General features: G+C 37.8%; 2 protein-coding genes across 2 annotated transcripts in view; both read right to left on the bottom strand.

Moving 5' to 3' along the window:
- Positions 1 to 160,858, bottom strand: part of LOC150089552 (pre-mRNA-splicing factor 38B) — a 187,914-nt gene extending 27,056 nt beyond the window's left edge. Inside the window, exons 1-5 of the mRNA XM_090390026.1 lie at positions 160,762 to 160,858; positions 159,458 to 159,559; positions 110,972 to 111,162; positions 35,502 to 35,570; positions 28,107 to 28,258 (exon numbers count right to left, since the gene is read on the bottom strand). Of these exons, the coding sequence (XP_090246152.1) occupies positions 28,107 to 28,258; positions 35,502 to 35,570; positions 110,972 to 111,145 (395 nt within the window). The 5' untranslated portion in view covers positions 111,146 to 111,162; positions 159,458 to 159,559; positions 160,762 to 160,858. The remainder of the gene's footprint in view (positions 1 to 28,106; positions 28,259 to 35,501; positions 35,571 to 110,971; positions 111,163 to 159,457; positions 159,560 to 160,761) is intronic.
- A 179,732-nt stretch (positions 160,859 to 340,590) lies between these two features.
- Positions 340,591 to 1,052,061, bottom strand: roq (RING finger and CCCH-type zinc finger domain-containing protein roquin). The gene is made up of 25 exons (XM_090390025.1): positions 1,051,703 to 1,052,061; positions 1,022,373 to 1,022,824; positions 1,002,940 to 1,002,952; positions 977,201 to 977,412; positions 950,066 to 950,241; positions 929,359 to 929,559; positions 859,925 to 860,057; positions 829,456 to 829,687; positions 765,794 to 765,949; positions 720,097 to 720,258; positions 668,832 to 668,911; positions 654,398 to 654,674; positions 653,673 to 653,995; positions 616,099 to 616,619; positions 613,867 to 614,184; positions 613,727 to 613,735; positions 611,306 to 611,461; positions 594,509 to 594,717; positions 554,844 to 555,091; positions 497,083 to 497,242; positions 466,268 to 466,340; positions 432,341 to 432,454; positions 398,495 to 398,626; positions 369,430 to 369,532; positions 340,591 to 340,667 (listed from the first exon to the last, which is right to left on the bottom strand). Exons 2-25 carry the CDS (start codon positions 1,022,716 to 1,022,718, stop codon positions 340,609 to 340,611), a joined length of 4,413 nt encoding a protein of 1,470 aa, XP_090246151.1. The 5' UTR covers positions 1,022,719 to 1,022,824; positions 1,051,703 to 1,052,061; the 3' UTR covers positions 340,591 to 340,608.
- Between the last annotated feature and the right edge of the window lie 52,190 nt (positions 1,052,062 to 1,104,251).

The raw sequence follows: 1,104,251 nt of genomic DNA, 5'->3' as shown, positions 1-1,104,251 counted from the left end.
ATTATAAATAGCAACTTATTTCTATAAATGCAATAAAAAAAAAACCCACAGAATCAAGGTAAAATTTCAGAACTGTAACAACTGCAGGATTATGAAAATCCTGCAATGTTAATAAGACTACCTGACTAAAAATCAATACCAACAAGTTCTGAACCTATATGGATACTTTAAACCACTTAAATCAAAATGGGCATATTTTGGTTCCTTGAACTTTGAATTAACTGGGTTTTATTGTGTAGATCAAAATCTCACCAATTATAATATGTACACTCCTCATAATGAGTACATAAGTTTCTGCTCACATTCTGGATTCAAGCCTTAACAACCTTCTGAGTATTAGTCATATAATGCAACAAAATCAGAGGTTTTTGTTGCACAAGAAAAAATAAATAAAATAATAATATTAAACAATAATAGAAAAATTCAATAAAAAAATATCAATAATCAACAATAATACAAAAGAATAAAATAATAAAAAAATCAAAACATTATTAAAATATAAAGGAAATATAAAAAATAAAAGATATATATAAACAGTATATAAGAAATTAAACCAATTATGTGGTTCCCTCTTCATGTAGGTAACTATCCAGTTGACCTTGAATTTCTTCACCCAGCATGAACAACCTGTGGGGACAACTTATTCCAGTAATCAACAATTTACTCAATTCCTACAAATCCAGTCAAAACCTCTTCCTTGTAATTTGAATTTATGGCCTCTAATTCTGCCTTCCTTATAACAGTGAAAATTTTTGCCTTCATTCATTATACTATCCCTTCCCCCTCAGAGCCTTATACACCTCAATTAGGTCCCCTGGATGCCAAGCCCCGTAGCCTACATAACTGGCCCTTCCTTGTACAGTTGCTCCTCTGTAAATCTCAACATGTGGATTGCCCGTCTCTGGACCCTTTTGAGAAGCTCAATGTCAGTTTTTAGACGAGGATCTCTATGGTACAGAAAAGTAAACCAACAAAGGCTTAGTCTTTATAGGTTCTTTTTGGCCTTATGGCCTGCTTAGTACTTTTATGCTAAAGTTTTAACACACTTTGAGTACCTATACGGTATCAATTACACTCTTACAGTCGTAATTACATGCAACGACTATGATAGCTGTGCTAACATAGTAAACTATGTTATCCACAGTCATAGTATATATATATATATATATATACTATATATATATATATATAAGTGTGATGCACAAATTGATCAGAGTATGATGTACATAATTACTGGTAGTTTATTCTCGATGGAGTTCTTTTCCACCAGGATTGAAAATTTTAGATCACATATGGATTGAACTGCACTCCATGGTAGAAAGAACTGTGCTATGATAACATAGTACCTATGTCATCATAGTCATAGATTCTACTTAATTGTAACTTTTTTAAACAGATGTTGATGGGTTGGTTTCATTAGTGGATGGATCCGGTACAAGTTTTCCCCAATTTCATGAAAACAGAAGGTCTCTACTTGGATGATTGGAGACAGATTTGATGTTGACTTGGGGCATTTAAATCCTTATTAAATAATAAAATCAAGGTTAAGAGAGTAATAAACAGAGTCATGGTGATTAACAGTTCCATTTAGTTTAAATGTGGTCATTAGTTCACAATACATTGTCTATGATATCTGAGTTTCTAACGATCATGGCCAAAAACTGTTCGGCAAATCTTCTATCTGGATCACCCTCATTCAAACTTTGTAGCAACATGGAGTGAATAAACCTGGTATTTAAGCACCTTTGTGATTCTATTTAAGCTTGTTTTAGGTATTTTAAGTTCCAAATTGGCAGATGTATTTGAGATACAAGGTCTACCAGGTTTAGTAGATTGTGCGCTGTTCCCACTTCAAACTTCTTCACAATTTGCTTCATCGTCTTTATTGTGGGTGGTTTATGTTCAAAACACATGTTGAAATGGAATGCAACATCTGTGGAATTTTCATATTTGCATCATTATAAGGCTCATAGTACTTTTCCAGTGTTAAAATTATTCTGAAATAATAAAAAAACTATAAACAATTTTTCATGTGACTTATACATATTTACACAAGCAATTATCACTTAGGCACCGCCTTGTATATTGGTATCAATTCATGTCTTCAATTCAAGCTTGGGATTTCATACCTGATCTTTAAAAAAAAAATAAATAAAATAAAATAATGAAAAATGAAACCCCTAAACAAGAAACTTACTTAAGTTTCTTGTTTAGGGATTAGGGGTTAGTAATCTACAGTACTTAATATTGTATATAAACTACGAAGACAGAAGACAATTGTTGACATTAGACTTGGAATTCTGTAGATCGAATTTTTGGGAGATACATGTGAAGGAAGGTTGTTCCAGAAAACAGAAGTAAAAGAAACAAGCAAGGGAAAAGTTGGTTTTGTGAGTCTGGGGGCTGGACTGAGAATGGATACTGAAAGGCACAGTACACATACAGGCTGGTTTGGAATAGAGTGGGGAATTACATATGCCAATTCAGCCATGGAAGTATCTATAGAAAAGGCATGCAGCAAAAACTGAATGCATATGAGAGAGTGAAGTGACTAAGAGATGGGTCATTAATTAACCTGATTTCAATCTTCTACAATCAGAAGCTTCAGAGTTTTAGGGAAACACTACCCTAATGTGGGACCAATATTTCATGGTAGGGAAAGCTTGAGATTTGTAGAGTGAGCAGTTGTTTATAAGAAAAGTATCACTGAAGGCAAAAAAGAAAACAGTTTGCTCTTGATATAATATTTGTGATGAGTTCAAGCAAAACAGAATTTAGAAGAAAGAAAGAAAGAAAGAAAAAAAAAAAACACTTCCCATCTTCCACAACAACATATGGAAGTTTGTTCCAACAATCGACCACTTGCTTGTTAAAAGAAAAATTCCAAACTATCTGTTCTGGAACCATCCTTCCTCAAACTGAATTTATGCCACATCCCGTGTGTAGTCCGAGCAAGGGGAAGAATTCTATCAGCACTGAGTTTGCTCAATCCATTCAAAGCCTTAAACACTTCGATCAGATCACCTCTCAGGTGCCTAGTCTCCAGATGCTGCAATTTGCAGAACTGAAGCCTTTCTTGGTAAGAACACCCCTTTGTTCCCCTCACCAATCTCATTGCCATTCTCTGTACTCATTCCAGCGGCTTTTTCTCCTTCCTAAAATGAGGCCTCCAGACCTGTATGCAGCACTCAAGGTATATCTTGACCATTACCTTATACAAAGGGATAATCACCTCCTTATCCCTGCTAGCAAAATTCCTATGTATCACTGACAAAAGCCAATGAGCTGCCAGGAAACTTGGCTGCACTGCTCAGAGAACTTCATATCTGACTGCACAATTATCCCCAGGTCTTTTTCATTCTCCACTAACCTGAGTGCAGTACCACACAGTTGGTACCTTACTCTGAGGTTTTTGCTACCATATGCAGTACTTTGCATTTGTAAATGATAAACTTCAGTTGCCACTTATCAGACTGTCTACCTAATTTTTCTAGATCCTGTTCCAGTAGCATACCGTCATTAAAAATCATATGAAACTTTGTATCATCTGCAAACTTGGACATTAAGCCTGATATGCCTTCATCAATTATCACTGATAATTACAGAAAACAACAATGGGCCCAACAAAAAAACTGGCGGGGGGGGGGGGGGGGAACTCCAGTAAGAACATTAATCCAAAAAGAGCAATGTCCATTGATTACCATTCTCTGTCTTCTCCCACTCAACCATCCCTTTATCCATAGCAACAAACTGTCCTTAATGTCACACTTCCCCAAACTGTACAGCAGGCTTTTACATGCAACAATATCAAAAGCTTTCCTGAAATCCAAGTACAGTCGGTCCTCGTATAACACGTGTTTGCATTACACAAATTCGATCATACACGATTTATAAATAGGGGAACGTTATCTTATATAACACAAACCGAATTCGCTTATGCACGATTCGCCTTTGTGTTTACAAGAAGTGGCAGTCGAACGCGGAATCACCCCAACTGAACGCAACACGATAGGAATGAAGAGAAGATTCTGAAAATGTATTTATGTGTTTTATATCAGTGAAGGGAAAACACATTTCATTATAATAACGTAAAAAACAACACAATTCCAGCTATCGATATAATCGCAAATGCAATTAGATGGAGTTTACAACAGATTCCACTAGTAGAAACGAAACTGGAAATTGTTTTTATTGTTTTATGGTAGTAACCCCCAGAAATGTGCTTTAGTAAAATGTGAGGTGTTAATAGTGTATCTCGGCTTTACAGTGTTGTTTATTCAGTTGCTATACGCGCGCAGCTTTGTTTATGCGTATTAAGCGTGCCTCCTCATTTTGTAATTGTGCTTTATTCCCTAAAAATTAGTAAAATACTTAAAAGGTGTGAAAAGAAGCATCCTGGCTAAGACACTGCAGATTCAGAGAGAAAAAAAAAGAAGCAATATCGATAAACAGAGGCGGACTGAGTCAAAAATTCTTACCCGGGAAAATTTATGGTGGCCTCATACTACGGTTTATGACCAAAATCACACCGGCCTCCGGCCCACCGTGGTTTCCCCCGTAAGGCTTATGGCCAGTCCGCTTCTGTTGATAGAGAAAAAATATGAAATTGTGAAACGCTTTGAGCGAAATGAAAGACCATGTGATATTGCACGTGCTACAGACTAAATGAGGCAACGCCGAGAATTACAAAGAATGCAGAGAAAATAAAAACAACTTTCATTGCGGGAACAACTCAAAGTGTAATTAAAATCCATTAGATTAAGACACAAGAATTGGAAGAGATGGAACGGCTGTCATCTGTTTGGATAGAAAATCAAACAAAAAGCAAGTTTGCTTACGATAGAAGCAAAAGCATTAGCAATATTTTATTACGACTTACGTATTATAATTTATACTTACGTATTATAAAATACGTAAGTATTTTATTACGACTATTTTATTTAAAATAATAAATTTTTTACGAATAAAATATGTATTTTATCAGTAAAAAATACTTTTTTAGTATTAAAAAATACTAAAAATACTTTATTATAATATAATATTATTTTTATTACGTATTTTAATCATTATAAAATACTTACGTATTTTATAACGATTAAAATTAGCCAATTATTTATTGTGTTTTGTAATGTTTTGGTTCCAAATGTGTGTTCAATCTTGGGTGGTCAGCACCTAACCCTACTTTTCCCATAGGGCCTGTTGTTTATATTGCACGAGGGTTTCTAGGAACGCAACTATCGTGCTATACGAGGACAGACTGTATATGATATCAAAATAATTTTTTGCATACAGTTCTTTATGATCACATCATAGTAACTAATCAAATTGGTCAGACAAGATTGTCCCCTGGCAAACTCACACTGTGAAAGAAGCATAACTGCGCTCCTGTCCAAATGGTCCAGCATTATTTCTTTAACCACCTCCGTTATATTCCCTGAAACAGAAGTTAAGCTAACCAGCCTGTAATTACTCATGTCACTTTTCAATCCCTCTTTGAGAACTGGGGGTATGTTCCCACATCTCCAGTCTGTGGGGACCTCCCCTGAATCTAAGGATGCTCTCATAATTATACTTAATGGTTTGCTTAATTCCTTCGCCTCCACCCTTAATATAATTGGATAGATCTCATCCAGCCCAGGTGCCTTTCTTATGTTTAACTTCAAAAATTTCTCTTCCACTTTCCTCTTAGTTATTATAAAATCATTTAGCTCTCTGTTAGAGTTTGATAAACTTCTGACCTCCACTTCACTAAAGAATTCCTCATATTTGAATGTAGATGCAAAATATCGGTTTTTCAGCAACCTGAGCACGATCATCAACAGTTGACGCATCAATAAAGTGGACCAATTTGATACTGCACTGGGATATAAGTTAAGTGTAATATTTTTAATTATATTGAAATTAAATCAAAATCAAGCCTCATCAAAACCAGAGCAGCAAAGCAAACGGCTCAAGGTAGTGGGAGTACTCAGCCAACTCAAGTGTTATGGGCCTTTATGAGAATTTGAAGAACGGGACAGATGCCCTTGAAGGATTGAAATTGGGGCCCCATCAAGCTCTCAGTTGCTCACATCAATGGCGGAGTTTGCACCTGATCATCAGGTAACACAGCGGCAATCTCCAAGGTGGAATGCACTGGTCCCATAGGAACTAGCTGTTGTCAGTTAATCTATTGTCAGGAAAACAGGGAATATATTATGCAAAATGATAGGTGGAATAGGACCAAGATATGTCGGACAGGGGCAAAAGTTGATGTTATAGAGCAGATATCACCTTTTAAGGGCACAAAAGGTAATACTATTGTACATGTTGGTACAAATGACATTAAGAGTAGTAGAACTGCAGAATTACTTAACGAGTCCAGGTCAATGTTGAGAAAAAAAAAAAAAAAAAAAAGCCACGAGTTAGGGTTGAATTTGAAAGTATCTGCAATTCTGCCCAGACACGATAGGAGTGAGTATATGATGAGCCTTGTCAATCAATTCAGCCCTGGAGATATTTTGTAAGGCTTGTTGGACAGAATTTTTCTCTGCTTGGTTTGTGCTTGTTAACAAAAGAACTGATTCTACAGGGATGGGATACACTTAAATAGAAAGAGTGCAAGAATATTTGCTGATGCTATCGAGGCAGTGTAAGGTGGGTCGGAAAACTGCCAGCTTGGGGGGGGGGGATACACAGACTAGCAGACTAACAGTAACCGCTGGCAGAGGTGAAATGGATTCTTGCACTGCTTCTATTGGAATGAGCAGCAGCCTGGAAAACAAGGTGCTGGGGATTTCAAGGACTGCTGGGTGTCATTTGGAACAAGTAAATACTTGCCCTGTGTTAGGGTAACCAAGAATAAGAACAGGTGCATGTACACCAATGCTATGAGTTTGGTAAACAAACTTGATGAATTTGAGTTACTGGTCAAAACATAAAGGGTAGATATTGTTGGGATATCAGAGATGTGGTATCACACAGATATAAGGAATACAGAATTTGAATTTGGGGAGTTGAATGTGTACAGAAAGGATAGGAAGGGAGGAGGGGCTATGATGTTAGTTAAGAAAAACATTAAATCTAAGGAAATGCATCCAGTTGACATGGGTGTCAGTACTGAGTCAGTTGGGTGTGACATAAGCACTGGGAAAGCAAAAAGTAGAGTCTGAGTGTGTTATAGGCCTAATGAATCTGATTAGTACAATGAACATCTATGTAGAGAAATACAGTGGGCCAGTAATTCAGACTGTCTTATAATGGAGGATTTCAACTTCACAGATATTGACTGGAACTTGTGGGTTGGTCACTTGCACAGTAGGAAGGCTTTAGTGGATGATTGTTTTCTACAGCAGCAGCATGTTCGAGAGGCAACCAGAGGGAGTAGTACTCTAGATCTGATTATCAGCATCAGCTGTCGAGGTAGAGTTAGGTGGGTCGGAAAACTGCTAGTTGGGGGGGATACAAGGACTAATAGATTAACAGTAGCCATTGCCAGAGGTGGAAGTGATTCTTGAACACTGCTTCTATTGAAATGAGCAGAAGCCTGAAAAACAAGATGCAGGATATTTCAGAGACTGCTGGGAGTCATTGGGGTACAAGTAAACACATGGGTTGTGTTAGGGTAGCCAAGAATAGAAACAGGTGCATGTATACCTGCATGTACACCAATGCTAGGAGTTTAGTAAATAAATTTGATGAATTTGAGGTATTGCTCAAAACATCAAAGGCAGATATTGTTGGGATATCAGAGACGTGGTGTCACACAGATATAAGGAATGCGGAACTGGAATTTGGGGAATACAATGTGTATAGAAAGGATAGACAGGACAGGAGGGGAGGAGGGGTTATGCTATTAGTTAAGAAACACAAAGTCCAAGGAAGTGAAGCCAGTCGACATCGATGGACAGGGCAGTGTCGAGTTTGGTGTGACATAAGCATAGGGAAATCAAAATTGAGAGTAGGAGTGTGCTATAGGCCTAATGACTCTGATGAGTATAATAAGATATTGTACAGGGAAATAGAGTGGGCCAGTAAATCAGAGAGTCTTATAATGGGGGATTTTAATTTCCCAGATATTGACTGGAATTTGTGGGTTGGTCACTCGCACACTAGCAAGGCTTTTGTGGATTTATTGGATGATTGTTTTCTACATCAGCATGTTCGTGAGGCAACAAGAGGGAGCAATACTCTTGATCTGATTATCAGTAGTGATTCTTCATGCATTAAGAATCTGCAGATAAATGAACCACTAGTTGGCAGTGATCACAGTGTGTTGAAGTGGGATTTACTCACTACCATCAGAGGTAAAGGGAAGGGTTTTTGTTTTCGTAAAGGCGACTATGATGGTCTGAGACAGTATTTAAATTCTATACAGTGGGACCAACTGATGATGTTACCAACAGCAAAGTCAAAATGGGAAGCATTCAAGGAACTAATCTTGGAGGCTACCAGGCTTTACATACCAACTAAGAAATATTGTTCAAGGTTTAGGCCTAAATGGTTGTCAGATGAACTAATGAGACATGTGGCAGAGAAGAAAAATGCATGGGATACATACAAATTAATGGGTGACATGGAAGCCTATGATAGATATAAGTTGGTCTGTAACCAAGTCACAAAGGAGATTAGGCAGGCAAAGGCAGACTACGAAATATCCTTGGCAAAGGATGCAAAGAAAAACAGAAAAGAATTCTTTACCTATTTAAACTCAAGAAGGAAAGGGATGAATCAGATTGGTCCACTGGATATTGATGGTTCAACAGTTGAGGATCCTGCTTAGGTGGATAACAATCTAAACGAGTATTTTGCATCTACATTCACGCATGAGGAGTTATTCAGGAAGGAGAATGATGTAGGTAAAGTAAACATTGGCAGTGAGCTGGATGATTTTGTAATAACTGAGAGGAAAGTGGAGGAGAGATTGTTGAGGATAAACATAAAAAAGGCACCTGGGGTGGATGGGATCTATCCAGTTATATTAAAGGAGGCAGCAAAGGAAGTAAGCAAACCCCTAGCCATAATTATGAGAGCTTCTTTGGACTCAGGGGAGGTACCCATAGACTGGAGATGTGCAAATGTAACCCCAATTCACAAAGGAGGATCAAAGGCTGACACAAGTAATTATAGACCTGTTAGTTTAACTTCTGTTCCACGTAAATTAATGGAGGCACTGGTTAAAGAAGCACTGCAGGATCATCTAGACAAGAATTCAGTTATAGCTCAGACGCAGCATGGTTTTCTTAAGGGAAAGTCTTGCCTGACCAATTTGATTGGATACTATGATGTAGTCACAAAAGAACTGGATGCAGGGAATAACTTTGATATATTATATATTTGGATCTTAGAAAGGCTTTGGATACTGTTGCACATGGATGACTGCTGCACAAATTGGAGCAGTGTGACATTGGAGGCAAATTGCTGCTATGGATAAGGGGATGGTTGAGTGGCAGAAGACAGAGAGTGGTAATCAATGGACACTGCTCAACGTGGACTAATGTTATTAGTGGAGTTCCTCGGGGTTCAGTGTTGGGTCCGTTGTTGTTTTCGGTGTTTATGAATGATATCGATGATGGGATATCAAGTTTAATGTCAAAGTTTGCAGATGATACAAATGTTGGCAGGGTTGTTAAGGACATCACTGATGCTATGCTGCTGCAACAGGATCTGGAAAGGTTGAACAGATGGGCTGAGAGGTGGCAAATGAAGTTTAACATTGACAAATGTTAAATGGGAAACAGTAACCCCAGAGCAACGTATCAACTCTGCGGTACTACACTTGACAGTGGTGGAGAATGAAAAGGACCTGGGGGTAATTGTGCAGGCAGATATGAAGTTCTCTGAGCAGTGCAGATGAGCTGAAAGAGTAGCTCATGGTGTCTTGTCAATGATATACAGGAATTTTTCTAGCAGGGATAAGGAGGTGATTATTCCCTTGTATAAGGCAATGGTTAGGCCACATCTTGAGTACTGTATACAGGTCTGGAGGCCTCATTTCAAGAAGGATGTAGAGCTGCTGGAACGGGTACAGAGAAGGGCAACAAGATTAGTGAATGGAACAAAGGGTTGCTCTTACGAAGAAAGGCTTAAGTTTTGCAAATTACAGAGTCTGGAGACTAGGCACCGGCGAGGTGATCTGATAGAGGTGTATAAGGCTTTGAATGGTTTGAGCATACTCAATGCCAATGGGATTCTTCATCTTGCTCAGAATAATCAGCTCAGAGGGCATAAATTCAAACTGAGGAAGGACGGATGTCGGATAGATGTGCGGAAATTTGCCTTTGGCCAGCGGGTGGGTGGTTGGTGGAACCGACTTCCATCACTTGTTGTTGAAGTTGATAGCCTAAACAAATTTAAGGCTCAACTGGACAGGCATTTCGAGCGAACGGAGGGGTGAAATGGGAGTGGTGTGTTTTTTTTTTTTTTTTTTTGGCTGATGCTGAATAAGCTTGCTTTCTTGCATCATATGCCTCTACTAATGCTAATGCTAAGAATCTGCAGATAAAGGAACCATTAGGTGGCAGTGATCACAGTGTGCCTGATGTGGGATTTACTCAAAGATGTAACTACAATCAGGGGTAAAGGGAAGGGTTTTATATTCACAAAGTTGTCTCAGACTGTTTTAAAATTTTATGCAATGGGACCAACAGCAATTCAAAATGGGAAGCATTCAAAGAATTAATCTTGGAAGCTACTCGGCTTTTCATCCCAACTAAGAAATATTGTTCCAGTTTTAGGTCTAAATGGATGTCAGATGAATTAATGAGACTCATGGCAGAGACGAAAAATGCATAGGATACATATAAATTATCAGGTGACACAGAAGCCTATGGTAGTTATAAGCTGGTCTATAATCAAGACAAAGGAAGTTAGGTAGGTGAAGGCAGATTATGAGAAATATTTGGCAAAGGTACAAGGTAAAACAGCAAAGAGTTCTTTACATATGTAAACTCTAGAACCTGGGTTCCCAAACTGTGAATGGCGACCCCCCAAGGGGGTCGTAAAGTGTTTTATGGGGGGGGGAGTGCAGTTATTTTTAGTTGCAATTATTTTTATAAAATTTCACCACCAAAGTTTTCAACACTTATTTATTTTAATATGGTATATGGCTACACTGCAATATTCTACTAGTGGTTGTAATACTGATTTTTGACAAATAAAAGGAAGTGACTTAAGGTCCACTGCAGCTGATATTTAAAAAAAAATATTAAAAGTCCGCCATGTTCTTAATATTAAACGTTTCATATTATTTTAATTATTTGCTATGGTGGGCATTTAATATATTTTTCAAATTTCCACTGCAGCGGACTTTGATTCACTCCCTAAAAATAAAATATACAAATGCAGTTATCATTAAAATAAAATTATGTTAAAATGCTATGCTACAAATAGTAAACTGAAAAAATATTCACTATGATGCAAAATTCAATATCAAAATTCACCTTTAATCGGTGTCTCAATGTGTGAATAACAGACTGTCGAATAAAGGTGAGTTGCTCTCTTAACACAGTTGAAGATCACCCCCGTAAGTTTTGCTGATGCTGCCATGCTTGCAACGATATAATTCAATAATGTCCACGATGGGCGTTTAATGCAAACTGGCGCAAACTTGGTTCACCAATAGTCAACCACCTTTAGTTGGCACCATGATAGAAACCAGCCACTCGCTGTTGAGCGCAGGTTAGCTACTGCTTGCACTTTCTAAAATCTAAAGAGCATCGGTAAATCCTCATCAGTCCATGCTAAATCCATACCGATGGAGAAAAAACTTAAATATTCAGAAGACTATCTAAAATTTGGCTTTACCACCTTGATAAGCAATGGCATAGAGAAGCCCCAATGCGTTTTGTGCAATGTCGTTCTCAGTGATGAATCTATGAAATGTTCAAAACTGAAACGTCACTTAGAGACAAAGCATTCAGAACATATTAAAAAAGATTTGGAGTTCTTTCAATGCCAAGAAACTGGTCTCAGATGTCAGAGACTTGATCTTACAGGAAGTTTTCAGCAACAGAGCACAGCAGCAGTGCAAGCATCATATAAAGTAGCATTGGAAATTGCCAACAAAAAAAAAAAAAAAACCTTACACGATTGGAGAAACGGTCATCGAACCCTGCATGTTGAAGCAGTTAATTCTTGGGGAAGCCAGTGATATAAAGATGTGACAAATATCTCTGTCCAATAACACTATTCAGAGGCACATTTCAAATATGTCCACAGACATGAAAGAGCAGGTTTTGAATGAAATCGAAGTTTCTCCATTGTTGTTTTTTTTTTTTTTTTTTTTTTTTCCAAGTTGAATCAATGGATGTAAGTTCATGTTCTCAGTTGCTTGTCATCATGAAATATATTCACTCAGATGACATCAGGGCGATTCCATATCAAGTGGCCCAATTTTGAAGATGATCCCTGCTCGACCATCTTCAATTTTGTTGAAACTTGGTGTAGATGTTTAAACAGGTTTCCAAAGAAGCTGTGCAAAATTCAGTATGCTTGATGCAGCAGCACCTTTTTTTGTGGAGTTCACTTGTGTTATGCAGAGCAAATCACAAAAAATTTTCAAAGTTTTAACTGTTACTGTTGCACAACATTGAGAGGTAGTGCTCTGAAACTTGGTATACCTAGTTAATTTTTGGTGTCCAGGCTCAAAAACCTTCACATTTTTTACAATGTAGTCTAAAACTGGCATCAAAAATTTGTTGCGACAAATTTAAGCAAGACTTTTGAAAGTCATAACTTTGAAATAAAAACATTTGGTACCTTCTTCTCTGGGCATTCCATTTAACATCTGCATGAATTCAGCCTAACTAAATATGAGCTCTTATACTTGTTTGCTGGCTGAGATATTTTCCTTCAAAGATACTCAAAATTTGACCTATCTTTAGGGGCAAATATCTTAATGTGGGACATCTTCAATTCTCTCATTTTTGCCACCATTGGAAACAGTAGGTTTTAAGCAACAACAATCATGGTTTTTCAGTTTTGTGCCTTGCTACTTAAGCCCTAAAAAATGGCCTTACACATTTTATATTTTTCACATAATATTTGCATACTTATTTGATGGTGAAGTTTCGCATCTCAATAAAGACAGAACTATTGCATTTACACAAGAGAAATTTTCTGCAATTACTCTGCCCTTCGGTTTAAGGAGAAAGGATATATTGCCAATGCACAAAAAGATCTGTATTTTTTATAATGGGGGTGCAAACAGCAAAAAAAGAAATTGCATGGGTTTCTTTAGTGCAAGTTCCCAAAGCCTGAAAAATGGTCTTTATTCAGGATTCCAAGCATAAAGATGATGTTCTATTGGTTTCTAAGCTTGAAAGAAACCATAACTGCAAAATTTATTTAAAACACAATACAATTCGAAATAAGCAAGTGAGTGTGAAGATATTGAATCGCTGCTTCGTAATGGACTGGAATTTTTTCATTGATGGTTGATATTACTACTTCAGGCAAGCTATATTGTCGTCTCATTGTTGTTGTTTTTGGAGCTGGAAGATTGGCAATAATTTGTTGTTCGGGAATCCAGTAGACATCATGTCTAAAAGGCCAGTGAAATGAGCGAGCTGCTCGATAAGGATGCATGAAATTTACCAATACATCATGTTCTTCAAATGAAATTTCACAAATATTTTCAATCCACCAATTATTGTCATAAATAGAAGAAATGTATTGGCCAGGTTGTAAATTAACAATTGGCACATATTGAATATTGGTTTCACTAGTCTGATCTACATGAGCTACAAATGATGATGGTGTGTCATTTGATACTCTGCAAACACGAATCTGTCTTGCATCAATAGGAATGAAGTGATGATTTTTTCTTGTTCCAGCAATAGTATGACCTTTTATGAATCTTTTCTCTTGAAATGGCCTTACTTGCTCAATTTCCTCTCTTCAGAAACAAAACAGAATTTTATTCCAGTTACAGGCATGTCACAAAATTCAAACACGTTTCTTGGTATCAGGATTTGGTTTTCAATTGGACGTTGGAGACTTGCACTTGCTGCCAATCATTTTATCCTTCCACCAATTCCATCACATGGTGACTTGCCATGGCTAGTGCCAAAGAAATTCCATTCAGCACTGATATCAAAATCCTTCTGATGATGAAAAGTTAATAAAGTTCTTGTATTGAGCTGCAGAACCATCACTGAAGAGTAAATGTGCCTGATTTCTGTCATGAAACTCTTCAAATATTCAATTAAGTTGGTTAGAAAAACATGCACTGCAATTGTGTCATGTCGAAGGCAGTCCCTGATTATGCAGAAACTTATACTGAAGTTCAACATCCTTGTAATAAATGACAAATGGATGTAATGTAGCCTGGCTATTCTCCTAGTGGAACTCTTGAACAGCATCTTGCACAACAAATGAATAATTTTCTGCAAAATTCATCAAGATGACTAATTCTCCTGTCATTAGGCTTTCCTTTGTTGACTTCAAATGGCAGCTTTGATGTTTAGCAATGAAGTGATGACAGGAAAGGTTAAATATCTTTGTACTCAACTTTTCAATAAAATCTTGTTGTTAATTGCTTTGTGTCCAGTGTATCTCTGTCAGTGTATCTGTTGCTTGAATTCAGTAATATCTTCTGGTTCATAGTTTTCAAAAATATTCTCTAGAAACTTTAATTCATCTATTCCTGTGGATTTCACACTGATGAAGCATACAATCTTTTGACTCCAAATCATAAGACTGTTTTGCCAATGAGAACCTTGTAATCACATTCAACAGGACTTGTGTTAGCATTAACTTGCCATTTTGATGGATTGTGCATACACATAGAGAATGTGTTCCTGGTGCACCAACTGTGACACACCACTTGGGTTGAAGTTCACAAAATTTAGAAAATCCAATGTCAGATCCATTTCTACCTCGATAAGTTATAAACATTTCCTTCAAGTTGCTGAATAGTAGTCGCATTTGCATTTTTATTCTATCTGCATTTCTAATGGAAATGTAATCTTTCTTTCCAGGGCATATCTGACTAAATTCATCATCTTCAAAAATTTCCAACACCTTTTGCTTTACTTGTTCAGAAAGCTTTTTTCCAGGTATGGCTGTGATTCCTTCTTCTGCTTTAAGGTTTTCTAGCTTTCTTGACCATTCTTTCTAAGACACTAAATTCTTCCACTGTTTTCATTATGGACCAACTAACTGGAGCTAATATTAATATTTGAAGTATTTCTGAATGACTTGATACCATTAACTTTTCTTTCAATTCTTTCAGCAGCTCATTATAATCTAAGCAATTTCCACACTGATGACTTGCACTTGGCTCCATGATGTCATTTGGATCCAAGCCACCAATAGATGCAATTTTATTGGCAATTACATCTTGTACTTGACTTGCCTTCCTTTTGGCATAGTCTCTTAGCCATTTGCTGAAATTTCAGAGGAGAAATACCAATAGCTATCAAACTTGTGTTCAAGCTTTCAGTCACATGCATTTTGTCATCATGGTCTGATCCAGATGAAGCTGATGTTCCTGTTGCTGCTTTTCGGCTGTTAGACTCTTTTCGGCATGATGGGCACAGCTTCTTGCCTGGTTTTATGTCTACCTTTGTTAGGTCTTTCAGGTAGTCTGTCACTGACAAATCAATTGGTTGTAAACTTTTTTTTCACCATATGATTTTTATTCTGGAAAGGATTGCAACATGAATGCTGCAAAAATTCAAATTTTTTCAAAAGCAAAGCTTCATGATGTAGACAAATTGTGTCTTCTTCACCCAGTTTTAATTCACAACATCGACCTATCAGCTGTTGTTCTTCAAATTCTTTAAATAATTTTAACCCAGTTTTGCATGTATAGGATAGCACATGACATTTAGAATTATCCATGACTGATGGTGCATGAGTCCAGCTTAACTCCAGCAAAATCTACTGATTCCATGGCTTTCATGCTGACTAATAAGTGGACGTTTCTGCAAGCAATGAAAACTTAATTAACTTTATTAGTCAGTCAAACAATAAAAAATAGAGGTACAAAATAAACTGCTCATCATGAAGATAAAACACATTAATAATGCAGCATGGTTCAAATATCAGCTATTTATACTTTTTTTGTATGATTCTAAAATATTCCAGAGTTCTAGAATGTTCATCAGTTTTTTTTTTTTTTTTTATTCAAGAATATTCTATAATTCTTGGGTATTCTTCCAGAATATTCCAGAATTCTAGAATATACTCTATTCCTAGATTATTGTAAACCATAAGGACAGGATTAAGGAAGTGTTCTGCAACAAAAAAGATCTCACAAAATAACAATCTGGCACATAAAACTACTTGATGTTTAGGCTTAATTTTAAGGCCTTAAGTGAAAAGATACAAAACCGATAAACCAGGATCCTTGTAGCTGAAACTCTGCTCTTTCCGGTGGTGGCAAAAACAAGAGAATTGAAGGTGTCCCACATTAAGATAGGTCAAATTTAATTTTCAAATTTTGAGTCAATTTTTGAAGGAAAATATCTGTATAAGAGCTGATATTTAGTTAGGCTGAATTCATGCAGTTGGTAAGTGGAATATCCAAAGAAGAAGGTACCAAAGGTTTTTATTTCTTAAGACTTTCAAAAGTCTTGCTTAAATTTGTCACGACAAATTTTTGGTGCCAGTTGCATTGTAAAAAATGAAGGTTTTTGAGCCTGGACACCAAAGTTTTGCCTTCTCTGCCAAAAGTTAACTAGGTATACCAAGTTTCAGAGCACTACCTCTCACCATTGTGCAACAGTAACACTTAAAGCTTGTGAAATTTTTTTGTGATTAATTTCGCATAACACACATGACCTCCACAAAAAAGGTGTTGGTGTGTCAAGCATACTATATTTTGAACTGAAATTTTGCACAACTTCATTTGAAACCTGTTTAAACATCCACACCAAGTTTCAACAAAATTGAAGATGGTCGAGCAGGGACCCCTAGGCCAATTGACAGGGAATGACCCATCAAAGAAGAGTTCCTGTTTTGTAGAGCACTTGAAACTACTATACAAAAGGTGAAGATATTAAATACCTTTTTTTTAAACTGGAGGACTACAGTGGAAAAAAACATCTGTCGGGTTTGTACAGATGGAGCACCAGCTATGCTAAGGTCAAAGTTGGGCTTTCAGACAAAAGTGAAAGAACTTGCTCCCCAAGCAAAGGGCATTCACTGCATGATTCACCGATATGCTCTTGCCAGTAAGACTCTTCTAGCTGATCTGCAAGAGGTACTTGATTCTGTAAATTACATCAAATCTGGAGCTGTCAACACACACCTGTTTAAAGAACTCTGTAAAGGCATGAATTCTGATCACAAGGTTCTTCTTTTCTATACTGCTGTATGCTGGTTGTCGAAAGGAAATGTTGTCAATCGTATCTTTGAGTTGAAAGAAGAAATCAAGTTGTTCCTGGAAGTGCAAGGGAAACATGACCTTGTGGCTTACTTTAATTTAACGAGTTGCTTACTTAGCAGACATTTTAGACCAGCTAAATAAGCCGAACCTGAAACTTCAGGGAAAGGAAATGCACATTATCCAATTTCAAGACAATCTTCAGGCATTTGTATCCAAGCTGCAAATGCTGGCGTCAGAAAGTAAATATTGGAAACATTGCCATGTTTGAAAAACTCTGCAGTGTGGTAGAGGAATATGAAGGTGAACTGGATGAGAATCTGAAGGATGAGATTAATGGGCACCTTGAATCCCTTTGAAAAGGAATTTCAGCGGTACATCCCTGAGCTTACAGAAGAAGTTGCACTGGTACAAAACCCATTCTCTGCATCCCTGAATGTAGCCAGCATGAATTCTTGGATCTGCAGAAGAATTCCTCGGCATGTAATTTGTTTTATAAAAAAATTGCAGACTCAGTTCTGGTGTGCTATGTATTAGTCATATCCAAATGTCACCATGCTTGCCTTTTGAGTTTTACTTCCATTTGCCTCTAGTATCTCTATGAGAGGGGATTTTCACTGCTTCTTCATATCAAAACAAAGGCAAGAAACAGGTTTTTTGTGGAGGATGACATGAGGTTGGCTTTAACAAACACACATCTGCAAATTTTGAAGCTGGCTGCCCAGATGCAAGTACAACCATCGCATTAAATATTAGGTTAGAATTATATTCTGAAAAATCTATTTTTAATGTCTTTTCTTTACCCTATTAAAAATAGCTTTTTATGCAAATGTGGCAGGGGATGCAGGTTACTTGGCTATTATAAAAGTGGGTTGAAATGAAAAAGGTTGGGAAACACTGCTCTAGAAGGAAGGAGATCAGATTGGTCCACTTGATGATGATTCTGCTCACCTAGCTGAGAAACTGAATGAGTATTCTGCATCTACATTTGCACATGAGGAGTTATTCATGGGGGGGGGGCAGAAAACTCTGGCAGGGAGCTAAATGAATTTGTAATAACTGAGAGTAAAGTGGAGGAGAAATTGCTGAAGTTAAATATAGGAAACGCACCTGGGTGGATGGGATCTATCTAGTTATATTAAAGGAGGCAGCAAATGAAGTAAGCAAACCCTTAACTATAATTATGAAAGCTTTCATGGACTCAGGGGAGGTCCCCATGGACTGGAGATGTGCAAATGACCCCAATTCACAAAGAGTGACACGAGTAATTACAGGCCTATTAGTATAACTTCTGTTCTGGGGAAATTAATGGAGGCACTGTTAAAGAACCACTACAGTATCATCTAGACAAGGCTGCAGTTATAGTTCAAACACAGCATGGGTTTGTTAAGGTGAAGTCTTGTCTGACCAATTTGATTGGGTACTATGATGTGGTCACAAAGGAAGTGGATGCAAAAAATAATTTTGATATCATATACTTGGATTTTAGGAAAGCTTTTGATACTGTTGCACATGGAAGACTACTGTTCAAATTGGAGCAGTATGGCATTGAAGGCAAATTGCTGCTATGGATAAAGGAATGATTGAGTGGGAGAAGACAGAGTGGTAATTAATGGACACCAATCTTCGTGGATTAATGTTATTAGTGGAGTACCCCAGGGTTCGGTGTTGGGCCCATTGTTGTTGTTGTCTGTATTTATCAATGATATTGACGAAGGTATATCAGGCTTAATACCCAAGTTTGGAGACGATACTAAGGATGGTAGAGTTGTTAATAACAGTATACTACTGCAAAAGAATCTAAAAAAGCTGAGCACAATAGCTAAGAGGGGGCAAATGATGTTTAACATTGACAAATGTAAAGTATTTCACATGGGTAGCAGTAACTCCAGGGTAACATATCAACTATGTGATACTACACTCAGGGTAGCGTAGAATTAAAAAGACCTTGAGGTAATTGTGCAGTCAGATATTAAGTTTTCTGAGAAGTGCAGACAGGCTGCAAGAGTAGCTCATGGTGTCTTGTCAATTATATACAGGAATTTTTCTAGCAGGGGTAAGGAGATGATTATCCCCTTGTATAATGCAATGGTCAGGCAACATCTTGCAACAGGAGAAGTTCATCCTGACTGTATTGATTCTGTTCCTCAAATGATACGGGGCTGTATTTCACATAGAAAGGCTGGTTATCATGAATTTGTGAGGGTAATTTTGTGTCAGGAATGTCCTTGTGTTGCAGTGCACAAGGACATCCCTGACACAAAATTACTTCTCACAATTAGAGATCAATATGAGGATGTTGCAAATTGCATTTTTCAGGACAACTCTGCTCCATAACATAGAGCCAACTGTAAGTACTACTTCAAAAAATTACCAAACATCACACACTTGCTTAAATAAATACAATATATTTCGCTGTCTTTACAGTTTACAGGTGCAAAAATGGTCGGGGAAAATCAATTTGCACAACAGCATGAGAACAGTCCAACCCCAATCCAAATGAAAATTGTTGGAACAAAATGGGCATTTCAGTAACGGCAAAAGAAATCAAAAAACACTTAAAGAGCTGCAGGAGACATTAATCTGTGTGTGGTTTTTTTTTCTTCTTGTTAGTTGTTGGCACATCAACTTCTATGGCCATAATGCACATCCCAAAGTTTTTACATTTTACTGTGATCCAAGCCCGAGGCGGGAATCGAACCCGCGACCTTTGGGTTGCCAGGCAGGCACTTTACCTACCTAGCTAGCCCGGTCGGCCTGTGTGTGGTACCATGAGATTTTCCAGGAATACGTTCAAAACCTTATTCAGTCAATGCCATGATGTGCAGCAGTCATCAAGGCAGGAGGTGGGCAGATGAAATATTAGTGTGCATTTTGTTGTGTTTTTTTAGTGATAAAGCTGTCTCTCATCCTAATATAAACAAAGTAATGAAAAAAAGTCAGTGCGTTCATAGAATTTTTGTTATTATATATGAACTACAAGTGACCGCCGCTTAACACCGATAATTCGTTCCGGAAAAACAGAGTGCTAAGTGAATCCGCGCTAAGCGAGCGCCGCATTCCCATAAGGTAACATATGTATTTGTGAGTTGCAGTCGGTGCCATAGGATATTTCCTAATCAATAATAATTGTAATAAAAGTGAAAAGATGCACAAATATTGGTCAAAATATTTAATATTCAAATATTTGTACATATAAAATATTCTGCATTACATACATATATAATTATGTGGTAACTACTTACGTATCAAAATTAAACTTAAAATTCCAATTAAAATCATGAATTTAATTGATCTAAATTAATTTTAATAGATTTAATTTAATTGATGAATTTAAATTTAATCATGAAAAATGTGTTGATTTTGAGTTGAACTTTGGCCCTCTTCCAAAATTTTAAATCCCCCACAGTGTTACCACCTAACAATAAAGTCAACCAATCCTTCGCCGCTTTGAAACCTGGCAAGTTTTTTTCTTCTTTCAATATGAAACTTATTTTAGGCATTTGCTTCCATAAAAGTCCTGCTTCAACTATATTAAAAACTTGTTGAGAAGTATAACATATAATACCCCTCTTCAATAATTTTAACAAGTTCTTTTTTGAAAGTTTCGGCTCCTTGATCTGCACTTGCGGCTTCTCCCTGGATTTTAATCTATTCAACCAGCCCTTACCAGTTTTAAATGATTCCACATTTTTTTTTTTTTTTTTAGGTGAGTTTTCTTCAGTTCATCATATTGGCTAATCTCTTTCTCTTTCTCTCTCTCTCATAATATTTAACTTAAATGAATTCTGCATTGGATATTATTTTTAATAAAATTAGTTAGTCTTTCCATTTCAGTCCTAATAGCCGCCTTAGCCCTAGTTGCTTGCAGTGGAACAGCTATCTTTCCCGCTGCTAAAATTAATTCTTTATTTTTTGATAATTGTTCTTACAGTTAAACTTGCAAGTCCTAAATTATGGCACACATCCGCTTGTCGTTGACCGGAATCGATTCGCTTCAAAACGTCTAATTTAATTTTCAAATTCAGTCTTTTTCTTACATTTATAGTCTTCATACTGCGTCCAGACGTTGTTTTTTCATTCTTATCCGCCATTATTAACTCTTAGAAAATATAACTGCATTGGTTGCATTAATTATGATACAATGTTCGAGTAAACTGTCCGTTACACACGATGTCTAATACTGTACTGAGTGATGATTAGTCTTTGGATAAATGCATATAACGCAAATATTACAAGCAATATACTTGATAATTTTTTAAAATATTGATCTCAGAACTACGTAACAAGTCACTGTACTGCATTAAATTAGGCTGCGAGAAAATTTCACTGAGCGTGGGAAAATTTCTCAAGTCGGCGTGGGAAACGTTTTAATGATTGTTTGCTATTCATTTTCAAGCTATCGACTCCATCAAATGAAACGATTTCGTTAAATATGCAAAAAATGCAATCTGTAAAAGAGCATTATAGTGATCTGTAACAGCACTATAGTCAGATATAATATAAGAACAGCATTATAGCGAATCAGCGTAAAGCGAACCATGTTATAACGGAGGCCTGCTGTATAAGTAAACTGTTATTTTGGAGAAAAGTACTTATTTCAATGTATATTTACTCATAAGGCATAAAAGTAAATTATTCTGTAATTAATAGTTTCATACATGTATTGTTATTACTTATTTATATTCTTTCAGCTATTTCTGAAAGATTAGCTGCCAGTATAAACACAAACCACCTAAAAAACAATGAGGTGATGCAATTTTTTTGACCACTACTGTTATACAAAGGGTACTAGGAAAGTTTTGCAATACAGCTTTGTTTATTTAATTTTTTCAAAGTAATTTCCTCTACATTCAATACTCCTCTCCATCCTCCGAAACCAATCTTTAAACCAGTTCTGCCAAGTTTCACTAGGGAGTAAAGCACACTCGTTGTCCCAAGCCCGTAGAAGGTCCTCATCACTGGAAAACCGCCTCCCTTTTAGCTTCATTTTCACATGCGGGAACAGTGCAAAGTCGCAGGGAGCAAGGTCTGGGCTGTAGGGAGGGTGCTCGAGAAGTTTCAGTCCTGTCGTGGTCAAATATTCGGTGCAGGCTTTGGCGCGGTGAGCTGCAGCATTATCGTGATGGAGGTACCAGGTGTCCATTCTTGACTTTGGCCGCAGGTTCTTCATAGATCCAATGACTTTAGGCAGGCATTGTTCAGTATACCACTTAGCTGTGACTGTCTTCTGCGTGTCCAAAACGACACGTTCCACAATTCCACTCGATTTGAAAAATACAGCCATCATTTTCTTCTTTACAGATCGGGATTTTCTGACAATTACGGGTGTGTCGTCATCATCAAAGACCCAAACTTTGTTTTGAGCCTTGGTCGGCAGATCGTAATAGTACAGCCAAGTCTCGTCACCTGTCACGATGTTGTTCACATACCGAGATTGTCCCTTATCAAACTTTTTTAACATCTCCCGGCACCAAGTCACACGTCGTGTCATCTGCTCTTCAGTCAGTTGATGCGGCACCCAGAGAGAACAAAGTTTCTTCACGTGCAAATGATCTTGCAGAATCGAACGAATTGCTGGTGCATTTAGGCCCAAAATATCCTCTATCTGTTGGTAAGTCACTCGCCTGTTTTCTTCAAGCATTTTCCTCACAGCAGTAACGTTTTCCTCCGTAACTGACGTTCGTGGCCTTCCCGGCCTCTCAGAATCCTCCAGAGTGAAATTTCCCCTTTGGAATTCTCTATACCACCTGAATATCGTTGTACGATGTGGACAATCATCATCTAGTGCAAGAGTCATTTCTTCTAAGCACTGGTCTATGGTTAAACCGCGCACGAAATTATACCACAAAACTGTCCTTATCTCATTTCGTGACCACGATGCCATTGCAAGCACTTTACACTCTCACTACTAATGAATAACTGGGCCCATCGACTTGGCGCGGCGGCTACTATGCACGTATGAACATGTCTCAACATGCAGCAACAAGCAGCTTCCTGTGATTCATTGTTGCGTCATATTGCAAAACTTTCCTAGTACCCTTTGTAGTGTATTTACATACTATGCAAACCAATACACATCATGCTCACCCCCCCCAACAATATAATTTCATCTGGATCACTCCACTATATAAATCACACAAAGTTGGGCATCCGGGTTTGAATGAAGTCTATCACTGGAAGAATTTCTAAAGATTTCTTCAATCAAGGCCAAGTTAGCTAATCTTAGAGGGAGGAAATAGAGTTTTCACCCTGTGAGGTATTCTGAGATTTTTTTTTTATTTTATTTTTTTCCAGCCTACATAATGCAAATGGGCTTAAAAATTGTCACAGACATTCTCTCAGATTTGCCAGACAAGCTGCACTTGCTACCTGGGAGTCTAAAACGCTGATGTAACTGATATTCGGGTGACACTCAAGTCAAGTGGACCCAATTTCGGACGGTCTGTGACAGCCAAATCCACTGCTTGCACTTTCACGATGGTGGGACTGTTAGTAATCCTTGGTATAACCTCCATGCACAAGTATATGGTGGGTGACCACCCAGGTGTGAACCAACATAAGCAGGGATCGAGGTGTGTGAACCAACATAAGCAGGGATCGAGGTGTGTGAACCAACATAAGCAGGGATCGAGGTGTGGGGCCCACACCTCATGGACGAATGCTGCCCCTCTATGTTACCAGGCAGTACTAGGTGGTAGATGACTCTCATCAACCGGTGCAATACCACCACTTTGCTCATTGGAGGCTTGAAGTGGTGGAACCCATGTTTAGTCTCTAGAGCTAAGTTCCAGTCAATATTCCCTATCTCTTCCATCACGCAGTATGGCTGACTTTTGAGGTTATGATGGACATCATGGCAAGATCCAATCTTCCTTACATTTCCAAGGTACAGCTCTAAAACGGTGTTCGCAGGCCGGCCACTAGTTATTATACCGGACCGAATCTATTGGTAACCCTTTAGGAGGCTTCTGGATGAGCTAGTGTATAATCAAGTTACTTCTACTCTGCCAGATAGTGAATGGAGGGAGTCCGAGTAGTGTGTATGCAGGGAGCATTGTCGAGGCCATGTTATTTCAAGGATCTGGGTATATTCTTACCCTATGTACCCCATTATCCAAAAATTTCATTACTTCATACAGCATGTCCCACCCACTTTTTCTTACTATTGAATAAATACACCATGAATTGTCAAACTAACTGAGCAAGCTTATCTGCGAAAAGATCTAAACCTCCCAAGCACTTCCTAAATCATTTCACAAATATACGTGGTCTCAATTCTAATCTCAACGATGTCCATTTCCACTTGCAGTCTGCCAAATGCCATGTACTTTTTCTGACAGAATCTCAGTTATCGGTTGATTCAACTACTGCTCCTCTCAGATGCCCAAATTATTCGTTGTATGATTCTTTTCAAAGGTGGTACTTTTGCATATGTCCGTTCTGATTTTTCCTGTCAGAGAATTGGCAATTTGGAATCTCCTCTCTTTGATCTTCTCTGGCTTAAAATCTCTCTACCTCATTGCGTCAAAATTCATCTGTTGTCTCTACCGTTCTCCAATTCCACTAATCACTTGGAGCTCTTTGACTTCCTCTCTTTGCAACTTGACTTTCTCCAGTCCAATTTCCTAACATTGAGGTAATTTTCCTTGGTGATTTTAATGTTCACAATTCCAGCTGGCTTCTGTTTTCTAGTCACATCGACCCAACTGGTCGAGATGCTGAGGCTTATGCAATTACTAATGACCTTGCACAGATTGTTCATTTACCTACAAGAATACCGGACAATCCTAATCATACAGCCAACACGCTTGGTCTTTTTCTCACAAACAACCCTTCTAAATACACGGTCGAAGTGAGAGATCCTTTAGGCACTTCAGATCACAACTTGGTGATTGTCTCTTCTCCAATGGAACCTTTATCTCATGGCTATTCCCAACCTCGTGTTGTTTGGCATTACAAGAATGCAAAATGGAATGACCTGTGAGAGTTCTTTTCTTCTTTTCCTTGGTCAGATTACTCTTTCAAAACTTCTGATGTCAATATTTGCTCAGATCGTGTCAGTGAAATTATTCTTGCAGGAATGGAATCCTTTATCCCACGCTCCACTTCAAAATCTCTTCCTTTAATTAAACCTTGGTTTTCCAATAAATGTGCTAAGGTTGTTCAAGAGAAGAATGTTGCATATCATAATTTGCTTGTTTCTAATTCTCCAGTTTCATTTTCTGCCTACACCAAAGCTCGCAACAATTGTAAAGCAGTTATTAATCAGTCCAAACTAGAGTTTGAACAGGCTAAGAGTAGAAAACTTGCTTCTTGCCCTAATGGTAGCTGAGCATTCTGGTCTCTTGCCAAAGCTATTGGCCGCAACTTTTGACCATCTCTGCTCCCACCTCTGTCCAAACCAGATGATTCTGTTGCCACTTCAGCCAAGGATAAAGTTGACCTGCTAGCATCCCATTTTTCTTCAAACTCATGTATTAATTATCTTGGTAAAACACCTCCCTCCATTCCCAACATGCTCCATTCAATGCCTCCTGTGGTCTTCCATCAAAAGGATGTCAGAAGGATTTTGACGAATCTTGATGGTAAGAAAGCTCCAGGTCCCGATGGTATTTCTCCACTTGTTCTCAAAACCTGTGCTCCTGAACTTACTCCTATTCTTTGTCTCCTTTTTTCACTTTCTTATTCCAAAGGTGTTTTTCCTTCTGCTTGGAAATTTGCCCATATCTAGCCAGTTCCTAAAAAGGGTGACAAATCCCTCCCATCCAATTATCGTCCCATTGCAATTACTTCTACTCTTTCTAAAGTAATGGAGAAATCAATTAACCGCCAACTCTTAAACTACCTAGAACCCTTACGTCTGATCAACGATCACCAGTATGGATTCCGTCAATGTCGATCCACTGGTGATATTCTTGCTTATATTACCCATTTATGGACTAATTCAACGGAAAGGTTAGGGGAAAAACAAGTAGTTGCTCTTGATATCTCAAAGGCTTTCGATCGTATTTGGCATAAAGGTCTTCTAAGCAAGCTTCCATCTTATGGTTTGCCAACTGTTTTTAGTAATTGGTTATCCAGTTTTCTCTCTGATCGCTCACTGAGGGTGATGGTAGATGGCTCTCTGTCTTCTAACTTCTCCACTAATGCCGGTGTCCCCCAAGGTTCAGTTCTTTCCCCCACTCTTTTCCTCTTGTGTATTAATGACCTTCTTCCATTGACTGGAAATCCTATCCATAGTTTTGCCAATGATAGCACATTGCATTCCACTTTCCATTTTGAGAAACCTTGTCCTGCTCAATCAGCTTCAACTTCTAGAAAATCTGCTACCAATTCCTTAAATGCAGATCTTCAGGTAATTCTCCAATGGAGCAAAGACAACTTAGTTAATTTCAACCCATCTAAAACTCAGTCTTGTCTTATATCTCGCAAAAAGGATTCTTTTGCTCCTATGCTTATCTTTAGTGACATTCCAATTTCTAGGAAAAATGATATATCTCTTTTGGGGATTACCCTGACTTCAAATCTCTCTCTCTCTTGGCATAAGCACATTACAAATATTGGTTCCTCCGCATCTAAAAAGTTTGGTTTTCTCTTTCGCTCTCAGCGTTACTTTTCTTCCAAACAGCTACTCACTCTGTATAAATCGCAAATCCGCCTTGCCATGGAATATTGTTCCCACATCTAGGGTGGTGCCCCCAAAACCTCTCTCAGGCTTCTTGATTCCATTCAGAAGAGGGCAGTTAGGTTAATTAATGATTCATCTCTAACAGAGTCTCTCCACTCGCTCTCTCATAGACGTACTGTTTCTGCTGCATGCCTCTTCTACAAATACTTCCATGGGCACTGTTCTTCTAAATTGGCTTCTATAATTCCCGTTCTCTCTTTCAAAACAGTCCGAACACGTGCCGCCACCAGCCAACATCCATTTATTGTCCAACTTCAAACTCACAGAACCAACTTTTCATCTTCCTCGTTTATTCATTCAACTGCCGTTTTCTGGAACAACCTTCTTTCATACATATTTCCTGAAAATTACAGTCTACAGAAGTTCAAGTCCAATGTCAACAAATATCTTTTTTCGTCTTTTCAACCTCCAACCCAAGCACAGTACTAAGTATTATAAGTTCTAATACCTCTAGTGTTTGGGGTTTACATAAAAAAAAAAAAAAAAAAGAAATTTACCCTTATATAGTTACAAGCTACACAAAGTTATAGCAGACTCAGTAAGCTTATAGTAGTGATTCCAAGCTTAGCACTGAATCTCTTGGTCACACCCAGATCCCCCCCCAACTTTGTGTAAATGAACTGATATAAATGATATTACCGGTGAGAGGTAGTCACAATGTATTGTGATTGTTATATAAATACACTATATTGCTATGAGTACTGGATTTGGGAAAAGTGAACCATACCTGCAATTCATATATTAGCAATAGGTTTTTAAAAAGCAACTGCACTGACCTGAAATCAGTCAAATTAAGTGACTCAGTTAAATTTCCAATTTATATGGCAATTTATTTCAAAGTGACTTGATGACAGATCACTTTTATAATGACTCAATGGAGCTGAAACAGCCAAAACACTTGTTTTTACTCATCACTTGGGGCTAATACTACAAGATAACACTAAAATTAAGCAAATCTTCCCCAAAGAGAAGTACAATTTAGAAAATTCAGTTTTTTCTTTTTTTTTTTTATTAAGAGAGTGCACACAAGTGCTTTGGCTGTTTCAGCTCCACTGAAGTTATTGTTCTAATTTTCAAAGTACAATCAGATTACAAAATTCTTACCTAACATACATAAACCCTAGCGCTCTAATATATGGTGAATCACTATGTGTTATAAGGCCAACAACTTGTTTTCTGGTTAGTTTTAGGGTGAATAACTTATACAAGATGCAAAAGGCTGTTGAAACTATGCCTCCAGCTCCTACTCCCCGAACCTAAAAAAAAAAAAATATATATATATATATATATATATATATATATATCTGTATGTATATATATACATATATTTAAATAACGTTTAAAATAGTTGGAAACTGAATCTTTCATGATAAAAATAAAATAAAAAGGTATACAGCAAACATCAGAGGCAGCAAAAAGCATATTCCTCTACATGATGCTTGAAATATAACCATACAAATAATTTAGAATGAGAGTAAAAAAATTGCACTGGAGTGCTCATATCTGTTCTATTTTTAGTTTTCGCTGCATCAGGACCACCGCTATTCAAATCCTCTGCATCGGGTGGTGGACTGATCTTCCAATCGACTCGCCTTTGCGGCGATTTGTCTAGCGATCAAAATGCAGCAATTCCCTGACCATTATTGGCCTTGTGGTCCTCTGTTGAGATGGGGCATAATAGTCAGTCTATTTTTTGGTATATTTTTGTTTTATTTTACTACAGTGGTCTAGATCTCTGTTGGTGATATTTCACATAAATTTGGACCTGGTGCCTGTCAGAGGGGGTGCCGTTAAATTTCTATTTTAATTGGCTTTCAAAATTTAATGAATTATTATTTATTATTCTTATAATTAGATGTTCTAAATTATCTTAGAGATTTTCTGCTGCAATATTTTTATTTACTCTTGTAACAAGAGTAACAAGAGTTACCCCTCTCTTCCCTTCCTGTTTTGCTTGATTCTTAAGTTTAATTTCGACTTTTTCGCTCGTCTTGCCATATTGCTGGCATTATTTTATTTTTTATTTATTTTTACTCTCATTCTAATTTATTTGTTTGTCTCATTCTAATTTATTTGTTATATATATATATATATATATATATAAATATATATAGAGCAGAACCCCTATTAAGATGTTTTCCATGGGAGTGGAGGTTTAAAACTTCTTAGAAGAGAAAATGACCTAAGGGTATGAAATATTTACACAAATAAAAATGAAAAGATACACATCCATAAGTTAAAGATGATTTTTAAGTACTATTTCAGAATTTATATTTTACTCTGCCTATGGGAAACATTTTTAAACTGAGGATTTTTAATTGCTTAACATTCTGTTCATTAAACTTATTACTAAATCGAAAGGATGAACCTAAATCCAAAGGAGTTCATCTTTCCAACTATAACCCTTCAAATTAGAAAAATATATAATTAGTATAATCAGTATAATTAATAATTAATATCTGTAGCATTTAAATAAAACTGCCAAGGGAGGACAAATAATTAGGGCCAATATGGTAGATAGACAAAAATACAGTTATTCTTTAACAAATAACCAAAAATACTAATAGTAATCTACAGAAATAAATAAAGTATTATAAATTCAGTTTTCAATATACCTTAAAAGGTCACAATTACAATAAAACACAGCAACAATCCACTAAATAATTCAGAACTGTTTAGAACCTTCAGAACTTAACGGCAGCACTTCACATGGTCGATGCTATGCAATTATAGATATCAATCCATTATATCCAAATTGTTTATACTAAAAAGGTTTTAGGGCTGAAAGCCTCAGAATACAGAAAATTTACTAATCGAACAAGTTAGTGCATGCATCATGTTAGTCATAGTAAATCACTTAAGTAGGTGAGATGGCATCGTTTTTGTTACATCTCATATTGTGAACGACTTGACATCGAATTGCCCCGATACTGACTACTTCGAATAATCAACGCTTTGCCAATGGAGAAGACTAATGTTACTTATTCTCGGTGGATGATACCACCACCAAAGGGTGGTATCTGCCAAGCACAGTGCAATGTCAGGGTAATTCTATGTGAAAGTGTTCACAATATGAGATGTAACAAAAACGATACCATATCACCTACTTCAGAGATTTACTATGAACTGAAATGACGCTATGCAATAATTTGTTTGATTACCAAAATGTTTATATTGTTTAATTTTTTTTTTTAATATAAAAATAAAGAATTTCTATATTAAAAAAAAAACATTAAGTAGGAAAATGTCATTATAATAATACAGGCAGTTCCAGACTTTATGAGTTAATTTGTTCCTGGTGCACACTCGTAAAGCGGGAATTTATTTCCCATAGACGTAATGTTAAAAACAGGGGTTACATTCTCAACAATAAAATTGATTACTATTTTTATATATGGAGTTAGCTTATTAGTTTATGCTTAAACAATGATCGATTTATCCAAAGAAATAAAATATAGCTTGTAAAATCAAGCAAATTATAATAATAAAGAAATTATTTATGACTTACAAATGTTAAAGAATGTTTATTCTTCATCATCATCGACTAAATGCACATTCATTGATCATTCACTGTTGTCTAGGCACTCATTGTTGGTTTGTTGGAAGCACAAGGGTCGCCTTCTCTTTTCTTTATAAATTTCACGATAGCATGCTTAAGCATTTTTAAAATTTGTAGCGACTTTCTTGGTACACTCCAAATTTGTATCTTGTAACTCGAAAATCTCAATTGCTTTTTCTATGTGTTGAAAAGCTTTGTCTAGCCCCCTTGAGAGTGAAGGAATGAAGAGGAGTTTTAGCTGTTAAATATTCCTCAGCTTCTTCACATTTTGCTATTTCAAAGAGGTCTTCATTTGTTGAGCTCTCCATGGTGTGCTCGAAGCAGATCAGTGACATCAGCTGAAGAAACGTCAAGCTGCAATTGGTTAGCAATAGTAACAACCACTTCTGTTTCATTTTGTATGATCTCTGCTGGTTCTTGAAATCCTTCAAAATTATCACTAAACCAAGGACACAGTTTATTCCAAACACCCTTCATGTTCTTCTCTGTAATTTTGTCCAGGTTCGTTGCATAATTTTTTTATTTTATTTTAGATGAAATATAGAATTTGCATCTAAAATATGGAATTCTTTTCAAAATTCTTTAAGAGCCGGACCTCCCTCCTTATCCATTGCATTAATTAGCATATCAAATGTCTCCTGAAGGTAATGCACTTTAAACATTGAAATAATATTGGTCTACTGGCTGCAAAAGTGGTGTCATTTTGGTGGCAAAAAATTATTTTAACATTAGGGTGGTGGTGATGTTGCAGAAATGGTGGGTGGTACATTATCTAAAATCAGAATCACCTGAAAAGCGATATATTTATCTTCACAATATTGTTTTACTTCAGGCACAAAGTGATGCGAAAACCAATTTTGGAATAAAGGAATGAAAAGAAAAATATGAAAATTTATTTATTTTTTATATGATTGAAGATTTCAGTGAAGGGAAAATACACTTCACCACAATAATGTAAAAGTTCACAGAATTCATTTTATCAACATGGTCCACACTTGTATGTTGAAGAAATCAATTTTGAGAGATGGAACATATATATGAACAATGGTGGTGCAAACGTCTTTCTCAGTATTGGCATTCAGGGAAACTGTTAGTTGAGGGTGGTGGGGGTGACCCATAGAGACTGAGTCAAAGTATCAACAGCATACATCTTTCAAGAGTTCATGTTTGCTGTTGCAACAAGATATGATTCGGTTAATAATGTTTTAAACGAATGGGAAGTTAACTCTAGGGAAGCAAACTTAAATAGCTTCAAGCAAAATATACAAGAATGGGTAAATCTTAACTGTGTCTATGGTAATGTCAGAAGTATTTCAATAAAATGATTAAACTTAACTCCTGATCAGAACTAAAGGAAATGTGGGATCGCCCAGAGGAGATGAAGAGTTTCACTACAGTATATACAATGTAATTAGGAAGGATAGGGAGATGCTTCTTATCCAAAGCAGATTGAGCATGATAAAAGCTTTAATAGGATCAGATATTACACATGACAATATAGAATTTGTGTGGCGTGAGTTTGATAGAAGCAAGAGAATAACAAGAGTGGGAGTAATTGTGACATTATCACAAGAGCCTACACATACTGATGGAATGAGTGAGAAAGTGGGAAGGAACTCACCATGGGAGAACAAAATTTTAAAACCAACTGTTATATGACTGTTATTGTTATCTGTTCATCACCCACAAACCAGATGACATCATAGAGCTGACAGTACAGAACCATCGGCAGGAAATCATCACAGAGTTCTAAGTCAGATAATGAGGAGAGAGGCAGCAGTTGTTAAAGGCAAATAAATGGGGTTTTAATTTCAGGATAGGAACCTACAACAGTTTAAAGTGCTATGTAGTCTCCATCAACTGGGGACATAGCATGCAGAGGAGGAAATACATTACAGTTAAGGATTGTACATTAACTATTAAGAAAATATAGCACAACGGGATCAGATGGATGGATAATAAGCTAGCTAGTTTAACAGGACAGAAAAAGCCCTGTTAACCTAGCTAGCCTATGACAACTACATTCTGATTTGTAACAGTACCACAGAAACGGTTAGGCTGGCAAAGTCTGATTTCAAGAAATCACTGGCTAAGAAAACAAAGAACAGGGAAAGATGTTTTTCAAATAAGCATATATAAAGGAGAAAAGAACTTTTCAAGAAAAAGTTCTTAGAATAAGATTCTTGCATAATGGGTGTGGGAGTCTTGGATAACTGATGTGGATGAACTAATGGATACTTTGCACTGATATTTAGACAAAAGACACTTCACGGTGAGGAGTAACTGCAAGAATGATGATGGACAGCATGAAATCAGTGATATTATTGAAATCAAGATTGTTTCTCAGAAAAACTTTTGGGATTAAAGGTGAGTAAGGCTCCCGGAGTTGATGGGCACATACCCAGTAATTAGGAAGCGGTTCAAACAAACCTTAGGAAGCGGTTACATGGCAAACTCAGTGTTACCTTTTGCAGTCCCTATGATTTCGTGAGAACCATCTTTGGCGATCACTCAAGGTGGGTAGTACATGGCTTTTGGGTAATTATGAAATGTCAGTGTTTAATTTACTCGACTGCTACAAAAAATATGGGCTGTCAAATGTCGTTGAAAATTCATCTTCTTCATTCCCATCTCAAATTTTCCCCTGAAAATCTGGGAGACGTAAGTGATGAATAAGGGAAACAGTTTCAAGATATTTCCATGATGGAAAAGCAGTACCAAGGTCGTGGGATCCTGTAATAATGGGAGATTACCACTGGTTCCTTGTGAGGGAGAGTAAGCAGGAATACAAGAGAAAATCCCTTAGCAGCAAACATTTTTAAGGACAATTCCAGGTATGCTGATTATATATTATTGAAATATAACTATTTCACTACGATTTATGATAATTTGTCCGAAGTGAAATGAGTTATAGAGAAGGTATAATATTTTTTTACACTTGTATTACAAACTTTAATTTTACGTATATATCCCTTTATTTTAATATTAAAGGTTGGTACATCTTTTGATGCAGACATGACAGAGACTTTTTATGGCAATTTTTGGAATCAGCACTTTTATTTCCTCCAGAATCACATATTTTCATTGCGGAGGTATGACAAAAATATTTTTGTTGGCTAGTGTAATTGATGTAAACACCTCTTACTTAGTGGTTGTGCTAGATCATAAAAAAGAACATATAAACCAACTGAATTTAAAATTGAGATTGACAGAGCTTTTTTTTTTTGCTACCAATCATTTCTGATAATTCTATAAAGTCAGTTGTTATTGTTTGTTATTTGGTTTTTAGGAGCATTAGCAACTAAGGCCATACTGCTCCGGGATATGCGGTGGTCATTCCCTGACCTTTCCGCATCCTCCGTATTTGGTGGTGACTGGCTCGAACCCCGGTCTAATCGAAAAGTGTGCGCTACACACTGCTGCTCCTTCCCACCTGGCTACGGAGGTGCCCCCATAAAGTCAGTGCTAGCATTTAAGATGTGTAGTAATATATTAAAATAATAATATATCAGCAGATAATAAATACTATTCAGTTTAAATCCTATTAAGCATTTTTCATACCAAAAATTCTGGCTCAAAGATGAAATTCAATATAGAATTCCAGAAACCTGAAACATAGCCAATTTTATTTAGTTATTAAGACTGTTTGGGCTGTTTATTCTGTCAATTTGTACTTTCATACCAAACTAATTCAACATTTCAAGAAGTCAAATGTATAAATTAAAATCACCTCTATTTTAACATCTAAAGTCACATTATGTTGCCTTTTCACTGCACTAGGCAACTTTCTTGAATAATTTCCACTCATGATGGAGTAGTGAAATATTTTTTGATATATATTCATAGCACCTCTTCAATTACAAAAACAACATGGAACTGGACATTGTGAGTATACAAAGTGGTGCCGTGTGATGTCACGGACCTACTGTGCATTGTTATAGAAAGCGCTACTGTTTATTTTCTAGAATTTACTATTTATTTATCATTTAGATTTTTATTTCATTATATATTCTCTAAAATTATGATTTACGGTACTGTATAGTATACAGTAATGGCTATAGAGTTTTGTAAAATTTATTTGTTGTATTAAATATATACTTATGTATTAAATATGTATTTATGTTTTGATACAGTATATTTTTACATTTCATATACAGTATGTAATTATGAATTTAAATACAGAAGGAGAAAGAAGATTCAAGGGAAATATACATGTACATTCCTGTTCAAAACAACATAGGTGTGAATATATACGATGTTTACCGTCCCTAATTAATCAACAATGTGTATGCGAAACAATGCATATCGAGGATCCTCCACACTTGTAAGAAGGTTGCCTAAGCAACAATGCCTTCTTTTCTGTTTTTGGCTTGATGCCCTCTTTGTACTGTTTTAATGTGTAATATTTTGAATTTGGCACAGTAATGTGAAAAAAAATATACATACTATCCAAACTATTTTGATTTCTTTATCTAATGGAATGCTGCTTTATTTATTTATTTATTTTTTTTTTTTACTTCTCCAAGTTTAACACATCTGATGTTTCTAATAGCAGGTGCCATGCATGTTTTTTTTTTTTTTTTTTGTTATTTGGTTTTTTAGGCGCATTAGCAACTAAGGCCATATTGCTCCAGGATATGCGGTGGTCATTCTCTGACCTTTCCGCATCCTCCGTATTTGGTGGTGACGGGCTCGAACCCAGGTCTAATCATCAAGAAAGCGTGTGCTACGCACTGCTGCTCCTTCCCACCTGGCTACGGAGGCGCCTGTGCCATGCACGACCTGCTCATCTAACACACATGCTTCACAGTCAACTCGGTTATAAAATAGTCAGTGAAAATTTTTCTAAATAATCTGTTTTAATATTTGATAAGCTTTATGCTCCTCCACAAAAAGAATACTTTTGTTTCTTAAAATAAAAATATAGAATGTATACATACACCTCCACACATTCCTGTTTGACCAGATGTTTTGCGGCTACCTTTTTCCCAAGGTTCCAAATGGTTTACCTGGAATTTAAGCATTATAATTACATCAAAGGATTAACAATATTTTAAAACTGAATTTCAACAATGTAGAATGATTTCATTCCAGCATAAGTCAAAACACAATACATACTCAGAAATATAATTCCAATGGCATAATTGGTTATGAGATCTAATAACTAAAGGAGCTCAATCTTTTCTTTTTTTTTCATATGTATGTGTACAACAATCACTTGTATGTTTTGATAAGTCCAAAAAAAAAAAAAAAAAAAGATAACCTTTAACACTGTAAAAGGGTAAAATCTAGACTAGATATATTTAAAGCAAAATACATTAACTAGCCATTTTAACATGGCAAAATTTCTGAGTCAAGGTTAATGACTAAACTTTCTCTACCTTCCCAACTATAACTGGTTTTAATGGAGTAGTTTTTTAAGAAAAAAATTATGGTTTCACAGAGTAACAGCATGAAAGCATAGGTGCAAAGCAACCATTCTTGCAACTATTTTTGTTTAGTAAGTGTGCAAAATTTTCTAATTAAAATTTCCAAAATGTTTTAATTAAAAAAATAAAATGTATATAGTGTGTGTGTGTGCATGGATGCATATTTTATTTAGTTTTATTTATTTTTCTGATAAATAATATAGGCAGTTCCTGACTTTACTTGTAATTAACTTGTAAAAGTTAATTCGTTCCTGGCGTACACTCGTAAAGCGGGAATTTATTTCCCCATAGACGAAATGTTAAAAACAGGGGTTAAATCTGACCATAGTAATGTTAAATAAAGGTCAACAAAATAATAGTTTATGTTTAACAATGATTTATTTATCCACAGAAAACATAGCCTTTAAAATAAAGCAAATTATTTGTCATAGAAATGTTAAAGAATGTTTATTTTTCATCATCATCAACTAAATACACTCATACTGATGGTCCATCGCTCATTTTTGGTTTGGCACTCGTTTGTTGGAAGCACAAGAAGTCGTCTTCTTCAGAAGTGCTTCTAGAGTCATTTATTTCCAAGACAGTTTTCTGTTTTCTTTATAAATTTCATGATGCATGCATATGTATTTTTTAAATCTGTAGCAACTTTTCTAGTGCACTCTACCAGACAGTGAAAATGAAGAGCAACACAACCACACTTTTTAATGTAAGAGCAGTAACTGCATTATGTTATGTAAGTTAGTGAGAAGCTCTTGTGTGCCTACACAAATGCATGCACAGTAGTACTGTATTTACATCTACACCGCTGGTTTGAAATGGAGTGTTTATGAATTTTTAGCATTTATTTATTGCAATTAATGTTCATACTTCCGATTTTTTTGATACTTTAAAAAAGAACTCATAAAAGCGGGAACTGCCTGTATATAATAGAAAATGTGTGCATGCTTTTGAAATAAACTGGAACAACGGAAGTTACTAAACCCCGAGGGGCTCACATCTGGTGAGTATGGGCTTGGCACACCCAGGGTCCTGAGCTGGATATCATCATTCTTCTCTTCTTGGTGATTCCCTTCAACTTTTGACTCTCTCTCTCTCTCTCTCTCTCTCTCTCTCTCTCTCTCTCTCTCTCTCTCTCTCTCTGTCTCTGTCAGGGTGACTTGGGAATTTTTTTTTTTTTTTTTTTTTTTGGCTGGTGCAGCATAAGCTTCAGGCTTCCTTGTACCATGTAGCTAATGATAATAATAATAATTAACACACACACATAGCAGAGCATCGAAAAAAAATCTGAAGGTCAATAATCTGAACTAGTCAGCATCTATTTATTTTTTTATGCCAGTGCCATAAAATAACACTACACAACATGATTTTTTACTTCCAGCAAATCAATGGTTGTTTCTGGTCAAGTTTTATGTATAGAATTTAAAATAAATCATAAAAATTTCCTATCACATCTCAGTTTTAAGATATAGATAGATAACTGGATTCTGTACAAAGATATCATTACTGTTTGAAATACAATTTTTAAACTTAACTTTTGGTTGGTTTTGTTTATTGGGCTGAAAGTAAAGCAAGTACATCATTACTGCATTCATGCATTAAGAATTTGCAGATAAAGGAACCACTGCGTGATAGTGCTGTTGTTGTGGTTTTTAGGAGCATTAGCAACTAAGGCCATATTGCTCCGGGGATATGCAGTGGTCATTCCCTGACCTTTGCGCATCCTCCGTATTTGGTGGGCATGGGCTCGAACCCAGTCTAATCAAGAAGTATGTGCTACGTACTGCTGCTCCTGCCCATCTGGCTACGGAGGCGCCGAGTGATAGTGACCACAATGTATTGATGTAGGAATTACTTAAAGATGTAACTACCATCAAGGCTAAAGGGAAGGCCTTTTGCTTTCGTAAGGTGACTATGGGGGGTCTCAGACAGTTTTTAAATTCTGTACGGTGGGATCAACTGATGATGTTACCAACATTTAATTCTAAATGGGAAGCCTTCAGGGACTTAATTTTGGAGGCTGCTAGGCTTTTCATTCCAACTAAGAAATACTGTTCAAAGTTTAGGCCTAAATGGATATCAGATGAATTATTATTATCATTATTAACTATATGTTGCAAGGAAGCCTGAGGCTTATGCTGCACCAGCAAAAAAAAAAAAAAAAAAATCCCAGAGTTATGCTGAGAGAGAGAGAGAGAGAGAGAGAGAGAGAGAGAGAGAGAGAGAGAGAGAGAGAGAAGTAAAAGGGAATCACCACGAAAAAAGAAAGAGAAGAATGATAATACCCAGCTCAGAACACTGAGTGTGCCAAGCCCATATTCACCAGATGTGAGTCCCTAGGGTTAATAAGACTCGTGGGAGAGCAGTCAAATATGAAGTTCGCTGAGCAGTGCAGACGGGCTTCCAGGGCAGGTCATGAAGTCTTGTCAATGATATATAGCAATTTTTCTAGCAGGGACAGGAAGATGATCATCCCGTTATACAAGGCAATGGTCAGGCCACACTTACACAGAGTACTGTGTACAGGTCTAGAGGCCCCATTTTAGAAAGGATGTAGAGTTGCTAGAACGAGTACAAAGAAGGGCAACAAGATTATTGAATAGAACAAAGGGGTGCTCTTACCAAGAAAGGCTTAACTTCAGCAAATTTCAGCATCTGGAGAGTAGGCACCTGTGAGGTGATCTGATTGAGGTGTATAAGGCCTTGAATGGGTTGATCAAGCTGAATGCTGATGGGATTCTTCCTTTTGCTCAGATTAAGAACATGAGGGGGTATAGTTTCCAATTGAGTTTCCAGTTGTAGAATAGATGTGCAGAAATTTGCATTTAGCCAGTGGGTAGTTGATTGGTGGAACAGACTTACATCTTTTGTTGTGGAAGTGGATAGCCTAAATAAATTTAAGGCTGAGCCGGACAGGCATTTGGAATGAATGGTGGGGTGAAATGGAAAGGTTTTCTTTTTTTCTTTTTGGCTAATGCTGCATAAGCTTGCTTTCTTGCATCCTCTGCCTCTACTGATGCTAATGCTACTATTCTTGCAATATAGTATATTTTGATGCACTTTTCCAAACAAGTCAGTATTTCTATTAATTTTATTACACCATTCAACTGTTTAATATATAGTGTATGATAAACTACGCTACAAATATCCCAGAGTATATGAAAACCTCTTGCTCTAACTAGTTTGCATCATTTCTCCCCCCCATATCTGATGAGAAGTAAAATAAAATTTTTCTGAAGACTATCAGAGCACACAGGCCAAAGAGAATGTTATCTGGGGTTGTATCTAGAATTGCATCAATTAATGTACAATGAAAGAATGCAGTAAGCCAAGCTCTTTTCGCCAACAGCAATACCCAAAAGATTTTATGGCCGGGGTAACAGAACGGAAGTTGTGGGAGGCTGACTAAGCCTCCCACAACTCTAAGCGTAAGAAAAGTAGGTGGGGGTTTCTATTAATATCTCTGCCACCATGGCACCCAAATAAGTCAACCAGAGACAGAAGGACCCTTTTTGGAGGCATAAATCATCGCTGGACCATCTTGGACAGGAAACTCATGACTTCCAGTGGCCAATGAGAGAGTTTTGCTCTAAAAGACAAAGGAGAGCACAGAATATAAAAGTGCCCAAAATGAGCCCAAAGAGTTGTCACCACCAGAGGCTCTACTGGTTTTGGTCACCATCATTCCTATGGTCATTGGAAGATCTTCGCCACCGCTGCCACCACCACCTTAGTGGCTGTTGGTTCACCATTGTCTTGTGGAATCCTATGGTCGTCAATGCTGGTCACCGTCACTGCGGTCACCATTAGTTCTGACTGAAAAGATAGAATTGTGAGGACCAGAGAAGACCAGTCAACTCTACTATAAAAGGAGGTCTTGTAACAGGCTCCAGGACAAACCAACTTAACCTGGTAAGCAGACCGTTCTTACATGTGAATGAAAATGTGTGAGACAACAAAATTTACATTGAACTAAATGCTTCCTTTCTTATTCTCTCTAATATGAAGAAATTAGTGTTAATTCAATAAGGTATGGAACAACTATGACTGTCGAAAGTAATAACGATACTTTTTCTCTTCTCCTAGCAAACCAAATGCGAAAAGAGAACAAAATAGTCAAACTTAATTAGATATTAGTCCCTTAAGTATAGTAAAAATATTTGATAAGATGCCATAGGCCACCCAAAACCATAACCACTCAATGCTCCAAGCCTACCTAATAATAAATAAGATATGGAGTTACTTTCGGTATGTCATAGCTTATCCATTCTAGAGTTATTTAGAAGGTGACAAAAGTCAAAAGAACGGACGGGTCTAGAAAAAGGTAGAATATAGAACTCTGTGAAACCACTAGACCACTGGTTCTTAAACTTTAGCTATGTTCTCTTGTTAGTAAATGGTTGTACTTCGAAGCGATGCATGCTGTATTCATTGTATTAATGCTGAGTGAAAGTATATTGTATACATGACCATATTTTGTTCATAATAAATGTTATGTGTTATTTGTATGTTGCATTCTCTCTGTCAGCATCTCGAAACACGCCAGGGTAAATAAACAAAGAAAATGGATTCTTGCAGGGTGGAGAGACACTAAGTGATCTTTCCATTACAAAACACATGTGATCTGTATGCTGCGGCAATCAAAGGATATTAGAACCCTTGATTGCCGAGGGCTCGGATTTTTTGTCCTCACCGATTGAACATCTTAAGCAAGATAGACATCACAGGTGTACCCCGAAGAAAAGGGGGGGGGGCAACAGAAGGTACAGAAGAAATCGTTTTACCAGATGTCATGGAACCATGTACTTCACGATTTGGACTATGAGCCAGAAAAAGAAAAGGCCCCACACTACATTGAACAAGAAGAGTTAAGCGACTTGATCAGAGACTTGGGCTTACCCAAAGAAGGCTGAATTACTCAGATCCAGACGACAACAGTGGAATTTACTTGCCAAAGGTACAAATATTACAATATACCATAAGCAAAATGAAGAGTTTTCAAGATATTTTGCAATGGAAAACAACACGTGTGTCTGCAGACATCGTGGGTCTTATGCACGAATTGAACATTGATCACAATACCACTGAATGGCGTTTGTTCATTGATGCGTCAAAGCTAAGTTTGAAAGCAGTATTGCTTCATAATGGAAATACTTTACCATCAATTCCTCTTGTTCATGCTGTTGGTCTGAAAGAAACTTACAATAGTATGTCCCGGATTCTTGCTGCTATACATTACAATGACTATGGATGGAATATCTGTGGTGATCTCAAAGTGATTGGACTGCTTGTTGGGTTGCAAGGTGGTTTCACTAAATACTGTTGTTTCCTGTGTTTGTGAGATAGTCGTGCAACAGCCAAACACTACGTCATACAACACTGGGACAAGAGAGATGAATATATTCCTGGCAATTGCAATGTAAAGTATGTACCATTGGTTGATCCACAAAAGTTTTTCTTCCCCCTTTACACATCACATTTGGACTAATTAAGAATTTCACTAAGGCACTGGATAAAGAAAGCAGAGGATTCCCATATTTACTGAAAATGCTTCTAAATTTATCTCGTGCAAAGCTGAAGGAAGGAATTTTCATAGGTTCTCAAATAAGAAAGCTCCTAAAACATGAAGAATTTCAAAGAAACCTGAATGATGTTGAACTGGCTGCATGGAGATCTTTCAAGGCTGTGGCACACGGATTCCTTGGAAAGAGAAAAGAAGAGAACTATGAGCAACTGGTGACAAACTTGCTGAAATGTCACAAGAACATGGGGTGCCGAATGTCATTAAAAATGCATTTCCTTCATTCCCATCTGGATTTCTTTCCTGAAAACTTAGCAGATGTCGGTGATGAACAAGGAGAGCACTTCCACCAGGATGTATCTGCAATGGAAAAATGAACCAAGGTCACTGGGACTCTGCCATGATGGGGAGATTACTGTTGGTTCCTTAAACGGGAAAGAAATCTGGAGTACAAAAGGAAATCATTGAGTGGGAAACATGTCTAAGTAACATATATTGTGTGTAATAATTACGACCATGTATTCTGATATTGTATAGAAACAAGGAATTTAAAAAATGCATATATCTTTTGATGTAGATGTGACAGAAGTAAAAGTCTGATATTTTCATAATCAGGACATTAATTTCGTTCAGAATAACCAACTTTTGTTCCAGAGGCATGACAAAAAAAAAAAAAAAAAATTTGTTGGGTAGTGTAATTAGAGTAAGTGTCGATTGCGACTATGTTTGTGGAATTGAACTTTGATTCTATTAAATGGCAATTGTAATAAGCGAAAATCAGAGGAATGTGATCCACAGGCTATAAAAAAGAAGACATAAAGCAAAAATTTATACATTTATTTTACTTTACCAATTAATAAAATTAAATGAAATACTAACTACACATAACACTTTGTAATCTGATATTTCTGTTCACTGATATTTTTGAGGGTGGGGATTGTAAAATCTAAAACAGTAAAAAAAGATAAGTGTCAATTAATAACAAAGAATAGGGCATGCAGATATTGCAACACAATTCGTGCAAGTGAGATATGGCATAAAAAGTTCAGATATAGGAATGAAGATATTCTGAAAATTTACAAAATTTTATTTTACTGTACTATAGTCATGGTAGTCTTCTTCATCTTTTAAAAGGAGCAGAAATTTTTAACAATTAAATCAAAGACTGGGATTTTAAATAGACCTTCAAAGGATGAAAGTGGGTCTTCATTAGCAAAATTTTACGAAGTTGGAAAGTCAACCATAACAGAAATTATAAACAAGAAAAAAACAAAAACTATGAGAATAGCAAATAACACATCCCACAAAGATGCTGTTTGTTATTGTAGTTGGGCTTTGGGAGCATCAGCAACTAAGGCCATATTGCTCAGTGAAAATTGCATGTGTTCGCTGGACAAAAAAACCCAAGTTTCTGGGGAAAAAAATCAAGGTACTCTCGCCTGAGCCTGACTAACTCAGCCACATTGTGAAAAAGGCCCATAAAAATTCCTCACATTATTAAAAGTACTCTAACTCAGGTTGTTGCACCCGGGGTAGGGAAGACAGTGATTCCACCAACTGTACTACCTATCAGCATTAGGTACGAACAACAAACTGAATCCTGTCCAACTAATTACTCTTGCTGAAAAGAGTAAGAAATCTGTCAGCAAAGAAACACAAAGTTTAAAAATGGCGCAGCAAAAAATAAGTAATTTTTGTTAAAGGCCTATACATATGTGTTATTGTGGCTGAAAGTTCCATTTGTTTTGTTACCTATTAATAAAAAATACGCAAGTACAACTTTGTGTTTTTATTTCTAAACTTACTAAACCTTTTTTTAGTCTCCAGAACAGTATTTTTGATAAGTTCGAAAATCCAAACAAACTGGAAGTCTGAACTAACCCCGGTCTGTCTCAATTAGTTCGGGTTATCGACACTGCTGTACATACAGATAACTCTCGTATAACATGGTATGTTAGGTTCATACAAAATCTCTCTCGTGTAGTGCGAATCCATGTTATACGGGACTAAGAACCAGTACAAAAAGAGAGTTATGTTCCAAAGCTAACAAAAATACACTATTTGTTTTATAACTAGCAGAAACTTAATTTTTATTAAAAATAGTAATAACTGAATAAATGACTTACAAACTGTGATAATATAGGTCAGATAACGTACGTTCATTTAATTTTCTTCCTCTTCATCACTGCTAAGTGCAATCAAATCATAACCTTTTCTCTGTTGTAGAATATCTTCAGGTTCTAAACTTTCTTATGCAATATCTAGATTTGTTTGCTTTTGCTTGATAAAAATGTTTGGAAATTTCATGGTATGGAGCTAAGCATGTTTGAAGCTCACTTTTTAACTTTTTGCTTCTTGCAATGGAAGGATCTGCATTCAAAAAATAAAGACTAATTGCTGGGCAAAATTTATGCCTTCCCGTATGTTTTTTAATTTTAAAATTTGGAACTTCAGCATTTATCTTCACTATCATCCTCTAAATTGATTTGGCTTATCTCCGATGCTGTTTCCACCATATCTGCTTTGCCAGCCTAATTTTTTTATCCTTGTAATCCTTGAGCATCTTCAGTAGTCATATCATCAAAAACGTTCTACTGACGTAGTAAGTTCTACTGCACAGATTCCATTTTTGCCGGTTCAACCATATTTCCTGAACAAACTATGGCCATTCATTTTGCCAACATGCATTTAACATTGACAGTCTTACTTCTTTGAGCGATACAATTGAAAAATGTTTCTATGCCTACATCACTTCAATAAATTTGGAATCAATTTTTTTTCAAAATCCATTGTAACGATTTTCTGTTTTTATTCACAACTTTCATGTATGAGGATTAGAGGATCTATAAACTAGCATAGGTGTTATCATGTAATCTCCTGATGCATTATTGCACATAAGTAACGTTACATGATCTTTTGATGCCTTAAAACCTGGTGCAGTTTTCTCTTTTTTTGAAATAAAAATTCTGTTGCATTTTTTCCCACCAGGTTTTACCTGTTCACCTGTCTCAGTGACACTGAAAACTAGATGTGGTGTGTATCCGTAGCCAAGTGGTCAGGCGTACAGGTGCATAAGTACACGTGCCTTAAGTGACCGGGGTTCAAGCCCGTGACTATTGAATACAGTGCTGTTTCTTGTATGCTGTCTATCTTGTGAACTCATCTGACCATTTGGTTGTCCCGGAGTATAAACAGAAAATTTATTTATTTATTTATTTATTTATCCGTGCTCTTCAATAATTTTTTGAAATTTCTCTGCATTCTTCTTGGCAGCTTCATTCTCAGCTGATGCACTATCCCCTTGAATTATTATGTCTTGTAATGAGAAGTGGTTTTTAATGCCTTTGTGGGTAGAACAGTTAGTAGGATCACAAAACAGGTCTTTTCCACACCGGGTGGAAAAGACCTGTTTTTATGGGTCTTTTTCACATGGCGTAGTCAGTCAGTCTCAGACAAGGGTAGCATGGTTTTTTCTTCCAAAAATTTGGATTTTTCGTCCAGCAAACAGAAAAATTCAAAAGGTGATATAGTTGTACACGTTGCCACTAATGATATTAAGAGTAGGAGACCGGCAGAATTACTTAACAAGTACAGGTCAATGCCAGAAAAAAGTCACGGGTTAGGGTTAAATTTGAAAGTGACTGCAATTCTGCCCAGACACGATAGGAGGAAGTACAAGATGAAAGCCTTTTGTCAATCAGTTTGGCCAGGAAGAGATTGTGCAAAGCTCACAGGGTAGAATTTTTTTCAGTGTGGTCTGTGCTTGCTAACAGGAGAGACTGCTTCTACAGGGATGGGATACACTTAAATAGAAAGGGCGCAAGAATATTTGCTGATGCTATTGAGGCAGTGTTACGTGGGTTGGAAAACTGCTAGCTTGGGGGGAATACAAGGACTAATAGATTAACAGTAGCCACTGGTAGAGGTGAAAGTGATTCTTGCACTGCTTCTATTGGAATGAGCAGAAGCCTGGAAAACAAGATGCAGGATATTTCAGAGACTGCTCAGAGTCATTGCGGTACAAGTAAGCACATGGGTTGTGTTAGGGTAGCTAAGAATAGGAACAGGTGCATGTATACGTGTGTGTGTACACCAATGCTAGGAGTTTGGTAAATAAATTTGATGAATTTGAGGTATCGCTCAAAGCATCAAAGGCAGATATTGTTGGGATATCAGAGACATGGTGTCACACAGATATAAGGAATGCAGAACTGGAATTAGGGGAGTACAACGTCTACAGAAAGGACAGACAGGATAGGAAGGGAGGAGGGGTTATGCTATTAGTTAAGAAACACATAAAATCCAAGGAAGTGAAGCCACTTGACATCGCTGGACAGCAGTGTCGAATCAGTTTGGTGTGATGTAAGCATAGGGAAATCAAAATTGAGAGTAGGAGTGTGCTATAGGCCTAATGACTCTGATGAGTATAATAAGAAACTGTACAGGGAAATAGAGTGGGCCAGTAATCAGAGAGTCTTATAATGAGGGATTTTAATTTCCCAGATATTGATTGGAATTTGTGGGTTAATCACTCACACACTAGCAAGGCTTTTGTGGATTTATTGGATGATTGTTTTCTACATCAGCATGTTCGGGAGGCAACTGGAGGGAGTAATACTCTTGATTTGATTATCAGTAGTGATTCTGCATGCATTAAGAATCTGAAGATAAAGGAACCACTAGGTGGCAGCGATCGCAGTGTGCTGAAGTTGGATTTACTCAGAGGTAACTCCCGTCAGGTGTAAAGGGAAGGGTTATTGCTTTCGTAAAGGCGATTACGATGGTCTGAGACAGTATTTAAATTCTATACAGTGGGACCAACTGATGATGTTACCAACAGCAAATTCAAAATGGGAAGCATTCAAAGAACTTATCTTCGAAGCTACTAGGCTTTACATACCAACTAAGAAATATTGTTCAAGGTTTAGGCCTAAATGGATGTCAGATGAACTAATGAGACATATGGCAGAGAAGAAAAATGCATGGGATCCATATAAATTAACACGTGACACAGAAGCCTATGATAGATATAAGTTGATCTGTTCCCAAGTTACAAGGGAGGTTAGGCAGGCGAAGGCAGATTACGAGAAATCTTTGGCAAGGGATGCAAAGAAAAATAGCAAAGAGTTCATTACTTATGTAAACTCTAGAAGGAAGGGGATGAATCAGATTGGTCCACTTGATATCGATGGTTCAATTGTTGATGATCCTGCTCACCTAGCTAACTAACTAAACTTTCGTCTTCTCAACCTCCAACCCAAGCACGGTACTAAGTTCTACAGGTTCTAATACCTTTTGTGTTTGGGGTTCACATAAAAAAAAAAAAAAAAAAAAAAAAGAATATTTTGCATCGACATTCACAATGAGGAGTTATTCAGTGAGGGTAATGCCAGAGGTGTATTCAACTCTGGCAGGCCGACCGGGCTAGCCGAGTGGGTAAAGTACCTGCCCGGCAACCCAAAGGTCGCGGGTTCGATTCCCGCCTCGGGCTTGGATCAAAGTACTGCAAAAACCTTGGAGGTGCAATATGGCCACAGAAGCCGATGCGCCAACAACTACCAAATCAAAAAAAAAAAAAAAAAAAAAAATCAACTCTGGCAGTAAGCTAGATAATCTTGTAATAACTGAGAGTAAAGTGGAGGAGAGATTGTTGAAGATAAACACAAGAAAGGCACCAGGGGTGGATGGGATCTATCCTGTTATATTAAGGGAGGCAGCAAAGGAAGTAAGCAAACCCTTAGGCATAATTATGAGAGCTTCCTTGGACTCAGGGGAGATACCCATAGATTGGAGATGTGCAAATGTGACCCCAATTCACAAAGGAAGATCAAAGGCTGACACACATAATTATAGACCTGTGAGTTTAACTTCTGTTCCAGGAAAATTAATGGAGGCACTGGTTAAAGAAGCACTGCAGGATCATCTAGACAAGACTTCAGTTATAGCTCAGACACAGCATGGTTTTGTTAAGGGAAAGTCTTGCCTGACCAATTTGATTGGATACTATGATGCAGTCATAAAAGAACTGGATGCAAGGAATAACTTTGATATTATATACTTGGATCTTAGAAAGGCTTTTGATACTGTTGCACATGGAAGACTGCTGCACAAACTGGAGCAGTGTGGCATGGGAGGCAAATTGCTGCTATGGATAAGGGGTGGTTGAGGGGGAGAAGACAGAGTGGTAATCAATGGACACTGCCCATCGTGGACTAATGTTATTGGTGGAGTCCCTCAGGGTTCAGTTTTCGGTCCATTATTGTTTTCTGTATTTATAAATAATATTGATGATGGTATATCAAGCTTAATGTCCAAGTTTGCAGACGATACAAAGGTTGGCAGGGTTGTTAAGGATACTACTGACACTATGCTGCTGCAACAGGATCTGGAAAGGTTGAGCAGATGGGCTGAGAGGTGGCAAATGAAGTTTAACATTGACAAATGTAAAGTACTACATATGGGAAACAGCAACCCCAGAGCAACGTATCAACGCTGTGATACTACACTGACAGTGGTAGAGAATGAAAAGGACCTGGGAGTAATTGTGCAGGCAGATATGAAGTTCTCTGAGCAGTGCAGATGGGCTGTAAGAATAGCTCATGGTGTCTTGTCAAAGATATACAGGAATTTTTCTAGCAGGGATAAGGAGGTGATTATTCCCTAGTATAAGGCAATTGTCAGGTCACACCTTGAATACTGTATACGGGTCTGGAGGCCTCATTTCAAGATGGATGTAGAGCTGCTAGAATGAGTACAGAGAAGGGCAACAAGATTATTGAATGGAACAAAGGGTTACTCATACGAAGAAAGGCTTAAGTTTTGCAAATTAGTGTCTGGAGACTAGGCACCAGCGAGGTGATCTGATAGAGGTGTATAAAGCCTTGAATGGTTTGAGCATGCTCAATGCTGATGGGATTGTTTCTCTTGCTGAGTATAATCACTTGAGAGGGCATAAATTCAAACTGAGGAAAGACAGATGTAGGATAGATGTGTGGAAATTTGCCTTTAGCCAGTGGGTAGTTGGTTGGTGGAACAGACTTCCACCCCCTGTTATGGAAGTTGACAGCCTAAATAAATTTAAGGCTCAGCTGGACAGGTATTTCGAACGAATGGAGGGGTGAAGTGGAAGTTTTTTTTTTGGTTGATGCTGCATAAGCTTGCTTTCTTGCATCATATGCCTCTATTAATGCTAATTGACCTCAGAAAATGTATAATTTACAGACAATATACACAGAGCAACATGGCCTTAGTACCGATGCTCCTAAAACCCAATAAAAACAGGTCTTTAATTCACTTAAACCAACCTTTATTGGCAACAAACTTGGGGTTAACAGGAGATTCTCCATTTCTTTTAAGTGGTTATAAATTTTTAGTGCCTTTTGTTTAATTACATTGCCAACTAATGAGATCCGTTTTTTACCAGCTCATTGTCTGGATATGCTTCATTTAAATTTAAACTTTTTTCAATGTATTATACCTTTCCCCCTTTTTTAAGACAATTCAAAATGTGTATCATACCCAGAATAATTTATAAACGATCAAATACTCACTTTGGAAGTGAGGGTTAGTTTTCATTTTAAATCGGAGAGTTTGTTAGTTTGTTTGTTATTTGGTTTTTGGGAGCATTAGCAACTAAAGCCATATTGCTCCGGGGATATGCGGTGGTCATTTCCTGACCTTTCCGCATCCTCCATATTTGGTGGTCACTGGCTCGAACCCCGATCTGATCAAGAAGTGTGTGCTACGCACTGCTGCTCCTGCCTACAGAGGTGCCTCTATGAAGAAGTACTGAGGTAATTCTTTTGTAATTTCAAACAAAATAAAATACAGGGATTTCCCAATAATTTTTTTTTTGCATAACGACTAGCAAGTCAAAAGCAGATTCACAAAAAAGAAAGGAAATATTGAAAAATTACATCCAACATAACTTCCCCTGTACAAAAACTCAAAAATACTGTGTTATGCGAGGTTTGCTGCAATTCTCTAACCGTTAGAGCTAAACTGTGTTATATAAGTACCATGTTGTGCGACGACTTCTGCAATTCATCAATCGTGTTAGAGCAAAACCGTGTTCTAGGAGTGCCGTGTTATACGGGGGTTGCCTGTATATATATTTTGATATTTATATAAATAGAAATAAGCAGAAATCTGTGCCCTAAATGATTTTATAAATGGAAAGTTGTTAATGGTGCAGTGAAGCTTATACACCTTATACATAAAATGTTTCTGGCACAAGGGCTACTGAGGCCACATTGCACTTACCTAAGATGTATAAGCTGTACAAGTATAAAAGTACAAATACAAGATATAAGAGCCAGTATGATCATCAGTTATATACTGTACTACAAGTTTCAAAAAGGTAAAAACATCCAATATATTATCTTTGTCAGCAGTTAAATTCTGCCCAAGTGCAGAGGGCTTAGGCAGCTTGTTAAAAGTAGTATATGCTTTATGTTGCTCATTCAAAAAGTGAAGGCGGGTAATTAAAACAAGCTCAGTTAGAGTGACGCCACAATGTTCACATATACATAAATCCTCAGCCTTCAGATAATGCTTGAGGTAACTGTGACCTACTTCAAGTCTAGTCGAAACAACTTCCTCCCAGTGAACTATACACATACTAGATTGCCACCACTGAATCTCAAGTTTAATTTGATATAGTTTTCATGCCCTATCTGTGCCGTATTGTCGGCCAGGGTGAAAGACAATTGTCACGAATAAAAAGCACGAAATCTGCATAAATTCAGTCAGAGGCAGTGCTAACTTTCTTTGAAACCTGGTTGGCTAACTCATTTTCCTTGACCCCTGAGTGGTTTAGAATACAACAAAGGAGAAAATCTATAGAGAAGTCAAGCTGAAATTACAGCATTTCCTGGGTCTGGCTCAGCCTACATTCTTGCAAGAGCACATAAAACGCTTAGTGAATCAGCATACAATAAGCATCTATGGCATAAGAGCTGGAACACCACAATATACATATGTTACTTCAAAAGGGATTTGCACAGAGATAACACCATGGAAAAACACCACCTGAACAGGTAGTTGTCTTGTATTTCAACCCATCAGTATAAACTGACAAAAATTCAAAAAAATGAGCCCAGTGTCAGCAAAAACTGCTGATAAACAGACGGTTCAGTTGCTGTTTTGCTCTCAAAATGAGAAATCATAAAATGGAAAAATGAATGTTCCGATCAATCAGTAAAAAGATCATGCGCCCAGATACCAAAGGTCAATTAGCTGTATATCAAATCCTTTGCTTGCACCTTCACGAGGGTGGGACTGTTAGTAATCCTGGGTATAACCTCCATGCACAACCACACCACATGGAGGAATGCTGCCTCTTTGTGTTACCAGACAATACTAGGTGGCAGATGACTCTCATTAACTGGTGCAATACCACCACTTTGCTTATTGGACGCTTGAAGTGGTGGAACCCATATTTAGTCAGAGCTAAATTCCATTCAACCTCCCCCCCCCCACCATATCTTCCATCATGCAGTATGATTGATATCTTTTGAGGTTATGATGAACACCACAGCGAGATCCAAACCGCCTTACATTTCGAGGGTACAGCTCTAAAACGGTGTTCGCAGGCCGCTAGTTATTACACAGGAACTCTGATTTCTTCTAATCCCTTGGAACTCTGACTTCTTCTCTTTGCAACTTGACTTTCTCCAGTGCAACTTTCCTAACAGTGAGGTAATTTTCCTTGTGATTTTAATGTTTACAATTCCAGCTGGCTTCTGCTTTCTAGTCACACAGACCAGGCTGGTCGAGATGTTGAGGCTTTTGCAATTACTAATGACCTTGCACAGACTGTTCATTTACCTACCAGAAAACTGGGCAATCCTAACCATACAGCCAATACGTTTGAACTTTTTCTCGCAAACAACCCTTCTAAGGGGATGGTTGAGTGGCAGAAGACAGAGAGTGGTAATCAATGGACACTGCTCAACGTGGACTAATGTTATTAGTGGAGTTCCTCAAGGTTCAGTGTTGGGTCCGTTGTTGTTTTCGGTGTTTATGAATGATATTGATGATGGGATATCAAGTTTAATGTCCAAGTTTGCAGATGATACAAAGGTTGGCAGGGTCGTTAAGGACACTACTGACGCTATGCTGCTGCAACAGGATCTGGAAAGGTTGAACAGATGGGCTGAGAGGTGGCAAATGAAGTTTAACACTGACAAATGTAAAGTACTACATATGGGAAACAGTAACCCCAGAGCAACGTATCAACTCTGCGGTACTACACTAACAGTGGTGGAGAATGAAAAGGACCTGGGGGTAATTGTGCAGGCAGATATGAAGTTCTCTGAGCAGTGCAGACGAGCTGCAAGAGTAGCTCATGGTGTCTTGTCAATGATATACAGGAATTTTTCTAGCAGGGATAAAGGAGGTGATTATTCCCTTGTATAAGGCAATGGTTAGACCACATCTTGAGTACTGTATACAGGTCTGGAGGCCTCATTTCAAAAAGGACGTAGAGCTGCTGGAACGGGTACAGAGAAGGGCAACAAGATTAGTAAATGGAACAAAGGGTTGCTCTTACGAAGAAAGGCTTAAGTTTTGCAAATTACAGAGTCTGGAGACTAGGCACTGGCGAGGTGATCTGATAGAGGTGTATAAGGCTTTGAATGGTTTGAGCATGCTCAATGCCAATGGGATTCTTCATCTTGCTCAGAATAATCACCTCAGAGGGCATAAATTCAAATTGAGGAAGGACGGATATCGGATAGATGTGCGGAAATTTGCCTTTGGCCAGCGGGTGGTTGGTTGGTGGAACCGACTTCCATCACTTGTTGTTGAAGTTGATAGCCTAAACAAATTTAAAGCTCAACTGGACAGGTATTTCGAATGAACGGAGGGGTGAAATGGGAGTGGGTTTTTTTTTTTTTTTTTTTGGCTGATGCTGAATAAGCTTGCTTTCTTGCATCATATGCCTCTACTAATGCTAATGCTAAAATACACGGTAAAGTGAGTGGTCCTTTAGACACCTCAGAACACAACTTGGTGATTATTTCTTCCCTTTCCTTTTAGCTCATAGCTATTCCCAACCTTGTGTTGTTTGGCATTACAAGAATGCAAAATGGGATGACCTGCAAGATTTTTTTTCTTCTTTTCCTTGGTCGGATTACTGTTTCAAAACTTCTGATGCCAACATTTGCTCAGATCGTGTCAGGGAAATTATTCTTTTAGGAATGAAATCCTTTATTCCACATTCCACCTTAAACTCTCTTCCTTTATCTAAACCTTGGTTTTCCAATAAATGTGCTAAGGCTTTTCAAGGGAAGAATGTTTCATATCGTAATTGGTTTGTTTCCAATTCTTCAATTTCATTTTCTGCCTACACCAGAGCTCGCAACAATTTTAAAGCAGTTATTAATCAGTTCAAACTAGATTTTGAACAGGCTAAGAGTAGAAAACTTGCTTCTTGCCCTAATGGTAGCCGAGCATTCTGGTCTCTTGCCAAAGCTATTGGCCGCAACTTTTGCCCATCTCTGCTCCCACCTCTGCCCAAACCAGATGGTTCTGTTGTCACTTCAGCCAAGGATAAAGCTGACCTGCTAGCATCCCATTTTTCTTCTAACTCATGTATTAATGATCTTGGTAAAACACCTCCAACCATACCCAGCACGCCTATTCAATGCCACTGGTGGTCTTCCGTCAAAAGGATTTCAACAAATCTCGATGCTAAGAAAGCTCTAGGTCCTGATGGTATTTCTCCACTTGTTCTCAAACCCTGTACTCCTGAACTTACTCCTGTTCTTTGCTGCCTTTTTTCACTCTCTTATTCCAAAGATGTTTTTCCTTCTTCTTGGAAATTTGCTTATATCCAGCCAGTTCCTAAAAAGGTGACAAATCCCTCCCATCCAATCATCATCCCATTGCAATTACTCCTACTCTTTCTAAAGTAATGGAGAAATAAATTAACTGCCAACTCTTAAACTATCTAGAAACCTTCCGTCTAATCAATGGTCGCCAGTGTGGATTCCATCAGTCTTGATTAGGGCTCACAATACTGGTCAGAATCTTAATACCAGTATTAAAAAAAAAAAAAAAAAAAAAAAAAAAAAACATTTTTTTGCAATAAAGTAAGGAAAAAACAAGTAATTAATTGAATTCATGCTGAAAGTGAGCTCTTAAGAAACATAAGCAATCAATAGTGTTATTTTTAAACTGGATCTAATTTTGGTACATATTTAATTAGCACAGAAAATGTCCTTTTGGATTCTGTTCTGTTTTGTGCTATTGTACTGAGATAGTCGTGGACAAGCTGCAGTCACCCCCCCCCTCCCCGCCTTATTCCCTCATCTTCAAAAAATCTTATTTCCTTTTTTTCAAAAATATTTCTGTTTTGACTTTTTATTTCCTCACCAAGCTTAAACGTCAGTTTCAGCTTGGTGAGGAAACCAAATATAAGTTGTGAGGGAGGAGGGAATTATTTATTTATTAATTTTCATTTCCCTGTACCTTATTACTGCCATCAGTGGCCATTGTTATGATTTTCGTATAGAAGCTCTCCTCTAGAACAAAAACCCACAAGCTACCTGACTGCATTAAAAAATGAGAATTTCCAGGAGCTGAGGGATGTTCCCATAACACACACAAGTATATATATTATATAATAATGTATATATATTATATGTGAGCTGTCAGTTTCTCAAGAGCAATGACACAAATATAAAACAAACGTCATTTATCATACAAAACTACTGACAAGTATATACATAACTGGTATTCATTTACATCTAATTTATTCATTTTTCCCATTTAATCTGTTAATACATGCTATCATTTCTATAAAATTTCTCTCAATTAACAATATCAACTCTCTCTCTCTCTCTCTCTCTCTCTCTCTCTCTCTCTCTCTCTCTCTCTCTCTCTCTCTCTCTCTCTCTCTCTCCAGCTGCAAAACTAAACTAATTCAATCTTAATCACTTCCTCATATTTCTCTTAATCAGCAATATCAATTCCCTTCACAACAGCAATCCATAAGTCGCTAACTTAATACTAACAATTCCAAGTAAACTCTTGGAATTGTTAGTATTAAGTTAGCGACTCAATTTAGCAATAACAAATTTCTTTACAACTTCAACCAATAAACCAACTCAACACTACACATTTCCTTATTTCTCGTAATTTCTTCAACTTCAACCTTACTCTAAAATAATCTCCCACTTCATCTAAGTACCATTTCCAATAGAACACAGTTCTGAGGATTTTACCTTCTTTCTCTTTCACAGTGGGATTCTTTTGTGTGGATTCCTTCCATGGAGTGCAGTGATTCTCTCTCATTTCTCTCTCATTTCTCTCTCTCTCTCTCTCTCTCTCTCTCTCTGCATAGTTAAACTCTGCATCTCTGTTGTATAGCTCTTCCAGTACTGTCTTATTTTGGGAACAGTTTTCTGTTAATACTAAAGGAAATTACCACAGCAGTAGAAGAAGCCAGGGCACTATCTGACTGGCTTGTTATTCAACTTCCAAATTAACTTCTCCCACTAATGGAAACATGCCCGGCAGATCTCTTCACTATAGAGCTGGACACTCCCAGAACTGGACCTGAACTGAACCGAGAATTACCACTGCAAGTCTGTAACCCCTCCGAACAACCACCACAAATCCCTCTTTTGTCGCGAGCACCTTATTTATTTCCTTCTCATTTATTTATTCAGTTGATTGCAAGTTACAATCACCCCTTGTACTACTTTTTTTATATGCAAGCTTATGTGCAAACCCCTCTGGGGTTTGCACACATTTACGTATCTCCCCCTATCTAATTTAAACCCGACCCAATCACGGTGTTATTCTTTAAAATTATTCTTCTTCATATTCCCACTAATGGAAATATTTCCGTAATAATAGTTTCATTATTCCTTAAATGCTTTACTTCCACATTAACACTATACTTATTAAGAGAAATATACAGTAGAACCCGCATAAGAAGTTTTCCCTTGAACTAGGTTTGGTTTCTTAAGTCTCAATTTCATTGCTATATGTTGTAATGTATTATTTTCCCACGTAAGAAGTTTCCTGGGTAAAACAGAATATTTTTCCCACACAACAAAACACTTTCATCTCTAGATTACCTGTTCACAATACCTTTGAACTGCTCCATACCGACACCTTTTCCCAAAATGTACTAAGTGTCGCATCCTCAAGTAGTGGTGTAATAGAGAGAGAGAGATTAAACTATTGTTCACAAGCTTTTAATTTTAACCCTCTGCACCTGCCATACTATTATTATTATTATTATTAGCCATATGGTGCAAGGAAGCCTGAGCCTTATGCTGCACCAACTGAAAAAAAAAAAAAAAAAAAAAAATTGAATTACCCTGAGACAGTCAGAGTCAGAAGTAGAAGGGAATCACCAAGAAAGAGAAGAATAATGATATCCAGCTCAGAACCCCAGGTGTGCCAAGCCCATACTCACCAGATGTGAGCCCCTTGTTAATCATATTCCTTAACTACCCTACCCTACCTACTCCCACTAATGGAAATATTTACGTAATGATGGTTTCATTATTCCTTAAGTGCTTTACTTCCACGCACACACTATACTTACTAAGAAAATATACAGTAGAATTCACGCATAAGAAGTTTTCCCCTGTACTAGGTTTGGTTTCTTACATCCCAATTTCAATGTTTTTTGTTGTAATGTGTTATTTTCCCACGTAAGAAGTTTCCCGGGTAAAAGGTTTTCCCACATAAAAAGTTCGTTATACAGAATACACAATGTATTATTATAATAACATTTTCCCACTTAATACATTTTTTAAATATAAAAATTATTTTTAATATTAAAAACTATTAAACCATAAACATTTGGTAATCGAACAAGTTAGTGCCAAGCATCATTTTAGTTCATAGTAAACCACCGGAGTATATGAAATGGCATCGTTTCTGTTATATCTCATATTATGATGACTTCACAATGAGTTGCCCTGATATTGCACTACCTCCAATAAGCAAAGCTTCGCCAGTCGAGAAGACTAATGTTACTTATTCTTGGTGGATACCACTGCCCAGAGATGTTGGGGTGGTAGTATCTGTCGAGAATCTAATGGTAAAGTGTTGCCTATTCAAGAATCCATTGTCGAAACATTGCTTATTCGAAGTAGTTCAACGTCAGGACAACTCATTGCGAAGGCATTCACAATATGAGATATAACAGAAACGATGCTTGGCACTAACTTGTTTGATTAGTGAATTTTCCATAGTCTGGGGCTTTCAGCACTAAAACCTTTTAAGTATAAACATTTTGATATTATGGAAGTGACATATTGCAATTGTTTTCAATTATATCCATAATTAGATACATAGACCACGTTAAGTTCTGATGGTTGTAAACGGTTCTGAATCACTTAGTGGATTGTTGTGTCTTATTGTAATTGTGACCTTTTAAGATATGTTGAAACTCAAAAGGAGTTCATTCTTCCAACTTGGTAATGAGTTTAATGAGTACAATGTTAATCAATTAGAAATCTTCAGTTTAAAAATGTTTCCCATAGGCAGAATAAGTTATTTATAAATTCTAAAATAGTACTTAAAAAAAATCTTTAACCTCATATAACTTTTTTTTTTTTTTATTTGTGTAGTTAATATTTCATAGCCTTAGATCACTTTCCCTTCTAAGAAGTTTTCCTGCATCATCATCATCATCAGCCATTTTCAATCCAATGCAGGATGAAGGCCTCTCCAGCAACTTTCCAGTTCCTTCTGTTTTGTGCAATGGCCATCCATTCACTACCCACAAACTCATGAATTTCATCTGTCCATCTCCACTGTTGTCTTCCAGGTTTTCTTCTAGCTCCTCTTGGGTATCATTCTGTTATTTTCTTAGTCCATATGTCATCATGTCTTCGAGCTATGTGTCCTGGCCAAGACCATTTTATTTCTTTAGTTTTGATAAAAATGTCCTTTACTTGCTGTCTAATCCATGTGTTTCTCTTCTTATCGAACACTCTGATTCCCAATATAATTTGTTACATTCTTCACTGTGGCGTTCTCAGCTTCTCTTCCATTCTTTTGGTGAGTGCCCAAGTTTCACTTCCATAAGTCATGGTGGAAGGTATACACTGGTTCATTATTTTACGTTTCAGACAAATTGGGATATTGCTCCTCAGTATATGACTATATTTCCTGAATGCTATCCATCCAAAATTTATTCTTCTCTTGACTTCCACCCATTTATCATTATCACAGTCAATGACTTGTCCCAGATAAGTATATGACTCGACCTTTTCAATTATTGCTCCTTCAATCATTATATCCCTTTCTGTGGTATACTTGTTCATCATTACTTTTTTTTTTTTAGTAATATTCGTCTTTAGTCCAAAATCCTTACTACTCTGCATAACTGACAAAGATTTTCCTCTAATTCTTTGGGATCGTGGCCACAATGTCATCTGCAAATCGTAAATGGTTTAGGTACTCTCCATTCACATTGACTCCTTTCTGCGACCAGTCTAATCTTCTGAAAGCTTCCTCAAGGGCAGCAGTAAACAGCTTCGGAGATATTGTGTCTCCTTTTCGAACTACTTTCTCAATTTTAAGTTTCCTACTGTCTTTGTCTAGTCTAATAAAGGAGGTAGCATTCTCATATATTTTCTTCAAAATCATAATATATGGGTTAGCTATGCCTTGTCTTTCCAGTGCCAGAAACATTGCCTTATGCTGTATGGAGTCAAATGCCTTTTCATAATCATAAATGCCAGGCATAATGGTGTTTTATATTCATTTGCTTTCTCCATTAGCTGTAATATTATGTGAAGGTGATCCATAGTTGAGAATCCTGTCCTAAAACCAGCTTATTGTTTCGGCTGATTCCCGCATAAGAAGTTCTAAAACTCCTTGGAAAACTTCTTATCCGGGTTCTACTGTATTTGTAAGATTTTATGTCTTACAGTTTCATGACATTTTCAGGTTTCCATTGCATTTGTATTGTGTATAACAATCACTCTGTTACAAATTCAGTGATATTAATAATTTATCGTTATCGATTTTATAATCTTTATTTGAATAAATCAAACAATTATTTTTTTTTAAATTAGTACCGAAATACTGGGATTTCAAATCCTAAATAAAACAACCGGGATCCTGGTATTCGGGATACCAGAATCTCAGTATTGTAAGCCCTAGTCTCGATCCACTGTTGATATATGGCTTATGTTACCCATTTATGGTCAAATTCAATGTAAAAGTATGGTGAAACATAAGCAGTTGCCCTTGACATATCAAAGGTTTTTGATTGCGTTTGGCATAGAGGTCTTCTTAACAAACTTCTATCTTCTGGTTAGCTGTATATCCAGCCAGTTTTTTGTTATTGGTTATTCAGATTTCTCTCTGACCACTCATTGATGGTGATGGTAGACAGCTCTCTATCTTCTAACTTCTCCACTAATGCTGGTGGCCCCCAAGGCTCAGTTCTTTCCCCCCCCCCTCTTTTCCTCTTGTATATTAATGACCTTCTTCCATTGACTGGAAATTCTATCCATAGTTTTGCCGATGATAGCACATTGCATTCCACTTTCCAGCTTGAGAAACCTTGCCCTGCTCAATATTCTCAAATATCTGCTACCAATTGCTTAAATGCCAATCTCCAGGTAATTCTCCAGTGGGGCAAAGACAACTTAGTTGATTTCAATCCTTGTAAAACTCAGTCCTGTCTTATATCTAGCAAAAAGGATTCTTCTGCTCCTGTGCTTATCTTTTGGTGACACTCCGATTTCTAGGCAAGATATATCTCTTTAGGAGATTACTCTGACTTCTGATCTCTCTTGGCACAAGCACATTACAAATATTGCTTCCTGTGTATCTAAAAAACTTGGTTTTCTCTTTTGCTCCCAGCATTACTTTTCTTCCAAACAGCTGTTGACTCTGTACAAATCGCAAATCCGCCCTATTGTGGAATATTGTTACCACATCTGGGGCAGTGCTCCCAAAACCTCTTCAGGCTTCTAGATTCAAAAGAGGGCAGTTAGGTTAATTAATGACTCATCTCTAACAGAGTCTTCTCACTGTCTGTATCACAGACGTACTGTTTCTGCTGTATGCCTTTTCTACAGATACTTCCGTGGGTACTGTTCTTCTGAAGTGGGTTATATAATTCCCACTCTCTCTCTCTCTCTCTCTCTCTCTCTCTCTCTCTCTCTCTCTCTCTCTCTCAAAACAGTCCAAACACATGTCACCACCAGCCAACATCCATTTACTGTCTAACTTCAAACTCACAGAACCAACTTTTCATCTTCCTCGTTTATTCATTCAACTGCCTTTTTCTGGAACAACCTTCCTTCATATGCATTTCCTGAAAATTACAGTCTACAGAAGTTCAAGTCTAATGTCAACAAATACCTTCTTTCGTCTTCTCAACCTCCAAACCATGCACAGTACTTATAAGTACTATAGGTTCTAATACCTCTTGTGTTCGGGGTTTAGATTATAAAAAAAAAAAAAACCCGACTCATAAATATTTACCAACTATGGTGCAAATACAGGTGACCACGTAGGATGGTCTGGTAAAGACTAATTTGAAAATACAGTGGATTCCGGTTATTTGGGCCACCGGTTAATCAGGGCAGCCATTTATTTGTGGCAAATCTTAAAAAAACAGAACCCAATCGAGAAAATAGTCAGGGTTTACTTCACTTAATTGGGACAAAATGCCGTTTAATCGGGGTAGGAGACCGCAGCACTGGAGATCACCCTATGATTGTCTGGAGGTCACAACCATAAAACAATTAGCGGTCACCTGTTTATTGGGCTTTTCTGTTAGTGCAATCTATCATAAATGGATAGTAAACTCAATCTTACTGAATTTGCAATAATACCGACAGCTGGAATTCTGTGGGTTTTTATAGTAAAATGTGTTTACACTTCCATGTAATCTTCAATCATATAAAAAAAATTAATTTTCAGATCTTCTCTTCATTCCTTTTTAAAGCTTTGTAACTCGTTACTCCGTTCTGACTTACGCGTATCGTGTTACTTGAAATTTGTGTGTGTGCCGTGTCCCTTGTTATTGATTGCTTATCTTGTTACTGTTTTAAATTTTAACCCCCACCCACAAATGTCAGTGAATAGAAATGTCAACTAGTTAGTTAGGTATGTACATATTAATTATTCCGATTATAACGTATATTCTTCCGATTCTCACGTATCATTTAATTGTTTAATTAAAGTAAGGTAATAAAAGGTAAATTTGTGCTTAATATATCTTTGCTTTAATAGCCTGTGGATAATATTCCTCCTATTTTCGCTAATTAGAATCACTGTTTAATAGAATTAAAATTCAATTCACAAACGTGATCACAATGACCGCTGCTTACTACACATCGTATAGTGAACGGTACTTTACTATGGTGACTCCATCGTAATGTGATTTGATTGTACACTGAACCAATTGTAAAAGGGGGAGGGGGTACATTGTATTTTTAACTATTTACGTAAAACTTTGGACAATTAGGGCAGCCGCTTAATCAGGCCAAAATGCACTAGTCCCAATGTGTCTCAATTAACCGGAATCGACTGTATATGTCAAAAACAAATGCATTAAGTGGACAGAAAGTGACATTTGCCCCCACATATAAACTGTGAACTATGGACATCCAAAGAGCACCAGTGGCTATGTGAGTAGCACGGTGATATACGAGGCCCAGCCATTGGAGGCATAAAACCAAGATTCACAGTTTATTTCATATCAACCTAGGGCTGAGTGTAGACAGAAACAGGTACACCTGTCTGCACCTCTCTCTCTCTCCCTAAGAAGTGGAAGAGAGAGAGAAGGAAGTTGATACTACTTATATATTTGGTTCATAATTGATGAATATGCTTAATCAGCTTGTCAAAGAAAGGCACTAAAAATTTTGTCTAATCAGTAGTACTGCATTCATATGTGCTGCTAGTAAGCAAAATAAAATTTCGGTGCCCTCTTGAACTGCTGCCCATAAGTGATGCTTACTTCACCTACCCACTTGCGCCAGCCCTGCATCTGATGCAAAATGGGAAAACATGCCCATTTAGTCTAGTTCTGGGTCTAGATGAAGGTTGTGCTTATGGAAGAAGTGTACAAATTGTCTTCTGTGCAGAAAAACCTGAATCCATTTACCAGCAGCCACTTGCTAAGATGGTTAGTAGCCTGCTGCAACTGCCTCTCAATTATGCACATATTGTCTGACTAAAGTCATCCAAGGCATTGTGAACCATGTGACAAAATTAATTCTTATGTCAAAGATTGTAACCATGGCACACCTTCCTCTTCACAAAAAAGGCTAAGAAACAAAGATTGTACCCACAGTTGAAACATTAGTAAGAATTTTTAATAAAAATGGGGGATGACCACTTAGTTCAAAGTTACAGATGTCTTTCACTAAGCCAAATCTCCAGGTAGTGTGGAAGGCCTTCTCAACATCAATGAAGACTAAGACCAAATGCTCCAACTTAACATGAAAATGCCATGAATGCAGTCTTCAGTTGAATTATGTGGTCCAAAGCAGACCTGTCTTCAGGAAACCACACTGCAATTTTGGGAACAGGTAGTTTGTTGCTGAGTACCACAGAAGCTGGACATTCACCATTTTCTCCAATGTCTATATAAACAGCTTGTGAGACTATGGAATGATAATTAATTGTAATTACTATATATAACGTTTGCTCATCTTATATAAGAAGGTAAAACAGCCCGAGGATATTACTGAAAGGTGCTTGATCATGTCATAGTGAACATCTGTTGTTGTTGTTGTTTAAGGGTTTTAAGACACAAAGACATCAAAGGCCAAGACGTGTCTTTGCAGTTTTTTTTTTTTTTTTTATGTAAATCAATTTTTTTTTCAGATTTGTTTGTCAAATTGGATTTGTCAAATAAAATTAAACAGTTCATCTGGATTTGCAGAGTTGTCTAATATCTGTTGAAGGGTAAGTGGATTCTGATTATTGCATAAACTCTGGAAGCAAAGGAAGCTGGAATTTCTGAAGCGTGGGCATACCAAAAGGATGTGTTTTACTGTAAGCTGAACTTGGCATTGGAAATAGAAAGGGGGATTTTTATTACATAGTAAATGATAATGTGTAAGATAGGTGTGGCCAATTCTTAGTCTGGCAAGCATTACTTCTTCTCTGTGACTTTTCCTGATGCTTGAGTCCCATGTTTGTGGATTTTGTTTTATTTCCTACAGTTTATTGTTCATTTGATTTCTCCATATCTGGGCCCATCTTCACACGCTCTAATAATAACTGGTCTTATTATCAGAGTATGATACAAAGAATACAAAGACAGAACTATCTTTGTATTGTCTGGAAGTTCAGAAGCTGACTTTGCTGCATTATCTGCTTTTTCATTGCCTTTTATTCCAGTGTACTGGGATTCAGCAGAGTTATTTAGATTGGGGGAGGAGGATTCACAGACTAAAAGATTAACAGTAGGCGCAGGCAGAGGCTAAAGTGATTCTTGCACTGCTTCTATTGTAATGAGCAGCAGCCTAAAGAGCAAGTTGCTGGGGACTTCAAGAGCTGCTGGGAGTCATCATGGAACAAGTAAATACATGGGCTATGTTAGGATAACTAATTGTAAGAACAAGTCCATGTATACTTGCATGTACATTAATGCTAGAAGTACAGTAAATAAAATTGATGAATTTGAAGTGCTGATCAAGACATCAAAGGCAGATATTGTTGGAATATCAGAGACATGGTGTCACACAGATATAAGCAATGCAGAATTAGAATTTGGGGAGCACAATGTCTACAGAAGGGACAGACAGGGCAGAAAGGGAGGAGGGGTTATGCTGTTAGTTAAGAAAAAAATCTAAGGAAGTGCATTCAGTTGACATGGGTGGACAGTGCAAAGCTGAGTCTGTTTGGTGTGACATAAACACTGGGAAAGGGACAATGAGAATAGGGGGATGTTATTGGCCTAATGACTCTGATCAGTACAATAAACTCTGACCAGTTGTGCAAAAAAATAGAATGGGCCATTAGAATTTGCATCTACATTAACACATGAGGAGTTATTAAGGAGGGGAATGCCAGAAGTTTATCAAACTAACAGGGAGCTAAGTGATTTTGTAATAACTGAGAGCAAAGTGGAGGAGAAATTGTTGAAGTTAAACATAAAAAAAGGCACCTGGGGCAGATGGAATCTATTCAGTCATAATGAAGGAGGCAGCAAGGGAAGTAAGCAAACCTTTAGCTACAATTATGAGAGCACCATTAGACTCAGGGGAGGTCTCCATGGACTGGAGATGTGCAAATGTATCCCCAATTCAAAAAGGGGAGTTCAAATTGTGACAAAAATAATTATAGACCTGATAGTTTAACTTCTGTTGTGGGGAAAATAATAGTCACTGGTTAAAGAGGTGATACAGGATCACCCACATAAGACAGCAGTAATAGCTCAGACACAGCATGGCTTTGTCAAGGGGAAGTCTTGCCTGACCAATTTGATTGGATACTATGATGTGGTCACAAAGGAACTGCATGAAAAAATAATTTTGACATCATATACTTGGACTTCAGGAAAGCTTTTGATACTGTTGCACGTGGAAGACTGCTGTACAAATTGGAGCGTTATCGCATTAAGGGCAAGTTACTGCAATGGATAAAGGGATGGTTGAGTGGGGGACAGCAGAGAGTGGTAATAAATGGACACTGCTCTATGTGGACTAAAGTTATTAGTGGAGTGCCCCAGGGTTCACTGCGGGCCACTTGTTTTGTGTACTTATCAATGATATCGATGAAGGTATATCAGGCTTAATGTCCAAGTTTGCAGATGATACAAAGGTTGGCAGGGTTGTTAATGAGTAAAAACAGTGTGCTACTGCAACATGATCTAGACAAGTTGGGAAGATGGGCTGAGAAGTGGCAACTGAAGTTTAACATTGACAAATGAAAAGTACTCAATATGGGTAGCAGTATCCCAAGAGAAACATACCAACTGTGTGGTACTACACTCAGGGAGGTGGAGAATGAAAAAGACCTGGGAGTAATTGTGCAGTCAGATATGAAGTTCTCTGAGCAGTGGAGACTGGCTGCTAGAGCAGGTCATGGAGTTTTGTCAATAATATATAGGAATTTTGCTAGCAGAGAAGAGACTAGGAGGTGATTATCCCTTTGTATAAGGCAATGGTCAGGCCACACCTTGAGTACTGTATACAGGTCTGGAGGCCCCATTTTAGGAAGGATTTAGAGTTGCTAGAACGAGTAGAGAATGGCAACAAGATTGGTGAGAGGAACAAAGGGGTGTGCTTACAAAGAAAGGATTAAGATCTGCAAGTTGCAGCATCTGGGGACTAGGCACCAGCAAGGTGATCTGATTGAGGTGTATAAGGCCTTGAATGGTTTGGGCAAGCTCAATGCTCACGGGATACTTCCACTTGCTCAGATTAAGAACCTGAGAGGGCATAGATTCAAACTGAGGGAAGACAGTTGTAGAACAGATGTGCAAAAGTTTGCCTTTAGCCAGCGAGCAGTTGATTGCTGGAACAGACTTCCATCTGCTCTTGTGGAAGTTGATAGCTTAAATAAATTTAAGGCTGAAATAGACAAACATTTGGAGTGACCGGATGGGTGAAATGGGAAGTTTTTTTTTTTTTTTTTTTGGCTGATGCTGTATAAGCTTGCTTTCTTGCATCATATGACTCAACTAATGCTAATATCACTCAGCGAGTCAGAATATATTAGTACAGAAAGTGATGACTGTTGAGATATTTCACTTAATGCTAGTTGGATAGCACATAATTCTGCAGAAAGTATGCTGTATTCAAGTGGAAGAGATTTTGAAACCACATGCGAAGGGAATACAGCTTCTGCACCTACGTGAGAATGCGACTTAGAGCCATCAGTATAGATTATGAGTTTCCCAGTGTGTTCCAAAGTATGGTTGGCATGTAACTGTTGGATGTTAAAGGCAGATATGGTGTTTTTTGACCAATGTCCATATCATGTCTATCCCATTTAACTGTTCTCAATTTTGTTGAGATCAACTTCCCATTTGTATTATTTCTTGAAGGTGTATCCCAGCAGGCCTGGATTCATTAGGCTTGGATTCGTAGAGTCTTTGCCAAAGAGGTTGGTTTAGGTATACCCAACAAGGATGAGATGGAGAGCTTCTTATTTTGGCAGAGTAGGCTTTGTCTTCTAATATGTAGAGAGGGTTCGTGTGCTTCCGCGTACAAACTCTGAACTGCCGAGGTTCTGTAGGCACCTAGTGGGGATTGAAGGGCACTGTGTTGAATGGTGTTCAGGGATTGCAAGATGCTGTTTTTAGCTGAAGCATATACTATAGCTCCATAATCGGAGCTATAGTATATGACCGGATTAGAGAATGATATAAATTCAGCAATGACTGCCTGTCAGCACCCCAAGATGAGGATACTGCACAAAGAATGTTTAACTTCTGGAGGCACGCAGTTCGTAGAAAGGTTACATGTTTATGAAAATTTAATTTGGTATAGAAAATCAAACCCAATAGTCTTATGGAGTCTGTCATTGGTATTTATCTGCCTTTCAGTTTTAATACAGGTTCTGGACGAAGCGATCGCAATTTATAGATGTGTATTGCTGCTGTTTTCCCCTCAGTTAATTGAGAGCCGTTGCATTCTGTCTAAGTTTCAACTGTATTTATTGCTAATTGCAGTTGTCTTTCAATGGTAGCCATGCTCGATGATTGACAGGAGATAGATCGTCTGCATACATATAAGTTTCCACCATAGCTGGGATGTCTCGAGTAATGCAAAAAGTGTGGCACTTAAGATCAAACCTTGAGGTACTCCTTGTGTGTAAATTGCGGACAGCTCATTCTGGAATCGTACTTGATAGGTCCTGAGATGGAGAAAATTCTGTATGAATCGAGGCAGGTTACCTCTCAGTCCAAGATTGCTTAAGTCTTGCAAGATTCCATATTGCCAGATTGTATTGAATATTTTGGTAATATTGAAAGTTATCATTACCATGTGTTGTTTTTTAACAAAAGCATTGAGTGTGAGAGCTTCAACTTTGATGTGGACATCAGTTGTAGACCTGTTACAGCAGAAGCCAAATTGGTGTTGCGTTATAACGTCTTGACTTTCAATAATTCAGGTAAGCTTCCTGTGAACCATTTTTTCTACTGGTCAAAGATATAGGATGATAACTGTTAGAGGAGTTAGTATCTTTCCCAGGTTTTGCTAAGGCTACCACTATTAAATGGTGCCATGTATCAGGGTAAACATTCTCTTCAAATATTCTGTTGTAAAATTTTAACAGGACAAATTTTGAGTTGGAGTTGAGATGACAAACCATTATGTAGTACGTGCCATCTGGTCCAGCAGAACTATTTCGAGAATTCTGGAGATCTTCGTTAAATTCAGTAATAGTGAATGGAAGGTTATAAGAAAAAGATTGGTTCGTATTGAAGTTAATTTTGTATTTTTCCATAGATGTTTATGTGCGTCTAAATGAGTCTTCATAAGACTCAGAGGATGAAGTAGCAGTGAATGTCTCAGCTAGTGCCTCTGTAATATCAGCCGGAGAAGAAATATCCCTTCCTTTCCAAGACAGGACTGGGGCAGAAGTTTGTTGATACTTTCCACTGAGGATTCGGATCTTTCTCCAGATTATTCTGGGGTCAGTGTTTCTGCAGATGGTAGAAGTGAATTGAATCCACGCATGCTGTTTTGCTTTCCTACAAATTCGGCGTGTGCTCTTCAGCTTTGAGCTGTTTATAGCTTATAACGTTCTCCATTGTAGCATTTCGGAGAAAGATATTCTAAGCTTTGTTTTGTTTTCTTTTGGCAAGGAAGCAATTCCTTGTCCACCATCCATTATATCTTCGTTTGGTAATATTTGATTTCGGTATTGCACTGGCAGCAGCTCCAAGTAGTTCTTCTACTATATGCCTAGTGGCATTATTAATAGATGCAGTAAGGATCAAATGGATTATATTAGAAAATTTTCCCAGTTTGCTCAGTGAAAATTCCACAAAATTTGTTGATTGGAGGCATAGTTTTTATCTGTCTGTATTTTGCAAATTATAGGAAAGTGATCACTGTTGTGAAGGTCAGTTAATACTATCCAATCTAGGCTAGAATAAATGGACAAGGAACATACGGACAGTTCCAGAGCAGAGCTTGCTCCTGTAGGCAAGTGGATGCAAGTATGTACACCGGTATTCAGTAATGTTAAGTGACGGTTGTCAAGCACAGTTTCGTTCATCCTCCCTCTACGAGCTATGTTCGGGGAACCCCACAAAGGATAATGTGCATTTAGATCACCTAGATACGTGGTCGGGCAAGTTGATTTAATAAATTGTCAAGTTTTGCAGTGGAACATGAAAACTTTGGTGGAATATAAATGGAGACAAGAGTGAGAGAAATGCCAACAACAATACAAATGGCTACTGCTTCTAGACTGGTTTGGATGGTACATTACTACGAACTAAAATTGCTACTCCTCCTCTTGCTGGAGATTCAGAACATCTGTCACGTCTGTATACTGTATACCGTGAGAAATGTGGAGTATAATTTGATGATAAATATGTTTCCTGTAGACAAATACTTGCAGGATTGTGCTGGTGCATTAAATATTTTAATTCGAGATTGCTTCTTAGACCACTACAATTCCAGTGAATTATTTTCTGCATTACTTGGGTTTAGGTTAGGAAGACTGGTCTGATCGTTTTGTTTTCCCTCGATCCTGTTTATATTTTTCTCGTTTTTGGAAAAACTAGACGAGTAATATCGATCTTGTCATCAGCATGTAGCAGGAGAACTGCATCTTCATTATCTGACTTCTCATCAATTTCCATAGTTCAATCACTTGGTTAATTCTGTGTAAGGTGTGCCTCTTTCTCCTTTGTTAATGTTCCTGACTTGGTGGAGTCTTGTGGTGGCTTGGATGGTTTTGTATTAGTAGTATTTGATGTACTCTTGGTCTTTGTTGCTGTCAGCATCTCCCATCTATCAGGATGGATCTAGCAAATTGAGCAAGAGAATTTAGGGGGAATTGTAACGTAAGTCTGTGCTGAAAAGTCTTTAGTGTTTTTGACTGCATTGGAATATGATTTGAAAGGCATCAAGTTTAATATCTGTTTACGTGCTTCTTGATATGATACATTTTTCTCTACCTTGTACTTCAGTATTTTTTTCCCTATTTTTCATGATTCGCAAGTTATAGAATATGCAGGGTGAGCACCATGGCTGTTGGAACATTTTGGTGTTGCTGCTGTACATTCAGTTTGGGAGTGGTCCGGTGAGCCGCACATGGGACAAATGGCCTTGACATATTGTTTGAGAATGACCATATTTCTGGCACTTAAAGCATCTAAGTGAATTTGGAATATATAGTCTGATTTTATAGGAAAGATAGCCATCTTTAATTGATGCTGGGAGATTGGGAGTATTGAAAGTAAAGATAATGTTTCTTGTGGGTGTAAAGACACGATCCATTTGATCATTATTCTTTTGGCACTGATGATCCGTTGTGCCTTTAAGTTCTTCAGTAATTTCTCACTCGGGAACATTAAGGAGATCCCATTCTGATTTTTTTTTTTTTTTTTTAATGAAACCCCAAACATGAGAGGTATTAGAACCTATAGCACTTAGTACCGCACTTGGGTTGGAGGCTGACAAGACAAAAGAAGATATTTGTTGACATTAGACTTGAACTTCTGTAGACTGTACTTTTCGGGAAATTTGTATGAAGGAAGGTTGTTCCAGAAAAAGGCAGTTGAATGAATAAATGAGGAAGATGAAAAGTTGGTTGTGAGTTTGAAGTTGGACGGTAAATGGATGTTGACTGGTGGCGGCAGGTATTCGGACTGTTTTGAAAGAGAGAGCGGGAATTATAGAAGCCAATTCAGAAGAACAGCGTCCATGGAAGTACAGTCAGTCCTTGTATAACACGTGTTTACACTACACGAATTCGATCATACACGATTTATAAATAGGGGAACGATATCTTATATAACACGAACCGAATTCGCTTATGCACGATTTGCCTTTGTGTTTACAAGAAATGGCAGTCGAATGCAGAATCACCTCAACCGAATGCAACACGATAGGAATGAAGGGAAGATTCTGAAAATGAATTCATGCTTTTTATGTCAGTGAAGGGGAAACACATTTCACCATAATAAAGTAAAAACCAACACAATTCCAGCTATCGGTATAATCACAAATGCAATTAGATCGAGTTTACTACCAGTTTATAACAGATTCCACTAGCAGAAACGTAACTGGAAATTGTTTTTATTGTTTTATGGTAGTAACCCCCAGAAATGTGCTTTAGTGAAATGTGAGGTGTTAATGGTGTACCTCTGCCTTTACGGTGTTGTTTATTCAGTTGCTACACGTGCACAGCTTTGTTTATGTGTATCAAGCGTGCCTCCACGTTTTGTAATTGTGCTTTATTCCCTAAAAATGAGTAAAATACTTAAAAGGTGTGAAAAGGAAGACACTGCAGATTCAGAGAGAAAAAGAAAAGCAATATCGATAAACAGAGGCGGACTGGATCAAAAATTCTCATCCAGAAAAATTTATAGTGGCGTCATACTATGGTTTATGGCCAAAATCACACCGGCCTCCGGCCCACCGGGGTTTCCCCGGTAAGGCTTATGGCCAGTCCGCCTCTGTCGATAGAGAAAAAATATGAAATTGTGAAACGCTTTGAGCGAAATGAAAGACCATGTGATATTGCACGTGGTACAGACCTAAATGAGGCAACACCGAGAATTACAAAGAATGCAGAGAAAATAAAAACAACTTTCATAGCAGGAACAACTCAAAGTGTAATTAAAATCCATTAGATTAAGACACAAAGAATTGGAAGAGATGGAACGGCTGTCATCTGTTTGGATAGAAAATCAAACAAAAACAAGTTTGCTTACTACAGAAGCAAAAGCATTAGCAATATTTTATTACATAATAAATGTAATAAAATACCTAAGTATTTTATTACGATAATTTATTGTATTTGTAATGTGTGTTCAAATGTGGTTACAAATGTGTGTTCAGTCTTGGATGGTCGGCACCTAACCCTATTTTTCCCATAGGGCCTGTTGTTCATATTGCACGAAGGTTTCTAGGAACGCAACTATCGTACTATACGAGGACTGACTGTATCTGTAAAAAAGGCATTCAGCAGAAACAGTACATTTATGAGACAGCGAGTGGAGAGACTCAGAGATGAGTCATTAATTAACCTAACTACCCTCTTCTGAATGGAATCTAGAAGCCAGAGCGAGGTTTTGGCAGCACCACCCCAGATGTGGGAACAATATTCCATGGCAGGGAGGATTTGCGATTTGTACAGAGTGAACAGCTATTTGGAAGAAAAGTAATTTGGAGAGCGAAAGAGAAAACCAGGTTTTTTAGATACAGAGGAAGCAATATTTGTAATGTGCTTGTGCCAAGAGAGATTAGAACTCGGGGTAATCCCCAAAAGAGATATATCAACTTGCCTAGAAATCGGAGTGTCACCAAAGATAAGCATAGGAACAGAAGAATCCTTTTTTGCGAGATATAAGGATTGAAATCAACTAAGCTGCCTTTGCCCCACTGGAGAATTACCTGCAGATTGGCATTTAAGGAATTGGTAGCAGATACTTGAGGAGTTGAAGTTGATTGAGCAGGGCAAGGTTTCTGAAAGTGGAAAGTCTAATGCAATGTGCTATCATCGGCAAAATTATGGATAGGATTTCCAGTCGATGGAAGAAGGTCATTAATATTCATGAGGAAAAGAGTGGGGGGTGGGGGAGAACTGAACCTTGGGGGACACCAGCATTAGTGGAGAAGTTAGAAGACGGAGCCACCTACCATCACCCTCAGCAAGGGATCAGAGAGAAAACTAAATAATGAATTAAAAAAAAAAAAAAAAACAGTTGGCAAACCATAAGATGGAAACTTGTTTAGAAGACCTTTATGCCAAACACGAATGAAAGCCCTTGAGATGTCAAGAGCAACTGCTTGTGTTTCACCGAACGTTTCCACTGAATTTGTCCATAAATGGGTAACATAAGCCAGAATATCACCAGTGGATGGACACTAACGGAATCCATATTGGTGATCATTGATCAGATGGATGGTTTCTAGGTAGTTTAAGAGTTGGCAGTTAATGAATTTCTCCATTACGTTAGAAAGAATAGAAGTAATTGCAATGGGACGATAATTGGATGGGATGGATTTGTTACCCTTTTTAGGAACTGGCTGGATATGACAAATTTCCAAACAGAAGGAAAAAACACCTTTGGAATAAGAAAGTGAAAAAAGGTGGCAAAGAACAGGAACAAGTTCAGGAGCACAGGTTTTGAGAACAAGTGGAAAAATACCATCAGGATCTGGAGCTTTCTTTGCATCGGGATTTGTCAAAATCCTCCTGGCATCTTTTTGACGGAATACCACCGGAGGAATTGAATGGGCGTGCTGGGAGGTGTTTTATCAAGATCATTAATACATGAGTTGGAAAAAAAATGGGATGCTAGCAGGTCAGCTTTATCTTTGGCTGAAGTGACAGCAGAACCATCTAGTTTTGACAGAGGTGGGAGCACAGATGGGGAAAGTTGCGGCCAATAGCTTTGGCAAGAAACCAGAATGGTCGACTACCATTAGGGCAAGAAGCAAGTTTTCTACTCTTAGCCTGTTCAAAATCAAATTTGGACTGATTAGTAACTGCTTCACAATTGTTGCGAGCTTTGGTGTAGGCAGAAAATGACACTGAAGAATTGCAAAAAGGCCAGTTACAATATGCAACATTCTTCTCTTGAACAGCCTTGGCACATTTATTGGAAAACCAAAGTTTAGATAAAGGACAAGATTTTAAAGTGAAGTGTGGGATAAAGGATTCCATTCCTACAAGAATAATTTCACTGACACAATCTGTGCAAACGTTGATATCAGAAGTTTTGAAACAGTAATCCAACCAAGGGAAAGAAGAAAACAAATCTCGCAGGTCATCCCATTTTGCATTCTTGTAATGCCAAACAATACAAGGTTGGGAATAGCCATGAGATAAAGGCTCCATTGGAGAAGAGACAATCGCCAAGATGTGATCTAAGGTGCCTAAAGGACCACTCACTTCGATAGTGTACTTAGAAGGGTTGTTTGTGAGAAAAAGATTAAGCATGTTGGCTGTATGGCTATGATTGTGAGGTATTCTTGTAGGTAAATGAACAATCTGTGCAATGTCATTAGTAATGGCAAAGGATTCAGCATCTCAACCAGCTTGGACGATGTGACTAGAAAATGGACGCCAGCTGGAGTTGTGAACATTAAAATCACCAAGGAAAATTACCTCACCATAAGAAAGTTGGACTGGAGAAAGTCAAATTGCAAGAAGACAGGAAGTCAAAGAGCTCCAAGTGATTAGTGGAGTTGGGATAACAATAGACAACAGATGAATTACACAGAATGAGGTAGAGAGATAGAGAAGATCAAAATGAGGAGATTCCAAATTACCAAGTCTTTGACAAGGAATATCGGAACAGACATATGCACAAATACCACTTTTGAGGCAAAAGGAATCGTACAGCAAATAATTTGGGTAACTGAGATGAGCAGTAGTTGGAGCAACCAATAACTGAAATTCTGTCAGAAAAAGTACATGGGGTTTGGCAGACTGCAAGTGGAAATGGACATCGTTAAGATTAGAATTGAGCCCACGTATATTTGTGAAATAAACAAGGACGTGTTTGGGAGGTTTAGATCTTTTCGCAGATGAGCTTGCTCTATTAGTTTGACAATTCATGGTGTATTCAATATTAAGAAAAAGTGGTGGGGACATGCTGTATGAAGTAATGAAATTTTTGGATATGCCATACATATGGTAAGAATATACCCAGATCCTTGACATAACGTGGCTTCGACAATGCCCCTCCCCATACACACTACTCGGACTCCCTCCAATCACTATCTGACAGAGTAGAGGTAGCAAGATTATACACTACCTGATCCAGAAGCCTCCTAAAGGGTTACCAATAGGTTCGGTCCAGCATAATAACTAGTGGCCGGCCTGCGAACACCGTTTTAGAGCTGTACCCTCGAAATGTAAGGAATATTGGATCTTGCCACGATGTCCATCATAACCTCAAAAGTCATCAGCCATACTGCATGATGGAAGAGATGGGGAAGGATTGACCGGAACAATAAGCAAAGTGGTGGTATTGTGCCAGTTGATGAGTCATCTACCACCTAGTATTGTCTGGTAACACAGAGGGGTGGCATTACCCCATGTGGTGTGGGTGCCACACCTCGACCCCTGCTTATGTTGGTTCACACCTGGGCGGTCGCCCACAGTGTGCTTGTGCATAGGGGTTATACCCAGGATTACTAGTAGTCCCACCATTGTGAAGGTGCAAGCAGAGGATTTGGCTGTCAGAGACTGTCCGGACTTTGCCAAAATTGGGGCCACCCTACTTGATTGTCACCCAAATATCAGTTCCATCAGTGTTTTAGACTCCCAGGTAGCAAGTACAGCTTGTCTGGCATATCTGAGAGTATGTCTGTGACAACCTCAAGGAACAAAATGACCCCTTTTGAGGTGTTTGATGTTCTCTGTGGGGTTACAGAAATGGGAAGACCTCCCAAAGGTAATTTACTTCAGGAGCTGTTTAGAATGAGTAGGACTAGATGTTTCTATAAGGAGATCTCCTGAACGAAGTCGTTTGGCTATTTTTGGAGTGCCTGCTACAGGTTCTATGCTTTTCTGCACCAAAAATGGAGATAAGCTGCTAACAGGTTTCGCAGACAAGGAATGTAAAATTAGGAAAGCAGGCAGATCATGGGAATAATCATCTGTTTTGATTCTTTTTGTTTGAGATGACTCAAGTTCACGTGAGCATGAAGCTCTACAGTCGGTGATATTAAGGGATCCATGTTTGATCCTTTTCACCCTGAGTACTGAATTTATACTGAGGTTACCAGCCTCGCCACATGGAGGCAGGAGCAGTTAGTGGTTACTGTGTTATATAAATACAAAAGAAAGGTGTATTTCCTTTCTTGGTATAAAGCTTGCCTCTTTATTTAGAAGGAGCCAAAAATAGATAAATTTGAAAGAAAAGACTAGAAATCTCTTAAACTACTCATTCATAGAAAGGACGCTTTTAAATCGCTAGATCACTTCGCTTGGCACTCGGGGGCCTAGTGAACATCTAGCCCAAAAGTAATCGCAGCGGACTGAGAGGTTGGTCTGGCTGAAATGAGGATTTTTTGGCACAAGGGCTTCTAAGGCCAAGATGTGCCTATCCAAAAATTTCCCATGAAACAGGACTATTTACTTTCAAGGCCATCTTACATTATTTATGTAATTGGATTTGTTTTAGATATCTAAAAAGTTCATCTAAATTTACAATGTTTCCTATGATTTGTGTTAGTGAGAGTGACTCCAGTAAGTTGGCTTGAAACTGAAAAGCTGATCTTGGATGCTGTTATAGTAACTGCAGCCAACAAGAATGTGCTGTACTGTAAGTTACCTACAACAATACTGACAATGGATGGATTATAAAGTAGTGGGTAACTGCGTGATAAAATCATCCAGTTCCTATTGGGGAATATCAACCCCAGACAGTATTATCAGCCCAATGGAACAGACTGTTAAAAAAATCCAAATGCAAGGATGGCCACTGCTGGAAAGGGTATGGCTGCCCATGAGGATTGCTACCCATCTGTATGTATACCAACCTGTTCTATCATTGCAAATGATGATGCAGTTCCATAATAGTAGAGTTTACTAATCTTTAAATACATTTCAAGGGAAGGAAGACAGATCTTCCACAAACAGCTCCAGGATGGACTCATCAACTGCCCCTAACTTCTACCTTCCTATTCCTTCTTGAAAATCAGGTTAATTTGATGGTGGATGCTCCTCACCATTTCTATTTGGCAATGTTGGAGCATTTGGGAGTATTGAAATTGAAGTAACTTATGCATTATCTCTTTTGTCACACTGCTGAATGCTCAGAAAATAGCATGGTTGTGAAGAAAAAGACTAATTTTTTGCATTCCACAAGAATATATCTTTGCCAGCACTGTGCATCAATCATCAGCCATTTTCAATCCACTGCAGGATGAAGGCCTCTCCAGCAACTTTCCAGTTCCTTCTGTTTTGAGCACTGGCCATCCATTTACTACAAAAAACTCATGAATTTCATCTATCGATCTCCACCTTTGTCTTCCAGGTTTTCTTCTAGCTCCTCTTGGGTACCATTCTGTTATTTTCTTAGTCCATCTGTCATCATGTCTTCGAGCTATGTGTCCTGCCCAAGACCATTTTAGTTCTTTAGTTTTGATAAGAATGTCCTTTACTTGAGTTTGCTGCCTAATCCATGTGTTTCTCTTCTTATCTAACAGTCTGATTCCCAATATAATTCGTTCCATTCTTCGCTGTGTAGTTCTCAGCTTCTCTTCCATTCTTTCGGTGAGTGTCCAAGTTTCACTTCCATAAGTCATGGTGGGGAGTATACATTGGTTCATTATTTTACGTTTCAGACAAACTGGGATATTGCTCTTCAGTATGTGACTATATTTCCTGAATGCTATCCATCCAAAATTTATTCTTCTCTTGACTTCCAGCCATTTATCATTGTTACAGCTAATAACTTGTCCCAGATAAGTATACGACTCCACCTTTTCAATTACTGCTCCTTCAATCATTATTTCCCTTTCCGTGGCATACCTGTTCATCATTACTTTTGTTTTAGCCATATTCATCTTTAGTCCAAAATCCTTACTAACTGTGCATAACTGATTAAGATTTTCCTCTAATTCTTTGGGATCGTGGCTTATGACCACAATGTCATCTGCAAATCGTAAATGGTTTAGGTACTCTCCGTTCACATTGACTCCTTTCTCAACCAGTTTAATCTTCTGAAAGTTTCCTCAAGGGAAGCAGTCAACAGCTTAGGAGATATTGTGTCTCCTTGTTGAACTCCTTTCTCGATTTTAAATTTCTTACTGTCTTTGTCTAGTCTAATAAAGGAGGTAGCACTCTCATATATTTTCTTCAAAATCATAATACATGGGGTATCTATGCCTTGTCTTTCCAGTGCCCAAAACATTGCCTTATGCTGTATGGAGTCAAATGCCTTTTCATAATCCACAAATGCTAGGCATAATGGTGTTTTATATTCATTTGCACTGTGCATATGACTTCTTATTGCTATTAACTGGCTTCACCAGTTTCCTTGCTTCCTAATATGAAATGGCTCCCCCAATCTAGCTCCAAACTTTGTTTCTGACATGTTTCAAGTAAGCAGGATGTTCTTCTCCATAATTCAGAAATGCTGGTTTTTCAGATGGGCAAGATTGCGTGTTCAGATTGTGTGTTATGGTACTGCTATCTATTTCCAGTGTCATCAATGCCAATGGTATGGTCACAATTTGTGACCATACCATTGGCATTGATGAGAACACTTAAAGATTAAGGTCGCTTGCTTTGACTGATGTTGAAGGCTGTGGTGAGTTGAAAGTCAGGATAAGTGCTTGAGTAGATGTCAAAGTTCTATTTCTATATAACAGATACACATTTTACTGCATTCACTCTTTGCTCTTTCAACTTGGAATAAATTTCCTCTACATGAAAAAGCCCCATTCAGATATAATACCACGCAATGCATTCAGGATTTTGTGTGGGGTGACAGCAATCAGCATTCCTCCAAAGTTTGTGACTTTTATTAGCTGTTCTGATTGATTAGTGCTAGCAGTTGCTAAAAGAATGAAAGTGCTTTACTGATTTATGGATCTGTCAACCCTTTCTGGATGAAGATAGACAACATCTTGCCAATCAAATGCTCACCTGTTAAATGTATAACAAGGAAAGGAGGGGGGTGTTACTGATGAATTTGTCTTTTGGAAGATGTATTGTCATTCTTGTCTAATTAATTAGGTAGCCCTCTTCTTCTTCTGGGTGGCCACAACAAGGCCACCCAAAGAAGAGGAGTTTGAATTACTCATATGAGTAAAAAGGTTTCATATGCCCAAGAATCTCGCCCACCACAGAATCGTATGAGAGGATGCCCACTCAAAAACTAATAGGTGCTGCTAAAGTGAATAAGACACTGAGCATCAACACCCATATTACCAATAAGGCATGACCCTGTTCCAGGACAAAGGGAAGGAGATCTACTGATATACGTTTGATCCTACCAGGAAATCACCCACTAGGTGATCCCAGTTGGGCTAGTCAAAGACCTCATGTCTAGTCAAAGTAGGAGCCAAAGTGGTGTATTAGGACTATACCCAATCCCACCAACCAGGATTCCCCTTTCCAAGTTTTCACAGGTTGTGGCACATGCATACACATGCCAGCTTCCATGATTTATATTTACCCTTCATTTTCTGGCTCTTGTTATTCTGGCTCTGGCATTGGTAATACACTTTGGCTCATACATGTCTGAAGGCTATTAGATTACACTGGTCAACCTGTAAAATGTTACGAAAATGAAAATAACCAATCCTGACTGATTTTATGCTGTTGAACACAAGAATCATATTACAATTTGTTGATTGGCTTTTGTTTTCGAATTACAGTTGGGGTCTCATATTAATGAGTTACTATAAATTATCACATCTTCGGCTCTCGGCAAAACACATGGCAACACAGCAGTTTCAGTACCAGCACACTCTTATGTGATTGGCTACTGTCGCCTCGTTCTAAATCATATGATAAGTTATTGTCACCTCAAATGAGTCTTCAACTCAGTTGAAGTAATCCTCGAATATGGCTAAGTACTGGGTGATTTGTTCTGAGTTAAAGGTTATTCTCTGTGAGATTCCTATTTTTTGCGCAGTTTGTGTCGTGTAAGATCAATATGCCCTCTAATAGTGTGAATAGTCCAGATAACTTCTGTAATGTGACTTCTCTACATATGTATGTGGAGAAGTCACGTTAGCTCCAAGAAAGCGTCCCTTAACTCGAGCCATAAAAAGACTTACTTCTTGTACTTTACTTTGGGTGTAAAGTAGGTGACCAGGACAAGAACATGGCTCCACATATATGTTGCACTAACTATTCATCAAAACTCAATGTGTGGGTGAAATCTAAAAGGATGTTTTATGCCTTTTGCAGTGCCCATGATGTGGAGGGAGCCAACAAATCACATCACGGACTGTTACTTCTGTATTGTGCCTCCTATTAGAAAAGGGATGACAATGAAGAAAAAGTGGACAGTGGCATACTCAAATATACCATCTGCAATTTGTCCAATCCGTCACAGTGAAGTATTACCTATTCCTGAACCATCCGATTGTTTTTTCTGTACACTGATGAACATCAACTTGATATACACGAAGAAGCACAGAAACCGTCTATGTCAAGGGATCCAGCATTTCGTCCAAACCTTTATCATTCTGAATCACACATAAGATCACAAAAAGTGAGCTTAATGACCTCATCAGGGGATCTCAAACTGCCAAAGAATAAGGCAGAGCTTTTGGGCTCGAGGATACAACAGTAGAATCTTCTAGACCATTCTGTGACAGTGACAACATTTTGTACTCGAAATAAAGACTATGATAAATTCTATCAAACAGAAGGTGAACTCACTGTTTGTAAGGATGTTGATGGTCTAATGGCAGCAATGAACATGAGGCACATTCCTGAAGATTTTGTTTTTTTGGCACATGAGCAACTAAGGCTATGATTCAGCAAGTCCACTCCAATCACCAGATCTCAATCCTATGTTGTTGTGGTTTTTTTTTTTTTTTAACATTTAACATTAAAACTTTTGACAACAGCATTTGACAAATAGCTGTACAAATAAAATATAAGAAAGAAATCATATACCAATGAAAACACTAAAAGTAATCTAACATAAGATGTCAGCTTGGCTTCAGAAGCTAATTCTCCTGATCTGTCTGTAGGTAGATCCTGTTTACCTAAATAATAGTGCAAAGTAGTTTTTAGCAACTTATGGTCATATACTTTGCCAAAATTAAATGACAAAATGTTAGAAATATGATTATATTCAATTAATACAGTTTTGGAAATACAGTAAAACCTTGATTGAACAGACTATATGAGAGAAGACCTGTCTGTTAAATCTGATGTCCATTAAACTCAAAAGAAATATAGTTGCCAAAGTTGCTAGAATGTTATGAAAAAGTGCTGTACCATGAAATGAAAAACATTAAATGTTGCAATACTGAACTGCATTTTACTAAACTTAAGTTACGTGGAGCAGAAGAGCTTGAAATTTAAGCTTTGAAACTTTATGAAATGCTCAGAAATCAGAAATGCCCAGATTTACATATTTTCTTTTCTTACCACCCTTCTTAGATGCCACCATGAAAAAGAAAAATGGAGATGCAAAGTTTTAAACTACAGAATCTGATGGAAATTACAGAATGATACTGTAATGGGAAAGTTTCGCCACACTTCTTATTGGCAATATTCAATGAAATTATAACATTTTAAACCAAATTTGCAAGAGAGCAATACTCGTCTTGTGCACGAGTTTTATTCTAAATTATATGAATTCCCATTGGTACTTGTTTATATTCTTCATAACAGCAGAAACTGGTTTTTTGGTTGGTTGGCTGGCTTTTGGATTTTTATGGCACAAAACCAAACGGTTATAATGTGCCATGTCACAGCATAAACTGTAAATACAACTTAGGTATGGAACTGCAACAAGCTACTTCAATGATCATAAAAGAGAACGAAAATGCTTCATACAGTATTTTGTTTTTTCTATATGATTATTGGATACTATATTGATAAATGAAAGAAAAACCAACCATTTCATTAGCTTTATAACAAAAATTTTTAATTGATAGTATAAACCAGAGTTATGATGCTCATAGCTCTGGTTTATACTGAAAATTTAAAATATTGAAATCAACACAATGTATTAAGTGTCATAGCTCTGGTTTATACTATTAAATTCATATTTTAAACTCTTGTTGATTATTTCAGTCACTTCCTTCCTCTCCAAGCATAACCCCAGGGGCTCACATCTGGTGAGCATGAGCTTGGCACACCCAGAGTCTTCAGCTGGATATCACCATTCTCCTCTTTCTTGGTGATTCTCTCTCTCTCTCTCTCTCTCTCTCTCTCTCTCTCTCTCTCTCTCTCTCTCTCTAACCCAGGAATTTGTTTTTTTTTTTTGGTTGGCACAGCAAAAGTCTCAGGCTTCCTTGTCTATGTCTACAATTCTGCCCATGCACAATAGCAGGGATTATATGCCGAAAGCCTTGTGAATTAACTCAAGACTTGAAGGACTCTGCAAGGCTTTTGGAGGGAAATTTCTATCAGCTTGGCCTGCACTTGTAGGTAGAAAGAATCTGTTTTGTAGAGACAGGATACATTTAAACAAAGGTGGTGCAAGGGTTTTTGCCAGTATTATTGAGGATACCTTAAAGGTTCAGGGAAACTGATAGTCTGGGAGGGGCGGACAAGGGTAATATAGATTTGCGTTTATCTGATAGTACTGGTCAAATTAACTCTTGCACATACCTCAAGAGTATTTGTTTGTTACCGCAAAAGAACATAATAGCAAGATGTTCTGAGGGCAAAGCTTTTCAAATGAGCAGGTAGCAAATGCCAGGGAAGTGGGTTTAAATAACTTTAAGGGGTATGTCAGGATAGTTGACTATACAAGAACACTAAGTCTTAATTGTTTGTACAGTAATGTCAAAAGTGAATTTGAACTGCTGGTTAGGACAAGTAACGCTGACATAATAGGGCTTACAGAAATGTGGTGCCACCTGGAGATAAGGGATGATGAGTTTCAGTACAGTATGTATAAAGTATTCAGGAAGGACAGGGAAGGTAGAAGGGGTGATGGGGGTCATGCTTCTTATCAAAAGTAGCCTGAGCACGACAGAGGGTGGTAACCAATGGGTACTGCACTTCGTGGACTAATGTTATTAGTCGAGTCCCACAGGGTTCAGTGTTGGGTCCACTGTTGTTTTGTATATTTATCAATGATACTGATGAAGGTATATCAGGCTTAGTGTCGAAGTTTGCAGATGTTACAAAGGTTGGCAGGGTTGTTAATGACAGTAATGGCAGTGTGCTACTGCAACAGGATCTAGAAAATTTGGGCAGATGGGCTGAGAAGTGGCAACTGAAGTTTAACCTTGACAAATGCAAGTACTGCATATGGGTAGAAGTAACCCCAGAGAAACGTACCAACTGTGTGGCACTACACTTAAGGTGGTAGAAAATGAAAAAGACCTGGGAGTAATTGTGCAGTCAGATATGAAGTTTTCTGAGCAATGCAGACAGGCTGCCAGGGCAGGTCATGGAATTTTGTCAATGATATATAGGAATTTTGGTAGCAGGGAAAAGGTGATTATCCCCCTTGAGTACTGCGTACAGGTCTGGAGGCCTCATTTTAGGAAGGATGTAGATTTAGTTGAGTGTGTACAGAGAAGGGCAACAAGATTGGTGAGGGGAATGAAGGGATCCTCTTACCAAGAGAGGCTTAAGTTCTGCAAATTGCAGCAGCTGGAGACTAGGCACCTGCGAGGTGATCTGATTGAGGTGTATAAGGCCTTGAATGGGTTGAGCAAGCTGAATTCTGATAGGATTCTTCCACTTGCTCAGATTATGAACCTAAGGTGGCATAAATTCAAATCGAGGAAAGAACAGATGTAGAATAGATGTACAGAAACTTGCCTTTAGCCAGTGGGTGGTTAATTGCTGAAACAAACTTCCATCTGTCATTGTGGAAGTTGATAGGTTAAATAAATTTAAGGAGGAACTGGACAAACATTTAGAGAGAATTGTTCTGTAAATTTTTTTTTTGGCTGATGTTGCATAAGTTCATACATTTGCTTTCTTGTATCACATGCCACTACTACTACTATGACGATGAACTTGAAAGCTCTCGGGTTCAGATGTTTCGCATGCTAGTATAGAATCTGTATGGTGTTAGCATTACTATTTAACAATGACAATAAAGGTATGAGTAACATTTAACCATGTGGAAAAAGGTTTTAAAAGAGAGAGGGAGGTTACTGCTAATGAGCAATTACATGGAACCTCTCATTAATGTGAGCACTATCCCAATGCGTGTGATATCCATTAAAATCCTCAAACAATAAAATAGGGAGATGGCAATTGCATAAGGTCACCAATGTCTGTCTTGGGGGTGTCAGGCTGTAAGTATCAAAGAAGTAACAATGTGGATCTGGTTGCCCACAAGGATAGCAACTCCTCCATGAGTGGGATCATCGCCACTCCTATTCTTACAAATGATAATAAGGTTATGCAAAGTAGAGTTTCATCTGCCTTCAAACACATCTCCTGGAAGCAAAAGTAAACTGATTCATGCTTTTGCAGGAGGTCTTGATGGAATCTGTATTTTGAAGGAATCCACAATAATTCCACTGTAGAAATTTAACCATTATTTGTTGCTTGATGGAGTCAACAGCTGACTACCAAAGTACTGAGGACTTTTCTCAGTCTTGAATTTATCCTTTTTTGTGGGGGAAAATGGCCATTGCACAACAGTGTCCATTTCTTCCATCTTCCTTGGCAAAATATTCCGAGACTGATTTGTTGGGTACTTTTTATTATTATTACTTGAGGCACTTAATTTTTTTGCATGTCTTTCTGCATGGGTTTTTTGAGCTTAATAAATAGCATGCAATGAGAGTAAACTTTTTGTTTACTCTCATCTAGAATAGTCCAACAATATAAGCTACCTGTAACCTTCTAAGAATAAGTTTTTGTTGCTATTTATAGGTTTCACTACTTTTCTTACCTCCTAGTATAATATGTTCATCCCTGCCTTCAATATTTTTATCTATTTTCCTCTTTTCACTGCTGGCATGCTCAAGAATATGCAAGATTCTCCCCTTTGCAGTTAATACACGTCGATTTTGGTGCTGAACATAGTGTGATTTCACAGTCTTTCTCACTACACTGAGCACTACAAGGGTACCAGGGCAGGCCATTTGCAAGTGTCCATATTTCTAGCACTTCAAGGATTTTGTATATATGGCTGTAGTGGGTAGTAAAGGTACTTAAAGGTAAGAGTGAATTACAAGATGTTGGCGAGCTGAAAGTATGAAGGTGATTCCTAGTGGGGGCTAGATTCTCCTCACTAGGGACATTAACACTACGGCCAAACCAGCTATGGCTGTCCCTCACCTGAAGAGGTGCTCATTTTCAATGTAAATATTTTCTGAAGTAGTGATAAAAATTTCTAAAGATGACAGAAAAATATGTATCAATGTATGTATGGATGAATATATATATATATATATATATATATAAAACCCTAGTATAACACACTAGTTATATGGGACTAAGAACCAGTACAAAAAGGGGGGGGGGGAGGGAAGGTTACGTTCCAAAAGCTAACAAAAATACACCATCTTTCTGTGTCATCAGCACTGAAAACTTGATGTGGTGTGTATCCAAGCTCTTCAATAATTTTTTTAAATTTCCCAGCATACTTCTTGGCAGCTTCATTGTCAGCCGATGCGCTTTCCCCTTAAATTCTTAAGTTAAAACCGATGCGCTTTCCCCTTAAATTCTTATGTTATGTAATGGGAAGCTGTTTTTAAATCAATCAAACCAACCTTTTACAGGCAACAAACTCTGGGTTAACAGAAGATTCTCCATTTTTTTTTTTAATGGTTATAAAATTTTAGTGTCTTTTGTTTAATTACACTAACGTCTAATGGGATCCATTTTTTATTGCTACCATCAATCTTGAGTGCTTTTTTCCATTTTCTCAATTATTGGTGCTTGGGAACAAGCTATCATATTTGGGGAAATTAAAGATCCTTCATCAACAGCAGTTTTAATTTTCTGTTCATTTTTTTTTTTTTTTTTTTTTGTGGTGAGGATTGTTGCTTCATTTAAATTTAAACTTTTTGCAATGCATGATTTCTCTTCCCCCTTTTTTAAGACAGTCCAAAATTTGTATCTTTGATTCTAGAGAAATAAAGTTTCTTTTGAGCAGTGGTTTTTTTTTACTTTCCTTAGGCATAATTTAGGACTGGAATTTAACTTACAACAAAGAAATTATTCCAATACGGTTCATAAGAATAAAGTTTAGTAATACATACTTGAAGAAAATTTAAAAACGATCAAATAAAAACCAAAATAACTTTACAAAAACCTTAAAAGTCACAATTTTTTATGATATCAAACAAGCACAAGTTCATTAGCACAGAACCTAATGCGGATTTCCAAAAAAAATAAAATTCTGGGACTTCCCATTCATTTTTTTTGCATACCGACTAGCGAGTCAACAGCGGGGATTCACAAAGAAGAATGGAAATGGTGAAAAATTACATCCAACATAATAGTAAGGTTTCCCCTGCACAAAATCTCAAAAATCCCTGTTATGTGAGGTTTGCCGCAATTCTCTTACCCTGTTAGAGCGAAACTGAATACCGCGTTGTGCGAGGATTTATCAACCATGTTATAGAAGTACCATGTTATATGGGAGATGTATGCACGTATATATATGCATTAAAGGGGTCTCAAATTTAAATGTGGCCAGAGACCTATTTCATCCTTAATCCAGCCCTGCCTCTCTGTATGTATAACATTCATTTTACAACTGTCTCTCTTCAAGTCCTTGAGGTTGTCAACAGACATTCTCTCAGATACGCCAGACAAGCTGTACTTGCTACCTGGCAGTCTAAAACACTGATGGAACTGATATTCGGGTGACACTTAAGTCAAGTGGACCCAATTTCGGCTAAGTCCAGACGGTCTGTGACAGCCAAATCCTCTGCTTGCACCTTCACGATGGTGGGACTGTTAATAATCCTGGGTATAACCTCCATGCACAAGTACATGGTGGGTGACCACCCAGGTGTGAACCAACATAAGCAGGGGTCGAGGTGTGGTGCCCACACCTCATGGAGGAATGCTGCCCATCTATGTTACCAGGCAGTACTAGGTGGTAGATGACTCTCCAACCATTGCAATACCACCACTTTGCTTATTGGAGGCTTGAAGTGGTGGAACCCATGTTTAGTCTCCAGAGCTAACCGGTCAACCCTTCCCTATCTCTCTTGCATCATGCAGTATGATTGATGACTTTTGAGGTTATGATAAACATCGTGGCAAGATCCAATATTCCTTACATTTTGAGGGTACAGCTCTAAAACGGTGTTCGCAGGCTGGCCGCTAGTTAGTACACCGGACCGAACCTATTGGTAACTCTCTAGGAGGCTTCCAGATCAGCTAGTGTATAATCTTGCTACCTCTACTCTGTCAGATAGTGACTGGAGGGAGTCCGCGTAGTGTAATGTGGAGGGCATTGTCGAGGCCACGTTACGTCAAGGATCTGGGTATATTCTTACTATGTGTAAGCCATATCCAAAAATTTCATTACTTCATACAGCATGTCCCACCCACTTTTTTTTATGAATTGTCAAATTAATTGAGCAAGCTTATCTGCGAAAAGATCTAAACTTCCCAACCACTTCCTAATTCATTTCACAAATATACGTTGTCTCAATTCTAATCTCAACAATGTTCATTTTCACTTGCAGTCTGCCAAACCCCATGTACTTTTTCTCACAGAATCTCAGTTATCGGTTGATTCAACTACTGCTCATCTCAGATACCTAAATTATTCCCTGTATGATTCCTTTCGCCTCAAAGGTGGTACTTGTGCATATGTCAGTTCTGATATTCCCTGTCAGAGACTTGGCAATTTGGAATCTCCTCTCTTTGATCTTCTCTGGCTTAAAATCTCTATACCTCGTTGTGTCAAATTCATCTGTTGTCTCTACCGTTCTTCCAACTCCACTAATCACTTGGAGCTCTTTGACTTTCTCTCTCTCTCTTTGCAACTTGACTTTCTCCAGTCCAAATTTCCTAACAGTGAAGTAATTTTCCTTGGTGATTTTAATGATCACAACTCCAGCTGGCTTCTGTTTTCTAGTCACACTGACCCAGCTGGTCGAGATGCTGAGGCTTTTGCAATTACTAATGACCTTGCAAAGATTGTTCATTTACCTACAAGAATACCGAACAATCCTAATCATACAGCCAACACGCTTGATCTTTTTCTCACAAACAACCCTTCTAAGTACATGTTCGAAGTGAGAGGTCCTTTAGGCACTTCAGATGACAACTTGGCGATTGTCTCTTCTCCAATGGAGCCTTTATATCATGGCAATTCCCAACCTTGTGTTGTTGGAATTACAAGAATGCAAAATGGGATGGCCTGCGAGATTTATTTTCTTCTTTTCTTTGGTCGGATTATTGTTTCAAAATTTCTGATGTTAATGTTTGCTCAGATCGTGTAAGTGAAATTATTCTTGCAAGAATGAAATCCTTTATTCCACATTCCACTTTAAAATCTCGTCCTTTATCTAAACCTTGGTTTTCCAATAAATGTGCTACGGCTGTTCAAGAGAAGAATGTTGCATATCGTAATTGGCTTGTTTCTAATTCTTCAGTTTCATTTTCTGCCAACACCAAAGCTCACAACAATTGTAAAGCAGTTATTAATCAGTCCAAACTAGAGTTTGAACAGGCTAAGAGTGGAAAACTTGCTTCTTGCCCTAATGGTAGCCAAGCATTCTAGTCTGTTGCCAAAGCTATTGGCCGCAACTTTTGCCCATCTCTGCTCCCACCTCTGTCCAAACCAGATGGTTCTGTTGTCACTTCAGCCAAGGATAAAGCTGATCTGCTAGCATCCCATTTTTCTCCCAACTTGTATTAATGATCTTGGTAAAACACCTTTCACCACTCCCAGCATGCTCCATTCAATGCCTCCTGGGGTCTTCCGTCAAAAGGATGTCAGAAGGATTTTGATGAATCTTGATGCTAAGAAAGCTCCAGGTCCTGATGGTATTTTGCTATTTGTTCTCAAAACCTGCACTCCCGAACTTACTCCTGTTCTTTGCCACCTTTTTTCACTTTCTTATTCCAAATGTGTTTTTCATTCTGCTTGGAAATTTGCCCATATCCAGCCAGTTCCTAAAAAGGGTGACAACTCCCTCCCATCCAATTATCGTCCCATTGCAATTACTTCTACTTTTTCTAAAGTAATGGAGAAATCAATTAACCGCCAACTCTTAAACTACCTAGAAACCTTCTGTCTGATCAACGATCACCAGTATGGATTCCGTCAGTGTCGATCCGCTGGTAATATTCTGGCTTACGTTAACCATTTATGGAACAACTCAATGAAAAGGTTCGGTGAAACACAAATAGTTGCTCTTGATGGAAGCTTCTAAACAAGCTTCCATCTTATGGTTTGCCAACTGTTTTTAGTAATTGGTTATCCAGTTTTATCTCTGATCGCTCACTGAGGGTGATGGTAGATGGCTCTCTGTCTTCTAACTTCTCCACTAATGCCGGTATCCCCCAAGGTTCAATTCTTTCCCCCCACTCTTTTCCTCTTGTATATTGATGACATTCTTCAATTGACCAGAAATCCTATCCATAGTTTTGCCGATGATAGCACATTGCATTCCACTTTCCATTTTGAGAAACCTTGCCCTGCTCAATCAGCTTCAACTTCTCGAATATCTGCTACCAATTCCTTAAATGCCGATCTTCAGGTAATTCTCCAGTGGGGCAAAAACAACTTAGTTGATTTCAATCATTCTAAAACTCAGTCTTGTCTTATATCCCGCAAAAAAGGATTCTTCTACTCCTATTTCTAGGCAAAATGATATATCTCTTTTGGGGATTACCCTGACTTCTAATCTCTCTTGGCACAAGCACATTACAAATATTGCTTCCTTTGCATCTAAAAAACTTGGTTTTCTCTTTCACTCTCGGCATTACTTTTCTTCCAAACAGTTGCTCACTCTGTATAAATCGTAAATCCGCCCTGCCATGGAATATTGTTCCCACATCTGGGGTGGTGTCCCCAAAATCTCTCTCAGGCTTCTTGATTCCATTCAGAAGAGGGCAGTTAGGTTAATGATTCATCTCTAACAGAGTCTCTCCACTCGCTGTCTCATAGACGTACTGTTTCTGCTGCATGCCTTTTCTACAGATACTTCCACGGGCACTGTTCTTCTGAATTGGCTTCTATAATTCCTGCTCTCTCTTTCAAAACAGTCTGAACACGTGCCGCCACCAGTCAACATCCATTTACTGTCCAACTTCCAACTCACAACCAACTTTTCATCTTCCTCGTTTATTCATTCAACTGCCGTTTTCTGGAACAACCTTCCTTCATACGTATTTCCTGAAAATTACAGTCTACAGAAGTTCAAGTCCAATGTCAACAAATATCTTTTTCATCTTCTCAACCTCCAACCCAAGCACGGTACTAAGTACTATAGGTTCTAATACCTTTCGTGTTTGAGGTTTACATAAAAAAAAAAAAAAGTTTTCCATTCAGAAGCAGTTTTCCTCTTCAGACAGTTTCAAGGGATTCCATTTCTGAGATTATGCCTTAGGAGGAGATGAGTGTCTTGTGAGGTGGTACTGTAATTGGCATTGCCCAAATAGAGATGGCTCAGAGGAGCTGTTCTGAGTGCTTCTCATATTTACTGTTATCCCTGCTATAGTGTGGTTCACTCTGCATCATGATAGCACTGTAGCCATCAACAAGAAGAGCACTATTCACTCCAAAGAAGAGGTACCCATTAGAAGGTGTTTGGGTGCCTGAGAGGCCCCGTCAAAAATATAAAAATAAAATAAAAAAACTTTAATGCTCCAATTAATTCTCAATCTTCCAATCAACTGCAATTTGGAGTACCTGTCTTCAAAATGGTACTCTTTAACTTCAGTTTGTTTTTAACCAATATTGTATTTAATGAGAAAACTGAATTGATGCACAAAACTGGAAATACCATAAAGTATTTCCAACTTATAACAAGGAGAAACTTGGAAAGTGTCTGGTTATTGCTCCAAAAGTTATTTTTTGTCCCCCGAGAAACTTAATCTGTATTACAATTTTCTGCATCCATGGCTATAAAACATTATGGTCATTCAATGCTATAGAGGGAAAAATATACCAAAGTGGTCATATATACCATTTCTTGCATACATTTTATATATCCACCCACCCTGTGTTGTTATGGGAGAGGGAGCACACACTCAGGGGTTCTAATTAACTGAAGTTTATTGAAGTATTGTTCATTCTGCTGACAAACAAATGGTTCTTGTGTTTTTTGACATAAAAGGCTTTCTTGTTACACATTTTGTGCCTCATGGAACAACTATAAATAAGGAAGCATACTCTGAGGTTCTCAGAGTTAAGCTTCGCTGTGCCATTCACGAGAAATATCAAGAACTTCCCGGTGTGAAGGGGTTTCTCCATCAAGACAATGCCAGGCCCCATACAGCTAATAGTGTGCCAGTGATCACTGCCACAGGTGCCGAGGTTCTGTCACATGGCCCCTTATTCACCAGACTTTGCCCATGTGCCCATTTCTTCCAGTTTCCACATCTGATGGTTGGAGTAGCTGTCCCGGTTCACCTTGGATCGTTGCTCAGAGTTACCAATGTTTGCAAGCAAGCAAATGATTGGAAAGTGATTTCTGTGTAGGGTATCATTTGTCACTAACCATGTCATATTTGTAAAGACTGATGGGGAACAGAGTGATAAGTCTACTGCAGAGGTAGATACTGGAGTTAAATATAGGCAGAAGATTCAGAGTTTAGTATAGTTAAGTTGTCATTATTCAGAAATGTTTCAATCAATTTTCCTTGTGTCCATTGTAGGCAACCCCCACAACAGACGGTGGCCATTAAAGTCACTAAAAAAGATAGGTCTATAAAAAAGAAAGATAGAAAACTCTGAAAGGCAAGCATTTTGCATCTAACACTGATGCTCACAGAGCCACACCAGAAGCACTTCTCTGTCTTTCAAAAAATGGCTTGCAAGAAGCAGATTTAATACGTGGGTACGATGGTGGCAAAAGTGTGTAGAGTTCAAGGGAGAGTATTTCGAAAAGGAGAAATCCACAGAAGATTCAGATGATGACAATTAAGGTAAGATCTTAGACCAGTCCGCAAATTAAATGATTGGCCCTCATATTAACTAATGATATTAGGCTATTATTTAACTATAGTTCAGGGTCAGGGTGAAGAGCACGTCATTTGCAAAAGTGAGTAGTGGTAGATTTCTGTTCTGTTAGTTGATATCCATTGTGTGAGGTTCAATATTCAATTTTAATTATGGCAAAATAGAGTTGCCATTTGATAGTGTTCATGCTTTGCGACTGGCAGGAAATGGTGAGGTCATCCACATACATAAGCTTCAACATATCTATGGATGCCTTGTGTTGTGTTTTTGATTCAAACTGTCAATATGCTTGCAGTGAGACTGGTCTTTGCAGTAATCCTTCCTCCTGAATGAGACATAGACAGTAACTCTTGATAGCAGACCTGAAAAGAGTGCAGGCATAGGAAATTCTAAATTATTTCAAGGAGAAAAAACACCTTAGTCCTAAATAGCAAAGGTTCATAATAATACTGTAATTCCAGGTAGTATCAAATGCCATTTCAATATCTAAGTTGACCATTACCAGATACTATTTCATGACAAAGGGATTGCAAAAGCCATACTGATGACTTCTTAAAAGATTCTACAATTCCAGGATCCATCTGGATCCTGGATTCTTTAAAAATTTTTCCCATGCAGTTTGTAAGAGCTATTGGCCTATAATTTTGAACTAAGGAAGGGTCTTTGTTTGGTTTTGGTAGGGCAAGAAGGAAAGAATGAAAAGAATTGGAGAAGATCCAATTATAGAAAATTTGTAGAGTACATAAATCCTCCTCCAGTAAGTGTTTCAATGAATGTTTGTAATGAATGCCATCTGGGCTGACAACACTATTTGAAGATTTATTTAAAGATTCCTTAAGTTCTGTTAATGCAAGTGTTGATTCTACAGAAGGAAAAGCTGAGCAGAGAAGTTAACTTTGTGCAATTGTGTAGCTGCTTTGAAGAACTGAAAGGATGAAGTAGATATTGCAGAGAAGGATTCTGCTAATGCATTGGCAACTTCCTCAGGTACAGGCAGAATCTTTTCCTTTTCCAGTGAAATACAGGAGATAGCAGGAATTTTCTATTCACTTGTATTCTTCTCCAGATGAATTGTGGGTCAGTGTTTTTGGTCACAGTTGATGCCAATACAATCCAGGACCCATGTTTAGCCTTTTGCACACTCTGTCTTCTTAGCTTTAAACTTTTAAGTCTTTTATACGCAATCAGATTAATGGGTGGCAACAAACTTGCAGAAGTTATTCCCACTTCAGTTTTTCTCCCATTTGGCATTAGATCAATCTGTATTCCACAAAATTGTTGACTCATGATTTTGCAATGAAAGCTTTAGCTGCAGTTGATATCTGACTGGTAAGGTAGGTAATTACATTGTCAATGGGTTGTTGTTGTTGCTGAACATAAATCCTATCTAAATGGATGTCGTAGCTAACCCAGTTCACCTTGTTAAACTTCCAGGTGGATCACTGTTCAGTCACCAGTGTTTGTAACAAGCAAACGATTGGAAAGTATTCACTGTGTAAGGGATCATTTTTGGAAAAACTGATCGTGAACAGAGTGATAAGTCTATTGCAGAGGTAGATCCTGAAGGTAGGTAAATATAGGTGGAAGATCCAGAGTTTAGTATAGTTAAGTTATCATTATTCAGGAATGTTTCAATCAATTTTCCTTGTGGCCATTGTAGGCAACCCCCACAATAAATGGTGGATATTAAAGAATCCCAGGTTTCAGCAGCCCAGACTGAAAACCCAGAAACAAAAAAAAAAAAAAAAAAAAAGAAGAAGAACAAGAACATATTCAAACTTATTAAAAATATGTAATAAGTTTTATAAGAAGGTGAATTGAAAGTAAAACAAATCTAACAAATGACAAAGGTTACAAATTGAGATTGTAACTATAACTATTGTAGAGATAAACACGGTTAATTTATATACATTAGAAATACATTTTAAAATTAACTGCATCATTTTGTACAATCAAAATAATGATAACTAGCTCAAAAACAGACTTATTTGTCCATACGAGGTCTGACATAATAATAAAAACTGGTCCAAAAATAGGCTAATTTGTCAGTAAGAGTTAGTAGCTCATCAAAACTGCACAAGTCAATAAACTAAGTTCCTTTTACAGAGTTAAATCAATTGACACAGTAAGTATAAAGCTGCACAAAGAAAAGTATTAAAGATGTGATGCCAAGAATTTTAACATAAAAATGGTTAAGGTAATCAGGATAAACAGAGATCAAAATTAAGACGAACTGAGTATGTGTGTGTACAATACACAGAATAAAACAGATGACTTGTTGTAGTAAGTAACTTCAAAATTGATATTCACCAGACAAAGAATCAAACAAAAAAGTTTTTACACAGAAAGTAAAAATTATTTTAGAAACTGTTCTAAACATTCATCTAAATATTTAGATAAAAAGAAAATTCAAAATATATAAAAACACGAATATTAAACTATACAGTATATACAAAGTATGAAAATATACGATATGTACATAATATCAGATATCAATGACACAAAAAACACTCTACACATGTAATTACAAACATTTTAAAAAATGAGAAATTATAGATACATTCAACTATAAGAAAGGTCATCACAATTAAAAAAGGGTAAAAATTAAAGGGTTTCATACAAAAATCAGTTATAATTTTTAATTATAACCAGTTTTTGTATGAAACAGCTGTACAAATAAAGTATTTTATGATGTTGAAAAAACATGATTAGAGAAGGTTTGAAAGGCCTGGAAATTAGCAGAATTTTCAAGAAGTTTAATTCCTGGCCAGGTCAAACAAAGCAAATAGCATTAAAAAGATATGATCTGAAATCAGAATAAAAGGAATAATGAAAAAGGATATGAACCCAATCTTCAGAAGCACCACAAAGACATACGTCCGTAGATGACAAATTAAAGTAAAACAGTTTTTGATTAAACAAACTGTGACCAGTTAAGAAAAAGAAAAGGTAAGTTAGGGGTAAACTACTAAATAGGTTTGTTGATAAAAGTGATATCTGGGATAAAGACTTTAGTTATAAGATCTTCAGTGGAAGAAGGCTCCGGATGCCAAGCATTTTGTGACTGAGTGATTTCTGTCATTTTAGACTGTGATTTTCTAAAAAGCAAATTCTATTTTCTTTTACATTCCTCTCCTTAAGAAATCCTTTTATTAAATAGCAGCTCTTATTCAAAAAGTACTGGTTGAATAAGTAAATCTCCACTCTGGAGATTTACTTATTCAACTGTGACCGGAATACCTGCAAAGGTATTCCAGTCACAGTTACTCCACTGCCACCTGAATACTTCAAGGCATCCTTGTCTGAATGGAACTTAATATTTCCAAAGAGGAATTAGTCCAAGAGCTACAAAAACAGAAAGTTGTACAGGCAAAGAGAATTAAAATCAAGAAAGATGGTAGTAGTAGTGGCATGTGATGCAAGAAAGCAAGTGTATGAGCTTATGCAGCATCAGCCAAAAATATAAAAAAAAAAAAAAAAAAAAATCACACCATTCCCTCCACTGATTCTGAATTACCCTGAGAGAGAGAGAGAGAGAGAATCACCAAGGAAGAGAAGAATGGTGATATCCAGCTCAAGACCCTGGGTGTGCCAAGCCCATAGTCACCAGATGTGAGCCCCTAGAGTTTGATGCTGACCTTCTCTACACCAAAGCTGGATACTTGAATTGCCATATATGACCCCACGTTCCTAATCCTGTTAGGCACTACAAGTGTCAAAAAATTTGAGCAAGCTCAAACGGTGTGCAAAAGGGATTCAGTGTGCTTCAAATCTGGATCCAAAGAACACACAGACTGCACAGCAGAAACACTTGCATGTCCAAATTGTAAGGGTAACCATTCAGCTTACTCAAAAGTCTGCAAAACCCAGAAAACAGGAAAGAAAATATAAAAGTAGAACACAAAGTGACTTACCAAAAAGCAAGGAAACAAGTTTTATTTGATGTACCCAGATACTCGTGTCAACTGCAACACAAAAATACATATTGGGAGGAACTCAAACTGAAGTATCCATACCACCAGCCACATCCATTTCTGACTGGGCTCGGGCTGTTCAGGCAAGTCCATAGTAATTGCTTAAAAAACATATCAAAGACCAAGCAAATAATACCCCAGTCATGTACCACTAACTACTACTTCATCTCATTCAGATACTGAGAATCTGAAAAACCCTAACTCACAAAAGACTAAGCCTGCAGACGTGGAAACTGATGACACCACCAACAATGATGAACCAATCTTACAAATACATGCCGAGGAAGATATGGACACTCCAAGAAAAGATAAACTAAAATTGGAATGCTAAAAACAGATTGGCTCTAAAAAGCAGTCAGAAACACTTTACTTCTAAAGCTAAATAATGGATCAGTTGATTCAATGTAAGTGTAGAGGCCTATGCAGCAATATTGACAATATTCACAATTTGATAAAACAGTATCATCCAGTAGGCATTAGACTACAAGAAATGAATCTCTCTCTCTCTCTCTCTCTCTCTCCACTAGCAATGCTTTCAGTTAGAAACTATACACCATAGAGGCATGACAGGATCACTACCTATAGTTCACATGGCGACATAGCTATATTGGTTGACACTAAAACCCCTTCCAGATGTATTCCCCCTACAAACCTCTATAGAAGTGGGTGCAGTACGCCTTGCTCTTGGAATAATGCTTACTCTTGTATCAATATATATCTCACTAAATCAGACATGCTCACTGACTGACCTAGATGATCTTATCCTACAGTTGCTACTATCGCCTTTCTGCATGTTGAGTTAATGTGCTTCACCAGTTATGGGGATCGTTACAGACAGACAACCAGGGACACATAATAGAATTTGTTCTCGTAAAGCATAATCTCAAATGATTAACAGGTTCTTACACCTGGGTCCACTTTCCAACAGGTTCAATCTCTGCTATAGACCTGTTAATATGCTCACTCACATTATTTCCAGACTTCGATTAGATAAGTCTAGACAACCCATTAAATAGAGAGTGTTTTCCTATAATCTGTAAGCTCTGCACACAGAAAAGCTTACCAATCAGTGGCTGAGTTAAATGGAAATTCTCTAAAGCTAAGTGGAATAAATATTCATCCAGCATCAATCCATAGATGATGCTGTTAAATACATTACAAAACATTACAGTTGGCAGCTGCTACTACAGTGCAAACTTCAAATAAAATATGCAACACATCAACTACTGGTGGAATTCCACATGTAACACTGCTAAGAGAGAGAAAAGAATGAGGTGTGGAATCAGTTTCGAAAGAATCCAACTACTGCCAATCTCAAACTACAAGAAACAAAGCACATACCTGTTACATCAGACAAAAAGCTAAGAAAGAATCTTGAATTTTGTTTGCCTCACCTGTCACTAAAGACACAGATATAGGATTATTATGGCAGAAATAAAATGCATTACTGGAAAGTTTTCCATCAGTTCCTTCTTCAATCATCATCTCTGATGGACATGTGATAATTATACATGAGGATACAGCGAACATCTTTGCAGAATCTTTTGCTCACCATCTTGCATCAACTGCATATGATCAATCTATCCTAAAAGACAAATCGGTATCTGAAAAATATAAAATAAATTTCGCAACAGAGTTGGCCCTCTCACATAATAATGAACCACTAACTATGTATGAATTAGAAGAATCTTTAAAGAAATCAGCCAACAGTGCACATGGTCCAGATGGAATATATTAATTAATGTTAAAGGAAAAAAATCTAAGTGAGAGAGCCCTTTACTCACTCCTAACTTTAACTGAATTTTTGTCACACATTATTTTCCTATTTCCAAAGCCAAAAAGACCAATCAAACCGAGACATAATTATAGACCAATCTCACTTACTAGCTGCTTGGGTAAGACTGGAAAAAATGATACATAGTCACCTCGTCTGGTATCTGGAAACTCAAAACTACTATGACCAAAGATCAGTTTCGTTTTCGTAAAAACTGATCTACCCTGGACCCTATGATAAAGGCTGAAGCAAATGTGTGAAATGCATTCATAAAGAATGAACATTTGGTCATAGTGAGCTTAGATATAGAGAAAGCCTTTGAAACCACATGGTGTCATGGCATCCTTTGTGACCTACATGTCCTAGGACCGCAAGGCCATTAACCATCATTAATTCAGAGCTTTCTCAAATATTGAACATTTCAGGTCCATTATCGAAGTGTACTCTCCGGAATCTCCATGCAGAAAGAAGGAGTACCACAAGGATCAGCCTTAGTGCCACAATCCTTGCAGTTAGAATACACACACTAACAACAACCATCCCAAATTCTGTAGAAACTTATCTTTACGCCAATGACCTCATTATATGCAGCCACTCTCAAAATACATTCCATTGAAAGGAAACTCCAGTTGTCAATAAATAAAATAAAATTATTGATGTTACAAAATATTTACCATTTTGTAACATCCATGTACCCTGAACCTGAATTGCATTTGCAGTAAATGATATAAGTTTCCTAGGTTTAATATTAGATAAGAAATTAAAGTTCCTAAAAACACACACAGCATGTACAAACTATCTGTCTGAAGAAAATTAATATCCCCAGAATGCTCTATGTGATGTCATGGGCAACTGACCGATACTCCCTTCTTCACTGTATCAAACCGTAATCCAATCCTGACTACAATATGGTGCACATGTATATAACTCAGCTAGAAAATCGGCATTATAGTGCCTCAATATCATTCAACACAATGCCCTTAGAATAGCTCTAGGTGCCCTCCGAACATCATCAGGTTAAATGTACTTCAGTATATAGACTACCAATTCATAGTCAATATACTGAAGTACATGACTGAAGTCCATTATCCATTCAGAGACACAGATGCTTATGCTTACATATGCAGCTGAATTAACTTCAGAGTCTTCCCTCACATCCTATCTGGCCTTACCTCTTTAATCAGTCTTTTGTAAACTACTACAGGAATAAACCAAATGAAAACGAACCTGCTGGAATCTGACTGAAGAATCTAATGCAGAATTGGAGTGTCCCACAAGATAATATCCACCCGTACACAAGAAAAACGGAGCCACCACAGGCCACATTCAAACCATTATGCAAGATCTTTTTTCAGAAATGGCAAAAAAGGTGCCAGACAATCAAAATATACAGCAGCTACATTTAGTTCATGCATCGGCAAACACACACTGTCTGCAAATATATATTGATGGATCTAAATCTGATACACGTGTAGGAACTGCAGTGGTTCTTTCAACCTGTGTTATGGCCAAAACCTTTTCACCTAGTTACAATATTTATACCGTCAAACTTCATGCAATCAAAATGGCTATTGTATGATGAGAACATCTCAGTATATAGACTACCAAGGAATTCAAGGAATCAGTATACTGATTCCTTGAATGCAGTAACTGCTTTATAACACAAATATCCTTCTTCCTTATTTATTCCTTCAACTTCCATTTTACTGGAACACCCTTTTCTATAGATACTGCCATGGAAACTGTTCTTCTGATATGGCTTCTATAATTCCCCCTCTTTCTTCCAAACCAGTCGAAACACGTGCCACAACCATCAGCACCCTTTTACTGTCCAACTTCACACTCAGAGAACCGACTTTTCTTCCTCATTTATTCCTTCAACTTCCATTATCAGAAACAACCTCTCTTCTTCACACGTATTTCCTGAAATAACAATCTACAGAAATGCAAGTCTAATGTCAATCAGTATCTTCTTTTATCCTCTCAACCTTCAATCCTGCATGGTACTAAGTACAATAAATTCTAATACCTCTCATGCATGAGAGGTATTGGGGTCTGCATTTAAAAAAAAAAATCCCTATTCTCATCCTGTTTTGAAAGAAATCAATGCACAGTTGACAAATCTCATAGAATACAACACAATCGTAAAGTTCTGCTGGATTCCTGGGCATGCTGGAATACAGGAAAAAGAGAAGGCCGATCAAGCAGCTAAAAATCCACTCAACCCAGTGTCTTCACTTGCCTTAGTTCGATACATAGACTGCAAACCCATTATACAACAGGCATGTATTGACCAATGGGCATCAGTGTGGCAGCAACAAACTCAAAATAAGCTCTTTGGAAGAAAATTCAAAAGAAAATGAATTTTCTTTTGAATGAATGAAAAGAAGTTCATTCTTCTGAAATAAAGAATGAACTTCTAGTTCATTAGGAAATCTAGTTCACAGTTTAAACAGATGTGAAGAGGATGTCCTTACAAGGACATGCATTGGGCATATCCATCTCATCCACTTCACTTGTTGACAGGTGAGAACATTCCTCACTGTTCTCATTGTCCCACCCTAGAACCCTGGTACCATTCTTGCTTTGATCTAGTGTTTATTATAGTGATCTTAGTGCTTCCACAAGAGACATTGTTTTGCTGTGCAGTGACTACTACTAACTGGTAGGCCTTACTTCCACGCAGTCCGGGGCGGGCAGCCAGGTGAGTCCTGGTCGGCAAAATAGGCCTTGACTAATGGACTTTGTTAGTCTAAATAGATTGTGTAGTGTAGGACTCTTTGGAAACGAACATTGTGTTACCAAAAACTGTTAATTATTGTTGTGTTGCATCATGTCAAAAGAACTGACTACAGCTCAGCCACGGGCTAAGCTAAGTCTGACTAGATTGACCAATGAGAGATGGATGTTCCTGTGTGCGACGATCCAGTTGACCATGCATGCTTAATGGAAGAAGACTCTTCTAATGACTCATCAGTTATCGAGTCAGTGCAGAGAACTGTTGCAAAGCGGCTCAGAGAGGACTCCTCCAATGAGGACGGAGACTCACAGGAAAACTTCAAGGAATTGAAGATAGTGCGTCAGCAGCTCCATGATTATATGTTCAACGACTCGAACAAGGTTAACAGAGCGGCGATGTACAAAATCCTCAGTATGTGGGACCAACTGGAAGCCAAGGCAATAGAAGTTTTTGCCGAGAACCAGTCGGTCAAGGCGATGTTGAAGATGAGTTCAGTCCTCAGTCAACATTGCGCCTACTTTGTATGCGGGTGTCGTGCGTAGCCAGACGAGCTTACCACCAAAAAAAGAAGGAAGTGCACACCATATTAATAAAGGCTGATACAGATTCTCTTAAGACCAGTGAAGATGTGAAACAAGCTGTTTTACAGACTGTAAAGCTTGTTCTAAAGAGTGTCAATGTTTGTCGTCTGAGAACTATTAAGGACACAGTTGTGCTTGAAGTAGCCAGTAAAGAAGATGCGCAAAAGATTTTAAACTGTGAAACAATTAAGGCGAAGGGAATGAAAACTGAAGTCCCTAAGAAGTTAGGCAAGTGCCTAATTATTTATGACGTCGACACAGATGTCGAAAAAGCTGATTTCCTGTCTGAGATGTTCGAGCGGAACTTCAGTTCTCAAGGGATAGATAGAGCTCAATTCCAAGCAAGTGTTGTTATCCGGTCTATTGAAAAAGTTACAAATAAAGATACCAAAAACTGGATCATTGAGGTTCCCACAGAGTTGCGGAACATTCTGATCAAGAACAGCAGAGTGTTTCTACATTGGTCGTCATACAAGGTGCGAGACATCTTTCTTACGGTTAAGTGTTTTAAGTGCTTTGCCTTTGGGTATCAAGCAAGAAGCTGTAAAGCCAAAGCTGTTTGTGGCCACTGTGCTAGTGAGGGACACTTTCAGAGGGACTGCCCTAAAAAGGCCGAGAAGTCTACCTGTGCGAACTGCTTGAAGCGTGGAGGTACTTCTGACCATTCAGTGTGTAGTAGGGAATGCCCTATCTGCAAGTTACCTAGAGGTGATTAAAAGCAAAGTTGCTTATGGAACAGCTCCATAGGCACTCACTCTGGTACAATTCTCTCTTGGTCAGTTCTCCTGCTGCTCAGCAGACAGTGTTGGGTTCCTTTTGACTGTCTGTCTCCCCCAATATGTGCTGATTTTTGCAGTTCTCAGCCTAAGCTTGTATAAATTGTACAGTTGTATATAAGTAAGTAGCGCTTGAAGCACTACTGTAAATAAGAGTTTTCACGCATGTTAACAGAAGTTAGTTTTGTGTAGCAACTGCTTGTCATTGCAAATATACAGTTTTGTGTATATAATAATTGGTGTAAATATGGTGCATATAGTGTATATATAATGTAAATATGGTGCTTATTGTTGTATATAATGTATATATAGTGCATTTAGTTGTATATAAATATACATAAGTTGTATATATAAATATATATCGATGTTTTTAATGGTGCAAATTTTTAGATGACTTCTAAATTGATTTGAGTTTTTGATTTGGTTCTGATCAGAGCAATCAGATCTTAATAAACATTGTGTAAATAGCTAAAAATTAAAGGGTAGTAGCGACCTGCCTCCACTAAGCTAGAGAGGGTAAACTTTCCTGCTGAATCTCAGCAGGGAAGGCTAAATGGGTCGAAAATAGCTAAATTGCGTTGTTGCACCTCTTGTGCCAGGAAACGCACCAGCTGAGTGTACATATGATAATGATGATGTCCCACCCTAGATTGCCCACTTTACACCATTTGGCAAAATCAATGGTTTAGCTCTGAGAAAGGTAGACATTTATATGTCCTTATCCCTTTCGTTCATACTGTGAGCCAGCAAAAGCCTTGGCTCCGGTTTGGACAGGCTGTCTTTTGTGTCCTGACTGGACATGGCTTGCGATCGAGGTTGCTCCAGTTGGGGTTAGTAACCCCCAGACCTTTGCTCTTGTGGAGAGCCAGAAACAGGCCTTCATATTATGCTTGAGTGTCCCAACCATACTGACTTTCGAGTAAGGCTAGAGGGAGGGAGGGATGCTCGCACTCTCCCACTCCACTTGTGGAGATTTTTGAGAGCAGTCACTTATTTGTCACTCTCCTGGCACTTTGCCAACCCAGGGTGATTTCCTTTTGTGAAATAAACAGATAATAATAAATAATAATAACATTTGACAGATTTGTCAATTTTGTTAAGATCACTTTGGGCAAAAAAGTGTCATTAAATAGGGCAACCTACCTCCTCATGATGGGGACAGAGAGACCGTCCCCGCTGCAAGGCTAAATGGTCCTTCTATTTTAGTTATTTGTTATTAGAATGGTGACTTGTGGTAATGACCACATATTAACACTGTTGATTAACAATATTACTAATCTTGATTGAAGGGTAAGCAACAAGTCACAGCCGAGAACTATTTGCATATGTGCAGAAGCACACAGGTGGCAACTAGGATGTAGGTTCATTCAAATGACATAAGCATAAGAATGATCTTTTTGTCAGTGTGAAGCTTAGACATTTTTGACTTTATTTTTCGTGGGCGAGTGATCTCTAAGAACTTTTAGAAAAAATTGTTGAAGAAGTGTCTGCTAGGACTGCCACCTCCATGCAGCCTGGGGTGGGCAGCCAGAGTGATCTGGTCGGCAAAGCGGAGTCTAGACGAAAGATAGGACAGAGAATAAACTTTCACCTACTCTGAAAGAGTGTGGTGTCAAAGAGACTGAACTTTGGTTGTTTGAATTGAGATTCTGATAGTTTTCTTTGTTGAAGTGGACTACTTCGGCTAAATTTTACTAATTGAATTAAACTGGTTTTAAACTTTTGTATTAACTTAAGTTTTTAAAGTCTGGAGAAGGAATATTAGCACATTTCCATGCCCTCAAATTTTAGATTATTACCATGTTGTTGTTGTTGTTGTTATTTGGTTTTTAAGAGCATTAGCAACTAAGGCCATATTGCTCCGGGGATATGCAGTGGTCATTCCCTGACCTTTCCACATCCTCCATATTTGGTGGACACAGGCTTGAACCCTGGTCTAATCAAGAAGCGTGTGCTATGCACTGCTGCTCCTGCCCACCTGGCTACGGAGGCAGCACCAAGTAACAAGGGCTGCTATGAACAGCATCGTAGGAATGTGGGATATCTTAGAGGATAAAGTGATTAGGATGTTTGTTGAAAAACATGTTATAGAAGCAAAAATAAGAGATTTCCAAGGGTTGGCAAAACAGCAAAAAGAGGAATTTGAAAGGTATGCTTCTATATTAAAGAAAATGTCCAAAAAAGAATCAGTTCAGGAAAAGGACATGCATGTGGCATTTATTAAAGCCAACAGAGAAGAAATAAGAACTAGTGATGAGGTGGAAAAGAAAATACATGAAGAGGTGAAACGTAGCATGAGAAAAGTCAAAGTTAAAAGGTCAAGAAAGATAAGGGACACAGAAGTGCTGTTTGAATTAGACTCTTTAGAAGATATCAAAGAATTGCAAAGTAACAAGAAACTAAAGGACATTGATATACGAGTGGAAGTACCCAGGAAACCAGGATTAAAAGTTATTGTATATGAAGTGAATAAATAAACTGAAAAAGAGGAATTCGTTTCAGAATTGTGGGAGAGAAATTTACGAAGTATAGAATGACTGGAAGAAGTTAAGAAAGAGGTTCAAATTAGATTGGTCTCAAAAGTGAGTGCAAAGAATGTAAATAATACAATTTTAAAGCGTCCAAAAGAGTTACAGAAATATTAAATATAAGAGGAATATACTTACTGTCAATGGATGTCATATAGGGTGAAGAATATTATCCTTGTCCCTAAATTTTTTAAATGTTTAGCCTAAAGCCATGTGGCACATCAATTTAGAGGTAAGACCAAGTGTGGTCACTGCAGAGGAGAGAGGGCCACTTGTATAAGGATTGTATTAAAAAGCAAGATGATCCTATATGTATTAATTATAAAAGGAAGAGTTTCAACTTTGGCCAATCTATGAGAAGTAGAAATTGTAAAGAATATAAAAGAGCATAGGAACAGTATAAAAATAGATCCAATTATGGATAATACAAGAAAAGATATTAAGAAGCTTAAGGTTATACAAGTGAATGGCCAAAGTTTGTATAATGTGGCTGTACAATTAATTAAATAAAAATATGGAAGAATTGGCAGTGGATGTTCTCCTCCTGCAGGAGCCATATGTGGCTGATGGTGTACCCAAGGATAGGATTGCCCAAAATGGTAATGGTTGTCAGGCTGCTGTTGTAGCATATAACAGAGACCTGGTAATGACACAAATAGTCTCTAATATTGGGAGTATATATTTTGTGAGTATCTACTGCCAGTTTAGGGGTAATTTCCTTCTTTCTAGTTTATTTAGAAAGAGTTTGTGAGATATTAGGAGGGAAAAGGATAATAATTGCAATGGATACAAGTGCAAACTCTAGAACTTGAGGCAGTGACAGTACTGACACAAGAGGTGAAATGAAGAAGTACTGATTAGTAATAGGCTTAATGTGATCAATAAGTTAGGCCAGCCCTCCACATTTTCATCAACACTCGGAGAATCAAATATAGATATTACTGTAGCGACTGAGTCAGTATGGAATAAGATTAGGAAATAGTGTTATGGAGAGTTGGTCAATGAGTGACCACAGGTGTATATATTATGAAGTTAGTGATTGGAAAGTCCCATGTAATATGTTTGTTAAGGATAGGATGTTGATTCGGACTATGAATTAGCTGTGTTTTAAAATAAGGGTGAATTGTTGTCTTTGAACAGACAAAAATTGGACAGCAGCCTAGCACAAGAAAGGTCTGAAATTGTGGGCAATATATTAGAAGAGGCTTCTTGCAGTTCTAAAAAGGTGCCAAAATTATAGAACCGTGTTGTGGTGGAATGCTCAGTTGTCCGAGGCAAGGAGAGGAGTAATGCAAATCGATTCTGGTCAACAAGTGGACGTGTGCAATAATTTAGGACTAGCAGGTTCAACTGTAAGAACAATTATAAAACAAAGGATTAATTTTAGCAGTAGGAAAAACAGCTGTTCCACTACAGGCAACTAAATTGACTAGGGCCAGGCCAGCTATCATGATTCAAATGGAGAGACTTAGAAATAATTTTATTGAAGATAATATCCAACCCAGAATTCCATTAAGTTTAATTATTATTAAAGAAAAACCGATTAGCCTATATGAAAATCTGAAGAAAGTTCACCTCTGAAAAAAAAAAAAAAAAAAAGTGGAACCATTTAATACCAGTAAGGGCTGGTTCAATAGATTTAAAAAGCTCAATAACCTGCACAACATAGCAATCCAGGGTGAAGCTGCAAGTGCAGATCAAGAAGGAGTCAAAACTTTCAAAAAAGAACTTGTTAAAATTAGTGAAGAGGGGTGTTATACTGTTCAACAAGTTTTTAACAGAACTTTTTGGAAACAAATGCCTAAAAGAAGTATCATATCAAAAGAAGAAAAAAACCATGCTAGGCTTCAAAGCAGTGAAGGATCGGTTGACTTTACTGCTGGGTGGTAGTGCTGTGGGGGATTTTAAATTAAAATCCATTTTAGTTTACCATTTGGAAAATCCAAGAGCTCTTAAAGGTTCCACTATATCAAACCTACCTGTAATTTGGAAGGCTAATAAAAAAGCTCAGGTAACCAGGCCTCTTTCATTGGTACTCGAATTCTTCTTGTCCAGCAGTGGAAAGATATTGTGCAAAAAATAACTTTGATTACAAAGCAATTCTGATCATAGACAACACACCAGGACGTCCAAGCAAAGAGCGGTTGACTTGAACAATCATATAAAAAAAAATTTTCCATGCTTCCAAACACTACATCTCTGATCCAACCAATGGACCAAGGTGTTATTGCCACATTTAAAACTTACTACTTAAGGAACACCTTTCCCCAAGATATTAAAAGCCATCAACACTGGTGAAAATGTACTAAGCCTAAAGGAGTTTTGGAAATCCTATAACATTAAAACTGCCATCTACAACATTTCAAGTGACTGGGATGAAGTGACTCAGAAAACCATGAACGGAGAGTGGAAGGCAGTTTTGAAGGATTGCATAAAGGATTCCCAAGAACCCAATGATTCGGTTGAGAATGTTAAAGTGCGAATTGTTGAGCTCGGAAAAGAAGCAGGATTTGACAAAACTGATGACAACGTACAAGAGATGATCGACAACAGGGAAGGCTTCTCTAATGAAGAACTCATGGAAATGACAAAAGAACAAGAGCATGCAATTAAGGGAGATAACCAAGATCCCACAGATGAAAAACTGATAATGTTGCTAACTGCAACAGGACTTAGTAAAGCTTTTGAACACTTTTAAAAAATGTGTGATTATTTCCGGGAGAACAACCCTGACATGGAACAAAGTTCTAAGGTAATAAGAAATTTAATGAAAGAAATGAATCCCTACATGATATTGTATGAGAGGAAGAGGGACAAAGTACAACCCAAAACTGCCAAAATTTTCAGTCCAAAGATACGAAAACTCAACAGACCAGGGCCATCAGATTAATAATTCACGATTTTAATCATTTTAAATTTAATTTTGATACATAATGAAGTTACTTAGCACATAATTATATACGTATGTAATATAGAATATATTTTATACGTAGAAATTTTTGTATATTAAATAGTTTGACTGACATTTGTGCATCTTTTCACTACTATTTATTATTGATTAGGAAATATCCTATGGCATAGACAGCAACTCAGAAATACATTTGTTACCTTACAGTTGTCTGTACTGTAAAGTTCTGAATTGGTGCATATTGAGATAGAATATAAATCAAAACAAGACTAATTGATATACCAATGAGCTACCACAGCTTTGATGGCTGTTTGTAGCTGAATGTATCTGGACAGTATATTTGAGTTAATAAGAATAGCTACTCCTCCACAGGCAGGAGACTGAGCTTCTGTTTCTTCTATACATGGCATAATTTGTAAATTTTGTAAATTTGTAATTTTTGGTGAACTTGGGGTGATAAGAATATTTCACCACAAGCCTCAGTGGTGATAAGAATATTCCCTGAAAACATACTTCTACAAGATCAAACTGAACAAGTAATTCCTTTAAGTTGTCAGAATTGTTGCTTGGTTCCCTGGAGTTCCATTGTGTGATTTTAGACATTATTTAGGTTTAGCTATGAACTGGTCTGACTCTTTTTGTGAGTGGAGCATGTCTGTTTTGTTTTGTCTATTTTGTTTGCAAAAATAGGGCAGCCGGAATCAACAATGTCATCCACATGGAGTTCTAAAACGCATCCCTCATTATGTAAATATCCACTTCCATACTGTTCTGAAGTAAAGGCTTAAAAAAAAAAAAAAAAAAAAAACTGGTTAAAGGCTTAAAAAAAATTGAATCTTCCACCCTACTTTCTTCAAAGAAAGTAGAGTGGAAGATTCAATTTTTTTTTAAGCCTTTAACCAGTTTTTGATTTTTCTGCATCATATGAGACCAAAGGAGTATCAGTTGGGATGCTGATTGGGGTATTAGTAGCCTTGCTAGTTTTCATTTGAGGCATATATCTTTTTTTGGAAGTTAAAAGTGTAGATTTGATCTAGTTTGCTAGATGGGTGTTAGGAGGAATCGACACATCTGTTTGGGCTGCAGTAGAAAGATAGCTTCAAGTGCAAGCAGCACTAGGTATGTTAATTAACTTGTCAACACAACTCAGGATATGGGGGTTTATTTTCTATTTTGTATTTTCTTTTCAGTTATTCATAATTCACATGCTTTGGAAAAGGGTAGTAGTAGTAGTAGTAGCAGCAGTAGTGGCATGTGATGCAAGAAAGCAAGTGTATGAGCTTATGCAGCATCAGCCAAAAAAAAAAAAAAAAAATCACACCATTGCCTCCAAATGCCTGTCCAGTTCCTTCTTAAATTTATTCAACCTATCAACTTCCACAACGACAGATGGACGTTTGTTCCAGCAATTAACGATCCGCTGGCTAAAGGCAAATTTCCACACATCTATTCTACATCTGTCTTTTCTTATTTTGAATTTATGCCCCCTTAGGTTCGTAATCTGAACAAGTGGAAGGATCCCATCAGAATTCAGCGTGCTCAACCCATTCAAGGCCTTATATACCTCAATCAGATCACCGCGCAGGTGCCTAGTCTCCAGCCACTGCAATTTGCAGAACTTAAGCCTCTCTTGGTAAGAGGATCCCTTCATTCCTCTCACCAGTCTTGTTGCCCTTCTCTGTACATGCTCAAGTAAATCTACATCCTTCCTAAAACGAGGCCTCCAGACCTGTACGCAGTACTCAAGGCATGGCCTGACCATTGCCTTATACAGAGGGATAATCACCGCCTTTTCCCTGCTAGCAAACTTCCTATATATCATTGACAAAACCCCATGACCTGCCCTAGCAGCCTGTCTGCATTGCCCAGAAAACTTCATATCTGACTGCACAATTACTCCCAGGTCTTTTTCATTTTCTACCACTTTAAGTGTAGTACCACACAGTTGGTATGCTTCTCTGGGGTTACTTCTATCCATATAAGTTGCATTTGCCAAGGTTAAACTTCAGTTGCCACTTCTTAGCCCATCTGCCCAAATTATCTAGATCCTGTTGCAGTAGCACACTGCCATTACTGTCATTAACAACCCTGCCAAGCTTTGTATCATCTGCAAACTTCGACATTAAGCCTGATATACCTTCATCAATATCATTGATAAATATACAAAACAACAGTGGACCTAACATTGAACCCTGTGGGACTCCACTAATAACATTAGTCCACGAAGAGCAGCACCCATTGATTACCACCCTCTGTCTTCTCCCACTTAACCAACCTTTTATCCATTGTAGCAACTTACCCTTAATATCATTCTGCTCCAATTTGTACAATAGTCTTCCATGCGCAACAGTGTCAAAAGCTTTCCTGAAATCCAAATATATGATATCAAAATTATTTTTTGCATCCAGTTCCTTTGTAACCACATCATAATATCCTATCAAATTTGTCACACAAGACTTTCCCTTAACAAACCCATGATGTGTTTGAATTATTACTGCAGTCTTGTCTAGATGATCCTGCAATGCATCTTTAACCAGTGACTCCATTATTTTACCAGGAACAGAAGTTAAACTAACTGGTCTGTAATTACTCGTGTCACCCTTCGATCCCCCTTTGTGAACTGGGGATACATTTGCACATCTCCAGTCCATGGGTACCTCCCCTGAGTCCAAGGATGCTCTCATAATTATGGCTAAGGGTTTGCTTGGTTGCTTTGCCGCCTCCTTTAATATAACTGGATAGATCCCATCCACCCCAGGTGCTTTTCTTATGTTTAACTTGAACAATTTCTCCTCCACTTTGCTTTCAGTTATTCCAAAATCATTAAGTATTCTGCTACAATTTGATAACCTTCTGCCATTTTCAAACCTTAATAATTCCTCATGTGGGAATGTAGATGCAAAATACTCATTCAGTTTGTTTGCTATCTGAGCAGGATCACCAATAGTCGAACCATCGATGTCAAGTGGACCAATCAGATTCATCCCCTTCCCTTTAGAGTTTATATAAGTAAAGAAATTCTTGCTGTTTTTCTTAGCATCTTTTGCCAAGGATTTCTCGTAATTTGCCTTCGCCTGCCTAACTTCCTTTGTCACCTGATTGGGTGAGTGACTTTCATTCTGGTTTGGCAAACAGGGGTTATAACTGAGTAATCTGATCGAGTACTATGGGACAAATGGCATCACCTCAACATGACTACTGGGAATGACTGTATTTCTGGAATTTGAAACAATGTGAACAGGATTTGGAATGCAAGTTTGAATTTTTGACAGTTTAAATAGCTTTAATTGTGGAGAGTAAGTCTGAATGTTAAACTGGCAGATCTAGTCCAGTTGGGATGAGATTATCATCTTTTTAGTCATCAATTTATTTTGCATTATTTTTTGATTACTGAGTTTCTGCGTCAATTCCCCATCAAAGAAAAGAAGGTCCCACTTGATGATGGCATCTTTAGAAAAATTTAAGGTATTGTTGGGAGAAATGGATACTGGCAGTCCACTAAATGTTATCTTTAACAGCCACTAAGAATGTTTTGAGGTGGCTGTTTCAATCAAGAGGTCTCTGGATTTCTAGCTGTTACACCATTTTTAGTTATCCAGCAACATATTCCAAGTATTTTTGGATTAAGGATGATAACTTGCCCATCAGTAGGGTGGATAGAAAATGTGTCACCAGAAAGGTTGGTATGTCATGGTACTGTGTTTTTGTTAGAAGCCTTTTAGGCTGATTAGAATCATAGTCCCTGTGAGATGGTTAAGTTCTTAAGCTTGGAAGCTCTAAATGGGGAAACTGTTTGAGCCCATGATAGTTCAGGAACTCAGCAAAAAAAAAAAAAAAAAAAATCAATGCCATGCGAATCATGACCAAAACAGATGGCAGTCTCATTCCTTTTGGCCCTCTGGGTTTAACTGTTACTACCAACATTACTATTACTAGCCTTGCCACAGGCAGGAGCAGTGCCATTTGGTGGCCAAGCATAGAGTTTAGTACAGTTAGTAAAACTAATTAAAAGTTTAAGGAAAAGGTACTTTATTTCTTCATTGGGTTATCTTCTTAGTGCTTTTAAGAAAGTAGATCTACTTCACAGAAAAATTTAACAAGTAACAACAAAAATAAAGAAACTCGTTCACAGGAGAACAAAATGCTTTTTAAGCACACAAGAACCACTTGGCACTCAGGGCTGCATGAAAATGGATTAATATAACACTAATAACTATTCACACAAACACTACATAAAAAGACAGTCAACACAACACAGCCTTAAGAGAGAATGAACAAACAGACAATGTACAAGTCTTATACTAACCTACCATCAGAGACTTCAGTGGGATTCCACACAGCAAAGGTAAGTCCCAAAAAGACCACTTTTGGACAAGAAGTTTTTGCCTTAACCTATAAAGAACAGGGATGACCCTGTTTGCAGTGAAGGTTTGCAGCAATAAGAAGCAAGGCAAACCTGAGGATTTGACTTACTCCCTATCACTGTAAACCTTCCTCCTTTATTTTCTCAACTGTTTCCGGATATGAATTCATACGGCTTTTTCTGTAAATTTGTTTTCATTTAAAGAATATTTTATCCTAATGAAGTTTAAAATATATTGGAGATGACACAGTTGTGCACTCCCTTTGTTAGATCAGAAAATGCCCTAACTGAAGAAATCACCTAAGAAAAGAGGGAGGGGACAAACAGAATTTTAAACATGAAGTTCTACAAATCATGCTCTAGTCCAGTGGTTCCTAAACTACTGAGATTTATTGATCCCTTCAAAAATCAAAACAAGTTTGCAGACTCCTGTGTGTGTGTGTGTGTGTGTGTGTGTGTGTGTGTGTGTGTGTGTGTGTGTGTGTGTGTGTGTGTGTGTGTACACTGGGTTTACTGAAAAGAAAATCCAAAATTCAGTTGTGCGAAACACACCCAACTTTATTCTTATTTTTAACAGATATATAATAACTTTATTTATCATCAATTTGCTAAACATACAACGAATAATTTGAAATATGTATACAATTATATACTGTATACTAATCATATCAAAAATAAGTAAATGTTCTATGACAAAATTTGTTGTGATTCTATCAATATATTGATATCAATATAAAGAAAATAAGCACATATTACTTGAAACTTTCTGAATGTTTTGTGGACCCTCTGGAACTGGTCTATGGACCCCCCAGAGGTCTGCAGACCCCAGTTTGGGACATGCTGCTCTAGACATTAATTCCATGTATGTGTGAATGTTTTATGGACACTGTTTATAGATATTAATACTACTTCAAAGATTAGCAATAAATTACTCACATGGTAATATATTTCATCAATTACTTCATGGTATGTTTTCAATGCATAAAGATTCACTTTGAAATATGATGATGATAATATATTTGTAAGAATCATATTATTCAAGTTCATTGTTTTTTCATTTCCCCATAATGGCAGGACATTGTTCTTTTTATCAACAGCACCTGGTGCCATGATATGCAGTAACAATTCTGAAAAGTAAAAATAAAATAATAATAAAATAAAACAGTTAAATAATACATAATCACTATTACACAGTGAATACATTAAGCATTCTCTCTCTCTCTCTCTCTCTCTCTCTCTCTCTCTCTCAAACACACAACAAAGACATCTGTTTTTTTGTTTTGTATGACAGTAACCCAAAATTTAAATTAAAATTGGTGACTTTTTATAACTTTGTCTTAAAATTTTAATTTGCAGGTTACCTGTATTTTTTTATCACTGAACTATACAGGTAACTTTCAGGTGAATTTATGAAAATAATGTTTTCTCACAGAGTACACAAACTTTTGTTATAATTTTTATTATAAAAAAAGAATTTATCTGTATAAAATAAGCCAAAAAATTGTTATATTGGTGGCTATTTATGAGAATAGTACAGTGCATCCCATGAATTTTAATGTATTTCTATGAGAAAATGGATTTGAATTTGTATGAATTTTTGTTTATGCATGTGTTCCAGGAATGTAACCCATGCGTAAATCATATCCATCCAGTATATGTATGATATGATGCTTTTGAACAAGCATATCAAAACATTTAGCCTTACTGCAACTTCTATTTTAGAATAATACATTTTGATTTCATGCACATTGTACAGTACATGGTCCATTTTGTTTGTTGTTGTTTGTTTGTTATTTGGTTTTTAGGAGCATTAGCAACTAAGGCCATATTGCTCCGGGATATGCGGTGGCCATTCCCTGACCTTTCCGCATCCTCCGTATTTGGTGGTGATGGGCTCGAACCCCGGTCTAATCAAGAAGCGTGTGCTACGCACTGCTGCTCCTTCCCACCTGGCTACGGAGGCACCTACATGGCCCATTTAACAACCGAGTTAGCTTGCAAATCTATGAATACATTACCTTTTCTAATGAAAAGGAAAAAGAACATTTTTTTTTAAATTTAATTTATTTTGTATTTTTGTAGGGTGTGTTATTTACCTACTGCAGCTTTCAATTTCAATAGTTATATAAGAGTGATACCCCTGAAACACACCTTTACAAACTGACACCTTAAAAAAAACAGTGATAAATAAGTTAGAAAAAAAAAAGAAAGAAAAAAGTTCTTGTTTATACTCTGGCACAACCACCAGGTCAGTGGAGTTGACAATAAATTATCAATACTAACATTAATTGTATTTAGCAGTGCCCCAGGCTTGAACGTCAGTCCACTCAAAGAGTTGCATGTTCCTGCACACTCGCTCCTGACCACTCGGCTATGTCAAGTGCTTTATCCTCCCCCATCAAAAAAAATAAAATAAAATAAATGAGTATCTACTTGAGTTCTTTATAATAGGTGCGCATGCAACAATGTTGTATATGCGATTTCATCCTTATTATGACATGGGTGGGTATTGCGTGACAACTTTAACATGTTATAGACAAAAGTAAAATTTAATCAGTTTTCTCAATTTAACATGACTACACAATGACCTAAAGGAAACCTATTGAATAAGTGTTTTTATATAAGCAAATTTCATTTCACAAGTTTTTTTTTTGTTGTTTTAGTTGTACTATTTTGCTATCTGTGGATGAAATGTGCTAAATATTTTAAATAGCAAATGCACCTTTATGTGATTTTCTTCTTTTAATTTCAATAACAATGTATTTTAAAATAAAATTTCAAAATTGTCAATTTCTTATAACAATTCCACACTTTCAAATGAGATATGTTTACAGGAAATTGAATTTACATTATAATGCATAAATAAGAAACAAGGAACAACTCAGCTACATAAACACAGACAACATAAATTGATGGTTACACTGTAGCTGAGCATTAATATGCAAGGGTACAAAAAAAAAAAAAAAAAAGTACTTTTTTCCTGACAAGAACCCCTTGAGTTACGTGACTAAAATATTTCTGGAAATTGTGTAGACAAAAACCAACATCTTGGAAAACATTTTATATAGAAAATATTGTAATACAACTGAGATACATTCTGGATCACATATTGGATCCTTTCCCCCACCCAACCCCAAAGGATGTACTATTTTGGGTTATAAACAACACAAAGAATTTTACACTCCTGTGAACAGTAGCTGCAACTTACAAAAACATACAAACTGCTTATAATTCTTGCACACTTTGCATTATGTCTTTAGTAGTTTTTACTATTCTAAATGTGATTCTTTCACAATTAGAATGGTAAAATCTTTTAAAAGGCATAATGCAAAAAGAATGTCACACGTTGTTGTTTACAAATATTAATAACAGAATATATCACAGCTGGCAAATGTAGTAGCTAGCAGAGCAAAATGTTTAGTGTTCCGAGTGTGATGGCTGCAGTTAAAGTTTCACGGACATACTGCATCTAATTGAGGCGAGGCGAAGAGGGGAGAAATTGAACATCTACACTAATTACATCATAAACAACTAGTGCTATTTATAAAACTTTAATCTTATAACTGGGGTAATATATTACCAAAAAGAATACAACAGTTCAGTGTTCCACATTTCAGAAACCAATGTTGTAGCTGATTTCCATGTGAGGTAAGTTTGCTTCTGCTAATGTCTATTGTGAAATTCGTGTTTTGCTATAAATTGCATTTTTTTCTCATCCCTCTTGAGGGAGACAAATATAACTGTGTTATTTCCAAAACAACAGTAAAATTAGAAGTAGCATATTGAGGATTGTACTATATATATATATATATATAAAAACAAATTATTGTAGTATTAAAATTTTTGTGTCTATTTAACACTCTACCTATACATTCTCTATAGATTTATCTAGATATGTCTTTTACAATACTCTTCCCCATAAACTAATACATACACTTAAAAAATCGTGGAAACGTATTTTGCATATTGTGAAAATATCATATGTGAACCCAATAACAGGGGTTTTTTTTTTTTTTTTTTTTTTGCAATTCCTTCCAAGTTGAAAACTTCGCTATATTACTAAGCTATTATAAGAATCAATTTTGAATGGCTTTGTGATATTTTTCTAAAGCACATTTCTGGAGTTCACGACCATAAAACAATTTGTACTTTCCGGTTTATTGGGCTTTTCTGTTAGTGCATCTAATCATAGTAGTAAACTCTATCGTATTGCATTTGTGATAATACCGATAAGTGCAATTGTGTGGGTTTTTACACTATTATGGTGAAATGTGTTCCCCTTCACTGAAATCTTCAATCATATAAAATGCAAATTTTCAGAAACTTCTCTTCAATCCTATTTACATATTACAATGATGAAGGGAAAGCGACCAACGAAAAGTGCAAGTGGTGGCAGTGCCAGGAAACGAAAAAAAAAAACATGATTAAGAAGTACAAAACAGGACAAAGTTTGTTATCTATTGCTAGGGAATTAGGTCTCGCTGCTTCAACAGTGAATTCTATTTTAAAGGACAGTGTGATTATAAAAGAACATGTCAAAGGATTAACGCACTTAAGATCAACAGTGATCACAAAACAGTGTTCAGGTGCTATATCGAAGATGGAACGGCTTTTAATAATATGGATGGAAAATCAGATTCAGAAGCAAGTGCCCCTGAGTCTAATGACCATGCAAGCAAAAGCAACAAGTATTTATAAATATATTAAGGATAAGTACGGCAAAACTCCAACCCAAATTCGTGCCAAGGTAGGGGGGTTTAATAGGTTCAAGCATCGTGCTGGCTTCTATAACATTAAAGTATGCGGTGAAGTCGCCAGTGCCAATTCTGCAGCTGCAGAGAAATTTTGTGGTGTGCTGGAAAAAATTATTGATGAACGCAGATATTCAACACAGCAAATTTTTAACGTTGATGAGACTGCTCTGTATTGGAAAAAAAAAAAAAAAAAAAAAAATTCCAGATCGAACATACAATGCCAAAGAGGAAAATACAATGTGAGGTTTCAAGGCGTCAAAAGATAGGGCCACACTCTTGCTTGGGGCTAATGCAGTGGGAGATTAAAGAATAAAACCACTGCTTGTGTACCATTCTGGAAATCCTCGTGACGAACCAGAGGGCATGGATAACAATATCTCTCTTTGAGGATTGGTTTAAATGCTGCTTCATTCACAAGGTTGAAAAATATTGTAAAGGCAACAATGTTCCTTTCAAGATTTTGTTTCTATTAGATAATGCTCCTGGACTTCCTATGCATCTAGATGATTTCAATTTGAATGTGCGAGTCATATTTCTACTGCCAAACATGACTTCACTCATCCAACCTATGAATCAGGGTGTCATTTCAAATTTAAAAACATACTATTTACGCACATTTGCTCAGGCATTATCTGCAGTAGATGACGAGAAAAATTTTATGTTAATAGACTTTTGGAAATCTTACAATATTTACCATGTCATTTTAAACATTAAGGCCTGCGCGGAAATTACTAAAAGTTGTTTAAATGGTGAATGGAAGAAAATATGTCCACGGCAGGTAAAAGGCTTTGAAGGATTTGAAAAAGACGAATCGAGGTTACAGATAAGATTGTAAAGGTTACAAAGCTACTTCAGTTGGAGATTGATGCCAAAGATGTGGAGGAGTTAATAGAGGAAGAAGAGAAGGAATTATCTGTTGTTTGTTGTTATTTTGGTTTTTTTAGGAGCATTAGCAACTAAGGCCATATTGCTCTGGGATATGCGGTGGTCATTCCCTGACCTTTCCGCATCCTCCATATTTGGTGGTGATGGGCTCGAACCCCGGTCTAATCAAGAAGCGTGTGCTACGCACTGCTGTTCCTTCCCACCTGGCTACGGAGGCGCCAAGGAATTATACTAAAGAAGAACTTTTTGACTTGCAAGCAGCGATAGTGAAATAAGAAAATGCTGACAAAGCTCAAGATGAACCAAATGAGGAGCCGAGACACTTCATCACCAGAGAGATAGCAATGGCATTTCGCGAAACTGCATTGGCAATGGAGAGGTTTGAGAAGATGGATCCTGACAGCGAACGATTCTTAAATGTTAACAGAGGGGTGAATGATATGCTTGCTTGCTAGAAAGAAATCTATGATGAAAAGAAAAAAAACACCGTCCAGTCATCCATTAATATGTTCTTTCGTAACGTTGAGCTGCCGACCCCTTCTAAATGTCCACAGCCATCAACCTCCGCAGCAGCATACTTATCAGCTGAAGACGTTAATTCTAGCAACGATGTTCGAGAGATAAAACTTACTGATGTTAAGCCTGTCTCCTCTCTTGTTTTGTAATTTTATAATTTGGAATTTTTTTTAAATTGCACACTTTTGTAATTTTTCTGTGCATGAGATAAACTGAATAAATACAATAAATAATTCTATTTACATGTTCATCAAACATTTCTTTTTTGATTCAATCAATTCAGCAAGCGCAGTTGCGAGTGCTGCAAAAGCATGGGGGAAATTCCAACTTACGTAGCGTTTCGCAGAACGTAACCCTTACATGAGTCGGGAAGTTCCTGTATATATATGAAACATTCATAATATAGAATTAAGAGAAAAAAAATTTTCATAATAAAATGACTAAATCAAAAGATAAATTACTGAAAAAACGATTTTCAAGACAAGAAGCCAAATCATCCAAGAGTTAGAACATATTAATTACAACTAATTAATTGACATTGTTTACAAAATAAAGAACAATCTAGATCCCAATTTGTGATAAAAATTAATTAGTTTTATTGAAGCTAAATGCTGGAAAATTTAAAAGCTGACACCCAAGAACATTCAAATACTAACTCTCAGATAATGTTTCTGATCCTCTTTGGGAAACAATTATCAGACCTATACTAATAAAATCCAAGGCAGATATTGTTGAGAAATCAAAGACATGGTGTCAAACAGATATAAAGAATGCAGAATTGGAATTTGGGGAGTACAATGTGAACAGAAAGGACAGGAGAGGAGGAGGGGTTATGCTGTTAGTTTAAGAGGCGCCTCCGTAGCCAGGTGGGAAGAAGCAGCAGTGCGTAGCACACGCGTCTTGATTAGAGCAGGGTTCGAGCCCGTCACCACCAAATACAGAGGATGTGGAAAGGTCAGGGAATGACCACTGCATATCCCGGAGCAATATGGCCTTAGTTGCTAATGCTCCTAAAAAAACAAATAAATAACTAACAAATAACAAGCTGTTAGTTTAAGAAACATAAAATCCAGGGAAGTGCATCCAGGTGACATGGGTGGACAGTGCAATGTTGAGTCAGTTTGGTGTGACATAAACACTGGGTAAGCAAAATTGAGAGTAAGGGCCTGGTGAGTATAATGAACAACCGTACAGAGAAATAGAGTGGGCCAGTAAATCAGATTGTCTTTATAATGGGGGATTTTAACTTCCCAGATATTGACTGGAATTTGTGGGTTGGTCATTCGCACAGTAGCAAGACTTCAGTGGATTTATTGGAGGATTGTTTTCTACAGCAGCATGTTCAAGAGGCAACCAGAGGGAGTAATACTCTTGATCTGATTATCAGCAGTGATTCTTCATGCATTAAGAATCTGCGGATAAAGGAACCACTAGGTAACAGTGATTGCAGAGTGCCTGGTGTGAAATTTACTCAAAGATGTAACTACCATCAGAGGTAAAGGGAAGGATTTTTGTTTGCGTAAAGGAGACTACAGTTGTCTCAGACCATTTTAAAATTTTATGCAATGGGACCAACTGATGATGATGTTACCAATAGTAAATTCAAAATGGGAAGCATTCAAAGAATTAATCTTGGAAGCTACTTGGCTTTTCATATTAACTAAGAAATACTGTTCAAGCTTTAGGTCTATTATTATTATCAGCTCAGGACCCTGGGTGTGCCAAGCCCATACTTACTAGTTGTGAGCCCCTGGGATAATGGATATCAGATGAACTAATGAGACTCATAGCAGAGAAGAAAAAGCACGGGATGCATATAAATTATCTGGTGACACAGAAGCCTATGGTACATATAAGCTGGTCTATAATCAAGATACAAAGGAAGTTAGGCAGGTGAAAACAAATTACAAGAAATCTTTGGCAAAGGATTCAAAGAAAAACAGCAAAGAGTTCTTAACTCGTGTAAACTCTAGAAAGAAGGGGATGAATCTGATTGGTACTCTTGATATCAATGGTTTGACTGTTGAGGACCCTGCTTATTATGCATAAGCATTATGCAAAATACTTATGCATAATAAGAATTTTCATCTACATTCACAAATGACGAGTTATTCAGGGATGGGGAATGCCAGATGTTTTTCAAATTCTGGCAGGGAGCATCTTCCCAACATCTGCGCTCCTTCTCCTGTTTCTGAGAGCCTGCAGCATCTTTCCGGCATCCCTGTACTCTTCTTGGACAGGCACTGAATGTATTTAAAGTAATATGTCGGAGCAAATGTGGTAGCTAGATCTGCTAGCTACCACATTTGCTAATCTGTCTTAACTTCTGTAATTAATTATTGACTTAATCTCTGTATATTTTATTTTACCCAATATTGATATTGTATTCACTTTTATAATTCTGTTATCCTCCTAGCATTTGATTGCTGTCAAGAGGTAGATGTAACTTTTCTTTACCTGATTAAATAAATAAATGATTTAGTAATAAATAAAAACAAAATGGAAGAGAAACTGTTGAAGTCAAGCATAAGAAAGGCACCTGGGGTGGATGGGATCTATCCAGTTATATTAAAGGATGCAGTAAAGGAAGCAAGCAAACCCTTAGCTATAATTATGAGAGCTACCTTGGACTCGGGGGAGGTCCCCACGGACTCTATATAAGCAAATGTGACCCAATTCACAAAGGGGATCAAGGGGTTACACAAGTAAATACAGACCTGTTGGGTTAACTTCTGTTCTAGGGAAATTAACGGAGGTACTGGTTAAAGAAGCACTGCAGGAGCATCTAGACAAGACTGCAGTTATAGTTCAGACACAGCATGTGTTTGTTAAGGGGAAGCCTTGTCTGACCAATTTGATTGGATACTACAATGAAGTCACAAAGGACCTGAATGCAAAAAATAATTTTAATATCATATACTTGGATTTCGGGAAAGCTTTTGATACTGTTGCACATGGAAGAATGTACAAATTGGAGCAGTATAGCATTAAGGCCAATTGCTGCTATGGATAAAGGGATGGTTGAGTGGGAGAAGACAGAGAGTGGTAATCAATGGACACTGCTCTTTATGGACTGATGTTATCAGTAGTGTTCCCCTAGGGTCCGTGTTGGGCCCACTGTTGTTTTCTGTATTTATCACTGATATTGATGAAAGTATATTAGGCTTAACGTCAGTACACTGATAACAGTACGCTACTGCAACAGGATCTAGAAAAGTTCAGCAGATGGGCTGAGAGATGGCAACTGAAGTTTAACATTGACAAATGTAAAGTACTGCACATGGGTAGCAGTGTCCCAAGAGAAACATACCAACTGTGTGGTACTACACTCAGGGTGGTAGAGAATGAAAAAAACAAAAGACTTGGAGATAATTGTGCAGTCAGATATGAAGTTTTCTGAGCAGTTCAGACAATCTGCAAGAATAGTTCATGGTGTCTTGTCAATGATATACAGGAATTTTTTTCGCAGGGATAAGGAGGTGATTATCCCTTTGTATAAGGCAATGGTCAGGCCACACACTGAGTACTGTATACAGGAATGCAGGCCTCATTTTAGGTAGAATGCAGAGCTGCTTGAACGAGTACAGAGAAGGGCAACGAGATTGGTGAATGGAACAAAGGGTGGCTCTTACAGAGAAAGACTACTCAGCCTTAATAAACAATCTTGCAAAATCAAAGTCTATAAAGATGCATACCAAGGTTAAGCGGTTACTACCCCCCCCCCCCAATGTATTACTAGTGTACAACCCATTATATAATCATGGGAAAAATTAGTGCAAAATCTGCACAATGACCTTCTTTTATTATATTTTTCTATGTTATTGTAAAATCTGTTTTCTCTGAAATTTTTATAATGTGGAATGCTTGGATTAAAATTTTAATTCATGAAGAAAGACAAAAAAAAAAAAAAAAACTTCTCCAAATTCCAATTTGAATATACCTTTGCTGCAACAATTGCTGAATATTCTGCTACTAGGGTTTTCTTTTAAAAAATGTCTTCAATCACCAAACTTGCAAACAGTTGTATAAACCAAAATCATTTTATTCAATTTGGTTCTTCAGAATTCTGAGCTTCTTGTTTCCATTTCTAGTTAGTTATTTCTATCTGATTAGAATTTCCGGCTGTATTTACTTCTCTTCTTTTGTGGGATCGTTAACAGGTCTCATTCAAGACTGAATCTGTCAGAAGGGTCTGCTTCAGACACTGTCAATTTGCTCAAGCATAAGATGACCAGATGTCTCACTTTTCCATGGACTGTCCCAATTTTGGATGTGATGTCTCATAAAGAAAAAAAAAAGTTTCAGAAGACAGCTTTGTTCCATTTTTCATGTAAAGTTATATTTCTGAAATAAATATACAAAGCTGGTTTAGAATATCTCTTTTAAATACAGCACGCGTTCTCTCTCTACTCAACTTTGCCAACTGAAGACGTTTTTAACTAAACGAAAGTCCATCGTTATGACTATTGGCCTTATCAGTTTTATATATTACTCAGAATTTTTAATTAATTATCCTTCATGGCAACCAAGGATGGAGTTGTGCACTTCCGCCTCCTTGCGCTTATTTTAAAATTCCGTCAAATTAATTTATTTTTTATATCGCTTTTTAATTTACTAATTTAAATTATTCAACCCAAAATTTAGCCATCAATTCACCCTAATAACTATTGCAAATTGTATAAGGTGAGTACCGTACATTAAGCATTTGCTATTTGGAATTTAGTCTAACAATCACGATATTTTAAGAACTCTATAATTTCTCATATACAAAGTTAAAAATAGTAATACAGGGTAATCGAAAAAGGTGTCCTTGATTTCCCTTTTAATTATCTTTAGAAATATTTGATCTCGGTTGCTGTGATTGTAGCAGCAAACAGTGTGGTAACTCACTAAGTTTCATTTGACACCTCAACAATGACCTTGGCTGTGCCATGAGAGTGCGCAGAATGACTCCTACATGCACCACCTCAGTCAGTGTCAGTAAGATGGTGATGGTGCAACAGAACGAGCAGTGTGCTGTCATATGCTGAAGTTAAATCTGTCATAACAGTACATCAATACCAACGTACTTACAGGCAAGATGCGCCAACAAACAAGACTATAATACGTTGGTTTAATCAGTTTAAAGAAACTGGCAATATAGACATTAAGAAATCTCAAGGCCAACCACCAACATCTGAAGAGAATGTAGAGTATTTTAAACAGTCTTGCTTACGTAGTCCGAAGAAATTCATTGCTCGTCAAAGCCTGGAGTTTGGCATTCCAAAAACCACCATTCAGAATGTGCTTCATAAACGACTGAAACTCCATGCATACAAGATTCAACTCGAAGAAGAAATCACACCTGAAGGCTGTCCCAGACCTACTGAATTGGCTAGTGCCATGTTAAATGAGATTGACAATTATGAAAGTTATTTAAGATGTGTTTTGTTTAGTGACGAAGCAACCTTCACATAAATGGGTGTGTTAATCGTCACAATTGTAGAATTTGGGGGTCACAGCAACCAAATGAAGTGCACCAGTATGTACATGATACTCCTAAAATAAATGTGTGGTGTGGACTAATGCACGATCGCTTGCTGGGCCCATTTATGTTTGCTGAAAAGACAATAACTGGCAATATTTATTTGGATATGCTTCAGCTTTTATGTTTTCCCTTAAACTGAAGACATAGAAAGGAGTTTCTGTGATTTTTCAGCAAGATGGTGCACCGCCTCAATTCAGCCGTAATGTGCAGAATGCCCTAAACGACAGGTCTGCTGATCGTTGGATCGGAAGAGGTGGACCTGTGCCTTGGCCACCAAGAAGTCCTGATCTGACACCATTAGATTTTTGCTTGTAGGGCTACCTAAAGAACATAGTCTACACAAAAAAGATTCACGATCTGCACCATTTAAGAGAGAGTATCAGAGCTGCAATAGCAACCATTACGCCAGAAATAATCGAGCACACGTGGACAGAGATCGACTACTGCTTGGATGTTTGCCGAGCAACGAATGGTACTCATGTTGAAACATATTAAGGCATGAAGTAAAACTTAAGATATTCCTGTAGATATTAACAAATAAATCAATTGATTAATGTAAATATTTGCGTTGTTATTTTATCATGAAATCACGGACACCTTTTTCGATGACCCAGTATATAATTTTGTTAATTTAGCATGACAATTAATATTGTAATAAATAATAACACTTCCACATTTTACATCTGACACTGCTGTGTAATAAAGCATCAATAAGTGGTAGTGTGTCTGTGTGTGTTCATGCTCTATTAATTAACATGTGCTATTTTTGTACCTAACATAATCAAGACAAGCAGAAAGTTTGCTGAGGTTAAACATAAAAAAGACAGCTGGTGTAGATGGGACCAATCCAGTTATATTAAGAGAGAGAGAGAGAGAGAGAGAGAGAGAGAGAGAGAGAGACAGAGACAGAGAGAGAGAGAGAGACAGAGAGAGAGAGAGAGCAAAGGAGGTAAGCAAACTTATAGCCATAATTATGAGAGCATCCTTGGATTCAGAGGAGGTTCCGAAGAATTGGAGATGTGTGAATAAATATCCAATTTACAAAAGGGATCAAGGAGTGACATGAGTAATTACATAGCTGTTGGCCTAACTTCCATTCCACAGAAAATAATGGAGTCACTGGTTAAAGAAGTAATGCGTGACCATCTACGCTGGTGTGAAGTTATACTGCAGTCACAACATGGATTTGTTAAGGGGTATTTCTTGTCTGACCAATTTGGCTGGTGATTATGATGCAGAAACAAAAGAACCAGAAGCAAAAAATAATTCTGGCATCACATACTTTGATTTCAGGACAGCTTTTTTTATTAAATATATATATATATATATATATATATATATATATATACACTGCTGTACAAATTGGGCAGTGCAACATTAAGGACAACTTACTGCCATGGGATGGTTGGGTGGGGGAAGACAAAAGTGGTAGTCAATGGACACTGCTCTTTGTGGAATAATGTTTTCACTAGAGTACAACAGGGTTTAGTGCTGGGTTCACTGTTGTTTTCTTAGTAAATTAATAAGAGGAGTTTAACTCAATGTAGTACGTAGAACACTTCCGTATGATACCCTCCAGAAATTAAAACGGAAAAAACGACAACTTACCGGTACATTAAAGTAAAATATAAATAATTAAATAATCAATTTAACACAATTCAAAATCAATTTAAAACAATTAAAATTCAAATTAACGCAATTAAAAGAATCTAACGAAAATATTCAAAACGATTTTCCTTCCTGAAGCTGACAATGCTCATTCCTGACAATGCGAATTTTCATTCCTGTGATCACGACAGTCGGTCAAAAAAGCATTGTCGGCTTCAGGAAGGAAAATCGTTTTGAATATTTTGTTAGATTCTTTTAATTGCGTTAATTTGAATTTTAATTGTTTTAAATTGATTTTGAATTGTGTTAAATTGATTATTTAATTATTTATATTTTACTTTAATGTACCGGTAAGTTGTCGATTTTTTCGTTTTTTCCGTTTTAATTTCTGGAGGGTATCATACGGAAGTGTTCTACGTACTACATTGAGTTAAACTCCTCTTATTAATTTACTAATATTATTATCAACGTAGAACATATTGAGTATTACAGCTCTGATTCATACTATCTAATTACTGTTGTTTTCTATATTTATCAATGATATTGATAAACACACATCAGGCTTAATGTCTACGTTTTCTGATGATACAAGGGTGGCAGGGTGGTTAATGACAGCAATCAGTGTAAGCTACTGTTAACAAGATCTTAAAAAAAAAAAAAAAAAAAAAAAACACGACATTGGCTCCATGGAGCAGAAGGTGGATCTGTGAATAACGCGTCATGTGAAATGAAAAAATACAATTTAAGCTTAATAAAATCAGTTTTATTTTATTCGGTATTTTCATTTACAATCAACAATAAAGATTTGTGACAACCTTTATTGTTGCATATTTGCACTATTCTTTTCGATGTTGATGGCTGGACATCTGCATTTACACTTATGACTCTCTCTTGTGTTTCGCCGCAGACTTTGGTGCTTGCTTTTCAATGTTAGATTTGTGATTTTGTCAAAATCTTTGAACACGTTTAGTTGATGTAACTTTTGGCATCGTCACAACTTAACTAAATGAAACACAACCGCACTGCTCGACAAATGCGAAGTAACTGAACAAAGTAGTTACTTTAATGAGTTGTTCAACTCTCGAAAACTAAAAACCTGATTTGAAATCTAGTTATATATCCTTATAGAGCTCTCAAAGGGCAACAGGGCAACATTTTTGTTGCTTACTGTTTTTGTCTAACATTTATAGTTTTCAAGATATTGCGAAAACAAACTTGAAAATGCTTGAATTTTTGAACTCTCTCAACTTTGCATCGCTATTACTCAGGAACCACAAGAGCTACATCAAAACTATTTTTAGATGTAAAAACTACGTTTCCTACTGAACAATTTTGTCGCTTACTGTTTATGTCTATCTATCATAGTTTAGAAGTTATTGAGAGTGAAAGTAACCAAGGCACAACGGCAAATGATCAAAATGTGAACTTTTTAGTTTTTTCAAAAAAAATTATAATATCAAAATTTCTAATTTTTTCTTGCATATTCGTAGACAGCATTATATACCCGACAAAATATGTATAAATTAGTTATACTACCGTCTATTAGTTTCAGAGATATAACAGCGGTTAGACATTTCACTTTTCGTGACAAACTTGGGCGCTGTACAGTATCCCCAAGATAGAAGTTATTCACGTCAAAAATTAGACAAATGGGCTAAAAAATTACTACCGAAGTTTTCATTTTAACATTGACAAAGCAAGGTACTTCTCACATGGATATCAGTAATCCAAGATTAACGTGCCAACTGTATGGTACTCAGGGTAATGGAAAACAAAAGAGACCTATGGGTAGGAAATAGTTCAGTCAGATATGAAGTTTTTTTGAGATATTTTTTGAGAAGTTTTTTGAGTCAGTGCAGACATTCTGCCAGGCAAATTCAAGGCATTTTGCCAGCATGGATAAGGAGGTGATTATCCCATCATATAAGACAATGGTTAGTCCATATCTTGAGTACTACATACAGCTTCAAAGGCCTCAGGTTAGGAAGGATATGGATGTATTAGAATGGGTGCAGAGAATGGAGATTGTTGAGGGGAACAAAAGGTATAAATTAAGTTTTCTGTTTATACTCAGGCACGACAACCAAGTCAGTAGGAGTTGCACAATAAATCGTCAATGCAAATATTTATCGTATTTAGTAGTCATGGGCTTGAACCCCAGTCCACTCAAGGAACGCATGCTATACACTCACGCTCCTGACTACTCGGCTTTGCCAAGAAAGGCTTCAATTCTGCAAACTGCAGCATCTGGAGAACAGGCAACAGCAAGGAGATCCAATGATCTTCTGAAAGGACTGAGTAAGCTTAATGCTGATGTATCCTTCTTCTTCTTGCTCAGACTACACATAAGGGGCACAAATTCAAACTTAGGAAGGATGGTTACAGGATAGATGTGTGGTAGTTGGTCTTCAACCAGCTGGTAGTTTTAATAATTTAAAGGCAGAACCAGACAAACTATTGCTATTGGAGGGGATGGACAGGTGATACAGGAAGTTTTCTTTTTCTTTTTTTTTTTTTTTTGGCTGATGCTGTATAAGCTTACTTTCTTCCATCATTCGTCACTACTAATACTAATGACTGGTAAAACAGAGCACTAATATTTTTTTTCTCTCCATTCAGTAATTCGTAAGTGTAAAATCCTTTATAAAGAAGAATACTTATAAAAGCTCACTTAAAATAAACAAAACATAAGCAAAAATGCAAATTCTGCCTGCCTCCCCATGCTCTCTAGCAACCAACTGTTGGACCAGAACTCTTTTTCTCTCTATATATAAACCACAAACACAAAAGGTATTGGAACCTATAGTACTTAGTACTGTGTGTGGGATGAAGGTTGAGAAGATGAAAGAAAATGTGTTGACATTAGACAACGCTATAGATTGTAATTTTCAGAAAATACATGTTAAGGGAGGTTTGTTCTAGAAAATGAAAACTGAAGGGATAAATGAGGAAGAAGAAAAGTTGGTTCTATGAGTTTGAAGTTGGACAGTAAATGGATGTTGACTGATTGTGGCACGTGTTCTGACCAGTTTTGGAAGACAGAGAGAGAAGGGAAAATCATAGAAGCCAATTCAGAATAGTATCCAGGGAAGTATCTACAGAAAAGGCATTCGGCAGAAACAGAACATCTATGGGACGGAGAGTGGAGATATTTTGCAAGACACGGGTCATTAATTAAACTCTGTTCAAAAGAGGGCTGTTAGCCCTCTTTTGAACAGACTAGAAGCCTGAGAGAGTTGTTGTTATTTGGTTTTTAGGAACATTAGCAACTAAGGCCATATTGCTCCGCGGATATGCGGTGGTCATTCCTGACCTTTCCGCATCCTCCGTATTTCGTGGTCACGGGCTCGAACCCCGGTCTAATCAAGAAGCATATGCTACGCACTGCTGCTCCTGCCCACCTGGCTACGGAGGCGCCCGCCTGAGAGAGGCTATTGGAGTAATGACCCAAATGACAAAACAATATTCAATTGTAGGTGGATATGAGATTTCTTCAGAGTGAGTAGCTATTTATAAGAAATAGTAATGACGAGATCAAAGGAGAAAGCCTAGTTTTTTAGATGCAGTGGAAGTAATATTTGTGATATGCTTATTACAAGAGAGATTAGAAGTTAGGGTAATTCCGAACCGAGATGTGATCTTATCTAGAAATCTGAGCATCACTGAAGATAAGCATAGGAATCCTTTTAGCTAGATATATGATGACAGGACTGAGTTTTAGAAGGATTGAAATTAACCAAATTATCTTTGCCCAATTGAAGAATTACTGGAGATCAGAATTTAAGTAAATGGTAATGGATATTCGAGAAGTTGAAGCTGTTTGTGCAGGGCAAGGTTTCTCAAACTGCAAAGTGGAGTGCACTGTACTATCATCAGCAAAACTATGGAGAGGATTTCCAGTCAATTGAAAGTCATTAATATACAAGAGGAAAAGAGTAGGAAGAAAGAACTGTGTGTGTGTGTGTGTGTGTGTGTGTGTGTGTGTGTGTGTGTGTGTGTGTGTGTGTGTGTGTGTGTGTGTGTGTGTTATGGCGCACAAGCTGCTGAGGCTATGTGTGCCTATTCATAAGAATTTGTTTTTTTTAGTAGAGAATCTTTTACAATTTATGATAAATTCCAATTTTTTTCAAAAAAAGAGAAAAATTCACTGATGTTTGTATCGTCACCAATAATGTTTTACTGCCTTCGGTTCTCGAAGGTTCATTAGGGAAAGGAGGGGGATGGATGTTCTGTCCTGATGACAGTGAGGGCAGTCAATGGGAATGTGTTTAACTGTTAAATGTGAGGAACAGTGTGAACATTGAGAAGGTTCCTCTCCTGTAAGTAGATGAAGGTGAATCAGGTATGTATGTCCTATCAATGCTCATGCAAGCACTACTTCTCTTCGTACTGTTTTGGTGCTAGAGTGCCAAAGCTGTGGATCCTGTGTCTATGATATGATTATAATCAGAGATTGGAATAGGAGCGAAGGTTAAATCATAAGTTGATGGATGTTTGGCAATTTTGTCAGCAAGTTCATTCCCCTTTATCCCTCGAATGGGCTGGGATCCAGCAAAAGGTCACTGATTGATGATATTCCTCAATTTTTTAATAAGAGGCTTCCGATTTGGTTTAACATAGGATGAATCTTGTAAGAAAAGTTTTGTATTGCTGTAATTGAGCTCAGAGAGTCTATGTATACTATGTATTTTAAAGATTGGTAAAGATTCTAAGGCTAATTTTATTGCATTAAGTTCTGCAGAGAAGCTGCTATACTCAGGTGGAAGGAAAGCAGCAGAAATGATTGTAGTGGGAAACACTGCTGCTGCTGCTCCAACGGCTGAATGTGATTTGGAGCCATCAGTATATATTGGCAATAAATTAGCATATTTCTGAATATGGCTTTCATGGAGTTGTTTCATGTTGAGTGATGGTAGGTGATTCTTTCCCCATTTCTGAAGATAAGTATCGCAAGTTAATTGAAAAGGAGGTATCCAAGGTGGATGAGAGCATTTCATTACTTGTAGCCTATTGACATTAGGAACATTCCAAATCTGTGTTAATTCAATTAGGCATAAGCCTGCCGGTCTTATTTTACTGGGTTTATTTCTATAGAGGTTTTGAAGTGATGGATTAAAGAAGTGTGGCTCAATAGGATGCTGACAGCAACTTTGTATTCGGGCTGCATACTTAAGAAGTAGTGTTTTCCTGCAGAGGCAAAGAGGAGGTTCATGAGCTTCAATATATATAAACTATGGGTAGGAGATGTCCTGAAAGCACCAAGGGCAATCACAATGCACTATGCTGTATAGGATCTAGCCATCGTAGTGTACTCTTTTGGACAGAATCGTGGATTTGAGCACTATAATCCAAATGGATCTGATCAATGCTCTATATAAGAGTATCAAAGATGTACGGTCTGCTCCCCAATACAAGGCAGATAAGGCTCTGAGTATGTTTAGTTTTTTGAGGAGGAAATACGCACAGATTTAATGTGCTCAAAGAAATTTAATTTTCTGTAGAGGATTAATCCTAAGAATCTGATATTGTTAGTCACTGGAATGGTAAAGTTTGACATCTGAAATTCAGGATCTTTATGCATTTTTCGTTGATTACAAAAGATTGCAACAGTTTTCTGCTGAGATAGATGATAGCCATCGAGTCCTGCCCACCTTTGGAATTGCTGTTCAATGGATCTCATAATCTGGGAGTGGCAAGAAATGGAGATATCATCCGCATAAAGATAGGTCTCAACTGTATTTGGAAGTTCTTTTGTGATGGAATCAATTTTAAGGGCAAAGAGGGTTGCACTCAGTACAGAACCTTGTGGCACTCCTTTCCATAAAAATATCATAGATAGCAAGTTGTCGTATCGAACTTGGAATGAATGATTCTGGAGAAAGTTCCTGATGAATATAGGAAGGTTGCCTCGTAGACCAAGAGCATGGAGGTCACTGAGAATGCCATGGTGCCAGGTAGTGTCAAATGCCTTCTCTATGTCTATGGAAACCATAACAAGATGTTCACTGTTTAGAAAGGCATTGCGAATTGCAGACTTAGCCTTGATCATGAGATCTAAGGAGGACCTGTTCTTACGAAAGCCATGCTGATTATTACTCATTAGGTGCTGTTTCGATGATCCAAACAAGTCGAATACGGGTAATTTTTTTCAAATAATTTACCGAGGCAACTGGAGAGGGAATTTGGTCAGTAATTGTGCAGACTAGTAGGATCTTTTCCAGGTTTTAAAAAGGCAAGAACTGTGGCATGATGCCAAGAGTTGGGATAAATGTTTTCCATAAATATTCGGTTATAATAGACCAGCAGTATTTGTAAATTTTTGTCATCTAGGTTTTGTAACATGATATAAGATATTCCACCTGGCCCAGCAGCGCTGTTGCATGTTGTTTTAATGGCATGTAGAAGTTCATGATATTGAAGAGGCAGGTTATACGGAAGGAAAACTGAGGTTCGAAAGTTGATGGCTCGTTGTTCAGTCTTGGTCTTTATTTTCTGAAAATCCAGAGAATAAGCTGATGCAAATGCCTTGGGCAAAGGTTTTGCCCAAGGCATTTGCTATGTCCTCAGGAGCAGAGAATTCCTGCCCATCCCATGAAAGAATTGGTGAAGGGGTGGTTGGTAATTTCCCAGAAATCTGCCTGATTTTCTTCCATATTAACCTGGAGTTAGTGTTTCTGTTTATGGTAAATGCAAACCGAATCCAAGAATTCTTCTTGGCTTCTCTTTGAATGCGATGTGCTTTTGCCCTTAGTTTCTTGTAGTTGGGGATCTACGAAATAAATTCCAAGCTTTATTTTTTAACTTCTTAGCTTTTGTGCAGTCTTCATTGCACCAATAGTTAAGGTGCCGTCAGGACTGGGGATTTGACAATGGAATTGAACATTTAGCTGCAGATAGTAGGTGTGAAGTGATATAATCTGTGGCTTTGTCTATTGACTGTGTTCGTATATATTGCTCATCCAGGGCGACAGCTGATTGAAATTTGACCCAGTTGGCTAGAGAAAACTTCCATTTCCTGCAGGGTTTGGCTAATGGTGGTCGTGCAGTGAGCAGATCATAAATAATCAGAAAATGGTCACTGCCCGTGGGATCATCCATAACAGACCATTCTATGGGTGGAAACAAAATCGGGGTGCATATTGATAGATCGATTGCAGAGGTTTGTCCAGTTGGTAGTTGTATGTGAGTGGGTGCACCAGTATTAAGAATAGTAAGATTTTGCCTATCCAGAAAAGTTTCAACTAGGCGGCCATGTATATCTAATTTTGTCGATACCCATAAGGGGTGGTGGCCATTGAAATCACCCAAGAGACAGACTGGGGAAGGTAATTGCATTAGCAGGTTTTCAAGATCTTGATAAGAGAAGGTATGACTTGGTGAGAGATAGACTAATAATAGTGTTAATGCAATCTGGGTTATCAAACATACCGTGACAACTTCAATTTCAGTTTGCATAACAATTTGCTTGGTCGGGATCTTTGAGCTGACCAAGATGGCCACGCCCCCACGGGCAGCATTTGAAGTATTAAGATCATGTCAATAGATGGCATAGTTCCTTATGTTGGTGGAAATTTGAGGAGTTAGATAGGTTTCCTGTAGACAGAAACCAACTGCAAAGCAGCGGTTAATTAAGACTTGAATATATAATTAAAATTGCTACGAAATCCTCTACAATTCCATTGTAGAACATAAAGCATTACTGGTGTTTAGTAGAAGCTGTATCTGACTTTTTTTTTTTAATGTGACTGGCTTGTGACGTAAAAAAGACTTGGTTTGTCTTTTTTTGAGAAGAATGGTTGACCGGTGTCCATTTCTTCTTCTGCATATATTTCTAAGATCGGTTCTTCTTGTCTGGATGAGTCAATTATATCCATAGATGTTTCTTGGATATTCTTTTTAAAATGTGAGCTTCGATTATTCGATGTAGAAGCAATCACTGGGGGAGGAGGTGTAGCTGGTACTGTAAGTGCAGTATTATTTGCCTGGTTCAACTGCTTAGGGATAATGGACTGTTGCTGGGAGAGAACAGCCAGAGCCCAGTCAGAGATTGAAGTGTTTGAAGGGACTATAACATCAGTTTGGGTGGCCACTGATTGATATTTTTGTGCAATACTGGCATATGTATGCTTAGTCATACTTGGAGCAATTACTTTCCTTGCTTCTTGAAAACTTACTTTATTTTCATTCTTATATTTCACAATTTTCCTTTCAGTTTTCCATTTGTTGCATGTCCTTGAATAAGCAGGATGGTTGCCTTTACAGTTGGGGCAAGTCATTTCTTTTGCTGAGCAATCACTTCGAGTGTGATCAGATGACCCACAACTGGGCAAACTTGGTTTCCTCTGCATGCCGTTTGAGAGAGGCCATACTTTTGGCACTTAAAACATCTCAATGGATTAGGAATGTAGGGCCTAATGCAGCAAAGTAGATAGACTGCTTTTATCGATGATGGTAGATTTGACATATTGAAAGTGAGAATAATATTCCTTGTAGGTGTAAGTGTATTGTCTTTTTTAGTCAATCCTTTTGACTGCAATGACATTTTGATCTTGAAGCTCTTGCATTATCTCCTCCTCCGTGCATTCAATAGATCCCAGCTGTATATAACACCTTTGGATGTATTCAAGGTTGCGTGGGGAGAAACCTTTATTGGAATTCCAGCAAAGTTTGTAAGGTTTAGCAGTTTCTCCGATTGTCCACGGTTTATTGTCTCCACTGATTGCAGTCTCTTGACTGTCTTAGGAGATCCTGCCAGACTTTTCAAGTGTTTTTGGATAAAAAACGGAGACAGCTTACTGAGGGACTGATCGGCAAGAGAATGCATTATGATAAATGCAGGGAAATCTGTCGCAGAGGAATTGGTTTTAAACCTCTTGGGTTGCAACGTGTCATGTCGGTTTTCGTGTCTGACTGAGAGCTTGTCAGCTCTAAAGGCGGAAACACATTAAGGTCCATCTTTGCTCCTTTTGGCCCTTGGCAGATTAACTGTTCTGCCAAGGTTTCCGGCTCCGCCATGGGGAAGCAGGAGCAGTGCCTGGTGTGACCAAGCAAAAAGTAGTAAGTGTTAATAATAAACTATGAGAAATAAAGAAAGGTGCCTTTCCTTTCTTGCTCTGTACAAGTGTTTTTGAAACAAGAGCTGTAATTAAATGAATAGATTTATTAACATCAAGAACGTAAAATAACTATAAATCACTTTTGGGAAATTGCAGTAATAGCACAGAATAATCGCTTAGTCGCAATCGCTTGGCACCCGGAGCCACTGAATCTTGAGGAACACCAGCATTAGTGGAGAAGTTAGAAACCAAAGAGCCATCCACCTTCACTCAGTCAATAGTCAGAGAGAAATCTCAATACTTAATTACAAAAAAGTCAACAATCCATAAGATGGAAGCTTATCTAGAAGACCTTTATGCCAATCATGATCAAAAGCCTTAAAAATGTCAAGAGCAACTGCTTGAGTTTCATCAAATTTTTCCATTGAATTTGTCCAGAGATGGGTAACATAAGTCAATAAATTCACCAGTGGATTGACACTGATGGAATCTATACTGGGATAATTAATAAGATTGAAGGTTTCAAGGTAGTTTAGGAGTTGACAGTGAACGGATATAAGTGCAATGGGGCGATAATTGGATAGGAGGGATGTCGCCCTTTTTAGGAACTGGCCTCTGCAGCCAAGTGGTCAGGAGCCTAAGTGCAGATGCACACACACTCTTTGAGTAGACCGGGGTTCAAGCCCCTGACTGCTAAATACAGTTGGTCTGCCAACCAGCACTGGAGCAGAGTGGCAGATTATGGTCCATTTACCTGAACATGAATTGTTGAGGAGGCTTTCGTCCTGCAGTAGGTTGATAATGGCTGCAGATTAGGAACTGGCTGGACATGAACAAATTTCCAAACAGAAGAAAAAACACCACAGGAATAAGAAAGTATAAAAAGGCGAAACAAAAAGGGGTAAACCTCAGTTTACCCCTGTTCACAAGTTTTGAAAACAACTGGACTTGGAGCTTCCTTGGCATCTTGGTTGTTCAAAATTGTTCTAACATTCTTTTGACAGAAGCCATAGGAACCATTTAGTGGAGTGTACTGGGAGGAGGTTGTTCACCAAGATTATCAATACAATAGTTAGAAGTAAAGTAGGATGGTAGTAAGTCAGCTTTTACTTTAGCTGAGATAACACTAGAACATCAGATTTTAACAAAGGTGGGAGTACAATTGGACAAAGTTGTGGCCGATAGCTCTGGCAAGAAATCAGAATGCTTGACTATAGTTTCAACAAGAATTAAGTTTTCTGCTCTTAGCCTGTTTAAAATCTAGTTTGGACTGATTAATAACTGCATTACAATTGCAGAAAGCTTTAGTGTAGGCAAAAAAGAAAGCTGGAGATTTGGATGAAAGCCAATTGCAATATACAGGGTTATTGAAAAAGGTGACCGTGATTTAATTATCTTTGGAAAAATTTGACCGATTGCAAATAAAAAGGTGTCAAATAAAACTCACTATGTTTTATTTGACACCTCAAATAAAACTTATTTGACTAAGGTATGAAGTAAAACTTGAGATATTCCTGTAGATATTAACAAATAAATCAATTGATTAATGTAAGTACAGTGGATTCCGGTTATTTGGGCCACCGATTAATCAGGGCAAATCTTAAAAAACAGAAACCAATCGAGAAAATAGCCAGGGTTTACTTCGCTTAATTGGGACAGCATGCCGTTTAATCGGGGCAGGAGACCACAGCACTGGAAATTACCCTACGATTGTCTCCGCCACTACCATGTAGTTCGGTCGAAATTCTGGAGATCACAACAATAAAACAATTAGCAGTCACCTGTTTATTGGGCTTTTCTGTTAGTGAAATCTATCATAAACGGACAGTAAACTCGATCTTACTGAATTGCGATAACACCGACAGCTGGAATTCTGTGAGTTATTATGGTGAAATGTATTTACACTTCCATGAAATCTTCAATCATATAAAAAAATTAATTTTCAGATCTACTCTTCATTGCTATTTTTAAAGCTTTGTAACTCGTTACTCCGTTTTCACTTGCGCATATTGTGTTACTTGCAATTTGTGTGTGCCGTGTTCTTTGTTATTGATTGCTTATCTTTTTACTGTTTTAAATTTTAACCCAAATTTTAACCAAAAAATGTCAGTGAACAGAAATGTCAACTAGTTCATATGTACATATTACAGTACGTATTAATTATTCCAATTATCACGTATATTCTTCCGATTTCACGTATCATTTAATTTTTTAATTGGTAAGGTAATAAAGGGTAAACTTGTGCTTAATATGTCTTTGCTTTTATAGGCCCTGGATAATATTCCTCCTATTTTCGCTAATTAGAATCACTGTTTAATAGAATTAAAATTCAATTCACAAACGTGATCACAATGACCTGCGCTTACTGCACATCATATAGTGAACGGTACTTTACTATGTTGAGTTCGTTGTAATGTGATTTGATTGTACAGTGAACCAATTGTAGGGGGGGGGGTACATTGTATTTTTAACTATTTACGTGAAACTTCGGATAATTGGGGCAGCCTCTTAATCGGGCCAAAATGCACTAGTCCCGATTGTCCCAAATAACCGGAATGGACTGTATTTGCATTGTTATTTTATCATGAAATCAGGTACACCTTTTTCGATGACCCTATATAACATTCTTATCTTGAACAGTCTTAGTTACTGGAAAATCAAGGCTTAGATCAGTGTTTCTCATCCTGTGTGCTGCGGCACATTGGTGTGCTACAAGTATGCTTCAAGTGTGACGTGAAAATTTCAAATAAAAAAAATTAATAAATCCCAGTTTTATAATAAAAATTAAATAAAATTTAAAAAATTGTTTATTTACTCTGTGCCGATCCAAGTTCCTTCTGGCGGTCAATGTGACATCACGTTTAATTCCTAGTACTAGATCTGTTCACCTTTATTCAGTTGTTGATCCTTAGTACTAATCTGTTCACTTTTATTCACCACTTGATTCCGTACTAGAATTGTTCACAACTATTCGGCCATTTTTATCACTTGAGGGTCTCTCCCAAGCACCCCACAGTTGTATATATGCGTCGCCACCATAATATTATTATGGTGGCAATGATATATGGAGGGTTGAGATTCATGGTGGTGTAAGTCAGTCTATTCCCATTTTTGAAAACAAGGTGTGTTGTGTTTGGATTAAAAAAAAAAAAAAAATCAAAAAATTTAATTTAATGAATTGTGATACACGTGGAGGTTAAAAAAAACTAAAAATTTACATGAGCTTGACAATTTTTGTTAATATTCAATTTTTTGGTCAACAGTGTTTATATAATTGATATTATATTATATTATATTAATTATATTAAATTAATTTAAATTAATGCCATCTAATTATATTAAAATGGCAAATTACTGTAAGGATATGACTATATAATCAAAACTATGATGTCATACAGAAAAGATTATATTTATAGCAAAATTTTAAAAAACCTGAGTGATAGGCACATTGGGAATTTTTTGTCAAAATAGTTCAGGTTGTTAAGACTAAAAGAGATACCCTGGTCCTCCAGGTTGGGGGTTGCTGCAACGGGCTAGCTCCTCATTCAGTGTAAAAAACACACAAATGCTAAACGATCAACAAGTGAAAAATGAAAATGGACTGCACTTTCGGAAACAACTCAGCAAACGGAAAAGCAAACTGCAAAAATTCAATTTAGACATCGTTGTGTTATTGGAGACAAAGAAAAAGGGGTGTGGAGAGGAAATAATGAGAGAATGCTACCATTTTTGGAGTGGAGCTGATAAGAGTGAAAGAGCAAGAGCAGGAGTTTCTATTGCTGTTAAAAAGAAATTGAGACATCATCAAAAACTGGCAATTTATTAATGAAAGAATGATCTCGTTGGAATTGACAAAGTAGGGAGAGAAATATGTATTCTGGGAATATATGCCCTGACTAATGACACTGCTGATACCTTGAAGGATGAATTTTGGGAGGATCTGAGAGAACTAACAGAAAAAATCCCTAAGAACAAAGAGATATTTTTAATGGGGGATTTCAATGCAAGAGTAGGAACTGAACAAAATAGCAAAGTTATTGGAATATTTGGAGAGAAAGAGAGGAACGACAACGGAGATAGACTATTCAATCTTTGTGAACAGTTCAACTTGAGAATAAACAACACATTTTTTCCAACACAAGGATATCCATAAATATACTTGGTCACAGAAGACAAGACAAATTAGATCAGTCATAGATCACATTATTTCAAAACATTCAGAGACATATGTATTGAAAGATGTCAGAGTTTACATAGGAGCTGAATGTGGATCTGAGCATTTTCTTGTTAAAACAACACTGAGGTGGAACTGGATTAAGAAAATAAGTGCAGTCAACCAACAATGATGGAAGGAGAAATGCTACAAGTGGATCAATTTAATGTTGAACTACTTCAGGACAAAGCATTAGAAACAACTTCACCCAGAGATTGGATGCTGCAATTAACAGAGATAATAGGTAATCCTGAAGAAATCCACAAATATTTAAAAAATATTGTAAAAAAAACTCATGAAATCCTAGGCAAAAAGAAGAGCCCAAGACCAAAAAAGATCTGGATTACAGAGAAAGTAAGGGTTGCTGTAGAGGAAAAGAAACTTGCATATCAGAAATGTCTGGGTGATAGGAATGATACATATAGGAACATTTATATTGAAAAGAAGAAAATAGCCAATCGGTTGGTAGTAGAAGTGAAAAATGAAGAATGGGAAAGGAAATGCGTGACTATTAATAGCAAATTGGGCTTCAAGCAATCAGCGAAATCGTGGAAGGTACTTAAAGACTTGAGAAAACAGAATAAACACAACGCTGGTTTGCAATTAATACCTTTGAAAGACTGGATGAAGTACTATGAAGGACTTTTAAAAGACCGGGAAGAGTTCAAGACGGTGGAGGATTTTGGTGAAGAAGACTCAGGCTTAAAAGTTTCTGTTAGGGAAGTGGAATTCTTGCTAAAGGAAGGAAGGAATGGCAAATCACCTAGATGAGTTTATATGGAACTTCTGAAATAAGGAGGAAGAGGAGTGGCTGTTCTGATACAAAAACTGTTAAATGGTATACTGAGAGGAGAAGAAATACTGAAAGAAATGACAACAGGATATATACATCAATTTATAAGGGCAACTGGAAAAGCTGTTCAAATTACAGAGGAATGTGCGTCCTGAACCCGCTGTTAAAGATTCTTGGAAAATGGATCAGGAACCATTTAGAAGGCCGAATCGAGGCGTCAGAAGAACAAAGTGGTTTTTCAGCCAGGAGGTCATGTATAGACCGACCATATCTCAACAGTACGACAGATCCTTGAAATATGCCAATCGAAAGGAAAAGAAATCCTTATGATTTTCGTTGACCTCGAAAGGGCATATGAGTGTTCCAAGAAAACTCTTATGGGAAGCACTGAAAGAGGCAAATATTGATGGACAACTGATTAACATTATTAAGACAATTTATAGGAATAACAGATGCAGAATTAAAGTGGGATCAGCTTTGTCACCTGAATTCCACACTTCAAAAACTTATTACAAGGCTCTTGCATGTTACCAACACTTTTCAAAATTTATATCGATATCTGCCTAAGATCCTGGTCAAAAAAATGCAATAAAATGGGATTGCCAATTAATAAGAACACCTATATTCACAATTTACTTTTTGCAGACGATCAGGTGGTGATAGAACGAGACTCAGAAGATGCAGACTATGCATGTCATCAATTGTTTGAGGAATATAAACAATGGGTCTAAAAATCAAACAAGCCGATAAATTCATATTTGGGATCAATCTTACAAAGTGATGGATCATCCCAAGCAGAGATCAGTAAGAGAATTTCAGACAGCAGAAAGCTATTGGCATGTTAAATTCTTTTCTATGGAGCAGAAATATCCTAAATAAAACAAAGAAACATATTTCAAACGATTGTACAAAGTCTTCTATTGTATGGAGCGGAAACCTGGACATTGAATAGGTGACTGAAAAACAAATTCCTCTCCACAGAAATGGATTTTTGGAGACGCTAAGCAAGAACTTCTAGAAGAGACAGAAAACGGAATTAAGACATAAGAGAGAAAATGGAAGCAAAAAAGAATATTATTAACACTATCAAAGAAAAGCGTTTAACATGGTATGGACATGTAAAATGAATGCAAGAAACCAGATATCCAAAGGCTATCCTGGAATGGATACCTCCTGGAAGAAGGAGAAGAGGAATACCTAGGAGGACATGGATGGATGGAGTACAGGGGTACATGGATGGATGTACTAGGAGGACATGGATGGATGGAGTACAGGGGTGCATGACAGCCCGAGGCTTAACCGACCAAAGACACCTTGAATCGCACTTTATGGCAGGAAAAAATTCCTACCAAAAAATAATTTGTAGGCTGAGGAAACCCATTGTAAATGGAAACACTCCTCTTGAAGAAGAGAAGATAGTTAAGATTGTCTTAATTGCAGAATAATCATAAAAAAAGCTAAGATGAACACAATAAATTTAATTATAATGTAAAAGATGGTCGCAAAATTAAGAAGAAAAAAAAATTAGTCATCAACACTAATTTGATAATCATAAAACAGTGTCACCACAAAAACTACGGTTTATGCTTCATCTTCTTCTTAGTCACATAAGTGACCTAAATCATCAATTTTTTTTGAGCTTCTAATACCTTTAAAGAAGGCATGGTGAACTGGAGGAATGTATTTGAGAAGGTATAGCATGTCTCTTTTCTTTAGAAAGTTTGACACTCTAGGACCATCATACAACTTTTCTTGTTCAGTAATTTTCAAGCTCTTAGGTCAACCCTCATTAGGTTTGACATTCAGTTCCCTGAAAGGGATGTCTTCATCCAAAGTCCACTTGTAGGAAATCGTGAATGGGTTTTCCTTTTTCATAATGGAACCATTGTATTTTCAACAAGTTTACATTTTCACCTTCAACATTCTTCCGTTTTGTTATGCCTTTTTCAAGAGTTTCTGTTTTCAAAAAAGTAATCTTGTTGCATCTTTACAACCATAAACCTGTTGTGTCTTCTGGCGGACTTCATAGTATTATATCATCCATCCGGAAAATCTTGTTTTTTCCAGCTGGCTCAATCAGCCCAAAGTCTGAGTCATTTAGAAAGTAAGAGAGGCCAGAAACCATGAATTCTATGACTTCAACTGAAGTTTCTTGAATCAGTTTCATTACTGATAAGGATACCTTGCCTTGATGTTCTGGTTTTGGCCAGTGCATGTATTGCTGTATATCATCAAATGCTTTTTTTTTTTTTTTTTTTTTGTTTAACTTAATATGCTTAGTTAGGCAAGCAGCAATCTCTTGTGAACCTCTAGATGCAATAGTCTCATCCCAGACATACATGTAGCCAAGGTTATTTGTGACATTATGCAAACCTAAATTATAGCAGTACATATTGCACCTATAGTAGGCCTCGGAAACAGTTAATTTTGGAAATGGCAAGGCTTTTTGTAAATGTCATGATTGTATAGATGTCAGAATTTCCTCGGGCCTTTTCCGCATCAGCCCTTTAGTTGATTTCTTGCATTCTGTGCTTTGTTTCCAAATGCAAAACATGTTGCCCCTACAAATCACCTGTCTTTTCTTTGTCCTTTTCTAAATCAATCGAATGTTTATACTTGCCACAGGCCTTGCAAGTGTCCTTTCGAGGAAAGTGAAAATGTAAATTAAATTCTGTGTTGAAGACACATCTACAGTAATTCTCTTTAAGAGGTTCAGTCTCTCTTTGCTCACACCATTCACAATAAAGCACATACATTTTTCTTTCGTTCAAGTCAGGGCTAAGGAATTTCCTGTTCCGATTATCTTTTCAAGCGTAATGACTTTGAAATGCTGGGAAAATATTAATGTGATCCTTAAGTAACTGTTTTTGTTTGTCAGTTATCTTTTGTGCTGCTACATGTCTACCCCTTAAATCATCTCCTGCAGACTTCCTCTTCCTTACTTTTTCTAAAAAGTCTTGTCACCCTTCCATCAGATAAAACAAGTGTCAAGAAAGAATTTTTTTACAAACACATACTGTGGTATTTTCTTTTTGAAGGTAAGACAGATTTGTGCATTGCTTTCCTCCATAACTGCCATTCCAAGGCCACCTTCGCTTTATAGGTTCATACATATGTATAAGACTATATAAATATGCATTGTCAAGAAAAATCGGCCATGGATATAAAATTATCACATTGCTTTCTCCTTTCCTCTTCTGTTAAGGACTCTATGCATATTTTTTTGTTTTCAAACTGCATACACTCAACTTGTGTTCCTTTTGAGTTCACATATGCCTGACCTGAACTGCCAAATCTTATGGCTACAGCTCTTTTTGATTCTTTCAATACAAACTTGAAACATAACCTCTATCGTACAAGCTGTTTAGGAACAGAATGGCATAAGTCAGACTTACTTCACTATGATTCTAAACCTTTTGCTCATATTGTTAACTATTCAAAATAAGTGTTGACATATCTTGGTCAGAACTGCAACTTTGACTTACTTTGCTAAGAAACTACAGTGGACACCTAGAGAAGGCAGGAAATATGAACAGCTCATATATATAAAATTACTGACTTACACCACTATGATTCTCAACACCCCATATGTGCATAAAGCACAACCCTACGAATTAAGTGCAACTTATAAGCAGCATAGTAAGAAATTTCCTTTGTGTTTTTCTCTCTAAAATGTCATATTCAGTTAATTCGTATAGAACAGGTATTTTTGATTAACTGTGTTAGTTTCTAGAAGTAGCGTTATTTTTTATTTTTTATTTTGTTGTAAAGAACTCACTGAAAGAACAACCGGCCAAGATATTTTCGAAGTAATGAATAATTATTTGCGAAAGTGTGGTATATTATGGAAGTCTCATGTTGGCATTTGTACCGATAGTGCTCAAGCGATGACAGAAGGAATAAAAGGATTTGTAAACTTAGCATAATGACACAATACAAATATTATTACAACACTGTTTCATACACAGAGAAGTTCAAGTAGCGAAGACAGTTATACCCGATTTAAAACTGGTACTTGATCAAGCGGTTAAAATGATCAATTATATCAAAACCAGACCACAAAAAATATGTATTTTTGTAAAATTGTGCGAGGAACTGGAGTCTGATCATTTCTCTTTAAGAAGGCATACTGAGGATTGGTGGCTATCAAAAGGAAATGTACGTATGCATATGGACGAGTTGCGTGATGAAATGCTCACATTAACTCGTTTTTTCACTAGAGCAATCAGAATTGCTCCAGTGAAAAATTAATGTGATTAATTTAAGTGATGAAATTTGGTACTGCAAATTAGCTTTTCTAGCAGATTTATTTGGGCAGCTAAATAAATTAATTTCAGTATGCAAGGCTCATAAGAAAATTTACTCACTTCTACTGACAAATTGTTCGCCTTTAAAATCAAGGTGGTAGATGACTTTCATCAACCGCTGAAATACCACCACTTTGCTTATTGGAGGCTTGAAATGGTGAAACCCATGTTTAGTCTCTAAAGCAAAGTTTCTGGCATCCCCTTGCCCCATACTTCTCTTTCAATCCATGCACGGTACTAAGTACTATAGGTTTTGATACCTTTCGTGTTTGGGGTTTTCATAAAAAAAAAAAAAAAAAGTTGAATATAAGGAAAAAATATGTAAATGAAAAAAATTAGAAATGTTTCCCTTGAATGCCAAAACAATTAATGTAATAAGCGAAACATCGGAGCTGTTAAAGACAATAACTGAGCATTAATTCCCATCCCCTGATACCAAAATATATTCGAGAGTAAGAGACCCATTTGCAATAAGAAACCTTCCAACGTTAGAACTTAATTTGTAAGAAGAATTGGCTGAGATCCGTAGTAACCAGTAGCTGGAAATTCACTTTAATAACACTAATATTAGCAAATTTTGGATCAAAATTCAAAATGAATTTCCACGAATTTTGGAAAAGGCAATTAGAATTTTATTGCCATTTTCTACTTCCTACTTGCACAAACAGGGTTTTCCACTTTAAATGAGATTAATTGAGAGAGAGAGAGATTGAAGTCGGCAGAAGAGCCTATCCACAATAAATTCTCGTATTGAAAAACCGTGTGCCTCCCATCAAACCCAACCGTCTTACTGATTAAAACGTTATTATTATATTTTTGTTTATGTTAATTTTTTTATATATTTTCTTTTAAATTTCATGTAATTCACGTTCAAAAAAGAGACAATAAAAGCATTTAAAACAAATAATAAGTGTATTATTAAGTATACCCAGCAGAAATAACTTCCAGTGAGTGAATATATATATAGGTGACACATAAGTTTGTTTCGTTACTTCACATTTCCAATAAGCAAGGAGGTGGTATCGCACCAGATGATGGGTCATCTAGCACATAGCATTGCTTGGTAACACAGAGGTGGCATTCCTATGAGATGTTGATGCCACATCTCAATCACTGTTCACATTGGTTCACACCTGTGTGATTACCTCTAGTAGATTAGGTGCAGTATTTCAGGCCTTGCACACGGGGGTTTAACCCAAAGCTATTAACAGTCCCACCATCATATAGGCAGAGGCATTAGATTTGGCTGATACAGAATGACCAGACTTCACTAAAATTTGGTCCACTTGAAACAAGTGTCACCCGAATCAGTTTCATCAGCATTTTAGACTCGCAGGTAGCAAGCCGTCGCTTGTGCCACCTGAGAAAATATCTGTGACATTCTCTCAGGTATGACAAGCTGGGGCTTGCTACAGGTGTGGTAGTTTTGTCACTTCAAGAAAGATAAGCATCAAGCAATCTCAATGCCTGGATACAAACAGTCAAATGCCACCTCTCACTGCATGAAAAGGGCAGAATAATACTACTACTACTTTGGTGACTAAGAGTTGGCGTCCAGATGCAATGTCTTCCATGCTGACACAGTCCTGATGACAAGTTCTTCAAAACAAACTGATTCTTTTTTTACCGAATGGTCCAATGAAGAATTAAAGCAATGCAGTGGCAGGTTTTCCAGACCCATTTTTCCTAGTGTTGCTAAAATAAACTGGGTTCTTTAAAAAATGTGATCAAATGGTGCAAATTCTCAGAAGTATTGCACTATTTAAAATACTAAGAAGGTGTTGATCTGGATAAGAGCCAAAGCAACTAAGGTTATGAGTGTATTGTGTCTGCAATAGCTTGTATTCTTGGTCAGTCTGCTTGTTTTTCTGGGCAAAAATCTAAATTCACAGGAGAAAAAGTCACACAGTCCTTGCCTGAGACAGGCTAACTTGGCTGTGCTGTGAAAAAAGTCTATTTCCTGTCCATTAAGACAGGATTCAAACTCAGGCCTTTTCCATATACTACAAGTCTTGAAGCTGTGCCAATATCACCTACTCTCCCAAATTCTTTCGTCATGCAAGTGTGGACATAAGTTTCTTTGAACATACAATTTGGAATTAATGAAACATAGGCTGCTAGGGCCATATTGTGTCTTTCTAATGGTTAATAGGAAGTGCTAACATTATTGTAATACCTGTTATAATTTATAGTATATTCATGTTATTTAGGAAGGTAAACAGTTCTTTCTTATTAGGGTCATATGCAAGAATATACAATAATGTTAGTGATGACTGTGCATTAGAACATGATTTAAAGCTGTTTGAGCAGATATTGAGAAAGTGAGGACAGTCCACTAATAAATCATGAATAGTCAGTTGCACATGACATGATGTGCACTGAAGAGTGCTGTCATTCGTTAATAGATAAAGATGTTTGAGGCAAGTATGCCCAATTCTTAGCTTTCCTAGAATTACTTCTTTTCATTGAACATCCAAGGTGTGACTATTAAACGAGACTTTTGCAATAACTGCCTTGAGCTTGTACCCACTATTCCATATGTTTATTCCAAGCACAAAAAACATTTGTGGAAGTCATATTCTGTAAACCCTTCAGTCATTTTTTTTCTGAATGTCTTCAAACCCCAGGGGCTCACATCTGGTGAGTATGGGCTTGGCACACCCAGAGTCCTGAGCTGGACATCATCAGTCTTCACTTTCTTGGTAATTCACTCTCAATCTTTCTCTCTCACGGTAATTCAGAAATTTTTTTTGGCTGGTGCAGCATAAGCCTCAAAATGGATCAATTAAGTACAGTTCAATTAAGTACAATTCAGTTTAGGGAAGAGGAAAAAGTCACAAGGGGATGGGTCTGACAAATAGGGTGCATGTTTACATGCAGGGTTTTGTTTTTTGGCCAGAAAAGAGAGAGAGAGAGAGAGAGAGAGAGAGAGAGAGAGAGAGAGAGAGAGAGAGAGAGAGTTGTGTGCTGGAGCATTGTCTTGATAGACCACCCATCCATCCACAATTCAGGTCTGTTCCTTAAAATTTTTTCACACAGCCTTGATGCCTAAATTTTCAGTTAAAAATTTGTCCAACTGCTTCTTTGTCCATATTGAGTTCAGATGCAACCATTCTAATGATGCTTAAATGACAAATCACTTATAATGAATGTTTTTACCTGGACCACATTTTCATCAGTTTTCATGGATAAAACACTAAAAATTTTTTATGCATTCAAACATGTATATTCTTGACATAATACCTTCCCCATAAACTACAACTCATAACTTTCAGATATTTTCTTTAGTTTTGTTAAAAATTTGAGGTTGATTCACTGTTTGATTCTTTTGCCTGTCATTTTTTTTGGCAAACTGCAAAAATATAAGATAATGAAAACCTGTCTCACTGTAAAGCGAGTGGGCATGTTGGAACGTGACTTGACAACCAGGAAAAGGTTCAAGGTCAACTGCTGTGCCTTTGTTTCAAGTGGCACTGGTGTCTGAGCAAGCAATGCCATTATTTAATAGCCACCTTGTACACTAAGCAGAACAACAAAACTAAACGAATGATTCTACACTGGATATGATTCTGCAGGTGGCAATCAATTACACACCGTGTTGTTTGGAAATTTATAACCAATGTAACTAAAAATCAAAATAAAACAAGATCCAGTGAAGAACATGAGTAACAATTATGAACAGGATTATTTCTGTGTGTGCTATTATCAGTGCATGTGTGTTTTACATTAAAACATATATGCATGTTTATTGTAAATAGGGTGTTCATCCCAGTGAAACTTTCCCAGTTTCACTGGGAAAGTTTTTTGGGATAGGACACTGGGGCAGCTTAACATAAAATGGGACATATGAACACCCTATTTACAATAAAACATGCATATATGTTTTAATGTAAGGAGCAGCTTATTTTTGGTTTTGTTCTGCCTACTAAATCATTGGGGCATTTTTAAATCGAGCATTAATCCATTCAGGAGAGTACATAACCACTGTGAGGATTCTGAGTTTTTTTCACCATAAAATTTTGAAAATTTATAAAAATGAAAAAACTTTATATATAAATGCCTTTAAACATTGATCTGTTCTTATTTTGACTTGGTTTTTCAATATTAGACTGAAATTATTTCAAAAATCAAATGAAAAATCTGAAAAAATTATTTTAAAAAATTTGTAAAAACAAAATTATTGTCAAATTTTTTTGGATGTAATACTGTTTTACATATACAGGTAGCCCTCGTTTTGTGCTGGTCTGATTTGCACTGATTCGCAATAGTGCCGATCACTAACCACAATGCCATTTTTATTTTTATTTTTTTGCAAATTTTTTATAAATTGAAATTTTAAATCGTCAGACAAATTTATCGGCATCATATTGTGCTATCCACTGTTCACGTGATTTAGGACAATCTGAGGCAATCAGCACATCTATATCAGAGACAAGAAAGATTGCCGCCCTCAAAGTAACCACTCATGGATGCAGATAGTAAAGGTCCATGCGGTGAAGTATTCAGTTGGTTGTTGTTTACGCTATTTACACGTGTTGGAAATTTATTACTCTAGCATTTTTTATTAATTGGGCTATTACTAAATTAAATAAAAATAATAGTGATATCCGTGTGCAGTTTTTGCCAATCGTGTTATAAAGTTTTTAATTTAATAGAATAAAAAAATGCCATCTCTGGTAAAAGAAATTCAGCGAATCCTAGTGCAATATTCGGAGGATGGAATCTGGTGAAAGTTGCCCTAATGTGTGTAGGGCTATGAACATGCCTTCTACAACTATGAAGAATGCTAATAAAATAAAACAATCGATGCAAATTGGTAGGTAAAATTTTTGGTGCCCGGAACCTACCCCTGTGACTTCCAATTGACTCCATTATATAAAGGGTTCCATTTGCCCCTGTCCCCTCAGGAACCTAACCCTGACATAAATCGAAGGCTACCTGTATTTACGTATTACTTTATTCAATATCATCAATTTTTGGATCTGAATTCCACAGAATTTTGGGTTTGGTAAGCAAAAAACTGGCAACAATGGCGACCTCCTTCTTCGATTTTAAAATTTATTTTTGTGCTGATATCTACTATGAACTGTGTCACTTGGAAACAGAGATAAAAAATAATAGCATTACTAGACGAGTTTAATGTACTTTGAAACAACCATGTATGATGCCAAGGGATATGTCAGTGTGTGTGTGAAGATATTAGGCATCAACTCAGCATTGTTATGGGCCTTTATGATTGAAGAACAGGGTGGAGGCCCTAGAAGGATTTAAATCGGGAGCCCATCAAACTCTCAGCTGCCCACCACAATGCCAGAGCTTGCAGAATCCACTAGTCCCACAGGAGCTAGTTGTTGCGACTCTATTGATATTATATTTTACAAAAAAGGAGAGATGGAATATGCCCAGGGTATGTCTCTGAGGGGCAAAAGTTGATGACAGAGCAAATATCATCTTTTAATGGCACAAAAGGTAATGTTGTACACGATGGCACTAATGATATCAAGAGTAGGAGATCTGCAGACTTATTTAACAAGTACAGGGCAATGGTAAAAAAAAAATCAAAATGATGAAAAAAAGTTAGGTTAAATTTGTAAGTCTCTACAATTCTGTCCAGGCATAATTGGAGGGGATAAATGATGAGAGCCTTGTCAATCAATTCAGCACTGGAAATGTTGCATAGGGCTCATGGGTTAGAATTTTTCTCAGCACAGTCCATGCTTGTAAACAGAAGAGACTGCTTCTAGAGGGATGAGATACATTTAAATAAAAAGGGTGCAAGAATATTTATGGAAGGTAAACGGGAAACGTGGAAAGTGTCAAAAAATGGAAAAAATCAATTTTTGGTGCAATATGTTGTATATGCCATCACCAAGAACACAGGCAACACTGAGTGCTGCCCAAAAATCTGAATTAGTTCCTACAGCTACTACAAGGTGGCACAAACACTGAATGTCCTGAACAAATTCTGTGGAGAACAATGAAAGTGCCACCTGCCATTTTGGATCATTGCTTACATGCATTGTAGGCTATTGTGAGGATATAATTGCATTGTGCATTTTTTACTAGCTGGTTTTGATTACTTCGTAGGGTTTTTTTTTTTTTTTTTTTTCAGTTATTAAGTTTCTTTAATATTTGCACTGACTGTGTAATATGCGAAAATTGGTGACGAGAAAGCAATGACAAAGTGAATAGTTCACAAAGCCCATCAACTTGTATAGCAATCAGGACAGCCTTACAAAACAACTACAGGGAAGAAATGAGGGGTAAGGAGACGTCAAAAAAGGACTTTACTTGCAATTGCAAGTATCATTGTAAAGAATTATCACACGAACGTGTGATAGTTCTTTACAATTATACTTTGGAGTTTTACAAGCTCGATAAATTTCAGCAAGGGACCTAACTAATTAATAAAATATATGTACAAGATATGGCAATAAGACAACAGGGAAAATATGATGACCCATGGGAAAGCACACATCAGGTAACAGTGAGTTACATAGTTCCTGATGGAAATGGCAGAAACATGCAAGTATGCATTAAGACTTTTAAAATATTTTTGTTATTTTAGCTGGGACATTTAAAATGCTGCAGGAGAAAAAGCAAAAGGGGTGCCTCATGTATACTGATAAGAGAGGGAAGAATCCTAACTCAAATAAGCACAAAAAGAAGTTCATAGAGGAGGAGCAAAATCTGGGTTTGAGCACTTCATTCTCGCATAATATATGTCATTACGGATACAAGAAAAGTTCACTTGAATATTTAAGCCAGACTTCAATTTTCATAATCTACCTAGAGTTAAAGAGGAAAATCCCAGAGAGCACTGTATCCTATTGCTATTATTGCACTGTTTTTAAAAAGGACTTTCCAAAACTAAAAAAAAACTTTTTCATCTCCAACTATTGACTCACGTAAAAAATGTGACAAATATCAATTTGCTATTTCAAGTGCTTCTAATGAAGAAGAAGAAAAGGAAGCAAAGACGGCATTGGAACTTCAAGAACATAAAAAAGAAGGCAATACTGATGAGACTTGACTTGATGAACAATTAGCTGCCAACGAGACTCATGACACGTATAGGCATGGACTTATAACAAGCAATGTTTGTGCCTATTCTTAATGATAGTTCTGTTTTATTCCCATAAGCAGTCTACATACAATTTGTTCTTTCGTATTGGTGAAAACAGCAGCAGCAGCTACATGTGCATGTGGCATGAAGAGACAGCTGGGTGAGGCAGTAATGAAATCACTTCTTTATTTTCAAAAGTGTTGACTTCTGGCATAACTAAAGATAGACTTCTAGTATGGTGCAATAACTGTGCTGCACAAAACAAAAATCAAATGCTGTTGATGGCTATGATTTAGTTGGTGTCCAAAGGATTTTTTGCACTTAAGTGAAATATCTTATAAGTGGCCATAGCTACATTTCCTGCAACAGAGACTTGGCAGTGATTGAGAATGCAATGAAAGACATGCAAAGCAATGATCCCGGAAGAACTTGAATAGGTATAATTTTAAAATGCCATCAATTATTTGAAGGATTTACTTTACAAACCCTTCCAGTAATTGGTATCTCTCTTAACTTATGCTTTAAAATAAAAGTAATGAAATAGAGAAAAACTGCATAAACAAATCATAGAAATATGTTGAAGAATACCTGAATATACTTACTTACATATTTAGTCACTAATGCTTTGAAATAATTACAAAAAGTTGCCATTCACACCACACTCACAACAAAATCACTTCATGAAAATCAAAAAAGAACCACTGCAATTAATTACAGATTAAGTAACATTAATTAATTACAGCTGCCTGCCATGAGTAACTGCTTCAAGTAGTGTGAGGCATTTCTTTTTTGCTTCAATCAAATTCAGCACATAGTTGCAAGTGCTGCATAAGCATTTAGGGAAATTCTGATTTTTCTGAATAACCTAGATTATTATTTGTACCAGCATGTTAGAGAAAGTACTAGGGGCGAGAATATTCTTGACCTCACATCATTATTAATGAATCAAATGACATCACAGGGCTTAAAGCACAGGGACCATTGTCAGAAGTGATCATGCAATCATCAGCTGGAAGTTGAAGAAAGATGTTGCAGTAGTTAAAGGTAAAGGAATGGGTTTTAACTTCAAAAGAGGGGACTTTGATAGTCTAAGGCACTACATAGCATCTGTGAACAGAACAGATTGCCAAGAAATGGCAAATTTGAATTATGGAGTACTTAAAGAAAAAATATCACAGAAGCCATGAACATATCTTTAAGAAAATACAGTAAACCGCCGCTATTCGCGGGGTTTACGTTCCTGAGAAATGCCGCGAATACCGAAAACGCGAATACTGAGTTATGGCTCCCATAGTAATAAAGGGGTTCCGTTCCAAAGTATGAAATATATAAGAAAAACTAGTCTAAAATTTTGTCTATGTATGTATTATATGTACCTTCATAATATGACTATGTACATAGACAGTACATAGTGAAATGCAAGCATATGGCATCGAAATGAAAATAAAAAACAATTTAATATTAAATGTAATATTTATTAGAAATTTCAAACAAATCTTTCAAACCAGCGTCTTTGCTAGCCAAAAAACCTATCCGCCAGTGCTATCACCAGTTTCGCTAAAGCGTTGATAAGGAGTTTTGCGTTTCACGAATGATGAGTGAATTTAACGGAATTTTATTTTGAGTTCGGTCTTCTATCCACAGATTTAAAGCTTTTTCTATTTTTTCTAATTTAACATCACGAGTTACAGAGCAAATTTTTGAAGCAACTAGCGCGTTTTCACGGACACTACGGCGGATTTTTTCTTCCGATTTTTTGATTGATCGTACCGTTGACTCATTGATTTTATAATGTTTTGCCACTGAGAAGACACTTCCACCATTAGAAATTTTGTCTAATAACTCAATTTTATTCGCTAATGTCATCGCCTTCTTTGATATTTTCACATTTCTCTTGTTATTCGTAGTCATATTTTTGTAGGGGTTAGAAAGAACTTGTCCACAATAAAGTCACTTTCCTCCGTTAACACACTCGAAAAAGTCTGTTTTACACTGCAAAACGGTAGATTTATCACTTTTTTAAGCATATCAATTTAGATTCCACTTATCTTGTGGAAGAAATGCTTTCCACAACTTAAATATATATTATCGCATATATTCAATCTTTCCATTAAGTCTGGTATCTACCCCACTCACTTCAAAACTGTTAATGTTATTCCTATCCCAAAGAGAAGTGCAAACCACTCACTAGAGAATTACCGTCCCATCTGCCTTATGAACTCGCTGGCAAAAATTCTGGACACTTTCATTCACCACCGATTAATGGAATATTTTCATCACTTTATCTGCGACTGCCAACATGGCTTCACCAAGGGCCGATCAACTACCACTAATCTTCTCACTATCTGGCAACAGGTTCTAGACACCGTCGATCGCGGGGGACAGGTTGATGTGATCTGCACAGACCTTACTAAGGCTTTCGACAGTGTCCCGCATAATCAACTTGCTCAAAAACTAAGCCACTATGGAATACTTGACCCTTTATTATCCTGGTTGATGAGCTATATTTCATATCAAAAACCTAGGGTGATCATCGGACAGGAAGTCTCAAGGGAATTTTTTCCATCGAGAGGAGTACCACAGGGATCATCTCTTGGGCCTCTTTTATTCACCATCTTTATCAACGATCTACCGCAACTTGTTGAGAGAGGTGGAATCAAGACACTAATATTTGCCGATGATGTGAAACTATATTCACGTATCAGCAGTCAAGATGATGCTGTCAACCTTCAGGCTGCTCTCAACTCTTTTGCCGATTGGGTTGCTTTGAATGGTTTGGAGGTTAACACTAGGAAATGCAGCTCTATTTCCTTTGCAGCTACGAGGAAAACTAAGGCTTTAGTTAATGAATATTAACATCAAGGAGATGCCGATTTCCAGAGTTGACGAAGTTAAAGATCTGGGAGTTACTTTTACCGCTACATGTGGGTTTGATAAACATGTTAGGAATATATTAAACCAAGCAAAAAAACAAATTGGTTTCATTAAACGGCAGACGTACAGATTTCAAGATCCTCAGTTCTCTGTGCTCCTATTTAAGACAACTATACTCCCTATAGTGGAGTTTGCTTCTCCTATATGGAACCCACACTATGCATACATGGTACAGCAAATAGAATCGCTCCAGATGAAATTTATCCACTATCATTCCAGACGTAACCCCATGTTTTACCACAGAATCTTCTACCGGAATCTCTGTTCCTACTTCAAGCTTCAAAACTTGGAAACTCGACGAACTGCTCTTGATCTCAAATTGTTGTACCACATCTTCGCTGGTTCAACCTACCTGCCGGATCTTCTGTGCCATATTGACCTTCACGCTCCAGTGGTGGCTACTAGACAGAAGACTACATTCCACATCGGTAACTCCAGATTAGAGATATCCAGGAACTCCTTCTTCAAAAGAACATTGGCACTCATGAACACGTTTGACTTGGATATGGCTGTGAACAAGAAACAATTTCACAGAACTATTTGGAGTAGGTTGACCGATTGACGGATGAGTTCTGGGCTAAAGATGTCCTTATTAATTCGTGTGTGTGTGATGATGTCTCCTGCAGCAAACTGCTTTCTGCGAGTTTACATTGCACTGGACTTGACGTCATGAATATCTTTTTATTTTTGTGAATTGGACTTTTCCCGTTTGAATTAACTTTCATTGTACAAAATATATTAGTCTACCATTTATTTTTATGTTTTGTACAACCTTTGCTCTGTTATACACTTTAACTGGGCGAATGCCTGTTGTGTATATCACATGTTAAAAAAAAAAAAAATAAATAAATAAGCATATAAATTAAAAGCAAACGACGAAACCTTCCATAACAAGCGCATTGAACAAGGATTAGCGAGAAACATTCACGCTCGCGATTTTGTCACTCCTCTCTCTCCCACCCACTGAGCGCTATTTTGACCGGGAAAGATGATTTTAGCCATGCCCATGTTTTTTTATGGCGGAAAATATTCACGGCGCTTTAAAATTCACATTTTTTAGGTTTCATTTTATATTAAATCGGCGATCGCGAATACGCGAAACCGCGAATACAGATACCGCGAATAGCGGGGGTTTGCTGTATTGCAGGAGGAGGATGACTGCAGATCTGGCTGGTCAAAAGCAGAAAAAGACAGCATGGGACAATTATAGAGCAATGAGAAGTACTGAAGCCTACAAAAGGTACAAGTTGATCAGTAATAGTACCACAAGTAAGGTCAGGAAGGCCAAGATGCATATGAGAAAGCATTGGCCAAGAGTGCAAAGAATGGGGGACAATGAATTTTTCATGTATACAAGGGAAAAAAAAGTGAATCAGATTGGACCCTTATGCACTGAACTAGACCCAGGTGTGGGAATTTAACAGGTACTTTGCAACTGTCTTTACTGACGAAAGAACCTTCATGCTAAGAAGCTATGCGAGTGAGACTGAGCCATATGAAATTAGTGATGTCGTAATTATAGCAGATTGTTTATTAAAAAACTGTGGGCTATAAAGGCAAGCAAGACTCCCAGTGTTGATTGCATATACGCTATAGTTTTAAGGGAGAGTGCGAGGGAGTGTACTAAACCATTGATGTTAATTATGAGGGCATCTTCGGACTCAGGGGAGATTCCTTTGGATTGAAGAAATGCCAATACATAAAAGTATGGGCAATATATAAAAGCGGTTCTAAGAAGTTGGTAACTACAGACCAGTTAGTCTGACTTCACTGATAGGAAAAATCTTAAAGGCAGTGATTGAGAGTGCAATCCAGGGACATTTAGACAGATATGGCATTCTGAAGGACACACAACATAGCTTTGTTAAGGGTAAATCAAGCTTAACTAACTTGGTAGGCAATTTTGACACAGTTACTCATGAGCTGGAATAATTTCAACATAGTTTATATGGATTTTAGCAAAGCATTTGACTCAATACCTCATGAGAGGTTATTTTATAAGCTTGAAGAGGTTGGAACTACTGGTAAGATTCTAAGATGGATTGCTGGGTGGCTGCAGGCAGAAGGCAGAGGGTTGTAATTAATGGATACTCATCAGATTGGAGTAATGTCAGAAGTCAGATCCCTCAAGGGTCAGTTCTTGGATCACTGTTGTTTCTCATTTTAGATAGGTGTAATATCAAAATTTTCAGACGACGTAAAGATTGGCAGAGTTGTCAATGATCAGTGCCAAGCAGGGTTCCTTCAGAATGACTTGAACAGACTTCAAAGATGGTCAGAGAAGTGGTGGCTGTTTTAATGCTGCTAAATGCAAGGTTTTCACACTTGGGGAATAGCAATCCACAAATAAATTATGCACTTGGTGGGGATTAAAGGCAGTGGAGGAGAAAAGGGATCTAGGAGTGTTACAATACAGAGAGAGATATGAAGTTTTCTGAACAGTGTAAACAGACAGCGAGGAAAGCCCATGATGTCGTATCGACGATGTATTGAATTTCATGCTGTAAAGATAGGGAAGTCATAATCCCACTGTATAACGCAATTATAAGACCACATTTGGAATACTGTGTTCAAGTATGGAGACTTCATCTGGAAAAAAAAAAAAAATTTGAGCTTCTTGAAAGGGTCGAAAGGTGGGCAATTCGAATAACAACTGTATGACGAAAAACTCTGATTATGTGGGTTACAGTACAGACCTTGGCAACTGGGCACCTTAAAGGTGATATGCCCGAGGTTTAAAAGTCTCTTAGAGGGATTAGTATAATGAACAAAGGTGGAATTCTCTCTTATAAAAAATTCCAGAACTTGGGGTCATAAATTCAAATTACGGGGTTGAGGTTTAGATTAGATTGTAGGAAGTTTTCTTTTAGCCAGCGAGGAACAAGTTGCCCTCGCAGGCAGTTGAGGCTGACGGTTTGAATAAATTCAAGGGTCAACTGGATAGTTACCTCCATGAGAAGGGAAACATAATTTATATTTTCTTATCTATTTGGGTGTTTTTTTGTTTTTTTTTGAACCAATGCAGCAAAAGCTTGTGGCTTCCTTACACTATTACTATTCACTACCCTAGTCATCCCTTTATCTCAAAAAAACGTCTGACATCTCAAAGAATCATGAGTACTGGAGATGTGGCTATCCCACTGAGCAAGCCAAAAAAACAGGACTGAAGTGATGTCATTGCAACCCATGTTCTTATAAGCATGAATAATTTGCATAACGTACGGATCTGTAAAGTAGTAGATCGATTTCTATTGAATATTCAGAATCTGCATGCCAGAATGCCGATTATATCAAATATTAGCCTTCAATGAGACTGTTCACAATAAAATATTCACAAAAAATATTTGGTCGAGCAGTGTATCACGGACCTTTAATGTGGCAGAGAATCTATGATAAAAACAGATGCTGGATAAACATGGAAACACCTTATGCCTATTTTTGCTTATCTTAACTGTTTAATATAATAAGTTGAATCTAAAATGGAGTCAGACGCTATACTCGTACCACAATACAAGACGAGGTCTTAGATATGACAGGTTTGCAGTCAGAAGGGTTACAAGGAAACATTAACAACTGCAGTTACTGGTTACCTCTAAACACATTCATTGTTACTTGCAGAAAGGCTTAAGTTTTGCAAATTACAGTGTCTGGAGACTAGGCACCAGCGAGGTGATCTGATAGAGGTGTATAAAGCCTTGAATGGTTTAAGCATGCTCAATGCTGATGGGATTCTTCCTCTAGCTCAGAAAAATCACCTGAGAGGGCATAAATTCAAATTGAGGAAAGACAGATGTAGGATAGACGTGCGGAAATTTGCCTTTAGCCAGCGGGTGGTTGGTTGGTGGAACAGACTTCCATCCCTTGTGGTGGAAGTTGATAGCCTAAATAAGTTTAAGGCTCAGCTGGACAGGTATTTTGAATGAACAGAGGGGTGAAGTGGAAGTGGTTTTTTTTTTTTTTTTTTGGCTGATGCTGCATAAGCTTGCTTTCTTGCATCAAATGCCTCTACTAATGCTAATGCTAAATTTATGCATCATACATGTGACATGCAGCTTCCTGCAAATACCATTCTGTACAAGCAATCACTGAACATGAGCAGCAAAGCTCGGGGAATAGGAAAAATAATCAATAGCAGCAGCAGAAAAGTACAGTAAACCCCTGCTATTCACGGTATCTGTAGTCGCGGTCGCCGATTTAATATAAAATGAAACCTAAAAAAAAAAATGTGAATTTTAAAGTGCCGTGAACATTTTCCGCCATAAAAAAAACATGGGCGTGGCTAAAATTATCTTTCTCGGTCAAAACAGCCCTCAGTGGGTGGGGGGAGAGGGTGACAAAATCGCGAGCGTGGATGTTTCTCGCTAATCCTTGTTCAATATGTGTTATGCGCTTGTCATGGAAGGTTTTGTCGTTTGCTTTTAATTTATATGCTTATAAAATGAATAAAATTTATCAATTTATAAATTGATATGCTTACAAAAGTGATAAATCTACCGTTTTGCAGTGTAAAGCAGACTTTCTCGAGTGTGTTAATGGAAGAAAGTGACTTTGTGGACAAGTTCTTTCTAACCCATACAAAAATATGGCTACGAATAACAAGGGAAATATGAAACGATCAAAGAAGGCGATGACATTAGCGAATAAAATTGAGTTATTAGATAAAATTTCTAATGGTGAAAGTGTCTCCTCAGTGGCAAAAGATTATAAAATCAATGAGTCAATGGTACGATCAATCAAGAAATCGGAAGAAAAAATCTGCCATAGTGTCCGCGAAAATGCGCTAATTGTTTCAAAAATTTGCTCTGTAACTAGTGATGATAAATTAGAAAAAATGGAAAAGGCTTTAAATCTGTGGATAGAAGACCGAACTCAAAATAAAATTCCATTAAGTTCACTCATCATTCGTGAAAAGGCAAAACTCCTTTATCTACACTTTAGCGAAACTGGTGATAGCACTGGCAGGATAAGTTTTTTTAGCTAGCAAAGGCGCTGGTTTGAAATTTCTAATAAATATTACATTTAATATTAAATTTTTTCTTATTTTCATTTTGATGCCATATGCTTGTATTTCACTATGTGCTGACTATGTACGCAGTCATATTATGAAGGTACATATAATACATACATAGACAAAATTTTAGACTAGTTTTTCTTATATATTTCATACTTTGGAACGGAACCCCTTTATTACTATGGGAGCCATAACTCAGTACAGTAATACCCCGACTTACGCTACCCCGACTTACGCGAACTCGGAGTTACGCGGTTCTTGATTTTTTTCGTTTGGCAACGCTGCCGCCCACTATATTCAAGGTCGTTTTTCATATGTTATCGATATACGGTGCGACGGCGGAGAATGAGAGCGAAAGATGAACAAAATTCAACTTTGCTGCTTTTATGTTTTTTATATCAGTGAAGGGGAAACACATTTCACCATAATAACGTAAAAACCAACACAATTCCAGCTATCGGTATAATCGCAAATGCAATTAGATCGAGTTTACTACCAGTTTATAACAGATTTCACTAGCAGAAACGCAACTGGATTTTTATTGTTTTATGGTAGTAACCCCTAGAAATGTGAGGTGTTAATAGTGTATCTCTGCCTTTATGGTGTTGTTTATTCAGTTGCTACATGCGCGCAGCTTTGTTTATGCATATCAAGCGTGCCTCCTGGTTTTGTAATTGTGCTTTATTCCCTAAAAATGAGTAAAATACTTAATTAAAAGGTGTGAAAAGGAAGCGTCCTGGTGAAGACACTGCAGATTCAGAGAGTAAAAGAAAAGCAATTATCGATAAACAGAGGCGGACTAGGTCAAAAATTCTTACCCGGGAAAATTTATAGTGGCCTCATACTATGGTTTATGGCCAAAGTCACACTGGCCCACCGGGGTTTCCCCGGTAAGGCTTATGGCCAGTCCACCTCTGTCGATAGAGAAAAAATATGAAATTGTGAAACGCTTTGAGCGAAATGAAAGACCATGTGATATTGCACGTGCTACAGGCCTAAAGAAGCAACGGCGAAAAGCACATGACAATTGCAAACTTGACAGGTTGAAAATTGAAAAGGGCTCAAAAATTTTAGAAAACATAAGACTCCAACGAAGAACGCGTTATAGCTACAAAGCAAGGAATAAAAAAAATTATTAGCTTGCTACGAAGAAATTCTGTGTGAAAAAAAGAACGCGCTGTGTCGTCAGACGAATTTGTTAGATTTTATGAAGGCATCGACATCGAAATAACTTTTTTACGTAAGTCATTTATTTTTTTTAATACATATTTTGTATTAATATGTATAAAGAACTGCAATTTTATTAATATTTTTCTTCTAAAGTAGTGTTTTTGTTAGTCCTTGGTCCCAATTAAGCAAAATTTATATGTATTTATATGCAAAGTTGTACCCCGACTTACGCGATTTTCGTCGGACCCACCTATCGCGTAACTTCGGGGTATTACTGTATTCGTGTTTTTGGTATTCGTGGCATTTCTCAGGAATGTAACCCCCGCGAATAGCGGGGTTTACTGTAAAGTAAAATTTTGACTTGGAAGGTAACCACAGTGTTTTAATCTGTTTGAAGATGTTGATACACATACCATTTAAAAGTAGCTATACCTATAGTCTATTCACAGAAAGGAGACAATAGCGTTAACAATCAACAATGCTTGATTATCATGTGTTCACTTATTAGAGCCTAATGAGACTGCAGAATTAATGGTACCAAGGGCAACAAGTAGGATATTGACTCAATTTGAATGAAGGCTTAACAGTACCTCAACCAGGCACCTACAGGGAGATCTCACTGAGGTGTTTAAAGCCTCGAATGGATTGAGTAAGATGATTGTTAATCATATTCTTCCAACTGCTGAGATTACAGACAAGAGGGGGCATCAATTCAAGTCGAGGAAGGATGGTTGCAGGATAGTTGTGTAGTTTGCTTTCAGCCAGTGGGTGGTTGATTGTTGGAACAAGCTTCCGTCTGTTGCATTTGGTGTGGTGGAAGTGCATGGGTTGAATAAATTCAAGGCAGAACTAGACAAATTCTTGGAGGGTACAGATGGATGAACTAGTTTTTTTTTTTTTTTTTTTGGCTAATGCTATATAACCTTGCTTTTTTGCATCATTTGCCATTATTACTAATATTACTATAGCAAGGGGTTATATAATAAGACTGATTCAACTTGAATCCTTAACACTTGCGATCTGTTTTTGAGTGCTCACATGCTTTTGTTTACATGCACTGTCCCTTACTGTTACAGTCCCCTGCTGGTTTTAAATATGTTCTTTAGACCTTCCACAAAAAATTAGTACCTATGATTATTTGTGTTTATGATATGGTATATGACAATGCAAAGCAAATAGTGTAAATAACACTTAACAGCACAGTAATGACCTTTCACCAAATATAAGCAGCAGTGAACTTGCTAGCACGCAATCCCATCAAAAACACCCTACAGGAGTTTCTTGAATATCATTAAATTCTTACATAAAATGTTAAATTTTTTACGTATCACTTCTAATGGCCATGTTACCAAATAATATAACAACAATGAATGCCTCACAATGAACAATTACATTTGATTTCTAGTGGCATTGTTTTTGAAGGGTAACATGTCAAGGCAGAAAGATAAACTGTGAATATATAATTAGAATCCTTCTTAAGTGTTTTAATAGTCTACATATCTGGGCATCACCATGATACATTATAATTCTAAATCTTTGAATGACTACTGATTACAATATTCTTCAAAAGTTTATCTATTACCTGTTTTATGCACTCTTCTCAGGATAATGATAAACCTGGAGTTCTATTTATAATGCCAAACATGAATTTGTTGTGGATAGAGAGCTGTAATTTCTGACATTCCTGCAAAGAGAAGAGTTGAAGATACATACAAAATACATTAATGGCTTACTAGAAATTCATGGTTCACATATTTATATGTAATATCTTTTCAAAAGTTTATACAGTATGTTCAAAATGTAGGCCAAAAAGGTTACTTTAGCATTATAGAAGAATAGAATAAAGGTTGAAATGTAACAGCTGCAATTTTACTGCTGCCAAAATGAATGCTATCTGAATAAACATAACTGCCATTATTTATTTATATTTTTAAAGCTACAAAATTTTTATTTCTTTAAATAACATTTCTGAGGGCAAATTAAAATAAAGGAAGCAAAATAGGAATCTATTAATATTTTCTAACATGCTGGTTCTTCAAGGGAAGCATTCTCTCCTCAAGTAATCTTCCCTCCAAACAAATCAGTTATTTTTAATACTCAACTTATTGATAACAAGTTATTGCTACCATTCAGTGCTAAAATATGTACTCTACAACGTCTGAAAAGGGGAAAGTAGTTTTCGAGAATTCAAAATACTAAAATTCACTTAGGAGCACTGAATGAATATTGAACAGGGATTGTGGAGATGGGGCGGGAGAGGGCGGTTAAGGACACTGACCCATTCTTGGCTAAATTAACAAATGGATAACAATTCACCGTTAATAAAGCAACCAAAATTGCAAAACTGATTTTCTTGGTTGTACGTGCAAGTGTGTATATAAAACCAAGAAAGTCAGCCCGTAACCATTATGCATTCGCATGTATCCAACTAAAATAAATGTTCCGTTTCTGACCATAAATGCATCATACCACACAGCAACCATTTTCGGAATAACCCCGAAAAATTTTGAAACCCATTTTAATTACGAAATCTTTTTATGATCACCTTTCTCCCCCACAAAACATGCCGAAATGCACTAATTTTCTTTTGTGCACGAAAATTTCAAATTTGCATAAGTATGTGCTACATCCTTTTAATTTTTTCAAAAATACAGCATATATTTTATCTAGGGTATCGCATGTAAATAATTGCGGGTACAATCAATTTACCTTTCAATAAATATTTGGTACTTCTCAGCAATTTTATCAAAGAATTAAATATTCAGCATGGAAAACCGCACAACTTAATTTGCCAGTCAAGAAAACTATTTTCACTTTAAATCATCCCATTATTGCAGTACTTATCAGAACATAATATCACATTATAAAAGTTAAACCATTCCATACCTTACACAACTTTTTAATTGTGGTGTTTATGCATATTTAATATCAATTAATATATAACACAATGTCAAACACTGTTGCGCAAAACGCAAAACAAGATATCACGTGACAACTTTCTTACGACACTAGCGACATACCACAATGAAAGACACTTCAAAAAAGACTCCTTCAAAAATCCGCAAACACCTCAAAAAAAAAAAAAAAAAAAATCCACTACATCATTAACTAATAAAAAACAGCACTTACGCTAATTTCTCAATTAAAATACACTGTACCAAACTAACACTTAATTCAAATGATCATTTGTCTTTTCTTAATGATATCCTTAGTTAGCATTAGCATTAGCATTAGTAGAGGCATTTGATGCAAGAAAACAAGCTTATACAGCACCAGCCAAAAAAAAAACAAAAAATCTTCCACTTCACCCCTGCATTCGTTCGAAATGCCTGTCCGGCTGAGCCTCAAATTTATTTAGGCTATCACCTTCCACAAGGGATGGAAGTCTGTGCCACCAACCAACTACCCGCTGGCTAAAGGCAAATTTCCGAACATACATCCTACATCTGTCTTTCCTCAATTTGAATTTAGGCCCTCTCAGCCTTCCTCTTGCTCATTCTGAGCAAGAGGAAGAATCCCATTAGCATTGAGTATGCTCAAACCATTCAAGGCTTTATACACCTCTATCAAATCAATTCGTTGGTGCCTAGTCTTCAGACACTGTAATTTGCAAAATTAAGCCTTCTTCGTAAGAGCACCCCTTTGTTTCATTCACTAATCTTGTTGCCCTTCTCTGTACTCGTTCCATCAGCTCTACATTCTTCTTGAAATAAGGCCTCCAGGCCTGTATACAGTACTCTAGGTGTAGCCTGACCAATGCCTTATACAAGGGAATAATTACCACCTTATCCCTGCTAGAAAATTTCCTATATATCATTTACAATACACCATGAGCTACACTTGCAGCCCGTCTGCACTGCTCACAGAACTTCATATCTGTCTGCACAACCACCCCCAGGTCCCTTTCATTCTCTACCACTGTAAGTGTAGAACCACAGAGTTGATACGTTGCTCTGGGGTTGCTGTTTCCCATATGTAGTACTTTAAATTTGTCAATGTAAAACTTCATTTGCCACCTCTCTGCCCATCTGCTCAACCTTTCCAGATCTTGTTGCAGCAGCATAACGCCAGAAGTAACCTTAACAACCCTGCCAACCTTTGTACCGTCTGCAAACTTGGACATTAAGCTTGATATACCATCATGAATATTATTTATAAATACAGAAAACAATAATGGACCCAACACTGAACCACTAATAACATTAGTCGAAGATGAGCAGCGTCCATTGATTACCACTCTCTGTCTTCTCCCCCTCAACTACTCCTTTATCCATAGCAGCAATTTGCCTCCAATGCCACACTGCTCCAATTTGTGCACCAGTCTTCCATGTGCAACAGTATCAAAAGCCTTTCTAAGATCCAAGTATATAATATCAAATTTATTCCCTACATCCAGCTTTTTTGTGATTGCATAATACTATCCAATCAAATTGTCAGGCAAGACTTCCCCTTAACAAAACCATGCTGTGTCCGAGCTATAACTGAAGTCTTGTCTAGATGATCCTGCAGTGCTTCTTCAATAAGTGCCTCCGTTAATTTTCTTCGAACAACAGTCAAACTCACAGGTCTATAATTACTTGAGTCAGCCTTTGATTCTCCTTTGTGAATTGGGGTCACATTTGCACTTCTCCAGTCTATGGGTACTTCCCCTGAGTCCAAGGAAGCTCTCATAATTATGGCTAAGGGTTTGCTTATTTCTTTGCTGCATCCTTTAATATAACTGGATAGATCCCATCCACCCCAGGTGCCTTTCTTGTGTTTATCTTCAACACTTTCTCCTCCACTTTACTCTCAGTTATTACAAGATTATCTAGCTTACTGCCAGATTTGAATACAACTCTGGCATTCCCCTCGCTGAATAACTCATGTGTGAATGTCCATGCAAAATATTCATTTAGTTTGTTAGCTCCCTGAGCAGGATCATCAACAGTTGAACCATCGATATCAAGTGGACCAATCTGATTCATCCCCTTCCTTCTAGAGTTTACATAAGTAAAGAACTCTTTGCTGTCTTTCTTTTGCATCCTTTGCCAAATATTTCTCATATTCTGCCTTTGCCTGCCTAACCTCCTTTGTGAATTGGTTGCAAACCAGCTTGTATCTATCACAGGCTTCTGTGTCACGTGTTAATATGTATGTATCCCATGCATTTTTCTTCTCTGCCACACGCCTCATTAGTTCATCTGACCATCCATTTAGGCCTAAATCTTGAACAATATTTCCTAGTTGGTATGTAAAGCCTAGTAGCTTCCAAGATAAGTTCTTTGAATGCTTACCATTTGGAATTTGCTGTTGGTAACATCATCAGCTGGTCCCACTGTATAGAATTTAGATAATGTCTCAGTCCATCTTAGTCGCATTTACGAAAGAAATAACCCATCCCTTTACCACTGATGGCAGTTACCTCTCTGAATAAATCCCATTTCAGCACACTGTGATCACTGCCACCTAGTGGTTCCATTATCTGTAGATTCTTAATGCATTCTTAGATGTTTTGGTTTGGACCAAAACAACTAAGCATTAGTAGAGGCATAAGATGCAAGAAAGCAAGTTTATGCAGCATCAGCCAAAAAAAAAAAAAAAAAAAACGCACTCATTTGACCCCTCCGTTTGTTCCAAATACCTGTCCAGCTCAGCGTTATATTTATATAGGCTATCAACATCCCCAACAAAATATAGCGGTCTGTTCCACCAATCAACAGCCCGCAGACTAAAGGCAAAATTTCGCACATCTATCCTAAAACTATCTTTCCTCAATTTGAATTATGCCATCTAAGGTGATTATTCTGATCAAGAGGAAGAATCCCATCAACATTGTGCATGCTCAAACCATTCAAGGCTTTATGTACATCAATCAGATCACCTCACAGGTATTTAGTCTCCAGACACTGCAATCTGCAAAATTTAAGCCTTTCTTCGCAAGAGCAACCCTTTGTTCCATTCAATAATCTTGTTGTCGTTCTCTGTACTCGTTGCATATTCTTAAAATGAGGCCTCCAGAACTGTATACAGTACTTAAGGTGTAGCCTGACCATTGCCTTATACAAGGGGATAACCACCTCCTTATCCCTGCTAGAAAAATTCCTGTATATCATTGACAAAACATCTTGAGCAACTCTTGCAGACCGTCTGCACTTCTCAGAAAGCTTCATATCTGCCAGCACAAATACCCCCAGGTCCTTTTCACTCTCTACCATTGTTGATGTAGTACCACATAGAAGATACATTACTCTGGAGTTACTGCTTCCCATATGCAGTATTTTACGTTTGTCAAAGTTCAACTTGAATGCCACGTCTCAGCCCATCTGCTCAAATTTTCTAGTTCCTGTTGCAGCAGTGTACTGTCATTAGTGTCATTAACAACCCTGCCGACATTTGTATCGTCTGCAAACTTGGACATTAAACCTAATATACCATTATCAATATCATTAATCAGTAAAGAAAACAACAATGGACCCAACACTGAACCCTGGGGTCTCCACTAATAACATTAGTCCACGATGAGCAGTGTCCAATGATTACTACTCTCTGTCTTCACCCACTGAACCATCCCTTTGTCCATAGCAGCAATTTGCCTCCAATGGCACACAACTCCAATTTGTGCAGCAGTCTTCAATGTGCAACAGTATGAAAAGCCTTTCTAAGATCCAAATATATGATATCAAAGTTATTCCCTGCATACAGTTCCTTTGTGACCACATCATAATATCCAATCAAATTGGTCAGACAAGTCTTCCCCCTTACCAAAACCATTCTGTGTCTGAGCTATAACTGAAGTCTTGTCTAGTTGATCCTGCAGTGCTTCTTTGACCAGTGCCTCCATTAAATTCCTTGGAACAGAAGTTAAACTAACAGCTCTATAATTACTTGTGTCGCTCCTCGATCCTCCTTTGTGAATGGTAGTCACATTTGCACATCTCCAGTCCATGGCTATCTCCCCTGAGTCCAAGGAAGCTCTCATAATTATGTCTAAGGGCAAGCTTACTTCCTTTGCTGCCTCCTTTAATATAACTCTATAAATCTCATCCACCCCGGGTACCTTTTATATGTTTATCTTCAACAATTTCTCGTCCACTTTCGTCTCAGTTATTACAAAATCACCTAGCTCACGGCCAGAGTTTAATTCACCTTTGGCATTCCCCTCCCTGACTAAGGTTTGGAAACTTCGGTGTATTGTTTCTGCAATTATGTATTTTCTATAATTAATTAAATAAATTTTGGAATGAAAAATCAGAATAGAATTTGCACTGTGAAAACAGTGCACACATGGTTGGGCAGCAAAAAAAAAAAAAACTCAAAGTTGCTGTGAAATTGGCATTAAAATTGAAATTGTAACAACCGAAGCAATTTATCTCGTACTTAGACTACAAATAAACATCGTAGGGAAGCTATTTATTCATAATATCTGCAATAATACAGAAACCGTATAATTGAAACCGGATCGAATTCAAATGATATAATAAAATAAAATACACTGATTGTACAATAAAAGCAATTAGATAAAATATAAACAATATCAGTTAGACAACATCGAATAAAATGGATAAAAACAACCGTAGCATTCACAGGCGACTGCCTCCTATAACAACAATAAGACTTAACTTGTCATGGTGTACATCTTTAAATAACTGCAGGATCACGGCTCGCAGCACGGGTTACCGTAGGAGCATGGCAATAATCTCCACAAGTCTACTGAAACCCAAAATGGCTCGGGAGCGTGCCAGGCGAAACCGTTCATCCCTTCCGAGAATTGCGGTTTCAAAGAAGGGATGAATACGGATCCCCCCTCCCCGTCTCTATTAATGGTATTATGCTCAAAAGAGCAAATACGCAAACTCTCGAGCCATTTCCAGTTTCAAAATCCGTACGAACGGTCCACTATGACGGCATCGTCAGATGAAATTTGGTGGTTCTCCTCCCAAAAATGTTCGGCCACAGCAGATTTCCCATAATTTGCAACTTATTCCGTTAATATGTTCCCCATACAAACTCTGAAACGGTGTTTTGTCTCACCAACATAGTATTTTGTCATATATAATCTCAATTTTGACTCCGCTTGTACCTCATTTATGACCCCGCTTACCATAGTATGGGAGCTTTGACAAGACTGTGTGCAATCTTCGCCCTGGTAACAGCACACAGCGTGTCTAACAAGCACGAAAAACTCGAGGGTTTCGCTCAGTTAATCCTGGATAGTAGGAGATGTATGCGGTGGCAATGTGTGCAAACGGATCTCTACATCCATGTTCCGCTTCCCGAATATATTTATCCAAGATCTTCTGGGGATACCTGCATATATATATATATATATATACAGGTATCCCCATATTATATATATATACGGGTATCCCCATATTATATATATATATATATATATATATATATATATATATATATCCAATATGTTAAATTAAATAAAATAAAACATAAGCCATGTAGTATGGCAAAATCTGTAGAGCGAAAATTAACATAAAAATTAACATATTAACATAATAATTAATTATTAATTATTTATCTATTTATTTCATTATAATTTACCTTTATTTAATATAATTCAATTATAGTATATATATATATATATATATATATATATACAGGGTGTTTCAGTTAAACGTTTCAGAACTTCTAAGAGGGGTAGGGTACATCCTGACAACTCGAAATCATATACCAAATGGCAGAATCGAAAATTCCGAGCTTTAGTGCAGGGAATCTTAATTTCGCACAAGAACGCCAAGTTAATAGGATGGATGATTACACGAACGCAGAGTTAGCCGATATGCATTTGGCGTACGGGGCTGCAAATTGTAGTGGGCCAGCCGCACAGCGTTTGTACGCGGAACGATATCCGACGAGGCGTATTCCCAGTCATAATTTCTTTTCAAGACTGCACCAGAGGTTAGCTGAGAGAGGTTCATTTGAAAGAGCTGACAGGGACAGGGTAAGAACAGCACGGACTCCAGCCGTCGAACAGAATGTGCTGCAGCATGTACAGGGGAATCCAAGAACGAGTACACGAAGTCTAGCAAACGCAGTCGGGGTTTCCCATTGCAGCGTCTGGAGGATTCTCCGAGAACAAGATATGCATCCGTTTCACGTGCAGCGTGTCCAGACACAGCAACCGGAGGATTATGCACCTCGTATTGCTTTCGCACAGTGGTACCTTGGAAAATGTGCTACAAATCCTCTTTTTCCTGCTGAAGTGTTGTTTTCCGATGAGGCATCCTTCACAAGGGAAGGAATTTTCAACACGCATAACGACCATATCTGGGCGGTCGAGAACCCGCATGCAATACGACGTCGTGCAGCACAGATTCGATTTTCGGTCAATGTATGGGGGCCGGTATTATGGGAGCTCACCTCATCGGACCTTACCTGTCACCGTGTCGTCTAACCGGACCTATCTACTTGATCTTTCTGCAGCAAGTATTGCCACAACTTTTGAGAGATGAACAGATTTCTGCATCGACGCAACAGACAATGTGGTTCCAACACGATGGAGCCCCTGCCCATTATAGCGGAGATGTTCGTAACTACCTGGATGTCACATTTGGTCAACAGTGGATCAGACGTGGTGGTCCCGTGCGTTGGCCTGCTCGGTCACCCGACCTATCATGTCTTGATTTTTATTTCTGGGGTCATATGAAATCGCTAGTTTATGACCCCCCTGTTGACAATGCTGAGGAGCTGGTTGCAAGAATCGCAGTAGCTGCCGAAGAAATTCGAAATTCGTCTGGAATATTCCAGAATGTTCGGATGTCCATGCGTCGGAGATGTGAGGCGTGCATTGTAGCCCGTGGAAGAAACTTCGAACACTTACTTTAATCCATGTACCTTTTGCTTCTTTTCATGTATTATTAAAACGATTTCTCACTTACGGTCTCTTTTCTTTATGGTGCTTCTGTGTACAACACCGCTTCAGGAAAGCATTTCCGACCCCACATTGCTATATGATTTCGAGTTGTCAGGATGTACCCTACCCCTCTTAGAAGTTCTGAAACGTTTAACTGAAACACCCTGTATATACACTGTGCTACCACTTTATTAGGTACACCCCTTCTGTGCCCACAAATGGCTTGTCCCACAACGTTTCAAGTCACATGACCCGGTTATGGATATAAATGCAGCAAAACAACCTTTCTAGTTCAGTTTAGCGTACAAACCATAGCAAGAATGGGAAAAAGGAGTGATCTAATGGACTTCGAACATGGCATGGTAGTAGGTCCACGACGTGCTGGGCAAAGCATCTCTGAAACGGCAGTTCTTCTAAACTTTTCATGCACCACAGTTTCAAAGCTGTATCGAGAATGATGCAACGAACAGAAAACATCCTCTCAAAGGCACTCCTGTGGAAGAAAATCGCTTGTTGATGAGAGAGGTCGAAGGAAGATGACTAGAATTGTGCAAGCAAACAGAAGGGCCACAATGTCGCACATCACGTCTGAATACAACCTTGGTACACAGAACGATATATCGCAGCGGACCACTAGTCGCACCTTTTCGTGAATAGGCTACAACAGCAGACGGCCACATCGCGTACCTTTGTTATCAATGAAGAACAACAGAGCACGCCTCCTGTGGGCACAGAAACACCAGCACTGGACTATCGAGGATTGGAAAACAGTTGCTTGGTCTGACGAGTCGAAGTTCCTGGTGCATCATTTTGATGGAAGGCTCAGAATTTGGCGAAAACAACATGAACCCATGGACCCCGTCATGTCTGACGTCTACTGTGCAAGGTGGTGAGAGCACTGTTATGGCGTGGGGAATGTTTTCTTGCCACACGTTGGGCCCATTGATACCCATGGATTCACGTCTGAATGCCACATCGTACCTAAACAACGTTGCTGACCAAGTGCATCCGTTTATGCATCTTGTTCAATCCATGCTTATACAAATTCAAGCTGTTTTGAATGCTAAAGGAAGCTCAAAACGCTACTAGGTAGCGGGTTGAGTATATACCTAATGAAGTGACAGCACAGTGTATATGTAAAAATATAAGTAAATAACAATAAAAAATTAAATAAAAAATTTAAATAAATAGAATAAAAATCCTCCGACTCCACAAGGCCAAATTAAGACAGTGAGAAAAAAAGTGTACAGCATTTATAAACTGTAAGCAACATAAAAGAGAGTTCTCCTCTTCTTAAAAACTAATCTTGCAAAATTTTGTAAGGCCTGAAAGACTTTTTTATTATCTAAACATACGTACTCTTTTCCTCTGACAAGGTTTGACACAACAAGCATTAACCCTCTTCTGTAGTCCTCATATATGGGGAAATCAAATAAAATATGATTCCACAATTCCGGCAGTGTGCATGTACAATTAGGATGAGTTTCTAACCCAAAATAAAACAACTTTTGGTTCAAAGACCCATGTCCCGTAATTTATTAGATGTAATGAAATATGATGTTTCCATATTTGGATAAAACCAATTCTTATTTTTGACATTGTGAATAAACTGCACATTGGGAATGAATCATCTGGTAACTTCTCCCGTTAAATTCTGCTGCCAACGATATTGCCACACTCTACTAATCTACTTCTCATCACTTCCTTTTCTTTTTCTAACATCATCTATACAAGTAACATTTATCCCCCAAAAGCTTATTCTTAGGAATTAACAAAACGCTCTATAAATAGCATACAAATCTAAAGGCAATTGCCTTTAGATTTGTATGCTGTAATTGCCTGTTGCCAATTGCCTGTAAAGCATTTCTTGAACCGGTCTTGCATGGTCTTATAAAAGCCAACGTTATTACTCTCTCTCTCTGTAGGGATAATAACTTTTGTCTAAACTTAACAATATTTATACGCTGAAACCTTACTGAGACAGCGTGTACTGCAATTGGGAGAAATACCGCCCTGTAATATACACTGAAGACCCTTTTCTAAAGACCCTAATCAGTTTATGTTACTCTAATAATTGCTGATGTAAATTTTTTGATCTTATTACTAATTTAATAACGGTGTGGGGAAAATGAAAATTTCTCAACTAGTAAAATTCCTAAGTATTTAAGTAGAGATCTGAAAGGTATTTGATTTCCATTAATTATTAATTTCGGTGGCCTTCTATAATCCAACTTGCCTTTCAGCAACATCATTGCTGTCTTACTATCTAAGATCTTAATTTCATTTACGCCTGCCCACATTAGCATTAGCATTAGCATTAGCCTTAGTAGAGGCATTTGATGCAAGAAGCAAGCTTATGCTGCATCAGACAAAAAAAAAAATAAATAAATAAAAAATAGCCACTTTCACTTCACCCCTCTGTTCGTTCGAAATACCGGTCCAGCTGAGCCTTAAACTTATTTAGGCTATCAACCTCCACGACAAGAGATGGAAGTCTGTTCCAGCAACCAACCACCCGCTGGCTAAAGGCAAATTTCCGCATGTCTATCCTACATGTGTCCTTCCTCAATTTGGATTTATGCCCTCTCAGGTGATTATTCTGAGCAAGAGGAAGAATCCCATCAGCATTGAGCATGCTCAAACCATTTAAGACTTTATACACCTCTATCAGATCACCTCGCTGGTGCCTAGTCTCCAGACACTGTAATTTGCAAAACTTAAGCCTTTCATCGTAAGACCACCCCTTTGTTCCATTCACCAATCTTGTTGCCCTTCTCTGTACTCGTTCCAGCAGCTCTACATCCTTCTTGAAATGAGGCCTCCAGGCTTGTATACAGTACTCTAGGTGTGGCCTGACCATTGCCTTATACAAGGGAATAATTACCTCCTTATCCCTGCTAGAAAAATTCCTATATATCATTGACAATACGCCATGAGCTACTCTTGCAGCCGGTTTGCACTGCTCAGAGAAATTCATATCTGTCTGCACAACCATCCCCAGGTCCCTTTCATTCTCTACCACTCTCAGTGTAGTACCACAGAGTTGATACGTTGCTCTGGGATTGCTGTTTCCCATATGTAGTACTTTACATTTGTCAATGTTAAACTTCATTTGCCACCTCTCAGTCCATCTGCTCAACCTTTCCAAATCCTGTTGCAGCAGCATAGTGTCAGTAGTGTCCTTTACAACCCCGCCAACCTTCGTATCGTCTGGAAACTTGGACATAAAGCTTGATATACCATAATCATTATCATTTAAAAATACAGAAAACAATAATGGACCCAATACTGAACCCTGAGGGACTCCGCTAATAACATTAGTCCACGATGAGCAGTGTCCATTGAATACCACTCTCTGTCTTTTCCCCCTCAACCACCTATTTATACATAGCAGCAATTTGCCTCCAATGCCAAACTGCTTTTTGCTGGAATTTGTGCAGCAGTCTTCCATGTGAAACAGTATCAAAAGCCTTTCTAAGATCCAAGTATATAATATCAAAGCTATTCCCTGCATCCAGTTCTTTTGTGACTGCATCATAGTATCCAATCAAATTGGTCAGGCAAGACTTCCCCTTAACAAAACCATGCTGTGTCCGAGCTATAACTGAAGTCTTGTCTAGATGATCCTGCAGTGCTTCTTTAACCAGTGCCTCCACTAATTTTCCGGGAACAGAAGTTAAACTCACAGGTCTATAATTAATTGTGTCACTCTTTGATCCTCCTTTGTGAATTGGGGTCACATTTCCATTTCTCCAGTCCATGGGTACCTCCTGTGAGTCCAACGAAGCTCTCACAATTATGGCTAAGGGTTTGCTTACTTCCTTTTCTGCCTCCTTTAATATAAGTGGATAGATTCCATTCACCCCAGGTGCCTTTCTTGTGTTTATCTTCAACAATTTCTCCTCCACTTTACTCTCAGTTATTACAAGATTCTCTAGCTTACTGCCAGAGTTGAATACACCTCTGGCATTCCCCTTGCTGAATAACTCCTCATATGTGAATTCCGATGCAAAATATTCATTTCGTGTGTTAGCTACCTGAGCAGGATCATCAACAGTTGACCCATTTTATCACGTGGACCAATCTGATTCATCCCCTTCCTTCTAGAGTTTACATACGTAAAGAACTCTTTGATGTTTTGCATCCCTTGCCAATGATTTCTCGTAATCTGCCTTCGCCTGCCTAACCTCCTTTGTAACTTGGTTACAGATGAACTTGCTTCTGTGTCACGTGTTAATTTGTATGTATCCCATGCATTTTTCTTCTCTGCCATATGTCTCATTAGTTCACCTGATATCCATTGAGGCCTAAACCTTGAACAATATTTCTTAGTTGGTATGTAAAGCCTACTAGCTTCCTAAATAAGTTCTTTGAATGCCTCCCATTTTGAATTTGCTGTTGGTAACATCATCAGTTGGTCCCACTATATAGAATTTAAATACTGTCTCAGTCCATCGTAGTCACCTTTACGGAAGCAATAACCTTTCCCTTTACCCCTAATGGTAGTTACCTCCTTGAGTAAATCCCACTTCAGCACACTCTGATCACTGCCACCTATTGGTTCATTTATCTGCAGATTCTTAATGCATGAAGAATCACTACTGATAATCAAATCAAGAGTATTACTCCCTCTAGTTGCCTCCCGAACATGCTGATGTAGAAAACAATCATCCAATAAATCCACAAAAGCCTTTGCTAGTGTGTGAGTGACCAGCCCCCAAATTCCAGTCAATATGTGGGAAATTAAAATCCCCCATTATAAGACTCTCTAATTTACTGGCCCACTCTATTTCCCTGTACAGTTTCTTATTATACTCATCAGAGTCATTAGGCCTATAGCACACTCCCACTCTCAATTTTGATCTCCCAATGCTTATGTCACACCAAACTGATTCGACACTGCACTGTCGAGCGATGTCGACTGGCTTCACTTCCTTGGATTTTATGTATATCTTAACTAATAGCATAACCCCTCCTCCCTTCCTATCCTGTCTATCCTTTCTGTAGACATTGTACTCCCCAAATACCAGTTCTGCATTCCTTATATCTGTGTGACATCACGTCTCTGAAATCCCAACAATATCTGCCTTTGATGTTTTGAGCAATACCTCAAATTCATCAAATTTATTTACTAAACTCCTAGCATTGGTGTACACGCAAGTATACATGCACCTGTTCTTTTTCTTATCTACCCTAACACAACCCATGTGTTTACTTGTACCCCCATGATTCCCAGCAGTCTCTGAAATATCCTGCATCTTATTTTCCAGGCTGCTGCTCATTTCAATAGAAGCAGTGCAAGAATCACTTTCGCCTCTGCCAGTGGCTACTGTTAATCTATTAGTCCTTGTATCCCCCCCCCCAATCTAGCAGTTTTCCGACCCACCTAACATTGCCTTGATAGCATCAGCAAACATTCTTTCATCCTTTCTATTTAAGTGTATCCCATCCCTGTAGAAGAAGTCTCTCCTGTTAACAAGTACAGACCAGGCTGAAAAAAATTCTATCCCTTGAGCCTTCTACAATCTTTCCAGGGCCGAATTGATCGACAAGGCTCTCATCATATACTCCCTCCTATAGCGTCTGGGCAGAATTGCAGACACTTTCAAATTCAAGCCTAATTCAGGGCTTTTTTTCAACAGTGACCTGTATTTGTTAAGTAATTCCGCCGGTCTCCTACTCTTAATATCATTAGTGCCAACGTGTACAACTATATCAAATTTTGTGCCCTTTAAAAGATGATATCCGCTCCACAACGTCATCTACCTTTGCCCCCTGGCAGACATACCCTGGTTCTGTTCCACCTATCCTTTTTATAAAGCATGTTTCCCGTTTCCCTGACAATAGAGTCACCAACAACTACTAGTTCCTTTGGGACCAGCGCATTCTGCTTTGGGGCACACATACTCAAATATTTTACTACAAGTCGCATCGTCTGCTCTAATACTAACTTGGATTTACCCTCAGTACGTATTACTAAATCATCTGCATACACAGCCAACTTAAAATGCGGAATTTCTTTCTCCAGCCACTGATTTAAAATCAAATTCGAAAACACTGGACCGGGCATCGATCCTTGCAGTCAGCCTCTATTAATAGATCTACCAAATTTCAAACGTTGTGAATATACTTGAACTGTCCTGCCTCTTAAATAACTTCTTAATGTAATGTTTGATACAACATTTGAGTATAATTTATTTTTCTTAATGAGCATAGAATGCTCTCGTACCACACATTGTCAAACGCACTTTCGAAATCTACAAATAATGCCAAAACATATTTACTTTTTGATTATGAACTATAACTCACCAATATATTTATAACATCTTCGGTTGAGAGACCATTTCTAAACCAAACTGACCTATAAACTCCATTTTAGACTTATCTGTTCTAATCTTAAAAGTAACAACTTCACAGAATTTTTTCCCAAATTTGCCAACAGCGAAATAGGTCTCTATCCTCTAGGATCACTAACAGGTTTACTGGGTTTATGTATAAGATTTAGAAGGGCAATTTTTCAGAACCCTAGAAAACTATCCTCCAACATACACTTATTATGATTATTATTTATTATTATACTTGTTAAACATAACTACCAGTATCTCAAGATAATATTCACTCATCTTAGTTATACTATTATTTTCTAACATATCCATGCCTGGAGTTTTATTTTCAGTAATTTAGAACGTATCATTAATAACTTCTGAGTAGTGAACAATTGTATTTCCTACATAACTAAAATTATCAACCCTAATTTTCCTTTGTTACTCAGTATAATCACCCATAGTATCAAGCACAAACAATTCATCTGTAATACTTTGTGCAGGTAATACAGATCCCCAGGGATCTGTATTCCCTGTTGTTAGTACAAAATCCCTCCATACAGCTAACTTATGTTTATATATTTCTTTGTGATATTGTTTCCTTTTAATTCTGTACAGTTCTTTAAACACTAATGCAATAGCAGAATCTCTACTTCTACATCTTTGGTATTTCTTCCTAAGGGTAAACACTTCCCTTCGTAAAACCAACAAACCATTGGACTACCAAGGCACACATCTCTTATTTTCTTTTTTCCTTTTAGCAGCTAACAGTAAAGCTCTATACAGAGCATTTTGCACATAAATGCATATTCCTCCACAATCAAACTGTTTAATTGACTCAAAATACTGTATTATCATCAAAAGATATTTATAAAGAATACTTAAGTTTATTCCAGTTAATTCTTTTATACCGAAATCTTACATGATCAAAGGTCAGATTACTATCTAAATGGAGATCAGTCAGCAAAACAATATGGCTCTGTGGTCACTGTTGATGCCACCAAGCACCACATCCCAAGGACAAACTCTCCTGCTAAGTTTCTGATTTGCAATGTTAACATCAATATTGGAAATTTCATGTAAGATATCAATTGCGAGGGTTTCCCCTCCAGATAGCGTCCACAGGTAGACATGTATAGTATCTTCTGTACAGAGGCTCCAGGAACATAAGTTCATCTCCGCCATGTTAATCTGTGATGATACAAAACTCTGTAGAAACATGTAGTGTTATGGTTGCGTATATTATGTGTTGTTGTATTGTTTCTGGCCTCTTTGCCACCGGGCAGGCGATATCCTGGAAAGCGTACCTGGCGCCTGTCTACACCAAGGTTTTTGGTGGCGCTGCTGACTGATGCTTTAGAAATTGATGCTTATGCTCTAGTTGTTATTTTAAGGTAATGTTTGCATTATAAACAGAAAGAAGGCTTTTCCTATAGCTAGGTGGACGCTATCTAACTTCCTGTGCAAGTTTTGTCTATTTTATCAGGTATTTCCTTTACATATTATAAAGTTTGTCTCATTAGGCTTAGCTTTCTGCTGACCGTATGCTAATACGTTATGTCACGGGTTGTTTCATCGTAAACGCAGTGATTAGGCTTAGCGTGTTCGCTACTTGCTACTGCTTTAACACCAGTTATTGAGTCCGCTGATGTTAGTAAATCACTACCACATCCTGCAACATTCCAAAAGCTCAATCCTGACATAGAGGTGTAACCCTGATAATCCGAACTGTTCTCGATTCACCGGATTACACTAAAATGGAGGGAAAACAAGGTAAAAACGGCGATAACCAGTTGCAGAGGAAGAAGGATGATCCTGTCATCATTTACTTGCAGGAGGAGGGGGAGGACATCCCATCCGGGCTCACCGATGAAGCAGAAAAACCGCAAAGAAAATGTCCCAATAACTGAACGGGAAATGCGCTCCAAGACGGAGAACAAGGAGCTGCCAGAAGCTACTTCGCTGCAAAAGAACACCAATGAGGACAAGCAGCAGGACTCGCCCCTCGACTCTGCCCTACCACAGGGAACTGTTTACGAGAAGACCCTCTTCCTTAAAACGGCATTAGAAAATATATTTAAGGAGAATTCAAACAGAGTGTCCTCCGAACTTAGATCTCAAATTGTGACAATTTTCCACAAGATGGAAACAATACTACATGACCAGTACCTTGAAACTGAGCGAGCCACCACTCGACTTCATGCTTACATAGAATGCGGGTCAAGTAAAATGGCACAGCGCGCCCCGACATATTCTGAAGCGCTGAGGCATAAACAAAAACTACTCGTGCTACTCAAACCGACCAACTCAGATACGCTGAAAACAAGTGAAGATGTCAAAAAAAAGGTTATTGACTCGCTAACGCAGGAATTTAAAACAGCCAGAATCCGCTCCATACGGGAAAACTAGAAACACTGGTGTGATAATCGAAACGGAAAATAAAGAAGACGCTAAATTGATTATCAACAACACCAAGATCCCTACACTCGATCTCATGGCGGCAACTCCTAAAGAAAAAGGTCCCTCAGTCATCATATTTGGCGTAGACCCGAATCTGACTCCGGAGACAATCTGTAAAGAAATCTTCATGCGAAATCTGCAACAAGATTTCCCCGACGGAGACTACAAAAGTTTAGTAGTGCCCAAACATAAAACCAGGACCAGGGATGGCAGCTCGAACAACTGGGTGGTCGGATTGACCCCTGAAGCGTGGAGAGTCATCACAAAACAAGAAAGGATCTACATATGCTGGAGCTCCCACGGCTTTAGGGAACACATCGCGGTGCCAAAATGCTTCCGATGTTGCCGATTCGGTCACACCACCCACATATGCGCCCAACAGGAACCAACCTGCGGACACTGTGCCGAGAAGGGGCACAACTATGCTAACTGCCCGAACAAAGGAAAAGAACCAGCCTGCGCAAACTGCAAGTGGCAGAAGCTTCCCCACACGCACTCTGTTCGAGACAACAAATGCCCGGTATACGTAAAAGCAAGAAGTGCACAACAAATAAGAATAAATTATGGGAACTCTCCCTAAAAGGTACAATAACATATAAAATTTCTTCAACTGAATGCGCAGCGGGCTATTGCCGTAGCTGGTCAAATTAGACAAAAAGCTGAAGAAGAGAACCTGGACATCCATCTTCTGCAGGAGCCCTACACCTGCGCGGGTGCTGTCCGGGGTTACCCACTCAGCTACAAAATTGTTCAGGTAGAGGGAGCCACCCCCTGGGCTGCGGTGGCTGTCAGGAATCCTGACATAACTGTGACAAGAATAACACACCTGTGCTTGGAGTGGGCGGCCTGCGCTCACATCGTTACTCCACTGGGAGAGCTATATATCATCTCTCTGTACTGCCGCCGAGGAGCAGACATCCAACCAGCCATCCAATACCTAAATCAAGTACAAACAGAACTTGTGGGTTCTAGGATTCTCGTATCTGCGGACCTAAACTGTCGATCGCCATTGTGGCATAGTGAGACTCCTGAACGTCGAGGAACTAGGAATGGCCAATATATGGAGGAATTCCTGGCTAACAGCAGCTTCGTTGTCCTAAATCGACCAAACAATCTCCCCACATTTAGTTCCACTCTCTGGGAGGTCACTATAGATGCAACAATGGCTACCAGATCCTTGCTGGGCACCTAAATGATTGGAAGGTACAGGAAGACTGGACCCTGCTCAGACCATAGGGCTATCACCTTTACGATGCACAGATCGCTTCACCGGGCTCCAACAAACAGCTACAAACTCAACAGATATGCCGTTGATAAGGCCAACTGGAACAACTTTAAAGAAGCCATAATTAGGAACACAGAGAACCTGTCTTCCAATAACCTCCACAACCAAACCCCCGATCAACACCACCGTGCTGTCACTAATGCCATCCTTCAAGCAGCGGACCAGTCGATCCGGAGAAGGGCCCCCCGGCCAGGCGCTGTGCCGTGGTGGTCGCAGGAACTTGACCTACTTAGGAGAGATATGAACAGGCAAAGACGTGCCTTCCAAAGAGCCAGACGATCCTGACCCCCTCCTGAGGTTGAACCCCTCAGACAACAATACAGGGAAGCCAGGAATAACTACACTGCGATGATCAGGCAGCGGAAGAAACTGTCCTGGGAGCATCTGGTTTCCACAGTCGGCAATACAGACCCATGGAGCATCATATATAGAATAACCACAAACAAGTTACCAAGGGGAGAGGTCACGCCCTCCACCATCACCCCACAAGGCACCATGACAAAAAACTGGCACGACACCGTCAACAACATTCTCAATGCCACCTTCAAACCCATCGAAGAGGAAAACACACCTCAACAGCTTCAGCTGTGCCACGCCAACAAAACCTACCAATCGGCCCGAGTGGAACAACCATTCACCCTGCAAGATTTACAAACTGCCATACAAAAAATAAAAAACAAAAGACCCCCAGGACTGGGCATGCTTGAACCAGAACTGGTAAAAAAGGTGGCCGAGTATGTCCCGAACTTGCTGTTAGACTTATATAACCACTGTCTTCGTCAGGGCTGGTTCCCCTCGGACTGGAAGGTAGCCAGCATAAAATTAATCATAAAAAACCCATCAAAGCAGCAACATATACCGGAGTCCTACCGACCTATATCCCTCCTGTCTGTACTCAGCAAAGTCCTGGAACAACTTAGACAGAGGCTTGAAGTACATTACACCGCAGCAAATTTAACAACAGACAAACGATTCGGATTCAAAACGGGGAAATCCACTCTGGATGCACTAGAATATATCATGAATGCCGCGTCAAACTGCCAACGAAAGTACCTTCTTCTCATCTCTGTGGACTTTGCAGGGGCGTTCGACGCCCTCTGGTGGCAGAGCATCCTCGCAAGACTACCAGCTGCCAACCTGCCATCAAACCTATATTGATGCATTCAGAGCTACCTGAACAATAGGAAGGTCCTAGTGCAGGCTCCCTACTGCAAGGTTGAACGTCAGGTACACAGGAGCTGCCCTCAGGGCTCTGTACTGGGTCCCCTCCTTTGGAACTACGTGCTGGATGAGTTCCTCTCCCTGGAACTGGGGGGTGCGCAAGCGCTCGCATACGCAGATGACCTCTCCCTAATCCTCTCTGCTGATTCAAGAGCACAACTGGAAACGCTTGCCAACTCAGCACTTTCTACACTAAGAGAGTGGACCGAAACTCATCACCTTAATATCTCTGCCACCAAAACCCAATCTATCCTACTAAAGGGATATCTAACTCCTACCAGACCACCGCAGATACAAATCTACAACAGAACGATCAAGTTGGCCACAGAACTCAAGTACCTAGGAGTGATCCTGGACCGAAATTTATCATTTACGCCCCAATTAAAATACATCCAGAAGAAAATGAAAAACTATGCTGCCATGCTTGCCAGGATTACCCGCCATGACTGGGGGCTGAAAAGAAGAACCCTTGCAATACTTTACAAAGCAGCCATTATCCCTGCGATTGCATATGCTTCTGGCGTCTGGCACCATAAGGCCTCTACGGCGGTAAATCGTCGGCTACTCAACATCATTCACCGACCGATTTTATTAACCCTCACCAGAGCGTGCCGCACTGTATCTACTCATGCGCTGCAAGTACTCACTGGGACCCTCCCTCTTGATCTTGAAGTGATTCGCCTAGGCATGTTACAGCAGCTTAGACGCCGAAATCCAACTACCTTCCAGGATCACACCACAGACCCAACTGCAAATCGGACAGTGGAGAAGAAAAGACCCCAGATCTATTTGCGATCGATATGGCAGCAGCGCTGGACGACCTCCACAAAAGGGGAAGTCACGCGGAGGTTCCTCCCCGATCTACAACAAATATACCCACAGTATCCGGTATGGCTTTGCCCTGGATTGTACAGCACGTATCTCCTAACAGGACATGGAGCGATCCGCCACAAATTACACCTTCTCGGACTCGAAAACAACCCAATGTGTGCATGTGGCTCTGTGGAGACCTGGGGACACCAGATGTATGACTGCGAATTTTATGAAGATCTTCGTGTTGAATTAATCATCCAAGTGCGCCTTAATCCCAAAAACCGGGAACACTACTTACTGGAAGATGAAGCCTCATATATAGGGTTCACCAAGTTTGCCCAGAACCTGTATGCTAGACGCTTGACCATTCCTCTGCCTGCAAACTTGGAATAGATGTGAGAAGCTTTCTCAGAGACCCCCAACCAGATGTCAGGTTTGACTGCTTGATCCTTCATGCAAGACAAAACTGGAACTCTTATGAGAAGTGAGAAAACTCCACTTCCCAGAACATTGACTACCGGACGGGACAACAGTCCCATGAATGACTCCAAACTGTGACATTTTGCATAACCTGTTCAGCCAAACCAACATTGGATCGCCTCTGCTGGGCCTCAAGTTTTTCTGGATGTGCGGACCTGATCCTGCGGTCTGGTTTGCTCCCACCCATGCACACAGGCCACATTGGCAACCTGAGCCAGCTCTCTTGTCTGGCTCACTGTCTCACCTCTTCCTGGCAGGTGGGGAGGGACAGTACACTGTCCCCTCCCCACCCTGCCACCCTTTTTCTTCCCTGTGGTGGGGCATGGGCATGCCCCACTGTAAACTGGAGTTGCCTTCCCTTTCGGCTCCATATTTCTGTCTATTTGCCCCCCAGTCTTCAGCCTTCACCCAGCTCTATCTGATAGCAACGTGAACACGCCCCACACAATCTAAAATCACCAATCTAAATTAATTTTGCCCAACATTTTGGACTTCTAGCGCTCCCCGCGACGCGTACGCCATTTTTTTTTTTTTTAAAGGTCCTAGCCACTGAAAAAATAGGAAATTAGGTGGCAGGACCTGCCAGAGTGAACTATATACTAGTGAGTACCTGGTCTGCCTCCACGGGGCTAATGTGGGACAACGTCGGGCCTCAGTAGGGGTCTGGCGGCTAAATGACCAGATGAACAACGGTACAAGGCATCAAATATATACAAAGTCCATACACTTTTAAATCTCTGGCTTTTCTAGTCAACTGGTTCACCCACAATGTAAACTACGCGGAGATGGGGGAAACCCCTGGTGCCGCTTGACCCTAAACACACTTTACACTTTACTTCACACCACGAGGAGGTGGACCACAACCAGAGATGTCCTTAGCCAAGTGGAGTAGACCATTACAATCTTTGTCTGCTCTGAAGAAGGCGAAGTCCTGCGCCCAATGGAGATAGTGCTATACCAATGGCGGCCAGCAAATCCCATGCCCACAGCTACCCGAAGTTAGGGTACCAGCATAGAGAAAAATAAATAAATAAAATCATGATTAAAAAAAATAAAAAATAAATAAGTTAGTTGAAAAAAGTAAAATAAAATAAACTAAGATAAAAATTTATAGATAAGAGTAGAAAAAAAAATAAATAAATAAAACTGTATTAAAAAAAAGTAAAATAAAATAAAATAATAGAAAAAATATATATAGATACAAAGTAAAAAAAAATAATAAAATAAATAAAATGAAGGTGAAGTAAAATAAAATAAAAGATAAAAAAACAATAAAAAATTATAAATAAAAGTAAGGAAAAAAATAATTAATGATTGTAAATATAAAATAAAATAAAATAAGTTAAATAATAAAGGAAAAAATAAATAAAATAAAAATAAATTAAAATACTGTATATATAAAAAAATAAAAATAAATTTTAAAAAATAATAATTAAGAAATATATATATATAAATAAATTTAAAAATAATAAATAAATAAATAAAATAAATATGAATTGTCTAAGATTGGACAAATACACTGGAGGCAGTGCAATACCAATGGGTGCCAGCAATCCTTGGGTTACCCAGGCCTGAGAGGATAAAAGTTTAAAAAAAAAAAAAAAGGTCGACAATGTGATCTTCTAAGAGCTATTTAAGGTGACAAAATTTTATCATTGCAAGACACCACTAACTGTTGAGGTTGACAACATTATTGAAGGTGCTGGAGGCACCATAGGAGGTGAAGCTGAAGCAGGATTGCCCAACAGAAGTTTTCTTCTAGCAAGACACCACTAACTGTTGAGGTTGACAACATTATTGAAGGTGCTGGAGGCACCATAGGAGGTGAAGCTGAAGCAGGATTGCCCAACAGAAGTTTTCTTCTAGCAAATAAATCAGAAGCAATTTGTTGAAGGATTCGAAGGTGTGAGGCAGATTCTATTAGATGTTTTTCGTTGCCAGGTGAGAAGGTGTTTATAGTCTTTTATGGATTTCCGTAGGTCAGCATAATGAGGGCAGTGATAGAACAGGTGGTTCTAGTCTTCCAGGTGGAGACAAAGGCAAGAATCTGTATTACTCATTCTGAACTGAAAGAGTTTGGAGTTAAAAGAGCCATGTCTGGTTATGATAAATGATGTGTAGAAGTTTGAAGAGTACCATAGGGAATTTTTCTTGTTGGCACTAAAGAGACATCTGGTGTAAATTTATATGTACTTCTGCTCTTAGTGGTTGTATCCCAATGATCTTGCCAAATTTTTATTAAAGCAGACCAAATCTTGGTTTTTTTCACCTTTGGTGTCTGCAAGGACATCATTCTGTGTTCCATAGAATTCCATGGAGGTCTGATGTTCTTGAAAGCAGCAGAATACACAATGTAAATTGTGCACGTCCAAATGTAATACACCAGCTATGACCTGCAGGGCATCAGGTGAGAGAGTCCTGCAGGCACGGAGCATTGTAAGAATCACGGATCTTTGCAAGGAGAGTAGTTTTGATTTCAGTTTGCCGTTCTTAATTCTGTCATAACAAACCGGAGCAGCATAGGTTGCAATAGGTAAGAATACTGCCCTGTAATATAAGAGAAGAACTCTCCGTCATACCCGCCACGAAGTGGAGTCCCCCAATGAGGGAGAATTAATATAAGATTAACAACAACAACAACAATAATAAAGTCACCGACTGAATTCGGTCAGAAAAAGAAAACAGTATAGTTCCTAACCTACAAGTATCATAACAAGCAAGAAAAAATAGACTATTTTGAATAAGCTATTACGGGAAGGAAACTGAAATCAGGGATATTTCAGTTTCAGGCATTGGAGTTATGGATGAAAACAAGGTACTCATTTCAAATGACCAGCTAAAAGCTACTGCCTTCTGTAACCACTTTATTTCGAGTGTGAATAACCTCTTTCAAGACGAAGTTTTCTCCAGACAATGAAATAAGAGAATCTGCTAAGTTCTCAATCAGAAACTCTTTTTTCTCAATCGCCTCTCGGATCAAAACATTTTAGAAGCAGGACTCCAATTGAAAGTAAAGGGAGCCCTTGGCTTTGATGAAATATCTCCTTCTCTGCTGAAAAGGTCCTTAATTCACTTTTTACACAACTGAAGTATACATTCAATCTCTCTTTTCAATCTGGTAAATTTCCTTCTCAATTGAAAAAAACTAATTATCGTCCCTATTCCAAAGGAAAACCATTTTAACTCTACAACAATTTTCGCCCAATAGTTGTACTCTTACTTTTTGCAAAAAAAATTTATAAAAAAATTCTTCATAGCAGACTCATGGTTTTCCTCGAAGTAAAACAGCTCATCCATCAGCAACAATATACCTATCGCTCAAAACGATCCACTGATCTTGCAATTGTTGACTTCTTCTCAAGGATATTTGATAGCCTTGAAAAGTGTCACTATGCTATAGCGCTGTTTTTGATTTATCTAAAGCTTTTGATATTGCATAAATCATAATATTCTTCTTAACAAACTCAATAATCTTGGTTTGAGAGGGAAAATTAACCTTCTCCTTGAAGATTACATTACTGATCGGCTGTTTGTCGTAAGAAGAAATCAGTCATACTCCTCTGGAGAAATTGTAGAGTTTCTCCAGAGGAGTCTCCCAATTGAAGTACTCCTGAAGTCTCACTTGAGTACCTCAAGTGAGACTTGAGGTCTGTAATCAGGCACAAAAGAGGTTAGGCAGGCGAAGGCAGATTACGAGAAATCCTTGGCAAAAGATGCTAAGAAAAACAGCAAGGATTTCTTTACTTATATAAACTCTAAAAATGAAGGGGTTGAATCTGATTGGTCCACTTGACATCGATGGTTCGACTGTTGATGATCCTGGTCACATAGCAAACAAACTGATTGAGTATTTTGCATCTACATTCACATGTGAGGAATAATTAAGGTTTGAAAATGGCAGAAGGTTATCAAATTGTAGCAGGATACTTATTGATTTTGTAATAACTGAGAGCAAAGTGGAAGAGCAATTGTTGAAGTTAAACATAAGAAAAGCACCTGGGGTGGATGGGATCTATCCAGTTATATTAAAGGACACGGCAAAGCATTAGCATTACCATTAGTAGAGGCATTTTATGCAAGAAAGCGAGCTTATGCGGCATCAGCCAAAAAAAAAAAAAAAAAAACCCACTTCCACTTCACCCCTCCGTTCATTCAAAATACCTGTCCAGCTGACCCTTAAACTTATTTAGGCTATCAACCTCCATTACAAGGGATGAAAGTCTGTTCCACCAACCAACCACCCGCTGGCTAAAGGCAAATTTCCGCAAGTCTATCCCACATCTGTCTTTCCTCAATTTGAATTTATGCCCTCTCAGGTGATTATTCTGAGCTAGAGGAAGAATCCCATCAGCATTGAGCATGCCCAAACCATTCAAGGCTTTATACACCTCTATCAGATCACCTCGCTGGTGCCTAGTCTCCAGACACTGTATTTTGCAAAACTTAAGCCTTTCTTCGTAAGAGCACCCCTTTGTTCCATTCACTAATCTTGTTGCCCTTCTCTGTACTCGTTCCAGCAGCTCTACATCCTTCTTGAATTGAGGCCTCCAGACCTGTATACAGTACTCTAAGTGTGGCCTGACCATTGCCTTATACAAGAGAATAATCACCTCCTTATCCCTATTCCTGTATATCATTGACAATACTCCATGAGTTACTCTTGCAGCCCGTCTGCACGGCTCAGAGAACTTCATATCTGCCTGCACAACCACCCCCAAGTCCCTTTCATTCGCTACTACTGTTAGTGTAGCACAGAGTTGATACGTTGCTCTGGGGTTGCTGTTTCCCATGTGTAGTATTTTACATTTGTCAATGTTAAACTTAATTTGCCACCTCTCAGCCCATCTGCTCAACCTTTCCAGATCCTGTTGCAGCAGCATAGTGGCAGTAGTGTCCTTGACAACCCTGCCAACCTTTGTATCGTCTGCAAACTTGGACATTAAGCTTAATATACCATCATAAATATCATTTATAAATACAGAAAACAATAATGGACCCAACACTGAGCCCTGAGGGACTCACTAATTTAGTCCACGATGAGCAGTGTCCATTGATTACCACTCTCTGTCTTCTCCCCCTCAACCACCCCTTTATCCATAGCAGCAATTTGCCTCCAATGTCACACTGCTCCAATTTGTGTAGGAGTCTTCCATGTGCAACAGTATCAAAAGCCTTTCTAAGATCCAAGTGTATAATATCAAAGCTATTCCCTGCATCCAGTTCTTTTGTGACTGCATCATAGTAACCAATCAAATTGGTCAGGTAAGACTTCCCCTTAATAAAACCATGCTGTGTCCGAGCTATAACTGAAGTCTTGTCTAAATGATCCTGCAGTACTTCTTTAACCAGTGCCTCCATTAATTTTCCTGGAACAGAAGTTAAGCTCACAGGTCTATAATTACTTGTGTCAGCCTTTGATCCTCCTTTGTGAATTGGGGTCACATTTGCACATTTCCAGTCTATGGGTACCTCCCCTGAGTCCAAGGAAGCTCTCATAATTATGGCTATGGGTTTGCTTACTTCCTTTGCTGCCTCCTTTAATATAACTGGATAGATCCCATGCACCCCGTGTGCCTTTCTTGTGTTTATCTTCAACAGTTTCTCGTGCACTTTACTCCCAGTTTTTTCAAGATTCTGTAGCTTACTGCTAGAGTTGAATACACCTCTGGCATTCCCCTCGCTGAATAACTCTTCATGTATGAATGTCGATGCAAAATATTCATTTAGTTTGTTAGCTACCTGAGCAGTGTAAAATAGCTTTATTTTACCTCTTGGACTTATCTGAATAAGTAATCTTGGAAACGCGAATACTTTTCCACGGCCTGTAGAAGTAAAAGCTTCCTCCCTCCCCAACGGAGAAGGCTGCGTCGCTGCCCCCTGTGGTGTGCAGGTGACGCCGCGCGAGTGAAACAGTATCGCCCCCGTCATTTGCCGCCAGCTAGTGGAGAGTGGTCATCTTTCCCCAGGCAGTGGGCTGACGCATGTTTTCAAAAGAGAGAATGTGAGATTGGACACTCTGAACTGAGAAAAGTCGCCCCTGTAAGAGTCATACTACGGATGCCGACTGAATCATGTATCAGCGGAGTGTTTGGTAGTGGGGAGGCTAAAAAGGGGAGAGGTGAATGTCACATAAACTTCTCCAAAGCAGCCCTGCACGAATATGCAAGCCCCTTAATAAATATCGTCCCTGGGTGAGTCAGGTCCTAAAAGTGTCAAGCAAAAACCCTTTTTGCCTGACCGTGCAGATGAACACCTGCATCTCAGAGGGGAAGGCAGAAAGGGGACAAACTTATATATAGATTGAGAACAAAGGAGAAGTGTCGAGTCGTCGTCGAGGGAGTGGTCCAGTTCGTTGATCAGAAAGTTGTCCAGTTGCCGTGGTCCAGTGGTCGCAGTCGAGTTGTTTCGAGAGCAGAAAGGAGAAAAGAGGCAGAGAGCGGTATTAGAAGTGTTCTTCCCGAGTAGAAGCGAGAAAAGATGATACCAGAGGTAGTGAGGTCCTCGCTCCGACGTGGCTCGGAACTTTGCGGTAAGTTCACCCCATTTTAATCAATAGAATTGTATATGATAGTATGTCATATTATACCCACCTTTCTTCTCATTGAAGTAAGCTTCAAGATGTGTTTGATGTGATTGTAACAGTAAAGTAATATTATCCAATGATACCATATTGTGTTCTATTATTTACCCAGCAATTACCTTTGCTACTCATTTAACACTAAGATAGGAGAATATCTATGTTATCATCTAAAGGAAAGGAATCGTTGTTTGCCTAACTACATGAAGATACACAGATTTAATGTACCAACCAAATATCCCTTAAACTAACTTAACAATTATCTGGATACTAGATACGGTTATATTATGTTTATTGTATGTTTATATGTAATGTTGTTATGTAATGTTGCTGTTTAATAAACCATGTTTGTTTGCTAATTTTGCCTCATGACATTCTCTGGTTACACACGGACCACGGAATCCGAATTAAGAAAGAACCTTTATTTGCGGCCACTCTCGAGGCTCTATTAAGTCAATAGAGAATCGGGGTGGAGAACACAGCGCCCTCCGATGTTGCCAATTTTATTCCACGAATAAGATTGAAGAACACGTTGAGGTTTATGTCCTAATACAAACTGGTAGACGAGCACATTAAAACCCGACTCTCTGGATGTTCATTTTAGTGTTGAGCATGCTTGAAGGTTGTATGGATATTGGTGAAAGTTACAGTAGCATGCCCGCGCTATAACGGAGAGAAAAGGCGGCGTTACACTGGTGCCGTGACCAGGATTGAATGTGTCATTTCGGGATGAAAAACTGTTTTACGAGTACTTATTGGTAACTAGGATTGCTGTAGACTGAAGTGTGAAACAGCAGTAGAACGAACGAAAATAGAGAAGAAGAAATAGAAGAAAATTACTACTGTAGAAGGGAAGACACTTGTACCGTGGATGTGTTTGCAGAGAATGGTAGAGGCAGTTTGTTTTTCAGCACATCAGCACAAGTAACACGGTCCTCTTCAGGAACACCCACATTGAACAACAGTTAGCAACTAGTAACTAGTACTATTTTTACACCTAAGAGAGAAGGGAAAACCAATAAAATAAATAGTTGCTATATGTTGTAACACTTTTGTTTAAGAGTATTGATTACTAACGTTATATAATTATGTTTTCAGCGACGTAAAGGTAGGTCACACTATTTTGGAAAACGGGATCCCACAGTACATAGATAGGCTTACCCCAACATTTTATCTGAAAACTAATAGGGCCATCTAATTTCACTCACACAGGAATAAGTTTAAAATGGAGGGACAGTCCCCACAAACCACACAGGTCGGAATAGATCCTTCAGCTCCATTATTCGTAACAGAACAGACTCAGTCTCCTCCCGATGCAGCTAGACCGCAGTTGGCTAATATTGCAGGTTACTTGGGTCTTGTTCCAGTTTTTTCAGGCAGCCCTGATGAAGGCCCATCTGTTCAATATTTTTTCGAAATGCTAGAAAGTGTAGGAGAATTAGCTCTTTGGGGAAATTCTGAACTTCTGGCAGTCTGTAAAGCTAAGTTTCGCTCTCTTGCAGCAGAATTCTTAGCACAGTCATTAGAATTACGTAGAGAAAAAGACTATACCGTGTTCAAGAATGCTTTCTTAGCCCAGTTCGAAAAAACGGAACCAATAGTGACATGCTTGAGTCAATTCTCAAATGCTGTTCAGGGGCCCACCGAAAATGTGGCGAACTTTAGCGCCCGCGTTAGAAATTTGGGACGTCTAGCGTTTAAAACCCAGAGTGAGTCGCCTGAGGCATTATCAATTTTAGACCAGGCAATGTTGGCTCAATTTCTCAGGGGGGTATCAAATAAAATTAGAAGGATGGTGCTCTCCCAAAATCCGTTAACTTTCTCACAAGCGATAAACATAGCGAAGCGTGAGGAAACAAATGACCTCATATCGGATTCAAAACATAGATCCGTTAACACTCTTTGTGGGCAAACTAATAGTGATGGAGAAATGCTCAATCAACAAGTAAGCTATTGTAAAGAATTTTTAAAGTCGTTACAAGAACAGATACGAGACCTACAACAATCGTTATATACTCTATCAGTAAATAATGTTATGCAAAATAAATTAGAAACGCAAGATTCTACAAACAATGAAAATAATTCATGTCAAAAATGGAGCACCGGAGCTTATGCATCTTCCCCTTCGTGCGACCGCGAAGCGTTCCCGGTAAGGCACTTACAGTCGAACAGGGCGTTGCCAAGAGATGCTAGCGATACTCGTTATCACAGGCGCTACGGAGAACCGAGTTATGCCGGGAAGCAAGCATACCGTAACCAAGCTAACACTACAGCAGGCAGGGGCCGCTGTTCTGATCGATGCGGCTGTCGGGGCAACTATTACCCGACGCCAGATTGTTCTCCTCCTCGGTGCGCGAGGTATACCGCGCGCGAGTACACTACCTTACCAAAAAATGGGACACCCCATGCTAACAGTCAGGGTTACAATTTTAACAGGAATAGAGACAAAATAGCAAATAGAACGTATTATAGTAATCGAAATAAGGGTAATATGAACTCGTATAATAGGGAAAGAAGAGAAATAAATAAAAGTGGGCGTATTTTAGAACAAACTCAACCTAAAGCTGTTTTGGGAAGGCAAATAAATCAAGATAATTACAAAACAGATAGGGAGAGATATATGTGACAAAGATCAATTCCTGCACCAAACAGAAAGAGTTTTTCATGTTATAGAACCACCTCATTGAAAAAAAATGTAAACGGAGTCGCTAAATCGTATGCCCGTAGTAAAAACGTACAACAAGGGGTATATATATTAGATGATGATTCCAAATTGCCATTGATTAGTGGGTTTATTCAAGGTGTTCCGGCTAAATTTCTAGTGGACACAGGAGCTAGCATAACGCTTATGAATACAAATTTATATAATAAAATTAAGCATGATAAGTCATTAAATTCGAGAACACCAGACCTAACTATAACCGGAGTTTCTGGCTATATTGTTCCAATTTATACTGAGGTTACAGCGAATTTTAAGTTAGGTGATGCTACTTTCCAAGAAAGTGTTTTAGTAGCTTCAGGGAATTTTAAGGGTCGTTATGATTTAATATTAGGACTTAATGTCTTAAGACGTTTTTCATTTACCATAGATCTAGGTAACGGAATTATACACTCTGCCCCATTGAACATTTGCTTAAGGGAAGAGGGTAGCGAGGAGAAAGGCGTAAGAGACCAGTATTTGAATTTAAAACCGTCGGTAGCTAAATTAACAGGTAAACATTTGATCCCCGCCTCATCAGAAAAAGTAGTAACAGCTGTTTGTAACCAACTTGCTGTTTTTGCCGAACAGTTGGTTTTGACAGAACCTAACTCTAACTTAGGTCGTGACGACCTGGCAGTTAAATGCTCAATAGACAGAGTAGGTCCAGATGGCAAAGTGTCAGTTCTTGTTGCCAATCTGACAGACGAGCCGCTCCACCTTCCCAAAGGGATGAATATTGCTAGTCTTGAGGGTGTTAGGGATAATACAGTTGTTTTTACAGGTAAGAAAGCTAATGAGAAAGCTACATCTCCCGTGACTTTGCAAGACTTTGACCTCGATCACTTGACAGATGATCAAAGGCATAAACTGTCTGATTTGTTATACGAATATAGAGATATCTTCGCCAAGTCCCCAGCTCAGCTAGGAAATTCGAAGGTGCTAAAACATAGGATTAGACTGACTGATGATACACCGGTGAAGCAGACAGCCTATAGAGTTCCATATTTGCTAAAAAATGAAGTTCAAAGGCAGGTAAATGAACTATTGGAGTCCAACATCATACAACCAAGCCATTCCCCATACGCAGCGCCTATAGTTCTAGTCAAAAAGCCTGATTCGAGTTATAAAATGTGTGTGGACTTTCGAAAATTAAATTCAAAAATTCTTTCTGAAAATTATTCTCTCCCTAATGTTAACGAGGTACTCCAACATCTCAGGCAAGCGCGTTATTTTACTTCTCTCGATTTACGAAGTGCATTCCACCAAATCGAAGTGCACCAAGCTGATCGTCACAAAACCGCCTTCACTACTGGTGAATCTTTGTATGAATTCTCTCGAATGCCACATGGGTTAAAGAATAGTTTTACGTCGCTTTTAAAAGCCTTATCATTAGTGCTTCATGGACTCGGAGAAGAATCGGTTTTCCCTTACCTTGAACATATAATTATTGCTTCGCCCAACCTTGATTTACATCTCTTGAGGTTGCGAAAGGTTTTCCAGCGTTTGAGAGAATACGACCTTAAGTTAAAACCTAAGAAATGTGAGTTCCTAAAAGAACATTTAAAATACCTTGGGCATCTAATCAATTCTGAAGGTATTCGTCCTGATGCAGACCAGGTGGCTGCTGTTCGAAATGCGCATCCTCCTCGGAATGCAAAACAAGTGCGATCTTTCCTAGGAATGGCAGGGTTTTACAGGAAGTTTATTCCTAATTTTTCGGAGATTGCGAGACCTTTAACAAATTTGACGAAGAAAGGAACACCATTCGTCTGGAACAGCTCAACGCAGCAGGCTTTCGATCAGTTAAAGGCTGTTTTGACTACACCACCTTTGCTGGTCTATCCTGACTTTTCCCGACCTTTCGTCCTATCTGCTGATGCGTCTTCATATTGTGTCGCGGCATGCTTAGAAGTACAGATAGATGAGAATTCTAGACAGCCAGTAGCTTATGCGTCCAGATTGTTAAAAAAGTCGGAATTGAACTATAGTACTACAGAGAAAGAAGCCTTGGCTATAATCTTTGCAGTCATGCAATTTAGGCCTTATTTGGTGTCAAATCATTTTACGTTAATAACGGATCATCAACCATTGAGCTTTTTGCTTAATCTAAAGAATCCATCGCCCCGCTTAGCTAGATGGAGTATGATGTTGCAAGAATACGATTTTCAAATTATCTACCGTCCTGGTAAAGTGCATTCAAATGCAGACTTTCTTTCTAGACCGGTTTTAGAGGAAGATGAGACACAAAAAAAGAATAGGAAACCAAGAAATACGAAGGTAGTCGCTCCGTTATCAACAGAGGCAAATCAGGAATCAGTGATTTTTCCTCAAAATCAAACCAGAACTTTGATCAAAACTCTACAGAGAGAAGATCCGATTTTGCAGAAATTAATTGAAGCGCTAGAAGGAACACCCCAGGCATCAACAAGAGTGCCAGATTCCTTTTATATGAGTAATGATGGGTTATTATACCACTATACTCTATCTGGCTCTGGAAACACCCGGGAAGACCCAAATGAACAGTTAGTTGTTCCAGAAGGTCTGAAGGGAGAAATTTTAAAATCATGCCACGACGATTTACTTTCTGGAGGCCATTTTGGTTTACAGAAGACACTGGAAAAAGTTAAGAGGGACTTTTTCTGGTCAGGCATGTACGCAGACATCCGTAATTATATTGAATCATGCCCATCTTGTTTAGAACGTAGAGGTTTTAACCCTAAAGCGAAAGCGGCTCTGATGAGAGTCCCAGTCGAAAACGCCCCTTGGGTGAGGGTGTCGTTAGATATTTTGGGACCTCTCCCAATGACGCTGAAAGGAAACAAGTATTTGCTGTTGGCAGTTGACAACTTTACGCGTTATGCCGAAGCGGTCCCACTGCAGACTCAAAAAGCGGATGAAGTTGCAACAGCTTTTATTAATAATGTGATCGCTAGGCATGGAATTCCTAAGTACATTCTTACAGACCAAGGCACAAATTTCATGTCTTCTTTGTTACGACAAGTGTGTGAGAGGTTAAATATTCATCAAATTCATACGTCTCGATATCATCCGCAAACAAATGCCAAGGTAGAACGTCTAAATCGCACCTTAGCAAATATTTTATCGCATGTCACAAATGAGGCTCAATCAGACTGGGATGAAATGACGCCATTGGCGATAGCTGTGTACCATGCAGCAACCCATAGTGCTACTCAGGAATCGCCTAACTTTTTAATTTATGGTAGAGACTTACTGTTGCCTTCTGATTTATGGCATGTGAAAGAAAAACAGTCTTATGCATCCTTGGAAAATTACTCTGAAAAGTTGTGTGCGCGTCTTAGAAGAACCTATGAGATTGTGGCCCAACATCTGGAAGAGGCAGTGCAAAAACAAGAAGAACGAAGAGCTACCGTAGCTGTAGACAAGAATATTCGTGTGGGAAGTCTTGTCTATCTTTTTACTCCTAAAATAAAAGTAGGCACAACAAAGAAACTGGCTCGATTGAGTACAGGTCCTTACCGTGTAACCAACCAAACTTCGCCAGTAAATTTTGAGATTCAGAATCTGTTCAACCCAAGAGACAAGCAATTAGTGCATGTAGACCGATTGACAAAGGTAGTTGATCGAAAAGTTTTCCCTGAACTGAGAGTTGAAGAGACAGCAGAAGCTGAAGATAATGAACCGCTGGAAGAAACGTGTACAGAGACAGTGCCTAAGGAAACTTGGATATTTGACGAACCTGTTGTGGAAGCTTGTGATTTAATCCCACCAATAAATCCCAGGCCGGCCATAACAAGACCAGTTCGGCCTACAACTGTGCCAGTATCCATTCCCTTAAGGAATCTCCCAAGTAGGAATAAAAATATTCTGGCTGATAAATCAGTTGAAGCTACCCAAGTGCCAACACAGACACATGGATACAACTTGCGTAGCCGAAATCGAGTGACTCATACTCCGCATGTAGTGACTATCACTCCCCCACCACAAAACGAAGTGTTAGTTCCCGAATCAGTTCCCAGTGAAAGAGAGGAAACAGGACAGAGTAATCCCATTCTCGAAGTAGAGATGCCGAGTGATGAAGCTCAAGAGCAAAATCTTGTAGACCTTAGTAGTCCTGAACAAAATGAACCACCAGGTGGTGCCGAAAGGACATTACAGTGGATGCTTGGACCACTTGCATCAAGGGTTGATTCACAGGACAGTGAAAAGAGTTTTAATTGGTCAAGTCTCCTCAGAGATGCTTGGAGGGATTAAAAAAAAAAAAATAATAATATAAATTAAATAATTAAAAATAATAGAATTATTTCAGTTTTTGACTAATGAGAAGAGTATGCTAGAATGTATATTTTTGAGGCATTGACTAAGGAATCCTTGAGTTGGCCAGGGATTACAAATTGCATTGCAGGAGATAGTGGTTCGAATTGTTTCATTATCGATAGCCAGCCCTGTTTACACTATCGAGTTTGGCTAGTTCCCGACTTCACACGTGTGTATGAAGTCCGAAAGATTGAAGGAGTTACTTGTAAATACATAGTGGAAGTTCAATCACACGCTAATGCAACTGTTGAGACGTTGTCATTAAAGAATTTCGCTATCACACGAAATAACATTGAAATTCAAGTTTTAGGAGCTTTTGATCAACCCACCGACATTCTCGAACACCATTTAATACTGAGAGTTGGTGATAGTACTGAAGCCTACTTAGACCAAGCAGCTTTGATATCTCGACCAAAATACGGAGAGATTGGTGACGTACAAGCGAATTATAGTGTGTCAAAACATTTTATTTTTGATGACAGAATGATACAGTGTCAATACTATGAAGAGAAAGTTCGTTGTCAAAAAAGCGAGTCTTATTTAGAACAAATGGTAGCCAGCAAAATAAATAAGCTCCCCAAAACGCAAGTTTCTCATCAGCTAGAAGTTGAGCCTTCTGGTAGGCTCACATCAAAAATGCTGCAATCAGCTCCATTAACCTTAGACTTGTCGTTTCTTGGATTCGAATTTTACTTGGAAACACACACAGTTTGTCCAAAGTTTGTTGATGAGGTTACCAAACCGATTGGTTGCTTTACATGTGATACACTGGCTACACTTACTTTTCAAGCATTTTCGACATGTCTTTCTGGAACAGTTTCTGTAAACTTTCAAAACATATTAGTGGCCACAAGATCAGTTAAGTTAACTCAAGAAACAAGTACATACACTATTCAATTCAAGACCGATATTAAATGTCATAATGAGAACTTGTGCCTAGTCGCACGAACTATTACAGCTTGTAAGGACATAGAATTCTGTTTAGAAGACCCAGCATTACAAGTAAACCACCCAAACTTTTCACAAGTTTCACACATAGCAAGTTACGCATCAGGACTGTCGCCATGGACAGTGTGGTTCCACCAATTAATGGATGGAGGCCTCATTTCTTGGATTAAAATACCTATTATACTCCTTTCTATGGCCTTATTAGGATCATTTATTGTCTCGACATGCTTAGCTTGTTTTCGCAAATAATAATAAATAATAAGGATAATATTAGTTAAAAAATTAAAATTCTATGTGTGAAGAGGAATGAAAGAAGGTTAAAAATGTGAACAGTAAATGGATAGTATGAATGTGAAGAGTAAATGACAGAAAATGTCCTCCTGCTTGATTCCAACATAAGAGGTGAACAGAAGTACAAATGAAGCAAATTGTTGTCTAAAAGGAAGGAGTGAGGAGAATAAATGAAAAACAAAACAGATTAATTTTACACCTATTTCTCTTTGTTTCTTCCCACTCACAGTTTCAGTAATAACCAAATTATGGGGGTATATGTTGAGTTGCCTGAGGATTTGCCTCGGCACTCATGTGAATTGGTTTTGGAGGGATGCAGCACCCTCTCCCCCCTCTCGGAGTACCTGCCAAGACCATACTAGGGCACACCTGATATTGACGCCGAAAAAACTTGCCAGGCACTGCCGAAGACATGAGGCAGCAAGAATGCGTGTGGTAAAAAGGAGACGTGAAGACGACAGCTCCTTAGAAGGTAGTCTTCCCCGTCACACCCCGGAGCAGCACGTTGAAGATGCTAGAGCGACGTTTATCAAGCTTACCCCATCCCAGATTGCCACTACGAGTCGCCCTTTCAAGACGCTCGAAGTGCCATTTAAAGATTGGGCATTTTTAGACGCTCGTTTTACGCGAGACATTCAGGAGTCAGGGCCAGTTGAAGAACTTGCCTTCATTACGGCAGATGGTCAGGATGGTGCTTTCCTTCTCCAGCCAGGAACCCTCTTTTCCCCGGAGTTTGATTCTCAGCTAACCCAACTCCTAAGAAGCTATCATGTGATTCTCACAGATGGTTCGGAAAAGGCATGGCTTCTCCGTGAGTCTCTTGTTTTCAAGACCGTCCTGAACATTAAAGACTTCTCCTGCCCTGCTCAAGACCGTCTCCCTGCGGTTCGAAACCACCAATTTAGATGTCCTTGGGGTCACCAAGAGAAGTTTTGCGCGGTCCACTCGGTCGGTGTCCTCACTCAGTGGGCAGAATCTGAGGGCCTGATCCAGCTGCGTAGTGAGACCAGCTCGGCTGAATGGTGGGAGTGATCCTCTTTAGACTGATGAAAAGAAGTATCCCAGGAGGATCTTTTATGATTGAGAAAAAAATGGGGAGAAAACCTCTCTCCAAACAGAGTGTATTGATTATAACCATATCCTATTGTAACTAACATGTATTTTTGGCTATTTTATAACTAATAACTTACTGCTAATACTGCTTAAATTTAATTATTGACCAGCTATATATGAAATGGTCTTATATGTAAATTAATAAAAAAAAAAAAAAAATAAAATAAAATATAAAGATATATTATAAAAAAAAAAAAAAAAAAAAAGAAATAATCATATGTATGCAGAAATTACTTTTTTTTTTAGATAAATAAGTAGGTTTTAAGATAATTGTTTATGTTAATAATTGTATGGATAATTGGCAGCATTGTAGCACCTGTCATTATCAACTATGCACCTTCTAAAATCATTGCTTTATAAATTGGTCGAGTATGTTACCTATTTCCTTTATAATATTAACCTTCCTAAGCATTTATTGTGTGTTTTGCTATCAATCCTTGAGAATATATCTGAAGGTATTTTTAATCACTATGATATTTAATCAATATGATAGTTAATCAATATATATAACTTTTCAAGTTATTAGATAGTAGTACGTATATAATGGATTGTTCTTAGATATTGATGGTAATGTGTTGTGTCTTTAATAACAAATATGTATGTGTTTGACAAATGAAATTAGAAATAAGGGCAGATACTAATGTTGTGTTCCTTTGTTTCATGTTGTATCACCACTTTGTATGACAACGAATGACAAGTGTCACAAACCAACTACGTCTTCAGCATACCAAGAGAAGAAACTTTCAAAGAACTTCCGTTCCAGTGTTAAACAGTTTCAACCAGACTGTGCTTATCCTGAATCAACTGTCACAAACGGAAGAAGGTGATGCAGTGAACATGATAATGTATAAATGGTGAAATAGAGACATTCATGAGTCATTCATACATACACCTAAGAACATTTGGATTCCCAAAAACATGTGAACATTTATTGTGGTAATTATTTATGTGAAAACAATATAACGGTATTGCTTTGATACTAATTATTCTGAGATAACCATCTTAATACATAACAAGTTATTATAAATTGATTTTAGATATTACTTGGATTAGAAAGAGAAACCCAATTATGTAAGAGAAGAAATGTGTGGTTTTTTTTACCTTAGTCCAAGAACTCCATGCTCGATTCGACGAGTACGTACACCCCTTTAAAATTTTGGGCACGAGAAATTAACTTTTCACGTGCGCAAAATCTTCTGGTGGGGTAAAGGTGTGTAAAATAGCTTTATTTTACCTCTTGGACTTATCTGAATAAGTAATCTTGGAAACGCGAATACTTTTCCACGGCCTGTAGAAGTAAAAGCTTCCTCCCTCCCCAACGGAGAAGGCTGCGTCGCTGCCCCCTGTGGTGTGCAGGTGACGCCGCGCGAGTGAAACAGTATCGCCCCCGTCATTTGCCGCCAGCTAGTGGAGAGTGGTCATCTTTCCCCAGGCAGTGGGCTGACGCATGTTTTCAAAAGAGAGAATGTGAGATTGGACACTCTGAACTGAGAAAAGTCGCCCCTGTAAGAGTCATACTACGGATGCCGACTGAATCATGTATCAGCGGAATGTTTGGTAGTGGGGAGGCTAAAAAGGGGAGAGGTGAATGTCACATAAACTTCTCCAAAGCAGCCCTGCACGAATATGCAAGCCCCTTAATAAATATCGTCCCTGGGTGAGTCAGGTCCTAAAAGTGTCAAGCAAAAACCCTTTTTGCCTGACCGTGCAGATGAACACCTGCATCTCAGAGGGGAAGGCAGAAAGGGGACAAACTTATATATAGATTGAGAACAAAGGAGAAGTGTCGAGTCGTCGTCGAGGGAGTGGTCCAGTTCGTTGATCAGAAAGTTGTCCAGTTGCCGTGGTCCAGTGGTCGCAGTCGAGTTGTTTCGAGAGCAGAAAGGAGAAAAGAGGCAGAGAGCGGTATTAGAAGTGTTCTTCCCGAGTAGAAGCGAGAAAAGATGATACCAGAGGTAGTGAGGTCCTCGCTCCGACGTGGCTCGGAACTTTGCGGTAAGTTCACCCCATTTTAATCAATAGAATTGTATATGATAGTATGTCATATTATACCCACCTTTCTTCTCATTGAAGTAAGCTTCAAGATGTGTTTGATGTGATTGTAACAGTAAAGTAATATTATCCAATGATACCATATTGTGTTCTATTATTTACCCAGCAATTACCTTTGCTACTCATTTAACACTAAGATAGGAGAATATCTATGTTATCATCTAAAGGAAAGGAATCGTTGTTTGCCTAACTACATGAAGATACACAGATTTAATGTACCAACCAAATATCCCTTAAACTAACTTAACAATTATCTGGATACTAGATACGGTTATATTATGTTTATTGTATGTTTATATGTAATGTTGTTATGTAATGTTGCTGTTTAATAAACCATGTTTGTTTGCTAATTTTGCCTCATGACATTCTCTGGTTACACACGGACCACGGAATCCGAATTAAGAAAGAACCTTTATTTGCGGCCACTCTCGAGGCTCTATTAAGTCAATAGAGAATCGGGGTGGAGAACACAGCGCCCTCCGATGTTGCCAATTTTATTCCACGAATAAGATTGAAGAACACGTTGAGGTTTATGTCCTAATACAAACTGGTAGACGAGCACATTAAAACCCGACTCTCTGGATGTTCATTTTAGTGTTGAGCATGCTTGAAGGTTGTATGGATATTGGTGAAAGTTACAGTAGCATGCCCGCGCTATAACGGAGAGAAAAGGCGGCGTTACAGCAGGATCTTCAACAGTTGACCCATCAATATCAAGTGGACCAATCTGATTCATCCCCTTCCTTCTAGAGTTTACATAAGTAAAGAATTCTTTGCTGTTTTTCTTTGCATCCCTTGCCAAGGATTTCTCGTAATCTGCCTTCGCCTGCCTAACCTCCTTTGTAACTTGGTTGCATATCAACTTGTATCTATCTTAGGCTTCTGTGTCATGTGTTAATTTCTAAGTATCCCATGCAATTTTCTTCTCTGCCATATGCCTCATTAGTTCATTTATTATTATTATTATTATTAATAGGCATATGATGCAAGGAAGCCTAAGGCTTATGCTGCACCAGCCAAAAAAAATTCCCAAGTTACCCAGAGAGAGAGAGAGAGAGAGAGAGAGAGTCAGAAGTAGAAAGGAATCGCCAAGAAATAGAAGAATGGTGATATCCAGCTCAGGACCCTGGTTGTGTCAAGCCATACTCACCAGATGTGAGTCCCCGGGCCTAAACCTTGAACAATATTTCTTAGTTGGTATGTAAAGCCTAGTAGCTTTCAAGATAAGTTCTTTGAATGCTTCCCATTTTGAATTTGCTGTTGGTAGCATCATCAGTTGGTCCCACTGAATAGAATTTAAATACTGTCTCAGTCCATCGTAGTCGCCTTTACGGAAGCAATAACCTTTCCCTTTACCCCTAATGGTAGTTACCTCTTTGAGTAAATCCCACTTCAGCACACTGTGATCACTGCCACCTAGTCGTTCATTTATCTGCAGATTCTTAATGCATGAAGAATCACTGCTGATAATCAAATCAAGAGTATTACTCCCTCTAGTTGCCTCCCGAACATGCTGATGTAGAAAACAATCATCCAATAAATCCACAAAAGCCCTGCTAGTGTGTGAGTGACAGCCCCCAAATTCCAGTCAATATCTGGGAAATTAAAATCTCCCATTATAAGACTGTCTGATTTACTGGCCCACTCTATATCCCTGTACAGTTTCTTATTATACTCATCAGAGTCATTAGGCCTATAGCACTCCTACTCTCAATTTTGATCTCCCAATGCTTATGTCACACCAAACTGACTTGACACTGCACTGTCGACTGGCTTCACTTCCTTTGTTTTTATGTGTTTCTTAACTAATGGCATAACCCCTCCCCCTTCCTATCCTTTCTGTAGACGTTGTACTCCCCCAATTCCAGTTCTGTATCCCTTATATCTGTGTGACACCACGTCTCTGATATCCCAACAATATCTGCCTTTGATGTTTTGAGCAATACCTCAAATTCATCAAATTTATTTACTAAACTCCTAGCATTGGTGTACATGCAAGTATACCTGCACCTGTTTCTATTCTTAGCTACCCTAACACAACCCATGTGTTTACTTGTACCGCAATGGCTCCCAGCAGTCTCTGAAATATCATGCATCTTGTTTTTCAGGCTTCTGCTCATTCTAATAGAAGCAGTGCAAGAATCTCTTTCACCTCTGCCAGTGGCTACTGTCAATCTATTGGTCTTTGTCTCCCCCCAAGCTAGCAGTTTTCCGACCCACCTAACACTGCCTCGATAGCATCAGCAAATGTTCTTGCACCCTTTCCATTTAAGTGTATCCCATCCCTGTAGAAAAAATCTCTCCTGTTAACAAGTACAGTCCAGGCGGAAAAACAATTATACCCCTTGAACCTTGCACAATCTTTCCAGGGCAGAATTGATCGACAAGGCTCTCATCATATACTCCCTCCTATCGTGTCTGGGCAGAATTGCAGACACTTTCAAATTCAACCCTAATTCAGGGCTTTTGTTCAACAGTGAACTGTACTTGTTAAGTCATTCCGCCGGTCTCCTACTCTTAATATCATTAGTGCCAACGTGTACAACTATATCACCTTTTGTGCCGTTAAAAGATGATAATCGCTCTACAACGTAATCAACCTTTGCCCCTGGCAGACATACCCTGGTCCTGTTCCACCTATCCTTTTTACGAAGCATGTTCCCCGTTTCCCTGACAATAGAGTCACGAACAACTACTAGTTCCTTCGGGACCAGCGCATTCTGCCCTGGGGGTTGCCTCTGTGTCACGTGATGACCAAGTGCAAGCTCTGGCGTTGATGTGGGCAGCTGAGAGCTTGATGGGCCCCTCAATTTAGTTTCTTCGAGGGCATCCACCCTGTCCTTCAAGCTCTCATATAGGCCCACAAGAACGCTGAGTTGTTGCCTGATATCGATACAGTCCTCGCATCGCGCACACACAAAGACATCCCCATGGCAGTATCATGTCCCGTACCCGATTGCTCTGCAAACATCAAGCAAACAATGCATTTTATAAGGCTGTGAGTCCGAGGACAACTATCCCCCTCAGTTCTGCTCTGAGGCACAGCACTTCCATTAGCTTGAGCCTTTTGCTTTGCTGCTCTGAGTCATGATTCTATTAATTTATTAATTAATGATAATTAATTATGTTATGTTATTAATTATGTTAAATATAATTAATTATATTACGTTTGTAATCTAAGTCGTTATATGTATTTATTTAAAAGTACAATTTAACTGCTAACGAAGTTCAACTAACGCTATCTAGTACGGTATATAACTATTGTATCACAAAGGCGGGAAAGTTACGAACGGTAAAGTAACGGACACAAGTATTAATTAACTTTCAAATCTCGCTCTCAATTCAGAATAAGCAACTAAGCAAACCCTTAGCCATAATTATGAGAGCATCATTGGACTCAGGGGAGGTTCCTACGGACTGGAGATGTGCAAATGTATCCCCAATTCGCCAAGGGGGATCGAAGGGTGGCACGAGTAATTACAGACCAGTTAGTTAAACTTCTGTTCCGGGTAAAATAATGGAGTCACTGGTTAAAGATGCATTGCACGATCATCTAGACAAGATGCAGCAATAATTCAGACACACATGGGTTTGTTAAGGGAAAGTCTTGTGTGACAAATTTGATAGGATATTATGATGTGGTTACAAAGGAATATGCTGATGATATTTTCATCCTGATCACAGGTAAACACTCAAATCAGCTTCAACCCAATTCTCTGCGTTGCTCTGTGTGATGCATATTTGGCAAACGTTGCCTTGCTCTCTGTGATGCATAGTTGGCAAACGTTGCCTTGCTCTCTGTGATGCAAAAGATCAGCTTATACTGAATCCAGAAAATTAAAAATACATGGTGTTTAGAACGAAAAACAAAACAAAAAAAATATTGATTTCGACGTAACATACAAAGGAAGACGACTTGAAAGGGTGAATGAAACCAAGTTTCTCAGAATCTGGCTAGATGACGAGCTAATTTGGGTAAAACAAATAACTCTTCGAAAGTAAACTTCGTCACTAGCGGGAATACTCGCCAGAGCCTCTGCATGGGTGTCTCCACCCCTTATCAGAGTAGTATTCCTTTCTTTAATTCAGCCGCACCTCACATATGGAATTATCTCATAGGGTATCACTAGCCAAGAAAACCCTGGAGAATGAACTCCATTCTCAATCGACGTGTTCGTTCAATTTTGGACCTTCTCTGGAACGCATCGGTTAGTTCGAGACAGAAGGAAGGGAGTCTCCACAGCATCTATCAACTGCTACTGAAAGCCGAGGCGGCCTTTGTTTCCAATGCTTTGAAGACACCAGAGTTCCCTCCCCTCTCTCCAGATCCTTTTTCATAAACTATAGAAGAAGAAGAAATATCCCACGATCTAAAAAATGAAGCAAATGAAGGTCCGCTTTTCAGAAAAGCCATAGGTCAGAAAAATATAAAATACACAGGGGTAAAATCTGGAACAAAACTTCCTGCAAAAATCAAAATGTCACTTCACAAAACCGATTCAAGAAACCACTAATTGAACACATCACCAGGGATGTCTGATTCAAATTGCCTTCCACTCAACTCCCTGATTTTAAAAACTCAGAGGAAATCACTACCAATATGGAAATAGTGTACAAATGTTAAAGGAAGTAGTTAACAAATAGTTTGTAACTTTTTGTGCATATATCTCATCATTTTTCTCTCATAATTTACTTGTAGAAACGATCACAATGGTATTATAAGTAGCGATGGTTTACGAAGTCTTCTGTAAAAAAATGTAAAAAAAAACTCCAATTTATTTATGTCTTTTCTGTTGAACATTACCTGTACAATTCTGAAGTGTGTATTTTTAATATTATTCACGTCGTTTTTTAATGAGAAAAAAGCCATTGGCGTATATGTTCTCCCTCCCTTTTGCTGTTATCTCCCAAAAAGTGTAACATAAAATAGGGATAAATAAATTATTATTATTTTCTTCTTATTATTATTAATATTATTATTTTAATGGGGACAAACTTTTGGAATGACCTGAATGTGAGAAGGCAAATTTTTTTGAAATGCAGACGATACAAAGGTTGGCCGGGTTGTGTATATCAAGCTTAATGTCCAAGTTCAACCTCAGAGCAATATATCAGCTCTGTGGTACTACACTGTTTTGACAGTGGTAGAGAATGAAAAGGACCTGGGGGTAATTGTGCAGGCAGATATGAAGTTCTCTGAGCACTGCAGACGGGCTGCAAGAGTAGCTTATTGTGCCTTGTCAATGATATATAGGAATTTTTATAGCAGGGATAAGGAGGTGATTATTCCCTTGTATAAGGCAATGGTCAGGCCACACCTTGAGTACTGTATACAAGTCTGGAGGTCTCATTTCAAGAAGGATGTAGAACTGCTGGAACGAGTACAGAGTAGAGCAACAAGATTAGTGAATGGAACAAAGGGTTGCTCTTACGAAGAAAGGCTTAAGTTTTGCAAATTACAGTGTCTGGAGACTAGGCACCATCGAGGTGATCTGATAGAGGTGTATAAAGCCTTGAATTGTTTGAGCATGCCTAATGCCGATGGGATTCTTCCTCTTGCTCAGAATAATCACCTGAGAGGGCATAAATTCAGATTGAGGTAAGACAGATGTAGGATAGATGTGCGGAAATTTGCCTTTAGGCAGCAGGTAGTTGGTTAATTGGAAAGACTTCCATCCCTTGTTGCGGAAGTTGATAGCTTAAATGAATTTAAGGCTCAGTTGGACAGATATTTTGAACGAACGGAGGTGTGAAATGGAAGTGGTTTTTTGTTTTTTTTTTGGCTGATGCTGCATAAGCTTGGTTCTTGCATCATATGCCTCTACTAATGGTAATGCTAGTTATGAATAAGATAATTAAAAATTATATTTTTTCCCATATAAGCAAATATTTACATCAATATGAACTGTTAAACAACTCTCTATTTTCATATCAGAAGGGCAAGAGCACACAGATATTATTAGAGAATTTTAATAGACTCTTTTAACTTATATTTAAACAACAATTACTTCATAATGATTTTATTTACAGATCTGACCAAAGCATATGACTTAATTGGTATCCCAGTATTGAAACAAAAATTACTGAAATATGGTATAAGGGGAAGAATCAATGAACTTTTAGCATGTTATTTAACCAAAAGAAAATAACAGTTGAAGTAGAAAATACAAAGGGAAAATCATATAAAGTAAAGAGAGGGGTACCTCAAGGTACTCATGTAGGGCCAATCATGTTCAACATCTATATAAATGACATATTCGAAGTAATAAAGAAGTCCTTTATAAAAATTTCTGCAGATGATATAATCTTTTATACAATTGGAAAGAATCTGACAAAAATAGCTAAAGATTTACAGCAGAATGTAATACATTTACAAACTTGGTTGCATGATAATAAATTAGCACTCAGCTTTGAAAAAACAAAATTTTTGGTAATTAGACCTCATCAAACCTTGGACATTCATCCCTCTATTAAATTACATAAATATGAATGCCTACATGATCAGAATTTCCAGAATTGCAAATGTCTAACTGTGGAAGAAGTTTCAAATCATTGTTACCTTGGGTTATGGATTGACTACAGTCTTAGTTGGGCAATGCATATAACAAATTTTACAAAAAAAATGAGATTTTAAGTGTACTTTTTTACTACATTAAGAATAAGTTAAATCTTAGAACAAAAGTTATTTTATATTATGCATTAGTGGACTCCCAACTCAATTATTTAGTAAATGTATGGGCAAGAGCAAATATAACTGAAATAAGGGTAACAACTTAATTAACAGGATTTTTAATGGGGACAAACTTTTGATATGATCTGAATAAGAGAAGGCAATTTTTGTTGAAATATAAAATACTTTATCCAGTTCAAAAACTGAAGTTAAATTTAATCTTGAAAAATCTATTTTCGAAGAGTCGAATCTGCAAAGAAATGTCACACATAATTTAAGGAACCAAAAAGCAATTGTTCTGCCTCTCCCTAGGGTACTAAATAGATTTGGAGATAGGCATGCAATGAATATAATAAACAACTTGTTGGCTAGTGTAGATTTCAGACTCAGGAGAAGTTATTCTAGCTCCAAATTAAAGTTCCTAAAGAGAAAATTTTTGATACTCAATGATACAGTAGATTAGAATTGCTATGCAGCTAAATTGCTATCTCTGTTTACAGTGCGGAAATTACTATGTGTTGTGATTTCATTATCTTTTCTGTTAGATAACAAATTTGTATGCAAAAACTGTTGTAAATGAGGAATTACAACTTGTTGTCAAGAAATTTAATTTTCTTAACAAGTTCATTTATTGTAAACAAATTCTCTTGATAAAAATAAATTGTATTGTGTTATATTATTAAGACCCTAATAACACCAGGGGCTCACATCCGGTGAGTATGGGCTTGGCACACCCAGGGTCCTGAGCTGGATATCATCATTCTTCTCTTTCTTGGTGATTCCTTTCTACTTCTCTCTCTCTTTCTCTCAGGGTAATAGGGATTTTTTTTTTTTTGGCCGGTGTAGCATAAGCCTCAGGCTTCCTTGCACATATGGCTGATAATAATAATAATAATAATAATAATAATAATAATAACACTATTCCAATGATTCACGCTTCTGCCGTGTTATAATGCGTATATTTCTCCCGGCACATGGGGTTTTTATATACACTCGTTTTTATTCTGGGACTATCTCTAGACACCAGCACATAAAGGAAAGGGAGGGTACCATCCTTCGTTCAAAAAATGAGTAAATTCTGCAGTTTTTTCTCTGTTCTGTAATGTGCCATGGTAATGCAATGGGAAACATGTTCTCTTCAACAGCTCGGACAAATTTCCACCTCCGAGGTAAACTCCATAAAAGCGGAGAAGCTATTAAGAAAACTGAGAGTTCATTCTCTTTCTCCCTAAATGCAATGGTGAATGTATCGTTGAAGTGTCGTTTCCATTCATGAATGGGGTAAACAGACCCGTCAAAAATCTTAGACTTGAGCTAGTCCATGGCTAGGTTTGCTATAACACCACTAATTGGGGAGCCCATCGCTGCACAAGAACCTGTTTATATATACTGTTTTGAAATAACGTAGTGGTACTGGAGAGATATAGTTGTACCTCGCTTCTAATATCTTATATGCTCAAGGGAGTCCTGTCCCTTAAAGTGTCTTATTGCTCAAATTGCATATAAAATTGCGAACAGAATTCTGTCCCTTAAAGGGTCTTATTGCTCAAATTGCAAACAGAATTCCCGTTTCTAATATTACGCTCAGCAGCAGCCTTCTCCATTAATGGAGGTGGTTGCTGCCAAGCGTAATACAGAGTAATTGAAAAGGTGTCTGTGATTTCCCTTTTAACCATCTGCAGAAATAATTGACCGATTGATTTGATCGTAGCAGCAAACAGTGTGGTAACTCATTAAGTATTATTTGACACCTCAACAATGACCTTGGCTTTGCCGTGAGTGTGCGCAGAATGACTCCTACATGCCCCCTTCAGTCAGTGTCAGCCACTGCCAGTTTCCTTATGCTGATCAAACCAACGTATTATAGTCTTGTCTGTTGGTACATCGGTATTTACGTTGGACTGTTGTGACTGATTTAAATGCAGCGTACTACAACACACAATGCAGTTTCTGTTGTATGGTCGCCACCTTTGTGACACTGGTTGTGGCGGTGAACTTAGGAGTCATTCTGCGCATACTCATGGCGCAACCAAGGTCATTGTTGAGGTGACGAATAAAACTTCGTGAGTTACCACACTGTTTGCCGCAACAATCACAGCAATCGATCAAATATTTCGGAAGATAATTAAAAGGGGAATCACGGACACCTTTTTCGATGACCGTGTTTTAGAAATGAGAATTCTATTTGCAATTTTATATGAAATTTGAGCAATAAACAGCTAACTAGCCGTTCTACGAGTTTTGTATCATCACAGAGTAACATGGCGGAGATGAACTTATGTTCTTGGAGTCTCTTTACAGAAGATACTATACATGTCTACACGTGGACGCTATCTGGAGGGGGAACCCTCATATTTGATAACTTACACGGAAGTTCCAATATTGATGTTACCATTGCAAATCAGCAACTTAGCGGGAGAGTTTGTCATTGGGATGTGGTGCTTGGAGGCATTAACAGTGACCACAGGGCCATATTGTTTTGCTGACTGATCTCCATTTAGATAGTAATTTGGCATTTGATCATGTAAGATTTGGGTATAAAAGAATTAACTGGAATACATTTAAATATTCTTTAGGAATGTGAATGTGATGTGAACTTATGGGCCTGTTTTTCAGTGTTGTGTTTAAGACCAGAAACTCTGTGGAGTAAGATGATGTTGCAGAGATGTTAGAAAATGTTTCCTCCAAGAGTGCAATAGTATATCCATTATATTCAAGGCCCGGTGAGGGGTGTGCTGTGTATTTTCACTTCATTTTCTGGATTTTTTTCCCAGACCACCTTAGGGCTGGTTATCTGGGTGATGTGAAACGGATCCGCGATTCCTTTTGACCCTGGCGGCGGTTGTAGCGTGACTTGGCCCGTGCACGTTTAAAAGCTAACAGGTTTACCGTGGTAGGATATCGTCGAAATATCCCCGATTTTGTTTTGTGCTTTTTTTGCTGCTGTGCATTTTGAATTCCACCAAGGTTTGGGAAATAGTGGGAACCGGCTGGATGATTTTGAGATTGCAATTGAAGCTGCACGGACAATAGTGTCTGCAATGTTCATGACTGCATCATTGATCGGATCCTGACTGACTGTAGCGATGTCAAGGTTTGCCAGATGTTGAAAGGCATTCCAGTCAGCCTGATCAATCTTCCACACAATAAACTAAATGGTAGACACTGTCTACCACTAGTTAGGGTGGTTATCATGGGGAAATGATCACTTCCATATGGATTTTCCTCCAATTCCAAAGTAAGTGAAGGAAGGAGAGAAGGGGAGCAGATAGAGAGATCAATGGCAGCGAACGTATGGGTAGGCAGGTGGAAGAAGGTGTTTGTTCCATATTAAGGGAGAGATTTTTGTCAGTGAGCATATTCTCAATGACTCGTCCTCTTCTATTGATGTTAGCACTGCTCCACAGTGTGCTATGTCCATTAAAATCGACAGGAATTAAGCAAGGGGAAGGCAATTACATGATAAGATCATCAAGTTCTTTCTGGAGGATGTCAATCCCAGACAAGACAGCAGTAATAGTTCAGACACACCATGGGTTTGTTAAGGGGAAGTCTTGTCTGACCAATTTAATTGGATACTACGATGTGGTCAAAAAGGAACTGGATGAAAAAAATAATTTTGATATCATATACTTGCATTTAAGGAAAGCTTTTGATTCCGTTGTGCATGGAAAACTGCTGTACAAATTGGAGCGGTATGGCATTAAGAGCAAGTTGAGTGGGAGATGGCAGAGAGTCGTAATAAATGGACACTGCTCTACGTGAACCAATGTTATTAGCTGAATCCCCCACGGTTTGGTGCTAGGCCCAATTTTTTTTTTTTTTTTCTTTGGTGCATTTATCAATGATATCGATGAAGGTATATCAGGCTTAATGTCCAAGTCTGCAGATGATACAAAGGTTGGCAAGGTTATTAATGACAGTACGCTACAGCAACGAAAAGTAAGGCAGATGGACTGAGAAGTGGGAACTGAAGTTTAACATTGACATTTGCATATGGGTAGCAGTAACCCAAGAGAAAAGTACCAATTGTGTGGTACTACACTCAGGGAAGTGGAAAATGAAAAAGTCCTGGGTGTAATTGTGCAGTCAGTAATGAAATTCTCTGAGTAGTGCAGATGGGCTGCAAGAGCAGGTCATGGAGTTTTGTCAATGATATATAGGAACTTTGCTAGCAGAGACAGGGAGGTGATTATCCCTTTGTATAAGGAAATGGTCAGGCCACAACTTGATTTCTGTATACAGGCTGGAGGCCTCATTTTAGGAAAGATGCAGAGTTTTTAGAACGAATAGAGAAAGGCAACAAGATTGGCGAGAGGAAAAAAGGGGTGCGCTTATAAAGAAAGGCTTAAGTTTTGCATGTTGCAGCATCTGGAGACTAGGCATCTGTGAGGTGATCTGATCGAGGTGTATAAGGCTTTGAATGGTTTGAGCAACATCAATACTGACGGGATACTTTCGCTTGCTCAGATTAAAATTAAGGAAAGACAATTGTAGAATAGATGTGCAGAAATTTGCCTTTAGCCAGTGGGTGGTTGATTGCTGGAACAGACTTCCATTTGTAGTTGTGGAAGTTGATAGCTTAAATAAATTTAAGGCTGAACTAGACAAACATTTGGAGTGACCGGATGTGTGAAATGGGAAGGTTTTTTTTTTTTTTGCTTATGCTGTATAAGCTTCCTTTCTTGTATCATATGCCTCGACTAATGCTAATGTAAATTAAACTAATGAAAACTGGAATAATAAATTTACTTACTTAAATCTTCTGCTTTTCTATCACAAGTTAGAAAAAAATATGCAATCGTGCTGGTTGACACAATGTTTTTCTTGCTCTTATAAACTTTAAATATAGAATAAGAGTACACAGTGCTTGGTAACAGTTGCAGAAAATAAAGGAAATGAAAATCTCTGTGATTTGCTGAATTCTTTTGTTTCATCTCTCTCGTTTCCCAAGTTACTCGTTGAAGTAACTTTACAAAAAATTTTCCCTCCACAAACAAAAACAGAACAGATACACATATATAGGTTATAAAATGTAAAATTCATGACCAGCGAAAAAGTCCGGATCTTGTTGACTGTATAGAAACAAAGCAATAGACAAGGGTAGAATGTTGTTGTGAAAATGGTAAATTAACCTCAAAATCATAAATTTAATGAAACTTCATGCTTTGGAAGGACTGAAGTAGACCTTTACTCTGCCTGGTCATTGTTTATTCCGCTCTCTGAACACCACGGGATAAATGCTAATTACAGGAATGGTTCCACCCAATGCACTGTTTCAGAACGTCAAATGAAACGATCAAAGGATCCGCTTTTTACATGTGTCACTGGTTAGTATAGTAACAAATGATTCCTAGTCCTTGTGGTTTAGGGCAGGTAAGGTAACGACACTGGTTTGAAACCTTTACGGTATTTTCTGCCCTTTCTATTTGTAGCCTGCATGTAATCACACATTCCCTGTGCTTCTGAGCGGCCCTGTATAACACTAAGGTTTCTTAACTGAGAGTCTAAAATGCAGGTGGAACCAGTGGTGAGCTACAGCGGGCTGGCGAGAGCCAATTGTTATTTTATTTGAAAATTTGCGAGCCCATTGTTGAGATCATCATTTATTTTACAAATGAAATCCTAGATGCAATTATTGAGAATCCACAGCGGAAACTACGGTGCGGCGAACGAGGCCCCATTCCCAGTATTTTAATGGCGCAATCGATCAATTATATATTTTAAAATTGCTTAATTTTTTGATTTAATTACAGTCGGACCTCTGTTTAATTTCCGTATAACGGTGGATTAGGAGAGACAACTTTGTATGCATTGTTCTCACCTCTAGCCTTGAGGCAATTTAGGTAATTAGAAAGTGCGAATTAAAGGTGAAAGGGATTACTGTTCCACAATGTTAGTGGTGTCCGTAAAACCTATGCAGTCACACTAGTCAATATGCTTTCCATATCCAGTCGGAGGGTTAAGAAGATTCTCGGCACGGATTATAGCCTCTGGTCAACCTGTGTTGTGGTTTCCCTTTACTCCGACAAACGGGCGTATGGTTTTCGGAGAAGTGATCCATGCCTTCCAGTAAATTTCTCCTGTCTGTTTTCCGACATTTTGCACTGTATTCAAAGAACTAGTGACGGTAGCAATGTAGAAGGGGGATTGAGGCAACTAAGATATTAAGTAAACTTTACCAAGATGAAATGATGGCAGATTTTGAAACTTTGTGGAGCCTTTCACTGTGTAGAAAATGTTCAAAAATATAATGGCATACAGGCAATAATTAAAAAAAAAAAAAAAAAAAACTATTACCAATCTCCAAAAAAACTAGAGCGAATTAAGGATGATTGCTAAAGAACTTTATATGGAAACTATAAAGATCGGTTGTGTGTTTGGGCGACGATGAGCAACTTGTAGCTTGCGGACGGCAATCGTCGGTTGGAGGAATCATCCCGCTTTGTGTAAACATTTTGAATCAGAAGTTAAATAATCCAGGATTATTAAATGGACTTTTAAATTTGGAATTTCTTAACCATTTAGCGCTAATGACCGACATTCTGCAGGAGCTCCTTACTTTTCAGAAGCTTTACAAAGTCACAGCATCACATTGGTAAAAGCATATAAATTAATTATTCAAACTATGAATGCTATTGCTAATTTGAAAAATTATGAAGCTAAAATTGAGGGCATGTTGAAGTGGAAAGAATTTGAAGGAATCAAAATCGAAAGTAAAAAAAAAAATACCTCGTGACAGATTATTAAATGCATTGTTTTATCCTTAAAGGATAAGTTATTAATGCAACAGGGCGATAAAATACAGAAAATAACGATACCATTGAAAGAAATTTTAAACATATGCTACTGGAAATCGTGGAATGTGAAAGAATTTTCGTCTCGGTGGTAAACCGGCGAAAACCGAATAAGAAATTTAAGTTTTCTGATAAATATGAAATAAAAATTAATGATTTTAGAGATTTTGTCGAAGACAATTTATCTTTAAAATCGGTTGAAATTCCCTTTTCAATTAATTAAGAAAGCCAGAAATCTCTTTGAAACCATTGCGATTAGCAGTGCTGAAGCTGAGCGAGCTTTCAGCGTAATGAATAATATTGCGTGAATAAATGAATGAATAATGTTGACAATTAAACACGTTGCAGATTATGATGACCATACATCTAAATGGAAAACCATTGCTTCAATTTGATCCGGATCGTTACGTCAAATCATTCCTCTGTAATCATCGCTCAGCTATTGAATAAAGCAGAAGGATCGACAACAAATCTTAATAAAGAAGTATTGTACATGGCAATTTTTAGAATAAATTTTTCTTGTAAATTAATTTTATCTTTTTAATTATTTTTTAATTACTCTTGTAAATAAATTTTTTTTCATGTAATCTGAATTTTTGTGTACTTTTTCTAGAAAGTTTTTTTTTTTTTATGTAATATATTTTTTTATATTGTGGAATGTTTTGTGATAGGTTTTATGTTATGTGTGATATGGGAAATATTTCATGTTATTTTTTATTCGCTATATTAAAATTTTATCATGAAAAATATGTATCCATTATATTTCCATAGTTGCGCATAATAAATAATAAAAAAGTTGGGCGTGTAACGAGCACGCGTGGTACATGGTTTATGCGAAACAACCTTCGCGTTTCTTTTAGGTATTTTGATTTGTATATATGATTACGAAATAAAAGAGCTTTTTTATTGTAAATATCTTCTTGATCATTCACAGATTTTCATAATTTCTGGAAGACAAGATACAATGGTTTTATGATAACTAAAGTAAGAGATGTATACTTGCGGGTGCAACGTATCTAAATATCTCTGTAATGACAGTACACTACTGCAACAGGATCTAAAGAAGTTGTGCAGATGGGCCAAGAAGTGGCAACTGAAGTTTAACATTGCCTAATGCAAAGTACTGCATATGGGTAGCAGTAACCCAAGAGAAATGTACTATCTGTGGTATTACACTCAGGGAGGTGGAGAATGAATAACCCTACCAACCTTTGTATCGTCTGAAAACTTGGACATTAAGCCTGATATACCTTCATCAATATCACTGATAAATACAGAAAATAACAATGGGCCCAACACAGAACCATGGGGACCACACTAATAAAATTAATCCAAGAAGAGCAGTGCCCATTGATTACCACTGTTTTCTTCCACACAACCATCCCTTTATCTATTAGCAGAAAACTTGCCAAAGTTGTAGGAGTAAGGGAGACTTGCTGATGATCCTAAATTTATGTATTCTCTTCACAGCAGCAATGCTACAAAGAAAATAAAATTCCATGAATAAACAGCACGCATCACCTATGATTTCCAGAATTTACTTATACGGAGGTTTTTTTCCATCAGGGAAAAAAGCCTCAGTATAAGTAGAAGAAATTCATTCTTCTCTTTCTTGGTGATTCCTTTCTACGTCTCTCTCTCTCTCTCTCTCTCTCTCTCTCGGGGGTAACTTGGGATTTTTTTTTTTTTTTTTTTTGGCTGGTGCAGCATAAGCCTCAGGCTTCCTTGTACCATATGGCCATTAATAATAATAATAATAATAATAATAATAAAAAATAAATTAAAAAAAATCATATATTTAAATTAAAAATATATTTACTTTAAAATAAAAATTATTTTTTTTATTACTAATGCAGTTGTCACCATGATTTTCTGAAAATTTTCTTAAGGGAGGACCCCTGGATCCCCCTCTTTCCCAGAGGGGACTTCCTCAGTGTTCTGGAATTTTATATTTTACAAAAGAAGCCCTGTTTATATTGATCTCATACTTATAGTGATATACACTGATTTATTTGACTCCACAATATGATATCAGTACACCAAGTAGCAGACTTAGTTTGTCAATGCTATGTAAAAAAAAAATTGCTCTGACTACCACTTACACCAATACTATTCATTTATATTCAACAGTGAGCTGTACTGAGTTATGCTGATTGTGTGTTATGAGAGTGGGAATCATATCAGCAAAACCTGAGGGTGGAGGCTGCATGTGTTAAGTTTTCATAGCAGATGTTATATTTTTTCGTTTCTACAAACTGCATGCCTTTATGTTATGAATTGTCGTTATGCTTTGTGATTAGTGATAGAGAAATGGGGACGAGAGAGGAGGTAACTTTCATATCAATGTATCAGTTTCTGTATAATAAAAATAGACGTAATCCTTGGATTAACCTAGCTACACAGAATTTCACATTTATCTATCTCATTTCCTAATTGTTTTATTCTTGTACACATGATATTTTTGCACCTTCAGCTGGGGAAGGCAACATGCAGCTGCTGAAAACTACACATTGTATTTTAAGTTATTGGGTTTAAAAAGTTTATATATATATATATATATATATATATATATATATATATATGTGTGTGTGTGTGTGTGTGTGTGTGCAATGCATTTTATTTGTATTCAGTTATATTTTATTTTCTATATTAAATTCATATTTAGTTATTTAATTGTTTTTAAAGATATTGTTTTAAGGAAATTAATCCTGATTATCAAGGTGGTTTTTTTTGCCATTTTTCAAAGAACAATGAATTATTTTAATATCATTAAGAATTTTTGTTTACCTCAAATTTTGTTGTAGTGGGTTTTATTGGCATAAAGGCTACTATGGCCAAATTGCATCTGCTTCGATTTAATTAATTCTTAGTATATACTCTTGTGATAAAAACATGTGTTGCATATTAAACCATTAGCCCATACCTCTCTCACTTTCTCTCTCTCTCTCCCCCTAAAACTATTACTAACCATGGGTTATCCTGGTACTGTAGTTTGAATGTGTTGATATGCATTATCATTATTATTAAAACTACGGAGTTGGTTATTATTCAGGTGTTTAGTCCTGTTCTTCTGACTTTGTGTTTTCCAGAGTGGATGCAAATCTTAACTATGTTTAAAATGTCTGAAAATTATCTCAATGCTGAGGACGAATAAAAGAATATTAAAAGTACAAATTTTGTTCATTAATATACATAAGGTAATGACTTTCTACTTGTGTTGTAAATTTTCAAATTAATTTTATTTAATTTGTATGTGAATAGATAGTTCTATTTCTAGATATTACAGTTTAATCTGATGCCGCCCAAAGGGAAACTGCAATGTAAATAAAAAAGGTTGGGAAGCAGTGCAGTATGATTTTCTGTTGTGTGTTTTAGTGACAATCATTTTCTTATTAGTGAATCATGCACAGTAATATTATATAGTAAATAATTAACTTTATTGATTGCTTGTTACTGGGCAAACAGATTACACCACCATAAGACAAAAGCCATATGCTGTTTTATGACAGATAATCAACCTCACTGATTGCCGATTGCTTGGCAAAAGAGATCATGCCACCATATTAATAAAAAAAAAAAAAAACCAACAACAAAAACTTAATTGATGTTACCCTAAGTGTGCAAACTTGCTCCTCAGAGCATAGCTTCATGAGGAAAAAAAAAAAAAAAAAGAGTTACATAGCAACAAATAAATTATTTACAAATTACAAGATTAATAGCATTTCTTTTACAACTTGTGATTCGACACAAAAAATAATTTCCTATTTGGAAAGTGAACTAAAAACAGATTAACAATAGTGAAATTTCTCAGAAACTATATAATACCAGGTTGTTAGCCAACCACATCTGAATGTTTCTTCTACAGAAGTTTTTATCCATCATGATTCAAGGAACTTCATGTTGTCCCTCCTTTCTTTTATTATAAAAGCATAAAGAATTTACAAAATATATTCAACTACAGTTAAAAAAGAATGTAGCACCAGGAGCAGGTCAGTTTGGCTTTAAAAGCACATTATTTGAAAAATATTTTAATTATCTCACTTATGTGGCATAATAAATAAAAATTTCTCTTAAACTTAATTCATATATTAACAATAATCATTATAAATGAACAGATAAAATTCCAATGTTACAGTATAATATATTTTTAATGGAGGGAGATGTATAATACATCACTATTAGGGTATATATAGGGTATATATTTGAAACTTCTATAAAAAATGGATTATATATTTTACACATTTTAACACAACACCATTCTCAGTGATCCTATTCATATAATATTTTGTGTATGCATCTGCACAATTCTGTATTTATGGGTCATGCAGGCTGAAAAATCCAAAATAACTCAAGAGAAATTAAACCCCTTCTGCATGATATCAGCTAATTAAAGTCACAACTGAAGAGGGTTTTAAGAATTCTTCCAGTCTCTGATGGAATTTGAACACAGACTGCTTCAAACAAGTGATGTTGTAAAACCATTATAATATCACAGATAACTGTTATCCATCATTTTGATCACTACATATTTTATATAATACATAAAAAAAAGTTCATTAAAATATTACTTTTGGGTAATGCAGTAATATAATTTAAACTAATTATAATTTTAATTTCTAAATAGATGAGCAGAACATATCCTGTATATATTTTCATGGGGAGCATCTATGATATTACCTCTTTTTATTTAATTAAAAAAAAGTATTTTTAGCTTTTTTTTATTGAATTAAAATGGTGAGCTATTAATTATGATTTGCTAAACTCAATTTAAAAATATTGAAAAAAAAAAAATTAATAAGAGAAATAAGTTTTTATCACATTTTTTTTAGAATTTTCAAGGTCACTCATCCCCTGCATTAAAACCCAGATTCATCACATTGAATCTGGGAGGCAATGTAAATATCTGCATTTTTGCTAGCTGTTCATTTAGCCAGCAAAACCAGAGCTCTACAGCAAAATTAGACACCAGGTGCTAGCATCTTACAGATTCTACTGCAAGGGAATTGCCAAGAAGAAAGACAGATGCTTGAAGATAATAAAGTACTCAAAACCTATGTTGGTAATATTTTGTTTATTTCCAAATTGGAAATAAACCTTCTGTCTGGTGTAAAAGTGGCTAGTCTAAATAAATTTATTTCAAAAATTATTTATTTTTGAAATTAATATAATAATACTAACACAGTTTACCTCTGCTTGGTTGTTAAACAGCAAACAAAAAAATTGTCTCATAATTCATAGTATATTGAAATTAAAACAGAAAATACTGCATAACCAGTTTGAGAATATTAGTGGGCAGAGGTACACAAGAGAATTTGATTTCATTTACAAATTAAAAAAATAAGAAAAAGAGAAAAATTAATGGGTGCACAGAACAGCAACAAGATTGGTGAAGGGGAACAAAAGGGTATTACCAGAATGTTCTGCTGCAGCACGTGGTGACTAGCCACCCACGAGCAGATCTGACTGAGGTGTTTAAGGCTTTAAATGGACTGAGTAAGTCCTGATAAACTCTTTCCTCTTGCTTGGACTACACTGGAGGAAGCATAAATTCAAATTAGGGATGGATGGTTGCAGGAAATATGTATGGACATGCCATCAGCCAGCTGATAGTTGATTGTTGAAACGAACTTCTGTCTGGGTGTAAAAGTGGATAGTCTAAATAAATTCAAGGAAAAATTCAATAAACTATTAGAGGGAACAGACAGATAATGTGGGGAAGCTTTTTTTTTTTTTTTCTTTTGGCTGATACTGTATAAGCTTGCTCTTTTGTATCATTTTCCACTATGATACTAATGTAAAAAAATGGTCTGTCTATGCCATACTAGCAACAAAAGGTTAATAAAAACATTCATGTCTATGCAGGCTAATCAATATAATTACTACATCTTTCTTGAAGTTCTTCAATGTAAAGAAATATGCAAAAAAGGCAAATTATAATTGAAGATTTTTAAAGTTTTACAAACACTGTATCCAGCGGTGGATCCAGAAAAAAATGATGGGGAGGGCACCATTTTGTGCCTTGTTTGTGCACAAACAAGGCACAAAATAATGCACAGAACAAAACAAATATGACATTCAAACATAATGCAACTGGCAGAAACAGGCACACAGCTAAAGTCTGAATTACTTTGAAGTAAACATTATGCATGACCACGTGACGCCTCTAACTAGAACGGTAATCACATCAACATCAGTGTTGTCAACTGTAGTCAGTTTTAAACAGCTGAGCCACAATGCAAAATTAGATAAAATCCTATGTTAACAACAAAAAAAAAAAATATTTTTTTTTTGTTGGGAATCATTTAGATTCCCAACAAAAGTAAAAAGGAATCTAAACGATTGGTGTATATGCTCCAAAAACAAAACAAAGGCGGGCATGTGCCCCGGTTCCCCTATCCTGTATCTAAAATGAAATGACAGCAAATTTTCTCTGCTAAGCAAAAAGGCAGCATATTGGGATTTTTACTGCATATGGAGATATTAATACATCTGTTAACTAGTTGAAGAATAAGTTCAAACTGGGTTGGGAGAAAGAAGTTAGATTGGGGACTATCTCAGAAAAATAGCATGGATGGAAATATTTACTGAAAGTAAAATCTTTTTAACTGTACAAGATTATCTACATCCTCACTTTGCTAGTTCATTATGTGTGTGTTTACTTTAAAATCATTTCAGAATGCTTAAAAGAATGGGATATCTCCAAATTGTTCCATTTCCTAAAGTGAAAAGTGGAAATTGCCTAGCCAGCTGAAATGGTATTTCCTTGAAAGGGAATTGTCACCTTTTTACCTTGCATCATATGGAAGCAGGCTGCAAATTGTAATAATGGCTATAGCAATAAGTTAACCCTGTAACTGGTCACACACAAATGCAAAATTTCTCTGTGCTTTCAAAAATCTGAAAAATCAGCAAAAAATAATTTGAATTGTTAATTTTTTTGATTCCACCTATAATTTCAATCTTTCCCGAAAACAATATGAAAGATCCATATTCTATATTCAGGGCTGTGCAAATGGGAAGTGCACTGGATGTGTCGCACCAGGGCTCCCAATCTAGGGGTCCCGAATCGAGGGAGCCATCAAAGTCTCAACATAAATAAACTAGGCCCCTTAACCCCTTTTGGATGCGGGCCCACCACGTACCTTTGCACAGCCCTGTCTATATAAAAAACATATATTTTAAATTAATTTTTGAAATTAAAATTACCTTTAGACCTCTCGGAAAGTGAAATGAAAATTTAAAAACCTGCATGCTTGAATGTCTGCAACTGGGTGCCAGGCTGTCAGTAACAGGAGCACCTGCATAAAATGCATAAAATGTGAAGCACATGCCAACAAGTTTGATTCTGGACAATGTTGCGAAGCCTGAGAGCTTTACTGACTGCAGGTAAGTGTATGGCAATAAAGCCAGCTTGCTATCAAATAACCGTGAGTGACAAATGTCAATCAATTTATGTTCATATAATTAGCAACTTAATTCATGAATTTTTCCTAATTGTGCAATAATTAACAGAGATTTCTGGAATTTTCAGTGGAGAAATCAAATAAAACATTTTCAAAGAGATGTTAGTAATTCAGCTTGTGGATGGAATGGATGAAGAGCATGAATTTCGGAAATATTATCTAGGATCTAATTGACCTTGTGCTTCTAACTCAAATTAATCCAACTTACTGAGCCGACCGGGCTAGCCGAGTGGGTAAAGTGGCTAGCCGAGTGGGTAAAGTACCTGCCCGGCAACCCAAAGGTCGCGGGTTCGATTCCCGCCTCGGGCTTGGATCAAAGTACTGCAAAAACCTTGGGAGTTGCAATATGGCCACAGAAGCCGATGCGCCAACAACTACCAAATCAAAAAAAAAAAAAAAAAAAACCAACTTATTGATATTGTATCTGAATTCTGATACTGTAATTATAAGTAAATACAAACAAAGAAAAGTTGTTCCAAACAGTAAAAGTAGAAGAAAGAGAGATATATGTAGAAAAGGAATTTTTTTTGGGGGGGCTGTTGTTATTTGGTTTTTAGGAGCATTAGCAACTAAGGCCATATTGCTCCGAGGATATGCGGTGGTCATTCCCTGACCTTTCCACATCCTCCGTATTTGGTGGTGACGGGCTCGAACCCCGGTCTAATCAAGAAGCATGTGCTACGCACTGCTGCTCCTTCCCACCTGGCTACGGAGGAGCCCTTTGGGGGGGCATATTAACATATAAGCATAAAGTGAATATTATCTTTGCTATGTCCATCTGTATGAATGTAACAATTTTACTCCTAATGAACGTATTTTCATAAATTTTTTTTTTTTTGGGTTATTGAGAAAAAATTTTTAGGCCATCACAAATTTAATTAAAATCAGAACAATAGAAATCCAGTGATTATTATTTCTTTGTCCATCCACATGTAATAACCAACTCTCTGATTTTCGAAATCTGGGAGTGTAGTGCCAAATCTGATTGAAATACTAAAATGTGGGGCTTAGAGTGGAACAGGCATTCTGTGTGTGCTATCAGACATTCAGTCTAAAACACTGATGGATCCAATATCTTTCTATTTCAGAAGATTTAGGAGAAGTCCAGTTGGCCTGTCTCCCTAAAATCCACTCATGCACACCTTCTCGATAGCAAGCCCTGTTAAGTTACTTAGGTGGCAATGAAAGCGTAGAGTGGTTTTCTTCAAGACGCATGGTCAGCGTGAAGAGGAAAAGACCAAACCTTCCAGCACATGGCAGTACGACAAAACAATTGGCCCTCAGTCCCCAGTGGCTTTCACTCCCCTCTTATGGCAGCGAGAGGATCAGAGTGGAAGCAGAGGGTGCTAAGAATCTCTGGTTACGATCAGGCTGCCATGTACAGAAACAACTTGGCCAATTACAATGTAAGATCGCTCGTCGATGAAAATAGGATATTAGAGCTGGAAAAGGAGTTAGAAAATGTGAATTGGAATATCATTGGTTTGGCTGAAACAAGAAGAAGAAATGAATCACTTTTAGGTTTATCAAGTGGAAATGTGCTGTACACCAATGGAAACAGTGAAAGGAGCGAAGATGGAATTGGCTTTCTGGTCCATAGAGATATAAAAAACAACATTTTGGAATTCAAAAGTACATCACCAAGGGTGTCAAGACTACTACTTAGGATTTCTAAGAGGTACATCGAGGCATGACGATGAAGAGGTTGAAGAAATGTACACCGAAACTGAGTCTTCTAGATGAGCAGAACACCCAATACACTATCATTATGGGGGAGTTCAATGCTAAGGTTGGAAAAAGACAAAACAGCACAGAAAGGGGAACTATAGAAAATTTTGGAATTGGTGAAAGAAATGAATGAGGTGAAAGGCTTGTGGAATTTGCAGAATCTCAAGGAATGTCAGTAATGAACACTTTTTTCAAGAAAAGAGTGAACAGGAAATGGACATGGAAGAGCCCAAATGGATTAACAACTAATGAAATCAATTTCATCCTCACTAACAGAAGATATATCGTGAATGATGTTACCATCCTGAACAAGGTAAACATTGGAAGTGATCACAGAATGGTAAGATGCACACTTGATATAGATGTAAGAAAAGAAAGGAAAAAACTGACTCGAGTAAATAATACAAAGGTCTTGGAGATAACAGAAGAGGAGAAAAAGCAGTATATACTGGAATTTAAGAACAAGTTTGAGCTTCTGCAGACTGTCTAGGACCAAGATATTGACCAGGAATACTGCAAATTTCTGAAAGTGATAAAGCCCAAGAAACCTATAAGTAAAAAGAAATCCAAAGAAGAAAAATTTAGTCAAGAAACACTTGTCATGATGAACCGAAGACGACAAATGAAGAGCAAGATAAACACTGACAATGATAAAATTGAGTATACTGAGTTATGCAAAGCCATTAGAGACTCATAAGAAGATTTAACACAAGAAAAGTAGAACAAGTAGTAGAACAAAAAGTAGAATCAGCTGCCATGAGCAGTGATACAGAAAGACAAATGATACTGAAGCTGAAGAATAGCGTTGGTGTACTTATAAATAGCAGAGAAGGCATAATTCAAATAGCAGAAGACTACTATAGAGAATTATACAAGGAGTGAGGGCATGATGTCAGCAGTGGGGAAGCTGGATCACAAATTAGTAACACATACGACATACCTGATATCCATCCTGATTAGGTAGAACATGCGCTGAAGAAAATGAAGAATCAGAAAGCCCTGGGGGGAAGATGAAGTTACTGTAGAGTTGTTAAAATTGGGAGGAAGAGACATGACACAGAAACTGGCAAGATTCTTCATAAAATGCATTAGAAAAGGAGTGACACCTAAGGAGTGGAATCATAGTTTTGCAGCATAAGAAAGCAGATAAATCAGAAACTGGAAATTATAGACCAATTAGCTTGTTATCCTACATCTACAAGTTGTTCACAAGGGTCATTACTAACAGATTAGAAAGAGCAAGCTGGCTTCAGGAGAGGATTCTCAACTATGGATCACCGTAATATCACAGCTAATGGAGAAAGCTTGTTATTTTGTTATTTGGTTTTTAGGAGCATTAGCAACTAATGTCATATTGCTCTGGGAATATGTGGTAGTCATTCCCTGACCTTTCAGCATCCTTTGTTTTTGGTGTTGACGGGCTTGAACCCCAGTCTAATCAAGAAGCATGTGCTACGCACTGCTGCTCCTTTCCACCTGACTCCGGAGGTGCCCATGGAGAAAGCAAATGAATATAAAACATCATTATACCTGGCATTTGTGGATTAGGAAAAGGCATTTGACTCTATACAGCATAAGGCAATGTTTCGAGCACTGGAAAGACAAGGCATTGATACCCCATATATTATGATTTTGAAGAAAATATATGAGAATGCTACGTCCTTTATTAGACTAAACAAAGACAGTAGCAAATTTAAAATTGAGAAAGCTTTCAGAACATTGGACTGGTCGCAGAAAGGAGTCAATGTGAATGGAGAGTACCTAAACCATTTACGATTTGCAGATGACATTGTGATCATAAGCCATGATCCCAAAAAATTAGAGGAAAATCTTAATCAGTTATGCAGAGTTAGTAAGGATTTCGGACAAAAGATGAATATGGAAAAAACAAAAGTAATGATGAACAAGTATGCCACAGAAAGGGATATAATCATTGAAGGGGCAGTAATTGAAAAGGTGGATTCATATACTTATATAGGACAAGTCATTAACTGTAATAATGATAAATGGCTGGAAGTCAAGAGAAGAATAAATTTTGGATGGATAGCATTCAGGAAATATACAGTAGTCACATACTGAGGAGCAATATCCCAATTTGTCTGAAACGTAAAATAATGAACCAATGTATACTCCCCACCATGATTTATGGAAGTGAAACTTGGGCACTCACCAAAAGAATGGAAGCTGAGAACCACACAGCAAAGAATGGAATGAATTTTATTAGGACTCAGACTGTTAGATAAGAAGAGAAACATATGGATTAGGCAGAAAACTCAGGTAAAGGACATTTTTATCAAAACTAAAGAACTAAAATGGTCTTGGGCAGGACACATAGCTCGAAGACATGATGACAGATGGACAAAGAAAATAACAGAATGGTACCCAAGAGAAGCTAGAAGAAGGTCTGGAAGGCAATGACAGAGACGGACAGATGAAATTCACGAGTAAGTGAGTAGTAAGTGGGTGGCCATTGCACAAAACAGAAGGAACTGGAAAGTTGCTGGAGAGGCCTTCATCCTGTAGTGGATTGAAAATGGCTGATAATGATGATGATTAAAATTTATCCTAAATTCCTTTAAAATAAGACCGATAAAAATCTGGCAATTATTATTTTTGTCCATTCATCCACATGTAATAACCTGACTCCTACTGGATGAATTTTCATGAACTTTTACATTTGGCTCTCACAGAACAATTTGTCATGCTATCCAGCAATTATTTATTTTTTTCTTTTTTGGATATTGTTTGTTGCCATGCACTGATTGAAGGAATCAATGCACAACATGGCAGAAGCACAGAAATGAAATGCTCCCAATTCAGGCATAAAATCATTGCTTTTTGTTTTCTTTATATATATAAATCAGGCATTATTTACTATTTGCTAATGCAACTGAAAAAATATAACATGTTGCACATATTAACACACTTTTTTTATTTTATTTTTTATTCAAAGGAGGTAATATTATATTTGTGAGATGTTAAAGCCAAGAAAAGTTATAAGTAGAGGTTATCCCAGTAAAGACATGCGATATTGTTTAGAAATCTGATTGTTACTGAAGGTGAGTATGGCAACAGGCTCTTTTTTGTGAGAAATAAGAGAATACCGAGGTTTAATATTAAAGTTTTCTTCTCTCTCTCTCTCTCTGCTGGAGATCACCATTTAGTTTCATGATAGCACATGGGTGTCACAAGTGACCAGATGAATTTAGCAATGTCATTATCTTCACCTACGCAGTTCACACTACTGTAACTTCCAATAAGTTGTGAACAGAAATGTTTTCTTTGATTTCTCAATTGGAAATTCCAAAACTCTATCAGTTACTGTGCAAACAGGAAAAAATGCAGGATCAAATTAAGCCTAATTATATGCATGTGTTGAGTAGCATCTCTTATGAGAGTGGTTCAATAAAGAACTGCCCTCACCTACTTTCACATAACGCAGAGTCATGATATTTTGTGGGTAGCATCATACATATCTCTGTATTAAAGGTATAAAATTTCAGCCCCGTGTCTTAATTTGTTTTTCTCTTACAGAGCTGAACATGTGACAAAGTAGCATCATGGACAAAGTTGAAGCCAGAGTTGTAATCCGGTATCAGTTCTTGAAGGGGAAATCTCCTAAAGAAATCCACGAGATGACTGCTGTATATAAAGATGAAGCCCCATCCTATGGAACTGTGAAGCACTGGCATAGACAGTTTAGGTGTGGTCGGACATCGGTGGAATCTGAGCCCATTCAGCCATTGATGACAGTACGATCATAAAAATGAAGTCGTTAATCATGGAAGAGCACTGGATATCTGTGTGAGAATTTTCCCAGGAGGTAAAGATTAGTGTGGGCTCTGTTGAAACAGTCTTTCATGACCAACTCCATTTACGGAAATTGAGTGCAAGATGGATTCCCAGATTATTGACTGGTTTCCGGAAGGCTGATCGACAACAGAAATCACAAGAGTTGTTAGCCCTGTGCCAAAAAAAAATGATGACTTTTCCTCTTGTCTAATCACTCAGGATGGAAGTTGGATACACTATTTCGACCCTGAAAGTAAAAAGTAGTCCACGGAATGGTGACATCATGGTTCCCCACCCCCGAAGAAGGCAAGGATCAACGCGTCAGCAGGAAAGGTCTTGCTGACAGTGTTTTGGGATGAGAAAGGCATAATAATGACTGATTACCTGTCGAAAGGTAGAACAATTACAGGTGCCTATTATGCCAACTTACAAAATTATGGGAGAAAATCAAAACATATAGGCATGGCATGTTGTCCAGAGGTGTGAGAATGCTTCAAGACAATGCCCCCAAGTTCACACTTCTGAAATTGCAACAACAAGGCCACTTGTGGATATGAAATACTGCTCCATCCAGCCTACTCACCCGATCTTGCACCATTGGACTTCCTCTTGTTTCCTTCCCTCAAATCATTTCTTCGGGGGGGGGGGGACCACTTCCCTGACGATGAGACACTCATTCCTGCAACAGAGTTATGGTTCAAAGACCAACCTCACCACTTCTCCAAAAATGGTATCTGTAGCCTCATCCATCGATGGGAAAAATGTGTAAATCTGCACGGAGGCTTTGTAGAAGGACCAAAACCTGTGCCAAGAATCAACAGGCTAGTACCTCTGTGGCTAGGTCAGGGCGATTCTTTATTGAACAACCCTCGTACATCCAATTATTGAAGTGTGGTGGCTTTATGATAATTAGCAACACCTCTGATAGCTATGCTTTCTGTGTTTGTGACATTGAAGTATCTGGCTAATGTTCAATGATTCAGTGCACGAAGTGGCTTCAACTGTTATACCTTTTGGGACTTCTGTGCGGCTAGTGTCCAATTATTTTACCCTATTGAGTTTTTTGATTTTCTTTCACTCACCAATTGGTCTAAAGCTTGGCAGAAGGGATTTTATTTTCAAAGAATAATTAAAAAAATACAATTTGAATAGAAAATACACAGTGTATTTTCGTATTATTTATATTGTTAATAACAGCAGGTATAAACCCTTGTGGGCATGTCCTGAAATACTGCAACTAGTATACAGGTGGTGACCACCCAGGTGTGGTCAACATAAGCAGCTAAGATATGGTGTCCATACTACCTGAAGGAATGCTGCCCCTCTGAGTCACCAAGCAATACTAGGGAATATACGACTCTCATTAATAGATGCATTACCACCACTGCTTACTGGAGTCTTGAAGTGGTGAAACCCACGTTTAGTCTCCAGAGCAGAGCTCCGGCAACCCCATCATGCATCATGCAGTTTGACTGATGCCTTTTGAGGTTATGAGCATCATGACAAGATCCAATCTTCCTTACATTTTGAGGATACACTCTAAAATGGTGTTTGCAGGCAAGCTGCTAGATAGTCCACTGGACCAAAACTACTAGTGACTCTCTAGGAGGCATCGGTATCAGCTAGTATAATCTTGTTACTTCTAATCTACAAGACAGTGACTAGAGGGAGTGTCATTAGTGTGTATGTGGGAGAGGAAATTGTTGAGGCCACATTATGTCAACTAGTATGAATTATTCATACTAGTTGACATAATGAATTATTCATACACAGCAAGAGTACGAATGCCATATCCAAAAATTTCATATCCTTTTAAAACTCAGTCCTGTTGAATCATTGCAACCATATTCTTGTAGAGTCTTTAAGTGTAATTTTGCATGAATGTTGCTCAAATCATCATCATTATTATTTTTTTTTTATTGCAGAATAAGACAAACCTAGGAATTTGGAAAATCAGAAACAGGAACATTTTATCATGCAACTGCATCAAAACTACATTAAAAAAACCTGAGTTCCTAATTTTGGTAATGAACACTGATTCAAATTTATTGGAGAGTTCTGAAATATGGGATGAAAGTAAACGAGGAGGGATCTTTGTTTTATGAAACACCCCAAGACAACCTGTAAGGCATTATTCAAGTGGGAACAAGAGTAGAAGATAAAATACATTTAAATATTATTTGAAAACCACTAAGAAGAAAAGACTGACTGAAAACAGTGTAAATAATTATTAATATCAACACTTGGTTTTTCAAAGTCTAAAGATAATTCGAGCTTTACATGATAGTAATCACACAAAAATATCTATCTATAACAGACTATAGAGATAGACATAAAAAAAACTGCAAAATTTCAGAGTTACTGAGAAATCTTCTGAATCATTTCACAACCATTGCTCTTTCTTAAATTACAGACATTAGCATTAGTTGAGGCATATGATGCAAGAAAGCAAGTTTATACAGCATCAGCCAAAAAAAAAAAAAACCCTTCCCATTTCACCCATCCGGTCACTCATGCAAAATTTCACTAGACAAACAAAAATGTTTGTCTAGTTCAGCCTTAAATTTATTTCTGCTATCAACTTCCACAACAACAGATGGAAGTCTTTTCCAGCAATCAACTACCCCCCTGGCTAAAGGCAAACTTCTGCACATCTATTCTACAACTGTCTTTCCTCAATTTGAATATATGCCCTCTCAGGTTCTTAATCTGAGCAAGCAGAAGTATCCCGTCAGCATTCAGCCTGCTCAAACCATTCAAGGCCTTATAGAACTCAATTAGATCACCTCACAGGTGCCTAGTCTCCAGATGCTTCAACTTGCAGAACTTAAGCCTTTCTTCGTAAGCGCACCCCTTTGTTCCTCTCACCAATCTTGTTGCCCTTCTCTGTGCTTGTTCTAGCAACTCTACATCCTTCGTAAAATGAGGGCCCCTCCAGACCTATACACAGTACACAGTACACAAGGTGTGGCCTAACCACTGCCTTATACAAAGGGATAATCAGCTCCTTGTCACTACTATCAAAATTCCTATACATCATTGATAAAACTCCATGATCTGCTCTGGCAGCCCATCTGCATTGATCACAGAACTTCATATCTGACTGCACAATTACCCCTAGGTCTTTTTGATTCTTCACCTCCCCGAGTGTAGTACCACACAATTGGTACATTTAGCTGTTTTATTGACTTAATTGTTATATTAAATTATTTTCTATAAGTAGCTTATAGAGCTAGTCAAGCTCCTTGGTTTATTTTGAATTTAGATAGTGATTCTGAAAGTTAATTAAATACTTAGTGTCCGTAGATTTACCATTTGTAACTTGCCACCATTTTTATATGATTCAACTTATATCCTGAACTATATAGCGTAAGGCATAAACGTAAAACTAATAGCGAAACATGTAGCACTGTATTAGAAATCTGTTAGCTTAGTATAGTATAGTATTATCAATTAATCAATAAAATTTATTAATCTTATTAAATTTCACTGTCAAATAAATTGTACTTTTTTAACTAAATACATGACTAGATTTTACAAACATAACATTATAAATTAATACACATAACTTGAAAGGATATATGAAAGTCATATAACGCAACTTGGAGATAATACTTGATACTGAAATATATATATATATATATAAGCTAAAATATTTTTTCTTATTTATTTTAATATATATATATATTTTTTTTAATATATATTTTTATTACATTTTATCTCTCCATTTAATTTTGGATTAATTGGATTATATATATATATATATATATATATATATATATATATATATATATATATATATAAAAGTAAAAAAAATATATATATAGTGTTATAACTGCATTCGGATATAAGTTTAGGGTTATATTTTTGTATTGAAATTGAATTGAAATCATGACTCAGAGCAGAACATCAAAGCAAACGGCTCAAGCTAATGGGAGTGCTGTGGCACAGGGGAGAAGTGAAGGGGCGGGGTTGTCTTCTGAATCCCAGCCTTTTGAAATGTACTGCTTGTTTGAACAGGTCATAATATTGTCTGCGTGTGTGCGATGTAAGGAGTGTGAGGAAATCAGGTGTCAACTCAGCTTTGTTATAGGCCTATATGAAAGCTTAAAGGACAGGGTGGATACCCTCAAAGGTTTTAAACAGAGGGGCACATCAAGCTCTCAGCTGCACACATCAATGGCAGAGCACGCACTTCAACATCAGGCAACACAGCGGCAACATCCAAGTCACAATGTGCTGGTCTCAAAGGAACTAGTTGTGGTCAGTGACTCTACTGTCAGGGAAATGGGGAATATATTGTGCAAAAAGGATAGGTGGAACAGGACCAAGATATGTCTGCCAGGGGCAAAGTTGATGACGTTGTAGAGCATATATCATCCTTTAAGGGCATTAAATGCGAAATTGTTGTACACATTGGCACTAATGATATTAAGAGTACGAGACCGGCAGAATTACTTAAGTACAGGTAAATGTTGAATGAAAGCTGTGAGTTATGTTTGAATTTGAAAGTGTCTGCAATTCTGCCCAGACATGATAGGAGGGCGTAACCCCAGGGTCTTGAGCTGGATATCATCATTCTTCTCTTCTTGGTGATTCCCTTCTACTTCTTGTTGTTATTTGGTTTTTAGGAGCATTAGCAACTAAGGCCATATTGCTCCGGGGATATGCAGTGGTCATTCCCTGACCTTTCCACATCCTCTGTATTTGGTGCGCACGGACTCGAACCCCTGTCTACTCAAGAAGCGTGGGCTATGCATTGCTGCTCCTGCCCACCTGGCTACAGAGGCGCCCCTTCTTGGTATGAAAAGCTACTAAGCTTTTCATAAAAGCTACTAAGCTTTTCATACCAACTAAAAAATATTGTTCAAGGTTTAGGCCTAAATGGATGTCAGATGAACTAATGAGACATGTGGCAGAGAAGAAAAATGCATGGGATACATAAGTATTAACAGGTGACACAGAAGTCTATGATAGATATAATCTGGTCTGTAACCAAGTTACAAAGGAGGTTAGGCAGGAAAAGGCAGATTACGAGAAATCTTTGACAAAGGATGCAAAGAAAAAGAGCAAAGACTTCTTTACTTATGTAATCTCTAGGAGGCTAGAGATTACATAAGTAAAGGGGATGAATGGGATGAATCATATTGGTCCACTTGATATCGATGGTTCCACTGTTGATGATCCTGCCCAAGTAGCTAACAAAGTGAATGAGTATTCTGCTTCTACATTCACACATGAGGCGTTATTCAGGAAGGGGAATACAGAGGTGAATTAAACTCTAGCAGTGAGCTAGATGATTTTGCAATAATTGAGAGCAAAGTGGAGGAGAAATTGTTGAAAATAAACATAAGAAAGGCAACTGGGCTGTGTGGAATCTATCCAGTTATATAAAAGGAGGCAGCAAAGGCAGTAAGTAAATCCTTAGCCATAATTATGAGAGCATCCTTGGACTCGGGGGAGGTATACTGGACTGGAGATGGCAAATGTGATCTCAATTCACAAAGGAGGATCAAAGGGGGACACAAGTAATTACACACCTGTTAGTTTAACTTCCGTTCGAGGGAAATTAATGGAGGCATTGGTTAAAGAAGCACTGCAGGATCATCTATACAAGACTTCAGTTATAGCTTGGATACAGCATGGATCTGTTAAAGGGAAGTCTTGTGTGACCAATTTGATTGGATACTATGATGTGGTCACAAAGGAACTGGATCCAAAGAATAATTTTGATATCATATATTTGGATTTTAGAAAGGCTTTTGATACTGTTGTAAATGGAAGACTGCTGCACAAATTGGTGCAGTGTGGCATTGGAGGAAAATTGCTGAGTGGGAGAAGACAGAAGTGGGAGCTGAGTGGGAAAAGAGAGTGGTAATCAATGGACACTGCTCTTCATGGACTAATGTTATTAGTGGAGTCCCCCAGAGTTCAGTGTTCAGTCCATTGTTGTTTTCTGTATTTATTAATGATACTGATGATGGTATATCAGGCTTAATGTCCAAGTTTACAGATGATACGAAGTTCGGCAGGGTTGTTAATCACACTAATAGCTTTTTTAGGAAAGCTGACATCTGCTCAACTTTCCTAGAAAAGTTGAGCAGATGTGCTGAGAGGTGGCAACTGACGTTTAATGTTGACAAATGTAAAGTACTGCATATGGGAAGCAATAACCCCAGAGTAACGATCTACTGTGTGGTAATATACTGATAATGTTAGAGAAAGAAAAGGACCTGGGGGTAATTGTGTAGGCAGATATGAAGTTTTCTTAGCAGTGCAGATGGTCTGTAAGAGTGGCTCGTGCTGTCTTGTGAATGATATATAATAATTTTTCTAGCAGGGATGGGGGAAGGTTATTATCCCCTTGTATAAGGCAATGGTAAGGCCACACCTTGAGTACTGTATACAGATCTCGAGGCCTCATTTTCAGAAGGATGTAGAGCTGCTGGAACGAGTACAAAGAAGGGCAACAAGATTAGTGAATGGAGCAAAGGGTTGCTCATAGGAGGAAAGGCTGAAGTTTTGCAAATTACAGTATCTGGAAGCTATCCACCTGCAAGTTAATCTGATTGAGGTGTATAAAGCGTTGAATGGTTTGAGTATGCTTAATGCTGATTGAATTCTTCCTCTTGATCAGAATAATCACTTGAGAGGGCATAAATTCAAATTGAGGAAAAGAAAGCCAGTTCTAGGATAGATATATGGAGGTTTGCCTTTAGCCAGCAAGTGGTTGATTGCTGGAACAAATTTCCATCTGTTGTTGTAGAAGTTGATACCTTAAATAGATTCAAGGCAGAACTAGACAAACATTTGGAGTGAGTGGATGAAATTTTTTTTTTTTTTTTTTTGGCTGATGCTATATAAGCTTGCTTTCTTGCATCAAGTGCCTTTACTAATGCTAATACCAATTATAAGTTTCTCTTGGGTTACTGCTACCTATATGCAGTACTTTGCCTTTCTCGATGTTAAACCTTCAGTTGCCACTTCTCAGCCCCTCTGTCTAACTTTTTTTAGAGACTGTTGAAGTAGCATACGGTCATTAACAACCCTGCCAAATCTTCTGCAAACTTGGATATTAAGCCTGATATACATTCATCGATATCATTGGTAAATACAAAACAACAATGGGGCCCAATACCGAACCCTGAGGGACTCCACTAATAACATTAGTCCACACAGAGCAGTGTCCATTTACCACCACTCAACCATCCCTTTATCCATTGCAGTAACTTGCCCTTAATGCCTTACTGCTCCAATTTGTACAGCAGTCTTCCATGTGCAACAGTATCAAAATCTTTCCTGACATCCTAGTCTATGATATCAAAATTATTTTTTGCATCCAGTTCCTTTGTGGCCATATCGTGGTATCCAATCATATTGGTCAGACAAGACTTCCTCTTAACAAACCCATGCTGTGTCTGAGCTATTACTGCAGTCTTGTCTACATGATCCTGCAATGCTTCTTTAACCAGTAACTCCATTATTTTCTCTGGAACACAAGTTAAACTAACAGGTCTATAGTTGCTTGTGTCACCTTTTGAACACCCTTTGTGAATTAGTGATACATTTGCACACCTCCAGTCCATGGGGACCTCCCCTGAGTCGAAGGAAGCTCTCATAATTATGGATAAGGGTTTGCTTACTTCTTTTGCTGCCTTCTTTAATATAACTGGATAGATCCAGTCCTCGCCAGGTGCCTTCCTTATGTTCAACAATTTCTCCTCAACTTTGTTCAGTTATTACAAAATCACTTAGCTCCCTGTTAGAGTTTGATAAACACCTAGAATTCCCCTCCCTGAATAACTCCTCATGTGTGAATTTAGATGCAAAATACTCATTCAGTTTATCAGCTACTTGAGCTAGATCATCAATAGTCGAACCATCTATGTTAAGTGGACCAATCTGATTCACTCCCTTCTAGAGTTTACATAAGTAAAGAACTCTTTGTTGTTTTTCTTTGTGTCCTTTGCCAAAGATTTCTTGTAATCTGCCTTTGCCTGCCTAACTTCATTTGTGACCTGATTACAGAATAGCTTATATCTGCCATAGGCTTCTGTGTCTCCTGATAATTTATATGCATCCCATGCATTTTTCTTCTGCACCACAAGCCTCATTAATTCATCTGACATCCATTTAGGCTTGACCAGTATTTCTTAGTTGGTATGAAAAGTCTAGTAGCCTCCAAGATTAAATCCCTGAAGGCTTTCCATTTAGAATTCAGTGTTGGTTACATCATCAGTTGATCCCACTGTTTAGAATTTAAGAGCTGTCTGAGACCACTGTAGTCATCTTTATGAAAACAAAAACCCTTCCCTTTATCCTTGATGGTAGTTAGATCTTTAAGTAAATCCTACATCAGTACACTATGATTACTGTCACCTAGTGGTTCCTTTATCTGCAAATTCTTAATGCATGAATAATCACTGCTGATAATCAGATCAAGAGTATTACTCCCCCTGGTTGCCCATCGAACATGTTGCTGTAGAAAACGATCCTCCAATAAATCCACGAGTCTTGCTAGCGTGCGAGTGATCAACCCATAAGTTCCAGTCAATACCTGGAAAGTTAATATCCCCCCTTACAAGACATTCTGATTTACTGGCCCACTCTAATTCTCTGCACAACTGTTCGTTGTACTCATCAGAGTTATTGGGCCTATAACACACTCCTACTCTCATTTTCCCTTTTCCAGTGTTTATGTCACACCAAACAGACCAAAGATTGCACTGTCCACCCATGTCAACTGGATGCACTTCCTTAGATTTTATGTATTGCTTAACTAACAGCATAACCCCTCCTCCCTTCCTATCCTTTCTGTACACATTGTTTTCCCAAAATTCCAATTCTGCACTTCTTATATATGTGTAATACCATGTCTTTGATATAAAAACAATATCTGCCTTTAATGCCTTGATGAGAACTTCAAATTCATCAAATTTATTTACTACACTTCTAGCATTGGTGTATATGCAAGTATATATGCACCTGTTCTTTCTGTTAGTTACCCTAACACAATCAATGTATTTACTTGTTCCATGATAATTCCCAGCAGCTCTTGAAATCCCCAGCAACTTGCTCTCCAGGCTGCTGCTGTTTACAATAGAAGCAGTGCAAGAATCACCTTCACCTCTGCCTGTGCTACTGTTAATCTTTTAGTCTGGGAATTGCTGGAAGCTAGCAGTTTTCCGACCCACCTAACACTGCCTCGATAGCATCAGCAAATTCTGACATGAACATGCTTCAAATAAAAGGCATTTTCCCAATGATATAAGAATATTCAATACGTAAGGATTTTATTTAGAAGAATCATGTCAATAAAAACTCCTATCAGTTACACAGGAATTTTGTAACAACAGACATTAACATAACATTTGTGAAACATGGGAATAAACAATATGATGTGTAAGCACTTTAGTTCATAAACAATCCTTCATATAAAGCTACAAATGCAACAAAAGAATACAGAGAAGATGGAAACATTTCTAATGATAATACTATGCTATTTTCAGCAGAATTGGAAAAAGTAGTAATGCTAACTAGGTTTGGGCAAGCAGTATTCTGTCCCTGCATAACTATATTTAACAATAGCTTTATGCTACTAGGCAAAAAGGGAAAAAAAAAAAATAATTGCTGCAAACTGGTAGGAAGGAATAACTAAAAGAAAAAAGAAGACACTGTGAATGTTTTTTTATTAATTCATTCTTCATATGTAAGACAAAAAAATATATTCAAAATTAAAAAGTTGAAGGGTATGGTGATAAATGCAGGAATGACTAATTTGATAAACAAACAAACTATTTGTTTTAACTGTTCAGCTGATCAACTTAATGCATTTCAAATGCATCAAGTCGATCAGCTAAACCATATTTAAATAAATCATTACCATATTTTTCCATTTAAATCTGGTGACTAATTGGCTGCAGCATACAGAATGTGGAAGCCAATTTAAAAGATGACAATGGCTAAACAGCAGAGTTAACTTTTTCATAATGCAATATTATCTTAAAAAGATTAATCTGCTGATTACATTACCCACTGTTTGATATTGCACTGTGTTTGGAATAATGCTATCAGGCAGGATGGGGCAAGGGTATCTTGGGGGCCTGGGTGCATTTTGGAAGACCCCATTTTACTTTTGTTAAATTATGTTGTAATCATTTAAGAAATGTTTATGGGGGTCCTGGTGCTTTAAATCTACTGCCTAACCCCCATACATGGCCCTCATATAAGAGCAACTTGTTGTGAAGGCAAGGTTGTTTTGCAGTTAAAGGCTACATTTTCCATACTCTGCTTATGCCACTGATGGTCATATTAGTGCAGCCACAGCAGTGGCAAGAGGATTTTCTTATTTTATGAAGCCCCACAGACACAAATGGTATTAGAACCTATAGTACTTAATACCATGCAAGGGATAAAAGCTGAGAAGACAGAATATACTTGTTGAGATTAGCCTGAAATGCTATAGATTGTAATTTTTGGGAAATACATGCAAAGGGAAGTTGTTCCAGAGAAAAGAAACAGAAGGGATACATGAAGAAAATTTGGTTCTGTGTGTTTGGATTTGGACAGTGAAAGGATACTGACTACTGGGTTGTGGCACATATACAGACTGCTGTGAATGACAGAATTGTAGATGCCAATTCAGTGAAAGAGAGTGAAGAGGTTGATATTTCATGGAAATATCAACAGAAAAAGCATGCAGCAGAAACTAAAATCTCTATGAAACAGAGACTAGAGAAACCATAAGAGATACGTTTAATTAATTAACGTGACCCTCTTTAGAATAGAATAGAGCAGTGGTCTCCAAAGTGGTGTGTGCAAGATGATCCATCCATGCAGTGATTTGGTAAGTAGAGCGAGTGATGCAATCCTTCCATTTGGATCAACATACCTATGTGAGGTGACTTTCTCTGCAATGACTATTATTAAAACCATGTTTAGAAATAAACTTAACTCGGAACCAGATCTTCGGGTAGCTGTATCCCAAAACATGAAATCAAGATACACAGCAATAATGAAAAATATTCAAGCACATTGTTTCCACTAAAAAATCCTGTTGATTTGATATATACCACTTTGTACTTTAATTTCAGTTTTGTTTTGCTTTGTATTTTTACATCGAATAAGACTGTGATCTTTTCAAATTATATGCGATTCTAGATATAATGCATACCATGTAAATTATTTATAGATAAAACAAATAGTATTACATTACATTTACTACACTTGTTACGTTAATGATTTCATATCATTTTGCGCTTGAACTTCAATTTAATTTTATTCTGTCTATTTTTATTTGTGATCTTTTAGAATTATGTGATTTTATATATAATGCCTTTCATGTAAATGATTTATAAATAAAAAAATATTAAACTTATATATTTAATTTTTTATTCCAGATTGCGCACTAGTCCTTTTAAGTAAAATAAAGTGTGCAGACAAAAAAGTTTGGAGACCACTGGAATAGAGTATAGAGGCATTCCAAATGTGTGAACAACATTCTACAGAGCAGATTTGTGTAGTCAGTTGTTTAGAAGAAAAGCAAAGAAAAAATATAAATTGAAAAAATTTTTTTTCTCTTTTGATGCAGAAGAAGAGTATTTGTGATGTGCTTATGCCAAAAGAGACTGAAAGTCACAGTAATTCTGAAGGGATATGTAATCTTGTCTAGAAATATGAGTTCAGTAAAAACGACACTCATATTTCTAGACACTTTTTTGTTAGAAATAAGACAGGACTGATTTTTTGAAAGAATGAAGTTAAATAAGTTTTCTTTCTTAGCTTACAATGTGTACAGAAAGGACTGGCAAGGCAGGAAGGAGAAGAGTTATGCTCTTTGATCAGGAAGCAAAGAATTTAAGACAGTGAACTCAATTGATGAAGGTGGCAACGGCAATAATGAGCCAATTTCGTATGACACAAGCACCGGGGAAACAAAAATTTAGAGTAGGAGTTTGTTAAAGGCCTGATAGTTTAACAAACAACCATACAGTGCGAGCCCATAAATTACATTAGATTGTCTTATAATGGTAGATTTTAACTTTCCAGATATTGACTGGAACTTGTGGGTTGGACAGTCACAGCAAGACTTCTTGGATTTATTGGATAATGGTTTTCGACACCAGCACGTTAGACAGGCAACACGGGAAAACAATATTCTTGATCTGATTATCAGCAGTGACTCACTATTATTATATCTTTTTGGATGTCAGATGAACTGATGAGGCTCGTGACAAAAAAGAAAAATGCATGGGATGCATATAAATCATCAAGCGACACAGAAGCCTATGGTAGATATTAGCTAGTCTGTAATAAAGTCACAAAGGAGGTTAGGCAAGCGAAGGCAGATTACGAGAAATCTTTGGCAAAGGATGCAAAGAAAAACAGCAAAGATTTCTTTACTTATGTAAACTCTAGAAGGAAGGGAATGAATAAGATTGGTCCACTTGATATCAATGGTTTGACTGCTGATGATCCTGCTCAGGTAACTGACAAACTGAATGAATATTTTGCACCTACATTCACACATGAGGAGTTATTTGGAGAGGGGAATGCAAAATGTTAATTAAACTCTAAGAAGGAGCTAAAGGATTTTGTAATAACTGAATTGTAAAGAGGAAGAGAATTTGTTGAAGTTAAACATAAGAAAGGCATGTGGGGAGGTTGGGATCTATCCAGTTATATTAAAGGATGCAGCAAAAGAAGTAAGAAAACCCTTAGTCATAATTATGAGAGCCTCCTTGGATTCAGAGTAGGCCCACACAGATTGGAGATATGCAAATGTATCCTCTATTGAAAGGGGGTCCAAAGGGTAACACAAGTAATAACAGACCTGTTAGATTAACTTCAGTTCCGGGGAAAATTATGCAGTCACTGGTTAAAGAAGCATTGCAGGATCATCTAGACAAGACTGCAGTTATAGTTCACACACAGCACGGGTTAAGTGAAAGTCTTGTCTGACCAATATGATTGGATACCACGATATGGCCACAAAGGAACTGGATGCAAAAAATAATTTTGATATCATAGACTAGGATGTCAGGAAAGATTTTGATACTGTTGCACATGGAAGACTGCTGTACAAATTGGAGCAGTATGGCATTAAGGGCAAATTGCGACAATGGATAAAGGGATGGTTGAGTGGGAGGTGACAGAGAGTGGTAATAAATGGACACTGCTCATTGTGGATTAACGCTATTAGTGGTCACCCAGGGTTCAGTGTTGGGACCATTGTTTCTATATTTATCAGTGATATTGATAGAGGTATATCAGGCTTAATGTCCAAGTTTGCAGATGATACAAAGGTTGGCAGGGTTAGTAAAAACAGTATTCTACTGCAACAGGATCTATAAAAGTTAGGCAGTGGGCGGAGAAGTGGGAATTGAAGTTTAACATTGACAAATGCAAAGTACTGCATATGGGTAGCAGTAATCCACGAGAAATGTACCGACTGTGTGGTAACACTCAGGGTAGTGGAGAATGAAAAGGACCTGGGGTTAAGATATGAAGTCAGATATGAAGTTTTCTGAGCAGTGCAGACAGGCTGCCAGAGCAGCTCATGGGGTCCTTGGTAATGATATAGATGAATTTTGCTAGCAGAGATAAGGAGGTGACTATCCTGTATAAAGCAATGGTCAAGTCAAACCGTGATTATTGCATACAGGTCTGGTGACCTCAGTTTGGGAACAATGTAGTGCTACTGGAATGAGTACAGAGTTTTGTTTGTTTTGTTATTTAGTTTTTAGGAGCATTAGCAACTAAGGTCATATTGCTTCATGCATTAAGAGTCTGCAGATAAATGAACCACTAGGTGGCAGTGATCACAGTGTGTTGAAGTGGGATTTACTCAAGGAGGTAACTACCATCAGAGGTAAAGGGAAGGGTTTTTGTTTTCGTAAAGGCGACTATGATGGTCTGGGACAGTATTTAAATTCTATACAGTGGGACCAACTGATGATGTTACCAACAGCAAACTCAAAATGGGAAGCATTCAAGGAACTAATCTTGGAGGCTACCAGGCTTTACATACCAACTAAGAAACATTGTTCAAGGTTTAGGCCTAAATGGTTGTCAGATGAACTAATGAGACATGTGGCAGAGAAGAAAAATGCATGGGATACATACAAATTAATGGGTGACATGGAAGCCTATGATAGATATAAGTTGGTCTGTAACCAAGTCACAAAGGAGATTAGGCAGGCAAAGGCAGACTACGAAAAATTCTTGGCAAAGGATGCAAAGAAAAACAGAAAAGAGTTCTTTACATATTTGAACTCGAGAAGGAAAGGGATGAATCAGATTGGTCCACTGGATATTGATGGTTCAACAGTTGAGGATCCTGCTCAGGTGGCTAACAATCTAAACGAGTATTTTGCATCTACATTCACGCATGAGGAGTTATTCAGGAAGGAGAATGATGTAGGTAAAGTAAACATTGGCAGTGAGCTGGATGATTTTGTAATAACTGAGAGGAAAGTGGAGGCGAGATTGTTGAGGATAAACATAAAAAAGGCACCTGGGGTGGATGGGATCTATCCAGTTATATTAAAGGAGGCAGCAAAGGAAGTATGCAAACCCCTAGCCATAATTATGAGAGCTTCTTTGGACTCAGGGGAGGTACCTATGGACTGGAGATGTGCAAATGTAACCCCAATTCACAAAGGAGGATCAAAGGCTGACACAAGTAATTATAGACCTGTTAGTTTAACTTCTGTTCCAGGTAAATTAATGGAGGCACTGGTTAAAGAAGCACTGCAGGATCATCTAGACAAGAATTCAGTTATAGCTCAGACACAGCATGGTTTTGTTAAGGGCAGGTCTTGCCTGACCAATTTGATTGGATACTATGATGTAGTCACAAAAGAACTGGATGCAGGGAATAACTTTGATATTATATATTTGGATCTTAGAAAGGCTTTTGATACTGTTGCACATGGAAGACTGCTGCACAAATTGGAGCAGTGTGGCACTGGAGGCAAATTGCTGCTATGGATAAGGGGATGGTTGAGTGGCAGAAGACAGAGAGTGGTAATCAATGGACACTGCTCAACGTGGACTAATGTTATTAGTGGAGTTCCTCAAGGTTCAGTGTTGGGTCCGTTGTTGTTTTCGGTGTTTATGAATGATATTGATGATGGGATATCAAGTTTAATGTCCAAGTTTGCAGATGATACAAAGGTTGGCAGGGTCGTTAAGGCCACTACTGACGCTATGCTGCTGCAACAGGATCTGGAAAGGTTGAACAGATGGGCTGAGAGGTGGCAAATGAAGTTTAACATTGAAAAATGTAAAGTACTACATATGGGAAACAGTAACCCCAGAGCAACGTATCAACTCTGCGGTACTACACTGACAGTGGTGGAGAATGAAAAGGACCTGGGGGTAATTGTGCAGGCAGATATGAAGTTCTCTGAGCAGTGCAGACAAGCTGCAAGGGTAGCTCATGGTGTCTTGTCAATGATATACAGGAATTTTTCTAGCAGGGATAAGGAGGTGATTATTCCCTTGTATAAGGCAATGGTTAGGCCACATCTTGAGTACTGTATACAGGTCTGGAGGCCTCATTTCAAGAAGGATGTAGAACTGCTGGAATGGGTACAGAGAAGGGCAACAAGATTAGTGAATGGAACAAAGGGTTGCTCTTACGAAGAAAGGCTTAAGTTTTGCAAATTACAGAGTCTGGAGACTAGGCACCGGCGAGGTGATCTGATAGAGGTGTATAAGGCTTTGAATGGTTTTAGCATGCTCAATGCCAATGGGATTCTTCATCTTGCTCAGAATAATCACCTCAGAGGGCATAAATTCAAATTGAGGAAGGACGGATGTCGGATAGATGTGCGGAAATTTGCCTTTGGCCAGCGGGTGGTTGGTTGGTGGAACCGACTTCCATCACTTGTTGTTGAAGTTGATAGCCTGAACAAATTTAAAGCTCAACTGGACAGGTATTTCGAACGAACAGAGGGGTGAAATGGGAGTGGGGTTTTTTTTTTTTTTTTTTTTGGCTGATGCTGAATAAGCTTGCTTTCTTGCATCATATGCCTCTACTAATGCTAATGCTCCGGGGATATGCGGTGGTCATTCCCTGACCTTTCCACATCCTCCGTATTTGGTGGTCATGGGCTTGAACCCCGGGTCTAATCAAGAAGCGTGTGCTACACAATGCTCCTCCTGTCCACCTGGCTATGGAGGCGCCACGAGTACAGAGAAGGGCAATGAGATTGGTTAGGGGAACAAAAGATTTCTCTTACCAACTTAAGTTCTGTGATCTGACTGAGGTGTGTAAGGCCTTGAATGATTTGAGCAAGCTCAATGCTGATGGGATTCTTCCTCTTGTTCAGATCACACACCTGAGGGGGCATAAATTCAAGTTGAGGAAAGACAGTTATAGTAGAGATGTGTGGAAAATTGCCTTTAGCCTGTGAGTGGTTGATTGCTGGAACAAACTTACATCAGTCATTGTGGAAGTTGACAGGTGAAATAAATTCAAGGAAGACTGGTCAAACTTCTGGAGTAAATGGATGGGTGAACTGGGAGGTTTTTTTTTTTTTTTTTTTTTGACTGATGCTGTAGCTTGCTTCTTGCATCATGTCCTTACTAATTCTAATTAGCTAATAATGCAAAGAAGCAAGCTCATACAGCATCAGCTGAAAAAAAAAAAAAAAATAATAATAATAAATGAATAAATACACAAAAAACATACTTCTCACATGTCCTGATCACACCCTTCTATAATCTATCTAATTCCATTTTAAATTTATTCAAACTATCCACTTCCTATTTTCTGAACTGGAGGCTTTCTTGGTAAAAATACACTTTTGTATGCCTCACAAATTTCATCGCTCTTTGCACCCATTCCAACAGATCCATATCCTTCATAAAAAGACTTCTAGACCTGTGTGCAGTACTCAAGATGTAGTTTTATGTTGGATTTATTTAACCCCTTCATGGATTATCCTGAAATATCTTGTTTTTAGTTTTAAAAGTTATTTGGAACTACATGAGATATTGCGGGATAAAAGCAAATAATAATACCTCCAAATTTAGGACTGAAACGTATTTTCTTGGGTGTTTATCTGGCTAATTTTGCATTAGCAAATAAATCCGGAGATTTCTTGGGATTTTCTTAAGCCTGGCAGCAGACAACTGGCTTTCATTTTACTTATATTGTACAGCAATGTCAGAATGTGGGACCAACTGATGATGTTACCAACAGCAAATTCAAAATAGGAAGCATTCAAAGAACTTATCTTGGAAGCGACTAGGCTTTACATAGCAACTAAGAAATATTGTTCAAAGTTTAGGCCTAAATGGATGTCACATGAACTAATGAGACATGTGGCAGAGAAGAAAAATGCATGGGATACATATAAATTAATGGGTGACATGGAAGCCCATGATAGATATAAGCTGGTCTCTAACCAAGTCACAAAGGAGATTAGGCAGGCAAAGGCAGATTATGAGAAATCCTTGGCAGCGGATGCAAAGAAAAACAACAAAGAGTTCTTTGCCTATGTAAACTCTAGAAGGAAAGGGATGAATCAGATTGGTCAACTGGATATTGATGGTTCAACTGTTGATGATCTTGCTCAGGTGGCTAGCAAACTAAATGAGTATTTTGCATCTACATTCACCCATGAGGAGTTATTCAGGTAGGGGAATGCCAGAGGTGAGTTTAACTCTGGCAGTGAGCTGGATTATTTTGTAATAACTGTGAGAAAAGTGGAGGAGAGATTGGTGAAGATAAACACAAGAAAGGCACCAGGGGTGGATGGAATCTATCCAGTTATATTAAAGGAGGTGGCAAAGGAAGTAAGCAAACCCATAGTCATAATTATGAGAGCTTCCCTGGACTCAGGGGAGGTACACATGGACTGGAGATGTGCAAATGTGACCTCATTTCACAAAGGAGGATCAAAGGCTGACACAAGTAATTATAGACCTGTGAGTTTAACTTCTGTCACAGGAAAATTGATGGAGGCACTGGTTAAAGAAACACTGCAGGATCATCTAGACAAGACTTTAGTTATAGCTCAGACAAAGTCTTGCCTGACCAATTTGATTGGATACTATGATGCAGTCACAAAAGAACTGGATGCAGGGAATAACTTTGATATTATATATTTGGATCTTAGAAAGGCTTTTGGTACTGTTGCACATGGAAGACTGCTGCACAAATTGGAGCAGTGTGGCATTGGGGACAAATTGATGCTATGGATAAAGGGATGGTTGAGGGGGAGAAGACAGAGAGTGGTAATTAATGGACAGTGCTCATTGTGGACTAATGTTATTAGTGGAGTTCCTCAGGGTTCAGTGTTGGGTCCATTATTGTTTCTCTATTTATAAATGATATTGATGATGGTATATCAAGCTTAATGTCCAAGTTTGTAGACGATACAAAGGTTGGCAGGGTTGTAAAGGACACTACTGACGCTATGCTGCTGCAACAGGATCTGGAAAGGTGGCAGATGAAGTTTAACTTGTAAAGTACTACATATGGGAAACAGCAATCCCAGAGCAACGTATCAACTCTGTGGTACTACACTGACAGTGGTAGAGAATGAAAAGGACCTGTGGGTAATTGTGCAGGCAGATATGAAGTTCTCTGAGCAGTGTTGATGGGCTGCAAGAGTAGCTTATGGTGTCTTGTCAATGATATACAGGAATTATTTTAGCAGGGATAAGGAGGTGATTATTCCCTTGTATAAGGCAATGGTCAGGCCACACCTTGAGTACTGTATACAGGTCTGGAGGCCTCATTTCAAGAAGGATGTAGAGCTGCTGGAACGAGTACAGAGAAGGGCAACAAGATTAGTGAATGGAACAAAGGGTTGCTTTACGAAAGCTTAAGTTTTGCAAATTACAGAGTCTGGAGACTAGGCACCGGTGAGGTGATCTGATAGAGGTGTATAAATCCTTGAATGGTTTGAGCATGCTCAATGCCGAAGGGATTCTTCGCCTTGCTCAGAATAATCACCTGAGAGGGCATAAATTCAGATTGAGGAAAGACAGATGTAGGATAGATGTGCGGAAATTTGCCTTTAGGCAGCGGGTAGTTGATTGGTGGAACAGACTTCTATCCCTTGTTGTGGAAGTTGATAGCCTAAATAAATTTAAGGCTCAGCTGGACAGGTATTTCGAACGAACGGAGGGGTGAAATGGAAGTGGTTTTTTTTTTTTTGGCTGATGCTGCATAAGCTTGCTTTCTTGCATCATATGCCTCTACTAATGCTAATGTGGTTAGTTCATGATTATTGCTTGTGGCGGGAGGGTTCTACTTGTATGTTCCACTTGATTTTTTTCAATTTATTTCTATAATGGGTAGTGAAGAAGAGATTAGTGATGATTCATATAGTGAATTGGAAACTTGTTTTGAATCTGATTCTGATGAATCTGTTTCAGGTTTTGATTCAGATGAAGAAGATGGGGATGTCAGTGTTTTAGATGCTAGACAGTGGATCAAAATTGACTGCACTAAAGATCTCCAAGATTTCCATTTGCTGTACAGCCAGGTTTGAAAGCAATACAGATGAAATGACTCCCATAGACTTTTTTGCTTTATTTTTTGATGAAGAACTAATCAATCTACTGTGCTCTGAGATTAATAAATTTGCAGAACAAAGCAGCGCTCGTGATTCTAGTTGGATTCCAGTGATATATGCTGAATTGAGAGTATTTTTTCTCTGAAAATGCTGCAAGGTACTGTGAAAAAGCCTAAAGAATATATGCACTGGTCAAAAAAGCCATTACTCGAGACACCAGTATTTGGAACTGATGGCTCTTAGGTGTTATAAAAAGATAAAACAATACCTTAATTTCTCAGATAATGAGTCAATACACACCAAACCTAAACAAGGTTTATGATGTCTATTGCTTCTTAGAAAATAAAGTTAGAAGTCTCTATGTTCCTAAAAGAGACATAACAATAGATGAAAGCTTGATGCTGTACAAAGGAAGACTCGGTTGGTTGCAGTACATGCCATTGAAGCACACAAAGTTTGGCATAAAGTATTATATGCTGTGTGAATCCGAAAGTGGCCATGTTTGGACTTTTATAAAATATGTAAGAAAAGGTACAGAAATGGATTCAGACTTTATTGCTTTTTCCAATGTCTATGCAAGTAGTTTTGACTCTTTTAAAGCCTCTGTTTGGAAGAGGATATTGCCTCACAGTTGACAATTATTACACCAGTCCCCAATTAGCTGATATTCTAATCACAAAGAAAACTGATGTTTATGGTACAATGAGACTAAACAGAAAGGAAATGCCCGAAATGCTGAAGAAGGAAAAGCTGAAAAGGCAAGAGGTTGCTGCTTTTCAAGGAGGGAAAGTCATGGCCTTATGTTGGAAAGATAAAAAAGATGTAGTGTTGTTATCTATGGTCCGTAATCCTTCTCAGGAAGAAATACAAACTTGAACAGGAGTAGTGAAGAGACCCAAAGTAGTAAGTTGACCAGCATTTGGCAAACTATCCCTTGCCCAGGAAACAGATTAAAAAATACTACAGGAAGGTTTTCTTTCACCTAATGGACCTAGCTGTGTGGAATTCATTTCTACTATATAAAGCCATGATTTCAGATGGCCAAAAAGCTCTTTCACCCTTGAATTTCAGATTGGATCTGACTGATGAACTTATCAAGAAATATCACCCGCAAATTCCACCAGTTAGAAAGGGAAGACCGGTCTAAATATTCCACCCAACTTGCTATTCACCAGGCCATTACCCCATTGATATTCCACCAACTGAGAAGAAGAACTTTCCAACTAGAACTTGTCAAGTATGCTCCAAAAAAGCGGAAAAGAGATGGCAAGAAAATTCAAAAGGTGTAAAACATGTGAAATTGGCTTTGCTTCAAGACCTACCACACCAAGTAAAATTACTGTTTGTTTTTCACAAAATGCCATTTTTTTTTATGGAATTCAATTTGTCTTTCAGGGAATAAAGTAAGTTTGAATTTTTTTTTGTGTTTTTCTGTTCCTTTCTTTTAGCTCAAGCGCTAATTTATTAAAAAAAAAATCTGTATAATTTGCACACTTTTTGGTATACACAAGTTGTTTTTTTGTTTGTTATTTGGTTTTTAGGAGCATTAGCAACTAAGGCCATATTGCTTCGGGGGATATGCGGTGGTCATTCCCTGACATTTCCGTATCCTCCGTATTTGGTGGTTACGGGCTCGAACCCCAGTCTAATCAAGAAGCATGTGCTACCCACTGCTGCTCCTGCAAACCTGGCTATGGAGGCGCCAAGGTAAACACAAGATAAATAGGGATAGCCCAAATGGGTTAATTACTTCCATGTATTTTCTACTAAAATATTTATAAAAAACACAAAAACTATACAATGAGTATTCGCATGATGAATACTTTTAATCTGTAAAATAAAAAAAGTCGATCCATTATGGCATATTTTCAGGAAAAAAATGTTCCGGGAAGGGGTTAAAGATATATACACTGTCGAGGGCAAAGGGAAGAACTTTTGCATTTATAAAGATGAGTAAATAGCCTTAGATGATTTTTAAATTCTATTCAGTGGGCCAAACTGATGATGTTATAAACAACAAATTGCATATAGTTTCCATATGCAAAAGCATTCAGGGAAGTAATCATAGAAGCCACTGGGATTTTTATACCAAGAGTTACTGGTTCATGGTTTAAGCACAAATGGATGTCAGATGAATTGATGGGACTCATGGCAGAGAAGAAAAATGTGCTGGAGCTCATAAATTATAAAGGTATACAGAAACCTACAATAAGAATAAATTGGTCAGCAATAAAGTAAGGGGGGAGGGAGTTAGGCAAGCTAAAGCAGATCATGAGAAGTGATTGGCAAAGAATGCAAAGTATCAAAGATTTCATTACTTGTTAACACCAAAAATAAAGGGATGAATCACATTAGCATTAGCAGATGCATATTATGTAAGAAAGTAAGCTTATACAGCATCAACAAAAAGAAAAAAAAAAAAAAAACACCTTTCCATCCATTTGCTCCAAAACTTTGTACAGTTCTTCCATGAATTTATTTATTTAAGTTATCAACTTCCATAATGACAGTTGGAAATTTGTACCAGCAACAAACTGCCCACTGGCCAAAGGCAAACTTCCGCATATCTTATTCCACAACTGACTTTCCTCAATTTGAATTTGTGCCCCCTCAGAGGCATAATCTGACCAAGAGCAAGAATTTCACCAGTATTGAGCTTGCTCAAACCATTCAAGGCCTTATAAACCTCAATCAGATCCTCTTGCAGGTTCCTAATGTCCAATCACTGCAATTTGCAGAACTTAAGCATTTCTTGATAAGAGCAACCCTTTGTTCCCCCCCCCCCACCAATCTCAATGTTCCTCTCTGTACTCGTTCCAGCAGCTCTACATCCTTCCAAAACAAGGCCTCTAGACCTGTATGCAGTACTCAAGTTGTGGCCTGACCATTGCTCCACACAAAAGAATAATCACCTCCTTATCTCTGCTAACAAAATTCCTGTATATCATTGACAAGACCACATGAGCTGATCTGGCAGCCCACTCGCAATGCTCAAAAACCCCCCACACCTGACTACACAACACCCTTTCCCAGGTCTTTTTCATTCTCCACTAGGCCGAGTGTAGTACTGAACAGTCGGTACATTTCTCTGAAGGTTACTGCTACCCATATGCAGTACTTTGCATTTGTCAATGTTAAACTTCAGTTGCTACTGCTCAGCCCATATGCCCAACTTTTCTAGATTCTGGTGTGGTACCATGCTGTCATTAACATTCCTGCCAACCTTTGTATCATCTGTAAACTTTGACATTAGGCCTGATATACCTTCATCAATATCATTGATAAATATACAAAACAACAATGGGCCAAACACCAAACCCAGGGGGAGGCTGCACTAATAACATTATTCCACGAAGAGCAGTATCCATTGATACCACTCTCTGTCTTCTCCCACTCAACCATCTGTTTATCCATAGCAGCAAAATGCCCTTAATGTCATACCATTCCAATTTGTAGTAGTCTTCCATGTGCAACAGTATCAAAAGCTTCCCTGAAATCCAAGTATATGATATCAAAATTATTTTTTGTATCCAGTTCCTTTGTAACCACATCATAGTATCCAATCAAATTGGTCAGACAAGAATTCCCTTTAACAAACCCATGCTGTCTGATCTGAACTATAACTGCAGTCTTGTCCAGATGATCCCACAATGATTCTTTAACCAGTGACTCCATTATTTTCCCGAGGAACAGAAGTCACCTAGATATGAGGGGTTTAGCAGTTGATGATCCTATTCATGTTCAAAAAACCTAAATATGTATTTTGCATCTATGGGCACAAAGGAAGAATTTTTTAGGGATGGTAATGCAAGAGTGTCAAATTCTAGCCAAACACTTTTGTGATAAATGAGAAAGCATTGAAGCTAAAAGTAAACAAAGCACCTCAAGCTGATGGGATCTATACAATTATATTAAGTAATGCAGCAAAAGAGGTAAGCAGGCCTTTGGTCAGAGTTATGAAGGCATTATTGGATTTAGAAGAGAAGCCTGGAGATTAGAGATGTGCAAATGTCTCTCCTGTTCACAAGGTGAAGGGGATTTAAGAGTGTATTGAGTAATTGCAGACCTGCTAACTCAACATCTGTTCCACAGAAAATAATGGAATTACTGGTTAAAGTAATGAATGACTATGAAGACAGGAATGAAATTATACTGCAGTCGCAGCATGGATTTGTTAAAGGGGATCTTATCTGCACAATTTGATTTGATGTTATGATATGTTTACAAAGCAAATGGATGCAAAAAAATAATACTGACATCATATAAAATTTCAGAAAAAAAGCTTTCAATGACTGATGATTTAAAAATATGACCATCTAAGTATATCTGAAGGATACACAGTTCAAGTCATACGAATCCACATTTAAAGATCTCAAGGTTAAGCTAGACTTTTTTGAAATACAAGCCATTTGCAATTACAATACCAGATTGCAAAGGAGTTACCTGAAGGAAGAAAAAAAATTTTTTGAGCACTTTTTCAAAGTAGTGCTAGAAAACAGACTGCAATTTTATAAAAATCTTCATGTAAATAACAAAATTCCAAATTTTCTATTTTGTTGACTTCTATTTCATTATTTCTGTAATGAATGTGTAATAATGAACGTTAAATGATATAATTCCACTGTATAAGGAACTGTTAATTTCCTTTCACCTTAAACATAAATGTAGAATGAAAAATACTTTTACAACTGTTCATGCCAAGCTAAAATGGGGTGTATTCCACAGAATAAAAAGTATGTAATTCAAATTAATTTAACCTCTCCACAGAATAAAAATTATTATGAGAGAACAATTATGAATATTTAAAAGGTGTCCTCTAATTAATATCTTTTAACATGAATTGCCTCAAAATAAATATAGAGATACCACCCTTTAGCTTAGTAAAGGATGCATCCTGTTATTAATATCTTTTAACATTCATTGCCTTAAAATAAGTAGAGAGATACCACCCTTTTGCTTAGTAGAGGATAAATGAATTTTCTTCTCGATTTCCTCAATGGTGGATACTATCCAGGGCCCGGAATGGGCTGAAGCTCATCACATGCCCTGGTAATATTATGTATGTACTTGATTATTAAAATTATTTTATTAATTTTTATTTTATTAATGAGTGTTCTTTTTTATAAAATTTTCTATTTTAACCTCTGATGCTACTGTGTTCATGTACTCTGATGCAACAAGCTTCAATTCCTTGTTTCATTTTGCTAATACTAATGCTAATATCATTTTGCCAGCTTCCATCTTATAGTTTGCCAACTGTTTTTTGTAATTGGTTATTCAGTTTTCTCTCTGACCACTCACTGAGGGTGATGGTAGATGGCTCTCTGCCTTCCAACTTCTCCTCCACTAATGCTGGTGTCCCCCCAAGATTCAGTTCTTTCCCCCACTCTTTTCCTCTTGTATATTGATGACATTCTTCCATTGACCAGAAATCCTATCCATAGCTTTGCTGATTATAGCACATTGCATTCCACTTTCCAGTTTGAGAAACCTTGCCCTGCTCAATCAGCTTCAACTTCTCGAATATCTGCTACCAATTCCTTAAATGCCAATCTTCAGGTAATTCTCCAGCGGGGCAAAGACAACTCCTTTGAAATATTTCAATCCTTCTAAAATTCAGTCTTGTCTTATATCTCCCAAAAAGGATTCTTCTGCTCCTATGCTTATCTTTGGTAACACTCTGATTTCTAGGCAAGATGATATATCTCTTTTGGGGATTACCCTGACTTATAATCTCTCTTGGCACAAACACATTACAAATACTGCTTCCTCTGCATCTAAAACATTTGGCTTTCTCTTTCGCTCTTGGCATTACTTTTCTTCCAAACAGCTTTTCACTCTACAAATCGCAAATACGCCCTGCCACGGAATATTGTTCCCACATCTGGGGCGGTGCTCCCAAAACCTATCTCAGGCTTCTAGGTTCCATTCAGAAGGCGGCAGTTAGGTTAATTAATGACTCATCACTAACAGAGTCTCCCCCACTCTCTGTCTCATAGACGTACTGATGCATGCCTTTTCTACAGATACTTCCATGGGCACTGTTCTTCTGAACTGGCTTCTATAATTCCCGCTCTCTCTCTCTTCTTTCAAAACAGTCCGAACATGTGCCAACATCCATTTACTGTCCAACTTCAAACTCACAGAACCAACTTTTCACCTTCCTCGTTTATTAATTCAACTGCCGTTTTCTGGAACAACCTTCCTTCATATGTATTTCCTGAAAATTACAGTCTCCAGAAGTCTAATGTCAACAAATATCTTCTTTTGTCTTCTCAACCTGCAACCCATGCATGGTACTAAGTACTATAGGTTCTAATACCTCTCGTGTTTGGGGTTTTCATAAAAAAAAATAATAATATTACTGTGAAATACAGTAGAACATGGAAGTAAATTTTTTGGAACTGCCCAGTTATTAATAATTTTTTTCTAAATATATGTTATTAAGATTTTCTTTATTTTAGATATAGTTAGGTTTTAATATAATATACTTCACATTGGAATTTTCTTGTTCTTATATAATGCTATAAGATATTAACCAGCCCTATTCTATATATAAGAAAACATTTTAACAAAGAAAAGTGAACAAATATTATATAAGAAAAACATGTTTGATTTTAGTTACTACTTCTTAAATATGGACAGAGAATTATAAACATAAACGAGAATACACACTAATTCAGTTCAATGGAATGATTTAAAGGGGGGGGTTATTTATTATTATTTTTTTTCTTTCTGTATAGGTATATGTGAACATATATACTTTCTGACCACACTCTCCCCTCAGCATATAAATGCTATGTATGTGTTATATTTTGAAACTGGGAGAAAAGTAGATGTTTTTCTTCTATTTCTAAAACAATAAAAATGTGTTTTATATATTCCTTAGTTTTTTTACTTTTAGCCAATAAATAAGTACATACCAATAAATAAGTTAACCCCTGCAAGCCTCTACTGCATCTTGTATAGTATTGTTACAGTCATGTTGAGTTGTTATACTTTTATTGCATGCCCCATGATATTAAAGTGGTGTTTGCTCTAAATATATAGAAATGTCTTTAAGAAATAGGTGAAAAACTTCATACCTTTTTAGTAGGACTGCTAATCTCTCGAAGCTCAATCGCACATGTTATAATATGAAATTATCCCCTGGACGTAGTCATAAATCAATTAAGTTGAAATAACTAATAATTAAAATGAAAATTAAAATATCCTGTCTTCAACTCTCATATCTTATCAAGCAAATTGGAAAGAATCACAGAAAGACGGCAGCCACCAACCTCCAACAAAACCAACCAACATCTCAAGTCGACATGAGAATTCAATTCTCATGTTGACTTGAGACTCACCAATCTTGTTGTCCTTCTCTGTATTCATTCTAGCAACTCTACATCTTTCCTAAAATGAGGCCTCAAGGCCTGTATACAGTACTCAAGGTGTGGCCTGACCATTGCCTTATACAAATGGATAATCAGCTCCTTGTCTCTGCTAGCAAAATTCCTATATATCATTGACAAAACTCTATGACCTGCTCTGGCAGCCTGTCTGCACTACTCAGAGAACTTCAAATCTGACTGCACAATTACCCCCAAGTCTTTTTCATTTTCCACCTCCCTACTGCTTTCATCAATATCACTGATAAATATAGAAAACAACAATGGGCCCAACATCGAACCTTGAGGTATTCTACTAATAACATTAGTCCATGAAGAGCAATATCCATTGATTACCACTCTCTGTCTTCTCCCACTCAACCATTTCTTTATCCATAGGAGCAACGTGCCCTTAATGCCACACTGCTCCAATTTGTTCAATTTTTCAAATTATTCAATTAAACTTGGGAAGGACATTACATGGATATACTACAAGAAGTTTTGTCATCACATTTCTTGGTACCAATCAACTCTGCTATGGTATGACTGAAGTATTTGCTTAATATTGAACTATATGATCTTTTTCTCTATCTCTCATTAATAATTAATTTATTAATGTGAAGGGACAAATAGATACAAATAGACCCAAACAGTCTTAATAACTAAATAAAAAGTGGCTACATTTAAGCTTTGTATATTGAAATCAGCCTTTGGGCTTGAATTTTGAGATTAATTTACAGCCTTCTAAAACCAAAATTCAGAAGTGATAATTGTGTCAATCTCCTTTCATATAAATAAATGATATTAAATATTTCATGTGGTAAAGTGTCTTTTATGAAATTATTCTTTTATTCCTAAAAGAGAGTTACTCTTAATACTATAGCTGATGTTTGCAAGACCAACTGTAAAACCAGTTCTTCTTGTGTGCTACATGTCAAATTTACATTGAAAAATTCTCCCCAATGAGCACACAGCAGGAAAAAAAGTTGCCAGAAGTATGCTGGGGCACACATTAAATCTACTAAAACTTCAATAAAGAAATCCAATCTATTTCACAACAGTGGTCCAAGATCCCAGATCCTTACAAAGTGCCCATCTAGTTTACCAATAGTGGCTGTAAAGCTCCATTATTAGTATGTACCTGATATGTATGACAGCATATAGTAATGCTTTTCCTAGTACCCTGGATCCTTACCCACTATATGGGTCCAGGATACTAGGGTTTAAAAAGAAAAGCTCTAATGGCAACCACAAGAAGTTTTGTCATCACAATTCTTGGTACCAGTAAACTCCGCTATGGTATGACTGAAGTATTTGCTTAATAGTGAACTATATGATCTTTTTCTCTATCTCTCATTAAGTGTTTCTAATCATGTGACAGATTAGAACATGATTCAAACTGTATGTGATCTTAAGGGCAGTAAAATAAGGTTTAAATGCGATGTTTGGAAAGTGTTTCGACAAGTGCTGTTTCGACAGATAGGGGAAGTTATCCAGAGTCAGTGATATGCTATAACTGCAAAACTTGTAACTGAGAAATATACATACAATGATGCTGCCGAAATGATTCTTGGCTTTAAATTTTATTCCATGAACTGTTGTTGTTGTTATTTGGTTTTTAGGAGCATTAGCAACTAAGGCCATATTGCTCCGGAGATATGTGGTGGTCATTCCCTGAACTTTCCGCATCCTCCGTATTTGGTGGTCACAGGCTCGAACCCCGGTCTAATCAAGAAACATGTGCTACGCACTGCTGCATTCCATGAACTGTTTGATTTACATTGCAAAGCTACAACTATGTTGTGATATTGCAAATGTTGTTTCCTGCTGAATATCTATAATAAACAGTAAATTGATTGTGCTTATTTTATTCTGATGATCATAATGTGAACTGTTTAAAAGTTTACAATGACAAAAAAAAAAAAAAAAAAAAAAAAAACTTAAGGGCTTTTATTTGACACATAAAAATCTTTATTTTTTATGTATATGTGCGAAAATCGTGTCTCCAAAACCAAAGTAATTTTTGTTCATTAAATCCACATGATGGATGAACGTAATTTAATGTGGAAAAATTTTTTCTATATTATTTCTGTATATTAAAGGTTAGGAAAATTCTATTTTACTTTGATAACAATTCAATATTATGTATATATATATATGTTCACTTACCTTTACAGAAACAAGCGAAATAAAATAATTTTCTGTTTCTAATACATAAATCACAAATTTAAAAAAAAAATTTAAGATATCAGTTGCTAAAATGAGCAAACCATATTGGCACTAAGATACATATAAAGGGTGAACTGGATTGCATTTTGTGAAACTAATGAAATTAAATTGTAAACATATTTTAATAAAATATTAAGGCAAGGATCCTAAACTTTTTTTTCCATTCAATCTCCATAACATCAAAGAGATGTATTCAGCGAAATGCAGCACACTCTATTAAGCTTCAGGAATGAGTTGTTTAGCTACTCATTCTTCTCTAAATAGAAAACTGTTCTCTCATTGGGTTTTCTCAGTATCTCAATATATTTTAACATTATATGGTACCTACAACAGAGCGGGTAGGAACATAATCTTATTTCTGAAGCATCACATGAGTTATTTGTAGATCTGTCCTGGGTGACGAGTTCTCCTAAGCTACGGTGAGAAATCACACATTGCTGAAATGTATCAGAACAGCGAAAAACAAAAAGCTTATCCTAGTTGGGAAGCTTTTGCCTTCCACTATTGTCTTCTTTCCTAACTCATTCCTAAAAGTTAAAGTACAGGATTATTTCATGACTAATGTAATTAGTCATGAAATAATACTAATCTAGTTTAGAAGTTCAACAATATGAATTTAAATGATTTTAATATTAAGTGATTATGATCAAGTACTTAGAAAGAGGAAAATATTGCTGCAATTCTTGCATACATCTCTTGATGATATATTGGCTGGGGCAAGCTAAACACTCAAAAATTTCATTACACTTTTATTCCAAACAAAGGTTTCCAGTGGCCCTGCTCTTGAACTAGTATCAGTAATATATGCTATTTATAAACACTAGTTTAATAGATAAATCAGCAGTTAAAGCAACAAAAGCGTTTTTTAATTCATTTTGCAAAATAGAGAGAGAGAGAGAGAGAGAGAGAGAGAGACAAACAAACAGTAACCACCCACAAAGTATCTTAGTCCATTTCTTTTGCACTGCGATAGTAAAATGCTTTCACAGTGCCTATAAAGGCACATTAAACTTGACTTACAGCTAGCTCAATACATCTTTAAAAGATGCAGAATTATCTATTAAGAAATGGCAGAAAAAGCCAATTTTACATAAGCCAATATAAAACCGATGTTATGTGTAACAGCAATATATAAATATATATATATATATATATATGCACCAAAATGTGCAAAGCAGCAATAAAGGATACAAAAGTATATATAATTATGTGTGAATAGATAAGGCTAATAAAGTTTGCCCAGAGGAGGCAAAAAGTACATAAAGTGCCAAGGACTAGAAGGGTAGGAATAGTAGAAAAAAGAAGTGTTGTAAATATTGATACATGGTCATGGATCTAACCACGTATCAATATTTACTTCAGCTGACATCAGATTTTGCGTTTTTACTATCCCTGTTTTCAACCTATAACTAAATTTGCCCACCCATATTGGATGACAGCTTTACCATCCTTTATTTTTTATTTTTAAAAATTTTATTTATTTAATCATTTGGTAATAATAATTTTACTTTACAATTCCCTCACCTCTAATTGGCTTTGCAATTCAGCCCATAATTGTCTTAATTCATCATAACTTTTAGGATATTAACATTCGTTTGCCTTTTACAAAACCCCAGGGGCTTGGCACACCCAGGGTCCTGAGCTGGATATCATCATTCTTCTCTTTCTTGGTAATTCCTTTCTACTTCTCTCTTTCTTGGTAATTCCTTTCTACTTCTCTCTTTCTTGGTAATTCCTTTCTACTTCTCTCTCTCAGGGTGACTTAGAATTTTTTTGGATGGTGCAGCATAAGCCTCAGGCTTCCTTGCACCATATGGCTAATAATAATAATAATACAGTAAACCGAAATGCCGCGAATACTGAGTTATGGCTCCCATAGTAATAAAGGGGTTCCGTTCCAAAGTATGAAATATATAAGAAAAACTAGTCTAAAATTTTGTCTATGTATGTATTATAGGTACCTTCATAATATGACCATGTACATAGACAGCACCGACCGGGCTAGCCGAGTGGGTAAAGTACCTGCCCGGCAACCCAAAGGTCGCGGGTTCGATTCCCGCCTCGGGCTTGGATCAAAGTACTGCAAAAACCTTGGGAGGTGCAATATGGCCACAGAAGCCGATGCGCCAACAACTACCAAATCAAAAAATCAATCACATAGACAGTACATAGTGAAATGCAAGCATATGGCATCGAAATGAAAATAAGAAACAGTTTAATATTAAATGTAATACTTATTAGAAATTTCAAACAAATCTTTCAAACCAGCACCTTTTCTAGCTAAAAAAACTTATCCCGCCAGTGCTATCACCAGTTTCGCTAAAGTGTTGATAAAGGAGTTTTGTCTTTTCACGAATAATGAGTGAACTTAACGGAATTTTATTTTGAGTTCGGTCTTCTATCCACAGATTTAAAGCTTTTCCATTTTTTCTAATTTGACATCACGAGCAAATTTTTGAAGCAATTAACGCGTTTTCACAGACACTATGGCGGATTTTTTCTTCCGATTTCTTGATTGATCGTACTGTTGACTCACTGATTTTATAATGTTTTGCCACTGAGAAGAAACTTTCACCATTAGAAATTTTTTCTAATAACTCAATTTTATTCGCCAATGTCATCACCTTCTTTGATAATTTCACATTCCCCTTGTTATTCGTAGCCATATTTTTGTACGGGTTAGAAAGAACTTGTCCAAATAAAGTCACTTTCTTCCGGTAATACACTAGAAAAAGTTTGTTTTACACTGCAAAATGGAAGATTTATCAATTTTGTAAGCATATCAATTTATAAATTGATAAATTTATTCAATTTTAAAAGCATATAAACAGTAGCGGAATAAAGTTCAGTTGAGGCCCCGAGTGCAGAAGAAAATATTGGGCCCCTTAAAAAAAGAGAGACAGGGAAAATAAAAATACATGTTAACCATTTTTTTAAATAAATAAAAGACATTATGTACTATTAATGTTTTATTTCCAATAAAATTTGAATATAATATATGTATAATATAATTAATAATAGCATAATAATAATCACAAAGTTTTGAACTAATAGTTGAACATATTACAGGCATACCTCGGTTAAAGTTACCTCTGATAACGAAGCTTCGATATAACGAAGTCCGCAATTTCAAGCCCCATTTAACATAAAAAATATTCCAGTTTAATCACCTGAAATCTAAACAAACTGAAGAAATTACGGAAACCTTTGGGGCTTCTCGTGGTTGGTTCGAGAAATTTAAAAAACGGGCCAGGATTCATAGTGTAAAATTAACAGGAGAAGTTTCCAGAAAAACTAAAGGAAATAATTGAACGTGAAAAATTTCCACCAAATTTGGTGTTCAATGTTGACGAAAGCAGTTTGTTCTGGAAACGGCTACCAACAAAAAGCTTCATTTCTATTGAAGAAAAATCAGCTGCTGGGTTCAAAGCAGCCAAAGACCGTTTAACGTTACTCTTTGGATCAAATGCCTCTGGCAATTATAAATTAAAATTGTTATTAGTTTACCATTCAGAAAATCCGAGGGCGTTAAAAGGCAACATAAAAACGAATTTACCTGTAATATGGAAAGCAAATAGAAAAGCATGGGTTACCAAGGAGTTATTTACTGATTGGTTTGTTAACCACTTTTGTCCTGAAGTAAAACGGTATTGTCAAAAAAACAACTTTGAAGAAAAAGCTCTTTTGTTGTTAAGACAATGCTCCCGGACATCCTACTGATCTTAACACGTTGGACACATGCATTCCTGTCAAAGTTGTGTTTCTTCCAGCAAACACAACTTCCCTGATTCAACCATTGGATCAGGGATCATTTAAAGCTTATTATCTGCGTCGAACATTAAGCAGTTTAACTGAACTAGAGGATAAAGAGGAAATGACAGTTAAAACTTTTTGGAAAAACTACACCATTAAAATACGCAATTGAAAACATTGATAGTTCTTGGAAAGAAGTCACTAAGAAATGCTTACATGGAGTTTGGCGCAAAATATGGCCAGAAGTTGTACTACAAGAAGAAAATAACATCCAAGAAATTAGAAATGAAGTTATCCAGATGGCTCAATCAATAGGTTTCGAAAATGTCGATGAAGAGGATGTTAGAAATTTATTGAATGCAGAAGATGATGGTTTTTCAGTGGAAGATTTAGAAAACCTTGTTAGCAACAAAGACAAAGATAATGAAGACGAAGTTAAAGAAGTTCCTGCTGAAAAAGTGTTAACAACCAAAGATTTAAAAAGGTGCTTAAATGACATTGAAAACGTTTTAAATTTTTTAGTGAAAATGATCCTGATTTAGGAAGAAGTTTTATTGTTAAGCGATCAGTGTTAAATGCAATAACTCCGTATAGGCAATTGTTAAATGAAAGAGGAAAAAAGCATAAGCAATCAACTTTAGACTCATATTTTAAAATGCGATTTCACTTTGTATGTAAGTTGACTGTTTATTTAATAAAACTTTTCTTTGTTCGAAAAAAAAGCTTTTCATTTTCTTTACGTAGGAACGTATCCCTATTCTGGCCATAGTATTTTTACCTCTGAAAACGAAGTTTCGCTTAACGAAGTAATTTCATGGAACGCATCCTATTCGTTATTCGAGGTATGCCTGTAGTTCAACTAATTTGTTGGGGTTTTGCGTGGGCCCTTCAGAAGTTGGGGCCCAGGGCGAGCGCCCGGTGCGCCCACCATTAAATCCGCCTCTGCATATAAATTAAAAACAAACGACTAAACCTTCCATGGCAAGTGCATAACACATACCGAACAAGGATTAGTGAGAAACATCCACGCTCGTGATTTTGTCACCCCTCTCCCCCCACCCACTGAGCGCTGTTTTGACCGGAAAAGATGATTTTAGCCATGGCCATGTTTTTTTATGGCGGAAAATGTTCATGGCGCTTTAAAATTCACATTTTTTTAGGTTTCATTTTATGTTAAATCAGCGACTGTGAATACACGAAACCGCGAATACCGGGGGTTTACTGTAATAATAACCATCTACAATACTTCCTTTTTCTACTATTCTTACCCTTCTAGTTGGCACTTTGTGTACTTTCACCTCCATCTGTGCAAACTTTATCTCACTTATCTATTCTTACACACACAGAGAGAGAGAGAGAGAGAGAGAGAGAGAGAGGGAGAGAGAGAGAGAGAGAGAGAGAGAGAGAGAGAACATACAAATATACACATTAAAACTACAGTGAAACAGTCCCCATGTTATGGCATTTTATAAAATAGTGCACAGAATCTCTATGTGAGAGAGAGAGAGAGAGAGAGAGAGAGAGAGAGAGAGGTATATTAAAATAAAATACCTTTATCAGAGGAGTTTATGGATCCATTGATAGAACTTGAAAAAAAAAAAAAAACAACAAAACAAACAAATGCACTGGATCCGATAACATTTCTTCAAATTCCAAATGAATAAAAATCGCTTTTAGATATTTTCGTCATTGCCCCTTTTTGTCATTTTGCCCTTAGGTAAGTCTTAGGGTATTTTGTCATTTTGCTCCTGGATAAGTCTTATCTTTAACCTTGCCCTACAACCAAATTTACAAGAAAATACTGATAATTCAAGAATGAAAAACTTATATTTGATCAATCATATAATTTTTATAATTTACATAGAATCTCATCCTGAAATAATTACTCAGTTTACATGCCTTCATATGTTGTTTGGTAAGCTTTTAGTATAGATTACTGACATTTTTTCATTGTATACCAATATTAATTTGAGAAAATAAATAATAAAAATAACAATCCTCATTACAAAGTGTATTTTTAGGAATTTTCATATTTTAGCAAATACAATGATCAATTTTTTTATCTTTTACTGAATACAGTGTTTTTAACTTCCTCCCCATTTAATATACCACTTCAAAAAAATTATAAAATCATGTCTATGTTTAAGATTACAATAAAAGAAGGCATTCTGCAGATTTATTAACACAATTTTATCATTACAGAGCAACTTACTTCTATATTTGTTATATGTAATTTTTAAATAGAATATGGTTGTAACAGTCACTGCCATATCAATCCCAAAATCACTGTACTTGTAATTCCTCTGGTTTTATATGACTCTCCCAACATATAACTGAAACTTCATTATTTACAGGCAAAGTCTGTTATAACAACAGTTGATAAAAAAAAAAAAATGCTCATTACACTGGATTGTCAATATTATTATAGTCATGTCAAATTAATAGTTATATGCTTCTTGCTGCTATCAATAATACTGCTACTCAACTGTACACTTACAGAAACTTCTACATGGTATATCTTGCATATGAACATTACAAAGAACAGATGCACCAATATTGATTAAATGTTACTGGTGCAACTAAAGGAAATGGCTGAACTAAGATAATAAACAAAAAAAAAAAAAAAAAAAGGTGACTTGGCTGTCAATGAAAAAGATGTAGAATAGATGTGCAGAAATTTGCATTTAGTCAGCAGGTGATTGGTGGGTGGAACAGACCTCCATCTTTTGTTGTGGAAGCTGAGAGCCTAAATAAATTTAAGGCTAAGCTGGACAGGCATTTGGAACGAACAGAGAGGTGAAATGGGAGTTATTATTATTTTTTTTGGCTGATGCTGCATAGGCTTTCTTGCATCGCATGCCTCTACTAATGCTAATGCAAAATGGGAGAAAGAAGTTACTATTCTATTCTAATCATAATTAATGCATGCTCTGAGGATAATTAACATGTTATGGATGCACGTCAAAATAACGAAACAAACAACAACCCGGGAGCTATACTTCAAGTAGCATACAAGCAGCAACAGTGAAACAAAGATTCTTATTAATTTTTATTTTGAGGTGCATATTTATGTTTACAAATAAAAGAGTTGTAGGTGCAAAAACATGTATGGAAAAAAAAAAAAAAAAAAATTGCATATCACTGCTGTTTAAAGATCAATTATAGCAAATAATTTTGCTATAATTGAGTTCTAAAGAGCTTTTTACACACAATTCACTTATTATTATCATAAAATTTTGCTATACCACTGGATATAAATACACCCTCTGGAACAAGAGGGCTAGACATCTTGTTCCAGAGGCTGTATTTATATCCTTTAGTGAACTTGTACTATATTTATAGTGAATAGTTTTGTTGTTCCTGTTCATTAAGCCTGCTTTATTTATGTCATTTTATTTTCATATAAAGGCTGCACAACACATGTCAAAACTAAATTCAATTATGGTTGTTGTCTGACAGCAGAATCCTAATAAATTATTGAAGAAGATTAATTCTGTCAAACTACCTCCATGCAATACTGTTTTAGTATTTGTGGTTGCAGAGTATTTTTCCACTTTAACACTGTAATACAATTTTCAGTGGATACAATCCTCAAATCCTGAGTTAATACTTCAAATCCTCTGTTAATCATGTGTTACTACTAGCTTTAATTTAAGCTAAGTAGTAACACAATGATCCAATGTAAATTTTACATTGAATTCTAATGTATTCCATGAGCGGCATGGTGTGCAGTTAAACTGTGTTTTTTGAAGCTAACAAAGCACTCAAACCTACATTGGTATAATTATGTTTATACATGTCATGTCCAAACTGGAAATATGTACAAGAACTTGCTCCTGTGACTGAAGTGACTTTATGTAATGATGATGATATTGCAAAGACAGCTATCACTGAAGAAGTAGTAAGAAAATACAACAAAACATTTGACTTCATTATGTACATATTTACAATTAGGAAATAAATAGAACTATACCAACAGAGGTTTAGGTGCTTTATTATCTTCAAAGGATAATGAATTCACTGATTCTCAGTGGTGCTATGATATCAGTGAGTTATAATCAGCACATATCTTTTAAGGGCACAAAAATGATATTGTTGTACACGTTGGCACTAATGATATTAAGAGTAGGAGACCAGAGGAATTACTTAACCAGTACAGGTCAATGTTGAAAAAAAGCCGTGAATTAGGGTTGAATTTGAAAGTGTATTTAAAGACACGATAGGAGGGAGTATATGATGAGAGCCTTGTCGATCAATTCGGCCCTGGAAAGATTGTGCAAGGCTCAAGGGGTAGAATTTTTTTCAGTTTGGTCTGTACTTGTTAACAGGAGAGACTGCTTCTACAGGGATCGGATACACTTAAATAGAAAGGATGCAAGAATGTTTGCTGATGCTATCGAGGCAGTGTTAGGTGTGTCGGAAAACTGCTAGATTGGGGGGATACAAGGACTAATAGATTAACAGTAGCCATTGGCAGAGGTGAAAGTGATTCTTGCACTTCTATTGGAATGAGCCGCAGCCTGGAAAACAAGATGCAGGGTATTTCAGAGACTGCTGGGAATCATTGTGATGCAAGTAAACAGATGGGTTGTGTTGGGGTGGCTAAGAATAGGAACAGGTGCATGTATACTTGCATATACACCAAATGCAAGGAGTTTAGTAAATACATTTGATGAATTTGAGGTATTGCTCAAAATATCAGACACAGATATTGTTGGGATATCAAAGACATGGTGTCACACAGATATAAGGAATGCAGAACTGGAATTTGGGGGGTACAATGTGTACAGGAAGAATAGACAGGATAGGAAGGAGAAGGGGTTATGCTTTTAGTTAAGAAACACATAAAATCCAAGGAAGTGCAGTCAGTCGACATCGCTGGACAGTGCACTTTCAAGTCAGTTTGGTGTGACATAAGCACTGGGAGATCAAAATTGAGAGTAGGAGTGTGCTATAGGCCTAATGACTCTGATGAGTATAATAAGACACTGTACAGGGAAATAGAGTGGGCCAGTAAATCAGAGAGCCTTATAAAGTGGGATTTTAATTTCCCGGACATTGACTGGAATTTGTTGGTCACTCGCACACTAGCAAGGCTTTTGTGGATTTATTGGATGATTGTTTTCTACATCAGCATGTTCGGGAGGCAACTAGAGGGAGTAATACTCTTGATCTGATTATCAGTAGTGATTCTTCATGTATTAAGAATCTGCAGATAAAGAAACCACTAGGTGGCAGTGATCACAGTGTGCTGAAGTGGGATTTACTCAAAGAAGTAACTACCATCAGGGGTAAAGGGAAGGGTTTTTGCTTTCGTAAAGGCGACTACAGTGGTCTGAGACAGTATTTAAATTCTATATGGTGGGACCAATTGATGATGTTACCAACAGCAAATTCAAAATGGGAGGCATTCAAAGAATTAATTTTGGAAGCTACTAAGCTTTACATACCAACTAAGATATATTGTTCAAGGTTTAGGCCTAAATGGATGTCAGATGAACTAATGAGACATGTGGCAGAGGAAAAAAATGCATAGGATACATATAAATTAATGGGTGACATGGAAGCCTATGATAGATATAAGCTAGTCTGTAACCAAGTCACAAAGGAGATTAGGCAGGCAAAGGCAGATTATGAGAAATCTTTGGCAAAGGATGCAAAGAAAAAGGGCAAAGAGTTCTTTACCTATGTAAACCCTAGAAGGAAAGGGATGAATCAGATTTGTCCACTGGATATTGATTGTTCAACTGTTGATGATTCTGCTCAGATGGCTAACTGAGTATTTGAGTATTTTCTATCTATATTCACACGAGGAGTTATTCAGGGAGGGGAATGCCAGAGGTGAATTAAACTCTGGCAGTGAGCTAGATGATTTTGTATTAACTTAGAGGAAAGTGGAGGAGAAATTGTTGAAGATAAACATAAAAAAAGGCACCCGGGGTGGATGGGATCTATCCAGTTATATTAAAGGAGGCAGCAAAGGAAGTAAGCAAACCTTTAGTCATAATTATGAGAGCTTCCTTGGACTCAGGGGAGGTACTCATGGACTGGAGATGTGCAAATGTGACCTCAATTCACAAAGGAGGATCAAAGGGCGACACAAGTAATTATAGACCAGTTAGTTTAATTTCTATTCCAGGGAAATTAATGGAGGCACTGGTTAAAGAAGCACTGCAGGATCATCTAGACAAGACTTCAGTTATAGCTCGGACACAGCATGGTTTTGTTAAGGGAAGTTTTGTCTGACCAATTTTATTGGATACTATGATGTCGTGACAAAGGAACTGGATGAAGGGAATAACTTTGATATCATATATTTGGATCTTAGACAGGCTTTTGATTCTGTTGCATATGGAAGACTGCTGCACAAATTGGCGCTATGGATAAAGTGATGGTTGAGTGGGAGAAGACCTAGAGAGGTAATCAATGGACACTGCTCTTCATGTTATTAGTGGAGTCCTCCAGGGTTCAGTGTTCGGTCCATTGTTGTTTTCTGTATTTATAAATGATACTGATGATGATATATCAGGCTTAATATCCAAGTTTGCAGACGATACGAAGTTCGGCAGGGTTGTTAAGGACACTAAAGACAGTACGCAGCTGCAACAGGATCTAGAAAAGTTGAACAGATTGGCTGAGAGGTGGCAAATGAAGTTTAACATTGACAAATGTAAAGTACTACATATGGGAAGCAGCAACCCCAGAGTAATGTATCAACTCTGTGGTACTACACTGACAGTGGTAGAGAGTGAAAAGGACCTAGGGGTAATTATGCAACCAGATATGAAGTTTTCTGAGCAGTGCAGACAGTCTGCAAGAGTAGCTCATGGTGTCTTGTCAATGATATACAGTAATTTTTCTAGCAAGGATAAGGAGGTGATTATCCCCTTGTATAAGGCAATGGTCAGGCCACACCTTGAGTACTGTATACAGGTCTGGAGGTCTCATTTTAGGAAGGATGTAGAACTGTTGGAAAGAGTACAGAGAAGGACAATAAGATTAGTGAATGGAACGAAGAGTTGCTCTTACGAAGAAGGGCTTAAATTTTGCAGATTACAGTGTCTGGAGACTAGGCACCTGCGAGGCGAATGATTGAGGTGTATAAAGTCTTGAATGGTTTGATCATGCTCAATGCTGATGGGTTCTTCCTCTTGCTCAGAATAATCACCTGAAAGGGCATAAATTGAAATTGAGGAAAGACAGTTGCAGGATAGATGTGTGGAAGTTTGCCTTTAGCCAAAGGGTAGTTGATTGATTGAACAGACTTCCATCTTTTGTTGTGGAAGTTGGTAGCCTAAATAAATTTAATTCTGAACTGGACAGGTATTTTGAAAGAACGGCGGTGTGAAATGTTAGCATTTTTTTTTTTTTTTTTTTTTTTTGGCTGATGCTGCATAAGCTTGCTTTCTTGCATCATATGCCTCTACTAATGCTAATTTTAGGGATCAGAACCAGCAAGGAAAAAAAGAATTTGTTTAGTATGTTTTTGGTATATCAAATATGTATGCTCTCTCCCCTATTTACTGCAAGTGAAAATAGTTTGATATTCATGAGTAGTATGCACTGACTGCTGTAAACACATTGTTTTCTTTCATATAATGAACATGAGAACTCTGTTCCTCTGACTTTGCTATACATTTTTTTTTTTTTTTTTTTTTTTAAGAAAACCCAAAATGCATGTTTTCTAAATAAAGTCAAATTGTTTTATCTGCATTTGATTCTGATCATGGGGAAACATTTTACTAGCATTCAACGAGAGCTCAACAGAGACTATCTGTCAGCTGATGACATGCTAGTAAGCTTTAAATGTTGTTTCCGATTTTTAGTTTGGTGATGCCATACAATTTAAAAAGAAAAACAGCAACTTAGGAAGAGCTGTGGATAATGGTGTTTGTCTCCGAGTTGAACATATGCCCAAGTCTTAGTACCAAGAATTCAGCGCTTGGTCTTCAGTGAACGTTAAAAGTCTCCCTAGGATTGAAATAAAATGCAGGTAAAGTACATGAATTTTGATTTGATTTGTGTTGTTTCAAAAAATCCAATCAAACATAATGGACAGCCTAAGAGCATCACAAAAGAGGACTTCCAAATATATTTTGATCAGTGGCAGTGATGATGGAACAAGTGTGTGGTTACAGAAGAGAAATTATATATGAGAATATTAAATGTAAACATTTACCATTGAATAAAATTAATTTTTTGAAACATTCACATTTTTTTGATCAAACTTTGTAAATACAGAATAGTCAGAAGGATTTATGTCGGGGTAGTATGGCAGATGCTCCCATATTTCCTAGTCCCATGGTTTAGGAATTCTTGAGAGGTGCATGATGCTTGATAGTGCCTGTCAAGCATCATTGAGAGTCCGTTTCACTTGCATGGTACAGTTTATGTATTACATGACTGCCAGTGGAAGTGAAATGAATAGATTGAAAAAATGTTGTGAGACAAAGTGTGCTATGTATCCCCTAGCATAACTTTTCAGGATTTATTTCTTGCTGTTATCCAAAGTACAAAACATATGCTATGCACCACCTGCTGAATGGTTAAATACAGAGTCTGGCCTGAGGAAAAAGCAGTGGCAACTAGGTAACAACAGGAAAATACAATTTATTATCACATACAGTATATTTTAGACCATAAGATGCACTTAAGTTTTACAAATTTCGAGAAAAAAATATTTTATTGCATATATTCAAAACACAAAAGTAAGACTTTATTGATCCTCTTCTTAGGAATAATAAAGATGAGTTCTAGTATGACATACATAAGGCTTCATTCGCATATGTTAAAAACAACAATATAAACAGTCTGGTATATTAAAAAAAAACAAACAAAAAACACTGCATACAATTTGTATACCTTTAGACCGGGGTGGGCAACCTTTATAAATGGTGAGCCAAATAAAATATCTGTGAGGTACACATGGGCCAATTTTTTTTTTTTTTTTATAGCCTTCCTTGATTTTTAGGATTATTAAAATGGTGTATAATGAAAAAATTGTCATATATATTTTTATGTTATTTATTATATTTATACATACACGTAGATATAATTAATTTTATTAATAAGAAAAATGAAACACAAATTAAGATAAAATTACAAAAATACAATTATAGTAACAAAATACAAATCCAGTAACAAAAATTATTTAATGAGAGATTTGATACTGTTTATTTTTATCAGTGAATCAATATCTGGATCGATATTTGTTGAGGCAATGCGCAGAGTATTTTCTAAATTTATGTTGGAAATTCCATTAATTCAAAAAATATATATTTTTTGAAAACGACCGTGGCCAGTTTAGGCACGTAAGCGGGCCAGAAGTTGCTCACCCCCTTAAGACCATAACATGGTGAATTTTAGGCAGTATTTTCCAGGAAAAAAAAAAAGAAATGCTTCTTATGGTCTGGTTACTAGAGCACATTTTTTTTGATGCATACTGATTTGCAACAAAATCATTCACCATATGTACAACCTACTCTTATACCTGTAGTAGTTAGGAAATTCCATCTAATGAGTGGATTTTATTGATATCTATAAGAAACCAGTCAGTGGCAATTATGATGTAGTAGTAATTTTGAGATTTTTAAATTTAGAATGATGCAAGAAAGTAATCTAATATAACATCAGTCAAAAAAAAAAAAAAAAAACGACACACACACACACACAGTTCATTCATCCGTACCCTCCAAGAATTTGTCAACAGCTAAAATTTTATCTTAAGTTTCCATAACAATGTTTTTTTTATTTTTTTTAAATAAATGGTTTTAGGCTATAAAGAATTTTAAGGTAATCTTTAAAATTCTTTATAAAAAATAAAGAAATAATTATGGAGATAAAAAATAATCCATAAAAAATAATTATGGAGATCAAAGGTAAATATTACACTAGAAGAATATTCAAATTGATATTCATACAATTCTAATAGTTATTTAAATTCACAAGTTTTATTAATTTATTATTTATTTATTTTTTGGTGTATCAAATACACCAGGAGTATTAGCATTAGTTGAGGCATATAATGCAAGAAAGCAAGCTTATACAGCATCAGCCAAAAAAAAAAAAAAAAAACTTTCCCATTTTGCCCTCTGGTCACTCAAAATGTTTGTCTAGCTCAGCCTTCAATTTATTTATGCTATCAACTTCCACAACAACAGATAGAAGTCTGTTCCAGCAATCAACTACTTGCTGGCTAAAGGAGACTTCCGCACATCTATTCTACAACTGTTTTTCCTCAATTTAAATCTGTGCCCCCCTCAGGTTCTTAATCTGAGCAAGTGGAAGAATTCCATCAGCACTGAGCCTGCTCAAACCATGCAAGGCCTTATACACCTCAATCAGATCACCTCACAGGTGTCTAGTCTCCAGAAGCTGCAATTTGCATAACTTAAACCTTTCTTGGTACAAAGCGCAACCATTTGTTCCATTCACCAATCTCGTTGCCCTTCTCTGTACTCGTTCTAGCATCTCTACATCCTTCCTAAAACGAGGCCTCCAGACCTGTATGCAGTACTCAAGGTGTGGCCTGACCAATGCCTTATACAAGGGGACAATCATCTCATTATCCCTGCTAGCAAAATTCCTATATATCATTAACAAGGCTCCATGAGCTGCTTTGGCAGCCTGTCTGCACTGCTCAGAGAACTTCAAATATGACTGCACAATTACCCCAGGTCTTTTCATTCTCCACTTTCCTGAGTGTAGTATCACACAGTTGGTACATTTCTCTTGGGTTACTGCTACCTACATGCAGTACTTTGCATTTATCAATGTTAAACTTCAGTTCCCACTTCTCAGCCAATCTGCCTAACTTTTATAGATCCTGTTGCAGTAGCATACTGTCTTTACTGTCATTAACAACCCTCCCAACCTTTGTAAGATCTGCAAATTTGGACATTAAGCCTGATATACCGTCATCAAATCACTGATAAATATAGAAACAATGGTCCCAACACTGAATGGGTGACTCCACTAATAACATTAGTCCACAATGAGCAGTGTCCATTTATTACCACTCTATGTCATCTCCTGCTCAACCATCCCTTTATCCATTATAGCAATTTGTCCTTAATGCCATACCACTCCAATTTGTATAGCAGTCTGCCATGTGCAACAGTATCAAAAGCTTTCCTGAAATCCAAGTATACGATATCAAAATTATTTTTTACATCCAGTTCCTTTGTGACCACATCGTAGTATCCAATCAGTTTGGTCAGACAAGACTTCCCCTTAACAAACCCATGCTGTGTCTGAACTATTACTGCAGTCTTATCTAGATAATCCTGCAATGCTTCTTTAATCAGTGACTCCATTATTTTCCCCAGAATAGAAGTTAAACTAACAAGTCTATAATTATTTGTGTCACCCTTTGTGAACTGGGGATACATTTGCACATATCCAGTCCATGGGGAACTCCCCTGAATCTAAGGATGCTCTCATAATTATAGATAAGGGTTTGCTTACTTCCCTTGCTGCCTCTTTCAATATAACTGGATAGATTCCATCCACCCCAGGTGTCTTTTTTAGTTCCAGCTAAATGGTTAAGGACGGAAGCCGCAATCACCTTAAACCATTTACATACAGAGGTCTCAATCCAACTCTACATCAAAATTGGTAAATTTACACACACACAAGTGCACGCACGCTACTGCTGCTAAAAAATTAAATTCTGGGTTTATATAAGCTGTAACACATACATCCAGTAGATAAATTAAGTTAAAGTTATAAATCTTTTGATTAAAATAACTTTACAAAATTCCTACTTATTCTCTAAGGCACAGCGGTGCATTAGCTTTTATAGCTTAATAATGCTTTAGACAAGTGAATAAATTTGGCAAATTGACATATACTGTGGTATGTACTAGTGAGCCTGATGTTTTTCTCCTGATAGAGCAGGTGGGGGGGGGGCCCAATATATGCATTCCATTTTATTTTTTGAATGTTATTTTATTTTTCAGCCTCTAATGTAGTTCATGGTTTAAAGTTAATTCAATTCTCCTTCCAAAGAAAGAAGTGAAGCTTCTGGAATGTTAACCTATATCTTTTTACTAAATTTTGTTCAGTGAAAATACGGAGCTATCTTTAATTCCAGGTTCAGTACCTATATTATACAGAGGAAAGAAAAATATCCTTGAACTGCTTGCTATATTAGGAAATAACTTCTACTAATAATCTATTTTATAATACAGAATCATATGCATGGTACAGTATTATGTACACTGCTTCAGCATTTTGGATTCATAAGGAGAAGGGCTTTCATGGAACACAGCATATGCTAATATAGCAATGTAAACTTTCTAAGTATTTTGCGTCTTTTAACAATGAAGAAATGGCACTGACAGGAAATGTTATTCCTTTGCAGAACCAACAGATAACTTTTCCTTTATGCATTAATGATTCTAAAATCATTCCAAAAAGTTTACTACACTGCATTTCATTTAACATAAAATATCCACAAATGATTTAACAATCTTTGTTTTTATTTTATAACTTAAATTAGGAGCAAGTTATTCTTAATGGTCCTAGAGCCATTTAAATTTTTACAAAATCATTCCATTAAAAACCAGTTTTAATTCTGATCCCACCTTACGTTTTGAAAAATAAACCAGCGATGTTTTGATTAAGTGATCATCCTGGCTGTTTCCAAAATGCCAGCCCTGGAGAGGGTTGTTCATTTTAGAAAAAGAGGTCAAAGTCACTCATGTTAAGGGAATATTGTGGATGAACTGAGAAACAGCTCATTCCACTGGTTCAGAAGTGGTATTGTGTATGCCATGGGCAATGTGTCTAATAAATGTCTCTGCTTTTAATACAATACAGTTAAGATTGTAGATTATGCTGAAGGAACTGAGTATTCATATTTGTGCTGACTATGGTATACCATTCAGCACAGTGCGGTAAAGAATTAAGCAATAAACAGCATCACCTTTATGTTGCTTAATTTTTGCTGCAGATTTTATAAGCAAGAACTAAGTTGAACAGTCTCAATGACTTTGACCTGTTCCCCAAAATGAATGACCTTTTAGTATGATTGGAATTTTGGAAATAGATAAGTTTTCTTTTATGCTGTAGACTGGCAAATATCAATAAATGCCACTCTGCATATGGGGTTTCTCAGTTACTATGTGCATGAGAAAAGGTTAGATGGGCATTAACTATGTTGAAAAATAACTACATGAAAATAAATTGTACTCACCTAGTTTCCACTATATTTTGCAAAAACTATACATTTTTTAGATTCATCTCTAATTGAAATGAGGTCTGGGAGAAATTCCAAATATCTACTAAATTGGTATGAGCTAGTTATTGTTTTGGAGTAATGTATTCAGAAATTGGAATGTGTACTGTGAGAATGAATCTGTACACTTAAACAGCTAAGCTACAGATTTTATGTAGCTTGATATCCATTTATGTAGATGATATTCTTATTATCATCCAGATTTTGCAATTAATGAAATTCTGAATATTTTGTTATCCTAAATCAGAGTTTTGACAGTTTGAATAACTTTCCCTCTTACATAGATATATATGCCTTTATGATTTAATGAAAACAAAAAAAAAATAAAATAAAAATAAAAAAAAAAAACAATTAAAAAAATAATTAAAATTGAAACCAATATCAATTTTAATAATTCTTTGGTGTTTTTCTCATCTGACAATCTCCTTTCTTAGACATACATAGAAAGGATAAGTTTTTCCACTATAAAGCTTAATCAATGCCTAACCCCCAAAAGAGAACTAGGTATTATTCACAAAAGAACTATTAGGGCTTTGTTAGTCTGTTAGGGTACAGATGTAGAACAGGAAATTTATTACCTAAAAAAATCCTTTTCAAAAACAATAACTACTCCACCTCCAAAATCAATAAAGCCAGAATCAACTAAACATGAATTTATAAGCTTCTTATCAAAAAAATTTCAATGTGATAAGCAAAATAGCTATTCTATACAATCCTAAAATTAGTGATCTTATTGATTACTAATTTTTGGGATGGCAGAGAGATGTAATATTAAGACATATTTCATCAAGTTCCTAAATGTGCAACACAAGATCAATTTCCTCCTCCTTTCCTTTCAGACTTAACACACTCTAAAAGCATTATTTGCATATGTGATAAAACAAACATAAGTCGATCTGGTTGACAATCTTGTGGAAGTGCAATTTACCGTAGGCAAGGGAAGATCTAACCATTATTTATTTGGGGGGGGGGAGAGTATAGGAAAACAAAGGTCATCCAATTTTAGAGGGATAAAGCACATGAAAATTGTTCTGTTCAGAAATAATGAAGAAGCATAACATTCAAAACCATGCTTCAGGAATGATTTTGGTGTGGGGGGGGGGCAATTAGATCAATTGCACTATCCAAAAACCACTTTTGATTGTAAGGAAGATCACACATTAAATTTATAATAAGACAACACAACATACAAAATGGGCTGCCCACATTCCCTGAATGTTCTCGAAAACAAGGCGAACTCTCTTCTGAGAAAGTGGCTCAACCAAGCCAAAATCAGCAAAGAGAAATACTGGACCTCCATGCCACTGGCTGCAACTGGGGCCACTTCTACGGGCTACCAAAAATCCATAAATCAGACATCCCCTTGTGCCCCATCATTTTGGGCACAGTCACCCCCACCCACGAACTGGCATGCTTCATTTCCAATCTCATCAAGCCGCTGGCAGGCCAGAAAGATTTCACAATCCAATCCAGCCAGGAACTCATACAATGCTTAAAGAACCACAGCATTAATGACCAAAACTTCCTCGTATCCTACGACATCACCTCCTTATACACATGCATCCCCATCTCTCATGCAATAGACTGTGTTCGCCGTCAACTGGAAGGTGACCATACTTTACGCGACAGGACTAAACTTCCTGTATCGGATATCTGCGAAGCAACGCAGCTATATCTCAACCATTCCACTTCATGTTTGAGAGCATGGAATATAAACAAACCAGAGGCCTTGCCATGGGCTCTCCCATCAGTTCTCACCTGGAAAACCTGGTCATGGAAGAGTTTGAAACAGATTCCCTTTCTAATTGCATTCAAGGATGCAAAAATCATAGGCTTCTCTCGCAACTTCAGGATTCACTGTTGGCTGGAATCAGCACACATCAGTGTCACTGGGAATATGATCAACAGGAACCATGGCACCTGCATATACATCCAATCTTTGAACCTCTCGTAGACTATGAGAGGTTCCAATCTTTGAACCTCTTATAGTCTACAAGCTTGGCAGCTGCCTATGACGGCAGTCAACCCATCTCTCTTCCTGCTTCTCCTGACCTCTCTCTTCCTCGCCTGCATCACCGCTCGCAACTACCCGTAAACCACTCTCTCCTCCTAAGTGACCGCGCATACTTACATACTTGAAGGTCAGCTACAGCAGATAAAAACAACCGCTTGCCAGTGCTCACTTAGTTGAAAAAGACTATAGACAGTAGCTGAAAGCTTCTATGTATGTTTTGTATTTGCTAAACTTAATATATGTTATCTCCTAAATATCTGTGGCTTGTGTCAGTTTTTTATGTGTTACTGTGTTTACTCTCTCACTTACTAATTAAGTTCTTTTCCCTTGGTTGGTGCAAAGAAGAAATCACTATGCATCCAAATTCCTACCTCACAGGGTTCTTCAATCAAATTTATAATAATTATATTAACCCTAGAATGGTAACAATAACCAGGGGTGTTAAATGGTACTAATACATAAATTTTGTATTAAGACTAAATGCAACTGGGCATAATATTTTTAAGAGTTATAATTATCTATATAATATTGGTGTAAAAACACCATAGACAACTCTTAAAGGAAAAATTACAATGGTAGTGTAAAAAACATCATTTCAACTGATTCTCTTATTATGCTCCACCTTCACAACAAATTACCATGTAATGCACTACCTTGAATAAGGAACGCTTCATTCAGAAAGAAGACTATTGTTACGTATTCTCAGGGGGCACCAACACCCAGACGGCACCGTTTCAAGGCTTGTTGGCCTTTCATCGGTGGGTGGGTGGGCAGGAACCCTGGTATTGCAAACATGACAACCCAGCTGTGAAGAAAAATATATAGAAACTTGTGAAGGAAGAGCACAATATGAGATACAGTTGAAATGATGCTTATTACACTATTATCGTAGTTTTTCCTTTAAAAGTTGTCTATGGTGTTTTTACACCGATATTATATAGATAATTATAACTCTTAAAAATATTATGCCCAGTTGCATTTAGTCATACTTAAACATTATCACGTACATCTTTTGGCATCTCTCATATTGTGGCATTTTCTTCACAACTGGGTTGTCATGTTTGCAATACCAGGGTGTCTGCCTACCCACAGATGAAAGACCAATAAACTTTGAAATGGTGCCATTTGGGTGGTGGTGTCCACTGAGAATAAGTAACAACAGTCGTCTCTATAAGTGAAGCGTTACTTATTCGAGGTAGTGAAATACATGGTAACTTGTTGTGAAGGAAGAGTGCAATATGAGATACAACTGAAATGATGCTTTTTCCACTACTATGGTAGTTTTTCCTTTAAGAGTTGTCTTTGGTGTTTTTACACCGGTATTATATAGAAAATTTTGTATGTATTTATCAATACATATAAAATGTATATGTATATAAAATTTTATCGAATAATATTTTAATCAGTAAAATTGTCTCAAAATGATTATTACTAAATATAATACCACTCTTATACTACGTGAAATTAATAATATAGTTTATTAAGCTTTCACCTAAACTATTATATATTAAGGTAACGTTTCAGGGTATCTTACTGATACCCATCATCAGACTGTACTGTTGGGGGAAACAAAAATAGACAGCCATATCCTTCTGGGATACCCAAGACCTCTACCTACCTCAGAAATAACAGATCTCATAGATCTTTCCATAGGAAAGCCATACTTCACATTCAACAGGAGATTCTATATGCAAATTTCTGGCCTCAGCATGGGTAACCCCCTCTTTCTCTCTCCTCTCATGGCGGAAATTTTTATGACAAAATTTGAAGATTTCTTAGAAAACCAACCGAATAAACCTAAATTCTGGAGCAGATAAGTTGATGACATCATAACTATCTGGAACCATGGTACAGAAAACTAACAAATTCTCTGAGCTCTCAATTATCTACACCACCACCACCAAAAAAACAAATTCAAAATGAAAATAGAAAACAAATGCAACCTTCCTTTCTTGGATATCCTGTTCACAAGAAAGCCCACAGAGCTACATATGGAAGTTTATGGGAAGCCCACCGATACTGGAATCATATTACAAATCCTGCCATTGTTTCTCAACAAAAATCGGCATTTGAAAGTCCCTCATCCTAAGAGCTCACAGAATGTGAGCTCTTAGGATGAGGGACTTTAGAATGCTGATAATGCCTGTTGTAGACTGTCTTTGTAAAGGAGACAGTCTACAACAGGAAATACAAATAATAACAAGGCTTTCCATGAAGAATTGATTTCCAGTACACAATATCAAAAAAGCCATAGAGGGCACCTCCAAGACCATCACACAATCCCAGCCCAGAAAGGACAGAAGAACATTCATATGTATACCATATGTACCATTAGTGAGCACTAAAATAGCTAAAGAAGCCAAAAAATGTAGTATCTTCACCTTTTTCAAAAGTTCGGCCTCCATCAAGCAGATCATAAAGCAACAGTCCAACAACCCTGACAATCCTAGAGGTTCTATCTATAAAATAAACTGTAGGTGTGGGGGAAAATAAATAGGTGAATTATACAGACATCTACAATGCAGAATAAAAGAGCACATAAAAGATGTACAATATGGAAGAGTTCTACAGTCCAACACAGCCCTCCATACTTTCCAAGTGTGGTGACACTTGGGATTTCAAGAATACAAGAATCCTTTCTAGAGATATTTGGAGCCTCGGCCGTCAATAGAAAACAGAGTCGAGTTCAACCCGCAATATTTTCATCTTTTAAAAAAGAACATAGAAGAAGAAATGAGAAACCAGGAAAAGAAAATAGGCCACTTGTCCAGAGGAGCAACCCACATACAACCCGTTCCAGACCAACCACCAAAACCAGCCTGCAAACCAACCCTGATGACCAAAGTAGGAAAGAAAAGTTCACCTCAGGATTCCACTACACAAAAGCCCTAGTTCTAGAATAAAAAACAAGAGTAAGAGAGCAAAGGTCACCTCAGGAGTCCACTACATAAGAACCCTGGATTGAGGATAAAAATCTGGGCACAATTCTACTGGCTATTGGAATTAATTCCTCACCTATAAATTAACTGCTGGCAGGCCTCTTGCCTGTATGCACATCAGATTTCTGGGAGCATCGGCAAGAGGAGTCTGTCAGCAGGTAAGAATTTAATCTCTTTGTATTTACTTAATTTAATATCTGGTTCTATTGTAACAATAATCCAAACTTAGAATTGTTTATCTTCAAATCGCAATTGTAATATAATATTGGTAATTGTAATCGTAATATTGATAAATGTAATTATAATACTGGTAATTGTATTCAAATTTGTAACCTTTTCTATTTTTGTTTTCCCAAAAGTACGGTCTGATGATGGGTATCAGTAAGATACCTGAAATGTTACCTTAACGTATAGTAGTTTAGGCGAATGGTTAATAAACTATATTATTAATTTCACATGGTATAAGAGTGGTGGTATTATATTTAGTAATAAACTTAATGGAAAACAACTTAATGGATATTTAGTAATAAACTTAATGGAAACACGTAATGTCTTTCCCTAACTATATGTCTCAAAATGATTTTTTATTTACAAAATATGCAATATACATGTTATTAATGTATTAACTATTATTATCATTAGAACTAAAAAATATTAGCATAAAAAAATTAACACTCTGGGAAAAATTTTGTCTCATGTTCTTTGCATATGGACATATAGCAATTCCAACAATGGTGTAATTGCCATAAACTCATTATTCAGAAAATCCTGGTGTGTTCCAGGAAAAGTTTGGGGTTGAAGCCTCGACTCTTACTGTATTTCTGATGGCTAATTTTAGATACAGGTTTGGTCTTTGGTATTTTAGTCTAGTGCTGCAACATGCTATGTGAAGCTCTAAGATGAATTTTAAAAAAATCTGTAAAATAGCATAGTACCTTTCCAAATGTAATTTGTAAATCACAGACCATAATGACAAAATGATTAGCAACTCTGAAGTTGAGTTATTAATTGATGGAAGGTATTAATCCATGAAGAAATGAGGGGCATTGTTTTTCAAACTACATATCAGATTTACATACATTACTATTCTAGACTTAATAAAGCTTACACCAAGAAGTTTTATCTATTCAGAAAATAATAATACAGTGTAAGTTTTTTCATCCAAACTCATGAGCAATATTGGCAAAAAACAGACATTCCCAAATATGCTTGATTTTTTCAATTTTCAAAAGCAATGTGTTAAAACAAATCTTTCCTCATTCCAGCAATTTACCACCCTACATACTAAAAACAGCATGCCTCTCCCCATATACCTGTTCAAATCACTTATGAATCAAAGATATCAATGCCTTATTGCAACCTTCTGACCAGTCTCTGAAGTTGGATTGGCAGGCAAATGGCATTTATAAGTGGTACATTGCCAACTGCCAAAAGAGCTGGCTCTTAACATTGCTGAAGAATTGTTCATTTTCTCTACTTGTATTTCATCAAAAATTCACATAGACTGGATACATGTGAATAGTGGGTAGGTCTGATACCAGCAAGGAAGCTGCAGAATCTTTTCTTATGAGGTTCAAAGGCATCAACAGAACGACTGGCCTTGAGAAAAATTTTTTGAAAATACAGTGATTTCTTAATTTAAGCGAGGGTTATGTCCCAAAATGTCTCTCACAATTTAAATTCACACATAATGTAAATAATCACCAAAAAATGTGATAATAGGCCTATTATCTCTTTGGTTGGAAGACTGGGCACTCTAAAGAAAATGATGAACAATCAAAGAGATTCATTCATCTTTATTGATTTACTTCTCTTTTATTTATTTATTATTTTTTTTGTACAGTAAGAAAAAGTATGTTCACTATAACCAACATATACAGTACAACACAAACAACAATTGAGAGAGAGAGAGAGAGTTTGGGGTGGAGGGTGGCCTTAGGCAGATTGATGAGAGGGATCGTCATGGTCAGATTCCGTTCCCTCGGATTTGGACCGGATAGGTGGGGGTGTTACCCTAATCTGGGAGGTGGAGGGCTCACTTGACTGCTCCCTTAAGGACTTGAAAAAAAAATCCAGAGTTAGTTGCTCTGCATGTTGCCTCTTCTCACAAAACAACTTATAGCAGCAACCAAGTTCTAGTGTAACTGTTTGTACTTTAGAGCTTCATTCAAGATTAGGGTCTTCACATCAGCTAACAGATTTAGGCCTTCATCTATAAGATTTAATGCTTTCGATATTTCTTTCACTGTCAGGCTCCGTTCTTCTTTAATCTCTGGTCTTTAGCTCGCTGCTGCTGCCTCCTCCTCCTCCTCCTCCTCTTGAATACAGCTCCAGTGCAAACATAATTTGACAATTCTTGATGATGCGAATTAATTAAATCATCAACATCGGTTGCCTTCACTTCAGTGAACCCTATCTTTTTAGTGAATTTCATGCATTTGTCTTTAGTTTGTGCATAATCTTCATTGGTATCACAGCCTTTGAAGGAGTGCTAAGATTTGGACATAACTTATGCCATGAACTTTGAATACAGTTATGTGGAACTCCACGCCATGCAGCATCAATGAATTTTAAAGCATCTTTTATATGAAGGCTCGCCAATATTGCTGCACACTCATCTGTTTGTGGTTGGTCAATTAGATCAGCCAGAATGCTCTTTAAATACTTTAATCACATGTTGGTCCATAGGCTGGAGTATTGAGGTTGTATTTGCCGGAAAAAAAAAAAAAACAATCTTGGTATTGAAACACACATCAACAATACTGGGTGGATGGCTTGTGGCATTATCAAGAATAAGTAAGATGTTGAATGGAATTCCTTCTGCCTTGCAATACAATTCCAATTCTGGTCGTAACTGAGATCCAAGATAATTTCTGAAAATAACAGCAGTCATCCACCCTTTAGGGTTTGAGTACCAGTACACGGGCATGTACAACCTGCCGTAACCTTTAAGGGCACAAGGGTTTGGTAGTGGTAAATGCACACAGGTTTAGGCCTTCCATATTAGCACCAAACAGAAGGGTTAGCCAATCTTTCGCCACCTTAAAAGCCAGGTGCAGTCTTTTCAGCAATGGAAATATATTTTTTTCCAATATAAACTTGTTTTGTCAAGGTTGAATATCTTTTTGGGTTATGTACTCAGCCTCTTGTGACGCTTTCTGTAAATATGGTTGCTGTGCGTTATTTTAAATTCACGTAATTTAAACCAAGTAAAGTAAGAAGTCACTGTATCTTTTTGTGAAGAGAGAAATTTTAACTGTTGCAAGCTGATATAATAAATATGAACAATATGCCATCTTCTGCAATTTTCAAGGATAGATGGAAAGAGATGAAAGTGATTCAGGATGAGAATGACTTAGGAGGTTAATGATGCAAACAGATATACAGTTTTCCATATACATAAGCAGATGGTATTCTGTCAGTAATCTACTCAAATTGTAAGTGGGAAGAGGGAAGTGTTTATTCCTCAATATAAGGACAATAATGAAACCACACTTGGAATATTGTATTAGGTCTAGAGGTTGCATCTAAAAACACAGATCTTCTGAAAAGAATTTTAAGAGCTACCACACTGGTGAGAATGCTTTGTCCTTAGGCGCAGAATGCTTTTTGCTCCTAAAACATCCCTAAGGAATGTTTTAGGAGCAGACTACATGGCTTGGCAACAAGACACCTTTGGGGCGGGGGGAGGTCTTGAATGTGGCATATATAATGTTTCGAAAGGCATTAGTAAAATGAATGAGGAAACCATATTTTTGTTAGTGAGAAAAGAAACAGACAAAAATGTAAAATCTTAGGCTGAACAGAGACTGAATCCCAAGGTGATTGAGGCAGAGAGTTTAGTATGGTGAAGGAGGAACTGGATAGGCATCTTCTGGTGATGGGGATAATTTGAATGACTGGATTTTTTTTTTTTTTTTCCCCTTTTGACAGATGCAGAATAAGCCCACTTCCTTGCATCATTTTGCAAATCATTCTAATGAGAGAGAGAGAGAGAAAAAGTAGCTTCTGCTACTGTTACTTTAGGTAAATACAGCATGCCACTTATTGTGATCAGGAATAATGTTATCACTTTTATGAAATCTTTATCAGATACACTCTAATATATAGAAAAAACAATCACATTGATTTTTGTTATCACTTTCTTTGCCTTATCATGATTTATGCATGTGCAGTGAAAGCGATTATGTATTATCCCACTCTGCTCTTGAACTCCAAAACATTACCTATTTAGTTAGCGCTGTTGCTTCATGAAGTTCATGTGGTTGTTGGTGTTGTTACTCTGTGAAAGAAAGTGCTGTATATGTACTCCTACCAATCTGACTGTTTTATAATAGGCCATCTCCTTTTCTAATTCTTGATTTCAATATTTTCTTATTTTTGTTTTTAATGTTTGTAGGGATTTCTGGAAACATTATGACAGTTTCATTTTATTAATGCCTTTCTTGAAGGAAGAGAGAGAGAGAGAGAGAGAGAGAGAGAGAGAGAGAGAGAGAGAGACAGACAAATTAAAATATTTTATACTGATTGATTAATGTTTTCTTTTTGTTCACTTATGCCTTTCTACTCGCCTCTACTCTGAATCAATAAACAATGCTGAAATCTGAATTAATAAACAATGCATTCTTGTTTCTTCGGTTATTATTATCAATTAAGCCGAGTCCCAAAGTGATCACAATAAGTGGCATCCATTGTGTGTATATACAATATATATATATATTGAAAAGTAAAAAAAAGAACAAAAAGTCAGTACAAGCAAGTAATACTGCCCTATTGTTAATGTAATGCATTGCAGCTACCAATCTGTAGGCATGATTGGAAATGCACTGCAATGCATTTTAAATCAATGGCAGAGCTAAGTAAGAAGTGAATAACAACAAAACCAGTATATTACTATATAAATGAGAGAGAGAGAGAAAGTTGGAGGAGGGGACTAAACTAAGAATAAGGGTGTCGCAGAAGGAATACTTTCCTCAAATAATTTAGCAATTAACAGCCAGTTGAAAAAAATTTAGTGGCATCCCTCTGATGATACCATAGCCGGCATGCATTAAATATCACAATGAAAAGGAACTGAAGCTTACCTAACCCAGGTGACTAGTAATATGAAGCAAAAATAAATTAAAACAGACTGACTATTAAACTACCACCTCACTGTTGACACAAGGCAAGGCAACAATCACTGCATTTCAAGTGTTAAACAAATCAATGCATCAACACAATGCAACACAACAGATTTGAAACAGCATTCATGCAAAAAAAAATTAAAATATAGCAGCTTAGAGCTTACACAAAGCAATGCAAAACCATTAACAGAGAGCAAAGTTAAATAAGAATACAAAAGTACGAACTGCAATGATTTTACAGTCATTGTTGCCTTGTGATGAGATGGGGGGGGGTCACCAAGGCGTGGTCACCAATTTGGTGGTTGGCTTGTTTAATTTTTTGATTTTGATTTTTTCTTCATATTATTGGTCATGTTGTGGTAAGTTTTTAATTCTTTTCCATAATTTTATTTCATGCATTTCAGCTGGGATGCCATCAAGGGGGCACTTCTAAATTTATTTCAATTGGCTATTAACTTATAAATTATTTTAAGAACATATTCCTTCTACAACACCCTTATTCCTAATTTAGTTTTTTACCCCACCCCCATTGTTATAGTAACATACTGGTTGTCTTATTTCAATTGTTAATTGGCTCCACCATTCAGCTAACATATTCTTAATGTATACATTTCAAACTGTTATACATGCACACACAATCTCAAGGATGTACAGTTATGTACACAATAGTTTGCCTATCACAGTTCCAAGATATGTAGCCATGATTTACTTAGAGAACATTCTACACAGCTAAGTGTTGCCATTATTTATCATCCTTTATATAATTCAAAAAGCTTTTATATTTCACAAGAGAGAAATACCAATTTATTATCTGATAATCATAGAGAATCAGCTTCCAATAAACTGCAATAATATTTTACTGCAGAAATTTATGAAGACATTATAACATCAAAGAAATGGAAAGGGAGGAGGACATCATGACATAACAATTGGAGCAATTAAAATCTCAAGATATTCTATAACACAGATTATGAGATATTTAATATAGTATTAAACATTGGAACATTCCTGCATAGTGGAGAGATGGTTTAATAATTTCAATATGAAAAATGAAAATCTTAATCAGGATGAGAGAAAAAAAAAATGGTAGGGTTTCTGTTTCCAACATCATTAAAAATTTATAACAGGATGTCATTAAATCATATAGAACCATATAAAATGTTCGCCCAATTGCACAAATAATGCAGGTTTATTGAAATATTGAAGGACTACTGAACATATTAATCATATTCCCAAACTGACAGAAGGAGAAAGAAAAAATTTCTAATTATCTTGAACCTTATTAATTTTTCAAAAGCTTTTGATTCCATTAAGGTAAAATATATTTGAAATACTAAAAATTATGATATACCTATAAAAATTACAAATTCAATAGCAACATATCAAGGTTTTCATGCAGGAATTTTTTTTATAAATACAATAGACTGTTGAAATAACGGCACACTGAAATTGGATATATTAGTTATGCTAGATATTTTTTTTGGCACTGCAAGACATCTGCACTGTATATACATACAGTGCAATGACAAAAAAAAAACAAAAAAAACTGGGCAAGTCATGTGATTACCGTATTTGTTTATGTTCACCATTTTCAAAGTGAATTTTGTACTGATATCATGGATTATACTGCTTGTTTTACATTTATTTTAAATTAAAAATCCCTCACTATGGCTCCTAAAGTTAATAAACCTCATACAGAGAAGAGAAGAGAAGAAGAACATTAAAGCTTAGTGACAAACTTGATATAATCCAAACTATTACATTAGGGTCACCTGGAAAGTTAATTCATATACCCACATGTATTGTGTCTGTCAATTGTGTGTTCTTCGCTCGATTTGCCTGTTTTGCTGGACAAAAAAACCACAGTTTCTGGGGAAAAAACCTTGCTACCTAAGCCTGACACCAAATAACTCAGCCATGGAGTGAAAAAAGCCGATGGAGTGAAATAATTTAAAAGTTCCTAGCATCATCGATGGGATTCGAACCCTTTTCCACCTGGTGTGGGGAGAACAGTGAAGATACCATTGTGCTACCCGCACAGAAAATAGAATGGGGCATAAGTAGCAGGGTATTAATGGCAGAATATAATCTTCAACTTCACTGGATCATCAACATGTTTATGTTTTTTTATGAGCAGTTAATAAGCATTCTTAATCTCTCTATTTCTTATTTGGCCTCATTATTTCTGCATTAAATACATTAAAAATAAAACTTTCTAAATAATGGAAAAATCTAAATAACAGAACCTTGAATCCCCAAAGGTGCCGTTATTTCGAAAGTCTACTGTGCTAGAGTTTAACAGGGAGATACACTTGAACCATATCTTCTTATTACTGTAACAGATCACTTGCTTGATTTGTGCAAAGGAGGTTTAAAGATCAATGATAATAAAATAAAAATTCTTACTAATCAATTAAGCAGAATGGTCTATTTAAATGAAATATATCCTCTTGAAGAGGTAAAAGATCACTATAATTAATTCTCCTGATTCATTTCCTCCTCTGAGCAGTGATGGTAAACTGCTAATAATCACAGATTGTTAGAATTTGCTCAGCTGGGTTTAAAGTGACAGGTCTTTCAGAGCATTTTCTTTTAATTCAGAATTATTCACTCTCTTTCTTGATTTTTTAAATTTTTTTCCCTAAATGTGTATCAAAAATACACACTTTTGACAAACTGCTCAGTTCAGTTGGTGATTTCAGCTCAGTTCAGCTGAGATCACCAACTGAAGTGTTTCATTAGAATTTTTTTTTTTTTTTTTAATATTTTTTACTATTAGTAGCACAGCCAGGATTTAGAATAGATGCATGTGTGCACATGTAGATGTGCATGCATGTGCACTGTGGGAGGCTAAAATAACATGCAACTAGGGGTGGGGAAATTGAAAGTTTTTTTTTTTTTTTGGGCATTTTTTGACCAATTTTATATTAAATAATCAATTACAAAACTACTAAAGATATACAAAATATATTGCATTACTTTAAAAATTTTGTAACTTGCTAATATATAAAAGTTGCACATGTACAGGGGTGCACTAAACTTCCCCTTCCCCCATAACACTGTAGTTCACTAAACCACATAAAATATTTCTGTTAGAATACCTGCCAGTGCAGCCCACAAATTTGAGTCTACTTCCAACAAAAAAAAAATATATATAAATAAATAAGAAAATAATAATAATAAAAACAAATATAATATATTAGTACTTCACTGCTGCCAAGTACTTAAAATGCAAATATTACATATTTAAAATTACTGAAATTAAAAAAAAAAAAAAAAACTATATTATAAAAGGCCAGAATTCTTTTATTTCTTTCTCTTTTTATTGCACAGTACTTTCAGTGAGGGATACTGCTAAATTATATTAAACTTTCATTTAAACAGCTCCCATGAGGCCTTAAGCTTAATCAATAATTCCAGATATGTAAAAATTACATCTGTGGTTCAGCACAATAAACATTAAACTGAAGCTGTAAAATACAGTAACTTAAAAACTAGTGAAAAAAAAATCGTAAAAATGTTAAACATGGTATTTTCAATTAACAAGAATTTAATTCTAAAAATTATGTTCTTCTGGAACGTGCAAAAAGCAATAAATATATCAGATGAGCAATGAGGAATAATTGCTTAGTGTGTCGTGGTGAAGAGGAAGCCAAAAAAATAATAATTAATATTAAAAATTAATATTAAATAATTAATATCAAAAGGATTGCAACACATGAAGTTCAGTCTTACTCTGGTATGGTTCTAACCTTTGATCTGCATTTGAATGCATTAGAATTGAAGCATGGTCACAAAAAACTCAGATAAGAATAATCAGACAATCAGATATGGCATTTACTACTAGTATACTCTACACTTAATGCACTTGGTTATGTAAGTGAAATTTACAGATGGAAGAAATAATGCAATCCACATAAAGTGTACCATATGTTCACCTGTGTAAACTTTTCAGTGCATCTGTCCAGAATGTTTATCTTATCAAAAAGTACCCAGCACATACTTATATTTTAAAATTTATTTAAAATATGAGATTGCAATTTAAAAAAAATATGTAATTCATAGCAGTTTCCATTATAATGTGAAAATAAAGAATAACATTACAAAGTGCACAATTTAAAACTATTCCTTGCATATTTTAAAAATACTGAATGGCATACAGAATGTGTCATGCATCTGGACATTTAAAATTTTTCGACATTCCTAAAGGACAGTTAAATAAAGTCTGGTCACAAGAACCTACTCAAATTTTATTTGGAATCAAATAAGTACTAGTTAAAAAAACAAAACAAAACAGCAGAAGTTCAAAACCAGTGCTATTCATAAACAAATCAGAATAATGTCATTAACTTATAAGCATGTAGTTAATTTTAATTATTTACTGATGGCATGGGCAACCCAAATCACCAATGAGTCATTTATGATAAAAAAAAAAAAAAAAAATTGAGGTTGCAACAGGAAAGTAAAAATGCTATTTTTTGTCATAACAGCAAAGTTTATTGTGCTAGAAACTCTTTACTGATTTTTCAAGTTAACCTTTATTAACTGGTTCAAAACAGTGAATTTAAAAGCACCACTGTTTCAGGAAGAAACACTTTGTAGCAAAATTTCTCAAGGTTTTTCATTGAAGAATAAAAATTTCTAATTTTGATTCTTCAATTAATTTCTTATAACATTCAATTTTCTCATCTATCTTCCCAAAAGTTAATCTTAGCTCAACATTGCACTGTAAACTAATTATTTCCAGTTGCACTTTCATTAGCATCAGAGGTGATTAAAAGTAAATACTTCAAATGTCTTGTAATTTGATATTTCTTCAGCTGCTGTTTCTAACTGCAGATGAATAAAAAATTAACTAAATAAAAAATAAAAAAATTATCAAAATATTTTAGCTAAAATGAATTTTTTTTTTTTTTTTTAGTATTATTCCCAATGAAATAAAACTATTTTAACTGCAAAATATATTGAAATAGATTTTCCAAAGTTGAACTCTCCACTCGAAGTACATAAATCAATTATTTTATCTTTGAACCTTTTCATTCAATATAATTCATATGTTTTGTAACGGCCACTATTTAAAGCAGAGACAAAAAAAAGCCGTAAAGGATCAGAGTTCTGAGATAGAATTTTCTACAGCAGCATTTCTTAATTTTCTTTTAAACTCATGTCCCTCTCAGATATTTCTACTAATAGTGTTTTCATTTATACATAAAACTATAAAATAACATCTGAGGGATATTGCAAATTGAATACTAGTGGTAATTTTTATCAATAGGGTAAAACAAAATATTTGCTAAGTGAGGTTACAGTTTCAAAAGCAAGGTTAGGATATTTAGAAACACCATCTTACACATTTGGGAAACCAAGATTTTCTGTTATCACAGAAATGGTAGTAGAAAACCGTATTTAAAATCTCATGCAGATATATTATAATAAGTTGCTCCACTGAAATATCTTTGTGTCTCACCAATAGGATGTGCTCTGCAGTTTGGGAATTACCATTCTATACATCCATAAGTGAACTCATTTCATGTTTTAACTTAGAATATATCAAGTACATTCTCCTACTTAATTATTCTGTGAAAAGTACATTATCTCCATATCGCAAATCTGATTTATTCAAACATTCTTGAAGATGATTATGCTAAAGTCCCTGAGGTAAAATGAGTTCAATGTTTTTAGCATAACACTCATAGCCAAATCCATAGTTATACTTTCAGCATACAAATTTTCTTGGTTATGCAATGGAAAACAAACAATAAAAAAAAAATAAATAAATAAAAAGAAAAAAAAAAAGTTTAATTCTCTCAACTTAAGTCAAAAAGAGGATTAAAGGGCTATTTTATCTTCTGCCATTGCTTTTGCTCCATTTTGGTGAATCCAAGATATACTTCATTATTTGGATGATTGTAAGGAATATGAGGTTCTGTACATGACCTATCATTCATGTACCTGACATGTACATGACCTTGGTCTGTGGGTTGCCCAGGCTTGTTTTAGAAAATTAGGAAAACTTTCATGAAAGCATTCCCAGAACAATTTAAATAACCTATACGAGAAATTTCCTCTCTTCAAAATTACTACGAATAGTTATGCAAAGCCAAAATATATCTACATCAGAAACTACGGATGCATCCAATTTATTAGAATTTTACAAATAAAAAGGAGTACTTTACTAATTGGAAACTTTTTTTTTCACTATTTCCAACTGCTTCAATTTAAAAAGAATGATGTAACAAACAATGGAAATGATCAACTATTTTTCAGCAACATTTATGTGAGCTGATTTTGCATACAAATATTGAGTCTATTTCACTAGTTTGCCAGTGTTGCTATTCTTTCACTAAGTATTATAAATGCTAACTTTAATTATTAAGTACATCTTTATTTGTAAAGATACACTTAAATACAACTGGGGAAATATTTTGAGTGATTATTCTGAATAAACATACTGTTCAGTGATATATTATCTATTTTCATACCCCAAGATATTAAACACTGAACACTGCTTAATATCTTGCAAGTGAAAGCAGATATGATGAAGTTGTGAATATCAAAACAAAGTGGCCTTGTGAAAATTTATAAGTGTGCTCTGTGCATGACTGCCTTGATTGCATTTCATTACAATCATTTACAATATACCAACATATAATCTGAAATGTACACTGCCGTTAAAAATTCCGAATTAAACTGTATATGATAAAATCCTACTGCTTAGTCAATAAAGAGCTAATTTTCCACAAAACATAAATAAATAAACATTTACATAAAGCATTTTTTTTGGTCAAAATATCCATCAGATTAAATATCTAACTAGAAGTAAATTACTCTATCACAAATTAACAACACTAAATATATAACCTACTCTGTGGGATAATTATTTATGAAGAAAAAGTTACCTCACTAATGATTCGAGCTCCATTTCTAGAAAAATTTAATAAAAACTATAGAGAAATATTTCAAGCTGGAAATGAAATATCTATTTATCCAAAGAGAATATGAGGCTAACTTGATTATTACCCTCAAAATTTTGATTGTTTTTGCTGTAGTTCTTGATTAATTATTATTTTTTTTAAAGACTTGTAGAATTACTACATTCATAGTGTATTTTAGCATGTGCAATTCATCAACACAAAATTAATAATAATATGAAGCTTTGCCATTTTGGCTTCAGCTTTTTCTGTTTGTCTGTTGTTAATGTACATGTTTGTTACTATTGAAATAGTTATATACAACTTTGTTGACAATTTACAAAATCCACATAGTGAAAAATTATTACTAGCTACATTCTAGGCATATAAAATTACGTCTCCAATGAAACAGTTAATGAGTGTATATATATATATACCAGTGCATGTGTGCCATGCATACTATTAGTTCATTTCTATAGCTATTATTACTATTCATAAGCAGAAGTATTAAACATCATAGAGTCATAAAGCATCAGCAAATCACTGTTTGAAACAGCAATTAAAATTCAAAAATTCTCTTTTTTAATAAGAATTTTTATAAAGCTTTAAAGTCATTTTTCAAACTAGGTTATTTCATCACTATAAATAATGATAATAATAAAAACTTAGGAAAGTATTTCCCAGTTAATCCCAGTTAATCTAACTCCAGACTTTTTTCTGATAAAAAATACTGAATTTTTTAGTTATTAATTTTTACATCTAGAACAATTAGACAAATATCAACATTTAAAAAACTATGCTAGCACACTATTCCTCATTATGAGGATAAGGATGTATACTATCTTGTTTAAATCAAAATAGATATCTTGTCTGACAATAAAATGCAGAGAACTTGCTTGAACTTCTGTCGATTTTCCTTTCTTAAGCACACAGGAAGAAGAGACCAGTGCCTTTGTTTATAAATATTATCCAATTCAGTTCTCTGTATAACATAAGAATCCTTCTGGATCTGAAAATAGGAAAAAAAAAAAAAATTCACATTCACAGCTAACACAAAAGTTTCCTACAATTACTCCTAAAGCGATAATTTTTTAATTAGTACTTTTCACTTCTTTATGAATGATTTACATCAGAGATATGATGATTAGAAAAGAGATCTTGGAGTGGGGGGGGATACTATCATAAAAAATTATTCTAACTTTCAAGCTAGGCAAATATTAATACAATAAAACCCTCCATTTAATGGACTATATGGGAATAAGGCCTATTTGCTAAACTCAGAAGAAATACAAAGCCAACAAAGTTAGTTGAAAGTTATGAAAAAATGCTGTATTACAATATCCGTAGCCGAGTGGTCATGAGTCGGAGTTCAATAGCACGCACTCTTTGGTCAATCTGCCAACCCACACTGGACCAGCGTGGCAGATTATGGTCCATTTCTCTCAACATGAACAGTTGAGGAGGCTTCCATACTGCAGTTGATTGATAATGGCTGCAGTTTACCTTTACTACAATACACAAATGTTAAATGTAATACCGTATTTTAGAGCACTAATTGAATGAAGTAGAAGAGTTTGAAATTTTGCTGTGTTATATAATAGCAGTGGAAACTGGCTAAAACTTACTCAGAACCTGAAGAGCTTTCCAGTAGCTATCCATGCTGGAGGTTCAGATGACTCCTTGCTGATGTCTGATATGCTCAGCATTATTGAAAGCAAGCAAGGAAGGCCCATAGTAAAGGAGAAAGTAAAATGAATGAGGGTGAAATTTTTTCATTCTTATAAATGATCAGAAGTAGGGGAAATATATTCAAATTATGGGGAAAGAGATTTACACTGGACTGCAGGAAGCAAGCTTATGCAGTATCAGCCAGAAAAAAATAAAATAAATAATAAATTCATACATTCACAAATCCATGTTCTGGTCAGGTCACACTTCCTGCATAATCTATCTCTAATAATTTATTCAATTCCTCCTTAAATTTATTTAAACTAACCACTTCCACAATAACAGATAGAAGTTTGTTCCAATAAAACTGGTTTACAGTCTTATTGGAACAAACCATTGGAATAAAAACCGTCGTGGGGTTTGAGTAAGAGTATGTGGCAGTTATTTATGCATGTTTACTGGTTACTAAACTGAAGTCTGTTTGTTTCTATCACGTAAAGATTTTTCACAATTCATTAACAAAATAATACCTAGGTATTATACGCAAATATGTACATAACTATAGTTTCTGCAATGGTTTACAAGTTTTATACTCCTATATTCGTAATCAGTATCAAATATTTGCCTCAAATACAACAGATTGTTTTTGTTGTATGCAAGGTAGCCGACCTTTATCCAGGAAGACAGATGCTCGCTTCCCCACTCCACTCTTCCGGCCCATCTGTGATTCCCAGAATTTTATTTTCCGAGTGGAGTCTGGAAGACTCCTGTGTATGTGTAGTTACGGGTTAAACTTGTCTGAGCATGCACTCACTTGTTTGTACAGTCCACTCAACCACAGAGCCTATATAAGTTATTTTGTTATTTTTGGTTTTTAGAAGCATTAGCAACTAAGGCCATATTGCTCCAGGGAATGCGGTGGTGGTCATTCCCTGACCTCTCCGCATTTGGTGGTCACGGGCTCGAACCCCGATCTAATCAAGAAGTGTGTGTGTGCTACGCACTGTGCTCTTGCCCACCTGGCTATGGATGTGCCACATCCCTTATGTGGTCACAGTACTCCTGTAAAAACCATCGTGAGCTCGCATTGTGTGTTAGTTTTTTTTTTTTAGTATGGCAACCAGAAAGTGTATAAACAGTCCCGACGTATTTTGTTACATATGTCGTTGTTTTGTTCCTTTAAAGCAGAGGCAAAATATTACTGATTTTGTTAAAAAAAATTGTGTTATGCAAACTTTGACATAAAACTAGGTGATCAGGATAAATAGTGGGCACACCATAAAGTATGCTATACATGTGTCGAACATCTTGGAAAATGGATGTCAAGGAAAAAAGGTGTGCTTGCCATTTGCTATTCCTATGGTGTGGACCATAAGCACAAGAAGCCAGTTATCTAACTGCTAAGTTAGTGGCAAAGAGAAGGAAGTCTTACTTATTGCTGAAAGGCCTTATTTTACCAACTTGCTGAAAATCATTTTAGGAGAGAAAGCAGCAAAGGAAATTTGTTAAAGCACTGAATAAGGATGGCAACTGCTTTAAGTACCTTTGCAGTAAATTTCCTGGTTTATCTGATGCAAAACTTAAGGAGGGTATCTTCATTGGTCCCCAAATTAGAAAATTGGTTTTAGACAGTCAGTTTGAAACTACTATGACTGACGTTGAAAGGGAAGCCTGGATTGCTTTTAAAAGTGTAATGGAAAACTTTCTAGGAAATCATAAATCACAGGATTATGAGAAAATTGTTCAAAATATGCTCGAAAAGCTTCGCAATTTAGGTTGCAATATGAGCATCAAAATTCACTTTTTGCATGCCCATCTTGATTTTTTCCCCGAAAATCTTGCACAGATGAGCGAAGAACAAGGGGAGAGATTCCATCAGGACATAAAGGAAATGGAGCAGAGGTACCAGGGCAGGGGGAATACAAGCATGATGGCTGACTACTGCTGGTGTTTAAAAAACAGAGAAACCTGTCACTGTACATAAAAAAAAAAAAGATTAATGAAAGTTTCAGAATTTTGATTAATACTTGTTAGCACTTACGTATTTTTTGATATATGAAAATGTAATCCTATCAATCTGCAATTACTAAATGCAATAAAGTTATATACTTTCGTAAAAAACAATACTTTATTTCTTAAATTGTGATGTATCTGGATGTGATAGAAAAAAATCTAAGTCATATTTGAATTCACGGCAGCATATTTTGGCAGAAAGACCTATTGAAATTCAAACCCCAGTGAACAAACTTAAATTTGTAAACTAGTGTAATCAACTACCCTCTGCCTGAAGGCATCTATCCTACAACCATTCTTCTTCAGTTTAAATCTATGTCCCCTGATTTCATTTTTCTGTACGAGAGGAAGGATACCATCAGCATTTATCTTACTTAATCTATTCAAAGCATTAACACCTCAATCAGATCTCACAGGTATTAGCATTAGTAGAGGCATTTGATGCAAGAAAGCAAGCTTATGCAGCATCAGCCAAAAAAAAAAAAAAAATAAAGTAAAATAAATAAATAAAAAATAACCACTTCCACTTCACCCCTCTGTTCGTTCGAAATACCTGTCCAGCTGAGCCTTAAACTTATTTAGGCTATCAACTTCCATGACAAGGGATGGAAGTCTGTTCCACCTACCAACCACCCGCTGGCTAAAGGCAAATTTCCGCACATCTATCCTACATCTGTCTTTCCTCAATTTGAACTTATGCCCTCTCAGGTGATTATTCTGAGCAAGAGGAAGAATCCCATCAGCATTGAGCATGCTCAAACCATTCAAGGCTTTGTACACCTCTACCAGATCACCTCGAAGTGCCTAGTCTCCAGACACTGTAATTCGCAAAACTTAAGCCTTTTTTCGTAAGAGCACCCCTTTGTTCCATTCACTAATCTTGTTGCTCTTCTCTGTACTCATTCCAGCAGCTCTACATCCTTCTTGAAATGAGGCCTCCAGGCTTGTATACAGTACTCTAGGTGTGGCCTGACCATTGCCTTATACAAGGGAATAATCACCTCCTTATCCCTGCTAGAAAAATTCCTATATATCATTGACAATACACAATGAGCTACTCTTGCAGCCCATCTACACTGCTCAGAGAACTTCATATCTGCCGGCACAACCACCCCCAGTTCCCTTTCATTCTCTACCACTGTCACTGTAGTACCACATAGTTGATACGTTGCTCTGGGGTTGCTGTTTCCCATGTGTAGTACTTTACATTTGTCAATGTTAAACTTCATTTGCCACATCTCAGCCCATCTGCTCAACCTTTCCAGATCCTGTTGCAGCAGCATAGTGTCAGTAATGTCCTTGACAACCCTGCCAACCTTCGTATCGTCTGCAAACTTGGACATTAAGCTTGATATACCATCATCAATATCATTTATAAATACAGAAAACAATAAAGGACCCAATACTGAACCCTGAGGGACTCCACTAATAACATTAGTCCACGATGAGCAGTGTCCATTGATTACCACTCTCTGTCTTCTCCCCCTCAACCACCCCTTTATCCATAGCAGCAATTTGCCTCCAATGCCACACTGCTCCAATTTGTGCAGCAGTCTTCCATGTGCAACAGTATCAAAAGCCTTTATAAGATCCAAGTATATAATATCAAAGTTATTCCCTGCATCCAGTTCTTTTGTGACTGCATCATAGTATCCAATCAAATTGGTCAGGCAAGACTTCCCCTTAACAAAACCATGCTGTGTCCGAGCTATAACTGAAGTCTTGTCTAGATGATCCTGTAGTGCTTCTTTAACCAGTGCCTCCATTAATTTTCCGGGAACAGAAGTTAAACTCACAGGTCTATAATTACTTGTGTCAGCCTTTGATCCTCCCTTGTGAATTGGGGTCACATTTGCACTCCAGTCCATGGGTACCTCCCCTGAGTCCAAGGAAGCTCTCATAATTATGGCTAAGGGTTTGCTTACTTCCTTTGCTGCCTCCTTTAATATAACTGGATAGATCCCATCCACCCCAGGTGCCTTTCTTGTGTTTATCTTCAACAATTTCTCCTCCACTTTACTCTCAGTTATTACAAGATTCTCTCGCTTACTGCTAGAGCTGAATACATCTCTGGCATTCCCCTCGCTGAATAACTCCTCATGTGTGAATGTCGATGCAAAATATTCATTTAGTTTGTTAGCTACCTGGGCAGGGTCATCAACAGTTGATCCATCGATATCAAGTGGACCAATCTGATTCATCCCTTTCCTTCTAGAGTTTACATAAGTAAAGAACTCTTTGCTGTTTTTCTTTGCATCCCTTGCCAAGGATCTCTCGTAATCTGCCTTCGCCTGCCTAACCTCCTTTGTAACTTGGTTACAGATCAACTTGTATCTATCATAGGCTTCTGTGTCACGTGTTAATTTGTATGTATCCCATGCATTTTTCTTCTCTGCCATATGCCTCATTAGTTCATCTGACATCCATTTAGGCCTAAACCTTGAACAATATTTCTTAGTTGGTATGTAAAGCCTAGTAGCTTGCAAGATAAGTTCTTTGAATGCTTCCCATTTTGAATTTGCTGTTGGTAACATCATCAGTTGATCCCACTGTATAGAGTTTAAATAGTCTCAGTCCATCGTAGTCGCCTTTACGAAAGCAATACCCCTTCCCTTTACCCCTAATGGTAGTTACCTCTTTGAGTAACTCCCACTTCAGAACACTGTGATCACTGCCACCTAGTGGTTCATTTATCTGCAGATTCTTAATGCATGAAGAATCACTACTGATAATCAAATCAAGAGTATTACTCCCTCTAGTTGCCTCCCGAACATGCTGATGTAGAAAACAATCATCCAATAAATCCACAAAAGCCTTGCTAGTGTATGAGTGACCAGCCCCCAAATTCCAGTCAATATCTGGGAAATTAAAATCCCCCATTATAAGACTCTCTGATTTACTGGCCCACTCTATTTCTCTGTACAATTTCTTATTATACTCATCAGAGTCATTAGGCCTATAGCACACTCCTACTCTCAATTTTGATCTCCCAATGCTTATGTCACACCAAACTGACTCGACACTGCACTGTCCAGCGATGTCCACTGGCTTCACTTCCTTGGATTTTATGTGTTTCTTAACTAATAGCATAACCCCTCCTCCCTTCCTATCCTGTCTATCCTTTCTGTAGACATTGTACTCCCCAAATTCCAGTTCTGCATTCCTTATATCTGTGTGACACCACGTCTCTGAAATCCCAACAATACCTGCCTTTGATGTTTTGAGCAATAACTCAAATTCATCAAATTTATTTACTAAACTCCTAGCATTGGTGTACACGCAAGTATACATAAACCTGCTCTTCCTCTTAGCCACCCTAACACAACCCACAGGTTTACTTGTACCCCCATGATACCCAGCAGTCTCTGTAATATCCTGCATCTTATTTTCCAGGCTGCTGCTCATTCCAATAGAAGCAGTGCAAGAATCACTTTCTCCTCTGCCAGTGGCTACTGTTAATCTATTAGTCCTTGTATCCCCCCAATCTAGCAGTTTTCCGACCCACCTAACACTGCCTCGATAGCATCAGCAAACATTCTTGCACCCTTTCTATTTAAGTGTATCCCATCCCTGTAGAAGCAGTCTCTCCTGTTAACAAGTACAGACCAGGCTGAAAAAAATTCTACCCCTTGGGCCCTGCACAATCTTTCCAGGGCCGAATTGATTGACAGGGCTCTCATCATATACTCATATACATCATATACAGGTGTCTGGTTTCTAGACCTGGCCATAAGCAGAAATTAAGTCTTTCATGTTAAAAATACCCTTGTGTTCCCCTCACTAATCTCATTACTCTTCTCTGCACCTGTAATAACAGATCCACATCCTTCCTAAAATGCAGCTTCCATACCTGTATGCAGTACTCAAGGTGGGACTCACCATGGGCCTCATACAACAGTATAATCATCTTATCCTTGCTGGCAAAATTACTGTACATCATTGACAAAACCACATGAGCTGTCCTATCAGACAGTCTGCCTGTCAGAGACCTTTATTTCTAATGCACAATGACGCCAGGTCTTTTTCATTCTCCACACATTGACAACGGTACTACACAGCTACTATATTATTCTGGGATCACTGCTACCCATGTGAAGGACCTTGCATTTATTAACATTAAGGCTTTATATGGCATTTCTCAGCACATTCACCTAATTTTTCTAGGTCTTGTTGCAGTAATGTTCCCTGATTACTGTTATTAAAACACTCTTTCAACTTTTGTATCACAGCATGTCACAGACAAGGTCTAGGTGTGTCATAAAAATTCAGAAAAAAAGATCATGCTGGGTGGCAAAAATGAGGAAAAATTAAAATTCTGACAATAGCAAAAAAGGTATTTGTAACTCAAGGGTCCAGGACAGCAATGTCAACACTAGCAGGTAACAAAATATGCAATTCGTCAGAAGCACCATAATAGAAATGTGCTAAAAAGAACAGAAATCCTGTTCTGTTTCAGTAAGGAATAAAAGCCATGCCATATATGGCATCAATCTCGTAACTTGGCATAGTGATGTCTCTTAGGATCATTGAGCTGAGTTGTTGAAAAATTATCTCATACAGTACTTCACAGTTGAATTAAGCAGTTATCTATTTATATATTCTTTTCTCAATTTTCTTTCAGCTTGAGACTTCTCACTCCCCAAGTCTTCCTGCAATATCAAGGTAAGGAAGTACAATCAGATCCATTGTGATATATCGTATACATTTTTTGAATATATCGAATGGATTCGAACCATGTCTCCCGGTAGAGGATATTTCGGCACTCCTGTAGCCACATCCCATGTGATACTTATACGAGGGCGGGCACAATGAAGTGGTTTAAGAAGTGGCATCAATATTAAGTATAAATATTATTCTTTTTCTTATTAAAGGAATTATTCATCTGAGAATTTCCAAGTCTGACCAATGGAACTTTTTGATTAAGAATGTACATATATACTTTTTCCACTCATTTAATTAATACACTTAATTTTTTCTAGTTAAAATCTTTTTCACTTTATTATCCAAATAATTCTGTAATGATAATTTTTTTAATCTGCAAAAGTTGTTGTTATTTGGTTTTTAGAAGCATTAGCAACTAAGGCCATACTGCTCTGGGGATATCCGGTGGTCATTTCCTGACCTTTCCGCATCCTCCGTATTTGGTGGCTCACAGGCTCGAACCCCGGTCTAATCAAGAAGCATGTGCTACGCACTGCTGCTCCTGCCCACCTGGCTACGGAGGCACCTTGCAAAAGTTATGTGTGATGTTGTCTTTCAGATTTGAGGAAAATCTGAAAGACTCTTTTACTGCAAATTTTATTTCTCTATAAAACTTGGACCTGGTAATGATTTCATTTTAAAAATTAAATTGATAAATATCCTTACTGCTTTGGCAATTTTAAGGATTTTATATACAAGTCATTCACCTTTAATTATTATTATTATTATTAGCCATATGGTGCAAGGAAGCCTGAGGCTTATGCTGCACCAGCCAAAAAGTCTGGCAGCGAGAGAGAGAGAGAGAGAGAGAGAGAGAGAGAGAGAGAGAGAGAGAGAGAGAATAGGAAGGAATCACCAAAAAGGAGAAGAATGATGATATCCAGCTCAGGATCCTGGGTGTGCTAGGCCCATACTAACTAGATGTGAGCCCCTGGGGTTGAATCAGAAGGCCATATAAACCAGGTTCAGTGAAGCTAATAATGGGAGCAAGGTATAATAGATAATTCTTTAAAGCCAAAAATTTAGTGAGATCATCACTTTGTTCTTCATTTTATTTGATTTTCATGATACATATGGAGTATTTTCAACAAATTTTAATCTGAATTTGTATTTATTTTTGATTTAACATTTAAAAATTTAATTTACTTTTAGGAAATAAGAAAAATAACCACGAATAAATTTCTTATTAGAAAAAGACAAATTAGCCAAGGGAAAGAAGAAAACAGTGCAACAGAGTCTATAAAAAGTAGGGGACATTCTGATACAGGTCCTACAACTCTAGTCACTAATATTAGCTCAAAAACTAATTTAGAAAATGATCTCAAGAAAGCAAAACTAACTTACCATAAATATAATGAAAAATTATTTTGCAACGGGTTTTTCCTGGGTTGGCAACACAGCCTGTCCGGTGACAATTTTTATTATGTGTGAATTTTAAATGAATCAATAGTTCCAAACAAGCTGGAATGCCATTTTGTGACAAAGCAAAAGAGTCTTTCAAACAAAAAAGCTGATTACTTTAAAAGGCTTTTGGCTTATTCAGAGAGACACAAACGGGGAGGTTTTTTAAATCAGTTAAAATATCTGACAAAGCACGAGAAGCCAAGGCACCTCCGTAGCCAGGTGACCAGGAGCAGCAGTGCATAGCACACGCTTGATTAGACCGGGGTTCAAGCCCATGACCACCGTATATCCCCAGAGCAATATGGCCTTAGTTGCTAATGCTCCTAAAAACCAAACAACAACAAGAAGCCAGTTATCTAACCGCTAAGTTAGCAGCAAAGAAAAAGAAGTCTCACTTATTGCTGAAAAGCCTTATTTTACCAACTTGCTGAAAATCATGTTAGCATTAGTAGAGGCATTTGATGCAAGAAAGCAAGCTTATGCAGCATCAGCAAGAAAAAAAAAAAAAAAAAAAACCCACTTCCACTTCACCCCTCTGCTCGTTCAAAATACCTGTCCAGCTGAGCCCTAAACTTATTTAGGCTATCAACCTCCACTACAAGGGATGGAAGTCTGTTCCACCAACCAACCACCTGCTGGCTAAAGGCAAGCCAGCGGGTGGTTAGGAGAGAAAGCAGCAAAGGAAAAATTATGACAGTACAATTAGCAGGAAAATTCTACATGTGTCCAAAGATATCGAACAACAGGTTATTGTTCATATCATATCTGGAACAGTTTTTGGGTTAAAAGGTAGATGGGTCAACAGATATCAGCGGAAAAGTTCAATTACAATCATTTATCAGATTTATTGTGAATGAATATATGGCGAGTTAGTTAGTTTGTTGCAAAGAACTGTCCTAAACAACAACTGGTTAAGAAATTTTTAATGTCATTGATAATTATTTCGAAAAACATAAAATATCATGGTAGTTGTGTATTAGCATTGTACAGATGGAGCACTGTGAATGACAGGGTCAGTTAAAGGGTTTATCAAGATTCTCAAAGGGCATAATCCACGTATTATTATCATGTACTGCTTTTTACACAGGGAAGCTCTAGTGACAAAGTGTATTCCCAGTGAGTTACAAAGTGTGCTGATCAAGTGGTAAAAATGGTCAATTATAACAAAAGTAGACCTTTAAAAAGTGTTTGTTTTCTAAACTACATAAAGTTATGAAATCTGACCATTTTAATAACTCACATTATTAAAATTGTGAGTTAATAATTCACAGAAATATGATGACTGTCAAAATGACAAGTATTACCACATTTTTTTGAATTGTGGGAAGGGACCCTTGCATATTTTTTGAAAAAGGAAATGAAATTTTCTGATTATTTGAGCAACGACATTTGGTCAAACTAAAATATTCAAACTAAAATATAAGAATGCAAGGCAAACAAGAAAATATTCTGAGTTCAACTGATAAGTTGTGTGCTTTTAAGGACAAAATTAATATTTGGAAAGGATGAGTTTTTGAAAAAAAAAACTGGATATGTTTCCCTGCAAAAAAAAAAAAATTTAATAAAAAAAACATGATAGAACTTATCACAAATTCACTCACACTATTTGACCAAAAACTCCAACAATAGTTTTCATTAATTAATGGTAAATGTTTTGAGTGGGTGAGATATCTATTTTCGAAAAGCTACTTTGAAACGTCCAAATTGTCTTTGGAAGAGGAGCAAGAATTAATGAAATTGAGGAAGTAGCATTAGTAGAGGCATATGATGCGAGAAAACAAGTTTACACAGATGTCCAGTTCTTCCTTGAATTTATTTAAGCTATCAACTTCCACAATGGCAGATGGAAGTTTGTTCCAGCAATCAACCACTGACTGGCAGATTGTTTGTTTGTTTGTTATTTGGTTTTTAGGAGCATTAGCAACTAAGGCCATATTGCTCTGGGGATATGCGGTGGTCATTCCTTGACCTTTCCGTATCCTCTGTATTTGGTGGTCACAGGCTTGAACCCCCGGTCTAATCAAGAAGTGTGTGCTATGCACTGCTGCTCCTGCCCACCTGGCTGAGGTGCCTCCGCTGGCAGAAGGCAAATTTCCACACATCTATTCTACAACTGTCTGGGTTGCTTTAAGCTTACTAAATTGTAATTTATTTGTTTTTTTCCCTCTTTTGGTAATCTTAACTTTTGCAAGAAGAGACTATAATTTATTCTTGACTTTTTGTTCAAGAAGATTTTTAAGCATGTTGGTTAATCATGGTGAAAGTTGAGCAATTTGTTATTATAGTCTTCTCTGTCTATAGTCATGACAGAAATACATTTGTTCTATATTTTCTTGGGAAGACATGATAAAATATGTCTGCTTCAAGTTCTTTTAACATATATGACTCTGATCTATTTTATTGTTTGTTGACATCAAATCTCTTCCACTTCTGATACAGATGACTAATTGAAAATTTCTCCAAGGTCAAATTGTTGATTATTCTGGCTTCTTTCATTTCTTTCTTTATGTATCAGATGTACCAGGATTTTGTCTTCTTCTTCTTCTATGTGATCTTTGCATCCTTGCCTATGGTTTCTCTACCATTATTTTTCTAAGATTCCATGAAATCAAGAAAAGGAAGTGTTTTTGGAAGTGGGATGGAATTAACCATTTTTTTGAGAAAGGATCTTTCTGCCAATGCTGACAATAAAAAAGGAAAAAAGGTCAATCCACAGATCCTCAAAATTTATAAACCTAACATTCTAAGAAATTAACATACTGCCAAAATCAATTACATCTATCACAGGAAATATAACAGTTCAAATTATATACAGCAGACTCTCGATTTTCCAAGATAATGGTAAAAAAAAAAAAGATTCCAGATAATCAATTTCCCAGTTAATCCAAAAATACAGTAAGACCCTGACATACATAAGAGATACGTTCCAGAACTTCTTACATAAGTGGAGTTTTACATAACTCGGGAATGACTAATAAAATACTCGCATTATATCTTAAGAAAAACGAACTATTTTAATAACAAATATTTTATTTCTATATTTTTTTGATTTTTACAAGTTCATGGAATGCAAAATTAGCCAAATTTTAATAAAATTAACTGAATTATATAGCCTGTGCTTTAATTTGTTTAATTCAGAAAATTTTATTGCAAGAGTTATAAACACTAAAGGAAACTTTTATAAATATTAAAATCAAATGTTTTACATAATTGTTTATAATACATATTCAGTAAACCTCATTTATTTTACAAAGAAGAAAATATTTACAGTTTTTCATTTTTTAGTGCATATGCATAAAATTCTTTGCATGGCATATTGTGATTGGTTTTCACCAACAGTTCTACTTCAACATTCTTTAGGTATAATTTATTTCTATCCTTTTTCCATGCATTAAATATTAAGCTAAATTCTCACTCACTCATTGCACTTGAGTGAGGCAAAGCAAAAACAAAATTAATAATTTTTTCTGTATTACGAACTTCGTATGCATTTAAAAATTTTATTCAAATATCTGTGGTATTTTTGAGGTCTTTTGTCTCAATATTTGTATGGAATGATTTCAACAGAACATATTCTTCATACAACAAATTGATATTGATATTGGGAATTTTAAATGAAAAAAGTTTGTTGCCTGAGCCTTAAAACATTACAACAGTGGCGTAGCTACCATGTAGGCAGGCAAGGCAATTGCCTCTGGGTCCTTTAGGGGCCTGGCATCTTTGGTTGTCTCCTGTTTTGCAATTTTCATTAATTAAGTAGGGGCCTAAACATGTTCTTTGCCTCCGGGCCCGAAAAAGGGTAGCTACGTTACTGCATTACAATGAAATAAAAAAGAAGTCAAGCAGAATGTAAAAGGTTACAAAGTAAGCATAATATAAATATTCTATAACCCTCTTTGTAAATAGGATAGAATGTCGTTTTTGTCGTTAAGGGTGCATTTCAACAACTTTATCGACAATTAATTATCTCTTCTAAATAATTATCTAAACAGGGCGTTTTATGATTTCAAATTCAAAAAAAAAAAGGGTATCTTGGAAATATATTATAATTCCAAAAAAGGGCTTTATACTCCAAAATGGGGTACGCCTGGCAACCCTAGTGTAACATTGTATATGAAGCTGAAGCAAAATGAATTGCCACAGTTCATCCTCTTCTTCAGATTTTGAAGAAGATTTAGAAAATGCATGTGCTTTTCTTATAGCCAAAACAAAAGAGAGTACACAATGGATACACGACATAAACTGGAAGAGAACAGAAAAAGGCAAATTCCATCATTTACTGGAGGACTTAGAAAAAGATGAAAATCGTTTTAAGATTTACTTACGGGTGAATAAAGAAAAATTTAATTTCCTTTACAATCTAATTAAGGATGACATTCACAGGCAAAATACGCAATTTCGAAATTTAATCAGCACTAAGGAAAAATTAGTTGTATGTTTAAGGAAAATTGAAATACTGTAAGGTTAATTTTGAACAAGGAGTTATTCTGTCAAAATACAAAACAATTTTTTAAAATTAAATTTAATAACAACAAAAAACTACTTCTCAATGCTAAAAACTGAACGTGTAAGAAATTCTTATGAGTTGTGCAAATTGAAATGATCGACTTATTCGTCCTCTAAAATTGTTAATTGTATTACTGCTGCTTTATTTTCCTCCTTTGGTCATTTTTGAGCATCTCTGTGACTGGACATTTATGGTGAGTTTGCCGTGTAGCTGGTTGAAGTGAAGGGTGCTTTGGAATAAGCACAGGAGCAATGTCCTTGATGTTGATGTTATTTGTTTTCAGATATTCTTACTTGTGTGCTCAAAACAGCATTATTTACTTGTAATTTATTTTTTTATTAGAATTTCCTCCATTTTCCTCTTGTCACGCCTAATGAAATTTCTGTTCGAAAAGAAATATCTGAGCTCCTGAAAATGTGATTCGGCCTTGAAGCCTGATGTGTTAACTTGTGAATACAGCCAATGACAACAGTGTGTCTCCGAGCAATAAATTAAATGGGAAATATAGCTCCCCCACATTTGTCGTTAGACATGTATACAAGTGAAGTCCCATTCCCTTAGTCAGCACCGTGATAAGAGTCAAAATTAAATTTTCTGAAAAGAACTTCACAGGGTTAAAGCGAAAAAAACTCACTATTATCATACCATGCGAGCTCACATTTCTGGAGGTCACTGCCATAAAACAATAAAAACAATTTGCACTTAACAGTTTATTGGGCTTTTCTGTTAGTGCAATTCATTATAAATGGGTAGTAAACTTGATCTCATTGCATTTGCGATAATACCGATAGCTGGAATTTTGTGGGTTTTTATGTTATTATAGTGAAATGTGCGTCCCCTTCACTGAAATCTCCAGTCATATAAAAAAAAACATAAATAACCTAATGTAAGTCAGAAGCTACATAAGTCGGGGATTTATTCTATCGAAAAACGTTCAGTAATCTACGTAAAAAGAAATAAAAAACGAAAAAACTTACCGTGCACTATTGGCGTGGCCAATACGATGCTTCCCTTTATTATAATTATTATTAGCCATATGGTGCAAGGAAGCCTGAGGCTTATGGTGCACTAACCAAAAAAAAATAAAATAAAATTCTGAATTATGCAGAGAGAGAGAGTAGTAGTAGTAGTAGAAGAGAATCACCAAGAAAGAGAAGAATGATGATATCCAGCTCAGGACCCTGAGTGTGCCAAGCCCATACTCACCAGATGTGAGCCCCTGGGGTTGTTTATTTTTTACAATGTTGTGTATGGTTTGGTCACCAACATTATAATGGTTCATTAGAGATTTAACGGATACACCCACCGTTTTCAAACTTTTGGATAATTTCAAGTATTTCTTTAATTGAAAGCACAACTCTTGCGTTTGCCCATCGTTTTTGTGATTTCTAAACAAAAACAAAACAAAAAAAAGAAATAGAGAAAGTGCAAAGTGCAAATATAAAAAAAATTCTGACATCCCTGACAAATAACAAAACAAAATTTGTCCTTTTGTGGTGCAACGGAACACAACAATCGACGCGACGAACTAAAATAAACTAAACACCAGTCTCTCTCTCTCTCTCTCTTTTTTTTTTTTTAGTGGTATGAAGACAGCAGGGGTTGCAAGATAATAGGCACACTAATCTCCCAATGAAAAGTTATAACACCACTTCTTGTCACTTATTTATGACTTGCAAAACATCTGTTTATACCTATTCTAGTTATTACTTGAATTTTATTATTTCTGGTTATTATTTATTTTTTTTTAAAATTTGGATTCTTGAAGTGTCCTGGTTTATCCGATTCTGGTAAATCGGGAGTCTACTGTACAAAGATGTCCCCCCCCCAATATATTGATTTAATGTCACTATAGTTAACATTTATTTACTCAGCTACCAAACTAACTCCACCAGCCAATTAGAATTAGTATTATAAATGGCTGCATGGTGCAAGAAAGCCTATGGCTTATGCTGCACCGGCCAAAAAAAAAAAAAAACCTCCTCCGAATAAAACAATGATATAAAAAAAAATATATATCCTATTGTCCTATGCGTTTCCCTCACCCGAAGGTACTATCCAGATGACCTTTGAATTTCCCCAAATTGTCAGCCTCTGCCACCCATGTATGCAACGTATTCCAGTAATTTTTAACTCGCTGGCTAAAATAAAACTTCCTGCAGTCCAATATAAACATCTCCCCCCATAACTTGAATTTATGTCCCTAGTTCTAGCATCATTTATAATCTTGAAAATTTCGTCCTCATTCATTTTACTGATGCCCCTCAGAGCCTTAAACACCTCAGTCAAATCTCCTTTAAGGTGTCTAGTTTCCAAACGCTGCAACCCACATATCTGAAGTCTTTCTTCATAAGGATGCCCTTTTGCTGATCTCACCAGGCGAGTTACCCGTCTTTGCACCCTTTCGAGAAGCTCGATGTCTTTTTTTGGATGCAGTCTACATACTTGAACCCAATATTCCAAGTGTGGTCTAACAAAAGCCTTATATAATGGGATTATCACGTCCCTATCTCTACTTGCAAAAGTTCGATATATCATCGATAGGACACCATGGGCCTTCCTTGCAACCTGTTTACAATGCTCAGAGAATTTCGTGTCTGACCGTATCGTAACACTCAAGTCCCTTTCCTCCAGTACTGGGTTTAGTTGAACTCCACCAAGTGAATAAGTTATTTTGGGATTACTGTTTCCCAGGTGTAATACCTTACACATTGTTGGATTAAAGCATAGCTGCCATTTTTCTGACAATTCCTGAAGTCTATCTAGGTCTCTCTGAAGAAGCTTAGCTTGACAGTGATCATTAATTACCAACATATAAGGACATTGAATCTAGTCTATCAACAGCAAATGCTACAAATCTCATTTGTGTCATTTCTTTAATTAGCTTAATTCCTTTTGTAATGACACTCTCCTGAATTACATAGTTTCATGTGATCATGTCAATCTTTATCTAAAATTCTAACACTTAAATAATATTAAAAAAATGGAATGTTTACACTCCAATTTTTTAACATTATTTAAGAGAAGAAATTTAGATAAACATTGACATGATCACATAAAACTATGGTCTCCAATGCTTTATTTTCAAAAGTTAGAGAAATACGTAAAAGTAAATATGTGCAGCTACAAAGAAAAATATAATGTACTTTTCAAGAAAATTGACACAAACATTCATCCCAAAAAGTTTGATAAAATTTAGAAACTCTGTTGCAGGAGTATGTTGTGAGATTAGTAATACCAGTGACACACTGCTGATGTAACCTCATTATTGTTAAGGCAATGTTTTCCTGAAAGATGTTGCTTAAGGTAAAGGTAGAAATTTGAGGATGTTAATCAGGGCTAGATGAGGGATGTTGTAAAGTGTTCCAAGCAATCTGCTGTAAAATATGTGGTCACACAGCTTGATGTCCTAAACATAAGAAATGTCATGCATTTCATTGTCATTTACAATTACACTGATTCTCTTTAATAATGCCTTTAGCTTCAGCAATGTTAACAGCAGTGAGTGATTTTCATGGGTGATGAGGCCTCATCATATTAAGTTACTACTTCATTCCTTAAACAATCAACACCACTATAATATTTTAGGGATTTTTATTTGTTTCTTGTCATGAGAAATGAATGCCTCTACACACTTTTTTTTGTGTGCAGAGTCATCTGTTTGTTTGTTTATGCAACTGGCCATCTCTAAATATATTACCACACACCTGAAAGGAAGCCAATCAGATAAATTTCATGTAAATTGTCAAAAGATCACTCTATTAATGTATGAAGTTATTTCTATACCAAGTGGACACCTAACAACATAAACTGAAATAAAAGGAAACTAAGTGTGTTTTCTAGTTCTATAGGAAGGTAGTGCACTGGCACATGATTGATTCAGTCAGAGTTAGGATATTATTTTATTTCAGTGAATAGTTATTTTTTGTTATCTCCCCTGATATGTAACACTGGCAAAAAAAAAAAAAAAAAATCATACCTCCAGGGCAATAAATCTGCAAATGCTAAAGGAAATTGATCATCTGATTCCAAAAATACCAAAAACACGTCTCCATCACATCTCCATTGAAAGATATACTGAAATTTTAGTAGCTTAATGAACAACGAATTTCAAATATCATACGATAATGCATATGATAAAGGGTAAGAATTTAAGAATCCCAAAAATGGGTCATTTATTTTAAAGTAAACTCTGTAAAACCAGACACATTTCACAAAAAAAATTGACATTTTAAAATCTGGATATATTAAGAAAGTAATGTGGCACTTGCATCAACAATCACATTTGTCTTTAAGAATCCATGCAAAAAAACAGGATGCCTTTTCTCTCAATGAGATTCTTGCAGTACTGTTTTGTCCTTTTAAATCTTTCTGGCTGCAAAAGCAGTTTAAACTGCATAGACAGTGCAATGGTCTTAATTCTCCCAATAAACAAACAACTTTTGCAAGAATTGCCCTGGTATTGCACTACTTTCAAATGGAAGGCCCCAGAAATCAGTCATCAGTCAGCTACTTAAAAGGTGAGACTCTATAACAACCTGTTTCAGATATAAGATATCTGATATAAGATACTGACTACCTAATATCTTATACGCTTGTATAAGGTAGTCAGTAGCAGCAATAAACACAAAAGAAAAAAAAAAAAAACACACTTGTAAATAAGAAGTTGCTCAATGTGAGCTGCCATGATGTATACAAAATCGAAGTGTTTGTAATATAGCTAAAGTTATCTGTTAAATTACTGTTGTCACTAGAGACTACTTATTATCTGTGAGGGATCAGTTAATCCTGAAACAGACTATCATAAAAACCTAATTTTTTTTAAACAAATAGTCAAACTTTTTGGCACACCATCTGTTTGATGGCAGTGCAATACCAGGGCAACCCACTACAAAGGTAAGTTTGTTCTGCTGTGAGGATTAAGACCAATGCATTACAAATGTATAGGTGACCCCCCGCTTAACGCTGATAATTCATTCCGGAAAAACAGAGTGCTAAGCAAGAGCCGTATTCCTGTAATGTAACATATGTATTTGTGAGTCGCAGTCTATACCACCGTGACTAACAAAAATAAACGGTAGAGAAAAGACGCTAAATGTCGGTCAAAATATTTAATATTAAAAATCTGTGCATATAAAATATTCTCCATTACTGTAATGGAGAATATTTTGTAATGTAATGGAGTTTTGATATATATGTAATGTTTAATTTTGATAAGTAACTACATTATGTATCAAAATTAAACTTAAAATGCCAATTAAAATAATGAATTTATTAATCCGATGACCCTGGGCTGTTGAGTTTTTGTATCTTTGGTTGATTTTGAGTTGTACTTTGTCCCTCTTCCTGGTAAACTAAAAGGGGTTTTACTTTAAATTTTCCCAGCAGTGTTACCGCTCAGCAATACAGTCAACCGATCCTTCGCTGCTTTGAAGCCAGGCATGTTTTTGTTTCTTTCGATATGAAACTTCTTTTAGGCATTCATTTCCAAAAAAGTCCTATTTCATCTATGTTAAAAACTTGTTGAGAAGTATAACACCGCTCTTCAATAATTTTAAGAAGTTCTTTTTTGAAAGTTTCAGCTCTTCCTTGATCTGCATTTATCGCTTCTCCCTGAATTTTAAATCTATTGAACCAGCCCTTACTAGCTTTAAATGGTTCCACATTTTTTTTTTTTTTTTTTTTAAAGGTGAGCTTTCTTCAGATCATCATATAGGCTAATCGCTTTTTATTTAATAATATTTAACTTAATGGAATTGTGTGTCGGAAGATATTATTTTAAATAAAATTATTTAGAATTCTCTCCATTTCAATTATAATAGCCAGCTTGTTTGTTTGTTATTTGGTTTTATAGGAGCATTAGAAACTAAGGCCATATTGCTCTGGGGATATGTGGTGGTCATTCCCTGACCTTTCTGCATCCTCCGTATTTGGTAGTAATGGGCTCAAACCCCGGTCTAATCAAGGAGCATGTGTTACACACTGCTGCTCCTGCCCACCTGGCTACGGAGGCGCTTTATAATAGCCAGCCTAGCCATAACTAATTTAGTTTTTTTTTACAGTGGAACAGCTGCCTTTCCCGCTGCTAAAATTAATTCTTTATTTTTTTATAATTTTTCTTACAGTTGAATCTGCCAGTCCTAAATGATTTCACACATCTACTTGTCATTGAACGGAATCGATTCGCTTCAAAATGTATAATTTAATTTTCAAATTCAGTCTTTTTCTTACCTTAGTAGGCTTTGCACCACATCTAGACGTTGTCGCTTTTTAATTCTTATCTGCCATTATTCATCTTCGAAAATGTAACTGCGTTGCATTAATTATTATATAATGTTCGAGTAAACTGTCCGTTACCTAACACTGCACTGAGTGATGACTAGACTTCGGATGAATGCATATAACGCAAATATTACAAGCAATATGCTTGATCATTTTTTTAAGATGTTGATCTCGGAACTATGTAACAAGCCACCATGCTGCAATTAAATTAGTGTGGAAGAAAATTTCACTGCCTGTGGGAAAATTTTTAATGCTGTTTTGCTATTCATTTTCGAGCTATTGACTACATCAGATGAAACGTTTTTGTTAAATATGACAAAATTTAATCTGTAAGCTAGTAAAAGAGCGTTATAGTGAGTTGTGACAGCGTTAGAGCGAACCGCATTATAATGAGGGTCTGCTGTAGTTTAAAACCAGCTAACTGCAAAGGCAGATAAAAGGATGAGGTAGTCAAGAAAACATCTTATTTCTCTGAGGCCACATATCTACATCTATATTATAACTGAATTTTTTTTTTTTTTTTTTTTTAGTGCTAATAGTCTCTTATTCAGTAAACTTTGTACCTTAGCACGGTACTAAGTACTATAGGTTCTAATACCTCTCGTGTTTGGGGTTCACATAAAAATAAACCAAAAAAAAAACCTTAGTATGACTTGCTCTTGCAAACTACAGCTAAGTGGCTGATCACAGAGCACAGTACTCGTGTGAGCTTGTAACTTTAATATCACTTAAGGATAGCTGAGAACAAAGGGAGATTGAAAATGCCCAGAGTGGGTACAGCTGGAAAAATGTATGCTTCATTAAATCTATGGTTATTCTCTTTCATAAACAGCAACTTCCTAAGCACACAAAAAATAGATATAATTCTGCACAATCAAGTTCCCCCCAATAACTAATTATACAGCTCTTCGGCTGCATGACTAAAGCAGAAGAAAATGAACAGGTAGCTCAAGGTTTAAGCTATTTGTTAATTTTGACTTGACTTCCTACTCCATACTAATGCTATAGAAGAGAAGACCTAGTGAGTGACCTTGATCACCTGTTGCTTTACACTCTGCTGCTATAGTTATAATGGAGATAAAAACAAAACAGTAATCATTATTACATGCAAAATATCATGTAGAATGATAATACTGCCTCATTATAATACTTATTCCTCAAGAAGAATAGTTAATTTTTTTTTATTCTCTAAATGTGAAAGTATTTTTTTCTCTTAAGCACACATTTCCCAACATTTGCTATGACAATGTTTAATGTTATTTTCCCATTTATTCTTCCTTTCTTAATTCAATGCTATTGTCATTTTCTCATATTTAACAAACTGAACTATAATTTACATCTTAACCACTGTTTCTATCTCTTATTCAATATAAATGTTTAAGGATGTAGATAAGTTCAGTTATTAGCAGAGAGGGCATGCTGTCAATTTGTTAACAAGAGGCTTTCCCAAGAATTTCTGATAAGGGTAATCTCCATTTAAAATACAGGAACTCCTCGACTTACATAATACTCGAATTTGACTTTGTAAGTTTTTGCCGGCCGGTGCAAACTGAAAACATATTTTGCATTTCTAGGGATAAATGGAGGTATTTTGAAAATATCGTGATGTGAACCCAATAACATTGTTTTTTTTTTTTTTTTTTTTTTGTAATTCGTTCCAAGTCCTTGGAAGTTGAAAATTTCGCAATATTACTAAGTTATTTCTCTCTCTAAAAGGTCATATTTATAATGGAAATCGCACTACACTTTCGTTATCATATGTTCCCATTATAAGAATAAATTTTGAACGCCTTGGTGATATTTTTCTAAAGCACATTTCTGGAGGTCACGACCAAAAACAATTTGCACTTTCCGGTTTTTTGGGCTTTTCTATTAGTGCAATCTATTATAAATGGGTAGTAAACTTGATTTTATTGCATTTGCAATAATCCTGATAACTGGAATTCTATGTGTTTTTATGTTACATTTCATTGAAGAGGCCTCTGGAGTCAGGAACTCTATGATTCATCTATGATGCTACTAAAACACTGACTCAAATCGATAAAATGCCTTTATTAAACAAAAATACACATACTGACTGTATATTAAAATAAAATAAGATGGTATATAACAAAAATAAAATGCGATAAAATATAAAATTAAAAGCACTAAAAAGATATTTAAAATTACTAAAAACCACTACAACAGGAGCTTTCGGCAGCAGCGGCCGCCGTCATCAGCAATAATGGTTGCAGGTTATATGACAATCTATATATATACACATATATTCCCCAGCAGGTCTGTGACACAACATCACAGAGTTTCTGACTCCAGATTCCAATGAATTATTTTTGGTTTATGGTCATTCTGTATTGTAAAGTGTGTTTGGTGTCAAACGGCAGCAGGGGTTCCCCCATCTATGCGTTGCTTGCATTGTAATGGATGTGCCAGTTTACTGGAAATGCCAGATTTAAAAGTGTGTGGACACTGTACATGTGTGGTGTCGTTTAGCTGCTGGACCCCTACTGATGCCCAATACTGCCCCACTTTCGCCCCGTGGAGGCAGACCAGGAAACCCAGAAGCTTTAGTTGTACTCTGGGTCATTCTGTACTGTAAAGTGTAAGTGTGTTTAGGGTCAAGTGGCACCAGGGGTTTCCCACATCTCCTAGTTTATGTTGTGGTGTGTTACAGTATGCTGTAAATGCCAGAGATTTAAAAGTGTGTGGGCCTTGGATCGTTTAGTGTCGTGTGCCATTGTTCTTCTGGTCGTTTAGCTGCTGGACCCCTGTTGGGCCCGATGTTGCCCCACTTATGCCATGTGGAGGCAGACCAGGAATCCAGTAGCTTATATATATTCTGGCAAGTCCTGCCATCTAATTTCCTGAGATTTCGGTGGCTAGGACCCTTAAAAAAAGGGGGGGGGAGAGGACACTAAAGTTTAGAAAAAGCCAGGAGAAGTTAATGTGGTTCAGGTTTCAATTTAGAAATCGTTAATTTTGTTTAGTTACGTGGGGTTTACGCTGGCATATTAGTCAGAGTAGGGGGGACGAGATTGAAGATGGGGGAAAAGACAGAAGTATGGGGTCGATAGGGAAGGCAACCCCAGATGGTCAGTAAAGCAAGCCCATGCCTCACCAGGCAAAGTATATGGGGGTGGCAGGGGAGGGAGGAGACAGGTAGACCATCACCTCCTCCTCCCCCACCTGCAGAGAGAGGAAAAAATGTGCCAGGCAAGAGAGCTGGTACGGGTCGCCATTTGGCAACATGGCAGTGAGGTTGCAGCAGTTGTAGTGTCGTCATATAAGATCAAGTGCGGTAGTATAGTCTCTGGTGGGACAGTGTCCCGTCCAGGTTGAATGTCTTTGTCTTTGGTTCCCTATCTTCGGTTAGTACATTTGTCAGTTTCACTTAGGTCTCACATTTGTTGGTACATGGGCAAAGTTTCTTGGTTCAAGTGTTGGTTCGTATCATTGTAGGAAGTGCACCGTCACTATTCCTAGGCAAGACAGCTATTGTCTTCCATATAATTATCATTCCGGGTGTGTCCAAAAGGATATTTTGATTTGTTATCTGGCTGGTCGTCTTTCACTCCTGGTGTATTGCATTTAGCGTTCTCCTCCTTGAGAAGAGTTCTTGAGCAAAGTTGGTCAGGGCTCTGTATTCCTCCTCTGAATCCAGTAGGTGAAACTCTTGCCCTTTGGGGAGGTATCTTATACTTGTGATTAGGATGCATCCTCGTAATCTGAGATCCTTGTATTGCAGACAGTCATACATGGTGTTCCCAGGTTTCGATCTCTCTCCCCACATGTACAGCATGGGCCCTCTACAAGAGTGAAGTCCATTAACTTTGCGTTGAATGGGCCGTGTCCAGTTAGCAAGTACATTGTTTGCAACCCTGGAAAGAACCAAGTAGGCGATTTTGGATAAATTTTTTTGTGGCAAGAACTTGTGTGTGATGGCTTCTTTGGTTGTTTCAGCCCACCTGTCTTGCCACACCCAGCAGGTGAGACTGAAGCCGGATCTTTTCTGCCTTTTGATTATTTGTTGGGTCTATTGTAAATTCCAGAAAAGTGGTAGTTATTCTCTTAGATAAGTAAGTAGTCCTGTTCTTGTGATTTCAAGATCTGTGGAAGTATTGCTGCTATCACCTGCAGTGCTGGGTTACTCACTGTTCTGCAGGCGCGGGTGGTAGTGAGCAGGATGGTGTGTTGAATTGCATCTGGCGTTCTCTTATTTATGACCAAGGCAGTTTTGTTGTGCCAAATTGCTGAAGCATATGCAGTTATTGGGAGGAAGGTTGTCTTGTAGTATAAGGCTAAGGTACGTTTTTTGAGACCCAGGTCTCGCCTTGTGACCCTGGCTACCATGGCAGAGTAGTTTCTGATCTTTTGTCTTAGGAATTTGAGACGTGATTGGAAGGATAAGTTACTGTCTAGTATAACACCTAGGTATTTTAGTTGACTGGCGAACGTGATAGTTGTCCCATCAATTTTAATCTGAGGTGGTCGTCTCAGTTGCAGGGTTCCTTTAAGCAGCGGTGACAATGTCTTTGTTGGTGACATTGTAAAGAAATTATTCTTGGCCCACTGTTGGAATATCTGCAGGGTCTGATTAGCTAGGATTTCCAATTGGGCTCTGGAGTTTGCTTGCACTGTCAAAATCAGGTCATCTGTGAAGGCCTGCATCCCCACCGTTCCTAGGTTCATCCTCAAGAATCATCAAATACCAAGTTCCAGAGGAGTGGGCTCAATACAGACCCCTGTGGACATCCTCTGTGTACTGTTCTTGCAATCTTTTTGTATGGAGTGTTTATCTCAATTTTTCTTTGTCAGAGATAGGTTTCTATGACTTTATAGAGGATGGGTACTTTAGCTTCCTTGAGTTTGCCCAGGATGCTCGGCCACCAGAGTGAGTCGAATGCCCTGGCAAATCAATCAACATTACAAGGAAACACTTGTCACATTCTTTGATCTTAACAAGATCAAAGGTTTATGAGGGCTTCTGTTGTGGAGGATCCCAGTTTAAATCCAAACTGATTCCCAGCTGCTTTGTAGTGTTGGAGGATTCGTTTGTGCATCAAACAATTTCAATTTGCTAACTACTGAAAGAAGTGCGATAGGCCTGTAGGATTTTGGGCACTCTGATTTCTTAGTTGGACTCTTGATGATAAGTTTGATATTGGCCGTTTTCCATTTTGTTGGGAATTTCCCTACCTCTAGGCATCTGTTGAACAGGGTCAATAGAAGTTGTGGTATATAGTCTATTACTTTTTTAAGTATTTCGGGTTTTATCATGTCTAGGCTGGGACAATTTCTGTTTTTTTATCCGGGCAGCAGCAGCACTGAGCTCCTCCATGGTGAAGGGGGGCTTCAATGGTTTGCATGCTGTAGTTCCGTTTTTCTTGACAGAGATGATTTTGTTCCTGTACAGTTGGGACCGCCGGTTCCTTGAATATGGCATTCAAGATGTTGTCCACCGATTGTTCCCAAGTTGTCATTTGACCCTGTGGGTTTCTTGCAGTAGTCACTACCTCCCCCCCGTAGGGAGTTTGTTGGTAATAACCCTGTAGACTGTTCCCCAGGGGTCATCATTTCCAGTTGTTGTCACTAAGTGTTCCCAAGTTCGTTCCTTACTTTTCCGGATGGTGTCAGGGTATCGGTTTCTGGCTTCCCTATAATGTTGACTTCCACTTCAGCTTCTGGCCACGTCTTGTGCGCTCGTTGAAACTCCTTCCTTCTTTTGGTTACCACTTTGTGGAGGGCATTGATTTCTGAAGTCCACCAGGGGATGGCTCCAGTTTTGGGTTCTTCTTTTTGATAGCTTCGTAGCTTATATCTGTGATTATTTTCGTTGTCTTATCTTGCAGTATGTCTGAGTTGGCTTGCGGGTCTAAACCACCTGGATTGCGTTCCACCGCTTTATTCAGTAGATTTCTGAAGAGCACCCAGTTGGCAATGGTGATGGTGTATCTGTTTATCATCTGCTTGGCTGGTGGTGTTCTTGTTATCTTGTAGGTTATGACCTGGTGGTCTGAAGTGGTCCACAAATCCTAGACCCTCCAATCAGTCATGAACCCTGCAAGATTTCTGGATGCCAGGGAGATGTCAATCGTGGCCTCCTACAGGGTATTACAATAGGTTGGCAGATGATATGGCTGGTTCAGAACAGTAAATTGGGAGCCCATGAGGAAGTCCTCCAGAAGTTGGCTGTTTCTCGTTGGCTGTTTCTGTCCGGTGTAGCACTATGCCATGCTGGCGAACGGCAACTGAGATCCGTGCCGATGATAATTTTTTGGTTAGGCAGTGTATCCAAAAGTCGTAAGTAGTTTATTGTGAAGGTTATTTCTTCTCCTGGTCGGCTATAGTGCCCAGGGCTGTGATAAGGTATGCGCATGCAGCCCAGAACTGCGTGACCCTGGTGTTCTGATTTCTGATCAATATGGCCGCCCATGGGGTATTCTCATCTGTCTGAATAATTATGAAGTACAGTGGATAGCCCCTAACCAGCTTTTTATGTACCTATGGCTCCTGGAATAGTATAATGCCTGCTTTTTCCTGCTCTGCTTTTACTCTGACCTGGTTGGCCACTGCTCTGGCCTGTTGTTCGTTTGTCTGGAAGATCTTTATCATTGTGGAATTAAAGTTTTTAATTCGTGTTTCCATAGTTAATTCTTCCTTGGTAGGTAGACACTCTTGGCTTTCAGATAGATTGGGCACTTCGGGTCTCTGATGGAATTAATGGCTTCCCTATAGAGTTTGCACATACATAGTCTTGGTTCTTGTTTGGGCAGGCATTGTAGTCATGCCCCTTTTCAGAGAAGTGACCACATGTCTCGACGTCCTGGGTGCATGTGTGGCCAAACTTGCAGCATTTGTAGCACTCGGGAACAGCCACAACCCTGAAATGACAGGATCCCCAGTCTATGTAGATTCTTGATTGATTTCTTATTACTTGCCAGGCTTCTGGCACTAGTTCTACTATCAAGTTATTGCGAAACCATTCCTTGATTTGATGGAGTATTTAGGAGTTATTAATTGTTGCGATTTCCTTTCCGGATATATCCCTTCTAGAGGTTGCTCGGAAAACGCCGTTTCCGCGAACCGTACGGGATAGAACGATGAAACCAACGGCATTCCACGTGTACCGTGAAACTATTGAGAAATACTGATTTTAAACTTAACGGATCATAACAGTTGTTTTGTTATAGGGAGGAGAACCCGGATTTTTCCAGTTTTACCTTCCGCGTTGTTAAATTTCTGATAATTTCTGTTAAAAATCTGAATCTGATGTGATAATTTTGTTGTTTACATCATAAATAACTATAGATGGGTCCCTACTTTTGGGTGGCTCCGCGCTCAGTCCAAGGATTGCAATCTTTGGGTTTTCCATTATTTCCAGTGCTGCTTCTTTGGTCTCTGTCTCTATAACTATACCTACACCTCATTTTCCTAATTCCCTTTACTCTCATCTGCTTTAGGTACTCTTTTTTAGGTTTGTCATTATTTTGGTTTTGATTTCAATACTAGTTTTTACTTCTTCCAGGTTTTTGGTCTTAGGATGACCAAATTTGGCATTACTTGCAGCGTTTTTCTTATTCTGCCTTGTCCTGGCTGTATCAGTTGAAGTAGTTGTTATTGTGGTGCTCAGCACATCCGAATAAGAGCGAGAACACTGTGGCATTTGTTTTACTTTCTTTCTCTCTCTCTCTCTCTCTCTCTCTCTCTCTCTCTCTCTCTCTCTCTCTCTCTCTCTCTCTCTCTCTCTCTTCTAAGTATGCCTCCATCTCTGCTTTCATCTTTTCATGCTCCATGTGTTTCTTGTTTAGGATTGTCTCTAGCTTGGTCCATAAGGTGACAATCTGTCCCCTGAGGCTAGCTGAGACTACTACTCTGGCCCTTCAACAGGTCTTCCAATGCAGTTCTGAGGGCGAGTGACTTTTCTCGTACAGTAAACTCGAGTAGAGTAGGGTCTAGAGGGATGTTCAGTGGTCTGGTGTCTTCATTTGGGTGTTGTGAAGCACAGCCTTCCTGGCCTTCCTTCAGCTCACAATTCAGCTGAACTGCGTACTCTTCTTGGTTAGTGCGAGTTTCACCTTGGCTTTGTTTACCAAGCTGGTTCATATATGATGTGTCGCCTTCTACTCCCGTTATTTAAAACTTGTGGCCATGAAGTAACTACATAGATTAATGGAGGTTACTTCGTAGCTGTCATTAATATCGGAGATGTCATTTACCGGCGATTTTATCTGGGTGATATAATTCTTATCATTAAAGGCATATTATGCTCACTGTCTACTTTCACGATCTCATGATCCCTCCGTGATTTTTCTGGCGTCTGGTCCTTTAGTGTCCTTCCATCCGCAACGTTGTATTTCCCACACAGTATTTCCCCTAAGTTCCCATGAGGCAGATCCTTAGTTTGGAGTGTCCTGGAGGTCTGGCAGGTGTCTATTTCTGGCAATTCAAGAGATGTAACCGCCTTTTGGGGGGGGGGGATTTGCAGCATTCCCCTAAAAAAGAACTCCGGGATTTTGCTGGCAGTTTATTTATGTGTACAATCTTGCTGCAGGAATGGCAAGTAAGGTTATTGTACCTGGTGCATTTGTAGCAGGGTGCTTAATGATCTTGTAATAACTGTGAGCAAAGTGGAAGAGAAATTGTTGAAGTTAAACGTAAGAAAAGCACCTGGGGGTGGATGGGATCTATCCAGTTATATTAAAGGAGGCGGCAAGGCAACTAAGCAAACCCTTAGCCATAATTATGAGAGCATCCTTGGACTCAGGGGAGGGTCCCACGGACTGGAGATGTGCAAATGTATCCCCAATTCACAAAGGGGGATCGAAGGGTGCCACGAGTAATTACAGACCAGTTAGTTTAACTTCTGTTCTGGGTAAAATAATGGAGTCGCTGGTTAAAGATGCATTGCAGGATCATCTAGACAAGACTGCAGCAATAATTCAGACACAGCATGGGTTTGTTAAGGGAAAGTCTTGTCTGACAAATTTGATAGGATATTATGATGTGGTTACAAAAGGAACTGGATGCAAAAAACAATTTTGATATCATATATTTGGATTTCAGGAAAGCTTTTGACACTGTTGCGCATGGAAGACTATTGTACAAATTGGAGCAGAATGGTATTAAGGGTAAGTTGCTACAATGGATAAAAGGATGGTTAAGTGCGAGAAGACAGAGGGTGGTAATCAATGGGTGCTGCTCTTCTTGGACTAATGTTATTAGTGGAGTCCCACAGGGTTCGGTGTTAGGTCCACTGTTGTTTTGTATATTTATCAATGATATTGATGAAGGTATATCAGGCTTAATGTCGAAGTTTGCAGATGATACAAAGGTTGGCAGGGTTGTTAACGACAGTCTGCTACTGCAACAGGATCTAGATAATTTGGGCAGATGGGCTAAGAAGTGGCAACTGAAGTTTAACCTTGACAAATGCAAAGTACTGCATATGGGTAGAAATAACCCCAGAGAAACGTACCAACTGTGTGGTACTACACTTAAGGTGGTAGAAAATGAAAAAGACCTGGGAGTAATTGTGCAGTCAGATATGAAGTTCTCTGAGCAATGCAGACAGGCTGCCAGGGCAGGTCATGGGGTTTTGTCAATGATATATAAGAATTTTGCTAGCAGGGAAAAGGAGGTGATTATCCCTCTGCATAAGGCAATGGTCAGGCCACGCCTTGAGTACTGCGTACAGGTCTGGAGACCTCATTTTAGGAAGGATGTAGATTTACTTGAGCGGGTACAGAGAAGGGCAACAAGATTGGTGAGGGGAATGAAGGGATCCTCTTACCAAGAGAGGCTTAAGTTCTGCAAATTGCAGTGGCTGGAGACTAGGCACCTGCACGGTGATCTGATTGAGGTATATAAGGCCTTGAATGGATTGAGCACGCTGAATTCTGATGGGATCCTTCCACTTGTTCAGATTACGAACCTAAGGGGGCATAAATTCAAATTAAGAAAAGACAGATGTAGAATAGATGTGCGGAAATTTGCCTTTAGCCAGCGGGTGGTTAATTGTTGGAACAAACTTCCATCTGTCGTTGTGGAAGTTGATAGCTTGAATAAATTTAAGGAGGAACTGGACAGGCATTTGGAGGGAATGGTGTGATTTTTTTTTTTTTTTTTTTGGCTGATGCTGAATAAGCTCATACATTTGCTTTCTTGCATCACATGCCACTGCTACTACTACTACTATATGTGAGTTTGAATTGAGTTTGTTTTCCGTTCTACATAGGTGAAAGGTACCAGTCTTGTTATTACCATGTATACACTTGTTTACACTTGACATTGTTTTGTTGTGTATTTCAGCATGGCTAAGAACAAAAACAATGATTATCAGTCAACAGAGGGGTTGCAGAAGTTCCCTAAGGATGCAGATTATTTCGGAAGGACTGAGTGCAAGCAGGTGTATTGGTGGAGGCGCTTGCTGTGTCTAAAAGACACACATTGGCAGATAGGCAACAGGAAAGGGATAGGCAAAACACACATGACGTTTGGTGGGCTTAACAAGTCTAACTAAGAATACAATGAATGGAGTCAGCCATTACATACTACAGTACAAATTGCTATCCGAAAAATAAGTAAAAAAAATACTTAACTGCATCTTTGGTTCCAAAATTGAAATTGTTCTCAGTGGGTAAGTATGACCTTGGGTAATCACTCAGAGCTATAGCATATCACTAAACAGCATTAAAACTAATTAATTTCATTCTTAATTATAGCCAGTTAAATTTAAGAGTGCACATTAACTCGCAACTACATAACTCGCCACCTAGCGACACTCTCCGGTCATTCTATACTGCGGAGGTCCAGTAATTTCAGAGATTATGTGTTACTGAGGTCAAGCAGAGGCAACATCTAAGGTTTGCACATTGGTGCAAATTTGTCAGTTTGGTTCCGTATGGCTTTGGAGTGAAATTATCATTTCAAGACAGTTGGCTAAAATGTGCTACTATGAAATACCAGAGAAAGGTGGTGGGTATCTGGATCGGTAAATTGCATAAAGATTTGATGTATACCAGGAGGTGTAAAGAAACCAGTGCCAAGTGTTTAAGTGAATGTTAGGAATTAGTATATTGGACACGAGTATCCAGAACAGTGATGGCCAATGCTGCCCAGATCTCAGATGAATATAGACAAAGGCAAGTGAATAAATATAATAGATAAAGAGAGGAAGCCATGGGGGAAAGTAATGTAGTTACTCGGGGAGAGTTCATTCATAAACTGAGTGACAAGGAGATAACGAATAAACAGAAAGAATTATTAAGTCTACGCCCCAATTTCAGTTTGGTTGCTCGTAGGCTCCCCATAGCGGATATAGCAGTGGGTATAGATATGGTTGTGGCCAATCTACACGAGGTCACAGCTAATGAGATCTGGATTAGGACGTTTTGCATGTCAGGTTCAGTGCGCAAAGCCTTTTCCAATTTAACAACTGCACAAAGAAGAGCATTAGGGGAATTAAAACAAGATGATAGTATTGAATATGAATTGTCAAACTAAGAGAAGAAGCTTATTTGAGAAAAGATCTAAACCTCCGAAACACTTCCTAGTTCATTTCACAAATATACGTAGTCCCAATTCTAATCTCAATGACGTCCATTTCCACTTGCAGCCTGCCAAATTCCATGTACTTTTTCTGACAGAATCTCTTACCGGTTGATTCAACTACTGCTCATCTCATTTGCCCAAATTATTCGCTGTATGATTCCTTTCACCTCAATGGTGGTACTTGTGCAATGTCTGTTCCGATATTCCCTGTGAGAGACTTGGTAATTTGGAATTTCCTCTTTTCGATCTTCTCTGGCTTAATATCTCTCTACCTCGTGTCAAATTCATCTGTTTCTCTAGCACTCTCCCAACTCCACTAATCACTTGGAGCTCTTTGACTTCCTTTCTTTGCAACTTAACTTTCTCCAGTCCAACTTTCCTAATAGTGAGTTAATTTTCCTTGGTGATTTTAATGTTCACAACTCCAGCTGGCTTCCGTTTTCTAGTCACAACGACCCAGCTGGTCGAGATGCTGAGGCTTTTGCAATTACTAATGATCTTGCACAGATTGTTCATTTACCTACAAGGATACCGGAAAATCCTAACCATACAGCAAACACACTTGATCTTTTTCCCCACAAACAACCCTTCTAAGTACACGGTTGAAGTGAGTGGTCCTTTAGGCATCTCAGATCACAACTTGGTGATTGTCTCTTCTCCAATGGAGCCATTATCTCATGGCTATTCCCAACCTCGTATTGTTTGGCATTACAAGAATGCAAAATGGAATGACCTGTGAGATTTCTTTTCTTTGGTCGGATCATTGTTTTAAAACTTGTGATGTCAACGTTTGCTCAGATCGTGTCAGTGAAATTATTCTTGTAGGAATGGAATCCTTTATTCCACACTCCACTGTAAAATCTCGTCCTTTATCTAAACCTTGGTTTTCCAATAAATGTGCTAAGTCTGTTCAAGAGAAAACGTTGCATATCGTAATTCGCTTGTTTCCAGTTCTTCAGTTTAATTTTCTGCTTACACCAAAGCTCGCAACAATTGTAAAGCAGTTATTAATCAGTCCAAACCAGATTTTGAACAGGCTAAGAGTAGAAAACTTGCTTCTTGCCCTAATGGTAGTCGAGCATTCTGGTCTCTTGCCAAAGCTATTGGCCACAACTTTTGCCCATCTCTGCTCCCACCTCTGTCAAAACCAGATGGTTTTGTTGTCACTTCAGCCAAGGATTTCTCTTCCAACTCATATCTCATATGTATTAATGATCTTGGTTTGGTTTGGTTTGTTGTTTGGTTTTTTTTTTTAGGAGCATTAGCAACTAAGGCCATATTGCTCCGGGGATATGCGGTGGTCATTTGCTGACCTTTCCGCTTCCTCCGTATTTAGTGGTGACAGGCTCGAACCCCGGTCTAATCAAGAAGTGTGTGCTACGCACTGCTGCTTCTTCCCACCTGGCTATGGAGGCGCCAGCTAATGATCTTGGTAAAACACCTCCCACCATTCCCAAAATGCTCCATTCAATGACTCCTGTGGTCTTCCGTCAAAAGGATTTTGATGAATCTTGATGCAAAGAAGGTTCCAGGTCCTGATTGTATTTCTCCACTTGTTTTCAAAACCTGTGCTCCTGTACTTACTGCTGTTCTTTGCCGCTTTTTTCACTTTCTTATTCCAAAGGTGTTTTTCCTTCTGCTTGAGGCCCTCTGTAGCCAGATGGGAAGGAGGAGCAGTGCATAGCACACGCTTCTTGATTAGACCGGGGTTAGAGCCCATCACCACCAAATACGGAGGATGCGGAAAGGTCAGGGAATGGCCACCGCATATCCTGGAGCAATATGGCTTTAGTTGCTAAATGCTCCTAAAAAAAAAACCAAACCAAACTTTCTGCTTGAAAATTTGCTCATATCTCAGATGAATTTTTCCTCCTCTCAACTTTTCAACAAATCCCTCCCATCCGATTATCGTCCTATTGCAATTACTTCTACTCTTTCTAAAGTAATGGAGAAATCAATTAACCGCCAACTCTTAAACTACCTAGAAACCTTCCATCAGATCAACAATCGCCAGTATGGATTCCATCAGTGTTGATCCACTGGCGATATTCTGTCTTATGTTACCCATTTATGGACTAATTCAATGGAAAAGTTCGGTGAAACACAAGCAGTTGCTCTTGACATCTCAAAGGCTTTCGATTGTGTTTGGCCTAAAGGTCTCCTAAAAAAGCTTCCATCTTATGGTTTGCCAAATGTTTTCTGTAATTGATTATCCAGTTTTCTCTGATCGCTCACTGAGGGTGATAGCTCTCTGTCTTCTAACTTTTCCACTAATGCTGGTGTCCCCCAAGGTTCATTTCTCCCCCCCCCCCCACAAATTCTTTTCCTCTTGTATATTAATGACCTTCTTCCACTGACTGGAAATCCTATCCATAGTTTTGCCGATGATAGCACATTGCATTCCACTTTGCATTTTGAGAAACATTGCCCTGCTCACCTTCAACTTCTCAAATATCCGCTACCAATTCCTTAAATGCCAATCTCCAGGTAATTCTTCAGTGGGGCAAAGAAAACTTAGTTGATTTCAATCCTTCTAAAAGACAGTCTTGTCTTATATCTCGCAAAAAGGATTCTTCTGCTCCTATGCTTATCTTTGGTGACACTCCGATTTCAAGGCAAAATGATATATCTCTTTTGGGGATTACCCTGACTTCTAATCCCTCTTGGCACAAGCACATTACAAAGATTGCTGTCCCTGCATCTAAAAAAATTAATTTTTTCTTTCTTTCTTGGTGTTACTTTTCTTCCACACAGCTGTTCACTCTGTACAAATCGCAAATCCGCCCTACCATGGAATATTGTTTCCACATCTGGGGCGGTGCCCTCAAAACCTCTCTCAGGCTTCTGGATTCCATTCAGAAGATGGCAGTTAGGTTTATTAATTAATGACTCCTCTCTAACAGTCTCTCCGCTCACCGTCTCGTAGATGTCCTGTTTCTGCTACATGGCTTTTCTACAGATACTTCCATGAGCACTGTTCTTCTGAATTGGCTTCTATAATTCCCACTCTCTCTTTCAAAACAGTCCGAACACATGCCACCACCAGCCAACATCCAATCATTGTTCAACTTCAAACTCACAGAACCAACTTTTCATCTTCCTTGTTTATTCATTCAACTGCCGTTTTCTGACAGTTGAATGAATAAACGAGGAACCTTCCTTCATACGTATTTCGTATGAAGGAAGATTCAGACGAAATACAGTCTACAGAAGTTCAAGTCTAATATCAATAAATATCTTCTTTCATCTCCTCAACCTCCATCCCAAGCATATTATAAAGTTAGTACTATAGGTGCTAATACTTCACGTGTTTGAGGTTTTCATTAAAAAAAAAAAAAAAAAAAAATTGTGGTACTACGTGCGGACAAGTGCAGATCCACAGTAGTGTTGAGCAAAGATGATTATCAAGAAAAGGCCGCTAGTTTATTAAATGATAAGTCTATGTATAGGATCATTCGTAGGAACCCTTTGGGCGGGCTGGAACGAGTTAATAAATTTGCCTAGAGTTGGTGCAAGGCGGGAAAAATATCGAAGAAAGTTGCATGTGTCGGACTGTCATTTGCCTAGATTTTATGATCTGCCCAAAGTGCACAAGGCTGGGGTACCTCTCAGGCCCATTGTGTCATTTGTATTACACTATTAAAAAACAGCAGAGAGTTTGTGCAGTTCGTCTGTGCTCAGCAGGTAGAAGAGGGTGAGATTATGGCATCTTTCAATGTTGTTTCTTTGTTCACCTGTTGAATATGGCTTGGATGTTTGTTTGTTATTTGGATTTTAGGAGCATTAGCAACTAAGGCCATATTGCTCCGGGATATGCGGTGGTCATTCCCTGATCTTTCCGCATCCTCCGTATTTGGTGGTGACGGACTCGAACCCCGGTCTAATCAAGAAGCATGTGCTACGCACTGCTGCTCCTTCCCACCTGGCTACGGAGGTGCCCTGAATATGGCTTGGATTGTGTGCAGAAGGCTTTGAGTAGAGATGGTACTTTGAAGGATAGGACAGTTCTAAGTGGTGAAGACATTTGTGAAGGTGTTAGTTTATGCTTATCGAGTACCACCATATTGTTTCAAAATGTTACCAGTAGGTCCGTGGAGTGGCCATGGGTTCACCTATTAGAGCAATTATAGCCAATTTAGCCATGGAAGAGTTCGAAGGCAGGATGTTGGGGAGCTCTACTGAACCCCCATTACGGGCATGGAAGAGGTATGTTGATGACATGTTCACGGTAATACAAAGGGGATACGAAACAGAAGTACTTAATTGGTTGAATAACGGTTTGCCCTATATTCAGTACCTTGGAGATTGAGCGGGGGCCCCCTACCGTTCATAGATGTGTGTGTGTGTGTGTACACAGAAGGCTGACATTTGAAAACTAAGCTTTACAGAAAACCTGTGTCGTGGCCAATACACACACACACACACACTTTAAAACTGCTCAGGCTGGTTGCCACAAAAATAGTGTGGTTAAGGCCTTAAATGGGAAGGGTGGGTCCCACTGCTCTTCATCTGAGGAGAGGGGCGACGAGACTAAATGGGTTACAGCTGACCTAGAAACGTGTGGTTATCCCCAGAGCATTATTGAGGGGTGTTTAAGAGATATGAGTAGCAGTCGCAGGGATGCTTTTACACCTGTTGCCACTGCAAACATTCCTTACTATCTGGGCATTTCAGAACCCATTTCCTGTATTTTACGTTCATGTAAGATACGCTGTGTGCAGTTGCCGGGTCAGAGACTGCACACGGTAGTGTCCGCAATCAAAGATCCTATTGCGGGTAGTGACACTAGTGGGGTTGTATATGAAATTGAGTGTCCGGATTGTAGGGAGTGTTATGCGGGAGAAACGAAACATAGGCTGTGTGATTGCCTCGGGGAACATGATAGGGCCCTCAAGACAGCCAATTATGTGGGTTCAGCCATAGCTGAACATGCCTGGGAAACTGGGCATGGCATTACAGATAGAGAAGCCGTGATCATGGATTGACTTGGATATGGCTTTTGGAACCAGTAGAGAGTTTAACGATATGTCTGTCTGGATGTTATAGTCTTAATAGGGATAAGGGCTGCACAATTCATCCACTCTTTGAAGCCCTTATCCTAGAGAGAGAGACGAACGGTTTAGAGTGGTTCGTTCATTTCCGGTTCCAAGGCACGAGACGTGAACCATGTGCAGGTGCCATATTTCATGTCGCGGACCTGCTGGGGCGTATATGTGCACATATATCGATTGTCGGATAACCTGCAACCATTACTGCTGATGAAAGCTCTTGTTTTAGTGGTTTTTAATAATTTTAAATATCTTTTTAGTGCTTTTAATTTTATATTTTATTGCATTTTATTTTTGCTATATACCATCTTGCTTCATTTTAATATACAGTTCATATTGTGTAAATAATATGTATATTTTTGTCAGTATGTGTATTTTTGTTTAATAAAGGCATTTTATCAATTTGAGTCGGTGTTTTAGTAGCTTCATAGATGAATCATTTATATTATGGTATTATGGTGAAATGTGTTCCCCTTCACTGAAATCTTCAATCATATAAAAAACAAATTTTCAGAAACTTCTCTTCATTCCTATTTACGTATTACAATGATGAAGAGAACGGGACCAACAGAAAGTACAAGTGCTGGCAGTGCCAGGAAACGAAACAAAATTGATTTAGAAATGAAAATGAAAATGATTAAGAAGTACGAAGCAAGACAAAGTTTGTCATCTATTGCAAGGGAATTGGGTCTCGTTTCTTCAATAGTGAATACTATTTTAAAGGACAGTGCATGCATAAAATAACATGTTAAAGGATCGACACATTTAAGATCAACAGTGATAACAAAACAGTGTTCGGGTGCTATATCGAAGATGGAAAAGCTATTAATAATATGGATGGAAAATCCGTTTCAGAAGCAAGTTCCCCTGAGTCCGATGACCATTCAAGCAAAAGCAAGAAGTATTTATGAAGATATTAAAGCTAAGTACAGCGAACCCCAAGCTAAGTTCATGGCAAGCAAAGGCATCAAAAGATAGGGCCACGCTCTTGTTTTGAAGTAATGCAGTGGGAGATTACAGATTAAAACCACTGCTTGTGTACCATTCTGGAAATCCTCGTGCATTTAAGGGTATCAATAAAGCCACCTAATCTTGCATTTCCAATCGAACCAGAGAGCATGGATAACAATATCTCTCTTTGAGGATTGGTTTAAATGCTGCTTCAGTCCTGAGGTTGAAAAATATTGTAAAGACAACGATGTTCCTTTCAAGATTTTGCTTCTATTAGATAACGCTCCTGGACTTCCTATGCATCTAGATGATTTCAATTCGAATGTGGGAGTCATATTTCTACCGCCAAACATGACTTCACTCATCCAACCTTTGTATCAGGGTGTTATTTCGAATTTAAAAGCAAACTATTTACGCACATTTGCTCAGGCATTGTCTACAGTAGATGATGAGAAAAATTTTACGTTAAGAGACTTTTGGAAATCTTATAATATATACCATGCCATTTTAAACATTAATAAGACCTGGGTGGAAATTACTAAAAGTTGTTTAAATGGTGCATCGAAGAAAATATGCCCACGGCATGTAAAAGGCTTTGAAGGATTTGAAAAAGACGAATCATATGAAGAGGTTACAGATAAGATTGTAAAGGTTGCAGAGTTACTTCAGTTGGAGGTTGATGCCAAAGATATGGAAGAGTTAATAGAGGAAGAAGAGAAGAAATTATCTAATGAAGAACTTATTGACTTGCAGGCAGCAATAGTGAAAGAAGAAAATGCTGACGAAGCTCAATACGAACCAAATGAGGAGCAGAGACGCTTCATCACCAGAGAGAGATGGCAATGGCATTTCACGAAATTGCATCGGCAATGGCGAGGTTTGAGAAGATGGATCCTGACAACAAATGATTCTTAAAAGTTAATGGAGGGGTGAATGATATGCTTACTTGCTACAAAGAAATCTATGATGAAAAGAAAAACCACCATCCAGTCATCCATTAATATGTTCTTTTGTAAGGTTGAGCGGCCAACCCCTTCTAAATCTCCACAGCCCTCAACCTTTGCAGCAGTGTACTTATCAGCTGAAGACGTCAATTCTGGCAACAATGCTCGAGATGTAAATCTTACTGACGTTATGCCTGTCTCCTCTCTTTTTTTGTGATTTTATAATTTTGAAACTGAACTGCTAGTTCAGTATCCTCAAATTACAAAATCGTGCAATTTAAAAAAATTGCACGATTTTGTAATTTTTCCTGCGCATGAGATAAAAAATTGAATAAATACAATAAATAATTCTATTTACAAGTTCGTCGAACATTTCTTTTTTGATTCAATCAATTCAGTGAGCACAGCTGCAAGTGCTACACAAGCATGGGGGAAATTCCAACTTAAGGAGAGTTCTGCGGAATATAACCCTTACGTTAACCAGGGAGTGGCTGTAGTCTGTTAAACTTTCCCAAACAAATAACAAATTTTTTTTCAACAAGTGGCTTGTTCGATCCCCAAAAATTTAACAAATACTTTCACATTTACAGTTGCATGAGCTTATCCCCAACCCCTTGCAGCACACCCCAAGTTTCACTGCTTAATTCACTTTAATATTCTTAATATTAAAGATTCCATCGTACCTTAACCAAATACTGTATACATATTGGGCATTCTATTTCCTTAGAAATGCTTGCTATTCAGAGTTTTTCTTACAGTTCATGTTGCTTTCCCTTGTAAGAAACCAACATCTCAGTGTCCTTGGTAGGGGTCATCACTTACATCTCCCAAATTTTGAGGGAAAAAAACTGATATGAAAATGAAGAAAATGAATTTTCAATGACATTAGGCAGCCCACATCTTTATAACATTGCAGTACAGTTGACAAGTTCAGAGATCCATAATTATCTTTTTCCTTCTTCAAAGAAATCCAGGCACAACAATGCAACTTTGCAATTAAACAATTGCAAAGTTGCTAGTTCAGTATCCTTAAGCTTTGTTTTAAACATATTATCTTTGAAGTTTATTTCTTTGAAGCCCAGTGAAAATTCTTTCTTTCAGTTTTGCATCTGTTAAATTGGGAAACACTTCACTTAGGTAGCAGAATACACTTCATTCTACATCATCCACAGCCTTAACAAAATCCTTTATTAATTCAAGCTTTATGAAGTGGAAGAGAAGATTTTACATATTTTACATTAATTTTCTGTGGTAAAACGTGCCCCCCTTCTCGTTGCTGTGCAATGTGTTTTTCTGTTGCACAACTGCCCCACAAATATAGAAAACAACAGTATTTTGTGAAATATCCTAATACACTGGTGATTAAGCTGGGCTTTACTGCAAATACTTTTACATGTTTCTTTCAAGCCAACAAGAAGAGAAACCAATGGGAATGAATTTACACTGCACAGCAAAACTGCTTTTTAAACGTAATTTTGAGGCATTCATAAATATATGCATTCACTGGACTGTGTTTAATGTCCATTTGATTCAGAAGACTACTAATATTTTTACAGAAACATATGTCATATTCTATAACAAAATATTTTGAAAGCACTTTGTGTTTTCGATATAATGTAACTTTAGTTCCTACTTTAGTAACTTCTACTGATGTTAAATGGAACCAAGGAGTTCTGCTTACTCTTCAGACAAATTTAAATCACAAACTAAGTAACCTCACAGTTGCCTAGTCTCCAGACACTGCAATTTGCAGAAATGAAACCTTTCTTAGTAAGAGCACCCCTCTGTTCTGCTCACCAATCTCGCCCATCTCTATACTCGTTACAGCAGCTCCACATCCTTTCCAAAATGAGGCCTCTAGACCTGTATGCAGTACTCAAGATGTGGTGTGACCATCTTAAGAAAATATTGCAGAGAATGATGCCAAAGAGATTATGTTTTGGGATTCAAGGTACCAGGTGAGTTGATGGCGCACCATTCTTTCCCAAGTCTTACTCAAGCAGCTGGTTAGAGAAATTGGTCTTTTGTTGAGGAACTGAATGATATTTTCCAGGTTTAGGTACAGCTATTACATAAGAATGTTGCCAGAAAGTGGGAATATATGTTCAGAGAATATCTGATTGTAAAAGCTGAGCAATAATGACAATGATTTCTGATCAAGATGTTGAAGCATTATATAGTATATTCCATCAGGGCCAGGAGTGCTGTTTCTTGAAGTATATATAGATTCTTTCAGTTCAGATACTGCGAGTGGTTGGTTATAGGGTAAAGGACAAGTAGTTTTGAAATTTAGTTTATTTTTTTCATCTTAGGCTTTAATTTTTTGAAAAGATGGTTGATATGGTTGAGGCGTACAATTACAGAACGATTACAGTTCCTAATGCATTTGCAATCACTTAGGTAGCAGAATCAGGAGAAGAGATCCCCTTTTCCATTCTGATTAATAATAGGAGAAGGTAACATATGATATTTACCACCCAGAGTGTCTATTTTTTCACAGATTATTTTGGTATCAGCATCTTTGTTGATTGAGGAAGCAAATTTTATCCATCAGTGTTGTTTTGCCTCAAGCTGTGCTTTTTCTGTTTGTTACAATCATCATTCCACCAGTGTTTGATATGCTTAGAGTTTCTTATTTGAGGCTGTGGAATGGCGGCTGTTGCAGCTGTTAGTATCTGCATTGTGATGTGATCATGAAAAGAGACATGATTGGTAAATTTTGTCCAGTTTGCTTTGGAAAATTTCGACTTCCTTTTTGTTTCTGTTTGTTTGTTATTTTTGTTATTTTTTTTTTTAGGAGCATTAGCAACTAAGGCCATATTGCTCCAGGATATGCGGTGGTCATTCCCTGATCTTTCCGCATCCTCCGTATTTGGTGGTCATGGGCTCGAACCCTGGTCTAATCAAGAAGAGTGTGCTACGCACTGCTGCTCCTGCCCACCTGGCTATGGAGGCGCCTCCCTTAAAAGAACTGAGCGTGGTAAGTAGGGTGACTTCAACTGGAATTTCACTCAAGGATGTGAGCCATAATAAGAGTTCAGTGTTGTGAATGAGTGGCCTGTATTAGTAAATCTCATGATTGGATACGTATCAGCATTTTCAGTGAACCTGTGGCATTTTTAAGGCACCTCTGAATGATGACGGGGGAGAGTTTGCCCACAGGTTGTGTTGACAGATTATGTATTATCAGGAATGCTTGCTTCCTGCTAGTGTCCATTTTCAGAGAGAGAGAGAGAGAGAGAGAGAGAGAGAGAAGTCATGGTCAGGTTCATGACTGTCACTTGTTGAGAACGCTTGGGACCTAAACAGGGAAATTCATTGGTTTCCATTTCTGCTCCTTTTAGCCCTGAGGGTTGGATTTCCCCCATATTGTTGGCCCTGCCATGTGGAGGCAGGGAGCGATGCCACCAGTGACCAAGCAGTTGTTGAAGTTGGTTGGTAATAAATATGTAGACTAAGAAAAGAAAGGTGGATTTCCTTTCTGTGTTTTTACTTTAGACCTTGTAAGCACAGAACCAATTGGCATAAACAAAAGAAAAGGTCAGTCTAGAAAATAAACAAAACTATATCACTTTGGGAGGGCATTCTGCTCACAGGAAGAAAATCACTTGTCACTTGGGGACAAGAATTCTTATGTTGCTCTTCAGCAGTTTGCATCCGATGTTTTCACAAGAAGAAGAATTAGTTATACATCTACGAATAATTCTACTCCTTTGTCTGGTGAAGCTACTCAATAGGGAGCAACATTCCCAAATTTTTTTTATTTTTATTTTATTTTAATTTAATTTTATTTATTTTTTTTTATTCATTCATTTTCTATTTATTTATTTATTTACGTTTTATTTATTTGTTTATTATTATTATTATTTATTTATTTTATTTTCTTTTATTTTATTTATTTATTTTCTTTTTTAACACCACGGGAAATCCTTTTTTTTTTTTTTTTTTTTTTTTTTTCTCTCCTCTGGAGTGGGCCCCCAGAGGAATCTGGCCCATCTTTTGCCAACATCAGGTGGGTCAGAGTCTCGAATTGAGACAGTGCGAGCTCCATTGAGACTGGCCCACCTTCCCGTGGTGTGGACAAGTACCCAGAATCATCTGTCCAGGTGACTGATGATTCTGGGTAGCCAAGCGGTCAGACACAACAACAGAACACACACATAATACACACAAACATATACTACTTATTTCTGGCCCTTCTACAGTGGTACTGTTCTTCACAGAGATACGAGGCGGAGATGAACTGACGTTCTAGGTGCCGCCCATTACAAAAACACATGATGTCCACATGTCACTTGGGGCCCGATGAGAAGTACTAAAGCCTACAACAGCTACAAGTTAATTTGTTATAGTAGCACAGATAAGTTAGGAGAGAGCAGGGCTTCATATGAGAAAGCACAGCCTAAGAGAGCAAAGAATGAGGACAAGAATTTTTCATGTATGTGAATACAAGGAAGAAAAAAGCAAATCAGATCAGAAACTTGTGCACTGGGTGTGGAAAAGTCTTAGACAACCCAGCTGACATTGAGGCTGTGTAAGTGAGGCTGAGATATATGAAATTAGTGATTTCGAAATTACAGATGACTGTATATGAGAAAAAAATTAAGCATAAAGTCAAGTAAGGTGCCTGGATTTGATGGTATATACTCAGTAATTCTGAGGGAGGCCTCCAGGGAGTGTATTGAACCACTGAAGTTAACTACGAGGGCATCTATGGACTCAGGAAAGATTCCTTTGGATTGGAGAAGTGCCAACGTATCATGAATACATAAATGCAGTTCTAAGAGCAAAGCTAATAACTACAGACTGGTTAGTCTGATTTCAGTGGTAGAGAAAATCTTTGAAGAAATGATTAAGAGTGCAATCCAGGGACATTTTTTTTTTTTTTTTATGAAAACCCCAAACATGAAAGGTACCAAAACCTATAGTACTTAGTACCGTGCATGGGTTTTAGGAGAAGTATGGGGGGGAGGGGGATGCCAGAAACTTTGCTCTAGAGACTAAACATGGGTTTCACCACTTCAAGCCTCCAATAAGCAAAGTGGTGGTATTTCACCGGTTGATGAAAGTCATCTATCACCATTAAGATAGATATGGCATTTGGCATTCTGAATAACACACAACATGGTTAAAGGAAAATCATGTTTAACTAACTTAGTAAGCTATGGTGACACAGTTACTCATGAGCTGAATGTAGGAAACAATTTCAAGACAGTTTATTTGGATTTTAGCAAGTCATTTGACTCAGTCCCTCATGAGAGGTTAGGTTACTGTGTAAGCTGGAAAAATTCATAAGATGGTTTGTGGGGGTTGTTGAAGGGCAGAAGGCAGAGGGCTGTGATTAATGGAGAAGTAGTGTCCTCGAGGACTGGTTCTTGGACCACTGTTGTTTCTCATTTTCATAAATGACATTGATGAAGGGATAAGTGTGATGTCAAAATTTGCAAACAATGTAACGATTGGTAGAGTAGTTAATGAATAGACTAAGCAATGCTTCTTCAGGATGACTTGAATAGGCTGCAAGAATGGTCACAAAACTGACAGCTTTGTTTTAATGCAACAAAATGAAAGGGCTTTCATTTGGAGAATAGCAACCCAGAAATAATTTATACAGTTGGTGGGGTCGAATTAAAAACAGCAGAGGGGAAAAAAGGGATCTGGGAGTTACGATATGGGCAGATAGGAAGCTTTCTAAGCAGTAGAAACAGGCAGCCAGGAAAGCCCATGGTGTCCTAGTGATAATTTATCGAACATTATCCTGCAGAGATATGGAAGCTGTAGTCCCACGGTATAAGGCAAAAGACCACATCTGGAATACTGTGTTCAAGTATGGAGACCTCATCTGAAATAAAACATTGAGCTTCTTGAAAGGGTCCAAAGATGGGCAACTGCCATGGTGAGATCAGTAAATGGGCAATCACACAAAGACTCTGATTATGTGGGTTACAGAGCTTGGCAACCAAGCACTTTAGAGGTGACCTGATTGAGATTTATAAGGCTCGGAAAGGAGTTAATAAAATGAATAAAAGCAGAATTTCCAGTATTATAAAGAATTCCAGAACTCAGGGGAGCATAAATTTAAATTACAAGTGAAGACATTTAGACTAGATTGTAGGAAGTTTTCTTTTAGCCAGCAAATTGTTGATTACTCAAACATGTTCCTTTGCAGGTAGTTAAGAATAACAGTTTGAATAAATTCAAAAGTCAACTGGATAGTTACCAATGTGAGGAGGGAAGCAAATAAATTGAATTTTCTTATCTACTCTTTTTTTTGTAGGCCAGTGCAGTAAAAGCTTGTGGCTTCCATGGTCCTTGAGGCTATTGCAGACATTCTCTCAGATAGGCCAGAAAAGTTTTGCTTGTTACCTGGGAGTCTAAAATGCTGATGGAACTGATATTCGGGTGACACTCAAGTCAAGTGGACCCAATTTTGGCAAAGTCCGGATGTTCTGTGAGAGCCAAATCCTCTGCTTGCGCCTTCATGATGGTGGGACTGTTAGTAATCCTGGGTATAACCCGCATGTGTAAGCACACTGTGGGTGACAACCCAGGTGTGAACCAATGTAAGCAGGGGTCGAGGTGTTGCACCTACATCACATAGAGGAATGCTGCCCCTCTGTGTTACCAGGCAATACTAGGTGGTAGATGACTCTCATCAACCGGTGCAATACCACCAATTTGCTTATTGGAGGCTTGAAGTGGTGGAACCCATATTTAGTCTCTAGAGTTAAGTTCTGGTCAACCCTCCTCCACTCTTCCATCACACAATATCTTTTGAGGTTATGATGAACACCATGGCGAGATACAAACTTCCTTACATTTTGAGGGTACAGCTCTAAAATGGTGTTCACAGGCCAGCCTCTAGTTATTACACCGGAGCGAACCTACTGGTAACTCTCTAAGAGGCTTCTGGATCAGCTAGTGTATATTCATGCTACCTCCACTCTGCCAGATAGTGACTGGAGGGAGTCTGAGTAGTATGCAGGAGGTGTGCATTGTTGAGGCCATGTTATGTCAAGGATCTGGGTATATTCTTACCATGTGTATGCCATATCAAAAATTTCATTACTTCATACAGCATGTCCCACAACCCCACTTTTTCTTACTACTGAATACACCACGAATTGTCAAACTAATAGCGCAAACTTATCTGCAAAAAGATCTAAACCTCCCAAATACTTCCTAGTTCATTTCACAAATATAAGTAGTCTCAGTTCTAATCTCAATGATGTCCATTTCCACTTATAGTCTGCCAAACCCCATGTACTTTTTCTGACAGAATCTCAGTTATTGGTTGATTCAACCACTGCTCATCTCAGTTGTCCAAATTATTCGCTGTATGATTCTTTTCGTCTCAAAGGGGGTACTTGTGCATATGTCCATCTGATATTTCCTGTCAGAGATTTGGTAATTTGGAATCTCCTCTTTTCGATCTTTTCTGGCTTAAAATCTCTCTACCTCATTGTGTCAAATTCATCTGTTGTCTCTACCATTCTCCCAACTCCACTAATCACTTGGGACTTTTTGACTTCCTCTCTCTGCAACATGACTTTCTCCAGTCCAACTTTCCTAACAGTGATGTAATTTTCCTTGGAGATTTTAAAGTTCACAACTCCAGCTGGCTTCCGTTTTCTAGTCACACAGACCCAGCTGGTCGAGATGCTGAGGCTTTTGGAATTAATAATGAACACAGATTATTCATTTACCTACCAGAATACCTGATAATCCTAACCATACAGCCAACATGCTTGATCTTTTATCACAAACAACCCTTCTAAGTACACGGTCGAAGTGAGTGGTTGTTTAGGCACCTCAGATCAAAACTTGGTGACTGTCTCTTCTCCAATGGAGTATTTATCTCACGGCTAAACCTCCTGTTGTTTGGAATTACAAGAATGCAAAATGGAATGACCTGCGAGATTTCTTTTCCTTGGTCAGATTACTGTTTCAAAACTTCTGATGTCAGTGCTTGCTCAGATCATGTAAGTGAAATTATTCTTGTAGGAATGGAATCCTTTATTTCATATTCCACCTTAAAATCTCATCCTTTATCTAAACATTGGTTTTCCAATAATGTGCTAAGGCTGTTCAAGAGAAGAATGTTGCATATCGAAATTGGCTTGTTTCTAATTCATCAGTTTCATTTTTTGCCTACACCAGAGCTCACAACAATTGTAAAGCGGTTATTAATCAGTTCAAACTAGATTTTGAACAGGCTAAGAGTAGAAAACTTGCTTCTTGCCCTAATGGTAGCCGAGCATTCTGATCTCTCGCCAACGCTATTGGCCATAACTTTTGCCCATTTCTGCTCCCACCTCTGTCAAAACAAGATGGTTCTATTGTCACTTCAGCCAACAATAAAGCTGACCTGCTAGCATTCCATTTTTCTTCCCACTCATGTATTAATGATCTTGGTAAAACACCTCATACCATTCCCAGCATGCCCCATTCAATGCCTCCTGTGGTGGTCCCTCAAAAGGATATCAGAAAGATTTTGATGAATCTTGATGCTAAGAAAGCTCCAGGCCCTTGATGGTATTTCTCCACTTGTTCTCAAAACCTGCATTCCTGAACTTACTCCTGTTCTTTGCCACCTTTTTTCACTTTCTTATTCCAAAGATGTTTTACCTTCTGCTTTAAAATTTGTTCATATCCAACCAGTTCCTAAAAGGGGTGACAAATCCTTACCATCCAATTATCATCTCATTGCAATTACTTCTACTCTTTCTAAAGTAATGGAGAAATCAATTAACCACCAAGTCTTAAACTACCTAGAAACCTTCCGTCAGATCAAAGATCGCCAATATGGATTCCGTCAGTGTCGATCCACTTTTTTTCTTTTTTTTTTTTTGGTAGTTGTTGGCGCATCGGCTTTTGTGGCCATAATGCACCTCCCAAGGTTTTTGCAGTACTTTGAGCCAAGCCTGAAGCGGGATTCGAACCCGCGACCCTTGGATTGCCAGGCAGGCACTTTACTCACCCGGCTAGCCCAGTTGGCGTTGATCCACTGGCGACATTCTGGTTTATGTTACCCATTTATGGACAAATTCAATGGAAAAGTTCGGTGAAACACAGGCAGTTGCTCTTGACGTCTCAAAGGCTTTCGATTGTGTTTGGCATAAAGGTCTTCTAAACAAGTTTCCATCTTATGGTTTGCTGACTGTAATTGTTTATTCAGTTTTCTCTCTGCCCGCTCACTTAGAGTGATGGTAGATGGCTCTCTCTCTTCTAATAATCTACTACTAATGAACTAATGGGATGTCCCCCAAGGTTCAGTTCTTTCCCCCACTTTTTTCCTCTTTTATATTAATGACTTTCTTCCATTGACCAGAAATCCCATCCATAGTTTTGCTAATGATAGCACATTGCATTCCACCTTCCAATTTGAAAAACCTTGCTCTGCTCAATCAGCTTCAACTTCTCAAATATCTGCTACCAATTCCTTAAATGCCAATTTCCAGGTAGTTCTCCAGTGGAGCAAAGACAATTTAGTTGATTACAATCCTTCTAAAACTCAGTCCTGTTTTATATCTCGCAAAAAGGATTCTTCTGCTCCTATGTTTATCTTTGGTGACACTCTGATTTCTAGGCAAGATGATATATCTCTTTTGGGATATCACCCTGACTTCTAATCCCTCTTGGTACAAGCACATTACAAAGATTGCTTCCTCTGCATCTAAAAAACTTGGTTTTCTCTTTCGCTCTCGGCATTACTTTTCTTCCAAACAGCTGTTCACTCTGTACAAATTGCAAATCTGCATTTGTGATTTGTACAGAGTACATGGAACATTGTTCCCACATTTGGGGCGTTGCTCCTAAAACCTCTCTCAGGCTTCTAGATTCCATTCAGAAGAGGCAGTTAGGTTAATTAAAGAGTCATCTCTAACAGAGTCTTTCCACTCTGTCTCATAAGCGTAGTTTCTGCTGGATGCCTTTTCTACAGATACTTCCATGGGCACTGTTCTGAAGTGGCTTTATAATTCCCGCTCTCTCTTTCAAAACAGTCCGAACATGTGCCGCCACCAGCCAACATGCATTTACTGTCCATCTTCAAACTCATAGAACCAACTTTTCATCTTCCTCGTTTATTCATTCAACTGCCATTTTCTGGCAACTGGCAGAGATGTTGAGCATATCAGCATGAAGACACATGTTATTCTGCGCAACCATTTGCATATAACATGCATTTGTGCACACTCTGTTCCAAGACTACTTGTACCTGAACAACGGCAATGGAGGTTTGTCAGGAGATGCAACAAATGGTAACTGAAAATGGTGAGGTTCTGCACAAGGTGAAAATGGCAGATGAGACACAGCTTTTTCATTTCGATCCAGAGAGTAAGCAACAAAGCTCTGTTTGGAAGTCTGTCATCACTAACACCAAATAACGCAAAAGTTGTGGCTTCTGCAGGAAATATTATATTTATCTCTTTCTTTTTGACATTCCAGAAGAGGTTAACCAGCGTGTTGTGCCAAATCATCCAACTGTTACAGGACTTTATATAGAACTGTACTGTACACTTTGTAGGATCACATTTGTTGTATATGACCACAATTTCATGCAGGTGGGTGGATGCTGCAATGCAACAATCACATTGCTCATCACACTGTCATAAAGTACTTAGCTAGCAGTAATGTCAAATGTATCCTGCAATTTTTTTTTTTTTATTTCCAAAGTTAAAGGCACTGTGAGGAAAACGTTTCCAGTCATCAGAAGAAGTTTGAAAGATACTGGAGGCAATTCTGAAAGCATATCAAAAATGGCAGAATGTTTTTGAAGAATGGCAGAAATGTTGAAATAAGTGTATTTATTCAAATGGGGACTACTTTGAAAAGGACCATCAAAATCTGGATGATTAATAAAGGCATGCTGCAAAAAAAAAAAAAAAAAAAAAAAATTATGATCATTCTTTATTGAACAGCCCTCATACAAGAAATTATGTGAATTCAGCATGCATGATGCCATTATCTTCATTTTGAAATGCTATATCTATTTTTGCATTATTTTATTGCAAATGTGTTGTTACCTTACCAGATTTTATAACTACATTATAAAATCTGGTAAGGTAAATCTTAAACACTACATTGTACTTCTTTGGGGTTTAAAGGATGTTGCTAAATGAAATTTAGATTCACATCCACATAAAAGAGAAAACATTTATTGTTAGAATATTTTAAAAATTCTGTTTTGCATGCGCCACATATTTTAAGTACCACACACTAGAATATAGAACAGCAGATTCATCAATTAGATATGAACCAATGAAATCCACAATATTTTCTAAAAATCTGAATTTAATGGTGAGGACTTAGTTTTTTTATGTAAAAGGCAGGGAAAATATATGTTAACAGGTGAACAGAAAAATGCATCAAAAAACAGACTTCAATTTAAATCTGGAGAGTTAGCAGCACAGTAACAAGATGAAGTGGCTTAAGCTTTACATATTTCAAGGATAGCAATTTCAAGGTTATGGAAACAGCATCAGGAAACTGGATGATTGCTTGAAGGCAAGTCAGCCAAGAGTTATATCTTTGGATGGAAGATAATGGGGATGGCAGTCATGTACTTGTCTTCTTAGTGACAACTACAGAAATGTCAGTTTTAAGGTAAACTGTATATAAAAGGCCTCAAGGAAGGGGACTCTATGCATAACTGCACATGGCTAGCGTGTATGTGTGTGTGGAGCAGTCGAGGCTAATGGAACATGTTCTCCTCTATAGAGAATATCAAACATACTCCATTGCTCTAACATCAGAGAAAGAGAGTACTAATCACAGCAATAGCATGAGAAAGCATCATGATAAATGGCTGCACTGATTTCACATCTTTGAAGAGATGAAATCCTTGAATCCTGTGCAAGCCTCAAAAGAGATAGACCCTGAATTCATTTTCATAAACAATAATGTTCTTCCACATAGGACTCAGGTGATTGACAAATTTCTTTAAAGTAAGGATATCTTTCAATGGAGTGTCCAGCCTGGTCTATAGACCTGAATCTGAATGAGCATGTCTAGAATGCTTTATGGCAAGGGGGAGATCCAACATTTTCGGGTAGGGAAAAAAAATCTAAAATCCTAAAGGTTGCAGGCTACAAGAACAGTTCCTTGCTGCTAATCATGCATTTTTTGAATTCAAATTTTTGATTACAAAAATTAAATTCTAATTTTAAAAATGCATGATTACATAACACTGATAACAATTTGATTATAAGAATATAATAATATTGTTATATACTAAAGAAGGATATGCATCACAGTAAGGGCTGCCTACAAGCTGCCGGCTGGACAACACTCCATGTTTTAAGGAGATGAAATGGAGAAGTTTGGTGGCCTCCACATATCAATATTTTTCTTGTAGGTGAGTGGGATTCACTGCCACAAAGCATTATCTGTAAATAGAGCTGTTTATTAGGGTTGAACACATCAATACTAAATGTATGAATCAGGATGACCTAATAAAATAAAGCAGTAGTGAATGATGGAACACCAAATCTGTGTAAGATTTATTATTGTTTATTAATTTTTAGTACAAAACAAACCATGTTTTCTTTATGACTAGAAACAAATTACACAATAATTCAGATCAATTACATCATGAGAATTATTTTTAGCATAGGTATATCAAGTATGTTTTATTTTTATTTTCAGATGCATTAAAATATTGAAGTACAAACAGTTGCTAAATTTGGTGGAACATTGGTTGTAAAACACTGATCTGAGGAATAGACTATCATTTTGGGTCGTCACGATTTTATGGTTCATGAAAACAAAGGGACGTTTCTTTCCAAACTTAATTATGGAATCTTATAACATTATTCTTCCATAAAAGATTAAAATAGAATTCCATGAAGTACATATTTTTCTTGATAGGTTGTAACATAATTTTTGAATTTATAGTTTTTTAATTCGGGTTTCTGTATGTTTTAAATTAACGCGTGCTTTGCGATTATTGTTATTTAAATTTTTCTTATTACTTGTGATTCACTGAACTTTTATTTGCAAGTAACTAGGCACATATTTTAACCTTGACTGTACTTAAATGATATGAAATTCAATGGATATGTTCTTTATAAAAGCATACCAATTTCTATATTACAAATGTCAAGGTGAGCTGAACAACCTTGCTGCAGAAAGAGTTATTATGCCACGACATGTAATGTAAAAAGTGCTTTTTTAACTCTTTCTTTGTGAAAGGTGTTCTCTCATGTTCACGTAATGTAAACTGTGTGCTCTTTCTTTTCATGGAGATCTAAAGATTCTAAATCAAAATACTGTACTTTTGTCAACTGTAATCTTATAATTAATTAAAGCCAGTATCTGTAATATGGAAAAATGTCATTTCTATGAGTATATCAATTTTTTACCACAAAGATTTAATTTTTAAACTCTTCAGTAATATCATGTTATGCTGATAGTTTTATTACATAAATATGATGATTTTAATTCAACACCAAAGCAAAACTATATTATTGTTTTTCTAGTGGGTGTACTCACCAGGAAGCACAAATCTTCAGAGAATCTCTTTCTTCCCAGGAATACTGTTCTTAGAGTTTTTTGAAGAAACATAAAAACACTGGAAGAATGTATACACAATAAATGACAACTATTCCCAGAAAGAAAACCATTACTCTATGATACACAAAGTGATTGGAGCAACATATACAGAACCTACTAACAGGAGCATCTCAAGGAAAAACAGACGAATATGATGGATACATCCATCCACTTTGCCAGACCGTGACATCTGAAACAGCGAAACATAAGGATGCAATAGATATTTTAGCATAAAAGAATAAAATAAAAGAACTGAAAAAAAAAAAAAGAAAAAAAAAAGTAGTTAATCACAAAACAGAAAAAAAAAAACAAAAAAACACACACATTCAACAGAAACAATGGTTTGCATGTGAGACCATACCAAGCTCCACATGTTAGATAAACTTAACTTGTGCAGCAAAAGAATAATCCCCAAAAGTCCTTTAACAATCCACAAAATCTAAGAAAATACACATTTACAATAAGAATAGAAAACTTTCACAAATTCACTGAAAGAAATTCTGATGTATTTTTATCATTCAAACTGAACCTACCAAAAGAACAGAAAACAACAGGAGGGATGTTTCAATACTTTTGCACAAAAAAATAGCATGGCATTTCAAATCAGGTACAATTTTTTTTTCTCTCTCTTTTTTTTTTTAAATTGTTTACACGGTAATCCAAAATTGAAAAGTTAATGAACTGTGCTGTTAATACCACATATGGGTAAAGTGGTGAAAAGAAAGAAGGAATCGATTAATATTAGATTTTCAAATCTACAAAAATGAGAAAACCCAAAGTGCTTACATTAAATATACTTAATGAAACTAATTTTCTAAAGACAGTTCACCTCAAGAAAGCACAGAGTATAAATGTTGAAATTTTAACACCTGACAAAACACTTATGATATAACCTCGTTAACTGTAATACACGTGTTAATATGACTTAGAAACCTAAATTATCAAAGCTGAACACAATGGACCAGCCTAAAATAAGTTATGGCTGTAAGCTTTCAAATTAGAAATTAACCCAAACTTATAAAAAGTGTAACAAAAAAAAAAAGGACTATAGAAAAGAGAAAGACATCTTGAAAACTAAACATTTTTTTTTTTTTAGTAAAGCATGTCTTCTGAATATAAATGAAAATATAAGTCCTTAATATAAAAAACACTAAGGAACACACATTCTGAAAATACATTAATGAAAAAAAAAAAAAGAAAACGTAATCAGATAATTATAAGGAACAAACAATCAACTCAACATTTATTTCTCTTGGTCATTCACAACAGCTTATGGGTAATCATTTCACAATAAAATGTATTTATAACCAATAAAAGGGGGCCACAGAGAGAAGAAATGGCTCCTAACCTTGAATACTCTAATATTTTGGAGCTACAAAAAAGAGAATAAAGGAATTGCTCAGCAACTCTCTGGAGTGTAATGCTTGTGCCCACAAAGAAGGTTTTGGGATCTTCAATGCTAAAAATTTTCTTGGCAAATCTATAATTCCAATTTGCATCATCGGGAAGCATAAACTTGTCAGAAAATAAGTATTTCTGTGATATTTTCTAAACAACAGAAAATTTCAGAAAACATATATGGAAGAAGACTGTTCCAGAAAGAACAAGCTTAGAAGAAAAGTTCGGTTGGTGAGTATGAAGTTCAGTAAGTGAAGGAATGTTGGATGGCTGAAGCTACAGATCTACGTGATGATCTACAAATAAAGTAAAATTCAGAAGAATAAAACTTGTGGAAATAACTTCTTAATTTCTTATTATTCAGACATAAATACTATAAAAAGTATTTATGTCTAAATGATAAGGAATAGGGTAAATTAGAAAGAGAGAAGCCTGTCATTAAAAATCTGCTCACTTTTGAACAGAATCTGATAATGACATCTCACAATCTAAAGTAGCATTATTAAATCAGTCTTACAAGGAAGATCAGATTTAGGATTTGTATATGTTATTAGGCTGTCCAACAGATCAGTAATATGAAAAGAGAAAACCTAACTTTTTTTCTTTAAGAGGAGAGAAAGTTATTGATGTGATATGTGACAAAAAAAAATATAATAAAATAAACAATAAAAAAAAATAAATAAAACTACACTAATTAATTAAAAAAAGCTGTGTGTGAAAATTAAGTCTCTCAGATTGCTACAGTAGAGTATGCAAACTGGCATTTAAAGAGGCTAATGGAAGATCACGAAAAGTATTAAATTTTTATATGAAAGTATTGATTGTGATTATTTGTAAAGATTGTAAATAGAATTTATAATCAACAACAGATCACTCATATAAAAAAAAAAGTTTATATTTTCAAAAAAAAAAAAAAAAAACTTACTAAGACATTCTTTTATGCCTTAAAAACATCAACAAGAATTGCTTGAATTTTTCCACATTTTTCAATGGAATCTGATCACAAATGATAGATCTACTATAGATAGCACCAAAATCCATACTAACAATCAATTAAATGGGAAAGTTCAAGGTAGTTTAGGAGCTGGTTAATCAATTTTTCTATTATTTCAGAAAAATCTCAAATAAGGGCATCAGGATGACAACTACAAAGTAATAATTTAATTTCTAATTTTATTGGCTGGATATCGTCCATATAATTTGTTACATTCTGAAAAACTCCCTGTAATGTTTCTCCTAGATGAGAACAGCAGAAGTGATTGGAGGCACTGTACACAAAACATATTTGTAAAATAATAAGGGGAGTTTACCTCAATATAGTACATAGAACACTTCCATATGATACTCTCCAGAAATTAAAACGAAAAAATCGAAAACTTACATTAGAGTAAAAAATAAATAAAAACCAATTGAACACAATTCAAATAAATTTAACACAATTAAAAAGAATTAACGAAAATATTCAAAACAATTTTCTTTCCTGAAGCTGACAACGCTTTTCGACCATATGTCATGATCACAGGAATGAAAATTACCGAACAGGGTTGAACCTGAAACTTAAATAGCGATTATTCGTCTTCGCGCATGTGCGTAAAGGTCCACGCATCGGAAATCAAATATGGCCGCCGGACATTAACAGAATTCATGTGTAATTTAATTTCTACGGTTTCTGCAATTAATAGTCGCGTATAATTATGTTGAATATTAAGTAATTTGGCCTCTTTAAATAAAAAAGTATGTTTTTCGTTAATGGCATGAAAGGCTAATTCTGACGCTGCCGAACGAGAAGCACGAACTGAGGCTTCATTTTGATTTACACGAATATTCAGAGAAAATCGCGTCGAACCTTGGTAAGACTAGTTGCAATCACCGCAAGAAATGTTGTATACCAGATCATTAATTTGTGTTGCGAACGATTGTTCAGTATAGTGTGTAATTTCCGTATTGGCCTGGCCACAATTTTAAATTCAGTATCTTTAAAGAATCTATTAAGCTGTTTGCGCCACTGTTCGACATATGGGACAGAAATAAAGTATTTTTTTATATTACAATTGTTGGTTGGTGTAATATTTTGTATCCTATCCTTAGCCTGTACAAGAACCTGCTAGTTAATATTTGTATTTCTGAGCCCAAAGCAGATTCCATTGTTGAATCTTTAGGCATTTAGAAATTGATTAAAGATAATCGATCTTTTGTAGGTGAATGGGTGATAGCTATCGCGTCGAACCTTGGTAAGACTAGTTGCAATCACCGCAAGAAATGTTGTATACCAGATCATTAATTTGTGTTGCGAACGATTGTTCAGTATAGTGTGTAATTTCCCTATTGGCCTGGCCACAATTTTAAATTTGGTATCTTTAAAGAATCTGTTGTGCCACTGTTCAACATATGGGACAGAAATAAAGTATTTTTTGATATTACTATTGTTGGTTAGTGTAGTATTTTGTATCCTATCCTTAGCCTGTACCCTAAACCGGTTTATTGTGGCAAGGGGATAACCCCTGTTTAAGAACCTGCTAGTTAATATTTGTATTTCTGAGCCCAAAGCAGATTCCGTCGTTGAATATTTATAGGCATTTAGAAATTGATTAAAGATAATCGATCTTTTGTAGGTGAACGGGTGATAGCTATTATAATGTAGAAGCATACCGGTGTTTGTAGGTTTTCGATAGATGCTAAATTGGATTTTATTTGAGTTTCGAGTAAGCATTAATTTTGAGTCTAGAATGAATATTATTAAACGAATGTAAAATGTCTTGGATAGTACTACTATCCAAGTAATAACTAGAAAATCGTCTAAATACCTCCTATAGTATGTGATACGGGGGTCAAAAAGTTGGCAAATGTATATGCTCAATTGTTGGCGATTGAGCATATACATGGCTTGGCGACAATGACAATTTATTCTCACTAGATGTTACCTCGTTATATACAAATGTAAACGTTGAATACACATTAGATATTATTTGGGATACGTTAAATAAAAACTTGATACCGATTAATTATACGAAACTACCTATTAAGGAAATTTTTCACTTAATTAAACTGTTAGTTGAGGCCAACTATACATATCACCTTTTGAGACAAGGTATACAAACAAATTTTTGGATTACCAATGGGGTTGAGCCTGAGCGGCTTAATGTCAGAGATCTCTCTCTCAACGATTGAGCATATACATTTGACACCTTTTCGGCGCAGTATCACATACTATGGGAGGTATTTAGATGATGTTCTTGTTATTACTGTTGTTATTTGAGTCTAGAATGAATATTATAATTAATAATATTCATTCTAGACTCAAATTTACATTGGAAAGGGAGGATATGGATACAAAGTCATTAAACTTTCTAAAGTTCAAGCTTACTCGGGACTCAATAAAATCCAATTTAGCATTTATCAAAAATCTACAAACAACGGTATGCTTCTACATTATAATCGCTATCACCCATTCACCTACAAAAGATCGATTATCTTTAATCAATTTCTAAATGCCTATAAATATTCAACGACGGAATCTGCTTTGGGCTCAGAAATACAAATATTAACTAGCAGGTTCTTAAAAAGGGGTTATCCCCTTGCTACAATAAACCGGTTTAGGGTACAGGCTAAGGATAGGATACAAAATACTACACCAACCAACAATAGTAATATCAAAAAATACTCTATTTCTGTCCCATATGTTGAACAGTGGCACAAACAGTGTAATAGATTCTTTAAAGATACCAAATTTAAAATTGTAGCCAGGCCAATAGTGAAATTACACACTATACTGAACAATCGCTCGGTTCTTTCCGCGTTCGCAACACAAATTAATGATCTGGTATACAACAATTCTTGCAGTGATTGCGACTAGTCTTACCAAGGTTCGATGCGATTTTCTCTGAATATTCGTGTAAATCAACATGAAGCCTCAGTTCGTGCTTCTCGTTCAGCAGCGTCAGAATTAGTTTTTCATGCCATTAATAAAAAACATACTTTTTTATTTAACGAGGCCAAAATACATAATGTTCAACGTAATTATACATGACTATTAACTGCAGAAACCGTAGAAATTAAATTACACGTGAATTCTGTTAATGTCCAGCGGCCACATTTGATCTCCGATGCGTGGACCTTTACGCGCATGCACGAAGACAAATAATCACTATTTAAGTTTCAGGTTCAACCCTATTCGGTAATTTTCATTCCTGTGATCATGACATACGGTCGAAAAGCGTTGTCAGCTTCAGGAAGGAAAATAGTTTTGAATATTTTTGTTAATTCTTGTTAATTTTTAATTGCGTTAAATTGATTTTTAATTGTGTTAAATTGATTTGAATTGTGTTAAATTGGTTTTTAATTATTTATTTTTTACTCTAATGTAAGTTTTCGATTTTTTCGTTTTAATTTCTGGAGAGTATCATACGGAAGTGTTCTACGTACCGGGTTTTTTTGTTAAGAGGCCCAACGAAATATAGGCCCATCTGGGCCTATATTAGGATTTTGTTTTCCAAATAGAAGCCCATGGGCTTTTATTGGGGATAAATAATAATGCACTTTCTCATAACATACTGTATATCGATGCTCTGCGCATGCCCGAGATGTCATTGCAATAGATGTGAACTGCGCGTCTTTACTTGTTGTCAGAATATTTAACCCTAAAAATGGAAAATAAAAAGTCTAGTAAACGAAACTCATATACTATCCAGGAAAAACTACAGTTTGTGACACGTTTAAAAGTGGGGGAAAGCCAAAATTCGATATCGCAACAAACAGGCATTGACAGGAAAAATCTTCGCCATTGGTTGCAACAAGAAGCAGAATTATTGAAGCTGGTTAAAAAACGTAAACACAAACGTCTTCAGGGCACAGGAAGGAAAGCGTTTTATCCTGAAACTGAGAAAAAACTATTTGAATTTTTCAAAAAGGAACGAAATAACCACCGATCAGTTACCTATAACACATTGCGAAACTATATTTTCAAACCAGAATTTGGCCTTAAAATACCACCTGCTTTTAAAGTAAGCAACAAGTTCTTATTTGGATGGACCAGGAGACATCGGATTAGATCATGTAAAATAACTCATCATGGACAACTGGATAATCGCGATCCAAAGGAAACGCAGGAACAAGTAAAGCAATACTTAATTCAAGTAAATAACGCTACAGCAGGAATGACAAGTGATCGTGTTTTTAATATGGATGAAACTCCATGTTACTTTGACATGGCAAGAGATTGCACTCTTCACTTTGTTGGGAGCAAAAATGTTGATGGTGCGGATACAGGGTTCAGAAAAAATCTATGAGAAAGGAATGGGATAATTTAGTAAGAGAAGAAACTGCTGAATTTACTCCAAAAGGATATAGAAATAGACCATCTTACCAAAAGATTGTTGAAATGGTTATTTCTGCCTGTAATACAATCCAATCAAAATCAATTCAAAGAGCATTTGAATATTGCGGCATTGCTGCAAGAAGTACCAGCGACCAATATATTAAATCAAAAATTGCGAATTATCCTTGAAAACAATCATGGACTTGAAATTGAATCTGATGATCTGACTGCTAGTGATGGAAGTGATGAAGAATTAATGGAACTGGATGAAGACGTAAACAACAATTCTTCCACTACTAACTCAGATTTCTCTGATACAACAGGTTCTGAATGAAAATTACTAATATAACTAAATCTCTTCTTGCAATTATTATTTGTCTTATATATTTATATTTTTTTAAGATAATAAGAATAATTTTTAATTTCATACTGTTCTATTGTTGCAATATTTAAAATAAAAATAACCTTTCATTAATCGAATAAATGTTATTTAAAATAAAAATAGCTTTCATTAATCAAATAAATATTATTTCAAAATAAACCTGTTTCCTTTAAGAAGCCCATGGGCTTCTTAACGGAAAAACCGGGTACTATATTGAGGTAAACTCCTCTTATTATTTTACAAATATTAATATCAACGTAGAATGTATTGAGTATTACAGCTCTGATTCACACTATCTAATACACAAAACAAGTGTTTTGTTTAACAGGAATAACTGGTTTTATAGTCACCTTGCAGCTAGATGAGCATGAATGAAATGTGAAATACAGATTGTGTTGGCTGCTTCCCGTATCACATAACAGCTTACATCACATGTGTATAACAGTTGATAAAAAAAACAGGACTTAGTTTCCTAAAGAACTGATCGCTACTTACATAGTCTTAGAGTAGTTCTTGAAGTCACAAGTTATAGATTATTAATAACAGTATTAGTACTAGCAACATGATGTAGGCAGGCAAAGCTTATATAGTTGGGAAAATAGAAAAAAAAAAAAAAAAAAATCACAAACGACATTTCTCCAGCTCTTCTCATAATTTGTCCAATCCCTTCTTACATTTTTTCACACTACCCACTTCCAAAATAAATTCATAGAATACACCTCAGGTGTCCCTTCTACTGAAATAGTAGTGGTAATAAACACTGATTTTACTGTCACAAGGGTGGGTCACCTCTGCTCCCCAGTGTCAGTCTGTGCACATATCACCAGTGCTGTAGGACAGTTCTATATTATTTAAATATACAGCAGACCAAGTGAAAATATAAATCCTACTATTGAATATTTACAAACAGTTACAGATCTGCTAATGCAGATCTGTAACTGCCGATCAACCTTATGGCACAGCCGTGCAGATGGCACCAGGCACATACAATGAGCAAATTCTTATAGAATATATTGTTACCTCTACATTTTAGGTGTTAAATCAACCACACAACCTGCCTACTTTTAGCAGTACCATGTGGGACAGTGACATTGATATCATTCTTGTCACAACAATAGCACACAAAATTTCAATGTTTGTGTCCAGCCAGTATGGACTATATCAGATCACAGAACAATAACTTTTAAGTTAAACACAGCTACAGATAGCTCAACAGTCTCTACCAGATATAAGATGATAAAACCTAGAGAAAGCAAACTGTAACATCTTAACTGAACTTACAGCAGCTAAGCTGCAGAAACAGGAAAATGAGTGGTCTATTTAAACAACAATTATAGTCTGGACGACCATGCAATGACTATGGCAGAAATTTTTACCAAAACAATAAAACTGTCTATCCCGAGGGAAAAACTCAGGAAGAAAATAGTCCCCTGAACTGACTTTGCTCAGGAGAAGGGTACACCAGGCAAGGAGACATTTCTAGAGGGCCAGAACATCTTGGCTCCAAAATGAGGTTGATACCCTGAGAGATACCTATAGGGCTCTCAGGCACCAATATACTTCCCTCATAAGAGAAAAGAAAAAGGAATCCTGGTGGGAACTTCTGGAAATGCTGACCATGGGGAGTCGTGTATAGAATAGTGACCAACAAACTGCCAAGAGTAGACATACTTCAAACTACACTAAAACCAGACATAATCCCAACCCTGTGTTGGGCAGAGTCTGTTAATTAACACATTAGATACTATTATCTAGATTGAGACTGGAGATTATTCCCCTACTCAGAATGACATAATCATTGAGAATACACACTTTGAAAATGCCAATATAGAGCCTCTATTTACAGGTGAAAAATGGCATTAACACTGAATGAAAGGGTGGAGATAGTCCTTAGTGGTCATCAGATATGGACACAGAGGCAAGTGGCTGACGAGTTTAATGTTAGACATCCTGAAAGGAATCCAATAATGCACAGCGGAGTTGGGAAACTGGTGAAGAAATTTAGAGAGACTGGATCTGTCGCCGACAAGCCTCACTGTGATTGCCCTTCTGTAAGTGAAGACACTGGAATTGGAGTGATTGCTAAGTTTCATGCCAGCCCACAGAAATCTGTCAGACGGACCGGTGTTGAAATCAGATTACCCATGACATATTAAAGTAGGCATGACATTCTGAAAAAAGAAAAGTTTCATCTGTACAAACTTCAAATCCTGCATCATCTGACTGAGGATGATCCCGATCGACGACTTGAAATGGGTGAATGATTTTTGTGCCAAATTGAAGTAGATGAGAGTTTCTTGGAAGTTATGATCTTCTCTGACAAGGCGAACTTCTATGTAAATGGAGAAGTGAATAAGTAGAATTTCAGATACTGGTCGACCGAAAACCCTCATTGGTTCTTTAGCAGCAAGGAACAAGGGGCAGACAGATTAATGGTATGGTGTGGTGTATGGGACACACGTCATCGGACTGTTCTTTTTTGAAAAAACAGTGGATGGCAAAAAATACCTGAAAATGCTTAGGGGGTGAAATGGTATCAGAACTTGATTTAGGGAACAACCCAAATGGTTCATGCAAGACGGAGTTTCTCTACATTATGCAATTGGAATGTGGCATTGGCTCGATGACATGTTTCCTCATCGATGGATTTGGAGAGGACAAGTCGAGTGGACACCATGATCACCTGACCTTAACCCACTGGACTTTGCATTTTGGGGATTCCTGAAGGCACAGGTATGCTGTAAAAATCTGAGATCGTCTTCATCTTAGGGAGAGAATTACCAAGACTTGTGCTGCTGTCGATCCCAATATGCTGAGAAGAATCCAAACAAACATGGTACACCAGCTGAGAAAATGCATGGAGAGTCAGGGTGGACACATTGAACACATGTTGTAAATAAGAGTAAGAAGAGGTAGTTTGTTTGTTGTTTGTTATTTGGTTTTTAGGAGCATTAGCAACTAAGGCCATATTGCTCCGGGATATGCGGTCATTCCCTGACCTTTCCGCATCCTCCATATTTGGTGGTGACGGGCTCGAACCCCGGTATAATCAAGAAGCGTATGCTACGCACTGCTGCTCCTTCCCACCCGACTACAGAGGCGCCTTGAGAACAGGTAGTGTAAATCCCACAGGACACCTTATAGAAGAATTACAAGCAGCTTTAATTAAAACCAAAAACAATAAATGACCTGGATTTGACCTCCCAGAGGTGGAAATAATAAAACAATTTGCTGAAATTGCACCTGATAAACTAATAAATCTGTATAATCATGCATGACAGAGAGAAAATTCCCTAAAATTTGGAAAATAGCTGTGCTCAGGCTCATATTAAAGAATACTGAGATTAATTTACAATAGAATCTCACATACTACACTGAAGCAGGATACCATTCAAACAATCAATATGGATTTAAACAGGGCAACTCTACAAAGAATGCCATGCACAGCAGTAAAAAACACAGAGGAAAAATATATGTTAGCAATTTCAATAGACTTTGCTGGGGCATTTGACTCACTCTGGCGGCATAGTGTCCTTACGAGGCTCTGACAGACAAATGTCCCACAAAACCTCTATTAGTTAATAAACAGCTACCTGGTTCATACAAGGTTCCAGGAGTCGACATGCCCTGTGAATAAAGGTTGCCTGCAGGGCTCAATCCTTGGTTCTTTCTTCTGGAAAATTGTTCTAGATTAATTCCTGGCCCTGGATCTGGGCCCAGTGGAAAGTCTAGCCTTTGCAGATGATTTAATTCTTATTATAAAAAGAAACACAAGAGTAGTTGTAGTGCAAAGATGAAATGCTACCCTCATGCAACTGAAGGAGTGGACACAAATGCTCATGCTATCACTGGAAAAAAAAAAAATCTATACTTTTGAAAGGAAATTAAGGAGACCAGACCCCCTTCAAATTAACATTAATGGAATAACTATAAAAATGATATCAGAACTAAAATATCTAGAGGGTTGTTTCTGACTTAAAATAAATTTTTTATCCCCATTTGGCATACTTAACAAAAAAAAAAAAAAAGTGAGAAATCTTGCAGGTATGATTGCCAGGATCAGTAGGGCTGACTGGAGGTGCAAAAGAAAGATCCTAGCAATCATATACCAAGCAGTGTTCTTGTCTGTTTTCACCTATGCAGCCAGTGCATGGTTTACCCACATAGTCAGAAATAGGAACAAGTTAGAGACAATTCAGAGAACAATATTCCTCACTATCACCTACACTGCAGGTGCTGGCTGGCACTCTCCCACTTTATTTGGAAATAGCCAAAAGAACTTATATTATAGACTCAGGAAGGGCATATCCACAGAATTTCGGGGGATAGCCCTTGACACAGCCAATAACATCAAGGCTGAGAGAAAGAAAATAGCCACAAAGCTCAATGAACAATGGCAGTAAAATTGGGAGCAGGAAACCAAAGGTGCTGTTACCAAAAGGTTTCTGCCATAGGTGGGTAATGGTTAGTCCAAAGCCACCAAAGTACAAAGGGTACTAGGAAAGTTTTGCAATATGACGCAACAATGAATCACAGGAAGCTGCTTGTTGCTGCATGTTGAGACATGTTCATACGTGCATAGTAGCCACCGTGCCAAGTCGATGGGCTCAGTTATTCATTAGTAGTGAGAGTGTAAAGTGATTGCGATGGCATCGTGGTCACGAAATGAGATAAGGACAGTTTTGCGGTATAATTTTGCGTGGTTTAACCATAGACCAGTGCTTAGAAGAAATGACTCTTGCACTAGATGATTGTCCACATCGTACAACGATATACAGGTGGTATAGAGAATTCCAAAGGGGAAATTTCACTCTGGAGGATTTGGAGAGGCCGGGAAGGCCACGAACGTCAGTTACGGAGGAAAACGTTACTGCTGTGAGGAAAATGCTTGACGAAAACAGGCGAGTGACCTACCAACAGATAGAGGATACTTTGGGCCTAAATGCACCAGAAATTCGTTCAATTCTGCAAGATCATTTGCACGTGAAGAAACTTTGTTCTCTCTGGGTGCCGCATCAACTGACTGAAGAGCAGATGACACGACATGTGACTTGGTGCCGGGAGATGTTAAAAAAGTTTGATAAGGGACAATCTCGGTATGTGAACAACATCGTGACAGGTGACGAGACTTGGCTGTACTATTACGATCTGCCGACCAAGGCTCAAAACAAAGTGTGGGTCTTTGATGATGACGACACACCCGTAATTGTCAGAAAATCCCGATCTGTAAAGAAGAAAATGATAGCTGTATTTTTCAAATCGAGTGGAATTGTGGAACGTGTCGTTTTGGACACGCAGAAGACAGTCACAGCTAAGTGGTATACTGAACAATGCCTGCCTAAAGTCATTGGATCTATGAAGAACCTGCGGCCAAAGTCAAGAATGGACACCTGGTACCTCCATCACGATAATGCTGCAGCTCACCGCGCCAAAGCCTGCACCGAATATTTGACCACGACAGGACTGAAACTTCTCGAGCACCCTCCCTACAGTTCAGACCTTGCTCCCTGCGACTTTGCACTGTTCCCGCATGTGAAAATGAAGCTAAAAGGGAGGCGGTTTTCCAGTGATGAGGACATTCTACGGGCTTGGGACAACGAGTGTGCTTTACTCCCTAGTGAAACTTGGCAGAACTGGTTTAAAGATTGGTTTCGGAGGATGGAGAGGTGTATTGAATGTAGAGGAAATTACTTTGAAAAAATTAAATAAACAAAGCTGTATTGCAAAACTTTCCTAGTACCCTTTGTAGTATGCCCTGGACTCTTTACAACCTTTATATTGACAGGTCATGGCTCCCTAAAGGCACAATTAACTTCCTTAGGGCTGACTGATGAACCAAACTGTACTTTTTTCGAAAGTGAAGACTGGGCACATATTCTCTATGAATGTATAATTTATGTTATTAGCATTAGCATTAGTAGAGGCATTTGATGCAAGAAAGCAAGCTTATGCAGCATCAGCCAAAAAAAAAAAACCCACTTCCACTTCACCCCTCTGTTCGTTCAAAATACCTGTCCAGCTGAGCCTTAAACTTATTTAGGCTATCAACCTCCACCACAAGGGATGGAAGTCTGTTCCACCAACCAACCACCCGCTGGGTAAAGGCAAATTTCCGCACGTCTATCCTACATCTGTCTTTCCTCAATTTGAATTTATGCCCTCTCAGGTGATTTTTCTGAGCTAGAGGAAGAATCCCATCAGCATTGAGCATGCTTAAACCATTCAAGGCTTTATACACCTCTATCAGATCACCTCGCTGGTGCCTAGACTCCAGACACTGTAATTTGCAAAACTTAAGCCTTTCTTCGTAAGAGCACCCCTTTGTTCCATTCACTAATCTTGTTGCCCTTCTCTGTACTCGTTCCAGCAGCTCTACATCCTTCTTGAAATGAGGTCTCCAGACCTGTATACAGTACTCTAGGTGTGGCCTGACCATCGCCTTATACAATGGAATAATCACCTCCTTATCCCTGCTGGAAAAATTCCTGTATATCATTGACAATACTCCATGAGCTACTCTTGCAGCCTGTCTGCACTGCTCAAAGAACTTCATATCTGCCTGCACAACCACCCCCAAGTCCCTTTCATTCTCTACCACTGTCAGTGTAGTACCACAGAGTTGATACGTTGCTCTGGGGTTGCTGTTTCCCATGTGTAGTACTTTACATTTATCAATGTTAAACTTCATTTGCCACCTCTCAGCCCATCTGCTCAACCTTTCCAGATCCTGTTGCAGCAGCATAGTGTCAGTAGTGTCCTTGACAACCCTGCCAACCTTTGTATCGTCTGCAAACTTGGACATTAAGCCCGATATACCATCATCAATATCATTTATAAATACAGAAAACAATAATGGACCCAACACTGAGCCCTGAGGGACTCCACTAATAACATCAGTCCACGATGAGCAGTGTCCATTGATTACCACTCTCTGTCTTCTCCCCCTCAACCACCCCTTTATCCATAGCAGCAATTTGCCTCCAATGTCACACTGCTCCAATTTGTGTAGCAGTCTTCCATGTGCAACAGTATCAAAAGCCTTTCTAAGATCCAAGTATATAATATCAAAGTTATTCCCTGCATCCAGTTCTTTTGTGACTGCATCATAGTATCCAATCAAGTTGGTCAGGCAAGACTTCCCCTTAACAAAACCATGCTGTGTCTGAGCTATAACTGAAGTCTTGTCTAAATGATCCTGCAGTGCTTCTTTAACCAGTGCCTCCATTAATTTTCCTGGAACAGAAGTTAAGCTCACAGGTCTATAATTACTTGTGTCAGCCTTTGATCCTCCTTTGTGAATTGGGGTCACATTTGCACATCTCCAGTCTATGGGTACCTCCCCTGAGTCCAAGGAAGCTCTCATAATTATGGCTAAGGGTTTGCTTACTTCCTTTGCTGCCTCCTTAAATATAACTGGATAGATCCCATCCACCCCGGGTGCCTTTCTTGTGTTTATCTTCAACAGTTTCTCCTCCACTTTACTCCCAGTTATTTCAAGATTCTGTAGCTTACTGCTAGAGTTGAATACACCTCTGGCATTCCCCTCGCTGAATAACTCCTCATGTGTGAATGTCGATGCAAAATATTCATTTAGTTTGTTAGCTACCTGAGCAGGATCATCAACACTTGACCCATCAATATCAAGTGGACCAATCTGATTCATCCCCTTCCTTCTAGAGTTTACATAAGTAAAGAACTCTTTGCTGTTTTTCTTTGCATCCCTTGCCAAGGATTTCTCGTAATCTGCCTTCGCCTGCCTAACCTCCTTTGTAACTTGGTTGCATATCAACTTGTATCTATCATAGGCTTCTGTGTCATGTGTTAATTTGTATGTATCCCATGCATTTTTCTTCTCTGCCATATGCCTCATTAGTTCATCTGACATCCATTTTGGCCTAAACCTTGAACAATATTTCTTAGTTGGTATGTAAAGCCTAGTAGCTTCCAAGATAAGTTCTTTGAATGCTTCCCATTTTGAATTTGCTGTTGGTAACATCATCAGTTGGTCCCACTGTATAGAATTTAAATACTGTCTCAGTCCATCGTAGTCGCCTTTACGGAAGCAATAACCCTTCCCTTTACCCCAAATGGTAGTTACCTCTTTGAGTAAATCCCACTTCAGCACACTGTGATCACTGCCACCTAGTGGTTCATTTATCTGCAGATTCTTAATGCATGAAGAATCACTGCTGATAATCAAATCAAGAGTATTACTCCCTCTAGTTGCCTCCCGAACATGCTGATGTAGAAAACAATCATCCAATAAATCCACAAAAGCCCTGCTAGTGTGTGAGTAACCAGCCCCCAAATTCCAGTCAATATCTGGGAAATTAAAATCTCCCATTATAAGACACTCTGATTTACTGCCCACTCTATTTCCCTGTACAGTTCCTTATTATACTCATCAGAGTCATTAGGCCTATAGCACACTCCTACTCTCAATTTTGATCTCCCAATGTTTATGTCACACCAAACTGACTCCACACTGCACTGTCCAGCGATGTCGACTGGCTTCACTTCCTTGGTTTTTATGTGTTTCTTAACTAATAGCATAACCCCTCCCCCCTTCCTATCCTTTCTGTAGACGTTGTACTACCCAAACTGCAGTTCTGCATCCCTTATATCTGTGTGACACCACGTCTCTGATATCCCAACAATATCTGCCTTCGATGTTTTGAGCAATACCTCAAATTCATCAAATTTATTTACTAAACTCCTAGCATTGGTGTACACGCAAGTATACCTGCACCTGTTTCTATTCTTAGCTACCCTAACACAACCCATGTGTTTACTTGTACCGCAATGGCTCCCAGCAGTGTCTGAAATACCATGCATCTTGTTTTTCAGGCTTCTGCTCATAAGAATTACCCTGTATTGTATCAACATCTTTGCTCTTTCCTTTTTGTTCTTCATAAACAGCGACTATTATAGTGCTTTTGGGTCAAAGGGCTTAAATTTACAGTTAGGTCATTGAAGGGGTGCCAAAAAGCTGTTTGTACAAAGGTGCCTTACATATCAGAGCCGGCCCTGTCTGGAGGCTTCATTTTAGGAAGGATCTAGAGCTGCTGGAACAAGTACAGTGAAGGACAACAAGAGTTGCCCTTACGAAGAAAGGCTTAAGTTTTGCATATTACAGCATCTGGAGACTAGGCACCTTCGAGGAGAGCTGATGAGATGTACAAGGCCTTGAATGGTTTGAGAAAGCTGAATGCTAATGGAATTCTTCCTCTTGCCCAGATTAATTTCCTGAGGGGATATAAATTTAAATTGAGGAAAGGCAGTTGTAGAACAGATGTGTGGAAATTTGTCTTTAGCCAGAGGGTGGTTGTTGCCGAACAAACTTCCATCTGTCATAGATGTCGACAGCTTAAATAAATTCAAGGCAGAACTAGACAAACATTTGGAGCAAATGGATGGATGAAATGAGAAAGGTTGCTTTTTTTTTTTTTTTTTTTTTTTTTTTTTTGGCTGTTGCTGCATAAGCTTGCTTTTTTACATCATATGTCTCTACTAATGCTACTATCAAGATTATTTTTTGCATCGAGTTCCTTTGTTACTGTATTATAATATCCAATCAGATTTGTTGGACATAATCACCCTTTTAACAAATTTATGCTGTAACTGCAGTGTAAGTGCATTCCTGTCTAGATGATCCTGCATTATTTCTTTAACCAGAAACTTGATTATTTTCCCTGGAAAAAAAGTTAAGCTAACAAGTATGTCATTACTCATGTCACCCTCTGATCCCCTCCTATGTGAATTGGGGATTCATTTGCACATCTGCAGTCCATAGGGACCTCTCCAGAATCCAGACATGCTCTCATAATTATGGCTAAGGATTTGCTTAACTCCTATACTGCCTTCCTTAATATAATTGGACAGATCCCATCCACTCAAGACACTTATGCTGAGCTTCAATAGTTCCTCTTTCACTTTTCTCTCAGGTATCATAAAATCATTTAGCACCCTGTGTTTCGGATTAACTTCTGAAATTACCCTTAATAAACTCTCCATGTGTGAATGTAGATGCAAAATGGTCTTACCTGTCTGCACATGGATAAGCACAAGCAGTTACATATTGACTCTAGGATATGTCTGTGCAGACCAAAAGTGAATGCTATTATTATTATTATTAGCCATAAGGTGCAAGGAAGCCTGAGGCTTATGCTGCACCAGCCAAAAAAAATTCCTGAGTTACGCTGAGAGAGAGAGAGAGAGAGAGAGAGAGAGAGAGAGAGAGAGAGAGAGAGAGAGAGAGAGAGAGAGAGAGAGAGAAGGCAGAAGTAGAAAGGAATCACCAAAAGAGAAGAATGATGATATCCAGCTCAGGACCCTGGATGTGCTAAGCCCATACTCACCAGCCCATACTCACCAGTTATCTTTTAAGGGCACAAAAGGTGATACTGTTGTACATGCTAGCACTAATGTTATTAAGAATAGTATAGAAACATCGTGTAGAATGTTTTGCAGCAATTGATCTGAATATTTAAGGCAGTGTTAAGAAAGAGTCACGAGTTTGGGCTAAATTTGAAAGTGTGTGTGAAATTTTGAAAAGCCAAGATAGGAGAGAATGAACAATAAGAGCCTTGTCGATCAGTTAAGCTAATGGGCTAGAATATTTTTTCAGCATGGTCTGCACTGGTTAACATTAAGGACTGTTTTTACATGAATAGGATACACATGAATAGAGGGCATGCAAGAATAGTTTGGGAGAGGGCTAAATGAAGATTAATAGTTTAATGGTAGCCATAACCAGAGGTGAAACTGATTGCAATGCTTGTATAGTAGTAACCCTCTTAACTAACCTCTGCTTAACCAACTTGAACAATGCCCATGGCACATTGCAGTGTACCATGGATATTGGTCAAGGCTTGTAAGCTAGTGTTGCAGTAGGCCACTCTGCACTAGTAAAATTATTTGTCATTGTTATTAACTGAATATAATTTAATTAAATATTAAATTATTGAATGAAGTATGGGTAAGAAAACAAAGACAGCTATATCTATGAACACAAATTTGGATGCTCTGGCAAGATTTGATACAGGTAAGTCACTGAAAAAAAACTGCTGTTGAATTAGAAGTGGGCAAGTCAACTGTAAAAGACTGGAAAAATATCAAGAAGGATTATGCATTCAATTTGTTTCACAAGGGTAGTCAAGCTCCCTTGAACAAACCAAAATTACATTATAGTTGTGATTTATAAAAGAAAGACAATATGGAATTCCAATCAGTGGACCTCTAAAAACAAAATCAAAGAAAAGGCAATGGAACAAAATTCCAAGTTCAAAAAACACTGATGGTACAGAAACTTTATTTTAGAAAAAATAATATGGTATTCAGGTTCTAGAATATCAAACAAGACAATGCAGGTGAAAGTTTTTGAGTTCGATTTTCCAAAAAAAAAAAAAAAGAAAAAAAAGAAAAAAGACAAATACAGATCTCACAAAATCGCTAAGAGTCATGAATGTCAAAGAAGTGTTTACAATAGAGCACTAACATGGAACGAAATTCCAAGTTCAACATTTTTACTGTCTTGGAGAAAATTTTGGCCAAATACTAATGAAAGTCCTGAAGAAAAAGATAATGAAGCATCTAGTTTATTAACCAATTCAACATCCCATTTTATGGAAATTAGTAAAATAATAAGAGGAGTTTACCTCAATATAGTACGTAGAACACTTCCGTGCGGAAGTGTTCTACGTACTATACTGAGGTAAACTCCTCTTATTATTTTACTAATATTATTATCAACGTAGAACATATTGAGTAGTACAGCTCTGATTCATACTATCTGATTTTATGGAAAATAAAATTATGGATGACGTAGAAATTAACACATCATGATGGAAACAGATAGATCTAAATATGAAGAAGGGATTGAATGAAATGCAGGGCCAAAAATATCACAGGCAGTTGCCCAAAACACCCTAGATATATCTTTATATTATAACGAACAACAATTTCATTCAACAGGGTAGTAGTAGTAGTGGTCCTTGAGATTGTCACAGACATTCTCTCAGATATGCCAGACAAGCTGTTCTTGCTACCTGGGAGTCTAAAACGCTGATGGAACTGATATTTGGGTGACACTCAAGTCTAAGTGGACCCAATTTCGGCGAAGTCCGGACGGTCTATGACAGCCAAATCCTCTGCTTGCACCTTCACGATGGTGGGACTGTTAGTAATCCTGGGTATAACCTTCATGCACAAGTACATGGTGGGTGACCACCCAGGTGTGAACCAACGTAAGCAGGGGTCGAAGTGTGGCGCCCACACCACATGGAGGAACGCCGCCCCTCTATGTTACCAGGCAGTACTAGGTGGAAGATGACTCTCATCAACCGGTGAAATACCACCACTTTGCTTATTGGAGGCTTGAAGTGGTGGAACCCATGTTTAGTCTCTAGAGCTAAGTTCCGGCCAACCCTTCCCTATCTCTTCCATCATGCAGTATGACTGATGATTTTTGAGGTTACGATGAATGTCGTGGCGAGATCCAATATTCCTTACATTTCGAGGGTACAGCTCTAAAACGGTGTTCGCAGGCCGGCCGCTAGTTAGTACACCGGACTGTACCTACTGGTAACTCTCTAGGAAGCTTCCGGATCAGCTAGTGTATAATCTTGCTACCTCTACTCTGCCAGATAGTGACTGGAGGGAGTCCGAGTAGTGTGTATGCGGGGAGCATTGTCGAGGCCACGTTATGTCAAGGATCTGGGTATATTCTTACCACATGTACGCCATATCCAAAAATTTCATTACTTCATACAGCATGTCCCACCCACTTTTTCTTACTATTGAATACATCATGAATTGTCAAAATAATAGATCAAGCTTATCTGCGAAAAGATCTAAACCTCCCAAGGACTTCCTAATTCATTTCACAAATATACGTGGTCTCAATTCTAATCTCAACGATGTCCATTTCCACTTGCAGTCTTCCAAACCTTATGTACTTTTTCTGACTGAATCTCAGTTATCAGTTGATTCAACTACTGCTCATCTCAGATGTCCAAATTATTTGCTGTATGATTCTTTTCGCCTCAAAGTTGGTACTTGTGCATATGTCCGTTCTGATATTAACTGTCAGAGACTTGGCAATTTGGAATCTCCTCTCTTTGATCTTCTCTGGCTTAAAATCTCTCTACCTCATTGTGTAAAATTCATCTGTTGTCTCTACCGTTCTCCCAACTCCACTAATCACTTGGAGCTCTTTGACTTCCTCTCTTTGCCACTTGACTTTCTCCAGTCCAACTTTCCTAACAGTGAGGTAATTTTCCTTGGTGATTTTAACGTTCACAACTCCAGCTGGCTTCCGTTTTCTAGTCATACCGACCCAGCAGGTCGAGATGCTGAGGCTTTTGCAAATACTAATGACCTAGCACAGATTGTTCATTTACCTACAAGAATACCAGACAATCCTAATCATACAGCCAATACGCTTGATCTTTTTCTCACAAACAACCCTTCTAAGTACGGTCCTTTAGGCACTTCAGATCACAACTTGGTGATTGCCTCTTCTCCAATGGAACCTTTATCTCATGGCTATTCCCAACCTCGTATTGTTTGGCATTACAAGAATGCAAAATGAGATGACCTGCGAGACTTCTTTTCTTCTTTTCCTTGGTCTGTTTACTGTTTCAAAACTTCTGATGTCAACGCTTGCTCAGATCGTGTCAGTGAAATTATTCTTGCAGGAATGGAATCCTTTATCCCACACTCCACTTTAAAATCTCGTCCTTTATCTAAACCTTGGTTTTCCAATAAATGTGCTAAGGCTGTCCAAGAGAAGAACGTTGCATATCGTAATTGGCTTGTTTCTAATTCTTCAGTTTCATTTTCTGCCTACACCAAAGCTCTCAACACTTGTAAAGCAGTTATTAATCAGTCCAAACTAGAGTTTGAACAGGCTAAGAGTAGAAAACTTGCTTCTTGCCCTAATGGTAGCCGAGCATTCTGGTCTCTTGCCAAAGCTATTGGCCGCAACTTTTGCCCATCTCTGCTCCCACCTCTGTCCAAACCAGATGGTTCTGTTGTCACTTCAGCCAAGGATAAAGCTGACCTGCTAGCATCCCATTTTTCTTTGAGCTCATGTATTAATGATCTTGGTAAAACACCTCCCACGATTCCTAACACGCTCCATTCAATGCCTCCTGTGGCCTTCCGTCAAAAGGATATCAGAAGGATTTTGATGAATCTTGATGCTAAGAAAGCTCCAGGTCCTGATGGTATTTCTCCACTTGTTCTCAAAACCTGTGCTCCTGAACTTACTCCTATTCTTTGCCGCCTTTTTTCACTTTCTTATTCCAAAGGTGTTTTTCCTTCTGCTTGGAAATTTGCTCATATCCAGCCAGTTCCTAAAAAGGGTGACAAATCCCTCCCATCCAATTATCGTCCCATTGCAATTACTTCTACTCTTTCTAAAGTAATGGAGAAATCAATTAACCGCCAACTCTTAAACTACCTAGAAACCTTCCGTCTGATCAACGATCGCCAGTATGGATTCCGTCAGTGTCGATCCACTGGTGATATTCTGGCTTATGTTACCCATTTATGGACTAATTCAATGGAAAGGTTCGGTGAAACACAAGTAGTTGCTCTTGACATCTCAAAGGCTTTTGATCGTGTTTGGCATAAAGGTCTTCTAAACAAGTTCCATCTTATGGTTTGCCAACTGTTTTTAGTAATTGGTTATCCAGTTTTCTCTCTGATCGCTCACTGAGGGTGATGGTAGATGGCTCCCTGTCTTCTAACTTCTCCACTAATGCCGGTGTCCACCAAGGTTCAGTTCTTTCCCCCACTCTTTTCCTCTTGTATACCAATGACCTTCTCCCATTGACTGGAAATTCTATCCATAGTTTTGCCGATGATAGCACATTGCATTCAACTTTCCATTTTGAGAAACCTTGTCCAGCTCAATCAGCTTCAAGTTCTCGAAAATCTGCTACCAATTCCTTAAATGCAGATCTTCAGGTAATTCTCCAATGGAGCAAAGACAACTTAGTTGATTTCAACCCTTCTAAAACTCAATCTTGTCTTATATCTCGCAAAAAGGATTCTTCTGCTCCTATGCTTATCTTTAGTGACACTCCGATTTCTAGGCAAAATGATATATCTCTTTTGGGGGTTACCCTGACTTCTAATCTCTCTTGGCACAAGCACATTACAAATATTGCTTCCTCTGCATCTAAAAAACTTGGTTTTCTCTTTCGCTCTCGGCATTACTTTTCTCCCAAACACTGCTCACTCTGTATAAATCGCAAATCCGCCCCGGCATGGAATATTGTTCCCACATCTGGGGTGGTGCCCCCAAAACCTCTCTCAGGCTTCTTGATTCCATTCAGAAGAGGGCAGTTAGGTTAATTAATGACTCATCTCTAACAGTCTCTCCACTCGCTGTCTCATAGACGCACTGTTTCTGCTGCATGCCTCTTCTACAGATACTTCCATGGGCACTGTCTTCTGAATTGGCTTCTATAATTCCCGCTCTCTCTTTCAAAACAGTCCGAACATGTGCCGCCACCAGCCAACATCCATTTACTGTCCAACTTCAAACCCACAGAACCAACTTTTCATCTTCCTCATTTATTCATTCAACTGCCGTTTTCTGGAACAACCTTCCTTCATACGTATTTCCTGAAAATTACAATCTACAGAAGTTCAAGTCCAATGTCAACAAATATCTTCTTTCGTCTTCTCAATCTCCAACCCAAGCACGGTACTAAGTACTATAGGTTATAATACCTCTTGTGTTTGGGGTTCTCATAAAAAAAAAAAAAAAAAAAAAGTAGTGGCATGTGATGCAAGAAAGGAAGTGTATGAGCTTATGCAGCATCAGCCAAAAAAAAAAAAAAAAAAAAAAAAAAAATCACACCATTCCCTACAAATGCCTGTACAGTTCCTGCTTGAATTTATTCAACCTATCAACTTCCATGACAGATGGAAGTTTGTTCCAGCAATTAACCACCCGCTGGCGAAAGGCAAATTTCCGCACATCTATTCTACATCTGTCTTTTCTTATTTGAATTTATGCCCCTTAGGTTCGTAATCTGAACAAGTGGAAGGATCCCATCAGAATTCAGCGTGCTCAACCCATTCAAGGCCTTATACACCTCAATCAGATCACCGCGCAGGTGCCTAGTCTCCAGCCACTGCAATTTGCAGAACTTAAGCCTCTCTTGGCAAGAGGATCCCTTCATTCGCCTCACCAATCTTGTTGCCCTTCTCTGTACACGTTCAAGTAAATCTACATCCTTCCTAAAATGAGGCCTCCAGACCTGTACGCAGTACTCAAGGTTAAGAGCGGATATCATCTTTTAAGGGCACAAAAGGTGATACAGTTGTACACGTTGGCACTAATGATATTAGGAGTAGGAGACTGGTAGAATTACTTAACAAGTACAGGTCACTGTTGAACAAAAGCCGAGAATTAGGGTTGCATTTGAAAGTGTCTGCAATTCTGCCCAGACACGATAGGAGGGAGTATATGATGAGAGCCTTGTCGATCAATTCGGCCCTGGAAAGATTGTGCAAGGCTCAAGGGGTGGAATTTTTTTCAGCCTGGACTGTACTTGTTAACAGGAGAGACTGCTTCTACAGGGATGGGATACACTTAAATAGAAAGGGTGCAAGAATATTTGCTGATGCTATCGAGGCAGTGTTAGGTGGGTCGGAAAACTGATAGCTTGGGGGAATACAAGGACTAATAGTTTAACAGTAGCCGCAGGCAGAGGTGAAGGTGATTCTTGCACAACTTCTATTAGAATAAGTAGCGACCTGGAGCATGGGGTGTTGGGGTTTCAGGGACAGATGGCAGTCATCGTGAAATAGGTGAGTATATGGGATGTGTTAGGGTAACTAGGAATAGGAGTAGGAGCATGTATGCATGCATGTATACCAATGCTAGAAGTATAGTAAATAAATTTGATGAATTTGAAGTGTTGGTCAAGACATCAAAGGCGGATATTGTTGGGATAGCAGAGATGTGGTGTCACACAGATATAAGGAATGCAGAACTAGAATTTGGGGAGTACAACGTGTACAGAAAGGATAGACAGGATAGAAAGGGAGGAGGTGTTATGCTGTTAATTAAGAAAAACATAAAATCAAAAGAAGTGCATCCAGTTGATATAGATGAACAGTGCACTGTTGAGTCAGTTTGGTGTGACATAAGCACTGCGAAAGCAAAAATAAGAGTAGGCGTGTCTTATAGGCCTAATGACTCGAATGAGTACAATGAACAATTGTACAGAGAAATAGAGTGGGCTAGTAAATCGGAATGTCTTATAATGGGGGATTTTAACTTCCCAGATATTGACTGGAACTTGTGGGTTGGTCACTCACACACTAGTCAGACTTTGTGGATTTATTGGATGATTGTTTTCTGCAGCAGCATGTTTGAGAGGCAACCAGAGAAAGTAATACTCTTGATCTAGTTATCAGCAGTGATCATTCGTGTATTAAGAATTTACAGATAAAGGAACCACTAGGTGGCAGTGATCACAGTGTACTAATGTGGGATTTACTTAAAGATTTAATTACCATCAGGGGTAAAGGAAAGGGTTTTTGCTTCCGTAAAGGTGAGTACAGTGGTCTCAGACAGTTTTTAAATTCTGTACAGTGGGCTCAACTGACGATGTTACCAACAGTAAATTCTAGGTGGGAAGCATTCAAGGAATGAATCATGGATGCTACTAAAAGTTTCATACCTATTAAGAAAAATTGTTCAAGGTTTAGGCCTGAATGGTTATCTAATGAACTAATGAGACTCGTAACAGAGAAGAAAAATGCATGGGATGCATATAAATTTTCAAGCGACTCAGAAGCCTATGGCAGATATAAGCTAGTCTGTAATCAGGTCACAAAGGAGGTTAGGCAGGTGAAGGCAGATTACGAGAAATCCTTGTCAAAAGATGCTAAGAAAAACAGCAAGGATTTCTTTACTTATATAAACTCTAAAAGGAAGGGGATGAATCTGATTGGTCCACTTGACATCGATGGTTTGAGTGTTGATGATCCTGCTCAAATAGCAAACAAACTGAATGAGTATTTTGCATCTACATTCACACATGAGGAATTATTAAGGTTTGAAAATGGCAGAAGGTTATCAAATTGTAGCAGGGTGCTCAATGATTTTGTAATAACTGAAAGCAAAGTGGAGGAGAAATTGTTGAAGTTAAACGTAAGAAAAGCACCTGGGGTGGATGGGATTTATCCAGTTATATTAAAGGAGGTGGCAAAGCAATTAAGCAAACCCTTAGCCATAATTATGAGAGCATCCTTGTACTCAGGGGAGGTTCCCACGGACTGGAGATGTGCAAATGTATCCCCAATTCACAAAGGGGATCGAAGGATGACATGAGTAATTACAGACCAGTTAGTTTAACTTCTGTTCTGGGTAAAATAATGGAGTCGCTGGTTAAAGATGCATTGCAGGATCATCTAGACAAGACTGCAGCAATAATTCAGACACAGCATGGGTCTGTTAAGGGAAAGTCTTGTCTGACAAATTTGATAGGATATTATGATGTGGTTACATAGGAAGTGGATGCAAAAAATAATTTTGATATCATATATTTGGATTTCAGGAAAGCTTTTGACACTGTTGCGCATGGAAGACTATTGCACAAATTGGAGCAGAATGGTATTAAGGGTAAGTTGCTACAATGGATAAAAGGATGGTTAAGTGGGAGAAGACAGAGTGTGGTAATCAATGGGTGCTCCTGTTCGTGGACTAATGTTATTAGGGGAGCACAGGGTTCGGTGTTAGGTCCACTGTTGTTTTGTATTTTTATCAATGATATTAATGAAGGTATATCAGGCTTAATGTCGAAGTTTGCAGATGATACAAAGGTTGGCAGGATTGTTAATGACAGTAATGGCAGTGTGCTACTGCAACAGGATCTAGATAATTTGGGCAGATGGGCTACGAAGTGGCAACTGAAGTTTAACCTTGACATTTTTAATGTCAAGGTTAAATAAGGGTGATGTTTATAAAAAAAGTGGAAGGAGGACAATGCTACAAATTTAACAAACTTATGTTAAGTATTATGCTACAAATTTAATAAATTTGTAGCATAATCCTTATTAAATTTATTACAGAAGAAAATTACTAATGTTATGTAAATGAATGTAACATTTATATGCTTTAAGTAAAAATAACATTCTTAAGACATGTATGTACAATTGTTATGACATTTCTCCTTAACTGACTTTTTCAATTAACTGATCAACTACAGATCCTGACTGGATGAGAGAGCTTTTACAAGAAATTTTGAGGGCTGTGTTACCAAGAACACGAACAGGTACACTAATGTTAGGAATGCAGATAGATAAATTCAAAGTATTGATTAAAATATGAAATGAAGACCATACTAGAATATCAGAACCATGGTGCCATTCTGAGGACGTAGAATTTATATACGGTGAGTATGAAGTGTATAGAAAGGAAATGTATGTATGGGTATATGTTTCTGTCATTGTGTTTCCAGAGCCTGAGCTCGTATGCAACCTGTGTTAACTTAGGCAGAAAATTGCCAAGCCAGTCAAGTATAATGTGAATAATTTATATTACGCTTGAAGTATTAGAGTGTTCTTTAACTGCTCCAGTAACCACGGAGCAAAACTCGCTGTGTTGCAGAATTACAAAATGATTTATTAATTTTTAAATTAAGTTAAATTTAAATAAGCATTCTGATGCAGCAACATTTTTGCTATCTTTTTCCAGTAGTTAAAATATGTTTAAAACAGTATGTTTATATTACATTTAAAAGGAAATGTTACATGATATAGGCTGAAAACAATATAGGAATAAGTGAAAAATAAATTTTCCACAGTAAGTGATATGGATAGTAGCCACTGCTACCTGTTTCTGCAGGCCTAGAGTATTTTTATATTTATTTGAATGTACATTTTTTTAGCTTATTTCAAGTAACACGTTCCAACCTTTTGAACACAATATACAGTAGAACCCGGATAAGAAATTCCCACATAAGAAGTTTTCCCCTGTACTAGGTTTGGTTTCTTAAGTCTCAATTTCACCTCTATATATTGTAATATATTATTTTCTTAAGTAAGACATTTCCCAGGTAAAAAGTTTTCCTGCATAAAAAGTTTGTGATAAAGAATACACAGTATATTATTATGATGACGTTTTCCCACCTAATACGTTTTTTAAATATAGAAATTATTTATTTTTTATATTAAACAATATAAACATTTTGGTAATCATACAGGTTAGTGCTAAGCATAATTTAATTCATAGTAAACCAACAAAGTAGGTTACATGTCATTGTTATTTACATCTCACTTTGTTAATGCCTTCACAACGAGTTGCCTTGATTGCACTTCCTCCAATAAGCAATGCTTTGCCAATGGAGTAGACTAATGTTACTTATTTTCAGCAGATACCACTACCCAGGAGTGGTGGTATCTGGCAAGAATCCACTGGTTGTGTTGCCTATTTGCCTATTCGAGAATCCAGTGTCGAAGCGTTGCTTATTCTATGTAGTTCAATATCAGGGCAACTTGTTGTGAAAGCATTCACAATATGAGGAATCACAAAAATGATGCCACCTACTTCGGATTTACTACGAACCAGTGACGTAACTATGCCAATGCGGTGCATTGGGGCCTATGACTGAAAGGGGCCCATTTCCCTCTTGCCTGAAACAGAAAAAAAATTTGAGTAAAAATGTAAGTTTTTTCGTTATGTTTATGATAAAATTTACTGTCTACAAACAATAATTTTTTTTCACACGAAGCATGTTTATTGTTAGCTAGCTGCACAGCACAAGCAAAACTGCGTGAATAGAGGTGAAATGGTATTAGCATAGCTGCTGCTTCCAGGGCAATTTTTAAGGATTTGTTATTTTTACCAAAACAAATATTTTCAGTGGGGGCCCACACTAAACTTTGTATTGAGGGCACATTTTCTAGTTATGACACTGCTATGAACTAAAATGATGCTATGCACTAACTTGCGATTAGTGAATTTTTCGTAGTCTGAGGCTTTCAGCCCTAAAACCTTTTCAGTATAAACATTTTGATATAATGGAAATGACATATTGCAATTGTTTTCATCGATATCCATAATTGGATAGCATCAATCAGCACAGAGAAGCATTTGCCGTTAAGTTCTGATTTTTCTGAACAGTTCTGAATTACACATTGGATTGTTGCTCTGTTTTATTGTAATTGTGACCTTTTAAGGTATGTTGAAACTCCAAAGGAGCTCATTCTTCCAACTTGGTAATGAGTATTTGGTAATGTTTTTAATGAAGAGACTGTTAAGCAATTAGAAATTTTCAGTTTAAAAATATCCCATAGGAAGAGTAAAATATTTATAAATTTCGAAATAGTACTTAAAAATGATCTTTAACTTATGTATGTGTATCTTTTCATTTTTATTTGTATAGTTAATATTTCATACCCTTAGGTAATTTTCCCTTCTAAGAAGTTTTCTCGCGTAGGAAGTTCTAAACCTCCAGTCCCTTGGAAATCTTCTTATCCGGGTGCTACTGTAGTTATTTTAGTCTCTGAAGAAAATAACAAAGAAGCTATATATATATATATATATATATATATATATACATTTATGTTAATTTAAATTCCAAATTAATAAATCATTCTGTAACCATCAAAACACAGTTGTTATATTTTGTTAGGTCTAGTACCTGTGCTCACATAAATATGTCATTTAATTCATATATCAGAACAAAACAGTTATAAACTTTATATAACAATATTAAGTAAGTAATTTTAACCCACCATTATGTTGTAAAATTCAAATTATTAATTGCTTATGAAGCAAGTTTCCCAAAATAATTGTAAATCAACATAAAAGAAATGGATTCAAACCTTCATTATCGTCACCCCATGTTTTCTCTTCTTGTTCTAATTCTTGCAGCCAGCGCTGCTCTATTTCTCTCATTTCCTCTCCTACCTGGATATCATACTCCTCCTGTATAAAATTTAGAAATGTTCAGTTCAAATCACAAAAAAAAAAAAAAAAAAACCTGAAATGAACTGGCAAAAGCTGTAATTGTAAAATTATATCAAAGGGAAAATGAAAAAATTGGCATTCTTAAAAGGTCTAGAAAAAAAAAACAACAAACAAACAAACAAAAACCATATATTAAATCTATTTTGATTCTAAAGTAATCTCAGCATGCATTTAGTCTTTTCACCAATGAAAAGCCCAAATGCATGCTGAGATTACTTTGTCTCTTCAGCTGGCTAAGTGCATTTCAAAATGCACAAAATTTTTTCAAGAAAAAAACAACAGATGATTCTGATGTACTAATGAATATTCAATATGAACTTGCTGAAATAACTCCATCTCTTTCTACCAGTTTAGGAAACACTTGGCCATTGCATAATTCAGAACTACTAGGCTGACTATCGTCTAGTTGTTAGTGTGTGTGCAGCCACATGTAATAAGTAGGTAGTTGTGGGTTCGAACCTGTATGCTGCCATGAAAAATGCATAACCCATTGTGGACTGTGGCAACAAAAACCTGTCCACACTTAATAATTAATTCAGTATGTTTGCATTCACAATGAATAAGTAAATTCTCATGGCCTTGGTCAAATTGAGAATAAATGGAAATTTAACTGCAAGATGAACACGGATCTAAAATTTTAATTATAATTTAATGGCCGTATCTCATCAGGAACCACAGAATTTGGACCAACTGCAAGGTACTGCAGCTGGTAAACAGAAACCAAGGAGTAGTTTATAGACTTGTAAGGGGGGGATTTAAAGGATATTCAGGATGAGAAAGGCTTGGGTTGGTTGGTTGATTTTACTGGTGCAAAAACGACTGTGGTTATACTGCGCCAGGAAAAAGTTAAAATACGAAAACAATAGATTCTGATAATCTTTAAAAAGGTTATCTCGTCAAATCATTATACCTGTATATATATATATAACACCCTGTGTGTGTATATATATATATATATATATATATATAAAATCAAGAATAATGCAATAGAGAAGATATATGCTATAGGGGGAAGGAAATTAATCTTCCCCCCTTTGTTCACAACGTATATCGCTCCAGGGCACACCGTATTTTCATTAGTTTAATTCTCTGCATAAACATCTACCTACTGTATTTTATACTAATAATATTTTATATATATATATATATATATATATATATATATACAGGGTGTTTCAAAAATGATGGTCAATAATTTAAAGGTGAAAAATACAAAGTAAAATAAGCAAAAAAAGTCCCAGTGAACATTGGGCTGCGAATGAACCATTTTCGAGATAATGCACATTTTCTGTGAAGATCCACCACTGACTATGGGAGCACTAGTTTAGCAAAAAAGCTGTGAATCCTTTGCTAAGGGTGGTTTTATTAAACATAAGATAATACATTTTTAATTTTTGGTTTCAACACCACATGATTTTACAGATGTTATATGTTACAGAATATGTTAAAAATGCTGTACTTGCATCCGTATGCAGCTTTGTAGTCTTCTCTGCATTGAGTTGTGAATCCTCTCAGGCATTCCTGGATCATTTCTGAGTTGCTGAAAGGCTCCTTCAACCCAACGCTGCAATTCCTTAACTGTGTTAATGTCAGAAGTGAACACCAAGCTTTTTACATGATCCCAGATACAAAAATCCATAGGATTTAAGTCTGGTGATCTGGAAGGCCACATTACCAGCCCACCTCTACCTATCCACTGTTGACCATACCTTCTAGTTAGATACCGAGTCATAACTCGAGCAAAATGTGCTGGTGCATCATCATGCATAAACCACACGTTCTGGAATTGCTGAATTGGAACATTATCATCATCAAGGAGGTCTGGAAGAACATTCTGCAGGAACTGAAGGTACAGCTCTCCTGTTAGCTTCTGGGTACAAATGTGCAGCCTCAAGTGCACTGCCATTGGCTTTACCATACATGAAGTGCATTTCCACATACTTTTTGTTGCTGTAACCTCTTTCCATGTTGACTATCCTTTGACAAGTACTAGTATGCCTGCTACGTTTCAGAGCATTGAGAGAGGGGAAAGGGAGAGAATAAGCATAACCTAACCTAAACAAAAAAGCCAGTGGTGGATCCTAACTAGAAATGTCAAATGTCTCGAAAACGATTCACTTAAGGACCTACATTTACTAGGCTTTTTTTTGCATATTGTAGTCTGTACAGTTCACCTTTAAATTATTGACCATCACTTTTGAAACACCCTGTGTGTGTGTGTGTGTGTGTGTGTGTGTGTGTGTGTGTGTGTGTGTGTGTGTGTGTGTGTGTGTGTGTGTGTGTATATAGAAGCAGTATAAGTTTAAAAATAAATTATCTAATTTAAATACGTGTTTACATATTAATGGCTTGTAAAAACTTTAAAACTGCTGACACATGGTCACTGTCCGATAAAATCTGACTGAGTGTCCAGTCAGATGAGTAAAAGCGGTAAAATATATATTGCGAATACAGGTAAAATTAACACATTCAATTAAAATATGCTTTATAAATAAAATGGTGTTGCAAGACTCGCACATAGGTGGGTCATCCGCCCCCAGCAGGAACGAATGTGTTAGATGGAGAAAGGCACGAAGTTCAACATGCAGTATAAAGAGGCAGCAAGAAATGCACAAATGGTATTCTATCTATGATTTATCTGAATTTTTCAAGTAGAGGAGGAGGGAGAGAGAGGTCATTATTCTTCTCTGTGAGACAACACTCAGGATATTGTATTCACAGCTGGAGGCCGTATCTAAAAGAAAAAAATATAGAACTTCTAGAGAAGATGCAGAGAAGGGTGTCTAGATTGATGTATAGTGCTAACCAATTTTCCTATGAGGATTTGAATGGTCGGCAATGTTCCCTCTAATTTTTCTTATAGTTGCGTGGTGCAGACATACATAATAATGAAAAAAAATGTTAACAATAAATTTACACTTTACAGTTAGTTATTTATTTTTCTTGGAATTTTTCTCTTCTGGTCTTTGTAGAAGTCCATACTTTGTAGACATCATCTACATTTATTGTTGCACCATTAGCTAAATGCAATTTGATTCTCATAAGGTCATTTAAATGATCTTCATGTATTCTATTTTGATTTTTTGCTTTAACTGAATTCATAGTGCTAAATCCTCGCTTGAAGTCTGCACTTGATGCTTGAAATGTTCCCATAATATCATAGAGAATGGATATGTTACAAAACTCTAAATTTGTAAGTACGAAATTTAAAGTGTCACTGAAAGTTTTAAACATTCCAGCTTTAGTTTTTTTCGACAATTACAAATTTTAATTCCGAATATTCTTCTGATATTTTAGAAATAACATCACTTTCGTTATTTGTAATAAATCGTGAATATGTTTTTGCAAGGCGTATCACATTGTTTCCCAAAGTCAAAATTATTGCTTTCATTTGTGATAGCATTAATATCAAATACTTTCCAATCATTTAATTCATCATCAGGAAATCTGTTATCTAAGTGATCACATACACGTTTGATAAAACGAATTATAGCTGCAGTGTCAACATCACTTTGAATTTTTGATAATACTTCTTTCACATTTTCATTCCCAAAAATATTTTTTCAAAGATATTGGTGTCTTAATTTATTTATTTTAGCTTTAACATATTGATGTGCATCAACAATGTTTAAACAAGTTTTTTGTAAATATTTGCAAAGTGATGCAAGCTCTCCAAATACATCATTGAGTGCAATTAATGCCACATGATATTGTTGTTGTTATTTAGTTTTTAGGAGCATTAGCAACTAAGGCCATATTGCTCCGGGGATATGCGGTGGTCACAGGCTCGAACCTCGGTCTAATCAAGAATCGTGTGCTACGCACTGCCGCTCCTGCCCACCTGGCTACGGAGGCGCCACATGATATTGTGAATTTTTAAAAAGTTGTAAACAGTATTTACTAATAGGATCGTTATATTCGTTAACCTTCTCATTGCTATATTTGATTAATATTTCATAATTTTTTACTAAAGCATCAACTGCAAAATGTCTGCATAACTATCTGACTTCATTTAATGGTCAAAAAGATACAACGCTGTGTTCTATAACCTGGACTAGTTCTTCTAATTTTCCTTTTTTTATGCTAGACCTGCTAAACATTGTGTATACAGTTCTAAGCAACTTCTCTATATCTTGCAGAATAGATACATTTTTCCATGCATCGTCCAATCCTAAATCTTCTCAGTGTGCAACACAATGTTGTTCAGATAGATATAATATTTCCTTTTTGAGAATTGCTGCTACTCCATTTTTCCTTCCAAGCATAACACTTGCTCCATCTGATGTGAACATTACCATCTTTTGAATATCACGATTATATTCATTTTAAAAAAAATTATTATTATTTTTTTGGACATACTGTTACAGTTTGTAAGCTTCAAAATACTGTTTTGTAATATGTTTCACTTTTCACTCGAAATTTAAAATATAAAATTAATACTTTTTGTACTGAAATATCAGTACTTTCGTCTACAATTAACGTGTGGAAAGTAGATTATTTTATTTCATTCAGGATATTTTTTATGAGAACAGAATTTATACATTCAATAAATTCAAATGAATAATTTTTGCTTCTCCAATTTTTAGGTTTATCTATAAATTTTTCCATGTGTTCATGAATGTCTTGTACAGAGTTCATTGATGCATTAATTTTTATGGCTAATATCACATCATTAATTAAAACCTTAATCATATCAAAATTCGATTTCAATCGTTCACTTCGTTCCTTTTTTATGTTACATACTTCTACAGTTTCCATCAAAATACTTAAAATTCCACCTTTTTTCGGATTAACTTGGTAACTTAATTACTTAACTTGGTAACTGCATCTATATGTATTTTCTGACTTAGATGCCATTTTAAATAATCTAGATATTCCCATTTTCTTCCTGTACTAAATTCTCCCACAACTCTTGCTTCTGCACAAAAAAAGTACCCAGGACGACACCATTTTCTTCATTGTATTGAAAAATATCTCCTAGTTTTAGGCTTTTATTTTTGTTTGATGAATGGAATTTCAGCATCAATTTGTTTTAAAAGCCAATCTTTTTTAAATGTTTTGCAAGTTTTTTTATTTACAGTATTTACATCTTCAGTTTTTCTTTTGGACATTTTTTATCTAAAAAATTTTAAAATCAAAGAATTTTATTAATTCTCTGTATTTTGTAAATGAAGTTATAAAATAATAGGAAAAATCACAAATTTTTAGTGCATTATTAAAATAGTTTATAAAAATTTTAAAAAAAGTTTAATTTTTCATATTTTACCTTCTTTAAAAAAATATTAAGTAATACTAAATGTTTTTGGCCGGATCAGTAGATCTGCTGACATTCCGCCCACATATTTTTACGTATTAATTAGTAAAAATTAATACATAAAAAACTCAACTTCAAAAATTTTCACGATCACAATACATTCCTTATACACCTACTCCCACACATACTGTGTGTGTGTGTGTGGTTGAGTGGATGCAATGTAAAAATGCTGACCTTCCCTATTATATGTTATTTATATTATTTTTATAATAATAAACTCACCTTAAAAACATACAATATAAACCACAACCGCTACAGTCCTTTATATATTCGTAATGATCATAAAAGAGTTAGCAAAAGCTTAAGATGCTGAAGTTCATCACAAGAAATATGCATTTAGTCAAAGCTTAATAAAGAGACGGCACTCACCTCAATAATCCATTGTGGTTATATGGATCATAAAACAGCAGTGTGAGAAATAATTGATTAAACTAAAAACGGTGTTTAAAAATTGTGGTATGGAAAGCGTGGTTTAAAAAGAGTAATTTAAAAAACTTAGCCTAGAGGAGGAAGGGTGCACCATATCACACTCTAGTTGTCTGAAATTATCTGAAATTAAAATTAAAAAAGGATTAAAGCCAATAGTCAAGAACGATGGACTTTCGATAGGTTCATCTTCAGATGGTGATAAAAAGAAGAGTGAAAGGGTTGCTCTAGATCTTAAGTACCTGAAATGTTATGCTGGACACGTGGTAATTTAATTCGTGTGATATTATATATGTTAGACAAGGTAACTGGAAGTTTTGTGTTTAAGACGTCAAGATCGGTGCTGAGACGATACCATTCTATTATGAGGGTTTCGTATAGAAGGAGTTGTATAATTTTAATTTAATTTAACGATCGCAAATAAAATCACACGCAAATTAAATTACCACGTGTCCAGCATAACATTTCGGGTACTTAAGATGTACAACAACCCTTTCGCTCTTCTTTTTATTGCCAACTGAAGACGAACCTATCGAAAGTCCATCGTTTTTGACTATTGGCTTTAATCCTTTTTTAATTTTAATTTCAGATAATTTCAGACAACTAGAGGACGATATGGTGCACCCTTCCTCCTCTAGGCTAAGTTTTTTCAATTACTCTTTTTAAACCATGCTTTCCATACTGCGATTTTTAAACAACGTTTTTAGTTTAACCAATGATTTCTCACACTACTATTTTATGATCCATATAACTACAACGGATTAGTGAGGTGAGTGCGGTCTCTTTATTAAGATTTCAACTAAATGCATATTTCTCATATTCGTAATGTAATAATTTTTTTCACATAAATAAAAATCAATGCACATAACTTTTCCCTATGCACTATGTATTTGTAAATAAAAGATGTGGGTACATGTAATGCAATAGCGAATCTTATATCATGAGCTATCACCCCTTCCTATATCCATTCTTCCACTAATACTCCTGTTGCCATCTACATATGTCAACTGTAATGCGTGGGAAGTAAAAGCACGTGTGCAACTTCCTAAAAATCAGTGTACGGCTGCGCAGCTTAGAGGGAACCATGGTGGTCGGTATCAAAAGTCCAGTAGCTCACACACACACCCTTTGAGTGGTTCGTATTTCAAGCCAGTGACTGCTAAATGCAATTAATGATTGTATTCGTGATTTACTGTAAAGTCCTCTGAGCTGGTGTTTGTGCCAGAGTATAAATAAAAACAGTTAAGACTCAGTCTGTGGAGTTTAGATGGTGAGTTAGACAAGAACTAGAGGGTAAAAATATAAAATCTTAGGATTTACGTAACGGGATAAATATCAATATACGGAGTTCACCTTTGGGCAGTAGTTGAAAGTCGGCTCTAGCAGGGTGGCTGAGGCAAAGAGTTCAGCAAAATTCAAAGAGGAATCATATAGGTACTTTTTGACGATCGGATCAATATGAAAGTTTTTTTTTTTTACTTTTCCTTTTCCTTTTTTTAATGCTTTTTAAATGCTGATTAAAGTATTTAAAAAACTTCTAAATCTAACCACAAAAATACACTGATGGAAAGTGGTCCCATGTTATGACAATCGAACTATAAACTTCCGATCTTCGTATCGTCTGCAAACTTGGACATTAAGCCTGATATACCATCATCAATATTTAGTATTATTATCATTATCTTTTAGAAAATCAAATTTATTTAATTGTTCTGGTTTGTTTTCAACTAACATCATTTTTATGTTATTATTTAAAATGTGTGGCCATTTACTGGGATCACTAAGTGAAATTAGTTGACCTTGTATATCACTAGTATTAGTATTTAGTATTAGTAATGGCCGCATAGTGCAAGAAAGCCTATGGCTTATGCTGCACCAGCCAAAAAAAAAAAAAAAATATCCGAACAAAACAATGATAAAAACAAAAAAAAAAATAAAATAAAATAAATAAATAATAATAATTAATAATAAAAAAAAGGAAATTAAACCTATCATCCTATGCGTTTCCCTTACCCGAAGGTACTATCCAGATGACCGTTGAATTCCCCCAAACTGTCGGCCTCTACCACCTATGACGGCAACTTATTTCAGTAATTTATAACTCGCTGGCTAAAATAAAACTTCCTGTAGTCCAATCTAAACATTTCCCCCCGTAACTTGAATTTATGTCCCCTAGTTCTAGCATCATTTATAATCTTGAAAATTTTGTCCTCATTCATTTTACTGATGCCTCTCAGAGCCTTAAACACCTCAATCAAATCTCCTAAGGTGTCTAGTTTCCAAACTCTGCAACCCACATATTCAAAGTCTTTCTTCATAAGGACGCCCTTTTGCCGATCTCACCAGGCGAGTTACCCGTCTTTGCATCCTTTCAAGAAGCTCGATGTCTTTCTTTAAGAGGTCTCCATACTTGAACACAGTATTCCCAGTGTGGTCTAACAAAAGACCTTATATAATGGGATTATCACGTCCCTATCTCTACTTGCAAAAGTTCGATAGATCATCGATAGGACACCATGGGCCTTCCTTGCAACCTGTTTACAATGCTCAGAGAATTTCATGTCTGACCGTATCGTAACACCCAAGTCCCTTTCCTCCAGTACTGGGTTTAGTTGAACTCCACCAAGTGAATAAGTTATTTTGGGATTACTGTTTTCCAGGTGTAATACCTTACACTTTGTTGGATTAAAGTATAGCTGCCATTTTTCTGACCATTCCTGAAGTCTATCTAGGTCTCTCTGAAGAAGCTCAGCTTGACATTAATGAATACAGAAAACAACAATGGATCCAACACTGAACCCTGGGGACCTCCACTAATTAGTTTACAAAGAGCAGTGTCCACTGATTACCACTTTATCCATAGCAGTAATTTGCTGCCGACCGAGCTAGCCGGGTGGGTAAAGTGCCTGCCTGGCAACACAAAGGTCGCGGGTTCGAATCCCGCCTAGCGCTTGGATCAAAGTACTGCAAAAATCTTGGGAGTTGCATTATGGCCACAGAAGCTGATGTGCCAAAAACTACCAAAAAAAAAAAAAAAAAGGAATTTGCTTCCAATGCCACACTGTTCCAATTTGTACAGCAGTCTTCCATGTTGAACAGTATCAAAAGCCTTTCTAAGATCCAAATATATGATATCAAAATTATTCTTTGCATCCAGTTCCTTTGTAACTACATCATAGAATCCAATCAAATTGGTGAGACAAACCATTCCCTTAACAAACCCATGCTGTTTCCGAGCTATAACTGAATGCTTCTTTAAACAGTGCCTCCATTAATTTTCCTGGAACAGAAGTTAAATTAACAGGTCTGTAATTACCTGTGTCCCCCTTTGGTGCTCCTTTGTGGATTGTGGTCACATTTGCCCATCTCCAGTCCATGGGTACCTCCTCTGAGTCCAAGGAAGCTCTCATAATTATGGCTAAGGGTTTGCTTACTTCCTTTGCAGCCGCATTTAATATAACTGGATAGAATCCATTCACACCAGGTGCCTTTCTTATGTTTATCTTCAACAATTTCTCCTCCACTTTACTCTCAGTTATTACAAGATTATTTAGCTTTCTACCAGAGTTTAATAAACCTCTGGCATTCTCCTCATGTGTGAATGCAGATGCAAAATATTCATTTAGTTTGTTAGCTACCTGAGCCGGATCATCAATAGTTGAACCATCGATATCAAGTGGACCAATCTGATTCATCCCCTTCCTTCTAGAGTTTACATAAGTATAGAACTCTTTGCTGTTTTTCTTTGCATCCTTTGCCGAAGGTTTCTCGTAATCTGCCTTTGCCTGCCTAACCTCCTTTGTAACTTGGTTACAGACCAGCTTATATCTATCATAGGCATCTGTGTCACATGTTAATTTATATGTATCCCATGCATTTTTCTTCTCTGTCACTTGTCTAATTAGTTCATCTGACATCCATTTAGGCCTAAATCTTGAACAATATTTCCTAGTTGGTATGAGAAGCCTAGTAGCTTCCAAGATTAATTCTTTGAATGCTTCCCATTTTGAATTTGCTGTTGGTAACATCATCAGTTGGTCCCACCGTATAGAATTTAAATACTGTCTCAGTCCATTGTAGTCGTCTTTACGAAAGCAATAACCCTTCCCTTTACCTCTAATGGTAGTTACCTCTTTGAGTAAATCCCACTTCAGCACACTGTGATCACTGCCACCTAGTGCTTCCTTTATCTGCAGATTCTTGATGCATGAAGAATCATTACTGATAATCAGATGAAGATTATTACGCTCTCTAGCTCCCGAACATTCAGCTGTAGAAAACAATCATCCAAAAAATCCACAAAAGCCTTGCTAGTGTGTGAGTGACCAATCCACAAATTGCAGTCAATCCTCATTATAAGATACTCTGGTTTACTGGCCCCCTCTCTCTGCACAATTGCTCGTTATACTCATCAGATTCATTAGGCCTATAACGCACACCCACTCTCATTTTTTCTTTCCCAGTGCTTATTTCACACCAAACAGACTCAACACTACATTGTCCACCAACATGAATTGGATGCACTTCCTTAGATTTTATGTGTTTCTTAACTAACAGCATAACTCCCCCTCCCTTCCTATCCTTCTATATTTCCTATACACATTGTACTCCCCAAATTCTAATTCTGCAGTTCTTAGGTCTGTATGACACCATGTCTCTGATATCCCAACAATATCTACCTTTGATGTGTTGACTAGCACTTCAAGCTCATCAGATTTATTAATTATACTCCTAGAATTGGTGTACATGCAAGTATACATGCACCTGTTTCTACTCTTAGTTATCCTAAACCATGTATTTACTTGTTCTACTATGATTCCCAGCAGTCCTGGAAATCCCCATTGCCTTGCTTTCCAGGCTGCTGCTCATTTCAATAGAAGTAGTGCAAGAATTACTTTTGCCTCTGCCAGTGGCTACTGTTAATCTATTAGTCTATGTATCCGCCCAAGCTAGCAGTTTTCTGACTCACATAACTCTGCCCCGATAGCATCAGCAAATATTCTTGCCCCCTTTCTATTTAAGTGTATCCCATCCCTGTAGAAGCAGTCTCTCCTGTTAGCAAGCACAGACCAGGCTGAGAAAAATTCTACCCCTTCAGCCTTGTACAATCTCTCCAGGGCTGAATTGATCGACAAGGCTCTCATTATATACTCCCTCCTGTCGTATCTGGGCAGAATTGAAGATACTTTCAATTTCAACCCTAACTCACGGCTTTTTTTCAGCATTGATCTGTACTTCTGAAGTAATTCTGCCGGTCTCCTACTCATAATATCATTAGTGTCAACGTGTACAACAATATCAACAACCTTTGCCTTTGGCATACATACCCTGGTCCTGTTCCACCTATCCTTTTTGCACAATATGTTCCCCGTTTTCCTGACAATAGTCGCCTATTGTGTCTCAAGGGTGTCTAAGAAAACAACTAGTTCCTTTGGACCAGCGAATTCTGCTGTGGGGGTTGGTGCTGTGTTGACTGATGCTCAAGTGCAAGCTCTGGCATTGATGTGGGCAGCTGAGAGCTTGATGGGCCCCTCAATTTAAATCCTTCGAGGGCATCCACCCTGTCCTTCAAGCTGTCATATAGGCCCATAACAATGCCAGGGTAAATCCTCTCTTTAAATTTGCATATAAAGAAAGGATTTACACTGGCTGGTCAGCCCACTGATTTAGAGACTGTATGCAAAGCTTAAAATATTACAAATTAAAATTAGATCACACCTTGCAGAGGTGCACCAACAAGGCTCTAGTACGTTGGCACTGCACAGAGGCCTGTCACCTCTTCAAGAATTGCCTGATGAGAAAAGGCAGTCTAAGAAACAGCAAGGCAATTCAATTAGAGGCAACATGTGTGCAGTTTTTAAAAGCACTACATCAAACAAAACTGAAGATCCAATATGGATAGAATACAGAGTTCTGCAGCTGAATGCACAAAGATCAAAAGCTGTCTGATCAACATAAAATCGCCATTAATGCCAAGCACAGCGACATTCTGTGCTCTCTAAGAGCTTATTGTTTTCAAGATATTCTGGTGATATTCTGGCCTATGTTACCCATTTATGGACTAATTCAATGGAAAGGTTCGGTGAAACACAAGTAGTTGCTCTTGACATCTCAAAGGCTTTTGATCGTGTTTGGCATAAAGGTCTTCTAAACAAGCTTCCATCTTATGGTTTGCCAACTGTTTTTAGTAATTGGTTATCCAGTTTCTCTCTGATTGCTCACTGAGGGTGATGGTTGATGGCTCTCTGTCTTCTAACTTCTCCACTAATGCCGGTGTCCCCCAAGGTTCAGTTCTTTCCCCCACTCTTTTCCTCTTGTATATCAATGACCTTCTTCCATTGACTGGAAATCCTATCCGTAGTTTTGCCGATGATAGCACATTGCATTCAACTTTCCATTTTGAGAAACCTTGTCCTGCTCAATTAGCTTCAACTTCTCGAAAATCTGCTACCAATTCCTTAAATGCCGATCTTCAGGTGATTCTCCAGTGGGGCAAAGACAACTTAGTTGATTTCAACCCTTCTAAAACTCAGTCTTGTCTTATATCTCGCAAAAAGGATTCTTCTGCTCCTATGCTTATCTTTAGTGACACTCCAATTTCTAGGCAAAAGGATATATCTCTTTTGGGGATTACCCTGACTTCTAATCTCTCTTGGCACAAGCACATTACAAATATTGCTTCCTCTGCATCTAAAAAACTTGGTTTTCTCTTTCGCTCTCGGCGTTACTTTTCTTCCAAACAGCTGCTCACTCTGTATAAATCGCAAATCCACCCTGCCATGGAATATTGTTCCCACATCTGGGGTGGTGCCCCCAAAACCTCTCTCAGGCTTCTTGATTCCATTCAGAAGAGGGCAGTTAGGTTAATTAATGATTCATCTCTAACATAGTCTCTCCACTCTCTGTCTCATAGACGCACTGTTTCTGCTGCATGCCCCTTCTACAGATACTTCCATGGGCACTGTTCTTCTGAATTAGCTTCTATAATTCCCGCTCTCTCTTTCAAAACAGTCCAAACACGTGCCGCCACCAGCCAACATCCATTTACTGTCCAACTTCAAACCCACAGAACCAACTTTTCATCTTCCTCATTTATTCATTCAACTGCCGTTTTCTGGAACAACCTTCCTTCGTACGTATTTCCTGAAAATTACAATCTACAGAAGTTCAAGTCCAATGTCAACAAATATCTTCTTTCGTCTTCTCAGTCTCCAACCCAAGCACGGTACTAAGTACTATAGGTTCTAATACCTCTCGTGTTTGGGGTTCACATAAAAAAAAAAAAAAGAGAGAAAAGTAGCGGCATATATTACCACTTATACCATCTAAACAGTGGACAAAAATTACTGGGTGGCTACAGTCATTCCAAATGCTGACATAACTATCAGAAGAATCAGTTCAGATGCTAACTGCTACCTTTCCCTATGGCACTGAACCATATGCTACATACAACTAGAGATGAGAATAGGCTGTTGCTGGAGAACTTCACAGCCACAAAACCAACTTCTAGTAACCTAACCTAAGCTAACCACTTGCCACTTTCAGCAACACCCACAGTGATAGCAACATCAATATCATGTTAACATGTGCATCACAGGCTAACAACATCTTCAACTGATTGGCCAGAAAGGCTTGGACCTAGTGATCATAGGGTTATAATGTTTCAATACAAACCTTACATCCCTCAAATATGGAAGACATCCCTTGCTGGGATACCTTCCATCTTTCTCTGAATGTTTACTCTGTGCAGGACTGTCCACCTTGAATGCTGCAGATAAAATGGCAATTATCCAGAATGCCCTTACAAGTGAGAAGGAAACTATACATTTCTTCTCTGTACTTTGGTGGATCCAGGGGCTTTTGACCCCAAGGAAAGAGGTAAAATATGCTGGAAAGCATTTCCAAAGACATTTGGGTTGCCACTGCTGAGACAGAGGCACTCAGCTTGGGGCAATCCCAAAAATCAGGGCTTACTACAGAAAATTATAGAACAGCTATACCCAGCTGATAATCAAGGGAAAAAAAGACTCCTGTTGCCACCTTGTTCAGACTGTTGAAAATGATGACCCATGGATTATTGTTTACAAAATAGTCTGCAGAAAAATTCCTACTGTGAAATTGTGGAAGAAACAATGGATTTTTTCTGGCAGTTTGATTCACACTTGGGATGCTACAATTCAGAATAAAGTAAACAAACCTATCCCTGATGACAATCATGATGAACAAAACATTCATCAGGAAATTATGGTCAAAAATAACTGCTGTGTGTCCACGACCATGGAATCTTCCTTCACCCTTGTAGAAGTTAAAGCTGCCATCCTAAGGCAAGGCCTAGACTTATTGAAAATGTAATATTAAAGTTCTGGATCTCCTCCATGACCCAGTCAACATTTCCCCTGCGGAAGGAATATTTCCCAAATCATGGAAAGAGGTCTTACTGAAAAGCCTACTAAAAGGTAACCCCTATGTGCATGATCAGAAACTGCACCTATTATACAGGAAGTGATCACCAATGTAAGCAGGAGTTGAGATGTGGCATCAACATCACAAGGGTAATGGCCAACCTCTAGTGGTACTAGACAATACCAGGTATTACATGACTCTCACCAACACTTTGCTTATGGTGGTTTGAAGTGATGAAAACCATCTTCAGAGCATATCTATGGCATCCCTTCTATCATGCATTATGAGTTATGTCTTCTGAGATTCAAATATTCTCTGCTTTTCAAAGGCAGACTTCTTTACCTTCTTTAAAATGGTTTCTAGACAACAGCCATAATTAGAAAAGTAGCCTAATTAGTTTGTAGATATCTGGTAGAGTTGCAGCATCGCTCTCCTGTGTAAGGTGATAAATCACTTATGGAAGTATTCTGTGCGAGCATCAAATCTCTGCTTAGGATCAAAATAGATGCTGAGGTCCTTGTGGCCAGTAACAACTGGAATAAGAATGCTACAAACTGATGGTTGAATCATGATTGGTCACTGTTTGAGTGAATAAGTCATTATTGCAGATTAAGAAGGGTTAAGTTTTAATCCAAAAATTGCAGTGGAGTGAAGCTCTAGGTGACTAAAGAAGGTCTTGCCATTATTTATGCTGAAGGTAAGAATCTTTATATCATAAGCATATATTAAAGCCTCATCATGGGGGACACATAAAGGAGATAAGAATGGCTGAGAATATTAGGCTAGAAATGACTCCACTTGTGAAATTGCAGTTATTTTCCAGATACAGTGGGACTTTCTAATCTAAATTCTGTTTGAATCACTGGACAATGCTTTACAGCCAATTAATATTTCTTCCAAACAAGTCTGAAAAGCTATTACTGCAGTAATAGCTTTTCAGACTTTTCTTGTACTATAACAGGAGAGACTGCTTATACAGGGATGGGATACACTTAAATAGAAAGGGTGCAAGAATATTTGCTGATGCTATCGAGGCAGAGTTAGGTGAGTCAGAAAACTGCTAGCTTGGGGGGTTACACGGACTAATAGATTAACAGTAGCTGCTGGCAGAGGTAAAAGTGATTCATGCACTACTTCTATTGAGATGCAATTGAGCATAAGCCTGGAAAGCAAGGCAATGGGAATTTCTAGGACTGCTAAGTCATAGTGCAACAAGTAAATACATGGGCTGTGTTAGGGTAACTAAGAGTAGAAACAGGTGCATGTATACTAGCATGTACACCAATGCTAGGAGTATAGTTAATAAATTTGATGAGCTTGAAGTGCTAGTCAAGACACCAAAGGCAGATATTGTTGGGATATCACAGACATGGTGTCACACAGACATAAGCAGTGCAGGACTGGAATTTAGGGAGTACAATGTGTACAGAAAGGATAGACAGGACAGAAAGGGAGGAGGAGTTATGCTGTTAGTTAAGAAACACATAAAATCTAAGGAAGTGCATCCAATTGATGTGGGTGGACAATGCAATGTTGAGTCTGTTTTGGTGTGACATAAGCACTGGGAAAGGAAAAATGAGAGTAGATGTGTGTTATAGGCCTAATGAATCTGATGAGTATAATGAGCAATTGAGCAGAGAAATAGAGTGTCTTACAATGGGGGATTTTAATTTAGCATTAGTAGAGGCATTTGATGGAAGAAAGCAAGCTTATGCAGCATCAGCCAGAAAAAATAAAAAATAAAAATAATTAAAAAATAAACACTTCCACTTCACGCCTCTGTTCGATCGAAATACCTGTTCAGCTGAGTTTTAAACTTATTTAGGCTATCAACTTCCATGACAAGGGATGGAAGGCTGTTCCACCAACAAACCACCCGCTGGCTAAAGGTAAAATTCCGCACATCTATCCTACATCTGTCTTCCCTCAATTTGAATTTAGGCCCTCTCAGGTGATTATTCTGAGCTAGAGGAAGAATCCCATCAGCATTGAGCATGCTCAAACCATTCAAGGCTTTATTCACCTCTATCAGATCACCTCGGTGGTGCCTAGTCTCCAGACACTGTAATTTGCAAAACTTAAGCCTTTCTTCTTAAGAGCACCCCTTTGTTGGATTCACTAATCTTGTTGCCCTTCTCTGTACTCGTTTCAGCAGCTCTACATACTTCTTGAAATGAGGCCTGACCATTGCCTTATACAAGGGAATAATCACATCCTTATCCCTGCTAGAAAAATTCCTATATATCATTGACAATACACCATGAGCTACTCTTGCAGCCTGTCTGCACTGCTCAGAGAACTTCACATCTTCCTGCACAACCACCCCCAGGTCCCTTTCATTCTCTACCACTGTCAGTGTAGTACCATAGAGTTGATACATTGCTCTGGGGTTACTTTTTCCCATATGTAGTACTTTACATTTTTCAATGTTAAACTTCATTTGCCACCTCTCAGCCCATCTGCTCAACCTTTCCAGATCCTGTTGCAGTAGCATAGTGTCAGTAGTGTCCTTCACAATCCTGCCAACCTTCGTATCATCTGCAAACTTGGACATTAAGCTTGATATACTAATCATCAATATCATTTATAAATACAGAAAACAGTAATGGACCCAATATTGAACCCTGAGGGACTCCACTAATAACATTAATCCATGATGAGCAGTGTCCATTGATTACCACTCTCTGTCTTCTCCCCCTCAACCACCCCTTTATCCATAGCAGCAATTTGCCTCCAATGCCACACTGCTCCAATTTGTGCAGCAGTCTTCCATGTGCAACAGTATCAAAAGCCTTTCTAAGATCCAAGTATATAATATCAAAGTTATTCCCTGTATCCAGTTCTTTTGTGACTGCATCATAGTATCCAATCAAATTGGTCAGGCAAGACTTCCCCTTAACAAAACCATGCTGTGTCCGAGCTATAGCTGAAGTCTTGTCTAGATGATCCTGCAGTGCTTCTTTAACCAGTGCCTCCATCAATTTTTCGGGAACAGAAGTTAAACTCACAGGTCTATAATTACTTGTGTCAGCCTTTGATCCTCTTTGTGAATTGGGGTCACATTTGCACATCTCCAGTCCATGGGTACCTCCCTTGAGTCAAAGGAAGCTCTCTTAATTATGGCTAAGGGGTTGTTTACTTCCTTTGCTGCCTCCTTAATATAACTGGATAGATCCCATCTACTCCAGGTGCCTTTCTTGTGTTTATCTTCAACAATTTGTCCTCCACTTTACTCTCAGTTATTACACGATTCTCTAGCTTACTGCCAGAATTGAATACACCTCTGGCATTCCCCTCGCTGAATAACTCCTCATGTGTGAATGTCGATGCAAAATATTCATTTAGTTTGTTAGCTACCTGAGCAGGATCATCAACAGTTGACCCATCGATATCAAGTGGACCAATCTGATTCATCCCCTTCCTTCTAGAGTTTAAATAAGTAAAGAACTCTTTGCTGTTTTTCTTTGCATCCCTTGCCAAAGAGTTCTCGTAATCTGCCTTCGCCTGCCTAACCTCCTTTGTAACTTGGTTACAAATCTACTTGTATCTATCATAGGCTTCTGTATCATGTGTTAATTTGTATGTATCCCATGCATTTTTCTTCTCTGCCATATGTCTCATTAGTTCATCTGACATCCATTTTGGCCTAAACCTTGAACAATATTTCTTGGTATGTAAAGCCTAGTAGCTTCCAAGATAAGTTCTTTGAATGCTTCCCATTTTGAATTTGCTGTTGGTAACATCATCAGTTGGTCTCACTGTATAGAATTTAAATACTGGCTCAGTCCATCATAGTTGCCTTTACGAAAGCAATAACCCTTCCCTTTACCCCTGATGGTAGTTACCTCTGAGTAAATCCCACTTCAGCACACTGTGATCACTGCCACCTAGTGGTTCATTTATCTGCAGATTCTTAATGCATGACGAATCACTACTGATAATCAAATCAAGAGTATTACTCCCTCTAGTTGCCTCCCGAACATGCTGATGTAGAAAACAATCAACCAATAAATCCACAAAAGCCTTGCTAGTGTGTGAGTGACCAGCCCCCAAATTCCAGCTTCCCATTTTGAATTTGCTGTTGGTAACATCATCAGTTGGTCTCACTGTATAGAATTTAAATACTGGCTCAGTCCATCATAGTTGCCTTTACGAAAGCAATAACCCTTCCCTTTACCCCTGATGGTAGTTACCTCTGAGTAAATCCCACTTCAGCACACTGTGATCACTGCCACCTAGTGGTTCATTTATCTGCAGATTCTTAATGCATGACGAATCACTACTGATAATCAAATCAAGAGTATTACTCCCTCTAGTTGCCTCCCGAACATGCTGATGTAGAAAACAATCAACCAATAAATCCACAAAAGCCTTGCTAGTGTGTGAGTGACCAGCCCCCAAATTCCAGTCAAAATCTGGGAAATTAAAGTTCTCCATTATAAGACTCTCTGATTTACTGGCCAACTCTATTTCCCTGTACAGTTTCTTATTATACTCATCAGAGTCATTAGGCCTATAGCACACTCCTACTCTCAATTTTGATCTCCCAATGCTTATGTCACCCCAAACTGACTCGACACGCACTGTCCAGCAATGTCGACTTCCTTGGATTTTATGTGTTTCTTAACTAATAGCATAACCCCTCCTCACTTCCAATCCTGTCTATCCTTTCTGTAGACGTTGTACTTCCCAAATTCCAGTTCTGCATTTTCCGGGGGCTCACATCTGGTGAGTATGGGCTTGGCAAACCCAGGGTCCTGAGCTGGATATCATCATTCTTCTCTTTCTTGGTGATGCCTTCTACTTCTCTCTCTCTCTCTCTCTCTCTCTCTCTCTCTCTCTCTCTCTCACACACACACACACACAGGGGGTAACTCGGGGAATTTTTTTTTTTTTTTTTGGCTGGTGCAGCATAAGCCTCAGGCTTCCTTGTACCATATGGCTAATAATAATAATAATAATCATAATAATATCTGTGTGACACCACGTCTCTGATATCCGAACAATATCTGCCTTTGATGTTTTGAGCAATACCTCAAATTCATCAAATTTATTTACCAAACTCCTAGCATTGGTGTATACGCAAGTATGCTTACACCTGTTTCTATTCTTAGCTACCCTAACACAACCCATGTGTTTACTTGTACTGCAATATGACTCCCAGCAGTCTCTGAAATATCCTGCATCTTGTTTTTCAGGCTTCTGCTCATTCCAATAGAAGCAGTGCAAGAATCTCTTTCACCTCTGCCAGTGGCTACTGTTAATCTATTAGTCTTTGTCTCCCCCCCAAGCTAGCAGTTTTCCGATCCACCTAACACTGCCTCGATAGCATCAGCAAATATTCTTGCACCCTTTCTATTTAAGTGTATTCCATCCCTGTAGAAGCAGTCTCTTGTTAACATGTACAGTCCAGGCTGAAAAAAATTCTACCCCCTTGAGCCTTGCACAATCTTTCCAGGGCCGAATTGATCGACAAGGCTCTAGTAGTAGTAGTAGTAGTGGCACTTGATGCAAGAAAGCAAGTGTAGGAGCTTATGCAGCATCAGCCAAAAAAAAAAAATAAATAAAAAAAAATAAAAAAATCACACCATACCCTCCAAATGCCTGTCCAGTTCCTCCTTAAATTTACTTAACCTATCAACTTCCTCAACGACAGATGGAAGTTTGTTCCAGCAATTAACCACCCGCTGGCTAAAGGCAAATTTCCGCACATCTATTCTACATCTATCCTTTCTTAATTTGAACTTATGTCCCCGTAGGTTCGTATTCTGAACAAGTGGGAGGATCCCATCAGAATTCAGCGTGCTCAACCCATTCAAGGCCTTATAGACCTCAATCAGATCACCGCGCAGGTGCCTAGTCTCCAGCCACTGCAATTTGCAGAACTTAAGCCTCTCTTGGTAAGAGGATCCCTTCATTCCCCTCACCAATCGTGTTGCTCTTCTCTGTACACGCTCAAGCAAATCTACATCCTTCCTAAAATGAGGCCTCCAGACCTGTACGCAGTACTCAAGGCGTGGCCTGACCATTGCCTTATACAGAGGGACAATCACCTCCTTTTCCCTGCTAGCAAAATTCCTATATATCATTGACAAAACCCCATGACCTGCCCTAGCAGCCTGTCTACATTGCTCAGAAAACTTCATATCTGACTGCACAATTACTCCCAGGTCTTTTTCATTTTCTACCACCTTAAGTGTAGTACCACACAGTTGGTACGTTTCTCTGGGGTTACTTCTACCCATATGCAGTACTTTGCATTTGTCAAGGTTAAACTTCAGTTGCCACTTCTTAGCCCATCTGCCCAAATTATCTAGATCCTGTTGCAGTAGCACACTGCCATTACTGTCATTAACAACCCTGCCAACCTTCGTGTCATGTGCAAACTTCGACATTAAGCCTGATATACCTTCATCAATATCATTGATAAATATACAAAACAACAGTGGACCCAACACCGAACCCTGTGGGACTCCACTAATAACATTAGTCCACGAAGAGCAGCACCCATTGATTACCACCCTCTGTCTTCTCCCACTTAACCATCCTTTTATCCATTGTAGCAACTTACCCTTAATACCATTCTGCTCCAATTTGTACAGTAGTCTTCCATGCGCAACAGTGTCAAAAGCTTTCCTGAAATCCAAGTATATGATATCAAAATTATTTTTTGCATCCAGTTCCTTTGTGACCACATCATAATAACCAATCAAATTTGTCAGACAAGACTTTCCCTTAACAAACCCATGCTGTGTTGGAATTATTGCTGCAGTCTTGTCTAGATGATCCTGCAATGCATCTTTAACCAGCGACTCCATTATTTTACCCGGAACAGAAGTTAAACTAACTGGTCTGTAATTACTCGTGTCACCCTTTGATCCACCTTTGTGAATTGGGGACACATTTGCACATCTCCAGTCCGTGGGAACCTCCCCTGAATCCAAAGATGCTCTCATAATTATGGCTAAGGGTTTGCTTAGTTGCTTTGCCGCCTCCTTTAATATAACTGGATAGATCCCATCCACCCCAGGTGCCTTTCTTATGTTTAACTTCAACAATTTCTCCTCCACTTTGCTCTCAGTTATTACAAAATCATTAAGCACACTGCTACAATTTGATAACCTTCTTCCATTTTCAAACTGTAATAATTCCTCACGTGTGAATGTAGATGCAAAATACTCATTCAGTTTGTTTGCTATCTGAGCAGGATCATCAACAGTCGAACCATCGATGTCAAGTGGACCAATCATATTCATCCCCTTCCTTTTAGAGTTTATATAAGTAAAGAAATCCTTGCTGTTTTTCTTAGCATCTTTTGCCAAAGATTTCTCGTAATCCGCCTTTGCCTGCCGAACCTCCTTTGTGACCTGATTACAGACTAGCTTATATCTGCCACAGGCTTCTGCGTCACCTGATAATTTATATGCATCCCATGCATTTTTCTTCTCTGTCACGAGTCTCATTAGTTCATTTGATAACCATTTAGGCCTAAACCTTGAACAATATTTCTTCATCGGTATGAAAAGTCTAGTAGCTTCCACGATTAATTCCTTGAATGCTTCCCACTTAGAATTTACTGTTTGTAACATCGTCAGTCGATCCCACTGTACAGAATTTAAAAACTGTCTGAGACCACTGTACTCCCCTTTACGGAAGCAAAAACCCTTTCCTTTACCCCTGACGGTAGTTACCTCTTTGAGTAAATCCCACTTCAGCACACTGTGATCACTGCCACCTAGTGGTTCCTTTATCTGCAAATTCTTAATACACGAATGATCACTGCTGATAACCAGATCAAGAGTATTACTTTCTCTGGTTGCCTCTCGAACATGCTGCTGCAGAAAACAATCATCCAATAAATCCACAAAAGTCTGACTAGTGTGTGAGTGACCAACCCACAAGTTCCAGTCAATATCTGGGAAGTTAAAATCCCCCATTATAAGACATTCTGATTTACTGGCCCACTCTATTTCTCTGTACAATTGTTCATTGTACTCATTTGAGTCATTAGGCCTATAACACACTCCTACTCTTATTTTTGCTTTCGCAGTGCTTATGTCACACCAAACTGACTCAACAGTGCACTGTCCATCTATATCAACTGGATGCACTTCTTTTGATTTTATGTTTTTCTTAATTAACAGCATAACACCTCCTCCCTTTCTGTCCTGTCTATCCTTTCTGTACACATTGTACTCCCCAAATTCCAGTTCTGCATTCCTTATATCTTTGTGACACCACGTCTCTGCTATCCCAACAATATCCGCCTTTGATGTCTTGACCAACACTTCAAATTCATCAAATTTATTTACTATACTTCTAGCATTGGTATACATGCAAGCATACATGCTCCTATGCCTATTCCTTGTTACCCTAACACATCCCATATACCCAACTATTCCAGGATGACTGCCATCCGTCCCTGAAACCCCCAACACCCCTCGCTCCAGGTCGCTTCTTATTCTAATAGAAGTTGTGCAAGAATCACCTTCACCTCTGCCTGCGGTTACTGTTAAACTATTAGTCTTTGTATCCCCCCAAGCTAGCAGTTTTCCGACCCACCTAACACTGCCTCGATAGCATCAGCAAATATCCTTACACCCTTTCTATTTAAGTGTATCCCATCCCTGTAGAAGCAGTCTCTCCTGTTAACAAGTACAGTCCAGGCTGAAAAAAATTCTACCCCTTGAGCCTTGCACAATCTTTCCAGGGCCGAATTGATCGACAAGGCTCTCATCATATACTCCCTCCTATCGTGTCTGGGCAGAATTGCAGACACTTTCAAATGCAACCCCAATTCTCGGCTTTTTTTCAACAGTGACCTGTACTTGTTGAGTAATTCTGCCGGTCTCCTACTCTTAATATCATTAGTGCCAACGTGTACAACTATATCACCTTTTGTGCCCTTGAAAGATGATATCCGCTCTACAACGTCATCAACCTTTGCCCCTGGCAGACATACCCTGGTCCTGTTCCACCTATCCTTTTTACATAGCATGTTCCCCGTTTCCCTGACAATAGAGTCACCAACAACTAATAGTTCCTGTGGGACCAGCGCATTCTGCCTTGGGGTTTGCCGCTGTGTTGCGCGATGACCAAGTGCAAGCTCTGGCGTTGATGTGGGCAGCTGAGAACTTGATGGGCCCCTCAATTTATTTCCTTCGAAGGCATCCACCCTGTCCTTCAAACTCTCATATAGGCCCATAACAACGCTGAGTTGTCGCCTGATTTCCTTACACTCCTTACATCGCGCACACACAAAGACATCCCCCATGGCAATATCATGTTCCGTTCCAGAGAGTTCGGCAAACATTTCACAAGTTGCACATTTTTTTAGGCTGTGACGCGTTGGAGAATCGCCCCCCCCCTCAGTTCTCCCCCGAGTCACAACACTCCTGCCACTTTGTGCCCGTTGCTTTGCTGCTCTAGTTCGGGGCATGGTAGTTTAAATTAATAAAATCAATAAATTAAATGTCAGTAGTATTTGAATAGAAACTATGAAATAGAAACAGTGAAGCGTATTACTATATAATTATGCGTTAGAGCTACCTAGCTGCCTCAATTAAAAAATTTGAATTCCCTACAAAAACTTTGAATTCCCTATATACAAAAACAATGGCTACAAAAATTGAACAAAAATAACGGTTTTACCTATCGTAAGTAAAATCCACAAAAACTCTTTATCTAAATTAAAATAAAAAATAACCAGCGTAACTATAACTATATGACTACGTATTAAGTACAATATAAAACAACAATCATGTAAATAAAAGGCAAACACTTATCGTTTTTGCGGAGCTTGTAACTGACAGCTGTAACTTTTAAATAGAGTCAGCGCCCTCTCATCATATACTCCCTCCTATTGTGTCTGGGCAGACATGTAAGGATAACTATGTATTGCAGAAGATTTCAGTACAATTTCAGCTACATTCATTATTTTCTCTGTGATATAAGTATGCAGAGTCTACTGAAGAGACTGAATAACATTTTCATCAAGCACTGCATGTTTCTGATAGACTCCAGTTGGCATCATTGAATTTCCATATAATTAATTTTTCAGTTTGTGGAGGTTTGTTTGTTTTGTTATTTTGGTTTTTAGAAGCATTAGCAACTAGGTCCATATTGCTCCGGGGATATGTGGTGGTTATTCCCTGACCTTTCTTTATAAAAGAATCTAGCAGGCCTTGCTTATCAAGTAGTAAGCCCCATAGTAGATGATACCCATTTAGGTGTCCTAAAATACAGAAAGGTGGAGGGAGTTGTTGAACAAGATTATCAAGTTTTAAGAAAGCACATGTATGATTTTGTGGATGATATAATGATACAATCATTAGCATGACGGTAAACATTACAAGAGTTACAGCAGCTTATAATGAGGTTTGAACTGGAATAGATTTGGAGAGAATTCTAGAATTAAGGAAAACTGCTACTCCACATGTGCTGCACTGAATGCTCTGTCGTTTCTCTGTATGTTATGATGTTTTATAGGTACTGGAATTTGGGAAGTGAGATTTGCTTTGCAAAGGCAGATACCTGTAGGATTATAATGTTCAAGAAGGTAACTAATGTATTAATGATTACCATATAGGTCTTGGCAATTCTACTGAATTGTGTGCATTGTTTAGGTTTGGTAAAAGCATTTCCATGTTTCTGATATGCAACTAATGTGGTTGTCTGTTTTTATTTTTATTTTTTATTTTATTTTTTTTTAAATACTGGCTTAGTGAAGTCTGTGTCATCTGCTATATCCATATGTAAGGAAATGAGTGCCTTTCTTTTAAAATTTAGTGGTCTGGTTTTTTAGTGATGAATCTGCATTCATAAGAAACTGGGAGTGAGGAATTTATGGCTTTGATCTCATTTTTCTAGACGAAAGAACGGTATGTGGTCAGTCAGGTATAGATATATCTGGTGAAATAGAAACATCTGTCTGAATTGTTACTGTACAGTAACTGAACAGTATCGAATCTATGCATCAACGGTCTGACTGTTGATGCACAGGTTCGAACATTAGTAGATGGAGATCTCTCTCTCTCTCTCTCTCTCTCTCTCTTAGTCTCTGACAACATTTTAAATATTGATTTTCCCCCTCCCTTTTACAGCATTCATATTACATTGAGCAGACAGGGTGACTCTCCACGAATGCATTTTAGTGATTCTGTGGAGTAGTCTTATGGGTATGTTCTTTACAACCCGCATGAGGCACATATAGCAACGCCCCTAGAGACTGTTTAGGAGTGAACAAACTTCTGATAGTTAAAGCATCTAACTGGATTTGGAATATAGCAGCCCTCTTTGACATATAAAGGTATATTTGAAGTAACTAGGCATAATCCTTATGGGTTTTGATAATTAACTATATAATATCGGTGTAAATACACCATAGTTAACCCATATATTTGAGCTACGATTGTAGCGTGGAAGGCATCGTTTTAATTGTATCTCATAATGTGGTTGCCTTCACAACAAGATAGCTACTATTGAATTACTTCAAATAAATAACGCTTCTCTAGTAGAGAAGACTACTGTTATTTATTTTCAGCGTACCACCACCCAGACGATCGTTTCGAAGCTTTTTGGCTTCGTCATCAGTGGGCGGGTAGGTAATACAATATGCCATCTCAGTTGCGAAGTTATATCCACATTATGAGAGATGCCAGAAGGGTGTGGTGGTAAAGTATTTGGAAAATTAAATGCACTAGGCATAATCCTTATGGGTTTTGATAATTAACTATATAATATCGGTGTAAATACACCATAGTTAACCCATACATTTGAGCTACGATTGTAGCGTGGAAGGCATCATTTTAATTGTATCTCATAATGTGGTTGCCTTCACAACAAGATAGCTACTATTGAATTACTTCAAATAAATAACGCTTCTCTAGTAGAGAAGACTACTGTTATTTATTTTCAGCGTACCACCACCCAGACGATCGTTTCGAAGCTTTTTGGCTTCGTCATCAGTGGGCGGGTAGGTAATACAATATGCCATCTCAGTTGCGAAGTTATATCCACATTATGAGAGATGCCAGAAGGGTGTGGTGGTAAAGTATTTGGAAAATTAAATGCACTAGGCATAATCCTTATGGGTTTTGATAATTAACTTGCGAAGTTATATCCACAACTTCGCAACTTCATTAGTTCATCTGACATCTATTTAGGCTTAAACCTTGAACAGTATTTCTTAGTTGGTATGATAAGCCTAGTAGCTTCCAAGATTAATTCTTTGAATGCTTCCCATTTAGAATTTGATGTTGGTAACGTCATCAGCTGGTCCCACTGTATAGAATTTAAAAACTGTCTCAGACCACTGTAGTCACCTTTAAGAAAGCAAAAACTCTTTCCTTTACCTCTGACGTTAGGTAACTAGATAGATAGTTACATCTTTGAGTAAATCACCCCAGGGGCTCACATCTGGTGAGTATGGGCTTGGCACACCTAGGGTCCTGAGCTGGGTATCATCATTCTTCTCTTTCTTGGTGAAATCCTTTCCCCCCCTCTCTCTCAAGGTAATTCGGGAATTTTTTTTGGCTAGTGCAGCATAAGCCTCAGTCTTCCTTGCACCATATGGCCAATAATAATAATAATAATAATAATAATAAAATCCCACATCAGGACACTGTGATCACTGCCATCTAGTGGTTCCTTTATCTGCAGATTCATCACTGCTGATAATCAGATCAAGAGTATTAATCCCTCTGGATGCCTCTTGAACACGCTGCTGTAGTAAACAATCATCCAACAAATCGACAAAAGCCTTGCTAGTGTGCGAGTGAATAACCCACAAGTTATAGTCAATATATGGGAAATTAAAATCCCCTATTATAAAACAATCTGATTTACTGGCCCACTCTATTTCTCTGTACATTTGTTCATTGTACTTATCAGAGTCATTAGGCCAATAACACACTCCTACTCTCAATTTTGCTTTCCCATGCCAAACTGACTCAACATTATACTGTTCACTCATGTCAGTTGGATGCACTTCCTTAGATTTTATGTGTTTCTTAATTAACAGCATAATCCCTCTCCCTTTTTATCCTGTCTATCCTTTCTGTACACATTGTACTACCCAAATTCCAATTCTATGATATCTGCGTGACATCATGTCTCTGATATCCCAACAACATCTGCCTTTGATGTCTTGACCAGGAGTTTAGTAAATAAATTCATCAAATTAATTTACTAAACTCCTAGCATTCATGTACACGCAAGTATACATGTATCTGTTCTCATTCTTAACTATCCTAACACAACCCACATATTTACTTGTTCCGTGATGACTCCCAGCAGTCCTTGAAACCCCCATCACCTTGTTTTCCAGGCTGCTGCTCATTCCAATAGAAGCAGTGCAAGAATTACTTTCAACCTCTGACAGCAGCTACTGTTAATCTATTAGTCTGTGTTTATGTCGAAGGCCTGGTTCGTGCAAACTCTAAATTTTGAGAATCTTGTGAGGGATCATATGATTTTTACCAAGAAGGTGGAAAGATTGGCAAAGGGCAAATTTGCCAAAGGAAACTATTTGTAGTAAGGGGTGGTCGAGTTTATGCTTACTTTAAATTTAATAGAACATTGTTTACTTTAAAACGTTCTATTAATCACCTAAGTGCGTATTAGTCTGTGTATCCCACTCCTAGCTAGCAGTTTTCCGACCCACTAACATTGCCTCGATAGCATCAGCAAATATTTCAACAAGTAGATCACCTAGTAATCCTGCAGACTATCAGAGGAGGGTGAGAAATACTCCTTAAACATTTCTGCACCAAGAAGGACGCCATGCTTAAAGGGTTGTCCTTTAATGAGTGAAGAATGAGGAAATGAGGTGGTGTCTGTTTCATGTCTTTTAGCATTGGAAGTTACAGTACCTTCCCTATCCCTTTCATGAGGATCAAGAGATCCATACAATACTGAGCTAGTGTAATCCGTATTTGATCCTTTTGGCCCTGGGGGGGGTTAAATTTCCTCCCAGGATTTTGGTCCTGCCATGGAGAGGCAGGAGCAGTGCAATGAGATGGTCAAGTGGCTCTGTTAATTTAGTTAGTACTCTTAGAAAAAGAAAGTTAGATTTCCTTTCTGGGCCTCTGCTTACTTTTTGTAGTGCAAAAATATTATGTAATATATGAAGATGCTCTTTAGAGATAATGCTTTGTATCACTTAGCCATGGAATGTACTGCATCCAGAGCTGACAGAGTTAGCAAGAAACCAGCATTACATATCTAAAGTGACTGCACCATTGCAAGAGTGACGTAAGTGCATCGATGCACCTCAGTTACAAGTATGCTCAGTGTGCAGCAAAAATCTCCCATATAGTATAAAATCATTAGATTGAATAGATAATTTTTATTCTTTTCTTTGATAAATTTATATGGGTTAAAAAAAAAAAAAAAAAAACTCGAACATAAATATATGTATAAGGCATTTATTCCCGCGCCCATATAAATATTTTAACCATTTGCAAATAAATCTGGAATGAAAACACAAGAAGATATACAATGTTCTATGACAAAATTACTGCAACTTATTATTTGATTTACTTATTACAATCTTACTAGTTGAATACTGTTCCTAACAAAATGTTTGTTGTTTTTCATTCTCAATTTTTCAAATGATATGCAAAGGCAAATTTAAGTACATAAGTAACTTGGAAATGCTGAGGATAATTGACTTTTGTCTGGATATCTAAAAGTCTTTTAGGCTATAATTCCCTGAGAGGATAAATAAACAAAAACAAACTGCACTGCATTAGTTTACATAAATAAAAGAATTGTACCTCTATATTTTTAAATGGTTTATGTTCCAGTGTTTGGGAAGGCCATGGTCCAATGGAAGTAGGAACAGTTCCACAACCTTTCAGAGAGTCCAAACGTAATCTCTCTGGTCTTTCTATATAGTGTATTCCATCCTATATAATAAAAATTTACCAATTATTAGTTATTACTTAAAGTCTTATATGACAATGCCATATAACAAATAGTGAAAAAGAAGCAAAACAAAACATCAAATATAAAAAGAATATTTAAGATATACAAATACTAAGCTATGTAGCAATACTCCCACAGAAACTGTTATAAGCACTGGAACTATTAGAGATCCTTACAATTTATGCTTTCAACAAATTTTGAACATGGTATGTGCAATATATAGATAAAGGAAAACCATATATGAAAAGTGAAGAGTGGCTACCTTTATAATTGCAAAGCGCACAGATTCATAAAAAGTGAACATAAGAGATGAGAATATATAAAGATAATATTTTGTCAGTCATAAGTGACAAAAGAGGTGTGAAAATAAAAAAGAAACTCAGTGTGCCATATCTTCTCACTGTTTGGCAACCTTTATGGAGTTTTCACCCATTTAGAATTCAGATCAAAATCTAAATTCCAAACAAAATTGAAACTGAGTGTGCTATGGGCCAAATAAAACCCTAATGAATATGATTCATAGCAAGCAGATGTGAATGCGTGAATAAGTTACACAACCTCCAGTAGCGGCTGTACATTTCTCAATTAATCAGATGACCACATAAAACTCCCTAACATGTTAATAATGTTATTACAAGGAAAGGCAATATTTTTTACTTTGTTTTTGCTAATGATTTGTCCAATATTAGGAATTTTCTGTTAAAACAACAATTAGAAGGCCTTAAATTAAAAGATCATAGGGTATTAATATGGGAATAATTTAACTCTAATCTTCTCACTGTTAGGCTACCTCTATGGAGTTTTCACCCATACAGAATTCAGATCAAGATCTAAATTCCAAATAGATTAAAATTTTTCCTAACTTCCACAATCCAGTCGATTAATCACTATTGTGGATCATGCCAATCCTATTTATTACTTCATCCGATTCTCTTCACAACAAACACTGGTCGAAAGTTTTTATGTGCATTTGTGAATGTGTAAAGTGCCTACTGTCTTTGCCATGTCCGCCAATCCATCGGTTGACTTATAATAACTTGATTCCTTGCAAACAGATTTACACAAAATTTTAAATTTGGTTCTCTTAGCGAAAGTTTTGTAAAGCCATCCCAAATTTAATTAAAATCAGATATAGTGAAATCTCACAATTATTATTTCTAGTTTTTATATATCTTGGTTATCTATAAATTATTATTTTATCTTGGTTATCTATAAACATTAAAATAATGTAATAATAAACTGAAGATTAGATGGATGCATAAATTTTAGAGATTTTTTTTTGTAATGAAGACCCACTGATTCTTAAATAAATCCTGTGATATTTCTTTTTATACATCAAAGTAGTTAATTTCTACTGTATCCCAGAGACAGTAGTGAGTCACCTGACAGGTAACTCTGAAAAACAACATTCCCATATTAACTGTTAATGCATGATAGAAAAACTGAAATTTTTTCTATCCTAAATACAGTCAAACTTTTAATGCAATAGTCTCTGAAGTGATTGGTGCCCCACTGCCATATTTGCAACTATTCGGCTCTTTTTTGAAAGGTGGCATGATACTTGACAAGCACTGATGCTGTGCCTAAAGTTTCAGGCTACTTGTTTTCATTTTCCTACTAATTCAATAAACATTGCACCCTTACCCTAGTTGTTTTTGAAATATTTATTATCGTTTTCACATAGCAAAAATGGGAAAATGAAACCTGATATTCTCTCAAGCTGGTTGCTACATTGTGGGAAGAAAGATATGTATAGCCACTCCCTGGCTAACGTAATACTCGACTTATGGAAATTCGACTTTATGTAAGTTTTTGCCGGCCGGTGCAAACTTAAAAAAAATCATGGAAATGTATTCTGCAATCCCTTAGGAATAAATGAAGGTATCATGAAAATATAGTAATGTGAATCCAATAACACATTGTTTTTTTTGATAATTCATTCCAAGACCTTGGAAGTTGAAATTTTTGCTATATAACTAAGCTATTTATCTCTCTAAAAGGTAATTTTTATAATGGAAATTGCACTACACTTTCATCGTTGTTATTTCTGTTATAAGAATCAATTTTGAATGCCACTGTGATATTTTTTTAAAATATTTCTTGAGGTCACTACCATAAAACAATAAAAACAATTTGCACTTTCCGGTTGATTGAGCTTTTCTGTTAGCACAATCTATTATAAATGGGTAGTAAACCGAGCAGCATCCTGGAAAACAAGATGCAGGGTATTTCAGAGCCTGCTGGGAGTCATTGCGGCACAAGTAAACACATAGGTATGTGTTAGGGTAGCTAAGAATAGGAACAGGTGCATGTATACTTGCATGTACACCATTGCTAGGAGTTTGGTAAATAAATTTGATGAATTTGAGGTATTGCTCAGAACACCAAAGGCAGATATTGTTGGGATATCAGAGACTTGGTGTCACGCAGATATAAGGACTGCAGAACTGGAATTTGGGGAGTACAGTGAGTACAGGAAGGATAGACAAGATAGGAAGGGAGGAGGGTTATACTATTAGTTAAGAAACACATAAAATCCAAGGAAGTGAAGCCAGTCGACGTCGCTGGACAGTGCAGTGTCGAGTCAGTTTGGTGTGACATAAGCATTGGGAGATCAAAATTGAGAGTAGGAGCGTGTTATAGGCCTAATGACTCTGATGAGTATAATAAGGATCTGTACAGGGAAATAGAGTCGGCCAGTAAATCAGAGAGTCTTATAATGAGGGATTTTAATTTCCCAGATATTGACTGGAATTTGTGGGTTGTTTACTCACACACTAGCAAGGCTTTTGTGGATTTATTGGATGATTGTTTTCTACATCAGCATGTTCGGGACGCAACTAGAGGAAGTAATACTCTTGATCTGATTATCAGCAGTGATTCTTCATGCATTAAGAATCTGCAGATAAAGGAACCACTAGTTGGCAGTGATCACAGTGTGCTGAAGTGGGATTTACTCAAAGAGGTAACTACTATTAGGGGTAAAGGGAAGGGTTTTTGCTTTCGGAAAGGTGACTACGGCGGTCTGAGACAGTATTTAAATTCTATACGGTGGGACCAACTGATGATGTTACCAACAGCAAATTCAAAATGGGAAGCATTCAAAGAATTTATTTTGGAAGCTACTAGGCTTTACATACCAATTAAGAAATATTGTTCAAGGTGTAGGCCTAAATGGATGTCAGATGAACTAATGAGACATGTGGCAGAGAAGAAAAATGCATGGGATAAATATAAATTAATGGGTGACACGAAAGCCTATGATAGATATAAGCTGGTCTGCAAAGTCACAAAGGAAATTAGGCAGGCAAAGGCAGATTATGAGAAATCCTTGGCAAAGGATGCAAAGAAAAACAAAGAATTCTTTACCTATGTAAACTCTAGAAGGAAAGGGATGAATCAGATTTATCGACTGGATATTGATCGTTCAACTGTTGATGATTGTGATCAGGTGGCTAAAAAACTAAATGAGTATTTTGCATCTACATTCACCAATAAGGAGTTATTCAGAGAGGGGAATGCCGAGTTGAGTTAAACTCTGGCAGTGAGCTGGATGATTTTGTAATAACTCAGAGGAAAGTGGAGGAGACCATACAAAACGCACCAGGGGTGGATGGGATCTATCCCGTTATATTAAAGGAAGCAAGCAAACCCTTAGCCATAATTATGAGAGCTTGTTTGGACTCAGGGGAGGTACCCATGGACTGGAGATGTGCAAATGTAACCCCAATTCACAAAGGAGGAACAAAGGGCAACACAAGTAATTACAGACCTGTTAGTTTAACTTCTGTTCCAGGGAAATTAATGGAGTCACTGGTTAAAGATGCACTGCAGGATCATCTAGACAAGACTTTAGTTATAGCTCGGACACAGCATGGTTTTGTTAAGGGAAAGTCTTGCCTGACGAATTTGATTGGATACTATGATGTGGTCACAAAGCAACTGGATGCAGGGAATAACTTTGATATCGTATATTTGGATCTTAGAAAGGATTTGATACTGTTGCACATGGAAGACTAATGCACAAATTGGAGCATTGAAGGATTGGAGGAAAATTGCTGCTATGGATAAATGGATGGTTGAGTGGGAGAAGACAGAGAGTGGTACTCAATGGACACTGCTCATTGTGGACTAATGTTATTAGTGGAGTCCCTAAGGGTTCAGTATTGGGTCCATTGTTGTTTTCTGTATTTATAAATGATATTGATGATGGTATATATCAAGTTTAATGTCCAAGTTTGCAGATGATACGAAGGTTGTTAAGGACACTAATGACAGTACTCTGCTGCAGCAGGATGCAGCAGAGTACTCTGCTGCAGCAGATGGGCTGAGAGGTGGCAAATGAAGTTTAACATTGACAAATGTAAAGTACTACATATGGGGAGCAGCAACCCCAGAGTAACGTATCAACTCTGTGGTACTACACTGACAGTGGTAGAGAACGAAAAGGACCTGGGGGTAATTGTGCAGGCAGATATGAAGTTCTCTGAGCAGTGCAGACGGGCTGCAAGAGTAGCTCATAGTGTCTTGTCAATGATATAGAGCAATTTTTCTAGAAAGGATAAGGAGGTGATTATTCCCTTGTATAAGGCAATGGTCAGGCCACACTTTGGGTACTGTATACAGGTCTGGAGGCCTCATTTCAAGAAGGATGTAGAGCTGCTGGAACGAGTACAGAGAAGGGCAACAAGGTTAGTGAATGGAACAAAGGGTTGCTCTTACGAAGAAAGGCGAAATTTTGCAAATTAAGTGTCTGGAGACTAGGCACCTGTGAAGTGATCTGATTGAGGTGTATAAAGCCTTGAATGGTTTGAGCATGCTCAATGCTGATGGGATTCTTCCTATTGCTCAGAATAATCACCTGAGAGGGCATAAATTGAAACTGAGGAAAGACAGATGTTGGATAGATGTGTGGAAGTTTGCCTTTAGCCAGCAGGTGGTTGGTTGGTGGAACAGACTTCCATCCTTTGTTGTGGAAGTTGATAGCCTAAATAAATTTAAGGCTGAGCTGGACAGGTACTTGGAATGAACGGCGAAATGGGAGCGTGTTTTTTTTTTTTTTTTTTTGGCTGATGCTGCATAAGCTTGCTTTCTTGCATCATATGCCTGTACTAACACTAATGCTAACTCGATCTTATTCCATTTCCGATAACTGGAATTGTGTGAGTTTTTACATTACAATATTATGGTGAAATGAGTTCCCCTTCACTGAAATCTTCAATCATATAAAAAACAAATAAATTTTCAGAATCTTCTATTCATTCCTATTTACTTATTACAATGGTGAAAGGAAATGGATCAATGGAAAGTGTAAGTGCTGGCTGGGCTAGGAAACAAAACAACAAAATTGATTTAAAAATGAAGATGATTAATTAAAAATTATGAAGCAGGACAAAGTTTGTCATCTATTGCATGGATTAGGTCTCACTGCTTCAACAGTGAAAACAATTTTAAGGGCAGTGCATGTATAAAAGAACATGTTAAAGGATCAATGCATTTAAGATCAACAGTGATCACAAAACAGCATTCAGGCACTATATCGATGATGGAAAAACATTTAATAACATGGATGGAAAATCAGATTCAGAAGAAAGTTCCCCTGCGTCCAATGGCCATTCCAGCAAAAGCAAGAAGTATTTATGAAGATATTAAGGATAAGCACGGCAAACCCCAAGCCAAGTTGTGGCAAACAACGGGTGGTATGATACGTTCAAGCATTGCGCTGGTTTCCAAAACATTAAAGTATGCGGTGAAGTCGCTAGTGCCGATGTGCTGGAAAAAACCCCCTTCTAAATCTTCACAACCCTCAACTTCCCCAGCAGCAACATGCTTATCAGCTGGAGAGTTAATTTTGGAAACGATGCTCGAAAGGTAAATCTTGCTGACGTTATGCCCGTCTCCTCTCTCTTTTTGTAATTTTATACACTTTTGTAATTTTTCCTGAACATGAGATAAAAAAATTGAATAAATAATTCTATTTACATGTTTGTTGAACATTTCTTTTTTGCTTCAATCAAATTCAATCAAATTGGCGAGTGCTGCATAAGCATTTATGGAAATTCCGACTTACGTAGAGTTCTGCGGAACACAACCCTTAAGTAAGTCAGGGAGTGGCTGTAGTTTCAAATTTTGTGACACATGCAAAATTTGAAATAAACCTGAAAATGGAAGTAACTAATGGTATCAGAATATGTTTTTTCCAAATATTTTTAATAACGTTTAGACAAATAATAAGAATATATGCATATGTGTATATTTGAAATTTTGCAAACTTAGTAGAAAGAGACCAAGAGAGTGTTTCTATTTTAAGTCTAAAATGTTTTTTGCAATTTTCAGCAAAATGAATATTTATTGTTTTTTTTTTTTTAAATAAAAGGTGTAAAAATGACAGAATTTAAAAATTTTTAATCTTTTTTATTAAAACTTAACACATTACATAAAAATAAGCACTGAAATCCATTAAGAAAAGATGAAATGTTGGCACTATTTAAGGAAAATTTAAAAAATCCAGTGCTGAGTGCCCTGTCAGGTGACCCACCACCATTTTTGCTATATTCTGGGCACTCACCACCACCACCCCCAGGTTAAGTTATTTCACTATTCATTATCAGTGTTCTTACAAGGGTAGACCTTTGCATGCACTCAACAATTACTTTGCCAAAAAGAGATAAATTCATATCCATTTTCTCAGCATAATACACAGAGCATATGTATATATAATACATATATAACCACATCAGATCCCTTTAATGACACAAACATAAATATCACAGTGAAGGATAATATATGTTAATGTTTGTACATACAAACATTAAATACCAATGATAACACATTATTAGGCATTAATACAAAGTGAAATGTAAACAAAAAAAAAAAAAAAAAACAGAAGAGCAGCAATTCAGTGAAAGAATTTTGGAAATAATTTCAGTACTTTTTATCATTCATGAATTAATAAGGTCCAGGGATTGTCCCCAGAAAGAAAAAGTATATCAAAGGACTTGACCCTACTGTCCGATAGTAAAGTGTGAGGGTTTGAACCATGTATTTCAAGGGGTGAATATACCAGCTGGTTTTCTCCCCCTGCTTGGTATAGCGGGGGGAGAAAACCAGTGTTTATTACACAGCCTGGTGAAACACAATAGAGATCTCAAGCTGATAAGAACTTTTAATATAAGGAAAACTCAAGTTTTAGGACAATTGGGTTCAAGATACAGTGTAAACAAAACCAGATTCAAGATTAGCCCATTTCAGGACCTGATATTATACTGTCAGAAGGTTCTTCATATTGGAATAGGCAGCATCATAACAATACAGAATAGTAGTAAAGAAAACTCTTTTGTATAACAAATGAATTGTTAATATGTATCAGACTTTATCTTAATAGCCATGTTTTTTTAAGAGAGGCAGTTTTGAGATTTTGGAGATGAGTATTAAAGAGGGATTTCTCATCGAAGTAGATTTCAAAGTCTTTATACGCAGGGACCTTTGGAATTGCATGACCAGAAATATTTGGTGAAATTATTCTTTTTGGATAATTACATGACTCTCTGTACCTCTTCCTGCCATATTTTGTTTTAGCATTTTTCCATTTCCTCCATTTCTCTTGTCATATCTTCTGTTAGCTAGGCATCTGCTGCATGAGAAGGTATGCATTTTGTGTTTAAGATACAGCAAAAGACATAAAATTAATTTTTGCTAGGTAATGATAAAGTAATTGGTTATTGATAGAGGTCTCCTCAAAGATCCAGACTTGCAGACTGTTTGCATGGGAAACAAGTTTCCACTCTTAGAAGAAGTATGGGGGGGGGAATACTTTGTATTGTTGCCATGACTGAGGAAAGAATTTCACTTTCAAGCAGTTATTGAAAATAAAGGCAAAAGGCTCGAAAATGTAGATGATAAAATTCGGAATAGTGTCAGGAAACAGAAAATGAAATCAAAGACAACAGTGATGTGCAGATGGATAATAATCAAGTTGTCTTTTGATCTAGAGCCCTACTGGCTAGAAAAGAGGTTTACTGCTCTTTGTTTCTTCCACCAGTAGGTTTCCCAAATACATATGCTCACTCACATTTGCTATTCTCTCTTTTCTCCTATTTCAGTATTTGACTTATAGCTTTCTCTTTTGATTCATAATCTTCGTCTTCTCAATATTTATTCTTATCACAAACCTATCATAACTTTCCTTTAGCCTATTAAGCAGTTTTTTTCAATCTCCTTCCTCAGAATCTGCTATCAGTACCTAATTTTTGGAAATCTAACACTCAATAACCCTACACTCCTATTTTCAAGGAATACAATTTTCCCACATTCATATTTTCTTTAACAAATGCCTCTTTAATCATTGCTTCTACACATTTCAAATAAACAGTCAGGGAAAGACAACACCAATATCTCACAAATTCATATTGTCATATTTTCCTACTGTAACTAACTTTTAAGGTGTAACTTTTTTCCCCCTAATATAATCTCCTAATGATTCTTCTCCCTTTCCAATCCACTCCTATCCTTTCCAGTATATTCACAAATTTGGGCTTGTCTATCTGATTAAAAGCCCTTTCCAAATATACAGGGTGATTCACTACCAGTGCGACAAACTTGCAGGAGGTGTAGGGGGCACAAAGACGAATCGGAATCACATAGCACTGCAAGGTCCGAAGTGCCTTCATCATGCGGTAGAGGACGTTGAACAGGAGGTCGCGTGAACAGCGATCCCGCTGGAAGTCAGCATCTGCGAACCGGTTCCCGAGGCAATAGGATGGATGAGTATTCAAATGTTGAACTGGCTGACATGCACCTCACGTATGGAGCTGCGGACTGTAACAGACGCGCCGCTCTGCGCTTGTACCAGGAGCATTTCCCGCACAGGCGTGCTCCTCATCATAGGATTTTCGCACGTGTGCACAGAAGGTTATGTGAGACTGGTTGTTTCACGAGAGGTACCATGAATCGAGAGTGAACGACGAGGACGCCAGACAATGAGAGAATGTCCAACGTATTGCAGAAGGCAATCCGAGTACAAGTACTCAAGCGATAGGCCAACGATTAGGTACTTCCCAATCCACTGTATGGAGGATATTGTCAACAAACCAAATGAGTTTTCATACCATCTGCAACTCGTCCAATCATTGGAGCCTGCAGATTATCCATTCCGGAGGACTTTTGCTACTTGGTTTCTTCAACAGAAACAGTTTGCAAATGCTGACCTTCCAGCGGGATCGCTGTTCACGCGACCTCCCGTTCAATGTCCTCTATCGCATAACGAAGGCATTTCGGACCAAGCAATGCTATGTGATTCTGATTCGTCTTTGTGCCCCCTACACCTCCTGCAAGTTTGTCGCACTGGTAGTGAATCACCCTGTATATACAACACATCCATTTGTCAGCATTCTCATCAACTGTATCCCTTGTTCACCACTCCCCCAATAAAACAACATGTCTTTTTCCCATATTTTTCTCCATCTTTCTAATAATCTTATTTAATATCAAGAAATGATATTAGCTAGGTAATGATTAAGAAATTGCAAGTCTTTGCTGCATGTGGTACAATCTTATAGATATAAAATCTTTATATTGCATTGCATGGCTTTTCTTTTCTACTGTTATCAATACTGTGGTCGTAAATTCTGGTCATTCTCCTTGCTCAGAGATTAACCTATGTAATTCTGTTTATTCCTTTAAACCTACTTTGCTTAATAACGTGATAAAAGCCGTGAGTTAGAGAGTTGAATTTGAAAGTGTCTGCAATTCTTCCCAGACACGATAGGAGGGAGTATATGATGAGAGCCTTGTCGATCAATTCGGCCCTGGAGAGATTGCGCAAGGCTCAAGGGGTAGAATTTTTCTCAGCCTGGTCTGTGCTTGTTAACAGGAGAGACTGCTTCTACAGGCATGGGATACACTTAAATAGAAAGGGTACAAAAATATTTGCTGATGCTATCAAGGGAGAGTTAGGTGGGTTGGAAAACTGCTAGCTTGGAGGGATACACGGACTAACAGATTAACAGTAGCCACTGGCAGAGGTAAAAGTGATTCTTGCACTACTTCTATTGAAATGCAATTGAATAAATATCATTTATTTATTCATTTGTCAAGTTGCAATGAAAAAGCAAAGCGCAAATTAAGTCGTGACACCAATTGTTAGCATTAGTAGAGGACATGATGCAAGAAAGCCAGCTTATACAGCATCAGCAAAAACAAAACCCTTCCCATTTCACCCATCCATGCACTCCAAAAGTTTGTCCAGTTCTTCTTTGAATTTTTTTAAGCTATCAACTTCCACAACAACAGAAAGAAGTTTGTTGGCTAAAGGCAAATTTCTACACATCTATTCAATAACTGCCTTTTCTCAGTATGAATTCATGTCCTCTCAGGTGCATAATTTGAGCAAGAAGAAGAATCCCATCAGTACTGAGCTTGCTCAGTACTGATAGGATTCTTCTTATATGCCTCAATCAGGTTACCTCACAGGTGCCAAGTCCTCCAGATGCCACAATTTGCAGAATTTAAGCCTTTCTTGCTAAGGGCAACTCTTTGTTCCCTCACTAATCTCATTTCCTTTCTCTGTACTCATTCCAGCAGCTCTAAATACTTCCTAAATTGAGGCATCCAAACTTAGCATTAGTAAAGGCATACGATGCAAGAAAGCGAGCTTATGCAGCATCAGCCAAAAAAACAACCCACTTCCACTTCACCCCTCTGTTCGTTCGAAATAGCTGTCCAGCTGAGCCTTAAATTTATTTAGGCTATCAACTTCCACAACAAGGGATGCAAGTCTGTTCCACCAACCAACTACCCGCTGGCTAAAGGCAAATTTCCGCACATCTATCCTACATCTGTGTTTTCTCAATCTGAATTTTTACCCTCTCAGGTGATTATTCTGAGCAAGAGGCAGAATCCCATCAGTATTGAGCATGCTTAAACTATTAAAGGCTTTATACACCTCTATCAGATCACCTCGCCAGTGCCTAGTCTCCAGACACTGTAATTCGCAAAACTTAAGCCTCTCTTCGTAAGAGCAACCCTTTGCTCTATTCACTAACCTTGTTACCCTTCTCTGTACTCGTTCCAGCAGCACTACATCCTTCTTGAAATGAGGCCTCCAGACCTGTATACAGTACTTAAGGTGTGGCCTGACCATTGTCTTATACAAGGAAATAATCACCTCCTTATCCCTGCTAGAAAAATTCCTGTATATCATTGACAAGACACCATGAGCTACTCTTGCATCCCGTCTGTACTGTTCAGAGAACTTCATATCTGCCTGCACAATTACACCCAGGTCCTTTTCATTCTCTACCACTGTCAGTGTAGTATTACAGAGTTGATACGTTGCTCTGGGGTTGCTGTTTCCCATATGTAGTACTTTACATTTGTCAATGTTAAACTTCATTTGCCACCTCTCAGCCCATCTGCTCAACTTTTCTAGATCCTGCTGCAGCAGAGTACTGTCATTAGTGTCCTTAACAACATTCGTACCATCTGCAAACTTGGACATTAAGCTTGATATACCATCATTAATATCATTTATAAATACAGAAAACAACAATGGACGCAACACTGAACCCTGAGGGATTCCACTAATAACATTAGTCCACGATGAGAAGTGTCCATTGATTACCACTCTCTGTCTTCTCCCACTCAACCATCCCTTTATCTATAGCAGCAATTTGCCTCCAATACCACACTGCTCCAATTTGTGCAGCAGTCTACATTGTGCAACAGTATCGAAAGCCTTTCTAAGGTCCAAATATATAATATCTAAGTTATTTCCTGCATCCAGTTCTTTTGTGACTGCATCATAGTATCCATTCAAATTGGTTAGGCAAGAATTTCCCTTAAGAAAACTATGCGGTGTCCGAGCTATAACTGAAATCTTGTCTAGATGATCTTGCAGTGCTTCTTAAACCAATGCCTCCATTAATTTTCCTGGAATAGAAGTTAAACTCACAGGTCAATAATTACTTGTGTCAGCCTTCGATCCTCCTTTGTGAATTGGGGTAGCATTTGCATATCTCCAGTCTATGGGTACATCCCCTGAGTCCAAAGAAGCTCTCATAATTATGCCTAAGGGTTTGCTTACTTCCTTTGCCGCCTCCTTTAATATAATTGGATAGATTCCATCGACCCCAGGTATCTTTCTTGTGTTTATCTTTTACAATTTCTCCTCCATTTTCCTCTCAGTTATTACTAGATTATCTAGCTTACTGCCAGAGTTGAATACACCTATGGCATACCCCTCACCGAATAACTCCTCATGTGTGAATGTTGATGCAAAATATTCATTGAGTTAGTTTGTTAGCCACCTGAGCAGGATCATCAACAGTTGAACCATCGATATCAAGTGGACCAATCTGATTCATCCCCTTTCTTCTAGAGTTTACATAAGTAAAGAACTTTTTGCTGTTTTTCTTTGCATCCTTTGCCAAAGATTTCTCGTAATCTGCCTTCGCCTGCCTAACCTCCTTTGTGACTTGGTTACAGATCAGCTTATATCTATCATAGGCTTCTGTGTCACATGTTAATTCATATATATCCCATGCATTTTTCTTCTGTGCCATATGTCTCATTAGTTCATCTGACATCCATTTTGGCCTAAACCTTGAACAATATTTCTTAGTTGGTATGTAACGCCTAGTAGCTTCCAAGTGAAGTTCTTTGGATGCTTCCCATTTTGAATTTGCTGTTGGTAACATCATCAGTTGATCCCACTGTATAGAATTTAAATACTGTCTCAGACCATCGTAGTCGCCTTTATGAAAGCAAACACCCTTCCCTTTACCCCTGATGGTAGTTACCTCTTTGAGTAAATCCCACTTCAGCACACTGTGATCACTGCCACCTAGTGGTTCCTTTATCTGCAGATTCTTAATGCATGAAGAATCACTACTGATAATCAGATCAAGAGTATTACTCTCTCTAGTTGCCTCCCGAACATGCTGATGTAGAAAACAATCATCCAATAAATCCACAAAAGTCTTGCTAGTGTGTGAGTGACCAATGCACAAATTCCAGTCAATATCTGGGAAATTAAAATTCCCCATTATAAGACTCTCTGATTTACTGGCCCACTCTATTTCCCTGTACAGTTTATTATACTCATCAGAGTCATTAGACCTATAGCACACTCCAACTCTCAATTTTGATCTCCCAATGCTTACATCACGCCAAACTGACTCGACATTGCACTGTCCAGCAATGTCGACTGGCTTCACTTCCTTGGATTTTATGTGTTTCTTAACTAATAGCATAACCCCTCTTCCTTTCCTATCCTGTCTATCCTTCCTGTGCACATTGTACTCACCAAATTCCAGTTCTGCTTTCCTTATATCTGTGTTTGATGTTTTGACGAACACCTCAAATTCATCAAATTTATTTTCTGAACTCCTTGCATTGGTGTATACGTAAGTATACATGCACCTGTTCCTACTTGTAGCTACCCTAACACAATCCATTTGTTTACTTGCACCGCAATGATTCCCAGCAGTCTCTGAAATACCCTGCATCTAGTTTTCCAGGCTGCTGCTCATTCCAATAGAAGCAGTGCAAGAATCAGTGGGAGGGCGCTGACTCTCTTTAAAAAATTACAGCTGTGAATTACAGGCTCCGAAAAAGCGATAAGTGTTTGCCTTTTTATTTACATAATTGTTATTTTATATTGTACTTTATACGTAGTCTTATAGTTACACTGGTTATTTTTATTTTAATTTAGATAAACAGTTTTGTGGATTACTACTAAATATATGTAAGACTGTTATTTCGTTCGAATCATGCAGCCATTGTTTTGTATATAGTGGTAGGAAATTCAAATTTTTTATTGAGGTAACTAGGTAGCTCACAAGTATATTTATATATAGCGTAATACGATTCACTGTTTCTATTAGATAGCGTAGTATTGACATTTAATTAATTTAACTTACTGATCTTATTAATTTAAAATATCATGCCCCAAACTAGAATAGCAAAGCAACGGGCACAAAGTGGCAGGAGTGCTGTGAATCAAAGGAGAACTGAGGGGGGGCGATTCTCCAATGCATCACAGACTAAAAAAATGTGCACTTGTGAAATGTTTGCCGAACTCTCTGGAACGGAACACATATTGCCATGGGGGATGTCTTTGTGTGTAGTAGTAGTAGTGGCATTTGATGCAAGAAAGCAAGTGTAGGAGCTTATGCAGCATCAGCCAAAAAAAAAAAAAAAAAAAAATCACACCATTCCCTCCAAATGCCTGTCCAGTTCCTCCTTAAATTTATTCAACCTATGAACTTCCACAATGACAGATGGAAGTTTGTTCCAGCAATTAACCACCCGCTGGCTAAAGGCAAATTTCCACACATCTAATCTACATCTGTCTTTTCTTAATTTGAATTTATGCCCCCTTAGGTTCATAATCTGAACAAGTGGAAGGATCCCATTAGAATTCAGCGTGCTCAACCCATTCAAGGTGTGCGCGCACGATGTAAGGAGTGTAAGGAAATCAGGTGACAACTCAGCGTTGTTATGGGCCTATATGAGACCTTGAAGGACAGAGTGGATGCCCTCAGAGGATCTAAATTGAGGGGCCCATCAAGCTCTCAGCTGCCCACATCAATGCCAGAGCTTGCACTTGGTCATCACGCAACACAGCGGCAACCCCCAAGGCAGAATGCGCTGGTCCCACAGTATCTAATAGTTATTGGTGACTCTGTTGTCAGGGAAACTGGGAACATGCTTTGTAAAAAGGATAGGTGGAACATGACCAGGGTATGTTTGCCAGGGGCAAAGGTTGATGACATTGTAGAGCGGATATCATCTTTCAAGGGCACAAAAGGTAATATAGTTGTAGACGTTGGCACTAATGATATTAAGAGTAGGAGACCGAAAGAATTACTTAACAAGTACAGGTCACTGTTGAGAAAAAAGCCGTGAATTAGGGTTGAATTTGAAAGTGTCTGCAATTCTGCAAATATCCTTGCATAATCCTAAACTTGTATTCCAACACAGTTATAACGCTATATATATTTTTCAGTATCGAGTATTATCTACGAGTTCTGTTTATATAACTTCCGTATCAAGTTATGTATTAATTAATTATGTTACGTTTGTAATCTAAGTCGTTCTATGTATTTAGTTAAAAATACAATTTAATTGACAACAAATTTTAACAAAATTAATAGATTTTACTGATTAATTGACAATATTATATTATATACTGAACTATACTAAGCTTACGCTATCTAGTTTGGGATATAATGTTGTGTCGTATTACAATGGCGGCAAGTTACGAATGGTAAATCTACGGACACTTAAGTATTAATTAACTTCCAAAATCTCGCTGTCTCAATTCAGAATAAACTAAGGATCCTGACTAAGTCTATAAGCTATTTATAGAAAATAATTTGATGTAACAATTGGTCAATAAAGCGGCTAAATATGGCTAAAAAACTTCTCGTTCAGCAGAGTTGCAACTTGTAACATGTGGATTTGATGCCCTTACCAATTTTTATGCAATTACAAGGGCAAGTAGAGAATAAATACACCAGATTAATCAGAAAACACAAAATAATGCAATACTACTAAATTTAAATCAAAAGTTTTAGAAAAACAATAATTTCAAATCAATAAATAAGAAAATCCACTTAGTGGCTTTGAACACTTCTGACTCCCAGCAGCCACGTCAGCAGACTGCTGGGAGTCAGAAGTCAGTACTCAAGGTGTGGTCTAACCATTGCCTTATACAAAGGAATAATCACCTCCTTATTCCTTCTAGCAAAATTCCTGTATATTACTGACAAGAAACCATGTCAACAAGCTACTCTGGCAGCCTGTCTTTTTCCTTCTCCACTAACCAGAGCATTGTACCACACAGTTGGTACATCACTCTGGGGTTACTGCTACCCATATGGAGTACTTTGCATTTGTCAATGTTAAACTTCGGTTACCACTTCTCAGCCCATCTGCCAAACTCTTCTAGATTCTGGTGCAGTAGCATACCGTCATTAACAACAATGTCAACCTTCATATCAACTGCAAACTTGGACATTAAGCTTGTTATACCTTGATCTATATCATTGATAAATATACAAAAAACAGCAATGGGCCCAACACCGAACCCAGGATGACTCCACTAATAACATTAGTCCAAGAAGAGCAGTGTCCACTGATTATCATTCTCTCTCTCCTCCCACTCAACTATCCCTTTATCAATAGCAGCAACTTGCTCTTAATGCCATAAATAATTTCAATTTGTACAGTAGTCTTCCATGTGCAACAGTATCAAAAGCTTCTCTGAAATCCAAGTATATGATATCAAGATTATTTTTTGCATGCAGTTTCTTTGTGACTACATCATAGTATCTGATCAAAGTGGTCAGACAAGGCTTCCCCTTAAGAAACCCATGCTGTATCTGAACTATAATTGCAGTCTTGTCAAGATGTCCTACAATGCTTGTTTAACAAGTCGCTCCATTATTTTCCCTGGAACAGAAGTTAAACTAACAGGTCTGTAATTGCTTGTATCACCCTTTAATCCCCATTCGTGAATTGGGGATACATTTCCTCTAGTCCACGTGGATCTCCCCCGAGTCCAAGGATGCTCTCGTAATTATGGCTAAGGGTTTGCTTACTTCCTTTGCTGCCTCCTTTAATATAACTGGAGAGCTCTCATTCCACTCCAGGTGCCATTCTTATGTTTAACTTCAGCAATTTCTGCTCCTTCATCCCATTCCTTCTGGAGTTTACATATATAAAGAACTCTGCACTTTTCTTCTTTGCATCCTTTGCCAAAGATTTCTTGTAATCAGCCTTCGCTTGCCTAACCTCCTTTGTGATTTGATTACAGACTAGTTTATATCTACCATAGGCAACTACAAACCCAATGGAGTATAGATCGATCACCTGTCTCCAAACAATGTACAAGATCCTGACCAGCTGCAAAACCAAGAAATTCAACTTCATGCCCCATAGCTGGTTGATAGAGACACCGAAGATCTACAGTCAATCCGGCATTGATACACTTCCTAAATGCAACCAGGGTGAACCGGAGGACCACAATCAAGGTTGAGAACATCATGACCAAACCGATCCCTAGCAGAAGAGGAATCTTCCAAGGAGAAAAGCTGAGCCAACTATGGCTACCATAATACTCAACAACAGAAAGTATGCAATATCCATAAAAGAAGTGAGGAAGTGTCTATATACCCTCTCTTACCCATGATATACATGGATGATATCAACCTCTAAATAGCAAACAAAAATCAATTCCAACAGCTATTCAGGATTACCAAAGAGGTCAGCAATGACATCAGGACACAATTTGGCCCACACAAAACCAAGAACAGTGGATTGCATCAGGGAAATCCAGTCATCTGAAATTATCATCAGCAGAAGACCAGTTGGGTTTTTGGGTTTTTAGGAGCATTAGCAACTACGGCCATATTGCTCCGTGGATATGCGGTGGTGATTCTCTGACCTTTCCGCATTCTCAATTTGGTGGTTACGGGCTTGAACCCCAGTCTAATCAAGAAGCGTGTGCTATGCACTGCTGCTCCTGCCCACCTGGCTACGGAGGTGCCGCAGAAGACCAGTGAAGAGAGTGAAGCTATGTCAGAGGGAGAGAGACTTACAAATATCTGGGGATGATGCAGGCATAAAAGTCAGAACATAAGGAGATCAAGGCTGACAGAAATACCATCAGAGACTGAGGAGCATGTTAAAAACAAAGCTAAATGGAGGGAACATGGTCAGACCCATAAACTCCTATGAAGTCCCAGTACCAATATACCTCAATGGGATCATAGATTGCACCAACACTGAGTTGGAAGAGATTATGAGATTAACCAGGATAACAATGACCAAGAGCAACCGAAGTCAGCCATCGATAGACTGATCATAGCCAAGAAAGAAAGAGGGAGGTATCTGGCAGATCTCACTGAACAGCAGAAGAAGGTAAATAAGAAGCTGCAGGATTACTTCCAGGAAAATACAGTGTCAATTTACCATATAAGGAAGAGAGACAAATGGCATACACTGCTCAACAAGGAGACTCCACTCACACAGATAGAAGAAACAAAGACAGAAAGATGGGTGAAAGAGGCACTTCATGGCAGACATTTTTTTGTCTGCCATGAAGTGCCAGACAGACAATGACCTCCAGCAAGATTACATAGATAAGGTGGATTCCAATGCATGGCTCAAGAGTAGGAGGCTCTTCCTCAAAACCAATGGATTCATGCTAGGCATCTAAGACAGGACCAACAGGAAATACATCACTAAGGACACTGAAATGACAAATGACACAAGTTGTTGATGCCATCTGGTTCCAGAAACCATTCAGCACATCATAGTGGGGTGCAGAGTAACCATTTAGATGGAGTACACTCATAGTAATCGGACACAAGAAACCAACCGCCACATGCACTTGGTACCAGTAGCTATCAAGGGGTGGAAAAAAAAAATCTGATAAGGAGAAAAAAGTCATAGCAATAATAATAACTGGTGTCACTCCCAAGAACTAGCACTACCACTGGATGTAAGCTGAAGCTAAACAGGCCCACCTCCATAGATGAATGATGTCAAAGAGAAATAATATTCATACCGCATTAAGTGTGGTGCAGGATAAAGTCACTTGCATTCAAGCCTTAGGCAGAGGGGTCGGCTCATAACGTCAGAGACAGTCGCCCAAGGAAGACAGTGGAGCAAGTGGGCTATCCCCTGTATGTCTACCAAAAGAGAAGGGCAAGGCCATCCAGCCCCACCAACTGGAAGTCCTTCCTGAGCAACTGTGCTAGTGACCACAGAGAAAGGTAGAAAACAGCACCGCATGAAGTGGAGCATTGAAATGAATACGTACATCATGCGAGCATACTACGAAATAAACAAGCTAGATACGGATATGACAATGTACAGGTCGACACTGCATACCATGTGGTTGGAATGATTCCCATTATTCAGGTCACCGAACAGCAAATAGTAAACCAAAGAAGGACTATCGTCAAGAAGAACCTGATAGCTCCTACAATCTTGGAAGAATTCAAGCAGGATGCTGTTGTTGTTATGGGCATTTGATGGCACATAAGTTGCTATGACTATAATGTGCCTATTCATTTATGATATGAGGAAATGAGGAACTTTCATAAAATCAGAAATGATTAAAAAGTTCAGTTAGCTTGAAAAATTCGGAAATATTTGTCTTGTCACCAATGAGATTCTCTAAAGTTATTGGTTCATCAAGTTTTACCAGTGACAGCAGGGTTGAAGTTCTGTCTTGTATATGGTAGGGGCAGTCAATGAGAATGGGTTTAACAGTCAGATTTTGAGAACAATGTGGGCACTGTGATGGGTTGTCTCCTGTGAGTAAATAAAGGTGGGTCACATGAGTATGACCTATTCTTTCCCTTCCAGAGGAGGAAGAGCAAGAAGAAATGCAACCCAGAGCAGCTGAAATGAAAAAAGACAAGGTCACGATATCCAGAATAGAAGACGAGTAGAAAAAGGCCCTAACAGAATTCGAAGGAATGGACCCACAAAGGTCCACGTGATACTGAAGCAGAGGCCCAATAGAACCCTGTGGAGAGTCACATCATCATCAGCCATTTTCAATCCACTGCAGGATGAAGGCCTCTCCAGCAACTTTCCAGTTCCTTCTGTTTTGAGCACTGGCCATCCATTTACTACCCAAAAATTCATGAATTTCATCTATCCATCTCTGCCTTTGTCTTCCAGGTTTTCTTCTAGCTCCTCTTGGGTACCATTCTGTTATTTTCTTAGTCCATCTTTCATCGTGTCTTCGAGCTATGTGTCCTGCCCAAGACCATTTTAGTTCTTTAGTTTTGATGTCCTTTACTTGAGTTTGCTGCCTAATCCAGGTGTTTCTCTTCTTATCTAACAGTCTGATTCCCAATATGATTTGTTCCATTCTTCGCTGTGTAGTTCTCAGCTTCTCTTCCATTCTTTTGGTGAGTGCCCAAGTTTCACTTGATTAAGTCATGGTGGGGAGTATACATTGGTTCATTATTTTATGTTTCAGACAAACTGGGATATTGCTCTTCAGTATGTGACTATATTTCCTGAATGCTATCCATCCAAAATTTATTCTTCTCTTGACTTTCAGCCATTTATCATTATTACAGCTAATAACTTGTCCCATATAAGTATATGACTCCACCTTTTCAATTACTGCTCCTTCAATCATTATTTCCCTTTCTGTGGCATACTTGTTCATCATTACTTTTGTTTTAGCCATATTCATCTTTAGTCCAAAATCCTAACTAACCGTGCATAACTGATTAAGATTTTCCTCTAATTCTTTGGGATCGTGGCTTATGACCACAATGTCATCTACAAATCGTAAATGGTTTAGGTACTCTCCGTTCACATTGACTCCTTTCTGCGACCAGTCTAATCTTCTGTAAGCTTCCTCAAGGGCAGCAGTAAACAGCTTCGGATATATTGTGTCTCCTTGTCGAACTCCTTTCTTGATTTTAAATTTGCTACTGTCTTTGTCTAGTCTAATAAAGGAGGTAGCACTCACATATTTTCTTCAAAATCATAATATGTGGGGTATCTATGCCTTGTCTTTCTAGTGCCCGAAACATTGCCTTATGCTGTATGGAGTCAAATGCCTTTTCATATTCCATAAATGCCAGGCATAATGGTGTTTTATATTCATTTGCTTTCTCCATTAGCTGTGATATTACGTGAAGGTGATCCATATTCTTTCCAATTCTTGGTTAGCATTCGAGGTGAGCGGATGCACTTAGACAGGGCTCCTCAGTTAAGTGGTTTACTTTTGGATAGTGCTTTTAAATATTTGATTTATTTAGATATTGATGGATTATTTTGTTATAGGTTTTCCTGTAACTGTTTGATTTTAATAATATTATAGATTAGATCTATAATATTATAGATCGTATGTATAGCTTAGCTTAATTTTCAGCACTCACCTCATAGTAATCCGCTTAGCTGGTGGAGAGTTTTACCACATACATAGTGGTTATAGGATTCTGATACTTTACAGGGATTATGGGTTTAAAATTAAGTTATGGGTTATAAAAAAATTTTTTAAGAAAGGAAAGTGCACCTTCCATGGTTGCCTAATTAAATTAAATTAAATTAAGAGAAAAAAAAAAAAGAAAAATATTAAGAAAAAGAAAATTAAGCTAAGCTATACATACGATCTAGTTATTACATTACAGCACATAAGGACTCCTTAAAAAATCAAGAGTCAATATTATAGATATAATTTTTTAAAGTTACTTTCATTGATAATTATTTAATTTTATAATGGTAGTTACGAGATCTGCCTTAAACATGTCACAGAGTATCGTGACTCACACGGAAATAGCCGATGGCGATTTACGGGTGAGTAATGATTTAATCCGTTGTGAAACCTGTGGAATGTTTTCCAAGGTCGACCTGGTGACTAATCCTACCTCACCTGGGGATTCTTTTCTTTGTGATCGATGTAAGGAGTGCACCGATCTTAAATTACAATTTGGTGCACTGATGGAACAATTTGAGTCCCTGAAAAAACGAGTGCTTGCCCTCGAGAATAATGCATCTGGGAGCTCGTCAGGGACTCAAAACTCCAGCAATCTACCAAGTGATGGACACCCGATTCGAACCTCAAAACAGAAAAACCAAGTGCAAACTACTCTGGTTAAAAAGGACATTGTTTTATTAGGAGACTCCATTGTCAGGGAAACGGGGAATATTTTTTGTAATAAGGATAGGTGGAGCAGAACCAGGGTATGTCTGCCGGGAGCAACTACTGATGATGTCACCAACAGATTGTCAGATTTTAAAGGGGGTAAAGAAAATATTATTACTCATGTGGGGACAAATGATATTAAATGTACACGCTCTGACGATTTATTGGAAAAATACAGGACCATGCTGAGGAAATGTCGCGAGCTAGGCCATAATGTCTATGTGTCTGCAATTCTGCCCAGACACGATAGGAGGGATTATATGTTAAGAGCCTTGTGGATTAACTCAAGACTTGAAGGAATCTGCAAGGCTTTAGGGGGTAAATTTCTATCAGCATGGCCCACACTTGTAGGTAGAAGGAATTTGTTTTGTAGAGACCGGATACACTTAAACAAAGGTGGTGCAAAAGTTTTTGCCAGTATTATTGAGGATACCTTAAAGGTTCAGGGAAACTGCTAGATAGGGGGGATGTGGGTAATACTGCCACGTGTTTATCTGATAATATTGGTCAAAGTAACTCTTGCACATACCTTAAGGGTTCTTATCTGTTACCCCAACTGGACATATTATCTAGATGTTCTGGGGGCAGAAACGTTTCACGTGAGCGGGTAGCTAATATCAGGGAAGAGACCCTAAAAAATTTCAAGGGTTGTGTTAGGGTTGTTAAATATACAAGAACAGTAAATCTTAATTGTTTATACAGTAATGTTAGAAGTGTCGTAAATAAAATGAGCGAATTCGAACTGCTGGTTAAAACAAGTAACGCAGACATAATAGGGCTTACAGAGACGTGGTGCCACCCGGAAATTGGGGATGATGAGTTTCAGTACAGCTTGTATAATGTATTTAGGAAGGATAGGTTAGATAGAAGGGGTGGTGGGGTAATGCTTCTTATCAGAAGCAGCCTGAGTGCGACGATAGCTTTCCCGGATTCAGACATTTCACATGTATGGTGTGAGATAGTTGGAAACAAAGGTAGAATGCGAGTAGGAGTAATCTACAGACCAGGTGATTGTGAAGATTATGACAAGAGCCTCTACATGCAAATGGAATGGGCAAGTAAGCGTCAATGCCTTATTATGGGTAATTTCAATTTGCCTCTAATTGATTGGAGTAAATGGGAAGGAAACTCGACATGGGGAACAAAATTTTTAAATCAACTAGATGACTGTTATTTGTATCAACATGTCAGGGAAAGTACTAGAGAAAAGAATATCCTAGACCTCATCATCACACATGAATCAGATGACATAACAGGGCTGACAGTAGAGGAACCAGTAGCAGGAAGCGATCACGGAGTTCTATGGTGGATGATGACGAGAGAGGTAGCAGAAGTAAAAGGCAAAGGAATGGGTTTTAATTTCAGAAAAGGAAATTACGATGCCTTAAGATACTACATGGCCTCTATTAACTGGGTAGATATCGCGCAGAGAATGAATACAATTGAACTGTGGTACGCTTTTAAAACATTAATCACAGATGCCTTGAATGTGTATATACCATTAAAAAAACACTCCACGAGAAGGGTTCCAAGTTGGATGAATAGTGAAGTTGCCACATTATTTGAGCAGAAAAAGGTGGCATGGAAAGGTTACAGAGCAATAAAAAGTACTGAAGCCTATAACAGCTACAAGGTGATGTGTAATAGAGCCACAGAAAAGGTTCGACAGGCAGAGGCAGTTTATGAGAAATCACTAGCAAACAGAGCAAAGAGGGGGGATAAAGAATTCTTCACATATATAAATGCCAAGAAGAGCAGGACAAACCAGATCGGACCTTTACGCAAGGGAAAGGGGATAGTAATAAATACACCAGCTGCCGTTGCAGATGAACTCAACAGTTATTTTGCATCGATATTTACAAATGAAAAGCCTTTTGTGGCAATGGGAAATTGTGGGAGCGAAGTTAAAAAATATGTAATTAATGATATTGAAATTTCGCAAGATTATTTAATGAAAAAACTTTCGAGCCTACAGACCAGTAAGGCTCCTGGAGTTGATGGAATATACCATATAATCTTAAGAGAGGCGGCAAGCGAGTGCATTGAACCATTGAGGTTAATTATGCGAGCATCACTAGACTCTGGGGAGATTCCCTTGGATTGGAAAAGTGCAAATGTATCTCCCATACATAAGGGTGGCTCTAAAAGTGAAGTTGGAAATTATCGACCTGTCAGTCTGACTTCAGTAGTAGGGAAAATCATGGAGGCAATGATCAAGGGTGGAATTCAGGATCATTTGGATCGAATTGAAATTCTCAAGGATACTCAGCATGGTTTTGTAAAGGGAAAATCATGTTTAACAAATCTGGTTCGCTATTTCGAAAGGGTCACTCAGGAGCTGGATTTAGGGAATAATTTCGACATTGTTTATTTAGATTTCAGCAAAGCTTTTGACTCAGTCCCACATGAGCGGTTGCTTTATAAGCTGGAACAGGTTGGAATCACTGGGAAAATCCTTAGATGGATAGAAGGATGGCTTCAGGGCAGGAGGCAGAGGGTTGTGATAAATGGCTATTCCTCAGATTGGGTTGATGTAAGAAGTGGGGTTCCCCCGAGGATCAGTATTAGGACCACTGTTGTTTTTAATTTTCATAAACGACATTGATGAAGGGATAGAGGGCGTGATGTCTAAATTTGCAGATGATGTTAAAATTGGTAGAGTAGTTAATGATCACTGTCAAGCTGAGCTTCTTCAGAGAGACCTAGATAGACTTCAGGAATGGTCAGAAAAATGGCAGCTGTGCTTTAATCCAACAAAGTGTAAGGTATTACACCTGGGAAACAGTAATCCCAAAAAAACTTATTCACTTGGTGGAGTTCAACTAAACCCAGTACTGGAGGAAAGGGACTTGGGTGTTACGATACGGTCAGACATGAAATTCTCTGAGCATTGTAAACAGGTTGCAAGGAAGGCCCATGGTGTCCTATCGATGATCTATCGAACTTTTGCAAGTAGAGATAGGGACGTGATAATCCCATTATGTAAGGCTTATGTTAGACCACACTTGGAATACTGTGTTCAAGTATGGAGACCGCACCTAAAGAAAGACATCGAGCTTCTTGAAAGGGTGCAAAGAAGGGTAACTCGCCTGGTGTGATCGGCAAAAGGGCGTCCTTATGAAGAAAGACTTTGAATATGTGGGTTGCAGAGTTTGGAAACTAGACATCTTAGAGGAGATTTGATTGAGGTGTTTAAGACTCTGAGAGGCATCAGTAAAATGAATGAGGATGAAATTTTCAAGATTATAAATGATGCTAGAACTAGGGGACATAAATTCAAGTTACGGGGGGAAATGTTTAGATTGGACTGCAGGAAGTTTTATTTTAGCCAGTGAGTTATAAATTACTGGAATAAGGTGCCTTCATGGGTGGTAGAGGCCGACAGTTTGGGGAAGTTTCAAAGGTCATCCAGATAGTACTTTCGGGTAAGGGAAGCGCATAGGATGATAGGTTTAATTTCCTTTTTTTTTTTTTTTTTTTATTAATTATTATTATTTAGTTATTTATTTTATTTTATTTTATTTTTTATCATTGTTTTGTTCGGATTTTTTTTTTTTTTTTTGGCTGGTGCAGCATAAGCCATAGGCTTTCTTGCACCATGCGGCCGTTACTAATACTAATAGTAATGCACCTATTCATTTGTTATATAAAGAAATGGGAAAGTTTCATAAATTCAGAATTGATTAAAAAGTCCAGTTTGCTTTAAGAAAGTTAAAAAATTCGGAAATATTTGCATTGTCTCCAATGAGATTCTCTAAAGTTATTGGTTTACTAAGATTAACCAGTGATAGCAGGGTTGAAGTTCTGTCTTGTTTATAGTAAGGGCAGCCAATGAGAATGTGTTTAATACTCAGATTTATATTACAAAGTGGACACTGTGGCAGGTCGTCTCCTGTGAGTAAATAAAGGTGGGTCAGATAAGTATGACCTATTCTTGCCCTTGAAAGGACTGCTTCTTCTCATCTTGATGTGTGGACACTGGAGCACCAAATTTTCGGATCATGTTTAAATTGAAAGAGTTTATTATTAGTTTGAGAGTGCCATATTGCTGTCCATTCTGACAGGCATGCAGCCTGAATGGTTAATGCATAGTCTGATGGCAGAACAAGGATATTAGTTAAGTCTAAGATAGTTGGATTTTTTGCAGCTTTATCAGCCAGTTCATTGCCCAAAATGCCAGAATGAGCTGGAATTCAGCAGAAGGTTGTTGTTATTTGGTTTTTAGGAGCATTAGCAACTAATGCCATATTGCTCCAGGGATATGTGGTAGTCATTCCCTGACCTTTCTGCATCTGGTGGTCACGGGCTCGAACCCTGGTCTAATCAAGAAGCGTGTGCTATGCGTTACTGCTCCTGCCCACCTGGCTATGGAGGCGTCCCCAGCAGAAGGTGACCGGTTGATGGCATTCTTCAATTTGTAGTAATATGCTTCTTATTTCATCTAGAACAGGGTGAACTTTATCTGAGGAGTTACATAAATGATTGAGTTGAGGGAATTATTGAAAATAACAGATTTTATACCACAGTCAGAAGAGAGATTTTGTAAAGCGAGTTTAATTGCATATAATTTAGCTGAGAAGATACTGAATTCAGATGGAAGGGATGCTGAAATAATGGTATTTGGAAACACTGCAGATCACGGAGTTTTTTCAATAATATACAGGAATTTTTCCAGCAGAGACAAGGAGGTGATTATCCCTTTGTATAAGGCAATAATCAGGTCACAACTTGAGTACTGCATAGAGGTTAGGAGGCCCCATTTTACAATGGATGTAGAGTTGCTAGAACGAGTACAGAGAAGGGCAACAAGATTGGTGACAGGAACAAAGTGTGCTTTTACGAAGAAAGGCTTAAGTTCTGCAAGTTGCAGCATCTGGAGACTAGGCACCTGTGAGGTGATCTGATTGAGGTGTATAAGGACATGAACAGTTTGAGCAGGCTCAATGTTGATGGGATACTTCCGCTTGGTTAGATTAAGAACCTGAGGGGCATAGGATTCAAATTGAGCAAGACAGTTGTACAATAGATGTGCAGAAGTTTGCCTTTAGCCAGCAGGTAGTTGATTGCTGGAACAGACTTCCATCTGTTGTTATGTTAGTTGATAGCTTAAATAAATTTAAGACTGGACTAGACAAACATTTGGAGTGACCAGATGGGTGAAATGGGAAGGGTTTTTTTTTTTTGGATGATGCTGTATAATCTTGCATCATATGCCTCAACTAATGCTAATGTAATAAGAAAGGTACCTATGGATGGGAACTATCCAATTATATTAAGGGAGGCAGCAAAGGAGGTAAGCAAACCCTTAGCCATAATTATGACAACATCTTTGAATTCAGTGGAAGCCCACACGAACTGGAAATGTTAAAATGTAGCCGCAATTCACAAATGGGGATTAAAGGGTAACATGAATAATTACAGAACTTAACTTCTGTTCCAGGGAAAATAATGGAGTCACTGGTTAAAGAAGGAATGCAGGACTATCTAAACAGAACTGCCATTATACTGAAGACACACCATGTATATGCTAAGTGGAAATCTTGTCTGACCAATCAGATTAGATGCTACGACATAGTCACAAAGGAACTGGATTAAAAAATAATTTTGATATCACATATTGGGATTGCAGGAAAATTTTTTGGCACAAAATAGACTGCTATACGAATTGGAGCAGTCTGGCATTAAGGGCAAGTTACAGCTATGGATAACAGAATGGTTTAGTAAGAGAAGACAGAGAGTGGTTATCAATGAACACTGCTCTTCGTGGACTAATGTTATTAGTGGAGTTCTCCAGGGTTTGGTATTGTGCCCATTGTTGTTTTCTATATTTATCAATGATATTAATTGAGGTATATTAGGCTCAATGTCCAAGTTTTCAGATGATACAGAGGTTAGCAGGTTGGTTAATGACAGTATGCTATTGCAACAGGAACTAGAAAAATGAGACAGATGGGCTGAGAAATGGCGATTCAAGTTTAACATTGACAAATATAAAGTACTGCATATGGGAAGCAGTAACCCAAGAGTAATGTACTAACTGTGTGGTACTACACTCAGATTGGTGGAAAATGAAAAAGACCTATGAATAATTGTGCAGTCAGATACAAAGTTCTATGAGCAATGTAGACAGGTGCAAGGACAGATCGCGGGATTTTCTCAATGACATACCAAAATTTTGCAAGCAGGGATAAGCATTAGCATTAGCATTAGTAGAGGCATTTGATGCAAGAAAGCAAGCTTATGCAGCATCAGCCAAAAAAAAAAAAAAAAAAACCACTTCCACTTCACCCCTCTGTTCGTTCAAAATACCTGTCCAGCTGAGCCTTAAACTTATTTAGGCTATCAACCTCCACCACAAGGGATGGAAGTCTGTTCCACCAACCAACCACCCGCTGGCTAAAGGCAAATTTCCGCACGTCTATCCTACATCTGTCTTTCCTCAATTTGAATTTATGCCCTCTCAGGTGATTTTTCTGAGCTAGAGGAAGAATCCCATCAGCATTGAGCATGCTTAAACCATTCAAGGCTTTATACACTTCTATCGCTGGTGATCACCTCGCTGGTGACTAGTCTCCAGACACTGTAATTTGCAAAACTTAAGCCTTTCTTCGTAAGAGCACCCCTTTGTTCCATTCACTAATCTTGTTGCCCTTCTCTGTACTCGTTCCAGCAGCTCTACATCCTTCTTGAAATGAGGCCTCCAGACCTGTATACAGTACTCTAGGTGTGGCCTGACCATCGCCTTATACAATGGAATAATCACCTCCTTATCCCTGCTGGAAAAATTCCTGTATATCATTGACAATACTCCATGAGCTACTCTTGCAGCCCATCTGCACTGCTCAGAGAACTTCATATCTGCCTGCACAACCACCCCCAAGTCCCTTTCATTCTCTACCACTGTCAGTGTAGTACCACAGAGTTGATACGTTGCTCTGGGGTTGCTGTTTCCCATGTGTAGTACTTTACATTTGTCAATGTTAAACTTCATTTGCCACCTCTCAGCCCATCTGCTCAACCTTTCCAGATCCCGTTGCAGCAGCATAGTGTCAGTAGTGTCCTTGACAACCCTGCCAACCTTTGTATCGTCTGCAAACTTGGACATTAAGCCCGATATACCATCATCAATATCATTTATAAATACAGAAAACGATAATGGACCCAACACTGAGCCCTGAGGGACTCCACTAATAACATCAGTCCACGATGAGCAGTGTCCATTGATTACCACTCTCTGTCTTCTCCCCCTCAACCACCCCTTTATCCATAGCAGCAATTTGCCTCCAATGTCACACTGCTCCAATTTGTGTAGCAGTCTTCCATGTGCAACAGTATCAAAAGCCTTTCTAAGATCCAAGTATATAATATCAAAGTTATTCCCTGCATCCAGTTCTTTTGTGACTGCATCATAGTATCCAATCAAGTTGGTCAGGCAAGACTTCCCCTTAACAAAACCATGCTGTGTCTGAGTTATAACTGAAGTCTTGTCTAAATGATCCTGCAGTGCTTCTTTAACCAGTGCCTCCATTAATTTTCCTGGAACAGAAGTTAAGCTCACAGGTCTATAATTACTTGTGTCAGCCTTTGATCCTCCTTTGTGAATTGGGGTCACATTTGCACATTTCCAGTCTATGGGTACCTCCCCTGAGTCCAAGGAAGCTCTCATAATTATGGCTAAGGGTTTGCTTACTTCCTTTGCTGCCTCCTTTAATATAACTGGATAGATCCCATCCACCCCGGGTGCCTTTCTTGTGTTTATCTTCAACAGTTTCTCCTCCACTTTACTCCCAGTTATTTCAAGATTCTGCAGCTTACTGCTAGAGTTGAATACACCTCTGGCATTCCCCTCGCTGAATAACTCCTCATGTGTGAATGTCGATGCAAAATATTCATTTAGTTTGTTAGGTACCTGAGCAGGATCATCAACAGTTGACCCATCAATATCAAGTGGACCAATCTGATTCATCCCCTTCCTTCTAGAGTTTACATAAGTAAAGAACTCTTTGCTGTTTTTCTTTGCATCCCTTGCCAAGGATTTCTCGTAATCTGCCTTTGCCTGCCTAACCTCCTTTGTAACTTGGTTGCATATCAACTTGTATCTATCATAGGCTTCTGTGTCATGTGTTAATTTGTATGTATCCCATGCATTTTTCTTCTCTGCCATATGCCTCATTAGTTCATCTGACATCCATTTTGGCCTAAACCTTGAACAATATTTCTTAGTTGGTATGTAAAGCCTAGTAGCTTCCAAGATAAGTTCTTTGAATGCTTCCCATTTTGAATTTGCTGTTGGTAACATCATCAGTTGGTCCCACTGTATAGAATTTAAATAATGTCTCAGTCCATCGTAGTCGCCTTTACGGAAGCAATAACCCTTCCCTTTACCCCAAATGGTAGTTACCTCTCTGAGTAAATCCCACTTCAGCACACTGTGATCACTGCCACCTAGTGGTTCATTTATCTGCAGATTCCTAATGCATGAAGAATCACTGCTGATAATCAAATCAAGAGTATTACTCCCTCTAGTTGCCTCCCGAACATGCTGATATAGAAAACAATCATCCAATAAATACACAAAAGTCCTGCTAGTGTGTGAGTAACCAGCCCCCAAATTCCAGTCAATATCTGGGAAATTAAAATCTCCCATTATAAGACACTCTGATTTACTGGCCCACTCTATTTCCCTGTACAGTTCCTTATTATACTCATCAGAGTCATTAGGCCTATAGCACACTCCTACTCTCAATTTTGATCTCCCAATTCTTATGTCACACCAAACTGTCCAGCGATGTCGACTGGCTTCACTTTCTTGGTTTTTATGTGTTTCTTAACTAATAGCATAACCCCTCCTCCCTTCCTATCCTGTCTATCCTTTCTGTAGACGTTGTACTCCCCAAATTGCAGTTCTGCATCCCTTATATCTGTGTGACACCACGTCTCTGATATCCCAACAATAGCTGCCTTCGATGTTTTGAGCAATACCTCAAATTCATCAAATTTATTTACTAAACTCCTAGCATTGGTGTACACGCAAGTATACCTGCACCTGTTTCTATTCTTAGCTACCCTAACACGACCCATGTGTTTACTTGTACCGCAATGGCTCCCAGCAGTCTCTGAAATACCATGCATCTTGTTTTTCAGGCTTCTGCTCATTCTAATAGAAGCAGTGCAAGAATCTCTTTCACCTGTGCCAGTGGCTACTGTCAATCTATTGGTCTTTGTGTCTATTGGCTACTGTCAATCTATTGGTCAACCCACATCTTGAGTACTGTATACAGGTCTGGAGGCCTCATTTTGCTAGAACAATGAGACTGGTGAGGGGGAAGAAAGTTGGTTGTTTTAGGATTTTATGGTGCATTAGTGTCTAAGGCTATAATGCACCAAATTAAGGGCAAGAAAGGGGCGCTCTTATCGTCAAAGGCTTCAGTTATGCAAATTGCAGCGTTCGAGACTAGGCACCTGTTTGATGATCTGACTGAGGTGTTTAAGGCTTAAATGGATTGAGCAGGCTCAATGCTGATGGGGGTTCTTCCTCTTGCTCAAACTATGCAGATGGGGGGCATGAATTCAAATTGAGGATGGATGGTTGTAGAATAGATGTGTGGAAGTTTGTCTTTAGCCCAAGGGTGTTTATTGTTGGAAAAAACTTCCATGTGTTGTTGTGGAAGTGGATAACATAAATTCAAGGAAGATCTAGACAATTTGGAGGGAATGGATAGGTGAAATGTGAAGGTTTTTTTTTTTTTTTTGGCCGATGCTTTATAAACTTGCTTTCTTGCATCATTTTCCACTACTAATACTAATAATTCTAATTCTGTATATACATTCAATGATCACTGTATTGTGACCATTGATAATGGACTATGCTGCATAGCTTGCAGTATAAAAAGCAGAACAGCTTAATATTCATTTTTCAACGCTAGAGCAGTGGTAATTTGAATTTGCTTATGCAAATCAAAGTGATAAAGGAGCAGTTATGGGATGTAGTAAAGATATCAATGGGTTTCAAAATGGCATGCTTTTGGGAGCTTGCATGTCAGGTGCTTCCATATCAGAAATGGTATGTCTTGTTGGTTGCTCACTGTGGTGTTAAGGTGTATAAAGAATAGTGTTTATTGTGTCAAACCACCTCCCACTAACAGAACTGAAAAGGATTATGCACAGTGGAGGTTCATGATGAGCAAAAGGAGCAGTGAATTGCAGAGTCTCAACAGCAGGTCACTGTGTGGCAGTTGACATCACAATACAATATGAATAATGCAAGAACAAATCTCAAATGATGATACGTTCAACAGCAGATGACTCAAGAGACACCCTCTCTTCACCGCTGATTATCACTGATGGCAAATTTTGCAGTGTCAACAACATGCTGGTTGGACACTGCAGCATTGGAAACCAGTGTGCTGGTCAGATGAGTCCAAAAACCTGGTGCAACATGAGTGCATGGACCCATTGTGTATGGTGCCAACTATCCAGGCAAGTGGCGGTAGTCGCTCAATATGGGGCATGTTCTGCTGGCAAGAACTAGTGGTGCATATGGACCAATGTTTTACTGGTGAGGTCTACCAGCAGCTCTAAGGAGACCACGTGCATCCTGTCATGTTGCATTTTACCCACAGAGAAACGGGATTCTCCAAGACGACAATGTGCATGAGTGGTTGGAGATTCAAAGTGAAGATATCACATCTTGATTGGCCACCAAAGTCGCCTAACCTCAATCCAATGGAGCACCCATGGAATGTTTTGGAACAAGAAGTGAGTCCTATAGATACACAGCCATCAGCTATTCTAGCACTGTGCAAATCCTTGCAGGCATCATGGCTGTAGAACCATATGCCTAGGTGATAAATGGCTGTTAGCAGTGCGAAAGGTGGCCCAGCGTGGTGTTAAGTAGGTGGTCATAATGCAGTGATCGGTGAGTGGATATCTCCTATCACAGATTTAATTTTTAAGAGAGAAAATATTTCATTCATTCTTATATTCTGAAGTCCATTTTGGTTTTGACAGAGTTTCTGGAGGAGGGGTGTTGTTTGTGATATCATCTGAACTGAGTTTTAAACAAAGTGAACACTACTGCTTAGTGTATAGTTTCTTTATGGTTTGGAGAAATTGTTTACTATTTTAGATAACTTCAATGTATCCCATGGAAAAATTTGGAAGTCAACTACAGTATCAGGATGATTCAGCTGTTTAAGGGCTTATTAATGGTTTCAACATAAATAACAGCAAAATGTACTTATTTACATTACTCACAGAGATGGGATTCTGTCACAAAAAAAAAAGTGTCTATGGAGAAGATATTTTAAATAATTAAAACAAATTGCAAGGACTGTTTTCCCTTAAAAAAAAAATCTAAAAACAACAGTTTTATTAGGCTGAGATGTGTTCACAGCCACACATGGGAAGCTAGAGGGAGCAGAATCCTAACAGATTATAAAATGATATGGTGCAAATATAAACAACAGAGGAGCGTTTCAAGGTACGTCATTTTATCATAATTCTAAATGGTAAAAACTAATATGACTGTTAGCATGGCCTACTTCTACAATGCTATGTAGAAGATCATAATTTTTCAATTATTCAATATAATCAGCATTAATATGTACTTATTTTATTCTAATTACATCAATTTTGTACTCACTATCATTATTAAAGTTTTTTATTGTCATAATCTTTTTTTTGTTTTGTTTTGAACATAAGAGTCAACTCATCTTTTATCCTAAATTAGGTTACTATAAAAAAATAAAAAATAAAATAAAGTTGCACATTACCAAGTTTTTGGAATCTGGGTAATCTTTTAACTAGAGATTTAGCCAAAAGATGGCTCAGTTTCCACTAAATTTAACTGAACTTGTAAGGACATGATAAGTCAGTGGACAATTTACAATATATTATAGTTAACTTGATCCATTCAAATACAAAAACTTAAACTGTTACCTTAAAATGCATTATTAAAAAAAAAAAAGAACTCCTAAAAAAGTAATATGGGTGAGTAAAAACTTGCCTTAGTTATTAAACGTTCTTTCTCCAAAATTGTCTTTTCTACAGCCCATAATTCTTCATGAAGTAGCTTCTGGTTTGTCAATTCTCTAACCCTGTTTTCGTCTTTAGATTCAACCTAAAAACAGTGTAATAAAAAATTTTGATTTATGTAATTATTTCTCTATTTGTACATAGATAAAATTTTAATGTATTTATTACCATGCCCAACTACATGCATAGCAGCTGTGCACTATGCCTGAATATAACCATTTTAATGATTATATTCAGCAATTATAAGATTATATAATCATTTAACACAGATACTGGCCCCCTCATTAAAGAAGCTGCCGTGGTAGTTTCTTTGATGAGGGGATAGGTACCTGTGTTAAATTACAAGTAAAACTGGTTACATAATTTTTATGGAGAAGAACTGTTAAATCAGCAGTTGTAACAAAAATGGTGGTGGTGGACCTAACGGGTGCCTCACTTTCTTTTTTATTTCAAGTTTTTGGCATAATTGGAATATACTAATGCTTGACCTTTTAATTATGACTTGCAATACTTATGTAATCTTTTTAGTTTTTAATGAAAAATTTGAAGATTTAAAAATATTGTATTTTTTTTTAAACCTGACATTTTCAAAAAGAACAAAACTTTTAATTCTGCTAAAAAAAAAAAAAATTCTAAATATGAAACTATTAGTCTCTTCCATTCTCAGACAATGTTGATAAGCATGTATAACCTTAAAACTGCATATGCCCACAGATTCCTGCTTATTATGTATATAAAAACAGGGTGTCCAAAATGTGTTTTGCCTGATTTTGGTATAAATTATTAATTATATTTATTAAATATATTTTTATTACATTTTTATTTATGGTATATTATATTATATTTTTTAAATAAAATAAATTTTTTAAAAAATTTAATTTCAGATAGCAGTTTGTTGGACATCGCATGTCAACTTAATAAGAACCAAAAATGAAATTACAGAAGTGAATCGATTGTGAAGGGGAACAATTTGAACTGTTTGATTAATTCATTGACTAAAATAATAGAAATAATGATGAAAATATAGTTCATAATTTGGTTTTTATTTTACCGATTGGTTAATAATTTGTACCAAATTCGAGCAAAACCTTTTGGACACCTTGTATTTAAAAAAGAAAAAATTAAAAAGTATATACAGTGATTTATTTAGTTAGTTCAATCTTTATAAATTTATTTCAAATTGTGCACACTGTTAAACTCATAACATTTGAAATTCTGCAGAAGATCAAGCCATTCATAAATCACTTTGTCCAGCAGAACTGTAGTCTATGTTTTGCATTAATATGACTATCAAAAAGCATGGTATGGATGTAATTGTGTGAACTGTTCAATTTCCCACAATGTGACAGACAGTTTTTCTAAATGTAGTGTCTTAAGATATATGATCTGCATATTTTCAAGTTTCTTTGTGGAAGATGAAGAAAAGATGTTGCAGTATTTAAAAGTAACGGAATGGAATTTAATTTCGGAAAAGGGACAATAGTAGTGGCATGTGATGCAAGAAAGCAAGTGAATGAGCTTATGCAGCATCAGCCAAAAAAAAGATAACACCATTCCCTCCAAATGCCTGTCCAGTTCCTACTTAAATTTATTCAACCTATCAACTTCCACAACGACAGATGGAAGTTCGTTCCAGCAATTAAACACCTAAAGGCAAATTTCCGCACATCTATTCTACATCTGTTCTTTCTTAATTTGAATTTATGCCCCCTTAGGTTCATAATCTGAACAAGTGGAAGGATCCCATCAGAATTCAGCGTGCTCAACCCATTCAAGGCCTTATACACCTCAATCAGATCACCGTGCAGGTGTCTAGTCTCCAGCCACTGCAATTTGCAGAACTTAAGCCTCTCTTGGTAAGAGGATCCCTTCATTCCACTCACCAATCTTGTTGCCCTTCTCTGTACAAGCTCAAGCAAATCTACATCCTTCCTAAAATGAGGCCTCCAGACCTGTACGCAGTACTCAAGGCGTGGCCTGACCATTGCCTTATACAGAGGGACAATCACCTCCTTTTCCCTGCTAGAAAAATTCCTATATATCATTGACAAAACCCCATGACCTGCCCTGGCAGCCTGTCTGCATTGCTCAGAAAACTTCATATCTGACTGCACAGTTACTCCCAGGACTTTTTCATTTTCTACCACCTTAAGTGTAGTACCACACAGATGGTACGTTTCTCTGGGGTTACTTCTACCCATATGCAGTACTTTGCATTTGTCAAGGTTAAACTTCAGTTGCCACTTCTTAGCCCATCTGCCCAAATTTTCTAGATCCTGTTGCAGTAGCACACTGCCATTACTGTCATTAACAACCCTGCCAACCTTTGTATCATCTGCAAACTTCGACACTAAGCCTGATATACCTTCATCAATATCATTGATAAATATACAAAACAATAGTGGACCCAACACCGAAACCCGTGGGACTCCACTAATAACATTAGTCCACGAAGAGCAGCACCCACTGATTACCACCCTTTGTCTTCTTCCACTCAACTATCCTTTTATCCATTGTATCAACTTACCCCTAATACCATTCTGCTCCAATTTGTACAATAGTCTTCCATGCGCAACAGTGTCAAAAGCTTTCCTGAAATCTAAATACAGGTGGTGCCTCGCAATTCGACGTACCGCTATTCGACAGTTGAATTTCATGGGCCAGTGAAAACGCTACATGATACTGCACAATAGAATTCTTTGCTGGACTACGTAACTGCGTTTAACGTTATTAAATAGCACTAAATAGTGACGGCTGCTTCATACATTTTAACCAATGGTATTAAAGAGCGAGAGTAACATTTAACCAATGATAGATAAAGCGGGAATAGATCCCTCAATCGTTCAGCTACGTTAGCAGCCCTCAAAGATAGCTACAGGTATGCCGTCAGTTCTTCCTCAGTTATGAGACAACATTATCTCATTAATAATCGTAGTCTGAGTTCATGTTTGCTCTAGTTGTTTGTGCTAATTTATAATTCTGCATTTCTCATAAAGTAAAAAGTTTTGTGCTTTGGCAGTTATTTATTTTTTGAGTGAAATTTGATAATGGGTCCAAAGAGAAGTGAACAGCGGAATAATTCAGGAAAGAAACACACTTGATTGAGCATAGAAAAGAAGAAAGAAATTATAGAAAAAGTGCAGAAAGGTAGAACAATTACAGATGTAGCTCAAGAGTATGGCGTCCCTAGGTCAACCGTGGCAACTTTTTGGCAACAAAGAGACAAGATTATAGGTGCTAGGGTGTTCACTGGAGCAATGAAAATTTCTGACAGAAACAGATCTTTAATCAATGAAGAAATGGAAAAGCTGCTTCTTACCTGGATTAGAGAAAGACAGATGAAAGGAGATCCAATAACTCAGGCAATGATCTGTGAGAAGGCTAGGTTAATTTTTGAAGAATTGCAGAAGAAAATTCCAGGACATATCTCAGATAAAACTGAGGAATTCAAGGCAAGTCGTGGGTGGTTTCATAAATTCAAAGGTAGAACAGGTATCCATAGTGTTCTCAGACATGGGGAAGCTGGTAGTGCAGATAAAAAGGCTGCGGAAGAGTTGGTGAAAAAATTGGATATTTAATCATGAAGGAAGGCTACTTGCCACAGCAAATTTTTAACGGGGATGAAACTGGGTTATTTTGGAAGTGCTTACCAAATCGAACATACATCACGCAAGAAGAAGTGACGCTCCCAGGACATAAGCCTATGAAAGATAGGCTTACCTTGTTATTGGCAGCAAATGCAAGCAGAGACTTTAAAGTAAAGCCACTTCTCGTTTACTCCTCGCTGCTTTGGGAAGAAAATCATCAAGTCCAAACTGCCAGTGATGTGGAGATCCAATGCAAAAGCCTGGGTAGACCAGAAAGTCTTCAAAGATTGGATTTTTGAGGAGATTGCCCCGAGTGTAAAAAAATTCCTCATTGACAACAATTTACCTTTGAAAGCACTGCTGATTCTTGACAATGCTAGTGCCCATCCCCAAGAGTTGGCAAACATTCTTGAAATTGACTTTGATTTCATCAAAGTCCAGTTTTTGCCTCCAAACACCACATCACTGATCCAATCCATGATTCAAGAAGTAATTACCTGTTTTAAAAAACTTTACACCAAGGCTTTGTTTTTCACAGTTTTTTGACGTAATTCATTCTTCTGATAAGACACTGAAGGAGTTCTGGAAGACGGAGTTCAATATTCTTCATGCCATTTCTTTAATTAAACTGCCTGGAAGGGAGTGACACAGAGGACCCTTTGTGCATCATGGAAGAAACTCGTTCCTTCCTTTTTTCGGGATGACAACAATGCAGTCCAAGCTGCTGAAGAATCAGAAGGCGGCCATGCGAGAAATCATTTCGATGGCGGAGAACCTCGACATAGGAGAAGTCGATGAGGCTGATGTGGAAGAGCTTGTGGAGAATCACGATGACGAACCAACCATGGAAGAACTCAAAACACTCAGCGAAAAGGAAACAAAAGAGAGAGAAAAGGAAATTTCACTTGAAGAAGAAGAAGAGGAAAAAAGGGCAGATACCAACAGCTGCCATTAAAGAAATTTTATTCCATTGGGAGAAGGTGAACTCTGCTTGTTTAAAATGGCACCCCAACACTGCTGTTGTAACTAGAATGACAGACTTGTTTAACAACACTACTATGCAGCACTTCAAGGCTATCTTGAAAAAGAGGGAGAGACAGTCCACCCTTGATCAATTCCTCATCCCCATTCAAGCCAAGAGGAGAAGAGAAAGGGTAGAACAAGATAAATAAAACATCCTTCCAACATCTAAGGCTCAATGAAATGTATGTACTCATTATGTATTTTGTAATTTTGTTTGTTATATGGTAGAATATAGTGAAGTCAATAATACTGTGTATTTCTCTCCGACAACGAATTAATCAATTTTCCACAAACTTATATGAAAAATATTGACCCGCAATTCGACAAATTTGCAATTCGACTCTAATTCGACGACAGATTACAGTCGAATTGCGAGGCACCACTGTATATGATATCAAAATTATTTTTTGCAACCATTTCCTTTGTAACCACATCATAATATCCTATCAAATTTGTCAGACAAGACTTTCCCTTAACAAACCCATGCTGTGTCTGAATTATTGCTGCAGTCTTGTCTAGATGATCCTGCAATGCATCTTTAACCAGTGACTCCATTATTTTACTCAGAACTTCTGTTGTGGTCTGTAATTACTCATGCCATACTCGAGTATGGCAGTACAAGATACTACATGGCAACTACTGACGAAGGAGGATTGAACACAGTAGAATTATATTTTTTTTTTTTTTTTTTTTTTTATGAAAACCCCAAACACGAAAGGTATCAAAACCTATAGTACTTAGTACCGTGCATGGGTTGAAGGAGAAGTATGGGGGGAGGGGATGCCGGAAACTTTGCTCTAGAGACTAAACATGGGTTTCACCACTTCAAGCCTCCAATAAGCAAAGTGGTGGTATTTCACCGGTTGATGAAAGTCATCTACCACATGGAATACCTTTAAAACAATAATCACAGAAACCATGAATACATTAGAATTAGCAGAGGGATATGATGCAAGGAAGCAAGTTTATGCAGCATCAGCCAAAAAAAAAAAAAAACCCCCTCCCATATCACTTATCTATTCACTCCAAATGCTTGTTCAGCTCAGCCTAAAATTTATTTAAGCTATCAACTTCCACAAGAGATGGAGGTCTGTACCAGCAATCAACTACCCGCTGGCTAAATGCATATTTCTGCACATCTATTCTACAACTGTCTTTCCTCAGTGTGAACCTATGCCCCCTCAGGTTCTTAATCTGAGCAAGAGGAAGAATCCAATCACCATTGAGATTGCTCAAACCATTCAAGGCCTTATACACCTCAATTAGATCACCTTGCATATGCCTAGTCTATAGATGATGCAATTTGCAGAACTTAAGCCTATCTTGGTAAGAGAACGTCTTTGTTCCCCTGACCAATCTTGTTGCCCTTCTTTGTACTTGTTCTAGAAACTCTACGTCCTTCCTAAAATGAGGCCTCCAGACCTGTACACAGTATTCAAGGTGTGGTTAACCTAACCTTTGTTTTATTATTATTAGCCATATGGTGCACTGATGCTTATGCTGCACCAACCAAAAAAACAAATTTCTAAATTACAGAGAGAGAGAGAGAGAGAGAGAGAGAGAGAGAGAGAGAAGTAGAAGGGAATCACCAAGAAAGAGAAGAATGACGATATCCAGCTCAGCAACCTGGGTGTGCCAAGCCGATACTCACCAGATGTGAGCACCTGAGGTTAGACCTTAAGCATGATATACTCTCATCAATATCATTGATGAATACACAAAACAACAATGGGCCCAGCAATGGTTCCACGAAGAGCAGTGTCCACTGATTACCACTTTCTGTCGTCTCCCACTCAACTATACCTTTATCCATTGTAGCAACTTTCCCTAAATGCCATACTTCTCCAATTTGTACAGCAGTCTTCCATGTGAAACAGTATCAAAAACTTGCCTGAAATCCAAGTATATGATATCAAAATTATTTTTTGCATCCAGTTACTTTGTGAGCACATCATTATATCCAATCAAATTTGTCAGAGAAGACCTCCCTTTAACAAACCCATGCTGTGTCTTAACTACTACTACTGCAGTCTTGTCTAGATGATCCTGCAATGCTTCTTTAAACAGTGACATACCATTAAGAAATTCCAGAACAAGGAAGATGCAAAATGGATGAATATTAGCATTAGCATTGGAAGAGGCATTTGATGCAAGAAAGCAAGCTTATGCAGCATCAGGAAAAAAAACAAACAAACAAATAAATAAATAAATAAAAAATAACCACTTCCACTTCACCCCTCTGTTCGTTCGAAATATCTGTCCAGTTGAGCCTTAAACTTATTTAGACTATCAACTTCCACGACAAGGGATGGAAGTCTATTCTACCAACCAACCACCCGCTGGCTAAAGGCATATTTCCTCACGTCTATCCTACATCTGCCTTTCCTCAATTTGAATTTATGCCCTCTCAGGTGATTATTCTGAACAAGAGGAAGAATCCCATCAGCATTGAGCATGCTCAAACCATTCAAGGCTTTATACACCTCTATCAGATCACCTCGCCGGTGCCTAGTCTCCAGACACTATAATTTGCAAAACGTAAGCCTTTCTTCGTAAGAGCACCCCTTTGTTCCATTCACTAATCTCGTTGCCCTTCTCTGTACTCGTTCCAGCATCTCTACATCCTTCTCGAAATGAGGCCTCCAAACCTGTATACAGTACTCTAGGTGCGGTCTGACCATTGCCTTTTATACAAGGGAATAATCACCTCCTTATCCCTGCTAGAAAAATTCCTATATATCATCGACATTACACCATGAGCTACTCTTGCAGCCCGTCTGCACTGCTCAGAAAACTTCATATCTGCCTGCACAACCACCCCCAGGTCCCTTTCATTCTCTACCACTGTCAGTGCAGTACCACAGAGCTGATACGTTGCTCTGGGGTTGCTGTTTCCCATATGTAGTACTTTACATTTGTCAATGTTAAACTTCATTTGTCACCTCTCAGCCCATCTGCTCAACCTTTCCAGATCCTGTTGCAGTAGCATAGTGTCAGTAGTGTCCTTGACAACCCTGCCAACTTTGTATCGTTTGCAAACTTGGACATAAAGCTTGATATACCATCATCAGTATCATTTATAAATACAGAAAACAATAATGGACCCAATACTGAACCCTGAGGGACTCCACTAATAACATTAGTCCGCAATGAGCAGTGTCCATTGATTACCACTCTCTGTCTTCTCCCCCTCAACCACCCCTTTATCCATAGCAGCAATTTGCCTCCAATACCACACTGCGCCAATTTGTGCAGCAGTCTTCCATGTGCAACAGTATCAAAAGCCTTTCTAAGATCCAAGTATATAATATCAAAGTTATTCCCTGCATCCAGTTCTTTTGTGACTGCATCATACTATCCAATCAAATTGGTCAGGCAAGACTTCCCCTTAACAAAACCATGCTGTGTCTGAGCTATAACTGAACTCTTGTCTAGATGATCCTGTAGTGCTTCTTTAACCAGTGCCTCCATTAATTTTCCAGAAACAGAAGTTAAACTAACAGGTCTATAATTACTTGTGTCACCCCTTGATCCTCCTTTGTGAATTGGGGTCACATTTGCACATCTCCAGTCCATGGGACTTCCCCTGAGTCCAAGGAAGCTCTCATAATTATCGCTAAGGTTTGCTTATTTCTTTTGCTGCTTCCTTTAATATAACTTGATAGATCCCATCCACCCCAGGTGCCTTTCTTGTATTTATCTTCAACAATTTCTCCTCCACTTTACTCTCAGTTATTACAAGATTCTCTAGCTTACTGCCAGAGTTGAATACACCTCTGGCATTCCCCTCGCTGAATAACTCCTCATGTGTGAATGTCGATGCAAAATATTCATTCAGTTTGTTAGCTACCTGAGCAGGATCATCAACAGTTGACCCATCGATATCAAGTGGACCAATCTGATTCATCCTCTTCCTTCTAGAGTTTACATAAGTAAAGAACTCTTTGCTGTTTTTCTTTGCATCCCTTGCCAAAGATTTCTCGTAATATGCCTTCGCCTGCCTAACCTCCTTTGTAACTTGGTTACAAAGGAGGTTAGGCAGGCGAAGGATCAACTTGTATCTATCATAGGCTTCTGTTCACGTGTTAATTTGTATGGATCCCATGCATTTTTCTTCTCTGCCATATGTCTAATTAGTTCATCTGACATCCACTTAGGCCTAAACCTTGAACAATATTTCTTAGTTGGTATGTAAAGCCTAGTAGCTTCCAAGATAAGTTCTTTGAATGCTTCCCATTTTGAATTTGCTGTTGGTAACATCATCAGTTGGTCCCACTGTATAGAATTTAAATACTGTCTCAGTCCATCGTAGTCGCCTTTACAAAAGCAATAACCCTTCTCTTTACCCCTAATGGTAGTTACCTCTTTGAGTAAATCCCACTTCAGCACACTGTGATCACTGCCACCTAGTGGTTCATTTACCTGCAGATTCTTAATGCATGAAGAATCACTACTGATAATCAAATCAAGAGTATTACTCCCTCTAGTTGCCTCACGAACATGCTGATGTAGAAAACAATCATCCAATAAATCCAAAAGTTGCAGCTAGTTTTATTGCAGCAAAATGCAAAGTTTTATACTTGGAGCTGAGTAACCCCAAAATAACTTATATACTTAGTGGGATTGAATTTAAAAAAGCAGATTAATAAAGGGATTTGGGAGTTCCGATACAGGCAGATATGAAATTCTATGAGCAGTAAAAACAGATGTCTAGGAAAGCCTATAGAGCCCTACTGATAATTTATCAAACAATAGTCTCTAGAGATAAGGAGGTCACAATCACACTGTACCAACAATTGTAAGACTGCACTTTGGATACTGTGTCCGAGTATAGAGACTTCATCTAAAAAAGAAAATCTGCTTCTGGAAAGGATCCAGATTAAATAAATAGCAGTTTATTAGTCAGTAAATTTGATACAATTTTATCAACCAACCCTGGAGGGTGCACAGACTATAAGGGTTTAATTAAGAGCTAAATATTACATAAATCAAGAATAAAAGTAAATTTATTACAGAAGATAGATAAAGAATACATACCAGTCATAACATCACACAGCTTTCAAAATTAATGTACAAAATATAATAAGCATCACACATAAAAATAAATAAAATAAAAAAATAATTATAATGTACACTTCAAGGTAACACAAAATTAAAGACAGCATTCAACAAGACTGTAAAGAATTAAGACTGATAAAGCACTAATATGAGGTAAAAATAAATTTAACAGTATTATACCTATAATTCTTTTCAGATACAAAAAAAAGTAAGTCAATTTCGAACTTATTTATTAGTTTAATGGAAGAATAAGGAAAGAACCAGTCAAGGAATAAATTATATTACATAATGTATTAACTTAGGTTTTGTTCTCGTATTTCTTGTGGAGGATGTGCCAGTCCATCTTGTCCCACAAAGAAGGGATATCCCATTTTAATTTGTATAATTTAAAAAACAAATTCACTCTAGCATAAACTTTTCTATGGGCATATGTGCAAGGCTTTCATAAATCTGCTTTCTAGATCTGGTACTCAAATCCTGATTTAACATTAATCCATTTAATAATGTTATACTGTACAAAATGGATGCCTTCCGATTAGTGTGGCAGCAGCTGACCAAATCTCAGCAACATACACTGAGTGATCACTGAATTATGACCACCTACCTAATACTTTGTAGGTCCTCCTTTTGCCCTCAGTACAGCAGCTATCCGACGTGGCATTGATTCATCTAGATGTCGGAAGCATTCGGGAGGTATGGCCAACCAAGCTGTGTGTAATGCGGTCAGCAATGCAGGTATGGAGGTGATTGGTGTATCGAGATGCTTGATATGCCTTTCCATAGTGTCCCACAAGTGCTCTATGGGATTGATATCACGGGAGTTCGGAGGCGAATTGATATGCTGGAAGTCAGAACTGTGTTCCTCAAACCATTCCTGCATATCAAGTGCCAGATTGCTCAGCACACTGTCGTCTTGGAAGACACCATCACCATTCGGGAAAAAGTGTAACATAGCAGGGTGTACACAATCAGTAAGTAGTTGACGATAGTGGAGACCAGTGATACGTTGTTCCACATGCACCAGGGGTCCAAGTTCTTGCCAGTAAAACATGCCCTACACTATACAACCGCCTCCACCAGCCTGAACGTTTGATACCATGCATGATGGATGAAGAGCCTCATGTTGTTGATGCCAAATCCGTACACGACCATCCACGGTGTAGAGTACATAATGTGACTCATCCGACAAGCACACCTTCTTCCAGTCTTCTAACATCCAACTTGCATGCTTTTTGCACCAGGTGAGTCTTTTACACAGATGAACCTTGGTTAGGAGAGGATGCAGTAGGGGTCGTCTGCTGGTATAGCCCATACGTGTGAGAGTGCGACACATGGTCATGCCAGATATTGTTCTGGGTTGGCCAATGTATTAGGTAGTGAACTCTTCAACAGTGCTGTGCCTGTTCGAGTCGTCGGACCTGGCACTTGCCTCTAACATCAACCTTTCGCTGACCTTTGCAGTTTTGCTGTCGGGTTGTTGTTGAACCGTTGTCGGGTCAATGGTTCACATTCAGTTTTCATAGGGGCGGTCATAATTCAGTGATCACTCAGTGTATAAAATGTGAGTAACAGAGACATGGGCAAGGTTTTGTTTAAGCAGCTATAGCAAGTGAATTGTATTACTCATAATATTCTTAATATGGAATTTAAAGAGAAGCTTTCATAAAAGTAGATTCCAAGATCTTTTTGAGTGGAAACCTTGAAAGAGTGATTGTATAAAGTAAGCCTTCAAAAAAGAAAAAAAAAAAGGAGATAATTTTCTTGAGGTCAGATGAGCTGATTTGTTGATGTCAAAATCAAAAACATTAAAGAAGGTATGGATTGTAATAAGTGGATCATTCAATTTAGAGTTATTAATGAAAGACTTTAACCAGAGATAGTACAGATCTTAAAATTATCAGCATGCCCAATTATCAGAATGTTATTCCTGAACGAGGGGAGAAAGAACAGCTTGAAATAAAAAAAAAAACTGCAGACAGAGTGCCCCCCCCTTTTTTTTTTTTTTTTTTAAATAGGCTTCTGGAGTTTGGAAAGTTGACTCATAATAACTGCAATAAAATACACCACTGCATATGATAAAAACCTTATTAGAATAAAATAAAAATAAAACAGGATAAAATTTGATGTAAAAATAAAATACATCAACAACTGTAGAGTTAAAAGTGACAAAAATATAGACAGAATTAAAATATGCACAAAACATCGCAAATTAAAAGTGATAAAACAACACCATAGCTTTCAAAGACAACCATCTCCTTTATCAACAGTGGATCTTTACTGTCATTGCACATCCTTAAATAACCATGAGCTGTGATACTGCTGATGTTATTTAAGGATGTGCTTTAACAGTTCTAATGTTGATAAAGGAAGTGGTCAACTTTGAAAGCTATGGTGTTGCTAAATTTATCACTAAAATTATCACTTTTGATTTGTAATACTTTATGTATATTTTAATTTTATGTATTTAATTCTATCTATATTTTTATTGGTTTTAACTCTACAGTTATCAGTTAATTTTATTTTTACATCAATTTTTATGCTGTTTTATTTTTATTTATTTTAATAGAGTTTTGGTCATACATGGCTGGTATATTCCATTGCAGTTATTACGAGACAGAGTGATTTAGCAAAGAAGAGTTAAAGAGGTAAAGTCAAACAGGATGAGAGGGCAGACTTCACAGTTTGGCTCCATACGTAATTAGAAGAATTAAGGAGATAATGTATGTGTGTGAGTCTGTATGTCTGTCTGCACATCTATACATCAAATACAGACTGGTAATGTTCACTATGCATCTAAAGTGGTTAACAGCAATATGCTGAACTGGACTGAATTATCACTGCACTGCTGATTTTCTGGCTGTGCTATACACCAGAGTGCCACAGTGTAGTTGGATCATATTATGGCTTCGTACAGGTGAAGAGAATAAAGATTAGCTCTTCATGTCATGGCAGGGACCACCGTGAGGATGTTAAATTTCTTCAGATAAATAATTCATAGATATTCTGTGTTTCAGGAAGTTTAGTGCTTTCTTAATATTAAGCCTAGGAATTGGAAGTTGTCACAGAGTGGTATAACACGTTTCCTCCACTGCAATTTTGGGTCAGGGTGCATTCTTTACTTCTTGGAGAAACATACAAAGATGGCTTTCTGTGGAGACAGTTGGTATGTATCATTTATTGAGACTTGGAGTTGTCTTTCGGCAAAAGATATGCAGTGAGTGACTGGGTTTGGTGAGGTCACTAGCATAAAGGTAAGTTTCTACAGAATTTGGAATGGTTTTCATCATTGTATTTAATCCAACTAGGAAAAGCAAAGCACCCAGGACTAACCTTGTAGCACTATTACCTTCAGAATACAGAAAGGGGAAAACATATTTTGATAATGGACCTAAACTTTTGATCTTGGAGAAAGCTTTGAATTAAAGATGGTGTCCACACATACCTAAGTTCCAGGGCATATTAGCATTAGTAGAGGTATACAAAGCAAGCTTATGCAGCATCATCCAACCCCCCCCCCCCCCCATTTCATCCCCCATTCGTTCCAAATGCCTGTCCAGCTCAGCCTTAAATTTATTTAGGCTATCAACTTCCACAACAAAAGATGAAAGTCTGTTCCACCAATCAACCACTTGCTGGCTAAAGGCAAACTTCCACACATCTATTCTACAACTGTCTTTCTTTAATTTGAATCTATGACCCCTCAAGGTATTTAATCTGAGCAAGAGGAAGAATCCCATCAGCATTCAGCTTGCTCAACCCATTCAAGGCCTTATACACTTCAATCAGATCACCTCGGAAGTGCCTACTCTCAAGGCACTGTAATTTGCAGAAATTAAGCCTTTATTCGTAAGAGCACCCCATTGTTCTCCTCACCAATCTTGTTGCCCTTCTTTGTACTTGTTTTAGCAACTCTACATCCTTCTTGAAATGAGGCCTCCAGACCTGTACACAGTACTCTAGGTGTGGCCTGACCATTGCCTTGTACAATGGGATAATCACCTCCCTGTCCCTGATAGCAAAATTCCTATATATCATTGACAAGAATCCATGACCTGCCCTGGCAGCCTGTCTGCATTGCCCAGACAACTTCATATTTGACTCCACAATTACCTCAGGTCTTTTTCACTTTCCACTTCCCTGAGTGCAGCACACAGTTGGTACATTTCTCTTCGGTTACTGCTACCCATATGCAGTACTTTGCACCTGTCAATATTAAACTTCAATTACCACTTTTCAGCCCATTTGCCCAACTTGTCTAGATCCAGTTGGAGTAACATACTGTCATTAACGACTCTGTCAACCTTTGTATCATCTGTAAACTTGGACATTAATTCTGATATACCTTCATCAATATGATTGATGAATACTTATTCAAAAGTACTGATATCACCCTTACATTCTCATCTTACAATAAAATACATAAAATTACCACATTAGTGACATGAATAATATCATCTACTTAATAAAATGTCAAGATAACTGTAATGCTTGCTATAATGGCAGCACCACCACAAAATACGGTTCTACCAAAACATCAAACACACGTGCTTACTACCACTACAATAGCTTTAGGATGGGACAGTCCAATACCGAATTAGCAACGCATGTTGAATCCCACAATCACACCCACTTAGTAGATTCAGCCATTCCTATTATCAAATTAAAATCCAGTTTTAAAATTTTCCAATATGAAGCCCTAGTTATAGAATGGTTTCGCCGCCATTCCACTCTTCAAGTATTAAATTCCAAATTACCCTATAACATTGATACGCGTGGGAATCTCATGCACCTGAGATTCCCACGCGTATCAAGGAGCATCACGGGAACTTAGTCTTCTTAAATACACGCGTTTACTCTCATTCTACCTTTGCCAAATGAAGACGTGTAAAACGAAAGCCACTTGTTATGGCTATTGGCCTTCTGTTTCCAACCGTATAACTAAAATCGTTTCAAAATTCAACATTGACAACCAAGGACGAAGATGTGCACCTCTACTTCATTGCGCACATTTTAATTCTGTTCTTAAATTCTAACTTATTCATGCTAACTTAAATTTAAAATTATCATCCAATTTATTCCAACATCAATGCAGATTATAAAAAGGTGAGTATCATAATAAAATAATAAATTATAATAAATTAAATTAAGCTACGCTATTATATTGTGTCGATTGACGAATACACAAAACAACAATGGGGCAAGCACCGGACCCTGGGGAACTACACTAATAACATTTGTCCATGAAGAGCAGTGTCCATTGATTACCACTCTCTGTTGTCTCCTACTCAATCATCCCTTTATCCATTATAGCAACTTACCTTTAATGCAATAGCATTAGCATTAGTGGAGGCATTTGATACAAAAAAGCAAGCTTATGCAGCATCAGCCAAAAAAAAAAAAAAAAAAATATATATATATATATATAAAAAATAACCACTTCCACTTCACTCCTCTGTTCGTTCGAAAAACCTGTCCAGCTGAGCCTTAAACTTATTTAGGCTATCAACTTCCATGACAAGGGATGGAAGTCTGTTCCACCAACCAACCACCTGCTGGCTAAAGGCAAACTTTCACACATCTATCCAACATCTGTCTTTCCTCAATTTGAATTTATGCCCTCTCAGGTGATTATTCTGAGCAAGAGGAAGAATCCCATCAGCATTGAGCATGCGCTAACCATTCAAGGCTTTATACACCTCTATCAGATCACCTCGCTGGTGCCTAGTCTCCAGACACTGCAATTTGCAAAACTTAAGCCTTTCTTCGTAAGAGCACCCCTTTGTTCCATTCACTAATCTTGTTGCCCTTCTCTGTACTCGTTCCAGCATCTCTACATCCTTCTTGAAATGAGGCCTCCAGACCTGTATACAGTACTCAAGGCCGACCGGGCTAGCCGAGTGGGTAAAGTACCTGACCGGCAACCCAAAGGTCACGGGTTCGATTCCCGCCTCGGGCTTGGATCAAAGTACTGCAAAAACCTTGGGAGGTGCAATATGGCCACAGAAGCCAATGCGCCAACAATTACCAAATAAAAAAAATAAAACAGTACTCAAGGTCTGGCCTGACCATTGCCTTATACAAGGGAATAATCACATCCTTATCCCTGCTAGAAAAATTCCTATATATCATCGACAATACAACATGAGCTACTCTTGCAGCCCGTCTGCAAACTTCATATCTGAAAACTTCATATCTGCCTGCACAACCACCCCCAGTTCCCTTTCATTCTCTACCACTGTCAGTGTAGTACCACAGAGTTGATACGTTGCTCTGGGGTTGCTGTTTCCCATATGTAGTACTTTACATTTGTCAATGTTAAACTTCATTTGCCACCTCTCAGCCCATCTGCTCAACCTTTCCAGATCGTCTTGCAGTAGCATAGTGTCAGTAGTGTCCTTGACAACCCTGCCAACCTTCATATCGTCTGCAAACTTGGACATTAAGCTTGATATGCCATCATCGATATCATTTATAAATACAGAAAACAATAATGGACCCAATACTGAACCCTGAGGGACTCCACTAATAACATTAGTCCACGATGAGCAGTGTCCATTGATTACCACTCTCTGTCTGCTCCCCCTCAATCACCCCTTTATCCATAGCAGCAATTTGCCTCCAATGCCACACTGCTCCAATTTGTGCAGCATTCTTCCACGTGCAAAAGTATCAAAAGCCTTTATAAGATCCAAGTATATAATATCAAAGTTATTCCCTGCATCCAGTTCTTTTGGACTGCATCATAGTATCCAATAAAATTGGTCAGGCAAGACTTCCCCTTAACAAAACCATGCTGTGTCTGAGCTATAACTGAACTCTTGTGTAGATGATCCTGCAGCACTTCTTTAACCAGTGCCTCCATTAATTTTCCGGGAACAGAAGTTGAACTAACAGGTCTATAATTACTTGTGTCTCCCTTTGATCCTCCTTTGTGAATTGGGGTCACATTTGCACATCTCCAGTCCATGAGTACTTCCCCTGAGTCCAAGGAAGCTCTCATAATTATGGCTAAGGGTTTGCTTACTTCCTTTGCTGCCTCCTTTAATATAACTGGATAGATCCCATCCACCCCAGGTGCCTTTCTTGTATTTATCTTCAACAACTTCTTCTTCACTTTGCTCTCAGTTATTACAAGATTCTCTAGCTTACTGACAGAGTTGAATACACCTCTGGCATTCCCCTCGCTGAATACTCCTCAAGTGTAAATATCGATGAAAATATTCATTTAGTTTGTTAGCTGACTGAGCAGGATCATCAACAGTTGACCCATCGATATCAAGTGGACCAATCTGATCCATCCCCTTCCTTCTAGAGTTTACATAAGTACAGAACTCTTTGCTGTTTTTCTTTGCATCCCTTGCCAAAGATTTCTCGTAATCTGCCTTCGTCTGCCTAACCTCCTTTGTAACTTGGTTACAAATCAACTTGTATCTATCATAGGCTTCTGTGTCACGTGTTAATTTGTATGTATCCCATGCATTTTTCTTCTCTGCCATATGTCTCATTAGTTCATCTGACATCCACTTAGGCCTAAACCTTAAACAATATTTCTTAGTTGGTATGTAAAGCCTAGTAGCTTCCAAGATAAGTTCTTTGAATGCTTCCCATTTTGAATTTGCTGTTGGTAACATCATCAGTTGGTCCCACTGTATAGAATTTAAATACTGTCTCAGACAATCGTAGTCGCCTTTACGAAAGCAGTAACCCTTCTCTTTACCCCTGATGGTAGTTACCTCCTTGAATAAATCCCACTTCAGCACACTGTGATCACTGCCACCTAGTGGTTCCTGTATCTGCAGATTCTTAATGCATGAAGAATGAATCACTACTGATGATCAAATCAAGAGTATTACTCCTTCTAGTTGCCTCTTGAACATGCTGATGTAGAAAACAATCAACCAATAAATCCACAAGAGCCTTGCTAGTGTGTGAGTGACCAGCCCCCAAATTCCAGTGAATATCTGGGAAATTAAAATCCCCCATTATAAGACTCTCTGATTTACTGGCCCACTCTATTTCCCTGTACAATTTCTTATTATACTCATCAGAGTCATTGAGCCTATAGCTCCTACTCTCAATTTTGATCTCCCAATGCTTATGTCACACAAAACTGACTCGACACTGCACTGTCCAGCAATGTCGACTGGCTTCACTTCCTTGGATTTTATGTATTTCTTAACTAATAGCATAACCCCTCCTCCCTTCCCATCCTGTCTATCCTTTCTGTAGACATTGTACTCTCCAAATTCCAGTTCTGCATTCTTTATATCTGTGTGACACGTCTCTGAAATCCCCACAATATCTGCCTTTGATGTTTTGAGCAATACCTCTCCAATTTGTACAGCAATATTCCATGTGCAACAGTATCGAAAGCTTTCCTGAAATATTAAAATAATTTTTGACATTCAGTTCCTTGTGAGCACATCATAGTATCTGATAAAATTGGTCAGACAAGACCTTCCTCTTTAACAATCCCATGCTGTGTCTTAACTATTACTACCTCTCATAACTATGGATAAGGGTTTGCTTACTTCCTTTGCTGCCTCCTTTAATATAACTGGATAGATACCACCCATCCCAGGTGCCTTCCTTATGTTTAACTTCAAAAACTTCTCCTCAACTTTGCTTTCAGTTATTACAAAATCACTTAGCTCCCTGTTAGGGTTTGATAAATCTCTGGCATTCCCCTCATTGAATAACTCCTCATGTGTGAATGAAGATGCAAAATACTCATCAGTTTATCAGCTACCTGAGCATGTTAATCAATAGTCAACCCACCCATGTTAAGTGGTCCAATCTGATTCACCCCTTTCCTTCTAGAGTTGACATAAGTAAAGAACCCTTTGCTGTTTTTCTTTGCATCCTTTACCAAAGATTTCTTGTAATCTGCCTCTGCCTCCTAATCTCCTTTGTGATTTGATTACAGACAAACTTATATCTGCCATAGGCTTCTGTTTCACCTGATAATTTATATGCTTCACATACATTTTTCTTCTCTGCTACGAGTCTCATTAATTCCTCTGACATCCATTTAGGCCTGAACCTTGAACAGTATTTCTTAGTTGGAATGAAAAGCCTAGTAGCCTCCATGATTAAGTCCCTGAAGGCTTCCCATTTAGAATTCAACGTTGGTAACATCGTCAGTTGATCCCACTGTACAGAATTTAAAAACTGTCTGAGACTCCTGTAGTCACCTTTACGAAAGCAAAAGCCCTTCCCTTTAGACTTGATGGTAGTTACATCTTTAAGTAATTCTCATTTCAGTACATTGTGATAACTGTTACCCAGTGGGTCCTTTATCTGGAAATTCTTAATGCATGAATAATCACTGCTGATAATCAGAACAAGAGTATTACTCCCTTTGGTTGCCTCTCCAACATGCTGCTCAAGAAAACAGTCATTCAATAAATCCAAAAAAGTATTGCTAGTGTGCGAGTGACCAACTCACAAGTTCCAGTCAATATCTGGAAAGTTAAAATATCCCATTATCATACATTCTGATTTACTGCCCACTCTATTTCTCTGCACAATTACTCATTATGCTCATCAGATTCATTAGGCCTATAACACATACCCACTCTCACTCTTCAATATAGATGTCAAATGATGCAAAACACCATGTGTAAAAGGTGTCTCTCCAACTATGCTTATTGTGACAGATGTTTATTATTTATGGATGCATTTCAAATGGTTGTTTCAGCCTTGATAATAAGATCTACGGTGGATCTATTTATCTGAAAAATAAATTAGTCTTAGTAAATCATGGTTTGAGTTTCCAGGTACAATTTAAGGCAACTGTGTCTCATTTTCTCCACGGTCTTACCCAAGCAGCTAGTAAGTGAGACTGATCTGTAGTTATATTTATTGATTGGTCTTTTTCTGGCTTGGGAATGGGTAGAAATACTAATTGACATCAGAAGCTGTCATTGAATATTTCTACCCATTTCCGAGGAGGTGATGGGGCCTGACATTCTGTGCTACTAGTGAGTCAAGTGGACTGAATTTCAATGAAGTTCCATAATTCTGCAGCAACCAAATCTTCTCCTTGAACCTTCAACTATGATGGGACTAGTGGTAACAGTTTACCCTCATTTACAAGACCTGAAATCCTGCACCTAATATACTGGAGGTGATCATCTAGGTGTGAATCAATGTAAGCACAGGTTGTGGTGTGGTGTGGTGTCTGCATCACATAGAGGAATGCTGCCCCTCTGTGTCACCAGGAAACACTAGGGTAGATGACTCTCATCATTGGTGCAATATCAGCACTTTACTTATTGGAGCTTTAAAGTGGTAAAACCCATCTTTAGACTTTAGAGCAGAACTCTGGCAAGTTTCATCTCTTCTATCACGTAGTATGAGTGATGTCTTTTGGGTTACGATAGGCATTATGGTGAGATGCAATATTTCTTACATTTTGAGGGTAGAGCAGTTTTCGCAGGCTACCTGCTAGATAGTCCATCATACTGAAACAATTGGTAATTCCCTAGGAGGTCTCTGGATCAGCTAGTGTATAATCTTGCTGCCTCTATTCTGCCAGTTAGTGACTGCAGAGAGTCCAAGTAGTGTGTATGTGGGGGCATTGTCAAGGCCGCATTACGTCAAGGAATTGGGAATATCCACGCCCTCCTCCTCTCTATTCTTTGTCAGAGACTGCCTAATTTGGAATCTCCCCCCCACTTTATCTCCTCTGTCTTAAAATATCTCTACCTCATTCTGTGATCATCTGTTGCTTCTATCATTCTGCCATTCCACTAATCACTGTGAACTCTTTTCTTTGAAACTTGGTAATTGAGGTAATTTTCCTTGGTGATTTTAATGTTCATATCTCCAGCTGGCTTCTGCATTTTTTAATGATCCCACTCAGCTTGTTCATTTTACCTACCACCTTATTCTTATAATGCCAAACAAGTGTTGTTTGGCATTACAAGAATGCAAAATGGGACGATCTGTAAAACTTATATTCTTCTTTTCTTTGGCTGGATAATGACTTTAATCTTCTTATCTCAGTGTCTGTTCAGATAATGTCAGCAAAGTTCGGCCCACATGCTTAATTCATCTAGTTCTTGTTAGTTTGTTTATTTGTTATTTGGTTTTTAGGAGCATTAGCCATATTGCTCTGGGGATATGCGGTGGTCATTCCCTGACCTTTCCGCATCCTCCGTATTTGATGGGCACAGGCTCGAACCCCGGTCTAATCAAGAAGCGTGTGCTACGCACTGCTGCTCCTGCTCACCTGGCTACGGAGGCGCCTTTCTAGTTCTTGTTAGAGTTAGCATATCACAATTACTGTCCTTAACTATACTGCTCACCTTTGCATATTGGAAAACTTAGACATTAAACATGATATATCCACATAAAGATCATCAAAAATTTTCTAAAACATTAACATGTGCAATACCCTACCCTCAGAGACTCCACTCCTTTCATAAGATCATGAAGAGCAGGGCCATTAGTAACTACCTTTCTCTGCTGCCACCAAACCATTCCTGTATTCATACTAGGAACTTGAGACTGACTGTCGTACTGCTCCAATTTATACAACAGCTGTTCATGTGGAATAGTATCAAAAGTTGCACTGAACACTAAGTATATAATATGAAAATTATTATTTACACTGATATCCTCTGAAACTATCTCACAGCAGCAAATCAGATTGGTCAGATAAGATGACTCTTTAACAAATCAGTGATCTGATTATCACATAACTATGTTTCTGTCAAGAGATCCTGTACTACTTCTTTCGTCAATGATTCTATTATGTTCCCTGAAACAGAAATCAAGCTACCAGGTTGGTAATTATTCCCTTTCATTCCACATCCCCAAAGGAAAACTTGGGGGGATTTGCACAGAGAAAAGTCAACTTCATTACATGATTTTGCCATCCTAATACTAATATGTAGCAAAAAAGTTGTTATGAACTGGGGCCAGTGGCCGCTATTTTGAGCAAGGGTGCAAGAAGACTTATTGGAATGCAGTTGACCCTAGCAGTAAGAACCACCTGCCGATTGATCCCAGTCAGGCTGGTCTGGGACCACCAGTCTTGTTGAAGCAGGAGTCAAAGTGATATATTAGGGCTGGGCCTCTCACTCACCAGGATCCCCCTCTCCGAATTTCGTCGGGACAGTGCACGGCTGCACATACCAGATTCCAATGATGTAACCCTGGAACCAAGGTAGGGGCATTAGATCCTAGTGATGCTAATCTGGAAGGCCAGCAGCACCACTGGGAGGACCCCCTCACCATGTACACATTACCCACATCGAGGGGAGTGTGCAAGTGACCAACCCATAAGTTCCAGTCAATATCTGGGAAGTTAAAATACCCTATTACAAGACATTCTGATTTACAGGCCCACTCTATTTCTCTGATTTACTGGCCCACTCTATTAATTAGTTGTATAACACATTCCAACTCTCCGTTTTGCTTTCGAGGTGCTTATGTCACACCAAACTGACTCAACACTGTACAGTCCACCCATGTCAGCTGGATGCACTGTCTTAGATTTTATGTGTTTCTTAACTAACAGCATAACCCCTCCTACCTTCCTATCTGTACACACTGTACTCCCCAAATTCCAATTCTGCATTGCTTATATCTGTGTGGCACCATGTCTCTGATATCTCAACAATATCTGCCTTTGGAGCCTTGACCAGAACCTAAAATTCATTAAATTCATTTACTATACTCATAGTATCGGTGTACCTGCAAGTATACATGCACCTGCTGTTATTCTTAGTTACTCTAACACAGCCCATGTATTTACTTGTTCCATGATGATTCCCAGCAGTCCTTGAAATCCTCAGCACCTTGCTTTACAGGCTGCTGCTCATTCCAATAGAAGGAGTACAAGAATCACTTTCACTTCTGCCTGTGGCTACTGTTAATCTATTAGTTTGTGAATCCCTCAAGCTAGCAGTTTTCCGACCCACCTAACAAGACCCACCTAATATTTCCTGATGCCTCAATAGCATCAGGAAATATTCTTGCACCCTTTCTATTTAAGTATATCCCATCCCTCTAGAAGCAGTTTCTCCTGCTAAAAAGCACAGACCATGTTGACAAAAATTCTACCCATTGAGCTTTACACAGTCTCTCCAGGACTGAATAGACTGACAAGGCTCTTATCATATATTTCTTCCTATCATGCCTTGGCAGAATTGCAAACACTTTAAAATTTAACCCTAACTCGCGAATTTTTTCAATGCTCACCTGTACTTGTTAATTAAGTCCGCAGATCTTCTACTCTTAATTGCTAATAATATTTATAAGGATTCACTGTAATCTGTCAACAACGGTATGTTTATTTCGAAAATTATCAGAAACTGCCAGTCTAAGGGGAAAGTAAGGAATTGAACTTGCACGAATATCTTCTGCAATGCAGGACAGATTTCCCGTCCATCTTTGTCTCTAAAATAGAAGATCCTCATCAACTCATCTCAAAACAGCTTGGGTGAAATACAGGAGTAAAGGTAAGTAGTGTTACATTATGTAGACGATGTTTCTCATCGGGATTAGTAGTGTTGGCCAAGAGAAAAACCACTTTTGACACAAAAAAAGCTCAGCATCTAAAGTGGACAAAAGAGAATGCTAGTTGGTGTGAGGATCAGTGGAAATGTGTTATTTTCTCTGATAAATCAAAATTCAAATTTCATCATTCATATGGCCAGCCCGCTCAAATGATATGGGGCTGTGTTTTACAAGAGGATTTGGTCGCCACTGAATTTGTGAAGGGTACAGTGAATGGTGAGATGTACAAGGCCATTCCTAACATAAAAATTGTGTCTCACAATTAGTGATCACTATGGGAATGTTGCCAATTGCATTTTTCAGGATAACACTGCTTCATGTCATAAAACCGTAAGTACTATTTTATAAGATTAGCAAACCTTTTAACTTTATGAAATGTCACAATCTTGTTTAAACGAAAAAAAAAAAAAAAGTTGAAGGATAAATCAATTCACACAATAACTTGGTATAGGAACAATGCAGACTCAAATCCAATTGAAAATTGTTGGAAGAAAATGGATGTTTCAGTAATGGGTGTTGGAAGAAAATGGGTGTTTCAAAAGAAGCCAAAAACACTTAAAGAACTGCAGGAGACATTAATCCATGTTTGGTACCATGAAATTTCCAAAGAATACATTCAGAACCTTATCCAGTCAATGCCACAGCAATGTGCAGCAGTCATCAAAGTAAGGGGTGCGCCAAAGAAATATTGTTTTTTTTTTTTTTTTTTTAAATTATATAGCTGAATGTCATCCTCGTATGAGCAAATGAAAAAAAACTCTGTCATCCTTGTAATGAAAAAAAAAAAAAAAAAAAACAGTGCTTTCAGAGGATTTTTGTTATTATATGAATCATAAGTAACATGCTGTTATTTTGAAGAACAGTACTTATTTCATTGTATATTTACCCATAAATAAAAGTAAATTTTTTAAAATTTTTCTGCAATTAATGGTTTCAAATGTATATCATTATTACTTATGTTCTTTCAGCTATTTCTAAAAGATTAGCTGCCAGTATAAGGGCAAACAATATAAAAAATTATGCGAGGCAAGTTTTTTGAGCTACTGTATATCTACATACTTGTAATTTCAATATTTAATTATCTGACTGGAAATTGTTTCAGTGAATTACTGAAACACATACATTGTCATGCCTCAAAAATGTAAAAATCAACAAATTCTGCTACATGCGCAGCTCTTTCCTGATTAAATCATAATGGCACATGATTGCAGCAGACATTCGAAAGATTTATGAGTTATACTTTAGTTGTCCTCTTGGTCTCCAGAAAAAAAAAGGGTACCATATGTTATTTGTACAGCTTGTTTGAATGGATTATGTGACTCGCTGATGTGAATGCAATTGGATTCTCAGTGAAGAATAAGCACACAATTGCTTATTGAAACCTAGATTTTCCAAAGAGACTGATTCTGACAATGAAAACATGCTAATTGTAGTTGTTGTAGTTCGGTTTTTATCGTTAGGATCTTTATCGTTAATTGACAAAAAGCGTATTGTTAGAGAGATTAAATTATATGCTACTGTTCAAACCAATATGTTTTAGATATAATAAAAGTTCTTCAATATTTGCTTCATTTCCTAAGATGTGAGATAAATCAGGTGATATATTCAATGTAGAGAGTGATTGAAATGTGTTTGACCGGATGGTTGAATGTAAGGGACAATCAACCAGGAAATGACGGACTGTAAGGTGCGTCTGACAGGATGAGCACTGTGGTGGACTTTCACCCAATAAAAGAAAGAGATGAGTATGGTGAGTGTGTCCAATTCTGAGTCTTGCCAGTACCACTTCCTCTCATCTGTTTCTTTGGAGGCGCCTCCGTAGCCAGGTGGGCAGGAGCAGAAGTGCGTAGCATATGCTTCTTGATTAGACCCGGGTTTAAGCCCGTGCCCACCAAATACGGAGGATGCGGAAAGGTCAGGGAATGACCACTGCATATCCCTGGAGCAATATGGCCTTAGTTGCTAATGCTCCTAAAAACCAAATAACAATAACATTTCTTCGGAAGCCAGACAGTCACAGCTTTGGATCTTCTTTTATCTGGTAAAGTTTATTGTTAGTGTCACTTTTCCAGGTCTGTGACCATTTATGGTAGCAGGCTTTGCATACGACAGACTTAAAATCAGAGAAAGGAACCTGAGGATGTTGTAGGGTGGGTTGAGGATGTTTAGCGGCAAAGTCAGCACTTTCATTTCCCAGAATGCCTGAATGGCCAGGGATCCAGCAAAATCTGATTGACTGATTGGACACACTGCAAGCGAATAGCTGAGAATGAATCTGTTTCAATGTAAGGTGAGAAAAGGAAGAATTCTTCCTTATGGCAGAGACAGCACTAAGAGAGTCTGTGTAAATTATGGCAGATGGGACGGAAAGCTCAATTATCTTACTAAGCGGTAACTTAATGGCATATAATGCAGCTGTGAAGATGCTGCAAGCAAGCGGCAGTGTGGCTGAACTTGTATATAAAGGAAAAACTGCCACAGCACCTACCATACTCTCAGTTTTTGAACCATCCGAATAAATTTTATAGGCATAGTTGTTCATGGCATGAGCTGAATGTAACTGTCTGATATTGCAGGAAGGTATATTTTTCCCCCACTGGAGGAAGTATGTATCTCGAGAGACAGACACATATGTCCAAGGAGCAACAGGTGTAGTTGTGTCTTGGAAGATTTCATTTAAATTGACATTCCAAGTCTGAACAAGCTCTTTGATCCTGAGAGAGGCGAGTCTATTTTCATTTGGCTTGCTCTCATAGGAGGCTTCCCAACGAGTATTATAGAGATACTCCCAACTTGGGTGCGATGGTAGACTCTGGATCTTTGCAGCGTAGTGAAGCAGTAGTGTTTTTCTACGCAGATGTAATGGGGGATCATGCGCTTCAATACAATATATATACTTTGGATTGGAGAAGTCCTGAAAGCTCCCAGTGCAGTCCTCAGAGCACTGTGATGAATCATATTTAGCCGTTTTAAAGTAGTGCTCCTGGCAGAGTCATACACTGGACAACCATAATCTAGTTGTGAATGGATTAAACTTTTATAGAGATGCAGAAAAGTGCACCGATCTGCTCCCCATGAAATAGATGAGACCGAACGAAGTATATTCAAATGCTTTAAACAAGAAGTTCTCAAATAAGTGATGTGAGCTTGGAAATTTAGTTTGCGGTCTAATAGTAGTCCAAGCAATTTAATGGTATTAACAAGCAGGATTGGAGTATTGTTTATTTGCAGTTCAGGTTCGGGATGGAGAGCTCGCTTCTTGCAAAAGTGAGTGACAGTGCATTTCTTTTCTGACAGTCTGTAACCATTCCGTGAAGTCCAGGATTCTATTTTGGTTATGGCAAGTTGTAGCTGCCGTTCAATGGTATTCATACTTTGAAATTGACAGGAAATGGTAAGATCATCTGCATACATATAATGAACAGTTTTTGGGATATTTCGTGTCATGCTGCTGACTCGGATTGAAAACAGTGTTGGACTGAGTATTGATCCCAGTGGGATTCCCTCTTCCTGAATGTGAGATGTAGAGAGGACGTTTTTGTATCGGACTTGAAAAGAGCGCAATTGCAGGAAATTTTGAATTATTTCCAGCAAATGACCCCCTAAGCCCCAGATGGTAAAGGTCCATAATAATACCATGCCGCCAGGTAGTATCAAATGCCTTTTCAAGATCTAAATTGACCATGACTAGATGTTGTTTCATACAAAGGCGTTTCGGATATGAGACTCGGCTTTAATGAGCACATCTCATTAAAGAGCACATAAGGCATCAGTAAAATGAATGAGGACGAAATTTTCAAGATTATAAATGATGCTAGAACTAGAGGACATAAATTCAAGTTACGGGGGGAAATGTTTAGATTGGACTGCAGGAAGTTTTATTTTAGCCAGCGAGTTATAAATTACTGGAATAAGTTGCCTTCATGGGTGGTAGAGGCCGACAGTTTGGGGAAATTCAAAGGTCATCTGGATAGTACTTTCGGGTAAGGGAAGCGCATAGGATGATAGGTTTAATTTCCTTTTTATTTATATTTTATTTATATATATATATATATATATATATTTTTTAATTATTATTATTTAGTTATTTATTTTATTTATTTATTTATTTTTTGTTTTTATCATTGTTTCGTTCGGATTTTTTGTTTTTTTTTTGGGTTGTGCAGCATAAGCCATAGGCTTTCTTGCACCATGTGGCCGTTACTAATACTAATACTAATCTAGGGTTGATCTATTTCTTCGAAAGCCATACTGGTGATCTGGAAGGAGATTCTCTGACTCCTGAAGGTAAGTGAGCCCTGTATAAACCATTCTTTCGAAAATTTTTTCCATGCAGCTTGTAAGAGATATCGGCCTGTAGTTTTCAACACAGGAAGGATTTTTTCCTGGTTTTGGTAAAGCGATAATGAACGAATGATGCCATGAAGATGGATAGACATTTTCAGAGAAGATCTGATTGTAAAAAATTAATAGGGTTCTCAAGTCTTCTCCAAGTAAATGTTTTAACATAATGTAATGAACTCCATCTGGACCTGCAGCACTATTGGAAGATCTGTTTAATGATTCTTGAAGTTCTATTAACATAAACGGTTGGTTGTAAGGAAATGAGAGGCGCGTGGAGAAGTTAATTTTATACCGTTCTGCACCTGCTTTGATGTTCTGGAAGGTGGACACACAGGTGGCAGAAGCTGAGAATTTTGCAAATGATTCTGCTAATACATTTGCAACTTCTTTGGGAGTAGAAATGTCTTTCCCTTTCCAATGAAGTATTGGAGAGGGCAGCCGAGCAAATTTGCCATTTAGTGCCTGTATTCTTTTCCAGATGACCTGTGTATCCGTGTTTTTGGTAATGATGGGGACTAAGAATGATTGTTTAGTCCTCTGCAATTCCATTGTATGATCTTATGCATTATTTAGGTTTACCTAAGGGTGATTTATTTGTAGCAAGCAATCCATGAATCCCGTTTCGCTTTCCGCCTAACTTGTCTAGCTTTTGCTTTTAGTCTTTTAAAAGCAATTAGGTTGTTAGTGGTGGGATACTTGCGGAAATTATTCCAAGCGTGGTTTTTTTCCAGTTTGGCAATTAAACAATCTGTATTCCACCAGTGATTTCTGTGTTTTCAATGTGGTGTGGATTTTGGAATGGAGCCTTAGCTGCAGTCAATCTGTTTGGTTATGTAAGTGTTTACATCATCAATATGTTGTCTTTGAACATAAAATCTGTCTAAGCATATCTGGGCAGAATAGCACTCCAGTTTGCCTTTTTAAACTGGCAAGTGGATCGTTGATTGGGATTTGAAGTTACCACTGTTTGTAGAAAGCAAATAATTGGAAAGTGATCAGTGTTAAAGGGATCGGTTAATACCGACCATGTCATGATTGGAAATATCGATGGTGAACAAATTGACAAGTCTATTGTGGAAGCAGATCTGGTTGCTAAGTGGATATAGGTAGGAGATCCAGAATTTAATAAATTAAGATCATTATTATGCATGAATTCCTCCATCAATTTGCCTCTTCTATCCATTGTGGCCGATCTCCACAATGGATGGTCTCCATTAAAGTCACCAAAAAGACAAATGGGAGTTGTACAATGAGGTTGTCAAGTTCTGAAAGCAGAAGTGGTGCAGATGGCGGAATATAAATGGAAATAATGGTAAATTATGTACCAACTGCAACGCGAGCTGCCACAGCTTCTAGGGTAGTTTTCAATTGGATTGGCCTGGATGGTATGTTAATGTTAACAAGAATAGCAACTCCTCCACATTCAGGTGATTCTGAATTCCTATCTCGTCTATAAATGGTATAACATGAAAATTTTGGCAAAACTTGGGGTGACAAGAATGTCTCCTGTAAGCATACACCTATGGGATTAAATTGAGCTATTAAATCTCTTAAGTCATCAAAATGATTGCTTAGTCCTCTGCAATTCCATTGTATGATCTTATGCATTATTTAGGTTTACCTGAGGGTGATTCATCTGACTGTTTTCTGTATGTGGGACATTTTTTCCAGTCCTTTTTTGAGAATGTGGGGTGTCCAGTATCCATGGTGTCATCTGCATGGAGATTCTGTTTTTTAGAGACTGATTTAGATTTTAATTGTTCTTTTCCAACTGGGACTGATGGGGTATGAGTAGGGATGCTGATTGGAGTATTTGTGGCTTCACTAGTTCTTTTTGGAGGATTTTCTTTCTTTGAGGTTTAAAGCGTAGATTTGGGTCAGTTCGCTAGAGAGGTGTTACTCTAGCGAACTACTAGGCATGGTCGACATAACTTGTCTACGCCTCAGGAAAGGTGACTTTATTTTCTATTTTGTATTTTTGAATTTTCTTTCCTGTAATCCATAGCTCATATATTTTGGAAAAAGCTGGGTGGCTTCCTTCGCAGTTTGGACAAACAGGGGTTTTGACAGAGCAATCTGCTCGAGTGTGATCTTTAGAGCCGCAGATGGGACATATGGCCTCACCTCTACATGCCTGCTGCGAATGCCCGTATTTCTGGCATTTGAAGCAGCGAACGGGATTCGGAATATATGGTCTAATACGACAATTCAAATAGCCAGCTTTAATTGAGAATGGCAAGTCTGGTGTACTGAATGTTAAAATGATGGATCTCGTTGGAGTGAGATTTCCATATTTTTTAGTCATAATCCGTTTCACATTTGTAACTTTTTGACTACTTAGTTCTTGAAGTAGCTCTTCTTCGGAAACTGTAATTAGGTCCCACTCACTGATTACACCCTTTGATGAATTTAATATTCTGTGTGGAGTAATTGATACTGTGAGCCCACAAAATGATGATGTGTTTAAGAGCCGCTCAGAATGTTTAGCGGTGGCTGTTTCAATGAGGAGATCTCTGGATTGTAGTCTTTTCACCATTTTTGGTGATCCAGTAATTGATTCCAAATATTTCTGAATCAAGAATTGTGATAATTTTCCCACAGGTTGGGAAGATAAAGAATGAATCACCAAGAAATTTGGTAATTCATCATGGCATTGAGTTTCCCTTCTAAGCCTTTTGGGTTGGTTGTTGTCATGGTCGCTGTCAGGAATTTCTGACCTTGAGCTTGATGGCTTTAAAGGTGGATAACTGCTCGTATCCATGTTAGCTCCTTTTGGCCCCAGGGCCAAAAGGAGCTAACATGGATACGAGCAGTTATCCTGCCTCACCATGGCAGTTATCCCTGCCATGGTGAGGCAGGAGCAGTGCCGCTTGTGGCCAAGCGCATAGGTTAGTACAGTTAGTAAGATGAATTAAATTAAAGAAAAAGGTTCTTTCCTTCTTATGGGCTCTTTTCTTAGTGCTTTTAAGAAAGTAGGGCTACTTAACGGAAAAGTTTAATAAGCAAGGAAGAAAACAAAAGAGAACCTAGTCGCTTAGAGAAAAACGCTCTTCAATCACACGGCCACGGAAACGCTTGGCACCCGGGGCCGCCAATTGTAGTATCTCTATAAAGAATATGGTCCACCACACATGGGCTACATTCTTTAGAAGATTATCTGGAATGTGATGAAGATTTGAGTAGAGAGAGACTTGAGAGCATCAGCTGATCCTATGTACACCTGATGAAGAGACACTGGAACCAGAGAAATTTACCAAAGATGAGTTGAATGATCTAGCTCTCTTCAAAGATAAGGTTCACTTCAGTGTTTTACCGATAAAAAATAAATCAAATTTTGGCAGCATTCTTTACAGTAAATAGTCTGCACTGCTACTGCTATGATATTAAACAAGTTTTTAGAGCATTGTAACAAGTACCCATTACATCTGAATGGTGCCTCTTCACTGAATCTTCACAGTATGAAAGCTGTTCTCTTGCATAATGGGAACTTAAAGCCATTCACATCCTTTGCTGGCACTCTTCATTTAAAAGAGGCATACGAGATGTCTCCTTAAAATGTAACTGCTAGCAGTCTCACATGTTTGTAATGGAATTGTCTTAATTAATTTGTACCAATATTATCAGCAGCCATATTATGAAAATTATAAAAGCCAGAAAAAAAAACCTAGAACATATTTGAAATCAGGACATAAGACTGGTTTAGAAAAGTGTGCTTGCATCTTTGATGGGGAAAGGGGGGGGAAGTTTTGTTTCGTTCATCAGTGCTACATGAACCTGGGATTACAAATTTAAATAAATGTTTTATCTAGTGATTGGCATAATTGAATAAATTGTCATAATTGAATGAATCACTATAATATAAAATAATACCATTTTGCATGGCTTTCAATGCTTGTAAACTAATAGCTGTTTTTAACTTGTTTTTTTGCGCTGATTTCAGACATGTTATTTGTTATTTTTTTTATCACGTACCGTTCTTTCACAAATCACTTAAGTTGATATCATTAATTGTATAATTGAATGTATTAAGTTAGGAGTCAATGTTGGGAATTTATAAACTAAATCTTCACATGTTGGCAACATTACATTCAGTCATTTTGTCCATGACCACTACACAAAGCAGTGTTTATCAAAGTGAGTTCAGTTTATTTTTGAGGTAATTGGTCAAAAATGTGCTGAAAAGTGAGTAAAATGTCTTCATACAAGTGTTTGAACAATCCAAACTTATTTTGTTATATTTGTGGTAGTCCTCAAGGCATTAGAGAATTTGTAAAAAATTGTGTACTTTGCTTATTTTAGAGTGAAATTCAGTGACGAAGATAAACAATGGGCTCCATGTAAAGTTTACCGAACCGGCGTTGAAGCACTTTGTGATAGTGCAAAAATGGTAAAAAGAAGGCCGTGCCATTTGAAATTCCCATGATTTGGCAGGAGCTTACAAACCATTAAGATGACTGTTACTTTTGCATAGTTAATGTAGAGGGGAAACAATGCAAAGAGTAAGAAAAGCATTGTTTATCCTAATATTCCATATGTCATTAGACCAGTCCCACATGGAGATAACTTGATGATTCTATACCCTCCACATATACTGCCAAATGTAGCAGAAGGCAGTGCTGAAAGTGAAGCTTGTGAAGATGAAACTGAAGTCTACATGCCTGGAGCTATTTGAGTCCAGACCAACTGTTTTCACAGCATGACCTTAATGAGTTAACTTGTAAGAGATTTAAATTTATCAAAGGAATCTGCAGAACTCCTTAGTTCTAGATTTAAGTCAAAAATTCTACTAGCACATGGGACGTTTTTCTCATGGTACAGATACAGAACTAGTCTCCTACTTTTCCGAGGACAATTCCATGGTTTTTTGCAGTAATAGAAATGACTTAATGAACTATTTAGCAATTGGTTACAATCCTACACAGTGGAGACTTTTTTATCGACTCATAAAGAGGAATATCAGAAGTGTGTTGCTCCACAATGGAAATAAACATGGGGCAATTCCAGTAGCTCACTCTGTGCATTTGAAAGAAACATACAAGAACTTAAAAGATGTTGCTAACAAATATTAAGTATGAAGAACATGGATGGTTGGTCCATGGAGAGTTTAAAGTGATAAGCATGTTACTTGGACAGCAATCTGGCTACACAAAAATGCCTTGCTTTTTGTGTTTGTGGGACAGTTGGGCAAGGAGTAAGATATGTCAAGGTCTGGACAAAGAGGGGCACTTTGTTATCTGAATCAAAGAACACAGTTTATAAACCACTATAGACACCAAAGCTGTCCTCCTTGCACATCAAACTAGGTTTGATGAGACAGCTTGAAAAGCTTTACCTCAAGAAGGTCACTGCTTCAGTTGTACTAAATTCCCATTGTTCACCCAAAAGAAGCTAAAACAAGGTATTTTTGTTGGACCTCAATTTTGCAAACTGACCAATACTTCTTAGTTAACAAAAATGATCCAGAATACAAGAATATAGTTGAAAATATGTTGGCATACTTCAGGAAGCCGTGTTGTAACATGAGTGTCAAGGTATAGTTTTTACACTTCCACATCGACTACTTCCCATAAAATCTAAGAAGCATTAGTGATAAACAGGGCAAGAGATTTCACCAAGACATTAAAGACACGAAGATGAGGTATCAGGGGAAGTGGAATGTCAAAATGATGGCTGACTATTGCTGGATGCTGAAAAGGGACTATAAAGTAGAATGAACTGCAAGAAAATCAAAGAAATGAAAATTTTACCATCATAAATCAGTTTTTAAAATGAGAGATGATGGTTTAGTCGACGACTTTTTACCACACTGCCCTTCTTAATAGTGTTTTCAACATGTATTTAAATATAAAAGTCTGGTAAAAGGAGCATTTTGTTATTATTTCAGTGCACAAATTTTGCCAAAATTAATAAAAATGTGTGAAAAATCAAATTCTCTTTCATGATTTTTGAAGAAATCTGATGTGACAGACACAAATGGAAGACATTTTTGAAATCAGCATTAGAAAATGATTCAGAAACACCCTTTTGTGAGAAAAAAAACATAGAATATATATATATATATTTTTCAAAATGCAGAGTAGTGTAATCGATTATGATTGTTTGTTTGTTTGTTTTGGGATTTATTAGGCGCATCGGCAACTATGGCCATAGTGCGCCAATTCAATTATGACCTCTTGATTTTGCCCATCCGTCATTTTATCATATTACCACTGTTATTTTAAGAAATGAAATTAGTTATTGTTATTAAAACAAAAATTTATATTATAATCAATTCTTTCATGCAATAATTAGAAAGGGTGCACTAAAAATTTAAACATGCTTTAATAATTTTTTTTTTGATAATGTAAAATACAAACCTTTATATAAGCTACTTTTTTAATATTTTCTTCAACTTCATTATGAGATTTCATATTTGAAATTACTTTTGCACTGCATGAAAGAGAAATGTTGATAAATATGTAATGTACAAAAATTTGATAAAATAAAAATATAAGAAGCAAATGAGGATATTATATAAATATGAAAAAAAATAAAATAATAAAATTCATTTTGCAACACAAATACATCTGCAATTTTGACTAACATGATAGGTGTATTCTTGAAAACTTTTGTGTAAGGTTCAGTTGTGTTAATTGACACAAATTTCCCATAAGAAACAACATAAATAAATTATGATGTGTTACTGTACCCTAATCTGATCAACATATTTTTAATCTTATCCTTTATTGCAACTATATTTTGGTTAACGTTTTTGTTTTTTATTTGATTTTGTATAAAATATAAGTTATATTTATAGAATAGAGACAATGATGTTTCTTTTCTATAAAATTCATAAGAAATTTAACACTTAAAAAACATCTTTCTACATTTTTTTAAATTGTTCTTGTTTATACTCTGGCATGACCACCAGTGGAGTTAATCATCAATAAATCATCAATACAAACATTAATTGTATTTAGCAGTCATGGCTTGAACAGAGGTCCACTCAAAGAGCACATACTATTGCACTCTTGCTCCTGATCACTCAGCTATGGCTCGCTTCAAGCCCTTTATAACTCATCATAGTTTAAGGAGTGCACAACCTGACAATCATATTCTTAGAATTCAACTTAAAGCTTTCTTCATCTTATTGATGATCAAAACATTTTTCATCACAAAGGTTTCATAGAGATTATTCTTCTTTATTTCTTCAAATAAAAAAGAAGCCCAAGTTTTTCGGGCAACAGTAGTAACTCTTGACACGAGAGCTGTTCTTTGAATGACTCCAACAACTCAATCTCATCTGCATCCTTCATATAATGAAAATCAATTTACTGAGCAAGTTGAACATTGTAGTGGTGAAATTTCTTCCCTGATTAAATTACTGCTTCACCATCAAAAAAAGCCTTGAAATTGCACAAATTGAGAATTTGTTTGATTTTTATGGTACATCAAGCTACTGAAGCTGTAGCTGTTAAAACATCACAATGGTGACTGTTACTTAAGTAATGTGAATGTAACTGGATTCTCAGCAAAGAATAGCCAAAAGATTGTCTATTTGAATCTGGATTCAGTAATGAGACCAATCCCTCATGATTACAATGTGCCAATTCTGGTAAGCCACAGCATGGTCTAGGTTCCTAAGAGAAGACAAAATGTAAAAAGATGTGATTGGCAGAGAACTGAGAACTTCAGCTAATACTGAGTATATACCTATATACTCAGGATTGGCTGTTTACTTTTTTTTTTCTTATTTTTTTTCTTTTTTTTTTTTATGAAAACCCCAAACATGAGAGCTATTAGAACCTATAGTACTTAGTACCATGCTTGGGTTGGGGGCTGAGAAGGCGAGAGAAGATATTTGTTGACATTAGACTTGAACTTCTGTACACTGTAATTTTCAGGAAAGACATATGAAGGAAGGTTGTTCCAGAAAACGGTAGTTGAATGAATAAACGAGGAAGATGAAAAGTAGGTTCTGTGAGTTTGAAGTTGGACAGTATATGGATGTTGGCTGGTGGCGGCCCATGTTCGAACTGTTTTGAAAGAGAGAGCGGGAATTATAGAAGCCAATTCAGAAGAACAGTGCCCATGGAAGTATTTGTAGAAAAGGCATGCAGTAGAAACAGTATGTCTATGAGACAGCGATTGGAGAGACTCAGTTAGAGATGAGTCATTAATTAACCTAACAGCCCTCTTCTAAATGGAATCTAGAAGTCTGAGAGAGGTTTTGGGGGCACTGCCCCAGATGTGGGAACAATATTCCATGTTAGGATGGATTTGCAATTTGTACAGAGTGAACAGCTGTTTGGAAGAAAAGTAACGACGAGAGCGAAAGAGAAAACCAAGTTTTTTAGATGCAGAGGAAGCAATATTTGTAATGTGCTTGTGCCAAGAGAGATCAGAAGTCAGGGTAATCCCCAAAAGAGATATATCAACTTGCCTAGGATCCTTTTTGCGAGATATACGATAAGACTGAGTTTCAGAAGGATTGAAATCAAATAAGTTGTCTTTGCCCCACTGGAGAATTATCTGGAGATCGGCATTTAAGGAATTGGTAGCAGATATTCGAGAAGTTGAAGCTGATTGAACAGGGCAAGGTTTCTCAAAATGTAAAGTGGAACGTAATGTGCTATCATCGGCAAAACTATGGATAGGATTTCCAGTCAATGGAAGGTCATTAATATACAAGAGGAAAACAGTTGGGGGTGGGGAAAGAAATGAACCTTAGGGGACACCAGCATTAGTGGAGAAGTTAGAAAACAGAGAGCCATCACCATCAGTGAGCGATCACAGAGAAAACTGGATAAACAATTACAAAAAACAGTTGGCAAACCATAAGATGGAAGCTTGTTCAGAAGACCTTTATGTCAAACACGATCGAAAGCCTTTGAGATGTCAAGAGCAACTGCTTGTGTTTCACCGAACTTTTCTGTTGTATTTGTCCCTAAATGGGTAACATAAGACAGAATATCACCAGTGGATCAACACTGATGGAATCCACACTGGCGATCACTGATCAGATGGAAGGTTTCTAGGTAGTTTAAGAGTTGGCGGTTAATTGATTTCTCCATTACTTTTTGAAAGAGTAGAAGTAATTGCAATGGAACAATAACTGGATGGGAGGGATTTGTCACTCTTTTTAGGAACTAGCTGGATATGAGCAAATTTCCAAGCAGAAGGAAAAACACCTTTGGAATATGAAAGTGAAAAAAGGGTGGCAAAGAACAGGAGTAAGTTCAGGAGCACAGGTTTTGAGAACAAGTGGAGAAATACCATCAGGACCTGGAGCTTTCTTAACATCGTCAAAATTCTTCTGACATCTTTTTGACGGAAGACCACAGGAGGCATTGAATGTAGCGTGTTGGGCTTACACTATTAGTTTCAAAAATTCGTGGTGTATTCAAGCAAGAAAAAGTGGGGGGAGGACATGCTGTATGAAGTAATGAAATTTGTGGATATGGGGTACACATGGTAAGAATATACCCATATGCTTCACATAATGTGGTCTCGACAATGCCCTCCAGCATAGACACTACTCAGACTACCTCTAGTCACTATCTGGCAGAGTAGAGGTAGCAAGATTATACATTAGATGATCTGGAAGCGTCCTAAAGAGTTACCAATAGGTTCGGTCCATTGTACTAACTAGCAGCCGGCCTGTGAACACCGTTTTAGAGCTGTACCCTCGAAATGTAATGAAGATTGGATCTTGCCATGATGTCCATCATAACCTCAAAAGTCATCAGTCATACTGCATGATGGAAGAGATGGGGAAGGGTTGACCGGAACTTAGCTCTGGAGATTAAACATGGGTTCCACCACTTCAAGCCTTCAATAAGCAAAGTGGTGGTATTGCACTGGTTGATGAGAGTCATCTACCACCTAGTATTGCCTGGTAATACAGAGAAGTAGCATTTCTGAATGTGGTGTGCGCACCACACCTCGACCCCTGCTTACATTGGTTCACACCTGGGTGGTCACCCACAGTGTGCTTGTGCATGGAGGTTATGCCCAGGATTACTAACACTCCCACCATCGTGAAGGTGCAAGCAGAGGATATGGCTGTCACAGACCCAGATTTCACTGAAATTGGATCCACATGACTTTAATGCCACCTGAATATTAGTTCCATCAACATTTTAGACTCCCAGGTAGCAAGTACAGCTTGTCTGGCATACCTCCTTGTTTCTGTTAGCAAAATTCCTACATATCATTGACAAAATTCCATGTCCTGCTCTGACAGCCTCTCTGCACTGCTCAGAAAACTTCATATCTGATTGCACAATTACCCCCAGGTCTTTTTCATTCTCCACCTCCCTGAGTGTAGTACCACACAATTAATACACTTCTCTTGGGTTACTGCTACCCATATGCTGTACTTTGCATTTGTCAATATTAAACATCAGTTGCCACTTCTCAGCCCATCTACCTAACTTTTCTAGATCCCGTTGCAGTAGCATACTGTCTTTAGTATCATTAACAACCCTGCCAACCTTTATCCATTACAGCAACTTGCCCTTAGTGCCATGCCACCCCGCTCCAATCTGTACAGCAGTCTTCCATTTGCAACAGTATCAAAAGCTTCCCTGAAATCCAAGTATATGATATCAAAATTATTTTTTGCATCCAGTTTCTTTTTGATTGGATACGTCGTAGTATCCAATCAAATTGGTCAGACACGAATTCCCTGTAACAAACCCATGCTGTGTCTGAACTATTACTGATGTCTTGTCTAGTTGATCCTACATTACTTCTTTAACCAGTGATTCCATTATTTTCCTTGGAACAGAAGTTAAACTAACAGGTCTATAATTACTCATGTTACCCTTTGATCCCCCTTGAATTGGGGATACATTTGCACATCTCCAGTCCATGGGGACCTCCCCTGAATCTAAGGATGCTCTCATAATTATGGCTAAGGGTTTGCTTACTTCCCTCGCTGCATTCTTCAATATAACTGGGTAGATTCCAGGTGCCTTTTTTGTTTAACTTCAACAATTTCAACTCCACTTTGCTCTCTGTTATTACAAAATCATTTAGCTCCATGTTAGAGTTTAGTAAACCTCTGTCCTCCCCTTCCTTCCAGAATTTCTCATGTGTATATGTAGATGCAAAATACTCAATCAGCTATCTGAGCAGGATCATCAATAGTAGAACCACCAACATCAAGTGGAACAATATGATTCATCCCTTAAATTCTAGTTTACATAAGTAAAGAAGTTGCTGTTGTTTTTATTTGCATCCTTTGCCAAGGATTTCTCATAATTAGCCTTTGCTTGGCTAACCTCCTTTGTGACTTGATTACAGACTAGCTTATATTTGCCCTAGGCTTTTTGTGTCACCTGCTAATTTATATGCATCCCACTCATTTTTATTCTCTGCCACGAGCCTCATTAGTTCATCGGACATCCATTTAGGCCTAAATCTTGAACAGTATTCCTTAGTTGATGTTTCTTAGTTCTAAATGGGAACCTTCAGAATTCACTGTTTTGACATCAGCAGTTGATCCCACTGTATAGAATTTAAAAACTGCCTGGGACCACTGCAGTCACCTTTACGAAAACAAAAACTCTTCTCTTTACCCTTGATGGTAGTTACATCTTTAAGTAAGTCCCACATCAGTAGACTGTGATCACTTTCACCTAGTGGTTCAACTAGAAAATTACAATGTGCTGCACTTAATTAAGCATGAAGAGTTGAAAGATTGTATTCACGATTTAAGTTTATCTAAATGGCAAGCAGAACTCCTTGGTTTTAGGTTACAAGAGTGGAAGTTACTTTAAGTTGGAAATAAAATTACAGTATATCAAAACTATCAGAGAGTGTTATCAAAATATTTTGTTATGGAATGCAGTATATGTTTCTGTAAAGTCAGTGGAGATCTTTTGAAGGAACTGGGTACTGAGCATATTATATATGCTATTCATCCAAATTGGGGATATTTATTAATGCCTAAAAATTAAGCTTTAAAATAGCTCTGCAGCACAGTGGAAATATATTTCATGTTTCTTTCAAGCACATATATTTCAAAATGTGAAAGAAACATACATTTCATGTTTCTTTCATGGCTTGAAAGAAACACATGAAAGTATGTCCAAGATCCCAAGTGCAATAAAGTACCATGACTTTGCTTGGAATGTCTGGAGCTATCTGAAAGTAATTGGATTACTCACTGGTGTTTTATTTTATTTTTTTACGAAAACCCCAAACACGAAGGTATCAAAACCTATAGTATTTAGTACCATGCATGGGTTGAAGGAGAAGTATGGGGGGAGGGGGATGCTGGAAACTTTGCTCTAGAGACTAAGCATGGGTTTCACCACTTCAAGCCTCCAATAAGCAAAGTGGTGGCAGGGAGGTTTCATGAAATACTGCTGTTTTCTACGTTAGGGGGAATCTGTTCCATATACATAGAAAACCAGTAGAATAATATTGTTCTATTGGGTAAATCAAAAAAGGTTTTTCTTCCACTACTGCATATAAAGTTTGTTTGTTGTTTGTTATTTGGTTTTTAGGAGCATTGGCAACTAAGGCCATATTGCTCCGGGATATGCGGTGGTCATTCCCTGACCTTTCCGCATCCTCCATATTTGGTGGTGACGGGCTCGAACCCCGGTCTAATCAAGAAGCATGTGCTACGCACTGCTGCTCCTTCCCACCTGGCTACGGAGGTGCGCTGCATATAAAGTTTGGATTAATGAAGAATTTTGTAAGACTATGGATAAAGAAGGACGTAGATTCTGCTACCTAAGGGAATTGTTTTCCAATTTAACAGATGCAAAGATGAAAGAAGGAATTTGCATTGGCCTCAAATAAAGAAACTCCTGAAAAATGATGTACTTGAAAGAAAGCTATAGGATGTAAGAAGTTGGACTTTCTACCTGGAGATCTAAAATGCTGATGCAACTGATATTCAGGTGACACTTAAGCCAAATGGAACGAACTTTGGTACAGTCTGGTTGTTCTAAGATAACCAAATCCTTTGCTTGCACCTTCATGATGGTGGGACTGTTAGCACACAGGGGTTCTACCCCTGGGAATAACCCCTGCATGCAGGTCCTGAGATACTACACCTATTATACTGGAGATGACCACGCAACTCTGTGTTATCAAATATTACTAGGGTGGTAGATGACTTTAATCAACTGGTGCAATATTACCACTTTTCTTAATGGAGGCTTGAAGTGGTGAAACTTAAGTTTAGTACTATAGCAACACTCAGGCAACTTCCCAATTCTTCCATCATGCAATAAGACTGATGTATTTCGAGATGATGATGATGGGCATCAGAGCGAGCTCCAATCTTCCTTACATTCTGAGGGTCAAGATATATAGTTGTTCACAGGCCATCCAGTAGATAGCCCACTGGACAAAATCTATTGGTAACTCTGGAGGAGCCATCCATATCAGCTAATGTATAATTTCACTCCTTCTACTCTGCTGGAAGTGACTGGAGGGAGTCTGAGTAATGTGTGTAAGTTGGGGGCATTGTTGAGGTCACATTATATCATGGAGATTGGGTAAGTTCTTATGGTTTGTATGCTTTATGTGAAAATTTCATTACTCCATACAACATGTCCTCCCCACTTTTTCTTACTTCTGAATATATCATGAATAGTCAAACTTGTAGAACAAATTTAACTATGAAAATATTTAAACATCCTTATTCATTTCATAAATACATATGTGGTCTCAGTTCCAATCTTGAAGGTGTCAATTTCCACTTACAGTCTGACAAGCCCTACTTACTTTTTCTGACAGAATAATTATCAGTTGATTCAACCACTGCTCATCTCAGCTGTCCCAATTACATGCTGTACAATTGCTTTCGATTCATAGTTGGTACATGAGCATATGACTGCTCTAATATTCCCTGTCAGTTTGTTTTTTTGATTTTTGGTTTTTAGGAGCATTAGCAGCTAAGGCCATATTGCTCCAGGGGAATATGCGGTGGCCATTCCCTGACCTTTCCGCATCCTCCGTATTTGGTGGGCACAGGCTCGAACCCCGGTCTAATCAAGAAGCGTGTGCTATGCGCTGCTGCTTCTGCCCACCTGGCTACGGAGGTGCCGTTCCCTGTCAGAAACTTAATAATTTGGAATCTCTTGGTGAAAGAGGCCTATGCGCTCCGGATTCATATTATTGAAATGAAAAAATTATAATTCCTCAGAGCGGTTTAATACTAGAACATACATACAAAGAACGGTTAATATACAAAAGAGTTTTCGGCTGAGTAGACAGCCTTCTTCAGTTAAACAGAAAATATATTAAATGACAGTTAGAATGGAGATGTGCACATCTCCATTCTAATTTTCTGTTTAACTGAAGAAGGCTGTCTATCAGCCGAAAGCTCTTTTGTATATTAACCGTTCTTTGTATGTATGTTCTAGTATTAAACCGCTCTGAGGAATTATAATTTTTTCATTTCAATAATTGGAATCTCCTCTTGAAATCTCTTTATTCTCTTTGTCTGTCAAATTTATCCGTTGCCTCTATATTTCTCTCAGCTCCACGAATCCCTTTGAACCTTTTGACTTCCTCTCATTGAAACTTGATTTTCTCCAGTCCACCTTTCCTAAAAATGAGGTAATTTTCCATGGTCATTTTAATGTTTACAACTCCAGATGGCTTCTATTTTCTGTTCACACAGCCCTAGCTAGTCAAGATGCTGAAGATTTTGCAATTAATAATGATGTCACATACATTGCTCATTTACCTACTAGAATACCAGACAACTCTAAATACACAGCCAACACCTTTGAACATTTTCTCACACACAATTCTTCCAAGCACATAATCAAGGAGAGTGATCTTCTAGGGACCTCACATAACAAATTGGTGACGGTCTCATTTCCAATGGTGCCAATCTCAATCTCATGTGTTTCACATTAAAGAAATGCTAAATGGGATGATCCAAGAGATTTCTGTTCATCTTTTATTTGGTTGAATTTTTTTTTTTTTTTTTTTTTTTTTTGTTAATTATTGGCGTAGCGGCTTCTGTGGCCATAATACACCTTCCAAGGCTCTTGCAGCACTCTGATCCAAGTCCCGAGGCGGGATTCGAACCAGTGACCTTTGGATTGCCAGGCAGGCACTTTACCCACCCAGCTAGCCCGGTCGGCAAACTTGGTTCAATAAATGTTTTAAATCTTCTAATATCAATGTTTCCTTAGATCATGTCAGTGAAATTATTCTTGTAAGGAGGAAATAATTTATTCCATGCTCCATCTTAAAATCAAATCCTCTGCCTAAACTGTGGTTTTCCAATAATTGTGCTAAGGCTGTTCAAGGTAAGAATATTGCATATTGCAATTGGCCTGCATCCAAATCGCCACAATCTGCCTGCTCCAAAACTTGTAACAATTGAAAAGCAGTTATTAATCAGTCCGAACTTGATTTTGAACAGGCTAGAAGTAGAAAACTTGCTTCTTGTCCAAATGATAGTCAAGGATTCTGGTCTCTTGCTACCAGCCACAACTTCTACTCATCTCTATTCCAACTCTGTTAAAATCCTATGGTTCTATTGCCACTTCAGAGAAAGATAAAGCTGATCTACTGTCATTCTACTTTTCTTATAACTCTTGTATTGATGATCTAGGTAAACTATCTTGTACCATTCCTGATACACACCATTCAATGCTCCCTGTGGTCTTCTGTCAAAATGATGTCAGAATTTTGAACAGTGCTGATACCAAGAATTGCTCATGACATTTCAAAGGATTACGAATGTGTAACTGGGTATTCAGATCTCTCTCTCTCTCTGACCACTTACTGCAGGTGATGGTAGACAGCTTCCTGTATTCCAACTTCTCCACTAATGCTGGTGTTTCCCGAAGGTTCAATTCTTTCTTCTACTCTTTTCCTCTTGTATATTAATGACCACCTTCCATTGACCAGAAATCCTATCCATAGTTTTGCTGATGATAGCACATTGCATTTCATCGTCCAGTTTGAAAAACCTTGACCTCCAGAAACAGCTTAAATGCTGATCTCCTGGTAATTCTCCAGTGGGACAAAGATAACTTAGTTAATTTTAGTCCATCTAAAATTTAGTATTGTCATATATGTTGCAAAAACAATTCTTCTGCTCCGATGTTCATCTTTGATGAAATTCAGATTTCTAGACAAGCTCACATGTGTCTATCAGGCATTACCCTGACTTCTACTCTCTTCTGGCACAAGTGCATCACAAGTATTGCTTCCTCTGCATCTAAAAAACTGGGTTTTCTATTTTATTTCCAGATTACTTTTTGTCTAAACATCTAATCACTCTGTACAAATCTGAAATCTGCTCTATCATGGAATATTGTTCCCAACTGTGGGGCTGTGCCTCATAACCTCACTCAGGCTTCTAGATTCTATTCAAAAGAGGGAAGTTAGGTTAATTAACGACCCATCTCTTACAAAGCCATTCCAATCTCTGTCTCATACACATTCTGTTTCTGCTGTATGCCTTTTCCAAAGATACTTCCATGGGCTGTTCTTATGAATTGACTTGTATAATTTTCATTCTCTGCCAAACCCGTCTGAATGTGCCGCAACAGTCAGTATCCTTTTACTGTCCAACTTCAAATTCATAGAACCAACTTTTTTGTCTTCAACAGAAATTCAAGTCTAATGTCAACAAATATCTTCTTTCATCTTTCTTCTCTACCTTCAACCCACACATGGTACTCAGAACTCTATGGTCTAATAACTTTTTTTGTTTGGAGTTTTTTTTTTCATATATAAAAAAAAAAAAAAAATTGTGGGGATGATGCAAGAAAGGAAACTTAACGTAGCATTAGCAAAAAAAAACTACCACCTCACCCATCCATCCCCTCCAAGATTTTCTCTAGTTCTTACTTGAATTTATTTTAACTATCCACTTCCACAACATCAGATGGTAGTTTGTTCCAACACTCAAACACCCGCTGGCTGAAAGCAAACTTCTGCGCCTCTGTCCTGTAACTATCCTTCCTGAATTTGAATTTATGCCCCCCCGTGTGTAGTCTTAATAATTTTTTTTTTGTTTGTTTGTTATTTGATTTTTAGGAGCATTAGCAACTAAGGCCATATTGCTCCGGGATATGCGGTGGTCATTGCCTGACCTTTCCACATTCTCCGTATTTGGTGGTGATGGGCTCGAACCCCGGTCTAATCAAGAAGCGAGTGCCACGCACTGCTGCTCCTTCCCACCTGGCTACAGAGGCACCTTTTTTTTTTTGTCCTCGTCTTTTCCCATTATATATGGGGTCAGCATTTTTACTGTTTTCGCATGCAATTTTTACGGCCGGATGCCCTTCCTGATGCCAACCCCCACCCTTTATCCAGGCAGGGAATATGCGGTGGTCATTCCCTGACCTTCCACATCCTTCGTATTTGGTGGTTACAGGCTCAAACTCAAGTCTAATCAAGAAGCGTGTGCTACGCACTACTGCTCCTGCCCATCTGGCTACGGAGGTACCCTTTGCACTATGAATAATAATAATATTAAACCTCTTGAATGTGTGCTCCCAGAATGCATGTAGATGCTACAGGTAATGAGTTTCTGATTGCACCAGAATCTGACTTTATGGGCTCCATAAAGTCATAAAGCTTCATGGGTTATTTCCATTAACAGATAACTAAAATTTAAACCACCACTACAGCACAATAATTGTCTTTATAAAAAGAATCATGTTCTGTAAACTATACCAGTCCCTGGATCACATGAACAACTCTTCTTGATGATTAGGTGGTTCATGCACAAGTCATAGGTGGGAAATGACATCACAAGACAGGGACTGATGAAGCAGAAAGACCTAGCAACCTATCTTACTCTCTAAAGATCAGTTGCACTGCAATTACGTACATTGATTTTAAGCTGTGGGGGGGAATAGTATAAATTTATATTCTGTTTGAAAATAGATGGAACCATAACACAACTATATCCCTCTCTTTATTTCTACGGTTGTATCTTTTAATTTTCTTATAAACATAACTTTAAACTTTTATAAAATTTCCACACCCTCCCAATAATCAAATTTTTTAAAACAACAGCAGCATGGAGAATTCATCCACATGCTCTGCTACTTCAGGTTCCAGGTATTTCTCTCTTCTACTTGTTTACAATGTTCCCCAACCCTCATTTCAAATAATCCTGTCTTCCTGATGTATAATTTCCTGCAGCAATGTGTCTACATCTAGTCAGGAAAACTGCATCCCTGAGAAAACTACTGGCTTTATTTAATAATTTATATATCACATCAAGTCCACATATTCTCAGTGTTTCTCTCCTATTCCTTTTATGTTAGTAAATATGTAAGTAGATTACATGTATTTTATGGTAATGATTATATGATTTATGATAATGATTTTATACATATTTTGTGATTATGTAGTTTATGTAAGATTAAAATTAAATAATCCTATAAATTACCCCCCCCCCCTTAATGAAATTCCCAAACACAGAAGATATTAGAACCAATAGTATTTAGTACTGTGTGAGGATTGAAGGTTGACAAAACAGAAGTTACTTGTTGTTATTGTTATTTGGTTTTTAGGAGCATTAGCAACTAAGGCCATATTGCTCCGGGGATATGCGGTGGTCATTCCCTAACCTTTCTGCATCCTCCGTATTTGGTGGGCACAGGCTCGACCCCAGTCTAATCAAGAAGCGTGTGCTATGCACTGCTGCTCCTGCCCACCTGGCTACGGAGGCGCCACTTGTTGTTATGAGACTTGAATTGCTGTAGATGGTAATTTTCAGGAAATACATGTTTCAGAAAAGGAAAATAAAAGGAATAAATGAGTAAGAAGGAATATTAGTTCTGTGAGTTCGAAGTTGGACAGTATTAGTTGTGGCAAATGATGCAAGAAAGCAGGCTTACATCATCACCTCCCCCAAAACCCCCAATACTTTTCATATTATCAGTCTTCCCCCCTCCAACATTTTGCCTAGTTCTTTGAATTTACTCAAACTGCTCACGTCTACAACATCAGATGATTGCAAAAGTTCACTAACCACTGGCTAAAGGCAAATTCCTGATTAGCTATCCTGCAACTCCTTCCTTAATTTGAATTTATGCACATAGGCATAGTCTGAACAAGAGAAAGGATTCCATCAGCAAAAACTGAACTAACTCAATCCATTCAGAGACTTAAACACCTCAATCAGATCTCCTCAAGGTGGTTAATCCCCACAACAGAAGCCTTTCTTTGTTAAGAGCACCCTATTGTACAGAGAAGAGCAAATAATCTTGTTTGTCTTTTCTGGACCGACTAGAACAAATTCACGTCCCTTGCAAATGGGGCTTCCAAACCTGCATGGAGTACTCAAGGTATGGACTAACCTGTCCTGGCAGCCTGTTTGCAGTGCTCAGAGAACTTCATATCTGGCTGTACAATTACCCTAGAACATTTTCTCACTATCTTGACTGTGATACACACACAGTTGGTATGTTAACTAGAATTTGTTACAGTAGAATACACTGATTAATGTCATTAACAACCCTGTCAACATTAATATCATTTGCAAACAATATCATTAATAAATATAGAAAACAACAGTAAGCCCAGCACTGAAAATTGGGGCTCTGTACTAATAACATTTGTCCAAGAAATGTGCCCACTGATAACCAGTGTCTGTCTTCTCCTACTTAACCATTCCTTTATCCAGTGGCAAATTACCCTTAATGCCATACTGTTCCAATTTGTATAACAGTAGATACCATTTTATTCAAAATGTTATCAAAATTCATATCTGGCTGTACAATTTGATACCATTTTATACGAAATGGTATCAAATTGTACATTTGTATACCATTTTATACAAAATGGTATCAAATTGTACATTTGTATACCATTTTATACAAAATGGTATCAAAAGCTTTTGTCAAAAAGCTTTTGATACCATCCAATCAGATTGTTTAGACATAACTCTCCTTTAACAAATTCATGATATGACTGAAGTAAATAAATTCCTGTCTATATGGTCCTGGAATCCATTATTTTACCTACAACAGAAGTCAAGTTAACAGTTCTGTAATTACTCATGTCACCATTTGATCCCCCTTTGTAACTGGGGGATACATGTGCACTTTTCCAGTCCATATGGTTCTTGTCTGAATCCAAGGATGCTCTCATAATCAAGGCAATAGGTTTGCTACCTCCTTTGTTGCTTCCCTTAATATAATTGGATAGATCCCATCCATTTCAGGTGCCTTTATTACATTTCATTACAAAAATTTGTCTTCCATTTCCCTCAAAGTTATCAAAATCATTCAGTTTGCTGTTGGAATTTCACATATTTCTGGCATCTCCTTCCTTAAAAATTTATCAGGTGTGAATGGAGATGCAAAATACGTATTCAGGTTGTCAGCAACTTGAACAGATTCATAAGGAGTAAAACCATTTATATATAGTGGAACAATGCGATTCATCCACTTCCTTGTAGTGTTACATTCAGTAAACATAACTTTGCTGTTTGTCTTTGCATCTTTACCAGAGACTTCTCATAATGTGCCGTGGCTTGACTAACTTCCTTTTAGTCCTGACTTCAGAGTAATTTATATATATTGTAGAAGCCTGTATCACAAGATAATTTGTATGCATCTCATGCATTCTTCTTCTTCCCTGCCACGAGTCTAATCAATACATCCGACATCCAATTAAGTTTAAGTCTTGAACAATATCTCTTAATTGGTATAAAAAGCCTATTAGATTCTACGAGTACATTCCTGAATTCTTTCCATTTAGAATTTTCTGCTGATAACTTCATTAGTTGGTGCTATTGTATGGAATTTTAATAACTGCCGAGACCATTGGATTCACATTTACGAAATCATCCCTTCACTTCTCCCCTGAGCCACAGCACTCCCATTACATTGTGTCTGTTGCTTTGCTGATCCAGTCTGGCGCATGATTTCCATTTAAATACCATTTAATTGATTAACAATAAACATTTATAAAATTAATCAATTTAACTGATTAATTGACAATACTCCACTAGGTTATTAAGTTCCTAAATGCAATGATGCCTTGATTACACTATCAAGTTCAAGTTATCCCATGGGCTTGGCACACCCAGGGTCATGAGCTGGATATCACCATCCTTCTCTTTCTTAGTGATTTCTCTCTCTCTCAGGATAACTCGGAAATTTTTCTTTGGGCTGGTGCAGCATAAGCCTCAGTCTACCTTGCATCCTACAGCTAATAATAATAATGCTAATAATAATAATAATAATAATAATAATAATAATATAACATTCATTATCGCAGGGCCTCTGACTCCGTGCCTCATAGCTTAATAGAGGCACTGAACATCTACAAAGTCAATGCGATAGTGAAAAACTTCCTAGGAGAAACAATGGCAAAATGGAGTACCACCATTAAGATCGAAAACATCACAACCAGGCCAATCCATCAGGAGAGAAATCTTTCAGGGAGGTGTCCTGAGCCCATTGTGGTTCTGTCTAGCACTCAAACCCGCTATCCACCATGCTTAACTGCAGCAAGTACGGATATAACCTCAAAGAAGGAAGGAAGAACCTGTATATCCTCACCCACCTGATGTACATGGATGACATCATGCTCTACGTGGGAACAGAGAAGCACCTCCAGCAACTACTCTAGATCACTGAAGAATTCAGCAATGCTATTAGGATGGAATTTGGTCTAGACAAATGCAAGACCCACGGATTGCACTAGGGAAAATTAGTCAACCAAAACTACCAGCTGCAGACTGGTAAAGAGATCAAAGCCATGGGAGAGGCCTACAAATACTAGGGGATGAGTCTCAGCAGTTACATCACAAGGAAATTAAGGCCTGCCTGAACGAAAAATACCATCAGAGACTCAGAAGCCTCCTCACGAGTGGGATGCTCTGTCCCGAGACGGAAGGATTCATGCTCGCCATCCAAGACCAGGTAATCAACACCAGAAACTATAGAAAATACATCGCCAAGGAGCCCAGAATGTCCGATGACACGTGTCAATGATGCCATCTGGCCTCAGAAATGATCCAACACATCACTGCGGATTGCAAGGTGATCACCCAGACTGAGTACACTCATAGACATGACCAGGTAGCCTGGATAATACATCAGAAGCTAGCAAGGAAATACCAGTTGATTGAAGAAAGTGTATTGTACTACAAGTACGAACCCCAGGCAGTACTAGAGACCCCAATCCACAAGCTGTTCTGGGGCCGCGCAATAATAACGGATAGGACAATCCTGCACAACAGAACGGACATCACACTTGTGGACAAGAAATAATAAGCTACCTATCTGACTGACATAGTGGTACTCAACACTGGCAACCTGCAGCAAAACCCATGGGGAAAAAAATTAGGAAGTACAGGAGGGCCTCGATTAACGCAATTAATTCATCCTGCGAGCACATCGCGCAAAATGGAAACGCGTTAATTGAATATAATAACCAATAGGAAAAATTATAATTGGTCCTTGACCTTCTGGAATGTCCATAAAGAATTTTAAAAATACCTTTTAAGTAACTTTTTAACTGTATACAATGTAAAAGATAATGAAAATAATTATGGAATTAAATGTTTATTGCTTAAAAGAGCGGTTCCCAAACTGCACGCCGCGGAATATTTTAAATTTTCGAGGGAAACAGTAATACTCGACATCTGTTGGACACCGTGCAAACTACTAGCTCGAGGTAGTTCACAGTTTCAACATTTCTTATTAAGTTATTTGGACCTAATTACTAAGGGGACTGTTAGGTATTTCTTTTGGTCTGAGTGCGCTTTGAAAAAATTACTGAGACGCTAAGAGTGCCGTGAACCGAGAAAGTTTGGGAACCTCTGACATAAAATACACAATGAAGAAATGACTGTTGCGGAAATATTTGAACAGTGTTGACTTTCTCTTTTCATCAATCAGTTTCCGATAGCCGACAACAATCTTCTCTGGGCCCTGGCGAAATAAATATCGCAGAGAACCTCAAACCTTTTGTTTGAGATTCTATGCGATACAAAAGATTTCATCTAATTCTTTTACCGTTATCTCCTTCGCAGTAACATTTTCATCTGGCTCATTTAAAAATTTGAATTTTTATGCAAGTTTGCATTGACTTTATTAGCAGGAGACAAACAAGAAACATGTCTTCTTCTGATGGAACACACCGATGCGGGCAGCAGGCAAACGTTTGTTTATTGGCCGTACTACTCGCAGTAAGCTTAATGCGTGATTCAAACCTTTTTCAACTATCGCATAAAAAAAAAAGAAGATCACGTTAACTGGAAATTTGCATTGTGTAAAGTGAAAAGTTGTATAATTTTTCAAATACCGTTAACTGAAAATCACGTTAATCGAACTCGCGTTATGCGAGGCCTTCCTGTACACGAACCTAAGACACGAGATCAAAGAGATGTGGCATATGCAACAAGTAACAACCATCCCAATCACCATGTCAACCACAGGTATGGTGCCAAAGACCCTACATAACAGCATAGCAGCAATAGGTCTCCCAGTGAACCCCTACAAGGAACTCCAGAAATTCACAATCCTGAACACCTGTAGGGTAGAGTTCCTCAACCAACAGTAACACCAGACATAACAACCGCCCTGTGTACTTGGTAGCAATACCCGTCACGAGTGGAACCCCCAATCAGGGAGAAATAATATAAGTGCAATAATAAAAATATAATAAGAGTTGCACATTTTGTTAGGCCATGATTCTTAGGAAAATATTCCCCTTTGGTTCTCCTGCGAGCCACAGCACTCCCCCTACTTTGTGCCAGTTGCTGAGCTGCTCTAGTCTGGGGCATAATTTCCATTTAAATGTGCAATTTAATTGATTAACAATGAAAATTAATAAACGTAATCAATTTAATTTACTAATTAACAATACTCCACTAACTTAATAGATTCCCAAATGCATCGATATTTACTACACTATCAAGTTCAAGTTATCACATGATATTGGGAAATCAAAAAATACCCAACAGGTAGTACTGAGATACAGTATGTGTAATATATTTAGGAAGGATAGGGCATATAGAAGGAATGGTGCGGCAATGCTTCTTATCATAAACAGTATGAGAATGATGAAAGCTTTCCTGGATTTAGACGTTTTGCATGCTAATATAGAATTTGTATGGTGTGAGATAGTTGGAAGCAAAGGTATAATGAGAGTGGGAGTAATCTACAGGAGGTGATTGTGAAGATTATAATGAAAGCCTCTCCATGCAAATGGAATGGGCAAGTAAGCATCCATGTCTTATTATGTACAATTTTAATTTGCCACTAATCGATTGGAGCAAATGGGAAGGAAGCTTGACATAAATCAATTAGATGATTGCTATTTGTATCAACATGTCAGAGAAAGTACTAGGGAAAATAAAATTCTAGGCCTCATCATCACCCATGAACCAGACGAAATAATAGGGCTGACAGTACAGGAACCAGCAGCAGGAAGTGATCACGAAGTTCTACAGTGATGATGAAGAGAGAGGCAGCAGTAGTTAAAGGCAAAGGAATGGGTTATAATTTAAGAAAAGGAAATTACGATGCCTTAAAGTGCTACATGACCTCTATTAACTGGGTAGATATCTCACAGAGAGTGAATACAGTTGAATTATGTTATATCTTCAAAACAGTAATCACAAAAGCCTTGAATGAGTATATACCATTCAAAAAATATTCCATGAGGCGAATTCTAAGTTGGATGAATAATGAAATTACTTGGGCAGAAAAAGACGGCATGGAAAAGTTACAGAGCAATAAAAAGTACTGAAGCCTATAATAGCTACAAAGTGATCTGTAACAGTGCCACAGAAAAGGTTAGGCTGGCAGAGGCAGATTATGAGAAATCGCTAGCAAAGAGTGGGGATAAAGAATTCTTCACATATACAGGGTGATTCATTACCAGTTTGACAAACTTGCAGGAGGTGTAGGGGGGGCACAAAGACGAATAGGAATCACATAGCATTGCAGGGTCTGAAATGCCTTTGTCATGCGGCAGAGGACGTTGAATGGGAGGTCGTGTGAACAGCGATCCCGCTGGAAGTCAGCATTTGCGAACCGTTTCTGTTGAAGAAACCAAGTAGCAAAAGTCCTCCGGAGTGGATAATCCACAGGCTCCAATGATTGGACGCATTGCAGATGGTATGAACTCATTTGGTTTGTTGACAGTATCCTCCATACAGTGGATTGGGAAATACCCAATTGTTGGCCTATTGCTCGAGTACTCGTATTCTGATTGCCTTCTGCAAGATGTAGGACATTCTCCTCATTGTCTGGCGTCCTCGTTGTTCGCTCTCGATTCATGGTACCTCTCGTGAAACAACCAGTCTCACGTAACCTTCTGTGCACACATGTGAAAATCATATAATGAGGAGCACGCCTGTGCGGGAAACGTTCCTGGTACAAGCGCAGAGCGGCGCGCCCATTACAGTCCGCAGCTCCATGCATGAGGTGCATGTCGGCCAGTTCAATGTTTGAATACTCGTCCATCCTACTGCCTCGGGAACCGGTTCGCAAATGCTGACTTCCAGTGGGATCGCTGTTCACGCGACCTCCCGTTCAACGTCCTGTACCGCATGACGAAGGCATTTCGGACCCTGCAATGCTATGTGATTCCGATTCGTCTTTGTGCCCCCTACACCTCCTGCAAGTTTGTCGCACTGGTAGTGAATCACCCTGTATAAATGCAAAGAAGAGAAGAACAAACCAGATCAGACCCTTTTGTAATGGATGGAATAGCATTAGATACCCCAGCTGAAGTAGCAGATGAACTCAACAATTACTTTGTATTGATATTTACAGAAGAAAAACCCTTTATGTCAAAGAGAAATTATGGGAGTGAAGTAAAAAAATATCTAATTAATATTATTGAAATTTCACATTATTATTTAATTGAAAAAATATTAAGGGAGGTAGCAAGTGAGTGAATCGAACCATTGAGGCTAATTACGGGAGCATCACTGGACTCAGGTGTGATTCTGTTGGATTGGAAAAGTGCCAATGTATGAACACATAACGGCGGTTCTAAGAGTGAAGCGGGAAATTACCGGCTGGTAAGTCTAATTTGAGTAGTAGGGAAAATCATGGAAGCAATGATCAAAGGTGGAATTCAGGATCATTTAGATAGAAATGGAATTCTGAAGGATACTCAACATGGTTTTTAAAGGCAACAAGATTAGAGAGGCAACAAGACAATAATACTCCTGGTCTGATTATATGTGCATTAAGAATCTGCAGATAAAAGAACCACTAGGTGGCAGTGATCAGAGTATGCTGATGTGGGATTTACTCAAAGATGTAACTATCATCATGGATAAAGGGAAGGGTTTTTGCTTTCGTAAAGGTGACTATGGTGATCTGAGACAGTTTTTAAATTCTATCAGTGGAACCAACTGATGATGTTACCAACAGCAAATTCAAAATGGGAAGCATTCAAAGAATTAATCTTGGAAGCTACTAGGCTTTTCATACCAACTAGGAAATGCCGTTTAATACTTAGACTAAATGGATGTCAGATGAACTAAGGAGACTTTCTGCAGAGAAGAAAAATGCATGGGGGACAAATTGTCAAGTGATAGTGAAGCCTACAGTAGATATAAACTAGTCACAAAGGATGCTAGGCAAGCTAAGGCAGATTATGAGAAATCTTTGGCAAGGATGCAAAAGAAGAATAGCAAAGGCTTCTTCTCTTATGTAAACACCAGAAGGACGGGGAGGAATTACATTGATCCACTTGATATCGATCAAGTGGATCAATGTGATTAAACTGTTCAAGTTCCTGTTGAACAAAATTTCATCAAGTGTTCAACTGTTGATGATCTTGCTCAGGTTGCTGTCAAATTGAATAGGTATTTTGTATCTATATTCACACTTGAGGAATTCTTTAGGGAAGGGGATGCAAAGTTTATCAAACTCTAATGGAAAGCTAAATGATTTTGTAATTACTGAGAGGGAAGTGGAAGAGAATTTTCTGAAGTTAAATGTAAGGAAGGCACCCGGGGTTGATAGAATCTGTCCAATTATATTAAGAGTGGTAGCAAAGCCTTAGCCATAAGTATGACAGCATTCTTGAATTCATGGGAAGTCCTCCATGGACTGGAGATGTGTGAATGTATCACCTATTCAAAGGTGGATCAAAGAGTGACACGAGTAATTACAGACCTGTTGCCAGGACTTCTGTTCCAGTGAAAATAACAGTCACTGGTTAAAGTAATACAGCACCATCCAGAGAATGTCTTATAATGGAGGAATGCAGTTTTCACAGCATGGGTATGTCGAAGGGTGATTCTGCCTGACCAATCTGAATGGTTACTATCATACAGTAGCAAAGGAACTGGATGAAAAATATAATTTTGATATCATATACTTCAGTTTCAGGAAACTTTTGATATGGTTGCATATAATGGACTTCTGTACAAATTGGCATTAAGGGCAAGTTGCTGCTATGGATAAAGGGATAGGTGTGTGAGATAATACATAGTTGTTATCAATGGACACTGCTCTTCATTAGGGCCTATCTTAGGCCTAGTCCATACTTTGAGGGGACCCATAAATGGCAATGGAGACAGCCAAAATTGGTGATATCCAGTAGGATAACAATGAGCATGAGTGCTCATGTTCCTTATAAAATGTGAAAATAAAATATACTTTCAAATTGTAGTTTCTAGTCAAAATGCACGTGCCGCCAGAATGTTCAGATTTGTATATATTTCCTTAGAAATATATGCAGATTTATTTGATTTACATTTTTATACTGATTGTGCAATCCTAATTTTCTGAGAGCCCCTATGCCCTATTTTTTTACTATTAAAGTAGGATGTAGAGTCCCAGGAAAATATTTTGTCTAGGGACCAAATACTCAAAGATAGGCCCTGCTCTTTGTGGACTAATGCTATTAGTGGAGTCCCCCAGAGTTGAGTGCTGGGTCGGTCTGTTGTTGTTTTCTGTATTTATTAATGATAAAGCTATATCACACTTTATGTCTAAGTTTGCAGATGTTAGTAAGGTTGGCAGGGTGTTTGATAACAGAAATGATGGTATGCTACTACAGCAATATCTAGACGGGAACAAAGTCTTTCCATGTGCAAAGACGTGTTCTTACCAACAAATGTTTCAGTTCTGCAAACTGCAGCATCTGGAGACTAGGAACCAGCAAGGTGATCTGATTAAAGTTTTTAAGGCTTTGAATAGACTGAGCAAGCTCAATGCTGATGGCATTCTCCTTCTTGCTCAGACTATGCACATGAGGAGGCATAAATTCAAATTGAAGAAGGATGGTTGTAGAACAGATATACAGAAGTTTGCCTTTAGCAAATAGGTGGTTGATTGCCGGAATAAACTTCCATCTGATGTTGTGGAAGTGGATAGCTTGAATAGATTCAACACAAGACTAGAAAAACTGTTGGAGGGGGATGGATAAGTGAAATGGGAAGTTTTTTTTTTTTTGTCTGATGCTTTTCAAGCTTGCTCTCTTGCATCATTTGCCACTACTAATACTAAAAATTCATCACTTGACAACTTTAGATAAAAGTCTGCAGTGAGTACAAACTTTTGAGTGATAAAGCAGTGAGAGTTCTACTCCCTTTTCTTTTAAAATACTTGTATGAAAGTGGATTTTCAGCAGTCACAGCAACCATGACCAAATCTTGAAATAGATTGAACTTGATGCTGACACTAAGACTTTCATTAATAAATCTTATTCCAGAGATTGATAAAATATGCAGTCACGTGAAATACGTCACATTGAGATTCATGCAATGATAATATAAAATCCAATTTATGCTATTAAAATGAGACATGTTACACCTTGTGCATGCTATGATGCATAAATAAATCATTTAAATATATTAATGGCCTGTTGTTTCATTTTGTTTGCTCATTTATTTTCAAGATATTTTGCTAGGGATTCCATGATCAAAAACAGCTTAAGAAACACTGTCTTAAAGTCTTTAGGGTTTCCTTGTGGAATTTTAAAGTTCTATAAAAATGAACACATTCATATAATTAATTTTAATTTGTTATTTTTACCTGACTGCCCAACACTTAGTGAAATTACACTAGACCTTCCATGTGCATAAGATCTATTTGCATGAATTCAAATCTGTGCAACTTATATTTAGATAACCTGTATTTTTTGTACATGAAGCCAAATTCAGATATACATGAATTTTATTAAAAAAAAGTGACAGATGAAATCGTGGTTATATATTGTCCGCATATTGTAAATTATTGTGTGCAGCTCTTTCAAAACATGCAGTGACTAATTGTACTAGTAACACTAATAGTATGACTAATCACTATTAATAACGCTATTAGCACGTAATACTGTTTACCTGCTGAGCTAGGCGGATGTGTGGCATGCAGATGAATAAGAAAGTTGCAGTTAAATAAAGAAGCAGTTGAATAGGAAGCAATGCATTATGTACTTGCTTGGTCAGATGGCTTATGAGCGATGTCAAATTTCTAAGTCACAAAAAGGTTGTTAAAATTGTCATGGAGGATCTAGCCTAGTGATCGTTGAACACCCCCATCAGAAGCATTTTGTCTTCAAATATGTACTGTTTAAGATTGTTCTACGTAATTTCTGCATCTAGTAAAAATTGAAAAAGTGCAAATATGCATAGACTCATGAACAATTAAGGGAAGATGATGAGCTTGAAGAAGAAGCTTAAAATAATCTCGCAGATTGAAGCCAGATAAGTGCGTCAGCCACAGGATGTGCATTTGGAATGAATGAATCCACAGTGCACACCAATTGCGCAAAGCAGGATGCCATAAAATCTTTTGTGCAGCATTCAAGAACTCTGGATGCAAAAACCATTAAATATATGCGAAACCCATTATTAATGTACCGTTGATAACATGGACAGAGATAATATGCATATGGAATTGCTGTTGATAACATGGACAGAGATAATATGCATGTGGAATTGCTGTTGATAACATGGATAGAAGATAATAATCAAAAGCACATCCCAGTTGATGGAAACTTCATCAAGCAAAAGGCCATAAATATCTTACAGCACTTGCAAGCTGAAGAAGGTAATAGTGAAGTCCTAGAGCTTTTGGCAAGTAAAGGATGGTTTGACAAGTTTTGCAAGCACTATAATATGGACAACATTAAGTTTAGTAGTGAAGCTGCAAGTGCTGACCAATCTGAAGCCAACTGATCACAGACGAGATGGGCCTGCACTGGAAACAGATTCCAACAAGGACCTTTATTTCTAAAAAAGAAGCAAAGGCTCCAAAATTAAAGGTCTCTAAAAATTGGTTAACTCTGCTATTCTGTGGAAACACAGAAGGAGATTTTAAGTGCAAGCCCCTATTTATAAATCAGGAAATACAAGAGCTTTGAGAAATGTGAAAAAAAAAAAAAAAAAAAAAAAAAAAAAATAGCCTACATATTCACAGGAGGATAAGATAAGATGACAAATGTTTGACGACTGGTTCGTAAAGGACTTTTACCCATAAGTTGAATGATATTGTAAAAGGCAGAATTTGCAACACAAAACACTGTTGTTAACTGATAATTCCCCAAGTCCTTTGGGACACCTGGAAATCATGAAAAATTATATTTAAAGTGAACCTTTAATGCAATGTTTGGTGACTTTGGAAAATTCAGAAATAAATCTTCATGACTTTTTGATATCTTATGCACCCATGGACATGATTATTGTGCACGGACAGAAATAAAAGAATGTATAATGAATGCTTGTTTGAAGATAGTGTGGCCAGAATGCATTCACATGCAGCAGCCAGCAGTGGACATCCAAGAAGTAGTTGTGGAAGACATCTCTGAATTGGTAGTACATGAGAAACAGCCTGGTAGCAAAGGCTTCAATGACATTCAGCCTAATGACATCAAAGAAATTGTAAACAGTTATGAAGAGGAGAAAGAAGAGGATGATTTTCACTTGTGAACCTCAACCATTTCCAACCAAGGCACAAAAGGTGTTCCAGAACAGCATCGATTTCTTGCAGAATCTTGATGGCAACTATGCTTGTGGAAATTCGATGAGAAGAGATGTTAATGGTGCACTGGCTCTGTATAATCTAACGTTGGCCAAACTAAAGAAGGAAGCCGACAGCCAATGCTAATGGAGTTTTTCAGTCAATCAAACAGCGATTCTGAATCACTTGTAACTTCCAGTATGCCCATTAGCGATAGACTAATTAGTATGTAAGTTTTTTAGTTTTTAAGCAAATAAACTTGTTTATTCTAAATTTGTTTTTATCATTTCCTATTTGTATTAGTTAAGTAATTAATATTAATATTAGAACTTATAAAAATCTTTGTATGGAAGTTTGAATTAGATCTTAGAAGCCCCTATTTTCTATTGTTTATTAAGTTCCATTTGGTGAACTTCAAGTGTGCAAGGTTTCTGGAGAACAGAACCCTTGTGTACATGGAGGGTCTACTGTACTCTCAAAAATTAAACAATTGAAAAAAAAAAAAAAAAAAAATCAAGTAAATCATAATTTTTTTTTTTTGAAGAAATAATATCCTCCACATCTATTTCTGTTTTACCTTATGCAATTTCATCACTTTTTGTTGTTTCTATTCACTTTTTGAATAGAAACAACAGATTTTATTCAATTGTAGCTTTCTTATGGCAGAAATGAACAACTGATGCCAACAGATATCAGATTTTTGTGCTATTTTCAAAACAATTTCTCACCTGCACCTGTTATAAAATATCTATAATTACCTGGAATTTGAAAGGATAAGTTATGACAGCAACTAATTGAATATTTCTGCAAAATAATAACAATAAATTATTTTGCAAAGAATAAAAGTGATAAACAAGTATTCATGATTCTGTTCAGATTGATGACAAACTTTTTAGGGATGGGAATACCAGAAGTATACCAAGTTACAATTAAATATTAAATGATTTTATGGTAACTGAGAAGTGGAAGAGAAACTGTTGAAGTTAAAAGTAAATAAGACAGCTGGGGCTGATGAATCAATCCAATTATATTAAAAATAAGTATCCAAAAAAGGTAAGCAAACATTAGACCATTATTATTAGAGCTTCCTTGGATTTGGGTTCCTATAAACTGGACATGTGCAAATGTCTCTCCTATTCACAAAAGGGAATCAAAGGGTGAAGTACATAATTGCAGACCTGTAGGCTTGCCTTCTGTTCCAGGGAAATTAATGGAGCTAGTAGTTAAAGAAGCACCGCAGGATCATCTTGGCAACAATGCATTTACTTATGTGGAAATCACAGTATAACAATATATGATATATCATAATTGTTACCTTCTATCTCCCTCATTCTTTCCCCTCATTTTAATATATATATATATGGTATATAAAAGTTTACTCCACAGAGCCTGCATTACACATCCTTGCAAAAGAGTTGGATAGTTAGATTTCTTCTATTTCTTCTTTCCTCAAACCTTCATACTGACTGTAAGCATACAGTGACATCCAGGTTCAGATGTCACTGGGTGATGAGAGTCATTTACCACCTAGTTATGCCTGGTGACATATAGGGACAATATTCCTCAGTGTGGTATGGACCTACCTCAACTCCTGCTTACATGTTCACCCATTGTGGTCACCTGTAGTATACTTGGTGCAATATTTCAGAACTTGCACATGGGAGGATATTACCCAGGGCTACCCATAGTCCTGCCATTGTGAAAATGCAAGCAAAGGATATGGTTGTCATAGAATGACTGGACTTCAATGAAATTCCAGCCACTAAACTCACGATGGAACTGATATTCGAATGTAACTCGAATATCAGTTCCATTGGGGTTTTAGACTCTTGGGTAGCAAGCTCTAGCTTGTCATACCCTGAGAAAACATTTGTGACAGACCTCATGGCCCAAAGGAGAACTCCATTAACCACAAACTCCTAAACTATTTTGAAATCTTCCATCTGATCAATAATCATCAACATGGATTTCAGAAGTGTTGATCTGCTGGTGATATATTGGCTTTGTTACTCATCTATGGGCAAAAATTGTTAGTTATGTCAGTAATTATGTTAATAACATAGATGCTATCCAACTATAGGCAAATTCAATGGAAAAGTTTGGTGAAACTCAAGCAGTTGCTGTTGACATTTCTAAGACTTTTGATCATGTTTGGCATAAAGGACTTTAGCATTAGCATTAGTAGAGGCATTTGATGCAAGAAAGCAAGCTTATGCAGCATCAGCCAAAAAAAAAAAAAAAAAACCCACTTCCACTTCACCCCTCTGTTCGTTCAAAATACCTGTCCAGCTGAGCCTTAAACTTATTTAGGCTATCAACCTCCACCACAAGGAGTGGAAGTCTGTTCCACCAACCAACCACCCGCTGGTTAAAGGCAAATTTCCGCACGTCTATCCTACATCTGTCTTTCCTCAATTTGAATTTATGCCCTCTCAGGTGATTTTTCTGAGCTAGAGGAAGAATCCCATCAGCATTGAGCATGCTTAAACCATTCAAGGCTTTATACACCTCTATCAGATCACCTCGCTGGTGCCTAGTCTCCAGACACTGTAATTTGCAAAACTTAAGCCTTTCTTCATAAGAGCACCCCTTTGTTCCATTCACTAATCTTGTTGCCCTTCTCTGTACTCGTTCCAACAGCTCTACATCCTTCTTGAAATGAGGCCTCCAGACCTGTATACAGTACTCTAGGTGTGGCCTGACCATTGCCTTATACAATGGAATAATCACCTCCTTATCCCTGCTGGAAAAATTCCTGCATATCATTGACAATACTCCATGAGCTACTCTTGCAGCCCATTTGCACTGCTCAGAGAACTTCATATCTGCCTGCACAACCACCCCCAAGTCCCTTTCATTCTCTACCACTGTCAGTGTAGTACCACAGAGTTGATACGTTGCTCTGGGATTGCTGTTTCCCATATGTAGTACTTTACATTTGTCAATGTTAAACTTCATTTGCCACCTCTCAGCCAATCTGCTCAACCTTTCCCGATCCTGTTGCAGCAGCATAGTGTCAGTAGTGTCCTTGACAACCCTGCCAACCTTTGTATCATCTGCAAACTTAGACATTAAGCTTAATATACCATCATCAATATCATTTATAAATACAGAAAACAATAATGGACCCAACACTGAGCCCTGAGGGACTCCACTAATAACATTAGTCCACGATGAGCAGTGTCCATTGATTACCACTCTCTGTCTTCTCCCCCTCAACCACCCCTTTATCCATAGCAGCAATTTGCCTTCAATGTCACACTGCTCCAATTTGTGTAGCAGTCTTCCATGTGCAACAGTATCAAAAGCCTTTCTAAGATCCAAGTATATAATATCAAAGTTATTCCCTGCATCCAGTTCTTTTGTGACTGCATCATAGTATCCAATCAAGTTGGTCAGGCAAGACTTCCCCTTAACAAAACCATGCTGTGTCTGAGCTATAACTGAAGTCTTGTCTAAATGATCCTGCAGTGCTTCTTTAACCAGTGCCCCCATTAATTTTCCTGGAACAGAAGTTAAGCTCACAGGTCTATAATTACTTGTGTCAGCCTTTGATCCTCCTTTGTGAATTGGGGTCATATTTGCACATTTCCAGTCTATGGGCACCTCCCTTCTAAGGACTTCTAAGTAAGCTTCCACCTTATGGTTTGCCAACTGTATTTTGTAAAAAGCTACTAATTTAGCTGTTTCCAAAGGGTCAGTTCTTTCTCCCACTCTTTAAGTTGTAGTAGTAGTAGTAGTAGTGGTGGTAGTAGTGGCATGTCATATAAGAAAGCAAATGTATGAGCTTATGCAGCATCAGCCAAAAAAAAAAAAAAAAAAAAAACACACCATTCCCTCCAAATGCCTGTCCAGTTCCTCCTTAAATTTATTCAACCTATCAACTTCCACAACGACAGATGGAAGTTTGTTCTAGCAATTAACCACCCGCTGGCTAAAGGCAAATTTCCGCACATCTATTCTACATCTGTCTTTTCTTAATTTGAATTTATGCCTCCTTAGGTTCGTAATCTGAACAAGTGGAAGGATCCCATCAGAATTAAGCGTGCTCAACCCATTCAAGGCCTTATATACCTCAATCAGATCACCACACAGGTGCCTAGTCTCCAGCCACTGCAATTTGCAGAACTTAAGCCTCTCTTGGTAAGAGGATCCCTTCATTCCCCTCACCAATCTTGTTGCCCTTCTCTGTACACGCTCAAGTAAATCTACATCCTTCCTAAAATGAGACCTCCAGACCTGTACGTAGTACTCAAGGCGTGGCCTGACCATTGCCTTATACAGAGGGATAATCACCTCCTTTTCGCTGCTAGCACAATTCCTATATATCATTGACAAAACTCCATGACCTGCCCTGGCAGCCTGTCTACATTGCTCAGAGAACTTCATATCTGACTGCACAATTACTCCCAGGTCTTTTTCATTTTCTACCACCTTAAGTGTAGTACCACACAGTTGGTACATTTCTCTGGGGTTACTTCTACCCATATGCAGTACTTTGCATTTGTCAAGGTTAAACTTCAGTTGCCACTTCTTAATCCATCTGCCCAAATTATCTAGATCCTGTTGCAGTAGCACACTGCCATTACTGTCATTAACAACCCTGCCAACCTTTGTATCATCTGCAAACTTCGACATTAAGCCTGATATACCTTCATCAATATCATTGATAAATATACAAAACAGCAGTGGACCCAACACCGAACCTTGTGGGACTCCACTAATAACATTAGTCCAAGAAGAGCAGCACCCATTGATTACCACCCTCTGTCTTCTCTCCCCTTAACCATCCTTTTATCCATTGTAGCAACTTATCCTTAATACCATTCTGCTCCAATTTGTACAACAGTCTTCCATGCGCAACAGTGTCAAAAGCTTTCCTGAAATCCAAATATATGATATCAAAATTATTTTTTGCATCCAGTTCCTTTGTAACCACATTACAATATCCTATCAAATTTGTCAGACAAGACTTTCCCTTAACAAACCCATGCTGTGTCTGAATTATTTCTGCAGTCTTGTCTAGATGATCTTGCAATGCATCTTTAACCAGCGACTCATGCTAATGCTAATGAGCTTCTTCCACTGAGTGGAAACCCTATCCATAATTTCGCTAATGATAATAGATTGCATTCCACCTTCCATTTTGAGAAACCTCATCCTGTACAAATGGCTTCATCTTCTCAAATGTCCATCACAAATTCCTTAAATGCTGATCTCCAGGTAATTCTTTAATTGGGCCAAAGATAACTTAATTAATTTCCATCCTTCTAAAACTCAGTCCTCTGCATAAAGGATCCTTCTGCTCCTATGCTTATCTTTGATAACACTCAGATTTCTAGACAAGATCACATATCTCTATCAGCAGGTACCCTTATTTCTAATCTCTCTCTTGGCATAAGCACATCACAAATATTGCTTCCACTGCATCTAAAAAAGTGGGGTTTCTCTCAGCATTACTTTTCTTCAAGAGAGTAGTTAGGTTAATTAATGACCCATCTCTTTCAAAGTCTGTCTACCCTGTCTAATGGACATTCTGTTTCTGCTGCATGTCTTTTCTATAGATATTATAATTTCCCACTCTCTCTTTCAAACCAGTCTGAACATGTGCCACAACCAATCAGTACCCCATTTACTTCAAACCAACAGAACCTCAATTTGAGTTTGTTAAACAGAGGTCCAACTCAGTAATTTAGAATTCTAAAAATGGTTATAAAGTTTTATATAGAAAATATCTTAACAACAGACAGTGAAAAATGCAAATTTAGTTAAATAACTTTAAGCTTATTTGAACAGTAGGTAAACATGTAAAAAACTTTTACGGAATATTACAAATTTTGAAGTGTACTGCATCCAAATGTCACACGTCACTGTTAATAAAGGTGCTGGTATGCTGTACCATTGCGTAGCGTCTCAAAAAAAGCACTGACTTCTCTATTAGTGAAGTATTACTTATTCAGGGTAGTGCAATACATGGTAACTCATTGTGAAGGATGAGCACAATATGAGATACAGTTGAAATGATGCCCTTTACGTAAACTACTATCATAGTTTTTCCTTTAAGAGTTGTCTATGATGTTTTTACACCTATATTATAACTCTTAAAAATATTATGCATCGAATCTTACTTAAGAATATACTATTAAGTACTATAAGTTCTAATAGCTTTCATGCTTGGGTGTTTCATTAAAAAAAAAAAAAAAAAAAAAAAAGAGTAATTTGGTTCAACATATCACCATTTCATATTATGATATGCATTTTTAAAAGGATGTTAACTTCATTTCTACCTGTTTTGTGTTGAAATATCAGATGAAGACTGGACAGATTCTACAGCTACTGGTACCACAACAGGAGTGGATTCTACAACTGGAATATACTGATCTGGCAAAGCCGGTATAAGTGCCACAGGAACAGCAAATCCTGTAAATATCATTTCTTCAGTGTTAACTGAAATATATATATATAATCAGAAATAAGTGAAGGCATTTTTTTTTAATAACTTAAAAAAAAAATAAATCACCAAGCCAGCAAAAATATTTCAGATTATAAAAATTAAACCTTAAGAATCTAAATACAATCTCATGCCCATTTATTTAAACTTGCATGAAATAAAAATGCAAATTGTGTATGTGCTATAACAAAATAAGATACTGAGGCATGAACTGATGGTTTATCATCCAGTTCAAATTGCCTAAAATTATTTTAAGAGAGAATTAAGACAAACAGCAACTTTAGCAGTACTTTCATCACAAAAGTAATACAACACATAAAAGAAATTATTATTATAATTTTTCTATAGACATTTGTCCAAATCCACCTAATATCAGACTTTACTATACATAAAACAAGCCTGAAAAAAAAAAAAAAATAATAAATAAATAAAGTGTTAGGTTTGTGTAAGTGTGAGTTTATGTTATACACAGGATACCCAGCCACCAGGGAGCAGTAGGCATCACCTAGGATAACTGCTACCTGATGCCCATCCCTATGAATGAGGAGCTGGGCCTGGGTCCATTATACTGTCTGTGCTGATTGCACAAAATTCCTGTATCCTCTGGTAGAAGTGCTAGACCAGAGGATGCCAGCATAAAAAAAAAAAAAAAAAAAAAAAAAAATTAATAAATAATATATATAAAATAAATAATACAATACAATACAATTTTATTTATCAAGAGAATTCGTTTACAATAAATGAACTTGTTAAGAAAAGTAAATTTCTTGACAACAAGTTGTAATTCTTCCTTTACAACAGTTTTGTACAAATTTGTTATCTTACAGAAAAGACTATGAAGTCACTACACAGTATATTCCACACTGTAAACAGAGGTAGTAGTTTATCTGCATATCAATTCTAATCTACTGTGTCATTGAGTATCAAGAATTTTCTTATTAGGAATTTTAATTTTGAGATGGGGTAACTTCTCCTGAGCCTGAAATCAATGCTAGCCAACAAGTTGTTTATTATATTCATTGTGTGCCTATCTCCAAATCTATTTAGTATCCTAGGGTGAGGCAAAGTAATTGCTTTTGGGTTCCTTAAATTTTGTGAGACATTTCTTTGCAGATTCGACTCTTCAAAAATAGTGTTAAGATTTTTTAAGAATAGATTTAACTCCAGTTTTTGAACTGGATACAGTATTTTATGTTTCAACAAAAATTGCCTTCTCTTGTTCAGGTCATTCCAAGAGTTTGTCCCCATTAAAAGTTTCAGAATCCTATTCATTAAGTTGTTTATTGACCTTATTTCTGTTTTATTTGCTCGTGCCCATATATTTACTAAATAATTGAGTTGGAAGTCCACTAATGCATAAAATAAGGTAACTTTTGTTCTAAGATTTAACTTATTCTTAATGTAGTAGAAAAAGTACACATAAAAAAAATCTCATTTTTTTGTACAAGTTTGTTATATGCATTACCCAACTTAGGCTGTAGTCAATCCATAACCCAAGGTAACAATGATTTGAAACTTCTTCCACAGTTGGACATTTGCAATTCTTGAAATTCTGATCATGTAGGCAATCATGTTTGTGCAATTTGATAGAGGGTCGAATGTCCAAGGTTTGATGAGGAGGTCTAATTACCAAAAATTTTGTTTTTTCAAAGCTGAGTGCTAATTTATTATCGTGCAACCAAGTTTGTAAATGTATTGCATCCTGTTGTAAATCATTCTCCATTTCTGTTAGGTTCTTTCCTATTGTATATAAGATTATATCATCTGCCTAAATTTTTATAAAGGAGTTCTTAATTACTTTGAATATATCATTTATATAGAGGTTGAACATGATTGGCCCAGCATGTGTGCCCTGAGGTACTCCTCTCTTTACATTATAAGATTTTCCCTTTGTATTTTCTACTTCTACTGTTATTTTTCTCTTGGTTAAATAATTTGCTAGGAGTTGATTGAGTCTTCCCCTTATACCATATTTCAGTAATTTCTGTTGCAATATTGGGATATCAGTTAGGTCATATGCTTTCGTCAAATCTATAAATAAAATCAATATGAAGTTATTGTTTAAATGTAAGTTTAGAGAGTCTACTAAGTTCTCTAATAATGTCTGTGTGCTCTTGCCCTTCTGATATAAGAATAGAGAGTTGTTTAACAGTCCATATTGATGTAAATATTTGCTTATATGGGAAAATATATAATTTTCTATTATCTTATTTAAAATTGACTGTATTGTTATTGGTCTGTAACTGCAAAAGTCATCAGGTGGTCCCTTTTTATATATAGGAATTACCTTAAATGAGAGTAAATTTGTAGGATAGCTTCCCGACTCTAACATCCGTGCTATTAGCTGTACCAAGAGAACAGAGAACTGTTCTTTGTTACTCTTTACCTCGGTTACTGTAATACAGTCCAGTCCGTAAGATTTCTTGTTCTTTAATTGTTCTATAATTTTAAGAATCTCAGAATAATGTGGAGCTAAGACTACACAAGAGTTCATTATCTGAGGAAGCCTATCTTGTTGAGTAAAGGAATCTTGGCAATAATGTATTAAATATCTGTTGAGATCTAATATAGCTTTGGCAAACCTATTTGCAGCCTCATATTGTTTGTTTGCACCAGAAATCTGTTCTACTAGTGTTTTAATTTGGTTTCCTCTTGACTTTTTCTTCCTTGTACTTAACATGTTATTTATAATGCTCCATTTATCCTTTTGTGTTATCTGCTTATCCATGAAAAGATGATTGTAATAAGTGTTTTTTTGCTTTTTTATCATACCTGTAACTTTATTTCTGAGTGTTTTATAATTGTCATAATGTTCTTTCTTTGATGGACAATTTCTATAATGCCTGAAATATTTATCCCTTTGCACCATTAGTTCTTCTATTTCTTTAGTCATCCAAGGTTTCCTAAGCTTAATTCTGCTATTCCCAGTGTTTGTGTTGTTGGCTGTGGGATTAACTTTTCTCTCGGTATTAAATCTTGAATTGTTTATAATTTGTATTATCTTATTTGAAAAAACATTTACATTTTTTGTGTAAGATGCTTGATTTTGTATTAACATGTTTTCTATGTTCTGTTTCAGTTTACCTGTTGATAAATAATTTTTCTTCGTAGCATTTGTTAATTTTATATCTTCATATGGATGTTGTTTTGAATACATATCTACTATTAGTATACATGTTCTGTGATCTGAAAGTTGATTTAATAGTATGTAGGAATTAGCGTACTTCAACTTGAAATTTGTAATTAGGTGGTCTAAACAAGAGCTGACTGTTTTATTAAGGTGTGTTCAAATCCATAATTGTTTAAGATTGCAGAGTATCTGGGAATCACATTATCAGTTCCATCGGTTAGCAAATTAATATTAAAATCTCCTACTAGTATGGTCTTATCTGTTTGTATGTCGTCCCATTGCAAAATAATGTTTTCTAATTCTATTAGGAAGCTGTTTATTGAATCTGATGGTGGCCTGTAAAAAGCACAAATCATGAATGTGTTTTCTGGGTCTTCTCCTAATAATTTGACACAGCAGTTTTCACAAGACTGAGTTAAGTGGTAAACCTGTATTTCCCTAAGGCATGTTCTATAGTATATTATTATTCCTCCACCCCTTCTCAACTCTCTCAATATATAGACCTTATTATAATCTTGTATGTTATAATTGGAAATTTCATCACTTTTTATGTTAACTTCTGTTAAAACTATACATGAGATATATTCTTTCATTGCATTTATATACTTCAAGAAGTTAAACCAATTTTTTCTTGGTGACCTGATATTTAGAGCTACCATAAAGAACTGTTTTTTATCAATTATAAGAGCTTGAATATTTTGATTATTTATAAAATGTAAAGGTGAATTGACAATCTGTGATTCCTCAAAAAGCATACCCGATGTCTTAATTTTACCTTAAATCTAGATTTCTGGAAATTTCAATTATTCACAATAAAAGAGTCTATTTTATAAACTGCAAACCCTTTGAACTCTGAATTCTAATGGCTCTTGAAGATTCATTCTTCTTCACATAAATTTTGCCATGTTTTAGCCATAAAAATTTGTAACCGTGAGTTCTTATTAATTGTTTTGTTTCCCAAAACAATTGCTTGAGGTGGGCTGTTAAGTAGTCATTTATGTAGATTGGGATATTGCTATTGTTCTGATATATATCTTTTGCTGTTAGTCGGATCTCCTTTGCCTTTCTCATCCATTTTTCCTTTGCCACAGGGTTTGAAAACTTCACAGTTAGCGTTGGCTTGTCGTTTGTTTTCTTATTGTTTGGTATGTAATAGTGTTCTATTTCTTTGTTGTGCTGTAGTTTCAATGCAAGTCCTAGCTGCTGTATAACAAGCTCTAGATCTTGGCCTGCTAATCCAGTTAATCCTACTATTTCTACGTTATTCGCTAACAACTGCTGCTCTATCGAGTCTATCCTTAAGTTAAGCAAGTTGGAATTTTCCTCATTTTGCATGAATGAAGCTTCCAGCTCCACAATTCTTTTGCCCATTGCTGTGTTGGAGTCCTGTAGTTTGCTTATGCTTTTTTGTATTCTGTCAAAGGAATCTGAGACAAATGAAATCGATTTCTTGATATCTTCTATTTCTGTCTTCAGGTCTTCCATTTGCTTCTTTATTGGTACTATCTCTATTAGTAAATCCAGCAACTGAATTTTACTAGATAGCTTTCTCAGTACGTCTTCCATATTAAGGGTGTTCGCCTGCTTTTGTGTAGCTTCTAAGTCTTCGTTCACTTCTTTTGGTGAATGCAGCAAGTCGTGAAATTCTTCTGCTGAGTAGGAAATTTCACTTCTTTCTTCCCTCTCTTCTTTTCTGCACAATATACACCTCCACTGCTGTTTCTTTTGTTTCGCCATTCCTTTATAGGTTGCTTCTTTCAATGAGCATCTGTAATGATACCCATTGTTGCAGCCATGACATACCACTTCTTGCATGTGCAGCGGTAGGTTGCACTTTTTGCATATATTTTGATTCATTTTTGCAAAACTTTGACGTAGTCAATACAAGACGTTTCAGATAAAGCACTTGCACAAAATAAATAACAAAAGAATGAATTTAACAACTTACAACTAGCAAAAATTTCCAATTTTCTCTTGGAGCGTTGATACAGTAGACATGCTAACACTAGCCCTCTAGCCGGGAATAATAATAATATAAAAAATAATATTAATAAAAATAAATAATAAAATAAATAAATAAAATAAAATTAAAAAAAAATATATTAATAATAAAATAACATAAATCTCTCCTCCTCACACAGGCATTCAGGAATCAAAGCCTCCTACTCCTATGTTCAGATGAAAAAATAAAATAATATTAAAAAAAAAGACACCATCCTGGTCCACTATCCCATATTGCTTAGTTTCTTACATAGTGACAGCAAATACAAAAACAAAAAATAAAATAATAAAAATAATAAAAAAAAAAAAAAAAATTAAACAATGACCAGGGTGGTTGGGCGGGACTTTTTACCCCCCACCCAAATCTTACCCTGGTACTTTATCTCACACTAGGTTAATTTCCACAGTGCCAGTAAACCACACACACACACACACACACACACACACACACACACACACACACACACACACACACACACACACACACACACAGTTTACAAAATATCCAGAATGATAACTGTCTTTTTTCAGAAATATAGAAATAGCAATCCTTTGAAAAGCAATGAACTTATTATAATCTGAGATGTAATTATTTTAATTTCCATACCTCAAATCATTAATTAGATTCTTTAATTCAGCTCTGTAATTCTCATACAATACATGGTACCAAGTTTCTTCAACACATGCACAGTAAGGGTTTGACTTCTAACCAAAATAATATAATTTACTATTCAAAGAACCATGCCCTGTTAACAAAAAAGTCTCCATACTAGGAAAAAAACCACTTATTCAGTTTAAAGCATGCAAAAGAAACATCTGGAATAAAAAGTCTGGTTACTGCACCAGTAATACTATCTGTCCATCTGGCTTGCCAGATTTCCATTAACTTAGCATATATTCTTTTCTTTTCAACCTTAGGATAAATGTTAAGGTCACATACAATGTTTAAACATGTGATATTATTATGCTTCCTAATATGGTAACAGAAAGCTCTATACAGGGTGTTTCAGTTAAACGTTTCAGAACTTCTAAGAGGGATAGGATACATCCTGACAACTCGAAATCATATAGCAATGTGGGGTCGGAAATGCTTTCCTGAAGCGGTGTTGTACACAGAAGCACCATAAAGAAAAGAGACCGTAAGTGAGAAATCGTTTTAATAATACATGAAAAGAAGCAAAAGATACATGGATTAAAGTAAGTATTCGAAGTTTCTTCCACGGGCTACAATGCACGCCTCACATCTCCGACGCATGGACATCCGAACATTCTGGAATACTCCAGGCGAATTTCGAATTTCTTCGGCAGCTACTGCGATTCTTGCAACCAGCTCCTCAGAATTGTCAACAGGGTTGTCATAAACTAGCGATTTCATATGACCGTGAAAATTCCTTCACAAGGGAAGGAACTTTCAACACGCATAACGACCATATCTGGGCGGTCGAGAACCCGCATGCAATACGACGTTGTGCAGCACAGATTCGATTTTCGGTCAATGTATGGGCCGGTATTATAGGAGATCACCTCATCGGACCTTACCTGTTACCGTGTCGTCTAACCGGACCTATCTACTTGATCTTTCTGCAGCAAGTATTGCCACAACTTTTGAGAGATGAACAGATTTCTGCATCGACGCAACAGACAATGTGGTTCCAATACGATGGAGCCCCTGCCCTTTATAGCGGAGATGTTCGTAACTACCTGGATGTCACATTTGTTCAACAGTGGATCGGACGTGGTGGTCCCGTGCGTTGGCCTGCTCGGTCACCCGACCTATCATGTCTTGATTTTTATTTCTGGGGTCATATGAAATCGCTAGTTTATGACACCCCTGTTGACAATGCTGAGGAGCTAGTTGCAAGAATCGCAGTAGCTGCCGAAGAAATTCGAAATTCGCCTGGAGTATTCCAGAATGTTCGGATGTCTATGCGTCGGAGATGTGAGGCGTGCATTGTAGCCCGTGGAAGAAACTTCGAACACTTACTTTAATCCATGTACCTTTTGCTTCTTTTCATGTATTATTAAAACGATTTCTCACTTACGGTCTCTTTTCTTTATGGTGCTTCTGTGTACAACACCGCTTCAGGAAAGCATTTCCGACCCCACATTGCTATATGATTTCGAGTTGTCAGGATGTACCCTACCCCTCTTAGAAGTTCTGAAACGTTTAACTGAAACACCCTGTATATTATAAAAAGATCTAACGGCATGTGGTCCACTAATACCGGCAGGGCATTTGTTGACACAGTTCTGCAAACCCTCTGAATTGTCAACAGCATTGTTCTTTGAACAGAATTTAACTTGTCTTTAAACTTAATCTTATTCACACAAGTTACCAACACTGATGATACATAAGTTACTATTGGAAGAAAAACTTCTGTATAATAAAGATATAAAACTGATCTACGTAACCCCATTCTGATCAAAAAATCCTTATTACTGCTGCACTAAAACGCATAATTTTATTCTTCAAATAATGCAGATGTGGAACAAAAGTTAATCTAGCATCTAATAAAACACCTAAATACTTAGATTACTGCTGCACTAAAACACTTAATTTTATTCCTCAAATAATGCAGATGTGGAACAAAAGTTAACATAGCAACTTAAAAACACGTAAATACTTAGTTTAGGTAACAAATTTAATTTGCTTACAATTTAACAAATTTTTGGTGGTTGACTGATATCAAAGTGACCTTTAACTAACATCATAACTGTTTTTTCTTCTGAAACTGTTAATTTATTTACACATAAAAGAAAGCAAGCCATAAGCCCTCTTATGAAGTGCCCATAAAACGCAATGTGAAAAAGTAGCTTCACTTTACAGCCACATTATGAAAATTAAGCACTCAAAATACACACGAATGAGCCAAAACAATGACCAGCAAGTTGTTATGCAAATCGAAGCAAAAACAGGTAAACTACGGCATGTGTGCAGATCGGAACATGGCATAAAAAACACCTGATAGTGAGCTCCGTCAATCAGTGTTACTCTTGTTCTTCAGATGGGAAAGGCAGCGGACTTAACTGCATTTGACAAAGGCCAAATTGTAATGGCCAGACGACTGGGTCAGAGCATATCCGAAATGGCATGGTTGGTGGGATGCTCATGGTTAGTACCTACCGAAAGTGGTCCAAGGAGAAAAAGCCCACGAACTGCTGCCAAGGTGTTGGACGACCACAGCTCATTGATGCTCGAGGTGAGCAAAGGCTCTCCTGGATGGTACGTGGCAACAAAAGGGTGACTTTGGGGTAACTCACTGGTAATTGGAATGCTAGTGACAGGAGTAATGTGCCACAGCACATAGTACATCAAACCTTGCTGAAAATGGGGCTGTGTAGCCACAGGCAGCTCCAAGTGTCCATGCTAACCACGGTTCACCGGCGACAGCACCTACAATGGGCATACAAGCATCAAAACTGGACCTTGAGTGACTGGAAGAAGGTCATCTGGTCCGATGAATCATGTTTCCTGTTGCACCATGTGGACAGCCGGGTACATGTGCATCGTTTACCTGGGGAAGTGATGGCACCTGGATGCACCGTGGAACGAAAACAAGCCGGTGGTGGCGGTGTCATGCTTTGGGCGATGTTCTGCTGGGATGTTTTGGGTCAAGTCAACCATGTGCCGAGCACACTGATGTCTACAACCTACCTAAACATCAGGCCTTCACGATCATCAATATGGCTGCCAGACACGTTACTTATTTCATGCTAGTGGATTTCAGTTTAAAGTGTTTTTCTCATCAAAACACTTTAAATACAGTCAGTCCTCGTACAGCACAATAGTTGTGTTCATAGAAATCCTTGTGCAATATAAATAACAGACCCTATGAGAAAAATAGGGTTAGGTGCCGACCACCCAAGGTTGAACACACATTTGTAACCAAAACATTACCAAACACAATAAATAATCGTAATAAAATACTTACGTATTTTATTACGCCTATTATGTAATAAAATATTGCTAATGCTTTTGCTTCTATCGTAAGCAAACAGATGACAGCCGTTCCATCTCTTCCAATTCTTTGTGTCCTGATCTAATGGATCTTAATTACACTTTGGGTTGTTCCTGCTATGAAAGTTGTTTTTATTTTCTCTGCATTCTTTGTAATTCTCGGCATTGCCTCATTTAGGCCAGTAGCATGTGCAAATCACATGGTCTTAATTTTGCTCAAAGTGTTTCAAAATTTCATATTTTTTCTCTTTCAACAGAGACGGACTGGCCATAAGCCTTACCGGGGAAACCTCAGTGGGCCGGAGGCCAGAAGAGGATGGAGGCCGGTGTGATTTTGGCCATAAACGCTAGTATGAGGCCACTAAAAATTTTCCCAGGTAAGAATTTCTGACCCAGTCCGCCTCTGTTTATCGATATTGCCTTTCTTTTTTCTCTCTGAATCTGTAGTGTCTTCACCAGGACGCTTCCTTTTCACACCTTTTAAGTATTTTACTCATTTTTAGGGAATAAAGCACAATTACAAAATGAGGAGGCACGCTTGATACACAAACAAAGCTGCGCCCGTGTAGCAACTGAATAAACAACACCATAAAGGCACTGGCTCACATTTTACTAAAGCACATTTCTGGGGGTTACTACCATAAAACAAAAACTATTTCCAGCTGCATTTCTGCTAGTGGAATCTGTTATAAACTGCTAGTAAACTCGATCTAATTGCATTTGCGATAATACCGATAGCTGGAATTGTGTGGGTTTTTACGTTATTATGGCAAAAAGCGTTTCCCCTTCACTGATATAAAAAACATAAATACATTTTCAGAATCTTCTCCTCATTGCTATCGTGTTGCATTCAGTTGGGGTGATTCTGCATTCGACTGCCATTTCTTGTAAACACAAAGGCGAATCGTGCATAAGCGAATTCAGTTTGTGTTATATACGATATCGTTTCCCTATTTATAAATCGTGTATGATCGAATTCGTGTAGTGTAAACACGTGTTATACGAGGACTGACTGTACAGTGATTCCTCAACTCCAGTGGACTCTCAAGGTGAGAAACTTTGTGCTTTGTTAGGAATCTGGCTGGTTAGAAGTGTCACTATTTGTATTCTTTGTGTCAGACTGCATGGTCACCATGTGGCTGACATTTGAGATATAGAGAGGCAACCGATATAATGCAGCCGCCATGTTTCTACCTTGCTCTTGACTTGGGAGGTGCAATGGTGCTTGTAACCTTGGACAACATTTGTGTCCCAACATTTCCCACTAAACTGTGTGTGAGTTTTACCCATAAATAATGACTTTATGTGCTCTTACCCCCCCCACCATAGACTTTCCATTGTAAAGGCTGAACTTTTCTCTGGTAGATTGAACTGTCTTTTTAATGCCACCATCGTGTTCGCCATGCCCAGAAACTCCATAGGGAAGTAGTCCTGTTGTTTTAGGGCTATTTTTGCACCTGGCTATTCCCCCCCCCCCATGTGACTGAGGAGGATAGCCCAATAACTTAAAGGCTCATAACTCGCCTTCTTTTTGTGCTACACACTTATGCCTGACTTCATTTTTCATAACGCTCACAGTGCTTCTTAATAGCAGAGAGGAAATCCTGATAAACCGATGGTTATCCGGAAATAGTGATATGGAAAGGAACATTGACAAAAGCAGAGACCCTCTTAGGGAACACCAAGGCGACGAATGCACTATCATCACAGACCAACAGAAGAAAGGGATGGATCCCCGTTCCAGGACCCCCAAACAGGTACGAAGAAAAACAAAAAAGGCTCGATACCAAAATTTGAAAGAGAAACCTGTTCCCAGACGGAGATAAGGGAAACGCAGGAAAACCTCACAGCGATTGCGACAAAGGAGACTAGTAATGACAGGACACAGGAAACCTCCCTGGATCCTACCTTACCTGAGGGTACATTATATGAAAAATTCCTCTTCCTGAAAACTGCTCTAGAATCCCTCTTTAAAGAGCAAACAAACAAACAAAGTCACCACTGCATTAAGGGCTCAAATAATAACATTGGGGAACAAACTTGACACATTTCTCGTCGAAGCCTATCTCGAGAGCGAAAGGGCCAATGCTAAACTGCAAGCCTAAGCTGAAAGTGTCGCAAAACAAATGCCACAGCATGCGCCCACATACTCCCAAGTGCTGAGGAATACCATGGAAAACGCACAGCAAAACGGGTCCACTGTACCTTCTCTCCCCAAGAGGAAAATGCTCCTGCCACAACCAAATCTGGTGGTGCTACGACCAATAGCCCCAAATGAAAGTCAAACTGCTGAAGAACTAAAAAAGCAAGTCATCACCAAACTCCAAGACAAGCTTAAAAACACATGAATAAGAGCGGTCAGGATGTCCAGAAGTCCTGATCGAGACTGAAACAAGAGAAGATGCGGAAAAATAATACAAAATGTCAGGATGCCCGACTTAGGACTGTCTGCGACTGACCCGAAAAGGAGAGGACCGGCTATAGTGATCACCTGGAAAAAAGATGTAACTCAAGACCAAATTGTAGAAGAGATATACCAATGGAACCTGGTGCACACTCTACCAGACCAAGACCCCGAAACATTACTCACTCCCAAATACAGTACGCCATCGAGAAACCCATCCAGAGTAAACTGGATATTAGACCTCGCCCCGGTGGCTTGTCAGGCTCTTGTCAGACAGCCTAGGATCTTTATCAATTAGAACAGTCACCGCTTTCAAGAACGGGTGGTCTGTCTCCACAGGGTGTAAGTGGAGCAACGTTGGGCCTCAGCAGGGTTCTAGTGGCTAAATGACCAGATGAACAACAGTACACGACATAACACAAATTCTATACCCACACACTTTTAAATCTCTGGCTTTCCCAGCAAACTGGCACACCCACAATATAAGCAATGCGGAGATGGAGGGGGAACCCCTGGTGCCACTAGACAATCAACATACTTTACACTTTACCTAAGCATCATTGCTGACCAGGTACACCCTTTCATGGCAATGGTCTTCCTCTCTGGTGGTGCCGTCTTTCAGCAGGATAATGCGCCATGCCACACTGCCCGGATTGTTCAAGACTGGTTCGCAGAACACGAGGAAGACTTCCAGGTATTGCCCTGGCTTCCAAATCCCCCAGACATCAATCCCACCGAGCATCTGTGGTTTGGTTTGTGTTGGAACAGCAACTCTGACCTGCGGCATCCCATCAAGAGCCCTTACAGGAGTTAAAGGATCTGCTGGTTACGTATTGGTACCAGATACCACAAGACACATTTAGAAATCTTGTAGCATCCATGCCTCACCAGGTATGAGCTGTTTTCGCTGCACGGGGAGGACTAACATCATATTAGGTAGGTTTAAATACTCATCAGTGTATGAGTATTTAAACTAAGTACAAGAACAAGCCTACAAAAAATAACTTCCTTCAGTGTTGATAAAAACATAAAGTTATTTAGTCCTATTCCATATAATACTATAATAATCAAATATTTCTTGAAAACTGTTGATGTCCATCAAATCCAAAGAATCAAAGTAAATGAAACCAAAGAAATTAAAAGCACAAAAAGTCCAATAAAACTTCTAACAGAATGCTTAAAATGTAATTAAAAGTGAAACTTAAAAAACCACAAATCTATCCTCTATTCCTGGACAGAATACCAATTGCAGAAAGCATGTCTATTTTTTTTAAAATGTATTCTTTGTTAATAAATCAGAAGATTTCACAAGGTTTGGCTATATCTGAAAATGTTTTTTTTTTAAGTAGTAATTAATGTATATATCCCTCCCCCACTCAAACTTTACAGGATTTTTTGGATTAGGTCACATGGTAAATGCCCAGGAGAGGAAACAGAAATGAATTGGAATATATATTTGTTTGGAATGGGTACACAGTGTGAAGAATTACCATGCATAACCAGGAACAGATATATATTCTGATTATAATATTGCAGTAATGAATGTCAAATTAAAGTTGGAAAGAACGTATAGGTTTCTACTATAGGATCATATTTATATGTAGCCTACTACTAAGTAGTTACAAAATTGGCATCATTTAAGTATATCTCATGTGAATGCCTTCAAAAGGAGTTGCCATGGTATTTCACAACCTCGAATGAGTAATGCTTCTCTAATAGAGAAGGCTACTGTTACTTATTCTCAGCGGATACCACCATCCAGACGGCACCATCTCAGAGCTTATTGGCTCTTCATTGGTGGGTGGGCAGGTACCCTGGTGTTGCAATGATGACAACCCAGGTTCAAAGTATAACTCCACAACTAGAGGCTACTGCCCTAAACAAATTATGTAATTATCCATTAGTGTACACCATCAGGCCTCTCCCATATTGTGGAGATGTGTACCTACGATGTGTAGCATATTTCTCTAAACTTTCAAAATAGTGAGCAGTATACTCTTAGGAATGCCAAGCTGTTTAGTGATGTCAGTCTTAGAAAGCATACCATTATCTACAGTTTGTAAAATCATAATTTTGCCTGCGATTAGCAAAGTTACTTACTTTGTAGGAGCCACATATATATACAAACATACTGTATAATAAAATTAACTTCTAGTTAAAGTTAATTTCAATACACCAATGAGTGATTTCTCGTGGTAAGACTGGAAGGAGGAGGAGAGGAATAAGGGATGCAATAGGTGTGATGAGAATGTTGACAGAAAGACATCTGGAAGCGAACAAAGATGTGTGTGTGTGTGTGTGTTTTATAGATTTGGAGAGGACTTTTGATCAAGTAGATTTAATTAAATTATTGAATATACTGGACAAGAGAAGAATATACTGGGAGGGCATATTGGAAGGACAGAAGAATAATTAGTAGACTATACTTGGGACAAAAAGTAAGAGTAGAACAAGGGGACACTGCAAGTGTAGAGATAGAAAAAAGTGTGATACGAGGGTGTCATCAATACTTGCATTGCTTTTAATATATATGTTGAAGACATGGTTAAGGAGGCATTTGGTAATGAAAATATGGAAAATATGTATGGGGCGAAGATAGGGGGAAAAGTTATTGAGAGTATTAGATTTGCAGATGACGCTGGTGGTAGATTCTGAGGAAAAATTGCAGAAAGTGGTTAATAAACTAAAGGAAAGTTGTGATAGGTTTGTGATGAGAATAAATATTGAGAAAACAAAAGTTACGAGAGCAGGAAGAGACAGGTACGAGTTAAACAATGAAATTGGAGAGAAAATGAACAAGTGAGCAAGTACCGGTTTTTGGGAAGCATAATGGTGGAAGGCAAAAAGAGCATTAACAAATTTCACCCATAGCAATGGGTAGAAAAAATTTTGAGAACCAAAGAGGAATATTATTTGAGAGATTACCAGTTCATTTATAGAAAGACTGGTAAAATGTTTGGTATGGCATATGGTACTTTATGGAGCAGAGAACTGGACAATGAGAAAAAGAAGATATTAAAAGACTGGAAAATTTTGAGAAGGGTGAGCGAGAACATTTGTTTGACTGAAATAAGAACATGGAAGAGAAATTGGATTGGACACATGTAGGTTATTTTTCTTTCTTTAATGAAAACACCAAACACGAGAGGTATTAGAACCTAGAGTACTTAGTACCCTGCATGAGTTGGAGGTTAAGAAGACGAAAGAAGATATATGTTGATATTACATTTGAACTTCTGTAGACTGTAATTTTCAGGAAATACGTATGAAGGAAGGTTGTTCCAGGAAACAACAGTTGAATGAATAAATGAGGAAGATGAAAAGTTGGTTCGGTGAGTTTGAAGTTGGAAAGGAAATGGATGTTGGTTGGTGGCGGCACGTGTTTGGACTGTTTTGAAGAAGAGAGCGGAAATTATAAAACCAATTCAGAAGAACAGTGCCCATGGAAGTAACTGTAAAAAAGGCATGCAGCAGAAACAGTACATCTACGAGACAGAGAGTGGAGAGACTCTGTTAGAGATGAATCTTTAATTAACATAACTGCCTTCTTCTGAATGGAATCTAGAATCCTGAGAGAGGTTTTGGGAGCACTGCCCCAGATGTGGGAAGAATATTCCACGGTAAGGCGGATTTGCGATTTGTACAGAGTGAACAGCTGTTTGGAAGAAAGGTAATGCTGAGAGTGAAAGAGAAAACCAAGTTTTTCAGATGCAAAGGAAGCAATATTTGTAATGTGCTTGTGCCAATAGAGATTAGAAGTCAGGGTAATCACCAAAAGAGATATATCATATTGCCTAGAAATCGGAGTGTCACAAAAAATAAGAATATGAGCAGAAGAATTATTTTTGCAAGATATAAGACAGGACTGAGTTTTAGAACAATTGAAATCTGCAGATCAGCATTTAAGGAATTGGATATTCGAAAAGTTGAAGCTGATTGAGCAGGGCAAGGTTTCACAGAATGGAAAGTGGAATGCAATGTGCTATCATCGGCAAAATTATGGATAGGATTTCCTGTCAATAGAAGAAGGTCATTAATATACAAGAGTGGGGGGAAAAAAACTGAACCTTGGGGGACACCAGCATTAGTGGAGAAATTAGAAGACAGAGAGCCATCTACCATCACCCTCAGTGAGTGATCAGAGAGAAAACTGGATAACCAATTACAAAAAACAGTTGGCAAACCATAAGATGGAAGCTTGTTTAGAAGACCTTTATGCCAAACACGATCGAAAGCCATTGAGACGTCAAGAGCAACTGCTTGTGTTTCACCGAACTTTTCCACAGAATTTGTCCATAAATGGTAACATATAAGCCAAAATATCACCAGTGGATTCACACTGACAGAATCCATACTGGCGATCATTGATCAAATGGAATGTTTCTAGGTAGTTTATGAGTTGGCGGTTAATTGATTTCTCCATTATTTTAGAAAGAGTCAAAGTAATTGCAATGGGACAATAATTGGATGGGAGGGATTTGTCACCCTTTTTAAGAACTGGCTGGATATGAGAAAATTTCCAAGCAGAAAGAAAAACACCTTTGGAATAAGAAAGCGAAAAAAGGTGGCAAAGAACAGGAGTGAGTTCAGGTCTGCAGATTTTGAGAACAAGTGGAGAAATACCATCTGGACCTTTCTTAGCATCAAGATTCGTCAAAATTCTTCTGACATTCTTTTGACAGAAGACCACAGGAAGCATTGAATGGAGTGTGCTCAGAATGGTGGGAGGTGTTTTACCAAGATCATTAATACGCGAGTTGGAAGAAAAATAGGATGCTAGCAGGTCAGCTTTATCCTTGGCTGAAGTGACAATAGAACCATCTGGCTTTGACAGAGGTGGGAGCAGAAATGGGCAAAAGTTATGGCCAATAGCTTTGGTAAGAGACCAGAATCCTCGGCTACTATTAGGGCAAGAAGCAAGTTTTCTACTTTTAGCCTGTTCAAAATCTAGTTTGGACTGATTAATAACTGCTTAACATTTGTTGCGAGCTTTGATGTAGGCAGAAAATGAAACAGAAGAACTGGAAACAAGCCAATTACGATATGCAACATTCTTCTCCTGAACGGCCTTAGCACATTTATTGGAAAACCAAGGTTTAGATAAAGGACGAGTTTAGATAAAGGACTGGATAAAAGGGTGGTTGAGTGGGACAGACAGTGGTAATTAATGGACACTGCTCTTCGATTGATTTTACCTTTGATTGACTTTGTGGATTAATGTTAATATGGAAAGTGGAATGCAATGTGCTTGTGGAAAACAACAATGGGCCCAACACCAGCATATGGTGTTGGGCCCATTGTTGTTTTGTATATTTATCAATGATATCGATGAAGGTATAACAGGCTAAACGTCAAGTTTGTAGATGATACAAAGGTTAGCATGGTTATAATTCTAATAGCATTTAAGGGAAAAAGCCTGAAACTACATGGGAGTATAACTAACGTATACATTAGTGCAAGTGCATCAGATTTATTCATAGCTATCTACCAAAGATATATAATATCTACCGTTATTATATACTTGGATTTCAGTAAAGGTTTTGATACTGTTGCACATGGAAGACTGCTTTAGAAATTGGAGCAGTATGGCATTAAGAGCAAGTTGCTCCAAGGGATAAAGGGATGGTTGAATGAGAAATGGCAAAGAGTGGTAATAAATGGACACTGGTGTACATGGACTAAAGTTATTAGTGGAGTCCCCCACGGTTCGGTCGTGAGCCCATTGTTGTTTTGTGTATTTATCAATGATATTGATCAAGGTATATTAGGCTTAATGTCTAAGTTTGGAGATGATACAAAGGGTGGCAGCACTGTGAATGACAGTAATGGCAGTGTGCTACTACAACATGATCTAGAAAAGTTAGGCAGATGGGCTGAGAAGTGGCAACTGAAATTTAAAACTGACAAATGCAAGTGTGTGGTACTACACTTAGGTTGGTAGAAAATGAAAAGGATCTGGGAGTAATAGCGCAGTCAGATATCAAGTTTTCTGAGCAATGCAGACAGGCTGCCAGAGCAGTATGGTATTGCAAATGATATACAGGACTTTTGCTAGTACGGAAAAGGAGGTGATTATTTCCTTTGTATAAGGCAATGGTCAGGCCAGGGCTTGAGTACTGCGTACAGGTTTGGAGGCCTCATTTTAGGAAGGATGTAGAGTTGCTTGAGCATGTACAGAGAATGGCAAGATTGATGAGGATAACGAAGGGATCCTCTTACCAAGAAAGGCTTAAGTTTTGCAAATCGCAGCAGCTGGAGACTAGGCATGTGCGAGTTGATCTGACTGAGGTGTATAAGCCTTGAATGGTTTGAACATGCTCAATGCAGATGGGATTCTTCCTCTTGCTCAGAATAATCACCTGAGGGGGCATAAATTCAAATTGAGGAAAGACATTTGTAGAATAGATGTGCGGAAATTTGCCTTTAGCCAGCATGTGGTTAATTGCTGGAACAAACTTCCATCTGTCGTGGAAGTTGATAGCTTAAATAAATTCAAGGAGAAACTGGACAAACTTTTAGAGGGAATGGATGTGTGAATTTTTTTTTTTGGCTGATTCTACATAAGATCATACATACGCTTGCTTTCTTGCATCACATGACTACATTACTATTACCATTACGTTGTACGGAATCAATGGAAGGTTACTGTGCGACAGTTGACATAAGTGATGCGACCTGTTACTGAGTTGTCAAATGGGTAAACACCACCTCCCACTGACAAGACTGAAAAAAATTATGCTAGGTAAATGTTCATGGTGAGCGAAGGGTGCACTGCTCGGTACAGGCTCAAGGTAGGTTGAGCCTGTAGAACCATGCAACAGTTGACATTAGAAAAAAAATATGGAGAATGCAAGAACAATATCCCAAATGCCAATGTGATGCACACTCAGACATGAGATTCCACAGCAGATGACCCAAGAGGCACCCTCTCATCATCACTAATCATCATCAATAACGAATGCTGGTTGGACACTAGAGGACTAGAAAAGAGTGTGCTGGTTGGATGAATCCAAATACCTGGCGCAACACACCAACAGATGCACAATCAACACGGTGCCTACTATCCAAGTAAGTGGCAGTGGTTGCCCAATATGGACATGTTTTGCTGGCAATAACTAGGCCCCTAATGTGTATGGACCAACGTTTCACTGATAATGTCTACCGACAGCTCTTAGGTGTTTGTTTGTTATTTGGTTTTTAGGAGCATTAGCAACTAAGGCCATATTGCTTTGGGAATATGCGGTGGTCATTCCCTGACCTTTCCGCATCCTCCGTATTTGGCGGTGACGGGCTCGAACCCCGGTCTAATCAAGAAGCTTGTGCTACGCACTGCTGCTCCTTCCCACCTGGCTACGGAGGTGCCAGCTCTTAGATGACCACGTTCGCCCTCCCATGCGATATGATATGAATAGTGCACATGATAATGCACCATGTCATCGGCCCCCACACTGTGCACAAGTGGTTCAAGGAACCCAGTGAAGATATCACCTATCTTGATTGACCTCCAAATTCACCAGAACTCAATCCAATTGAACAGCTATGGGATATGAAACAGAAAGTGAGGTGAATGGACACACAACCGTCATCTATTCCGGCACTGTGGAAAGCGTCGCAGGTAGCAAGGTCGCAGATCCCTACGGATGTCTTCAGTGGAGTCAATGCACAGGCAAATAGTAGCTGTTATCCATGTAGAACAACACAGTATATTAGGTAAGTGGTCATAATTCAGTGATCACTCAGTTTATATATATACACAAGGCTTTTTTTCCTGCTGGAATAGTATTTATTTATCCTGGAAAAGTCTTCTTAGGTTGGGTAAATTCATATCTTGATGATAAATAAGCTCATACACCAACCATTAATTAAAATAGCTCTTTACTGTGAGTGGAATTTACAAATTAAAATAATATACTTACAATAACATTTAATGTATAAAATAAAAATAAAACTGCAAAGATACACTATATAAAGATTACAACTGTAATAAACTCATTGTAATAAAATTACCTAAAATACACTGGATTAAAAGCGCTAAAGCCTGTAGCTTTCGGAAGCATCAGCTTCCTTCCTCAACAGTAATAGATCTTCTGGCAACAGTTCCTTATACAGTGGATTCCGGTTATTTGGGCCACCGGTTAATCGGGGCAGCCGTTTATTTGGGGCAAATCTTAAAAAACAAAAACCAATCGAGAAAATAGCCAGGGTTTACTTCGCTTAATTGGGACAAAATGCCGTTTAATCGGGGCAGGAGACCTCAGCACTGGAGATTACCCTACGATTATCTCCGACCGTACCATGTAGTTCGGTCGGATTTTTGGAGGTCACAACCATAAAACAATAAAAACAATTAGCAGTCACCTGTTTATTGGGCTTTTCTGTTAGTGCAATCTATCATAAACGGACAGTAAACTCGATCTTATTGAATTTGCGATAATACCGGCAGCTGGAATTCTGTGGGTTATTATGGTAAAATGTGTTTACACTTCCATGAAATCTTCAATCAAATAAAAAAAATTAATTTTCAGATCTTCTCTTCATTCCTATTTTTAAAGCTTCCTAATTTGTTACTCCGTTCTCACTTGCGCGTGTTGTGTTACTTGCAATTTGTGTGCCCTGTTCTTTGTTATTGATTGCTTATCTTTTTACTGTTTTAAATTTCAGTCTCCACCAACAAATGTCAGCGAACAGAAATGTCAACTAGTTTAGTTAGTATGTACATATTACAGTACGTATTAATTATTCCGATTACCACGTATATTCTTCCGATTTTCACGTATCATTTAATTTTTTAATTGGTAAGGTAATAAAGGGTAAGTTTGTGCTTAATATATCTTTACTTTTATAGCCTGTGGATAATATTCCTCCTATTTTCGCTAATTAGAATCACTGTTTAATAGAATTAAAATTCAATTCACAAACGTGATCATAATGACCGGCGCTTACTGCACATCGTATAGTGAACGGTACTTTACTATTTTGAGTTCGTCGTAACGTGATTTGATTGTACAGTGAACTAATTGTAAAGGGGGGGGGGGTAAATTATATTTTCAACTATTTACGTGAAACTTCGGATAATTGGGACAGCCGCTTAATCGGGCCAAAATGCACAGTCCCGATGTGTCCCAAATAACCGGAATCGACTGTATATAACAGACTCACGGTATTTCCCCACGTGGTTCCATCGGCGCATGGTTAGAATTGGAAGGGGAAATAGCTCGGGAGCGCGCAAAGCAAAACCGTTCATCCGTACATAGGACAATAGTTTCAAATAGGGGATGCAAACGCATACCCTTGTCCCTATTCATGGTATTGTTGTCGGATGAACAGATTCGTAGGCTCTCGAGCCATTTACGGTGCCAGAATCCATGCGCTCGATTCATAATAACCGTCAACGTCTGGGGAGATTTAATGCTACCTCTCCCAATAATGCTCGGCCACAGCAGACTTGTTATAATCAGCGGTTTTTATAGCATTTAAATGCTCCCCCAAGACGATCCTTTAACCACCGTTTTGTTTCGCCCACATAACATTCCCCACAATCCCGGCATTCTATCCTGTAAACAACTCCACTACTAAGGTCCTTTGCGATTGGATCTTTTACCTGGGACACAACTGTGTGCAACCTCTGCCTGGGAAGCTGCACACAGCGTGTTTTGAAATCCCATAAAATTCTGATTAACTGCTCAGTAAGACCCGGATAGTAAGGAATGTATGAGGTAGCCACAGCGACAAACAGTTCTCTACCGTTGGACACTATTCCTTTGCTGTATCTGTCCACAATCCGCTGGGGATATCCGCATTTTCTAAGGTCTGCTGTGACCCGTTTGATTTCACATTCTTTATCCTCAGAAGTAGTACAGTGTGACATTGCTCTATCCACTAGAGCTTTTACCACACTATTGTTATGTTGTCCAGCTTGTGTCGAGCTGTAGTGGGTGTATTGACCTCTACACATAGGATTTTTAAAAACCGAAGTTTTTAGCTAGGGCCCATCCTAGAGATCAATACATCCAAAAATGCAAGGGTGCCACCTGTCTCCACCTCTGAGGTAAACTGTATAAATTGGGAGAAGCTATTAAGCCAATGAGGTGCATCCTCCTCTCTCCCCTTTTGGACCATGGTGAAAGTATCGTCAACGTACCTCTTCCATTTTTTCGTGGGAAACTGGAACTCATCAAAAACTCTACTTTCCAACTCTTCCATAGCCAGGTTGGCCACGTTGGCACTAATGGGGAAACCCATGGCTGTACCGTGAACCTGTTTCTACATGACTCCTTCAAACACCATAGTGGTGCTGGCCAGACAAAGTTCTACACCTGAACAAATGTCCTCTATACTTAAGGGCGATCTGTTAACCAAAGCGACATCGTCACTCAGTGCCATTCTCACACAATAAACTCCACGCTCGATAGGAATGCATGTAAATAATGACACAATGTCAAAGAAATCATAGTCTCATTTTCTACTATGATCAAATCCTTCACAAATCCCACAAATAATCCCACAAACTCTTTACTGTTTTTAATGACATAGTCAGACTGACCCACAACAGGCGAAATCAATTTTGCCAAACACCCTGACAAGGCATATGTGGGGCTGCCTCTAAATGAGACAATGGGTCTAAGAGGTACTTCAGTCTTGTGAGTTTTTGGCAATCCATAGAACCTGGGGAGTTGGCATCCAGTAGTGTGCAATGACCAATATGTCTCCTTGGAAATCTTATCTGCCTTTAACCAAATCTGCACCAATTTATTAATACGTTGCTCCAGGCTGACTAACAGGTTTCTTTGAATAACTTTGTAAGTATTATTATTCTGTAAAAGCTCCAATGCTTTTTTTCAATTTTATTGTAAGTATGTTGTTTTAATTTGTAAATTCCAGTCACAGTAAAGAGCTATTTTAATTAATGGTTGGTGTATGAGCTTATTTATCGTCAAGATATGAATTTACCTAACCTCAGAGGCCTTTTCCAGGATATTTATAGTTATTATGGCCAATTTGTAGTGTAACACATCCGACAATTTCAGAAGTATTATGTGAAAGAGGCTATTCAAGACAGAAGCAGCACCTAAGGTTTGTGCACCGCTGTAAAACCTATGGACTTGTACGACATGGTTTTAGAATTAAAACACCATTCCAGGATGACAGATTAGAGTGGGCTATGTCATGTTACCAAAAGAGGATAATGAAGGTTTGGATCTGCAAGGTGCATGAGGAGTTAAGAGATACTAGGAGACACATTGATTTATACCTAGGTATTATTAGTAGCAATGTAACTTCTGAGCACTTGGCTCTTGTTAGAAGACTGGTTTCGGATAAAGTCATTAGAGTAGCGAATTTATATAGGCAGATCATGAAATTGAATAGGTTAGTAGGAGAAGATGCAGTACAGCGTAATGATAGAAATACACAATTTGAGTAGTAGGCAACTTACTAAAGAGCAGGAAAGAGTTTTATAGGCCCTAAGTTCACACTTGTACCTTCCAAACCATCCAACGTGGAAATAGAAATGGGTATTGAGTGGGCAATTTGTAAGTTACAGGAAGCCTTAGCCAATGAGATCCGTGTGAAGTCAGCCGCTATTTTGAGCCAAGTGAGGAAAGCACCTCCGAATCTTAATTTTAGTCAAAGGAGAGCATTAGAAGAGTTAAGAAGAGATGATGGAATTGTAGTTTTGCCCACGGACAAGGGGAGATCTACGGTAAAGTACTAAATAAAGAAGATTATCAAAAAAAAAAAAAGCATTGGCGCTTTTACAGAATAATAATACTTACAAAGTTATTCAAAGAAACCCGTTAGTTGGCCTGGAGCGACGTGTTAATAAATTGGTGCAGATTTGTTTAAAGGCAGATAAGATTTCCAAGGAGACATATTGGTCGTTGAATGCTACTGGATGCCAACTCCACAGGTTCTATGGATTACCAAAAACTCACAAGACGGAAGTACCTCTTAGACCCATTGTCTCAATTATAGGCAGCCCCAAATATGCCTTGTCAGGGTATTTGGCAAAATTGATTTCGCCTGTTGTGGGTCAGTTTGACTAGGTCATTAAAGAGTTGGTGGGATTTGTGAAGAATTTGATCACAGAAGAAAATGAAACTATTATTTCTTTTGACGTTGAGTCATTATTTACATGCATTCCTATCAAGCATGGAGTTTATTGTGTGAGAATGGCACTGAGTGATGATGTCTCTTTGGTTAACAGATTGCCCTTAAGTATAGAGGACATTTACTCAAGTGTAGAACTTTGTCTGGCAGCACCACTATGGTGTTTTAACGAGTCATGTACAAACAGGTTCACGGTACAGCTATGAGTTCTCCCATTAGTGCCATCGTGGCCAACCTGGCTATGGAAGAGTTGGAAAGTAGAGTTTTTGATGAGTTCTAGTTTCCCATGAAGAAATGGAAGAGGTACAGTGACGATACTTTCAGCGTGGTCCAAAAGGGGAGAGAGGAGGATGCACTTCATTGGCTTAATAGCTTCTCCAATTTATACAGTTTACCTCAGAGGTGGAGACAGGTGGCACCCTTGCATTTTTGGATGTATTGATCTCTAGGATGGGCCCTAGGCAAAAAACTTTGGTTTCTAAAAAAACCTATGTGTAGTGGTCAATACACCCACTACAGTTCAGCACAAGCTGGACAATATAAGAATAGCGTGGTAAAAGCTCTAGTGGATAGAGCAATGTCACACTGTACTACTACTACTTCTGAGGATAAAGAATGTGAAATCAAATGGATCACAGCAGACCTTAGAAAATGTGGATACGCCCAGAGGATTATGGACAGATACAGGAAAGGAATAGTGTCCAACTGTAGGGAACTGTTTGTTCCTGTGGCTACTGCATACATACATTCCCTACTATCCGGGCCTTACTGAGCGGTTAACCAGAATTTTACGGGGTTTCAAAACAAGCTGTGTGAAGCTTCCCGGGCGGAGGTTGCACACAGTTGTGTCCCAGGTAAAAGATCCAATTGCAAAGGACCTTAGCAGTGGAGTTGTTTACAGGATAGAATGCCCAGATTGTGGGAAATGTTATGTGGGCGAAACAAAACGGCAGTTAAAGGATTGTCTGGGGAAGCATTTAATGCTTTAAAAACCGCTGATTATAACAAGTCTGCCGTGGCCGAGCATTATTGGGAGAGGCAGCATCAAATCTCCCCAGAGGATGCGGTTATTATGGATTGAGAGCATGGATTCTGGGAATGCAAATGGCTTGAGAGCTGGCAATTCTGTTCATCCGACAACAATACCATGAATAGGTACAAGGGTATGCGTTTGCATCCCCTATTTGAAACTTGTTGTTGTCGTTATTTGGATTTTAGGAGCATTAGGAACTAAGGCCATATTTCTCTGGGAATATGCGGTGGTCATTCCCTGACCTTGCCGCATCCTCTGTATTTGGTGGTGACGGGCTCAAACCCAGGTCTAATCAAGAAGCGTGTGCTACGCACTGCTGCTCCTTCCCACCTGGCTACGGAGGCACCTATCTGAAACTATTGTCCTAAGTACGGATGAATGGTTTTGCTTTGCGCGCTCCCAAGCTATTTCCGCTTCCAGTTCTAATCATGCGCTGATGGAACCACGTGGGGAAATACCGTGAGCTTGTTATATATAAGGAAGTGTTGCCAGAAGATCTATTACTGTTGGGGAAGGAAGCTGATGCTTTCGAAAGCTACAGGCTTTAGCGCTTTTAATCCAGTTTATTTTGGGTAATTTTATTACAACTATTTTATTACAGTTTTAATCTTTATATAGGGTATCTTAGCAGCTTTATTTTTATTTTATACATTAAATTTTATTGTAAGTATGTTATTTTAATTTGTAAATTCCAGTCACAGTAAAGAGCTATTTTAATTAATGGTTGGTGCATGAGCTTATTTATCGTCAAGATATAGTATTCATTTTTTTAATCAAAGTATTTAAAAAAAAAACACAAAAAAAAACACATTTTAAATGAAGAAAAATATTTATTTTAAAATAAAAATTATTTAAAAAATATAATAATTATTTTAAATAAAAATTATTACATTGGTGTGTTGTGCATCACTGAACTCAGGGGAAGTGACTCATCTATTGAATTGTTCAGCAATCAAAATGGTTAATTAAAAATTAAAATGCTTAATTAAACCATTCAGGGCCATCATGCAGTCAGAGATATAAACAGCGAATATAAGAATTGCAATAAGAAATATGATACCATGATTTTACTGTGGAAATCTTTATAAAAAATTTTTAAAAATAAATAATACCTATTCAATTAGTTTTATTAATTTCTTTTGTTCAATTTAATATACTTTTATAATTTGAAATGTCAAATTTGCATTTATGATGCCTATTTAAATGTAACTTTATTTAAACCATCACTGTGGAATGAGAATGTGTACTGTTTATTGTGTTATTATTTGAAATATCAAATAAAGAAAAAGGTGACTTTATTAACACAATGCAAAAAAGAAACAAAAGTGCAGGGCCAGTGGCAAAAGTAACAAACGGCCAAAATTATAAAATAATTTTTTTCTTGAGATCTCACGAAAAAAAATCTTTCAAAAACGAACTGTTTAAGACTTTAAAAAACTTTCCCAAATTCAAAAATTTTGCACATTTACCACCATGATTTTCTAAAAAATTTCCTGTGAAGGACCCTCAGATGACCCCTTTTGTAGGGAGATTTCCTCAGCATTCTGTAAGTGAATATGTTACAAAAGAGGTCCTTTGTGTACTGTGCAGGTGGAAATTTATTGTAAAAAGCAAAACAGTAACAGACAATTTAAAAAAAAAAGCATTTTATTTACAAAAAATCAATGATCATAAAATGCAACATGATATTTTTTTAAATAAGAAAGAGAAAATATAAATCTAAAAACTAAAGTAATGAAAAGTTAATTTTACATATTCCAAAACTCTATTTCTTTGTTGTAATTTTTTTTAAGATTTTGAAAAAAATAAGGAACTGGTGTATACTCTGTATATTATAGTAGACAAAATTTCAACGAATATCATAATTTATGCAATGCATTGAATGGTTATAATAGGTGATTTTTAAATATATTAGAATGAACTGAGAAACTTTAAATTACATTTTAGGTTTTAAATACTGAACATGGATTAATAAAATCATGGACTAAGCAACTATTTCTACTTATTTATTAGCACTTTATAGATGTTTACCAGACAGAAGAACCGTTGTTACTTGGAAACAAAATTAAATAAATAAATGGTTTTATTTATTTAAAAATAAATAAAAGCATTTGTCTATAGCATTCCTTTTTAATGCAGTTTGACACTTTTATCCCATATTGCATATTCTATACAAATCTTTGAAATTAAAATTTCAGTACTTAGGCTTAATTTCTGCATTATAAGTTTTCTTCATGTCACCATAAATTTGTGCTTTCTATGGTAGCAGTTTCCATAATTGCCTTAAAGCTAGAGGTGCAAATAATGCATACCCAGTTGAGTGACATTTCCTATACTTCCACTGGGAATAGGCTATCAACAACCTTAAACTAAAATCTGTATTAGTGGATTAACATAAGAGGCAATGACATGCTGTTATTGGTTTTTTTTTTTTTTTTGATTTGGTAGTTGTTGGCGCATCGGCTTCTGTGGCCATATTGCACCTCCCAAGGTTTTTGCAGTACTTTGATCCAAGCCCGAGGCGGGAATCGAACCCGCGATCTTTGGGTTGCCGGGCAGGTACTTTACCCACTCGGCTAGCCCGGTCGGCTTGCTGCTGTTATTGGGCAAATTCAGATCACCTTATATGATTCATTTAGACTACCTATGGCTGCTGGTCCTAGGTAACCATGCCACCCGCATTCTACATTTAGCGATACTAAGATTGACGTGAAGAGACATTTTATTGAAATTTTTTTACAAGATCAAATTATACATTCAGGAAAGGTGTGTACTGATAGTTTCAAAAAAAAAAAAAAAAAAAAAAACACAATTACAATAATGTGAATTTATCTTATTACTTAGTATACAATGAGGTGTTAACAATTTGACATCAGTTTTGCTATTTTCCAACAGATGAATTTTCTTGAATTTTTGTCATTAGATGAATATCATAAATTATGATATAACACACACAAATGCCGGAAAATCAAATAAATCAATAGCTCTTTGATTAGTCGAGGAATATACACTGTTTACCTCAGGAATAATTAAAAAGGCTTTTTAGCATTTCATATTGAATCCTATATTTTTGCTGTTTGTGCAATAACTAATAGAGATTTCTGAAATTTTAAATGGAGAAATCAAAGAATACACTGTTGTTGACAATCACTGGGAGTTTCAGCTGTGTGGACAGATTAGATGACTAGCAAGTTGAAATTTGATCTAAGTTTCTTTGCCACAGAAATGATCAATTAAATAATGGTGTAGATAAGATCATAAATTGGTGTTAATGCATGTCAGACCCTTATTACCTACAGTTCATCAATCTAGTGTTTTCCTGCATTTTCTAATCTTAAGTCTATCCTCAGTCTTAAGAATTTCATTAAAATAGCTTTCTGCAAAATTGAAGTTGCCAGTCATTCCCTCACGTTTTCCACAGCTGAAGGACTACGCAGCATCAGCCAAAAAAAAAAAAAAAAAAAATCAACTTCACCCCTCTGTTCGTTCGAAATACCTGTCCAGCTGAGTCTTAAATTTATTTAGGCTATCAACTTCCACAATAAGGGATGGAATTCTGTTCCACCAACCAACTACCCGGGGGCTAAAGGCAAATTTCTGCACATCTATCCTACATCTGTGTTTCCTCAATTTGAATTTATGCCCTCTTAGGTGATTATTCTGAGCAAGAGGCAGAATCCCATCAGCATTGAGCATGCTCACACTATTCAAGGCTTTATACACCTCTCTTAGATCACCTCGCCAGTGCCTAGTCTCCAGACACTGTAATTTGCAAAACTTAAGCCTTTGTTCGTAAGAGCAATCCTTTGTTCCAATCACTAATCTTGTTGCCCTTCTCTGTACTCGTTCCAGCAACTCTACATCCTTCTTGAAATGAGGACTCCAGACCTACATACAGTACTCAAGGTGGGGCCTGACCATTGCCTTATACAAGGGAATAATCACCTCCTTATCCCTGCTAGAAAAATTCCTGTATATCATTGATAAGACACCATGAGCTACTCTTGCAGCCAGTCTGCACTGCTCAGAGAACTTCATATCTGCCCGCACAATTACCCCCAGGTCCTTTTCATTCTCTACCACTGTCAGTGTATTACCACAGAGTTGATACGTTGCTCTGGGGTTACTTTTTCCCTATGTAGTACTTTACATTTGTCAATGTTAAACTTCATTTGCCACCTCTCAGCCCATCTGCTCAACCTTTCCAGATCCTGTTGCAGCAGCATAGCGCCAGTAGTGTCCTTAACAACCCTGCCAACTTTGTATCGTCTGCAAACTTGGACATTAAGCTTGGTATACCATCATCAATCTTATTTATAAATACAGAAAACAATAATGGACCCAAAACTGAACCCTGAGGGACTCCACTAATAACATTAGTCCACGATGAGCAGTGTCCATTGATTACCACTCTCTGTCTTCTCCCCCTCAACCACCTCTTTATCCATAGCAGCAATTTGCCTCCAATGCCACGCTGCTCCAATTTGTGCAGGAGTCTTAGATGTGCAGCAGTATCAAAAACCTTTCTAAGATCCAAGTATATAATATCAAATTATTCCCTGCATCCAGTTCTTTTGTGACTGCATCATAGTATCCAATCAAATTGGTCAGCCAAGACTTTCCCTTAAAAAAACCATGCTGTGTCCGAGCTATAAGTTTGGAGTGGATCACATCAGGAGGACTGACATTGTTCAACAAAGGACCCCTGGTTAGTCTTTGCACAGTAGAACTGCTCTTTGTTAGGTCATTTCATTTTAGGAGGCATCATTTTAGGAAGGATGTAGATTTACTTGAGCGTGTACAGAGAAGGGCAACAAGATTGGTGAGGGGAATGAAGGGATCCTCCTACCAAGAGAAGCTTAAGTTTTGCAAATTGCAGTGGCTGGAGACTAGGCACCTGCGCAGTGATCTGATTGAGGTGTATAAGGCCTTGAATGGGTTGAGCACGCTGAATTCTGATGGGATCCTTCCGCTTGTTCGGATTACAAACCTAAGGGGGCATAAATTCAAATTAAGAAAAGACAGATGTAGAATAAATGTGCGGAAATTTGCCTTTAGCCAGCAGGTGGTTAATTGCTGGAACAAACTTCCATCTGTCATAGTGGAAGTTGATAGGTTGAATAAATTTAAGGAGGAACTGGACAGGCATTTGGAGGGAATGGTGTGATTTTTTTTTTTTTTTGGTTGATGCTGCATAAGCTCATACACATGCCACTACTACTACTACTACTACTACTTCGAGGAATCAGAAGAATACCAATTGCTTCTTAAATGCAACATTATTCTGCTGGTTATTTGGGGTAATTTATCCTGGAGTTCACGAAACCTTACACTGCAATTTAAAGAAGAAAACGATGACTTAGATTGCCGCCAAGAGCTGTGCCTAATCTGATACATCTCTCTGTTATGATTTCCTTGATGTCATTATGTGGAAGTGTTTTTATTTATTTATTTTTGACCATAGGAGCATCATACAACATAATGAATTTTTGTCTGTAAACTTCTCTATGTTACTTCTCTTTGTAAACTTCTCTAGGAATACTGTGGTTTGTAAAGTTTATGATAATCTTTCACTTTGGAGTCGCATATTTCCAGCATTGCCTGAGCATAAGCATCGACCTGTGATGAAACCTCTTAAGAAAACCTGTCATTCAGAGCTTGCATATCACTTACACAATTTGCCCATCTATGATGGCTGTCAAAGAAAGCCACCATAGAGGGTCTTTCTGAATAATCAGCATTACTCAGAAAAAATTAAATTGAGAATTAAGAATAAAGAATTGAATAAGAGAAAAAAAAAAAAACTAATTTTATTTTTAATTTTTTGCACTTAAAGCCGTGATATCTCACTACATACTGTAGATTATTTTTTATTATACTAGCTTTTTTAATTTCCTGCACTTATAAAGTGATATTTCATAGTAAGCATGGGGAATATCGCTGTCGATGATTCAACTGTTGATGATCCTCCTCAGGTAGCTAACAAACTAAATGAATATTTTGCATCAACATTCACACGAGGAGTTATTCAGGGAGGGAAATGCCAGAAGGGTATTAAACTCTAGCAGTAAGCTAGATAATCTTGTAATAACTGAGAGTAAAGTGGAGGAGAAATTGTTGAATATAAAAGAGAGAAAGGCACTTAGGGGTGGATGGAATCTATCCAGTTATATTAAAGGAGGCAGCAAAGTAGTAGCAGTAGTAGTAGTAGTAATCGTGGCATTTGATGCAAGAAATCAAGCTTATGAGCTTAGGTAGCATCAACCAAAAAAAAAAAAAAATTAACACAACCATTCCCTCTAAATGTTTGTCCAGTTCCTCCTTAAATTTATTTAACCTATCAACTTCCACAATGAGAGATGGAAGTTTGTTCCAGCAATTAACCAACCCGATGGCTAAAGGCAAATTTCCGCACATCTATTCTACATCTGTCTTTCCTCAATTTGAGTTTATGTCCCCTTAGGTTCATAATCTGAAAAAGCGGAAGAATTTCGACTTGTTCAGATTCCTTGGTTACTTGGGTAATTTATACTGGAGTTCACGAAACATTACACTGCAATTTAAAGAAAAAAATGATGGCTTAGATTGCCGCCAAGAGCTGTGCCTAATCTGATACATCTTTCTGTTATGATTTGCCTGATTGTCCTATGATGAACTTATCTTTTCAACTTATCATTATGTGGAAGTGTGGTTTTTTTTTTTTTTTTTTGACCATAGGAGCATTATACAATATAATGAATTTTTGTCTGTAAACTTCTCTATGCCATTAACGGCGTATGTCATTCTATGTCATTGAAGACCTTATAAAGTTCAATCAGATGACCATCCAAATGCCTAGTCTCCAGCCGCTGCAATTTGTAGAACTTGAGCCTCTCTTGGTAAGAGCATCCCTTCATTCCCCTCACCAATCTTGTTGCCCTTCTCTGCACACGCTCAAGCAAATCTACATCCTTCCTAATATAAAGGCCTCCAGACCTGTACGCAGTACTCAATGTGTGGCCTGACCATTGCCTTATACAGAAGGACAATCACCACCTTTTTTTTCCCTGCTAGCAAACTTCCTGTATATCATTGACAAAACCCCATGACCTGCTCGGGCAGCCTGTCTGCATTGCTCAGAAAACTTCATATCTGACTGCATAATTACTCCCAGGTTTTTTCATTTTCTACCACCCTAAGTGTAGTACTACACAGTTGGTACGTTCCGCTGGGATTACTTCTACCCATATGCAGTACTTTGCATTTGTCAATGTTAAACTTCAGTTGCCACTTCTCAGCTCATCTTCCCAAATTTTCTAGATTCTATTGCAGTAGCACACTGCCATTACTGTCTTTAACAACCCTGCCAACCTTTGTATCATCTGCAAATTTCGACACTAAGCCTGATATACTTTCATCGATATCATTGATAAATATACAAAACAACAATAGACCCAACACTGAACCCTGTGGGATTCCACTAATAACATTAGTCCATGAAGAGCAGCTCCCATTGATTACCACCCTCTGTCTTCTCCCACTCAACCATCCTTTTATCCATTGTAGCAGTTTACCATTAAAGTAAGTAAGCAAACTTTTAGTCATACTTATGTGAGCTTCCTTGGACTCAGGAGAGGTACCCATGGACTGGAGAAGTGCAAATGTCACCCCAATCCGCAAAGGAGAATCAAAGGGAGATGCAGGTAATTACAGACCTGTTAGTTTAACTTCTGTTCCAGGGAAATTAATGGAGGCATTGGTTAAAGAAGCACTGCAGGATCATCTATCCAAGACTTCAGTTATAGCTCGGACACAGAATAGGTTTGTTAAGGGGAAGTCTTGTCTGACCAATTTGATTGGATAGTATGATGTAGACATAAAGGAACATGATGCAAAGAATAATTTTGATAATATATATTTGGATCTTAGAAAAGCTTTTGATACTGTAGCACATGGAAGACTGCTGCACAAATTGGAGCAGTGTAGCATTGGAGGCAAATTGCTGCTATGGATAAAGGGATGGTTGAGTGGGAGAATACAGAGAGTGGTAATCAATAGACACTGCTCTTCGTGGATTAATGTTATTAGTGAAGTCCCCCAGGGTTCAGTGTTGGGTCCGTCCATTGTTGTTTTCTGTATTCATTAATGATACTGATGATGGTATATCAGGCTTAATGTCGATGTTTGCAGACAATACGAAGGTCGGCAGGGTTGTTAATGACACTAATGGCAATACACTGCTGCAACAGGATCTAGAAAAGTTGAGCAAATGGGCCAAGAGGTGGCAACTGAAGTTTAACATTGACAAATGTAAAGTACTGCATATGGGAAGCAGTAACCCCAGAGTAACGTATCAACTGTGTGGTACTACACTGACAGTGGTAGACTGTGAAATGGACCTGGGGTAAATGTGCAGGCAGATATGAAGTTTTCTGAGCAGTGCAGACGGTCTGCAAGAGTAGGTCACGGTGTCTTTTCAATGATAAACAGGAATTTTTCTAGCAGGGATAAGGAGGTGATTATTCCCTTGTATAAGGCAATGGTCAGGCCACACCTTGAGTACTGTATACAGGTCTGGAGGTCATTTTAAAAAAGGATGTAGAGGTGTTGGAACGAATACAGAGAAGGGCAACAAGATTAGTGAATGGAACAAAGGGTTTCTCTTATGAAGAAAGGCTCAAGTTTTGTATGGAGACTAGGCACTGGCGAGGTGATCTGATTGAGGTGAATAAAGCCTTGAATGGTTTGAGTATGCTAAATGCTGATGGGATTCTTCCTCTTGCTCAAAAATCGCCTGAGAGGGCATAAATTCAAATTCAGGAAAGACAGTTGTAGGATAGCTGTTTGGAAGTTTGCCTTTAGCCAGTGGGTGGTTGATTGCGGGAACAAACTTCCATCTGTCGCTGTAGAAGTTGATAGCTGAAACAGATTCAAGGCAGAACTAGACAAACATTTGGAGCGAGTGGATGGGTGAAATGGGAAGGGTGGTTTTTTTTTTTTTTTTTTGGCTGATGCTATATAAGCTTGCTTTCTTGCATGATGTGCCCTTGCTAATGCTAATACTAATTTGAATTTGAATAGAAGATTAAATTATTTTCAAAGCAAAGTTATTAATTTTGATCTGCATCAGTAATTATTTTTTAAATCAGAGTAAAGACATAAAGAATGTATATGTGTACATAAAATGTGCTGAATGTTTGCATAGCCATTTCCTCACAGTGTTTGGTTTCTATTTCAGTTTCTCTCGCAACACATTGTTATTGGTCAAAAATGAGGAAAATGCATTTTTTTTTTTTTCTCCCCCAGATAAAGAGACTGCCATTACTAAAGATATTTCTACTTATTGTCTCATATAGTGGCAAAATAAAGAATAGAATTACAAAGGGTGCCACTTTAAACAATTTCTTGCCTTTTATTTACAAAAATATTCCATGTGACATGTAGTGAAAGTATGCCTATTCGTGGCTTTTTTGTGCACTTACTAGAGTGTTAAATGAAGTAAAATTATGGAAAATAAAAAACTATTTGGAGAATAAATAATTTTATTTATAACGTTTCTTAAAGATCATAAATGCATGCATATTTGAAGCTATTTACTTCATGTTATTAGAGTCAAGGTGTCATTTTGCTCAATGCTGTCCACACTGGTTTCTTGAAACGTGCACAGTAGGTGATGGTCATTTTTTGCAGTATTATTATTATTATTATTATTATTATTATTATTAGCTGTATGTTGCAAGGAAGCCTGAGGCTTTTGCTGCACCAGCCAAAAAAAAAAAAAAAAAAAAAATTCTAAGTTATCCTGTGTGTGTGTGTGTGTGTGAGGGAGAGAGAGAGAGAGAGAGAGAGAGAGAGAGAGAGAGAGAGAGAGAGAGAGAGAGAGAGAGAGAGAGAGAGAGAGAGAGAGAGAACAAGAGTCAGAAGTAAAAGGGATTCACTAAGAAAGAGAAGAATGATGATATCCAGCTCAGGACCCTGGGTGTACTAAGCCCATACTCACCAGATGTGAGCTCCCGGGGGACTTGATGGGCAGAATGTGCACATTCCTTTACCACTCGTAAATGCTTCTTGAAAAGTGTTTCCTAAAACTTCTCTCCAATAATCTGGCATAATGGCTTTGATGAAGTTCGTGAAAAATAATAATAAATGTTCTTTTTCTATGTATTTGTATACATCTCATCAGAAATTCATAAAAGTGATAACATTTATTGTATATATGCATCTAAAAAAAAAACCAAATCCAAATACAAAAAACAAATCCTCTAAATCCAAGCAGTTGTTCATCTACTGCCAAAAAGGGTTCCTGGATTATAGGAATTTCCGTAATGTTTGACTAATTCCATATGGATCTGTTGCTTTTCTTTTTCCTCTCATGCTCTTGTCATCGAAGTGCAAGCCAATCACTGAAAAAGTCAAATCATTTTTTGGTCTCTGAAGATCAATAGTTTCAGCAATATAACAAGGAATGAAACAATTTTGCAATTGTCACTTTTTCCTTTATTTTACACTATTATGTTTAGGGCACCTGGCAGAAATTGAATATCTTTGGAAGAAGGTTAATTTATTGCATCACTAGATGCTGATGTTTGATTAATTTTATGATACTTACTAGGTATTTCTTCATCAATATCTAGATCCTCATGTGAAAATGCATATGGGATACTATCATTCTCACTATCTGTAGATTCAATATTGTCTCTTTTGAAATGGTTTTTCTGCCTCATTATCAGAGGATTGCTCTTTCTTGCTATCATCTTTAGGGAAAAGGGATTTATATCTTTATAAAAATCATTAGAAGGAATTAAAAAAATCACTTTGGATTTTTCAATTAACTCATTTATATAAATGTGAGTTACAATATTTAAATATAATGCATTAACAGTTCTAATGTATAGTAATACTATATACATGAAATTGACAATGCAATTTTAACTGGAGAGAGAGGGGGGGGGGAGAACAGTTATAAACAAATTGTGATTATTCCATTGTTTTTGCAACAACAGAATATGAGAATAGACACATGCTTAGTTTTACAGATATTTATTTTAGCTTTAGCATTAGCATTAATAGAGGCATATGATGCAAGAAAGCAAGCTTATGCAGCATCAGCCAAAAAAAAAAAAAAAAAAAAAAACACACACGCTACCATTTCACCCCTATGTTCGTTCCAAGTACCTGTCAAGCTCAGCCTTAAATTTATTTAAGCTATTACCTTCCACAACAAACGGTGGAAGCCTGTTCCACCAACCAACCACCTGCTGCCCAAAGGCAAACTTCCGCACATCTATCCTACATCTCTCTTTCCTCAATTTGAATTTATGCCATCTCAAATGATTATTCTGAGCAAGGGGAAGAATTCCATCGGCATTGAGCATGCTCAAAACATTCAAGGCTTTATACACCTCAACCAGATAACCTCGCAGGTGCCTAGTCTCCAGACACTGTAATTTACAAAATTTAACCCTTTCTTCGTAAGAGCAACCCTTTGTTCAATTCACTAATCTTGTTGCCCTTCTCTGTACTTGTTCCAACAGGTCTACATCCTTCTTAAAACGAGGCTTCTAGACCCGTATACAGTACTCAAGGTGTGGTCTGACCATTGCCTTATATGAGGGGATAATCACCTCCTTATCGCTGCCTGAAAAATTCTTGTAGATCATTGACAAGACACTATGAGCTACTCTTGGAGACCGTCTGATATGCTCAGAAAACCTCATATCTGTCTGCACAATTACCCCCAGGTCCTTTTCGTTCTTTACCACTGTCAGTGTAGAGAACGAGTTGATATGTCGCTCTGGGGTTACTGTTTCCCATATGTAGTACTTTACATTTGTCAATGTTAAACTTCATTTGCCACCTCTCAGCCCATCTGCTCAACTTTTCTAGATCCTGTTGCTGCAGCATACTGTCATTAGTGTCCTTAACAACCCTGCCAACCATCGTATCGTCTGCAAACTTGGACATTAAGCTTGATATAACATCATCAATATCATTTAAAAATACAGAAAATGACAATAAACCCAATACTGAACCCAGAGGGACTACACTAATAACATTAGTCCATGATGAGCAGTGTCCATTCATTACCACTCTCTGTCTTCTCCCACTCAACCATCCCTTCATCCATAGCAGCAGTATCAAAAGCCTTTCTAAGATCCAAATATATGATATCAAAGTTATTCCCTGCATCCAGTTCCTTTGTAACCCACCAAATCGGTCAGGCAAGACTTTCCCTTAACAACACCATGCTGTGTCCGAGGTATAACTGAAGTCTTGTCTAGATGATCCTGTTGTACTTCGTTAACCAGTGCCTCCATAAATTTTACTGTAACAGAAGTTAAACTGACGTGTATATAATTACTTGTGTTGCTCTTTGATACTCCTTTGTGAATTGGGATCACATTTCCACATCTCCAGTCCATAGGTACCTCCCCTGAGTCCAGTGAAGCTCTCATAATTATGGCTAAGGGTTTGCTTACTTCCTTTGCTGCCTCCTTTAATATAACTGGATAGATCCCGTCCACTCGGGGGGCCTTTTTTATGTTTATCTTTAACAATTTCTCCTCCACTTTCCTCTCAGTTATTACAAAATCATACAGCTCACTGCCAGAGTTTAACTCATCTCTGGCATTCCCCTCACTGAATAACTCCTCATGGGTGAATGTAGATGCAAAATACTCATTTAGTTTGTTAGCTATCTGAGCAGGTTCATCAACAGTTCAACCATCAATATCCAGTCGGCCAATCTCATTCATCCCTTTCCTTCTAGAGTTTACATAGGTAAAGAACTCTTTGTTGTTTTTTTTGCATCCTTTGCCAAGGATTTCTCATAATCTGCCTTTGCCTGCCTAATCTCCTTTGTGACTTGGTTACAGAGCAGCTTATATCTATCATAGACTTCCATGTCAGCCATTAATTTTTATGTATCTCATGCATTTTTCTTCTCTGTCACATGTCTCATTAGTTCATCTGACATCATTTAAGCCTAAATCTTGAACAATATTTCTTAGTTGGTATGTAAAGCCTAGTGGCTTACAAGGTAAATTCTTTGAATGCTTCCCATTTTGAATTTGCTGTTGGTAACATCATCAGTTGGTCCCACCGTATAGAATTTAAATACTGTCTCAGACCACCGCAGTCATCTTTACGAAAGCAAAAACCTTTCCCTTTACCCCTGATGGTAGTTACCTCTTTGAGTAAATCCCACTTTAGCACAATGTGATCACTGCCAGCTAGTGTTTCCTTTATCTGCAGATTCTAAATGCATGAAGAATCACTACTGATAATCAGATCAAGAGTATTACTCCCTCTAGTTGCGTCCCGAACATGCTGATATAGAAAACAATCATCCAATAAATCCACAAAAGTCTTGCTAGTGTGTCAGTGACCAACCCACAAATTCCAGTCAATATCTGGGAAATTAACACGCCCCATTATAAGACTCTCTGATTCACTGGCCCACTCTGTATTTCCCTGTACAGTTTCTTATTATACTCATCAGAGTCATTAGGCCTATAACACACTCCTACTCTCAATTTTGATCTCCCAATGTTTATGTCACACCAAACTGACTTGACATTGCAATGCACTGCACTGTCCAGCGATGCCAATTGGCTTCACTTCCTTGGATTTTATGTGTTTCTTAACTAATAGTATACCCCCCTCCTACCTTCCTATCTTGTCTATCCTTCCTGTACATATTGTACTCCCCAAATTCCAGTTTTGCATTCCTTATATCTGGGTGACACCATGTCTCTGATATCCCAAGAATATCTGCCTTTGATGTTTTGAGCAATACCTCAAATTCATCAAATTTATTTACCAAACTCCTGGCATTGGTGTACATGCACCTGTTCCTATTCTTAGCTAACACAACCCATGTGTTTACTTGTACTGAAATGACTCCCAGCAGTCTCGGAAATACCCTGCATCTTGTTTTCCAGGCTGCTGCTCATTCCAATAGAAACAGTGCAAGAATCATTTTCACCTCTGACAGTAGATTAACAGTGGCTACTGTTAATCTATTAGTCCTTGTATCCCCCCCCCAACAAAGTTAGCAGTTTTCCGACCCACCTAACACTGCCTCAGTAGCATCAGCAAATATTCTTGCACCCTTTCTATTTAAAGGTATCCCATCCCTGTAGAAGCAGTCTCTCCTGTTAACAAGTACAATCTGTCCTGTTAACAAGTCTGAAAAAAATTCTACCCCGTGCACAATCTTTTCAGGGCCAAATTGAGCGATAAGCCTCTCATCTTATACTCCTTCGTATCGTGTCTGGGTAGAATTGCAGACACTTTCAAATTCAACCCTAATTCACAGCTTTTTTTCAACAGTGACCTGTACTTGTTACGTAACTCTGCCGGTCTCCTACTCTTAATATCATTAGTACCAACAATATCACCCTTTGTGCCGTTAAAAGATGATATCTGCTCTACAACATCATCAGCCTTTGCCCCTGGCAGACATACTCTGGTCCTGTTCCACCTATTCTTTTAACATAACATGTTTCCCGTTTCCCTGACAATACAGTCACCGACAACTACTAGTTCCTGTGGGACCATCAATACATGCCAATATTTAAATTCTTTGTATTTAAACTTTGTATTTTAAATATTTTACCAGATGGTTTGTGTTTTAGTGGACCGCGTAATAGTTGAGGCAAAGCGTTTCCATGACTCTCTTTTACTTGCACGTTGAATGTGTCTAGCATTGGCTCTGGCTTTCTTAAAGTGTACTAGATTAGCAGCAGTAGGGATTTTGCAAAATTTATTCCAGGCTTTATTTTTCTCTCGTTTAGCTTGATTGCATTCATTGTTCCACCAAGGTTTTGATCTTATTCTATAATTTGTGGACACCCTTGGTATTGCTGCTTCTGTGGCCAGCAATATTTGATTTGTTACATAATCAACCGCATTATTTATTGACATATTTGAAACAGTTGTTTTCTGCAGGGTGGCTAGTTACCTATATTTTTCCCAATCAGCTTTGGCAAAGTTCCATTTGGCAGTTTGATTATGACAAGGCGGAGAATTTGATTCTACACGGCAGACTATTGGATAATGGTCACTACCCAGTCAAATAGCGGAAAAAGGACTGGTGAGCATATGGAGAGATCAATTGCTGAGCTTGACCCAGAAGGTAGATGAAAATAAGTGGGTAAACCAGTATTCAGTAGAGTCAGATTAAATTTATCTAAAAGCTTTTCTAGTATTTTTCCTCGTTTATCATGTATTCTATCACCCCATAGAGGATTATGTGTGTTAAAATCTCCCATGATGCAAAAGGGAGGAGGGAGCTGAGATACAACAGCTTCAAGATCAGTGTAAGAAATGTCTTGGTTAGGGGAAAGATATAAGGAAACAATGGTAAAAGAAAAACGAAAAGATATTCGAGCAGCTACTGCTTCTAGATTTGTTTGTAACATTAATGGTCGGGAAGGGATATTGGAGTTGACTACAAGTGCAACCCCTCCATGAGCCGAATTGCTTAAATGAGAAACTCTATCTTTTCTGTAGATAACATGATGTTTAAGTGAGGTAGCGACAGAAGCTGTTAAGTTAGTTTCTTGGAGGCAGACGGTAACTGGGTTATACTGGAGAAGGAGATCCCGAATATCATCAAGGTTGGTGCGATACCCTCTACAATTCCACTGAAGAAAATTGGGCATTATTTGGGTAAAGTGTGGTCCTCGGTTTCTGTCAGAGGTACTGTTGGCTTATGGTGACCAGATTTTCTTTTTGGGAAGTACGGTCTTCCTGTTTCCATCTCTTCTTCTGGGAAGAGATCGAGAAAGGGATCTTCACGGTCAGTGTTTCCTTCCATTTCAATCGAATCAGTTTTAGAAATATCAACACTTTTTGAGTACATTGGATTATTGGTAGAATGCGGAACAGTGATTGGTGTGTTAACAGCATTGTTTGATTTATATTGTTTACCAGAAAGGGGCACAGCTTCCAAAATTGACCGAGCCCAATCTGACATTGATCTGTCTGGGGGAAACGTTACCTCAGTTTGAGTACCAGTCATTATTCTTCTTTGCACAGTACTGGTTACCACAGTTGGTTTTTGGACTATTTCAGCAAAGCTGGGTCGAGTGTTAAATTGAGCCTGTACAGATTTTTTAGCTTCTTGGTACGAGATGTTTTTTCGGCTTTGACCCGTTGAATGTTTTTTTCCTTTTTCCATAGGGGACAATCTCTGGAGTAGGTAGTATGTGGACCATTACAATTTGAGCATTTGTGCTGCTCTGCTTTGCAGTCAGAGTGATTGTGCTCGCGTGAACCGCAGTTGGCACAAGTGGCTAAACCTCTACACACGTTTTGGGAATGCCCAAATTTTTGGCATTTAAAACAGCGTGTGGGGTTAGGAATGTACAATTTTATTTGACAATTCAGATAACCTGCTTTGATGGATGCTGGAGGTTTGGGGCTATCAAATGTTAGTATTATATTCCGTGTTGTAACTAGAGCATTGTCTCGTTTTGTGTATATGCGTTTTACATGCACAATTCCCTGGTCTTGCAAATTCATTTTTCAACTCTTCTTTTGAGAGATTTATAAGATCCCACTCAGCTATCACACCCCTGGAGGTGTTTAGAGTAGCATGAGGGGAGACAGTAATCGATAATCCTCCAAAGGATGTCAGTTTTTGGAGCCATTGTGATTGCCGTTCATCTGAGACCTCAACGAGCAAGTCGCCCGATCTCAGACGCTTAGTTGTTTTCGGAGATCCTATTAGATTTTCTAGGTATTTCTGAATTTTAAAAGGCGAGAGACTACCAAGAGACTGTTCTTGAGTCGAATGCAATACAAGGTGCATTGGATGCTTTCTTTGTAAACTGTCAGTTTTTTGACGCTTAGCACTGCATGAGTTAGGTGGTCTTCTGTCTCATGAGCAGCCATATTAGGATCTTTATGTCCTGTAGAAGAGATCATTTTGCTCCTTTTAGCCCCGGAAAGATAGCTTTTCTTTCCAGGTTACCGGCCCTGCCACGGGGAGGGAGGAGCAGTGCCACAAGGGTAACCAAGCGGCTGAGTTAGTTTGGTTAGTAAGATAACAAGAAACAGAAAGGTGAATTTCCTTCCTGGAACTCTGCCTACTTTTTGTAGTGCAAAAGTTTCTCAATACAAATAAATGAAGAAAATTGTGTTTGAAACCTAAAGAAAACTATTTGCTTTGCACACAATATATAGATCGCTTGGAAATCGCTTGGCACCCGGGGCCAACTAAGAAATACCGTTCAAGGTTTAAGCATAAAGGGATATCAGATCAACTAATGAAACTAGTGACAATGATAAAAAAATGCATGAAATGCATAAAAATTATCAGGAGACATAGAAGACTATGGCAGATACAAGCTAGTCTGAAATCAAGGAAGATTACGAGAAATCTTTGGCAAAGGATCCAAGGAAAAACAGCAAAGACTTCTTTACTTATGTAAATGCTAGAAGGAAAGGGACGTATCGGATTGGTCCACTTGATATCAATGATTTGATTGTTGGTGATCCTGCACAGGTAGCTGACAAACTGAACGAGTATTTTGCATCTAAATTCACACGAGGAATTCTGTAAGGAGGTGGAGGGCAAAAGCCTATTTAAACTCTAACAGAGAGCTAAATAATTTTGTAATAACTGAGAAGTGGAGGAGAAACTGTTGAAGTTAAACATAAGAAAGGCACCTGTGGTGGATGGGATCTATCCAGTTATATTAAAGAAGTCGGCAAAGGAAGTAATCAAACCTTTAGCCATAATTATGACAGCATCGTTGGACTCAGGGGAGGTCCCCATGGACTGAAGATGTGCAAATGTAACCCCAATTCACAAAGGAGGATCAAAGGCCGACACAAGTACTTATAGACCAGTTAGTTTAACTTCTGTTCCGGGGAAAATAATGGAGTCACTGGTTAAAGAAGAACTGCAGGATCATCTAGAAAAGACTGCAGTAATAATTCAGACACAGCATGGGTTTGTTAAGGGGAAGTCTTATCTAATTAATTTTATTGGATACTATTATGTGGTCACAAAGGAAATGGATGCAAAAAATAATTTCGATATCAAATCCAAATCTTTCTTAAAATCCAGTACATATACTTGGATTTTAGGAAAGCTTTTGATACTGCTGCACGTGGACGACTACTGTACAAACTGAAGGAGTGTGGCATTAAGAGCAATTTGCTGCTATGGATAAAGGGATGGTTGAGTGGGAGAAGACAGAGAATGGTAAACAATGAACACTGCTCTTCGTGGACTACTGTTATTAGTGGAGTCCCACAGGGTTCCATGTTGGGCCCATTTTTGTTTTCTGCATTTATCAATCATATTGATGAAGGTATATCAGGCTTAATTATTATTATTATTAGTTATATGGTGCAAGAAAACCTGAGGTTTATGCTGCACCAGCCAAAAAAAAAAATTCCCAAGTTACCCTAAGAGACAGAGAGAGAGCTTATATAGCATCAGCCAAAAAAGGAAAAATAAATAAAATTGTCTAGTTCTTCCTTAAATACATTCAAGATACACACTGTCATACACCACATGGAAGTTTGCTCCAACAATCAATTACCGGGTAAAATAATGGAGTCACTGGTTAAAGATGCATTGCAGGATCATCTAGACAAGACTGCAGCAATAATTCAGACACAGCATGGGTTTGTTAAGGGAAAGTCTTGTCTGACAAATTTGATAGAATATTATGATGTGGTTACAAAGGAACTGGATGCATAAAATAATTTTGATATCATATATTTGGATTTCAGGAAAGCTTTTGACACTGTTGCGCATAGAAGTCTATCGTACAAATTGGAGCAGAATGGTATTAAGGGTAAGTTGTTACAATGGATAAAAGGATGGCTAAGTGGTAGAAGACAGAGGGTGGAAATCAATGGGTGCTGCTCTTCTTAGACTAATGTTATTAGTGGAGTCACACAGGGTTCGGTGTTAGGTCCACTGTTGTTTTGTATATTTATCAATGATATTGATGAAGGTATATCAGGCTTAATGTCGAAGTTTGCAGATGATACAAAGGTTGGCAGGGTTGTTAATGACAGTAATGGCAGTGTGCTACTGCAACAGGATCTAGATAATTTGGGCAGATGGGCTAAGAAGTGGCAACTGAAGTTTAACATTGACAAATGCAAAGTACTGCATATGGGTAGAAGTAATCCCAGTGGAACGTACCAACTGTGTGGTACTACACTTAAGGTGGTAGAAAATGAAAAAGACCTGGGAGTAATTGTGCAGTCAGATATGAAGTTTTCTGAGCAATGCAGACAGGCTGCCAGGGCAGGTCACGGGGTTTTGTCAATGATATACAGTAAACCCCTGCTATTCGCGGTATCTGTATTTGCGGTTTCGCGTATTCGCGATCGCTGATTTAATATAAAATGAAACTTTAAAAAATGTGAATTTTAAAGCGCGGTGAATATTTTCCGCCATAAAAAAAAAACATGGGCGCGGCTAAAATTATCTTTCCTGGTCAAAACAGCTTTCAGTGGGTGGGGGGAGAGGGGTGACAAAATCGTGAGCGTGGATGTTTCTCGCTAATACTTGTTCAGTATGTGTTATGCGCTTGTCATGGAAGGTTTGGTCGTTTGCTTTTAATTTACATGCTTATAAATTGAATAAATTTATCAATTTATAAATTGATATGCTTACAAAAGTGATAAATCTACCGTTTTGCAGTGTAAAACAGACTTTTTCGAGTGTGTACGGAAGAAAGTGTCTTTATTGTGGACAAGTTCTTTTTTACCCATACAAAAATATGGCTACGAATAACAAGGGAAATGTAAAAATATCAAAGAAGGCAATGACATTAGCAAATAAAATTGAATTATTAGACAAAATTTCTAATGGTGAAAGTGTCTCCTCAGTGACAAAACATTATAAAATCAATGAGTCAAAAGGTACGATCAATCAAAAAATCTGAAGAAAAAATCCGCCCTAGTGTCCGTGAAAATGCGCTAATTGCTTCAAAAATTTGCTCTGTAACTCGTGATGTTAAATTAGGAAAAATGGAAAAAGCTTTAAATCTGTGAATAGAAGACCGAACTCAAAATAAAATTCCGTAAAGTTCACTCATCATTCGCGAAAAGGCAAAACTCCTTTATCAACACTTTAGTGAAACTGGTGATAGCACTGGTGGGATAAGTTTCTTTGCTAGCAAAGGCGCTGGTTTGAAAGATTTGTTTGAAATTTCTAATAAATATTACATTTAATATTAAATTGTTTCTTATTTTCATTTTGATGCCATATGCTTGCATTTCACTATGTACTGTCTATGTACATAGTCATATTATGAAGGCATATAATACATACATAGACAAAATTTTAGACTAGTTTTTCTTATATATTTCATACATTGGAACAGAACCCCTTTATCACTATGGGAACCATAACTCAGTATTCGCGTTTTCGGTATTCGCGAAATGTCTCAGGAACGTAACCCCCACGAATAGCGGGGGTTTACTGTATAGAAATTTTTCTAGCAGGGAAAAGGAGGTGATTATCCCTCTGTATAAGGCAATGGTCAGGCCACGCCTTGAGTACGGCGTACAGGTCTGGAGGCCTCATTTTAGGAAGGATGTAGATTTACTTGAGCATGTACAGAGAAGGGCAACAAGATTGGTGAGGGGAATGAAGGGATCCTCTTACCAAGAGAGGCTTAAGTTCTTTTTTTTTTTTTTTTTTTGATTTGGTAGTTGTTGTCGCATCGGCTTCTGTGGCCATATTGCACCTCCCAAGGTTTTTGCAGTACTTTGATCCAAGCCTGAGGCGGGAATCGAACCCGCGACCTTTGGGTTGCCAGGCAGGTACTTTACCCACTCGGCTAGCCCGGTCGGCCGCTTAAGTTCTGCAAATTGCAGTGGCTGGAGACTAGGCACCTGTGCGGTGATCTGATTGAGGTATATAAGGCCTTGAATGCGGTGAGCACGCTGAATTCTGATGGGATCCTTCCACTTGTTCAGATTACGAACCTAAGGGGGCATAAATTCAAATTAAGAAAAGACAGATGTAGATTAGATGTGCGGAAATTTGCCTTTAGCCAGCGGGTGGTTAATTGCTGGAACAAACTTCCATCTGTCGTTGTGGAAGGTGATATGTTGATTAAATTTAAGGAGGAACTGCACAGGTATTTGGAGGGAATGGTGTGTTTTTTTTTTTTTTTTTGGCTGATGCGGCATAAGCTCACACACTTGCTTTCTTTCATCAAATGCCACTGCTGCTACTACTACTACTACTACTACTACCTACTGGCTAAAAGCAAACCTTCTCACATATCTCTTCATCAACCGACCTTCCTGAGGCTCACATCTGGTGAGTATGGGCTTGGCACACACCCAGGGTCCTGAGTTGGATCTCTTTATTCTTCTGTTTCTTGGTAATTCCTTTCTATTTCTGACTCTCTCTCTCTCTCTCTCTCTCTCTCTCTCTCTCAGGGTAACTTGGGGTATTATTATCTCTCAGGGTATTATTATTAGCCATATGGCTAATAATAATAACAATAATAATAGTAATTATTATTATTATTATTAATTATTATAGTTATTATTATTGTTATGTCTGGTGTTACTGTTCGTTGAGGAACTCTCGACCAACAGTAACACCAAACATAACAATCACCCTGTGTACTTCGTAGCAATACCCGTCATGAGGTGGAACCCCCCAATCAGAGAGAAATAATATAAGAGCAATAATAATAACAATCACAAAAATAATAAAATCCTGTGGAGAGTAACAGACCACCTTAATTGGTAAATAATACCACATTACCCTGACAACAATGGTGCAATACTAGAGGCTATCCATACAGCCATATACTGTGCTGCCATAGCAGCCACTAGGATTAATGGAAAAGAAACGAGAGACCAACAACAGAAGATCCAAAAACAGAAGGAACTGTCAGTTTGGGAAAAAAGACATCAGCAGAAGAGAGAAGGATTAAGAATCAAGATAGGTCAGTTGACCAAGTACCAACAAGGTAATAGAACTAAGAAATTGATTGGAAAGGTGAAGAGCATCCTCAAAAGAGACGTTGTCCACAGCAAACACGAGACTAGAAATCAGAGAATAGGAGAATACTTGGACACACTGAAGAAGAACCTCCTCGCACTCAGCAAGAGACTATGCCGATATAAAGGGAGCTCCCAGAGGAAAATAAACAACCAAATCTTCGATGAGAACCAAAGAGCCTTCTACAGGAAGGGAGGAGATGAGAAAACAGGAAATGGACCATCTGAGAATAAGATGATCGAGGAGTTCTGGGGAAATATCTGAAGCAGTGAAGTAAGACATAACAGCCAAGCTCCCTGGACAGAAGTAGAACGGAAGAAAACCAAGGATGCACAAGAGATGAGAGCATGGGAGATTCAAGAAGAAGAAGTAAAACAGTCAATCAGGAACACCCACAACTGGCAAACCCCAGGAATTGATAACGTTCACAACTACTGGTACAAGAAGCTCACTTGCATATACAAGCACCTAGGAGAGCAGTTCACTTATAAAAATAAGTGAAAGATAAGGCACCTGGAGACAATCCCGAAGTTTCTCACTGAACGAGTCACATATCTGAAGCCTAAAGACGAAGATATGAGAAACCTGGCAAAATACAGGCCAATCATCTGCCTCCCAATGATGTACAAGATCCTGACCAGCAGCATAACCAAGAAGATATTAGACCATTTAGAGAGCCAGAACATAATGGCTGAACAGCAGAAAGGATGCAAGTGGAGAAGTAAAGGATGAAAGGAGCAATTAACCATAGATGCCGTAGTTATGGAGCAAGCCTACGAGAAGCACCGCCACCTATACACGGCCTACATCGATTACTGCAAAGCCACTGACTCCATACCTCATTGCTGGCTAATAGAGACCCTGAAGATCTACTAGGTCAATCCGATAGTGGCAAACTTCCTAGGAGCAACAATGGCAAAATGGAGTACCACCATTAAGGTCGAGAACATCACAAGCACACCAATCCCCACCAGAAGAGTAATCTTTCAGGGAGATGGTCTGAGCACACTGTGGTTCTGTCTAGCACTGAAATCCGTTCCAACATGCATAACGGCAGCAGGTATGGATATAACCTCAAAGAAGGAAGGAAGAACCTGCACACCCTCACCCATCTGATGTACATGGATGACATCAAGCTCTACGCAGCAACTGAAAAGCATAAATAAACAACAAAAACCTTGCTAGTGTGAAAGTGACCTACCCACAAGTTCCAGTCAATATCTGGGAAGTTAAAAGCTCCCATTATAACACACTCCAGCAAATACTCCGGATCACCGAAGAATTCAGCAAGGACATCAGGATGGAATTTGGTCTAGACAAATGCAAGACCCTCACACTGCACCAGGGAAAATTAGTCGGCCAAAACTACCAGCTGCTGACTGGTAAAGAGATCGAAGCTATCACAAAATGAGATACCTAAAAATACCTAGGGATGATCCAGGCTCAGCAGTTAGTGGACAAGGAAATCAAGAGTGCCTGATCAAAAAATATCATCAGAGACATAGTAGTGCCCAACACTAGCAATGTCCAGAAAACCCATGAGGAAAAAATTGGGAAGTACACAAACCTGAAACATGAGGTCAAGGAGATGTGGCATATGCAAGAATGACCATCCCGATCACCGTGTCAACCACTGGTATGGTGTCAAAGACCCTATATAGCAGCCTAGCAGCAATAGGTCTCCCAGAGAACATCTACAAGGAACTCCAGAAAGTTGCAACCCTGAACACATGTAGAATAGTCAGAGAGTTCCTAGACCAACAGTAACACCAGGCATTACAATCACCCTGTGTACTTGGTTGTGGTTGTTGTTGTTGGGTTTTCTGGCACAAGGGCCTCTTGGGCCATATTGTGCCTGTTCGATATTTACTTATCACAAATTTCTCATGTTATTGTGATAATAGGCTATTATAGAGATTTATCTGTTGCAAATAAGTAAACAGTTCCTCCAAATTTGCATCATTGCCAAGAATCTGCAATAAAGTTATCAGTTCCTTCTAATGGGATAGGGAGGTAAAGGTTGATTTTCTGGTAGTTGAAAGTTGGGCATTCAATGAGAATATAATATATTGTCAACTGCGACTGGCACAACAAACACTGAGGAGGGTTCTCTCCCATAAGCAAATACAGATGAGTTGGATGTGAATGTCCGATGCGGAGTCTTGCTAGAATTACTTCTTGTCGCCTGCTTTTCCTAATACTAGATGTCCACAATTTTGGCTCTCTTTTTATCTGCAGCAGTTTATTATTAATTTGAGCTTTCCAGAGGTCAGACCATTGCTTCCTACATGATGTTTCAATGATGGATTTGTAGTCATTGTAGGGCACTGTTTGTTGGACGCCGCCGCTAAACACTCAGTGTTTAGCGGCGGCGTCCACTTGTTCATTACCTGGAATGCTTGCATGACCAGGTATCCAGCAGAAGGTAACCTTCTGGTTGGCTTTTTGACAGTAAAATAACTTGGACAGTGATTGCGCTTAAGGAGTCTGTGTATATCAGAGATTGCTTTATACAGCTGTTGTGTATTTTATCTAGAGCTAGTTTAATTGCAAATAATTCTGCAGTATAGATAGTGCATTCCGTAGGAAGAGACACAGCAACTGAGAAGGCGGAAGAAACTGCTGCAGCTACAACGGATGCATCTGTTTTGGAGCCATCAGTATAGATAGGTACTTTATCTGAGTTTTCCAACAAATGAGTTTTATGGAGCTGTTGATCGTTTATATTTGCCAGAGAGGATTTTCCCCATCTTGAAAAGAAATTGTCACAGAGAGGTGAGAATTCAGTCCAGGAAGTTTCAGGAGTAGCAAGGTCTTGGAATATGTTGTTTAATTTAATATCCCAACTGATCATGAGTTCTTGCACTCAGATCCCTGCGGGGCGGTTTTCATTAGGCTTATTGTGATATAATTCAGCATATTGAGGATCAAACAGGTACTGCTGCTGGGGTGGAATGGCATGCTTTTAATTTTTGCTGCATAATTACACAATAAGGATTTTCTCCTGAGATGCAAAGGGGGTTCATTTGCCTCAATAAAAATTTGCCTCAGTGAAAACAATATGGGAAGTAAAATTAAGTTTGTTATCTAAATATAACCCCAACAGACGGAAATTGTTGGTGACAGGAATCAGGTTGTTTTTTAAAAATATTTCTGGATCCGGGTGAAGTTTGCGTTTTTTACAAAAATGAATTGCACTAGATTTCTTTTCTGATAGGGAATAGCCATTCCGCAATGCCCATGATTCAATTTTAGCGATGGAAATTTGAAGTTGTCTTTCAATGGTGTTCATGGTTTGGGATTGACAAGAAACAATGAGGTCATCAGCGAACATATACGATTCTACTGTATTCGGTACACCCTGCGTCATGTTTGTCATTCTTATTGAAAATAACGTCGGACTAAGAATGGACCCCTGAGGAACACCCTCCTCTTGTTCAAATGATTTGGATAAATTGTTCATGTATCTACAGCAACAACGACATTCCATCCGAATGGCTCCAATCCATCTTTGTGGCCCTACCAAAAAAGGCTACCAGCCGGAAATGCGAAGACTTCAGGCTGATCAGTCTAATGAGCCAGGTGCTAAAAGTCTTCCTCAAGGTGATTCAGCAAAGGATAAGATGTAAGTGCGAAAGTGCACTAGGAAACACACAGTTCGGATTCTGCAGGGGACTAGGCACCAGAGAAGCAATTTTCTGTTTACAAATATTGCTACAAAGGTGCTATGAACATCAAAAAGACGTGTATATATGTTTTATTGACTACGAGAAAGCCTTCGATTCAGTAGACCACGACCGCCTAATTGACCGACTGAGAAAACTTGGGCTTGAAAACAATGATATCAACTTTATTACAACTCTCTACTGGAATCAAACAGCCCGGCTTCGCTATGACAACGATCTGACAGACCCAATTCCAATAAAAAAAGGCGTCCGGCAAGGCTGTCCATTATCTCCCATTCTTTTTAACATCTATTCGGAAATGATCTTCGACCAAACACTGGCTGACAAGAACATCGGCATAAAAGTTAACGGACACTACATCAATAACTTAAGATATGCCGATGACACAGCACTAATAGCGGATTCAGAACAAGATTTACAGACCATCTTGAACGAAGTGGACATAGAAAGCCAAGCATGGGGGCTACGAATCAACAAAAAGAAAACAAAGGTGATGAAGGTCAGCAGGACTGCAAGCAAAATCACGATCAAACTAAACAACGAAAAATTAGAGCAAATACACCGCTTCAAGTATCTCGGAGTGCTCATTGATGACCAGCTGAACCATGAGGCCGAAATCAAAAGCAGAATTGAACAAGCCAGGCAGGCATTCACCAAATGGAGAACCCTCCTCACCGACAGAAGCTTGAACATCGTGCTCAAATTACGCACATTGAAATGCTACATCTGGCCAATACTGCTCTACGGTGTAGAAACCTGGACTCTAACATCAGCCACTACAAAAAAGCTCCAGGCCTTCGAAATGTGGCTCTACCGAAGAATGCTGAAAATTCCGTGGACAGCCAAGATAACCAACGCACAGGTCCTGCAGGACATGCACACGGAACGGGACCTGCTCAAAACCATCATCAGCAGGAAATGCAAATACCTAGGTCACATCGCTAGGAACCAACAAAAATATCACCTACTACCACTCATCCTGGAGGGAAAGATCGAAGGCAAGAAACGCCCAGGCAGACCGAAAATGGCATGGCTAGATAACATCAACACCTGGCTTCACATGACAACAGCACAAATTCTACACGCAGCGCTAGACAGAGAACAATATCAAAACGAAGTCGCAAACGCCATTCGGCAGCATTAAAGAAGAAGAAGATCTAACCTGAAATGTTCTGTGGCATAGGAAGTTTGGTATAAAGTGGGGTAAATGACCTCTCAAGCCAAAAGAATGATCTTGAAGTACACCGTATCGCCAGGTGTTATCAAAGGCTTTCTCAATATCTAGATTGATCATGACCAGATGTTGTCCCCTTATGAAGGCATTTTGGATGTTTGCTTCTGCTTTTATCATTACATCTAACGTGGACCGGTTCTTTCGAAAACCGTACTGATTGTTATTTTGCAAATTGTTAGTTTCCAGGAACCACGTTAGCCGTCTGTGAACCATTTTTTCCAAGACTTTGCCTAAGCAGCTGGTCAGTGAAATCGGCCTGTAATTATGTGGAAAGCTGCGATCCTTTCCTGGCTTTGGAAAGGCTAGTATAATTGAGTGACGCCAGGAATTTGGGTAGGTATTTTCTAGATATATTCAACTGTAATATTTTAACAATGCCTCTTTTGTTCTGTTGTTTAGTTGGCTTATCATGACATAGTAGATCCCATCTGGACCAGCAGCACTACTGGAAGTTTTATTGAGCGCCTCTAAAAGTTCTGTTAATGTAAATGGCTGGTTGTACAGGTGTGACACTCTAGTGGAGAAATTGATCTTATGCTGCTCTGATGATTTTTTAATTTTCTGAAAGATTGGGTTGTAGGTGGATACGCCTGATATACTGGCAAATGATTCGGCTAAGGCATTTGCAATTTCTGCCGGAGAGGACAACTCCTTTCCTTTCCAGTTTAATATTGAAGCCGGGGACTGGACATATTTGCCATCAATAGTTTGTATTTTCTTCCAGATGAGTCTGATATCTGTGTCCTTGTTTATGCTAGAGGAAAAGGTAATCCATGCTTCTTTTTTTGTTTTCCTTCTTATTTGGCAGAACTTAGCTTTCATTCTTTTAAAACTAATTAGGTTACTGGTTGTGGGGAATTTGTGGAACAAATTCCAAGCCCTATTTTTTCCTGTTTAGCATATGTACAAGCCAGATTCCACCAGTAATTACTGTGTTTGCGTTTCCCAGGGAAGGACTTTGGTATTGTAGAGTTGGCAGCTTGTAATATTTGATTAGTTATATGTTGTGTGACATAATCCATGGGCTGAAGTTGAATTATTTGATCATCTAACTGAACATTTGAAGCATATTCATTCCAGTGTGCCCTACGAAAATTCCATTTGGAGCGACCCGGCAAAGGGGAGTTTACCCGTGTTTGCAGCTTGCAGAGAATTGGTAGATGATCACTATTTAGTGGATTTTCAAGAACCGACCCTCCGTATTAGTACATATGGAGGGAGAGCAGATTGAAAGGTCTATTGCACTCATGGATCCTGTAGAAAAATGTATATAGGTAGGCTCACCAGTATTCAAAAGGGTAAGTTGACACACACCGAGAAGATTTTCTATTAGTTTACCTCTTTTGTCGATTGTTGGCGATCCCCACAGTGAATGATGAGCATTGAAGTCTCCAAGCAAATAGAAAGGAGGCGGTAGCTGGTCTATTAGATTTTCTAGATTTTCTGAGGAGATTGAGGAATTTGGGGGAATATATATAGATGCTATTGTAATAGTCATGCCAATTTCTGCGCACATTGCCACTACCTCAAAAGGAGTCTGAAGAGTAACAGGTTTAGATGGAATATTATTTCTAACAAGAACCGCCATGCCTCCACGGGCCGGCGAGTCGATACTCCTATCTCTTCTGAACATGGTATAATTTTTAATGGTAGGACACACTTGTGGATTTAAATAGGTTTCTTGTAGGGATATACATGCTGGTTCATAGCGGTTTACGAGATCATGCAAATCATCTTTTGCATTACGAAGGCCTCTACAATTCCACTGAAGAATTCTTTCTATTATGCGTTCTTGTTAGTTGTTTTTGCTTCTGACTGTTTTTTGGTTGTAGCTTGTTTATACCTCTCTATTTTTACTTTGTCTTTCTTAGGAAAGAAAGGATGTGTCGTGTCCATCTCATCAGTTGCGTGGAGTTCTAAAATTCCATCATCTGAATTTTTCTGCTGATCAATATCCGTTGAAATCCGAGGATGCACCATTGGGGTTTCTGTAGCTTTTGGTTTCATTGTTGATGCATCGGCTGGAATGGAGATTGGAGTATTGCTGGCTTGTTCAGTTGTTTGTTGTGAAGGACACTGTTTGGGAGAAGTGAGTATGGATCGTGCCCAATTCGCAAAAGATGTTTTAGGAGGAATTGTAACATCTGTTTGTATACTTACTGATTGCACCTGTTTGGCAGCTGTGGCATACGTACGCTTTGGCTCCATTTTGATTATTTCTCTTCTCGCCTCTGAATAAGTGACTTTGTTCTCCACTTTAAATTTCTGTATTTTTTCCCCCTTGCTTCCATATTTTGGAAAAAGCTGGGTGATTACCTTTACAATTTGGGCAATGAGGAGTGGTAGCATTGCAATCGGATTGGTTGTGGTCCTTTGATCCGCAGTTAGGACATATTGCCTCACCTCTACATGCAGTCTGAGAGTGTCCATATTTTTGGCACTTATAGCACCTGATTGGGTTTGGGATGTAGGGTCGGACACAGCAATGGAGATAGCCTGCTTTGACAGATGTTGGTAATATGGGAGAGCTAAAAGTGAGGATTATGCTCCTTATTGGAATGAGAGTACCATCTTTATGAGTCGTGATTCTCCTGGTTTGGATGACTCTTTGTTCTCGTAATATTTTATGTGGCATGGGGAGTGACTTTTATTGGATGTCTGCCGAAAGTTGTCAGATTTAATAACTTTGCAGAATGCTGGGATTTCATGGTCTCTACCAGAAGATCCCCAGACTGGTTGTTGTTGTTGTTTGGTTTTTTTTTTTAGGAGCATTAGCAACTAAGGCCATATTGCTCCAGGAATATGCGGTGGTCATTCCCTGACCTTTCCGCATCCTCCGTATTTGGTGGTGACGTCCCCAGACTGGAGTCGCTTTACTGATTTTGTTGAACCTGTGACAGCCTCTAAGCATTTTTGCACAAGGAATGGGGACAATTTACTCAAAGGCTGGTCTGATGTAGAGTGCAGTATGAGGAATGCTGGTATCTCCTCTTGAGGATTTGTTTTCAACCTCTTGGGTTGGGAAAAGTCATCATCGGTGTGTTCTGTCGCTAGTTTTGAGCTCGGAGGCTCTAAAGGTGGGAACGTATTGTTATCCATCTTTGCTCCTTTCAGCCACGGGAGAGTAGATTTCTTCTCCCAGGTTACCGGCCCCGCCACGGGGAGGCAGGAGTAGCTAGAGTGACCAAGCGGTATAAAAGTTAGTATATTAGTTTAAATGGAAAAAAGAAAGGTGATTTGCCTTTCTGAAATTTAGTTACAGATCGTAAATCTAAGTTTACTATTATTTAATGAGAACGTAAGAAAACTTTTATAACTGAACAAAAACTGCAGCTTCGAGAAAAACGCTCTAGAAATCACTGAGAATCGCTTGATCACTATAACACTTGGCACCTGGGGCCTGTGTACTTGGTAACATGGAGTGGAATCCCCCAATCAGGGAGAAATAATATAAGAGCAACAATAATAATAATCATGTCCATTCATGCCTTCTGTCTGAGTAAGGGTAAGAATGTCATCAGCATTTAGCTTACTTAATCCATTCAAAGCCTTAAACATCTCAATCAGGTCTCTCTTCACACTTGTCCAGTTTCCAGCTGCTGCAATTTGCAGGACTGAAGCCTTTCTTGGTAAGAGTACCACTTAATTCCTCTTAATAATCTCATTGTTCTTCTCTACAACTGTTCTAACACATCTACATCCTGCTAAGATGAGGCTTCCAAAACTGTATACAGTACTGAAAATGTGGCCTAACCATTGCCTTATACACTGGAATAATGGAATAAATATCTCCTTACCCATGTCAGAAAAATTCCTGTACATCACAGAACCGTATGAGGTGTTGTAGAATCCCATCTGCATTCAGAAAACTGGTACCACACGGTATTATTTTGGGATTAATGATGCCCATAGGCAGGACCTTGCATTTCTTAATATTAAGTTTACCCATCAGTACCCATCTGCTAAACATTTTTAAATCTTGCAGTAGTGTATTCTGATTATTGTTATTAGCTTTTGTATCATCTGCAACTTAGACACATTAAGCCTTATATGCCTTTATCAATATCATTAATAAATATTGAAAACAACGAGCTGAGCACTGAACCCTGTGGCAATCTACTGATAACTTTATCCAAGAAAAGCAGTGCCTGCCTACTGATAACCATTGTTTGTCTGTCTTCTTCCATTCAACCATCCCTTTACCCATAGTGGTAGCATGTCCCTAATGCTACAAAGCTTCAATCTGTACAGCAGTCTTTTATGTGAAACACTATCAAAAGCTCTTCTGAAATCTAAGTATATGATGTCAAAATTATTTTTTGCATCCAGTTCCTTTGCTACGGTATCACAATATCCAATCAGACCAATCACACAACCCCCCCCCCCCTAACAAATCCATGCTGTGACTGGTGTATAATTGCATTCCTGTATTCCTGGTTTAAAAAAAAAAAAAAAAAAAAAATTAATGTATTACTTTTTTTTAACCAGTGAATCCATTATTTTAACTGGAACAGAAGTCAAACTTATAGGTTGTCTGTAATTATTCACTTCATGCCTTAATCCCAATCCATCGGGATTCTCCCTGAATCCAATGACGTTCTCATAAATATGGTTAAAGGTTTGCTTGCCTCTTTTGCTGCCCCTGTTAATATAATTAAACAGATTCCATCCACACCAGGTGCCTTAGTTACATTTGCTTTCATCAATTTCTCTTTTACTTTCCTGTCAGTTGTGACAAAATCATTTAGTTTTCTGTAATTCAATATCATCCTGACAAATCCCTAAAAAGTTACTCATGTGTGAATACAGATGCAAAATATGTATTTGGTTTCTCAGCAACCTGAGCAGAATCATCAACAGTTATATTTTTCATATCTAGCAAACCAATGTGATTGAACCCATTCCATCTAGTGTTTACCTAAGTAAAGAAGTCTTTGCTACATTTCTTTGTATTCTTTGCAAGAGACTGACTTATTGCAATCTCCATTAGCTTCCCTAATCCCCTTTATGACTTTATTCCAGACAAATTTATACCTATTGTAGGTTTTTATATCCCTGTTAATTTATATGCATCTTATGTATGTTTTCATTGTTTCTCTTTGTTTTGTAAAAGTCATTGTTTCTCTTCCACTTGCCTAATCAGTAGTATGACATCTCATCTCTGCCACTTGCCTCAGAAGTAACTATGACATATATTTAGGTCTAAGCCTGAAACAGTATCCTCAGTTGGTATTAAAAGACACTAGTCTTTTAAAACCAACCAACTATTTTTACTTCCAGTAATTATTCCCATTTAGAATATTCAAAACGATTTTCCTTCCTCAGGAAAATCGTTTTGAATATTTTCGTTAGATTCTTTTAATTGCGTTAATTTGAATTTTAATTGTTTTGAATTGATTTTGAATTGTGTTAAATTGATTATTTAATTATTTATATTTTACTTTAATTATTTATATTTTACTTTAATGTACCGGTAAGTTGTCGATTTTTTCGTTTTTTCCGTTTTAATTTCTGGAGGGTATCATACGGAAGTGTTCCACGTACTATATTGAGGTAAACTCCTCTTATTAATTTACTAATATATATATAAAAAATAAAAACTCATTATTATTATTTTTTTTGCAATAATATCTTGAACATTTATACATGTATTATATAATTCAGTTTCATCAACTTATAGATCTCAATTCCAGAAAATTTCTTCTTTTTTAGCTCGTATAACAAACTGGATAGCCGATTGCTCCAGACTTATGGGGCACCCATAGAGAGTTGAGGCAATACCACCAAAATTAGAAATAAATAAGTCCTGTTTTCGAAAAATTTGGTGAAATGAACAGCGGGGTAATGTTATAAAAGTAAACATAAAATACAAGCTAAATTTTAGTAACATAATGAATTTAGTCATCAAGATATTTTGAACACTGTGAATATCGTTGCAAAACCTTTAAGGATAACTATGTACAAGAATTAGTAAACAAACACTTTCTGCTAATAATAAAAATGATAAATAAGCCAAAGTTTCAAGCAGCCTGATCAAAAATATGACATTTCATACCTGTGGCTGCAGATGCATAAAAGGAAGGTGCAAGGGATGCTGATGGGAGTGGATGTCTTACAACAGATGTAGGACTAGTTAGTTCTCCCATTTGAGAAACAGCATTCACCTGAATGGGAGCTGGTCCTCGAATAAGAGACTTTGAACATCTTGAAATAGGCCCATATTTAGATACTAAAGGTGGGTCAAATGGAATGAATTCATCTCTTTCTGAAGGGCAGAATAGTGATGACAATATACATAGTCCCCTATAAAAGAAAATCACAACCAATCAAAACATTATTTAAAATATTATCTATTTTAAATATAAAAATTCATGATAATAATGACCAAGATGAAACAATACCGATAAACAGAAGTTAAGAAATAAAGAAACAACAATAAACTTTGAGATATCGAAAAAAATATATATTTAATGGTTGGGACTTAAATTTTACATATCCCCCTCATTCAGATAATCATTCTGTTTGTTTAGAGATATATGATCTCCCACTTTTTCATATGCTGTTCCACCAGCTGAACAATGAAGCTATTAAACAGTATATAGTTTCGCTATCAGAAATTGTCATCACTTTTACAACTGAATGGAAGATGTATATGCACAATTTTTTTTTTTTTTTTTAAATTTCTGAGTTAATATCTTCCTTCTCTCTCTCTCTAATTTCTTTATTATTTTATTGCAACAACTTCTACCAATCACAAAGCACAAACCTGTCAGGTAGGATTTTTATATTTATCAGAGGTTTCATTACCTACAAAATCACAAATTCTTAGTTAAGAAATATATGGAATTCAATCAAATCTTTTGCAGAAGAGTATTTCTAACCACAATTTCACTGTTTTCAGTTCTCTCGTGTGTATTATATGGAAACTAATGACTTAAAATGAACTGGTGGAATGGAGAAGAAACTAAGGCTATGCTGGAAACCTGCTATGAGATAGGGCAAAATGTTATTGTTCTATATATTGTTCTGGCTGGACGTTATAGGAGGGGCTATATGATGAAAGATTGTGGATTAACTTAAGGGTTAAGGAATCTGAAAGGTTTATGGGAGGGCTGGGTGTTTTCCCTGCTTGGGTCTACCAATAGAGGAGATTTATTTGTAAGGATGTAATTCGCTTGAACAGAGGCATTGCAAGGGTCGGTCTTTGCTGATGCCACAGAAGAAACTTTAATGCTTCAACTGAAACTGCTAATTGCATTATGGATACTGACAAAAGTTATACTTGGCTGCTTCTAGAGAGTGCTTGTGGGATACTTTATAATATGGAAAGACCAGATAAATCTTCAGAAATTATGTACAACAGAGAATATCTTCAGTAGATAATCATACAGGATTTATTACAGTAGTGGTAAAGAAATTCAAAACTTAACTTGTCTATATAATAATTTTGAGAGTGCTGTAAGAAAATGAGTGAGCTTCTGGTGAGATTAGCATTACTTCATTTGAACAAAAGCTAAATACAAGTGACCCCCGCCGAGCACAGGGCTTACATTCTGAAACTTTATGTGTAGGAAAGTAAAACTATAATCTGTGTTACAAATGGTACAATTTATTTTTAAAATAAATTAATAAACTTTATAGTTTAAAATGTATTCTAACTAAAAGCATCATAAAATATATGGAAGTAATATTTTTCCATGCTAATTTTTGATGGAATGGGGTTTTAAAAAATGAAAGGCGAGACTGACTTCCTCCTTAATTTTTCATCTCTCGTTCCATTGATCCAATTGAGTGATAGCGAGTTCGTGCCCCTGACGTAAATGTAAGGGGCCGCTATGTTAAAAGAAAACATGATGAAAGAAAACTAAACCGCAAAAAAAAATTATTATGGAAACAACAGAAACTTAATCGGGTATATGCTCCCATTATGGAAACGAAATGAATTCCTACGTAAATTTAAAATAAAACTGCATTCTGAAAATTGCAGTTTTATTTTAATACATATGAAGACATATTCAACTGATGAAACTGCTAGCAGAAGGTGAACATACTTTTGAAGTTGACTTACAAAATCTGTAATTTTTATCTGTCGCTGTTTTGTCATGATCTTTCTCATGTCAACATAAGAAACCATAATATCATCAACATAATCAACACAACCACTATAAAAATGGTAACAGAATTAAGATATCTTGGAGTGGTCTTTAATTCAAAATTAACTTTTTACCCCAATTTGATCTACTTGGCGAAGTGTGAAATTATACAGGTATGATTGCCAGGATCAGTCGAGCAGACTGGGGACTCAAAAGAAAGACCCTGGCAATCATATACCATGCAATGTTCCTACCTGTTATCACCTATGGAGCCGGTGCGTGGTTCACCCGCTCGGCCATAGTAAGAAATAGGAACAAATTAGAATCGATACAAAGGACAATACTACTCACTATTACCAGAGCATGTCACAGAGTAAGCACACATGAGCTACAGTTGCTGGCCGGAGCTCTCCCACTTTACCTGGAAAAGTAGCCAAAAGAGGCTTATATTATAGATTTAAAAAGGGCATACATATCCACAGAATTTCTGGGGATAGTCCTTGATACACCCAACACTCTCAATGCTAAAAGAAAAAGAATAGCCACAAAGCTCCATGAGCTATGGCAAACAAAGTGGGAGCAGGAAACCAGAGGTCTGGTTACCAAACGGTTTCTGCCACAGGTGTCAATGGTTAGCCCAAAGCCACCTAAGTGGTATGCCCCTGGACTTTTTACAACATTTACATTGACAGATCACGGCTCCCTAAAGGTGAAACTAACCTCCTTAGGGCTGACAGATGACCCAAACTGCACCTATGGCAAGAGTGAAGAGTGGGCACACATTCTATATGAATGTATAATATATGACATCCCCAGAACAGAGCTAATAGCACAGACTGGCCCTTTCCCAGGGGAGAAGAACATCTGTTCATCATAGAAGAGGAAGATTATAAAGCCTTTACATCCTTCACACAGGAAGTATTCGAAATGCGCAGAACAGTTCAAAGAATGGCAATTCAGCCCTCCAGCAATTAAATAATAATCAATAGTTAAAATTGCCCATGTTTCCCACCACACCCAGACGATGACTTAAAAACTGTCAGGATAGCAGTATTCTGCACACTGACAGAAACCTGACAAGACAAAACTCCCCAGGACTACCCTGGGGAGTTTTGTTATGTTAGGTTTCTGAAATCTGACATGAGGCCCTATGTCATGTTTCATGACAGAAACCTGATCAGTTGTTATGGGGCCCCACACCAAATAAGTGACCATGTAGGGAAGGGAGATGTACAGGCTGAAGAATACCAGTAAGCTGGCAGCAAGGGGATGCAATGTAAAATGAACGAATGAGAATGAAAGACAGAATGAACAGGTTTGGCACTGAGTGAACTAGGAATTATGGTAAAAGGGAATAAATGGCAGGTTTGGTGAAAGAAAGAGTGACCTAGCATGAGGGATTTTGTTGTTATTTGCTTTTTAGGAGCATTAGCAACTAAGGCCATATTGCTCCGGACTTATGCGGTGGTCATTCCCTGTCCTTTCCGCATCCTCCATATTTGGTGGTCACGGCCTCGAACCCCGGTCTAATCAAGAAGCGTGTGCTATAAAATGAGGGAAAGAGAGAGTTAATGGGAATGAGTGAAAGAGCAAATGTGGTTGGCTGAGATTGGGAATAATTTACATTACTTTATATATATATACACTAAAAAAACATTTACTAACCACACAAACACTGCATTCTCCCCTGGCCTGCAAAAAAATTGTGGCTAGGCCTGCACCACAACTGAAGAATAACAGTAAGCTGAGGTACCCAGAGAGTGCAGTGCAGAAAGCAAGAGTCGAATAAATGAAATGAAAGCTAGAAGAATAAATGCAAGTTCTTTTTCTCACAAGTGTGTGAGAAAAAGAACACAAACCATAAATGCTACAGTTAAATACACACTAACCCTAGTTTTAATTAGTATTTAAATTTACAATACACATCATTGCATTCTCCCCCCCCACCTGGTATGTGAGAAAAAGATGAATGAGTGTGAGGGAAAAAAAAAAAAAAAAAAAATATATATATATATATATATATACAGGGTGATTCACTACCAGTGCGACAAACTTGCAGGAGGTGTAGGGGACACAAAGACAAATCGGAATCACATAGCATTGCAGGGTCCGAAATGCCTTCGTCATGCGGTAGAGGACGTTGAACAGGAGGTCACGTGAACAGCGATCCCGCTGGAAGTCAACATTTGCGAACCAGTTCCCGAGGCAGTAGGATGGACAAGTATTCAAACGTTGAACTGGCCGACATGCACCTCGTGTATGGAGCTGTGGACTGTAACGGGCGCGCCGCTCTGCGCTTGTACCAGGAACGTTTCCCCGCACAGGTGTGCTCCTCATCATACGATTTTTGCACGTGTGCACAGAAGGTTACGTGAGACTGGTTGTTTCACGAGAGGTACCATGAATCGAGAGCAAACAACGAGGACGCCAGACAACGAGAAGAATGTCCTACGTCTTGCAGAAGGCAATCCGAGGACGAGTACTCGAGTGATAGGCCAACGATTGGGTATTTCCCAATCCATTGTATGGAGGATACTGTCAACAAACCAAATGAGTTCGTACCATCTGCAACGCGTCCAATCATTGGAGCTTGCGGATTATCCACTCAGGAGGACTTTTGCCACTTGGTTTCTTCAACAGAAATGGTTCGCAAATGCTGACTTCCAGCGGGATCGCTGTTCACGCAACCTTCCGTTCAACGTCCTCTACTGCATAACGAGGCATTTCGGACCCTGCAATGCTATGTGATTCTGATTCGTCTTTGTGCCCCCTACTTCTCCTGCAAGTTTGTCACACTGGTAGTGAATCACCCTGTATATAACTTGGAAAAAATATATATATAAAATATAAGAAAAAAAGGAATGCAAGTAGAGTGAGAATGCAGATTATGAATAAAGTAAATGTGTCTCTCCCACCCCTTCCCCTGGTGGTTCCCACTGCCAGTTAACATATCCCACCCCAGAGCGGGATGGGCAGCTTGATCTTCTTAGCGGATTCGACACTACATGGATATGACAATCATCACTGATGAAGACATACTGCAGCTTTGCTATCGACACGCCACTTGGCGATCTGAACTGGGTACTCTAACCCAGTTTCCTTTAAAAACCCCATCCCCAGGCAGGAAGGGGAGGAGACAGAGACCTGTCTCCCCATACTTCACCTGGTGGAGCTCATCTCCACTGACCTCTTTGGGGATGCCTATTCTTGTTGGCATATAATACAAAAATTGTCCCCCCCCCCCGTCTTCAGTCTCCTCCTCTCTCACTAAACTGAAAGAGTACACCCCTTAACAATGCCACCAAATTTTAATCAACATCTAAATTCTACCGCTTTCATGTACATCTCTTTCGGCCAAATTCTAGTGTACAGCCCTTTTTTTTTTTTTTAATGTACTGGGTGCTTGACCTGCCTCCTTTTGGAAAAGTGTGGGCAACTGGTGGGTCCCAATGGGGGACAACTAACATTATTATCTTTCATTTAGCGTAGAGCCTCAAGTCTAAATTTAATAACATCAAAATTTTGCCCGACCTATTAAGCCTTTTAACACCTCTCTAGCATTCAACCCCAACCAGTGATTTCCTAACAGCAATCCAATTAAGCATTAATGTCAAACACATGATTTTTTTTAAGGTCCTAGCCACTGAAATCCCAGGAAACTAGGTGGCAGGACCTGCCACCTAGGGGCCTAGCGGCCAATAAGCCGGACAAACAATGGGCACAACACATCACACTGCACAGACAGAGCCCACAAACTTTCAAGTCTCTAGCTTGGCAGTGTACTGTCCTCGATACAGTGAACACATGTGGAGATGGGAAAAATCCCAGGTGCTTGTTTGTTGTTTGGTTTTTAGGAGCATTAGCAACTAAGGCCATATTGCTCGAGAATATGCGGTGGTCATTCCCTGACCACCGCATATTGCTCGAGAATATGCGGTGGTCATATTGCTCGAGAATATGCGGTGGTCATTCCCTGACCTTTCCGCATCCTCTGTATTTGGTGGTGACGGGTTCGAACCCCGGTCTAATAAAGAAGCGTGTGCTACGCATTGCTGCTCCTTCCCACCTGGCTACGGAGGCACCTAATCCCAGGTGCCATCTGACACAAACATATACCTTATGACATTGTCACTAGCAAAGACTCAAGACGATTAAGGGGACGTTCAAGTATTATGTCATGCTGTTTCTGAGCACTACCGAGTTGAAAGAAACGTAACAAAAAATATATTGTAATAAAAAAAAGTAAGTACAATGTAGAGAGGCTAAATTTTGATTAATTGCGAATATGCTATGTGATACAAAACATCTGTTTCTGTTAAAAAAAGTTGCTTAGAATGAAATCAATGACTAAATTCAATTGTTTGTTGTTTTTATTTGGTTTTAAGGAGCATTAGCAACTAAGGCCATATTGCTCAGAATTCAGTTGTGATAAAGCAACTACATATTATGTAATAAGGTAGTGTGGCTGAGTCAGATACACCACGCTACTGCGACTCTTGGGCCATATACAACACGATTCACGTTGCAAGGTTTTCTACCACATAAGTGCAAATCAGTGCACGGTGAAGATGTGCTTCACCATATATATATATATATACGACTTTGGAAAATATCTTGTTGCTTTCAAGCAACAAGATTCTTCCCCCCTCCCCTTTTTTGTGAACCAAACATGAACTTCAAAGTCCATAGTACCATGCATAGGTTGACATTAGATTGAATTTCTGTGGAATGTTTGCACAATATACAAAAAACCATGAAGAATGGGTAACGGTAAGCAGGAGATTTTTGGAAAGAACAAGAGGGTTATTTTTAAGCCCACAATGCACTAGAAAATACATTTTACCAACAACACACATTTTCTATTAAAATATAGCCATAGGACTGTTTACCAGTACAATATGATGTTAGCTTGCCTAACTTGGATTGTCTGTTAAACACCAAGTGATTATGGTTACTTTGAGAAAGATACCGTTGCAAGCTTTGCACCTCTGCAGAAACATCAAGTCAAAGTTTTGTTAATAACGATGGCAACGTTGTTGAGACTTAGCTGCCAAGAACATTTCCAAAATTGCACAAGAAAGAGATCTGAATTCAGTTTTTTTTTTTTTAAATTGACAGATGGTGGTGAATATTTTCTTGCCAAGAAAATATTCACCACCAACTATAAATGCCAGGCATGATTTGGACTCATCTGTTATATTTCAAGCTTTCTTATGTCAGTTTCCCAAACAAGGACAGTAGTTTATCAATTCATTCTTCTTTCAGAATAGCATCTGGTAGATTCCAATATTAAAACTCACAGAACTGATACTGCAAAGTATCGATTTCTTTATCTTCAATGAAAAGGAAGTACTGGAATTTACCCCCCACCCCACAAAATAAGTTCATTTCAGTTTGATTCAAAAAATTGGTTGACTAAATAGAGCCACTGGATGATGAACTGGTTCTCCATATTAAATTATATGTAAGTTAAAATTAAAATTTTACAGAACACATCTGGTGAGTATGGGCTTGGCACACCCCAGGGTCCTGAGCTGAATATCATCATTTTTCTTTTTCTTGGTGATTCCCTTCTACTCTCTCTCTCTCTTTCTCCCTCTTGGGATAATTCGGAAATTTTATTTTTTTGGCTGGTGCAGTATAAGCCTCAGGCTTCCTTGTACCATATGAATAATAATAATAATAAAAAAAAAACTCATTAGCATTAGTAGAGGCATATGATGCAAGAAAGCAAGCTTATGCAGCATCAACCAAAAAAAAAGAAACTTCCACTTCACCCCTCCGTTCATTCGAAATACCTGTCCAGCTGAGCCTTAAACTTATTTAGGCTATCAACCTCCACCACAAGGGATGGAAGTCTGTTCCACCAACCAACCACCCGCTGGCTAAAGGCAAATTTCCGCACGTCTATCCTACATCTGTCTTTCCTCAATTTGAATTTATGCCCTCTCAGGTGATTTTTCTGAGCTAGAGGAAGAATCCCATCAGCATTGAGCATGCTTAAACCATTCAAGGCTTTATACACCTCTATCAGATCACCTCGCTGGTGCCTAGTCTCCAGACACTGTAATTTGCAAAACTTAAGCCTTTCTTCGTAAGAGCACCCCTTTGTTCCATTCACTAATCTTGTTGCCCTTCTCTGTACTCGTTCCAGCAGCTCTACATCCTTCTTGAAATGAGGCCTCCAGACCTGTATACAGTATTCAAGGTGTGGCCCGACCATTGCCTTATACAAGGGAATAATCACCTCCTTATCCCTGCTAGAAAAAATTCCTGTATATCATTGACAAGACACCATGAGCTACTCTTGCAGCCCGTGTGCACTGCTCAGAGAACTTCGTATCTGACTGCACAATTACCCCCAGGTCCCTTTCATTCTCTACCACTGTCAGTGTAGTACCACAGAGTTGATACGTTGCTCTGGGGTTGCTGTTTCCCATATGTAGTACTTTACATTTGTCAATATTAAACTTCATTTGCCACCTCTAAACCCATCTGCTCAACCTTTCCAGATCCTGTTGCAGCAGCACAGCGTCAGTAGTGTCCTTAACAACCCTGCCAACCTTTGTATTGTCTGCAAACTTGGACATTAAGCTTGATATAGCATCATCAATATTATTTATAAATACAGAAAACAATAATGGACCCAACACTGAACCCTGAGGGACTCCACTAATAACATTAGTCCACAATGAGCAGTGTCCATTGATTACCACTCTCTGTCTTCTCCCCCTCAACCACCCCTTTATCCATAGCAGCAATTTGCCTACAATGCCATACTTCTCCAATTTTGCAGCAGTCTTCCATGTGCAACAGTATCAAAAGCCTTTCTAAGATCCAAGTATATAATATCAAAGTTATTCCCTGTATCCAGTTCTTTTGTGACTGCATCATAGTATCCAATCAAATTGGTCAGGCAAGACCTAATAATAACTAATGATAACTGAAGTCTTCTCTAGATGATCCTGCAGTGCTTCTCTAACCAGTGCCTCCATTAATTGTCCTGGAACAGAAGTTAAACTCGCAGGTCTATAATTACTTGTGTCAGCCTTTGATCCTCCTTTGTGAATTGGGGTCATATTTGCACATCTCCAGACTATGGGTACCTCCCCTGAATCCAAGGAAGCTCTCATAATTATGCCTAACGGTTTGCTTACTTCCTTTGCTGCCTCCTTTAATATAACTGGATAGATCCCATCCACCCCAGGTGCCTTTCTTGTGTTTATCTTCAACAATTTCTCCTCCACTTTACTCTCAGTTATTACAAGATTATCTAGCTTACTGCCAGAGTAGAATACACCTCTGGCATTCCCCTCCCTGAATAACTCCTCACGTGTGAATGTCGATGCAAAATATTCATTTAGTTTGTTAGCTATCTGAGCAGGATCATCAACAGTTGAACCATCGATATCAAGTGGACCAATCTGATTCATCCCCTTCCTTCTAGAGTTTACATAAGTAAAGAACTCTTTGCTGTTTTTCTTTGCATCCCTTGCCAAAGATTTCTCGTAATCTGCCTTCGCCTGCTAACCTCCTTTGTATCTTGGTTACAGATCAACTTATATCTATCATAGGCTTCCATGTCAGCCATTAATTTATATGTATCCCATGCATTTTTCTTCTCTGTCATGTCTCATTAATTCATCTGACATCATTTAGGCCTAAACCTTGAACAATATTTCTTAGTTGGTATGTAAAGCCTAGTAGCTTCCAAGATAAGTTCTTTGAATGCTTCCCATTTTGAATTTGCTGTTGGTAACATCATCAGTTGGTCCCACTGTATAGAATTTAAATACTGTCTCAGACCATCGTAGTCGCCTTTACGAAAGCAATAATCCTTCCCGTTACCCTGATGGTAGTTACCTGTTTCACTTCATGTTTATCACTTCAGCACACTGTGTTCACTGCCACCTAGTGGTTCCTTTCTCTGCAGATTCTTAATGCATGAAGAATCACTACTGATAATCAAATCAAGAGTATTACTCCCTCTAGTTGCCTCCCGAACATGCTGATATAGAAAACAATTATCCAATAAATCCACAAAAGCCTTCCTAGTGTGTGAGTGACCAGCCCCCAAATTCCAGTCAATATCTGGGAAATTAAAATCCCCCATTATAGGACTCTCTGATTTACTGGCCCACTCTGTATTTCCCTGTACAGTTTCTTATTATACTTATCAGAGTCACTAGGCCTATAACACACTCCTACTCTCAATTTTGATCTCCCAATGCTTATGTTACACCAAACTGACTCGACACTGCACTGTCCAGCGATGTCGACTGGCTTCACTTTCTTGGATTTTGTGTTTCTTAACTAATAGCATAACCTCTCCTCCCATCCAATCCTGTCTATCCTTTCTGTAGGCGTTGTACTCCCCAAATTCAAGTTCTGCATTCCTTATATCTGTGTAACCCCAAGTTTCTGATATCCAAACAATATCCGCCTTTGATGCTTTGAGCAATATCTTAAATTCATCAAATTTATTTAACAAACTCTTAGCATTGGTGTACATGCAAGTATACATGCACCTATTCCTAGTCTTAGGAATTCATAACAGAAAAGTTAGTTGGCTGCCAAACTAAGACCACAATTTACCACATTTATTCAAGTGTCATACAGTTATTGCTGTGAAGTGTATAAAATATCTGAAGCTGCAACACTTCATACGATCACATCATTTCAATGGTAAAAGTTGGTAGAACTGTGCTACATCTTCTTTAATTGTATGTATAAAACAGGTATGTTAAAGTTTTCTGCAAACGTTGTGGCATACTACTGATCAGTTTGTAATGTATCATGAACAAGCCATGTCCAGGTCACTGGCAATTGGAAAAGTCTCAACATCTCAACAAGGTCGTTCCATGTAACTAGAAAGCTGAAGCCATCTGTAGTTAGGATAGTTAGATTAGAGAAAGATGTGTTTCGATGAAAAGAAGTCAAAAAGTTCTGAGTGATTTACAGAGTTCAGCTACAAGAAAAGATGAATTTGCATGAAACAAGTAAAGAGATTTTATGCTAGATGAGATCGAAAAGAGAAGATTCCAGAATATGAAGACTCTCAGAAGAAATATAAAGGAAAACTTAAAGAAATATAAGGCTTACATATTGATTTGGATGCTTCCAAGAAAGTTACCAATAGGTTTGGTGTGATGTAATATCTAGCGGCTAACCTTTGAAAATCATTTTAAAGTTGTACTCGCGTTTAAATGTAAGGCATACTGAATCTCACCATGATAGACAATATAATGCAAAACACAAGACTCATAAAAAGCATGACAGAAGAGATGGAGAGTAAACATGGGTTAACTCATGAAGTGTTTACTCATGGGTAGTATTACCACCCTCTGGTTGCCCCTCAAACATGTTGCTGTAGAAAACAATCCTCCAATGAATCCACAAAAGTCTTGCTAGGGTGCAAGTGACCAACCCACAAGTTCCAGTCAACATCTGGAAAGTTAAAATCCCCCATTACAAGACATTCTGATTTAATAGCCCACTATTTCTCTGCACAATTGTTCATTGTACTCATAGGCCTATAACACACTCCTACTCTCATTTTCCCTTCCCCTGTGTTTTATGTCACAAATTGGAGGCAAAGCATAAATTGCACATGTTTATGATTCAGGTTATTGCTTTTTGACAGATGAAGCCAATTTCACCATTAAAATCTAACAGTAGCAATTATTTTGATGCTGTATAAGAATGTACAATATATAATTATTTAAACACATACAATAAATAATTATATATAAATAATCAAAGTATGCATATAATATGTAAATAATAAATGCAAAATCATTGTAATTTAACCCTTTTTTTTTTTTCTGTTTCCTTCTTATATGTAGATAGAATCTACTTGGAATAGAGAATTTTTGGTAAAAAAAAACCAAAAAAAAAAAAAAAAAAACCATGACTATCCAAAATAGCTTAAGTCCAAAAAGGTTTCAGATAACAAGGATTCTACTGAATATCATTTAAAAATGTTTAAGTAAAAGTTTAAATATTTTAAACATAAATATTTAAAATAAAAGTTAATCATGCACATAAATTGTTTTTAATTTTCAGAGTTTAATTAATTATCAACAGACCATCCAATATTATTATGTGAGAGTGGCTGATATCATCTGCTTTGAGAAGTCGATAAGGTAAACGTACAAGGTAAATGCCAATATTTTTAACTCAAGTTATTAGTATGCCCCCTGTCAGATGAAAAACCTCTGGCAATGGTGCCCAGATTTTTGTTAAGGCTTAGCTTGAAGCATTTCTCTAATTAAAAAAGCAGTACGTTTAACAGTTGTGATAAGCTTTGTTTATTAAGAGTGGAATCTAATTCTAATAGTTCTCAATTTAACTAAGGCAAATTCTACATATGCATCAGAATATAAAATTAATTTACGGAAAGCAAGAATATCATATGTTTTTAACTGTAATTCTTGTAGTAAAAAAATATAGCGTATTTCCCCATGTATAAGATGCACCTTAATTTTGGGGCCCGAAATTTGAAAAAAACATGTATTACATAAAGTTATTGAACTCAAGTTTTATTCATCATAAAATTCATACAACTCATCACTGTCAAAACTCCCATCCATTAGCTTGTCCTCATCTGTGTCTGATGACGAATCACTGTCTTCATATATTGCCTCGTCCTCAGTTCCATCTATGGCATTTGAAATGCCTCACTTCTTAAATGACTTGACAACGATCTCGATCTTGATATTATCCCAGGATCTTTTCGTCCAGGTACAAACTTCTCCTATAGTTGATTTCTTCACTCTTCCTGCTGGTGTCAAATTGTCCCCAGAAGACTTTATCCATTGGTTCCATTCGTCTCTCGTGGCAGCTTTGAAGGGTTTGTTAATGCTGACATCAAGTGGTTGGAGCTGGAATGTCAAGCCTCAAGGTTTTGTTTGTTTGTTATTTGGTTTTTAGGAGCATTAGCAACTAAGGCCATATTGCTCCGGGATATGCGGTGGTCATTCCCTGACCTTTCCGCATCCTCCATATTTGGTGGTGACGGGCTTGAACCCCGGTCTAATCAAGAAGCGTGTGCTACGCACTGCTGCTCCTTCCCACCTGGCTACGGAGGCGCCTTAAGCCTCAAGGTATGGCGGCAAGTTTTGTTTTTTGCTCTGCAACAATCTTCTTTGTATTTTTTGTTATGTGTGCCCTGAACTGATCAAGCACCAATAGGGCAGGTTTGCGTAAGAGCCCATCTGGTCTCCTGCTCTAAACTTTCTCAAACCAGATCTTCATCCAATCCTGATCCATCCAACTCTTGTCATGAACGTGGACAATCACTCCTCGAGGAATGTCTTCTTTTGGCATTGTTTTACGTTTGAAAATCAGTATAGGAGGCAGCTTGGTTCCGTCGGCACAACAAGCTAGAACAACTGTATAATGCTCTTTTCATGTCCACTTGTCTTCACAGTTACAGTTTTCACTCCTTTCTTATCAACAGTTCTGTTACTTGGGATATCAAATTTAAGGGGGACTTTGTCCATATTTGCAATCTGTCCCAACTCAAACTGATGTGTCTTTTGACATTGAATGACAAAACGATGAAATTCAAGGACCTTCTGCTCATAGCTTTCAGGCATCTTTTGGGCAAGTCTGGTGCGTGTACGCATGCTTAGTCCATTCTGTTTCATGAACTTGAAGCACCAATTGTGTCCTCCTTTGAAATCAGTAACTTCTTTTTCATCAGCAATTCTTCTTGCCTCATGCTGAACCATCTTTGTGGACACAGGAATTCCAATTGTCCTTTGCTCTTCAATCCATATCTTCAATTCCCTCTCTAAATCAGGCCATTTTGCTGACTTGCCTCTCATGGCCTTCTTCTGCCGTGGCATTTTCAGTAGGGTTTCTTCTTCCCGTAGCCAGTCTCGGATTGTTTTCTCAGTTGGAGGAGGACCAAACTTACGTTCAGCAACACGATTTCCATTCACTTTTGCAAACTGGATCACTTTCTTTTAACTTGAATTCAGCACTGTACGAAAATCTTTTCTGAGCCATTTCTGGGCAGAACGTGGCAAAATGTAACCTAATATACTGGTAACAAGTGCGAAACAATGAGTGCAAAGACAACAAGCGCAAAAAAGCGGGAAATGCAAGTAAAAAAAATCTACAACCACTGTATTAAGACGCACCCAGTTTTTAGACCACCAATTTTCCAAAAAGGCGTCTTATACATGGGGAAATATAGTACATCACTTATATTGGAACCCTAGAAAAGAGTGCCAGTGGAGAAATAATATTAACCAAAAAAAGGCAAACCCATGAAAGGTGAGGAATGGGAGGAAACTACAGGACAGAGGTTCGACATTCAGGCTTGTGAACTTTAATTATCCCAATGAGGACACAACCAATTAAACATACCTATTTGTAATGTTCTGAGACCCAGTGTTACAACAAAAGTGGACTCTATGCAGTTCAGGGTGGCAGTGCTGGTTAAAGAGTGCAGCATTTGCATACTTGTAAGTAGACTACTTACAACCACAGCTAACAACTTAGAACCTTACATGTTAAAATCTGGCATATTTAATAATTACTGTATTAGTACCTTACCATTCAAACCTTATAAATGCAAAAGGGAAACTTTCTAACAAACCTCAAATCTATCATATTTTGTTTTCTCCACTAAAGTATCCTCTGCCATCCTACATCATTATGTAAAATCTGTCTTCTAAGTATAACACTTTTAGAAACCCAAAAATGTGCTAAAATGTGATATTTATTTTACTCAGCAAAGTTTGAACTATACAGAAATTTGCTTACATATAAATTTTTCAGAGATCTTTCAAATAACATTACAACTGGTCCATGATTGGATAATAATTTTATTTAATTTTTCACTTTTGAGTGTCTGCTTCAAAGCTTTATGAAAATTTTTCATGTATTTCCATACTTACACACACACATTTTTCCTATTGCGTAAATTCTTTAAATTTATATATATAAATTGTTTATACAAAATTTCTTATATACATATTTTCAATAATACACATGTGCATATAAGAAAATTATAAAAGGAAAGAATAATAGAAGTACATGCAGAGGCAGATTTACAGTGAAGCTTAAGCTTCAGTTTAAGGGTAACCCTCACTTGCACGGGCCCCTTCAAGGCCCTAGTAGGGGTCCTATCAATATGTTCTCATGGTTATACATTTTTGTAAGATTTGAAAAAGTAAGATATTTTAACCACCGCTGTCCATTTCCATTCAGACTTCCCCTCCATCACACTGTCGTGTTGGGTGGTGCTGGAGTCATCGGTGCCAGCAGGATATTTTGCAAGATGGTGGTGCATGTGGGAATAAATTTTTATTCACCAAATTTTGGAAAAAAAAAAGCATTATTTTCATTAAGTTAAGTTTGATTGATTTACGTGTACAGCTGAGCCAATGGTTTGTGATTGGCGGGAGAAAGGACTTGTATTGTTTCAATGTTTCAATGTTAGATTATGTTTCAATAAATTACTTTAATATCCAAAGGTGGTACACTCGCACCACCGAAAGGTGAGTCGAAGGCATCGAAAGGTGAGTGTACCACCTTTCGATATTGAAGTAATTTATTGATGCGAGTGTACCACCTTGATGGTGTACTTTGCACTAACTTGCACTACGCTGCTGGCGCTCATGGTCTGAGTGACATCAGCTTTAAAAAATATACAAAGAAATTTTGCAATCTTTTTTCTTAAAGAGGGCCACAAAACCTCCATTTCCCCCTGCATGGCTATGAAAAATTCTGTGCTGCTTTTTGCCGTTGCACGTTCTGCATTGCCAATTTTCTTGAATGGCAATACTCTGATGCTGAAAACTCAAGGTCTCTTCAGCTTTCTTGTGATTCATTTGTATTACAATGCCTTTCAATATCACTTAATTTGGCTGTCAGCGTGCCCTTACAAAAACATTTTAAATAATCATCATCTAATTAGCAGAGCCAGTTCTTAGATTTAACATCTTTGAGCCATTGATTAATATATAGTCAACACTTTCGTGTTGACTATATTTTTTGCTCATTTTCAAAAAGTGGCAAAATTACACAGTATAGTTTAATATGAAAATTCATAAAAAAAAAAAAAAAAAAAAATTAGTTACCTACTCAAAGTAATTGAATCATCACAAATGGAAAAGGGCAAGTTTTCGTCAACACTCTGTTAAATTGTTTAAGTTACTATAGAAACGGTTTAAGTTACTGCATCTTTGTTCTGGGCAGTCTACTCCAGTAATTTGAAAAGTGAACCAGCATAAAGCGACCATCCAAGTTAGGAAAATTAGACCGTCGAATTTCAAAGAAAGGAAGTTGGAGAGTTCTGAGCGATGGTGGAAATTCCTATTATAATATTTTTTTCTGATCTGTAAATGATCCAGTAACGAATTTTCAATTAAAAAAAAAAAAGAAATTGCTGACATCAGAGTAATAAAATTACAAACTGTTCTCTCAAATTGTTTGAGACATCATGGATCATTCATAATTTGTGAATGTAAACTTATGAAAACTGGAATTATAAATATGCTTACCTGAAAGCCGTCAAAGTTGAGTGATCAAACGCGAGGGTGCATAAGTACAAGTATCTTGATTGATCCACGTTCAAGCCTATGACCATGGGTGCCAGCAGAGTGGTGGAAGTGCACCATCTTTGCATTTCAAAGTAATACACAATATTTAATATTTTAACTAATTTATTAAAACTTTAAAACAATACATTTTCTTTCTTTCAAAATACAAGTCCTTTCTTCCACCGATCACGAAACATTGGCTCAACTGTACACATAAATCAGTCAAATTTGACAATTTAAATATTGCATGTATTTGAAAATTTGGTGAGCAAAAAATTTATTTCCACATGCACCACCTTTCAAAATATTCTGATGGCGCCCACACCCGTTAAATATGGTGCTGTTTCTTCTATTCTCCCTATCTTGTGAACTCCTCTAACTGTGTGGTCGCCCAGAGCATAAAGAGGAAATTCATTTATAAAATCACTTATTACAGAATCACTACAAAATTGGCATTGCATTGCACACATAAAGCAAATCAATGGAAACTTCTCTGTTCAGAGGTATGCATTCATCATTTACTATGTACAAAAAGGGAAAAAATGCGAGGACACAAAAAAATAACTTTTTTAAATTCACATTACATCTTTCTATAATCGGTAAATGATCCAGCAACAGGTTTTCATTAAAAAAAAATACTAACACCAGTGTAACAAAATTACAGATTGTTGTGTCAGGTTGTAACAAAATACAAAGAATAGCAAAAAAAATAATAAGAAATCTACAGCAATGAGCAATGTTATTATCAAAACTATAGCAGACATCGTGAATCATTCAACATTTGTGAACAGAGTCAGACTGGGTCAAAAATTCTTACCGGGGAAAACTTTTAGTGGCCTCACAACAGTGTTTATGGCCATGCAATTGCACATCGGTTTCCAGCCTTCGGCCTACTGGGGTTTCCCCGGAAAAGTCTTATGGCCAGTCCGACTCTGTTTGTGAATGGTCCATCATGTAAACTAATGAAAACTTGAATATTAAATTTACTTACATTTTCAGCCTTTCTATCATAGGTTAGAAAAGAATGCTTGTAAGGGATGAATTTTTTTCGATCTCTGCTCTGAGAAACTTGAAAATGTAAAATCACTACACTTGACAATGCAGAATCACAGAAGAGTACATGATAAGAGCTGCAGAAAATTTATTTTCTGTGCCAATAAAGCGAAATGAAAATATCTGATTGGCTGAATTTTTTTGTTTCATTTCCCACTCTCATTTCCCCAGTTTCTCCTTCAAGTAACTTTGCAACAAATTTTTCCACTCCAAGCGAAAACAGAACAGATACATATAAAACAGTTATAAAATGTATTAAAAGCGACAAAGTCCAGTCTTGTTGGCTGTATACAAAGAAAGCAATAGACAAGACAACCAACATTGTTGTGAAAATAGCAAATGACGTCAAAACCATAAATTTAATGAAACTGCATGCTTTGGGGGACACGTTAGACAAACAACTTGTATGATCAAAACCAGGTAATTTTGGGGTGACTGAAGTAGACGTTTTACTCTTTCTTGTCATTGTTTAATTCGCTCTTTGAACACCACGAGATACACGCTAATTACACAAAGGGTTCCTCCCACTGCATTGGTCACTTACAGAATGTCATCAACATCGGCGAGGATCAAAGAATCTGGAAATTTAGATGTCTCTGATTAGCATAGTGCGTGCGCATGCACGCACATGCACACACAAAATGTAAAATAAATTCAACACTAGAATGAAATCAGATGTGATGTACACACTGTGTATATGTATATTTGGCACTGATTTTGCTGAATATTTCCCGACTAACTTTTATTTGCTATTATTTCTATAAGCTTAGTACAGTCAAAACAATACTCAGATGGTCGCTGTGCTGATAAGAATGTGTTACATTTCATTTTAAAAAAAATTCTTGTTTATTAACGACATTCGTTAATTGTCTTGAGAAATGAATCTGTCTTCTAAATTTAAGTCCCCTTTCATGGTCGGGCACAAATGCAGCTGCACTGGAATAGTTACGCCACTGAACAAAATCACTGGTTTTTCTGGAGATTGTCTTTCAGTTAACTCTTCATACACTGAAAACCCCTTGAGAAAATAGAGAAGAAGTGAAATTCCTCCTGCGTTCTTTTTCTTTAATTTTGAATTTTTGGTTAAGGGAGGGCATATGCGCCCCCCCACCCCCAAATATGCCCCTGGCTAAGGGTTTGCTTAGTTCCGTTGCTGCTTCCTTTGGTATAACTGGATAGATCACACCTACCCCAGGTGTCTTTCTTATGTTTAACTTCAACAATTTCTTCTCCACTTTGCTCTCAGTTATTACAAAATTATTTAGCTCCCCGTTAGAGTTTAATAAGCTTTTGTTCACCACGTCCCTACAGAATTCCTCATGTGTGAATGTAAATAGCAGCACTATTAGTACAAATTTATTTATGCACCTAAAATCAAAAAGGGACTTATTCCCAGAAAAAAATTTCATTATGTTTAATAATCCATAATACTTTATCATATTTAGTAATCCATAAAAACTTTATCATTACTTAGTTTTAATAAACCATAGTCATACTTCAGATATTTATAATTATTGTAAGTAGGGACACATTATGCAAGGGAGCAATACAACATCAAACCATTAAAAAAAACACTTCCCACATCACCTGTTCATCCCCTATAATAATTTATCTCATTCTTCCTTAAATTTATTCAAACTACTCACTTTCACAACACCAGATGGCAGTTAGGTTACAGCCAGATACCCTCTGGCTTAAAACAAATTTCTGCATGACTGTCCTACAACTTTTCTTTTAAGTCCCCCTGTACGTATGTTGTCATGCACGCAAGGGAACATAAATATAATGCTTAGTTTCATAGCATTGCAGTTTGCAGAACTGAATTTTTTCTTGGTAGGAGTATGCTTTTGGGCCCTTGAATAATGTTACTTTTCTCTGCACTCATTCTAACAGATCCCCATTCCTTTTGAAATTAGGCTTCCGGACCTGCATGCAGTACTCAATATATGGCTTTATTCCATTGCATTATTACAATGGAATGATCACCTTCTTGTTCCTGCTGGAAAAATGTGTTTATATCATTGGATGAATCCCATTAGTTGTCTTATCAGCTTGAATGCACTTCTAAGAGAACTTCATGTTCAACTGTACGGTTATCTCAGGTTGCTTTTGTTCTCCTTAAGCTGGTGCACACAGTTGGTATGTTATTCTGATCTTACTGCTGCCCAAATGCAGTACCTTGCATTTATTCTTATTCACCTCAACTGTCACTTCTCAGCCAATCTGCCCAAATTTTCTAGATCTTGTTGCAATAGCATATCCTGATTACAGTAGAGACTTGTTGAAATGAGGTTCCACATTATCCAAGATGAACTGTTGAAAAGTTGCGTATACAGTGGAGCCCTGCTTTATGATATTAATCTGTTCCAGAGACACCATCATATCGTGAAAATATCATAATGTGAACCCAATAACACGTTTTTTTTTTGGTAATTTGTTCCAAGACTTTGGAAGTTGAAATTTTCACTATGGAACTAAGCAATTTACCTCTCTAAAAGATTATTTTTATAATGGAAATTGTACACAACACAATAAATCACTTCAATTAAAGGATGCAAAAACAAAACACTTGGCCAACACATTTACAAGTGCTGCTATTGGCTTCAGATTGGCTGAGGGGACCACATGGTCCTTCCCCTCAGCCAATCTGAAGCTGTCTCTCAATAGAATTCATATTTTTCCCTTGGCACAAGGTCATCTGCATATTGATATAATTCTGTGCATGGAATATCATGGATGATATTGTTTATTCTTATTAAAAATAGAGCGGGACTCAAAAGAGATCCAAGAGGGATCCTCTCCTCCTGGATATAAATTATAGAAAGAACATTTATATGACTAACCTGAAGGGTTCTGACACAGAGAAAGCTGAATAAACAGGGGAAGCCTGCCTCATAGTCCAAAGGTGTGAAGATCTTGTAGAATACCAAAACACCATGTATCAAAGGCCCTCTCTAAATCCAAACTTACCATAATTAGCTGGTCATTTCTGATGTTTAATTCTGCTTTGGTCATCATATCTAATGCAGATCTATTTTGCCGAAAGCCATACTGATTTTTATGTAGGATGTTATGTGACTCTAAAAACCAGGTAAGGCGCTTGAGAACCATTTTCTACACTGTTTTCCCCAAACAACTAGTTAAGGAAATCGGACGATAATTAACTGGATAAGAGAGGTCTTTTCCTGGTTTAGGGATGGCTGATACAAGTGAATGTCTCCAAGAGTGAGGATAAACATGTTCCTGAAAATTTCTATTAAAAAAAATTAGAAGAGTTTGTAATTCTAGTGTTTTTGCATAATATAAAATATACCATCAAGGCCAGCTGCACTGTTGGGTGCTCTGTTAAGAGATTCCTTTAATTTGGATATTGTAAAAGGCTGGTTATATGGAGAAGAGCGACCAGTGTTGGAATTTAACTTCTACCTTTCTGCTGGCTCTTTAATTCATTGGAATGGAGCATCATATGAATTTCCTGATGAAATTTTGGCAAAAGCTTCAGCGAAAGCATTTGCTATGTCTTTGGGGGAAGATAATTCCTGTCCATTACTGATTAATATAGGAGAGGATGACAATGGATATTTGCCGTTCACATGGAGGATTTTTCTCCAGATTATCAGTGTTTTTTTGTGATAGTGCAAGAAAACTGTATCCAGGAATCTTTTTTGGCTTTTCTTCTTATTTGTCACACTTTAGCATTAAGTTTCTTGTAAATAATAAGGTTAATAGTAGTGGGATGCTTGTGGAAAATATTCCAAGCTTTATGCTTTTCTTTTTTTGCTCTATTACATTCGTCATTCCACCAGTAGATTTTGTGCCTGCGTGGACGAGTCGATGACTGACGAATAGTTTTATCAGCTGCTGCTAGTATCTGTGTAATGGTCAGTGGCTTCATCCATTGACAGATTCTGAATCATGTGTTTATCTAAAGCTGTACTTAAGGAAGCCTTTGTCCAGTTTGCCTTTGAGAATTTCCATCTTCTGAGAGTTTCCCGATAGGTGGAGATAGTTTGGAATATCTCTACCTATTGGGATTAGGTGGAGATATTGGAATATCTCCACACATTACAAATAATAGGAAGGTGATCGCTGTTATGTGGATTATCCAATACTACCCAATGTATACTTGGGTACAGTGCGGGGGAACAGATAAACAAATCTATGGCAGAAGTATTTCCTGTGGGAAAATGCATATGAGTATGTGCACCGGTGTTCAGCAAAGTTAGATTATGTGTGTCCAGTAATTTTGCTATTAGTTGCCCTCTTTTATCCATACATAGACTTCCCCATAATGGATGGTGCCCATTAAGGTTACCCATCAAACAAATAGGAAGTGATATCTGGACAAGGAGCTCATCAAAGTCTCTAAGTACATAGTTTCGTTCGGTGGAAGATAAATAGATATAAGAGAAAAAATTATTCCAAGTTCTATTCTTACAGCAACAACTTCTAAATTAACTTTTAAGGGGATTTGCCTAGATGGATTAGTAATGGATACTAAAACTGCTACATCACCATGGGCTGCAGTTGCTGCTTTCCTGTTACACCTGTACAAAGTACATTTCTTTATTGAGGGGTCACTTGTGGAGTTAAATATGTTTCCTGTAAACAAATGCCTGCTGGATTAAAATCTCGGATTAGTATGTAGTCCTCGACAATTTCATTGTAAAATGCACTGCATTATTTAGTTTTAGTGGCAGGATGGTAGATGGTAGATACCTCTAAGGTGGTAGATGACTCATCAACCGGTGAAATACCACCACTTTGCTTATTGGAGGCTTGAAGTGGTGAAACCCATGTTTAGTCTCTAGAGCAAAGTTTCCGGCATCCCCCTCCCCCAATACTTCTCCTTCAACCCATGCATGGTACTAAGTACTATAGGTTTTGATACCTTTCGTGTTTGGGGTTTTCATAAAAAAAAAAAAAAAGATGATCTGGTTGCTTTTTAGAGGCTATAGCTTATAGCGATCTATTTTAATTTTATCTTTTTTAGGAAAAGTAGGACATCCAGTGTGCATATCTTCTTCAGCATAAATTTCTAATAAAGGTTCTTGTTGAGTTTTGTCATCTATATCCATTTCTGGAGTATTAATTTGGCTCTTAGTAGAAGATTCAGCTTTTGAAATTCTGGTCTCACTTTGGGACTTTATGCCACTAGTAGAGGGGTTGGAAATTGGGATATTACAAGTCTGGTCTTTGTTGTTTTGCTTCAATGATGGGAGAAGAACTGTGTGCGCGTGTGTTATGGGTGTTTAGTGGCACATAAGCTACACTGGCTATTGTGCATCTATCCATATGGATGTGTTAGAAATAATTCCAAATTAAAGGCACTTCTATTTCATTTTAGAAACCTATCCAGAGTCGATGATATATTCCAATTTTTTTCAGAAAACAGAAAAGTTCATTAATGTTTGCCTGGTCATCAATAATATGCTCTAGTGATTTCGGTTCTTGCAGTTTAGTCAGAGAAAGCAAGACTGATGTTCTTTCCTGGTGATACTGAGGATAGTCAATAAGAATATGTTTGACTGTTAGATGTGCTGAGCAGTGCGGACACTGAGGATCATCGCTTCTAATTAGATGGAGGTGGGTCAGATGAGTATGTCCGAGTCTTGCCTATGCAAGTACCACTTCTTCCCTTCTAGTTGTCTGGATGATCGGGTACCAAAATGTTGGTTCCTGTTTCAACTGGAAAAGTTTATTATTAGTCTGAGTGTGCCAAAGCTCTTTCCACTGTTCAAGGCATGCTGCTTTTATGATGACATCATGATTAGAGGCTGGAAAATGGACAGATGCCAAATCTAATGTGGAGGGATTTTTTTGCAGATATATCTGCCAATTCATTCCCCTTTATCCCTGAATGTGCTGGAATCTAACAAAAGTTCACTAATTGTTGACGATGTTCAATTTTCAAAATTGAAATGAATTCGTATAGGAAGGATTTTGTATTGCTCTAATTGAGCTGAGAAAGTTGGTGTAAATTATATATTTTGGAGATGGGTAAAGATTCAAATTCTCTAGAGATAATTTTATTCCATGTAATTCTACAAAAAAAAAAAAAAGTTGCTCTAATCAGGTGGAAGGAAAGCTGAAATGATAGCAGAGGGAAACACTGCTGCTCAAATGGTTGATTGAGATTTGGACCCATCAATATATATTGGCAGGAAATCAATATAGATCTGACTATGGTTTGCATGGAGTTGTTTTACGTTGAGAGTCAGTAGAAGATTCTTACCACACTGAAGAAAAAATAGGTATCACAATTCAGTTGAGGAAGGGGAGCCCAAGGAGGACGAGAGTAATTCATTACCTGTTGACTATAATGAAGAGGAACTTTCCAACTCTGTGATATTTCAAGAAGCCGTAGGCCTGTTGGTCTTATTTTACTAGGTTTATTTCTATACAGATTAGGTAATTGTGGATCGAAGAGATACGAGTGAATAGGATGTGGACAGCAACTTTTTATTTTGGCTGCGTACTTAAATAGAAATATTTTTCTGCAGAGGTGCAAAGGAGGTTCATGAACTTCAATATATAGACTAAGAGTTGGAGATGTCCTGAAGGCTCCAAGTGCAATCCATAATGCATTGCGTTGTATAGGGTCCAGCCAGCATAGTACATTCCTTTGGGTAGAATCATAGACAAACACCATAATAAAAACGGGATCTAATCAGTGCCCTATATAATTGAAGCAACAATGTACGATCTTCCCCCCCCCAGACAGGGCAGATAAGGCGCTTAGTATGTTCATCTTTTTGGGACAGGTAATATGTACAAATTTAATATGTTCAAGGAAATTTAACTTATTGTCAAGGGTTAATCCAAAGAATCTGATGTTGCTGGCAATCGGAATGGTAAAGTTTGATATGAGGGGTTGAAGATCTGAATACAATTTCTGTTGAATGCAAAAATGTATAGCAACAGTTTTCTGTTGTGAAAGACAATAGCCATTGGGCACTACCCACTTTTGTACTTCATTCGCGGATATCTGTAACTGATGTTCAATAGATCTCATATTCTGTGAATGGTAAGAAAGAGACAGAGATCATCAGCATAAAGGTAAGCCCCGACAGTATTTGGAAGTTCTTTTGTAATAGAGTCAATTCTAGGGAGAAAAAAAGGGTTGCAATCAGTACAGACCCTTGCAGAACTCCTTCTTCCTGCAAGAATGTCATAGAAAGGGAGTCAAAATATCGGACTTGAAAAGAACGACTCCATAAAAAGTTCTTAATAAATATAGATAGGTTGCCTCATAGTTCAAGTGCATGCAGGTCTCTAAGAATGCCGTGACGCTAGGTAGTATCAAATGCCTTCTCTATATCTATGGAGATCAAAACAGGATGCTCATTTCTCACAAAGGCATTGCAAATTGGGGACTCGGCCTTGAACATGAGATCTAAGGCAGACCTGTTTTGGCGAAAGCCATGCTGACTATTACTCATTAGATGTTGATCTTCAATGATAAAAACGAGTCATCTCTGGATCATTTTCTCAAAGATTTTATTGAGGCAACTGGAGAGGGGAAACTGGCCGGTAATTATAAGGATTACAATGATCTTTTCCAGGTTTCAAAAAGGCCAGAACTGTGGCTTGGTGCCAAGATGTAGGATAAATGTTTTCCTGAAATATTTGACTATAAAATAAAAGCAGCAGTTGTAAATGTTTGTCATCAAGGTGCTGTAACATGATGTAATATATTCCATCGGGCCCTGTTTCACTGTGGAGTTTTGTTCTTATGGCTTGTAGAAGTTCCAAATACTGAAGAGGCTGGTTATATGGTAAGGTTAGAGTTATATGGTAAGATTAGGGAAAGTTTATGGGTGGCTGTTCAGTGATGTTCTTGATTTTCTGGAAGCTTGATGTCGCTGAGACTTGGGCAAAGCAGTTGCCCAAGGCATTTGCTATATCCAGAGGAGCAGAGGGTTCTTGCCCATTCCAAGAAAGGATTGTGGAAGAGATAGTCAGAAACTTTCCAGAAAGCTGTCTAATTTTCTTCCATGTTAATTTGGAGTCAGTGTTTCTATTTACAGTGGATGCAAACCTAGTCCAGGAATTCTTCTTGGCTTGTCTTTGAATGAGATGCACTCTTGCCCTTAGTTTCTTATAGTTAATGAGATTAACTGTTGTTGGTGATAGTCTAAATAAATTCCACGCTTTATTTTTTTCCCTCTTTGCTTTCGTGCATTCTTCATTCCACCAGTAGCTAAAATGATATCGGGCCATAGGATTCGTTAATGGAATACAGTTTTTATCTGTTGGTAACAAGTCTGATGTGATATATTCAGTTACTGCATCTATGGCCTGTAATCGTATAATTTCCTCATCCAGGGTGATAGCTGACTGAAATTTGATCTAGTTGGCACGAGAGAATTTCCATTTCCTGCAGGGTTCGGCTAATAGTGGTTGTGCAGTAAGCATATTACAAATAATTGAGAAATGATGGCTGCCCATGGGACCATTCCATGACTAGAACCAGTACCGGGGAGCATACTGAGAGATCAGTTGCAGAAATTTGTCCAGTTGACAAGTGTATGTGAGTAGGTTCACCTGTATTAAGAATGGTAAGGTTTTGCCTATCCAGAAAGGTTTCAATCAGTCGGCCATATCTATCTAATTTAGAAGATCCCCATAAGGGGTGGTGGCCATTGAATTCCCCCAACAGACAGACAGGGGAAGGTAACTGCATTAGATGGTTTTCCAGATCTTGGTAAGAGAAGGTATGAGTTGATGGAAGGTAGATTGAAACTAGTGTTATTGCAATCTGAGTAATGAAACATACAGCAACAGCTTCAATTTCTGTTCGAAGAACAAATTTGCTTGGTCGGGATCTGTGAGTTGATCAAAATGGCTACACCACCACCACATGCAGCATTCGATATATTGCGATCTTTTCGATATATAGAGTAGTTCTTTATGGAAGTGGAAATTTGTGAAGTTAAATAGGTTTCCTGTAAGCAGGAACCAACTGGAGAGTAGCGAACGGATTAGGTCATGAATATCGTTGATATTGCTACGAAGTCGTCTACAATTCCACTGTAAAATATAAGGCATTACTTGAGATGAGTACAAGGAGCTGTATCTGACTGCTTTTTCAGTATGGAAGTTTTATGGCGTTCAGACTTCTGTTTGTCTTCTTTTAGAAATATAGGCCGACCAGTGTCCATATCTTCCACATATATTTTTAAAATCGGATCCTCTGGTTGGAAGATCTGTATCCATGGTTGTGACTTCGATATCCTTTCTTGAATTGGAAGTTTTACTATGTAAAGTAGTAGTAGTAGTAGCTTTTTTTTTTTTTTTTTTGGTAGTTGCTGGCGCATAGGCTTCTGTGGCCATAATGCACCTCCCAAAGTTTTGCAGTACTTCGATCCAAGCCCAAGGCGGGAATCGAACCCGCGACCTTTGGGTTGCTAGGTAGGCACTTTACCCACCCAGCTAGCCCGGTCGGCTCTAGTAGTAGCAATCACAGGTGAGGAAGGATATGTCACTGGTACTGTAAGAGAAGTGTCATTTGCCTGGTCTGAGTGCTTAGGGACACTGGACTGTTGCTGAGAGAGGACAGCTCGAGCAGAGTCGGAGATTGATATTTTTGAGGGGACTGTAACATCAGTTTGAGTGGACACTGTTTGTTGTTTTTGTGTAATATTGGCATAGGTACATTTGGGCATAGTAGGAGCAATTAGTTTCCTTGCTTCTTGAAAGCTTACCTTGTTCTCAACCTTAAATTTAACAATTTTTTTTCTCAGTTTTCCATCTGTTACAAGTTTTGGAATATGCAGGATGGCTGCGGTTGCAATTGGGGAAAGTCATTTCTGTTGACAAACATTCAGACTGAGTATGATCAGAAGATCCACATTTTGGACAAACTGGGTTTCCTCTGCACGTCGCCTGAAAGCGGCCATACTTTTGGCACTTGTAACATCTCAAGGGATTCGGTATATATGGATGAGCACGGCAAAGTAGATAACCTGCTTTTACTGATGATGGTAGGTTTGGGGAATTAAATGTAAGGATAATATTCCTGGTGGATGTAAGGTTATTGTCTTTTTTAATCATGATTCTTTTTGATGCAATAACATTTTGATCCTGAAGTTCTTGTGTTATTTCATCCTCTTTCAAATTTCACAGATCCCAGCTATATATCATACCTTTAGATGTATTTAGTGTTTTATGGGGAGATGAACTCAATGGTATTCCAGCAAAATTTGAGAGTTGTATAAGTTTCTCTGGATATCTACAGATATTCAGTTTCTAATATTTTCTGCAGTTTCTACAGATATTTTTCTGTTTCTAAAATCTCCAGATTGTAGTCTTTTTACAGTCTTAGGAGGTCCAGCAATAATCTCCAGGTTTTTCTGGATGAGGAAAGGAGATAACTTGCTGACAGGTTGATCTGATAGAGAATGCATAATTAGAAATGCAGGAAACTCTTTTGTTGGTGAATTAGTTTTCTACCTCTTCGGTTGTGAGATGTCAAAATCAGTATCATGCTCTGGCCGAGAGCTTGTCGGCTCTAGAGGTTGAAACACATTTTGCTCAATATTTACTCCTTTTGGCCCTTGGCAGATGAGCTTTTCTGCAAAGGTTTCTGGCTCTGCCTAGGGGAAGCAGGAGCAGTACCTGGTGTGACCAAGCGAAAAGTGGCTTTCCTTTCTTGCTCTGTACAAGTACTTTTGTAACAAGAGCTGTTATTAAATAAATGAATTGCTTAACGAGAGGAATGTAAAAGAACTATATATTGCTTTTAGGAAATCACACTGAAAGTCAGAGAGAAATCACTGTCACAAACACTTGGTGCCTGGGGCCCCTGAGGAACTGAAAGCTGAGCCCTAGCCCATTCAGCAAGCAATATGTTAGGTGGAACTGAGTCATTGGTTTGTGTAGCAACAGAACGATATTTCTTTGTAACATTTGCATGTGTGCTTGCAGGAGTATCTTTCAGTATTTGTTGTCTCGCTTCCTGATAGGTGAACTTTGTGTTCAACTTTAAATTTCTGTATTTTTTTCCAAGTGTCCATACCTCACAATTTTTAGAATATGAGGGATGATCTTCCTTGCAATTAGGGCAAACTAGAGATGTTGCAGTACAGTCTGTTTGGGTGTGATCCTGGGATCCACATTTTGGGCATATTGTGTTTCCTCGACATGTCTGAGAGTGCCCGAACTTTTGACACTTATAACACCGTATTGGATTTGGTATATAGGGGCGGATATGGCAATTTATATAACCAACTTTAACAGTATTTGGTAAGTTTGGAGTACTGAACATAAGTATTACACTACCGGTTGGAATGAGATTGCCATCCCTACAAAATTCTCTTAGCGTGTATGACCTTTTAATCTTTCAGTTCCTGAACAAGTACTTTTGTAACTTCTTCTGTTACATTCAACATATCCCACTCAGAGATAACACCTTTGGAACTATTTAGGGTGGTGTGGGGAGAGCTTTTAACAGGAATTCCTCAAAATGTTGTGAGCTTTAATAAAAGTTCTGAATGTTTGGACTGTGTTGTCTCAATGAGTAAATCCCTTGACTGTAACCTTTTGACCATTTCAGGTGATCCAGCAGCATTTTGTAGAAATCTTTGTTTTTTTTTTTTTTTTTTTTTTTGAAAATCCCAAACATGAGAGATTTGGTTCGGTTTGGTTTTGGTTTTATTGGTGCATTAGCTACTAAGGCTATAATGTGCCAAGACCAGGTCATTTATAAAAAATTTTAAACTTTCAGTGACCTAATTAGTTAGGTCACTATGTCAAAAGGTATAACAAATATATAAAAGAAAAATGTAAATTTTATATACAAGTAAAAATATTTATTGATTTTAAAAAGCTAAAAACAGCAGACACATGGTCATTGTCAGATAAAATCTGACTGAGTGTATATGGCTCAGTCAGATGGTTAAAAGCGGTAAAACGGATATTGCTAAAATCTGGACAATCAATTAAAATGTGTCTAATTGATAAAATTGTGCCACAGGACTCACACATAGGAGGGTCATCAGCCGTCAGCAAAAAAGAATGTGTCAAATGACAATGTCCTATGCGGGTCCGGGCAAGAACAACTTCCTCCTTACGATTCCTGCGCAGACTAGATTGCCACGGTTCAATTACATGAGAGGTATTAGAACCTATAGTACTTAGTACCGTGCTTGGGTTGGAAGTTGAGAAGACGAAAGAAGATATTTCTTGACATTAGACTTGGACTTCTGTAGACTGTAATTTTCAGTAAATACATATAAAGGAAGGTTGTTCCAGAAAATGGCAGTTGAATGAAAAAATGAGGAAGATTAAAAGTTGGTTCTGTGAGTTTGAAGTTGGATAGTAAATGGATGTTGGCTGGTGGTGGTGGCCCATGTTCGGACTGTTTTGAAAGAGAGAGGGATTCAGCAGAACAGTGCCCATGGAAGTATCTGTAGAAAAGGCATACAGCAGAAACAGTACGTCTATGAGACAACGAGTGCAGGCAGATATGAAGTTCTCTGAGCAGTGCAGATGGGCTGCAAGAGTAGCTCATGGTGTATTGTCAATGATATATAGGAATTTTTCTAGCAGGGATAAGGAGGTGATTATTCCCTTGTATAAGGCAATGGTCAGACCACACCTAGAGTACTGTATACAGGTCTGGAGGCCTCATTTCAAGAAGGATGTAGAGCTGCTGGAACGAGTACACAGAAGGGCAACAAGATTAGTGAATGGAACAAAGGGGTGCTCTTATGAAGAAAGGCTTAAGTTTTGCAAATTACAGTGTCTGGAGACTAAGTACCAGCGAGGTGATCTGATAGAGGTGTATAAAGCCTTGAATGGTTTGAGCATGCTCAATGCTGATGGGATTCTTCCTCTCGCTCAGAATAATCACCTGAGAGGGCATAAATTCAAATTGAGGAAAGACAGATGTAGGATAGATGTGCAGAAATTTGCCTTTAGCCAGCTGGTAGTTGGTTGGTGGAACAGAATTCCATCCCTTGTCGTGGAAGTTGATAGCCTAAATAAGTTTAAGGCTCAGCTGGACAGGTATTTCGAACAAACAGAAGGGTGAAGTGGAAGTGTTTTTTTTTTTTTTTTTTTTGGCTGATGCTGTATAAGCTTGCTTTCTTGCATCAAATGCCTCTACTAATGCTAATGCTAATATCATCTTGCCTAGAAATCACCAAAGATAAGCATAGGAGCAGAAGAATTCTTTTTGTGAGATATAAGACAAGACTGAGTTTTAGATGGACTGAAATCAACTAAGTTGTCTTTGCTCCACTGGAGATCGGTATTTAAGGAACTGGTAGCGGATATTCAAGAAGTTGAAGCAGATTGACCAGGGCAAGGTTTCTCAAAATGTAAAGTGGAATGCAATGTGCTATCATTGGCAAAACTATGGATAGGATTTCCAGTCAGTGGAAGAAGGTCATTAATATACAAGAGGAAAAGAGTGGGGAAAAGACTGAACCACGGGGAAACCAGCATTAGTGGAGAAGTTAGAAAACAGATTTTCTCTCTGATCCCCCTCAATGAGCAGTCATTGAGAAAACCAATTACAAAAAACAGTTGGCAAACCATAAGATGGAAGCTTGTTTAGGAAGCTTCTTTACGTTTCACTGAACTTTTCCATTGAATTTGTCCATAAATGGGTAACATGAGCCAGAATATCACCAGTGGATCGACACTGATGGAATTCATACTAGCAATCGTTGATCAGACGAAATTTCTAGGTAGTTTAAGAGTAGGTAGTTTAATTGATTTCTCCATTACTTTAGAAAGAATAGAAGGAATTGCAAGGACGATAAATGGATGGGAGGGATTTGTCACGCTTTTTAGGAACTGGAATATGATAAATGGAGAGAGTTTACTCACTGATTGACTAGTTAAAGAATGGATAATGAGGAAAGTTGTTTGTGGTTGATTAACTTTTTTTTAAGTGCTTAATTTGAGTATTTCCTTGATCTGAATTATACCAATCTGTGGTATTTGAGCTCTGAGTCTCTAATGCTGGATAATTTTCTTTATCCATGTCAGCTCCTTTATGCCCTGGGGATTAGATTTTCCACCCAGGTTACCGGCCCTGCCACAGGAAGGCCAAGCGGTTAGAAAAGTTAGGTCGTTAGTAAATAAAGAAATATAGTAGTAGTAGTAGTATTGGCATGTGATGCAAGAAAGCAAATGTATGAGCCTATGCAGCATAAGTCAAAAAAAAAAAAAAATCACACCATTCCCTCCAAATGCCTATCCAGTTCCTCCTTAAATTCATTCAACCTATCAACTTCCACAACGACAGATGGAAGTTTGTTCCAGCAAGTAACCACCCGCTGGCTAAAGGCAAATTTCCGCGCATCTATTCTACATCTGTCTTTTCTTAATTTGAATTTATGCCCCCTTAGGTTCGTAATCTGAACAAATGGAAAGATCCCACCAGAATTCAGCGTGCTCAACCCATTCAAGGCCTTATATACCTCAATCAGATCACTGTGCAGGTGCCTAGTCTCCAGCCACTGCAATTTGCAGAACTTAAGCCTCTCTTGGTAAGAGGATCCCTTCATTCCCCTCACCAATCTTGTTGCCCTTCTCTGTACACGCTCAAAGTAAATCTACATCCTTCCTAAAATGAGGCCTCCAGACCTGTACACAGTACTCAAGGCATGGCCTGACCATTGCCTTATACAGAGGGATAATCACCTCCTTTTCCCTGCTAGCAAAATTCCTATATATCATTGACAAAACCCCATGACCTGCCCTGGCAGCCTGTCTGCATTGCTCAGAAAACTTCATATCTGCCTGCACAATTACTCCCAGGTCTTTTTCATTTTCTACCACCTTAAGTGTAGTACCACACAGTTGGTACATTTCTCTGGGGTTACTCCTACCCATATGTAGTACTTTGCATTTGTCAAGGTTAAACTTCAGTTGCCACTTCTTAGCCCATCTACCCAAATTATCTAGATCCTGTTGCAGTAGCACACTGCCATTACTGTCATTAACAGCCCAGCCAACCTTTGTATCATCTGCAAACTTTGACATTAAGCCTGATATACCTTCATCAATATCATTGATAAATATACAAAACAACAGTGGACCTAACACCGAACCCTGTGGGACTCCACTAATAACATTAGTCCAAGAAGAGCAGCACCCATTGATTACCACCCTCTGTCTTCTAGCACTTAACCATCCTTTTATCCATTGTAGCAACTTACCCTTAATACCATTCTGCTCCAATTTGTACAATAGCCTTCCAGGCGCAACAGTGTCAAAAGCTTTCCTGAAATCCAAATATATGATATCAAAATTATTTTTCGCATCCAGTTTCTTTGTAACCACACCATAATATCCCATCAAATTTGAGAGACAAGACTTTCCCTTAACAAACCCATGCTGTGTCCGAATTATTGCTGCAGTCTTGTCTAGATGATCCTGCAATGCATCTTTAACCAGCGACTCCATTATTTTACCAGGAACAGAAGTTAAACTAGCTGGTCTGTAATTACTCGTGTCACCGTTCTTTGTGAATTGGGGATACATTTGCACATCTCCAGTCCGTGGGAACCTCCCCCGAGTCCATAGATGCTCTCATAATTATGGCTAAGGGTTTGCTTAGTTGCTTTGCCGCCTCCTTTAATATAACTGGATAGATCCCATCCACCCCAGGTGCTTTTCTTATGTTTAACTTCAAGAATTTCTCTTCCACTTTGCTCTCAGTTATTACAAAATCATTAAGTATCTTGCTACAATTTGATAACCTTCTGGCATTTTCAAACCTTAATAATTCCTCATGTGTGAATGTAGATGCAAAATACTCATTCAATTTGTTTGCTATCTGAGCAGGATCATCAACAGTTGAACCATCGATGTCAAGTGGACCAATCAGATTCATTCCCATTAAGTAAAGAAATCCTTGCTGTTTTTCTTAGCATCTTTTTCCAAGGATTTCTCGTAATCTGCCTTCGCCTGCCGAACCTCCTTTGTGACCTGATTACAGATTAACTTATGTCTGCCATAGGCTTCTGAGTCGCTTGATAATTTATATGCATCCCATGCATTTTTCTTCTCAGTTACGAGTCTCATTAGTTCATTTGACAACCATTTAGGCCTAAACCTTATATATGTAATAAATAAAGGTGAATTTCCCCTCTTTGTTGTTATTCGAGATGATTCAAGTGTAGAACTGGTTTATAAATGAAATGCTGAAAATAAATGATATAACTTTTTATCACTGGGAAAAATTGCTGTTTAATTTGCAATAGGAATGCTTGACCTCGAATTCATTGGTACCCGGGGCTATTTTTTTTCGGTCTTTTTTTTTTTTTTTGGGAATGTGTGGCAACCAGTATCCAAAGTGTCGTTGGCATGCAATTCTAGGATGGTTCCTCATAATCCGGGTGTACATCCACTTCCATACTGTTGGTTGATGGTTCGGCTTTCTTACAATCTTTAGTAGTTTTCATTCTTTCGGTGTCCTGCGAGACTGTTGGAGTAACAGTTGAGATACTAATTTGGAATGTTAGTTGCTTCACTGGTTTTAGTTTGAGGAGTATCTTTTCTGGAGGATGATAAGGTTTCTTTAACCCAGTTTACCAGAAGTTTCCGTGGTGTTGACACATCTGTTTGAGCTGCAGTTTAAAGATAGCTTTGGGTGCGAGACGCATAGGATAAACTGGGCATGGTCAACATAATTTGTCTGGGTGCTTCAGGATATGTTACTTTATGTTCTATTTTGTATCTCTGAATTTTCTTTCCAGTTTTCCACACATCGCATGATTAAGAAAACGCAGGGTGATTTTCTTTGCAGTTGAGACACACGGGAGTTGAGGCTGAGCAATCTGCTTGTGTATGATTCTTACAGCCACAAACAGGACAGATGGCATCACCTCTGCATGCCTGCTGTGAGTGTCCATTTAAAACAGCGAAGAGGGTTTGGGATGTATGACCAAATTCGGCAGTTTAAATAGCCAGCGTGGATGGCAAATCAGGAGTACTGAAGGTTAAAATGATGGATGGAGTTCGGAAGAGGTTTCCATCATTTTTAATAATTATGCGCTGATTACCTTCTGATTACTAAGTTCTTGGACTAATTCCTCCTCAGACAAGGCAAGTAGGTCCCACTCATTGATGATGATGCCTTTCGATGAATTTAAGATATTATGGGGAGTAACAGACACTGGTAACCCACCAAATGCAGTCTTTAATAATCACTCATTGTTTGGACGTGGCTTTTTAACTAGGATGTCTCCAGATTGAAGTCTCTTCAGCTTTTTAGGTAATTCAGCAATAGATTCCAAGTATTTTTGGATCATAAATGGTGATAACTTGCCCACAGAGAGTGTATCACCAAAATATTAGGTAGAATAGGACACTGTGCTTCTCTTTGAAGTCTTTTGGGTTGATTTGTCATTATCATTGGATGTTACTGGCCTTCAGCTTGAAGGCGCTAGAGGTGGATAGTCATTTATATCCATGGTTGCTCCTTTTTGCCCTGGAGGATAACTTTCTCCCCAGATTACTGGACCCACCACGTGGAGGCAGGTGCAGTGCCACCTTAGCATTAGTAGAGGCATATGATGCAAGAAAGCAAGCTTATGCAGCATCAGCCAAAAAAAAACAAAAAAAAAAAAAAAAAAACAATTCCACTTCACCCCTCCGTTCGTTCGAAATATCTGTGCAGCTGAGCCTTAAATTTATTTAGGTTATCCACTTCCACAACAAGGAATGGAAGTCTGTTCCACCAACCAACTACCTGCTGGCTAAAGGCAAATTTTCGCACATCTATCCTACATCTGTCTTTCCTCAATTTGAATTTATGCCCTCTCAAGTGATTATTCTGAGAAAGAGGCAGTATCCCATCAGCATTGAGCATGCTCAAACCATTCAAGGCTTTGTACACCTCTATCAGATCACTTCACAGGTGCCTAGTCTCCAGACACTTAATTTGCAAAATTTCGTCTTTCTTCGTAAGAGCAACCCTTCGTTCCGTTCACTAACCTTGTTGCCCTTCTCTGTACTTGTTCCAGCAGCTCTACATCCTTCTTGAAATGAGGCCTCCAGACCTGTAATCAGTACTCAAGGTGCGGCCTGACCATTGCCTTATACAAGGGAATAATCACCTCCCTATTGCTGCTAGAAAAATTCCTGTATATCATTGATAAGAGACCATGAGCTACTCTTGCAGCATGTCTGCACTGCTCAGAGAACTTCATACCTGCCTGCACAATTACGCCCAGGTCCTTTTCATTCTCTACCACTGTCAGTGTAGTACCACAGAGTTCATACATTGCTCTGGGGTTGCTGTTTCCCATATGTAGTACTTTACATTAGTCAATGTTAAACTTCATTTGCCACCTCTCAGCCCATCTGCTGAACCTTCCCAGATCCTGTTGCAGCAGCATAGCGCCAGTAACGTCCTTAACAACCCTGCCAACCTTTTTATCGTCTGCAAACTTTGATATTAAGCTTGATATACCATCATCAATATTATTTATAAATACAAAAAACAACAATGGACCCAACACTGAACCCTGAGGGACAATGCTCATCGTGGACTAATAACATTAGTCCACGATTAGCAGTGTCCATTAATTACCACTCTCTGTCTTCTGCCACTCAACCATCCCTTTATCCATAGCAACAATTTGCCACCAATGCCACACTGCTCCAATTTGTGCAGCAGTCTTCCATGTGCAACAGCATCAAAAGCCTTTCTAAGATCCAAATATATAATATCAAAGTTATTCCCTGCATCCAATTCTTTTGTGACTACATCATAGTATCCAATCAAATTGGTCAGGCAAGACCTTCCCTTAACAAAACCATGCTGTGCCTCTGAGCTATAACTGAATTCTTGTCACGATGATTCTGCATGCTTCTTTAACCAGTGCTTCCATTAATTTTCCTGGAACAGAAGTTAAACTCACAGGTCTATAATTACTTGTGTCAGCCTTTGATCCTTCTTTGTGAATTGGGGTTACATTTGCACATCTCCAGTCTGTGGGTACCTCCCCTGAGTCCAAGTAAGCTCTCATAATTATGGCTAACGGATTGCTTACTTCCTTTGCTACCTCCTTTAATATAACTGGATAGATCCCATCCACCCCAGGTGCCTTTCTTGTATTTATCTTCAACAATTTCTCCTCCACTTTACTCTCAATTATTACAAGATCATCTAGCTCACTGCCAGTGTTTAGTTCATCTATGGCTTCCCCTCCCTGAATAACTCCTCATGTGTGAATGTAGATGCAAAATATTCATTTAGTTTGTTAGCTATCTGAGCAGGATCATGAACAGTTGAACCATCAACATCAAGTGGACCAATCTGATTCATCCCCTTTCTTCTAGAGTTTACATAAGTAAAGAACTCCTTGCTGTTTTTCTTTGCATCCCTTGCCAAAGATTTCTCGTAATCATAGGCTTCTGTGTCACATGTTAATTTATATGTATCCCATGCATTTTTCTTCTCTGCCATATGTCTAATTAGTTCATCTGACATCCATTTAGGCCTGAACCTTGAACAATATTTCTTAGTTGGTATGTAAAGCCTAGTAGCTTCCAAGATAAGTTCTTTGAATGCTTCCCATTTTGAGTTTGCTGTTGCTGACATCATCAGTTGGTCCCACTGTATAGAATTTAAATACTGTCTCAGACCATCGTAGTCGCCTTTACGAAAGCAATAACCCTTCCCTCTACCGCTAATGGTAGTTACCTCTTTGAGTAAATCCCACTTCAGCACACTGTGATCACTGCCACCTAGTGGTTCCTGTATCTGCAGATTCTTAATGCATGAAGAATCACTACTGGTAATCAAATCAAGAGTATTGCTCCCTCTAGCTGCCTCCCGAACATGCTGATTTAGAAAACAATCATCCAATAAATCCACAAAAGCCTTGGTAGTGTGAGTGACCAACCCACAAATTCCAGTCAATATCTGGGAAATTAAAATCCCCCATTATAAGACTCTCTGATTTACTGGTGGCCCACTCTATTTCCCTGTACAGTTTCTTATTATACTCATCAGAGTCATTAGGCCTATAGCATACTCCTACTCTCAATTTTGATCTCCCAATGCTTATGTCACACCAAACTGACTCGACACTGCACTGTCCAGCGATGTCGACTGGCTTCACTTCCTTGGATTTTATGTGTTTCTTAACTAATTGCATAACCCCTCCTATCCTGTCTGTAGACGTTGCTCTCCCCAAATTCCAGTTCTGCATTACTTATATCTGTATGACACCACGTCTCTGATATCCCAACAATATCCGCCTTTGATGTTGAGCAATACCAGCAAATTTATTTACCAAACTGTTCTTTTTCTTAGCTACCCTAACACAACTGATGTGTTTACTTGTACTCCAATGACTCCCAGCAGTCTCGGAAATATCCTGCATCTTATTTTCCAAGCTGCTGCTTGGAAATAGAATATTTTTCATGAGGTAGGAAAAAATAGGGATAAATGAACTAATAGAGTATTCGAGGGGGATTGAGGTACTATACCTATACTTTTACGCTTTCCGTTCGCCTTAGTTAGCACAAGCTTCTACTTTACTTGGCAATCGCTTAGACTGCATATATTATAAACTATACACATAAGCCTAAAAATAGATATATCTCCTTCTCTAATTAAAATTTAAATTTTGACTATCCGTCGGGCTAACAGTCATCTTGCCAGCTTGCTGCTAAATTGGAATGTTTCAACGAAAATACCTTTTATATTTATGGCCCTCTATCTCATTAATTTTGAACTATCATTTGGACAAGTTATGATGGACGATGACTACAGAAACGGATAACTCGTTAATTATGGTTGATACATTGAAAGGGTTAGCCCTTGAAAAAGTCCCTTTCAATGTATCTGATCGCCTATAATTAACTTTTAATTGTACATTTGTATTGCTGATTTTATGTTAATTTTGGCATATATGTATTTTTTCCAGGCTACGTTTACCACCCATATAGGTTTTTGGTTTTTCTTGAGTAGCTATTTTACTAGCTTTCATTTCATGTTATACATTACAACTTAACTCAAATAATATGCAGATGGATATAATGTTTAATCGTTTTTGATGGCATTAATCAGATCTGTGACGAAATAATATTACAGATTAGAAATAATATTATAAAATAGATATAAATTAACTATCCTATTTTGTTTTTACATACTTGGATATATATATATATATATATACAAACTAAGAAAAGAAAGGTGATTTTCCTTTCTAGATTTTTACTCTAAATCTGTACAGTACAGAATGACTTATAATAAACTGAGAATATGAAAGGCACTAGAAATTAAACAGAATGAAATCACTTTATACATTGCTCAGTAAAATCACCTGAACACTATTGCTTGGCACCGAAGGTTTTTGCTTTTAGCATTTCGTAGTCATAGTAAATCATGGGTAAATTAAAAAAAACTAATAAAAAAGCTATGCTGATACATACTGTTGAGTGGCACATCTCATTGGAGGAAAGAACATGACAGGCAACTGGTAAATGGGAGAAATATAAACTGGGCATATATTAAGCAACACCACAAACATAGTGAAATAATAATTTTTGTTGCGGTGGATCTGTATGTAAGAAAAGACACTTTCCAGATGAAAGTTAAATTAAAATTATAGCTTGATCAGTATTGAGAGAATATGTGTTCAAAATTGTTGCATATTCACATCCATTTCATTGTAATTACATATTTTGTTTTGTTTTTTTTGTTATGAAAATGTGCTTGTTTTGGACATAATGCAATGTGTGCACTCTAGTTTAATAACAGCAGGTTATTTTAATAAATTAAAAACAAAGTAACACCACCATCAACTGAGTGGGAAACCTTTATTCAAATGCTACCAAAATGTCCGATCATATTTTAAACAAAAAATTCTCATTTAAAATTATCTCATGAATTAGAATTCAATAAATTTACAGAGTTCGCATGCAGCACAGAGGAAAAATGTTAGTGACTAGGAGTTAGTGAAATTCACAGCTGCTATAATATAAAAAAAATTCAATTTAAAAAAAAAAAAGGCAAGCAGTGGTGGATATTTATTTACCTTTCAGTAGTATTATTTTCAGTTACACTGGCTGGATTGCGTTGAGAACAAACAGATGAAGAACTTACAGTTGTAGTTCCACTGTTACCTGATGTAGCAAGTGTGGCAGCATAAGAAAATATACTAGCTGAGGTCCAAGGGGAATAAAAGGATGATGTCAGTGAAGATTTCATCTGAGAATGTGCCTTGTCAAGCAACTCTCCAGAAAGCTTTAAATAAAGATATTAAAGGTTACACAGTGTCCAAAAATATATATTAAATTTTAATGATGTTTTAAGATAGATGAATATTTTATATGCAATCAAATGACTTGACTTCTTTATGAATGTAAGTTAAAAGTAGCTTTTAATTTAATATAATTATGAATGTCATGTTGCACAGGTTATCTTAATCAAAAAATCTGAAAGCACTCCAGCTGTGGGGACAGTTTTTAAAATTTATCAGGCTGTTCCCACTTTACGAGTTCCCGGGTTTATAAGTTATTTTTTTCATATCAAGTATCAACAAAATCGATAAAATGAACATTAAAACGAACATTACCATGATAAAAATGAACATAATACAATAAATAAATGCTAAACATTCATAAATATGGCATTTCAAACCATGCGCATATCTATACAATACACTACGTGTACCATATTTTATACAATACAGTACTACTACAGCGGTTTGCTAACTAACTGCAGCGTGAGGTTTCTACAACAGACACTGATCTGCTTCAAGCACACAACTGAGAACTCACAAATGAAGACCTCCTTGAAATGGCAAATTGTGAAGAAGCTGAGGAAAAAGATTTAATAGCTGAAATTCCTGTTGCACTCTCAAGGGGCTTTACGAAGCTTTTAGAAACATAGAAAACAGTGTTCTCCCCAGAAAATTTTGCTAGCCGGGTCGCATTATGGAATAGCCAGGTGGGGAAGTGTAATACTTCGCATTATTATAAAATTTTCTGTTATTTATAAATGTGACTTAAGCGATCCAGAGCTAAAATTAATTGCATAATTTAACATTATATGCTCCTGTTGCAGTGACCTCGTTCGCATAGTATGTTTGAATTAATAGTTGGTTGTTTGGATTTTTTTTGGCGCATTAGCAGCTAAGGCTATAATGCGCCAAGAGTTTGAATTAATACTGATCGAGATCTGTACCATATGGTACCACGAGAATCGGTTAAATTTTAGCCAGGTGGTCAGTTAAATTCACCGGGCAGTGCACCCATTAGGTCCTGGGGAGAACACTGGAAAAAGAAACTGAGATTTTCGAGTCACAAGATTCAAATTTCGAGGGCACTAGAAAAGTTGCTACAGATTTAAAAAATGCTTATGCGTGCTATTGTGAAATATATAAAGAAAAGAGGAGGCTGTCTTGAAAACAAACAACTCTTGAAGCTTTTCTGAAGAAGATGACTCCTTGTGCTTCAAACAAACCAACAACGAATGCCGAACCAGCAATGAATGATGAACTATCAATGAATAAATAAATATCACATTAAAACGAATTGGACAAGTTGACATAATGATACAATTTCTTAAGCAATAAATTTGAATAAAGATTAATGCACCCTCCTGATTATTAAGAGTAGGAGACCAGCAGAATTACTTAACAAGTACAAGACAATGCTGAAAAACAGTCGGGAGTTAGGGCTGAATTTGAAAATGTCTGCAATTCTTCCCAGACACGATAGGAGGGAGTATATGATGAGAGCCTTGTTGATCAATTCGGCCCTGGAGAGATTGTGCAAGGCTCAAGGGATAGAATTTTTCTCAGCCTGGTCTGTGCTTGTTAACAGGAGAGACTACTTCTACAGGGATGGGATACACTTAAATAGAAAGGGTGCAAGAATATTTGCTGATGCTATCGAGGCAGAGTTAGGTGGGTCGGAAAACTGCTAGCTTGGGGGGATACACGGACTAATAGATTAACAGTAGCTGCTGGCAGAGGTAAAAGTGATTCTTGCACTACTTCTATTGAAATGCAATTGAGCAGCAGATTGGAAAGCAAAGCAAAGCAATGGGAATTTCCAGGACTGCTGGGAGTCAGTGCAACAAGTAAATACACGGACTGTGTTAGTGTAACTAAGAGTAGAAACAGGTGCATGTACACCAATGCTAGGAGTGTAGTTAATAAATTCGATGAGCTTGAAGTGCTAGTCAAGACATCAAAGGCAGATATTGTTGCGATATCAGAGACATGGGTGTCACACAGACATAAGCAGTACAGAACTGGAATTTGGGGAGTACAATGTGTACAGAAAGGATAGACAGGATAGGTAGAGAGGAGGGGTTATACTGTTAGTTAAGAAACAAAATCTAAGGAAGTGCATCCAATTGATGTGAGTGGACAATGCAATGTTGAGTCTGTTTGGTGTGACATAAGCACTGGGAAAAGAAAAATGAGAGGTGTGTGTTATAGGCCTAAGGAATCTGATAGGCATAATGAGCAATTGTGCAGAGAAATAGATTGGACTGGTAAATTAGTGTCTTATAATGGGGAATTTCAATTTACCGGATATTGACTGGAATTTGTGGGTTGGTCACTCACACACTAGCAAGGCTTTTGTGGATTTATTGGATGATTGTTTTCTACAGCAGCATGTTTGGGAGGCAACTAGAGGGAATCTTCATCTGATTATCTGTAGTGATTCTTCATGCATCAAGAATCTGTAGATAAAGGAACTGTAGAAAAAAGTAATTTTTCTGTTTTCTTTCTATCGAAATTGAAAGTCCACTTTTTAAAAAATTCACTTGTCACCCAAGATTTTTTGTTGTCGTCAAACTCCTTTACTCCTTTGAAACATTGGGATTGCTCACTTTTTCCTATTACCAAAAGCTTCAGGTTTTTCAGTAGCATCCATATTTGCACCAAAAAAGAATGTAATTCTCTCCTTACTATTTTTACCACCGAAACATTTATCACCTTTAAAATTCAGTGTCATGTTCAGAAAACATTTAAAAAACAGACCTGTTTCATCAACGTTGAATATGTCTTTGGGCTCGTGGTCCTCCGTAATTTTTCAAACCTGTTTCTTTCCAATGGGTAGAGTCTTCTTCAATTAAAGCTCCTCTTTCACCAGTAATAACTTTGAGTAAGCCATTGCCCTTTTCAAATTTGTCCAGCCAACCACAACTGAATAGAATGTTTTATGCCCCAGAAAAGATGCATACACCATAGCCTTTCATGGAGACCATGAAAAGGTGTTGGTTTTTCGCAAAGGCATTGCGAATTTCAGATTCGGCCTTGATCATTAGATCTAGGGAGGACCTATTTTTGCGGAAGCCATGTTGACAATTATTCAATAGACGTTGGAGTTTCAATGATCCAAGTGAGTCGACTGTGGATCATTTTTTCAAGAATTTTACCAAGGCAACTTGACAGCGAGATTGGCCTGTAACTATTAGGACTGGAGGGATCTTTTCCATGTTTCAAAAAGGCCAAAACTGTAGCACGGTGCCAAGAGGTTGGATAAATATTTTCCAGAACATCCGGTTAAAGAAGATTAGCAGCATTTGTAAGTTTTTCTCATCAAGATGCTGCAGCATGATATAATATATGCCATCTGGCGCAGCGGCACTGTTTCGTGTTGTTCTGATGGCTTGTAAAAGTTCACAATATTCAAGAGGATGATTATACGGAAGTGATAGTAAGGTTCTAAAGTTGATGGGTGTCTGTTTGGTGGCAGTCTTAATTTTTTGGAAATTGGGAGCGTAGTTTGATGTGGCTGAGACTTGGGCTCTCTCTCTCTCTCTCTCTCTCTCTCTCTGGTCTTCTAGATATAGCAAATGCACAAGGCATTTTCTATATCTAGAAGACCAGAGAGTTCTTGCACATTGCATGAAAGAACTGGGGAAGGTATGATTGGAAACTTCCCAGAAAGTTGCCTAATTTTCTTCCATATTAATCTGGAGTCGGCATTTCTGTTGATAGTACATGTAAACCAAGAATCTTTCTTGGCTTGCCTTTGAATGAATCATGCTTTTGCCCTTAGCTTCCAATGACAGCTAATTAAATTAGCTGTCATTGGAAATCGACGTAATAAATTGAATGCTTTATTTTTTTCCTTCTTTGCTTTCATGCACTCTTAGTTCCACCAGTAGTTGAATTGCCGTCGGGTTGGGGGATTTGATAATGGAATTGAGTATTTAACTGCAATTAAAAGACAGGATGTAATAAAATCAGTTACTTTTCCGATAAGCTGTAGTTGAATAGTTTCTTTGTTCAGAGTGATTGCTGATTGAAATTTGGCCCATTTAGCTTTAGAAAATTTCCATTTCCTGCAAGGTTGGCCTAATGATGGTTGCGTATTGAGCAGGTTACAAACAATTGGAAAATGGTCACTGCCAATGGGGTCATCCAAAGCAGACCATTAAATGACTGGAAACAGTATCGGGGAACAAATCAACAGGTCGATTGCAGAAGTCTGTCCAGTAGGTGATTGTGCATGTGTATGTGAGTGTGCACCCACTATTAAGAATGGTGAGGTTTTGTTTATCTAGAGTTTCAATCAGTCTGCCCTGTATCTAATTTAGAGGATTCCTATAAAGGGTGGAGGCCATTGAAATCCCCTAGCAAGCAGATAGGGGAGGGTAGCTGTATTAAAAGTTCTTCGAGATCTTTATAAGAGTAGGTATAATTTGGTGGGAGATAGACTGAGACTAGCGTAAATGCAATTTGAGTAATCAGACGCACAGCAACGGCTTCAATTTGGGTTTGGAGAATTATTTGGCTAGCAGGGATCTTTAAGTTAATCGAAATAGCTACACCACCATGAGCAGAGCTGGATGTTCCAATCTCTTCAATAGATTGAGTAGTTTTTTATGGAAACAGAAATTTAAGCAGTTAAATATGTTTCCTGCAGACAGAAAACCACTGGAGAGTAGCATTTAATTAAGTACTGAATGTCATCGATGTTGCTACAAAAGCCTCTACAATTCCACTGTAAAATATAAGGCATTATTTAAGTTTAGAAGAAGCTGTACCTGACGTGGCTGTCTTATAGCATTCTGGCTTTGATTTGTCTCTTTTTGGAAAGGTGGGGCAACCTGTGTCCATATCTTTTTCTTCTACAAATATTTCCAGAATCGGATCTTCCTGTTTGGATGAGTACTGTGCATCCATCGATGTGTCCTGAATAATCTTTTTTGAAGTTGAACTAGGATTATTTGGAGTAGTAGCAATCACTGGCGGATGAGGAGATTTTGCTGGAATCATAAGAGGCGTATTACTTGCTAGGTCTGAGTGCTTCAGGGCATTGGACTTCTGCTGAGAGAGATGACAGCTCGAGCCCAGTCGGAAATTGATATGTTGGATGGAACAGTAACATCAGTTTGTGTGGCTATTGTTTGATTTTTTTTGCAATACTGGCATAGGTACGGTTAGGTATACTGGGTGCAATTAATTTTCTTGCTTCCTGATAACTTTGTTTTCAACTTTATATTTTACAATTTTTTTCTCCATTTTCCACCTCTCACATGTTTTACAGTAAGCAGGATGGTAACCTTTGCAATTAGGACAGGTTATTTCTTTTGCCGAACAGTCATTCTGATTGTGATCGAAGGATCCACAGATGGGACATGCTGGGTTCCCTCTGCATGCCATTTGAGATTGGCCATACTCTTGGCATTTATAGCATCTCAACGGATTAGGAATATAAGGACGAATGCGACAATGTAGATAACCTGCTTTTACTGAGTAGGGTAGATTTGGACTGTTAAAGATGAGAATGATATTTCTGGTGGGTCTGAGTATATTGTCCCTTTTAGTCATAATTCTTTTGACGGCAATTACGTTTTGTTCCTGAAGCTCTTCTTTAATTTCTTCTTCTGTCACATTGAAAAGGTCCCAACTAGATATAACACCCTTAGATGTATTTAGGGTTGCATGGGGAGTTACCTTCACTGGAATTTTAGCAAAGTTTGTCAATTTTAAGAGTTTTTCAGAATGCCTGTAGTTGACAGTTTCTACAAGTAAGTCCCCTGATTGTAGTCTCTTAACCGTCTTGGGAGACCCTGCAATACTTTCCAAGTGTTTCTGGATTAGAAAGAGGCTATTTTGATAATGAATGCATTATTAAGAATGCAGGAAACTTGGTTGCAGAGGAAATGTTGTTTTACCTCTTTGCTTGGGAAGAGTCATGCTCATGTTCTGTGTCTGGTCAACTGCTTGTCGGTTCTAAAGAGGGAAACATATTTTGTTCCATGTTGGTTCCTTTTAGCCCCTGGCAAATGAACTTTTCTGCCATGTAGTGTCATGTACCATTGTTCCTCTGGTCATTTAGCCAATGGGCCCCTAAGGACAAAAACGTTCCATTGGAGACGTATCTAATTGTCCGGGATGTGTGTTCCTGATCAGTGCCGGATTAAGGAATGGGCTAATGGGGCAGTTGCCCAGATTGTCATTCTTACAGGGGTTCCAGAAAAAAAATATTTTATTAAGGTCTCCCGTAATTGATTGCATCTACCCATGTGTTTTTGTGTCTGTAAATTGCGTGTGTTCACTGGTTGATTTGCCTGTTGTTGCTGGTCGAAAAACCCCAGTTTCTGGGGAAAATACCTTGTAATCTACGCCTGAGACCGACTAACTCAACGAGGGAGTGAAAAAACCCCATTAAAGTTCCTTGTGTCATCAGCGGGATTCAAACCTGGGCCTTTTCCACCGGTCTGGGGAAAGGATGGTGACGATACCACTGTGCTACCTGCACAGACTATAATCAGCTTCTGGAGTCCCTGTGTCTGCACGGGTAGCACAGTGGTATTGTCAACATCCTTTCCCCACACTGGGTGGAAAAGGCCCAGGTTCGAATCCCGTCAATGACACGAGGAACTTTAATGGGTTTTTTTCACTCCGTGGCTGAGTTAGTCAGTCTCGGGGGTATTAGCAAGGTTTTTCCCTCAGAATCTGGGGCTTTTCATCCAGTAAAACATACAAATTGACCATAGAACACATGCAGTTAACAGACACAAGACAACATGAATTTAATTAATTCGGGTAGTCTAAAAATAATAGTTTGTTTTTCAGAAGCTGATTATAGCTCAGAGTCGGCGCCTTTACCCAGATTTCTAGGATATACAAAGAAAGCTGAAATAATCTTTCTGACCGGGGGTGCAGGAATACTTTAATCTGGCCATGTTCCTGATGGCCGATATTGAGTATACAATCAAGCCACTTTGTGTGCTTTTATTCTTTTTTTTACTTGTTGTAGAATAACAAAATTTATAAAATAACTGTACTTTGTGCTTTATAAGTGATCAAATGTGGAACTCCATCATTCATTAAACTATAAAGCTTCTTATATTTAGCCTGTTTAACAGGTTGTGAGAACAATAAGAAAATCTGTTTCGTGATAGACACTCATTGACACCGCTAGTTGGAGTGAATGATATACACTTGATAAGAAGCAGACAGGAAATCTCAGCCTTTAATTTCTTATACATCTTTCTTAATTTAAACTATTATGAAATCATTGTCAGTACAAGTGTAATAAGTCAGTGCAACTTTAATCCATTATTTCTTAGCGATGATATCAAAGATTCATATATTTCTTCTGGAATGCATTCATTGAGTTTAATTATGTCAAGAAAAGTTACCACAAATCGATTCGTCAAATTCGAAAAGTACCATATTACAATTCAAACATTTTAATAACACTAGTGTTATTACTTTCATCGATAATTAAACTTAGGTTTCTATTTCCTAAATCAGTTTTAAATTATCTACGAAATGTGGTGCTACAGCATTGTGTATTATTGAAGTACAGTTTGTTCTTAGCAGTTTGAAATCCTTACTTACCCTATTGTCTGAAAAATGAAATTCAAAAATGTCACTAAAATGATCAACTACCCATTTCACAGTGCACTGCTGTGAACAACTACCCAATGATCAATTACCCAAAGCATAGTTATGAAAAATGCTATGCTGCTTTCTGCCTTTGCACCTTCTGTATCGCCAATTTTCTTGAATGGCAATATTCTCTGATGCTGAAAACTAAAGGGCTCTTCATCTTTATTGCGATTAATTTGTAATTATGATGCCTTTCAACTTCACTTAATTTGGCTGTAAGCATGCATGTACAAAAAACATACAAAAAACATTTTAAATAATCACCATCTAATTTGCAGAGTCAGTCTTTATACTGATTGTCCCCGAGCCATTGATCACAAAAGTTTCAGAGAAAGGAAGTTGAAGAGTTCAGAGTGATTGGGTGCAAATTCATATTATAATTTTTCGTATTAAAATCTTTCTCCGATCTATAAATGATCCACCAACAAATTTTCAATAAAAGATATAATGATAACAGAATAATAAAATTACACATTGTTCTGTCAAATTGTAACAAAATGCAAAGAATAGTAAAAAAAATATATTATGATATTAGGGTAGATGTAAATGATTACATCTACCGATATATTTATTTTGTCTGTAAATTGTGTGTAAATTGTTCTCTGGTCGATTTGTCTGTTTACTGGAAGAAAAAATCCCAGTTTCTGGGGTATAAACTCGGCTATCTATGCCTGAGACCAACTAATTCTGCCACGGAGTGAAAAAAACCCATTAAAGTTTCTCGCGCCTTCAATGGGATTCAAACTCGGGCCTTTTCCACCAAGTGTGGGGAAAGGATGGTGGCAATACTACTGTGCTACCCGTGCAGACAAAGCATAGATAAAAAAAATAATAAATCTACAGCAATGAGTAACATATTAACCCCAGGGGGCTCACATCTGGTGAGTATGGGCTTGTCACACCAAGAGTCATTCTTCTCTTTTTTGATGATTCCTTTCTACTTCTGATTCATTCTCTCTCTCTCAGTGTCTTTTGGGAATTTTTTTTGACTGGTGCAGCATAAGCCTCAGGCTTCCTTGCAACATATGACTAATAATAATAATATATTCGAAGGAATGGATCCCACAAAAACCCACGTGATACCTAAGCAGAGGCCAAATAAAATCCTCTGGAGAGTAACAGACCACCTCAATTGGCAAATAATGCCACATTACCTTGACAATGATGCTGCAATGCTGGAGGCTATCCACACAGCCATATACTGTGCTGCTATAGCAGCGACTAGGATTATTGGAAAAGAAACGAGAGACCGACAGCAGAAGAACCGAAAACAGAAGGAACACCCAGCTTGGGAAAGAAGACTTCAGCAAAAGATAGAAGAATTAAGAGTCAAGATAGGACAGCTGACCCAGTACCAACAGGGTAATAGAAGTAAGAAATTGATTGAAAAGGTGAAGAGCATACTCAAGAGAGACAGTGCCCACAGCAAATAAAAATCAGAGAATAGGAGAATACTTTGACACACTGAAGCAGAAACCTCCTCGCACTCAGCAAGAGACTAAGCCGATACAAAGAGAGGCCCTCAAAGGAAAATAAACAACCAAATCTTCGATGAGGATCAAGGAGCCTTCTACAGGAAACTGGAAGAAGATGAGAAAGCAGGAAACGGACCACCCGAGAAGAATACGATCGAGGAGTTCTGGGGAAATATCTGGAGCAGTGAAGTAAGACCTAACAGCCAAGCCCAATGGATAGAAGTATAATGGAAGAAAACCAAGGACGTACAAGAGACAAGAGAGATTCGAGAAGAAGTAAAACAGTTGATAAGGAACACCGACAACTGGCGAACCCCAGGAACTGATAACATCTACAACTACTGGTACAAGAAGCTCACCTACACACACAAGCACCTAATCATTCGAGTGAACTGCTCTGCTAGGTGCTTGTGTGTGCTCACCTACACACACAGGCACCTAGCAGAGCAGTTCACTCGAATGATTAGGCACCCCGGAGACAATCCCAAAGTTTCACACTGAAGGAGTCACATATCTGAAGCCTAAAGATGAAGATACGAGAAACTCGGCAAAATACAGGCCAATCATCTGCCTCCCAATGATGTACAAGATCTGACCAGCTGCATAAACAAAAAGAAGATATCAGACCACTTAGAGAGCCAGAACATAATGGTCGAACAGCAGAAAGGATGCAAGCGGAGAAGTAAAGGATGAAAGGAGCAATTAACCATAGATGCGGAAGTTATAGAGCAAGCCTACAAGAAGCATCACAACCTATAAAATCGATTACCACAAGGCCTTTGACTCCGTACCTAATTGCTGGCTAATAGAGATCCTGAAGATCTACAAGGTCAATCCGATAGCGACAAACTTCCTAGGAGCAACAATGGCAAAATGGTGTACCACCATTAAGGTCGAGAACATCACAACCAGATCAATCCCCATCAGAAGAGGAATCTTTCAGGGAGATGCTCTGAGCCCACTGTGGTTCTGTCTAGCACTGAACCCACTATGCGCTATGCTTAATGGCAGCAAGTATGGATATAACCTCAAAGAAGGAAGAAAGAACCTGTACATCCTCACCCATCTGATGTACATGGATGACATCAAGATCTACGAGGCAACCGAGAAGCAACTCCAACGACTACTCCAGATCACTGAAGAATTAGGTGCCTCCGTAGCCAGGTGAGCAGGAGCGACAGTGCATAGCACACGCTTCTTGATTAGACCGGGGTTCGAGTGCGTGACCACTAAATATGGAGGATGCGGAAAGGTCAGGGAATGACCACTGCATATCCCCAGAGTAATATGGCCTTAGTTGCTAATGCTCCTAAAAAAACTAAAATAACAATTGAAGAATTCAGCAAGGTTCAGGATGGAATTTGGCCTAGACAAATGCACGACCCACCCACTGAACCATTGAAAATTAGTCGGCCAAAACTCCCAGATGCTGACTGGTAAAGAAATCGAAGCTATGATAGAAGGAGAGACCTACAAATACCTAGGGATGATGGAGGCTCAGCAGTTAAAGCAAAGGAAATCAAGAAGTGCCTGACCGAAAAATATCATCAGAGACTCGGAAGCCCACTGAAATCAAAACTAAACGGAGGGAACACAGTTAAAGCCATAAACACCCATGCAGCTCCAGTACTGATATACTCCTTTGGGGTCATAGATTAGACTAACACCGAGCTAGAGGATATCATGCAAAAGACAAGGACAATGATGACCAAGAGCTGTCAACACCACCCGAAGTCAGCAGTGGAGAGACTAACAATAGCTCAGAAAGAAGGAGGAAGGGGGCCTGACAGAGCAACAGAAAATAGCGATAGTTAACCGGAAGGATTACTTTGAGAACAACACATCACCACTCCACCAGGCCATAAGGAAGACAGATAAGTGGTATACCCCACTCAACCTAAGCAAAGAGCTCCCTCCCGCCCAGGCAGCACAAGAAACGAAGCTAGAAAGATGGGCAAAGAAGACGCTCCATGGTAGACACAACAATGACCAATAACATTGCTTCCAATGCATGGCCCACGAGTGGGAAGCTCTTCCACAAGGCTGAATGAGTCATGCTGGCCATATTAGACCAGGTAATCAACACCAGAAACTATATAAAATACATCACAAAGGAGCCCGGAATGTCAGAGGACACATGTCAACAATGCCAACTGGCCTCAGAAATGATCCAACACATCACAGGGGGATGCAAGGTGATCACCCAGAGTGAGTACGCTCGTAGATAAGACTACGTAGCCAGGATAATACATCAGAAGCTAGTGAGGAAATGTCAGTTGACCAGAATAAGTGTACCATACTACAAGTATGAACTCCCAGACAGTACTAGAGACCCCCAACCCATAAGCTGTACTGGGACCATGCCATAATAACGAATAAGACCATCCCACACAACAGATCGGACATAACCCTTGTGGACAAGATGGAAAAGGTTACCTACCTGATTGACATACCGGTGCCCAACACTAGCAATGTCCAGAAAACCCATGAGGAAAAAATTAGGAAGTACACAAACCTGAGACATGAGGTCAAGGAGATGTGGCATATGCAAGAAGTAACGAACATCCCGATCATCGTGTCAACCACCGATATGGTGCCAAAGACCCTACATAGCAGCCTAGCAGCAATAGGTCTCCCAGAGAACACCTACAAGGAACTCCAGAAAGTTGTAATCCTGAACACCTGTAGGATCGTCAGAGAGTTCCTCGACCTACACTAACCAGACATTACAACCGCCCTGTGTACTTGGAAGCAGTACCCGTCATGGAGTGGAATCTCCCAATCATGGAGAAATAATATAAAGGCAACAATAATAATAACAATATAATATTATTATTACAAACTATACAACGTTTGACGACATCATGGACCATTCATAATTTGTGAATGAACCATAATGTAAACTTAAGAAAACTGGAATAATAAATTCACTTACATTTAATAATAAAATCAGTTATTACAGAATCACTTCAAAGTTGGCATTGCATTGCGCACAAAGGAAATCAATGCCTACTTCTTTATTCAGAGGTGCGCATTCATTGTTCACTTAGCGCAAAAAAAAAAGTGCGAACAGGAAAAATAAATTTTTGAAATTCATAGTATATATCTTTCTTTGATCCTTCTACAAATTTTCAATAAAAACAAAAAATAATAATAAAAAAAAATACTGACACCAGAGTAATAAAATTACAAATCGTTCTGTCAAATTGCAACAGAACGCAAAGAATAGCAAAATAAATTAATAAATGAGTAACATATATTAGTATCAAAACTGGACGTCATGGATCATTCATAATTTGTGAATGGCCCACATTCACAAATTATGAATTCACAATTTGTGAACAAAAACTGGAAACTAATAAAGACTGGAATAATAAATTTACTTACCTCTTCAGCCATTCTATCACAAGTTGGAAAAAAAATGGTGGCAATGAGTAAATTTTTTAATGTTCTGAGAAACTTAAAAATGTAGAATCATAGAATGGTACATGATGTTTGTTCAGAGCTGCAGAACTTTTTCTGCCAATAAAGCAAATGAAAATCTCTGTGATTCATTGAATTTTTTTGTTTCATTTCTCACTCTCTTTTTCCAAATTACTCCTTCAATTAACTTTGCTACAAATTTTTCCAACACAAACAAAAACAGAACAGATACAGTACATATAAAATGGTTATAAAGTTTTTTTCACGGCCAGTAACACAGTCCGTGTCTTGTTAGCTGTATAGAAACAGAGCAATTGATAAGGGTAGAATGTTGTTGTTAAAATGGCAAATGAAAACATCAAAAACCACAAACTTAATGCTTTGTGGTGACCGAAGTACCATATTTCCCCATGTATAAGACGCACCTTTTTTCGAAAAATTTGGGGTCTAAATACTGGGTGCGTCTTAATACAGTGGTTATAGATTTTTTTACTTGCATTTCCCACTTTTTCGCACTTGTTGTCTTTGCGCTCATTGTTTTGCACTTGTTACCGGTATATTAGGTTACGTTTTGCCACATTCTGCCCAGAAATGGCTCAGAAAAGATTTTCGTACAGTGCTGAATTCAAGTTAAAAGTGATCCAGTTTGCAAAAGTGAAGGAAAATCGTGTTGCTGAAAGTAAGTTTGGTCCTCCTCCAACTGAGAAAACAATCCGAGACTGGCTACGGGAAGAAGAAACCCTACTGAAAACGCCACAGCAGAAGAGGGCCATGAGAAGGCCTGTACATCAGACTGTGATGTTCAGGCAACCCCCATAGAATCTGTGTGGTGTGAGTTAGTTGGAAGCAAAGGAACAATGAGAGTGGGAGTAATCTACAGATCAGAATACTGTGAAGAATATGACAGAAGTCTTTACATGTATATGGAATGGGCAAGCAAGCGTGAATGTGTTTTTATGGTTGACTTTAGTCTGCATCAGATTGATTATAATAGGCGGGAGGGAAACTCACCGTGGAGGAAAACTTTTTTATATAAACTAGATGATTATTATTTGTACCACAAGTTAGAGAAAGCACTAGGTGTGAGAATATTCTTGACCTAATCATTACTAATGAATCAGATGACATCACAGGGCCTAAAATACAGGAACTATTGTCAAGAAGTGATCATGTAATCATAAGTTGGAAGATAAAGAATTATTTTGCAGGTTAAAGGTAAAGGCGTGGGTTTTAACTTCAGAAGAGGGGACTGTGACAGTTTAAGGTGATATATATGACATCTGTAAATTGGATAGATTGCTGAGAGATGGTCAATACTTTTAAATTATGGAGTACTGTTAAAGCAAAAATTACAGTGGCCATGAACAAATTTATACCTGTAAGAAAATATTGTAGGAGGGGGATGCCTAAATGGATGACTGCAGAGCTGGCTAGTCAAACAGCAGAAAAGGATAGCACAGGATGGTTACAGAGCAATGAAGAATACCGAAGCCTACAACAGGTAAAGTTGATCTGCAATAGTACCACAAATAAGGTCAGGGAGGCCAGGGCTGCATATGGGAAAGCATTGGCTAAGAGAGTAAAGAATGGGGACAAGGAATTTTTCATGTATGTGAATACAACAAAGAAGAATGCTAATCAGATCAGATCCTTGTGCACTGGGTGTGGGAGTCTTACATAACCCCAGCTGATGTTGCGGATGAATTGAATAGGTACTTTGCATCGGTCTTTAGTGATGAAAGACCCTTCATGCTCAGAAGAGGCTGAGCCATATGAAATTACTGATGCCATAATTACAGATGACTGTTTATGAGAAAAACCTTTGAGCATAAAGGCAAGTAAGGATTCCAAGGGTGATGGCATATACCCTGTAGTTTTGAGGGAGAGCGCATGGGAGTGAATTGAATCATTGAGGTTAATTATGAGGCATCTTTGCAATCGGGGAGATTCCTTTAGATTTGAGAAGAGCCAATGTATTGCCAATACATAAACGTGGTTCTAAGAGTGAAGCTGGTAACTACAGACCGGTTAGTCTGACTTCAGTGGTAGGAAAAATCTTAGCGGTAACAATTGCAATACAGAAACATTTAGACAGATATGGTATTCTGAAAGACATGCAATATGGCTTTGTTAAGGGTGAATATCATTAGCTGGATTTAGGGAACAATTTTGACATTGGATTTTAGCAAGGCAGTTGACTTGGTCCCTCATAAGAGATTACTGTATAGGCTTGAACAGGTTAGGATTACTGATAAGATTCTAAGATGGATTGCTGGGTGGCTGCAGGGCAGAAGGCAGAGGGTTGCGATTAATGAATATTCTTCAAATTGATGTAAAGTCAGGAGTGGGGTCCCTCAAGGTTCAGTTCTTGAACTACTATTGTTTCTCATTTTTATAAATGACATCGACAAAGGGGTAGAAGGTGTGATGTCAAAATTTGCAGATGATGTAAAGACTGGCAGAATCGTTAATGATCATTGTCAAGCAGCATGCCTTCAGGATGACTTGAACAGACTTCAAAAATGGTCAGAGAAGTGGCAGCTATGTTTTAATGCTGCGAAATGCAAGGCCTTGCACTTGGAGAATAGCAATCCACAAATAAATTATACACTTAGTAGGGTTGAATTAAATACAGTGGAGAAGAAAAGAGATCTGTGGGTTACAATACAAGCAGATATGAAGTTTTCTGAACAGTGTAAACAAGCAGCCAGGAAAGCCCATGGTGTCCTATCAATGATTTATTGAATGTTATCCTGTAAAGATAGGCATGTCATAATCTCACTGTATAAGGCAATTGTAAGACCACAATTGGAATACTGTGTTCAAGTATGGAGGCCACATCTGAATAAAGACAACAAGCTTTTTGAAAAGGTTCAAAGACAAGCAACTCGGATGGTGAGATCGGCAGAAGAACGCCCATATGAGGAAAGACTCCAATTGTGTGGGCTACAGAGCTTGGCAACCAGGCACCTCAGAGGTGACCTGATTGAGTTTTATAAGGCTCTGAGAGGGATTAGTAAAATATATGAAGGTGGAATTACCACTGTATAAAAAGAATTCCAGAACTAAGGGTCAGAAATACAAATCACAGGGGTTGAGATTTAAATTAGATCATAGGAATTTTTCTTTAACCCACCAGTCGTTGGTTGCTGGAACAAGTTGCCCTAGCAAGTAGTTGAGGCTGACAGTTTGAATAAATTAAAAGGTCAACTGGATTAGGTATCTGTGTGAGGAAGAAAGCATATAATTTGTATTAGCTTATCTACTTGTTTTTTTTTCCCTGCCCGAGCAGGAAAATCCTGTGGCTTCCTTGCACTATGTGGCGAATACTATTACTATTACTTTCTCCCCATTAAGAAAGGGCCTTCAGATAACTGACAGTACAGCCTGAGTGGGTGGACAGAGGCTGTTATTGCTTACAATGCAAGGAAAACTTCATGTCTGCTTTTATCAAAAATCCTAAATCCTGCTCATTCTGAACCACTTTTAATTCCTTGTTTCATAGTCTATAAGTCACCACCCTTGGATTTCTTTCTCTCAATTGCGATACCTTATAATATTTATGATTAAACTACAGTTGCCAGCCATCCAAATATATCTGTAACCAATCTAATTCATTTTGAGTCAGCATAGTTTGGTGCTGATTATTCACCATCCTATCCACTTTAAATCATTAGCAGACTTTGATAGCCTGTATACCCTCACTAGTATCATATTAAGGAAGATACAAAAGGGAATCCCAACAGTGCACCTCTAGCTACATAGTATAACCCACTCTGAAGAATGACTACTGATAACCATCCTCTTTAAAGCAAATAGGGCTTTACAATTTTTGTGAAAACAGAAATCTGATGGATTTTGTTAATTCTTAATTGTGTGGGTTTCACATTATCATAAGAATTCAACAGCTTCTCAGAAAGGCTACTGTCACTTGCACTGAGTTAAATCTCCAAGTGAAAGTGCCATACTGGTAATAAATTTTAATGATAATAAAAAATAAAATATTCACAATAAACTGATAACTAAAGGTTATGTAGGGAAAACATTACATAACACTTACGCTTAATGTTTTAGACACATGAGTTCCATTGTCATTTAAATAAGATGTTGCAACAGGCAAATTATTTGAATCATTACTTAATCTTGTTCTATCTAGCTGGGCTAGTATCTCTTTCTTACGTTGTTGAAGTGAAGCAAGACTCTGTGATGCCAGATTCTATATTCCAGAAGAGAAATGTTATATTACAGATATCTGTGTCAAACGTACATTCAAAAAAATTGTTTAAAGAATGAATATATTGTTATTATGATTAATAATTTTCTACATCTCTTGACTAAAAAATGAGTATAGTAAAACAGTTCAATCAAAAAATAGAAGAGGCCTGTGGCACTGGGTTCCATGGATAAGAAATAATAATTCAGTACGAGCAGTAACTAAGTGTTTAAAAAATTATTAACGGAAGCTTTCAAGATAACGAATCTCCTCCTCATCTGTAGGAGTACATACATACATAAATGTGAAATATTTATGTATGTATAAAATATAAAATGTTAAGAATGGAATGATATTTATATTTATATTTTACTCCTATGGCTGAGGAAGGGATTTATTATCTCGAACGCTTCCGTTAACAATTTATTAAATACTTAGTTACTGCTCATACTCGATGTATTGAATTATAATTCAATCAAGTTTGTTAGAACTATCAAAATGGATGCTTCAATTTATCCAAATTTAGAATAATTCATATTTTTCCATCTTTATTTTTATGTTAAAAAAGTGAAAACCAAGATTTATTTAAATTAGCATGGCATCATTATCACAGTTATGCTCGTGTACATTAACCTGTTCGAGGAATAGCATTAAACAATGCAAGGCTAAACACTAATCAATTACACACTAAAACAATAAACAAACACTAAACAATAAATTGAAAAAATTATTAGAAGGGATGATCAGGGATTTAGAAAGTTTTTTATTTACTTTTTTTCTTTTTTTTTTTATTGGCTAATAACTGTATAAGCTTTACTTGCTTGCATCATTTGCTAATGCTGATACTAATTTAGAAATTAAGATGAAACCAAACACAGATAGTATGGTACCACTTACCCTATGATAAGTTTAAGCAAGGAGAAGGGTAGTGTATGATTTCAGAAACATCAAGTGGAATTGATAAAGTGTCATTGGACTAAAATATATATTGTTTTCTTTTAACTTGTAGATCTCAGGGAACTGAGATCTACAAGTTAAGAGGTATATTTTACTGTGCCTTTCTGGGGTATGGGATAAGCTCCCTTTCATTTTGTTACATATCTCCAATGTAAGCATCAAGTTTATTACTAAAATTTGATGTTAATCAAATTTCAGTAATAAACTTGATGCTTACATTGTTACTAAACAACACTGTTAATTCTAACTTTTAGATAAATGGGGAAGGGGGTTAAATCCATGTAATCATGGTATACAGATGTATACCATAATTCTTTTAAAATTTGATTGTTACAAATGAAAACTGAAACAATATACAAAGGCTAAAATTCATTTCTTAATTAAATTTATGTGCAGTAGAGCTTGATAATTCAAAATTGAAGAGGGCATCAAAATTACTTTGAATTATCTGATTTTTACTAAGCAGTCAACGGAATTTACCTCTGAAAACTATCTGCAATATGAATTTTGCAAATGTGATCACTATTGGAAAATTAGTTATGTAATGCCTACCTTCTATTGCATATTGCTGTCTGTTCCATTTCGAAAAAATTCCTTTTTTTTTGTACAAGCAAACATTTGACATTTCTATGTTTTCCCTACTGCTTTTAAGTATAGCACAGTAACTAATCTAGATATAACTCTGTTTATACTGCAAAGTAAAGTTTCCAAAGTACTGTTGTTCCACTTCAATATACACTCATCAGCATGAGGAAAGATTGCCTACCCACGCCTAAGTGATTTCCTTTGTTCATCTTATGAATTCCATGATCTCTTTGTTCTTGAGATATGTGAATAGTGTGTGGTGAGGGAAAACCTGTGTGACCAGTAAAGTACTAAGAGCTGCATCTACTATCATATGACCTCGAATCGCTCTGGAAACAACTTTTCCAGCCATCATATGTGGCACAGCATTTGGTCTGTAGATTTCTTGAAGTACTTCAGACAATCCTGAATCATTCATCAGAGTACCAATTGTGCCCAAAAGATTAGTCAGAGTGTGAAATGTTCCCAGCATTAAAACAATCTCTTGCAGGTCTCTTTGTTCATTGATGATTCGGGAAGCTTTCCAAAATAAAGGCTGATCAAAGGTAATACATGGGACGTTTTGATCGTGTGCTACCTTGCTCAGATATCGTAGAGTCGAGAATATGCAGGTCATGTCACTTGCCGCCATATCTATAATGGGAAGGAACGTGACTGATGCCACACCTGGATGTGAAACAGTTGATCCACAGTGAATTGCTTGCATTGTTCCTGACCAACTTGAACCTGATCTTTCTGCTGCACAGATCTGCCATAGAAGACTAAATCTACTTATCGAGGCAGTGGGTACTGGAAGTTTGCTGAACGAGAAGCCCCTCAGCATGCTTCTCGCATTTCATATATTCCCTAATGTCAACTGTTGCAACCTTATTAATGTCACTTTCATAGGTGAAAGTGACATTAATAAGGTTCCGCCTATGAATAAGTGGATGGATCTTGATTTTTGGAGTTATTGCAGCAATCATAGCCATTCTGCGAAAGGTATTTTTCCCATCCAAAGTGCAGACATGATCGATGTTATCTGCTGCTTGAAGCAGTGTAGTGTTTTCAGCAAAATTAAAAGAGCCACAGTCACCTGATACCATGGCATTTCTTTCGAATCGCGTTACTTCTGCATACGATGAACAGTAACCAAGATGGTGGAGAAAGTCAATAAGGTACCTTGACCTACAGTTGTGGTGCAGCTGAACAAATTGATCTGTAATGAAAAATATTTGCTATAGAGCTGTGAATTAGTTTATTTTTACATTTAGGAGGAAACAGCCAGTCCGCCATTTTGGAATACATTTTTGGAGGTGTTCCCATGGTTTGATTTCGTCAAATTTTGGATATGTTATTCAGCAATGATTCCTGAGCTGGAAACTCTTTAGAATGCTTCTGAAGCAATTTTGCCCAGGTTAAAGAGAAAATTGCTTTAGTTTGCCGGGACTATTCACCAGAATTCAATGCAGAGAAATGATTAAACTTTCAGCAATCCATCACATATGGTACTCAAAACTGTATGTGTTCACTTTGTTACTGGAATTTCATTACAGAACAATGAAATTTTGTGCTGTTTTGTGCATGATGCAGTTTCAAAATGTACCTCTTGAGGAAACCAAATAAACAGGGTATGAAGTTGTGCCTAATGATTAGAAAACTTTTTCCTGTTTATGTTGAGAGAGAAAGAGAAATAACAAGGCAGCCTTTTGATCCCTATAACAATCAAGGCTTATTGGTCCAATAAGTCAAATTAAACTCAAAAAATTTTAAAATGTAATTAAAAGTAATATCTACTTTTTAATTCACAAAAGTTTTCATATCTTTAAATTCATCACAGGCTTTTACTGCACAGTGAGGAAAAAAAAATTATTTCACTCCTTCTATAGGTATCAATCCAGCTTTGAATTTTCCAAACTCTCAGTCTTAACTTATTCCAGTAATTAACAACCCACTTGCTAAAGGAGTTAATCTAATGATTCTCATATATTGAATACTTACTTCTCGATTTCAGGTAATAGAAATAGTTGATTTTATCATAATCAGAGAGATTCAGGGGGGCTATCTCATACACATGGGCAGCACATATTTGTGCTGCCCACGTGTATGTTTTTTAAGGGTGTGTTATATTGCTGTATGTATATTTATGGTTTCATGGTAATTTCTAAAAAGGTTATCATAATGCATTCACTTATGTACAAATTGTCTTGAAAATATTCCAGATGTCTTATCTATATTTCTAGTTTTATTAATTTTTACAAAAAAAATTATTGCCAAAAATTCTTTTATTACAGATAGCAACATGAGTTGCCAGAGTCTGTTACGGAGAGCAGCACGATTTGCCATGTCTAGAAGTTGACAAAATTAAATCACGTGACAAACAAATAGATGTAGAATATACTACTGCAGTAAAAAGTAATGACAAGTTTTTTTTTCTTCTGTTTTGTGAATTCTGATTTAATTTCTGAGAATAATTTCACTCTAATATTAGGCAATCAAAATAAAAACAAATTAATATTTAAAAACAATTCCGCACAAAGTTTGATGTAGAAACTAACTCTACAGAGCCTGCCACTATTGATAAAACAACCACATGAAAAAACTTACACACTGGAAAGCTTCCATGAAAAAAGAAAATACAGTTCATTGATTTTAGATCATTGTATAATTGAACAATGCACAAGCAGCACTAGATCAAGGTATTATTCTTAAAATAAAGAGGGTGTATGGATCTACTTGATAAGTCACCTGATCCACAACAGTGGGAGGAATTGATTTGCCTAGTTCTACTCACAATTATCCTTATAAATAAAAGAAAATCTAGGCAAAATACTGTATTACGGAATTTTTATTAATGTTAAACATGGCCTTAATTAAAGTCAGATACAGTACAGTTTACATACCAAGAAAAATAGTATGGTTTGATATTATTTAGCAGATTTCATTATTATAAATCCTGATAATTTAAATCTCTTGACCTGAATTATCATAGTAGGTAATAATGAATTCTACTGTATATAATAAACAAAGATAAATATACAATAAAAGATAATAAACACCTCAAATAAAGATAATAAAGAAAAAGATTTGAACACATGAAGGTAAAAATGAGAAAATACCTGTATAACTTGATTGCTGGATATTCTTAATGACACAGATGAAGGAAGAGTGTGCTGATCATGCACGGAACTTGTATTTGCCATCAGTGTGAATGAGGAAACTGTGGGCACACTACCACTATAAACAGCATCTTGCACTGAGGAAGTTAATGCCATTCTCACACTGGTAGGCTTTGATAAAGCTGAACAGCCTGCATTCAGCTGTGATGGGGACATAATAGCAGCAGGAATTACACCTAAAATTGGGGTAGTTGCAGAAGCACTGGAATATGCTTCAGGACATAGAAGTGGGGTAGCAGTAGCAAGAGGTCGATAAGCGGCAGACTGATGAGCCAAAAGTTGTGCAGAAGCTGTTGCTGACAAAGGCTGGAAAGCAGGACTATCTGGATTAAGGGCTGTATTCTGGACAACAGTGGGAACACCAGGCAGAGATATCTGAGATGTATTTCGTGTTAAATGTGAATTGGTATGCAGTATCGTTTGACTCGAACCAACAGAAAGTTGCCGCGAAGAAGAAGAACCTAAGATCAGAGGAGAAAAAAAAACAAGATAAACATTCATGTACAAGGTATACTATCTATTTGCAATCAAAGCATTTACACAGTATAAGACCATATTTCCCTTTTAACATAAAGATATCTCTACATCAGAATTAACCACATCACAGAAAAAACAAATCAATAACAAGATTTTAACTCCATCAACAGAAAACTTTACAATTTACTAAACCATACACTTTTTTTTCCCTATTTTGACAAAAAATGAAAAAAAAAAAAAAAAAATCTGGACCTGATTTACGTTATCCATATAAAATCACAAAAAATCCATAAATAAATTATAATTTTACAGTTAAAACCTTAATAGTTATTCCATCACTTATGGTAAGATTATAGACATAAAATTAGGTAATGATGTTTGTTTGTTTGTTGTTTGGTTTTTTAAGGAGCATTAGCAACTAAGGCCATATTGCTCCGGGTTATGCGGTGGTCATTCCCTGACCTTTCCGCATCATCCGTATTTGGTGGTGACGGGCTCGAACCCCGGTTTAATCAAGAAGTGTGTGCTATGCACTGCTGCTCCTTCCCACCTGGCTACGGAGGCACCAGGGTAATGATGTCACCTACCTTTAGAAGTGAAGGAAAAGCTCAATCTCCTTTTACAATGGTAAATATACCGCTTATTCCAAATTATACTTCTGATTTGTTGATTTACGTTATAAAGTATAAAGTAAATTATACTTTAAATTACTTTATATTATAAAGTAATATAAAGGCAAACTGCACAGTGGGTAAAGGCATGATTGAGAGAATCTTTCTAGAAGTTTTGTAGAATCTTGATTTAGAAAGTATGCACATGAGTACAGTTTCTTTTTTTTTTTGTGTGTGTCCTTGTATCACGGTGGCTCCTAGGCATAAGGCCATCTCCACCTAGTTCATCTGTGATGGCATAAAATCTCTGTGAAACAGGCTTGATAAAAGAATTACTGCGTGTCCTGTTTGGTGTGCTGTTAGTGTCAGGCCACTTCGCCACCAGGGTGCAGCCAGAACCTGGGCAGCTGCTGCCCAGGTGCCCGTACCTAGGCATGAGGAGCCAGGTCAGTGTCTATTATTCTCTGTGAGTGCTGTAATGCACAAATCCCACGCTCAACAGAAGAAGTGCAATGCTGGTGGGTGACAGTTTGTATTAGAAGCCATTCTAATACAAACTGGTTATAAATTAAATAGGGTACATTTATGCCCTATGGTGGCTGAGCCTCTTCAAATGTGAAGTCTCACCCATCAGTTCTGCCTCACAAACTGATCTCTGGGAAACACTCACTAAAAGGGGTCCACTAGGATAAACAAAACCCTTGGCCTTGGGACAAAAGAGATGAACCTATTTGTTTTGAGGCTAAGGAATATGTCACCCAATTTCCGCTGATCAGTATTTGGCCAGTGTTCTTTCATTTCTTTTCTAGGTGTCAGAGGACAGTAGGTCATTGTTTCTGCAGATATCTCAGTAAACTCTGTAGCAGTCCGTCCGTGTCATTTTTTTTAAAACACATTTATGTTTCAAAAAAAAATTTTAGCTCAGCAGTGTGATTTAATTACTCCTGACTTCATATCCACAGAAACTGGTCCACCAGAGGGAATGCGCTTTTAGCAAAGTCACCTATAAAGCAGTAAAGCATTACTTTTATAATTAGATACAAGTAATTACAGTAAACCCCCGCTATTCGCGGTTTCGCGTATTCGTGGTCGCTGATTTAATATAAAATGAAACTAGAAAAGAATAGCGAAAGCTTAAAAAGCGATACTCACCTTGAAATTAATCTGCGATGGTTTACTTAGGTAGCGTGGTTAATGTTTAAATTGAAAAATTAAAAGGGAGGGAAGTAGGTAAAAGTTGACTGAGTTAAATGGGCGCAAGGAAACAGAAGTGTACACATCCAATCCTTGGTTGTCATCGAAATAAAAGAAAGAATAATTAAAAATTATGTAAGTGAATCCGGTGAAGCCAATAGTCTTTACGAGGAATTTCGTTAGTTAAAGAACGTCTTCAGTTGGCAGTGTGTGGGGAGAGAACGCGCATGGTATTTTAAGAATAAAAAATTATACTCTTGTGATGTCTTTTTTGACATGTGGGAACTTTAATCTCGAGAGGTTCCAAATTGGGGAAAGATTGAAGGGGAGTTTAGAATTTAGAATTTTGAGGTTAGAGTGGTGCTTGTACCATTCGATAACTAGAGCTTCATATTGAAGTATTCTGTAGCTGGATTTTAGTTTAATGATGGAAATGGCAGAATCGATGAGCGGGTTGTGATTGTGAGTCTGGGCATGAGTTGTAAGTTCTGAGACAGATTGGTTAGACGTGAGACTATGGAAATGGTAGTATGCACGGGTGTTGGATGTTTTTGATGAGCCAAATTTGGTAGTGGTACTTCCGATATAACATGTGTTGCAGTTTGGTTGACAATTAATGAGGTATATAATATTATTAACGTCGTTTGTAGAATATTTGTATGTGTCTTTATAGGTGCTGAAGAAGGATCCTAATTTGTTGTAGGTGGAAAAAACAAGGGAGATACCAGTGTTGTTAAATAGGCGTCGGAACTGTCCTGCTAGTTCATTGTGGTAAGGGAGGACTATGCGGATGTTAGTTTTATTTTTGTCTTTGGTTCGGATGTTAGATTGATTTTATTTTTAGCGTTAAGGATTGTATTTAAAATGAGTTGGTGGGGGTAACCTCTGGATATAAATTTGTCGGTAATATACTGTATTTCATTGTGAAGGTCGGTGGGTGAGGAACTGTACTTTAGTGCATTGTGAATTTGGTTATATAAAACTGCCTTTTTAGTGTTTAGAGGGTGATGAGAAGCAAAATGTAAGTATTTACCGGTGTTTGTATTTTTCCTGAAAATTTTCGTATTTAATTTTGTGCCTGTTATATAGATAGTGAGATTAAGGAAATTTATCTGATTGTTCTGTCCGATTTCAAGGGTGAATTTAAGTCTATCATGTACAGAGTTAAGTTTTACGAAGAAGTTATTAATAATGGATCTGTTGCCTACTAAAAGAATGTCGTCGGCATAGCGCATGTATAATTTTAGTTCAGGGGGAAAGGGATGTAGAATTTGGCTTTCAATGGCGGCTAGGTAGATTTCGGACAATGGGGCCGAAATCCCTAGTCCCATTGGTAAGCCATATATTTGTTGGAAGATTTTTTCATTGAATCTAAAAAATCTTGCTTCTAATAGAAAGGGAGGTACGTTTTGTTAAGGTATCGTCTGTTTCTAAGAACTTGCGTAAGGCTTGTAAAGTAAATGGAATATGGACATTTGTGTAAAGAGAAGTAACGTTATAGAAAGCTAGGATGTTTGTACCGGATATTGTGATATTATTAACTTTTTGCAAAGCTTGATTGGTGTTATTGATCTTGAATGTGGAAAATTTAGTAAGGGGGGTTATAATTTTGACCAGGAAGGAGGATAAATTAGCGAAAGCTGAATTGCTATATGATACAATTGGTCTTAAAGGGTGGTCTGCTTTGTGTAACTTGATAATCCCAAACATGTGGGATTACCAAACATGTGGGATTGCTTTGTGTAACTTGATAATCCCAAACATGTGGGGGAGGATGTTATTGCGGATTCCAATTTGCTGTAGTGTGGAAAGGTTGATTTCCTTATTTTGCCTGAGTTTCCTGAGAATTATGTCGAGTTTATTTTTGAGTCTTACGATGTTATGGTTATTTATATTTATGTATGTGTTTGGGTCTGCTACGATGGATTCTAATTTTTCGGTGTAGGTGTCTTTATCTATTATAACAATCGTGTCACCTTTATCGGCTTTTTGAATAATAACGTTGGAAGTTTTACTGAGTTTGTGTAAATCCATAAGCTGTTGTTTTTTTATATTAGAGCAGGAAGAAAGTTTGGTATTAATAATACTATTTGTTTGGTGCATTAGACGCCATTTATCGGGATGATGTTCGAGTTTGGACTGGAGTTCAACAATGCAGTCTTTTATAGGGTAACGTTGATTTTTGATGGCAAAATTAAAGCCATATTCCAGGCCAGAAAGTTCAGCGGGTGTAAAAGATCTGGAAGAGAGGTTAACAGGGTGATTTTTGCGGGGGAACGAGTCATGAGGGAATTCCATTTTTTATTATGTCTTTGTATTATTTCTTGGTTGGTAGCATTAATACGTATATTGTTTTTGTTGGTGAACTCGATCCAGTCATGAGGGGTCATTTCTTTTTTAACAACAGCTTATGGATTTACACAAACTCAGTAAAACTTCCAACGTTATTATTCAAAAAGCCGATAAAGGTGACACGATTGTTATAATAGATAAAGACACCTACACCGAAAAATTAGAATCCATCTTAGCAGTCCCAAACACATACATAAATATAAATAACCATAACATCGTAAGACTCAAAAATAAACTCGACATAATTCTCAGGAAACTCAGGCAAAATAAGGAAATCAACCTTTCCACACTACAGCAAATTGGAATCCACAATAACATCCTCGCCCACATGTTTGGGATTATCAAATTACACAAAGCAGACCACCCTTTAAGACCAACTGTATCATATAGCAATTCAGCTTTCGCTAATTTATCCTCCTTCCTGGTCAAAATTATAACCCCCCCCCCCTTACTAAATTTTCCACATTCAAGATCAATAACACCAATCAAGCTTTGCAAAAAATTAATAATATCACAATATCCGGTACAAACATCCTAGCTTCCTATAACGTTACTTCTCTTTACACAAATGTCCATATTCCATTTACTTTACAAGCCTTAAGTTCTTAGAAACAGACGGTACCTTAACAAAACGTACCTCCCTTTCTACAGACCATATCCTTGAACTCACCACCCTTCTATTAGAAGCAAGATTTTTTAGATTCAATGAAAAAATCTTCAAACAAATATATGGCTTACAAGGACTAGGGATTTCGGCCCCATTGTCCGAAATCTACCTAGCCGTCATTGAAAGCCAAATTCTACACCCCTTTCCCCCTGAACTAAAATTATACATGCGCTATGCCGACGGCATTCTTGTAGTAGGCAACAGATCCATTATTAATAACCTCTTCGTAAAACTTAACTCTGTACATGATAAACTTAAATTCACCCTTGAAATCGGACAGAACAATCAGATAAATTTCCTTAATCTCACTATCTATATAACAGGCACAAAATTAAATATGAAAATTTTCAGGAAAAATACAAACACCGGTAAATACTTACATTTTGCTTCTTCACCCACTAAACACTAAAAAGGCAGTTTTATATAACCAAATTCACAATGCACTAAAGTACAGTTCCTCACCCACCGACCTTCACAATGAAATACAGTATATTACCGACAAATTTATATCCAGAGGTTACCCCCACCAACTCATTTTAAATACAATCCTTAACGCTAAAAATAAAATTAAATCTAACATCCCAACCAAAGACAAAAATAAAACTAACATCCGCATAGTCCTCCCTTACCACAATGAACTAGCAGGACAGTTCCAACGCCTATTTAACAACACTGGTATCTCCCTTGTTTTTTCCACCTACAACAAATTAGGATCCTTCTTCAGCACCTATAAAGACACATACAAATATTCTACAAACGACGTTAATAATATTATATACCTCATTAATTGTCAACCAAACTGCAACACATGTTATATCGGAAGTACCACTACCAAATTTGGCTCATCAAAAACATCCAACACCCGTGCATACTACCATTTCCATAGTCTCACGTCTAACCAATCTGTCTCAGAACTTACAACTCATGCCCAGACTCACAACCACAACCCGCTCATCGATTGTGCCATTTCCATCATTAAACTAAAATCCAGCTACAGAATACTTCAATATGAAGCTCTAGTTATCGAATGGTACAAGCACCACTCTAACCTCAAAATTCTAAATTCTAAACTCCCCTTCAACCTTTCCCCAATTTGGAACCTCTCGAGATTTAAGTTCCCACATGTCAAAAAAGCAATTTTTTATTCTTAAAATACCATGCGCGCTCTCTCCCCACACACTGTCAACTGAAGACGTTCTTTAACTAACGAAAGTCCTCGTAAAGACTATTGGCTTCACCGGATTCACTTACATAGTTTTTAATTATTCTTCTTTCTTTTATTTCGATGACAACCAAGGATTGGATGTGTACACTTCTGTTTCCTTGCGCCCATTTAACTCAGTCAACTTTTACCTACTTCCCTCCCTTTTAATTTTTCAATTTAACAATTCAATTTAAACATTAACCACGCTACCTAAGTAAACCATCGCAGATTAATTTCAAGGTGAGTACCGCTTTTTAAGCTTTTGCTATTCTTTTCTAGTCTATTAACACGGTACTTGAAGATTTCTAAAAATTTTGTATTATAAAATGAAACCTAAAAAAATGTGAATTTTAAAGAGCCATGAACATTTTCCGTCATAAAAAAACATGGGTGTGGCTTAAATTATCTTTCCCGATCAAAACAGCGCTCAGTGGGTGGGGGAAAGGGGGTGACAAAATCGCGAGCGTGGATGTTTCTCGCTAATCCTTGTTCAGTATGTGTTATGCGCTTGTCATGGAAGGTTACGTCGTTTGCTTTTAATTTATATGCTTATAAATTGAATAAATTTATCAATTTATAAATTGATATGCTTACAAAAGTGATAAATCTACTGTTTTGCAGTGTAAAACAGACTTTTCGAGTGTGTTAACGGAAGAAGTGCCTTTACTGTGGACAAGTTCTTTTTTCCTGTACAAAAATTTGGTTACGAATAACAAGGGAAATGTGAAAAGATCAAAGAAGGCGATGACATTAGTGAATAAAATTCAGTTATTAGACAAAATTTCTAGTGGTGAAAGTGTCTCTTCAGTGGCAAAACATTATAAAATCAATGAGTCAACAGTACGATCAATCAAAAAATCGGAAGAAAAAAATCCGCCGTAGTCTCCGTGAAAATGCGCTAATTGCTTCAAAAATTTGCTCTGTAACTCGTGATGTTAAATTAGAAAAAATGGAAAAAGCTTTAAATCTGTAGATAGAAGACTGAACTCAAAATAAAATTCTGTTAAGTTCACTCATTATTCGTGAAAAGGCAAAACTCCTTTATCAACACTTTAGCGAAACTGGTGATAGCACTGGTGGGATATGTTTTTTAGCTAGCAAAGGCGCTGGTTTGAAAGATTTGTTTGAAATTTCTAATAAATATTACATTTAATAATAAATTGTTTCTTATTTTCATTTCGATGCCATATGCTTGCATTTCACTATGTACTGTCTATGTACATTGTCATATTATGAAGGTACATATAATACATACATAGACAAAATTTTAGACTATTTTTTTTTATATATTTCATAATTTGGAACGGAACCCCTTTATTTCGCGGCATTTCTCAGGAACGTAACCCCCGCGAATAGCAGGGGTTTACTGTATTCAAAATATGAAAGAAAAAACAAACAAATCCAAATAAAAGAAAAACAAAGGGAATGATAAATCCAAAAAAAATAAAAGCAAAGCAAACAAATGAATAGTTATCTATGGGTGTGGGGGGGGGGACCAGAGTGGAGAACAACAAAAGAAATAATTCTGTTCTCAAATTATTGTCCTAATAGTCTGAGATAAAAAGAAGAAGAAAAGGTTTATAACACATGGTTTGGAAAGCACATACCTACTAGTGAGGCTTTATATTTTTCTTTAACTTATAAACTTTTGAGAAACCCTCAGTAATGAGATTAGAGGTTCATGAACAATTACACCATAATTAAACTTTTGGACTCTTAAAATTTCTGAGATATCCAATTTAAAAATAAAATATCAATGATATAAGCTTAAACAAGTTATGAACAGTAATTTATTTTAAAAAGGTAAACATCAAAAAATCATTTGGATGGTGACTTTCTTAATGTCTACTGATACTACTGAAAATGCTACTTGGGAATAATCATTGCTGAAGGTGGAAAATTTGTAAACTGTTGTAAGAATGTTTATGGATCCTGATGTTACTGAAATTATCGATCATATGTGTGTTATAATTTTGGCAGAAAGAGTAAAAATAATTAATTATTTGTCAATGTAAAATTAAATAATTAATTTGGCAATTAATAATTAATTGACAAATCTTGAAAAAGAGACAAATATTAAACTAGTGATCACACTCAGTAGCAGAACAAGCAGCTGCACACTGCGAGTTTATTTGGCACAAGATAGAATTTAGAAGGTCTTTGATATATTTATGGCATATGTGGCATTCATGGCATTACAAATTTTCCACCTTCAGCAATGATTATCCCCATTATTTCCACTAGATGGTAGATAACTCTCATCAACCGCTGCGATACCACCACTTTGCTTATTGGAAGCTTGAAGTGGTGGTTTACTGTTGTTTGTTATTTGGTTTTTAGGAGCATTAGCAACTAAGGCCATATTTCTCTGGGGATATGCGGTGGTCATTTCCTGACCTTTCCGCATCCTCCATATTTGGTGGTCACTGGCTCGAACCCTGGTCTGATCAAGAAGCGTGTGCTACGCATTGCTGCTCCTTCCCACCTGGCTATGGAGGCGCTTTTGAAGTGGTGGAACCCATGTTTGGTCTCCAGACTAAGTTCCAGTCAGCCCTACACCATCTTTTCTATCATGCAGTATGACTGATGACTTTTGAGGTTATGATGAAGATCAGGACGAGATCCAATCTTCCTTACATTTCGAGGGTACAGCTCTAAAACAGTGTTCACAGGCCGGCTGCTAGATAGTACACCGGACTGAACCTATTGGTAACTCTTTAGGAGGCTTCTGGATCAGATAGTGTATAATCTTGCTATGCTACCTCTACTCTGCCAGATAGTGAATGGAGGGAGTCTGAGTAGTGTGTATGCAGGTGGCATTATTGAGACCATGTTATGTCAAGGATCTGGGTATATTCTTATCATGTGTATGCCATATCCAAAAATATCATTACTTCATATGGCGTGTCCCCCACCCACTTTTCCCTTACTATTGAATACAAAATGAATTGTCAAACTAATAGAGTAAGCTTATCTGCGAAAAGATCTAAACCTCCCAAACTCTTCTTGGTTCATTTCACAAATATACGTAGTCTCAATTCTAATCTCAACAATGTACATTTCCACTTGCAGTCTGCAAAACCCCATGTACTATTTCTGACAGAATCTCGGTTAGCATTAGTAGAGGCATACGATGCAAGAAAGCAAACTTAAACACCATCAGTCAAAAAAAAAAAAAAAAAACACTTCCATTTCACCCCTCCGTTCGTTCGAAATACCTGTCCAGCTGAGCCTTAAATTTATTTAGGCTATCAACTTCCACAACAAGGGATGGAAGTCTGTTGCACCAACCAACTACCCACTGGTTAAAGGCAAATTTCCGCACACCTATCCTACATCTGTCTTTCCTCAATCTGAATTTATGCCCTCTCAGGTGATAATCCTGAGCAAGAGGAAGAATCCCCTGGGCATTGAGCATGGTCAAACAATTTAAGGCTTTATACACCTGGGCACTTCCGTAGCCGGGTGGGAAGGAGCAGAAGTGTGTAGCACATGCTTCTTGATTAGACGGGGGTTTGAGCATGTCACCACCAAATACGGAGGATGCGGAAAGGTTAGGGAATGACCACCGCATATCCCGGAGCAATATGGCCTTCATTGCTAATGCTCTTAAAAAACCAAATAACAAACAACAACAAACAGTTTAATACACCACTATGAGATCACCTCACCAGTTCCTACTCTCCAGACACTGTAATTTACAAAACTTAAGGCTTTCTTCGTAAGAACAACCCTTTGTTCCATTCACGAATCTTGTTGCCCTTCTCTGTACTCGTTCCAGCAGCTCTACATCCTCCTTGAAATGAGGCCTCCAGACCTGTATACAGTACTCTAGGTGTGGCCTGACCATTGCCTTATACAAGGGAATAATCACCTCCTTATCTCTGCTAGAAAAATTCCTATATATCATTGACAATACACCATGAGCTACTCATGCAGCCCGTCTGCACTGAGTTGAATACACCTCTGGCATTCCCCTCACTGAATGATGCAAAATATTCATTTAGTTTGTTAGCTACCTGAGCAGGATTATCAACAGTTGAACCATCGATATCAAGTGAACCAATCTGATTCATCCCCTTACTTCTAGAGTTTACATAAGTAAAGAACTCTTTTCTGTTTTTCTTTGCATCCTTTGCCAAAGATTTCTCGTAATCTGCCTTCGTCTGCCTAACCTTCTTTGTAACGTGGTTACAGATCAGCTTATATCTATCATAGGTTTCTGTGCACATCTTAATTTATATGTATCCCATGCATTTTTCTTCTCTGCCATATGTCTCATTACTTCATCTGACATCCACTTAGGCCTAAATGTTGAACAATATTTCTTATTTGGTAATTAAAGCCTAGAAGCTTTCAAGATAAGTTCTTTGAATGCTTCCCATTTTGAATTTGCCATTGATAACATCATCAGTTGGTTCCACTGTATAGAATTTAAATACTGCCTGAGCCCATCGTAGTCGCCTTTATGAAAGCAAAAACCCTTCCCTTTAGCCCCTGATGGCAGTTACCTCTTTGAGCAAATCCCACTTCAGCACACTGTGATTACTGCCACCTAGTGGTTCCTTTTTCTGCAGATCCTTAATGCATTAAGAATCACTACTGATAATCAGATCAAGAGTATTACTCCCTCTAGTTGCCTCCCGAACATGCTGATGTAGAAAGCAATCATCCAATAAATCCACGATAGCCTTGATAGTGTGTGAGTGACAAACCCACAAATTCCAGTCAATATCTGGGAAATTAAAATCCCCCATTATAAGACTCTGATTTACTCACCCACTCTATTTCCCTGTAGAGTTTCTTATTATACTCATCGGTGTAATTAGGCCTATAGCACACTCCTTCTCTCAAATTTGATCTCCCAATGCTTATGTCTCACCAAACTGACTCGACACTGCAATGCACTGTCCAGTGATGTGGACTGGCTTCACCTCCTTGGATTTTATGTTTCTTAACTAATAGTATAACACCTCCTCCCGTCCAATCCTGTCTATCCTTTCTGTACACATCGTACTCCCCAAATTGCAGTTCTGCATTCCTTATATCTGTGTGACATCACGTCTCTGATATCCCAACAATATCTGCCTTTGATGTTTTGAGCAATAACGCGAATTCATAAAATTTATTTACCAAACTCCTAGCATTGGTGTACACGGAAGTATACATGCACCTGTTCCTATTCTTTGCTACCCTAACACAACCCATGTGTTTACTTGTACTGCAATGACTCCCAGCAGTCTCTGAAATATTCTGCACCTTGTTTTCCAGGCTTCTGCTCATTCCAATAGAAGCAGTGCAAGAATCACTTTCACCTCTGCCAGTGGCTACTGTTGATCTATTAGTCCTTGTATCCCCCAAGCTAGCAGTTTTCTAACCCACCTAACACTGCCTCGATAGCATCAGCTAATATTCTTGCACCTTTTCTATTTAAGTGTATCCCATCCCTGTAGAAGCAGTCTCTCCTGTTAAGAAGTATAGACCAGGCTTTAAAAAAATTCTACCCCTTGAGCCTTGCACAATCTTTCCAGGTCCGAATTGATCGACAAGACTCATCATATACTCCCTCCTATCGTGTCTGAGCAGAACTGCAGACACTTTCAAATTCAACCATAATTCACGGGGTTTTTTTGAATGACCTGTACTTGTTAAGTAATTCTGCCGGTCTCCTACTCTTAATATCATTAGTACCAACATGTACAACTATATCACCTTTTGTGCCCTTAAAAGGTGATAACCACTCTACAATGTCATCAACCTTTGCCCCTGACAGACATACCCTGGTCCACATATTCTTTTTACAAAGAATGTTCCCCTTTTGTCTGACAATAGTCATCAACAACTACTAGATCCTGTGGAACCAGTGCATTCTGCCTAGGGGGTTGCCGCTGTGTTGTATGATGACCAAGTGCAAGCACTGGCGTTGATGTGGGCAGCTGAAAGCTTGATGGGCCCCTCGATTTAGATCCTTCGAGAGCATCCACCCTGTCCTTCAAGCTCATATAGGCCCATAACAATGCTGAGTTTTCGCCTGATTTTGTGCACTCCTTGCATCATGCACACAGAAAGACATCCCCCATGGCAATATCGTGTCCCGTACCCGATTGCTCCACAAACATCATGCAAGCAGTCCATTTTAAAAGGCTGTGATTCAGAGGGCAACTGCCCGCCAGTTCTCCCCTGAACCACAGCAATCCCATTAGCTTGAGCCTTTTGCTTTGCTGCTCTGGTCTGAGTCAGGATTTCAATTTAATTTTAATAAAATTTCAATTTCAGTACAAAATTATAACCCTAAACTTGTACCCCAACACAGTTATAACACTATATATATATATATATTTCAGTATCGAGTATTATCTACGAGTTCCGTTTATATAACCTCCTTATCAAGTTATGTATTAATTAATTATGTTAAGTTTGTAATCAAAGTCGTTATATGTATTTAGTTAAAAGTACAATTTAATTGACAACGAAGTTAAACAAAATTAATATATTTTACTGATTAATTGACAACATTATATTATATACTGTACTATTGTAAGCTTACGCTATCTGGTTCAGGATATAACATTGTGTCATATAACAATGGCGGAAAGTTACGAATGGTAAGTCTACGGATACTTAAGTATTAATTAACTTCCAAATCGCGCTGTCTCAATTCAGAATAAACTAAGGATTCTGACGAGGTCTACAAGCTACTTATAGAAAATAATTTGATGTAACAATTGGTCAATAAAGCGGCTAAATATGGCTAAAAAACTTCTCGTTCAGCAGAGCTGCAACTTGTAACACGTGGATTTGATATCCTTACCGATACTTTTATCGATTCAACTACTGCTCATCTCAGTTTCCCAAATTATTGCTGTATGATTCGTTTCGCCTCAAGGGTGGTACTTGTGCATATGTCTGTTCCGATATTCCCTGTCAGCGACCTGGTAATTTGGGATCTCCTATTTTCGATCTTCTCTTGCATAAAATCTCTTTACTCAATATATCAAATTCATTTGTTGTCTCTACCGTTCTCCCAACTCCACTAATAACTTGGAGCTCTTTGACTTCCTCTCTTTGCAACTTGACTTTCTCCAGTCCAACTCTCCTAACAGTGAGGTAATTTTCCTTGGCGATTTTAACATTCCAACTAGTCACACCAACCCAGCTGGTCAAGATGATGAGGCTTTTGCAATTACTAATGACCTTGCACAGATTGTTCATTTACCTACAAGGATACCGGATAATCCTAACCATACAGCCAACATTTTTCATCCTTTTCTCACAAACAACCCTTCTAGTTACATGGTCGAAATGAGTGGTCCTTTAGGCACCTCAGATCACAACTTGGTGATTGTCTCTTCTCCAATGGAGCCTTTATCTCATGGCTATTTCCAACATCGTATTGTTAGGAATTACAAGAATGCAAAATGGGTTGGCCTGCAAGTTTTCTTATCTTCTTTTCCTTGGTTGGATTACTGTTTCAAAACTTCTGATGTCAAGGTTTGCTCAGATCGTGTCAGTGAAATTATTCTTGTTGGAATGGAATCCTTTATTCCACACTCCACTTTAAAATCTCATCCTTTATCTAATCCTTGGTTTTCCAATAAATGTGCTAAGGCTGTTCAAGAGTAGAACATTGCATATCGTAATTGGTTTGTTTCCAATTCTTCAGTGTCATTTTCTGTCTACATCAAAGCTCGCAACAATTGTAAAGCAGTTATTAATCAGTCCAAATTAGATTTTGAACAGATTAAGAGTAGAAAACTTGCTTTAATGGTAGTCAAGCATTCTGTAGTCAAAACTACTGGCCGCCACTTTTGCCCATCTCTGCTCCCACCTCTGTCAAAACCAGATGGTTCTGTTGTCACTTCAGCCAAGGAGAAAGATGGCCTTCTACTAGCATCCCATTTTTCTTCCAACTCATGTATTAATGATCTTGGTAAAACACCTGCGACCATTCCCAACACACTCCATTCAATGCCTCCAGTGGTCTTCCGTCAAAAGGATGTCAGAAGGATTTTGATGAAACTTGATGCTAAGGTAGCTCCAGGTCCTGATGGTATTTCTCCACTTTTTCTTAAAACCTGTGATCCTGAATTACTCCTGTTCTGTGCCGCCTTTTTTCTCTTTCTTATTCCAAAGGTGTTTTTCCTTCTGCTTGGAAATTTGCCAGCCAGTTCCTAATAAGGTTGACAAATCCCTACCATCCAATTATCATCCCATTGCAATTACTTTTACTCTTTCTAAAGTAATGGAGAAATCGATTAACCGCCAACTCTTAAACTACCTAAAAACCTTCCGTCTGATCAACGATCGCCAGTAAGGATTCCGTCAGTGGCGATCCACTGGTGATATTTTGGCTTATGTTACCCATTTATGGACAAATTCAATGGAAAAGTTTGGTGAAACACAAGCATCTCAAAGGCTTTTGATTGTATTTGGTATAAAGGTCTCCTAAACAAGCTTCCATCTTATGGTTTGCTTTTTTTTTTTTGTAATTGGTTATCCAGATTTCTCTCTGATCACTCACTGAGGGTGATGGCTCTCTGTCTTCTAACTTCTCCACTAATGCTGGTGTCCCCCAAGATTCAGTTCTTTCCCCCACTCTTTTCCTCTTGTATAATAATGATCTTCTTCCATTGATTGGAAATTCTGTCCATAGTTTTGCCGATGATAGCACATTGCATTCCACTTTCCATTTTAAGAAAACTTGCCCTGCTCAAACAGCTTCAAATTTTCGAATATCTGCTACCAATTCCTTAAATGCTGATCTCCAGTGGGGCAAAGACAACTTAGTTGATTTCAATCTTTCTAAAACTCAGTCTTGTCTTATATCTCGCAAAAAGGATTCTTCTGCTCTTATGCTTATCTTTGGTGACACTACGATTTCTAGGCAAAATGATATATCTCTTTTAGGGATTACCCTGATTTCTAATCTCTCTTGGCACAAGAACATTACAAATATTCTTCCTCTGCATCTAAAAAACTTGGTTTTCTCTTTTGCTCTCGGCATTACTTTTCTTCCAAACAGCTGTTCACTATGTACAATTCGCAAATCCGCCCTACCATGGAATATTGTTCCCACATCTGGGGTGGTGCCCCCAAAACCTCTCTCAGGCTTCTTGATTCCATTCAGAAGAGGATAGTTATGTTAATTAATGATTCATCTCTAACAGAGTCTCTCCACTCGCTGTCTCATAGACGTACTGTTTCTGCTGCATGCCTCTTCTACAGATACTTCCATGGGCACTATAATTTCTGCTCTCTCTCTCTTTCAAACAGTCTGAACACGTGCCACCACCAGCCAACGTCCATTTACTGTCCAACTGCAAACTCACAGAACCAACTTTTCATCTTCCTCGTTTTTTCATTCATGCCATTTTCCGGAACAACCTACCTTCATGCGTATTTCCTGAAAATTACAGTCTACAGAAGTTCAAGTCTAATGTCAACAAATATCTTCTTTCATCTTTTCAACCTCCAACCCAATAGTGGTACTAAGTACTATAGGTTCTAATACCTCTCATGTTTGGGGGTTTCATAAAAAAAAAATAAATAAATAAAAATCTTACAAAATTGGTATTATCCAAGAAAACTTTTCTTTTTCTTTTGATCTATGTGTTATCAGAATAATCAGATGCTCAGAGTAACTTCTTTTATTTGCTTTCTACCCTGATTTTTCCACTATTAATGGTTAAAAATTTCATTTCCATTCCTCTACCATTCTGTGGTATTCACTGGATTACCCAGAATGGTAGAGAGAAGGATAATCTGGAATGAGAATTCCAGAATATTCAGAATTTTCACATCAAAATTGCTAGGATCCTCTTAAATTCAGAATGGCAGTGCATAAAATGAATTTTCTAGTACCAACATAAAATATTTATTAAAAAAGAAATCCTGAATTAGTGAATCTTTTTGTATAAACCTGGTTAAATTTACAGAAATGAAAACATTATCATTGGTTAAAAGAGGGCACTAATTTTGTACAACTACATGCAAAAACAGGAAAAGGTATCCATATTTAGCAATCATATTTTACAAATACAATTAAACAACATACATCATGAACTACATACACTTAATCATAAATATACACATAAATCATGAACTACATACACTTAATCATGAATATACACATAAATCATGAACTACATACACTACATACACTGAATCGTGAATATGCACTTATAAATCATTAACTATATACACTGAATAGTCAAATTATTCACATGAATAGTCAAATTATTCACAAGAATAGTCAAACTAATAGAACAAACTTATCTGCAAAAAGATTTAAACCTCCTAAACACTTCCTTGTTCATTTCACAAATATACGTAATCTTAGTGCAAATCTCAATGATGTCCATTTCCACTTACAGTCTGCCAAACCTCATCTACTTTTTCTGAGAGAATTCCAATCATCGGTTGATTCAACAACAGCTCATCTAAGTTGTCCTAATTATTTGCTGTATGATTCCTTTCGCTTCAACAGTGGTACTGCACATATGTCCACCTTGAGATTCCCAGGCAGAGACTTAGTAATTTGGAATATCCACATTTTGATCTTCTCTGGCTTAAAATCTCTATACCACATTCTGTGAAATTCATCTGTTGCCTCTATCATTCTTCCAACTCCACTACTCACTTGGAACTCTTTGACTTCATCTCTATGGCACTTAACTTTCTCCAGTCCAACTTTCCTAACAGTGAGGTAATTTTCCTTGGTGATTTGAAAATTCAAAACTCCAGGCGGCTTCCGTTTTCTAGTCACACTGACCCAGCTGGTTGAGATGCTGAGGCTTTTGCAATTACTAATGACCTTGCACAGATTGTTCATTTATGTACCAAAATACCAAACAATCCTACCCACACAGCCAACATGCTTGTTATTTTTCTCACAAACAACCCTTCTAAGTACACAGATGAGATGAGTGGTCCTCTAGGTACCTCAGATCACAAAGTTGTGATCTGAGGTACCAAGACTTTTGTCTTGTGGCTATCCTCAACCTCACATTATTTGGCATTACAAGAATGCAAAAAGAAATGATCTACAAGGTTTCTTTTCCTTGGTCAGATTACTGTTGCAAATCTCCTGATGTCAACATTTGCTCAGATCATGTCAGTGAAATCATTCTTGTAGGAATTTCATCCCTACAAGATTAAGTGGAGTGTGGAATTGTTTATTACACACCCCACCTTAAAATCCTGTCCTTTATTTAAATGTTGGTTTTCCAATAAATGTACTAAGTTGTTCAAGATAACAATGTTGCATATCACAATTGGCTTGTATCCAAAACTCCAGGTTAATTTTCTGCCTACACCAAAGCTCGCAACAACTGTAAAGCAGTTATTAATCAGTCACAAAACTAGATTTTGAACAGGTTGAGAGTAGAAAACCTGCTTCTTATCCAGCATTCTGGTAGTCAAGCATTCTGGTAGTCAAGCATTCTGGTCTCTTGTCAAAGCTATTGTCTGCAAACTTTTGCCCATCTCTATTCCCACCTCTGTCAAAACTGGATGGCTCTATTGCCACTTCAGCCAAGGATGCTAGCTGACCAGCTAGCATCCTACTCTTCTTCTAACTCGTAAACCACCTCCTACCATTCAGAGTACACTTCATTCAATGACTCCTTCTGTATAAAGGATGTCACATGCGAAGGCTTGATGGCAAGAATACAACTGGTCCTGATAGTATTTCTCCACTTGTTCTCAAAAATATGTGCTACTGAACTTACACCAGTTCTGTGTTGCCTTTTTCAATTTCTTATCCCACAGGTGTTTTACCTTCTGCTTGGAAATTTGCTCATATCCAGACAGTTGCTAAAAAGGGTGACAAATCCCTCCTATCCAATTACCGTACCATTGCACTTCTACTCTTTCTAAAGTAATGGGGAAATTTATTTACAGCCAACTCTTAACATATCTAGAAACTTTCCATCTTGATCCATGATCACTGGTATGAATTCTGTCAGTGTCGATCCACAGGTGATAATCTGGCTTATGTTACCCATCTACGGACAGAATCATTGGAAAAGTTTGGTGAAACTCAAGCAGTTGCTCTTGACATTTCAAAGGGTTTTGATCATGTTTGGCATAAAGATCTAAATAAGATTCCATCTTATGGTTTTCTAACTGTTTTTTGTAATTGGGTATCCAGTTTTCTTTCTGACGGCTCACCGAAGGTGATGGTAGATGGCTTTCTCTGACTTCTCTTCTAACTTCATTAATGCAAGTGTTCAACAAGGTTAAGTTCTTTCTCCCACTCTTTTCCTCTTATATACTATTCATAACAAGCCATGACCTTCTTCCACTGACCAGAAATCCTATCCACAGTTTTGCTGATGACAGCACATTGCATTCCACCTTTCAGTTTGAGAAATCTTGCCCTGCACAAACAGATTCAAATTCTCAAATATCTACTAACAATTTCTTACATGCAGATCTCCAGGTGATTCTGCAGTGGGACAAAAGCAACTTTGTTGATTTCAATTCTAAAACTGTCTTGTCATATATCTCAAAAGGATTCTTTTGCTCCTATTCTTATCTTCAATGACACTCAGATTTATAGACAAGATTATATATCTCTATAGAAAATTACTCTGACTTCATATCTCTCTGGGCATAAGAGAGATAAGAAGTCAGCATCGAAAAAACTGGGCTTTCTCTTATGCACTCAGCATTACTTTTCTTCCAAACAGCTGTTCCCTCTGTATAAATTGTAAATCTGCCCTACCATGGAATATTGTTCCCACATCTGGGATGGTGCCCCCAAAACCACTCTCGGGCTTCTAGATTCTAATCAAAATAAGGCAGTTAGGTTAATTAATGACCCATCTTTAACAAATATCTCTACTCTCTGTCTCATAGACATTCTGTTTCTGCTGCATGCCTTTTCTATAGCTACCTTCATGGGCACTGTTCTTCTGAATTGACTTCTCTCTCTCTCTCTCTCTCTCTCTCTCTCTCTCTCTCTCTCTCTCTCTCTCTCTCTCTCTCTCTCCCCCCAAAACCAGTCCAAAACACATGCCATAGCTAGTCAGCATGCTTTTACTGTCGAACTTCAAACTCACAGAACCAACTTTTCTTCTTCCTTATTTATTCCTTCAACTTCTGTTTTCTGGAACCAAATCACTTAATCTGTATTTCCTATAAATTACAATCTACAGAAATTAAAGTCTAATGTCAACAAGTATCTTCTTTCATCTTCTCAACCCATGCACGGTACTAAATACTAAATGTTCTAATAACTCTCACGCTTGGGGGTTTCATAAAAAAAAACCTAAGAAATCATCAATTTATTATTTTATTTTTTCATGATTAACATTAGTCTTGGTGAGAGATATGGTCAATTATTTAAAAGATAATTTTTTAAACAATTAAAACCAATGTAACATCAATATTTTATAAGAAAAATTATTATACCATATCAAAAATATGCTTAAAGAATAAGACTTAAAAAAAAAATAAATAAATAAAATAAGTTAACTTTTTGTTACTGAGGTGCTATTGGAGTTATATTTGATTTTAAAACTTTCGGAAGTTTTTCTTTACTCTGGTTGAGGCTGAGCTTCCTCTTAAGCTTGAATTATCAGTTTTGTCCTACAGGGCTGATCTCATTGAATTCATCTGTCACTTTCTTCATAACAATTCATTTGTCAAATTTTTACTGTACAAGTGGTTTAGTCAATATTAATGACTGCAATGATCATTAATCTATTAATTAATGAGCGATGCAAGCAATCAATACAGCATCATTGATACACTTCAAGAAAACTCTCTTCGTGAAAATTTTCAACCAAGCAGTTTGTTCACCAAGAGGCGTTGTTTCATCACAGCAATTCCATGAAAAAGGTCTAGCACCGGCTTAAAAATTGTATCAAAGTAAAAAAATTGTATTTAAAAAAGTAAAAATGTTCTTTAAAGTATTAAGTTAAGATCTCTTATCAACCATGTAGATGAGAAAATGGTTGAAAAAATGCTACTTTCTATCAAATGGAGCCAGAATTGTTGGTAGAATTTCATAGAAACTAATAATCCATATTGACTTTATTAACTTCTCTTAGAGCAAATATTCAGATTTGATCATTAATCAGTGATCCTGATAGTATTATAGGGTTGACAGTACAAGAAGCACTGGTGAGTAGTGATCAAAGAGTACTAATGCAACTGATAATGAATAAGGTCTTAGATGTTAAAGGTAAGGGCAGGGGGGGGTTTTAATTTCAGAAAAGGACTATTACAGTCTAAGATGCTACATGGCCTCTATCCACTGAGAAGACAGTGTAGGTAGGGAGAATAACTTGTCCCCATAATGGAAGACAGGAATGCATAAATACCATTAAGGTGAAATAGAATGAGGAGGATGCTAAGGTAGGTAAAATAAGGAACTAATAAAAAAAAAAAGACAGACAGAATGATGAAGAGCAGAAAAGCACTGAAGCATATAATAAGATGTTCTTTAACAGTACCACAGAAACAGTTAGACTGGAAAAGTCTAAGTATGAGAAATCACAACTAAAAGAGAGAGGGATGTGGAAAAAAGATACAAAGGAATTTTTCACATATGTAAACACAAAGAATAGAGCAAATCAGACTGGACCCATAATTTTAGGAGAGCTATTCACAACTCAGCTGGTGAACTGAATGAGTACTTTTAATCAAGCTTTATGTACAAAAGTACCTTCACTGAGAGGAGAAACTGTGCAAGTGAACCTCAAAAATTAATAAATCAGTGATTTGGAAATTTAATTAGGAAAAACTTTTGAACACAAAGAATACTAAGAGCCCTGGGGTAGATTTGACAAACCCAATTATTTCCAGGGAACTGGCAAGGGAATACATTAAATCATTAAGGTTAATTATGTAAGCTTCTTCAAGCTCTTAGATTGGAAATATGCCAGTGCATCATCAATCTAAAAAAGGGGTTCAAACAGCAAAGTGAAAGACTGCACACTAGGGCTCACAATACCAGTATTTTTAATTTATGAAACCGGGATACTGGTATTAAAAAAAAAACAAAAAACCCATTTTGATGAAAATTAAGTGCAATAAAGTAATGAAAAAAACAAGTATAATTTAAAAAAAAAATTTTTTTTATGAAAACCCTAAACATGAGAGGTATTAGAACCTATAGTACTTAGTCGTCATCATCATCATCAGCCATTTTCAATCCACTGCAGGATAAAGGCCTCTCCAGCAACTTTCCAGTTCCTTCTGTTTTGAGCACTGGCCATCCATTTACTACCCACAAACTCATAAATTTCATCTATCCATCTCCGCCTTTATCTTCCAGGTTTTTTTCTAGCTCCTCTTGGGTACCATTCTGTTATTTTCTTAGTCCATCTGTCATCAAGTCTTCGAGCTATGTGTCCTGCCCAAGACCATTTTAGTTCTTTAGCTTTGATAAGAATGTCCTTTACTTGAGTATGCTGCCTAATCCATGTGTTTCTCTTCTTATCTAACAGTCTGATTCCCAATATAATTCGTTCCATTCTTCGCTGTGTAGTTCTCATCTTCTCTTCCATTCTTTTGGTGAGTGCCCAAGTTTCACTTCCATAAGTCATGGTGGGGAGTATACATTGGTTCATTATTTTACGTTTCAGACAAACTGGGATATTGCTCTTAAGTATGTGACTATATTTCCTGAATGCTATCCATCCAAAATTTATTCTTCTCTTTACTTCCAGCCATTTATCATTATTGCAGCTAATAACTTGTCCCAGATAAGTATATGACTCCACCTTTTCAATTACTGCTCTTTCAATCATTATTTCCCTTTCTGTGGCATACTTGTTCATCATTACTTTTGTTTTAGCCCTATTCATCTTTAGTCCAAAATCCTTACTAATTGTGCATAACTGATTCAGATTTTCCTCTAATTCTTTGGGATTGTGGCTTATGACCACAATGACATCTGCAAATCGTAAATGGTTTAGGTATTCTCCGTTCACATTGACTCCTTTCTGCGACCAGTCTAATCTTCTGAAAGTTTCCTCAAGGGCAGCAGTAAACAGCTTCGGATATATTGTGTCTCCTTGTTGAACTCCTTTCTCGATTTTAAATTTCCTACTGTCTTTGTCTAGTCTAATAAAGGAGGTAGCACTCTCACATATTTTCTTCAAAATCATAATATGTGGGGTATCTATGCCTTGTCTTTCTAGTGCCCGAAACATTGCCTTATGCTGTATGGAGTCAAATGCCTTTTCATTTTCCATAAATGCCAGGCATAATGGTGTTTTATATTCATTTGCTTTCTCCATTAGCTGTGATATTACGTGAAGGTGATCCATAATTGAGAATCATGTCCTAAAGCCAGCTTGCTCTTTCGGTTGATTCTCATCAAGTATTCTTTCTAATCTGTTAGTAATGACCCTTGTGAACAACTTGTAGATGTGGGATAACAAGCTAATTGGTCTATAATTCCCAATTTATGATTTATCTCCTTAGTACCATGCATTAAAGTATTACTTGAATTCATGTTTTAAATCAAATTTTTATTATAATAATAAATATTCTAGCAAAAATTATTAAACATACAGTTATTCTAAAAACAAAAAAATAAACATCCACACTACCTGTCCAAATAAAATAAGCTCTGAGAAACTCAATAGTGTTATTGTTTAAACTGGATCTAATTTTGGTACATATTTAATTAGCGGCAGAAAACTTCCTCATGGAATCTGTACTGAGATTGTCGTAAGTTGCAGTTTAACCCCCCTGCCTTATTCCCTCATGTTCAAAAAATCTTATTTCTTTTTTATTAAAAATAAAAAATATTTCCTTTTTGACTTTTTATGATACTATATCCATATTAATGAAAGAAAGGATCTGACAGTTAAGCTTGGTGAGGAAACCAAATCTAAGTTGTGGGGGAGTTATTTATTTATTTTTATTTCCCTGTAGCTGATATTGGCGATTAAGAGTAATATGAGGAAGTGATTAGATTGAATTAGTTTTGTGTTTGAAGCTGTAGAGAGTTGAGATTGTTAATTGAGAGAAATTTTATGGAAATGATAGCATGTATTAACAGAGTAAACGAGAAAAATGAATAGATTAGATTTGGTGAGTATGGTGTGCAAAGCCCATACTCATATCTGGTGAGTATGGGCTTGGCACTCCCAGGGTCCTGAGCTGGATATCAGTATTCTTCCCTTTCTTGGTAATTCCCTTCTACTTGTACGTGTGTGTGTCTCTCTCTCTCAATGTAACTCGGGAATTTTTTTTTGCTGGTGCAGCATAACCCTAGGCTTCCTCGCACCATATAGCTAATAATAATAATCATCACCGTCAGTGGCCATTGTTATGATTTTCATACAGCAGCTCCCCTCAAGCACTAAGCCCCACAAGCTACCTGACTGTGTTAAAAAATGAGAATTTCCAGGAGCTGAGGGATAGTCCCCCCCCCCACATATGTATATATATATATATTATATATATTGTATATATATTATATGTGAGCTGCCAGTTTCTCAAGAGCATTGACACAAATATAAAACAAAAGTCATTTATCATACAAATTTACTTACAATACTGGTGTTCATTTACATCTAATCTATTAATTTTTCTCATTTAATCTGTTAATACATGCTATCATTTCCATAAAATTTCTCTCAATTAACAATCTCAACTCTCTCTACAGCTTCAAACACAAAACTAATTCAATCTTAATCACTTCTTCATATTGCTCTTAATCACCAATATCAATTGTCTTCACAACAGCATCCATCAATCGCTAACTTAATGGTAACAATTCCATGTAATCTCTCTTAATTTAGCAATATCAATTTTCTTTAGAACTTCAACCAATAAACAAACTCAATACTAAACATTTCCTTATTTCTCGTGTTTCTTCAACTTCAACCTTACTCTAAAATAATCTCACACTTTAAGTTCCATTTCCAAAACAACACAGTTCAGAGGACTTACCTTCCTTTTCTTTCACGGTGGGATTCCTTTGTGCAGATTCCTTCCACGGAGTGCAGTGATGTCTCTCTATCTCTGCTGTATAGCTCTTCCAGTACTGTCTTATTTCGGGATTTTGAGAACAATTCTCTGTTAATACCGAAGGAAATTACCACAGTAGTAGTGGAAGCCAGGGCACTATCTGACCTGGCTTGTAATTCAACTTTAGCACAGATTAACTTTTAGCACAGGAACATGCCTGGCAGAACCCTTCACTGCTGGACACTCCCAGACTGGAACTGAACCCAGAACTACCACTGCAAGTCTGCAACCCCTCCAAACAACAACCACAAACACCTATTTTGGCGTGAGCACCTTATTCATTTATTTCTCATTTATTTATTTATTGGATTGGTTCCAAGTTAGAATCGCCCCCTGTACTATTTTATATGCAAGCTTATGTGCAAATCCCAGAGGGATTTGCACCTATTTACGTATCTAATTTAAACCTGACTCAATCACGATGTTGGTCTTTAAACTCACTCTTTTTCTTTTGATGGGACAAACAGAATATTTTTCCCAGACAACGAAATACTTTCATCTTTTACGTCAAGATCACTTGTTCACAATATTTTTGAACTGCTCCATACCGACACCCTTTCCCAAAATGCACTAAGTATCGTATCCTCAAATAGCGGTGTAATAGAGGGATTAAACTATTGTTCAGAAGCTTTTAATTATAACCCTTCCGCACCCGCCATACCACTGTTCACCACATTCCTTAATTGCACTACCAGGCTTACAGCCACTAATGGAAATATTTCCGTAATGATGTTTTCTTTATTCCTTAAGTGTTTTACTTCCACACACACTATACTTACTTCAACACACACTATACTTATATTTGAAAGATTTTATGTCTTAGTTTCATAACGTTTTCAGGTTTCCGTTGCATTTGCTGTGTATAACAATCCATCATTTGCAAATTCAGCAGTATTAATGATTTATTGTTGTCGATTTTATAACCTTCATGTGAATAAATCATGGATAATTATTTTTTAAATTAGTACCGAAAAACCGGTATTTTTGTATCAATACCGGGATTTTAATACCGGAAAAAAAATGACTGGGATCCCAAAATTTCGGAATTGTAAGCCCTACTGCACACCAGTCAGTCTGACGTCAGTGACAGAGAAAATTATGCAGGCAAAGATTAAAAATGCAATATAGACTGGCCTAGATAGCATTAGTTTTGTGAAGAGATTATAGAATGGTTCTGTAAGCAGAAAATCTTCTTTAACCCTGGAACACCATTATGATATTGTAATGCATGGTTGCATGTAGGAAATAGCTTTGATTTTTATTTGGGCTTTAGCAAACTATTTTATTTGGTCCAGCATTAGAGACTGCAATATAACCAGTAACAAATTGGCATCGTGGGCAAAATGCTTATATGAATTAGGGAAAGAGGCAAAATCAAAGGGTTATAATTGATGGCTACTTTTCAGAATGGGCTGGGGTTAAAAGTGGGCTACCTACCTTGAGGATCAACACTTAGACCACCACTGTTTCAGACTTTTTTAAATGAAAGGGCATTAAGTAAAATTTATAGATGATATGAAGGTTGGGAGAGAAGTCTATGATCAGCATAAACCAGTGATACTTGACACTGACTACTTATCCACTACTTATCATTCTAGCCTGTCTAAGTCATTTTGATATTTAGATAAGTTTTAGTATTGCAAAATGCAAGGACACTTTGAAAATAATAACCCCAAAATAACTTAAGCATGGGTGGAGTTTTGATAAAAATGGTAGAAGAAGAAAGCGTTTCAGGGTTACAACAAATAAAATTCTTCAAGGGAATGCATACAGGTGACAAATTAGAACCTATAATATCCTGTCACTAATTTATCACATGCTTGCTTGTTGAGATAGAGAAGCTATAATTGAAAAAAACACTTGGAATATGGTGTTAGAGAATGGAGGTTATACATAAAGGGGGAATGGAAAGATATTGAACATCTTAAAATGAAAGGTAGGCAATATAACCATGGTCCTTTGGGGGTAAAAAAAAGATTTTTTAATATTTTAAAATGGTTTTTTTTTTTTTTTTTTTTTTTGTTATAATACTAGATACTTTTATGTGCAAAATGCATTGTGATAAGAAAAGAAAAGATGGCACTGCAGTTACACTGCCCTCTGATTCCATCTTGCGGATGATACTTCACTAACCTATTCCAAATGAACAGTAACATATGAATGTGGAGTTTCATGAAAAATCAGAATCAAGAGGATGGAAGGCAGGGTTCCCCACAGCTTCTCAATTCTATGTGTGCTTATTCTATGTTCATTTTTCAACTTTTTGTATTGTGGGTGTAAATTTAAAATATACCTATAAATTTTATTTTCATCATTATTTTAGGAATTACTGGTTTAGTCTATTATTATTATTAGAAGTAGTAGTAGTAGTAATAGTTACAAATGATGTTAGCTCTTCTCTTTACCAATTCAAAGCAATCCACATCCTTCTTACAGTACTCAGGATGTGGCCTAATCACTGCTTTATACAATAGGATAATCAACTCCTTGTTCCTACTGACAGAATACCTGTATATCATTGACAGAACAGCATAAGCTGTTCTATTAGCCTCTCTACATTCAGAGAACATGTCTGACTGCACAGCAGCCCTCAGATCGTTTTTGTTCTATATTACCATCAGTATGGTACCCCCCCACCCACACACACACACAGCTGGTATGTTATTCTGGAATTAATGCTGCACATATGCAATACCTTTGCATTTACCAATGTTACACCTCAACTGTCACCAAACTGCCTAAATTATATAGGTCTTGCTATGGCATGTAGTATGCCTCGATTCCTGTCATTAACCGCCCTGCAACCTTTGTATCATCTGCAAACTTAGACAATAAGTGTGATAAGCCCTGATCAATATTGTTAATAAATACTGTAAACAGTAGAAGCCCCGCAATTAATCCTGAGTGGCTCCACTAATAACATTAGTTCAACAACAGCAGTAACCATTATAACCACCTTGTCTTCTGTCACACAGTCATCCCTTTATCCATAGCAGTAATTTGCACTTAATGTCAAACAGTATAAAAATCTTTGAAGAAATTTAAATATATCATGTCAAAATTATTGCTCGCATCCAGTTGCTTTGTGACTGTTTCATAGCAGTTAATCATGTTGATCAAATAGGATTCCCTTAACAAATCCATGCTTGATTATCATATAATTCCAATCCTCCTAAGATAATTCTACAATATTTCTTTAATCACTGACCCAACCCCATTATTCTTCCTGGAACAGAAGGAAGAATAATGGGGTTGGGTCATTAATTATATTATTAATTATATAATTAATAATAAGAAGTTAAGTTTACAGGTCTATAATTGCTCATATTGCCATTTCATCCCCCTCTGAATAGGAGAGATTTTTTTTTTTATAGGACAATAATGGCCAAAGGTTGCTTAATCCTTTATTGCACCTTTTAATATAACAGGAGCAGATCCCATCAGCACTTGATGGGATCTGCTTGATGGAAATTGTGAAGATAAAAGTAAACAAGTACCTCGTACTTGTTTACTTTTATCTTCACAATTTCTCTTCCACTTCCTTCCCAGTTTTAACAAAATAATTATAGCTTCCAGTTATAACATGATATCCGTAGCCGAGTGGTCAGGAGCGGGAGTGCAGCAGCACACGCTCTTTGAGTAGACCGGGGTTCAAGCCCCTGACTGCTAAATACGGTCGATCTGTCAACCCGCACTGGACCAGCGTGGCAGATTAGGGTCCATTTCCCTCAGCATGAATTGTTGAGGAGGCTTCCATCCTGCAGTGGGTTGATAATGGCTGCCAATTTACTTTTTTTACTTTATACATTTGGTGGTTCCATCCCTAAAAACTATTCTCACATGAAAATGAAAAAGATTTATTTAGTCTGTCAGCAACCCGAACAGGATCAACAATAGTAATGTCATTCAAATCGTAGGCCAATGTTGCATATCCTTTTCCTTGTAGTGTTAAAGCAACAAAGAATTCTTTGTTGCCTTTCTTTGGATTCTTAGTCAAGGACTTCTCATAAACTACTTTAGTTTTCCCAAACCCTTAGTGACTTGGCTGTAGACTAGTTTGTTTGTACAGCAGCTTTCCATGTTGACTGCTGATTTATAATGATCCCATGCATTTTTCTTTTCCACCACAGGTCTCATCAGTTAATCTAATATCCATTCTTGTTTAATGACATCACTGTTGTTATAAAAAGTTTAGTAGGTTCTAAAATTACTTCCCTGAATGCCTCCCATTTGGAATTGGCTTTGGTCACATCATCAGTTGGTCCCAATGAATAGAATTAAAAACTGTCTGAGAACATTGCAATCACATTTACAAAAGCAAAGGCCCTTCCCTTTATCTTTTAGAGTAGTTATATCTTTAATAAATCCCATATGATTATATTATAAACACTGCCATATAGTTTGCTGTATCGGGATATTCTTAATGTAAGGAGATAATTTTCACTGTTAATTAACTAAATTGTATTTAAACGGAAATCATGTTGCTTTGCTGCCCCACACTAGGGCAGCAAAGCAACATGCACAAAGTAATGGGAGTTCTGTGGCTCAGCGGAGCACCGATGGGGGCGATTCTCCATCACATTACAGCTTAAAAAGATGTTCAACTTGTGAAATGCTTGTGGATCTTTCTGGAACATGACATGATCTAGCCAAGGAGGATGTCTTTGTGTGTCCTAGGTGCAGAGAGTGTGAAGAAATTAGGTGTCAATTCAGTGTTCTGATTGGTGTCTAGGAGAGTTTGATTGAAGAGTAGGGAAGATACCCACAAAGTTTAAATACTTTGTGGGCTGAGAGCTTGAAAGGGTCCCATCAAGCTCTCAGCTGGCCAACTCAACATCAGACAATACAGCAGCAATCTTCAAGGCAGAATGCACTGGCAATCTTCAAGGCAGAATGACAATAGTCACCAACAATAGGGCCTTGGTATGTCTGCCCAGGGCAAAAGTTGATGAAGTTGTAGAGCAGATATCATATTTTAAGGGCACAAAAGGTGATATCACTGTATACATTGGCACAAATGACATTAAGAGTACGAGATCAGAAGACTTGCTTAACAAGTACAGGACAAGGTTGAAAAAGCCATGAGTTAGGGTTGAATTTGAGTGTCTGAAATTCTGCTCAGATAGGAAAGAGTATATGATGAGAGCCTTGTCAATAAATTCGGCTCTGGAGAGATTGTGCAAGGCTCATGGGGTAGAATTTTTTTCAGCATTCCATGTAATTGTTAACAGGAGAGACTGCTTTTATAGGGATGGGATACAATTAAATAGAAAGGATGCAAGAATATTTGCTGATGCTTTCAAGAGTTGCTAGGAGTCAACATGAAACAGGTAAATAGATGGGCTGTGTTAAGCTAACTAAGAGTAAGTACAGGTGCATATATACCAGCATGTACAACAATGCTAGAAGTATAGTAAATAAATTTGATAAATTTGGGGTGGTCAAGACATCAAAGGCAGATATTGATGAGATATCAGAGACATGGTGTCACACAGATATAAGGAATGCAGAAGTGGAATTTGGAGAGTACAATGTGTACAGAAAGGATACACAGGACAGGAAGGGGAGGAGGGTTTATGCGGTTAGTTAAAAAACAGATAAAAAAAAATCCAGTGAAGTGCATCCAGTTGACATTGGTAGGCAGTGCAATGTTGAGTCAGTTTTGGTGTGAAAAGCACCGGGAAAGCAAAATTGACTGTATGAGTGTATTATAGGCCTAATGATTCTGATGAGTACAACGAACAACAAGAATCTGTAGATTAAGGAAACACTAGGTGGCAGTGATCACATTGTACTGATGTAGGATTTATTTAAAGATGTAACTACCATCAAGGGTAAAAGAAAGGGTTTTTGCTTTCATAAAGGAGACTACAGTGGTCTCAGACAGTTTTTAAATTCTATACGGTGGGAACAACCGATGATGTTACAAACAGAAAATTATAAATGGGAAACATTCAAGGAATTAATCTTGGAAGCTACTAGGCTTTTCATACCAACTAAGATATAGTGTTCAAAGTTTAGGCCTAAATGGATGTCAGATGAAACAATGAGACTCATGTCAGAGAAGAAAAATGCGTGGAATGCACATAAATTATCAGGCGACACAGAAGCCTATAGTAAATATAAGCTAGTCTGTAATCAAGACACAAAGGAGGTTAGGCATGTGAAGGCAGATTACGAGAAATCTTTGGCAAAGAACGCAAAGAGTTCTATACTTACGTAAATTCTAGAAGGAAGAGGATGAATCAGATTGGACCACTTAACACAGATGGTTCGACTATTGATGATAATGCTCAAGTAGCTGATAAACTGAATGAGTATTTTGCATCTACATTCACACATGAGGAGTTATTCAAGGAAGGGAATGCCAGACGTTTATCAAACTCTAACAGGGAGATAAGTGATTTTGTAATAACTGAGAGCAAAGTGGAGGAGAATTGATGAAGTTAAACATAAAAAGACACCTGGGGCAGATGGAATCTATCCAGTTATAATGAAGGAGATAGCAAGGGAAGTAAGCACACCCTTAGCCATAATTATGAGGGCAACCTTCGAGTCACGGGAGGTCACCTTGGACTGGAGATGTGCAAACGTATCCCCAATTCACAAAGAGGGTTCAAAGGGTGACATATAATTATAGACCTGTCAGTTTAACTTCTGTTCTAGGGAAATTAATGGAGTCACTGGTTACAGAGGTGATACAGGATCACACACACAAGACAAGACAGCAGTAATAGCTCAGTCATATCATGGGTTCATTAAGGGGAAGTCTTGTCTGACCAATTTGATTTGATACTATGATATGGTCACAAAGGAACTGGATGCAAAAAATAATTTTGATTTTATAAACTTGGATTCCAGGAAAGCTTTTGCTACTGTTGCACATGGAAGACCGCTGTACAAATTTGAGCAGTATAGCATTAAGGGCAAGTTACTGCAATGGATAAAGGGATGGTTGAGTGGGAGATGGTAGAGAGTGGTAATAAATGGACACTGCTCTACGTGGACTAATGTTATTAGTGGAGTCCCCCAGGTTTCAATATCGATGAAGGTATATCAGGCTTAATGTCCAAGTTTGCAGATGATACAAAGTTGGCAGGGTTGTTAATGTCAGTAAAGACAGTATGTTACTGCAAAAGGATCTAGAAAAGTTGGGCAGATGGGATGAGAAGTGGCAACTCAAGTTTAACATTGACAAATGCAAAGTACTCTATATGGGTAGTAGTAACACAAGAGAAACTTACCAACTGTGTGGTACTACACTCAGGGAAGTGGAGAATGAAAAATACCTGGGGTTAATTGTGTAGTCAGATATGAAGTTCTCTAAGAAGTGCAGATGGGCTGCCAGAGCAGGTCATGGAATTGTGTCAATGATAGATAGGAATTTTGCTAGCAGAGACGAGGAGATGATTATCCCTTTATACAAGGCAATGGTCAGCTTTAGTACTGTATACAGGTCTCGAGGCCTTATTTTTGGAAGGATGAAGAGTTGCTAGAACGAGTACAGAGAAGAGCAACAAGATTGGCGAGAGGAACAAAGGGGTGCATTTACAAAGAAAGGCTTAAGTTCTGCAAGTTGCAGCATCTGGAGACTAGGCACCTGCGAGGTGATCTGATTGAGGTGTATAAGGCCTTGAATGATTTGAGCAGGCTCAATGCTAACAGGATACTCCTGCTTTCTCAGATTAAGAACCTGAGGGGGCATAGATTCAAATTGATGAAACAGAGTTGTAGAATAGATGTGCAGAAGTTTGCCTTTAGCCAGTGGGTAGTTGATTGCTGGAAGAAACTTCCATCTGTTGTTGTGGAAGTTGATAGCTTAAATAAATTTAAGTCTGAATTAGACAAACAATTGGAGTGACCGGATGTGTGAAATGGGAAGGGTTTTTTTTTTTTCTTTTTTTTAGCTGATGCTGTATAAGCTTGCTTTCTTGCATTACATGCCTCAATTAATGCTAACTAATGCAATTCACAAAGGGGATCAAAGGGTGACACAAGTAATTACAGACCAGGTTTAACCCATTACCAGCCATAATTGAATTTAAAAGAAAAACGCCATTTTCTCGCTTAGTATCAGCTAAAAATATTCAAATGAAGACATTGTAAAAAAATTTTATTCAAAAAACTCTCTGGTTACAGAAAAAAAGTACGTCCCATTTTTGGGACGCTGGCTGAGAATAAGAAATTTTTAGGAAATTAGACAAAGAAAAAAAAAAAATTTATTCAAAATCAAACAATGATGTTTTACACTAACTATGTATCAAACATATAATAACAAAAAAGTCATTTTATGTGAAAGGGAACAAAACATATGTCATGTAGGGGTACATCACATTTGTTACAAAGTCTCTGTTTTTTTACCACATAAAGCACATCTTCGTTGTGTCTTTATTGGAACTACCAAATGTCCGTTGCCATCAAATCTCACGTCCAAGCTCACTGATCCACCTAGAAGTTTAGACTTTAGCATTAGCATTAGCATTAGTAGAGGCATTTGATGCAAGAAAGCAAGCTTATGCAGCATCAGCCAAAAAAAAAAGAAAAAAAAGAAAAAAAAAAACCCACTTCCACTTCACCCCTCTGTTCGTTCAAAATACCTGTCCAGCTGAGCCTTAAACTTATTTAGGCTATCAACCTCCACCACAAGGGATGGAAGTCTGTTCCACGAACCAACCACCCGCTGGCTAAAGGCAAATTTCCGCACATCTATCCTACATCTGTCTTTCCTCAATTTGAATTTATGCCCTCTCAGGTGATTTTTCTGAGCTAGAGGAAGAATCCCATCAGCATTGAGCATGCTTAAACCATTCAAGGCTTTATACACCTCTATCAGATCACCTCGCTGGTGCCTAGTCTCCAGACACTGTAATTTGCAAAACTTAAGCCTTTCTTCGTAAGAGCACCCCTTTGTTCCATTCACTAATCTTGTTGCCCTTCTCTGTACTCGTTCCAGCATCTCTACATCCTTCTTGAAATGAGGCCTCCAGACCTGTATACAGTACTCTAGGTGTGGCCTGACCATCGCCTTATACAATGGAATAATCACCTCCTTATCCCTGCTGGAAAAATTCCTGTATATCATTGACAATACTCCATGAGCTACTCTTGCAGCCCGTCTGCACTGCTCAGAGAACTTCATATCTGCCTGCACAACCACCCCCAAGTCCCTTTCATTCTCTACCACTGTCAGTGTAGTACCACAGAGTTGATACGTTGCTCTGGGGTTGCTGTTTCCCATGTGTAGTACTTTACATTTGTCAATGTTAAACTTCATTTGCCACCTCTCAGCCCATCTGCTCAACCTTTCCAGATCCTGTTGCAGCAGCATAGTGTCAGTAGTGTCCTTGACAACCCTGCCAACCTTTGTATTGTCTGCAAACTTGGACATTAAGCCCGATATACCATCATCAATATCATTTATAAATACAGAAAACAATAATGGACCCAACACTAAGCCCTGAGGGACTCCACTAATAACATCAGTCCACGATGAGCAGTGTCCATTGATTACCACTCTCTGTCTTCTCCCCCTCAACCACCCCTTTATCCATAGCAGCAATTTGCCTCCAATGTCACACTGCTCCAATTTGTGTAGCAGTCTTCCATGTGCAACAGTATCAAAAGCCTTTCTAAGATCCAAGTATATAATATCAAAGTTATTCCCTGCATCCAGTTCTTTTGTGACTGCATCATAGTATCCAATCAAGTTGGTCAGGCAAGACTTCCCCTTAACAAAACCATGCTGTGTCTGAGCTATAACTGAAGTCTTGTCTAAATGATCCTGCAGTGCTTCTTTAACCAGTGCCTCCATTAATTTTCCTGGAATAGAAGTTAAGCTCACAGGTCTATAATTACTTGTGTCAGCCTTTGATCCTCCTTTGTGAATTGGGGTCACATTTGCACATTTCCAGTCTATGGGTAATTCCTCTGAGTCCAAGGAAGCTCTCATAATTATGGCTAAGGGTTTGCTTACTTCCTTTGCTGCCTCCTTTAATATAACTGGATAGATCCCATCCACCCCGGGTGCCTTTCTTGTGTTTATCTTCAACAGTTTCTCCTCCACTTTACTCCCAGTTATTTCAAGATTCTGTAGCTTACTGCTAGAGTTGAATACACCTCTGGCATTCCCCTCGCTGAATAACTCCTCATGTGTGAATGTCGATGCAAAATATTCATTTAGTTTGTTAGCTACCTGAGCAGGATCATCAACAGTTGACCCATCAATATCAAGTGGACCAATCTGATTCATCCCCTTCCTTCTAGAGTTTACATAAGTAAAGAACTCTTTGCTGTTTTTCTTTGCATCCCTTGCCAAGGATTTCTCGTAATCTGCCTTCGCCTGCCTAACCTCCTTTGTAACTTGGTTGCATATCAACTTGTATCTATCATAGGCTTCTGTGTTGTGTTAATTTGTATGTATCCCATGCATTTTTCTTCTCTGCCATATGCCTCATTAGTTCATCTGACATCCATTTTGGCCTAAACCTTGAACAATATTTCTTAGTTGGTATGTAAAGCCTAGTAGCTTCCAAGATAAGTTCTTTGAATTTGCTGTTGGTAACATCATCAGTTGGTCCCACTGTATAGAATTTAAATACTGTCTCAGTCCATCGTAGTCGCCTTTACGGAAGCAATAACCCTTCCCTTTACCCCTAATGGTAGTTACCTCTTTGAGTAAATCCCACTTCAGCACACTGTGATCACTGCCACCTAGTGGTTCATTTATCTGCAGATTCTTAATGCATGAAGAATCACTGCTGATAATCAAATCAAGAGTATTACTCCCTCTAGTTGCCTCCCGAACATGCTGATGTAGAAAACAATCGTCCAATAAATCCACAAAAGCCCTGCTAGTGTGTGAGTAACCAGCCCCCAAATTCCAGTCAATATCTGGGAAATTAAAATCTCCCATTATAAGACTCTCTGATTTACTGGCCCACTCTATTTCCCTGTACAGTTCCTTATTATACTCATCAGAGTCATTAGGCCTATAGCACACTCCTACTCTCAATTTTGATCTCCCAATGTTTATGTCACACCAAACTGACTCAACACTGCACTGTCCAGCGATGTCGACTGGCTTCACTTCCTTGGTTTTTATGTGTTTCTTAACTAATAGCATAACCCCTCCCCCCTTCCTATCCTGTCTATCCTTTCTGTAGACGTTGTACTCTCCAAATTGCAGTTCTGCATCCCTTATATCTGTGTGACACCACGTCTCTGATATCCCAACAATATCTGCCTTACAATCGTTCCAGGTTACATTATTTGTTTGAAAGAAAATATTTAAAATCTTCTGGCCCATCGTTCTTCCTTCCTAAGCTTTGCAAAATAGAAAATCCTCCAAATTATCCCCCCTCCCTCATAGCAGTATCAAACATATACAATAAGTTGAGCAAGGTTTGAAATATCTGTGAATTCAACTAACTGTATAGGCAAAAAATTGGACTTTCTCTCAATCGATTTAATAAATTGAATTTTATGTTGTCCGATAACTGTAATACACATCAAAACTGTGTCTCTGGACAGAAGGATGGTTTTTAAATCGTTGCTGTACTTTTCTCCATGCATAATTGAAATAATTTTTATTACAGCAAGGAGAATACACCAAATTACGAAGCAGAATAAAGCTTGAATGCAACCAGGGCCGACGGAATACAGTAGCCTGGGGGTATCGAAATTCAAAATTTTTATTATAATAATATTTAATAAAAGTATCTCAAAGGCACCAAAAACCCTAGCACCACACACTTGCTTTGTATATTTACTGTTACCACATTTTGCATCTCTGGCCTTCTGGCAATACAGTACAGACAATTTGTGCTGTAGGAAACACGAATTAAGAGCTAAAGGCATTAATTGAGTAGTACTTCTCAGCATTTGATTAGAGAAGTACATACTGAGAAGTCACACTAGTCAGCTGCTTTTTGTGTCCATAGTCAGTGAGCAAATTAAGGCGTTATTTTTGACGCAGTGGGCAGTAGGGTTTTCTTATCTCGGGCTTAGTTCAAATAGCAAGGTCTCTACACCTACAGTATTGAAAAAGTAATTTTAAGAAGTTTTTAGTTTTATGTACACAAAAAATAATTTATTTAAAAATTTCTGCAACCCCTCTGGGGAGGGGGTCACACTCCACAGTTTGCGCACCACTGCTCTAGACCACGGCTTCTTTAACTAAGGGTCAAGTAAAAATTTTAGGGGATTGCAGAAAATTAGGAAAAATAAAAATTTTGATAAGGCTAATGGAGTTACTAATCATCCTTTCTTGAAAAGGGAAACAATTATAGGTTTTTGTGGACCTGGCCTTTTTGAAGCAGAAGAAGTTGTTTTATAAAGGTAGGCCAACACTACTTTCCTGCGTACATCCAGAAGCGATACATTTTCTTGAGAATTTGTAATTTGATACAATCTCCAAGTGTTGACAAAGCATATATCTAGGAGTTGTGTGAATAATGGCCACCACCATTTTTTTGAACGAATTTTGATTCTATAAAGTGAAACTTGCTTATTTAGCATGTCCACTCCACACATATGGGAATTATATTCTTGTATGACCTTTGGTATAGGAATTTAAATCTGCTTTCTGTCTTTACAGGAGTAACATCTAGTTTGTCCTAATGGCTCAATGCAACTGTAATTAGTGGCAAGTGAAACCGGTTTATTATCATTCCATTTTAGCACAAGTACTTCATTTGATTGGTCGAATCTATAATCAAAATAGCCCCGATTCTTGTCTTTTTCCATTTGCTTGCTAGAAATCAAAGGACACTTTTGTGTTTGGTTTTCTTGGACTGTTCCGGTTGCTTACATTCTCAGCTCTCTAAGGTGGCACATTATTTCATGGCCGGTGAAGAAATTGTCGAAAAACAGTTCATGTTTTTCCTATTGGTCAGCAGGTATTGATGAAATTAGGTTTGTAATAACTCGAACTCCCAACGGTACCTCCATTTTCTCACTTTTTCCACAATATGTTTCAAAATTATATAAATAACTGCTTGAACTACCTAAACACCAGAGTTTGTAACAAATTTGATTGGTTTTCTGTGCATAAACATTTTTGCAGAATGTCGTCCATAATATCGAATCATCATTTCAGCTATTGATAACTGGGCATGAATCGTGCCGAATTTTAAAAAGTTTTGCTTTAGTATATCAAAATATGGTCGTACTTTGAACATTTTGTCGTTTATATCAAGATGTGAATTGTCCACTAAATGGAGATACTTTTTTATTTCTTTGAATCGTCTTCTTGGCATCGCATTGTAGACTGAAGGTATACCAGCATCCGGGGCTTGTTCCCAATACATGTCCTCTTGAGGAAGTTTGTGATAACCACTAAACAATAGAACTCCAATAAAAATTTTCAATTCATCGGCACTAAGCGAAAAATTTGGGTCATTTTTTTTGTTGTGCGTACAATGTGCTTTGCTCTACTATATGATCAATAATGCCTTGAGAGAAAAACTCTTCAAAATTTTCAACTGCTGTTTTATCGTATAACAGAGATGTAATCCCAAAATTATTTTGGGATAAACTGTTCATCTCAGTGTACTGTATTTGATTCTTTGTCCACTCTGGTGTTTTTCCTTTTATGTGATTTGTTTTTGCAACTGTTTGAGAAATTGATTTTTTGTATTTATTGCAAGGTGAAAATTGCAATAAATACATATAGGCTTGAAAAGCTTCCCGATGTATCTTCATTATGTGGAAGATGGTTCGTCACTTTACACAGCTTACATTTTTTTTACAGCCAGTGCACCGTCATCGCTCCTCAATTCAGATTCGTTATTTATAGGTGTAAATAACTCTAGGGTACTTGCAACATCTACTTCTCCTTCAAGATTATTTTCCTCAAAATTCTCTGTGTCAGTTAGCTCATCAGGATCTGGAGGAATGATTGGAACGTCAACATTGTCGTTATCCATGTCTTCCCAAAATGCAGGATTCGCAAACATTTCCTCTATCTCTTTTGTAGTTAGATATTTTCTAACAGTGTGCTTTCCACCGCTCATGGCTTTGTTATATAATATTTTTACAAAGGTAAACCACTAAAATTTCGTTTTGACTCGAGAAACATCCATGTGCTTGCTAATGTTATTTTCAGCCAATGTCCTAAAAATGGGACATCAACATAAATAACAAATTTACAATAAATAATAGTGTAGGTGGCTTACCCTTTTAGTTGAATCACAAAAAGCAACTATTCTAGAATATATTTCTAGAGCCCTTATAGTGTTTGAAAAAACAGAGAAACTTTTATACACTTATCATTCTTATGACACACACACATGCTTGAAAACAAAAAACTTGTAAATGCTTTCTGTCCTAACTTTTTGTATTTCAGTGCCATCTGACAATAAATGCCGCGATTATAGATCAGTTTAAAACTACTGTGCAGCCTGTAATCCAGTTTTCTGCATTTCCATTATTTTAATTTTCATAAAAAGTTGCATCCCATAAATGGGACAATGGCTGTTAATGGGTTAACCTTCTGTTCCAGGGAATATAATGGAGTCATTGGTGAAATCACCAGTGACTCCATTATAAAGCACTGCAGGATCATCTCGACAAGACCACAGTTATAAAGACAAAGTTATAAAGACTACAGTTATTAATGGAAAGTCTTGTCTGACCAATTTGACTGGTTACTATGATGTGACTACAAAGGAACTGAATTCAATAAATAATTCTAATATCAAATACTTGGATTTTGGGAAAGCTCATACTGTTGCACATGGAAGATTACTTTGATAGTATAAACCAGAGCTTTGGTGCTCAATAAGTTCTACATTGATTTCAATATTTTAAAAAGAACAAGAGTAATTTACCTCAATATCATACATAGAACACTTCTGGAAAAGAAGTGTTCTAGGTATCATATTGAGGTAAGTTTCTCTTATTCTTCTCAAAAATGGAAGACTAGTGTACAAATTAGATCAGTATGGCATTAAGGGCAAGTTGCTGTTATGGCAAAAGGGATGGTTCAGTTGTTGAAGACAGAGAGTGGTAATCAATGGATACTGCTCTTTGTGGACTAATGTTATTATTGGAGTCTCCAAGGATTCAGTGTTAGGCCCATTATTGTTTTCTATATTTATCAATAATATTGATGAAGGTATACCAGGCTTTATATTGAAGTATGCAGATGATACAATGGTTGGCAGGGTTGTTAATGACAGTAATGACTGGATGCTAATGCAACAGATTATAGAAAAGTTGAGCAGATGGGTTGAGAAGTGGAAACTGAAGTTTAATATTAACAAATGCAAAGTACTGCATATGGTTAGCAGTAACCCCAAAGTAATGTACCAGCTATACGGTACTACACTCAGGGCAGTGGAGAATGAAAAAGACTTTGGATAATTGTGCAGTTAGGTATGAAATTTTCTGAGCAGTGCAGACAGCCTCTATGAGTAGGTCATAGCGGTTCACCTCTGGTGAGTATTGGCTTGGCACACCCAGGGAACTGAGCTGGATATCATCATTCTTCTCTTTCTTGGTGATTCCCTTCTACATCTGACTCTTGTTCTCTCTCTCCGAGGGTAACTCAATTTTTTTTGGTTCGTGAAGCAAAAGCCTCAGGATTCCTTGCACTATATGGCCAATTATAATACTGATAATAATAGTGGGTCTTTTCAATGATATAAGCGAATTTGCTAGCAGATATAACGAGGTGATTATTCCCTTGTATAAGGCTATGGCCAGGCCACACCCTGATTACTGCATACAGGTCTGGAGGTCTCATTTTATTAAGGATGTAGAGCTTCTAGAACAAGTAGAGAGAAGGGCAATGAGATTTGTGAGGGAAACAAAGGGTTGCTCTTGGCAAGAAAGGCTTATGCTCTGCAAATTGCAGTGTCTGGAGACTAGGCACCTGTGAGGTGATCTGATAGGGCCTTGAACGATTTGAGAAAGCTCAATGCTGATGGGATTCTTCCACTTCCTCAGATTATGCACCTGAGGGGGTATAAATTCAAATTGAGGAAAGACAGTTGATGAATAGATGTGCAGAAATTTGCTTTTAACAAGCAGGTGGTTGAACCTGGAACAAACTTCCATCAGTCATTGTGGAAGTTATCTTAAATAAATTCAAGGTAGAACTATACACACTTTTGGAGTGAATGGGTGGGTGAAATGGGAATGTTTTTTTTTTTTTTTTTTTTTGGCTGATGCTGTATAAGATTGCTTTCCTGCATCATATGCCTCTATTAATGCTAAGTAACCAATAAATCTACAAAATTTCTGTAACTGTATGAGTGAGAAACCTACAAGTTTCAGTCATTATCCGGAAAGCTGAAGTTCTGCATTATATGTTAATCTTGTATTTTATTTAAATTTTAATTCACAATATGAAAAACTTGTTTTTACTCCATCTTTTATTTATCACAAAAATTACTAACCTAATTAAAATTTTATTTTGTGTTTAAATGCATCCTTCATACAAAAGCATATTGTTGTTATAGGCTATTACTTGAATAAAAGAAATTTATTATTATTATTAGCAGTAGCAAATGATGCAAGAGAACAAGTTTATAAAACACCAGGGAAGAGGGGGTGGGGGAAAAGCCCAACAGTTCTTATTTCACCTTTCCATTCCCTCTAAAAGTTTATCTAGTTTTCGTTCTTCAATTTATTCAAATTACTAACCTGCACAACACAAGACTGGAGTTTGTATCAAAAATTAATTGCCCTCTGGCTGAGAGCAAATTCAACCTGCAACTATTCTCCTCAATTTGAATTTATGCCACCTCATGTGTGTAGTCTGAACAACAGCAATAATTTCATTAGCATTAAGCTTACTCAATCCATTCAAGGCCTTAAACACCTCAATCAGATCTCCTTGCAGGTGCCTAGTCTCCAGATTCTGCAATTTGAAATACCGAAACTTTTTCAGGTAAGAGTCACTTTTGTTCTCCTCACCAATCTTGTTGCTCTTTTCTGCACGAGTTTGAACAAATTTACGTCCCTCCTAAATAGAGGTTTCCAAACCTGCATGCAATATTCAAGAAATGGCCCTTTTTTTTTTTTTTTTTTTTGTAGTTGTTGGCGCATCAGCTTCTGTGGCCATAATGCACCTCCCAAGGTTTTTGCAGTACTTTGATCCAAGCCTGAGGCGGGATTCGAACCTGCGACCTTTGGGTTGCCAGGCAGGCACTTTACCCATCCAGCTAGCCCGGATGGCAAGAAATGGCCTAATCATTGGCTTACACAAAGAGAATCATCTCCTTCTCTCTGCTGGCAAAATTCCTATATATCATTCGCAAAATCTCTCGAGCTATGCTGGCAATTTATCAGCACTGCTCAGAGTACTTCTTCCTTTGTGTGTAGCACAGTTGGTAGAATTACCATCCTTCCCACACTGGTTGGAAAATACCAGAGTTTTAGTACCTCAAAAACGTGAGGAATTTTTATGGGCCTATTTCACAATGTGGCTGAGTTAGTCAGTCTCAGGTGAGGGTAGCAGGGTTTTTCTCCTGGAAATTCGGGCTTCTCATCCAGCTAACAGAAAATCACAGAACCCACACAATTTACAGACGGTATATACACAGCAATATGATCTTAGTTATTGATGCTCCTAAAACCCTACTACAACAACACAGAATTTCTTGTCTGACTGCACAATTACCCCCAGGTCATTTTCATTCTCTGCTGCCCTGAGTATGGTAGCACACGGCTGCTACATTAATTTGGGATTGCTGCTCTTTGTATGAAGTACCTTATATTTGTCAATATTAAATGTCTACTGACACTTCTCAGCCAATTTAAGTAATTTGGTAGACCTTGTTGCAGCAGCATAGCCTGATTACCGTGGATTAACTACCCTGCCACCCTTTCTATCTTCTGTAAACTTAGACATTAAGTCTGATATGTCTTCACCAATATCATTAATTATACAGACAACAACAATGGTCCCAGCACTGATATGTGGGAAAACTCTGCTAATAATATCAGTCTAAGAAGAGCAGTGCCCAATGATAACCATTCTCTGTCTCCACCCATAAATCATCCATTCATTTATAGCAGCAACTTTCCCTTAATGCCATACTGCTCCAAAATTTGTATAAAAGAATTTTATGTGCAACAGTATTAAAATCTTTTCTGAAATTTAAGTATAGGATATAAAAATTAATTTTTGCATGAAGTAGAGTCACTACTGATAATCAGATCAAGAGTACTGCTTTCTCTTGTTTTTTCTCTGACATGTTGGTGTAGGATGTAAAATCTGAAAAAGTCTTGCTACTGCATGAGTGATCAACCCACAAGGTGCAATCAATATCTGGAAAGTTAAAGATCCCTTATAAGACATTCTGATCTATTATTCACTCTATATGTCTCTAAATATATAGAGTTCGCCAGTTTTTCATTATACTTATCAGTCATTATGCCAATAACACACACTACCCTCAGCTTTGTTTCCCCAATGCTTATGCCACACCAAACTGACTCAACATTGCATTGGATGAATGGCCTTTAATTTTATAAGCTTCTTACCTAAGTGTACTACCCCTACCCTCCTGTATACATTGTACTCCCCGTATTGAAATTCTGAATTTGTTATAATTGAGTAACAACATGTCTCTCATACCCTCCCACAATGTATACATTTGATGATTAGATCAGCACTCCAACCAAATTCATAAAATTTATTTATTATGCTCCTAGTATTGATGAACATACAAGTACACCAACAACTGTTTTTACTCTTAGTAATAACCCTAATATAGCCCATGTATTTGCTTTTTCCACGACGACCACCAGCAGATATTAAAATCTGCCGACCTTGCTTTCTGGGCTGCTGCTTGTTCCAGTAGAAGCAGTGCAAGGATCACTTTCACTCTTCCTGTGGCTAATGTTAATGTATTTCACAGTGTTCCTCCCCAAGTTAGCCGTTTTTCAACCCACCTAACACTGGCTCAATAGCATCAGCAAATATTCTTGTGTATTTTTCAAAGCATTAACAATGCTGTGAAAACTTCTACTCCATGAGCGCTGCAGTCTCTCCAAGACTGAATTTATTTACAAGGCTCTTATCATGTTCTCTCTCCTATTGTGTCTGGGCAGGATTGAATAATATTAAATAATGAATTACCATAATAAAAGAGAATAAGAAATAGAGAAAACAATAGAGTAGAACAGAATAAAAAGTAGTGTTATTATTGTACTTTTGTGTCTTTCAGTACCAGATAAGACCAGCAAAAAAAGGGAGGGCTCAGAGCAGTGAGAATGTGGGGTCATATCTTTTGCAGTGTGTGTGTGTGTGTGTGTGACAAGTATGCAAAGCTCACTGTAGCAGCACTTAAGAGAACCTCAGGAGATGCTCTCTTATGTGCTGCTACATGTTTGCAACACAAAGAAAGTTAAACTAGCAGAAACATACCATCGAGAAAAAGGGTTAGAAATGTGAAATTCCTAGGTGATGCACTTTCGTTGAACACCAGTGTTTATGTGTGTGTGTGTGTGTGTGTGTGTGTGTGTGTGTGTGTGTGTGTGTGCACGCGCACACCGGCACCTTCATAGCCAGGAGCAGCAGTGTGTAGCACACGCTTCTTGATTAGACCGGGGTTCGAGCCTGTGAGCCACCAAATACGGAGGATGCAGAAAGGTCAGGGAATGACCACCGCATATCCCCGGAGCAATATGGCCTTAGTTGCTAATGCTCCTAAAAACCAAATAACAATAATACACACATGGCCTCCCTAGCTGAGTGGTCAGGAGTCGGAGTCGGAGTAAAATAGCACCCGCTCTTTGAGTAGACCAGGATTCAAGCCCTTGACTTCCAAGTAAAGTTTATCTGCAAACATGCACTGGAACAACATGGCAGATTATGGTGCATTCCCTGAACATGACTTGTTGAGGCCTTCATCCTGCAGTGGATTGATAATGGCTGTAGATTTATTCATTATTTACACACACACACACACACACACACACACACACACACACACACACACACACACACACACACACACACACACACACACACACACACACACACACACACACACGGAATTATACAGAAACAAAAATTTAACTACCAAATCCTGATCTCTTCAGGAAATGCTACAAGGTAATCCAGCAGGTGAAATAAGCATGTAATGTTTTGATAATTCCTTGACTCAGAAAAATCTGACTTGAATGGCTGTAGTCCTTACATTTTCAGCAACCAAACGTTCCTCTTCAAGCAAAGCAACCAAAGCTATAAAAATGAACTAAAAATGTGTAAGTACAAAAATATAAATACATACCAGAAGATAGTGCCTCTAGCTAGAGTATCTAATAATTTTTATTTCAAACTTCATACCATATTAATAAAAGAAGGAAACCAAAGTAGGAATTATAAAATGTGATGAAAAATAATGGATAAAAAGGAGCCAGGCAACAAGGCAAAAGTGTGGGAAATAGCTAAGTCTGGTATACTGAAGGCATAATCACAGGCCATTCATATTAAAAACATATATGAAACTGAAATAGGCTATAAAAGCATTTATGAGAGACTTCCAGATGGCCTGAAAATTGGCAGTTTAGGTTTAAAAATTGATAAATGCAAGGTGCTGCATTTGTATAGTAGTAATTCCAGAATAACTACTAAAAGGGGTGGTATCAAACTCAAGGTAATGGAGAATGAAAAAGACCAGGGGGTAATTGTTAGGTCTGATGTGAAGTTCTGTGAGCAGTACAGACAGGTGCTAGGCCAGCTCATGGGACTTTCAATAACATACACAGGAATTATCAATAACATACACAGGAATTTTGGCAGCAAGAACTAAGAGGTGATTACCTCTTTTTGTTCCTGCGTTATATAATAATGGTTAAGCCACATCTTGAGTACTGTCATAGGTTTAGAGGTCTAATTTTTGGAAGGATGTAGAACTGTTGGAATTAGCACAAGGAAGCAACAAGATGGAATTTGATTTGACAGTCCTTGAGATCTTCCTTGGGTTCTCCAGGCCATCTTCATTCCAAGCAGTCAGCCAAGGGGAACCCTAATATGGATTTACTCTGCAGCTATGTTACACTATCTAATAAATAATTAGGCTGCTTACGGAACACCCCTTTTATGTTTCTTTTATTATCTTCTAGAGGGAGAATATGACAGTGAAAAAATAATGTATTTCAAATAAAACAAAACATATTTCTTGTTAATAAGAAAAACACTTAAATAATAAAGCGGTTTTAAAATTTATAAAAATATTTATACTCCCAACTAAATATTCAAATTATAGTTTATTTAACATAAACTTTTATAAGGGAAATTTTTAAACATAATAATGGTGTTACTATATCTGTCTGTATATTACCAATATCCATTTTTTTTTTAAATTTTGTTCAACTCAACTCAAACACCAATATGCATCACAATATACAGCAGTGTTAAAGACAAAAAGTTGCTGAGAGGGAAATATATTAAAAAAAAAAAAAAAAAAAGAAAAAAAAGAAAAAAAAAAAAAGAAAAAAAAAAAAGAAAAAGAAACCAGGTGGCAGAGAAAAAAATAGAAAAGTGATCATAAAGCGAGGAAAGTTTATCACTGTAGTTCTCTGTTAAATGTGTTTAATTAATTATTCACATTTGGTTGGAAAAATACCTGTGGGTTTTAGTTACAATTCTTGAAGAAATTAACCTGGGCAAAAACAAAAATACTTTCAGTTAAAAGAACTCAGGAGTTTAAACACCTGCGGTCCTTGATTCTACTCTGAAAAGCATTCATGTTAGATATATCAGTTGCAAGTTCAAATAAGGCAGTTAACTCACAGGTCTAAATTTTATGTATGCTATATGTTAATGAAGGCAAGAAACTCAGATGTAATAGTAACAATTGTCATCAAAACAGTAATAGTTTTAATTGAGCCTATGTATGATTTCATTTATTTCTAAAGAATATATATGATTCTTTTTTTGAAGTATTCATAATAAACAGAAAATTTGTTTAAAAGAATATGTATACTCATCTTTGTACATTAACCTCAGTTTAAATTATATTTTTTGCACCTTAAGGTGCAAAACTATATTTGCATGCCAGATATCATAATATGATTTATGAATTTATCAATTCATGTAAATTAGGCTCAGTTCAGAATAATTATACTTACATGATTCACTATGATCGTATGTTTTCTTTTATACTAATTATATTTCTGAATAATGAATATTTCTCTGAGGGCAGCCAACCATACAAGGGGAGTAGGGTAGTCAGGTCTAAAAAACAGCATTGCAGATTCCATATTTATGCATTATGCAATTAAATTATCACTTCTCGTAGTTTCAAAACATATTTATTTCCGTTTTACACATTTCCTACATTGTATGTCATTGTTACTACATATTTCAACAAAAATTATTCATTTTATGATACATTCAATAATAGTTCACAGTATGATACTTAATAGTACAGTAATATATACTCAGTTTTTAAGGTAATTCGATGCTGAAATCATATTGCACTATTTATATCTCATATTAAAAAAATTGACAATCATAACACCCAGAGGCAGCATTTGAATCTGCAATCATTATTTCTTAGGCAAGTAGGTTATCCCCCCCCCCATCATGATCCCAAGGTCAATCTGTCAGGATGGATTAACATTTTGGCTTAATACCGGTGACTATTGTTCTGTGGAGATTACAGGAATCAGATCTAATGAATCATCTAATAAAAATAACAAATTACCACGAATATGTAATCCTGCAGGTGTTGAAAAATTCTTTAGATCGTGACACCATGATTATTGTAACAAATAAAAATATACATTTTTGTTTAAATAATCGTTAGTCATTAGACTGTATTGCAGCTACAGAAATTACTGGTGCTAGATAACTAAAATACGATACATAGGTAATTGGATAACTAAAATATGATACATAGGTAACTAGATAACTAAAATACGATACATAATTTTTTTCATTCAATCAAATTTTTAATATATATTAAAAATTTAATTCATATTAAAAGTTTTATGTATAAATTACAACATTAGGCATTAAATTTTTATATACGAATTGACAGATAACAGATACTGCTATTCCAGGAGTAATGTAGACTGAAATCACAAAGATGGGTTTATTATTGAAATTACGCACTATTCCACAAATGTAGCCAATTTTATCTGTCACGGCTGTCATGTGTTGTGCAAAGTACAAAACATGACAGCTGTGACAGATAAAACTATACTGATAATATTTGAATATTCGTGTTGTACCAATAATAGTTGAATATTCATATAGCTATACCACCTCTGGACACATATCTATAATGGATAACGATTCTGTACTTATTATACTAAATTCATCAATTATAATCACATGTACATGTCGCAGTTCTATATTGTTGGGAGGGGTTTGTTAGCAAGTTGCCAGTTATTCAACCCATTGGATCATTTACTTTTATATGTACAGCTGGTATATAGCTATACCACCACTACGAACTTCGGTCTTTTGTATTGGGTCACACAATAAAATTACAATAACGGTACACAATAAACATTATCTATCCAAGATTTACTGAAAACTAATTTTGCTCTGTTGTAGGATGGAGTCAGTTTCGATGTCTCTGGCATGACTATGTAAACTTTGTACAGTGATGTTATTGAGAAGCCTATGTTATGAATGAAATCTTATAATTCACTTTGTAGAAACATTAGATTATTTGTTTTTAAACAATCTAATACTGAGTGTTCTACTGTACTCATTTCCTTCCATGGTAGAAAGTGATATCATTATGAGGACTACTTATATATGAACTCTTCAATGAGGTCACATAAGTTAACGCTACATATACAAATTGCTGTTGGTGACCTTTCTCGTAATTGCGTACCACTTCATCAAAAGCTCCCTCTAGAGAGTTAAGTTTTTGATTTATAATCAATTTTGAATCATATGATTTTTATTGATTTTGAATGATTTTTATTTTTTAAAAACTGCACCATATTTTTTTTATTGAGAAATTTCATCCATATTCATTTGACTATTTCCTCTTCTTCGTACTCGATATCCTCTAACGTACCAATTGCACCATATAGCATTCCATCTACAATGTCTATATTTGTGATAATCATATACTTTTAACAACAAAAGTACATATGTAAGATTTGTTGTTTTGGCCATTGTCATTTTATGAATTTTATTTCTCATACTCCTCAACTGTTCTTCAGAATTATATCCTTGGTGGTGGTAGTAGTAGTAGTAGTAGAAGTGAGACATGTGATGCAAGAAAGCATGTGTATGAGCTTATGCAGCATCAGCCAAAAAAAAAAAAAAAAAAAATCGCACCATTCCCTTCAAAAGCCTGTCCAGTTCCTCCTTAAATTTCTTCAACCTATCAACTTTTACAATGACAGATGGAAGTTTGTTCCAGCAATCAACCACCTGCTGGCTAAAGGCAAATTTCCGCACATCTATTCTACATCTGCCTTTTCTTAATTTGAATTTATGCCTCCTTAGGTTAGTGATGTGAACAAGTGGAAGGATCCCATCAGAATTCAGAGTGCTCAACCCATTCAAGGCTTTATACACCTCAATCAGATCACCGCATAGGTGCCTAGTCTACAACCACTGCAATTTGCAGAACTTAAGCCTCTCTTGGTAAGAGGATCCCTTCATTCCACTCACCTTCTCTGTACACGCTCAAGTAAATCTACATCCTTCCTAAAATGAGGCCTCCAGATCTGTATGCAGTACTCAAGGCATGGCCTGACCATTTCCTTATACAGAGGGATAATCACCTCCTTTTCCCTGCTAGCAAAATTCCTATATCATTGACAAAACCCCATGACCTGCCCTGGCAGCCTGTCTGCATTGCTCAGAAAACTTCATATCTGCCTGAACAATTACTCCCAGGTCTTTTTCATTTTCTACCACTTTAAGTGTAGTACCACACAGTTGGTACGTTTCTCTGGGGTTATTGTACTGCATATTCTACCAATATGCAGTACTTTGCATTTGTCAAGGTTAAACTTCAGTTGCCACTTCTTAGCCCAGCTGCCCAAATTTTCTAGATCCTGTTGCAGTAGCACACTGCCATTACTGTCATTAACAACCCTGCCAACCTTTGTATCATCTGCAAACTTCGACATTAAGCCTGATATACCTTCATCAATATCATTGATAAATATACAAAACAACAGTGGACCCAACACCGAACCCTGTGGGACTCCACTAATAACATTAGTCCACGAAGAGCAGCACCCATTGATTACCACCCTCTTGTCTTCTCCCACTTAACCATCCTTTTATACATTGTAGCAACTTACCCTTAATACCATTCTGCTCCAATTTGTACAATAGTCTTTCATGCGCAACAGTGTCAAAATCTTTCCTGAAATGATATCAAAATTATTTTTTGCATCCAGTTCCTTTGTAACCACATAATAATATCCTATCAAATTTGTCAGACAAGACATTCCCTTAACAAACACATGCTGTGTCTGAATTATTGCTGCAGTCTTGTCTAGATGATCCTGCAATGCATCTTTAACCAGTGACTCCATTATTTTACCCGGAACAGAAGTTAAACTAATTGGTCTGTAATTACTCGGGTCACCCTTCGATCCCCCTTTGTGTATTGGGGATACATTTGCACATCTCCAGTCCGTGGGAACCTCCCCTGAGTCCAATGATGCTCTCATAATTAAGGCTAAGGGTTTGCTTAGTTGCTTTGCCATCTCCTTTAATATAACTGGATAGATCCCATCCACCCCAGGTGCTTTTCTTATGTTTAACTTCAACAATTTCTCCTCCACTTTGCTCTCAGTTATTACAAAATCATTAAGTATCCTGCTACAATTTGATAACCTTCTGGCATTTTCAAACCTTAATAATTCCTCATGTGTGAATGTAGATGCAAAATACTCATTCAGTTTGTTTGCTATCTGAGCAGGATCATCAACAGTCGAACCATCGATGTCAAGTGGACCGATCAGATTCATCCCCTTCCTTTTAGAGTTTATATAAGTAAAGAAATCCTTGCTGTTTTTCTTAGCATCTTTTGCCAAGGATTTCTCGTAATCAGCCTTCGCCTGCCTAACCTCCTTTGTGACCTGATTACAGACTAGCTTATATCTGCCATAGGCGTCTGAGTAATTTGATAATTTATATGCATCCCATGCATTTTTCTTCTCTGTTACGAGTCTCATTAGTTCATTTGATAACCATTTAGGCCAATACCACGAACAATAGTTCTTAATAGGTATGAAACTTTTAGTAGCTTCCACGATTAATTCAATCAGTTTATCCCACTGTACAGAATTTAAAAACTTTCTGAGACCACTGTACTCACCTTTATGGAATCAAAAACCGTTTCCTTTACCCCTGATGGTAATTATATCTTTAAATAAATCCCACATCAGTACACTGTGATCACTGCTACCTAGTGGTTCCTTTATCTGCAAATTCTTAATACACGAATAAGCACTGCTGATAACCAGATCAAGAGTTTTACTCTCTCTGGTTGCCTCTTGAACATGCTGCTGCAGAAAACAATCATCCAATAAATCAAAAAAAGTCTGACTAGTGTGTGAGTGACCAACCCACAAGTTCCAGTCAATATCTGGGAAGTTAAAAATCCCCCATTATAAGACATTCCGATTTACTAGCCCACTCTATTTCTCTGTACAACTGTTCATTGTACTCATTTGAGTCATTAGGCCTATAACACACTCCTACTCTTATTTTTGCTTATGTCACACCAAACTGACTCAACAGTACACTGTTTATCCATTTCAACTGGGTGCACTTCTTTTGATTTTATCTTTTTCTTAATTAACAGCATAACACCTCCTCCCTTTCTATCCTGTCTATCCTTTCTGTACACATTGTACTCCCCAAATTCAGTTCTGCATTCCTTATACCTGCTATCCCAACAATATCCGCCTTTGATGTCTTGACCAACACTTCAAATTCATCAAATTTATTTACTATACTTCTAGCACTGGTATACATGCAAGCATACATGCTCCTATTCCTATTCTGAGTTACCTGAAAACATCCCATATACCCAAATTATTTCAGGATGACTGCCATCCATCCCCAAAACCCCCAACACCCCACACTCCAGGTCGCTACTTATTCTAATAGAAGTTGTGGAAGAATCACCTTCACCTCTGCCTACGGCTACTGTTAAACTATTAGTCCTTGTACCCTCCCAAGCTATCAGTTTTCCAACTCACCTAATACTGCCTCGATAGCATCAGCAAATATTCTTGCACCCTTTCTATTTAAATGTATCCCATCCCTGTAGAAGCAGTCTTTCCTGGTAACAAGTACAGACCAGGCTGAAAAAATTCTATCCCTTGAGCCTTGCACAATATTTCCAGGGCCGAATTGCTCGACAAGGCTCTCATCATATACTCACTCCTATCATGTCTGGGCAGAATTGCAGACACTTTCAAATTCAACCCTAATTCTCGCCTTTTGTTCAACAGTGACCTGTAGTTGTTAAGTAATTCTGCTGGTCTCCTACTCTTAATATCATTAGTGCCAACGTGTACAACTATATCACCTTTTGTGCCCTTAAAAGATGATATCCGCTCTACAACATCATCAACCTTTGCTCCTGGCAGACATACCCTGGTTCTGTTCCACCTATCCTTGTTACAAAGCATGTTACCCGTTTCCCTGACAATAGTGTCACCAACAACTGGTACAACATCCTGGGCAATAACTTCATGCATGCCTTCCTGAGATAAAACAATTATTATAGTCATTAACATTGTTATTATTTAGAAATAACTGAATGCTATGAGGACATAAAATATAATCATCTTCTTCAAGAACACGTCCAGTCCGTAGCCGAGTGGGCAGGAGCGGGAGTGCAGTAGCACACGCTCTTTGAGTAGACCGGGGTTCAAGCCCCTGACTGCTGAATACGGTCGATCTGCCAACCCGCACTGGACCAGCGTGGCAGATTATGGTCCATTTCCCTCAGCATGAATTGTTGAGGAGGCTTCCACCCTGCAGTGCAAATCTTGATTTGATAATTTTAAGTCCTTCTGAATTAATGCTTCTCCATTACCTATTTTCATAAGTAATGCTGAGAATATACTATCAGACTGTCATATAACTTGCACAATTTGGTGAAACTATCATGAGTGCCATAATATCAGACTGACCAATGAATTCTTTAAAGGTTTATATATAGCTGAATCATGCACAGCATGTAAGTGGTGTAAATCTCCGTACCTCCAAATAAGAGTTCACGAATTCCTGTTATCTGCTTTAGACACATATCTATAATTGATAATGATTCTGTACTTATCATTCTAAATTCATCAAATATAATCACGTGTATATGTCAAAAGGCAGTTCTATATTGTTGGGAGGGGTTCATTAGCAAGTTGCCAGTTATTCAACCCATTGGATGTTACAGGATCTTCATTTATTAGAGCTGCCACTCCATACGTGGTAAAGTCATTACTTCTTTGGTCATAATTTTTCTAGTATAAAAATTTATAAAACATACATAGTTTATGTTCACTATTGTTTTCATGTATGCTTTCAACAGGAAAATTTTTTCCATAATAATGGAACTTGAAATATGTCTCTAATATTATAATACTTTTATACCATTACAACATATAAACCAAGTACTGTATCTCTCATCTGGTTACTGTATTACAGATATTACAAACTGAATTCATTCTACCACCCCAATGACATGAATGTTGCGTTATTCCACCTATTTTTTCATAACACTTTTTTTCTAAAGCAAAAATTGAACTAACCCCACTAAAGACATTTTACACGTCAATAACAAAGTACTCCAAATACATAGGCTAGGTGCATAACCTTCAAAACACAGGAATTTTCAAAAATTTCAGGTTTACAAAGGATGTTGGATTTATGTGAATCTATCATATATTAAAAAGATAAGCACCTTCTTGTTTTGCTATGCATAACAACTAGCTGTATAATCTTGATAAATTATAAGTATTTTACTGATTTTTTTTTTAAGGGAAAAACTTTAAAACGGACAATAACTGGTAAACATTGCTCCTAAACAAGTACAGTAAACCCCCACTATTTGTGGTATCATCTGTATTCGTGGTTTCGCAGTCACTGATTTAATATAAAATGAAACCTAAAAAAATGTTAATTTTAAAGCGCCGTGAACATTTTCTGCCATAAAAAAACATGGGCATGGCTAAAATTATCTTTCCCGGTCAAAACAGCGTTCAGTGGGTGGGGGAAGAGGGGTGACAAAATCGCTGGTGTGGATGTTTCTCACTAATCCTTGTTCAGTATGTGTTATGCGCTTGTCATGGAAGGTTTCGTCATTTGCTTTTAATTTATATGCTTACAAAAGTGATAAATGTACCATTTTGCAGTGTAAAACAGACTTTTTCGAGTGTGGTAACGGAAGAAAGTGACTTTATTGTGCACAAGTTCTTTCTAACCCATACAAAAATATGGCTACGAATAACAAGAGAAATGTGAAAAGATCAAAGAAAGTGATGACATTAGCGAATAAAATAGAGTTATTAGACAAAATTTCTAATGGTTAAAGTGTCTCCTCAGTGGCAAAACATTATAAAATCAATGAGTCAACGGTACGGTAATCAAAAAATCGGAAGAAAAAATCCGCCGTAGTGTCCGTGAAAACGCGCTAATTGCTTCAAAAATTTGCTCTGTAACTCGTGATGTTAAATTAGAAAAAAATGGAAAAAGCTTTAAATCTGTGGATAGAAGACCAAACTCAAAATAAAATTCCGTTAAGTTCACTCATCATTCGCGAAAAGGCAAAACTCCTTTATCAACACTTTAGTGAAACTGGTGATAGCACTGGCGGGATAAGTTTTTTTGCTAGCAAAGGCGCTGGTTTGAAAGATTTGTTTGAAATTTCTAATAAATATTACATTTAATATTAAATTGTTTCTTATTTTCATTTCGATGCCATATGCTTGCATTTCACTATGTACACTCTATGTACATAGTCATATTATGAAGGTACATACATAGACAAAGTTTTAGACTAGTTTTTCTTATATATTTCATACTTTGGAATGGAACCCTTTTATTACTATGGGAGCCATAACTCAATATTCGCGTTTTCAGTAATCGTGGCATTTCTCAGGAACGTAACCCCCATGAATAGCGGGGGTTTACTGTGTGTATATATATATAAAATCACCATATGGCTAATACTAATAAAGTAAGGGAATTTTGCTGGTATAGCCAAGCTAGAGGGATTTACAAAAATTAAGTGAAAATAATAACATATAAAATAAGTAAAAGTGGTTTAACACAGGAATAAAATAAAAACATAACAAGCTCAATTAAACTGAAGATAAAAAAGGTTGCAAAAGTTAAAGCCTTGATGCGAGTGAATTTAAAATACTTTTATACACACCTTGTCACGAATTCAGATATCAAGAAGATCAAAGAAGGTGGCTAGCTTGATAGAGTTGCTAATCAATGAAGAATCAAATTTGTGTATTCTGGGGAGTTTAGACTGAAGAGATAGAATGGTTCTAGTAATCTTCGGTAGAATTCAACACTAAAGAAAGTCCCAGATGTTAAAGAGAGTCACTTTGGCCAGTGATCACTGTTACAAAATATTGAATCATTTTGTACTGCCAGTGAACAGTAACAGGCACTATTTCAATCTGTTGGTATAATTGTTGTTTACTGGTTGACATGAGATAAATGACAGTTGCAGCTTGGCATTCATAGTGAGCGGACACATTTCTATAGTACGGGGAGAGCATAGTGATTAGAGAGGACTAAAGGATTAGATTAGGATTGAGATATTAGATAAGTGCATTTAAATAATTTATTTAATATATTGTTCAGTTTATTTTGATGTTTTTTTTTTCTGCAATAGTTTGTAAATTTAATTTTTATAATATAAAAAAAAAATTTTTTTACTTTCTGTGATATTTAGTAAATTTAACAATGGTATGAAAAGATTCACCTTGAACACTTCATCAGAAGGTATCATGATTTTATTGCTTGCATAACCTGTGGAATGTATTCCAAGGTCGACCTAGTGCATAATCATAGCTCACCTTGTAATTCTTTTCTTTGAAACCACTGTACGGAGTGTATCGATCCAAAGTTAAAATTTGGTACATAGCTATCAATAGCCAAGTGGTCAGGAGCGGGAGTGCAGTAGGCTTGAACCCCAGCCTACTCAAGGAGTGCTATACACTCCTTGAGTAGGCTGGGGTTCAAGCCCCTGACTGATACAGTCAATCTCCAACCTGCACTGGACCAGTGTGGCAGATTATGGTCCATTTCCCTCAACACGAATTGTTGAGGAGTCATCCATCCTGCAATGGGTTGATAATTGCCTCAGTTTACTTTTTACTTTACATTGCTAGAAGTTGACTCACTGAAAAGATGGGTACTTGCCCTTGAGAATAATATAACTGGGAGTTGTGACTCAAGCCTATTAACCTACCAAGTGATTCACTCTCGATTTCAGGGCGCCTCCGTAGCCAGGTGGGCAGGAGCAGCAGTGCGTAGAACATGCTTCTTGATTAGACCCGGGTTCGAGCCCGTGACCACAAAATACGGAGGATATGGAAAGGTCAGGGAATGACCACCACATATCCCCAGAGCAATATGGCCTTAGTTGCTAATGCTCCTAAAAACCAAACAACAACAACAACTCGATTTCAGCTCAGAGCAAAATAACCAAGTGCAAACTGCTCTGGATAAGAAGGACTTAGTTCTATTAGGAGACTTCATTGTCACTGAAATGGGAAATATTTTTTGTAATAAGGATAGCTGGACTAGAACCATGGTATGTCTGCAAGGAGCAACAATTAATGATGTCACCAACAGATTGTCAGATTTTAAGAGGGATAAAGAGAATATTATTATTCATATAGGGACTGAATGATATTAAGCACACACACAATCTGATAATTTGTTAGACAAATATAGGACCAAGCTGAAGAAATGCTGCGAGTTAGGTCAGAATGTTTCTGTCTGAAATTCTGCACAGAGGGAATTATATGCTGAAAGCCTTGTATGCACACGCATTTTGAAGGACTTTGCAAGGCTTTGGGGGAAATTTTTATCAGCTTTGCCTGCACTCGTAGGTAGAAGGAATCTGTTTTGCAGAGACAGGATACATTTAAACAAAGGTGATGCAAAGGTATTTGCCAGTATTATTGGGGATACCTTAAATGTTCAGGGAAACTGCTAGATTTGGGAGACAAAGATAATATAAATACACATTTATCTGACAATACTGGTAAAAGTAACATTTACATATTTACATACCTCAAGAATTCTTGTTTGTTACTGCAACAGATTATATTAGCAAGATATTCTGAGGGCAGAAACGTTTCAAAATGAGCTGGTAGCTAAAGCCAGGGAAGTGAGCTTAAATAAATTTAAGGGGTGTGTCAGGGTAACTATACAAGAACACTAAATCTTAATTGTCTATATATTAATGTCAGAAGTGTTATCAATAAAATGAGTGAATTCGAATTGCTGGTTACGACAAGTAATAGGGCTAACAGAAATGTGGTGCCACCTGGAAATAAGGGATGATGAGTTTCAGTGCAGTATGTACAATGTATTTAGAAAGGATAGGGCAGATAGAAGAGATGCTGGGGTTATGCTTCTTATCAAAAGAAGCCAGAGCATGATGAAAGTTTTCCAAGATTCAGACATTTCATATGCTAGTATAGAATCTGTATGGTGTGAGATAGTTGGAAGCAAAGGTATAATGAGAGTGGGAGTAATCTACAGGCCAGGTGATTGGGAAGATTATGATGAGAGCCTCTACATGCAAATGGAATGGGAAGATACTTGTGAATGTAATGTTATTGGTGATTTTAATTTGCCTCTAATTGACAGAAGCAAATTGGAAGGAAACTCGACATGGGGACAAAATTTTTAAATCAACTAGATGATTGTTATTTGCATTAACATGTCAGGGAAAGTACTAAGGAAAAGAATATTCTAGACCTGATCATCTCACCCATGAACTATATGACATAATTGGGCTGACAGTACAGGAACCAGTAGCAGGAAGTGATCATGGAGTTCTACGGTGGATGAGGAAGAGAGAGGTAGCAGTAGTTAAGGGCAAAGAAAGGGCTATAATTTCAGGAAATTAAATTACGAAGGCTTAAGGTGCTACACTATCTCTATTAATTGAGTAGTTATCTTACAGAGAGCGAATACAATTGGATTATGGTATACCTTTAAAACTTTAATCACAGAAGCCTTGAATGCATATATCCCATTAAAAAAATTACTTCACGAGGTGGATTCCAAGTTGGATGAATAATGAAATTGCCATATTACTTGGCAATTTCATTAATATAGGGCATTCAGAAAAAGAGGGCATGGAAAAGTTACAGAGCAATAAAAAGTACTGAATCCTATAACAGCTACAAAGTGAACTGTAATAGTGCCACAGAAAAGTTTAGGCTGGAAAAGGCAGATTATGAGAAATCACTGGCAAAAAGAAGGGAGAAGGAATTCTTCACATATATAAATGCAAAGAAGAGGAAAACCAGATCGGACCCTTATGTAATGAGCATGGGATAGTATTAGACACCCGAGCTGATGTTGCAGATGAACTCAACAGTTAGTTTGCATCGATATTTACAGGAAAAAAAATTCTTAACGTCAATGAGAAATTATGGGAGTGATGTTGAAAAATATGAAATTAATGATACTGAAACTTCATGATTATTTAATGAAAAAATTTGAGCCTACAGGCCAGTAAGGCTCCTGTGTTGATGGTATATACCCTATAATCTTAAGAGAGAGAGGTGGCGTGAGTGCAATGAACCACTGAAGCTAATTATGAGAGCATCACTGGATTCAGGAGAGATTCCATTGGATTGGAAAAGTGCCAATGTATCTCCAATACATAAGGGCAATTCTACGAGTGTAGTGGGTAATTACTGACCGGTCATTCTAACTTCAGTAGTAGGGAAAGTCATGGAGACAATGATCAAGGGTGGAATTCAGGGTCATTTAGATAGATAGATATGGAATTTTGAAGGATACTCAGCATGGTTTTGTAAAGGGAAAATCATGTTTAACTAATCTGGTTAGCTATTTTGACCGAGTCACTCAAGAGCCTTACTTCGGGAATAATTTCAACATTGTTTATTTGGATTTCAGCAAAGCATTCGACTCAGTCCCACATCAGAACAGGTCGGAATTAAAGGGAAATTCCTTAGATGGATAGCTGGATGGCTTCAGGGCAGGAGGCAGAAGGTTGTGATAAATGGTTATTCCTCAGATTGGGTTGATGTAAGAAGTGGGGTTCCTCAAGGATCACTATTAGGCCCACTGTTGTTTTTGATTTTGATAAATGACATTGATGAAGGTATAGAGGGCATGATGTATAAATTTCAAGATGATGTAGTAGTAATGGCATGTGATGCAAGAAAGCAAGTGTATGAGCTTATGCAGCATCAGCCAAAAAAAAAAAAAAATCATATCATTCCCTCCAAATGCATGTCCAGTTCCTCTTTAAATTTATTCAACCTATCACCTTCCATAACGACAGATGGAAGTTTGTTCCAGCAATTAACCACTCCCTGGCTAAAGGCAAATTTCCGCACATCTGTTCTACATCTGTCCTTTCTTAATTTGAATTTATGCCCCCTTAGGTTCGTAATCTGAACAAGTGGAAAGATTCCATAAGAATTCAGCTTACTCAAACCATTAAAGGCCTTATACACCTGAATCAGATCACCGCGCAGGTGCCTAGTCTCCAGCCACTGCAATTTGCAGAACTTAAGCCTCTCTTGGTAAGAGGATCCCTTCATTCCACTCACCAATCTTGTTGCCCTTCTCTGTACACGCTCAAGTAAATCTACATCCTTCCTAAAATGAAGCCTCCAGGCCTGTATGCAGTACTCAAGGCATGGCCTGACCATTGCCTTATACAGAGGGACAATCACCTCCTTCTCACTGTTAGCAAAATTCCTATATATCATTGACAAAACCACATGACCTGCCCTGGCAGCCTGTCTGCATTGCTCAGAAAACTTCATATCTGACTGCACAATTACTCCCAGGTCTTTTTCATTTTCTACCACCTTAAGTATAGTATCACACAGTTGGTACGTTTCTCTGAAATTACTTCTACAAATATGCAGTACTTTGCATTTGTCAAGGTTAAACTTCAGTTGCCACTTCTTAGCCCATCTGCCCAAATTATTTAGATCCTGTTGCAGTAGCACACTGCCATTACTGCCATTAACAACCCTGCCAACCTTTGTATCATCTGCAAACTTTGACATTAAGCTTGATATACCTTCATCATTATCATTGATAAATATACAAAACAACAGTGGACCCAACACCGAACCCTGTGGGACTCCACTAATAATATTAGTCCACGAAGAGCAGCACCCATTGATTACCACCCTCTGTCTTCTCCCACTTAACCATCCTTTTATCCATTGTAGCAACTTACCCTTAATACGATTCTGCTCCAATTTGTACAATAGTCTTCCATGTGCAACAGTGTAAAAAGCTTTCCTGAAATCCAAAGATATGATATCAAAATTATTTTTTGCATCCAGTTTCTTTGTAACCACATCATAATATCCTATCAAATTTGTCAGACAAGACTTTCCCTTAACAAACTCATGCTGTGTTGTCTGAATTATTGCTGCAGTCTTGTCTAGATGATCCAGCAATGCATCTTTAACCAGTGACTCCAATATTTTACCCGGAACAGAAGTTAACCTAATTGGTCTGTAATTACTCGGGTCACCTTCGATCCCCCTTTGTGTATTGGTTATACATTTGCACATCTCCAGTCCGTGGGAACCTCCCCTGAGTCCAATGATGCTCTCATAATTAAGGCTAAGGGTTTGCTTAGTTGCTTTGCCATCTCCTTTAATATAACTGGATATAACCCATCCACCCCAGGTGCCTTTCTTATGTTTAACTTCAACAATTTCTCCTCCACTTTGCTCTCAGTTATTACAAAATCATTAAGTATCCTGCTACAATTTGATAACCTTCTGGCATTTTCAAACCTTAATAATTCCTCATGTGTGAATGTAGATGCAAAATACTCATTCAGTTTGTTTGCTATCTGAGCAGGATCATCAACAGTCGAACCATCAATGTCAAGTGGACCAATCAGATTCATCCCCTTCCTTTTAGAGCTTATATAAATAAAGAAATCCTTGCTGTTTTTCTTAGCATCTTTTCCCAAGGATTTCTCGTAATCTGCTTTCGCCTGCCTAACCTCTTTTGTGACCTGATTACAGACTAGCTTATATCTGCCATAGGCTTCTGAGTCGCTTGATAATTTATATGCATCCCATGCATTTTTCTTCTCTGTTACGAGTCTCATTAGTTCATTAGATAACCATTTTGGCCTAAACCTTGATCAATATTTCTTAATAGGTATGAAACTTTTAGTAGCTTCCACGATTAATTCCTTGAATGCTTCCCACTTAGAATTTACTGTTGGTAACATCGTCAGCTGATCCCACTGTACAGAATTTAAAAACTGTCGGAGACCACTGTACCTTTACGGAAGCAAAAACCCTTTCCTTTACCCCTGATGGTAATTAAATTTTAAGTAAATCCCACATCAATACACTGTGATCACTGCCACTTAGTGGTTCCTTTATCTGCAAATTCTTAATACACGAATGATCACTGCTGATAACCAGATCAACAGTATTTACTCTCTCTGGATGCCTCTCGAACATGCTGCTGCAGAAAACAATCATCCAATAAATCCACAAAAGTCTGACTAGTGTGTGAGTGACCAACCCACAAGTTCCAGTCAATATCTGGGAAGTTAAAATCCCCCATTATAAGACATTCCGATTTACTAGCCCACTCTATTTCTCCGTACAACTGTTCATTGTACTCATTCAAGTCATTAGGCCTATAACACACTCCTGATCTTATTTTTGCTTTCGCAGTGCTTATGTCACACCAAACTGACTCAACAATGCACTGTTCATCTATATCAGCTGGATGCACTTCTTTTGATTTTATGTTTTTCTTAATTAACATAACACCTCCTCCCTTTCTATCTTGTCTATCCTTTCTGTACACATTGTATTCCCCAAATTCCAGTTCAGCATTCCTTATATCTGTGTGACACCACGTCTCTACTATCCCAACAATATCTGCCTTTGATGTCTTGACCAACACTTCAAATTCATCAAATTTATTTTCTATACTTCTAGCATTGGTATACATGCAAGCATACATGCTCCTATTCTATTCCTAGTTACCCAACACATCCCATATATCCACCTATTTCAGGATGACTGCCATCCATCCCCGAAACCCCCAACACCCCTCGCTCCAGGTCTCTACTTATTCTAATAGAAGTTGTGCAAGAATCACCTTCACCTCTGCCTACGGCTACTGTTAATCTATTAATCCTTGTATCCCCCCAAGCTATCAGTTTTCCGACCCACCTAACACTGCCTCGATAGCATCAGCAAATATTCTTGCACCCTTTATATTTAAGTGTATCCCATCCCTGTAGAATGTATAGACTGGTAGAGTAGTTAATGATCACAACCAAGCAATGCTTCTTCAGAGTGACCTAGACAGACTTCAGGGATGGTCAAGAAAAATGGTAGCTATGCTTTAATCCAGCAAAGTGTAAGGTATTACACCTGGGGAACAGTAACCCCAAAATAACTTATACACTTGGTGGAGTTGAACTAAAGCCGGTAATGGAAGAAATGGACTTGGGAGTTATGATACGATCAGACATGAAATTCTCCAGCATTGTAGACAGGTTGCAAGGAAAGCCCATGGTGTACTATCGATGATTTATTGAACATTTGCTAGTAGAGGTAGGGACAGCATAATCCCATTTTATATTATTAGACCACACTTGGAATACTATGTTCAAGTGTGGAGACCGCACCTAAGAAAAGACATTGAGCTTCTTGAAAGTGTCAAGAGACGGATAACTCGACTGGTGAGATCGGCAAAAGGATGTCATTATGAGGAAAGACTTTGAATATGTGGGTTACACAAATTGGAAACTAGGCACCTTAGAGGCGACTTGATTGAGGCATTTAAGGTGCTGACAGGCAATAGTAAAATGAATGAGGATGAAATTTTCACAGTTATAAATGATTCTAGAACTAGGGGCCATAAATTCAAGTTACAGGGAGAGATGTTTACACTGGATTGCAGGAAGTTTTATTTTAGCCAGCAAATTAAAAATTACTGGAATAAGTTGCCTATATGGGTGGTAGAGGCTGACAGTTTGGGGAAATTCAAAGGTCAGCTGGTTACCTACGGAAGGAGGGAAATGCCTAAGTTGTTTATTTCCTTTTTTCTTCTTATTATTATTATTTTTTTTTTTCCTGGTACAGCATAAGTGTTAGGCTTCCTTGTGGCATATGGCCATTACTAATACTAAATGCCAAGCTTTGACAAATGATGTCCAAACTTGGCATTAAACCATCTGATGAGAAAATATTCAGCCGACGTAATAGGCTGAAGGGTTGGATTTTGAGATGACACACCAGATCAGTGATGCATACAGGTAGTGTAGGTAGGACATAGACAAAAAATCTTTCTGTATAGTTTTGAATTATGAATGAGAGCAAGGTTGCACGTCGTAAAACAAAACACTGTTAGAATGGTAGACCAAAGCCTTGTTCAATGGAGTGAGAAGAGAATTTAGAATCCAGGTGTACTCCTAAGAATTTAACCTGGTTTACAGAGGGAATTAATTCAGATTGAATTTAACTAGTAGGAAAGAGGAGATTGTCAAAGGAGCAAATGGCAGATACTTTGTCTTTGAGGGATTGATATGCCAACCAACAAGTTCAATATAATCCAGGAACTCATCAATTAGTCATTGAGTCCTACATGATGAATTGAAAAGGCTGACATTGCTGGAAAGGGCTGGAAAAAAGTCAGGAAAACGTTATCAGAATAAGTAACTGAAATTTGGGTGACATGAAAGAAAAGGAAAGAGTATGGCCAAGAAGAATAAATCCAGGAGAGTTCTTCCTTGGAGCAGGCCTAAGCTAAAGTTATGAATAGAGGTTTTGGATTTGTTAGAGAAGATATGAGTGCAATCATAAAGTAACTGTTGAACCACTTTAAGCAGGGATGCTGAGATGCACTAATACTTCTGGAAGTGTTACTTCAACACTGAGTTGAAGGCAGTGGTGATATCAAAAAAGAAGCAGTCAGATTCGCCTTTTTCCTCCACATCGCATAAACTGTGAAAAGAGCTGAAGAAGACACATTTCAGTTGAACATGCTGAGATGCCACAGTGAATCGATGCTGGTCTAGAAGCGAAAATTTGCCTATAAAATAGTTTCAAGAGAATTTTGCCTAAAAGCTTTTGTAAAGTTGTTTGGCTCCTATGGTTTGCGTGCTTGGGGACAGAATTAACTCTAACATTTCCAGTCTGAAAGTACATAAGCTTTCAGATAAGCCTACATAAGTGAGTGAGAGAGACTGATGGTAAAGATAGTAAATCAGTAACTTTTTCTTCCTAGGCAGCTTGATATCCCCTACTGCTGCTTGAAAATTAGTAACTTTTTCATTCTAGACATCTAGGCTGAAAAAGTTACTAATTTTCAAGCAGAAGTAGGGGATATCAAGATGCCTAGGAAGAAAAAGTTAATAATTTTCAGGCAGCAGTATGGGATATCAAGATGTCTAGGAAGAAAAAGTTAACAAATTTGAGGCAGCAATTAGGGATATCAAAATGCCTAGGGAGAAAAAGTTATACTGAGGTAGCATTTTGGGATACCTCCAGTCCTATTGTAGAGATGTTTTAAAGGAAGTTGATTAGCCACTTTAAGGCAGAAGGTGAAACTGAGATTTCAGACAAGCATGTCACATGACGAGTACTTGAACATGGACATGGCATCAGTGGATGAGACTGGACCAAATCTAGTAACATAATCTGCCCAGGCTTGTAGCCGGTAATCTTGAGAAATAGGTGTGAATTTCTTAATCAACTGGTGCTATTTTCCTTCTTCTTGCAAAATTTGCTCATACTCTGCCAGTTCCTAAAACGGGTGACAAATCTCTCTCCCATCCAATCATCATTCCACTGCACTTACTTCTACTCTTTCTAAAGTAATGGAGAAATCAATTAACCACCAACTGTTAAACTATCTAGAAATCTTCCATCTGATCAATAAATGCCATTATGGATTCTGGCTTATGTTACTCATCTATGAACAATTCAATGGAAAAGTTTTGTGAAACTTTTCCATTGAATTAATAAACCATCAATATCACTGCAATATACAAGAGGACCTTCTTATGAAAAATACTGTATAAACTCCCTTTCATGATTTCTGTACCAAGAAAATGATGTACCTGGAGCAAGTAAGTTCTTCGCTTGAAGTCTGGATCCCAGAAATTCAGCAACATACTTTGGAAAACATAAGTTCCTTACTAAATCGCCCAGTTCGACTTGTTGTTGTTGTTGTTGTTGTTGTTGTTATTTGGTTTTTAGGAGCATTAGCAACTAAGGCCATATTGCTCCAGAGATATGCAGTGGTCATTCCCTGACCTTCCCGCATCCTCCGTATTTGGTGGTGACGGGCTCGAACCCCGGTCTAATCAAGAAGCATGCGCTACGCACTGCTGCTTCTGCCCACCTGGCTACGGAGGCGCCAGTTCGACTTGCATGAATTGCTGTGGCATTAAAATATTTTCTGGTTGATAACGTTCCTCTTCACTAACCTCTTTAGTTTCTGCTTTGGTGGAAAAAGATGTGGACTCAAAAGTTTCTGGTGGAGGTTTTACAGCAGGTCCATGTGGAACCGGTCTTATGGCTGATGATAGATCTGGATATTTGATGTCCTTTTTATTTTTTGAATTATAACCTTTAATGTTACTTTTGTGTATGTGATGTTAACATCACATACACAAAAGTAACATTTGGCCTGGCTTACTGGCTCGCACCACACCATAGGAATAGCAAACGGCAAATTCCTCGATTCCATTTTCTAAGATGTTAGACACATGTATGACATATGTTATGCGATGCCCACGATTTATCCTGATCGCCTAGTTTTATGTCAAAGTATGTATAATACGATTTTTTACAAAATCGGTAATATTTTGCCTCTGCTTTACAGGAACAAAACAACCACATATGTGACAAAATATGTCAGGACTGTTTATACACTTTCTGGTTGCCATACTAAAAGAAAACTAACACATAATGAAAGCTCACAACGGTTTTTACAGGAGTACTGTGACCACATAAGGGATGTACCACTTATATAGGCTCTATGATTGAGTGGACTGTACAAACAAATGAGTGCATGCTCAACCAAGTTTAACAAGTAACTACACACAGGAGTCTCCCAGACTCTACTTGGGAAATAAAATTCAGGGAATCACAGATGGGGCAGAAGAGCGGGGTGGGGGCCGTCTAACTTCCTGGGTGAAGGTCGGCTACCTTGCAGTGTGTGTGTAGTTACCGGTTAAACATGCACAATCTGTTGTATTTGAGGCAAATATTTGATACTGATTGCGAATATAGGGGTATAAAACTTGTAAATCATTCCAGAAATTATAGTTATGTACACATTTGCATATAATACCTAGGTAATATTTTGTTAATGAATTGTGAAAAATCTTTATGTGATAGAAACAAACAGACTTCGGTTTAGTAATCAGTAAACATGCATAAATAACTGCCACATACTTTTACTCAAACCCCAGATACACTGTAAACCAGTGTTATGAGAGAATCTCTGGATCCAGAGTGAGGTCCCTAAAGACTGCAGCTATATGAATATATTACCAAATGCACAAAGGGAATCAAAGAATGAAGAGAGTAACCACAGACTTCTAAGTTCGACTTATGTTCCAGGAAAAATAACAGAGTCACTGTTTAAAGGAGTAATGTGGAAAAGAAGTAATACCGAAATGCAATTATATGGATATCACATCTTGTATTTGATAAGGGGCAATCCTGTGAGACCAATTTGATTGAATACTAGTAACAGAGGAACTGGATACAAAAAATAATTTTGACATCACATACTTTAATTTCAGAAAAGCTTTTGATTATGTTCCACGTAAAATACTGTTCTACAAATTGGAGCAATATGGCATTAGGAGCAAGTTTCTGCGATGGACAAAGGGATGGTTCAGCGGGAGAAGACAGAGAGCGATTAGCAATGGACATTGTTTTTTCTTGGAATAATGTTATTGCAGTGTATTAGTGGAATTTCCCAAGGTTCAGTGCTGGGTCCAGTGTTGTTTTCTACATTTATTAATGATAATGATGAAGGCATATCAGGTTTACTCTCTAAGTTTGCAGATGATAAAAAGGCAAGGTGGTTAATGACAGTAATCAGGATATGATGCTACAACAACAACATCTGGAAAATATTAGAAAGATGGGCTAAGAAGCAGAAACTAAAGTTTAACTTTGACAAATGCAAGGTACTGCATATATATAGCAGTAACTCCAGAATAACAGCACCTGTGGGGTACCACACTCAGGGCAGTGGAGAACAAAAAAAAAACTTGGTGGTAATTGTAGTCAGTGAAGAAGCATACAAGCTGCTAATACAGCTCATATGGTTTTGGCAATGATATACAGGAATTTTTCCAGTAAGGATAAGGAAGTAATTATTCTACTGTATAAAGCAATGTGGTAAGACTATGTATATCTTAGTGCACTTGCATCATTTATACACAGCCAATTATAGATTAGCAAATTTCCAATAGCGGCATCGCTTAAGTTACATCTCATATTGTGAATATCACATCAAGCTTTCGCAGCTTGAGGCATAAGCCCTTAATGCATTAGAGCAATGTGGTTATTATTGTTATTGTTATTTGGTTTTTTTTAGGAGCATTAGCAACTAAGGCCATATTGCTCCGAGGGGATATGCGGTGGTCATTCCCTGACCTTTCCACATCCTCCGTGTTTGGTGGTCATGGGCTCGAAAGCAACGTGGTAAGGTGGCATATGTACTGTATACAAGTCTGGAAGCCTCACTGTAGGAAGGATGTAGATTTCTTGGAACTAGTGCAGAAAAGAGTAAAAAAAAAAAAAAAAAAAAAAAAAAGGGGAGGAATAAAAGGATACTCTAACCAAGAAAGACCAGTTCCGCAAATTGCAGTGTCTGGAAACATAGAATTCAAGCAGATTTGAGTGAAATATTGAAGGCTTTAAATGTATGGAATTGGGAGTAAGCTAAATGTTCAAGCCAACCATATTCTTGCTCAGACAACACATAATGGGAACAAATTTAAATTGCGGGATAGTTGTGCAAAAATTTGCTTTCAAAAAGAGAGTAACTGATTATTGGAATAAATTTTCATCAGATGGTGGAAGCAGGCAATTTGAATAAGTTATGGAGGAATTAGACAAATTATTAGAAATAATGAATAGGTGATGAGGGAAGTTTCTATTTTTTGGTTTTGTTTTCTTTATTTTTTATCGTATTTCACTTATTTTTTTTTATTTGGCTGAGACTGTGTATAAGCTTGCTTCCTTGTATAATGTGCCATTACTAAAGTAATAACAATACTAAACAGGTAAGAAGGAATAGCTCAGTAACATGTTAATCTGGAGCAGGTTCAGTGGGTCCCTCATATGACCTCAACGATACTCTATTATTTGTAAATATGGTGAACACTGCTGAAACTCTCAATATTTTTCAACGAAAATGTTTTCTTTGATTTTGTAATGAAAATTCCGGAAATTTGTTAGTAATCATACAAAAAATAAAATCCAGGACAAAGTTAAGCCTAGTCTCAGTAATTATATGCATGTTCTGAAAAACATGAATTTAAAATTAGCACGCACCTCTCAACATCCAGTCATTGAAGTATGTGCTCAACACTTTATGACAATGCATCCAATCATTATGTTCTTTCGCTTCGCATCATGGAAGAGTCTGGCTTGTGTCTAGTTGTTGAAGCGCGCAGGTTTTTTCAACTGATGTATCGCTTGCTGATAGTCAAAATAATAATGGAGATCATATTCAAATAAAAAAGGATAACAAACATGTCTAAAGCACTGCAGAGGTGTTTTATTTTCAAAAATTAATTTAAAATATTTGTTTTTATAAAATGGAGTTTTCACAGTTCTGTTCAGAAAAGTTTGAAAATAAAGGTGGCTTCATAAAAGTGAATAATTCTGAATTATTTCTTGCCACTTTTTAAAGTTATAAATGGGGTAACTTTTTACACCAATAAGCACCCATGCCATCTGTTGGAATGGGTGCAGAGAAGAGCAGTAAGGTTACTTAGAAGAACAAAATGTTACACTTAACAAGAAATGCTTCACTTCTGTAAATTGTAGTACCTACAAACTGAGCACACCTGAAAGATCTGACTGAGGTGTTTCTAAGGCTTTGATTGGATTGGGTAAGCTAAATGCTGATGGCCCTTTACCTCCTTTTAGATAAACATTTGAAGGGACATAAATTTAAACTAAGGAACGATGTTGCAGGAGAGATGTGTAGAAATTTGCCTTCAGCCAGTGTATAGTTGCTTGTTAGAACAAACTTCCATTAGTATTGCAGAAGTGGGTAAGGTAGTTTGAATAAATTTAAGGAAGAATTATAAAAATTTATAGAGGTATTGGGCAGGTGACATGGGAAGGTTTTACAATTTGTTTGAATACTATAATGATAGGGATGGTGAATTGACATCAGTATATACACTTTGTATAGAAAATGGTGATTTGGGTCAAGCTAATCAAGGGAAATGGTCCTGGCCAAAGCATACGCATGAACATCATATGTTAATTTAGTCTGAATCAGTGAATGGTATAAACAAAGTAAAGTGTGCCAGTCAGCATCCTATTTCATGGAGCTCAAGGAACAGAAGATGCTGATGCATTTCAAGCATTTCAACCATAACTGATGAATATGCACAAGAAAGGTAAACTTTCTCTCCAATATAATTTGAAGAATTTAACTTCAGCTTTAAATAAAATAGAGGTTCCATCTAACTTGAGTTCTGGATCAAGATAAAGGTTTCACTTGTGACAGAAGGCAGTCTTTTGTGATGAAAACCCTGAATCCATTCGATAACTGTTTGAAGATAATAAAGCACTCAAAACCTATGTTAGTAGTATTCTGTTTATTTCCAAATTGGAAATATGTACATAACAAAGTCAAATGTTTCATGGTATTTTCTTACCATTTCTTCAGTTGATAGCTGTCTTTTCAATATCATCATCAAAAAAGATCACTTTGATCACAAGGATTTCTCAAATATTGCAAAAACAGCTGTCACTGAATAAGTGGTAAGAAAATATCAAAAAACATATAACAGCATTATATAGATATTCCTAATTTGGAAATAAACATAATAATACCAACATAAGTTTTAAGTGCTTGATTATTTTCAAACAACACAGTTTACCTATGCATCATGGTTTCCCACTTAAAATGGGAAACTGTTTTAAACTTGGAGTGATCTGCTATGGAGTTAATTCTAATAGCTGACCTATTATGTAGTTTATTCTAATAGCTGACCTATTACAGAGTTTATTCTAATAGCAAAGAGTGTTGTGCTTAAAATAGAACCTTGGGGAACCCAAAATTTCGTCTTGATGGAAAACGCAAGAAAGAGATCTGCTCTGTATTTGAAAAGTCTGGTCTAAACAAAAAAAAAAAAGTTGCTTATAAAAATGGAAGTCCCCCACCCCCACCAAGACTAAAGTCACAAAACTGTTCTAAAATATTAAATATCCAAACAATATCATATGCTTTAGTGATATATATATATATATATATATATATATATATATATATATATATAACAAAAAAAAAAAAAAAAAAAAACACGATACTAAGTATTGTTCCAAGTACCACAACAATCAAATACTGACCATATGTCAATGTTTAATTGTTGTGGTACAAGCTGTGGGCTGGTGACTACTTAGAATCTGTATGTCCTTTCCTGGCTTTGGAAAGACTAAGACAAACAAAGTTTGTCAGGAGTCCAGGAATTCACTTTCAATAAATATTCAGTTGAACAAAAAAAAGCAAATGATCTACAGCTGCTATCAGGAGATGTTTGCTTCAAAGATGCTTGAATGTCTCAAGCATCTAATGCTAAATTTATTCTCAACTTTCCCTTACTTTCTTTGATAGTCAGAAAAATAGGAGGCCAAGACATTCTTAATGAGAAATGTACAAAAGTTTCCTCCAGCATCATTAAACCTCCATTCAACTGGAGGATTGGTGACAGGTTTCCTTTGTACCTTATTTTTCTGATTTTATCCCAGACAACTTTTGAACTACCTAACAAGGTTTTCGATCTGCAAAACATATCCAAGATTTCCTCTAGCATCTAATGCAGCTCGAGCATGAGGATGTCTAAATGGTATGATTTTCAGTAGTGGGATAGCATCAGAAATGGCCCTACATTCTGTTTGGCGTTATCTTAACTGCCATGAATCAGAGATCCACAATGGTTTAGGGAAAGACAGAAATCATGCATATGTTTCTGGAAGAGAACACGTCACTATGTGGATTATTCTTTTTGAAGATGTATTAATGCTTGTTTGTTTGTTATTTGGTTTTTAGGAGCATTAGCAACTAAGGCCATATTGCTCCGGGAATATGCGGTGGTCATTCCCTTGACCTTTCCGCATCCTCCGTATTTGGTGGTGACGGGCTCGAACCCCAGTCTAATCAAGAAGCGTGTACTACGCACTGCTGCTCCTTCGCACCTGGCTACGGAGGCGCTCTGTATTAATGCATCACTGAGTGAAACCTGCTGACTTTGAGTGGATCAAACTGCACCAGCTGTTTGTAGGCCTTCCAGTCAGCTTGCTCTATCTTTTACCTCAGCGTTCCAATGGGATAACAAAGCTTTGCATTGATCAAAGTGGAAATCATTGGGTGGTGATCACGTCCAAAAAGATTTTCTTCTCCTTCCCATATAAATAACGAGAGAAGGGAAGGAGAACAGACAACTCAATAGCAGCAAAAGCATGTGAATTATGGTGGATGGAAGTATGTGTTGGTCTTGGTTCCTACATTACGATCCAGTGTTAAGAGTTCCTAACATTCAGATATTGGCCACATCCATTAATACTGGCACTAACCCAACAATGTATTGTGACCATTAATTTAAGGTCTAATCACATAGTCTGGCTCTTTTTTGTATTTTTTTATCTAAGAAACTTAAATTTCTAGTAAAGCTATAACTAATTTAAAATCAATGAATGTAATGGTATAGAGTAATACATATACGGTAAACTTGATAACACATACACACAAACTTGATTGTGTAATATATAAAGTCAGACCTCTATATAATGAAATCAATTGTTCCATTGAAAAAATTTGCTAAACAGAAATTTTGTTATAAAGAAATATGACCTTTTCAACATTCAGTAGAAGATGGGAAATAATTGGGAATGAATAAATTTTCTAACATTTTAAAACAATTTATTAATAGTGTTAAGCAATGACTACTTACATGATGCGCACAATATATTAGTACATTTTTAAGAATTATTTCGTAAAATATTTGGTTTTTTGCTGTACACTGGATTCTACTGTACACCGTTCATAAAACTGTTCTCGTTTGTTTAACCACTCAAATATATTTTCTGTTGCATTTTCTTCCCACTGAAGGCCTCAACACAAAGTTTCAAATGCAGCCAACTTTCCTGTTTGGAAGATTTAATATTACTATTGCCCTCATTCCCTTTGTTGCCCCAGTTCATCATCGATATTGTCACTAGTTCTTTAAATACACTCCAAAATGTCACTCGGATATTCAGTTACTATGACATTATTAAAAACTGCTAAAAAGTCATCAAGAACAATTTCTCCACTGATCAAACCTCCATTTGGAGGTATTCCCAAGATTGCTCAATGTTTTATTGTAGTTTATCCCTCTAATGGCTGTTAATTGGTGTTTGAGCAAAACCTGCTTTTTCAAAACAATTCTTAATCATTGTTCCTGTCACACCTTGACTCCACACTTTTGCTAACTCTGATATAAACATCTGAAAATCTATAACAGAATCTATAGGTTGGTTGGTTTCTATTCTCAGTATAATTTTGTTCAGTATGTGCCTTCGGTAGTGTATTTTCAAATTCTTGATAATTGGTTGCAGTTCAGAAGAAGTATTCGGAGGGCAGAAAACAAGTTTCACACTTGTAAGTTTCGCAATTAGCATTAGCAGAGGCATCTGATGCAAGAAAGCAAACTTATGCAGCATCAGCCAAAAAAAAAAATAAATAAATAAATAAAAAAATAACCACTTCCACTTCACCCCACTGTTCGTTCGAAATACCTGTCCAGCTGAGCCTTAAACTTATTTAGGCTATCAACTTCCACGACAAGGGATGGAAGTCTGTTCGACCAACCAACAACCTGGTGGCTGGTTGGTTGGTCTATCCTACATCCGTCTTACCTCGATTTGAATTTATGCCCTCTCAGGTGATTATTCTGAGCAAGAGGAAGAATCCCATCAGCATTGAGCATGCTCAAACCATTCAAGGCTTTATACACCTCTATCAGATCACCTCGCACGTACCTAGGTCTCCAGACACTGTAATTTGCAAAACTTAAGACTTTCTTCATAAGAGCAACCCTTTGTTCCATTCACTAAACTTGTTGCTCTTCTCTGTACTCATTGCAACAGCTCTACATCCTTCTTGAAATGAGGCCTCCAGACCTGTACTCTAGGTGTGGCCTGACCATTGCCTTATACAAGGGAATAATCACCTCCTTATCCCTGCTAGAAAAATTCCTATATATCATCGACAATACACCATGAGCTACTCTTGCAGCCCGTCTACACTGCTCAGAAAACTTCATATCTGCCTGCACAACCACCCAAGGTCCCTTTCATTCTCTACCACTGTCAGTGTAGTACCACAGAGTTGATACGTTGCTCTGGGGTTGCTGTTTCCCCATATGTAGTACTTTACATTTGTCAATGTTAAACTTCATTTGCCACCTCTCAGCCCATCTGCTCAACCTTTCCAGATCCTGTTGCAGTAGCATAGTGTCAGTAGTGTCCTTGACAACCGTGCCAACCTTCGTACCATCTGCAAACTTGGACATTAAGCTTGATATACCATCATCAATATCATTTATAAATATAGAAAACAATAATGGACCCAATACTGAACTCTGAGGGACTCCATTAATAACATTACTCCATGATGAGCAGTGTCCATTGATTACCACTCTCTGTCTTCTCCCCCTCAACCACCCCTTTATCCATAGCAGCAATTTGCCTCCAATGCCACACTGCTCCAATTTGTGCAGCAGTCTTCCATGTGCAACAGTATCAAAAGCCTTTCTAAGATCCGAGTATATAATATCAAAGTTATTCCCTGCATCCAGTTCATTTGTGACTGCATCATAGTATCCAATCAACTTGGTCAGGCAAGACTTCCCCTTAACAAAACCATGCTGTGTCTGAGCTATAATTGAAGTCTTGTCTAGATGATCCTGCAGTGCTTCTTTAACCAGTGCCTCCATTAATTTTCCGGGAACAGAAGTTAAACTAACAGGTCTATAATTACTTGTGTCGCCCTTTGATCCTCCTTTGTGAATTGGAGTCACATTTCCACATCTCCAGTCCATGGGTACTTCCCCTGAGTCCAAGGAAGCTCTCATAATTATGGCTAAGGGTTTGCTTACTTCCTTTGCTACCTCCTTTAATATAACTGGATAGATCCCATCCACCCCAGGTGACTTTCTTGTATTTATCTTCAACAATTTCTCCTCCACTTTACTCTCAGTTATTACAAGATTCTCTAGTTTACTGCCAGAGTTGAATACACCTCTGGCATTCCCCTCGCTGAATAACTCCTCATGTGTGAATGTCGATGCAAAATATTCATTTAGTTTGTTAGCTACCTGAGCAGGGTCATCAACAGTTGACCCATCGATATCAAGTGGACCAATCTGATTCATCCCCTTCCTTCTAGAGTTTACATAAGTAAAGAACTCTTTGCTGTTTTTCTTTGCATCCCTTGCCAAAGATTTCTCGTAATCTGCCTTCGCCTGCCTAACCTCCTTTGTAAACTTGGTTACAGATCAACTTGTATCTATCATAGGCTTCTGTGTCATGTGTTAATTTGTATGTATCCCATGCATTTTTGTTCTCTGCCACATGTCTCATTAGTTCATCTGACATCCACTTAGGCCTAAACCTTGAACAATATTTCTTAGTTGGTATGTAAAGCCTAGTAGCTTCCAAGATAAGTTCTTTGAATGCTTCCCATTTTGAATTTGCTGTTGGTAACATCATCAGTTGGTCCCACTGTATAGAATTTAAATACTGTCTCAGTCCATCGTAGTCGCCTTTACGAAAGCAATAACCCTTCCCTTTACCGCTAATGGTAGTTACTTCTTTGAGTAAATCCCACTTCGGCACACTGTGATCACTTCCACTAGTGGTTCATTTACCTGCAGATTCTTAATGCATGAAGAATCACTACTGATAATCAAATCAAGAGTATTACTCCCTCTAGTTGCCTCCCGAACATGCTGATGTAGAAAACAATCATCCAATAAATCCACAAAAGCCTTGCTAGTGTGTGAGTGACCAGCCCCCAAATTCCAGTCAATATCTGGGAAATTAAAATCCCCCATTATAAGACTCTCTGGTTTACTGGCCCACTGTATTTCCCTGTACAGTTTCTTATTATACTCATCAGAGTCATTAGGCCTATAGCACACTCCTACTCTCAATTTTGATCTCCCAATGCTTATGTCACACCAAACTGACTCGACACTGCACTGTCCAGCAATGTCAACTGGCTTCACTTCCTTGGATTTCATGTATTTCTTAACTAATAGCATAACCCCTCCTCCCTTCCTATCCTGTCCTGTCTATCCTTTCTGTAGACATTGTACTCCCCAAATTCCAGTTCTGCATTCCTTATATCTGTGTGGCACCATGTCTCTGAAATCCCAACAATATCTGCCTTTGATGTTTTGAGCAATACCTCAAATTCATCAAATTTATTTACTAAACTCCTAGGATTGGTGTACACGCAAGTATACATGCACCTGTTCTTTTTTCTTAGCTACCCTAACACAACCCATGTGTTTACTTGTACCCCAATGATTCCCAGCAGTCTCTGAAATATCCTGCATCTCATTTCCAGGCTGCGGCTCATTCCAATAGAAGTGCAAGAATCACTTTCACCTCTGCCAATGGCTACTTAATCTATTAGTCCTTGTATCCCCCCAACCTAGCAGTTTTTCGACCCACCTAACACTGCCTCGATAGCATCAGCAAACATTCTTGCATCCTTTCTATTTAAGTGTATCCGATCCCTGTAGAAGCAGTCTCTCCTGTTAACAAGTACAGACCAGGCTGAAAAAAATTCTACCCCTTGAGCCTTGTATAATCTTTCCAGGGCCGAATCGATCGACAGGGCTCTCATCATATACTCCCTCCTATCGTGTCTGGGCACAAATTGCAGACACTTTCAAATTCAACCCTAGTTCACGGCTTTTTTCAACAGTGACCTGTACTTGTTAAGTAATTCGCCGGTCTCCTACTCTTAATATCATTAGTGCCAATGTGTACAACTATATCACCTTTTTTGCCCTTATAAGATGATATCCGCTCTACAATGTCATCAACCTTTGCCCCTGGCAGACATACCCTGGTCCTGTTCGACATATTCTTTTTACAAAGCATGTTTCCCGTTTCCCTGACAATTGAGTCACCAACAACTACTAGTTCCTTTGGGACCAGAGCATTCTGCCTTGGGAGCTGCCGTTGTGTCGCGTGATGACCAAGTGCAAGCTCTGGCATTGGTGTAGGCAGCTGAGAGTTTGATGGGCCCTCACTTTTAATCCTTTGAGGGCATCCATCCTGTCCTTCAAGCTCTAAAATTACCGAGTGAAGGTGGGTAGGGCAGTTGTTGACAATCAATTTGATTTTTCTGTGTTCTTTCTTCATCTTTCTGTCTAAATTTAAAATCCACTTTTCAATTTTTTTTCAAAACTGTTTCTTTCCAATAGGTATAGTCTTCTTCTTTTTCGAGTAAGCCATGGCGTTCTTTAAATTTGTGCAGCCAACCAGAACTGGCTTGGAATGTTTTAAGCACCAGAAAAGATGTGTACTCCATAGCCTTTTCTTTTATTAATGGATCTAATATCAGCATGTTTTGGTCTCGAATCAGCTGCATGCATCCACTTAAAAACTTCTTCATCTAAATCTTCATAGAGGAGTAATTTCACATGCTTCCAAAAGGTTTCCGTTTCCTCAAACAGTGTGAAATCTGAAACACAGTATATTAGAATGGTTAACACACTACTGGCAGGAATAACAAATTTTAAATCAATTTCTTTCTTTTTTTTTTTTTTTCTTTCTTTTCTTTAATGCCTCGATCTACACTATTAAGAACTTCCACACTACACACACAAGGCTGTTGTTGGTTTAGGGATTTTTTGGCACATCAGCAACTATGGCCATAGTGCGCCACACACTCAAGGATTTCTTCTTGGACATTGTAGGTTACTTTCACAGCAGCTAAAACAAAACCAATTTAAGGATCACTTGTACCTACCATGTAAACAGAGACAGGTGAAATTTAGTAAAAGTGTGAATGACTGAATTTCCAGGATAAAGGAAAATCAAAAGTGGTGTGGGATATTAAAATAGATGCAAAGTTTTGGGAGAAGCCCTTGCCCAGCAGTGGGTAACAGTTGACCAGTGCGACTTCTTGGTAATTGTAAGTTTCTTGGTACAGTAATGTATAGGTGTTACTTCTTCTTTTTACCCACTACTGGGCAAGGGCTTCTCCCAAAAATTTGTATCTATTTTAATATCCCACACCATTGTTGGCCATTTTTTTCCTGCAGGATTTTATGGGCACCACTAAATTGTAAAATGTTTTAGCTCTTAATTCATGGAATTAATCCCTTTAGCTCTTAAAAGCAATAGGGAATAATTCTTAATCTGTTTAGTTTGTAATTCGTGCTTTCTACAGCATTAGCTGTATCGCCTGAAGGCCAGAAGTGCAAACAATGCATACTCGGGTCTCTCGAAATCAGTTCGTTATAGTTTCCGTATAACGAAATTTTTTTCGTTATACGGAAACTATTTTCAATGTAATGACCAAATCAGAAAAAAATCGCTACATGGAAGATTGTTAAAGAGAGGTCCGACTGTGTGTGTGTGTGTGTGTGTGTGTATATATATATAACAATAAAGATTATATGAAAAGGGGAAAAACTAGTAGGATGAAAACAAAAAACATTATTTATGAACAAGGGCCAATGACCATAACTGCATAATATGTATAATAAGTAATAGCTACAGAGAAAAGAAAAGAAAGATAGAATACAAAAAAATATAGAAACCATATAGAAATAAGTAAATACTTATATGAAAAAATTATATTCAAATATATTGCTGTTTGTTGTTTGTTATTTGGTTTTTAGGAGCATTAGCAACTAAGGCCATATTGCTCCGGGATATGCGGTGGTCATTCCCTGACCTTCCCGCATCCTCCGTATCTGGTGGTGACTGGCTCGAACCTTGGTCTAATCAAGAAGCGTGTGCTTCACACTGCTGCTCTTTCACACTGGCTACGGAGGCACCCAAATATATTGCACAAACCTGGCATCTTATGAAGTGTAAACCCCCAGAATTGTATGACAGGACAACAATACAGTGTCCTCTGTTTCTAACATAAAGGTTCATAAATATGTTAGAAACATAAAATATTTTTCTAACATATTTTGTCATAGCAAAATGAAATTAATAAATAGCATTAAGGCGGGGGGGGGGGGACTAAATGAAATTTGAGAAATCCAAAGTAAAATCACTTGTGAATATAAGGGAGGATATATAAAAAGTCGCACGAAATTTAAGGTTGAAACAACAGAGAAACAAACCCAATATATATATATATATATATACAGATGAAAAAAATAAATTAAAACAAAGAACTATAAATGTAGGATAAAGCCAAGAGCAGCAAGCAGCCAATGACAGGAATAATGGTAAGAAGCACATGGAAGTAAAAATGTTAATTAGCATGAGGGAAAAAATCATACATACACTGGTGTTCAAAGAAAGTGCATCAGCCCTTAAAATTGTAATTATCATCCGAATAACGTAAGTATATGGCAATATTTCTTACAGATTACATCAGATAAGATTGACACGCATAGGTGATGTCAGCTGTTACTATCAGCTATTTAAGAATGCTCTGCAAAAGTAGCAGTCATTCCTTGCTTGTGTCAGGATGGCAAGTTACTTGCATTTCACGTCACGAAGAAAGAGTGCTATTCTTACTTTACACGAGGAAGGATGTTCTTCCCGTCATACTGCTTATACAGTGTCTAGTAATCAGTCGACAGAGAGTAGATTTCTTTCCAAACTCAAGAATACTGGTTGCGCTGATAGGAAAAAAGGAACTGGACGCAAGCGGGTCTCTACGCCAAAACAGGACGACGTTTTGAAGTGCTTATGCCTTAAAAACTGTAAAGCTTCTTCGTCTGAGCTGAAAAGAGAATGGGAAGAACATACAGGAGTGGTAGCAAGTGCAGTAACAGTCAGAAGACACCTCTTCAAAAATGAACTTGTAGCCCGTTGTCCTAAGAAAAAGCCCCTCACACAAAAAATGAAAAAGGCCTGATTAATTTGATGTAAGGAGCAATTCAGATTGAATTTCTTCTCATTCTTGAAAATAACCGACTTCAACTCCCCTGAGGAGTGGAAGTCGGTTATTTTCAAGAATAAGAAGAAATTCAATCTGCATGACTCTAATGGAAGACAAATGATTCGCTGTAGCCGTGGTGAAGAATACCATCCAGACTGTATGGTGTCTACAGTGAAATTCCATACCAGCCAAATGATATGGGGATGCATTTTGTATCGTGGAGTAGTTCCGTAAATGTCAATAAGAATTGCTATTATATGTAAAGATCTTAATTTTGCGATTAATAACATTAGAAAATTCTGTCTAAACTGATTGAAAATTTATTTCCACTGTCTTACCTACATTATCATTTTCATAAGTCACTTAATATTATCAACTTTAAAAAACTGTTTTCTAATCAGTTTTGTCTTAATCAAATTATTCATTAGCTTACACCTTATGATTGTCTGGTATATTTGCTACTTATCTCCTTGAATAATATTATTCAAGGAGATAAGTAGCATATTATTCAAGGAGAATAAATAATATTATTCTTCTTGAATAATATTATTCAAGGAGTTTAATATGTTAATATGTACAAAATTTATTTTGTGCATGAATTTATTATGTGTGTGAATTATTTTTTGCTTTCATTTTAGTATATTTATTACATTTATTTCATTCAAAATTTATAATTTTTTTATTTTTTCCATGCACATTTTTGATCTCTCAAGGTTGCTACTATTTACAACCTTAATTAGTTTATACTTCCTATTATATGTAGCTTTTGGTTCGGTCACATCATATTAAGTAAATTTTCTTCGGTCTATATAACTATTCAGTCTATATTTTATTTAGTTTTAATTATCCATTTCACTGACTTATTTATTCATTCTATTACCATGCTCTACATACAACTGCTTGCTACTTTAGGCTTTATCCGACATCTATAATTCTTAGTTTTTTTGCTGTATACACTGGTGTTCAAAGAAAGTGCATCACCTAGGAATTTCACGTTTCAAATCCTTTTTCGCAATGGTATATTACATTAATGACTAGCATCAAAAATGGAAATATAAACAAAAGATATTTATTAATAGTTAAGGCAAAGCTTTGACAGGTGCTCTCAAAATATTTCGAAATCAGCATTTGCAACCTATATTCAACGGTTTTGGTAAACGCAACAGTTATGGCTGAAATGTTATCAGAAGACCTCAATTTGCTTCAGTTTATCATTTTAAATGGAAAACAAAATGAAAATTTCACAAGGTGCGAACTAATATTTAGTTGGACCGCCTCTGGCCCTGATGACAGCAGCACACCGTCAAGGCATTGACAAGATCAATTTCTGAAGATAATCAACTGATAGTAGCATTAGCAAAGGCACATGATGCAAGAAAGCAAGCTTATATAGCATCAGCCAAAAAAAATCCCCTTATTTTACCCATCCACTCGCTCCAAATGTTTGTCAATTTCTGCCTTGAATCTATTTAAGCTATCAACTTCTATAACGACAGATGGAAGTTTGTTCCAGCAATCAACCACCCGCTGGCTAAAGTCAAATTTCCACTCATCTATCCTACAATCGCCTTTCCTCAATTTGAATTTATGCCCGCTCAGTCGATTATTCTAAACAACAGGAAGAATCCCATCCGCATTAGCATTAGTAGAGGCATTTGATGCAAGAAAGCAAGCTTATGCAGCATCAGCCAAAAAAAATATATAAAGTAAAATAAATAAATAAAAAATAACCACTTCTACTTCACCCCTCTGTTCGTTCGAAATACCTGTCCAGCTGAGCCTTAAACTTATTTAGGCTATCAACTTCCACGACAAGGGATGGAAGTCTGTTCCACCAACCAACCACACGCTGGCCAAAGGCAAATTTCCGCACATCTATCCTACAACTGTCTTTCCTCAATTTGAATTTATGCCCTCTCAGGTGATTATTCTGAGCAAGAGGAAGAATCCCATCAGCATTGAGCATGCTCAAACCATTCAAGGCTTTGTACACCTCTATCAGATCTCCTCGCTGGTGCCTAGTCTCCAGACACTGTAATTCGCAAAACTTAAGCCTTTCTTCGTAAGAGCACCCCTTTGTTCCATTCACTAATTTTGTTGCCCTTCTCTGTACTCGTTCCAGCAGCTCTACATCCTTCTTGAAATGAGGGCTTCAGGCCTGTATACAGTACTCTAGGTGTGGTCTGACCATTGCCTTATACAAGGGAATAATCACCTCCTTATCCCTGCTAGAAAAATTCCTATATATCATTGACAATACACCATGAGCTACTCTTGCAGCCCGTCTGCACTGCTCAGAGAACTTCATATCTGCCTGCACAACCACCCCCAGGTCTCTTTCATTCTCTACCACTGTTAGTGTAGTACCACAGAGTTTATACGTTGCTCTGGGGTTGCTGTTGCCCCATATGTAGTACTTTACATTTGTCAATGTTAAACTTCATTTGCCACCTCTCAGCCCATCTGCTCAACCTTTCCAGATCCTGTTGCAGCAGCATAGTGTCAGTAGTGTCCTTGACAACCTGCCAACCTTCGTATCGTCTGCAAACTTGGACATTAAGCTTGATATACCATCATCAATATCATTTATAAATACAGAAAAACAATAAAGGACCCAATACTGAACCCTAAGGGACTCCACTAATAACATTAGTCCATGATGAGCAGTGTCCATTAATTACCACTCTCTGTCTTCTCCACCTCAACCACCCCTTTATCCATAGCAGCAATTTACCTACAATGCCACACTGCTCCAATTTGTGCAGCAGTCTTCCATGTGCAACAGTATCAAAAGCCTTTCTAAGATCCAAGTATATAATATCAAAGTTATTCCCTGCATCCAGTTCTTTTGTAACTGCATCATACTATCCAATCAAATTGGTCAGGCAAGACTTCCCCTTAACAAAACCATGCTGTGTCTGAGCTATAACTGAAGTCTTGTCTAGATGATCCTGCAGTGCTTCTTTAACCAGTGCCTCCATTAATTTTCCAGGAACAGAAGTTAAACTCACAGGTCTCTAATTACTTGTGTCAGCCCTTGATCCTCCCTTGTGAATTGGGGGCACATTTGCACATCTCCAGTCCATGGGTACCTCCCCTGAGTCCAAGGAAGCTCTCATAATAATGGCTAAGGGTTTGCTTACTTCCTTTGCTGCTTCCTTTAATATAACTGGATAGATCCCATCCACCCCAGGTGCCTTTCTTGTGTTTATCTTCAACAATTTCTCCTCCACTTTACTCTTAGTTATTACAAGATTCTTTAGCTTACTGCTAGAGTTGAATACACACCTCTGGCATTCCCCTCGCTGAATAACTCCTCATGTCTGAATGTCGATGCAAAATATTCATTTAGTTTGTTAGCTACCTGAGCAGGGTCATCAACAGTTGACCCATCGATATCAAGTGGACCAATCTGATTCATCCCCTTCCTTCTAGAGTTTACATAAGTAAAGAACTCTTTGCTGTTTTTCTTTGCATCGCTTGCCAAGGATCTCTCGTAATCTGCCTTCGCCTGCCTAACCTCCTTTGTGACTTGGTTACAGATCAACTTGTATCTATCATAGGCTTCTGTGTCACGTGTTAATTTGTATGTATCCCATGCATTTTTCTTCTCTGCCATATGCCTCATTAGTTCATCTGACATCCATTTAGGCCTAAACCTTGAAAAATATTTCTTAGTTGGTATGTAAAGCCTCGTAGATTGCAAGATAAGTTCTTTGAATGCTTCCCATTTCGAATTTGCTGTTGGTAACATCATCAGTTGATCCCACTGTATAGAATTTAAATACTGTCTCAGTCCATTGTAGTCGCCTTTACGAAAGCAATACCCCTTCCCTTTACCCCTAATGGTAGTTACCTCTTTGAGTAACTCCCACTTCAGAACACTGTGATCACTGCCATCTAGTGGTTCATTTATCTGCAGATTCTTAATGCATGAAGAATCACTACTGATAATCAAATCAAGAGTATTACTCCCTCTAGTTGCCTACCAAACATGCTGATGTAGAAAACAATCATCCAATAAATCCACAAAAGCCTTGCTAGTGTGTGAGTGACCAGCCCCCAAATTCCAGTCAATATCTGGGAAATTAAAATCCCCCATTATAAGACTGTCTGATTTACTGGCCCACTCTATTTCTCTGTACAGTTTCTTATTATACTCATCAGAGACATTAGGCCTATAGCACACTCCTACTCTCAATTTTGATCTCCCAATGCTTATGTCACACCAAACTGACTCGACACTGCACTGTCCAACGATGTCGACTGGCTTCACTTCCTTGGATTTTATGTGTTTCTTAACTAATAGCATAACCCCTCCTCCCTTCCTATCCTGTCCTGTCTATCCTTTCTGTAGACATTGCAGTCCCCAAATTCCAGTTCTGCATTCCTTATATCTGTGTGACACCACGTCTCTGAAATCCCAACAATATCTGCCTTTGATGTTTTGAGCAACAGCTCAAATTCATCAAATTTATTTACTAAACTCCTAGCATTGGTGTGCATGCAAGTATGCATGCACCTGCTCTTCCTCTTAGCCACCCGAACACAACCCATGTGTTCACTTGTACCCCCATGATTCCCAGCAGTCTCTGAAATATCCTACATCTTATTTTCCAGGCTGCTGCTCATTCCTATAGAAGGAGTGCAAGAATCACTTTCTCCTCTGCCAGTGGCTACTGTTAATCTATTAGTCCTTGTATCCCCCCCAATCTAGCAGTTTTCCGACCCACCTAACACTGCCTCGATAGCATTAGCAAACATTCTTGCACCCTTTCTATTTAAGTGTATCCCATCCCTGTAGAAGCAGTCTCTCCTGTTAACAAGTCCAGACCAGGCTGAAAAAAATTCTACCCCTTGAGCCCTACACAATCTTTCCAGGGCCGAATTGATCGACAGGGCTCTCATCATATACTCCCTCCTATCATGTCTGGGCAGAATTGCAGACACTTTCAAATTCAACCCTAATTCACGGCTTTTTTTATTCAGTGACCTGTACTTGTTAAGTAATTCCGCCGGTCTCCTACTCTTAATATCATTAGTATGCATTGAGCATGCTCAAACCATTCAAGGCTTTATACACCTCAATCAGATCACCTCGCAGGTACCTAAGTCTCCAGACACTGTAATTTGCAAAACTTAGGACTTTCTTCATAAGAGCAACCCTTTGTTCCATTCACTAAACTTTTTGCTCTTTTCTGTACTATTCCAACAGATCTACATCCTTCTTAAAATGAGGCCTCCAGACCTGTATGCAGTACTCAAGGTGTAGCCTGACAATTGCCTTATACAAGGGGATAATCACCTCCTTATCCCTGCTAGAAAAATTCCTGTATATCTTTGACAAGGCACCATGAGCTACGCTTCAGACTGTCTGCACTGTCCAGAAAACTTCATATCTGCCTGCACAATTACCCCCAGTTCCTTTTCATTCTCTACCACTGTCAATGTGGTACCACAGAGTTGATACGTTACTCTGGGATTACTGCTTCCCATATGTATTACTTTACATTTGTCAATGATAAGCTTCATTTGCCACCTCTCAGCCCATCTGCTCAACTTTTCTAGATCTTGTTGCAGCAGTGTACTGTCATTAGTGTCATTAACAACACTGCTAACCCTCGTAACATCTGCAAACTTCTGAATTAAGCTTGATATACCATCATCAATATCATTTATAAAAATAGAAAACAATGGACCCAACACTGAACCCTGAGAGACTCCACTAATAAGTCCAGGAGGTGTCCATTGATCACCACTCTGTCTTCTCCCACTCAACCATCCCTTTATCCGTAGCAGAAATTTGCCTCCAATGCCACACTGCTTCAATTTGTGCAGCAGTCTTCCATGTGCATACTTCGTGGTTCCTAACACGAATTATGCCTTTCTGAAGTTCTCGAAAGGTCTTTGGTTTCTTTCTGGCAACTGAAGATTCCACACGATACCAACAGTTCTCTATAGGATTGAGGTCCAAGCTGTTTCCCGTTTCCCCTTAGACTCTGAGTAAAAATATTGTTAGAATGGACATTTTTAGAAATATTTGATGGCAAAGTAAAGCTGACCACATTAACAAAGAAACCCATATTAAAAAAGTTGACCACATTAAATTACATGCCGGCTTTCTATATATACCCTTATATTCACATATAATATTACTTTGAATTTTTAAAAAAAAAATTTTTTTCTCCCCTTAATGCTATTTATTAATTTTATTTTGCCACATACTTTGTTAGACACATAGGACACTATATTGTTGTCTTGTCATGCAATTCTGGTGGTTTACACTTGATAAATATGACAGGAATGTGCGATACATGACAATTCTTGGACTCAAGGGAGGTACCTACAGACTGCAGATGTGCAAATTTGTCCCCCAATTCACAAAGGAGGATCAAAGGCTGACACAAGTAACTATAGACCTGTGAGTTTAACTTCTGTTCCAGGAAAATTAATGGAGGCACTGATTAAAGAAGCACTGCAGGATCATCTAGACAAGACTTCAGTTATAGCTCGGACACAGCATGGTTTTGTTAAGGGAAAGTCTTACCTGACCAATTTGATTGGATACTATGATGCAATCACAAATGAACTGGATGCAGGGAATAACTTTGATATTATATATTTGGATCTTAGAAAGGCTTTTGATACTGTTGCACACGGAAGACTGCTGCACAAATTGGAGCAGTGTGGCATTGGAGGCAAATTGCTGCTACGGATAAAGGGGTGGTTGAGGGGGAGAAGACAGAGAGTGGTAATCAATGGACACTGCACATCGTGGACTAATGTTATTAGCGGAGTCCCTCTGGGTTCAGTGTTGGGTCCATTATTGTTTTCTTTGTTTATAAATGATATTGATGATGGTATATCAAGCTTAATGTCCATTTTGCAGACTATACACAGGTTGGCAGGGTTGTTAAGGACACTACTGACGCTATGCTGCTGCAACAGGATCTGGAAAGTTTGAGATGGGCTGAGAGGTGGCAAATGAAGTTTAACATTGACAAATGTAAAGTACTATATATGGGAAAAAGTAACCCCAGAGCAACGTATAAACTCTGTGGTACTAAACTGACAGTGGTAGTGAATGAAAAGGACCTGGGGGTATTTGTGCAGGCAGATATGAAGTTCTCTGAGCAGTGCAGACGGGCTGCAAGAGTAGCTCATGGTGTCTTGTCAGTGATATACAGGAATTTTTCTAGCAGGGATAAGGTGGTGATTATTCCCTTGTATAAGGCAATGGTCAGGCCACACCTTGAGTACTGTATACTGGTCTGGAGGCCTCTTTTCAAGGAGGATGTAGAGCTGCTGGAACGAGTACAGAGAAGGGCAACAAGATTAGTGAATGGAACAAAAGGTTGCTCTTACAAAGAAAGGTTTAAGTTTTGCAAATTATAGTGTCTGGCGACTAGGCACCGGCGAGGTGATCTGATAGAAGTGTATAAACCCTCGAATGGTTTGAGCATGCTCAATGCCGATGGGATTCTTCCGCTTGCTCAGAATAATCACCCGAGAGGGCATAAATTCAAATTGAGGAAAGACAGATGTAGGATAGATGTGCGGAAATTTGCCTTTAGCCAGCGGGTAGTTGGTTGGTGGAACAGACTTCCATCCTTTGTTGTGGAAGTTAATAGCCTAAATAAATTTAAGGACAGGTATTTCGAACGAACGGAGGGATGAAATGGAAGTGTTTTTTTTTTGTTTTTTTTCTTGACTGATGTTGCATAAGCTTGCTTTCTTGCATCATATGCCTCTACTGATGCTAATCTAATATAATTTTTTCATATAAGTACTTATTTATTTCTATAGGTTTCTATATTTTTTTTTTCTATTCTACCTTTCTTTTCTCTGCAGGTATATTTCATGTTTCTAACACTTTTTCGCGATGGTATATTATATTAATGAATACCATCATATAGAAATATAAACAAAAGATATTAATTAATAGTTAAGGAAAAGCTAACTAATATTTGACAGGTACTCTCTAAATATTTCAAAATGAGCATTTCCAACCTTTATACAACAGCTTTGGTAAACACAACAATTATGGCTAAAATGTTATCAGAGGCCCTCAAACAAAATGAAAATTTCACCAGGTGCAAACTTATATTTAGTTGAACTGCCTCTGGCCCTGATGACAGCAGCACACCATCGAAGCACTGACAAGATCAATTTCCGAAGATAATCAACTGATAGTTCGTGGTTCCAAACACGAATTATGGTTTCCTGAAGTTCACGATGGGTCTTTGATTTCTTTCTGGAAACTGCAGATTCCACACGGCGACAACAGTTCTCCATAGAATATAGGTCTGGGCTGTTTCTTGGTCAGCTAAGAGTAGTAATCGACCTTTCTTCAAACCATTTTTTCTCCTGTAAAAAATATAAACACATTATTGTCGAACCTCTAATGCAGAAATGAAGATAAAGTAACTACAGAAGTGCCTACTTACACTTTTCGCCCAATGACGAGGAGCAGAGTCATCCTGAAAGATGCAGTTACTTTGCAGTTTGAAATGGTCTTTAATGGTTGGCAGCAATTTGCCTTCCAATATAGCCATGTATCCATCGGCATTTACTGAACCTTTTATAAACTGCAGGTGACCAACTCTGCAATACTAAATGCACCCCCAACATCATTTGGCTGATAGGGAATTTCACTGTAGACACTATAGTCTGGATGGTATTCTTCACCACGTCTATGGCAAATCGTTTGTTTCCCATCAGAGCCATGCAGGTTGAATTTCTTCTTATCCGAGACAATAACTAACTTCCACTGCTCGGAGGTCCATTTGACTTGCTCCTTACACCAAATTAATTGGGCCTTTTTCATTTTTTGTGTGAGGAGGGGCTTCTTCTTAAGATGATGAGCTACAATTCCATTTTTGAAGAGGCATCTTCTGACTGTTACTGCACTTGCTGCCACCCCTGTATGTTCTTCCCATTCTCTTTTCAGCTCAGACAAAAAAGCTTTATGGTTTTTAAGGCACAAACACTTCAAAATGCCATCCTGTTTGGCATAGAGACTCATTTGCATCCAGTTCCTTTTTTCCTATCAGCAGAACCAGTATTTTTGAGGCTGGAAAGAAATCTACTCACTTTCAACTGATTACAAGACATTCTATAAGCAATATGAAAGAACATCCTTTCTCACGTAAAGCAACAATAGCCTCTTTCTTCATGGCGTCAACTGCATGTAACTCTGCATCCTAACACAAGCAAGGAATGACTGCAACTCTTACAGAATGCACTTATATAGCTGAAAGTAACAGCTAATGCAATATTACGTCATCACCTATGCATGTAAATCTTATCTGATGCAATCTGTAAGAAATATTCCCAAATACTTACGTGATTCGGACTACAATTACAATTTTAAGGGATGATGCACTTTCTTTGAACACTAGTGTGTGTGTGTGTGTGTGTGTGTGTGTAATTTTAATATATATATATATATATATATATTAAAATTGCTAGCGTTATACGTTTGTTTGTTATTGTTTGTTATTTCGTTTTTAGGAGCATTAGCAACTAAGGCCATATTGCTCTGGGAATATGCGGTGGTCATTCCCTGACCTTTCCGCATCCTCCGTATTTGGTGGTGACGGGCTCGAACCCGGGTCTAATCAAGAAGCGTGTGCTACGCACTGCTGCTCCTTCCCACCTGGCTACGGAGGCGCCTAGCGTGATACGCACAATGTACATAACCTATGAACAGAGTATGTATTACTACTGCAGTTAGATGTCTATTAGTTTAGTGTAGTATTCTAAATCAAATTTAAATGGAAATCATGCCTCAGACTAGAGGAGCAAAGCAACAGGTTGACTGACTGATTTATTGATTTATGAGTTCTTGGCGCAAGAGCTACCGTAGCTAAAATGCACCTTGAAGGTTTTATATGGCAGTTCTCTTCATGCTTATGTTTTGCTGGAAATACTTTCGAAGGATCAAGAAATGTGTATAGCTTAATACAGGGATAACATTTGATTTCATAATTGGTTATAGAAGAATTGGTTATTTCCTTGAGGAACTGAAAAACATCTGTTATATTTTTTCTGTCTTCCAATATAATTTTGAGAGTGAGGGAGTGATGCTTGGTTATTAGATCTTAAAGTAATTTCGTCGCTCTGCTACAAATATGTTGTTGTTGTTATTTGGTTTTTAGGAGCATTGGCAACTAAGGCCATATTGCTCTGGGGTTATGCGGCGATCATTCCCTGACCTTTCCGCATCCTCCATATTCGGTGGCTCACCGGCTTGAGCCCTAGTCTAATCAAGAAGCATGTGCTATGCACTGCTGCTCCTGCCGACCTGGCTACGGAGGCGCCTGCTACAAATACTGGACAAGTAAGTAGTACATGTTCCACTGTTTGTTGTGTATGGCAGGTAGGACATAGAGGGGGATCCTCTCCTTGAAAGAGATAGCAGTGGCTGAAATGAGTGTCCTACTCGTAACCTTGCAAGAATCACTTCGTCATATCTGTTTTGTTGTATGCTGGATTTCCATGGTTGGAGCAGTTTTTTAATTTGATGCAGTTTATTATTGGTTAAGACTTGCCACTGCTGTCGTCAGTGATGTATCCCACTGTGATGAATAACTTGTTTGTAGTCAAAGAAAGGGATATATTCTGATACAGAAATGATGCTGCTGGCTTCTTCAGCAGCTCTGTCTGCTTGTTCATTACCATATATTCAGACATGACTTGAGATCCAGCAAAATCTAATATTATGACCTTGTTCTAAGAGTTTTGATACTCGGTATTCAATTTGTTGTTATAATGGATATCTTTTGGAATTGATATTTTGTATTGCCATCATGGAGCTAAGGGAATCAGTGAAAATAATGCTATCTCTGGAACTTGTATGTTCAATTTGGTTTAGCACTAGCATAATGGCTTGCAGTTCTGCAGTATAAATACTGCAGTCTTTTGGGAGTTTTTGGGAGAATGTGGTGTCTGAAAATTAGACTGCCACTCCCACATGATATTCAGTTTTTGAGCCATCTGTATATAAAAAGCAGTAATCTGAAAATTGTGACTTGTAAGTAGCATGCAGCTGTCGATAGTTTATATGAGGAAGTGTTTGCTTGCTCCAAAAGTGAAACAAAAAGTCGCATGTAGGCAGTTTGATTATCCATGGTGGTGTGCAGACTGTTCTTCAGCGAAGTGATATTATCCAGGTTAAGATCTCTGCTGAGGAGAAGGATTTTTAATCTCATGTTCGCAGGTTTATTGATTCTTTGTTGTTGTTGATACTGTTGCTCCCGTTCTGATGTAAAAAGAATTTTCTGTAGGGGGTGTCCTGGTAGGGATTTTATTTTAGCTGCATAAAAAAAAGTAATTGATTATGTCTTCTGATTTGTAAAGGAGGTTCTTGGGCCTCAGCATAGAGGCTCTTCACAGGTGAAGTTCGGAAAGCCTCAAGGGGTATCTGGAAAGCACAGTGATGTACTGGATCGAGCCATCTCAGGGTGCTAGGTCTTGCTGAGCCATAGACTGGGGCACCATAGTCTAACTTAGATCGGATGAGTAATTGATATAATCATAGTAGAACTGTTCTATCTGCTCCCCATGATATAGCGGATAGCACCTTTAAGATGTTCATTTTCTTCAGACCTTGAAATCTTATATGTCAAATATGCTCCAAAAATGTTAATTTCTTGTCAAAGACAAGTCCCAAGAAACGGACACTATTTTCGACTGGAATGATCTGTTCTTTCAGCCCGAGATCTGGATCAGGATGGATATTCCTTTTCCTGAAAAAGTGAATACATACAGTCTTTTGTACAGAAATTCTGTATCCATTTGTTTCTGTCCATTTTATAACTTTGTTTATGGCTATTTGTAATTGCCATTCTATTGTCCTCATATGTTGTGCTTGGTAAGAAATGCTGAAATCATCAGCATGAACAGTTGTGAAGATGTTGTTTGGCATTTGTTCTATTATTGTGCTGAAGTGGAATGAAAAAAGTGTGGCACTTAGTACGGATCCCTAAGGACTCCTCCTTCCTGGACAAACTTTTTGGAAAGTGTATTGTTAATTTGCACTTGGAAAGTTCTATTCTTAAGAAAATTGGATATGTGTAGGGGTAGGTGCCCTCTAAGGCCATGTTGATATATCTTCTAAGAATGCTATAGTGCCATGTGGTGTCGTATGCTTTCTCGATATGAAAATTAAACATGACTTGATGTTGTTTTCCGAGAAAAGCATTTCTTACCTGGTTTTCCAATTGTACAAGTACATCTAATGTGGAGCAATTTTTCCGAAAACCATATTGTGCTGGATTGAGAAGATTATTATTTTCTAAGTACCAAGTTAATCTATTATTGACTATTTTTCTCAAAGATCTTGCCTAAGCAGCTAGTCAAAGCTATAAGGCGATAATTCTGTGGATCTGATATATATTTTCTCTATTTTGGGAAAGCTAGTATTATTGCATGATGCCATTTGTCTGGAAAAGTATTTTCAAGATATACCTTTTTGAATAAATCTCACAGGGCTAATTGAGATTGTTCATCTAATTGTTGTATCATTGCATGATGTATTTCATCGGAGTCAACTACACTGTGTTTCGTCTGAAACAGAGTTTGTTTTAGTTCTGCTACTGTGAGCAGCAAGTTGTATTGTTCACTATTTTTGGTGGAAAAGTTTAGATTTGTTTTTTTGGCCTCATTCTTGTGAGTTTTGAAAGTAGTCGGGTATGCAAAATTTACAGATGTATTGGCAAAATTTTCACCAAGCACATTGACAATATCGAAGGGATTTGAAACTAACTGCTCTATCCAATTCAGTAATGGGGTGGGGTTTATTTGGGAACTGTTTGTCATCTTTCTGGTCTTATTCCAGATAAGTCTCGCTGATGTGGAACTGGTTACAGTGGATGCGAATTTCATCCAAGTAGCTTTTTTTGTTCATTTTGTGTACTTTTACTGACCTTAGCTCTGGCTCTCTTGAATTGGATTAGATTACCTATCGTTGGATTTTTGGAAAGAGGCTCCAGGCTCTATTCCTTTGTTTTTTAGCTTCCTGACACCACTGTTCCACCATGGTACGAGCTTCGGGTATTGTCTTCTTGGCTGCTTGGAGAATGATATTTGTGACATAAGCCACTGTTGCTTGTATTGATTCTTGTTTAATAATATTGCAAACTAATTTCGTTAGTACCCTGAAAGTTTCCCAGTCCGCATCATATATTTTCCATTTAGGATGTCTGCTGGCTCGTCAGCTTTATTCGTGATTTTCAAGAATATGAGGTAGTGATTGCTACCCAATGGATTCTCATACATTGTCCATTGAATACAGTGTGGGGGAACAGTTTGATAAGTCTATTGCAGAGCTGCTTTTTGATGGCAGGTGAAAATATGTATGTGTACCATCATTTAGAATCATGAGGTCGTTCTCAACTATTATTTTCTCGATTTGTTTACCCTTCTGGTCAATTTTGGGATTGCCCCATAGTGTGTGTGATGCCCATTTAGGTAACCTAAACTGAAGAACGGAGAGGATAGTTGGGCAATCAGTTCTTCAAAATCTTTTAAGTAGAGTGACTAGGAGGTAGATATATCGAAGTTATGGTAATATCGAAGCCTATTGCTAGATGGACTGTAACTGCTTCTAAGGGGGTGTTCAATGGTATTACTTGAGATGGCACATGACTATTGACTAATATTGCAACTACTCCTCCTCCTCCTTGCTTTGGTCCATCCAATATGTGGTTCTTTCTGAATATGGTATAGTTTTTAATGGTACTGTTGTCCTGTAATTTCAAATAAGTTTCTTGTAGGCAGATGCTTAAAGGATGATACTGAGTAATGAGGTCTATAATATCATTGATGTTTGCACGGAAACCTCGACAGTTCCACTGGATAATTATATCTGTCATTTCGGTTTAGATGGTCCCTCGGATTGGTTCCTTGGGACTGTTTTCGCTTTTTCTGCCTTGAGTTTGTCTTTCTTTGGAAAATAGAAAGTCTTCCTGTATCCATTTCTTCTTCTGAAATATTTCAAGGATGGGGTCCTCTCTGGTATTTCCTGCCTCAATATTCATTTGTTCTGTATTCTGTTTCTGTATTACTTTTCTTCTTACATTTTTGCATTATCTGAGGGAAAAGATACAGGTGTATTAACCATTTTTTTCTTGTTGTTTTTGTGGTGGAGAAGATTTGTAAAATTCAGGCCCATTCTGAAATTGATTCTCTTGGGGGAATTGAGACATCTGTTTGTGTTTCACAGCATTTTGAAGTCTCATTTCTGGGCTCTTTTTGGTTGTGGTGACTTGAGCTTAAGGTTTATTTTCTAGATTTATTGTAATTGCTTTTTTTGCTTCCTGATATGTAACTCCATTTTCTGCTTTGTACTTTTGTATTATTTTTTTCTTTCTTCCAGATTTCACATTCGCTTGTTTATGCCGTATGTTCCCCTTTACAGTTTGTACAATTATAATTTCCAGCTGTGCAAGTAGAGGTGAGATGTTCTTGGGATCCACAGTTTGCACACATTGTTTTTCCTTTGCATACAGTCTGTGAGTGTCCAAACTTCTGGCAGTTGAGACAGCGGAGAGGATTCAGGATATACGGTCTAATATTGCAATAAGATATCCTGCTTTTGCTGATCTGGGCGGATTCTGTGTGTTGAAAGTGAGTATCAGGATTCTGGTGTGGGTGACAATCCCTGCTTTTTTAATTGTAATTCTTTTGACATTTATTACTCCTTGTTCCTGGAGTTCACTTTCAATTTCGTCTTCAGGTATGTTTAGGAGGTCCCATTCCGTTATTACACCTTTTCACATATTTAAGGTATTGTGAGGGGATACCGTTACTGGTATCCCTGTGAACATTGTCATTTTCAACAGTCTTTCAACAGCCCACTCTAAACAAAAATGTTTAGAGTGGGCTGTTTCTACTAAAATATCACCTGAAATATCTCTTAACATTTTTTGGTGGACCGGCATAACTCTCAAGATTCTTTTGTATGAGAAAGGGTGACAATTGGTCTACCGATTTCTCATTATTTGAATGTATTATTATATATGCTGGGGCATTTAAGGTGTTTATGTCAGTTTTCATTCTCTTTGTGGAGACAGGGTCATTTCTGCGACCTTTTCTAGTCATTTTGATCTGTAACAAGTTGATCTGTAACCAAGTTACAAAGGAGGTTAGGCAGGCGAAGGCAGATTACGAGAGATCCTTGGCAAGGGATGCGAAGAAAAACAGCAAAGAGTTCTTTACTTATGTAAACTCTAGAAGGAAGGGGATGAATCAGATTGGTCCACTTGAGATCGATGGGTCAACTGTTGATGACCCTGCTCGGGTAGCTAACAAACTAAATGAATATTTTGCATCGACATTCACACATGAGGAGTTATTCAGCGAGGGGAATGCCAGAGGTGTATTCAACTCTAGCAGTAAGCTAGAGAATCTTGTAATAACTGAGAGCAAAGTGGAGGAGAAATTGTTGAAGATAAACACAAGAAAGGCACCTGGGGTGGATGGGATCTATCCAGTTATATTAAAGGAGGCAGCAAAGGAGGTAAGCAAACCCTTAGCCATAATTATGAGAGCTTCCTTGGACTCAGGGGAGGTACCCATTGACTGGAGATGTGCAAATGTGACCCCAATTCACAAAGGGGGATCAAAGGCTGACACAAGTAATTATAGACCTGTGAGTTTAACTTCTGTTCCCGGAAAATTAATGGAGGCACTGGTGAAAGAAGCACTGCAGGATCATCTAGACAAGACTTCAGTTATAGCTAGGACACAGCATGGTTTTGTTAAGGGGAAGTCTTGCCTGACCAATTTGATTGGATACTATGATGCAGTCACAAAAGAACTGGATGCAGGGAATAACTTTGATATTATATACTTGGATCTTAGAAAGGCTTTTGATACTGTTGCACATGGAAGACTGCTGCACAAATTGGAGCAGTGTGGCATTGGAGGCAAGTTGCTGCTATGGATAAAGGGGTGGTTGAGGGGGAGAAGACAGAGAGTGGTAATCAATGGACACTGCTCATCGTGGACTAATGTTATTAGTGGAGTCCCTCAGGGTTCAGTTTTGGGGCCTTTATTGTTTTCTGTATTTATAAATGATATTGATGATGGTATATCAGGCTTAATGTCCAAGTTTGCAGACGATACAAAGGTTGGCAGGGTTGTCAAGGACACTACTGACACTATGCTGCTGCAACAGGATTTGGAAAGGTTGAGCAGATGGGCTTCGAGGTGGCAAATGAAGTTTAACATTGACAAATGTAAAGTACTACATATGGGAAACAGCAACCCCAGAGCAACGTATCAACTCTGTGGTACTACACTGACAGTGGTAGAGAATGAAAGGGACCTGGGGGTGGTGGTGCAGGCAGATATGAAGTTCTCTGAGCAGTGCAGACGAGCTGCAAGAGTAGCTCATGGTGTATTGTCAATGATATATAGAAATTTTTCTAGCAGGGATAAGGAGGTGATTATTCCCTTGTATAAGGCAATGGTCAGGCCACACCTAGAGTACTGTATACAGGCCTGGAGGCCTCATTTCAGGAAGGATGTAGAGCTGCTGGAACGAGTACAGAGAAGGGCAACTAGATTGGTGAATGGGACAAAGGGGTTCTCTTACGAAGAAAGGCTTAAGTTTTGCAAATTACAGTGTCTGGAAACTAGGCACCAGCGGGGTGATCTGATAGAGGTGTACAAAGCCTTGAATGGTTTGAGCATGCTCAATGCTGATGGGATTCTTCCTCTAGCTCAGAAAAATCACCTGAGAGGGCATAAATTCAAATTGAGGAAAGACAGATGTAGGATAGATGTGCGGAAATTTGCCTTTAGCCAGCGGGTGGTTGGTGGGTGGAACAGACTTCCATCCCTTGTCGTGGAAGTTGATAGCCTAAATAAGTTTAAGGCTCAGCTGGACAGGTATTTCGAACGAACAGAGGGGTGAAGTGGAAGTGGTTATTTTTATTTATTTATGTTACTTTTTTTTTTTTTTTTTTTTTTTTTGGCTGATGCTGCATAAGCTTGCTTTCTTGCATCAAATGCCTCTACTAATGCTAATGCTAATGCTAATGCTAATTTTAGATGTATCTCCAAGAGAAATAGATTCTTCATGTCTTGGATCGATTACATTTGGATCCATCAACCCAGTGGGTTTCTGGGTATTGGAGTCTGTTCGCTCCATTTAACCCTGGAAGGGAGAACTTTTCCCCTCCAGGTTACTGGCCCTGCCATGTAGAGGCAGGAGCAGCGCCACCCTGTGAGTAAGCACTAGGAGGTTAGTAATTAAGATATATACAAGAAAAGAAAAGGAAAAGAGAAGGTTGCTTTCCTTCTTAATCTAATCAAGTTTCTTTCTTTACCTATAGATGTGTATTTAATTATGTGTTTATAAAACTTTAAATAAGGAAATGTTTTCTACATTAAGAAAGAGCACTAATTCAGAGCAAAGTCACTTCATTGTAGAATCGCTTGTCACCTGGGGCCCAAAGCAACAGGTACAAAGTGGTGGGAGTGTGGGGTTTTGGGGAAAACTGAAAGGGACAGGTCTCCTATGCATCACAGCCTTACAAAACGTGCTACTTGTTTGATATTTTCTGGGCGATCTGGAACACAACACGATCCAAGCAATGGGGGTCTTTGTGCATGTGTGTTCAGTGCAAAGTGTGAGGAAATTAGGGGCAAACTCAGCATTCTGATGAGTGCTTAGGAGAACTACAAGAATAGGGTGGATTCCCTCAAAATAATTAAAATGCAGGGTCCAACAAGTTCCCAGATGTTGAATTCAGACCAAAGAGCTTATACTCGTGCATAAGGCAATGCCGTGGCAATCCCAAAGGCAGAATGTGCAAGAGGTAATTATTGTTGGTGACTATTTTCAGAGAAATGGGAAATATATGGGACAGGTTGGGACATATATTTGTTGGAAATATATGGGACAGAAATATATGGCGCAAAAGGGACAGGTTGAAATAGGAACAAAAGTAGATGACACTGTAGGGCATATATCTTTTAAGGGCACAAAAGGTGATGTTGTACAGGTCAACAATGATATTAAGAGTAGGAGATCTGAGGACTTACTTAAAAAGTAGAGGCAAAATTCTGGAAAAAGTTGTGAGTTAGGGTTAAATTGAAAAGAGTCTGCTAATCTGCACAAAAAATGATAGGAAGAAGTATATGCTGAGAGCCTGGTCAATCAATTCAGCCCAGGAGAGACTGAGCAAGTCTCATAGGGTAGAATTTTTCACAGCATGGTCAGCATGGTCTGTGCTTGTGATCAGGAGGGACTATTTGTAACTGATAGGATACACTTAAATTGATGGGGGCACAAGAATATTTGCTGATGCTATGAAGGTAACATTAGGTTGTGGGGACAGAAAACTGCTAGCTTCACAGACTAATAAAATAACTATGGCCACAGGCAGACATTAAAGTGGTTCTTGCACTGCTTCTATTGGATCATGCAGCAGCCTGGAAAGTAAGGTGTCATGAATTTCAAACCCTGCTGGAGGTCCTCATGAAACAAGTTAATACATAAACTGTGTTAAGGTAACTAAGAGTACCATGAATATTTGAAGGTATATTAATGCTAGGTGCATTGTAAGCAAATTAAATGAATTTGAACTGATTAAGTCATCAAATGCATAGGGATGTTGGAGACATGGTGGCAGTCAGACATAAGAGGTGCAGAATTTGTATATGGGGACAGGCAAACAGAGGAGTGTTATACTCTTAATTAAAACACATATTAAATCTAAGACGGCACATCCAGTTGACAGAGATGGCCAGTGCAAAGGTTAACCAGTTTTGTTTGACAAAACTGACTAACCTGGAAAATGAAAATAGGAGTCAATTATAAGCTTAATTATTGTGATGAGTATAACAAAATAGCATGGGCCAGTAAAACAAATGTATTATGAGGGGGGGGGGGGGATTTTAACTTTTAAGATATTGACTGGAACTGGTGGGTTGTTCACTTGCACAAAAGCAAGACTTTTGTCAATTTATCGAATGAAAGTTTTCTATGACAGTTGGCTGGACAAGCAACACTCTTGATCTGATTATCAGCAGCGATCCTTCATGAATTAAGAATCTGCAGGTAAAAGACCCACTGGGTGGCAATGATCACAGTGTACTGATGTGGAATTTACTTAATGGCATAACTACTGTTAAGGGTACAGTGAAGGGCTTTTGCTTAAAGGTGACACCAGTTTTTAAACTTTAAAAATTGTAAGCAGTGGGATAAACCGACGATATAATCCAACAGCAAATTCTAAATGGGACTAAGTCAGTGATGTAATTATAGAAGCTACTAGGCTTTTCCTACAAACTGAAAAATACTGTGTATAGCTTAGAACTAAATGGATGTCATATGAACTAATGACACTTGTGACAGAGAAGAAAATACATGGAGTGCACATAAATTATAAAGTAATACAGAAGCTTATGGTAGATATAAACTAGTCTGCAATCAAGTCACAAGAGAAGTTAGGCAAGCAAATGCAGATTACAATAAATCTCTCGAAAATAATGGAAAGTAAAACAAACAAAGATTTCTTTATTTACATTAAGTAGAAGGTAGGGATACAATCACATTAGTCCAGTTGATATCGATGGTTATCTGTTGATGATTCTGCTCAGATTGCTGACTAACTAAATACGCATTTTGTATCTAAATTCACATATCAGGAACTCCCAAGGGCAGGAAATGCCAGAAGAGTATCAAACTCTAACAGTGAGCAAAATGATTTTTTTTGATAAATTAATGTGCTTGACACATTAAGCCAATGTACCACCTACACAAGCGACTGCCTGGCTTCAAGTCTTCCACCTGCCCACCATCTCAAAGAATCATCTAAACAACAATGACTTAACATCCTAAGTACTTCAGATTAAGTTATCCCACTAAGCAAACCAAAAAAACAGGAATGAAGTGACATGGTCGCAACCCATTTTTTTAAAGCATGAATAATTCACATAAAGGGAGGGCTCTGTAAGGGGGGGGGGGGGGTAGATTGATTTCTATTGCATGCCTGGAAGCCTATTATATCAAATATTTGCCTTTTGTGACACTGTTCACAATAAAACATTAATGAAAAACATTTTGTTCTGTTAATTTTGTCGAGCGGCATATTTAAATGTACAGCATCCCTATAAAAGCAGTTTCTCCAAGCACAGACCATTCTGAGAAAAATTCTACTTCACGAGCCTTGCTTAATATCAACTTTTATTTAACAATAATATCAACTTTTGTGCCCTTAAAAGATGATAGTTGCTTTACCACATTCTTATCAGCTTTTGCCAAAAGACGACATGCCCTAATCCATTTTTGTTCTCCCCACAAGCCATATTTCCTGTTACCCTGACAATAGAAACACCAACAACATCTACCACCTCCAGCACAATTGCACTCTGCCATGGAGGATCTTGTTGTAGCCTTGTGTTGCCTCAGTGTGGCTTGTAGCATTGTGCTGGGTGGCTGAGTGTTTGAAGGTTCCTCTTTTTACTTTCTTTGAGGTCATTAACCCTTTTCCTGAAACTTTCATACAAGCCCATCAGAATTAATTAGGACTTTGTATCTAAGATCCTCACACTCTCTACAACAAACACACATAAAGACATCTCCCTTGACTGTATTATTTCCCACTATTAACAGATTAGACAGATTAACACAACAAATGTAGCTATGATTCACAAAAAAAAAAAAAATCTCTCCTGAGTCAAAGCATTCCTGTTAATTTCATTTCGCTGCTCTTGTTTTTTTCAGGTTTGCAATCTGAGCAAGAGGAAGAATCCCATCAGCATTGAGCCTGCTCAACCCATTAAAGGCCTTATACAACTCAATCAGATCATCTCGCAGGTGCCTAGCCTCCAGATGCTGCAATTTGCAGAACTTAATAATTTCTTGGTAAGAGGACCCCTTCATTCCCTTTGCTAACCTTGCTGCCCTTCTCTGTGCTTGTTCAAGCAACTCTACATCCTTCCTAAAATGAGGCCTCCAGACCTGTACACAGCAGCCAAGGCGTGGCCTGACCATAGCCTTATTAGCATTAGCATTAGCATTAGTAGAGGCATTTGATGCAAGAAAGCAAGCTTATGCAGCATCAGCCAAAAAAAAAAAAAAAAAAAAAAAAAGTAACATAAATAAATAAAAATAACCACTTCCACTTCACCCCTCTGTTCGTTCGAAATACCTGTCCAGCTGAGCCTTAAACTTATTTAGGCTATCAACTTCCACGACAAGGGATGGAAGTCTGTTCCACCCACCAACCACCCGCTGGCTAAAGGCAAATTTCCGCACATCTATCCTACATCTGTCTTTCCTCAATTTGAATTTATGCCCTCTCAGGTGATTTTTCTGAGCTAGAGGAAGAATCCCATCAGCATTGAGCATGCTCAAACCATTCAAGGCTTTGTACACCTCTATCAGATCACCCCGCTGGTGCCTAGTTTCCAGACACTGTAATTTGCAAAACTTAAGCCTTTCTTCGTAAGAGAACCCCTTTGTCCCATTCACCAATCTAGTTGCCCTTCTCTGTACTCGTTCCAGCAGCTCTACATCCTTCCTGAAATGAGGCCTCCAGGCCTGTATACAGTACTCTAGGTGTGGCCTGACCATTGCCTTATACAAGGGAATAATCACCTCCTTATCCCTGCTAGAAAAATTTCTATATATCATTGACAATACACCATGAGCTACTCTTGCAGCTCGTCTGCACTGCTCAGAGAACTTCATATCTGCCTGCACCACCACCCCCAGGTCCCTTTCATTCTCTACCACTGTCAGTGTAGTACCACAGAGTTGATACGTTGCTCTGGGGTTGCTGTTTCCCATATGTAGTACTTTACATTTGTCAATGTTAAACTTCATTTGCCACCTCGAAGCCCATCTGCTCAACCTTTCCAAATCCTGTTGCAGCAGCATAGTGTCAGTAGTGTCCTTGACAACCCTGCCAACCTTTGTATCGTCTGCAAACTTGGACATTAAGCCTGATATACCATCATCAATATCATTTATAAATACAGAAAACAATAAAGGCCCCAATACTGAACCCTGAGGGACTCCACTAATAACATTAGTCCACGATGAGCAGTGTCCATTGATTACCACTCTCTGTCTTCTCCCCCTCAACCACCCCTTTATCCATAGCAGCAACTTGCCTCCAATGCCACACTGCTCCAATTTGTGCAGCAGTCTTCCATGTGCAACAGTATCAAAAGCCTTTCTAAGATCCAAGTATATAATATCAAAGTTATTCCCTGCATCCAGTTCTTTTGTGACTGCATCATAGTATCCAATCAAATTGGTCAGGCAAGACTTCCCCTTAACAAAACCATGCTGTGTCCTAGCTATAACTGAAGTCTTGTCTAGATGATCCTGCAGTGCTTCTTTCACCAGTGCCTCCATTAATTTTCCGGGAACAGAAGTTAAACTCACAGGTCTATAATTACTTGTGTCAGCCTTTGATCCCCCTTTGTGAATTGGGGTCACATTTGCACATCTCCAGTCAATGGGTACCTCCCCTGAGTCCAAGGAAGCTCTCATAATTATGGCTAAGGGTTTGCTTACCTCCTTTGCTGCCTCCTTTAATATAACTGGATAGATCCCATCTATTATACAAAGAGATAATCACATCCTTATCCCTACTAGTAAGATTCCTGTATATCATTGACAAGACTCCATGACCTGCTCTGGCAGCCTGTCTGCACTACTCAGAAAACTTTATATCTGATTGCACCTGCACAATTACCCCCCCCAGGTCCTTTTCATTCTCTACCACCCTTAATCTAGTACTACCCAGTTGGTACATTTCTCTTGAGGTTACTGCTATCCATATGCACTTCTTTGCATTTGTCAATGTTAAACTTGAGTTGCCACTTCTCAGCCCATCTGCTCTAGATACTGTTGCAGTAGCACACTGTCATTACTCTCATCATCAACTCTGCCAACCTTTGTATCATCTGCACACTTGGACATTAAGCCTGATATACCTTCATCAATATCATTGATAAATATACAAAACAACAATGGGCCCAACACTGAACCCTGAGGACTCCACTAATAACATTAGTCCACAAAAAGGAGTATCCATTGATTACCACTCTGTCTTCTCCCACTCAATCAACCTTTTATCCATTGTGGCAACTTGCCTTTAATGCCGTACTGTTCCAATTTGTAGAGTAGTCTTCCATGTGCAACAGTATTAAAAGCTTTCCTAAAATCCAAGTATATGATATCAAAATTATTTTTTGCATCCAGTTCCTTTGTGACTATATCACAGTATCCAATGAAATTGGTCAGACAAGCCGTCCCCCTTAACAAACCCATGCTGTGTCTGAATTATTGCTGCAGTCTTGTAGTAATAATCATCTAACAGGTATGAGCATAACAATACCTGCTATTACCAGATTTTTCTATGTCTTACATGCTACCTATTGCATAACAATAATACTAAATTATATTACTGTCTTTCTAATTTCTTACCTAAAAACAAAAACATATGCCAAATTACATGATTACAAACTGCAAACTTATTTACTACGGTGCACTTACACTACAAGTTACTAATTACATGATACCATATTCGTGAAATCATTAATGATGAAGGCTCTACGAATACTAAGTTGTACCTGTGTAAATGTGAATAGGACTAATAAAACAACTATTTATAAAACACAAATTGTATGTTAATTAAGTAAAAAAATTTACCCAATTTATAAAGTTCTAAATTCTCCAACTACATTGTTCATGGGCTCAAAACCGGTTTGAGCCATAATTTAGAGGATTAGACAAATTATTAGATGGCACAGAAGAATGAAATGTAGAGGGGTAGTGTCCTTTTATTCTTCTCTCTTTTTTTGGGGGGGGGGGTTATGCCATGCTTGGCAGATTTCCTTGATTTGTTTTGCCATTTCTAATACTTTTCTTGTCTGCTTCCCTGATCTACATAATGTGTTTATGACACTATTTTCCATGACTCTTGCTTAAAACAAAATTATCAGGAACCTACCTGTATGATTGCAGCATGATAATTTATATCAGAATTAAAAAAAAAATTGCAAAATAAAAACACTCATCGTTACTCTTTTTTTAGCTCTAGTAAACAACATCCTGTGGTGTATCTATTTATATATCGTTCACTTCAATACATTCAATATGCATTTCTTTGATTTTGACTTCTGTAAGCCCAAATTAGACAGGAAGGCTCAAATGGTGCAACATAATCTCTGATGTGCAGAACTATTTTTGTACTACTTTCAAGTACAAACATTATAAACAATTAGATAGAAACACAAAGAGAAGATGTTGCAGTGTGCTGGGAATATAATGACTATTCATACATTAACAGATATGCGCTTTGAAGATCTATTGTGAATACTTGAAGAGCCTAGACAATTAAAAAAGTTAACCAACAAGAGGACTTGTGAAGATGTTAAACAGTTAAATGCAATATACTAAGAAATCTTTAATATGTACCCAGAATCCCAATCATAATCTCCAACAGGTTTGAAAGCAACAAATTTTAACACATGAATAACCATTCATAATACTGGCAATAAAACTTAACTAATTCCAAAAGAATTTTGCAGAAAAATTATTAATACGAAACTGAACTGTAATATATGTACAAAGTTTAGCAGCAAACACATAAGACAAAAAAAAAAAAAAAAAAAACTAAGAATTCAAAAATACATTAATCTTAAGAATAGATTACTCAAAAGGGAATTTGAAAATTTTGACTTCAAATCAAGATTGAGAAATAAATTTTCATGACTCATTGTCACATATTCAAGTTTTGCACACTCCCAAGTTATAACAATTATAAAGCTTTTCTTCTTTCTTTTCAACACTAATTTTGTTTAAATTTTTCTTGGAGAGTTAATTCAATAAATAAATTTTTACCTTCTGAAGATATCAGAAAAATATAATATATCTTTTACATGACAATCTTCCTGTTCAATAAGCAATCTTAAATGATACTTGCCTTCTTTCAAAAAATGGCTCTCAAAAGGTAGTCTACCTGTAGAATCTGCCAGGGTAAAAACAGCATCTGATACAGCTAGACTGAAAACAAATTTATAGTTTAAATAAAATTGAAACTTTCTTTAATAAATATTCAAAAATTATGCCAACGTTAAATATGAAATTAAACATTGAAAAAATATTAATCCCACTGATATGTATATGAAATTATTTTTTAGTATAAATCAGAGTTGTGATGCTCAATCCACTGTACGCTGATCTCAATATTTGTAAAAGAAATTATATCTTCAGTTGCACTCTAATTTTCCTTTGTTGCTATCAGTTATATTTATTCTCATCATTGAGTAATTTACAACAAAAACATAAATATATGCTTAAATAGTTGGGATTAGGTTGAGAGAATTCAGAAAATATACACCAGACTTTTTAATCAGACACACAAAAAGAAAAAAAAAAAGCGAATAGAGCACAACTGTTGGACCAACTCATGTAGTGTGTCTTCTTGTTGTAAGGCTTTCATGCTTCATGAAAGCCTGAAATATGCAGTCATGCTTTTGCTCAAGCAGAATGCTATTTATTATTGCACTCTTTGTTGTATACAGCTATCAGTAATGGTATTCGGAGATTTTTTTTTTTTTTTTAAGAAAAGCACAAACATGAAAAGTATTAGAATAAATAGTACTTAAGTACCATGCAAGGATTGAAGGCTGAGAAGACAAAAGATACTTGTTGACATTAGACTTAAATTTCTATAGATTATAATTTTTAGGAAATACATGTGAATAAAGATTGTTCCAGAGAACAAAAGTAGAGTGAATAAATAAGGGCGAAAAAAAACAGTGGTTCTGTGAGTTTGGAGTTGGACAGTGAATAGATGCAGAATATGTTTCAACTGGCTTGGAAGACAATAGTGGAATTACAGATGCCAATTCAGAAGAAGAGTGCCTATGGAAGTATCTAAAGAAATGGCATGCAGAAAACCGAACATCTATGACAGGAGTGGCCAATTTAATTTGTGATGCGAACTACTTTTTTCCTTCAAAATTTGCCGCAATCTACCATCTCAAAAATTTCATTCACAAGGTGCACAAATCAAAGGATGACTGTATATTTAAAATTTGTCGTGATCGACCAAAATTAAATCCGTGATCGACTCATTGGCCACCCCTGATCTATGACAGAGAGAGAGAGAGAGAGAGAGAGAGAGAGAGAGAGAGAGAGAGAGACTTTGTTAAAGAAGAGTCATTAATTAACATAACTACCATAATTTTAATGGAATCTACTACAAGTTTGAGAGATGTTTCAGGGGGCCACTAGCCTAAATCACCAAAGGTGTCAAGACTAATACTCAGGATTTCTAAGAGGTACAAACTAAAGGTTATAATGATTTATGCACCACCATCGAGCCATGATGATGAAGAGGTTGAAGAAATGTACACCGAAATTGAGAGTCTTCTAGATGACTTTTCTAGATGAGCAGAAAATCCACTACACTATTATTATGGGGGACTTCAATGCTAAGGTTGGAAAAAGACAAAACAGCGCAGAAAGGGGAACTATAGGAGATTTTGGAATTGGTGAAAGAAATGAAAGAGGCAAAAGACTTGTGGAATTTGCAGAATCTCAAGGATCATCAATAATGAACATTTTTTTCAAGAAAAGGGTGAACAGAAAGTGGATATGGAAGAGTCCAAATGGATTAACAACTAATGAAATCGACTTCATCCTCACTAAGAGAAGATATACTGTGAATGATGTTACCGTCCTGAATAAGGTAAATTTTTGGAAGTGATCACAGAATGGTAAGATGTACACTTGATATAGATGTAGGAAAGGAAAAAACTAACTTGAGTAAATAATACAAAGATCTTTGAGATACCAGAAGAGGAGAAAAAGCAGTATGTACCGGAACTTAAGAACAAGTTTGAGCTTCTCCAGACTGCTCAGGACCAAGATATCGATGAGGAATATTACAACTTTCTGAAAGTGATAAAGCCCAAGAAACCTATAGGGAAAAAGAAATCAAAATAAGAAAAAATTAGTCAAGAAACACTTATGATGAACCAAAGGCGAAAAATGAAGAGCAAGATAAACAATGACAAGGAGAAAATTGAGTATACTGAGTTATGCAAAGCCATTAGAAAGAGACTCATAGAGGACTTAAGAAGATTTAACACAAGAAAAGTAGAACAAGCATTAAGGGAAAACAAAGAATTCAAATCAGCAGCCATGAGCAGTAATACAGAAAGACAAATGATACTGAACCTGAAGAATAGAGATGGTGTACTTATAAATAGCAGAGAAGGCATAATTCAAATAGCAGAAGACTACTATAGATTTTTTTTTTTTTTTTTTTTATGTAGTTGTTGGCGCATAGGCTTCTGTGGCCATAATGCACCTCCCAAGGTTTTTGCAGTACTTTGATCCAAGCCCGAGGCGGGAATCGAACCCGCGACCTTTGGGTTGCCAGGCAGGCAACCCAAAGGTCGCAGGTTCGATAGAGAACTTGTATAATTCTCTACTACTATAGAGAATTATACAAGGAGCAAGGGAATGATGTCAGCAGTGGGGAAGATGGATTGCAAATTAGCAACACATACGACATACCCAATATTCTTCCTGATGAGGTAGAACATACATTGAAGAAAATGAAGAATCAGAAAGCCCTGGGGGAAGATGAAGTTACTGTAGAGTTGTTAAAGTTACATAACTAGTTTACATAGGTGCATGTAATGTCAGTTTCCTAGTTAGTTCCTAACTAGGAAACTGAATTAAACGGAATTTTGGACATTAAATTTAATCACCATGGAAAATTACCTTACAGTTAGGTAAGTTGGAATGGGAAACGTCAATTTCAAAGAAAAGGAGTCAAAAGTTTCTGAATTGAGTTGGGAGGATGATAGTGGCAACAGATGAATTTGGTAGATGATGGACACAGAGAATTAAGCCAGAGGAAATTCCAAATTGGAAATCTCTAATAAGGAATATCAGAATAGACATAAACAAAAGTACCACCATCGAAGTGAAAAAAATCAGAGTGAATAATTAGGACAAATAAGATGGATAGTAGTTGAGGCAGTCGAGAATTGGGATTCTGTCAGAAAAAAGTAAGCAGTACTTGGTAGACTGTAGGAGACAACACATATTTGAAATGAATGAGGAAGTTTTGAGAGGCTCCATTGCAAATAAGTTTATTCTATCAATGCATTCAGTAGAGGGGAGAGGGCATGTATAAATTAATGAAATATGGCATAGATACACACAGCAAGAAAATATACACCCCTTGAATTAATATGAAATTATGAACTCCTTGAATTAATGTGGCCTCAACAATGCCACCCAAATACACATTACTCGGACTTCCACCAGGAAAAATGTTTTGCATTAGTAGAAGCATACGATACAAGAAAGCAAGCTTATGCAGCATCAGCAAAAAAAAAAAAAAAAAAAAAAACACCCTCCCATTTCACCCCTCCATTCGTTCCAATTGCCTGTCTAGCTCAGCCTTAAATTTATTTAGGCTATTAGATTCCACAACAAAAGATGGAAGCCTGTTCCACCAATCAGCTACCCACTGGCTAAAGGCAAACTTCCCCACATCTATTCTACAACTATCTTTCTTCAATTTGAAACTGTGCTCTCTCTCAGGTTCTTAGTCTGAGCAAGAGGAAGAATCCCATCAGCATTCAGCTTGCTCAATCCATTCAAGGCCTTATACACCTCAATGAGATTACCTTGCAGGTGCCTACTCTCCAGGTGCAGCAATTTGCAGAACTTAAGCCTTTTTTGGTAAGAGCACCCCTTTGTTCCCCCTCACCAATCTTGTTGCCCTTCTTTGAACTCGTTCTAGCAACTCCACATCCTTCCTAAAATGGGGCCTCCAGACCTGTAGACAATACTCTAGGTGCAGCCTGACTATTGCCTTTTATAACGGGATAATCACCTCCCTGTCCCTGCTAGCAAATCAGTCACTAGATGGCAGAGTAGTTGCAGCAAGATTAACTACTAGCTGATCTGGATGACTCCTAGACAATTACCAGAGATTCATTCCACTTGACTACTTAAGGTCCATCCTGCAAAAACTGTTTCAGAGCTGTACCCTAGAAATATAAGGAATATTGGGTCTTGCAGTGATGTCTATCAAAGCCTCAAAAGCCATCATTCATATTGTATAACAGAAAACAAGTGGTTGCTAGAGCTTTAGAAATGATTTCACCACTTCAAATTCCAATAAAAACCTGATGGTAATGCTGTGCATGAGAGTCATCTACCACCTAATATTTCCTGGTAATAAAAAGGGGTTTAGGTGTGGTGTCCACACCACAGATCAGCATTCTGATGTGTGGTGTGGACACCACACCTAAACCCCTGCTTATGTTGGTTTGCACCCAGGAGTGAACCAACAAGAACAGGGGCTTTACACACGAGTGGTTGCCTCCAGTACACTAGGCGATGTTTGTTATTTGTTATTTGGTTATTAGGAGCACTAGCAACTAAGGCCATATTGCTCCGGGATATGTGGTGGTCATTCCCTGACATTTACGCATCTTCCGTATTTGGTGGTGACGGGCTCGAACCCCGGTTAGTTAGTTAGTTAGTTATTTGGTTTTTAGGAGCATTGGCAACTAAGGCCATATTGCTCCGGGATATGCGGTGGTCATTCCCTGACCTTTACACATCCTCTGTATTTGGTGGTGACAGGCTCGAACCCCGGTCTAATCAAGAAGCATGTGCTATGCACTGCTGCTCCTTCCCACCTGGCTACAGAGGCGCCTCGAACCCCGGTCTAATCAAGAAGCGTGTGCTACGCACTGCTCCTCCTTTCCACCTGGCTACGGAGGTGCCGGTACACTAGGGGAACAGTTTATAATGGTGCAAGTGGAGAATTTACTTGCAGAAGAATCACCAAAATTTGGTCAACTTAATGCACGAGCCTGAACTGAAATTAATTCCTTCAAAGTGGTTTGGACTACCAGGAAGTAAACCGTATTCTGCCATACATAGAAAAATGTCTGTGCAGAGCTTTGGGGATTGTTATGGAAGCATATGATAGAATTGTCTAAGCCGAGGATGCAGAGATATTGCAATATTGCACTGAAATCATTGATAAAGGTTATGATGGTGGTGGTGTGGGAACCTGTTAGGTGATTAGTGTGTTGGTAAGAGTTTGTTTGTTTGTTTGTTTGTTATTTGGTTTTTAGGAGCATTAGCAACTATATTGCTCCAGGATATGCGGTGGGTATTCCCTGACCTTTCCTCATCCTCCATATTTGGAGGTGATGGGCTCGAACCCCGGTCTAATCAAGAAGCGTGTGCTACGCATTGCTGCTACTTCCCACCAGGCTACGGAGGCACCTGTGTTGGTAGGAGAAGAGTACATGATCAGAGATAATTCTCTCTTTGAAAATGTAGACCTGAATGGTCTATACTGTCCTATTTTCAGTTGACATAGGTCAGATAAGTGGGCTTCCTTGAACTGGATCCATTTTTAACAGTTTTATAACAGTGGTTTGGCAGAAATGGATTTTTATATCAGACTAATCAGGATAAGAGGTCATTGCCCAGCAATACAATGCTGGGCCTGACCTGATTTATTTCCATAACTATCCCCAACCAGTTTTGGCTCTTTTAGGTAAAGAAAAAATCTACTTTATACTTGGCCTACATGCTTGTACACAGACTGAAAATTTAACTAATAGTATTGACCGTATAGTGCAAGGAAGCCACAGACTTTTGCAGCACCAGCAAAAACAAAAGAAATAAATAAAAAAAAAAAAAAAAAAAGTAGATAAGAAAATACAAATTATATGCTTCCTTCCTCACACACTGATAACTATACAGCGGACCTTTGAATTTATTCAAACTTTCAGCCTCAACTACCTGAGAGGAAAACTTGTTTCAGCAATCAACAATGCATTGGCTAAAAGAAAACTTCCTACAATCCAATTTGTTCTTATTGCTTAATAACAGGAGAGATTGTTTCTACAGGGATGGGATACACTAAAATAGAAAGGGTGCCAGAATATTTGCTGATGCAATTTAGGCAATGTTAGGAGGGTCAGAAAACTGTTAGCTTAGTGGGGGATTCACAGATGAACAGATTACCAGTAGCTGCAGGCATCAGTGAAAGCGATTCGTGCGCTGCTTCGAATGAAATGAGCAGCAGCCTTAGAAAGCAAGGTGCTGGGAATTCCCATGACTGATGGGAGTTATCATGGAACAAGTAAATACATGGGCTGTGTTAGGATAACTAAGAGTAAGAATAGGCGCATGTATACTTGCATGTACACCAATGCTAGCAGCTTAGTAAATAAATTTAATGAATTTGAGGTGCTGGTCAAGATATCAAAGGCAGATACTGTTAGGATATCAGAGATGTGTCACACACATATAAGGAATGCAGATTTGGAAATTTTGGGAGTACAATGTGTAGAAAATATAGACAGCGAGGAGGGGTAATGATGTTAGTTAAGAAACACACAAAATCTAAGGAAGTGTATCCAACTGACATGGGTGGACAGTGAAATGTTGAGTCAGTTTGTGTGACATAATCACTGGGAAAGCAAAATTGAGAGTAGGAGTATGCTATATGCCTAATCACTCAATTGAGCACAATGAACAACTATACAGAGAAACAGTGGGCTAGAAAATCAGATTGTTTTATAATGGGGGAGTTTCACTTCCCAGATATTGACTGTAACTTGTGGGTTGGTCACTCACACGTTAGAAAGGCTTTTGCAGATTTATTGGATGATTGTTTTCTGCGGCAGCATGTTCAAGAGGCAACTAGGGAGAGAGTAATACTCTTGATTTAATTATGAGTAGTAATTCTTCATGCATTAAGAACCTGCAGATAAAGGAACCACTAGGTGGCAGTGACCACAGTGTGCTAATGTGGAATTACCTTAAAGATGTTTTACCTTAAATGGAAATTGTTTTTGCTTTCCTAAAAAAAATTAAAAACTGTCTGAGACTAGTGGTCTCAGACAGTTTTGAAATTCCATACAATGGGATCAACTAATGATGTTACCAACAGCAAATTCTAAATAAGAAGCATTTAAGGAAGTAATCTTGGAAGCTACGAGGATTTTTGTCCAAACTAAGAAATACCATTCAAGGTTTAGGCCTAAATAGATGGTAGATGAACTAATGAAACTTGTGGCAGAGAAGAAAAATGCATGGGATGCATAAAAATTATCATGTGACACAGAAGGCTTTGGTAGATATAAGCTAGTCTGTTAAAGTGACAAAGAAGGATAGGCAAGCGAAGGCAGATTATGAGAAATGGCAAAGGATGCAAAGAAAAACAGCAAAAACATCTTTACTTAAGTAAACTCTAGAACAGTGCTTCTCAAACTTTTTTGGATCACCGCCCTCCCTAAAACAAAGGCCCTCGCCAGCTCTTTTTTTTTAGCCCACCAATATAAAGTGAAGCTAAATAACTGAAATGGATATTTGTCTGTTTGCCTCCAAAAACGTAAATGCAGCCCTGCATGTATGTGTGTGAATTATAAAGAAAACTATTTACTGCACTTTATTCCTTCTTCGTAAAAAATTACAACTACATAAAAATGAAGTCAGTTATAGTCACTTAAATTAAGTCATAAAAATTAAAGTTAATTACATAAATAAGTCATGATATTAATGGAAATCGTTAATTATATTTTAATATTTAATGTGATGGATGAGCTTGGTGGAGATTTATTAGCTTATCAATATTAGGTTTAATATCTGAAGTTTTCTGAAGTCGTAAATTGCCACGTTTAACAACATCCAGACAATTTCTTTGTTTTGTCAGCAATTGAGATACAGCACTGAAACCGGTTTCGACTAGATATGTTGTAAAAGAAATAAGTAATTTTTTTACAATTCCCCACAATGCAGGATAATGGTCAGGGATTTTCTTTTGTAACCAAAATTCCTGATATGTATTTTGAAATTATTGCTTCAGTTCAACTTCATTTTGTAACTCAATCAATTCTTCTTCTACAAAACGTTCACCATTGTCATTATTTAAAAAAGGATTTATAACCCAATCTGGAATTTTCAAATTAAGGAGATCTTCGAACCTTTCCTGCATATCTCTGTGCAACATTTCTAGATGATTACAAAAGGTTAGTAGAGTTTCATCGGCTATTTTTTTCTTTTTTCTCTATTTCCAACAGATTTGGAGATAGTTACAATTCGTGTCATCCTACGTTGCGCATAAAAAGCTTTAATTTTGAAATAAATGCTGAAATTTGAGTTTTTTCCTTAATAATAGTTACATCTTGTCCTTGTAAATGTAAGTTCATTGAGTTGAGTTGAATCTAGTAAATAAATCTGCAAGATAAACAATATCAGTTTTCATTTTCTTGAGGTCATTACTAAGGTCGTTGTTCCTATCTTCAAAAAACTTGACAACAGTATCAAAGAGTTCATAAAATCTGTTGAGACAGTTGCCTTTTGACAGCCACCAAACCTCGGAATGAAACTCAAAATCTTCACTGTTTTGATCACAAATCTTTCGAAATATACGATCATTCAAAGAATGTGCTTTAATTTTGTTTATAGCAGTAATAACAGTTTGTAGAGAATTGTACAGTTGATCACCAAGTTTTTTCGCAATTAAATGCTGACGGTGAATGACACAATGAACACTAATAATATTTGGCACAGCATTTTTTAAATAAGCCATAAAACCCTTGTAACGGCCAATCACTGATGGTGCTCCATCCACCCCCTGTCACTCCCTTTCATGCCTAACGCCCCCATGGATAATTCAAATGCCCCCAGGGGGCGATATCGCCCACTTTGAGAAGCACTGCTCTAGAAGGAAGGGATGTATCAGATTGGTCCACTTGATATCGATGGTTCGATTGTTGATGACCCTGCTCAGTTAGCTGACAAACTGAATGAGTATTTTGTATATACAGGAAACCCTTGATTAATGCGGTTTTGAACAATGCGGTTTTAATTAGTGCGAAAAATTTTTTTGATACTATCCCCTTAATATATGCGTTATCAAATTTGATTAGTGCGCTGTTTTTTTCTTGCGGTGCTTGGCAACTCACAACGGCGCCTAAAGCGGCAAATACGTGACACGCACTCACCAGGGTCTTCTAACTTAAATGAATGGGAATCGACTCCAAAATGCTCGACAGCAGCACCCCATACCACTCTGAAATTGAAATTTGCTCTGGTAACTCATATTCTTTTATTATTTTATTATTAATATTAAACTTCTTTAATATTATGATATTAAAGAAGCAGTTGAGAACATACACAAATTGTGGGAAGAAATGACGAACAGCTGCATGAGAGCTGTCTGGCAGAATCTTTTGCCTGAATGCGCAAATGATTTTTGCTGTTTCATTAATCCTGTCAACAAAGTTATTGATGAAATTACTACAATTGGAAAAGACCTCGGCTTTGAGGAAGTAGATTCAGAAAACGTTAGAGAATTATTGGAATCGCATTCAAAAGACTTGAACTATTTAATACACTTTAAAAAGCAAAAGAACTCATACTAGAGATTGATCCAGATGCAGAGAGAAGCATGAACGTTCGGTGAGGGTTAGATAAGCAAATTGATTGTTATCGCAAAATCATGGAGGAAAGGAAGAAAGCCACCACTGTTCAATTGAAGTTAGATAAGTTTTTTTTGCAAAAAATAAAATTTAAATCATACTATCTTTTTTTAAATTTATTCCTTAATAATTTAAGAACTATGCAGTGCATTATAGGTACGTATTGAGTAAGAAAAAATATATTTTTACAATTTCATAATTTTCAAGGATTCATTATAATTATTCCCATTGTTTCTTAAGTTTGATTAGTGCGGTTTTAATATGTGCGGTATATTTCAAGGATTCATTAACCGCACTAATCAAGGGTTTCCTGTACATTCACACATGAGGAAGTGGAGGCCAGAAGCTTATCAAACGTTAGCAGGGAGCTAAATGATTTTCTAATAGCTGAGAGCAAAGTGGAAGAAAAATTGTTGAATTTAACATAAAAAAGACACCTAGAGTGGATGGGATCTATCCAGTTATAATAAAGGAGGCAGCAAACCCTTAACCATAATTATGAAAGCCTCCTTGGATTTGGGAGGTCCCCATGGACTGGAGGGTAGCAAATGTGTTCCGATTTCACAAAAGGGATCAAAGGGTGACACGAGTAATTACAGACCTGTTAAATTAACTTCTGTTTCAGGGGAAATAATAGTCACTGGTTAAAGAAGCGCTGCAGGATCATCTAGACAAGATTGCATTTAAAGTTCAGACTCAGCATAGATTTCTTAAGGGAAAGTCTTGCCTGACCATTTTGATTGGATACTATGATATGGTCACAAAGGAACTAGATGTAAAAAATTATTTTGATATCATAAACTTGGATTTTAAGAAAGCTTTTGATATTGTTGCACGTGGAAGCCTACTGTACAAATTGGAGCAGTATGGCATTTAAGGGCAAGTTGCTGTAATGGATAAAAGGATGGTTGATTTGGAGAAGACAGAGTGGTAATGAATGGACACTTCTATTTGTGGACTAATGTTATTAGTGGAGTCCCCCAGGGTTCAGTCTTGAGCACAGTGTTGTTTTCTAAATTTATCAATGATATCCGTGAAGGTATATTAGGGTTAAAGTCTAAGTTTGCAGATGACATGAAGGTTGGCAGAATGCAGGATGGAAGCCTCCTTAACAATTCTTGTTGACGGAAATGAACCATAATTTGCCAAGCTGGTATTCAAGCCAGGGGCTTGAATCTCGGTCAACTAAAAGAGCGTGTAGTACTGAACTCCCGCTCCTGACCACTTGGCCATGGCTGAAACAGGATCTAGAAAAGTTGGGCAGATGGAATGAGAGGTGGTGACTGAAGTTTAACACTGACAAATGTAAAGTACTGAATATGGTTAGCAGCAACCCCAGAGTAAGGTACCAACTGTGTGGTTCTACACTCAGGGTAGTAAAGAATGAAAAGGACTTCGGACAATTGTGCAGTCAGATATGAAATCTTTTGAGCAGTGCAGACAGGCTGCAAGAGTAGAGCTTGTTGGCTTGTCAATAATATACAGAAATTTTGTTAGCAAGGATAAGGAGGTGTTGTCCCCTTGTATAAGGCAATAGTTAAGCAACACCTTGAGTACAGCATACAGGTCTGGAGGTCTCATTTTAGGAAGGATGTAGAGCTTCTGGAACAAGTACAGAGAAGGGCAAAGAGATTGGTCAGGGGAACAACGGGTTGCTCTTACCAAGAAAGACTTGAGTTATACAAATTGCAGCAACTGGATTCAAAAAATGTACCTATGATTCACAAAAGAAAAAACAGACAATTCTCCTCTCCTGAGCCAAAGCATTCCTGATACTTTTATTTTGCTGCTCTTGTTTTCTGCAGTATTCTAGATTAGCTTTAATTAAAAATTTCTACATTTGCAGAGGCATATCATGCAAGCTTAAAGGGGGCTTAGAGGGGAACAGGCATTCTGTGTGTTATCAGACACAGTCTAAAACACTGATGGATTCAATATCTTTCTATTTCAAAAGATTTAGGAGACGTCCAGTTGGCCTGCCTCACTAAAATCCACTCATTCACACCTTCTCGATGTTGTTTGTTTGTTGTTTGGTTTTTAGGAGCATTAGCAACTAAGGCCATATTGCTCCGGAATATGCGGTGGTCATTCCTTGACCTTTCCGCATCCTCCATATTTGGTGGTGACGGGCTCGAACCCCGGTCTAATCAAGAAGCGTGTGGTATGCACTGCTGCTCCTTCCCACCTGGCTACGGAGACGCCGCACCTTCTCGATGTTAAGCCCTGTTACATCACTTAGGTGGCAATGAACGCGTAGAGTGGTTCTCTTCAAGATGCCTGGTCAGCGTGAAGAGGTGGAACAAATTTTGGGAATCAGACTGTTAGATAAGAAGAGGAACACATGGATTAGGCAGCAAACTCAAGTAAAGGAGATTCTTATCAAAACTAAAGAACTAAAATAGTCTTGGGCAGGACACATAGCTTGAAGACATGATGACAGATGGACTAAGAAAATAACAAAATGGTACCCAAGAGGAGCTAGAAGAAAACCTGGAAGCCAATGACAGAGATGGACAGATGAAATTCATGAGTTTGTGGGTAGTAAATGGATTGCTATTGCACAAAACAGAAGGAACAGGAAAGTCGTTGAAGACACCTTCATCCTGCAGTGGATTGAAAATGGCTGATGATGATGATGATCATACAAGAACAAAAGCTTATACAGCTTCAGTCAAAAAAAAATCCCAATTCACACAAACATTTGCTCTAAAAGTTTGTCCAGTTCTTCCTTCAATTTATTAAAGTTAAAGAATTATTTAAGAAGAAAGCAGAATTTATTAATATTAAAGAATTTATGTCCCCTATGGTGAATAATCTGAGCAAGAGGAAGAATCCCATCAGCATTGAGCCTGCTCAAGCCATTCAAGGCCTTATACATCTCGATCAGATCACTTGACAGGTGCCTAGTCTCCAGACACTACAACTTGCTCAACTTATGCCTTTCTTGCAAACAGCTCCCCTTTTTCTTCTCACCAGTCTTGTTAACAGTCTTTGTAATCATTCTAACAACTCTACATCCTTTCTAAAATCAGACCTCCAGACCTGTACGCAGTACTCAAGATGTGTGACCTGACCTGACCATTGCCCTATACAAAGGGATAATCACCTACTTGTCTCTGCTAGAAAAATTCCTTATATGTCATCGACAAGACTTAATAATCTGCAATTGCAGCACATCTGCATTGCTCAGAGAACTACAAATATAACTGCACAATTACCACCAGGTCTTTTTCATTCTCCATTTCACTGAGTGTAGTACCACACAGTTGGTATGTTTTTCTTGGGTTACTGCTACCCATATGCAGTACTTTGCATTTGTCAATGTTAAACTTCAGTTCCCACTTCTCAGCCCATCTGCCTAATTTTTCTAGATCCTGTTGCAGTAGCATACTGCCTTTACTGCCATTAACAACCCTGCAAACCTTTGTATCATCTGCAACCTTGGGCATTAAGCTTGATATAAATTCATTAATATATCATTGATACATAAAGAAAACAACATCCAGCACCAAACCTTGTGGGACTCCACTAATATCATTAGTGCACGTAGAGCAGTGTCCATTGATTACCACTCTCTGTCATCTCCCACTCAACCATCCCTTTATCCATTGTAGCAACTTGCCCTTAATGCCATACTGTTCCAATTTGTACAGCAGTCTTCCATGTGCAACTGTATCAAACGTTTTCCTGAAATCCAAGTATATAATATCAAAATTAATATTTGCATCCAGTTCCTTTGTGACCACATCGTAGAATCCAATCAGATTGGTTAGACAAGTCGTGCCCTTAACAAACCCATGTCGTGTCTGAATTATTACTGCAGTCTTGTTTAGATGATCCTGCAATGCTCTTTTAACCAGTCACTCTACTATTTTCCCCGGAACAGAAGTTAAACTTACAGGTCTATAATTATTTGTGTCAATCTTTCAACCCCCTTTGTGAATTGGGGATACATTTGCTCATCTTCAGTTTGTGGGAACTCCCCTAAGTCCAAAGATGTCTTTATAATCATGGCTAAGGTTTTTCTTATTTCCTTTACTGCTTCCTTGAATATAACTGGATAGATTCCATCCACCCCAGGTGCCTTTTCTTATAACTTCAACAATTTCTTCTGCACTTTGCTTTCCATTATTACAAAATCATTTATCTACCTATTAGACTACTATATTTCTGGCATTATCGTCCCTTAATAACTCCTCCTGCGTGAATGTAGATGCAAAATACTCATTCTGTTTGTCAGCTACCTCAGCATCAAAACAACCATCGATATCAAGTGAACCAATCTGATTCATCCCCTTCCTTCTAGAGTTTATATAAGTAAAGAAGTCTGTGTTGTTTTTCTTTGCATCCAAAGATTTGTGATCAGCCTTTGCATTCCAAACCTCCTTTGTGACTTGATTACAGACTAGCTAATATCTACCATAAGCTTCTGTGTCGCCTGATAATTTATATGCATCCCATGCATTTTTCTACTCTGCCAGGAGCCTCATTAGTTGATCTGACATCCATTTAGGTCTAAATCTTGAACAGTATTTCTTTGTTTGGACAAAAAGCCTAGTAGCTTCCAAGGTTACTTCCTTGAATGCTTCCCATTTAGAATTTGCTGTTGGTAATGTCATCAGTTGATCCCATTGTATAGAATTTAAAAAGTATCTGAGACCACTGTAGTGAACTTTACGAAAGCAAAAACCCTTCCCTTTACATGTGATGGTAGTTACATCTCTAAGTAACCCTACATCAGTACACTGTGATCACTGTCACCTAGTTGCTTCTTTATCTGCAAATTCTTAATGCAAGAATAATCACTACTGATAATCAGATCGAGTATTACTCCCTCTGGTTGCCCCCAAACATGTTGCTGTAGAAAACAATAATCTAATAAATCCACAAATGTCTTGTTAGTGTGCAAGTGACCAACCCACAAGTTCCAGTCAATATTTGGAAAGTTAAAATCTTCCATTACAAGATATACTGCTTTACTAGTCCACTCTTATTTCTCTGCACAATTGTTCATTGTACTCGTCAGAGTCATTGGGTCTATAACATATTCCCTACTCGCATTTTCCAATTCTCAGTGCTTATGTGACACCATACTAACTCAACATTGCAGTTCCACCAATGTTAACTGGATGTGCTCCCTTAGATTTTATGTGTTTCTTAACTAAAAACATAACTCCCTCTCCTCTCTTCCCATCCTGTCTATTATTATTGTACACATTGTACTCGCAAAATTCCAATTCTGCACTGCCTATATCTGTGTGACACTATGTGTCTGATATCCCAACAATATCTGCCTTTGATGTCTTGAGCAGCACTTCAAATTCATCAAATTTAATTATTATACTTCTAGCATTGGTGTACATGTAAGTATAGATGCACCTGTTCTTACTCTTTAGTTATCCTAACACAGTCCATGTATTTAATTGTTCAATGATGACTGCCAGCAGCTTTCTAGGCTGCTGCTCATTCTAATAGAAGCAGTGCAAGAATCACTTTCGACTCCACCTGCGGGTACTGTTAATCTTTTAGTCTGTGAATTTGGTCAGAGAAACAACAGAACATAATACTACAGAACAAACAACTCCCCACACACTTTTTAAATCTCTGGCCTGCACAGAGTTCTGTGCCATACAAACAGAGTACACAACACAGATGGGGGAAACCCCCTGGTGTCATCAGACAACTAACACACTTTACACTTGGCCAACACCTAAAATGGTACGAAAACAAAAATACCCAATCTTGACTAATTTCATGCTGCAAACACAAAAATCACATTAAAATTTGTCGACTGACTCTTGTTTTTGAATTACAGTTGGGGTCTCATAATAGCGAGTTACTCTACATTATCAACATGGCAACACCACAATTTCGGTACCAGAATGCTCTTTTAATGGAATCAGCAACTATCGATTTGCTCTGCATCACGTGATAAGTTGTTGTCGCCTCAAAAGCATCTTCAACTCTGTTGCAGTAATCCTCGAATACAGCTAGGTATTGGGTGATTCATTCTCAATTAATGGTTGTTCTCTGTGAGATTGCTACTATTTGCGCAGTATTTGTGTCATGAAAGATTAGTATACCCCATAATTGTGTAAATAGTCTAGATGACTTCTGTTACGTATGTGGAGAAGTCACGTTAATTTGAAGAAACTGTCCCTTAACTCGAGTTGTAACAAAAAAGGCCTACTTGTACTTTTGGTGTAAAGTAAGCAACCAGCACAAAACTGGGCTCCACACATATGCTGAATTACCTGTTCATCAAACTCAACGCATGGGTGAATCGAAAGGGAGATTTTATTCCTTTTGCAGTGCACATGATAGGGAGGAAGCCAACAAATCAAGTCACAGATTCTGTATGCTGCCTCCTATTAGAAAAGGGATGACAATAAAGAAAAATGGCCAGTGACGTACACAAAAATAGCTGTGCCTCATGGTGAAATACTACTTATTCCTTAATCACCCGACCAGCTTTCTATACACTCTAAAGAAGACTCATAATGACCTCATCAGTGATCTCGAACTGCCGAAGTATAAGGCAGAGCTTTTATTCTCGAGGCTACAACAGTGGAATCTTCCAGATCATTCTGTGAAAGTAACAACATTTTGTACTCGAAATAAAGACTACGATAAATTCTATCAAACAGAATGCAAACTCACTGTTGGTAAGGATGTTGATGGTCTAATGGAAACAATGAACATGAGGCAGGTTCCCAAAGAATGGCAACAATCTACAGAAGCTTCTAAGGTTAGTCTTAAGGCTGTGTTATTACACAATGGAAACATGCTGCCTTCAATACCTTGCATATGCCATCCACAAAAAAGAAACATATGCAAACAATAAGAACATACTCTTAGGTGTATACAATCAGAAGTATGAGTGGCAGATATGTGGTGAATTAAAGATAATTGCCATTTTATTAGTATTACAAAAGGGTTGCTCTAGGTATTGATGAGTTCTCTGCCATTGGGATAGTTGTGCCAAGGATATGCACTATGAGAAGAGGAGTTGGCCTCAGCAAAAATCATTAACACCTGAAAACAGGAAGATAGCATTTGAACCTCAGGTAGATCCAAATAAAGTTTTCTTCCACCACTCCACATCAAACTGGGACTCATGGAAAATTTCATGAAGCTTCAAAAGTGGATGGTCCTGCATTTACATACTTGCAAGACAAATTCCCAAAACTTATTACAGAGAAGATTAAAGCAGAGGTATTCATTGGTCCGTAAATAAGGTACCTTTTCAAAGATGAACAGTTCAAACGTGTCCTTAGTGATAGCGAGAAATCAGTGTGGAACGTCTTTCAAAATGTTTTGACAATTTTTCTAGGAAATGTTAAAGCCGGGAACTACAGACAGCTTGTGGAAGATCTCATTACTTCTTACGAAAAACAGATGTGGCTGCAACATGTCACTGAAGATGCATTTCTTGCACTCACACCTGGATTTCTTCCTGCCAAACTGCCATGCCGTCAGCGAGAACATGGTGAGCTGTTCCATCAAGACACTGAAGTGATGGAACAAAGATACAAAAGCAAAGGTAGTGCCATCATGTTAGCTGATTACTGATGGATGGTTAGAAGGGATGCTCCCAAAGCTGAATACAAGTGAAAGGAGAGAAGGGCCCTGTTCGATACAGGTATGTTCATAGCTACATCTTCATCATCATCAGCCATTTTCAATCAACTGCAGGATGAAGGCCTCTCCAGCAACCTTCCAGTTTCTTCTGTTTTGTGCAATGGCCATCCATTTACTACCCACAAACTCATGAATTTCATCTATCCATCTCTGCCGTTGTCTTCCAGGTTTTCATCTAGCTCCTCTTGGGTACCATTCTGTTATTTTCTCAGTCCATCTGTCATCATGTCTTCGAGCTATGTGTCCTGCCCAAGACCATTTTAGTACTTTAGTTTTAATAAGAATGTCCTTTATTTGAGTTTGCTGCCTAATCCTTGTGTTTTTCTTCTTATCTAACAGTCTGATTCCCAATATAATTTGTTCCATTCTTCGCTGTGTAGTTCTCAGCTGCTCTTCCATTCTTTTGGTGAGTGCCCAAGTTTCACTCCCATAAGTCCCTCAGTGGAGTCCCTCAGGGTTCAGTATTGGGTCCATTATTGTTTTCTGTATTTATAAATGATATTGATGATGGTATATCAAGCTTAATGTCCAAGTTTACAGATGATACGAAGGTTGGCAGGGTTGTCAAGGACACTACTGACACTATGCTACTGCAACAGGATCTAGAAAGGTTGAGCAGATGGGCTGAGAGGTGGCAAATGAAGTTTAACATTGACAAATGTAAAGTATTACATATGGGAAACAGCAACCCTAGAGCAACGTATCAAATCTGTGGTACTACACTGACAGTGGTAGAGAATGAAAGGGACCTGGGGGTGGTTGTGCAGGCAGATATGATGTTTTCTGAGCAGTAAAGACGGGCTGCAACAGTAGCTCATGGTGTATTGTCAATGATATATAGGAATTTTTCTAGCAGGGATAAGGAGGTGATTATTCCCTTGTATAAGGCAATGGTCAGACCACACCTAGAGTACTATATACAGGTCTGGAGGCCTCATTTCAAGAAGGATGTAGATATGCTGGAACGAGTACAGAGAAGGGCAACAAGATTAGTGAATGGAACAAGGGGGTGCTCTTACGAAGAAAGGCTTAAGTTTTGCAAATTACAGTGTCTGGAGACTAGGTACCGGCGAGGTGATCTGATAAAGGTGTATAAAGCCTTGAATAGTTTGAGCACGCTCAATGCTGATGGGATTCTTCCTCTTGCTCAGAATAATCACCTGAGGGGGCTTAAATTCAAAGTGAGAAAGGACAGATGTAGGATAGACGTGAGGAAATTTGCCTTTAGCCAGCAGGTGGTTGGTTGGTGGAATAGACTTCCATCCCTTGTCATGGAAGTTGATAACCTAAATAAGTTTAAGGCTCAGCTGGACAGGTATTTCGAACGAACAGAGGGGTGAAGTGGAAGTGGTTATTTTTTATTTATTTATTTTTTTTTTTGGCTGATGCTGCATAAGCTTGCTTTCTTGCATCAAATGCCTCTACTAATGCTAATGCTAAAGTCATGGTGGGGAGTATACACTGGTTCATTATTTTACGTTTCAGACAATCTGGGATATTGCTCCTCAGTATGTGACTATATTTCCTGAATGCCATCCATCCAAAATTTATTCTTCTCGAGTTCCAGCCATTTATCATTATAACAGCTAATGACTTGTCCCAGATAAGTATATGACTCCACCTGTTCAACTACTGCTCCTTCAATCATTGTGTTCCTTTCTGTGGCATACTTGTTCATCATTACTTTTGTTTTAGCCATATTCATCTCTAGTCCAAAATCCTTACCTATGGTGCATAACTGATTAAGATTTTCCTCTAATTCTTTGGGATCGTGGCTTATGACCACAATGTCATCTGCAAATTGTAAATTGTTTAGGTACACTCCATTCACATTGACTCCTTTCTGCGACCAGTCTAATCTTCTGAAAGCTTCCTCGAGGGCAGCAGTAAACAACTTCGGAGATATTGTGTCTCCTTGTCGAACTGCTTTCTTGATTTTAAATTTATTACTGTCTTTGTCTAGTCTAATAAAGGAGGTAGCATTCTCATATATTTTCTTCCAAATCATAATGTATGGGTCATCTATGCCTTGTCTTTCCAGTATCCGAAACACTGCCTTATGCTTTTCATAATCCCCAAATATCAGGCATAATGGTGTTTTATTTTTATTTGCTTTCTCCATTAGCTGTGATATTACGTGAAGGTTATTCATAGTTGAGAATCCTGTCCTAAAGCCAGCTATCTCTTTCAGTTGAATCTCATCAAGTATTCTTTCTAATCTGTTAGTAATGACCCTTGTGAACAATTTGTAGATGTGGGATAACAAGCTAATTGGTCTATAATTTCCAATTTCTGATTTATCTCCTTTCTTATGCAGCAAAACTATGATTGCATTATTCCACTGCTTAGGCGTCACACCTTTTCTAATGCACTTTGTGAATAGCCTTGCCAGTTTTTGTGTTATGTCTCTTCCTCCCAATTTTAACAACTCTACAGTAACTTCATCATCCCCCAGGGCTTTCTGATTCTTCATTTTCTTCAATGTATGTTCTACCTCATCAGGAAGAATATCGGGTATGCTGTATGTGTTACTAATTTGTGATCCATCTTCTCCACTGCTGGCATCATTCCCTTGCTCCTTGTATAATTCTCTACAGTAGTCTTCTGCTATTTGAATTATGCCTTCTCTACTATTTATAAGTACACCATCACTATTCTTCAGTTTCAGTATCATTTGTCTTTCTGTATTACTGCTCATGGCTGCTGATTTAAGTCCTTTGTTTTCCCTTAATGCTTGTTCTACTTTTCTTGTGTTAAATCTTCTTAAGTCCTCTATGAGTCTCCTTCTAATAGCTTTGCATAACTCAGTCTACTCAATTTTCTCCTTGTCAGTGTTTATCTTGCTCTTCATATGTTGTCTTCGGTTCTTCGTTACAAGTGTTTCTTGACTAATTGCCATATAAATATAAAAAACTACTTTTGTCTACATTTTAAGCACTATTTCCATGTTTAGCACCTCAAAATCTATAAAATAAACTTACTTTCATGCCCGCAATAAGATATGACCCAAAATTTGTTGTTCTCTATTATTGCTCTAAAGGCATTACACAATTCTAATGTATTCACCCTCCTGCTGCAATTTACATAATTAATAGAATGCCTGTATCGCCTCAAACTGTCATAGTCCCCTTTCGGAAATTAAAACTTATGCCTTTACTTTTAACAATTGAAACGTCTTTCTTCATCTTTCAACTAACAACTGCGTGATCAGTACCTGCCAATGGTTCCTCTACCATAAGCACTACGATGTCATTCAATTAGTGAGTATGGATAGGGAGTTCTAAAACATGCTTACCACTAATATTTTTTCTAACATGCTGGTAAAAATAATAATCATCTAGTTTATTTTAAAATTTTGTTCACCATGGCAAGTTACCCAAAATAACCACTTGTCGTCCATTTCTTCTACATGCAGAGACTCATAATACTCTTCACAATCCTCTGGTCGATAGATTACTCTCACGCTGATTATACCTCTGCTTTCAACTACCTCACACCATACAGATTGTAGTAGCACTAATAACAGTAATGGCAAATGATACAAGAAAGCAAAACTTACAAAGCATCGCAAAAAATAAAAAAAAATAAAAAAACGCTTCACGCATTCATACCCTTCAAGAATTTGTCTGGACCTCCATGGAATTTATTCAATCCATCCACTTACACAACAAAACATGGGAGCCTGTTTCGACAATCAACCACCCACTGGCTGAAGGAAAGCTTCTACACATCTATCCTGCAACCATCCTTCCTCAACTTGAATTTAAGTGCCCTCATGTGTGTAGTCTCAGCAAGAGGAAGCATACCATTAACATTCAGCTTACTCAATTCATTCAAGGCTTGAACACTTCAATCAGATCTCGAGACGCTGCAATTTGAAGAACCGAGCCACTCTAGGTAAGATCACACATTTGTTCCCTTAACCAATCTGTTTACCTTCCTAAAGTGAGGCCTCCACACCTGTACACAGTACTCAATATGCGGTCTAATGATGATCTTACCCAAAGTAATAATCACTTCCTTATCTTGCTATCAAAGTTTCTGTACATCATTGAAAAAAACCCATGAGCTGCCTGGCAGCATGTCTGACTGCACAATTATCCACAGGTCTTTTTCATTCTCCACTACCCTGAGTGTAGTACCGCACAGTCGATACGTTACTCTGGGGTTACTACTTCTCATATGCAGTACTTTATATTTGTCAATGTTAAACTTCAAATGCTACCTCTCAGCGAATCTGCCGAACTTTTCTCAATCTTTTGAAGTAGCGTATTATCATTAGTGTCATTAACAACCCTGCCAATCTTCGTATCGTCTGCAAACTTGGACGTTAAGCCTGATATACCATCATCAATATCATTAATAATTACAGAAAACAACAATGGACCCAACGATGACCCAGGGGGGAATCCACTAATAATATTAGTCACGAAGAGCAGTGTCCACTGATTACCACTCTCTGTCTTCTCCGCATTCAACCATCCCTTTATCCATAGCAGCAATTTTCCTCCAATGCCACACTGCTCCAATTTGTGCAGCAGTCTTCCATGTGCAACAGTATCCAAACCACATGCATTTCTAAGATCCAAATATATGATATCAAAATTATTCTTTGCATCCAGTTCCTTTGTGACTACATCACAGTATCCAATGAAATTGGTCAGACAAGACTTCATCTTAACAAACCTTCATGCTGAGTCTCGGCTAGAACTCAAGTCTTGTCTAGATGATCCTACAGTGCTTCTTTAACCAGTGCCTGTATTAATTTCCCTGGAACAGAAGTTAAATGAACAGGTCCATAATTACTTGTGTCACCCTCTGATCCTCCTTTGTGAATTGGGTTCACATTTGCACATCTCCAATCCATGGGTACCTCCCCTGAGTCCAAGGAAGATCTCATAATTATGGCTAAGAGTTTGCTTACTTCCTTTGCTGCCTCCTTTAATATAACTGGATAGATCCCGTCACCCCACGTGTCTTTCGTTTGTTTATCTTCAACAATTTCTCTCTGGCATTCCCCTCTCTTAATAACTCCTCATGTGTGAATGTTGATGCAAAATAATCATTTAGTTTGTTAGCTATCTGAGCAGGATCATCAAGAATTGAACCATCGATATCAAGTGGACCAATCTGATTCATCCCCTTCCTTCTAGAGTTTACATAAGAAAAGATCTCTTTGCTGTTTTTCTTTGCATCCTTTGCCAAAGATTTCTCTAAATTTGGCTATGCCTGCCTAACCTCCTTTGTGACTTGGTTAGAGACCAGCTTATATCTATCATAGGCTTCCATGTCACCTGTTAATTTATATGTATCCCATGCATTTTTCTTCTCTGCCACGTCTCATTAGTTCATCTGACATCCATTTAGGCCTAATTGGATGTCAGATGATTTCTTAGGCTTTGTATTTCAATATTTCTTAGGCTTTATAAGCTCGATTTTTTGAATCACTAATAATAAATACACACATAATTGCAGGAGTTGGCTTCATATTCATAACATGAATATGAAAGTGCCCGAAAATGGCACTGCAATGAACCAATGCAATATATGTAGTACCTGTGAGAAAAGCAAGCTCATACAGCAACAGCCAAAAAAAAACCGAAAAAAAAAAAAAACATTTCAACCATCTGTTCACTCCAAATGTTTGTCTAGTTCAGCCTTAAATTTATTTAAGCTATCAACTTCCACAACAACAGATGGAAGTTAGTTACAGCAATCAACTACCTGTTGGTTAAAGACAAACTTCCTCACATCGATTCTACAACTGTCTTTCCTCAATTTGAATCTATGCCACCCCGGATTCTTAATATGACCAAGCAGAAGTATTAAGCCTGCTCAAAGCATTCAAGGCATTATATACCTCAATCAGATCACTCCGCAGGCACCTAGTCTCCAGATGCTGCAATTTGCAGAAAGTCTTTCTTTGTAAGTGCACCCCTTTGTTCCTCTCACAGATCTTGTTGCCCTTCTCTGTTCTCGTTCCAGCAACACTACATGCTTCCTAAAATGAGGCCTCCGGACCTGTATCCAGTACTCAAGGTGTGGCCTGACGTTTGCACTATACAAAGGTATAATCACCTCCTTATCATTCTCCACTACCCTGACAATATTACTGACAAAATTTCATGACCTGCTCTGGCAGCCAGACTGCATTGCCCAAAGAACTTCATATCCGATTGCACAATTACCCCCAGGTCTTTTTCATTCTCCCTGAGTGTAGTACCACACGGTTGGTATGTTTCTCTTGGGTTACTGCTACCCAAATGCAGTACTTTGCATTTGTCAATTTTAAACTCAGTTGCCACTTCTCAGCCCATCTGCCTAACTTTTCTAGATCCTGTTGCAGTTGCATACTATCTTTAATGTTATTAACAAACCTTCCAACCTTTGTACCATCTGCAAACTTGGACATTAACACTGACATATCTTCATCAATATCATTAATAAATACACAAAACAATGGGCCCAGCACTAAAGCCTGGGGAACTCCACTAATAACATTAGTCCAAGTAAAGCAGTGTCCATTTATTACCACTCTCTCTGCTGTCTCCCACTCACCATCCCTTTATCCATTGCAGCAACTTGCCCTTAATGCCATACTACTCCAATTTGTACAGCAGTCTTCTATATAATATCGGTGTTTAAATACACCATAGATAACTCTTAATAAACTACAAAGTAGTTGTGGTAGGCATCATTTGCTCTTTCTCATATTGTGCTCTGCCTTCACGACGAGTTGCCATGATATTGCACTACTTCGAATAAGTAACTCTTCACTAATAGAGAAGGCTATTGTTACTTATTCTCAGTTGAGTACCACCACCCAGACAGCACTGTTTCACGGCTATTGGCCGATCATCAGTGGGTGGGTAGGTACCCTGGTAATGCAACCATGACGACCCAGTTGTGAAGTTAATCACACAATATGAGAGATGCCAAGAGGTGTAGATGTCAATATTTAAAATAAATAAATGCACAAGGCATAATACTTTAAGAGTTTTGGTATCTATATAATATCGGTGTTTAAATACACCATAGATAGCCTTCTCTATTAGTGAAGAGTTACTTATTCGAAGTAGTGCAATATCATGGCAACTCGTCGTGAAGGCAGAGCACAATATGAGAAAGAGCAAATGATGCCTACCACAACTACTTTGTAGTTTATTAAGAGTTATCTATGGTGTATTTAAACACCGATATTATATAGATACCAAAACTCTTAAAGTATTATGCCTTGTGCATTTATTTATTTTAAATATTGACATCTACACCTCTTGGCATCTCTCATATTGTGTGATTAACTTCACAACTGGGTCGTCATGGTTGCATTACCAGGGTACCTACCCACCCACTGATGATCGGCCAATAGCCGTGAAACAGTGCTGTCTGGGTGGTGGTACTCAACTGAGAATAAGTAACAATAGCCTTCTCTATTAGTGAAGAGTTACTTATTCGAAGTAGTGCAATATCATGGCAACTCGTCGTGAAGGCAGAGCACAATATGAGAAAGAGCAAATGATGCCTACCACAACTACTTTGTAGTTTATTAAGAGTTATCTATGGTGTATTTAAACACCGATATTATATAGATACCAAAACTCTTAAAGTATTATGCCTTGTGCATTTATTTATTTTAAATATTGACATCTACACCTCTTGGCATCTCTCATATTGTGTGATTAACTTCACAACTGGGTCGTCATGGTTGCATTACCAGGGTACCTACCCACCCACTGATGATCGGCCAATAGCCGTGAAACAGTGCTGTCTGGGTGGTGGTACTCAACTGAGAATAAGTAACAATAGCCTTCTCTATTAGTGAAGAGTTACTTATTCGAAGTAGTGCAATATCATGGCAACTCGTCGTGAAGGCAGAGCACAATATGAGAAAGAGCAAATGATGCCTACCACAACTACTTTGTAGTTTATTAAGAGTTATCTATGGTGTATTTAAACACCGATATTATATAGATACCAAAACTCTTAAAGTATTATGCCTTGTGCATTTATTTATTTTAAATATTGACATCTACACCTCTTGGCATCTCTCATATTGTGTGATTAACTTCACAACTGGGTCGTCATGGTTGCATTACCAGGGTACCTACCCACCCACTGATGATCGGCCAATAGCCGTGAAACAGTGCTGTCTGGGTGGTGGTACTCAACTGAGAATAAGTAACAATAGCCTTCTCTATTAGTGAAGAGTTACTTATTCGAAGTAGTGCAATATCATGGCAACTCGTCGTGAAGGCAGAGCACAATATGAGAAAGAGCAAATGATGCCTACCACAACTACTTTGTAGTTTATTAAGAGTTATCTATGGTGTATTTAAACACCGATATTATATAGATACCAAAACTCTTAAAGTATTATGCCTTGTGCATTTATTTATTTTAAATATTGACATCTACACCTCTTGGCATCTCTCATATTGTGTGATTAACTTCACAACTGGGTCGTCATGGTTGCATTACCAGGGTACCTACCCACCCACTGATGATCGGCCAATAGCCGTGAAACAGTGCTGTCTGGGTGGTGGTACTCAACTGAGAATAAGTAACAATAGCCTTCTCTATTAGTGAAGAGTTACTTATTCGAAGTAGTGCAATATCATGGCAACTCGTCGTGAAGGCAGAGCACAATATGAGAAAGAGCAAATGATGTACCACAACTACTTTGTAGTTTATTAAGAGTTATCTATGGTGTATTTAAACACCGATATTATATAGATACCAAAACTCTTAAAGTATTATGCCTTGTGCATTTATTTATTTTAAATATTGACATCTACACCTCTTGGCATCTCTCATATTGTGTGATTAACTTCACAACTGGGTCGTCATGGTTGCATTACCAGGGTACCTACCCACCCACTGATGATCGGCCAATAGCCGTGAAACAGTGCTGTCTGGGTGGTGGTACTCAACTGAGAATAAGTAACAATAGCCTTCTCTATTAGTGAAGAGTTACTTATTCGAAGTAGTGCAATATCATGGCAACTCGTCGTGAAGGCAGAGCACAATATGAGAAAGAGCAAATGATGCCTACCACAACTACTTTGTAGTTTATTAAGAGTTATCTATGGTGTATTTAAACACCGATTTTATATAGATACCAAAACTCTTAAAGTATTATGCCTTGTGCATTTATTTATTTTAAAAAAAAAAGCAGTCTTCTATGTACAACAAAATCAAAAGCTTTCCTGAAATTCAAGTATATGGATTTCGGGATTTCTATAATCCAAGTTTGAACCATTACTGCAGTCTTGTCTAGGTGATACAGTATCACCTCTTTAACCAGTGACACTATTATTGTCCCCAGAACAGAAGTTAAACTAACACGTCTATAATGATTTGCGTCACCCTTTGAACCCCCATTGTGAATTGGGGATACATTTACACATCTCCAGTCCATGGGGACCTCCCCTAAATCTAAGAATGCTCTCATAATTATTGTTACGGTTTGCTTACTTCCGTTGCTGCCTCTTTCAAATATAACTGGATAGAATCTGGGGCAGATGGATAGAATCCATCTGCCCCAGGTGCCTTTTTTATGATTAACTTCAACAATTTCTCCTTCACTTTGCTCTCAGTTATTACTAAATCGCTTAGCTCCCTGTTAGTGTTTGATGAACCTCTGTTATTCCCCTCCTTGAATAACTCCTCATGTGTGAATGTAGATAAAAAATACTCATTCAGGTTTTCAGCTACTTGAACAGGATCATCAATAGTTAAACCATCTATATTAAGTGGACCAATCTGATACATCCCCTTCCTTCTAGAGTTTACATAAGTAAAGAACTCTTTGCTGTTTTCCTTCACATCCTTTGCCAAAGATTTCTCGTAATCTGCCTTTGCCTGCCTAACCTCCTTTGTGACTCAATTACAGAATAGCTTATATCTGCTGTAGGCTTCTGTGTCACCTGATAATTTATATGCATCCTATGCACTTTTCTTCTTTGCCTCATTAATTCATTTCACAGTCATTTAGGCCTGAATTGAACAGTATTTCTTAGCTGGTTTAAAAAGCCTAGTAGCCTCCAATATTAAGTGTCTCAAGGCCACCATTTACAATTCGCCATTGGTAACATCACGAGTTGATCCCACTGCATAAATATAAAAACTGTCTGAGACCACTGTAGTCACCTTTACGAAAACAAAAACTCTTTCCTTTTCCCTTGATGGTAGTTACATCTTTAAGTAAATCACACATCAGTACATTGTGATCACTGTCACCTAGTGGTTCCTTTATCTCTAAATTCTTAATGCCTGAATAATCACTGCCAATAATCAGATCAAGAGTATTATTCCCTGTGGTTGCCTCTCGAACATGTTTCTGTAGAAAACAATCCTCCAATAAATCCACAACAGTCTTGCCAGCATGTGAGTGACCAACCCACAAGTTCCAGTTAATATCTGGAAAGTTAAAATCCCCCGTTACAAGATATTCTGATTTACTGGCCCACTCTATTTCTCTGCACAACTGTTCGTTGTACTCATCAGAGTCATTAGGCCAATAACACACTCCTATTCTCATTTTCCCTTTCCCAGTGTTAATGTCACACCAAACAGACTCAACATTGCACTGTCCACCCGTGTCAACTGTATGCACTTCCTTAGATTTTGTGTTACTTAACTAACAGCATAATCCCTCCAGCCTTCTACCCTGTCTATCCTTTCTATACACATTGTACTCCCCAAATTCCAATTCTACACTGCTTATACACTGAGTGATCACTGAATTATGACCATTCCTATGTAAACTGAATGCAATCCGTTGACCACAAGAGTGCACCATTAGTCGACTTATGTAGCATAGATAAGGTGTCAATGGTTTAGTAGGTAGTAAAATTCCGAGCATGATGGGTAAAAGGAACGATTTATCAGACTTTGATAAAGGACAGATTGTGGGAGCTTGACGAGCTGGTGCCTCGATTTCCCAAATGGCTGAACTAGTGGGGTGTTCGAGAGCCGCTGTTATTAAAGTGCACCAGGACAAGCATCAAAATGGTCAAATAATGAGCCGGCGGCAACACTGCAAATGTCAGCAAAAGGTTAATGTTAGAGATGAGCGCCGGGTCTACCGACTCGCACAAGCGAACAGGTTGGTTGGTTGATTGATTGGGGATTTATTTGGCACTTCAGCATCTGTGGCTATAGTGCACTAGGCGAACAGGTGTAGCACTGTTGAAGAGTTCACTACCCAATACAACAGGGCCCACCCCAGAACAATATATGGCATGACCATGCGTCGCACGCTCACACATACGGACCATTCCAGGAGATAACACCTGTGGCAACCTCTTATAACCAAGGTTCATCGACATAAAAGACTCGCCCGGTGCAAAAAGTATGCAAGTTGAACATTAGAAGGTGTGCCGCATTTCAGTTGGATGAGTCACATTATTTACTCCACACCACGGATGGTCGTGTACAGATTTGGCGTCAACAACATGAGACTCTACGTCCATCATGCATGGTATCAAAAGTACAGGCCAGTGGAGGCAGTTGTATGGTGTGGAGCATGTTTCACTGGCAGGAACTTGGACCCCTGGGGCATGTGGAACAACGTATCACTGGTCTCTGCTATCGTCAACTGCTTTCTGACTGTGTACACCTCGCTATGTTAAACTTTTTCCCGAATGGTGTCTTTTGAGATGACAACGTGCTGAGCCATCAGGCACTTGATGTACAGGAATAGTTTGAGGAAGACAGTTGTGACTTCCAGCATATCAAGTGACCTCCGAACTCCCCAAATATCAATCCCATAGAGCACTTGTGGGACACTATGGAGAGGCATATCAGGTGACTGGATACACCAATCGGCACCATACCTGCATTTCGGGCCGCATTACACATAGCTTGGTTAGCCATACCTCCAAACACTTCCAACATCTTGTTGAATCAATGCCACATCGTATAACTGCTGTACTGAGGGCAAAAGGAGAATCTACGAAGTTTGGTTGGTGGTCATAATTCAGTGATTACTCAGTGTATCTGTGTGACACAATGTCTCTGATAGCTCAACAATATCTGCCTTTTATGCCTTGATCAGCACCACAAATTCATCAAATTTATTTACTATACTTCTAGCATTGATTTACATGCAAGTATGCAAGTATACACTTGTTCATACTCTTAGTTACCCTAACACAGCCCATCTATTTAGTTATTCCATGATGACTCCCAGCAGCAACTGAAATCTCCAGCAACTTGCTCTCTAGGCTGTTGCACATTACAATCGACACAGTGTAAGAATCACTTTCACCTCTGCCTATGGCTACTGTCTGTGAATCCCCCCAAGCTAACAGTTTTCCGACCCACCTAACACTGCCTGGATAGCATCTGTAAATATTCTTGCACCCTTTCTATTTAAGTGTATCCCATCCCTGTAGAAGCAGTCTCTCCCGTCAGCAAGCACAGACCACAGAGGGAAAGTGCTAAGAATACAGGTATAAGCATAACAAGACTGTGAATATCACAATCTCAAGGCAATAAGAGGCATTGCCAAACAGGAAGAGAGCAAACTGCAAGGATATCTATGATTATTTCCCTGAATGCTTCCCATTTAGGATTTGCTGTTGCTAACATCATCAGTTAACATCCCACTGCATAGAATTTTAAAACTGTCTGAGTCTACTGTAGTCAACCTTACAAAATAAAGCCTTTTCCTTGACAGCAATTATGTCTTTAAGTAAATTTTACATCAGTACACTATGATCGGCGCCTCCTTAGCCAGGTGGGAAGGAGCAGCAGTTCATAGCACACGCTTCTTGATTAGACCGGGGTTCGAGCCCGTCACCACCAAATACGGAAGGTGCGGAAAGGTTAGGGAATGACCACCGCATTTCCCGGAGCAATATGGCCTTAGTTGCTAATGCTCCTAAAAACCAAAAAACAAAAAAAAAAAAAAAACACTATGATCACTGCTACCCAGTGGGTCTTTTACTTGCATAAGCTGCCTTTCTTGCATCATTTTCCACTATTAATATTAATGCTAATATTGCTAACATGTTTTTCATACTTCATATGATTAGAAATATTCTTTCCACTGTGTGCTATATTAACTAATATTGCTAACATGTTTTTCATACTTCATATGATTAGAAATATTCTTTCCACTGTGTGCTATATTAGTCATTAATGGTAAAAACTATGAAATTAATGGTAAAAACTATGAAATGTAAACTTTTTCTGAATGTGAGTGAAATACCATGATAATATTTCTGAATGTGAGTGAAATACCATGATAATATTTCTGAATGTGAGTGAAATACCATGCTAATATTGCTAACATGTTTTTCATACTTCATATGATTAGAAATATTCTTTCCACTGTGTGCTATATTAGTCATTAATGGTAAAAACTATGAAATGTAAACTTTTTCTGAATGTGAGTGAAATACCATGATATTTCTCTTTCATACTTAATGGTTCTTACTTCTGTCCCTAAGCACTATTATTTTCATTTGAAGTAAATAATGTAATACTGTGACCTTGCTATTCACAAGCACAAATATATGATCAGTCAAAGCTAAGGTGTATATATATGATCAGCTAAAATTAAGAGTCAAAGCTAAATCATCACTATTACAAGCTGGATTAAGGATGAACATCCATCTTAGAACTTCCTAATGGCAGCGTTGAAGCCATTCCTCATAATTAAAAAACAACACACTTGCTCCTCAATGCTGACATAAATCAGAAAATATATTTGAAAAATGTAATAAAAATGTTACTAAGTTCTCAAACAAAAAAAATATATATGTGAAATAAGCTTTCAATTAATATTATTATTAAATTGTAGAAGCTGGCAGGTATTCAAGAGTTATGAAACAAACTGGTAATAATGGTTGCATTACACACATATATATTATGGAATATCCAATTCATGTAAGTAGGTGGCTTGGCAGCAATCCATGTCCAGGATTAATCGGATTATGTGATTGTAAGATAATCTGATTATGTGATTGTAAGATAATCTGATTATGTGATTGTAAGATAATCTGACAGTGTAGAATAGCACATATACTAATTGAGAAAATTTTTAAATTATGTTAAGTTCATTAGATTTGTTTCTGCTAATTATACTGGCTGTAGCATTTGTGCAGAAATGTAATTACAAAAGTACAAGGGCAGGTTAATAAGTTACGCACTATAAGCTGTAACATCTTGATTATCTGAGATATTATAACCATACTTCACATACATAGAATACAATTCTCATCTTCGTGAAAATATCACTCAATGGAAGAACTACCACACTTGCTGCATTTTCTTCAGTGTTCTTTCTAGGCAGTGAATGAACTTTAGTAAAAATGAGGCTGACATTTACACCAATGTTTAATGTCAGAAACGAGTTTCGTATCACTTCCAAACACTTTCCATGCCTTCCAAACACAGTTTCCCATGCCAACCAAACAAAAAATAAAATTTGATTGATGAGGCAAGGTCAGGGCTATACGGTGGGTGAAGCATTATGCTCCACCTCAGCTGGATGTTCTTTGAGAGTGTCATATGTGCTTTGTGCAGCCTTGTGCTATCCTGATGAAACTTGATATCCTGCCAATTCTCTTCAGGTATTTTTGGTTTTCAGAGCAAGCTTGATTACGCTTTTACAGGGACAAGCAATATCTTTCTTTGTTGATCGTTGTTCCACTTTCCAAGAAATCAATAAAAGAAGAAAAAGAAGAAGATTTTTATTTATTTAATATTTTTTTTGTTAGTTGTTGGCGCATCAGCTTCTGTGGCCATAATGCACCTAGTAGGGTTCTTGCATTTTACTGTGATCCAAGCCCGAGGAGGGATTCGAACCCGCGACCTTTCGGTTGCTAGGCAGGCACTTTACCCACCTGGCTAGCCCGGTCGGCAAGAAGAAGAAGAAGAAGAAGGTGCCGGCAAGTTTTGTCAATCATTTGTAAAGTTTTGGCTTTTTGTTTACAGGTGATGTTGGGTGTGCTCTTTTTTTGTGGATTGTATTTTGATTTTGGTGTAACAATGGAAGAGCCACATTTCGTCACATGTGCAAAATGAAAGCACTCAGCACTGCCAGCATCAAACCTTTCCAGAAGATCTTGATGATCTCTTTCCTTGTAGCCATCATTTCTTGTGTGAGCAGCTTAGGTATCCAACGAGAACAGACTTTTTGGGACCCAGTCTGTTGAAGAAGGTCAAAACACTTCCCTTTGCCACTTTCACAGCATCCATCACTAGTCTTGTGGTTATGCACCTGTCAGTTGTTTTCATTGTTTGCGACGGACACTGATTTTCCGGCTCTTGGTTTGTCCTTGATATCGAAATCACCTTCCTGAAAACATTCAACAGATCCAACTCACTTATCACTCCTTTTGAGGAGTTCAATGTGTTATGTGGTGTGACTTTGATTGGGATTCCGTTTATACGCAACATTTTTAATAACAATTCAGAATGCCTTGCTTGAGTCGTCTCGATTAAAAGATCTCCTGATTGGAACCTTTTCACCATTTTCGGTGTACCCTGCATTCTCAAGACATCTCTGGAAGAAAAAAGGAGAGAGTTTGCTCACCGGCTGAGTCAATAACGAATGCATCATCAGAAAAGCTGGTGGTTCTGATTTATTAGTCCTTTTTCATTCTTTTCGGAATGAATGAGATCGTCTTCCATTCTACAGGTCTCAGTATGTTGAGAGCCTGTTGGCTCTAGAGGTGTACATGCATCACAGTCGATTGTAGCTCCTTTTAGCCCTAGGAGTGAGAGCTTTTCCTCACAGGTTTCTGGCCCTGCCACGTGGAGGCAGGAGCGGTGCCACCTAGTGGTCAAGTGAGTGGAGAAGTTAAGTTTGTTAGTGTAAAAATTAATAAATATACTAGAAAAATAAATGTAATTTTCCTTTCTGGATTCTTACTCAAGATCTGTTAATTACAGAACCACTTCCAAAGAAAAGAGGATGAGAAAAGCAATGGAAAGAAAGCAGAACGAAATCACTTAGAAAAGATCACTATATATTACTTAGGAAAAATCGCTTGGATATTATTGCTTGGCACTCGGGGCCTGAAGGTGAGTTTCTGCTCATCCTTACTCAGTTTGAATTTAAGCCTCCCTTCTGTGTACAGTCTGAGCAAGAGAAAGGATTCCATCTGCAATGAGCTTACTCAATCCGTTGAAAGCCTTAAACACCTCGATCAGATTTAACAGGTACTAGTCTAAAGGTGTTGCAGTTTGCAGAACTGACATCTTTCCTGTTAAGAGCACCCCCTTTTGATCACCTCACTAACCTCACTGCTCTTCTCTGCACCTGTTCCAGGAAGATACTCATCCTTCCTAAAATGAGGCCTGCAGACCTATATGCAATACTCAAGAAGGAGCCTGGCCATTGCCTTATATAATGGGATAATCATCTGACCATTGCCTCATATAATGGCATAAGTTATAGAGTGGCACAATGAATACAACTTTCCATCATATATAGCCTTCATCGACAATAAAAAAGCATTCAACTCAGTCACAAAACGAGAAATAATTAATGCCATAATCAACAAAGGTGTAGAAAGAGCTTATGTCAATATTTTCCAATCAATATATGAAAAGGCAACTGCATCAATATGGGTCAACAATGATAAAGTTCAGATCAACATAGAAAAAGGCACCCAACAAGGAGACAAATCTCCCCAAAACTATTTTCTGCCTGTTTAGAAGAAATTTTTTCCAGCTAAATTGGGATAAATCTGCTCATCTACCTTGGCTCAAAATAAATGGAGATTACATGAATCACTTACAATTTGCAGATGATATTCTCTTTGCCAATGATTTGGAAGAATTGTAACAAAACACTGAAGAACTGCAGCATGAAAGCAAGAAATCGGGTTTCAAGATGAATATCAAGTAAACTCGAGTTATGTTCAACGAATTTACCAGACCAAAGGAAATCAGGGCTGTTCGGAAAAAAACTAGAAGTAGAAATCTATGTTTACCTTTGACAATAAATTTCAACAGATGGAAACATCATGATAAAAACTGAACAGTGCATAAAATTGGGATGGCAAACATTTGGAAAGCTTAATATAGCCTTCAAGACAAACTTGCTACTCTGTCTCACACAAAAAGTTTTTGATCAATGTACTGTCCCTGTCCTAACATGGACACGGTTGTGAAACATGAAAATTGAATGCCAAAGCTTTACAAACACTGAGGGTCACAGAGAGAAGTATGGAGTGCCGAATTTTTAAAATAAACAAGAGGATTCACAAACAAACTAAGCTCTGTGACATCACTGAAAGAACAAAGTTCTTAAAATGAAAATGGGCAAGTCACATATCAAGAACTGACGACAGTTGGACTAAACAAATTTTGAAATGGACACAGACTGGCCCTAAACATCCAAGAAAAAAACTAAATGAGGTGGATTGATGAAATTTTGAAATGTGCTAGTATACATAGCAACAGAAGGCACAAGACCACAGTTGCTGTAAACTTGTTGAGGAGGCCTTCATCCTGCAGTGGATCGACAACGGCTGAAGATGACTATGAATCCCACTTATTTGATGGCAGTATAACCTAGATTATTACAAACTATGCTATTTTAGATTACGTTACCGCCTAAGCGATAAGGTTTCTTTAAGTAATTGCTTTACATTTAATGTATTATTTCATTTACTTAGAATCCATGTAGATAAAAAGTAAATGAATATGTGTTTATCATTTTTTCACTTAATTCAGCAGGTATTTGTCATACTGTTAACTTGTTAGTTTTCTCTCATATCATACTTGTAAGTACCATGTGATATATGGCGCCTCCGTAGCCAGGTGGGCAGGAGCAGCAGTGCATAGCACATGCTTCTTGATTAGACTAAGGTTCGAGCCTGTGACAACCAAATACGGAGGATGCGGAAAGGTTAGGGAATGACCACGGTATATCGCCGGAGCAATATGGTCTTAGTTGCTAATGCTACTAAAAACCAAAAAACAAACAAACCATGTGATATGAGAGACCTAAAATAGAAAGCAATAACAGCATTTCTATAACTGGAGTGGAGAATTCCTATTTTGAAGTGCAGTATTGTTTTTTGTGATTTATGGTAAAGAAAAAAAAGGCAATAAACTACAGTTATATGTAAATATGAATGTGTTTCACTGGCCACAAAGGCAACATTTTCATTATCATTATTTTTTTAATTACTTTGCAACAAACGTAGCCTGACAGAATAATGTTTTCACCGTAACAAGTAAAAATTTATAAGGCAACCACATATCAGTATTTCTTACAAAATGTTTATTATTATTTTATTTTAATTTTTTTTTCTAGGCAGCAAAACAACAGCTGAATTTTACTTTTTTCTTACAAGACATATTCAGTGACAAACTCGTATATCCCTTTCATTTAGTTTTAATCAGAAGTGTTATGATGTTGTTTGCAAAGATCAAATTTCAAGGTTGACAAGAATTCATTAATTGGGGAAATATATTGATGCTTGTAGTGTTTGTTAATTGAATGCATGACTTAGAAAGTTCTCCAAGTTTGTAGAGACTAATATTATTTCTTCGGCATAGAATAACTCTGCATGAAAGAAAAGTTTGAACTATGAATCCTTACTTAATAAGGATGAATAAAAGTTGAAAATGTAAATAATGCTCGATTCTAACATGCTATTTGCTGGAGAGAGAAAATTACTGATGTTTTACAAGGATGTTAAACTTTTCTAACTCCACTGTTTACAGATGCATAATGCATATGTAAAATTTGCATGAGATCAAATACACTAGCAAATAATGATTTACTGATTCTTTAAGAAACAGCAAATAATTTTTTTTTTTTTTTTTAAGTTATTTCATTAGCAGCCAGACAAACCTTTTGTGAATGTAAAGATAATTGACCTGAACCAGTGTATCCTGGAACATTGAGGAAACCAAAAGTCTACCTGTTATATATATCCTTATGCTGAAGTTTTCTTTATTCCGCCGGCATAGTTTAACATATAAGGTTAACTTGGGAAACAATCTTAGTTTGTTGCTCTGTAAAAGTACATTCAGCCTATAAAGCAGAGCATAATAGCTAACATGGTATCAATGTTATTTAACAGCTAACATTATTATTTCATAACTATCATAAAAGCAAGATTATTTGATAGTTACCGTGGAAGTCATTCAAGGTATTACCATTAATTTGGTCTGGGATTAGTTAAGCCTGGTCTGGACTGGTCTATTACTACTTTCTGTATCATATTCGAACTGGGAAGTATTTTAAATCAAAGTTGGCTAAGGTAAAGAAAACCAACACGAGAACGGCAGCAAACTACGGGATACCTATCAGACAAACCGGTTTGCCGCTACCACAGTTTCTCACTGCTTTCTTGATAAACAGACAGTGTACGTTATTGGTAGTGATAGTAGAAGTCAAGAATGATAACTTCTCATTATTAAAAGCAGATTATTGGAGTTCATGAGTGTTTTCACTATTAAAAAAACGATATTACTGATTTCTTTGTATGTTTTTAAGGTTTTAGGTTTCCTTATCTAATCTTTAAAGTTAGGTTAGGAAAGAAGAACAAAAGGTTGCCCGTTTTGGCAAAATTCAGAACAGAGTGCACACTCCAGACTAATGGCATTTTCTAATTGTGTGGGTCGTTTTTAGTGTGGGGTTTTTAATTTTGGCTAGTGAAAAAAGGTTAGGTTAGTTTACACCACTAATTCAGGATGGATTCAAGCAGGCTAGTGAAAAAAAGTTAGGTTCAGTTATGCTAGAGTGTGAACTCTGTTCTGAAGTTATACAGAAGTTTCTTTATTTTTCATTACATTTCACAACCTGACCTTAGATGTTAGGTTAGGAAATTACATGAAATATAATTTCCTAACCTAACATCTAACTAACATCTTTATATACAGTAGAGCGTCAGTTATCCAGAATAACTGATGTCAGACCTCTTCGGGATAGCCAAATTTTCCGGATAATTGAACTGGAAAATTTTCCGGATAATTTTTCCGGTAAGATTAAATAAATTTAATTTTACCTTATGATTAAATTAAATAAAAAAATATAAAAACCAATCTCAGAAAACATAAACATCCAACCAGGCATTTTTATGATTTTTATACAGAACAGGAAAATTAGAAAGATTTTTAAATGCTCTCTGTGTATTCAAATTACCGATAACGAGCACAGACAATCTGTCCTTCCCAGCGACATTTGCACACATAGCAATTGTGATTTGCTCTTTTCTCATCTTAAAACTTGGTGAAGGCACTGCTCTTTTAGTGGCTAGGTTTTTTCTTGGTAATGCTTTCCATTATAAGCCCATGTCATCAACTTTATAAACATTTTCTTTCTCATAATTTGCTGTAACTGAAGAAAATTTACTTTTTCAAAGGACACCACTGCCGATTCGTCTGCAGAAAGTTTCTTGCCTTGAATATCTAGTTCACATATACAGTGTCTCGGTTTAAAGCATTTCAGCCAACCTGTGCTTGCCTTAAAATCTTCATTACCTATTAATTTTCGATTAAAATCCAATGCTTTTTCACACAACATTGGGATAGCTACTGGTTCACCTAAACTTTCCTCTGAAGAAAACAAAAAAAATAAAGTGAGTGCACTCTCTAAAGCGGCAATTTCGGGTTTCGACGACATCATTTTCCTGCTAGAACCACCTTCACTATCCATAACCTACACAAATTCTGTTATAGCACTGGAATTTTTTTTGATGTTGCAAATTGTCGAAGTCCCCACATTAAACTCTTTGAGAGATTTCCTAAATTTTCACCATTTCTAACTATATTAATTAATTTACACTTTTTGTTGCAATGTTAAAACTACACATTTTCTTTTTGTTCACCTTTTGCCGTTAAAAATTGAGAAAAATAATAAATTGCACAGTTTCGGGCCGATGTTATTTTTACTGAATCTGCGGCTAAACTAATCTGAAATTCACTTATGGTTTCCGAGAAAACCCAGTAGTCTCTGTGATATTTTTCTAAAGAACATTTCTGAAGGTTACACAGAATTCTAGAGGTCACAACCATAAAACAATAAAAACAATTTGTAGTTTTCGGTTTATTGGGTTTTTGTTTGTACAATCTATTATAAACAGATAGTAAACTCGATCTTTCGCTTATTATTATCAAAATTCAATTTGCAAACGTGACCACTATAACCAGAGTTTACTGTACTATCGTTAATAAAAAAAAAAAGAAGAATAAAGATCAGACTTTCAAATTATTTTGGATAACCAATGTTCTACTGTATATGCGTATCATAACATCATTCAATCACGAAATGATGTTATCATCTGTTGTGTTCGTGCACCAATTAGTACATTATCTGTCATGCATAAGTGTCAATTAATATATCGTTCTCAACTTCTACTGCCGCAACCGATAACACGCACTGTCTGTTTACCAAGAATGCAGGGAGAAACTGCGGTAGCAGCAAACCAGTTTGGTCCAGTAAGATTCTCATAGTTTGCCATGGTTTTCATGTTGGCTTTCATTAGCTTCACCTCAAACTCAAGTCTCATGGGTGCGTGCATAAAAACAAATTTGAATATTACTTGGCAGAAGGAGCAGGTTCATTGGTCATTAACATGAAATCACACATTCTACGTTGTTAGTAAAATATTGGTTAATGAAATATAATATTAATTAATATCAATATTTTACTAGAGCAGTAGTCCCCAACCAGAGGTTTGCAAACCCCTGAGGGTTTGCAAAAGTGCTCCAGGGGTTCTAAAAATTCTATAATGGTGTCTGCTTAAATTTGCATTGTAAACTGCAAAATATAACTAATATAAGCAATAAAGTAAAATAAAATTAAATAAAAAGTAGAGTTGCCAAAGAAATAAACCACATCTCCCACAATCCCTTATAATTAGTTTGCTATCTTACATTATATCATGTTAAATAAATGTTTCCCATAATAATTTTTTTTTTTTAGAACCTATAGTACTTAGTATCGTGCATGGGTTGAAGGTTCAAAAGATAAAAGAAGATACTTGTTGACATTAGACTTGAACTTCTGTTGATTATAATTTTCAGGAAATACATAAAAAGGGTTGTTCCAGAAAACAGAAATTGAATGAATAAATGAGGAAGAAGAAAAGTTGGTTCTGTGAATTTGAAATTGGACAGTAAAAGGATGTTGACTGGTTCCGGCTAGTGTTTGGATTGCTTTGAAAGAGAGAGTGGGATTTATAGAAGCCAATTCAGAAGAACAGTGCCCGTGGAAGTATCTTTAGAAAGGTCTATGAGACAGAGAGTGCAGAGACTCTGTTAGAGATGAGAACTGTTGTGCGGTAGCACAGTAGTATCATCACCATCCTTCCCACAGCAGGTTCGAATTCCGTCGATGATGCGAGGAATTTTAATGGGCTTTTTCACTCCATGGATGAGTTAGTCAATCTCAGACACAATAAATATATGGGTTGATGTAATCATTTACGGGTGATCCTAATATCATAATTTGGTTTTTTTTTTTTTTTTTTTTTTTGTTTTTTTAGTTAGAGATGAGATATTATCTCGTGAGAGATGAGTGGGTTGGAAAACTGCTAGATTGGGGGAATACAAGGATCAATAAATTAACAGTAGCCACTGGCAGAGGGGAAAGTGATTCTTGCACAGCTTCTATTGGAATGAGCCGCAGCCTGGAAAATAAGATGCAGAATAGTTCAGAGACTGCTGGGAATCATTGAGGTACAAATAAACACATAGGTTGTGTTAGGGTAGCTAAGAAAAAGAACAGATGCATGTGTGTACACCAATGCTAGGAGTTTAGTAAATAAATTTAATGAATTTGAGGTATTGCTCAAAACATCAAAGGCAGATATTGTGGGATTTCAGAGACGTGGTGTCACACAGATATAAGGAATGCAGAACTGGAATTTGGGGAGTACAATGTCTACAGAAAGGATAGACAGGACAGGATAGGAAGGGAGGAGGGGTTATGCTATTAGTTAAGAAATACATAAAATCCAAGGAAGTGAAGCCAGTCGACACTGCTGGACAGTGCAGTGTCGAGTCAGTTTCGTGTGACATAAGCATTGGGAGATCAAAATTGAGAGTAGGAGTGTGCTATAGGCCTAATGTCTCTGATGAGTATAATAAGAAACTGTACAGAGAAATAGAGTGGGCCAGTAAATCAGAGAGTCTTATAATGGGGGATTTTAATTTCCCAAATACTGACTGGAATTTGGGGGCTGGTCACTCACACACTAGCAAGGCTTTTGTGGATTTATTGGATGATTGTTTTCTACATCAGCATGTTCGGGAGGCAACTAGAGGGAGTAATACTCTTGATTTGATTATCAGTAGTGATTCTTCATGCATTAAGAATCTGCAGGTAAATGAACCACTAGGTGGCAGTGATCACAGTGTGCTGAAGTGGGATTTACTCAAAGAGGTAACTACCATTAGGGGTAAAGGGAAGGGTTATTGCTTTCGTAAAGGCGACTACGATGGGCTGAGATAGTATTTAAATTCTATACAGTGAGACCAACTGATGATGTTACCAACAGCAAATTCAAAATGGGAAGCATTCAAAGAACTTATCTTGGAAGCGACTACACTTTACATACCAACTAAGAAATACTGTTCAAGGTTTAGTCCTAAGTGGATGTCAGATGAACTAATGAGACATATGGCAGAGAAGAAAAATGCATGGGATACATACAAATTAACATGTGACACAGAAGCTTTCGATAGATACAATTTGATCTGTAACCAAGTTACAAAGGAGGTTAGGCAGGCGAAGGCAGATTACGAGAAATCTTTGGCAAGGGATGCAAAGAAAAACAGCAAAGATTTCTTTACTTATGTAAGCTCTAGAAGGAAGGGGATGAATCAGATTGGTCCACTTGATATCGATGGGTCAACTATTGGTGACCCTGCTCAGGTAGCTAACAAACTAAATGAATATTTTGCATTGACATTCAGACATGAGGAGTTATTCAGCGAGGGGAATGCCAGAGGTGTATTCAACTCTAGCAGTAAGCTAAAGAATCTTGTAATAACTGAGAGTAAAGTGGAGGAGAAATTGTTGAAGATAAATACAAGAAAGTCACCTGGGGTGGATGGGATCTATCCAGTTATATTAAAGGAGGCCGCAAAGGAAGTAAGCCAAACCCTTAGCCATAATTATGAGAGCTTCCTTGGACTCAGGGGAAGTACCCATGGACCTGGAGATGTGCAAATGTGACCCCAATTCACAAAGGAGGATCAAAGGGCGACACAAGTAATTATAGACCTGTTAGTTTAACTTCTGTTCCCGGAAAATTAATGGAGGCACTGGTTAAAGAAGCACTGCAGGATCATCTAGACAAGACTTCAGTTATAGCTCAGACACAGCATGGTTTTGTTAAGGGGAAGTCTTCCCTGATCAATCTGATTGGATACTATGATGCAGTCACAAAAGAACTGGATGCAGGGAATAAGTTTGATATTATATACTCGGATCTTAGAAAGGCTTTTGATACTGTTGCACATGGAAGACTGCTGCACAAATTGGAGCAGTGTGACATTGGAGGCAAATTGCTGCTATGGATAAAGGGGTGGTTGAGGGGGAGAAGACAGAGAGTGGTAATCAATGTACACTGCTCATCGTGGAGTAATGTTATTAGTGGAGTCCCTCAGGGTTCAGTATTGGGTCCATTATTGTTTTCTGTATTTATAAATGATACTGATGATGGTATATCAAGCTTAATGTCCAAGTTTGCAGACGATACGAAGGTTGGCAGGGTTGTCAAGGACACTACCGACACTATGCTACTGCAACAGGATCTGGAAAGGTTGAGCAGACGGGCTAACAGGTGGCAAATGAAGTTTAACATTGACAAATGTAAAGTACTACGTAGGGGAAACAGCAACCGCAGATCAACGTATCTACTCTGTGGCACTACACTGACAGTAGTAGAGAATGAAAGGGACCTGGGGGTGGTTGTGCAGACAGATATGAAGTTTTCTGAGTAGTGCAGATGGGCTGCAAGAGTAGCTCATGGTGTATTGTCGATGATTTATAGGAATTTTTCTAGCAGGGATAAGGATGTGATTATTCCCTTGTATAAGGCAATGGTCAGGCCACACCTAGAGTACTGTATACAGGTCTGGAGGCCTCATTTCAAGAAGGATGTAGAGATGCTGGAACGAGTACAGAGAAAGGCAACAAGATTAGTGAATGGAACAAAGGGGTGCGAAGAAAGGCTTAAGTTTTGCAAATTACAGTGTCTGGAGACTAGGCACCAACGAGGTGATCTGATAGAGGTGTATAAAGCCTTGAATGGTTTGAGCATGCTCAATGCTGATGGGATTTTTCCTCTTGCTCAGAATAATCACCTGAGAGGGCATAAATTCGAATTGAGGAAGGACAGATGTAGGATAGACGTGAGGAAATTTGCCTTTAGCCAGCAGGTGGTTGGTTGGTGGAACAGACTTCCATGCCTTGTCGTGGAAGTTGAAAGCCTAAATAAGTTTAAGGCTCAGCTGGACAGGTATTTCGAACGTACAGAGGGGTGAAGTGGAAGTGATTATTTTTTATTTATTTTTTTTTTTTTTTATTTTTTTTGGCTGATGCTGCATAAGCTTGCTTTCTTGCATCAAATGCTTCTACTAATGCTAATGCTAATTACTTAACCTAACTGTCCTCTTTTGAATGGAATCTAGAAGGCTGAGAGAGGTTTTGGGGGCAACGTCCCAGATGTGGGAATATTCCGTGATAGGTCAGATTTGGGATTTATACTGAGTCAACAACATTTTTGAAGAAAAAGTAATGACAAGAGAAAACCAAGTTTTTTAGATGCACAGGAAGCAATATTTGTAATGTGCTTTATTCCGAGAGAGAGAGAGAGAGAGAGAGAGAGAGAGAGAGAGAGAGAGAGAGAGAGAGAGAGAGATTAGAAGTCAGGGTAATCTCCAAGATTTTGCCTAGAACTCAGAGTGTCATCGAAGAAAATCATAGGAGCAAAAGAATCCTTTTTTGCGAGATATAAGACAGGACTGAGTTTTAGAAGAATTGAAACTAATTTATCTTTGCCACACTGGAAAATTACATGGAGATCATCATTTAAGGAAATGGTAGTGGATATTTGAGAATTTGAAGCTGTTCGAGCAGAGAAAGGTTTCCCAAACTGGAAGGTGGAATGCAATGTGCTGTCATGAGCAAAACGATGGAAACGATTTCCAGTCAAAGGAAAAAGACCATTAATATACAAAAGGAAAAGAGTAGGAGAAAATTGAATCTTGGGCAACACCAGAATTAGTGGAGAAGTTAGAAAACAGAGCCATCTATCCTTAACCAGTGAGCAGTCAGAGATAAAATTTGATAACCAATTAAAAAAAAAAAAAAAAATTGGCAAAATATGAGATGGAAGCTTATTTAGAAGACCTTTATGCCAAACATGATAAAAAGCCTTTGAAATGTCAAGAGCAACTGCTTGTGTTTCATCAAACTTTTCCATTAAATTTGTCCCTAGATGGGTAACATAAGCCAGAATATCACCAGTGGATCGACACTGACGGAACTCATACTGGCGATCATTGATCGGATGGAATGTTTCTAGATAGTTTAAGAGTTGGTGGTTAATTGATTTCTCCATTACTTTAGAAAAAATAGTAGAAGTAATTGCAATTGGACGATAACTGGATGGGAAGGATTTGTAACCCTTTTTTAGGAACTGTCTGCACATATGAGTAAATTTCAACCATCAGGACCTGAGTGAGAGAAGACAGAGAGTGGTAATCAATGGACACTGCTTGTTGTGGACTAATGTTATTAGTGGAGCCCCTCAGGGTGCAGTATTGGGTCCATTGTTATTTTCTGAATTCATTAATGATAATGATATATCAAGCTTAATGTCCAAGTTTGCAAACAATACGAAGGTTGGCAGGGTTGTTAAGGACTAATGACAGTACGCTGCTGCAACAGAATCTAGAAAAGTTGAGCAGATGGGCTGAGAGGTGGCAAATGAAGTTTATTATTGACAAGTGTAAAGTACTACATATGGGAAGCAGCAACCCCAGAGTGATGTATCAACTCTATGGTAGAGAACAAAAAGGACCTGGAAGTAATTGTGCAGGCAGATATGAAGTTTTCTGAGCAGTGCAGACGATCTGCAAGAGTAGCTCATAGTGTCTTGTCAATGATATACAAGAATTTTTCTAGCAGGGATAAGGAGGTGATTATCCCCTTAAAAAAGGCAATGGTCAGGCCACACCTTGAGTACTGCATACAGGTCTGGAGGCCTCATTTTAAGAAGGATGTATAGCTGTTGGAACGAGTACAGAGAAGGGCAACGAGATTAGTGAATGGAACAAATGGTTGCTCTTACGAAGAAAGGCTTAAATTTTGCGAATTACAGTGTCTGGGGGACTAGGCACATGCGAGGTGATCTGACTGAGATTTATGAAGCCTTAAATGGTTTAAGCATGCTCAATGCTGATGGAATTCTTCCCCTTGCTCAGAATAATCACTTGAGAGGGCATAAATTCAAATTGAGGAAAGATAGATGTGCGGAAGTTTGCCTTTAGCCAGTGTGTGGTTGGTTGGTGGAACAGTCTTCCATCCATTGTTGTGTAAGTTGATAGCCTAAATAAATTTAGAACGAACGGAAGGATGAAATGAGAGCGTGGTTTTTTTTTTTGGCTGATGCTGCATAAGCTTGCTTTCTTGCATCATATGCCTCTACTAATGCTAATGCCTCTTTCAGAGCCATCACCAGCTGGTGAACATTTTCTGGTGGGTGTGGATGTGCCTCTAAGAGTCTCCCCAGAGCGTCCCATATGCATTTAATGGGATTTAGATCGGTGGAACGGGCAGGCTAATCCATATGAACAATGTCTTCACTTTCCAAAAGCACATCAACAACTACAGTGCGATGGGGTGTGGCGTTATCATCCATAAACACGAACCCGGGCCAATGGCACCTCGGAACAGATGCACATGGGGAAGGTTTACCTCAATACAGTAGCGTGCATCAGTTACAGTACTGCCTCCCAGTATCTGGAGTTGTGTATGTCCATCCAAGATAACACCTCCCGAGATGAGAACACCTCAACCGCCATATCGATCCCTTTTGGTGATGTCTGCGGGATGATACTGTGTGCCAACCTCTTGCCAGATTAGCTGACGTCCAAAATCGCTGCTGAGACTGAATCTACTCTCATCAGTAAAGTGTACCTTAAGTAAAGATTTTGTGGTTGTAACCTTTAGAAATAGTGTTGGTCCTTAAGTTTTGCACACCACTTTTAGTACTGGAAATATTTTACAATAAAAATTCAGAAATATTATACGATTTTAGAGAATATAGGCTTAGTTGTTCACGATAAAAAATGTTATGTTGAAAGGGGTTCGCGAGTCAAAAAAGTTTGGGAACCACTGTACTAGAATATCAAATTTATTTTACTTTCCTAGGATTAAAACATTTAAAAAATTCATATAATAAAATGATGACCTTGGATTAATACTGCTTGTTGATGACCTCAATCCATTAGGAGAAGAGGACAGGTTCTCTTTTCCTCTGATGGCAGTAGTATTTACTGGAGCAGATGGTCTCACAACTGATGCTGAGCTGCGACCACCAATGTTCCGTTTATTCTTGGCCCTGTACCTTTAAAAGACAGTATTCACTAAGTAACTTATTTTCAATAATCTGAAAATCAAATCAGAGTTCAACTTGTTACATAATGCAAAAACAGCTATTAAAAAATAAAAGTACATCTGGCTGGATAATATTAACAAGAGTATTAACTGTCCCAAGATTCTATTAACACAGATGCTAATTCTGAAAGGTTAGTTAAATATATGTGAGGTTTGACTATCAAGTAATGTGTAATCACTTTGGGGGCATATGAAAAGGGTACTAGGAAAGTTTTGCAATACAGCTTTGTTTATTTAATTTTTTCAAAGTAATTTCCTCTACATTCAATACACCTCTCCATCCTCCGAAACCAATCTTTGGTCCATTCTTCGACTTTAGTAACTTTCACTAGGGAGTAAAACACACTCGTTGTCCTAAGCCCGTAGAAGGTCCTCATCACTGGAAAACCGCCTCCCTTTTAGCTTCATTTTCACATGCGGGAACAGTGCAAAGTCGCAGAGAGCAAGGTCTGAACTGTAGGGAGGGTGCTCGAGAAGTTTCAGTCCTGTCGTGGTCAAATATTCGGTGCAGGCTTTGGCGCGGTTAGCTGGAGCATTTTCGTGATGGAGGTACCAGGTGTCCATTCTTGACTTTGGCCGCAGGTTCTTCATAGATCCAATGACTTTAGGCAAGCATTGTTCAGTATACCACTTAGCTGTGACTGTCTTCTCCGTGTCCAAAACGACACGTTCCACAATTCCACTCGATTTGAAAAATACAGCTATCATTTTCTTCTTTACAGATCGGGATTTTCTGACAATTACGGGTGTGTCGTCATCATCAAAGACCCAAACTTTGTTTTGAGCCTTGGTCGGCAGATCGTAATAGTACAGCCAAGTCTCGTCACCTGTCACGATGTTGTTCACATACCGAGATTGTCCCTTATCAAACTTTTTTAACATCTCCCGGCACCAAGTCACACGTCGTGTCATCTGCTCTTCAGTCAGTTGATGCGGCACCCAGAGAGAACAAAGTTTCTTCACGTGCAAATGATCTTGCAGAATCGAACGAATTGCTGGTGCATTTAGGCCCAAAGTATCCTCTATCTGTTGGTAGGTCACTCGCCTGTTTTCGTCAAGCATTTTCCTCACAGCAGTAACGTTTTCCTCCGTAACTGACGTTCGTGGCCTTCCCGGCCTCTCAGAATCCTCCAGAGTGAAATTTCCCCTTTGGAATTCTCTATACGACCTGAATATCGTTGTACGATGTGGACAATCATCATCTAGCTCAAGAGTCATTTCTTCTAAGCACTGGTCTATGGTTAAACCACGCACGAAATTATACCGCAAAACTGTCCTTATCTCATTTCGTGACCACGATGCCATCGCAAGCACTTTACACTCTCACTACTAATGAATAACTGAGCCCATCGACTTGGCGCGGCGGCTACTATGCACGTATGAACATGTCTCAACATGCAGCAACAAGCAGCTTCCTGATTCATTGTTGCGTCATATTGCAAAACTTTCCTAGTACCCTTTGTACTTTTAAACTCTTTTTCAAAAATTTTGCAATACAAAATCTTTGTTGCCATTGCTCAAAACATTTTTGGAACTCTTTTTCTGGAAAATAACCTCAGTCTATGCCACTTTTTACTTAATATCCTCAACAGTGGAAAATATTCATACTCTGAAGGGTTGAATTTTGATTTTTAAAAATGTCCAAAAGTCATTCAGAAGCAAGACTCAGGGGAATCTTGCAAGTGCTCAAGTTGGGTGATACAACTTTTGATCAAAAACTTTCATTGAAAGAACACTATGAGCTGGAATATGCTGCCGTGGTGATGCAACCAATCACTGGGACATTGATTACTCCTTTTTTGCTTTACAGAAACTCTCAAATGCACCTACATAATAATGCTACAAGAATACAAGATATATAATAACAAGATATATCTCGAATTTCTACATAATAATGCTACAAGAATACAAGATATATAATATATATATAATTCTACAATAATGATGCCATTGATTTCTTTGATTATTCTTGGCCCTGAACCTTTATAAAGATTTTGCTGATTCAAGGTCATCATATTTCATCACTAGCTACTATTTTACTCGCTAAATATTGAGGAAAACAGTAGTTCAGAGAATTTGTTTAGATTCCTTTGAAATATCAGATAAAACATTAAGCCTGATGTTTCTGTTCATCACTCAAAATATATGGAACAATCTTTGCAGAAATTTTCTCATGTGCAATATTTTTTTTTTTTTTTTTTTTTCAGGAGCCTGTTTCTTTAATTCTTCTGTCATCATTCTCACAGCTAATCATCTATCAGCAAATCAAATCTCTATCTTTTTCAACATTTCATTAGTCCTATGGGTGATTGGATTACCACTTTGTGCCAATCTTTTCTGCCCTTGCTGATTCTTCCATAAGCTTCTTTCTCATTTCATGTCTCATTTACAGAATTGTTTAAATTCACTAAATTTGATATTACGTAAAATCTCATTAATACAAACTCGGTTTATACAAAGTACTTGTTTATATGAAGCAGAAGCACATACCATTCCCCTGCAAAAAGATAGGCTTTTCTATGTAAATATATTTGTTTATTATAAAATTCGGTTAATATGTATTACAAAGTTCTTTTTCACCCCATGAAAAATAAATTTTGTTATTTTGTATGTTTAATACAAATCTTGGCAGAGTGATCCGATTATTGCCCCCGGCCACCTGGTTCCCTACTTCCCAAAGGATGGCACTAACTTGTTAGAAATTAGTTTTGTGTAAACAAAAGCAGTTTATGGTAGCTACAACAAATGCACTCTGAAAAACATCTTTCTGAAGGATTAACAAAAGAATAAAAAGTTTTTCTAAGTTTTATATGCACTCCCTCGCCACGGGAATTAGGTCAGTTGTAATTGTTACCCCAGTTCAAAGAGTTTTTTGCTATCATATAAAGCAGTCTATTTTTTGTGCCATTTTATCTGAGCTGGCGTCTTAAAATTAAATCTTATCTAGCAGTGTTATGGCAACAAAACGTAGATGGACAGAATTAAGCCTGGAAATTAAACTAAAAATTATACAAGAGGCTGATAGGATGGAAAGAAGCAAAACAGACACTGCAAAGGACAACATCCCTTTACCTACTTTATCTAAAATACTGAAAAACCGAAAAAGACTTGAAGTGCATGACACTGGAGCAGCGATGAAAAACAGGAAACAAATTCATGGTGCAAAACACGAAGAGCTTGAAACAAAACTTTTTGAGTGGTACCAACAAATGCGTGCATCTAATCTGCCCATATCAGGTCCGATTTCGCAAGAAAAGGCATATCTGGCTCAGCAACATGGGGTTAGTGATTTCAGATGTAGCAGTGGCTGGCTCCAAAGATTTAAAGACAGGAATAACTTGGTTTCACAAAATGTTTGCGGTGAGTCTGAATTAGTCGACAAAGAAAAGGCTACAGACTGGTTGTGTTCTGCACGGTCCATCCTTGAAAAATGAGGCAAAGGATATTTTTAATCTTGACGAGACCGGTTTATTTTATAGCCTTTTCTTTGCTGCCAAACAAAACATTTGCTGTTCGAGGAGAGTCTTGTCATGGTGGAAAATTAAGTAAACAAAGACTCGCTGTTCTGTTATGCTGCAATTCAGATTGCAGTACAAAACTATGCCCACTTGTGATTGGTAAGTTTTCCAAGCCAAGATATTTTAAAGCAGTTAACCAACTTCCCTGTGATTATGAGGCCAATAGAAGTGCTTGGCTTACAGTCAAAATTTTTCAGTCTTGGTTATCAAAATTGGACAGAAGAATGGCTTCAGAAAAAAGGAACATTTTGATGATTCTAGACCGCTGTATAGCACATTCTGCCGAGACACTAAAGTTGACAAATGTGGGGCTATTGTTTTTACCCCCTAATACCACCAGTTTAATGCAACCACTGGATTAAGGCATTATTTATAACCTCAAGAGAGCATAAAGGGCCTGCCTGATAAGGTACTTGATCTGCAAAATAGGAAGAGGGAACAATTTGCAGCCAAATTAGAATGTCTTGGATACTATCCGTAATCTTGTTATTGCTTGAGAAAGTATTACATCAAGTGTAAATAATCAACTACTTACTAAAGAGTGGCTTTGGAGAGAACATCATCGAAAAACATAGTCCAGAAGACGAATGTGATAGCAACAGTGAGGAATGGAGGAATTTGAAGGAGCATATGGATTTTGTTGGCGAATTTGAAGAGTTTGTAAAAGTGGATGATGAAGTTGCTACCAGTGTAATGCCAACACTAGAAGAGCTGCTGGGTACCAAACAAAACGATGATGTTTTTGTTATCAGCGACAGCAAAAGCGAAGAAGCACACACACTGCCAACTAAAAAAGATGCCCAAAGTGTATTGAACATAATAGAGAATGTGTTGGCCTGCAGTAACGTTGATGAAGAAACAACTATTGCATTTGACAATGTCTGTGATGTAGTTAAAAATGCATATAGGACAAAAACTGTGCAAACAACATTGGATTCTTTCTTTAAATTAGATTAATTTATTAAAAATTTAATGGTTTGTATGTCTCCTTTTATATTCAGATTGTAATTTTTTTTTACTGTGATACTAAAATATATATATCAAAATATATACGGTGGAATCTTGTTAATACAAAGTTCAAGGGACCTAAATTTTCACATTTTGTAATAACGAGGTCGCCCCAAAAGTGTCAATATTTTACCGTGTTTTTTTTTTTTTTTTTGGTACATACTGTATATCTAAGAATAATAGTATCAAAAATAAATTAATAAAATAACATAATAAAACAAAAGCCTAGTCTGACAATTCAGTAATAGGAATAACATATTTTTTAAAGATTTTATTTTATTTGTAAGACAAACTAAGAGTAAGAGAAAAAAAATATTAATGGAAATTAAAATATTGTACAGTATATATTTTGATATATACAATATTTTAGTATCACAGTAAAAAGAATTACAATCTTAATATAAAAGGAGACATACAAACCATTAACTTTTTAATAAATTAATCTAATTTAACAAAAGAATCCAATGTTGTTTGCACAGTTTTTGTCCTATATGCATTTTTAACTACAGCACAGACGTTATCAAATGCAATAGTTGTTCCTTTATCCATGTTACTGCATGCCAACACATTCTCTATTATGTTCAATACACTTTGGGCATCTTTTTTAGATGGCAGTGTGTGTGTGCAATTCTTCACTTTCGCTGTCACTGGTAACAAAAACATCATCGTTTTGTTTGGAATCCAGCAGCTCTTTTGGTGTTGGCGTTGCAGTGGTAGCAACTTCATCATCCACTTTCACAAACTCTTCACATTTGCCAACAAAATCCATATGCTCCTTCAAATTCCTCCATTCCTCACTGTCGCTATCACACATTCATCTGCTGGATCATGTTTTTCGATGATGTTCTCTCAAAAGTCACTCTTTCCGAAGCAGTTGATTATTACACTTGATGTAATACTTTCCCAAGCAATAACAAGATTACGGATAGCATCCAAGACATTCTAATTTGGTTGCAAATTGTTCCGTCCTCCTGGTTTGTGGATCAAGTACCATATTAGGCAGGCTCTACATGTTCTCTTGAGGTTAAAAATAATGCCTTAATCCAGTTGTTGCATTAAACTGGTGATATTAGGGGATAAAAACAATAGCCGTATATTTGTCAACTTAAGTGTCTCGGCAGAATGTGCTGTACAACGGTCTAGAATCATCAAAATGTTCCTTTTTTCTGAAGCCATTCATTCTTCTGTCCAATTTTGATAATCAAGACTGAAAAATTTTGACTGTAAGCCAAGCACTTCTATTGGCCTCATAATCACAGGGAAGTTGGTTAACTGCTTTAAAACATCTTGGCTTGGAAAACTTACCAATCACAAGTGGGCGTAGTTTTGTACTGCAATATGAATTGCAGCATAACAAAACAGTAATTCTTTGTTTACTTAATTTTCGACAATGACAAGACAGCAAATGCTTTGTTTGAACAGCAAATGCTTTGTTTGACTATAAATTATAAAATAAACCTGTCTTGTCAAGATTAAAAATATCCTTTGCCTCATATTTTTCAAGGATGGACCATACAGAACACAACCAGTCTATAGCCTTTTCTTTGTCGACTAATCCAGACTCACCGCAAACATTTCGCGAAACCAAGTTATACCTGTCTTTAAATCTTTGGAGCCAGCCACTGCTGCATTTGAAATCGCTAATCCATGTAACTGAGCTAGATAATTTGCCTTTTTTTGAAAAATCAGACCTGATATTGGCAAATTAGATGCACGCATTTGTTGGTACCACTGAAAGTTTTGTTTCAAGCTCTTCGTGTTTTGCACCACGAATTCGTTTCCTGTTTTTCATCACTGCTCCAGTGGCATGCACTTCAAGTCTTTTTCGGTTTTTCAGTAATGTAGATAAAGTAGGTAAAGGGATGTTGTATTCCTTGTAATGTCTGTTTTGCTTCTTTCCATTCTATCAGCCTCTTGTATAATTTTTAGTTTAATTTCCAGGCTTAATTCTTTCCATCTATGTTTTGTCGCTATAACACTGCTAGATAAGATTTGATATAAACAAATTTTAAATTAATTTAAAGACACAAAGTTGTGAAAAAGACATCAGCTCAGATAAAATGGCACAAGAAATAAATTGCTGTATACGATAGCAAAAAACTCTTTGAACTGGGGTAACAATTGCAACTGACCTTATTCCCCGTGGAGAGTGAGGGAGTGCATGTAAACAACTTAGAAAAACTTTTTATTCATTTGTTAATTTAACAACTCATCCTTCAGAAAGATGTTTTTCAGAGTGATGTTGTGGCTACCATAAACTGCTTTTGTTTACACAAAACTAATTTCTAACAAGTCAGTGCCATCCTTCAGGAAGTAGGGAGCTGGGGTCAATAATTGGATCCCTCTGCCAAGATTTGTATTAAACATACAAAATTACAATATTTATTTCTCACAGGGTGAAAAAGTAGTTTGTAATACATATTAACCGAATTTTGTAATAAACAAATATATTTACATAGAAAAGCCTATCCTTTCGCAGGGGAATGGTATGTGCTTCAAATAAACGAGTACTTTGTACAAACGGAGTTTGTACTAACGAGATTTTACTGTACTGTACAGTACAGTACAGTACAGTACAGTACAGTACTCTACAGTACAATATTTTCATTTCCGTTAATATTGCTTTTCTCTTAGTTTATCTTACAAATAAAATAAAATCTTTAAAAACTATGTTATTCCTATTACTGTATTGTTAGACAAGGCTTTTGTGTTTATTTTATTTTATTAATTTATTTTTGATATTATTATTACTTATTATTATTCTTAGATATACAGTATGAACCAAAAAAAGACAGTAAAATTTTGACACTTCTGGGGGATCGCGTTATACAAACCTCGTTATTACAAAATGTGAAAATTTAGGTCCCTTGAACTTTGTATTAACCAGATTCCATTGTAATTGTATTTGTCAAAATAATGGCATCGTTTTTAGACTACACTAATAATAGGCCCTTTATTCAACACGGCCGCTGGAACAAAACCGATCAGGCAACCTTGAAGTACTGCTGCTGATGCAAGCGCATTTGTCAATATATCCCAGTTTTGGATTACTCTTCCTCCTCCAATTACACAAACAAACAAGATAATTGTGCTGAGCATCACTACATTTAGTGATGCCCAGCACAATTATCTGAATAAATGCATTTTCAATATCCCCAAAAGTACAGCTTCTACAACCCATTAAAAAGTTAGCATGGAGGGCAGATACTGTATTTCCTCATGTATAAGACGCACCTTAATTTTGGGGGCCGAAATTTGAAAAAAAAAAAAATGTATTACATTGTATTGAACTCAAGTTATTGAACTCAAGTTTTATTCATCATAAAATTCATACAACTCATCACTGTCAAAACTCCCATCCATTAGCTTGTCCTCATCTGTGTCTGATGACGAATCACTTTCTTCATATATTGCCTCGTCCTCAGTTCCATCTATGGCATTTGAAATGCCACACTTCTTAAATGACTTGACAATGATCTCAATCTTGATATTATCCCAGGATCTTTTCACCCAGGTACAAACTTCTCCTATAGTTGGTTTCTTCACTCTTCCTGCTGGTATCAAATTGTTCCCAGAAGACTTCATCCATTGATTCCATTCGTCTCTCATGACAGCTTTGAAGTTTGTTAATGATGACATCAAGAGGTTGGACCTGGGATGTCAAGCCTCCAGGTATGACAGCAAGATTTGTTTTTTGCTCTGCAGCAATCTTCTTTGTATTTTTTGTTATGCGTGCCCTGAACTGAACAAGCACCAATAGGACAGGTTTGCATAAGAGACCACCTGGTCTCCTGCTCCAAACTTTCTCAAACCAGATCTTCATCCCATCCTGATCCATCCAACCCTTGTCATGAACGTGGACAATCACTCCTCAAGGAATGTCTTCTTTTGGCATTGTTTTGCGTTTGAATATCAGCATAGGAGGCAGCTTGGTTCCATCGGCACAACAAGCTAGAACAACTGTATAATGACACTTTTCATGTCCGCTTGTCTTCACAGTTACAGTTTTCACCCCTTTCTTATCAACAGTTCTGTTACTTGGAACATCAAATTGAAGAGGGACTTTGTCCATATTTGCAATCTGTCCCAACTCAAACTGATGTGTCTTCCGACATTCTGACAAATCGATGAAATTCAAGGACCTTCTGCTCATAGCTTTCAGGCATCTTTTGGGCAAGTCTGGTGCGTGTACGCATGCTTAGTCCATTCCATTTCATGAACCTAAAGCACCAATTGTGTCCTCCTTTGAAATCAGTATATTCTTTTTCATCAGCAATTCTTCTTGCCTCATGCTGAACCATCTTTGTGAACACAGGAATTCCAATTGCCCTTTGCTCCTCAATCCATATCTTAAATTCCCTCTCTAAATAAGGCCATTTTGCTGACTGCCTCTAATGGCCTTCTTCTGCCGTGGCGTTTTCAGTAGGGTTTCTTCTTCCAGTAGCCAGTCTCGGATTGTTTTCTCAGTTGGAGGAGGACCAAACTTATGTTCAGAAGCACGATTTCCATTCACTTTTGTAAAGATCCAGTGATCCAGTTTTGCAAACTGGATTACTTTTAACTTAAATTCAGCACTGTATGAAAATCTTTTGTGGGCCATTTCTGGGCAGAATGTGGCAAAACCGGAACAAGGGCAAAAGAATGAGCGCAAAGACAAGCGCGAAAAAGCGGGATATGCAAGTAAAAAAAAACCTACAACCACTGTATAAGACGCACCCAGTTTTTAGACCCCAAATTTTTCGAAAAGAGGTGTATCTTATACATGGGAAAATATGGTATGTTGGTTGTAAATGTCCATCAAAACAACTTGAATTTAAAAATTAAAAAGTGACATCAATGGAAATTTTAGTTTTCCTTCATTACTGGTTTTACTTTCAATCTATATCATTAATTTTTTTGCTATTGAAGAAGTTTGCCATTAAAAAAAAAAAAATCTCTGTTTTAGGCTTTATTAAGCCTATTCTTATAATTATTAAGTGCCATGAAACGAGAATTAAAAACTGGCGACATCCCTTGCGCCAATCGTTGAGTGTGCTGCCTTTATGTTTGTTGTTGTTGTTTGGTTTTTAGGAGCATTAGCAACTAAGGCCATATTGCTCCGGGAATATGTGATGGTCATTTCCTGACCTTTCCGAATCCTCCGTATTTGGTGGTGACAGGCTCGAATCCCGGTCTAATCAAGAAGCGTGTGTTAGCACTGCTGCTCCTTCCCACCTGGCTACGGAGGCGCCCCTTTATGTTTGAAGAGTATCCTAATTGCTAACACTTGCTTCATATACTGTTGTTTATGCATGTGGCTAGCATGAAATCATCGAAGCATGCTGGATTTTTGATTTTTGTTTCTTTAAAGTTTTGCTTGCCAACCGTGAAGATAATGGCCAAATGCAGACATTAAAAAACATATCTAAATCACATCCAAGGAGGTTTTATTTTAAAAAATAATTAATCAAAATATATATTTTCAATATAAAAAATGGATTTTTCACTGTTGTATTCAGAAATGATTGAAAATAAAGTTGGCATTAAAAGTGAACAATTTTAAATCATTTCTTGTTGATTTTTAAAGTTATAAATGGGTTTATTTTTCCGAGTACGTGTAGATTGAAAATAAATTTATGTGCATGTTAGAAGGTTAAAATTCCACAGTTGCACATATATAAAAGGTGTTTGCTATATGACAGTACCTCAATTCATCAAGAAAAGTTGCTTAAAAGATGATATCCATAAGCATGCTTCTGATTTGGCAAAAGAGTTGCACAACCTGCTTGACATTTGAAATTGTTGTACTTTCTCTGCAACCTCAACTACTTCATACTGTCATTCCAAAATGAACAGAACACCCTCCCTCTATATATGCAGCAGCAGTCTAGTCTAATCACTACTTAAATATAATTTGCTGCATTCCCTACATACGGCATATGAAAATGCATCACCGTTGCATACAGTGAAACACTTGTAAAAAGTAAAGCTTAGATGGGCCAATAGGCTATAGACAGGCAATCATCAACTCCTTCTGCTTCCCCTCTGTTCCTTTTTAAGCAATTTTATTTCTAGCCATACTTATATGTCTATAATGGGATATATACAATTTAGTCAATATACTTTTAGGGTGCTTAAATGATGTTCAAAGACATAGGTAATGACTGAAAACTTACAATTAAATAATATTACCACAAAAAAACCTCATTCTACAGTGCAATTTAAAAACAACTACTACTGAATTTTGTAAATTTTAATGTGCAGTATGCCCTCAAATTATCCATGGGAAAAGTTAACTATGTTGCAGATTAACTGGGCCATGAGAATCTTGATTAACTGTGATTCTTATGGTCTGCAGAAGTCCAAGTCAGTCTAAGTTGGATGAAAGAAGGCAATATGTGGGATATGTAACAGGTGTTATTTGTTTATATTTTATGATGTTCCTAAAGATAGGACCTTTTCACTTCTCAGAAACCTAATCCCTCCACCTTTACTTTCCCTATAATAATTCAGCCTAGTCATATTTCAGTAATTCTTCAGTTTTTTTTGAATTTGAATCCTATTAAAACAGAAAAGGATTGTTCTTCCTATTGAATAAAAATTTCAGCTCATCAATAATCATGAAAGGTGCCAGTGGCAATTTTACTGAGTCTCTGCTCAACAATATGGAACAACAAGGATATACAACAATAAAGCTGATTTCTTATGCAAGCTGGGGTAGGGGGGGGGGTGTAGTATGCACCACTAGCTGAATACCACCATACTAAATAAATTTTTATAAAGGAATTGTACATACATTAAGATATTAACTTTTCAAATATTCAGATAAATAAAAATAAGCAATTTGTCAATTATCTGATTATGGTACTGAAAACTATAATTTACGATGTTAACTAAGCAAAAAAAAAAAAAAAAAAAAACTTTCACAATTACAGTAGACTCTCGATTTTCCGGGATAGGTGGTAAAAAACAAATCCCAGATAATAGATTTCCCGATTAATCCAAAAAATACAAAAGTCCCCGACATACATAAGAACGTTCCAGGACTTTTACTTCGTCGAGTTTCACGTAACTCGGGAATGATTAATAACATATTGCAACTATATTATTATTGACAAATCTGAATTCCACGCGATACTTGTTAACGTTTGGCTCATTTTCATACATCCTTATTAGTTTCATTTTCTGATCCAAATCGATAGCTTTCCTTTTGTTGGTAGATTTACTAGTACCGCTGTCACTTATTCTCTTAGTCGGCACCATGAAAACGGCCAAAATGAAATTTTCTGAAAAGAACTTCACAGGGTTAAACAATTTGCACCTTCCGGGTTACTGGGCTTTTCTGTTCGTGTATCTAATTATAAATGGGTAGTAAACTCGATCTTATTGCATTTGCGATAATACCGATAGCTGGAATTGTGTTGGTTTTTACGTTATCATAGTGAAATGTGTTCCCCTTCACTGAAATCTTGTCATAAAAAAAAAAACCATAATTTCTAAGAATCTTCTCTTCTTTCCTATTTTTTTGCTTGTTATTCCGTATTTCACTGGTTCAATTTGTGCGTGCCGTGATCGTCATTATTGATTGCTTATTTTATTTATTTATTTATTTTTTTTTTTTGTTTTAAATTTTACAATCCTAAAAAAAAAAAAAAAATTGAGTGAAAAAAAATTTATGTAAATCCGTAGTTGCATAAGTCGGGGACTTATGGAATCGAAAAACGTTCAGCAACCTACGTAAAAAATATGGTGATAGATAAAAAAAAACGAAAAAACTTACCACACACTACTCGCGTGTCCAAAACGATGCTTCCCTTTATTTTTTGCGATGTCGATTTTAAGTCTAATAGCTTTCCTATATTTTTTTTACGATGTTGATTTTAAATCTAATAGCTTCCCTTTATTTTTTTACGATGTTGCGTATGGTCACCAATATTATAATGGTTCCTTAGAGATTTAACAGATGCACCTTTTGCAAACTTTTGAATAATTCCGAGTTTTTGTTTAACTGAAAACGCAACTCTTGTGTTTACCCATCATTTTTGTGATTTCTAAACAAAAAAAATTTACTATAAAAAAAATTCTGACATAAATAATGAAACAAAATTTCCTTTTGCGCTGCAATGGAACACAACAAAATCGATGTGACGCACTAAAACAAACTAAACATTTTTGTCTCTTTTTTTTTGAGCGGCGGATGTGTAAAAACAGCGGGGATTGTAAGACAATAGGTGCACTAATCCCCCAATGACGACTTATAATACCACTTGTCGCATATTTACGACTTGCAAAATATCTGTTTATACCTATTCTAGTTATTACTTGAATTTTTTGATTTCTGGTTGATTTTTTTTTAATTTGGAGTCTTGAAGTATCCCGATTAATCCGCTTCCTGGTTAATCCGATCCCAGTTAATTGAGAGGCTGCTGTATGACAAAACCTGATTTCACAAGCTCAAAAAGACTAGCAACCCATCTCCTATTTCTCCATAATGGACAGAAGCCCTTTTATAAAACTTATCAGGGTGGCTTGCTGCCATAAAAGTGTTATAAGTAACAAGGCTGGCAACACTGCTAGCCTGTAAAAGTCTTAATTGATAAGGTCACATCTCGTGTGAGGTGAAATTTGGTGAATCAGTTGTGCGGTAGTCATACTTGTGTTCCATTTTGTGTGTGCATTTCATAGTTGTTCTTTGAAACCTATTTTATATCGGTGACAATCAATGATATTTTGTACATTTTAAGACAAAGATATATGAAACTGTTTTATGGTTACAACCTGTTGTGTAAATACAATGAAATCAAATACCAGTATTCAAAAATTTGGGGAACCGTTACTTTAAGACACTTACCTTAATCAGCCATATGAAGATCTATTAGAAATGGTTTCAAAATGTGATTTGAATGGTGGAAATTAATTACAAACTGAACTAGAAATAATTAAAAAATGAAATCCCCAACAAAAGGTTGTGTACTTCACGATTTTTTGGATTGTCCATTAAAAATAACAAAACAAGGGCAGGAAAGATACATTTAAAAGCACACTTGTGAGTTTTCGGCCAAACTATCTTCTGCAAGTACATGAACAGAGTGAAATGGAAGTAGAATAACTTATCAGGGAAGTCATAATCACCTGAGTTGAGTCCTAATTTTAAATTTCTCATGTGGAAATGAGATACCCATGTGTTAGAAATATCTGCTGGTAATCTAGCATTTATCAATGTTGTGAGGCTGAAAAACGTAATGGCCAAGGCGTCATATAATTATTAGCAGAATGAGGTTGAAGGATAACACTAGATTCATTTATCTGAGTATAATGAATAAGGTTCACATGTCCACTAAGTTCTAATTGTGAGAATTCAGAAGTGAAACTATTACCACTACTACAGTTATCAGTAAATAAATACCACTGCTATAGTTTTACCTATGGAACCTCCATATCAGAATTTCAGAACACAAAATTTACAAAGCATTTTGATTAGGTGATGAAGACAGTAGTAGTGGTGACATGTGATGCAAGAAAGCAAGCGTATGAGCTTATGCAGCATCAGCCAAGAAAAAAAAAAAAAAATTACAAAACAATCTATCTAAATATTTGTCCAGTTCCTCCTTAAATTTATTTAACCTATCAACTTCCATAACAAGAGATGTAAGTTTGTTCCAGCAATTAACCACCCGCTAGCTAAAGGCAAATGTCCGCACATCTATTCTACATCTGTCCTTCCTCAATTTCAATTTATGCCCCCTTAGGTTCGTAATCTGAACAAGTGGAAGAATCCCATCAGAATTCAGCATGCTCAACCCATTCAAGGCTTTACACACCTCAATCAGATCACCTCGCAGGTGCCTAGTCTCCAGCTGCTGAATTTGCTGAACTTAAGCCTCTCCTGGTAAGAGGATCCCTTTATTCCCCTCACTAATCTTGTTGCCCTTCTCTGCACACACTTCATGCAAATCTACATCCTTCCTAAAATGAGGCCTCCAGACCTGCACGCAGTACTCAAGGCGTGGCCTGACCATTGCCTTATACAGAGGGACAATCACCTCCTTTTCCCTACTACCAAAATTCCTGTATATCATTGACAACATCCCATGACCTGCCCTGGCAGCCTGTCTGCATTGCTCAGAAAACTTCATATCTGACTGCAAAATTACTCCAGGTCTTTTTAATTTTCTACCTCCTTAAGTGTAGTACCACACAGTTGTTACATTTCTCTGGGGTTACGTCTACCCATATGCAGTACTTTGCATTTGTCAAGGTTAAACTTCAGTTGCCACTTCTTAGCCCATCTGCCCAAATTATCTAGATCCTGTTGCAGTAGCACACTGCCATTACTGTCATTAACAACCCTGCCAACCTTTGTATCATCTGCAAACTTCAGCACTAAGCTTGATATACCTTCATCAATATCATTGATAAATATACAAAACAACAGTGGACCCAACACCGAACCCTGTGGGACTCCACAAATAACATTAGTCCACGAAGAGCAGCACCCATTAATTACCACCCTCTGTCTTCTCCCACTCAACCATCCTTTTATCCATTGTAGCAATTTACCCTTAATACCATTCTGCTCTAATTTGTACAATAGTCTTCCATGCACAACAGTGTCAAAAGCTTTCCTGAAATACAAATATATGATATCAAAATAATTTTTTGCATCCAATTCCTTTGTAACATCGTAATATCCTATCAAATTTGTCAGACAAGACCTTCCCTTAACAAACCTGTGCTGTGTCTGAATTATTGCTGCAGTCTTGTCTAGATGATCCTGCAATGCATCTTTAACCAGTGACTCCATTAGTTTACCTGGAACAGAAGTTAAACTAACTGGTTTGTAATTACTCAAGTCACCCTTCGATCGCCCTTTGTGAATTGGGGATACATTTGCACATCTCCAGTCCGTGGGGACCTCCCCCGAGTCCAAGGATGCTCTCATAATTATGGCTAAGGGTTTGCTTACTTCCTTTGCCGCCTCCTTTAATATAACTGGATAGATCCCATCCACCCGAGATGCCTTTGTTATGTTTAACTTCAACAATTTCTCCTCCACTTTGCTCTCAGTTATTACAAAATCATTAAGCACCCTGCTACAATTTGATAACCTTCTGCCATTTTCAAACCTTAATAACTCGTCATGTGTGAATGTAGATGCAAAATACTCATTCAATTTTGGCAAACACATTGCTTTTTCGGAGTCTGTAATTTTTAAAGAGAGTTAACCTTAAACTTCCTTCTGCTAATCAATTAAAAATTCACAAAGCTCTGGACATTAAAATATTTCAGTTTCTCATTTCTTTTCTAAATGCTGTATTACCAGAGACATTTCTAATGCATAAGATATGAGCACCTAATATTTCCACTTGAGAATTTACAACAAGAACATACACTGGCACAATGAACACATGACTTCTCTAATAAAGTTCATATCATCATTCTAATCCTTCTGATGTGCTCTATTGAGAAATCAGCACAAATGGCTGAGCTATTTCTGATGAATTGTAAACCTGTTTCCATTTTCAATGGGTTTATGCTTCATATTTTATTATTTCTGACAAATGATCCAAAAGCTGATATGCACTTGCCTACCGGGCTACGGAGGCGTCTACCTTGAAAATGAAGCCATTCCCAAGCTCAAGTATATCTCAAACACTCAATAATGCAAGTAGTCTCATTACTTTTCAAACAACACCCATATGTATATATGGTGAAAAACTGTTCAAGAGACTTTTTGCAAAATAAGATCACCACATCAACTGATTATATATATTTGATTGAACAAAATCTTTTTCTTTAGAGGCGACGTAGCCCAGTGGTCAGGAGCGAGAGTGCATAGCACGCATTCCTTGAGTAGACCGGGGTTCAAGCCCGTGACTACTAAATACGATAAATATTTTTATTGAAGATTTATTGTCAACTCTACTCTTGGTTGTCGTGCTGAAGTATAAACAGAAAAATTTATTTATTTATTTAATTAAATAAATGGTTGGGAGCATAAAGTCAGGAACATAAAGTAACAAAATTGATAAGTTTTCCACCTCTCGAATATATTACCCAAGGGCTTCTAAACTATTCAACAATACTGAGAATTTTTATCAGAAAAATATATACAACTCTATCAATAAAAGTAGTATTTAATTCAAAGTTGTGTACTTGAAAGGATGAAAATGAAATCGGAGCAACTTCATAAACAATAAGAAATTCATTTAACTGTTGAATGTATACAGTCTAATCCAGGTATCATAATATATAGTAAATAATAAAATTTCGCTTCCAAAAAACATTAATTATATCAATCCCAACACACTGCAAACAAAAGAAAATTTCCTCTACCAGGCAGATGTCAACATGTCCATCAGAGATGAGATGATATCAGATGAGAACTGCAAGAAATGTATTTATTCTTTATATTAGCTAAATAGGTATCTGCAAAATTTAGTTAATGATACTGAGGACTATAATCTGAATAAACCAGGGCCATCATGACTTTATAATTTTGTATATAATGAAATATTTGCGCAAGATTCAGATTCTCAGTATGAATATCAGTTTTGCTATGATACAATGATATGCCATTTGACTCTTTAATTCAGAGTTTAAGGTCATCTTTTCGGCTATGAATGTTTGAATTGTATACAGAGGAACCTGTGTTTTGTCACAGAGAGGCATTTTTGACTTGAATGATTTATTTTTGCATTTCCACATGCACTTTTAAAGATATATGAGGAAAGAGATGCAAAAGAATCGCTTAATATAGCTTACCTAAAAAAAATTGTTAAGTGTCCGTTTTGTAGTTTTTTTACTGAAATGGATGGTAATAGGATGGCATTTGCTTGTCAGAATCCTATTTGTCAGAGGAAAATATGTTACCATTGTAAAGCCAAATGGGAACGTGAAAACGTGGAGTTGAAGATGAAAGTAGTGTTATGCACTAAAATTCATGAATAAACAACACTTGCAGTCTTGATAAATATTTTTATATTTGAAAAATATTTATAATATAGAAATAAATTCTAAATATTTTTATAGTTCTCCAATCCTATGAACAAAGTTCTAAGGAGGATAGGTTCCTCCCAATCTTCTAAGAACCTCTCCATCTGACATTGTTTTCTAGTAACAATATTTTCAAGATGAGATTGCCAATTTCATCCATTGGTCCTGATAACATCTCATACCTTTGTTTAAAAGAATCTTCAGGCTAAGGGAAAGAAAGCCAACAAGAGAACCATGGGAAACTTTGCTTAACTTACAAGGCAAACTCATTTCCCACTGTGACATTCTCAGTAAATAGATGTTATGATAGTGGCAGCAGAAGTCGATAACGATGTATTGATTAATTTTTTTCTCATTATTAAAAGAAAATTATTGGAGTTCATGATTGTGCTGAAATTTACTTAGGGTACACCTTCCAAACTGCCTCAGTCTTAGGGTGTTTATCCCCCCCTTCCCACTGTTTTTTCCACGGTAGGAAATGAACTTCTACTGTCACTACTGATAACATGCACCGACTGTAGAAGTCGTTTTCCTATTTTAAAACAGCGGGAAGGGAGGAATAAACACCTGAAGCAATCTGGAGGGCTTACCCATAAGTAAATTTCAGCCGCAAAGGCATTACACTCATGAACTCCAATAATCTGCTTTTAATAATGAGAAAAAACTAATCAATATATAGCGCTATCAACTTCTATTCCCACTACCGATAACAAGCACCATCTGTTTACCGAGAATGCAGGGAAAACTACGGTAGCTGGAAATGAGTTTGCCCAGTAAGTTTTCCTGAAGTTTCCCATGGTTCTCGTGTTGGCTTTATTTACCTTTGCCAAGCTTCATTTTATATTAAACCTGTACACCTACTTCTTTAACTCGTTAGTTTGAGATTTTATTCTACGGTTGCAGAAAGCTTACAAGATGGTTCTGACCTTAGACCGGTTGTGACCGCACAATTCTAAAGGTTTTGAGAGGAGGGGGGATTGTTTACTCCAAAATTAAACACTCGGAAGCCCTCTCTATAAAATTATATAATTCTTCCACTATACATGGCTGCTAGAATCTACTTCATCCTACCTATCTAGCAAAAGCTCAGTGTAACCTTCAAACATAAATCCTCTTGCACACTTGTTATCAACTTCTACTGCCACTACTGATAACACACACCATCTGTTTACTGAGAATGCAGGAGAAACTGCGGTAGCAGGAAATGAGTTTGCACAGTAAGTTTTCCCAAAGTTTCCCATGTTGGCTTTCTTTACCTTTGCCAAGCTTCAATTTATATTAAACCTGTACACCTACTTCTCTAACTCTTTAGTTTGAGGTTTTATTCTGCAGTTGTAGAAAGCTTACAAGATGGTTCTGACCTTAGACCTGTTGTGGGTGCACAATTCTAAAGGTTTTGAGGGGGGGGGATTTTTTTACTCCCAAATTTAACACTCAGAGGCCCGCTATATAAAATTATATAATTCCATCCACTATACATGGCTGCTAGAATCTACTTCATCCTACCTATCTAGCAAAACCTCGGTGTAACCTTCAAATCCTCTTGCACACTTGTTTTTTTATGTAAAAACAAGTTTAGTGGCACCTAACAATGGAATGTAACAGAAAAGTGAGACTGATGTGCATTGTGGTCAAATATTTGACCACAACAACACACACTGCAATCATACTCCATTATAATACACAACAATACACATTGCAATCGGTGCCTCCATATCCAGGTGGGAAAGAGCAGCAGTGCATAGCACACGCTTCTTGATTAGACCGGGGATCCAAAAATGGACTTGCAAAATGCTGAATACATATAAATTGCTTCAAGATCACAAAGCATAATGAACCTTGCTTGCTCCTCCATTCAACATCAGTGGCTGTGACGTCCATAAAACATTTACATAGTTATTCTCAAACTCAAAACCGATTGGAATCTCTTAATTTTGAAAATGCATCTGCATATCTATGTTAAAAGTCTTTTAAATGGTCCTTTACAGTGGCAGTGGTATAAAATTAACAGCTTATTTGCCAATGATACTAGCTCTGCAGGAATATGATACCAAGCAAAATAAAGACTATGCATCTAACAATAGCAGAGTTCATTAATTTTCCACCTTTGCTACTGTGGCTTTCTGTGTTAACTCCCAATGACCCATTTACCAGGAGCAAGGAATCTCCCATAAAGAAAATGCTGGTTCTACACCCCAAGACACATTGCACTTTTTTTTTTTATAATCTCTTAAGATATTCCACTTTTCTGATGTTACCAAAGATGTAAACATATAATAATTGGACAAAGAAACTGAGGTGCATACCAGTTGGATCAGTAATGATACCGCTTTGCTTGTCACTGAACTAGGATACACAGTGCTAAATATGCAACTGGAATATCCATCAGGATAATAAACAAGCATTAAAAAACAAGTGTGTGTGTGTGTGTGTGTGTGTGTGTGTGTGTGTGTGTGTGTGTGTGTGTGTGTGTGTGTGTGTGCGTGCGTGCGTGCGTGCGTGCGGGTGCATGTGTGTGTGCGTGCATGTTTATTGGTGCATTAGCTGCTATGGCTATATTGCGCCTAAAAAAACAAGTATTTTAAACTTTAAACAGCAAGAGAATGAATACAGATAAACTTTAGATAATCAACAGAAAACAATTTTAGAAGTAAGATAAAGAAGGAAGGAAGACATAATAACTTTAAAACTAGGCTGGGAGAAAGTTTAATTGGCCAGGAAGCATTTTCCAGTAAGCAAAATTGTTGGCAAAATTTAAGCTGGAAAGTTGGGTAATGAAATTTTTCCTTGCATATGGCCCAGATGAAGGTTCAAAATAAAAAAGATGAAATAAAAGAATTTTTAATATCGAAAGAGCAGCAGAAACTAATGGCAAATAAACAATAGTATTGGTTGGAGATTTAAATAGACGGGTAAAAATAACAATTATATCTACATGGATATTTTAGGAAAATTTGGTGAGAAAGATAAATCTAGTAATAATAGTAAATGCTACTAGAAATTTCTATTTTCTACAGTATTTCAGAATAAAAATAGCCGCAAATTTATGTAGAGATGTATGACAGAAACAATAAAAACATAACTAACTAAATCATTAGAGAAAAAGATCTTAAACTAATTAAAAATAAAAGTTGGATATTAATGATTTGGGAGTGAAAGTTGTTACTTCCAGTCCCAAATCTTCAATATCCACCTTTTATTTTTGTACTGAGCAATGATAAATGGTAATTAATGCTGAAAACAAGATTCAGCACCAACACTCTAGGCAGAAGGCAAACAAAAATTAAAAAACTATCAGATTTATCAACATGGTAAAATACAGAAACCCTCTTTCAAAATTAAATGGCATTCCTGATGCAAATAATGAATTCAGATGAATTCTGAATTCATTAGTTCTCTCAAAAATTTAAGAGAACTTTAGTGGAAGCTGCAAAAGAGGTATGGAGAGAGTACGTCTTTTTATTTAAAGAAAGAAATGCAAAGTGAACCCAAGAAATTAAAAAGGCAGTTAGACAAAAGAAAATATACTACAAGAAATTTTTGGTGAGTAATGAGTTATTAAACTCCTTATCAGAATATACAGAAAATTGGAAGAGAGTTAAGATATCCACAAAAGAGGTTAAAGGAAAATCTTGGAAAATTTTTGAAAAAAAAAGATACAGAAATCAAATATCAATTAACAGAAAACTGTTTTAATGTTTATTTAAAAATCTTAGAACAGGGAGGAAAAACGACAGCTCCATTAAAAAAAATTTTAGGAGTAGGGAGTAAATAATTTGTTGATTTGCTAAATAAATTTGCTGAAGCCATCTCTAAATAAGAGGGAAAATTTTTTAATTTATTTTCAATTTTTAAAATGAGGAATTTTTGGTTAGTATCTCCATAAATGAGGGAAAAGCCAAGAAATGATCAGGTATGGAATAGTAGATTTTGAAGAAAGCACCTGAAATGCTAAAAGCTGAAGAGAAAGTAGTATCACAGTGATTATATCATATTATCAAGGTGTTGTTTTCTCAAAGACAGTTCCAGAAAGTTAACTCAAGGCTTAATGCACCAATAATTAAAAATGGAAATAAAACTGAGTGTGAAAATTAAAAGAGGAATTTCATTCATTACCATCCTAGTTATAAGCTAAGTATCTTAGAGTAGTTTGTTAGAAGAACTATTGATGGGGGGAAAAAAAAAAATTAAAGTTTTATGCTAGCCAACCACTACCCTCTGACATGCCACATATTACACTGAAAATGCATGACGTGCCACCTAGGTATGGATCCAGAAACTACAGAAATTAATATCTCCACTTAATGATTCATAACTGGTGCCACCAAATGTTTCTGCTAACTAAACAAATGGATTTTATGCTAAGCACTTGTAATAAAAAAAATTAAAACAATTTAATGTTCATAAAATAGATTTAATACAGATTAACAAAGAAATATTCATCCTTACTGAATTAATGTTGTGAGGATAGCACAGCACTATGCTAAATGAATGCTAAAAGGTAAATACTCTAATGCTAGGAGCACAGTAAGTAAATGTGATGAATTTGAAAGTATTGGTTAAGTCATCAAAAACAGACAGGACATTAGACACATCATATCACTATGATATAGGAACACTAAACTTGAATATGGTAAGTACAATGTGTACTCATCATATAACTCAGTTGGATGTGATCATCATGTGAAGTCACAAGTAATGAGGTATCAGGATCAAGCCCATTAAGTTGCCACAAAATATGGACAGCCCATAACAAAATATGTTGCTGAAAATCCATCTGCCCTTAATAATTCAATATGTATGTAGTAGTAGCATGTGATGCAAGAAAGCAAGTGTATGAGCTTATGCAGCATCAGCCAAAAAAATATATATATATATATCACACCATTCCCTCCAAATGCCTGTCCAGTTCTTCCTTAAATTTATTTAACCTATCAACTTCCACAATAACAGATGGAAGTTTGTTCCAGCAATCAACCACCCGCTGGCTAAAGGCAAATTTCCGCACATCTATTCTACATCTGTCTTTTCTTTTCTTAATTTGAATTTATGTCCCCTTAGGTTCGTAATCTGAACAAGTGGAAGGATCCCATCAGAATTCAGCATGTTCAATCCATTCAAGGCCTTATACACCTCAATCAGATCACCGTGCAGGTGCCTAGTCTCCAGCCACTACAATTTGCAGAACTTAAGCCTCTCTTAGTAAGAGGATCCCTTCATTCCCCTCACCAATCTTGTTGCCATTCTCTGTACACGCTCAAGCAAATCGACATCCTCCCTAAAATGAGGCCTCGAGACCTGTACACAGTACTCAACCCTTATACAGAAGGACAATCACCTCCTTTTCCCTGCTAGCAAAATTCCTGTATATCGTTGACAAAACCCCATGACCTGCCCTGGCAGCCTGTCTGCATTGCTCAGAAAACTTCATATCTGACTGCACAATTACCCCCAGGTCTTTTTCATTTTCTACCACCTTAAGTGTAGTACCACACAGTTGGTACGTTTCTCTGGCTAACCATATGCAGTACTTTGCATTTGTCAAGGATAAACTTCATTTTGCTTGTCAAGGATAAACTTCATTTACCACTTCTTAGCCCATCTGCCCAAATTATCTAGATCCTGTTGCAGTAGCACACTGCCATTACTGTTATTAACAACCCTGCCAACCTTTGTATCACCTGCAAACTTCGATACTAAGCCTGGTATACCTTCATCAATATCATTGATAAATATACAAAACAACAGAGGATCCAACACCGAACCCTGTGGGACTCCACTAATAACATTAGTCCACGAAGAGCAACACCCATTAATTACCACCCTCTGTCTTCTCCCACTCAACCATCCTTTTATCCATTGTAGCAACTTACCCTTAATACCATTCTGCTCCAATTTGTACAATAGTCTTCCATGCACAACAGTGTCAAAAGCTTTCCTGAAATCCAAATATATGATATCAAAATAATTTTTTGCATCCAGTTCCTTTGTAACCACATTGTAATATCCTATCAAATTTGTCAGACAAGACCTTCCCTTAACAAACCTATGCTGTGTCTGAATTATTCAGACAGTCTTGTCTAGATGATCCTGCAATGCATCTTTAACCAGTGACTCCATTATTTTACCTGGAACAGAAGTTAAACTAACAGGTCTGTAATTACCTGTGTCTCCCTTTGATCCTCCTTTGTGAATTGGGGTCACATTTGCACATCTCCAGTCTATGGGTACCTCCCCTAAGTCCATGGAAGTTCTCATAATTATGGCTACGGGTTTGCTTACTTCCTTTGCTGCCTCCTTCAATATAACTGGATAGATCCCATCCACCCCAGATGCCTTTGTTATGTTTAACTTCAACAATTTCTCCTCCACTTTACTCAGTTATTACAAGATTATCTAGCTTACTGCCAGAGTTTAATTCACCTCTGGCATTCCCCTCGCTGAATAACTCCTCATGTGTGAATGTCGATGCAAATATTCATTCAGTTTGTTAGCTACCTGAGCAGGATCATCAACAGTTGAACTATTGATATCAAGTGGTACAATCTGATTCATCCCCTTCCTTCTAGAGTTTACATAAGTAAAGAACTCTTTGCTGTTTTTCTTTGCATCCTTTACCAAAGATCTCTCTTAATCTACCTTTGACTGCCTAATCTCCTTTGTAACTTGGTTACAGACCAACTTATATCTATCATAGGCATCTGTGTCACATGTTAATTTATATGTATCCCATGCATTTTTCTTCTCTGTCACAAGTCTAATTAGTTCATCTGACATCCATTTAGACCTAAATCTTGAATAATATTTCTTAGTTGGTATGAAAAGCCTAGTAGCTTCCAAGATTAATTCTTTGAATGCTTCCCATTCTAAATTTGCTGTTGGTAACATCGTCAGTTGCTTCCACCATATAGAAATTTAAATACTGTCTCAGACCACTGTAGTCACCTTTACAAAAGCAAAAAACCATTCCCTTTACCCTTGATGGTAGCCTTTCTATATCCTTCTTAAAATGAGGCCTACTGATGCAAAGAACTAAAGAACTTAATAATATTATCCATTTTTTATATTCTCCAATAAAATAACATTTACATAAAAACCAATTTACAGTACAATGCTATTGCAGAAGCTGCCAACAAGTAATTTGCACTTCATCAATAAGAACAATATCATGTGTTTTCTCTGAAGGTTTTGATGTGTTTCATAAAATGCAAGTAGTGTAATTACAACAAATTTATGGCTTTGCAATGTTAAAAATGTTTCAGGGTAAAGTTTAACGTTAAAAGAAAGAATAGGCAAATACAATAAACTGAATCCCATCATAAATACTGTACTGAGATTTTGTCTGCCAAACTCAAATACAAAAAATAGGTATGGCCTTCAGGACACTTAGCTTGAAGATCATAAAAAGTTTCCTGAGACCAGAAAAAAAATTAAAAAGCATGACGGACTTAATGAATTACATTACAAATTTTTGTTGATTGTTCTGAAAGAAGCATATCTATAGCTGGGACCTTGATCTAAGAAAGGCTTTAAATTTTGCTAAAGACTTAAATAAAAATGAATTTAAAGCTTCCAATAGATGGCTGCAGATATTTTTAAAATGAAATAACTGTTTTTGGTTGTAACAGTGGTGCAAAGTCAATCTGTCAACTGTTGACAAATGGTAAACATAATTAGACAGCATCTATGTTGGGTATCAATCTAAAGATATTTATAATTTAGATGAAAGATGTCTACATTTTAAATCTGTTCCTGAGAAACTGTTTAAGGTAAAGAGAGAGAGAGGGAAATCAAGTGGTATGAAACAAAGTAAAGAAAGAACCATTATATATGTTGTCTAACCAATAATTTTTAGTGAAAAGTAACATTATTAGCTATATGAAAATATGGCAAACCCAAGAGTTTTCAAAAAGTTTCAGAAACATTGACATTTTATGAACATAATACGGCACAGATGCCAACCAAGATATTTAAAAATCATATTACACAGTTTGATGATAAAATGAGGAAACAAGGCAGGAATGCTACTCTTTGTGGATAATGCTTCAATAATCAAAATTTAAATATCACATGGAGCAGGTAAAAATTATCAACTTTTCACTTTATTTTACAAGTGTGATTCATCCTTTGGATCAAAGAATAATACAAGATGAAATTAAATTTTGTAAGGAAATGATTTTTTAAAAATGAGGGTTTTTTTTTTTTTTTTTTTTGGTTTTTTTTAAATAAGTACAAAAAACAGCCGGTAACATGCCTTATAATTACAGATATGAAAACAATATATCCAACAAAAATATAATAAATAAATATAAAACATTATGATCAATTACTAAATTAACAATAAAATTAAATAAAGATAACATTAATTTTTTGTCAAAACATACAGTTTATAATGGTTTTATAACGTAAAATTAATACTTCATAAAATCAAGATATGATAAAAGCACTCTTCTTAAATTCTTTCTTAAATATTGAATCTTTCAAGAAGAAATCAATAACTAGTTCATAAAGCGTTCTAGATACTTGTTTAAAGTAATAATTGTACAAATGATTATACAAATAATTGATGGTCAAAGAGGATGTGGGGTGGGAAGCACTTAAAACCAATAATATGTAATATGATCTCATATGTAATCTGAGTCCACTATTAATTTATTTATGAGTCTGCCAAATAATTTCTACATTTTAAGTCATCAATTTAAATTGGATGTACCATTCAAAATAGCTTTTTTTGAGTTACACACAAGTTTCAGTTTGTAGGTTAAGAATCTGATAAATGATTTCTGAACCCTATCATTTTAATGTAACACTTGCTGAAGGGAACCACACCTTGAGAAAATGAATAACAGTCATCTAGTAAATTTTAACTAAAAATTTAGCATGAAGGAAGTGTCATAATCCTATTAATCAGAACTAACCTTTTAGAAGCTTTATTCACAATTGTTGTTATACAGGTCCCATGAGAACAATTACTAGTAATATGAATGCTCAGACTAACTGAATCATTGACCCTTTTTATTATATTATCATCTATTTTATAAAGATGATTATAATTTTCTATATGGCTTAATGATTGCCATATTCTTGGCAATCATCAAGATCATTATTTTTCAAATTTTTTTTTGAAAAATAATTTTTACTATAAACAAAGAGAGCGTGTTTAATGCAAATTTTACTGTTGTCTGTAGAAGCTGCGTTGGGCCCATACATATTGTATTGGGTTAAGACCTGAAATACTCACTGAGGGGAGCACTACTCCCTCTTCTTAAGCTTTGCTAACTACAGCTGTGGCCACTAAGTCCTTTAAGAATTTCTCAAATCGAAACAGCATTTGAACAGACCCCTCCAAAGGAGTGATAAAGTAAAGAGAATTAATACATAGAATGAGCTTTGAATCATTTTATCCCATTCTTTTGTGATATTAACTTTTAAACAGACAGATACAGAGATATTCTACACTAATTTTATTAATTTAAATTTCATGCACATTTCACATCTGTCATCTTAAGATTTAGACCATTAATGGAATACCCAGCCTCTCACCAATATGGTAATAACAATCTTGGGGGGATAGTATTAGGATTAATATTAGTATTAAAATTACAAAATAATGCATGGCAGAAAAGCATATGCAGCATCTACAAATAATAAAAAAATATTAAAAATAGGAAATATATTAATAATGAAATAAAATAAAAATTAGATAAAATTTCTCCCTACTTTTATTAGCATTAGTAGAGGCATATGATGCAAGAAAGCAAGCATATACAGCATCAGTCCTAAAAAAAAAAAAAAAACCACTTCCTATTTCACCCATCCATTCACTCCAAAAGTTTGTCCAGTTCTTCCTTGAATTTATTTAAGCTATCAGCTTCCACAAAAGATGGAAGTTTGTTCCAGCAATTTGCAGAAATTTGCCTTTAGCCTGCTGGCTAAAGACAAATTTCTGCAAATCTGTTCTATAACTCTTTCCTCAATTTGACTTTATACCTCCTCAGATTCATAATCTGAGCAAGAGGAAGAATCCCATCAGCATTGAGCCTGCTCAACCATTCAAGGCCTTATACACCTCAATCAGATCACATCACAGGTGCCTAGTCTCCAGACGCTGCAATTTGAAGAACTTAAGTCTTTCTTGGTAAGGGCACCCCTTTGTTCCCCTCATCAATCTTGTTTCCCTTTTCTGTACTCATTCTAGCAACTTTACATCCTTCCTAAAATGAGGCTTCTATACCTGTATGCAGTACTCAAGGTGAGGCTGACCATGAGCTACTGTGCAGCCTGCCTCCACTGCTCTGAAATCTTCTTATTTGACTGCTGTACAATTACTCCCAGGTCTCGTTCATTCTCCACTACCCTGAGTGTAGTACTGCACAGTTGGTACGGTACTCTAGGGTTACTGCTGCCCATATACAGTACTTTGCATTTGTCAATGTTAAACTTTTTTTAATATTTTATCTTCTCTTTATCTCTCTTTAAATCTACGCAGTTCTATCTCTACAAAGTTGCAACCCAATAAAGTAGTTGATTACTCTTTGACTAAAGATAAAGTTTCTTGCATCCCAATTACAATTATCTTTCTACATTCTTACATAAAGGCCAAGACAGAGCTCAAGCCATAACCTTTATATCTCTTCCTGAACATGACTAGAATTATTGCCCACATTTGTACCTTTTCAAGCAAGTGAATAATTTTTCTGAAATCAGGACTTCAGACCTGTATAACAAATTCAAGATATGGTTCTGACCACATATTGAAGTGTAAAAACTGGATAATTACCTGTTTACCTCTAGTAGCAAAATTACTGTATATTTTAGCAGTACACCATGTGCTGCCCTTGCAACCATATTATACTACTGAGAACACTTCATATCAGACTATGTCACAACTCCAAGATACTTTTCATCTTCAACACTGTTGTAGATGAAAAGGATTGCTATTTTGCCAATGATAATTTAAATTGGGATAAATGTAACCCAGGTGCAGACACTTGCACTTAATTGTCATTAAAGCTTAATTACAATTTTCAGACAAGTTGTATAATATCTTAAGTCTTGTAGAAACATTCTTACTGTTAACAATCAAGTCCACCTTATTATTATAAAAAAATCATAAAAATAATCTTAATATCATAAATAGATCCACAACTTTCCTAATATGAAGCTTCCAGACCTGTATGCATTAAAGGTAAAAGGTAAACTGCAGCCATTATCAACCCACTGCAGGATGGAAGCCTCTTCAATGATTCATATTGAGGGAAATGGACCATAATTTTGAATGTTCCACTGGGATAATCACCCCTTATCACAGTGCAAATTCTTGTACAGTAAACTTTCAGAATAATGGCACCTTTGTAAATTCAAGGTGTAATTATATTGATTTTTCTGTTATCTAGAAAGTTTTATTTTTAATATATTTAATGCAGAAAAAATATGAAATAGAGAGATGAAGGATGCAATTTATTAATTGCATATAAAAAACAAACATGTTGACAATCCAATGTTATATTCTGCCATTAATACACTCCTGCTTATGCCCCGTTCGATTTTCTTTATTATATCAAGTTTAGTCTGTGCATGTAGCACAGTGGTATTGTCACCGTCCTATCCCAACTGGGTGGAAAAGGCCAGGTTTGAATCCCAATGACACAAGGAACTTTTATGGACTTTTTTTTCATTCCATGGCTGAGTTAGAAAGTCTCAGGCACAGATAGCAAGGTTTTTCCCACAGAAACTGGGGTTTTTCGCACAGAAAAGCCGGCAAATGACCAGAGAACACACAATACACATGACTATATGAATTAACTTTCCGGGTGACCCTAATATAATAGTTTGGATTAGATCAAGTTTGTCACTAAGCTTTAATGTTGTTCTTCTTTTCTTCTCTGTATGAGATTTATTAACTTTAGCAGCCATGGTGATGGGCTTTTAATTTAAAATAAATGTAAAACAGCAGTATAATCCATGACATCAGTACAGAATTCACTTTCAAAATGGCAAACGCAAACAAATGCAGTAATCACGTGACTTGCCGTTTCCTTTTTTCGGAACTGCAAGACATCTGTGCTGTCTGTAAACATCCGATTTCAATGTGCCATTAGCTTGAATGTTCCATTATTTTGGGTGCCGTTATTTCGACAGTCTACTCTATAGTACTGACCAAACCACAAGCCACCCTAGCAGCCCATCTGCACTGTTCACAGAATTCCATGTGTGTATGACTGTAAAATTATCCCCAAGTCTCTTTCATTTTCACAGATCTTGTTACAGTAACATATCCTGATTATTGTCATTAACCACCTTTCATATGAGCCACATGTACATTAACCTGATATCTTCATGTCTAAGTTTGCAAATGATATGAAGGTTGGCAGAGGTGGTTAATGACAGTAATCACAGAATGCCATTGCAATACAATCAAGAAAAATTAAGCAGATGGGCTGTAAAGTGGCAAATAAAGTTTAACACTAATAAAAACAAGGTACTGTATATGGGTAGCAGTAATCCAGAATAACATACCAACTGTGTGGTACCACACTGAGGGTAGTGGAGAATGAAAAAGATCTGGGGATAATTGTGCAGTCAGATATGAAGTTCTCTGAACAGTGTAAAGGCTGCTAAGACAGTTCATGGGGTTTTGTCAATAATATGCACGACTTTTGCCATAAGGAAGTGATTATCCCATTGTATAAGGCAATGATAAGGCCACATCTTAACTTATGCAGAAAAGTCTGGAACTTTATTTTAGGAAGGATAATGAACTTCCAGAAGAGGCAAAAATAAGGGAAATATGCCATCCCTTCTCTTGGTCACACACACACACACTTAAACTGAGGAAATATTGTTGCAAAACAAATGTACAGAAATTTGTCTTCAACTGATGAGTAGTTGATTGTTGGAACAAGCTTCCATCTGGTAGTGTGGAAGTGGGTAATTTGAATAAATTCAAGGAAGAGAGAAATTATTAGAGAGGATGGACAGGTGACATAGGAATGTTTTTTTTTTTTATTTTTGGCTGATGCTATTTAAGCTTGCTTTTTTTTGCATTGTTTACTACTACTAATGCTAAATTTTTGGCATGAAACTTATGATAATACCATCATCTATGTCATTAATGAAAATTAAGACCAATAAGAACCCTAGCAGAAAGTTCAAGGAGCCATTCAAAGCATTGTTATTTGTAATCACTATGCTATCAGTTAATCATTCCTTTATCTGCTGTGGTATTACTAACTGCCACCAACCACAATGCCACACTGCACCTTATGCACAAATCATTCTATGGGACTGTGCCACAGCTTTTTTCTAAAATCTAAGTCAATTATACTAAATATGTTTCCTGCACTCCTTTGTGACTATCTCATAATACCATACCAAACTGGTCAGACAAGATCTTCCCTTAAAAAAACAAGTTATGGCTCTCTTATATCATCTTATCAAGGTGACCTTTTACTGCATCCTTAGATTCTATATCTTTTCTATCAGAGAAGTCAGACTTACAGGTCTATAGTTATCTGATTCACTGCTGAATGTCTCTCCCAAACTGCTATTAGATATTTGCACATTTCCAACCTTTTGTAAATTCTGAGTTTCCATTATTAGGATGCCTCCATTATTATATATAGGGCTGTGACTATCTTAGACACTTCTTTCAGTATAACTGGTTAAGAATCATCAGCTGCTTTTGCTTTCTTCACTTCCGAATTTAAGAACTTCTCTTCTTCCACAGCTTTTCACTTATTGCAAATACATTTAACAATTTTCATGGGTGAGTTTACAGAATGTGTATAGTCTCCCTATAGCCAGTTTTCATGTTTCTTATGGAATTTTAAAGTTTTGTAAAAATTAACTCTGTAAATAAATTGTGCTTTTAAATATTAATTTACTCTTATTTTGACATGATTGCTCAGCATAAGAGTAAAAATTGCCATCAAAAATAAGACCAGCATTTTTTTTTTGAAGCAATAATATCCTTTTCATCTATATATGACATCCCACATATTATAATATCCTGTATTGGTTGGTCCCAGTCAATTTCTCATTAACCTAATGATGCTATTTTATGAACAATCGATATAATGACCGTTTTCTCATTCCCCCCCGGGAGGGGTCGTCATGTAGAGCTCTGACTGTATCATTTAATTTGACTTCAATTCCTGTATCTCAATTCCAAATAATTTCTTTAATTTTGGTTTTTTTTTAATGCCAAAATTAAGCAAAAACAGCCTCTAATTTTCAGTTATTTTCATGTTACCATTTATTAAAATTATGTATACTATTAGTCTGAAACATATATAAGAGATGGCAGTACATACTGAAAAAAATTTGAAGACAATTTGGACTTTATAAACAGACACATTATTTCAAAGTTGATTCATCAAATGCATGCAGTATATTTTTATATTGAACCACACAGCAAAATAGTACATAGTACAACATAAAATGTGTAAAGAAATGCAACATTTCTTCACACGATTAACAAGATTAGGTGTAAAGAAATGCAGTATTTTTTTTTTTTTTTTTTTAAACTGAATGATACGAAAATTTTAAATGATATGAACATCTGAAATTCACAAAATACAAGATGCGGTAAGGTTCAGGTCCGGGGCTTGAAATTGAATTTATATATATATATATATAGTATGCATGAATAGGTTTTGGTTTTTTTTGGGAGCATTAGCAACTAAGGCCATATTGCTCCGGGGATATGCGGTGGTCATTGCCTGACCTTTCCACATCTCCGTATTTTGTGGTCACGGGCTCGAACCCCGGTCTAATTAAGAAGCGTGTGCTACGCACTGCTGCTCCTGCCCACCTGGCTACGGAGGCGCCTGCATGAATAGGAAATGCATACTATATATATATATATAGTATGCATATATATATACAGGGTGTTTCAGTTAAACGTTTCAGAACTTCTAAGAGGGGTAGGGTACATCCTGACAACTCGAAATCATATAGCAATGTGGGGTCGGAAATGCTTTCCTGAAGCGGTGTTGTACACAGAAGCACCATAAAAAGAAAAGAGACCGTAAGTGAGAAATCGTTTTAATAATACATGAAAAGAAGCAAAAGGTACATGGATTAAAGTAAGTGTTCGAAGTTTCTTCAACCTCGTATTGCTTTCGCACAGTGGTACCTTGGAAAATGTGCTGCAAATCCCCTTTTTCCTGCTGAAGTGTTGTTTTCCGATGAGGCATCCTTCACAAGGGAAGGAATTTTCAACACGCATAACGACCATATCTGGGCGGTCGAGAACCCGCATGCAATACGACGTCATGCAGCACAGATTCGATTTTCGGTCAATGTATGGGCCGGTATTATGGGAGATCACCTCATCGGACCTTACCTGTTACCGTGTCGTCTAACCGGACCTATCTACTTGATCTTTCTGCAGCAAGTATTGCCACAACTTTTGAGAGATGAACAGATTTCTGCATCGACGCAACAGACAATGTGGTTCCAACACGATGGAGCCCCTGCCCATTATAGCGGAGATGTTCGTAACTACCTGGATGTCACATTTGGTCAACAATGGATCGGACGTGGTGGTCCCGTGCGTTGGCCTGCTCGGTCACCCGACCTATCATGTCTTGATTTTTATTTCTGGGGTCATATGAAATCGCTAGTTTATGACACCCCTGTTGACAATGCTGAGGAGCTGGTTGCAAGAATCGCAGTAGCTGCCGAAGAAATTCGAAATTCGCCTGGAGTATTCCAGAATGTTCGGATGTCCATGCGTCGGAGATGTGAGGCATGCATTGTAGCCCGTGGAAGAAACTTCGAACACTTACTTTAATCCATGTACCTTTTGCTTCTTTTCATGTATTATTAAAACGATTTCTCACTTACGGTCTCTTTTCTTTTTATGGTGCTTCTGTGTACAACACCGCTTCAGGAAAGCATTTCCGACCCCACATTGCTATATGATTTCGAGCTGTCAGGATGTACCCTACCCCTCTTAGAAGTTCTGAAACGTTTAACTGAAACACCCTGTATATGCATACTATATATACTACTATGCATACTACAGGAACTGCACCTGAATGCACAATGCTGCAACAACAGGATACAAAAGTATACTGATGAAATTAGAAAGAATTAATAGAAAATACAAAAAGATGGAGAAGTATTTAACACAAGATGCCAAGCCTAATATAAGAAAAGTAAGTAGGAGAAAAGAATGAGAAATAAAAAGAAAAAGAATGTTAAGAACGTAAAAAAAAAAAAAAAAAAATTTTAATTATATTGAATTAAAAGGCTGAATTAAAAACTCAATCAAATGTAGATAAGCTGAAGGGGAAAGAAGTAATTTATTATTAATCAATGTAAAATAATAGTGAGTGTCAAATTGAGAGTGGTAGGATGGTAAATAGGAAAAAGAAAAAAAAATATTTGATGCAAACTAAATAAAACTGGTACATAGCTCAGGCTGCTGCTGTTGTTGTTGTTGTTGTTTTTGGTTTTTAGGAGCATTAGCACCTAAGGCCATATTGCTCCGGGGATATGCAGTGGTCATGGGCTTGAACCCCGGTCTAATCAAGAAGCGTGTGCTATGCACTGCTGCTCCTGCCCACCTGGCTACGGAGGCACCCATAGATCAAGCATTTTGTCGGGGGGGGGGGGGACTACTTGATCATGTACCAAATCACCGCGTTTCTATGCAAACTTATGTTAATGGACGAAAGATTAAAAGTATTACAAATAAAAGGGGGGGGGAGATAAAACCTCCAAAAACATAAGTAAGGTAGCCCCAACACAATGTGTAATTAAAATATTAAATTAAACAAATTAGAGTGTAAATGAATTAACGCAGTATGTAAACAAAATAAATTAAAGAATGCCTTGATTTCATGTACATGGCTTAAGAGTATAAAATGTAATGTAAATTCCGAATTGAAAAAAAAAAAAAAAAAAAAAAAAAAAAGGTTTTGAAAACGAAAAAAGTGAATTTGGATATGATAAAAGTATTAAATGTAACAGACATTGGTATAGAAATGGGAAATAATGCAGGGTAAGGGAAAGAAAAAAGTGATAAAGATAAAGGGAGCGAAAATAGTAAGAATGAGAAAAGTAAGCATGTCCGTATCGCACTTGTATTACACTAATAGTTCAACGGGCGAAAGAAAGAAGAACAGAAAGTAGAAAGAGATGAAAATAAATGAGAAAAGAGTTTAAAGGATACTAGGCAAGCTAGGAGTGTAAATACCCAACCTCTTAGAGAGGGCCATGGCTGTGACAGAGTTAGTAGAAGTGGAAATTAATACCACTAGCCTGTGCTATATTTTAAAAGGCCAAAAATGCAAAAATGCAATGCTGGAAAAAAAAGCCAAAAAATAAATAAAAATATAAGTTAAAATAATGAATAAGAGAAAACAATTAAATACCTTTTAAGTTATGTAACATCAAAGTGGGCAAAAATGTATTACTAAGAAAGAAAATATTTCATCAAGATAGGTAAGTATAAATGGAATATAAACAGAAGAGCTGTGGAGTTGCTCAGTAGAAAGCTAAGTAAAAAGGACACAGGTGCCCTCTATAGCTATTAAAATAAGTTGAGATATCGAAAAGAAATAAAAATGAATGTGAATCTAATATTATGTATATTAAGGCTGACTGGAGAAAAATTCTGAGAGATATGTGAGAGAGAAATGTTAAATTGCAATTTTACAATTTTTTTTTTTTTAGGTTCTTAACATTCTTTTTCTCTTACTTACTTTTCTTCTGTCAGGCTTGGCACCTTGTGTTAAATACTTCTCCATTTTTTTGTATTTTCTATTAATTCTTTCTAATTTCATCAATATATATATATATATATATATATATATATATATATATATATATATATATATCCAAGTATGAAAAAGCAAATATTAAATGTTATAATAAATATAAATATTATAATAAGTAGTCACATAACCAATTAATGCCATCTAGGACGATTAAACATTACATCGGTCTATATAAATATGAATATGAGTTAAGTTGATAGCGGTAAGAGTTTGGGATTAATTAACAAAATTTTATTACTACTATTTGGCCTAACTTACTACAAAATTTTATTCTCATCACTACCTTTTGGCTCTAACTTACTATTATTTTACATTTGTATTTGGACATAGTTATGCTGGACGATGACTACAGAAACGGATAGCTCATTAATTATGGTTGATGCATTGAAAGGGTTAGCCCTCGAAAAGGTCCCTTTCAATGTATCTTATTGCCATAATTAGCATTTTAATATTTTTATATATGTTTATAATTTATTGCTTATGTCATGGCATAGATTGATTTTTTCCAGGTCAAGTTGGGTACCCGCCATGGTTTATGGTTTACCTGATAATATAGTATATTTTACTTGTAAAAACTCTTACCGCTATCAACTTAACTCATATGCATATATATATATATATATATATATATATGACACTACCAATGTGTATGACAAACAGGAATGTCATTCCAGTGTCTATTCTGAACCCTGCTTAAAGTCCAAATTCTGTCAAATTTCAGAGGTTTGACTGTACCATATTTATAGAATTTAGAAATAACTAGTTCAAATTACATACAGAAAAAGGGGAATTATTTTTATGCATTAGGAATTATAAGAACATATAGGTTGATGCAAGTGCATCAGATTTAACCATGGCTACCTACCAAAGTAGTTAAATTGGCATAGTTTTAATTATATCTCATATTTGTGAACCTTCGCAATGAGTTGCCATGATATTGTACTACCTTGAATAAGTAATGCTTCACCAGTGGAGAAGACTGATGTTACTTATTCTCGGCAGATACCACCACTCAGACGGCACTGTTTTTAAAATGGTATAAGATAAATTACTCCTCACTATTAAATCCCTCAAATAGGCAATGCTTCCTCATTAGGGAAGACTGTTGTTACCTATTCTCGGTAACTCAATGGCACCATTCCAAGGCTTGTTGGCCTCTCCTTTAGGTACCCAGATGGCACTGTTTCGACGCTTATTGGCCTCTTTTTGGTGGGTAGGCACATATCCTGGTATTGTAATAGTGACAACCCAGTTATGAATTGTAACTCCACAATATGAGAGATGCCTGATGGTGTACAATAGTACAGACTAATAGCATTTAAGGGCAAAAGCCTCAAGCTACAATGTAGTATGACTAATGTATAGGTAGGGCAAGTGCATCAGATTTATTCATAGCCACCTACCAAAGTTTTAATTATATCTCATCTTGTGAATACCTTCACGAGTTGTCATGATATCATGACAACTTGTGAAGGTATGTGTACTACCTTGAATAAGTAATGCTTCACCAGTGAAGAAGACTGATGGTACTTATTCTTGGTGGATACCACCACCACCACCCAGACGGTACCTGTTTCGAGGCTTATTGGCTTCTCTTTGGTGGGCAGGCAGGTACCCTGGTGACAATCCAGTTATGAAGTATAACTCTACAATATGAAAGGTGCCTAATGGTGTACAATAGTATAGACTAATAGCATATAAGGGCAAAAGTCTCAAGCTATATGGTAGTATTACTAATGTATAGGTTAGTGCAAGGGTATCAGATTTATTAGTTGCCATTTATGAATTCGTAAATACTCATAGCCATCTACAAAGCAGTTAAATTGGAATCATTTTGATTAAAATGATGCCAATTTAACTACTTTGGCAGGAGGCTATGAATAAATCTCATGCACTTGAACTAACCTATATGTTAGTCATATTACAACATAGCTTGAAGCTTTTTTCCCTTAAATGCTATTAGTCTATACTTATTGTACACCATCAGGCATCTCTCATATTGTGCAGTTGTACTTCATAACTGGGTTGTCACTAGTGCAACAGCAGGGTACCCGCTCACCCACCGAAGACTGGCCAATAAGCCTCGAAATGGTGCCATCTAGGTGGTGGTATCCACCGAGAATAAGTTGTTGTTGTTATTTGGTTTTTAGGAGTGTTGGCAACTAAGGCCATATTGCTCCGGGATATGTGGTGGTCATTCCCTGACCTTTCCGCATCCTCCATATTTGGTGGTGACGGGCTCGAACCCCGGTCTAATCAAGAAGTGTGTCCTACGCACTGCTGCTTCCCACCTGACTACGAAGGCGCCTCCAAGAATAAGTAACATCAGTCTTCTCTACTGGTGAGGCATTACTTATTCGAGGCGGTACAATATCATGGAAAGTCGTCGTGAAGGTATTCACAATATTACATATATTATTAAAACTATGCCAATTTAACTACTTTTAGCATTAGAAGAGGCATATGATGCAAGAAAGAAGGCTTATATTGCATCAGCCAAAAAAAAACCTTTCCCATTTCACCCATCTGGTCACTCCAAATGTCTGTCTAGTTCAGCTTTAAATTTATTTAAGTCTGTTCCAGAAATCAAATACCCACTGGCTAAAGGCAAACTTCTTCACATCTATTCTACAACTGTCTTTCCTCAATTTGAACCTATGCCCCCTCAGGTTCTTAAATAAAAGTTCTGTTTATACTCCGGCACGACAACCAAGTCAGTAGAGTTTACAATAAATCGTCATTACAAATATTTATCGTATTTAGTAGTCACGGGCTTGAACCCCGGTCCACTCAAGGAACGCGTGCTATGCACTCTCGGTCCTGACCACTCGGCTACGTCAGGCCTAATCTGAGCAAGAGGAAATATCCCATCAGCATTGAGCCTGCTTTAACCCTTCAAGGCCTTATATACCTCAATAAGATTACCCAGCAGGTGCTTAGTCTCCAGATGCTCCAACTTGCAGATCTTAATCCTCTCTTGGTAAGAGGATCCCTTCATTCCCCTCAGGAATCTTGTTGCCCTTCTCTGTACTCATTCTAGTAACTCTACATCCTTATTAAAACGAGGCCTCCAGACCTTTACGCAACACTCAAGGTGTGGTCTGACCATTGCCTTATACAAGGAGATAATCACCTCCTTGTCTCTGCTAGCAAAATTCCTATTTATCATTGACAAAACTCCATGACCTGCTCTGGCAGCTCATCTGTACTGCTCAGAGAACTTCATACCCGACTGCATAATTATCCCCAGGTCTTTTTCATTCTCCACCTCCACAAGTGTAGCACCTCACAGGCAGTATGTTTTTCTTGGATTACTGCTACCCATATGCTGTTCTTTGCATTTGTCAATGTTAAACTTTAGTTGGTACCTCTCAGCCCATCTGCCTAACTTTTCTAGATCCTGTTGCAGTAGCATACTGTCTTTACTGTCATTACCAACCCTGTCGTCAACCTTTGTATCATCTGCAAAACTTAGACATTAAGCCTGATATACCTTCATCGATATCATTGATAAATACACAAAACAACAATGGGCCCAGAACTGAACCTTGGGGGACTCCACTAATAACTTCAGTCCATGTAGAGCAGTGTCCATTTATTACCACTCTCTGCCATTTCCCGCTCAACCATCCCTTCATCCATTGCAGCAACTTGCCCTTATTGCCATACAGCTCCAATAGATATATGATATCGGTAGATACCATATATCTTTGGTAGATAGCTATGAATAAATCTGATGCACTTACACTAATGTATACGTCAGTCATACTACCACGTAGCTTGCGGCTTTTGCCTTTAAATGCTATTAGAATTATAAGAATTATTTTTATCATTAAATCTTGATTTAGCATTTAGCATTAGCATTTGTAGAGGCATATGATGCAAGAAAGCAAGCTTATTCAGCATCAACCAAAAAAAAAAACACAGACCACTCCCATTTCACCCCTCCGTTCGCTCGAAATACCTGTCCAGTTCAGCCTTAAATTTGTTTAGGCTATCAACTTCAACAACAAGTGATGGAAGTCGGTACCACCAACCAACCACCCGCTGGCCAAAGGCAAATTTCCGCACATCTATCCGACATCCATCCTTCCTCAATTTGAATTTATGCCCTCTGAGCTGATTATTCTGAGCAAGATGAAGAATCCCATTGGCATTGAGCATGCTCAAACCATTCAAAACCTTATACACCTCTATCAGATCACCTCGCCGGTGCCTAGTCTCCAGACTCTGTAATTAGCAAAACTTAAGCCTTTCTTCGTAAGAGCAACCCTTTGTTCCATTCACTAATCTTGTTGCCCTTCTCTGTACCTGTTCCAGCAGCTCTATATCCTTCTTGAAATGAGGCCTCCAGACCTGTATACAGTACTCAAGATGTGGCCTAACCATTGCCTTATACAAGGGAATAATCAACTCCTTATCCCTGCTAGAAAAATTCCTGTATATGATTGACAAGACACCATGAGCTACTCTTGCAGCTCGTCTGCACTGCTCAGAGAACTTCATATCTGCCTGCACAATTACCCCGAGGTCCTTTTCATTCTCCACCACTGTCAGTGTAGTACCGCAGAGTTGATACGTTTCTCTGGGGTTACTGTTTCCCATATGTAGTACTTCACATTTGTTCCTCTCAGTTATTACAAAATCATCCAGCTCACTGCCAATGTTTACTTTACCTACATCATTCTCCTTCCTGAATAACTCCTCATGCGTGAATGTAGATGCAAAATATGTTAAATTTCACATGTAGATGCAAAAAATGTTAAATTTCATTTGCCACCTCTCAGCCCATCTGTTCAACCTTTCCAGATCCTGTTGCAGCAGCATAGCATCAGTGGTGTCCTTAAAAACCCTGCCAACCTTTGTATCATCTGCAAACTTGGACATTAAACTTGATATCCCATCATCAATATCATTCATAAACACCAAAAACAACAACGGACCCAACACTGAACCCTGAGGGACTCCACTAATAACATTAGTCCAAGTTGAGCAGTGTCCATTGATTACCACTCTCTGTCTTCTGCCACTCAACCATCCCCTTATCCATAGCAGCAATTTGCCTCCAATGACACACTGCTCCAATTTGTACAGCAGTCTTCACTGTGCAACAGTATCAAAAGCCTTTCTAAGATCCAAATATATAATATCAAAGTTATTCCCTGCATCCAGTTCTTTTGTGACTACATCATAGTATCCAATCAAATTGGTCAGGCAAGACCTGCCCTTAACAAAACCATGCTGCGTCTGAGGTATAACTGAATTCTTGTCTAGATGATCCTGCAGTGCTTCTTTAACCAGTGCCTCCATTAATTTACCTGGAACAGAAGTTAAACTAACAGGTCTATAATTACTTGTGTCAGCCTTTGATCCTCCTCCTTTGTGAATTGGGGTTACATTTGCACATCTGCAGTCTATGGGTACCTCCCCTGAGTCCAAAGTAGCTCTCATAATTATGGCTAGGGGTTTGCTTACTTCCTTTGCTGCCTTCTTTAATATAACTGGATAGATCCCATCCAGCCCAGGTGCCTTTTCTTTGTTTATTCTCAACAATCTCTCCTCCACTTTCCTCTCAGTTATTACAAAATCATCCAGCTCACTGCCAATGTTTACTTTACCTACATCATTCTCCTTCCTGAATAACTCCTCATGCGTGAATGTAGATGCAAAATACTCGTTTAGATTCTTAGCCACCTGAGCAGGATCCTCAACTGTTGAACCATCAATATCCAGTGGACCAATCTGATTCATCCCTTTCCTTCTTGAGTTTAAATAGGTAAAGAACTCTTTTCTGTTTTTCTTTGCATCCTTTGCTAAGGATTTTTCGTAGTCTGCCTTTGCCTGCCTAATCTCCTTTGTGACTTGGTTACAGACCAACTTATATCTATCATAGGCTTCCATGTCACCCATTAATTTTGTATCCCATGCATTTTTCTTCTCTGCCACATGTTTCATTAGTTCATCTCACAACCATTTAGGCCTAAACCTTGAACAATATTTCTTAGTTGGTATGTAAAGCCTGGTAGCCTCCAAGTTTAGTTCCTTGAATGCTTCCCATTTTGAGTTTGCTGTTGGTAACATCATCAGTTGGTCCCACTGTATAGAATTTAAATACTGTCTCAGACCATCATAGTCGCCTTTACGAAAACAACAACCCTTCCCTTTACCTCTGATGGTAGTTACCTCCTTGAGTAAATCCCACTTCAACACACTGTGATCGCTGCCACCTAGTGGTTCATTTATCTGCAGATTCTTAATGAATGAAGAATCACTACTGATAATGAGATCAAGAGTATTGCTCCCTCTTGTTGCCTCACGAACATGCTGATGTAGAAAACAATCATCCAATAAATCCACAAAAGCCTTGCTAGTGTGCGAGTGACCAACCTACAAATTCCAGTCAATATCTGGAAAATTAAAATCCCCCATTATAAGACTCTCTGATTTACTGGCCCATTCTATTTCCCTGTACAATATCTTATTATACTCATCAGAGTCATTAGGCCTATAGCACACTCCTACTCTCAATTTTGATTTCCCTATGCTTATGTCACACCAAACTGACTCGACACTGCCCTGTCCATCGATGTCGACTGGCTTCACTTCCTTGGACTTTGTGTGTTTCTTAACTAATAGCATAATCCCTCCTCCCCTCCTGTCCTGTCTATCCTTTCTATACACATTGTATTCCCCAAATTCCATTTCCGCATTCCTTATATCTGTGTGACACCACGTCTCTGATATCCCAACGATATCTGCCTTTGATGTTTTGAGCAATACCTCAAATTCATAAAATTTATTTACAAAACTCCTAGCATTGGTTTACACGCAGGTATACATGCACCTGTTTCTATTCTTGGCTACCCTAACACAACCCATGTGTTTACTTGTACCGCAATGACTCCCAGCAGTCTCTGAAATATCCTGCATCTTGTTTTTCAGGCTTCTGCTCATTTCAATAGAAGCAGTGCAAGAATCACTTCCACCTCTGCCAGTGGCTACTGTTAATCTATTAGTCCTTATACCCCCCCCCAACTAGCAGTTTTCCGACCCACCTAACTTTGCCTCGACAGTATCAGCAAAAATTCTTGCACCCTTTCTATTTAAGTGTATCCCATCCCTGTAGATGCAATCTCTCCTGTTAACAAGTACAGTCCAGGCTGAAAAAAATTCTACCCCTTGAGCCTTGCACAATCCCTCCAGGGCCGAATTGATCGACAAGGCTCTCATCATATACTCCCTCCTATCGTGTCTGGGCAGAATTGCAGCCACTTTCAAATTCAACCACTGTTGAAAAAAAAACCATAATTCACGGTTTTTTTTTCAACAGTGACCTGTACTTGCTAAGTAATTCCGCTGGTCTCCTACTCTTAATATCATTAGTGCCAACGTGTGCAACTATATCACCTTTTGTGCCCTTAAAAGATGATATCTGCTCTACAACGTCATCAACCTTTGCCCCTGGCAGACATACCCTGGTCCTATTCCACCTATCCTTTTTTTTTTAAAGGATAGGTGAAAGGAAAGGATATTTTAAAGAAATAAGAACAAAAAAAAAATGACAAGTAGTCTATAATCATAAAGGAAAATCAAAGTGTTTCCCCACCAACTCTCCAAGAATAATTCTAGTGTCAAATTTCAGTTATTTGGTGTCTGATTTTCTGCTGAGACCACAAAGCTATTAGGCATGGTTCATTGCCTTAGTTGTCTCAGCTTGTACCCTATGATTGGTTTGCCTATGTTAGATGAATAGCTGTAGTTGCCAGGAGAAAAGAGCATAGTGTATTCTGTTTAGTATTCCATGTCAAGAGGCACTGGGGGTCTTCCCAAATTCCACATTCATGTACTGTCATATATTCATGTACTTCAAATTAAAACGGAACTGCTGGAAAAAAACTGGACTATTTGGCATCATGTTTTGCTTTTTTGAGATAACAGGACACCTCCTTCAAAAACAGGATCAATGGCATTCATAAGGGAGGGCATTCCTTTTCTGCATGTGTGGATAGCATGCTGCACATGATGCATTTTTGAAGCTAGATGAGCAGCCAGCATGCTTTCTCAATTTGTCACATAATCAAATGTTTAATGAAACATGCCATTATATTTTAAGTATGATATCCCAACTATTATAAATTCTACTTAATAACACTGACAAGGTGTTGTTACAGTAAATGTTGTTGTTCGTAACTCATGTTTTTGTTAAAATCCTTATGTAAGCCTTAAATTTTGGGACCTTGTACAGCAATTTGCTGTCCCACTTACCTCTTTTATTGTTATGAATAATCCACTTTATATTTTCTCAATGTAAAAATTTCATTCTTAAATTCCATTTCTGTTCAGGTTCTGACATTTCAAGTTGTGAATCATTGTCCTTTCTTCCCTACAGCTATGTCCAAGAATTCAAAGTCACAGTTCTGCTAATCAACTGTTGGTCCAATAACACAGTTCTTAAAGTATCATTAGCCCTACACCAAGTATCAAATCTGGAGGGTCAGAGACTTGCTTAGTTTAGGAAGGCTGTGGTTCCCTTTCAGATATCACAAACAAATTACAGAACAAAAACACAAACTGCAAAACAACAATATACTGTATGATATTTAAAAAATAGTGGTATGTATCCCTGATCTCAAAAGAGAGTTAAAAATAAATAAATAAATAGTATTTGAGTTTTTTCACCAGATAAGAAATATCTTATCTGGTATTTACTAAACAAAATCTTCTCATCAGAGTAAAGTTGAATCTCTTTTACTGTTAAAACTATTAAGAGTGTGTGTGGTAAGTAAAGTTTAAAAAAAGTTACAAATCGTAGAAAACTGTCAATTCCAAGAAATGAAAACATAAAAGTTGATTTTTTACTGTATTTCCTTTAATGCACGAAAAATAATCAAGACTAAAAAAAAATCCTTAAAAGGAATTAAATTATTTATTCACTTGTAAAGAATGCACATACTACTAACTATAAGTGTCTAGATGTTAAAGTGAAATATAACATTCTGGAAAAAAAAAAAATACATGCAAATGTAATTGGAATCTGTGAGAGAAAAAAAAAAAAAAAAAAAATATATATATATATATATATATATATATATTTTTTTTTTTTTTTGAAATTAAGATAACCGAGAATAGGCTAGCTTAAAGACCAGTAATGTATTAACTATAATATCTATAGGTAAAAAACACCGGCACGGATAATGTTTAATTAGCCATCATGGCGTGAAACAATGACATTAATGATGAACAAAGACGAATTAAACCACAATAGAATGATAATACAAAAGAATAATAATATATATATACAGGGTGTCTCCAAAATATTGGTACAAACGTTGAGGGGAGGTAGGTAACATCTAAAGGAATGTGAATCACATAGGAACCCATAACCGGAAACGTCACGGGAAAATAGTAGCAGAGGCACAAGAAGCAGAAATGACACAAGACATTAATTAGTGGCAAACATTTATTTGACATAATATTAACAATGGAGTACGAGATGGATGCATTTCATGATGTTACAACAGATGCTCGAAGGTTCCACCACGAGACGCGATGCACACATGACACTGATGCAGCATGGATTGGCGGACATGGTCGAACACACCTGGAATTTCTTTGACAGCAGCAGCGGCAGCTGAGTCTTGCCACGAGATCCATTTCTGTCTCCACAGGCGATTCATTCATGATAGATTTGAGGGCCCCCACAGAAAGAAACAAGGCTCAATAAATCAGCCATTTTAGAGCTGTACCCTCGAAATGTAAGGAATATTGGATCTCGCGATGACGTTCATCATAACCTCAAAAAGTCATCAATCAAACTGCATGACATAGGGAAAGGTTGACAGGAAGTTAACTCTAGAGACTAAACATGGGTTCCACCACTTCAAGCCTCCAAGAAGCAAAGTGGTGGTATTTCACCGGTTGATGAGAGTCATCTACCACCTAGTACTGCCTGGTAACGTAGAGGGGCAGCGTTCCTCCATGTGGTGTGGGCGCCACACCTCGACCCCTGCTTACGTTGTTTCACACCTGGGTGGTCACCTACCAAGTACTTCTGCATGGAGGTTATACCCAGGATTACTAACAGTCCCACCATCATGAAGGTGCAAGCAGAGGATTTGGCTGTTACAGACCGTCCGGACTTCGCCGAAATTGGGCCCACTTGACTTGTCACCCGACTCCCGGGTAGCAAGTACAGCTTGTCTGGCATATCTGAGAGAATGTCTGTGACAACCTCAAGTTTTGTCATGTACTGTCAGTTATTTATTTGTTTCTTCTCTTACACAGTCAAGGCTGAATATGTCTACTCTGAATACACTATGGATTATAGCTGGATTTATTTTACTCTCCTTCATTAGTGGCTTCTGCTTCTCATAACAAAATACTTGGACCATTTTATCTTTATTACCAGCTTTTAGTAAACCATTCATATTTCTTAACCTTACTTTCTTACTTTCTAATTTAAATTAAAAAACTCTATTACAACATTTTCAATCATTATTCTATTGTATTATCCATTTTTTCTTACAAATATCCATCAACAAGATTTCGTTTGTGTATTTATAACTGGTTTGCCACTTTATATCACTATTATGACCATGTTACACAAGCATCCAAATTTCCACATGTAATAACTTATGTATTAGAATGTAACCACTGTATTTCCAAGCAGAAATCTAAATGAGCATTCAAACTATCCCAAAGGATGGCATTCCTTTTTGATGTATATGGACAGAATAGTGCATATGAAATTCTGGCTGCATATGCTGATAGAATTTAAAACTAGATTGCTGATTTTGGATCTAGATGAGCAATGAACATACCTTGTCAACTGGGTAGTAGTGTTCTGTTGAATCAAATAGTTACTATGCTTGATGCTGAGAAAATAAACCATTAAATTTATATAATTCGGCACAGGAGAGATTGTGCATGGCTCGTGGGTATAATTTTTTCAGTGTGGTCTGAGCTTGTTAACAGGAGAGACTGCTTCTACGGGGATGGGATACACTAAAATAGAAAGGGTGCATGAATATTTGCTGAGACAGGTTAGGTGGGTTGGAAAACTGCTATCTTGGGGATAGACAGACTAACAGATTAACAGTAACCACTGGCAGAGGTGAAAGTGATTTTTGCACTGCTTCTATTGGAGTGAGCAGCAGCCTGGAAAACACGGTGCTGTGGATTTCAAGGACTGCAGGGAGTTATCATGGAACAAGTAAATACATGGGCTGTGTTAGGATAACTAAGAGTAAGAACAGGTGCATGTATACTTGCATATACACCAATGCTAGGAGTTTAGTAAATAAATTTGATGAATTTGAAGCACTGGTCAAAACATCAAAAGCAGATATTGTTGGGATATCAGTGTGTTATCACACAGATATAAGGAACGCAGAACTGGAATTTGCAGAGTACAATGCGTACCGAAAGAATAGACAGGATAGGAAGGGAGGAGGAAGGGTTATGCTTAGTTAAGAAACACAAAATCTAAGTAAGTGCATCCAATTGATATTGGTGGACAGTGCAGTATTGAGTCAGTTTGGTGTGACATAAGCATTGGGAAAGCAAAACAGAGTAGGAGCAAGTAGGTCTATTGACTCTGATGAGTACAATGAACAACTGCTCAGGGAGTGGGCAAGAAAATCAGATTGTATTATAATGGGGGATTTTAACTTCCCAGATATTGACTGGAACTGGTGGATTGGTCCCTTGCACACTAGCAAGGCTTTTTTGGATTTAATTGATTGTTTTCTAGAGCAGCAAGTTTGAGAGGCAACAAACTTCTCGAACCTGCTGGGAGTAATACTCTTGATCTAATTATCACCAGTGATTCTTCATACAATAACAATCTGCAGATAAAGGAACAAGTAAGTGGCAGTTATCACAGTGTGCTGATGTGGGATTTATTCAAAGATGTAACTGCCATCAGGAGTAAAGGGAAGGGTTTTTGCTTTCATAAAGGTGACTACAGTGGTCTCAGACAGTTTTTAAATTCTATACAAGGGACCAACTGATGATCATGCCAACAGCAAATTCTAAATGGGAAGCAATAAGAGAATAAATCTTGAAAGCTACTAAACTTTTCACACCAACTAAGAAATATTCTTCAAGGTTTACACCTAAATGGATCAGATGAACTAATGATACTTGTGGCAGAGAATAAAAATGCATGGGATGGATATACACTATCATGTGACACAGAAGCCTATAGTAGATATAAGCTGGTCTGTAATCAAGTCACAAAGAAGGTGAGACAGGCGAAGGCACATTATGAGAAATCCTTGGCAAAAGATGCACAGAAAAACAGTATAGAATTCTTTACTTACGTAAAGTCTACAAGGAAGGAAGGGGATGAATCAGAATGGCTGTTTGATACCGATGGTTCGACTGTGCAAGAAAGCCTGAGGCTTATGCTGCACCAGCCAAAAAAAAAGAGAAAGAAATTCTGAGTTACCCTGAGAGAGAGAGAGAGAGAGAGAGAGAGAGAGAGAGAGAGAGGGGGGGGGGGGGGAATCACCAAGAAAGAGAAGAATGATGATTACAATTGCATTAAATGAAATCAAGGAACAGGCCAATGGAAAAGATGCAAAATTGCAGTCTGAAATAAGAAAAAGTAATATCTTATTTCAGACTGCAATTAAAATATGTAATGTCTGTTAACAGAAATTACATATTTTAAATTTATTAAAACTGTAGTTGTTTGGTATGAAATATTAAGTATTACAAATAAAGTAAGTAGAGCCATGGTAAGTAGTACAATTGAGATGAAACTACAATTGTATTGATAGAAGTGCGCTTAGTCAACTAAACGAATTTAGAACATCAGGATTTAAATTGGGTAGGGTCAGTATAACCAATAGTGCGAGTTTCTAGAAAAAAGTGCATAACAGAAAGAATAGACAGGATAGGAAGGGAGGAGGGGAGAAGTTTACCTATGAAACTTCATCAGATGAACTGGTTATTGATCAACCAAAAGACTGGAAACTGAAATATTTAATATAATGATCGATGTAGCTATCCTAAGCTTACAAGAAAGATTTGATGAGATGAATGAAATATCCTTGACTTCTTATCTTATTCGAAAATCAGAAAGCTTCATGAATTTATTAGAAAGTGCAATAGAAATGAATTGCAGGAATTCTCACTGGCGAAGGTGGGAGAGGAGACATCGATGCCAAAGAGTTGTGTAAAGAAATCCAATCTTTGCAGCATGTTTTAAGATGTAAAGAAAAAAAAAAAAAAATTGGTTACTTAGAATTATTAGATTTACTCAAGAAAAAAAAAAACTTAGTTGAATTATATCCCACCAAGGTCACCATTTCTCTTCAGATATTATTAGCATATTAATAGTATTCGGCATATAGTACAAGGAAACCACAGGCTTTTACTGCACTGAAAAAAAAAAAAAAAAAACCAATTAGATAAGAAAACACAAATTATATGCTTCCCTTCTGACATAGCAAAGTATCCAACAGACCTTTAAGTTTATTCAAACTGTCAGCCTCAACTACCTGCGAGGGCAACTAGTCCCAGCTGTCAACTATTCGCTGGCTAAAAGAAAATTTCCTACAATATAATCTAAACCTCAACCACTGGAATTTGAATTTATGACTCCTATTACTGGAATTGTTTAGAACAGTGAGAATTCCACCTTCATTCACTTTATTAATCACTCTCAGAGCCTTGTAAACCTCAATCGGCTCACCTCTGAGGTATCTGTAGCCCACATAATCAGGGTCTTTCCTCATATGGTCATTCTTCCGGTCTCACCATTCAAGTTTGCCCATCTTTATTCCTTTTAAGAACTCAATGTCTTTTTTCAGAAGTCGTCTCCATACTTGAACACAATATTCCAAACATGGTCTTACAATTGCCATATACAGTGGGATTATGATCTCCCTATCTCTACAGGATAGCGTTCGATAAATCATCGATAGGCCACCATGAACTTACCTGGCTGTCTGTTTACACTGTTTGAAAAATCTCATATCGTAATTCCCAGATCACTTTCCTCCACTGTTTTTAATTCAACCCCATCAAGTGTGTAATTTCTTTGGGGATTGCTATTCCCAAGTTGCATTTAGCATCATTAAAACAGCCACCGTTTAAAACTATGTAGAAATTTTTCCCGAAATCTAGAATTCCACCTTAATTTGATGCTAGGAGTTTAGTAAAAAATAGTACCATGACGAACGCATCGGATATCAGATTCAGCTTTGATGAGCACGTCTAGCATTAGCAGAGGCATTTGATGCAAGAAAGCAAGCTTATGCAGCATCAGCCAAAAAAAAAAAAAAAAAAAACACTTCCACTTCACCCCTCTGTTCGTTCAAAATACCTGTCCAGCTGAGCCTTAAACTTATTTAGGCTATCAACTTCCACGATAAGGGATGGAAGTCTGTTCCACCAACCAACCACTTGCTGGCTAAAGGCAAATTTCCGCACGTCTATCCTACATCTGTCTTTCCTCAATTTGAATTTATGCCCTCTCAGGTGATTATTCTGAGCGAGAGGAAGAATCCCATCAGCATTGAGCATGCTCAAACCATTCAATGCTTTATCTGTCTACAGTTGATCTGTTTTTTCCAAAAGTTATACTGATGATCTAGAGGAGATTCTGTGACTCAAGGAACCAAATGAGTATTGTGTGAACCATCCTTTTTGAAACTTTTACATTACCAATTACAGTTGCATCTGGAGAGAGGAGTTTTCCAAGACTCAAAATGATTAAATCATATTCACGACCAACAATTGGCCAAGAAATAATTAAAAGATTGGCCATTATGTCAATAGAACAAGATATACTTAAAAATAAAACATCAGAAGTTATAGACAAATTTATATCAAGCTCTTTCTCTTTCTTTTCTCTTTGTTAGTTGATGGCACATCGGCTTCTGTGGCCATAATTGACCTCCCAAAGTTTTTTGCATTTACTCTGATCCAAGCCCAAGGCGGGATTTGAACCTGCGACCTTTGGGTTGCCAGGCAGGCACTTTACCCACCTGGCTAGCCCGGTCGGCCTATATCAAGCCAACATCGTAAGGTAATGATGGGAAAACTTTTAAGTTTATATAAATAATGTACTAGTCATTAAAGTTTAAATAAATAATTTTTGAATGTTCCCATATTTTTCAGTTTTACGAATTCCACCTTTAATTTTTGCAAGGGGGCCCCAAATGAATATTTCGCCTGAAGCAGACAGAAGGCTAGGTATAGCAGTGGATTTTTCTTGTAGTTGCTAGAAGATTGGACACAGTGAGCTATGTGGAAGTGCATAGTGAATTTGTGGGAGGTTGTTTGGGGAGGATGAGCAGCAATATTTTTTCCTGGCAGCTTTAATACGCAAGATGAGTTTAAGATTGACCTGTAGTGTTTCACAAGTGATGGAGTTGGAATTTTTCGCCTTTGCTTGACTAGGTCTTCCACTGGTGTGGGACACAGTGGTTTGAGAGTACTGAGGTAAAAATGTGTAATAGTCGTAAGATCCTACAAGCTCTACAAGGGTAAATTGCAGGATCTCACCAGGTCCAGTAGTAGAGGTTGCTGGTAGTGAGTTTATGGCAGTAATTACCTATTGTCTCGATATTAGTATGGTTGTCAACAGATCAAAGTTTATTTCAGATTTCGATCGCAGGGGGAGATCTCGATTTACAGTGGTGTTAAACCTGGTGACGTAGTTAAGCCAGCTTTGGGGATCAATTTGTAGGGGGAACCTGATGGGGTATTCATATATGGATCTTTCCCGGTGTGTATGGTCCTGTCAAGGAACGATTAAATCCCTTTGGAATTCTGGCGGTTAAACTCGGCTCGAACTCTCGAGTAGAGTAGGCAGTTCTGTCCATATCGTTCTGAGAATGCTTCCACAATATATGCAGATGTTGCTTAAGGTCAATGCGCTTCTTTACATTGTAGGACCACAATGCTTTGGATTGAGGAGAGATTATGCCCTTTCTTGTGGTTGCATAGTTGTCATAGAGACAGTCCAGTTGATAAGCAGTGTGACAGCTAGCTTGAATTCACATGACTCGAGTATTGACCAAGGGATGAGCGAGGTTGCCTCAATACATCTCGGTATGTCCAGGAATGTTGGGTAGACATGGGACATGGTTTTGGTTGGCCGATTGAGATGGCAATTATTCGGTGGTTGAAATAGTGCGTTGTGAGATCCAGCAATAATTTTTGCCCGGGTTGAAGAATTATCACAATGGGTATGCTGACCCCCATAGCTGGTTGGTATGGGTAGTGGTAGCAGAAGAGCTGTGGGCCTCATTGCCGTGGGTGTATATGCTACCTACAGGTTTTGAACTAGCACATGCAATTATGGGGTTGTCTGAATTGCTTACTTTTTGTGTAATGTCGTAATGCACTGGTGGTTGGGAGAAGAATGGATGACAGCCAATTTGTTGAATCAACATGTGATCAGTGACTCCACTTAGCTTGCTGAGATGTACACTGTGTGGGCTTATAAGACTATTAGTGCTGGCTGGTTGCTTCTTTTGAGGACTGAGCTGGCCTGGTTCGCAGGGTGCTTTTATGAGATTCTATATTGTCATGATCTTCTGTTTGTGTGGAGGCATCTGGAGCCCATAATTCATTCACCGTAAGGTTCGTAATGTCGGCTGACTCGCCAGACATTTCTTCACTTTGAGTGTTTGGTGTCAAGTTGAATTGTGTGATAGGTGAGTTAAGAAGGCAGTGCAAAGGAAGTAAGCAAACTCTTAGCCATGATTATGAGAGCATCCTTGAACTCAGGGGAGGTACCCATGAACTGGAGATGTGCAAATGTGACCCCAATTCACATAGGAGGATCAAAGGGTAGCTTAACTTCTGTTCCGGGGAACTTAATGGAGGCTCTGGTTAAAGAAGCACTGCAGGATCATCTAGACAAGACTGCAGTTATAGTTCAGACACAGCATGGGTTTGTTATGGAGAAGTCTTCTCTGACCAATTTGATTGGATACTATGATGTGGTCACAAAGGGACTGGATGCAAAAAAATTCTTTTGATATTTACTTGAATATTTACTTTGATAATTACTTGAATTTTAGGAAGTTTTCAATACTGTTGCAGATGCAAGGCTACTGTACAAATTAGAGTAGTATGCCACTAAGAGCAAATTGCAGCTACGGATAAAGGGGTGGTTGAGTGGGAGAAGACAGAGAGTGGTAATCAATGGAAACTGCTCTTTGTGGATTAATGTTATTAGTGCAGTTCCCAGGGTTCAGTGTTGGGTCCATTGTCGCTTTCTATATTTATGAATGATATTGATGAAGGTATATCAAGCTTAATGTCCAAGTTTGTAGACAATACGAAAGTTAGCAGTGTTGTTAGACATTAATGACAGTGCACATGCAACAGGATCTAGAGAAATTGAGCTGACAGGCTGTGAGGTAGCAAATGAAGTTTAACATTACAAATGTAAAGTACTGTATGTGAGTAGCATAAACCAAGAGTAACATATAAACTGTCTGGAACTACACTCAGTGTAGTGAGAGTGAAAAAGACCTGAGGTTAACCCCTGAGGAAATTGTGCAGCCAGATTTGAAGTTTTCTGAAGACAGTCTGCAAGAGTAGCTCATGGTGTCTTGTCAATGATATACAGGAATTTTTCTAGCAGGGATAAGGAAGTGATCATCTCCTTGTGTAAGGTCACACCTTGAGTACTGTATACAGGTCGGGAGACCTCATTATAGAAAGGATGTAGAGCTGCTGGAAGGAGTACACAGAAGGACAATAATATTAGTGATTGGAACAAAGAATTGCTCTTGTGAAGAAAGGCTTAAATTCTGCAAATTGCAGCGGCTGGAGAATAGTTACCTGCGAGGTAATCTGATTGAAGTGTATAACGCATTGAATGGTTTGAGCAAACTCAATGCTGATGAGATTCTTTCTCGTGCCCAGATTAATCCTCTGGGGGTACATAAATGTTCTTGTTTATACTCCATCATGACCACCAGGTCAGTCGAGTTTACATTAAATCAATCAATATAAAATGTTAGAAGTATTTAGTAGTCACGGGATTTAACCCCGGTCCACTCAAAGAAAGTCTGCTACTGCACTCGTGGTCCTGACCACTAGGCTACGTCTGGCCTAAATTCAAACTGAGGAAAGATAGTTGTAAAATAGATGAAGGGGAATTTGCCTTTAGCCAGCAGGTGGTTGATCGTTGGAACAAACTTCCATTTGTTGTTGTAGAAGTTGATCACTGGAACAAACTTCCATTTGTTGCTGTAGAAGTTGATCACTTATATAAATTCAAGGCAGAACTAGACAAACATTTGGAGGGAATGGATTGGGTGAAATAAGAAGGGTTTTTTTTTTGGCGGATGCTGTACAAGCTTGCTTCCTTGCATCATATGCCTCTATTAATCTTAATGCTAATGCTAACCTGAAATTCTTGGTATTTGCTTTTCTGTATACAGCTAAAACTCATTAAAACACGATGCAAGAATGGCTCCCATTTTTGTCAGTTGAAATATGTTTTTAGTCACTGAAGATCAATGATTTGGACTCCTTGTGAACATGTTGTGATATTTTCATTTCAACGTGAATCCGCAATACGCATTACTCTTTGATTTTCGTAAGAACAATAATAAACAATTTGTAACTCTTGTTGACTTGTATCATGGTGGCACTTGGTGGTTTGCAAATTCAACTTAAATTCCTTGAAAGAGAAAAGGTAGATTCCGTTTCAATTTTACACTTAGCATTAGCATTAGTAGAGGCATATGATGCAAGAAAGCAAGCTTATTCAGCATCAGCCAAAAAAAAAAAAAAAAAAAAAAAAACAACCACTACTCCCATTTCACCCCTCCGTTCGTTCGAAATACCTGTCCAGCTGAGCCTTAAATTTGTTTAGGCTATCAACTTCAACAACAAGCGATGGGAGTCTATTCCACAAACCAACTGCCCACTGGCTAAAGGCAAATTTCCGCACATCTATCCGACATCTGTCCTTCCTCAATTTGAATTTATGCCCTCTCAGGTGATTATTCTGAGCAAGAGGAAGAATCCCATCAGCATTGAGCATGCTCAAGCCATTCAAAGCCTTATACACCTCTATCCGATCACCTCGTCGATGCCTAGTCTCCAGGCTCTGTAATTTGCAAAACTTAAGCCTTTCTTCGTAAGAGCAACCCTTTGTTCCATTCACTAATCTTGTTGCCCTTCTCTGTACTCGTTCCAGCAGCTCTACATCCTTCTTGAAATGAGGCCTCCAGACCTGTATACAGTACTCAAGGTGTGGCCTGACCAATGCCTTATACAAGGGAATAATCACATCCCTGTCCCTGCTAGAAAAATTCCTGTATATCATTGACAAGACACCATGAGCTACTCTTGCAGCTCGTCTGCACTGCTCAGAGAACTTCATATCTGCCTGCACAACCACCTCCAGGTCCCATTCATTCTCCACCACTGTCAGTGTAGTACCGCAGAGTCGATACGTTGATCTGGGGTTACTGTTTCCCATATGTAGTACTTTACATTTGTCAATGTTAAACTTCATTTGCTACCTCTCAGCCCATCTGCTCAACCTTTCCAGATCCTGTTGCAGCAGCATAGTATCAGTAGTGTCCTTAACAACCCTGCCAACCTTGGTATCGTCTGCAAACTTGCACATTAAGCCTGATACACCATCATCAATATCATTTATAAATACAGAAAACAACAATGGACCCAACACTGAACCCTGAGGAACTCCACTAATAACATTAGTCCACGTTGAGCAGTGTCCATTGATTACCACTCTCTGTCTTCTGCCACTCAACCATCCCTTTATCCATAGCAGCAATTTGCCCCCAATGCCACACTTCTCCAATTTGTGCAGCAGTCTTCCATGTGCAACAGTATCAAAAGCCTTTCTAAGATCCAAATATATAATATCAATTAAAATGCATTATTGAAATTGTTAAAAAGAAATAAGGAGATGCAATGAAACAGTCAACCATTGATGTAGTTTATCTAAAATATGAAAGACTTGAAAGTAACGACTAAAATGTGCAAAACTTTGTTTGCTAATATCTACTTAGTAGTTGAAAGAACATGGAGTGCATTGTATTTTCCTTTTCCTCCTGAATTTTCCACCATTTGTTAATTTCAAAACACGACAGTAATAGTCAATATAAGCACGTGGAAAAACAGTTTTTGTGAGTACTGATTTGGTTTTGTGACAAAAGGTGTGTGTTTATGTACATTTATCATGAATATTGGTTTTTTAAATATTTTATTGTACAATGCATCAATAAAAGATTGAAACAGCGCAATTGCATATTATTTCCATTATTATTCTTTGCATGATTTTTCTTAAACATAGTACAGGAACTCCCCGACTTACATAAGGGTTGTGTTCCTTGGAACACTACGTAAGTCATATATTACGTGTCGGAATTTCCCCCATGCTTATGCAGCACTCAATTGTGCTTGCTGAATTGATTGAATCAAAAAAGAAATCTTTGATGAACATGTAAATAACATGTAAATAGAATTATTTATTGTATTTATTCAATTTTTTATCTCATGCACAGGAAAAATTACAAAGCGTGCAATTTAAAAAAATTTCAAAATAATAAAATTACAAAAACAGAGAGGAGACAAGCATAACGTCATAAGTTTTACCTCTCGAGCATTGGACCTATCTTTTAATGTTATTGCCAGAATCGACGTTTTCAGCTGATAAGTACGCCGCTGCGGAGGTTGAGGGCTGTGCAGATTTAGAAGGGGTTGGCCGCTCAACCTTACGAAAGAACATATTAATGGATAACTGGACGGTGGCTTTTTTCTTTTCATCGTAGATTTCTTTCTAGCAAGCAAGCATATCATTCATCCCTCTGTTAACATTTAAGACTCGTTCGCTGTCAGGATCCATCTTCTCAGACTTTGCCTTTGCCATCTCTCTGGTGATGAAGCATCTCAGCTCCTCATTTGGTTCATCTTGAGCTTCGTCAGCATTTTCTCCTTTTGCTATCGCTGCCAGCAAGTCAATAAGTTCTTCATTAGATAATTCCTTCTCTTCTTCCTCTATTAACTCCACCACATCTTTGGCATCAACCTCCAACTGCAGTAGCCCTGCAACCTATTCATATGATTTGTCTTTTTCAAATCCTTCGAAGCCTTTTATGTGCCCTGGGCATATTTTCTTCCATGCACCATTTAAACAACTTTTAGTAATTTTCACCCAGGCCTTATTAATGTTTAAGATGGCGTGGTAAATATTGTAAGATTTCCAAAAGTCTCTTAACGTAAAATTTTTCTCATCGTCTACTGCAGACAATGCCCGAGCAAATACTGTGCGTCATAGCACGCTTTTAAATTCGTAATAACACCCTGATCCTTAGGTTGGATGAGTGAAGCCATGTTTGGCGATAGAATTAGGACTCTCACGTTCGAAATGAAATCAATGCGTAGGATGTCCAGGAGCATTATCTAATAGAAGCAAAATATTGAAAGGAGCATCGTTGTCTTTACAATATTTTTCAACCTCAGGAATGAAACAGCATTTAAACCAATCCTCAAAGAGACATTGTTATTTATGCTCTCTGGTTCGATTGGAAATGCATGGGTAGGGTGGCTTTATTGATCGCCTTAAATGCACGAGGATTTTCAGAATTGTACACAAGCAGTAGTTTTAATTTGTAATTGCCTGCTGCATTAGCCTAAGAAAGAGCATGGACCTATCTTTTGATGCCTTGAAACCTGACATTGTATTTTCCCCTTTGGCAATGTATGTTCGATCCATTTTTTGACAATACAGAGCAGTCTCATCAATGTTAAAAATTTGCTGCATTGAATAGCCGCCTCGATCAATAATTTTTTCCAATGCATCACAAAATTTCTCTGCAGCTGCAGAATCGGCACTAGCAACGTCACTGCATACTTGAATGTTGTGGAAACCAGCACGATGCTTGAACCTATTAAACCACCCGATGCTTGCCACAAACTTTGGTTCGCCATACTTATCCTTAATATCTTTATAAATACTTATTGCTTTTGCTTGAATGGTCATTAGACTTAGGGGCACTTTCTTCTGAATCTGATTTTCTATCCATATTATTAACAGCTGTTCCATCTTCGATATAGCACCTGAATGCTGTTTTGTAATCACAGTTGATCTTAAGTGCATTGATCCTTTGACATGTTCTTTTATACAAGCACTGTCCTTTAAAACAGTATTCACTGTTGGAGCAGCGAGACTTAATTCCCTTGCAATAGATGACAAACTTTATCCTGCTTCGTACTTCTTAATCATTTTCATCTTCATTTCTAAATCAATTTTGTTTCGTTTTCTAGCACTGCCGGTACTTGCACTTTCCATCGGTCGCTTTCCCTTCATCATTGTAATCGTAAATAGGAATGAAGACAAGTTTCTGAAAATTTAATTTTTATATGATTAAAGATTTCAGTGAGGGGGGAACATATTTTACCATAATAGGGTAAAAACGCACACAATTGCATTTATTGATATCATTATGGCAAATGCAATAAGATCGAGTTTACTTGGAGGTTATACCTGAGTATAACCTCCATGCACAAGTACATGGTGGGTGACCACCCAGGTGTGAACCAACGTAAGCAGGGGTCGAGGTGTGGGGCCCACACCACATGGAGGAACACTGCCCTTCTATGTTACCAGGCAGTACTAGGTGGTAGATGACTCTCATCAACCGGTGAAATACCACCACTTTGCTTCTTGGAGGCTTGAAGTGGTGGAACCCATGTTTAGTCTCTCGGGCTAAGTTCTGGTCAACCCTTCCCTATCTCTTCCATCATGCAGTATGATTGATGACTTTTGAGGATATGATGAATATCGTGGCGAAATCCAATATTCCTTACATTTCGAGGGTACAGCTCTAAAATGGTGTTTGCAGGCTGGCCGCTAGTTAGTACAGAGGACCGAACCTATTGGTAACTCTCTAGGAGGCTTCAGGATCAGCTAGTGTATAATCTTGCTACCTCTACTCTGCCAGATAGTGACTGGAGGGAGTCCGAGTAGAGTGTATGCGGGGAGAATTGTCGAGGCCACGTTATGTCAAGAATCTGGGTATATTCTTACGTGCACGCCATATCCAAAAATTTCAGTACTTCATACAGCATTTCCTGTCCACTTTTTCTTACTATTGAATACACAATGAATTGTCAAACTAATAGAGCAAGCTTATCTGCAAAAAGATCTAAACCTCCCAAGCACTTCCTAATTCATTTCACAAATATACATGGTCTCGACTGTAATCTCAACGATGTCCATTTCCACTTGCAGTCTGCCAAACCCCATGTACTTTTTCTGACAGAATCTCAGTTATCGGTTGATTCAACTACTGCTCATCTCAGATTTCCAAATTATTCTCTGTATGATTCCTTTCGCCTCAAAGGTGGTACTTCTGCATATGTCCATTCTGATATTCCCTGTAGGAGACTTGGCAATTTGGAATCTCCTCTCTTTGATCTTCTCTGACTTAAAATCTCTCTCTTCCTCATTGTGTCAAATTCATCTGTTGTCTCTACCGTTCTCCCAACTCCACTAATCACTTGGAGCTCTTTGACTTCCTCTCTTTGCAACTTGACTTTCTCCAGTCCAACTTTCCTAACAGTGAGGTAATTTTCCTTGGAGATTTTAATTTTCACAACTCCAGGTGGCTTCCGTTTTCTAGTCACACCGACCCAGCAGGTCGAGATGCTGAGGCTTTTGCAATTACTACTGACCGAACACAGATTGTTCATTTACCTACAAGAATACCGGACAATCCTAATCATACAGCCAATACGCTTGATCTTTTTCTCACAAACAACCCACCTAAGTACACGGTCAAAGTGAGAGGTCCTTTAGGCACTTCAGATCACAACTTGGTGATTGTCTCTTCTCCAATGGAACCTTTATCTCATGGGTATTCCCAACCTCGTGTTGTTTGGCATTACAAGAATGCAAAATGGGATGACCTACGAGATTTCTTTTCTTCTTTTCCTTGGTCAGATTACAGTTTCAAAACTTCTGATGTCAACATATCGTAATTGGCTTGTTTCTAATTCTTCAGTTTCATTTTCTGCCTACACCAAAGCTCGCAACAATTGTAAAGCAGTTATTAATCAGTCCAAACTAGAGTTTGAACAGGCTAAGAGCAGAAAACTTGCTTCTTGCTCTAATGGTAGCCGAGCATTCTGGTCTCTTGCCAAAGCTATTGGCCACAACTTTTGTCCATCTCTGCTCCCACGTCTGTCCAAACCAGATGGTTCTGTTGTCACTTCAGCCAAAAGATAAAGCTGACCTGCTAGCATCCCATTTTTCTTCCAGTTCATATATTAATGATCTGGGTAAAACACCTCTTACCATTCCCAACACGTTCCATTCAATGCCTCCTGTGGTCTTCCGTCAAAAGGATGTCAGAAGGATTTTGTCGAATCTTGATGCTAAGAAAGCTGATGGTATTTTTCATCATGGATGGAAAAATACCATCAGGTCCTGATGGTATTTTTCCCCTTGTTCTCAAAACCTGTGCTCCTGAACTTACTCCTATTCTTTGCCGCCTTTTTTCACTTTCTTATTCCAAAGGTGTTTTTCCTTCTGCTTGGAAATTTGCTCATGTCCAGCCAGTTCCTAAAAAGGGTGACAAATCCCTGTCATCCAATTGTCCTCCCATTGCAATTACTTCTACTCTTTCTAAAGTTATGGAGAAATCAATTAACCGCCAACTGTTAAACTACCTAGAAACCTTCCGTCTGATCAACGATCGCCAGTATAGATTCCGTTAGTGTCGATCCACTGGTGATATTCTGGCTTATGTTACCCATTTATGGACTAATTCAATGGAAAGGTTCGGTGAAACACCAGTAGTTGCTGTTGACATCTCAAAGGCTTTTGATCGTGTTTGGCATAAAGGTCTTCTAAACAAGCTTCCATCTTATGGTTTGCCAACTGTTTTTAGTAATTGGCTATCCAGTTTTCTCTCTGATCGCTCACTGAGGGTGATGGTAGATGGCTCTCTGTCTTCTAACTTCTCCACTAATGCCGGTGTCCCCCAAGATTCAGTTCTTTCCCCCACTCTTTTCCTCTTGTATATTAATGACTTTCTTCCATTGACTGGAAATCCTATCCATAGTTTTGCCGATGATAGCACACTGCATTCCACTTTCCATTTTGAGAAACCTTGTCCTGCTCAATCAGCTTCAACTTCTCGAAAATCTGTTACCAATTCCTTAAATGCCGATCTTCAGGTAATTCTCCAGTGGGGCAAAGACAACTTAGTTGATTTCAACCCCTTCTAAAACTCAGTCTTGTCTTATATCTCGCAAAAAGGATTCTTCTGCTCCTATGCTTATCTTTAGTGACACTCAGATTTTTAGGCAAAATGATATATCTCTTTTGGGATTACCCTGACTTCTAATCTCTGTTGGCCCAAGCACATTACAAATATTGCTTCCTCTGCATCTAAAAAACTTGGTTTTCTCTTTCACTCTCGGCATTACTTTTCTTCCAAACAGCTGCTCACTCTGTATAAATCGCAAATCTGCCCTGCCATGGAATATTGTTTCCACATCTGGGGTGGTGCCCACAAAACCTCTCTCAGGCTTCTTGATTCCATTCAGAAGAGGGCAGTTAGGTTAATTAATGATTCATCTCTAACAGAGTCTCTCCACTCGCTTTCTCATAGACGTACTGTTTCTTCTGCATGCCTCTTCTACAGATACTTCCACAGGCACTGTTCTTCTGAATTGGCTTCTATAATTCCTGCTCTCTCTTTCAAAACAGTCCAAACACGTCTGCCACCAGCCAACATCCATTTACTGTCCAACTTAAAACCCACAGAACCAACTTTTCATCTTCCTCATTTATTCATTCAACTGCCGTTTTCTGGAACAATCTTCCTTCATCCATATTTCCTGAAAATTACAATCTACAGAAGTTCAAGTCCAATGTCAACAAATATCTTCTTTCGTCTTCTCAATCTCCAACCCAAGCACGGTACTAAGTACTATAGGTTCTAATACCTCTCGTGTTTGGGGTTCACATAAAAAAAAAAAAAAAACCACTACCCGTTTATAATTAGATGCACTAACAGAAAAGCCCAATTAACCGGAAAGTGCAAATTGTTTTTATTGTTTTATGGTCATGACCTCCAGAAACATGCTTTAGAAAAATATCACAAAGCCATTCAAAACTGGTTCTTATAACAGAACATATGATAATGATTAAAGTGTAGTGTATTTTAATGAGTTGAATTGGAAACTAATACAATTTACACTATAAAATAAACCTTTTAGAGAGTTATATAAAGAAAATTTTAAATTCCGAGGTTGTGGAATGAATTACCAAAAAACAATATGTTATTTGGGTTCACGTTACAATATTTTCACGATACGATGATGTCTCTGGAATGGATTAATATCGTAAAGTGGGGTACACTGTATTGTATAATTACAAGCATAGTTTGAAATGTGATATTTATGAATGTTTAACATTCATTTTTTCAATTCTGTTGATAATTGAAAAAAAAACTCGTAAACCCAGGGAACTCAAAGCGAGAACTACTTGTATATTACTATATCTCAGTATGTCTAAATTATTATGTCCCAGCACTTTTCAGTAAGGTAAAACTGATTGAATAAGTGAACAACAGTCTTTTCCACCGATGAAGCGTTGGTTATTCAAGGTAGTATTCAGAATATGATATATGATAAAAATGATGCCATTTTCACCATTTTGGTAATTGACTTACATATAACAATGATGATATTGCACTACTATTAAGTCAAGTGAATCCCCCATAAGTTGAGGCCATCGCCCTTCCAAATTCTTTCAGTCTACTGGAGAGACTGGCTATAGTTCTGAAACTGCAAAATATCATAAGTTTCAAATGATAAAAGTATACGTTAAAATGTACAGGAATCCATAGTGATAAAAACCAATATATGAAAAGAAAAAAAAGGAAAAAAAATAGTGTGGATAAAATAATACAATGATTAAAAAAAATATCAGAAAGATCTATTAAGGAAATGAGGATGCCAAACAAAGAAATTCACCACCCACAACAACACAGGGAACTCTGCTAACATCAAACTATCAGTGTAGAATGAGTTCTAATTAGAGAAATATCACAAAGGTAATCCAATGGTAAAAAATTAAAAATAAAAAGAATTAATTATCAGCCATTTCATAATTTCTGAACTATCATAGAAAGCTGTGGTATTTCATAATTTCAAAACTATAGTCAGTCTGCTCAGTGGTTACTAAATTTCATTCTATTAGGTTTTATTGGCTATCACTTTATACATTTTAATTTTCAATCTTATATTTTGACATTTCAGAGTAACTATATTCCACCCTACATTAATGTTGCAGTTATTAGGCTATTAATTGTCTGAATGTTTTCTGTCATATTTGAACTGAATTTTTTAAATTTGATGTTAAAATTTAATTAATTTTAATCTGCCATTGTTGTTATTATATTGTTTTCTTTCATTTGTGGACATAATATAGGAGCAATGATAGTGGTGTTGAACATTACTGATCTCTGATAATACATGGACAAAATTGCAAAGTTAAACAGAGAAATATCCCTTCTCATAATGGATTTATTATTATACATTTATTTTTTCCATAAACTTCTATTTCATTAAATCGCTGCTTTCTACGACAATTTTTTTTTTAAATAATTATTTTACCAATATTTGCAGAAGGAGATGCAACACATAACTGCCCTTGTATAGCTAGCTGTGCAACACAGCACTAAATGCTGCCTATCAAACAGCAACCATCACAGACAACTGTTGTGTGTGTTTGTTTTTAATTTTAATGTAAATAAAATTGGTTTACATTCATTTCAGAAGAATATCTGCTATTGTTGCCATAAAATGATGTTTTGAGACTAAACTGATGATGGGAAGCAACTTACCCATTGAGGAAAAAATAGTTGATTTTGCCAAATTTTAAATTCAAAACAGTAATACTTAGAACATTTTAATATCAAGTTAAAAAATTATCTCTAATATGACATATAAGGTCGAGACGACAATAAGTAAGAAAATAAGTAAGATGGACCCCTGGTGTGTTTTAATTGAAACACCCTGTACATAATATTTAATCTTTCAAAGAATATATAGACAAACACACAATTGATTAAATTTAACAAGCATTATAAAAAAATAATTATATAAACATTATTTAAAATTTGACTTACTTTTCTAATTCTTCATGAGAATGTGCAAATGTGCAATTAGCACCACGGGGACAACTTCCTCTCTGTGTAAGGTCTCGACACATACTAGTTTTGTATTTTGCATTAAGATTTTGTCGATCTTCCTGCAGTTTGCGGCTGCCAAAATTATGAATAAATTCCACTAGTCCTTTCACAACTAATCTTGCAGCTTCCAAAGCATTCTTTAAATCTTCCCATGATGGTGGTGGAGCATCTTAGGTCAAAAAAAGTGTTCAGAGACAATCAAAATATGAACACTGTAATAATGCAATTCTTTATATGGAGATATGTACATCACTCACTAATTTTAATAATACAGTACCTTAGACTCTTATTTAACTTATGTCTGTATGTGGCATTACTGTTATTGCTGTTGTATAATTAGTCATTTATATGCATATTCAGTTTGATATTAAATATAATTTTTAGATTAATGCATATATTAAGGGAATTATGTCAGATTAGATGAATTATTTGATAGCATTACAGGTTGATTAAGCCTATATGGTGCTTACTAAAGATATGTGTGTCTAAAGGTGCAATTTAATAGTAACATTTGTCTACATTTGATCTAATACTAAAAACTAAACTAATGTTCATACTAATATTATCACTATCAACCCATTCATCCACAAGAACATTCCTCTGCTACTCATCAGAGGCTTTGAGTACAAAATGATCAAACACAAAGAATGGCTCGTACATACCTGTTTCTGTTGAACCAATTAGATTATATTTTAGTGCTTTGTAAATTGGGTTTTTTCTTTTTTAAACTAATATTAGCATCCAAATATCAATGCTGTTTAAATTTATTGTTAAAGGAGATAATAAAAGCAAACCAAGATTGGAACCTAAAGTCCTACAGATATGCATAAGATAAAACAAATATTTATATTTATTAAAGTTAAGACCGATCAATCCAACACTTGCAGTAGTAGGCAAGAAAAAAGGTTGTTCTTAATTGCCAATGAGTATATATTACATGCGAAAGCACTGCATCATCTTATAATAAGTCACAGTTACTGACAAATTGAAATTAAAATACCATTAAAGACAATAAAAAAAAAATAAAAAATAATGCTATCCACTGATCATTAGCATTAGTAGAAGCATATGATGCAAGAAAGCAAGTTTATACAGCATCAGCCAAAAAAAAAAAAAAAAAAAAAAAACCTTCTCATTTCACTCATTCAGTCTGTCCAGATGTTTGTGCCTTGAATTTACTTCTGCCTTCAATTTATTTTAAGCTACCAACTTCGACAACAATAGATGTAAGTTTGTTCCAGTAATGAATTGCATGCAGGCTAAAGGCAAACTTCCACACATCTATTCTACAACTGTCTTTCCTCAATTTAAATTTATGCCGCCTCAGGCAATTAATCTGGGCAAGAGGAAGAATCCCATCAGCATATAGCTTGCTCAAACTATTCAAGGTCTTATACACTTCAATCAGATCACGTCGCACGTGCCCAGTCTCCAGACACTGTAATTTGCCGTTCTTCATAAGAGCAACCCATTGTTCCATTCACTAATCTTGTTGCCCTTCTCAGTACTCGTTTCAGCAGCTTTACATCTTTCCTAAAATGAGGTCTCCAGGCTTGTGTACAGTACTCAGGTGTGGCTAGACCATTGCCTTACAAAAGGGGATGATCACCTCCTTATCCCTGCTAAAAAAATTCCTATATATATCATTGACAAGATACGTTAAGCTACTAGCAGACTGTCTGCACTGGTCAGAAAATTTCCTATCTGATTGTACAATTACCCTTTTCATTCTCTACCACCCTCAGTGTAGTACAACACAGTTGATACGTTACTCTGGAGTTACTGCTACCCATATGCAGTACTTTACATTTGTCAATGTTAAACTTAAGTTGCCACCTCACAGCCCATCTGCTCAACTTTTCTAAATCGCGTTGCAGTAGTGAATTGTCATTAGTGTCATTAACAAACCTGCCAACTTTTGAATCATCTGCAAACTTAGACATTAAGCTTGATATGCCTTCATCCATATCATTAATAAATACAGAAAACAACAATGAACCCAACAATGAAACCTGAGGGACTCCACTAATAACATTAGTGCACAAACAGCAATGTCCATTGATTACCGCTCTCTGTCTTATCCCACACAACCTTCCCTTTATCCATAGCAGCAATTTGCCCTTAATGCCATACTGCTCCAATTTGTGCAGCAGTCGTCCATGTGCAACAGTATCAAAATCTTCCCTAAGATCCAAGTATATGATATAAAAATTATTTTTTGCACCCAGTTCCTTTGTGACCACATCCAATTGGTCAGACAAGACTTTCCCTTAACAAACCCATGCTGTGACCGAACTATAACTGAGGTCTTGTCTAGATGATCCGTCGGTGCTTCTTTAATTGGTGCTCCATTAATTTCTCCTGAACAGAAGTTAAACTAACAGGTCTGTAATTACTTCTGTCATCTGTTGATCCTCCTTTGTGATTTCGGGTCACATTTGCATATCTCCAATCCATGGGGACTTCCCCCGAGTCCAAGGAAACTCTCATAATTATGGCTAAGGCTTTGCTTACTTCCTTTTCTGCCACCTGTTATATAACTGGATAGATTACATCCATCCCAGGTGCCTTCCTTATGTTTTACTTCAACAATTTTTTCTCCAATTTGCTCTTGGTTATTACAAAATTATTTAGCTCACTGCCAGAGTTTTATTAAACTCTGGCAGTTTAATAAAGGGAAGGTTGTGTGGGATAAGACAGAGAGCGGTAATCAATGGATATCCCCCTCCCTGAATAACTCGTCATGTGTGAATGTAGATGCAAAATACTCATTCAGTTTGTTAGATACCTGAGCAGGATCATTAACAGTTTAACCATCGATATCAAGTGGACCAATCTGATTCATCCCATTCCTTCTAGAGTTTATATAAATAAAGAACTCTGTGCTGTTTTTCTTTGCATCCTTAGCTAAAGAGTTCTCGTAATCTGACTTTGCCTGCCTAACCTCCTTTGTGACTTAATTACAGACCAGCCTATATCTATCATAGGCTTCCATGACATTTGTTAATTTATATGTATCCCATGCATTTTTCTTCTCTGCCACATGTCACATTAGTTCATCTGACATACATTTGGGCCTAAACTTTGAACACTATTTCTTAGTTGGTATGTTGGTTTCTTAGTTACTTCCTTGAATGCTTCCCACTTAGAATTTGCTGTTGGTAACATCATCAATTGGTACCACTGTATAGAATTTAAAAAATCTCTGAGACCACTGTCTCAGAGATTTTTTAAATTCTCTGTAAATCCCGCATCAGCACAATGTGATAACTGCCACTTAGTGGTTCCTTTATCTGCAGATTCTTAATGCATGACGAATCTCTGGTGATAATCAGATCTAAAGTATTGCTCCCTCTGGTTGCCTCTCGAAGTTGCTGCTCTAAAAAACAATCATCAATTAAATCCACAAAAGCCTTGCGAGTGACCAACCCACAAGTTCCAGTCAATATCTAGGAAGTTAAAATCCCCTATTATAAGACAATCTGATTTGCTGGCTGGCCCACTATTTCTGTGTACAGTTGTTCATTATACTCATCAGAGTCATTAGGCCTATAACACACTCCTACTCTTTAATTTTACTTTCCCAGTACTAATGTCACACCAGGACTGACTCAACATTGTGCCATCTACCCACGTCAACTGGATGCACTTCATTAGATTTTATGTTTCTTAACAAATAGCATGACCCCTGCCCCCTTCCTATCCTGTATATCCCTTCTGTACACATTGTACTCACCAAATTCCAATTATGCATTCCTTATATCTGTGCAACACCACATCTGTGATAACCCAGCAATATTTGCCTTTGATGTTTTGACCAGCACCTCAAATTCGTCAAATTTATTTACTAAACTCCTTGCACTGAGCAAAGAGTAATATAACATTTCTACATCATAACAGCTAACAAATGCCCAACAAGATAACCTATAACACATATATATACATCCTTGTAACCAAATGAATTTCAACTTACAATGAACAGAGAAAGCACTTATTATTGTGTTGAATGTGGATATTTATTACAGCCAATTTGTAAATCTAGCATATCGGAAGTTTTTATAATATAGCATATTAGAAATTTTGAATTTTTTTTTTTTTTTTTTTTTTTTTTAATGAAAACCCCAAATATGAGAGATATTAGAACCTAAAGTGCTTATTACCATGCATGGGCTGAAGGTTGAGAAGATGAAAGAAGGAACTTTTTCACATTAGACTTCTGTAGATTATAATTTTCAGGATATACATATGAAGGAAAGTTGTTCACAAAAACAGTAATTGAATGAATAAATGAGGAAGTAGAGATGCTGGTTCTGTGATTTGAAGTTGGACAGTAAAAGGTTGGTGACTGGTTGTGATATGTGTTTGATTGCTTTGGAAGAGAGAGGAAGAATTATAAAAGTCAATTGAGAAGAATAGTCCCCATGGAAGTAGCTAAAAAGGGGCATGAAGCAAAAACAGAACATCTGTGAGACAGAAAGCAGAGAAACTTTGTTAGAGATGGGTCATTAATGTCGTACTGCTCGATCTTTGAAACTAGTGACATATCAGAATGCACGTGTGGTGGCTCAATAAACAAACACATCTCTTTCAAACAGTTGGCTTCTTCTTGCAATAAATGCTCTCTTTTGAATGGAATCTATTGGTTACAATACTCCATGGTAGGACAGATTTGCAATTTGTACAGAGTGAACAGCTGTTTGAAATAATAATGTCAAGAGCAAAAGGTGTTGCTAATGCAGAGCCGACTCAGGATATCTACACTACCCTGACATTAATAAATAAGCTTTACTTAAAGGAAAACTAATAATGTGTGTGCTGAAACTTTTAGCTTTTATGACAGCCTCTAGTCTTCATGGAACACCCACTTTTTTTGCACCAATTTTTTTATAAATGTCTCCGAGATATTTTCAGCAATTCATAATTCAAAGTGGCAACCAGTTTGGCTCAATTTTTTGGGCAGTCTCTTCTCACATATATCTGATGATTCAATTCAATTAACTTCTCTATAGGACTGAGGTCAGGATTCTGAGCTAGCCAGTCCAACTTTTCAATGCTCATGTCCTCAAACAAGTCCAACAACGCAAGGTGTACAACATAGAGCAATTTCCTATTAATAAGTAATGTATTTTTGTCCAGGATATCTATATAGACCTTGGGATTAATGCTTTTATCCAAATCAACCAACGGTCTCAAGCAAAACAATGAAATATAGCCTCAGATCATCAACAACCTTCATTACAGATTCCCAGAGAAAGGTGGCTTTCTCTGGGCATCTGCCACACCCAGGCATGACCGTCATATTGGTTGACCAAATACCATGACTTTTCATTCCAAAGCATAGCTTTCCATTAGGCTATGGTCCAAGAATGATGGTCCTTACACTAAGCAAGATGGCATTCGGAACTGGCTGGGGGAGTTAGTGACCTAGGGCCAACTGTGGTAACCCATATCATGTAGTGTACTGCACACTAAACGTAGAGGTCTTGACCGTGAAGCCACGCATTTCCATGCTCTGAGCTTAGTGCTAAAAATATAGTGTTAATATCAGTGCACCACGATGAATCCAAAACCAGATGACTCCGTTTAGTATGAGTGAACCATTGATATCGTCTAGCCCTCTATGGCAGGTAACTTTTTGTTGCCATTTTTCTGTCGCATGTATTGCAATCAAAACTACAGTATGGTCCTTGATGTTGTCACAGACATTCTTTCAGATATGCCAGACAAGCTGTACTTACTATCTGGGAGTCTAAAACACTGATGGAACTGATATTCGGGTGACACTCAAGTCAAGTGGACCCATTTTCGGCGAAGTCCGAACGTTCTGTGACAGTTAGTAATCCTGGGGTATAACCTACAAGCACACTGTGGGTGACCACCCAGGTGTGAATCAATGTAAGCAGGGGTCGAGGTATGGCGCCCACATCATATAGAGGAATGCCACCCCTCTGTGCTACCAGGCAATACTAGGTGGTAGATGGCTCTCATCAACAGGAGCAATACCGCCACTTTGCTTACTGGACGCTTGAAGTGGTGGAACCCATATTTAGTCTGCAGAGCTACGTTTCAGTCAACCCTATCCCATCTCTTCCACATCGGGTAGTACGAATGATGACTTTTGAGGTTATAAAGGACATCATGGCGAGATCCAATCTTCCTTACATTCGAGGGTACAGCTCTAAAACAGTGTTCGCAGGCCAGCCGCTAGTTAGTACACTGGACCGAACCTATTGGTAACTCTTCAGGAGGCTTCTGGATCAGCTAGTGTATAATCTTGCTACCTCTACTCTGTCAGACAGTGACTGGAGGGAGTCCAAGTAGTGTGTATGTGGGGGGCATTCTCGAGGCCATGTTATGTCAAGGATCTGGGTATATATTCTTACCACATGTACACCCATACCTGAAAATTTCATTATTTCATACAACTTGTCCCTCCCACTTTTTCTTACTATTGAATACACCATGAATTATCAAACTAATAGAGTAAGCTTATCTGCGAAAAGATCTAAACCTCCCAAACACTTCCTAGTTCATTTCACAAATATACATAGTCTCAATTCTAATATCAATAACGTACATTTCCACTTGCAGTCTGCTAAACCTCATGTACTTTTTCTGACAAAATCTCAGTTATTGGTTGATTCACCTACTGTTCATCTCAGTTGCCCAAACTATTCACTATATCATTCCTTTCGTCTTAAAGGTGGTACATGAGCAAATGTTTGTTCCGATATTCCTTGTCAGAGACTTGGTAATTTGGAATCTCCTCTTTTCAATCTTCTCTGGCTTAAAATCTCTCTACCTCCTTGTGTCAAATCCATCTGTTATTTCAACGTGCTCCCAACCCCACTAATCACTCGGAGCTCTTCGGCTTCCTCTCTTTACAACTTGATTTTCTCCAGTCCAACTTTCCTAACAGTGAGATAATTTTCCTTGGTGATTTTAATGTTCACGACTAGAGATGGCTTCCATTTTCTAGTCATACCGCCCAGCTGGTTGAGATGCTGAGGCTTTTGCAATTACTAATGATCTTGCACAGATTGTTCATTTACCTACAAGAATATCAGACAATCCTAGCCATACAGCCAACAAGTTTGACCTTTTTCTCACAAACAACCCTTCTAAGTACACGGTCGAAGTGAGAGGTCCTTTAGGCACTTCACATCACAACTTGGTGATTGTCTCTTCTCCAATGGAACCTTTATCTCATGGCTATTCCCAACCTCGTGTTGTTTGGCATTACAAGATTACAAAATGGGATAAAACTGCGAGATTTCTTTTCTTCTTTTCCTTGGTCGGATTACTGTTTCAAAACTTCTGATGTCAACGTTTGCTCAGATCGTGTCAGAGAAATTATTCTTGCAGGAATGGAATCCCTTATCCCACACTCCACTTTAAAATCTCTCCTTAATCTAAACCTTGGTTTTCCAATAAATGTGCTAAGGCCGTTCAGGAGAAGAATATTGCATATCGTAATTGGCTTGTTTCCAATTCTTCGGTTTCATTTTCGGCCTACACCAGAGCTCGCAACAATTGTAAAGCAGTTATTATTCAGTCCAAACTAGATTTTGAACTGGATAAGAGTAGAAAACTTGCTTCTTGCCCTAATGGTAGCCGAGCATTCGGGTCTCTTGCCAAAGCTATTGGTCGCAACTTTTGCCCATCTCTGCTCTCACCTCTGTCCAAACCAGATGGTTCTGTTGTCACTTCAGCCAAGGATAAAGCTGACCTGCTAGCATCCCATTTTTCTTCCAGCTCATGTATTAATGATCTTGATAAAACACCTCCCACCATTCCCAACACGCTCCATTCAATGCCTCCTGTGGTCTTCCGTCAAAAGGATATCAGAAGGATTTTGATGAATCTTGATGCTAAGAAAGCTCCAGATCCTGATTGTATTTCTCCACTTGTTTTCAAAACCTTTGCTCCCAAATTTATTCCTGTTCTTTGCGGCCTTTTTCACTTTCTTATTCCAAAGGGGTGTTTTTCCTTCTGCATGGAAATTTGCTCATATCCAGCCAGTTCCCAAAAAGGGTGACAAATCCCTCCCATCCAATTATCATCCCATTGCAATTACAACATTGCAATCGCCAACTCTTAAACCACCAAGAAACTTTCCATCTGATTAACGATTGCCAGTATGGATTATGTTACCCATTCATGGACAAATTCAATGGAAAAGTTCAGTGAAACACAAGCAGTTGCTCTAGACATCTCAAAGGCTTTCTAAACAAGCTTCCATCTTATGGTTTACCAACTGTTTTTTGAAATTGGTTATCCAGTTTTCTCTCTGATCGCTCACTGAGGGTGATGGTAGATGGGTCTCTGTCATCTAAGTTCTCCACTAATGCTGTTGTTCTCCAAGGTTCAGTTTTTCCCCCACTCTTTTCCTCTTGTATATTAATGACCTTCTTCCATTGACTGGAAATCCTTTCCATAGTTTTGCCGATGATAGCACATTGCATTCCACTTTCCATTTTGAGAAACCTTGCCCTGCTCAATCAGCTTCAACTTCTCGAACATCCGCTACCAATTCCTTAAATGCTGATCTCCAGGTAATTCTCCAGTAGGATTCTGGACAACTTAGTTAATTTCAATCCTTCTAAAACTCAGTCTTGTCTTATATCTCCCAAAAAAGATTCTTCTGCTCCTATGCTTATCTTTGGTGACACTCCAATTTCTAGGCAAGTTGATATCTCTTGGCACAAGCACATTACAAATATTGTTTCCTCTGCATCTAAAAAACTTGGTTTTCTCTTTCGCTCTCGGCATTACTTTTCTTCCAAACAGCTGTTCACTCTGTACAAATCGCAACTCCGCCCTTCCATGGAATATTGTTCCCACATCTGGGACGGTGCTCCCAAAAACTCTCTCAGACTTCTAGATTCCATTCAGAAGAGGGAAGTTAGGTTAATTAATGACTCATCTCTAACAGAGTCTCTCCACTCCCTGTCTCATAGACATACTGTTTGTGCTGCATGCCTTTTCTACAGATATTTCCATGGGCACAGTTCTTCTGAATTCGCTTCTATAATTCCCACTCTCTCTTTCAAAACAGTCCGAACATGTGCCGCCACCAGACAATATCCATTTACTGTCCAACTTCACACTCACAGAACCATCCTTTTATCTTCCTCATTCAACTGCTGTTTTCTGGAACAACCTTCCTTCATGTCTTTCCTGAAAATTACAGTCTGAAGAAGTTCAAGTCTAATGTCAACAAATATCTTCTCTCGTCTTCTCAACCTCCAACCCAAGCACGGTACTAAGTACTATAGGTTCTAATACCTCTCGTGTTTGGGGATTTCATAAAAAAAAGTATCCCCAAGTAGAGTTAAACTGTGTATGTAGAAATGTCACAAAGTCAAGGTTGCCACACAATAGGCATGATTAAATCCCTTAATCATTAGTGTAAATTCAATAGTGGCCTCCTCTCTAGTGCCAGCTGACTGAAATCTGCAATGAAATTTGCTCACTTAGCCTAGGTGCTTGTTGTGTTCATAATCTTTGAAAATTGTCAATCGCTAAGCGAAAATCATACCTGTGCCAAGTGTGCAAAACACCTGCTGAAAGTCGCCATAGCAAATCATCTTGAAAATAACTCCTATTGTGAGCTTAACTGAAAAGTCAGTTGAAAGCAGGAAATCCTACGTTCACTACAAACCAGAAGAATGCCATGTGTGCCGGAAAAAAGCACATGCAGCAAGAGTCAAAAGCCTGCATTGCTCACTGTGCATAGTTTCAGCTGCTCACTTAGCCTGGGGATTGTTGTGTTCATAATCTTTCAAAATTGTCAATCGCTAAACAAAAATCATACCTGTCCCAAGTGTGCAAAACACCTGTAAATAAGAAAGTACAGTAAACCTTCGATTTAACGGACCCGGATATAACGGTTTTCAGATTTAACAGACCGGACAAATAATAATACAGTAATGTACATATTAATCTCAATCATATTATTTTTTTTAGGTTATACAAAACTTCAGTGTTGTTATTAATTACAAATTAATAATAATTACCTATTTCCATTATTGTTTTGATAATTACCTACTTTTATTTTTATAACCAAATTCAGGAAATTGTAGTCATGAAATTGGTTTTATTCTTTCTGAAAAGGTGTTCAAATAGCTGTTTTCCCACATTACAAATAATAGATAAGAGCATGCAGTGACTTGCGAGCTGAACGTGACTCGGGACACTAAACTGCAGGTCTACCGACTCGTTTTTTTTTCTGTTTCAGTCTGCCTGAACCTATTGTGCAGTCAAGTCAGGCTGTATACAGTGTTTCTGTGATTTCTGAATTGTGACTTTATTTATTAAATAATTTTGCAATTCTTACAATTTAAAATGGCATCAAGTGATAGAGGAGTTAAAAGGAAGCATGTTAACTTTGACACAGCATGGTTTTGTTAAGGGGAAGTCTTGCCTGACCAACTTGATTGGATACTATGATGCAGTCACAAAAGAACTGGATGCAGGGAATAACTTTGATATTATATACTTGGATCTTAGAAAGGCTTTTGATACTGTTGCACATGGAAGACTGCTACACAAATTGGAGCAGTGTGACATTGGAGGCAAATTGCTGCTATGGATAAAGGGGTGGTTGAGGGGGAGAAGACAGAGAGTGGTAATCAATGGACACTGCTCATCGTGGACTGATGTTATTAGTGGAGTCCCTCAGGGCTCAGTGTTGGGTCCATTATTGTTTTCTGTATTTATAAATGATATTGATGATGGTATATCGGGCTTAATGTCCAAGTTTGCAGACGATACAAAGGTTGGCAGGGTTGTCAAGGACACTACTGACACTATGCTGCTGCTGCAACAGGATCTGGAAAGGTTGAGCAGATGGGCTGAGAGGTGGCAAATGAAGTTTAACATTGACAAATGTAAAGTACTACACATGGGAAACAGCAACCCCAGAGCAACGTATCAACTCTGTGGTACTACACTGACTGTGGTAGAGAATGAAAGGGACTTGGAGGTGGTTGTGCAGGCAGATATGAAGTTCTCTGAGCAGTGCAGACGGGCTGCAAGAGTAGCTCATGGAGTATTGTCAATGATATACAGGAATTTTTCCAGCAGGGATAAGGAGGTGATTATTCCATTGTATAAGGCGATGGTCAGGCCACACCTAGAATACTGTATACAGGTCTGGAGGCCTCATTTCAAGAAGGATGTAGAGCTGCTGGAACGAGTACAGAGAAGGGCAACAAGATTAGTGAATGGAACAAAGGGGTGCTCTTACGAAGAAAGGCTTAAGTTTTGCAAATTACAGTGTCTGGAGACTAGGCACCAGCGAGGTGATCTGATAGAGGTGTATAAAGCCTTGAATGGTTTAAGCATGCTCAATGCTGATGGGATTCTTCCTCTAGCTCAGAAAAATCACCTGAGAGGGCATAAATTCAAATTGAGGAAAGACAGATGTAGGATAGACGTGCGGAAATTTGCCTTTAGCCAGCGGGTGGTTGGTTGGTGGAACAGACTTCCATCCCTTGTGGTGGAGGTTGATAGCCTAAATAAGTTTAAGGCTCAGCTGGACAGGTATTTTGAACGAACAGAGGGGTGAAGTGGAAGTGGGTTTTTTTTTTTTTTTTTTGGCTGATGCTGCATAAGCTTGCTTTCTTGCATCAAATGCCTCTACTAATGCTAATGCTAACTTAAATGTGGCACAGAAATTATTGCTAATTGAGAAATTAGAACAAGGCATCTCAATAGCATGTTTGTGAAATTTATGGCATAAAAAAAACTGTTTCTGATATCCATAAATCAAAGGCCAAATTGCAACATAATTTTATATTGTACAGTACTGTACTTTTTTATTAAAGCTTTTTTTTTTTTTTACATCAAGAACAATAAAAAATGTCCCCCCCCCACCACCAGGTTACAATCGATTTAATGGACTTTCGGCACTAATGGACACCCCTTCTCCTCTATTAGTGATATCATTATGATAGTACAAAAACCCTCGATATTGTTATATCGAGGGTTTACTGTACTATCAAATAAAAGGATGAAATCCAAAGGAAAGGCAACCCAACCTAATAACCCTACTAATATAGATAAAGCGAAGCCACTGTCAATAACCAATGATGGGAATAGTTTTGTCAGTCCTACTGTCTTACATAGCTCAGAAATGAAAATGCAACTTGATGTGAGGTGCCAATCATCGTCAAAGATTCTGTGTGTAGTGACATACTATTAGGTCGAAAAACAGACAGACTGAGGCCAGAGAAAACACCCAGAGATTATGAGATGACAAAATAGCTGGCGTCAACCTGCTGGGTCTACACTAATTTCTGGAATGAATTTTGATATCCAGATAGACTCCTGTAAACGGAAGTTATGATGCTAATGTCAATGGATAATGTTACAGCCTCCATTAAGCCAGTTACCTTCCAAGTGCAACTCTACAGAGATCAATACAGACAGCGGCATAACAGTGATAGTATTGTATGTGCCAGCCAATATTACAATGAAACCCTGGCTGATGCTAGTTCTAATAGTGGAAATACTAATGTAAATTTAAATGAATATAACCAAATAAACAACAAAACAAGTCTAGTTGTCCCAAGTGAAATATCAAACTCGGCTGTATTAGCTTGCCTAGGGATTGATGAAAAATCTGTGTACCAACAAGCAGATAAATCTACGTTCCACTGCCTAGACGACCAAAAACTAGATCTCATCGTGAACAAAATAAGGCATCTAATAATCAACACTCTAGATATTCAACTAATGTCTCTGATCAAAGCCAAATTATTAAAACTCTGAAGATTACAACAAAAGGGGCACGATGGTGAAAACAAACAGGGTCAATTCACACGCATAATATCCACCACGCGTGAGGTCACAAAATGGTCATGATACTAAAGGCACCCGAGACCATCAACACATAAGGAGTAATGTTCAACCATTTCCAGAAGCTAGTATGCCATCGATCGCATAATTCCTTTGCTAGAAATTGAAACTTGGAATTGGCAACAAATTGATCTATCAGTACTTCATGAGAATAAGCTTAGCACTATCAATTCATGTCGCATAACAGAAAAGTTAATCTCACACCTGCATCGAGTAACTGATGTGTGAATAATATCATTTTTCCAACATTAAATAATCCTAATGCAGTAGGTCCTATGGCCAGATATCGCAACATAAACCAACCAAATCGGTTTCAGAGAGACCACTTAACTCATATGAGAAAATGCACCAACAGATCCACAACAAATAATCCAGTGGCAAATTGCTTTAATGAAGATGTTACTGAGTGGCCGTATCATGAAGCTAATACTTCCTGTACCAGTCTGCCAAATTGCCTCTCAATCCAGAAGGCTATTCACCATCTCAATAGCTTTAGGCCAGATAGACTGAATAGCAAATCATATGAGAACAAGACCGACACCTCCAAAGGAAAATTTGCTGAAAGACTTCCCATCCCTTCCTACTCATCTAGTCATAAAGAGTACAGCCAATACAACTCTGTCTCGGAAGCAGGTATACAATACCCTACTAATAACAACTGCTGCAGATTGTCAAGTGCATCAATCTTCTCTCGAATAAAACCCATGATCACAAGACCCATCCAACACTCTAAAGCCATTTTTGTTTCCCCGAGTCGACCTTTAGACCACATTGTGTCTGAATGCCTACAACCCATAAATAAAACCATAAGACACCCTACTGAAGAGGGCAGCCACATATGCATCCTTCCTCCAAAACTGAGTGTGATGAAAAAGATATTAATAATGTTGTAGCCACCTCCTTCTGGCCAGTGGGAGCTCTCATCAGGCCATTTTATCACAACGGCCATCTGAGATTTAATCCACCTCGCTATGTATTTCCCACTACGTATTTCCCAGTAAGCCAACCACAAACTCACAAGTGTGACACCAAAGGAAGGAAACTAGGCCATCGCAGAATATATGCACCCATCAGTTGCACAGGATAATGAACCTCTACCACATTGCCAGTCAGATGTCAACCAAATTCCTAGAATAGTCACTACCTCACATATGATACAAAGCAAGACTATACCTGGTAGAAGACATACTAGGGTACAGATAAAACCATTATCCATGGGGAAAATTTTTATCAAAATGTTAGGAGCATACAGAACAAGCTGGACACACTAGAACAAATGCTCCTGTCGAGGTCTGCTGATATCACTGTCTTAATACCTGGCTCCAGTCACATCAAGTCTCCAGTCGTTGGAGACACTACTGGATACAAGGCCTACTTCAAATCTAGAATTATAATGAGGGGTGGAATAGCCCTGTTTGTGTGTGAAAGGAGTTCAAATCATCACAGTTGCCTACTCAGATTCAGAGCTTTATAAGGCATTATTTGTCACTTTATAAGTCCCCACTGTACTCTTAGATATAGCAGTCATTTACATTCCACCCGCCTCTAGTCTAGAAATGATAAATAATGTAGTACAGTGGCTCCTCAACGAAATAAATGTCAGCCACCCATATAGTATGTGTAGATTTCAACCTTCCACAACAGCTCAATAACCTGCTGGACACCATGTTAAATAAGCTGCGGCCATGCTCCATCTCTCCTATCAACGACCAACCTACAACAGGTGAAAATAGGTTTGACCTAATTCTGTCTTCTTGTAAATGTATAATGCATGTACCTTCCAAAACATTTTTCCGTCCGATAATAGCCCAATTGCAATGCTCATAATGCTACTGTATATCAACTTCAATGCCAAGGACAAAATTAAGAACAATATTTAATAAGGAAAAATGTAGAGCAATCAACCGCTAGATTAAAGACACACTTAACAAGGAAAAGCTACCTCGTTGCAGACATAAAATTGACACAAATCAGGACTTGACAAATAAGCATGAATGGACTACATCAGCAGATTCTCTAGCATACATCATTAGATGCAAGTCAGGGAGTTTCAGTGGGATCTATTGGTTGACAGTGAGTTGGAGTCTGTTCTTATCGCTAAAGTGCTAATACAGAGTATTAATTCCTTCAGGGCAACTAAGACAGCTGGAGCTGATCAAGTCCCCGACTTCATGGTAAAGTGTCTCAGCCTTTATCTAACTGAACCACTCCAAGCAATTTAAAGCTTTATCCTTGCTCACTGAGTTTTCCCTGAAAACTGGAATAAGTATGCTGTAATTCCAATGCCGAAAATTACAAAGCCTAACCTCATGGAGCACTATAGGCCTATATCTACTGCATCTACCCTTTTAAAAGTACTGGAAAAAGCTCTACTGACAAAGTTGTCAAATCAGATACTGGCCAGGCAGCCTCAACAAATTCATTATTCAATAAATACAAGATCAACAATTACAAACCTCCTCACAGTTCAGGAAGCAATACTAAATGCTTTCCAAGCCAGAAAGGAAGTTGCAATAATATATGCTGCTATAAAAGCAGCCTTCAATAATCTGGACGTACATGCCCTACTACATCTGCTCCAAACATGCCTTCCAAATAAAAGGAAACTTGCTGAAGTTCCTACAGGCCTTACTTACTTGTCGGTCCATTTATTTCCATTCCATTCCAGTCCATTCCATGTGGACAATCAGATTTTCCAAAGCCGACTCCATGCAGGAGTTCCACAAGGTGGAGTCTTATCCGGACTCCTCTTTACCGCCATGTTGATCCCGTTCTGCAAGGGTAGGAATGATGTATGCACTTATGCAGATGATATTAAGAACCTAACAACCACCCAACCGTCCATGACCAATAGCGCATTGTGTGACCAGATTAATCATAAGCTTCGGAAGTTATTCGTGTATTAGATAAATCTGGCTTGGCCCTAAAACCACAGAACACTGTAATGATGGTGTACTCTCTCAAAAAATTGCCTATGCTCATAAAACCAAAACTAAATGACATACCTATCCCAGTTGTTGAGAGGCATAGAGATCTGGGAGTAATATTTGATACTTAATTTATGTTCAACTCGCATACTGACTTGATTGTAAAGAAAATGAACTACATATGTTGTGCAACCAAACATTACCTCTTGCACATGAAACAAACTAAAACTGCACGATATTTAAGAACAGTGTATTCGGCCATATTGTATGCCGTTGAATTGTGGGCATCGGTTACCCCTACACCACACATTAGGAGAATACATGCGAGTGAATTCTAGCTGCTGAAGTGGGCAAACCATAAACACCATCTCCCTCAACAGTTAAAGACCACACAGCTTGCTGAATAGCTTAAACTACAGAATTTACCAGACATCATTGACTGGAAACGATTAATAACTACAATCAAGATGATGACTGGCATGATATCATCACCATGCATCTGGCAGCTTTTTAAGTGGCACATCCCACCAACTGCCTTAACAGGCATGAAATCCCTGAGAATGAAGACCAACAGACTGAGGATGGCTGACAGATTTATAGCAGCCAGGGAGCTGGAGTCAATTCAGTGCTTAACACAAACTGTAATTGATCTACAAAGGCTCATAGAAGATCTGAACTAAAGGAAATAAACTGTGGTGTGATTCGCTGAGGCTACTGTTGCCTAGCAATTTTGTACATTTCTGTCAAGAACTGTGTGTATGCAATTGTGCGTACTTATTTGAACAGGTGTATATCTCGCACAAGTCGCTTCAGTGGATGTGATGATAAGATGAACTTTTGAACTACAACTGACAGGACTCTTTTTCATTTTATACTATAGCATTTCTTGTATTATTTAGCAATTCTTTTATTTTTCATTTTATGGTAATCCCCTGGCATTTTCTGCCACGAAGGGAATTTTTCACTTATCAATGTACACCTATATATTTGGTATTGACATATCCCAATCGATTCACTGAGGGCTTCTGTGACAATATAGACCCACATTCTGAACAGATAATTCTTTGTAAGACTCTCCTGTCACATTCTGTCAGTTTTGGTGATTTTCCGGGTAATTTCGTGAAAGTTTAGCACCAGTCTGCATCCATTTGCAATTCACATCACCAGTCATTGACCTAAAGGTCTTCAGTGCCAGTGAATTGTCATATACAGAGCAATTGCTTATGTGGCACCCTATGATTATTCTGTGTGGGAAGTCTTAACTCTATCAACTGCAGCATCTTGCATTCACTATTGTACTACTGTCTCCTTGAAGGCCTATAAATATATTTATAGTTGTGCTTGACATATGGTGCTGGGGTAGGATATGACCGATTATCAACAAAGGACTGTACAGATATTAATGGGAGAGCAGTATATACAGGGTGATTCGCTACCAGTGCAACAAACTTGCAGGAGTTTGTTGCACTGGTAGGGGGCACAAAGACGAATCGGAATCACATAGCATTGCAGGGTCCGAAATGCCTTTGTCATGCGGTAGAGGACGTTGAATGAGAGGTCGCGTGAACAGCGATCCCGCTGGAAGTCAGCATTTGCGAACCGGTTCCCAAGGCAGTAGGATGGACGAGTATTCAAACGTTGAACTGGCCGACATGCACCTCACGTATGGAGCTGCGGACTGTAAAGGGCGCACAGCTCTGTGCTTGTACCAGGAGTGTTACCCGCACAGGCATGCTCCACATCATATGATTTTCGCAAGTGTGCACAGAAGGTTACGTGAGACTGGTTGTTTCACGAGAGGTACCATGAATCGAGAGCGAACGACGAGGACGCCAGAGAATGAGGAGAATGTCCTACATCTTGCAGAAGGCAATCCGAGTATGAGTACTCGAGCGATAGGCCAACGATTGGGTATTTCCCAATCCACTATATGATGGATACTGTCAACAAACCAAAGGAGTTCATAACATCTGCAACGAGTCCAATCATTGGAGCCTGCAGATTATCCACTCCAGAGGACTTTTGCTACTTGGTTTCTTCAACAGAAACGGTTCGCAAATGCTGACTTCCAGTGGGATTGCTGTTCACACGACCTCCCGTTCAACGTCCTCTACCGCATGATGAAGGCATTTCGGACCCTGCAATGCTATGTGATTCTGATTCGTCTTTGTGCCCCCTACACCTTCTTCAAGTTTGTCGCAGTAGTTAATCATCCTATATATGCTTTCTCTCCAATTTCCAATAATCTTGAACTCTATAATATTAAGAACAGTCACCAAATCTTTCCTGATTAGGTAAGTAAGTCGTTTGAAATAACACATATTAGTATTCACTGATTAATAAATCTAAACATCTGCAGATAACCAATGGAGTCCACATAGCCAGTGAACGAGGAATGGCAAACTGGGAATTAACGGTCCATATGATCTTTAATGGCTATCACTGGTGGAATTCACAACTATCCAAAATATACTGTTTTTAGTTATATATATGAATACTGCTTTTTTTTTTCTTTTCTTTTTTTTTTTTTTTTTTTTTTCAATACATCATTAGAAACTTCATTTATATACACTGGTGTTCAAAGAAAGTGCATCACCCCTTAAAACAGTGATTGTTGTCCGAATAACGTAAGAATATGGCAATATTTCTTAGAGATTGCATCAGATAAGGTTAACACGCATAGGTCATAATGTAATATTGCATCAGCTCTTACTTTCAGCTATATAAGCATGCTCTGAAAGAGTTGAAGTCATTCCTTGCATGTGTCAGGATGGTGAGCTGCGTGCAGTTTATGCCAAGAAGAAAGTGCTATTGTCGCTTTACGTGAGGAAGGATGTTCTTCCCCGTCATACTGCTTATAGAGTGTCTTATAATCAGTCGACAGTGAGTAGATTTCTTTCCAAACTCAAGAATACTGGTTGTGCTGATAGGAAAAAAGGAACCGGACACAAACGAGTCTCTACGCCAAAACAGGACCACATTTTGAAGAACTTATGCCTTAAAAACCGTAAAGCTTCTTTGTCTGAGATGAAAAGAGAATGGGAAGAACATACAGGAGTGGTAGCAAGTGCAGTAACAGTCAGAAGACACCTCTTAAAAAATGGACTTGTAGCCCATCATCCTAAGAAGAAGCCCCTCCTCGCACAAAAAATTAAAAAGGTCCGATTAATTTGATGTAAGCAGCAAGTAAAATGTGGACCGCCAAGCAGTGGAAGTCAGTTATTTTTTCGGATGAGAAGAAATTCAATCTGCATGGATCTGATGGGAGACAAACAATTCGCCGTAGACGTGGTGAAGAATACCATCCAGACTGTATGGTGTCTACAGCGAAATTCCCTACCAGCCAAATGATATGGGAGTGCATTTCGTATTCGCGAGGAGGAGGTCACCTGCAGTTTATAAAAGGTTCCGTAAATGCCAATGGATACCTGGCTGTATTGGAAGGCAAACTGCTGCCAACCATTAGAGACCATTTCAACCTGCCAAATAACAGCATATTTCAGGATGACTCTGCTCCTTGCCATCGGGCGAAAAGTGTAAGTAGGCACGGCACTTCTGTAGTTACTTTAGTTTCATTTCTGCATTAGAGGTTCAACAGTAATGTGTTTACATTTGTTACAGGTAAAAAAAAATGGTTGGAAGAAGGGTCCATTACAACTCAGTTGGCTAGGAAACAGCCCAGACCTGAATCCTATAGAGAACTGTTGGAATTGTGTGGAATCTGCAGTTGCCAGAAAGAAACCAAAGACCCTTCATGAAGCCATAATTCATGTTTGGAACCACGAATTATCAGTTGATTATCTTCAGAAATTGATCTTGTCAATGCCTTGATGGTGTGCTGCTGTCATCAGGACTAGAGGAGGTTCAACTAAATATTAGTTTGCACCTGGTGAACGTTTCATTTTGTTTTTCATTTAAATATATAAAAATAAACTGAAGCAAACTGAGGGCTTCTGACATTTCAGACATAATTGTTGTGTTTATCAAAACTGTTCTATAAAGGTTGCAAATGCTCATTTTGGAATATTTTGAGGGCACCTGTCAAATATTACTTAGCTTTGCCTTAACTATTAATAAATATTTTTTCTTTATATTTCTATTTGTGTCATTAATGTAACATACCATTGCGAAAAAGGGTTAGAAATGTGAAATTCCTAGGTGATGCACTTTCTTTGAACACCAGTGTACATATACAATTTTCTTAAAAAAAAAACAGGAAGCAACTCTTCAAAGGAAAGTTTCTCTCCCAAAATTTGGGTCCATTTTCCTAATGTTTGCAAGAAAAAATGCACATTGATCAACTAAAAGGCAGGGTCTACGGATACACAATACCACATCCTTCTCTACTCCTGACTTTTATGAAGCTCAAGAAATGTTATGAAATCTAGAAATGTTAGGCAGATGGGCTGAGAAGTGGAAACTGCAGTTTAACATTGACAAATGCAAAGTACTGCATATGGGTAGAAGTAATCCCAGAGAAATGTACCAACTTGTGGTACACTTAGGGTGGTAGAAAATGAAAAAGACCTGGGAGTAATTATGCAGTCAGATTTGAAGTTTTCTGGGCAATGCACACAGCAGGTCATGGGATATTGTCAATGATATACAGGTATTTTGCTAGAAAGAAAAAGAAGGTGATTATCCCGTTGTATAAGGCAATGGTCAGGCCACGCCTTAAGTACTGCATAATATCGGTGTAAATACACCATAGTTAACCCATATATTTGAGCTACGATTGTAGCGTAGAAGGCATCGTTTTAATTGTATCTCATAATGTGGTTGCCATCACAACAAGATAGCTACTATTGAATTACTTCAAATAAATAACGCTTCTCTAGTAGAGAAGGCTACTGTTATTTATTTTCAGCGGTACCACCACCCAGACGATCGTTTCGAAGCTGTTTGGCTTCGTCATCAGTGGGCGGGCAGGTACCCAGGTAATACAACAAGCCATCTCAGTTGCGAAGTTATATCCACATTATGAGAGATGCCACTAGGCATAGTGCATTTAATTTTCCAAATACATTACCACCACACCCTTTTGGCATCTCTCATAATGTGGATATAACTTCGCAACTGAGATGGCTTGTTGTATTACCTGGGTACCTGCCCACCCACTGATGACGAAGCCAAACAGCTTCGAAACGATCGTCTGGGTGGTGGTACCGCTGAAAATAAATAACAGTAGCCTTCTCTACTAGAGAAGCGTTATTTATTTGAAGTAATTCAATAGTAGCTATCTTGTTGTGAAGGCAACCACATTATGAGATACAATTAAAACGATGCCTTCTACGCTACAATCGTAGCTCAAATATATGGGTTAACTATGGTGTATTTACACCGATATTATATAGTTAATTATCAAAACCCATTAAGGATTATGCCTAGTGCATTTAATTTTCCAAATACTTAAGTACTGTGTACAGGTCTGGAGGCATCATTTTAGGAAGGATGTAGAGTTCCTTGAGCAAATACAGAGAAGGGCAACAAGATTGGTGAGGGGAACGAAGGCATCCTCTTGCCAAGAAAGGCTGAAGTTCTGCAAATTGCAGCAGCTGGAGAAAAGGAACCTGCTGTGAGGTGATCTGATTGAGGTGTATAACGCCTTGAATGGGTCAAGCACACTCAGTTCTGAAGGGGTTCTGCTGCTGGCTCAGATTATGAGCCTGAGGGGGCATAAATTCAAATTTAGGAAAGACAGTTGTAGAATAGATGTGCAGAAATTTGCCTTTAGCCAGCAGGTAGTTGACTGTTGGAAGAAACTTCCATCTGCCGTTGTGGAAGTTGATAGCTTAAATAAATTCAATGAGGAACTGGACAAGCTTTTAGAGGAAATGTATGTGTGATTTTTTTTTTTTTTTTTTTGGCTGATGCTACTTATGCTCCTACATTTGCTTTCTTGCATCACATGCCTCCATTACTATTACTACTACTAAAATCATCTTTTTCACATACGGAATGTCTTTGCCTTTTCGGGACGTGTGCGTCTACTGCTATGACATTCTTTAGTCTCCGGATCATACTTGTACACCCAGCATTCATCATTTGTGACCAACCGATCAGAAAAGTTCTGAACATCTGCATTACACAAATCCAACAGTTGGTGAGAACACTGCATTCGGCATTGTTTCTGCAAAGGCATCAGCAATTGTGGAACCCATCATAAAGAGACTTTAGACATGTGCAGATGGTTATGTAAAATACTGTGTGCAGACCCATAACTAATTCCCACTGCATTTGTGATGAAATGAATTGTCACATATCTGTCACTCAGCATCAGCTGCTCAACCTTTGCAACTATCTCACTGTCTGTGGATGTTGATGGCCTTCCTTCTCTTAGCTCATCAAAGACACTTGTACAACTGCACTGGAACTCCCTTTTTCACTTTTTTACAGTGTCATCGGATGGACAATTCTGCCCATGCACAGCTTTCATTTCTTCTTCAATTTCGTTCAATTTCCTGAGCTTTTTTGCCCTGCAAATGCAGGACTTTGATCACTGCTCGATACTCCACTTTGTCAACCGTTGCATCGTTCCTCAGATTCCGGGCTCCACCTCTGGTGTATGATCACCTATGGAAATAAAATTTCACATATTAGTTATTGAATATGTAGACAACTTATAGTAAAAACGGGATCTTCCTACTGATGTTTTATCTAGGTCAGGATACAGACATTTTCATATCCCCTTGTATGTTCATGCAGGGCCACAAAAAAAAAAAAAAATCCATACAGAATTGGCCACAAAATAATTATCCACAGTTCTCAAGTCTGTGAGAATGTCTGTGCAGTGAAGTTTTGCATTTTCATTACAAAATGATTCATTGTTTTATTAATGCAGTGAACTGGTTAGTGCCACTGCACCAGGTTTTGTTCATTGTGAACTGCCAAAGTAGATAATTGGCATCATTTTAATTGTATCTCATATTGTGAATACCTTCACAATGAGTTTCCATGGTATTGCACTACCTAGAATAAGTAATTCTTCACCAATGGAGAAGATTTTTTTTTTTTTTTTTTGATTTGGTAATTGTTGGCGCATCGGCTTCTGTGGCCATATTGCACCTCCCAAGGTTTTTGCAGTACTTTGATCCAAGCCCGAGGCGGGAATCGAACCCGCGACCTTTGGGTTGCCGGGCAGGTACTTTACCCACTCGGCTAGCCCGGTCGGCAATGGAGAAGACTAATGTTACTTATTCTCGCTGGATACCACTACCCAAATGGCACCGATTCAAGTCTTGTTGGCCTCTTCTCGGTGGACAGGTAGGAACCTGCTGAGAATAAGTAACATTATTCTTCTCCATTGGTGAAGTGTCACTTATTCGAGGTAGTGCAATACCATGGAAACTTGTTGGGAAAGTACTCACAATATGAGATACAATTAGAATGGTACCAATACCACTACCCATTTCACTAAACAAAACATGTAGTGCCACACAGTTGGCAAGTTTCTCTGGGATTACTTCTACCCATATGCAGTACTTTGAATTTGTCAATGTTAAATTTCAGTTGCCACTTCTCAGCCCATCTGCCCAACTTTTCTAGATCCTGTTGCAGTAGCACACTGCCATTACTGTTATTAACAACTCTGCTAACCTTTGTATCACGGCAAACTTAAACATTAAGCCTGATATACTTTCATCAATATCACTGAAAAATAATATTAATAATACAGTAAACCCCCGCTATTCGCGGTACCTGTATTCGCGGTTTCGCTGTCCCTGATTTAATATAAAATGAAACCTTAAAAATGTGAATTTTAAAACGACGTGAACATTTTCCCGCTATAAAAAACATGGGCGTGGCTAAAATTATCTTTCCCGGTCAAAACAGCGCTCAGTGGGTGGGGGGGGAGAGGGGTGACAAAATGGCGAGCGTGGATGTTTCTCGCTAATCTTGGTTCAGTATGTGTTATGCGCTTGTCATAGAAGGTGTCGCCGTTTGCTTTTAATTTATATGCTTATAAATTGAATAAATTTGTCAATTTATAAATTGATAAATTGATTTTGTAAGCATATCAATTTATAAATTGATATGCTTACAAAAGTGATAAATCTACCGTTTTGCGGCGTAAAACAGACTTTTTCGAGTTAACGGAAGAAAGTGACTTTATTGTGGACAAGTTGTTTCTAACCCGTACAAAAATATGGTTACGAATAACAAGGGAAATGTGAAAAGATCAAAGAAGATGATGACATTAGCGAATAAAATTGAGTTATTTGATAAAATTTCTAATGGTGAAAGTGTCTCCTCAGTGGCAAAACATTATAAAATCAATGAGTCAACGGTACGATCAAACAAGAAATCGGAAGAAAAAATCCGCCGTAGTGTCCGTGAAAAGGCGCTAATTGCTTCAAAATTTTGCTCTGTAACTCGTGATGTTAAATTAGAAAAATTAGAAAAGGCTTTAAATCTGTGGATAGAAGACCGAACTCAAAATAAAATTCCGTAAAGTTCATTTTACGGAATTTTATTTTGAAAAGGCATTTTGAAAATTCATGAAAAGGCAAAATTCCTTTATCAACACTTTAGTGAAACAGGTGATAGAACTGGCGGGATAAGTTTTTTAGCTAGCAAAGGCTCTGGTTTGAAAGATTTGTTTGAAATTTCTAATAAATATTACATTTCATATTAAATTGTTTCTTATTTTCATTTCGATCATATGCTTGCATTTCATTATGTACTGTCTATGTACATAGTCATATTATGAAGGTACATATAATACATACATAGATAAAACTTTAAACTAGTTTTTCTTATATATTTCCTACTTTGGAACGGAACCCCTTTATTACTATGGGAGCCATAACTCAGTATTCGCGTTTTTGGTATTCGTGGCATTTCTCAGGAACGAAACCTCCGCGAATAGCAGGGGTTTACTGTATTAATATTGCTATTGATAAATTTTAGGACAAAAAAAAAAAAAAGGGGTTATCCTGACAGAGTACCTACCTTGTGGTTCCACACTTACCGGAGAATGCTACAGATATTGTTTGAAAAAGTTACACGATGCTTTAAAGGTGAAAATGTGTGGAATGTTAACCAAACGTTTCCGTCTTCTGTCAGACAATGCACCGACTCAGCTGTTGCTATCAACAAATTTCCCAGTGTGGCTTCGAACTACTGCAGCACCCGCCCTATTCTCCTGACCTAGTACCGTCAGGCCTATTCTTGTTTTGAGAAAAGAAGAAACCACTGCATGGACACCACTTTGATTCGTCTCAGGAAGTCATCAATGAAGTGAAATCGTGGTTTCAGGCAAAAAAGTGCGGAATTCTATGATCAAGGCATTAAACAACTGATCCATATATGGGAGAAATGTGTTACTATACATAGAGAGTACACAGAAAAGGATGAAAGTTCCTGTGAAGTTTCACCTTTCTAGGGCTATTATTTCTAGGTAAGGATACGAACCTTTTGATACCCCTTCATATATGCATTATTTTAATTTTTATATGTATAATTAGATTTATTTATTATTATTACTATAATAATATTTATATATTATCATTATTATAAGGGTGCATTATTTCAAAATTGTGCAAAATAAGACCACATAAATCACGACTGCACTGTATGCATATTGACATAAATACACACCTATTAAAAAGCATGTTATAATTAAATGAAAATTAAAAATTCAAAGAGAAATTGAAAATGTATACTTTTTAAAATAATATTATTTGTTCAATTAATTGAAAAAGGTGTTTGTCAAGGAAGGGCAAAACATTCATTACTATGGCTATGGCCATAGTAATGACAGATAAACGGTTCAGCCTAATAAACAAGCAACTGCCCAAAGCGGGTGCAGTGTTATGGCTAGGTTGTTTGTTTGTTTGGTTTTAGGAGCATTAGCAACTAAGGCCATATTGCTCCGGGATATGCGGTGGTCATTCCCTGACCTTTCCGCATCCTCCATATTTGGTGGTGACGGGCTCGAACCCCGGACTAATCAAGAAGCATGTGCTATGCACTGCTGCTCCTTCCCACCTGGCTACGGAGGCGCCTAATATATATATATGGCTAGGTGAAGAATTAGCATTAGTAGAAGCATATGATGCAAGAAAGCAAGCTTACGCAGCATCAGCCAAAAAAAAAAAAACCCACTATCATTTCACCCCTCCGTTCATTCGAAATACCTGTCCAGCTCGCCTTAAATTTAATTAGGCTATCAACTTCCACAACAAGGGATGGAAGTCTGTTCCATCAACCAACTACCCGCTGGCTAAAGGCAAATTTCCGCACATTAATCCTACATCTGTCTTTCCTCAATTTGAATTTATGCCCTCTCAGGTGATTATTCTGAGCAAGCGGAAGAATCCCATCGGCATTGAGCACGCTCAAACCATTCAAGGGTTTATACACTTCTATCAGATCACCTCGCCGGTGCCTAGTCGCCAGACACTGTAATTTGCAAAACTTAAGCCTTTTTTTGTAAGAGCAACCCTTTGTTCCATTCACTAATCTTGTTGCCCTTCTCTGTACTTGTTCCAGCAGCTCTACATCATTCTTGAAATGAGGCTTCCAGACCTGTATACAGTACTCAAGGTGTGGCCTACATCTGTCTTTCCTCAATTTGAATTTATGCCCTCTCAGGTGATTATTCTGAGCAAGCGGAAGAGTCCCATCGGCATTGAGCATGCTCAAACCATTCGAGGGTTTATACACTTCTATCAGATCACCTCGCCGGTGCCTAGTCGCCAGACACTGTAATTTGCAAAACTTAAGCCTTTCTTTGTAAGAGCAACCCTTTGTTCCATTCACTAATCTTGTTGCCCTTCTCTGTACTCGTTCCAGCAGCTCTACATCATTCTTGAAATGAGGCTTCCAGACCTGTATACAGTACTCAAGGTGTGGCCTGACCATTGCCTTATACAAGGGAATAATTACCTCCTTATCCCTCTAGAAAAATTCCTGTATATCAATGACAAGACACCAAGAGCTACTCTTGCAGCCCATCTACACTGCTCAGAGAACTTCATATCTGCCTGCACAATTACCCCCAAGTCCTTTTCATTCTCTACCACTGTCAGTGTAGTTCCACAGAGTTGATACATTGCTCTGGGGTTACTGTTTCCCATATGCAGTAGTTTACATTTGTCAATGTTAAACTTCATTTGCCACCTCTCAGCCCATCTGCACACCTGTTGCTGCTGCTGCAACAGGATCTTTCCAGATGCAAACTGTTCCTGCAAACTTGGACATTAAGCTTGATATACCATCATCAATATCATTTATAAATACAGAAAACAACAATGGACCCAAAACTGAACCCTGAGGGACTCCACTAATAACATTAGTCCACGATGAGCAGTGTCCATTGATTACCACTCTCTGTCTTCTCCCCCTTAACCATCCCTTTATCCTTAGCAGCAATTTGCCTCCAATGCCACACTGCTCCAATTTGTGCAGCAGTCTTCCATGTGCAACAGTATCAAAAGCCTTTCTAAGATCCAAGTATAACATCAAAGTTATTCTCTGCATCCAGTTCTTTTGTGACTGCATCATAGTATCCAATTAAATTGGTCAGGCAAGACTTTCTCTTAACAAAACCATGCTATGTCCGAGCTATAACTGAAGTCTTCTATAGATGATCCTGTAGTGCTTCTTCAAGCAGTGCCTCCATTAATTTTCTTGGAACAGAAGTTAAACTCACAGGTCTATAATTACTTGTGTCAGCCTTTGATCCTCCTTTATGAATTGGGGTCACATTTGCACATCTCCAGTCTATGGGTACCTCCCCTGAGTCCAAAGAAGCTCTCCTAATTATGGCTAAGGGTTTGCTTACTTACTTCCTTTGCTGCCTCCTTTATTATAACTGGATAGATCCCATCCACCCCGGGTGCCTTTTTTATGTTTATCCTCAACAATATCTCCTCCACTTTCCTCTCAGTTATTACAAAATTATCTAAATCACTGCCAGAGTTTACTTAGCCTCTGGCATTCCCCTTCCTGAATAACTCCTCATGTGTGAATGTAGATGCAAAATACTCTTTTAGTTTGTTAGGCACCTGAGCAGGATCCTCAACTGTTGAACCATCAATATCCAGTGGACCAATCTGATTCATCCCTTTCCTTCTAGAGTACATAGGTAAAGATGTCTTTTCTGTTTTTCTTTGCATCCTTTGCCAAGGATTTTCCCTAATCTGCCTTTGCTTTCCTAATCTCCTTTGTGACTTGGTTACAGACCATCTTATATCTATCATAGGCCTCCATGTCACCCGTTAATTTATATGTATCCCATGCATTTTTCTTCTCTGCCATATGTTTCATAAGTTCATCTGACATCCATTTAGGCCTAAACCTTGAACAATATTTCTTAGTTGGTATTTAAAGCCTAGTAGCTTCCAAGGTAAGTTCTTTGCATGCTTCCCATTTTGAATTTGCTGTTGGTAACATCATCAGTTGGTCCCACTGTATCGAATTTAAATACTGTCTAAGACCATCTTAGTTGTCTTCACAAAAGCAAAAGGCGCCTCCGTAGCCAGGTGGGAAGGAGAAGCAGTATGTAACACACGTTTCTTGATTAGACTGGGGTTCGAGCCTTCACCACCAAATACGGAGGATGCAAAAATGTCAGAGAATGACCAACTCATATATTCTCGGAGCAATATGGCCTTAGTTGCTAATGCTCCTAAAAACCAAATAACAACAACAACAGCGAAAGCAAAACCCCTTCCCTTTACCCCTGATGGTAGTTACCTCTTTGAGTAAGTCCCACTTCAGCACACTGTGATCACTGCCACCTAGTGGTTCCTTTATATGCAGATTCTTAATGCATGAAGAATCACTACTGATAATCAGATCAAGAGCATTACTCCCTCTAGTTGCCTCCCGAACATGCTGATGTAGAAAACAATCATCCAATAAATCCACAAAACATTGCTAGTGTATGAGTGACCAACCCTCAAATTCCAGTCAATATCTGGAAATTAAAATCCCCCATTATAAGATTCTCTGATTTAATGGCCCACTCTATTTCCCTGTACAGTTTCTTATTATAATCATCAGAGTCATTAGGCCTGTAGCACACTCCTACTCTCAATTTTGATCTCCCAATGCTTATGTCACACGAAACTGACTCGACACTGCACTGTCCAGCGATGTCAACTGGCTTCAGTTCCTTGGATTTTATGTGTTTCTTAACTAATAGCATAAACCCTCCTCCCTTCCTATCCTTTCTGTACACATTGTACTCCCCAAATTCCAGTTCTGCATTCCTTATATCTGTGTGACACCAAGTCTCTGAGATTCCAACAATATCTGCATTTGATGTTTTGAGGAATACCTCAAATTCATCAAATTTATTTACCAAACTCCTAGCATTGCTGTATACGCAAGTATACATGCACCTGTTCCTATTTTTAGGTACCCTAACACAACCCATGTGTTTACTTGTACCGCAATGACTCCCAGCAGTCTCTGAAATATCCTGCATCTTGTTTTCCAGGCTGCTGCTCGTTCCAATAGAAGCAGTGCAAGACTCACTTTCGCCAGTGGCTACTGTTAATCTATTAGTCCTTGTATCCCCCCACCAAGCTAGCAGTTTTCCGACCCACCTAACACTGCCTCGATAGCATCAGCAAATATTCAGGCAGTTTATTAGTCTGGGTTATGACTTCCAGTTAAATTCAGTTTAACCCAAGAATAATACACTAAACTGATAGATACCTAAATGAAATAATAATTATTTCACTATCAAGTTACATCATATGCATTGTGCTATAAAGTTTACAATATATGTATTGCGCTATACTGTTAGGTTTACAGAGATTGAAATTAGTTATAGCCTTACTAGAATAAAGTTTATTAGTTAAAACAAAAAAATATATGTCAACCTACATGATTAGAACCTATGAACTACTTGTTTGTTTCTTTGTTATTGGATTTTAGGAGCATTAGCAACTAAGGCCATATTGCTCCGGGATATGCGGTGGTCATTCCCTGACCTTTCCGCATCCTCTGTATTTGGTAGTGACGGACTCGAACCACAGTCTAATCAAGAAGTATGTGCTACGCACTGCTGCTCCTTCCCACCTGGCTATGGAGGAGCCCTGAACTACTTTTCTTCTTCTTCTTGTTTACCACAATTAAAAACCGACTATTCCACTACTACATACTGCACTACTAGTTACAAGCTACTATATTAGTGCCAAATCACGAATACAAAGCTCTATAAATACTAATCTTGTACATTATATATACTACATGATAAAATTAAGTTATTAAAACATGTATGTATTTTCATAAATTATAGTTTATAAGCCTCTTTGAATACTGATTACACTGCTACAAAACTGCACTGAAACCTCCAAGCATTGTCCAAATCAATACTAAAACAATGGTGGAAAAATTCAAACTTTCCTATCAATACAACATAATGGCAGCAAATGTCGACTGTAATTTTTTAAGCAATCAAGAGCCAAGTAGAGAACTAATAAATGAGAGAATTACAAGTAATTACTACACTACTATTCAATCAAAAATTATAAAAAACAATTTTTAAATCAATTAAATTCCACTTTACAACTATTGAAAAACATCTAGTACATACAGCCTCTCTGGCATTTATACTAATATATAAAAAGGAAAGTTTCATTTTAATGGGATACTACCTGGGCTTGGATCTATTCCAGCTAACAATTCCAAATGAGACCTCAAAACAGACAAATTTCCAGGATCACCTGTACGCTGTAGTGCAATCACCAGCTCTTGAACACTCTGAGAGAAGGACTGGGGAGTCTGCAGCTTTTGGAAGGAAGAAAAAATCATATATATATATATATATTATACATCCTGTAATAATGATAAGATTTTATTTATAAAAAAAAATTAATACAGAGTGGGTTTTAAACTAGTCTTCGTGCATTTTCAGTGGCAAATTATCTGCAATTACAAGGTTAATTCATCAATGAAATTACTAGTATGTGGGTTATCTTATAAGTTGTGTTAAAAGGTAAAAAGAGCAAGTGTGCCTCATTTGTGTTTTTTAACTTTAAATTTGTAAAATAATAAGAAGTTTACCTCAATATAATACGTAGAACACTTCCGTATGATACTCTCCAGCAAATAAAATGAAAAAATCGAAACTCTTACATTACAGCAAAAAATAATTAAAAATCAATTGAACACAAATGTTCGCCAGCCATTTCTAATCTCCAATTCGTGGGCTTTTATGCACATGTGTGAAGACAAATAATTCCTATTTAAGTTACATGCTCACCCCTATTCAGTAATTTTCATTCCTGGGATCAAGACATATGGTCGAAAAGCGTTGTCAGCTTCATGAAGAAAAATCGTTTTGCAATTTTTTTGTTAAATTTCTTTTAATTAATTTATTTAATTTTTAATTGTGTTAGATTGATTTTAATTGTGTTCATTTGATTTTTAATTGTGTGTTACTGTAATGTAAGATTTTTGAGGCATATTCATTATCGAGGACTTAGTGTCAGACAACACTACCTACAAAATTGCATTTTTGTTTTGAGACAACTTTAGTTTAACTTTATACAAATAGCAATGCATATCATGTCATAGAAAAGTATTTCTCTAGTAGTTTAAAAGTTAGCTTGGGCTATAAGCGCATTTCCAGTAAACCAAGAAAATATCAGACTTTTTCTTGGTTAATTACAAAAACGTTTACTACAAAATGATTTTTTTGTTAATACTGTCTGACACTAAACCCTCATTATATAGGATTAACTAAAAAGATTTCAACCTTTTCTTTAAAACACATCAAATTTATTAAGTATCAGCTTGCTTTTTTACTTTTAATAACTACAAAATTCAAATTTATTCTGAACCTCTTATTTCCCTAAATAATTTCAATTTTATTTTGAAATTATTTGGATTACATCACATTAACATTACTCGTATAGCAGATTGTACACCAGGCTGCTTTTAGAGAATTCTCAGAAATTCAAGAGCCTTTTCGACAAATGGCCAACGAGGACTGCATAAATATAAAACATTTGATAATTGAATTTAAACTGGCTTTTCATTAGTGTAGCTACATGTGTATTATCTATATACAGAGTACAGAGTATAGAGTATTTTTGGGTCTAACGGCATCAGGGATTTACCCCATCTCCGCGTATGTTCTTTTTATTGAGGACAATATGCTGTCAAGGCCAGAGGTTTAAAAGTGTGTGGGTCATGTGTTGTGTAATATGTTGTGCCCCTTGTTCCTCTGGCTTGTTAGCCACCAGGCCCCAGATGGAAGCTGTCGTTTACGTACTCCGCCACGTGGAGGCCAGCCAGGTGTTCCCTTAAAGTTTGCTCTGGCAGGTCTACCACCTATTTTCCTGAGATTTCAGTGGCTAGGACCTAAAAAAAAAAAAAAAATAAATAAATAAATAAAAAATAAAATAAATAAAAATTATTTTTTTCTTTTGGGCACAGATGGTATATTATACACTGCTTAGAGGGGCTATAAGGGGTAAGTGCTGGAGGTGATAAGATTTTCTAATAGGTCGGGCATGAATTTTGGTGTTTTAAAATTGTATATGTGGGGCAGGCGCTGTGTAATGGGAAAGAGATGGGAGGGGAGGTGGAAGACTAGGTGGTTGGAAATTGGAAGTAAGGGGCCTATAGGGAAGACGACCCCTGTTGAAAGAGTGGGGCATTCCCATGCCCCACCATATCTCTATACACTCAGATCACTACTTAACGAAATCAATCGTTCACTTGAAAAAATTCATTAAACAGAAATTTCATTATATAGGTGACCGAATTAACGCTGATAATTCATTCCAGAAAAACAGAGCAATAAGTGAATCTGCACTAAGCGAGCACGGCATTCCCATAAGGTAACATATGTATTTGTGAGTTGCGGTCAGTGCCATAGGACATTTCCTAATCAATAATAAATGGTAGTGAAAAGATGCACAGATGTCGGTCAAAATATTTAATATTCAAATATTTGTACATATAAATTTTCTGTATTACATATGTATATAATTATGTTTAATTACTACCAAAATTAAACTTAAAATTCCAATTAAAATCATGAATTTAATTGATGAAGTTAATCATGAAAAATGAGTCAATTTTGGGTTGTACTTTGGCCCTCTTCCCAGTAAACTAAAAGGGATTTTAATTTTAAACAATAAAGTCAACCGATCCTTTGCCACTTTGAAACCTGGCATGTTTTTTTTTCTTCTTTCAATATGAAACTTCTTTTAGGGATTTGTTTCCAAAAAAGTTCTGCTTCATCTATGTTAAAAACTTGTTGAGAAGTATAACACATAATATCCACTCTTCAATAACTTTAACAATTTCTTTTTTGAAAGTTTCGGCTCCTTGATCTGCACTTGGGGCTTCTCCCTGGATTTTAAATCTATTCAACCAACCCTTCCTAGCTTTAAATGGTTCCGTATATATATATATTTTTTTAGGTGAGTTTTCTTCAGATCATTATACAGGCTAATCTGTCTATCTCTCTCTCTCTCTCTCTCTCTCTCTTTTTTTTTTTTTTTTAATAATATTTAATGACTGAATTCTGCATTGGATATTATTATCTTCAATAAAAATAGTTAAAGTCTCTCTCTCTCCATTTCAATCCTAATAGCCGGCCTAGCCCTAATTGCTTGCAGTGGAACAGCTGTCTTTCCTGCTGTTAAAATTAATTCTTTATTTTTTATAATTGGTATTACAGTTAAACTTGCCAGTCCTAAATTACGGCACACATCCACTTGTCGTTGACTGGAATCGATTCGCTTCAAAACGTCTAATTTAATTTTCAAATTCAGTCATTTTCTTAGATTTATAGTCTTCGTACTGGGTCCAGACATTGTCACTTTTTCATTATTAACTCTTCGAAAATGTAACTGCGTTGGTTGTATTAATTATGATACAATGTTTGAGTAAACTGTCCGTTATGCACAATGTCTAATACTGTACTGAGTGATGACTAGACTTCGGATAAATGCATATAAGCCGACTGGGCTAGCCAGGTGGGTAAAGTGCTTGCCTGGCAACACAAAGGTCGCGGGTTCGATTCCCGCCTTGGGCTTGGATCAAAGTACTGCAAAAACCTTGGGAGGTGAATTATGGCCACAGAAGCCTATGCGGGATCATTTTTTAAAATGTTGATCTCTGAACTATGTAACAAGTCACTGTACTGCCATTAAATTAGCGTGCGAGAAAATTTCACCGTGCGGGGGAAATGTTTTAATGCTGTTTTGCTATTCATTTTGAAGCTATCGACTCCATCAAATGAAACGATTTCATTAAATATGCCAAAAATGCAATCTGTAAAAGAGCGTTATAGTCAGATATGGGTTATAATATAAGAACAGTGTTATAGCGAATTATAGCTATAACGAGGGCCTGCCGTACAGAAATATGACCTTTTTAACAATGAAAAATACTGTAATTCAACATTCAGAAAAATAATAAAAGATGGCAAATAAATCAGAAATAAGTGGGAATGAATAAAATTTCTAGCATTTTAAAACAATTAATTTATTAATACAAGCACTCCCCGGCTTACATAATACTTGACTTACGGAAATTGGACCTTGCATAAGTTTTTGCCAGCTGGTGCAAAAATCGTGGAAACATATTTTGCATCCCGTAGGAATAAATGGAAGTATCGTGAAAATAACATAATGTGAACCCAATAACATATTCTTTTTTTTTTTTTTTTTTTGGTAATTTGTTCCAATACCTTAAAAGTTGAAATTTTCAGTATATAACTAAGCTATTTATCTCTCTAAACGGTCATTTTTATAATTGCACTATACTTCCTTTGTTATCATATGTTCAGTTATAAGAATCAATTTTGAATGCCTTTGTGATATTTTTCTAAAACACATTTCTGGAGATCACTACCATAAAACAATAAAAACAATTTGCACTTTGCAGTTTATTGGGCTTTTCTGTCAGCGCAATCTATTATAAATGAGCAGTAAACTCGATCTTATTGCATTTGCGTATTAAATTCTCAGAATCTTCTCTTCATTCCCATTTACTTGTTGTTGTTATTTGGTTTTTAGGAGCATTAGCAACTAAGGCCATATTGCTCCGGGGATATGCGGTGGTCATTCCCTGACCTTTCCGCATCCCCCATATTTGGTGGTCACGAGCTTGAACTCCGGTCTAATCAAGAAGGGTGTGCTACACACTGCTGCTCCTGCCCACCTGGCTACGGAGGCACCCGTTCCCATTTACTTATTACAATGGTGAAGGGAAAGGGACCAATGGAAAGTGCAAGTGCTGGCAATGCTAGGAAATGAAACAAAATTGATTTAAAAATGAAAATGATTAATTAAGAAGTACGAAGCAGAACAAAGTTTGTCATCTATTGCACAGAATTAGGTCTTGCTGCTTCAACAGTGAATACTATTTTAAGGGACAATGCACGTATAAAAGAACATGTAAAAAGATCAACATGTTTAAGATCAACAGTGATCACAAAACAGCGTTCAGGTGCTATATCGAAGATGGAAAAGCTATTAATAATATGGATGGAAAATCAGATTCAGAAGCAAGTGCCTCGAGTCAAATTCGAGGTCATTCAAGCAAAAGCAAGAAGTATTTATGAAGATATTAAGGATAAGTATGGCGAATCCCAAGCCAAATTCATGGCAAGCAATGGGTGGTTTAATAGGTCCAAGCATTGCGCTCAGAATCAGCACTGAAGTCGCCAGTGCCGATTCTGCAGCTGCAGAGAAATTTTGTGATGTGTTGGAAAAACCCCCTTTTAAATTTCCACAGCCCTCAACTTCCACAGTAGCATGCTTATCAGTTGGAGAGTTAATTCTGGCAACGATACTCAAAAGGTAAAACTTGCTGATGTTATACCTGTCCCCTCTCTCTTTTTGTAATTTTATAATTTTGAAATTTCAGTAATTTTGTACACTGTTGTAATTTTTCCTGCACATGAGATAAAAAAAATTGAATAAATAATTCTATTTACATGTTCGTCAAACATTTCTTTTTTGCTTCAATCAAATTCAGCATGCACAGTTGCAAGTACTGCATAAGCATTTAGGGAAATTCGACACGTAGAGCTCCGCAGAACGCAACCCTTATGTAAGTCGGGGAGTGGCTGCACATACATGTTAAGAAATAAATACTTACATGATGCGCACAATATATTAGTACACTTTTAAGAATTATTTTGTAAAATATTTGGTTATTTTTTGTTATACACTGGATTTTACTGTACATTGTTCACAAAAATGTTTGCATTTGTTTAAACACTCAATTATGTTTTCTGGCATACTTTCACTAGTCACAATTTCACAATTTATCCACTGATCAAACCTCTCGCTTAGATTTCTTCCCAAGATTGCTCAATGTCTTGTAGTAGTTCCTTCCTCTCATTGGTGTTAATTGCCATTTTAGCAAATCCTGCTTGTGCGAAACAATTCATAAATGTTGTTTCCATCGCATCTTGACTCCACACTTTCGCCAACTCTGATAAGCACATCCTATAACAGAATCTATAGGTTGGTTGGTTTCTATTCTCAGTACAATTTTCAGAATGCACCTTTGGTAGTATATTTTCAAATTCTTGATAATGGTCTATTGGCTGCAGTTTAGATGAGGTATTCAGATGGAAAAAAAAACAAGCTTCACACTTGAAAGTTTCAAAATTACCGAGTGAAAGTTGGTGGGGCAGTTGTCGACAATCAACATAATTTTTCTGTTTTCTGCTGTCATCTTTTTATCGAAACTTAACATTCACTGTTCAAAAATTTCACTAGTCATCCAAGATTTTTTGTTGTAGTCCAACCCTAGCGATTTTACTCCTTTGAAACTTGGGGTTGTTTACTTTTGCCTATTACCAAAAGCTTCAGTTTTTTATTACTAGCCATATTTGCACCAACCAAGACTGTAATTCTCTCCTTACCATTTTTACCACCTTTAAAAGTCAGTGTATTGCTCAGCAAACATTTAAAAAATAAACCTGTTTCATCAATGTTGAATATATCTTTGGGCTTGTAGTCCTCCATAATTTTTTTTAAAACTGTTTCTTTCCAACTGGTACAGTCTACTTCGATTACAATTCCACTTTCACCAGAAATAACTTTTTCGAGAAAGCCACGGCGCTTTTTAAATTTTTCCAGCCAACCAGAACTGGCTTGGAATGTTTTATGCTGCAGAAAAGATGAATACGACATAGCCTTTTCTTTTATTAATGGCCCTGATATCAGCATGTTTTGGTCTCGAATCAACTTCACCCACTTAAAATCAGCTGAATAACAAAGCAGTATGTTTTGTGTGGCCCAAAAATTTTTTATTTCACCTCTTTCCCCAAATTGGGGAAAAGTGGTGAAATAAAAGGAATTCTTGTTTGGTACTAGTTGTATGTTATTCAAATTTTTGACTTCCAGCTTTATGCCACAAGTTAACAACTGAGATGACTTGTTGAATTACACCCATGACGCTGCCACGGCTATTGAAAACAACACAGTGCTACTCGTATTGGATTGCATGGGATTCCTTGTTGTTGTTGTTGTTGTTGTTGTTTGGGGTTTAATGGCACAAGAGCAACTTCGGCTATATTGCGCCTGTTGAAGTTTTGTTATTTCCTGTTATATTGTTACTGATTTAACATATTAGATATGATTAGGTAAGTTTATTAAGCTGAGGTATGAAAGGAGTTCACTGACGTTTGATTTTTCTCCCATAATGAGTGCAAGGCTTAATGGCTCATTTGAATGCGATTTGAAAGCCGATTGGTGGGCAATTTGGTATCGTGGACATTCTATGATGATGTGCTTCACTGTTAATGTGGTCAGACACTGAGGGCATTGTGGAGAATCGTCTTTCATTAGGAGGTAAGAGTGTGTTAAATGTGTGTGTCCGATGCGAAGCCGGGCGAGGATAACCTCTTCATGTCTGTTTGACGGAAAACTTGATTTCCAGGATTTCTGCTGTTGTTTGATTTGGTATAATTTATTGTTTGTTTGAGATTTCCAGGTCTGCGTCCATATATTTTCAGAGGCTTTTTGATTGATGTTTTTAAAGCCGTCGAGCGGTATTTTATGCAAGTGAGAATTTTTGTTAGACGGATGTTTTGCAGCATCATCCGCACGTTCATTGCCGAGTATTCCAGAATATCCAGGAATCCAAGTGAATCTGACTCTTTGTTTGTTTTTCCTAAGGTGTGATAACGAGGAAAGAATTTTTCTTACATACGGATGAGATGGATGATCTTCTGTCTGTAAAGCATATATTGCACTTAATGAGTCTGTGAAAATGATACTTTTTACGAGGGAAGTTTTGGCAATGTGATCTAGGAAGAGACTTATTGCAAACAATTCAGCACTAAACATACTGCACTCTATTGGAAGAGCGCATTATAGCCTTAGTTGCTAATGCGCCAATAAAATCCAAACCAAACCTCTACTGGAAGAGACTGTGAGATTATGTTGTTTGGCAATACAACAGCAGCAGCACCAACGTGTGTGGCCGTCTTGGATCCATCAGTATACAGATGAGAATAGTCAGAGAATTGCGTTACATAAGAGGAATGAAGCTGTTTTATATGTTGACTTGGGATATTGCTCTGTTTCCATTTTATGAGGACCATGTCACAGTCAACTGAACTGATTTTCCACGGTGGAAGGGCTGTGGGGATATCTTGGTAGATTTTATCCATACTTAAGTTCAATTGTGAGAGTATTTCTTTTAGTCGGATGCTTGCAGGTTTGAATATATTAGGTTTGTTTGTATATAAATTTTCCCATTTCGGTTTAAACAGATATTGCCATGTTGGATGTCCAGGAAGGCTTTGAACTTTCGCAGCATAGTTCATAAGAAGAACTTGTCTACGAAGACTGAGTGGGAGTTCATGGATCTCTGTGCATAGACTATACACAGGTGAGGTACGGAAGGCTCCTGAAACAACACGTAATGCATTTTGATGAATTGGATCTAACCACTTTAACACACTTTTCCTAGCTGAGGAGTAAATGGGAGAACCATAATCTAATTTAGATCTTTTCATTGCACGATAAACATGCAAAAGTGAATAACGATCAGCTCCCCATGTCATGGCTGATACAGCTCGTAGAATGTTTAATTTCTTTAAGCACATTGTACGTAGATAATTTATGTGTTCTAGGAAATTTAATTTTTGATCCATGATTAGTCCTAGTAGCCGGATACTCTGTTTGAGTGGAATTTGTTGATTGCTTATCCTTAGTTCTGGATCAGGAGGCATCTTTCGTTTTCTGCAGAAGTGTATTGCCACAGTCTTTTGTACTGAGATTCGGTATCCATTATAGATGGACCAGGACTCTATTTTGTTAATAGCACATTGGAGCTGTCTCTCGATTGTCTGCATATTCTGTGAGTGACAAGATATTGTGAGGTCGTCGGCATATAGGTAGGTTTCAACTGTTGCTGGAATAACTTCTGTTACAGGGTTTATTTTGATAGCGAAAAGGGTTGCACTGAGGACTGAGCCTTGGGGGATCCCCTGTTCTTGATTGTATATTAGAGACAGAATATGATGGTAGTGGACTTGAAAAGTTCTTTTAGTCATGAAATTCTGAAGGAACTTCGGTAGGTGGCCTCGAAGACCTAATTTATGCAATTCATGAAGGATACCATATCTCCACGTAGTATCGAATGCCTTTTCAATATCAAAGCATATCATTACAAGGTGTTCGTTTCGGAGAAAGGCATTGTGAATATTTGATTCAGCTTTTGTCATTATGTCTATTGTTGATCTATTTTTCCGAAAACCATATTGACTAGGACTAAGGAGGTTATGGAAGTCAAGAAACCATGTTAACCGATCATTCACCATTTTTTCTAAAATTTTACCTAGACAGCTAGTGAGCGCGATGGAACGATAATTATATGGATTTGAATGGTCCTTCACAGGTTTTGGAAAGGCCAGTACAAACGAATGTCGCCAAGAGTCTGGATATGTATCCTCAAAGTATATCCTATTATATAGCAGTAACAGCATGCATAGAGAATTTTTAGGGAGGTGTTTAATCATTTGATAGTGGATTCCATCCGGACCTGCTGCACTTTCTTTAGATTTGGCTAGGGCTTTATGCAATTCATTTATAGTGAAGGACTGATTGTATGAAATCTCATGAGCTGCATGGAAATTAATTTTGTATTTTTCGATTTGAGCTTTATATGTTTGAAAGATTGGTCTGTATGACGTTGTTGCTGACAATTCCTCAAATGTTTCTTCTAGTAGATTTGCAATTTTTTCTGGTTCAGTTATGTCATGACCTTTCCAGCTTATGATCGGTTTAGGGACGGTTGTATATTTGCCTGAAATTTGTCAATATTCCATATTATTCTGCTGTCCGTATTTCTATTAATTTTGCTTGCAAAAGATATCCAGGATTCTTTCTGAGATTTCCGGCTTATATAGCATGCTTTTGCTCTAGCTTTCTTATATTTAATGAGATTAGTGGTGGTGGGATACTTTCTGAATTGATTCCAAGCCTTATTTTTTTCTTTCTTTGCTTCCAAGCATTCTTCATTCCACCACTGCTTGTAATGTTTATGAGACTGGTTTGCTGTCTTTGGTATTGCAATGTTTGCTGCAGAAATTATTTGATTTGAGAGATGAGTAACAGCATTATTGATATCAATAATGTCTTATGATTTATAAGACATTATTTTCATAAAACATTGTCTTATGAAAGTCATAAGACAAGTATGTCTTATGATTTTCTCATCTAAAGAAGCAGCATATTGGTATTTTTCCCAGTTTGCTTTGCAAAATTTCCATTTTATACCTCTTATAGGTTGCTGTACATCATTTGCTAGTAGGTGACAAACAACTGGGTAATGATCACTGCTATAGGGATCATCGGAAACAGACCAGTCAAGGAGAGGAAATAGAGCTGGGGAACAGATGGTGAGATCAATTGCAGAGGTAGTCCCTGTTGGTAAGTGGACATGGATGTGAGTACCTGTGTTTAAGAGTGTTAGGTTCTTATTATTTATAAGTTTTTCAATCATCTGTCCTCTTTTGTCTGTATGAAGTGATCCCCAGATGATATGATGCCCGTTAAGGTCCCCCATCAAACAAAAAGGAGATGGTAATTGTTCAATTAAATCTTCAAATTCTTGCAGTGTATATATACGCATGATTAGGTGGAAGGTAGAGAGAAATCATAGTCAAGGTAATTCCAGTCACGATGCGTACCGCGACTGCTTCAAGGGGTGTTTGTAGCTGAATATGCTTGGATGGAACATTACAGTCAACAAGAATGGCGACTCCTCCATGACCTGTATTGGTTTTTCGATCTTGCCTATATAGATTGTAGTTCTTTATTGAAATACTTATGTGAGGAGTTAGGTTTGTTTCTTGCAAACAGACACTTGCAGGAGCATATACGGAAATTAGATCTTTGATATCGCTTAGATTACTTCGAATGCCACGACAATTCCATTGTAGAAGTGTACGCATTATTTAGGTTTAGTACTTGATTCAGATGACTTATGATGAGCTGCTTGTTTTAATCGATCTGTTTTGATTTTTTCTTTTCTGGGGAAGCTTGGTCAGCCACCACTGTCCATGTCATCATTTGCGTAAAGTTCCAGAACTGGTTCATCTTCTTTCTCCTTTTCATCAATTTCCATAGTGTCAGTATTTTTTTGTGTTTTTTCAACAGGTTTGGTGGAATTTGTACTGCTTGTTGGTGTTGGATCTTCAGCATCTGGTGAAATTACAATGGGTGTATTAATTGCCTGGTCAACTTTTTGTTTTGTTTGTAAAAGAAGATTACGTGCCCAATCTGCTATTGAGATGTTAGGCGGGACTGTGATGTCAGTCTGTATTGCAATTACCATTGTTTTGCTGCTGTTGCTGCTGCTGCATATGATCTCACTGCTAGAAATAGTGGTATCTGCTTTTTGGCTTCTTGATATGTTATCTTATGTTCAGTTTTATATTTCTGAACTTGCTTTTCTCTTTTCCATATATTACAGTCTCTGGAATAGGCAGGGTGGTCTCCTTTGCAGTTTGGGCAGCGAGGAGACTGTGTATTGCATTCTTTACAGGTATGTTCTTTTGAGCCACAAGCGCAACAAATAGCTTGTCCTCTGCATACTGTTTGGGAATGGCCATATTTTTGACACTTGAAGCATCTTATTGGATTGGGGATGTATGGCTTTACCTGGCAATTCAGATACCCGGCTTTGACTGATGATGGTAGAGTTGGAGTACTGAAAGTAAGTATGATGGTGCGAGTTGGAATGAGGTTTCCATCCTTTTTAATAAGGATTCTTTTGGCATGTATGACATTCTGGTTTTGTAGCTCTTGTACGATTTCTTCTTCAGAGCTGGTCTGAAGAAGGTGGAGGTCCCATTCCACGATAACCCCTTTAGATGAATTTAAAGTGGCATATGGAGTGACTTTTATGGGAATCCCTCCAAAAGTTTTGGTTTCAAGAAGAAGCTCAGAATGTCGATGATTTGTCGTTTCTATCAGAAGGTCGTCTGATTTCAAGCGGCGAACCATTTGCGGCGAACCAGCTATATGTTCTAAACACCTTTGTATAACAAAGGGAGAAAGTGTACTAACTGGTTGGTCTGAACAATTAGAAAGAGTGGCGAGATGGCTTGGGTCACATCTTTCTTTTGTCTTTTGGCAGTAGATGGAATAGGATCATCTTGCTGCCGATTATGATCAGTTTGATCCATAATTCCAGGAGAAGTCTGGTTTGTCAAGTCCATTGTTGCTCCTTTTAGCCCTGAAAGGATTATTTTTCCTTTCAGGTTTCCGGCCCCACCACGGGGAGGCAGGAGCAGTGCCACCTAGTGACTAAGCAGCTGGCGGATTAGTTTGTTAGTGAGAAAATGGATAAATATCCTAAAAAAGAAAGGTGATTTTCCTTCCTGGGTTCTACTTAAAATCTGCTAAGTGAAGAACCACTTACAATGAACTGAGAATAAGAGAGTGGCTAGAAATGAAATAGAACAAAATCACTTGGAATGATCACCTTAGAATTCGCTTAAGAAAAATCGCTTGGTCCCTATCGCTTGGCACTTGGGGCCATGGGATTCCTTCTTGTGCAGTGTTGAAGCCTGTCTCCTGTCACATGGCACTCATTTCAAAATCATTTATGATACAGTCTGTCCTCGTATAGCACGATAGTTGTGTTCCTAGAAACCCTCGTGCAATGCAAAATCGTGCAATATAAACAACAGGCCCTATGGGAAAAGTGGGGTTAGGTGCCGACCACCCAAGATTGAACACACATTTGGAACCAAAACATTACCAAACACAATAAATAATCGGGTAATTTTAATCGTTATAAAATACTTACGTATTTTATAACGATTAAAATACGTAATAAAAAATATAATATATTTTTTTATTATAATATAATGAATAATAAATATTTTTTTATTATTTATTATATTATAATAAAGTATTTTTAGTATTTTTAATACTAAAAAAGTATTTTTTACGAATAAAATACGTATTTTATTCGTAAAAAATTTATTATATTAAATAAAATAGTCGTAATAAAATACTTATGTATTTTATAATATGTAAGTATAAGTTATAATACGTAAGTCGTAATAAAATGCTTACGTATTTAATTACGACTATTACGTAATAAAATATTGCTAACGCTTTTGCTTCTATCGTAAGCAAACTTGTTTTTTGTTCGATTTTCTATCCAAACAGATGATAGCCGTTCCATCTCTTCCAATTCTTGTGTCTTAATGTAATGGATTTTAATTACACTTTTAGTTGTTCCCGCTATGAAAGTTGTTTTTATTTTCTCCACATTCTTTGTAATTCTCGGCGTTGCCTCATTTAGGTCTGTAGCACGTGCAATATCACATGGTCTTTCATTTCGCTCAAAGCGTTTCACAATTTCATATTTTTTTCTCTATCGACAGAGGCGGACTGGTCATAAGCCTTACCCGGGAAATCCCGGTGGGCTAGAGGCCGGTGTGATTTCAGGATGCTTCCTTTTCACACCTTTTAAGTATTTTACTAATTTTTAGGGAATAAAGCGCAATTACAAAACGAGGAGGCACACTTAAACATAAACAAAGCTGCAGGTGTATAGCAACGATTTTGATTTTTTTTGATTTGGTAGTTGTTGGCGCATCGGCTTCTGTGGCCATATTGCACCTCCTAAGGTTTTTGCAGTACTTTGATCCAAGCCCGAGGCGGGAATCGAACCCGCATATAGCAACTGAACAAACAACACCGTAAAGGCCGAGATACACTATTAACACCCCATATTTAACTAAAGCACATTTCTGGGGGTTACTACCATAAAACAATAAAAACAATTTCCAGTTTCGTTTCTGCTAGTGGAATCTGTTATAAACTGGTAGTAAACTCCATCTAATTGCATTTGCGATTATATCGATAGCTGGAATTGTGTTGGTTTTTATGTTATTATGGTGAAATGTGTTTCCCCTTCACTGATATAAAACACAAATACTTCAGAATCTTCTTCATTCCTATCGTGTTGCGTTCGGTTGGGGTGATTCCGCGTTCGACTGCCATTTCTTGTAAACAAAAAGGCGAATCGTGCATAAGCGAATTCGGTTTGTGTTATATAAGATAATGTTCCCCTATTTATAAATCATGTATGATTGAATTCGTGTAATGTAAACACATGTTATACGAGGACCGACTGTATTTTGTTTGATCCTGCTTCAGTTTTATTGCAATACTAATAAAATTCATTAGTATTTATTGAATTTCTGAGTGCTCTTCAATTCATAGCTAAATTTTCATCAACAAACATTTTATTGTTCTGGATTTATTGATAACCATATACAATATAACTAACATTATTAGATACTTAGTAAAATAAAATAAAAACATTTCTAAGTAAAGTAAGCTTTTTCATACTGATTACACTTCATAAATTTATTATTTAACCCCAGGGGTTCAACATCTGGCGAGTATGGGCTTGAGCTGGATATCATCATTCTTCTTTTTCTTGGTGATTCCCTTCTACTTTTTTCACGCTCTCTCTCTCTTCTCAAGGGGGTAATGAGGGTTTTTTTTTTTTGGGTTGGTGCAGCATAAGCCTCAGGCTTCCTTGCACCATATGGCTAATAATAATAATTATATGCAAAATGGAAAAGCAAAAATGAAATCACTAATCTGTTTAATGCTCTAACTCAAAACCTGTTGCTCCTACTTCAAACTGAGTAAACACTTTTTTGCTTATATTTTAGTGAACCATTCCCTCAATAAATATCAGTGTCAATTTGATTTCATGGACTCCCCATACATAACAGACAAGACACCAAGCTTGTTTACACTGCATGGAAAATTTCATCTCAGTGAATCACAATCCCTAAGTCTTTTTCTTACCTAACTACTTTTAACTCAATTTCTCTTAACTTATAAGTAACTCATGAATTTCTGTTCCATAGGCACATTTAAAAGCATTTGTTTAAATGTTCAATTGCCATTTTTCAGAGTTTTTCAGTACAATAGTGCAAATAACCAGTTCTGAAGCAAAGTAGTGGGTTCTGGTCATTAACCACCCTTTCTATGTTTAAATCACCAGCAAACATTGACAACTTACACTCCATCATCATCAATGTCCTTAAAGATAATAAGAAACAGAAGTAACCCCAGTGCTAATTGCTGAGAAACTGCAATAGCCCCCCCCCCCCCCCAATGACCAGTTATTAGTTATAACCACTTCAGTTTATATAACATGGCTGCAGTTTATATAATAGATTTCATGAGGAACCTTGTCAAATGATTTACTGAAGTCAAGGTAAATAATGTCAAAGTAGTTTTTTCTATCCAACTGTTTTATAACTTTGTCATAATAATTAATTAGGGTGATAAATTTCCCTTACACCCCATCATCAAAATCATTAAGGAAAATAAGAAACAGAATTCCAATACTGATTCCTAATAGACTACAATGCCCCCCACCCCATGTCCAGTTATGACCACTTCAGTTTATATAATTAAGGTTCCTGTTTATACAATACATGAGGAACTTTCAGAATTTAAAACAAATACACCAACCGATTAACTATAGTGGTTTAATACTGAATGTACCAAACGATACTACACTGTAAAATAATATGTGCAAAAAAACTGATTTACAAAATAAAATTTGCGATAAAAATTTTAAAATATACAATAAAGTATGAATAAAAATTTTAAAATATACAATAAAGTATGAATAAAATATTTAAAATACAATAAAATTAAAAGTGATAAAACACTGACTGAAGCTTTCAGGGGCTTCCACCTCCTTTCTCAACAACAATGATGTTTAAGCAACACATCCTTAAGTAACAGGCTCACAGCACACGTGGTTGACCAGGCGCATGCTCAATATTTCTTCCATGTGAACCAGAACCGGAAGCGTCTCGGGAGCGTGGAAATATAAAACGCTCGTCTTTTGCCAGGACCACGGCTTCGGGCAGGGGGTGAAATCGAACACCCCTGTCCCTATTCATACTATTGTTTTCGGACGAGCCTATCCACAAACTCTCCAGCCACTTACAGTCCCAGAACCTATGCGCCCGGTCAAGGATGACAGCATTCACAGGGGAGACATATTATTTTACAGTGTAGTATCATTTGGTACATTCAGTATTAAACCACTATAGTTAAACGGATGGTGTATTTGTTTTAAATTTTGGATATGTACTCTCCCAACCTTAGAGGCCTTTTTGAAAACATGAGGAACTTTGTCAAAAAATTTAATGAAGTCAAGGCAAATAATGTTCAAGTTGTTTTTTTCATCCAACTGTTTTATGACATTGTCATAATAATTAATTAGGGTGATCAAGCAAGCCTTCCCCTTCACAAATCAGTGCTGTTATTCATTAAGGATAATATTCCTATCAAGGTCCTATATTGTATCCTTAGCCAGAGATACTTAGCATGCTGAGGCTTAATGTCGAAGTTTGCAGATAATACAAAGGTTCGCAAGGTTGTTAATGACAGTATGCTACTGCAACAAGATCTAGAAAAGTTAAGCAGATGAGCTGAGAAGTGGCAACTGAAGTTTAACATTGACAGATGCAAAGTAGTGCATATGGGTAGCAGTAATCCCCAGAGAAACTACCAACTAACTGTGTGGAACCACACTCAGGGTAGTATAGAATGAAAAAGATATGGGGATAATTGTGCAGTCAGTTATGAAGTTTTCCGAGCATTGCAGACAAGCTGAAAGAGTAGGTTATGGGATCTTGTCAATGATATACAGGAATTTTGTTAGCAGGGATAAGGAGGTGATTATCCACTCTTATAAGGCAGTAGTCAGGATACACCTTGATTACTGCATACAGGTCTGGTGGCCTCATTTTAGGAAGGATGTAGAGTTGCTAGAATGAGTACAGAGAGGCACAAAACGACTGGTGAGGGAAACAAGGGTGTATTCTTATGAAGAAAGGCTAAAGTTCTGCAAATTGCAGCATCTGAAGACTAGGTACCTATGAGGTGATCTGATTGGGGTGTATAAGACCTTGAATGGTTTCAACAGGCTCAATGCTGATGAGATTTTTCCTCTTCCTCAGATTACGCACCTCAGGGGGCATAAACTCAAATTGATGAAAGACAGCTGTAGAACAGATGTGTAGAAATTTTCCTTTAGCCAGCAGGTAGTTGATTGCAGGAACAAACTTCCATCTGTCATTGTGGAAGTTGATAACTTAAATAAATTCAAGGAAGAAGTGGACAAACTTTTAAAACAAATGGATGGGTGAAATGGGAAGTTTTTTTGTTTTTTTTTTGGCTGATGCTTCCTAATACAAAAATATGCAACATCAGATTTTTAATCAAATTGGAGGGAAAAACCACCTTATTCTTAAAACTTTTTTGTCAAATGTGGCAGGGAAGAGAGCAGGGGGGAAAAAAACATTTCTGCCCTTTCCAATCCAGGTTGACTCAATCCCAGGTCAAAAAGTTTGTCAGAAAAGCCAGCAATGAAAGTGTTAACAACCCTTTTAAATCAAGCTCACTAGTGTGTAGTTCCCCGTTAGAACTTTATGAACTGGAGGGAAATTAGTACTTTTCCAGTCTAGGACAGATCATATCATTAAAGAATCTAATGATTGTCTAATGATAATCTCATTAACATCTCCAAACGGGATGGTGCAATCCACTCTTGGAGCCTTACCATTACACAACATCAGCAGTTTTTCCCATAGACTTTTCCCAAATTGATATATCACTTAATTATATGGTCCAAATGGTCTTTCAACTGTATAGATTACTGGAAAGTACCAATTCAACTCATCTGCCACTTCTACTGGGCTCTATATGACTTACTCAATTTGATCAAGTAGTGTTCAACTGATTCTCTCCTCAATTTTTATATTCACATATTCATAAGAATATAAATATTTATTTTCATATGAATATAAATTTTATATATACAGCAGACTCTCGATTTACCGGGATCGGATTAACTAGGAAACTTCAAGATTCCAAATTTAAAAAAAACCAGAAATCATAAAATTCAAGTAATAAATAGAATAGTTATAAAAAGATGTTTTGTAAGTCGTAAATAAGTGACAAGAAGGGGCATTATAGTAGTAGTAGTAGTGGCACATGATGCAAGAAAGCAAGTGTAGGAGCTTATGCAGCATCAGCCAAAAAAAAAAAAATCACACCATTCCCTCCAAATGCCTGTCCAGTTCCTCCTTAAATTTATTTAACCTATCAACCTCCACAACGACAGATGGAAGTTTGTTCCAGCAATTAACCACCCGCTGGCTAAAGGCAAATTTCCGCACATCTATTCTACATCTGTCCTTTCTTAATTTGAACTCATGTCCCCGTAGGTTGGTAATCTGAACAAGTGGAAGGATCCCATCAGAATTCAGCGTGGTCAACCCATTCAAGGCCTTATAGACCTCAATCAGATCACCGCGCAGGTGCCTAGTCTCCAGCCACGGCAATTTGCAGAACTTAAGCCTCTCTTGGTAAGAAAATCCCTTCATTCCCCTCACCAATCGTGTTGCTCTTCTCTGTACACGCTCAAGCAAATCTACATCCTTCCTAAAATGAGGCCTCCAGACCTCCAGACCTCTCAAGGCGTGGCCTGACCATTGCCTTATACAGAGGGACAATCACCTCCTTTTCCCTGCTAGCAAAATTCCTATATATCATTGACAAAACCCCATTACCCGCCCTAGCAGCCTGTCTGCACTGCTCAGAAAACTTCATATCTGACTGCACAATTACTCCCAGGTCTTTTTCATTTTCTACCACCTTAAGTGTAGTACCACACAGTTGGTACGTTTCTCTGGGGTTACTTCTACCCATATGCAGCTTTGCATTTGTCAAGGTTGAACTTCAGTTGCCACTTCTTAGCCCATCTGCCCAAATTATCTAGATCCTGTTGCAGTAGCACACTGCCATTACTGTCATTAACAACCCTGCCAACCTTTGTGTCATCTGCAAACTTCGACATTAAGCCTGATATACCTTCATCAATATCATTGATAAATACACAAAACAACAGTGGACCCAACACCGAACCCTGTGGGACTCCACTAATAACATTAGTCCACGAAGAGCAGCACCCATTGATTACCACCCTCTGTCTTCTCCCACTTAACCATCCTTTTATCCATTGTAGCAACTTACCCTTAATACCATTCTGCTCCAATTTGTACAGTAGTCTTCCATGCGCAACAGTGTCAAAAGCTTTCCTGAAATCCAAGTATATGATATCAAAATTATTTTTTGCATCCAGTTCCTTTGTGACCACATCATAATAACCAATCAAATTTGTCAGACAAGACTTTCCCTTAACAAACCCATGCTGTGTTGGAATTATTGCTGCAGTCTTGTCTAGATGATCCTGCAATGCATCTTTAACCAGCGACTCCATTATTTTACCCGGAACAGAAGTTAAACTAACTGGTCTGTAATTACTCGTGTCACCCTTTGATCCACCTTTGTGAATTGGGGACACATTTGCACATCTCCAGTCCGTGGGAACCTCTCCTGAGTCCAAGGATGGTCTCATAATTATGGCTAAGGGTTTGCTTAGTAGCTTTGCCGACTCCTTTAAAATAACTGGATAGATCCCATCCACCCCAGGTGCCTTTCTTATGTTTAACTTCAACAATTTCTCCTCCACTTTGCTCTCAGTTATTACAAAATCATTAAGCACACTGCTACAATTTGATAACCTTCTTCCATTTTCAAATTGTAATAATTCCTCACGTGTGAATGTAGATGCAAAATACTCATTCAGTTTGTTTGCTATCTCAGCAGGATCATCAACAGTCGAACCATCGATGTCAAGTGGACCAATCATATTCATCCCCTTCCTTTTAGAGTTTATATAAGTAAAGAAATCCTTGTTGTTTTTCTTAGCATCTTTTGCCAAAGATTTCTCGTAATCCGCCTTCGCCTGCCGAACCTCATTTGTGACCTGATTACAGACTAGCTTATATCTGCCACAGGTTTCTGCGTCACCTGATAATTTATATGCATCCCATGCATTTTTCTTCTCTGTCACGAGTCTCATTAGTTCATTTCATAACCATTTAGGCCTAAACCTCGAACGATATTTCTTAATCGGTATATAAAGTCTAGTAGCTTCCACGATTAATTCTTTGAATGCTTCCCACTTAGAATTTACTGTTTGTAACATCGTCAGTTGATCCCACTGTACAGAATTTAAAAACTGTCTGAGACCACTGTACTCCCCTTTACGGAAGCAAAAACCCTTTCCTTTACCCCTGATGGTAGTTACCTCTTTGAGTAAATCCCACTTCAGCACACTGTGATCACTGCCACCTAGTGGTTCCTTTATCTGCAAATTCTTAATACACGAATGATCACTGCTGATAACCAGATCAAGAGTGTTACTTTCTCTGGTTGCCTCTCGAACATGCTGCTGCAGAAAACAATCATCCAATAAATCCACAAAAGTCTGACTAGTGTGTGAGTGACCAACCCACAAGTTCCAGTCAATATCTGGGAAGTTAAAATCCCCCCATTATAAGACATTCTGATTTACTGGCCCACTCTATTTCTCTGTTCAATTGTTCATTGTACTCATTCAAGTCATTAGGCCTATAACAAACTCCTACTCTTATTTTTCCTTTCGCAGTGCTTATCTCACACCAAACTGACTCAACAGAGCACTGTTCATCTATATTAACTGGGTGCACTTCCTTTGATTTTATGTTTTTCTTAATTAACAGCATAACACCCCCTCCCTTTCTGTCCTGTCTATCCTTTCTGTACACATTGTACTCCCCAAATTCCAGTTCTGCATTCCTTATATCTTTGTGACACCACGTCTCTGCTATCCCAACAATATCCGCCTTTGATGTCTTGACCAACACTTCAAATTCATCAAATTTATTTACTATACTTCTAGCATTGGTATACATGCAAACATACATGCTCTTATGCCTATTCCTTGTTACCCTAACACATCCCATATACCCAACTATTCCATGATGACTGCCATCCGTCCCTGAAACCCCCAACACCCCTCGCTCCAGGTCGCTTTTTATTCTAATAGAAGTTGTGCAAGAATCACCTTCACCTCTGCCTGCGGTTACTGTTAAACTATTAGTCTTTGTATCCCCCCAAACTAGCAGTTTTCCGACCCACCTAACACTGCCTTGATAGCATCAGCAAATATTCTTGCACCCTTTCTATTTAAGTGTATCCCATCCCTATAGAAGCAATCTCTCCTGTTAACAAGTACAGTCCAGGATGAAAAAAATTCTACCCATTGAGCCTTGCACAATCTTTCCAGGGCCGAATTGATAGACAAGGCTCTCATCATGTACTCCCTCCTATCGTGTCTGGGCAGAATTGCAGACAGTTTCAAATTCAACCCTATTTCACGGCTTTTTTTCAACAGTGACCTGTACTTGTTGAGTAATTCCGCCGGTCTCCTACTCTTAATATCATTAGTGCCAACGTGTACAACTATATCACCTTTTGTGCCCTTGAAAGATGATATCCGCTCTACAACGTCATCAACCTTTGCCCCTGGCAGACATACCCTGGTCCTGTTCCACCTATCCTTTTTACAAAGGATGTTCCCCGTTTCCCTGACAATAGAGTCACCAACAACTACTAGTTCCTGTGGGACCAGTGCATTCTGCCTTAGGGGTTGCCGCTGTGTTGCGTGATGACCAAGTGCAAGCTCTGGCGTTGATGTGGGCAGCTGAGAGCCCGATGGGCCCCTCAATTTAGATCTTTCGAGGGCATCCACCCTGTCCTTCAAACTCTCATATAGGCCCATAACAACGCTGAGTTGTCGCCTGATTTCCTTACATCGCGCACACACAAAGACATCCCCCATGGCAATATCATGTTCCATTCCAGAGAGTTCGGCAAACATTTCACAAGTTGCACATTTTTTTAGGCTGTGATGCGTTGGAGAATTGCCCCCCTCAGTTCTCCCCCGAGTCACAGCACTCCTGCCACTTTGTGCCCGTTGCTTTGCTGCTCTAGTCTGGGGCATGGTAGTTTAAATTAATAAAATCAATAAATTAAATGTCAATAGGATTTGAATAGAAACTATTAAATAGCAATAGTGAAGCGTATTACTATATAATTATGCGTTAGAGCTACCTAGCTACCTCAATTAAAAAATTTGTATTCCCTACCACTATATCCAAAAACAATGGCTACAAAAATGGAACGAAATAACGGTTTTACCTATCATAAGTAAAATCCACAAAAACTCTTTATCTAAATTAATAATAAAAAATAACCAGCGTAACTATAACTATATGACTACGTATTAAGTACAATATAAAATAACAATCATGTAAATAAAAGGCAAACACTTATCGTTTTTGCGGAGCCTGTAACTGACAGCTGTAACTTTTAAAGAGATTCAGCGCCCTCTCCAATGCACCGCAAAAGGACAAATTTTGTTTCGTTAAGCATGTCAGGGATGTCGGAATTATTTTTTTATTTTTTTTTTGTTTAGAAATTGCGAAAATGACGGGCAAACGCAATAGTTGTGCTTTCATTTAAACGAAAACTTGAAATTATTCAAAAGTTTGAAAATGGTGCATCTGTTAATTCTCTAAAGAACCATTATAATGTTGACGACCAAATCATACGTGACACAGTAAAAAATAAAGGGAAGCATTGTATTGGACACGCGAGTAGTGCGTGTAAGTTCTTTATCTATCACCATATTTTTTATGTAGGTTGCTGAACATTTTTCGATACAGCAAGTCCCCGACTTACGTAGCTTAGGACTTACATTACGTTATTTCTAATTTTTTTATATGACTGAAGATTTCGAGTGAAGGAGATACACATTTCACCATAAGGTAAAAATTCACAGAATTCCAGCTATCGGTATTATCGCAATAAGATTGAGTTTACTACCCGTTTATAACAGAAAAGCCCAATAACCCGGAAAGTGCAAATTGTTTTTATTGTTTTCTGGCAGTGACCTCCAGAAATGTGCTTTAGTAAAATGTGAGCTGGTGTGGAGCTATAATAGTGAGTTTTCGCCTTAACCCTGTGAAGTTCACATCTGGTGAGTATGGGCGTGGCACACCTCAGCTGGATATCATCATTTTTCTCTTTCTTGGTGATTCCCTTCTACTTCTCTCTCTCTCTCTCTCTGGGTAACTCAGGACTTTTTTTTTTTTTTTTTTTAGCTAGTGCAGCATAAGCCTCAGGCTTCATTGCACCATGTAGCTAATAATAATAATAGTAGTTCTTTTCAGAAAATTTCATGTTGACCAATACCATGGTGTCGACGAAGAGAATAAATGACAACGTACTAGTAAGTCTATCAAGAAAAGGAAAGCGATCGAGTTGGATTATAAAATTAAAATAATAAGGAAAATTAAATAATAATGAAAATGGCCAAACATTAACACGTATCGTGCGGAATTCCTTTTAACACGTATCGCGCAGAATTCCTTTTAACACGTATCGCGCAGAATTCCTTTTAACACGTATCGCACAGAATTCCTTTTAACACGTATCGCACGGAATTTGTCAGTGGCAATGGTGAACACAATAAAAGACAGAATACGAGAAGGGGTCGACACCCATGAAGGTCAACTATAATAATAACCAAGGCTACGAAATACATACCAGTTTTTACAGTACTGTACAGTAACATGTTTTTTTCTTCATTTTATGTTTTCTTTTCTTATATGCCACTCCAGCTACTTCACCGATGTCCCCAGATAGTGTTTTAATTGAACTTATTAAAATTATATAACTCTTTTTCTTCACTCTTCTGAGGATATTATGTAGTTTTTGTAATTTTGGCATATCAGGGATATAGCAGCAATATTTTATTAGTCATTCCCGAGTTACACAAATCTCAACTTACGATATAAGAAGTCCTGGAACATATCTCTTACTATGTCGGGGATTTACTATATTTTTGGATTAACCAGGAAATTGATAATCCGCGAATATTTTTTTAGCTTTAGCAAAATGTGAGCTTGTGTGGAGCGATAATAGTGAGTTTTCGCCTTAACCCTGTGAAGTTCACATCTGGTGAGTATGGGCGTGGCACACCTCAGCTGGATATCATCATTTTTCTCTTTCTTGGTGATTCCCTTCTACTTTTCTCTCTCTCTGGGTAACTCAGGAATTTTTTTTTTTTTTTTTTTTTTGCTAGTGCAGCATAAGCCTCAGGCTTCATTGCACCATGTAGCTAATAATAATAATAATAGTTCTTTTCAGAAAATTTCATGTTGACCAATACCATGGTGCCGACGAAGAGAATAAATGACAACGTACTAGTAAGTCTATCAAGAAAAGGAAAGCGATCGAGTTGGATTATAAAATTAAAATAATAAGGAAAATTAAATAATAGTGAAAATGGCCAAACATTAACACGTATCGCGCGGAATTCCTTTTAACACGTATCGCGCGGAATTTGTCAGTGGCAATGGTGAACACAATAAAAGACAGAATACGAGAAGCAGTTGGTACCCATGAAGGTCAACTATAATAATAACCAAGGCTACAAAATACATACCAGTTTTTACGGTACTGTACAGTAACCTGTTTTTTTCTTCATTTTATGTTTTCTTTTCTTATATGCCACTCCATCTACTTCACCGATGTACCCAGATAGTGTTTTTAATTGAATTTATTAAAATTATATAACTATTTTTCTTCACTCTTCTGAGGATATTATGTAGTTTTTGTAATTTTGGCATATCAGGGATATAGCAGCAATATTTTATTAGTCATTCCCGAGTTACACAAATCTCAACTTACGATATAAGAAGTCCTGGAACATATCTCTTACTATGTCGGGGATTTACTATATTTTTGGATTAACCAGGAAATTGATTATCCGCGAATATTTTTTTACCATCTATCCCAGAAAATCGAGAGTCTACTGTATATGTGATAAATAATCATGTGAATGTACATTCATATGAAAAGAACTCTTTGTTTCCTTAATCAGCTCTCTTTTTTTTGCCAGTCATTTCTTGCTTTGCACTGTTGCCTGACTTACCCCATCATGGGTTTTGTTCCACATGCATTCATAATACTCATATAAATCAGTATCTGAGGAAGTATCACATATAACTCTATCGTAAAAATCAGTATCTCATGAACAGTCTAACTATTTGTAGAAAATTCTACACATCACTTATCAATGACTGATATTTTCTGTACTGTTATCAGTTATCCCTGACTGATATTTTCTGTTCATGTTAACTGTATTCATGTACGGTTAACACTGCTGTGAAAAAATTCTGCTGGAGAAAAAATATTTCATTCATTATTAAGAAAGTAATATGGAAATTATTTATAAGAAATGGAGAAAGGATAGACAGAAGAGGACCAGAGGGGCAGGGGATAACATTGTACAGCAGCTATCATTTTTTAACAGCATAAAAAAGATGATACAGTTATATATGTTGGCACCAATTATATTTAACATAAGGGAGCTAAGAATTTACTTAACAAGGATAAGGCAATGTTGAGAAAAAGCATTCATGAATTAGGAGTGAAATTGAGTGTCTGCGGTTCTGCCCAGACACAATAGGAAGGCCAAGGCCAATTTGTTTGATTAGAACCTAATCAAACAAATTGGCCTTGGAAAGACTGTGCAAGGTTCATGGAGTAGAACTGTTCACAGCATGGTGTGTGCATGTTAACAGGAGTCAGTTTTCGCAGGGATGGGATACACTTAAATACAAGGGCTGTTCAATAAAGAATGATTTTTTTTTCACAACATACCTTTATTAATCGTTGTTTGTTATTTGGTTTTTAGGAGCATTAGTAACTAAGGCCATATTGCTCCGGGGATATGCGGTAGTCATTCCCTGACCTTTCCACATCCTCTGTATTTGGTGGGCACAGGCTCGAACCCGGGTCTAATCAAGAAGCGTGTGCTACGCACTGCTGCTCCTGCCCACTTGGCTACGGAGGTGCCACCTTTATTAATCACCCCTATTTTGATGGTCCTTTTCAAAGTAGTCCAGATTTTCTGAAGTGCATTTACTCCAACATTTGCTGTTGCTCAGGTGTGAGTAGTCTTGGAACCTAGTGTGCATAAACATGTCATATGCAAATGGTCATGGAGAATACTGTTCATGCTTCCTACTGATATTCTCAACATCTCTGTCAGTTGTCTTACTGTTATATGATAATGTTCTCTCATGATTATGGAAGCAGTTTTTATGTTTTCTATGGTGACAACAGTGGTTGGAGCTCCAGAAACTTCAATATTTGATAAAATCAAGTCCATCTTTAAACATTCAAAACCACCCGCAAGCTGTACCATCTGGAAGCATAGATACACCATAAGCCTTTTTTAACATTTCACACACTTCAACTGATGTTATCTTGAGACAGAAACAAAATGTGAGACTGCCATACTGTTCCTTGCATGTCACATCCATTGTTATGCACGCAAAACTGAACAGGCATAAACTTGACTAATTGCCAAAGTCACATCGTGCACACAAGTCAACTGCATAGTTGCTATGTGATGCAGTTTGGTTTGGTCTTGAATTCTCCAGCTTGGCAAGAAATAGTAAGCTGTACAGTTGTTTGTAAAAAATTATGATCATTCTTTATTGAACAGTCCTCAAAGAAGGTGGTGCAAGAATATTTGCTGATGCTATCAATGTTAGATAGGCTGGAAAATTGCTAGCTTGTGGGCAATCACAGGCAAATAGAGCAACTGCAGCCAGAGATGAAAATGATTCTTTTGGTACTTTTATTGGGACATGCAGCAGCCCAAAAAGCAAGGTGTTGGGGATAACAAGGCCTGATGAGATTTCTCATGGGACAAGCAAAACGGGGCTGTGAAAGGGTTATAAGACTGGAAGCAGATGCATGTATACTTGCATGTACACTGTTTGTTTCTTATTTGGTTTTTAGGAGCATTAACAACTAAGGTCATATTGCTCCGGGGATATGCGGTGGTCATTCTGTGACGTTTCCGCATCCTACATATTTGGTGGTCACCAGCTCGAACCCTGGTCTAATCAAGAAGTATGTGCTACTCACTGCTGCTCTTGCCCACCTGGCTACGGAGGCACCACAGGTACACTAATGCTAGGAGTACAGTAAATAAATTTGATGAATTTGAAGTATTGGTTGAGTTAACAAATATAGACACAATGCAGACATATGACATGCAGAATTTCAATATAGTGAGTGCAACATGTACAAGGACAGGCAGAACAGAAAAGGTGACAGTAGTAATGCCAATGATTAAGAAGCTACAGAAGCATACATACCTAGAGAAATGTCATGTCAGTATGGTGTGAAAAGCACTAAAACAAACTAAAATGAGAGTAGGAGTGTGTTATAAGGATTAATGGTGAGAAAAACAAACAACTGTACAGAAATATAGAGATGGCCAATAAGTCAGAATGCCTTATAAATAGGAATTTTAACTTTCCGGATAGTGACTGGAACTTGTAGGCTGGTCAGCACATAGAACCACTTTTGTAGATTTATTGGATGATTGTTTTCTACACCAGCATGTTAGAGAGACAACAAGAAAAAGTAATACTCTTGATCCGATTATCAGCAATGACTCTTCACACATTAAAAATCTGCAAATAAAAGAACCACTAGGTGGCATGATCATAAAATTTGATGTGGGATTTACGCAAAGATGACTATTTTAAGGGAAAAGATACTACTTTCATAAAGGTGACTACAGTAGTCTCAGATAGTTTTTAAATTCTATTCAGTTGGATCAACTGATGATGATGTCAGCAACAGCAAATTCTAAATCTGAAGTGTTCACGGAAGTAATTGTGGCAACTACTATGCTTTTATACCAAAGAGATACTGTTCAATGCTTAGACCAAAATGGCCATCAGATAAACTAATCAGACTTGTGGCAGAGAAGAAAAAGAGAGAACACAAATAACTTATCAAGTGATACAAAAGCCGACAGTAGATATGAACTAGTCTTTTTTTTTTTTTTTTTTTTTATGAAAACCACAAACACAACAGGCATTAGAACCTACAGTACTTAGTACCATGCTTGCTTGGCTTGGAGGTTGAGAAGGCGGGAGAAGATATCTGTTGACATTAGACTTCAACTTCTTAGGACTGCAATTTTCAGAAAAGACATATCAAGGAAGATTGTTCCAGAAAATGGCAGTTAAATGAATAAATGAGTAAGATGAAAAGTTCGTTCTGTGAGTTTGGAGTTGGACAGTAAATGGATGTTGGCTGGTGGCAGAACATATTCGGACTGTTTTGAAAGAGAGAAAGCAGGAATTATAGAAGCCAATTCAGAAGAACAGGGCCCAGGGAAGTATCTAGAGAAAAGGTATGCAGCAGAAACAGTATGTCTATGAGACAGCAAGTGGAGAGACTCTGTTATAGATGAGTCATTAATCTAACTGATCTCTTCTGAATAGAATCTGGAAGCCTGAGAGAGGTTTTGGGGGGCACGCCCCAGATGTGGGAACAATATTCCAGGGTAGAGCGGATTTGCGATTTGTAACCATTTACAAAAAACAGTTGGCAAACCATAAGATGAAAGCTTGTTTAGGAGACCCTTATGCCAAACACGATCGAAAGCCTTTGAGATGTCAAGTGCAACTGTTTGTGTTTCACCGAATTTTTCCATTGAATTTGTCCATAAATACACCAGAATATCACCAGTGGATCAACACTACGGAATCCATACTGGCGATCGTTGATCAAACAGAAGAAGGTTTCTATGTAGTTTAAGAGTTGGCGGTTAATTGATTTCTCCATTACCGATCGCCGTGTTTGGGTTTGGGAATATTAGAAAGAGTAGAAGTAATTGCAATGGGACAATAATTGGATGGAGGGATTTGTCACCCTTTTTAGGAAGTGGCTGGATATGAGCAAATTTCCAAGCAGAAGAAAAAAGACCTTTGGAATAACAAAGTGAAAAAAGGCAGCAAAGAACAGAAGTAACTTCAGGAGCACAGTTTTTGAGAACAAGTGAAGAAATACCATCAGGACCTGGAGCTTTCTTAGCATCAAGATTCGTCAAAATCCTTCTGACATCCTTTTGATGGAAGACCACAGGAGGCATTGATGGAGCATGTTGGGAATGGTGAGAGGTGTTTTATCAAGATCATTAATACATGAGTTGGAAGAAAAATGGGATGCTAGCAGGTCAGCTTTATCCTTGGTCGAAGTGACAACAGAACCATTTGGTTTTGACAGAGGTGGGAGCAGAGATGGGCAAAAGTTGCGGCCAATAACTTTGGCAAGAGACCAGAATGCTCAGCTACCATTAGGGCAAGAAGCAAGTTTATACTCTTAGCCAGTTCAAAATCTGGTTTTGACTGATTAATAACTGCTTTACAATTATTGCAAGCTTTGGTATTGCCAGAAAATGAAACTGAAGAATTGGAAACAAGCCAATTACAATATGCAACATTCTTCTTCTGAATGGCCTTAGCACAGTTATTGGAAAACCAAGGTTTAGATAAAGGATGAGATTCTAAAGTGGAGTGTGGGATAAAGGATTCCATTCCTACAAGAATAATTTCACTGACATGATCAGAGCAAATGCTGACATCAGAAGGTAAATGAACAATCTGTGCAAGGTCATTAGTTATTGTAAAAGCCTCAACATCTCGACCAGCTGGGTCAGTGTAACTAGAAAACAGAAGCCAGCTGGAGTTGTGAACATTAAAATCACCAAGGAAAATTACCTCACTGTTAGGAAAGTTCGACTGGAGAAAGTGAAGTTTAAAACAGAGGAAGTTGAAGAGCTCCAAGTGATTAGTGGATTTGGGAGAACGATAGAGGCAACAGATGAATTTGACGCAACGAAGTAGAGATATTTTAAGCCAGAGGAGATTCCAAATTACCAAGTCTCTGACAGGGAATATTGGAACGGACATATGCACAAGTACCACCTTTGAGGCTAAAGGAATCATACAAAGAATAATTTTGGCAACTGAGATGAGCAGTAGTTGAATCAACCGATAGCTGAGATTCTGTCAGAAAAAGGAAATGGGGTTTGGCAGACTGCAAGTGGAAATGGACATCGTTCAGGTTAGAATTAAGACCGCAAATATTTGTGAAATGAATCTAGGAAGTGTTTGGGAAGTTTAGATCTCTTCGCAGATAAGCTTACTCTATTAGTTTGACAATTCATGGTGTATTCAATAGTAAGAAAAAGCAGATGGCGGGGGGACATGCTGTATGAATTAATGAAATTTTTGGATATGGTGTACACATGGAAAGAATATACCCAGATCCTTGACATAACATGGCCTCGACATGCCCCAAGCATACACACTACTTGGACTCCATCCAGTCGCTATCTGGCAGAGTAGAGGTAGCAGATTATACACTAACTGATCTGGAAGCCTCCTAAAGAGTTACCAATAGGTTTGGTCCAGTGTACTAACTAGTGGCTGGCCTGCGAACACCATTTTAGAGCTGTACTCTTGAAATGTAAGGAAGACTGGATCTTGCCATGATGTCCATCATAACCTCAAACGTAATCAGTCATACTGCATGATGGAAGAGATGGGGAAGGGTTGACCGGAACATAGCTCTGGAGACTAATTATGGGTTCCACCTAGAATAAGCAAAGTGGTGGTATTGCACTGGTTGATGAGAGTCATCTACCACCAAGTATTGCCTGGTAACACAGAGGGGCGGCATTCCACCATGTTGTGTTGGTGCCACACCTCGACCCCTGCTTACATTGGTTCACACCTGGGTGGTCACCCACAGTGTGCTTGTGCATGGGGGTTATACACAGGATTACTAACAGTCCCACTATCGTGAAGGTGCAAGCAGGGGATTTGGCTGTCAGAGACTGTCTGGACTGCACCGAAACTGGGTCCACTTGACATGAGTATCATCCGAATATCAGTTCCATCACTGTTTTAGACTTCCAGGTAGCAAGTACAGCTTGTCTGACACATCTGAGAGAATGTCTGTGACAACCTCAAGGACCATATGTCTGCAATCAAGTCAAAAAAAGGGTCGGCTAGGCAAATTAAAGCAGACTACGAAAAGTCTCTGGAAAATAACACAAGAAAAGCAGCAAAGACTCCTTTACTTATGTAAAGAATAGAAGGAAAGAGATGAATCACACTGATCCACTAGATTTGAATGATTTAACTGTTGCTGATACTGCTCAGGTTGCCAACAAACTGAATAGATATTTTGCATCTACATTCACAGATGAGGAATTTTTTAAGGATGGGGATGGCAGAAGTGTATAAAATTCTAACAGGGAACAAAATGATTTTGTGAAAATCAAGAGTAAAGTGAAAGAGAAATTGAAGTTATAGGTACAAACGGCATTTGGGATAGATAGGATCTATTTAATTATATTAAGGGTGGGAGCAAAAGGGGTTAGCAAACCTTTAACCATAATAATGAGAGCATCCTTGGATTCAGGGAAGGTTCCTAAGGACTGGAGATGTGTGAGTGTATCCCCCAACAGACAAAGTAGAATCAAAAAAAGGTGATATATGCAATCACAGACCAGACCTGTTAAATTTGATTTCTGTTCCGGGAAACGCTACAGTCACTAGTTAATGAAGTAATTCTGGATCATCAAGACAGAAATGCAGTCACAGCTTTGATTTCTTGAGGAGTGATCTTGTCTAACCAATCTGATTGGATATTGATGCAGTAACAAAGGAACTGGACATAAAAATAATTTTTACATCATGTACTTACATTTCAGAAAATCTTTGACACTGTTGTACATAAAAGACAGCTATACAAATTGGAACAGTGTAGCATTATTAGGGGCAAGTTATTGCTATGGATAAAGGGATGATTGAGTGTATGAATTAAAAAAAAAAGCAGTTATGAAGAGCCAATGCTCTTCACGTTCTTCTATTCTTAGTGGAGTTCCTCAGGGTTCATTACTGGCCCCATTGCTGTTTTCTATATTTATTAATGATATTGATAAAAGCATATCAGGCATAATATCTAAGATGATAAGAAGATTCGTAGTGGGGTTAATAACAGCTCAGTTATTACTGTAACTGAGTGGAGTAGAAGCTACTGTACCAAGATCTAGATAAATTAGGCAGATGGGCTGAGAAGTGGTAATTTATGTTTAATATTGACAAATCCAAGGTATTTCATGTGATTAGTAGTAATCCCACAATAACTCATCAACTGTGTGGTACTATATTCAGTGCTGTGAAGAATGAAAAGGATCTGAGGTTAATCATGCAGTCTGATATGAAGTTCTCTTATCAGTGATGACAGGCTGCAAGGATAGCTTATCTGATTGAAGGTTTTTTTCAATGATATAGAGGAATTTTGCTAGCAGGGATAAGAGGTGATCATCAATTTGTATAAGGCAATGGTTAGACCACATACTGGATACTGTACACAGGTCTGGAGGTCTCATTTTAGGAAGAGTGTATCTGTTTGAATGGGTGCAGAAAAGAGAAACACAATTAGTGAGAAAACAAAATAGTGCTCTTACGAGGAAAGGCATCCATTCTGAAAATTGCAGTGTCTGGAGACAAGGCACCTACAAGGAGATCTCTAAGTGTTTAAAGCTTTTAAGATATTGGGTAAACTCAATGCTGATGGCATCCTCCCCTTGTGCCAACTACACATGAGGGAGGATTAATTCAAATTGAGACCAGGCTCCTTGCAGGTGCCTGGTCTCCAGACACTGCAATTTTCAGAATGGATGCCTTTCCTCGTAAGAGCACTATTTTGTTCCCTCACTAATTGTGTTGCTCCTTTCTGCACTCATTCAAACAGATACACTCTTCCTAAAATGAGACCTCCAGACCTGTGATAATTTGAATATATTCAAGGAAGAACTGTCAGGAGAGCTGGACATGTGGTATGAGAAGTTGTCTCTTTTTTACTGATGCTGTGTAAGCTTACTTTCTTGCATCAGTTACCTTTAGTAATACAGTGGATTCCGGTTATTTGGGCCACCGGTTAATCGGGGCAGCCGTTTATTTGGGGCAAATCTTAAAAAACAGAACCCAATCAAGAAAATAGCCAGGGTTTACTTCGCTTAATTCGGACAAAATTCCGTTTAATCGGAGCAGGAGACCACAGCACTGAAGATTACCCTACGATTGTCTCCGACCGTACACGTAGTTCGGTCGGATTTCTGGAGGTTACATCTATAAAACAATAAAAACAATTAGCAGTCACCTGTTTATTGGGCTTTTGTGTTAGTGAAATCTATCATAAACTCAATCTTATTGAATTTGCGCTAATACCGACAGCTGTAATTCTGTGGGTTATTATGGTAAAATGTGTTTACACGTCTATGGAATCTTCAATCATAAAAAAAATAATTTTCAGAATCTGCTCTTCATTCCTATTTTTAAAGCTTCGTAATTTGTTATTCCGTTCTACTTACGCATATCATGTTACTTGCAATTTGTGTGCCGTGTTCTTTGTTACTGATTGCTTATCTTTTTACTGTTTTAAATTTTAACTCCCACCCACAAATGACAGTGAACAGAAATGTCAACTAGTTTAGTTAGTATGTACATATTACAGTACGTATTAATTATTCCGATTATGACGTATATTCTTCCGATTTTCACATATCATTTAATTTTTTAATTGGTAAGGTAATAAAGGGTAAATTTCTGCTTAATATATCTTTGCTTTTATAGACTGTGGATAATATTCCTCCTATTCTTGCTAATTAGAATCGCTGTTTAATAGAATTAAAATTCAATTCACAAACGTGATCACAATGACCAGCGCTTACTGCACATCGCATAGTGAAAGGTACTTTACTATGGTGACTCCATCGTAACGTGATTTGATTGTACAGTGACCCAATTGTAAAGGGGGGGGGGTACATTGTATTTTTAACTATTTACGTAAAACTTCAGATAATTGGGGCAGCCCCTTAATCGGGCCAAAATACACTAGTTCCAGTGTGTCCCAAATAACCGGAATGGACTGTATTAATTTTTTACTAAAACTAATTTCTCCAGCCACTTGGTCACTGTTGAAAAAAAGCCGTGAATTAGGGTTGAATTTGAAAGTGTCTGCAATTCTGCCCAGACACGATAGAAGGGAGTATATGATGAGAGCCCTGTCGATCAATTCGGCCCTGGAAAGATTGTGCAAGGTGCAAGGGGTAGAATTTTTTTCAGCCTGGTCTGTACTTGTTAACAGGAGCGACTGCTTCTACAGGGATGGGATACACTTAAATAGAAAGGGTGCAAGAATGTTTGCTGATGCTATTGAGGTAGTGTTAGGTGGGTCGGATAATTGGGGCAGTCGATTAATCGGGCCAAAATGCACTAGTCCTGATGTGTCCCAAATAACTGGAATCCACTGTACTACTAAGTCATCATTGTTATCGCATATTCAGGCTTAATGTTGTGTATATCAATACTGTAAAATAATGCCTATTTAATTAAAGAAGTAACTCTGTAGTGAAATAGATTTTGGATATTTATTAAGATTCTTCTTAGTAAGATAAATATACTTACCTGAGATAACATTGTAATGCTACTTTATTTATTTTGTAATTGTACTTCTCATAAAAACACATGCATCATATGCAACTACTATACTAACAAATGCTCAAAGTGCACAATTAAGGTCAGTTATCAGGAGTTTGTAGTTCTCTTTGTAGTTCTCAGAACACAACTGATGGTAGTCACTTTTCCAACTGAGCCTCTGTCCCATGTCCATTCTCAGCCTCAATTTTTCTAGCATTATAGGAGTGTAAAATGGAATGATCTGCACGATTTTAATTCCTGCTTTCCTGGGTTGGCTCGTTATTTTAAATCATCTGATCCTAATATTTGTTCCAATCATTTCAATAAAAATTATTCTCGTAGGAATGAAATCTCTTCTTTCTCATTACTCAATGATGAAGAGGAGATTTATCCCCATCCTCATTAATCCCTATATAAATATCTTCTAATTACAGCATGTTACAATAAATGCATTAAGGCTGCTTAAGCTAAGAATATAATATACTGCAAACGGCTTCTATCCAAATCCCAAACTTCATTTTCTGACAACAGTAAAGCTTCCAATAAATTATTAATAAATTTAAAGTCAATTGTGAAAAGTTAAATGCAGAAAACTTCCTCTTCTTGTCCAAATTGTAGTTGAGCCTTCTGTCTCTTGTTAAAGTTATTGGCCATAGCCTCTATCAATTCATACTTTTACCTCTGTTACATCCTCATAAAGCTGACAAATTAGCATCTTACATTTCTCTACTATTGATTTTGGAAAATCACTTCTATAATAACAAAATGGATGGAAAAGAGAGCTGAATGACCTAGCTGAGCTATTATGGTATGAGACAAGATCACTATTGTGTGATCTTGTCTCATACCATAACTCTATCTCTTCCATCGTGCAGTCTGATTGATTACTTTTGAGGTTATGATGAACATCGTGGCGAGATCCAATATTCCTTACATTTCAAGGGTACAGCTCTAAAACGGTGTTCGCAGGACGACCGCCAGTTAGTACCTGGACTGAACCTATTGGTAACTCTCTAGGAGGCTTCCGGATCAGCTACTGTATAATCTTGCTACCTCTATTCTGCCAGATAGTGACTGGAGGGAGTCCAAGTAGTGTGTATGTGGGAAGCATTGTCGTGGCTATGTTATGTCAAGGATCGAGGTATATTCTTACCATGTGTATGCCATATCCAAAAATTTCATTACTTCATACAGCATATCCCATCCACATTTTCTTACTATTGAATTCACCATGAATTGTCAAACTAATAGAGCAAGCTTATCTGCAAAAAGATCTAAACCTCCCAAGCACTTCCTAATTCATTTCACAAATACACGTGGTCTCAATTCTAATCTTAACGATGTCCATTTCCACTTGCCGTCAGCCAAACCCCATGTACTTTTTCTGACAGAATCTCAGTTATCGGTTGATTCAACTACTACTCACCTCAGATGCCCAAATTATTTGCTGTTTGATTCCTTTCACCTCAAAAGCGGTACTTGTGCATATGTCCATTCTGATATTCCTTGTCAGAGACTTGGCAATTTGAAATCTACTCTCTTTGATCTTCTCTGGCTTAAAATCTCTCTACCTCATTGTGTAAAATTAATCTGTTGTCACTACCATTCTCCCAACTCCACTAATCACATGGAGCTTTTTGACTTCCTCTCTTTGCAACTTGACTTCCTCAAGTCCAACTTTCCTAACAGTGAGGTAATTTTCCTTGGTGTTTTTAATGTTCACAACTAGAGCTGGCTTCCATTTTCTAGTCATACCGACCCAGCTGGTTGAGATGCTGAGGCTTTTGCAATTACTAATGACCTTGCACAGATTGTTCATTTACCTACAAGGATACCGGACAATCATAATCATACACGGTCGAAGTGAGAGGTCCTTCAAGCACTTCAGATCACAACTTGGTGATTGTCTCTTCTCCAACGGAGCCTTTATCTCATGGCTATTCCCAACCTTGTGTTGTTTGGCATTACAAGAATGCCAAATGGGATGACCTGCGAGATTTCTTTTCTTCTTTTCCTTGGTTGGATTACTGTTTCAAAACTTCTGATGTCAACGTTTGCTCAGGTCGTGTCAGCGAAATTATTCTTACAGGAATGGAATGCTTTATCCCACACTCCACTTCAAAATCTCATCCTTTATTTAAACCTTGGTTTTCCAATAAATGTGCTAAGGCTGTTCAAGAGAAGAATGTTGCATATCGTAATTGGCTTGTTTCTAATTCTTCAGTTTCATTTTCTGCCTACACCAAAGCTCACAACAATTGTAAAGCAGTTATTAATCGGTTCAAACTAGAGTTTGAACAGGCTAAGAGTATAAAACTTGTTTCTTGCCCTAACGGTAGCTGAGCATTCTGGTCCCTTGCCAAAGCTACTGGCTGCAACTTTTGCCCATCTCTACTCCCACCTCTGTCCAAACCAGATGGTTCTGTTGTCACTTCAGCCAAGGATAAAGTTGACCTTCTAGCATCCCATTCTTCTTCCAACTCATATATTAATGATCGTGGTAAAACACCTCCCATCATTCCCAACACGCTCCCCATTCAATGCCTCCTGTGGTCTTCCGTCAAAAGGATGTCAGAAGGATTTTGACGGATCTTTATGCTAAGAAAGCTCCAGGTCCTGATAGTATTTATCCACTTGTTCTCAAAACCTGTGCTCCTATTCATTGCCACCTTTTTTCACTTTCTTATTCCAAAGGTGTTTTTCCTTCTGCTTGGAAATTTGACCATATCTAGCCAGTTACTAAAAAGGGTGACAAATCCCTCCATCCAATTATCATCCCATTGCAATTACTTGTTGTTGTTGTTATTTGGTTTTTAGGAGCATTAGCAACTAAGACCATATTGCTCATGGGATATGCGGTGGTCATTCCCTGACCTTTCCGCATCCTCCGTATTTGGTGGGCACAGGCTCGAACCTCGGTCTAATCAAGAAGTGTGTACTATGCACCGCTGCTCCTGCCCAACTGGCTACGGAGGCACCTTGCAATTACTTCTAGTCTTTCTAAAGTAATGGAGAAATCAATTAATTAACAGCCAACACTTAAACTACCTAGAAACCTTCCGTCTTATCAATGATTATCCATCCACTGGTGATGTTCTGGCTTATGTTACCCATTTATGGACTAATTCAATGGAAAGGTTCAGTGAAACACAAGTAGTTGCTCTTGACATCTCAAAGGCTTTCGATCCTGTTTGGCATAAAGAGCTTCTGAATAGGATTCCATCTTATGGTTTGCCAACTGTTTTTTGTAATTGGTTATCCAGTTTTCTCTCTGATCGCAGACCGAGGGTAATGGTAGATGGCTCTCTGTCTTCTAACTTCTCCACTAATGCAGGTGTCCCCCAAGGTTCAGTTCTTTCTCCCACTCTTTTCCTCTTGTATATTAATGACCTTCTTACATTGACTGGAAATCCTATCCATAGTTTTGCCGATGATAGCACATCGCATTCCACTTTCTATTTTGAGAAACCTTGCCCTTTTCAATCAGCTTCAACTTCTTGAAAATCTGCTACCAATTCCTTAAATGCCGATCTTCAGGTAATTCCCCAGTGGGGCAAAGACGACTTAGTTGATTTCAACCCTTCTAAAATTCAGTCTTGTCTTATGTCTCGCAAAAAGGATTCTTCTGCTCCTATGCTTATCTTTAGTGACACTCAGATTTCTAGACAAAATGATATATGGGGATTACCCTGACTTCTAATCTCTCTTGGCACAAGCACATTACAAATATTGCTTCCTCTGCATCTAAAAAAACTTGGTTTTCTCTTTCGCTCTCGGCATTACTTTTCTTCCAAACAGCTGTTCACTCTGTATAAATTGCAAATCCGCCCTGCCATGGAATATTGTTCTCACATCTGGGGTTGTGCCCCCAAAACCTCTCTCAGGCTTCTTGATTCCATTCAGAGGAGGGCAGTTATTAATGATCCATCTCTAACAGAGTCTCTCCACTCGCTGTCTCATAGACGTACTGTTTCTGCTGCATGCCTCTTCTACAGATCCATGGGCACAGTTCTTCTGAATTGGCTTCTATAATTCCCACACTCTCTTTGAAAACAGTCCAAACATGTGCCGCCACCAGCCAACATCCATTTATTGTCCAACTTCAAACTCACAGAACCAACTTTTCATCTTCCTCGTTTATTCATTCAACCACCGTTTTCTGGAACAACCTTCCTTCATATGTATTTTCCTGAAAATCACAGTCTACAGAAGTTCAAGTCCAATGTCAACAAATATCTTCTTTCGTCTCCTGAACCTCCAACCCCAAGCATGGTACTAAGTACTATTGGTTCTAATACCTCTCATGTTTGGGGTTACATATAAAAAAAATAATAAAATAAAATAAGCAGATATGTAAAAAAAAAAACACTGATGGGGTAAGACCTACAAAAACTAACTGAAAAATCATTGCCAAAAGAATTAAGAACAGGGAAAAGGAGTTCTAGTCACGAATACAAAGAAGCAGAAAGTAAATTCAACAGGTTCCTTGCAAGATCAAAATGGTGATTAAAATTGACAATCCTGTTGCAGTGGCAGCTGACTTGAACAGGTATTTTGCAACTACATTTAATATTGAAACCACGTTAGTGCCAAGGGATAACAGCAAAGCTGAGTTGAACTGTCGCAAAATAATTGACAATGTCAGAGAAGTGCCTATCCTATCTGAAAAGCCACTGGGGTTGAAATTAAACAGCATAAATAATACATTTTCGATGTAATGTCTAAGTTTGCAGTTGATACATAGGTTGGCAGTGTGGTTAATGACAGTAATTAGGGTGAGCTACCACAATAAGATCTAGGAAAATTAGGTTGATGGCAGTTGAAGTTTAATATTGACAAATGCAAGGTGTTGCACATGGTAGCAGTAATAAACCCTACACATTCATTCATTCATTCTCTCTCTCTCTCTCTCTCTCTCTCTCTGAGCATTATTTCTTTTTCTAAACAGCTACTGATTCTGTGCAAATTATAAATATTCCCTAATATGAATACTGTTCCAATATCTAGGGTAGTAATCCAAAACTTTCTCTTTAACTTTTAGACTCTATACAAAAGAGAATATTCAAGCTGATAAATGATTTGTCACTAACATATTCAATGCACTCCCTATCTGACAAAAGTTCAGTTTCTGCTTCATGCCTTTGCTATTGACATTGCAAAGGACCCTATTCTTCTGAAGAAGCATCTATAATTCACCTTTTTCTTCTTGTAAATCAAAATCTGCAGAAATTCAATTCCAATCTCAGTAAGTACCTTCTGTCTTCTCAATCTTCAACTCAAATCACAGTAATAAACTACAGATTTAATACCTTCATTTTTGGTATCACCATTAACAAAATAATAATAATGATAAAAAGCTCTGAGATGTCTAGGACAACAGCTTGAGTTTCTTCAACAATGATCGAATTTGCACAAAGTTGAGTGGCACAAAAATGACATCACATGTATATCTTTTCTTATAGTTTTCTTTTTCTTATTATTAAGTGGAAAGTCTACTATAGATACGAATTGAAGTAATTTTAATCTAGCAGAATTAAAGAATGAAATGGCTTAACCTAAATCGCTTTCGGGAAAAGAAAATGGTTGTTTCAATACAAGGCCGTTATATAAAAAAGGAACTATTTTAAATTGCCAATTCTGAAAATCATTTAAATTAAAATTTTATTATTAGTAGTAGTAGCACTGGCAAATGATAAAAGGAAGCAAGCTTATACAGCATCGGCCAAAAAAGGAAGCCAAAACACTTCGATTAGGTTCCCTTACAAGTATCTAGTTTCCAAGCACTGCAATTTGCCAAACCACAGGCTTTCATGATAAGAATACCCCCTTTGTGTTCCTGGCCAATGTAACTGTTCTTCTCTGCAACCCAGTTCAAGGGATCCACAATCTTTCTAAAATTGAGGCTCTCAGATACGCTGCAATATGCCAAAGCAAAATCTTTTCTGATAAGTGTACCGCTTTGTGTTCTTGACTAATCTTGTTACTGTTTCTGCACCAGTTCCAAGAGATCAACTTCTTTCTTAAAATGAGGCTCTAAAGTTATAGTCCCTAACTATTACCTTATACAATAGGATAATCATTTCATTGTCCCTGCTGCCAAAGTTCCTATATATCACTGAAAGAACTCCATGAGATGTTCTAACATCCTCTCTACACTACTCAGAGCAGTTCATGTTGGGCTGTACAGTAACCCTAAGTCTTTTTTGTTCTCCACCACCTTGAGTGAGATACCATATAATTTGAATGTTATTCTGGGATTCCTGTTGCCCATATGCAATACCTTGCATTTACCAATTTTAGACCTCAACTGGCACTTCTCAGCCCATGTGCCTAATTTCTGCTTGGTGCATTAAAATGGCTTGACTGCTGTCAACAACCACACTCTCAACCTTTGTATCATCTACAAACTTAGAAAATAAGCTTGGTATATGGTTTAATTAATATCATTAATAAACATTATAAACAGCAAGAGTGCCAGCACTTGAACCCTGAATAACTCCATTAATATCAATAGTCCAATAAGAGTAAAGTCCATTTATAGGATCAAGGCTCAAGGGGTAGAATTTTTTTCAGTCTGGTCTGTACTTGTTAACAGGAGAGACTGCTTCTAATACACTTAAATAGAAAGGGTGCAAGAATGTTTGCTGATGCTATTGAGGCAGTGTTAGGTGGGTCGGAAAACTGCTAGATTAGGGGGATACAAAGACTAATAGATTAACAGTAGCCACTGGCAGAGATGAAAGTGATTCTTGCACTGCTTCAATTGGAATGAGCCGCAGCCTGGAAAATAAGATGCAGGACATTTCAGAGATTGCTGGGAATCATTGGGGTACAAGTAAACACATGGGTTGTGTTAGGGTAGCTAAGAAAAAAGAACAGGTGCATGTATACTTGCGTGTACACCAATGCTCGGAGTTTAGTAAATAAATTTGATGAATTTGAGGTGAATTTGAGGTATTGCTCAAAACATCAAAGGCAGATATTGTGGGGATTTCAGAGACGTGGTGTCACAGAGATATAAGGAATGCAGAACTGGAATTTGGGGAGTACAATGTCTACAGCAGGGATAGACAGGATCGGAAGGGAGGAGGGGTTATGCTATTAGTTAAGAAATACATAAAATCCAAGGAAGTGAAGCCAGTCGACATTGCTGGACAGAGCAGTGTACAGTCGGTTTGGTGTGACATAAGCATTGGGAGATCAAAATTGACAGTAGGAGTGTGCTACAGGCCTAATGACTCTGTTGAGTATAATAAGAAATTGTACAGGGAAATAGGGTAGGCCAGTAAATCGGAGAGTCTTATAATGGGGGATTTTAATTTCCCAGATATTGACTGGAATTTGGAGGCTGGTCACTCACACACTAGCAAGGCTTTTGGGGATTTATTGGATGATTTTCTGCATCAGCATGTTTGGGAGGCAACTAGAGGGAGTAATACTCTTTATTTGATTATCAGTAGTGATTCTTCATGCATTAAGAATCTGCAGGTAAATGAACCACTAGGTGGCAGTGATCACAGTGTGCTGAAGTGGGATTTACTCAAAGAGGTAACTACCATTAGGGGTAAAGGGAAGGGTTATTGCTTTCGTAAAGGCAACTACAATGGACTGAGACAGTATTTAAATTCTATACAGTGGGACCAACTGATGATGTTACCAACAGCAAATTCAAAATGGGAAGCATTCAAAGAACTTATCTTGGAAACTACTGGGCTTTACATACCAACAAAGAAATATTGTTCAAGGTTTCGGCCTAAGTGGATGCCAGATGAACTAATGAGACATATGGCAGAGAAGAAAAATGCATGGGATACATACAAATTAACACGTGACACAGAAGTCTATGATAGATAAAAGTTGATCTGTAACCAATTTACAAAGGAGGTTAGGCAGGCGAAGGCAGATTACGAGAAATCTTTGGCAAGGGATGCAAAGAAAAACAGCAAAGAGTTCTTTACTTATGTAAACTCTAGAAGAAAGGGGATGAGTCAGATTGGTCCACTTGATATCGATGGGTCAACTGTTGAGGATCCTGCTCAGGTAGCTAACAAAAAATAAATGAATATTTTGCATCGACATTCACACATGAGGAGTTATTCAGCGAGGGGAATGCCAAAGGTGTATTCAACTCTGGCAGTAAGCTAGAGAATCTTGTAATAACTGAGAGTAAAGTGGAGGAGAAATTGTTGAAGATAAATACAAGAAAGGCACCTGGGGTGGATGGGATCTATCCAATTATATTAAAGGAGGCAGCAAGGGAAGTAAGCAAACCCTTAGCCATAATTATGAGGGGTTTCTTGGACTCAGGGGAAGTACCCATGGACTGGAGATGTGCAAATGTGACCGCAATTCACAAAGGAGGATCAAAGGGCGACACAAGTAATTATAGACCTGTTAGTTTAACTTCTGTTCCAGGAAAATTAATGGAGGCACTGGTTAAAGAAGCACTGCAGGATCATCTAGACAAGACTTCAGTTATAGCTCGGACACAGCATGGTTTTGTTAAGGGGAATCTTGCCTGACCAATTTGATTGGATACTATGATGCAGTCACAAAAGGGATGCAGAGAATAACTTTGATATTATATACTTGGATCTTAGAAAGGCTTTTGATACTGTTGCACATGGAAGATTGCTGCACAAACTGGAGCAGTGTGGCATTGGAGGCAACTTGCTGCTATGGTTAAAGGGGTGGTTTGGTTTGGTTTGGATTTTATTGGCGCATTAGCAACTAAGGCTATAATGCGCCAAGACCACGTAATATATAAAAATTTAACCTCTCAGTGACCTAATTAGTTAGGCCACCATGGCCAGATATATAATAAAAAATATATCAATAAAAGAAACAACGATAACATATAAATTTTAGATACGAGTAAAAACCTTTATTGATTTAAAAAAACTAAAGACAGCATACACATTGTCATTGTCGGATAAAATCTGACTGAGTGTATACGGCTCAGTCAGATGATTAAAAGCGGTAAAACGGATATTACTAAAATCTGGACAGTCAATTAAAATGTATCTGATTGTTAAAATTGTGCCACAGGACTCACACATAGGAGGGTCAACAGCCCTCAGCAAAAACGAATGAGTCAGATGACTATGTCCTATGCGGGTCCGGGCAAGAACAACTTCCTCCTTACGATTCCTGCGCAGACTAGACTGCCACGGTTCAATTACAGGCTTTATACGATATAGTTTATTCCCAGTCTGTCTATTCCACAAATCCTGCCACTGGAAATGTATCTTTTGGTGTGTTTTTTGCCTGTAGTCTGTATAGGGGACTGACAGGCACTGATTATTATTGGGAATTGCTGATTTGGCTGCGGTGTCAGCCAAATCATTTCCCCTAATCCCAATGTGGCTGGGAATCCAGCAGAAACGGATATCATATTCACGTTCACGGAGGAAGTGAATCTTCTGCTGAATGCTAGACAGAACTGGATGAGAATTACATCTCACTGTTATTAAAGCCTGTAACACGCTGAGAGAATCAGAATATAAAATGAACCATTGGTATTAGCATTCACTAATATGATCCAAGGCTAACTCTATAGCGTGCAGCTCTGCAGTAAAAATGCTGCATTCAAAGGGAATCTGCTCCGATGTAGTGCTGTCTGTAAAGACAGCAGCAGATCCCACATATGATTCCGACTTTGAGCCGTCTGTGTAAACTGGCACGAAGTCAGAATGTTCAGCTCGGTGTGCTGAATAAAGCTGCAGGTAGACAGACGATGGAGTGTCCGACTTACCCCAATTTCTAAGGGTCAAGTCACATGCCGGGACATGAGCATGTCAGGGTGGAAGGGGTTGCTTTGGTGTTTGGGCAACCTTGTCTACCTTGATATTAAGTTCTTTGAGTAGCTCTTGGAGACAAATACCAAAAGGTCAGTTGGCAGTCTTACGGGTGTTGTACAAATTTTCCCATTGTGGCTCAAAAACGGATGGCCACGTAGGATGGTCTGGCAGGGATTTCAGTTTTAAAGCGTAGTTTAGAGACAACTGCTTACGTCGAAGCGATAACAGCGGTTCGTTTCCTTCGACGTATAAGCTCTGGACTGGAGTTGTTCGATATGCTCCAATAGCGGTATGGAGAGCCAGATGATGGATAGGATCCAGCCAACGAAGTACACTGTCTCTGGCCGAATTGTATACCAGGGACCGGTAATCTAGTCTGGATCGTAAAAGTGCACGGTAGATGCGTAGTAGTAGTAGATGTGTAGTTTCCTCTACATCTTGGTTTTTTTGATTTGGTAGTTGTTGGCGCATCGGCTTCTGTGGCCATATTGCACCTCCCAAGGTTTTTGCAGTACTTTGATCCAAGCCCGAGGCAGGAATCGAACCCGCGACCTTTGGGTTGCCGGGCAGGTACTTTACCCACTCGGCTAGCCCGGTTGGCCCTACCTCTTGGGGTGCGATCCGCACCCCAAGATGTAGAGGAAAGAGAGCGCAGAATATTCAGCCCTCTTGTGCACTTCGTGCGGAGTTGACGGATGTGATCCAGAAAGGTCAACTTTTTATCAAATACGAGTCCCAAAAATTTTGTGTTCGCCGCTACAGGAATAGCATTTTGTCCGAGCCTTAGTTCAGGTTCAGGATGATGATTACGCTTACAACAAAAGTGTACGCAAACGGTCTTCTCCGGCGAGAACCTGAAGCCATTAGCAAGTGCCCAGGAATTAAGGCGATCAATGGCTTTTTGCAGTTGTCTTTCAATAACCCTTATTTTGCATGACCGATAAAATATGCTAAAGTCATCAACATAGAGGGCACTGTTTACGGTTGGAGGAAGTTGTTCTGTGATGGAATTTACTCTGATAGTGAAAAGTGTGACACTTCAAACTGATCCCTGTGGTACTCCCTCCTCTTGGCTAAAGGAACGAGAGAGTGAGGATCCCACACGAACTTGGAAAGATCGATCGGCTAAAAACGTTTTTAATAAAAATGGGGAGTTGCCCCCTAAGACCAAGGCTATGCAGATCTTTTAAGATGCTAAATCTCCAAGTTGTGTCATATGCTTTCTCCATGTCAAAGAACACTGACACCAAGTGTTCGCGTTTTAGGAAAGCATCCCGGATGGATGTTTCCAGTCTAATAAGATGGTCCAAAGTGGACCGGTTCCTTCGGAAGCCGCACTGGATGTTGGAGAGAAGGTCATTTGATTCTAAATACCAGATTAAACGAGAATTAACCATTCATTTTGCACAAACAGCTAGTCAGAGCAATAGGACAATAGTTTCTAGTGACTTTTGGATCCTTTCCTGGCTTAGCAAAGGCAAGAACGGTTGACTAGCACCAGGAATCCGGAAACTGCCCTTCTATAAAAATTCTGTTATATAGAAGGAGCAGATAATCCATAGATTTTGTTGAAAGATGCTTAATCATTTCATAATGGATGCCATCTGGACCAACAGCACTTGCTTTGGAAAGAGTGAGGGCTCTTTTCAGTTCCTGTATAGCAAATGCCTCGATATAAAGGGGTGGTTGAGGGGGAGAAGACAGAGAGTGGTAATCAATGTAAACTGCTCATCATGGACTAATGTTATTAGTGGAGTCCCTCAGGGTTCGGTGTTGGGTCCATTATTGTTTTCTGTATTTATAAATGATATTGATGATGGTATATCAAGCTTAATGTCCAAGTTGGCAGACGATACGAAGGTTGGCAGGGTTGTTAAGGACACTACTGATGCTATGCTGCTGCAACAGGATCTGGAAAGGTTGAGCAGATGGGCTGAGAGGTGGCAAATGAAGTTTAACATTGACAAATTTAAAGTACTACATATGGGAAACAGCAACCCCAGAGCAACGTATCAACTCTGTGGTACTACACTGACAGTGGTAGAAAATGAAAGGGACCTAGGGGTGGTTGTGCAGGCAGATATGAAGTTTTCTGAGCAGTGCAGACGGGCTGCAAGAGTAGCTCATGGTGTATTGTTGATGATATATAGGAATTTTTCTAGCAGGGATAAGGATGTGATTATTCCCTTGTATAAGGCAATGGTCAGGCCACACCTAGAGTACTGTATACAGGTCTGGAAACCTCATTTCAAGAAGGATGTAAAGATGCTGGAACGAGTACAGAGAAGGGCAACAAGATTGGTGAATGGAACAAAGGGGTGCTCTTATGAAGAAAGGCTTAAGTTTTGCAATTTACAGTGTCTGGAGACTAGGCACCAGCGAGGTTGTTGTTGTTGTTTGGTTTTTAGGAGCATTAGCAACTAAGGCCATATTGCTCCGGGATATGCGGTGGTCATTCCCTGACCTTTCCGCATCCTCCGTATTTGGTGGTGACGGGCTCGAACCCCGGTCTAATCAAGAAGCGTGTGCTATGCACTGCTGCTCCTTCCCACCTGGCTACGGAGGCGCCACCAGCGAGGTGATCTGATAGAGGTGTATAAAGCCTTGAATGGTTTGAGCATGCTCAATGCTGATGGGATTCTTCCTCTTGCTCAGAATAATCACCTGAGAGGGCATAAATTGAAATTGAGGAAAGACAGATGTAGGATAGACGTGAGGAAATTTGCCTTTAGCCAGAGGGTGGTTGGTTGGTGGAACAGACTTCCATCCCTTGTCGTGGAGGTTGATAGCCTAAATAAGTTTAAGGCTCAGCTGGACAGGTATTTCGAACGAACAGAGGGGTGAAGTGGAAGTGGTTATTTTTTATTTATTTATTTATTTATTTTATTTTTTTTTTGGCTAATGCTGCATAAGCTTGCTTTCTTGCATCAAATGCCTCTACTAATGCTAATGCTATAGCTACCCTGTCATCTGCCACTGAACCATCCTCTTATCCATAGCAGTAACTTGTCCCTAATTCCACACTGCTCCACTTTGTACAGCAGTATTTCGTGTGGAACAGTGCCAAACGTTTTGATAAAATCTATATATATGACGTAAAATTATTATTTGCATCCAGTTCCTTTACTGCTGGGTAATAGTAGCTAAAGAGATCGGTCAGACAGGCTCCCACCTTAACAAACCCATGATGTTAACTCCGTATAATTTTATTCCTGTTAAGATCATCCTGAATTATTTCTTTAACCACTAACCATTATTTTCCCTGGTGCAGAAGTCAGTCTTACTGGTGTATAAGTACTCACATCATCCTTTGAGCCTCCTCTGTGAATAAAAGACACATTTGAACACATCCAATCTTTAGGAACCTACCATTAATCCAAGGATGCTCTCAAAATTATGATGAAGGGTTTACTTACCTCTTTCGCTGCTTCTTTTAAAATAACTGGATAGATACCATCGGTCCCAGATGCCTTCTTTACTTTTAACTTCTGCAATTTATCTTCCACTTTCTTCTCAGTTAACAAAATTATTTAGCTCCATTTAATCCTTAAAAGCTTCTTCAAGTGTGAATGTAGAGACAAAATACTTATTTAGTTTCAGCAACCTGAACAGGATCATTCATTGTTATGCCCTTCATATCTAGTGGGCCAATATTGTTCATCCCTTTCCATCTAGTGTTAGCATAAGTAAAGAATTCTTTGCTACTTTTCTTTGTATTTCTAGTTAAAAACTTCTCAAATTTCCCTTAGCATGCCTCACTCCATCAGTGACCTGATTAGAGATTAATTTGTACTTACTGTAGGCTTCCAAGTCACCTGCTAATTTATAATCATCCCAAACATTTTTCTAGTGACATCCATTTAGGTCTAAACCTTAAATAGTATATCTTTGTTCACATAAGAAGCTTAGTAGCTTCTATGATTACTTCTACAATTCTTATATAAATAGGAGATTCTATTTATATCCTCAAGCAGAACTCAGATCAATATACATTGTTATCAAAAAAGGTGTCCGTGATTTCCCTTTTAAATATCTTTGGGAATATTTGATTGATTGCTGTAATCGTAGCAGCAAACAGTGTGGTAAATCACTAAGTTTTATTTGATGCCTCAACAATGACCTTGGCTGCGCCATGAGTATGCACAGAACGATTCCTACATGAAATGCTTCAGTCAATGTCAGTAGGATGGCTGTGCAACAGAAAGCACAGTGTGTGTGTGTGTGTTGGTATGCTGAATTTCAATACCAACGTATGTCGGTATTGACGTTGCACTGTTATGACATATTTAAATTCAGCATACCACAACATACACTGCACTTTTTGTTGCACGGCCGTCTTACTGACATGGAATGAGGCAGTGCATGTAGGAGTCATTCTGTACACACCCACGGCACAGCCAAGGTCATTGTTGAGGTGTTAAATAAAACTTACTGAGTTACCACACTGTTTGCTGCTACAATCACAGCAATCGATCAAATATTTCCAAAGATAATTAAAAGGGAAATCACTGACACCTTTTTCGATGACCCTGTATTATAATCCAATTACAATCCAGTGTCTGCAATTCTTCCATTATCTGGAGATTCTTAATGCTTGAAGAGTTAATGCTGATAATCAGATCAAGAGCCCTTTGTGTTGTTTCTCCTATATGCTGCTGTAGAAAGCAGTCATCCAATAAATCTATAAAATTTCTACTACTGTAAGAATGACCATTCTACAAGTTCCAGTGAATACCTGGAAACTTAAAATCCCCAACTGTAAGATAATTCTGATTGTCAGTGGCCCACATTATTTGTTTCTATAGTTGCTTGTTATACATATGACAGTCATCTGGCTTATAACATGCTACTACTCTCATTTTTGTATTCGGTGCATACTATTAACATTAGTTGAGGCATATGATGCAAGAAAGAAAGCTTATACAGCATCAGACAAAAAAAAAAAAAAAAAACTTCCCATTTCATCCATCCAGTCACTTCAAATGTTTGTCTAGTTCAGCTTTAAATTTATTTAAGCTATCAACTTCCTCAACAACAGATGGAAGTCTGTTCCAGCAATCAACTACTGGCAGGCTAAAGGCAAATTTCCACATATCTATTCTACAAGTGTCTTTCTTCAGTTTGAATTTATGCCCCCTTCAGGTTCTTAATCTGAGCAAGCTAAAGTATCCCATTTGGTTTTTAGGAGCATTCAAGACCTTATTATTATTATTATTATTATTAGCCATACGGTGCAAGGAAGCCTGAGGCTTATGTGCTGCACCGGCCAAAAAAAAAAAAAAAAAAAAAAATTCCTTATTACCCTCACAGAGAGAGAGAGAGAGAGAGAGAGAGAGAGAGAGAGAGAGAGAGAGAGAGAGAGAGAGAGAGAGAGAGGGAAGAATGATGATATCCAGCTCAGGACCCTGGGTGTGCCAAGCCCATTCTCACCAGATGTGAGCCCCTGGGTGCTCATACATCTCAATTGTCGAGTTGCTAGAATGAGTACAAAGAAGGGCAACAAGATTGGTGAGAGGAACAAAGCAGTGCTCTTACCAAGATAGGCTTAAGTTCTGCAAATTTCAGGGGCTGTAGACTAGGCACCAGCAAGGTGATCTAACTGAGTTGTATAAGGCCTTGAATGATTTGAGAAGGCACAATGCTGATGGGATCCTTCCTCTTGCTCAGATTACAAACCTGAGGGGGCATAAATTCAAATTGAGGAAAGACGGTCGTAGAATAGATGGGCAGAAATTTTCCTTTAGCCAGCATGTAGGTAGTTGATTGCTGGATCAGACTTCTGTCTCTGGTTGTGGAAGTTGATAGCTTAAATAAATTTAAGGTTGAGCTAGACAAGCATTTGGAGAGAATAGACAAGTAAAATGGGAGAGTTTTTTTTTTTTCCCCGGGTGATGCTGCAGAGGGTGCTCGGGTCGCAGAAGAGAACAGTCGGTGGATTTTTGGCTGCTGTTTTTTAGCTTAAATATTTTTAAATTTTTACCGTATTCTTCATTAATTAACACATAGTACATTATGTTTTACTGAGATATTAAGGTTTGGAAGTGTTCGTTAGCTTCTTATTTTGAATTTAACCAGTGATTTTTGAAAGTTAAGACTCCTGGTATTGGCACCAATATTGTTGAACTAGCCGCCATATTGTAGTCAATAAGAAATAGTTTAATGTATTATATACATCTCGAACTGATAGCGTAAGGTATAAAGTAAAACTTGATAGTGTAATACAAAGCACTGAATTAGGAATCTGTTAGCTTATTACAGTTTTATCAATTAATCAAAAATAATATTAATCTTATTAAAGTTCATTGTTAATTAAATTGTATTTAAACAGATATCATGACCCAGACTAGAGCTGCGAAGCAAAGATTACAGACTAGCAAGAGTGCTGTGACTAGGGAGAGAAACGAAGGGGGTGATTCTCCAACGCATTACAGTCTCAAAAAATGTGCGAAATGTGAAATGTTTGCCAACCTTTCTAAAACAGGACATGATCTAGCCAAGGAGGATGCCTTTGTGTGTGTGCTAGGTGTCTAGAATGCAAGAAATTAGGTGCCAACTCTGCGTTCTGATGGGCGTCTATGAGAGCTTGAGATGTAGGGTAAATGCCCTGAAGAAATTAATGAGGGGCCCATCAATTTGATGAATTGATGAATTTGAGGTATCACTCATCATTTGATGAATTTGAGGTATTACTCAAAACATCAAAGGCAGATATTGTTGGGATATCAGAGACGTGGTGTCACACAGATATAAGGAATGCAGAACTGGAATTTGGGGAGTACAACGTCTACAGAAAGGATAGACAGGAGAGGAAGGGAGGAGGGGTTATGCTATTAGTTAAAAAACACATAAAATCCAAGGAAGTGAAGCCAGTTGACATCGCTGGACAGTGCCGTGTTGAGTCAGTTTGGTGTGACATAAGCATAGGTAAATCAAAATTGAGAGTAGGAGTGTGCTATAGGCCTAATGACTCTGATGAGTATAATAAGATACTGTACAGGGAAATAGAATGGGCCAGTAAATCAGAGAGTCTTATAATGGGGGATTTTAATTTCCCAGATATTGACTGGAATTTGTGGGTTGGTCACTCACACACTAGCAAGGCTTTTGTGGATTTATTGGATGATTGTTTTCTACACCAGCATGTTCGGGAGGCAACTAGAGGGAGTAATACTCTTGATCTGATTATCAGTAGTGATTCTTCATGCATTAGGAATCTGCAGATAAATGAACCACTGGGTGGCAGTGATCACAGTGTGCTGAAGTGGGATTTACTCAAGGAGGTAACTACCATCAGAGGTAAAGGGAAGGGTTTTTGCTTTCGTAAAGGCGACTATGATGGTCTGAGACAGTATTTAAATTCTATACAGTGGGACCAACTGATGATGTTACCAACAGCAAATTCCAAATGGGAAGCATTCAAGGAACTAATCTTGGAAGCTACCAGGCTTTACATACCAACCAAGAAATATTGTTCAAGGTTCAGGCTTAAATGGTTGTCAGATGAACTAATGAGACATAAGGCAGAGAAGAAAAATGCATGGGATACATACAAATTAATGGGTGACGTGGAAGCCTATGATAGATATAAGTTGGTCTGTAACCAAGTCACAAAGGAGATTAGGCAGGCAAAGGCAGATTATGAGAAATCCTTGGCAAAGGATGCAAAGAAAAACAGAAAAGAGTTCTTTACCTATTTAAACTCAAGAAGGAAAGGGATGAATCAGATTGGTCCACTGGATGTTGATGGTTCAACAGTTGAGGATCCAGCTCAGGTGGCTAACAATCTAAACGAGTATTTTGCATCTACATTCACACATGAGGAGTTATTCAGGAAGGGGAATGTCGTAGGTGAAGTAAACATTGGCAGTGAGCTAGATGATTTTCTAATAACTGAGAGGAAAGTGGAGGAGAAATTGTTGAGGATAAACATAAAAAAGGCACCCGGGGTGGATGGGATCTATCCAGTTATATTAAAGGAGGCAGCAAAGGAAGTAAACAAACCCCTAGCCATAATTATGAGAGCTTCTTTGGACTCAGGGGAGGTACCCATGGACTGGAGATGTGCAAATGTAACCCCAATTCACAAAGGAGGATCAAAGGCTGACACAAGTAATTATAGACCTGTTAGTTTAACTTCGGTTCCAGGAAAATTAATGGAGGCACTGGTTAGAGAAGCACTGCAGGATCATCTGGACAAGAATTCAGTTATAGCTCAGACACAGCATGGGTTTGTTAAGGGCAGGTCTTGTCTGACCAATTTGATTGGATACTATGATGTAGTCACAAAAGAACTGGATGCAGGGAATAACTTTGATATTATATATTTGGATCTTAGAAAGGCTTTTGATACTGTTGCACATGGAAGACTGCTGCACAAATTGGAGAAGTGTGGCATTCGAGGCAAATTGCTGCTATGGATAAAGGGATGGTTGAGTGGCAGAAGACAGAGAGTGGTAATCAATGGACACTGCTCAACGTGGACTAATGTTATTAGTGGAGTTCCTCAGGGTTCAGTGTTGGGTCCATTGTTGTTTTCTGTATTTATAAATGATATTGATGATGGTGTATCAGGCTTAATGTCCAAGTTTGCAGACGATACAAAGGTTGGCAGGGTTGTTAAGGACACTACTGATACTATGCTGCTGCAACAGGATCTGGAAAGGTTGAGCAGATGGGCTGAGAGGTGGCAAATGAAGTTTAACATTGACAAATGTAAAGTACTACATATGGGAAACAGTAACCCCAGATCAACGTATCAACTCTGTGGTACTATGCTGACAGTGGTAGAGAATGAAAAGGACCTGGGGGTAATTGTGCAGGCAGATATGAAGTTCTCTGAGCAGTGCAGACGAGATGCAAGAGTAGCTCATGGTGTCTTGTCAATGATATACAGGAATTTTTCTAGCAGGGACAGGGATGTGATTATTCCCTTGTATAAGGCATTGGTCAGGCCACACCTTGAGTACTGTATACAGGTCTGGAGGCCTCATTTCAAGAAGGATGTAGAGCTGCTGGAACGAGTACAGAGAAGGGCAACAAGATTAGTGAATGGAACAAAGGGTTGCTCTTACGAAGAAAGGCTTAAGTTTTGCAAATTACAGAGCCTGGAGACTAGGCATCGCCGAGGTGATCTGATAGAGGTGTACAAGGCTTTGAATGGCTTGAGCATGCTCAATGCCGATGGGATTCTTCCTCTTGCTCAGAATAATCACCTGAGAGGGCATAAATTCAAATTGAGGAAGGACGGATGTCGGATAGATGTGCGGAAATTCGCCTTTAGCCAGCGGGCAGTTGGTTTGTGGAATAGACTTCCATCGCTTGTTGTTGAAGTTGATAGCCTAAACAAATTTAAGGCTCAGCTGGACAGGTATTTCGAACGAATTGAGGGGTGAAATGGGAGTAGTGGTTGTTTTTTTTTTTTTTTTTGGCTGATGCTGAATAAGCTTGCTTTCTTGCATCAAATGCCTCTACTAATGCTAATCAAGCTCTCTGCTGCCCATCTCAACAACAGAGCTCACTCCTGTGCATCAGACAAAAGAGGCAATCTCCAAGGCAGAATGCACTGGTCCCAAAGGAACTAGTTATTGTTGGTGACTCCATTGTCGGGGAGACAGGGAATATACTATGCAACAAGGATAGGTGGAACAGGACCAGAGTATGTCTGCCAGGGGCAAAAGTTAATGACATTGTATAGCAGATATCATCTTTTCAGGGCACAAAAGGTGATATTGTTGTACACGTTGGAACTAATAACATTAAGAGTAAGAGATCTGCAGATTTACTTAAAAAATACAGGTCAATGTTGAAAAAAAAGTCGCGAATTAAGGTTGAATGTGAAAGTGTCTGCATGTAATTCTTCCCAGACACGATAGGTGGGAGTATATGATGAGAGCCTTGTCGATCAATTCGGCCCTGGAGAGAGAGAATGTGCAAGGCTGACGGAGTAGAATTTTTTCAGCCTGGCCTGTGCTTGTTGACAGGAGAGACTGCTTCTACAGGGATGGGATACACTTAAATAGAAAAGGTGCAAGAATATTTGTTGATGCTATCGAGGCAGTGTTAGGTGGGTCGGAAAACTGCTAGCTTGGGGGGAATAAACAGACTAAAAGGTTAACAGGGGCTGCAGGCAGAGGAAAAGTGATTCTTGCACTGCTTCTATTAAATGAGCAGCAGCCTGGAAAGCAAGGTAATAGAGATTTCCAGGACTGCTGGGAGTCATAGTGGAACAAGTAAATACATGGGCTGTGTTAGGGTAACTAAGAGTAGGAACAGGTGCATGTATACTTGCATGTACACCAATGCTAGGAGTATAGTTAATAATTTTGATGAGCTTGAAGTGCTAGTCAAGACATCAAAGGCAGATATTGTTGGGATATCAAAGACGTGGTGTCACACAGATATAAGTAGTGCAGAATTGGAATTTGGGGAATACAATGTGTACAGACAGGATAGACAGAACAGGAAGGGAGGAGGGGTTATGCTGTTAGTTAATAAACACATAAAATCTAAGGAAGTGCATCCAATGGATGTTGGTGGACAATGCAGTGTTGAGTCTGTTTGGTGTGAAATAAGCACTGGGAAAGGAAAAATGAGAGGTCTGTGTTATAGGCCTAATGAATCTGATGAGTATAATGAGCAATTGTGCAGAGAAATAGAGTGGGCCAATAAATCAGAATGTCTTATAATGGGGGATTTTAACTTTCCAGATATTGACTGGAACGTGGGTTGGTCACTTGCACACCAGCAAGCCTTTTGTGGATTTACTGGATGACTGTTTTCTACAGCAACATGTTCGAGAGGCAACGAGAAGGTGTAATACTCTTGATCTGATTATCAGCAGTGATTATTTATGCATTAAGAATTTGCAGATAAAGGAATTACTGGGTGACAGTGATCACAATGTACTGATGTGGGAATTATTTAAAGATGTAACTACCAGAAAGGCTAAAAGGAAGGTTTTTTGCTTTCATAAAGGTGACTACAGAGGTCTCAGACAATTTTTAAATTCTGTACAGTGGGATCAACTGATGATGTTACCAATGTTGAATTCTAAATGGGAAACCTTCAGGTACTTAATTTTGGAGGCTACTAGACTTTTCATTCCAACTAAGAAATACTGTTTAGGCCTAAATGGATGTCAGTTGAATTAATGAAGCTCGTGGCAGAGAAGAATGTATGGGATGCATATATAGTATCAGGTGACACAGAAGCTTATGGCAGTTATAAACTAGTCTGTAATCAAGTTACAAAGGAGGTTAGGCAGGCAGGGCCACGTTTATCACTAGGCAATATAGGCACGTGCCTAGGGCCCACTGAAAAGAGGGGCCCACACAGAGGTATTTGTAATTACTGCATGAAATAAATAAATCCACTGGCTTCGACTTCTAAATTTAATTAAAAAATATATACCAATAATAATACTTATTGCAATGGCAACGTCATATTTGGGCGGTATCTTTTGTCGATACTTTGGTAGCAGGGGAAAACGTACGTGACAGCTCAGCTGTGCACTGTGCATAAGTATACATTGTTTTTCATGAACCACTAGTACATGATGCATGAGTGGAGGCTGGAGGCAGGGGAAAACGTTTGTCTACGCATAGCTTGACGTATACAGTTGCAGTCGAACCGCTATCGGTAAATAAACACACATCAAAGGACCCGAACATTAATGATAAGAAGATTTACTTCCAACACGTGAGAGTTCCTCATACAAATTTTTTGTTACTTGTATGAAAATAATATTTTTTTTTCTTTATAATTATGAATGATAAGATGTACTTACATTTTGCTTTTTGATAATAACTATGTTTTACATTGTAAAATTGTTTAATTTTCTATTTAAACAAAGATATAATGGTATACATAAATGAAACATTTTTCTCTCTACAGTATATTAAATATTACTTATTTTTATATTGCTTTTTTTCTATTTTTCTGTTTAAACCAGAATTTATGTTATGTTACATTTGATTTTTTGATTGTATTTACTTAATTTGAAAAAAATTAACATTTTCAATAAATAAATCGTAATACATTATTTTATTTCGTATTTATTAAATTATTGTTATTGTATTGTTAAAATATAAATTTGTAACTTTCTTTGAATATAATTATAATTTTAAATACTATTTATAGATACCTTTAATAATGTCTTACAAACATCCCAGTGGATTTAAAAAAAGGAAAAGAAAAAAAAAGAAGAGAGCTTGAACAAAAGAAACAGAAATCAATACTATCCTCTTTTTGATAAAATCCAAAAAAAAATAATGCTGATGAGTCAAAGGTCAATGATTGTAATATTTTTGTAAATGTCAATGTCAGCAATACTGGCTCTCTTTCAAACACAGATATTTCTAATACAGAAAATCAAATTATTGATTGTAAAGAACTTACAGACAGTATTTCAGTTTTTCCAAGAGACATAGCTTTATGGCCTGAGATAATAACTTCGGAAATGCAAAGCTATTATGTTAAATATAAACCAGAGGCAGTATTTGGATCATTAGAATCTTCAAGAATAAAATATAAGATGGATCACGAATAATACACAGGTCGTTAAATTCAAATGCATTTAATAGAGTTAATAAGAATGTAGAACAATTTCCACGCAAATGGCTGGTACTCAAACCAATAAAATGGCATATTGTTACATTTGTAAACTATTTTCATGTAAAAAAGCTAAACTTTCAAGAGGAACAAATGATTGGAAAAACATTTTAAAAAATATTATCAGAACAAGTTCATCGATAAGTGTATTTATTTGTAGAAGTAGAAGTCAAGGTCATATCAGCTCTAATCAAAGCACAAGAAACTGAACAACTATATTGGCATGAAATTTTGAAATGTGTTATTGCCACTATTAAGTATTTAGCATCTTATACCTTGGCTTTTCGTGGAAAGCATGAAACATTTAATAAGGAACACAGTAGAAATTATATCGGCGCATTAGAATATTTGGCTGAATTTGATCCTTTTCTACGAAATCGTTTAAATAATTATGCGAACTTAGGGAAAAGGAAAGTGTGCACTATTTATCATCCACTATCTGCGATGAATTTATTACTCTGATTAGAGATCAAATAAGAAACAAAATAGTGGAAGAATTAAAAGAAGCAAAATTCTATTCAATAATAGTAGATTCTACATCTGACACAGCACATGTAGATCAATTAACTATCATAGTTTGATATGTTTTACATGGTAAAGTAAATGAACGATTTCTTACCTTTATACCGATTACATCATGTACGGCAAAAAGTTTAGAACATGTAATTATGGAATATTTTCCATAATTACAGGTGCAACATTGAAACTTCAAAACTGCTGAGGGCAGAGCTACGACAACACGGCAAATATGTCCGGCTGCTATAATGGACTTCAAAATCTTATTAAACAACACAGCCCTTCTGCGGAATTTGCTCCTTGTGCAAGTCACTCATTAAACTTGGCTGGCAATGCAGCAGCGGAAAGTTTTATGAAAGTAACACTTTTTATTAATAAAATTCAAGAACTCATGTTTTTTTCTCCGCATCTGGTCATCGATGGAACATATTAGAAAATTGTATGACAAAGAAACATTTAACTATAAAACCTTTGCCAAATACAAGATGGTCTGCACGAGCAGATGCAGTAAGCCTTAAAAGACAATTATGTTAACATTAAAACAGCATTAAACAAACTATCCATAAATGAAACTGAAGAGCCAGTTATTCAAGTAGAAGCGGCTACATTATTTAATAAACTGGATGAATTGGAATTTGTTTTATTAATATGTATTTGGGAAAAAAGTTTAAATAGAATAAATGCTGTTAGCAAATCGTTGCAATCATCCACAGGTTCAATATCTACAGTGGTATCACTGTAGCATATAGCATATTATATGACAGCATAAGCAACTTTATTAAAAATATGTGTAACAATTTCAAGGAGTTTGAAAATGAAGCTGGAAATATTATTCCAATTAAATATAAAAAAAAAATGCCAAATTACAAAAAAATATTTTTCGATGATAACAATGAGAACAATGTACAATTAGAAGGAGGCGAAGCTTTTAGAGTGAACATATTTTTAACCATTTGTGATAGAATAGTTACTGATTTGTGTAGAAGAGGTGATATATTTAAAGTTATAAACAATAAATTTAAATTTATATAGATTATAGCGAAGAAGCATTCATACATTGTAAAACTTCTATTGTGGGAATTTATAGAAAAGATGTAAATGTTGATGAATTGAAAGTGGAAATGGAACAGATTGATACATTAAGTAAGGCTGAGAATGTAGTCACTGCTTCTGAAAAATTGAATTTTATAATCAAAAACAAAATTATATCCACATTTCCTAACATTGGAATAATTTTAAGATTGTTTTTAACATTACCAGTGAGCAATGCCGAAGGAGACTGATCATTTTTCGTACTGACACGTAAAAAATTATTTACCAGTACTCTTTCGGAACAAAAGATTAATGCACTGGCAATACTGTACATAGAAAAGGATATTCTAAAAACTCTTTGTTATGAGGATATTATTAATAAGTTTAGAGATGTCAAAATTAGAAAACAAAAATTTTAAATTTCTTAAAATAATTTAATATTGATATTCTATTTTCATTTTATATTTTTCGGTTATCTCAAACTAATAATAAAAATTAACACAACTTCCAAAATTGTGATATTTTTCACAAATATCACCCTCATTCATGTTTATATAATGAGGGCCCTTGTATGCCTAGGGCCCGAAAAGCTCTAGACACGGTCCTGCATGCAGGCGAAGTTAGATTACGAGAAATCTTTGGCAAAGGATGCAAAGAAAAACACCAAAGAGTTCTTTACTTAAGTCAACTCTAGAAGGAAAGGGATGAATCAGATTGGACCACTTAACATAGATGGGTTGACTATTGATGATCATGCTCAGGTAGCGGATAAACTGAATGAGTATTTTGCATCTAAGTTCACACACAAGGAGTCATTCAATGCGGGGGAGTGCCAGAAGTTTATCAAATGCTAACAGGGAGCTAAGTGATTTTGAACTAACTGAGAGCAAAGTGGAAGAGAAATTGTTGAAGTTAAACATAAGGAAGGCACCTGGGGTGGACGGGATCTATCCAGTTATATTAAAGGAGGCAGCAAGGGAAGTAAGCAAACCTTAGCCATAATTATGAGAGCTTCCCTGGACTCAGGGGAGGTCCCCATGGATTGGAGGTGTGCAGAGGTATCACCAATTCACAAAGGGGGTTCAACAGGTAACACAAGTTATGTTATGTAATTTGGTTTTTAGGCGCATTAGCAATTAAGGCCATATTGCTCCGGGGAATATGCGGTGGTCATTCCCTGACCTTTCCGTATCCTCCGTATTTGGTGGTGACGGACTAGGACCCCCCGGTCTAATCAAGAAGCATTTGCTACGCACTGCTGCTCCTTCCCACCTGGCTAATAACTATGGACCTGTTTAATTTGTGTTCCGGGGAAAATAATGGAATCACTGGTTAAAGAAGCATTGCAGGATCATCTAGACAAGACGGCAGTAATAGTTAAGACATAGCATGGATATGTTAAAGGGAGGTCTTGTCTGACCAATTTGATTGAATACTATGATATAGTCACAAAGGAACTGAATGCCAAAAATAATTTTGATAACATATACTTGGATTTCAGGAAAGCTTTTGATACTGTTGCACATGCAAGAATGCTGTACAAATTGTGGAGGTATGACATTAAGGGTAAGTTGCTACAATGGATAAAGGGATGGTGAGTGGGAGACGACAGAGAATAGTAAACAAGGGACACTGCTCTTACAAATGTTATTAGTGGAGTTCCCCAGGGTTCGGTGTTGGGCCCATTGTTGTTTTGTATATTTATCAATAATATTGATGAAGGTATACCAGGCGTAATGTCCAAGTTTGCAGATGATACAAAGGTTGGCAGAGTTGTTAACAACAGTAAAGACAATAAGCTACTCTAACTGGATCTAGATAAGTGGGAAAAATCGGGTGAGAAGTGGCAACTGAAGTTTAACATTGACAAATACAAAGTACTGCATATGGGTAGTAATCACTCAGGAGAAACATACCAATTGTGTGGTAATACACTCAGGGAAGTGGAAAAGACCTGGGGTAATTGTGCAGTCATATATGAAGTTTGCTGAGCAGTGCAGACAGGCTGCCAGACTAGGTCATGGAGTCTTGTCAATAATATATAGGAATTTTGCTAGCAGGGACAGGGAGGTGATTATCCTGTTATATAAGGCAATGGTCAGGCCACATCTAGAGTACTGTGTACAGGTCTGGAGGCCACATTTTAGGAAGGATGTACAGTTGCTAGAACAAGTACAAAGAAGGGCAACAAGATTGATGAGGGGAACAAAGGGGTACTCTTAATAAGAAAGGCTTAATTTCTGCAAATTGCAGTGCCTGGGGAGTAGGCAACTGCAAGGTGATCTGATTGAGGTGTATAAGGCCTTGAATGGGTTGAGCAAGCTGAATGCTGATGGGATTCTTCCTCTTGCTCACACTAAGAACCTGAGGGGACACAGTTTCAAACTGAGGAAAGATAGTTGTAGAACAGAGGTGCGGAAATTTGCCTTTAGTCAGTGGGTAGTTGATTGCTGGAACAGGCTTACATCTTTTGTTGTGGAAGCTAATAGCTTAAATAAATTTAACGCTGAGCTGGACAGGCATTTGGAAAGAATGGAGGAATGAAATGGGAGGGGTTTTTTTTTTTTTTTTTTTTTTCCCGGCTGATGCTGCATAAGCTTGCTTTCTTGCATCGTATGCCTCTACTAATGCTAATAAGCATACGATGCTTTCTTGCATCGTATGCCTCTGCTAAAGCTAATCAAATCAACTCACAGGTGCTTAGTTTCCAAATGCTACAACTTCTTCTCACCAATCTTGTTGCCCTTCTCTGTACTTGTTCTAGCAACTCTACATCGTTCCTAAAATGAGCCCTCCAGACCTGTACACAGTACTCAAAGTGTGGTCTGACCATTGCCTTATACAAAAGGATAATCTCCTTGTCTCTGCTAGCAAATTTCCTATATATCATTAACAAAATTTCATGACCTGATCTGGCAGTCAGAGAACTTCATATTTGGCTTCACAATTACCCCCAGGTCTTTTTAATTCTCCACCTTCCTGAGTGTAGTGCCACACAGTACTTTGCATTTGTCAATGTAAAACTTGAGTTGCCACTTTTCAGTCATTTGCCTAACTTTTCTAGATACTATTGCAGTAGCATACTGTCTTTACTATCATTAACAACCCTGCCAACCTTTGTATCATCTGCAAACTTGGACATTAAGTCTGATGTACCTTCATCGATAAATACACAAAACAGCAATGGGCCCAGCACCGAACCCTGGGGGGCCAAAGAAAAAAACATTAGTCCAAGTACAGCGGGGTCCATTTATTACCACTCTCTGCCATCTCCCACTCAACCATCCCTTTATCCAATTGCAGAACTTGCCCTTAATGCCATACCGATTCAATCTGTACTGCAGTCTTCCTATGTGCAACAGTATCAAAAGATTTCCTGAAATGCAAGTATATGATATCAAAATTATTTTTTGCATCGAGTTCCCTAGTGACCACATTATACTATCCAATCAAATTGGTCAGACAAGACTTCCCCGTAACAAACCCATGCTGTGTCCGAACTATTACTGCAGTCTTGTCTAGGTGAGCCTGCTTCACTTCTTTAACCAGTGACTCCATTATTTTTCCCAGAACAGAAGTTAAACTAACAGGTCTATAATTATTTTTGTCACCCTTTGAATTCCCTTTGTGAATTGGGGATACATTTGCACATCTCCAGTCCATAGGTCTCCCCTGAATCTTAGGATGCTCTCATAATTATGGCTAAGGGTTTGCTTACTTCCTGCACTGCCTCCTTCAATATAACTGGATAGATTCCATCTGCCCCAGGTGCCTTTTTAATGTTTAACTTCAACAATTTCTCTTCCACTTTGCTCTCTCTCTCTCATTACAAAATCATTTAGCTTCGTGTTACAGTTTAGTAAACTTCTGTCTCCTCTCCTTCCTTACAGAATTCCTCATATATGAATGTAGATGCAAGACATTCATTCAGTTTGTGAGCTATCCGAGCAGGATAATCAATAATCGAACCACAACATCAATGGGAACAATCTGATTCATCCTCTTCCTTCTAGAGTTTGCATAAGTAAAGAAGTCTTTTTTGTTTTTCTTTGCATCCTTTGCCAAGGATTTCTCGTAATCAGCCTTCACTTGCCTATCCTCCTTTGTGACTTGATTACAGACTAGCTTATATCTGTCATAGGCTTTCTGTGTCACCTGATAATTCATATGTATCCCAAGCAATTTTCTTCTCTGCCACGAGCCTCATTAGTTCTTCTGACAATCATTTAGGTATAAACGGATGTCCATGTTTTGTGCCCTTTCTATACACATTGCATTCACTATATTTAAATTCTTCATTTATGTCTCCAACTTCCCTACAATCTCTGTGTTTGATGACTTAAGCAGTATTTAAAATTCTGATTTTTTTTTTTAAACTATATTCCTAGCATTATTGCACATGCAAGTGTACAATTAATGCTAGGAGTATAGTTAAAAAAAATGCACCTGTTTTCTTCTTCTGGTAACACTAATGCAGCCCATGTATTTGCTTGTCCCATGCGAGATTACAAGACACCCAGCCGGCCTGTAATCTCCAACATTGCTTTTCAGGCTGCTGTGTGTATTAATAAAAGCAGGGCAAGGATCACTTTCACCTGTGTCTGCAGCTGCTGGTAATCAATTAGTCTATGATTATCTCCTAGCTAGCAGTTTTCTGACCCACCTAACAATGATGCAAAAGCAACAACAAATATTCTCGCAATCTTTCTATTTAACTGTACCCATCCGAGTAAAAAACAGTCATGCGCACAAATCATGCTAAGAAAAATTCCACCCCACATGCCTTGCACAGACTGTCGAGGGCAATGCTGATTGAAAAGGCTCTTGTCATGTATTTCCTTCTATCGTGTCTGGGAAGAATTGCGAACAATTTCAAATTTAATCCCAACTCAACTTTTTCTCGATATTGTCCTATATGTGTGCAAGTATAACCTCAGATCAACTCTTAATTTCATGAGTATCAAATTGTACAACAATATCATCTTTTGCGACTTAAGTTAGCTGATATGAGAGATGATAGCTGCTCAACAACATCAACTTTTGCCCCTGGCAGAAAAACCTTGGTCCTATTCTACCTATTCTTTTTACACAATACATTCCATGTTTCCCTGACAATAGTCACTGCAAATTGCTGCCTCCTGTGGGAACAGAGATCTCTGCTGCTGAGGATATTATGTTATGTGTTGCTCAAGCATGGACTCTAGCATTGAGCTGGGCAGCTGAGTACTTGATGGATCCCTCTCTTTTATTCCTTCAAGAGAATCACCTCCCATTCTTCAAGCCTTCATATAAGCTGATCAGAATGCTGAGTGTGTTTAACCTCCTCATGCTCTTTACAAGAAAACACATACAAAGGCACCCTTTTTGCCTGTACCTTGTTTGGCTAAAGGTATGCATAGAGTCTACAAGCAGAGCACATTATAAAATGCTGATTCAAAAAGAGAACTGTCACTTGCAAGTTATCTCTCTCATACCAAAGCATTTATGATGCTTTGAGTATTTTGTTTTACTGCCTGTCTGTAATGGTTTGTAATGTAGTGTACATTTTTTCATAACTAACTGCACTTGTAATAAAAATCAACAGATTACAATAAAAAATTAAATTGGAAAATGGACTTTTTTAATAGTTCAATAGCTGTTTCGACTACAACTGAATTCAGTAATCCTATAATAATTCAGCAATAATCCAATTTATTAAACATAATTTTATTTGTATATAGCTAAATGCATATACATCTTTGTTCACTTGTTATTCAAACTAAATAGTGGCCAAGGTAATTCTAACTGGAATTTGAATGACATTTTAAAATAACTGAAGCAATTACAGACCTGGAAATGTGCCTTCTGTGCCAGATAAGATATCGATTCATTAGTTAAGTGTGTAACACATGATCATCAGTACAGAAATCCTATGCTGTGATTCCCTTATAAGGGAATGGCAACACATGAATTATTATTATTATTATTATTATTATTATAGTATTAGCATTAGTTAAGGCATATGATATAAGAAAGCAAGCTTATAGAGCATGAGCTAAATAATAAAAAATTTTAAAAATTTAAAAAATAGTAAAAATAAAAAAAAAAAAAAAAACTCTTCCCATTTCACCCATCCAGTCACTCCAAATGTTTGTCTAGTTCAGCCTTAAATTTATTTAAGCTATCAATTTCCACAACAACAAATGAAAGTCTGTTTCAGCAAACAATTACCAGCCGGCTAAAGGCACTCTTCCACACATCTATTCTACTACTGTCTTCCCCATCAGTTTCTTAATTTGAGCAAGCGGAAGTGTACCATTAGCATTGAGCCTGCTCAACCCATTCAAGGCCTTGTACACCTCAATCATATCATCTCGCAGGTGGCTAATCTCCATATGATGCAACTTACAGAATTAATGCCTCTCCTGGTAAGAGAACCCCTTTGTTCCCTTCTCTGTACTCATTCTAGCAACTCTACATCCTTCCGAAAATGAGGCCTCCAGACTTGTACGCAGTACTCAATGTTTGTTTGTTTGTTTTGTTGGTTTTTAGGAGCATTAGCAACTAAGGCCATATTACTCCGGGATATGCGGTGGTCATTCCTTGACCTTTCCACATCCTCCGTATTTGGTGGTGACGGGCTCGAACTCCGGTCTAATCAAGAAGCGTGTGCTGCGCACTGCTGCTCCTTCCCACCTGGCTACGGAGGCGCCTCGCAGTACTCAAGGTGTGGTCTGATCATTGCCTTATACAACGGTATAATAACCTCCTTGTCTCTGCTAGCAAAATTCCTATATATCATTGACAAAATTTCGTGACCTACTCTTTCAGCAACTCTGCACTGCTCAGAGAACTTCATATACGACTGCACAATTACCTCCAGGACTTTTTCATCCTCCACCTCCTGAGTGTAGTATCACACAGTTAGTATGTTTCTCTTGGGTTACTGCTACCCATATGCAGTACTTTGTATTTGTCAATATTAAACTTCAGTTGCCACTTCTCAGCCCAACTACCTAACTTTTATATCTTTACTATCATTAGCAACCCTGCCAACCTTTGTATCATCTGCAAACTTGGACATTAACTCTGATACATCTTCATCGATATCATTAATAAATAGACAAAACAACAATGGGCCCAGCACCAAATGCCGGGGGACCCCACTAATAACATTAGTCCAAGTAAAGCAGTGTCCATTTATTACCACTCTCTGCTGTCTCGCACTCAACCATCCCTTTATCCATTGCAGCAACTTGACCTAAATGAATTAATTTGTACAGCAGTCTTCCATGTGCAACAGTATCAAAAGCTTTCCTGAAATCCAAGTATATGATATCAAAATTATTTTTGACATCCAGTTCCTTTGTGACCACATTGTAGTATCCAATCAAATTGGTCAGACAAGACTTCTCCTTAAAAAACCCATGCTGTGTCTGTACTATTAATGGAGGCTTGTCTAGGTGATCCTGCATCACTTCTATAACCTGTGACTCCATTATTTCCCCCAGAACAGAAGTTAAAACTAATAGGTCTATAACTATTTGCGTCATCCTTTGAATCCCCCCCCTTGTGAATTGGGGATGCACATGCACATCTCCAGTCCATGGGGACCTCCCCTGAATCTAAGGATGCTCTTATAATTATGGCAAAGGGTTTGCATACTTCTTTCGATGCCTCCTTCAATATAACTGGATAGATTCCATTTGCCCCAGGTGCCTTCTTTTTGTTTAACTTCAACAATTTCTCATCCACTTTGCACTCTGTTATTACAAAATAATTTAGCTTCCTATTAGACTTTAGTAAACTTCTATCATCCCTCCCTTACAGAATTCCTCATGTGTTAATGTAGATACAAAACATTCATTCTGTTTGTCAGCTATGTGAGCAGGATCATCAACAGTCGAACCACCAACATCAAGTGGACCAATCTGATTCATCCCCTTCCTCCTAGAGTTTACATAAATAAAGAAGTCTTTGTTGTTTTTCTTTGCATCCTTTAGCAAGGATTTCTCATAATCAGCCTTCACTTGCATAACTTTCTTCTTCTGTATCACCTGCTAATTTAAATGCATCCCACACATTTTTCTTCTAGGCCACAAGCTTCATTAGTTCATCTGACATCCATTTAGGCCTAAATCTTGAACAGTATTTCTTAGTTGGTATGAAAAGCCTAATAGCTTCCAGGATTAATTCCTTGAAGGCTTCCTATTTAGAATTCACTGTTTTTAGTATCATCAGTTGATCCTATTGTATAGAATTTAAAAACTGCCTGAGACCACCGTAGTCACCTTTACGAAAACAAAAACCCTTTCCTTTACCCTTGATGGTAGTCACATCTTTAAGTAAATCCCAGATCAGTAGACTGATTACTTTATCCTTTATCTGCAAATTCCTAATGCATGAGTCATCACTTCTGATAATCAGATCAAGAACATTGCCCCTCACACACATGTTGCTGTAGAAAACAATCCTCCAATAAATTCACAAAAGTCTTGCTAGTGTGCGAGTGACCAATCCACAAGTTCCAGTCAATATCTGGAAAGTTAAAATCCCCCATTACAAGACATTCTGATTTATTGGCCCACTATTTCATTGTACTCATCAGAGTCATTAGGCCTATAACACACTACTACTCTCATTTTCCCTTTCCCAGTGTTTGTCACACCAAACTGACTCAACATCGGATTGTCCACCCATGTCAATTGGATTCCTTAGATTGTACATGTTTCTTAACTAATAGCATAATCTCTCCTCCCTTCCTAACATGTCTATCCTTTCTGTACATATTGTACTCCCCAAATTCCAAATCTGCACTGCTTATATCTGTGTGACACCATGTCTCTGATATCCCAACAATATCTGCCTTTGATGCCTTGATTAGCACTTGAAATTCATCAATTATATTTACTATACTTCTAGCATTGGTGTACATTCAAGTATACATGCACCTGTTCTTACTCTTAGTTACCCTAACACAGTCCATGTATTTACTTATTTCATGATGACTCCCAGCAGCTCTTGAAATCCCTAGCAACTTGCACACCCTTATTTTACTTAAAAGGACTAACATGCACCCCAGAATAAAAAATTAAATATATAAGTTTAATATATTTTTTTATTTAAAATTTCTTTTATATGGAATGCATTATATCTAAAATTACATTTATAAAATCACATATAATTTTAAAAGATCACAAATAAAAAAACACAAAACAAAATTAAATTGAATTCAAGTACAAAATGCATGTACTTGAACATGCATGATCAAATAAAGCTGCACGAACAAACAAAGCCGCATATTGAAGTATTAAAAAAATATTTATTTATAATTTTTATTTTCAATTATGTTTCGAAAAACTAAAGTTTTCATAATTAATAAATATTCATTTATTGTGGATTATCTCACACATCCCATGGATCATCTCGCCCACCCCACTTTGGCGAGACCACTGCTCTAGGCTGCTGCTCTTTACAATAGAAGCAGTGCAAGAATCGCTTTCGTCTCTGCCTGCGGCTACTATTAATCTTTTAGTCCCTCCAAGCTAGTACTTTTCTGAACCAATTAACACTGCCTCAATAGCATCAGCAAATATTCTTGCACCCTTTCTATTTAAGTGTATTCCATCCCTGTGGAAGCAGTGTCTCCTGTTAGCAAGCACAGACCACGATGAAAAAAAAATTCTAATCCATAAGTCTTGCATAATCTCTCCAGGAATTGAATGACAAGGTTCTCAAGATATACTCCCTCCTCTCAGTTCTGGGCAGAATTGCAAGACACTTTCAAATTCAACCCTAGCTCGCGACTTTTTTTCAACTTTGACCTGTACTTGTCAATTAAATCTGCAGATCTCTTACTCTTACAGTCATTAGTGCCAATATGTACAACAAATCACCTTTTGTACTTTTGCTCCTGGCAGACATACCCTGATCCTGTTCCACCTATCCTTTTTGCATAATATATTCTCCATCTCCCTCACAATAGAGTCACCAACAATAACTAGTTCCTGTGGGACAAGTGCATTCTGACTTGGAGATTGCCGCTGTGTTGACTAATGCACAAGAGTGAGCTCTGGCATTGAGTTGGGCAGCTGAGAGCTTGATGGCCCTCTTATTAATTTACTCGAGGTTATCTACCCTACACCTCAAACTCTCATAGACACCCATCGCTGAGTTGGCACCTAATTTCCAAACAGTCTCTGCACCTAGCACACACAAAGACATCCTCTTTGACTAGATCATGCCCTGTTCTAGACAGGTCTGCAAAATTTCACATTTTGCACATTTTTTTAGACTGTGATGCATTGGAGAATCATCCCCTTCAGTTCTCCTCTGAGCCACAGCACTCTGGGTAATCTGTGAGTTTTGCTTTGCTGCTCTAGTCTATGTCATGATTCCGTTTAAGTACAATTTAATTCACAATGAAATTTATTAAGATTAATAAATTTTACTGAGTAATTGATAATACCATACAATACTAAGCTAACAGATTTCTAATACAGTGCTACGTGTTTTGCTATCTAGTTTTATATTAAACCTTACGCTATCTAGTTCAGGATATATGTTGTATCGTACAACAACGGCACAAGTTACAGACACTAAGTATTAACTTTCAAAATCGCTATCTAAATTCAAAATAAACCAAGGAGATTGATTAGGACTATAAGCTACTTATAGAAAATAATTTAATATAACAATAAAATGGCTATATATAAAAAAGCAAATATAATTAAAAACTTAAGAGTTCGCCAGAGCTGCAAAATCTTATCCAACACGTGAATACCCTTACTGATACTAAATATCATAAATAGAATTATAAAGCTACTTCTAGAAAATAAATTAATATGCCAATTTAAGTCAACAAAACGGCAAACATTTAAGAAAAACTTCTCTATTAGTTAAGCCATAAAAACTTAGCCCGCAAGGAGCTACTCATTCAGATGACTTCAACCATTGTTTTTTATGGCACTAATATCTTCTCAAATATCCACACGGTTCCTTAAATGACAATAAAGGAAATAATAGTTTAAGATTCATGACATTTGATGGAACATGAAAACTGAGAAGCAATACAATTGGGTATATATCATTATTGCCTAACACTACAAAAATATTTATATGGTCAAATATTTCAAGCTGCTATGACTGTATCAAAAATAAACAAAAACTATTTTAAATTTTTAACAATGGTTCCAATACAGCACTGATAAATTATCAATCAAGCAATTTATCAAATCTCTTAAATACTGCACATCAAAAAACTCACTTTATCAATAATTGACTGCATATGTGATTTATGTGCTGTATCTCCATACAGAAGTGAAGACCACTGTTCAGGAGCTATTCTCAGACCAGCCTCTGTAGCAATTTGAACTATTTGGGCGTCATGCTCTCGACGCAATGCTTCATAAGTACGAAATTCTTCTTTAAGCTGCATCAAGGATGAATCACCTTCTCTTTTAGAAACCTAAAATTTTTTAAAAAGATTTTTAATTAATTTGCCATGATGTATTCATTCATGTACAAAATGTTAATAAATGATTAAAAAGAAAAGCAAATGATTCATTTGCTTTTCAATACATAGAAACAGAAGTGGATTTACTGTGATGCTAATGAAGCGTAACCTTCACGGCCCCTCACTTGCCAAGGTCCATTTCAAGGCCCTGGGAGGGGGCCTTAACAATGTGTTCACATGGTCATATGTTTGGGTAAAATTTGCAAGAGTACAACATTTTAACCACAATTGGTTAAGATCACTGTCTCTTTCCACTCCGGCTTCCCCTCCATCAAACTTCAATCTGTAACTTTATTCAACAAAGTGAAACAAGTTCTGGCTGATTGTTCATTCTGCCAATGAACAATATCTTTGGTCAGTCGGATGACAACGCAAATGTTATGAAAAGCGAAGACAAAGGGCTGCGAGTGCTCCTTGAAAACATTAATAAGTACACAGATGTGCCGTGCTCAGCTCATTCCTCCAATATTGTCGGAGAAATGGCTGCCTCCACAATACCTGAAGTTGTTGTCTACTTCTGTATTTTGCAACAGTTATATGTTTTCTTTTCAGGTTCGTCTCGTAGATGGAGTATTTTAAACACACGTGCCAACTTGGATTTTTCGTTACAGATATAAGTGTAAGAAGATGGTCTGCCCATTATAAAACTGTTTAAACCTTGCAACTTGGGTATGACGACTTTTTAAGCACTCGAAAATATATTTTTGAAGACTCAGAAGAGAAACCTGAACACAAACGAGATGCAAAATGTTTATTCAAAAAGATGATAAAGCTGGATTTTAACTGCAATTTGGAAAGACATTTTAGAATTTTACAATAAAACAAGTGAGAAATTACAAACTCCTGATTTGGACGTATACGAAAGGTACCTTCTTTTGTCAACTTTAAATTTATTTATTAAAGAAAGACAAAATTCAGATAAAAAATTAATGGAATATGAAACAAAAGTGAAAAAGATGAGCAATAAAATCATAGCAAATTGTAATAAAAGCAAATTGTAACAAAAAAAATTTCAGATCACACAAAAAGCAGTAATTCATTAAAAGGAAGAGATAAATTTCAAATAGAAGTAAGGCAGGGAAGTGAACCAAATTAACACATCGGGGAAAAATTTTAATTTCTTGCTGATTTTACATGAAATACTGACATCAACAAAGATAACATAAAACTCATACTAGAACAATACAATGCGGACATCAACAAAGATAACATAAAACTCATACTACAACAATACAATGAGGACATCAACAACAAATTGGGTAATGAGTGTCGTCAATTCAAAGAGTATTTAAGATCAGTCACTGCACAATAAAACTTCAAATGTCCTGAAATCTTGCAGCTCATATATGAAAGAAACTTGATAGAGACTCCCAAATTTGACAATCCTAAAAATTTACATAACATTACCAATAACGAGTTATGAAGCTGAAAGAAACTTTTCTAAACTATCAATGATCAAACCACGCTAAAGGAAAGACTGAATTATCGTTCTATTCTCTCTAGAGAAATTGATATAAAATCGTTATCATATGAATCATTGTCATCGTGGACTAATGTTATTAGTGGAGTCCCTCAGGGTTCGGTGTTGGGTCCATTATTGTTTTCTGTATTTATAAATGATATTGATGATGGTATATCAAGCTTAATGTCCAAGTTTGCAGACGATACAACGACTGGCAGGGTTGTCAAGGACACTACTGACACTATGCTGCCTGCAACAGGATCTGGACAGGTTGAGCAGATGGGCTGAGAGGCGGCAAATGAAGTTTAACATTGACAAATGTAAAGTACTACATATGGGAAACAGCAACCCCAGAGCAACGTATCAACTCTGTGGTACTACACTGACAGTGGTAGAGAATGAAAGGGACCTGGGGGTGGTTGTGCAGGCAGATATGAAGTTCTCTGAGCAGTGCAGACAGGCTGCAAGAGTAGCTCATGGTGTATTGTCAATGATATGTGGGAATTTTTCTAGCAGGGATAAGGAGGTGATTATTCCCTGGTATAAGGCGATGGTCAGGCCACACCTTGAGTACTGTATACATGTCTGGAGGCCTCATTTCAAGAAGAATGTAGAGCTGCTGGAACGAGTACAGAGAAGGCAACAAGATTAGTGAATGGAACAAAGGGGTACTCTTACAAAGAAAGGATTAAGTTTTGCAAATTACAGTGTCTGGAGACTAGGCACCAGCGACGTGATCTGATAGAGGTGTATAAAGCCTTGAATGGTTTGAGAATGCTCAATGCTGATGGGATTCTTCCTCTTGCTCAGAATAATCACCTGAGAGGGCATAAATTCAAATTGAGGAAGGACAGATGTCGGATAGATGTGCGGAAATTTGCCTTTAGCCAGCGGGCAGTTGGTTTGTGGAATAGACTTCCATCACTTGTTGAAGTTGATAGCCTAAACAAATTTAAGGCTCAGCTGGACAGGTATTTCGAACAAACGGAGGGGTGAAATGGGAGTAGTGGTTGTGCTTTTTTTTTTTTTTTTGGCTAATGCTGAATAAGCTTGCTTTCTTGCATCATATGCCTCTACTAATGCTAATGCTAAATTGCAGTGCTTGAAACTAGACACTTGCAAGAAGACTGATTGAAGTGTTTAAGGTTTTCAATGAACTGAGTAAACTAATGATGATGGTAATATAATTATTTCTTGGACAAGACACACACACGAGGACAATATCTTAAAACTAAAAAGGTTGGTTGGCGGATAGATTTGCAAAAATTTTCTTTTAGCAAGAGAGTAATTAATCATTGCAGAAAACTAAAACTAAATCTGGTGTTGTGGAAGTGGGTACAGTAGACTTTCAAAAAAATGGCACCTTCGGGGATTCAAGGTGCCGCTATTTTGATTTTTCAGTTATCTAGAAAGTTTTTTTTTTAATGTATTTAATGCAGAAATGATGAGGCCAAATAAGAAATAGAGAAATTAAGAATGCAATTTTATTAGGTGCACATAAAAGAACATAAACATGTTAACGATTCAATGTTTTATTCTGCCATTAATACACTCCTGCTTATGCCCCATTCTATTTTCTTTATTATATCAAGTTTAGTCTGCGAGGGTAGCACAGTGGTATCATCACCATCCTCTCAACACTGGGTGAAAAAAGACCCAGGTGTGAATCCCGTCGATGACACGAGGAACTTTAATGAACTTTTTTCACTCCGTGGAGGAGTTAGTCAGTCTCAGGCGTAGATAACAAGGTTTTCCCCCCCAGAAACTGGGGTTTTTCGTCCAGCAAAACAGGCAAATCAAGCAGAGAACACATGCAATTTACAGAACAATACACGTGGGTATATGAGTTAACATTCCAGGTGATCCTAATGTAGGCTGAGAGGTGGCAAATGAAGTTTAACATTGACAAATGTAAAGTACTACATATGGGAAACAGTAACCCCCAGAGCAACATATCAACTCTGTGGTACTACACTGACTGGTAGAGAATGAAAAGGATCTGGTGGTAATTGTGCAGGCAGATATGAAGTTTTCTGAGCAGTGCAGACAGGCTGCAAGAGTAGCTCATGGTGTCTTGTCAATGATATACAGGAATTTTTCTAGCAGGGATAAGGAGGTGATTACTCCCTTGTATAGGGCAACGGTCAGGCAATAAGCTTGCTTTCTTGTATCATATGCCTCTACTAATGCTAATTGCATATGTAATAGTTTGATTATATCCAATTTGTCACTAAGCTTTAATGTTGTTCTTCTTTTCTTCTCTGTATGAGGTTTATTAACTTTAGGAGCCATAGTGAGGGGTTTTTAATTTAAAATGAATGTAAAACAGCAGTATAATCCATGATATCAGTGCAGAATTCACTTTGAAAATGGCGAGCGTAAACAAATACAGTAATCACGTGACTTGCCGTTTTCTTTCTTTGGCACTGCAAAACATCTGCGCTGTGCTTATATATCCGATCTCAATGTGCCAGTATTTCGAATGTGCTGTTAATTCAACAGTCCACTGTAATTTGAATAAATTTAAGGAAGGATTACACATATTATTAGAGGGGATAGACAGATGAGGCAGACAGTGGTTTTTTCCCTTTCCCTAATGTATAAAGCTTGTTGCCTCCTTGTATCATTTGGGCTATAACTTTTAATTAGTTAAAAGTTATAGCCCATCAAAAATTATTTTAGTTCTTGATGAGGAAGACTTCAAGTATATGCCCTAGCCAGTTCAATTGCACTGAATATCTGTAGAGAATTGTGCAATGAAAGGTGCATTCATTGCACAATCCTCTCCCCATATGGGAATCTAGAACAGTTTTGTTACAAGCTGACTCAATGTCATTTTGAGTCTTTTAGCCAGGTGGAGGTGGCCCCACTATGGGAACTGTTATATGCTTCTAGCTTTCTAAAATAATCAAACACTTCACCTTAAACTTTCTTGACCTTTTTCTATTAAATTAGCTATTAGATTACTCAGGGGATGGCACTATTTCTATCCTTTTTCTTTTATTTTCTCTTCACGTTTACAGTTATTTTTTCGCCCTACCTTTTCTCTATACCTTTACCATACTCATAAATAAATGTCCATTATGTTTATCTTTCATTCTAAACCAATTCATTTTAGACATAGGTGGTCTTGAAAATAACTTGTTATACTGAATTTTTCATCAAAACTGTTTTGTTCAAAGGAAACTGGCAAATTAATACAACTATACACTTTGAATCTTCTAACTTCCAACCTTACACAAAATCGTCATAAAGCCAAGGTAAGAGTGATCAATTAAAATTTTGATCTTGGGGTACTCATGTTTATGTTTGGGGTACTTGCATTATATCTTAAAAAAAAAAAAAAAAAAAAAAATTTAAAAACAAACATTTTATTTCAATATTTTGTTGATTTTTACAAGTTCACGAAATGCAAAATTAGTCAAATTTTAATAAAATTAACCGAATTATACAGCCTGTGCTTTAATTCGTTTAATTCGGAAAAATTTATTGCAAGAGTTATAAACACTAAAGGAAACTTTTATAAAAATTAACATCAAATGTTTAACATAATTGCTTACAATACATATTCAATAAATCTGATTTATTTTATCAAAAATAAAATATTTACCTAGCAATACTTTTCATTTGAGTGAATTTTCTTTAACAGTTTTTCATTTCCTCTCTGTTGCATGTGCGTCGGGAAATGGTGGTTTATATAACTAGAGATTTCATTATGATTATTTCAATACATGTGAAGTTTAAAATTAATTGTTGTTATAAGAATTTAATCAATACTGTTCTTCTGGTTATTAACAATAAAAAAATTTTATAAATATTATATAGCCTTTTTTTTGCAGAATGTCTTTTTTTACAATGACATAAAAAAAGAAGTCAAGTAGAATGTAAAAGGTTACAAAGTAAGCATAATATAAATATTCTATAACCCTCTTTGTAAATAGGATAGAATGTCATTTTTTGAGTCTTTTAAGAGTGCATTTCAACAACAACTTTATCGTCAGTTAATTCTTTCTTCCTAAATAATCATCTAAACAGGGTGTTTTATGATTTCTGCTTTTTTCAAATACCCCATTTCAAATTTTAAAAAAGGGGTATCTTGAAAATATAATTCCAAAAAAGAGGTACATCTGGCAACCCTACTCTAGGTGCCAATGTGTTTTGTCTAGTGGTTGGTTTGGGTGAATATTAATGCTTATGATCATTGGTTTTCAACTTTTATTCTTTTCACATTTCTCCCACAGGAAAATGTGAAAAATTTTGGTCCAATGGTCCAATGTCTGCTTTCTTTGATATGAACAGTTTTTTTAATTTCTTTTATTAAAAAAAAAAAAAAAAAAAAGGAACTACCAGCACCCAAAATCATCATCACACATCAAATTTTTTTTTGTGTGAAATAGTGCCAGTACACAGAGAAAGAGAGGGGGCATCATAATCATTTAAAAATGGATAAAATATAGTGGGAGTATGATATCCAGTTTTTGAGAAAATTGGATTATGTGGTCGGTGGTCGTTGGTCGTTTGAGAAAACGACCACATAATCATATTTGCAATATGAACTACAAAGTGCCAGTCATAAATTTCCATTATGTTTATCTTTCATTCTAAACCAATACATTTTAGGATGCCTTGAAAATAACTTGTTATACTGAATTTTTCATAAAAACTGTTTTGTTCAAAGGAAACTGGCAAATTAATAACAATAAGAACAAGTCAGTAGAAACCCAGAATTTTTTTCATTAAAGTGATATTTGTTGTAACAGGATATTACTGCATAAGGTATAAACTTCCCCATGTTATTAAATTATATTTTTCAGAAAATGCTACAAAGCAACCAAGGTTAAACAATATATATGTAACACTTTTTCCTATATTCTCCTATACATTTATGCATAGTTAATTACAAGAGGGAGAACATATATAAGGGATGCTCCCAAAATGCCTTTAAATTTTTTCATGCTTGTGTGATATTGCATATCAAATGTAATGGTATCAAGTGAAAATTTAAATGTTACTGCCAATATCTTGCATTCAACACTACACAGTAGGGCTGTAACAGTCCTCAAAAATGGAGAGCAACACTGATATGTGACTTGTGAATGCAAAGATCACTGTAGCCAGTGAGATTCACTACTTGAAATACATTAATGGGGAGACAACAGTCGCAGGCCAAGTTAACATATCAGCAATGCCAGAAAATGATGAGAGAATGGATAAACTTACTCATGACAGGTAACACATTAAGACCCATAAAATGTAGGTGAGAGCAGGAATCTGCTCAAATGCATTCAAAACAATTCTGGATAATTCTGCACACAGGAATGTGAAGGCTTGAGCCAATCTTTTGGAGGGGTATAAAACTATGGATGGTGATTTTCTTGGCAGCAATGTCAATGAATATGAGACCTTGGGGAACCACTATGAACTAGAGTCAAAGTGGCAGTCTATGGAGTGACAACACAAGCAATCACTGGTAAAGAAATTCACTGAGAAAAAAGTGTTCACTTTTTCACTTAGCCCACAAGTGTGGTGGGCTAACCTTGTGAATTTCCTGGAATTGGGGGGTGGTCAAGAAGAATACACAAATTGCAAGAGTGAGTTTGGAAAAGAAAAAATTTCTCCTCCAGCAGAACCATATGAGACCTCCCATATCAACATCCTGACAAAGGGGATCATTGTGGAAACCAGGTGGATTGTTTTGCCATTTCACTTGTACATTTCTCATCCTGCACCAAACTTTCAACTATTTCTCCTATGAAGGCTGCTGTTTTGCCATTTCACTTGTGCATTTCTCATCCTGCACCACACTTTCAACTGTTTCTCCTATGAAGGCTGCTCTTCATGGGGCACACTTATAGAAACTTTTAAAAAACAGGGTGGGGGGTTACAGGCTCAGGTTCACAAAGTAGCAATGAATACATGTAAAAATAAATTTAAGTACTTATTACTATGTGAAATATGTAACAGATTTTAAACTGTCACACCTGTAGGAGTATATAAAGAAAAATTTTGGAGGCACTGGATACAAAATAACACTTGAATTTCCCAATCAGTTCACTCTCACAACACTGGCAAAACTTTATATTAAATGGAGAAATCAGACATGTTACAAGGGGTTTCACAAAATCAGGACCACCACATATGGTGGCCAGGGGTTGTGCAGCGCACACAGGCAACTAATCGGAGGAGCATCATCTGGAGATCAACAGTTTATAAATTTTAAAAATTACAATAAATTAAAAGTAAAAATTTAAAAACAAGAAAATGTATTCTCTTTTTTGTTTGCTAAAAAGTACTATAAACAATACTAAAAATTTACCAGGCCATTAGATTATTATTATGAGCTGGTAAATTTGTTTATTGTCAAAATTTTGATGTTTTCATAATAAAATAAAAAATTAATTTATTATGAGCTGGTAAATTTCTTTATTGTCAAAATTTTGATGTTTTCACAATAAAATAAAAAATGTATAATTCAATTAATTCACTACTTCCATTATAACTTAATTAATTCACTACTGCATTACAATTTAATTAATTTACTATTGCATTATAATTTAATTAATTCACTGTTTCATTACAAAAATGCAATGGTGAATAATTAATAACCATGTGCCGCATGCACTGGCTGAACCTGCTGCTGTTTTGCATTTTGCTGTGTCTAGACATATGCGGTGTGGCTTTAATAGCCACACCTCATATATTTAACCATAATTATACATAATGCATAATTATCAGAGCATCCTTGGACTCGGGAGGTCCCCACAGACTGGGGATGTGAAAATGTATCCCCAATTCACAAAGGGGGATCAAGGGGGTGACACGAGTAATTATAGACCTGTTAGTTTAACTTCTGTTTTGGGGAAAAATAATGCAGACACTGGTTAAAGAAGCATTGAAGAATCATCTAGACAAGACTATAGTAATAATCAGACACAGCATGGGTTTGTTAAAGGGAAGTCTTTTTTGACCAATTTGATTGGATACTGTGATGTAGTCACAAAGGAACTGGATGAAAAAACTAATTTTGACATTATTATTATTATTATTATTACTAGCCATATAGTGCAAGGAAGCCTGAGGCTTATGCTGCACCAGCTAAAATAAAATAAATTTCAGAGTTACCCTGAGAGAGAGAGAGAGAGAGAGAGAGAGAGAGAGAGAGAGAGAGAGAGAGAGAGAGAGAGAGAGAGAAGTAGAAGGAAATCGCCAAGAAAGAGAAGAATGGAGATCATATACTTGGATTTTAGGAAAGCTTTTAAATACTGTTGCACATTGAAAACTACTATACAATTTGGAGCAGTATAGCATTAAGAGCAAGTTGCTACAATGGATAAAAGGGTGGTTGAGTGAGAGAAGAGAGAGAGAGAGAGAGAGAGAGAGAGAGAGAGAGTGGTAATCAATGGACACTGCTCTTCATGGACTAATGTTATTAGTGGAGTCCCCCAAGGTTCGGTGTTGGGCCCATTTTTGTTTTGTATATTTATCAATGATACTGATGAAGGTATATCAGGCTTTATGTTGAAGTTTGTAGATTATACAAAGGTTGGCAGGGTTGTTAATGATAGTAATGACAGTATGCTACTGCAACAGGATTAGAAAATTTGGGCAGTGGGCTGAGAAGTGGCAACTGAAGTTTAACAGTTGCATATGGGTAGCAGTAACCCCCCAAAGAGAAACTACACTCAGGCTTGGAGAATGAAAAAGACCTTGGGATAATTGTGCAGTCAGATATAAAATTATGTGAGCAGTGCAAACAGGCTGCAGGCTGCCAGAGCAGGTCATGGGGTTTTGTCAATGATATAAAGAAATTTTGCTGATGGGATTCTTCCTCTTGCTCAGTTTATGAACCTGAGGGAGCATAAATTCAAATTAAGGAAAGACAGTTGTAGAACAGTTGTGCAAAAATTTGCCTTTAGCCAGTGGGTAATCAATCGCTGGAAAAAACTTCCATCTGTTGATAGTTTAAATAAATTCAAGAAAGAACTGGACAAACTTCTAGAGTAAATAGATGTGTAAAATGGATTTTTTTTAATTTTTTTTTATTTGGCTGATGTTGTATAGGCTTGCTTTCTTCCGTGATATGCCTCTGCAAATGCTAATGTAGAAATTTTTAATTAAATTTATACTAGAATCATGTAGAAAACAAGAGCAGTGAAATGAAAGTAGTAGGAATGCTCTGGCTCAGGAGAGAATTTTTTTTTTTTGTGAATCATAGCTATATTTGTTGTGTTAATTCTGGCTTTTTTTACAAGATTATCCATAGTAGGAAATAATACGGTCAATGGAGATGACTTTATGTGTGTTTGTTGTAGAGAGTCCAAGGATCTTAGATACAAAGTCCTAATTAGTTCTAATGAGCTTGTATGAGGGTTTCAGGAAAAGGGTTGATGACCTCAAAGAAAGTAAAAAGCACTCAGCCACCCAGCACAATGCTGCAGACCGCACTGAGCCAACACAAGGCCATAACAAAATCCTCCATGGCAGCGTGCACTGGCAGAAGTGACAGATGTTGTTGGTGTCTCTGTTGTCAGGGAAACAGGAAATTACGCCTTGTAAAAAAAAAAAAAACGGGGGAATCAGGGCACGTCATCCTTGGGCAAAAGCTGATATGCTTTTGCCCACTGATATGATTTTGTCAGCTATCATGCTGATGATAGCTGACAAAAGTTAATATTATTGTAAATATTTAAAATTTAACAGAACAAAATGTTTTTCATGAATATTTTATTGTGAACAGTGTCACAGAAGGCAAATATTTGATATAATAGGCATCCTGGCATGCAAATTCCAAGTATCCAATAGAAATTGATCTACCACTTTACAGAGCCGCACAGTATGTAAATTATTCATGCCTTTAAAAACCTGGGTTGTGACCAAGTCACTTCATTCCTGTTTTTTGGCTTGCTCAGTGGGATAGCCTAATCTGCAGTATTCAGGATGTTAAGTCATAGTTGTTTAGATGATTCTTTGAGATGATGGGCAGGTGGAAGACTTGAAGCCAGGCAGAGGTGGCACATTGGCTTAATGTGTCAAGCACATTAATTTATCATAAAATCATTTTGCTCACTGTTAGAGTTTGATACTCTTCTGGCATTCCCTACCCTGAGGAATTCCTCATATGTGAATGTAGATGCAAAATGCATATTCAGTTGGTCAGCAACCTGAGCAGGATCATCAACAGATAACCATCGATATCAATTGGACCAATGTGATTCTATTCCTACCTTATACTTAATGAAAATAAAGAAGTCTTTGCTTGTTTTACTTTCCATTATTTTCCAGAGATTTCTTGTAATCTACCTTTGTTTGCCTAACCTCTCTTATTACTTGATTGCAGACTAGTTTATATCCACCACAGGATTCTGTATTACTTTGTAATTTATGTGCATCCCATGTATTTTTCTTCTCTGTCACAAGTGTCATTAGTTTATCTGATATCCATTTAGTTCTAAGCCATAAACAGTATTTTTCAGTTTGTATGAAAATCCTAGTAGCTTATATGATTACATCTCTGAATGAATTATTCCCATTTAGAATTTGCTGTTGGTTATATCATCAGTTTATCCCAAAGCATAAAATTTAAAAGCTGTGAGTCACCACTGAAGAGAATTTAAAAACTGTTGTCACTTTTAAGCAAAAGTCCTTCACTGTACCCTTGACAGTAGTTAAGCCTTTAAATAAATTCCACATCAGTACACTGTGATCATTGTCACTCAGTGGATCTTTTACCTGCAGATCCTTGGTGTATGGAGGATCGCTGCTGATAATCAGATCAAGAGTGTTGCTTCCTCTTGTTGCCTCTACAGCCTACTGCTGCTGAAAACTTTCATTCAATAAACTGACAAAAGTCTTGCTGGTGTGTGAGTGAACAACCAACCAGTTCCAGTAAATATCATAAAAGTTAAAATCCCCCTTATAATACATTATGATTTACTGGCCCATTCTATTTCACTACATAACTGTTATACTCATCATAATAATTAAGCCTATAATAGACTGCTATTCCCATTTTCATTTTCCAGTTTAGTCAGTTTTAATCAAGTCAAGACAATCATGAGCGCATCCTTGGACTCACAGGAGGTCCCCACAGACTGGAGATGTCCAAATGTATCCCCAATTCACAAAGGTGGATCAAGGGGTGACACGAGTTATTACAGACCTGTTAGTTTAACTTCTGTTTCAGGGAAAATAATGCAGTCACTGGTTAAAGACACATTGCAGGATCATCTAGATAAGACTGCAGTAATAATTCAGACACAGCATGGGTTTGTTAAGGGGGGTCTTGTCTGACCAATTTGATTGGATACTATGATGTCGTCACAAAGGAATTGGATGCAAAAAATAATTTTGATATCATATACTTGGATTTCAGGAAAGCTTTTTATACTGTCGCACATGGCAGACTGCTGTACGAATTGGAGCAGTATGGCATTAATGGCAAGTTGTGCTACAAAAAAAAAGAAAGGGTGGTTGAGTGGGAGATGACAGATTGTTTGTTTGTTTGGTTTTTATTGGCGCATTAGCATCTAAGGCTATAATGTGCCAAACTCAGATGATGTGTAAAAAATTTAAATTTTCACTGATCTAATTAATTAGGTCACCATGTCAGTATAAAAAATAACAAAGGTATAAAATGTAGAAAAAATAAATCACTAAAGAAATAACAATAACATGTAAATATTAAATACAAGTAAAAACCTTTATTGATTTAAAATAACTAAAAATAGCAGACACATTGTCATTGTCAGATAAAATCTGACTGAGTGTATACGGCTCAGCCAGATGATTAAAAGCGGTAAAACGGATATTGCTAAAATCTGGACAGTCAATTAAAATGTGTCTAATTGATAAAATTGTGCCACAAGACTCACACATAGGAGGGTCATCAGTCCTCAGCAAAAAAGAATGTTTCAAATGACTATGTCCTATGCGGGTCCGGGCAAGAACAACTTCCTCCTTACGATTCCTGTGCAGACTAGACTGCCACGGTTCAATTACAGGCTTTATTTGATATAATTTATTCACAGTCTGTCTATTCCATGAATCCTGCCATTGGGAATGTATTTTCTCGTGTATTATTTGCCTGTAGTCTGTATAGGGGGGACTGACAGGCAGCAATTATTATTGAGAATTGCTGATTTGGCTGCGGTGTCAGCCAAATCGTTTCCCATAATCCCAATGTGGCTGGGAATCCAGCAGAAGAGGATATCATATTCACGTTCATGGAGAAAGTGAATCTTCTGCTGAATGCTAGACAGAACTGGATGAGAATTATATCTTACAGTTATTAAAGCCTGTAACACGCTGAGAGAGTCGGAATATAAAATGAACCGTTGGTATTGGCATTTACTGATGTGATCCAAAGCTAACTCAATAGCATGCAGCTCTGCAGTAAATATGCTGCATTCAGAGGGAATCTGCTCCGATGTAGTGCTGTCTGTAAAGACAGCAGCAGATCTCATATATGACTCCGACTTCGAACCGTCTGGGTAAACTGGCACGAAGTCAGAATGTTCAGCTCAGTGTGCTGAATAAAGCTGCAGGTAGACTGATGATGGAGTGTCCGACTTTACCCAATTTATAAGGGATAAGTCACAGGCCGGGAAATGAGCATGCCAGGGTGGAAAGGGTTGCTTTGGTGTTTGGGCAACCTTGTCTACCTTGATGTTAAGTTCATTGAGTAGCTCTTGGAGACGAATACCAAAAGGACGATTGGCAGTCTTACGGGTATTGTACAAATTTTCCCATCATGGCTCAAAAACGAACGGCCACGTTGGATGGTCTGGCAGGGATTTCAGTTTTAAAGTGTACTTTAAAGACAACTGCTTACGTCGAAGCGATAACGGTGGTTCGTTTGCTTCGACGTATAAACTCTGGACAGGAGATGTTCGAAATGCTCCAGTAGCGATACGTAGAGCCTGATGATGGACAGGGTCCAGCCATCGAAGGGCACTGTCTCTGGCTGAAGAATATACTTGGGACCCCATAATCTAATTTGGATCGCACAAGTGCATAGTAAAGCCGTAGAAGGGTGCATCGGTCTGCACCCCAAGATAAAGAGGAAAGCGAGCGGAGCATATTAAGGCCTCTTGTGCACTTTGTGCGGAGTTGACGAATATGATCCAAAAAAGGTCAGTTTTTTATCGAATATGAGTCCCAAGAATTTTGTGTTCGCTGCTACTGGAATAGCATTTTGTCCGAGCCTTAATTCAGGTTCAGGATGAAGATTACGCTTGCGACAAAAGTGTACGCAAACGGGCTTCTCCGGCGAGAACCTGATTTTTTTTTTTTTTTTTTTTTTTTTTGATTTGGTAGTTGTTGGCGCATCGGCTTCTGTGGCCATATTGCACCTCCCAAGGTTTTTGCAGTACTTTGATCCAAGCCCGAGGCGGGAATCGAACCCGCGACCTTTGGGTTGCCGGGCAGGTACTTTACTCACTGTGAGAACCTGAAGCCATTACCAAGTGCCCAGGAATTCAGACTATCAATGGCTTTCTGCAGTTGTCTTTCAATAATCCTCATGTTGCACAACTGACAAAAAATGCTAAAGTCATCAACATAGAGGGCACTGTTTACAGTTGGAGGAAGTTATTCTGTGATGGAATTTATTTTGATGGCAAAAAGCGTGACACTTAATACTGATCCTTGTGGTACTCCCTCCTGTTGGCTAAAGGGGCAAGAGAGTGAGGATCCCACACGAACTTGGAATGATCGATTGGCTAAAAAGTTTTGAATAAAAAAGGGGAGATGCCCTCTAAGGCCTAGGCTATGTAAATCTTCTCCAAGTTGTGTCATACGCTTTTTCCATGTCAAAGAACACCGACACCAAGTGTTCGCGTTTTAGGAAAGCATGCTGGATGGATGCTTCCAATCTAATAAGATGGTCCAAAGTGGACTGGTTCCTTCGGAAGCCGCACTGGATGTTGGAGAGAAGGCCATTTGATTCGAGATACCATATTAAACGAGAATTAACCATTCTCTCCAGGATTTTGCACAGACAGCTAGTCAGAGCAATAGGTGGTGACTTTTGGATCCTTTCCTGGCTTAGGAAAGGCAATAACGATTGCCTTTCGCCAGGAGTCCAGAAACTGCCCTTCAGTAAAGATTCTGTTATACAGAAGGAGCAGACAATCCATAGATTTTGGTGAAAGATGTTTAATCATTTCATAATGGATGCCATCTGGTCCAACGGCACTTGCTTTGGAAAGAGCGAGGGCTCTTTTCAGTCCTGAATAGTGAAATCCCCGTTGTAGGGATATATGCTCTTAGATTTAAAGTTAAGTGCCTGTTTTTCGATTTTATATTTCAGGACCAGGAACTCTGGGGAATACAAAGATGTTGCAGAGATGTTAGAGAATGTTTCCCCAAGAGAATTGGCTATTGCAGTTGGATCTGCAATAGCACATCCATTATAATCTAGGATTGAAGAAGGGTGGGATGTATATTTTCCCCTCATTTTCCGGATTTTATCCCAGACTACCTTAGAGTTGGTAGACTGGTTAATAGCTGATGTAAAACGGATCCACGATTCCTTTTGACTCTGACGGCGGATATATTGTGCTTTGGCTCGTGCACGTTTAAAGGCTATAAGGTTGGTCGTGGTAGGATATCGGCGGAATATCCCCCACGCTTTGTTTTGAGCCTTTTTTGCTGCTGTGCATTGTGAATTCCACCAAGATTTGAGAAATGGTGGAAACCGGGCAGATGTTTTTGGAACAGCATTCGCAGCTGCTGGGACAATATTTTCTGTGATGTACTTAACTGCACCATTGATAGGCTCTTGACTGACTGTGCTAAGATCAAAATTTGCCTGATGTTGGAAGGCAGTCCAGTCAGCCTGATCAATCTTCCACCGTGGTAACCTGAAGGGAAGACATGGTCTCCCACTGTGTAACGAGGTTATCACAGGGAAGTGATCACTTCCGTATGGATTCTCCTCCACTTCCCAAGTGAGTGAAGGGAGTAGAGAAGGGGAGCAGATAGAGAGATCAATGGCAGAAAAAGTACGGGTAGGCATGTGGAAGAAGGTATTTGTTCCAGTATTTAGAAGGGAAAGGTCATTGTCATTTAGCATATGCTCTATGACTCTTCCCCTTCCATTGATATTAGCACTACCCCACAGGGTGTTATGTCCATTAAAATCCCCGAGAAGTAAGAAAGGGGGAGGCAACTGCGTTAGATCATCAAGGTCTTCCTGAGAGATGTCAGTCCCAGGTGGCAAATAGATAGAGCAGACGGTTAATAAAAATCCCACCGTAAGGCAAATTGCAACAGCTTCTATGCTAGTTGTAATTAGCAAGGGCTGCACTGGGGTCTGGTTACCCACAAGGATAGCCACTCCCCCATGTACAGAGCCATCCGCAATTCTATCCTTTCGAAAAAATGTGATGTTGTGCATGGTGGGATCATCATTTGCCTTTAGATATGTCTCCTGCAAGCAAAAGCAAACTGGCTCGTGCTTTTGCAGGAGGGCCTTGATGTCATCAGTATTTCGCCGGAATCCACAACAATTCCATTGTAGGAATTTAGCCATTATTTTGGCTTGGTGGGTCCATCAGGCGGCTTCCGAGGTGCTGAGGGCTTACTTTTATCAGTCTTGGATTTATCTTTTTTGGGGAAGAATGGACGCTGTCCCGTGTCCATTTCTTCCTCCGCAAAGAGTTCCAAGACTGAATCTTCGGGTACCTCCTTCTGCTCGACATCCATCTTTTCTTGGGTACTAGGGGGGGACTTCTCCTTTCTTATTCTTTTCTTTCATAATTACCTTTGTTACTTGTGGAGCATTAGGAGGTACCGATATAGGAATGGCAGCTGATTGGTCCTTCTGTGCAGGTTTTTGAGAACTTAAGAGATAACGTGCGATGGGAGTGAAAGACTCCTTTGGAGGAATGGTCATGTCCATCTGAGTTCCGACGGAACATCTCCCTGCTACCTTCTGGGCGTAGGTAGGTCTGTTGATATTCAGGGGTTTTCACCGATTTCCTTGCCTCCTGGTATGATATGTTTAGCTCTGCCTTCAGCCGTTGAATGTCTTTTCCTTCTTTCCACCTCTGGCATGCTCGTGAGTAGGCCGTGTGTTCTCCCTCACAGTTAATACAGGTGGGTTTTGCGGCTGAACATGCTGTTGTTTCATGGTCCTTTGCACTGCATCGAGTGCATGCAAGGACTCCACGGCAGGCCATTTGAGAATGTCCATACTTCTGGCATTTAAAACACCGTAAAGGGTTCAAAACGTATGGACGCACTGAACAGTTGATGTATCCAGCTTTAATCTCGTCAGGAGGTTTAGGAGAGTTAAAAGTCAGGATAACGCTCCTGGTTTTAACAATTTTTCCATCCCTTCGCGCAGTGATTCTCTTGACGGCAATGACTCCCTGTGGTTTTAATTCGGAGCAGATTTCCTCCTCGGTTACGTCGAGAAGGTACCACTCCGAAATGACACCTCTCGATGAATTGAGTGTTCTGTGTGGTGTCACTGTTATAGGGATTCCTCCGATTGATGTTGTTCGGAGTAGATGTTCAGATTGCCTGTCATTTTTAGTTTCAATTAAAAGGTCTCCAGAACGGAGCCTCTTAACTGATTTGGGTGACCCTGCTAACCCATCTAACCCTTTCTGTATGAAGAAGGGCGACATTTTGTCATTCGGTAAATACACCATTGACAAGGAGATGACAGAGAGTGGTAATCACTGGACACTGCTCTTCATGGACTAATGTTATTAGCGGAGTCCCCCAGGGTTTGGTGTTGGGTCCAAGTTTTCAGATGGTACAAAAAGTTGACAGGGGTGTTAACGATAGCAATGACAGTATGCTACTGCAACAGAATCTAGAAAAGCTGGTCAGATGGAAAAGCTGGTGACATTGACAATCTAGTTATGAAGCATAACTCCACAATATGAGATATGGCTGACGGTGGTGTGCGTTGTTTAATCTAAAAGATATTTCTTGGCTAAATGCTGGAGTTATACTTCATAACTGGGTTGTCATTACTGCAACAACAGGGTACCTTCTCACCCACCAATGAGAAGCCAATAAGCCCCAAAAAAGGCACCTCCATAGCCAGGTGGGAAGCAGCAGCAGTGCACAGCACATGCTTCTTGATTAGACCGGGGTTCGAGCCCATCACCACCAAATTCGGAGGATGCGGAAAAGTCAGGGAATGACCACCGCATATCCCGGAGCAATATGGCCTTAGTTGCTAATGCCCCTAAAAACCAAACAAACAAACAAGCCCCAAAAACTGTGCTGTCTACGTGTTGGTATCTGCTGAGAATAAGTAACATTAGCCTTCTCCATAGGTGAACCGTTACTTATTTGAGATAGGGCAATACCATGGCAACTCGTAAAGGTATTCGCAATATGAGATATAATTAAAACGGTGTATTAAAACTACCTTGGTAGAAGAAATGATGTGTGCATTACCCATGCATAAGTAAACTCATTCATTTTTGATGGTGTTCAGCAGCAGCTGAGGTAACTAACAAATGAGTAGGAATGTTTAAACAGCCAACTGAAGAAACATAGCAAAAACTCATGGAAACCTATGACAGATATAAGTTGGTCTGTAACCAAGTCACAAAGGAGATTAGGCAGGCAAAGGCAGACTACGAAAAATCCTTGGCAAAGGATGCAAAGAAAAACAGAAAAGAGTTCTTTACATACTTGAACTTGAGAAGGAAAGAGATGAATCAGATTGGTCCACTGGATATTGATGGTTCAACAGTTGAGGATCCTGCTCAGGTGGCTAATAATCTAAACGAGTGTTTTGCATCTACATTCACGCATGAGGAGTTATTCAGGAAGGAGAATGATGTAGGTAAAGTAAACATTGGCAATGAGCTGGATGATTTTGTAATAACTGAGAGGAAAGTGGAGGAGAGATTGTTGAGGATAAACATAAAAAAAGGCACCTGGGGTGGATGGGATCTATCCAGTTATATTAAAGGAGGCAGCAAAGGAAGTATGCAAACCCCTAGCCATAATTATGAGAGCTTCTTTGGACTCAGGGGAGGTACCCATAGACTGGAGATGTGCAAATGTAACCCCAATTCACAAAGGAGGATCAAAGGCTGACACAAGTAATTATAGACCTGTTAGTTTAACTTCTGTTCCAGGTAAATTAATGGAGGCACTGGTTAAAGAAGCACTGCAGGATCATCTAGACAAGAATTCCGTTATAGCTCAGACGCAGCATGGTTTTGTTAAGGGCAGGTCTTGCCTGACCAATTTGATTGGATACTATGATGTAGTCACAAAAGAACTGGATGCAGGGAATAACTTTGATATTATATATTTGGATCTTAGAAAGGCTTTTGATACTGTTGCACATGGAAGACTGCTGCACAAATTGGAGCAGTGTGGCATTGGAGGCAAATTGCTGCTATGGATAAGGGGATGGTTGAGTGGCAGAAGACAGAGAGTGGTAATCAATGGACACTGCTCAACGTGGACTAATGTTATTAGTGGAGTTCCTCAAGGTTCAGTGTTGGGTCCATTGTTGTTTTCGGTGTTTATGAATGATATTGATGATGGGATATCAAGTTTAATGTCCAAGTTTGCAGATGATACAAAGGTTGGCAGGGTCGTTAAGGACACTACTGACGCTATGCTGCTGCAACAGGATCTGGAAAGGTTGAACAGATGGGCTGAGAGGTGGCAAATGAAGTTTAACATTGACAAATGTAAAGTACTACATATGGGAAACAGTAACCCCAGAGCAACGTATCAACTCTGCGGTACTACACTGACAGTGGTGGAGAATGAAAAGGACCTGGGGGTAATTGTGCAGGCAGATATGAAGTTCTCTGAGCAGTGCAGACGAGCTGCAAGAGTAGCTCATGGTGTCTTGTCAATGATATACAGGAATTTTTCTAGCAGGGATAAGGAGGTGATTATTCCCTTGTATAAGGCAATGGTTAGGCCACATCTTGAGTACTGTATACAGGTCTGGAGGCCTCATTTCAAGAAGGATGTAGAGCTGCTGGAACGGGTACAGAGAAGGGCAACAAGATTAGTAAATGGAACAAAGGGTTGCTCTTACGAAGAAAGGCTTAAGTTTTGCAAATTGCAGAGTCTGGAGACTAGGCACCGGCGAGGTGATCTGATAGAGGTGTATAAGGCTTTGAATGGTTTGAGCATGCTCAATGCCAATGGGATTCTTCATCTTGCTCAGAATAATCACCTCAGAGGGCATAAATTCAAATTGAGGAAGGACGGATGTCGGATAGATGTGCGGAAATTTGCCTTTGGCCAGCGGGTGGTTGGTTGGTGGAACCGACTTCCATAACTTGTTGTTGAAGTTGATAGCCTAAACAAATTTAAAGCTCAACTGGACAGGTATTTCGAACGAACGGAGGGGTGAAATGGGAGTGGGTTTTTTTTTTTTTTTTTGGCTGATGCTGAATAAGCTTGCTTTCTTGCATCATATGCCTCTACTAATGCTAAATGCTAATGCTAATGTTAACTCTATGGCAAATCAAAGAGTTCATTTTGGTAATGTATAGTTCGCAAGTGGACTGCATAAAATTTAAAAATTAACACTATTTCATAATAGCAAATAAGAGTATGCGAGTATGCAAACAAGTGATTGAGTGACATGTGCAAGTAACAGATGATAAACTGACTGATGCGTGAGAATAAGAAACAATAGACTTATTGGTACATGGGCAAAACAGGCTATAATGTCAGAGGTTTAAATAATTGAATAAAAAAATGATTCCAATCAATCATCACCTAATGGAAGCCAGTATGGTTTCAGTAGTTTACAGATATTTCATAATCACTTTCTCTACAGTCACCAAAATTATTATCACAGGTAATATTAATGACAGTGATAGAGCTAACATAAAATAAAAAAACATTAAAATTTTATTTAAAACATCTGCACTTTAAAAATTATACTATACAAATCAATATTTCATTTTAAATTATCTACTACCATACTGTCTTTATTTTTGGTTATAATTTACAATTGATAGTAACTGAGGAAAACATTACCTTAAAACAGGAGGCTCTATATAAAAGCTGTACAACATGGCCAATACTGGTTTTTGAAGCTTGGGGGAAATGTGGAGCTAACCTCTGAACAACAAACATCACTAAAACTTTTCGGGATAAAGCAGAACCATCTTCAAGTGCCAACAGCACTAACTTTAGTACTTCTTCTTGCATAGCTAAAGTGAGATTTTAAATATTATGAACATCTTTTTATAATTATTATACTGTTTATAATAGGTTGCTTGTGTTTTCATTACTGTGTGTCTTGTAATTTTTCTTATAACATGAACCACTGCTGTTTTAACAAATGTATACACAATGTACTGCCTGCTGTTATAGCAGCTTTTGAAATAACTACTGGAAAAAAATATAAAACTGTTGTTTATAGAATTTATTCAATTTAAAAATTGAATTCAAAACAAAATTTTGTGTATTATTCAAAATAGCTGGGAACTGACTAAAGTACCTCATCTATTGCAACCCACAGCATTCGATGAAATAAAAAATACATGAAATATTAGATGTTGCTACTCTGCCCAGTGATCAGTATTAGGACCTCATCTGAGGCATACCACAAGCTCTAACAATGGTCTAATGAGTTCAGGCATGGCTCCAAAAGATTATTCCAAAAATTTCATGAAAGTGGATTTTAGTATTCCCTTTTTCCTTTAGAGAAAATAATGTCATAATCCTTCAATTTCTTATTGCCAAAATAATTAATATTTTTAGTTCTTACTGTTTTAAGTACATCAATTTAGCGCCACTCCTGATTTAGTACTAACGTCAGTGGCGAACAAATGGTAACGCTAAATCGAGGTTCGATTTAGCATCACCATTTGTTCACCACTGACATTGGTACTATTTAAAGATTACTCAGATAAGGTTAATAATAATAACGAGAAATAAAATTTTGTTCATTAAAATAATTGGCTAGTATACTGAAAAAACATGAGTTATGAATTACAGGATTTTACAGTGTAAATAGAAATATTTAAAATCAATTTTTTTCAAAATACTTATCCAGTTTTGTCTGAATTCTCTTTTTCATCAATTTCACTTAGAGAAATGTCCAGAGCTACAGGACATTTCTCTAAGTGAAATTGATCCTTCTTAAAATGAGGTCTCATTTAAGAAGGATGCACAATGGCTTAAGCATGTACAGAGAAGGGCAACAAGACTGGTGAGGGGAACGAAGGGGTCCTCTTACCAAGAAAAGCTTAAGTTCTGCAAATTGTAGCAGCTGGAGACTAGGCCCCCTGTGTTGTGATCTGATTGACGTTATAAGGCGGTTGAGCACGCTAAATTCTGATGGGATTCTTCCACTTGCTCAGATTACAAACCTGAGGGGGCATAAATTCAAATTGAGGAAAGACAGTTGTAGAATAGATGTGCAGAAATTTGCCTTTAGCCAACAGGTGGTTAATTGCTGGAACAAACTTCCATCAGTCATTGTGGAAGTTGATAGCTTAAATAAATTCTCAAGGAGAAACTGGACAAACGTTTAGAAGAAATGGATGTGTGAAATTGGCTTTTTTTTTTTTTTTTTTTGGCTGACTGATGCTACATATGCTTGCTTTTTTGCATCACATGCCTCCATTATAATTACTACATCCTCTATCTCTTCATCGATGTCAATTATGAAAATCGGAAAGAACAGTGGTCTAAAAACTGATCCTTGGGGGACCCTATTTTTGATATCACACCAATCTGAAGAATATCCATTAATCATAACCCTCTGATTTCTGCCCTGCAGTCACCCTATAATTCACATGTAATTCCAACACATTCCAACTTATACAGTAACCAATCATAAGGGACTGAGCCAAATGCCTCATATAATCAAATTAACTATGTTGAAATTGTTCCCTGCATCCAGTTCATGAGCATCTATTTCAAAATATCTTACCAGGTTAGTTACATGGTTTTCCCTTAACAAAACCATGTTGTGTGTCCTCCTTCAGCAAGACATCTGAACATCCCTAGATTGCACTCAATCATTGCCTCCAAGATTTTCCTGACCACCAAAGTCAGTAATCAGTCTGTAGTTACGGAGTTCTCTCCAATCCAAAGGAATTGCTCCGGATTTGAATGATACCCTCATAATTAACCTCGTTGGCTCAATACACTCTCTTGCCACACTCTGGGTAAAAACAGTCATCTGCTTTTACCCAGTAATTTTCAAAATTACTAATTTCATATATTTCAACGTCACTCACACAGGCTCCCCTCAGCATGAAGGGTCTTTTCTCAGTAAAGACCAATGCAAAGTGCCTTTTCAATTCATCTGCTGGGTTATCTAAGACTTTCCCACACCGAGTACACAAAAGTCTGATCTCATTTGTTTTCTTCTTTGTATTTTTCTCCATTCTTTGCACTTTCACTCACTCACTCACTCACTCACTCACTCACACACACACACACACACACACACACACACACACACACACACACACACACACACACACACACACACACACACACACACACACACACACACACAGTGCTTTCTCATACTTAGGCTTGGCCTCGCTAACCTTATCTGTTGTACAATTACAGATCAATTCATGGCTGTCATAGGCTTCAGAACTTTTTCTCACTCTGTAACTTTCCCATGCTACCTTTTTCTGCTTCATTAATCTGGCCAATTGACTCATCAAGGCTCAGCTGGACAGGTATTTCGAACGAACAGAGGGGTGAAGTGAAGGTGGTTTTTTTTTTTTGGCTGATGCTGAATAAGCTTGCTTTCTTGCATCATATGCCTCTACTAATGCTAATGACGGCATCCTTCTCATGCTAAATTTTCTTAATGATATAAATGCATTCGTGACTTCTGTAATTACTGCTTTGAAGGAATTCCATAATTCTAATGTATTCATCCTCCCAATTAATAGATGGCATGCAGTGCCTTAAATTGTCATGGTCCCCTTTTCTGAAATTAAAATCTGTCTCCTAATCTTTAACCACTGCAACAACATCTTTCTTCATCTTCCAACTAACAACTCCATGATCCCTAACTGCCAATGGTTCCTGTACTTTAAGCCCTGTGACATTATCTGATTCATGAGTAATAATGAGGTCTAGAATATTCTTAACCCTAATATTTTTTTAACAAACTGATACAAATAATGATCATCTAGTTAATTTAGAATTTAATTTCCACTTATTCCATCAATAAAGAGAAGATTAAAATCAACAATAATAAGACATTCACAATTGCTTGCCCATTCCATCTGCACATAGAGAATCTTGTCATACTCTTCTCAATCCTCTAGTGCAGGGATTCCCAAACGTTTTAGACATATGAAGTCCCACATCAGAAAGAAAAAACATTCCGAAGCCTTAATAAAAAAAATACACTAAAAACAGAAACAGACAGTCACTAGCACCAGATCAAATTCACTTCAAGCTTTTAGAATAAAAATTTATTAAAAATATCAGTATTTAAAGAAAAATTTTACTTCTACTTACTTGTTCAAAAATTCCTGTTTGAAAAATTTATATCAGTAAAAGTACAGTGTACTTATTTATTAGCAGCTCGGATGGGTTTGCTTTTGTTCACAAAGTAGCTCAATATTTGGAGTTGTGGTTGTTACTTGCAAATGCAATTCACCTTTAATATTTAGCTTGTTTCTAAATTTGGTCTTTGTAGTTGTATACAGTGAAAATGTTTGCTCACAAAGTTATCTCATTGGAAAATGCATCAAAATTTTCAAAGCTCTGTTACTTATTTCAGGGTATTCCACGGCCATTTGAATCCAAAATTGTGTAATTTCTTCCTGCTGAAATTGTTTTCAGGGTCTAATCAGTTTAAATTTTTATAAGCTGTTCTCTCTCTTTCAAAGGCAAATCACTGGCATTTACAGAGTCAACAAGGGGATTTTGGAACCACAGTAATTTTTTTAAATGAGGAGGAAAGTACTCCTCAATCATCATCATCATCAGTCATTTTATTTTCAATCCACTGCAGGATGAAGGCCTCTCCAGCAACTTTCCAGTTCCTTCTGTTTTGTGCAATGGCCATCCATTTACTACCCACAATCTCATGTATTTCATCTCTCCATCTCCATCATTGTCTTCCAGGTTTCCTTCCAGCTCCTCTTGGGTACCATTCTGTTATTCTCTTCGTCCATCTGTCATCATGTTGTCGAGCTATGTGTCCTGCCAAAAGACCATTTTAGTTCTTTAGTTTTGATAAGAATTTCCTTTACTTGAGTTTTCTGCCTAATCCATGTGTTTCTCTTCTTATCTAACAGTCTGATTTCCAAAATAATTCGTTCCATTCTTCACTGTATAGTTTTTAGTTTCTTTTCCATTCTTTTGGAGAGTGCCCAAGTTTCAATTCCATATGTCATGGTGAAAAGTATACATTATTTTACGTTTCAGACATATTGAGATATTGCTCCTTAGTATGTAACTATATTTCCTGAATACTATCCATCCAAAATTTATTCTTCTCTTGACTTCCAGCCATTTATCATTATTACAGCTAATGACTTGTCCCAGATAAGTATATGACTCCACCTTTTCAATTACTGCTCCTTCAATTATTATATCCCTTTCTGTGGTATACTGTTCATCATTACTTTTGTTTTAGCCATATTCATCTTTAGTCCAAAATCCTTACTAACTTTGCATAACTGATTAAAATTTTCATTTAATTCTTTGGAATCGTGGCTTATGACCACAATGTCATCTGCAAATCGTAAATGGTTTAAGTACTCGCCATTCACATTGACTCCTTTCTGCAAAAAGTCTAATCTTCTGAAAGCTTCCTCAGGAACAGCAGTAAACAAGTTCGGAGATATTGTGTCTCCTTGTCAAACTGATTTCTCAATTTTAAATTTGCTACTGTCTTTGTCTAGTCTAATAAAGGAGGTAGCTTTCTCATATATTTTCTTCAAAATCATAATATATGGGATATCTATGCCTTTAGCATTAGTAGAGGCATTTGATGCAAGAAAGCAAGCTTATTCAGCATCAGCCAAAACAAAAAAAAAAACCACTTCCACTTCACCCCTCTGTTCGTTCGAAATACCTGTCCAGCTGAGCCTTAAACTTATTTAGGCTATGAACTTCCACGACAAGAGATGGAAGTCTGTTCCACCAACCAACCACCTGTTGGCTAAAGGCGAATTTCCGCACGTCTATCCTACATCTGTCTTTCCTCAATTTGAATTTATGCCCTCTCAGATGATTATTCTAAGCAAGAGTAAGAATCCCATCAGCACTGAGCATGCTCAAACCATTCAAGACTTTATACACCTCTATCAGATCACCTCGCTAGTGCCTAGTCTCCAGACACTGTAATTTGCAAAACTTAAGCCTTTCTTCGTAAGAGGGCCCCTTTGTTCCATTCACTAATCTTGTTGCCCTTCTCTCTACTCGTTCCAGCAGCTCTACATCCTTCTTGAAATCAGGCCTCCAGACCTGTATACAGTACTCTAGGTGTGGCCTGACCATTGCCTTATACAAGGCAATAATCACCTCCTTATCCCTGCTAGAAAAATTCCTATATATCTTTGACAATACACCATGAGCTATTCTTGCAGCCCATCTGCACTGCTCAGAGAACTTCATATCTGCCTGCACAAACACCACCAGGTCGCTTTCACTCTCTAACACTGTCCATGTAGTACCACAGAGTTCATACGTTGCTCTGGGGTTGCTGTTTCCCATATATAGTACTTTACATTTGTCAACGTTAAACTTCATTTGCCACCTCTCAGCCCATCTGCTCAACCTTTCCAGATCCTGTTGCAGCAGGATAGAGTCAGTAGTGTCCTTGACAACCGTGCCAACCTTCATATCGTCTGCCAACTCGGACATTAAGCTTGATATACCATCATCAATATCATTTATAAATACAGAAAACAATAATGGACCAAACACTGAACCCTGAGGGACTCCACTAATAAGCAGTACTTCTTCCCCTCAACCACCCCTTTATCCATAGCAGCAATTTGCGTCCAATACCACACTGCTCCAATTTGTGCAGCAGTCTTCCATGTGCAACAGTATCAAAAGCCTTTCTAAGATCCAAGTATATAATATCAAAGTTATTCCCTGCATCCAGTTCTTTTGTGACTACATCATAGTATCCAATCAAATTGGCCAGGCAAGACTTCCCCTTAACAAAACCATGCTGTGTCCGAGCTATAACTGAAGTCTTGTCTAAATGATCCTGCAGTGCTTCTTTAACCAGTGCCTCCATTAATTTTCCGGGAACAGAAGTTAAACTCATAGGTCTATAATTACTTGTGTCAGCCTTTGATCCTCCTTTGTGAATTGGAGTCACATTTGCACTTCTCCAGTCTGTGCGTATCTCCCCTGAGTCCAAGGAAGCTCTCATAATTATGGCTAAGGGTTTGCTTACTTCCTTTGCTGCCTCCTTTAATATAACTGGATAGATCCCATCCACCCCAGGTGCCTTTCTTGTGTTTATCTTCAACAATTTCTCCTCCACTTTACTCTCAGTTATTACAAGATTCTCTAGTTTATTGCCAGAGTTGAATACACCTCTGGCATTCCCCTCGCTGAATAACTCCTCATGTGTGAATGTTGATGCAAAATATTCATTTATTTTGTTAGCGACCTGAGCAAGATCCTCAACAGTTGACCCATCGATATCAAGTGGACCAATCTGATTCATCTCCTTCCTTCTAGAGTTTACATAAATAAAGAACTCTTTGCTGTTTTTCTTTGCATCCCTTGCCAAAGATTTCTCTTAATCTGCCTTCGCCTGCCTAACCTCCTTTGTAACATGATTATACATCAACTTGTATCTATCATAGGCTTCTGTGTCATGTGTTAATTTGTATATATCCCATGCATTTTTCTTCTCTGCCATATGTCTCATTAGTTCATCTGACATCCACTTAGGCCTAAACCCTGAACAATATTTCTCAGTTGGCATGTAAAGCCTAGTAGCTTCCAAGATAAGTTCTTTGAATGCTTCCCATTTTGGATTTGCTGTTGGTAACATCATCAGTTGGTCCCACTGTATAGAATTTAAATACTGTCTCAGTCCATCGTAGTCGCCTTTGCAAAAGCAATAACCCTTCCCTTTACCCCTAATGGTAGTTACCTCTTTGAGTAAATCCCACTTCAGCACACTATGATCACGTCCACCTAGTGGTTCCTTTATCTGCAGATTCTTAACACATGAAGAATCACTACTGATAATTAAATCAGGAGTATTACTCCCTCTAGTTGCCTCCCGAACATGCTGATGTAGAAAACAATCATCCAATAAATCCACAAAAGCCTTGCTAGTGTGTGAGTGACAATATCTGCCTTTGATGTTTTGAGCAATACCTCAAACTCATCAAATTTATTTATTAAACTCCTAGCATTGGTGTACATGCAAGTATACATGCATCTGTTTCTATTCTTAGCTACCCTAACACAACCTGTGCGTTTACTTGTACCGCAATGACTCCCAGTAGTCTTTGAAATATCCTGCATCTTGTTTTTCAGGCTTCTGTTCATTCCAATAGAAGCAGTGCAAGAATCTCTTTCACCTCTGCCAGTGGCTACTGTTAATCTATTAGTCTGTCTCCCCCCCAAGCTAGCAGTTTTCCGACCCACCTAACACTGCCTCGATAGCATCAGCAAATATTCTTGCACCCTTTCTATTTAAGTGTATCCCATCCCCGTAGAAGCAATCTCTCCTGTTAACAAGTACAGTCCAGGCTGAAAAAAATTCTACCCCTTGAGCCTTGCACAATCTTTCCAGGGCCGATTTTATCGACAAGGCTCTCATCATATACTCCCTCCTATCGTGTCTGGGCAGAATTGCAGACACTTTCAAATTCAACCCTAATTAATGGCTTTTTTTCAACATCGGTCTTATCTTTCTAGTGCCCGAAACATTGCCTTATGCTGTGTGGAGTCAAATACCTTTTCATAATCCACAAATGCCAGGCATAATGGTGTTTTATATTCATTTGCTTTCAACATTAGCTGTGATATTACATGAAGGTGACCACAGTTGAGAATCCTGTCCTAAAGCCAACTTGCTCTTTCAGTTGATTCTCATCAAGTATTCTTTCTAATCTGTTAGTAATGACCCTTGTGAACAACTTGTTGATGTGGGATAACAAGCTAATTGGTCTATAATTTCCAATTTCTGATTTATCTCCTTTCTTATGCAGCAAAACTATGATTGCATTAGTACACTCCTTAGGCATTACACCTCTTCTATTGCATTTTGTGAAGAGTCTTGCCAGTTTTTGTGCCATGTCTCTTCCTCCCAATTTTAACAACTCTACAGTAGCTTCATCTTCCCCTGGGGATTTCTGATTCTTCATTTTCTTCAATGCATGTTCTACCTCATGAAGGATATTGGGTAAGTCGTATGTATTACTAATTTGCGATCCATCTTCCCCACTGCTGGCATCATTCCCTCGCTCCTTGTATAATTCTCTATAGTAGTCTTCTACTATTTGAATTATGCCTTCTCTGCTATTTATAAGTACACCATTGCTATTCTTCAGTTTAAGTATCATTTGTCTTTCTGTATTACTTGTTCTACTTTTCTTGCGTTAAATCTTCTTATGTCCTCTCTGAGTCTCTTTCAAATGTCTTTGCATAACTCGGTATACTCAAATTTCTCTTGAATACACAATTTTGTCCTCAATTGTGTACAACTCCCCAATAGTTGTACACAAATCAGATATGTGCTGCAAGACTAAAACTTTTGCATCTTCACTTAAGGAAATTTCATTCATAAGTAAAAAACCACCGAGATTTTCCAAGCAATCAAGTCCTTCCCTAAGTATACATTCACCCCAAAGTTTTAGCTTACATTGAAGTGCTTCCATTTTACTCTGAACTTTGAAGTACGTTACCTTGGTCCCTACATTGTAGCATTCACTTCATTTATATAGGCAAATAAGTCAGAAAGATAAGCCACTTTCTGTATCCAGCATTTGTTTCTTAATTTGTAAGCAAGTTCAAAATGGCATTCAGATAAAAAGAAACCTATCTCCTCATGCAGTTTGTAAAACCGAGCAAGCACTTTTCCTCAAGAAATCCATTGGACTTCAGTATGAAGCAGCAAATTTTTATACAAACTTCCCATATCCTCACAGAGTAAACTGAAGATTTTTGCATTGTGCATTCTTGATTTTATAAAATTAACTATTTTCATGACATCACCCATTAACTCTTTTTAAGTCTTCTGGCATTCATTTCAATGCAAGTGCATGACGATGAAGACAGCATTGGATACTCTCGATTTCCGGGTTTTTTTTTTTTTATGCATGCCACTGCGTCTGAAATTTTTCTAATCATAGCTGCAGCCCCCATCAGTGCAAATAATTGAGCAAAGCTGCCTTTGGATCCCATGTTTTTCCATAAACAAATCGATCAGTTTAAATATTTCTTCGCCTGTTGTTTGAGTAGGCAAAAACTTGCAAATTAGTATGTCATCTTCAAACTAGCTTTGTGAATATTGCGAAAAAACAAAAGCAACATCTGTTGACACCTGCAATGCCTGTTGATTCGTCTATCTGAAGTGAAAAGGTTGGACTAGCTATTACTCGTCTTATTAACTCCGTTAAGCAATTTGCTGACATATTCTTGATTCTTCAAGAAACTGAGTTATCAGAAAGGGGCACAGAGTTAATGTTTTTATGAAATTTCTCATCAATTGTGCACTCTACCAAATCTTCTGCAATTGTATGAGCTTCACCTGCCCTTGCAATATGGTAACTAACACGATATGAAGCAATAAGAACACTTTTGTCATCCTGATGGACAAACAAATGAAATGTTGCATTCCTTGCATTTAATTGCAAACACTTTCTTTTGAAATACTCAGAAGTTCAATTTTTTAATTGGGAGTGTTTGGTTTCTAGATGCTGTTTTAACTTTGCTGGATGCAAACTACTGTTACTCAACACAGTTTCACATTCGACACACAACCCACTAGGTCCAATTTCATTACCTGTCCATGTAAAACCATATTCAATAAAACTTTCATCATATTTTCTTTTCCTTCTTGTTTCGGTACTTCTTGCATCATCCTGTGTTGGAGCGCTTGCACACTACAATAACGCCGATGAATTCGTATTAAACCTAGGGAGATTTTTATTCGTATCAGATTTGGCATTAGCATTAGTAGAGGCATACGATGCAAGAAAGCAAGCTTATGCAGCATCAGCCAAAAAAAGCGCCACCCATTTAATCCCTGCATTCGATCCAAATGCCTGTCCAGCTCAGCCTTAAATTTATTTAGGCTATTAGCTTCCACAACAAAAAATGGAAGCCTGTTCCACCAATCAACTACGAGCTGGCTAAAGACAAATTTCCGCACATATATACTACAACTATCTTTCCTCAATTTGAAACTGTGGCCCCCTCAGGTTCTTAGTCTGAGCAAGACGAAAAATCCCATCAGCATTCAGCTTGCTCAACCCATTCAAGGCCTTATACAACTCAATCAGATCACCTCGCAGGTGCCTACTCTCCAGGCGCTGCAATTTGCAAAACTTAAACCTTTCTTGGTAAAAGCACACCTTTGTTCCCCTCACCAATCTTGTTGCCCTTCTTTGTACTCGTTCTAGCAACTCTACATCCTTTCTAAAATGAGGCCTCCAGATCTGTACACAGTACTGTAGGTGTGACCTGACCATTCCCTTGTATAACAGGATTATCATCTCCCTGTTCCTGCTAGCAAAATTCCTATTTATCATTGACAAGACTCCATGACCTGCCATGGCAGCCTGTCTGCACTCCTCAATGAACTACATATTTGGCTGCATAATTACCCCCAGGTCTTTTTCACTTTCCACTTTCCTCAGTGTAGTACCACCCAGCTGGTACGTTTCTCTTTGGTGATTGCTACCCATATGCAGTACTTTCATTTGTTAATGTTAAACTTCAGCTGCCACGTCTCAGCCCATTTTTCCAACTTATCTAGATCCAGTTCGAGTAGCATACTGTCATTACTGTTGTTAACAACCCTGCCAACCTTTGTATCATCTGCAAACTTGGACATTAAACCTGATATACCTTCATCAATCTCATTGATAAATATGCAAAACAACAATGGGCCTAACACCGAACCCTGGGGAACTCTACTAATAACATTTGTCCACGAAGAGCAATGTCCATTGATTATCACTCTCTGTTGTCTCCCATTCAACCATCCCTTTATCTATTGTAGCAGCTTACCATTGATGCCATACCTCTCCAATTTGTACAGCAGTCTTCCATGTGCAACAGTATCAAAAGCTTTCCTGAAATCCAAGTATATGATATCAAAATTATTTTTGGCATTCAGTTCCTTTGTGACCACATCATAGTAACCAATCAAATTTGTCAGACAAGACCTCCCTTTGACAAACCCATGCTGTGTCTTAACTATTACTGCAGTTTGTTATTTGGTTTTTAGGAGCATTAGCAATTAAAGCCATATTGCTCCGGGAATATGCGGGGGTCATTACCCGACTTTTCCGCATCCTCCGAATTTGGTGGTTACTGGCTCGAACCCTGGTCTAATCAAGAAGCATGTGCTACGCACAGCTGCTCCTTCCCACCTGGCTACAGAGGCACTCCTACTATTACCGCAGTCTTGTCTTAACTATTACTGCAGTCTTGTATAGATGATCCTGCAATGCTTCTTTAACCAGTGATTCCATTATTTTCCCTGGAACACAAGTTAAACTAACACGTCTGTAGTTACTTGTGTCACCTTTTGAACCTCCTTTGTGAATTGGTGATACATTTGCACACCTCCAGTCCATGGGGACCTCCCCTGATTCCAAGGAAGATCTCATAATTATGGCTAAGGGTTTGCTTACTTCCTTTGCTGCCTCCTTTAATATAACTGGATAGATCTGTCCACCCCAGGGGCCTTCCTTATGTTTAACTTCAACCATTTCTCCTCCACTTTGCTCTCAGTTATTACAAAATCACTTAGCTCCCTGTTAGCATTTGATAAACTTCTGGCACTCCCCTCATCGAATAACTCCTTGTGTGAATGTAGATGCAAAATACTCATTCAATTTATCAGCTACCTGAGCATGATCATCAATAGTCAACCCATCTATGTTAAGTGGCCCAATATGATTCATTCCTTTCCTTCTAGAGTTTACATAAGTAAAGAACTCCTTGCTGTTTTTCTTTGCATCGTTTGTCAAAGATTTCTCATAATCTGCCTCCGCCTGCCCAACCTTCTTTGTGACTTGATTACAGACTAGTTTATACCTGCCATAGGCTTCTGTGTCGCCTGATACTTTATATGCATCCCATACATTCTTCTTCTCTGCCACTAGCCTCATTAATTCATCTGACATCCATTTAGGCATAAACATTGAACAGTACTTCTTAGTTCGAATGAAAAGCCTAGTAGCCTCCAAATTTAAGTCCCTGAATGCTTTCCATTTAGAATTCACTGTTAGTAACATCATCAGTTTATCCCGCTGTACAGAATTTAAAAACTGTCTGAGACCTCTGTAGTCACCTTTATGAAAGCAAAAAACCTTCCTTTTAGCCTTGATGGTAGTTACATCTTTAAATAATTCCTACATCAGTACACTGTGATCACTGTCGCCCAGTGGTTCCTTTATCTGCAGATTCTTAATGCAGGAAGAATCACTATTGACAATCAACTGAAGAGTATTACTCCCTCTGGTTGCCTCTCGGACATTTTGCTGTAAAAAACAGTCATCCAATAAATCCACAAAAGTCTTCTTAGTGTGCGAGTGACCAACCCACAAGTTCCAGTCAATATCTGGAAAGTTAAAATCTCCCATTATAAGAAATTCTGATTTACTGGCCCACTCTATTTCTCTGCAAAATTGCTCATTATACTCATCAGATTCATTAGGCCTATAACACACACCTACCCTCATTTTTCCTTTCCCAGTGCTTATTTCACACCAAACAGACTCAACACAGCATTGTCTACCAGCATCAATTGGATGCATTTCCTTAGATTTTGTGTGTTTCTTGTTGTTGTTGTTTGTTATTTGGTTTTTAAGGGCATTAGCAACTAAGGCCATATTGCTCTGGGGATATGCGGTGGTCATTCCTGACCTTTCTGCATCCTCCATATTTGGTGGTCACGGGCTCGAACCCCAGTCTAATCCAGAAGTGTGTGTGCTACGCACTGCTGCTCCTGCCCACCTGGCTATGGAGGCGCATATGTGTTTCTTAACTAACAGCATAACCCCTCCTCCCTTCCTATACACATTGTACTCCCCAAATTCCAGCTCTGCACTGCCTATATCTGTGTGACACCACGTCTCTGATATCGCAACAATATCTGCCTTTGATGTCTTGACTAGCACTTCAAGCTCATCAAATTTATTAACTAATTAACTATACTCCTAGCATTGGTGTATGCAAGTATACATGCACCTGTTCCTTCTCTTAGCCACCCTAACACAGCCGATATATTTACTTGTTCCACTATGCTCCCAGCAGTCCTGGAAATCTCCATTACCTTGCTTTCCAGTCTCCTACCCATTCTAATAGAAGCAGTGCAAGAATCACTTTTGCCTCTGCCTCTGCGGCCACTGTTAACCTTTTAGTTTGTGTATCCCCCACCATGCTAGCAGTTTTCCGACCCAACTAACACTGCCTCGATAGCATCAGCAAATATTCTTGCACCTTTTCCATTTAAGTGTATCCCATCCCTGTAGAAGCAGTCTCACCTGTCAACAAGCACAGACCAGGCTGAAAAAAATTCTACCCCCTTGAGCCTTGCACAATCTCTCCAGGGCCGAATTGATTGATAAGGTTCTCTTCGTATACTCCTTCCAATCGTGTCTGGGCAGAATTGTAGACATTTTCACATTCAACCCTAATTCGCGACTTTCTTCCAACATTGACCTGTACTTTTTGAGTAAATCTGCGGATCTCTTACTCTTAATGTCATTAGTTTCAATGTGTACAGCAATATCACCTTTTGTGTTCTGAAAATATGATATCTGCTCTACAACATCATCAACTTTTGCCCCTGGCAGACATACCCTGGTCCTGTTCCACCTATTCTTCTTACATAGTATATTCCCCATCTCCCTGACAATAGAGTCACCAACAATATTGATAATATTGTTGTTGACTCTATTGTTGACAATAACTAGTTCCTTTTGGACCAGCACATTCTAACTTGGAGATTAACTCTGTGTTGCCTGATGTACAGGAGTGAGCTCTGTCGTTGAGCTGAGCAGCTGAGAGCCTGATGGGCCCTTCATATTAATTTCTTCAAGGGAATTTACCTTACACCTCAAGCTCTCATAGATGCTCATCAGAACGCTGAGTTAGCACCTAATTTCTTGACATTCCAGACACCTAGCACACACGAAGGCATCCTCCTTGGCTAGATCATGTCCTGTTTTAGAAAGGTCGGCAAACATTTCACATTTCGCACATTTTTTAAGACTGTAATGCTTTGGAGAATCGCCCCCTTCATTTCTCCTCCGAGCCACAGCACACTCGCTAGTCTGTGATTTTTGCTTCACAGCTCTAGTCTGGGTCATGATTTCCATTTAAATACAATTTAATTAACAATGAAATTTAATAAGATTAATATTATTTTTGATTAATTGATAATACTATAATAAGCTAACAGATTTCTAATACAGTGCTTCGTATTACGCTATCTAGTTTTACTTTATACCTTCGCTATCAGTTCGAGATATATATATCCGTTAAGCTATTTCTTATCGACTACAATATGGTGGCTAGTTCAACAATATTGGCGCCAAAACCGGGAGTCATAACTTCCAAAAATTGCTGGTTAAATTCAAAATAAGAAGCTAATGAATGCTACTAAACCTATTTAATATCTCCGGAAAACACAATGTACTATGTTAAATAACGAAGAATGCGTTAAAAATTAAAAAATACCTATCCCTTTACAGCAGCCAAAAATCCACCATCCTAATTTATTACTGATATTCAGCCACTTATCCATTATAAGGGTGACAACTAATTATTACTTTGTCTAAAAACTTTTCTTATATCTTGGGCACTTCAAAAGTATTTTCATGGACACCAGAGAACATGTGACCAATATATTTATATGAAAATTAGCAATAAATACACTAGTAAGCCTTTATTTTAATATAAAAAAGTATGAAATCCTTGAAAAATGAGGTCCAAGGTCACATGTACCAAGCACATGCATGCTCTTTACATATATAACATGCACATTGACAGTCCAAGGTCACTCAGAAAAGGTCAAATTTAATTTTTACTTTTATGTACAGCATATTCTGATTCGATTTTATAGTTTTAGAAAAAAATATTAACATTCTAAAATTTCCTCATGGAGTCCCAGATAACTATGGCAGAGCCCAAGGGCTCTGTCATACATTAGAGCATAGTTTTTCAAACTATACTCTAATGTATATAGATTACTCCCATTTTCATTATACCCTTACTTCTAACTAACTCGCACCACACAAATTCTATGCCGGAAGGCATAAATTTTGACCCAGCAAAAACTCTTTTCATGTTCAGACTGCTTTTGAGAAGAAATATGACCCCGCCCCCCACCACCCCTTCTGTCTTCGCTATCTTTCGTAAATACATTATACATACCATAGCAGAGCTCATCATCTCCAATTTTTGGGTGGCACCACATTTCTGTTAGCCTTATTATGTTAACATTAGTTGTCCTAACTGTGAGTTCAAATTCACCATTTTACTGACAACACTCCTGTTAAGAGTAAGTATTCTCTGAAACGCCCTTTAATTCAGGCTTGTTTCTCTGACTTTATCTTCCTGCTCATCTGAAACATTCCCATCTTCAGAACACCTTGTCACCTTATCAACATTGGCTTTTGCACCAATAAACAAGAATCTTTGAGAAGTGTGTGCATGTGTGTGTGTGTGCGCGTGCGCGCACATGTGCGTGCATTACTTTGATCAATATCATCAGATACATGTGTCTATATTACCCTTGTCCTCCACTAACTAGCAGTCTTCCTGAACCCTTATTGTATCCTCAATGATACTAGTATACACCCTTCTACTACCTTTGTTCAAATTAATACCATCTCTACAAAATAGATTCCTTCTACCTACAAGTGCAGGCCATGCTCATAAAAATTTTCCCCAGAACCTTGCAAAGTCCCTCAAGTCTTAAGTTAATCCATAGGGCTTTCAGCATATAATCCTTCCTATCATGTCTGGACACATACACATTCTGACCTAATTCGCAGTTTTTTCAGCATGCTCTATATTTATATAACAAATCATCAGGCCATGATTTGTTTAATATCGTTCCCCCACACAAATAATAATAATTTCTTTACTTCCCCTTAAAATTTAACAATCTGTTGGTAACATCATCAATTGTTGTTTGGACAAACACACTCTGGTTCTGGTCCACCTATCTTTATTATAAAAAATGTTACCCATTTCCCAGACAACAGAGTTTCTGTTACCCAATAAAACTAAATCTCCTTCAACAAGAGCAGTACGCACTTGACTATTCTGTTCTGGGACAAAATCGGGGATGCATCACTTGGCAGGTCACGAGATACTTGAGTCCCTGACGAGCTCCCAGTTACATTTTTTCCTAGGGCAAGCACCTGTTTCTTCAGTGACTCAAATTCTTCTAGTATTGCATTAAGTTTTAAGCTGAGGTTGGTCCTTAGATTGAGTGCAAAGACTGGTTGGTTGGTTGGTTAGTTGGGGATTTTTTTGCCGCATCAACATCTATGGCCACAGTGCACCAGGGTGCAAAGAAAAGAATCATCAGTTGAGCTTGGTTTGTCTACTAAGACTGACCTTAGAATACAAGCTACAAGCTATATAAGTAACAAATCATGACACTGGAAATGCCCAGAAGCATTTCCACCTGGGTCATAGTGTGCTTGGATGATGCACTGAAAAGTGGATCTTGTAAAAACCATAACTTAGGTAAAATTTGAACATAAGAAAGATTATAAAATTTTAATTTCAATATATTACTGAATTTAAATTAACAAAGTATTGCAGAAATTAATTTCAAAAAATTACAGAAATTAAATTTACACAAAAATTTTGTTTACCAGACACTTGATTTTAATTCATTTTAGTTAAGCCATTGGAGCCAACTTAAAACTCATCTGATCACTTCAACTGCCTACAACAGACCGGGTGATAAAACCGATCTAATTTAGTCATCAGTCGTCATCGTGTCTAGGAACAGTCCTTTAATGAAAACAACAGTGTATGCATGGAAATAAAAAAACAAATAAAGCAGGAAGTGTAGGAAGCCAGATAAACAAATTCATTTGGAGTAAAAGAGAAATTAGCTGAATTAACATAGTTTTTCTGCCTATTTTTTATTTTTGTGGATCTGAGGGCTAAGTAAGAAATAAAGGAATTGATCAATAATTAGAATCTACAGAAATTAGAGTTTTATGAAAAATAAATGGAAAGAACAGGTGAAAATATCTTGGAGTAACTAATATCCAATCAAAAAAGTAAGTTAAGTGAACTTAAGATGTATAAGCATATATAAAAAATGGAATAAGGAAGATTAGCTAAAGAGATAATGGGGGGAAAAAAATTAACACTATAATGCAGAGGAGCAGGTGAATCAATATCATCATGCTATTGATTCACCTGCTCCTAAGACCTAACAAGAAATTGAACAAAATGGAGGAAAATAATAAATGGAATGCTGATAGTCCAAAAGGATTAATCTGTTCTACCTACCTTCATGACTTTTACAGTCACCAGGTATAACAGATTTGGATGATGATGACTGAAGGTTTTTCATGTCCCCTTTAAGTGAACTAAATGTACAATTGAAACAGAAACACAAATGTTCTCTTTATTAAATTAAACACCTTCAAGCTAGCATGGCGGAATCAATGAACTGTCTTCACTCACTTGGTTCATTAGAGTTCATAATGCAGTTATTAATCTAGAAATAATAGTGCACAAATGAATCTGCCTGAGAAAAGAATGAAATGAAATTTTTAAAAATTCTTCCTGAGAAAGTAAGAAGAGTATTGCTTTATACAATGGAAGTTATTTCATTATAAAAAGCAATGGTTAGGCTATATCTTGAATATTGCATATAGGCTGGGAAATCCCATTTTAAAAAAGATGTGAATCTGCTGGAAAGGTACAAAGAGCAATAATCTGGGTTAAAGCACAAAGGAGTCTTCTTATCAAGATAGATTTTTTTTTTTTTTTTTTTTTTGGTAGTTATTGGCGCATCGGCTTCTGTGGCCATAGTGCACCTACCAAGGTTTTTTGCAGTACTTTGATCCAAGCCCGAGGCGGGATTCGAACCCGCGACCTTTGGGTTGCCAGGCAGGCGCTTTACCCACCCGGCTAGCCCGGTCGGCTATCAAGATAGATGGGTTCTGTAATGTAGTGTTTGGAAGTAAGCCATTTGAGGATGGCTTGATCGATTTAAGGCTTTAAAGAGGTTAAGTAAACTAAATGCTGAGTGCAACTTTACAATTAACTATGTGGCTGACTTATACAACAGGGGGGATAATAATTTAAATTGAGAGGGGATATGGGTATTACCTGTCTGACAAGCAAGTGATTGTTGGAAATAAACTCCTGCCTCTTGTGAAGGTTGGAAATTAATCCCAGTTTAGAAAGGATTTAAACAAATTTGATGGAAGAAACTTTACCACCCCTTAAAAGAGACTTGCCTTGATGTGGGGAGGGAGTTTATGTGCTTCAATGATACAAAGAATGGTAATTTAATTACCAGCTGGGTCTCCCAAGCTGGAAAGGACTGAGTTGAGGAGCCAGATAATGGGTCTCTCCTGATGATTTTTTTTTTTTTTTTTTTTTTTTTTTTTGGTAGTTGTTGGCGCATCGGCTTCTGTGGCCATAATGCACCTCCCAAGGTTTTTGCAGTACTTTGATCCAAGCCCGAGGCGGGATTCAAACCCACGACCTTTGGGTTGCCAGGCAGGCACTTTACCCACCGGCTAGCCCGGTCGGCCTCCTGATGATGGGCAGTAGCATCATCAGTAACTATTGGTGGCAAGGATCAGTTGAGATCTGTTTGGCAGCATTGTATGAATGCAAGCATGGTCACTCTGACCACTGACAGTATTACTGTGGTGTGAAAAGGAACAGGAAGCATCACACTATTTTCCCCAGGACATCATCTAGCCATGACGGACAAAAACACAGTTTTGGCCCTCAGCCCATGGCAACCTTTGAATGGGAAGAGGGTGCTAAGAATCTCCACTGTTCATCACTTAGAATTGGGACCTTGAACGTGAGAAGCCTATATGAAGCAGGAAAACATGATAATTTAACTCAAGAAATGAACAGACTGAAAATATATATATTCTTGGTGTTAGTGAGGTCAGATGGTTAGGCAATGGTAAATGTGCTACAGAAAATGGTATGTTTTATTACACGGGCACTGATGACCAAAATCATAGAAGTGGAGCTGGATTTTTGGAGTATGATGATGATTCAAATATCAACTAAACTTTACAACTTAAATATAATTCAGATACATGCACCAACAGCCAACAAATGTGAAGAGGGGATCGAGGCATTTTATGAACAAACTGAGTTGATGTTACAATTATCCAAGAAAGAAGAACACATTAATTATGGGTGATTATAATGCCAAAGTTGGTGCTGATGAATGTAGAGGGATTGTGGGAAAGTTTGGGCTAGGCAGGAGGAATGATTTGAATTAGTAATAATAAATACCTTTTTCGAGCTGCCCCCATGCAGACTATATACATGGAAATCTCCAAGTTATGGAGAAAACAATATTGTGAGAAATCAAATTGATTGTCATCATCAACCATCACTTTAAAAATTGTGTGAAGCTTGTAAGAACATATCCAAGTGCTGATATAGGTTCTGATCATAATCCATTAATTAGTGAACTGAAAGCGAAGTTAAAACTTATTAAAAAAGGGGGTAAGCAACAGATTGACCTTCAAAAGTTAGAGAACAAAGATATTAAAAAGAAAATCTAAGATGCCTTGGAGAACGAACTGAATTATATCCTCCCAGAGAATATAAATGACAGATGGAGTTAAATTAAAGAGACTGTACTTAAAGTGGCAGATAATCATCTGAAAAGTGAACCTCAAAAAGCAAAACAGAAGTGGATGACGAGTGATATACTGGAACTAATGGAAAAGAGAAGACAGAACAAAAACAACCCAGCAGAATACAAAAAAATAAGAACGGAAATCAGGAAGAAAATAAAAGAAGCAAAGGAAAACTGGATGAGGTGCAAATGTGAAGAAATTGAGAAATTGAAATCCCTACATGACCAATTCAACAATTCAAAAGTCTTGAAGGAGGCACTAGGACTACACTTCAGAACTGGTAATGGAATTCTAAAAAATAAGAATGGATTGATTGCAGTTTCAGTTGAAGAAAGACTTGAATGCTAGCAAGAATATATCAGAGAATTATTTAATGATAACAGAAATGAAAAGTTCGACAGAGTGGAAAATGTGGAAGGAACGAGTATCATGGAGGAAGAAGTGATCTTAGTGATTAATTATGCTAAAACCATAAAGACAAGTGGTCCTGATGAAATTCTGACAGAACTTTTAAAGGTAATTAAAGTGGATGTGTTGGTTGATCTGCTCAAAAAGGTTTATGACACTGGAGAAATGCCCAGAGAATGGCTGAGATCGTCATTTATACCCATTCCCAAATGTGTGAATACAAATAGATGTTCTCAATTTAGAAGAATTAATTTGATGAGCCATGCACTGAAGATACTTCTAAGGATTATACACAATCGAAATACTTAGTGATTCTCCATATGGCTTCAGGCGAAGACTGGGTACTAGGGAAGCTCTGATTGCAGTTCAGTCGAACTCTAGTAGAAAGATTTAGAGATGTGAACCAAGAGGTATACATCTGCTTCTTGGATTATGAGAAAGCCTTTGATCGTGTAAGACATGACAAAATGTTCAAAATTCTAGAAGATTAGAATTGATGGCAAAGACATCAGAATACTTGTGAATTTTTTATTGGGGACAATCAGCAAAAGTATACATAGAAGGAGAAAAGTCAGAAGAGGTAGAAATTAAAAGAGGAGTTCATCAAGGTTGTACTCCATCACCTATACTGTTCAACGTGTATGCTGAAGAAATTTTTAAAGAAGCTACGGAGGGATGTACAGAAGGGATAAAGATTAATGGCAATACTGTGCACATGATCAGATATGCAGATGATGCTATTTTGCTAGCCACTTCTGAGATTGATTTACAATCATTAGTGGATAGAATAAATAGAATAAGAGAAAATTTTGGTCTGAAGTTAAACATCAAGAAAACAAAATTCATGGGATCAGTGGTAAGAAAAATTACAATCAATAATGAAGAAATTGAAAGGGTTAAAAGTTATCATTATCTTGGACGTATGCTGAGTAAGGAATTGAACAAGCACGTGCTGCCTTCCTTAAAATGAAGAATCTTCTATGCCACAGTGATTTTATGCTTCCTTTAAGAACAAGAATACTGAGATGTTAGGACTTTTGTGTCCTCCTTTATGGAGCTGAGACCTGGACACTGAAAAAGAAGACCCAGAATAAGACAAATGCTTTTGAGATGTGGTGCTACAGACAAATGTTAGGAGTATCATGAACTGATGAGATCATGAGAAGAATGAAGAAAAATACCGATATAACTACCACCATTAAGGAGAGGAAACTAAAATATTTAGAACATATGATGAGGAATGACAAATATAAGATGTTGCAAATGATAATCAAGGGCAAGATCAATGGAAAAGGCAGTCAAAGGAAAAAAAGGAAATCTTGGTTGGCAAACCTCAGAGAGTGGTTTGATCAGAGAAAAGAGGGCTTCTTCCTCGTGTACGTCCATTGCGAAGATGACAGCCAACCTCTAAAAAGAGATAACACATTGAAGAAGATGGAAGAAACAGGTAAATAAAGCGAATGCAAGGATATTGCTAATTCCCAAAACTTTTTTTTAGAATAACTGGACTTTTTTTTCCTTCTCTCTCTTTTTTTATTTTATTTTTATTGCTGATGCTACACAGCATACGTTTGCTTCCTAACATCATTTTCTTTGTATCAAGAAAGTGTCTTTGGAGGGAGGGGGCTTCTACCTCATGTACGTCCATTGCAATGACAGCCAACTTCTGAAAAGAGATGGCACATTGAAGAAGATGAGGGAAGAAACAACAGGTAAATAAAGCAAGTGCAAGGATATTGCTAATTCCCAAAACTTTTTTTTAGAATAACTGAACTTTTTTTTCCTTCTCTCTCTTTTTTTATTTTTATTGCTGATAGTACTACATAGCATAAGTTTGCTTCCTAACATTTTATTTATATCAAGGAAGTGTCTTTGGAGGGAGGGGGCAGAAAGGGGAGAAAGAAGACTGTAGAAGATTATGAAACAAACTTTTCAACAAATCATTTAGTTTATAGTAATAATTTATTATGGGGAATGAAAATGTGGTTAAGTCATTTGACATTAAATTTTAAAAAACACTTAAACCATGAAAGAAAAAATATAGAGCAAAATAATTAATGCTGTTAATAGAGTTATGGGTAAGACAAGATGCTGTTTCACACCCCCAGGAGTAACTGTTGCTTTGGTTCATTTTCTTTTTATTCTTTAGACTTCTATATTTATTTTTATTCTTCATTTTGATATAGGGGTGGTGAGGTTCATGGGAGCATATTAGCACCTTGCTTTACCCATAATCCTATAAAGAGCATTAATTATTTTGTTGTATTAATTTCATGGTTTGGGTGTTTTATAAAATTTAATTTAAAATCATTTAGGTTGTTCTGTGTGAACAGTTGTGGTTCATATACATTTTTCATGCTGGAAACTGATGAACTTGTGTTGAGAGTTTCTGGTGGATGAAGTGTAGGCAGATCTAGTCCACTGCATAAGAGGCTTCTAGTAGATGATAGATTACGATATGAAATGTCCTTTTCTTATTTTTAAGATTAGCTTTACAATAACTGACAATTTTTTCTTATTTTAGATAAGCAAAAAATATCAATCATCTCCATGGCTTCTAAGTTCATGCCAGATCATGGGTATAGCACAAGGCAGAGATATTTTTCTTACCTGACTCCATTTCCTCAATTGCACAATACATGGGCTCAAAACAAAATTTGCACACACTTGTACAAAATTTGTCTAATCTTAGTCACCATGTTTCATCCAAAAATACACACAACACATCTTTTAAAAAATTCTGTAATATCTCTGCATTATTTTTTTTATTTATTTTTGACAACAGAGCTGCCACATATGTAGCAGAACATAATTAGATTAGGTAGACAACTGGGATATGTTTCTAGTGAGATCATGAGGCTGAGAGGCTTACTGAGTGTTGTTGATTAATGTCATCTACCATGGATAGCATTCATCAGCTTGAATGTGGTTCCCAAAATCTCAATGGCCCAAGAGCAAGTGTCTGCAATTCTGCCCAGACACGATAGGAGGGAGTATATGATGAGAGCCCTGTCGATCAATTCGGCCCTGGAAAGATTGTGCATTATACTTGCGTGTACACCAATACTAGGAGTTTAGTAAATAAATTTGGTGAATTTGAGTTATTTCTCAAAACATCAAAGGCAAATATTGTTGGGATTTCAGAGACATGGTGTCACACAGATATAAGGAATGCAGAACTGGAATTTGGGGAGTACAATGTCTACAGAAAGGATAGACAGGATAGGAAGGGAGGAGGGGCTATGCTATTAGTTAAGAAACACATAAAATCCAAGGAAGTGAAGCCAGTCGACATCACTGGACAGTGCAGTGTCGAGTCAGTTTGGTGTGACATAAGTACTGGGAGATCAAAATTGAGAGTAGGAGTGTGCTATAGGCCTAATGACTCTGATGACTATAATAAGAAACTGTACAGAGAAATAGAGTGGGCCAGTAAATCAGAGAGTCTTATAATGGGGGATTTTAATTTCCCAGATATTGACTGGAATTTGGGGGCTGGTCACTCACACACTAGCAAGGCTTTTGTGGATTTATTGGATGATTGCTTTCTACATCAGCATGTTCAGGAGGCAACTAGAGGGAGTAATACTCTTGATTTGATTATCAGTAATGATTCTTCATGCATTAAGAATCTGCAGATAAATGAACCACTAGGTAGCAGTGATCACAACGTTCTGAAGTGGGAGTTACTCAAAGAGGTAACTACCATTAGGGGTAAAGGGAAGGGGTATTGCTTTCGTAAAGGTGACTACGATGGAGGGAGACAGTATTTAAATTCTATACAGTGGGATCAACTGATGATGTTACCAACAGCAAATTCAAAATGGGAAGCATTCAAAGAACTTATCTTGCAAGCTACTAGGCTTTACATACCAACTAAGAAATATTGTTCAAGATTTAGGCCTAAATGGATGTCAGATGAACTAATGAGACATATGGCAGAGAAGAAAAATGCATGGGATACATACAAATTAACACGTGACACAGAAGCCTATGATAGATACAAGTTGATCTGTAACCAAGTTACAAAGGAGGTTAGGCAGGCGAAGGCAGATTACGAGAGATCCTTGGCAAGGGATGCGAAGAAAAACAGCAAGGAGTTCTTTACTTATGTAAACTCTAGAAGGAAGGGGATGAATCAGATTGGTCCACTTGATATCGATGGGTCAACTGTTGATGACCCTGCTCAAGTAGCTAACAAACTAAATGAATATTTTGCATCGACATTCACACATGAATAGTTATTCAGCGAGGGGAATGTCAGAGGTGTATTCAACTCTAGCAGTAAGCTAGAGAATCTTGTAATAACTGAGAGTCAAGTGGAGGAGAAATTGTTGAAGATAAACACAAGAAAGGCACCTGGGGTGGATGGAATCTATCCAGTTATATTAAAGGAGGCAGCAAAGGAAGTAAGCAAACCCTTAGCCATAATTATGAGAGCTTCCTTGGACTCAGGGGAGGTACCCATGGACTGGAGATGTGCAAATGTGACCCCAATTCACAAGGGAGGATCAAAGGCTGACACAAGTAATTATAGACCTGTGAGTTTAACTTCTGTTCCCGGAAAATTAATGGAGGCACTGGTTAAAGAAGCACTGCAGGATCATCTAGACAAGACTTCAGTTATAGCTCGGACACAGCATGGTTTTGTTAAGGGGAAGTCTTGCCTGACCAATTTGATTGGATACTATGATGCAGTCACAAAAGAACTGAATGCAGGGAATAACTTTAATATTATATACTTGGATCTTAGAAAGGTTTTTGATACTGTTGCACATGGAAGACTGCTGCACAAATTGGAGCAGTGTGGCATTGGAGGCAAATTGCTGCTATGGATAAAGGGGTGGTTGAGGGGGAGAAGACAGAGAGTGGTAATCAATGGACACTGCTCAACGTGGACTAATGTTATTAGTGGAGTTCCTCAGGGTTCAGTGTTGGGTCCATTGTTGTTTTCTGTATTTATAAATGATATTGATGATGGTGTATCAGGCTTAATGTCCAAGTTTGCAGACGATACCAAGGTTGGCAGGGTTGTTAAGGACACTACTGATACTATGCTGCTGCAACAGGATCTGGAAAGGTTGAGCAGATGGGCTGAGAGGTGGCAAATGAAGTTTAACATTAACAAATGTAAAGTACTACATATGGGAAACAGCAACCCCAGAGCAACGTATCAACTCTGTGGTACTACACTGACAGTGGTAGAGAATGAAAGGGACCTGGGGGAGGTTGTGCAGGCAGATATGAAGTTCTCTGAGCAGTGCAGACGGGCTGCAAGAGTAGCTCATGGTGTATTGTCAATGATATATAGGAATTTTTCTAGCAGGGATAAGGAGGTGATTATTCCCTTGTATAAGGCAATGGTCAGGCCACACCTAGAGTACTGTATACAGGTCTGGATGCCTCATTCCAAGAAGGATGTAGAGCTGCTGGAACGAGTACAGAGAAGGGCAACAAGATTAGTGAATGGAACAAAGGGGTGCTCTTACAAAGAAAGGCTAAAGTTTTGCAAATTACAGTGTCTGGAGACTAGGCACCAGCGAGGTGATCTGATAGAGGTGTACAAAGCCTTGAATGGTTTGAGCATGCTCAATGCTGATGGGATTCTTCCTCTTGCTCAGAATAATCACCTGAGAGGGAATAAGTTCAAATTGAGGAAAGACAGATGTAGGATAGATGTGCGGAAATTTGCCTTTAGCCAGCGGGTGGTTGGTAGGTGGAACAGACTTCCATCCCTTGTCGTGGAAGTTGATAGCCTAAATAAGTTTAAGGCTCAGCCGGACAGGTATTTCGAACGAACAGAGGGGTGAAGTGGAAGTGGTTATTTTTTATTTATTTATTTTACTTTATTTTTTTTTTTGGCTGATGCTGCATAAGCTTGCTTTCTTGCATCAAATGCCTCTACTAATGCTAATGCTAATGCTAAAGAGCTAATGCTCAAGCAATTAATGGAGGCAGCCTGCCAACCTCCTTAATGTGGGCAGTAAGAATTAATTCTAATAAGTCAAAACAGTACCTCTTAGGCCATCATGATGTGGAGATTCAATCAAGCAAGTGAACACCATCCAACTAACAGCTTGCCCTATTAAAATTCATCACAGTGTCTCAATAACCAGAGGACTGAGCTTATCATTCAGTTTAAATATCACAGGCATGAAGTCTTTCAAGCCTCGCAAACTCATCAATGCATTGATATCGCAAACCAGCAATACAGCCAATCAAGAATCTTCTCACCACAGAATATATGTTCTTTTGTTAACCACTTCATTTCTATTTTTACAGCAATCAGACCACAGTTGGTAGTTTCACCCCCACCCTTGTACACACACACACACACACACACACACACACACACACACACACACACACACACACACACACACACACACACACACACACACACACACACATCAGTGAATTATATAAGCAATTTTATTGATTGTTTTGCTTATAATTGTTAAATAATGATTTATTTTATTTTCTTTGGAAAAGAAAATTAAGTAGCTTCCATAACATAAGGTAAGGCTTGTATGTTATATTCCAAATTCTCAAGTCCAATAAATGCACTTTATCCAAGGATGTAGTGCAGTGCCCATATTATATATCTGTAGAACAGAACCAGCATTAGAAACATACCTTTCAATCACCACATCAGATGAACTCACTACTATTATCATCAACTTTTTTTGTTCTTTCTTTTACTACTTCTAGTACTAACCTGGTCCAAGAAACTGACATCCTCTTGCCCGAACGGCAGCCCATAAATTTGCAGATAACTGTTGAGGATTCTGATGTTGTAGTATTAGTTCTGTCACAGATCTCTCTCCCAACGAACGTGCTGCACGCATAGCTCTTGTTCTACCTTCTTCTTCAACTAGTTGGCAATTAATTAATGTAACTAATTTACGCTGCATTGGCCTGCTCAAAGGGCTATTTTGACTATTGCTGCTGCTGCTGCTGCTGCTGCTACAACCTCCATTAGCAGTACCTATAATGGAAAAGGTCATTTTTTATATACTACAAAAAGTGATTAAGCATAACTTTGAATTAGCAGTTTTAGATGTGTTCGTTTTTTTTTTCTTTTGAATGGTAGATGCAGAAATATACTCTAGTTCTATAAATGAATTATAGAGTGAGATACAAACAAAAAAATTGATGAAAATGAATTGAAATTCTTCTAGAAGACTGTAATTTTCAGGAACATACAAAAGTTGTTCAATGGAAAAAATGTTACATGGGTCTAAAGTTCAATCATTGAATGGCTGCTATCTATCTAATGCACATGTTTGGGATGGTTTATAAGAAAGAGATGAAGTTATATGTGTCAGTTCAGAAGAACAATGTCCACAGAAATATCTGTTTAAAAGACATGACGTGGGAATGGAACATCTGTATGAATTAACAGACTGGAGTTATTGATTTGGTTTCTCCCAAACATTTTCTTATTTTCTTAGCCCTTTTGAAATCTCAAACCTAACTGTAACTGTTCTGAACTTTCAAGCCTACCTGTAACTCCTCTGAACTCTATTAACCAAGCTGTAAATCACAATATTTTTCAAAAAAGGGTTTATCTTAGTTTATTAAAATTGAGATAAATTACATTACCCGACAAAATTTTTTTTTTTTCATCATACCTCTGGAACAAAAGTTGGTTATTCTGAACAAAATTAATATTATGAAAATATCCATCTTTTACTTCTGTCACAACTACATCAAAAGATATATGCATTATTTAAATACCTTGTTTTTATACAATATCAGCATACATGGTTGTAATGATTATACACAATATATGTTACTTAGACATGATTCCCACTCAATGATTTCCTTTTATACTCCAGTTTGCTTTTCCGTTTAAGGAACCAACAGTACCAGTGATTTGGTATCATTTTTCCATTGCAGATACGTGCTGGTGGAAGCACCTCTCCTTGTTCATCACTGATATCCGCTAAGTTTTCAAGAAAGAAATCCAGATGGGAATGAAGGAAATGCATTTTCAATGACATTCAGCACCCCATGTTCTTGTAACATTTCAGCAAGTTTGTCACCAGTTGCTCATAGCTCTCTTATTTTCTCTTTCCGAGGAATCCATGTACCACAGCCTTGAAAGATCTCCGTGCAGCCAGTTCATCATCATTCAGGTTTCTTTGAAATTCTTCATCTTTTAAGAGATTTCTTATTTGAGAACCTATGAAAATTCCTTCCTTCAGCTTTGAATGAGATAAATTTGGAAACATTTTCAGTAAATATGTGAATCCTCTGCTTTCTTTTTCTTATCATTTCAATCATATCAATTTGATGCAGTGCTTGCCTTAGTGAAATTCTTAATGAGTCCAAGCTTGATGTGTAAAGGGTGAAGAAAAACCTTTTGTGGATCAACCAATGGAACATACTTTAGATTGCTTTTGCCAGGAATATATATTGATCTCTCTTGTCACAGTGTTGTATGATGTAGTGTTTGGCTGTTGCATGACTATCCCACAAACCACCTTGCAACCCAACAAGCAGTCCAATCACTTTGAGAGCACCACAAATATTCCAACCATAGTCATTGTAACGTATAGTAGCAAGAATCTGGGACATACTAAAGTAAGTTTCTTTCAGGTAAACACCATGAACAAGAGGAATTGATGGTAAAGTATTTCCATTATGAAGCAATACTGCTTTCAAACTTAGCTTTGATGCATCAATGAACACACACCATTCAGAGGTATTGTGATCAATGTTCAGTTCGTGCATACGACCAACGACGTTTTTGCAGACACATATTATTATTATTATTATTATTAGCCATATGGTGGCAAGGAAGCCTGAGACTTATGCTGTACCAGCAAAAAAAATTCCCAAGTTACCCTGAGAGAGAGAGAGAGAGAGAGAGAGAGAGAGAGAGAGAGAGAGAGAGAGAGAGAGAGAGAGAGAGAAGTAGAAAGGAATCACCAAGAAAGAGAAGAATGATGATATCCAGCTCAGGACCCTGGGTTTGCCAAGCTCATACTCACCAGCTGTGAGCCCTGGGGTTAATTCAACCTAACATTGTTTTCCATTGCAAAATATCTTGAAAACTCTTCATTTCACTTACGATTAATGTTTGTACCTTTGGCAAGTAAGTTCCACTGTTGTAGTCTGGATCCGAGTAATTCAGCTTTCTCTTTTAAGGTAAGCCCAAGTCTCTGATCAAGTCGCTTAATTCTTCTTACTCAATGTAGTGTGGGGCCTTTTCTTTTTCTGGCTCGTAGTCCAAATCATGTGAAGTACATGGTTCCACGACAGCTAGTAAAATGATTTCTTCTGTACCTTCATCACTACTTCCAATATCCCAAGATTTTGTTGGCACAGATACTGGCAGTTCTTTACCGTGTGGTACTGGCCTAATTGCTCATGAGATATTTGATGCAGTGCTTGCTCTTTTTGGAAATACCTTTTATTTTTGTCATGCAGAAATAGCAGTCATCGAAATGATTCTTGGGCTTGCGCCACACCATAGGGACGGAAAAAGGTAATGCTCTCAGTTTGCCATATAACCACAGCCTTAAGTTCATTGTACAAGTAATACAACAGATACCTGGAGCCCAATTTTTTTCTTGGTCACTGATCTTGCAGCCAAAGTACAATGGATATGCAAAAAAACTTTTGTGAGATTGTATATTTTCTTCCTCTGAGTTTTTGGGGTTAAGTGTCCACAAACATAGCAGAAGGTCTGCTATGTTTGTGTGTCTGGGTGATTGATGCAAGTTCTGTGCTTTGTCTTCTACATTTTAACAATGTGTTAACCTAAAGACAGTAAAAGCAATTGGCAAATTTGAACAGAAGATGAATTCTTGTAGCATAGTTTATCATACACTATATATTGAACAGTTGAATGGTGTAATAAAATTAATAAAAATACTGACTTGTCTGGAAAAGTGCATCAAAATCAAAATATGCTATATTGCAAGAACAGTAATGACGTACTTAACTTTTAGCCAAATAAACGAAACCAACCAAAATTTAATAAATTTAAAAATTGTATTTCAAACAGTAATGATATCTTTGTACAGAATACAGTTATCTATCTATATCTTAAAACTGAGACGGGATAGGAAATTTTTATGATTGATTTTAAATTCTATACATAAAACTTGACCAGTTTTATGTATAGAATTTAATCATGTTGGGTAGTGTTATCATTTAATAGGGAATTTAAACATTAAATAATTCTGTACAGTCATAATGAAATTACTTAATGATTATGCAACCCAAAGCTAGAGGCCTGTTTTCCAGGGAATTTAAAATTTAAAGAACTGAAATTCCAAAAATTTCTGAATTAAAAATAAATTTAAAAATTTTTGTGGAATTTTAAGCCTGCAGAGGTCACACAATAGTTTGTTGAAAAGAGGGTTGGTCGTCTGGGACCTGACAGATAGCCAACTTTGTTTTTCTATGGAAATTTTTTTTTGATTTTTTTTTTCTAATACTGACTGCAGTATACCAGTATATCACATTTCCTTAACACACTATAATACTTATTATAAGTGATTTTTCAATTTTTAATTAAAAACGGAAATATTTAAAAAATGATGTGGTTTTTACATGATATTTTAAAAAATATGAAAATAAGTTTAGCCTTTAGTATAAGGTTCTTACCCATGGATCTTTGTGACAAGTGATGGGCACATCTAGCTCTGCCCACTGCTTCAAAGTGGGAAGATCCAGTCCTGGAAGAAAAACTGCTTCCTGATTTTAAAACAGCAGCAAAAGGGTTACTTCCTGATTTTAAACCAGTGCCAAAGGGAGGATAGTTGTCAAACTATTTTCTCGCATGCCACTAGTTTTAATCAAATCAGAAAACAAATTTATTCACGGGAATAGACAGTAAAATAGCATTCATTAATGAAAAATTGTGGTGATCAATGTGAAGCAGAAGGTGGAGCTAGACCTGACCATCACTTGTGCAGATCCAGGGATAAGAACCTTGTACTAAAGACTAACTGAAAATAAAAAATTACAGTCATACAATACAAATATGGTCCTAATAGTTGTTCCATTTTTCTGTGCATAAAATACCATTAAGAATGTGAAATTTTAAAATTACATGTGCACACTTTTTTTTATGCTTAGACTTGAATTTCTGTACAGTCATAATGTACAGTCATAATGAAATTACTTAATGATTATGCAACCCAAAGCTAGAGGCCTGTTTTCCAGGGAATTTAAAATTTAAAGAACTGAAATTCCAAAAATTTCTGAATTAAAAATAAATTTAAAAATTTTTGTGGAAGGCAATGAGAAACCACCCCAACTATTTTATTTCTAAATATGGCATACAACTTAAGAGTTATGAGATCTGGCAGTGGGACTATGGCAATGAGCAAATGTGTCAGGCCCCGAAGTTATAAGTAGGGTGTATAGTGGATATGTTGGGAAGAGAAAGAGAAACTTGAGTAATTTGAATATTAAGACAATGATAGGATGGTTAAATCAGAATAGATGAAATAGGAAATGGAATGAGGTAAAATAGATATTATAACGTATGAGACAAAATGGAATGAGAAAGGGAATGTTAGAAGCAATGGGTAAGGGTTATACATTCTGGATGTAATGAGCAGTAAGAATGGAGTAGGAGTAGTTTTCAGTAAGCAGTTGTCTGAAAGAAGTGAAATATATTAGTGATAGATTGATGCTTGTAAGAATGAAGACAGAACCAAAAGGACAAAGAAAGAAAGACAGAAGACAGAACATGGAGAGAATAAAAACAATAAGTAAGGAAGGAAGGGAAAAGCTATTACTGGAAAAGGATGACTGAATAAATAAAGTAAAAATGGTAAATGGTTAAGTTTAAGAGAAAATATAAAGAAAATGCTGAAGAGGAAATTGGATACAAACAAGGGGTAAGAGCTAGGAAACAATGGATAACACAGGACATGATGAGAGAACTGGAGGAAAGAAGTAAATGGAAAAGTGCTAATTACCAAAATACCAAAGATGGCAGGAGGAGGTATAAAAAAATTAAAAATAGGCATAGCTGGGTAACACATGAAGCAAGAGAGAGAGAGAGAGAAGGGTAGTGGGACAGGTTTGTAAGGAATTAAAAGTATCAGAAAAGTTAGGAAAATACTATTTTACCCATTGGCAGTGACAAAAATGATTGTTCTTGCTCTAATTGTCACTTCACTGAAGTGTCACGGTCACTTCAGCCCACACGTTTACATTTGAAAAATCTGCAAAATGCCATCTTTATTTTCAGACTTTTCATTACGCAATTAATTGGTTCCAAGAAATCACCCGTAAAGATAAATCAAAGTGAATTGACTTTTACAGGGTTAAAATAGGGATGCATTCCAACCCAATATATTTACCCATGAAAAATAGCTATCTAAAATTTAGAAAGAAATGCATTTATTTATATTTCTGATTCAATTAGTACACTGATACTGTAATTAATTTAAGTGGATAATGAATCAGCTAATACTGATATATGCCATGGATCGGTGGACGAACGATTTTCAGCTGTTGAAGAAATGATCAAGAAAGAGCTGATGGGTGGCAGATTCAATGTGCTTTAAAAATTCAGCCATTTGCTTTGTTGAAAAGTGTTTAACAGACTCAACAACAGAGGGGTCATCATCATCTTCGTTTAATATCCTTCTCCATTTTGAGAAGATTCACACTGATGAGCTCCCCCTTGTGGAATTGAAGCAACTCATTCACATTGGCCTCATCTACATCTTCAAATCCAACTCTCCTTACAATGGTTTCATGTGTTAAATTAGAAAGTTCAACTTTAGGATCAAAGTGATGAGAGTCAATGACATCAGACTAAATCTCTTTCTAAACTCCCTGCATACAAGGCTGTGAAACTTCTGCCCGTGCATTTCCAACGTTGTCAATCACTTTCTTGATGTCATAGTTCTTCCAAAAGTCATCTACAGAAAGTTGATCTTCGACATTTGTATCCTTAACCATCTGCATAAATGTCCTCCGGAGATAACTTTTGAAAACTACAATGACATCATGATCCATAGGTTCAATAAGGGATGCCATATTTGGTGGCAGGAACATAACATTAATGTTTTTATCAATATAACAATAAGCGTTCAATTCACGGCAGAGTTCACGGTAAAAGTAGAATTCAAAGACAGCTGCTGTATTCCAAGCTATTTTGTCAGACCGACATACAACATGGGTTTTTGGAGTGATAATCCACGAGGGAATGCATTTTATGAACTTCTGATGCATTCCTTCTAACAGCAATGTAAAATGGTCCTTGGAGGCTTTAATCCAGAGCCATCTTCTCTTGCACCGTTCTGCTTGGCAAGCACTTGCAGTTGGGTGGTTAATTGCTGGAACAAACTTCCATCTGTCGTTGTGGAAGTTGATAGGTTAAATAAATTTAAGGAGGAACTGGACAGGCATTTGGAGTGAATGGTGTGATTTTTTTTTTTTTTTTTTTTTGGCTGATGCTGCACTTGCTTTCTTGCATCACATGCCACTACTACTACTACTACCTCAACACTTGTTGGGGCAAATAACAGATCTTCAGCTGCCACTTGGAGTTGTGGTGTAAAGTTCTGAGCAGCAACTGAATCAGCTGCTGCAGCCTCACAAGTTAGCTTAAGATTATGTAACCCATATCACCTCTTAAAATGTTCAAACCACCCACCACTTGCAACAGAGGTTTGCACTTTCGGATCAGGCCCAATAGCATTCAGGTCCTCAAACAAATTTTTCACTTTAGCCTAAATAATACTGGTGGATACCAGGAATAGAACATTGATTATGATGTTCAATCCATTGAGTCAAAATCCTTTCTAAACTTTCCGTAAGCGGTAACCTTACTAGTCAATCTCTCGCACTTTTACAACTGTCTTTAATTTTCTCATCTTGATTCCTTATTATTCTTAATGTCGATTTGGAGATTCTTGTGAATCTGACAATGTCAATGGTACCTTTGTTACATTCATAGCTCTTAATGACATCTAATCTTTCCTCAAGGGTTATAGATTTCCTTTGTTTTTTGCTGCTGGCAACACTTCAGTCACTGTTTTTACATTTTTCCATAGGGTTAGATTTTAAGTTATACTACAATGTAATATGGTGTGCAAATTTAAGAAGACAAATTACCATTTGTAATGCTTTTAATTCTGCAGCTGTAGAGAGAGAGAGCACAAGCAATTACAACACTGTGTGCTTCTAGCACATGTATGGTGGTTGAATCATAGATTACACGTGCACAGTGAATAATTCACAGGTGCAGGTGTATGGTGATTGATTCACAGATGCAAGTGCATGGTGATTGATTCATAGATGCAGGTGCATGGTGATTGATCCATAGATGCAGGTGCATGGTGATTGATCCATAGATGCAGGTGCAGGTTGACTGAGACCAGTTTTTATTTTGATTTTTTTGAAATCGTGTTATAGCGAAAATGCATAAAGTGAGATCACATATATTGATGGATACCTATAGTTTTAATTCTTTTAAATTAAAACTGCCTTTAGACTTGTCGGATCCAAAATGCAAACTGAAACACCCACACCCTTCAATGAACACATGCAACTGGATGCCAGCATTTCAATAACAGAAGATTCACATATGAACTGTGAAGCATGGAAATCAACAGCTTGATTCCAAATGACACTTCAATGTCATGAAGCCAGAGTGTCACCAATAGGAGGAAAGCATGCACCAGTAAAGCCAGCTCACTATCAATAATTGTGCATAACAGGTGCAATGTGATGTGCATATAATTAGGTTTAATTTAATTTCTAAATTTTTCCTAATTATGCAATAATTAACATATATTTTCAGCTGCCAGAATTTTCAGTGGAAAAATAAAAAATAAAATCCCATTTCAAGAACAAGGATTTCCAGCAGTGTGGACAAAGCAGATGAAGTACACAAATTGCTGAAATATTGCCTGGGGCCTTATCAACCATGCATGGTCGACACAGGGTTAATGTATAAATAGTAGTAGTGGCATGTGATGCAAAAATGCAAGTGTATGACCTTATGCAGCATCAGCCAAAAAATCACACCATTCCCTCCAAAAGCCTGTCCAGTTCCGCCTTAAATTTATTTAACCTATCAAGTTCCACAACGACACATGGAAGTTTGTTCCAGCAATTAACCACCCACTGGCTAAAGGCAAATTTCTGCACATCTATTCTACATCTGTCTTTTCTTAATTTGAATTTATGGCCCCTTAGATTCGTAATCTGAACAAGTCGAAGAATCCCATCAGAATTCAGCAGCTAAACCCATTCAAGGTCTTATACACCTCAATCAGATCACCGCACAGGTGCCTAGTCTCCGGCCACTGCAATTTCCACCCCAGGTGATGGGATCTATCCAGATATATTAAAGGAGGCAGCAAAGGAAGTACGCAAACCCTTAGCCATAACTATGCGAGCTTCCTTGGACTCAAGGGAGGTACCCACAGACTGGAGATGTGCAAATGTGACCCCAATTCACAAAGGAGGATCAAAGGCTGACACAAGCAATTATAGACCTGGGAGTTTAACTTCTGTTCCAGGAAAATTAATGGAGGCACTGGTTAAAGAAGCACTGCAGGATCATCTAGACAAGACTTCAGTTATAGCTCGAACACAGCATGGTTTTGTTAAGGGGAAGTCTTGCCTGACCAATTTGAAATTTGATTGGATACTATGATGCAGTCACAAAAGAACTGGATGCAGGGAATAACTTTGATATTATATACTTGGATCTTAGAAGGGCTTTTGATACTGTTGCACATGGAAGATTGCTGCACAAATTGGAGTAGTGTGGCATTGGAGGCAAATTGCTGCTATGGATAAAGGGGTGGTTGAGAGGGAGAAGACAGAGTGGTAATCAATGGACACTGCTCATCATGGACTAATGTTATTAGTGGAGTCCCTCAGGGTTCAGTATTGGGTCCATTATTGTTTTCTGTATTTATAAATGATATTGATGATGGGGGATGTCTTTGCGTGTGCGCGATGCAAGGAAATCAGGCGACAACTCAGCATTGTTATGGGCCTATATTAGAGCTTGAAGGACAGGGTGGATGCCCTCGAAGCATTAAAAGTGAGGGGCCCATCAAGCTCTCAGCTGCCCACAGCAATGCCAGAACTTGCACTTGGTCATCGCGCAACACAGCGGCAGCCCCCAAAGGCAGAATGCGCTGGTCTCAAAGGAACTAGTAGTTGTTGGTGACTCTATTGTCAGGGGAAATGGGAAACATGCTTTGTAAAAAGAATAGGTGGAACAGGAGCAGGGTATGTCTGCCAGGGGCAAAGGTTGATGACATTGTAGAGCGGATATCATCTTTTAAGGGCACAAAAGGTGATATAGTTGTACACGTTGGCACTAATGATATTAAAAGTAGGAGACCGGCAGACAAGTACAGGTCACTGTTGACAAAAAGCCATGAATTAGGGATGAATTTGAAAGTGTCTGCAATTCTGCCCAGACACAATAGGAAGGAGTATATGATGAGAGCCCTGTCGATCAATTTGGCCCTGGAAGGACTGTGCAAGGCTCAAGGGGTAAAATTTTTTTTTCAGCCTGGTCTGTACTTGTTAACAGGAGAGACTGCTTCTACAGGGATGGGATACACTTAAATAGAAAGGGTGCAAGAATGTTTGCTGATGCTATCGAGGCAGTGTTAGGTGGGTCGGAAAACTGCTAGATTGGGGGGATACAAGGAATAATAGATTAACAGTAGCTACTGGCAGAGGTGAAAGTGATTCTTAACAGCTTCTATTGGAATGAGCCGCTATCTGGAAAATAAGATGCAGGATAGTTCAGAGACTGCTGGGAATCATTGGGGTACAAATAAACACATAGGTTGTGTTAGGGTAGCTAAGAAAAAGAACAGGTGCATGTATACTTGCGTGTACACCAATGCTAGGAGTTTAGTAAATAAATTTGATGAATTTGAGGTATTGCTCAAAACATCAAAGGCAGATATTGTGGGGATTTCAGAGACGTGGTATCACACAGATATAAGGAATGCAGAACTGGAATTTGGGGAGTACAATGTCTACAGAGAGGATAGACAGGGTAGGAAGGGAGGAAGGGTTATGCTATTAGTTAAGAAATACATAAAATCCAAGGAAGTGAAGCCAGTTGACATTGCTGGACAGTGCAGTGTCGAGTCAGTTTGGTGTGACATAAGCATTGGAAGATCAAAATTGAGAGTAAGAGTGTGCTATAGGCCTAATGACTCTGATGAGCATAATAAGAAACTGTACGGGGAAATAGAATGGGTAGTAAATCAGAGAGTTTTATAATGGGTGATTTTAATTTCCCAGATATTGTCTGGAATTTGAGGCCTGGTCGCTCACACACTAGCAAGGCTTTTGTGGATTTACTGGATGATTGTTTTCTACATCAGCATGTTCGGGAGGCAATTAGAGGGAGTAATACTCTTGATTTGATTATCAGTAGTGATTCTTTATGCATTAAGATTCTGCAGGTAAATGAACCACTAAGTGGCAGTGACCACAGTGTGCTGAAGTGGGATTTACTCAAAGAGGTAACTACCATTAGGGGTAAAGGGAAGGGTTACTGCTTTCGTAAAGGTGACTACGATGGACTGAGACAGTATTTAAATTCTATACAGTGGGACAGACTGATGATGTTACCAACGGCAAATTCAAAATGAGAAGCATTCAAAGAACTTATCTTGGAAGCTACTAGGCTTTACATACCAACCAAGAAATATTGTTCAAGGTGGATGCCTAAGTGGATGTCAGATGAACTAATGAGACATATGGCAGAGAAGAAAAATGCATGGGATACATACAAATTAACACGTGACACAGAAGCCTACGATAGATACAAGTTGATCTGTAACCAAGTTACAAAGGAGGTTAGGCAGGCGAAAGCAGATTACGAGAAATCTTTGGCAAGGGATGCAAAGAAAAACAGCAAAGCGTTCTTTACTTATGTAAACTCTAGAAGGAAGAGGATGAATCATATTGGTCCACTTGATATCGATGGGTCATCTGTTGATGATCCTGCTCAGGTAGCTATCAAACTGAATGAATATTTTGCATCGACATTCCCACGAGGAGTTATTCAGCGAGGGGAATGCCAGAGGTGTATTCAACTCTGGCAGTAAGCTAGAGAATCTTGTAATAACTGAGAATAAAGTGTAGGAGAAATTGTTGAAGATAAATACAAGAAAGGCACCTGGGGTGGATGGGATCTATCCAGTTATATTAAAGGAAGCAGCAAAGGAAGTAAGCAAACTCTTAGCCATAATTATGAGGGCTTCCTTGGACTCAGGGGAAGTACCCATGGCCTGGAGTTGTGCAAATGTAACCCCAATTCACAAAGGAGGATCAAAGGGCGACACAAATAATTATAGACCTGTTAGTTTAACTTCTGTTCCTGGAAAATTAATGGAGGCACTGGTTAAAGAAGCACTGCAGGTCATCTAGACGAGACTTCAGTCATAGCTCAGACAGAGCATGGTTTTGTTAAGGGGAAGTCTTGCCTGACCAATTTGATTGGATACTATGATGCAGTCACAAAAGAACTGGATGCAGGGAATAACTTTGATATTATATACTTGGATCTTAGAAAGGCTTTTGATACTGTTGCACATGGAAGACTGCTGCACAAATTGGAGCAGTGTGGCATTGGAGGCAAATTGCTACTGTGGATAAAACGGTGGTTGAGGGGGAGAAGACAGAGTGGTAATTAATGGACACTGCTCATCGTGGACTAATGTTATTAATGGAGTCCCTCAGGGTTCAGTATTGGGTCCATTATTGTTTTCTGTATTTATAAACGATATTGATGATGGTATATCAAGCTTAATGTCCAAGTTTGCCGACGATACGAAGGTTGGCAGGATTGTCAAGGACACTACTGACACTATGCTACTGCAACAGGATCTGGAAAAAGTTGAGCAGATGGGCTTCGAGGTGGCAAATGAAGTTTAACATTGACAAATGTAAAGTACTACATATGGGAAACAGCAACCCCAGAGCAACGTATCAACTCTGTGGTACTACACTGACAGTGGTAGAGAATGAAAGGGACCTGGGGGTGGTTGTGCAGGCAGATATGAAGTTTTCTGAGCAGTGCAGACGGGTTGCAAGAGTAGCTCATGGTGTATTGTCGATGATATATAGGAATTTTTCTAGCAGGGATAAGGAGGTGATTATTTCTTTGTAGAAGGCAATGGTCAGACCACACCTAGAGTACTGTATACAGGTCTGGAGGCCTCATTTCAAGAAGGATGTAGAGATGCTCGAACGAGTACAGAGAAGGGCAACAAGATTAGTGAATGGAACAAAGGGGTGCTCTTACGAAGAAAGGCTTAAGTTTTGCATATTACAGTGTCTGGAGACTAGGCACCGGCGAGGTGATCTGATAAAGCCTTGAATGGTTTGAGCATGCTCAATGCTGATGGGATTCTTCTTCTTGCTCAGAATAATCACTTGAGAGGGCATAAATTCAAATTGAGAAAAGACAGATGTAGGATAGACGTGAGGAAATTTGCCTTTAGCCAGTGGGTGGTTGGTTGGTGGAATAAACTTCCATCCCTTGCCGTGGAAGTTGATAGCCTAAATAAGTTTAAGGCTCAGCTGGACAGGTATTTCGAAAGAACAGAGGGGTGAAATGGAAGTGGTTATTTTTGAATTATTTATTTATTTATTTATTATTTATTTTATTTATTTTTTTTTTTTTGGCTGATGCTGCATAAGCTTGCTATCTTGCATCAAATGCCTCTACGAATGCTAATGCTAATATCAAGCTTAATTTCCAAGTTTGCAGACAATACGAATGTTGGCAGGGTTGTCAAGAACACTACTGACACTATGCTGCTGCAACAGGATTTGGAAAGGTTGAGCAGATGGGCTGAGAGGTGGCAAATGAAGTTTAACATTGACAAATGTAAAGTACTACATATGGGAAACAGCAACCCCAGAGCAACGTTTCAACTCTGTGGTACTACACTGACGGCGGTATTTTTTTTTTTTTTTTTTTGTGTAGTTGTTGGCGCATCGGCTTCTGTGGCCATAATGCACCTCCCAAGGTTTTTGCAGTACTTTGATCCAAGCCCGAGACGGAATTCGAACCCGCGACCTTTGGGTTGCCAGGCAGGCACTTCACCCACCCGGCTAGCCCGGTCGGCACTGACAGTGGTAGAGAATGAAAGGGACCTGGGGGAGGTTGTGCAGGCAGATATGAAGTTCTCTGAGCAGTGCAGACGGGCTGCAAGAGTAGCTCATGGTGTATTGTCAATGATATATAGGAATTTTTCTAGCAGGGATAAGGAGGTGATTATTCCCTTGTATAAGGCAATGGTCAGGCCACACCTAGAGTACTGTATACAGGTCTGGACGCCTCATTCCAAGAAGGACGTAGAGCTGCTGGAACGAGTACAGAGAAGGGCAACAAGATTAGTGAATGGAACAAAGGGGTGCTCTTACAAAGAAAGGCTAAAGTTTTGCAAATTACAGTGTCTGGAGACTAGGCACCAGCGAGGTGATCTAATAGAGATGTATGGTTTGAGCATGCTCAATGCTGATGGGATTCTTCCTCTTGCTCAGAATAATCACCTGAGAGGGCATAAATTCAAATTGAGGAAAGACAGATGTAGGATAGACGTGCGGAAATTTGCCTTTAGCCAGTGGGTGGTTGGGTGGAACAGACTTCTGTCCCTAGTCGTTGAAGTTGATAGCCTAAATAAGTTTAAGGCTCAGCTGGACAGGTATTTCGAATGAACGAATGAACAGAGGGGTCAAGTGAGAGTGGTTTTTTTTTTTTTTTTTTTTTTGGCTGATGCTGCATAAGCTTGCTTTCTTGCATCAAATGCCTCTACTAATGCCAATGCTAATTTGCAGAACTTAATCCTCTCTTGGTAAGAGGATCTCTTCATTCCCCTCATCCATCTTGTTGCCCTTCTCTGTACATACTCAAGCAAATCTACATCCTTCTTAAAATGAGGCCTCCACACCTGTACGCAGTACTGAAGGTGTGGCCTGACCATTGCCTTATACAGAGGGGCAATCACTTCCTTTTCCCTGGTAGCAAAATTCCTATATATCATTGACGAAACCCCATGATCTACCCTGGCAGCCTGTCCGCATTGATCAGAAAACTTCATATCTGACTGCACAGTTACTCCCAGGTCTTTTTCATTTTCTACCACCTTAAGTGTAGTACCACACAGTTGGTACATTTCTCTGGGGTTACTTCTACCCATATGCAGTACTTTGCATTTGTCAAGGTTAAACTTCAGTTGCCACTTCTTAGCCCATCTGCCCAAATTTTCTAGATCCTGTTGCAGTAGCACACTGCCATTACTGTCATTAACAACCCTGCCAAATTTTGTATCATCTGCAGACTTCGACACTAAGCCTGACATACCTTCATCAATATCATTGATAAATATACAAAACAACAGTGGACCCAATACAAAAATCCTGTGGGACTTCACTAATAACATTAGTCCACAAAGAGCAGCACCCATTGATTACCACCCTCTGTCTTCTCCCACTCAACCATCCTTTTATCCATTGTAGCAACTTACCCTTAATGCCAATTCTGCTCCAATTTGTACAATAGTCTTCAAGGCGCAACAGTGTCAAAAGCTTTCCTGAAATCCAAATATATGATATCAAAATTATTTTTTGCATTCAGTTCCTTTGTAACCACATCATAATATCCTATCAAATTTGTCAGACAAGACTTTCCCTTAACAAACCCATGCTGTGTCTGAATTATTGCTGCAGTCTTGTCTAGATGATCCTGCAATGCATCTTTAACCAGTGACTCCATTATTTTACCCGGAACAAAAGTTAAACTAACTGGTCTGTAATTACTCGTGTCACCCTTTGATCACCCCTTTGTGAATTGGGGAATACATTGGTTTGCTTAGTTGCTTTGCCGCCTCCTTTAATATAACTGGATAGATACCATCCACCCCAGGTGCCTTTCTTATGTTTAATTTCAACAATTTCTCCTCTACTTTGCTCTCAGTTATTACAAAATCATTAAGCACCCTGCTACAATTTGATAACCTTCTGCCATTTTCAAACCTTAATAACTCATCATGTGTGAATGTAGATGCAAAATACTCATTCAGTTTGTTTGCTATCTGAGCAGGATCATCAACAGTCGAACCATTGATGTCAAGTGGACCAATCAGATTCATCCCCTTCCTTTTAGAGTTTATATAAGTAAAGAAATCCTTGCTATTTTTCTTAACATCCTTTGCCAAAGATTTTCTGTAATCTGCCTTCGTCTGCCTAACCTCCTTTGTGACCTGATTACAGACTAGCTTATATCTGCCATTGGCTTCTGAGTCGCTTGATAATTTATATGCATCCCATGCATTTTTCTTCTCTGTCACGTGTCTCATTAGTTCATTTGATAACCATTTAGGCCTAAACCTTGAACAATATTTCTTAATAAGTATGAAACTTTTAGAAGCTTCCACGATTAATTCCTTGAATGCTTCTCACTTACAAATTACTGTTGGTAACATCGTCAGTTGATCCCACTGTACAGAATTTAAAAACTGTCTGAGACCACTGTACTCACCTTTACGGAAGCAAAAACCCTTTCCTTTACCCCTGATGGTAATTATATCTTTAAGTAAATCGCACATCAGTACACTGTGATCACTGCCACCTAGTGGTTCCTTTATCTGCAAATTCTTAATACACGAATGATCACTGCTGATAACCAGATCAAGAGTATTACTTTCTGTGGTTGGCTCTCGAACATGCTGCTGCTGCAGAAAACAATCATCCAATAAATCCACAAAAGTCTTACTAGTGTGTGAGTGACCAACCCAAAAGTTCCAGTCAATATCTGGGAATTTAAAATCCCCCATTATAAGACATTCCGATTTACTAGCCCACTCTATTTCTCTGTACAATTGTTCATTGTACTCATTCGAGTCATTAGGAATATAACACACTCCTACTCTTATTTTTGCTTTTGCGGTGCTTATGTCACACCAAACTGACTCAACAGTGCACTGTTCATCTATATCAACTGGATGCACTTCTTTTGATTTTATGTTTTTCTGAATTAACAGCATGATACCTCCTCCCTTCCTATCCTGTCTATCCTTTCTGTACACATTGTACTCCCCAAATTCCAATTCTACATTCCTAATATCAGTGTTACACCACCTCTCTGATATCCCAACAATATCAGCCTTTGATGTCTTGACCAACAAATTTATCAAATTTATTTACTACACTTCTAGCATTGGTATACATGCAAGCATACCTGCACCTATTCCTATTCCTAGTTACCCTGATACATCCCATATACCCACCTGTTTCACGACTGCCATCAGTCGCTGAAACCCCCGGCACCACTCACTCCAGGTCACTGCTTATTCTAATAGAAGTTGTGCAAGAATCACCTCAGACTGCGGCTACTTTTAACCTTTTAGTCCGTGAATCCCCCCAAGCTAGCAGTTTCCCAACCCACCTAACACTGCCTCGATAGCATCAGCAAATATTCTTGCACCCTTTCTATTTAAGTGTGTCCCATCCCTGTAGAAGCAGTCTCTCCTGTTAAATGAGTAAGGAATATGAGCATGGAGAAAAATGGATGAGGTTGGATATTACCGAAGGAAGAAATGGGAAGGTACTAAGAAAACCAAAGGAGATAAGGGGTAGATGGATGGATATTAGGATATTATATGGGCCAAACAAGGGGAAGAAAGAGGGCGATTTTGATAATATACAAAAATTGATCGAGAAAGCTTAGAGCCAATCATAATGAAGCAAGAGGCAATCACAGTGTTAAAGGAAAAGACAATTTAAGACTAAAGTAATGATAAATTTATAGAAATGAAAAGCCATGGAGTGAAATGCAAAAGATTTTAGAACTATAAGTTTGGTACTGCATGCAGCAAAGATAATGCTAAGAATATTAAACAGAAGGATGATAAGAAGAATGAATGGAAAACATGGGAGGCCAGATTTGTTTGAGGGGCGTGGAATAAGGGATGCAAAACAAACAATGAGAATGTGAACAGAAAAAGATCATGGAGATGAACAACAACGTATGCATCCATTTTATAAATTTGGAGAAGGCTTTTGATCTGATCCATTTTATAAATTTGGAGAAGGCTTTTGATCTGGTAGAATGGGTTAGATTATTGAGTGAGTGTAAAGAATACAAATGGATTGGAAGAACAGAAGAGTGTTTAGTAGATCTACTGAGGCCAAAAAAGTTATAGTTAGGGAAGGACAATGTGACACTGAAATTAAAAAGATAGGAAGAGGTGAGAGACAGGGATGTCAACTGTCCTTGACTATTTAATATACATGGTCTTTTAAATAAAATACACCAGGGTCTATCTCATTTTTTTTTTCCGGTTTAAGTTATTTGCTGCCTGGACCACTTTTGTTGGATATGAACTGAAATTTTTGAATTTGATATTAAAATTGTACTAAGTATTACTATTTAGATTTACAATTACTAAATTAAAATTTTGTCTAAATCAACTGCTTTTTTTATGAATGGGAAAACTGTTCCCCCATCTTTGGTTTAACCCAGTGGTTTTCAGCTGGGGTGCCACAACATCATTCCAGGGGTGCCACGTAATTTGCGTTTAAATTACTTAAACTTGTTATTATTTTTAAATTTATATGTTTATTTCATTATATAAAGGTGTACAATATCTTTTTAATTTTGTGGTGATCTATAATTGGTGTTTACGTAGTACCTCTATATAAAGAATAAAATTATTATATACTGTATATATATAATTTGTATTATATATATACAGTATATATATATATATATATACATACTGTATATATATATATAATTTGTATTATGTAATGTAATTTTTATAATTATATTATTGTAATGACTATCATATAACATTATATATATATATATATATATATATAGAGAGAGAGAGAGAGAGAGAGAGAGAGAGAATCGGATCTAACAGGCAGAAAATTGAGTAGGGGTGCCGTTATTAAAAAAAGGTTGAAAACCATTGGTTTAACCTTAAAACATCAATTCTGAAATGAATGTAAAAACTGATTTTATTTGAAGAAAAAAATAATAAACACAATAACTGTGTGATGTTTGCTCTTCATTATGTGCATTTTGCTGTGAACAGCTCACTATGAGTGCAATTAAAAAACAGCACTTGTGGTGAATGCAGTTATAAAAACTGCACTCAACTATGAGCAAAATATGTAAAATGTAAACTGATTAAAATTGGTTTAAATCTGTTTAAGTACAGAAATTATGTTTTTAAACTAAACCAAAGAGAAGGAATAACTTTCCCATTCAGAAAAAAAGCAGTTGATTAGGCAAAATTTAAATTTAGAAATCATAAAATCTAAACAGTAACACTAAGTGAAATTTTAACAAAATTCAAAAATTCTGGATTAAATACAACAAAAAGGTTAGGCGCCTGCGTGGCACATGCTTCTTGATTAAACCAGGGTTCAAGCCTGTCACCACCAAATACAGAGGATGCGGAAAGGTCAGGGAATGACCACCGAATATTCATGGAGCAATATGGCCTTAGTTGTTAATGCTCCTAAAACCAAATAACAACAACAAAAAGGGTCCAGAAGAAAAATAGTTTAAACCTAAAAATAAGCAAGACAGACCCAGCTGCCTTTTAATTGAAACGATCTGTATATGTGGAATAAATGGTTAAAGAGACATCTAAAAGAGGAAATATGAATGAGGAAGAATTGTACTGAGTAAAGATAGGTGGGAGAAACATTACTGAGAGTGTAAGATTTGAACATGATATGGTACTGGTGGTAAGAGATTCTAAGAAAGATTACAGAAAGTGGTTAACAGGCTAAAAGAAATTGTAAACAGGTCATGATGAGAATAAATTTTACAAAAAAAAAAGGTTATTGAGAGTGGAAGGAGAAAGGTTTAAGTCAAATACTGAAATAGGAAGAAAGAGAATAGAACAGGAGTGAATATAGGAATATAGAATAGGAGATATATATATATATAAAATAGAACAGGGAGTGAGTATAGGTATTTGGGAAGCCTGATGGTGTCAAATACTGAAATAGGAAGAAAGAGAATAGAACAGGAGTGAATATAGGAATAGAATAGGAGATATATATATATATATATAATAGAACAGGGAGTGAGTAGGTATATATAATAGAACAGGGAGTGAGTAGGTATTTGGGAAACCTGATGGTGGAAGAAGTGAAAAGCAACAGAGAAATAAAAATAAGTATAATAGTAATAGGTAAAAAAAGCTTTTGAGAAGCAAAGAATATTATGTGGGATATCAGAAATTGATTCAAGGAAAAGAATGATACAATGTCTCGAATGGAGTGTTGTACACTATGAAGCAAAGACATGGGCATTAGGAATGGAAGACATTGAAAGACTGGAAAGGTTTAGGAAGTGTGTATGGAGCAGGAAGGTTAGAAAATATGAGATGAGTTGATAAAGTGAGATACCAGGTTTTGAAAAAGTGTACTGGACAAGTTGCAAGGGATTAAGAAGAATGTAATGAAGGGTAAAAAAAACTGAGAGGAAGATGCTGAGAGGGAGATTGAAGTAAACTAATAAAGTAAAATGAACTGAAAGCAGATGGTGGATATTGGAAGATGAAAAGGGGAGCTAAGGATGGGGAGATATAGAGAAGCAGTTCAGTTAAATGTGGACCTGCCCTTGACAGATTGATATAATAATAATAATAATAATAACAGAAAAATATCATCAGAGACTCAGAAGCCTGCTGAAAGCAAAATTGAATGGAGGGAACACAGTTAAAGCCATAAACACATATGCAGCTTCAGTAATAACATACACATTCGGAGTCATAGATTGGACTAACACCGAGTTAGAAGTTATCATGAAAAGACAAGGACAATGATGACCAACAGTCGCCAACACCACCCAAAGTCAAAAGTGGAGAGAATAACAATACCTCGGAAAGAGGGAGGAAGGGGCCTGATAGACCTGACAGAACAACAGAAAACAGAGATAGTTAATCTGAAGGTTTACTTCGAGAACAACACAGCACCACTCCACCAGGCCATAAGGAAGATAGATAAGTGGTATACCCCACTCAACCTAAGCGAGGAAAGCCCTCCCACCCAAACAGTACAAGAAACGAAGATAGAAAGATGGGCAAAGAAGACACTCCATGGCAGACACTACAATGACCTCCATCAAAATCACATCGATAACATTGCTTCCAATGCATGGCTCAAAAGCGGGACGCTCTTTGCCGAGACTGAAGGATTCATGCTGGCCATCCAAGACCAGGTAATCAATACCAGAAACTATAGAAAATACATCGCAAAGGAGCCCGGAACATCAGATAACATGTCGACGATGGCACCTAGCCTCAGAAACGGGGTGCAAGGTGATCACCCAGACTGAGTACACTCATAGACACATCCAGGTAGCCAGGATAATACATCAAAAGCTAGCAAGGAAATACCAGTTGACCAAAGAAAGTGTACCACAGTACAAGTACGAACCCCAGGCAAGTACTAGAGACCTGAACCAACAAGCTGTACTGGGACCGTGCCATAATAACACATAAGACCATCCTGAACAACAGACCAGACATAACCCTTGTGGACAAGATGGAAAAGGCTACCTACCTGATCGACATAGTGGTGATCAACACTAGCAATGTCCAGAAAACCCACGAGGAAAAAATTAGGAAGTACACGAACCTGAGACATGAGATCAAGGAGATGTGGCATATGAAAGAAGCATCAACCATCCCAATCATCGTGTCAACAACCGGTATGGTACCAAAGGCTCTACATAGCAGCCTAGTAGCAATAAGTCTCCCAGAGAACACCTACAAGGAACTCCAGAAAGTTGCAATCCTGAACACCTGCAAGATAGTCAGAGATTTCCTCGACCAACAGTAACACCAGACATTACAACCACCCTGTGTACTTGGTAGCAGTACCCGTCACGGAGTGGAATCCCCCAATCAGGGAGAAATAATATAAGAGCAATAATAATAAAAGTTTCCTGTAGAAGGACCAAAACCCAGTTTCCTGGAAACTGGGTCAAGATGAGAAAGCAGGAAACGGACCACCCGAGAAGAAGACGATCGAGGAGTTCTAGGGAAATATCTGGAGCAGTGAAGTAAGACATAACAGCAGAGCACCCTGGATAGAACTAGAACGGAAGAAAACGAAGGACATACAAGAGATGAGAGAGTGGGAGTTTCGAGAAGAAGAAGTGGAATTGATTCCATTATTATTATTATTATTTATTATTAGCCATATGGTGCAAGGAAGCCAGAGGCTTATGCAGCACCAGCCAAAAAAAATTCCCGAGTTACCCTGAGAGAGAGAGAGAGAACAAGAAGCTCACCTGCACACACACAAGCACCTAGCAGGGCAGTTCACTCGAATGATAAGGCACCTGGAGACAATCCGAAGTTTCTCACCGAAGGAGTCACATATCTGATACTTAAATACGAAGATACAAAAAACCCGGCGAAATACAGGCCAATCACCTCCCTCCCAACGATGTACAAGAACCTGACCAGCTGCATAACCAAGAAGATTATATAACCAAGAAGCTGTATAACCAAGAAGACCACTTAGAGGGACAGAACATAATGGCAGAACAGCAGAAAGCATGCAAGCAGAGGAGCAAAGAATGCAAGGAGCAATTAACCGTAGATTCGGCAGTTATGGAGCAGGCCTACAAGAAACACCGTAACCTATACATGGCCTACATCGATTACTGCAAGGCCTCCAAAAATAGAGACCCTGAAGATCTACAAGGTCAATCCAATAGTGACAAACTTCCTAGAAGCAACCATGGCGAAATGGAGTACCACCATTAAGGTCGAGAACATCACAGCCAGGCCAATCCCCATTAGAAGAGGAATCGTTCAGGGAGATGCTCTGAGCCCACTGTGGTTCTGTCTAGCACTCAACCCACTATCCACCATGCTTAATGGCAGAAAGTACAACCTCACCCACCTAATGTACATGGATGACATCAAGCTCTATGCGACAACTGAGAAGCAACTCCAGCAACTACTGCGGATCACTGAAGAATTCGGCAAGGACATTAGGATGGAATTTGGTCTAGTCAAATGCAAGACCAACACTGCACGAGGAAAAATTAGTTGGCCGAAACGACCCAGGCCTCCGTAGCCGAGTGGGCAGGAGCGGGAGTGCAGTAGCACACACTCTTTGAGTAGACCGAGGTTCAAACCCCTGACTGCTGAATACGGTCGATCTGCCAACCCGCACTGGACCAGCGTGGCAGATTATGGTCCATTTCCCTCAGCATGAATTGTTGAGGAGGCTTCCATCCTGCAGTGGGCTGATAATGGCTGCACTTTACTTTTACCAGCTGCTGACTGGTAAAGAGATCAAAGCTCTGACAGAAGGATAGACCTACAAATACCTAGGGATGATGCAGGCTCAGCAGTTAGCACAAGGAAATCAAGAAGTGCCTGACCGAAAAATATCATCAGAGACTCAGAAGCCTGCTGAAAGCAAAACTGAATGGAGGGAACTCAGTTAAAGCCATAAACACCTATGCAGCTCCAGTACCAACATACACCTTCGGGGTCATAGATTGGACTAACACCGAGTTAGAAGATATCATGCGAAAGACAAGGACAATGATGACCAAGGGCCGCTAACACCACCTAAAGTCAGCAGTGGAGAGACTAACAAGTGCAAGGTGATCACCCAGGCTGAGTACACTCATAGACACAACCAGGTAGCCAGATAATACATCAGAAGCTAGCGAGGAAATACCAGCTCACTAAAGAAAGTGTACCATACTGCAAGTACGAACTCCAGGCAGTACTAGAGACCCGAACCTACAAGCTATACTGGGACCACACCATGGTTGATTGGTTATTAGGATTTTTATGGCACATCAGTATCTAAGGCTATAGTGCGTCAAGGGACCATACCATAATAATGGATAAGACCATTCCGCACAACAGACCGGACATAACCTTTCTGGACAAGACGGAAAAGGCTACCTACCTGATTGACATAGCAGTGCCCAACACTAGCAATGTCCAGAAAACCCATGAGGAAAAAATTAGGAAATACATGAACCTGAGACATGAGGTCAAGGAGATGTGGCATATGCAAGAAATATCAACCATCCCGATCATCATGTCAACCACCGGTATAGTGCCAAAGATTCTACATAGCAGCCTAGCAGCAATAGGTCTCCCAGAGAACATCTACAAGGAATTCCAGAAAGTCGCAATCCTGAACACCTTTAGGATAGTCAGAGATTTCCTCGACCAACAGTAACACCAGACATTACAACCACCCTGCGTACTTGGTAGCAGTACCCGTCACGGAGTGGAATCCCCCAATCAGGGAGAAATAATATGAGAGCAACAATAATAATAATAATAGGCAGAGGAGTTGCAGACGACAGTGGAACAAATAGCACTGTCTCCTGTATGGCTACCCCAAATGAAGGGCAAGACCACCCGGCACAACCAACTAGAAGTGCTTCCTGCACGGCTGTTCTAGTGACCACCCATGAAGGAAGAAGATGACAATGCATGAAGCGGAGCATCAAAATGAATGTGTTCATCATGCAAGCATACTACAAAGTAGTGAAGTTGGAGACAGATACACAAATAATATCGCTAACAGAAGTCAAAGGACATAAATAAGTATTCATCAATATTTTTTAATTCAAAGTATTTTAATATCAAAACATTGAGTAATTTTAAATAACAAACTGAAAAACTAGAGTACATATTATTCATTCACTTCCAAAAGTAGGGAAGTCAAGAGCTAATAGTAGTTTAGACTCCTAAACCCCCTTCCCTGGTCATACCTGTCACAAAGCTCAACACAAAAATTATTACGAGAACAGTTGTAGGGAATAACACTTTAAAGACTTCTCAGACGTTTTCCGATTATATTTTTTCAGCTAATTACTCAGTAAAAGTCTTAAAATGTTCCTCCCAAGATTAAGACAATGCAATATTTAGAATTAGAAAGTGTAACAGCAGATTACTTTGAACTGCAATGGCAATCATTCAGACACCCAATTGGAACATTGGAGCAAAACCTATGAGATCCTGTATGCATGCAATAAACAAAAAGTTGCAAAAAGGGTTATGTGATACCTGCCTGGAACTTTGACTAATTACTCTGTGAAAACTGTAAAATATCTTCTTCAAAAACAACTCAAGTAAAACTGAGTCTATATTTAGGAAGATAAAAAACGTCTCAATCATTAAGCTTGAACCGACAAAAAAAAAAAATGTACAAATTTATTTATTATTATAGGTGCAATGCAAAGAGTGCGCCACGTTAATAAAATTCCAAAAATTTTAGAATTTAAAATTCTTGGATGTAATACTGCACTCAAAATTTTCATTTAGGATGCACTATTTTAAAGCTGTTATTGGGTTTTAGGTACATGTGTGACTAAGAGCATATTGCACCTTTGTATTTATATCTGTATAAGTTTATGTTCATTGTCAATTTGCATTTATGTAGGCTGAAAAAAAAACAGAATAACTCATATTAGCATTAGAAGAGGCATATGATGCAAGAAAGAAAGCTTATGCAGCATCAGCCAAAAAAAAAAAAAAAAAAACCCTTCCACTTCATCCCTCTGTTCGTTCGAAATACCTGTTCAGCTGAACCTTAAATTTATTTCAGCTATCAACCTCCGCAACAAGGGATGGAAGTCTGTTCCATCAACCAACTACCCGCTGGCTAAAGGCAAATTTCCACACATCTATCCTACATCTGTCTTTTCTAAACTTGAATTTATGCCCTCTCAGGTAATTATTCTGAGAAAGAGGAAGTATCCCATCAGCATTGAGCATGCTCAAACCATTCAAGGCTTTATACACCTCTATCAGATCACCTCACCGGTGCCTAGTCTCCAGACACTGTAATTTGCAAAACTTAAGCCTTTCTTCGTAAGAGCAACCCTTTGTTCCATTCACTAATCTTGTTGCCCTTCTCTGTACTCGTTCCAGCAGCTCTACATCATTCTTGAAATGAGGCCTCCAGACCTGTATACAGTACTCAAGGTGTGGCCTGATCATTGCCTTATACAAGAGAATAATCACCTCCTTATCCCTGCTAGAAAAATTCCTGTATAACATTGACAAGACACCATGAGCTACTCTTGCCCATCTGCACTGCTCAGAGAACTTCATATCTGCCTAAACAATTACCTCCAGGTCCTTTTCACTCTCTACCACCACTGTCAGTGTAGTACCACAGAGTTGATCCGTTGCTCTGGGGTTGCTGTTTCCCATATGTAGTACTTTGCATTTGTCAATGTTAAACTTCATTTGCCACCTCTCAGCCCATTTGCTTTCATAATTATGGGTAAGGGTTTGCTTACTTCCTTTGCTGCCTCCTTTAATATAACTGGATAGATCCCATCCACCCCAGGTGCCTTTCTTGTGTTTATCTTCAACAATTTCTTGTCCACTTTACTCCCAGTTATTACAAGATTATCTAGCTTACTGCCAGAGTTGAATACACCTCTGGCATCCCCCTCGCTAAATAACTCCTCATGTGTGAATTTCGATGCAAAATATTCATTTAGTTTGTTAGCTACCTCAACAAGATCATCAACAGTTGAACCATCGATATCAAGTAGACCAATCTGATTCATCCCCTTCCTTCTAGAGTTTACATGAGTAAAGAACTCTTTGCTGTTTTTCTTTGCATCCTTTGCCAAAGATTTCTCGTAATCTGCCTTCGCCTGCCTAACCTCCTTTGTGACTTGGTTACAGACCAGCTTATATCTATCATAAGCTTCCATGTCACCCATTAATTTATATGTATCCCATGCATTTTTTTTTCTCTGACATGTGTCTCTTAAATTAAGCCTGACATTAGTTAGGCTTAATTTAAGCATAAATTAAGGCTTAAATTAAATTAAATTAAACCTTGAACAATATTTCTTAGTTGGTATGTAAAGCCTAGTAGCTTCCAAGATAAGTTCTTTGAATGCTTCCCATTTTGAATTTGCTTTTGATAACATCATCAGTTGATCCCACTGTATAGAATTTAAATACTGTCTCAGACCATCGTAGTCACCTTTACGAAAGCAATAACCCTTCCCTTTACCCCTGATGGTAGTTACCTCTTTGAGTAAATCCCACTTCAGCACACTATGATCACTGCCACTTAGTGGTTACTTTATCTGCAGATTCTTAATGCATGAAGAATCACTACTGATAATTAAATCAAGTTTATTACTCCCTCTAGTTGCCTCCCGAACATGCTGATGTAGAAAACAATCATCCAATAAATCCACAAAAGCCTTGCTAGTGTGTGAGTGACCAACCCACAAATTCCAAACAATATCTGGGAAATTAAAATCCCCCTCTAGTTGCCTCTCGAACATGCTGATCGAAAAATCTTACTCCCTATGCTTGTGATAGGTTACCTACAGCCCTGACTTAAAGGCCATTTGGAATTCCTCCAGTCTGTGACAAAACTCAAACATGGACCTCTCCAAACAATTGATAAATAGTGAAAACACTACACTTTTCACTTGTTTGGGGAGGTCTGCGTAATATTTTGCATCAGTAATTAGCACAGAACCAAATTTTACATAGAAAGATGATGTTAATCCATCTACAAGCTTCTATAAGATCTGTTTTAAAGGGAGCTCTCTACTAAAAACACTTTCGTTGTCAAAGATAGAACTGTTGCTAGTATTAAGCCCCAATTTAAAATCCTCTGGTTTCTCTCTCTCTCTCTCTCTCTCTCTCTCTCTCTCTCTCTCTCTCTCTCTCTCTTATGGCTTTGGATGACTATGCTTTAACATTAGTCCTCCATAAGTAAACCAAGTAGGCAACAAATATTTGGTACTGAATTTCTTGTAAGTGAAATGAATTAATTTAGGTTGAAGAAGCCAGCTGTGCTCTCCAAATTCCTTTTATACTCCGATCAGAAGAAAGAATCTGAAAAAATCGGAATCATCAAAACTGATCTGGGACTAATAGTCTTTCTGCTCATTACATGGAACAGTCAGATATTTTTGAAGTTCTGTAATTCACTCGGCCAATTACAATTTTAAATAGTGTTACTATTTACTCTTTTGATCTTTAAATTTGTGAACTTGGACAGATTTCTTTTGTGGATCAGCAGTTTAGAAATATGGATGAATCTGACAAACCACCTGAGAATCAGCAAATTTAAATTTCAGACTAGACATTTGCCAAAGCAGTATGTTAGAGTTAGACATGCTGGATGGAGATTTCACATCATGGCCATAAGTTTATACCACTCTACAACAATATCAATGAATTTGTATAGATCATGGGAATATTTTCATTTATTCATTGATAATAAGTAATGCATTACTCAATTGCTGAGTTTCACAATTCATATGTGAAGCACTAGATCAAAGTAAAAAATTTAGTGTTTAGTAAACATTTTTAGAACTTTTAGACTGTCATTTGTAAATAACTGGCACTACAACAATCATCTAATTGTACTGCCCATATCCTTCCTAAAAGAAAAATAAAGAGCCCAGAGAATTTTTAGCTTTTCATAACATGTATATATACAAGTCCTTATCTGTTGTTCCAAAAATATATGAAAGCCAAGTAACAGTGGGGTTTTAATAGAGTTACCCCTTTTCAAACTCTCTACTCCACAGATGATTTTGGGGAAAAAGTTGGGCTAGTGAAAACAAGAAGCACTGCAGGATCATCTAGACAAGACTTCAGTCATAGCTCAGACACAGCATGGTTTTGTTAAGGGGAAGTCTTGCCTGACCAATTTGATTGGATACTATGATGCAGTCACAAAAGAACTGGATGCAGGGAATAACTTTGATATTATATACTTGGATCTTAGAAAGGCTTTTGATACTGTTGCACATGGAAGACTGCTTCACAAATTGGAGCAGTGTGATATTGGAGGCAAATTGCTGCTATGGATAAAGAGGTGGTTAAGGGGGAGAAGACAGAGATTGGTAATCAATGGACACTGCTCATCGTGAACTAATGCTATTAGTGGAGTCCCTCAGGGTTCAGTATCGGGTCCATTATTGTTTTCTGTATTTATAAATGATATTGATGAGGGTATATCAAGCTTAATGTCCAAGTTTGCAGACGATGCGAAGGTTGGCAGGGTTGTCAAGGACACTACTGACACTATGCTACTGCAACAGGATCTGGAAAGGTTGAGCAGATGGGCTGAGAGGTGGCAAATGAAGTTTAACATTGACAAATGTAAAGTATTACATAAGGGAAACAGCAACCCCAGAGCAAAGTATCAACTCTGTGGTACTACACTGACAGTGGTGGAGAATGAAAGGGACCTGGGGGTGGTTGTGCAGGCAGATATGAAGTTTTCTGAGCAGTGCAGATGGGCTACAAGAGTAGCTCATGGTGTATTGTCGATGATATATAGGAATTTTTCTAGCAGGGATAAGTAAGTGATTATTCCCTTGTATAAGGCAATGGTCAGGCCGCACCTTGAGTACTGTATACAGGTCTGGAGGCATCATTTCAAGAAAGATGTAGAGATGCTGGAACGAGTATAGAGAAGGGCAACAAGATTAGTGAATGGAACAAAGGGGTGCTCTTACGAAGAAAAGCTTAAGTTTTGCAAATTACAGTGTCTGGAGCCTAGGCACCAGCGAGGTGATCTGGTAGAGGTGTATAAAGCCTTGAATGGTTTGAGCATGCTCAATGCTGATGGGATTCTTCCTCTTGCTCAGAATAATCACCTGAGAGGGCATAAATTCAAATTGAGGAAGGACAGATGTAGGATAGATGTGAGGAAATTTGCCTTTAGCCAGCGGGTGGTTGGTTGGTAGAACAGACTTCCATCCCTTGTCATGGAAGTTGATAGACTAAATAAGTTTAAGGCTCGGCTGGACAGGTATTTCGAACGAACAGAGGGGTGAAGTGGAAGTGGTTATTTTTTATTTATTTTTTTTATTTTATTTTTTATTTTTTTATTTATTTTGGCTGATGCTGCATAAGCTTGCTTTCTTGCATCAAATGCCTCTACTAATGCTAATACTATAGACAATTATACAAGGAGCGAGGGAATGATGCCAGCAGTGGGGAAGATGGATCGCAAATTAGTAACACATACGACATACCCAATATCCTTCCTAATGAGGTAGAATATGCATTGAAGAAAATGAAGAATCAGAAAGCCCCCAGGGGAGGATGAAGTTACTGTAGGGTTGTTAAAATTGAGAGGAAGAGACACAGCACAAAAATTGGCAAGACTCTTCACAAAATGCATTAGAAAATGTGTGATGCCTAAGGAATGGAATAATGCAATCATAGTTTTGCCGCATAAGAAAGGAGATAAATCAGAAATTGGAAATTATAGACCAATTACCTTGTTATCCCGCATCTACAAATTGTTCCCAAGGGTCATTACTAACAGATAGAAAGAATACTTGATGAGAATCAACCGAAAGAGCAAGCTGGCTTTAGAACGGTATTCTCAACTATGGATCACCTTCATGTAATACCACAGCTCATGGAGAAAGCAAATGAATATAAAACACCATTATGCCTGGCATTTGTGGATTATGAAAAGGGATTTGACTCCATACAGCATAAGGCACTGGAAAGACAAGGCATAGATACCCCATATATTATGATTTTGAAGAAATATATGAGAACGCTACCTCCTTTATTAGACTAGACAAAGACAGTAGCAAATTTAAAATTGAGAAAGGAGTTCGACAAGGTGACACAATGTCTCCGAAGTTGTTTACTGCTGCCCTTGAGGAAGCTTTCAGAAGATTAGACTGGTCGCAGAAAGGAGTCAATGTGAATGGAGAGTACCTAAACCATTTACGATTTGCAGATGACATTGGGGTCATAGCCACGATCTCAAAGAATTAGAGGAAAATCTTAATCAGTTATGCAGAGTTAGTAAGGATTTTGGCCTAAAGACGAATATGACTAAAACAAAAGTAATGATGAACAAGTATGCCATAGAAAGGGATATAATGATTGAAGGAGCAGTAATTGAAAAGGTGGAGTCATATACTTATCTGGGACAAGTCATTAGCTGGAAGTCAAGATATATGGCTGGAAGTCAAGAGAACAATAAATTTTGGATGGATAGCATTCAAGAAATATGGTCACATATGAGGAGCAATATCCCAATTTGTCTGAAACGTAAAATAATGAACCAATGTATCCTCCCCACCATGACTTATGGAAGTGAAACTTGGGCACTCACCAAAAGGATGGAAGAGAAGCTGAGAACTACACAGCAAAGAATAGAACGAATTATATTGGGAATCAGACTGTTAGATAAGAAGAGAAACACGTGAATTTGCATCAAACTCAAGTAAAGGACATTCTTATCAAAACTAAAGAACTAAAATGGTGGTGGGAGGCGCCTCCGTAGCCAGGTGGGAAGGAGCAGCAGTGCGTAGCACACGCTTCTTGATTAGACCGGGGTTCGAGCCCGTCACCACCAAATATGGAGGATGCGGAAAGGTCAGGGAATGACCACCGCATATCCCGGAGCAATATGGCCTTAGTTGCTAATGCTCCTAAAAACCAAAACAACAACAACAACAAACTAAAATGGTATTTCAGCAGGACACATAGTTCGAAGACATAATGACAGATGGACTAAGAGATTAAGAGAATGGTGCCCAAGAGGACTAGAAGAAAACCTGGAAGACAATGACGGAGATGGACAGATGAAATTCATGAGTTTGTGGGTAGTAAGTGGATGGCCATTGCACTAAACAGAAGGAACTGGAAAGTTGCTGGAGAGGACTTCATCCTGCAGTGGATTGAAAATGGCTGATGATGATGATGATGATGAAGAACAAGTGTATGTATACTTGCATGTACACCAATGCTAGGAGTCCAGTAATTAAATTTGATGAATTTGAAGTGCTGGTCAAGACATCAAAAGTGGATATTTTTCTGATATCGGAAACAGAGTCACACACAGATATAAGCAGTGCAGTATTGGAATATGGGGAGTACAGTGTGTACAGAAAGGATAGACAGGTTAGGCAGGGAGGAGAGGTTACGCTGTTAGTTAAGAAACACAAAATCTAAGGAAGTGCATCCAACTGACATAGATGGACAGTGCAATGTTGAGTCAGTCTGGTGTGAAATAAGCACTGGGGAAGTAAAAATGAGAGTAAGAGTGTGTTATAGGTATAATGACTCTGATGAGTACAACAAACTGTACAGAGAAATAGTGTGGGCCAGTAAATCAGAATGTCTTATAATGGGGAATTTCAACTTCCCAGATATTGACTGGAACTTGTGGGTTGGTCACTCGCACAATAGCAAGACTTTTATGGATTTACTGGATGATTTTTTTCTGCAACAGCATGTTCGAGAGGCAATCAGAGGGAGTAATATTCTTGATCTGATTTTCACTAGTGATTATTCATGCATTAAGAATTTGCAGATAAAGGAACCACTAAGTGGCAGTGATCACAGTGTGCTGATGTGGGATTTACTTAAAGACATATCTACCATCAGGGTTTGACAATACAAAAGTTTAGAAATCTTATAATACCGTATTGGTGGACTAATAATAGAATAACAATTGCTTAAAAAAACGGTACTCACCTTGAATAAATCTGCAGTGGTATACTGAGAAGAGGTGGTTAGTGTTTAGGTTGAATTGTTAGCTAAGAAACTAGGGGGGGGGGAAATGAAGAGAAAAAAACGGAATTTAAAATAAGCGCAAGGAGGCAGAAGTGTACACACACTGTAAAGCTTGATTGGTGTTATTAATTTTGAATGTAGAGAATCTGGTGAGAGGTGAGTTACATAAACTCGGCTACCCATTAAGACCTATGGTTTTTTTCAGCAGATCAGCTTTCGCCAATTTAACCACCTTTCTTGTCAAAATTATATCACCTCTCACCAGATTCTCTACATTCAAATTAATAACACCAATCAAGCTTTCCAAAAAATAGATAATACTGCAATATCTGACGGAGACATATTAGCATCCTTCGACGTCATATCCCTTTATACTAATGTACATATCCCTTTTACTCTGCAAGCTTTATGGGAATTCTTAACTGCAGATGATACTTTAACCAAAAGCACTTCCCTTTCTGTCGACCATATTCCTGAATTTACCACACTTTTATTAGATGCCAGGTATTTTAGATTTAACAATAAAATTTTCCGACAAACATTCGGGTTACCAATGGGCCTAGGCATTTCTGGCCTCCTGTTTGAAATTTATCTAGCTACTATCGAGAAACAAATTTTACAACCCTTTCCCTCTGAAATAAAATTATACTTACGCTATGCCAATGACATCCTAATTATAGGCAATAGACCCATTATTAACAATCTCTTTTCAAAATTTAATTCGGTACATGACAGGCTAAAATTCACCCTTGAATTCGGAATGAACAACCAGATCAATTTTCTCAATCTCACCCTCTATATAACAAGGTACAAAACTATGCACAAAGATCTTCAGAAAAAGCATGCACACTGGCAAGTACTTACATTTCTCTTCACCCCCTCAGCACTAAAAAAGCCGTCTTACACAACCAAATTCACAACGCCTTAAAATTTAGCTCCTCACAAGATGACCTACATAATGTACTTCAATACCTTACCGAAAAATTTCTAGCCAGAGGTTACCCTCCCAACTCATCCTAAATAGAATTTCCACCGCCAAAAATAAAATTATTAATCCAACCGTACACAACAACAAAACCAACACTTGTATAGTCCTCCCCTACCATAGTGAACTCGCAGGACAATTCCGCCGTATTTTTAATAACACAGACATTCCTCTCGTCTTTTCCGCTTACAATAAACTAGGATCTTTTTTTTTTTTTTAATTCCTATAAAGATACACACACTTATTCCACCAGCAATCTTAATAATATAATATACCTCATAAAATGTCAGCCAAACTGTGATGCCTGTTACATTGGCAGCACTACCACCAAATTCGGCTTCCAAATCCTCCAACACCTGTGCATATTACCATTTCAACAGTTTTAGAACAAATCAAGCCAGTACAGAACTCACAATTCATGCCCAAACCTACAATCACACCCCTCTCGTCGACTCTGCCATTACCATTATTAAACTCAAATCTAATTAGAGAATTCTTCAATATGAAGCACTCGTGATTGAATGGTGTCGACATCATTCTAATCTTAAAATTATTAACGCCAAACTCCACTTTAACCTTTCACCAGCTTGGAACCTTTCGTGGTTAAATTTCCCACATGTCAAAAAGTGCATCACGAGAGTATAAACTTAAACCTTTAAAACAACACGCGTTCTCTGCCCATTCAATTGCCAACTGAAGACGTTATTATTTAATGAAAATCCTTGGTAATGACTATTGGCCTCATTGTATTATTTTATTCAAGCTTTCAAATTACTTCTTCCCTCTTTACTGACAACCAAGGATCAGATGTGTACACTTCTACCTCCTTGCACTTATTTTAAATTCCGTTTTTTCTCTTCATTTCCCCCCGTAGTTTCTTAGCTAACAATTCAACCTAAACACTAACCACCTCTTCTCAATATACCACTGCAGATTTATTCAAGGTGAGTACCGTTTTTTTTTTTTGTTTTTTTTTAAGCAATTGCTATTCTATTATTAGTCTACCATCAAGGGTAAAGGGAAAGGATTTTGCTTTTGAAAAGGTACCTACAGTAGTCTTAGATAGTTTTTCAATTCTGGCTGATGCTATATAAGCTTGCTTTCTTGCATCATATGCCTCTACTAATGCTAAAATATTGTAAATTATGCCCATAACTGGTCAAATGAGATAGCAAGAAACTGGTCCAGAATAAAGAAAATTTTTAGTAATTATGACGATCCAAAATTATCAATTTTAATTCGTATATGTAAAACTTTAAAAGAAATGAATAATTCCATCTCATTTTAACCTCATGGAAAATTCATTTAAATATAAAAATACATTGAAGCACATTTCTATTTAAATTTATTTTCAAGTCCAACAATTCTTTCAACATATTTGCAAAATAATAAATTGATATTATCAAATGCATTAGCAATATTTAATGCAGCTTTCAATAGAATTTCTGAAGACATTAATAAATTAATAGTTTGCTAAGCATTATTTAGTGATACTAATATTAATTTAAGAAATTATGCTTGCTACATGTTCACTGAAACTATAAATGAGAACACAATTCTGAAAATTTTAGTTGTTAATTTCAAGAGAAAATATAAGTTCTGGAGAAAATATTTGAAATCTACTCAAAATTTTGAAAAAAAAAAAAAAAAACATTAAAAAAAATTATAGAAACATAACTGCAGATTTTTATAAATTATTTGATTTATTTAATTCTAATTATTTAAAAAAATTCAAATTTCAAACTAAATATATTATATTCAACTGATGTCTTGAAAAAAATTAAAATTAAAAATTACACAGATATTTTCATTAAGATCAGATAAATATTTTACATCAGAAATTAATACAAAAACAAATTGTGCACATGTGATTTTAATGAACCAATGAGCTTCTACACAATTAAAATAAATTACAATTCTACACAGTTTCACAATGAAAACAAAGTTTTAAAACATTTTTAAAAAGTCACCTTCAGCATTTATATACATCCCATTGCTTCATTATTCTTTATAATCCTTCTTCCAAAAATTTTATCAGCTATTTCACAGAACCATTCTTCAATAGCTCTGACTTTAGCATGAACCAAATGTAAGCAGGATACAGGAGTGCCTCCTAGTGAATCTTTTAAAGCAAGGTCTGAATCATACTGGCAATGTCTAGGCACCTGTAATCATGAAGCAAAATGATTCCTACTTTCAGCCTTCCAAGTGACTTGCATTTGATGAGGTACAGGTGGTTTAAAGTTTTAAGGACACAGTTTTGAGTTCATGTTAGCATCTGGCACTTTAAATTTCAATAGCAAAAGATCATGGTGATTTAAGAAAAGAGTTGCTATATTTCTGACTGAAGAAATCTCAATGCACATTACCTCCTAAAAAAGAATATCTTTTCCTTTATTTGGTTTTATTTTATTTGTATTATTATTATTTTTTTTTTTATCTTAGCAATAATATATTCATGTAGAAACACACATACAATTTTGACTCCTTCGAATCCAATTGTTGATCTTAAAATTTAATGTCACCAGGAACTCAATCCTTTATATCTTTGAATTCAGCACACGTATGCTTTCTTTCTAGACTTCCCTGCATGTGTCCTGTCTCATTATAACATGTGCCATCATTTTCGTCCTCCCATGCTTTTTTTCACAAAGTACTGAAGCCACTGATACTCACTTCAGCTGTATTGAAAATATTAAGTATTTTTGAGTTATTAGTAAAATAACTGGGTTGTGTGGTTAAAAAGTTAGAAAATAAAAAATGTTTGTCATACTGTACTGAACTGTCTGGCCATCAAAATTCTTGGTACTGCCACTGTATGCTATCCACTGTCATTCTGTGGCTTATTGATAAGATGTTCAGTGGTTTAAGTTTATATTATTTTTAATATTATTTTAAAATTACTGTTCTTATTTTTAAAAACATAATAGTATTTATTCTGACTGTAAACATAAAAGTTTACAGTCAAAATAAATTACTTGATTGCCTTTCTTGTGGATAAGGGTAAACAAATCCTATTCTCCAGTCTTATCCTGTACCTCCACAACTTACTAGAGGTACCTCCATAGCCAGGTGGGCAGGAGCAGCAGTGTGTAGCACACACTTCTTGATTATACCGGGGTCCGAGCCCGTGACCACTAAACACGGAGGATGCGGAAAGGTCAGGGAATGATCACCGCATATCCCCAGAGCAATATGGCCTTAGTTGCTAATGCTCCTAAAAAACCAAATAACAACAACTTACTAGAAATCAAATTATTTAGTTAAAAAATTATTGTTAATCCCCATACTTCCAAATTCTGTTAGGATATTTCTTCATCTGGGACTTTATCTGTGATCATTAGCTGAACTTCACCATGAGAAATTTCTATATTCTATAGTTCTTTCGATTTTGAGATTGCATTTTTAATTGACAGGCTTTTGTATAGCTAAAAATTTTACTCTAACATGAGAATAAACACAGCCTGTGTATCATGTCTACAGATGCACCAGCTCACTGGCAGATTTCCATGTTTCTGCCTAAAAGGGCAGATCTCAAAGAAAAACCCTACACTTTAGCCTAAAACCAATTACTGCAATTCTAAATAAAAATACTTTTAAAAAATTCATCAAGAACAAGTCAAGACCCTTCCCTAATGAGTGACAAGCTCCAAAACCACTACACTGCCACACAGTAATTCAACAAATTAACATTATGTACTGACTTGTCTTTATCAATCTTTTGATAAAGATTGATAAAGAAATGGCTATTAATGGAATTAAATAATAGAAATGGCTATTAATGGAATTAAAACAATAGAAATGGCTATTAATGGAATTAAATTTCCATTTAATAGAAATGGCTATTAAATGGCTAGTAATTTACAGATTCTCTATCTAGAGAATCTGTAAATTACTTTATAAATAGTATACATAGGGCAAGATCTGTTCAGTTAATTAACAAATTAACTTTATGTGCTAACTTGTCTTATTAATCTTTTAATGAGATGGAACTGACTATTAATAAGCTAGAGATTCTGTTAATTACTTAGGTCATAATACCTATAGGCTTCACTACACTGCTCTATTTAAACAATTAGTTTTAGTACTTTTTTTAAACCATCTATCGCTTTGATTCTCAGTTGTCAGATTCTCTGTTATGATATGAATATATGGCATAAATCTTGTGCAACCTAGATTTTAAAAACTTTTTTTTCCTTATTTCAATGATTTGTGGGATGATCCATTCAGTATTATTTCTCTATATCCTAATGCATTACTAATAGTAAACTACATCCTTTTTAGCTCTTTTTTCACCATCTCTGTATCTATAACTATATTTATGTTGTTTAATTTATATTTATTTTGTTTTTAAGATGCTTGCATATGCTCATTTCTCTGTAACATGATATATTAAGTACCCTTTCTCTTTTTCTTAAAGGTCAATCTGGTCACTCTGGTCATTTTCACTCTGAGAAGTTCCTCACCTGCATCTGTGTGAAAGAATTTTTTTTATTCCAGTAGAGACATTTTCCATTTTTACAGGTCATAGTTGGTTTGTCATAGTTTTTCTTTGATCTTTAACAAATTCCCCATATTTTTAGTCTGCCTTCGCATGAACTAAGTGAGCCACAAGAGTTGACGGAAATGTATTCCTTTTGTGAAGACAAAGTGTTTTCCTGTTCTTTAGCTGTCACTGAAAAGGCTCTACTCTGGCAAACTCTGATCAATGCCAAGTAAGATCTTCAAAAGACTGTTCACCTCTCAAAGTAGCACAAATAAAAATTCAAAAGTGAGACTTTTTCTCTGTGTGTGCGCATGTGTGTGTGTGTGTGTGTGTGCACGCGCGCGTGCGTGCACATGCAGCACACTGGGGCAACAGACGGTGGAATACTTGGATACATAACATATCTTCAATCTTTGGCCTTCCTTACACCGAAACCTTCCTCACACAAGAGAAGCAGTCCAAGATCTACCACAGTTGGAATTCTCCTACCTATTCCTCTCATTTTCATAGTCTGCCTTCACATGAATTGAGCAGGCTACAACAATTGATGGAAATTTATGAATTCACACAAATAGATCCCAGTCATCCTAAATATCTAGATGATCTGCATGAAAAAGTCAAGGTGGTATACTTCTCTCCAAATACAATGGCTTTGATTCAACCAATGGATCAGGGAGTTATCCGAGCAGTCAAATATGATTACATAAGGACAACATTTTCTAAGGCACTGTAAATGCAACAGAGCAAGAGAAGATGAATCTGCAGAAATTTTGGAAGATGTTTAACATCCTTGATGGAATATGCAACATCACAAGAGCCTGGAATGATGTGACAACTTGTATGAGTGGAGTTTGGAAAAAACTTCTAAAACATTGAACTTAACAACGAAGGCTTCAACAAAAATGAGCTGATGTCTTCCGTTACCAAAGAAATTGTAAACTTAGCCCAGGATTTGAAGCTGGTCCTGGAGGACGAAGATGTAGACAAGCTTGTGGATGAACAAGCTTGTCTACATCTCTCTTTAGGAGGGCGCTGACTCTCTTTAGAAAATACAGCTGCGAGTTACAGGCTCTGAAAAAAACGAAAGTGTTTGCTTTTTATTTACATAATTGTTATTTTATATTGATACTTAATACGTAGTCTTATAGTTTTAATTACGCTGGTTATTTTTATTTTAATTTATATAAACAGTTTTTGTAGATATACGTAATACTTTATAAAACCGTTATTCGTTCGAATATTGCAGGCATTGTTTTTGTATATAGCGATAGGGAATTCAAATTTTTAATTGAGGTAGCTAGGTAGCCATAACGTATAATTATAGAAACAGTAATACACTTCACTGTTTCTATTAGATAGCGTAGTATTGACATTTAATTAATTTAATTTATTGATTTTATTAATTTAAAGTATCATACCCCAAACTAGAGCAGCAAAGTAACGGGCACAAAGTGGCAGGAGTGCTGTGACTCGGGGGAGAACTGAGGGGGGCAATTCTCCAACGCATCACAGACTAAAAAAATGTGCAACTTGTGAAATGTTTGCCGAACTATCTGGAACGGAACATGATATTGCCATGGGGGATGTCTTTGTGTGTGCGCGATGTAAGGAGTGTAAGGAAATCAGGTGACAACTCAGCGTTGTTATGGGCCTATATGAGAGTTTGAAGGACAGGGTGGATGCCCTCGAAAGATCTAAATTGAGGGGGCCCATCGGGCTCTCAGCTGCCCACATCAATGCCAGAGCTTGCACTTGGTCATCACGCAACACAGCGGCAACCCCCAAGGCAGAATGCGCTGGTCCCTAAGGAACTAGTAGTTGTTGGTGACTCTATTGTCAGGGAAACGAAGAACATGCTTTGTAAAAAGGATAGGTGGAACAGACCAGGGTATGTCTGCCAGGGGCAAAGGTTGATGACGTAGAGCAGATATCATCTTTTAAGGGCACAAAAGGTGATATAGTTGTACACGTTGGCACTAATGATATCAAGAGTAGGAGACCGGCAGAATTGCTTAACAAGTACAGGTCACTGTCGAAAAAAAGCCGTGAAATAGGGTTGAATTTGAAAGTGTCTGCAATTCTGACCAGACACGATAGGAGGGAGTATATGATGAGAGCCTTGTCGATCAATTCGGCCCTGGAAAGACTGTGCAAGGCTCAAGGGATAGAATTTTTTTCAGCCTGGACTGTACTTGTTAACAGGAGAGACTGCTTCTACAGGGATGGGTTACAAGAATATTTGCTGATGCTATCGAGGCAGTGTTAGGTGGCTTGGAAAACTGATAGCTTGGGGGGGGGATACAAGGACTAATAGTTTAACAGTAGCTGCAGGCAGAGGTGAAGGTGATTCTTGCACAACTTCTATTAGAATAAGTAGCGACCTGGAGCGTGGGGTGTTGGGGGTTTCAGGGACGGGTGGTGGTCATCGTGGAACGGGTGGGTATATGGGATGTGTTAGGGTAACAAAGAATAGGAGTAGGAGTAGGAGTATGTATGCTTGCATGTATACAAATGCTAAAAGTATAGTAAATAAATTTGATGAATTTGAAGTGTTGGTCAAGACATCAAAGGCGGATATTGTTGGAATATCAGAGACATGGTGTCACACTGATATAAGGAATGCCGAACTGGAATTTGGGGAGTACAATGTGTACAGAAAAGATAGACAGGATAGGAAGGGAGGAGGTGTTATGCTGTTAATTAAGAAAAACATAAAATCAAAAGAGGTGCATCCAGTTGATATAGATGAACAGGGCACTGTTGAGTCAGTTTGGTGTGACATAAGCACTGTGAAAGCAAAAATAAGAGTAGGAGTGTGTTATAGGCCTAATGACTCGAATGAGTACAATGAACAATTGTACAGAGAAATAGAGTGGGCTAGTAAATCGGAATGTCTTATAATGGGGAATTTCAACTTCCCAGATATTGACTGGAACTTGTGGGTTGGTCACTCACACACTAGTCAGACTTTTGTGGATTTATTGGATGATTGTTTTCTGCAGCAGCATGTTCGAGAGGCAACCAGAGAAAGTAATACTCTTGATCTGGTTATCATCAGTGATCATTCATGTATTAGGAATTTGCAGATAAAAGAACCACTAGGTGGCAGTGATCACAGTGTACTGACGTGGGATTTATTTAAAGATTTAATTACCATCAGGGGTAAAGGAAAGGGTTTTTGCTTCCGTAAAGGCGAGTACAGTGGTCTCCGACAGTTTTTAAATTCTGTACAGTGGGATCAACTGACGATGTAACCAACAGTAAATTCTAACTGGGAAGCATTCAAGGAATTAATCGTGGATGCTACTAAAAGTTTCATACCTATTAAGAAATACTGTTCAAGGTTTAGGCCTAAATGGTTGTCAAATGAACTAATGAGACTCGTAACAGAGAAGAAAAATGCATGGGATGCATACAAATTAACACGTGACACAGAAGCCTATGATAGATACAAGTTGATCTGTAACCAAGTTACAAAGGAGGTTAGGCAGGCGAAGGCAGATTACGAGAAATCCTTGGCAAAAGATGCTAAGAAAAACAGCAAGGATTTCTTTACTTATATAAACTCTAAAGGGAAGGGGATGAATCTGATTGGTCCACTTGACATCGATGGTTCGACTGTTGATGATCCTGCTCAGATAGCAAACAAACTGAATGAGTATTTTGCATCTACATTCACACGTGAGGAATTATTAAGGTTTGAAAATGGCAGAAGGTTATCAAATTGTAGCAGGATACTTAATGATTTTGTAATAACTGAGAGCAAAGTGGAAGAGAAATTGTTGAAGTTAAATGTAAGAAAAGCACCTGGGGTGGATGGGATCTATCCAGTTATATTAAAGGAGGCGGCAAAGCAACTAAGCAAACCCTTAGCCATAATTATGAGAGCATCCTTGGACTCAGGGGAGGTTCCCACGGACTGGAGATGTGCAAATGTATCCCCAATTCACAAAGGGGGATCCGAAGGGTGACACGGGTAATTACATACCAGTTAGTTTAATTTCTGTTCCGGGTAAAATAATGGAGTCACTGGTTAAAGATGCATTGCAGGATCATCTAGACAAGACTGCAGCAATAATTCAGACACAGCATGGGTTTGTTAAGGGAAAGTCTTGTCTGACAAATTTGATAGGATATTATGATGTGGTTACAAAGGAACTGGATGCAAAAAATAATTTTGATATCATATATTTGGATTTCAGGAAAGCTTTTGACACTGTTGCGCATGGAAGACTATTGTACAAATTGGAGCAGAATGATATTAAGGGTAAGTTGCTACAATGGATAAAAGGATGGTTAAGTGGGAGAAGACAGAGGGTAGTAATCAACGGGTGCTGCTCTTCTTGGACTAATGTTATTAGTGGAGTCCCACAGGATTTTTGTGTTGGGTCCACTGTTGTTTTGTATATTTATCAATGATAATGATGAAGGAATATCAGGCTTAGTGTCGAAGTTTGCAGATGATACAAAAGTTGGCAGGGTTGTTAATGACAGTAATGGCAGTGTGCTACTGCAACAGGATCGAGATAATTTGGGCAGATGGGCTAAGAAGTGGCAACTGAAGTTTAACCTTGACAAATGCAAAGTACTGCATATGGGTAGAAGTAACCCCAGAGAAACGTACCAACTGTGTGGTACTACACTTAAGGTGGTAGAAAATGAAAAAGACCTGGGGGTAATTGTGCAGGCATATATGAAGTTTTCTGAGCAATGCAGACAGGCTGCCAGGGCAGGTCATGGGCTTTTGTCAATGATATATAGGAATTTTGCTAGCAGGGAAAAGGAGGTGATTATCCCTCTGTTGGTCAGGCCACGCCTTGAGTACTGTGTACAGGTCTGGAGGCCTCATTTTAGGAAGGATGTAGATTTACTTGAGCGTGTACAGAGAAGGGCAACAAGATTAGTGAGGGGAATGAAGGGATCCTCTTATCAAGAGAGGCTTAAATTCTGCAAATTGCAGTGGCTGGAGACTATGCACCTGCGCGGTGATCTGATTGAGGTGTATAAGGCCTTGAATGGGTTCAGCATGCTGAATTCTGATGGGATACTTCCACTTGTTCAGATTACGAACCTAAGGGGGCATAAATTCAATTGAAGAAAAGACAGATGTAAATTGGATGTGCGGAAATTTGCCTTTAGCCAGCGGGTGGTTAATTGCTGGAACAAACTTCCATGTGTCGTTGTGGAACTTGATAGGTTGAATAAATTTAAGGAGGAACTGGACAGGCATTTGGAGGGAATGGTGTGATTTTTTTTTTTTTTTTTTTTGGCTGATGCTGAATAAGCTCATACATTTGCTTTCTTGCATCACATGCCACTACTACTACTACTACTACAAGGTGAAGATTTAGACTAAAAGACCTAGCCCAGTTGAACAAGCAGAGTTGAGGAGCAAGAGAAAGCCAAATCTGTTGAGGAATCGAAACAACCCAAGAAACAGTTTAAATTAAAGAAAATAGCAGAAGCATTTATGCCATTTTGATGGAATGGATTATGATGGAATGGATATTGTTTGATGGAATGGATGAAAACATGAAACGTTTCTTGAAAATAGAAAGAAATGTTCAAAATTGCTTATTGGCTTATCGCAAAATTTATAAAGAGAAAAAAAAGCATGCGAAACAGATGAAGGTCAAAGAGTTCCTGTTACATACTACCTCCCTGACCTCTACTCAGCCTACAACACCCTGCAATTAATGTATATTATTAATATGTTTTAAGTTACCTTCAGTTCATCACATGACTTTGATTCACTGTGTAATTTAGACCAATTTTCTTAAATATGTACACTTTGGTTTTGATTCCTTTAGTAGCCCTTATAAAGCCTATATGGCATGCGAAATACATATCAGTTTTTACAGTACAATAATATGCGTTTTTTCTTCCTTTTATGTTTTCTTTTCTTATGTGCCACTCCAGCTACTTGACTGCTGTCCCCCAGATAGAAGTTTTTAATTGTTATGGTATATAACTATTTTTCTTCATTCTTTTGAGGATATTATGTGGTTTTTGTAATTTTGGCATATCAGGCATATAGCAGCAATATATATTTTATTAGTCATTCCCAAGTTACATAAAACTTGATTTACGTAAGTCCTGGAATATATCTCTTACATATGTCGGGGACTTACTGTATTTGCAAATCGCTATAATTTCTTGTCACAACTGACAAGCTGGTTGTCAGACTTTATTAAAATAAAAAAATATATATACAATATGAAATATACATAAATAACATATATACATAAATATACATAAAAAATGCAGTGCATCCGCAGCATTACAGATGCGTTGTGCATCTGTAATGCTGCGTCATCGGCACTGGAGTTATGATTTTATGACCACGCTCAGTCTTCTGTTATATTAAGTGTATATAGAGTTAGTACACCGTACACTAACTTGTTGATGAAGGGACACCTCGTCCCGAAAGCAACTATTTTATTTCTTTATTTTAATGCTTTTATTGTATTTTATCTATTATAAAATATCGGTGTAAATACACCATAGTAAACTCATAATGAATAACTACATAAGTAGTGTAAAGGCATCAATTTAATTGCATCTCATACTGTGACTACCTTTACAATGAGTTATCATGTATTGCACTACCTCGAATAAGTAACGCTTCACCAATAGAGAAAATTATCGTTATTTATTCTCAGTGGGCTGGTACCACCACCCAGATGGCACTGTTTCAAGGATTACTGGTCGGTGAGTGGGCAGGTACCCTGGTGTTGCAATCATGCCAACCCAGTTGTGAAGTTATTTCCACAATATGAGAGATGCCAAAAGATGTGCAAAATAACTTCACAACTGGGTTGTCATGACTGCAACACCAGGATACCTGCCTGCCCACCCACCCACCCACCCACCCACCCACCAAGAATAGGCCAATAAGCCTTGAAACAGTGCCGTCTGGATGGTGGTGGTGGTGCCCACTGAGAATAAGTAACAGTAATCTTCCCTATTAGTAAAGTATTACTTATTTGAGGTAATGCAATACATGGTAACTTGTTGTGCAGGTAGTCCACAATATGAGATACAATTAAATCGATGCCTTTACACTACTTATGTAGTTTTTCACGAGTTCACTATGGGGTATTTACACAGATATTTTATAGTATATTTTAAACTCATTATATATCATGCCTTGAGCATTTATATTTTATTTATTTATATCTTATTTATTTTATTTTTTTTTAATGAAGTCTGACAACCAGTCTGTCGGTTGTGACCAGAAATTATAGATGCCCAAGGCCTATTTTCTAATGTAGTATTTGAAGTCATAGGAGGAAACCTCTAGTAAGAGCATACAACTACAATTGTAGATATAACAATTTAAAGTTAAACAAAAGCATTTTAATTAATATACACAGAAATCATGAAAGTAAAAAATGTACAATTCCTTCCTTCCTTCCATATAATCATGATTGCATAAGAAAAACAATACATAAATTGAAATCAGAACACCTAAATTATAAAGGAAACAAAAGAAAAAACAAAAAAAGGAAACAGCTTTTTGTTATAAAATATAATTTATTTATTCAGCATTACATTATCAATAATCCAAATGAATAAAAAAATTATTTTCATAAGGCTAGTAACATTAAAAGGGCTGATTATCCATGTTCCGTATTTTGTTTGGAACATGGATAATTATTTTGATTGTGAAATTACATAATAAAATTAATAACATAATAAATTTATTGTGTAATAACATAATGATATTTCACAATAAATATGAATAAAAAATGTATAACTTTTTTATATTCTTGTAATTCAAATGTTACTGCATCTTTTTTTTTTTTTTTTTTTTCGGAGAGAGAGAGAGAGAGAGAGAAAGAGAAAAATATCTCACCTTGAGAAGTTTTTAGATAGAGGGCCAAATCTTCGATACACTTTTTAGCAGTTAAATAATATTTTACTTCTTCCTTGGGTACCAATGGTATGACAGATGGCAATTTCTCTGGAATAGATCCACCAACAAGCTGCAAAAGGGCATGGTTTTCAGGTAGTTGATTGATATCGGTGCTGATATTGGTCTGGTCAAATGGACACTGCTTCCTCTGTAGCTTTGAGAGGCAGTTTTTACACATTGTGTGACCACAGCCCAAGCTAATGGGACGACGTACACTGATTTCAAATTCATTATAACATATTGGACAAGAAAGAAATTCTGTCCACTGCGGTGCTTGGACTGGCATTTTAATTCCTTACAATGCTATCCAGCATTAATAGCTTGGTTAATAAAACCAAAATTCATAACCTCTTCTTTTATGAAGAAACTTTACGCACCAGTAATGATGCAACCTATAATTAAAAAATATATATATAGCAACAGATAGAGAGGTGGGGGGAGGGAGAGAGAGAGTGTGCATAATGGTTAAAATTGACCTATTTTTTGTTTGATAGAGATGTTTAAATGTGGTGAAATTTAAAATAATAGTATAGAGTTGTGTATAGTATCCTGCACATGGAATTCAACTATCAATATATACTGTGTGACACTGAAATTGTAGCACCCTAAGGGAACAGAAATACAGAGAAAATACTTAAAGAGTAATGATAGCCAAGGAGTTAAGGAACACACGATAAAAGTTGCAGACACGTGTGTGTGTGTGTGTGTGTGTGTGTGTGTGTGTGTGTGTGTGTGTGTGTGTGTGTGTGTGTGTGTGTGTGTGTGTGTGTGTGTGTGTGTGTGTGTGTGAGTGAGTGAGTGAGCTTGAACATCCCTGTGCTGGGCTGAATGCGGGTGGCTCTGTAGATGGTGTCCAATCATGGCCCACATATGCTCAACGGGAGAGAAATCCACAGACCTAGCTATCCAAGAAAGTACATCCACACCAAGAAGACACTCAGAGGAAACCCTGCAATATGTGTTCAGCATTATCCAGCTGAAAAATGATATCAAGCATCACATTAAGAAAGGGGAAAGTAACAGATTGCAGAATCTCGGCGAGATAGCACTGAGCAGTCAGACTACTGTTGACAAACACCAATGACAACTGACTATCAAACCTGATTGCACCACACACCATAAAACCAGCAAAGAGTGTAGTATGGCATTCAATAATGGGTCCAGGATAATTGCATTCACTACGTCATAACCACATGTGTATTCAGTGATCATCAGGCCCTAAGCAGAAAGGGATTCATCACTAAAAACCACTTGACATCATCCTGTATCCCGGCTGGCCCATGAGCAGCACCATTCCAAATGCTGTTGATGATGGGCAGCTGTCAAGGGTAATCGATGCAATGGCTAATAAGAACAGTGGCCTCCTTCTGCCAGTCTGTGTGCAATGGTTCAATGGGTGATAGGATGCTGATGTTACGGACTGTTGGATGTAGCCAGCCTTGTTACAGATGTGGTATAAACCTTGAAGTGGGTAAAACAGTCCTCCACCAGATCCACTACCCATTTGACAAGCAGTTATAACCTTCCTGCTGCCATTGGTTACCAACATCTGTGCACTGTGATACTGTCACACTCATGCCTTCTGCTATAAGACGAAGCAACCATTTTTTTTTTAATTGAAATTTGATACTCCACCTTTCAGTGACCAAGTTGGATCTATACACCATGCATTCATATTTTTGTTTGCCAGTTCTCATTATATTCAGGGTTTTGTTGATAATTGGTACAGGTATATTCTCTAACTCTTCACATAGTATTTTCTGTTTTCATTTCAATATGTACTATGAATTACAAAACAATTTCACTGTGTAGCATTAGCAGAGGCATACGATGCAAGAAAGCAAGCTTATGCAGCTTAACCCAAAAAAAAAAAAAACGCTCCAATTTCACCCCTCCGTTCGTTCCAAATACCTGTCCAGCTCAGCCTTAAATTTATTTAGGCTATCAACTTCCACAACAAAAGATGGAAGTCTGTTCCACCAATTAACTACCCGCATACTTCCGCACACATATCTTACTACTGTCTTTCCTCAATTTGAATTTATGCCCTCTCAGGTGATTATTCTGAGCAAGAGGAAGAATCCCATCAGCATTGAACATGCTCAAACCATTCAAGGCTTTATACACCTCAATCTGATCACCTCACAGGTGCCTAGTCTCCAGACACTGTAATCTGCAAAACTTAAGCCTTTCTTCGTAAGAGCAACTCTTTGTTCCATTTAATTCTATTTACTAGTTTACCGATTCTGGATTATACTTTTGTACTTCAAAAACATTTGAAATGTGGCAGACCAATCAAAGTACAGCAGTGAAGTTGAAAAAATAATAATGAACATAGGATTCATGAAAGGTGAAAAATCATTAAATAATATGTGTTCAGAAACAATATCCAAATGAAAAGAGGCAATAAGCAATCCATTTGCCAAAATAACACAAGCAGTGTTGGGCTGAATATCTCATAGGGCATGGTGATGCATTATCCAGTATCACAAAAATGAAACAATCCAGTTAATTGACACAAATTGCAAATATTTTAAATCATTTTGTAATTAAACAATTCGCCATATTTTCAAAGTCCTATTCTCTATAAGTTGTTGATAATGTAATATAAAACACATATAAATATCCGTGATAATATAATATAAAACACACATAAAGAACACTGTTAAAAATCTAATAGATTGTTTAATTACAAAACATTAATTAACTTAGGGAATATAAAGGCAAAGACTGCTCCTGATGGACTTAGTTGACCTCTTGAGAAAGATACTTAAATAACTGCACAATACTATGCACACATGGATAGTCATCCAGACCTTGATCTCTCTCTCTCTCACCACTATCCACTGAAACCAGCTTCCATTCCCATCTTAACCTGTAAGAGCACATGCAAAGAACTGTTACATTTGAACCAGAAGACAATGCTCTGTCTTGTAACTTCTCCACTAATGCTGGTGTTCCCCAAGGTTCAGTTCTTCCACCCAGTCTTTTCCTCTTGTATATTAATGAACATCTTCCACTAACAGGAAATTTTATCCATAGTTCTGGCGATGATAATACACTATATTCCACCTGCCAGTTTCAAAAACCTTGCCTTCCACAAACGGTCTCAACTTCGCAAATACCCACTTACTCAAAGCTGATCTCTGAGTAATTCTCCAATGGGTTGAAGAAAACTTAGTTGGATTCTAAAACTCAGTCCCATCTTATTCTAAATGTAATAGATTAGTGCATTAGCATCATGTTTGTACACAGCGAATTACCAAAAATGGTAAATTGGCATCATTTTTATCATATCTCATAGCATGAATACCTTCACAACAAGTTACCTGATATTGCACTAAGGGCGAGCAATCATAGTATTTGACTAATCTAAAGATCTAACGCCTAACCAGATAGTTGACAAAATCTTTACTGAAACCTCTAAGGAACCATTGAAGAACTGGAACCAGAAAATCTGGTCTTTCCAAAGTATTCAACAAAAACCAAAACTGGAACAAACAGAAATTGGATAATTGAACTGCCTCCTCGGGCCTGGAAAGTACTGAAACACCAAACACGAATCTTCATAGAATGGGGAAGTCATCACTATTGGGAGCATGTGGCCATGCCCAAGTGCTTAAGATGCTGCAGGCATGGTCACACCTCTCATACCTGCACACAACCCACTTCCACCTGTGGCCACTGTGCAGAGAGGGGTCATAACTTTCACATCTGCCCCAACAAGGAAATGCAACCGCAATGTGCCAATTGCAAGGCACTCCAAATCGACCCCGCACACTCCATCAGTGATCCTAAGTGCCTGACTTACTTGAAAATAAAGAGCCTATACCAAAGCAGAACAGATTATGATGACGCGCCTTAAACAGTATAATACTACAAAGCTGAAGATCATACAGCACAATACACAAAGAGCCAAGGCAGTTGCAGAACAGTTAAGGATCAAAGCCGATGAAGAGAATATTGACCTCTTAATACTGCAAGAACCATACACCCATACTAACAGAGTAAGGGGCTACCCACTCAGTTATAAGGTGATTCATGACAAGGAACATACTCCATGGGCTGCAGTGGTGATCTGTAATCCCAACATCATGGCTACTAAAATCTGCAATACTGTACACCATGGGTTGCTTGTGCTCACCTAATCACAGCCCTGGAAACCTTCTATGTCGTCTCGCTATATTGCCAACTGGGGGAGGAAATCAGCTTTGCCACCCACTATCTGCAGACACTCCTAGACGAACTCCCCAACCAATGTATCTTCATAGGAGTAGATGTAAATTGCTGGTCTCCAGCCTGGCATAGTCTCACACCTGATCACCAAGGAACACATAATGGCAAGGCACCCAAGGAGTATCCTACAAATTCACCACTACTTGTTATGAACAAACCACACCAGCTATCTATCTTCTGTAATACTCTGTGGGAGGTAACAATAGATGTCACACTAGCAACAACTAACGTCACTATCTACGTTGTGGACTGGGAGGTCCAAGATTCCTGGACCACGTCCAACCACAGAGTAATTACATACCAGATCAACCACACACTCACACAAAAATCTGCTCGGTGCTGCTGAAAGGGAAGCTAGAGATAAGAAGATTGCCAAAATAAAAATTGGGAATACTACCATCAAATTGGACATGCAACTCAAGTATCTGGGCATAATAATGGATACCAAACTAACCTTCCAACCAAACCTCAAGTATATAAGGACCAAGAAACGAAACTAAATCAAAAAATGAACCCTTTCATTGTACTATAAGACAACCTTCATACCAGTCATAATCTACACCTCGCCTGTTTGGTATCACAAAGTCACACTGCCAAGAACCCTGGATTCCATACAGAGAATTATACTTACTCACAGTACGGTGAGTACACATGCCCTTCAGGTTCTCACAGGAGCCCTCCTGTTGGACCTGGAGGCAATCAGAACCACCATGCTCCACTATTTGGATAAAGGACTCCCAACAACTTTCACAGGGCATACCACCAATCCAACTAACTATCACAAGATAGATATAAAAAGAGTAATTCAACACCTGCAGTGAGCATGGCAAAGTCGATGAGAGCAAACTACAAAGGGAGAAATTACTAAAAAATTCTTCCCATACATTGACAGGGTGTACCCCAGGTCCCCCCCCCCCCGGCTCTCGCCTGGACTCAACACAACCTTCTTGCTAACAGGTCATGGCCCATTCAATGCCAAATTATCAACCTTTGGATTGATAATTTGTGGAGACATGGCAACACCTAATGTATCATTGCAAACATTATGAGGACCTCCGCTGCCTGCTAATCACCAGACTACACTACTCCCCTAGAGAATAGGAATCGAACATCCTAGATACAGAGGATGAATACAAGGCATTCTCATACTATGCCCAGAACTTGTTTGTATGAAGAAGAACCCTTCGGGCCATATATGAAAACAACTAACTACAACCTGAACGTGACAAAAACCAAATTCATCCCAACCTAAATGTGGAATTAATATTACCCTGGAATAAGAAGATGATAAAGCCTGGAACCACAACTGGTTAAGGCTAACGAAGTCTGCTGACTATTACCAACCTGGAACAAATATTGAATGGGACCTCCATCCTAAAAATAATTTTCCACTGAAATAGACAACAACTTGAACAGGAACTCTCACTGGATACATGACCATTGAAAAGAAAGACATAAAAGCGGCAGTATTGCCTCAGTGCCTTTAAGCAATCTGAGTCAGGTGCCCTAACCAGGCTAACCTCTTTAACATCCTTCCTCAACAGAGGGGAGACGGTCCTCTGTTCCCCCTCCCCTGCCACCCCCATCTTCTCCTGGTGGGGCTTGTCCCCACTGACATTCCTGGGGATGTCTTCACTATTATCCCCATACTTCAATCTTTCCTCCCCCTACTTTACCTGAACCAACTGAGTACACTCCTAAAACAAACTGAGAAATTTCAACACTTAAAACTTACTACACTTCCAGACCAGGAAATATGCAATCACTGAAATAAACAAACTGAATAGGAACACCACTGAATCTATGACACAACATTATGATGGAAGTCATGTCCTGGCACCTCTAGGCGATCTAAGCCAGACACCCTAAACTGACTAACCTCTTTAAAACCCTTTCCCGGGTGAGAGGAAATGGTTTTCTGTTCCCCCCATCCCTGCCTCCCCCTTTTTCTCCTGGTGAGACCTGGGCCGGCCTCACTGACCATATTGCAGTGCCTTCTCTATCACACCCATACTTCTACCATTCAGCCCCCCTACTCTACCTATAGCTAGCGTACACCCCCACACAAGCTCAAAATTTAATTATGTCTATATTAAATCGTGTTTATAACATTTGGCCTTTCCAATTCTAGCACTCATCCCTATGATGGCTTTTTTTTTTTTTTAAGGCCCTAGCCACTGAAATCTCAGGAAACTAGGTGGCAGGGCCGGCCAGAGTAAAAATTTCAACTACTGGGTACCTGGTCTGCCTCCATAGGGCCAAGTGTGGGCAACGTTGGGCTCCAGCAAGAAGTCTAGCAGCTAAATAGCCAAAAGAATAACGATACATAACACTACACTTACAAAATCCATACACTTTTAAACCTCTGCACTTGCAGTTCACTGCAAGGCCAGAGATTTACCTCGATAATATTTATATTTACCTCGAATAACTAGCGCTTCACCAGTGGAGAAGACCATTGTTACTTATTCTCAGTGGATACCACACCCAACGGCCATTTCAATACTGTTTGGCCTCTCATCTGTGAATAAGTAACAATAAGTAACTGAGAATAAGTAATAATAGCCTTCTCTACTGTTGAAGCGTTACTTATTCAAGGTAGTGCAATATCAGGCAACTCGTGAAGATATTCACAATATGAGATATGATAAAAATGATGCCAATTTACCATTTTAATTAATTCACTACGTACAAACATGACGCTAAGGCACTAACCTGTTATGTTAGTGAATTTCTCGTTAAGTTAAGGCTTGAAGCTCTAAATCTTTTCAGTCCCATCTTATTCTCACAACATCAGAGTACTACTCCAATGCTCATCTTCAATGATACTCAGATTTCTAAACAACATCACATATCTCTATTAGGAATTATCTTGATTGCTAATCTATCTCTCTCTCTCTCTCCCCCTCCCCATAAACGCATCACAAATATTTCTTCCTCTGCATCAAAAAAACTAGGTTTACTTTTTCACTCTTGGAATAACTTTGCTTCTCACCAACTACTCATTCAGTACAAATCTCAAATCTGCACTACCATGAGATATTGTTCCCACATCTAAGGAAATGTTCCCAAAGAATCTATCAAGATTCTTGGTTTCATTCAAAAGAGAGCAGCCAAGTTAATTAATGACTCAATTTTTTTTCCCTTTATCAAAGGGGGGAAAAAACTCATTATAAGCTTTACTTGTCACTAAATGAATGAGATGACTAAGAGAGTCTATAACAATGAGCCCCAATTTGCTTTTTAATTTTTTATCTTTTTAATTTTTTCAAATACTGTATCATTCTGTACACCATTTGGCATCTCTCACATTGTGGAACGGCTTCACAACTGTGATAGCATGTTTGCATTATCAGGGTACCTGCCCGCCCACCGAAGATGAAGCCAACTAGCTTCACAACGGCCATCTGGGTGCACACTGAGAATAAATAACAGTAATCTCCTCTACTAGAGGAACATTATTTATTCAAAATAGTGCAATACCTGGTATCTTGTTGTGAAGGCAGCCACAATATGAGATAAAATTAAATGATACCTTTTTTAAACGACACTACGTAATGTAGTTAAATTTATGGGTAAACTATGGTGTATCTACACCGATATTATATATATTTAATAAATACCATTATGTATTTTTAAAATAAGTTATCACATTTTCACCTTTTCATTATTTTTCATTTTTTATTCATTTTGAAACATAAGTAGCTCCAGAAAGTAATGTTTTCACCACAATATTAAAATATTTATAACACAACCACATGTCAGTATTTCTCATAAAATTTTTTGAGTTTTTTTTGTCTTTTCTAGACTACAATTCTACATTTGCCTTAAACATAAATTGCACTGTAATTTATGTTTATGAAGTTCGGAACATTGAAAGTAGTTAGTTCAGTTAGTCTGGAGTTGAGGGTAAAAGTCATACTGAATTGCATTATCGGTTCACACAAGCTAAGCATTTAAGCACTGTCACAGTTCTGTTGTGTTTTCCACAAGTGACTTATCGTAAGAAAAGTTGTTCTTCTGTTTTTTGGACGACCTCGAACTGGCTGTATCTGATGCTATTATGTCATCCATTGGTTTTGCTAGAGGCAGCCCATCTTCGTCTTCCTGAAATTCATCGTAGAGTGGATTTCGGGCTGGCACCATCATATTCTGATCCCCAAGAATCGTTGTGCTGGATGAAAGTTCACTTGCTGCACGTGCTGTTGTATTTCCAGATAAACTCTGACCCTCTTCTGAAGAATCGTTTCTGTAGGGACTAGAATCAGAAGCGGATCTCCTTCCACCAAAGTCCGATGCTGACCCGTCGCCTTTGTCCTTAGTAATATACGAAACGGTTTCCATTCCTCTGAGGGCTAGATGCATGTGGGGATCAGGAATGCTAATTTCTTCATCTAGAGGGACGCTCATTTGTAAAACCTGTGTTTCGTATTCCTTCAGACTTGGTTCTACAGAAACTGGTTCGTACCTTGGGGCTACGTATAGCCGTTTAATGCGTTCCCTATATGCCACATACCGTCGAAACATCTGTCTCAGGCCCTTATTGCCATGAGGCAGTTCTTTCATGCGTCCAATCTATGATAAGGCAAAAACCTATTGAGTAACACGGTTCTAACAAGTTGAAATGATAATAATAATAATAATAATAATTGTTCTTGCAGCTTACACCTACATGGCTGCTGGCCAACATCACTTTGGAATGGCTGAGAGCAAAGAGAGATAGAAAATGCCCAGTGTGGTGGATACAACTGGAAAACTATGTTCAATTAAATGAATAGTTAATCTCTTGCATAAAGAGAGACTGACTGACTTCCTCAAACAATAAATTTAATTCCACACACAATCAAGGTTCCCTCCACCATTATACAAGGGCTGTTCAATAAAAAAATAATAATTTTTTTTTCACAACATATCTTTATTAATCGCCCATATTTTCATTGTACTTTTCAATGTAGTCCCCATTTGATGAAATGCACTTACTCAAAAGTTTCTGCCATTCTTCAAAAAGCCATTTTTTGGTGGAAGCCATTTTTCAACATGCGTTTGGGAATTGCCTCTGATGTTTTCACAACTCCTGATAACTGGAAACATTTTCCTCATAGCTCCTTCTTTAACTTTGGAAATTAAAAAAAAAAAAAAACTGTGGGGTGCAAGGTCAGGGCTGTAGGGCGGATGAGCAACACATATGACATTAATGCTGGCTAAGCACTCGACAACAGTATGAGAAATCTGAGGTCTTGCATTATTGTGATGCAGCATCCACCCAGGTGCATGCAGTTGTGGTCATCTGCGACGAATGTGATTCCACAAAGTGTGCAGTACAGTTCTATAGTAAGCTCCATAACAGTCACATGATGTGGCACAACATGCAGGTAAACTATTCCTTGAATGTCAAAAAAAGAGACAACTATAACCTTTCCTACAGAAGCCACAACTTTTTACTTTTTTTGATCTTGGCAATGATGCAGACTTTCAAATTCAGCTTTGTTGCTCACTCTCTGAGTTGAAATGATGAAGCCATGTCTCATCCACCATTATCACCTTGAAGAAAATCTTCCAGTTGCCTTACTGTTATACAACAATCTTCTCTCACAATTACAGACACAGTGTCAATGGTTTCTATGGTGACGGCAGTGATTGGAGCTCCAGGACTGCCGATTTTTGTGATTAAATCATATCCATCTTTAAACATTCTAAACCATCTATAAAATGTACTATATGGAAGCATAGATTCACCATAAGCCTCTTTTAACATTTCGTACACTTCAGCTGATGTTTTTTTGAGAGAGGACCAAATTTTGAGAGCAGCATACTGTTCCTCATGTGTCACGTCCATTGTTATGTAAGTGAAACTGAACAGGTATAATCTTGACTGACTGTGGAGATCACATGCACACTAATCAACTATGCAGCTGACTGGAGCAGCAGCCTGGAAAACAAGATGCAGGATATTTCAGAGACTGCTGGGAGTCACTGCGGTACAAGTAAACACATGGGTTGTGTTAGGGTAGCTAAGAATAGGAACAGGTACATGTATACTTGCGTGTACACCAATGCTAGGAGTTTGGTATATAAATTTGATGAATTTCAGGTATTGATCAAAACATCAAAGGCAGATATTGTTGGGATATCAGAGACGTGGTATCACACAGATATAAGGAATGCAGAACTGGAATTTAGGGAGTACAATGTGTACAGAAAGGATAGACAGAATAGGAAGGGAGGACGGGTTATGCTATTAGTTAAGAAACACATAAAATCCAAGGAAGTGAAGCCAGTCGACATCGCTGGACAGTGCAGTGTCGAGTCAGTTTGGTGTGACGTAAGCATTGGGAGATCAAAATTGAGAGTAGGAGTGTGCTATAGGCCTAATAACTCTGATGAGTATAATAAACTGTACAGGGAAATAGAGTGGGCCAGTAAATCAGAGTCTTATAATGGGGGATTTTAATTTCCCAGATATTGACTGGAATTGGTAGATTGGTCACTCACACACTAGCAAGGCTTTTGTGGATTTATTGGATGATTGTTTTCTACATCAGCATGTTCGGGAGGCAACTAGAGGGAGTAATACTCTTGATTTGATTATCAGTAGTGATTCTTCATGTATTAAGAATCTGCAAATAAAGGAACCACTAGGTGGCAGTGATCACAGTGTGCTGAAGTGGGATTAACTCAAAGAGGTAGCTACCATCAGGGGTAAAGGGAAGGGTTTTTGCTTTCGTAAAAGCGACTACGATGGTCTGAGACAGTATTTAAATTCTATACAGTGGGACAAACTGATGATGTTACCAACAGCAAATTCAAAATGGGAAGCATTCAAAGAACTTATCTTGGAAGCTACTAGGCTTTACATACCAACTAAGATATATTGTTCAAAGTTTAGGCCTAAATGGATGTCAGATGAACTAATGAGACATATGGCGGAGAAGAAAACTGCAGGAGATACACATGTAAATTAACATGTGACACAGAAGCCTATGATAGATATAAGTTGATCTGTAACCAAGTTACAAAGGAGGTTAGGCAGGCGAAGGCAGATTACAAGAAATCTTTGGCAAAGGATGCAAAGAAAAACAGCCGATACATGAGGTAGATGAGTTCTTTACTTATGTAAACTCTAGAAGGAAGGGGATGAATCAGATTGGTCCACTTGATATCAGTGGTTCAACTATTGATGATCCTGCTCAAGTAGCTAACAAACTAAATGAATATTCTGCATCGAAATTCACACATGAGGAGTTATTCAGCGAGGGGAATGCCAGAGGTGTATTCAGCTCTGGCAGTAAGCTAGATAATCTTATAATAACTGAGAGTAAAGTGGAGGAGAAACTGTTGAAGATAAACACAACAAAGGCACCTGGGGTGGATGGATCTATCCAGTTATATTAAAGGAGGCAGCAAAGGAAGTAGGCAAACCCTTAGCCATAATTATGAGAGCTTCCTTGGACTCAGGGGAGGTACCCATAGACAGGAGATACCCATAGACTGGACCAGCAAGTGATTGCAAACTTCAAGAAAATTTACACCACAAAAACATTCGCAAGTTGCTTAGTAGCCACCTCTGGTGAAAATGCTATCACCCTCAAAGATTTTTGGAGGTCGAATTTCAATATGCTGGACTGTGTGAAGCTAATTGTAAGTTGTTGGATTGATTTTTCCACCAGGTGCTTAAATTCAGCCTTGAAAAACATTTGGCCTTTAATTATCCGTAACATTGATGGATTTGAAGATGATGGTGCTTTGATAAATGATATTGTTACTCTTGATAAATCAATGGGTCTGGAGATGTGCAAATATGACCGCAATTCACAAAGGAGGATCAAAGGGCAACACAAGTAATTATGGACCTGTGAATTTAACTTCTGTTCCAGGAAAATTAATGGAGGCAGTGGTTAAAGAAGCACTGCAGGATCATCTAGACAAGACTTCAATTATACCTCAGACACAGCATGGTTTTGTTAAGAGAATGTCTTGCCTGACCAATTTGATTGGATACTATGATGCAGTCACAAAAGAACTGGATGCAGGGAATAACTTTGATATTATATATTTGGATCTTAGAAAGGCTTTTGATTCTGTTGTGCATGGAAGACTGCTGCACAAATTGGAGCAGTGTGGCATTGGAGGCAAATTGCTGCTATGGATAAAGGGGTGCTTGAGGAGGAGAAGACAGAGTGGTAATCAATGGACATTGCTCATCGTGGACTAATGTTATTAGTGGAGTCCCTCAGGGTTCAGTATTGGGTCCATTATTGTTTTCTGTATTTATAAATACCATATTTCCTCATGTATAAGATGCACCTTAATTTTGGGGTCTGAAATTTTAAAAAAAATGTATTACATAAAGTTATTGAACTCAAGTTTTATTCATCATAAAATTCATACAACTCATCACTGTCAAAACTCCCATCCATTAGCTTGTCCTCATCTGTGTCGGATGACGAATCACTATCTTCATATATTGCCTCATTCTCAGTTCCATCTATGGCATTTGAAATGCCACACTTCTTAAATGACTTGACAATGATCCTAATCTTGATATTATCCCAGGATCTTTTCACCCAGGTACAAACTTCTCCTATAGTTGATTTCTTCACTCTTCCTGCTGGTGTCAAATTGTCCCCAGAAGACTTCATCCATTGGTTCCATTCGTCTCTCATGGCAGCTTTGAAGGGTTTGTTAATGCTGACATCAAATGGTTGGAGCTGGGATGTCAAGCCGCCAGGTACAACAGCAAGTTTTGATTTTTGCTCTGCAGCAATCTTCTTTGTATTTTTTGTTATGTGTGCCCTGAACTGATCAAGCACCAATAGGGCAGGTTTGCGTAAGAGCCCATTTGGTCTCCTGCTCCAAACTTTCCCAAACCAGATCTTCATCCCATCCTGATCCATCCAACCCTTGTCATGAACATGGACAATCACTCCTCGAGGAATGTCTTCTTTTGGCATTGTTTTGCGTTTGAAAATCACCATAGGAGGCAGCTTGGTTCCGTCGGCACAACAAGCTAGAACAACTGTATAATGGCTCTTTTCATGTTCACTTGTCTTCACAGTTACAGTTTTCACCCCCTTCTTATCAACAGTTCTGTTACTTGGGACATCAAATTGAAGGGGGACTTTGTCCATATTTGCAATCTGTCCCAACTCAAACTGATGTGTCTTCCGACATTGAATGACAAAACGATGAAATTCAAGGACCTTCTGCTCATAGCTTTCAGGCATATTTTTGGCAAGTCTGGTGCATGTACACATGCTCAGTCCATTCTGTTTCATGAACCTGAAGCCCCAATTGTGTCCTCCTTTGAAAACAGTAACTTCTTTTTCATCAGCAATTCTTCTTGCCTCGTGCTGAACCATATTTGTGGACACAGGAATTCCAATTGCCCTTTGCTCCTGAATCATTTCTTCAATTCCCTCTCTAAATCAGGCCATTTTGCTGACTTGCCTCTAATGGCCTTCTTCTGCCGTGGCATTTTCAGTAGAGTTTCTTCTTCTCTTAGCCAGTCTCGGATTGTTTTCTCAGTTGGAGGAGGACCACACTTACGTTCAGCAGCACGATTTCCATTCACTTTTGCAAACTGGATCACTTTTAACTTGAATTCAGCACTGTACGAAAATTTTTTCTGAGCCATTTCTGGGCAGAACGTGGCAAAACGTAACCTAATATACCGGTAACAAGTGCGAAACAATGAGCGCAAAGACAACAAGCGCGAAAAAGCAAGAAATGAAAGTAAAAAAAAATCTACAACCACTGTATCAGACACACCAAGTTTTTAGACCCCAAATTTTTTGAAAAAGGTGCGTCTTATACATGGGGAAATACGGTAATATCGATGATGGTATATCAAGCTTAATGTCCAAAGGTTGGCAGGGTTGTTGAGGACACTACTGATGCTATGCTGCTGCAACATGATCTAGAAAGGTTGAGCAGATGGGCTGAGAGGTGGCAAATGAAGTTTAACATTGACAAATGCAAAGTACTACATATGGGAAACAGCAACCCCAGAGCAACGTATCAACTCTGTGGTACTACACTGACAGTGGTAGAGAATGAAAAGGACCTGGGGGTAGTTGTGCAGGCAGATATGAAATTCTCTGAGCAGTGCAGATGGGCTGCAAGAGTAGCTCATGGTGTCTTGTCAATGATATACAGGAATTTTTCTAGCAGGGATAAGGAGGTGATTATTCCCTTGTATAAGGCAATGGTCAGGCCACACCTTGAGTACTGTATACAGGTCTGGAGGCCTCATTTCAAGAAGGATGTAGAGCTGCTGGAACAAGTACAGAGAAGGGCAACAAGATTAGTGAATAGAACAAAGGGTTACTCTTACAAAGAAAGGCTTAAGTTTTGCAAATTACAGTGTCTGGAGACTAAGCACCGGCGAGGTGATCTGATAGAGGTGTATAAAGCCTTGAATGGTTTGAACATGCTCATTGCCGATGGGATTCTTCCTCTTGCTCAGAATAATCACCTGAGAGGGCATAAATTGAGATTGAGGAAAGACAGATGTAGGATAGATGTGCGGAAATTTGCCTTTAGCCAGCGGGTAGTTGTTTGGTGGAACAGACTTCCATCCCTTGTCGTGGAAGTTGATTGCCTAAATAAATTTAAGGCTCAGCTAGACAGGTATTTCGAACGAACGGAGGGGTGAAGTGGAAGTGTTTTTTTGACTGATGCTGCATAAGCTTACTTTCTTGAATCATAGGCCTCTACTAATGCTAATGTTGCCGACTGGGCTAGCCGGGTGGGTAAAGTGCCTGCCTGGCAACCCAAAGGTCGTAGGTTCAAATCCAGCCTCGGGCTTGGATATTACGGTTGGATCTCACGGCCGCGATACACAAAGGAAGCAGGAAAAAACTGGTTCCTTCGTGTATTGCTCACATCATACAATAAAAAAATAAATAAATAAAAAAAAACTGTGCAGTTGCCATGTGATGCAGAAATAGCAAGCAATATGGTTCTTGGTGAAAATTTATGATTATGCTTTATTGAACAGCCGTCGTACTTAGACATATGGCTTGTCAGTGCAGGGCTAAAGCAGGGAGAAATATAACAAGTGGTTTAAGGTCACTTGCTTGATTTTCTACTCTAATAATGGATGAGAGAGCTTATTTCAGTGACCATGGGCTCCTTGTTATTTTTCACTCTGCTACAGTTAAAATATACTAATATATACTTTCATAATGATGACTGTTGTTCATTTCATTCATTTTTATTTCATAACTTAAGTAGCTGTGTTGGTCTTCATGCACCAAAATTAAAAAGCCTGGTAACAGAGCTAAGTATTATAATTTTCTTAATTTTTTTCAATTTCAAGAACTTTGTGGGTAATACAAACAAGATTATTATATTTATAATTACAACAATTAAAGTTTTATAAAAATAAATAATTTCAAGTGTGAATACTGATTTTTATTTTTTATTTAATCCTTTTTCCTAGCAAGTACAACTAGGTGCATAGTAAAAATAAAATACCTTGATCAAAAACAAATAGTTATTATCTTTTTTTAATTTTATAACCTAAGTAGGTACTTTTGCTTATCAAAAATCTATTTTATAAAATTACAATGCAGCCATGAAATTATATTTTTTATTGATTTTTTTAGCTAATACAACTCTAAGCATTGTGAAAATATAATCTTATATTAAAATTGGGGGGGGGGGGGGGGAGGATTGATATATGTAAGTATAACATATGCAATTTCACTCTAATGAGCAGTCCACTTCTACCCACGAATTCCATTTCTGTGAGCAAAATTCAGCCTTATGCAGGCTGAATGGGTGGGTCAGGGTGGTGAGTGGGTCAGGTTGTCTCTTGCATATCTCACATAGTAGTGTATTCAGTAAAATTTGCATTAAGAACTGCTGACTACTTTTTAATTGAATTATTTCTGCTCTTTCTTGTAATGGTTACATTGTAACATTTTATTTAACTGCAGAGTAAACTGAAAGAAAGTAATGAGCATATACAGTATTCCTTTATGCAGAAGGCCACAAAAGCAAACCTACGGCCATAGGGGACAACACATCACTCTTAATGTTGTAAGTGTACATGGGAGGCTTGAATTAACTCATAGCCTGGTGTGCAAGTGATTCTCTTTCACACACACACTTGCTTACTGGGTTAAAAATTTACCCATTTATAACCTTAAACTCGCAAGAAATAACTCAAAATTGTTCATTTTATAAATTCTTCTCTGAGCACATTTTTGAAAACTCCATTTCTTAATATTGAAAAGTATTTTAATTATTTTTTTAAAATAAAACACCTCTGCAGTGCTTTAAACATGTTTGTTATCCTTTCTTATTTGAATATTATCTTCATTATTATTTCTGACTGGCAGCGAGTGAAATGTTGATTGAAAAACTGTGTATGTTTCATCAACTGGACACAAGTCACACTCTTCTATAATACAAAGCCAGAGAGCATAATGACTGGATGATGTGCTGCCATAAAGCACTTAGAGCACATGCTTCAAGGACTGAACATTAGAGATGCATGTTTTTTTAAATTTCATGTTTTTAGCACCTACATATAATTATTGAGACTCGGCTTAACTTGGTCTTGCTTGCTTTTTTTTTTTTTTTTTTTGAACAATAACTAATAAAGATTTCCGAAATTTTCATTGAAAAATCAAAGAAAACATTTTCATTGAACAGTATTAAGAGTTTCAGCTGTGTTTGCCAAATAGCAGAAACACTGCTGAAGATCATGTAAGGTCTAAAAGGCTCTGTGCAATATGCACCAGGTTAATATGTTACCAAGCCATTCTTTGTTACCGGTTCAGTATTAGTATTAACACTGGAAAATTTTATAAGGGAGAAAGTTAATACACCAGCCAAAAAAAATCAAGTGATTGCATATAATTATTCAGACTAGGATTAATATTCCATCCCCTCTAATTCCTCTTTCAACTTACTCTAATTATCCACTTCCAAATTGCCAGATGGAAGCTTGTTCCAACAATCAACAACTTTCTGTCTAAAAGCAAATTCTGTCCAACTATTCTGCAACTGTCTGACATAAATTTAAATTTATGTCCCTTATTTTTGATATTTGAACACAAGAAAGGATGTCACCAGCAATTAGCTTATTCAATCCATTCAAAGCTTAAAACAATATCTCCCTCACAGGTGCCTCATTACCAGATGCTGCAATTTGTGGAACTGAAGTCTTTCTTGGTAAGGATACCCTTTTGTTCCCCCTCACTAACTTAGTTGCTCGTCTCTGCACTCATTCCAAAAGATCCACATCCTTCTTAAAATGAGTTTTCCATACTATATACAGTACTCAAGATGTGTCTTTACCACTGCCTTATATAGTGGAATAATTAGCTCCTTATCCCTGATGGCAAAATTGTTACATATCATTGATAAAATCTCTGAACTGTCCACCTACATATCACAGAGAACTTTATTTCTGACTGAACAGTTACCCTCAGTCTTTTTTATTCTTTACTATCTTCAGTGAGGTATTACATAGCATGCTATTCTGGGATTACTCCTACCCATAAGAAGTACCTTGCATTTGTTGATGTTAAACTTCAATTGTCAGTTTCCAGACCATCTACCTAATTTTTCTAGATCTTTTCTAGAAGTAGCACACACCCCAATTACTGTCATCAGCTACCCTAAAAATCATTGTATCATCTGCAGTCTTAGACACTGATATGCCTTCATCGATATCATTAATAAATGAAAAATGATTGCCGCAGCACTGAACCCTGGGGGCTCCACTAATAATATTAGTTCAAGAAAGGCAGTGCCCACTGATATCCACTGTCTTTTGCCAATCAACCATCTCCTTATCCACAACAATAACTTGCTCCTAATGGCACACTGCTCCAATTTGGACAGCAATCTTTCATGTGGAACAGTATCAAAAGCTTTCCTGAAATTTTTAAGTATATGATATCAAATATTTTTTTTCATTTGGTTCCTTAGGTACTACATCACAGTAGCCAATCATACTGGTGAGACAACATCCCCCTTAAAAAATCCATGCTGTGATTGTCATATAATTTAATTTCTGTTCATATGATTGTGCATTACCTTCTTCAGTAACTCCATTATTTCCTTGAAACAGAAGTTCAAATGTACAAAACGTACAAATGTTCCTTCCCCCTTTGTGAATTGGAGAGACATTTGCACATTCCCCAAACCATAGAGAGACGTCCCCAGAATCCAAGAATGGTCCCATAATTATAATTAAAGATCCTCTTTTGCTGCTTCCTTTATTTTAATTAGATAGACACCCCACTAGGTGCTTTATTTATGTACTTTTAGCTTCAACAACTTCTTTTCAACTTTCTTCTCAATTATTACAAAATCATTTATCTCTCAGTTATAACTTGTGATATTTCTGGTATTATCATCCTAAAACTTCTTCAGAGCAGCAAGTTATGGCTAAATTTGAAAGAATTTAATCATAACTCGCAGCTTTTTTCTTCTTTGTTTTAAAATAAATTAAGTCTCAATTTTCTTTTTGAGGTCTGTAAAGTAAATCTGAAAACATAATTCCCAACAAATTCCATGAACTGTTTTCATTCGATAATGAAGCCAACAAATTCTTGAATTTTACAACATGAAAAATTATGTGTATTTGTGTAAAAATACATATGCAATGAATTGTATATAATTCATGTCTTCTAACCCTAAACATGTGCCTCTAATTCTTCTATAACTTTATATTGCTTATTAGAGGATTGAAGTGGTGGTTGTTGTTATTTGGTTTTTAGGAACATTAGCAACTAATGTCATATTGCTCCGGGGATATGCGATGGTCATTCCCTGATCTTTCCGCATCCTCCGTATTTGGTAGTCACGGGCTCGAACCCCAGCCTATTCAAGATTGGTAACTCTCCAGGAGGCTTCCGGTTCAGCTAAGGTATAACCTTGCTGCCTCTACTCTGCCAGATAGTGACTGGAGGGAGTCCGAGTAGTATGTATGCAGGTGGGGGGGGGCAATGTCAAGGCACCACGTTATGTAAGGAATTGGGTATATTCTTACCATGTGTACGCCACATCCAAAAATTTCATTACTTCATACAGCATGTACCCCCCCCCACTTTTTCTTCCTATTGAATACACCATGAATTGTTAAACTAAAAGAGAGAACTATCTGCGAAAAGATCTAAACCTCCCAAACAGTTCCTAGTTCATGTCACATATATATGTGGTCGCACTTCTAATCTCAATGATGTCCATTTCCATTTATAGCCTGCCAAACTCCATGTACTTCTTCTGACAGAATCTCAGTTATCGGTTGATTCAATCACTGCTCATCTCAGTTGCCCAAATTATTCACTGTATGATACCTTTCATCTCAAAGGTGGTACTTACGCATATGTTTGTTTCGATATTCCCTGTCAGAGACTTGGTAATTTGGAATCTCCTCTTTTCGATCTTCTCTGGCTTAAAATCTCTCTACCTTATTCTGCCAAATTCATCTGTTGTCTCTACCGTTCGCCCAATTCCACTAATCACTTGGAACTCTTTGATTTCCCTTTTTGCAACTTGAATTTTCTCCGGCCAAACTTTTCTAACAGCGAGGAAAAATTTCCTTGGTGATTTTAATGTTCACAACTCCAGCTAGCTTCGATATTTTAGTCACACAGACCCAGCTGGTCGAGATGCTGAGGATTTTGCAATTACAAATGACCTTGCACAGATTGTTCATTAACCAGCAGAATACCGGACAAACCTAACAATGCAGCCAACATGCTGGATCTTTTCCTCACAAACAACCATTCTAAGTACACTGTCAAAGTGAGTGGCCTTTTAGGCACCTCAGATCACAACTTGGTGATTGTCTCTTCTCTGATGGAGCCTTCATCTCATGGCTATTCCCAACCTCGTGTTGTTTGGCATTACAAGAATGCAAAATGGCACGACCTGCGAGATTTCTTTTCCTTGGTCGGATTACTGTTTCAAAACTTCTGATGTCAATGTTTGCTCAAATTGTGTTAGTGAAATTATTCTTGTAGGAATGGAATCCTTTATTCTACATTCCACCTTAAAATCTCATCCTTTATCTAAACCTTGGTATTCCAATAAATGTGCTAAGGCTGTTCAAGAGAAGAATGTTGCATATTGTAATTGGCTTGTTTCCAATTCTCCAGTTTCATTTTCTACCTACACCAAAGCTCGCAACAATTGTAAAGCAGTTATTAATCAGTCCAAACTAGAGTTTAAACTGGCTAAGAATAGAAAACTTGCTTCTTGCCCTAATGGTACCCGAGCATTCTGGTCTCTTACCAAAGCTATTGGCCGCAATTTTGACCATCTCTGCCAAACTGGATGGTTCTGTTGTCAGTTCAGCCAAGGATAAAGCTGACTTGCTAGCATCCCATTTTTCTTCAAACTCATGTACTAATCATGTTGGAAAAACACCTCCCACCATTCTCAGCATGCTCCATTCAATGCCTCCTGTAGTCTTCCATCAAAAGGATATCAGAAGGATTTTTACAAATCTTGATGCTAAGAAAGCTCCAGGTACTGGTGATATTTCTCCACTTATTCTAAAAACCTGTGCCCCTGAACTTACTCCTGTTCTTTGCCGGCTTTTTTCGCTTTCTTATTCCAAAGGTTTTTCTTTCTGCTTGGAAATTTGCTCATATCCAGCCAGTTCCTAAAAAGGGAAACAAATCCCTCCCATCCAATTATCACCCCATTGCAATTACTTCTACTCTTTCTAAAGTAATGGAGAAATCAATTAACCGCCAACTCTTAAACTATCTAGAAACCTTCCGTCAGTGTCGATCCACTGGTGATATTCTGGCTTATGTTACCCACTTATGAAAAAATTCAATGGAAAGGTTCGGTGAAACAAAAGCAGTTGCTCTTGAACTCAAAGGCTTTTGATCGAGTTTGGCATAAAGGTCTTCCAAACAAGCTTCCATCTTATGATTTGCCAACTGTTTTTTGTAAATGGTTTTCTCTCTAACTGCTCACTGAGGGTGAGCGGTCAGAGAGAAAAATCTGTCTTCTGACTTCTCCACTAATGCTGGTGTCCCCCAAGGTTCAGTCCTTTCCATCACTCTTTTCTTCTTGTATATTAATGACCTTCCAATGACTGGAAATCCTATCCATAGTTATGCTGATGATAGCACATTGCATTCCACTTTCCAGTTTGAGAAACCTTGCCGTGCTCAATAAGCTTCAACTTCTCGAACGATTCCTTAAATGCCGATCTCTAGGTAATTCTCCAGTGGAGCAAAGACAACTTAGTTGACTTCAATCCTTCTAAAGCTCTGTCCTCTCTTATATCTCGCAAAAAAAGGTTTCTTTTGCTCCTATGCTTATCTTTGGTGACACTCCGATTTCTAGGCAAGATGATATCTCTCTTTTGGGGATTACCCTGACTTCTAATCTCTTTTGGCACAGGCACGTTACAAATATTGCTTCCTCTGCATCTAAAAAACTTGGTTTTCTATTTCGCTCTCGGTGTTACTTTTCTTCCAAACAGCTGTTCACTCTGTACAAATAGCAAATCCACCCCACCGATGGAATATTGTTACCACATCTCGGGCGGTGCTCCCAAAACTCTTTCAGGCTTCTAGATTCCATTCAGAAGAGGGCAGTTGGGTTAATTAATGACACGTATCTAACAAAGTCTCTCCACTCTCCGTCTCATAGACATACTGTTTCTGCTGCATACCTTTTCTACAGATAATTCCATGGGCACTGTTCTTCTGAATTGGCTTCTATATTTCCCGATCTCTCTCTCTTTCAAAACAGTTCGAAAATGGTGCCGCCACCAGCCAACATCCATTTACTGTCCAATTTCAAACTCACAGAACCAACTTTTCATCTTCCACATTTATTCATTCAACTGCCTTTTTCTGGAACAACCTTCTTTCATATATATTTCCTGAAAATTACAGTTTACAGAAGTTCAAGTCTAATGCCAACAAATATTCTTTTCATCTTAATTTCTGTTAATTAAGAAAAACATAAAATCAAAAGTAGTGCATCCAATTGATATAGATAAACAGTGCACTGTTGAGTGAGTTTGGTGTAACATAAGCACTGCAAAAGCAAAAATAAGGGTAGGAGTGTGTTATAGGCCTAATGACTCGAATGAGTACAATGAACAATTGTACAGAGAAATAGAGTGGGCTAGTAAATCAGAATGTATTATAATGGCGGATTTTAACTTCCCTGATATTGACTGGAACTTGTGGTTGGTCACTCGCACACTAGTAAGACTTTTGTGGATTTATTGGATGATTGTCTTCTGCAGCAGAATGTTGAAGTTAAACATAAGAAAGGCACTTGGGGTGGATGGGATCTATCCACTTATTAAAGGAGGCAGCAAAGGAAGTAAGTAAACCATTAGCCATAATTATGAGAGCATCCTTGGACTCAGGGGAGGTCCCCATGGACTGGAGTTGTGCAAATGTATCCCCAGTTCACAAAGGGGGATCGAAGGGTGACACGAGTAATTACAGACCAGTTAGTTTAACTTCTGTTCCAGGTAAAATAATGGACTCACTGGTTAAAAATGCATCATCTAAACAAGATTGCCGCAATAATTCAGACAGCATGGGTTTGTTAAAGAAAGTCTTATCTGACAAATTTGACTGGATATTATGACGTGGTTACAAAGGAACTGGATGCAAAAAATAATTTTGATATCATGTACTTTGATTTCAGGAAAGCTTTAGACACTGTTGCACATGGAAGACTACTGTACAAATTGGAGCAGAATGGTATTAAGGGTAAGTTGCTACAATGGATAAAAGCGTGGTTGAGTGGGAGAAGTGAGAGGGTGGTAATCAATGGGTGCTGCTCTTCGTGGACTAATATTATTAGTGGAGTCCCACAGGGTTTGGAGTTGGGTCCACTGTTGTTTTGTATATTTATCAATGATATTGATGAAGGTATATCAGGCTTAGTGTCGAAGTTTGCAGATGATACAAAGGTTGGCAGGGTTGTTAATGACAGTAATGGCAGTGTGCTACTGCAACAGAATCTAGAAAATTTGGGAAGATGGGCTGAGAAGTGGCAACTGAAGTTTAACATTGACAAATGCAAAGTACTGCATGAGTAGAAGTAACCCCAGAGAAACGTACCAACTGTGTGGTACTACACTTAAGGTGGTAGAAAATGAAAAAGACCTGGGAATAATTGTGCAGTCAGATACGAAGTTTTCTGAGCAATGCAGACAGGCTGTCAGGGCAGGTCATGGGGTTTTTTCAATGATATATAGGAATTTTTCTAACAGGGAAAAGAGGTGATTGTCCCTCTGTATAAGGCAATGGTCAGGCCATGCCTTGAGTACTGCGTATAGGTTTGGAGGCCTCATTTTAGGAAGGATGTAGATTTGCTTGAGTGTGTACAGAGAAGGGCAACAAATCTTGTTGCCCTTCTCTGTACACGGTGAGGGGAATGAAGGGATCCTCTTACCAAGAGAGGCTTAAGTTCTGCAAATGGGTGAAGACTAGGCACCTGCGAGGTGATCTGATTGAGGTGTATAAGGCCTTGAATGGGTTGAGCACGCTAAATTCTAATGGGATTCTTCTACTTGTTCAGATTACGAACCTAAGGGGGCATAAATTCAAAATGAGGAAAGACAGATGTAGAATAGATGTGTTTAGATAGTATGAATCAGAGCTGTGCTACTCAATATGTTCTACGTTGATAATAATATTAGTAAAATAATAAGAGGAGTCTACCTCAATATAGTGCGTAGAACCCTTCCGTATGATACCCTCCAGAAATTAAAACGGAAAAAACGAAAAAATCGGCAAACTTACCGGTACATTAGAGTAAAAAATAAATTAAATAATCAATTTAACACAATACAAATCAATTTAAAACAATTAAAAATCAAATTAATGCAATTAAAAGAAAGGAAAATCGTTTTGAATATTTTCGTTTGATTCTTTTAATTGCGTTAATTTACAGGAAGGAAAATCGTTTTGAATATTTTCGTTTGATTCTTTTAATTGCGTTAATTTGATTTTTAATTGTTTTAAATTGATTTGTATTGTGTTAAATTGATTATTTAATTATTTATTTTTTACTCTAATGTACCGGTAAGTTTGCCGATTTTTTCGTTTTTTCCGTTTTAATTTCTGGAGGGTATCATACGGAAGGGTTCTACGCACTATATTGAGGTAGACTCCTCTTATTATTTTACTAAGAATAGATGTGTGGAAATTTGCCTTTAGTCAGTGGGTGGTTAATTGCTGGAACAAACTTCCATCTGTCATTGTGGAAGTCGATAGGTTAAATAAAATTAAGGAGGAACTGAACAAACATTTAGAGGGAATTGTTTTGTAAAAATTTTTTTTTTTTTTTGCCTGATGCTGCATAAGCTCATATACTTGCTTTCTTGCATCACATGCCACTACCACCACTACTACTACTACTACTACTACCTGACATAGCTGAGTGGTCAGGGGTGCAAGTGCAATAGCACACGCTTTTTGAGTGGACCGGGGTTCAAGCCCGTGAATACAATTAACATTTATATTGACTGATTTATTGTAAACTCCATTGACCTGGTGGTCGTGCCGGAGTATAAACAAGAACAAGTACTATAGGTTCCAGTACCTCTTGTGGTTGAGGTTTTCATAAAAAAAAATAATAATAATATTGACATATAAGTTGACCTTAAAAATATTTTATGATTATCCCACCGCTTCTTTTCTGTACATTTAGTCACTGCATTTATTCAAATTCTGCTTCCTGAATGTCAGAGTGGCATCATGTCTGTGATATTCCTGTCTGCATCTGATGACAACACTTCAAATTCATCAAATTTACTCCATTCCTAGCATTAATGTACAGGCAGATATATGTGCCTGTTGTGCTCTTACTAGCCCTACACAACCCATATAATTGCTTGTCCAAAGTTGACCCTCAGCAACCTGTGTACCCCTTTGCCACTCCCACTTTGCTTTTCACACTACTGCTCAAAGAGAAGCACTACATAAATTTCACATTTGCTTAAAGCTGCCATTAAACTAATGGTCTATATACCCAAACCATCAATTTTTTAACCCATTTAACACTATCTTTATAGCATTCGCAAAAATTCTTGCTCTCCCAACCTTCCATTTTAAATATTTCAAACCATGAAAAAGCTTTGTACTGTTAACAAGTACAGACCATGCTGAGAAAAATTCTACTCCATGAACCTTGAACAATCTCTCCAGGTCAAAATTAATTAAAACTCCCATCAGGTGCTCCATTTCATACCTCGGCAAAATTCCAGACACTTTCAAATAAACACCATAACTTAGCTTTATCCCAATGTTGCCTCATATCCATCCTCAGATCACCTATGCTTAATTATCATTAGTATCAACACGTACAGTAATATCTTTTGTGCCCTTAAAAGATATGATTAATTTTTGCTCCATGGCAGAGACACTGATAATATTATGGCTAACCTTTTGCACAATATATATCCCAATTTCCCTAACAAGAGTCATCAGCAATTGCTACTTCCTGTGGGACTAGTGCTTTCATTCTTCGTAATTTTATTCTTCCTAATGCGCAATAACCCACATTTTAGTTGCATAGAATTATGTACTTATGATAACTAGAAGCATCAGCTGTTATCAACTAACAGAAAATATTTGGCCACCTTCAGTGCAAACTTTCAAATTACCATGCATTGGTTTAAACAGAACAAGAAAAGACATTTTTTATGTAAAACATAAGTAAATCTTTTTATAAAACTTTTGTTAATTCTTTACCAAAGAGAGTTTTGATATTATCAATGTTAAAAGGTAAACATTTTAAATGTTTGTAAATAGTTCTGTAACCTTCACTCTCAATAAAATGCAATGTTTGGAACTTTGGCAATTTTTTTCTGATGATGTTTTATATAAGTAAACTCCAACCAGATGAATATTTAAATAGAGCAATACCTAGCTTAGCACGGCTTCAAACAGCATGGGTTTCACTATAACACGGTTTTCAATTCAGTTCAAGTCAAAAATTTACTGTACGTATTAAAACTCATTCAATAGCCTAGACATGTACATATATGCTGCATTGTCATAGTCTTGGTATGCATACATATATGCTGCAATGCCAACTATTGTCTCACATGCACATGTGCCAATAGCTCCCCTAGGGCAGTCAGCAGCAAAATGCAACAGCGTTCAGTATTCTTAATTCCATCCTGACGAGAAGACATAATAGCTTTTCAAACTTTTCATTTCACAATTTATTTTTTACCCCTTTAAATACGATCAAAAATATATTTACATCTTGGTTAGAAATCACTGCCAACAACATGAGTTCTGTTTGACAGCGTGTTTTACCCATTTTGGCAAATGATTTCACTGGTTTTGAATCGCAAATTCAGACAATTGCCGAAGACACTGTGAAGATCGGAAAAGACTTGGGATTCGAAACTTTGGACACTGCTAATGTACATGACTACACTGACTCATGCAAATGACTTAGATGATGCAACTCTCCTTAAACTTGAAAAGCAAACTGCATATGAAGAAGAGGAAAACAATTCTGAAGTGGATAACACTGAAGTGGCACCAAAAGAATTTTCAACAGAAGAAATGAAGAAAGAAAGAAAGTTTTTCAGGGAATTGACATGGCCTGCGAAGTGATTATGAATGGAGATCCGGATGTTGAACGTAGCATCAAGATACGGAAAATTTTACAAGATGGGATTCTATGCCACAAAGACTTGTACACCGAGAAAAAGAAGAGACAACTTCACCAGACTATTATTGAAATACCTAAATAAACAATAAAGCTTTTTTCTCGTCTCTCATGAAGTTACCTTTTCATTAATAAAATTTTTGCAATATTTTTTTATTTCAAATCCTTTTAATTGGCTATCAAGCACAAACTGTTTATAAATTTATTATAATCTGTTTATAGACTGTTTCTCTGAAACAAATTCAATTAAAACCCATTATAATTATACCTCATTCTGCAGGGTTTCACATAACACATTACACTTTCGGTATCAATTAACAGTGCTATGCAGGGTATTGCTGTATATCTTTTGGTGAAATTATTTATCTTACTAATATCTTTTGGTGAAATGATTTATCTTAATAATATCTTTTGGTGAAATGATTTTTAATATATTTTTCTATGGCATAAACTGAAAGGTACTAGGTGATCCATATTTTTGCTCACTATTATATATGCACATAATCAAACATGCTTTTACAGACAGACAAACGGACACACACAAAAGCTAACTAATCATTTAATTCACAAAATGCAATGCCACAGTACAACCACTCAAGTTATGGCAAAATTCCAGTAAATGAGAGGAAAGGCAACATTCAAGGATATGCTGACAGCACTGCAAGTTCTAACATTGTCTGGTAGTTGCAAAGTGACCTGCTGTAAATATGACCCACTTTGTGAGCTGCATAAGGGAAGATATGAAACTGGGCATCATTTTGTTATATGCTATTGTTTGACGAGGTATCAGCACTACAAAGACCATGAAAGGAATGTCAGAGGCTTACAGAGATACGTATTTGAAGAAAACCGCAATTTTAAAGGAGCACAAGTACATTAAAGAGGGATGAGAATCTAGCCACAATAACTACACTCAAAGACTTATCATGAAATGGCTTCCAGGAATATTTCAATGCATGGGAGACTCAAGACTTACACCAATGGTGTAAGTGTATACTTGAGTCTCCTTCAAAAGAGATTATTTCACATCAGTGTTCCTCGACAACGAAGATTAAAATTAAGATAGATCCATTTCACAAATTGATAAACCTGTTTTTTTTGTTTTTTTTTATGAAAACTCCAAACATGAGAGGTATTAGAACCTATGGTACTTAGTACCGTGCATGGGTTGAAGGTTGAGAAAACAAAAGAAGATATTTGTTGACATTAGACTTGAACTTCTGTAGGTTGTAATTTTCAGGAAATATATACAAAGGAAGGCTATGTATATATTAAGTGCAATAGCATCATTAATACACAGCCATTTCTGGACGGCACCTATCTGAGAATAAGTAACATTAGCTTCTCCTTAGGTGAAGCATTACTTATTCGAAGTAGTGCAATATCATGGCAACTCGTTGTGAAGGTATTCACAATATGAGATATAACTTAAAAAGATGCCACTTATAAATATTCTGTTTATTCAGAAATGGCTGTGTATTAATGATGCTATTACACTTAATATATACATAGTTCAAATTTACTTGCAGCTTGAGGCTTTAGCGCTAAATGCATCTTAGTCTAAGTACAAAGGAAGGTTGTTCCGGAAAATGGCAGTTGAATGAATAAACAAGGAAGAGGAAAAGTTGGTCCTGTGAGTTTGAAGTTGGACAGTAAATGGATGTTGGCTAGTGGTGGCATGTGTTTGGACTGTTTTGAAAGAGAGAGCGGGAATTATAGAAGCCAATTCAGAAAAACAGTGCCCGTGAAAGTATCTGTAGAAAAGGCATGCAGCAGAAACAATACGTCTATGAGACAGCGAGCAGAGACTCTGTTAGAGAGGAGTCATTAATTAACCTAACTGCCCTCTTCTGAATAGAATCTAGGCACATGAGAGAGGTTTTGGGGGCACTGCCCCCGATGTGAGAACAATATTCCATGCTAGGGCGGATTTGCAATTTGTACAGAGTGAACAGCTGTTTGGAAGAAAAGTAATGCCAAGAGCGAAAGAGAAAACCAAGTTTTTTAGATGCAGAGGAAGCAATATTTGTAATATGCTTGTGCCAAGAGAGATTAGAAATCAGTGGAATCCCCAAAAGAGATATATCATTTTATCTATAAATCGTAGTGTCACCAAAGTTAAGCATAGGAGCAGAAGAATCCTTTTTGCGAGATATAAGACAAGACTGAGTTTTATAAGGATTGAAATCAACTAAGTTATCTTTTCCCCACTGAAGAATTACTTGGAGATCGGCTTGTAAACATAAAAGGCATGCCTATAATTACATACATATTATCATGGAAAAAAATAAACCAACTCAATATATAAATTCAATACCTACTGCTAATTCATTACAAAGTCTGCATAGTACATGAAAAAAACAAAATAAAGAAATTAGACGTACCTTGTTTTCCACTCAGTTTGCATTAGTAAACGCCATTTCTTGAAATTATAAGTCTGATTTATTTATATATATTCAGACCCAACATATATATTATATATATCACATAACCGGTCCAACCTGCTTCTTATGTTTTACACCTTATTCCAAGGGTCTTTTCTCCAAGAAATCCACAAAATATATTTCATAGAAGAGGACTTCATAACATATTAGTGGATTCTGCGTGATATAGTTCACACTAAGTCCATAGTTTTTTAAAAGTAGGGATTGATATCACAACCCATTCTGACCCTCATGATTTCCCAATTTCCACATATATAACAACAATCACATGAAGTACCATCATTATAAAAATCGAAATACGGGAAGAATTTTTTTATGATGCTAAACGTCAGGTTCACTGCAATACTTAAAACCAAAAAAAAAAAAAAAAGAAACCAAAGAAAGTGCTGTTGGTTCATAAAATATAAAGTGCATTTAAAAATACGTGTTTTTGCTACTTAATATATTCCCACATTCGATGAAACTAAAAATAAAAAATAAAATAAAAGACAAAAGGAAAAGAAAATAGAAGGACGCAAGAAACAGTATCGTCCATAATACTTAGAACGAATACTAAAAAGCATTATTTACGCAGTAACATACTGAGACCATAAAATCATGCGTTTCATCGTACATGAAATAAATAAGCAAACATCTGACTGCACATATATATGATGCACAATGATCGAAAAATAGCAGATGTAGCACACCAACGAAAGAAAGCATCTGATAGGGCTTGCCTTATTATTCTCATATTCATACCCACACACCGTTCGTATGATCCTCATCCTCCTCTGAATTTATTTCCATTGCAGCAAAAGTAAAGAATGATTTATGTTCTTTCCAACATTTCATGAAGCTGATTTTGATATTTCGCATTACTGATCTGTAACGATCGAAAACTTATGGAATATTGTACACACTACTAGAGAACCACAGATATAAAAACACTTTTCCAAGCTTAATCCCCAAACATCATCCAGCAACCTCGCTGCAAGCTTTACCTTAACACAGCTAACATATTTGTGATGGACACGAAGCTTCAAAATTGCACTTTTACTCCGTTAGGGGATTTATTTTTGTAATCACGTAAATTGTAACCTTTTACTATACTGCACTACAAAAGTACAGCCAAAAGTTATTCCCAGAGTTCGGAGATCAGCAAGAGGTAGGTATCGGAAACCTGTATAGTATAGAGGAGGACGGAGGTTAATGGATTTATAGAAACCGTTACCTAAATAGACCAAAACTTCTGCATTTTTCGTGTTCTGATCCTCTCTTATTACAGGTGAGCGTGATTATTCTTTCCCCCTTCAGTTCCGGAACAAAATGGCCACAACATAAGGAATATGTAAAAACACATACCATTATATATTTCTAAGAGCGGAGTTAACTAATAATCGTTAATAATAAAGGAATTTATCTAATTAATAATTCCCAAATTAAATTCCATTTATATTATACTATTAATAAATAATTTAGTTAATTGATTTTAATATTAGATTACAAAATAAACAAAAAAAAATTAGTATTACTACTGAAACTAATACAATTAATAATTAGTATTAGTATTATTACACTAAAGGATGTAGAAAGCTGAATTTCTCTTCACCTGACAAAAAAAAAAAAAAAAAAAATTAAGCACCCATACATATCCCATTGCCAAACACCTCAACAGATAATTCATTCCCGTGATCTTCTAAGCAGCTTGCTTATACGTAAACTTCATGACATACATCTTTCCATTAGTCCGAAAATTGCATATTCGTGTTCCCCGGGCCTTCTCTTCCTTATTAGTGAAACACTTCTCAATTGTTCATTTTACTGATTCGCTTCAATGACTTATAGAATGCAATCAGATGCCCCACCAAAGAGAAATCTAGTTTCCAAGAATTACACTCCACTCCATATCCATTCTTTGTACATTTTCTGGACGCTCTGAGTCTTTCATCAAAAAGGGCGGTCCAGCCCAGAACACCATGTTGTTAATGAGGTCGCCGAGTTTTCGAATATTCAGGGCAATGGCATCCTTCAAAAGTACGACCTTTTATAGATCCTATTGCATATTGCTAGCTCCTGTTTACCCTTTAGCAAAAACTTTATGTCCCTCTAAATCGGAACTCAAAAATCATTCTCGTCCTGACCTAATCCTTTAACTCCGATCCTCTCCCAAAGGCTTATAAGTAACTCATAGATTTCTGTTCATAAGGTGCAGAAACCGTTATACACAGAAGAGTTAAACTTCAATTACATTTTACAGATCATCTGTCCAACTCATATCTCATTTTTAGACAAAATAGAGTGGTTCTATTTCTAACCAATCTTCATACCTTTAAATCAGCAGAAAATTTTTATCACTTTCCTTGTACTCTGTCATCGCTATCATTAATAGTACTAGGACGGTTTTAGGAGAATCAGCGACTAAGACTATATTGCTCCGTATATACTCTCTGAAAATTACATGCGTTTTGTGGTAGATTTTCTGTTTGTTGGACAAAAACCACAGTGTATGGGAGAAATAATTATGCTACTTTCTCTTAAAACCGACTAACTCAGGAAAGTTGTGAAAAAGCCCCATAATAATTATTCACGTCATCGACGGTAGTCAAACTCAAATCCTTCTCACCCGATTTGGGAGGGGAACAGACTTTAGTAGTAGTAGTAGTAGTAGTAGAAGTGACATGTGATGCAAGAAAGCAAGTGCACGAGCTTATGCAGCATCAGCCAAAAAAAAAAATTACACCATTCGCTCCAAATGCCTGTCCCGTTACTCCTTAAGTTTATTTAACCTATCAACTTCCACAACGACAGATGGAAGTTTTTCCAGCGATTAACCACCCGCTGGCTAACGGCAAATTTCCCCACATTTATTCTACATCTGTCTTTTCTTAATTTGAATTTATGCCCCCTTAGGTTCGTAACCTGAACAAGCGGAAGAATCACATCAGAATTCAGCGTGCTCAATCCATTCAAGGCCTTATACACATCACTCAGATCACCGCAAAGGTGTCTAGTCCCCAGTCACTGAAATTTTCAGAACTTAGCATTAGCATTAGCATTAGTAGAGGCATTTGATCCAAGAAACCAAACTTAGGCAGCATTAGCAAAAACAAAAAAAAAAAAAAAAAAACACTTCCAATTCACCCCTCTGTTCGTTGGAAGTATCTATCCAGCTGAGCCTTAAACTTATTTAGGCTATCAACTTCCACGACAAGGGAAGGAAGTCTGTTCCTCCAACCAACAAACCACCGGACAGATAAAGGCAAATTTCCGCACGTCTATTCTACATCTGTCTTTCCTCAATTTGAATTTATGCCCTCTCAGGTGATTATTCTGAGCAAGAGAAAGAATCCCGTCAGCATTGAACATGCTCAAACCATTCAAGGCTTAATTTATACACCTCGCTGGTGCCTAGTATATCATATCACCTCGCTGTTGTCTAGTATCCAGACACGGTAATTAGCAAAATTTAAGCGTTTCTTCGTAGCAGCACCCCTTTGTTCCATTCACTAATCTTGTTGCCCTTTTCTGTACTCGTTCCAGCAGCTCTACATCCTTCTTGAAATGAAGCCTCCAGACCTGTATACAGTACTCTAGGTGTGGCCTGACCATTGCCTTATACAAGGGAATAACCACCTCCTTATCCCAACAAGAAAAATTCCTATATATCATTGACAATACACCATGAGCTACTCTTGCAAGCTTGATAGGTTGCTCCGGGGTGGCTGTTTCCCATAGGTAGAACTTTACATTTGTCAATGTTAAACTTCATTTGCCACCTCTCAGCCCATCTGCTCCAACATTCCAGATCCTGATGCAGCAGCATAGTGTCAGTAGTGTCCTTGACAACCCTGCCAAACTTCGTATCTCTGCAAACTTCGACATTAAGCTTGATATACCACCATCAATATCATTTATAAACACAGAACACAATAATGGACCCAACACTGAACCCTGAGGGACTGCACTAATAACATTAGTCCACAATGAGCAGTCCGCTGATTACCACTGTCTATTTTCTCCGCCCTCAAACACCCCTTTATCCATAGCAGTAATTTTCCTCCAATGCCACACTGCTCCAATTTGTGCAGCAGTCTTCCAAATGCAACAGTATCAAAAGCCTTTCTAAGATCCAATTATATATAATATCAAAGTTATTCCCTGCATCCAGTTCTTTTGTGACTGCATCACATTATCCAATCAAATTGGTCAGGCAACTCTTCCCCTTAACAAACCCATGCTGTGTCCGGGCTATAGCTGAAGTCTTGTCTAGATGATCCTACAGTGCTTCTGTAACCAGTGCCTACATTAATTTTCCTGGAACAGAAGTTAAACTCACAGGTCTATAATTACTTGTTTCAGCCTTTGATCCTCCTTTATAAATTGGAGTCACATTTCCACATCTCCAGTCTATGGGTACCTCCCCTGAGTCCAAGGAATCTCGCATAATTATGGCTAAGGGTTTGGTTACTTCCTTTGCAACCTTCTTTAATATAACTATAGGAGCCATCCACCACAGGTGTTTTTCTTATGTTTATTTCATCAAATTCTCCTCCACTTTACTCTCAGTTATTACAAGATTCTCTAGCTTACGGCCAGAGTTGAATACACATCTGGCATTCCCCTCGCTGAATCGATGCAAAATATTCATTTAGTTTGTTAGCTACATGACCAGCATTATCAACAGTTGACCCATCGATATCAAGTGGACCAATCAGATTCATCCCCTTCCTTCTAGAGTTTACATAAGTAAAGAACTCTTTGCTGTTTTTCTTTGCATCCCTTGCCAAAGATTTCTCGTAGTCTGCCTTCGCCTGCCTAACCTCCGTTGTAACTTGGTTACAGATCAACTTGTATCTATCATAGGCTTTTGTGTCACGTGTTAATTTGTATGTATCCCATGCATTTTTCTTCTCTGCCATATGTCTCATTACTTCATCTGACATCCATTTAGGCCTAAACCTTGAACAATATTTCTTAGTTGGTATGTAAAGCCTAGTAGCTTCCAAGATAAGTTCTTTGAATTTGCTGTTGGTAACATCATCAGTTGGTCCCACTGTATAGAATTTAAATTCTGTCTCAGTCCATCGTAGTCGCCTTTACGAAAGCAATTACCCTTCCCTTTACCCCTAATTGTAATTACCTCTTTGAGTAAATCCCACTTCAACACATTGTGATCAGTGCCACCTAGTGGTTCATTTATCTGCAGATTCTTAATGCATGAAGAATCACTACTGATAATGAAATCAACAGTATTACTCCCTCTAGTTGCCTCCCGAACATGCTGATATAGAAAACAATCATCCAATAAATCCACAAAAGCCTTGCTAGTGTGTTAGTGACCAACCCACAAATTCCAGTCAATATTATTATACTCATCAGAGTCATTAGGCCTATGGCACACTCCTACTCTCAATTTTGATCTCCCAGCGCTTATGCAATGTCTAGTCACCAAACTGACTCGACATTGCACTGTCCAGCGATGTCAACTGGCGTCAGTTCCTTGGATTTTATGTGTTTCTTAACAAATAGCACAACCCCGCCTCCCTCCCTATCCTCTCTGTAGACGATTTCTGCATGGGTAGCACACTGGTATCGTCACCGTATTCCCCACACCAGGTGGAAAAGGCCCGGGTTCGAATCCCGTCGATGACGCGAGGAACTTTTGTGGGCTTTTTTCACTCAGTGGCTGAGTTAGTCGGTCTCAGGCATAGATGGCAAGGTTCCCCCCTCGGAAACTGAGATATTTTCGTCCAGCAAAACAGGCAAATCGACCAGAGAACAAATGCAATTTACAGATACGAATACGCGTTAATGTAATTATTTACGGGTAACCCTAATATAGTAATTTGATTTTTCTTTTTTTTTTCTGTAGACGATGTACTTCCCAAATTCCAGTTCTGCATTCCTTATATCTGTGTGACACCACGTCTCTGATATCCCAACAATATCTGCCTCTGATGTTTTCAGCAATACCTCAAATCATCAAATTTATTTACTAAACTCCTAGCATTGGTGTACACGCAAGTATACCTGCACCTGTTTCTATTCTTAGCGACCGTAACCCAACCAATGTGTTTACTTTTACCGCAATGATTGCCAGCAGTCTATGAAATATCCTGCGTCTTGTTTTTCAGGCTTCTGCTCATTCCAATAGAAGCAGTTCAAGAAACACTTCCACCTCTGCCAGTGGCTACTGTTAATCTATAAGTCTTTGTCTGCCCCCAATCTAGCAGTTTTCCGACCCACCTAACACTGCCTTGATAGCATCAGCAAATATTCTTGCACCCTTTCTATTTAAGTATATCCCATCCCTGTAGAAGCAGTCTCTCCTGTTAACAAGTACAGTCCAGGCAGAAAAAAATTCTACCCCTTGAGCCTTGAACAATCTTTCCAGGGCCATATTGATCTACAAAGCTTTCATCATATTCTCCTTCCTATCATGTCTGAACAGAATTGCAGACACTTTCAAAATTCAACTTAAGACTCTCTTGGTAAGAGGATCCCTTCATTCCCCTCACCATTGTTACCTTTCTCTGTACACGCTCAAGCAAATCTACATCCTTCCTAAAATGAGGACTGCAGACCTGTAGGCAGTACTCAAGGTGTGGCCTGACCATTGCCTTATACAGAGGGACAATCAACTCCTTTTTCCTGCTAGCAAAATTCATATAAATCCTTGACAAAACCCCATGATCTCCCCTGGCCGCCTGTCTGCATTGCTCAGAAAACTTCATATTTGATTCCACAATTACCCCCAGATATTTTTAATTTTCTACAATCTTAAGTGTAGTAGCACACATTTGGTAAGTTTCTCTAGAGTTAATTCTACCCATATACACTACTTTGCATTTGTCAAGGTTAAAATTCATTTGCCACTTCTTAGCCCATCTGCCCAAATTATCTAGATCCTCTTGCAGTAGCACACTGCCATTGCTGTCATTAACAACCCTGCCAACCTTTGTATCATCTGCAAACTTCGAAACTAAGCCTGGTATACCTTCATTAATATCATTGATAAATGTACAAAACAACAGATGACCCAACACCGAACCCTGTGGGACTCCCCTAATAACATTAGTCCACAAAGAGTAGCACCCATTAATTACCACCATCTGTATTCTCCCACACAACCATCCTTTTATCCATTGTAGCAACTTACCCTTAATACCATTCTGCTCCAATTTGTACAATAGTCTTCCATGCGCAACATTGTCAAAAGCTTTCCTGAAATCCAAATATATGATATCAAAATTATTTTTTTCATCCAGTTCCTTTGTAACCACATCATAATATCCTATCAAAATTGTCAGACAAGACTTTCCCTTAACAAACCTATGCTGTGTCTGAAGTATTGCTGCAGTCTTGTCTAGATGATCCTGCAATGCATCTTTAACCAGTGACTCCATTAATTTACGAGGAACACAAGTTAAACTAACTGGTCTGTAATTACTGCTGTCACCCTTCGATCCCCCTCTGTGAATTGTGGATACATTTGCACAACTCCAGTCCGTGGGGATCTCCGCAGAGTCCAAGGATGGTCTCATAATTATGGCTAAGGGTTTGCTTGCTTTCTTTTCTGCCTCCTTTAATATAACTGGATAGATCCCATGCATCCCAGGTGCCTTTCTTAGGTTTAACATCAATAATTTCTCCTGTACTTTGCTCTCAATTATTATAAAATCATTAAGCACCCTGCTACATTTGATAACCTTCTGCCATTTTCAAACCTTAATAACTCCTCATATGTGAATGTAGATGCAAAATACTGATTCAGTTTGTTTGCTATCTGAGCAGGATCATCAACATTCGATCCATCGATGTCAAGTGGATGAATCAGTTTCATCCCCTTCCTTTTAGAGTTTATATAAGTAAAGAAATCCTTGCTGTTTTTCTTAGTATCCTTTGCCAAAGACTTCTCATAATCTTCCTTCGCCTGCCTAACCTCAATTGTGACCTAATTACCGAATAGCTCATATCTGCCATAGGCTTCTGAGTCGCTTGAAAATTTATATGTATCCCGTGCATTTTTTTTTTCTGTTACGAGTCTCATTAATTCATTTGATAACCATTTAGGCCTAAACCGTGAACAATATTTCTTAATAGGTATGAGGTATGAGGTATATTGAGGGTCTAGCGGCTCCTGGGATTTCTCCTATCTCCGCGAATGTTCTAAGTATAGGTGACAGTACCCTGTCAAAGCCAGTGATTTAGAAGTGTATGGGTCATGAGTAGTGTTATATGTTGTGCCCATTGTTTATCCGGCTTATTGGCCGCCAGACCCCTAATGGGTCCCGACGTTTCCCATACCTCACTCTACGTGGAGGCTAGCCGGGTGTTACCATTGAGTCAATTGTACTCTGGCAGGTCCTGCCACTTACTTTCCTGGGATTTTAGTGGCTAGGACCTAAAATAAAATTGGAACGACCGCTGTTGATTTTAGTTCACTTACATTAAAGCGCTAATATGGGGTGTGACGCTGAAGGCCTGTTTCTGAAGGGCCTAAAAGGTTGGGCGAAATTTTTTTGGTGTATTTTAAATTTGGACGTGTAGGGCTATACACTGTGCAAGAGAAAGTGCTGGGAGGGGAGAGTGAAGGCTGGGGGGTGAAATATGAAGTAGTGGGTCGATAGGGTAGGTGACCCCCAATTACTCAGTGAGGCATGCCCATGCCCCACCAGAGGGAAGGAATGGTGTGGCAGGGAAGAGAGGAGACAACAAGCCGTCACCTCCCTCCTATGCCGGGTGTGGGAGTAAAAGAATTGCACTGCACAAGAGAGTGCAGAACCTTGAACCAATATGGCTCCGTTGAGGCAGCAACTTGCAGTTTCTCTATCTTCGTCGGTCTTCTCTGTCATTGGTAGCGTTTGGTATCCAGATTTGTCCTCAGCTATGAACACTGGTCAGGTCCGTTGTTAGTCTGTTAGCAATGGCTGTGGTTCTCTTCATCATGGGAAGATCTGCATCTCCATGGGGTTATTCTTGCGATCGCTAGTTTTAGATGATTAGTAGTGAGCAGGTTCCTGAGGGAGGTTCTCCTTGAGTCCTCTACACGCGTGTTCTGTGTCCCTTTTTATTTATTTATTTATTTTATTTTATTATTTTTTATTTTTATCTTCTGTAGATGGCTATCAGTGTTTTACGCCTACCAAATAGTTTTGGGCATATTCCTTTAGCTCCCTGTATTCCTCTAGTGAGTCCAATAGATGTGATTCCAAGTTCTTGGGGAGGTAGTGTATTGCAGTGATCAGTCTGCACCTGAGGTCCTCATAATGGTTGCAATCATACATAATGTGCTCCCAGCCTTCAAGCTCCCCACAGGCACAGCTCGGATCGACCTCAATCCCCAGCGCTGCCAGCTTGGCTTTAAAGGCCCCATGACCAGTCAATAAATAGGTGGTGTATAAGCCAGGTTGAAACCAAGTTGGGGGACTGGGGTACATCTTGTCGATGTTCGGAATGAATTTCCTGGTGATATTTCCCTTATTTGAGTTGGCCCAGCACTCCTGCCAAACTTGCATCAGGTGTTTTTGCAGTCTTGTCTTTTCATTTTTTTGTGGTGCATTAACGTCCACAGTATAGCAATGGTATGTACAAGGTATTCCTTTCTCTATGTGGTAGTTCATTTCTGTGATCTCTAAGTCAAGGGGGAGAGCTCCGGCCAAGACCTGCAGTGCGTGGGTATTGGTTGTCCTACAAGCACGTGTAACTGTCAGTAGAAGGGTTCTTTGCGTTGCATCAAGGATGCGTCGGTTTGCTACAGTTGCTGTTTTGGGAAACCATATTGCTGAGGTGTAAGTGATGATGGGTAGGAAGGTTGTTTTATAAAACTATGACAGGGTGCGTTGGTTTAACCCCCAGTCCCGCCTGGCGATACTAGCCACCAATCCAGAGTATCTTTTAATTTTGGCTCTGATATATGTTAGATGGTGTTTAAAGGTAAGATTACCATCCAGAATAACCCCTAAATATTTTAACTGGGTCACTAATTTTATTGTGGTAGGTCCCACCTTTATTTGTGGCGGTCTTCGTATATCAAGCTTGCCTTTTAGCAGAATGGAAGACGTCTTTTTTGTTGATATCGTCAGGCAGTGGGTTCTGGTCCAGTTTTGCAATATCAGCATTGCCTGATTGGCCTTTTCCTTTAGCTGGGAACTGCTATCTGCAGCAATGGTGAGGACCAAATCATCAGCAAAGGCCTGGGAGCGCACATCACCGAGGTGCAAAGCCAAGAACCCGTCCAGAACCATATTCCACAGGAGCGGCCCCAGAACAGAACCCTGGGGACAGCCCCTGCGGAGATCACGATTCACTCTACCATAAGGTGCTTCCACGATGATGCGTCTCTCGGAGATATACGACCTAATTATGGAGTATAAGTTGATCGGCACTTGTGCCTGCCTTAGTCTTGCCAGTACGCTCGGCCACCAAATGGTGTCGAACGCCCCAGCGAAGTCAACGGAGATGACTAGAAGATATTTATTATTGAAGTTTGCTGCTGATTCCGATAGGCTACGCAAGGCTTCCACAGTAGACGAACCCTGCTTGAATCCGTATTGCGATGTCTCAGTGAGTTTCGCTGCCTGGTAATGCTGATTTATCCTTGTGCAGAGTAGTCTTTCTAGCAGTTTGCTTGCAACCGGCAGTAGGGCTATTGGCCGATAGCAGTTTGGCAGGTGGGGTGGTTTGTTCGAATTTTTGGCGATTAATTTTACCTTTGCTGTCTTCCATTTTTTGGGGAAGATGCCCTTAGCCAAGCAGCTGTTATATAGGTGTAAGAGGAGGTCTGGAACGATCTCCACGGTCTTCTTAATAATTTCGGGTTCTAAATAGTCCAGGCCTGGACATTTATTGTTTCTTATCTGGGTTGCCATTTGTTGTAGTCCATCCCGTGTGAAGGGTGGCTCCTGAGTGACTGTTGAGTAAGCTTCATTATCTTGACAGATGATAAGTTGCTCTGGCAGTGTTGGCTCTATTGGTTCCGGGAAGATGGCATCCAATATATTGCTTATAGATTGTTGCCACGTGGTGGTATAATCTCCTTGTGGTGTCTGGGTGGTTGAAATGACTTCCCCCCCCTGGGAAGTTTATTCGTGACTATCTTGTAAACCACTCCCCAGAGTTCGGTGTTCCCTGTTGTGCTAACAAAAGTCTCCCAGGCCTTGCGTTTGCTCTTAACGATCGCATTTGTGTAGCTGTTTCTGGCTTCTCTATATCTTTCTCTTAAAGCTTCAACCTCATGAGACGGCCATGTGCGCCTTGCCGTGGCGCTACTGTTCATTCCCTGAGTTGCAACGATGTTTAGAGTGTTCCCATAAAATACGGATTCTACTTTGGATTATCAATTCACTGGACTGTGACAACCATTTCAGTGGATGCAGCATCGCTTTCTCTACCTGCAGGTAAAATTTTACCTTTGATTTGATGTGGGAAGGCCATTTTACAAGCAAGTGAAATGTATCGTCGTAACTTCCCTGTGGAAACCCACGTGGTCGCCGTAGCGAAAGTGTCACTGAGGCAGTGAAACCTGTAAACTGTGAAACTGACTGGGAACGGAGTTCTCTCAGGAAACTTTTAAACTGGTCACCTCACATACAATGTCTTTATTTTAGATCCTAGCAGTTTATTTTACCTTTTACCATGTTTATCGCCAGTCTCCTTTGTTCGCCACCATATTGTTTCACTTAGCGAACCTACGTTTTTCGAGTTGGCATTAAGAAGCTTCCTGCTAATTGGCTATAAATTCTAGCTATTTTTGAACAATTTATAGAAAAAATAAATAAATAAAAAATAATAATAAATAAATAATAATAATAATAAATGGATAAATAATAATAGGTGAATAATAATAAATAAATGATAATAAATAAAATAGCAATAATAAAGAACAATAAAATTAAATAATATGTCAAAAATTGAATCTCAAACGGGAAACAGTACTTCCGTATTTGTGCTATTGCGCCCTTCATGCAGAGAACGGCACACCTCAAGCAACGAGGAATTACTTGAAAACACCTGCCCAAACTCAGCTCTGATTAAACGGCTCAACAACAAACCAGCTCAGTTAGGCACTGGTGTTTCCTCGCAACGGGACCCAATTAATAGTAATATTATTGTTGATGAGGAGGTGGCGAGTGTGTGGACACCAATATGAACAACTCCACCCCTCCAGCTGAGCGAAAATGGCTAAAACCCAAAAAAAAAAGTCAAGAAATCCACTAAAACCTGTTCTCCTTCAGCTGCTCTCTGGGAGAACCTAGAAGAAGAACTGAACTCCATGCAGTCCTCACTAGATAAGGATTGCTCTCACTTGGAGAAAATTATGATCCTCAGGTCCATGATGGAATGCTGCCTTCGCTTTGAAGGAAGCAGAGTAACCAAGCCAGCTGCCCAAAAAGTTACAGGCTGCTGGGTTACCCTCGAGAAAATGTTACATGACTTAATACTACAGAATGAACAACTGAGGGGAACAAATTATATTTTGACGAAGGCCCTCAGCAGTCCAGCTCGGACCAGCCATAGCACTCAGAACTCTTTGCTCCCAGATCTGACAGCACAATGAACTGCCAGACACGACTAGCACTTCTCCCTACACCTATCTCAGAATCAACCTATGATGCTATGGTACAGCGGCCAAAAATTAATGCCCATCCTCCCAATCACACTGCCTTACCACCAGCCAGTATTGGCTGCCACCCTATGGACAGTGCACCGAATATCACGGTTAATGATTATCACCAGACCAAGAACCGGGAACCAAGTGAAATGCCACAGCGCCAACGGTCCTATTCAGATGTGCTGAGGATCCAACCAATGGCAGATAAGCTATTTGCCCCTCCCAATACCAGACAGAATAGAGAACAAAACCTAGTCATCCTTCGTGCGACCAAAGAAAGTTGCTTTACTTCAAGCGAGGCTGTCAAGGAGGTTGTTACTACCAACTTGAAACCTCAAATGAAAACCATAAATATTAAAAGCCTCAGAAAAATCCGTAATTCTGGGATCATCATTGAGACTGCTTCCAAAAAAGATGCAGAAAACATTATCCAAATCCCACAGATAAATGAACTTGGTCTTAGCGCGGAGATACCCAAACCAAAAGGCCCATCTATTGTAATCTTTGATGTCGAAAAAGGAATTTTCAAAGATGACCTCCTTGAGGAAATATATGACAGGAACCTTGCTGATCATATCACTAGATATGAAATTCAAAGTGAACTTAAAGTCAAGTACTCCACCAAATCCAGATCGGGTACTTGTTGCAACTGGGTAGTCGAACTCTCCCCGAAGATATGGAAAATATTATCCCAACAACAACTAATATTTATCGGCTGGAGCTCTTGCCGGTTCAAGGAGCACATAGCTACCATTAAGTGCTTTAAATGTCTCCGATTTGGACACATCCCATGTCTGTGCCCGGCAAGACTTCACCCGTGGCCACTGTGCTGAACGCGGACACACCTATAACAATTGTCCAAACAAAAATCGAGCCCCTAACTGCGCCAACTGCAAAGCAGCAAAAATGGATCCCAATCACTCCGTTCGGGATGTCAAATGTCCAATCTATTTAAGGGTATTGAGAACCATCCAGAACAAAACTGACTATGGCTGTACACCATAATCGCCATTCCACCAACGTCCTCAAAATTCTCCAACTGAATGCCCAAAGAGCCAGAAATGTGGTCGAACAAATTAGAATGAAAATGGATGAAGAAGAAATTGATATCCTCTGCGCTCAAGAGCCCTACACCGACAAGGGACGGGTACAGGGCTACCCTCGCTCATATAGGATCATTGAGATAACCACAGATACTCCATGGGCAGCCATCATTATTAGGAATACTACAATTACAGTCACAAAGATCGACTCCTTATGCACTCCCTTTGGTGTTTGTGCACACATTATCTGCCAACAGGGCTCTCTGCACGTAGTATCATTGTACTGCCGACCACGAACTGATATCGCACCATATATTGAATATCTCCAGTCAGTCAACTCTCTTACCTTCCAGCAAAATCCTGGTAACGATGGATGCCAATCGTAGATCTCGCTTGTGGCATAGCCGGGTGGATGGTCATGTAGTTTCCCAGAATGGACAGCGATTAGAAGATTTCCTTTCATCTTCTCCATTTGAGGTCCTTAACAAACTTCATCACCTTTCTACCTTCAGCAATACCCTGTGGGAAAGCAACATTGATGTTACCCTTGCCACACGGTCCATAGCACAAAAGTTCTCATCATGGATGGTTCAAGAGGCCTGGACCACCTCAGACCACAGGGCCATCTCCTTCCATCTATCGAGACAACTTGATAGTACTCCTCCCATATACCACGATATCATCAGATACTCCACCAAAACAGCTGATTGGAATGCCTTCAAGGACAATATAAAATCAAAGCTACAAATGGATACATCCCAACTAAACCATCTTGATCCACAGGAGCACCTCTCCCTCCTAACAAGCATGTGAGAGAACTATGAAAAAACGTCAGAAACACCAAAAAGCAGTCCCTTGGTGGTGCATGGAACTAGAAAGCCTAAGGCGCCAAGTCCACACTGCCCGAAAAGCCTTCCAGAGAGCGAGGCACTCCTGGCCTCCTGCTGAGGTCCAGGCTCTACGGGAAGCATATAGAAGATATCGTAACGACTACACAAGCCTCATTCGGCAGAAAACGAAAGTGTCTTGGCAGAACCTTGTGACAACTACTGGAAACGCAGATCCTTGGGGGGTCGTTTATCACATTGTTATGAACAAGCTGCCCAGGGGAGAGATGTTAAATACAACCCTCACTCCTGATGGCAATCGAACACACACATGGGCTGAATCCATGAATAATATTCTGAATGCCCTACTTCAGACTGATGAGAGTCCCCTCAAGGATGAACAAAAGCAAATTAAACAAGACAACCAGGCCTTCTCCAACAATAAAATAGAACCTCCTTTCACTTCTGAGGAAATGAACAAAGCACTAGACAGAACAAAAATAAATAAATGCCCTGGTCATGATAATATTGAGGCTGAGGTCATCAAGAAAGCAACAACACATCTCCCAATCCCTATTAGCACTGTTCAACAAATGCCTTGCGAAAGGAATTTTCCCTGATTCTTGGAAACAGGCAGTGCTTCGACTCATCCTAAAAGGTCCAGATAAAGATCCTACTCTACCCAAATCTTGCCGCCCCATTGCTCTTCTCCCGGTCGTGGGAAAGGTAATGGAGCGGCTGCTTCAATCCAGATTATCCACCTACTACCAGACAGCCAACTTAGACTCTCCAAAGCAGTATGGCTTTAAGCCAGGATGCTCCACTGAAGATGCTATGAACAATCTCCTCAACACAGCAAACTCAACCACAGAAAAATATCTACTGGCTATCTCCATTGACTTTGCTGGTGCCTTCAATTCCATCTGGTGGCCCAGCATTGTCAGGAGATTACGTCAACTCAATATTCCACTCAACCTCTACCGCTGTCTCCAGAACTACCACTTCAACTGCTTAGTAACTGTTCAAACAAATTTTCAGGAAACCTCACGACCAGTTGTTAGAGAGTGTCCACAGGGGTCAGTTCCTGGGCCCTACTTCTGGAACTTGTTACTAGATCAATTCCTTCTTATGGATCTAGGTCCTGTGGACTGCATGGCCTATGCAGATGACCTCATCCTCCTTATCAAAGCTGATTCTAGAACTCAGCTTGAGCAAATTGCCTCCCCTGCCTTAACGATCCTCCAAAATTGGGCAAACAACCACAAGTTAGTCATATCTGGGGAAAAAACGAAGACTGTCTTCCTCAAAGGATCCTTGGACATAATAAGACCGCCCCAAATTAAAATCTCTGGGCAGACATTGCAACTCAAAACAGAACTAAAATATCTAGGAGTAACCTTCGACTCCCGATTAACATTCTTACCTCATCTTAATTACCTCTCCAACAAAATACGTCGTTATACTGCCATGATCGTAAGAATTAGCAGAGCAGACGGGTTTGAAGAGGAGGCGTCTCATGCTACTTTACAAAACCATCTTCTTACCAGCTGTGTGCTATGGTGCAGCCATATGGTTCCCTCGTGCCATCATTGCCCGTAATAAAGCAAAGCTACATACAATTCAACGCAATATCCTACTCACTGTGACTAGAGCTTGCCGCACAGTCAGTAATCCTGCCCTGCAGGTCTTAGCAGGTACTCTTACTCTGGACCTGGAGGTTATTCGTCGCGGCGTTGCATACCGCATAAAGAGAGGAATTCCCACCGCCATTCTGGATATAACCCTCGATCTAGCTAATGAACCAAAAAACGAAATGAAACAGATTTACTCTAAATAAGCTCCTCCAGCATTGGCAAAGATCTTGGGAGCAAACAACTAAAGGTGAAACAACTAAAAGATTTCTTCCACAAGTTATGATAACTGCACCAAAACCTCCTCCGTGGTACTCACCAGGCCTTCACGTCTCGTTCTTCCTCACTGGTCATGGATCGTTTCGGGCAAAGCTGCATGCCCTGGGTCTCACCGATTCTCCTCTCTGCACATGCGGTGACAATGAAGACTGGATTCACCTCATGTATAATTGCCCTCTTTATGATTTACCCAGAAGTCTCCTAATTACCAGAACTGGAAATATACCAATTGGGCAAGAACATCTCTACATAATTAACGAAACCAACTACAAAGCCTTCACTACTTTCGCCCAGACTGTATTTGAAATGCGCCAAATTCACCTACAGCAAACTGTTCAACGCACACCCCCATCTTTTAATGAACCCAAAACTCAATTCACAGAACATATCCTGAATGGAATCAAAGAAAACACAAACAGGATAGTGATCTTTATCCTGACCTAACAGGAATCTCTCGACGTTCACAAAGGAAACTATCTGACAAACCCACGAACCCAAAAAGGACTTTTCTACAATAGACACAAGAACTCCAAGCAATCCTCGAGCTTCATGAATCCATGTGCCTCCTCTCATCCCCTAAGAGAAGATAATCCAAGTCCTCTACCCAGTGTGGGACACTGCTCATTGCCTACAAGTCACCCTTGGATGAAGAAGATTAAATTGCTGACACTGGGCCCCTTGCCCAATGTGGGACCCACCCACTTGACGGTACCTCTTCTCTTCAAGTTGTAGGACAATATCTGATTTTCCTACTTGTGTAGGAACTCATATAAATACTCCTCTGGGAGTGGGACTGGCATTTGACATCAAACGGTCAAACTGCAGGGTCATGCTATTAGGCAATCTGACTTTGTGGGTCACTTGACCTCACAATCTTTTCTCTTCTTCCTGAGGTAGGGTGGGCTCCCCCTTTGGGAGAGGCCACTCGCCCTCTTTCTTCTGCTTACCTTCTTTCTTCACCTCAATCTTTCACCCCTTCTCCTATTTCAAAAAAAAAAATTTATTTTTATTTTTATTTTTTTTTCTTTATTTATTTATTTATTTTTATTTTTTTATTATTATTTATTTATTTATTATTATTATTTTATATATATTTTTTTTTTATTTATTTTTTTTTTTATTATTATTTATATATATATATATTTTTTTATTTATTTATTTTTTTATTATTATTTATATATATATATTTTTTTTTTTATTTATTTTTTTTTTATTATTATTTATATATATATATATTTTTTTATTTATTTATTTTTTTTATTATTATTTATATATATATATATTTTTTTATTTATTTTTTTATTTATTTATTTATTTATTTTTGTCTCTCCCTGGGAAGCTCAGGCGAACCCCAGGGTCGGCCAGCCAGAGTTCTCTTCCCACATACCTGGTCCGGCTCCCAGTGCCAGTGACAGTAACTAGCGGTCTGTGGTGTTCCATGGACCCTAGGCCAAGCGGCCAGATGAACAACATAACCCGCACTAAGCAAACATGAACATACACTAACATACGCTATCTGGCCTTGACAGTACTGTACTGTCTTACTTCACAAGAGATTCGAATGCGGAGTTGTGCGAAAGCACCAGTGCCGGTTGTCAAAAAAACACTATGTCACTATTGGAATTGTTGGAATTGTTTTCTTCTTTTAATTGTTTCCCGTCTGAGCTGTTGAATTTCCAGGGTCCACCAGGGAAGAGCCCCGCGGATCGGGCTTCTTCTTTTTATTGCTGCATTGCTGGCTTCTGTTATTATCTTGGTTACTTTAGTTTGGGTTTTATTGGGTTCCTCGAGCTGATTTGTCTCAGTTAGATGTTGGGCCGTTGCTGGTATTAGGATTTCCTTAAAACGTTCCCAATTTGCTTTGCGAATGGCATAGCGGCTTTGTATTTGCTTGGATATTGGGGCTCTGTCAAGTGACCTTGCTATCTGATAGGTAATCACTCTGTGATCGGACGTTGTCCACGAATCCCGAACAAGCCAATCCTTTATATAGCCTGCGACGTTCCTAGTGGACAGCGTGACGTCGATTGTGGCCTCCCACAGTGTGTTACAGAACGTGGGCAGTTGGTGCGGCCTATTTAGTACCACGATCGGGGAGTTGGAAAGGTATTCGTTTAGTATTTGCCCGTTCCGAGTTCCGCTTCTGTCCGGAGTCAGGCTGTGCCAGGTGGGGGATCGGCAATTGACATCTCCCCCTATGATTATTTTCTGGTCCGGGAGCATGTCTACTAAAGCTTGAAGGTATTGTGTAGCTGGAGTAATGTCCTCCCCCGGTCTACAGTACAGTGCTACTATGTAGAACTGGCCTAGCGGCGTCAATACGTGGGCACAAGCTGCCCATGACGAGCATAGTTGTTTAACTTTCGTGACTGTGTAGTCTGGGTTGCGTACCACCACCGTCCAAGGGGTATCTTCCTCTTCGTGTACTATCTTATATGTGATTGGGTATCCACACACCCGTTTAGAGTGGGTGTACAGCTCCTGGAGTATGAGAATGTCTGCATTGATTTCGTCAGCTTTTATCCTTAGCTGTTCTGCCACTGCTCTTGCTCTTTGCGCATTTTGTTGGATGATCTCTATTTTGGATGTATTATATTTCTTATTGTTTGTCTCCCTAGTCGGTTCTCTTTTGGTATTGACCCTTTGTTTCCATTTTGGCTGCTTTACAATTGGCACAGGTTGGATCCTGTTCCCTGTTGGGGCAAGTTTTGTACTCATGGCCCTAGCCAGAGCAATGGCCGCAAGTAGGCGTTGTCTGAGTACAGGTGTGGGTTGTGTGTCCGAACTTGCAGCACCGAAAGCATTTCGGCACTGCTGCATGCTCCTGGAACCGGTGGGATCCCCATTCTATATATATTCTGTTGCAGTTTTTCAGCTGTTGCCATGCAGATGGGTCTAGTTCAACTACCCAGTTCCTATTGGTTCCCGATCTGGTACCGGTTGAATACCTTGGTGTTACCGTGCATTTTTTTTTTTTTTTGTGCTTCCTGGGCTAAATTCCTTAGATTTCTGGTGACAATTTCAGTTGCTAGTTGTTCAGACGTTACGTCTTTGTCTACATTAAATATTATAATTGAAGGCCCACGCTTTTTTGGCGGCTCCGCTGTTAGCCCTAACTTGACAAGTTTTGGGTTTTCCATTATTGCCTGTATATCTTCCTTATTTTCTGTTTCTATTATTAGTCCTGTGCTTCTTGTTTTTCTTATTGTTTTAATTCTAGTAGTCCTCAAGTCATCTTTCATCTCTTTCATAAATTTAACCTTTAGTTCTTCGCTAGATTGGACATTTTCAGTGTTTTCCAGGGTTGTCGGTGTGAGAACCACCAAGTTTGGTGTTTTCAAGAGTGGTGGCCTTTTTTCTTGTTGCCCTTCTTCGTTTGGTTGTAACTGGTTTGAGCCATTCCTCAGCGCCTGGGCATATGTGGGGGCACACTGTTGCATTTGATTTGCCCCACATTGTTCGTATATTTGTATCTTCACGTTTGCCTTTTCATTTTCTAGGAAAGTCTCTATCAGCATGGCTTCCATCTTACTGAAAATGTTTGCAATCTGCGATCTAATACCTGTTGTAATTCTGTATGATGGTTCTTTGAAAATATTCTCTAATGCCGTCTTCAAGGCTAAAGATTTTTCATACACTGTGCCTTCAGGCAAGGTAGGATCCAAGGGAACTTCTGGTGGCTTCTCTTCTCCGGTGTCCTTTGTAGATGGCATACTCTCTGCTTCAGTTTGGGAACGTGTTCCCCGCTCTATTTTTGTACCAGTCGACTTTTTATTTTTTCCCTCCATTCTCTTTAGATTTCGGATAAACGGCGTTTACGGTTAATCGGGAGTGTATTATTTTTGGTCAGCTTGTGGCTGTTAAGAGCAGCAAAATGATACCCCGCTACAAGTCCGTAGCCCTTTTGGTTCTCGTACAGTTCACTGTTTAGGTCACTGGGGGGAGGGGGGATAAATGGATGTGAAAAGATGCTCCTATAAAACCAGGAGTACTGAAACGGCACAGTTTGGTTGAGTTGTGGTGACGCCGATCACAAAAATTATAGTTATTTCGGTGCGGGAGCACGGAAGAAAAGTTGTAGCTCGCCCATGCAATGACTATTGGTAGGGCTTGAAGACACATTTACTTCACTATGTTGTTTACAAGGTCATAGAGTGAAGGAGCACAATCCCACGCTATAGTAGCACACAGGGGGGTACTAATCCCCAGTCTATAAGAGTGATTCAGGCGTGGTGACTGTATGTTGTCACGTGGTCACTCTCTCCAATTCTAAGACAATGGCGCTTTTAACGGCAGACCCATTGTCGTTAGCGTTTGGATAAATAACGCAAACAGAATCTCACTTCTACCCAAAGAAAGTTAAAACAAAACTCACCAAGGTGTTCCAGTTCCTAAATGGCTTTGATCCAACACAAATCCAGAGTTTGGCGCTAACTTTAAACTAGTAAACCAGGTCACAATTTACGGAGCTGTCACACACACGTGCACGCTTGGAAGCGGCCATTTATTTGTCCCTTCTTAATAGGTATAAGGTATAAGGTATAAGGTATGTTAGTGTCTAACGGCTCCTGGGATTTCTCCCATCTCCGCGGGTGTACATTGTATCGGGGCCAGAGATTTGAAGTGTGTGGGGGTCATGTGCTGTATATTGTGTTGTGCCCTTTGTTCCTCCGGTCTATTAGCCGCCGAGCCCCTAGTGGGACCCGACGTTACCACACCATGCCACGGGGAGGCTGACCGGGTGTACCACTGTAGCTAGAGTACTCTGGCGGGTCCTGCCACCTACTTTCCTGGGATTTCAGTGGCTAGGACCAGATTTGAGAATGAGCTGATCGCTGTTTCTTGAGCAACGGTTGTAATTTTAACAGAGCGTAGGGTTGTTCGCTGATAACTTGTTCTAGGGCCAAATAGGTCGGGCAGTAATTTTGATGTTTTTAGATTTAGACCTGTGGGGAATGCGTGTATGTGTATATATAAATATATGTATATACACACACACACGCACACATATATATATATATATATATATATATAAACTAAATAAAAAAAAAAAAAAAAAAAAAAAAAACGTTGTGCAAGAGAAAAGTAAGGGAGGAAGGCAGAAGACTGGAGGGTAGGAAACAGAAGAAAGGGGCCAATAGGGAAGATGGCCCCTGATGACAGTGTGGCATGCCCAGTGCCTCACCAGAGAGAGGAGTGGGGTGGCGGGTGGACGAAAACCAACACCCCACAAAAAAAAAAAAATAAAATAAAATAAAATAAATAAATAAATAAATATAAAAAAAAAAAAAAAAAAAAAAAATCATTCTGTAAGAGAAAAATAGGGGGGGGGGATAAAAGAACGGATGGCAGGAAACAGAAGAAAGAAGCCGAAAAAAAAAAAAAAAAAAAAAAGGAGAGAGAGATATACTCCGCAAGTTCAGGGTAGGTACAGCTAGCACGGCCAGTCAGTTGGAGCCGACAACTTGCTGGAAATCCAGCAGTGTGAGTGCTGCTATGGTGGATGGGTCATGTTCAGTAAGGTCTAGTTCAGGTGCCGTCATTGGGGCTCCATTTGGTGAGTCTATGTCGCATCCAGACTGAAGGCTGGTCCAGTAGTCCATCAGAACGAACAGTGGGGGGGGGTCAAAACCGGGAGTCCAAGATTGATGGTCAAGTCCAGGGATCGATGCTAGGCCTCTTCTTGATGAAATGTGTCACATCTGGGCGAGAGAAGTTTGTCCAGAAATCAATGATGAGGAATTTGTCAAGGTATGTGCGGACCCTGTCTTTTATTGCACTGCTAGTCAAGTCTTGTGCAAGTTGGTCCAAGGCGTTAGCATCCATGGCTCAATGATGCGTAGCAACAATTGGCAGTCATGGTTGTTATGACCTATTGATTCGGATACTAAGGTGGTGGTAGCGCTTTCTGCCTGGTAAATAAGTCCATTGCAAATTGAGTCAGAGCTCGGTAAGTTTCTTCATTCTGTAGGGTGAGGTGTTCTTGATTTTGGTAGTTGAAGCGTAGTTTTGTTATTAGGATCCTCCTGAAGTCCTCGTAGATTTCACAGCTGTGGGCAAGGTGCTCCCACGTCTGATCCTCTCCACAGTGGCAGCGGGGTGAGTCTGAAATTCTGAAGTCATGTAGTTTTTTCTGGAAGGAGCCATGTCCAGTGAGGAGGTAGGTAGCATAGAGTCCTGGTGAAAACCAGACAGGTGTGAGGGGGTAGGAGGCCCTGACATCAGGGAGGAATCTTTTGGTGACAGCGCCTTTAGTTGATGCCTGCCATCTTTCTTGCCAGGTGTCTGTTAGATGTTCATTAAGTCTCTTCTTTTCAGCGTTTCTATTATTTGCTGGGTCAGTGGTGAAACCTGCACAAGTAACTGCTCTTCCTTTGGCTATTTGGTAGAGCAACCCATGACGAACAATCTCCAGGTCCAGTGGAAGAGATCCAGTGAGGACCTGGAGCGCATGGGTGCTGACAGTGCGACAGGCACGCGAGGACAGAAGGAGAAGAGAGCGCTGGATAGTTCCTAGGCGCGATCTGTTTACTACGGTATTGGCCTTCTTGTACCAGACTCCAGAAGCATAGGTGATAACCGGGATGAAAACTGCCTTATAGAAGAGTGACAGCGTTCTCTTCTTTAAGCCCCAGTCCTTCCGGGCAACTCTTGAGACTTGGGCAGCATACTTCCTGATCTTAATCCTGAGTTGGTCTAGATGAGGAGTGAAGGAAAGGTTTTTGTCTAAGATCAAACCTAGATATTTAAGCTCTGTTTTTAGTTTTACTGTAACACCATTGACCTTGATTTGGGGAGGTCTTCTCAAATCAAGGGTGCCTTTTAGTAGGATCGAATTGGTTTTCTCTGGGGAGATCTTTAGGTTGTTATGCTCTGCCCAAGCTTGAAGGGTGGAGATGGCCTGGTTGGCAGTTGCTTCTAGTTGGGTTCTGTTATTGGCAGAAAAGAGCATGACCAGGTCATCTGCATAGGCCTGGGTTTGTACATTGTTGAGTTTGGTGTTCAGGAAATCATCCAGCACCAGATTCCAGAGGAGAGGCCCCAGGACAGATCCCTGAGGGCATCCCCTGAAGACTGGTCTGGAGACACTGCAGTGGGGAGCAGACACGACAACTCGCCGGTCCTGGAGATAGGTCTTGATGCATCTATATAAGTTTTCTGGGACATGCGCTCTTCGGAGCCTGCCCAGGACGCTGGGCCACCAGAGGGAATCGAAGGCACCAGCAAAGTCAAAGGAGATTAGTAGAAAGTATTTGGAGTTGCAGTTGGTAGCAGCTTCAATGATTGTTTCCAGTGCATCAATCGTGGAGCGTCCTTTCCGGAAACCGTACTGCTTAGGTGAGGAGAGACCAGCGTCATTGTAGTGGGCTTCTATTCTATGGGAGATCATCCGTTCGAGAAGTTTGCTGAAGACTGGCAGCAGTGCAATGGGCCGGTAAGATTGTGGCAGATCATGTGGTTTGGTTGCATTCTTCAATATAAGTCTAAGGATTGCAGTCCTCCATTGTGTGGGGAAGAATCCTTGGTGGAGACAGTGGTTTAACAGGTTGAGTATTGTAGTGGGAATAAGTTCAATGACCTTCTGGACGATTTCTGGATCGAGCATGTCTCTGCCCGGAGCCTTCTTGTTTCTGATTCTAGATGCAGCTAAGTTGAGCTCGGTTGTGGTGAAGGGTTCTTCAATTGCAGTTGTGTGATATGTTTCATTTTCCGTGCAGAGCTGTAGCTGTTCCGATGTGTGTGGGTCAGCAGGCTGCTGGAATGTAGCGTCTAGAATATTATTGATAGTATCTTGCCACGATCTGGTGTACAGTCCGTTCGGTAATTTCGTGGTTGATACGACCTCACCTCTGGGGAGCTTGTTAGTGGTCACTTTGTACACAATCCCCCAGGGATCGGCGTTCCCTTCAGTGCTTACCAGGGCTTCCCATGAGCGCCTTTTGCGCTGTTTTATTGTTGTGGTATACTGGTTCCTGGCCACTCGATATTGCTGCAGTAAAGCCTCTGTTTCTTCTGGAGGCCATGTTCTTCTTGCACGTTGATAGCGTTTTCGTCGGTAAATGACTTCGCGTCTAAGAGTCTGGAGTTCAGGTGACCACCAGGGGACAGCACCAGGTCTGAATCTCTTCTTTTTGATAGCCTTGTTTGCAGCATTACTGACGAGCTGTGTAATTGCGCATTGATGCTGGTCTGGGCTGAGGCCGCTAGGATTGAAGCGGCTGGCTGCACTGGTCAATTCCTCCTTAAAAAGGTTCCAGTCAGCCTTAATAGGTATCAAACTTTTAGTAGCATCCACGATTAATTCCTTGAATGCTTCCCACTTAGAATTTATTGTTGGTAACATCGTCAGTTGATCCCGCTGTACAGAATTTAAAAACTGTTTGAGACCACTGTACTCACCTTTACCGAAGCAAAAACCGTTTTCCTTTCGTAAAGTGCAGTACAGTGGTCTCAGACAGTTAACATTCTAACAACTGTGCCACCCACCAGGGTCGCAGATCAGAAAAATAGGGGTTCGCTATTGATCTTAACAGAACACCACTTCTGCATGGACATAAAGATTGCTTCTATTAGAATGAGCAGAAGCCTGAAAAACAAGATGTATGGTATTTCAGAGACTGCTGGGAGCCATTGCGGTACAAGTAAACACATGGGTTGTGTTAGGGTAGCTAAGAATAGAAACAGGTGCAGGTATACTTGCGTGTACACCAATGCTAGGAGTTTAGTAAATAAATTTGATGAATTTGAGGTATTGCTCAAAACATCAAAGGCAGATATTGTTGGGATATCAGAGACGTGGTGTCACACAGATATAGGGGATGCAGAACTGCAATTTGGGGAGTAAAACGTCTACAGAAAGGATAGACAGGATAGGAAGGGGGGAGGGGGTTATGCTATTAGTTAAGAAACACATAAAAACCAAGGAAGTGAAGCCAGTCGACATCGCTGGACAGTGCAGTGTTGAGTCAGTTTGGTGTGACATAAGCATTGGGAGATCAAAATTGAGAGTAGGAGTGTGCTATAGGCCTAATGACTCTGATGAGTATAATAAGGAACTGTACAGAGAAATAGAGTGGGCCAGTAAATCAGAGAGTCTTATAATGGGAGAATTTAATTTCCCAGATATCGACTGGAATTTGGGGGCTGGTTACTCACACACTAGCAGGGCTTTTGTGGATTTATTGGATGATTGTTTTCTACATCAGCATGTTCGGGAGGCAACTAGAGGGAGTAATACTCTTGATTTGATTATCAGCAGTGATTCTTCATGCATTAGGAATCTGCAGATAAATGAACCACTAGGTGGTAGTGATCACAGTGTGCTGAAGTGGGAGTTACTGAAAGAGGTAAGTACCATTAGGGGTAAAGGGAAGGGTTATTGCTTCCGTAAAGGCGACTACGATGGACTGAGACAGTATTTAAATTCTATACAGTGGGACCAACTGATGATGTTACCAACAGCAAATTCAAAATGGGAAGCATTCAAAGAACTTATCTTGGAAGCTACTAGGCTATACATACCAACTAAGAAATATTGTTCAAGGTTTAGGCCAAAATGGATGTCAGATGAACTAATGAGGCATATGGCAGAGAAGAAAAATGCATGGGATACTTACAAATTAACACATGACACAGAAGCCTATGATAGATACAAGTTGATATGCAACCAAGTTACAAAGGAGGTTAGGCAGGCGAAGACAGATTACGAGAAATCCTTGGCAAGGGATGCAAAGAAAAACAGCAAAGAGTTCTTTACTTATGTAAACTCTAGAAGGAAGGGGATAAATCAGATTGGTCCACTTGATATTGATGGGTCAACTGTTGATGATCCTGCTCAGGTAGCTAACAAACTAAATGAATATTTTGCATCGACATTCACACATGAGGAGTTATTCAGCAAGGGGAATGCCAGAGGTGTATTGAACTCTAGCAGTCAGCTACAGAATCTTGAAATAACTGGGAGTAAAGTGGAGGAGAAACTGTTGAAGATAAACACAAGAAAGGCACCCGGGGTGGATGGGATCTATCCAGTTATATTAAAGGAGGCAGCAAAGGAAGTAAGCAAACCCTTAGCCATAATTATGAGAGCTTCCTTGGACTCAGGGGAGGTACCCATAGACTGGAAATGTGCAAATGTGACCCCAATTCACAAAGGAGGATCAAAGGCTGACACAAGTAATTATAGACCTGTGAGCTTAACTTCTGTTCCAGGAAAATTAATGGAGGCACTGGTTAAAGAAGCACTGCAGGATCATTTAGACAAGACTTCAGTTATAGCTCAGACACAGCATGGTTTTGTTAAGGGGAAGTCTTGCTTGACCAACTTGATTGGATACTATGATGCAGTCACAAAAGAACTGGATGCAGGGAATAACTTTGATATTATATACTTGGATCTTAGAAAGGCTTTTGATACTGTTGCACATGGAAGACTGCTGCACAAATTGGAGCAGTGTGACATTGGAGGGAAATTGCTGCTATGGATAAAGGGGTGGTTGAGGGGGAGAAGACAGAGAGTGGTAATCAATGGACACTGCTCATCGTGGACTAATGTTATTAGTGGAGTCCCTCAGGGCTCAGTGTTGGGTCCATTATTGTTTTCTGTATTTATAAATGATATTGATGATGGTATATCAAACTTAATGTCCAAGTTTGCAGACGATACGAAGGTTGGCAGGGTTGTCAAGGACATCTCTGACACTATGCTGCTGCAACAGGATCTGGAAAGGTTGAGCAGATGGGCTGAGAGGTGGCAAATGAAGTTTAACATTGACAAATGTAAAGTACTACACATGGGAAACAGCAACCCCAGAGCAACGTATCAACTCTGTGGTACTACACTGACAGTGGTAGAGAATGAAAGGGACTTGGGGGTGGTTGTGCAGGCAGATATGAAGTTCTCTGAGCAGTGCAGACGGGCTGCAAGAGTAGCTCATGGAGTATTGTCAATGATATACAGGAATTTTTCCAGCAGGGATAAGGAGGTGATTGTTCCATTGTATAAGGCCATGGTCAGGCCACACCTGGAGTACTGTATACAGGTCTGGAGGCCTCATTTCAAGAAGGATGTAGAGCTGCTGGAACGAGTACAGAGAAGGGCAACAAGATTAGTGAATGGAACAAAGGGGTGCTCTTACGAAGAAAGGCTTAAGCTTTGCGAATTACAGTGTCTGGAGACTAGGCACCAGCGAGGTGATCTGATAGAGGTGTATAAAGCCTTGAATGGTTTAAGCATGCTCAATGCTGATGGGATTCTTCCTCTAGCTCAGAAAAATCACCTGAGAGGGCATAAATTCAAATTGAGGAAAGACAGATGCAGGATAGACGTGCGGAAATTTGCCTTTAGCCAGCGGGTGGTTGGTTGGTGGAACAGACTTCCATCCCTTGTGGTGGAGGTTGATAGCCTAAATAAGTTTAAGGCTCAGCTGGACAGGTATTTTGAACGAACAGAGGGGTGAAGTGGAAGTGGGTTTTTTTTTTTTTTTTTTTTTTTTGGCTGATGCTGCATAAGCTTGCTTTCTTGCATCAAATGCCTCTACTAATGCTGAAGATCTCAGAGTATATCTTAATGTAAAATCAGTTTCTCCAATTATGTAAACTATCTTTTATTTTTAATTTTGGTATAACTGTCTTGGCCATTCTACAAATAATATAAACGTTATTCTTAGTGCTCTAAAATTTGTGACTAAGTAGCACAGCAAGTTCTCAGAAAATCCTCAAGAGAAAAAGCAATTCTTAGCACATCATTACAGATTGCAATTGGCTGAGAAAAACTTTCTTTTAACAAGCAGTATATTCATTGTTAATTCAGTAAACTTTGAGCGTAAATCATTAAGTCAGGATAAAGCTGTTCTTTCGGGTGCAGAAAACTAATTAGAATAAATCTAAATCTAAATCTGAATAAATTTTTTTTTTGGCTGATGCTGCATAAGCTTGCTTTCTTGCATCAAATGCCTCTACTAATGCTAATGCTAATGTAAAATCTATATCAAGCAAAAAACAATCAAACCTGGTTCCATTTCCACCCTCTCTCTCTCTCTCTCTCTCTCCACCCTGTCGCTGGTTCAAATTAGATTTCCCATTATAATCACTGTTTACTGTATAATCTGCTGAGCTATACTTATTTTATTAACTGAAAATAAAATTTTGATTTTCAATTAATGAAGTAAGGAATTTCAATTGAATTTAAATGAATTTAAAATATTAAAATTTTTAATAATTTTACAGTTTATATCAGGACATTTATTTAAAAATCTTAAAACAAAAATATTAATTTAAAAACAAAAATATTAATTTATAATCTTACAAACAGATTATATTATTAATCGATAAATTTTGTGCTCCTCAGATTAACTTTTCTGGACTTAACACTGTCGTCTTTGGAAGCATCGCCATCATCGAAACACATCGAGTGGAAAAAGAGAAAAGCTGAATTCGTATCGCATTTATAACTCAAGCAATTTTTACAGACCTTTTCAGAACATCTGGTCAGTACAGGATTGGCACACCCAAGGTCTTCAGTTGGATATCATCATTCTTCTCTCTCTCTCTCTCTCTCTCTCTCTCTCTCTCTCTCTCTCTCTCTCTCTCAGGGTAACTCAGAAAAAAAAAAGCTTCAGGCTTTCTTGCACCATACGGCTAATAATAAGTAGAAGAAGAAAAAACCCTTGAGGAAAAAAAAATTGGAAGTACACGAACCTGGGACATGAGGTCAAGGAGATGCGGCATATGTAAGAGGTAACGACCATCCCAATCATCCTGTCAGCCACCGGTATGGTGCCGAAAACCGTACATAGCAACCTAGCAGCAGTAGATCTACCAGAGAACACCTAGAACGAACTTCAGAAAGTCGCAAGCCTGAACACCTGTAGAGAGTCAGAGAATTCCTCTACCAATAGTAACACCAGACATTACAACCAACCTGTGTACTAGAGAGCAGTAGCCTTTAGCATCAGCATTAGTAGAGGCATTTGATGCAAAAAAGCAAGCTCATGCAGCATCAGCTGCATAAGCTTGCTTTTTTGTAATTCTGTAATTCTGTTTGATGGTTCTTTGAAAATATTCTCTAATGCCGTCTTCAAGGCTAGAGATTTTTCATACACTGTGCCTTCAGGAAAGGTAGGCCAAAAAAAAAAAAAAAAAAAACACTTCCACTTCACCCGTCTATTCGTTCAAAATATCTGTCCAGCTGAGACTTCAACTTATTTAGGCTATCAACTTCCACGACAAGAGAGGGAAGTCTGTTCCACCAACCAAACACCTGCTGGCTAAGGCAAATTTCCGGACGTCTATCCTACATCTGTCTTTCCTCATTTTGAATTTATGCCCTCTCAGGTGATTATTTGGAGCGACAGGAAGAATCCCATCAGCATTGAGCATGCTCAAACCATTCAAGGCTTTATACACCTCTATCAGATCACCTCGCTGGTGCCTAGTCTCCAAACACTGTAATTTGCAAAACTTAAGCTTTTCTTTATAAGAGCACCCTTTTGTTCCATTCACTAATTTTGTTGCCCTTCTTTGTACTCGTTCCAGCAGCTCTACCTCCTTCTTGAAATGAGGACTCCAGACCTGTATACAGTACTCTAGGTGTGGCCTGACCATTGCCTTATACAAGGATATAATCACCTCCTTATCCTTGCTAGAAAAATTCCTATATATCATTGACAATACACTATGAGCTACTCTTGCAGCCCGGGTGCACTGCTAAGAGAACTTCATATTTGCCTGCACAACCACCCCCAGTCCCTCTCATTCTCTACCACTGTCAGTGTAGTACGAAGGAGTTCATACGTTGCTCTGGGGTTGCTGTTTCCCACGTGTAGTACTTTACATTTGTCAATGTTAAACTTCATTTGCCACCTCTCAGCCCATCAACTCAACCTTTCCAGATCCTGTTGTACCAGCATAGTGTCAGTAGTGTCCTTGCAACCCTGCCTACCTTTGTATCGTCTGCAAACTTCGACATTAAGCTTGATATACCCTCATCAATATCATTTATGAATACAGAAAACAATAATGGACCTAACACTGAGCCCTGAGGGACTCCACTAATAACATTAGTCAACGACGAGCAGTGTCCATTGATTACCACTCTCTGTCTTCTCCCCCTCAGCCACCCCTTTATCAACAGCAGCAATTTGCCTCCAATGCCACACTGCTCCAATTTGTGCAGCAGCCTTCCATGGGCAACAGTATCAAAAGCGTTTCTAAGATCCAAGTATATAATATCAAAGTTATTCCCTGCATCCAGTTCCTTTGTGAATGCATCATAGTATCCAATCAAATTGGTCAGGCAAGACTTCCCCTTAACAAAACCATGCTGTGTCCGAGCTATAGCTGAAGTCTTGTCTAAATGATCCTGCAATGCTTCTTTAACTAGTGCCTCCATTAATTTTCCTGGAACAGAAGTTGAACTCACAGGTCTATAATTATGTGTCAGGCTTTGATCCTCCTTTGTGAATTGGGGTGACATTTGCACATCTCCAGTCTATGGGTACCTCCTCTGAGTCCAAGAAGCACTCATAATTATGGCTAAGGGTTTGCTTACTTCCTTTGCTGCCTCCTTTAATATAACTCAGACCAGAGCAGCAAAACAAAAGGCTCAAGCTAATGGGAGTGCTGTGACTCAGGGAAAACTGAGGGGGGCAGTTGCCCTCTGAATCACAGTCTTTTAAAATGCATCGTTTGCTTGATGTTTGCGGAGCAGTCGGGTACGGGACATGATACTGCCAAGGGGGATGTCTTTGTGTGTGCACGATGTAAGGAGTGCAAGGAAATCAGGCGACAACTCAGCGTTATTATGGCCCTTTATGAGAGCTTGAAGGACAGGGTGGATGCCCTCGAAGGAAATAAATTGAGGGGCCCATCAAGCTCTCAGCTGCCCACAACAACGCCAGAGCTTGCACTTGGTCATCATGCAACACAGAGGCAGCCCTCTAGGCAGAATGCGCTGGTCCCACAGGAACTAGTGGTTGTTGGTGACTCTATTGTCAGGGAAACGGGAACATGCTTTGTAAAAAGAATAGGTGGAACAGGACCAGGGTATGTCTGCCAGGGGCAAAGGTTAATGACGTTGTAGAGCGGATATCATCTTTTAAGGGCACAAAATGTGATATAGTTGTACACGTTGGCACTAATGATATTAAGAGTAGGAGACCGGCGGAATTACTTAGCAAGTACAGGTGACTGTTGAAAAAAAGCCGTGAATTAGGGTTGAATTTGAAAGTGTCTGCAATACTGCCCAGACACGATAGGAGAGAGTATATGAGGAAAGCCTTGTCGATCAATTTGGCCCTGGAAAGATTGTTCAAGGCTCAAGGGGTAGAATTTTTTTCTGCCTGGACTGTACTTGTTAACAGGAGAGACTGCTTCTACAGGGATGGGATATACTTAAATAGAAAGGGTGCAAGAATATTTGCTGATGCTATCAAGGCAGTGTTAGGTGGATCGGAAAACTGCTAATTGGGGAGGGGGATACAAGGATTAATAGATTAACAGTAGCCATTGTAAGAGGTGGAAGTGATTCTTGCACTGCTTCTATTGAAATGAGCAGCAGCCTGAAAAACAAGATGCAAGGTATTTCAGAGACTGCTGGGAGTCATTGCGGTACAAGTAAACATATGGGTTGTGTATAGGGTAGCTAAGAATAGAAACAGGTGCATGCATGCTTGCGTGTACACCAATGCTAGAAGTTTGGTAAATAAATTTGATGAATTTGAGGTATTGCTCAAAACATCAGAGGCAGATATTGCTGGGATATCAGAGACATGGTGTCACACAGATATAAGGAATGCAGAACTGGAATTTGGGGAGTACAATGTCTACAGAAAGGATAGACAGTACAGGATAGGAAGGGAGAAGGGGTTATGCTGTTAGTTAAGAAACACATAAAATCCAAGGAGGTGAAGCCAGTCGACATCGCTGGACAGTGCAATGTCGAGTCAGTTTGGTGTGACGTAAGCATTGGGAAATCAAAATTGAGAGTAGGAGTGTGTTATAGGCCTAATGACTTTGATGAGTATAATAAGATATTATACAGGAAAATGGAGTGGGCCAGTAAATCAGAGAGTCTTATAATGGGGGATTTTAATTTCCCAGATATTGACTGGAATTTGTGGGTTGGTCACTCACACACTAGCCAGGCTTTTGTGGATTTATTGGCGGATTGTTTTCTACATCAGCATATTCGTGAGGCAACAAGAGGGAGCAATACTCTTGATCTGATTATCAGTAGTGATTCTTCATGCATTAAGAATCTGCAGACAAATGAACCACTAGGTGGCAGTGATCACAGTGTGTTGCAGTGGGATTTACTCAAGGAGGTAACTACCATCAGAGGTAAAGGGAAGGGTTTTTGTTTTCGTAAAGGCGACTATGATGGTCTGAGACAGTATGTAAATTCTATACAGTGGGACCAACTGATGATGTTACCAACAGCAAACTCAAAATGGGAAGCATTCAAGGAACTAATCTTGGAAGTTACCAAGCTTTACATACCAACTAAGAAATATTGTTCAAGGTTTAGGCCTAAATGGTTGTCAGATGAACTAATGAGACATGTGGCAGAGAAGAAAAATGCATGGAATACATACAAATTAATGGGCGACATGGAAGCCTATGATAGATATAAGTTGTCTGTAACCAAGTCACAAAGGAGATTAGGCTGGCAAAGGCAGACTACGAAAAATCTTTGGCAAAGGATGCAAAGAAAAACAAAAGAATTCTTTACCTATTTAAACTCAAGAAGGAAAGGGATGAATCAGATTGTTCCACTGGATATTGATGGTTCAGCAGTTGAGGATCCTGCTCAGGTGGCTAACAATCTAAACGAGTATTTTTCATCTACATTCACGCATGAGGAGTTATTCAGGAAGGAGAATGACGTAGGTAAAGTAGACATTGGCAGTGAGCTAGATGATTTTGTAATAACTGAGAGGAAAGTGGAGGAGAGATTGTTGAGGATAAACATAAAAAAGGCACCTGGGGTTGATGGGATCTATCCAGTTATATTAAAGCAGGCAGCAAAGGAAGTAAGCAAACCCCTAGCCATAATTATGAGAGCTTCTTTGGACTCAGGGGAGGTATCCATACACTGGAGTTGTGCAAATGTATCCCCAATTCACAAAGGAATATCAAAGGCTGACACAAGTAATTATAGACCTGTTAGTTTAACTTCTGTTCCAGGAAAATTAATGGAGGCACTGGTTAAAGAAGCATTACACGATCATCTAGACAAGAATTCAGTTATAGCTCAGACGCAGCATGGTTTTGTTAAGGGCAGGACTTGCCTGACCAATTTGATTGGATATTATGATGTAGTCACAAAAGAACTGGATGCAGGGAATAAATTTGATATTATATATTTGGGTCTTAGAAAGGCTTTTGATACTGTTGCACATGGAAGACTGCTGCACAAATTGGAGCAGTGTGGCATTGGAGGCAAATTGCTGCAATATATAAGGGGATGGTTGAGTTGCAGAAGACAGAGAGTGGTAATCAATGGACACTGCTCAATGTGGACTAATGTTATAAGTGGAGTTCCTCAGGGTTCGGTGTTGGGTCCGTTGTTGTTTTCGGTGTTTATGAATGATATTGATGATGGTATATCAAGTTTCATGTCCAAGTTTGCAGATGATACAAAGGTAGGCAGGGTTGTTAAGGACACTACTGACGCTATGCTGCTGCAACAGGATCTGGAAAGGTTGAACAGATGGGCTGAGAGGTGGCAAATGAAGTTTAACATTGACAAATGTAAAGTACTACATATGGGAAACAGTAACCCCAGAGCAACGTATCAATTCTGCGCTCCTACACTGACAGTGGTGGAGAATGAAAAGGATATGGGGGTAATTGTGCAGGCAGCTATGAAGTTCTCTGACAGTGCAGACGAGCTGCAAGAGTAGCTCATTGTGTCTTGTCAATGATATACAGGCATTTTTCTAGCAGGGATAAGGAGGTGATTATTCCCTTGTATAAGGCAATGTTCAGGCCACATCTTGAGTACTGTATACAGGTCTGGAAGCCTCAGTTCAAGAAGGATGTAGAGCTGCTGGAACGGGTACAGTGAAGGGCAACAAGATTAGTGAATGGAACTAAGGGTTGCTCTTACGTAGAAAGGCTTAAGTTTTGCAAATTACAGAGTCTGGAGACTAGACACCGGCGAGGTGATCTGATAGAGGAGTATAAGGCTTTCAATGGTTTAAGCGTGCTCAATGCCAATGGGATTCTTCCTCTTTCTCAGAATAATCACCTCAGAGGGCATAAATTCAAATAGAGGAAGGACGGATGTCGGATAGATGTGCGGAAATTTTCCTTTGGCCAGCGGGTGGTTGGTTGGTGGAACCAACTTCCATCATTTGTTGTTGAAGTTGATAGCCTAAACAAATTTAAGGCTCAACTGGACAGGTATTTCGAACGAACGGAGGGGTGAAATGGGAGTGGTGTGTTTTTTTTTTTTTTGTTTTGGTCATGCTGAATAAGCTTGCATTCTTGCATCATATGCCTCTACTAATGCTAATGCTAATGCTAACTGGATAGATCCCATCCACCCCGGGTGCCTTTCTTGTATTTATCTTCAACAATTTCTCCTCCACTTTACTCTCAGTTATTACAAGATTCTCTAGCTTACTGCTAGATTTGATTACACCTCTGGCTTTCCCCTCGCTAAATAACTCCTCACGTGTGAATGTCGATGCAAAATATTCATTTAGTTTGTTAGCTACCTGAGCAGGATCATCAACAGTTGAACCAGCGATATGAAGTGGACTAATCTGATTTATCCCCTTTCTTCTAGAGTTTACATAAGTAAAGAACTCTTTGCTGTTTTTCTTTGCATTCCTTGCCAAAGATTTCTCGTAATCTGCCTTCGCCTGCCTAACCTCCTTTGTAACTTGGTTACAGATCAACTTGTATCTATCATAGGTTTCTGTGTCATGTGTTAATTTGTATGTATCCCATGCATTTTTCTTCTCTGCGATATGCCTCATCAGTTCATCTGACATTCATTTAGGCCTGAACCTTGAACAAAATTCCTTGTTGGTATGTATAGCCTAGTAGCTTCCAAGATAAGTTCTTTGAATGCTTCCCATTTTGCATTTGCTGTTGGTAACATCATCCATTGGTCCCACTGTATAGAATTTAAATACTGTCTCAGTCCATCGTAGTCTCCTTTACGAAAGCAATAACCCTTCCCTTTACCCCTAATGGTACTTACCTCTTTGAGTAAATCCCACTTCAACACACTGTATCACTTCCACCTAGTGTTTCATTTATCTGCAGATTCTTAATGAATGAAGAATCACTGCTGATAATCAAATCAAGAGTATTCTTCCCTCCAGTTGCCTCCTGAACATGCTGATGTTGAAAACAATCATCCAATAAATCCACAAAAGCCTTGCTAGTGTGTTAGTGATCAACCCACAAATTCTAGTCAATATCTGGGAAATTAAATTCTCCCATTATAAGACTCTCTGATTTACTGGCCCACTCTATTTCCCTGTACAGTATCTTATTATACTCATCAGAGTCATGAGGCCCATAGCACACTCCTACTCTCAATTTTGATCTCCCAATGCTTATGTCACACCAAACTGACTCGACACTGCCCTGTCCAGCGATGTCCACTGGCTTCACTTCCTTGTATTTTATGTATTTCTTAACTAATAGCATAACCCCTCCCTTCCTATCCAGTCTATCCTTTCTGTAGACGTTGTACTCCCCATATTACAGTTCTGCCTTCCTTATTTCTGTGTGACACCACGTCTCTGATATCCCAACAATATCTGCCTTTGATGTTTTGAGCAATACCTCAAATTCATCAAATTTATTTACTAAACTCCTAGCATTGGCGTACACACAAGTATACATGCACCTATTTCTATTCTTAGCTATCCTAACACAACCTATGTGTTTACTTGTACCGCATGACTCCTGGCAGTCTCTGAAATATCCCGCATCTTGTTTTTCAGGCTTCTGCTCATTGCAATAGAAGCAGTGCAAGAATCTCTTTCACCTCTGCCAGTGGCTACTGTTAATCTCTTTGTCTTTGTCTCCTCCCCACCAAGCTAGCAGTTTTCCGACCCACCTAACACTGCCTCGATAGCATCAGCAAATATTCTTGCACCCTTTCTATTTAAGTGTATCTCATCCCTGTAGAAGCAATCTCTCCTGTTAACAAGTACAGTCCAGGCTGAAAAAAATTCTACCCCTTGAGCCTTGCACAGTCTTTCCAGGGCCGAATTGATCGACAAGGCTCTCATCATATACTCCCTCCTATCGTGTCTGGGCAGAATTGCAGACACTTTCAAATTCAACCCTATTTCACGGCTTTTTTTCAGCAGTGACCTCTACTTGTTAAGCAATTCTGCCGGTCTCCTACTCTTGATATCATTAGTGCCAACGTGTACAACTATATCACCTTTTGTGCTATCTGCTTTGCAACGTCATCAACCTTTGTCCCTGGCAGACGTACCCTGGTCCTGTTCCACCTATCCTTTTTACAAAGCATGTTCCCCGTTTCCCTGACACTAGAGTCACCAACAACTACTAGTTCCTTTGGGACTAGCGCATTCTGCCTTGGGGGTTGCCGCTGTCTTGCGCGACGACCAAGTGCAAGCTCTGGCGTTGATGTGGGCATCCGAGAGCTTGATGGGCTCCTCAATTTAGTTCCTTCGAAGGCATCCACCCTGTCCTTCAAGCTCTCATAAAGGCAGATAAGAACGCTGAGTTGTTTCCAGATTTCGATACACTCCTTGCATCGCGCACACACACAAAGACATCCCCCATGGCAATATTATGTCCCCTACCTGAATGCTCCAGAAACATCATGCAAGCTGTGCATTTTAGAAGGCTGTGATTCAGAATGCAACTTCCCCCCTCAGTTCTCCTCTGAGCCACAGCACTTCCATTAGCTTGAGCCTTTTGTTTTGCTGCTCTGGTATGAGTCATGTTTCTTTTAATTTAAATAAAATTTCAATTTCAGTTTAAAACCCTAAATTATCTCCCAACACAGTTATAACGGGATATATATTTTTTAGTGTCAAGTATTAGTTATCTCTGAGTTCCCTTTATATAACTTCGGTATCAGTTATGTATTAATTAATTATGTTATGTTTGTAATCTAAGTCGGTATATGTATTTAGTTAAAAGTACAATTTAAATGCCATCGAAGTTCAAGAAGTTAAAAAGATTTTACCGATCACTGAAAATATTATAACCTATACTACACTTATGCTAACTAGGTTCGATATATGACGATCGTATGACAAAGACAAAGGCGGGAAGTTACGAACGGTAATCTATGGACACTTAAGTATTAATTAACTTTCAAATCTCGCTGTCTCAATTCAGAATAAACTAACGATCCTTACTAGGTCTATAAGCTACTTACAAAAAATAATTTGATGTAAAAAATATTCAATAAGCGGCTAAATATGGCTAAAAAAAAACTTCTTGTTCAGCGGAGTTGGGGCTTGTAACACTTGTATACTCTTACCAATACTTTTATGCAATTGCAAGGCCGAGTAAAGAATAAATACACCAAATTAATCAGAAAATCACAAAATAATGCTATACTGCTAAATTTAAATCAAAAGTTTTAGAAAAACAATAATTTCAAATCAATAAATAAGAAAAATCCACTTAGCGGCTTTGAACACGTCTGGCCCCTACTGGCCTCGTCAGCAGATCTCTCTCTCTCTCTCAGGGTAACTCAGAAAAAAAACTTCAGGCTTTCTTGCACCATACGTCTAATAATAAGTAGAAGAAGAAGAAAAAACCCTTGAGGAAAAAATTTGGAAGTACACGAACCTGGGACATGAGGTCAAGGAGATGCGGCATATGTAAGAGGTAACGACCATCCCAATCATCCTGTCAGCCACCGGTATGGTGCCCAAAACCGTACATAGCAACCTAGCAGTAGTAGACCAGAGAACACCTAGAATGAACTTCGAAAGTTGCAAGCCTGAACACCTGTAGAGAGTCAGAGAATTCCTCTACCAATAGTAACACCAGACATTACAACCAACCTGTGTATTAGAGAGCAGTACCCTTCACAGAGTGGAATCCCCCAATCAGGGATTAATAATAATAATAAAGTGGAAAAGGGGATAGCCCGGTTGTTAAGACACTGGACTACCAGCCTGTGGACCCGGGTTCGAGTACCGCCTTGGCGAAAGCGAACGAGGCTCCATCATGGTGGGAGGCAGGTGTAATAATAGTAATAAATTAGAATAATAATAAAAAATAAATTAATAGTAATAAAAATTAATAAATAAATAAACATCGTGAAAGTTTCTCCAAGGGACCTACCTACCCCAAGGTCGAAGTGGCTACTACGGCAGATTGTGCGCCATCTGACGTCGCTCCCGAGAACTACCACTGGACATAAGCCCAGGCTCAACAGGACCGCCTCCATAGATAGATGATGTCACAGAGAAATATTAATAATACTGCATTGAGTGACGCGCAGGAAAAATTCACTCACGTTCAGTCTTTAGTCACAGGGTTCGGCTCGAAAAATCGGAGACGGTCTCTCAAGGAACAGATTGGAGCGAGTGGCACTGTCCCCCATATGGCTATCACAGTGTTCAGTTCAGTTCAGTGTGTTGAGTGTCATACGGTACCAAGGGTTTCTACCATCACCACGAGTTTACATTGCCGTATGATACAGTACACTGTAAATGCAAGAGATTTAAAAGTGTATGGATATTGCAGAGTGTAGTGTTGTGTATCATTGCTCATCTGGTCATTTAGCCGCTGTGCCCCTAGTGGGACCCAACGTTGCCCACACTTCACCCCGTGGAGGGAGACCCAGTACACCAGCACATAATTTGACCTCTGGCAGGCACTGCCACCTAATTTCCTGTGGTCACTGTCTTCAACAGTTCTTTATCTGCAACAAATTCTTAATGCATGAATAAGTCCTTGAGGTTGTCACAGACATTCTCTCAGATATGCTAGATAAGCTGCATTTGCTACCTGGGAGTCTAAAACGCTGATGGAACTGATATTCGGGTGACACTCAAGTCAATTGGACCCAATTCCGGCGAATTCCGGATGGTCTCTGACATCCAAATCCTCTGCTTGCACCTTCACGATGGTAGGACTGTTAGTAATCCTGGGTATAACCTCCATGCACAAGTACATGGTGGGGGACCACCCAGGTGTGACCCAACGTAAGCAGGGGTCGAGGTGTGGCGCCCCCACCACATGGAGGAATGCCACCCTTTATGTTACCAGGCAGTATTAGATGACTCTCATCAACCGTGGTAGATGACTCTCATCAACCGATGGTAGATGACTCTCATAAACCGGTGCAATACCACCTGTTTGCTTATTGGAGACTTGAACTGGTGGAACCCATGTTTAGTCGCTAGAGCTAAGTTCCAGTCAACCCTTCCCTATCTCTTCCGTCATGCAGTATGATTGATGACTTTTGAGGTTATTATGAACATCGTGGCGAAATCCAATATTCCTTACATTTCAAGGGTACAGCTCTAAAACGGTGTTCGCAGGGCGGCCGCTAGTTAGTACCGGACTGAACCTATTGCTAATTCTGTAGAAGGCTTCCGGATCAGCTAGTGTATAATCTTGCTACGTCTACTCTACTCTGCCAGATAGTGACTGGAGGAAGTCCGAGTAGCGTGTATGCGGGGAGCATTGTCCTGGCCACGTTATGTCAAGGATCCTGGTATATTCTTACCACGTGTACGCCCTATCCAAAAATTTCATTACTTCATACAGCATGTCCCACCCACTTTTTCTTACTATTGAATACACCATGAATTGTCAACCTAATAGAGCAAGCTTATCTGCGAAAAGATCTAAACCTCCCAAGCACTCCCTAATTGAGTGATACGTTGGCATTTGAGTTGAGCGGACGCGCTTAGACAGGACTCCTCAGTTAAGGGGTTTACTTTTGGATACTGCTTTTAAATATTTGATTTATTTAGATATTGTTGGATTATTTTGTTATAGGTTTTCGTGTAACTGTTTGAAATTAATAATATTATAGATATATTTTTTTAAAGTTACTTTCATTGATATTTATTTAATTTTATAATGGTAGTTACGAGATCTGCCTTAAACACGTCACAGGGTATCGTGACTCACACGGAAATAGCACATGGCGTTTTACGGGTGAGTCATGATTTTATCCGTTGTGGAACCTGTGGAATGTTTTCCAAGGTCGACCTGGATACTAATCTTACCTCACCTGGGGATTCTTTTCTTTGTGATCGATGTAAGGAATGCACCGACCTTAAATTACAATTTGGTGCACTGATGGAACAATTTGAGTCCCTGAAAAAACGAGTGCTTGCCCTCGAAAATAATGCATCTGGGAGCTCGTCAGGGACTCAAAACACCCGATTCGAGCCTCAAAACAGAAAAACCAAGTGCAAACTACTCTGGTTAAAAAGGACATTGTTTTATTAGGAGACTCCATTGTCAGGGAAAGGGGAATATATTTTGTAATAAAGATAGATGGAGCAGAACCAGGGTATGTCTGCCGGGAGCAACTATTGATGATGTCACTAACAGATTGTCAGATTTCAAAGGGGGTAAAGAAAATATTATTATTCATGTGGGGAAAAATGATATTAAACGTACACGATCTGACGATTTGTTGGAAAAATACAGGACCATGCTGAGGAAATGTCGCGAGCTAGGCCACAATGTCTGTGTGTCTGCAATTCTGCCCAGACACGATAGGACGGATTATATGTTAAGAGCCTTGTGGATTAACTCAAGACTTGAAGGAATCTGCAAGGCTTTAGGGGGTAAATTTCTATCAGCATGGCCCACACTTGTAGGTAGAAGGAATTTGTTTTGTAGAGACAGGATACACTTAAACAAAGGTGGTGCAAAAGTTTTTGCCAGTATTATTGAGGATAACTTAAAGGATCAGGGAAACTGCTAGTTAGGGGGGGATGTGGGTAATACTGACACGCGTTTATCTGATAATATTGGTCAATGTAACTCTTGCACATACCTTAAGAGTTCTTATCTGTTACCCCAACTGGACGTATTATCTAGATGTTCTGGGGGCAAAGACGTTTCACGTGAGCGGGTAGCTAATATCAGGGAAGAGAGCCTAAATAACTTCAAGGGTTGTGTTAGGGTTGTTAAATATACAAGAACATAGTGACATAGTGTTTTTTGACAAGCGGCACCGGTGCTTTCGCACAACTCCGCATTTGAATCTCTTGTGAAGTAAGACAGTACAGTACTGTCAAGGCCAGATATCATATGTTAGTGTATGTTCACGTTTGCTTAGTGCGGGTTATGTTGTTCATCTGGCCGCTTAGCCTAGGGTCTGTGGAACACCACAGACTGCTTGTTACCGTCACTGGCACTGGGAGCCGGACCAGGTATGTGGAAAGAGAACTCTGGCTGGCCAACCCTGGGGTTAGCTTGAGCTTCCCCGGAGGGCCGAAAAAAAAAAAAAAAAAAAAAAAAATAAATAAATAAAAATAAATAAATAAATAATAAATAATATAAAATAAATAAAAAAAATATAATAATAAAAAATAAATAAAAAAATTAATTAAAAATTAATAATAAAAAAAATAATAAAAAAATTAAAAATAATAATAAAAAATGATATAAAAAATAAATAAAAAAATAAAAAAAATAATAAAATAAAATAAAATAAAAAAAATAATAAAATAAAATAAAATAAATAAAAATAAAAAAAAAATAATAAATAAATAAAAAAAAATAATATATATTTTTTGAAATAGGAGAAGGGGTGAGAGATTGAGGAGAAAAAAGAAGGTAAGCAGAAGAGAGAGGGTGAGCTCCCCCAGGGAGCCCACCCTACCTCAGAAAGAAGAGAAAAGGTTGTGAGGTCAAGTGACCCACAAAGTCAGATTGCCTAATAGCATGATCCTGCATTTGATAAGTCAAATGCCAGTCCCACTCCCAGAGGAGTATTTATATGAGTTCCTGCACAAGTAGGAAAATCAGATATTGTCATACACCTTGAAGAGAAGAGGTGCCAGCAAGTGAGTGGGTCCCACAATGGGCAAGGGGCCCAGTGTCAAGCAATTTAATCTTCTTCATCCAAGGGTGACTTGTAGGCAATGAGCAGTGTCCCACACTGGGATAATCTTCTCTTAGGGGATGAAAGGCGGCACATGGATTCATGAAGCTCAAGGATTGCTTGGAGTTCTTGTGGCTATTGTAGAAAAGTCCTTTTTGGGTTCGTGGGTTTGTCAGATAGCTACCTTTGTGAACGTCGAGAGATTCCTGTTAGGTCATGACAAAGATCAATATTCTGTTTGTGTTTTGTTTGATTCCATTCAGGATATGTTCTGTGAATTGAGTTTTGGGTTCATTATAAGATGAGAACAGTAAATCTTAATTGTTTATACAGTAACGTTAGAAGTGTCGTCAATAAAATGAGCGAATTCGAACTGCTGGTTAAAACAAGTAACACAGACATAATAGGGCTTACAGAGACGTGGTGCCACCCGGAAATTGGGGATGATGAGTTCCAGTACGGCTTGTATAATGTATTTAGGAAGGATAGGTTAGATAGAAGGGGTGATGGGGTAATGCTTCTTATCAGAAGCAGCCTGAGTGCGACGATAGCTTTCCCGGATTCAGACATTTCACATGCTATTATAGAATCTGTATGGTGTGAGATAGTTGGAAACAAAGGTATAATGCGATTAGGAGTAATCTACAGACCAGGTGATTGTGAAGATTATGACAAAAGCCTCTACATGCAAATGAAATGTGCAAGTAAGTGTCAATGTCTTATGAGTGATTTCAATTTGCCTCTAATTGATTGGAGTAAATGGGAAGGAAACTCGGCATGGGGAACAAAATTTTTAAATCAACTAGATGACTGTTATTTGTATCAACATGTCAGGGAAAGTACTAGAGAAAAGAATATCCTAGACCTCATCATCACACATGAATCAGATGACGTAACAGGGCTGACAGTAGAGGAACCAGTAGCAGGAAGTGATCACGGAGTTCTACGGTGGATGATGACGAGAGGGGTAGCAGAAGTAAAAGGCAAAGGAATGGGTTTTAATTTCAGAAAAGGAAATTACGATGCCTTAAGGTATTACATGGCCTCTATTAACTGGGTAGATATCGCGCAGAGAATGAATACAATTGAACTGTGGTACACTTTTAAAACATTAATCACAGACGCCTTGAATGCGTATATACCATTAAAAAAGTACACCACGAGAAGGGTTCCAAGTTGGATGAATAGTGAAGTTCCCGCATTACTTGAGCAGAAAAAGGTGGCATGGAAAGGTTACAGAGCAATAAAAAGTGCTGAAGCCTATAACAGCTACAAGGTGATGTGTAATAGAGCCACAGAAAAGGTTCGACAGGCAAAGGCAGTTTATGAGAAATCACTAGCAAACAGAGCAAAGAGGGGGGGATAATGAATTCTTCACATACATAAATGCCAAGAAGAGCAGGACAAACCAGATCGGACCTTTACGTAAGGGAAAGGGGATAGTAATAAATACACCAGCTGCAGTTGCAGATGAACTCAACAGTTATTTTGCATCGATATTTACAAATGAAAAGTCTTTTGTGGCAATGGGAATTTGTGGGAGCGAAGTTAAAAAATATGTAATTAATGATATTGAAATTTCGCAAGATTATTTAATGAAAAAACTTTCGAGCCTACAGACCAGTAAGGCTCCTGGAGTTTATGGAATATACCCTATAATCTGAAGAGAGGCGGAAAGTGAGTGCATTGAACCATTGAGGCTAATTATGCGAGCATCACTAGACTCTGTGGAGATTCCCTTGGATTGGAAACGTGCAAATGTATCTCCCATACATAAGGGTGGCTCTTAAAGTGAAGTTGGAAATTATCGACCTGGCAAGTCTGACTTCAGTAGTAGGGAAAATCATGGAGGCAATGATCAAGGTGGAATTCAGGATCATTTGGATCGAATTGAAATTCTCAAGGATACTCAGCATGGTTTTGTAAAGGGAAAATCATGTTTAACAAATCTGGTTCGCTATTTCGAAAGGGTCACTCAGGAGCTGGATTTAGGGAATAATTTCGACATTGTTTATTTAGATTTCAGCAAAGCTTTTGACTCAGTCCCACATGAGCGGTTGCTTTATAAGCTGGAACAGGTTGGAATCACTGGGAAAATCCTTAGATGGATAGAAGGATGGCTTCAGGGCAGGAGGCAGAGGGTTGTGATAAATGGCTATTCCTCAGATTGGGTTGATGTAAGAAGTGGGGTTCCCCAAGGATCAGTATTAGGACCACTGTTGTTTTTAATTTTCATAAACGACATTGATGGAGGGATAGAGGGCGTGATGTCTAAATTTGCAGATGATGTTAAAATTGGTAGAGTAGTTAGAGGGGAACAGGCATCCTGTGTGTTATCAGACACTCAGCCTAAAACACTGATGGATCCAATATCTCTCTATTACAGAAGATTTAGGAGAAGTCCGGTTGGCCTGCCTCCCTAAAATCCACTCATGCACACCTTCTCGATTGTAAGCCCTGTTACGTCACTTAGGTGGCAACGAACGTGTAGAGTGGTTCTCTTCAAGACGCCTGGTCAGCGTGAAGAGGAAAAGACCAAACCCTCCAGCAATGAGAGCACAACAATACAAATGGCCCTCAGTCCCCAGCAGCTTTCACTCTCCCTCTTACGGCAGCGAGAGGATCAGAGTGGAAGCAGAGGGTGCTAAGAATCTCTGGGTACGACCAGGCTGCCATGCACGGAAATTGAACTTGGCCTGTTATAACGTATGATCACTCATCGGTGAAGACAGGATATTAGAGCTGGAAAAGGAATTAGAAGATGTGAATTGGAATATCATCGGTTTGGCTGAAACAAGAAGAAGAAATGAATCACTTATAAGTTTATCAAGTGGAAATCTGCTGTACACCAATGGAAACAGTGAAAGGAGTGAAGGTGGAGTTGGGTTTCTGGTCCATAAAGATTTTAAAAACAACATTTTGGAATTCAAAAGTACATCACCAAGGGTGTCAAGACTAACACTCAAGATTTCTAAGAGGTACAAGCTAAAGATTATAATGATTTATGCACCAACATCGAGCCATGATGATGAAGAGGTTGAAGAAATGTACATTGAAATTGAGAGTCTTCTAGATGAGCAGAAAACCCACTACACTATTATTATGGGGGACTTCAATGCTAAGGTTGGAAAAAGGCAAAACAGCGCAGAAAGAGGAACTATAGGAAATTTTGGAATTGGTGAAAGAAATAAAAGAGGGGAAAGACTTGTGGAATTTGCAGAATCTCAAGGAATGTCAGTAATGAACACTTTTTTCAAGAAAAGGGTGAACAGAAAGTGGACATGGAAGAGTCCAAATGGATTAACAACTAATGAAATCGACTTCATCCTCACTAACAGAAGATATATTGTGAATGATGTTACCGTCCTGAATAAGGTAAATGTTGGAAGTGATCACAGAATGGTAAGATGTACACTTGATATAGATGTAGGAAAGGAAAGGAAAAAACTGACTCGAGTAAATAATACAAAGGTCTTTGAAATAACAGAGGAGGAGAAAAAGCAGTATGCACTGGAACTTAAGAACAAGTTTGAGCTTCTGCAGACTGCTCAGGACTAAGATATCGACGAGGAATATTACAACTTTCTGAAAGTGATAAAGCCCAAGAAACCTATAGGGAAACAGAAATCCAAAGAAGAAAAAATTAGTCAAGAAACACTTGTCATGATGAACCAAAGACGACAAATGAAGAGCAAGAAAAACACTGACAGGGAGAAAATTGAGTATACTGAGTTATGCAAAGCCATTAGAAAGAGACTCAGAGAGGACATAAGAAGGTTTAACACAAAAAAAGTAGAACAAGCATTAAGGGAAAACAAAGGATTTAAATCAGCAGCCACGAGCAGTAATACAGAAAGACAAATGATACTGAAACTGTAGAATAGCGATGGTGTACTTATAAACAGCAGAGAAGGCATAATTCAAATAGCAGAAGACTACTATAGAGAATTATACAAGGAGCGAGGGAATGATACCAGCAGTGGGGAAGATGGATTGCAAAGTAGCAACACATACGACATACCCGATATTCTTCCTGATGAGGTAGAACATGCATTGAAGAAAATGAAGAATCGGAAAGCTCCGGGGGAAGATGAAGTTACTGTAGAGTTGTTAAAATTGGGAGGAAGAGACATAACACAAAAACTGGCAAGGCTCTTCACAAAGTGCATTAGAAAAGGTGTGATGCCTAAACAGTGGAATAATGCAATCATAGTTTTGCTGCATAAGAAAGGAGATAAATCAGAAATTGGAAATTATAGACCAATTAGCTTGTTATCCCATATCTACAAGTTGTTCACAAGGGTCATTACTAACAGATTAGAAAGAATACTTGATGAGAATCAACCGAAAGAGCAAGCTGGCTTTAGGACAGGATTCTCAACTATGGATCACCTTCATGTAATATCACAGCTAATGGAGAAAGCAAATGAATATAAAACACCATTATGCCTGGCATTTGTGGATTATGAAAAGGCATTTGACTCTATACAGCATAAGGCAATGTTTCGGGTACTAGAAAGACAAGGCATAGATACTCCATATATTATGATTTTGAAGAAAATATATGAGAGTGCTACATCCTTTATTAGACTAGACAAAGACAGTAGCAAATTTAAAATCGAGAAAGGAGTTCGACAAGGAGACACAATATCTCCGAAGCTGTTTACTGCTGCCCTTGAGGAAACTTTCAGAAGATTAGACTGGTCGCAGAAAGGAGTCAATGTGAACGGAGAGTACCTAAACCATTTACGATTTGCAGATGACATTGTGGTCATAAGCCACGATCCCAAAGAATTAGAGGAAAATCTTAATCAGTTATGCACAGTTAGTAAGGATTTTGGACTAAAGATGAATATGGCTAAAACAAAAGTAATGATGAACAAGTATGCCACTGAAAGGGAAATAATGATTGAAGGAGCAGTAATTGAAAAGGTGGAGTCATATACTTATCTGGGACAAGTTATTAGCTGTAATAATGATAAATGGCTGGAAGTCAAGAGAAGAATAAATTTTGGATGGATAGCATTCAGGAAATATAGTCACATACTGAAGAGCAATATCCCAGTTTGTCTGAAACGTAAAATAATGAATCAATGTATACTCCCCACCATGACTTATGGAAGTGAAACTTGGGCACTCACCAAAAGAATGGAAGAGAAGCTAAGAAGTACACAGCGAAGAATGGAACGAATTATATTGGGAATCAGACTGTTAGATAAGAAGAGAAACACATGGATTAGGCAGCAAACTCAAGTAAAGGACATTCTTATCAAAACTAAAGAACTAAAATGGTCTTGGGCAGGACACATAGCTCGAAGACATGATGACAGATGGACTAAGAAAATAACAGAATGGTACCCAAGAGGAGCTAGAAGAAAACCTGGAAGACAAAGGCGGAGATGGATGGATGAAATTCATGAGTTTTTGAGTAGTAAATGGATGGCCAGTGCTCAAAACAGAAGGAACTGGAAAGTTGCTGGAGAGGCCTTCATCCTGCAGTGGATTGAAAATGACTGATGATGATGATGAGTTAATGATCACTGTCAAGCTGAGATTCTTCAGAGAGACCTAGATTGACTTCAGGAATGGTCAGAAAAATGGCAGCTGTGCTTTAATCCAACGAATTGTAAGGTATTACACCTGGGAAACAGTAATCCCAAAAAAACTTATTCCCTTGGTGGAGTTCAACTAAACCCAGTACTGGAGGAAAGGGACTTGGGCAGGGGTAGGCAACAGCCGGCCCGCGGGCCACATCCGGGCGCGACGATGTTGAATCCGGCCCCCTCGGTAAATGCATATATATAGGAAATCCATACCTGACTACACTCGCCGTAAACGTTCGGCTTAATTCGGTTCAATCGTGAATCGCGGCCAGTACAACAGTAACCAAGTGATTCTACTCAGCGTCAAAGAGTTATTTCCTAATTATTATTGTAGCATCGATCGAACGAAGTTCCTTTAGGTTTGACTTCTTATTGAAAAAAATAATATTGGTGCGAGATATTTTATGTTTTATGCCTTTTCTAATTATTACAATTTTTAATTTAATATAATTTATAGCCCATAAAATGAGCCAATTAAAAAAAAAGAAAAATTGATGCCGAATGCCGCATTCTCAATGATAATTGGACATTCAGATATTTTTTTTTAAAATACATTAATAATTTGGTAATTCAAGTAATATAACATTTTTTAGGTTCTGATTTTTTTTATTAGATCGTTCAATCTAAAATTTCATTCGGCCCTCTGACGAAAAAAGTTGCCCACCCCTGGATTGGGTGTTACGATACGGTCAGACATGAAATTCTCTGAGCATTTTAAACAGGTTGAAAGGAAGGCCCATGGTGTCCTATCAATGATCTATCGAACTTTTGCAAGTAGAGATAGGGACGTGATAATCCCTTTATATAAGGCTTATGTTAGACCACACTTGGAATACTGAACTTGGAAGGGTAACTCGCCTGGTGAGATCGGCAAAAGTGCGTCCTTATGAAGAAAGACTTCGAATATGTGGGTTGCAGAGTTTGGAAACTAGACACCTTAGAGGAGATTTGATTGAGGTGTTTAAGGCTCTTAGAGGCATCAGTAAAATGAATGAGGACAAAATTTTCAAGATTATAAATGGTGCTAGAACTAGAGGACATAAATTCAAGTTACGGGGGGGGGAAATATTTAGATTGGACTGCAGGAAGTTTTATTTTAACCAGCGAGTTATAAATTACTGGAATAAGTTGCCTTCGTGGGTGGTAGAGGCCGACAGTTTGGGGAAATTCAAAGGTCATCTGGATAGTACTTTTGGGTAAGGAAAGCGCATAGGATCATAGGTTTAATTTCCTTTTTATTTATTTCTTATTTTATTTATTTTTATTTATTAATTATTATTATTTAGTTATTTATTTTATTTATTTATTTATTTTTTGTTTTTATCATTGTTTTGTTCGGATTTTTTTTTTTTTTGGTTGGTGCAGCATAAGCCATAGGCTTTCTTGCACCATGCGGCCGTTACTAATACTAATACTAATACTAATACTAATTCATTTCATAAATATACGTGGTCTCAATTCTAATCTTAAGATTAGAATTGAGACCACGTACTTTTTCTGATTGAATCTCATTTATCGGTTGATTGAACTACTGCTCATCTTAGATGCCCAAATTATTCGCTGTTTGATTCCTTTCGCCTCAAAGGTGGTACTTGTGAGTAAGTCCCGTTCTGATATTCCCTGTCAGAGACTTGGCAATTTGGAATCTACTCTCTTTGATCTTCTCTGGCTGGCTTAAAATCTCTCTACCTCATTGTGTAAAATTCATCTGTTGTCTCTACCATTCTCGCAACTCCATTAATTACTTGGAGCTTTTTGACTTCCTCTATTGCAATTTGACTTTCTTCAGTCCAACTTTCCTAATAGTGAGGTTTTTTTTCCTTGGTGATTTTAATGTTCACAACTCCGGCTGGCTTCCGTTTTCTATCCACACCGACCCAGCTGGTCGAGATTCTGAGGCTTTTGCAATTAGTAATAGCCTTGCACAGATTGTTCATTCTCCTACAAGAATACCGGACAGTCCTAATCATACAGCCAACACGCTTGATCTTTTTCTCACAAACAACCCTTCTAAGTACACGGTCAAAGTGAGATGTCCTCTAGGCACATTAGATCACAACTTGGTGATTGTCTCTTCTCCAATGGAGCCTTTATCTCATGGCTATTCCCAACCTCGTGTTGTTTGGCATTACAAGAAATGCAAAATGGCACGACCTGCTGGATTTCTTTTCTCTGGTCGGATTACTGTTTCAAAACTTCTGATTTCAACGTTTGCTCAGATCGCGTCAGTGAAATTATTTTTGCAGGAATGGAATCCTTTATCCCACACTCCACTTTAAAATCTCGTCCTTTCCCTAAACTTTGGTTTTCCAATAAATGCGCTAAGGTTGTTCAAGAGAAGAATGTTGCATATCGTAATTGGCTTGTTTCTAATTCTTTAGTTTCATTTTCTGTCTACACCAAAGTTCGCATCAATTGTAAAGCAGTTATTAATCAGTCCAAACTAGAGTTTGAACAGGCTAAGAGTAGAAAACTTGCTTCTTGCCCTAATGGTAGTCGAGCATTGTGGTCCCTTGCTACAGGTATTGAGCGCAACTTTTGCCCATCTCTGCTCCCACCTCTTTCCAACCATATGGTTCTGTTGTTGCTTCAGCCAAGGATAAAGCCGACCTGCTAGCATCCCATTTTTCTTCCAACTCATATATTAATTATCTTGGTAAAACACCTCCCACTATCCCAACACGCTCCATTCAATGCCTCTTGTGGTCTTCCATCAAAAGGATGTCACAAGGATTTTGACGAATCGATGCTAAGAATGCTCTAGGTCGCGATGGTGTTGCTCCACTTGTTCTCAAAACCTGTGCTCCTGAGCTTAGTCCTATTCTTTGCCGCCTTTTTTCACTTTCTTATTCCAAAAGTGTTTTTCCTTTTTTTTGGAAATTTGCTCATATCCAGCCAGTTCCTATAAATGGTAACAAATCCCTCCCATCCAATTATCGTCCCATTGCAATTACTTCTACTCTTTCGGGCGACTCCGTAGCCAGGTGGGAAGGAGGAGCAGTGCGTAGCACACTCTTCTTGATTAGACTGGGGTTCGAGCCCGTCACCACCAAATACGGAGAATGCGGAAAGGTCAGGGAATGACCACTGCATATTCTGGAGAAATATGGCCTTATTTGCTAATGCTCCTAAAAACCAAATAACAAAAAATCTACTCTGTCTAAACTAATTGAGAAATCAATTAACCGCCAACTCTTATACTACCTATAAACCTTCCATCTGATCAACAATCGCCAGTATGGATTCCGTCAGTGTCGATCCACTGATGGAGTTTCTGGTTTATGTTACCCATTTATGGACTAATTCAATGGGAAGTTTCGGTGACAAACAAGTATTTGATCTTGAGATCTCCAAGGTTTTCGCTTGTGTTTGGCATAAAGGTCTTCTAAAGAAGCTTCCATCTTATGGTTTGCCAACGGTTTTTAGTAATTGATTATCCAGTTTTCTCTCTGGTCGCTCACAGAGGGTGATGGTTGATGGTTGATGGCTCTCTGACTCCTAACCTTCTCCCCTAATGCCGGTGTCCTCCAAGGTTCAGTTCTTTTCCCCACTCTTTTCCTCTTGTATATTAATGACCTTCATCCATTGACTAGAAATCCTATCCATAGTTTTTCCAATGGCAGCACATTGCATTCCACTTTCTATTTTGAGAAACTTGCCCTGTTCAGTCAGTTTCAACTTCTCGAAAATCTGCTACCAATTCCTGAAATGCCAATCTTCAGGTAATTCTCCAGTGGGGCAAAGACAACTTAGTTGATTTCTACCCTTCTAAAACTCAATCTTGTCTTATTTCTCCCTAAAAGGATTCTTCTTCCCCTATGGTTATCTTTAGTGAAACTCCGATTTCTAGGCAAAATGATATATCTCTTTTGGGGATTACCCTGACTTCTAATCTCTCTTGGCACAAGCACATTACATATATTGCTTCCTCTGCATCTAAAAAACTTTGTTTTCTCTTTCGCTCTCGGCATTACTTTTCTTCCAAACAGCTGCTCACTCTGTATAAATCGCAAATCCGCTCTGCCATGGAATATTGTTAACACATCTGGGGTGGTTCCCCCAAAACCTCTCTCACGCTTGTTGATTCCTTTCCGAAGAGGGCAGTTAGGTTAATTAATGATTCATCTCTAACAGCGTCTCTCCACTCGCTGTCTCATAGACGTACTGTTTCTGCTGCATGCTTCTTCTACAGATACTTCCATGGGCACTGGTCTTCTGAATTGGCTTCTATAATTCCTGCTCTCTCTCTTTCAAAATAATCTGAATGCGTGCCGCCACCAGCCAACATCCATTTACTGTTCAACTTCAATCTCACAGGACCAACTTTTTATCTTCCTCGATTATTCATTCAACTGCTTTTTTCTGGAACAATCTTCCTTCATTCATATTTCCTGAAAATTACCGTCTACAGAAGTTCAAGTCCAATGTCAACAGATATCTTCTTTCGTCTTCTCAACCTCCAAC

Source organism: Mastigoproctus giganteus, chromosome 2 (genome assembly GCF_048544385.1).
Source record: "Mastigoproctus giganteus isolate SK-2022 chromosome 2, ASM4854438v1, whole genome shotgun sequence".
Taxonomy (NCBI): domain Eukaryota; kingdom Metazoa; phylum Arthropoda; class Arachnida; order Uropygi; family Thelyphonidae; genus Mastigoproctus; species Mastigoproctus giganteus.
The sequence above is the reverse complement of the archived record's forward strand: the minus strand, read 5'-3'. Positions and strand labels throughout refer to the sequence as shown.

What these genes read in the sequence shown, in the direction of transcription:
- roq (XM_090390025.1), bottom strand. Translation starts at nt 1,022,718, where the DNA reads ATGCCAGTCCAAGCACCGCAGTGGACAGAATTTCTTTCTTGTCCAATA. An exon ending in TTATGCATCTGCAGCCACAG is followed by an intron (nt 497,243 to 554,843) that starts GTATGAAATGTC and finishes TATATATTTCAG; the next exon opens with TTAACACTGAAGAAATGATA. An exon ending in ATGGGGTGACGATAATGAAG is followed by an intron (nt 340,668 to 369,429) that starts GTTTGAATCCAT and finishes TCGCTGTTTCAG; the next exon opens with ATGTCACGGTCTGGCAAAGT.